This window comes from Hippopotamus amphibius, chromosome X, assembly GCF_030028045.1.
Source record: "Hippopotamus amphibius kiboko isolate mHipAmp2 chromosome X, mHipAmp2.hap2, whole genome shotgun sequence".
Taxonomy (NCBI): Eukaryota; Metazoa; Chordata; class Mammalia; order Artiodactyla; family Hippopotamidae; genus Hippopotamus; species Hippopotamus amphibius.
Genome location: NC_080203.1, coordinates 45670430 through 46725633, shown reverse-complemented (window position 1 = coordinate 46725633; position 1055204 = coordinate 45670430). Strand labels below are relative to the sequence as shown.

General features: G+C 40.3%; 19 protein-coding genes and 7 pseudogenes across 30 annotated transcripts; 11 read left to right on the top strand and 15 right to left on the bottom strand.

The window, feature by feature from the left end:
* Positions 1-7208: 7208 nt before the first annotated feature.
* LOC130842368 (RNA-binding protein with serine-rich domain 1-like) lies at positions 7209-8219 on the bottom strand (annotated as a pseudogene).
* A 21332-nt stretch (positions 8220-29551) lies between these two features.
* LOC130841930 (nuclear RNA export factor 2-like) lies at positions 29552-36548 on the top strand (annotated as a pseudogene).
* Positions 36549-60698: 24150 nt separating this feature from the next.
* Positions 60699-87361, top strand: LOC130841928 (nuclear RNA export factor 2-like). The gene is given in 20 exon segments (XM_057718556.1): positions 60699-60777; positions 80264-80447; positions 80681-80834; positions 81450-81533; positions 81645-81749; positions 81866-81946; positions 82083-82152; positions 82299-82387; positions 82509-82616; positions 82797-82906; positions 84551-84587; positions 84977-85045; positions 85129-85184; positions 85325-85432; positions 85553-85611; positions 85721-85836; positions 85932-85974; positions 86578-86650; positions 87179-87321; positions 87324-87361. Coding segments are annotated over 20 exon segments (1797 nt in total). The 5' UTR covers positions 60699-60707.
* A 5239-nt stretch (positions 87362-92600) lies between these two features.
* Positions 92601-96908, bottom strand: LOC130841428 (nuclear RNA export factor 2-like). The gene is made up of 10 exons (XM_057717597.1): positions 96853-96908; positions 96466-96619; positions 95767-95850; positions 95551-95655; positions 95354-95434; positions 95148-95217; positions 94913-95001; positions 94684-94791; positions 94394-94503; positions 92601-92745 (listed from the first exon to the last, which is right to left on the bottom strand). Exons 1-10 carry the CDS (start codon positions 96891-96893, stop codon positions 92601-92603), a joined length of 987 nt encoding a protein of 328 aa, XP_057573580.1. The 5' UTR covers positions 96894-96908.
* A 23858-nt stretch (positions 96909-120766) lies between these two features.
* LOC130841427 (melanoma antigen preferentially expressed in tumors-like) lies at positions 120767-123459 on the bottom strand. The gene is made up of 3 exons (XM_057717596.1): positions 123170-123459; positions 122097-122699; positions 120767-121223 (listed from the first exon to the last, which is right to left on the bottom strand). Exons 1-3 carry the CDS (start codon positions 123457-123459, stop codon positions 120767-120769), a joined length of 1350 nt encoding a protein of 449 aa, XP_057573579.1.
* A 41754-nt stretch (positions 123460-165213) lies between these two features.
* LOC130841977 (ras-related protein Rab-2A-like) lies at positions 165214-166040 on the top strand. The gene has a single exon (XM_057718621.1). It carries the CDS (start codon positions 165214-165216, stop codon positions 165850-165852), a length of 639 nt encoding a protein of 212 aa, XP_057574604.1. The 3' UTR covers positions 165853-166040.
* Positions 166041-168804: 2764 nt separating this feature from the next.
* On the bottom strand, positions 168805-748413 carry LOC130841426 (nuclear RNA export factor 3-like; annotated as a pseudogene).
* On the bottom strand, positions 199005-209036 carry LOC130841301 (T-complex protein 11 X-linked protein 2-like). The gene is given in 9 exon segments (XM_057717390.1): positions 199005-199237; positions 200086-200249; positions 200999-201180; positions 201281-201486; positions 201732-201871; positions 202608-202825; positions 203547-203667; positions 206231-206363; positions 208910-209036. Coding segments are annotated over 9 exon segments (1524 nt in total).
* TMSB15A (thymosin beta 15A) lies at positions 216179-225521 on the bottom strand. Its single transcript, XM_057717392.1, has 4 exons — positions 225493-225521; positions 219138-219175; positions 217606-217722; positions 216179-216627 (listed from the first exon to the last, which is right to left on the bottom strand). Exons 3-4 carry the CDS (start codon positions 217703-217705, stop codon positions 216590-216592), a joined length of 138 nt encoding a protein of 45 aa, XP_057573375.1. The 5' UTR covers positions 217706-217722; positions 219138-219175; positions 225493-225521; the 3' UTR covers positions 216179-216589.
* On the top strand, positions 250172-252372 carry ARMCX5 (armadillo repeat containing X-linked 5). Its single transcript, XM_057717389.1, has one exon. It carries the CDS (start codon positions 250559-250561, stop codon positions 252053-252055), a length of 1497 nt encoding a protein of 498 aa, XP_057573372.1. The 5' UTR covers positions 250172-250558; the 3' UTR covers positions 252056-252372.
* Positions 289812-294517, top strand: GPRASP1 (G protein-coupled receptor associated sorting protein 1). The gene has a single exon (XM_057717385.1). The coding sequence runs from the start codon at positions 290081-290083 to the stop codon at positions 294230-294232; it is 4152 nt and encodes a 1383-aa protein (XP_057573368.1). The 5' UTR covers positions 289812-290080; the 3' UTR covers positions 294233-294517.
* GPRASP3 (G protein-coupled receptor associated sorting protein family member 3) lies at positions 296041-377352 on the top strand. 2 transcript variants are annotated; one of them, XM_057717388.1, is made up of 6 exons: positions 296041-296094; positions 296252-296322; positions 316316-316367; positions 372806-372902; positions 373250-373328; positions 373657-377352. In XM_057717388.1, the coding sequence occupies exon 6, from the start codon at positions 373807-373809 to the stop codon at positions 375490-375492; it is 1686 nt and encodes a 561-aa protein (XP_057573371.1). In that variant the 5' UTR covers positions 296041-296094; positions 296252-296322; positions 316316-316367; positions 372806-372902; positions 373250-373328; positions 373657-373806; the 3' UTR covers positions 375493-377352. The 2 variants fall into 2 exon arrangements, with proteins under 2 accessions (XP_057573371.1, XP_057573370.1); XM_057717387.1 differs by lacking the exons at positions 296041-296094; positions 296252-296322; positions 316316-316367 and adding exons at positions 362223-362271; positions 362429-362499.
* On the top strand, positions 356644-359891 carry GPRASP2 (G protein-coupled receptor associated sorting protein 2). The gene has a single exon (XM_057717386.1). The coding sequence runs from the start codon at positions 357016-357018 to the stop codon at positions 359548-359550; it is 2535 nt and encodes an 844-aa protein (XP_057573369.1). The 5' UTR covers positions 356644-357015; the 3' UTR covers positions 359551-359891.
* Positions 626637-633652, top strand: LOC130841302 (nuclear RNA export factor 2-like; annotated as a pseudogene).
* LOC130841304 (protein BEX1) lies at positions 699615-701140 on the bottom strand. Its single transcript, XM_057717393.1, has 3 exons — positions 701073-701140; positions 700588-700669; positions 699615-700256 (listed from the first exon to the last, which is right to left on the bottom strand). Exon 3 carries the CDS (start codon positions 700249-700251, stop codon positions 699865-699867), a length of 387 nt encoding a protein of 128 aa, XP_057573376.1. The 5' UTR covers positions 700252-700256; positions 700588-700669; positions 701073-701140; the 3' UTR covers positions 699615-699864.
* A 30442-nt stretch (positions 748414-778855) lies between the features above and the next one.
* On the bottom strand, positions 778856-784581 carry LOC130842113 (nuclear RNA export factor 3-like). The gene is given in 16 exon segments (XM_057718771.1): positions 778856-778981; positions 778984-779044; positions 779592-779664; positions 780289-780331; positions 780430-780545; positions 780644-780702; positions 780823-780930; positions 781082-781137; positions 781222-781290; positions 781656-781692; positions 782585-782694; positions 783089-783262; positions 783368-783444; positions 783569-783677; positions 783782-783865; positions 784483-784581. Coding segments are annotated over 16 exon segments (1386 nt in total). The 5' UTR covers positions 784567-784581.
* Positions 784582-817732: 33151 nt separating this feature from the next.
* Positions 817733-823445, bottom strand: LOC130842094 (nuclear RNA export factor 3-like). The gene is given in 16 exon segments (XM_057718753.1): positions 817733-817858; positions 817861-817921; positions 818469-818541; positions 819151-819193; positions 819292-819407; positions 819506-819564; positions 819685-819792; positions 819944-819999; positions 820084-820152; positions 820518-820554; positions 821449-821558; positions 821953-822126; positions 822232-822308; positions 822433-822541; positions 822646-822729; positions 823347-823445. Coding segments are annotated over 16 exon segments (1386 nt in total). The 5' UTR covers positions 823431-823445.
* Positions 823446-856599: 33154 nt separating this feature from the next.
* Positions 856600-862310, bottom strand: LOC130842166 (nuclear RNA export factor 3-like). Its single transcript, XM_057718834.1, is given in 16 exon segments — positions 856600-856725; positions 856728-856788; positions 857336-857408; positions 858018-858060; positions 858159-858274; positions 858373-858431; positions 858552-858659; positions 858811-858866; positions 858951-859019; positions 859385-859421; positions 860314-860423; positions 860818-860991; positions 861097-861173; positions 861298-861406; positions 861511-861594; positions 862212-862310. Coding segments are annotated over 16 exon segments (1386 nt in total). The 5' UTR covers positions 862296-862310.
* A 33181-nt stretch (positions 862311-895491) lies between these two features.
* Positions 895492-908778, bottom strand: LOC130841425 (nuclear RNA export factor 3-like; annotated as a pseudogene).
* LOC130842185 (SET domain-containing protein 9-like) lies at positions 904227-905831 on the bottom strand. Its single transcript, XM_057718842.1, has 2 exons — positions 905737-905831; positions 904227-904809 (listed from the first exon to the last, which is right to left on the bottom strand). Exons 1-2 carry the CDS (start codon positions 905829-905831, stop codon positions 904227-904229), a joined length of 678 nt encoding a protein of 225 aa, XP_057574825.1.
* A 30320-nt stretch (positions 908779-939098) lies between the features above and the next one.
* BEX4 (brain expressed X-linked 4) lies at positions 939099-940719 on the top strand. 4 transcript variants are annotated; one of them, XM_057718649.1, is made up of 3 exons: positions 939099-939217; positions 939713-939790; positions 940125-940719. In XM_057718649.1, exon 3 carries the CDS (start codon positions 940130-940132, stop codon positions 940490-940492), a length of 363 nt encoding a protein of 120 aa, XP_057574632.1. In that variant the 5' UTR covers positions 939099-939217; positions 939713-939790; positions 940125-940129; the 3' UTR covers positions 940493-940719. The 4 variants fall into 4 exon arrangements, with proteins under 4 accessions (XP_057574632.1, XP_057574631.1, XP_057574633.1 ...); XM_057718648.1 differs by having other exon boundaries at positions 939145-939269; XM_057718650.1 differs by lacking the exon at positions 939099-939217 and adding an exon at positions 939583-939601.
* A 28769-nt stretch (positions 940720-969488) lies between these two features.
* On the bottom strand, positions 969489-971711 carry TCEAL8 (transcription elongation factor A like 8). 2 transcript variants are annotated; one of them, XM_057717354.1, is made up of 3 exons: positions 971577-971692; positions 971095-971166; positions 969489-970481 (listed from the first exon to the last, which is right to left on the bottom strand). In XM_057717354.1, the coding sequence occupies exon 3, from the start codon at positions 970438-970440 to the stop codon at positions 970087-970089; it is 354 nt and encodes a 117-aa protein (XP_057573337.1). In that variant the 5' UTR covers positions 970441-970481; positions 971095-971166; positions 971577-971692; the 3' UTR covers positions 969489-970086. The 2 variants fall into 2 exon arrangements, with proteins under 2 accessions (XP_057573337.1, XP_057573336.1); XM_057717353.1 differs by lacking the exon at positions 971095-971166 and having other exon boundaries at positions 971577-971711.
* Positions 971712-988062: 16351 nt separating this feature from the next.
* Positions 988063-988903, top strand: LOC130841424 (protein FAM204A-like; annotated as a pseudogene).
* Positions 988904-991795: 2892 nt separating this feature from the next.
* On the bottom strand, positions 991796-992416 carry LOC130842609 (transcription elongation factor A protein-like 3; annotated as a pseudogene).
* A 16954-nt stretch (positions 992417-1009370) lies between these two features.
* LOC130841868 (protein BEX1-like) lies at positions 1009371-1011035 on the bottom strand. Of its 4 annotated transcripts, none has more exons than XM_057718462.1 (3): positions 1010917-1011035; positions 1010345-1010422; positions 1009371-1010010 (listed from the first exon to the last, which is right to left on the bottom strand). In XM_057718462.1, exon 3 carries the CDS (start codon positions 1010003-1010005, stop codon positions 1009619-1009621), a length of 387 nt encoding a protein of 128 aa, XP_057574445.1. In that variant the 5' UTR covers positions 1010006-1010010; positions 1010345-1010422; positions 1010917-1011035; the 3' UTR covers positions 1009371-1009618. The 4 variants fall into 4 exon arrangements, with proteins under 4 accessions (XP_057574445.1, XP_057574446.1, XP_057574447.1 ...); XM_057718463.1 differs by having other exon boundaries at positions 1010865-1010989; XM_057718464.1 differs by lacking the exon at positions 1010345-1010422 and having other exon boundaries at positions 1010865-1010973.
* Positions 1011036-1012934: 1899 nt separating this feature from the next.
* On the top strand, positions 1012935-1036513 carry TCEAL7 (transcription elongation factor A like 7). 4 transcript variants are annotated; one of them, XM_057718456.1, is made up of 3 exons: positions 1012935-1012986; positions 1035573-1035680; positions 1036032-1036513. In XM_057718456.1, the coding sequence occupies exons 1-3, from the start codon at positions 1012954-1012956 to the stop codon at positions 1036350-1036352; spliced, it is 462 nt and encodes a 153-aa protein (XP_057574439.1). In that variant the 5' UTR covers positions 1012935-1012953; the 3' UTR covers positions 1036353-1036513. The 4 variants fall into 4 exon arrangements, with proteins under 4 accessions (XP_057574439.1, XP_057574443.1, XP_057574442.1 ...); XM_057718460.1 differs by having other exon boundaries at positions 1012965-1012986; positions 1035610-1035680; XM_057718459.1 differs by lacking the exon at positions 1012935-1012986 and adding an exon at positions 1034893-1034980 and having other exon boundaries at positions 1035610-1035680.
* The last annotated feature ends 18691 nt before the right edge of the window (positions 1036514-1055204 follow it).

The following is a 1055204-nucleotide window of genomic DNA, read 5'->3' as shown; positions in this document are numbered from 1 at the left end:
CACCTCAATACATAAGGCAAATGCTAACAGCTATAAAAGGGGACATCGACAGGAACACAATTATAGTGGGAGACTTGAACACCCCACTTACATCAATGGACAGATCATCCAAACAGAAAATAAATAAAGACACACAAGCTTTAAATGACACATTAGACCATCTCGACTTCATTGATATTTATAGGACATTCCATCCAAAAACGACAGACTACACTTTCTTCTCAAGTGCACACGGAACATTTTCCAGGATAGATCACATCTTGGGTCACAAATCAAACCTCAGCAAATTCAAGAAAATTGAAATCATATCAAGCATCTTCTCAGACCACAACGCCATGAGACTAGATATCAATTACAGGAAAAAAACTGCAAAAAATACAAACACATGGAGGCTAAACAATGCACTATTAAACAACCAAGGAATCACTAAAGAAATCAAAGAGGAAATCAAAAAGTATCTAGAAACAAATGACAACGAAAACACAACAACCCAAAACCTATGGGACGCAGCAAAAGCAGTTCTAAGAGGGAAGTTTATAGCAATACAGTCCTACCTTAAGAAACAAGAAAATGATTGAATAAACAACCTAACCTTACACCTAAAACAACTAGAGAAAGAAGAACAAAGAAACCCCAAAGGGAGCAGAAGGAAAGAAATCGTAAAGATCAGAGCAGAAATAAATGAAAAAGAAAGGAAAGAAACCATAAGAAAAATAAATAAAACTAAAAGCTGGTTCTTTGAGAAGATGAACAAAATTGATAAACCATTAGCCAGACTCATCAAGAAAAAAAGGAAGAAGATGCAAATCAACAGAATTAGAAATGAAAAAGGAGAAGTCACAACAGACACCTCAGAAATACAAAACATCATGAGAGACTACTACAAGCAACTATATGCCAATCAATTGGATAACCTGGAAGAAATGGATAAATTCTTAGAAAAATGCAAACTTCCAAGACTGAATCAGGAAGAAATAGAAACTATGAACAGACCAATTACAAGTACAGAAATTGAGGCAGTGATTAAAAATCTCCCAACACACAAAAGCCCTGGGCCAGATGGATCCACAGGTGAATTCTGTCAAACATTTAGTGAAGAGCCAACACGTATCCTTCTCAAACTCTTCCAAAATATCGCAGAAGGTGGAACACTCCCAAACTCATTCTACGAGGCCACCATCACCCTGATACCAAAACCAGGCAAAGATGTCACAGAAAAAGAAAATCACTGGCCAGTATCACTGATGAATATAGATGCAAAAATACTCAACAAAATACTAGCTAACAGAATCCAACAGCACATTAAAAAAATCATACACCATGATCAAGTGGGGTTTATCCCTGGGATGCAAGGATTCTTCAATATACGCAAAGCAATCAACATGATACATCATATCTCAATATTGAAGGATAAAAACCATATGATCATCTCAATAGATGCAGAAAAAGCTTTTGTCAAAATTCAACATCCATTTATGATAAAAGCTCTCCAGAAAATGGGCATAGAAGGAAATTACCTCAACATAATAAAAGCCATATATGAGAATCCAAAAGCCAACATCGTTCTAAATGGGGAAAAACTGAAAGAATTCCCTCTAAGAACAGGAACAAGACAAGGGTGTCCACTCTCCCCATTATTATTCAACATAGTTTTGGAAGTTTTAGCCACATCAATCAGAGAAGAAAAAGAAATAAAAGGAATCCAAATTGGAAAAGAAGAAGTAAAGTTGCCACTCTTTGCAGATGACATGATATTATATATAGAAAACCCTAAAGACTCTACCAGAAAACTGCTAGCACTAACTGATGAGTTTAGTAAAGTAGCAGGATACAAAATTAATGCACAGAAATCTCTGGCATTCCTATAGACTAACAATGGAAGAGCAGAAAGAGAAATTAAGGAAACTCTCCCATTCACCATTGCAACCAAAAGAATAAAATACCTAGGAATAAACCTGCCTAAGGAGGCAAAAGATCTGTATGCAGAAAACTGTAAGACACTGATGAAAGAAATCAAAGATGTCACAAACAGATGGAGGGACATACCATGTTCCTGGATTGGAAAAATCAACATAGCAAAAATGACTGTACTGCCCAAAGCAATTTACAGATTCAATGCAATCCCGATCAAATTACCAATGGCATTTTTCACAGAACTAGAGCAAGAAATCTTACGATTTGTATGGAAACGCAAAAGACCCTGAATAGCCAAAGCAATCTTGAGAACGAAAAATGGAGTAGGTGAAATCAGGCTTCCTAACTTCAAACTCTACTACAAGGCCATAGTGATCAAGACAGTATGGGACTGGCACAAAAATAGAAAGGAAGATCAATGGAATAGAATAGAGAACTCAGAGGTAAGCCCAAACACATATGGGCACCTTATCTTTGACAAAGGAGGCACGATTATACAATGGAAAAAAGACAGCCTCTTCAATAAGTGGTGCTGGGAACATTGGACAGCTACATGTAAAAGAATGAAATTAGACCACTTCCTAACACCATACACAAAAATAAACTCCAAATGGATTAAAGACCTCAATGTAAGGCCAGACACTGTCAAACTCCTAGAGGAAAACATAGGCAGAACCCTCTATGACATCCATCAAAGCAAGATCCTTTTTGACCCACCTTCTAGAATCATGGAAATGAAATCAAGAATAAACAAATGGGACCTCATGAAACTTAAAAGCTTTTGCACAGTGAAAGAAACCATAAACAAGACTAAAAGGCAACCCTCAGTATGGGAAAAAATAGTTGCCAATGAAACAACGGACAAAGGATTAACCTCCAAAATATACAAGCAGCTCATGAAGCTTAATACCAAAGAAGCAAATAACCCAATCCACAAATGGGCAGAAGACCTAAATAGACATTTCTCCAAAGAAGACATACAGATGGCCAACATACACTTGAAAAGATGCTCAACATCACCCATCATCAGAGAAATGCAAGTCAAAGCCACAATGAGGTATCACCTCACACCGATCAGAATGGCCATCATCACAAAATCTGGAAACAACAAATGTTGGAGAGGGTGTGGAGAAAAGGGAACTCTCCTGCACTGTTGGTGGGAATGTAAATTCGTACAGCCACTATGGAAAACAGTTTGGAGGTTCCTTAAAAAACTACAAATAGAACTACCATATGATCCAGTAATCCCATTCCTGGGCATATACCCAGAGAAAACCATAATCCCCAAAGAAACATGTACCATAATGTTTATTGCAGCACTATTTACAATAGCCAGGACATGGTAGCAACCTAAATGTCCATCAGCAAATGAATGGATAAAGATGTGGCATATATATACAATGGAATATTACTCAGCTTTAAAAAGGGTTGAGATGGAGCTATATGTAATGAGGTGGATAGACCTAGAGTCTGTCATCCAGAGTGAAGTAAGTCAGAAAGAGAAAGACAAATATTGTTTGGTAACTCACATATACGGAATCTAAAAATGGTACTGATGAACTCAGTGACAAGACAAGAACAGGGACGCAGATGCAGAGAATGGACTGGAGAACTCGAGGTTTGGGGGGTTAAGGGGTGAAGGGGAAGCTGAGACGAAGTGAAAGAGTGGCATAGACATATATTTACTACCAACTGTAAAATAGATAGCCAGTGAGAAGTTGCTGTATAACAAAGGGAGTTCAACTCGAGGATGGATGATGCCTTAGAGGACTGGGTCAGGGAGAGTGGGGGGGAGTCGAGGGGGGGAGGGAATACGGGGATATGTGTATAAATACAGATGATTGAACTTGGTGTACCTCAAAAAAATAAATTGATTAAAAGAAATAAAATAAAAGGAGGGGAAGTTATATTGTAACACCTATAATATTATACCAACAGTCTTCTGGAAGAAAAGTTAATTTGGGGCCCATCTAACTCCACTTTTTTTTTATTGGAATATAATTGCTTTACATTCTTGTACCAGTTTCTGAGGTACACCAAGTTCAATCATCTGAAGTTCAGTCATGCCTTAAGTGGCCCACAGGGGTCCCTCCACTCCCTGTTGCAGGCACCAAAAGAGAGAGAGAGAGGTGATGCCCGCGGCTCCTCACCACCGCCCGTGAGCCTGCAGCATCCAGCTGCCAGCATGGCCGGGCAGCTCTGAGGGGCAGGTTCTCTTCGTCGTGGACCTCTTCCCTCCTGTCCTCTCGGTCCGTCACCTTACTGGCAACAATTTTTCTCAGCCTGAAGCAGCCCCCCAGTTCCCAGGCTCCCACTCCTGGATCATCTGTTCAGCTGTGAATCGACATCTTAGTCTAGGAACGCTGAGCTGTGGTGCAGACCCTTCGTGTGTTTCTCACTCCCTCCCATCTGCCACAGCTCAGCAGCTTCACCCTCTTTGAGCTGTTGTAGATGCCTCCCTACCGGTTATGTCGGGATCCTTGCGGTCCTTTCTGGTGTCCAAGGTTGTCTGCTGGTGTTCAGTTGGTTCTCTGTGGGATTTATTGCATCTTTTGGTGCATTCCCAATGCATCTGTGGAGAGGGATGCACTCCACGTCCCTCTACTTCGCTGCCATCTTTTCCTTCCCCTCTTTTTAAAAAGCACATCTGGTGTAATGGGGAAAGGAGGGGGAAAGAAGAACCAGAGTAGAGCGAATAAGAGTGTCAATTAGCCACAAAAATTTTCTTTTCTGAATATATAAAAAGGTCGCATTTTTTCTACAATAAGTGCAAGACTAGTTCAACTGAATTATAACCATTTTTAGAGTTGGAAAATTCTTTTGCAGAAGTCCATATTGCGTTTAAAGCTGGGTGGTGGAAATTCAAACTATATATCATAAGAATATTCACTAAGATACCAAATTACTATGATCTTTCCAAAATAAATGTATCAATTATTCATTAAAATTAGCTGTACACATTAAAAATTAAAATTTTAGTCAATACTGAGTAAATCATTTAAATTGGTGATGTGGCAAGTTAGGGAAGGGATAAGGGTGTGGTGTTGACTGCATTCTTGGGGAAGTTATCAGTGACTTGATCTAGTAAATGGTCTTGAAAAATTTTAGGACAAAAACTTTTTTTGCCAAAAATGAACTTTATCTTAACCCCACCAGAAAATAAATTTTCTGTGAACCAGAAAGCATTATTTCCTGTTTGAAGCTGGGGACAAGGACCTGGATCGGACTTTGGCACATTTGCTTTGCTTCCAGCTTCTGTCTCTGAGCACTTAGAGGTAAGAGTATGTCAAAATATTTAAATATATATACAGGGACCCAAAATGATCTCCACTTCTGGAGTTGAGTGCTAAATCTAGCAAGATGAAATATAATAGTATAAATATTAAATCTGCATTTGGCTATGGAAGACAATACAAAAACATGTTTGAGGAAACAGTTTTTAAGATATTATGTGGGTACTGATGAACTCAGTGACAAGAATAAGGATGCAGATACAGAGAATGGACTGGAGAACTCGAGGTATGGGAGGGGGCGGGGGGTGAAGGGGAAACTGAGACGAAGTGAGAGAGTAGCACAGACATATATATACTACCAACTGTAAAATAGTCAGTGGGAAGTTGTTGTATAACAAAGGGAGTCCAACTCGAGGATGGAAGATGCCTTGGAGGACTGGGGCAGGGAGGGTGGGGGGGACTCGAGGTGGGGGGTCGGGGAAGGGAGGGAGTACGGGGATGTGTGTATGGAAACAGATGATTGAGCCTGGTGTACCCCCCCCCCCCAAAAAAAAGAATAAAAAAAAAAAAGAAAAAAAAAGATATTATGTGGTGGGGGCAAAAAAAGATCTTACATGTGAAAACAATGTTGGGATTTTTATTACATGCTTGGTTTGAAAGACTAATATGCATATATATATGTATACACACACACACACATGATCTAAGGCAAGTTATTGAAGTCAGTATTCAGACAAGTAAATTAATAGCACTTAGCTTCATAGGTATATCCTCAACTGAATAGAAGGTAGAGGGAGGCAAATTTTGGCATATATATGTGGAATATAGAAAAATGGTACAAATCAACCGGCTAGCAAGGTAGAAATAGAGACACAGATGTAGAGAACAAACATATGGACACCAAGTGGGGACAGCAGGGAGGGTTGGGGGGGAATGAATTGGGAGATTGGGATTGCCATATATACATTACTAATAAGAAAAAAAATACCAAATTGTACACTCTAAATACATGCAGTTTATTGTCTGTTAAGTGTATCTCAATAAAAGTTCTTAAAAAAAATGAATCTGAGGGCCTTAACTGGCTTCAACTTTCAATAGTTCTAATTACTGGTAGTTTTTGAAATTATTTAAATGGCATTTTAAAGATGTCCTCTAAGATCTCGACTCTTTAGTACCTGAGGATGGCTTTCCAGTTAGTCTGAATAAGAAAGACTGAATCATTCTCCTTTTTATATAAATCTATTTATTTATTTATTTATTTATTTATTTAAATTTTTTTTGCACTCTAATTCTAGCTTTATTCAACACAGTTCTTTACTCTACACAACAAAGTACAAACACAATATTATCTGAAATGCTACAAAGTTACAAAGCAAAACAGAAAATGTATAGTACTGACTGTACAATAAAAGCCAAAAAAGCAATGTACACATTGCCAAGGTAACCTGCAAGACCACCATGAATACCAAGACGTTGGGGGGGTTCTGTGATGACCTGGCAGGGCTGGTTCTCAACTCACCAATTTCAGAGAGAAAGGGAGACATGTGTATGTATGTGTGTGTGTGTGTGTGTATGTACACACTGCGTGCATGGGAAAAGTGTGTGTGTGTGTGTGTGTGTATGTACGTACACACTGCGTACATGGGAAAAGAACCAGTTTGCGTATTTGGCCCTAGAGGTCAGAAGAGGACTCAAGCAGGGGAGCAGGGCCAGGCTAACAGGAATGGCAGTTAAAGCACACCTTTTCCTGTAGGACTTGGTAGGCCAAGAGGTGAGGGCACAACCAGGCCACCAGATGGGCCCCAGGTCATGTGTGGAATGGGAAAATGTGCTCTCAGGCTGGGTCTGTACCTCCACTTGAAGCCCCCTGCTCATCCCTGTTGACTTTTCCATTAAACTGACCCTCAGGAGCTAGAAACGTGGAAGCTTTCTAGCCAGAAAACTGGAGGGCATCTTTATAAGCACGACCCCAAGCCAACAACACTCATGAAGCCAGAACTCTGCTGCCAGGGGAAACATCGTAATTGCTGCCTTCACCTTTGAAGCCTGCCCCTGAGTGAGAGATTTCTTTCCCACCGATCCTCCTTCGGCTAGAAAATTGACAAAATTGAGCTGGATGGGACACAAGTCACAGGGCAGACTTCGGTGGCCCTGCTTATCGGGAGGAGTTGGAGCTGGAGCGGCTCCTGTGGCGGCAGCGGCCAGGTGAGTGGGATCGCCAGCGCATAGGGGACCTGCGCCGCGGGGAACATGACCTTCTCCTTATCTGTGGGGGTGACCTGCGCCACATGGGAGGCGGTGGCAGCATTCTCCTGGGAGGGCTGAATCACCTGGGGGTGGCCGAGGCCAGGGGGCCAACACAGCAGTGGCAGTGATCTCCTGGCCATCGATTTGTCCTCCATCCATGTGCTTCAATGCCTTCTCAGCCTCAGCTGGATTCTCAAACTCCACATATGCGTAGCCTTCAGACAGATGAGGGTGCATCCTTTCTACAGACATGTCAATCATTTTAAATTTCCCGTAGGTGGAGAATATTTCCATGATGTGATCCTTGGTCACATTCCTGGTGAGCCTCCCAATATGCGCTTTGGTGGGTTTATGGGAAGGGCTCCGCCTTTTCCTTTCCTTTTCATCTCTTTTGGGTGGTTTGGATTTGGAGCGGGAACGCCGCCGGTTGTCATGTCTGCGCCGAGAAGGACTTGGAGACCCAGAGGAACTGCTGGAGCTGGAGCTCCGGGATGTGCTGGAACTTCCTGAGCGGCTCGATGCTGATGACGAGCTGGAGCCGCTGCTGGAGCCTGTGCTGGTGCTGGAGCCTGAGCTGGAAGTAGAGCTGGACCGAGACCTGGTGCTGCTGCTGCCACTGGAAGCGCTGCGTCTCTTTCGAATTTTATCCCTGCCACGATCCTTCTCGCTTGACTCCTTGGTGGACCCTTTATCTTTAGAGCGATCCTTGGACTTCTCATCAGAGCGGTCTTTGCGTTTGGTAGGAGAAGGAGCCCTAGTGCTGAACTTTTTATTATTTTCTTTGACTCCTAGCAAGCTTTTCTTTTTCACTCCTGATAAATCCATTCTCCCCTGCTGAGGTGTTCAAAGCAGCAATGGCGGCCTCACTTATCTGAACTCTCGCTTCTAACTTGAGTCTGAGAAACGATCCCTAATCCATTGCAATTTACACCAAAGTGCAGCATCTTCCTGCCGCCACAACCTCCTCCCGTTCTCCTCAGCCCCTGAGGCCGGCGCTGCTCTCTATTTATTCAATTTTTATTGGTTGCATTGGGTCTTTGCTGATACTCATGGGCTAAAAATGGCTGAATTACTCTTAATTTTCTTTGGAGAATCTTGTGGGTGATCAAAACACAAAGTCTGGAGCCAGAGTGCCTAGGAGTAAACCCTGGCTTGGCACCTATAAATTCAGCTACTTCTTAGGCAAGTGACTTCACATGTCTGTGCCTATGCTTTTTCATCAGTGAAAACTACAATAATAATAATAGTGCCTAGTGTACAGAATTGTCACTATTCAATGACAAAGTTTTAAAGTGCTTGACACATAGTAATCATTATATACATCTTTTTTCTCTAACAACTAAAACACACTTATTGGGTTGTCATTAATTTCTCTTAGACTTGCATTAAATTGTCAACAACTTACCTGTACCCATTGCGTACGTTTTTGAAGTAGTCCCTAAAACATGGCAATGGTTATGGTTGTAGGGAGGACCGAGTTCATTGCTATGTGTTAAACGTATTAAATTTCATGTATTATTAGGAAAAACAAAAAACAAAGCTAGCACATTAAAGAAGCGCATTAGCACATTAAAAGGGGGCTGGGGCAGGTGAAGCCCAAGCTTGTGCGCTGAGAAAAGATCACCCAGAGGCACCACCATCAATGCCCAGCCCAGGAATGTGGGCACTCTCAGATCTCCAGATCTCATGATGAGAACAGTCTCCTGAAACACGCAGCCGGGAGAACCCTACCATCACTACCGTACTGGCAGGAAGCTGCTCCAGCTTGTGAGCATCCTGGGTTCCTAAGGCTATGGTCCCATGGATGCTGCCATCACGTGGACACTATGCGGCAGGCCCAGACCTACTGGCCAGGTCAGCACCATGAGCTCTCAAACCTTGAGCTCATGTAGTCTCTCTGGATCTACTGCCACTACGATCATGTGGTAGATCCAGCTTTTCAAGTCACTAGAGCATGGCAGACTCCTAAACCCTGCCCATCGTGTGGATTCATCCTGTCATGTGGCCCTTACTAGCTACTGGCATGTGGTAGCCTCAGCCTCCCAAGTCACAAAGGGAACTTGCATCAGAGAGCCATATGGATGCGATGGTCACATTTCCCCCTTGGTCACATATCAGGCTCAGCCATCTCTACCTCGTGAAGATCGTCGGCTACCAAAATCTTCAGATCCCTGCACCAGTGGTGATGTGGCTCCTACCACCACGTGGCAGGCAAAGCGCTTGCGGTCGTGTGAACACGGCACCTATCCAGTGGCTGTTGGTCGTGTATATTCTATGGTCAGGTGACATGCTGTGGTCTCTTGAGGGTCAGTTCTCTCAGTCGCATGAGGACTGAGGGCTCCTGAACCCTGAGGTCACTTGGCTCTTTCTATTTTGTGGCCCCCGCTAGCCACGCCCCTGGACGTTGGGTGGGGCTCCACGGCGGCTGCGCGGTACGTGGATTCCCGCCGTCGTGTGACGCCCTATAATCGCGACCCAGGGTGCGCCCTCTAAGCGTGTGGTGAGCCTCCTGAGCTGCAGTTCCCCTCAGCCTTCTGAGGAGTCAGACGGATAGGTGAAGAAGACCTTTACAGTTAAGGTCAGTATCCTGGCTCAGGGGGAACTTTGATGAGACTCTGGCTCGGATCCCAACCTTTCCACCCACTTTTATCTGCTGCCACGGGAGCCGGTAGGCGGGTAGGAGGGGCGCCCGCCGGTACTAGAGGTTTACCCAGCCTTGGCGGGAGGGCGGGGGGAGGAGTTCATGGACTTCTCTCAGCGGCTGGGCTCGGGAAATTGGGGGGACCCCTGCCTTCCCCTTTCCCTTCCCCACCCCCACATTAAAGCCCTACCCTTGCTTATCTCCCTTCCATAATCGCTGTCTGCCATGCGATGGCGTCCTGTGCCCTCCTGTGACCACGTTTGCTGTTAAGGACACCAGAGAACTCCTAGATGCCAGTTTGTATAGATGATTTCAAATCTGATCGTAATTTCTGTCTCTTAATTGGTTCTATAGAGAGAGGAGAGGAGAAAGACTTTTTTAAAAGAATTTTGTATTTTTTTGATAATAATGTGAAAGCAGCCATCATGTGAAGATTCAGCATTTGATTATTGTGTTTGCTTTGCTGATCAGTAGTTTATCAAAGTGTGTGGGGGGTGGGGTGCCATAATCGTTTCTCTGCTTGGAATCTCTAAATGGCTGAAATTAGTCCACGTGGACACTGGTAGCTTCTGATCCTCCTCCTGATTTTCTAACCATTGCTTATTAGACTGCTTGAAAACTCCCCCCTTCCCTTCATGTGAAAACAATAGTGAATTTATCTAAGAAAAACATATTTAGTAAAATTATAGATGATGCATATCATAAAAATGATGTAGATGGTACCTGAATAAAATTCAGCAAATAGAAGGTGTGTTTACATTTGTGAGAGATTTAAATATTATTTGAGAGATGTGTTAAAGGGGTGATAGTTTTTTATTATATAATAGCCATTTTTTCTCCCATTTCAGGACTTTCAGGTCTGTTCTACAAGGCACTATGTCTGAGAGACAGCAACAACAAAAATGTGTCCATCCATTTGAGAAATATGGGACATACAGAAATGAAGGTAAAAGGATTTCTATATTGTCATATTTTTTAAGATAATATGCTAATATGCAACTTGAACCTCAAAGGGAAGGGTAGTGTCTTAGTTTTGTTCAGGCTGCTACAGCAGAACACCATGGACTGGGTGGCTTATAAACAACAGAAAGTTATTTTTCACAATTGTGGAGTGAGTTTGTGAAGTCCAAAATCAAAGCACCAGCAGGTTCAGTGTCTGGGGAGAGCCTGCTTCCTGGTTCATAAAGTGCTATCTTCACGCTGCATCCTCACATGGCAGAAAGGGCAAGGGAGCTCTCTGGATTCTCTATTATAAGGGCACTAATCCCATTCATGAGAGCGCCTCCCTCATGACCTCATCACCTCCAAATACCATCACCTTGGAGATTCGGTTGGAACACAAACATTCAGTCTGTAGCAGGCAGTTTCCTCAATTTATATGGGAATGGAACACTTTTTCACAGACCATTTGAAGTACTAGTGTTCCTCAGAAAACATTTTGGGAAAGCCTGTTCAAACTAAATCTCTTCTGCCACCTTAATACCTTGCATCTTTGTTTACTAAGAACAATGTATGTTTGCTAATAATTTTAATCTGTTCTTCTCATGAAGAAACTAGGTGTTGCTAACTCACTTTATCTTATGTCATTAGTCATTCTTTTGCTTAATCTTTCCACTTTTTCATTCTTTACATATAATCTCAATTTATGTTCCTGATATCTCATGATGGCAAGAAATAAGTGCATAAGTGCTAGTCATTAGGAAGTCTTATGAATAAAATAAAATGCCCTACCCTTGAAAAGATGATACAACTTACCCGTAAGGATGCGCGGATGAAATATCTCATTTTGTACCATTTTTCACCCGTTTTCAAAACTACTGTTATTATTTAATAATTATCGCTGCCATGTTTTAAGTTATTATGTGTCAAGCACCATGTTAACCTTGTCATACAAGTTATCTCATTTAATCCCCAGAAAAATCCCGAGAGGATGTTATTTTAATTTACAGATAAGGTACAAGAATCAGGAGAGGCCAGATTATGCTGTGATAATAGACCATCCCCATATCTCCTTGGCTTTTCCTCACTCCCACTCCGCGTCCGTGGCAGGTGCATGCCCATCACAGGATGGTGGACCTTGGGGATCTGAGCGATTCTTATTGGAATGACTTGGAGACCCAAACTGATAAAGCAGCCATCATCTAGAAAGTTGTCAGTCACTGTGCCTGAGGAGAAGAGGACCCTGGAGGGTCTCAAACCAACAACCGTATGTTCTGGCCCAGAAATAACACACGTCACCCACAATCCATTAGCCAGAACCAGTCACTTACACAGCCCTGCCCAAGCAAAGGAGGTCAAGAAGTGCAGCTCTGCCAGGTCCCTGGAACAGGGACAGATGGAAACACGTGGCAAACAGCATTACCACAGGATGCAGTTGAGGCTCAGAGAGATTAAGTACTTGCCTAAAATCACAGGGGCAGTAAGTGACAGAGCACATTCTGGATATATGATTTCAAAGTCCATTCTCTTTCTGTTCCTACTCCTTTCTATATTGTATGCTATCCTCTTAAATGAAGTTCACATGTACTTTATCACAGAAATTCCTTTCCTTCAATGCTGCAATTCCACCTCCATTTGCCATCTGATATTCCAACAGTGGATTTGACTAAATCCCCTGCATTGGTAAGCCACAGGTCTCTTCCAAGTAATTAAATGTATTGGGTATTTGGATATCCACGCTGTTCGAGAATAACAATTATAAAAGAAAACATGATGGTAGATGAAAAGACTGTGGATTTGTCATATACTTAATGAAAAGAATCTCATGCATTTCCATATCATCAAGAAAAAATAATAAAAATAAGAGTAAAAGTTAATGAGATTGATAACAGATATGGAAGAGTTGAATAAAATTGCTAGATGTTGGTGCTTTCAAAATATAAAAAAAAAATTAGGAAATCTTTGGCACTGTGGGTCCAGAAAATTAGAAGGCACAGATAAGCCACTTTTGAAAAAGGTGTCTTGCATGTACTTACACTAAAAATTTAAAAGATAATATTATCAAAAAGATGTTGATAATTTGAAAATTAATATTAAATGGGTAAGTTCTAGAGAAATTAACTGTATATTGAGGAAACAGAAAATATTAATATTAAGCTTATTCTTGACAACGAATGCATGAGAAGGCAAAATTACTGGTCACTCTTCATTGCTTATAAAAATGCAAAAAATGGACATAAGATAATGGCTAACTTATTCCTGCAATGGCTAAAACAGGTGATATTGCAGGGCAAAGTTGTATTTATGCCAAACTTGCAATGTTGGTTTAACATTAGAATATTCAAAATGTAATTCAGTACATCAGTAAGATAAAGGAGCAAGAAAAGGATGATTATCATAAAGATTCCAGAAAAGAAATGCATGCAATAAAATTCAACCACCAATCAAGTTTAAACAGCAACAAAAATAACTCTCAGTTAACTTGGAATACAAAGATATATCTTTAAAGTGATAGTGGGTACTTTAAAAAAAACTACAAGAAACCCCATATATAATAGTGAGAGATTAATAGCATTCCATTTTAATCACTTCTGTTCAACATCTTACTGACACTCCTAGGCACTGCAGGAAGCCAAAATACATACATACATATATACATTAATTAATACATGTGTAAAAGTGAAAAGAAACAGAACTGTGACTGTAATTGACTTCATATAAAACTCATGAGTATCTATGGAAAATTGTAATAATAGTGATTAACCAGTTTATTGGATGTAAGACTAATATACACAAAATAAATGCACCAAATAGAAAATAATATTTTCCTTGTGAATATACCACTTGCAGTAGCAACAAAATTGGTCCTGTGGAATATACCACAAGCTGGCTCACTTGGCAACTAATCCATCACTCACAAACACTCTTGCATGTTTTCTTGTACTGTAGAGACTGGAAAGCTAATAACAAGAATGGAGACCTGTGTTAGTGTGTGTGTGTATGTTTCTAGACGCCCCTTTTATCTAGAGTCCCAAACAAGATATCTATGTATCAAGCATACGCACCATAGTGAAACTTGGAGGTAGAAGTGAGTACTTTGGGAGGCACATGCAGGATCAGCTACATATGATGGGAGAGGTCCCTGGTTTTTATGGGCAGCCACAGCAGAGTGCCTGGAATTCCGTCTCTGTCATACATGTTGGTTAGCTTGTAGGCAGCAGTAGTGTTTCAGCTATAAGAGTCCCATAGCGTGAGGGGGCTTCCCCTGGCTGTGCAGCCCACTTTTCTGGCCCTCACAGAATGTTTGTAAGCTATGTGATATGTTTTATTAAAAATGTCTTATTTGTATAAAATAGCTAGAATGAATACCTGGCATAAGTAAGTGGGAACGTTGATTAATAGAGTACTTGACGCCAAAATTGGTTGCAAGCAAAGGGCCCTGAAGGAAGTGGGGATCTCAGATAGGTTATCTGGCCTAAGTGGATCTGAAGACAGTAAGGATCCTATTGATGACAGAGGATGAAATATTAGTGTTCCATGCACACGATTGTGAAAGAGTTGCCAATGTGTTACTGAACAGAACTTGGGTCCACTCGCCTGCCATGCAGCAAAGCCCGTGTGCTGACACTGAGTTGTTGGTGGAGGAAAGTACAGTGTTTATTTTCAGGGTGCCAAGCAAGGAGAACTGGCTGCTTGTGCTCAAAAGACTCAAACTCCCTGCTGACTTTCAGGGAAGGGTTTTAAAGTCAACATTTGGGATGAGGGCTACAGGGCGCCTGACTTTCTTCTGATTGGTTGGTGGTGAGATAACAGGGTAGTGTTTCAGGAATCTTAATCATCAACCTTCTGGTTCCAACCAGTCTGGGCTCTGTGTGCTTGTGGTCACCATCCTCTACCTGGACAGGGGGTCTTAGTTCCTGCATAACGACTCAAAGATATATTTCAAATTGTTATCCCTTGAGGAGGAACTAGGACTGGACTCTATCACTGCGCAATTGTTTCTTGACTGCACTTCCTTTGTTTCTGTATTCCGTCCCTTCCCTAATTAGTAACTCCTTGGGTCTGTTCTTTGGAACTCAGGGAAAGCCTAGGAGGTCAAAGGCTTTTTCTACAAACAAGAAATGGGGGACACAGAGGGGCTTTTGTACCCAGGAGGGCCCTGCAGGGTCCTGTTCAGTTTCAGTCCCCCCTTTTCTTTGATATTCCTCAATCCTGGGGGGATCAGGAGTGGGACAAGTGAGGGAATATTGTTTTAGAGCAGAAGTTAATCATAAACTTGGCAAGGGAACTCAGTTTTAGGGTACTCGGTTTCAAGAGTTACCACCTGCATTCACTTGAATTGAAATGCCTTTGAAGTCAGTGCGTTGGTGGACCAAGCAGCTGCTGTTAGGGACTCAGAGGACACTCCTTTCCCCACAGCGTGGAGAAACCCATTAGCGCGGAGGGCATCTTGATCTTCAAAGTGTTCTGATTGCTGACTTGGGTAGGCCACAGGTGAGATGGGAGATCCCCTCAGTTCAATGGGGACGTTGGGATCCTGGAGTTGCAGGCCCAGTAGGAGCTCTTAACCTCCTGCCTCAAGGTGAGTGCTGTTTACCTTAATAAGCAGCAAGGCAGGAAGGGTAGTCGCATTGGTTGGACATACAGCAACCTCTGAACGTGGCTAATTTATCAACAGATCCCTTGGGTTTTGAAATATCTGAACACACTCTAAAGTTGCATTTGATCAGTGTAAAAATAAATAAAATGTAAAGAAGTATTTATAATAAAATAGGAGGACATAAAAATAAGTAAATCAAGCTCTAGATCTGGTGACTTGAGCTATCTTGATGGCGAGTGGTAGTCCTTTACTCAGTTACCACACTTGACCCAGAACGCCATGAATGACTGGACTACTGAGGAAGGACCCTACCGCGAAGTCGCAAGTAGCTGCAGTAAATCTTCTTCGCAGGCTTAGCCAAAGGGACCGTCAGCCATTTAGCACAGTTGCTCTGGATTTGCTGTAAGGACACTTGATCTAAGCCAGAGTTCAACAAACTTTTCCTGGAAAGGGCCAGATGACAACTATTTGAGGCTTTGTGGGCCATTTTGTCTCTTGTAACTCCTCAACTCTGCTGTTGTAGAGTGGAAGCCTCCAGAGAAAAGTATGGCTATGTTCCAATAAAACTTTGTGTGTGGACATTGACATGTGGATTTCAAATATTTTTCACATGTCAAGAGATATTATTTTTTTAACCATTCAGATATGTGAAAACCATTCTTAGCTTGCAGGCCCTAGAAAAACAGGCCACAGGCCAGGTTTGGCCCATGGGCTGTAGTTTGCCAATCTCTGATCTAGGCTAGAGGAATCACTAGGTCCATAAAACAACAGAGACGAAAGCCAGCAAGATGAGGTGGCATCCATTCCTAGGATCTCTGGCAAGCATCAACCAAAAGCTGATACTTTAATGCAGTGGCTTTCAACTGTGGTTGCAGACTGCAGTCATGTGGAGAATTTGGAAAATGTGGGTGCCTGGGTCTCAGGCCAATTCTGCTCTAATTACTGTGGGTGTAGCTTGGTGCTGGTAATATTCTCAATCTCCCAAAGTGGGTCTGCAGTGTAAACAAGGTTGAGAACTACAACCCATACAATGGGATATTATTCAGCAATAAAAAAGGCAGGAACATAAATGGCTCTCAAAAACATTATTTCTGAAGTTAAAAAGCCAGACACAAAGGTGTACAGTATGTATGATTCCACTTACAAGAAATTCTACAGAGGGCGAAACTAATATATAGAGACTGTGAGCAGGTGAAGGTTTATATGGAGCTGGGAGATGAAAGCCTTAACTGGGAACCATTTCGAGTGTGGTCTATGCTTTATATCTTTTATTTTAAATTTATTTATTGGCTGCACGAAGTCTTTGTTGCTGTGCGGGCTTTCCCTAGTTGCAGTGAGCAGGGGCTACTCTTCATTGCAGTGGCTTCTCTTGTTGTGGAGCACAGGCTTCTGGGTGTGTGGGCTTCTGTAGCTGTGGCACACGGGCTCGGTAGTTCGGGCACATGGGCTAAGTAGTTGTGGCTCGAGGGCTCTAGAGCACCGGCTCAGTAGTTGTGGCACATGGGTTTAGCTGCTCTGAGGCATGTGGGATCCTCCTGGACCAGGGCTCGAACCCGTGTCCCCTGCATTGGCAGGCAGCTTCTTAACCACTGTGCCACCAGGGATGTCCCTGTGCTTTATATCTTGATTGAGGTGGTGGTTAGCTCTAATCCCTGATTTTTGAAGTAATAAGTAATTTGAGATCAGAAGTTCAATGAATTTTCCAAAGTGATGTAGTTTAAGAATCCAAGAGAAGACAGGTGGATCTGATTATCAATAATTGTTTCTATTATGCTATGTAATGAGTCAGTAGTAATAGTGCTTCCCTCCAACTACCCAGCAAAACCCCGACCCAGCCTTTTATACAAGTAAAACTTGGACATGAAAGTATAACTATTGTGCATTCCAAACACCTGCTTATAAACACAGTTGACATTCTCGTGTGTTCCTTTACATTGACTTCTTTATGTGTATATTTACATATTGAAACATGACCGTTCCTTAATATTTCCTTCTGAGTAATCACACTGTAATATACAGTTTTGAAAATCGTGGTAAAAAAAATAACATAAAGTTTATAATCGTAACCATTTTTTCTGCTGGATCAAATATTTCTTTTTATTTATCTATTAATTTTTTAATTGAGACGTAAATGACACATAACATTACCTTAGTTTCAGGTGTACAACGTGATTCAATATTTGTTCATATTATAAAATGATCACCACAATAAGTCTAGTTAACATTCATTATGGCACATTGTTACTTTTTTTTTTCTTATGATGAGAATTTTAAGATCTGCTCTCTTAGCAACTGGCAAATATACAATACAGTATAATTGACTATACTTGCCATTCTGTACTTTACATCCACATGACTTATTTATTTTGTAAATGGAGGTTTGTACCTTTTGACTCCCCTCACCCATTTTCGCCCCTGCCCCTCTGGCAACCACCAATCTGTTATCTGTGACCTTGGTTTTTGCTGTTGTTTGTTTAGATTCTACATATAAGTGAGATCATAGAGTATTTGTCTTTCTCTGCCTTATTTCCGTTTTTTTTTAAAGCTCTTTATTGGAATATAATTGCTTTACACTGTTGTACCAGTTTTTGCTGTACAACAAAGTGAATCAGCTGTGTTTATACATATATCCCCATATCCCCTCCCTCCCACGACTCCCTCACACCCTCCCTATCCCAGCCCTCTGAGTGATCACCCCATCATGGAGTTGATCTCCCTGTGTTATGCAGTAGCTTTCCACTAGCTATCTGTTTTACAATTGGTAGTGTATGTATGTCAATGCTACTCTCTCACTTCGTCCCAGCTTCCCCTTCGACCCCCACCCCATGTCCTCAAGTGCATTCTCTATAGCTGCATCTTTATTCTTGCTTTGTCAAAGGGTTCATCAGTATCATTTTTTTTAGATTCCATATATATGTTAGCATACCATTTTTCTTTTTCTCTTTCTGGCTTACTTTGTTCTCTATGACAGACACTAGGTCCACCCACCTCACTACAAATAACTCAATTTCATTCCTTTTTATGGCTGAGTAATATTCCATTGTATATATGAGCCACATCTTCTTTATCCATTCATCAGTTGATGGGCACTTAGGTTGCTTCCATATCCTAGCTATTGTAAATAGTGCAGCAATGAACATTTTGGTACATGTTTCTTTTTGGGTTATGGTTTTCTCAGGGTATATGCCCTGGAGTGGGATTGCTGGGTCATATGGTAGTTCTATTTTTAGTTTTTTAAGGAGCCTCCATACTGTTTTCCATAGTGGCTGTACCCGTTTACCTTCCCACTGAGAGCACAAGAGGGTTCCCTTTTCTCCGCACCCTCTCCAGCATTTAATGTTTCTAGATTTTTTTGATGATAGCCGTTCTGACTTGTGTGAGGTGATACCCTCATTGTGGCTTTGACTTGCATTTCTCTAATGATTAGTGATGTTGAGCATCTTTTCATGTGTTTGTTGGCCATCTGCATGTCTTCTTTGGAGAAATGTCTGTTTAGGTCTTTGGCCCATTTCTTGATTGGGTTAATTGCTTTTTTGATATTAAGCTGCATAAGCTGCTTGTATATTTTGGAGATTAATCCTTTGTCCGTTGCTTCATTAGCAAACATCTTCTCCCATTCTGAGGGTTGTCGTCTTGTCTTGTTTATGACTTCTTTCGCTGTGCAAAAGCTTTTAAGTTTCATGAGGTCCCATTTGTTTATTCTTGATTTTATTTCCATGATTCTAGGAGGTGGGTCAAAAAGGATCTTGCTTTGATATATGCCATAGGGTGTTCTGCCTATGTTATCTTCTCAGAGTTTTAGAGTGTCTGGCCTTACATTTAGGTCTTTAATCCATTTTGAGTTTATTTTTGTGTATGGTGTTAGAAAGTGTTCTAATTTCATTCTTTTCCATGTAGCTGTCCAATTTTCCCAGTGCCACTTTTTGAAGAGGCTGTCTTTTTTCCATTGTATATTCTTGCCTGCTTTGTCCATGATAAGGTGCCCATATGTGTGTGGATTTGTCTCTGGGTTCTCTATGGTGTTCCGTTGATCTATATTTCTTTTTTTTGTGCCAGCACCATACTGTCTTGATCACTGTAGTCTTGTAGTGTAGTTTGAACTCTGGGAGCCTGATTCTTCCTGCTCCATCTTTCCTTCTCAAGATTGCTTTGGCTATTCAGGTTGTTTTGCATTTCCATACAAATCGTACATTTTCTTGTTCTAGTTCTGTGAAAAATTCCATTGGTAATTTGATAGGGATTGCATTGAATCTGTAAATTGCTGTGGGTAGTATAGTCATTTTCATAATGTTGATTCTTCCAATCCAAGAATATGGTATGTCCCTCCATCTGTTTGTATCATCTTTGATTTCTTTCTTCAGTGTCTTATAGTTTTCTGCATATATGACTTTGGCATCTTTAGGTAGGTTTATACCTAGTTATTTTATTGTTTTGTTGCAATGGTAAATGGGAATGTTTCCTTAATTTCTCTTTCTGATCTTTCATTGTTAGTATATAGGAATGCAGGAGACTTCTGTGCATTAATTTTGTATTGTGCTACTTTACTAAATTCATGGATTAGTGCTAGCAGTTTTCTGGTACCTTCTTTAGGATTTTCTATGTATAATAGCATGTCATCGGCAAAGAGCAAAAATTTTACTTCCTCTTTTCCAATTTGGTTCCTCTTATTTTGTTTTCTTCTCTGATTGCTGTGGCTATAACTTCCAAAACTTTGTTGAACAATAGTGGTGAGAGAGGGCACCCTTGTCTTGTACCTGTTCTTAGAGGGAATGCTTTGAGTTTTCACCATTTAGAATGATGTTGCCTGTTGGATTGTCATATATGGCTTTTACTATGTTGAGGTAACTTCCTTCTATGCCCACTTTTTAGAGAGTTTTTATCATAAATAGATTTTGAATTTTGTTAAAAGCTTTTTCTGCATCTGTTGAGGTGATCCTATGGTTTTTATCCTTCAATTTGTCAATATGGTGTATCACATTGATTTGCGTATATTGAAGAATCATTGCTTTCCAGGGATAAATCCCACTTGATCACGGTGTATGATTCTTCTAATGTGCTGTTGGATTCTGTTTGCTAGTATTTTGTTGAGGATATTTGCGTCTATGTTCATCAGTGATATTGGCCTGTAATTCTCTTTTTGGGGGACATCTTTGTCTGATTTTGGTATCAGGGTGTTGGTGGCCTCGTGGAATGAGTTTGGGAGTTTTCCTCCTTCAGCTCTATTTTGGAAGAGTTTGAGAAGGGTAGGTGTTCAGTCTTCTCTAAATGTTTGATAGAATTCGCCTGTGAAGCCATCAGGCCCTATACTTTTGTTTGTTGGGAGATTTTTAACCACAGTCTCAATTTCAGTGCTTGTGATTGGTCTGTTCATATTTTCTATTTGTTCCTGATTCAGGCTTGGAAGATTGCACTTTTCTAAGAAATTTTCCATTTCTTCCAGGTTATCCAATTTATTGGCATGTAGCTGCTTGTAGTAGTCTCTCATGACCTTTTGTATTTCTGTGGTGTCAGTGTTTCTTCTTCTTTTTCATTTCTAATTCTGTTGATTTGCATCTTCTCCCTGCTTTTCCTGATGAGTGTGGCTAATGGTTTATCAATTTGCTTTATCTTCTCATAGAACCAGCTTTTAATTTTATTGATCTTTGCTATTTATTGTTTCCTTCATTTTCTTTTCATTTATTTCTGATCTAATTTTTATGATTTCTTTCCTTTGGCTCATTTTGGGTGTTTGTTGTTGTTGTTGTTCTTCTTCTTTCTCTAGTTGTTTTAGGTGTAAGGTTAGATTGTTTATTCGTGATTTTTCTTGTTTCTTGTGGTAGGATTGTATGGCTATAAACTTCCCTCTTAGAACTGCTTTTGCTGTGTCCCAGAGGTTTTGGATTGTTGTGTTTTCATTGTCATTTGTTTCTAGGTATTTTTTGAATTCCTCTTTGATTTCTTCAGTGATTTCTTGGTTGTTTAATAGCATATTGTTTAGCCTCCATCTGATTGTATTTTTTCACAGTTTTTTTTTCCTGTAATTGATATCCAGTCTCATGGCATTGTGGTCGGAGAAATGCTTGATACAATTTCAGTTTTTTTCAATTTACCGAGGCTTGACTTGTGACCCAAGATGTGATCTATGCTGGAGAATGTTCCGTGTGCACTTGAGAAGAAAGTGTATTCTGTCGTTTTTGGGTGGAATGTCCTATAAATATCAATTAAGTCGAGATGGTCTAATGTGTCATTTGAAACATTTTCTGTTTAGATGATTTGTCCGTTGGTGTAAGTGGGGTGTTAAAGTCTCCTACTATTACTGTGTTACTGTCAATTTCCCCTTTTATGGCTGTTAGCATTTGCCTTATGTATTCAGGTGCTCCTATGTTGGGTGCATAGATATTTACAATTGTTGTATCTTCTTTTTGGATTGATCCCTTGATCATTATGTAGTGTCCTTCCTTGTCTCTTGTAATAGTCTTTATAGTCTAATTTTTCTGATATGATTATTGCTACTCCAGCTTCCTTTTGACTTCCATTTGCATGAATATCTTTTTCCATCTCGTTACTTTCAGTCTGTATGTGTGTCTAGGTCTGAAGTGGGTTTCTTGTAGGCAGCATATATAAGGGTCTTGTGTTTGTATCCATTCAGCCATTCTGTGTCTTTTGGTTGGAGCATTTAATCCATTTACATTTAAGGTAATTATTGACATGTATGTTCCTATTACCATTTTGTTAATTGTTTTGGGTTTGTTTTTGTAGGTCTTTTCCTTCTCTTAGGTTTCCTGCCTAGAGAAGTTCCTTTAGCAATTGTTGTAAGGCCGGTTTGGTGGTGCTAAATTCTCTTAACTTTTGCTTCTCAGTAAAGGTTTTGATTTCTCCTTTGAATCTGAATGAGATTCTTGCTGGGTAGAGTATTCTTGGCTGTAGGTTTTTCTTGTTCAGTACTTTATATCCTTCCACTCCCTTCTAGTCTGCAGAGTTTCTGCAGAAAGATCAGCTTTTATCCTTATGGGTTTTCCCTTGTATATTATTTGTTGCTTTTCTCTTGCTGCTTTTAATATTTTTTCTTTGTGTATAATTTCTGTTATTTTGATTAGTATGTGCCTTGGTGTGTTTCTCCTTGGGTTTATTCTGTATGGGACTCTCTGCGCTTCTTGGACTTGATTGACTATTTCCTTTCCCATGTGGGGGAAGTTGTCCACTATTATCTCTTCAAATATTTTCTCAGACCCTTTCTTTTTGTCTTCTTTCTGGGACCCCTATAATTCAGATGATGGTTTGTTTAATGTTGTCCTGAGGTGTCTGAGGCTGTCCTCAATTCTTTTCGATCTTTTTGCTTTTTTCTGCTCCAAGGCAGATATTTCCACCATTCTATCTTCTAGGTAACTTATCCGTTCTTCTGTTTCAGTTATTCTGCTCTGCATTCCTCCTAGAGTATTTTTAATTTCAGTTATTGTGCTGTTCATCACTGTTTATTTGCTCTTTAGTTCTTCCAGCTCCTTGTTAAACATTTCTTTCATTTGCCCCATCTGTGCCTCAGTACTGTTTCTGAAACCTTGGATCATCTTTACTATCATTATTCTGAATTCTTTTTCAAGGAGACTGGCTATCTCGTCTTCATTTGCCTGGTCTCGTGGGGTTATAACTTGTTTCTTCATCAGCTGCATCTTTCTCTGTTTCCTCATTTTGTTTAACTTACTGTATTTGGGGTCTTCTTTCCTTAAGCTGCAGGATTGTAGTTCTTTTTAACTCTGTTGTCTGTCCGCAGTGGAGAGGTCAGTCCGGTGAGTTGTGTAGGCTTCTTGGTGGGGGGAGACTGGTGCCTGTGTTCTTGTGTGTGGAGCTGGATCTTATCCTTCTGATGTGCAGGGCCACGTCTGTTGGTGTGTTTGAGTGTGTCTATGAGCTTAGTATGACTGTAGGCAGTTTGACTGCTAATGGGTGCTAGTTGTTTAGCTAGTTGTTTGGCTTGAGGTATCAAGCACTGGAGATTGCTGGCCTTTGGTTGGATTTGGATCTTAGTGTTGAAAATGAGACCTCCGTGAGAGCACTTGCTGGTTAACGTTCCATGGGGTCGGGAGTTCTCTTGTGATCCAATGTCCTGGACTCAGCTCTGCTGCCTCAAAGGTGCAGGTGTGACCCCCGGCCGTGGCACCAAGCCCCTTGAAGCTGCACAGCATGGAGAAAAAGTAGATATAAAGAGACGAAAGAAAAAAAGAAAGAGGATAAAAAAGGAAGACAGGGAAAGGACAGACAAATCCCCAAGACAGGTGGTAAAAGCAACTCTAAACAGTCAGAATCACAGAAGGAGATGTGCACACTTGCACTTGCAAAAAGAGAATAAAAGAGAAGGAGAAGGAAAAAGACAGAAAAGAGAAAGGGAGAATACAAAGAAGGGAGTAATCAAACCCATTTTCAAACCCACATACAAATGTATACAATAAAGATGAAACTAACAAATACATAAAACCAGGAACCAGTCAAACATACCAGGAAGTCCTCCAATACTTCTAGGTAGGTCTCTGCACCTGCTGTGGGGAGGACTGTGGAGAGCTCAGACTGTAATCTGGTATTAGTGCTGCATGTATTTGTCCCCACGGTCCACAGTTGCGCCCTAAGTCTACAGCCTCTATTGCAGAAACAGTAGTCTGTTCAGGTGATGCACAGGTGCAGAGTCTATCAAGCCTGTTGTGGGTATTAAATCTGCTCCTCCTGCAGCTGTTTCCCTTTCTCTTCTTTGGTCCTACAGTCGTCGGGGATCAGTTTTGGTTTTGGTCCCTTTTTTGCGTGTAGGCTGCTCTCAGGAGTTCGTTACCCGCCCAGGCAGGAGGGGAGGAAAGAGGGTGATAGGGGCTCACTTGCAAATTCAGGTCGGTGGGGAAGGAGGGGTATGGCAGTCTAATTGAAATTTGTGGGAGTGCTCTTAGCAGCAGAGGTCCCTGTGAGCCTGAGGTGTGCCGTGAGCTCTCCTGGGGGTGCTGGTCCTGAAAGCAAGACCCCCAGCCCTGGCTGGCTGCACCTGATGCCTAGAGGGTATGGCCAATGATCTGCCTTGCTCACAGGACCCTTGGTAGCGACGGTGGCCGGCGACAGGCTCTGTGTTTTATTTGGCAGCCACGCACGGGTCACGGGTAGTTGTGGCATAGGGGCTGCTCTGCAGCCTGTGAGCTTGCAGAGCAGCAAGCTCCTCTTGAGCACCCCAAAACAAAGGTCTCCTGCCTCTCCATCAGGCCCAGGCTTTCCCCCACGCTACCTCCCAGCTAGCTGTGGCACACGTTTCCCCCAGCCTGTTTTCTCGCAGCGAGCCCCAGTTCTCTCCCTGGTGTCTGTTCTCTGAAGCCCAAGTCTCGATGCCCCGCCCCTACCCGCCAATGAGGGCGAGCAGACCCTCTTCTCTGGCTGGGGAGTGCTGCCTGAATCCAGTGCAGGAATCTTTCCACTCTGTCCTCCACACGTCTGTCGTTGCTCTCTCCTCAGGGGGCTCTGAAGCTCCCCCTGTCCGTCCCAGACAGCAAGGGGGCTTCCCAGTGTGTGGAAGCTTTCCCCCCTTCACAGCTCTCTCCCAGAGGGGCACGTCTCCTCGGGATTCCTTTATCTCTTTTCTTCCCTTTTTTATTTTGTTCTACCCAGTTACATGGGAATTTTCTTGCCTTTCTGGAGGTCTGAGGTCCCTAGTCAGCATTCGGAAGGTGTCCCCTAGGAGCTCTTCCACAAGTAGATGTATTCTTGATGTATTTGTGGGGAGGAAGGTGATCTCCACATCTTACTCCTCAGCCATCTTTTTTTGGACAATAACCATTTTTAAGAGTACAGTTCAGTACTGTTAAGTGTATTCACATTGTTGTGAAACGAATCTTCGGAACTTTTTCATCTTTCAGTTCTGAAACTCTGTACATTAAACAGCAATTCCCCTTCACCCTAGTCCCTGGTAATGGCATTCTACTGTCTGTATTCTATGAATTTGACTACTTTAGATACCTGTATTTTTAAACCCATGGACTCTGTTTACAATAGTTTTCCCAACTTTCTTTATTTAATAAAATATTTCTTTATTTATTATTTTGACTGCACCAGGTCTTAGTTGTGGCATGCAGAATCTTCATTGCAGCATGCAGGAACTTCAGTGTGGCATGTGGACTCTTTTTGGCAGGATGCGGGCTTCTTAGTTGCAGCATGTGGGCTTCTCATTTGCAGCATGTGGATTTCCTAGTTGCAGCATGCAAACTGTTAGTTGCAGCATGCATGCAGGATCTCGTGCTCTGATCAGGGATGAAACCCAGGCTCCCTGCATTGGGAATGCAGTGTCTTATCCACTGAACCACCACGGACGTCCTTAGATACCTTATATAAGTGGAATCATACAGTATTTGTCTTATCGTGACTGGCTTATTTCATTTAGCATAAGATTCTCAGTGTTCATCCATGTTGACATCCAATATGACAGAATTTCCTTCCTTTATAAGGCTAAATAGTATTCCATTGTATATATATATAAAAATCTGCTCCTCCATTTATCCATTGATAGACACTGGTTGTTTCTACTTCTTGGCTGTTGTGAATAGTGCTGGGTGTGCAAGTATCTCTTCAAGATTCTACTTTCAGTTCTTTTGGGTATGTATCTAGAAGTGGGATTGTTGGGTCATATTGTAGTTCTATTTTTAATTTCTTGAGGAATCTCCATACACACTCATAAACCATGCGACTTCAAATAAGAAGTCAGAAAGGAAATTAGAAAGTACTTTGAGACAAATTAAAATGAAAGTGCATCATACCAAAACTTATTGGATGCAGCAAAGCAGTACTAAGAAGGAAGTTTCGAGCTTTAAATGTGTACCTTAAAACGACAAAAGATCTCAAATCAACAACCTAATTTTACACCTCAAGAAAATAAAAACAGAAGAATTAACTAAACCCCAAACTAGCAGAAGGAAGGAAATAAGTAAGAGCAGACATAAATGAAATAGAGAAAAGAAAAACAATGGAAGAAAAGTCAATGAAACTAAGAGTTGGCTTTTTTAAAGCTAAACAAAATTGACAAACCCTTACTTAGACTCACTAAAAAAGAATAGAGGACACTCCAGTAATTAAAATCAGATGAGAAAAAGGGACACTACAACTGATACTACAGAAATTAAAAGGATTATTAGCGAATACTGTGAATAATTATATGCCAACAAACTGGAAAACCTAGACGAAATGGATAAAGTCCCCCAAACGGACAATCGAGCAAGACTGAATCATAAAGAAATACATAAATATGAACAGATCAATTAATGAGGAAGGAAATATAATCAGATATCAAATATCTCCCAACAAAGTAAATCCCAGGACCAGATGGCTTCACTGGATTATTCTATCAAATACTTGACAAGGCGATGCCTGAGATTGCTTGTGTCTGAGTCAGCCTGATGAGGGAGGGCTCTGGCCCTGATTAGGCACCCGACTTAGTTGGTCAGGCTGGGGACTGCCATAGCTGTCAACTGGCTCCCTTTTACACTTTCCCCTTGGCAACGTTATTTCTGGAGTAATGCTGGTTTCGAAAATGACTGTGACTCTTTCTACACACTGTATGTAGATCACGTGCCCTTCCTCCTCCCTCTAATGTGTGATTTTTTTTCCCCTTCATTGCTGGAGTTTAATAAAAACGAGATGGATGCCCGGCATTTTCCAAAGGGCACCAATAAGGTTCCTCTTTGTTGTTGTTACTGCTGCTGAGTAGCATCATGAACTCCTGGCTTTTTAGCATGTTGCTGAGCTTCAAACCATTGCTATATGGTGTTGAGCAGAGGAGTGAAGTGATATGACTTGCGCTCTGCTGCTGGCTTGAAAACAGACAGGGAGCCAGGATGAAAGCAGAGGGGCCAGCTGGACAGCAGTCCAGTGCAGGAGATAGATGGTGCCCTGGCCAGGGTGGTGGTAAGGGAGGTGGTGAGAAGTGGCTGGATTCTGGACATACTTTGGGTCAAGAGAATTGCCTGGCCAGCTGGATGTAGAGTGTGGGAGAAAGAGCACGCCAGGCCCCCTCTGGGTTTTGGGGACTGAGCACGTGGCATTTGTGGGTCAAATGCTCTATCCGTGTTTACTTTCACTTGCAGTGCCACACAGGGAAAGTCCCGAGGGTGTGAGTAGCAGGATTGTCCTGACAGCGGGCCACACGGGGAAAACAGTGCCTCCCCAGAGGAGTTCATTGCAGGCTTGGTTTATGATCAGCAGTGGACGGATCTTTACTCATAAGCGCACCCTGAGACAGAGTGGAATAGTTGATTTACATAATGCACAACACACAAACCTAGAGGACTTTACGTATCACAACCCAAAGGAAGCTGGTTGCTAACAGTGTAATTACCATAGTCCTCCCTCCCCACAAACCGCTGCTGGTTCACGGTTTCAGTGGAATGTGGTAAAAATAAAATACCCTTAGTGAACCCACCTATGGAGAGAGAACTGATACTGTCTTACTTCTGCAGATGCCAAAAACTTAGACATCTTTTCACATGGCAGGTTAGACATGTTGGAGGGGCGAGTGTGTGGGTGGAGGGGTGAACCCAGGGTGAGATATGACCAAGACACTTTCTAAGCGTACCTGTGGCTTCAGTGTCCAGTAAAGTAGATGTCAGAGTAAAGAAAATGAATAAGAGCCAAAGAGAGGCCTTACAGAATGATGGAAGGATCAGGACACCAGGGAGACAGAGTGATCCTAAATGTGTACGCACCAAACAACGGAGCCTCAAAGTACACGAAGCAAAACCTGATGGAGCAGAAAGGAGAAAGAGCTAGGTCTCTAGTTGTAGTGGGGGCCTTCCACATCCCCCTGGCTCTTAGCAAGTGACAGAATTACTAGAGAGAAAATCAGCAAGGATATAGGAGACCCGAATAACACAGCAAAGTAGCGAGAGCTACATGACATAAATAGAACAGTCCCCCGAACAGCAGCAGAGTACAGTTTTTCCCCTGGTAGTCTATTTAACCTTCAGCAAGTTAGACCATCTCCTTGACCATCAAACAAACCTCAATAAATTTAAAAAGAATTGAAATCTCCCAGGGTGTGTTCCCTGGCCACGATGGAATCAAACTAGAAACCAGTAATAGGAAGCAAAAAGAAGAATCCCTGAACACTTGGAAATGGTAGTGGACACATCATTCCAGGCTATCATTCACAGCCTTGTTATAGAAGAGCTGAGGTTAGCAGGAGTTGCTTCCTGAGCTGAGCAGCATTTCAGGCTGGCCCAAAAGAGAGCTCACTCTGGATATGGCAAGCAGAGTGTTGTTGAGGGCGAGGCTGGAGGGAGGGAGGCAGCTCAGGAGGCTGTTACATCCGTGCCACCTGACACTAAAGCTCCTACTGCACTGGCAAAGGAAGCACAGCTTGCTGGTTGTTAGTGGAATCGGTTTGGTGGCTGGGTGGATTTGGGAAGCACGAGAGAGGTATCGGTGTGGTTGTTAGCAAGTCCCGAGAGAAGGCAAGATCCAGGTGCCTTCCTGGCATATGACTGGTGTCCCGTCTGACCCATGGACGCATGCACCTCGGTTCTTTATAAATCCTGCTCCGTTGTTTTAAAAGCTTCAACACAGTTGTCCTCTCCTCCCTCCTGCTTCTCCTCCCTCCTGCTTCTCCTCCCTCCTTCTCCTCCTGGTCCTCCTCTTCCTTGTGCTGCTCCTCCTCGATTCCTCCCCTGATAGTGCCATCTGTCAGATAAGGCTCTCCTTATCTGGACAGGCAGAAGAGTTTCCTTTCTGAGCTTGGTGGGACTGGGCCCTTAGGCCAGGTTGGCACTTTGCCTGCCCTACCATCCTCTCAGCCTAAGCCATGGTACATGGTAAGTGGACCACTGATGTGTCTTCACACTTGTATTTTTGTTCTGCTTTTCAGAATGCAATGATGGTGGTAGTTCACCTCCAGAAAGAGATGCTGGTTGGAGTTCTTTCCGTGATAATTTTGGCAAGAGGAACCCCCTTTATGAACATAGTGGATATGCGCCTCAGCCCTCACACCTCCAGGAGGATGACGGAAACATGGTGATGAGGGATGTCCAGGAGAATGCCAAAGTGAGACGGTAAGTGAGCAGGCAGCATGGTTTGCACGCAGCAGCCCCTGGGAGTATGCAACTCTCTCACTCTCCATGCACTTCTTTTTCTTCCCTCACTGCCCAGCTGAAGCATGCTGGAAGTGGAATAATGGTTCAGCAGTCCTAATTGTGGTGCTGGTGTCAAAGAGCTGAGGGTGTACAGAAGACTTTCTTAGCACCTATGGCCACTCACCCTCCTTCTCTCCTCATTCGCCCTGCAGCTCTGCCTATAACATCCGAGGCAACAGGAGGAGAGTGACATGGCACAGTGGAGGCCATGGCCATATTACTGTATGCAGAAATAGAGACCCTCTGGAGAGAGAAATGGGGGAGAACACACAAGATGGACCCCCAGGGAGCTGGTTCAAGGTCACCGTGAGTACCCCTAAAAATGGATGCAATGTGCAGGAGAGAAACGTCAGGGGGAGTTGTGTTGGTGTCATGTAGAGAGGCTCGTTTCTTTTGCTGGGGACAGTTTGTAATCTGTCCTTTTTATTACTAGGAGTTAACAATCTTGTTCATCTAAGGGCAAATTCAGAGAAGCAATATAAAGGGAACAGGCTCACGGTAAGGAGAACGGAGGAGACTGTCTCAAGGCAAAGATGGACACTACTGCCAAGCATACGGAGCAACTCCACACTGGAGGAGGTCTCAGTTTGGCAAGCTGAGTGTGAGAGATGAGAGGGTCAAGTCTCTGGAGACCTTGTCTGAGGGGCAAGCAGTGTCTGCAGTAGGTAGGATCTCCTGGAACTTTATGAAAGGAAGACCATCTCTAACACCTTGCTCATTGGGAAGAGAGTTTTGACTGGAGAGAAAGAGTATTTAGGAAATCCATATTATGCGCAAACATAAGAAATCATGCCAGTGGTTCCTTCTTTAGAAGTCCTTTCAAGCTCAGTAGAAGGCCGGAAAAGACCAAGAGGACCTTTGTTCTCCAGACTGCACTCCCTGTTGTCTGTCCTGTCTCCCATCCCTTCTTTCCATCCTTAGGTTCCTTATGGGATACACTATGACAAGACATGGCTGATGAACTCAATCCAGAGCCATTGCAGTGTCCCGTTCACTCCAGTGGATGTAAGAGAGGATGCTGAAGCCAGACGAGTGGGCACAGGGAAGGGGGGGAGACCGGGTTCAGCAGGTTCTGTTGGCCTCTGATACTATTGCTGTTGCCTTCAATCCCTGTAGTTCCACTACGTGAGAAATATGGCTCGATTCTTTGTCCAGGAAGCCAGCACTGCCTCTGCCTTGAAGGGTGTCAGCTACAAGATTTATGACCAGGAGGGCCGAAAGGTGTGTGTTGAGGGTGTTACCTGTACCTCACCCTGGGGAAGGAGTACAGGCCAGGGGCTGGTCGTCTTCTTTGGAAATAGGGTTGCTGGTACTCAGCCCACCTCTTCTTCCTGCAGATACCTATCTTTGTCAGTGCCTCTGCTGTTCCCTACTCTGTGCAGAATAGGTTGGAGCCAGAAGAAATAGAGCAGCTAAAGGTAGTGCAGACTGAAGGCATGTTGTGTGCCAACACTCAGACCCACCTCTGCTTCCTCCAGCCCCCTGTCCCCCTCACGCCTGATTTCCCTGCCACCACCACAGGCTCAGAGCAGCTCTCTCCATCTCTCTCTGCAGCTGACCTTGAACAAACGGTATGATGTCTTCCAGCAAGCTCTTGACCTCCAGAGGCTCCGCTTTGACCCAGGTAAGGCTGACAGCAGTCATCCTAGGGCCGTTGAGGACTCAGGGGCCTTCCTGGAGGGAGACTCAGGGATGGTAATATGAGGACGGGCTGGTGCTGGCCCCACCCCCCACTCAGCCATCTGATTCCCTCCCCTCTCCTTCCTGAAGACTTGATGGCCCATGATGTTGATATAATTCTGAGTCGAAGAAACTGCATGGCTGCCACCCTGCAGATCATCAAGAAGAATTTCCCTGAGGTGAGGCTGTCGGCCTAGCCCTGGTATGATGGTAGGGGGTGGGAGAGACAGGAGGCGGAGGGCAGATGTGTGTGCAAGGTCCCAGGGAGTAGCCTTCACTCTACCTCTTCTTCCCCCAAAGCTGTTGTCCTTGAACTTGAGCAGCAACAAACTGTACCGGCTGGATGGCCTGTCTGACATTATACAGATGGCCCCCATGGTCAAGATCCTGAACCTCTCCAACAATGAGGTGAGAAGAGGGAGCCAGGTCAAAGTTGGGCTGACCTTGGGGTGGGGGGTAGTTGTCATCAGAGAGATGAGGAGGGAGATGAAGGCACCTGTGGGGGAGGGTGGGGGCCGGGGGTGCAGGGGCCTGGTTGTTTTTCTTTCCCTGGGATTTGCTTTCCAATTTCCTTGGCATATTTCTCAGCTGCAGTCTGTGTGGGAGTTGAGAAAGATGAAAGGGCTGAAGCTTGAAGAGCTGTGGCTAGAAGGGAACCCATTGTGTGGCACCTTCCCAGACCAGGCCACCTACGTAAGGTCAGTGTGAACACCCTGTCCTCCTTCTTGGTGACCTTCACCCAGGGGAGCCTAAAATATCTCTGACAGTGTCCCTTTACCAAAGGTGACATCTCTGGTCTGCTGGGAGGCTCGTAGGCTCTGCCTTCTCTTTTCTGTGTCCCTTACCTGTGTTTAGAGGTCTACTTTCCCTCCTGTGACCTGCTCACCTCTTCAGGGCCTCGGGGGTTTTTCCAGCTCTCTGCACCCAGCGTTCTCCACCAAGTCCTCCCAAGAGTGTGCTCCAGGAAGCAGGGCTTCTCCTCCCCACCAGGAGTAGGAGTGAGCAGCCTTGATCCCGATGCTGGTGCCCTGGACTGAGAAGGGTCCTCCAGCTCAGGGCCTCATGCTGAGACAAGGCTTCCTTCTTCGTGCTGAGATGGGGCTTCGCTCCCCTGTTCTGAGAGGGGCCCTCTTCCCCTTCTTCCAGAAGGGTCCCCACTCCTCGCCCAGGTTAACATGGGGGATTTCGTGCCCCATGCTGGGAGCTGAGGCCCTGGGTGGCTGCTGTCATGACATCAGTTCCACTGGCCCGTTGCCAGGGGCTGGACCCTTCTTGGGAAATAGCAGGGTTCCTTGAGTCCAGGGGCCAGAGTTGGACCCCTGCCAGTGTGCAGAGGGCTTCCTGAGGCAGGAGTGGAAGGCAGAGAGCAGAGGTGGTAGAGAAGACAGAAGGACAGGCCTCTCAGGAGCACCTCCCATCCCTCCCTGCACACCTCACGTCATCCGGCCTGGTCCTTCAGAGGAGCCCTGGGTGGCCTGAGACAGGTGTGATTCCTCAGGTAAGAGCCAACTGAGACAGGTGCAGGGGCCATGAGGAGAGAAGACGGTGATCATAAGAGGGTTGTGGAACTTCGGGCCCTATGCTGAGCTGGGACCTGACGCTGTCCTCCTTCTGGGGAAGGTCTGCCCCCATGGCTGCTCCGTTTCCCAGGCCCAAATCTGACTGAGTTCACACAGGTGCCAAAGTTTCAAGCAGCTCCCAGTGGGCCCCCAGCCCAACGTGTGCATATTTTCCATTCCTACCGGGAGTGCCTGGGCCATCCCAGGGCAGGTGAAGGACAGGGCTGCAGCAGGACCGCCATTTCCTCTTTCCCTCTCTTCTTCCCTGACCCCCACCACAGCAGAGCTTCTCTCCCTTCCCTTTGCTTTCTCTCTCTCCCCCTCGTCTCTATGCCCCTATGTCTCTCTCATCTCCCCCTCCTACCTTCTCTCCTTTTCTGTCTTCATCCCCTCCATCTCCCTCCCTGCCTCCTGATCCCCTCCTCACTCACTTTCCTGCCCCAGCATCGTGGGCGATCCCTGGGGAGGGGGTATCCTGGTCTTGGCAGAGTTCTGGATGCTCAGTGAGGTAGCAGGGCCCCGGGCTCCCACCCCATTCCCTCTTCTCTCCACAGCCTCCAGTGGGGCCCTAGGGGACGGAAGGGAGGGGAAGGAAGGCCTGCAGCATGGGTTTGAAATGCTGGTCCTTGTGGCACAGGAGATGGGATTCAGGGCAGTCTGGGTAGGAACTACCCAGGGGAAGGAGAGGAAGGAGGGAAGGAGGGAAAGAGGGAGAGACCGAGGGAGAGAGGCTTTGCAACCCTGAACTGTCAATCACTTCTTCCTGTTTTTGGTTTTGGACAGTGCCATCCGGGATTGTTTCCCCAAGCTGTTACGCCTGGTGAGTGCCAACGTTCATCATTGTCTCTTAGTAACCTTGGTGACCTCTGCACCTGCCCTCAAGCCCTTTGGGTCTTGCCTAGATTATACATTTGCATCAGATCCTTAACCATCTTAGGGGACATGGAGTCCTAAAAATGACATGGATACACTCCCTCAAAAAAAACCCATAAATACACACACACACACACACACACACACACACACACACACACACACACACACACGTTACATATACTGGAGATGTCCAGGACCTCACGATGAAGACATCCACTGTAAGCTTTCCCGTGGAGTTTCCAGGGCCCTTTCACACCTGATTTCTGACTCTCACCCTCCCGGGCCCATCCTTTTCCCTGATCATCCAGGGCCATGCCCACGGTCTCCCCTACTGACTTCCTCTTCCCTTCTCCAGGATGGCCAGGAGTTACTGTTATCAATTATCGTTGACATTGACACTCCTTCCATAATAAAGCCCTGTGAGGTGAGAAAGAAGAGCAAACAACATTCGGGGTGTTGCAGGGAGGCTTTATCAGCCACACAGTGTTATATGCCTTTTGATTCCAGGAGAGCTTTAAAGGATCCGAGACACTGAAGCCTATGATCCTTCAATTCCTGAAGCAGTAAGTACCCTTGGGACCATGAGGAATAGAGAGGGCTGAGGCTGGGCCAGGCCACCCAAGCGCAGGTCTGCTCACGGACTTTCAAGTGTCATTTGGGGCTCGGTGCACACAGACAGCCTGTCCACATTGCTCCCCCTCAGGTATTACTTGATCCATGACTATGGAGACCGACAGCGTCTCCTGGGTGCTTATCACGAGGAGGCCTGCTTCTCCCTGACCATTCCCTTCCAACCAGAGGACCCAGCCCCGTGAGTATCACAGCCCAGCCTCTGCTCCCGGGGCGTGTAACTCCCCAACAGACACAGGCCAGCTCCTGAAAGCACCCACGGTAACCGGACCACTGCACAGTCTTCCTCTTTGTCTCCTAGAAGCAGCTTGTGGGAGTACTTCAAGGAGAGCAGGAATATGAAGAACCTCAAGGACCCCCGTGAGTGTGTGATGGGAAGATTGGGTGGAAAAGGGCTTTGAAGGAGCCAATCGTAAAGTTTCAGGGCCAGGCAGCCCCTGATCTTCGCTTGCAACCCTTCTCCCCACAGGCCTGCGGGTCCAGCTGCTGAAGCACAGGAGAGGTGAGGTTGTGCATGCCCTCTGTATGTTGCCCAGCACTCAGCATGACCTCAGCTCCTTCCTGGTGGACATGTGGTTCCACACGGTGAGTGCCTGCTTCCTCCCTGGGACGGGCCCAGGACGCCTCAGGTGGGTAGGAGTTTGAGGTGGTGACTGAGCGCCTGGGCTCTTCCGTTTCAGGAAACGATGCTCTGCTTCTCTGTCAGTGGAGTGTTCAAGGAAGGTAAGCGTGTGTAGACCTTCCCCAGATGCCCCAGTGCTCCCTCCCCCTGGTCAGGCTCTCTCCCAGAACCCTACAGGCTTCCCTAACCCCTTCCTTTCCCTTCCCTTCCCTTCCCTTCCCTTCCCTTCCCTTCTGTTCCCTTCCCTTCCCTTCCCTTCTTCTCATCCCATCCTCACTGGGTTCTCTAGCCCTCAGTCTTCCCACAGACAACCCAGGTCTGAGCTGTGTGCATCTCTGTCTGCCCCGCACACCGTGGGCATTAGGGACACAGGCTGTGGCGTTTGGTGGCTCTCATCCCAGATCCCTACTCTGAGAACTTAGGCCATTCCTTAACCTCGAGGTTTCCTCATTTGCAAAATGGGGTGGTGATATCCACCTCTTGGGCAGCTGTGACAAATGCATCCCATGACCTTGTGACGTGGTTGTCATGGGGCCCTGTCACTGGGAGCAGACTGCTCCTATGGTTGCCCTCCCCATTCCTGACACCCTGGCCCCAGTGAACAGCTGTGCCCTCAGCATGAGTGTCAAGTCAGACCCTGCCTGGGGATCCCCGTGTGAGTGTGTAAAGCACCTGTGGCTCTAAGGGGTACTGTTGTTTGTTGTTGAAGTGAAAGGAAGTTCTCAGGGCCTTGTGCGCGCCTTCACCCGGACCTTCATCGCTACCCCTGGCAGCTTTTCCAGGTGAGAGCCGTGTTGTGGGTGGGAACGCCCATCGCAGCCTGGGTTCAGGTGCAGGGGAATGTGGTGATACACACCTTAAGGTTACTGAGTATAGTGGAAAGCCAGCAGGTGGATCCAAGGAGCAGTGTAGCCTAGTGGTTAAGTAAACCATGGGCTCTGGAATTGGCATATGGGCTCTCTCCTTGACCCAAGACTGACTTGCTGTGTGACCTTGGTCAAGTCACATGACCTCTGTGACACAGTGTCTCCTTCTGAAGAATGGGGGTCACACTATCCATTCCTTGGACTGTTGTATGGGGTAAATGCAAAATCGTCCCTGGGCTGGGGATTAACCTATAAATCTAGTGAAGCTGGTAGACATTCTCTCCAAAGGTGGGCTCTGTTGGGGTGGGGGGCAGGAATGCAGGGAACCTGGGGGACAGACACAAGAGGGGTATGGAAGGAATCTGGGTGCTGAGTGGCAGTGGGAGCAGGAATGTCGTTGGGGGTGTGAACCGTCAGTTGTCTGAGAGTCCATGTTTCCTCCAGTCTTTGCATCGTGAACGATGAGCTGTTTGTGAGTGACTGCAGCCCGAAGAAGACTGAGGCTGTGTTCATCCCAGAGGCTGCACACTCTGCCAGCTCCATGCCCACCCTCTCCCTGGAGCAGCAAGAAATGGTGTAGGCTTTCTCCCCCAGTCTGGGATGAACCTCCAGTGGTCTCAGAAGTGATGAGGAAGATCATAGTGCACATACGTGTGCACACACGTTCATTACCCTGGACAAGCATTCATTGAGTTCGGTTTCATGGGGAGATGAAGTAGAGGCAAAATGGAGTTGACAGCATATCTGTGTGTGTGTGTTTCTCTTTCTAGGTCTCCTCTAGCCCCATCACCCCCCTCTCCCTAGTTCAACTGTGTCTTCAGTTCAGACCCTGACTGGATTCCAATCCCAGGATTCAGTAACCCAGAAAATGATAGGTACAGGGGAATTGCTGCCAGGTGGTGAAAATTGCAGAAAACTCTGGTTGAAGCCATTATACCAAGATCCCAACCTCCACCCCTCCTTTCCCCTTGCTGAGCACCCTGGTCTGAGACTCTCAGAGCTGACATTTTGATCTGGCCACCTGGGTGCCTCTATCTTCATTTTTCATTTTTAAGGAAAAGGAGTACATTTTGCAAAGAATACCAGCTGTCTTGGATTGGTTTGTTTACTATGAATCCAGTTCTGTTTGGAAAATTCATATGTATATCAATGCAGTTCCATCTGCTGTTGAACCCAAACCTACATGGGGTTCGTTGAAGCATCTCTTCCCTCATCAGTGTAGGCTGACATGTCCATACTGTAGAGGGTCCCTCCCAGGGAGCAGGGTGTTTCCCCTCCATCTCCCACCCCTGTACAGGCTGCCCATTTCTTCCCCCAAACCCTGTCTGTCATCCCTTGAGTGGGACACTGGAGACAGCTGTCCAGACTACAGCCTGTACCCCATTCCTCTCAGTTACCTTCCTGGGGCCCTGTGCTTCCCTATGCCACTGACTGTTGATGCCCTACTACTACCTGGTGATTCACTGTATGCAGGCCCTGGACTATGTTTTGACAGCTCCTTTAACACCTATTTGGTTTTCAGATAGGATTATTTTATGCATAGGTCAATACCTTGGCTTTTAAGGGAGAATATTGTTTTTGTTATTGTTGTTTGTTTTTGCTGTTTCAATAAAATTCTTTGTAGTTGGCTCTGATCCTGGAGGTATGTTGTTGCCACCTCATGACAGAAGCCTGACTGCAGCTTGAACAGGCAGAGCAGGCAGGTGGGAGGGAGGGCCTGTGTGTGGCCAAACCTCACCAGACAGAGCTTTCTGAAAATCTGTGCAAAGAGAGAAACCCAGTTACAGGTACACTGAGGTATCCAGACAGAAAGCACAGCCTTTCACCATGTGTTGGCACTCTCTCTACACTTTGATTTACTTTCTCTGCATCCTCCCAGAGGTTTTTCACTGAAGGCCTTCTCCTCATTGGTTGATAAAGTCAGTGAATTGTGACACAACACAACATTGTTCTGAAAGTTTCCCGCAAATGTAACATTCACCCTCACTATCTGTTGTAAATTTTTATTTGTGGTAAAAAAAACATAACATATAATTTGCTATCTTAACCACTTAACCACTTTTAACTGCATAGCTCAGGAGTATTACGTATATTCACATTGTTGTGCAACGCATCTCCAGAATGTCTTCATCTTGCAAAACTGAAACTCTATACCCACCGAACCACAACTCCCTATTCCCCTGTCCCCTCAGCTCCTGACAACCACCTCCATCTATCTGTCGCTTCGAGTTTGATTACTTTAGATACTTCCTGTAATTTGAATCATACATCATTTGTCATTCTGTGCCTGGCTTATTTCACTTACCATTATGTCATCAAGGTTCATTCATGTAGCGTGTGACAGGATTTCCTTCTTTTTAAAGGCTAAATAATGTTGTATTGTATGTGTATATCATATTTTACCTATCCATTCATCTGTCGTAATGGCTAATTGGGCTGCTTCCACTTCTTGTCTATTGCAAAGAATGCTCAATGAACACAGCTCTGACAATATCTCTTCAGGATCCTGATTTCATTTCTTTTGGTTATATAACCAGAAATGGGCCATATGGTCATTCTATTTTTAATTTTTTGAGAATTCTCCTTTCTGTTTTCCATAGCATCTGTATCATTTCCCATTCCAACCCACAGTGCACAAAGGTTCCAATTTCTGTACGTCTTCAACCACATTTCTTAAAAATTATTTATTTATTTATCTTAGCAGGTCTTAGTTGTGGCATGTGGGATCTTTGTTGTGGCACGTGGGATCTCTTGCTGCAGCGTGCGGGCATTTCTGGTTGTGGCGCACAGGCATCTCTCCATTTGTGGTGCCCAGTCTCAGTAGTTGTGGAGATCACAGGCTCTCCAGTTGTGGCACGCAGGCTTCTCTCAAGTTGTAGTGTGTGGGCTCAGTAGTTGCAGAGAGTAACAGGCTCTCTAGTGGTGGCGTGCGGACTCCAGTGCGTGCAGGCTTAGGTGCCGCATGGCATGTGGAATCTTAGTTCCCCAACCAGGGATAAAACCCGCGTCCCCTGCATTAGAAGGTGGATTCTTAACCAGCAGACCACCAGGGAAGTCCCTTAAGTACACTTGTTATTTTCTATTTGTTTTCATTGTGGCCATGGTGATGGGTGTGAGGTGATATCTCATTGCAATTTTAATTCGCATTATCCTAATGATTAGTGATGTAGAACATCTTTTCATATGCTTACTGGCATTTGTTTCCTTGTTGTTGAATTTTGGGAATTCTTCATATATTCTGGATATTAACCCCTTGCAAGATATATGATTTGCAAACATTTTCTTCCCTTACGTGAATGCTTTTTCACATTGTTGATTCCTTTGATGCCCAAAAGTTTTTTAATTTGGTGTAGTCCCATTTGTCCATCTTTGCTTTTGTTTCTGTGCTATGGATTTCATATCCAAGAAATCATTGTGAAACCCAAAGTCATGTAGCTTTTCCTGTATGTGTCTTTTAGGAGTTCTACAGCTTTAGGTCATATATTTAGGTCTTTGATGCATTTTGAGTTAGCTTTTGCATATGGTATAAGGTAAGGGTTCAAAGTCATCCTTTTCCATGTGCATATCCAGTTTACCCAAAACCCTATGTTGAAGAGACTATCCTTTCCCTCACTGTGTGGTTTGAGCATCCTTGTTGAAAGTCATTTTACCGTGTACATGATACTTTATTTCTGGGATCTCGATTCTAACTGTCTGTCTTTATGCTAGTATCACACTGTTTTGATGACTGTAGCTTTGTAATATGTGGAGAAAACAGGAAGTGTGATGCCTGTAAGCTTCTTGTTTTTCAAAAATGTTTGTCTATCTGGGGTCCTCTGAGATTCCATATGAAATTTGGGATTCTTTTTCTATTTCTGCAAAAAATGCATTGGGATTTTGATAGAGGTTACATTGAACCGTTTCGGGCAGTATGAACATTTTAACAATAGAAAGTCTTCTTAGCCATAGAAATGGGATGTCTTCTCATTAAATAATGTCTACTTTAATTTCTTTCACCAATGTTTTATAGTTTTCAGTGTAAAATTCTTTCAACTCCTTTGTTAAATTTATTACTAAGTATTTTAGTCTTTGATGCTATCGTAAATGGCTTTATTTCTTTTTTAAGCACTTTATTGGAATTTAATTGCTTTACACTGTTGTGCCAGTTTTTGCTATACAACAAAGTGAATCAGCTGTATTTATACATATATTCCCATATCCCCTCCCTCCCACAACTCCTTCCCACCCTCCCTATCCCAGGCCTTTAAGTCATCACCTATCATCGAGTTGATCTCCCTGTGTTATTCAGAAGCTTCCCACTAGCTACCTGTTTTACATTTGGTAATGTAAATATGTCAGTGCTACTCTCTCACTTCGTCCCAGCTTGCCCTTTGCCCCCCAGCCCAGGTCTTCAACTCCATTCTCGATATCTGCGTTTATTCTTTCCCTCTCACTGGGTTGATCAATACCATTTTTTTAGATTCCATATATATGAGTTAGCATATGGTATTTGTTTTTCTCCTTCTGGCTTACTTTGCTCTGTATGACAAACTCTAGGTCCATCCACCTCACTACAAGTAACTCAATTCCACTCGTTTTTATGGCTGAGTAATATTCCATTGTATATATGTGCCACATGTTCTTTATCCATTCATCTGTTGATGGGCATTTAGGTTGCTTCTATGTCCTGGCTATTGTAAATAGTGCTGCAATAAACATTGTGGTACATGTTTCTTTTTGGATTATGGTTTTCTCAGGGTATATGCCCAGTAATGGGATTGCTTGGTCATGTGGTAGTTCTATTTTTAGATTTTTAAGGAGCCTCCATACTGTTTTCCATAGTGGCTATACCAATTTACATTCCCACCAAGAGTGCAGGAGAGTTCCCTTTCCTCCTCACCCTCTCCAGCATGTATTGTTGCTAGATTTTTTGATGACGGCCATTGTGACTGGTATGAAGTGATACCTTATTGTTGCTTTGACTTGCATTTCTCTAGTAATTAGTGATGTTGAGCATCTTTCCATGTTTTTGTTGGCCATCTGCATGTCTTCTTTGGAGAAATGTCTATTTAAGCCTTCTGCCCCTTTGTGGATTGGGCTATTTGATTTTTTTTGGTACTAAGCTGCATGAGCTGCTTGTATATTTTGGGGATTAATCCTTTGTCAGTTGCTTCATTGGCAAATATCTTCTCCCATTCTGAGGGTTGTCTTCTTGTCTTGTTTATGGTTTCTTTTCTGTGCAAAGGCTTTTAAGTTTCATTAGGGCCCATTGTTTATCTTTGATTTTATTTCTATTCTTCTAGGAGGTGGGTCAAAATGATCTTGCTTTGATATATGTCATAGAGTGCTCTGCCTATGTTTTCCTCTAAGAGCTTTATAGTGTCTGGGCTTCCATTTAGCTCTTTAATCCATTTTGAGTATATTTTTGTGTATGGTGTTAGGAAGTGTTCTAATGTCATTCTTTTCCATGTAGCTGTCCAATTTTCCCAGGACCACTTATTGAAGAGGCTGTATTTTCTCCGTTGTGCATTCTTGCCTCCTTTGTCAAAGATAAGTTGCCCATATGTGCGTGGGTTTATCTCTGGGCTCTCTATCCTGTTCCATTGATCTCTATTTCTGTCTTTTTGCCAGTACCATACTGTCTTGATCACTGTAGCCTTGTAGTATAGTTTGAACTCAGGGAGCCTGATCCCTCCAGCTCCGTCTTTCCTTCTCAAGACTGCTTTGGCTTTTCGGGGTCTTTTGCATTTCCATACAGATCGTAAGATTTCTTGTTCTCGTTCTGTGAAGAACGCCATTGGTAATTTGATAGGGATTGCATTCAATTTGTAAATAGCTTTGGGTAGTATAGTCATTTTCACAATGTTGATTCTTCCAATCCAAGAACATGTTATATCCCTCAATCTGCTTTTATCATCTTTGATTTGTTTCATCGGTGTCTTATAGTTTTCTGCATACTGTTCTTTTGCCTGCTTAGGCAGGTTTGTTCCTTGCTATTCTATTCTTTTTGTTGCAATGGTAAAAGAGTGTTTCCTTAATTTCTCTTTCTGCTCTTTTGTTGTTAGTGTATAAGAATGCAAGAGATTTGTGTGCATTAGTTTTGTATGCTGCTACTTGACTAAATTCATCAATTAGAGCCAGCAGTTTTCTGGTGGCTTCTTTAGGGTTTTCTGTGTATAATAGCATGTCATCTGCAAAGAGTGACAATTTTACTTCTTCTTTTCCAATTTGGATTCCTCTTACTTCGTTTTCTTCTCTGATTGCTGTGGCTAAAACTTCCAGGACTATGTTGAATAATAGTGGTGAGAGTGGGCACCCTTGTCTTGTTCCTGGTCATAGAGGGAATGCTTTCAGTTTTTTACCATTTAGAATGATGTTGGCTGTTGGCTTGTCTTATATGGTTTTTATTATGTTGAGGTAACTTCCTTCTATGCCCACTTTCTGGAGAGTTTCTTTTCATCATAAATGGATGTTGAATTTGGTCAAAAGCTTTTTCTGCATCTATTGAGATTATCCGATGGTTTTTATCCTTCAGTTTGTTACCATGATGTATCACATTGATTGGGTTCCATATATTGAAGAATCCTTGCATTCCAAGGATAAACCCCACTTGATCATGGGGTATGATCTTTTTAATGTGCTGTTGGATTCTGTTAGCTAGTATTTTGTTGAGGATTTTTGTATCTATATTCATCAGTGATATTGGCCTGTAATTTTCTTTTTTGTGTGACATCTTTGTCTGGTTTTGGTAACAGGGTGATGGTGGCCTCGTAGAATGAGTTTGGGAGTGTTCCTCCTTCTGCTCTATTTTGGAAGAGTTTGAGAAGGATAGGTGTTCGGTCTTCTCTAACTGTTTGATAGAATTTGCCTGTGAAGCCATCTAGCCCTGGGCTTTTGTTTGTTGGGAGATTTTTAATCACAGTCTCATTCTCAGTGCTTGTGTTTGATATCTTCATATTTTCTATTTCTTCCTGGTCCAGTCCTGGAAGATTGTACTTTTCTAAGAATTTATCCATTTCTTCCAGGTTATCCAAAGTATTGGCATATAGTTGCTTGTAGTAGTCTCTCATGACCTTTTGTATTTCTGCAGTGTCAGTTGTTACTTCTTTTTCATTTCTAATTGTGTTAATTTGTGTCTTCTCCCTTTTTTTCCTGATGAGTCTGGCTAATGGTTTATCAATTTTCTTTATCTTATGAAAGAACCAGCTGTTAGTTTTATTTATCATTGCTATTGTTTCTTTCATTTCATTTTCATTTATTTCTGATCTAATCTTTATGATTTCTTTCCTTCTGCTTACTTTGGGGTTGTTTTGTTCTTCTTTCTCTAATTGTTTTAGGTGTAAGGTTAGATTGTTTATCTGAAATTTTTCTTGTTTCTTGAGGTAGGATTGTATCGCTATAAACTTCCCTCTTAGAACTGCTTTTGCTGTGTCCCATAGGGTTTAGGTCCTCATGTTTTCATTGTCATTTGTTTCTGGGTAATTTTTGATTTCCTCTTTGATTTCTGCAGTGACTTCTTGGTTGTTTAATAATGTATTGTTTAGCCTCCATGTGTTTGTAGTTTTTACAATTTTTTTTCCTGTAATTGATATCTAGTCTCATGCCATTGTGGTCAGAGACGATGCTCGATATGATTTCAATTTTCTTGAATTTACTGAGGCTTGATTTATGCCCCAAGATGTGATCTATCCTGGAGAATGTTCCATGTGTACTTGAGAAGAAAGTGCATTCCATGGTTTCTGGATGGAATGTCCTATAAATATCAATTAAGTCAAGATGGTCTAATGTCTCATTTAGAGCTTGTGTTTCCTTATTTACTTTCTGTTTGGATGATCTGTCCATTGGTAAAAGTGGGGTTTTAAAGTCTCCTACTATTATTGTGTTATGTCTGTTTCCCCTTTAATGGCTGTTAGCATTTGCCTTATGTATTCAGGTGCTCCTATGCTGGGTGCATAGATATTTACAATTGTTATATCTTCTTCTTGGATTGATCCCTTGATCATTATGTAGTGTCCTTCCTTGTCTCTTGTAATAGATTTTTCTATAGAGTCTACTTTATCTGGCATGAGTATTGCTACTCCAGCTTTCTTTGTCTGCCATTTGCATGGAATATCTTTTTCCATCCTGTTACTTTCCATCTGTATGTGTCCCTAGGTCTGAAGTGGGTTTCTTGTAGACAGCATATATAAGGGTCTTGTTTTTGTATCCATTCAGCCAGTCTGTGTCTTTTGGTTGGAGCATTTAATCCATTTACATTTATGGTAATTATTGACGTGTATGTTCCTATTCCCATTTTCCTAATTGTTTTGGCTGTGTTTTTGTAGGTCTTTTCCTTGTCTTGTGTTTCTCGCCTAGGGGAGTTCCTTTAGCACTTGTTGTAAGGCTGGTTTGGTGGTGCTGAATTCTCTTAACATTTGCTTGTCTGTAAAGCTTTTGATTTCTCTGTCGAATCTGAATGCGAGTCTTGCTAGGTTGAGTATTCTTGGCTGTACGTTTTTCTCTTTCAAGACTTTAATTATCTCTTGCCATTCCCTTCTGGCCTGCAGAGTTTCTGCAGAGATATCAGCTGTTATCCTTATGGGTTTTCCCTTATATGTTGTTGTTTTTATCTTGCTGTTTTTAATATTTTTTTGTGTGTTTAATTTTCGTTAGTTTGATTAATATGTGCCTCAGTGTGTTTCTTCTTGGGTTTATTCTGTATGGGACTCTGCACTTCTTGGACTTGGTTTGTTATTTCCTTTCCCATGTGGGGGAAGTTTTCCACCATAATCTCCTCAAATATTTTCTCAGACCCTTTCTGTTTTTCTTCTTCTGGGATGCCTATGATTCGAATGTTTGTATGCTTAATATTATCCCCAAGGTCTCTGAGACTGTGTTCCATTCTTTTTATTCTTTTTTCTCTTTCCTGCTCTGTGGCAGTTATTTCCCCCATTCTATATTCCACTCACTTACTTGTTCTTCTGCATCAGTTATTCTGCTGTTTATACCATCTAGAGTGCTTTTAAATTCAGTTTTTGTGTTGTTTATTAGTTTGTGTTTGCTCTTTAGTTCTTCTAGGACATTATTAAATGTTTCTTGTATTTTCTCTATTTTGTTTTTGAGATTTTGGATCATCTTTACTATCATTACTCTGAATTCTTTTTCAGGCCATTTGCCAATTTCTTCTTCATTTATTTGGTCTTGTGGGTTTTTATCTTGCTCCTTTCCCTGCAAGGTGTTTCTTTCTTTCCTCATTTTGTCTAATTTATTGTATTTGCTGTCCCTTTCCCTACGCTGCCTAGTAGAAATTCCTCTTATCTCTCCTCTGTTTGGCTTGAGGTGTCAAGCACTGGAGCTTGCTGGCCTTTGATTGGATTTGGAGCTTGGTGCTGAGAATGAGAACTGTGGTGGAGCACTTGCTGATTAATAGTCCATGAGGTCAGGAGTTCTCTGGTGGTCCAATGTCCTGGACTCTGTTCTGCTGTCTCAAAAGTCCAGGTTTGAGCCCCGGCCAGGGCACCAAGACCCTGGAAGCTGCACAGCATGGGGAAAAAGGAGGTAGAAGGAGAGCAAAGGAAAAAAAGGAAGAAAAAAGGGAATAAAGGGAAAGGACAGACAGATCCCCAAGACTGGTGGTAAAAGCAACTCTAAGTGAAAATCACACATGCTGATGTGCACACTTGTGCTTGCAGAAAGAGAAGAGGAAAAGAAACCAATGAGAAGAGAAAACAAAAGAGCAAAGAAAAGAAAGAAGACAGTACTTATACCAATTACAAGCAAATCCACATACACATATATACAGTAAAAATTTAACTAACAAATACCTAAAACCAGAAACAAGATAAGCATACCAAAAAGCCCTCCAATACTTCTAGGTCTTGCTCTGCCCCTGCTGTGGAGAGGACTGTGGAGAGCTCAGACTGTGATCTGGTATTAGTCCTGTGTGTATTTGTCCCCACTGTCCCCAGTTGTCTCCTATGTCTACAGTCTCTGTTGTAGAAACACTCGCCTATTCAGGTGATCCACAGATGCAGGTACTTTCAAGCCTATTGTGGGCATTAAGTCGGCTCCTCCTGTAGCTGTTTCTCTTTCTCTTCTTTAGTCCTGCAGTCCTGGGGGCTCAGTTTTGGTTTTGGTCCCTACTTTGCTTGTGGGTTGCTGTCAGGAGTCGGTTCCCTGCCCAGGCAAGAGGGGGTGCAAGAGGGTGATTGGGGCTCACTTGCAACTTCAGATCGGGGGTAGGGAGGGATAAGGCAATCTAACTGAAACCTGCGGGATTGCTTTCAGCAGCAGAGGTCAGTTTGAGCCTGATGTGTGCTGTGCATTTTCCAAGTTAAGTTGGTCCTGATAGCAAGACCCTTGGTGTTGGTGGGCTTCCCCTGCTGCCAGGAGGGTGTGGCCAATAACTTGCCTTTCACACAGGACCCTTGGCGGCTGTGGGTGAGTGGGCTGTGGGCCAGCGCCACGGCAGCGGGGTTGGAAGAGCTGGCTGGCATGCAGGTGAGCGGTCATTCGGTGGGACCCAGTGGAGGGTGGGGCAGGTGGTGGCATGGGGTGGTGGACTTTTTGATCCAGTAGCCCCCTGGGCCAGTGGTGTGGCAGCAGGGGTGGGGGAGCGGGGCCAGAAATACCTTGATATGAGAAATTCATTTCCCTTTTAGCTACCTTCCTGGAACTACTACAAAACACTTCTGCAATCACCTCATTAGGTAGAAGTTGGTCATGTGGCCATACTTGGCTGCACAGGAGGCTATAAATGTGGTCTTTGACTGGAAACATTACTGTACCAAATAAATTTGGAATTCTTTTATTAAGAAAGAAGGAGAATTGGTATAGAATCTATGCTACACTTTTATACCCAAGGCAGCTAGAAGCACTGCCTCAATTATCATGTCCTTTCTACCCAATTTTCCAACTACAATTGTCATGGGTTCAAACAAAACTGCTGCTTCAGGGACACCTGAGCACACTCTCGCACCCTCCCAAATACCCTCTCTCAGACTATGCTTGAGTGCCCACAACTTAGCATGTGTACTCTATGTCATTCACTCATTCATTCATTCAACAAATATTTATTGGTTACCAATGATATGAGAGGCACCGTGATAGGCACTGCAGGTAAATCAGAGAATCTGGCCGACATGGTCATGGTGCTCATGGAGCTTACATTCTAGAGGGTTGATACACTCAAGAATTAAGGGCCATTAAGAAAATAATATGGAGAAATGTGACAGAGAATGACTATGGTGGCAAAGGCAAAGAAAGATTTTCTGAAGACGTGACTTTGATCTAATGTTCAAATAGCAAGAAGTACATAATCAGCAGTGGGAATATATAGGAGCTGAGCCCTCGAGGCTCTTGGAACGTGGATGTTTGCAGCTGGGTTAGGGTGGTTTTCTTAGATGGAGAAGTGAATGGAGGACCAGTTTTGGTGCAGTGCTGGGAAACTGACACTTCTGTGTTGACCATGTTGTTTGTGGAGCATGTAAAAAATCCGGGGTTGCGGGGGTGGGGGGGGATGTGGTTGGATGTATAGGCCGGGCAATCCTGAGAATATTGTTGGCTGTGGCAATACAAAACAAAACAAAACAAGCAAGGAAGCAAACAAACAAAAAACCTAATTGTACAGCTTAACAGTCTGATTCAATCTGAAAATTCGTGTTGAATCCACATATGAGCATGGCACAACTCTAGATTCTAAAAAAATATAAAGACATATTAAAAACCAACTTCACTGAGCTATCATTTATGTTCAACAAAATGCATCCATTTCTTTTTTGGCCATGTTGCGTGGCTTGTGAGATATTAGTTCCCCAACCAGGCGTCAAACCCAGGCCCCTTGAAGAGAGTGCCAAATCCTAACCACTGGACTTAGCTACAAGGGTAAGGTTCTGGTCTTCCAGAGGCCACTGCCTGTTAGAGAAGCAAGATGTATGTCTGGAATACAACTGTCATTCATTCATTCATTCACTTATTCATTCATGTACCTAGTGCATGTGAAGCTTAGTGCTAAGAAGAGAAGATAGGACCATGAAAAATTTCAGACAATGTCTCTGTCTTCCGGAAGGTTAGGAGTCTATATAGACAACTGCAAAGGGCTCTGGTTGCTAAATAGTCAGGGAGGTATTCGGTGAGATCATTGGGCCCCCAAAAGGTCTAACCCCAGTTCACAGACCCAACTCTTCCCCTCTGTGTGTCTCTTACACAATGCTGTGGCATCACCTAGAATACAGAGCTGATGGAATACAATAAGCCTGACCATTCTGTAAATAAATGACTGAGGAACCAGCTTTCCAAACCTTCCACCCAGCAAACAGTCCTTATTATGTGCAGAAGTGTATCAAATTTTCATTTAATTCTCACAATTGGAGTGGTATGACTAACTATTTTCTCTCTGTATCTAATTAAGAAGCGGAGGTAAAGAAAGGTCAAGTATCTTGGAAGAAAATAGCAGACCTGTTGATACTAGGAAAGTGTTAGATTTTAAGCTATGAGCTATTAACTAGAATGGAACACTAGTTCCCATCCTTTGGGTCCAGGCTGAGGTAGTAGCAATGCAAATTTCTCAGTCAAATGCCTGGAATTCATTGGCCATTAGAGAATTTTATGAACTGGAGAAGCTATAGGATAATGAAAGCCTAGCATACTATCCTCCTGCCTGCTCTGCATCATTGTTCCTGCCTCTGCTCTCTTGTTTTCTATGATAATGTCATCTTCACATTAGCCTTTGTTATTGACTGAACTGTGTTCTTCCAAAATTCATATACTGAAGCCCTAATGACCAGTGTCTCAGAATGTGACTGGATTTGCAGATAGAGCCTTTAAAAGGTGATCAGTTAAATTAAGGCTGTCAGAGTATACGTTAATCCAATGTGACTGGTGTCCTTATAAGAGGCGGAGTTTAGGACACACAGAGAGACAGCAGAAGTATGTATACACAGAGGGCCAACCATGTGAAAAATCTGCAAGAAGATGGCCATCTTCAAGCCAAGGAGAGAGGCCATAGAAGAACCCAAACCTGCTCACATCTTGATCTTGTACTTCCAGCTTACAGAAGTATGAGAAACAAATTTTGTTGTGAAGCCACTTAGTCTGTGGTATTTTTGTTGTGGCAGTCTGAACAGTCTAACACAGGCATTATGAATGGGTTTCATCAGGTCATGAAGCAGGCACAGTAGAGTGTCAGAAAGGATGAAAATAAACTGATGGTTAAAAAATACGAATGACCAGGAAAACTGAAAGAAAGCTGGGCAATATGTATTTATATCGGGCAAAATAGACATCAAGCAATTGCAATAAAGAAGTCTACTATCTAATCATAAATGAAAATGTATTAAAATGATGAAAATTCTGAACTTACATTCACCTGATAACATATCTTCAATACCATAAATAGCAGTAAGGAATGAAGTTACAAATAACAGAAAGTAAAATTCACTTTTGTGTATACCATAAGGAAATATATTTGCTTATATAACTGAGATTCTAGAGGTAGAGGAGACCTCTAGGTTAGTTGATCCAGTGACTCAAAGGTATAAAGACTCAGGGCCAATCAGAACCAATGACTGAGGCTAGGGACAGAGGATTATTGGGTTAGATCGAGACAAACTTTGGTTCCACCCTTGGAACTAAAGGTCACATTCCCCCAAGCACGTGACTGCATGAGGGAGGAAATATGCAAATGAAAATTTGAGCCCAATTAGGAACATGAGGAATGCATGTTGTGCAAGTAAACAAAAGTTTCACCTTCAGGCACCAACTGAAAGCACACATCAATTTGAGCATAATACCCGCACTACTCAAGTCTCAACTTGTTTTCAACTACTGTCTTTCCAGGTAACAAATACTTCTATTCAGAAACTGCCTACATTGAATTAGTGAATGGGTAGTTACAAAGCACGAGAGTTCTCACCCCTGCAGTAAGTTTAGGAAGACCCTCAAAGGGATCCAGAGTAGCATGCTCAAATCTCATTTTCTTTCTCACATTTTTCGCAGAGCTTTTTCTTTACTATCCTACTTAGATATTATTGTGTCAGGATAGTTTGACTAGAAGGGAGCGAATTCTTTATAGCTACCATTTTATCAAGGTTTACCATCCTGTAAACATACAACACAGAAGTCATAAAGATATGAAAGATGAGAAGCAAGAAAAATGTCAACATTTATGATCATCAACAATTTTCTTTAAAGGGAATCATTAAATTTCAATATGGAATATCTTTAAAAGCGCTGAGCTTTTAGAAGAAAGTCGGTCTTATAAGATTGTAATAAAATTAAAGAACATCTTCCATTAATGTACATATTTGTAAATACGGAAAAGGGAATATTTCTCTTGGGACACTAGCCCCAGAACCACCACAGCCCAGCCGCCTGCCACACCAGGACCCAGCCCATACACCAGCAGGCTGGTACCAGCTCTGGGACACGTTGGGTCCCTCCACAAGCTGCTCCAGGATCTGGCCCCACTCACCAATGGGATGACATCAGATTTGGGGCACCCCAGACCCCACACCCAGCCATGTCAGGAACTGGCCTCACCCACTGGCAAACCAACACTAGCTTCAGGACTCCAGGGCCCTGCGGCCAGAGACCCAGGAACCTGGCTCCACCCACCAGCAAGTGAGCACTAGCTCCTTGGCTCCCTGGGCAACAGCCCCACTCACCAGCAGTCCTACAGCAGTTATTGGACACCCCCCAGAACCTGCAGCCAGCCATGTGGAGCTGGCCTGCCCACCAGTAGGCTAACACTAGGTACGGGACCCCTGGCCCCACAACCACCCACTTCAGAGTCAAGCTCTACCCACCAGTGGGCCAGCACCAACCCTGCGACTTCCTGGGGCACTGCAGCCAGCAGCCTCATGACGCAGCTGCCTCATGACCCAGCCTCCCTCGCCGCTGAACACCACTCTCTGCACAAGGCAGGGTCTGGCAACCAGCTGGACCAGGGGCCAGCCATGCCTACCACACCACCCACAGTAGTGTGCCTGTCACAACAGAAGGACACATGCAGTCCTAATAGGGGGCACCCTTAGAGCATATAGCTCTGGTGACAGAGGGGAGAGCTCTGCTGGGACACATAGGATGTCTCATGCAAGAAGTCACTTCTCTAAGGTTGGGCAGTGTAGCCATCCAAGCAGATACAGAGACATAAAATAGCAAATTGAACAAAATGAGGAAACGAAGGAATATATTCCAAACAAAGGAACAAGATAAAACTCCAGAAGAAGAACACAGTGAGGTGGAGATAGGCAATCTACCCAATAAAGGGTTCAAGGTAATGATCAGAAAGATGTGCAAAGAACCCAGCAGAAGATTGGATAAACAGAGTGAGAAGTTTTTTGTGAAGATTTAGAAAATATAAAGACCAAGCAGAGAGGAATGCAGTACCTGCAATGAAAAATACACTAGAGGGAATCAATCATAGTTTAAGGGATGCAGAGGAATGGATGAGCAAGCTGGAAGACTGCATAGTGGAAATAACTGAAGAAGGACAGAAAAAAACAGAGAAAAACAGAAACAGGGACAGTTTATGAGAGCTCTGGGACAAAAAAGAGTGTACTGACATTCACATTATAGGGGTCTGAGAAGAAAAAGAGGAAGAGAAAGGGGCAGAGAACATATCTGAAGAGCTGATAGCTGAAAACGTCCCTAACCTGGGAAAGGAGACAGATCTCCAGGTTTACTAAGCACAGAGAGTCCCCGTCAGGGTCAATCCAAAGGAGATCACGCAAAGACACACTCTAGTTAAAATGGCAAAAATTAAAGATAGAGAATATTAAAAGCAGCAAGGGAAATGCAACAAATACCACACAAGGGAACTCGCATAAGGCTATCAGAACAACTGGAATGAATCCAAGTTGATTATGGTGCATGATCCTTAGTAATGTGTTATTGGATTCAGTTTGCTAATATTTTGTTGAGGAGTTGTACATCTATATTCACCAAAGATATCGGCCTGTAGTTATCTTTTTTGGTAGTGTCTTTGTCTGGTTTTGGTATCAGGCTGATGGTGGCTTCATAGAGTGAGTTTTGGACTGTTTCATCCTTTTCAATCTTTTGGAGGAGTTTGAGAAGTATAGGTAGAAGTTCTGTGTGTGTTTGGTAGAATTCATGGGTGAGGCTGTCTGGTATTGGACTTTTGTCTGCAGGGAATTTTTTTTTAAATCACCGAGTCTATTTCACCTCTAGTGATGAATCTGTTCAAGTTTTCTGTTTCCCCTGGACTCAATTTTGGCAAGCTGTATGTTTCTCGCAACTTGTCCATTTCATCTTGGTTGTCTAAATTTTTGGCATATAACTGTTTGTGGTATTCTCTTACGTTTTTTGTATTTCTGTAGTACAGGTTGTTGCTTCTCTTTCATTTCTTATTTTGTTTATGGGTCCTTTCTCTTTTTTTCTTGGTGAGCCTGGCTCGAAGTTTGCCAATTTTCTTTGTCTTTTCAAAAATCTAGCTCTTGGTTTTACTGATTTTTTCTCTTTTTATGTCAATTTTGTTTCCCTCTGATCTTTCCCAGAGAACTGACTTTGGGATTTTTTGGTTCTTCTGTTTCTAATTATTTTCTTCTTTTGTGTATTTGAGATTTTTCTTCTTTCTTGAGGAAGGCCTGAATCACTATAAACTTCCCTCTGAGTACTGCTCTTGCTGCATCCCATACGTTTTATAAGGTTATGTTTCATTGGCATTTGTCTTGAGGTATTTTCTGATTTTTTCTTTGATTTCATCATTGACCCATTGGTTTTTTAGTAACATTTGTTTAGTCTCTATGTGCTTGTTTTTTTCCCATTTTTCTTTCTGTGGCTAATCTCTTGTTGCATAACCTTTTGGTAATAGAAGATGCGTGAAGTAATTTCTGTTCTCTTAAATGTGTTGAGGTTTGTTTTGTGACCTAGTATGTGGACTATCCTAGAGACTGTTCCATGCACACTTGAAAAGAATGTATATTCTGTTTATTTTGGGGATGTAGTGTCCTGTAGATACAAATAAAGTCCCAGTGGCCTATTGCATCATTTAGGGCCTCTGTTGCCTTATTGATTTTCTGCCTGGAAGATCTGTCCATTGATGTCAGTGAGGTGTAAAAGTTTCCTACTATTATTGTATTCCTGTTAATTTCTCCCTTCATGTCTGTTAGCATTTGTTGTATATATTTAGGTGTTCCTATATTGGGTGCATATTTGCTAAGGAGTGTAATATCTTCTTTATTGATCCCTTTATCATCATGGAATATCCTTCTTTGTCTTCCTTATGGCCTTTGTTTTAAGTCTATTTCATCTGATACGAGTATTGCTAACCCCACTTTCTTGTTGTTTCCATTTGCATGAAATATCTTTCCATCTCCTCATTTTCAATCTGTCTGTGTCTTTTGCCCTGAAGTGTGTCTCCTATAGGCAACATATTGTAGGTTCTTGTTTCTTTATCCAATCTGCCACTCTGCCTTTTGATGGGGGCATTCAGTCCACTGATATTTAAAGAAATTTTTGATAAGTATGTAATTACTGCCATTTAAAACCTTGTTTACCAGTTGACTTTGTAGTTCTCTTTATCTTTCATTTTTGCCATTTTAATTTTGATATGTCTTGGTGTCAATCTGTTTAGGTTCATCTTGTTTGGAATCCTCTGTGCTTCCTGTACCTGGATAGCTGTTTTCTTCTTTACAGGTGGGAAGTTTTCAGCTGTAATTTCTTCAAACACATTTTCTATCCCCTTTTGTCTCTCCTCTCTTTCTGGTATCCCTATTATGCATAGGTTTGCATGTTTTATGTTATCCCGTGTATCTCATATGTTATTATCATTTCTTAAAATTTGTCTTTCTGCCTGCTGTTCTGATTTGGTGATTTCCATTATTCTATCCTCCAGATCTCTGATTTATCATTCTGCATTATTTAGTCTGCTATTTATTGCTTTCAGCTTGTTTTTTATCCTAGGAATTGAGTTTTTGTGTTTTGATTGATTTCTCCTTATAATTTCTAGTCCCTTGTTACAGTGATCTGCATTTCTATCAATAATCCTTTTTAGTTCCTTTAGCATTTTTATTACCTCCTTTTTGGACTTGGGGTCTAGTAGACTAGTGAGGTCTGTTTCATTATTTGTTCTTTGGGGGATTTCTCTTGTTCTTTTAATTAAGTGTAGTTCCTCTGTTTTTCATTTTACTTAACTTTGTCTCTGAATTTAGGAGGAAGATTAAGCTACTGTAGTCTCAAAGGGGTGTTTTCATGTTGGAGCATCCCTGTGTAGTCTGTGTGGTTCCAATATTTTTGGTGTGAGGGCTGGTTTTGGTATGGGAACTTTCCACATATTTCCTTAGTGTGCACTGGCCCTTGTTCCCTTGATGGGGGTGTGTTTGATGCTGTGTTGACCAAAGCCTGCACTGGTTGTTGGCCAGGCCCTCCTCTTTGCTTCATGGCTGTCACAGCTCTGTTGGGGCTGGGGTCTGCTCCTCAAGTGTTGGAGTAGAAGCCCTGAAGGTCAAGTGCAGTCAGGCCACATTGCCCCTGAGTACATGCCCTGATGCAAAGGAGGTGACCAGTGAAGCAAATGAGGTCCATGTGGTCACACAAACATATGTGCCACCTGTGCAGGCATCCGTGGTTCTTCCCAGAAGCAGCCCAAGGATACATCCCTTTCTCTGTTGTGTTCCCCCCTTGTTCCTTTGACAGGAGTGTGTTTGATGCTGTGTGGACCAGAGCCTGCACTTGTTGTTGGCCAGGGCCTCCTCTTTGCTCCATGGCAGTCTGTGGAATGGAGTGCCGGGCTGTGGTGTGGAGTGGGTTGGTGCTAGGGGCTGGGGCACTGTGGCTGCAAGGGATTGAGGTGGTTGTGCCACTGCCTGTGACTTCGGCTGCCTCTGTGGCACACCTCTCTCAGGACCTGTCAGCCCCAGATCTGGCTCCCAGATGTGGTGTGGAGTGAGCGGGGCCAGAGTGCTCCCAACGTGAAATGAACCACTACATACTCCTGTCCAGAGCCTGTCCAGCTGAAACTCAATGCCCAGCCACTGTGCGTTTTTGTGGTGCCATCTGGTACACATGTTGACAAAGTCCACCATGGCCAGAACTGCCCCCACCATGCGCACATTGACAATGGGCTCTGTGGCAGGCCCTGCCCCCATTATGTGTGGGCTGACAATGGGCTCTGTAGTTTGGCCCAGACCATACCCCGGGCCTTCCGGGCTGTCTCCATACATCTAGATCTAGTCCTCTCCCTGGATCTGTCTACCCAAGAGTCAGTGCTCAGCTGCTTTGTGTATTTGCAGCCCTGCCTTGTGCATGCTTTGGATTGGGAAGTGCAGCAAGGCATCAGCCACCAATGCTAGTTGCTCTCTGCTCTGATTGTCAGCAAGCCAGCATACACACAGTCCTTGTGAATAGAATTTAGGTTTCCCCAGCCCCTCCATCTGTCCCAGAGGATTTTCCAGCAGGCAAGGGGGCTCCTCAGAGAAAGGGTCTGCCTATGGGCACCTTCTCTCCTTACAGATATCTCCCAGGGGTTCCAGGCTCATCCTGATGCCTTAATTTTTTTTTTTTCTGTCCTTCCTAGTTATGTAGAGATATTTCTTGCAGCTTTGGCTATATAGGAGAACTTCTGCCAGTTTCCAGTTGGTTTTGTGTGAGAATTGCCTCACATGTAGGTGTATTTTTAATGGGTTTTTCGCTGGAGGTGAACTCCACATACTCCTACTCCACCATCTTAACCCCCCTCTCCATTTTAGAGACTTGGACTTATATAAAAGTATCCCATTTAAAAACAGATACTCTAGACTAAATTGGAATTTCAGAATCCAGTTATATTCAACTATTGCAATTTCCTGTTAGTTTTTAGAGAGCACAGGATATGCTACGTTTTTCTAGAATTTGTGAAAAAAAAAATGGTTGAGCATCATGTACTTTTAGATTATAATTGGACCCAAACAGGCTACATGAGGTAGATAATTAATAATCATCTGGTGGTGTAATGGAAGTACAAAATTCATTGATGTAACTTAATCCTCAAAGCCTGTTTTAATTCTAAGGAATACTGGCAAAGGTCAATCATTTACATCATATGTGAACATATCCACCAACATTAGATGGAAGTGTGATATTGTAACAAGAAAACAATGTGGTTGTTTATGAAAAAAGTGATCTCACAGTATTTTCAAAGACAATAATTAGAATTATTTTTTGGGTAGCAAAAAATAGTTACAATGAGTGGATAACAAGAGCGAAGCTAGGACCACTTAAAGTTTCCCCTTCTAATATTTTTTAAAGCCTTGAACCACACTTAGTTATTTTTTAATGGTCTTCACATGGATGAGATTTTCAGACTATATCAGAGAATCATACCATCACCAGTGGCATAGATTATGAGCAAGAACCTTGTAAGGAATCCCTGCCTTCTCACTCCTTTCCATCCTGTGGCCTCAAAAGAAGTTTTCACTGTGGATGTAATTTTCTATTTCCATGCTGTGGTAGTCCCCAAGAATGAGCTCATCACCTAGAGCTGTTAAATTTTACATTGTGTTGGGGGAAGGGAGCATATTGATCACTTTGACAGGGAGCACTGCCTACAATTGGTTCTCATCGTTCCCATTGCTTGACACTGACAGTAAAGTCCCTTCTAGTTAATTAATGAATTTCTTAGAGGAACAAAGCAAAATGTTTTGATTATCATTTCTATAAAGGTATAGCCATATCTGATAAATTCTCTTGGATAATGTTACCAGGTTAAGTCAATTTTACTTTCTGAAAGTAAATTCACATAGGATCTTTATTTCAGTTGTATATATTTGTGGTTGAACCAAAAGCATTTGAGCATTTGTGTTTAATTCAGCAGTATCACAAATGTCTGTCATTCCCCTCTCCATTTCTCGGTGTTAAATAAAGCCACTAGCACTGACTTCCAAAATGTCCACCACGAAAGAGAAATATAAAAAAAGGAAAAGTTGTTCCCAGTAAATCTTGCCAAATAACATTCAAGAAGAATGGCTTTTCAACATGCCTCACCTAAATAGACACAGCATCTGATAAATGCAGTGCCTAAACTGCCTAGCTCATATAAGCTGTGTGCATATAGGTATTTGTCCATAGGCTTAGGCTCCCTTCCCCAGTGTATATTAGAAAGAGCTGACAGGCACCCAATGGTGTAATTAAATATATTTTTTAATCCTAAAAAAAAAACAAACTCTTGGTAATCATCTCAGAGAAAAACTAAATGATATGACCATTAGTTCCAACAGGAGAATATCTGACCCTTCCCAAGAAAAGTTATAATTAGAAGTCCAGGGTTTCTTTTTGGTGAAAGAATGTGGCCTCAATCACCATTAGTGAATTTGTCCGTTACAGATACTAGAGCTGGGACAGACATCAGGTATCGATGTCAGATTCCATCCTGTGATTGTATACAGATGCTTCCTAAATCCATCTTGAAGCTTCATAATAGGTTCTATTGTAAATATGTGGTTCCATTTTCATACCCTGCAATTACATGTGTCTCATAAATAATTTTCCAAACGTATCTAAGAACCACCAACTTGCCCAAATATAGTCACTCCTAAAAATCACGACTTCCTTTGATAGGCTTAGAACAACAAGCACACAATCTGTTGTCCTTACTAGTATATTCAGATTTAACCATGGTGCAAAATATGGTCTGTTGTATTTTCTTCAGTTTATTTATGTAGCCATGCCACATTGCAGGGTGCTAGCAAAATAATCCCACTGCGTGTATAGCATTAATTTTGCCTACGCCAGCAAACCAGAAGGACCCCATCAAATTTATTTTGGATATACAGACAAATCTTCAGTTTTGCACACAAATCAGCCAAAGAGGTGTTTATAAAACTGCAATTTTAAGGAACTATATCAAATATTCTCCATCCCCTCTCTCTGTTTTTTCTAGGAAGATGCAAACAGAATATAAGTACAGTAATATCTAATTCAGATTCTGCTCATTTTTAAGTTTTGGAATTCTGTGAAGCGTCATAAGTCTGCAATATTTCCCTTTATAGTGTTTAAAAATGAAGGAAGGAAATGTTTTCAACTTAATCTCAGGTTTTATACCACATTTTATATACACAAATACTTTATGTATTAAGGATGTTTGTATTTATACATTGAAATGAATCTGAGGGCCTTAACTGGCTTCAACTTTGATTAGTTCTAATTACTGGTAGTAGTTGAAATTATTTAAATGGTATTTTAAAGAGGTCCTCTATGATCTTGGCTTTTCAGTAGCTGAGGATGGTTTTCCTGTTAGTGAGAATAAGAAAGACTGAATCATTCTTTATATACATATATATATTTTTATATATTTATTTACTTATTTATTTCATTTATTATTTCTTGCTTCCATTGGGTCTTTGTTGCTGCTCATGGGCTAAGAAAGGTTGAAATATTCTTAATTTTCTTTGGAGAATCTTGTTGGTGATCAAAACACAAAGTCTGGAGCCGGAGTGCCTAGGAGTAAACCATGGCTTGGCACGTATAATTTCAGTTACTTCTTAGGCAAGTGACTTCACCTCTGTGTTTCCACTTTTTCATCTGTGAAAACTATAATGATAATAATGATAATAATAATAATAGTGCCGTGTATAGAATTGCCAGTATTCAATGACACCGTTTTAAAGTTCCTGACACATAGTAATCATTATATACACTTTTTTTCAAAGTAGCCACTACTTATTGGGTTTACATTAATTTCTCTTAGACTTGCATGAAATTAAGTCAGCAACTTACCTGTACCCACCTCTAAGATTTTTGAAGTAGTCCCTAAAACACAGCAATGGTTTTGTTTTTAGGGAGGACTGAGTTCATTGTTGTGTGCTAACTTACATATTAAATTTCATATATTATTAGGAAAAAGAAAACCCCAAACTAGCACATTAAAGAAGTGCATTAGCACATTAAAAGGGGGCTGGGGCAGGTGAAGCCCAAGCTTGTGCGTTGAGAAAGATCACCCAGAAGCACCACCATCAATGCACAGCCCAGGAACGTGGGCACTCTCAGATCTCCAGATCTAAGGAAAAGGACGGTCTCCTGAAAAATGCAGCCGGGAGAACCCTACTGTCGCTATCACACTGGCAGGAAGCTGTTTCTGCTTATGAGCATCATGGGTTCTGAAAGCGATGGTCCCATGGATGCTGCCATCACGTGGACACTACAGTGATGCAGCAGGCCCAGACCTACCGGTCATGTCAGCACCATGAACTCTCAAACCCTGAGCTCAGGTAGTCTCTCTGGATCTACTGCCACTACGATCATGTGGTAGATCCAGCTTTTCAAGTCACTAGAGCATGGCAGACTCCTAAACCCTGCCCATCGTGTGGATTCATCCTGTCATGTGGCCCTTACTAGCTACTGGCATGTGGTAGCCTCAGCCTCCCAAGTCACAAAGGGAACTTGCATCAGAGAGCCATATGGATGCGATGGTCACATTTCCCCCTTGGTCACATATCAGGCTCAGCCATCTCTACCTCGTGAAGATCGTCGGCTACCAAAATCTTCAGATCCCTGCACCAGTGGTGATGTGGCTCCTACCACCACGTGGCAGGCAAAGCGCTTGCGGTCGTGTGAACACGGCACCTATCCAGTGGCTGTTGGTCGTGTATATTCTATGGTCAGGTGACATGCTGTGGTCTCTTGAGGGTCAGTTCTCTCAGTCGCATGAGGACTGAGGGCTCCTGAACCCTGAGGTCACTTGGCTCTTTCTATTTTGTGGCCCCCGCTAGCCACGCCCCTGGACGTCGGGTGGGGCTCCACGGCGGCTGCGCGGTACGTGGATTCCCGCCGCAGTGTGACGCCCTATAATCGCGACCCAGGGTGCGCCCTCTAAGCGTGTGGTGAGCCTCCTGAGCTGCAGTTCCCCTCAGCCTTCTGAGGAGTCAGACGGATAGGTGAAGAAGACCTTTACAGTTAAGGTCAGTATCCTGGCTCAGGGGGAACTTTGATGAGACTCTGGCTCGGATCCCAACCTTTCCACCCACTTTTATCTGCTGCCACGGGAGCCGGTAGGCGGGTAGGAGGGGCGCCCGCCGGTACTAGAGGTTTACCCAGCCTTGGCGGGAGGGCGGGGGGAGGAGTTCATGGACTTCTCTCAGCGGCAGGGCTCGGGAAATTGGGGGGACCCCTGCCTTCCCCTTTCCCTTCCCCACCCCCACATTAAAGCCCTACCCTTGCTTATCTCCCTTCCATAATCGCTGTCTGCCATGCGATGGCGTCCTGTGCCCTCCTGTGACCACGTTTGCTGTTAAGGACACCAGAGAACTCCTAGATGCCAGTTTGTATAGATGATTTCAAATCTGATCGTAATTTCTGTCTCTTAATTGGTTCTATAGAGAGAGGAGAGGAGAAAGACTTTTTTAAAAGAATTTTGTATTTTTTTGATAATAATGTGAAAGCAGCCATCATGTGAAGATTCAGCATTTGATTATTGTGTTTGCTTTGCTGATCAGTAGTTTATCAAAGTGTGTGGGGGGTGGGGTGCCATAATCGTTTCTCTGCTTGGAATCTCTAAATGGCTGAAATTAGTCCACGTGGACACTGGTAGCTTCTGATCCTCCTCCTGATTTTCTAACCATTGCTTATTAGACTGCTTGAAAACTCCCCCCTTCCCTTCATGTGAAAACAATAGTGAATTTATCTAAGAAAAACATATTTAGTAAAATTATAGATGATGCATATCATAAAAATGATGTAGATGGTACCTGAATAAAATTCAGCAAATAGAAGGTGTGTTTACATTTGTGAGAGATTTAAATATTATTTGAGAGATGGTTAAAGGGGTGATAGTTTTTCTTATATAATAGCCATTTTTTCTTCCATTTCAGGACTTTCAGGTCTGTTCTACAAGGCACTATGTCTGAGAGACAGCAACAACAAAAATGTGTCCATCCATTAAAGAGATATAGGACACACAGAAATGAAGGTAAAAGGATTTCTATATTGTCATATTTTTTAAGATAATATGCTAATATGCAACTTGAACCTCAAAGGGAAGGGTAGTGTCTTAGTTTTGTTCAGACTGCTATAGTAGAACACCATGGACTGAGTGGCTTATAAACAACAGAAAGTTATTTTTCACAATTGTGGAGTGAGTTTGTGAAGTCCAAAATCAAGGCACCAGCAGGTTCAGTGTCTGGAGAGAGCCTGCTCTCTGGGTCATAAAGGGCTGTCTTCTAGTTGTATCCTCTCATGGCAGAAAGGGCAAGGGAGCTCTCTGGATTCTCTTTTATAAGGGCATTAATCCCAATCATGAGGGCACCTCCCTCATGACCTCGTCACCTCCCAAAGTCTCTACCTGCAAATACCATCACCTTAGAGATTCGGTTGGAACATAAACATTCAGTCTGTAGCAGGTAGTTTCCTCAATTTATATGGGAGTGGAACACTTTTTCACAGACCATTTGAAGTACTAGTGTTCCTCAGAAAACATTTTGGGAAAGCCTGTTCAAACTAAATCTCTTCTGCCACCTTAATACCTTGCATCTTTGTTTGCTAAGAACAATGTATGTTTGCTAATAACTACAATCTGTTCTTCTCAGGAAGAAACTAGGTGTTGCTAACTCATTCTATCTTATGTCGTTAGTCATTCTCTCTTTTGCTTAATCTTTCCACTTTTTCATTCTTTACATATAATCTCAATTTATGTTCCTGATATCATAATGGCAAGAACTAAGTGCATAAGTGCTAGTCATTAGGAAGTCTTATACATAAAATAAAATGCCCTACTCTTGAAAAGATGATAGAACTTACCCGTAAGGATAAGCGGATGAAATATCTCATTTTATACCAATTTTACACACTTTTTCAAAACTAGTTTGTTATTATTACTTAATAATTATAGCTGCCATTTTTTGAGTTCCTGTTATGTGTCAAGCACTGTGATAACCTTGTCATACAAGTTATCTCATTTAATCCTCAGAAAAATCCTGAAAGGATGTTATTTTTTTATAAATTTGTTTATTTATTTATTTATGTTATTGGTAGTGTTGGGTGTTGTTTTGCTGTGTGAGGGCTTTCTTTAATTGCTGAGAGTGGGGGCTATTCTTCGTTATGGTTCACAGGCTCCTCGTTGCCGTAGCTTCTCTTGTTGTGGAGCACAGGCTCTAGGCACATGAGCTTCAGTAGTTGCAGCACATGGGCTCAATAGTTGTGGCTCATGGGCTCTAAAGTGCAGGCTCAATATTTGTGGCACACAGGCTTAGTTGCTCCACGGCATGTGGGATCTTCCTGGAGCAGGGATCGAACCTGTGTCCCTTGCATCGGTAGGTGGATTCTTAACCACTGTGCCACCTAGGAAGCCGGAAAGGATATTATTTTAATTTACAAATAAGGTACAAGAATCAGGAGAGGCTAGATTGTGCTGTGATAATAGACAATCCCCATATCTCCTTGGCTTTTCCTCACTCGCACTACATGTCCATGGCAGGTGCATGCCCATCACAGGATGGTGGACCCTGGGGATCTGAGCCATTCTTCTTGGAATGGCTTGGAGGCCCAAACTGATAAAGCAGCCATCATCTAGAAAGTTGTCAGTCACTGTGCCTGAGGAGAAGAGGACCCTGGAGGGTCTCAAACAAACAACTATATGTTCTGGCCCAGAAATAACACATGCCACTCACAACCCATCAGCCAGAACCCAGTCACATACACAGCCCTGCCCAAGCAAAGGAGGTCAAGAAGTACAGCTCTGCCAGGTCCCCGGAACAGGGACAAATGGAAACACATGGCAAACAGCACTACCACATGATGGAATTGAGGCTCCGAGAGATTAAGTACTTGCTTAAAATCACAGAGGCAATAAGTGACAGAGCACATTCTGGATATATGATTTCAAAGTCCATGCTCTTTCTGTTCCTACTCTTTTCTATATTGTATGCTATTCTCTTAAATGAAGTACATATGTGCTTTATCATAGAAGTTCCTTTCCTTCAATGCTGCAATTCCATCTCCCTTAATCCTCTGATATTCCAACAATGGATTTAACTAAATCCCCTGCATTGGTGAGCCAGAGGTCTCTTCCAATAGTAATTAAATTTACTGGATATTTGGATATCCATGCTATTCGAGGATAAGAATTATAAAGAAAACATGACGGTAGATGAAAAGACTGTGGATTTGTTATATACTTAATGAATAGAATATCATGCATTTCCATATCATCAAGAAAAAATAATAAAAATAAGAGCAAAAGTTAATGAAATTGATGAGATATGGAAGAGTTGAATAGAAATGCTAGATATTGTTGCTTTCAAAATATTAAAAAAATAAGGAAATCTTTGGCAATATGGGTCAAGAGAATTAGAAGGCACAGATAAGCCACTTTTGAAGAATGGGTGTTGCCTGTATTTACAGTACAGATTTAAAACATGATATTATTAAAAAGATATGTTGATAATTTGAAAATTAATATTAAATGGGTAGATTTTATAAAAAAATAACTTTATATTGAAGAAACAGAAAATATTAATATTAAGCTTATTCTTTCTTTTTAAACTCTTTATTGGAATATAATTGCTTTAACTGTTGTGCCAGTTTTTCCTGTTTTTATTTTTTTCACTTTATTCTTATTATTTTCATTGAAGAATAGTTGATTTACAATGTCAGTTTCAGGTATATAACAAAGTGATTCAGTATTTTTTTAAGCTCTTTAATGGAATATAATTGCTTTACACTCTTGTGCCAGTTTTTGAGGTACACCAAAGTGAATCACCTGTATTTATACAAATATGCCCATATCCACTCCCTCCCGTGACTCCCTCCCATCCTCCCTATCCCACCCTTCTAAGTCATCACCCACCAACAAGTTGATCTCCCTGTTTTATGCAGCAGCTTCCTACTAGCTATCTATTTTACATTTGGTAGTGTATATATGTCAGTGCTATTCTCTCACTTCATTCCAGCTTCCCCTTCGCCCCCACGCCATGTCCTCAAGTCCGTTCTCTACATCTGCATCTTTATTCTTGCCCTGTCACTGGGTTCATCGGTACCATTTTTTTTGATTCCATATATTTGAGTTAGCATATGGGATTTGTTTTCTCTTTCTGGCTTACTTCACTCTCTATGACAGTGTCCATCCACCTCACTACAAATAACTCAATTTCATTCCTTTTTATGGCTGAGTAATATTCCATTGTATATATGTGCCACATCTTCCTTATCCATTCATCTGTTGATGGGCATTTAGATTCCTTCCATATCCTGGCTATTGTAAATAGTGCTGCAGTGAACATTGTGGTACAGGTTCCTTTTTGGGTTATGGTTTTCTCTGGGTATATGCCCAGGAGTGGTATAGCTGGGTAATATGGAACATCTATTTTTAGATTTTGAAGGAACCTCCAAACTGTTTTCCATAGTGGCTGTACCAACTTACATTCCCACCAAGAGTGCAGGAGGGTTCCCTTTTCTCCATATCCTCTCCAGCATTTATTGTTTCTAGATTTTTTGATGAAGGCCATTCTGACCAGTGTGAGGTCATATCTCATTGTGGCTTTGACGTGCATTTCTCTAATGGTTAGTGATGATGAATATCTTTTCATGTGTTTGTTGGCCATCTGTAAGTCTTCTTTGGAGAAATGTCTATTTAGGTCTTCTGCCCATTTGTGGATGGGGTTATTTGCTTCTTTGATATTAAGCTGCATGAGCTGCTTGTATATTTTGGAGATTAATCCTTTTTCTGTTGCTTTGTTGGCAAGTATTTTCTCCCATTGTGAGAGTTGTCTTCTTGTCTTGTTTATGGTTTCTTTCTTTTTTTATTATTATTATTATTTATCTTATTTTTTATTATTATTTTTTGAGGTACACCATGATCAGTCATCTGTATTTATACACATAGTCCCGCATTCCCTCCCTCCCTCGACTTTCCCCCACTCTCCCCGGCCCAGTCCTCTAAGGTATCATCCATCATCGAGTTGAACTCCCTTTGTTATACAACAACTTCCCACTGGCTATTTTACAGTTGGTAGTATATATATGTCTATGCTACTCTCTCACTTCGTCTCAGCTTCCCCTTCACACCCCCCGCCCCAAACCTCGAGTTCTCCAGTCCATTCTGTGTATCTGCATCCTGGTTCTTGTCTTGTCACTGAGTTCCTCAGTACCATTTTTAGATTCCGTATATATGAGTTAGCATACAATATTTGTCTTTCTCTTTCTGACTTACTTCACTCTGGATGACAGACTCTAGATCTATCCACCTCATGACATATAGCTCCATCTCATCCCATGTTATAGCTGAGTAATATTCCATTGTATATATATGCCACATCTTCTTTATCCATTCATTTGTTGATGGGCATTTAGGTTGCTTCCATGTCCTGGCTATTGTAAATAGTGCTGCAATAAACATTATGGTACATGTTTCTTTGGGGATTATGGTTTTCTTTGGGTATATGCCCAGGAGTGGGATTACTGGATCATATGGTAGTTCTATTTGTAGTTGTTTAAGGAACCTCCAAATTGTTTTCCATAGTGGCTGTACCAACTTACAGTCCCACCAACAGTGCAGGAGAGTTCCCTTTTCTCCACACCCTCTCCAACATTTGTGGTTTCCAGATTTTGTGATGATGGCCATTCTGATTGGTGTGAGGTGATCCTTCATTGTGGCTTTGACTTGCATTTCTCTGATGATGAGTGATGTTGAGCATCTTTTCATGTGTTTGCTGGCCATCTGTATGTCTTCTTTGGAGAAGTGTCTATTTAGGTCTTCTGCCCATTTGTGGATTGGGTTATGTGCTTTTTTGGTATTAAGCTTCACGAGCTGCTTGTATATTTTGGAGGTTAATCCTTTGTCCGTTGTTTCATAGGCAATTATTTTTTCCCATGCTGAGGGTTGCCTTTTAGTCTTGTTTATGGTTTCTTTTGCTGTGCAAAAGCTTTTAAGTTTCATGAGGTCCCATTTGTTTGTTCTTGATTTTATTTCCATGATTCTAGGAGGTGGGTCAAAAAGGATCTTGCTTTGATAGATGTCATAGAGGGTTCTGCCTATGTTTTCCTCTAGGAGTTTTATAGTGTCTGGCCTTACATGTAGGTCTTTAATCCATTTGGAGTTTATTTTCGTGTGTGGTGTTAGGAAGTGTTCTAATTTCATTCTTTTACATGTTGCTGTCCAATGTTCCCAGCACCACTTATTGAAGAGGCTGTCTTTTTTCCATTGTATACTCGTGCCTCCTTTGTCAAAGATAAGGTGCCCATATGTGTTTGGGCTTACTTCTGAGTTCTCTATTCTATTCCATTGATCTTCCTTTCTATTTTTGTGCCAGTCCCATACTGTCTTGATCACTCTGGCCTTGTAGTAGAGTTTGAAGTCAGGAAGCCTGGTTCCACCAACTCCAGTTTTCCTTCTCAAGACTGCTTTGGCTATTCAGGGTCTTTTGTGTTTCCATACAAATCGTAAGATTTCTTGCTCTAGTTCTGTGAAAAATGCCATTGGTCATTTGATCGGGATTGCATTGAATCTGTAAATTGCTTTGGGTAGTACAGTCATTTTCACTATGTTGATTCTTCCAATCCAGGAACATGGTATGTCCCTCCGTCTGTTTGTGTCATCTTTGATTTCTTTCAGCAATGTCTTAATGTTTTCTGCATACAGATCTTTTGCCTCCTTAGGCAGGTTTATTCCTAGGTATTTTATTCTTTTTGTTGCAATGGTGAATGGGAGAGTTTCCTTAATTTCTCTTTCTGCTCTTCCTTTGTTAGTGTATAGGAATGCCAGAGATTTCTGTGCATTAATTTTGTATCCTGCTACTTTACTAAACTCATTAATTAGTACTAGCAGTTTTCTGGTAGTCTTTCGGGTTTTCTATATATAATATCATGTCATCTGCAAAGAGTGACAATTTTACTTCTTCTTTTCCAATTTGGATTCCTTTTATTTCTTTTTCTTCTCTGATTGCTGTGGCTAAAACTTCCAAAACTATGTTGAATAATGATGGGGAGAGTGGACACCCTTGTCTTGTTCCTGTTCTTAGAGGGAATTCTTCCAGTTTTTCCCCATTGAGAACGATGTTGGCTTTTGGTTTGTCATATATGGCTTTGATTATGAGCTTTTATCATAAATGGATGTTGAACTTTGTCAAAAGCTTTTTCTGCATCTATTGAGATGATCATATGGTTTTTTTCCTTCAATTTGTTGATGTGATGTATCGCATTGATTGATTTCTGTATATTGAAGAATCCTTGCATCCCAAGGATAAACCCCACTTGATCATGGTGGATGATTTTTTTAATGTGCTGTTGGAGTCTGTTAGCTAGTATTTTGTTGAGGATTTTTGCGTCCATATTCATCAGTGATATATTCTGTAGTTTTCTTTTTTTGTGACATCTTTGCCTGGTTTTGGTATCAGGGTGATGATGGCCTCATAGAATGAGTTTGGGAGTGTTCCTCCTTCTGCAATATTTTGGAAGAGTTTGAGAAGGATAGGTGTTAGCTCTTCTCTAAGTGTTTGATAGAATTCGCCCCTGAATTCATCTGGCCCAGGGCTTTTGTGTGTTGGGAGTTTTTTATTCACTGCCTCAATTTCAGTGCTTGTGATTGGTCTGTTCATAGTTTCTATTTCTTCCTGGTTTAGTCTTGGAAGATTGTATTTTTCTAAGAATTTATCCATTTCTTTTAGGTTATCCAATTTATTGGCATATAGTTGCTTGTAGTAGTCTCTCATGATCTTTTGTATTTCTGTGGTGTCCATTGTTACTTCTCCTTTTTCTTTTCTAATTCTGTTGATTTGCATCTTCTCCCTTTTTTTCTTGATGAGTCTGGCTAATGGTTTATCAATTTTGTTAATCTTCTCAAAGAACCAGCTTTTAGTTTTATTAATTTTTGCTATTTATTGTTTCCTTCATTTGCTTTTCATTTATTTCTGATCTGATTTTCTTGGTTGTTTGATAACATATTATTTAGCCTCCGCATTTTTGTACTCTTTACAGTTGTGTTCCTGTAATTGATATGTAGTCTCATGGCACGTTGGTCAGAGAAGATGCTTGATAAAATTTCAATTTTCTTGAATTTACCGAAGCTTGATTTTTGCCCCAAGATGTGATCTATCCTGGAAAATGTCCTGTGTGCACTTGAGAAGAACGTGTGTACTGTAGTTTTTACATGGAATGTCCTATAATTATCACTTAAGTCAAGATGGTCTAATGTGCCATTTAAAACTTGTGTTTCCTTATTTATTTTCTGTTTGGATGATCTGTCCGTTGGTGTAAGTGAGGTGTTAAAGTCTGCTACTATTATTGTGGTACTGTCGATTTCCCCTTTTATGGCTGTTAGCATTTACCTTATGTATTGAGGTGCTCCTTTGTTGGTTGCATAGATATTCACAATTGTTATATCTCCTTCTTGGATTGATCCCTTGATCATTATGTATTGTCCTTCCTGGTCTCTTGTAATAGTCTTTACTTTAAAGGCTAATTTGTCTGATATGAGTATTGCTACTCCAGCTTTCTTTTGACTGCCATTTGCATGGACTACATTTCTCCATCCCATTACTTTCAGTCTGTATGTGTCCCTAGGTCTGAAGTGGGTTTCTTGTAGACAGCATATGTAAGGGTCTTGTTTTTGTATCCATTCAGCCAGTCTGTGTCTTTTGGTTGGAGTGATTAAGCATTTACACTTAAGGTGATTATTGGCATGTATGTTCCTATTACCATTTTCTTGTTTTGGGTTTGTTTTTGTAAGTCTTTTCCTTCTCTTTTGTTTCCTGCCTAGAGAAGTTCCTTTAGCACTTGTTGTAAGGCTGGTTTGGTGGTGCTGAATTCTCTTCACTTTTGCTTCTTTGTAAAGCTTTTGATTTCTCCGTCAAATCTGAATGAGATTCTTGCTGGCTAGAGTATTCTTGGCTGTAGGTTTTTGTCTTTCCAAACTTTAAGTATATCCAGCCACTACCTTCTGGCCTGCAGAGTTTCTACAGAGAGAATCAGCTGTTATCCTTCTGAGTTTTCCCTTATATGTTATTTGTTGCTTTTCTCTTACTGCTTTTAATATTTTTTCTTTGTGTTTAATTTTCATTAGTTAGATTAATATGTGCCTCGGTGTGTTTATCCTTGGATTTATTCTGTATGGAACTCTCTGTGCTTCTTCGACTTGGTTTACTATTTCCTTTCCCATGTAGGGGAAGTTTTCCACTATTATCTCTTCAAACATTTTCTCAGACCCTTTCTTTTCCTCTTCTTCTTCTGAGAACCCTATAATTCGAATGTTGGTATGTTTGATGTTGTCCCGGAGGTCTCTGAGACTGTCTTCAATTCTTTTTGCATTCTTTTCCCTTTTCTTCTTCTCTGTGTCAGTTATTTCCACCATTCTATCTTCCAGGTAACTTATGTGTTCTTCTGCCTCAGTTATTCTGCTCTGAATTACTTCTAGAGTATTTTTGAATTCAGTTATTGTGTTTTTCATCACTGTTTATTTGCTCTTTAGTTCATCCAGCTCCTTGTTAAACATTTCTTTCATTTGCTCCATCTGTGCCTGAATATTCTTTCGGAAATCCTGGATCATCTTTACTATCTTTATTCTGAATTCTTTTTCAGGTAGACTGGCTATCTCGTCTTCATTTGCCTGGTCTTGTGGGGTTTTACCTTGATCCTTCATGAGCTGCATCTTTCTCTGTTTTCTCATTTTGTTTATCTTACTGTGTTTGGGGTCTTTTTTCCTAAGGCTGCAGGATCGTCATTCTTTGCAACTCTGTTGTCTGTCCTCAGTGGGGAGGTTGGTCCAGTGGGTTGTGTAGGCTTCTTGGTGGTGGGGACTGGTGCCTGTGTTCTTGTGTTTGGAGCTGGATCTTATCCTTCTGATGTGCATGGCCACGTCTCTTGGTGTGTTTGTGTGTGTCTGTGGGCTTAGTATGACTGTAGGCTGTCTCTGCTAACAGGTGGGGTTAAGTTCTTCTGTTGCTAATTGTTTGGCTTGAGGTATCCGGTACTGGAGCTTGCTGGCCTTTGGTTGGATTTGGATCTTAGAGTTGAGAATGAGACCTCTGGGAGAGCACTTGTTGATTAATATTCCATGGGGTCGGGAGTTCTCTGGTGGTCCACAAGGTCCTGGACTCAGCTCTGATGCCTCAAAGGTCCAGGTGTGACCTTTGGCCGGGGCACCAAGCCCCTTGAAGCTGCACAGTACGGAGAAAAAAGAGGTAGAAAGAGAGAAAAGAAATAAAGAAAAAACAAGGAAGAAAGGGAAAGGACAGACAAATCCCCAAAACAGGTGGTAAAAGCAACTCTAAACAGTCAAAATCACACAAGGCAATATGTACACTTCCACTTGCCAAAAGGGAAGACAAGAGAAGGAGAAGAGAAAACAAAGAAAAGAGAAAGAGAGAATACAAAGAAGGGAGTAATCAAACCCATTTACAAAGCCACATACAAATGTATACAGTAAAGATTAAACTAACAAATACATAAAATCAGGATCGTGTCAAACATACCAGGAAGTCCTCCAATACTTCTAGGTAGGTTTCTGCACCTGCTGTGGGGATGACTTTGGAGAGCTCAGACTGTGATCTGGTATTAGTCCTGCGTGTATTTGCCCCCACAGTCCATAGTTGCACCCTAAGTCTACAGCCTCTGTTGTAGAAACACATGTCTATTCGGGTGATCCACAGATGTAGAGTCTTATCATGCCTGTTGTGGGTATTAAATCTGCTCCTCCTGCAGCTGTTTCCCTTTCTCTTCTTTGGTCCTACAGTCCTCGGGGATCCGTTTTGGCTTTGGTCCCTTCTTTGCGTGTGGGCTGCTCTCAGGAGTGGGTTCCCCGCCCAGGCAGGAGGGGGTGAAAGAGGGTGATTGGGGCTCACTTGCCAATTCAGGTCGGTGGGAGGGAGTGGTATGGCAGTCTAGTTGAAATTTGCGGGAGTGCTTTTCACGGGAGATTTCAGCGTGAGCCTGAGGTGTGCCATTCGCTCTCTCACCGATGCTGGTTCCGAACGCAGGACCCCTGGCGCTGGTGGGCTGCACCTGCTGCTAGGAGGGTGTTGCCAATGTCCTGCCTTGCACACAGGACCCTGGACAGTGACGACGGCAGGCGACAGGCTCTGTATTTCAATTTAGTAGCCCCAGGTCACGAGTGGTGCTGTCGCAGGTGCCGCTTTGCAGCCTGTGAGTTTGCGGAGCAGCAAGCTCTTCTTGAGCACCCCGAAACAAAGGTTTCCTGCCTCTCCATCAGGCCTAGTCTTTCCCCCAGACTCCCTCCCAGCTAGCTGTGGGGCACTTTACCCCCAGGCTGTTTTCTCGCAGCCAAGCCCAGTTTTCTCCCTGGTGTCTGTTCTCTGAAGCCCAAGCCTCAGTGCCCAGCCCCCACCCACCGATGGGGGCGAGCAGACCAGCATTTCTGCCTGGGGACTACTGCCTGAGTCCTCAGTGTGGGAATCTTTCAGCTCTGTCCTCTGCACTCCTGTTGTTTCTCTCTCCACTTTGGGCTCCGAAGCTCCCCCTGTCTGTCCCCACCAGCGACGGGGCTTCCCAGTGTGTGGACCCTTTCCCCACTTCCTAGCTCCCTCCCAGAGGGGCACGTCTCTTCGGATTCCTTTATCTCTTTTCTTCCCTTTATTCTTTTGCGCTACCCAGTTTCGTGGGAATTTTCTTGCCTTTCTGGAGGTCCTAGGTCATAATTCGGAAGGTGTCCCCTAGGAGCTTCTCTACAAGTAGATGTATTTTTTATATATTTGTGGGGAGGAAGGTGATCTCCATGTCTCACTCCTCCACCATCTTTTCACCCTCTCTACTTCTTTTTAATTCATGGCTTCCCTTAACTTTTCAAGCTGTGATAATGGTTTGGTGATCACTTTTTTTTTTTCCAAACACTCATCAAGGAAAGTTTAATTGGGAAGGACGTGCTCTAAAGTGTGATGCCACTTGGGCGGTCCCCTCTGCTCCGTGGCCACCTCACAGACCACGCCTGTCCCACTTGCTCTCAGGGTCTTCATAAACTTATTCTTGACAAAGAATGCATGAGAAGGCAAAATTACTGCTCCATCTTAATTGGTTATAAAAATGCAAAATAATGGAAATAACATAATAGCTAACTTATTCCAGCAGTGGCTAAAACAGTTGATACAGCAGGGCAAAGTTGTGTTTATACCAAACATGCAATGTTGGTTTAACATTAGAAGATTCATAATGTAATTCAACACATTAATAAGTTAAAGGAGCAAGAAAAGGATGATTATCACAAAGATTCCAGAAAAAAAAATGCATACAATACAATTCAACAACCAATAAAGATTAAATATCAACAAAAATAACTCTCAATTAACTGGGAATAGAAAGATATTTCTTTAAAATAATGGGTACATAAAAATAAAACTACAATAAACCCCATGCATAATAGTGAGACATTAAAAGCATTCCATTTTAAATCAGAAGAGGCAAAGATGATTCGTATAATCACTTCTGTTCAACATCTTACTGACACTCCTAGGCATTGCAGTAAGCCAAAATACATTCATCCATACATACATATATACATTAATTAGTACATGTGTAAGAGTGAAAAGAAACAAAATTGTGACTGTAATTGTCTTCATATAAAACTCATGAGTATCTATGGAAAATTGTAATAATAGTGATTAACCAGTTTACTGGATGTAAGACTAATATACACAAAATAAATGCACCAAATAGAAAATAATATTTTCCTTGTGAATATACCATTTACAATAGCAAAAAATTGGTCCTGGGGAATATACCACAAGCTGGCTCACTTGCAACTAATCCATCACTCACAAACACTCTTACATGTTTTCCTGTGCTGTAGAGACTGGAAAGCTAAAAACAAGAATGGAGACCTATGTTAGTGTGTGTGTGTATGTTTCTAGACCCCCCTTTTGTCTAGGGTCCCAAACAAGATCTCTATGTCTCAAGCATACGCACCATAGTGAAACTTGGAGGTAGAAGTGAGTACTGTGGGAGGCACATGCAGGATCAGCTACATATGATGGGAGAGGTCCCTGGTTTTTATGGGCAGTCACAGCAGAGTGCCTGGAATTCCGTCTCTGTCTTACATGTTGGTTAACTTGTAGGCAACAGTGGTGTTTCAGCTAGAAGAGTCCCATAGCATGAGGGGGCTTCCCCTGGCTGTGCAGCCCACTTTTCTGGCCCTCACAGAATGTTTGTAAGCTATGTGATATGTTTTATTAAAGATGTCTTAGTTGTATAAAATAGCTAGAATGAGTATCTGGCATAAATAAGTGGGAACGTTGATTGACAGAGTACTTGACACCAAAATTGGATGCAAGCAAAGGGCCCTGAAGGAAGTGGGGATCTCAGATAGGTTGCCTGTCCTAAGTGGATCTGAAGACAGATCCGCTTGATGACAGAGGATGAAATATTAGTGTTCCATGCACACGATTGTGAAAGAGTTGCCAACGTGTTACTGAACAGAACTTGGGTCCACTTGCCTGCCATGCAGCAAAGCCAGTCTGCTGACCCTGAGTTGTTGGTGAAGGAAAGTACAGTGTTTATTTTCAGGGTGCCAAGCAAGGAGAACTGGCTGCTTGTGCTCAAAAGACTCGAACTCCCTGCTGACTTTCAGGGAAGGGTTTTAAAGTCAACATTTGGGGTGAGGGCTACAGGGCGCATGACCTTCTTCTGATTGGTTGGTGGTGAGGTAACAGGGTGGTATTTCAGGGATCTTAATCATCAGCCATCTGTTTCCAACCAGTCTGGGTTCTGTGTACTTGTGGTCACCATCCTCTGCCTGGGCAGGGGGGTCTTAGTTCCTGCATAATGACTCACAGATATGTATCAAATTGTTATCCCTTGAAGAGGAACTAGGACTCGGCTATATCACTGCACAATTGTTTCTTGACTGGATTTTCTTTTTTTCTGCATTCTTTCACTTCCCTAATTATTAACTGCTTGTGCCTGTTCTTTGGAATTCAGGGAAGGCCTAGGAGGTCAAAGCCTTTTCCTACAAACAAGAAATAGGGGACACAGAGGGGCTTTTGTACCCAGGAGGGCCCTGCAGGGTCCTGTTCAGTTTCAGTCCCCCCTTTTCTTTGATATTCCTCAATCCTGGGGGGATCAGGAGTGGGACAAGTGAGGGAATATTGTTTTAGAGCAGAAGTTAATCATAAACTTGGCAAGGGAACTCAGTTTTAGGGTACTCGGTTTCAAGAGTTACCACCTGCATTCACTTGAATTGAAATGCCTTTGAAGTCAGTGCGTTGGTGGACCAAGCAGCTGCTGTTAGGGACTCAGAGGACACTCCCTTCCCCACAGCGTGGAGAAACCCATTAGTGCGGAGGGCATCTTGATCTTCAAAGTGTTCTGATTGCTGACTTGGGTAGGCCACAGGTGAGATGGGAGATCCCCTCAGTTCAATGGGGATGTTGGGATCCTGGAGTTGCAGGCCCAGTAGGAGCTCTTAACCTCCTGCCTCAAGGTGAGTGCTGTTTACCTTAATAAGCAGCAAGGCAGGAAGGGTAGTCGCATTGGTTGGACATACAGCAACCTCTGAACGTGGCTAATTTATCAACAGATCCCTTGGGTTTTGAAATATCTGAACACACTCTAAAGTTGCATTTGATCAGTGTAAAAATAAATAAAATGTAAAGAAGTATTTATAATAAAATAGGAGGACATAAAAATAAGTAAATCAAGCTCTAGATCTGGTGACTTGAGCTATCTTGATGGCGAGTGGTAGTCCTTTACTCAGTTACCACACTTGACCCAGAACGCCATGAATGACTGGACTACTGAGGAAGGACCCTACAGTGAAGTCGCATGTAACTGCAGTAAATCTTCTTCCCAGGCTTAGCCGAAGGAACCGTCAGCTATTTAGCACAGTTGCTGTGCATTTGCTTTAAGGACACTTGATCTAAGCCAGAGTTCAACAAACTTTTCCTGGAAAGCGCCAGGTGACAAATATTTGAGGCTTTGTGGGCCGTTTTGACTCTTTTGTAACTCCTCAACTCTGCTGTTGTAGAGTGGAAGCCTCCAGAGAAACGTATGGCTGTGTTCCAATAAAACTTTGTGTGTGGACATTGACATGTGGATTTCAAATAATTTTCACATGTCAAGAAATATTATTTTTTTAACCATTCAAATATGTAAAATCCATTCTTAGCTTGTGGACCCTAGAAAAACAGGCCACAGGCCAGGTTGGCCCCATGGGCTGTAGTTTGCCGATCTCTGATTTAAGCTAGAGGAATCACCAGGTCCATAAAACAACAGATACAAAAGCCAGCAAGATGAGGTGGCATCCATTCCTAGGATCTCTGGCAAGCATCAACCAAAAGCTGATACTTTAATGCAGTGGCTTTCAACTGTGGTTGCAGACTGCAGTCATGTGGAGAATTTGGAAAATGTGGGTGCCTGGGTCTCAGGCCAATTCTGCTCTAATTACTGTGGGTGTAGCTTGGTGCTGGTAATATTCTCAATCTCCCCTAGTGGTTATACAGTGTAAACAAAGTTGAGAACTACAACCATTACAAAATGGGATATTAGCTATAAAAAGGCAAGAACTTAAATGGCTCTCAGAAACATTATTTCTGAATTTGAAAATCCAGACACAAAGGTGTGCAGTATGTATGACTCCACTTACAAGAAATTCTCCAGTCGGCAAAACTACTGTATAGAGACTGTGAGCAGATCAAGGTTTATATGGAGCTGGGAGAAGCAAACATTAACTGGGAACCCTTTGGAGTGTGGTATATGCTTTATGTCTTTTTTCTTTTTCAAATTTATTTATTGGCTGCATGGGGTCATCATTGCTGCATAGGCTTTCCCTAGTTGCAACTCTTCATTGCGATTCTTGGGCTTCTCGTTCTGGTGGCTTCTCTTGTTGCGAAGCATGGGCTTCCAGATGCATGGGCTTCGGTAGTTGTGGCTCGAGGGCTCTAGAGCGCAGGCTCTGTAGCTGTGGCACATGGGCTTAGTTGCTCTGAGGCATGTGAGATCCTCCTGGACCAAGGCTAGAACCCGTGTGCCCTGCATTGGCAGGTGGATTCTTAACCACTGCACCACCAGGGAAGTCCCTATGCTTTATATCTTGATTGAGGTGGTGGTTAGCTCTAATCCCTGATTTTTTAAGTGATAAGTAATTTGAGCTCAGAATTTCAGTGAGTTTTCCAGAGTGATGTAGTTTAATAATCCGAGAGAAGACAGGTGGATCTGATTATCAATAATTGTTTCTATTATGCTATGTAATGAGTCAGTAGTAATAGTGCTTCCCCCCAAGCACCCGGCCAATCCCTGACCCAGCCTTTTATACAAAACTATAACTATTGTGCATTCCAAATACCTGCTTATAAGCACAGTTGACATTCTCATGCGTTCTTTTACATTGACTTCTTTAGGTTTATATTTACATATCAAAACATGAACTTTCCTTAATATTTCCTTCCGAGTAATCACACTAATATACGGTTTTAATAATTATGGTAAAAAAAGCATAACATAAAATTTACAATCATAGCCATTTTTAAGTGTACACTTCAGTACTAAGTGTATTCACATAGTTGTGAAACCAGTCTTCAGAACTTTTTCATCTTTCAGTTTTGAAACTCTGTACATTAAACAGCAATTCCCCTTCACCACTTCCCCCAAGTCCCTGGTAACTGCATTCTACTGTCTGTTACTGTGAATTTGACTACTTTAGATACCTTTGTTTTAAACTCATGGACTCTTGTTTGCTATAGTTTTCCCAACTTTCTTTTTAAAAAAAAATATTTATTTATTATTTTGGCTGCACCAGGTCTTAGTTGTTGCGCGCAGGATCTTTAGTTGCGGCATGGGGACACTTAGTTTCAGCAATGCAGGCTTCTTACTTGCAGCATGCAAACAAACTCTTAGTTGCGACATGCATGCAGGATGTCGTTCCCTAAGCAGGGATCAAACCCAGGCCCCCTGCACTGAGAATGTGAAGTCTTATCCACTGGAATACCAGGGAGGTCCCTAGACACCTTATATAAGTGGAATCATACACTATTTGTCTTATCATGACTGGCTTATTTCACTTAGCATTAAATTCTCAATGTTCATCCATGTAATAGCATATGAGAGCATTTCCTTCCTTTAAAAGGATAAATAACATTCCATTGTATATACATATATATAAAGTTGTTCATCCATTGATGAACGTTTTAATTGTTTCTACTTCTTGGCTATTGTGAATAGTGCTGGGTGTGCAAATATCTCTTCAAGATTCTACTTTCAGTTCTTTTGGATATATACCCAGAAGTGGGATGGTTGGCATGTCATAGTTCTCTTTTTAATTTTTTTCAGGAATCTCCATAGACACTCATAAACAGTGTGACTTCAAATAAGAAGTCAGAAAGGAAATTAAAAATACTTTGATACAAATTAAAATGCAAGTACATCATACCAAAACTTATTGGGTGCAGCAGAGCAGTACTAAGAAGGAAGTTTAGTGTTTTAAATGTGTACCTTAAAAAGACAAAGGATCTCAAATCAGCAACCTATCTTTACACCTCAAGAAATTAGAAACAGAAGAATAAACTAAACCCAAAACTAGCAGAAGGAAGGAAATAAATAAGAGCAGACATACATGAAATAGAGAAAAGAAAAGCAATGGAAGATAAGTCGATGAAACTGATAGTGGGCATTTTTGCAGCTAAACAAAGTTGACAAACATTTACTTAGACTCACTAAGAAAAATAAATAGAGGGCACTCAAATAACTGCAATCAGAAGTGAAAGAGAAACATTACAACGGATATTACAGAAATTAAAAGGATTATTAGCGAATACTACGAATAATTATATGCCAACAAATTGGAAAATCTAGACAAAATGGATAAAGTCCCCCAAAGGGACAATCGAGCAAGACTGAATCATAAAGAAATGCATAAATATGAACAGATCTGTTAATGAGGACAGAGATATAATCAGATATCAAATATCTCCTAAGTAAACCCCAGGACTGCAAGGCATCACTGGATTATTCTATCAAATACTTGACAAGGCGATGCCTGAGATTGCTTGTGTCTGAGTCAGCCTGATGAGGGAGGGCTCTGGCCCTGATTAGGCACCCGGCTTAGTTGGTCAGGCTGAGGACTGCCATAGCTGTCAGCTGGCTCCCTTTTACACTTTCCCCTTGGCAACGTTATTTCTGGAGTAATGTTAGTTTCAAAAAGGACTCTGATGCTTCCTATACATCATATGTAGACCACATGCCCTTCCTCCTCCCTTTAATGTGTGATTTTTTTTCCCCTTCATTGCTGGAGTTTAATGAAAATGAGTTCATTGCCTGGCATTTTCCAAAGGTCACCAATAAGGTTCCTCTTTGTTGTTGTTACTGCTGCTGAGTAGCATCATGAATTCCTGGCTTTTTAGCATGTTGCTGAGCTTCAAACCATTGCTATATGGTGTTGAGCAGAGGAGTGAAGTGATATGACTTGCGCTCTGCTGCTGGCTTGAAAACAGACAGGGAGCCAGGATGAAAGCAGAGGGGCCAGCTGGACAGCAGTCCAGTGCAGGAGATAGATGGTGCCCTGGCCAGGGTGGTGGTAAGGGAGGTGGTGAGAAGTGGCTGGATTCTGGACATACTTTGGGCCAAGAGAATTGCCTGGCCAGCTGGATGTAGAGTGTGGGAGAAAGAGCACGCCAGGCCCCCTCTGGGTTTTGGGGACTGAGCACGTGGCATTTGTGGGTCAAATGCTCTATCCGTGTTTACTTTCACTTGCAGTGCCACACAGGGAAAGTCCCGAGGGTGTGAGTAGCAGGATTGTCCTGACAGCGGGCCACACGGGGAAAACAGTGCCTCCCCAGAGGAGTTCATTGCAGGCTTGGTTTATGATCAGCAGTGGACGGATCTTTACTCATAAGCGCACCCTGAGACAGAGTGGAATAGTTGATTTACATAATGCACAACACACAAACCTAGGGGACTTTACGTATCACAACCCAAAGGAAGCTGGTTGCTAACAGTGTAATTACCATAGTCCTCCCTCCCCACAAACCGCTGCTGGTTCACGGTTTCAGTGGAATGTGGTAAAAATAAAATACCCTTAGTGAACCCACCTATGGAGAGAGAACTGATACTGTCTTACTTCTGCAGATGCCAAAAACTTAGACATCTTTTCACATGGCAGGTTAGACATGTTGGAGGGGCGAGTGTGTGGGTGGAGGGGTGAACCCAGGGTGAGATATGACCAAGACACTTTCTAAGCGTACCTGTGGCTTCAGTGTCCAGTAAAGTAGATGTCAGAGTAAAGAAAATGAATAAGAGCCAAAGAGAGGCCTTACAGAATGATGGAAGGATCAGGACACCAGGGAGACAGAGTGATCCTAAATGTGTACGCACCAAACAACGGAGCCTCAAAGTACACGAAGCAAAACCTGATGGAGCAGAAAGGAGAAAGAGCTAGGTCTCTAGTTGTAGTGGGGGCCTTCCACATCCCCCTGGCTCTTAGCAAGTGACAGAATTACTAGAGAGAAAATCAGCAAGGATATAGGAGACCCGAATAACACAGCAAAGTAGCGAGAGCTACATGACAGAAATAGAACAGTCCCCCGAACAGCCGCAGAGTACAGTTTTTCCCCTGGTAGTCTATTTAACCTTCAGCAAGTTAGACCATCTCCTTGACCATCAAACAAACCTCAATAAATTTAAAAAGAATTGAAATCTACCAGGGTGTGTTCCCTGGCCACGATGGAATCAAACTAGAAACCAGTAATAGGAAGCAAAAAGAAGAATCCCTGAACACTTGGAAATGGTAGTGGACACATCATTCCAGGCTATCATTCACAGCCTTGTTATAGAAGAGCTGAGGTTAGCAGGAGTTGCTTCCTGAGCTGAGCAGCATTTCAGGCTGGCCCAAAAGAGAGCTCACTCTGGATATGGCAAGCAGAGTGTTGTTGAGGGCGAGGCTGGAGGGAGGGAGGCAGCTCAGGAGGCTGTTACATCTGTGCCACCTGACATTAAAGCTCCTACTGCACTGGCAAAGGAAGCACAGCTTGCTGGTTGTTAGTGGAATCGGTTTGGTGGCTGGGTGGATTTGGGAAGCACGAGAGAGGTATCGGTGTGGTTGTTAGCAAGTCCCGAGAGAAGGCAAGATCCAGGTGCCTTCCTGGCATATGACTGGTGTCCCGTCTGACCCATGGACGCATGCACCTCGGTTCTTTATAAATCCTGCTCCGTTGTTTTAAAAGCTTCAACACAGTTGTCCTCTCCTCCCTCCTGCTTCTCCTCCCTCCTGCTTCTCCTCCCTCCTTCTCCTCCTGGTCCTCCTCTTCCTTGTGCTGCTCCTCCTCGATTCCTCCCCTGATAGTGCCATCTGTCAGATAAGGCTCTCCTTATCTGGACAGGCAGAAGAGTTTCCTTTCTGAGCTTGGTGGGACTGGGCCCTTAGGCCAGGTTGGCACTTTGCCTGCCCTACCATCCTCTCAGCCTAAGCCATGGTACATGGTAAGTGGACCACTGATGTGTCTTCACACTTGTATTTTTGTTCTGCTTTTCAGAATGCAATGATGGTGGTAGTTCACCTCCAGAAAGAGATGCCGGTTGGAGTTCTTTCCGTGATAATTTTGGCAAGAGGAACCCCCTTTATGAACATAGTGGATATGCGCCTCAGCCCTCACACCTCCAGGAGGATGACGGAAACATGGTGATGAGGGATGTCCAGGAGAATGCCAAAGTGAGACGGTAAGTGAGCAGGCAGCATGGTTTGCACGCAGCAGCCCCTGGGAGTATGCAACTCTCTCACTCTCCATGCACTTCTTTTTCTTCCCTCACTGCCCAGCTGAAGCATGCTGGAAGTGGAATAATGGTTCAGCAGTCCTAATTGTGGTGCTGGTGTCAAAGAGCTGAGGGTGTACAGAAGACTTTCTTAGCACCTATGGCCACTCACCCTCCTTCTCTCCTCATTCGCCCTGCAGCTCTGCCTATAACATCCGAGGCAACAGGAGGAGAGTGACATGGCACAGTGGAGGCCATGGCCATATTACTGTATGCAGAAATAGAGACCCTCTGGAGAGAGAAATGGGGGAGAACACACAAGATGGACCCCCAGGGAGCTGGTTCAAGGTCACCGTGAGTACCCCTAAAAATGGATGCAATGTGCAGGAGAGAAACGTCAGGGGGAGTTGTGTTGGTGTCATGTAGAGAGGCTCGTTTCTTTTGCTGGGGACAGTTTGTAATCTGTCCTTTTTATTACTAGGAGTTAACAATCTTGTTCATCTAAGGGCAAATTCAGAGAAGCAATATAAAGGGAACAGGCTCACGGTAAGGAGAACGGAGGAGACTGTCTCAAGGCAAAGATGGACACTACTGCCAAGCATACGGAGCAACTCCACACTGGAGGAGGTCTCAGTTTGGCAAGCTGAGTGTGAGAGATGAGAGGGTCGAGTCTCTGGAGACCTTGTCTGAGGGGCAAGCAGTGTCTGCAGTAGGTAGGATCTCCTGGAACTTTATGAAAGGAAGACCATCTCTAACACCTTGCTCATTGGGAAGAGAGTTTTGACTGGAGAGAAAGAGTATTTAGGAAATCCATATTATGCGCAAACATAAGAAATCATGCCAGTGGTTCCTTCTTTAGAAGTCCTTTCAAGCTCAGTAGAAGGCCGGAAAAGACCAAGAGGACCTTTGTTCTCCAGACTGCACTCCCTGTTGTCTGTCCTGTCTCCCATCCCTTCTTTCCATCCTTAGGTTCCTTATGGGATACACTATGACAAGACATGGCTGATGAACTCAATCCAGAGCCATTGCAGTGTCCCGTTCACTCCAGTGGATGTAAGAGAGGATGCTGAAGCCAGACGAGTGGGCACAGGGAAGGGGGGGAGACCGGGTTCAGCAGGTTCTGTTGGCCTCTGATACTATTGCTGTTGCCTTCAATCCCTGTAGTTCCACTACGTGAGAAATATGGCTCGATTCTTTGTCCAGGAAGCCAGCACTGCCTCTGCCTTGAAGGGTGTCAGCTACAAGATTTATGACCAGGAGGGCCGAAAGGTGTGTGTTGAGGGTGTTACCTGTACCTCACCCTGGGGAAGGAGTACAGGCCAGGGGCTGGTCGTCTTCTTTGGAAATAGGGTTGCTGGTACTCAGCCCACCTCTTCTTCCTGCAGATACCTATCTTTGTCAGTGCCTCTGCTGTTCCCTACTCTGTGCAGAATAGGTTGGAGCCAGAAGAAATAGAGCAGCTAAAGGTAGTGCAGACTGAAGGCATGTTGTGTGCCAACACTCAGACCCACCTCTGCTTCCTCCAGCCCCCTGTCCCCCTCACGCCTGATTTCCCTGCCACCACCACAGGCTCAGAGCAGCTCTCTCCATCTCTCTCTGCAGCTGACCTTGAACAAACGGTATGATGTCTTCCAGCAAGCTCTTGACCTCCAGAGGCTCCGCTTTGACCCAGGTAAGGCTGACAGCAGTCATCCTAGGGCCGTTGAGGACTCAGGGGCCTTCCTGGAGGGAGACTCAGGGATGGTAATATGAGGACGGGCTGGTGCTGGCCCCACCCCCCACTCAGCCATCTGATTCCCTCCCCTCTCCTTCCTGAAGACTTGATGGCCCATGATGTTGATATAATTCTGAGTCGAAGAAACTGCATGGCTGCCACCCTGCAGATCATCAAGAAGAATTTCCCTGAGGTGAGGCTGTCGGCCTAGCCTTGGTATGATGGTAGGGGGTGGGAGAGACAGGAGGCGGAGGGCAGATGTGTGTGCAAGGTCCCAGGGAGTAGCCTTCACTCTACCTCTTCTTCCCCCAAAGCTGTTGTCCTTGAACTTGAGCAGCAACAAACTGTACCGGCTGGATGGCCTGTCTGACATTATACAGATGGCCCCCATGGTCAAGATCCTGAACCTCTCCAACAATGAGGTGAGAAGAGGGAGCCAGGTCAAAGTTGGGCTGACCTTGGGGTGGGGGGTAGTTGTCATCAGAGAGATGAGGAGGGAGATGAAGGCACCTGTGGGGGAGGGTGGGGGCCGGGGGTGCAGGGGCCTGGTTGTTTTTCTTTCCCTGGGATTTGCTTTCCAATTTCCTTGGCATATTTCTCAGCTGCAGTCTGTGTGGGAGTTGAGAAAGATGAAAGGGCTGAAGCTTGAAGAGCTGTGGCTAGAAGGGAACCCATTGTGTGGCACCTTCCCAGACCAGGCCACCTACGTAAGGTCAGTGTGAACACCCTGTCCTCCTTCTTGGTGACCTTCACCCAGGGGAGCCTAAAATATCTCTGACAATGTCCCTTTACCAAAGGTGACATCTCTGGTCTGCTGGGAGGCTCGTAGGCTCTGCCTTCTCTTTTCTGTGTCCCTTACCTGTGTTTAGTGGTCTACTTTCCCTCCTCTGACCTGCTCACCTCTTCAGGGCCTCGGGGGTTTTTCCAGCTCTCTGCACCCAGCGTTCTCCACCAAGTCCTCCCAAGAGTGTGCTCCAGGTAGCAGGGCTTCTCCCCCCAACCAGGAGTAGGAGTGAGCAGCCTTGATCCCGATGCTGGTGCCCTGGACTGAGAAGGGTCCTCCAGCTCAGGGCCTCATGCTGAGACAAGGCTTCCTTCTTCGTGCTGAGATGGGGCTTCGTTCCCCTGTTCTGAGAGGGGCCCTCTTCCCCTTCTTCCAGAAGGGTCCCCACTCCTCGCCCAGGTTAACATGGGGGATTTCGTGCCACATGCTGGGAGCTGAGGCCCTGGGTGGCTGCTGTCATGACATCAGTTCCACTGGCCCATTGCCAGGGGCTGGACCCTTCTTGGGAAATAGCAGGGTTCCTTGAGTCCAGGGGCCAGAGTTGGACCCCTGCCAGTGTGCAGAGGGCTTCCTGAGGCAGGAGTGGAAGGCAGAGAGCAGAGGTGGTAGAGAAGACAGAAGGACAGGCCTCTCAGGAGCACCTCCCATCCCTCCCTGCACACCTCACGTCATCCGGCCTGGTCCTTCAGAGGAGCCCTGGGTGGCCTGAGACAGGTGTGATTCCTCAGGTAAGAACCAACTGAGACAGGTGCAGGGGCCATGAGGAGAGAAGACGGTGATCATAAGAGGGTTGTGGAACTTCGGGCCCTATGCTGAGCTGGGACCTGACGCTGTCCTCCTTCTGGGGAAGGTCTGCCCCCATGGCTGCTCCGTTTCCCAGGCCCAAATCTGACTGAGTTCACACAGGTGCCAAAGTTTCAAGCAGCTCCCAGTGGGCCCCCAGCCCAACGTGTGCATATTTTCCATTCCTACCGGGAGTGCCTGGGCCATCCCAGGGCAGGTGAAGGACAGGGCTGCAGCAGGACCGCCATTTCCTCTTTCCCTCTCTTCTTCCCTGACCCCCACCACAGCAGAGCTTCTCTCCCTTCCCTTTGCTTTCTCTCTCTCCCCCTCGTCTCTATGCCCCTATGTCTCTCTCATCTCCCCCTCCTACCTTCTCTCCTTTTCTGTCTTCATCCCCTCCATCTCCCTCCCTGCCTCCTGATCCCCTCCTCACTCACTTTCCTGCCCCAGCATCGTGGGCGATCCCTGGGGAGGGGGTATCCTGGTCTTGGCAGAGTTCTGGATGCTCAGTGAGGTAGCAGGGCCCCGGGCTCCCACCCCATTCCCTCTTCTCTCCACAGCCTCCAGTGGGGCCCTAGGGGACGGAAGGGAGGGGAAGGAAGGCCTGCAGCATGGGTTTGAAATGCTGGTCCTTTTGGCAGAGGAGGAGGGATTCAGGGCAGTCTGGGTAGGAACTACCCAGGGGAAGGAGAGGAAGGAGGGAAGGAGGGAAAGAGGGAGAGACCGAGGGAGAGAGGCTTTGCAACCCTGAACTGTCAATCACTTCTTCCTGTTTTTGGTTTTGGACAGTGCCATCCGGGATTGTTTCCCCAAGCTGTTACGCCTGGTGAGTGCCAACGTTCATCATTGTCTCTTAGTAACCTTGGTGACCTCTGCACCTGCCCTCAAGCCCTTTGGGTCTTGCCTAGATTATACATTTGCATCAGATCCTTAACCATCTTAGGGGACATGGAGTCCTAAAAATGACATGGATACACTCCCTCAAAAAACACCCATAAATACACACACATACACACACACACACACACACATTACATATACTGGAGATGTCCAGGACCTCACGATGAAGACATCCACTGTAAGCTTTCCCGTGGAGTTTCCAGGGCCCTTTCACACCTGATTTCTGACTCTCACCCTCCCGGGCCCATCCTTTTCCCTGATCATCCAGGGCCATGCCCACGGTCTCCCCTACTGACTTCCTCTTCCCTTCTCCAGGATGGCCAGGAGTTACTGTTATCAATTATCGTTGACATTGACACTCCTTCCATAATAAAGCCCTGTGAGGTGAGAAAGAAGAGCAAACAACATTCGGGGTGTTGCAGGGAGGCTTTATCAGCCACACAGTGTTATATGCCTTTTGATTCCAGGAGAGCTTTAAAGGATCCGAGACACTGAAGCCTATGATCCTTCAATTCCTGAAGCAGTAAGTACCCTTGGGACCATGAGGAATAGAGAGGGCTGAGGCTGGGCCAGGCCACCCAAGCGCAGGTCTGCTCACAGACTTTCAAGTGTCATTTGGGGCTCGGTGCACACAGACAGCCTGTCCACATTGCTCCCCCTCAGGTATTACTTGATCCATGACTATGGAGACCGACAGCGTCTCCTGGGTGCTTATCACGAGGAGGCCTGCTTCTCCCTGACCATTCCCTTCCAACCAGAGGACCCAGCCCCGTGAGTATCACAGCCCAGCCTCTGCTCCCGGGGCGTGTAACTCCCCAACAGACACAGGCCAGCTCCTGAAAGCACCCACGGTAACCGGACCACTGCACAGTCTTCCTCTTTGTCTTCTAGAAGCAGCTTGTGGGAGTACTTCAAGGAGAGCAGGAATATGAAGAACCTCAAGGACCCCCGTGAGTGTGTGATGGGAAGATTGGGTGGAAAAGGGCTTTGAAGGAGCCAATCGTAAAGTTTCAGGGCCAGGCAGCCCCTGATCTTCGCTTGCAACCCTTCTCCCCACAGGCCTGCGGGTCCAGCTGCTGAAGCACAGGAGAGGTGAGGTTGTGCATGCCCTCTGTATGTTGCCCAGCACTCAGCATGACCTCAGCTCCTTCCTGGTGGACATGTGGTTCCACACGGTGAGTGCCTGCTTCCTCCCTGGGACGGGCCCAGGACGCCTCAGGTGGGTAGGAGTTTGAGGTGGTGACTGAGCGCCTGGGCTCTTCCGTTTCAGGAAACGATGCTCTGCTTCTCTGTCAGTGGAGTGTTCAAGGAAGGTAAGCGTGTGTAGACCTTCCCCAGATGCCCCAGTGCTCCCTCCCCCTGGTCAGGCTCTCTCCCAGAACCCTACAGGCTTCCCTAACCCCTTCCTTTCCCTTCCCTTCCCTTCCCTTCCCTTCCCTTCCGTTCCCTTCCCTTCCCTTCCCTTCTTCTCATCCCATCCTCACTGGGTTCTCTAGCCCTCAGTCTTCCCACAGACAACCCAGGTCTGAGCTGTGTGCATCTCTGTCTGCCCCGCACACCGTGGGCATTAGGGACACAGGCTGTGGCGTTTGGTGGCTCTCATCCCAGATCCCTACTCTGAGAACTTAGGCCATTCCTTAACCTCGAGGTTTCCTCATTTGCAAAATGGGGTGGTGATATCCACCTCTTGGGCAGCTGTGACAAATGCATCCCATGACCTTGTGACGTGGTTGTCATGGGGCCCTGTCACTGGGAGCAGACTGCTCCTATGGTTGCCCTCCCCATTCCTGACACCCTGGCCCCAGTGAACAGCTGTGCCCTCAGCATGAGTGTCAAGTCAGACCCTGCCTGGGGATCCCCGTGTGAGTGTGTAAAGCACCTGTGGCTCTAAGGGGTACTGTTGTTTGTTGTTGAAGTGAAAGGAAGTTCTCAGGGCCTTGTGCGCGCCTTCACCCGGACCTTCATCGCTACCCCTGGCAGCTTTTCCAGGTGAGAGCCGTGTTGTGGGTGGGAACGCCCATCGCAGCCTGGGTTCAGGTGCAGGGGAATGTGGTGATACACACCTTAAGGTTACTGAGTATAGTGGAAAGCCAGCAGGTGGATCCAAGGAGCAGTGTAGCCTAGTGGTTAAGTAAACCATGGGCTCTGGAATTGGCATATGGGCTCTCTCCTTGACCCAAGACTGACTTGCTGTGTGACCTTGGTCAAGTCACATGACCTCTGTGACACAGTGTCTCCTTCTGAAGAATGGGGGTCACACTATCCATTCCTTGGACTGTTGTATGGGGTAAATGCAAAATCGTCCCTGGGCTGGGGATTAACCTATAAATCTAGTGAAGCTGGTAGACATTCTCTCCAAAGGTGGGCTCTGTTGGGGTGGGGGGCAGGAATGCAGGGAACCTGGGGGACAGACACAAGAGGGGTATGGAAGGAATCTGGGTGCTGAGTGGCAGTGGGAGCAGGAATGTCGTTGGGGGTGTGAACCGTCAGTTGTCTGAGAGTCCATGTTTCCTCCAGTCTTTGCATCGTGAACGATGAGCTGTTTGTGAGTGACTGCAGCCCGAAGAAGACTGAGGCTGTGTTCATCCCAGAGGCTGCACACTCTGCCAGCTCCATGCCCACCCTCTCCCTGGAGCAGCAAGAAATGGTGTAGGCTTTCTCCCCCAGTCTGGGATGAACCTCCAGTGGTCTCAGAAGTGATGAGGAAGATCATAGTGCACATACGTGTGCACACACGTTCATTACCCTGGACAAGCATTCATTGAGTTCAGTTTCATGGGGAGATGAAGTAGAGGCAAAATGGAGTTGACAGCATATCTGTGTGTGTGTGTTTCTCTTTCTAGGTCTCCTCTAGCCCCATCACCCCCCTCTCCCTAGTTCAACTGTGTCTTCAGTTCAGACCCTGACTGGATTCCAATCCCAGGATTCAGTAACCCAGAAAATGATAGGTACAGGGGAATTGCTGCCAGGTGGTGAAAATTGCAGAAAACTCTGGTTGAAGCCATTATACCAAGATCCCAACCTCCACCCCTCCTTTCCCCTTGCTGAGCACCCTGGTCTGAGACTCTCAGAGCTGACATTTTGATCTGGCCACCTGGGTGCCTCTATCTTCATTTTTCATTTTTAAGGAAAAGGAGTACATTTTGCAAAGAATACCAGCTGTCTTGGATTGGTTTGTTTACTATGAATCCAGTTCTGTTTGGAAAATTCATATGTATATCAATGCAGTTCCATCTGCTGTTGAACCCAAACCTACATGGAGTTCGTTGAAGCATCTCTTCCCTCATCAGTGTAGGTTGACATGTCCATACTGTAGAGGGTCCCTCCCAGGGAGCAGGGTGTTTCCCCTCCATCTCCCACCCCTGTACAGGCTGCCCATTTCTTCCCCCAAACCCTGTCTGTCATCCCTTGAGTGGGACACTGGAGACAGCTGTCCAGACTACAGCCTGTACCCCATTCCTCTCAGTTACCTTCCTGGGGCCCTGTGCTTCCCTATGCCACTGACTGTTGATGCCCTACTACTACCTGGTGATTCACTGTATGCAGGCCCTGGACTATGTTTTGACAGCTCCTTTAACACCTATTTGGTTTTCAGATAGGATTATTTTATGCATAGGTCAATACCTTGGCTTTTAAGGGAGAATATTGTTTTTGTTATTGTTGTTTGTTTTTGCTGTTTCAATAAAATTCTTTGTAGTTGGCTCTGATCCTGGAGGTATGTTGTTGCCACCTCATGACAGAAGCCTGACTGCAGCTTGAACAGGCAGAGCAGGCAGGTGGGAGGGAGGGCCTGTGTGTGGCCAAACCTCACCAGACAGAGCTTTCTGAAAATCTGTGCAAAGAGAGAAACCCAGTTACAGGTACACTGAGGTATCCAGACAGAAAGCACAGCCTTTCACCATGTGTTGGCACTCTCTCTACACTTTGATTTACTTTCTCTGCATCCTCCCAGAGGTTTTTCACTGAAGGCCTTCTCCTCATTGGTTGATAAAGTCAGTGAATTGTGACACAACACAACATTGTTCTGAAAGTTTCCCGCAAATGTAACATTCACCCTCACTATCTGTTGTAAATTTTTATTTGTGGTAAAAAAAACATAACATATAATTTGCTATCTTAACCACTTAACCACTTTTAACTACATAGCTCAGGAGTATTACGTATATTCACATTGTTGTGCAACGCATCTCCAGAATGTCTTCATCTTGCAAAACTGAAACTCTATACCCACCGAACCACAACTCCCTATTCCCCTGTCCCCTCAGCTCCTGACAACCACCTCCATCTATCTGTCGCTTCGAGTTTGATTACTTTAGATACTTCCTGTAATTTGAATCATACATCATTTGTCATTCTGTGCCTGGCTTATTTCACTTACCATTATGTCATCAAGGTTCATTCATGTAGCGTGTGACAGGATTTCCTTCTTTTTAAAGGCTAAATAATGTTGTATTGTATGTGTATATCATATTTTACCTATCCATTCATCTGTCGTAATGGCTAATTGGACTGCTTCCACTTCTTGTCTATTGCAAAGAATGCTCAATGAACACAGCTCTGACAATATCTCTTCAGGATCCTGATTTCATTTCTTTTGGTTATATAACCAGAAATGGGCCATATGGTCATTCTATTTTTAATTTTTTGAGAATTCTCCTTTCTGTTTTCCATAGCATCTGTATCATTTCCCATTCCAACCCACAGTGCACAAAGGTTCCAATTTCTGTACGTCTTCAACCACATTTCTTAAAAATTATTTATTTATTTATCTTAGCAGGTCTTAGTTGTGGCATGTGGGATCTTTGTTGTGGCACGTGGGATCTCTTGCTGCAGCGTGCGGGCATTTCTGGTTGTGGCGCACAGGCATCTCTCCATTTGTGGTGCCCAGTCTCAGTAGTTGTGGAGATCACAGGCTCTCCAGTTGTGGCACGCAGGCTTCTCTCAAGTTGTAGTGTGTGGGCTCAGTAGTTGCAGAGAGTAACAGGCTCTCTAGTGGTGGCGTGCAGACTCCAGTGCGTGCAGGCTTAGGTGCCGCATGGCATGTGGAATCTTAGTTCCCCAACCAGGGATAAAACCCGCGTCCCCTGCATTGGAAGGTGGATTCTTAACCAGCAGACCACCAGGGAAGTCCCTTAAGTACACTTGTTATTTTCTATTTGTTTTCATTGTGGCCATGGTGATGGGTGTGAGGTGATATCTCATTGCAATTTTAATTCGCATTATCCTAATGATTAGTGATGTAGAACATCTTTTCATATGCTTACTGGCATTTGTTCCCTTGTTGTTGAATTTTGGGAATTCTTCATATATTCTGGATATTAACCCCTTGCGAGATATATGATTTGCAAACATTTTCTTCCCTTATGTGAATTGCTTTTTCACATTGTTGATTGTTCCCTTTGATGCCCAAAAGTTTTTTAATTTGGTGTAGTCCCATTTGTCCATCTTTGCTTTTGTTTCTGTGCTATGGATTTCATATCTAAGAAATCATTGTGAAACCCAAAGTCATGTAGCTTTTCCTCTATGTGTCTTTTAGGAGTTCTACAGCTTTAGGTCATATGTTTAGGTCTTTGGTGCATTTTGAGTTAGCTTTTGCATATGGTATAAGGTAAGGGTTCAAATTCATCCTTTTCCATGTGCATATCCAGTTTACCCAAAACCCTATGTTGAAGAGACTTTCCTTTCCCCCACTGTGTGGTTTGAGCATCCTTGTTGAAACTCATTTTACCATGTACATGATAGTTTATTTCTGGGATCTCGATTCTAACTGTCTGTCTTTATGCTAGTATCACACTGTTTTGATGACTGTAGCTTTGTAATATGTGGAGAAAACAGGAAGTGTGATGCCTGTAAGCTTCTTGTTTTTCAAAAATGTTTGTCTATCTGGGGTCCTCTGAGATTCCATATGAAATTTGGGATTTTTTTTTTCTATTTCTGCAAAAAATGCATTGGGATTTTGATAGAGGTTACATTGAACCATTTCGGGCAGTATGAACATTTTAACAGTAGTAAGTCTTTCTAGCCATGAAAATGGGATGTCTTCTCATTAAATTATGTCTACTTTAATTTCTTTCACCAATGTTTTATAGTTTTCAGTGTAAAATTCTTTCAACTCCTTTGTTAAATTTATTACTAAGTATTTTAGTCTTTGATGCTATCGTAAATGGCTTTATTTCTTTTTTTAAGCACTTTGTTGGAATATAATTGCTTTACACTGTTGTGCCAGTTTTTGCTATACAACAAAGTGAATCAGCTGTATTTATACATATATTCCCATATCCCCTCCCTCCCGCAACTCCTTCCCACCCTCCCTATCCCAGGCCTTTAAGTCATCACCCATCATTGAGTTGATCTCCCTGTGTTATACAGAAGCTTCCCACTAGCTACCTATTTTACATTTGGTAGCGTATATATGTCAGTGCTACTCTCTCACTTCGTCCCAGCTTGCCCTTGCCCCCCACACCAGGTCTTCAACTCCATTCTCGATATCTGTGTTTATTCTTCCCCTCTCACTGGGTTCATCAGTACCATTTTTTTAGATTCCATATATATGAGTTAGGATACGGTATTTGTTTTTCTCCTTCTGGCTTACTTCACTCTGTATGACAAACTCTAGGTCCATCCACCTCGCTACAAGTAACTCAATTTCATTCCTTTGTATGGCTGAGTAATATTCCATTGTATATACATGCCAAATCTTCTTCATTCATCTGTTGATGGGCATTTAGGTTTGCTTCCATGTCCTGGCTATTGTAAATAGTGCTGCAATAAACACTGTGGTACATGTTTCTTTTGGGATTATGGTTTTCTTTGGGTATATGCCCAAGAGTGGGATTGCAGGGTCAGATGGTAGTTCTATTTTTAGATTTTTAAGGAGCCTCCATACTGTTTTCCATAGTGGCTGTACGAATTTTCATTCCCACCAACAGTGCAGGAGGGTTCCCTTTTCTCCTCACCCTCTCCAGCATGTATTGTTGCTAGATTTTTTGATGATGGCCATTCTGACCGGTATAAAGTGATACCTCATTGTTGCTTTGACTTGCATTTCTCTAGTAATTAGTGATGTTGAGCATCTTTTCATGTGTTTGTTGGCCATCTGCATGTCTTCTTTGGAGAAATGTCTGTTTAGGTCTTCTGCCCCTTTGTGGATTGGGCTGTTTGCTTTTTTGGTATTAAGCTGCGTGAGCTGCTTGTATATTTTGGAGATTAATCCTTTGTCCGTTGTTTCGTTGGCAAATATCTTCGCCCATTCTGAGGGTTGTCTTCTTGTCTTGTTTATGGTTTCTTTTCTGTGCAAAAGTTTTTAAGTTTCATTAGGGCGCATTGTTTATCTTTGATTTTATTTCCTTCATTCTAGGAGGTGGGTCAAAAAGGATCTTGCTTTGATTTATGTCATAGAGTGTTCTGCCTGTGTTTTCCTCTAGGAGTTTTATAGTGGCTGGCCTTCCATTTATCTCTTTAATCCATTATGAGTATATTTTTGTGTATGGCATGAGGAAGTGTTCTAATTTCATTCTTTTCCATGTAGCTGTCCAATTTTCCCAGCACCACTTATTGAGGAGGGCATCCTTTCTCCCTTGTATATTCTTGCCTCCTTTGTCAAAGATAAGGTGCCCATGTGTGCATGGGTTTATCTCTGGGCTCTCTATCCTGTTCCATTGATCTCTATTTCTTTTTTTGTGCCAGTACCATGCTGCCTTGATCACTGTAGCCTTGTAGTATAGTTTGAACTCAGGGAGCCTGATTCCTCCAGCTCCGTCTTTCCTTCTCAAGACTGCTTTGGCTTTTCGGGGTCTTTTGCGTTTCCATACAAATCGTACAATTTCTTGTTCTAGTTCTGTGTGTGTGTGTGTGTCTGTGTGTGTGTGTGTGTATTTATGGGTGTTTTTTGAGGGAGTGTATCCATGTCATTTTTAGGACTCCATGTCCCCTAAGATGGTTAAGGATCTGATGCAAATGTATAATCTAGGCAAGACCCAAAGGGCTTGAGGGCAGGTGCAGAGGTCACCAAGGTTACTAAGAGACAATGACGAACGTTGGCACTCACCAGGCGTAACAGCTTGGGGAAACAATCCCGGATGGCACTGTCCAAAACCAAAAACAGGAAGAAGTGATTGACAGTTCAGGGTTGCAAAGCCTCTCTCCCTCGGTCTCTCCCTCTTTCCCTCCTTCCCTCCTTCCTCTCCTTCCCCTGGGTAGTTCCTACCCAGACTGCCCTGACTCCCTTCTCCTCTGCCACAAGGACCAGCATTTCAAACCCATGCTGCAGGCCTTCCTTCCCCTCCCTTCCTTCCTCCAGAGCCCCACTGGAGGTGGTGGAGAGAAATGGGAATGGGGTGGAAACCCAGGGCCCTGCTACCTCACTGAGCATCCAGAACTCTGCCAAGACCAGGATACCCCCTCCCCAGGGATCGCCCACCATGCTGGGGCAGGAAGGGGAGTGAGGCGGGGCTCAGGAGGCAGGGAGGGAGATGGAGAGGGATGAAGACAGAAAGGGAGTGAAGGTAGGAGGGGGAGATGAGAGAGACATAGGGGCATAGAGACGAAGGAGAGAGAGAGAAAGCAAAGGGAAGGGAGAGAAGCTCTACTGTGGTGGGGGTCAGGGAAGAAAAGAGGAGAAAGAGGAAATGGCGGTCCTGCTGCAGCCCTGTCCTTCACCAGCCCTGGGATGGCCCGGGCACTCCAGGTAGGAATGGAAAATATGCACATGTTGAGCTGGGGGCCCACTGGGTGCTGCTTGAAACTTTGGCACCTGTGTGAGCTCAGTCAGACCTGGGCCTGGGAAACGGAGCAGCCATGGGCACAGATCTTCCCCAGAAGGAAGACAGCGTCAGGTCCCAGCTCAGCATAGGGGCCGAGGTTCCACAACCCTCTTATGATCACCATGTTCTCTCCTGATGGCCTCTGCACCTGTCTCAGTTGGTTCTTATCTGAGGAATCACACCTGTCTCAGGCCGCCCAGGGCTCCTCTGAAGGACCAGGCCGGATGGTGTGACATGGGCAAGGAGGGATGCGAAGTGCCCCTGAGAGGCCTGTCCTTCTGTCTCCTCTACCACCTTTGCCCTCTGCCTTCCACTCCTGCCTCAGGAAGCCCTCTGCTCACTGGCAGGGGCCCACGTCTAGCCCCTTGACTGAAGGAATCCTGCTTTTTCCCAAGAAGGGTCCAGCCCCTGGCACTGGGCCCGCAGAGCAGATGTCATGACAGCAGCCACCCAGGGCCTCAGCTCCCAGCATGGGGCAGGACCACCCCCATGTCAATGTCTGGGAGAGGAGAGGGGACCCTGCTGGAGGAAGGGGAAGGGGGCCCCTCTCAGAACAGGGGAGGGAAACCCCATCTCAGCACGAAGAAGGAAGCCCTGTCTCAGCACGAGGCCCTGAGCTGGAGGACCCTTCTCAGTCCAGGGCACCAGCATCGGGATCAAGGCTGCTCACTCCTGGTCCTGGTGAGGAGGAGAAGCCCTGCTTCCTGGAGCACACTCTTGGGAGGACTTGGTGGAGAACGCTGGGTGCAGAGAGCTGGAAAAACCCCCGAGGCCCTGAAGAGGTGAGCAGGTCAGAGGAGGGAAAGTAGACCTCTAAACACAGGTAAGAGACACAGAAAAGAGAAGGCAGAGCCTACGAGCCTCCCAGCAGACCAGAGATGTCACCTTTGGTAAAGGGACATTGTCAGAGATATTTTAGGCTCCCCTGGGTGAAGGTCACCAAGAAGGAGGACAGGGTGTTCACACTGACCTTACGTAGGTGGCCTGGTCTGGGAAGGTGCCACACAATGGGTTCCCTTCTAGCCACAGCTCTTCAAGCTTCAGCCCTTTCATCTTTCTCAACTCCCACACAGACTGCAGCTGAGAAATATGCCAAGGAAATTGGAAAGCAAATCCCAGGGAAAGAAAAACAACCAGGCCCCTGCACCCCCGGCCCCCACCCTCCCCCACAGGTGCCTTCATCTCCCTCCTCATCTCTCTGATGACAACTACCCCCCACCCCAAGGTCAGCCCAACTTTGACCTGGCTCCCTCTTCTCACCTCATTGTTGGAGAGGTTCAGGATCTTGACCATGGGGGCCATCTGTATAATGTCAGACAGGCCATCCAGCCGGTACAGTTTGTTGCTGCTCAAGTTCAAGGACAACAGCTTTGGGGGAAGAAGAGGTAGAGTGAAGGCTACTCCCTGGGACCTTGCACACACATCTGCCCTCCGCCTCCTGTCTCTCCCACCCCCTACCATCATACCAAGGCTAGGCCGACAGCCTCACCTCAGGGAAATTCTTCTTGATGATCTGCAGGGTGGCAGCCATGCAGTTTCTTCGACTCAGAATTATATCAACATCATGGGCCATCAAGTCTTCAGGAAGGAGAGGGGAGGGAATCAGATGGCTGAGTGGGGGGTGGGGCCAGCACCAGCCCGTCCTCATATTACCATCCCTGAGTCTCCCTCCAGGAAGGCCCCTGAGTCCTCAACGGCCCTAGGATGACTGCTGTCAGCCTTACCTGGGTCAAAGCGGAGCCTCTGGAGGTCAAGAGCTTGCTGGAAGACATCATACCGTTTGTTCAAGGTCAGCTGCAGAGAGAGATGGAGAGAGCTGCTCTGAGCCTGTGGTGGTGGCAGGGAAATCAGGCGTGAGGGGGACAGGGGGCTGGAGGAAGCAGAGGTGGGTCTGAGTGTTGGCACACAACATGCCTTCAGTCTGCACTACCTTTAGCTGCTCTATTTCTTCTGGCTCCAACCTATTCTGCACAGAGTAGGGAACAGCAGAGGCACTGACAAAGATAGGTATCTGCAGGAAGAAGAGGTGGGCTGAGTACCAGCAACCCTATTTCCAAAGAAGACGACCAGCCCCTGGCCTGTACTCCTTCCCCAGGGTGAGGTACAGGTAACACCCTCAACACACACCTTTCGGCCCTCCTGGTCATAAATCTTGTAGCTGACACCCTTCAAGGCAGAGGCAGTGCTGGCTTCCTGGACAAAGAATCGAGCCATATTTCTCACGTAGTGGAACTACAGGGATTGAAGGCAACAGCAATAGTATCAGAGGCCAACAGAACCTGCTGAACCCGGTCTCCCCCCCTTCCCTGTGCCCACTCGTCTGGCTTCAGCATCCTCTCTTACATCCACTGGAGTGAACGGGACACTGCAATGGCTCTGGATTGAGTTCATCAGCCATGTCTTGTCATAGTGTATCCCATAAGGAACCTAAGGATGGAAAGAAGGGATGGGAGACAGGACAGACAACAGGGAGTGCAGTCTGGAGAACAAAGGTCCTCTTGGTCTTTTCCGGCCTTCTACTGAGCTTGAAAGGACTTCTAAAGAAGGAACCACTGGCATGATTTCTTATGTTTGCGCATAATATGGATTTCCTAAATACTCTTTCTCTCCAGTCAAAACTCTCTTCCCAATGAGCAAGGTGTTAGAGATGGTCTTCCTTTCATAAAGTTCCAGGAGATCCTACCTACTGCAGACACTGCTTGCCCCTCAGACAAGGTCTCCAGAGACTCGACCCTCTCATCTCTCACACTCAGCTTGCCAAACTGAGACCTCCTCCAGTGTGGAGTTGCTCCGTATGCTTGGCAGTAGTGTCCATCTTTGCCTTGAGACAGTCTCCTCCGTTCTCCTTACCGTGAGCCTGTTCCCTTTATATTGCTTCTCTGAATTTGCCCTTAGATGAACAAGATTGTTAACTCCTAGTAATAAAAAGGACAGATTACAAACTGTCCCCAGCAAAAGAAACGAGCCTCTCTACATGACACCAACACAACTCCCCCTGACGTTTCTCTCCTGCACATTGCATCCATTTTTAGGGGTACTCACGGTGACCTTGAACCAGCTCCCTGGGGGTCCATCTTGTGTGTTCTCCCCCATTTCTCTCTCCAGAGGGTCTCTATTTCTGCATACAGTAATATGGCCATGGCCTCCACTGTGCCATGTCACTCTCCTCCTGTTGCCTCGGATGTTATAGGCAGAGCTGCAGGGCGAATGAGGAGAGAAGGAGGGTGAGTGGCCATAGGTGCTAAGAAAGTCTTCTGTACACCCTCAGCTCTTTGACACCAGCACCACAATTAGGACTGCTGAACCATTATTCCACTTCCAGCATGCTTCAGCTGGGCAGTGAGGGAAGAAAAAGAAGTGCATGGAGAGTGAGAGAGTTGCATACTCCCAGGGGCTGCTGCGTGCAAACCATGCTGCCTGCTCACTTACCGTCTCACTTTGGCATTCTCCTGGACATCCCTCATCACCATGTTTCCGTCATCCTCCTGGAGGTGTGAGGGCTGAGGCGCATATCCACTATGTTCATAAAGGGGGTTCCTCTTGCCAAAATTATCACGGAAAGAACTCCAACCGGCATCTCTTTCTGGAGGTGAACTACCACCATCATTGCATTCTGAAAAGCAGAACAAAAATACAAGTGTGAAGACACATCAGTGGTCCACTTACCATGTACCATGGCTTAGGCTGAGAGGATGGTAGGGCAGGCAAAGTGCCAACCTGGCCTAAGGGCCCAGTCCCACCAAGCTCAGAAAGGAAACTCTTCTGCCTGTCCAGATAAGGAGAGCCTTATCTGACAGATGGCACTATCAGGGGAGGAATCGAGGAGGAGCAGCACAAGGAAGAGGAGGACCAGGAGGAGAAGGAGGGAGGAGAAGCAGGAGGGAGGAGAAGCAGGAGGGAGGAGAGGACAACTGTGTTGAAGCTTTTAAAACAACGGAGCAGGATTTATAAAGAACCGAGGTGCATGCGTCCATGGGTCAGACGGGACACCAGTCATATGCCAGGAAGGCACCTGGATCTTGCCTTCTCTCGGGACTTGCTAACAACCACACCGATACCTCTCTCGTGCTTCCCAAATCCACCCAGCCACCAAACTGATTCCACTAACAACCAGCAAGCTGTGCTTCCTTTGCCAGTGCAGTAGGAGCTTTAATGTCAGGTGGCACAGATGTAACAGCCTCCTGAGCTGCCTCCCTCCCTCCAGCCTCGCCCTCAACAACACTCTGCTTGCCATATCCAGAGTGAGCTCTCTTTTGGGCCAGCCTGAAATGCTGCTCAGCTCAGGAAGCAACTCCTGCTAACCTCAGCTCTTCTATAACAAGGCTGTGAATGATAGCCTGGAATGATGTGTCCACTACCATTTCCAAGTGTTCAGGGATTCTTCTTTTTGCTTCCTATTACTGGTTTCTAGTTTGATTCCATCGTGGCCAGGGAACACACCCTGGTAGATTTCAATTCTTTTTAAATTTATTGAGGTTTGTTTGATGGTCAAGGAGATGGTCTAACTTGCTGAAGGTTAAATAGACTACCAGGGGAAAAACTGTACTCTGCTGCTGTTCGGGGGACTGTTCTATTTATGTCATGTAGCTCTCGCTACTTTGCTGTGTTATTCGGGTCTCCTATATCCTTGCTGATTTTCTCTCTAGTAATTCTGTCACTTGCTAAGAGCCAGGGGGATGTGGAAGGCCCCCACTACAATTAGAGACCTAGCTCTTTCTCCTTTCTGCTCCATCAGATTTTGCTTCGTGTACTTTGAGGCTCCGTTGTTTGGTGCGTACACATTTAGGATCACTCTGTCTCCCTGGTGTCCTGATCCTTCCATCATTCTGTAAGGCCTCTCTTTGGCTCTTATTCATTTTCTTTACTCTGACATCTACTTTACTGGACACTGAAGCCACAGGTACGCTTAGAAAGTGTCTTGGTCATATCTCACCCTGGGTTCACCCTTCCACCCACACACTCGCCCCTCCAACATGTCTAACCTGCCATGTGAAAAGATGTCTAAGTTTTTGGCATCTGCAGAAGTAAGACAGTATCAGTTCTCTCTCCATAGGTGGGTTCACTAAGGGTATTTTATTTTTACCACATTCCACTGAAACCGTGAACCAGCAGATAAACATCCTAGTGGACCTTGGGGAGGGAGGACTATGGTAATTACACTGTTAGAAACCAGCTTCCTTTGGGTTGTGCTACTTAAGGTCCTCTAGGTTTGTGTGTTGTGCATTTTGTATATTAACCATTCCACTCTGTCTCAGGGCGCGCTTATGAGTAAAGATCCGTCCACCGCTGATCATACGACCAAGCCTCCACTGAGCTCCTCTGGGGAGGCACTGCTTTCCCTCTGTGACCCGCTTGTCAGGACATTCCTGCTACTCCCACCCTCGGGACTTTCCCTGTGTGGCACTGGAAGAGAATGTAAACACGGATAGAGCATTTGACCCTCACATGCCACTTGCTCAGTCCCCAAAACGCGGAGGGGGCCTGGCGTGTTCTCTTTCTCCCACACGCCACATCCAGCTGGTCAGGAAATTCTTTCGGCCCCTCTCTCAAAGTATGTCCAAAATCCAGCCACTTCTCACCACCTCCCTTACCACCACCCTGGCCAGGGCACCATCTATCTCCTGCACTGGACTGCTGTCCAGCTGGCCCCTCCTCTGCTTTCATCCTGGCTCCCTTACCTGTCTGTTTTCAACCCAGCAGCAGAGCGCAAGTCACATCATTTCACTCCTCTGCTCAACACCATATAACAATGGTTTGAAGCCCACCAACATGCTAAAAAAGCCGGGAGTTCATGATGCTACTCAGCAGCAGTAACAACAACAGAGAGGAGCCTTATTGGTGCCCTTTGGAAAATGCCAGGCAACCAACTCATTTTCATTAAACTCCAGCAATGAAAGGAAAAAGAAAATCACGCATTAAAGAGAGGAGGAAGGGCATGTGGTCTACATACGGTGTATAGGAAGCCTCAGAGTCATTTTCGAAACCAGCATTACTCCAGAAATAACGTTGCCAAGGGGAAAGTGTAAAAGGGAGCCAGCTGACAGCTATGGCAGTCCCCAGCCTGACCGACTAAGCCGGGTGCCTAAACAGGGCCAGAGCCCTCCCTCATCAGGCTGACTCAGACACAAGCAATCTCAGGCATCATCTTGTTTTGGGACGCTTCTAGGAGAGTGGGTATGTGATAAAATGCCATCGAGGAGCCATCACACACACACACACACACGGCTGACACACACACGCACACATTCACTTACTGAACATCTGCATCTCAGTCTGATTCCCGACTCACAGTCGTGCTGCCAGAATCAAAGGTGATCACAGGAATATTATACAGCAACCAGTGCCTCCCACTGAGGCTGCCTGGGTTGCCCCTCAGGCTCCACCACTTATTAGCAGATCCTCCCATGGAGAAATAGTCGTTGGAATCCTTTATGACATCATGTGTGTTCATATGGAGACTTCCTGTGTCGTTTGGAATTCTGCCTACATCACTGCTATGCCACTGAGTCCATGGCACCAGCATCCCTGCTATGGTAGGGAGAGAACAGGGTGAGACGTAAGCCAACACTTGCCCAGCAGCAACCAACATTTGCTCAGTGTTGGGTAGACTCGCTAGATTTCTTTGACCTCTCCACAAATAGCCCATGACGACTGTATCCACAGTCCCTTCTCAGATTATGAATCTTAGGCTCACAGGGGTTAGATACAATACATTTCCCAGGACTCTCAGCCAAGCAAGTGGCAGAAGGGAGATTGTGTCCCCACCTATCAGCCTCCCTCCACATCCTAAGTGTTCCTCCAGCTACTGCGCTGGTTCTCTTTGAACGGTGAGATTTCTGGTCTCAGGGATGGATTTCTGTGAGCAGCCCTGGGATGCTCTTTTGTGACCAGATGCTAGTCACTCCTGCTTGGGCGGGTCCAGGTGCCTTGGGCCAAGTGGAGATAATCTGTCTTGAAGTAGAGGAGAAGTCTGTTTGGATCACAGGGTTTGCAGATTAGAAATCCCTTTGGCCTGGCGATTTCTGGCACAGAATAACAACTAATTAATATGTGTTAAATGAAAGTGTGTAATGGCGATTTGGGATCATCAACAAAGCCACATTTGAGAATCCACACATCTCAACCATTTCTATCCACATCTATTTATCTCAGGGGAAATTCAAAAAAACAAACAGAAAAAAGGGCTGCAGAACTGTTTCATAACCTGTTTGGAAAATTAGCGTGTGTTGATTCTTGCTTTTGCAAAAGTAATATGTTTCATTCTTATACAGTTAGAAATAGAGCTAAACCCTCCCCTGCTGACTAATGCTAAAACTACAGCTTTTCTGATTACAGGAAGGGAGGCTTTTGCAAGCAGTGGGAACAGAAACAAGGAGAAACTTTCCTCGGACCCAGCAGACATAGCTTCTTCCAGGGCGCCTGGTATGTGGGGGAAGGAAGTTCTAGACCCACAGGGCATGTCTGTGGGTGCTCAGCTTTGTGACAGATGGTAAGCATGGCCACTGCCTCAGAGGAAGAGAAAGGTGTGCAGGTACATGGGCATGTGTTAATACTTTGCATTATAAGCTTTTATAACTAGGTTACAGATACACGTATTCCAAATCATGTTGGCAAATGCACTGCCCCCCAAACTGGATCCTACACTACATTTTCTACATCCCATTGTATTACATATGACCAATTTTTGCCCTTTAGTCTTAGTCTTAATGTGCTTTTCAATGATTTTTTATATCAGTGTTTGACTGATTTCTTTAAGTTACGAAAATATTGTGATAAGAGTTCTCTGTACCAAAAAAAAAAAAAAAAAACCCACAATACCCATGGGTTGACCAGGGTTATAGAGCATCCCCAGTGGAGCACAGCTTGGGCTTCAGGGTAGGTCCAGGACATGAGTCCCTGCTCTTCAGCTTCCCAGAAGAATCACACCACTATTTTTCAAGGTAAGACATGGCTTTCTAAGGACATGTGATGATAGTTACAGCAAAATACAGTTCTGCTAACAGTGTTTGAGAGCCTAATTGCCAACAGTATGCTTAAAGCATTCAAAGGTCATTCTTATACTCTGACCCAGACATTTCCCATTTTGAATTTATCATACAAAATATTTCCTGCCTAAACATATACCTAAGCGACATGGCTATGCTTTACTGGCTCTTTGGCACAGAAGGACAATGGGACCAGAGAGTGGCTGCTGTTGTCGGAAGAGGGGTAGAAATGATTGTCATTGGAATCAAGCATAGGTGGAAAAGAAGGGACGTGAGTACCTGACGTACAGAGTGAAAAGGCCAAGGGATGGATGCATGGGTCAGAAAGATGAGGGTGAGCATTGGGAAGAGAATGAAACACAAACGAAAAAAGCCTCTGAAGACTGAATTCATCCTGGCGATATGCGCCCTCTGGAAACCTTCCTTCTTTCCCTGTGTAGCTTGTCTGTCTCTGCTACTTCACCTCCAACTTGAACACCAGAGACACAGTTCCCACACAGTCTGAGAAAGGAGAGACAGTACAGGGCAACGGCGTGCAATGATAGGTCTCCTGGACAGAAGACTGGAGTTCAGGGCATCTTGGTCCCAGACCCCACACTCCTCATTGCCTGCCCAACATTGTGAGTCCCATCCCAGTGCTCACTTCAGTCTGAACAGAGAGTCACACAGTAATGATTATGGGCAAAGGATCTGAGCTCAGATCGATCGGGGTTTGAATCCTGGTGCTAAATTCTATGGTCCGAGGCAAGTAACTTTGACCTTATGGTGACTCAATGCCTCTGCCCCTCCCTCCCCCACCAAACTGAAAACAGTAATAGTTTCTACCTCATGAGGTAACTGTAAGAATGGAGTTGGTATGTGGAAATACATGGAAAGCCCACGGAGAAGTGCCTGTGACCTAACGAGCACTACAAGTAAGTAGTCAGGTACTTAATACAGTATCTGGTGTTTAGTAAGGGATGACTGTGTGTTAGTAGCACTTATTGTTACGAAAAGGAAAATGGATGGCTGTGTGGGGGCAGGTTGCAGTGTCAGCTACTAATGTATGTTATAAAGTAGCAATAGTAAAACCTGGCAGCCCCAGTGAGAAACAACCTGACATACTGTTTAAGGGAACTAAAATGAAAAGTTCAGAGCCTGAAACAGACATGTGGAAGGATTAAGTGGGGGAGAAGGGGGGCAGGGGGCTTAAGTTCCCATTTCCAAAGGCTGGGCAGAAAAAAAAAAGTATCATTGTTCAAGAAACAGTTTCGGCTTAAGTGGCAGATTACACAAGGTGAGACAGAATATTCCTGACACCACATGATACAATATGAAAAAAAAAATATCAGGATATAAAACTGCATATTACAGTATAGTTCCTCAGAAGATATTAATGAATGCTTACATTTTTATGTATAATAATAAACAATAAAATGTCAAGGTAAAGGAAGACGTGAGAATGCCAACTATGTTTATAAATGCCTGGTTGGAATGCACAACAGTTCTTTGTTCAGATCTATGCTTTGCTTGTATAAAAGGATGTTTGTGTCGGGGTCAGCGTTTTCCCAGGTGCTTAGGGCAAAGCACTGTACCTGTTGCCTTCTTATGCAGCATAATAGGGACAATTTATGACTGATAAGCAGATACAAGTATCTTCTCGCTGATTAAGATGCTGCATCACTTTACACAACTCGCCCAACTTTTTCTGATCCCCGATTCCTTTCATGTGAAGATCGGGGGTTAGGGCTAACCACCAGCTCAATCAAGATATAGAACACATACCACACCCCCAAAAGGTTCTCAGTGAATCTCCTCTTCATCCTCTGGCCCCATGCGAACTTTGGTCTGCTTTCCATCTCTATATATTAGCTTTTCCTGCTCTAGAATTTCATATAAATGGAATCACACATCCTTCACTCCTTTGTGTATGCCTTTGTTAACTTGGCACCATTATTTTATTTTCACATCCACCCTTGTTCTTGCCTTTTTATTGCAGCGTAATATATCATTGTATTGATTTATTTACCGTTAATATTGTTTTAATGAAGTTTCAAGACAAAGTGAAAGTCCACCCTTGCGTTCAATCAGCCATCTTCCTGGTCAGTGCTATGTTCTTATACAATGGATACAATTTCAGCCTTCACCACTCCTTTATCTCTCTAGGGAAATACTATCTTTAGGTCTTTTCCAGCCTTTTCTATTTTTCCTATTTCCTCAGTACCAATCACTCCGTGTGTGGCATGTGTTCTGTGTCTTCCATGCTTACCCTGGGTTGTGACTATCTCCTGAAGAGAAGACGTCACTGTTGAGTCAGCCCTGGGCTACTGGGAGCTTGGCTTTAACCCATCCCTGGCTCTGGGCTCATCAGGGCTTTAGCCTTCCTCCCTGAACCTACCACTGGTGGCCCATGCCTTACCACTGTGTTTTCCCATTTCCTTCTTTCCTTCCTTCCTTCCTTGCTTTCTCCGTCCCTACCCCCTCCCTCTCTCCCTTCCTTGCATTCTCCATTTATTACATGGGAATTCTTATTTCATACTTTCCCGCAAAGCTATGTATGTGTTGTGATTGCAATAGTCTGTGTATTCATTATTGGAATATTATCATTCCAAAACCACGATTATAAGATTTTTAAACTAAATATTGTAAAATGCTTGCACTCTCATCATTTACATTGTTCAGGTAGTTCTCAACCTTGTTTACACACTAGAGCCACTTGGGGAGATTGAAAAAATCACTAGCACCAGCCTACACCCACAACAGTTAAAAGAGATTTGGGGTCAGACCCAAGCAATCACATTTTTCAAACCCTTCATGTGATTGCAGTGTGCAACCAAGGTTGAAAACCACTATGCTAAAAGGCACCAGCTTTGGGGTTATGCTTGCCAGAAGACCTTAGGAATGCCCGCCACCTCACTTTGCTGACTTTCCACTCAGTGCTCTTTGGGGCACCTAGTGATTCCATTAGCTCACAGCAGGGATTGGCAAACTATGGTCCATGGGCCTGTTTCTGTATAGCCTGCAAGCTAAGAATGTTTTTACATATTTGAATGGTTACAAAAAAAAAATCCAAAAAAGAATCGTATTTCCTGACGTGAAAATTATTTGAAATTCTCGTGTCCCTGTCCATATATAAAGTTTTATTGGAAGACAGCCATGCTGTGTCCGTGGCAGCTTTTGCTCTACAATGCAGATTTCAACAGCTCTGTCAGAAACTGAAAGGCCCGCAAAGCCTCAAATATTTGTCATCTGGCCCTTTCCAGGAAAAGTTTGTTGAGCTCTGGCTTAGATCAAGTGTCCTTCAAGCAAATGCACAGTCACTGTGGTAAATGGCTGAGGGTCCCTTTGGCTAAGCCTGGGGAGAAGATTTCCTGCAGTTACTTGCGACTTCACTGCAGTTACTTGCGAGTCCACTCATTCATGGCGTCCTGGCTCAAGTGTGGGAACTGAGTAAGGGACTGCCAGGTGCCATCAAGATAGCTCAAGTCACCAGATCGAGAGCTTCATTTATTTATTTTTATGTTCTATTTTATTATAAATACTTATATTTCATTTATTTTTACACTGATCAAATGCAACTTTCGAGTGTGTTCAGATATTTCAAGGTCCAAGGGATCAATTAGCCACGTTCAAAGGTTGCTGTCGGTCAAACCGATGTGACTACCCTTCCAGCCTTGCTGCTTATTAAGGGAAACAGCACTCGCCTTGAGGCAGGAGGTTAAGTGCTCCTGCTGGGCCTGCAACTCCAGGACCCCAATATCCCCAGTGAACTGAGGGGATCTCCCATCTCATCTGTGGCCTACACAAGTCAGCCCCTTCAGAGCATTTCAAAGATGAAGATGGCCTCCGCACTAGTGTGTTTCTCAGTGCTGTGGGGAAGGGAGTGTCCTCTGAGTCCCAAACAGCAGCTGCTTGGTCCAACAATGCACTGACTTCAAGGGCACTTCAATTCAAGTGACCACAGGTGACAACTCCTGCAAGGGATAACATTTCTCAGATTCCCACTTCCTTCAGGGCCCTTGGCTTGCAACCAATTTTGGTGTCAAGTACTCTATCAAAGTTCCCACTTGCCTATGCCAGATAGACATTCTAATAGCTATTTTATAAAAGTAAGACGTCCTTCATAAAACATAGTACACAGCTGACAAAAACTCTGCGAGGGCCCGAAAAGCAGACTTGGATGCTACACAGCCAGGGGAAGCCCCCTCACACTATGGGACTGTTACAGCTGAAACACCACTGCAGCCTGCATGCTAACTGACAGGCATGCATTCCAGGTGCTCTACTGCGACTGCTGCATGAGAACCAGGGACCCCTGCCATCATACAGATTTGGCCGTGTCACTGAGCCACACGTGGCTCCCATGTCATTCAGCTACCCCTCCAAGTCTCGGGATGGTGCATATGCTTGATACAGCTGAGATCCCATTTGGAACCCCATCTGCAAGGGGTTCTGCTTAATGTACACACACACACACACACACGTGGGCGCGCGCGCACACACACACAGGTTTCATGTTTCAGGAAAGCATATGAGTGTTCGTGTATGTCAGAAGGGTTGCCAATGGGATCAAATCATAATTGACTTCACAGAACGTTATAATTTTTCTTCTGTAAATGGCATATTCAGAATGGAAATGGTACTTTCCATTTGCTACACTTATTTTGTGTATATTAGTCTTACACTCAACAAACGTATCATTACTGTTAATTTCCTAAGCCTCACTTGAATTCATATGAACATAACTATGTTATATTGACAGCTTTATCTTCACCTGTACACATTTATTAACTCATATATGTATAGATGCATGCATGTCCTCTGGCTTACTGTACTGCCTAGTAGATGTAGTACGATGCTAAAACAAAGTGGTCATGTAAGTCATCTTTGTCTCTCTTCTGATTTTAAAGGGAATGCTTCCAATGTTTCGCTATTCAGTATGATATTTGACGTAGTTTATCGTTTTTCAAATTTTTTGTCACTTTTAAGAAACATCTTTTTATTTATGAACTGCTGAGAATTCCTGTTCTTGTCAGCGTTTACTGCTGATTGAATGTTTAAATTTTTGTAGGCCTTTCTTACTGAATATTTTGTGATAATTGTCCTTTCCTCCTTCCTTTATTTCACTAATGTGCTAACTTATATCACAGATCTCCTAATGTTAAACCAACGTTGCACGCTTGCGATTAAACACGACTTTGTCATACTGTGTTTCCTGCCTCAGCCATGGCAGGATTTAGGCTGCTAGTAATTTATGCTTACTTTTTGCATGTATCTAACTAATTGAGATTGGCTAATAATTTTGCCTTCCCTTGTATTCTTTGTCAAGAATACTTTTAATAACATTAAGATTTTCTATTTCTTCAGTATGGAAAACTCTGTTTTTCTCTGGGATTTATCTGTTTTCTCTAAATTTTAAATTTATCACCATATCCTTTTCATAACACTATTGTATCTTCTGAATCTTTGCTGAAACTGCAAGTGTGACAGCTTTTTTCTTTTCAAAGTGGTTTATCTGTGTCTCATCTCTAAGTTTTTTCACCTTTGTTGCCAGAGGTTTCCTTATTATCTTCTCTCTCTAAAGTGCTTGCAGCTAGCTTGCCGTTGTTGTTGTTGAACTCTGTCCTATCTGCTATCAGTTCCATTCATTTCTGTTCTTACTTTTATTAATTTTCCTTGACAACAGTGGAAAGACATGAGATTACTTTTTATGAAGTAAATGATCAATGAACAGGCTTTTCATCTACCATTACATTTTACTTTCTAATTTTTATCTTTGAATATAATGAACACTCAAATATCCAATCCATTCACCTGTTTGGAAGAGGCCTGCGGCTTTGCAATGCTGCCGATGCCACCAGGTCTATCCAATTCCACTGTTGGCACATCAGATGATTAAGGAAGAGGGAACGGGAACATTGAAGTAACAGGATCTCCACTACAAACACAGTCAACCCTTGAACCTGAGGGTTTGAACTGCGTGGATCTGCTTATACGTGCACTCTTTTCTCAGCAAACATATAAAAAAATACATGTGTAGAACATCTTGTACAAGACAGGTATTGAAGTGGATAGCCGATCCTTACACAGGCATAAGGTGAGTGACATTTAATGAAAAGAATTAAGCATGTGTTAGTTTTCTTACTGTTTTATAACTTTGCTTTCAAAGAATTACATAACCGTACAGTCTGTCTGTCTGTCTGTCTGTCTGTCTCTCTCTCTGTGTCTCTCATCATTGGAGAAACTACATACCAGCCTATCATCACCACAGGTATGTGTTTTTTTTTAAATATAACAACGTTTCCAATGCTGCATTATGAACATGACTGTGATACCCTACGTTATAGAAGTTTTATAATGACACATTCATTAGTGTATAGGCTAGGCTACCATGAGAAGCAATGGTATCCATCACACTAGACAACCCTAAAGCAGTCACAGTGCTGCTGCTTCGTTATCAATGCACGAATCCTTATACCTGTAAATAAATCGGAATTTCTTTTTCACATGATCTTTCTACTTTTGATGTCTAGTGTTAACAGTGCATATAACATCTACCGTGTTTTGTATCGTATAAGACAGTACTGATGTAGGTACTGACAGACAGATGATTCATTTTGCAAACAGATGATGCAAACTTTCCGTATCGATAAATACAGTACAGTACTGTAAATGTATTTTCTCTTCCTTATGATTTTCTTAATAACATTTTTTTTCTCGGGCTTACCTTATTGCAAGAATACACTATATAACACATATAACACATAAAATCTGTGTTAATCCACTGTTTAGGTTTTCGGGAAGGCTTCCAGTCAGCAGGAGGCTGTTAGTAGTCATGTTTGGGGGGACTCAAAATTTATCTGTGGAGTTTCGACTGTGCAGGGGGTCGGCGCCCCCAACCCCCATGTAGTTCAGGGGTCAAGAGTGTATATCTATTTCATTTAAGAGACTAGCATACAACATAGAAAAGAGTATAGAGAGAACATCGACTTTGAAAACATTCCTGTCTGGATTCGAATCCTGCTCTGTCCCTTACTGCCCATGTGATTTTACGCAAGTACTCAATCTCTCTGCATTTCAGCTGCATCATGCCGTAGTCAGTGGTCCTGTTTGCCAAGGATTTCCATTTCTCCCCTGCCACAGGCACCTGGCAGAACGGTACTTCTTGCTTTATCCCCTTTGTTTGGGCTGGGCCATAAATGTGACTAGCTCTGGCTAATGGGTTCCAGTGATACGTATTATTTCCAGGCCACAACATATGGTTGTTGGTGTGAGACCTCCCCGCAGGCCCAGGGCCCTCTTTCCCTCAGGCACAGTGATCGACAACTTTATAGATGGTGGCGGCTCTGTTGGTTTCAGTCTCCAAGTCATTCCAATAAGAACAGATCAGATCTCCAACATCCACCATCCCGTGATGGACGTGCACCTGCCATGGACGTGTAGTGGGAGTGAGAAACAAGCCACTGAGATTTGGGGATTGTCTATGACCACAGCATAGCTCAGCCTCTCCTGACTCATGTATCTTGTCTGCCAACTGAAATAACACCCTCTCGGGATCTTTCTGAGGGTTAAATGACTCAACTTACCTGACGAGGTTATCACAGTGCTTGACACCTAACAGGGGCTCAAAGCACGGCAGCTTTAATTATTAAATAATAATAACAAAACTGTTTTGGAAAAGTGTGGGGTATTTGTATAAAACGAGAGGTGTTGTGTCTGCTCATCCTGACAGGTAAGTAGCATCTTGCTTTCCAGAGAGGGGCACTGTATTTGTTGCTATAGATAAGACTGCTTAAGGATTTGCATCATGCGCTTATCTTTGCCACCACGCTATCAGACGTATGCTTAGAAATTGAGGTTGTCTCTGAAGACTAAAAAGTGAAAAGATTTAAGCAGGGGAGAGACTGGCTGATGAGACAAGATAAAATGAATTTCAGAGCAATAAGTAATTTCTTAAAGAGAAGAAGAATGGATTCTAATAGTTATAAACATACATTCCCTTGCTCTCAGTAAACAAAGGCACAAGGTTTTAAAGTGGTAGGAGATTTAGTTTGGACAGGTCTTCCCAGAATATTTCCTGGGAACACTCGTTCCTCAGATGCTCTGTGGAAAAATGTTTCATTCCCACGTAAGTAGGGGACACTATCCCTCCCTTTGACTTTCATACTGCATATTAGTGTATTTCCTCAACAACATCCCGCAGTGTGGAAATTCCTTTACCTTTGGTCCTGTACGTTCCACGCGTCTCTGAAGTAGAGTACAGTTTTGTTGCTGCTGTTTTTTGGCCCAGGTGTTTTGCAGAACAAGCTTGGAAATGCTGAAATGAGAGAAAAATAAAGTGGATTATTTAAGCTACATGTAACATAAACTACCACAAGTGACGATATTCTTGAGCCATGTATCAAGAAGCATCTTAGCCCCCATAAATGTAAACACAATCTTGCTATCTGCTCAACTCTACTCATTCAATACCACTTTCATGATGGACCAGGACCCTGCTGCTGAGGGTTGCCATCCAAGTCCATGAACCCCGGCCGCCCCACCCACCCAGGCAGGGCATTCTCCTCCTCCACTTCACTCTCTACCAGCGACTGCTCCTCTGAGCCCCAGTTCAGGTCGCACCCACCCACAGGCTTTCTCTGCCAGCTCTACGACAGTTAGGCCACATTCAGAAGCCCTCCCTCTACCTCGGTCCAACACTCTCTCGGGCCCTCTGCTCTTCGCCGGACCCCGGTCTGGCGTTGCTTGGGTGCCTCAAAGAGCCCAGTTCTCTGAGTCAACTTCTAGTACCGGCGGGGGCACCTCCTACCCGAGTACCGCCCACCGCGGCAGGATATAAAAGTTGGTGGAAAGGTTGGGGTCCGAGCCAGAGTCTCCTCAAAGTTCCGCCTGAGCCAGAGCGCCCACCACGGGTCTAATGGTCTTCAGGGGACCTATAGGTCTGACTCCTCTGAAGGCTAAGCCGAACTACACAGGCCGATAGACCCTCCCCACTCTTAAAGGGCAGACCCTCCTGCACGACCATAGGTGATCACATGACCTCGGGGACCACCTGAACCACGGAACTGAGGCGCCCTCAATCTTCACCTGACTGAGAGGGCTGAGTCTCACGTGGCCACATCCCGGCACGTGACCATGAGGCCCACTTGCCCAACAGCGGTCCAGAAGCTGCAGTGCTCACCTGCGTGGAAGAGCTTTGTGTGCCACGTGTGGTAGGAGCCACATTGTTGCCCATACGTGGATCTGCAGAGTTCAGTAGCCCACAACCTTCACGTGAAGGAGATTGCTGAACCTGACATGTACCATGCTGGGAAGGGCACCAGACCACAGCACCCACATAACCCTAAGCAGTACATCACACCCAGTGCTGAGGCTACCACATGCTGGTAGCTAGTAAGGGTCACAGGAGAGAAGGAGCCACGTGACAGGCAGGGTTTAGGAGTCCACCATGCTCTAGTGACTTGAAGGGCTGGATCTACCACAGGGTCATAGCGGCAACAGGGCCAAAGAGACCACATGCCCTTTGGGTTTAAGAGCCCACGGTTCTGACAGGGCAAGAAGGGCTGGGCCTGTCATGTAAACATTGTCCACAGGATGGCAGCATCCGCATGACCCGCAGCCTTAGGAACACACAATGGTCACCTGCCTGGGAAGGCTGAGTCAGCTTTCTGACAGTAGGGCCCAATGCCAGGAGGCTTCTCCTTCATCTGCGTGTTTCAGGAGAACATCGCCTTCAGGAGAACTGGACTTCTGAGACTGCCCACATTCCTCGTCTCCTCTGTGATGTTGGTACGTCCAAGTGACCTTCTAAGCACACAAGCTTGGGCTTTGCCTACCCCCGTCCCTCTCTAATGTGTTAATTTTATGTGCTTTTTTTCCCCTGATAGCGCATGAAACTTAACACATAAGGATGAAATAAGTCCTCCCCAAACCACAATCCTGGGCATGCCATAGAAACTACTGTAAGAGCCTAAGCAGTGGGTACAGGTAAGTGCTCTTGAGTTCCGTTTCATGCAGGTCTAAAGGAAATTAGAGCAAATATGATGAGAAGCAGTTGTTAATTGGGGGGGAGCTGGGGGGTGGAGCATGGAGTGATTACTATGGGCCATGCACTTTAAAAGGGTAACATTTAAGAGAGGTAACTCCGGAGATTAGGTACTCTTACAGAACTTTACAGATGAGGACACTGAAGTGCATATATATTAAATCAATCAGTTGAGTAAGAGGTCACACATATTGTAGGTGGCAAACCAAGAGTGGTCCACAGACAGTCTGGCTCCAGACTCTGTGTTCTGATCTCCCACTAGCTTCCTCACCGGAAGGTAACATTCGGTTCAGCCTTACCAATTCACAAAATGTGGCAAATCAGCCCCCATTACTGAAAAGTTGAGATCGTGAGAGAGCTCTTTGGAATGTCACGTAAAATGATTTCAAGGGCTGTTGCTAATTAGACCCAAAGTTGAGTCTCTCTGTTTCATGACCTCCATTTAAGGTTTGTGTATAGATATAAATCTATCTCTGATATGTGAAATATGTGTATATAAGTGCTTTATGAATTGCTTGATGTTAGCTGAAAACGTTTCCTTCTTTTAAATAAACACTGAAAAGAAGCTATTGTATAGTTTAATCACCACACTCCCTGTGCCTGCATTACAACAATTACAATTGAGTGGAATCTGAATTCATTTGGTTGTACAGTGTATATTCTGTCTGTGTCTCTCCAGAAAGAACAGAGAAAGGAGTGGGAGAATATATATTGTAGGGTTTTTTGTTTTTGTTTTTTTAACATTGCAAATCCAGAAACACCTATTTTGCTGATTTGTGTGGGAAACTGCAGGATCATCAGTATGTCCAAAATAAGTTTGATCTGATCTTTCTGGTTTGCTGGCTTCGGTAAACAATGCTATACACTGTTCGGATTATTTTGCTAAGTTCCTGCAATGTGGCCTGGCTACATAAATGAGCTGAACAAAGTGTAACAGGTCAAATTTTCCACTGTGGTTAAAGTTGAGGTATTTGGAAAAGACAAGAGACCCTGTTTGTGGTTCAAGGCCTACTGGAAAATGTCCTAAGGTTTGGAGTAAAGAATACTAGGGGAAGACAGTTATTTGTGCAGGTCACCGTGTCTCATGTAACTGTGGAGCATTATTTGTGGGACACATAAATTCAGGAGACAAAAAAGGAGGCATATCTTTATTTAAAATAGAGCCCATTATGAAACTTTAACCTGGGGTTTGGAAACATCTGTATAAAGTCGTAGGATGGAATCTGACATCAAGACCTGCTATAGTTCTTATAATTAGATACAGATGAACAGATCAACAGTGTAAGATGCAGAACAATTTTATCGAGCCAAACTATGCTCACCTGATGGTGACTGGGGTCAACTTTTTTCAGCAGAAGACAAATTCTGACCTCCGCATTGTCCCTCTTCTTTAAGTCAGATTTTGCTCCTGTCAGACCTGATACTCAGATCAATCATTCTTTCTCTGAGACGACTATCAGGAGTTTCTCAGGACCTTTTGAAAACATTTAGTTACATCAGCGGGGCCCTGTCACCACCCTCTACTCTATATCAGGGGATGGAGAAGAAACTCTGTGGTTAAAGATCTGTGTCTCTGGGGTCCCGTTTAGACGTTACATTTATCAGGCACTGTGTTTATTTAGGTAGGCGACGTGAGAAGCCATGCCTCTTGCGTGTGATTTGGCAGGATTTCATGGGAACACATTTTCCCGATTTTATCTTTTTTGGTTTGAGGTGGCCATTTTGGAAGTTGGCGCCAGTGGCTTTAGGAGGAGGAGTGGCTTTATCTAACACAGAGAAGTGGGAAAGGAGAGCAGTGGAACAGTTGTGATGCTGTTTATCTAAAGGTAAATACTCAGATTCTCCTGGTTCTTACACAGATATGTACAGCTGAACTCGATGTCCTATGTGACTTTACTTTCAGAAAGCAAAGTTGACTTACCTAGCAACAGTACACAGGCGACAGCATCAGACGGGGCTGTATCATTATGGAAATTGCATTCAGAACCTGTTTTTCTTTGTTCCTTTGTGAAATTCAGTAGGATATATGGAAGTAAGTTTATTGTCAGGGTTAAGCAGTGGGAAAGAAAAACAGTTGCAGTCACTGTCGCATGCCATAGAGTTGAATATGCCTAGCCACCGGCCATCACAATGTAAAATTAAACAGCTTTAGGTTGAGTGTATTAGGTTGACTAATAGGCTCATCCTGTGAGGACCACCACAGCTTGGAAATAGAAAATTACATCCACAGTTAAAACTTCTTCTGGGCAAAGGATGGAGAGACGTGAGAAGATAAGGATTCTGTACAGGCGTTTATTCATGAGTTGTGTCATTTGTGATGCTATGACTCTCCAGTATGATCTGGAAACCCCTTCCATGTGAAAACCATTGCAAATAAAATTGAGGTTCACAGATTTTCATGGGACCGATCGAGAATGAACTTTTCCTGGATTACTTCTTTTTATCCATTCAAACATTTTCCCACTCAAAACACAGTTCTAGAGTGACGTCAGGAAGTTGGCAGAATAGGAGTCTCCAAATACACATGTTGCCAAATCAACCATGGGTGAGAATGTTTTTGTGGGAGTCACGGTGTCCAGGGGTGAAGCCGCAGCACACTGATCCATTAAAAACAGCAACAACAAACAAACAAACAAACAAACAAATGAAACAAGAACAAACTGAAGAGAGTAGGAGGAACAGTTTCACTTTACCGATATCAATCTTCCCCCAAGGCTACACACATCAATGCCTAGAGAGATGCACTGGGCCTGTAATTCCTCCCATGGGGGAAAGTGAGAGGGTGGTGAGCACCTGAATTACCCAGTGGTGCTAGACGCTGCCCAAGAAGCCCACTTCTTTCTTGCCCAAACCCAGAACCCAGAGGTGATGAGCATGGCGGAACAGTCTTGGCATAGCGAGGAGCAGGGGAAAGGGCAAGGGCTCACAGCCAACAGGGCACCGAACTCAACAAAGGGCTGCAGTTTCTACTAACTGCCTCTCGGACTGTAGCTCCCAAGCTTCATAGGACCCATCACCTACAGAAGCCCCCAGTTTGCCCACGAGCACATCCAGCACTCCATGTGCCCCTTCCCCTCAGACCTGACATTCCGCGGACACCCCTGCAGAAGGTGCACTCATGCCTCTACAGATCACAGGCAAGTGCATAAAGAGAACTGGCACCACTCTGCTGGATGGGGAGAACAGACATACCTTAAGCACTTCAGTGTCCCGAACTGGGGAAAAGAAACAGGAGGCTGTCAGCATGTGCCCTGGTTTTGTGTAATTGAGACAGGGCATATATTATCCTAACACTTCCTTCACAAGATGCAACAAGAGGGGCAGAGCAGGTGAATCCATAGAAGAGGCCTCAGAGACCCCCCAGTATCCCTAGCTTGGCTGACTGGTGAGTGTGTTTCTCTCCTGAAGAAACTCAGTAAAGAGTGATGGAGGAGATTGCTTCCTCAAATGTGAAGATACAAACACGAGATTTCCAGGAACAGGAAAAATCTAGGAGGCCCGACACCCCACCAATGAAACAGGATAATTTCCCAGTAACTGACCCCATAGAAATGGAGGTCCATGAATTGCCTGACAATTCTGAATGACTGTTTTAAAGATGCCCAGCCAGCTACAAGACAACTCAATGAAATCAGCAAAGCAATACCTGAACAGAATGAAAAAGTCAACAAGGAGATAGAAATCATAAAAAGGAGCCAAAAAGAAATTCTGGAGCTGAAGAATGCAATGGATGAAATTAGAAATATAATAGAGAGCTTCAACAGCAGACGCCATCAAGCAGAAGAAAGAATTTATGAACTCAAAAAAGAGGTAAGTTGAAGTTATCTAATCAGAGGAGAAAAAGAGAATGAAAAAGAGTGGGAAAAATCTATGGGATATTTTGATCTCCATTAAATGGACGCATATATGCATGATGGGAGACCCTAGAAGAGGAGCAGGAGGAAGAGGAGGAGGGGGAGAGAGAGAGAGAGAAAGGGGGGGAATTTTCTTTATAGCAATAATGGCTGAAAACCACCCAACTTGTGGGTGCGACATGGACATCCAAGTTGATGAAGCTCAAAAGTCCCCAAACAGTATCATCTCATAGAATGTTATATGAAGGCATAGTATACTAAAAATACCAAAAGTCAAAGGCAAGGAGAGAATTGTCAGATACAAGGGAGTAGCATCAGGCTATCAGGAGATTTCTCAAAAGAAACCTTGCAGTCCAGGAGGGAGTGGGATGATATATTCAAAGTGCTGCAAGAAAACAACTGACAAGCAAGAATACTCTATTCAGAAAAGCCGTCCTTCAGAAATGAAAGATAAAGACATTCTCAGACAAACAAAAGCTGAGGGAATTATTCACCACTAGACCTGCCTTACAAAAACTGCTTCGAGGTGAAAGAAAAAGACACTAATTAACAACAGGAAAACATATGAAAGCATAAAAGTCACAGGTAAAAGTAAGCATATAGTCAAATTCAGAACTCTCCAACGTTGTAACGGTGGTGGGTAAAACACTTTTAACTTTAGTATAAAATTGAAAAGACAAAAGTATTAAAAATAAATACAGTTGCAATAATTTGTTAGTGCTCACAATATAAAAAGATATAAACTGGGACATCAATAACAAAATGAGGTGGGAAGAAGTAAAAGCATAGAGTTTTTGCATACAATCAAAGTTAAATTGTTATCATCTGAAAGCAGACTGGTATAACTAAAGATGTTTTATGTAAGCATGGTGGTAATCACCATGGTTAAGTTTAGTTTTTGTTTCGGGTTTTTTTTTTTTTTTCTTTAGGTAAGTCTTTGAAATGGAGTGCATTATTTCAGCATGTAAGCGATATGAACAAATTATTAAATAATTTTGCATCCTTTCTCCGTTTTTAAAGTGAAGTCTGGTTGACTTACAATATTATTTTAGTTTCAGGTGTACGCATAGTGATCCAGCATTTTTTCAGATTATACTCCGCTACAAATTATTACGAGATAATGCCCATAATTCCCTGTGCTATACAGTATATCATTGTTGCTTTTCTATTTTATACATAATAGTTGTATCTCTTAATTCCATACCCCTAATTTGTCCCTCCTATCTTCCCTCCCCCCTTTGGTAACCACAAATTTGTTTTCTATGTCTGTGAGTCTGTTTCCATTTTGCATATGCATTCATTTCTATTATTTTTTTAGATTCCACATATAAGTGGTATCATACAGTATTTGCCTTTCTCTACTGACATTTCACTGAGCATAATATTGTCTAGGTCCATCCGTGTTGCAGCAAATAGCAGGATTGCATTCTTTTTATGGCTGAGTAATATTCTATTGTGTGTGTGTATATATATGCATGCCACATTTTTCTATCCCTTCGGCTCTTGATGGGCACTTGGGTTGCTTCCATATCTTTGCGACTGTAAATAGTGCGGCTGTGAACCTTGGGGTGCATGTTTCTTTTGAAATCAGTGTTTTTGTTATTTGTCTGGGTATATATACGGGAATGGAACTGCTGGATGATATGGTAGTTTCATTTTTAGTTTTTGAGGGATCTCCATATTGTTTTCCATAGTGGCTGCACCAATTTACACTCCCACCAACAGTGTACAAGGATTCCCTTTTCTCCACATCCTCTCCAATATTTGTTATGTGGACTTTTTGATGGTAGCCATTCTGACAGGTGTGAATGATATCTCATTGTTGTTTCTATTTGCATTTCTCTAATAATTAGTGATGTTGAGCATCTTTTCATGTGCCTGTTAACCATGTGTACGTCTTCTTTGGGAAAATGTCTATTCGGGTCTTTCTGCCCAATTTTGATTGGGTTGTTTGTTGTTTTGATATTGAGTTCTGTGAGCTGTTTACATACTTTGGATATTAACCCCTGTCAGTCACATCACTTGCAAATATTTTATCCCAATCCTTAGGTTTTCTTTTCATTTTGTTGATGATTTCCTTTCCTGCGCAAAAGCTTTTACATTTAATTAGGTCTGATTTGATTATTTTTGCTTTTATTTCTTTTGCCTTAGGAGACAGATCCAAGGAAACAATGCTATGATCTTTGCAGAGAGTGTCCTGCTTATGTTCTCTTCTAGGAGTGTTATGGTCTGAGGTGGGTCTTTAAACCATTTTGAGTTTATGTTTGTATATGGTGTGAGGGAATGTTCTAATCTTCATTTTACATGTAGATGACCAGTTTTCCCAGCACCACTTTTTGAAGAAACTGTCTTTTCTCCACTGTATATTCTTGCTTCCTTTTTTGGTAGATTAACTGACCACATGTGCATGGGTTTATTTCCGAACTATCTATTCCTTTGATCTATGTGTGTTTTTGTGCCAGTACCTTGTTGTTTTGATTACTGTAGCTTTGTTGCATAGTCTGAAGTCTGGGAGGGTTATACCTCCAGCTTTGTTCTTTTTTTTCTCAAGATTGCTTTGGCAATTTGGGATCTTTGTGGTTCCACATGAAATTTTAGATTATTGGTTCTAGTTCTGTGAAAAATGTCACGGGCATTTTGACAGGGATTTCATTAAATTTGCAGATTGCTTTGGGTAGTATGGACATTTTAACAATATTAGTTCTCCCAATGCCACAGCATGGGCTATCTTTCCATTTCTTTGCTCATCTTCAGTTTCCTTCATCAGTGTTTTATATTTTTCTGAGGATAGGGTTTTCACCTCGCTGGCTAGGTTTACCCCTAGGTATTTTATTCATTTGGATGTGACTTTAAACAGATTAAAAAAAAAGAAAAAAAACTTCCTTTTTGTGATATTATTAGTGTAGAGAAATGCAACAGATTTCTGTATGTTAATCTTGTATCCTGCAACTTTGCTGAATTCATTCATTAGTTCTAATAGCTTTTGGGTGGAGGCTTTAGAGGTTTCTATACAAAGTATTATGTCATCTGCAAAGAGTGACAGTTTTACTTCTTCCCTTCCAATATCGGTACCTTTTATTTCTTTTTTCATCTGACTGCTGTGGCTAGGACTTCCAATACTATGTTAACTAGAAGTGGTGAGAGTGGGCATCCTTGTTTGTTCCTGAATTTAGCGGGAAGTCTTTCAGCTTTTCACCATTCACTATGATGTTGGCTGTGGCTTGGTCGTAAATGCCTTCTCATGTTGATACATGTTCCCTCTATACACACTTTGTTGAGAGTTGCTATCATGAATGGATGTTCAGTTGTGTCAAATGGCTTTTCCTGCATCTATTGAGATAATCATGTGGTTTTATCTTTCATTTTGTTGATGTGGTATATCACACTGATTGACTTGCAGATGTTGACTCATCCTTGTGACCCTGGAATAAATCCTACGTGATTATGGTGTATGGTCCTTTTGATATGTTGCTGGGTTCATTTTGCTAATATTTTCCCCAGGATTTTGGCATTTGCATTCATCAGAGATATTGCTCTGTCATTTTTTTTGTAGTGTCTTTGTCTGGTTTTGGTATCAGTGGCCTTGTTGCATTCTTATTTTCTTATGATGTCTTTGAAATGCCATGTGTTATCATTTCAACAAAGCAACAGTATACACAATTTACATATTAGATATTTTAACATGTTTGTCTTTCTAAGTCAGAAATGCAGTAGCAAAATGGAGATAAGAAGTTATTAACTATTTTTATTAAGTATTAATTAATTTTTACATTATATTCTCTAAGTCTTTGAAGTGCAGTTTTTCATTCAACATGTAAGCAATTAGAAAAAAAATTGTAAATTTTTTTGACTGAGACTTTAAAATATGTGTGTTATCACTTCAACATGGAAAGAATGTAAACATCATTCATTACTTTTACATTCTTCTCTCTTACTAGGTCTTTAAAATGCAATCTGTTTTCATTTCAACAAGGAAACACTAGACACAAAATACTAATTATTTTTCCATTCTCTTTTTGTTATCAAATCGTTGACATTTTCTATGTTACCACTTGAACATATAAACAATAGGTACAACCTATTAATTAACTTTACAATATTTTCTCTCAATAAGTCTTTGAACTGCAATGTTTCATCATGTTGACATGTAAACACAGAAACAGGTAATTATTTTAACCTTTTTCTTACTAAGTCTCTGAAATATAATGCTATCTTTTTAACACATAACAATATAAAGAATTTAATTCATTCTTTTATCTTTACTGTCTTTGTTATGCAGTATGTTATCATTTCAACATGTAAACAATACACGTAAATTATCAACTAATTACTCTACATCCTTTGTTTCTTACTAACTCTTGGATACACAGTGTGCATTTAATACTTAGGGTACATCACATTTGAGAGTAGCCAAATTTCTAGAGCTCAGTAGCCACATACGGTTAGTTTGTACCATACTGAACAGTGCAACTCTAGTGGAAGAGCAGAAGGGGCAAATATATATGGAACAATGTGTACCATGAAGGAAAGGTACATGGCACATTAAGAGAGAGCAACAGCAGAATAAACCTACTTAAATGGGGAGGTAAGAGAAAACCTATCTGAGGAGGTAATATTTAAGCCATGATCAGATGGCTGAGCAGCTATCCAACAGCATAAAGAGGCCAATATCATTTGAGCAGACTACATAAGGGAAAAAGTGTAAAACAAAACACAGCAACAACTGGGTTATGGGGGATACATAATCTCCCCAATGCTCTAAGAATGCGTAGAGAAACTGATAAATCATAGGAATGTCTACACTCTGAGTGAGATCAGAGATCAGAGATCAGAGATCAGACTTTTTCTTAGCACCTGGAAAAGTACCTAAATCCTAACAGATAGTTGGTCCACGTGTGTGGAATAAGGAATAACTGAGCCAGGGCTCTGGGACCTGAGAAATCAGGTGGCAACATACTGATGAAGATACCAGTAGGCAGTGGACATAGCTTGTTCATTTCCTTTTACTTACATTTGGTTTCTCATAAGCAACCTGAGGTAACCAGAAACACAAGAACTTTGCAGGTCCCTAGAGGGTAAAGTTATTCAACAACTACCACCTCTAGGAAGAGTTTCAATTGACCTGACTTGTGTCAAGTGCCATAAATGGATAAATGAACCAGTCAATGTGGCTAAGGAAATGATGTACCATGACTGGGTCAGCTTACATCACATACCCAGCACTGTGATTAGTAATCAGAAGAAGAAGTAGAGGGCAGTGGGCAAGAGATCTAGCGGACCTTTCAAATTCCTCTATTTCCCTTTTAAAGTTCCTCTTTTATAGAGATCAGTCACATACGCAATGTTCCTAACCCCAGATTCCTAGAACAGTAGAACTTTATATGGGTCTCTAAAAACTTGGGTTTCAGGCAAAAAAAATGAACGCTTTAGGGGCCACACATCAGTGTTGAAACAACTGTGGAAACTGTGTACCGTGGAAATCACTCAGAACAAGTGACCCAGTTCATGTTGTCCCGCTGTGCCCCGTGCAGCATCGCCTGCAACTGGGCCTGAACTTCAGCGAGTTTCTGTCGGTCCAAACTGTCCTGAATATTCCATTCCTCGTAGCAATGAACAGGGACAGGATAAATCACATGCTTCAGCTCCATCAAGGACGTCAAGTGCTGCAGAACGCTCTTGAGCATAGGCATCGTAATGGGATTGAAGGCAAAGCTAAGGACACGGAGGTGGGTACAGCGGCTCAGGGCTGGGAGGATGGCAGAGAGAGCAGAATCAGTTAGCATACAATTATTTATCTCCAGATGTTGCAGGGTGCCTGATACCTTCTCCAGCAGACTCTGGAAGGGCTCATAAACTCCTGAGAAGAGCCGGTTGTTACTGAGATTCAATACCCTTAGGTGCGTGGCCTGAGAGCTCTGGGACAGGACCGTGACATCTCTGTCAGAAAGGCCACAGAAAGATAGATACAGTATGCACAAGTGAGGTGGCAGGACTCTACAGAGAGAAAAAAGCAAGGTTATTTCAGAAGAATGAGGGCAATGAGCCCTGAATTGTAGGTACCTAAGGCTCTAGAATAAACTACTGTGTACACAGTTTGCAATAGGTGGCTAACAATGTGGACTTTGGGATCAGACTTTATAGACTTGTGACCCTGAGAAAGTTACTTTACCACTCTGAGGTACAGGGTTTTAATCTTGAAAATGTGCACAGCAGTAATTATTATACAAGGTTGTGGGAAAGATTAAGTGAAAAACTTGCATGCACTTAGTATACATAACATAATCAGTGTTGGATCTGGTTCACGAATTTGGTGAGGATGGGTCTGGGAAAGCAGCCAACTGAGGGTTTCCTCTGACTAGTTCCCAGATGACAAGCTCTCCATTCAGGGTCAAAGCCTTGGGGAACATACAGGAGCAAAATTATCTGGCAGCGTTAATTATTGTGGTCCAGCCATGGGCATGTGCATTAGTGCTATAGCTTAATGTTTCTCCATCTGAATGCCTCCCCTTCCTCTCTAGAGAGCTGTAAAGTCCAATAGGAGCACGACTGAGTCTTTTTCACCAATATATTTACGGGCTTATTGTAGTCCTCCCATGGTCACTGAATGAATGAATGAGCACAGCTTCCTTTTCTAATCTTGCCTGCTCCTCACCATAAGGTACCCCCCTCTCCCCCGGATAGGTTCAAACTCCCAGCAGTGCCCATGCTGAGGCGTAAGGAGAAATAGGTTACAAGGAGCTTAGGAAGATCCAAGCATGGTCTCTTCTGTCGTAACACTGAGGTGTTCCGGGAACCACTCCACCCCCTCACCTGAGCACTTCGTGCAGTTGATCTGTGAGGCAGAAGGAGGCCAAGCCGAAATCCTGGAGGTTGTCCAGCCGCCCAAGCCAGTGGAGAAAAGATCTCCTTTTCCTTTCCTTATAAGATTTAAAGGGGATGTTGGACAGACTAAGGCTGTTCAGGTGGATCACCCGAGCCAAAAGGCTGGCGACTTCACTCAGACAAACCTGATCCATTTCCAGGTGATCAATGCACCCCAGATCCAGAAACTGCAGGATACTTTTGTGGGCAGAAATTCCATCGATTTGCAAATCTCTGCAGCAGAGGTGCAAGGACCCAAAGCTCTGCTGAACTTTGTTACAAAGGAAAGAGTGGAACTGCTCTGTTCTCAAGGTACTACTGAGGGAAATATCCACTACTAATTCCATGGGTTCCTGAGCTGACTGACGCTCAGACCCAGAATTACCAATCCCGGGGCACCTGACACCACGCTGAGCTTCTTCTATCTTAAGGATAGAGTACTGGGAGTAAATACATGACTGAATACAGAAAGGGAGTGTGGTCTGGATCTCAGAGCATGTTGTCTCACAGTCTGGGTCGTGCCTTAAATCTAGGATCCTCAGTTTGGGTGCCCTGTAAGGAAAGGAGGAGACAGAACACATGAGAGGTAGCTGACTTTCATATAACCCAGCAAGATCAATGATGGGAAGCAGGGACAGAACACTTTAACCCCGGTTTTCACTTCATCGCCATTCACCAAGAAGTTCTTTCCACACAAATGCAGCATCTTTCATCCTTTCCCCACACTTCCTTCACCTTCGGCCTTTCCCTGTCTCAATGCCCATATCCCACTTCTATGTAATCACACTCAGATCCATTCACACTCAGATCCATTCACAGTATCCTCAATCACCTCTCTTCTATAATCAATTCTAGAAGACAATGGAGTCTGGAAGGTGACCCCAAGTGCTGGACTGATAGCTCTGCAAAGACTGAAGCATTCACCATTGGCTACTGTTGGGAGACGGTTAGGTATTCCCCTGCCCCAGGCTACAGGATACCCTCCTGCTGACTCCCTATGTCTCTACTGATCATAGTCTTACCAAGAGGAAGAGTTCTGGGCAGGGTGGATCGGCAGACCATCAATCATGGCTTCCAAGATGTCATAGCATGACTCTTGTGCATTCAGTGACCCAATATGGAGACAGCGAAAAGGCCAAAGGCTCACCATTGCCTTTAGCATCATCTTATGCCCACCTAAGAAGGCAGTGTTGAACAGTGGAACAAAGAGGTCTCTTGGGATTTCGCCCAGGGCATGGATAGCTGCAGGCTCATTACTCAGCAGACTCTTTGCAGCGAGCTCTAGGAGTGTGACTGTGGTCTTTTGCTCCATCTTCATAAACCTGCTTCAGAGTAGAGAATATTTAGAAATCCTGAGATGACATCTGTGCTCTCCTGGTTGCTTCTAGGGTTAGCTATGGACAAAATACTCTTACTGAAAATAAGTATATGGTGAATCATATGGCCACCTTCACCAAAATATCTAATGTAATACTAAAATCAAGGTGGAGGAAAGGGGAGAAGACTAATGTACAAAAGTTTTATGTTGTGGAAAAAACAGAAACTGTGCAACTAAAAATGAGAGAAGGGAGAGGAGTAGAAGAAAATAGAACAAACATTTAATCATAATGCAGTAGGTGAGTGTTAAATGATGCTGGAGGAGAAAAATGTATAGACCAGATAGTAAAGTGTTAAGAAAACAGGTGGTTCAGGATGATTTTAACATGACCAAAAACGTGTCTTAATGATAAAAGCTGAAACTCACAATGAAGATATAACCCTTAGGAATATTTATGCACCAATAACACAGCAACCCCCTTTATAAAGCAAAAGGGCAAGGAGACATAGATAAAATAATAGTAATAATAGGAAACAGTCACACTAGGAGATTTAATACACCAAAGTCAGTATAAGGCTGATCAAGTAGTACAATAAAAGAGTAGGGATACAGACAATCTAAACACACTGATTAGATACAAAGCTAATCAATAAGGATTTATGCACACACACGCGCACACACTGAGAACAGAGAATATGTTCTTGTCACAAATGGATCATAATTATCTCAGAGATGACATCATTAATTTCTATAAAGTAGAAATATTACAAACAATCCTCTTTAATCCCAATGCAGCAAAAGTTAGTAACAAAAATTGGAAACAGAAAAGCCTTTCCACCTGAAAACATTTTTAAAGCTTTTGTTTGAAAATGTTGACCTAAAGAGGAGATACAAACTGAACTTATAAAGAAATTTTTAAAAGAATGAAACAGAAAAAATAAGGGATTACTTTGCCAACCTCTATGCAAATAAACGTGAAAATCTACATGAAATAGGTAACTTCTTAGATAAATACAGATTACCAAAATTCTGACTCTAGTGTTAGAAATCTTAAACTAGCCAATTTTCATAGAAGAAATGGAGAAAGTTATGATAGGAATTACTCCCAAAAAGCACCTTGCTCAGATGGTTTTACAGGTGAATTCTAGTAAACTATCAAAGTTCAAATAGTACCAAAGCACTGTGAGTTATGTAAGCGTATTAGAAAGGAAGGAAACTTCCCTAACTTCTTCTATGAAGCAAGTAGGATGCCAACAGGTAAAACGTAGATACCAAAACACTGAATAGAATATCAGCAAACATCCAACAATACATTTAGAAACTAATATGCTGTGATCAAGTGGAATTTTTTCCATTAATACAAGGCTGGTTCTATATTAGGAATTCCATTGATATCATTCACTATAGTAATATAATTAAGGGCAAATATCATATGATTGTCACCATAGATGCCAAACAAATCTTTGGGAAACCTCAACACCCATTCATGTTAAAAAAAAACAAAAAACAAAAAAAAACCCTCAAGAAATGGGAATCAGGGATGCATTCTTAACACGAGAAAAGACATATAATTAATTCCTCACGCAAGTATTTTATTTAGTGGGGGACTACCAGAGGTTTTCCAATAATGTCAGGAACAAGAAAAGTATGCCCACTATATCATTCCTGTTCAGCCTTCAAATATAAGCATTAGTCAGCTGACTAGGAAACCAATTAGATCTATAAGAATGGATAACAAGAAGTAAAGCCACCTCTATGTGCAGATGATATTATAGTACACCTGAAAAGCCGTATGGAAACAATGACACATTAAGTAAAATAATAAGAGAAATCACTAGCTATATATTTTACATTTGGTAGTGTATATATGTCTATGCTACTGTATAACAAAGGGAGATCAACTCCATGATGGGTGATGCCTAAGAGGGCCAGGATAGGGAGGGTGGGAGGGAGTCGCGGGAGGGAGGGGATATGGGGATATATGTATAAATACAGCTGATTCACTTTGGTGTACCTCAAAAACTGGTACAAGAGTGTAAAGCAATTATATTCCAATAAAGAGCTAAAAAAAAAAAAAGAGAGAGAGAAATCAGCAAGGTAATAGGATACAAAGTTACATACAAAACTCAAAACTCTTTGTGTACACACACACACACACACACACCTGGAGGGCACTTTAGTAGAGAAAATCCCATGGACAATAGCAACAGCAAAGGTTAAATGCATAGAAATCAACTTCATGAGAGCATCTATATGAGGAAAACGACATAGAAGGAAAACTGAATAAGTAGACAGACATTCAACATCCTTGGATAGAATAACTCAACATTAAAAAGATGTCGATTCTCCCTAAACTAGTATATAAATTTAATATAATCTCAAAAATATCAGCAAACGTTTTTATGGAATTAGGCCAATGGATAATAAAGTTAATATTTTTAAGAAAACATACAAGAATAGCCAGGATATAAGTGAAAAAGAAAACCGATAAGTGGAGAGTAATGATACCAGACATTAAAGCACATTATGAAGCCTCGGTAAGCACAACACTGTGGTACTGGTACATGAATAGACACATAGTCCAGTGGCATAGAATCGAAAACCCAGAAAAACACCAATCATTATGTGTAAATTTTAGTATATGATGAAAGGGCATGTAAAATCACTGGGGCAAAGATGGACATTCAATAAATGTTGCTGGAACAACTGAGACATTTGGGAAAAAAACAACGTAGATCCATATCACACACCATACACAAAAATAAACTGTAAACAGGTTAGGAATCTAAACAAAATGAAACCATAACAAAGTCTGGAAGAAAATATGGCAGAACTCTTCTGTAACCTCAGTGTAGGAAAAGGCTTTCTAGCTATGACTCAAATTTCCAGAGGCAATGAAAGAAAAGAATGCTCTACGTGACTTTACAAGAATATTTTTTTTAACGTACGGCAAACACATCATAAAGAAATGAAAGGGCAACGAACAAACTAGGATAAAGTATTTGCAGCATACCCCCACAGACAAATGAATAATAGCCAAAGTATATGTAGAACTCTTTTTTTTTTTTTCTTTTTTTTTTTTTTTTATTATTTTATTTTATTTTTTTGGGGGTACACCAGGTTCAATCAACTGTTTTTATACACACATCCCCATATTCCCTCCCTTCCTTGACGCCCCCCCCCTCGAGTCCCCCCCACCCTCCCTGCCCCAGTCCTCCAAGGCATCTTCCATCCTCGAGTTGGACTCCCTTTGTTATACAACAACTTCCCACTGACTATTTTACAGTTGGTAGTATATATATGTCTGTGCTACTCTCTCGCTTCTTCTCAGCTTCCCCTTCACCCTCCGCCCCCTCCCATACCTCGAGTTCTCCAGTCCATTCTCTGTATCTGCTTCCTTGTTCTTGTCACTGAGTTCATCAGTACCATTTTTAGATTCCGTATATGTGAGTTAGCATACAATATTTGTCCTTCTCTTTCTGACTTACTTCACTATGTATGACAGATTGTAGTTCTATCCACCTCATTACATATAGCTCCATCTCATCCCTTTTTATAGCTGAGTAATATTCCATTGTATATATATGCCACATCTTCTGTATCCATTCATTTGTTGATGGGCATTTAGGTTGCTTCCATGTCCTGGCTATTGTAAAGAGTGCTGAAATAAACATTATGGTACACGTTTCTTTTGGGATTATGGTTTTCTTTGGGTATATGCCCAGGAGTGGGATGACTGGATCATATGGTAGTTCTATTTGTAGTTTTTTAAGGAACCTCCAAATTGTTTTCCATAGTGGCTGTACCAACTTACAGTCCCACCAACAGTGCAGGAGAGTTCCCTTTTCTCCACACCCTCTCCAACATTTGTTGTTTCCAGACTTTGTGATGATGGCCATTCTGATTGGTGTGAGGTGATACCTCATTGTGGCTTTGACTTGCATTTCTCTGATGATGAGTGATGTTGAGCATCTTTTCATGTGTTTGTTGGCCATCTGTGTGTCTTCTTTGGAGAAATGTCTATTTAGGTCTTCTGCCCATTTGTGGATTGGGTTATTTGCTTTTTTGGTATGAAGCTGCCTGAGCTGCTTGTATATTTTGGAGGTTAATCCTTTGTCCGTTGTTTCATAGGCAATTATTTTTTCCCATTCTGAGGGTTGCCTTTTAGTCTTGTTTATGGTTTCTTTTGCTGTGCAAAAGCTTTTAAGTTTCATGAGGTCCCATTCATTTATTCTTGATTTTATTTCCATGATTCTAGGAGGTGGGTCAAAAAGGATGTTGCTTTGATGTATGTCAAAGAGTGTTCTGCCTATGTTTTCCTCTAGGAGTTTTATAGTGTCTGGCCTTACATGTAGGTCTTTAATCCATTTGGAGTTTATTTTTGTGTATGGTGTTAGGAAGTGTTCTAATTTCATTCTTTTACATGTTGCTGTCCAATTTTCCCAGCACCAGTTATTGAAGAGGCTGTCTTTTTTCCATTGTATACTCGTGCCTCCTTTGTCAAAGATAAGGTGCCCATATGTGTTTGGGCTTACTTCTGAGTTCTCTATTCTATTCCATTGATCTTCCTTTCTATTTTTGTGCCAGTACCATACTGTCTTGATCACTATGGCCTTGTAGTATAGTTTGAAGTCAGGAAGCCTGATTCCACCTACTCCATTTTTCCTTCTCAAGATTGCTTTGGCTATTCGGGGTCTTTTGCGTTTCCATACAAATCGTAAGATTTCTTGCTCTAGTTCTGTGAAAAATGCCATTGGTAATCTGATTGGGATTGCATTAAATCTGTAAATTGCTTTGGGTAGTACGGTCATTTTCACAATGTTGATTCTTCCAATCCAGGAACATGGTATGTCCCTCCATCTGTTTGTGTCGTCTTTGATTTCTTTCATCAATGTCTTAAAGTTTTCTGCATACAGATCTTTTGCCTCCTTAGGCAGGTTTATTCCTAGGTATTTGATTCTTTTTGTTGCAATGGTGAATGGGAGAGTTTCCTTCATTTCTCTTTCTGCTCTTCCGTTGTTAGTGTATAGGAATGCAAGAGATTTCTGTGCATTAATGTTGTATCCTGCTACTTTACTAAACTCATCAATGAGTGCTAGCAGTTTTCTGGTAGAGTCTTTAGGGTTTTCTATATATAGTATCATGTCATCTGCAAAGAGTGATAATTTTACTTCTTCTTTTCCAATTTGGATTCCTTTTATTTCTTTTTCTTCTCTGATTGCTGTGGCTAACACTTCCAAAACTATGTTGAATAACAGTGGTGAGAGTGGACACCCTTGTCTTGTTCCTGTTCTTAGAGGGAATTCTTCCAGTTTTTCTCCATTGAGAACAATGTTGGCTTTTGGTTTGTCATATATGGCTTTTATGATGTTGAGGTAATTTCCTTCTATGCCCATTTTCTGGAGAGCTTTTATCATAAATGGATGTTGAACTTTGTCAAAAGCTTTTTCTGCATCTATTGAAATGATCATATGGTTTTTATCCTTCAATTTGTTGATATGATGTATCACGTTGATTGATTTGCGTATATTGAAGAATCCTTGCATCCCAGGGATAAACCCCACTTGATCGTGGTGTATGATTTTTTTAATGTGCTGTTGCAGTCTGTTAGCTAGTATTTTGTTGAGGATTTTTGCATCTATATTCATCAGTGATATTGGTCTGTAGTTTTCTTTTTTTGTGACATCTTTGCCTGGTTTTGGTGTCAGGGTGATGGTAGCCTCGTAGAATGAGTTTGGGAGTGCTCCGCCTTCTGCAATATTTTGGAAGAGTTTGAGAAGGATAGGTGTTAACTCTTCTCGAAATGTTTGATAGAATTCGCCTGTGAATCCATCTGGTCCTGGGCTTTTGTGTGTTGGGAGATTTTTAATCACTGCCTCAATTTCTGTACTTGTGATTGGTCTGTTAATGGTTTCTATTTCTTCCTGGTTCAGTCTTGGAAGATTGTATTTTTCTAAGAATGTATCCATTTCTTCCAGGTTATCCAATTGATTGGCATATAGTTGCTTGTAGTAGTCTCTCATGATGTTTTGTATTTCTGAGGTGTCTGTTGTGACTTCTCCTTTTTCATTTCTAATTCTGTTGATTTGCATCTTCTCCCTTTTTTTCTTGATGAGTCTGGCTAATGGTTTATCAATTTTGTTCATCTTCTCAAAGAACCAGCTTTTAGTTTTATTTATTTTTCTTATGGTTTCTTTCCTTTCTTTTTCATTTATTTCTGCTCTGATCTTTATGATTTCTTTCCTTCTGCTCGCTTTAGGGTTTCTTTGTTCTTCTTTCTCTAGTTGTTTGAGGTGTAAGGTTAGGTTGTTTATTCGATCATTTTCTTGTTTCTTAAGGTAGGACTGTATTGCTATAAACTTCCCTCTTAGAACTGCTTTTGCTGCGTCCCATAGGTTTTGGGTTGTTTTGTTTTCGTTGTCATTTGTTTCTAGATACTTTTTGATTTCCTCTTTGATTTCTTTAGTGATTCCTTGGTTGTTTAATAGTGAATTGTTTAGCCTCCATGTGTTTGTATTTTTTGCAGTTTTTTTCCTGTAATTGATATCTAGTCTCATGGCGTTGTGGTCTGAGAAGATGCTTGATATGATTTCAATTTTCTTGAATTTGCTGAGGTTTGATTTGTGACCCAAGATGTGATCTATCCTGGAAAATGTTCCGTGTGCACTTGAGAAGAACGTGTAGTCTGTCGTTTTTGGATGGAATGTCCTATAAATATCAATGAAGTCGAGATGGTCTAATGTGTCATTTAAAGCTTGTGTGTCTTTATTTTCTGTTTGGATGATCTGTCCATTGATGTAAGTGGGGTGTTCAAGTCTCCCACTATAATTGTGTTACTGTCGATGTCCCCTTTTATAGCTGTTAGTATTTGCCTTATGTATTGAGGTGCTCCTATATTGGGGGCATAGATATTTACCATTGTGATATGTTCTTCTTGGATGGATCCCTTGATCATTATGTAGTGCCCTTCCTTGTCTCTTTTAATAGTCTTTACTTTCAAGTCTAATTTGTCTGATATGAGTATTGCTACTCCAGCTTTCTTTTGACTTCCATTGGCATGGAATATCTTTTTCCATCCCTTCACTTTCAGTCTATATGTATCCCTTGGTCTGAAGTGGGTTTCTTGTAGGCAACATATAGAAGGGTCTTGTTTTTGTATCCATTCAGCCAGTCTGTGTCTTTTGGTTGGAGCATTTAATCCATTTACATTTAAAGTGATTATTGACATGTGTGTTCCAATTACCATTTTCTTAATTGTTTTGGGTTTGTATTTGTAGGTGTTTTCCTGTTCTTGTGTTTCCTACTTAGAGAAGTTCCTTTAGCACTTGTTGTAAGGCTGGTTTGGTGGTGCTGAATTCTCTTAACTTTTGCTTGTCTGGAAAGCTTTTGATTTCTCCCTCAAATCTGAATGAGATTCTTGCTGGGTAGAGTATTCTTGGCTGTAGGTTTCTCTCTTTCAGGACTTTCAGTATATCCTGCCATTCCCTTCTGGCCTGCAGAGTTTCTGTAGAAAGGTCAGCTGTTATCCTGATGGGTTTTCCCTTATATGTTGTTTGTTGCTTTTCTCTTGCTGCTTTTAATATTTTTTCTTTGTGTTTAATTGTCGTTAGTTTGATTAATATGTGTCTTGGTGTATTTCTCCTTGGGTTTATTCTGTATGGGACTCTCTGTGCTTCTTGGACTTGGTGAATTATTTCCTTTCCCATGTTGGGGAAGTTTTCCACTAGAACCTCTTCAAATATTTTCTCAGACCCTTTCTTGTTTTCTTCTTCTTCTGGGATGCCTATAATTCGAATGTTGGTACGTTTAAGGTTATCACTGAGGTCTCTGAGGCTGTCTTCTAGTCTTTTTATTTTTTTATCTTTTTCCTGCTCTGTGGCGTTTATTTCTCCCATTCTATCTTCCAACTCACTTATTCGTTCTTCTGCCTCAGTCATTCTGCTGGTTAGAGCATCTAGAGTATTTTTAATTTCAGTTATTTTGTTATCCATTGCTGTTTGTTTTTCTGAGTTCTTATGAACTGTTTCTTGTACTTTCTCTATTTTGTTATCGAGATTTTGTATCATTTTTACTATCATTACTCTAAATTCTTTTTCAGGCATTTTTCCTATTTCCTCCTCATTTATTTGGTCTTGTGGGTTTTTTTCCTGCTCCTTTGCCTGCATGGGGTTTCTTTGTTTCCTCATGGTTGTCCAAGCTTTTGGGGTTGCTTGTCCTGGTGATAGAGGTGTTTATAGAAGACTGTCCAAGCCTCAGACTAATGTCCAAGTATTGGAGTAGACGAATATTCAGTCTAGGAAACACATACATGTATAAGACACACAATTACTGAATCCGTTAGGACATAAGGCTCTAGAAAGACCTGACAGAACCCCAGTGTGCTATCAGATATTCAAAGAGAAACCCAGCAGAAATTGACAACTGAAACAGAACAAATCAGAGACAAAAGCAAAAGCAAACAAACAACAAATAACACGCTACACATACAAACATCAATCCAGGGAGATTTTGTAAGCTAGAATCAAATATAGAAATGAGCTGGAGTACCACCAAAGAGAATGGAGATTCTCAGAATGTAATTAGACAGCTGTACTAAGAACTAAGATAAAGACAAAAGCCTAATATTAATACCAAGGGAGTGCATCATCTGAAGAATAGAGCAAGGAGTCTGAGCAGACCGATAGTGTTGCTTATAAGTATGTTAAGATAAAATACACTTAAAATGGCTGGAAGAAAGGGGAACAGAAGAGCGTAATGTGGTTGGAAATATGCAAAGAAAAAGAAAGGAATAGAAGTGTATAAAAGAAAGGGATGAAAGGAAAGTATGAAAGATATTTTGTCCGTACTACCAAAAACTTAGTTAGATATAGAAGTATATAAAAAGGCAAAAAAAAAAAAAAGAGTAAAAAATATCCTTAAAAAATTATGTTGTAAAACTTGTAGATCCCTTAGGGCTAAGAATCGTATTTAATAAATCAAAAAAAAAAAAAAAAAAAAAAAAAAAAAAGAGAGAGAAAGGAAAAAAAAAAAAAAAAAATCCAGAACTGATCCCCGAATGGACCAGTTCAATAGGTATTGATACTACTATTTCTGTTTCCTTAGCGTCTCAGCTGTAAGTGTCCTTCTCCTTGCCTTGGGTTTTTTTTTTTTTGCGTTATTCTGTGACCAGCAGAGGTTCCTTTATTATTCGTCTGTAAGCCTCGGTGTGTGGGGAGGGAGAGGGTGCAATAGTGGCTCCTTCTCCTGGGAGTGAGTGAGCAGTGGCGCACTGTTGCTTCAGTCAGGCTTGGAGGTGCCTGTTGCAGAGGGCGCTGGTGGCTCAGGCGTACACAGAAAGTCTTAGAGTTGGGCCTCTCTCGGGGTTTTTTCTTTTTGATGCTGGTTTTTTTTTTTTTTTTTTTCTCTCGGCAGCCTCCCTGCTGCTGGCGTTGCAAGGAGTTTTAATCTAGCCCCGCCCGAGCGCCTGAGGGTGGTTGTTATCCCTGAGCACCTTAGGTTGCCCGCAGGGCGTCTCTCAGCTGCCTGTTGCAGAGGCACCGAAAGAGAGGGAGATGCTATGCGCGCGGCTCCTCCCCCCCGCCCGGTAGCCTGCAGCCTCCAGCCGCCATCATGGCCGGGCAGCTCTCAGGGACCGGCACTCCTCTCCGCGGACCTCCTCCCTCCTGTCCTCTCGGTCCGTCACCCTACCGGCAACAATGTTTCTCACCCTGAACCAGCTCTCCGGTTCCCACACTCCCGCTCCTGGACCCTCCGTTCAGCCGCGGATCGATGTCTCGGTCCGGGAACGCTGAGCTGCGCTGCGGACCCTGTGTATGTTTCTCACTCCCTCCCGTCTGCCACAGCTCCGCCGCTTCACCCTCTTTGAGCCCTCGTAGATGCCTCCCTACCGGCTATGTCAGGCTCCCCGCAGCCCTTTCTGGTGTCCGAGGCCGTCTGCTGGTGTTCAGCTGGTTCTCTGTGGGAACGACTGCGTCCTTCCGTGCATTCCCAATGCATCTGTGGAGAGGGATGCACTCCACGTCTCTCTACTTCGCCGCCATCTTTTTCCCCATCTATGTAGAACTCTTAAGTGTCGAAGGACAAAGGGCTAATATTTCTACAGAAAAATGGGAAACGATATGAACAGATAATTCACCAAAAATATATAAAACAGTCCTCAAAACGTAATGAGTCAAACTTTCTCATAATTAGACAAATGCATACTAAAACAATGCTGAGATATCATTTCTCACCTACCACGTCAACAAAGGTCACAAAAGTAGGGCAACATGCTCTGTTAGTGAGGCTGTGGGAAAACAGTCACAGGTGCTAGTGGGGATGAAAACCAGTACAACCCTTCTGGAGAGAAGTTTGGAAATGCCTAACAGAACTACACACGCACTTAATTTTTGGCCCAACAATCCTACCGCTGGGAAGAAAACTTGAAGATCCATTTCCACCAACACAACAATACTTATGCCCAAGGTTATTCACTGCAGCATTGTTTGTAATTGCAAAATATTGGAAACAACTTAAATGCCTCTCTATAGGCCAGTGGAGTCCAGTGCAGCTGTAAAAAAGAACAATGAAGCCCTCTAATGGGATGAAGAGCTATGTTATACAATGCTGTACACTGAAAAAGGAAAGCGCCAAGGAGCATTATAAAGTGCTGTCCTTCCTTTAATAAACAAGGGAATATAAGAAAACATATATGCATCTGTTCATTTGTGCAGTGAACTCACACTGAAATACTGGTTTCTAAATGTCATTTTCCAAGAAAAGGAAACATGGCTCTTTGCAGAAGTGTTTTGATTTCAGGGCTGTGTTGGGGAAAAAAACACAAGATGAACAGGAATACCTTATAATGCCAGCAAGGAAGTACACAAAAGAGGATCAGATCATGCTGAAAGAACACAGACCCCACCAAAAGGAGCTTGCAATCATCAAAGCTGCAACAACTCAAGAAACTAAATAAGGATATAATTTGATTATGTCACAATATAACATAGGTATTCATGATTCAGTACTGACATAATTTGATTATTTGATTCAATAATTTGAAATAAATTTTATAAAAGTTTTCATAAATAATTTGAAAATTTATAAAGAAATAAATGGGGGAGAAAAAACAGCTCTTCAGAATTCCAATGAACCAATGTAGCAGGAAAAAGGAAATAGAAAGTCACCATTAAGTCATAATTGTAGGCAAGATCAACAGATGGATTGTAAAATTAGTGAATAAAAGTCTGAGAAGAAATAGGATACTTTCGTAGTCTGAACGTACTCCCTACACGATATTTATTACTTCCAAATAGGAAAACAGGACCATTACAATGGAGTAACATAGCTGTCACTACCTTAATCAAGTGTTGAAAATGAATATCATCATTAATACAATATATGGACATCATGTACCCCTGAGATGATGCTTGGAGAAGGGAACGGAATCGCTTTTGCAGTGCTGTGGTATGAGACCTAAAATTAAGGCACAATGACATGTATGCCTCGACATCTGGGGGAAAACCCAGAGGGTCTCAAGTGGACTAACCACAAGTTCCCATCCCCCTTTTGTGCTCCCAGGAAGAAGGTCCCCTAGCCTAAAAGCCAGCCTGATCATGGGAACTAGCCACAGTGCCTGCTTTTGCCCCTGACTATCTATCGGGTTTCAGTTCTCCACCAGCTCACAGAAGTATTCCAACAAGCCTGTCGCATCCTCCCACGTGAACCAAGGGTCACCTCGTCCTCTTGTTACTACAGACTGCCTCCCACAGCCCCTGCTTCTTCACTCTCTTCCAGAGCATGACTCCTGTGAGTTACTAACAGTAAACGTTACTAATAAGTTTACTAATAATGCTGCTGTGGGTAGCACATGTCCAGTGTCGGGTGTCGTGTGTTCAGCCACCCCCCAGAACACTAGGGTGGAAACCCCTCCATCGCCAGTGGGATGAAGGGGAGGAGAATAAGACAGGTGCTGTTGCCAAAAATGTGTAACTTTAATCATAAGAACACAACAGACAAACCCAAACTGACAGACATTCTATAAAATACCTGACCAGTAGCTTCAAAATCGTCAAGGTTGGGGAAGACCCAGAAAGCTTGAGGAACTGTCAGCCTGGAGGAGACTGAGGAGAAATGATGGCCAAATGCAATGCAGTATCCGGAACGGGATGCTGGAATAGAAAAAGGAGATTACTGGGACGAATGGTGAAATTCAAATAAAATATGTAGATTGGTTAATAGTACTGCATCAATGTCAATTTCCTAATTTTGATAATTTTTCTATGGTCATATAAGATGTCAACATTAGGGAAATCTGGGTGAAGGCTTTCTATACTATGTTTTGCAAACTTTCTGTGAGTCTAAAATTATTTCAAAATAAAGAATCTTAAAAAAATTCAGTGGTTAAAGGAATGGTTATTGTATAAATGACACTGTTTAATAATAGTTTAACAGAAATACGGTTAGGAGCATGGATTGAAAGATGGGTAAATGTTCATGCCACATCATCCATTAAAAAACTATTTCAAACTGCTTTAGAGAGCCCATTAAAATAAATGAAAGTGCAGTCATCACCAAGATGCAGATGACTATTTATCTCTCTTCAGAGGAGAAAACTTACTTATATTTTAAGTATAAAATAAATGAAATACCATATATATGTATATAAAATACACACACACACACACAGACATTTCAATACTTAAAACAATTTAAACTTTGGGGTATCAAAACGAACCGCAAGCAAAACTAAGATGCAAAAGAGAACTACAATTTTTTTTTTAAGAAGCAGAAGGCTGATCGAGGGATTTTAAAGAGAGAGCATGAAATGATTAGCCACACAATTGAAGCGAATCACAGGTGAGGAAAAAGGGATTCACGCGGCGTGGACAGGAGAGAGGACCCTTGAGCAATCCATTCAATTGCCTTTCTTACTCATCCCCAGACCTCGATCCTGAGTAATTTAATTTAGGTCAATAGAGGCACAGTTTATAGAACGAACACTGTTGTAATTTACCTGATTGGAAGAAGAGTTGGAAAAACCTTGAGCCGTCCAGGACCCCAGGAATAGGAGCACGTTCCTCCCTCTCCCGAACCTCGCAGCCAACAAGCCTCAGTGTCGGCGGTGCCTGGCGTCTTAACGGTTCCCGCTCCCACACGCTGGAAGTGGACTTGGATTGGCGCAGCTCAGGTCAGGTGGCCCCCTATCACGCAATCATCTCTGCACTGGGAGGCGGGGCCACATTCCCGACCCGCCCAGAGGGACCAAGCGGAGAGAGGCTTATGGGTGAGAGGGTTCCGCTCAGGCGCCAGCCCCACCCTCCTAGATCTCCTTGGCACAGTGTTTCTCTGTGGGGCCTGGGCGCCGCCTGGCCAGGGTTTCTGCCAGGCCGGGTCTCAAACCCAGAGAACTGATGTCCAAACTGATGGGCTACGCAACAGAGGGTGTGAGCTTCAAAACGAGCGGCCGCTGGATGGCAAAAAGTCGTCAGACTTTAGTGGCCCTGGGGCTCTGCTACATTACACAAGCGGTCGGGTCCCCACCAGAGAGAGGAGAAAACCTACTCTGGCCTCTGTGCAGTAAAGCCAGCATAGCGTTTACATTGACATTTGACAAAAGCAGCGTAATGGAGAAAAATGCCACCTGCTAATAACTGCCTATCAATTGCAAGGATAGCTAATAGTATTTATTTCCAACCCTCTCCCTGGACTCCTGATTCCACTTCTTCCCTGTCTGTTTCCTTTTCTGTTACAATTGTTTACCACCTTTTGGAAAGGATACATTTTATTCACATGCTATTTTGTAAATTGGCCATCTCCTGTGGTGGAAAAATATAAATTCCAGGAGGGCAGGCATCTTTGTTTATTTGTTCATTAGCATATCCTGAGTGCCTATGGTAATGCCTGGTGCAATGGGTACTTGAGTATTTGTTGAATGATTTTTTTCTGCAGGCACACTAGCCTCTTTTTTGTGCCTTTAACCCTAACTCACCAAACATGGTCCCCTACAATTGTGTGTTTTCCTGTAACAGCCTGCCCCCAGATATCCCTGTACCACCTTCCTTACTAAATTCACATCTCTGGGCACTTTATCAGACAAGTCTGACTTTTCTTCATGACACTTAGCATTTGATCATAGCTTTGGTGGGTTTTTTGTTTGTTTGCTTTGCTTTGGTTTAGTTTGGTCTAGTTTTTATTCTGTTTTCTTTCTTCAGCATCTCTTCCTTATACCCTAATTGCAGGTAAAGAAGTAGACCAGCCACGGCTGTTTTAGCTTTTGCAGTACAATGTCATCTTTCAGTAGGTGGGGAAATGGCATCAAATATCTTAAGACTGGATCCCTGGTTTCATGGCTTTACCACTTACCACTACGGGATCTTGACCAGACGTGTTAACTCTTCCAAGGTTTCATTACCCATCTTCAAAAGGAGAATGGCAATTGATGTGACTTCTTAAGACTGTTGATTGGGTTCCATTCAGATAACACATATATAGGGCTTAGCAGAACACCTGACAGTTTTAATATGACCAGTTTTACACTTGGAAAATGGTACTTGCCTCTTTTAGGTCTTTTCTGTCTTTAACCGCCCCCGTCTCCATCTCAAGGCCCCCTTCCTAATTGCAGCAATAATCTCTTGAGAAGCAATTATGTAATAAAATGTCCCAAATCTTAAAAAAAAAAACAATTATGATCATTATCATTGACTGTATGTTGTCAGAATTGAGTGTCAAGAGAACTCGGGTTCTTCCTAGTCTCTATTGCTTAAAAATAGTTTGCGATTTCCAAGAAGTCCCCTTAAACCACCCTGCGCTTTAGATTGTGTTTCAGTCCGAAGGAATAATAACGCCTGCCAATACTATCTACCATAAGTGGTTTAAGGAAAATCTACGTGTTTAACTCATCTCGAACGCAGAATCACTTTTTTTTAATGGGTAATGGCCAATTGAAGTGCTTAGGGTGTCCAGAAAAATTTCTAAAGAACCCCAGGCAAGGATCATGAGAAAGCATGTTCTCCCTCCCTCAAAGGACAAGACATTAGCCCAGCCTAAGGTCAGGTTCTGCCCAGAGAATCCTGAGCAGAAAACAACTGAGGTCAGATTGGAGTGCCACCTATACAGACGGCAGCCGGGCAGGGTGCAATGGTAATGCACTTAACATTTTGTCTAGGTGGACCATTGCTGGGTGAAGATCAGAACAGCAGAAACTTTTCAAAAGGAGAAATTTAAGAGAATGTTTTCCCTCTCATATCCCCTAAAAGAATTTTGAAAACAGGTTTCTCCTATTTTGAATTTGCAAAGGTTGTGATTTCTGGTATATTGTAGATATACACCAGGTAGATGTGTTTTAGATATCATTTTTTCCAAATCTTGGCACTACAAGTACAGTTCACTCAGTTTATGGAAAATGTTCACCATATGACTGAACAATTGGAAGTCTAGTTATCACTGAAAAAGAAAGTTCAAGTATGAAGAGAATTACGGTTTATAAGTAAAAGCCTGACTTCAATTTTCAACTTCAGTAAATGTATAAATGACACTCTGTGGTATCTTCCCTCTGAATTCCAAATCTAATATTGATCGGTGGATAGTAAGATAGATAACAAGGTAGAAGAAGCCCACTTTGCTGTCTCAGAACTATCTCCCAGAATCTACGCAGTTTCAGTAAGAGATACCCTATTTTTGAGTTCTATGATTTCCACTTGTTCTCTCTTTTAACTTCCACTTCTTTGCTGAGCTTTTCAATTTCTTTCATTCCTTTTAAGAATTTGTAGCTGCTTGATAATTACTTTGAAGATGGTCACTTCGAAATTCTTGTCGTTATTCCAACTTTATGCACTTCATGTTGGCATCTGTAGACTGTCTTTCGTTACTCAAGCTGTGATATTCTTGATTCTTGGTATTGTGACCTCTATCATATCCTGGGCATTTTGAATGCCACATTATAAGACTCTGAACCCTATTAATCTTTATTTTCTGCATGATTCTTGGGTGTAACACAGAGTGGTATGGGTTATATGTTCAGATTCCTGTTCTGATTCCACCCTAGCAAAAGTGGATTACTGACTCACACTGCCTCAGTGGTAGCTGAACTCCCACCCCAGCCCTGGCTACCTTTCCAATGAATGAGAGGCACCAATTCACAACAGTTTGTTGCCTCAGAATGGGAGTATAAGCTCAGTTCCCCTCTGGACGCTGCTGACACCATGGAAAGGGGAAGGGAATGGCAGACTGAATAATTTGTGGCTGGCGGCAGGGCTGGAGGAAGACACTTGGCTAGCTTGCCACCGGTCTCTGAGACATCAAGGGGAAAAAGGGGAAAGCTGAGTGCTAAGCAACCCTGCCTCCCGCTACAGGGTTTTGTCTTGATGATGGGTGGAGGTGAGGTAAGGCTCTCAAAAGGGCCCAGCACACAAAGCGGGGTGAGGGAGAAAGTGGAGCGTTGAGTAGTCCCACCTCACACCACCTATTAATACTGGGTGGATATGGCGGTTCAGCTAACCACTGGCATCACTGACACCAGAAATGGGCATAGATGGGATGCTTACTAGTCCCAGTCTGCACTGCCTCGTTCACTGTCACCGTTGTTGCGTGCAGGTGGAGCCTCAGCTTGCTGCTGGACCCCTCTGACATTACCCTGACAGGTGAATTGAATGGTCATCACCTGCTTCAGAGAGGCAGGGTGGAAGATTAGCTACTCCACCCCACCCCCACTCCGGCCTCTGAAACCTCAGGGGTTGGGCTGAAGTTTTTCCACTGGTGTTTGTCTGGAGAGGAGGTACATTATTACCAAACCGGTTTTCTGTGTTTAGACTACCCTTTTCATGGTCCTGTGGCTAGGGAAATAGACTTTTCCTAGAGCTTTGTGTCTGTCGTTGCTGGTGGTTCTGAGTTAGAGGCTTCTGCCTCGCCCTATGTGGGACATTTGGGAGGAAATAAGAAAAATGAGGGAACTCACTCTTGTGTCCTTGTTCAGCTCCCAAGGACACCAAGCAATTCGTCTTCTCCTTTCTACCGTTTACAGTTTCCTTTGCTTGTGTGCTATGCTATATCCAGGTTGTTCTGATGTAGAGAGACTACTCAAGCTTGGCCGGCACTGGAAGTTTCGAGCACATTGATTTTTATCATTATATTTTGATGACAGTAGTGAGCCTACCAAAATCTGCTCATCTTTTGATTGCCCACTGTATTGGAGAGCAGCTCCTCGGTAAGAAAATATAACATCGTTTTCCTTTGAAGTCCTTTGGTGCTGCTTGAACTTCCCGATGCCTGAGCTGCTATGGTCATGATGGGCTCTTTCTGACATGTGGCAGATCACATTCATTTTCTGTGTTTTCAGGTTTCCAAGTATGATGCTCATTTAACTCTCCCAGTTATATTTATCTTTTTAAATATGTTTCTCCAAGTAGTGAGAGAATACTAGTGGCAAACCACTGAGCTTTGCTTATCCAAAAGTTTTCTTTACAAGCCTAAAAGTCTAAAAGATCTGGCCTGGTGTGCTGATGGAATTCATGAATGAAAGTTTCAGCTACAGAGAAGAGACTGGTAAACTTTTCTTTCAGTGTAGAGACTGGTGTCCTAGTTTTGAAAACGAGGTTCGAGACTGGAAGCCTGTGAAAGCATCAAAATGTGAAAAACAGTACTATGTTTTTTTGTTTAATGAATTGCATGGGTTAGGAAGGAGGGTGGGTCACGAAATTCCTGAGTAAATGGGAAAGAATGGAGAGAATACTATGTGAAGAACACATATAGTTCCTACGCAAATAAGTAAAAAGGCCAAGTATTCATTCTCTGTCATCTCCTTGCAATGATTATTATTATTTTTTTCCCTGCAGAGCTTGTTTGCATATGTATTTGTATCTGACTTTGCTTTAGACTCCTTGGGAAGGTTGTGGAGCCAAAGCTGTGAGCTCTCTGAGTGTCTGTGAGTCTGTAAATGAGAAGCCTTTCCTCCTAAGGTGGTGAGAGTGTAATATTTTTATACTTAGAAGGATTTAATAAATCTGATTATTTTCTTAAACTTAATCATATCCCAGCTTGTTTGGATTGTTGCATCTGAAAAATTTTTTAAATACTTTTAATAAAAAGAAATACAATAAGTCCCAGAAAAATACCTGATCTTCCACTACTTTAAATTTGCTGGCCTTTCAATATAAGATCAATATACAGAAGTCAATTGTCTTTCTACACACTTCCAATGAACAATTTAAAATGAAATTTAAAAAAAACAATTCCATTTACAATGGTATCAAAAAGAATAAAACACTTATGAGTTAATTTAACAAAAAAAATCACAAAATCTACATCTGAAAACTACAAAATATTGTCGGAATTAAAGAAGATCTAAATAAATGGGAAAATATCCCATGATCATGGATCAGAACCCTAAGTATTATGAAGATGGCAGTACTCTCCAAATTGACCTACAGATATAACGCAGTGTCTATCAGAAGCTAAAGAGATTGCTTTGTAGAAATTAACAAGCTGACTTAAAAATGCATAATATGGAATTGCAAGGAACTCAGATTAGTCAAAACAAAGTTGAAAAAGATACAGCAAGAGGACTCCCAGTTCTCTATTTCAAAGCTTATCGCAAAGCAATGGTAATCAAGATACTGTGATACTGGCACAGGGATACACATACAGCCCAGCAGAATGGAGTGGAGAGTCCAGAAACAAAACCAAGCATCTTTGGTCAACCAATTTTTGACAAGGGTTTCAAGGCCATTCCATGGGGAAAAAGAAAAGCCTTTTCTGCAAATGCTGCTGGGACAGAGAGCCACATGCAAAAGAATGGAGTTGGAACTTTGCCTCACACCACATTTACAAAATTTGACACCAAATGGATTAGAAAACTAAACGTGGAATCTAAAACCATAAAATTCCTACAAGAAAATATAGAGGTAAATCCTGATGACCTCGGATTTTGCAAAGAATTCTTTGACACACTTACAAAAGCACGAGAGAGAAAATATAGACTTAGCGTCTTTATCAGAAGTGAAAATTTTTGTGCTCCAAGCAAGTGACAGTAGCACACACGGAATTGAGGGAACTGTTTGCAGATCATATATCTGACAAGAGACTTGTATCCTTAATATGCAAGGAACTCTTACAACTCATTAATAAAAGGACAACCCAGTTTCTGAAACTGGGCAAGTGATCTGAATATACATTTCTCCAAAAACATAAAAAAGGGCAATGAGATGCTCGACATCATTAGTCATTGGGGAAAACTCAAATCAAAACCACAATGAGATGATACCACTTCAAACCCACTAAAGTAGCTGGAATGAAAAAGTCAGGTAACACCAAATATTAGTGAGGATATGGAGAAATCGGAACTCTCATACACTCCTGGTGGAAATATAAAATGGTACAGCCACTTTGTAAAACAGTCTACAAGTTCCTGAAATGAACAGAGTTACCATACAATCCAATAATTCCACTCTAGGTATATATCCAAGAGAAATGAAAACGTACGTTCACACAAAAATTATAGATTAAAGTTTATAGCAGCATTATTCATAATGCCCCAAATTGGAGACAATCCAGTTGTCCATCAGCTGACTGACAGATAAGCAAATTGAGGTATATCCACACTACAGACTATTATTCAGAAATACAAAGGAGTGATTTACTGATCTATCCTACAAAACGGATCAACGCCACAAACATTATGCTAAGTGAAAGAAGCCAGTCACGAAAAACCATATATTATATAATTTTCATTCACACCAAATGTCCAAAATAAGCAAATCTATGAAGACAAAGTAGATTATTAGTTGCTTAAGGCTTAAGGGATAGGAGTATAAGGGGTGACAGCTCAAGGGTTGGGTGTTTCTTCTTGAAGAGATGAAAAAGTTTTAAAATTGACTATGGTGATGGTTGCTGTGGATATCCTAGAGACAGTTGAATTGTACACTTTGGGTAAATTGTATAATATGTGAATTATATCTCAATAAAGCAGTTAAATACGCAAAACAAAACAACCCCCCCGAAAGACATAAATCTATGCATTTCAAACTTCAAATATATTTGAAGTAGACAATCTTTATAAGCCTGTATCTGTTAAAGAAATTGAATCAATAATTAATACCTTTCCAAAACAGAAAGCATCAAGCCCAGATGGCTTCACTGGTGATTGATACCAGCACATTTATGTAAGAAATTAGACTAATTCTCTATAATCTCTTCCAGAAGATAGAAGCAGAGAGACTATTTCCTAACTCAGCCTGTGAGGCCAACATTACCCTAACACCAAAACCGGACAATGATGTTACAAAAGAAGAAATCTACAGACCAATATTTCTCATGAAGATAGATGCAAAAATCCTCAACAAAGTATTAGCAAATAGAATCTAACAATATATTAAAAAATTATACACCATGACCATGTGGGATTTATTACAAGTATGCAAGGTTGATGCAACATTTGAAAATCAATTAATGTAATCCTTCACGTCAACAGCATAAGGAAGAAGGCTCTCATGATTATATTAATGGATCCAGAAGTATTTGACATAATCCAACACCCATTAATGATGAAAACTCTCAACAGACTGGGGATAGGGGATGATTTCCTCAACCTAATAATGAACATCTGTAAAAACCCTACAGATATCATCGTACCTAATGGTGAGAAGCTAGACGCTATCCTGCTAAGATCAGGAATGAGACTAGGCTTTCCCCTCCCACTACTCATTTTCAACTGTGGACTGGAAGTCCCAGATAATGCAATGAGGCAAGAACTGAAAACTAAAGGTATACAGATTAAGATGGAAGAAATAAAAATGTCTTTGTTCACTGGAAACTCTGAAAGAATCAGCAGAAAACTCCTGGAACTAATAGATATAGCAAGGTTTCAGGATACAAGATTAAGATACAAAAGTCAATCATCTTTACAATATGAGGAAATCTACAACACTGATGAATAAAATGAAGAACTACATAAATGAAAGTATTCCATGTTCATGAATAGGAAGATTCAATGTTATCAATATGTCATTTCTCCCAAACTTTATCTATGAACTCAACACAATCCCAATCAAAATACCAGAAAATTATTTTGTGGCTACCAGCAAACAAATTATAAAGTTTATATGGAGAAGCAAAAGACCCAGAATAGCTCACATAATATTGAAAAAGAAGAACAAATTTGGAGGACTAACACTACTCAGCTACAACACTTATAAAGCTACAGCAATCAAGCTACAGTGAGGAAATGGTGAAAGAACAGCCAAATAGATCAAGGGAACAGACTAGAGAGCCCAGAAATAGACCCACATAAATAGAATCAACTGATCTTTGACAAAGGTGCAAAGACAGTACAATAAAGATTGTCTTTTCAACAAATGGTCCTGAAACAACTGGACAGCCACATGCAAAAACTGAATCTAGACACAAACCTTACACTCTTCACAAATATTAACTCAAAATGGATTACAGACCTAAATGCAAAAGGAAAAAGTGTAAGATACCTACAGTATAACACAGGAGAAATTTTAGATGACTTTGCACTTGGCAATGACCTTTTAGATAAAATACCAACAGCACAGTCCATGAAAGAAATAATTGATAAATTGGACTCCATTAAAATTAAAAACTACTACACTGTGAGTGACATTGTCAAGAAAATGGTAAGACAAGCCATGGACTTGGAGAAAATATTTGCAAAAGATATATCTGATGAAGCACTGTTATCCAAAATATACAAAGAACTCTTAAAACTCAACAAAAGGAAAATAAACAGTGTGATTAATAAGTGATAAAATATCTGGACACTTCACCAAAGAAGATATACAGAGGGAGAATAAACTTGTGAAAAGATCCTCAATACACTATGTCATTAGGGGATTATAACTTAAAACAGCAATAGCATACTACTACACAACTTTTGGAATGGCAAAAATCCAAAACCCTGGCAACACCAATTGCTGTCAAGGATATGGAGCAGTAGGAACACTCTTTTATTGCTGGTGGGGATGCAAAATGGTAGAGCCACTTTGAAAGCTAGTTTGGCAATTTCTTTCAAAACTAAACATACTCTTAACCATATGATTCAGCAGTTGTGTTCTTTGGTATTTACCCAAGTGAATTGAGAACTTATACCCATACAAAAACATGCAAATAGAAGTTTTTAGCAGCTTTATTCCTGATTGGAGGCAACCAAGGTGCCTTTGGTAGGTGAATGGATACATAAACTCTGGTACATCACTATGATGGCATACTTCTTAGCACTAAGAAGAAATGAGCTATCAAGACATGAAGAGATGTGAAGGAACCTTAAATGCATATTATGAAGTGAAAGAAGCCAGTATTATAAAGCTGCATAATGTATGATTCTATTTATGTGAGATTCTAGAAAGGGCAAAACCATGGAGACAGCAAAAAGATCAGTGGTTGCTAGGGGCTGGGAGGGACAAAGGGATGAGCAGGTAGAGCACAGAGGATTTTTGGGAAAGTGACATTATTCTGTATCATACTATAATGTTGTATACATGTCATTATACATTCGTCCAAACCCCACAGAACGTACAATACAGAGTGAACCCTAATGTAAACTATGAACTTGGGTAATAATGATGTGTCAATGTAGATTCATCGATTACAAAAAAATGTACCACTCTGATATGGGATGTTGATAGCAGAGGAGGCTGGGGGGTGGGAGGTATATGGGAACTCTCTGTCCTTTCTGCTCAATTTTGCTGTGAACCTAAAACTGCTCTAAAAAAATAAACTCCATTAAAACTACATTTCACAACTTCAAATTTGAGATCTCTTCCTCAAAACTGAACAAAACAAAAATAGAGACAGAAGAGAGGTAAAATTATATAGAAAAGTGAAAAATACATTTGCAATATTCCAAAGAGAAAGTATGAAATTATGGAAACAAGCTGTGAATATAAGAAAAAATACTCTGAAAGGATATTGAGAAAGTGGAAGAGCCAATGGCATTGACCTGGAAATCCCAACTGTATTGAAACATAATTATGAGTAAGCACTTGAGCAAGCCAGTTTGAAGGAGGAAAGGCTATGGCCAGAGAATGGGAAGTTTGAATTCATTGTTTCAGAGGTAATGAAGCAGTTTTGAGTTATTTTCATTCACTCATTTAATACGTTTTTATCAGATGCCTAGTATGTGTCAGACACTATTTAAGGTGCTTGAGATACGGTAGTAAAACAAACAAACAAAAAAACAAGCACATAAAACAAACAAAAAAACAAGCAAACAAAAAAACAAAGATTTATGCCATCGTGGAGTTGACATGTTGATAGCCTTTTGCTTCCTGACAAATTACTTCAAAATGTGTCAGCCTGCAACAATAAACATTCATTATTTTACACAGTTTATAAGGGTCAGGAACTCAGGGGAAGCTGAGAATCTTTCATGAGGTTACAGTTCATATATCTGCCAGGGCTGCAGTCATCTGAAGGCTTGATGGGCAAGAGGATCTGCTTTCAGCTTCACTCACATGGCTGTTGGAAGTGGCCTCATTCCCTTGCTAGCTGTTAGCCAGAGGCCTCATCTCCTCACGATATGGGCCTTGGCTACAGGGCTTCTCATGACAAGGCAGCTGGCTTGCCCCAGAATAAATGATATGCAAGAGAGTGAGAGAGAGAAACCGAAATAGAAGATGCAAGTTCTTTTAGAACCAAATCTCAGAAGTAACGTACTAGCATATCTGTCACTTCTAGATACTGGGGATGCAACAGTGAGCAAAGAGGTCAATACCCCGGGCCTCTTTCAGGAGAGTCAGCAGGCATGAGGGCCTAGAGATGTACACACAGTTATAGTAGCTCCAGAGCAGATGAATTAGAGGCAGTCAAGGCATTCTCTTTAGACTGGGTAAATTTGGAGGAGGGAAGGCTTTGGTCATGAAGATTTCTCTATGCCCTTTGGTATTCAGGCCCCGGATCTTAACCTTCAGAAGGATTAACCTCTGAAGGCTGGGAATTGTCAAGTGATGGCCCAAATAAGATCAAGGACTTATTGCTGTCCTAACACAGAGGTGAGGCATACCCTCATCCCTAACTACAGTTTATGATCAGTCATAAGCTCTTATTTATTTATTTATTTTTTGGCTGCATTGGGTTGCAGCATGCGGGATCTTCATTGAGGCATGTGGGATCTTTCGTTGTGTCACACAGGTTCTTTGTTGTGGTGCCCGTGATTCTCTCTAGTTGTGATGTGCAGGTTTTCTTCTTCTAGCTGCGGCACGTGGGCTCCAGGGCACATGGGCTTTGTAGTTTGTGGTGCACGGGCTCTCTTGTTGAGGTGCGTGAGCTCAGTAGTTGTGGTGCACGGCCTTAGCTGTCCTGCGGCATGTGGGATCTTAGTTCCCCAACCAGGGTTCGAACCCATGTCCCCGGCATTGGAAGGCAGATTCTTTACCACTGAACCACCAGGGAAGTCGCCAGTCACAAGCTCTTTAAGAACAAAGCTTCTCTCTGTCTCCATAGTGCCTAACACAGGGAAAAACATTTATTGAGCACAATACAATGTGGAACATGAGATTGTATGATCCATTCCACATATTAGATGCCCCACCAATATTTGGTGGACAAATGAATCAATGAATGAAATCCAGTAATGCCTACATAACTCCTACATAACCTGTCTCTGCTGCATCAGAGAAGAACCCAGAAAGGACAGGCAAGATGAAGTCTCTACGTGATTTCACGAAGTGAATGAGGTGAGCTAGGCAGCACCACTGAAGCTGTCTTTTTGTTTAGAAAGTCCACTGAGACAAAACGTAAAATATAAAAGTGAGTTGTTACCATACACTTAATTTTATTTTTTTCAAACTATCTTTATTAATATGGTCCACATCAATATGTTGCAAAACGGTGGGGAACATATTAGCTAGAGCCACTAATTTAAAGATTTGTTGGCCACAACCTATAACAAAATTGACATTGGAATGTAATTGGCATGCCTTTAGAGTTCTAACTCTAGTAAACTAAATATGCCAGAAATATCAAATACATCTCATTTGATATCCAATTATCATCTCCAGAAATATTTTCCAAATCAGATTGCATTGTCTAGTAAAATAATATATTGTCTCCTGAGTTCATAGATCCTGACTGGAATTTTCCTTACAAAAACATTTTGATATGAATCAAAACTACACTTTGAAGTGAATCAGTTTAAAGATATTCAGTAACCTTATCTGTAATAAAATAAATAACAACTGAACCACTTTTTATATAGCCACATTTGGTGGATTTTCTTTGGATGTAAACATTTCTCAATGTATATAATCATGTGATTGCAAATAATTTTGTTATTAGTATCTATGTTAGTTCAGGTTCCCTGAGAAGCAGATACCAGGTTGAGGCTTCCAGGAAACAGATTAATTGGGGGAAAAGCTTGAAAAAGATAAAAGGGAAAGAGTGAAAGAGGGCAGGAAGAGCCTTAAGACCACAATGCAGAGATGATATCTGTGAAAAGAGAGAAAAAGGATCTGATAGGAAAACTCTCAGACCGCCACACTGTTGTAAAGTTTCTGACAGGCTAAAGGGGGTACCATGAGCCAAAGTTGCCTGTTAGAGGAGTCCCCATCCCCAAAGAAAGGACCTGCATTGGTAGCCCCCACCTATACTATTACTTCCCACTTAGCGATCATTCGGGAGCAGTTCAAGGGAAGCATGGCTTTGATGCAAAGACAGTGGTGGATGGAGAGGGGCAGCAGCTGAGGCTGTCAGTCAGCTAGGCTCCAGCCACCAGACCTCGTAAGATCTGAATGGCACATTTTCTTTCTTCTTTTTTTTTTTTAAAGCTCTTTATTGGAATATAATTGCTTTACACTCTTGTACCAGCTTATGGGGTACACCAAAGTGAATCAGCTGTATTTATACACATACCCCTATATCCCCTCCCTCCTGCGACTCCCCGCCACCCTCCCCGTCCCCGCCCTCCAAGGCATCACCCATCATCCAGTTGATCTCCCCTTGTTATACAGCAACTTCCCACTAGCTATCTATTTTACAGTTGGTAGTCTATATACGTCTATGCTACTCTCTCACTTCATCCCAGCTTCCCCTTCGCCCCCCGCCCCCACAACCCCGTGTCCTCCAGTCCATTCTCCGCATCTGCACCCTTATTCTTGCCCTGTCACTGGGTTCATCAGTACCATTTTTTTTTTTTTTTAGATTCCGTATATCTGAGTTAGCATACAATATTTGTTTTTCTCTTTTTGGCTTACTTCACTCTGTATGACAGACTCTAGGTCTATCACCTCATTACATATAGCTCAATTTCATTCCTTTTTATAGCTGAGTAATATTCCATTGTATGTATGTGCCACATCTTCTTTATCCATTCATTTGTTGGTGGGCATTTCGGTTGCTTCCACGTCCTGGCTATTGTAAATAGTGCTGCAATGAACATTGTGGTACATGTTTCTTTTGGGATTATGGTTTTCTCTGGGTATATGCCCAGTAGTGGGATTACTGGATCATATGGTAGTTCTGTTTTTAGTTTTTTAAGGAACCTCCAAACTGTTTTCCATAGTGGCTGTACCAACCTACATTCCCACCAACAGTGCAGGAGAGTTCCCTTTTCTCCACACCCTCTCCAGCATTTATTGTTTCTAGATTTTTTGATGATGGCCTGAATGGCACATTTTCATAGCCACCACCGTTCATCTTTGTACTGCACAGATCTTCTCCATGCAGGTTTAGAGAACAGCTCCTCCCTCATTCTTGCAGTCCTGACTTCATGAGGAGAACCTTTGAAGGGAGAGGTTAATAGGATAAACTACTGCTGCATTTTGTCTTTGGGAACTGGTAATTATTCTCTTCCTTTTCCACTATCCATTTTAAATTTCTCTCACCTTCAGTTATTATCTTAACAAGTCTTGGAAGCTTATATAGTTGTGTGAACCAAACCTTCGTTCCTGAGGGACCTGAACCCTTAGCAATAATATTTACCTCAGACTGGGATTGCTGCATAACCATTAAGTTACAATAGGGCAACAGAGTACCAGGAGGCACCAAAGTAGATCACCTGGTTCCACATGCATTTCTCCCTGACCCATTGCATAACAGCAGCCCTACTTCCTCCTATTGATCACAGTCGATTATTCCTGCCACAGTGTGATTTCTCTTCTTGCCTGCAAGTCCAGTGCTTATCATTCAATGGGATACCTGCTGTGACCCCATGGATCATTTTGGTGGGAAGTAGAGACTCCTGCTTCCACTCTTGATTCCAGATCTAATTCTTCCAATTAAGGCCAAAGCCCAATATTGTGGACTATATACTGCATCCTAGAGAATGATACCTACATTTTTCAGTGTTACTTTTGGTGCTTTAGCTGTGCCTTTAAACGTGGTCTATGTGGTCAGGTGCTTCTGGATAGTGTAGCATGTTATATGACCAATGGATCCTCTTGTCATGGACCCATTTCTGCACATCCTTTACTGTGAAGTGGCTACCCTGTGCAGAGGTTATACTGGGTGGGATTCCATGACTGTGGATCAGGCACTCAAAAAGCCCCCGGTTAGTGGTGCTTACTGAGGCTGTGCAAACAGAAAGCAAAATCTCATACCCTGTCAGCATGATCCTCTGATCCTTCCAGGATAGAATGGGTGCAATGCAGTCAAATTGCCACTAAGTGACCTGTTGGTCTCCTTGAAAATAGTGATATATTTGGGAAGCAGCCTTGGCCTTTGTTGCCACAGGTTGAATATTCATAATGGGAAACAGCTAGAATATCTTGGTATATACATTTTTATGCTATTGGGCCCATATATAGGCTCCGTTTCTGCCACCATGGCCACTCCTTTGAGGTGCCCATTATGCCACTCCTGAGGTAGCCAAGATGGGTGCTGGTTAATGTCAATTAGCCAAATCATTTTGTCTACTTAGTTGTCCAGTTACTCTTTTATGCTGGATGGTTTCAAGTAGCCATTAAAGTAGAACTAATACAAACATCTTCTCATTTCATGACCACTCCCATGTGTCCATTCACGTGCCTCTACTCCAGACTACCTTTTATCTGACCTTTTCTTTCCAGGCTCCTGATCAGATGGCCAGATCATTGGTTACCACCTATAAATCTATGTAGACTCTCACCTTGCGCCACTTCTCCTTCCATACGTAGTGAATGATCAGGTGCACTGCTTGTAGCCCTACCCACTGGGAACGTTTTCTGTCTCTGCTGCTTTTCAGGACCACCCCTAAATGTGGCTCTAATGCATTCACTATCCATTTTTACTTGCATCCACATACCAGGCTGGTCCACCTATAAACCAACCTTGAGCTTTTCTTCCTTCCTCCTTCAGCAGGTTATATGGGTCCACACACTCTCCCCCTGCCCCCATACAGCTAAAGGTACAAGCCAGGAGAGAGGCACTGGTGCAATTGTGGTGGGCAACATGGGGATCTAGGCTACCTGCTCATTCACCTCTCCTGTGCTTTCTGGTCCTCTTTGCACCTAATTCAGATGTTCTGTTTCCAACTTATGATGGCCTGAAAGAATTCTGTGGATACTGAAAGAATCCACATTAATGGGTAATTCCATATGTATGGCCACTTGGTGCTGCATGGTCAAGCACTCTGTCTACCAGATCCTGGTACCAAACCAGGAGCTCTCTCTCAAAAGGTATATCATTATCAGCTGTGGATGGCATGGCTTTACTCTAGAATCCTGGGACTTCCCATAAGGTCCACATTGCATTCTTTTCTACCCAAAGCACAGAGACTACAGAATCACGTGGCCCCAAAAACAAAGCTGATGGCAGCATGGGCTGGACCTACTGCAGAGACCCTTCCTGCACAGAAGACCCCACTGAAAGCTGGAAGCCTTCTAGGTCACCTAGGATATGGGCCAGAGCAGTATACCTAAGTGTTGCTTCCAAAACCCAAAGAGACCTCCTAAGTGCTGTGCTTCCTTATTTGTTGGAGGGGATGCAAGGTGCAGCAACTTGTCTTTTACTCTGGAGGAGGTATCCTGGCATTCTCTTGACCACTGTAACTTGAAAAATGTTGATAATGTAATAAGTCTCTAAATCTTCTTAGGCTTTCTCTCTCACCCTCTAGAGCACATGTGTCTTACCAAGGCCTAGTGTAATAACCCCTATTGTCCTTCCTGTCCAATCAGTATAATGTAGTGGATATAATGGATCCGTGTGATGTTCTGTGAGATGGCTTGGTGGTTCAGATCTTGCTTGTGGTGGGCAAAAATCTATAAATAAATATTGTATCTGTTCCAGAGGTGAATGTGAAATGTTTCTTTTTCCCCCAGATTTATTGAGATATAATGGACACGTAATGTTGTATGAGTTTAAAGCTTACAACATGGTTATTTGATACACTTTTATACTGAGAAATGATTACCACCATAGAGTAAGCTAACATCTCCGTCACCTCACATAATTACCATATTTTTAGAGTGAGAACATTTAAGATCTAGTCTCTTGGCAACTTTCAAGTATATAATACAGTATTATTAACTACAGTTACCATACTGTACATTAGATCCAGAGAACTTATACATCTTATAACTGGAAGAGTGTGCCCTTTGGCACATCTCTACATTTCCTCCCCACGCCAGTCTTTGGCAATCACCATTACACTCTCTGTTTCTATTAATTTGGCTTTTTTAGATTCCACGTGTAAGTAATAACATACAGTATTTATCTTTCTCTGTCTGACTAATTTTACTTAACATAATGTCCCCAAGTTTCAATCATGTTGATGCAAATGGCAGAATTTCCTCATTTTTTATGGCTGAATAATATTCTGTTGTACATATACACCACAAAATCTTTAACCATTCATCTTCGACAGACAGCTAGGTTATTTCCATGTCTTGGTTACTATGAATAATGCTACAACGAACATGGAAGTGCAGATTTTTTTTGAGGTATTGATTTCATTACCTGCCTTTGTGAATTGATGGTTTTCCATAGTGGTATGTTCTGATCCCCTTAGCTTTATCTTTTGTGTACCTTCTGGAGGCTTTTTGCTTTGTGGTTACCATGAGGCTTACATAAAATACACTTATAGATATAACAGTATATATTAAACTGATAGCAATTTAAATTCAACCACATACAAAATCCAGTGAAGTTATCTTTCAGAAATGACAGTGAGGTAAAGACTTTCCCAAAGTTAAGAGAGTTCATCATCACTAGACCAGACTTACAAGAAATGCCGAAAAGGGTTCTTCATGGTGAAATGAAGGGACACTAATTAGTAACATGAAAACATATTAAAATATAAAACACACTGGTAAAGGTAAGCATATAGTCAAATTCAGAATACTCCAATACTGTAATATGGTATTAGGTTAATCATTTAACTATAGTATGAAGGTTAAAGGACAAAAGTATTATAAATAGCTATAGCTAAAATAATTTATTAATGAATCCACAGTATAAGAGAAAAAGTGTGATGTCAAAAACATGAGATTGTTGGGGGATACATTGGTAGAGCTTTTGGATGTGGTTGAATTTAAATTGTTATCAGTTTAATATATACTGTTATAGGGAGAGAAAAGATGGCGGCGAAGTAGAGAGACGTGGAGTGCATCCCTCTCCACAGATGCATTGGGAATGCACGGAAGGACGCAGTAATTCCCACAGAGAACCAGCTGAACACCAGAAGACGGCCTCGGACACCAGAAAGGGCTGCGGGGAGCCCGACATAGCCGGTAGGGAGGCATCTACAAGGGCTCAAAGAGGGTGAAGCGGCGGAGCTGTGGCAGACGGCAGAGAGTGAGAAACATACACAGGGTCCGCAGAGCAGCTCAGCGTTCCCGGACCGAGACATCGATCCGCGGCTGAACGGAGGGTCCAGGAGCGGGAGTGTGGGAACCGGAGAGCTGGTTCAGGGTGAGAAACATTGTTGCCGGTAGGGTGACGGACCAAGAAGACAGGAGGGAGGAGGTCCGCGGAGAGGAGTGCCCGTCCCTGAGAGCTGCCCGGCCATGATGGCGGCTCGAGGCTGCAGGCTCACGGGCGGGGGGGAGGAGCCATGCACGTAGCCTCTCCCTCTCTTTTGGCGCCTCTGCAACAGGCAGTGGAGAGACACCCTGCGGGCCACCTAAGGCGCTCAGGGATAACAAGCACCCTCAGGCACTCGGGCGGGGCTAGATTAAAACTCCTTGCAACGCCAGCAGCAGGGAGGCTGCCGAGAGAAGAAAAAAAAAAAAAAAAAACAACAGCATCAAAAAGAAAAAAACCCCGAGAGAGGCCCAACTCTAAGACTTTCTGTTTACGCCTGAGCCACCAGCGCCCTCAGCAACAGGCACCTCCAAGCCTGACTGAAACAACAGTGCGCCACTGCTCACTCACTCCCAGGAGAAGGAGCCACTATTGTACCCTCTCCCTCCCCACACACTAACGCTTACAGACGAACAATAAAGGAACCTCTGCTGGTCACAGAATAATGCAAAAAAAAACCCAAGGCAAGGAGAAGGACACTTACAGCTGAGATGCTAAGGAAAAAGAAATAGTGGTATCAATACCTATTGAACTGGTCCATTCTGGGATCAGTTCTGGATTTTTTTTCTCTCTCTCTCTCTCTTTTTTTTTTTTTTTTTTGATTTATTAAATACGATCTTAGCCCTAAGGGATCTACAAGTTTTATAACATAATTTTTTAATGATTTTTTTATTCTTTTTTTTTTTTTTTGCCTTTTTATATACTTCTATATCTAGCTAAGTTTTTGGTAGTATGGACAAAATATCTCTCATACTTTCCTTTCATCCCTATCTTTTATACATTTCTATTCCTTTCTTTTTCTTTGCATATTTCCAACCACATTACGCTCTTCTGTTCCCCTTTCTTCCAGCCATTTTAAGTTTATTTTATCTTAACATACTTATAAGCAACACTAGCAGTCTGCTCAGACTCCTTGCTTTATTCTCCAGATGACGCACTGCCTTGGTATTTAATATTAGGCTTTTGTCTTTATCTTAGTTCTTAGTACAGTTGTCTAATTACATTCTGAGAATCTCCATTCTCTCTGGTGGTACTCCAGCTCTTTTCTATATTTGAACCTAGCTTACAAAATCTCCCTGGATTGATGTTTGTATGTGTAGGGTGTTATTTGTTGTTTGTTTGCTTTTGCTTTTGTCTCTGATTTATTCTGTTTCAGTTGTCAATTTCTGCTGGGTTTCTCTCTGAATATCTGATAGCACACTGGGGTTCTGTCAGGTCTTTCTAGAGCCTTATGTCCTAACGGATTCAGTAATTGTGTGTTTTATACATGTATGTGTTTCCTAGACTTAATATTCGTTTAATCCAATACTTGGACATTAGTCTGAGGCTTGGACAGTCTTCTATAAACACCTCTATCACCAGGACAAGCAACCCCAAAAGTTCGGACAACCATGAGGAAACAAAGAAACCCCATGCAGGCAAAGGAGCAGGAAAAAAACCCACAAGACCAAATAAATGAGGAGGAAATAGGAAAAATGCCTGAAAAAGAATTTAGAGTAATGATAGTAAAAATGATACAAAATCTCAATAACAAAATAGAGAAAGTACAAGAAACAGTTCATAAGAACTCAGAAAAACAAACAGCAATGGATAACAAAATAACTGAAATTAAAAATACTCCAGATGCTATAACCAGCAGAATGACTGAGGCAGAAGAACGAATAAGTGAGTTGGAAGATAGAATGGGGGAAATAACTGCTACAGAGCAGGAAAAGAAAAAAGAATAAAAAGATTAGAAGACAGTCTCAGAGACCTCAGTGATAACATTAAGTGTACCAACATTCGAATTATAGGCATCCCAGAAGAAGAAGAAAACAAGAAAGGGTCTGAGAAAATATTTGAAGAGGTTCTAGTGGAAACCTTCCCCAACATGGGAAAGGAAATAATTCACCAAGTCCAAGAAGCACAGAGAGTCCCATACAGAATAAACCCAAGGAGAAATACACCAAGACACATATTAATCAAACTAATGACAATTAAACACAAAGAAAAAATATTAAAAGCAGCAAGAGAAAAGCAACAAACAACATATAAGGGAAAACCCATCAGGATAACAGCTGACCTTTCTACAGAAATTCTGCAGGCCAGAAGGGAATGGCAGGATATACTGAAAGTCCTGAAAGAGAGAAACCTACAGCCAAGAATACTCTACCCAGCAAGAATCTCATTTAGGTTTGAGGGAGAAATCAAAAGCTTTCCAGACAAGCAAAAGTTAAGAGAATTCAGCACCACCAAACCAGCCTTACAACAAGTGCTAAGGGAACTTTTCTAAGTAGGAAACACAAGAAAAGGAAAACACCTACAAATACAAACCCAAAACAATTCAGAAAATGGTAATTGGAACACACAATAATCACTTTAAATGTCAATGGATTAAATGCTCCAACCAAAAGACACAGACTGGCTGAATGGACACAAAAACAAGACCCTTCTATATGCTGCCTACAAGAAACCCACTTCAGACCAAGGGATACATATAGACTGAAAGGAAAGGGATGGAAAAAGATATTCCATGCAAATGGAAGTCAAAAGAAAGCTGGAGTAGCAATACTCATATCAGACAAATTAGACTTGAAAGTAAAGACTATTAAAAGAGACAAAGAAGGACACTACATAATGATTAAGGGATCCATTCAAGAAGAACATATCACAATGGTAAATATCTATGCCCCCAATATAGGAGCACCTCAATACATAAGGCAAATGCTAACAGCTATAAAAGGGGACATCGACAGGAACACAATAATAGTGGGAGACTTGAACACCCCACTTACATCAATGGACAGATCATCCAAACAGAAAATAAATAAAGACACACAAGCTTTAAATGACACATTAGACCATCTCGACTTCATTGATATTTATAGGACATTCCATCCAAAAACGACAGACTACACTTTCTTCTCAAGTGCACACGGAACATTTTCCAGGATAGATCACATCTTGGGTCACAAATCAAACCTCAGCAAATTCAAGAAAATTGAAATCATATCAAGCATCTTCTCAGACCACAACGTCATGAGACTACATATCAATTACAGGAAAAAAACTGCAAAAAATACAAACACATGGAGGCTAAACAATTCACTCTTAAACAACCAAGGAATCACTACAGAAATCAAAGACGAAATCAAAAAATATCTAGAAACAAATGACAACGAAAACACAACAACCCAAAACCTATGGGACGCAGCAAAAGCAGTTCTAAGAGGGAAGTTTATAGCAATACAGTCCTACCTTAAGAAACAAGAAAATGATTGAATAAACAACCTAACCTTACACCTAAAACAACTAGAGAAAGAAGAACAAAGAAACCCCAAAGGGAGCAGAAGGAAAGAAATCATAAAGATCAGAGCAGAAATAAATGAAAAAGAAAGGAAAGAAACCATAAGAAAAATAAATAAAACTAAATGCTGGTTCTTTGAGAAGATGAACAAAATTGATAAACCATTAGCCAGACTCATCAAGAAAAAAAGGGAGAAGATGCAAATCAACAGAATTAGAAATGAAAAAGGAGAAGTCACAACAGACACCTCAGAAATACAAAACATCATGAGAGACTACTACAAGCAACTATATGCCAATCAATTGGATAACCTGGAAGAAATGGATACATTCTTAGAAAAATACAATCTTCCAAGACTGAACCAGGAAGAAATAGAAACCATGAACAGACCAATCACAAGTACAGAAATTGAGGCAGTGATTAAAAATCTCCCAACACACAAAAGCCCAGGACCAGATGGATTCACAGGCGAATTCTATCAAACATTTCGAGAAGAGTTAACACCTATCCTTCTCAAACTCTTCCAAAATATTGCAGAAGGCGGAACACTCTCAAACTCATTCTACGAGGCTACCATCACCCTGATACCAAAACCAGGCAAAGATGTCACAAAAAAAAGAAAACTACAGACCAATATCACTGATGAATATAGATGCAAAACTCCTCAACAAAATACTAGCTAACAGACTGCAACAGCACATTAAAAAAATCATACACCATGATCAAGTGGGGTTTATCCCTGGGATGCAAGGATTCTTCAATATATGCAAATCAATCAATGTGATACATCATATCAACAAATTGAAGGATAAAAAACATATGATCATTTCAATAGATGCAGAAAAAGCTTTTGACAAAGTTCAACATCCATTTATGATAAAAGCTCTCCAGAAAATGGGCATAGAAGGAAATTACCTCAACATAATCAAAGCCATATATGACAAACCAAAAGCCAACATCGTTCTCAATGGGGAAAAATTGGAAGAATTTCCTCTAAGAACAGGAACAAGACAAGGGTGTCCACTCACACCACTATTATTCAACATAGTTTTGGAAGTTTTAGCCACAGCAATCAGAGAAGAAAAAGAAATAAAAGGAATCCAAATTGGAAAAGAAGAAGTAAAATTGTCACTCTTTGCAGATGACATGATATTATATATAGAAAACCCTAAAGACTCTACCAGAAAACTGCTAGCACTAATTGATGAGTTTAGTCAAGTAGCAGGATACAAAATTAATGCACAGAAATCTCTTGCATTCCTATACACTAACAATGGAAGAGCAGAAAGAGAAATTAAGGAAACTCTCCCATTCACCATTGCAACCAAAAGAATAAAATACCTAGGAATAAACCTGCCTAAGGAGGCAAAAGATCTGTATGCAGAAAACTTTAAGACATTGATGAAAGAAATCAAAGACGACACAAACAGACGGAGGGACATACCATGTTCCTGGATTGGAAGAATCAACATCGTGAAAATGACTGTACTACCCAAAGCAAATTACAGATTCAATGCAATCCCAATCAGATTACCAATGGCATTTTTCACAGAACTAGAGCAAGAAATCTTACGATTTGTATGGAAACGCAAAAGACCCCAAATAGCCAAAGCAATCTTGAGAAGGAAAAATGGAGTTGGTGGAATCAGGCTTCCTGACTTCAAACTATACTACAAGGCCATAGTGATCAAGACAGTATGGTACTGGCACAAAAATAGAAAGGAAGATCAATGGAATAGAATAGAGAACTCAGAAGTAAGCCCAAACACATATGGGCACCTTATCTTTGACAAAGGAGGCACGAGTATACAATGGAAAAAAGACAGCCTCTTCAATAAGTGGTGCTGGGAAAATTGGACAGCAACATGTAAAAGAATGAAATTAGAACACTTCCTAACACCATACACGAAAATAAACTCCAAATGGATTAAAGACCTACATGTAAGGCCAGACACTATAAAACTCCTAGAGGAAAACATAGGCAGAACCCTCTATGACATCCATCAAAACAAGATCCTTTTGGACCCACCTCCTAGAATCATGGAAATAAAATCAAGAATAAACGAATGGGACCTCATGAAACTTAGAAGCTTTTGCACAGCAAAAGAAACCATAAACAAGACTAAAAGGCAACCCTCAGCATGGGAAAAAATAATTGCCTATGAAACAACGGACAAAGGATTAACCTCCAAAATATACAAGCAGCTCATGAAGCTTCATACCAAAGAAGCAAATAACCCAATCCACAAATGGGCAGAAGACCTAAATAGACATTTCTTCGAAGAAGACATACAGATGGCCAACAAACACATGAAAAGATGCTCAACATCACTGATCATCAGAGAAATGCAAGTCAAAGCCACAATGAGGGATCACCTCACACCAATCAGAATGGCCATCATCACAAAGTCTGGAAACCACAAATGTTGGAGAGGGTGTGGAGAAAAGGGAACTCTCCTGCACTGTTGGTGGGAATGTAAGTTGGTGCAGCCACTATGGAAAACAATTTAGAGGTTCCTTAAACAACTACAAATAGAACTACCATATGATCCAGTAATCCCACTCCTGGGCATATACCCAAAGAAAACCATAATTCCAAAAGAAACATGTACCATCATGTTTATTGCAGCACTATTTACAATAGCCAGGACATGGAAGCAACCGAAATGCCCATCAACAAATGAATGGATAAAGAAGATGTGGCATATATATACAATGGAATATTACTCAGCTATAAAAAGGGATGAGATGGAGCTATATGTAATGAGGTGGATAGAACTACAGTCTGTCATCCAGAGTGAAGTAAGTCAGAAAGAGAAGGCCAAATATTGTATGCTAACTCACATATACGGAATCTAAAAATGGTACTGATGAACTCAGTGACAAGAACCAGGATGCAGATACAGAGAGTGGACTGGAGAACTCGGGGTATGGGAGGGGGCGGGGGGTGAAGGGGAAACTGAGACAAAGCGAGAGAGTAGCACAGGCATATATATACTACCAACTGTAAAATAGTCAGTGGGAAGTTGTTGTATAACAAAGGGAGTCCAACTCGAGGATGGAAGATGCCTTAGAGGACTGGGGCAGGGAGGGTGGGGGGAATCGAGGTCGGGGGAGTCAAGGAAGGGAGAGAATTCGGGGATATGTGTATAAAAACAGATGATTGAACCTGGTGTACACCCCCAAAAATATATATATATATACTGTTATATCTATAAGTGTATTTTATGTAAGCCTCATGGTAACCACAAAGCAAAAAACCTCCAGAAGTTTTGATTTTAGTTCCTCTAATAATTAGTAATGGTGAGCATCTTTTCATGTGTTTACTGGCCATCTGTATGTCTTCTTTGGAGAAATGTATATTGAGGTGTTCTGTCTTTTTTTGATCGGGTTGTTCATTTTTTTGATATTAAGCTGCATGAGCTGTTTGTATATTTTGGACATTAATCCTTGTCAGTTGCTTCGTTTGCAAATATTTTCTCCCATTCTGAGGGTTGTCTTTTCGTCTTGTTTATGGTTTCCTTTGCTGTGCAAAAGCTTTTAAGTTTAATTAGGTCCCGTTTGTTTATTTTTGTTTTTATTTTCATTACTCTAGGAGGTGGTTCAAAAAAGATCTTGCTGCAATTTATGTCAAAGAGTGTTCTGCCTATGTTTTCCTATAAGAGTTTTATAGTATCCAGTCTTACAAAATGGGTCTTTAATCCATTTTGAGTTTATTTTTTTTGTATGGTTTTAGGGAGTGTTCTAATTTCATTCTTTTACAGGTAGCTGTCCAGTTTTCCCAGCACCATTTATTGAAGAGACTGTCTGTTCTCCATTGTATATTCTTGCTTCCTTTGTCATAGATTAGGTGACCATGGGTGCGTGGGTTTATCTCTGGGCTTTCTATCCTGTCCCATTGATCTATATTTGTGTTTTTGTGCCGATACCATGCTATCTTGATTACTGTAGCTTTGTAGTATAGCCTAAAGTCAGAGAGCCTGATTCTGCTAGCTCCATTTTTCTTTCTCAAGATTGCTTTGGCTCTTTGGGATCTTTTGTGTTTCCATACAAGTTGTAAAATTTTTTGTTCTAATTCTGTGAAAAATGCTGATGGTAATTTGGTAGGGATTGCATTGAATCTGTAGTTTGCTTTGGGTCATATAGTCATTTTCACAATATTGATTCTTCCAATCCAAGAGCATGGTATATCTCTCCAACTGTTTGTGGCATCTTTGACTTCTTTCATCAGTACCTTATAGGTTCCTGAGTACACGTCTCTTGCCTCTTTAGGTAGGTTTATTCTTGGGTATTTTATTCTTTTTGTTGCAGTGGTAAATGGGATTGTTTCCTTAATTTCTCTTCCTGATGTTTCATTGTTAGTGTATAGGAATGCAAGAGATTTCTCTTCATTAACTTTGTATCCTGAAACTTTACCAAATTCATTGATTAGCTCTAGTAGTTTTCTGGTGGCATCTTTAGGATGTTCTAAGTATAGTATCACGTCATCTGCAAACAGTGACAGTTTTTCTTCTTCTTTTCCAATTTGGATTCCTTTTATTTCTTTTTCTTCTCTGATTGCCATGGCTAGGACTTCCAAAACTATGTTGAATAAGAGTGGAGAGAGTGGACATCTTTGTCTTGTTCCTGATCTTAGAGGAAATGCTTTCAGTTTTTCACCATTTGCCATATATGTCAAACGCACACCACACTTGCTGTGCGTTTGACATATATGGCCTTTATTATATTGAGGCAGGTTCCCTTTATGCCCACTTTCTGGACAGTTTTCATCATAAATGGGTGTTGAATCTTGTCAAAAGCTTTTCCTGCATCTATTGAGATGATCATTGGTTTTTATTCTTCAGTTTGTTAATATGGTATATCGCATTGATTGATTTGCATATATTGAAGAATCCTTGCACACTACTCAACTACAACACTTATAAAGCTACAGTAATTAAGCTACAGTGAGGAAATGGTGAAAGAACAGCCAAATAGATCAAGGGAACAGAATAGAGAGCCCAGAAATAGACCCACATAAATAGAATCAACTGCTCTTTGACAAAGGTGCAAAGGCAGTACAATAAAGGTGTCAACTGAGCTGCATTCTCACTGGAGCATCTCGGGGGAAATATGCTTCCAAATTCATTCTTTGTGTTGTGTTGGCAGATTTCAGTTCCTTGTGGCTGTAGGATTGAGGTCTCCCTTTCATTTTTGGCTGTCGGCCAGAGGCCACTCTCAGCTCTTAGAGGGGATTCAGGTTCTTTGTGACCTAGGCCATTCCATAGTCAACCCAGTACCAATGTGTCAAATCCTTCTCACGCTTCCAGTCTCTGAATGCTCTGTCTCTGACCTCTAGACCCAGATTTAAAGGCCTTATGTGATTAGATTAGGACCACCCAGATAATACTCCTTTTTTAAAGTCAACTATATCATCTAACACAGCCTAATCATGAGAGTACAGTCCGTCATATTTACAGTTCGGGGGATTATGCAGGGTGAGCGCACCAGGGGGTGGGGATATTGGCGTCATCTTATAATTTTACCTGCCAGAAATGGTTTACTTTCCACTGGGGTCACTAGTTTAGTTTTCCCTCTTGTCACGGTCCAATTCATAAACCATGCAGTGGTTCTGAGATCCAGACTGCTTGGATATAGGGACTTAATTCCCTGAGGTTTTGGAGTTTGCTACTGTACAATTGCCATCCGGGCATCTGACAAAGAGAAGGAAGAAAACATGTCTGCAGCATCTTGCAGCTTTTATGGTCCAGATCTGAAAGATGCATATATTATTTAAACCCTCATTCCATTGGTCAGAAAAGCTCAGTCATAAGGTTTCACCCAACTCCCCACAAATTTGTAAAGTGTCTGTGTGACAAGGACAAAAGAAGAGCTTGGGTGAACACATGACATTGTCTCTCTGACACTTAACCTCTTCTTGATTCCTCAGGGTTGTTATTTTAAACACATAATAGATTCTCACCAATTGTTGCTCACTGCATGAATGAATGAATAAGTCAACCAAATATTATACAGTAATATCACCTGGGCTTTTTGAGGTGAGGAAAATCATTTCATGGCATACTGCTGTAGGCTATTTTCCTCTTGGTCATGATGCTCAGGTGTTACTTTTCAACCTGCCAGTACTTTCCTGAGTATACTGATCTTTCTTGTCAGTCTGCCTTGACTCTTTTTTGGTTTTATTTATTTATTTATTTATTTAATTATTTATTTTTTATTTTATTGGCTCTGCTGGGTCTTTTTTGCTGTGCGTGGGCTTTCTTTTTAGTTGTGGTGAGCGGGGGCTACTCTTCGTTGTGGTGCATGAGCTCCTCATTGCTGTGGCTTCTCTTGTTCCAGACCACGGGCTCTAGGTGCATGGGCTTCAGTAGTTGCAGCACATGGGCTCAATAGTTGTGGTGCACGGGCTTAGTTGCTCCACAGCAACTTCCTGGGGCAGGGCTCTAACCTGTGTCCCCTGCATTGGCAGGCGGATTCTCAACCACTGCGCCAACTACAAAGCCCTTGCTTGACTCTTACTGTGCATTGTGAAGAGAGTAAAAATTAGAACTCTGTGTTAAATAACACAAAATCTTTTCTAAGTTATGGCTTGAGGAATTCCTCTGTGAGCAAATCCTTTGAGGTTTAGTTGATACCAGAGTGAATAGAAAGATTAGACTGCTAAATATGAAGCCTATACTATGTGTCAGGAAATTTGTTCGGTATCTCATTGTATCCTTTGTAGTTATAATGTGGTTACAGCTCATACTTATAAATATGTAACAGGTTATACCTTGTTACATATTTAGGGTAATATTACAAATGAGGAAACAGAGACACAAAATGCATTCTTTTGTAACTGGCAGACAACTGTAAACTCCAAAAATATTTGAAATAGCTAAACAACATATGTCAATTATCCCATGGGCTAAAAAAAAAAATCAGAAAAAGTTAAAATGAAAATAAAAAGACATGTCAAAACGTGTGAGATATAGGAAAAACAGTACTTAGAGGGAAATTTAAAGTTTTAAATGCTCACACTTGAAAAGAATAAAGGATAAAAATCAATAACACAAGCTTCCACCTTAACGAACTAGAGAAAAACATGAAAATTATGTGCACGGTAAGTAGAAGAAAGAAATTACTAAATTGTAAACATGAGAACAGAAATCAGTGAAATAGCAACGGGACAAACAGTAGGGAAAGATCAAGGCAAAAAAGAAAGTTGGATCTTTGAAACAAAATTGAGAAACCACTAGCTGGGCTGATGAAGAAAAAGAGAGAGACAGTGGAGGGTGGGGGTGGGGGTGGGGGGACAGGGCACAAATTACCAGTATCAATAAAAGAAAACCATCATGAAGAAGTGACATCCTTCTCTGCCACTTTTCAGAAGAAACAAGCAAAACAAACAAAAAAACCAAACCAAACCAAAGAAACGAAAACAGAAAAACCACAAACTTACAGCAGCCAGAGCAGTGCATAGTGAAGAAAGAGGCTGATAAATTTTGGTAAGAACACTTTGTGGAGGTGTTCCCTGGCACCGAGCAGCAGCGGCCATGACGTATGCCCATCTCTTCAAGTACAGCATCATCGGCGACATAGGTTTTGGTAAATCATGCTTATTGCTACAGCTTACAGACAAGAGGTTTCAGCCAGTGCATGACCTTCCTATTGGTGTAGAGTTTGGTGCCGGAATGATAACTATTGATGGAAAACAGATAAAACTTCAGATATGGGATATGGCAGGGCAAGAGTCCTTTCATTCCATCACAAGGTCATATTACAGTGGTGCAGCAGGGGCTTTACTAGTGTATGATATTACAAGGAGAGACACATCCAACCAGTTGACAACCTGGTTAGAAGATGCCCGCCAGCATTCCAATTCCAACATGGTCATTATGCTTACTGGAAATAAAAGTGATTTAGAATCTAGAATAGAAGTAAAAAAAGAAGAAGGTGACACTTTTGCACAAGAACATGGACTTATCTTCATGGAAACTTCTGCTAAGGCTGCTTCTAATGTAGAAGAGGCATTTATAAATACAGCAAAAGAAATTTATGAAAAAACCCAAGAAGGCGTCTTTGACATTAATAACGAGGCAAATGGCATTAAAATTGGCCCTCAGCATGCTGCTGCTAATGCCACACACAGAGGCAGTCAGGGAGGACAGCAGGCCGGGGGAGGCTGCTGTTGAGTCTGTTTTTACTGTCTCACTGCCCAAAAGGGGCGACTCACCTATTCTTTCACCCACTCCTCCTGCTCAGCTGAGACATGAAACTATTTGAAATGGCTTTATGTCACAGAAGACTTTAATCCTTCAAATTCTTGTATAACTTTGAATAAATGGTTGCTGTTCACTTAAAAGGACAGATTTTGGAGATTGTATTCATATCTATTTGCATTTGATTTCTAGGTCAATCGATGCGATTATTTTTGTTAAATGTTGTCTTGTGCCCTTACCTACGAACTGAATTGTATTAAACACTACAAAGTCATCTTGAGTATTCTAAATCAGTTTGTGTAGTTAGGTTTCCCCACACCTGTGGTTACCTAATGTTTAACATTATAGAACTGTCCTCAAAAGTTTGTCAATTTTCAAGGCTATAAGGAAAACAGAAGGACTCTTTTAATTCTGTGTTTATCATTTACTTTCTGTATATACAGTTCAATAACCTGCTTGGGTGTAATTTGCCAAGCTTGAATTCTTTAATGCATTGGCATAAATTCTGTACTGTTTAGAGCTTAAAGCTACAGAAGCATCATTAGGAATTGCTTGAACACTGAATTTTAAACTTTTTTGACATTGTTAACAAACATGTTCATCTTTTCTTGTCACTAGTGCAAGAGAAATATGCTTAATGTACACTACTAACGGCTATGTATGTATTAACCTGTTTTAATGCCAAAAGTTTACTATTTGTCCACAGTTTCTTTAAGACCTCTTCAGAAAAGGATTTGTTTGCCTTAATGCATACTGTTGGGTAAAAACACCCTATAATGAGTGAGGTGGGCGGAAGCAAGAACTCCCGCCACCTGAGCGACTCCAGGAGGAATGAATGTCCGTTTAGATGGCACATTATGAGGACTTTAATCTTTCCTTAAACACAATAATGTTTTCTTTTTTCTTTTATTCATAAGATTTCTACGTATATTTTTCATGCAGGACAGTTTTTCAACCTTGACATACAGTGACTGTGTAAAATTTTTCTTTCAGTGGCAACCTATAAGCTTTAAAATATGGTAAGCATCTTGTCTGTTCTGAAGGGATGTGACAATAAACCTACCAGATGGAAAATCCTGTTAAAAGTAGAAAAGCTTTAGTAATTTGCTCAGCGTGGTGGTTTTATCCTTTTTCTTTTTCTCCCTTGGTCTATAATGAAATTGTTAGAGCAGTGCAAAATAAAACGCTATGTTTTTATAAAAAAAATACTTTGTGGAGATTTTGCTTATCTGCCTAACATTCCCCATTCTCCAGAGCAGTGGTGGCCATAAGAGTGGCAGCCACATTCACGGTGCTTCTTGCTGGTCCCAGCGGTCACAGTATGGACCTTGTTCTCCAAAAATTGTGATTGTGCCTTCTGACCTCTATGGAGGATGCCCCAGGGAATGGCACAGAGGATGACTTCTGTTTCCCACTGCCCCTCCCAGGCATGGAGTGTCTTTCTCATTTGCATGTCTCGAAAGCATGTAAAACCATATCATGCCCACAGCTTCCTGGGGCAAGGGAAAGAAGATAAGGCAACCAGCAGGGAGCCCCCAAAGCCTGGGAAGGGCAAGGGTGATGAGGAAAATTCCTGGGGGGAAAAAGAGTTTTGCAGGGCATAGCAGAGATTCCAGAGTGCAATGCATATGCACAAGGCAGGACACAGGCTTGGCAAAGGTCTGAGAGGAAGCCAGGCTTGCACACGTGGCTGACCTTTTGGCTCCTCAGAAGCAGGAGGTGAAGGCTAAGGCAGAGTTGGAGGCAGCCTGGCTAAGTAAGCATTGGTGGAGTGCCCCAGATCAGAAGCCAATCTGCAAAGACTAGACAATATTGTTCTCCTTTCCTTTTTGGCTCCAGGCCCTTCAGGAAATCTCTGTCAAGTCACTATCTGACCACTGATAAAATAGGACAACTTCAGTGACCACAGATGACAAGGATTTCAATCTTTGCAAAAATACATATTCCAGTGTGTGTATACACCACAATTTGTTTATCCACTCATCCCTTGGTGGACATATGGGTTGTTTCAACCTTTTGAATACAAAGAACAATGCTGCTGTAAGCATTCATATACAAGAATTTGTTTCAGGACCTCTTTCAATTCTTTCGGGTATACGCCTAGGAGTGGAGTAGCTGGGCCATATGGTACTCCAGTGTTAAATTTTGTGAGGAACCACCAAACAGTTCTCCACGGCAGGGAAACCATTTTGTATTCCCACCAACAATGTACAGAAGTTCCAATTTCTCCACATCCTCACCAAAGTTCACCTTGTCATGTTCCCTTTTTTAAAAACAAAGCTATAGCCAATGTAGTGGGTGTGAAGTGGCATCTTACTGTCGCTTTCATTTGCATTTACCTAACGACTCATAGATTTTCCTCTGATGGTCGCTTTTGCTCTGTCATGCAAGTTCTGGTATGCTGTGTTTCCATTTTCAACTGTCTAAATGTATTTTTAACTTTCCCAACTTGACACATGATGTATGTAAACCCATCTAGTAATGAGCTGGGATATAAAGGAGTTTTGATGCATGCACTTTAAATCCCATTCTTATCCCATTTTTGTGCAGAATCTTAATGTTTTATAAATGGAAAAAAGTGTATAAAAACCCACTTGTTTGGGTTAGAAGGTGCCTCCTTCTCGAGGAGGAGGGCAGGGCCCCTCAGGTCTGGACACACTGGCTCATGATTGCGGCAGGGAAGAGCAATGCAGGACACACAACATACAACGTGCAGCAGCACTCTTTATTATGAAAACAAACAGCAATCGTGAGTGGGGAAAATACACAGAACAACTGACCCTTCAGGTGGCTATGTTGCCTGGCCTGCAAGGTAACTTTCGCTTCTTGGTCAGCCAGGCCTCCAACTCCAGTCATGGGCATGGCCCGAGGCTGGAGAGAAAAGATGATGTGGGTGAAGACAAAGATGACATCCAAGGGCTCCTTTTAGGGGGTTTCTTTGAAGGCCTCCTCTGGGATCTTGCCCTCAGTCTGGAGAGAAGGAGTCAGGATGTCAGAAGAGCCAACTCTCTGAGTTCCCTTCCCAAGTCCCCAGCCTCCACCTTCTTGGCCTCCCTGCAGGCCCAGAAATGTTCATCTTTAACCCACTTGATTCCCAGACCTCACCTTGAGCATACTGAAGACCTGACCAGCTCTGGTGTAGTTCCATTCGTTGTCCTGAAGGCACCTGCAGTGGAAGAAGAACAAGTGATCTCCATTATCACCACAGTACAGACACGCTGACCATGCAATGCCACCGCTAAATCTATGCCACTTTCTTGCTGGGACACATGTACCAGTATGAACACTATGTGTAATGACGAAGAAAGACCCAGTGGAAACCAAACCATCTATCACTAGCATTCATGCCCACTAGAATTCAAAACAGAGAAAGTAGAGCTGTGCAAAAGAACAAGGGAATTCAATATATATTGATCAAGAACGACGTTCAAGAAAATAACAAATGACAAATTCTAAAGGACAAGTTTCTAACCATCTTTTATTGAGATATAATGCACACACCACTTTAAAGTATACAAATCAGTGCTTTATAGTACATTCACAAGCTTGTGCAACCATCACAGCTATCTAACTCCAAAATAATTTTGTCACCTCAAAAAGAAACTCCTTCACCATTAGTGATCACTCCCTATTCCTCCCCTTCCCCCAGACCCTGGCGACCACTAATCTGCCTTTGGTCCCTGTGGATTTGCCGATTCTGGACATTTCATACAATATTTGACTTTTTGTGACTGGCTTCTTTCACTTAGCATCATGTTTTCAAGGTTCATCCACATCATGACATGTACCAGAACAGTATTCTTTTTTATGACTGAATAACATTCTACTATATGGATGGGCCAGATTTATTCTTCCATTCATCAGCTAAAGAACATTGGGTTGTTTCCACTTTTCCGCTGCTGTGAATGTTCCTGAACAAGTTTTAGAGTCAACATAGGTTTCCATTTCTCCTGGTAAGATACTTGGGAGTGGGATTACTGAGTCATATGGTAACTCCATGTTTAACATTTTGGGCAAGTGCCAAAATGTTTTCCCAAACCACTGCTCTATTTTATATTCCCACCAGTAATACATGAGAATTCCAATGTCTCCACATCCTCACCAACACTTGTTATCATTCGTTTCATTGATTAAAACCACCTTAGTGGGTGTGACCTGGTAATTCATTGTGGTTTCAATTTGCATTTCTTTAATGACTAAGGACGTTGAGAAGTTTTTCATCTCCTTGTTGGCCATTTATATATCTTCTTTGGAGAAATGTCTGTTCAGATCCTTTCCCCATTTTAAAAAAATTGGGTTGTTTGCCTTGTTACTGTTGAGTTGCCAGGGCTCTTCATACATTCTTGCCAGATATGTGGTTTGCAAATATTTCCTCCCATTCTGTTGGTGGGCTTTTCAGCTTTTTGATACTGTGCACTGATGCTCCAAAGGTTTTAATTTTGATGAAGTCAACAGTGTATCTACTTTTTCCTTTGGTTGCTTGTGCTTTTGGTGTCACATGTAAGAAATGACTGCCTAATTCATGAAGACTTATACCTATGTTTCCTTTCCAGACTTTTATAGTCTTAGCTCTTACTTTTAGATCTTTGATCCATTTTTAGTCTATGTTTGTACATGATGTGTGAGTCGGGGGTCAAAATTCATTGGTTTGCATGTGGATATCCACTTGTCCCAGCACCATTTGTTGAAGACACTATTATTTTCCCATCAGATTTTTTCAGCACTCTGTGAGATTGATAATCAATTGACCATAAATGTGAGGGTTTATTTGTGGACTATCAGTTCTATTCCATGGATTCATATACTGTCCACATACCAGTACCACATAGTCTTGATTACTGTGGCTTTGTAGCAAGTTTTGAAATTGGGAAGTGTGAGTCCTCTAACTTTGTTCTTCTCTTTCAAGATCGTTTCGGTGCACTTCCACATGAAGTTTAGAATAAACTTGTCAATGTTTGCAAAGAAGGATTCTGATAGGGACTGCATTGAATCTAGTTTGCTCTGGGTAGTATTGCCATCTTAATAATATTAAGTCTTCCAACCCATGAAAATGGAGTGTCTTTCCACTTATTTAGGTCTTTATTGTTTTTTCAACAGCGTTTTACAGACTCCAGAGTATGAGATTTGTGCTTCTTTTGTTACATTTGTTTCAAAGCATTTTACTCTTTTGATGCTATGGTGACTGGGTTTGTTTTCTTCATTCCATTTTTGGGTTACTCATTGCAAGTACATAGAAATACAAATAAGTTTTGTATATTGGTCTTGTATCCTGCAGCCTTGGTGAACTTGGTTATTAGTTCTAGTGGGGTGTCTTGTTTGCTTGTTTGTTTTGTTTTTTGGTGTGTGTGTGGATTCTCTCGGATTTTCCATATACAAGATAATGTCATTAGGCATTATACTATCTTAAAAACCCTGTACACATATAATAGTATGATACTCTTTTCATGGGCTCACTTTTCTTTTTGGAAGCAAAATATTCAAAAAGCTATTTTTCCAAATTGCCTGCGAGTTTCCATGATTCCCACCCTCCCCCCCCCCCTTTTCCAACCCAAGCTCATTCCCACGCACACCCAGCACTCACTTCTGAGACCACTCGAGTTTCATCCCAGACAGGGTGGAGAAAGCCTGCATCATTTCCTGCTGCTCCTGGGAGAGGGCTTGCGTGGAGCTGGAGGTGGATGTCGGCATTGGGATGGAGGACATCCTCTGAGTCTCACTGGGGCTGGCATCCCTCACAAACAGCTCGTCATTCACGATGCATAGACTGGAGCAAAAAGGGGCACGCAGACAACTGGAAAGGTGGACCACCCCACACCCCCAACAATGATCCTGCTCCCACTGCCACTCAGCAACTAGTTTCTTTCCATACCCCTCCTGTGTCTGTCCCCCAGGTTCCTTGACTGGTACCTCTGCCCCTCCCACAGAGCCTACTTTTGGAGAAATTGTCTACCACCTTCATTAGAGTTATAGGTTAATCTCCAACCCAGGGACGATTTTGCATTTCCCCTTTACAACAGCCCAAGGACTGGACAGTCTGATCCCCATTTTCAGAACAAGACAATGAGTCACAGAGAGGTCAAGTGACTTCATCGAGGTCACACAGCAAGTGAGTGTTGGGTCAAGGAGAGAACCCATATGCCGCTTCCAGAGCCCATGCTCTTCTTAACCACTAGCCGACACTGCACCTTGGATCTACCTGCTGGCTTTCCATCATGCTGACTAACCCTACGGTCTGCATCACCACATTCCCACGCCCCTGAGCCCAGGCTGGGATGGGCGTTCCCACCCACAACATGGCTCTCACCTGGAATGGCTAGCAGTGCTAGTGATGAAGGCCCGGGTGAAGGCGCGCACACAGCCCTGAGAACCTCCTTCCACTTCAACAACAAACAACAGTACCCCTTAGAGCCACGGGTGCTTTACACACTCACACGGGGGTCCCCAGTCAGGGTCATGACTTGACACTCAGACTGAGGGGACAGTTGTTCACCAGGGCCAGGGTGTCCAGAATGGGGAGGGCAACCATAGGAGCAGTCTGCCCCCAGTGACAGGGCCCCATGAAAACCACTTCACAAGTTCATGAGATGCATTTTTCATTGCTGCCCGAGAGGTGGATATCACTACCCCATTTTGCAAATGAGGAAACTGCGAGGTTAAGTAATGGCCTAAGTTCTCAGAGTAAGGATCTGGGATGAGAGCCACCAAACGCCACAGCCTATGTCCCTAACGCCCAGGGTGTGTGGGGCAGACAGACATGGACACAGCTCAGACATGGGTTGGCTGTGGGAAGACTGAGGGCTAGAGAACCCAGGGGGGATGGGATGAGAAGGCAAAGGAGGGGAGGGAAGGGGAGGGAACAGAAGGGAAGGGGTCAGGGAAGCCTGGAGGGTTCTGGGAGGGAGACAGGCCAGGGGGAGGGAGCAGTGGGGCATCTGGGGAGGGATCTACACACACTCACCTATCTTGAACACCCCATTGACAGAGAAGCAGAGCATCGTTTCCTGAAAGGGAAGAGCCCAGGCACTCAGTCACCGCCTCAACCTCCTACCCACCTGCAGCTTCCTGGGCCCGCCCCAGGGAGGAAGCAGGCACTCACCGTCTGGAACCACAAGTCCACCAGGAAGGAGCTGAGGTCATGCTGAGTCTTGGGCAATGCCCAGAGGGCCCACAGAATGTCACCTTTTGTGTGCTTCAGCAGCTGGAGCCGCAGGTCTGTTGGGGGAAGGGAAGCAAGCGGAGGTCAGGGGCTGCCTGGCCCTGGAACCTATGATTGACCCCTTCACCACCCTTTCCCACTCAGTCTTCCCATCACACACTCACGGGGGTCCTTGAGCTTCTTCATATTCCTGCTGTCCTTGAAGTACTCGCCCAAGCTGCTCCTAGGAGACAAAGAGGAAGAGTGGGTGGTGGTCCGGCCAGTGTGGGTGCTTGCAGGAGCTGGCCTGTGTCTGCTGGGGAGCTACACGGCCTGGGAGCAGAGCCCGGGCTGTGATACTCATGGGGCTGGGTCCTCGGGGTGGACGGCAATGGTCAGGGAGAAGCAGGCCTCCTCGTGATAAGCACCCAGGAGATGCTGTCGGTCTCCATAGTCATGGATCAAGTAATACCTGAGGGGGAGCAATGAGGACAGGCTGTATGTGTGGTCTGGACCTAAGTGAGACGTGAAAACTCCCATAAGCAGACCCGAGCTTGGGTGGCCTCACCTGTCCTAGCCCTCGTCCCCTTGCTCAATTTCCCAGGGGTACTTACTGCTGCAGGAATTGCAGGACAATACTCTTCAATGTCTCAGATCCTTTATAGCTTTCCTGGAATCAAAAGGCATTTAAGACTGTGTGGCTGATAAAGCCTCCCCATAACACCCCAAGTGTTGTTTGCTGCTTTTCCTCACCTCGCAGGGCTTTATTACATAGGGAGTGCCAATGTCAACGATAATTGGTGAGGGTAACTCCTGGCCATCCTGGAGAGGGGAAGAGGAAGTCAGGAGTGGAGACCAGGGGAGTGGCCCTGGATGATCAGGGGAAAGGATGGGCCCAGGAGGGTGAGGGTTAGACGTCAGGTGTGAAAGGGCCCTGGAAAGTCCATGGGAAAGCTTACAGTGGATGTCTTCATCGTGAGGTCGTGGACATCTCCAGTATATGTAATGTGTGTGTGTGTGTGTGTGTGTGTGTGTCTGTGTGAGTGTATTTATGGGTGATTTTTGAGGGAGTGTATCCACGTCATTTTTAGGACTCCATGTCCCCTAAGATGGTTAAGGGTCTGATGCAAATGTATAATCTAGGCAAGACCAAAGGGCTTGAGGCCAGGTGCAGAGATCACCAAGGTTACTAAGAGACAATGACGAACGTTGGCACTCACCGGGCATAACAACTTGGGGAAACAATCCCGGATGGCACTGTCCAAAACCAAAAATAGAAAGAAGTGATTGACAGTTCAGGGTTGCAAAGCCTCTCTCCCTCTGTCTCTCCCTCTTTCCCTCCTTCCCTCCTTCCTCTCCTTCCCCTGGGTAGTTCCTACCCAGACTGCCCTGACTCCCTTCTCCTGTGCCACAAGGACCAGCATTTCAAACCCATGCTGCAGGCTTTCCTTTCCCTCCCTCCCTTCCTCCAGAGCCCCACTGGAGGCTGTGGAGAGAATAGGGAATGGGGTGGGAACCCAGGGCTCTGCTACCTCACTGAGCATCCAGAACTCTGCCAAGACCAGGATACCCCCTCCCCAGGGATCGCCCAGGATGCTGGGGCAGGAAGGTGAGTGAGGAGGGGATCAGGAGGCAGGGAGGGAGATGGAGGGGAATGAAGACAGAAAAGGAGTGAAGGTAGGAGGGAGAGATGGGAGAGACATAGGGGCATAGAGACGAGGGGGAGAGAGAAAGCAAAGGGAAGGGAGAGAAGCTCTACTGTGGTGGAGGTCAGGGAAGAAGAGAGGAGAAAGAGGAAATGGCGCCCCTGCTGCAGCCCTGTCCTTCACCTGCCCTGGGATGGCCCAGGCACTCCAGGTAGGAATGGAAAATATGCACATGTTGGGCTGGGGCCCCAATGGGTGCTGCTTGGAACTTTGGCACCTGCGTGAGCTCAGTCAGACTTGGGCCTGGGAAACGGAGCAGCCATGGGGGCAGACCTTCCGCAGAAGGAGGACAGCGTCAGGTCCCAGCTCAGCATAGGGGCTGAGGTTCCACAACCCTCTTATGATCACCATCTTCTCTCCTGATGGCCTCTGCACCTGTCTCGGTTCTTTTTTTTTTTTTTTTAATGGCCATAAAGAGTAATCACCATTACAATATTCACATGGACAGCAATAACAAGACCCAATTCTGTTGGTACCATCCTATTTTCCCACTAGACACGTTAAAAAAAACAAAAGTCAAAGCTTTCTCAATGTGGAGGAGTAAGACAGCTTTTACACTGAAATGGTGCCCCAAGTGAATTATAAAATCCCTGATTTCATCTTCTATTTTTCTTTTTCTTTCTGTTCTTTTTCTTTCTTCTCACGCTCAGCTTTAGCTTCTCCTTCCTTGTGTTTTTTTGATCAACTGTTCCATTTCCTTTTGTTTGAGAACTCTGATGACTGTCTTTCTATTCTCTCTTGTTAGTGTGGCAATTTCCACTTTTTCAGCAGAGAGCTTACTAATATCCATGGTCTTAGTTAGGACTTTGATAGCTAAAGCAAGTGCTGACTTCAAAGTCATTTCTCCTTCTTTGTAGTCTTCTTTTAACATTGACACAGCTGCAGCACTGTTATTTCCAAAGGTGGCTTTCCATCCTCCATAATTGCCGCTAGGGTCACTCTGATAGAGTTGAAAGCCATAGTGCTTCTCAGTTGGCTCTTTATCTGAGGAATCGTACCTATCTCAGGCTGCCCTGGGCTCCTCTGAAGGACCAGGTGGGTTAATGTGACATGTGTGGGGAGGGATGGACAGTACCCCTGAGAGAGCTGTCCTTCTGTCTCCTCTACCATCTTTGCCCTCTGCCTTCCACTCCTGCCTCAGGAAACCCTCTGCTCACTGGCAGTGGCCAACTTCTGGCTCTTTGGCTCACAGAACCCTGTTTTCTCCCAAGGAGGGTCCAGCTCCTGGCAGTGGGCCAGAGAAATGAATGCCATGATGGCAGCTAAATAGAATCTCAACCCTTAGCCTGGGGAAGTAAAGCCCCCATGTCAGCCTGGGATTGAAGGGGGGACCCTTTATGAGCAAGGCATCGAGCGCCCCTCTCAGACAAAGGAGGAAAGCTCCATCTTTGTATGGATTAAGAAGGCCTGCCTCAATATTAGACTCATAGAAGGATCGCAGAACCTCCAGCCCCCATACTGTCAAGTTAAGGCAAACTGAGGTACTGGCGAGGCGTTGCTCCATCTTCTTGGCAGAAGTTTCCTCCTCTGCCTTCAGACAATCTCCCCTGGTCTTTCTGTAGTCAGCCTGTTCCATGTTGTTACTTCTCTGAACCTGCCCTTAGATGACTGAGAATATTAACTCCTAGTAATGAAAAGGACAGATCATCAACTTTTCCTGCCTCCAGCAGAGTACCTAGCATTTCTACATGAGACTAATACAACTCCTTCTTGAGCTGCCTCACCTGTACATTCTCTGTACTTTGCCAAAGTTCTCACTGTGATCTCAAACCACCTCCCTGAGGTTCCATCCTCTGAGTTCTACATCTCTTTCTTTGGGGGAATTATTCCTCTCCACATATTTACATACATGTTGTCTTGATAATGCCTTTGGTTCATTGAAAAGAATTTTCCTGAGATGAGGCCATAGGCTCAGAGCTGGTTATTATGGTAGGTAGCTGGTATTATGCAATATTATCATTATCCCATTATCAATAGATGGGATAGAGGGCAGATTTACCTCCCTGATCCTAGATAGTAACCATCACTCTGACTCTTCTTTCATAACTCTAACCCTTGAACTTGGGCAGCACCAAACTGTACTGTCTGGATGGCCTGTCTGACATTATACAGATGGCCCCCATGGTCAAGATCCCGAACCGCTCCAAAAATTAGTTGAGATAAGGGAGCCAGATCAAAGTTGGGTTGAGAATGAGGGGAAGTGGTCATCAGAGTGATGACAGGAGGCAAGTGAGTGTACCTGTGGGAGAGGATGGAGTCTGGGGGAAGTGGAGAGAATGAAGGAGTCCATGAATACTAAGAAAGTCTGCTATACATGTTCACTCCACTGATACCACCACTATAATAAAGTAATTAATCTTAGTATTCCTCAGACTGCCAAGTTGGAGAAAGGAGAATGAAAGAGTTAAATGTTTGGCCATCTATTCTGCTTGCTGATATGTTGCAGTCATACTGACTACACAGGGCCCCATTTGGATATCACTCATTGCTCTGTCTCCACTTTGCTCCTGATGGGATGAAAGATGTATACCAAAACTTTCATATTCAGAACAACTGCCATACTTCCCTGGGTAAACATCCTGGGATTTGCTCTTCCTTGAAATGAACTAACTTGATCATTGTAATCTGATTTGGGAACAATACATCAATGCTCCAAATGCCAGAACAAAGTCCTAGAAAAAATATGATTAATGAAGCAAAATCACTGAATTTTATAATCTAAAAAGAAGTATTGCACAGCTCTCAAAATGTTGGAAGACCTCACTATGGTTTTATTTTCTTGGATATGAGAGATTGGGAGGATCCACAGCCCAGGAGAAAGTAAGCACAGTGGGAAGGACTTGGGCTGAAAGTCTAATCTATGATGTTAGTTTGGGCTCTGCGTTTTTCATGCTGGGTCACCTGGGAACATTCACTTAACATCTCTAACCCTTACCTCCCTTTAATATTCCAGGGACATCATAAAATATGCCCTGAATGTTTGGTGCTGTGGTTCAAAGATCAAAGGTAAATTTCCTACTTGAAAGAATAATTAGAAAAATGAAATATAGGTCTAAAGAAAATGTACAGAATGTAACCTGGAGAGACAGAATGATGGAAAGTATCAAAAGAGAGTGGGTGAGAGTTAAAGGGAATATGGTAAATAAATCTAACACATGTTTAATTAGAGTCCAAGAAAGAAGGAGAAGAGTGGAAAAGTATTTGAAGAGATCAAGATTGAGAAATATCCAAAAGTAGCAAAAGAAATCAAATTGTTATAATCCTATTAATAAGAGAAAAATACTTTAAGAAAAACATAACCATAGAAAAGATATTTCATAATGATAAAAGTTCTGGTTCAGTAAGAATATATTTAAAAAGAAGTTCTAAATTTGCACACCTCTTATCATAGGAGTCAAAATACATGCAGCAAAAATTGACAGAAGTAAATGGAGAAATAAACAAATCCACAGTCACAGTGAGGGATTTTAACCCAGCTCACTGAATTACAAGTAAAGCAAACAGACAAAAAATCAGTTAGATGTTGAAATTTTAAACAACATGAGTGACAAAATTAATTCAATCAGAATAGAACACTGAACATAACAACTGTGGATGGAAAATTCCAGAATGTGCTTGGCCATAAATCAAGCCTCAAGAAATTTCAATGGGAGTAATACAATCAACCCTGAATGGTTGATGTAAGGATTCAAAGGTAAGGGTCATAACTCTGCCCCTCTCCCATTCAAGTATGAATCCCAAGCTTTTCAACACTCTCCACCCCAGTTACCCTCCCCACTCTCCAAATCTTTATCCTGAGATGTGTCAAAGATAAACAAGGCCAGACACTAGTAAAAGTGATAAGGACAGTAACTATATATGGAGGCGAGTCCAGTGTGAACTGAACTTGAATCCCTGAAAAGAAGGCTGGAGACTTTTTACAGATGGGGTTATGCTAAGGGAAAGTCGCTGAGTGGTGTTTGGGTGGGGGTGGGTTTTGGCGGGGAGGGGGGGTATTCCCTGTGATGAGGCTACTTGGATTTGTTAATTATCACTTATCTGGAAGAGAAACAATCTCCTCTTATATTCATGACAGGAAGCAGTGGTGTAAATTGAAGCAAGGCACTAGCTGAAGTTAGGCCCTTATCCTCCCACAGGGACTGGAAACAGGAGGGAGGATTATCTCCCTGAGTGTTTGCACTTCAAAGAGGTGGCTCTCAGTCCTTGAGGAAACATTATCTGAAAGGGAAGATAAAGGATTAATAACTGCAAGATTTCTAACTGCTCTAATAGTGAGTACTGGGGCCTGTCTACTACCAAGTTTTAGATGGAACAAACAGCAAATTCTATTGCTAGCACTGAGCTTTTTCTGGCATACTGTTAAAGGTGGGGGGGAGGGGTGGGCAGGGCTGGGGTTATCTCTAGGGACATAGCCTTAAGCTGCTAGAAGCCATGCTAGTGTTTGGTCAAGTCTTTCACTGCAGTGGTTTTGAAGGAGTGGTTATGAGCCTAGAGCTCTGCAGGTCTCAAGGAATCACATGATTCAGGTCTTTCTCCTCTAGCAGAGGGAGGATTTTACATCAGCCATGATCATAGTAGCCACAAGAGGAGAGGTTTGTCACATGAAACCATGACATGTGTCTTAGGGCTCACTCAGCCCACATTCTCAGAAGAGTGAAAAACAATCAGCCTGAGCCCTTGCACCACAATCGTCCATCTAAAGTGGAGTCCACTGGGTGTTCTGTGGGTTGGGGTGGGGAGGATCCCACAACCTCGCCAGCCCTGTAGGGTCCTAAGGCCAGGACCTCATGGTGACCAACTCACCCATAGTGTGGCATGTAGGCAGTGACCATGTCTTCACAGGGTATTTGTGAGGAAAATCTGTGGGATGGAGCCATGGATTTTTGGAAAGTTGAAGGGAACTGTCAAGGAAACCAAGAGTAGGCCCCAAACTACCTTGTCAGGGCCACAAAAGCAAGATGAGTCCTCAGAAGAAGTTCTTTCTCCAAGAGCATAGAGAGGAGAGCCCTGGGGGCCAGAGGAGACTTAACTACCAGTTCTTACTGTCCCCTTCCCCCCAAGTTTGCTACCAGCCTAACACCAAGAGAGCCATTACAAACCAAGCCACCCATGCAGAGGCAGTTAGCTAGAGTCAGGAGGTATAGGTCCCAGGTACTTGTAGCTACAGATCCAGGGAACTCTGAGGGCATCCTGCATGCCAGTCTCTGTGCCTCCTGCTTTATAGTCTCTTCATTCACGTGTTCTGATCAGGACTCTGATACGCAAAATCACCAGGTTCTTTCCCTCTCTGAGGCTGCTGAGGCTTAGTGAGGTATAAGAGCTTGTCAGGAGTCATTCAGATGCTACACGGAGATGCAGACACTGTGACCGAGGTCTGCTGAAGGAGTATGATACCACCATGGATAGTTTTAATAAACTCTTCCTGCCATACATGGGATTTTCTTAAGGAAGGGCAAAGTGGCAGAAAGATCTGAAAGTAGCTGCATGACAAGAAATAAGTTCAGCCCATCCCAGAGAGGGCATACCAGGGACAGATATGGAAAGCATAAAGGAAATAGGAAACAGAGCTTAGTGGTCACTGAAATAATATTAGGGGAAAGAAAGCCATGCTTTTTCCTTTTAAAAAATGTAGATAATGTGGATAGATGCTCCCTGTTTGTCAGAGCCAGAATTGGAATTCTGGAAGTCTCAGACCAGCTAACTTTGCAAAGGGGAGGGAGTGAGTAGGGGGCATCAGGCAGAACTTTCTGGAATTTTCTATCTCCTAACAGCAATCTCGTCCTGAGTCTCTATGACCTGAGAGAAGAAATCCATACCTTGAATGAGCTGGAGAGAAATCTGCACAAGAGTTGTGAACATTTTGGGTGATAGAAGTGTAAGACAAAAACATACACACACGCAGATAAACTGTCAAGAGCTGTCATCTTAAAAAAAAAAAACCCAGCAAAGTGTGAACTTTTTTCCAAACCCCAAAACATATGTGATTTTTTGGTCAATTTATTATTATTTTTATTATTATTATTATTATTATTATTATTATTATTATATTTTCAAGTGTTTCAAATTTGGCTAATTAGAAAATATTAAACACTATAAATGTATATTTAAGAGAATAAAATCATTCTGCATCTTTTATCTATATGATTCCATCACCATGACTCACAGATATCCAGTGTTAAATAGATCCGGTGTAAAGTTTCCAAATGCATTTCTCCTTAGGTAGTGTTTTTACCTATTTAAACTATTTTAAAGCATTTAATTTGTTTGTGTATTATTTTTAAAAGTTACTATCACTTAAAATTTTTCTTCATGTCCTGGCTATTGTAAATAGTGCTGCAATGAACATTATGCTACATGTTTCTTTTTGGATTATGGTTTTCTCTGGGTATATGCCCAGTAGTGGGATTACTGGGTCATATGGTAGTTCCATTTTTAGTTTTTTAAGGAGTGCCCATCAACAGATGAATGGATAAAGAAGATGTGGCACATATATACAATGGAATATTACTCAGCCATAAAAAGGAATGAAATTGAACTATATGTCATGAGGTGGATAGACCTAGAGTCTGTCATACCGAGTGAAGTAAGCCAGAAAGAGAAAAACAAATACTGTATACTAACACATATATATGGAATCTGAAGAAATGGTACTGATGAACCCAGTGACAGGCAAGAGTGGGGATACAAAAGTGGAAAATGGACTTGAGGACACGGGGATGTGGTGGGGGGTGAAGGGGAAGCTGGGACGAAGTGAGAGAATAGCAGAGACATATTTACACTACCAACTGTAAAATAGATAGCTAGTGGGAAGTTGCTGTATAACAAAAGGAGATCAACTTGATGATGGGAGATGCCTTAGAGGGTCAGGACAGGGAGTGGGGGAGGGAGTCGTGGGAGGGAGGGGATATGGGGATATATGTATAAATACAGCTGATTCACTTTGGTGTACCTCAAAAACTGGTACAAGAGTGTAAAGCAAATATATTCCAATAAAGAGCTTAAAAATTTTTTTTCTTCAAATTGACTTTTTCACTTATTATAATATCTCCTAATTTTCATTTTTTAAGCTAATGTGGTTTGGCATCTGTCTAGAAGTTTATTGGAGAAGGAGTTTGCTTTTTAGGTGTATTATTTGTTGATCTCTTTTGTCCACTTCTCTGCTGATTAGTAAAAGCCTTCCTTGGTTAAGCACATTAGCATAAAGTCTATAATATTGTTTATAAATATTTACTTTAAACACTTTTAACTTATTTCTTTTGGCAATACAGAACTTGTTAAATTAATTCACTGATTATTTTTGTTTTATGTTTTTTGGTTTTTGTTTTTGGCTGGCGCCACTCAATTTGTGGGATCTTAGTTCCCCAACCAGGGATTGAACCCAGCCCCTGCAGTGAAAGAACTGAGTCCTAACCACTGGACTGCCAGGGAAGTCCTCACTGATTTTTTTACATGTAAAAGTTAAACAACTCATGGCAGAAAAAAATTGAGCAATAGATAGTGTTGCATCAGCTACCAGGAAAACTGGGGATTTCTGCATTCAAAGCCTTGAAGGCTTTAGGACACAATGGAAAAAGCTTTGGGCATAATTATACACTTGTGAATAATAATTGAATGCTTGTTTGCTTAAAGTAGGTAACATAGAAAATGCCTCTGACTTAATTCTGTTCTTGGGACTTGGTTAAGACTCCACGGTCCCAATTCAGGGGCCCTGGGTTGGATCCCTGGTTGGGGAACTAAGATCCCACATGATGCACCGCACAGCCAAATAAACAAACAAATAAATAAAAAGACACCAACTTCTTAATTCTGTTCATGTTATGTCCTTCTCTGCTCGGAGGTCACATATTTCCCATACTTCTGCCTGGACCCCACACACCACCATTTCTTTTGGCTCTATATCCAGGTCTACAGCAGGATTTCATCTCCCTCATCTTCTTTAGCACTAAGTAGGTGAGTTGTGTACATTGTAGGCATGATATAGACATCAAGGGAATTAAAAACTAGCCATATGACTCTGAAAAAGCTTTTAACTACGTTACAAATTTACTTAGAAAAATTAAAGTGAAGTTAAGAAGATGTCCATCCATCCAAAAAAGTCTCATATAAAGAAAGATGAATTATTAAAAAAATATTTGGGACGTTTTATAGGCAACACAGGTTTGAACTGCAAGGGTCCATTTTTTACATGCAGATTTTTTTTAAATAAATACAAACAGTACTACATGGCCTGTTGGTTGAATCCACAGATGCAAAATCGATATGGAGGGTCAACTATAGGACTTGAGCATCTGAGGATTTTGATATAATGCAGGGGTTCCTGGAACCAATCCCCTGCAGATACCGGGGGACAACTTCAGATTACTTAAAAGAGGATTCTTCAAAGTCTACAGTGAAATAATTCAGAAAACAACTATGAATCAAGCATATAAAGATAAAAGTACAAAAAGCAATGAGGTATCTCAACAAGAGTTCTTAACAAAAAAAACAATGAGGTAAATAATAGAAAGTGAATTAAAGTACAGTATATATACTGTGATCCAAATTTTGAGGAAGAGTATATATGTTCATGTTAACCTACCTTTATAATACATGAACATGTATCTGGAGAATAAAATAAAATCTGAATTATCAAGAGTGGACATTTTGCTGTGCATGATGAAAGAAAGATACAAGAAAATTTGTTATAATAAGTCCTTATTTCTCCATTGCATTTATTTTTGGAACATATTTATTAATTTTGAAATCATCAGAAATAACTGACATAAAAATATGGTAATTTTGTGGTATATTCCTGGTTGGGAATATTGTGGAAACATATTTCTGGATATGGAAAAATTATACACACAAAGTATGTATGTCTTATGAGGCTGAGTGTGTGTGTGTGCACGTGTGTGTACATACATATATTTATATTAACTGCTCTCTGTCTCTTATACACACATACATACATAGCTCTCTTTACATTAGTGGTCAGTGACCTCCAATTTCTAAATCTTCTTCAACGAAAAATATTATTTGAGAAAAGGAAACAAAATTTGCTAAATGGTTATTTTTGCAATTGCTGAAAGAATAAGTAAAAAGAAATTATGATGAAATCTCCTGCTCAGCAACCTCATCCTCTCTATCATGTCACAGGTAAATATCATAAAAAAGGTATCAAATTATACTGAGTAAGCTAGTGGCTATTACAAGCTTGCAGTCAGAACAAAAATGCACAACATGATTTTTATTAAGATAGTAAAATATTTTCTGTAGTCTAGAAACATAGAAAACATAAATAAGAAAATGGAAATCATGATCAATCCCCTACTCAGCAATAATCATTATGTGGTTAATTCCTGAGAAGCCATGGTCTGTAGGGACAAGCCCAGGTATGAGCATGGGGAAGGAGACCTGAGGGACGGATATGAAGTCACCAATCTGCTTCTCCTTGGACAGAACTTATCAGTTGATCTTCAATTGTTATCAGATCTTTCACAATAGGTATTATTATCACTGTCCTACCTGCAAACAAGATGAAAGTTAGAGCCAGTTCATCACTTGCAGCAGGGTACAGTACTAGGAAAATGCTGAGCAGGGACTCAAAATCTGCACTTACCCTAAAGCCCAAGGTATGCCTCACGGCTCCTGGAGGCTGCATTGCTTGGGGATGCTCTGTAACACTGATCAATTCAAAGGTCGGAGTTCTATGACCTCTAGGTAATCTTCATTAACTTTTAAATATTGAACCACATTATTTTCTTAATCATAAAAATCTATTAAATTTAGATTAAATTTAAAATGAAATTTAAGAGGACACACTATGCTTGCAAAAAATTTAAAGGAATATGAAAATACGGGAAGAAAAATTGGCATATGTATTACTGGCAAAAGTAATACATTGATATTTCCTTGATATAGAAATAATTTTATAGAAAAGTGAAATGATATCCACCTAGAATTCTCATTAAGAGCAGCAGAAATGCCAAATAAAGCCATGAAAATCTCAGCTACAATAACTACATAAGTCCTAATGTAGAACTTGAGATAATACATTAAATAAGATAAATTTTCAAAAGTAGAAAGGCTGGGACAGAGAATATACTAAATTTTAGGTGGAAAGAGTGTTGGGAAACATGCCTTTCTCATAGACTGTGAGTTTTCACTTCAAATTTTGATAATTTTAAGTTTTGTTTGGCAGAATCCATTAAAATTTAAAATGTTTATATTGTTGAAAATGTAAAATGTTCATATCCTTTTAGAAATCTATGGTATAGAGAAAGCTCCAGGGAGCTGATGAGGCCCAGCCCAGCATGGGACCCTTTATAATCTCTCTTTATGATCAGTATCCCTACCCCTATTGTCTCTGATGCCCAAGCTTGGGGGCTAAAATTTTTCCCAGTGTGCCAAGAAATTCCGTGTGAAGGGCCCTCTTCTGAGGCTGACACTCAGACATCTAGACATGGTTCCATATTTGTGTGTTCCTTTTCCCCACAGCCTCCACCTCCACACACTTCCTCCCCAGTTCCTCTTCTAAGTTTGGAGTTCATACTCAGTGGCCCTAGTGGACTTGTAGTTAGCAAAATCCATGGCATTATTGCTTTGTGTGCAGGGTGACTGCTCTGTGTGCTCACTGAAACTAAAGCTCCCATGAGCACTGTACTAAGATATTCAGTTCATGCCTCCCCTACACACACAAGCACAGCTGGAGAGACAGACAGGAGACAAAGGACTTCACGCTTGGTGAAGGTGAAGGCACATTAATAGTGATCCAGATATCTCTTGGAAGGCCTTGGTTGTCACACATTTCATAGATCACAGCCTGCATGGGGTGGTGGGTACTAGCACCGACCTTGTTCCATATGAAGTTGTGATTGAGAGTTTGAGGCTCAGGGGAGAAGAGTGGGCTGGGCAGTTAGACTAGTGATGTATTGATAAAGGCCTAGCATTTTAGATGATGAGGTTTTAGATGAGGATTGTTAAAGCTATTAAACATTTACTTGTGCTCTGCCTTGAGTTCTGGGAAGAGTGAGTCATTGTCTTTTCTGCCTGAAGATGCATGGTTCCAATTATTTGTGACGTTCAAGATGATTGCTGCTGTAGAGACGTCTTTAGTTGATAGAAGTACAATTAAACCTTTCAGGTAAATCTCTGAATATTTAGGAATGTGAAACAAATATTAATATTAATTAACAAAAACACTGCTCAGACTTACTTTGATTCTGAAATATGTGACTTGTGGAACTAAAATATTGCTTTTGACAGCCCTCTTAACATGCAGTACACTAGGTCTCTGAAACATGTTGAAGGAGCTCCCTTCAGCTCTAGACTCTTTTAAGGAAGAATCTGTTTGCCTGAGTGTGTTTGAGAGAATGAATGAGTGAATGAATGAGTGAATGAATGAATATCTGTGAGTATACTGACAAATTGGCAGTAGTAACTGCAAATATCCTCTTACACATCCCCCAACAGGAGTCATATTCCATCTTCCCTAGACACACAAACACATAATCACAATATGTATCTGCTACAAAATTCCTTTTTAAATATGTCATCCTAGGATAAAGAAGATGTGGCACATATATACAATGGAATATTACTCAGTTATAAAAAGGAACAAAATTGAGTTATTTGTAGTGAGGTGGATGGACCTAGAGTCTGTCATACAGAGTGAAGTAAGTCAGAAAGAGAAAAACAAATACTGTATGCTAATGCATATATATGGAATCTTAAAAAAAAAGGGTACTGAAGAACCTAGTGGCAGGGCAGGAATAAAGACACAGATGTAGAGAACAGACTTGACATGGGAGGGGGAAGGGAAGGCTGGGATGTAGTGAGACAGTACCATAGACATATATACACTACCAAATGTAATATAGATAGCAACTGGGTGCTTTGTGACAACATAGAGGGGTGGGATGGGGAGGGTGGAAGGGACGCTCAAGAGGGAGGGGATATGGGGATATATGTATAAATATAGTTGACTCACTTTGTTGTACAACAGAAACTAACACAAGATTGTAAAGCAATTATACTCTAATAAAGATGTAAAAAAAAAATAAATATGTCATTCTAAAAGCACTTCCAAAGTATTTTCCTTTATTTGAAAAAAAACACTACTGGATTATTCATATTCACCATTGTCAACCCAGGTAGGTTACCTCACACATGATAATGTATTCTCCGCAGTTTCTTGAAACCAGTAACTCACTTAAATTTCTGCTTTTGTTAGTAACATCAGTACCAGAAAACTTTCACTGTCCTTTTTCCAATTAGAAAAAACAATAAATATAGCAGAAGGAGGAACACACCCAAACTCATTATACGAGGCCACCATCACCCTGATACCAAAACCAGGCAAAGATGTCACAAAAAAGAAAATTACAGGCCAATATCACTGATGAATATAGATGCAAAAATCCTCAACAAAATACTAGCAAACAGAATCCAACAGCACATTAAAAAGATCATACACCATGATCAAGTGGGATTTATCCTTGGAATGCAAAGATTCTGCAATATACGCAACTCAATCAATGTGATACATCATACTAACAAATTGAAAGATACAAACCATGATCACCTCTATAGATGCAGAAAAAGCTTTTGACAGAATTCAACATGCATTTATGATAAAAACTCTCCAGAAAATGGGCATAGTAGGAAAGTACCTCAACATAAATAAAAGCCACATATGACAAACCAACAGCCAATATCATTCTCAATGGTGAAAAACTGAAAGCATTCCCTCTAAGAACAGGAAAAAGACAAGGATGCCTGCTCTCACCACTATTGTTCAACATAGTAATGGAAGTTTTAGCCACAGTAATCAGAGAAGGAAAAGGAATAAAATGAATCCAAATTGGAAAAGAAGTAAAATTGTCACTCTTTGAAGATGACATGATATTATACATAGAAAACCCTAAAGAAGCTACCAGAATACTGCTAGCACTAATTGATGAATTTAGTAAAGTAGCAGGATACAAAACTAATGCACAGAAATCTCTTGCATTCCTATACACTAACAACCAAAGAGCAGAAAGAGAAATTAAGGAAACACTCCCATTTACCATTGCAACCAAAAGAATAAAATACCTAGGAATAAATCTGCCTAAAGAGGGAAAAGGCCTGTATGCAGAAAACTTTAAGACACTGATGAAAGAAATCAAAGACGATACAAACGGATGGAGGGCCATACCATGTTCTTGGATTGGAAGAATCAACATTGTGAAAATGACTATACTATCCAAAGCAATTTACAAATTCAACACAATCCCTATCAAATTACCAATGGCATTTTTCACAGAACTAGAACAGACCACAAAAGACCCCAAATAGCCAAAGAAATATTGAGAAGGAAAGATGGAGTTGGTGGAATCAGGCTTCCTGACTTCAAACTATACTACAAGGCTACAGTGATCAAGACAGTATGGTACTGGCACAAAAACAGAAATAGAGATCAATGGATCACAATAGAGAACCCAGAGATAAACCCAAGCACATATGGGCACCTTATCTTTGACAAAGGAGGCAAGAATATACAATGGAAAAAAAGACAGCCTCTTCAATAAGTTGTGCTGGGAAAATTGGACAACCACATGTAAAAGAATGAAATTAGAACACTTCCTAACACCATACACAAAAATAAACTCAAAATGGATTAAAGAGCTAAATGGAAGGCCAGTCAGTATAAAACTCTGAGAGGAAAACATAGGCAGAACACTCTATGACATCCATCAAAGCAAGATCCTTTTTGACCCACCTTCTAGATTCATGGAAATAAAATCAAGAATAAACAAATGGGATCTCATGAAACTTAAAAGCTTTTGCACAGCGAAAGAAACCATAAACAAGACAAGAAGACAACCCTCAGAATGGGAGAAAATATTTGCCAATGAAGCAACAGACAAGGGATTAATCTCCAAAATATACAAGCAGCTCATGCAGCTTAATACCAAAAAAGCAAATAACCCAATCCACAAATGCACAGAAGACCTAAATAGACATTTCTCCAAAGAAGACATGCAGATGGCTAACAAACACCTGAAAAGATGTTCAACAACACTAATTATTAGAGAAATGCAAGTCAAAGCCATAATGATGTATGACTTCACACTGGTCAAAATGGCCTTCATCAAAAAATCTAGAAACATTAAATGCTGGAGAGGGTATGGAGAAAAGGGAACCCTCTAGCACTGTTGGTAGGGTTGTAAATTGATACAGTCACTATGGAAAACAGTATGGAGTTCCCTCAAAAACTAAAAATAGAACTACCATGTAATCCAGTAATCCCACTTGGGCATATACCCAGAGAAAACCATAATCCAAAAAGAGATATGTATCACAATGTTTATTGCAGCACTATTTACAATAGCCAGGACATGGAAGCAACCTAAATGCCCATCAACTGATGAATGGATAAAGAAGATGTGGCACATATATACAATGGAATACTACTCAGCTATATAAAGGAATGAAATTGAGTTATTTGTAGTGAGGTGGATGGACCTAGAGACTGTCATACAGAGTGAAGTAAGCCAGAAAGAGAAAAACAAATACCGTATGCTAACTCATATAAATGCAATCTAAAAGAATATGGTACTGATGAACCCAGTGACAGGGCAAGAATAAAGATGCAGATGTAGAGAGCAGACTTGAGGACAAGGGAGGGGAGCAAATGGGAAGCTGAGACGAAGTGAGAGAGTAGCATTGACATATGCACACTACCAAATGTAAAATAGATAGTTAGTGGGAATCTGCTGCATAACACAGGGAGATCAACTTGATGATGGGTGATGACCTAGAGGGCTTGGATAGGGAGGGTGGGAGGGATACTCAAGAGGGAGGGGATATGGGGATATATGTATAAATACAGCTGATTCACTTCATTGTACAGCAAAAACTGGCACAACAGTGTAAAGCAATTATATTCCAATAAAGAGCTTAAAAAACAAACAAACAAACAAAAAACAAAAACAAAACAAACAAAAGAAACAATAGCTTGAGTATCAGTAGTGATAAATAGAAAAAACACTCTGCCTAATTAATGAGTGAAAGCCGGAAAATAGAAAATTAATAGTAGAAAGACAATTTTAAATCGTGTTTTTTATAAAGAACTGGAAGGTGGAGAGAATGGAAAACACTTAATTTGTCCAAAGAATCTCTTTATTTCTTCAGCTGTCAAAAAAGTTGACAAAAATTGAAAACAAAAGAACTTTTAAGTATCAAAAAATTCAATAGATAAAAATAGAAACATAGCAGTAGGATCCCAAAGGTGGAGTTTAAATTAAAGTCTTGGTTACTGCCTTGAAGGGCATTCTGATGATTGGACAATGCTTTCGGTGGCACTACAGGGGGTATGGACAATTGAAAATGTTCTGAATTGTTCCATAGCTGCTGGGAATACTGTCAGCAGGCAGGCTCACAGCTGCAGAGAGACAACTTAGATCTTCCTAGTTTGCTCACCTTCAGTGACTGTTCTTGCCCAAGTGGGGAGTAAGCTGAAGAACCATTCTAGCTCCAGAGCTTCCTGTGGGGTTGGTTGAGGCTCTTGTTGGACCTTGATGACAGTTCAACTTCTCTATCCCAATACTGCTTCCTTCCATTTATTTCAACAAGTGTTGATATCAAGGGAACTCCTTAATGAACACCCAGTGTACTAAAATCCATTTCAGTTATTGATTTCAGGGAAACCCAAACCCACTGTATGATAGTGTTTCATGGGTTATATTATCTCATTTGACCTCCATAAACTTCTGTTGGTGAAGAATAATCACCCCCAGTTTACAGCTCAGTTAATGTATTAGTTGGCTATTGCTGTGTAACCGTTTACCCCAAACTGTAGTGACTCAAAAATTTAAAAAATAAAATATTACCTTGAAATTTGTGTCAGTTGGGAATTCAGGAGTGACTTAGATGGGTGGCTGTGGCTCAGGTTTTCTCAAGAGGTTGCAATCAATATGTAGGCCATGATCGTATGCTATCAAAAGGCTTACCTGGGGCTGTGAGATCTGCTTCCAAGATAGCTCATTCACGTAGTCATTAGCTGGAGGTCTCAGTTCCTTGCCGTGTAGGACTCTACAAAGGTTGCCTGAGTGTTCTCACAACATGGCAGCTGACTTTCTTCAGAGCAGTGATCCAAGGGATGGGAAGAAAGAGAGAGACAGAGAAAGAGGGAAAACAAAAGCAGGAAGCCACAGTGACTTTTATGACCCAACCTCTGGAGTTGCACACTGTCAATTCTAGCCATCTTCCCAGAATTATCTCCACTTTCTAATACCACACAATCTAGAGCAAATCTCCACTTCTTTGAACCCTTCACAAAATCATTTAACAGAAGCCCAAATTCTACAAGTCCTAACTAACACCCACTTATTGAGACACCCTCATGGATCTCGAAGGTGTGCATTCTTCATCAGTGCAATGAGGAAAAAGCCAAACTTTGTTAGGCTACAGATGTGTTCCTGATGGTTTTGGCTAGAGAACACTCACAGCAGGATGGTCCTAAATTGGTTGGATACCCCGAGGAGGCAATGTAGCTTCCTCAGTCCTATCACTCATTATTGCCACAGTATCTGGTGTCCATGGTGATCAAGGATGTGCAAGGGACAGAGTCCACTGTAGACAGTTGTCCCAAGGAATGGCTAAATTGTCAGTGGTATGGATATAGAGTGTGAGGCAGGAGGACTGATTGGTGTGGAAATCAGCAGTAGGAGTCCTGGCTAGGAGGTTCCAGTGGCCACTGCTCTGTTCATTTCCCTGGGCCCTGGCACACTCTCCCTAGGCATAGGGTGGCAGGGAGCCTGGGGCTGTGGAATTCATGTGGGATTAGCTCTGTGAAGAGGTGTTATTTCCTGTATGTCACTTCTCTTCTGCCTATCAAATACAAATGTGTGAAAGTCATGGATACTTTCCACATGGTGCAAATCTTACATGCGTTGCTAGTGGGGTTGATGGTGGACAAATGCCTATTCCCCATTATGGCTCAGGAGCCTTTGTGGGGAAGGTGCCCCAGAAGCAGCAGTCAGAACTCCAGAGGGAGTGGCTTGATGATGCTCTTTTCCATCCCTCATCTCCAATTAAGTTGTGTGCCTTCCCTCAGAATACCTCTGGCTTCTGTGTATCACTCTCTGCTCCCAACACTTTGTCCCAGAACTTGCCTCTGGACTGATGCCCCTATTCCTGGGATCTCTGCCTATAGTCCCTACCTCCAGCCCTAGTGCACACTGTGGATTCCATTGCTCCCATTTGGCTTCCTATAAGCATCATGCCCTTAATGATCACATAATTCCCCTCCAGGTACTACCTTTTGTAATCCCACCATTCTATAACCACTGTATTAGAGAAAGCAACTGGTTGGATGTGAACCCTTCATCCCTTCAGTGCCCATATCAAAGGGCAGAAACCTCAAACCTAGAACAGGCAAGGCTAGACACTGTCCCCCACCCCCACCAAATTAAAGTGGGGTGAAAGGATGCCTGGCTGTTCCTAGGACTCTAACCTGTATCAAAGAAAGGTGATAATGTGACAGTAGGAGAGCACACTCTCTGGAGGTTGGGGAGCTCAGTTGTGAAGGCATGCCCTGAGGTAGATCAATAGCCAGGAAACCCCAGGACCTTGCTCGCTCCCCAGCAGAATGTCATCTTAGAGCAAAACATCTGAAGGATTGCCTCATCACCTGGCATGTGATCAACATGTAGTGATTATTTGATGCATGAATGAAGCCTTAGCTATCATCCAGTCCAATTTCTCTGTATTTAGTGGTCTATTATTTTTCTAGGTCTGCCATAACAAAATACCACAGACTAGGTGGCTTAAACAACAGAAATTTATTTTCTCATAGTTCTGGAGGCCAGAGGTCCAAGATGAAGGTGTTAGGAGGTTTGGTTTCTTCTGAGGCCTCTCTCCTTGGCTTGCAGATGGCCACCTTCTTGCTGTCTCTTCACATGGTCATCTCTCTATGCTTATACATCCCTGGTATCTCTCTGTGTGTTCTAATCTCCTCCTCATATCAGAACACCAGTCAAATTGGATTAGGGCACATGCTAACAAAGTCATCTTAACCTCATTACCTTTTTAAAGGCCCTATCTTCAAATAGAGTCACATTCTTAGACACTGGGGGATAAGATTTCAACATATGAATTTGGGGAGAACACAATTCAGCCCATAACAAGTGGTGCCACTAAAGCACAGAGGAAAGAAGGGGCTTGCCCAACATTCTAGTGGCAGAAGGTTTTTCAGCTTCTAGAAAAGTATATCTTAGGTCAAGCAAGGCCTTGAGCTTCCCCAGACTTCCCCTTTGCCAACATGCTGCCCCTATTTACCAAACTATAAGTCTGACAGTTTATCTGAAATGCCTCTCCATTTTCCCTTTGAGGACACATGCCTTTCCTGGCAATAAAATTTCTTTCATCAAATTTCGGCTCCAGCTTGTTTATGGATGTCACTGGCCTCTCTGAAGAGGGAGCACACACTACAACCCACAGAGAGGTGGAAGAAAGATAATGATGGAGCCCATAAAGCCAGTGTGCCCTGTCATGGGTTGAATAGTGTCCTCTCCCAAAATGCATATGTTGAAATCCTGATCCCCAGTACCTTCAGATGTAATCTTATTGGAAATAGGGCTGTTGCAGGTGTAATTAGTTAAGATGAAGTCATACTGGAGTCAGATGGACACCTATCAAATGTGAATAGTGTCCCCATAAAAGGGAGACATTTATACAGAGAAACACATACAATGTGTTGATGATGTGAAGAGACATGGAGAAGACAACCACCTGCAAGAGAGGCCTAGAACAGATCCTTCCTTCACAGCTCTCAGAGGAATGAACCCTTCCGACACCTTGATTTCAGACATCTAGCCTCCAGAACTGTGGGACAATACATTTATATATTTTTTTAATTTTATGTTGATGTATAGCTGATTTACAATGTTGTGTTAGTTTCAGATCTACAGCCAAGTGATTCAGTTAAACATATACATGTATATGTTCTTTTTCAGATTCTTTTCCCACATGGGACAATAAATTTATATTTGTACGTGCAAAACCTTATCACTTGCCTTGTGTCAGTGAAGTTAGGAGAACAGACTTTGGGAACAGCCTGCCTCTCTTTGATTCCAGGTTCTGCCACTCACTAGCTATATGATCTCTCCCAACTTAACTTCACCCTGTGTCCAACTCCTCATCTGTCAAAAAAAAAAAAAAAAAAAAAAGGTGGGGGGATATAATATAACCAATCTCATTGGGTTGTTTTAAAGATTAAATGGGGTAATTCAGTTGCAATTGTAGCTCATATTGTCAGTGCAATTTCTCAGCTAGCTGATTCCTATGCCTGTACTCTTTGTAAGGATATGAGAACAGGACAGGCATTAGAGAAAGAGCAGTAGTAGCTCCTAAAACACAGATTCTTTTGCTTCGATGTTTCCTCCCAGGATCTAACTTATGAGATAATCCTTACTTTGGGACAAGCATTTAAGGTGGCTTATCAGTTAGTCCTGAAGGCCCAGAAGTCCAGGACAATGGGCATTTCTGCAGCTGGGAACTTGAACAACATCTTCTAAACCAGTGCTAAAGATCTAAGTTGGTGTGAAGAAACCAGCAATACATAGACACCAGTCACCAAGAGTCTCTGTCCCCTCTCTAGCTCTGGGATGTGAGATCTTGAGGTGAGTTTACATGCAAAGAGAGTCTTCTCACACTTCCAGACAGCTTGTCCCTGAGAGAAACTGCCCTCTTAGCTACTTACCCCACTGCTGAGGTCCTTGCCTTGGGAGGGCAGCTGCCACTCCGGCATAAGGTAGATGGTTGTCAGCCATAGGGCTTTGCTCCCTTCCCTTGCCAGGCTCATCCCAGAGCTAAGCCACCATGGGATCATAGGGAACATAGCTCACAAAGGGACCCCTAGAAATGTAGATTAAGGGATTCAGGGATAATGGAAATAGGGAATTGGGACTGACAGTTAATAGGCACAGGGTTTCTTTTTAGGATGATGGGAATATTAAGTTGGATTGTGATAATTGTACAACAGAATGAATATATTGAAAATCCTTGAATTATTTTTAAAATGGGGAATTTTATGCTATGTAAAGTATATCTCTAAAAATTATAGAAGGATTTAATTTGCACAGCAGAGAAACGCTGTATCATTCTAGAGACTACCTAAATTGTTGTAGATTTTTGGTAGATATATACATGTTAAAGGCACTGCTGGTGAGGGTTCAGAAAGAAATAGGGAATGTGTTTTTGGAAACTGGAGGAAAGGGTCACCTTGTTATAAAGTGGCAAAACGCTCAACTCAATTGTGTCCTATATTTGTGTAGAAAGCAGAACTTGTAAGGGATGCACTTCATAATTTATTTGAGGAGAATTTCAAGTAAAATGATGAATGTATGGCCTGTTTTCTTCTTGGTACTTGTAGTAGAAAACAAGAATGAAGAGACAAATTTAATAGAAGAACTGTTAAGCATAAAGGAACCAGGACTTTATGAATTGGGAAATTCTCAGAGTATTCAGATTGTAAAAGATGTCAAAATTAAGAGATTTACTATGAGGAAAGCATGCCCTAAAGAGAAAACCAAAGATATGGGTGGACCACCTTATGTGAGAGCTTTGGAAGGGTGAAAAGATCAGATTATTCATTTACACCAAGGGCTCTTTGAGGAGATTAAACATATGACTCCTGGGTTCCCCTCAACCTTCTCAGCAGAATCCAGGAATAGAGAGAATTATCTAGGAATCTATGGACAATCCTCTGATCAAATGAAGTGAATCCTTGACACATACACAGTAGACCCATAAGGTTTTTGAGAATATTATATCAACAGAAACACTGCCAACTAGAACTGAATGGGACAGAGGGATGGAGAGAAGATCAAATGAAGGAAGGTTACTGGACTCCCTAAATCCTACAGGCAGGAAACAAACTGATAAAAAGGATTCAGCTGGAAACATGCACCATCCTTCAAGAAAAATGAAAGGATGACTCTGAGTGCAGAACCTTGGATGTAAATAAAGTGTGGAGCCTCAGGCACAAAGAGCAGAACCTCCAGCCACAGAAGATTATCCCAGGCCTTGCAGCCTGGTGGAGTTTACCTCGTTGGATTTCAAGATTGCTTGGAGCAATAACTCTTTTTTCATTTTCTCCAATTTGGGGTAGGAATGTCTGTAACTATTATCTTATACCTATCCCACCACTGTAATTTGGGAAGAGGTAACTTTTTTACTAGTTCACAGACACAGCGATGGAAAAAAAAATTTGCCACAGGGAGGATCATACCCAGTTTCTCACATACCTGGCTAAATGGTTTACAGGTGAGATTTTGGACTTGAATTGGTATGTAATATGTTGAGACTTTGGGGGAATATTGGGATGAGGTGAATGTGTTTTGCATGAAGGGTGGATACGAATCTTTGGGGGTCAGAAGGCAGACTGGAGTAAGCTGAATAATGGCCTCCAAGGATATCCATGCCTTAGTCCCTGAAAACTTATTTGGCAAAAGGGACTTTGCAGATGTGATTACGTTAAGAATCTTGAGATGGGGAGATCTTGGTGGCCCTAAATGTAATAATAAGTGTCCTTATAAAGAGGAAAGGAGAGGGATACTTGACACAGAAGAAGAAGGCAATGTGATGACTGAAGCAAGATACTATGCTGCTGGCTTGGATGATGGAGGAATGGGTCACAAGGCAAGGAATACAAGAATGTGGCTCTAGAATTAAAAAAGGCAAGTTAAGAAATTCTTCCCTAAAGAAAGGCTGTCAAAAGGACTGTGGCTTTGCCAAAACCTTGGTTTAGACTCAGTAAAGTTGATTTGGTACTTGACTTCTGGGGCTATAAGAGAATAAATGTGTGTTATTTTAAGCCAGCAGGTTCATGGTAAATTGTTACAGCAGCTGTAAGAAAATGATGCAGGAACCTTTCAAGATCATCTAGTCTAGTGGCTTCAAACAATCTTCAAAACTACCTCGTTCAGCTCTCCTTCAACTCAAGCTACCTATTTTTTATCTCATTCATGGCCTTCTGGGAATATTTCATTGTTTTGGAAAAATGACTGTGTAAGATTAAATAATAAAATCACTAATTTGTTCTAAATACACAATTTTATAAATAAAGAAAAAGCCCAGAAATGTGAAAAGATTTTCCCTTAACTCACTCAGCCAGAGAAGACAAACAAAAAACAGGTTCTAACTCCCAATTAGAGTTTCTTGTGCCATACTGCATTAGAACTAGAAAAAAAGATTGCAGATAAACTGTGGAGGAATAAATAAAATCATATATATAGAAAGTTTAAAACAGTGCCTGGCATATATGTGTTCATAAACATTATTATTATAATATGTACTTGCATTTGCATAGAATATCTCTGGAAGGATACACAAAAACCTAAAAAACAATGATTTCCTCTGGGTAGAGGAATGAGACACAGGGGGGTGAGGGAAATTGACTTTTCACCATATGTCTTTTTTAACCATGTGTACACACTACCAATTTACATATATATCATACATGATACATATGTATATATATTTATATTGTGTATATGTGTATGTGTGTATTCCCTAAGGGGTGAGCAGGATTGAATGGAGCCATCTTTCCCTGTTTAAGATTAAGATTTGTATCTCCTCCACATGGAGATATAGAACCAACTCAGAATCTCTAAGAAATCAATTATACCAAATTTTAAAGGATAAGGCAAAGTTTCATTTCAGTCTAATGTCTGTATCCACCAACTACCCAGTCATCTCCACAGGGATCCCTTCAGAGTACATTTTTCTGTAAGACGGTCAGGTCTCCAAAATTAAGATTTTTAAAAAATGTATTAAATTTGGCAAATCAGATTAGAAAATCCAACTAGACAAAGTTCACTGCCTGTTTATTAAATACCCATTAACCAGCCTCAGTCTCTTTCCTGAGACTAAGTTACAAGATTAGAACCCTTGAATAATCCATTCCTCAGCTTCTCTGTGTGCCTCACATCCAGCCAAAGTAAAAGTATCATTCTATTCACCTAACTGTGTCAACCACCTGGGATCCACCCTCTAGAAAAATTACCCTGGGACTAATGGAACCCAAATCCCATCTGTTATTATTCTAGGATTAAGTAAGTTATACTCAGTTCCTTCCGTCCCCTGAAATGGTGAGGACAGTTTCTCCCCACCCAGTTGTAATATCCCACAAATGAATTTCTATTTTCTCCTGTCCATTTCAAACAAGTCCAAAGGCAAACTGATTTCACCCCCCCTCCCCCCGCAATTTCCTACATCACTGTTGGTCTGTTGCAGTTGGCCTGAAATTGTCATCTCTACAATTTCAGAAAACAAGCCCAGATCCTTGTGGACCTAGAACATCTATCATTTGTGATGCCAACTGAGTTGACAATCACAACCTGGGTGTTAGAGGCTCAGACTGCAAGTTGAAAGAAGCATGGTGGCTGCCCCACCCTTGAATACCCACATCATTTCTGTCAAGAAGAATGGAGTGTTCTAAGCCTAGAAATGGGACAACAGGAGATTGATTCAGCTATAGAATGGGACCAGAGATGAACTTGATACAAGTGTCAGTGAGCTAAGTGCTTGGATTTGGTGTTGGCCTGAAAGAGTCTAAACCTGACTCCCAGGATCACTAGAGAGAGAGAGAGAGAGAGAGAGAGAGAGAGAGAGAGAGAGAGATCCCACTGAGGCTGAGAACTGTCCTCAACTGAATGCTTGTTTCATCCAGTCCCCAGTTCATACTGCTTCGTGCCCCACACCAGAACAGGAGGTGGGGGCTCTTACTATTACTGCATCTTTAAAATTATAGGGAAAATTTGGTACTGGAAATGGAGTTCTATGTCCTCTCTTGATCTGTAACTCAGTGTATTTCTAACTTCTAGAAGCCCTTATACTTCCATAACACATACTTTGGAAAATTCCACAAAAAGTTTTCCCAACCGTCAAGGAAATGATTTTCCATTGGAGAAAATAATGTTATCATTATTCGCTATTACCTGATGCTTGCTCATGCCAGCATACTGAAGAATGATCAGCCAGTGAAGGGAGAACTGAGGGCTCAGTGGCTTCTCCGATAGTAGGGGATAAGGGCACAGAATCTGGATTCAGTTGCAACCAGAAGGAACTGAAGTTTTCTTGCAGCTCAGAAGTTTATTGTGAAGGGGGTTGGGCTAGTTGGTGTTTACATGCTTGAATTCTGCAGCCCTGTGTCCAGGCTGTAGTGAGAAAGAGGCTGCTCTGCTGGCCACAGGTGATGTCATCCCAGGAACATGCTAAGCCCTCTCTCCTGTTGCCATAGTTGGGGTCCAGCACTATCAGATAGACTCCACTTCTGTTTCTTGTGTCTGAGCTGGAGGGATGATATCTTTTAGGATTTCATCATAGTAGGGGCTAAATACCTGCTGATTGTGATGCATCAGATTGACAAACTTTAAACCCAGTTCTGCCAACTCCCCCTTGATGAGAATAAGGCCTCCAGGGAAGTCCAGCAGAGACTCCTGCATACCGCGAACCAAACAACATCTGAGAAACAAGTGGATCCGCTGATCTGTGAGCAAGAAAAAGTTAAAAGGGAAAGATCAAAGAGGTTTCAGAAGAAATTCACAATGCCCTTGCACTTTCTGTTCACCAAAGTTTAAATTAACTGAGATTTTCACATACCTACACACTCATTTAGGTAAACCACATAAATGAGGTTTGTTTATTTTGGAAGAAGGAATGTTATCAAGCTCCTGGAGACAATGTATGATCAAAAAATGTCAAGCTAGTAAATTTCTGGCTGTTCATAATGTTATGTGATGCTAAGTGAGCTCCTGGTGTGCATTTGACCTAACAAGAGGATCCTAGACATTGTACTTGAAATTCTAAGGACCACATTGCAGCCAGTGTACCAAGTTCAGGCCCACAAGCCCAAATTAGACTACGTCAAGACGCAAAAATTAGAAGCACGGTGGCTGAGTTCACTGATTCCATTCCAGCATGGAATATGTCCTACAGCCTAAATTAGCATCAGTTCCTTAGAGGGAAGTAAGGACCTTCATGGTAACTTAAAGCATGAGATGGATAAAGGGTTTACCATCATAGGTCTTGGATTACAGTTAGAGAACGACCAGGAATGACTTAGTAGGTTGGTGGGAGAGTATCTCACACCTGCAAGGTATATATCCTAGCTGCAGATATACCTTAAAACCATATATTCATTCTTCAAACTGAATGAGATCTATTTCAATCCTGCACATTATACATAAGGAAACTAAAGCCAAAAGACTTTCCCAATGATCATGCTTTTCCATTTTTGAATGGCTTAATAACTGAATTCCAGGGTTGAGTCCACCTTCTCATCCTCCACATTCTTGCCACCCCTCCCCACCACCACCACCACCATAGAATTCTTACTAATGATGCTACAAACACAGTTCTCTTTCTTGGCGATGTTCTGAAGTTGGCCTATAAGAGATGCTGTCTTTTCACTATTCAGGACAGTGAGTCCCATGTCTTTGAGGCCTTCATGGATTTCCTGAGACACTTGTTCACTCACACTCACGAGAGACTCTTCAGGCCTAGATAATGAAGGACAGAAAGCAAAGTGGCCTTGGCATAGGGGCAAAGCCCAGAGAACCCCACACCAGAAGCCAGGTCTGCTCAGAAAAGAATTCCAACTGTCCACCACTAGCAGACAGCAGGACCCAGTGTGTGAAATGCCATCATTGTTACCCTCAAGGTGCCAATTAATTTATACATACAGTACTATACTCCACTTCAAAGAAAACAAGTAAATTGGACAAGGGTTCAGTTCCATCCTTGGATCCACTCAGTATTCTTTAGCCCCATACACTTTATTCAAATACTGTTTTAAGATTTTCTTAGGCATTTTCCATGGCTGTTTTCCCTACTTCACCAATTAAATTGTAAATATATTGAGACCTGAACTTCCAATTCCTCTTTTTACTTTGATTGTGGTGCCCTGCATGCAACAAATGATCAATCAATATTATTGACCAAGTGATCAACTTCTGGATACACATACACAAATCCAGTGTCACTCATTTAAGTATATAGTGACTCATTTTTAGCTAACACAGTAATGAATTGTTTGTAGCAAACTAGCTTCCATACTCTCCTTGGAAAGACATTTTATTTGTCTCTATGGCAAGCCTTAACACGATTTATTGAAAGACAACAACAGCCTTTGCAGATGGCTCCCAAGGTCCTTTGTGTGTTTGTGATGAATAAGCAATAATATATTAACTGCCTAAGTCCCCAAAACCACATACTATTTTCAACTCTCAGAAAGATCTATGAAGTTTACCTGGAGTTAAATTCCTCCGTCAGGGCCTTGGTTACATGTTTCAGTTTATCCACAAATGCTGGTGAGCTAAATAAAACATTACCAGAGAAACTTCTGGCCACTAGCAAGACTGAGGCCAGGATGGTTAACTGGTTCAACTAGGACTCCATGTTCTGCAGCTGGAATCTATCCATCGGCAAGGTCTGGTGAGGCAAGGAAGAGCAAGCTGTCAGGAGAAGAGGGTTCCAGTGAAGGTACTGAATACAAAACAAAAAGGCAATGCTCTAACACACACATTCCTACCTCAGGAAACTCTTCACTGTCACAATTCCAAAGAAGGTTCAGGTAACCCTGGTATAGCACCACTGTGGAACCGGAAAGCTGTGAGTTGTTCGTTGCCCAATTTGGAGGTGATCGGGAGGAGCTGGGAGAGTCAGGAGAACTTGAAGATGGTGTAGTGAGGTCTAGAGCTGTTTTGGTTAGCCATTTTGCGGTGCAATCAAGGAGATCTATGACATAGAAAGGAATATATGAATATCTTCAAACTCCAAGGCTTGAAGACTAAGGCTTGAAGATATATTCTTGGTCAATAAATAAGTGATTTTGTAGGTCTTTTTGTCTTAGAGAAATGTTCCTTCTTCCTACCCCTTGCCCAAGGGAGAAACTATTCAAAAAATAGAAAATACCCTATCACTCTAAGAAAGCAGACCCAAGGTCAAATCTCCCCTTTCCTGTCCTTAAATTTTGAACATACTGCACTGCTTGTCAAGGAGTTCCTGGAATTTACCTCGTTCATACTGTACAGAATGTTCCTGCGGGTAGGGTCGAAGGCTTTGGATAGTATAGTTCATCATGTCCATTTTCATCAGGCCCAGAATATGGAAGATACCCCTGTCAAAAAAATCAAATGCTTACTCTCTGAAGGGAAATCTAGTGTGGAGAGGTGGAACCCAAGCTAAGAGTCCTAAAATCACAGGATTTTAGAGTTAAAAAATGACCTTAAAAACTGTAGTCCTATGTCAATTTACAAATAAAGACACTGTAGCCAGGGACCCAAGGCCACAGAATGAGTTGTTGGCAGAGCTGGGAACAGATATATCTTCTGACCTTTTAGTTACCAGTCTAGAGTTCTTTCCACTGTAGTTACTCCATCTTCTCAGAAAAATGACCAAAATCTTAACTCTCTGTGGGCAGTTGGAATGATGGTGGTTGAATTTCTAACTCATTGGACATGTCACTTTACCTTTCTGGGTCTTGGTTCTTCTACCTGTGAAACAGCAATAATCCTCATACGTGTCCCCCCACAGGGTTTGAGTTAGGACACATAGGAGAATATCTGGGAAAGGGCTGTTTGGAATTTCCAAAAGAAAGAATTACTGTACTCTAGTGTCTTAACCCATCATTTCTTAAAAAGGACCCAACTGATTTAAAGATCATTAAAAGAGCCCTGAGAGTCTGTCCTTGGAAAATAAAAGCCAATAGTCCAGAGAAGAACAGTAGGGGTATTAATTCATTCTTCAGTATAGAAGAGCTAGGCAAGGCAGAGGCTATAACAAAGTATCTGGCCCAGAGTTTTCTGTCACAGTGTCTAAGACAGATTTCAAGGATAGTACATACAGTTTCTCATCTCAGTAACTGCACAGGATCTGTTATGTTCTCTAGTTTTTGCACTGCTTCATCTCAGACTGGTGCACATAGCAGGGTCATCAAATTGAGAATGTAGTTAGAGAGATGAGGGACATCCAGGGCCCCATGCTCTGCTTCCTGCTTGAGGAGATCCATGTCCAGAGCTTCTTCAATCTCTTTTCTTAGGCAGTTCTGGCGTGGTAATACCAGTGATAGCAAGATCTGCCCAGAAAAGAAAATCAATGGAGCCAAATTGTTTAGAAGCCCAAACACTCTCCAATGAACAATTCCCTTAAGACAAAGGTATCCCAGCCTATGTCTTTGGGGGTCCAGAAACTAGGTATCCAAATTTCTTATAAAGAATATTATTTCTCTCTGTTTAGGAGCCAATTATAATTTAAGGCTTCATTGGCCATATTATTTTCTGGGCAGAATGAGATAAGGGTAGGAATAAAAACAAGAGTGTAATAAAAACAAATGCACGATACAAAAAAATATAAAATACATACCACCACAAGGTGATGGGTTATTCTTAATAAGGGATAAGGACATTATTAGATTGTTTTATTTCAAAGGGCAAAGAGGAAATAGGCAAAGAAATCATTAAGGGTCACTAGAAATAACCTTTTGACTCAAAAGTGTAAGTTCTTTGTTGGCAAGGGCTCTCTTATTTGTCTATGTGCTTCTGAAACACATAAAACATAATGGGGGTTCACTGAAAATCTCTTTAATTGAATGATGTACTGTGCTGTTACAGCAATATTGCAACTTTAAGCTTCATCTCACACAAATAAAATGGAAGCCTTTCCATATCACCTATTTAAGTAGTGGACCATGTGCAGAAAGGAAGTATGATACTTAGAATAATTGGTAGCCATCAACAATCAAAAGGTCTGGGATGCTCAGGAACTTAATATCCACAAATGGGAAGTTGGTTACTCACCTCCTTAACTTCTTTTAGGAGTTCAAGAGCACGAGTGAAGTCAGGGGGAGTACTTGATAGCTGGTCTTTCAGATGGTCCCCCAAAGCATTGTACATTGTCTCCATAATCCTGCCTTCCAGACTATAAGAAGGTTAAATGAGCAAATTGCTCTTTACCCAGAGAATTGATATAGGATCATAATCTCCTAAATCCCAAACATCATTTAAGATAATGAAAGACCATTACATTGACAGAACAGGAGTTATGTTTAGACTTCAGCAGAGTTGAATAAACTGAGTTTAATCTCAGATGCAAAGTCATTGACCAATTTCTCTCAGAAGGATACCTCATGATTCCAGGGAAGCTCTCCTCCTGTAGTAAGAAGAACCACAAACTAGGAATTGAGCCCTTAAGTTCTAGCTTTGGTTCTTCATCTAACTTAAATGTGTGCCTTGGTTTCTATATTCATAGACTTATACCTTTGAACTAGATGATCTTTTCCCGTCAGTCGTGAAATCCAGGAAAGGATTTTCCTTCTTGATAATACAGGAAAATCTTATATGCAACTCAAATTCAGCAAGCCTAAAACTGAACTCCTAATCTTCCCCTCTCAAACCTGTTTCTTATGCAAGCAAACCATGAAGCTTATCTTTTTCCCATTAAAAATACACTAGTAACACAGGATTTTGTTAAAAATTTTACCAGCAATACAAAGATAAATTTAAAAAAAGACAAAGTTCCTTCCCCAACACACCAATCCCATTTGTGAGATGTCACCAACTATTATTTATCTAGTGTGTAATAATTACTTCCCCTCATCCTTTTAATGTACTTGGTCACCAAGTTCCAGAGATTTTGATTCTTAAATATCTCTGGAATCTGTCCCCATCTGCCATCATTACCTACCTGGACTACTGCAATAGTTTAGTAAATGGTCTTCCTGCCCCAACAAAGTCTTACTCCCACAACACCACATATTCTTGCTATAACCAATAATTTTTCTAAGATAAGAATCTGATCATAATGACATGCTCATTTAAAGTCCTTTAGAAGCTCCTATCACCAACAAGATACATGGCCTCTAAAATCCTTCATGATCCTATTCTGCCACTTCGCCTACCTTATCACCAATCTCCTTCTAAGACTCTGTTCTTCAACAATAACAATCTACTTATAATGAATATATAATCACCCACCACCATTCTATGCCTCTGACATGTCATTTCTACTTCCAGGTAAATCCCCTTCCCTCTAGACCACCTGAAAAGCACCTATTCATATTCCAAGACTCAACTCAAGTGTTACTTTATCAGGAAAGTCTTCCCTGACCCTCCTCATGCAGTTAAGCATGAACATGGAACTCCATATACTAGATGTGAGAGAACTTATCACTGCATAGGAGCTATGTACTATTTGACTGTCTTCCCTACAGAAGCTTCTTGATGGCAAAGCCAGCATCTTACTCATCAATATGTCTCCAGCATTTAACATTCTGCCTTCCACCTAGTACATACTCAGTAAATGTTTGTTGAATAAATATCTGACAATGAGATTTTTGTTAGGAAGCCATAACTATAGTTAGTATCATTTTATAAGTCCGAAGATAAAACCAATCACTATCTATAGATAATAAATAACCCCAAATTCTATTTCAATACCTTTTCCAGTATACTTTCTTGCATTTCTATGCTAGGATAAGGCTGTTAATAACAAAACAATGAACATCGAGCTCTAAATAGTACTATTCCCTCTACTTCATTTCCCAGCCCCTCAACACCACCACAACCCCCAGCCGTTTTAACAGACCTTCACTCTCCTAGTTTCACTTTCTCTGCACCCCTGCCAGCAGAAAAATAAATCGAACTAAGGCTCCAGGGACAGTGAAGGCAGTGAGGAAGATGCTAGGAGGCCTGTGTTTGGGTGAAAACCTCCTTCAGGGAAGCTGTACCTGGCATGAGTACCTGTGGGCAAACTAAGAAGTGTGAAGATCAAGAGGAACACTGACAAAACAGGTGCTTAAATAATAGAAAACCCAAAGTGGCAAAATAGAAGCTACTTTTAAACCTGGGAAATTAGACTATTATATATAATATAGGTTCTAACAAAGAAATTTACCCATTTAACTATTAACAAACCATTAGAAGTATTCAATTCATACTTACTTAATGACTCATTTATGTATTGCAGTATCAATATAATTAATAAGAACCAGAATGAAGTCTGATTTTTGAGGGGCATTATTTATTAATGGGTTCTGATCTTGGTTCACAGAATTTTTATTGTTGATTATGAAGCAGAAATGTTCCCTGAAATCTCTTATCCCATGAAGAGTTGGCAATACCACTATTAGAAAAGTAATCTTTTCATTTGTACTTTGTCAATCTATAGACAAGAGAATAACTGCTAGTAGCTACATCCCCCAAAGCTAAGATGTGAAATTCACTGTTTCACTGTTAAATGAGATACCAAAATGAATATTCTGACAATAATTTCATTGATTTATTCCCTGTTTAAACATAGTTTTCCTGCTTTCAGTCTATGAAACTAATAATTACACTAACTCCTCTGTTTTATTTATTGGTACCATTTAAGACACACTAAAACATTAACTGTATTTATAAAAATGCTTCAAACCTGATCAAAAGTCATTTGTGCTATGTACCTATGCCAGGAGGAAAAGTGGAAAAAACAGAAGAGTTGATACCTATTGGGAGGTAATACACACTCTTCCATATAAAAATCTTGATTTACCACGATTTCATGAGCAATGCTAAGCTTAGAAACTTCGTTAACTCTCTCTATCAGCTCTGTGACAGAAAGTATTTCAGGTCGGCTCTCTGGAAAAAGGCATAGTTGTCAATAAACAGGGAACCCACACAAACTGAATTTCTCTTTCATCAGAAATTCACTTAGCCAAGTAAATTCCCCAAATTTAGATTTCTCAAATAGATCTTTTTTTTTTTAGAACTTTTATTGAGATACAGTTAATATACAATAAACTACATATATTTAGAGCGTACAATTTGGTATCCCAATCTCCCAATTCATTCCCCTCCAACCCTCCCTGCTTTCCCCACTTGGGGAAATAGATCTTAAACAGACTCACTCAATCATTATAGTATTTGAGGTTTTCTGAACTCTTTGCCCTTCAACAGCTCTAGAAACTCTCAGAGAGGTCAGATATGAGAAGTTACTTTATGAAAAACAAAAAGTGAAACTGGTTTCAAAAACTTTTGTCTGAACTGTCAAAACAACAAGTAAAACACCGCAAAGAAACAATGAATAAGTTGTAGCTTATAAAATAAACCTTTATCTAGAACTTACTGTTTCTACTATCATTTTTCTACCTCTGATGAGACAGGAAGAGACATAAAATGAGAACCTCTTTACAGATAACACCACAAATCTTAGCATGTGGCTGTAAAGCTGAACCATGCTTAAAGCATTGTTCCAAACTCTGGGGATTCCACAGACAAATAAAATTTCATACATACAAAATGAGTGACTGACAGTGATTTGCCAGTTTTAATTTTTCCACCTATGGGCATTGTGGTGAAAAACCTGCCTTACCATCATCCAAATAATCATTTAATTTAAAAAGTATAGTTTAACATCTCAAAATGCAAAAAAGAAAATAGAGTCAGAATTCAGCAATCTTTATATTGCATCAATTTAACTTTATTTTAAAATCTCATAATATCTTTGCTTCGTTTTATTCAGGATTAGTAAGAACTTTATTACACACTTGCATCGGAATTTGGGAACCACTACTTTGAGTTCATTATATAGTCGGCTCTCCGCACCTGTGGGTTCCACACCCGCTGGTTCAACCAGTGGCAGATCAAAAATATTATTTTTAAATTCCAGGAAGTTCCAAAAGGCGAACCTTGAATTTTCCCCATGCTGGAAACTATTTACATATAATTCATACTGAATTTGGTATTATAAGTAATCTGGAGATGATTTAAATTATACTGAAGGATGTAAGTAGGTTATATGCAAATACTATAGCATTTTATACAAGGGATTTGAGCACCATGGATTTTGGTATCCTGAGGGGTGAGGGAAGGAGAGCCCTGGGACCAATCCCTTGTGGATACAGAGGGATAGCTGTGCAGACTACTTAATTGCAGAGGTACATGGTAAGCATGCATAGTAGTTATAATTATTACCTGGTATATAAAAAATCCCATGGAATAAAACTACTTTCTCTCTCACTTTCAAATCTGTTCCATAATTTACTCAAGGAGAACTATTTATAACCAAAATATAGTAAGACTCACATATAAGAATCCTAAAACTTCACCATGGAGATGGTCTACTTATGTACATTTACTTCTCATTTAAAAAGTCTTTCAACAAAAATTAGTATCATCAATCCACATCTCCTTTCTGCCCTAACTAAAAAGTTACATGAGTTAAAATATACCATCAAATCAATTCACTAAGCCATTTATTTGAGAGATACTATGAACTAATAATTGTTCCATTCTGTTTACTAGCAGTGACCCTAAATGGCCACTAGAGAAACATACATGATTCAACTTAACAATGTGACTTCCAACTATTTTTCCCATTTCTCTCTTCAAGAGTTTAGATCAAGTCACTACATTTGGACAGATCTTCAGATTTATGTTTGGTTAAATTCACTGGAAATTTTCATAAGAGAATTACAATTTGAGTTCCTATGAGGTTGGACTAGTCAAACAAAAATCTCAAATAAATGCCTACCATAAGATGTGGGAGAGGCCTCATGCCTCTATGTATCTGTTATTATAGATCTAAAAAATTTACCCTAGAGCAGTGATTATTCTTATGTCAACAAAGTGCTCCTGGAAAGGTCAGAACACAATTCCAGCACTAGGTAATTAGAATTCTTTGAAATCTATCCTAGATTTCTCTCTCTATATATATATGTACATATATATATGTATAGTAGTTATATACTACTATATGTAGATTGTAAATGATATATATATAACTACTATATATATAACTATTATGTATATAACTACTATACATATATATCATTTACAATCTACAAAATCAAAATATAAGAATGCAACCAATTTCCCATGTTTTGAACTAACTCAGACACTCTCAAGTCTTGTCAAATACAAGTCATTATGCTTTGTTGGTGTCTTTCTCTAGAGTTAAAATGTCTTTTAATTTCACTTGACAATCAGGGACCTAGGTCCAATATGTAAAGATTAGAGGGGAAAAAAGACAAGGACGAGAATAATCTGAAAGAGGAGTAGCAGAAGGATGAGGAGTGAAAAATACAAGGTTGCAAGAGCCTTCTATGCTCCTTAAAGGCACTTAAGCCATCTATCCCTTTAACTTAACTGCTAACAAGGAAGTGATGACAGAATTCTAGACTTACCAGGAGAGTGGACATCTAAACAGAAGCTCTTGTTTTTCTGGCTCTGCCCTGGTGTTTTAGGTTTATGGGCATCACTCTCTGCTTCATTGGGATCATTCTGGACCACTCTCTGCTTCATTGGGATCATTCTGGATCAATCTTGGGCATCTTGATATTATCTGGAATTGGGGCAAAAAGAAGAAGCAAACTGTTGGTGGTGTAAGATTTGGCTCTGACCCATGGATGAGGGGAGGAGGGCTCTTCAACTGCCATTTTGTGCCTTGACTGAACCTGCTGCTCCAAGTTGAGGAGATTGGGGACAAGGGCTTCAAGGAACTCTTACTGGAACATCTAGGTTCCTCAAACAGCCTTGAGGGAAGGAGAACATGGGTCTAGCGGGGTTGCCTTTCCTGAAATCAAAGAAGTTTAGCACTGGTCAAGCAGAAGAGAAAAATCAAGGTCCAGAGATGGACAATGACTTGCCAGAGGGCACACTGCATGGGACTGGCTGAACTGGGAGAGGAAACTTCCTCAACTCCAGCTGTCTTTAATTAGTCTGGGAATAACCCCCTTCCTCCTTAATTTCAGCCCCAAACTCGCCTTTGGTTATGAAGAGGACTGGCAGCTGGACTCATGCAGCAAGAGACCCCCACACCCTCAGGACACTGCACCCTCACCTCCGGCAGTCCTTGACCAGCTGCCCCACGGTTGTGCCTGTTACTGAAGTCCCTCTGCCTCTCCAATCTGATCCTGGGGCATACCACGGAGGACACGGCAGGAGGGGAGATCAGCAGGAAGAGGTTGGACACAACTGTGGAGATGATGAAACCAAGCCAGAGTGCACCCCTGCCAATGATTCCAGGTAGAAGAGTCCAAAACCTGAAAACAAAGGGTGGCCAGTCTCCCAGGTAGCAGGACAGGTCATGTGCCCAGGGTACCATGGGAACCAAGAGAGCGGGGAAAGGCAATTGGGGATGCACCATTTGGTGAGAGGCGGAGGCTGAGATTCTCCAGGAGGAGGCTATGAGCTCACGCCCTTCTTTAAAGGCTTGAAGCCCCTCAGGAGCTTGCAATTAATCTTCTCAAGTGGTGTTCCTCCCCCACAGGCAAAGAACTGTCCAAAGTTACTATCCTCTCTCACCTAGGGGGAAAAAAATTCAAGTAACCATTTAGAAAGGAAAAGGAGCATCATTTCATGTTTGTTTCACCTCAAGCTCATGTAGCCTTTGAAATGAAGAACCAACAGGGTTACAGACATCCAGAGTTATGTTTTGAGGGTTTTTTCTTTTAAGTGAATCCTCCACACAATGTGAAGGAGACAAATAGGCTGTTAAACTTCCATTTTACAAATACGGAAACCAAGCATCATTTTAAAGGGCTGATGATAAAAGCTTTATGGTGGAGGTGCAAGACCATAAGTCTCAGAGGGAGCCTAGGTTTTGGTTTGGCTCTTCCAACTGTATTCCTGGCTTGTTCTTCATGACAATCTAATTGTGAGCCTTGGAGATCATCTAGAACATTTGGGTGCTGGAATAGATGACTCTCAGTGCCACCCTCGTGTTGCTCACTCATTACTCCTTGTTTACTTTTTCACTTTACTGGCCAGTTAGCACAGTGATTTGAGGACCCTTGGATTGGCCCATTACTTTTTAGCTCTGAATAATATTCCATTGTCCAGATATACCACAGTTTATTTATCCTTTCACCTACTGAAGGACATCATGGTTGCTTCCAAGTTTTGGCAATTATGAACGAATCTGCTATAAACATCCATGTGCAGGGTTTTGTGTGGATATTAGTTTTCAACTCCTTTGTGTAAATACCAAGGTGTATGATTACTGGATCATATGCTATGAGTATGTTTAGTTTTGAAAGAAACCGCCAAACTGTCTTCAAAAGTGGCTGTGCTATTTTGCATTCCCACTAGCAATGAATGAGGGTTCCTGTTGTTCCATATTCTCCTCTGCATTTAATGTTGTTGTTCTCAATTTGCCATTCTAATAGGTGTGTAGTAGTATCTCATTGTTTTAGTTTACATGTCTCTCATGATGGATGAAGTTAAACTTTTCACATGCTTATTTTCCATTTGTATATCTTCCTTGGCAAGATGTCTGTTAAGCTCTTTTGTCCATTTTAAAATCAGGTTGTGTTCTTATTGTTGAGTTTTAAGAGTTATTTGTATATTTTAGATAATAGTCTTTTATCTGATATATATTGCAAATGTTTTCTCCCAGTTTGTGGCTTGTCATTTCATTCTTTTGACAGTGTCTTTCACAAAGTGGAAATTTTTAACTTTAATGAAGTCCAGTTTATCAGTTCCTTTTTTCATGGATTGTGCCTTTGGTTTTGCAACTAAAAAGTCATTGCCAAACCCAAATTCATTTAGATTTTGTCCTATGTTATCTCACAGAAGTTTTATAGTTTTGCATATTACATTTAGGTCAGTGATCCATTTTGACTTAATTTTTATGAACTCTGTAGGTTAGTATCTGTATTCATTTTTTTTCTTCGCATATGGATGTCCGGTTATTCCAGTACCATTTATTGTGGAGACTGTCTTTTCTCCACTCTGTTGCCTCCGTTCCTTTGTCAAAGATCAGTTTACTATATTTATGTAGCTCTGTTTCTGAGATCTCTGTTCTATTCCATTTGTCCAATTTTTGTCAATACTACACTATCTAGATTATTGTAGCTTTATAGTATGTCTTGAAGTAGGGTAGTGTTAGTCCTCCAACTTTGTTCTCCTTCAATATTGTGTTGGCTATTCTAGGCCTTTAGCCTCTCCATATAAACATTAGAATCACTTTGTCAATATCCACAAACTAAATTGCTGGTATTTTGATTTGGATTGTTTTGAATCTATACATCAATTTGCAAAGAACTGACATCCTGACGACATTGTCATCCTATCTGTGAATATGCAATCTCTCCATTAACTTAGTTTTTCTTTGCTTTTAGTTTTTCATTCATCAGGGTTTTGTAGTTTTACTCATATAGATATTGCACATAATTTGCTATATTTATACCTAATTATTATATTTGGGGTACTAATATAGATGGGTTTTTTTTCCATTTCAAATTTGACTTGTTCATTGGGATATATAGGAAAGCGGTTGACTCATATGTATTTATATCCTGTAATCTTGCCATAATCACTTGTTTAGGAGTTTGTTGATTCTTTCAGATTTTGTACACATATTATCATGGCATCTGTGAACAAAAGACAGTTTTATGTCTTCTTCCCAATCTATATACCTTCTATTTTTTTTCTTGTCTTGTGCATTAGCTAAAGCTTCCAGTACAATGATGAGAGTATGCAGCCTTGTCTTGCTCCTTATTTTATAAGAAAAACTTTCAGTTTTTCACTGTTCAGTATGATGTTAGCTGTGGGCTTGTGAAATATGGCTTTTATTATGTTGAGGTACATTTCTTCTATACTTAATTTATTGAGAGTTTTTATCTTGAAAAGATTGGAATTTTTCAAATGCTTTTTCTGCATCTATTGAGATGATCCATGTGATTTTTATCCTTCATTTCGTTCATGTGGTGTATCACATATTGATTTTTATGTGTTGACCCATACCTGACTCCCTGTTGAAGCAGGGCTGTAAGATGGGCTCCATTGCTAGCTAGGTTCTCTGGCCAGGCTTCCTGGTCAGCTGGGACTAGAGGCTATACTCAGCAGTTGGGTAGGGCTGTGAACTTGCTTCTCTGCCCATAGAAGGGGCTCCACAGCCTTTATGATTCATTGGCTGAGGACCCAAATCAGGCAGAACTTCCAAGCAAGCTCCCTGGTTAGACATGGCCACCAGCTCACCTCTGCAGATGGGAAGAGTCACTGGCTAGGATGTCTGCTCAGGCCCCATTGTAAGCAGGAATGCAGTCTGCCTAAATCTGAGTGCAGGTTGTTTAAAGCCCTGCTCCCCTTCTCCATCTCTATCTGTCCCCTAATGGTCAAGCCCTGTAGATTTTTCCAGTGATTCCTGTGAGGTGAGACCCATGTGAGCTTCCTGGGAAATGTTCTGCAACACTGAAAAGCTGAATGTCCACCTTTTGCTATTTTTCCCAGTGGAGAAATTGTAAGCCCAGGAGGTCCTTCTTGGTGCAGCGCTTTATCAGCCTGAGGGAGGGGCAATGTGATCAGAGTGTAGCTGCTCCTCCTGCCCTTCTAATATGCAGTCCTTCTTGGTCTCTGTGGTCCAAGTGAGGTTTCAGCCTCATCCCTGTGCTCTGGAGTTTTCACAATAGTATCTTGTCTATGGATAATTGCTAGTGAGTCTTCTTGTGAGGGGGAAGGAAGACAGGAATGATGTATGTTGCAATCTTGATGACACCATTCCTCCAATTTTGCAATTAATAAATTGATTCAGGCCCTAAATCTCCATGCTCATAGTGGACTTACTGAGAAAAAATTATCTCCCTTGGATAGGCAATAAATCTAGTAACTAGGAGAGTGTCCCCATATTATATATTTAAGAAAGGCAGGATAAAACTACTCCAGGTGGGCAATCCTTTTTCTCATCTTATATTTGTATGAGTATTCACTTAGCAGCTACAAGTCTTTTGTCTCCTGCCACATTCTTGTCATCTGCTCCCAATTAGTTTAGCACTTATGCTGTCCAGGGTGGAATCAATACATTAATGAAAAGAATGGTTACCAGATGCAAGTGAACAATGGGAGTTATTGTCCAACTCCAGCTCATCTGATGATGTTCATGCTATCCTTTAGGCCCTTTGAAATAGGCCTAATCTTGTAATTAATGCACAAATGCAGAGTTTGCTGAATTTATCATGGATATACAGCATCTTTCTCAAATTCGTAAGTGGCAATACTGGAAGCAGAGTAAATGTGTTATGTGAAGGTATCAGGATCCAAAGAGGTCTGATAATGAACAAATTGGAGCACATCAGCAACCAGGGTAGCTCCCCATGCATGTAACTTGGGTCCAAAGGATCTGAGAAGTGTCATAAGTAGAAGACTTGGAGGTATGGGAGCAGTCACACAACAGCCGTCCTCAAATACTGGAGCAGGGATTACCTATGCTATGTGAGTCTCCAGCATACAGTCCTAGGTCTATTTGATAGAAGCTACAGGGAGGCAGGTTTGGGCATAGTACAAGCAGCAGGTCACTGCAAGGGAATGAACAATACTATTGGACAATTATTTCAAGCAAGAGGTTAGGTCTTGGTGGCCAACATGGTTACTTCCAAGTCTCAAATCCTCTGGCAACACTAAGACCTATGATTGTGTCACCTCATGCCTACTCTTTTGCTTGTAGAAGTTTATGCTCTAGCAAAGAAAACAGCTTCCACTTCCCATGGAGAGTAAGCCTTTAGAAAGGGGTGGTAAGATAATACTTGACCTTTCAAATAGGTCCCAACAGCATAATCCCTTTCTTGTAGGAAAAGATACATACAGGTGTACCTCATTTTTTTGTGCTCCACGTTATTGCACTTTGCAGATACTGTGTTTTCTGTTTTTGTTTTTTACAAATTGAAGGTTTTTGGCAAACCTGTGTTGAGCCAGTCTATCAGTTCTATTTTTTTCCAACAGCATTTGCTCACTTCATGTCCCTGTGTCACATTTTGGTAATTCTTGCACTATTTTAAGCCCTCTACCAACAAAAAGATTATAACTCACTGAAAGCTCAGATGATGATTAGCATTTTTTGGCAATGAAGTGTTTTTTACTTAAGGTATGTACATTTTTTAGACATAATGCTATTGCACATTTAATAGACTACATTGCAGTTGTCCCTTGAAAAATGCAGGAATTAGGGGCGCTGACCCCTGCCCAGACAAAAACCCATGTAAAACTTTTGACTCCCCTCAAACTTTCCCAACAGCCTACTGTTGACTGGAAGACTTGCTGATAACAGTAGATTAAGACATATATTCTATGTTATATGTATATCTACATATATTTTATGCATTCATGACATATTTCTCCTAATTTTTTAATAAACTTATTTATTTATTTTATTTATTTTTGGCCGCTTTGGATCTTTGTTGCTGTGTGCGGGCTTTCTCTAGTTGTGGCCAGCAGGGGCTACTCTTCCTTGTGGTACACAGGCGTCTCAGTGCGGTGGCTTCTCTGTTGTGGAGCACAGGCTCTAAGGCACACGGGCTTCAGTAATTGCAGCACGTGGGCTCAGTAGTTGTGGTTCGCGGGCTCTAGAGTGCAGGCTCAGTAGTTGTGGCACACGGGCTTAGTTGCTCTGCGGCATGTGGGATCTTCCTGGACCAGGGATTGAACCTGTATCCCCTGCATTGGCAGGCGGATTCTTAACCACTGTGCCACCAGGGAAGTCCCCTAAGTTTTTGCTATTGCTAGGCTACATGGTTTGTGAGTTTTTTTAAATTTTGGCAAATCCCAAAACATTTTTTCCACATATTTATTGAAAAAAAATCTGTGTATAAGTGGACTCACGCAATTCAAACCCATGTTGTTCAAGGGTCAACTGTATAGTGTAAACATAACTTTTATATGCACTGGGAAACCAAAAACTTTGTGTGACCCATTTTATTGCAATATTTGCTTTACTGCAGTGGTCTGGAAACACAATATCCCTGAGGCATGCCTATATATTAATAGACCAGAGTATGGATGGTTATACACCCAAATGCTAATGCTTCTAATTGGTGGGATTATAAATGACTGGTTTTTGTAAGTTGAAAGTGACAAAATATTGCACATGGGCAGGAATTGGGACACTCCCATTTATATGTATTCCTTGTGCTCACCATGAACACCAAAAATGATTGGTTCATAAGAGAGTGGATTCTGTTCAGGACAAGAACCAGATCAGCGGTTCAGTGCTGCAGGTCATCAGCAGGTATTAGATATCTGAGTTTATGCTTAATAGAAGATGTGATGTGCTTAGCAAAGTGGGTGTTATCAAGTGTCTCTAGCCCCCTTCCCTATCCAACCCCAGCCTTGGGGGTCTCCTGTCATTAAATTGAAAAACACTTTCAGAAAACAAGAGAACTCAGTTTAAATCCCAATCCTTATTCACCTTAAAAGATCAATTCAGACCCCATGTTTTCATTTCCTCATCTCCAAGATAAGGATATTAATCCACATTACCTCCTCTCTCATGGGTCTCAAATTCTATGATTCCAACTATGGAAAAAAGCAAGTCAGGGCCCACTGGACCTGGACAGAGAAGAGCCTTTTCCATGTAACTATTCTGCTAAAGTGGCCTTCCTTCAACCATTCTGTTTGGCTGAAGAGTACCCTTTTGTACTTTCAGTCCTTAGAAGACCACCAAGAATGGACTACCACAGGAGTCTCAACATAATGATTATATTTATTATTTTCTCGCTACATTAGAAGTGAAATAAACTGTGAGAAGCTGTAAATGCATGCCACTTCATGAAGATTATGAAACAATGGAGACATCCAGTGTAGAAAGTTTAAAGTTGCTTATCCTTTAGGGATGCAAGAACTACATGCACAAAGATCATCAATGGTGAGATTATTGACAGCATCAGACAGCTGGAATTTATGCACCAATAGAAAGCGTAAAAATGAAAGTAAGGAAACATTGGCTACCCCTGACCTCTCAGCCAGGGATTATGGATGAGAACACGTCAGAAGATGGCTAAAATCTCTACAAGCACATAGGTTTACAAAAAACAAGTCTAAAACCAAGACATTCAGGCAGTGTTGAAATTTGTTCTTGGGAGGAGATCCCCATTTTATGATGTTTGAACACACTCTTTCTCCTGCTGGATAGCTGGGAAAAAGACAAACACAAGCAATCGTTAAAAGGGTATTTTCCTAAGATTAAGTTCAGTTGCTTCCAAGAGAGCTCTTTGCCACTATTTGCCAAATCACTGAAAGCTACCATATCTGCTTTAAATTTAGAATGCCAAGGCACTTACTACAAATCCTCAGTTGGGTGTGTGTGTGTGGGGGGGGGGGTGTGGGTGGGTGGGTGTGTTAACCACCTGAACATTAGAATCTACCTCAACTGTGTCTTTTTCTTCCATTTCAGAGTTAGATTTATGTTGTTGCCATTTTTTCCATAGAATATTCAGAGATTGAGGAGCAAGTGAAATATTTTCCTCAGATTTATCTATCACTATATAATTAGGAAGATACACCTCTTTGGAAAATTTTGACTAACTTAGAAACTCTCAAATAACAGCAATATGACAAAAAGTGCCCCTCAGTTTTGTGAATATGCTTGGAGTTTCTCCATCAGGCTGTAAATCCCAAAGGCAAAACAGATCCCTTGAGCCTGGGAGGCCCAAGTGCACCCAAGATCTAAACTTGTTCTCTGCCTTATCTTGTTGTCAGGTACAGAAAGCCAAAACTGCAGAGTTTGTATAGTTCTTTAGGAATGAGATGATGGACCTAAATTGTTAGATGCAGAAAATTCCAAATAACCATAAAATTGACAAAATTAAGATTTTTCTAGTGCTAAGTACAATATTCCAAAATTGGTTGTAATGTGATTTTTAGTGATTTTTCCAACAGGAAATTGGTTCTGTATTCCCCCATTATTTCTTGGGTTTATCATGTAAGAACCATTTGTATAACCCAAGTAATAAGACAACTATTTGATATTTTTAACTGTTGTATTAAATTCAGTGGTTACATAATCATTGCTTACTTTGTGGCAACATTTACTAGAAGAATTTATTTACTGAACTTATGAATATTCTGCATTGCTTTTCTTCACTAGAAACCCCCCTGCCCCATGACTTACTTTCCTTTGAGGGGAGAGTATTTTTTTCTTCAGTATTGGTTTTCTTCAGTTTTGAACTGTCAAACTTCTCCACTTCAGACAAGTCTGGCTTATCACTCATCTTGTCTAAATGAAAGACTGGAAAAATTGTTTTAACTTAACTGGCAAAAATATTATCATACTAATGGATCACAACCCAAAATTCTCTCATTTAATATCAATATGTACTTTATCTTCTGATTTTCAACAAGAAAACACATCTTAGGAAAGTCATGTTTTTATCAAACTGCTTTGAATTCCACATCATCACCCCATTTCCGATATGCAGTAAAAGCCACTGAATCAGGATGCACTAGAAACCAAAATGCTCTAAAACCGGAGTCAATATGTCTGACTCTTTTAAAAATCACAGGGAAAGTCAAATGGAGGTGATAGAAGCACAAGAGCAGACAGAGATAGAAGAAAAAATAAAGACTGGGCTTAACCAGCTAATGAATTTGTAACAGGAGATGCCTCCACTTTGTATTCAATTACTTTGGGAGGCATTTTTATTGGGAGTTAGGGAGCAGCACACAATAAAGGATGGCATAAATTGTACTAGTTTCTTTCCATTTCATCTGCTCAAAGGCAGTATATTAAGGAGGTGCAATAAGGGGAGGGGATTTAATTCCGTCACAACTAATTACATGCCTCATAATAGTTCCTTATGGCACTAGTTTGTAAACCCTGTAAGACAGCACAGCTAACTATGATCAGACTCAGGACTTCAGCAGAATGGGATAAACCAAACAGAGTTGATTTTCATTTCATCAGATTTTCTCCTCAAGGGGAGAGGGGAGGAGATGAGGCTAGGAGATGAGGTGCCCTGTGATCATTCCGGGTTTGTCCAGAAGAGACCATAGGAGACCCCTGAGCCTGGAAAGCAGAGCTCTCCTGCGCGTGCCTGGCCCCACCCTGGTGGGGTAAGACACGTCTAGTGCCCAGACCAGAATAGAGAGGCCTCCAAGCAGCCAGACGTCCCAAATATGCCTCCCTTCCGTGGGGTCACCCTAAGACCCTCCTTTGACGAGCGATCGGCTGCCAATCTCCAGAGGTGGGGAAAAAAGGACTTCAAATAAATAAGGCTCTGCGCATAAGCCACTTTGTTAGCAGCAATTTGCTTACATTTTAAAATAACTATCATCATTGTTGGGAGCCCAGCCCAACCTAACAGCCACGGGAGAGGAGAGATAGAAGGGCCAGCCCCAGAGGGCCCATTCCGAGTCCCAAACTCCTTGTACCCTCAGCCTCGGACTTGCAGCCACAGCGGACTGGCCGCTCTGGGGGCCCCCTTCTCGGACCTTCCAAGAACAGACCGGGGGAGGATTCCACATCATGCGCAGAAGGCAGCGCTGCGAAGACAAAGGCGCGGACTCGCCAGGAGGCGCAGATACAAATCGCCCGTCCCAACTCTCGCCCCTCCAATTCCAGCAGGCCTGATACGCCAGTCCCGCAGCCGCCACGCCCTCCTGTCCCCTTAGTCCTCTGGCTGTGGCAGGGCCGCACGTCCTCACCCGAAGGCTTGAAGACCAGGGAAAGGCAGACCGCTGAACTGAGACCGCTTCTCACACAGGAAGACTAGGTTAGGCTTCCCATGTGGAACCCCTCGGCTATAAGCTGCGTGACAGGCTCCGCCCCAGACCTCGCCCCAGTCCTCTATGATTGGCCAAGAGATCCTAGACCCGCCTCCTCCCCCTCCCACCTCTTTAGCCTTGCTGGCCTGACTCCACTGCCTCCCGTCTACTCAGGACCTCACTCCTGCAACCTGGTGTTAATAACTCACACCAGATCTGCCTCCCCAGACTGCATTCAAGTCCACTCTGATTCCCCCAGGAATCTGTGGCTGACCTACCTACCCCGCTTTTCCCACTGCTTTCGTTCTGAGGGTCCACTTACCTTCCTCCTAAGTATACTCACTCCTCCACGATAATGGGGGCCTCTACAATAAGCAGACACGTGTTACCCAGTTATATTTGAACGTCTAAAACTCCGAGATACAAGTTGAAGGAGCCATAATCAGGTACTCCTGCCTTTTTACAGCCATAGAAGCCTAAGTACACTGTGACAACCATACAGTGATTTGGAAGTGATGCTCAGTTTTGTCTGTTCTAATCCTCTGCCAGGTAATGGAGGAGGTGTGTTCATGGAGAGGGTGGGCGGTTCAGGGTCATTCACCACCACAGCTGGGCATTTCCGTGACAGTGGTGCACACTTATATAAAAGTCATATTTTCTAATTTTTCAGCCACTGAACATGGTAGAAGTCAGTTTTGGGTAATCAGAGAATCAACTGAGGCTATTCATCTTTTTAAAAAAGTTTTATTGCCGTATAGGTGCTTTACAATATTGTATTAGTTTCTACCATACAGAAAAGTGAATCAGCTATACATATAGCGATACCTATACATATATCCCCTCTTTTTGGATTTCCTTCCCGTTTAGGTCACCACAGAGCACTGAGTAGAGTTCCCTGCGCTATACAGTAGATTCTCATTAGTTATCTATTCTATACGTAGTATCAATAGCGTTTATATGTCAACCCCAATCTCCCAATTCATCCCACCTCCCCATCTCCCCCTTGATACCCATATGTTTGTTCTCTATGTCTGTGTCTATTTCTGCTTTATAAATAAGATTGCCTATGCCAATTTTTTCAGATTACACATATGTAACATACAATATTTGTTTCTCTTTCTGACTTCACTCTGTATGACAGTTTCTCGTTCCATCCACATCTCTACAAATGACCCAATTTTGTTCCTTTTTATGGCTGAGTAATATTCCATTGTATGTATGTACCACTTCTTTATTCATTCCTCTGTTGATGGACATTTAGGTTGCTTCCATGTCCTGTCTATTGTAAACAGTGCTGCAATGAACATTGGGGTGCATGTGTCTTTTTGAATTATGATTTTCTCAGGGTATATGCCCAGTAGTGGGATTGCTGGGTCACATGGTAGTTCTATTTTTAGTTTTGCAAGGAACCCCAATACTGTTCTCCATAGTGGCTGTATCAATTAACATTGTCACCAAGAGTGCAAGAGGGTTCCCTTTTCTCCACACCCTCTCCAGCATTTATTGTTTCTAGATTTTTTGATGATGGCCATTCTGACTGCTGTGAGGTGATATCTTATTGTAGTTATGATTTGCATTTCTCTAATAATAAGTGATGTCGAGCATCTTCATTTGCCTCTTGGCAATCTGTATGTCTTCTTTGGAGAAATGCCTATTTAGGTCTTCTGCCCATCTTTGGAGGGTTCTTTGTATTTTAGATATTGACCTGCATGAGATGTTTGTATATTTTAGAGATTAATCCCTTGTCAGTTGGTTCATTTGCAAATATTCTCTTCCATTCTGCAGGTTGTCTCTTCATCTTATTTATGGTTTCCTTTGCTGTGCAAAAGCTTTTACATTTCATTAGGTCCAATCTGTTTTTGTTTTTATTCTCAATACTATAGGAGGTGGGTTAAACAAGATCTTGCTGCCATTAATCAACCGGTTTGCAAGGCAGAAATAGAGACACAGATGTAGAGAACAAACATATGGACACCAAGTGGGGAAAGCAGGGAGGGTTGGGGGGGAATGAATTGTGAGATTGGGATACCAAATTGTTCACTCTAAATATATGCTGTTTATTGTCTGTTAACTGTATCTCAATAAAAGTTCTTTAAAAAAAAAGATCTTGCTGCCATTTATGTCAAAGAGTGTTCTGCCTATGTTTTCCTCTAAGAGTTTTATAGTATCTGGCCCTACATTTAGGACTTTAATCCATTTTGTGTTCATTTTTGTGTATGGGTTAGGAAGTGTTCTAATCTCATTCTTTTACATGTACCTGTCCAGTTTTGCTAGAACCACTTATTGAAGAGCCTGTATTTGCTCCATTATATATTCTGGCCTCCTTTGTCATAGATTAGGTGACCATGGGTGTGTGGGTTTATCTCTGCGCTTTCTATCCTGTTCCATTGATCTGTATTTCTGTTTTTGTGCCAGTACCATACTGTTTTAATTACTGTAGCTTTGTAGTTTAGTCTGAAGTCAGGGAGTTTGATTCCTCCAGCTCCATTTTTTTCCCTCCAGGTTGCTTTTGCTATTCATGGTCTTTTGTGTTTCCATACAAATTGTAAATTTTTTGTTGTAGTTCTGTGAAAAATGCTGATGGTAATTTGATAGGGATTGCATTGAATCTGTAGATTGTTTTGGGTAGTATAGTCATTTTCAGAATATTGATTCTTCCAATCCAAAAACATGGTATATCTCTCCATCCGTTTGTGTCATCTTTAATTTCTTTCATCAGTATCTTGTAGTTTTCTGTGTACAGGTCTTTTGCCTCCTTAGGCAGGTTTATTCCTAGGTATTTTATTCTTTTTGTTGCAGTGGTAAATGAAATTGTTTCCTTAATTTCTCTTTCTGATCTATCATTGTTACTGTATAGGAATGCAAGAAATTTCTGCATATTAATTTTGTATCTTGTGACTTTATTAGCAAATTTATTGATTAACTCTAGTAGTTTTCTGGTGGCATCTTTAGGATTTTCTATGTATAGTATCATGTCATCTGCAGACAGTGACAGTTTTCCTTCTTCTTTTCCAATTTATATTTCTTTTTCTTCTCTGATTGCCATGGCTAGGACTTCCAGAACTATGAGGGCAAGTCAAAATTATCCATGCTCTGGCTATACAATTTATTTTAATTAAATTTTAGAAAAGACAAATACATCATTTTTGACATAATCTCCTTGTTTTCAATACACTTTGTCCATCTGTCAACAAGTTTTCATATTTCCTCACTAAAAAATGGTTTCGGCTGAGCTGCAAGCCATGAATGCACCACTGTCTTCACTTCTTCATCAGAAGTGAAACTTTGTCCTCATAGGACTCCTTTCAGGGGACCAAAAAGGTGAAAGTCCAATGCAGCAAGATCAGGACTAGAGGGAGGATACTTTAACACTTCAAAATGAAATTTTGGCAGAGCATCAACAGTGTGGGCAGAAGCGTGTGGATGTGCTTTGTCATGCATGATCACAATGCCCTTGGATAGCAGTCCTCTACATTTAACACGAAGTTTAGGCTGCAGCTCTTCAATAAGCATCTCACTGTAAAAAGTAATGTTGATTGCTGAACACATTTCCTGATAATGTTCCAATACTGGCCCTTGATATTCCCAGAAAACTGTAAGCATCAATTTTCCAGTTGATGATTGACATTTTTTTCAAGTTGTTTATTGGAAAATAATTGCTTTACACTCTTGTACCATCTTTAGAGGTACACCAAAGTGAACCAGATGTATTTATACATATATCCCCTTATCCCCTCCCTCCCACAATTCCCTCCCACCCTTCCTGTCCTGGCCCTCTAAGGCATCACCCATCATCGAGTTGATCAACATTTGTTATAAAGCAACTTCCCGCTAGCTAACTATTTTACAGTTGGAAGTGTATATATGTCTATGCTACCCTCTCACTTCATCCCAGCTTCCCCTTCACCGCCTGGCCTCCCCAACCCTGTGTCCTCCAGTGCATTCCCTGCATCTGCATCCTTATTCTTGCCCTGTCACTGGGTTCATCAGTACCTTTTTTTTTTTTTTTTTAGATTCCACATATATGAGTTAGCATACAATATTTGTTTTTCTCTTTCTGGCTCACTTCACTCTGTATGACAGACTCTAGGCCTATCCACCTCATTACATATATCACCTTTTCATTCCTTTTTATGGCTGAGTAATATTCCATTGTATATATACGCCACATCTTCTTTATCCATTCATCTCTTGATGAGCATTTAGGTTGTTTCCATGTCCTGGCTAATGTAAATAGTGCTGCAATGAACATTATGGTACATGTTTCTTTTTGGATTATGGTTTTCTCTGGGTATATGCCCAGCAGTGGGATTGCTGGATCATAGGATAGTTCTATTTTTAGTTTTTTAAGAAACCTCCAAAGTGTTTTCCATAGTGGCTGTACCAACTTACATTCCCACCAACAGTGCAGGAGAGTTCCCTTTTCTCCACACCCTCTCCAACATTTATTGTTTCTAGATTTTTTGATGATGACCATTCTGACCGCTATAAGGTGATCTCTCATTGTGGCTTTCACTTGCATTTCTCTAGTGATTAGTGATGCTGAGCATCTTTTCATGTGTTTGTTGGTCATCTGTATGTCTTTTATTTTTAAGAACTTTTATTGAGATACAGTTAACAGACAATAAACAGCATACATTTAGAGTGTACAACTTGGTATCCCAATCTCACAATTCATTCCCCCCCCAACCCTCCCCGCTTACCCTACTTGATGTCCACATGTTTGTTCTCTACATCTCTGTCTCTATTTCTGCCTTGCAAACCAGTAGATTTGTACCATTTTTCTATAGTCCACATATGTGTGTTAATATACGATATTTGTTTTTCTCTTTCTGACTCATTTCACTCTGTATGACAGTCTCTAGGTCCATCCATGTCTTTATAATTGTCCCAGTTTGTCTACTAACTTTGGCTTTTGCTTGCTCTTCTTTCTCTAGTTTCTTTAGGTGTAAGGTTAGATTGTTTAGTTGGGATTTTCCTTGTTTCTTGAGGTAGGATTGTATTGCTATAAACTTCCCTCTTAGAATTGCCTTTGCTGCATCCCATAGGTTTTGGATCTTTGTGTTTTCATTGTCATTTGTCTCTAGGTATTTTTTGATTTCCTCTTTGATTTCTTCAGTGATTTCTTGGTTATTTAGTAGCATATTGTTTAGCCTCTATGTGTTTGTGTTTTTAACAGTTTTTTTCCAGTAATTGATTTCTAAGCTCATAGCGTTGTGGTCGGAAAAGATGCTTAATATGATTTTAAGTTTCTTGAATTTACCAATGCTTGATTTATGAGCAGGAATGTTCCATGTGCACTTGAAAAGTACGTGTAATCTGCTGTTTTTGGATGTGATGTCCTACAGATATCTATTAAATCAAGCTGATTTATTGTGCCATTTAAAGCTTGTGTTTCCTTATTAATTTTCTGTCTGGATGATCTGTCCATTGGTGTAAATGGGGTGTTAAAGTCCCCAACTATGATTGTGTTACTGTTGATTTCCTCTTTCATAGTTGTTAGCATTTGCCTTAAGTATTGAGGTGCTCCTATATTGGGTGCATATATATTTATAATTGTTATTTCTTCTTCTTGGATTGACCCCTCCATCTTTATGGAATGTCCTTTCTTGTCTCTTGTAACATTTTTTATTTTAAAGTCTATTTTATCTGATACAAGTGTTGCTACTCCAGCTTTCTTTTGATTTCCATTTGCATGGAATATCTTTTTCCATCCCCTCACTTTCAGTCTGTATGTTTCCCTATGTCTGAAGTGGATCTCTTGTAGACAGCATATATATGGGTCTTGTTTTTGTATCCATTCAGCCAGCCTGTGTCTTTTGGTTGGTGCATTTAGTCCATTTACATTCAAGGTAATTATCGAGATGTATGTTCCTATTTCCATTTTCTTAATTGTTTTGTTTTTGTTTCTGTAGATCCGTTTCTTCTCTTATGTTTCCCACTTAGAGAAGTTCCTTTAGCATTTGTCGTAGGGCTGGTTTGGTGGTGCTGAATTCTCTTAGCTGTTGCTTGTGTGTGAAGCTTTTGATTTCTCCATCGAATCTGAATGAGATCCTTGCTGGGTAGAGTGTTCTTGGTTGTAGGTTCTTCCCTTTCATCACTTGAAATATATCCTGCCATTCCCTTCTGGCTGGCAGAGATTCTGCTGAGAAATCATCTGTTATCCTTATGGGAGTTCCGTTGTATGTTATTTGTCGTTTTTCCCTTGTTGCTTTTAATAAATGTTCTCTGTCTTTAATTTTTGTCAATTTGACTACTATATGTCTTGGAGTGTTTCTCCTTGGGTTTATCCTACCTGGGACTCTCTGCACTTCCTGGACTTGGGTAGTTGTTTCCTTTCCCATGTTAGGGAACTTTTCAACTATAATCTCTTCCAATATTTTCTCTCGTCCTTTCTCTCTCTCATCTTCTTCTGGGACTCCTATAATGCGAATGTTTGTGTGTTTAACACAGTCCCAGAGGTCTCTTTGGCCGTCTTCAGTTCTTTTCATTCTTTTTTCTTTATTCTTTTCTGCATCAGTGATTATCACCATTCTGTCTTCCGGGTCACTTATTCACCCTTCTGCCTCAATCTGCTATTGGCTCCTTCTAGTGTATTTTTCATTTCAGTTATTGTGTTGCATATCTCTGCTTGGTTGCTCTTTAATTCTTCTAGGTCTTTGGTAAACTTTTTGATCTCTGCATCCAATCTTTTTTCAAAGTCCTGGATCATCTTCACCATCATTATTCTGAATTCCTTTTGTGTAAGGGTGCCTATCTCCTCTTCATTTAATTGTATTTCTTGGGTTTTATCCTGTCCCTTCATCTGGTACAAAGTCCTCTGCTTTTTCATTTTCGCTATCTTTCTGTGGCTGTGGTTTTCAGTTCCACAAGACAAAATAGTGCTGATACTGCTTGATACTGCTGTCTGCCCTCTTGTGGAGGAAGCTATCTAGGAGGCTCATGGGTGCTTCCTGATGGGAGGGACTGATGGTGGGTAGGGCTGGGTGGATGGTGCTCAGTAAGACTTTAATCCAATTTGGTGGGCAGAGTTCAGTAAAACTTTAATCTACTTGTCTGCCAATGGCTGGGGCTGTGTTCCCACCCTGGTGGTCATTTGGCCTGAGGTCACCTAGCACTGGAGCCCACAGGCTCTTTGTTGGGGCTAATGAGGGACTCTGGGAGGGCTCAGGCCAATGAGCACTTCCCAGAACCCCTGCTGCCAGTGTCCGTGTCTCATCGGTGAGCCACAGCTGCCCCCCACCTCTGCAGGCAACCCTCCAGCACCAGCAGATAGGTCTGGTTCAGTCTCCTATGGGGTCACTGCTCCATCCCTCTGCATCCTGGTGAGCACACTTTTTTGTGTGCCCTCCAAGAGTGGAGTCTCTTTTTCCCCCAGTCCTGTGGAGGTCCTGCAATCAAATTCCGCTGGCTTTTAAAGTCTGATTCTCTGGGGATTCCTCCTCCCATTGCTGGTCTCCCAGTTTGGGAAGCCTAACATGGGGCTCAGAACACTCACTTTAGTGGGTGCACTTCTGCAGTATAACTGTTCTCCAGTTTGTGAGACAGCCACCCAGCATTTATGGGATTTGTTTTTATTTTTCTCATTTTATTTATTTATTTCTTTGTTTTTTGAGGTACACCAAGTTCAATCATCTGTATTTATACACATATCCCCATATTCCCTCCCTCCCGCGACTTCCCCCCCCCCCACCCTCCCCATCCCAGTCCTCTAAGGCATCATCAATCCTCGAGTTGAACTCCCTTTGTTATACAGCAAATTCCCACTGGCTATCTATTTTACAGCTGGTAGTATATATATGTCTAAGCTACTCTCTCACTTCTTCTCAGCTTCCCCTTCACACCCCACCCCCCCAAACCACGAGTTCTCCAGTCCATTCTCTGTATCTGTGTCCTTGTTCTTGTCTTGTCACTGAGTTCATCAGTACCATTGTTAGACTCCGTATATATGAGTTAGCATAAAATATTTGTCTTTCTCTTTCTGACTTACTTCACTCTGGATGACAGACTCTAGGTCTATCCACCTCATTACATATAGCTCCATTTCATTCCTTTTTATAGCTGAGTAATATTCCATTGTATATATATGCCACATCTTCTTTATCCACTCATTTGTTGATGGGCATTTCGGTTGCTTCCATGTCCTGGCTATTGTAAATAGTGCTGCAATAAACATTATGGTACATGTTTCTTTTGGGATTGTGGTTTTCTCTGGGTATATGCCCAGTAGTGGGATTGCTGGATCATATGGTAGTTCTATTTGTAGTTTTTTAAGGAACCTCCAAACTGTTTTCCACAGTGGCTGTACCAACTTACATTCCCACCAACAGTGCAGGAGAGTTCCCTTTTCTCCACACCCTCTCCAACATTTGTTGTTTCCAGATTTTGTGATGATGGCCATTCTGATTGGTGTGAGGTGATACCTCATTGTGGCTTTGACTTGCATTTCTCTGATGATGAGTGATGTTGAGCATCTTTTGATGTGTTTGTTGGCCATCTGTATGTCTTCTTTGGGGAAGTGTCTATTTAGGTCTTCCACCCATTTGTGGATTAAAGACCTAAATGTAAGGCCAGACACTATAAAACTCCTAGAGGAAAACATAGGCAGAACACTCTATGACATACATCAAAGCAAGATCCTTTTTGACCTGCCTCCTGGAAGAATGGAAATAAAATCAAGAAGAAACAAATGGGACCTCATGAAACTTAAAAGCTTTTGTGCAGCGATAGAAAGCATAAACAAGACAAGAAGGCAACACTCAGAATGGGAAAAAATAGTTGACAATGAAACAACGGACAAAGGATTAACCTCCAAAATATACAAGCAGCTCATGCAGATTAATACCAAAAAAGCAAATAACCCAATCCACAATGGGACTTGATTTTAACACGATTGCACCCCACCTACTGTCTCATTGTAGCTTTTCCTTTGTCTCTGTATGTGGAGTGTCTTTTTTGGTGAGTTCCAGTGTCTTTCTGTCAGTGATTGTTCAGCAGTTAGTTGTAATTCTTGTGCTCTTGCAAGAGAGAGTGAACGCACATCCTCCTACTCTGCCATCTTGATCCTATCTCCTCCTGTATGTCTTCTTTGGAGAAATGTCTATTTAGGTCGTCTGCCCATTGCTTCGTTGACAAGTATTTTCTCCCATTCTGAGGGCTGCCTTCTTGTCTTGTTTATGATTTCTTTTGCTGTGCAAAAGCTTTTAAGTTTCATGAGATCCCATTTGTTTATTCTTGATTTTATTTCCAAGATTCTAGGAGGTGGGTCAAAAAGGATCTTGCTTTGATGGATGTCATAGAGTGTTTGTTTTTCTCTAGGAGTTTTATAGTGTCTGGACTTACATTTAGGTCTTTAATCCATGTTGAGTTTATTTTTGTGTATGGTGTTAGGAAGTGTTCTAATTTCATTCTTTTATATGTAGCTGTCCAATTTTCCCAGCACCACTTATTGAAGAGGCTTCCTTTTTTCCATTGTATACTCTTGCCTGCTTTGTCAAAGATAAGGTGCCCATATGTGCTTGGGTTTATCTGTGGACTCCCTATTGTGTTCCGTCAATCTATATGTCTGTTTTTGTGCCAGTACCATACTGTCTTGATCACTGTAGGCTTGTAGTATAGTTTGAAGTCAGGAAGCCTGATTCCTCCAGCTCCATCTTTCCTTCTCAAGATTGCTTCGGCTATTTGGGGTCTTTTGCATTTCCATACAAATCATACAATTTCTTGTTCTAGTTCTGTGAAAAATGCCATTGGTAATTTGATAGGTATTGCGTTGAGTCTGTAAATAGCTTTGGGTAGTATAGTGATTTTCACAATGTTGATTTTTCCTATCCAAGAACATGGTATGTTTCTCCCTCTCTTTGTATCATCTTTGATTTCTTTCATCAGTGTCTTATATTTTTCTGTATACAAGTCTTTGACCTCCTTAGGCAGGTTTATTCTTAGGTATTTTATTCTTTTTGTTTCAATGGTAAATGGGAGAGTTTCCTTAATTTCTCTTTCTGCTTTTTTGTTGTTAGTGTGTAGTAATGCAAGAGATTTCTGCACATTAATTTTGTATCCTGCTACTTTACTAAATTTATTGATTATTGCTAGCAATTTTCTGGTAGAGTCTTTAGGGTTTTCTATGTATAATATCATGTAACCTGCAGAGAGTGACAATTTTACTTATGCTTTTCCAATTTGGATTCCTTTTATTTCATTTTCTTCTCTGATTGCTGTGGCTGAAACTTCCAAAACTATGTTGAGTAATAATGGTGAGAGTGGGCAATCTTGTCTTGTTCCTGTCCTTAGAGGGAATGCTTTCGGTTTTTCACCATTTAGACTGATGTTGGCTTTTGGTTTCTCATATATGGCTTTTATTATGTTGAGGTAATTTCCTTCTATGCCCATTTTATGATTTACTTTTGAACTTTTTCTTTGTTGGCCATTGAGGTTGTGTCCATTCCATACTCTGCCGTTTACTCTCAGTCTCATAGTGATGAATCCCTGTCTCGTCACCAGTAATGATTCTTTTCAAGAAACTTTCACCTTTCTTAGAGTATCAGTCCAAATTTTGTTTGCAGATATCCAAAGGCTTCTGTTTATGCTCTTCCATGAGTTGTTTCCATCCCCATCTCACACAAACTTTTTGAAACCTATGTCTGTTATGCATTACTTCATTTTGAGGTGTTAAAGCATTCTCCCTATAGTCCTGATCTTGCTACATCGGACTTTCACCTCTTTGGTCCCCTGAAAGCAGCCCTACAAGGACAGAGAGTCACTTCTGATGAAGAAGTGAAGACAGCGGTGTGTTCTTCACTAACAGCTCAAACTAAATCATTTTTTAGTGAGAGAATATGAAAGCTTGTTGACAGATGAACAAAGTGTATTGAAAAGCAAGGAGATAATGTCAAAAAATGATGCATTAGTCTTTTCTAAAAGTTAATTAAAATAAATACTACAGCCAGGGCATGGGTAAACTTTATCTCAACCTCGTGGGTTAAATAGTAGTGGTGAGTGTCGACATCCTTGTCTTGTTCCTGATTTTAGAGAAAATACTTTCAGTTTTTCACCATTGAGAATAATGTTTGCTGTGGGTTTGTCATATATGTCCTTCATTATGTTTAGGTAGTTTCCCTTTATGCCCACTTTCTGGAGAGTTTTTAATCATAAATGGGTGTTAAATTTTGTCAAAAGCTTTTTCTGCATCTGTTGAGATGATCATATGGTTTTTATTTTTCACTTTATTAATATAGTGTATCACATTGATTGATTTGCATGTATTGAAGAATCCTTGCATTCCTGGTATGAATCCCACTTGATCATGGTGTATGATCCTTTTAATATGCTGTTGGATTTGGTTTACTAGTATTCGGTTGAGAATTTTTGTGTCTATGTTCATCAGTGATATTGGCCTTTAATTTTCTTTTGTGTGTGTGTGATATCTTTGTCTGGTTTTGGTATTGCGGTGATGGTGGCCTTGTAGAATAAGTTTGGGAGGCTTCCTTCCTCTGCAATTTTTTGGAAGAGTTTCAGAAGGGTAGGTGTTAACTCTTCTCTAAATGTTTGATAGAATTTGCCTGTGAAGCCATCTGGTGCTGGATTTTTGTTTGTTGGAAGATTTTTAATCACAGTTTCAATTTCAGTGCTTGTGATTGGTCTGTTCATATTTTCTATTTCTTCCTGGTTCAGTCTTGGGAGATTGTACCTTTCTAAGAGTTAGTCTATTTCTTCCTGGTTTTCCATTTTATTGGCATAGAGTTGATTGCAGTAGTCTATCATTATCCTTTGTATTTCTGCAGTGTCAGTTGTAACCTCTCCTTTTTCATCGCTGATTTTATTGCTTTGAGTCCTCTCCCTTTTTTCTTGATGAGTCTGGCTAAAGGTTTATCAATTTTGTTTATCTTCTCAAAGAATCAGCTTTTAGTTTTATTGATCTTTGCTATTGTTTTTTTTTTCCTTTTCTATTTCATTTATTTCTGCTCTTATCTTTACGATTTCTTTCCTTCTACTAACTTTGGGTTTTGTTTGTTCTTCTTTTTGTAGTTGCTTTAGATGTAAGGTTAGGTTGTTTATTTGATATTCTTCTTGTTTCTTGAAGTAGATTGCATTGCTATAAACTTCCCTCTTAGAAGTGCTTTTGCTGCATCGCACAGGTTTTGGACGGTTGTGTTTTCATTGTCATTTTTTCTATATTTTTTTTTTTTTAGTTTCCTCTTTGATTTCTTCCATGATCTCTTGGTCATTTAGTAGCATATTGGTTTACCCCCATGTGTTTGTGTTTTTTCACAGTTTTTTTCCCTGTAATTGATTTCTAATCTCATAGCATTGTGGTTGGAAAAGATGCTTGATATGATTTCAATTTTCTTAAACTTACCATTGCTTGATTTGTGACCCAAGATGTGGTCTATCCTGGAGAATGTTCTGTGTGCACTTGAGAAGAAAGTGTATTCTGTAGTTTTTGGATGGAATATCCTATAAATATCAATTAAGTCCATCTGGTGTAATGTGTCATTTAAATCTTGTGTTTCCTTTTTTATTTTCTGTTTGGATGATCTATTCATTGGTGTTAGTGGGGTGTTAAAGTCCCCTCCTATTATTGTACTACTGTTGATTTTCCCTGTTATGGCTGTTAGCATTTGCCTTATGTATTGAGGTGCTCCTATGTTGGGTGTATGGATATTTACAATTGTTATATCTTCTTGGATTTATCCCTTGATCATTATGTAGTATCCTTCCTTGTCTCTTGTAATAGTCTTTATTTTGAAGTCTAATTTGTCTGATATGAGTGTTGTTACTCCAGCTTTCTTCTGACTTCCATTTGCATGGAATATCCTTTTCCATCCCCTCACTTTCAGTCTGATGTGCCCCTAGGTCTGAACTGGGTCTCTTGTAGACAACATATACATGGGTCTTGTTTTTGTATCCATTCAGCCAGTCTGTGTCTTTTGGTTGGAGCATTTAATCCATTTAAATTTAAGGCAACTATTTATGTGGATGTTCCTATTTCCATTTTCTTAATTGTTTCAGGTTTGTTTTTGTAGGTCTTTTTCTTCTCTTGTGCTTCCTGCCTAGAGAATTTCTTTTAGCATTTGCTGCAAAGCTGGTCTGGTGGTGCTAAATTCTGTTACCTTTTGCTTGCCTGTAAAGCTTTTGATTTCTCTGTCAAATCTGAATGAGAGCCTTACTGGGTAGAGTAATCTTGGTTATAGATTTTTCCTTTTCATCACTTTAAATATATCCTCCCACTCCCTCTGGCCTGCAGAGTTTCTGCTGAAAGATCAGCTGATAACCTTATGGGGATTCCCTTGTATGCTATCTGTTGCTTTTCCCTTGCTGTTTTCAATATTTTTTCTTTGTATTTAATTTTTGTTAGTTTGATAATATGTGTCTCAGTGTGTTTCTCCTTAGGTTTATTCTGTACAGGAGTCCCTGTGATTCCTGGACTTCATTGACTGCTTCCTTTCCCATGTTAGGGAATTTCCTACTATAATCTCTTCAAATATTTTCTCAGGCCCTTTCCCTTTCTTTTCTTCTTCTGGGACCCCTATAATTCGAATGTTGGTGTGTTTAATATTGTCCCAGAGGTCTCTGAAACTGTCCTCAATTCTTTTCATTCTTTTTCCTTTATTCTGCTCTGTGGCAGTTATTTCCACCATTCTATCTTCCAGCTCATTTATCCATTCTTCTGCCTCATTTATTCTGTTATTGATTCCCTCTAGTGTACTTTTAACTTCAGTTATTGTGTTGTTCATCACTGTTTGTCTTTTAGTTCTTCTAGATCCTTGTTAAATGTTTTTTGTATTTTCTCTATTCTATTTCTGAGGTTTTGGATATCTTTACTGTCATTATTCTGAATTCTTTTTCAGGTAAATTGCCTGTTTCCTCTTCATTTATTTGGTCTCGTGGGTTTTCTTCTTGCTCCTTCATCTGCAACATATTTTTCTGTCTTCTCATTTTGTCTTACTTATTGTGTTTGACGTCTCCTTTCTGCAGGCTGCAGTGTCATAGTTCCTCTTGCTTCTGGTGTCTGCCCCCTGTGGTAAGGTTGGCCCATTGGCTTGTGTAGGCTTCCTGGTGGGAGGGACTGGTGTCTCTATCCTGGTGGGTGAAGCTGGATCTTGTCCCTCTGATGGGCAGGGCCTTGTCAGTTGGTGTGTTTTGGGGTGTCTGTGTGCTTAGTATGACTTTAGGCAGCCTGTCTGCTGATGCATTGGTTTGGGTTTCGATCTTGCTTGTTGTTTGGTGTAGGGTATTCAGCACTGGAGCCTGCAGGCAGTTGGGTGGAGCCAGGTCTTGGAGTTGAGCTGGAGACTTCTGTGAGAGCTCTTGACATTTAATATTCCCTGGGGTCAGGAATTTTCTCATGTTCCAATGTCCAGGACTTGGCGCTCCCACCCCAGAGGTTGAGGCCCAACCCCTGGGCCAGGAACCAAGACCCCACAAGCCACATGGCTCAGGAAAAAGAAAAGGGGAAAAAAAGAAAAGAAAAAAGAAAAAAAGAAATGACAGGAGGAAAACAAACAAAAACAAACAGACCAACAAAACCCAAGACAAATAGCAAAGACAAAAACAAGTGAACAGCAACAACAACAATTAAAAACAAACAAATAAACAGACAAACAAAACCCCAGATAACTGGTAAAAGCAAAACCAAACAAGCAAAAAGAAAACACACACACACACATAAAGAAAACAAAAATAAAAACAGAGAAAAAAACAAAAGAACAACCAGACATACTAAAGAACCCAAACGAAATCAATTAGAAAGTAAGAAAAACAGAAAATTAAAAATAAAACAAAAGCAGAATGCAAACTGAAGGAAAAAGCAAACAAAACAAACACAAAAAGATGATTTTAAAAAGATTTATTAAGATAAGAAAAATAGAACAAAGGAAAAAAGATAAAAACAAAATAGAACAAAAGAAAGCAAAAAGAAAAAAAGGAAAAAACACAGAACAACAAGAAAGTAACATAGAAATAGAAATATAAAAAATTTGAAAAATGTATAAAATTTTTTAAAAAACTAAATAAAAATCAAAATTAAAACAAATAAAAACAACAGAATAAAATAAAATTTTAAAGAAATAGTAATAACTATATTTTGCTGGGGTCTTAGCTGTCAGTGTCCTTGCCCCCACTTTGAGTCACAGCCAAACTCCACCTCCCCAGGTGGCCCTCCAAAACCTCTAGGTAGGTCTCTGGTCCCTCTGTGGGCACTGTGGGGGCAGCTCAGACTCTAACCTGGCCCACCTCCTATGTGTACTAGTCCCCAAAGTCCATAGCTTCTAGAGCTAGACCAGTTTCCTTTGTGGGAACAGTCATTGTCCATTCAGATATTCCATAGGTGCTGGGTTTACCAAGCTGATCTCATGGATTGTGCATGGTGCATGGAAAGATTTTTGTTCCTCTTCCTTAGTCGCCCCATCCCTGAGGCTTGGCTGTGCTTTTAGCCCTACCACTGCATATGGGCCACCCACAGGACTCTGTTCCCGAGGCTGCCCTGGAGCATTTGGGTCTGCCCTGATGAGGATAGTGTGCAAAGGTGGCATGACTGCCTGGGGTGCGGGGGCCCCAGCAGCGACAGGTGTGTGGGATGGCCAGTGGCCACAGGCGTGAAAGATCCGGCCCTATTTAGAGGCTTTCCTAGCGCCTGAGAGCTGGCATGAAAAAGTCCAGCCTGTTGGGGGCTTTTCCTTGTGCCTGACAGCAGGTGTAAGAAGGTCAGCCCTGATGGGGACTTTTCTATCACCTGGCAGGGCAGCAGGCCGGCACATGGAAAGAGAGGCTGCAATGGCGTCTCCACCCCCTGTGCATTACTCAACAGTGGTGCCTTACTTCTATGGCAGTCTGGGATTCCTCCACAAGCATTCCTGGTTGCGGATTTTCTCCTTCCCATCCCCTCAAGCTGTCTCCTCATAGCCAACAGCAGTCCTCCCCCCTGGGTTTGCTCTCCAATCCCCATGTTCCAACTTTCAGCCCCCGCGTGCACCAGCAGACACATGTCCCAGTCCAGGGCATACAGGGCTGTGGCATGGACCATCTGTGTAACTCTCAGTCTGTCCTGTCTGCCTCAGACTGGCCATTTCACCCTCCTCCAACAGCTTCAGGTGCTCCCCTTCTGTCCCAACTGATTTTTCCATTGGTGAGGAGGCTTCCCTGTCAGTGAAGGGGCTTCCTCAGATGTGGGAACCTCTCCTCTGCTTCAGCTCCCCCCCAGGGGTGACCCCATCCCACTTCCTCTCCTCTTCTTTGTCCCTTCTTTCTTTCATTCTACCTGGTTATGCAGGGATCTTTCTTGTCCTTTCCAGTGTCCGAGGTCTTCTGCTAGTGTTCACCCAGCATTTTGTGAGAATTAGTCCATCTGTAGATGTATTCTTGATGCATTTGTGGAGAGAGATGAACTCCATGTCCTCCTACTCCTCTGCCATCTTGGTAGCTCCCTCTGAGGTTATTCATCTTGATTATTTCCAATCCTGATCACCTTGCTTGACCCACAGTATATGCTTAGATAAATACCTGTCTGTAGATTGAAGTAATACATTCAGGATAGAGCAGAATTTTTGGACAGCAGCACCACCCAGTGTCTGTGTTAGGAGAGAAAAGGGAGAATCCAGTAGTTACTTGAAAGAACTAAATATTGAAGGTAATTTTTTGAAACTCACCTAGAACCTTAGAGCATTAAGGTAAAATGGAGATAGGATTATGTCTTTAGCTTGCGCCCCATATTTTCCATATGGCTCATGTACAGTGGTAGAGATCTACATAGATAAGCAATCACCCTCTCCTCAAGCATTTCTCCTGCTTTCCCCATCTCTCTCTACTTTCTCTTCTGTGCTCTTATAGCACAATGTGCCAACCTGAGAGTTTTATATGTTTGTTGGAGGAACTGTTAATACAGGAAGGCATGCCCCTTCAACCAATAACATTTATTGAGTACCTACAACGTACCAGGCATTAAATATAACAAACACCAGTGTTTCCACCATTCATATTTGGATGCTGTTATATTTAGGTATATTTACTTTGTCTTTTTTTAAAGGAATAAAAACATTACAGAAAAGTTGAGGTTGCCTTGACCTTCACCCTTTTTCCATTCCCCTCCCGCTTCCCCAGGGGTACTCCTATCCTGAATGGGATGTGTAGCTTCTAGTCCATTTTTCTTTCATTACAGATTTATGTCATCTGTTTCCAGCAGCAACATGGAACATTCTGTGGACCAATGCTCCAGGTATAAGACTGAATGTCCACATTTCTTGGGGTTGACAGGAAGCTCCAGACATGCAACCTCCCTACCCCTAGTCCAAACTTCAAAGTCTATCTTGAATCTATCTGCCTCAAATCCATCAGATCTCATCTCATCATAATGTCTATCTCCATTTGTGCCAGTCACCACAACCCCCAAATCCCCATGATACCCCTCAACTCCCACATTCTAACTTCTGTAAGGCTGTGACCACATTCTCTCCGTTGTTCCAATCTCACACCCCTTCCTTTCTCCTAAAATCCAATGCAACCTCAATAATTCCTCCGTACCCTCACCCTCTTCTCTGAATGTGCCCTTCATTGTCTTGCCCTAACAGAAACTGGGCTCTTCCCTAAGGACTCTGTGTCCTCCGAAGCCCACTCAAGAGAAGTAGATGATTTTTCTCTCCCAACACCATTGTACCACAGAGCCTGAAGCTGTGGTAAATGTCTTCTGTGTTTCTCATTGTTGCCTTTAAAGCATCTCTTTCCCACATCCCTGAAAACCTCCAGCTTTGAACAGCTTGTGTCACCAACTAGCCTTCATTGTCATCATTTACCAAACTCCTTTTGAGTTTCTTCTGCCAGGAATGGGGGAGGGAGAGAAGGGGTACAATCTAAGAAATGATACATGTGCTCTTCTAGGCACTGCTGTCTCATTTCTTGGAAGAAATGGGTAAGGGTGAGCAGATTTGCTTGGCATCATCCTCTGCTGTTCATTAGGATGTGCAAGGGAAATGTGCGGCTGACATCAGGATGACCTGGGCCAGGCCGCATCACCCCATCTTACTGTTGTGCTGAGTTCTCACATCCTGCCACTTTCTCCTTGCAATGATGATGAAAAAAAAGCTTTTGAATATGAGGGTATTGTTATAATAAATGTGATGACAGTTACTCTTAGGTGTCATGGATTACTGTCAGGGTGGTCAGCTCTGGACTAAATCACTCTCCTGCAATTTTCACAACAGTATGATACTCAGGGATATATTCATTACTATTCAAGTGTTCAGTGTTAAAGTTTGTGTTTAATTTCTAAAGATTAAAAAAGGCAAATAAAATGGTGCTAAATTTTCACCCTTGAGCACGTTCAGTGAGACAGGTCATGCAAGCATTTGTAGTGCCATTCTCTTCAAGCCTTTTCTTCTTCTTGTAGAAATGTTGCCCTATTTGCCTTCCCCAGTGTATATTATGCTTTTTATTCCATTGAGGGTAGGGTAGTATACATGCCATTTAACAAAATGAAGAAAAAATTGAAAAAAAATAGGAAATGCGGAAAAACTCTAGTGCACAAGAGTCAGGCTAGTTAAGTCCAGCACCACACTGAACTGGACTCAATCGTTTTTGGATTAAAGAAGCCTTACTCCCTGCATATTCTCTCATGCTGCCATATAAGTCTAGCAATGAAGATTCTCGAGTTCCTCCTGCCTTGTCACAGGGACTCAGGAGTTGACCAAGGAAAACAATTTGGCCCCATGAGGAATGGCACTGTCAGTCTGAAAGTATACGGTTGTGGTCACCTCATGAAAATGTGTGGTAGATGGCTCTCAGGAAAAATACGAAGTCTGGGTCATCCATGTGGCAGCTTTGCATGGGGAGATGGTATCTCTGAACTTGAACTGAACAGCCTTCCATGAGCTTGACCAAAGCAATGAGAGTGGTCAGTAAGTGTGGTTTGAATGATAGGTTTAAAGAGAAGGCAAACTCTTTGAAAATATAGCAGAGGGAGGAATACTCTGAAACTCATTCTATGAGGCCACTATCACCTTGATACCAAAACCAGACAAAGATATCACAAAAAAAGAAAATTACAGGCCAACATCACTGATGAACATATATGCAAAAATCCTCAACAAAATACTAGCAAACAGAATCCAATAGCATGGGACTTCTCTGGTGGTGCACTGGTTAAGAATCCAGCTGCCAATGCAGGGGACACAGGTTCAATCCCTGGTCTGGGAAGATCCCACATGCTGCAGAGCAAGTAAGCCCATGTGCCACAACTACTGAGACTGTGCTCTACAGCCCACGAGCCACAACTACTGAGCCTACATGCTCTAGGGCCTGCATGTGACAACTACTGAGCCCACATGCTGCAACTAATGAAGCCCGTGCACCTAGAGTCTGTGCTCTGCAACAAGAGAAGCCACAGCAATCAGAAGCCTGTGCACTGCAATGAAGAGTGGTCCCCTTTCCCCACAACTAAAGAAAGCCTGAGCACAGCAACAAAGACCCAATGCAGCTAAGAAATAGATTTAAAAAAAAGAATCAAACAGTACAATAAAAGGATCATACACCATGATCAAGTGGGATTTATCCCAGGAACACAAGGATTCTTCAATATACACAAATCAATCAATGTCATACACCATGTTAACAAATTGAAGGATAAAAACCATATGATAATATCAATAGAGGCAGAAAAGCTTTTGACAAAATTCAACACCCATTTATGATAAAAATTCTCCAGAAAGTGGGCATAGAGGGAACCTACCTCAACATAATAGAAGCCATATATGACAAATCCATAGCAAACATCATTCTCAGTGGTGAAAAACTGAAAGCATTTCCTCTAAGATCAGGAACAAGACAAAAGTGCCCACTCTCACCACTATTATTCAACATAGTTTTGGAAGTTTTAGCCATGGCAATCAGACAAGAAAAAGAAATAAAGGGAATACAAATTAGAAAAGAAGTAGGAAAACTGTCACTGTTTGCAGATGACATGATACTATACATAGAAAATCCTAAAGATGCTACCAGAAAACTACTAGAGCTAATTAATGAATTTGGTAAAGCAGCAGGATACAAAATTAATGCACAGAAATCTCTTGCATTCCTATACACTAACAATGATCAGAAAGAGAAATTAAGGAAACACTCCTATTTACCATTACAACAAAAAGAACAAAATACCTAGGAATAAACCTACCTAAGAAGGCAAAAGATCTGCTATTGCAGAAAACAATAACACACTGATGAAAGAAATCAAAGATGACACAAACAGATGGAGAGATATACCATATTTTTGGATTGGAAGAGTCAACACTGTGAAAACAGATTCAATACAATCCCTGTCAAATTACCAATGACATTTTTCACAGAACTACAACAAAAAATTTTAAAATTTGTTTGGAAACACAAAAGACCTGCAATAGCTGAAGCAATCTTGACAAAGGAAAATGGAGCTGGAGGAATCAGGCTCCCTGAGTTTGAACTATACTACAAAGCCACAATCATCAAGACAGTATGGTACTGGCACAAAAACAGAAATAGAGATCAATGGAACAGGATAGAAAGCCCAGAGATAAACCCAGGCACATATGGTCACCTTATCTTTGACAAAGGAGGCAAGAATATACAATGGAAAACAGACAGCCTCTTCAACAAGTGATGCCAGCAAAACTGGACAGGTACAGGTAAATGAATGAAATTAAACACTTGCTAACACCATACACAAAAATAAACTCAAAATGGATCAAAGACCTAAATGTAAGGTCAGACAGTATAAAACTCTTAGAGGAAAATATAGGCAGAACACTCTATGACATAAATCATAGCAAGATCCTTTTTCACCCACCTTATAGAGTAATGGAAATAAAAAGAAAAATAAATAAATGGGACTTAATTAAACTCAAAAGCTTTTGCATAGCAAGGGAAACTATAAACAAGAAGACAACCCTCAGAATGTGAGAAAATATTTGCAAATGAAAAAACTGACAAAGGATTAATCTCCAAAATATACAATATATTGAGCAGCTCATGCAGCTCAATATCAAAAAACAAACAACTCAATCCAAAAATGGGCAGAAGACCTAAGCAGACATTTCTCCAAAGAAGACATACAGATGGCCAACAAACACATGAAAAGATGCTCAACATCACTAATTATTAGAGAAATGCAAATCAAAACCACAGTGAGGTATCACCTCACACCGGTCAGAATGGCCATCATCAATAAATCTAGAAACAATAAATGCTGGAGAGGGTGTGAAGAAAAGGGAACCCTCTTGCACTCTTGGTGGGAATGTAAATTGATACAGCCACTATGGAGAACGTTATGGAGGTTCCTTAAAAAACTAAAAATAGAACTACTATATGACCCAGCAATCCCACTACTGAGCATATGCCCTGAGAAAACCATAATTCAAAAAGGGACATGTACCACAATGTTCATTGCAGCACTATTCACAATAGCCAGGACATGGAAACAACCTAAATATCTGAAAGTTGAATGGATAAAGAAGATGTGGCATATATATACAATGGAGTATTACTCAGCCATAAAAAGAAATGAAATTGAGTTATTGGTAGTGAGGTGGATGGACCTAGAGGCTGTCATACCGAGTGAAGTAAGTCAGAAAGAGAAAAACAAATACCGTATGCTAATGCATATATTTGGAATCTAGAAAAATGGTACTGAGGAACCTAGTGGCAGGGCAGGAATAAAGATGCAGACATAGAGAATGGACTTGAGGACATGGCAGGGAAGGGGAGTCTGGGACATAGTGAGAGAGTAGCATTAACATATATACACCACCAAATGTAAAATACATAGCTAGTTGGAAGCTGCTGCATAGCACAGGGAGATCAGCTTGGCGCTTTGTCACGACCTAGAGAGGTGGAATATGGAGGGTGGGAGGGAGGCTCAAGAGGAAGGGGATATGGGGATATATGTATACGTATAGCTGATTCACTTTGTTGTACAGTAGAAACTAACACCACATTGTATAGAAATTATACTCCAATAAAGATGTATAAAAATAAAATTTAGCATTGCTGATTTAAAATAAATAAAAAATAAAAATGGGCAAAGGATTTGAATAGGCACTTCTCCAAATAAGATATATAAATGGCCAATAAAGATATCAAAAGATGATCAACATCAGTAAACGTTAGGGAAATGCAAATTAAAAACAACAATAAGCTACCACTCTATACCCTTTAGGAGGGCCATATTAATAAACAAAACCCACAGAACATAAATGTTAGAGATGTGAAGAAACCCTTCTGTATTGCTGCTAGGAATGCAAAAATGGTTCAGCCACTGTGGAAAACAACATTGTAGTTCCTCAAGAAAATTAAACATAGAATTGACATGTGACCCAGCAATTCTACTTCTAGGCATATGCCCAAAGGAATTGAAAGTAGGGACTCAAACAGATATCTGTACACAAATGTTCACAATAGCTAAAAGATGGAGACAACCCAAATGTCCATTGACAGATGAATGGATAAACAAAATATGGTATATATTGAATACATGCAGTAGAATATTATTTAGCCATAGAAAGAAATGAAATGATACATGCTACAATATGGATGAACCTTGAGAACATTACGCTAAGTGAAGGAAGTAAATCACAAAGGACCACATATTGTATGATTCCATCTATATGTAACATCCAGAATATGAAAATCCATAGATATAGGAAGTAGATTAGTGTTTGGTAGGGCCTAGGGCAAAGGGGAAATGGGGAGTGACTGCTTACTCCTTTTGGGGTGATGAGAATGTTCTGGAACTAGATATTGGTGATGGTTGTACAAAATTTGATTGTACTAAATGCCACTGAGTTGTACCCACTTTAAAATGGTTAAAAGGGTGAATTTTATGTTATGTGACTTTTTCCACAATAAAAAAATAGCTAAAACATGGATGAATCTTAAAGACATTTTGCTAAGTAAAAAAAGACACATATGAAATATCCAGAATAGGTAAGCAACAGCAACAGAAAACAGATTAGTGGTTGCCAGGGGCTGTTTGGAGGGTGATTGGGAGTGAGTGCTTAATAGTATGGGATTTCTGAATAATTTCTGAACCTAGATAATGATGATTGTGGGGAGCAGCCCTGAGAAAGGGGTCCTGCTCCCAGGACATGGCCCTGGGAGCTGCCTTAATTCAAGGATTTGTGTAAAACAAACATAGCTCTCTGTCCCGCCACCCCTGACCTTGAGTATGTGCTTAAACAAAGAGCATGTGATTCCTTGGGCTGCAGTGTGTGTTCCTACAGACTCCTTATCATATGAGAACATCCTGAGACCATGTAGGGTACAGGCTACTACGCAAGTTCCTGGTGCCCTTGAAGAGATAGAACAAGTTACAACAAAGAAGGAGTCATTTCTTTTGATGTCCCCCTTTGTTCTGAAAGTGTATTAAAGGCCACCGCATAATAAAGAAGTTTGTCAGTTGACCTAGAGGCTTCTGATCCTCTCGACCCCATCTTTTGTCTGTCTGTCTTTATTTCCTAGCCGCGTCGTGTTTGCCTAAGGACCTGATCGATTTTGCCGGCAGGCTCCGGCAGATGATGATTATACAACCTTGTGGGTGTACTTAATGCCACTGGATTGTATACTTTAAAATGGTTAAAATGGTCACTTTTATGCTGTCTGTATTTTGTCATACTTTAAAAAATCCACAATGGAGTTCTTTAAAAATAATACTGAATTTTTTTGTGAATATAATATACTTACTATAGAAATGTGGAAAATACATGAGTATAAAACCATAGGGAAAGAAACCGCACATAATCCAGATCATAAGCACAATCACTACTGCTGATTTTTGCTTTTCTTTGCACATACCTTTTGTTTGTTTGTTTCCATTGGTTTTATTTTTATTTGTTTTTTAATTGGTGTATTGTTGATTTACAACTTGTTAGTTTCTGGTATACAGCAAAGTGATTCAGTTATACTTGTTTTAGATTATTTTCCATTATAGGTTATTAGAAGATATTGAATATAATTCCCCATGCTGTACAGTAAATCTTTGTTGCTTCTCTATTTTACGTATAGTAGTTTGTATCTGTTAATACCATACTCCTAATTTATCCCTCCCCTAACCCTTTCCCCTTTGGTAACCATAAATTTGTTTTCTATGTCTTGGAGTCTATTTCTGTTTTGTACATAGATTCATTTGTATTATTTTTTTTAGATTCCACATATAAGTGATATAATATTTGTTTTCCTCTGTCTGACTTACTTCATTAAGTATAATATTCTCTAGCTCCATCCATGTTGCTGTAAATGGCAATATTTCATTCTTTTCTATGGCACATACCTTTTTCTTATATAACATATTCTGGATAAAATCATTTTTGACAATATATTTTTTTACTTGGCATCATTTCATGAGACTTTTTCCTATGTCATTAAAATATTCCTAAATGCTTTTTTGAAAGTCAAATGGCAAAATACTACAAATAAACAAATAAAAAAATCATTAAAGCAAGAAATGGCTGGGGCAGAAGCTTTTAGAGGAAGAGGGCTCAAGAGAGTGTGTTTTTAAAATAGGAGAAATAACAGCATGTTTTATGCTGCTGGAAAGATAACTGATTACAATGAAATAAATATAATGAAATCTTTTTTGGTGAATGTGTGTGTGTGTGTGTGTGTGTGTGTGTGTGTGTATGTGTGTGTGTACACAGATTGACACTGATGTTAAGTCTGGAAGGATATATACCAAAATGTTACCAGTATCTAACTGCTAGGATATGCGATACATTTCCCCCAATTTTTTCTTATAATTACTAGTTTTTCTATTGTAAACATATATAACTTAGGTAATAAAAAATGTTAAAGGATAGGGAAAATAGACATTCCCAGAAAGTTCAATTTAAAACAACTGCAATAGAAGTTGAATAATTTTCAGAACAAAGCACATTTCTAAAGCAACCTATGAATTCAGTTAAGACTATGATCACGAGAACTATCTCACTGTTTTTTGTTTCTTCCAGTGGAAGGGCCGAAAGCTGGGACCACCTTAAAACAAAAAAAAGATGCCTAAAAAAATAGAAAGCTTCAGTCCATTCTCTGCACCCGCGTCCTTGTTCTTGTCACTGAGTTCATCAGTACCATTTTTAGATTCTGTATATGTGAGTTAGCATACAATATTTGTCTTTCTCTTTCTGACTTACTTCACTCGAGGTTTGGGAGGGGGCGGGGGGTGAAGGGGAAGCTGAGACGAAGCGAGAGAGTAGCACAGACATATATATACTACCAACTGTAAAATAGATAGCCAGTGGGAAGTTGTTGTATAACAAAGGGAGTTCAACTCGAGGATGGAAGATGCCTTAGAGGACTGGGACGGGGAGGGTGGGGGGGAGTCGAGGGAGGGTGGGGGGGAGTCAAGAGAGGGAGGGAATATGGGGATATGTGTATAAAAACAGATGATTGAACTTGGTGTGCCCCCCAAGAAATAATAAATAAATTTAAAAGAAATAGAAAGCTTATCTTCCATAATTGTTATTTTCAATGGCTACCCTTTCTGCTCTTTGGGCGTTTTCTAAGTACCAAGAGCGCTGTGCTATGCTTCGTTGCAGTATGCGGGCTTCTCATTGCGGTGGCTTCTCTTGTTGCAGAGCACAGGCTCTAGGCGCACAGGCTTCAGTAGTTGTGTTGCACGGGCTCAGCAGTTGTGGTGGACAGGCTTAGTTGCTCTGCGGCATGTGGGATCTTCCCAGACCATGGATCAAACCTGTGTCCCCTGTGTTGGCAGGTGGATTCTTAACCACTGTGCAACCAAGGAAGTCCCATCACATCACATTTCTGTATGGATTCAGATACAGTCTCCTCAGTGGAAAGCAAAATTATCTTTAATAGTAGTAGTAGTAGTATCGGTACAGCATTTATTATAGACTTACCCAGTAAAATAGATTGTGAATCTCACAGGAAAAATGTGTAGTTAAGGCCTCTTGGAGGCTTGTCCTTCAAATCTAAAGGATAAACCATCTACTTTCATTAATGCCATTTCAGAATTTCTAAGCCAACCAATGGGCCTTTCTCACTGTCTTTTACTAACATGGTGGCCCAACTTAGAGTCTAAGTGTGTAAGTCTGAGGAGTTGGAGCATTACTAAGAATATGTGGTGTGTTTTAAATATCTTCTGATTCTAAGGCATATTTTATTTAAATTAAAATTTATTTTTGAATAGTTATAAATATGAGGTTCAAAATTCAAAAAGCACACACAGAAGTTCACACAGGTAAATCTCCAGGTCTCTTTCACATCTTTGACTGTCTATCAATAGGTTACCCTCCAAAAGAGGCAAGCCACTAGCAATGTATAAGAATGCCAGTTTTCCCACTCTTCTCCAATCCATTCCCAAACTTCTTGTTCTTTGCCAATATAATTGATGAGAAACAATATATCATTGTAATTATAATTTGCACTTCTGTTATCAGTGAGATGAAACATTTTCTTATATATTTAAGAAACATTGATTTCTCTTTTTTATGAAGAATCTGTTCATATATTTGCCTATTTTTCTACTGGGTTATTGGTCATTGATCTTTATGAATTCATAGGGGTTTGCTATATATTAAAGGAGCTTAGTAAGGCATAGTTTCAAGAAGACAGAAAAAGGAAAAAAAGGAAAAAAAAACTATGAAATCTAAATTATATGTATCCTCCCAAATGTTCATTGCAATATGTGATATTAAGATACCCCAGGTTACTTTCCAAAATATATTTTTTAAAAAATCTTTGCTTCCTTCCTCCATTCAAAATTATACAGAGAGCATCCCCAGTGTGGCAGACATCAAAGACAAAGACAAACCTAGAGATAGGCCTTGATTTGCAAACAGTAGAAGGTACCATGGAATTCTCATGACTCAATGGCCCCTCACTTCTTTCAACTTGGAATGGAAAATCAAAAAAAATTATATATTCAGGGAGAATGAGCATATGCATTCATTAGGCAGGATGTAGTGGTGAGAGAAGAGGAGGAGTCAGGAAAGCAGCTAGAATCTGCCTTGAGGGTGCATGGGTAGTGTCCGTTTCTCCTTAGAGAGGACAGTGTAAGAGAGGGCAGGCCCGGCCCTACCTGGTGCCTGACACCTGGCTGTGGGGTGAGAGACAGGGAGGATTGTCTGAGCCGCTGCGGGTCCTGACAGGGAAAGGCCCTCTTTCCTGGGCAACTGTGGGGATAGTGAAATGGCAAAGTGTGCTACCACTGCGATAGAGAAAACGGCAGTGTGGCAGAAAGAATGATGACACTGGTGCAGACACGTGGTTTGTCTCCTCAGGCCAGAGGTCTACCCAGGGCTGCCTTCCGTTAGAGGAGGGACAGTGGCTCTGGCTCCACGGGCATCCCCTCCCACCTTCCTCTGTCCGTGGCCCCAGGAACAATGAAAGCAGAACTGGGGAGGGCCGCCCAGAACCTCCGGGATGGTCTGGCCTTAAATCTCCTCTCTTCTCCCAGCCTGCATTTCTAATATTTCCTCTACCTCACCTGACTTTTTGTGCAGACAATATGGTGGGTCAGGCATAAAAAGGGGCCTGCAACGAGATAGTTTGGCATTTAATCTTTTCTCACTTTAGTGCTGCTTTCTTAACTCTCTTCCACTTCATCTTCCATTTCAGGTGATAAATAAGGAAACCCTGCGGTGGGGGTGTGGGGTGGGGAGGAAGGTAGGTGGTTCAAGAGTACAAAGATATTTGAGTATTCATCCTCTTCCATGAATACAGAGTTGTTTTCCACATACCCAGGCTCAGGCTCCTGCATATTTAGGTGCAGAAAATATCGTGGGCGTCAGGAAGGGAGGCAGGGCATAAGAATGGCATGTCTACACAATGGGGTAGTTTGGTACTAATGTGCTTCTCTCAGTCCATTTGTGCTTTCCCTATATTCTCATCCCACCTTACTTTTGACTATTCTGTACAAGAAATACGGTAGGCAATCAGGACGAGAGACTTAGAGGAAAACAAGAAAAGACTAAGATGTTTGATAGTGATCAACTAGTCCAACCAGAGCAGCTTTCCAGACGCTCTGCCTCGCCCCTGCCCTTTTGTTCAGAGGACTGATTGCTGGGAAGGGCGGTTTGGAGGGGCTTCTCTCATAGCGGGGACACATAGTTTTTGGGATAGGTGAGAATTTACCTTCTCTCTCTGTCCTGAGCCTCTTTCCCGACCTTCTCACCTGGACCCCCTCCCCTAACCCACTCACTAAGGCGGGCCTCGACCTTTGGAGACGCGAATGTGTAAAAACTATGTTTTGGTATCCGTCCGCCTTATCAGGCCAGAGCTGATTCACTGACGCCACCGCCCAAAACCCGTAAACATTTCAGTTCAGGGTTAAAGACTGTAAGTTTGGGGTGGGGGAAGCTCCCTAAAAGAGGGGAACTAATACGGAGACCCTCTGGTTTAGTAGGCTTCTCTCTGTCCAGCGCAGCTTTCTCTACATCCAGACCCCGCCCCTTCCCACACCAGTACCCTAAACAGCCAGGGTGGGCGGGACGGAGCGAGCCCTTAGACGAAGGAGCGGCGCTATGCAGAGCGTGGTATCACTCCGCCTCCGTGAAGCCGGATCCCCTTCAACTCCGCTCTAGCTGCTCCGGCTGTCGGCCTTGGTTCTGGGTACGTGGCGAGACAAAGTGTGCGGAGGAAAAGGTAGCTGTTGAAGAGTCACTAGGAGCGGGCCCTTGAGACGTCCTGGGGAGGATAAGGAGAAGGAAATTCCAGAAAGTGACAGCCGTTTGCCAGTTACGGCCCTTCATCTGATAAAGCAGGTATCTTGTCCTGAATCCCCGGTGCCGGGCCAATCCCTAAACATAGTCGCCGCCATTGTCTCGTGTCCTTATGTCCGTCTGACTGTCCGTCCCATTTTCTTAGGGCTCGGCACCCCTCGAGGCAAAGAAATGAGAAAACTGCCTCTCATCAAAGCAGAGCAGGTCAGTGAGAAGGCGGGCATTGCTTGGGAGTGTGAATAAGGGTGTCAGAGATGAACGTGGGAGGTGTGACTTTGTCATTGGGCACGCACGGGTGGTGAGAGGGAGAGCGGGACAGGGGTCATTTGAGTGGCGCACAACGGTGAATTAAAAATGACCTGCCTCTTGCTAGCTTGATTTCCAGACACTGCCCTCCCTCCCCCACCATGTTTGTGGAGGGAAAGGAGTGTAGTAGCGGCTTCTAGCGGAGAAATGGTGGGTTGCATTAATAGCAGGAGGGGCTGCTGCTGTTGATGAGAGCAGTTGTCTGGGGAGCCCTGGGAGGGAAAGAGTGTAAAAAGAGGTTTAAGTGTTTGATGATCAAGGCCCTGGATTAGAAAAGGGTCTCCTGTCCTGGTTACTAGGCTATTAATAACCAAGTCCCTCGCATTGTCTTTTCCTTGGGTAGTTGAGTGAGTGTGTATCATGCGTTTATATGTGTAGGTCTGTTTCTACATTTGCGGTACTCCATGATTCTGTAAAGGTCTGTAGAGGGCAGTGAACCTCAAAGGGAAAGGAGAAGAAAAAGAAAATTGGCCTAATTTCTGCAGAGAGGGCAGTGTGTGGATGTGGTAGATGGCTAAGATTAGAGCAGATAGGGATCTAGGGGAAACTCCAGATCTCCTTTCTGCCAGCTTTCCAAACAGTCCTCCCTTATTTCCATTGTGTTGAAGAAAATGATAGGCTTTGGGGAGAAGACGGAAACACAAGGACTTAGATGAGATTTGTAAATAATTCTTTTCATTGATTTCCAAGCCAGCTTCCATGGTTTGTCTGAGCATTCCATCCCTACTAATACCACCACTATCTTGCAGTAGTTTTTGAGTTGTCTCTGCAGGGAAATTGTCAGACTGAGAATGGAGCAGAGGAGCTTGGAGATTTGGGGGAGGGGAGGAAGAAAGAGAGAGAGAAATTTTTGGCCGTCAGGTACTTTTATCCAGAAAGGATCAGTGTCCTAGGTGCTGATTTCTATCAAGGGCTCAGTCTCCGTTGTCTCTATTTATTTATTTATCTCTGCATTTGTGAATCTTTGTGTGTAGGTCTGTCCTTAGGTCTGTGGAACTCTCAGTTGTTGTGAAGGCTTGTAAATGGTAACCCAACTTGAAGCTAGGAAATAATGAAGAAGAGAAATGTGTTTTGTATCTGTTTAGATGGTGTGAGGGTAGAGTGATTGAGACTAGAGACTTCTGTCTGTTCTGTTTTGCCAGTTTACTAACCCCTTTGGTCCCCTGCTGATTTAGATGGGAGCATTCTTAAGCTTTTTGGTATAGAAGGGTAATACCTGCTTTTATTACTTCCCACTTGGTTTTCCTATTCTTTTGCTTCACCCCAGCGCAATTCTGAAACAGGGAAATGTCAGGGCAGTCACTGAAAAGGAAAGTGGTGGGAAACAGGAGGAGGAGCAGTCCTGAAGCAGGGCAGTGGGAGGAAGGGACCAGAAGGAGGGAAACACTAGACAAACCACAAGTATCGGGACCAGGGACCAAGGTCAGTCTACCAAGAGATCAGTTTCCATATCCTCCTGTTTATTTGTCCATAGGTCTGCCTTTAGGTCTGCTGTAGGGCTTGTCATCATTGGAAGCAAGGAAAGGAGCAGGAAATTACTCCAGATCAGTGAAGGTTAGTGTATATGGAGACTTCCTCAGTAGACCTGTAGGATGAGGTAGTAGAGATCTGCTTGGGTGCAGTAGGGGTAGAGAGCCAGTCTAGGCATTCTTCAGTTTCTCTCACTCCCATTCAGCTTTTCCACTCTCCATACTCTTGTTTTGTGTCTGGAAAAAAGATCTATTGCATCTGCAATAGTAGGGAGCATGAAATGAAGGGAGAGAGAGTTTGCTAATTATCTACCTTTTACATTTAGCACTGAATTTCCATACTTTCCTGTCTCTCTGTACTAATCAACATGAGAAAAAAGTTGGAAAAGACTCAAAGCCCCATTTCCTTCCTCCACCCCTAGGTCCAACTTCAGTGGCAGATCTGGTGTCCTTGGAGTGGCTGAAGACCACCACCCTCCACAGGGCTGCGCTCAGGCACACAGCCATCCTTCCCTTCCCTGAGTGAGCTTCCTCTGCACGTTGTTTATATCACTGGCAGAGCCTATAGTTGAAAAAGGGGCTGAGTGACAACTGGACTTTGTATGAAAACACCAACCTGGGAGAGACCTTCAGTCAAGGCTGAGACAGGGGTGGGGATACATAACTTGGCCTTACCTCTAACTTGGAGCATGACTGGCTTTGGGGCTAAGGCAGGGGCAGAGGAGGGGCTGAGGCTGGCCTGAAAGCTGGAATCAGTGGCCTTGCCAACACTAGAGCAAAGGCTAAAATCCAAGCCAAGGCAGTGGCTGAGGCAGGACCAGAAACAGGACCAGTGACCCAGGCCAAGGCTGGGGATGGAGCAGTGGCCAGGACACAGACAGTGACCTACGCTGAGGACGTGGCTATGACAAGGGAAGTGAGCAAGATGGAAGCTAAGACTAAGACTAGAGTTGTGGCTGAGACTAAGGCAAACCCCTCAACAGAACCTGGTGTAGTGTCTCAAACCAAGTCAAAGGCCATGCCTATGTCCAGGGTCAGTGCTGTGACCAAGTATGAAGTCAAGGCTGATGCTGGAAGTGAAGCCAATGTCAGATCCTTTGCCAAGGCTGATGATAAAGACAATATTGGGTCCAGGTCCCAGAGAAGGAGGGAGCCCAGCATCAAGTTGAGGGTTGGGGACAGAGCTGGTATTGTAATCGAGTCCAGTGATGAGGCTGAAGAAAATGTCTGCTCTTGGTTTTGGACTGGAGAAGAGCCTAGTGTAGGATCCTGGTTCTGGCCTGAAGAAGAGACCCCTTTTCAAGTGTATAAGCCTCCACCCAAGATCCAGGAAAAGCCCAAGCCCGCACCCAGACCCAAACCCGAACTTACTATAAAGCAAAAAGCGGCAGCATGGTCAAGGGCCAGGTTTTGTGTCCTAGTCCCAATAGAGGGAGGGGAGAGATCCTTGCCTCCAGAAGGGAACTGGACTCTGGTTGAGACCTTGATTGAAACTCCTCTGGGGATTCGGCCTCTGACCAAGATCCCACCCTATAATGGGCCTTACTTCCAGACCTTAGCTGAGCTCAAAAAACAGGTTAAATATAGGGAAAAGTATGGGCCCAATCCAAAAGCCTGCCGCTGCAAATCACGTGTTTTTAGTTTAGAGCCTAAAGAGTTTGATAAACTCGTTGCCCTACTTAAGTTAACTAGGGATCCTTTCATTCATGAAATAGCTACAATGATAATGGGTATCAGCCCTGCTTATCCATTTACCCAAGATATAATTCATGATGTAGGTATTACTGTTATGATTGAAAACTTGGTCAATAATCCTAATGTTAAAGAACACCCTAGAGCTTTAAATATGGTAGATGACAACTCTGAGTCTTCTGGAGAACCAAAAACAGAAGAATCATACATAAATCAAGTTTGTAAGGACATAATCTCTTATCCTTTGAATTCCCCTGTGCAACTGGCTGGACTGAAATTATTAGTGCAGCTAAGTGTTAAATTTGAGGACCACCATGTGATTGTCAATTACATTCCAGATTTCCTCACCTTGTTAAATAATGGAAGTGTCAAAACCAAGTTTTATGTTTTAAAAGTGTTTTCGCGCTTGTCTAAAAATCAAGCCAATACAAGAGAACTGATCAGTGCCAAAGTACTATCATCGTTGGTTGCGCCCTTTAACAAAAATGAGTCAAAGGCCAATATTCTTAATATCATTGAAATATTTGAGAATATAAATTTCCAGTTCAAAAAGAAGGTGAAGCTGTTTACCAAGGAAGAGTTCACTAAATCTGAACTTATTTCCATATTCCAGGAAGCAAAAGAGTTTGGTCAGAAACTACAAGACTTAGCAGAGCACAGTGATCCTGAGGTGAGAGATAAAGTTATACGATTAATACTCAAACTCTGAATAGCCGTATGTTCTCACAAAGCCTTGAGCAATTTTTTGGTGTTGTAATATGAAACCAATGCATATTATAAGTTCAATATTTATGCTATCTGTGCTGATTGAAGAAGCCAATTTTATGAATACCAAATGACCTTGAGAGCTTGAATGTTTGTTGATTTTTATTGTGCTATACAACTTTAGGTATTTCTAGTATTTCTGCAATATGACCTAATAATGAACCTATTCATCCTGAGTAAGCTATACTTCTGTGCTTTATATTGACATAAGTGTATTCATTTAAGACTTCATTTACATGTAAATAAAGTTGCATACTTAAACTGGCGAAAACATTGTCCTAGTTCTTCAGTTGAAGTCTAGTCAGAGGGATAAAGCACAAATAACAGATGAGTACCGTCTATGTCTGTAGTGGGGTACAAGCAAAACAAGCTTACATTGAAAGATCAATTTCTTTTCAACATGTTCAAGGAATAGAATCACTCTGTACGCAAGAAGACAGGACTGTGCTACTAGCTGACATCTAGGCAGATCTAGGAAAAGGGGTGAAGACGTAGACTTAGGAGTGAAGGAGCACAGGTGCTTTAATTACAGTCTGAGTCCCAGAACTTGTGCTCAGCCTTTCACATAAGATGTCTCATCAGGATATCTTGAAGCTTTTTAACCTCCAAGAAAATTCCTGGTTCTCATCCCCATTTAGCAAAGCCATGGAAGTGTGGTTCTGAAAGGACCTAGTCCCATTGTGCCCTCAACATCCAGGCGCCCCATCTTGGGGTACAAAGTTTACTGCTTCATCTGAGGCTCCCTCCCCCATTATTCCTGCGTCTCAGAGTAGGGCCTTTCTAGGGTCTAACTACAGAAATTGCTTCATGGATAATCTCATTTGCCCCATCTTTATGACTGTTTGCTCTCATACTTGCTTTTGTTTACTGCCCAATGCTTTGGACTTGGTGATTTGCGCCTGTGCCTGATGATAGTACCCTGTTTGTGCTGATCCCTTTTAATCAGAGCTCAGCTCTGTGAGATAGCCACAGGATACCAAAGTCCTTTAGGAGTGTGTGGTTAGGAAAAAATTAATTCCCCGAATCTCACTGTCCTATTTATTTGTACAGTTTATAGAGCTGAAGCCATGCTGTGTATACTACCGTAGCTCCTGCTGTTTATATCTAACGAAAGCTGGGTTCTGGTTAAGAGTTTGTGGCATAGAATGCCAGAATTTAGATTGGGATCTGGGGTCACCTCTGCCTCTCCTACCCTCTGTCTCCTTTGCTGTTATCATCCTCTATCCTTAACTGCCCGGAATTGAGAAATTGGGTATTGGGAAATACAGTGTACAAATATTGGTCTTTCTACTGAACTTCTTTTCTCTCCTAACTTTTTATGTGTTGGGGGGAAGGCCTAAACTGAAAAATCTCAACAAGGTGTCATGTACCCCTAGTTTTAGCAGCTATCTTTAATTTCTGTTAAGGTCAAATCTGAATCTATCTTCCATATATCTAGGAGTTGAAATGAAAGACAGCCAGCCACACTTGTGCATTAAGGATGAAAAAAATGCAGATAGGCTTTTTGCAACATACAGTTGCAACTTGGATGATTTTTGAAGTTCTTTATAACTTGTTTTTTAATCTGAAGAACTCCCATAGCCTGGAATTCCAGCTGTGGGTACTGCTTTCAGAATTGAGGATCTTCACAGTACAATTGGACCAGACCCTTTGGAAATATTCTGTCTCAAACGCCCTATGGAGCACACACATAATCAGTCAATGGCTGTGGCATTTTCCGTCAGCTAAAGAGAAGGGTGAGTGTGAGGTATGTAGGTGTTTGTATCAAAGCAAGAAGCCAATGGTCTCTCCTTGGGTAGGAATTATGGAAGACAGAGTCAGTTCCCAAATCGTTCCTGGGGTATACTCAAAGTCAAAACCGCATTGCTCATCTCTTGTTTCATCTTTCCTGGAAAAATAATTCAGGCAAGCCCATGTAGTATCAAGGCTGATCCAAATGTTACTTGTCTCAATATGTTGCTGCCTAGGGGTAAAAATCAGTGTAGATTTCAAATCTTTCCTGTCATCAAATAAAGCAGGAAATCTTCCAAAACACAACTGGACTATTAGCACCTACTGACCCTTTGCTGCGCCCTCAATTTTAAATGAGGAACTTTCAGTGGGAATCCATGTATATAATATCACCAGATTCCCTAGCAAGGCTTTGAAGGCTCTGTATCCTTCAGCATCTTTCCATTGTCACCATTATATCCCACCATGTGACCTGCATTCAAGCCCCATGGGACTTCTGGCTCTCTGAAGCACCTTAGGTGAGAAATCCTGGTCCAGAACTAATGATTCATCCCTCAGTGAGCCAGTGACCAAGTATAAAAAAGCTTTTAGAGGAGGGGTACACTATCATCCTTCAGTTTTCATAACAGATAATTTCTTCTGAGTCAAAACTAGTCTGGTATGAAAAACAACTGTAGCTGTCATCCCTTGGTGTATAAATCTCAAATGGATAAGAAACAAGAGGAAATGACTCAAAGTTTGTGCCTTTTCCATTTGAGACTCCTGTTAAAGTAATGTGATTTTTCTGGTGTACCAAGAACAATGGTAGGAAGTTTTATAATTTACATAAGTCCATTAATGTTATTTTATATAGATAGTAAAATTTTGAAATATATTAAAATTTCCAAAGATAGCCTATTGAACAACTCTATTAAGTGAATGAAAAGATTTATAATTAATTCCCTCTCTCTTTCTCTTCATTCTGCAAGAAACCTGTGGCTGCATTGTACAGAAAAAAATATTTTCTTTTGGGGACTGTTGTTGCCACCCCTCAGAGACAGAATACATGGTCACCCCAGATTTGGTTCAGTTGTCAATACTGATGATGTCACACATATATACATACCAAGACAGTATGAAAAGTTATTACTCAGTAATGAGGCTTTTTGGGCAGAGCAGGTCTAAAAATGGCTTAAGAGAATAGGACAAGGAGATGACCTTTGGATTTTATGGTAGCTAGGAGATAGGTCCTGGATGAGGGTTCTTGAAGGTGGTTTGAACTTCTGCCAGTGCCGAAGGAGGGAGCACCTTGGTTTTCTGATCAGCTTGCCCAGATGTGGGGCAGAAGGGGAAGATATCAACTCATTCAGATGTGGGGCAGAGGAGAAGAAGGGGGTGAGGCTTAAAAGCCATCAGGTAGTCTAAGATCAAAAAAATGGAACCAGCCTCTTTATTACAGGGACTATAACATGTCTGCTTCTTTTACCAGTCATAACTAAAAGCATATACAGATAGGTTTATACTGTGATTGAAGCAAAAGTCATTTTTGGTTAATCAAGCTTCTCTGGAATAGATAGTTTTGTTCTAGCATCTTTGTCCCAAAGCTAATTCTACCAGAATATCCTAGAGTTGCAAGGATTCAATAAACCAGTGGCATGGATATCTTGAGTAACTTAAGTGTTGGCTCCATTACATCAATAACAGGGTTTAATGAATAATATAATGAATAACACGTATTTTCCTTTAGTGCTTCTCAGAGCAAAAACATGAAGCTTACTCAGTTTGACTTTAAAATTAGCAACATGCTTCAAATGACACCATCAATAAAGTGAAAAGGCAACTCATAGCATAGCAAAAAATGTTTGCAAATCATATTTATGATATGGGTCTGGTATCCAGAATAGATAATAAAGTCTTGCCACTCAATAAAGACAAAGCAACGAAAAATAGGCAAAGGATTTGATTAGACATTTCACCAAAGAAGGTATACAAATGTCCAGTAAACACGTGAAAAGATGTTCAACATCTTTAGTCTTTAGAAAAATGCGAATCAAAACCACAGTGATATCACTCACACCCACTGGATGGCTATATAATTCTTTAAAAAAACGGATAATAGCAAGTGTTGGCAAGGATGTAGAAAAATTGAAACCCTTGAACATTGCTGGTGGAAATGTAAAAAGTTGCAGCCAACATATGAAATAGTTTGGCAGTTTCTCTAGTGTACCATATCTTAATTATATAACACCCAAGTTTGAATTAATATCAGCTTAGTTTCAAGAGTATACAAAACTCTGCCCTTACAACTCAGTTTCCCTCTTTATGTTGTTACTGTCACAAATTAGATCTTTATACATCATGTCCATTAATATAGATTTTTAATTATAGTTTTATGCATTTGGCTTTTAAAATACACTATAAATTTGTGTTTCTCTATCTGACATTTCACTTAGTGTAATACCCTCTAGGTCCATCCATGTTGTCACAAGTGGCACAATTTCTTTTTTATGGCTGAGTAATATTGTGTGTGTGTGTGGACATCTAGGTGGTTTCCACATCTTGGTTATTGTAAATAATGCTGCAGTGAGTATAGGGATAGGGGTGCATAGATCTTTTCAAATTAGTGTTTTTGTTTTCTTCAGGTAAATACTCAGACGTGGAATTGCTGGATGATATGCTAGTTCTCTTTTTAAATTTTGAGGAACCTCCACACTGTTTTCCATAGTGGCTGTACCAATTTACATCCCCACCAACAGTGCATGAGGGTTCCCTTTTCTCCACATCCTCTCCAACATGTTACTTCTTGTCTTTTTGATAATAGTCATTCGAACAGGTGTGAGGCGATATCTCATTGTGGTTTAGATTTGCATTTCCCTGATGATTAGTGATGTCGAGCATCTTTTCATGCATCTATTGGCCATCTGTATGTCTTCTTTAGAGAAATGTCTATTCAGGTTCTCTGCCCATCTTTTAATTGGATTGTTAATTTTTCTTTTTTTTTATATTGAGTTGTGTGATTTCTTTGTAATTTGGATATTAACCCCTTATCGGATATATCATTTGCAATTATTTTCTCCTATTCAGTAGGTTGTCTTTTCATTTTGTTGATGGTTTGCTAAGTGAAATAAGTCAGACAGAGAAAGACAAGTACCATATGAGCTCATTTATATGTGGAACCTAAAAAAAGAAACAAACAAAACAAAACAGAAACATTGGGAGTTCCCTGATGGCCTAGTGGTTAGGATTCTGGGCTTTCACTACGGTGGCCCTGGTTCAATCCCTGGTCGGGGAACTGAAACCCCATAAACCACATGGCCAAAAAAAAAATAAAACAAAAAACCTGGAAAACAGAAACAGACTTACAGATACAGTAAGCAAATTTGTTGTTGCCAGAGGGGAGGGGGTGGGGAATTATGGGACAGTAGATGAAGAGGATTAAGAGATACGAACTTTCAGTCATAAAATACGTCATGGAGATGTAATATATAGCATAAGGAATAGAGTCAATAACACTGTAATCATTTTGTATGGTGACAGATGGTTACTGGACTTGTGGTGATCATTTCATTATGTATTTAATTGTTGGATCACTATGTTGTACACCCGACACTTAACATAATATCATCTCAACTATACTTTAATAAAAATAAATGGATAAATTGGGGCTTCCTAGGTGGCACAGTGGTTAAGAATCCGCCTGCCAATGCAGAGGTCACGGGTTCGATCCCAGCTCCAGGAAGATCCCACATGCCGCGGAGCAACTAAGCCCGTGTGCCAAAAAAAAAAAAAGGATAAATAAATAAAATACACTGGAGGAAAAACAAGGAATAACAAACCAAAATGTAGTAATATTGGCATTTTTAAAATAATTAATTAATTTATTTATTTATTTTATTGGCTGTGTTGGGTCTTTTTTACTGTGCGTGGGCTTTCTTTTAGTTGAGCGGTGAGTGGGGGCTACTCTTCGTTATGGTGCGTGGGCTCCTCATTGCCATGGCTTCTCTTGTTGCGGAGCACAGGCTCTAGGCACATGGGCTTCAGTAGTTGCAGCACATGGGCTCAATAGTTGTGGCTCACGGGCTCTAAAGTGCAGGCTCAATAGTTGTGACGCACGGGCTTAGTTGCTCCACGGTATGTGGGATCTTCCTGGAGCAGGGATCGAACCCGTGTCCCCTGCGTTGGCAGGCGGATTCTTAACCACTGCGCCACCTAGGAAGCCCAGTACTGGCATTTAAAAAATTATTTGACTTTATGTTTTAGAGCAGTTTTAGGTTTACAGAAAATTGAGCAGATAGTACAGAGAGCTCCCCTGTACTACTACTCCTTCTCCACCACCTCCTTTCCTCACACACACTTTCCCATATTATTAGCCTCTTGCATTAGTGTGATATACTTGTTACAGTTGGTGAATAAATACTGATACATTATTATTAACTAGAGTCCCTAGTATATATCAGGGTTCACCCTTTGTATTATACATTTCTGTGGTTTTTAAAAAATTATGATAGGTACTTCCTAGGTGGTACAGTGGTTAAGAATCTGCCTGCCAATGCAGGGGACACGGGTTTGATCCCTTCCCCAGGAAGGTACCACATGCCACGGAGCTACTAAACCCATGTGCCACAACTATTGAGCCCATGTGCCACAACTGCTGAAGCCTACACGCCTAGAGCCTGTGCTCCGCAACAAGGGAAGCCCGGTGCATCACAATGAAGAGTAGACCCTGCCCACTGTAACTCGAGAAAGCCCACAATGAAGACCCAACACAGCCAGTAAATAAATAAATAAATTTATAAAAAAAATTATGATAAAATAACATAATGTAAGATTTGCCATTTTAACCAATTTTATGTGTATAATTCAGTGACATTAAATACATTTACATTGTCATTTAACCATCATCACTATCCATCTCCAAAGCTTTTTTTTTATCATCCCAAACTGAAACTCTGTATCCATTAAACAATAACTTCCCACTACCCACTCTGATCAGGCCCTTGTGAGCACTATTCTACTTTCTATCTTTACAAATTTGACAAATCTAGATACATTGTATAAGTGGAATCATACAATATTTGTTACTTTGTGTCTGGCTGTTTCATATAGTGTAATATTTTCATAGTTCATCCTTGTAGCATGTATCAAAATTTTATTTATTTTTAAGACAATATTTCATTGTTTGTATATATGGCATTTTGTTTATCCATTCATCTGTCGATGGACATTTTGGTTGTTTCCAATTCTGGCTGTTGTGAATCATGCTGCTAAGAACATTGGCAGTACAAATGTCTGTTTGAGTCCTTGCTTTCAGTTATTTTGGGTAAATAACTAGAAGTGGAATTGTTACATCATATGGGAACCCTATGTTTAATTTTTTTGAAGAACTGACATTCTGTTTTCTGCAGTGGCTGCATAATTTTTCACTCCCATCAAAAAGGCACGTGGATATCAATTTCTCCATGTCCTTGCCAACATAATACCCATCTTAATGTGTGTGAAGTGGTATCTCGTGGTTTTGCTTTGTATTCTTTGTATTTCCCTAATAATTAGTGATGTTATGCATCTTTTCATGTGCTCATTAGCCATTTGCATATCTTCTTTGAAAAAATGTCTATTTGAGGCCTTTGCCCTTAAAAATAAACCCTTAAAAATAGGGTTGTTTGGTCTTTTTTATTATTGTTGTTGTGTTTTAGGAGTCCTGTAAATATTCTTGATACTAACCCCTTATCATATATTATGATTTGCAAGTATTTTTTCCCATTCTGTGGCTTGCCTTTTCACTGTCTTGAAAGGGTCTTTTGATGCACATAAGTTTTTAATTTTGACAAAGTCCAGTTTATCTTTTTTTATGTTTTGGTGTCCTGTCCAAGAAATCATTGCCAAACTCAGTGCCATAAAGTTCTTCCCTATGTTTTCTTCTAAGAGTTTCAAAATTTTAGCTCTTGAGTTTGTCATTGATCCATTTTGAGTTAATTTTAGTATGTAGTATAAGGTAAAGCTCCAAATCCATTCTTTTGAGTGTGGATATCCAGTTTTCCCAACACCATTTCTTAAAAAGAATGTCCATTCCCCATTGAATGGTCTTGGTACACTTGTCAAAAATCATTTGGCTCCATGTGCAAGGGTTTATTTCTGGGCTCTTTACTCTGTTTCACTGGTTTATATGTCTATCTTTATTGAACCAGCACCATACTGTTTAGGTTGCTGTAGCTATTGTAGTAAGCTTTGTGTGATGTTGTGATTTCTAAGAAATAAAATTGGTCATTCAGAGGACCAAAATATATTTCTCATATATATTTGGTCTCCATCCATGGTTCCTGGCTCATAGCTCCTGAAACCCTTGAAATTTCCTGAATGATAAGAGCAATGGGAACACCTTTTTTCATCATATTTGGTCTCTTGTCCTCAGTTGCTGAAATCCACTTCAGAGCCATTACAGTGAAATGGGTGTTTTGTTACTCATAACAAGCCTTTTTCCACCACAACTGGGCTTATGTTAATGAGGTGACTTTTGGAAAGCACCAAAGATGGTGTCCCATTGCCAGAGGAACCAACTCTGTGATTAGAAGGTTGTAATATTCAGTCCAAACCCCTCCTATTACTTCTTGGGAGGGAAGAGAGGCTAAAAGTTGAATCAACCACCAATGGCCAATGATTTAACCAGTCATGCCTGTGTAGTGAAGCCTCCATAAACACCCAAAAGTTTAGGGTTTAAAGAGCTTCTGAGTTGGAGAACACGTGGAGATTCTGGGAGAGTGGAGCGCTGGGAGAGAGCATGGGAGCTCCGCACCCATTCCCTATACCTTGCCCTATGTATCCATCTGACTGTTTCTGAATTACCTCCTTTGATAATAAACCAGTAATCTGGTAGGTAAAATGTTTCTCTGAATTCTGTAAGCCACTCTAGCAAATTAATTGAAACCAAGGAAGTGGCCATAGGAACCTAATTTATAGCCAGTTGGTCATAAGTACAGGTAACAACTTGGATTTGCAGTTGGCATCTGAAGTCCAAAGAGGGGGTCGTGGAAACCTCCAATCTGTAGCTGATCAGTCAGAAGCACAACTAACAGCCTGGGCTTGAGATTGATATTTGAAGTAGAGAGCAGTCTTGTGGGACTGAGCCCCTAACCGGTGGAATCTGATACTGTCTCTAGGTAGATAGTGTCGTAATTAAGTTTAATTGTAGGACACCTCGCTGGCATTTGAGAATTGCTTTTTGGTGTGGGAAACCACCTTACCCACCCCCCGCCTCAACACACACACATTGGAATTGGGTTCAGAACCACTTTAGTTGGTGTGAGAGAAGTGGGGTTTGCTAGAAAGCCCTGGCTCACATAAGCATGTAGTTTGGGAAAAGAAAGGATGAAAGGGTTGGGGGATGAGGAACCTTTGATTCATGGTCATGCATGGTATGGAGCAACAGCTGTGCTATAATCCATTACTAAGGGTAAAAGTTACCAATGGAATTTAGGGATGCAAAGAAAATAAATATTTAAAAAAGAAATATTTTATTTGATACAACCCGAGGCTTATAACTAGGGAGGCAAACTTCCAGAAAGCTCTGAGGACTGTTCCACCTGTTAGAGGTCAAAGCACAGTTATATACATTTTTGAGACAAAGGATTGTATATCAAGTGACATAGTGACAGTTTCCACAATCCATATCTGCATGTACAAAGTGAGTAGTGGGTCATCATGACAGCTTACAAGATTAAGAAGGAAGGTTATCTCCTAGGGAGGTCTGGTTAGTGCAGATGCACAATACACACTTTATAAAGGGGAAGGAGGAAACCCACAGGGGCAGAGAAAAATTTTACATTTAAATTTTTCTTGTCTTGCTATAAAATATGAATTTTATTTCATCAGATCCAACTCCTGGGGAGTTGTCTCACTGGATGAATAAGGAAATGCAGACTAATAAGAAAAAGGTAAAATATACAATCCTTTGGTAATTGTTCTGTTAATAGCTAAACTAAAAGTAAAAGAGAGTGTTGAATCAGACCCTGATGCTAGACCAAGCTCAGATTTCAGTGAGTCTGAGCTCCAGCCACTAGCCTCACAGCTGCTCCCGCCCCAAGGTAAAAATTAGGGGCAACAGAAAGTATCTATAAGACCTCTGGTCACCAAGAAGGTAGTCATAGTAGGTGGAGGGAGAAACCAAGAAACTATTGAAATCAGAGGACATAGTGTGAAGGAGTTGTTTTATTTTGTAGATTGATATCATCAGTTTCCGGAGGAACCTTTACTGAAATGGATTGTGAGAGTGACTCATTTAGGAGCTATGTCTCTGGTTTCAAATGCTGCAGAATGAAAGAGCATGTTTGGGTTGGTACAGGGCACACAGATCACTATAGAACAATCGCAGATGGCTGTAGGTGATCCAGACACAGGAGGTTATTCCTGAAGGAACAGCCAACCTGGTGGATGGGATAAAAACCACTGTAAGGTCTATTTACCCTGAGAACGGGACTGTCCATCTTCCTCTATGAATGCCAAGCAGAACACCCCAGATGAAGCAGCTGATATGTTTTGTATGCAAGCCATGTGGGACTGGCTTTATGATGACCAGGATATTCACCCAATGCATATGCTTGTTACCCAGGTCATGGTAGATGCTGGGGTAAAGAGCTCCTTTTACATGGATACCCAATTGTAACCTTACTGCTGCAAAACCAAAGCACAATTCAAGAAGCCTTATGAAATTTGCTGTCTGAGCTTCCCCTCATGGTCATATAGATGCTAATGAAAATATTAGGTTATTAACAAGAGAATGGAGAAAGCAGAGGAGAGAATCAAGAGAATGGTTTTAGCAGGGTAGAAAATTTTAAACAGTTATTAAGGAATAAGGTGAATAAAACAAATGTTGATAGGAGTGGAGCAAAGAAGAAAGAAAGAGGAGAGTCATTGGACTTATCCCAGCAGGGCGGAAATCCTTAGATGGTAATTAAGAAATGGGGTGAATAAAACAGATCTTGGTGGGTTTAAAACAGAGATTTTAATACAGCACTACCAAAGGACTTGCTGGCCCCCCAACATTAAAGGGCCCCAAATAAGTCAGCTCTGTTTACCACAATTTGGAGAAATTTTGAAAGCCAGAAAGCAGAAATTACAATGAGAAATCTGACCAATCCCTTAGGGCAAGGGGTAAGACAATCAATATAAGATTGACAAATCTTATATAAGATTTAAGACATATAATACTTTATGTAAGTCTTAAACATAAAACTTTATATGACTTATAGAGTCCTTTGGCTCTACTCCATGCTAGGGATCCAAAGCCTTTGCACAAGCTTGGGTAAAATAGGAGGTGGAGAAAAGTTTCTGGCACTCCTTGATACAGGATATTGTCCTATGAACTGTGGTACCAAAATCCATTGGTGAAACCTTGACTCGGGCTACAGTTCAATTGAGAGAACATAAAAGTGTAAGGGTTAATTTAATTATGAAAGTTGGAATGTTACCTGAATGTTTTCTGGTAATAGAAATTATGTCTGGCTGGGGAACACTTCCCTTACCTAGTATTGTGAAACCAAAACCTATTGATGAAGTCCTAATGAAAGCTACAGTTAGGAATGTAAGGGTTGATGAAATTAAGGTAAAAGGAGGAGAATTCTCTTTTAGGAGAATTGGTATGTTTAAACAGGTTTTATGTGAAGTGGTTGCATCTTTTTTTTACCTGATTGTATTATGGGGATGGACATTGTATCTGACTGGTGAATGTTTCCCATACCTATTATTGTAGAACAGAAGGCACACTTTACATCGCATGATGTCCAGCAATGGTCGGAAAAATAACCTCTTTAGAGTCATAATTTGATAGAGAATTGGGATGGGCAGTTAACATATTGGTTGTCTAAAATGGGGCGGGGGAATAGAGGCATGAAGGGCTGGCTCATGTGCTTTTACAAGTATGCACTCACACTCAACCTGAACATGAGTGGGGCTAAAAGAGTGTCCCCATAGGATAGATTTCTGTTTCCCTGGTGGATTCGGGAAGAGGGAGTGGGGAAAATGCTGGTATTCTCTCTCCTCCATATCATCTCAAATTTTTCTTTTCCCCACCGCTTGATACAGTGGTCGCAGGACCAGGGCTGCAACTACAAGAGCATGAAACAGGGATGATTCCTAAGCAAGATACTATTTACCTTTATGTCAGAATTCCTAAGGGCTTGATGGGGCAGGATATGCCTTCACCCAATCTGGTAAAACTAGGATTAACAGTGAATGCAGCTATACTGCCAGGTGATAAAGATAGCTCACCTATGTAACTTCTGCACCTGTGTTACCTTATCTGACTAGATGTGAACTGAGGGGGTGGGACTTGCTACACTAATATTGCTGCCTGCCATCTAGACTAGTACAGTGACTGAACCTAATGTCTTTTCCAAAGATGGAAAAGTTTGGGTGTAAGTGGAGAGAATGAAAAATAGTAGCTGAGGGTTAGAGAATGAATTAAAATGGGTTATGTAATGAGAGAAATCTAGTATTACATGAACATCTCAAAAGAGGCCCAGAGCAAAAGATGATATTGTCTCTCTGCTCAATTATACTAGATCCCTGAAAGGCTGAAGCCATATATTGCTGAGATCACTCCTGCTTTTGAATAGATTGAATAGAAGCCTGCAAACTTGAGTGGCCTTGCCCTGGGTGACATTTTCATAAGATTTGATAATGGACTGGATAGTTATTAGTGACTGAATGAGATTATAGTAATGTGCCATATCTTTTGGCATTTTTTTATTGTTTTGCTATGAGAGAAAAGGTCCAGAATGCTGTTGGAGGAAAATGAGTTTGGCTGCCTTTGAGTGGGAAGGAGTAACATTTTGACTTTACCTGCATCACCCCTCCCCCAGGCTGTACCCCTCAGTTCCAAGAGAGACTTTCTTGGCCAGTGATTTCTCCTGAGGGGGTGGGTGGGGTTGGTGGTGGTGGAGCGAAAGGGTAAGGATGCCTGGCTTCTCCAGCCGTGTGGGACACTGCCAAGAGGCCCATTTCTCTCTCATCCCATTCAGAGTACCGAGTTGTGAGCTGCATGACTGGGAGTGGGAAGAGACTGAGAGAGTGATATATAGGACTCTTGGAAGGTACTAATGGGACATAGATCCTACTAATTGCTTCAAGGACTCTATCAAGAAGCCAGCCTACAAGCTGCTTGGGGCATCTCACATGTGGATCCCCACAACTGGCCCACTGGCAGCCCCAGCACCCTGCTTGCCTCACCCTCACAAACCTCCACCCTGTGGCTCACTCTGTGTTCTCCAAGACAGCAAGAGCAAGCTCTGGTAGATGGCTTGTGAGTATGCACAGAAAGCTAACCTGAATCTAAGCCATGAAGAGGCCACAGACTTGGCCTCTTTAGCTTTAGCTCTGCCCTTGGGAAAGCAAAAGGGAGGCTGTTAGCACTCAGTCTGGTGCATTGCAGGACTTAGAAAAGATATGCAAATTTATGAATTCTTCCACAAGCAGGAGCAAGAAGGGAGGAGAAGTCATATCCATAAAAGGGCTGCAGAAAGCCTCAGAATCCCTAGCAGGACTGAAACGAGGTATTTCTCTCCTGAAGTTAGTAGAGACTGAAGGAGATGACTGCTACTTTAAATGCAAAGAGTGCAATGCAGGACTTCAAGGGACAAGAAGAATCAAGGAAATTTGACACCACCAAAGGAAACATGACATCACCAAAGTAAGGAGATTGAATCAGTAAACAAAAATTTCCTCATAAAGAAAAGCCCAGGACCATATAGTTTCCTTGGTGAATTCTACCAAACCTGTAAAAAAGAATTAATGCCAATCCTTCTCAAACTCTTCCCCAAAATAGAAGAGGATGAAACATTCTCAAACTCATTTTACAGGGCTTGCATTACCCTTATACCAAAGTCAGACAAGGACACTACAAAAAGAGAAAACTATAAGATGATATCCCTGATGAATACAGATAAAAAATTATCAACAAAATATTAGCAAACCATATTCAACAGTAATTAAAGTGCTCATACAGCATGATCAAGTGGGATTTATCCCTGATGTGCAAGTATATAGTTCAATATACTCAAATCAAGCAATAAATGTGATACACCACATTAGTAGAATGAAAGATAAAACTCATGTGATCATCTCAAAAAATTCAGTAAAAGCGTTTGAGAAAATTCAACTTCCATTCATGATAAAAACTCTCAACAAATTGGGTACAAAAAGAACATACCTCAACATAATAAAGACCATATATGACAAACCTACAACTAACAATATACTCAATGGTGAAATGTTAAAATCTTGTCCTCTAAGATCATAATAAGACAAGAGTGCCCACTCCCAGCATCCCTATGCAACATAGCACTGGAATCCGTAGCCAGAGCGATTAGGCAAGAAAAATAATCCAAATTGGAAAGGAAGAAGTAAAATTGTCTCAGTTTGCAGATGATATCGTATTATATATAAAAAATCCTAAAGACTCCACCAAAAAACTGTTAGAACTAATAAGAAAATTCAGTAAATTTGCAAGATACAAAATCAATATACAGAAATCAGTTGCATTTCTATACACTAACAATGAAATATCTGAAAAATGAAAGAAAAGCCCATTCTCAATAGTGGCAGCAGGTACATACATACACACATACACACACACATATATACATGGGAATAAATTTAACCTAGAAGGTGAAGGATATGTACACTGAAAACTATAAGACCTTGATGAAGGGAATTGAAAACAAATAAATGTAAAGATATCCTGTGCTCATCGAATTGATATTATTAAAATGTTCATACTACCCAAAGACTTCTATACATTCAATGGAATCCCTATCAAAACTCCAATGCCATTTTTCACAGATATAGGAAAAACAATCCTAAAATTTCTATGGAACCACAAATAGCCAAAGCAGTCCTGAGAAATATGAACGGAGCTGGAGGAATCACACTTCGTGATTTCAAACTTTCTTACTAGGCTATAGTAATCAAAACATATAGTACTGACATAAAAATGGATATGTAGACCAATGGAACAGAATTGAGAGCCCAGAAATAAACTCATGCATATCAGGTCAACTAATATTTGACAGAGGAGCCAAGAATTGTTGATGGAGAAAAGATAGACTCTTCAATAAATGGTGCTGGGAAAACTGGATATCCACATGCAAAAGAATGAAATTGGACCTCTACATTTAACCAATTACAAAAATTACCGTGAAATGGATTGAAGATCATAAAACTTCTAGAAGAATACATAGGGAAAAAGCTCCTTGACATTGGTCTTGGCAGTGATTTTCTTTTTGGATATGATATCAACAGCAAAAGCAACAAGAGCAAAAATAAACAGTGGGACTGCATCAAACTAAAAAGCTTCTGCTTTTAGAAAAGCAGCAAAAGAAATGACCAAAAAAATGAAAAGGCAACCTATGGAATGGGAGAAAATATTTGCAAACTGTATATCTGGTAAGCAATACCCACAATATATAAGGAACTCATACGATTCAAATAGCAAACAAACAAAAATAATCCAATTTTTAAAATGAGCAGAGGAACTTGAACAGATATTTTCCAAAGAAAACATACTAATGGCCAACAGGTATATAAATTGTGCTCAGCATCACTTACTATCAGTGAAATGCAAATCAAAACCACAATGAAATATCACCTCACACCCGTTAGAGTTACTATTACAACAAAACAAAACAAAACAAAACAGGAGATAACGTGTTGGCGAGGATGTACAGGAAAGGAAACCCTTCTGCAATGTTGGTTGGAATGTAAATTGGTATAGCTACTATGGAAAACAGTATGGGGATTCCTCAAAAAATTAAAAAGAAAACTACCATATGGTCCAGCAATCCCACCTGTAAGTATATATGCAAAAGAAATGAAATTAGGATCTCTAAGAGATCCTGCACCCCCGTGCCCCCTGTTTATGGCGGCATTCTTCACAATAGCCAAGATATGGAAATAAGCTAAGCATCCATTGACAGATGAATGTGTGGTATATGTATATAATAGAATATTATTCAACCATGAGAAAGAAGGAAATCCTGCCATTTGTGACAACAAGAATGGACATTGAGGGCATATGCTAAGTGAAGTAAGTCAGACAGAGAAAAAAAATACTATATGATCTCACTTATATGTGGAGTTTTAAAGGTTGAACTCATAGAAACAGTGAGTAGAATGGTGGTTGACAGGGAGAAATGGAGAGATGTCAGTCAAATTTTTGTGCATAGATTTATTCATAATATTCCTTTATTATCTGTTTATTGTCCATGGGTTCAATGGCGTCTCTTTCATTTCTGATATTAATAATTTGTATCTCTTTCTTTTTTTCTTGGTTAGCCAGGGTAGATACTTATCGAATTTATTAATCTTTTCAAAGAACCACCTTTTAGGGAATTCCCTGGTTGTCCAGTGGTTAGGACTCTGTGTTCTCACTGCCAAGGGCCTGGGTTTGATCCCTGGTTGGGGAACTAAAATTCCACAAGCTGTGCAGTGTGGCCATAATAATAATAATAATAATAAATTAAATAGATAATTTTTTTAAAAGAACCACCTTTTAGCTTAATTTATTTTCTTTATTGATTTCCTATTTTCAATTTCACTGAAATCTGCTCTAATTTTTCTTATTTCTTTCTTCTGCTCAATTTGGATTTCATATGCTCTTCTTGTTTTGTAAGGTGGTAGGTTAGATTACTGATGTTAGATCTTTCATCTTTTCTAATACATACTTTCAAATCTATAAATTTCCCACAAATCATTGCTTTTATTGCATCCTACAAATTTTGAAAGTTTTATTTTTGTTTTGATTTGTTTTAAAATGTTGTTTTAAATTTTCCTTGAGAGTTCTTTGACTTGTGTTATTTACAAGTGTTTTGTTTAATCTCCAAATATTTGGAGAGTTTTCAGCTTTTTTTTTTCTATTATTGATTTCTAGTTTTATTTCATTGTGGTCAGAGAGCATACATTGTATGATTTCTGTGCTTTTAAATTTGTTAAGGACCAGAATTGGTCCACCTTGATGTGTTCCATGTTAATTTGAGAAGAATGTATATTCTGCTGTTGTTGGAAGAAGTATTCTATAGATGTCAGTTAGATTCAATTGATTGTACTTTTCAGTTCAACTATGTCCGTACTGATTTTCTGCTTCCTGGATCTGTCAATTACTGTTAGAGAGGTGTTGCAGTTTCTATCATAATGAATTAATATATTTCTTGCAGTTCTTTCAGTTTTTACCTCTCATATATTGACACTTTTGTTAGAGGCATACACATTAAAGATAATTATGTCTTCTTTGATTTGACCCATTTATCATTATGTAGTGTCCCTCTTCGTCATCGGTAATTTTCCTTGATCCGAGGTCTTTGTCAGAAAATAATAAAGCTTCTCCAACTTTCTTTTGATAAAGTGTTAACATAGTACATCTTCCTCTATCTTTTTACTTTTACTCCAGCTGTGTTTTCATATATAAAGTGGATTCTCATTGACAACATTTAGTTGGATCTCTTTTTTTTTTAAATCCACCCTGGCAGTCTCTTCCTTTTAATTGGTGTATTCATACCATTCATATCAAAAGCAATTATATTGAATTAATATTTACCACATTTGTAACTATTTTATGTTCATTGCCATGTTTTTGTTTCATCTTTTGTCTTCCACTCTTTTTTTGCCTTCTCTTGTTTTAATTGAGCATTTTTTTATTATTCTGTTTACTCTCTTAGCATATTAATTATGTATGCTTTTTAAAATTTTCTTAGTGGTTGCTCTAGAGTTTGTCATATACATTGGTGACTAGTCTAAGTCCAGTTTCAAGTAGTACTGTACTGCTTGTGTAGTTCTCATACTTTATTACAATGTAGTCCCAATTCCTCTCTCCCAACCATTGCAATATTGTTGCCATTCATTTCAATTATACATAAGCCATAATCACTGAATATATTGTTTCTATTGTTATTTTGAACAAACTGTTATTAGATCACCAGGAATAAGAAAAATAAAGTATCTTTTAACTTTATGTATTCATTCTCAAATTCTCTTCTTTCTTCATATAGATCTTGGTTTCACACCTATATAATTTTCCTTCTTTATGAAGAACTTAGCATTTCTTGCAAGGCAAGTCTACTGTGAATAAATTCTCTCAATTTTTATTTATCTGAGAAAATCTTTCTCTTTTCTTCACGTTTGAAGGATTATTTTGCTGGATACAAGATTCCAGGTCAGTGTGGTTTTTTCTTCAACACTGAATATTTTACTACACTCTTTTCTTGCTTGTATAGTTTCTGAAGAGAAGTCCAATGTAATTCTTTCCTTATTCTGTAAGTAAGGCATTTTTCCTTTGGCTTCTTTGAAGATTTTCTTTTGTCTTTGATTTTCTAAAGCTTGAATATGATATTCTTAAGTGTAGATTTTTTGATATTTATTCTTCAGGATGTTCTCTGAGCTCCTTTCTGTAGTTTGCATCTGTCATTAATTTTGCAAAAATTTTCAGCCATTATTATTACTTCACATAGTTATTCTGTTTCTCTCTTTCATCTCCTTTTGTTATCCCATTATTCATATGTTACACCTTTTGTAATTGTCCCACAGTTCTTAAATATTCTCTTCTTTGTTTTTCATTATTTTTTCTATTTCTTAGTTTGCAGAAAACAAAATTTCTGTTGTTTCTGTTGGAATTTCTATTGGAATATCTCCAAGATCACTGATTCTTTCCTTGGCCATGTCTCATCTACTGATGAAGGCATTCTTCAAATGCATTCTTCATTCCTGTTATAGTGTTTTTAATGTCTAGCATTTCATTTTGATTCTCTCCTAGGGTTCTCATCTCTCTGCTTACATTACCCATCTGTTTTTGCATGTTGTCCACTTTTTCCATTAGAGCCCTTAGTATACTGGTCTGATTGTTCCAAAATTTGTGCCATATCTAAAGTCTGATTCTGACACTTTCTCTCTTCAGACTGTTTTTTCCCTTTAGCATGCCTTGTAATTTTTTGTTGAAAGTCAGACAGGATATCTTGTGCAACAGAAATAGGGCTTTAGTGTAAGGTTTTATGTTAATCTGTCTAGGAGTTGTTAGACTGTGTTTAATGTTTTCTGTAGTTGTATGTGTCAGACTAAAATTTTCTCTAGTGTCCTTGCTTCCCCCCCTCTGTTGTCTTTGGTTTCCCTAGAGAATCCTTCCTATGTAGGGTCTGAGACTTAGTTGTTTCAGCTGTAATACCTTGTTATTATACAGGAGGCTGATTGCTGTGGTAATAAAGTGTGGGGACAAAGATAATTTTTCTGTAGTCTTATGATTAGGTCTCAGTCTTATAGTGGACCTCTGCCCCTAGACTGTTTCCTTTATAAGTGCTTCTCAGCTAAACTGTACTCCCCATTAGACGGTACAGGAAGACTAGAGGGGATTGGAGATAAATATTTCCCTTCCCTCACATTGAATTCTAACAGGGGCTGGAGTTTGGTATTTCATTCCCCTAGATCATTTAGGCTCTGGTGAAACTCAATTCAGTTAGGGTCTGGTAAAATAATTTCCCTTGAAGGTAGCAGGCATTTGTAAAGGAGAACAGAATGCTGTGGGTATATTTCAGATGGTTACTTTTTCCCTTCACTTGCTAGAGGAACACGGATATATTTATCCACTCTTCATCTTGAGAACCTAGCAGGACTCTTGATGGTAAAACTCATGAAAGTATGAAGACCTCTCTCAGGGGCCCCCCTGGAGTTTTTAATTATAAAGCTAGATCACACTGAGCCTCCAGCAGTTTATCAATTACTGTAAATAAAAGTGTTCCAGTACTGACTCCAGTATTAAAAGAAACATTCAAACTTCACAAGAGCCCACTGAGAATAGTGGGCTTCTGCATTCAGTAACCTATGGTTCTCAGTATCCACTTCTCTCTTTAGTTTTGGGGGCATTGGCTTGTCATGTGACCTTAATTCTCTGATGGATCTAAAAAATATTTATTTTCAGTTTGTTCAGTTTTTTCTTATAGTGACAATGGGAATGATGAATTCCAGGCTCCTTACATGTCACACTGGAACCCATAAGTCTCAGTATTATGGTTTTTTGAGTGTTCATTCATGCTACTGAAAATTTCTTGGTAGAGATTATCTTAGTCATAAGTCCCCTAGTCACAGGGCCATGTGGGTGTCTTAATGTCCTTCTTTAAAAAAAAAGTTTGAGAACAATGCTTTTTCCTTGTCTGTTTTTTTTTTTTCTTTTGGCCATGCCACACAGCTTGTGGGATCTTAGTTCCCTGACCAAGGATTGAATCCAGGCCCTTGGCAGTGAAAACTCAGAGTCCTAATCACTGGACCTCCAGGGAATTCCCTAGAGTTATTTTTTATATATGGTACGAGGTAGGAGTCCAATATCATTCTTTTGCATGTGGCTTTCTAGTTGTCCCAGCAGCATTTATTGAAAAGACATTTATTTTCCTATTGAATGGTCTTGGTATCATTGTCAAAAATCAGTTGTCCATAGATGAGGAGTTTATGCCTGGTCTCTCAAATATATTCCATTTATCTATATATCTATCTTTATGCTAGTACCACTCTATTTTGATTACTGTAGCTTTGTAGTATGTTTTGAAATTAAGAATTGTGAGTCCTCCAAAGTTGTTCTTTTTCAAGATTGCTTTTACTATTTGATGCTCTTTTCAATTCCATGTGTATTTGAAAATCTGTTTTTCCAATTCTGCTAAAAAGGCCTTTGGAATTTTGACACTGATTGCATTTGTGGATTTTTAGCAAGAGCCACATAGTCTCGTCATTTTTTTTATTGAAGTATAGTTGATGTGCAGTATTATATGTTACACATGTACAGTATAGTGATTCACAATTTTTAAAGATTATACTCCATTTATAGTTATAAAATATTGGCTGTATTCCCCATGCTGTACAATATATCCCTGTATCTTTTTGTATGTAATAGTTTGTACCTCCTAACCGCTAAACCCTATATTGCCCCTCCCCCTTTTCCTCTCCCTACTGGTAAGCACTAGTTTGTTCTCTATATCTGTCTGCTTCTTTTTTGTTATATTCACTTGTTTGTTTTATTTTGTAGATTCCACGCATAAGGGAGATCATAAAGTATTTGTCTTTCTCTCACTTATTTCACTTAGCATAATACCCTCCAGGTCCATCCATGTTGCTGCAAATGGCAAAGTTTCATTCTTTTTTATGGCTGAGTAGTATTCCTGTGTGTGTGTGTGTGTGTGTGTGTGTGTGTGTGTGTGTGTGTCTTACATCTTATTTGTTCAGTCATCGATTTATGGGCACTTGGGTTGTTTCCATGTCTTGGCTATTGTAAATAATGCTGCTATGAACATTAGGGTGCATGTATCTTTTCAAATTAGTGTTTCTGTTTTTTTCAGATATATACCCAGGAGTGGAATTGCTGGGTCATATGGTAGTTCTATTTTTAGTTTTTTGAGGAAACTCCATGCTGTTTTCCATAGTGGCTGTGCCAATTTACAGTGGATTCCTACCAACGGTGTACAAGGGCTCCCCCTTTTCCATATCTTCCCCAACATTTATTATTTGTGTTCTTTTTGATGATAGCTATTTTGACAGGTGTGAGATGATATCTCGTGGTTTTGGTTTGCATTTCACTGATGATTAGCAATGTTGAGCATCTTTTCATGTGCCCATTGGCCATCTGCATTTCCTCTTTGGAAAAATGTCTATTTAGGTCTTCTGCACATTTTTAAATCAGGTTGTTTGTTTTTAAAATTTAAAAAAAAATTAAATTAAAAATTTAATTTTTAATTTTTTTTTAAAATTTGAAAATTAAAAAAAATTTGTTTAAAAAATTTTTTAAATTAAAAGTTTTTTTGTTTTGGCTGCACTCTGTGGCATGTGGAACTTCCTCAACCAGGGGGACAGATCAGGGATCGAACCTGTGGCCTCTGCAGTGGAAGCACAGAGTCTTAACCGCTGGACCACCAGGGAAGTCCATTTTTTGATGTTGAGTTGTACGAGCTGTTTATATATGTTGGATATTAACCCCGTATTGGTCATATCATTTACAAATATTTTCTCCCATTTAGTAGGTTGTCTTTTCATTTTGTGAATGGTTTCCTTTGCTGTGCAAAAAACTTTTAAGTTTAATTATGTCCCATTTGTTTATTTTTGCTTTTATTTCCTTTCCTTTAGGAGACAGATCGAAAAAAATACTGCTACGATTTATGGCAAAGACTGTTCTGCCTATGTTTTCCTCTAGGAGTTTTATGGTTTCTAGTCTAGTCTTTGTTCATTTTGATTATGAGGCTTTTTTATTTAGCAAGCTACATTGTGAAAGATGCAAATGAATCAATTCTGGTGGCAAAGACAACGTGGAGACTTTAACCTCATCACTTTCGTAAACTGTGTATCAGAGATCCACAACCACTATATTAAAATGTTAGTTGGAAGTAATTCATCATCATTAATCCTTGCAGGGAAAAATACCATAAATTGGATGTTTGAGAAATGCTACTATAGTTTGCTATTCAAAGGATACTGGCAGTTATAGCATCTCTTTAAAAACTTTGATAATATCATATATGCTTTTCTATACCTTTTTAAAAATTACAAATAGCTGTTTCCTGGAATAGAGAGGCTAGTGAGGACTTAGGAAAAGAACGGCTGTTGCTACCCCTCAAAGGATTCAATAGACATTAGGGAACATAGTAGTTAGTAATCATATACCTGTAGACAGTATGCTGAGTTTTTTCCACCTACTTTATTTTTATCTGCCACTGTTATCACAAAATAATACTTATGAGTTCACCTTTGCTCTCAGAGCAGTAAACAAGCTTGAGATCTTTAAGCCTGAAAATAGGTCTTGGTGCTATTCCCTAAATTCTAAGTAATCCCCTTAAACTCCAGCAAGGTCTTATCAGCTGTTGTCTTACAGCCTTATGATTTAGGGCGGAGTGGATAGGGACTTTTCAATGTGCTCAATATCAGTATTGTCAACAACTCACCTAGGTAATTCCCTAAAGAAGAGTTCTGGTATATCTCTTCACTGCTTAAAATCAGAGACCACTTTTCTTAGTTTCCTACTGGTCCTGTGACAAATTATACATAATGCAAATATAGTTGCTTAAGACAACATGAATTTATTATTTTAGTGTTCTGGAGGTCAAAAGTCCAAAATTACTTTCACTGGGATATAGTAAAGATATTAACAAGGCTGGTTCTTTCTGGAGGCTGTGAAGGATGAATCCACTTCCTTGTCTTTTTTGAGCCTCTAGAGTCTGCCTGCATTCCTTGGTTCATGGTCATTTTCTTGCATCATTCCAAACTTTGATTCCATTGTGCCATCTCTTCCTTCTGTCTTTGACCTTTTTGCTTCCCTCTTTTAAGGATCCTGTACTTATATTTGCCCATCTTCATAATCTAGGATAATCTCTCCATATCAGGATCCTTAACTTACATATATTAGCATGTAAGGTAACATACTGACAAGTTCCAGGGATGAAGATATTGACATCTCTGGAGGGGAAGGGCATTATTCAGTCTACCATACCACTTACAGTAAAGGCAGTGGTCACAGAAACAGTAAAGCAAGTTCCAGTGGGGTAGATACTGTGGTAAAACAGGCTATTCATATATTTTGAGTTTTGGGTATTATAGTGGACATATTTGATAGATATCCATCCAGTCATCATCCATGAATTCACACAAAGGTATATTATAATAAGGTGAAAAAAAAGGGTGTCAAACTCCCTAGGTTTCCTTTCCAAAATGGAGTTGTGAAATTTTACCATCCTGTAAATTTCACCTCACAATGAACTAAAAAATAACTTGGAAACCTATTCTGTGGTGGACTTCCTGTACATATGATAGGGGTTCATTTTAACTTTCTCTTTATTGTGATAACCCTCTGTTATGGGCTAAATTGTTTCCCCTTCTCCAGATTCACATGTTGAAGTTCTAAACTTTGGTACCTCAGAATGTGATTATATTTGGAGACAGGGCATTTAAAGAGGTGATCAAGTTAAAATGAAGCCATTAGACTGGTGTCCTTATAAGAAGTGGAAATTTGAACACACAGTGAGACATCAGACATGCATGCACACAGAGGGAAGACCACACAAGGACACAACAAGAAGGTGACCATCTGAAATCCAAGGGGAGAGGCCTCAGGAGAAACCAACTGCTGACACCTTGATCTTGGACTTCTAGCCTACAGACCGGTGAGAAAATAAATTTCTGTTTAAGCCACCCAGTCTGTGGTAGTTTGCTATGGCAGCCCCTACAAACTAATACATCCTCAAACATTTATTTATTGGCTTGGCATCTTACATCAGTTTGGTAAAACAGAAGACCCATATTTATGGTCAACATATAGAATTTTGTGGACATTTCTTTGAAATTCCAAATTTTATAAATCCTAGCAAACCAATAGCCCACTTTTCAGTATTATATCCAATTCCAGTGTGGTAGTGTGTATACGTTAGCTTTCTATCTTCTTTAGATGGCAGAATAAAAAAACACTGGGTGGGGTACTTTCACCTTTACCAACAAAAAACATTATCTCCAACAAACTAATTAGTCTAAAGATTTTTAATGGGGTGCTTCTTAGTTTGGTCAATGATAGAAGCACATAAAAGCATAACTTTCCTCAGATTTAAAATCATAGTGTAAACTGATATGATTTATATAATCAACAGAAAAGACACCGAGGGTTCTGGAAGCATTTATATATTCAACAAGTATTTATAAGCAATCTATTATGTGCCAGGTACTGTTTCTAGGTCCTGAGAATATAGCCTAGAAAAAAATAAAGTGTCATCCTCATGGAACTTACATTTAGGGATGAAGGGAAACAGATAATAAGAAAGTAAATATATAAAATATGTAATATAATATTAAGTAATGATAAATGCTGTGGAGAAAAGTAAAAGTATAAGGATAGAGGATATTAGAAGGGAGGATACTGTTTTGGTTGAGATAGAGAAGTTCTCTGTGAGCAAATACATGAAAGAAATGAAAGAATAGAGCATGAAGCTGTCTGCAGAAGAAGTATTCTAGGCAGTGGGAGCAATAAATGCAGAGCTCCTTGGGTAGAGATGTGATTAGCTTGTTCAAGAAACAGCAAGGAGGCCAGTTTGGCTGAAGTGGAGTAAGCAAAGAGAGCGTGGTTGGAGAGAAGTGTGAAGTGGTAGCTAGGGGCAAGATCTTGTAAGATACTGTAGGCCTTGGAAAGAAGTTTAGATATTATTCTAAGTGTTATGGGAAGCCATTAGAGGGTTTGGATAAGGGGAGCAGTGTGATACAACTTATGTTTTTAAGGCATAATCCTGTCTGCCATGTAAAGAATGGACCCTAGGGAAACAAGAATGGAAACAGGGAGACCAGTTGGAAGCTAGAAAGTAATTGCAGTGGTCTAGGTCAGAGATAACAGTGGCTTAGACTAAGGTGTTAGCTGTGGAAATGGTGATGTGTCCAGCTTTGGCATGTATTTTGGAAGTAAAGCCAGTGGATATTATGGATGGATTAAATGCAAAGTAAGAGAGAAGAATCGATGAATCTGATGCTGAGCAACTGAGTGAATAAAGGTGTAATTTACTGAGATGAATGAAGACTGGGAAGAGCAGGTTTTAGGGGGAGGGGCATGAGCTCAGGTTAGGACATGTTGAGTTTGAGATGCCTTTTATATGTATACATGGAGATGAAAAGTAGGCAGTTGGATCTATGTGTCTGGGAATTTTGAAAGAGTTCCAGATTAGAGATAGAAATTTGAGAGTCATCAAGGTACAGATGGTATTTAAACTCATGAAACTAGATGAGATCACTAAGGAATATAGATAATGTAGGTAGTAAGGGAAGAAGTCCAAAGATTGAGCTCTGAGGCATTTCAATATTGAGATTATAGGAGATGATGATGAACTAGCAAAAGCAAAGTTGAAAAAAGAAAGCTAAAGGAAAACCAGGAGAGTATGGTTTCCTGAAAGCTAAGTCAAGATGTTTCAAGAAGGAAGTTTTCAACACTGCCTAACACTGCTGATAGGTAAGGTGACAGAATATCCCTATTGTTCCAGGACAGTCTCAGTTTATGTCTGTTGTACAGAAATAATTGTTAACAAAATCCTTTTTCACTCTCAGAAATGTTCCGATTTGAATGATAAATTGTATGGTCACTAGGACGGTAGGTCAGGATGAGGACTGAGAACTGATTATTGGATTTACCAACATGGACATCATTAACAATTTTGACAAGAACAGATTCAATGGAGCAGTGAAACTTCATGAAAGATTAGCATGGTTTCAAGAGAAAAGGAGGACACAGCATTGATACAGTAACTGAAGACCATGGTTTTGAGGAATTGTGTAGCAAAAGGAATCAGAGAAATGGGGTAGTAGCTATTGCATGATATGGGATAAAGGGAGAATTTTGTTTTTAAGATAGATAGTAGAGTATGTTTGAATATTGATGGGGATGTTCCACTAGAGAGGGAAATTTTATGATAAAAGAGAGAGAGAAGAAAATTTTGGAACAATGACCTTGAGGAGGAGAGATGGGATATCATTCAATGGACAGATGGAGAGGTCAGCTTTAGATAGCATCATGGACAGTTCATTCAGAGAATATCAGAAAAGGCAGAATTTATGGGCACAGATACATGTAGATATGGCAGTAGGAGTTTGTGGAAGTTCTCTTCAAATTGCTTTTATTTTTTCAATGAAATAAGAAGCAAGGTTATCATCTGAGATTGAGGAATAGGTAGGAGGTAATTGGGTTTGAGGAGAGAAGAGAAGGTGTAATGTCTTTTTTAAAATATATGTGACATGAAATTTGCCATTTTAACTATTTTTTTAATTTTTAAAAATTTTTATTGAAGTATAGTTGATTTATAGTGTTGTTTTAGTTTCAGGTGTACAGCAAAGTGAATCAGTTATATGTATACATATATTAACTGTTTTTTTTTTAGATTCTTTTCCCATATAGGCCATTACAGAGTATTGAGTAGAGTCCCCTATGCTATGCAGAAGGTTCTTATTAGTTATCTATTTTATATATAGTAGTGTGTATATGTCAGTCCCAATATCCCAATTTATCCCTCTCCCCATTATCCCCTGGAAACCATGTTTGTCTTCTACATTCATGACTCTACTTCTGTTTTGTAAATAAGTTCATTTGTACCCTATATTTTAGGTTCCACATATAAGCGATATCATATGGTATTTGTCTTTCTGTGTCTGACTTACTTTACTCAGTATGAAAATCTCTAGGTCCATTCATATTGCTACAAATGGCATTATTTTATTCTTTTTTATGGCTGAGTAATATTCCATTGTATGTATGTATCCATTTTAACTATTTTAAGTGATTAGTGAAGTGGCATCAATTGCATTCATAGTGTTGAATATCCATCACCACTGTTTCCAAAAACTTTAATCATTTGTTATGAGTTGAATTGTGTTCCCCCAAAAGATATGTTAGAGTCCTAACATCCACAAAAATCAACTCAAAATGGATTAGTCTTAAACATGTGACCTGAAACTGTAAAACTCTTAGATAAAAGCATAAGGGATGCCAAAACTAAACAGCTTACTGAATGGGAGAAAATATTGCAAATGATATGACCGATAAAGGGGTTAACATCCAAAGTATACAGATAGCTCATACAACTCAGTATCAAAAAGACAACCCAATTTTAAAAACATTTTTCCAAAGAAGTCATATAGATGGCCAACAGGCACTAATCAACATTGCTCATCACCATCAAAGATGCTTAATGTTTCTAATCATCAGAGAAATGCAAATCAAAACCACAATGAGATATCACCTCATACTTCATCAAGAAGACCACAAATAACAAATGTTGGCAAAGAGTGGAGAAAAGCGAACCATAATACACTGTTGGTGAGAATATAAATTGGTACAGCCACAATGGAAAACTGTGGAAGTTCCTCAAAAAACTAAAAAAAGAACCACCATGTGACCCAGCAATTCCACTCCTGAGTATATATCTGGAAAAAACCAAAACCTCTAATTTGAAAAGATACATGCACCCCCAATGTTCATAGCAGCACTATTTACAGTACCCAAGACATAGAAACAACCTAAGTGCCCATCAACAGATGAATGGATAAAGAAGATGTTGTACAAATGAACTTATCTACAAAACAGAAACAGATGCACAGATATAGAGAACAGATTTGTGGTTGCCAAGGGGGAGGTGGGGTGGGGGAGGGATGGATTGGGAGTTTGGGATTAGCAGATGCAAACTATTAAATACAGAATGGATAAACAACAATGTCCTACAGTATAGCACTGGGAACTATATTCAATATCCTGTGATAAACCATAACAGAGAAGAATATGAAAAAGAATGTATATATATATATATATATATGTATAATTGAATCACTTTGCTATGTAGCAGAAATTAACACAACACTGTAAATCAACTATACTTCAATAAAATAAAATTAAAAAAAAAGATGTGGTGTGTATATACACATACATATATACAACAGAATACTACTCAGCCATAAAAAAACAAAATTTTGCCCATTTGCAACAACATGATTGGACTTAGAGGATATTATGCTTAGGGAAATAAGTCAGACAGAGAAAGACAAATACCGCATGTCATTACTTATATGTGGAATCTAAAAAATAAAACCAACTAGCAAATATAAAAAAGAAGAAACAGACTCACAGATATAGAGAACAAACTAGTCGTTGCCAGTGGGGAGAGGGAAGTGGGGAGGGACAAGATAGGGGTAGGAGATTAAGAGGTATGAACTATTACGTGTAAAATAAATAAGCTGCAAGGATATATTGTACAGCACAAGGAATATAGCCAATATTTTATTATAGCTATAAATGGAGTATAATCTTTAAAAATTGTGAAACTATGTTCTACACCTGAAACATATAGTATTGTAAATCAACTATACCTCAATAAAAAAAAAATAGGGGAAAGTCTTGATGTTGGTCTTGGAAGTGATTTCTTGGATATAGCACCAAAGCCACTGGCAACAAAAGCAAAAATAGGCAAATGAGACCATATCAAACCTAAACGTTTGCGCACAAGAAAGCCAAAGGAAAAAAAAAAAGGCAAAGGACTTGAATAGACATTTCTCCAAAGAAGACATACAAATGGCCAACAAGTATATGCAAAGGTGCTCAACATCACTAATCATCAGGGAAATGCAAATCAAAATCAAAGTGAGATATCCCCTCACACCTATCAGGAAGGCTATTATCAGAAAAACAAAAGATCACAAGTGTTAGCAAGGATTTGGAGAAATTGGAATGCTTAGACACTGTCGTAGGAATGTAAAATGGTGCAGCCACTATGAATAGAGTATGGAAGTCCCTTAAAAGATGAAAATAGAACTGCCATATGATCCAGCAATTCCACTTTTGAGTATATATTCAGAAGAATGGAAATTAGGATCTCAAAGGGATTTCTGCTCTCCCTTGTTCATTGCAGCATTATTCACAACAGCCAAAATATGGAAACAACCCAAATGTTCACTGATAGATGAATGGATAAAGAAAATATGGTATATATACAGAATTGAATAATATTCAGCCTTAAAAAAGAAGGAAATCCTGCCATTTGTGACAACATGGATGAACCTGTAGGACATTATGCTAAGTGAAATAAGGCAGTCATAGAAGGACAAACACTACATGAATCCGCATATATGTGGTATTTAAAATAGTCAAACTCATAGTCAAGAGAGAATGGTTATAAATACAGCTGATTCACTTTGTTGTACAGCAAAAACTGGCACAACAGTGTAAAGCAATTATATTCCAATAAAGAGCTCAAACAACAACAACAACAACAATGAACTAAGCAAAAGAAAAAAAAAGAGAGAGAATGGTGGTTACCAGGGGTTGGGGGAGAGGAAATAGGGTGTTGTTGAATAGGTATGATGTTTCATTTGTGCAAGATGAATAAGTTTTAGAGACCTGCTGTACAACATAGTGCCTATAGTTAACAATATTGTATTGTGCACTTAAAATTTTGTTAAGAAGGTAAATCTCATGTTATGTGTTCTTACAACAACAAATGGCACAAAGTAAGTTAAAGGTGATAGATATGTCTATTATCTTGATGGTAGTGATGGTTTCATGGATGTATGCATATGTCCAAACCAACCAAATTGTATACATTAAATATATTGTTATTAATATATCAATTATATCTCAATAAAGCTGATTTTTTTAAGAAAGCTATTTTAAAAAGACATCATCATACTGAACATCAAGGTTTTCTCCTATGTTATCTTCTAGGAGTTTTATAGTTTTGCATTTCATATTTAGGTCTATCCATTTTAAGTTGATTTTTGTGAAGGATGTAAGGTCTGTGTCTAGATTCAGTTTTTTGCATGTGGATGTTCATTTACTCCAGCACCATTTGTTGAAAAGACTGTCTTTGTTCCATTGTGTTGTCTTTGCCCCTTTGTCAAAGATCAGTTGACTATGTTTACGTTGGTATATTTCTGGACTCTTTATTCTGTTCTGATGATGTTCCATTGATCTGTTGGTCCATTCTTTCACCAATATCACATCATCTTGATTACTGTAACTTTATAGTAAGTCTTGAAGTCAAGTGGTATCAGTCCTCTGAATCTGTTCTTCTCCTTCAATATTGAGTTGGCTATTCTGGGTCTTTTGCCTCTTCATATAAACTTTGGTATCTGTTGATATCCACAAAATAACTTGCTATGCTCTGGTTTGGGAAGAGCTGGTTAGGAAGAACTAGTCTTGACAATATTGAGTCTTCCTATCTTTGAACATGGACTATCTCTCCACTTATTTAGTTGTATAATTTCATTGATCAGAGTTTTGTAATTTTCGTCGTATAGATTTTGTACATATTTGTTAGATTTATACTTATGTACTCCATTTTTGAGGATGCTAATATAAAAGGTACTGTGTTATTAATTTCAAACTTCACTTTTTCATTGCTCATATATAGAAAAGCAATTGACTTTTTTATATTAACCTTATCCTTTAACCTTACTAGAATTTCTTATTAGTTCCAATCTTTTTGGATATTCTTTCAGATTTTCTACATAGACAATCACGTCATCTGTAAACAAAGGCAGTTTTATTTCTTCTTCCCAATCTATATCCCTTTTATATCCATTTCTGGTCTTAATGCATTAGCTAGGAATTCCAGTACAATGCTGAAAAGGAGTGGTGAGACGAGGCATCCTTGACTTTTCCTGATCTTAATGGTAAAGCTAGTTCCTAACCATGTATGGTATTAACTGTAGTGTTTCTGTTTATGTTCTTTATCGAGTCAAGGAAGTTCTATTCTATTCCTAGTTTGCTGAGACAGTTTTTTTCATTTGCATGAGGATATCTAGTTGTCCCAGCACAGCTTGTGAGTGGACAGGATTTTCAACAAATGGTGATTGAATTCCAATCAATGAAATGTAAATGTAAATGATGTGGGCATTTCTTTACCAAGTATTTTAAGAAGTAGGTGGACTACCTCTACTCTTTTTTCCCAGTTTTTCTGGCTAGACACAGACTATGGTGATGCCCCATCACATATTTTTACTCTTTTGAAAAGTTACTTTGACTTTCAATTAAGTGCCAATATTCACTGGCATTGTGGAACTTCAGGATTTCTTCTCCCTGCAAAGTTAATAACCATGAACTTACCTCACCAGCCCCTTTAGTTCTAGAAATCCTCAATGGATATTTCCCATGTCCTGAATTTTCATGGTTTTCACATGATTTTTTCCATGTGTGGTTGCCACAGTAAACTTTACTGTGAAGCACTTAAGTGTCTCCAATTACTCCCTCTAATTTGTCCAACCACTGCCTATATCCAGAGTCCTCATGATGTTAGAGTTGAGTACTACTCTAAACTTTAAAGCCATGTTGGAGAGGAGGACATTTTCCTCTCTTTAGGTTATACTTTAAGTGGGATCTGCACACCAGAATGTTACAGTTTCTTTGCAAACAGCTCTTTTTGGGATAACTTATGAACCTGCCTTTGTTGTGACAGACATACAGTTGAAGGCATATGTTAGAAGAAGCAAAAATAGGAGTCCTAATCCCAGTGCTGCCATTAGAATAGCTATACTCCCCTAATGAAAAGGCATTGTTCTTGGGCTGAGGTCGTTGTGCCTGGCTCTGTTTTCCCTCAGGATAAATTCTCTTAAAGAAGAACCCACTCCAAATATAACCTGAAAATATTCTTGGGTCAGGCCTCCCCACAGGTTCTTTAGATGTGCTTTGTCTCAAGTACTAGACATAGTTTAGGTCTTTCCTAGAGGTTCTTCAGTCTCTACTGAAAGTAGACATCTGTTGAGCCAGTTTCATAGTTTATAAGAACCCAACCCAGCTTGGTTGGTCCCACCTGCGAGGGACTTGAGTTCCTGTATAAAGCTCCTGAAACTCAGGAGTAGGAGAATGGATATATTTTAAGAATACATAGGGTTTGGATCAACTTTGAACAAAAGGGAGATCGCAGAGGAAAAGTTTGCCTGAAGGCATATGAAAGACAGAAGAAAGGTAAGTTAAGCTAAATGGGCAAAACTAGGTCCATGACCATAATGATTGAGAGAGAGAAGAGTAGATCACTCAAGCTGTACAGGCAAGGGATATGCTAGTGTGAAAGTTCATATGCATGTATGTGGGAGGTGGGGTGGGTATAGTGAAGCAGCACAGCTGCTTCTGTATCCCAGACTTACTGGTTGGAGAATTATTTGGGGGGGGGGTGGGGTTGGGGAGAGACAGTGAGAGAGAGAGAGAGAGAACATGAATCTGGGGCTCTGCTTTTATTAGGGTCCCAGTGTAGGGAGCCTAGGGTTCCTCAGGTTGTCTTTATTGGCTAATTTAAAGCACAAGAGCAGATAGTAGTCTTAGGAGGGAAAAAAAGCAGGATCTCTCAAGGACTCAGTTATCTGGGTTAACCAAGGTTTTCTGAAAGACTGAACTTCATGAGTGGGAGTGGCCTAGTTCCTTCTCAGGTAATTTGTGGGTAGCTATGTCTTACAGCCCATAATATGTTTATTCAACATGGCTGTCTTTTGAAATGGATGCATTGGCAATCAAAAGCTTAATGCCAGGCACTTACACTGAAATCAAAAGGCATAATGCCCAGCATTTACACTACAGAAATATATATTTCACAGCCTAGTCAGGGTTACACAGGTGCTAGTGGAGACACTTGAGAATGGAACTGTGGCTGTTGCAATCACATGAGAATCCATTTTACAAGGAAGAAAATATAATATTAATAGACAGACATAGGTCAGCATCCTGTTTAAATCTCTTGTTTGCTCTCTGATTTTTAAAGATGGCACTTTATTTGATATATACAAATAAAGTTAACACATAAAAAGCTTAAAATAGGACTTTTCTCAGTTCAATAAATGTTAACAGCAATAGAGTCTGTTCTGTAAATGAATTTAGAATAAAATGTCCAAAAAATATTTCAAAGTCTCACAGTAAAATCAGTCAGCTTTTGGTAGATCCACTCCACTACCAGTAAATATTTTGGGATCAATATTGCAGCACCTGGAAATTACCAGAGAAGCTTGCATTCTATGACCATAAACTTTTAGGATAGGAAGCTGAAAAATAGAAAACACAAGTAAATGCAAACTCAACAGAACAGAGATTTTTTTCTGTTTTTCTTTTTCCTACTGCATCTCCAGTGCATAGTACAAAGTAGATACTTATATATTTGTTGAATGAATGAAAGGCACCAGACACGTTAAGAAGGAGAATGAATAGTTCATAGAGGCAAAGAGGTTCACACACACTTGCCCAGCAGAGCTCACACTCCCTTCTTCAAGCCTGGCACTCACCCAAGAGAGTATACTTTAGAACACAATTCAGCTAAGGCCATTGAAAGAGCACAGTGAAAGACTTGCCGCTGAAAATTGACATCTGTTCTCTCTAGATACAGTACAGAATCATCTCTGGATTATTTTCCTATCACCAAAATATTGTACAGTTATACTAAATATCTAGTAACAAGCATCAGTGATTTTCAGTAAATAGGGGCTTTCTCCAAGATGAACCTCAAAGATGATTGCAAAATCCCTGTTCTTTAGAAAAAGAGAGAAGGCGCTTAAGAGGATGGTTATAGTGGTGAGAGATGAGCGCCCAAATTGATCCTCCCAGGGGCTGGAGCCCAATTCAAGAAAGTGAAGGGGAATGGGCTTTACCAGGATGGTGAGTGAATTCGGTTCCCACTGCTGCTGTAACACAGTCTTGCTGGCTTCAAAAACAAACCCCCAAACGATAAAATATTATCTTACAGTCCTGAAGGTTGGAAACAGGAAGAGGGTCTCACTGGTCTGAAATAAAGGTGATAGGAGGACTTCATTCTTCCAGGGGGTTCTAGGAAGAATCTGTCTCCTTGCCTTTTCCAGCTTCTGGGTCTGCCTGCAGTCGTTGGCCTCTGTCTTCTTTTCACCTTCAAAACCAGCGACATCCTGTCCACTTGTGGCATCTTCTTCATGCAACTTCACTGTGACACTGACTCTTCTGCCTGCCTCTTGCACATTTAAAGTAGCCTTGCCATGCATAGACTGGCCACAATAAATCAGTGTAATCTTACTTTACATTCAGCTGATTAGCAATCTTAATTCCATCTGCAAACTTAATTCTCCTTTGCCATGTAACATCCCATATTTACTGGTTCTGGAGAATAGGATGTGGACGTCTTTGAGGGACCTTTACTCAGCCTACCACAGTGAGGGTGCCATTTAGTTGGGTTTTAAAATGGGCAACAGTGCCAGCAGGTTTGTGCTCAACCACAGCTGTGCTTAACCAGAGTTGTTTGCCCCACGGAGCACAGAAAGGAGGGGCTGGAGACTACAGGAAGGATATGGGAGTTCAGGAGTCAGGATTCAAGAACCAGCAGCTTTCTGTCTTGGGGAAGTAGGTGCCTGTGGGGCCCTCTCCAAAGAACGGCTGGGGAAGGTAGACTGGTGTGTATGGCAAGTGTGTGAAATCCCAGTTGGTTCTAATCCCTGCCACATTCCCACCCTGCCAAAGATGATGAGCACTTGGAAGCAACTGCAAGAGAAGACCTGGCAGACAGAACCCTAGAAGAGGAGCCAGGACCAGCCCTACCTGGTGCCTGACACCTGGCTGTGGGGTGAGAGACCGGGAGGATTGTCTGAGCCGCTGCGGGTCCTGACAGGGAAAGGCCCTCTTTCCTGGGCAGCTGTGGGGACAGCGAAATGGCAAAGTGTGCTACCACTGCGACGGAGAAAACGGCAGTGTGGCAGAAAGAATGACGACACTGGCGCAGACAAGTGGTTTGTCTCCTCAGGCCAGAGGTCTACCCAGGGCTGCCTTCCCTTAGAGGAGGGACAGTGGCTCTGGCTCCACGGGCGTCCCCTCCCACCTTCCTCCCGCCCGCGGCCCCAGAAGGTGGAAAGCAGACCGGGGGAGGGCCGCCGTCACAGCCCCTCTGCCACCTGCGCCCAGGGAGGATGGCGGGCGCGATGCGGGAGGGGAGGGGGCGGACACCGAGCAGTCTGGGGGGTACACACACACACACAGACACGCACGCACACACACAGACGCACACACACACATCCCGCTGGGCGGTCTGTATCCATCCGCTGCTCCCTCCAGCGCGGCCCCTCCCGACCGTCCCAACCTCGGCCCCCACTGCCCGCCGGCCCCACACGCTGCTGTGCCAGAGGTGTGGGGCTGGTCGCCCCACAGGGGGCGGCGGAGGGCCGGCGAGGCGGGCTGTCGTGGCCCCGCCCCTCAGGCTGGGCTCCTCCCGGCCCCGCCCCCTCTGGGTCGGAACTACGGTGGGCCTGGGAGGGGGCGTCGAACCCAACCTTGCAGTATCCCTCCGCCCCCTTCCCGACACCCTCGCCGCGAGCGGTTGGTGCCGCAGCCTGCGCAGCCCCTGCCCGGTTTGGCGCAGCGGCGCGGGGGGCGGGACGCCTCCTTGCCATTCTGCCCGCGCGGCGAGCGGTGGGAATCCGAGTGAGGAGCTGCGACAGGAGGGGGAGGCCGACCACCGGGAGGGACCCTGCGGCCGCGAAGGCAAGTGGGGGTGTCGCGGGGGCGACGACCGGCTCGCAGCGTGCCCCGCGGACCCTGGCAGCCCGACGAGGGGGAGGCGAACGGGTCGCAGCGGGTCCCCGGGCGAGGTGCGCAGCGCCGCGGGACCCCTGGCGCTGAGGAGGCGGCGAGCGGCGCGGACCGGGCCCGGGGCGCTGGGTCTTGGCCGCAGGGGCTCCCTCGGATCGTGGGGAGGCGAACGGCGCGGCCGCTCCCCGGCGGGCTTTCGGGGCGCCCGCGCCCCGCCCTCGACGGTGCCTGTACCGGGAGAGGGCTGTGGGAGAGGCTGCCGCAGGCGAAATGGCGGAGGGGAGCCGGGGTGGGGGCGCAGGGAGGCCGCCGGGGCCGGGACGGGAGGTGGCGGTCCGAGCTGGGTCGGGGGGGCTGCCCCTGGCCCTGATTCTGGAAAGGGGCCTGATTCTGGATTCGGGCCCCGCGTGCTGGGTGCTGTCCCTTTCCACAGGCGCCTTTTGATGCCAGAGTCTCCTGTCTGCGGGGTTGGTCTGGCGATTTCAGGCCATGGGGTGCAACTGTAGAGGAGAGGCTTGAGAAAAAGGAGGGACGGGAAAACGACTGTATTTCTGAAATTGTGTGGGGGTTGGGGGGTAGGGGTGGGCAGCAGCCATTGACTGGACACCCGAATCGGGGTGGGGTGACTGCGACCAGAGCAGGTCAGGCATCCAGGAATACCTTCTAAAATTCTTCTCTCTACTGGGTTTCTGCACACTTCCCTTGCCTTCCTCCTTCACCTCCATCCACAGTTGGGGGTGGAAAAGATGGACTGGGAGGTGAGGGTGTGACAGAAGTCGTAAGTACCACTGCACAACCTGTTTTCTAGAATATGCGGGTGCCCTTCCCCCAATTTATGTTGTGCAGCACAAGGAATGTGAACACCAAGTAGTGAATCTTCAGAATTGGAGAACAGAGGAAGAGTGTGATATGAAGATAGGAGTTATCCAGAAACCTGATCCAGAGAGCCTAAATTAAAAGAAAGTATTCTAACCAGCAGACTGTAAATGTTAAAAGACAAATGACTTGGGTACACCTATGTTTGGTGTTTGTCCACCAAGCACTCAGTTGCTACCATCATTTCTTGACCGTCTTACCTTTTCATCTGTTTTTTCTAGGCCTGCTTTAAGGCTGGTTACTCCTGCAAGGAAGGAAAGGAGGAGGAGTCTGGTTCAAATCTCTGGAGGTTTGTGCAAAGAGTGGCAATGCAGGGGACAGTTGCAGAGTAATATCATCACAGGTTCTTTGATCCAAGTGGTTTCAGGGCCTTCTCCACCTCTCCTACTCTCTGTCAAATTTGCACATTGCCCATTTCCTGCAGGAGGTATTAGGAATATTGGGGTAGGTGTTGATTGGGCTGTGAATGGGAGGAAAAGACCTGAGAGTAGGGACCAGGAGACAGAGAACATTAGACATATTAGACCCTTAAACAGAAAGAGAGATGTTTGTATCAGGGCTCAGGTTTCCTGCTTATCTATCTAGCAGTCAGGCTCCATTTTCTCCTATATGTTTACTTGTTCCTAGGATAGCCTGCAGGCTGCTGTAGAGTTTGACACTACTGGAGTCAAGGAAAGGAGCAAGAAATTGCACCACATCACTGAAGGTTGGTATGAGATTTGGGTTGGGTACAACTTTTGGGTGGGGTAGGGGAGACTAACACAGGTCCAAGAATGATTAGGGTCTGGCCTGGGGGCTCCTCAGCCTCTTGCATTGCCAAGATACTTTCCCACCATCTTCATACCTGTTTTATAACAGGCAAAGTAATATGGCAGCTCTGGGGATAAATATTGTAGACAAAATGAAGGTGAGAGACTTCTAATAGGCTAACTCTTCCACCAAGCATTCAACGTCCAGTCTCTCTGTGTGAGTCTGCATGGAGTGACACAGTTGGAATAGACTCAACGCCCCATGTCATTCTCGCTTCCTAGATTGACTTCCGTGACAGCTCTGGTGGTGCTGGAATTGCTGCTGACCACCACCCTCAACAGGTCTGCACCCACCCAAGAACCATCCACCCTCTCCCAGCTTGATTGTGCTTTCTATTCACTCTGACTGTAATATTGGGTGGGGCTGGGATTGGAAAGGAGGCTGATTGACTGCAGGACTGGTGATTGACTCTAATTTTGTTTACAACTGTATCACCTGAATCATCAAAAGATTAGTGTAAAGATACAAAACTGTGACAGATCTGTGGTAGAGGTCGAGACTGGGATAGTGGTAGTTAATCAGGTCTCCTCTGAAACTTGTACTATGGCTGGGGCTGAGATTGAGCCTGGTGTCCAAGCCAAGCCTGAAAAGAATCCTGGAGAAGGGGTTGGGGGTGGGGCTGAGAGAGAGAATGAAGTCCCAATGGTGGTCAGACCCAAGGTTAAGACCCAGACCCAGGTAGTGCCTGGAGCAAGGCCCAAAACTGAGACCATGGCAGTAGTTGGAACACATCCTAAGAGTGAGGCCAAGGCAATCACTGGGGCAAGGTCCATGGATGAAACCTATTCATGGGCCAAGACTGAGTTTGATGCTGGGGCAATACTGAAGACAGAGGGAGTGTCCCAAACCAGTGCTATAGCCTGGCCGCTGATCAGTACTGAGTCTGAGTCAGTTGCTAAAACTAAGGCCTTGTCTATGGGTAAGGAACTCGTCAGTATGGATGCTGAGTCCTTCCCTGGCACAAAGGTCAAGTCCCAATCAGGAATACAGCCTTTGTTTGGGTCAAAGAAGGAGACCAATATGGGGTCCTGGTGCCATCCCAAGCCTACATCCAAAAAAGAGACCTCTCACAATTGTGATTTCAGATGGGTGGATAGATCCTCTATGAGCTCCTGGTTCTGGAGTAGAGAAGAGGTCAGTACAAGGCTTCATCCTAGAGACAGGGTAAAGGCCAGTACTAGGTCCAGGCATATGGCCAAAGAAGAGGCCATGTCTAGGCCCAAAACCAGTCGGGAGCTCTATGTTGCATCCAGTTCTGGTTCTGAGGATGAATCTATTAAGACCTCCTGTTTCTGGGCCAGAGAAAAGACCAGTGTCCGGTCTAGGCCCAGGGAAGAGACCAATAGTAGGTCCTGGTTTAGGTCTAAGAAAGAAGTCTCTGAGTCCAGTTCTGGGTCTGAATGTGAGGACAATGTAAAATCCTGGTTCTGGGCTAGAGAGGAGACGAGGTACAAACCCAGAGCCAGGAAAGGGGCCAATGTCAGGGCCAGGCACAGGGCCAAGCGAGAAGCTTCCATTGATTTCATGTCTGGATCTATGGATGTAGTCAAAAAAGAGTCCTGGTTCTGGCCTGGAGAAAAGGCTAATAACTTGTCCAGGCCCAAGTCCAAGAAAGAGGTCAGGGCCAGAGCAATGGCAAAGGAAGAGGCCAAAATCAAGGCCAGAGCCAGGGCCAAGCGAGAAGCCAGGTCACAGGAAGAGTTCCTCACTGGAGCCTGGTTCTGGGCTGCAGAAGAGTCCAGCATAGTGGCTGGGGCTGGTATCAAGTCCTGTTCTCAAGTGGAGGAGGAGTCCATTGTTGGCAGTTGGTTCTGGACTGAAGAAGAGGTCAGTATGGGGACTGAGACCAGTAGTAAATTCAGACCAAAGACGGAGCAGGAGCCTTTTGGCAATTCTGTGTTTGAAACTGGGGAAAAGACCAGTGTGGAAACTGAGGGTGATGCCACTTCCAAATCTGTGCCAGCAGATGATAAAGAAAAGGTCATTGCCAGTTTCTGCTTCTGGGCTAATGAGGAAACCAACCCAGAGCCTGAAGAAGAGACCATTTTTGGGTCTTGGTTTTGGGTCAGTGATGAGGCCAGTGTGGAAGCTGGTATTGGGGCCAGCTGTGGGTCCAGGCCAAGGTCTGAGGAAGAAGAGGTCATTGGTCCTTGTTTCTGGGCTGGAGAAGAAATCACTACTGAGGCTGAGTTTAGAGAAGAGGCCAGGCTAGGAGCTGAAGAAGAAACAATATTTGGGTCTTGGTTTTGGGCTGGAAACCAGGCCCAGATGGATTCTGGGGCTGAAGTCAACTGTGACACTATGCCAGAGACTGAGGAGGAGGAGCCAATTATTGGGTCATGGTTCTGGGCTGGAGTAGAAACTTGTGGGAGGGCCGAAATCAGCAACAAGTCTAGCCTGGAGGACAAGGAAAAGGGTGTTATATCATCTTTGTTTGGGACCACTGAAGAGATCAGTATGAAGTATGCAGCTAGTGCCCAGTGTAAATTTATGACAGTTGCTGAAGAGATCAATAGTGAGTCTGGCTTCTGGTCAGGAGAAGATCCCTGTATGTTTCCTGCCAATGGAGGCAGCTGGAAGTCTAGGCCAGAGGAGGATCAGGATGCTGTTGATTCATGGTTCTGGTCCAGAAAATACACAAAGCCAGAGACCATTGTAGGGCCCTGGTTATGGGCTGCAGAAGAGGGCAGTAGAGATGATAGGACTGAAGAAGAAGCCAAGCCACCAACCAAGGAGGAGACCATGATCACGTCCTGGTTCTGGAAAGGGGATAAAGCCATTATAGAGACTACAGACAGAGAAGAATCCAGACAAGATGCTGAAGAGGAAGATAGTATTGGTTCTTGGTTCTGGGCTGGGGAGGAGGACAGGCTTGAAACAGAAGCAGAGGCTAGAGGAGAGGACAGGCTGGCAGCTGAAGAGGAAATTTTTGTTGGGTCTTGGTTTTGGGCCAAGGAAGAGGCCATTAGAAATGAGGCTAACATTTGCAGCAAACACAGTCCAGAAGCTGAAGAAGAGGAAGTCATTGCTGAGTCTTGGTTCTGGGCTGAAGAAGAAACCAGTCTGGAGGCGGGAGCTAGTTTTGAGTCCAAGCATGGGACTGAAAAGGAAGAAATCATTGTTGGGTCCTGGTTCTGGGCTGAAGAAAATAGTATAGACATTGGACCTCAGGCAGTAGAAGAGACCACATCGAGGTGTGAAGAGGAAACCATTTTTGGATCCTGGTTCTGGGATGCAAAAGAAGTCAATGTAGAAGCAGAAACAAGCTGTGCATCTAAGTCAGAGGATGATGAAGAGATGATTGTTGATTCCTGGTTCTGGTCTGGAGATGAGGCCATTAATGAGACTGAAACTGTGGCTACCTCTGAGTCCAGGCCCGAAAATGAGGAAGGGGCAGTTGTTGGGTCCTGGTTTGGAGCTAAATACGAGGCCAATAACAGGACTGGTAACAGAACCAACTGTGAGTCCACGACAGTAGTTGAAGAGGATGAGACCATAGTGGGGTCCTGGTTCTGGGCAGGAGATGAGGCCCATTTTGAATCAAATCCTAGCCCTGTGTACAGGGCCATTTGCAGGTCCAGATGTTCAGTTGAGCAGGAGCCTGATACTTCACACAGGCCCCGGAGATGGGAGGAGGTTACTGTTCAGTTCAAGCCTGGCCCATGGGGTAGGGTTGGCTTCCCATCCACAAGCCCCTTTAGATTTTCAAAAGAAGCAGCATTTCTTTTCTCTGAAATGTTTGGAGGGAAACCCAAGAACATGGAACTGAACCTAGAAGGGGAATACCAGGAATCTTTGCTTCAGCCTGATCAGCCTGACCCTGAGTTCCCATGTCAATATGATCCATCCTACCGGTCCGTCAGAGAAATTCGAGAGCATCTTAGGACCAGGGAGAGTGCAGAGCCTGAGAGTTGGTCCTGCAGCTGCATACAATGTGAGCTTAAAATTGGTCCTGAAGAGTTTGAGGAACTGCTTCTATTAATGGACAAAATTCGAGATCCTTTTATTCATGAAATATCTAAGATTGCAATGGGTATGAGGACTGCTTCTCAATTTACTCGTGATTTCATTCGCGATTCAGGTGTTGTCTCACTCATTGAAACCTTGCTCAATTATCCCTCCTCCCAAGTTAGGACAAGGTTTTTGGAAAATATGATTCATATGGCTCCACCTTACCCAAATCTAAACATGATTCAGACATATGTATGTCAAGTGTGTGAGGAAACTCTTGGTTATAGCTTGGATTCCCCTGAGCAGTTATCTGGAATAAAGATGCTTAGACACCTCACTACAACTACTGACTATCACACACTGGTTGTCAAGTATATGTCTGGGTTTCTCTCTTTATTAGCCACGGGCAATACCAAAACAAGGTTTCATGTTCTGAAAATGCTGTTGAATTTGTCTGAAAATCCTGTTATGACAAAAGAACTACTCAATGCTGAAGCAGTGTTAGAATTTATGGGCCTTTTTAGCAGGAAAGAGACAAATGACAATATTCAAGTTGTTCTAGCAACACTTGAGAATATTGGTAACAATATTAAAAAAGAGGCATTTTTGTTCACTGATGATGATTTCAGCCTTGAGCCACTTATTTCTGCATTCTATGAAGTTGAGAAATTTGCGAAGGAACTGCAAGGCAAAACAGATGATCAAAATTACCCTGAAGCAGACCCCAAAAATGACTGTGATTAATCACTTGCCTCTGATTGTCCTTATGTTCCTGAGTTATGATCCTTGAAAAATGCTTTAGTTTTCAAAGTTGGTTCTATGTTGTAATGAATATCTTTAATGCTGATACTAACTTTGCCCAACTCTGTCTATGAGCTAGATCAATCTTCTGATGCCAAACGAATATTAAAACTGAAAGCACACTTGTTGATACTTGTTTTTGTCCAGATTGTGAATTTAGTATTTAAGCTTATAGTGAACTGAGCCATCATAAGTAAGCTACCCTTCTGATTGTTGTTCTAGTGTTCTTGATGTCAGTTTGAATCGTATTGTGTTTTCAATAAAGTTCTGTGTTAAAGTTGGCAGAAATCACCCTTCTCCTTGAACGTAAAATGTAGATGCAAAGATAACATGACAACACAGAGATAATTAATGTATGAATAATAATACTCCTTGAAAAAGCTTATTCTTGTATCTTTAAATGCAAATGTTATTATGGGCTGCTACTTAGGGTATGCTTCAGAGAAGAAGGACCCAATTAATTTCGGCTCTGAAATGTAGGGAAGAGGTTGGATGTTGTGAAGAAAAGCTTGGAGTTGAAAAAAGTGTTCCTATGGGAGTGAGGTATCCAGTCTGCCTGGAGTGGCTGGGAGGAGTGTATTAACGGATATAGAGAATGAGGTAAGTTTTGAAGAGCTGAGAAGTTCCATTTTGCAGTTCGAAGTATGGGTGTTTTCTTTGATCTTGCCTAAAGTTTAAAAAATAAAACCAGAAAGCACACACATTTAACTGTCAGGAAGAGCATTTGTTCATAGTGGTGCCATGGAAAGTGTTAAGGTAATAGCATAGAGCCACTAAAAGTGATATATAGCTTTTTAAATTGGCCAGGAAAAGCTCTGATGCCTTCTTTCTTTGGTGAAATAGAAAAGACTGGTATCATACATGGAAAGATGATCCCCTCAAAAATGTGGGAAATGGACCAAATTTATGCAAATGTATATTATTTGATTATGGGAAATCCTGCAACCATATAAAACATGTCAAAGCAATAAAGAAGTGTGAGAGACTACAACTTCAGAAGGACTGGCTTGCCAAGTAAAAATACATAATTATTTAAAAGGAGTAAACTAAACTTTCCAAAGTTTCTGAGTTTATGGTACACATTTTTTCAGATTCACAAAGGTAATAACATCATCAGACAGGAGCAAAAGTCAGGGATGAAGTTGGTTTGGGGTTGGGGGAGTTCAGGCTAAAGGGAAATACACAAAGTTTTATTCACTTTTCGTTTGTCTCAAGGTGCAAAGTGCTTTTTTCCTACCGGATTCTAGGCTGCAAGGTTTAAAATATGGCTAAGTGACAGTTTTGCCTCCATTCACAAACCGCAAGTGCTAACAGAGATCGCCCTAGTGGTGGAAATTGGAGATTGAATGTTTGTTTTGCCTATCAATATTTTTCAAGACAGATCGTGTGCGTTTTAATACATCACCCGAGTTTTATACATAATATTAAACGTCAGTTGGTCTCCAAATTCCTCATGGAGTGTTCACTGCCATCCCTGTGCTCCTACAGAGCAAGGCCCAGGCCTAGGGCTGGAAGCTTTGGCTCCAATTCCAGCCTTCCTTTCAGCTATCTTCACCCCCGTCGGGAGCTTCAGATTGTTCTAGCAAGCAGCTCAACCCCAGAGGCAGAAGACCTTGCCATGCATGGTGCAGGACTGCAGCAGACATGCTGAGTGCGGGGTCACGTGGCGGGGGGGGGGGCGGGGCGCTGACAGTGGGTCACGTGACCGTGCTCTCACTTGGACCAGCGTAGAGGTGTGTCGCGCTGAGAAGGGACAGGAAAGGCTTGCACCTGACGCTTGATAGACGGCCGTGAGAGCAGACTAGGTAGGATGTGATGGTGGGTGGGTGGGTGTGTGTCTTCCCATGCTGCACCAGCCTGCAAAGTAATCCCTCAGGCGCCCAGAATTACGGCATTTGGTGGCGGAGGACACAATCCCTCAGCCAATCGCGGGCGTCTTAGCCGGGATCTGTTTTTGTCCAGGAGCTCAAGAGGCAGGAAGTCATCCTGCGGGAGACATACGTGGAGAGAAGCAGCGGCCGCTGTTGGAGGAGGTGGGTTCGAGGCCGGGAAATGGCATCCGTGGGAGGTGGTGGTGGAGACTAGATCCGGGTGGAGGAAGTGCCTCTGACCCTCGCGTTCCCTCCTGCCTTCTGAATGCCCCTACCCCCACCCCAGTCTCCCTGCCCAGCGCTGCGCGGCTCTGTTTCTCTGTGTGGGTGGGAGAATGGACACGAGGAAGCAGTTGGCTTCAGGGGAGTCCAGAGAGAGGAAAGGGTGAAGTGACACTTTGTGAACACCCAATTTGCATACACCCGTGATGCTCTGGAAAGGCAGGGATGGGGTCAGAAGGTATCTTTGAGCTACCATATCCCTCCCTCCCTCCCGCTTAGTTGGCACTCACTCTTCTGTCTGTTTGTCTGTCAGACCGTGGGGATAGCTGTGCTCAGTATTGTGATCAAGTTAGTGGTGGGGGTGGGGGTGATGAGAGGGGAACAGGACTGACTTTTATTCTTAGGTTCCAGCTGCCTGGAGAAGCAAGAGAGGAATGAACCGCAGTCTGGGCAGCTCTAGAGAAGAGGGGACACAACACACGATGAGGGAACCGAGATGCTTTGGGTCCTTGACATAGGATTTCTCATTGGGATATCAGGAAGCTTCTCAACCTCCAAGAGGATCCCTGGATCTCAATCCAGGCAGCAGCATCCTGGGAGTCTGCCCTGGATGTGAGATTCTGAAAGGGCTTAGTCCCATTGTGCCCTCAGCAGTTCCCATCTAGAGAGACAAGGGTTATTGTTCCACCTACTCCATCTGAGACTCCCTCCCTTTTCAGTCTTGGGTCTCAGAGGAGGGTCTCTCTGGGAACCACCTTCAGAAACTGCGTTATGAATATTTTCACAGGTTCCCCTCCACAGACCCTTTGCTCTTTTTCGTATATTTGTTTTCTGGCCAATGCTTTGGACTTGGTGATTTGCTTCTATTCTTAGTGGCACTTCCTTATTTGTGCTAATCCATTTTGATCAGAGCTCAGCTTTATGAGATATCCACAGGATACCAAAGTCCTTTTAGGAGAGTATAGTTGAAAAAAATAAATCTTACTAATCCCATTAACTTCAGTATTTGCACATTTTAGAGATTTGAAGCCAATTAGTACATAGCAATCTTTTTGTAAAGCTGTATAATCCTCCATTGTGTCATTACTATAATTTGTTCAATTACTCTTGTATATATGGGCATTTGTTTCCAATATTTTGCTCTTGCAAACAGTACTGGGAGAATAACCTTGTGCAGTTGTAATTTTTGTATGGTTAGAGGTATATCTTCAGGGTAGATTCCTAGAAGCAGGGATGGTTGGTCAAATGATAAGTGCATATTGTAGTTTTATTAGGTATTCTGAAATATCCCTCCAAGGGGGTATTACACATTTTCACCCCCATCAGCAATTTATGGGTCATCTGTTTCCCTTCAGCCATGCCAATAAATTTCTTATCCTTTTGATATTTGTAAAATATCTAGTGATGTCATCTCTCTCATTCCTGATGTTAGTAATTGTGTCTTCTCTTTTGTTTATCATTCTGGCTAGAGGCTTATCAATTTTATCGACCTCAGCAAACTAGTGTTGTTTTATTGATTTTCTTTATCATTTTTCTGTTTTCTATTTTATTGGGTTTTGCTTTTATTTTCTTTTGTTTACTTTTTGTTTGTTACTATTCTGTTTCCAGCTCCTTGAAATAGAAGCTGAGGTCATTAATTTGAGACCATTGTTTTTCTAATATAGGCATGTTGGTACTGTAAACTTCCCTCTAATACTGCTTAAGCTGCATCCCACACTCATTTACCTAGAATGAATTTTAGCTTCTGATATATAGAGGGAAACGGATGTGGATTCTTTCCACATAATACCAGTATCATTTATTAAATAATATGCCCTTACTCCAAAAATTTCTCATGTTTCTTCTGTAATATATAGAGTTATATTCAAATATGTTTCTGAGGTAAATTCTCTCTGGTGTTGGACACATGCAGGTTTGCTGATTGCAGTTTATAACGTGGGTCATCTGAAATGTAATATCTGTAATTCATACATGATTACTCTCTAGTTAATTTTATCATTTTATCTTATCTTTAATATCATATTGATTGAGGTGGAGGGGTACTAATATTCTCATATAACTCCTTTGAAATTCTCTTGGAGTTTCAAAGTGGAAAAGTGTGTTGGCCAGGCCAAAGAACATGTTTCTGTGTTGCCATGTCATATGGCATAATGCCCTTTTTTTCTCATGGCTAAATTTTATTTATATATATAAATAAATGTTTTATATGTAACACTTTCTTTATCCATTCATTTGTCAGTGCATATTTAGGTAGTTTCCACATCTTGTCTATTATGAATAATGCTGCAACGAGCATGGAAGAACAGATGTCTCTTAGAGATAGTGATTTCATTTCCTTTGAATATATACCCAAAAGTAGGATTACTGGATTATGTGGTAGTTTATTTTTAATTTTTTGAAAAGCCTCCATGCTATTTTCCATAGTGGCTGCCTAACTTACATTCCCACCAACAGTGTATAAGAGTTTGTTTTTCTTTATATTCTCGTCAACACGTTACCTCTTGTCTTTTTGATAATAGTCATTCTAACAGATTGAAGTGATACAACAGTATGTTTTTTTATTTTTTTAATTTTTTTAATTCTTTTTTTTATTATTATTTTTTTGGGGGTACAGCAAGTTCAATCATCTGTTTTTATACACATATCCCCATATTCCCTCCCTCCCTCAACTCCCCCCTCCTCGAGTCCCCCCCACCCTCCCCGTCCCAGTCCTCTAAGGCATCTTCCATCCTCGAGTTGAACATAGTCATTCTAACAGATTGAAGCGATACAACAGTATGTTTTTTAAATTTATTTTTATTTATTCTTTCGATCTTTATTGGAGTATAAGAGCTTTACACTGTTGTGCCAGTTTCTGCTGTACAACAAAGCAAATCAGCTGTATTTATACATATATCTCCGTATCCCCTCCCTCTTGAGTCTCCCTCTCACCCTCCCTATCCCACCCCTCTAGGTTATCACCAATCATCGAGTTGATCTCCCTGTGTTAGGTAGTTGCTTCCTGCTAGGTATCTGTTTTATACTTGGTAGTGTATAAATGTCAATACTACTCTTTCACTTTCTCCCAGCTTCTCCTTCCCCCCCTCCCCATGTCTGTTCTCTACATCTGCATCTTTATTCTTCCTCTGCCACTAAGTTCATCAGTACCATTTTTTTAGATTCCATATATATGTGTTAGCATACAATATTTGTTTTTCTCTTTCTGACTTACTTCACTCTCTATGACAGACTCGAGGGCCATCCACCTCACTACAGATAACTCAATTTCATTCCTTTTTATGGCTGAGTAATGTTCCATTGTATGTATGTGCCACATCTTCTTTATCCATTCATCTGTCAGTGGACATTCAGGTTGCTTCCATGTGCTGGCAATTGTAAGTAATGCTGCATTGAACATTGTGGTACATGTATGTTTTTGAATTACAGTTTTCTCTGGGTATATGCCCAGTAGTGGGATTGCTGGGTCATATGGTAGTTCTATTTTTAGTTTTTTGAGGAACCTCCATACTGTTTTCCATAGTGGCTGTATCACTTTACAGTCCCACCAGCAGTGCAGGAGGGTTCCCCTTTATCCACAGCCTCTCCAGCATTTATTGTTCCTAGATTTTTTGATGATGGGCAGTCTAACTAGTGTAGGTGATACCTCATTGTGGTTTTGACTTACATTTCTCTAATGATTAGTGATGTTGAGCATCTTTTCATGTGTTTGTTGGCCAACTGTATGTCTTCTTTGGAGAAATGTCTGTTTAGGTCTTCTGCCTATTTCTGGATGGGGTTGTTTGTTTGTTTGTTTGTTTGTTTTGATATTGAGCTGTATGAGCTGCTTATATATTTTGGAGCTTAATCTTTTGTCAGTTGCTTCATTGGCAAATATTTTCTCCCACTCTGAAGGTTGTCTTTCATCATATTTATGGTTTCCTTTGCTGTGCAAAAACTTAAGTTTCATTAGGTCCCATTTGTTTATTTTTGTTTTTATTTCCTTTACTCTAGGAGGTGGGTCAAAAAAGTCTTTCTGTCATTAATGTCATAGAGTGTTCTGCCTATGTTTTCCTCTAAGAGTTTTATAGTGTCAGGCCTTACATTTAGGTCTTTAATCCATTTTGAGTTTATTTTTGTGTATGGTGTTAGGGAATATTCTAAATTCATTCTTTTACAAGTGGCTGCCCAATTTTCCCAGCACCACTTATTGAAGAGGCTGTCTTTTCTCCATTGTATATTCTTGCCTGCTTTGTCAAAGAAAAGGTGACCATATGTACTTGGGTTTATCTCTGGGCTTTCTATCCTGTTCCATTGGTCTGTATTTCTGTTTTTGTGCCAGTACCATACTGTCTTGATTACTGTAGCTTGGTAGTATAATCTGAAGCCAGGGAGCCTAATTTCTCCAGCTCTGTTTTTTCTTCTCAAGATTGCTTTGGCTATTCGGGATCTTTTGTGTTTCCATATAAATTGTATAATTTTTTGTTCTAGTTCTGTGAAAACTGCCATTGGTAACTGGATATGGATTGCATTGAATCTGTAGATTGTTTTGGGTAGTATAGTCATTTTCACAATGTTGATTCTTCCAATTCAAGAACATGGTATATCTCTCCATCTATGTGTGTCATCTTTGATTTATTTCATCAGTATCTGATAATTTTCTGCATACCATTCTTTTGCCGCCTTAGATAGGTTTAGGCCTAAGTATTTTATTCTTTTTGTTGCAATAGTAAATGGGAGTGTTTCCTTAATTTCTCTTTCTGATTTTTCATTATTGGTGTATGGGAATGTAAGAGATATCTGTGCATTAATTTTGTATTCTGCAACTTTACCAAATTCTGTGATTAACTCTAGTAGTTTTCTGGTAGTATCTTTAGGGTTTTCTATATATAGTATTATGTCATCTGCAAAGAGTGACATTTTTATTTCTTCTTTTCCAATTTGAATTCCTTTTATTTCTTTTTATTCTATGATTGCTGTGGCTGAAACTTCCAAAACTATGTTGAATAATAATGGTTAGAGTGGGCACCCTTGTCTTGTTCCTGATCTTAAAGGAAATGCTTTCAGTTTCTCACCACTGAGAATGATGTTTGCTGTGGGTTTGTCCTATATGGTCTTTTTTATTTTGAGGTAGGTCCCCTCTGTGCCCATTTTCTGGAGAGTTTTTATCATAAATGGATATTGAATTTTGTCAAAAGCTTTTTCTGCATCTATTGAGATTATCACATGGTTTTTATCCTTCAATTTGTTAATATGGTGTATCACATTGATTGATTTGCATATATTGAAGAATCCTTGCATTCCTGGGATAAATCCCACTTGATCATGGTGTATGATCCTTTTAATGCGCTGTTGGATTCTGTTTGCTCGTATCTTGTTGAGTATTTTTGCATCTAAGTTCATCAGTGATATTGGCCTATAATTTTCTTTTTTGTGTGACATCTTTGTTTGGTGTTGGTATCAGCATGATGGTGGCCTCATAGAATGAGTTTGGGAGTGTTCCTCCCTCTGCTATATTTTGGAAGAGTTTGAGAAGGATAGGTGTTAGCTCTTCTCTAAATGTTTGGTAGAATTTGCCTGTGAAGCCATCTGGCCCTGGGCTTTTGTTTGTTGGAAGATTTTTAATCACAGTTTCAATTTCAGTGCTTGTGATTGGTCTGTTTGTATTTTCTATTTAGCAAAAAAGTAAATATAACTGGGGAGTTCCCTGGCTACCTACTGGTTAAGACTCTGGGCTTTCACTGCTGCGGCCCGGGTTCAATCCCTGGTCAGGGAACTGAGATCCCGCAAGTCACATGGCATGGCCAAAAAGAAAAAAGAAAGACTTTCTTTGTTCACAAATGATATCATTGTCTATGCAGAAAATCTGAATCAACAACAACAAACTTCTGAAACTAATAAGTGATTGTGGCAAAGTTGCAGAATACAAGGTTAATATTAAAATGTCCATTGTATTCCTAAACACCAGCAATGAAAAAGTGGAATTCAAAATTACAAATTTACATTAACACTTAAAAGATGAAATATTTGTGTGTATAGCTAACATATATGTAGGGTTTATGTGAGAAAAATTATAAAATTCCTATGAAAGAATTCAAAGAAGAGCTCAGTAAATTGAGAGACACTCAATGTTTATGGATAGGATGACTCAATACTGTTAAGATGTCAATTCTTCCGAACCTGATTTATAGGTTCAATGCAGTCCCAGTCAAAATCCCAGCAAGTTGATATGATACCAAAGTTTACATGAGGAAGTAAAAGACCCAGAATAGCCAACTCAGTACTGAAGAACAGAGTCAGAGGCCTGATATTACCTGACTTCAAGACTTAGTAATCAAGATGATGTGACACTGGCAAAAGAATAGACAAATAGATAAATGGAACAGGATAGAGAGTCCAGAAATGTACTGACATAAATATAGTCAACTGATCTTTGACAAAGGACTAAATGCAATAGGATGGAGAAAAGTTAGTCTCCTCAATAAATGGTGCTGGAATATCTGGACATCCGCATGCAAAAAACTGAATCTATTAGATACAGACCATATATCCTTCACAAAATTTAACTCAAAATAGATCACAGAGCTAAATTTTAAATGCAAAACTATAAAACTCCTACAAACTGGCATAGGAGAAAAGCTAGATGACCTTGGGTTTAGTGATGACTTTTTAGATACAACACTAAAAGCACAGCCCATGAAAGAAATAATTGATAATCTGGACTTTGTTGAAATTTTTAACTGTGCTCTGCAAAAGACCTGGTCAAGGGAATGAGAAGACAAGCCACAAAGTGGTTGAAAATATTTGCAAAAGACATATCTGATAAAGGACTGTTACCCAATATATGCAAATAACTCTAAAAACTCAACAGTAAGATAGCAAACAACCCAATTAAAAAATGGGTCAAGGACATTAACAGACATCTCACCAAGAAAGATATATATGGCAAATAAACATATGGAAAGGTGCTCAACATTGTATATCATCAGGGAAATGCAATTTAAAACAATCATGAGATTCTACTACATACCTATTAGAATGATCGAAATCCAGAACTCTGACAAAAGCAAATGCTCTAGTGGAGGAACGAGAACTCTTGTTCATTGTTAGAGGGATTGCAAAATGCTACAGACACTTTTGAAGGCAGTTTGGCAGTTTCTTACAAAACTAAACATACTCCTACCATTTCATGCAGCAATCATATTCCTTAGAACTTACCCAAAGCAGGTGAAAACTTGTGTCCACGCAAAAACCTGCACAAGATTGTTTATAGCAGCTTTGTTCATAATTGCCAAAACTTGGAAGCAGCCAAGATATCCTTCACCAGGTGAATGGATAAATAAACGTTGGTAAATCCAGACAATGGAAAATTATCATTAGTAAAAGAAATCTATCAAGACATGAAAAGGCATGGAGAAAACTTAAATACATGTTGCTAAGTGAAAGAATTAAATCTGAAAAGGCTACATAATATATAATTACTACTATGTAACATTCTGGAAAAGGCAAAACTATGGTGACAGTAAAAAGTTCAGTGATTCCCATGTGTTAATGGGGAGAGAGTTATTAATAGGTGGAACATGGAGGATTTTTAAGGCAGTGAAACATTTTGTATGATATTATGATGGTGGATACATGTCAATATATATTTCTCCAAACCCATATAATGTACATCAACATTAATGTAAATTATAGACTTTAGGTGATAATATGTCAGTGTAGGTTCATCAGTTGTAACAAATGTACCATTCTTGTGGGGGGGATGTATAATGGGGTAGGTTAATGTGTGGGGGCAGGGGACATATGGGAAACCTCTGTACCTTCTGTTCAGTTTTGCTGTGAACCTAAACCTGTTCCAAAGAAATGAAACCTATTTAAAAATTTACGTAATATTGGCATGGTAAAGGACTCCCTACCTATGACAATAAAAGGGTAAAATATAAAAGATTAAGAGATTTGTCTGCATAAAGTAGTATGACATATGTATGACAATATGCATGTCAGACTGTTACTACATCGAATATATTATGCAAAAGCTCTTGTAAATCAATAAACACTACTACCTCCCAAAATTTATAAGGAATTTTAAAAGCTGTATCATCCAATCACAAATATAATAATGGCCAATAAATACTTGAAATTGTGAGATGTCATTATTCACCATTCACTGGTCTAATTGAAAAAGACACTTTGAAATTATAATATCTTGTATTTGTTACCCTTCTAAGGAGACATTTTAGACAATATTTTCCCCATCACCTATACCCCCCACTGGAAATTTTAATACCTAAGATATGTTGAGTTGAGTTCCCTGTGCTATACAGTAAGTCCTTAGTAGTTATCTATTTTATATATAGTAGTACATATATGTCAATCCCAATCTCCAATTTGTCTCTCCTCCTTATCCCATGATAGCCATAAGTTTGTTTCCTGCATCTGTAACACTGTTTCGGTTTTGTAGATAAGTTCATTTGTACCCTTGTTTTTTAGATTCCACATATAATTGATATCATGTGATATTTGTCTTTATGTGTCTAACTTACTTCACTCAGTATGACAATTTTTAGGTCCATCCATGTTGCTGCAAATGGTATTATTTCATTCTTTTTTATGCCTTAGTAATATTCCATTATATGTATGTGCCACATCTTCTTTATCCATTCCTCTGTTGACAGACATTTAGGTTGCTTCTATGTCCTGGCTATTGTAAAGAGTGCTGCAATGAACATTGGGGTTGCATGTATCTTCTTGATTTATGGTTTTCTTTGGATATATGCCCAGGAGTGGGATTTCTGGATCATACGATAGCTCTATTTTTAGTTTTTCAAGAAACCGCCACACTGTTCTCCATAGTGGCTGTGCCAGTTTCCATTCCCACCAACAGTGTAGGATGGTTCCCTTTTCTCCACACCCTCTGCAGCATTTACTGTTTGTAGATATTTTCATGATGGCCATTCTGACCAGTGTGAGGTGATAACTCATAGTTTTGATTTGCATTTCTCTAATAATTAGTGATGTTGAACATCTTTTCATCTGCCCCTTAGCTATCTGAATGTCTTCTTTGGAGAAATGTCTATTTAGATCTTCATCCCATTTTTTTTTTCTATTGAGCTGCATGAGTTGTTTGTATATTTTGCGAATTAATTCCTTACCTGTTGCTTCATCTGGAAGTATTTTCTCCCATTCTGAGGGTTGTCTTTTTGTTTTGTTCATGGTTTGCTTTGCTGTACAAAAGCTTTTAAGTTTAATTAGGCCACATTTGTTTAGTTTTGTTTTTACTTTCTTATTCTAGGAGGTGGATTGAAAAAGATCTTGCTGCAATTTATGTCAAAGAGTGTTCTGCCTTTGTTTTCCTCTAAGAGTTTTATAGTATCTGGCCTTACATTTAGGTTTTTAATCCATTTTGACTTTATTTTTGTGTATGGTGTTAGGGAATGTTCTAATTTCATTCATTTACATGTAGCTGTCCAGTTTTCCCATCACCACTTATTGAAGAGACTGTCTTTTCTCCCTTGTATATTCTTGCCTCCTTTGTCATCGATTAGGTGACCATAGGTGAGTGGGTTTAACTCTGGGCTTTCTATCCTGTTCCATTGATCTGTATTTCTGTTTTTGTGCCAGTACCATACTGTTTTGATTACTGTAGCTTTGTAGTATAGTCTAAAGTGAGGGAGCCTGATTCCTCCAGCTCATTTTACTTTCTCAAGATTGCATCAGGTATTCACAGTCCTTTGTGTTTCCATACAAATTGTAAATTTTTTTGTTCTAATTCTGTAGGAAAATGCCATAGGTAATTAAATAGGGATTTCATTGAATCTGTAGATTACTTTGGGTAGTATACTCATTTTAGCAATATTGATTCTTCCACTCTAAGAACATGGTTTATCTCTCCATCTGTGTCATCTTTGATTTCTTTCATCAGTATCTTATAGTGTTCTTAGGTAGGTTTATTCCTAGGTATTTTATTCCTTTTGTTTCAGTAGTGAATGGGATTGTTTCCTTGATTTCTCTTTCTGATCTTTCATTGTTAGTGTACAGGAATGCAAGAGATTTCTGTGTATTCATTTTGTGCCCTGCAACTTTACCAAATTCATTGATAAGCTCTAGTAGTTTTCTGGTAGCATCTTTAGGTTTTCTATGTATAATACCATGTCATCTGCAAACCGTGACAGTTTTCCTTCTTCTTTTCCAATTTGTATTCCTTTTATTTCTTTTTCTTCTCTGATTGCCATGGCTAGGGCTTCCAAAACTGTGTTGAATAATAGTGGTGAGAGTGGATATCCTTGTGTTGTTCCTGATCTTAGAAGAAATGCTTTCAGCTTGTCACCATTGAGAATGATGTTTACTTCAGGTTTTTATATATGGACTTTATTATATTGAGGTAGGTTCCCTCTATGCCCACTTTCTGGAGAGTTTTTATCATAAATAGACATTGAATTTTGTCAAAGGCTTTTTCTGCATCTATTGAGATGATCATATGGTTTTTAATTCTTCAATTTGTTATTGTAGTGTTTCACATTGATTGATTTGTGGATATTGAAAAATCCTTGCATCCCTGGGATTAATCCCACTTGATCATGGTGTAGGATCCTTTGAATGTGTTGTTGGATTCTGTTTGCTTGTATTTTGTTGAGGATTTTTGTGTCTATGTTCATCAGTGATATTGGCCTGTAATTTTCTTTTTTGTGTGATGTCTTTGTCTGGTTTTCATATCAGGGTGATGGTGGCCTCATAGAATGAGCTTGGGAGTGTTCCTTCCTCTGCAGTTTTTGGTAAGAGTTTCAGAGTGTAGGTGTTAACTCGTCTCTAAATGTTTGATTGAGTTCACCTGTGAAGGCATTTGGTCCTGGACTTTTGTTTGTTGAAAGATTTTTAATCAGTTTCAATTTCATTACTTGTGATTGGTCTGTTCGTATTTTCTAATTCTTCCTGATTCAGTCTTCTAAGGTTGTACCTTTCTAAGAATTTGTCCACTTCTTCTAGATGGTCCATTTTATTTGCATATAGTTGCTTGTAGTAGTCTCTCGATTGTTTCTCTGTAGTGTCTATTGTAACTTCTCGTTTTTTTATTTTTATTTTTATTGATTTGAGTCCTCTCCCTTTTTTGTTGATGTGTATGGCTAAAGGTTTGTCAATTTTGTTTATCTTCTCAAAGAACCAGCTTTTAGTTTCATTTATCTTTGCTATTGTTTTCTTTGTTTCTATTTCATTTATTTCTGCTCTGATTTTTATGATTTCTTTCCTCCTACTAACTTTGGGTTTTGTTTGTTCTTCTTTGTCTAGTTTCTTTAGGTGTAAGGTTAGGCTGATTTTTTGAGAATTATTTCTCAAGGTAAGATTGTATTGTTATAAACTTCCATCTTAGAACTCTTTTGCTGTGTCCCATAGGTTTTGGATCATCATGTTTTCATTGTTATTTGTCTCTAGGTATTTTTTATTTGCTCTTTGGTTTCTTCAGTGACCCATTGGTTATTTGGTAATATATTGTGTACCCTCCATGTGTTTGTGTTTTTTAGCTTTTTTTTTTTTCCTATACTCGTTTTCTAATTTCATAAGCATTGTGATCAGAAAAGATGCTGCATATGATTTCAACTTTCTTAAATTTACTGAAACTTGATTTGTGACCCAAGATTTTATCTATCCTGGAGATTGTTTTTGTGCACTTGATAAGAAAGTGTATTCTGTTGCTTTTGGATGGAATGTCCTATAAATATCAATTAAGTCTATCTGGTCTAATGTGTCATTTAAGGCTTGTGTTTCTTTCTTTTTTTTTCTGTATAATGAGAAGGTTTATTTTCCACCTTTAACTCAGGCTGCTTTGAAGCAGGGTTAGTGTTATCAAGATCAAGGCCTTGGTTTTTCTGAAGTCTATGATAGACTTGGTTATGTGAAGTTGAAGGTACAAGGCTTGTATTTCTTTATTAATTTTCTGTCTTAATGATCTATCCATTGGTGTAAGGTGTGTGTTAAAGTACCCCACTTTTATTTTGTTACTGTCAATTTCCCCATTTATGGCTGTTAGCATTTACCTTATCTATTGAGGTGCTCCTATGTTGGGTACATATATATTTACAACTGTTATATTGTCTTCTTGGATTGATCCCTTGATCATTATATAGTGTCCTTCCTTGTCTCTTGTAACAGTCTTTATTTTAAAGTCTATTTTTTCTGATATGAGTATTGCTACTCCAGCTTTCTTTTGATTTCGATTGGCATGGAATCTTTTCCCATCCCCTCAATTTCAGTCTGTATGTGTCTCTAGATCTGAATGGGTCTCTTGTAGACAGCATATATATGGGTCTTACTTTTTTATCCATTCAGCCAGTCTGTGTCTTTTGGTTGGAGCATTTAATCCATTTACATTTAAGGTAATTATTGATATGTATATTCCTGTTGCCATTTTAATAATTGTTTTGGGTTTGTTTTTGTAGGTCTTTTATTCTTCCCTCCTTCTTTTGTTCTCTTCTCTGTTGTTTGATGACCATCTTTAGTGTTGTGTTGGGTTGCTTTTCCTTTTTGTGTGTGTATATATGTATTGTAGTTTTTTGATTTGCATTTCCCATAAGATTTTGATAAAACAGTCTATATATATACAAGCCTTTTTTATGTTGCTGATTGCTTAATTTCAAATGCAATTCCTATTTCCTGTATTCATGCTCTCCTCTTCTCATGGTTGCTGGTTTTGATATCATATTTGTGTATGGATGATTCCCTGCTTTTACTGTACATCTGCCATTTTCTAGTGATTTGTGATTTTCTTATTTCTATTTTTGGCCTCTTTTTTTCCCCCCTGCCTAGAGAAGTTCCTTTGTCTTTTGTTGTAATTCTGGTTTGGTGGTGCTGAATTCTCTAAGCTTTTGCTTGTCTGTAAAGCTTTTGATTTCTCCATCAAATCTGAATGAGAACCTTGTTGGGTGGAGTACTCTTGGTTGTACGTTTTTCCCTTTCATCACTTTAAATATATCCTGCCACTCCCTTCTGGCCTGAAGAGTTTCTGCTGAAAAATCAGCTAATAACCTTATGGGGAATTACCTTGTGTGTTATTTTTTGTTTTTCCCTTGTTGCTTTTAATATTTTTCTTTGTGTTTAATTTTTATTTTGATTAATATGTGTCTTGGTGTGTTTCTTCCTGGCTATATCCTGTATGGGACTCTACACTTCCTGGACTTGAGTGACTATTTCCTTTCCTATGTTAGGGAAGTTTTTGACTATAATCTCTTCAGATAGTGTCTCAGGACCTTTCTCTCTCTTCTTCTTCTTCTTCTGGGACCCCTATGATTTGAATATTGGTGCATGTAATGTCCCAGATTTTTATTCTTTTTTCTTTATTCTGTTCTGCAGCAGTGATTTCCACCATTCTGTCTTCCAACTTATTTATCGGTTCTTCTGCCTCAGTTATTCTGCTATTGATTCCTTTTAGTGTATTTTTCATTTCAGTTATTGTGTTGTTCATTTCTGTTTGCTTGTTCTTTAGTTTTCCTAGATCTTTGTTAAAAATTTCTTATGTCTTCTCAATCTGTGCCTCCATTCTTTTTTTTTTTCAGCAAGATCATCTTGTTTTATTAGGCATAGAGTCAGTGTATGTTTGCTATTTGAGCCTTTTGTTTTTTTTTTAATTTTTATTTATTTATTTATTATTTTTTGGGGGGTACACCAAGTTCAATCATCTGTTTTTATACACATATCCCCATATTCCCTCCCTCCCTTGACTCCCCCCCCACCCTCTCTCGAGTCCCCCCCACCCTCCCCATCCCAGTCCTCTAAGGCATCTTCCATCCTCGAGTTGAACTCCCTTTGTTATACAACAACTTCCCACTGGCTATCTACTTTACAGTTGGTAGTATATATATGTCTGTGCTACTCTCTCGCTTCGTCTCAGCTTCCCCTTCACCCCCCGCCCCCTCCCAAACCTCGAGTTCTCCAGTCCATTCTCTGCACCTGCGTCCTTGTTCTTGTCACTGAGTTCATCAGTACCATTTTTAGATTCCGTATATGTGAGTTAGCATACAATATTTGTCTTTCTCTTTCTGACTTACTTCACTCTGGATGACAGACTCTAGGTCTATCCACCTCATTACATATAGCTCCATCTCATCCCTTTTTATAGCTGAGTAATATTCCATTGTATATATATGCCACATCTTCTTTATCCATTCATTTGTTGATGGGCATTTCGGTTGCTTCCATGTCCTGACTAATGTAAATAGTGCTGCAATAAACATTATGGTACATGTTTCTTTTGGGATTATGGTTTTCTTTGGGTATATGCCCAGGAGTGGGATTATTGGATCATATGGTAGTTCTAGTTTTAGTTTTTTAAGGAACCTCCAAATTGTTTTCCATAGTGGCTGTACCAACTTACATTCCCACCAACAGTGCAGGAGACTTCCCTTTTCTCCACACCCTCTCCAACATTTGTTGTTTCCAGATTTTGTGATGATGGCCATTCTGATCGGTGTGAGGTGATACCTCATTGTGGCTTTGACTTGGCTTTTTCTGATGATGAGTGATGTTGAGCATCTTTTCATGTGTTTGTTGGCCATCTGTATGTCTTCTTTGGAGAAGTGTCTATTTAGGTCTTCCGCCCATTTGTGGATTGGGTTATTTGCTTTTTTGGTATTAAGCTTCATGAGCTGCTTGTATATTTTGGAGGTTAATCCTTTGTCCGTTGTTTGTGCCTCCATTCTTTTTCCAAAATCTTGGGTCATCTTTACTATCATTATTATGAGTTATTTTTCAGGTAAATTCCCTATCTCATTTTCATTTAGTTGTTCTTGTAGGTTTTTATCTTGCTCCTTCGTCTGCAACATATTTCTTTGACAGCTCATTTTGTCTAACTTACTGTGTTTGTGGTCTCCTTTCCACAGGCTGCAGAATCTAGTTCCTTTTGCTTCTGGTGTCTGCTCCCTGGTGGGTGAGATTGGTCCAGAGGATTGTACCATTATCCCCTTGATAGATGATTTAACTGGTGTTGTGGTGACCACACCCTGCTCCGGATAGTGAGTGGCCCTCCTTTTGCTCTGTGGTTGTCACTGCCCTGTCAGGAGTAGTGTCTGCTCCCTAGTTGTTGAAGTAGAGACCCCTAGATCTGTTTCTTAGCTGTGTTTCTGATCTGCGATGTGAGGTAGGTGGGATTGGAGCCCTCCTACTGGGAGAGAAGCCGCTGAGTATTCCTTTTCTGGAACCATTCACCTGTGAATGTGCTCTGTTCTATCCCCTTTTGCCCGTTTTGCAGGCTGACAAAGTACACTGTTGTGGGCACTGCTCTCGGTTTCACCTTACCTATGGGTATGCTGGTAATTGGCCCTGGTGACTCTCAGGAGTTATTTTCACCAGGCCACCAGCACAGATCCACTGAGGTTGGATCCTAGGACTGCAGTAGTCATGCACCTGACCCACTGTGGGAGCTATGGAGGCTCTCAGACTCTGGCCTGGCCCAACCCCCACATATATGTGCTCACAGCTGCTAAAGCCAGACCCATCCCAGCTGCAGGAGCACTAGTTGTTTCAGATATTTCACAGGCGTTGAATTTAGGAAGCCATCTGAGGAGATGTAAGTCTGTGGTTTGTACAGCTGCGAGGAAAGATTTCTGCTCTTCTTCCTTAGTCACATGGTTGCTTGGGCTCAACTGTAGTTTCAACCCCACTTCTGTATGTATTCTTTCCACCAGAGTCTGCTCCAGAGGTTGTCAGAACTCACAAGCCCATCATGCAGAAAGGAGTCTGTCAGGCAGCAATCAGGGCGAGTGGGTTGCCGAGACTGGGGAGGGGGGAAGGGAAGGAGGTGATGGCAGGGCGTGCAAGCTAGCTCCAGTGGAATCCCTTTCTAGTGCCTGTGGAGGCAGGGGCTGGTGCATGAGGACAGAGGATACAATGGTGGCACCACCCTTTGCACATCATTCAGCAATGGTGCTTCATGCCTGTGGTGGTCTGGGCTTCCTCCATGAGCATTTCTGGTTGTGGAGCTCCTCACTCCCATCCCCTCAGGCTGTCTCCTCACAGCCATCAGGAGTCCCCTCCATGGGTCTGCTCTCCAAACTGCACGTTCCAGTTCCCAGCCCCCATCTGTCTCAGGCTGGGGTGCACAGAGCTGTGTTATGGACCATCTGTGTAGGTCTTACTCTGTCCTGCCTGCCACAGACTGGTTTCTGGGCTCTGTTCTCAGCCCCCAGTGCTCCCCTTCTGTCCCAGCTGATTTTCTGCCAGTGATGGGTCTTGCCCAGATGCAGGAACCTCTCCTCACCTTCAGCTTCCCACCAGCAGTGTGGGTCCCATCCTGCTTCCTCTCTTCCTTTTCCCTTCTTCTTTCTTTCATTCTGCCCAGTTACATGGGGATCTTTCTTGTACTTTCAGGTGTCCAAGGTCCTCTGCTAGTGTTCAGCAGGTGCTTTCTGAGGATTGTTCATTTGTAGATGTATTCTTGATGCATGTGTGGGAAGAGATGAACTCTATGTCCTCCTACTCCTCTAACATCTTGGAAAGTCAGCTTTTTCTTTTCCTTTGTGCTGAGTCTAGCTTAACTGGCTCACAGTGGGCCATGTGCAGAGGCCTCATGCCTGGCCCTTCAGACCAGAGTTCCTGGTGTCCAATGCATTGGGTTTTATCAAATGATTTTTTTCTATTAATTCCTAAGATCATCTGATGTTTTTCCCTCATTCTTTTAATGTGGTATATTACAATGATTTATTTTCTTTTTATCTTTTTTTTTCAGGTGTGATTGACAAAAGTTGTGCATACTTCATGTATACAACTTGATAAGTCTGAAGATAATTATATAGCTATTAAACCATCACCACAATCTATGTTATACACATATCCATCACCTCCAAAAGTTTCTTCCAGACCTCTTTATTTATTATTTTTGTGTGTGATAAGAACACTTAAAGTAAGACCTACCCTCTTAGCAAATTTTTAAGTATACAATACAGTATTGCTCAGTATAGGCAGTTTGCTGTTCAGTAGGTCTCTAGGATTTATTCATCTTGTACAACTGAAACTTTGTATCCTGTGACAAATACTTCTCCATTTCCCCCTCCCCGCAGCCTTTGGAAACCACCATTCTAGTCTCTGTTTCTATGAGTTTCACTGTTTTATATTCCTCATATAAGTGGTATCATATAATATTTCTCCTTCTGTGCCTGGCTAATTTCACTTAGCATAATATCCTGCAGGTTCATTTATGTTGTTGCAAATGGCAGGATTTCTTTCCTTTTGAAGGCTGAAAAATATTCTGTGTTGTGTATATACAATATTTTATTTATCTAGTCATTCATCATTGGACATCTAGGTTGCTTCCATGTCTTGGCTACTATGAATAATGCTGCGATGCACTTAGGAGTGCAGGTATCTCTTTGAGGTCCTGATTTCAACTCCTTTGGACATGTACACAGAAGTGAGATTGTTGGATCATATGGCAGCTCTTTTTTTAGGTTTTTGAAGAAATTCCATACTATTTTCCATAGTGGCTACACTAATTGACATTTCTGTCAACAGTGTACAAGAGTTCCCTTTTCTCCATATTGTCACTGCTATCTTTCTTTTTATATTATTCCTCCTAACAGGTGTGAGGTGGTGTTTATTTGTGATTTTGATCTGAATTTCCCTCATGATTACTGATTTTGAGCACCTTTTCATTTACCTGTTGGCCATTTTTTTAAATTATTGAAGTATAGTTGATTTACAATATTGTGTTTGTTTCAGATGTGCAGAAAATGGATTCCCTTATATACATATATTTTTTCAGATTATTTTCCATTATATGTTATTATAAGATAATGAATATAATTCCCTGTGCTATACAGTAAATCCTTGCTGCTTATCTATTTTATGTATGGTAGTTTGTATTTGTTAATTCCTTACTCCAAATTTGTCCCTCCTTCCTTGCCTCTCCCATTTGATAACCATAAGTGTGTTTTCTAGGTCTGTGAGTCTTTCTATGTCTTATATATCGATTCATTCCTGTCATTTTTTAAATTCCATATATAAGTGATATATTTGTCTTTGTCTTACGTCACTAAGTATAATATTCTCTAGGTCCATCCATGTTGCTGCAGATGGCAATGTTTTATTCTTTTTTATGGCTGAGTAATATTCTATTGTATACACACACACACACACACACACACACACACACACACACACACACGCACCCCCCACATCTTCTTAAGGCAGTTGTCTGTTGATGGGCGCTTGTGTTGTTTCCATGTCTTGGCTATTGTAAATAGTACTGCTATGAACATTAGGGTACATGTATCTTTTCTAATAAAGTTTTCATTTTTTCCCAGATATATACCAAGGAGTGTGATTGCTGGATCATATGGTAGCTCTATTTTTAGTTTTTTAAGGAAACTTCATACTGTTTTCCATAGTGGCTGCACCAATTTACATTCCCACCAACAGTGGAGAAGGACTCCCTTTTCCTCCCACCGTTTCCAGCATTTATTATTAGTAGACTTTTAATGCTACCCTTTCTGACTGGTGTGAGGTGATACTTCATTGTAGTTTTGATGTGCATTTCTATAATAATTAGTGATGTTGAGCATATTTTCATGTGCCTGTTGGCCATCTGTATGTCTTCTTTGGAGAAATGTCTATTTAGGTCAGCCCATTTTTTTCATTGGGTTTTTTGATCATCTTAATGGGCATAGAAAAAGCATTTGACAGAATTCAATATCCATTCATGATAAAAACTCTAAACACAGTAGGTGTAGAAGGAACATACCTCAACATAATAAAAGCCATTTATGACAAACCCACAGCTAACATCATACTCAACAGTGAAAAGCTGAAAGACTTCCTGGTAAATTTAGGAACAAAACAAGGACACCTACCATCACTACTTCTATGTAACATAATATTGGAAGTCCTAGCCACAGCAATCAGACAAGAAGATGAAATAAAAGGAATCAAAATTGGAAGGAAAGAAGTAAAACTGTCACTACTGCAGATGGCATAATACTCTGTATAAAGAACTGTATAGTCTCTACACAAAAGCTGTTAGAATTAATAAATGAATTCTGCAAGATAGCAGGATACAAGAATAATATACAGAAGTCTGTTGGCCATTTCTGTGTCTTCTTTGGAGAAATGTTTATTCAAATCCTTGGCCCAATTTTAATTGGGTTATTTGGTTTTTTGCTATTGAGTTGTAGATGTTCCTTACGTATTTTAGAGATCAACCCAGTGTCAAGTATATCATTTGCAAATATTGTCTCCCACTCCATAAGTTGCCTTTTCATTTTGATAATTGGTTTCTTTGCTGTTCAGTAGCTTTTTGGTTTGATGTAATTCCACTTGTGTGTTTTGTTTTTAGTTCCTGTATTCTTTGGTTCATATCCAAAAAATCATTGCCAAGACCAGTGTCAAGAAGCTCTCCTCCTTTTTCCTCCTAGGAGATTTACAGTTTCAGGTGTTATGTTTAAGTCTTTAAGCCAATTTGAGTTGATTTTTCTGTATGGTGTGAGATAAGGGTCCCATTTCATTCTTTTGCATATACATACCGAGTTTTCTCAAGATCATTTATTAAAGAGACCCTCCTTTCCCCACTGTATTATTCATGGTACCCACGTCAAGGATCAATTGCCCATGTATGTTTATGTTTCCTCTGGGCTGTCTTTTCTTTTTCATTGCCCTTTTTGTATTTATGCCAATATCATAATGTTTCAATTACTGTAGCTTTGTAACATATTTTAAAATCAAGACGTGTGATGTCTTCAGCTTTTTTCTACTTGCTCAAAATTGCTTTGGCTACATTGGAGTCTTTTGTGGTTCCATTTCAATTTTAAGATTGTTTTATCTTTTTTTGTGTGGGAAAACAATGCCATTGGTATTTTCATATGAATGGTATTAAATCTGTAGATTGCTTTGATTAGTATGGGCATTTTAACAATATTAATTCTTCCAATCCATGAACTTAGGATGCCTTTTCATTTTTGTTTGTTTTAATTTCTTTCCTCAGTGTTTTATAGTTTACAGTATTTCACCTCCTTGCAAGTATTTCACCTCCTTGGGTAAGTTTATTCCTGAATAATTTATTCTTTTTGATTCTATTGTAAATGGAATCGGTGTCTTAATTTCCTTTTCAGATAGTTCATTATTAGTACAGAGAAATGTAACTGATTTTTAAAAAATTTTTATTGAGATATAATTGACAGAATAAACTGAATATATTTAAAGTGTACAATTTCATATTTTTATTAGCAATGTATATATGGCAATCTTAATCTCCCAATTCATTCCACCCCAACCCCCCTCCCCTGCTTTCCCCCCTTGGTATCCATATGTTTGTGCTCTACATCTGTGTCTATTTCTGCCTTGCAAACTGGTTCATCTGTACCATTTTTCTAGATTCTACATATATGCATTACTATACGATATTTGTTCTTCTCTTTCTGACTTACTTCATTCCGTATGACAGTCTCTAAGTCCACGCATGAATCTAAAAATGTCCCAATTTTGTTCCTTTTGATGACTGAGTAACATTCCATTGTGTATATGTACCACATATTCTTTATCCATTCATCTGTTGATGGACATTTAAGTTGCTTCCATGACCTGGCTATTGTAAATAGTGCTGCAGTGAACATTGGGGTGCATGTGTCTTTTTGAATTATGGTTTTCTCTGGGTATAGGCCCAGTAGCAGGATTGCTGGGTCATATAGTAATTCCATTTTTAGTTTTTTAAGGAAGCTCCATACTGTTTTCCATAGTGGCTGTATCAATTTACATTCTCAGCAACCGTGCAAGACAGTTCTCTTTTCTCCAAACCCTCTCCAGCATTTGTTGTTTGTAGATTTTCTGATGATGTCCATTCTAACTGATGTGAGGTGATACCTCATTGTAGTTGTGTTTTGCATTTCTCTAATAATTAGTGATGTTGAGCAACTTTTCACATGCCTCTTGGCCATCTGTATGTATACTTTGAAGAAATGCCTATTGAGGTCTTCTGTCCATTTTTTGATTGGGTTGTCTGTATTTTTGATATTGAGCTGCATGAACTATTTATATATTTTGGAGATTAATCCTTTGTCTGTTGATTCGTTGGCAAATGTTTTCTCCCATTCTGAGGGTTGTCTTTTTGTCTTGTTTATAGTTTCCTTTGCTGTGCAAAAGCTTTTAAGTTTCATTAGGTCCCATTTGTTTATTTTTGTTTTTATTTCCATTACTCTAGGGGGTGGATCAAAAAAGATCTTCCTGTGATTTATGTCAAAGAGTGTTCTTCCTACGTTTTTCTTTGAGAGTTTTATAGTGTCTGACCTTACATTTAGGCCTTTAATCCATTTTGAGTTTATTTTTGTGTATGGTGTTAGGGAGTGTTCTAATTTCATTCTTTTCCATGTACCTGTCCACTTTTCCTAGAACCACTTATTGATGAGGCTGCCTTTGCTCCATTGCATATCCTTGCCTCCTTTGTCATAGATTAGTTGACCATAGTTTACCTCTGGGCATTCTATCCTGTTCCATTGATCCATATTTCAGTTTTTGTGCCAGAACCATATTGTCTTGATTACTGTAGTTTTGTAGTATAGTCTGAAGTCAGGGAGTCTGATTCCTCCAGCTCCATTTTTTTCCCCTCATGATTTCTTTGACTATTTGGGGTTTTTTGTGTCTCCATACAAATTTTAGGATTTTTTATTCTAGTTCTGTAAAAACTGCCATTGGTAATTTGATAGGGATTGCATTGAATCTGTAGATTTCTTTGGGTAGTATAGTCATTTTCACAATGTTCATTCTTCCAATCCAAGAACATGGTATATCTCTCTATGTGTTTGTGTCATCTTTGATTTCTTTCATCAGTGTCTTATACGTTTCTGGGTACAGGTGTTTTACCTCTTTAAGTAGGTCTACTCCTAGGTATTTTATTCTTTTTGTTGCAGTGGTGAATGGGATTGTTTCCTTAATTTCTCTTTCTGGTATTTCATTGTTAGTGTATAGGAATGCAATAGATTTCTTTGTGTTAATTTTGTATCCTCCAAAGTTACCAAATTCATTTAGTTTTCTGGTGGCATCTTTAGGATTCTCTACGTATAGTATCATTTCATCTACAGTTTTACTTCTTTTCCAATTTGGATTCTTTTTATGTCTCTTTTTTCTCTGATTGTTGTAGCAAGGACTTTCAAAACTATGTTGAATAGTAGTGTTGAGAGTGGACATCCTTGTCTTGTTCCTGATCTTGGAAGGAATGCTTTCAGTTTTTCACCATTGAGAATGATGTTTGCTGTGGGTTTGTCATATATGGCTTTTATTATGTTGAGGAAGTTTCCCTCTATGCCCACTTTCTGGAGAGTTTTTATCATAAATGGGTGTTGAATTTTGTGAAAAGCTTTTTCTGCACCTATTGAGATGATCATATGATTTTTATTCTTCAATTTGTTAATATGGTGTATCACATTAATTGATTTGTGGATATTGAAAAATCCTTGCATCCATGGAATAAATCCCACTTGATCATGGTGTATGATCCTTTAAATGTGTTGTTGGATTCTGTTTGCTGGTATTTTGTTGAGGATTTTTGCATCTATATTAATCAGTGATATTAGTCTGTAATTTTCTTTTTTGATAGTATCTTTGTCTGGTTTTGGTATCAGGATGATAATGGCCTTGTAGAGTGAGTTTGGGAGTGTTCCTTCCTCTGCAATTTTTTAGAACAGTTTGAGAAGGATGGGTGTTAGCTCCTCTCTAAATGTTTGATACAATTCACCTGTGAAGCCATCTGGTCATAGACTTCTGTTTGTTGAAAGATTTTTAATCACAGTTTCAATTTCATTGCTTGATTGGTCTGTTCATGTTTTCTATTTCTTCCTGATTCAGTCTTGGAAGTTTATATCTTTCTAAGATTTTGTCCATAACTCTAGGTTGTCCATCTTATTGGCATATAATTGCTTGTAGTAATCTCTTATGATGCTTTTTATTTCTGCCGTGTCTGTTGTAACTTCTCCCCCTGTTTTGTTTCTTATTTTATTGATTGAAGTCCTCTTCTTTTTCTTGATGAGTCTGGCTAAAGGTTTATCAATTTAATTTATCTTCTCAAAGAACCAGCTTTTAGTTTTATTGATCTATACTATTATTTTCTTTGTTTCTATTTCATTTATTTCTGCTCTGATCTTTATGATTTCTTTCCATCTACTAACTTTGGGTTTTGTTTGTTTTTTCTCTAGTTTCTTTAGGTATAAGGTTAGATTGTTTATTTGGGATTTTTCTTGTTTCTTGAGGTAGCATTGTATTGCTATAAATTTCCATCTTAGAACTGCTTTTGCTGCACCCCGTAGGTTTTGGATCATTGTGTTTTCATTATCATTTCTCTCTAGGTATTTTTTGGTTTCCTCTTTGATTTCTTCAGTGATCTCTTGGTAATTTAGTAGCATATTGTTTAGCCTCCATGTATTTGTGTTTTTTTACAATTTTTTTCCTATAATTGATTTCTAATCTCATAGCATTGTGATCAGAAAATATACTTGATATGATTTCAATTTTCTTAAATTTACCAGGGCTTGATTTGTGACCTGAGATGTGATCTATCCTGGAGAAAGTTCCATGTGCACTTGAGAAGAAAGTGTAATCTGCTGTTTTCAGATGGAATGTCCTATAAATTTCAATTAAGTAGAGATGGTCTATTGTGTCATTTAAAGATTGTGTTTCCTTATTAGTTTTCTATCTGGATGATCTCTCCACTGGTGTAAGTGGGGTGTTAAAGTCCCCCACTATTATTGCGTTATGGTCAATTTCCTCTTTTGTAGTTGTTAGCATTTGCCTTATGTATTGAGGTGCTCCTATATTGGGTTCATATATATTTATAATTGTTATATCTTCTTCTTGGTTTGATCATTTGATCATTATGTAGTGTCCTTCCTTGTTTCTTGCAACATTCTTTATTTTAATGTCTATTTTATCTGATATGAGTATTGCTACTCCAGCTTTCTTTTGATTTCCATTTGCATGGAATATCTTTTTCCATCCCCTCATTTTCTGACTGTATGCATCCCTAGGTCTGAAGTGGGTCTCTTGTAGACAGCATATATATATATGAGTCTTGTTTTTGTATTCATTCAGCCAGTCTGTATCTTTTGGCTGGAGCGTTTAATCCATTTACATTCAAGATAATTATCAATTTGTATGTTCCTATTACCATTTCCTGAATTCTTTTGGATTTATTTTTGTAGGTCCTTTTCTTCCCTTGTGTTTCCCACTTAGAGAAGTTCCTTTAGCATTTGTTTCAGGGCTGGTTTTGTGATGCTGAATTCTCTTAGCTTTTCCTTGTGTGTAAAGCTTTTGATTTCTCCATCGAATTTAAATGAGATCCTTGCTGGGTAGAGTATTCTGGGTTGTAGGTTCTTCCCTTTCATCACTTTAAATATATTGTGCCACCCCCTTCTGGTTTGCAGAGTTTCTGCTGAGAAATCAGTTGTTAACTTTGTGGGAGTTTCCTTACATGTTATTTGTCATTTTTCCCCTGTTGCTCTTAATAATTTTTATTTGTCTTTAATTTTTGTCAATTTGATTACTATGTGTCTTGGCGTGTTTCTCCTTGGGTTTATCCTACCTGAGACTCTGTGCTTCCGGGACTTGTGTGACTATTTCCTTTCCCATGTTAGGGAAGTTTTTGACTATAATCTCTTCTAATATTTTCTTGCATCCTTTCTCTCTTCTCCTTCTGGGACCTGTATAATCTGAATGTTGGTGCGTTTAATGTTGTCCCACAAGTCTCTTAGGCTGTCTTTATTTCTTTTCATTCTTTTTTCTTTATTCTCTTCACAGCAGTCATTACCACCATTCTGTCTTCCAGATCACTTATCTGTTCTTCTGCCTCAGTTATTCTGCTATTGATTCCTTCTAGTGTATTTTTCATTTCAGTTATTATATTGTTCATCTCTATTTATTTGTTATTTAATTCTTCTAGTTCTTTGGTAAACATTTATTGCATCTTCTCCATTCTTTTTTCCAAAGCCCAAATCATCTTTCACTATCATTATTCTGAATTGTTTTTCTGGAAGGATGCCTATCTCCACTTCATTTAGTTGTTTTTCTGGGGTTTTATCTTGTTCCTTCATCTGGTACAAAGTCCTCTGCCTTTTCATTTTGTCTGTCTTTCTTTCTGTGGCTGTGGTTTTCGTTCTGCAGGCTGTAGGATTATAATTATTCTTGCTACTGCTGGTAGATGAGGCTATCTGAGAGATTTGTGCAAGCTTCCTGATGGGAGAGACTGGTGTTAGATAGAGCTGGGTGTTGCTCTGGTGGGCAGAGCTCAGTAAAACTTTAGTCTGCTTCTCTGCTGAGGGGTGGGGCTGAGTTCCCACCATATTGGTTTTTTGGCCTGGGGCAACCCAGCACTGCAGCTTACAGGCTTTTTGGTGGGGCTAATGGTGGACTCCAGCAGGGCTCATACCAATGAGCACTTTTCATTATCCCTGCCACCAGCTTCCCTGTGGTAAGCTACAGCCACCCCCCCACCTCTGCAGTCGACCCTCCATCACCAGCAGGTAGGTCTGGTTCAGTCTCCTATGGGATCACTGCTCCTTCCCCCTTGGTCCTGGTGCTCACACTACTTTTTGTGTGCCCTCCAAGAGTGGAGTGTGTTTCCTCCAGTCTTGTGGAAGTCCCGCAATCAAATCCTACTGGCCTTCAAAATCTGATTCTCTGGGGATTCCTTCTCCTGTTGCCAGACCCTCAGATTGGGAAGCCTGATGTGGGGCTCAAAACCCTCACTCCAGTGGGTGAACTTCTGTGGTATAATTGTTCTCCAGTTTGTGAGTCGCCTTCCCCCCCCCCCAGTGGTTATGGGATTTGATTTTGTCATGATTGCGCCCCTCCTACCATCTCATCGTGGCTTCTCCTTTGTCTTTGGATGTGGGGTATCTTTTTTGGTGAGTTCCAGTGTCTTCCTGTCGATGATTGTTCAGCAGTTAGTTGTGATTTCGGTGCTCTCACATGAGAGAGTGAGCACACATCCTTCTACTCCGCCATCTTGAACCAATCTCCAAGAAATGTAACTGATTTTTGAGAAATGTATACTGATTTTATATCCAGCAGCCCTGTTGAATTTATTCATTAATTTTAACAGATTGTTTGGGGAGGATATAGGGTTTTCCACATATAAGATCATGTCATCTACAAACAGAGACAATTCATATCTTCCTTTCCAAAGTGGATTATTTCTATTCCTTTTTCTCACCTAATTGCTCTGGCAAGGATGTTCAGTACTATACTGAATAGGAATGGTAAGAGTGGGCACTCTTGTTTTTTTTCTGATCATAGAGGCAGAACTGTCAACCATTCACCACTGGGTGTGATGTCCCCTATGGACTTGTCATAAATGTACTTTCTTGTGGTGAGATGAGTTTCTTCTCTACCAAATTAATTGTTTTATGATGGAAAGATGCTGAATTTTGTCATATGCTTTTCTGCATCTATTGAGATAATCACATGATTTTTATCCCTCATTCTGTTAATGTGGTATATCACATTAATTCATTTGTATATATATTAAACATCTTTGCATCCCAGGGAAAAATCACACTTGGTCTTTTTCATATGCTGTCAAACTTGGTTTGTTAATATTTTGTTGAGAATTTTTGCATCCATGTTGCTCAGGAGTATTGGTCTGTAGTTTTCTTCTCTTTTGATGTCTTTGTCCGGTTTTGATATCACTGTGATTCTGACCTCATAAAATAAGTGGGAAAGTGTTCTGTTCTTCTTTGTCAAGATTGTTTTGGCTCTTCAGGGTCTTTTGTGATTCCATACAAATTTTAAAATTATTTGTTCTAATTCTGTGAAAAATGCTATTGGTATTTTGTTAGGGATTGCATTGAGTTTGTAGATTGCCTGGGGTAATATGGTCATCTTAAAAATATTAATTCTTCCAATCCATGAACATAGTATATCTTTCCTTCTGTTTGTGTCATCTTCAGTTTCTTCCATCAGTGTCTTATTGTTTTCCGAGTACAGATATTTTACCACCTTAGGTAGGTTTATTAGGTATTTTCTTCTTTTTGATGCAGTTGTAAATGGTGTTTTTTCTTAATTGCTCTTTCCAATAGTTCATTGTTAGTTTATAGAAATGCAACAGAATTTCTGTGTATTAATCTTGTATCCTACAACTTTGCCAAATTCATCAATGTGTTTTAATAGTTTTTTGATGGCATCTTTAGGATTTTCTGTGCATAGTTTCATGTCACCTGCAACCAGTGAGTTTTACTTCTTTTCCAATTTGGATTCCTTTATTTCATTTTCTTGTCTGATTACTGTGGTTAGGACTTCCAAAATGATGTTGAATAAAAGTGGTGACAGTGGGCATCCTTGTCTTGTTCCTGATCTTAGAGGTAATGCTTTCAGCTTCTTATCATTGAGTATGATGTTAGCAGTAGGTTTGTCATATATGGCCTTTATTATGTTGAAATATATTCCCTTTATACCCACTTTCTGGAGAGTTTTCATCATACATGGATGTTGGATTTTCTCAAAAGCTTTCTTTCCGCACCTGTTGAGATGATCATATGTTTTTTTAAAAAAAAAAAAATAATTATTTATTTATTGGCTGTGTTGGGTCTTCGTTGTTGCACATGGGTTTTCTCTCTAGTTGCGGCTAGCAGGGGCTACTCTTCATTGTGGTGTGTGGGCTCCTCATTGAATTGGCTTCTCTTGTTGCCGAGCATGAGCTCTAGGCACACGGCTTGAATAGTTGCGGCACACAGGCTCAATAGTTGTGGCTCATGGGCTCTAGAGTGCAGGTTCGGTAGTTGTGGCACACAGGCTTAGTTGCTTCGTGGCATGTGGGATCTTCCTGGAGCAGGGATCAAGACCATGTCCCCTGCATTGGCAGGTGGATTCTTAACCACTGCACCATCTAGGAGGTCCTGATCATATGGTTTTTAATTCTTCAGTTTTTTTTAGTGTGATGTATCACATTGATTGATTTGCAGATATTGAACCATCCTTGTATCCTGGGGATAAATCTCACTTGATCATGGTGTATCATTCTTTTAATGTATTGTTGGATTCAGTTTGCTAATATTTTGTTGAGGATTTTTGCATCTATGTTCATCAGTAATATTGACCTGTAATTTTTTGATGATATCTTTTCTTGGTTTTTGTGTCAGGGTGATGTTGGCCTTGTATCAATAGAATGAGTTTGGGAGCTTTCCTTCCTCTGCAATTTTTTGGGAATAGTTTGAGAATGATAGGCGTTAACTTTTCCCTAAATGTTTGGTAGAACTCACCTGTGAAACCATCTGGTCCTGGATTTATGTTTGTCAGGAATTTTTTAAATTACTGATGCAAATTCATTACTGGTAATTGGTCTGTTCCTATTTTCTATTTCTTCCTTTTTCAGTCTTGGAAGATTGTACATTTCTTGGAATTTGTCTATTTCTCCTATGTTGTCCATTTTATTGGCATATAGTTGTTTGTAGTAGTCTCTGTAACTTATTGCAGAACTGTAACTTATTGCAAAGCTGTATATTTCTACCTTCAATTTGGTCAATTTTTGATTCATATATTCTGGGGTTCTGTTGTTAGGTGCATATGTGTTTATATTTTTTACATCTTTTGATAGATTAAAACCTTTACCAATATATAATGTCTTCATTGTCTCTGGTAATAATTTTTGTCTCAAAGCCTATATTGTCTGATATTAGTATAGCCACATCAGCTCATATGGCTGCCTCTGAGCTAGTTAGTGTACGATGGTAAGTAGTAAGTTAAACAACAATTTCTTACTGAAAGTTAGCAACTTTCTTCCTCATTAAATGTTCCCTTGGTTATTGTAAGGTTTTAAAATTAGATTACAGTGTTCTAAAACATTGGATCTGACAATTTTTGCCACCTTAATTCTTCCTTTGTTGAACGATAGAGTTTTGGAGTTTCCTGCTCCACCATTTTCAGTGACATCACTACCATGAGACTTTTTACTCTTAAGCCAACTCAGACCCAGATTTGAAGTTCCATGTCATAGTATTTGGGCAACCTAATAAATATGTAGACAACTCTGAGGTCCCTAAAACATAGTGAACCCAGGTACATTGCTCAAACAAACAAATCTCTGGGGAAATCTACCTTTTCCTTAGGTCTTAAAGAATTTCCACAGATGAAGCTTCAAAGAAAATATGAACCTCACAGTCAAAAATCGTCAAACACAAATGAGGAAATTAGGTTCAAGGACCAAGTGTTCTAACTTGTCAAAACTCACAGGAACTTCAGATTTTGGAAGTTTAGGATCTTTTTGACAATTAATATGGATACATTTCAAAAATAGAATACATATATAAATTTAAAATAATGCTATATATTTATAAATACATACATATGTAATGATGTATAAACATGCAGAGGAATGATACACACACATTCAATATAGTGGTTACCTCTGAGGAAGGAGGAAGTAAGAAAGGGGAAAGGATGGGTGTGAGTTTCTGATTGTATACATAAATATTATTACCTTAAAAAAGTGATATGAAACAATTATTACATATGTGGCATAGCAAATATATGGTACATATGGTGTTTGATATATAATTTTATAACTTTACTTTTTTGTAAATTTAAAGTTTTCACAATTTTTTTTAATTTTTAAAGATAATCTTCAGGTGAATTTTCTGAGTGATCTTGTTTTAATATCACTATTTTAAAATTTTAAAATAAATGTATATCCCCTTTCCCCATTTCTCCCACTCCCTACCCTCAGTCTTTAGCAACCACCAAACTGTACTCTATATCAATGAACTTGGGTTTTTTTTTTCCCTTTCAGATTCCACATATAAGAGAGACCATACAGTGTTTTTATCTGACTTATTTCACTTAGCATAATTCCCCTGATGTCCACCCATTTTATTCCAAATGGCAATATTTCATTCTTTTTATGGCTTAATAATACTCCATTAAATATATATAATTACCATATGTTTTTATTCATTCATCCACTGATGGACACTTAGGTTGTTTCCATATCTTGGCTATTGTAACTAATGCTTTGGTGAACATGGGTGTGCATATATCTTTTTGAGTTAGCGTTTTCATTTTCTTCAGATAAATACTCAGATGTGGAATTGCTAGATCATATGGTAGTTCTATTTGTAGTATTTTGAGGAAGGTCAGTACTATTTTCCATACTGGCTACACCAACTTACAATTCTACCAACAGTACACAAGGGTTCCTTTTTCTCTACATCCTCATCAACATTTCTTATCTCTTGTCTTTTTGCAGATAGCCATTGTAATATGTGTGATGTGATATCTATCATGATTTTTCATTTTCATTTCCCTGATGAGTAATGATGTTGAGCATATTTTCATATACCTTTTGGCTATCTGTATGTCTTCTTTGGAAAAATGTTTACTCAGATCTTTAAATCAGATTGTTTCATTTTTGAGTATTGAATTGTATGAGTTCTTTATGTATTTTATGTATTAACTCCTTATTGGATATATGATTTGCAAATATTTTCTCTCATTCTTTAGGTTGCCTTTTAATTTTGTTGATGGTTTAATTTGCTGTTGAGAAGCTTTTTAGTTTGATGTAGTCCTATTTGTTTATTTTTGCTTTTGCCTTCCTTGCCTGAGGAGACATATCCACAAAGATATTGCTAAGATTGATGTCAAAGACTGTACTGCCTTTGGTTTCTTCTAGGAGTTTTATGGTTTTAGGTCTTAAATTTAAGTCTTTAATCCACTTGGAGTTCATTTTTGTGTATGGTGTAAAACAGTGGCTGTGTTTTATTCTTTTGCATGTGGCTGTTTAGTTTTCCTAACACCTTTTACCATTGTATATTCTTGGCTTGTTTGTCATAAATTAATTGATCATATGTGTGTGGGTTAATTTCTGGGCTCTCTATTCTGTTCCACTGATCTCTGTGTCTTATTTTTATGCCAGTACCATACTCTTTGAATTACTATAGCTTTGTAGTATAGTTTGAAGTCAGGGAGTGTGATGCCTGCAGTTTTGCCCTTCTTTCTCTAGATTCCTTTCACTATTTGGTTTTTGTGGTTCCATACAAATTTTAGGATTATTTGTTTATTTCTCTGAAAAATGCCATGGGAATTTTGACAGGGCTTTCACTGAATTTGTTTATTGCTTTGGGTAGTATAGACATTTTAACAATATTGATTCTTCCAGTTCATGAGTATGGAATATTTTTCCATTTGTTTGTATCTTCTTCAATTTCTTTCATTAACGTCTTGTAGTTTCCAATATACAGGTCTTTCATCTCCTTGATTAAATTTATCCCTAGGTATTTTGTTCTTTTTGATGCAGTTGTAATTGGGATTGTTTTTTATTTCTCTTTCTGATAGCTCATCATTAGTGTGTAGAAACGCAATAGATTTTTGTGTATTCATTTTTTTATCCTGCCACTTTACTGAATTTATTAGTTCTAACAGCTTTTTGATGCAATCTTTAGGGTTTTCTATATATAATATTGTGTTAAGTTCAAATAGCAATAATTTTACTTCTTTCTTTCCAATTTGGATACCTTTTATTTCTTTTTCTTGCTTAATTGCTCTGGCTAGGACTTCCAATACTGTGTTGAGTAGAAGTGGTGAGAGTGGTCATCCTTGTCTTTTTGCTGATCTCAGAGGAAAGGTTTTCAGCTTTGCACCATTATGATGTTAGCTGTGGGCTTGTCATATATGGCCTTTATTATCTTGCTATACATTCCCTCTATACCTACTTTGTTGAGAGTTGTTATGATAAATGGATGTTGAATTTTGTCAAGTGCTTCTCTGTATCTGTTAAGGTAATGATATGATTTTTATCCTTCATTTTGTTAATGCAGTGTATCACAGTAACTGAAGGTATTGAACCACTGTTTCATTCCCGGAATAAATCCTTCTTGATCCTGGTATATGATACTTTCAATGTATTGTTGAATTTGGTTTGCTAATATTTTGTTGAGAATCTTTGCATCTATGGTCTTCATCGATATTGGCCTGTAATTTTCTTTTTTTGTGGTATCCCATCAGGTTTTGTTATCAGGAGAATGCTGGCCTCATAACATGAGTTTGGAAGAGTCCCTCCTCTTGTATTTTTTGGAAATGTTTGAGAAGGATTGGTATTAATTCTTCTTTGAATGGTAGAACTCACCAGTGAAGCTGTCTGGTCCTAGACTTTTATTTGTTGAGAGGTTTTTGATTACTGAGTCAATCTGCTTACTAGTAAGCAGTCTCTTCAGATTTTCTATTTTATCATGATTGAGTCTAGGTGGGTTGTATGTCTCTAGGAATTTACCCATTTCTTCTAGATTGTCCAATTTATTGGTGTTTAATTGTTCATAGTAGTCTCTTTTGTATTTAATAGGTTTCTAGAGAAAAGGAATGAAATCATTAGTGAAGTGCTAACAAAAATTCCAAATAGGTTAGGAAAACATATGAAATTGAAAATTTACAGCATATTAAATCCAGATGAAGAGAAAACTGGTTAAGTGGAATTCAGATTTGAATAAATTTTTATTCAGTTAGCATTAAGAGATAGAACATCTCACATAGAAGGAAAAGAAGGAAGGAAACAGAAGCAAAATTTGAAGGACAGTGACTCAGAATTTTTCAGAATTGATGAAAAACATAGAAACCACAACTTCAGAAATCCCAGTAAATCTAAAGCAACTTAAGAGAAAGATATACATACCTAAACACATCATAGTAAAGTTGTATACATCAAACTCATACAGAAAATATTAATAGGCGCTAGATAAAAATAAATTGCCTTCAAAGAAATACCAATTATACATGCAGGTAATTCTCAACAGCAATAATTAAAGAAACAAAGCTGTCAATCTAGAGCACTACCCCCAGAGAATGAGAGGAAAAAGTTACATGATGTTAGGTGTTGGAGCTAACTCATAGGTAACAGAAAATATAGGACATAGAACAAGTGAAACAATATCATAAATATTCAGTGAGACAAATTCTGAATGTAGGACATTATTTAAAACAACCTGCCCAGTCTCTTCAAAAAGTCAGTGTCATGAAAAAAGTTCGACAGGACAAACTATTGTAGATAAATGAGATTTAAGAAATGTAACAGCAAACTAATAGAGTATGTGATCCTTGACTTGTACCCGGTTTGTAAAACTGCTGTAACCACATTTTGGAACAACTGGGAAAGCTTAAATATGGAGTGGATCAGATATAGGGAGTTATAGTTAATCTTATTGTAGTGACGATGGTATTTTGATTATGTAGGAGAATGTTCTTATACTTTGAAGATGCATGGTAAATTATTTAGGCTGACATGGTATAATTTATTGTGAAAAGTTTAGACAAAAATATATAAAAGAAGATAAATATTTACTTATTGAACCCAGGTTGGTATATGGGTGTTTGTTTTCTTATTCTATTTTTATGTATGTTCTAAATGTTCATTAAAAATTAATGAAAAGAATATGGCTGAAATAAAGGCACTTGAGATAAATAATAATAGAGGTATTTTCCAAAAGTAAATTCACAAAAAGAAATTCTAAAATTGTATTTGGGGCAGAAAGGATGATGATTTGAGATGAAATAAGAAGTGAAAAGCAACAGAAGTGGCAAATATGTGTAAATCTAAAGAAATATTGGCTTAAAAAAGAATATCTTGCAAGATGAGAACATAGTAAAGAGTTAAGTAAATGACAATACAAGATTGTGAATTGGGAGGAGGTCATTAGAGTTTAAAATTTTTTGAGTTTGTGAGGAACGTTAAAAGTTCTTCACCTTATTTCTTTTAATAAAAATGTATAGGGTAACCACTAAAATAATAGAAAGAGAGTATATAACTTTTGAAGTAGCAGATTCTTAAAACATGGAGTGAGGAAAAATAAGTCAATTCATAAGACAGAAAGGAGAAAAGAAGATGTGGTTAGAAAAGTAGAAAGCACAAAATAAAATGGAAGATACATTTAAATATATCATTTGTTACAAAAATGTAACAAGATTAACACTCAAATGACAAAGATTTTCACACTGGGTACAAAAAGAATCTAATGATATCCTGTTTGCAAGAAATGTATCTTAAAACTAAGATACAGAGTGATTGAAAGTAAGAGCATAAAAAATTATGTCATGCTAGCTAATCAAAAATTTCTCATGTAGCTTTATTAAACTCTGAAAAATAGAACTTGATCAAAATGGTAACTTCGTAATGACAAAATGTCATTCATCAGGAATACATAACAATTACATTCTGTACTCAATAACAATTTCAAAATATATAAATATATATTCAGCAAATTACATGAAGGAATAGATATGTCCATCACTATGGTGGGAGATTTAAAGATTATTAGTGTTATATTATGGAAAAACAACAAAAAAAATGATGGAAGCTTCAACAATACAATAAGACTGATTTAACACATGCATATAAAACACTGCACCTAACAACTGCCAGAATATACATTCTTTAAAACAAAACTAGATTCAACATAGTTTTGGAAGTTTTAGCCACAGCAATCAGAGAAGAAAAAGAAATAAAAGGAATACAAATTGGAAAAGAAGAAGTAAAATTGTCACTCTTTGCAGATGACATGATATTATATATAGAAAACCCTAAAGACTCTACCAGAAAACTGCTCGCACTAATTGATGAGTTTAGTAAAGTAGCAGGATACAAAATTAATGCACAGAAATCTCTTGCATTCCTATACACTAACAAAGGAAGAGCAGAAAGAGAAATTAAGGAAACTCTCCCATTCACCACTGCAACAAAAAGAATAAAATACCTAGGAATAAACTTGCCTAAGGAGGCAAAAGATCTGTATGCAGAAAACTTTAAGACATTGATGAAAGAAATCAAAGATGACACAAACAGATGGAGGGACATACCATGTTCTTGGATTGGAAGAATCAATATCGTGAAAATGACTGTACTACCTAAAGCAATTTACAGATTCAATGCAATCCCTATCAAATTACCAATGGCATTTTCCACAGAACTAGAGCAAGAAATCTTACGACTTGTATGGAAACGCAAAAGACCCTGAATAGCCAAAGCAGTCTTGAGAAGGAAAAATGGAGTTGGTGGAATCAGGCTTCCTGACTTCAAACTATACTACAAGGCCATAGTGATCAAGACAGTATGGTACTGGCACAAAAATAGAAAGGAAGATCAATAGAGAACTCAGAACTAAGCCCAAACACATACGGGCACCTTATCTTTGACAAAGGAGGCACGAATATACGATGGAAAAAAGACAGCCTCTTCAATAAGTGGTGCTGGGAAAATTGGACAGCAACATGTCAAAGAATGAAATTAGAACACTTCCTAACACCATACACAAAAATAAACTCCAAATGGATTAAAGACCTACATGTAAGGCCAGACAATATAAAACTCCTAGAGGAAAACATAGGCAGAACCCTCTATGACATCCATCAAAGCAAGATCCTTTTGGACCCACCTCCTAGAATCATGGAAATAAAATCAAGAATAAACAAATGGGACCTCATGAAACTTACAAGCTTTTGCACAGTGAAAGAAACCATAAACAAGACTAAAAGGCAACCCTCAGAATGGGAAAAAATAATTGCCTATGAAACAACGGACAAAGGATTAACCTCCAAAATATACAAGCAGCTCATGCAGCTTAATACCAAAAAAGCAAATAACCCAATCCACAAATGGGCGGAAGACCTAAATAGACATTTCTCCAAAGAAGACATACAGATGGCCAACAAACACATGGAAAGATGCTCAACCTCACTCATCATCAGAGAAATGCAAGTCAAAGCCACAATGAGGTATCACCTCACACCAATCAGAATGGCCATCATCACAAAATCTGGAAACAACAAATGTTGGAGAGGGTGTGGAGAAAAGGGAAGTCTCCTGCACTGTTGGTGGGACTGTAAGTTGGTACAGACACTATGGAAAACAATTTGGAGGTTCCTTAAACAACTACAAATAGAACTACCATATGATCCAGTAATCCCACTCCTGGGCATATACCCAAAGAAAACCATAATCCCAAAAGAAACTTGCACCATAATGTTTATTGCAGCACTATTTACAATAGCCAGGACATGGAAGCAACCGAAATGCCCATCAACAAATGAATGGATAAAGAAGATGTGGCATATATATACAATGGAATATTACTCAGCTATAAAAAGGGATGAGATGGAGCTATATGTAATGAGGTGGATAGAACTACAGTCTGTCATCCAGAGTGAAGTAAGTCAGAAAGAGAAGACAAATATTGTATGCTAACTCACATATACAGAATCTAAAAATGGTACTGATGAACTCAGTGACAAGAACAAGGACGCAGGTGCAGAGAATGGACTGGAGAACTCGAGGTTTGGGAGGGGGCGGGGGGTGAAGGGGAAGCTGAGACGAAGCGAGAGAGTAGCACAGACATATATATACTACCAACTGTAAAATAGACAGTCAGTGGGAAGTTGTTGTATAACAAAGGGAGTCCAACTCGAGGTTGGAAAATGCCTTAGAGGACTGGGGCGGGGAGGGTGGGGGGCACTTGAGAGGGGGAAGTCAAGGAAGGGAGGGAATACGGGGATATGTGTATAAAAACAGATGATTGAACCTGGTGTACCCCCAAAAAAATTTTAAAAAAAAACCAGATGATTGAACTTGGTGTACCCCCAAAAAATAATAAATAAATAAATAAAATTTAAAAAAAAAGAAACCAGAACATTTACTGCAACTGACCACACAAAGGTTTATAAAACAAATCTCAACAAATTTCAAAGAGTTGTTCTGTAGATTACATTCTTTGAACATAATACAAAGAAATTAGAAATCAATAGCAAAATGACAGCTAGAAACAAAAAAAAATGTTTTGAAATTTAGGCACACTTCAAAATAATCTATGGATTAAATAAGTCAATGTGGAGGTTATAAAATGTTTACAACTGAACAGTAATAAACATTTTACCACAACTTCATTAACATCTTGGGATCAAATTTGCATTGGGTTGGCTCTAACAAACACATTATGTCATTACATCTTCAGGAAAATGTTATGAGATTTTTTCATTTTGTAGACAGGGAAACTGTCTTCAGGAGGGTCAGAACTAGCCTTCTCAATATATGTCACAATATTACCCATATATTCAGGTTTTTAACTCAATCACTTCTTTCTGACTACAAAAGTGATAAACATTTGTTGTAAATTAATTCTAGCAACACAGACACATACATCCTTTGTGTCTCTTCTCCTTCTACCTCTCTATACAAAATATTGTGGGCCTTGATTTTTGGGTTAACAAAACATCTAGGCTATCATGCTTTTTCACTTAATATATTATGCCTGTCTGTCTATTTCAGTTACAAATCTAATCTCTTCTTTTTAAAGATTGCCTAGTTTTCCATTTGTTCCTGGGTGACGGACATTGTGCTTCTTTCCCATTTTTAGAAATTAGCTACAGTAGTCGACCTTCCCCATACAATTTGCCCTTGAGGAGGGAGTATATCTACATGATGTCCTAGACCTAAAACTTTTACAAAAAACCTGAATATTCTATATTTTATTATTTATTTCAAATAAATCTTCCAAGCATTGTAAATATATATATTCCTGCCAAAAATGTATTACAGTGTCTAGTTCCCCACACCTTTGCAAGCATGGGCTATTCTTTGTATTTTTAATTTTGTGTAGCTTGATAGGAAAAAATTTCAGTGTTAGCAATGTAACTAATTTTATATTTTACATTTTAATAATATAGCTAATTTTAATGCTCACATAGCATTTATCCTATGACTGTGAGATGATTGAACCAATTCATATTGTTAACCACCTATGATGGTTATCGTTTTCCCTATGATAAAATATATAGCAATGAAAATTGTGGTAAGCTAAAAGTTGACCCCTGAAAGTTATCCACGTTTTAATTCCTGGAACCTGTTAATGTTATCTTCTATGGCAAAAAAAAAAAAAAAAAGTTATTTTGGGGTTTGAATAAGGAAATTGAGTTGGGGAGATTATCCTGGATTAGTAGAGAGGGCTCTAAGTGCAATCAGAAATGTCTTTATAAGAGAGTTGAAGAGGGATATTTCATACAAAAGAGAAGATAGCCACGGAAGAGGAAAAGGCAATGTGACTACAGAGGCAGAGACTGGGGCATGCCAAGGAATGCTGGCAGCCACCAGATGCTGAAAGAGGCAAGGAAAGGATTGTTCCTGAAAGCCTCTGGCACAGTTCTGCCAACACCTTGATTTTAGCTTGGTTAAACTGATTTTGGATTTCTCCTCTCCAAAATTGTGAGAGAATACATTTCTGTTGTTCTCAGCCACCCAGTCTGTGGCAGTTTGTTACACTAGCAATAGGAAATGAATACTAACATCCTTTTAGTTATCTTTATTTCTTAAAGCATATTTTTCATATGTATCATTTGACTCAATCTACCAAAGAATTAATGAATTTTCCCTCTCTCTTTTGCCCCCAAATTTATGATTTTAACAACAAAACCTTCAGAACTCTGTATATATGTGTGTACACATGATTTTGTGTGTGTGTGTGTGTGTGTGTGTGTGTGTGTGTGTGAGCACACATGCACATTGCATATCTGGTGATGTTTAAAGAATTTCTCTCTCCCCTTGAAACTTTATTGCTGCCCTACCCCTGTCATTTCTAAATTCTGGCCTACAACAGATGACTTAAGCTGGTGATTTTCAAAGATGACAATTTTAATTAAAATTTTGGACATCCTTTACTGTTTCATTAGTATAAATTTTTTATAACTGGGAATGCTGACTTAATAGAATGCCCGAATTTAATTCAGTTTCATAAGTGGCAGCAAGAATTATAGGACACAAATTGGAATTGAATAATAAGGCATTGGAGCAGTGAGGAATGTAGCATCCTGACATTATTTCACAAAGGATGGGCACCAGTGTCTGTCAAGGACCATCTTTTAGGCTTTAGCCACAGTTAGTTGACTTACTAGTGATCAGTAATTGACAAGAGTTTATGCACAAGTGCCTCCTGAAGCAGCTTTGCAGTAACTCATGAGAAGACCACAGGGCTTGGATTTAACCAACCTAGGCATCCATCTCAGCACCAAGAGGGGGAAGCACAAATCTTAAGGAACATATGAGGATACTTAAAGCAAAACTGAGGCAAGAGGTAGATTGGCCCCCCCAGGGTAAGCAACTGGAGATTCATTTCCTGTTGACTGATACTCCAAGATGAGAATAGCAGGACAATCAAGAGGGGAGGCTGTGCCCTGCCCAGATAGAAGATTAAGAAAACACATATTTCTCATCTCAAAGTCAAGGAGACCTTCCTGACTAGAAAGCTCCTTGGAGGTCAAAAGGGGAATGATGCTAAGCTACCCATAGGCCTCTTCGGTGGGATCCATCTTGGCTGAGAGATGTGTGCACACAAATGGGAGGATCCTGAGATATACCAAATACGGACTCTGAAGCAGGCAAATCAGAATAATTGGCCAAAGGAAATCTGGAAGAAATGCTCCATATAAGTGATTTAAACTACCACGAGAGCGTGACTCTCTCTGAGTCTGCCTGTGAGTCTATCCACATGTACTGTACTCTTTTTCCTCCTAATAAATACTTTACTTGTTTCACCACTTTCCTTCTTTGTGGGAATTCTTTTCTGCAAAACCGAGGGGCCAGGGCCTTGTCGCTGACCAGTGGTCTACTGGTTAGGATTTGGTGCTTTCACCACTATGGCCTAGGTTTGATTCCTGGTCAGGGAGCTGAAACCTTGCTTCAAGCTGCTGAAGGCCGAAGCCACACAAGATCATACTTGGTGCCAAAACCCCAGACTTCAAGGTAAACAGTGTGCTTTGCACAGCTGCAGTTTGAGGCCCCTGACTTTCACTCTTGCTTTCTTTCTTTTGCTCTCCACTTCACTTCTTTCTCTCTCGATTGTCCTGCTACTCTCATCTTGGAGTATCAGTCCACAGGGAATGAATCTCTAATTCCCTAACTGGGCAGGGTGGGGGGGGGGAGGTGAGGGGAGATCTACCTCCTGCCTCAAAATGAGCAAAGAACATGAAGAGATTTGTCACAAAACAAGAAATAAAGATTGCCAACTAAAATATTAAAAGTATCTTTAAATTCATGTGTAATGAAAGAAACATATTGGTTTTCATCTGTTGATGAGGTTCACATTGGTGAGGTTTTTCATTTAAATTATTGGACACATAAAATCAGAGGAATTGAGTAAACAGGTATGCCAATACCTTGCCATAAGGACTGTAATATGGTATGAATTTTAAGCAGGAATAATTTATGGTAATTATCAATGAACAGAGGAGGCCCAAACTTTTGGCTTCAGCACTTTCACTTCTAGAAATACATCATTAGAAAGTTAGGTAGAGAAGTGTGAAAAGATAAAATATGCCTATGGAGATGGTTATCACAACTTAAGACATTAGCCTCTGTTTATTATTTCATATTAATATTTAAAAAGTGAGTGACAGTTTAGCTTTCTGATAGCACTAATAGGTACTATAGGCAGCGTCTAAACCACCAATAATGGGGAGCTCTGAGAGATTTTAAAGGAAACGCAGATGCTAATAAGAAGGGATAGTATGTCCACCTAATAAGGCTCATATTCAAATATTAGATATCAATTGCTTTCCTCCTTCCTGGATAATTTTATAAATGTTACAAGAATTGCCTCACATTCTCTAAACCTAGACTGCATCATACCAAGAAGGCAAAGGGTTAGGTTTTCCTATCAGCTACTGTCATTTGACTCTGAAAAGGAAGACAAAAACAGTTAACAAGAAAGTGTATTCGGAGTGTGTACCCTTCTAGCCAACTGAGGACAGTACTTCCATACATGAAGAACTGCTATCTGACAGACTCTGCCCAGGAATTCTCATCATCTATCAAGTTAGTGACAGTGGTTAGCACCATGCTAGGCACTAGGTTAAAGTGACAAAATGCACAGACATAATTTTGTAGTAATCATAAAAGCTAGAAGGTACCATGAATTTCACTAGTATCTTTTATTATTTCATTCCTCTTCTAGTGTAACGCTACCTTAAACAGACCTTAAATTCAAAATGTGAAATTGAATTTAGAATATCTAAGTATTTATCATGAAAATGTAATAATTAGATGATTTGGTGATAAGTTAAAAATAGAACTATGGGTCTTCCCTGGTGGTGCAGTTGGTTAAGAATCTGCCTGTCAATGCAGGGGACGTGGGTTTGAGCCCTGGGCTGGGAAGATCCCACATGCCAAGGAGCAACTAAGCCTGTGCACAACTAATGAGCCTGCACTCTAGATCCCGCGAGCCACAACTACTGAGCCCATGTGCCACAACTACTGAAGCCCACGCACCTAGAGCCTGTGCTGCACAACAAGAGAAGCCACCACAATGAGAAGCCTGTGCACCACAACAAAGAGTAGCACCTGCTTACTGCAACTATAGAAAGCCCATGTGCAGCGATGAAGACCCAATGCAGCCAATAAATAAATAAATAAATTTAAATAAAATATAATAAAAGCAATCATTATTAAAAATAGAACTGTAAAGCAGACTGCATGATTATATCAATTGATGCAGAAAAAGAATTTGAAAATATTCAACTCCTTTTCATGACAAAAAACTCAACAAACTAAAAATAGAAGGAAATTTGCTCAGCATAATAAAGGTCATATGTGAAAAGGCTACAACTATCATTGCACTCAATGGTGAAAACCTGACAGCTTTTCCTCTAAAATCAGCAACAAGACAAGGATACCCACTCTCACCACTTCTATTCAACATAGCATTGGAAGTCCTAGCCAGAGCAATTAGGCAAGAAAAAGAAATAAAAGGCATTCAATTTAGAAAGCAAGAAGTAAAATTCTCTATGTTCATAGATGGCTTAATCTTATATATAGAAAATGCTAAAGATTACATACACACACAAACTGATAGAACCAATGAACAAATTCAGCACTGTTCACTATAACCGAGAAGTGGAAGCAACCAAAATGTCCATTGAAGGATGAATGGGTAAACAAAATATGTATATGCATACAATGGAATTTTATTCAGCACTAAAAAGGAAGGAAATCCTGTCATATGCTTCAATATGGAAATAACCTTAATGACATTGTGCTAAGTGAAATTAGCCAGTCACATAAAGACAAATACTTTATGATTCCACTTATATGAGGTCTCTAAAGTAGTCAAATCATAGCCACAGAAAGTAGAATATTGGTTTCCATGGGCTAGGGGAAGGGAAAAATGGGAATTGTTTAATGGGTAGTGTTTTAGGTTTGAAAGATGAAAAATTCTGGAGATCTTTTGCACAATAATGTGAATATACTTAATCCTATTCAACTGTGCACTGAAAAATTGTTAAGATGTTAAGTTTTATGTTATGTGGGTTTTACCATAATAAAAAAAAAAACTGAATAGACCTAAAACAAAGAGATTTAATCAGTAGTCAAAAACCTCCCCAAAGAAAAGCCCTGGACCAGATACCTTCACCAGTGAATTCTATCATATATTTAATGAAGAATTAACACCAGTCCTTCTCAGATTCTTCCAAAATAACTGAAGGGAGAACACTTCCTAAAACTCTTTCTGTGAGGCCAGCATTACCCACATACCACAGCCAGATAAAGATACCACAAGAAAATAAAATTACAAACTAATATCATTTATAACTATAATGCCAATATTCTCAACAAAATATTAGCAAAGCAAATCCAACAGCATAGTAAAAGGATTATTCAGCATAACCAAGTGGGATTTATCCCAGGAATTCAAGGGTGTTTCAATATAAGAAAATCAACCAATGTAATAATATATCACATTAATTTAAATGAAAGAAGACAAAATGATCATCTCAATTGACACAGAAAAAATTATTTGACAAAATTCACTACCCTTTCATAATAAAGATGCTCAGAAAACTAGGAGTAGAGGGAAGTTTTCTCAATATAACAAATATTTATCAAAACTCCACAGTTAATGTCATACTCAATGGTGAAAGTCTGAAGGGTTTTCCCATAAAATCAAGAATAAGACATGATCGCCCACTTTCATTGCTGCAAGTCAACATTGTACAAAAAATTCTAGCCAGTGCTATTAGACAAGAAAAGAAAAGACATACAAATTGGAAAGGAAGAGGTAAAACTATCACTATTCACTGCTGATATGATCTTTTATACAGAAAATCCCAAATAATCCACAAGAAAGCTATTAGAACTAATAATCCCAACTCAGCAAAGTTGTGGGGTACAAAACACACTCAAAAATCACTTGTGTTTCTATACAGCAGCAATGAACTATCCAAAAAGGAAATTAAGAAAGCAGTTCCTTTTACAATAGCATCGAAAATAATTAAATACTTTTTAATAATCTAACCAAGGAACTGAAAGATTTGTTTGCTGAAAGCTACAAAACATTCCTGAAAAAAATTAAAGAAGACCTAAATAAATGCAAAGACATTCTGTGTTTATGATAGGAATATATAACATTGTTAAGATGTCAGTGCTTTCCAAAGCAATCTACAGATTCAATGCAATAAAAATTCAAAAACCCTTTTTGCATATATGTGAAAGCTGATCTTCAAATTTATATGGAATTGGTAGAGGCCTTGAATAGCCATGACTGTCTTGAAAAATAAAAATAAATTGAGGACTCACACTTCCAACTTCGAAACTTACTACAAAGCTACGGTAATTAAAACAGTATGGTACTTGCATAAGGACAGACACATAGACCAATGGAATAGAATAGAGAGCCCAGATATAACAGAAAATCAATAGTTAATTGGTTTTCCACAAGGGGATCCAAGACCCTCCCATTGAGAAAGGACAGTCGTTTTTTTTTTAAGCTCTTTATTGGAATATAATTGCTTTACACTCTTGTACCAGCTTTTGAGGTACACCAAAGTGAGTCAGCTGTATTTATACATATATCCCCATATCCCCTCCCTCCCGCAACTCCCTCCTACCCTCCATAGGATAGTCTTTTGAATAAATGGTGCAGAGAAATTGGACATCCACATCCAGGACAATTAAGTTGGACCCTTACCTTACACCATATACAAAAAAAAAGAACTCAAAATGAATCCATAACCTAAACTTGAGGTAAAACTATAAAACTCTCAGAAGAAAACATTCAAGAAAACTTCATGATATTGGATTTGATAATGGTTTCATGGGTATGACACCAAACAGCACAGGCAACAGCAACAACAAAAATAGATAAATTGGACTTCTTCAAAATTAAGAACTTTTGTACATCAAAAGATACTATCAAGAAAGTGGATAGACAACCTATTGAATGGGAGAAAATATTTGGAAATAATATATCTTAAAAGTGATTAATATCCATAACATATAAAGAACTCCTAAAACTAAATAACAAAGAAAGCAAACAGCCCAATTTAAAAATGGGCAAAGGACTTAAACATGCCTCCAGAGAACATAACAAATGGCCAATAGGCACATGAAAAAATGTTCAACATTATCAGTTATTAATGAAATGCAGATCAAAACCACAAAAAGATACCAGTTTACACCTACTAGGATAGCTATAATTTTTTATACTAAAATAGCAAGCATTGGCAAGGATGTGGAGGAACTAGAACTCTTGTGCTTTGCTCATGGGAATGTGAAATAGCATGGCTGCAGTGGAAAACAGTTTGTCAGCTTCTCACAAAGTTAAACATAGAACTATCATATCACCCAGCAGTTTCACACCTAGCTATATACCCAAAATAACTGAAAGCAGTAACTTGAAATATGTATACACCGGGGTTCTAGCATTATTATTCACAATAGCCAAAAGGTGGAAACAACCTAAGAGCCCATTAGTGGATAAATGAGTACACAAAATACAGTATATACATAAAATGGAATTTTATATAACCATAGAAATGAATGAAATTTTGATATGTAATAAATCATGCATTGACTTTGAAGTCATTATACTTAGCGAAATGGCAGACACGGAAGCACACATATTATAGGATTCCACTTGTATAAGGTACCTAGAATAGGTAAATTTATGGAGACATAAAGTAGAATAGTGGTTACCAGGAGCTTAGGGGAGGTGAAAAAGGGAGTTATTTTTTTTATTGGGTATAGTGTTTTTGTTGGGAATACTGAAAATGTTTTGGTATAAATAGTAGTGATGATTATACAACATTGTGAATGTATTTATTGCCATTGAATTATACACTTACAAATGACTAAAGTAATAAATATTATGTCATGTATATCTTACCACAATTTGGTAAAGTGGCAACCTGTTTGGAGAAAAATAACATAAAATATATTCCACCACAATAGACTGTAATTAGTTCAAAGATTTAAATGCAAATATTGAGACATAAAAGTACTAGGAGAATTATTTTTACTTATATTCTTGGTGAGAGAAAATGCCATTGCTGGTTAGATAGAAATCAATGGGGGCATTAAAAAAAATTGATAAAGTTAACTGATAATGTTGACATGATTCATAATACCAAAACATTTGCAGGTGAATTAATGTTATATTTAGAAAATCCTAAGAAATCCACTAAAAACTACTAAAACTAATAAACAAGTTGAGCAAGTTTGCATGATAAAATATCAACATACAAAACACAGTTGTATTTTTATACAGTAGTAATGAGCAAACCAATAAAATTTTTAAAACAATTATAATAGCATTAAAAAGAATAAAAAACTTAGAAATAAGTTTAACCAAAAAAGTGTAAGATTTGTACACTGAAAACTATAAAACATTGTTGAAAGAAATTAAAGAACTAAACAAATAGAAAGACATCCTACATTCATGGATTGGAAAACTTAGTATTGTTAAGGTACCAATACTGGCCAAATTGATCTATGGATTCAGTGCAATCCTTACCACATTACAGCTCTGTTTATTTTCAGGCATTCACAAGCTGTTCCTAAAATTTATATGTAAATGCGAGGGATCCAGAATAGCCAAAATAATCTTTAAAAAGAACAAAGTTGGAGGATTCACACTGTGAGACTTCAATACTTATTGCAAAGCTACAGTAATCAGGACTGTGTGGTACTGACATAAGGAGATTATGTGTGTGTGTGTGTGTGTGTGTGTGTATCTCAATGGAATAGAATTGAGAGTCCAGAAATAAATCTTTATATTTATTGAGTTTTGATAAGGATGCGAGGAACATACAATGGGGTAAGATGTGTCTTTTCAACAAATGGTGCTGGCACAACTAGATAGGCACATGCAAAAGAATGAATTTGGATCCCTAGCTCACACCATGGTTTAAAACTCAAAATTGATCAAAGACCTAAATGTAAGAGCTAAAACTATAAAACTGTTAGGAGACATAGGTATAAATTTATGTGACCCTGGATTAGATAGTATTTTCTCACATATGACATGAAAGCACAAGCAACAGAAGGAAAAATAGACAAAATGGACATCATCAAAATTAAAAACTTTTGTGTTTCAAAAGGCACAAATCAAATAAGTGAAAAGCCAACCCACAGAATTGGAGAGAATTTTGCAAATCATATATTTGGTAAGGGACTTGGATCTAAAATATATATAAAAAAAAACTGTTCCAACTCAATAATAAAGGGACAAATCAATAATAAAAAGATAAGTAATCCAGTTATTAAATGGTCAACAGGTCTGGATAGATATTTATCCAAAGAAGATATAAAAGTGGCCAATAAACACATGAAAGTATGCTCAACATCATCATCCATTAGGAAAATCAAAACCACAATTAGGTACCATTTCATACCCACTAGGATGAATATAATACTAAAGACAGATAATAAAAGGTGCTGGCAAGTATTGGAAGATATTGGAATCCTCATACACTGCTGGTGGGAATGTAAAATGGTGCAGTTGTTTTGGGAAACAGTAACTTCAAAATGTGACCATATATTCCATGAATTCCACTCCTAGGTATATATCTAAGAGAAGTGAAAACATATGTCCAAACAAAATGTTGTACACAAATGTTCATAACAGCATTATTCATAATAGTCAATACATGGAAACAACCAAATATCCATCAGCTGATAAATGGGTAAATAAAATATGGCCTATTTATATCATGGAATAATTTTCAGCAATAAAACAATGACATACTGATACATGTTCAACTGATAAGTGAAAGAAGCTAGTAAGACCACATATCATATGATTCAATTTATATGAAATGTCCAGAAAAGGCCAATTTATAGAGACAGAAAGCAGATTCGTTGTTGTCTCTGGTTTAGGAGTAGGGGCAAGGAGTCTGATAGCTAAGGGCTGCAGGGTATATTCTTGGGCTAATGAAAATGTTCCAAAATTGATTTTCATGATGCATTCATAATTCTGAATATATTAAAAGCCATTGAATTGTACACTTTAAATTGATGAATTGTATGGTATATGGATTGTATCTCAATAAAGCTGTTGTAAAGTATTACAAACAAGTGAAAAGATAGCATATACTAAAAACACTAGTTAGAACATATATGGCAATCTAACCAAGATTTCCTGCTGTGTAATTTTCAGACACTTAGTCTTGCACATCCCTATTCCTTTTGAACACAGCTATGGCCATATAACTTGCTTTAATCAGTGAAACATAACAAAGATTTTTGTCAGTTCTGGGGGGGAAATTTTAATAGCCACTGTGTAACTTGTCATGATCTTTTTCCTATTCCATGGTAACCAGCAATGTTCCATATAGTGACTATTCCATCACTTTAATCTTAGTAAGTATAGCCCCAACCAACCTTTGTTGGGTATGTACTATGAACGAGAAATGCATTTTTGATGTTTTAAGTTACTGAGATTTGAGGGGGTCATTTGTTACTGCTACTTTAATGTAGTTTGCCCTGATATGCTCCTGCACAATTGTAGAAATACAAATCAAAATAATAGTATTCCATTTTTTACCCATTGATAAAAATAAAAGTTGGATAAAGCCCAATGCTGACCAGGTGTTTCTGAAACAGACACTTCCATTTATTGTTGGCATAGAATCCCATCTAATGAGCTTGCCATAGTTAACAAATTTCCTATACTCATATATGTAGGTTATATCTGTCTTTTCCTATTATAAACCATTCTGTGATGAACATTCCTGTAGTAAATTTCTGTCACTAAATGGTACATTTCACTTGTGTGTTTTTATTTCCGTCAAGTTATTGTTTTTGCCCTTTTCTACCCCACATGATCACCTGGGTGAATTCCAGAACACTGAGAACAGATCTTGAAAACCTGTGGACCATGTAGGTGTTTGTGTTTGCTGCTGCCTAGATCACTTCTCTCAGTTTTTCTGTTTCCATCTATGCTTTCAGTGCACTCCCTCTGTGATATTTTTCTTCTCTACAGTCATTCCATAGTTGAAGGGATAGCAGAGGACTGATACACTTGTAGCTAAATTGGCTTGCACATCCTTAGCTATTTCCTTAGGGCATACTCCTAGAAGTAGAATTCCTGGTTCAAATAATTTCTGTTAAATAACTCAAGTTGTAAAAATATATATATATATATATTACGATCACTTTCTGTCACTTCCTTTATGGTGGTAAAGTAACACTTATCCAGTGGTCAATTTGAGTAAGTAGTTGAATAAGGAAGAGGAATAGAGTTAAAGGGGTACACAGAGACTTGAGAGAAAATAGCTGTCAACATATCTTCAAACAGCATAAATTGTCTTCTATCCAAAATTTTGGTTTCAGCTGCAGTATATAAAGAGCTTGTAAGTCATGAATCCCAAAGTTACAACAAGAAAAATCTGAAAAATCTGAAAATACCTGGCTTTTCTTGGACCCATCAGAGAACTAAGGTCATAGGGCAAACCACCACTACAAAATCTGGAGAAACAGACAAATTCAGAGTTACAGTTGAGATCTGCTTACCTGGAGTAGAATCCACTGGAGCCAAAAACTGGTAGGAACACTTAAATAGTAATTTTGGTAAATTGCTGGAGGCTGAGTGTGGATCATCAAGTCTTACAGGAGTTTTTGTGGATTTGACCTCCAGAAAAACCACTCAGTTCTCATGGTGAAGAGCCAAGGAGCATTCCCTCATGGATACAGCAGAGGGAAGGGAAGAGTAAACGTTTTGAAATATACTCAGAGCATTCTCCATGACAACCGCCTACTCTGAATGAGAAAAAAATTACTAGACCCTTATCCCACCTGAGGAAAGGCTTTTTTTTTTTCAATTCCAGCCCCATCTAGCATTTCTTGTCTTGGCAGGAAAAAAAGGTAAGAAACACTTGTGAGGTCACAGACTAGAAAATACACAACTCTAGCCTATAGACTTTCTGTCTCACCGGAAAAAAAACCAACAACAACAACTGAGAAGCACTTGTGAAGGTCACAAACCAGGGACAAAGAAAGGCTCACTGAAACACTGAGACCAAATAATAGAAACATAAAATGTTTCCCATTCTCCCCACACCTTTCAGCCACATCAATGAGGCTCATGTATAATAACAGCCAATTAAAGCTTAAGGAAGTATACAGCTCATAACTTCTTTAAGAAAAAGCCTGTACCCCTCATCCTAGGATCTACAGTACTAGAATCATGGAATTCTGGAGTGAGAAAGAAATTGAGAGTCACCTTCCTGGCAGCTCCAGGCAGCAAGACACATAAATCATCCTTAAATGGTTTTTTGCCTTTCTTATCATGTGTCCAAAGTTGAAGATGATATGCTCTCTCACAATAATAAGTTAATATTTTTCTCTCACACCCTTACTAGGCAGTCCATTTCTAAGCCATTTCTCTCTTGCTGCAATATGTCAACTTCTGACTTTATGTAGGTAAGGCGCCTGTGGTATATCTAGCTTATAATAACCCTCCAAATATTTACAGCCATTTGGTCTCCCCTAAGCTTTATTTTACTCCTAAAAAGTCTCTTGTCTTTTAAACTCTACTCATAGGTCTTTCACATCATATTAATCAAATATTTCAGGGTCTTCTATAACAACATTTCCCACTTTCATTAGATCATGCTAAAAAATGGAATGCCCCTTAACATCCTGATGGCCTCATGTTCAATGGAATAAAATTTGGAAAACATGGTTCTGTGATGTTTGCACATTCCTTTTCAAATATTAAGATGAAAGCTAGATGTGATATCCTTGTAAGGGCATCATTTGTATCACATACAGTATCAAGATGCCTTCCTGGTCTCGGCACAGTCATATTTCTGTTTTTAAAAGTCTGTAGGGAAATCCAAAGACAACAGGAGAGACAAAAACAAGGACAGCAGAATATTTACCCTCTGACACATAGAGCTATAGCGTACAGTATACACAGCCTAACTCCCAGCCAGATAAACATAAAACCTCACACTAATGGCCTATTTACCTCAGTTTCTTTAACCCATATTATCTACTTTTTAACAAAAAAATTACAAGGCATACTAAAGGCAAAAAAACCCCCACAAAAACAAAACAAATGAACAAACATAAAACCCCAGTACACCAGTATCAAGAGACAGAGCAAGTATCAGAACCAGATCAAGATACGGCAGAAATTTTGGAATTATCAGACGAGGAATTTAAAACAACTATGGTTACTATGCTAAGTGCTCTAATGAAAAAAGTGGACAACATTCAAAAACAGATGGGTAATATAAACAGAGTGTAAACTCTAAGAAAGAATCAAAAGTGAATGCTAGAAATCAAAAACGGTGTCAGAGAAATGAAAAATGTTTTTGATGAACTCGTCAGTAGACAATATGGCTGAGAATAAATCAATGAGCTTGAAGAAATATCAGTAGAAACTTCCAAAAGGATACAAAGAGATAGAGTGAAAAAGACTAAACAAAATATCCACAAACTGTGGGATAGTTACAAAAGGTGTAACATACATGTAATAGAAATACCAGAAGGAGAGAAAAGAAACAGATGAAATATTTGAAGTAATGATGCCTGAGAAGTTTCCAAAATTAATGACACACTTCAAATCATAGATCTAGGTAGCTCAGAGAACATGGAGGAGGATAAAAACCAGAATATCTACACCTAGGCTATCATATTCAGAGGGCAGAATATCAAAGACAGAGAAAATATTGAAAAAAGCCAAAGAAACCTACCACATTACCTACAGAGGAGCAGGGGTAATAATTACATCAGATTTCTCTTCAGAGACCATACAAGAAAGAAGAGAGTGAAGAGAAATGTTTTAAGTGTTTAAGGAAAAAATTACCAATCTAGAATTCTGTATTCAGTGAAGTTATTCTTTGAAAGTGAAGGAGAAATAAAGACATTCTCAGACAAATAAAAATTGAGACAATTTGTCCCAAGTAGACTTGTCCTGAAGGGGATGTTAATCAAAATTCTTCAGAGAGAAGGAAAATTATATAGATCAAAAACTCATATGTATTGAAAAAAAAGAACAGTGTTAGAGAAGGAATAAGTGAAGGTAAAGTGAAATCTTTTTATTTTTAGTTGATTTAACAGATTACAGTTTGTTCAAAATAAAAATATCAACAGTGTATGTGGTGACTACAGCTTATAGATAAGTGAAATGAATGACAGCAGTGTTATAAGGGATAAGAGGGAGGAATTGGAAATGCTGTGTTATAAAGTACTTGCACTAGCTGTGAAACAGTATGGTGTTATTTGAAAGTGGACTTGAATATTGCAAACTCTAGGGCAACCACTAAAAAAGTAAAATTAGAAGTATCATTTATATGCTAAGAGAAGAGAGAAAATTATATCATATAAAATGCACAATTTACAACAGAGAAGGCAGAAAAAAGATATGACAACAAAAAAGAAAGAAAAAGGGCAACATATGGAAAACTAACAAATATGGTAGGTATTTATCCAACTATATCAATGATCATAGACATCAGTGGTCTAACACCAATCAAAATAGATAGACTGTCATGGTGGATTAAATAAATAAGATCCAGCTACATGTAGTCTAAAAGAAACCCACTTTAAATATAAGATACCAATAGATTAAAAATAAAGGGATGGAGAAAGAAATACCATGATAACATTAAACAAATGAAAGCCAGAGTAGCTCTATTAATTTCAGGTAAAGGAGGATGCAGAGTGTGGGATATTGCAAGGAGAAAGAGAGAATTACATACTGATAAGTGGCCCAATTCTCAAAGGATACATAACAATCCTTAATGTGTATGTACCTAACAAAAAGTACAGAAATACATGAGGCAAAAACTGATAGAACTGAAGGAAAAAAGACAAATCTGCTATTATAGGAGGAGACTTCAACACCATTCTATCAGTAATTGACAGACTCAAAAGGTAGGAAATCAGTAAAAACAAAGTTGAATTGAACAGCACCATCAATTAACAGTATCAATTAATATTTATAAATCTGTTGTGTATTCTGCTGTTTTGAATGAACAAAACAGCAGAATACACATTCTTCTCAAGCTCACATGGAACATTCAGCAAGATAGACCACATTCTGGGACATAAAACACACCTTAAAATTTTTTAAAGAATAGATATCATTCAAACCATGCTCTCAGATCACAGTGGAATTAAACTAAACATCAATTACAGAAAACTGTAAACCCTAAAACACTTGGAGATTAACAAACACTTCTAACTAACTAGCACATAGGTCAAAGAACTCTCAAGAGAAATTTTAAAATATTCTTAAAAAAATATGAAAATTTATCAAAGTTGTGGGATGTTTAGAAGGATATTTATAGCATTGAGTGAATATATTAGAAAGGAAAAACAATCTAAATAATTGAAGCTTCCACCTTAGCCACTAGAGAAAGAAGAGCAAATTAAATCCAAGGTAAGCAGAAGAAAAGAGATTTTAGAAATTAGAGCAGGACTTCCCTGGTGGCACAGTGGTTAAGAATCTGCCTGCCAATGCAGGGGACACTGGTTCGAGCCCTGGTCCAGGAGGATCCTACATGCCATGGAGCAACTAAGCCCATGCACCACAACTACTGAGCCTATGCTCTAGAGCCCGCAAGCCACAACTACTGAGCCCTTGTGCCATAACTACTGAAGCCCGTGCACCCAGAGTCTGTGCTCCACAGCAAAAGAGCCCACCACAATGAAAAGCCCGCACACCACAAGGAAGAGTAGCCCCCACTCACCACAACTGGAGAAAGCCTGCACACAGCAATGAAGACCCACTGCAGCAATAAATAAATAAATAAATAAAAATTAGAGCAGAAATCAATGATATTAAAAACAGGAAATAGAGAAATTCAATAAAACCAAAAGTTGGTTCTTTGAAAGATTAATAAAATTTATATGCCTCTAGCCAAGTTAACAAAGAAAAGGGAGAAAAGACACACATTGCTAACATCCATGGATGTTAAAAGGATAATAAAGGAATATTATGAACAACTTTGTCCAAAACATTGATAACCAAGAAGAATTACAATTCCTTGAAAGACTCAATCTGCCAAAACTAACACAAGGATAAGTAGGTACTCTGCATATATACCTATAACTATTAAAGAAATTAAATAAATGCTTAATCTTCCAAAAGAGCAAACACCAGACTCAGACAGGTTCAGTGGTGAATTATATCAAACATTTAATGGAGAAATTATACCAATTTTACAAAATCTCTTAAAGAAAATAGAAGCTGAGGGAATAATCCCCCCACAAATTCTATGAGAACAGCATCAATCTAGTATTCAAACCAAGCAAATACATTACAAAAAGGAAAAACTGCAGACCAATATCGTTCATGCAAATAGATGTAAAAGTCCTCACAAAATGTTAGTCAATAAAACTCAACAATGTATAAAAAGAATTATACACCACAACCTAGTGGAATTTATTCCAAGTATACAATACTGGTTCAGCTTTTGAAAATCAATTAATGTAATCCATCACATCAAAGTCTAAAGAAGAAAAGTATGGTCATTTAGAGCAGAAAAGGCATTTGGCAAAATTAAACACTCATTCATGATTAAAAACTGAGAAAACTAGGAATAGAGAACTCAAACTTAATAAAGAACATCTACAAAAAACCTATAGCTAATATCACAAAGCTGAGCAACTGATGCTGTTCTGCTAAGATTAAGAACAAAGGAAGGATGTTCCCACTCATCATTCCTGTTTAATATCACACTGGATGTCCTAGCTATTGAAATAAGAGAAGAAAAAGAAAGAAATATATACAGATGGGGAAGGAAGAATTAAAACTGTACTTGTTCACAGATGACACGATTATATCTATAGGAATCTCAAAGAATCAACAAAAAACCCTGGAACTAATAAGCAATTATAGCAATGTTGCAAGATACAAGGTTAATATACAAAGTTCAAATTTTCTTATATACTAGCATTGAAAAAATGCAATTTGAAATTAAAAACAATACCATTTATATTAGCATCAAAAATGAAATATTTAGGTGTAAATCCAACAAAATATGTACAGTATTTATATGAGGAAAACTACAAAGCACTGATTAATGAAATCAAAGCTCTAAGTAAATATGGAGATATTTCATGTGCAAGGATAGGAAAACTCAATATTGTCAAGATATCAATTCTTCCCAACTTATAGGTTCCATGCAATTCCAATCAAAATCCCTGCAAGTTATCTTGTGGCTATCAGCAAACAGATTATAAAGTTTATCTTGAAAGGCAAAAGACCAAGAATGGCAAATATTGAAGGAGAAGAATGTCAGAGGACTGACATTACCCAAATTCAATATTTTCCATAAAGCTACAGTAATCCAGACAGTGTGGTATTAGCCAAAGAAAAGACAAATAGATCAGTGCAACAAAAGAGAGACCAGAAATAGGCCCACACAAATATAGTCAACCAGTTGCTGATAAAAAAGGAAAGGTAATTCAATGGAGAAAGGATAATTATTTCAACAAATGATGCTAGAAAGACTGGTCATCCACATGCAAAAGAAAATCTAGACTCATATATTACATCTTTCACTAATATTAACTTAAAATGGATCATAGGCTTACATGTAAAAGCCAAAACTATAAAACTCCTAGAAGATGACATAGTAAAAGATCTAGGTAACTTTGTGTCTGGCAAGGACTTTGTAGATACAGTATCAAAAGTGTGATCCATGAAAGAAAATATTGGTAACTTGAACTTCATTAAAGATAAATCTTCTCTGCAAAATACTCTATTAATGGAATGAAAAGACAGGTGGAAATTGAGAAGAAAACTTTGCAAAACATCTGATAGAAGACTGGTATCCAAAATATACAAAGAACTCAAAATTTAATGATAAGAAAACAATCAATCCCGTTTAAAAAAAGGGGGGGGCAATGACCTGAACAGATAATTGACCAAAAAAGATATACAGATGGCAAATAAGCATATGAAAAGATGCTCAACATCATATGTCATTAGGGAATTGCAAATTAAAACAACAGAAAATAGCCAAGTTAAGCTTAATAGACAGAAACAGGTCTGTGTCCATGGTGATTAAGAGGGAAGAGGAGTAGAACATTTGTCTTGCATAGGCAAGGAATATGCTAGTGTGAAAGTTCACATGCAGAGTTGCAGGTATGATGTAGCACAGCTGCATCTGTATCCTGGGCTTAATGCTTCAGAGTTCTTTGGTTCTGAGATTTAGATTTCAGGGGCAAGTCAGGGTTACACAGGTCTGGTGGAGGCATAGGGAAGTGGAACCTTGGCCATCAGAATCTAACAGACTGGAATCCATTTTAGGATGAAGTAATTACTACTTACCAGTCAGACAGACATAGGTCAGCATTCTTTTAATATTTTAATCTTTCATTTTTCCCTCTGATTTTAAAGATGAAATAACTCATCCGAGCTGGTTTCCTCACCTGTTACATGAAGGTAATAGTTTATTTTGATAATAGTCCATGCTGTCCAATATTTTCATGAGCTAATACACATAAAGAGCTTAAAATAGGACCTTCCTCAATTCAGTAAATGTTAATGAGTTGTAGTGTCTGTTCTCTAAATGAATTAACAATAAATTGTATAATCTGTCAGTTAGTGGTAGATTCACTCCTCTGTCAGTAAGTATTTTGGAATCAAGATTTCACTATATCCAGAATTACCAGATAAGGTTGCTGGTGTGACTATGGATAAATCTGTAAGTTTTTAGATAAGAAAATAAGAATGAAACTATAAGTAAATGTCATTCCCATGAAAACATATTTCTTTTTTGTTTGTGCCTAGGACGAGGTAGACACATATATATTTGTTGAACGAATGAAAGGCACCAAACACGTTAAGAAGGAGAAGGAACAGTTCAGAGAGGAAAAGAGGTTCACACACCCACAGATCCCAGCAGAACTGACTCCCTTCTTCTAGCCTGGCGTTCACCCAAGAGAGTATACTTTAGAACACAGAAAACAATCCACAATTCAGCTAAGGCCATTGAAAGAGCACAGTGAAAGACTTGCCGCTGAAAATTGACATCTGTTCTCTCTAGATACAGTACAGAATCATCTCTGGATTATTTTCCTATCACCAAAATATTGTACAGTTATACTAAATATCTAGTAACAAGCATCAGTGATTTTCAGTAAATAGGGGCTTTCTCCAAGATGAACCTCAAAGATGATTGCAAAATCCCTGTTCTTTAGAAAAAGAGAGAAGGCGCTTAAGAGGATGGTTATAGTGGTGAGAGATGAGCGCCCAAATTGATCCTCCCAGGGGCTGGAGCCCAATTCAAGAAAGTGAAGGGGAATGGGCTTTACCAGGATGGTGAGTGAATTCGGTTCCCACTGCTGCTGTAACACAGTCTTGCTGGCTTCAAAAACAAACCCCCAAACGATAAAATATTATCTTACAGTCCTGAAGGTTGGAAACAGGAAGAGGGTCTCACTGGTCTGAAATAAAGGTGATAGGAGGACTTCATTCTTCCAGGGGGTTCTAGGAAGAATCTGTCTCCTTGCCTTTTCCAGCTTCTGGGTCTGCCTGCAGTCGTTGGCCTCTGTCTTCTTTTCACCTTCAAAACCAGCGACATCCTGTCCACTTGTGGCATCTTCTTCATGCAACTTCACTGTGACACTGACTCTTCTGCCTGCCTCTTGCACATTTAAAGTAGCCTTGCCATGCATAGACTGGCCACAATAAATCAGTGTAATCTTACTTTACATTCAGCTGATTAGCAATCTTAATTCCATCTGCAAACTTAATTCTCCTTTGCCATGTAACATCCCATATTTACTGGTTCTGGAGAATAGGATGTGGACGTCTTTGAGGGACCTTTACTCAGCCTACCACAGTGAGGGTGCCATTTAGTTGGGTTTTAAAATGGGCAACAGTGCCAGCAGGTTTGTGCTCAACCACAGCTGTGCTTAACCAGAGTTGTTTGCCCCACGGAGCACAGAAAGGAGGGGCTGGAGACTACAGGAAGGATATGGGAGTTCAGGAGTCAGGATTCAAGAACCAGCAGCTTTCTGTCTTGGGGAAGTAGGTGCCTGTGGGGCCCTCTCCAAAGAACGGCTGGGGAAGGTAGACTGGTGTGTATGGCAAGTGTGTGAAATCCCAGTTGGTTCTAATCCCTGCCACATTCCCACCCTGCCAAAGATGATGAGCACTTGGAAGCAACTGCAAGAGAAGACCTGGCAGACAGAACCCTAGAAGAGGAGCCAGGACCAGCCCTACCTGGTGCCTGACACCTGGCTGTGGGGTGAGAGACCGGGAGGATTGTCTGAGCCGCTGCGGGTCCTGACAGGGAAAGGCCCTCTTTCCTGGGCAGCTGTGGGGACAGCGAAATGGCAAAGTGTGCTACCACTGCGACGGAGAAAACGGCAGTGTGGCAGAAAGAATGACGACACTGGCGCAGACAAGTGGTTTGTCTCCTCAGGCCAGAGGTCTACCCAGGGCTGCCTTCCCTTAGAGGAGGGACAGTGGCTCTGGCTCCACGGGCGTCCCCTCCCACCTTCCTCCCGCCCGCGGCCCCAGAAGGTGGAAAGCAGACCGGGGGAGGGCCGCCGTCACAGCCCCTCTGCCACCTGCGCCCAGGGAGGATGGCGGGCGCGATGCGGGAGGGGAGGGGGCGGACACCGAGCAGTCTGGGGGGTACACACACACACACAGACACGCACGCACACACACAGACGCACACACACACATCCCGCTGGGCGGTCTGTATCCATCCGCTGCTCCCTCCAGCGCGGCCCCTCCCGACCGTCCCAACCTCGGCCCCCACTGCCCGCCGGCCCCACACGCTGCTGTGCCAGAGGTGTGGGGCTGGTCGCCCCACAGGGGGCGGCGGAGGGCCGGCGAGGCGGGCTGTCGTGGCCCCGCCCCTCAGGCTGGGCTCCTCCCGGCCCCGCCCCCTCTGGGTCGGAACTACGGTGGGCCTGGGAGGGGGCGTCGAACCCAACCTTGCAGTATCCCTCCGCCCCCTTCCCGACACCCTCGCCGCGAGCGGTTGGTGCCGCAGCCTGCGCAGCCCCTGCCCGGTTTGGCGCAGCGGCGCGGGGGGCGGGACGCCTCCTTGCCATTCTGCCCGCGCGGCGAGCGGTGGGAATCCGAGTGAGGAGCTGCGACAGGAGGGGGAGGCCGACCACCGGGAGGGACCCTGCGGCCGCGAAGGCAAGTGGGGGTGTCGCGGGGGCGACGACCGGCTCGCAGCGTGCCCCGCGGACCCTGGCAGCCCGACGAGGGGGAGGCGAACGGGTCGCAGCGGGTCCCCGGGCGAGGTGCGCAGCGCCGCGGGACCCCTGGCGCTGAGGAGGCGGCGAGCGGCGCGGACCGGGCCCGGGGCGCTGGGTCTTGGCCGCAGGGGCTCCCTCGGATCGTGGGGAGGCGAACGGCGCGGCCGCTCCCCGGCGGGCTTTCGGGGCGCCCGCGCCCCGCCCTCGACGGTGCCTGTACCGGGAGAGGGCTGTGGGAGAGGCTGCCGCAGGCGAAATGGCGGAGGGGAGCCGGGGTGGGGGCGCAGGGAGGCCGCCGGGGCCGGGACGGGAGGTGGCGGTCCGAGCTGGGTCGGGGGGGCCGCCCCTGGCCCTGATTCTGGAAAGGGGCCTGATTCTGGATTCGGGCCCCGCGTGCTGGGTGCTGTCCCTTTCCACAGGCGCCTTTTGATGCCAGAGTCTCCTGTCTGCGGGGTTGGTCTGGCGATTTCAGGCCATGGGGTGCAACTGTAGAGGAGAGGCTTGAGAAAAAGGAGGGACGGGAAAACGACTGTATTTCTGAAATTGTGTGGGGGTTGGGGGGTAGGGGTGGGCAGCAGCCATTGACTGGACACCCGAATCGGGGTGGGGTGACTGCGACCAGAGCAGGTCAGGCATCCAGGAATACCTTCTAAAATTCTTCTCTCTACTGGGTTTCTGCACACTTCCCTTGCCTTCCTCCTTCACCTCCATCCACAGTTGGGGGTGGAAAAGATGGACTGGGAGGTGAGGGTGTGACAGAAGTCGTAAGTACCACTGCACAACCTGTTTTCTAGAATATGCGGGTGCCCTTCCCCCAATTTTTGCTGCGCAAGGCAAAGGATATGGTGCACCTAGTGGTGAATCCTCAGAATTGGAGAAGGGAGAGAGCAATGTGAAAAATATGACGTCAAAAGATGTTTGTTATCTGGAATGCTGAAATAGGGAGCCTAAATGAGGATATTCTGCTAAGATGACTCTAATTATTGAAAGACAATATATGGATTCCCACTCTTGGTTTTGGTCTGTCTACCAGGCACTTAGTTGCTACCATGATCTTTTGACTGTCTTACTTTTTCATCTTTTGTCCATAGGCCTGCTTTAAGGCTGGTTACTCCTGCAAGGAAGGAAAGAAGGAAGAGACTGGTTCAAATCTCTGGAGGTTTGTCCAAAGAGTGGCGATGCAGGGGACAGCTACAGAGGAAGATTGACATGTGTCTTTCGTCCAGTTGGGTGTCTTTGATTCACTTGTCCTAATCTCTTTCAGATTTGCACGCTGCAGCAGAAATCCCTTCCCCATTCTCTGCAGGAGTATTAGGACTATTGGGGTAGGTGTGGATTGGGCTTTGAATGGGAGGAGAAAACCTGTGAGCAGGGACCAAGGGACAGGAAACATTAGACAAATTAGACACTTAAACAGAGAGAGATATTTACATCAGGGTCAGGCTGTCTTCCTGTCAACCAAGCACTGAGACTCCATTTCTTCTGTATGTTTACTTATCCATAGGACAGCCTGCTTTTTGATTAAGGCTTAATACCACTGGAACAAGGCAAGGAGAGGAAAATTGCACCATATCAGTGCAGGTATGAGAGTGGGTACAACTTTTGGGTAGGGTAGAGGAGACCAACACAGGTCCAAGAGTGATTAGGGTCTGATCTGAGGGCTCCTCAGGCTCTCCCATTGCCAAGACACTTTCCCACCATTTTCGCACCTGTGTCGTAGCTCGCAAAGCCGTGTGGCAGTTCTGGGGGTAAAGGGTGTGGGTGAAATGAGATAACAGAGAGACTTTCTAATAGCTTAACTGTCCCACCAAGCAGTCAATGTCCAGTCTCTCTGTGTGAGTCTGCATGGAGTGACACAGTTGGAATAGACTCAAAGCTCCATGTTCTCAATTCCTAGATTGACTTCCAGTGGCAGCTCTGGTGGTGTTGGAATTGCTGCTGACCACCACCCTCAACAGGTCTGCACCCACCCAAGAACCATCCATCCACCCTCTCCCAGCTTGATTGTGCTTCTTCTACACTCTGTCTGTAATATTGGCTGAGGCTGGGACTGGAAAGGAGACTGATTGACTACTGGACTGGTGATTGACTCTTAACTTTTGTTTCCAACTATATCGCCTGAATCATCGAAAGATTAGAGTGTGAAGATACAAAATTGTGACAGATCTGTGGTAGAGGCTGAGACTGAGATAGGGGTATTTAACTGGGTCTCCTCTGTAACGTGTACTATGACTGGGGCTGAAATTGAGCCTGGTGCCCAGGCCAAGCCTGAAAAGAAGCCTGGAGAAGAGGTTGGGGGTGGGGCTGAGAGAGAGAATGAAGTCCCAATGGTGGTCAGACCCAAGGTTAGGACCCAGGCCATGCCTGGGGCAAGACCCAAAACTGAGTCCAAGGCTATGGCTGGAACAAGGCCTAAAACCGAGTCTCAGGCAATGGCTGGAGCGAGACCCAAAACTGAGTCCCAGACAATCACTGGGGCAAGGCCCAAAACTGAATCCCAGGTAATGGCAGGGGCAAGACCCAAAACTGAGGCCAGGGCAGTAGGCGGGGCACGTCCTAAGACTGAAGCCAAGGCAATCCCTGGGGCAAGGCCCAAGGATGAAGCCCATGCTTGGGCCCAGACTGAGTTTGGGGCTGAGGCAATGTCTCAAGCAGAGGGCATGTCCCAGACTAATGCAGTAACCTGGCCACTGGTCAATACTGAGTCTGGGTCAGCTGCTAAATCTATGGCCCTATCTGTGGATAGGGAACTGGTCAGTGTGGACACTGAGACCTTTCCTGGCTCCCAGGTTCAGACAGGAATCCAACCCTGGTTTGGATCAGGGGAGGAAACTAATATGGGGTCTTGGTGCTATCCCAGACCCAGGGCCAGAGAGGAGGCCTCTAATGAGTCTGGATTCTGGTCAGCAGATGAGACCTCTACAATGTCTTCTTTCTGGGCTGGAGAAGAGGCCAGTATCAGATCATGGCCTAGGGAAGAGGCCAATACCAGGTCCAGGCACAGGGCCAAACATCAGCCTAATCCCAGATCCAGGCCTAGATCCAAGCAAGATCCTTATATTGATTCCTGGTCTGGGTCTGAGGAGGAGTCTGGCAACCCATTCTGCTTGTGGGCTGGAGAAAATACCAATAACTTGTTCAGGCCCAGAGTCAGGGATGAGGCAAATATGAGGTCCAAGCTCAGGACAAAGAGAGAGGACTTTTTTGAATCTGAATCTGAAGATGAGTACTATAAGGAGTCTTGGTTTTTGCCTGGAGAAGACGCCAATAGTAGATTCAGGCCCAGAGACAAGGAAGAGCCTAATACTATCTTGAAGCCCAGGGCCCAGAAAGATGTTAATAACACTGACAGGGTCAAACAAGAGCCCAGGTTTGAGGAGGAAGTCATTATTGGGTCCTGGTTCTGGGCAGAGAAAGAGACCAGTATGGAGGCTGGGGCTTCAGCCATCTGTGAATCTGAGCCAGGGGCTGAGGAGGGGGCCATTGGTGGATCCTTGTTCTGGACGGAGGAAAAGTCCAATTTGGGGGCTGTGGCCAGAGAAGAGGCCAGGCCAGAGTCTGAAGAAGAGGCCATATTTGGGTCCTGGTTCTGGGACAGGGATGAGGCCTGCTTTGACTTAAATCCCCGTCCTGTGTACAAGGCTAGTCCCAGGTTCAGAGATCCAGTTGAGGAGGAAGTTAATGTATCATCCAGGCCCCAAACCTGGGAAGAGGTCACTGTTGAATTCAAACCTGGTCCTTGTCATGGGATTGGCTTTCCATCCCCAAGCTCCTTTAGAATTCCTGAAGAAGCAGCATCTGTATACTCCGAAATGTTTGCGGGAAAGCCCAAGAATGTGGAAGTTACCCCAGAAGGGGAAGAGCAGGAATCTTTGCTTCAGCCTGATCAGCCTGACCCTGAGTTCCCATTTCAATATGATCCATCCTACAGGTCAGTCAGGGAAATTCGAGAGCATCTTAGGACCAGGGAGAGTGCAGAGCCTGAGAGTTGGTCCTGCAGCTGCATACAATGTGAGCTTAAAATTGGTCCTGAAGAGTTTGAGGAACTGCTTCTATTAATGGACAAAATTCGAGATCCTTTTATTCATGAAATATCTAAGATTGCAATGGGTATGAGGACTGCTTCTCAATTTACTCGTGATTTCATTCGCGATTCAGGTGTTGTCTCACTCATTGAAACCTTGCTCAATTATCCCTCCTCCCGAGTTAGGACAAGTTTTTTGGAAAATATGATTCATATGGCTCCACCTTACCCAAATCTAAACATGATTGAGACATTCATATGTCAAGTGTGTGAGGAAACCCTTGCACATAGCGTGGGTTCCCCTGAGCAGCTGCTTGGACTAAGGATGCTTAGACACCTCACCACAACTACTGACTATCACACACTGGTTGCCAATTATATGTCTGGGTTTCTCTCCTTATTAACCACAGGCAATGCAAGAACAAAGTTTCATGTTCTGAAAATGCTATTGAATTTGTCTGAAAATCCTATGGTGGCAAAAAAACTATTCAGTGCCAAGGCTCTATCGATATTTGTGGGTCTCTTTAACATAGAAGAGACAAATGATAACATTCAAATTGTTATTAAAATGTTTCAGAATATCAGTAATATTATAAAAAATGGAACATTGTCCTTAATCGATGATGATTTCAGTCTTGAGCCGCTTATTTCTGCATTCCATGAATTTGAGAAGTTAGCTGAGGAACTGCAAGTCCAAATAGACAATCAGAATGATCGTGAGGTGGGACAGCAAAGCTAATACGATTAACCACCTGCCTCTGATCAGCCTTATGTTCCCAAAGAACCGTGAGTAGTGCTTTGGTTTTCAGTCTGGGTTTATGTTGTAACTTATATTTTAATGCTGATGTTAACTTTGTCCAATTCTTGGTTTGAGCTGGATCATTTTGTGGATGCCAAATGACTATTAGTGCTGAAAAAAAAATTTGTTGATATTTGTCTTGCTGTCCATTGCTGTATTTTTCAGTATTGAGCTTCCAATGAACTGAGCCGCCTGTGTAAGCTATCCTGCTATTTGTTGTTTAAACATATGGTTCTCTATTTGAGTCTGTGTTTTCAATAAAGTTCTGTGTGAAAAGTGGCGGAAGTGACCCTTCTTCAGCTTAAAATCCAGGTGTAGATACATTGTGCACACTTAAACCAAACATAGACAACTACTAGTATGATATACATACCCTCATTGGAAAGTCCCATTCCTGGAGCTCAAGAAGGAAGAGATTACTGTGGGCTGTGGTACTTGAGGAATGCTTCAGAGAAGAGGGACTCACTTAAATTGGTCACTGAAAAGTAAGATAAGAGAACCCATTAGGTCATTCTTGGAAGTGAGCAGTGGTGGTGTGAAGAAAAGTGTGTAATTGGAAAATCTGTTCCAGTAACATGGATATAACCTGTCTGCCTGGAATAGGTTTAGTGAGGGATGCAGTTGGAATGAGGCCACTTGGGAGAACTAAGTTGGCCAAATCTGCACATTTTGCAACTCAAAGTGCGGGTGTTGCTCAGTGCCACCTGAAGAGTGAAAGAGTAGAACAGCACACCAATTAAGTGGAGTCATGAATAAGATTTCCTTTGCGATCCTAATCCAAGGAAAGTGTTAAGGAGATACCATGCAGCGATTAAAAATGATCTATTTATTGGCATGAAATGACACTGATACTTTTATATCTGGTGAAATAGAGAAGACTGTAACATCATCTATGGAAAATTAGATCCCATTTTAAAAACCTGTGTGTAAACAGACACAATTTCTGTGCAATTTCAATATGACTTTCTAAGAAACTTCATACATTCCATAGTCTGGAAGAAAATACACTATGCTAAAAAAGTTTTCACAGACAGTCATTGGGGAGATACAAAAATTAATAAGACAAGGGTTTTTGTTCTTTTAATATGCTTACATCTAGTGCCCTAAGTTATAGGTGGACGTGTTGGAAAGGATACAATTATGTAAACGAATAAACTGTAAGTGTTAAAAAGAATTTTTTAGAGAGAAACATTTAGAAAAGTTGAAAAGGAATGAGACTTGAGAAAGACTAGCTTTTGAAATGTTTTAAAGAAAAGTAAAATCACCAAGGTTGCTAAGGTTATATTAGTCTCTTGATTGTACAAAGATGGCAGCCTTTTTGTATGACTGTTGCATTCAAAAGATCATCACACTTCCTTTTGGAGTGACAGCAAAGTTCCAGAAGTAGATAGTGGTAATGACTGCACAACATTGTGAATGTACTTAATGCCACTGAATTGTACACCTTTAAAATGGTTAAAATGGTAAGTTTTATGTTATGTGTATTTTCCACAGTAAGAAGAACATTATATCATACCTTCAGACAAAGAATTGCAGAAGTCAGGGGTAGAGTTGGTTTGGAGAGGGAATACAGACTTATGAGAAATATATGTTTTATTATTTAGTTATGGTGAAAATGTTATTTCTGTTTGAGGATGCTGTTAATTTTTGAAAAGGTAAAATTATGATTCATAAATTAGAAATGAACATATGGAAGATTTTTTTCAACACAGTTAACTGCTGATTATGAGAATGGTTGAAGCAGATGTGTATACAATATACACAATATAATCATAATATAAACAAAATATATATTAAATTTCATACAGACAGAAAATTAATAAATGTTAATATAACATTGCTGGATCGAGTACAAAAGTGATTGATATCTAAAGAGCGATAAATTGAAACCATTTATGTTATCTGTTCTACTGGACATAAATCATTTCCATATCTATTGGACAAAATACCTACAAGTTAACATCAGCCTCTCAAGGTTGAAAACTTGCTTGGTCAACAGAAAGTATAGCCCAGCACCGCAATGAGCTAGTATCCAGTAACCTATGTTGTCTTTTCCCAATTTTTGTATAATTTTTCTGACACTGCAGAGTGCTTTTATTCCGCCCCTCACCCGATTCTAGGCTGCAAGGTTTATGGAAGTAGGTCAAAGTGGCAGTTTTGCTCCATTCACAAATCACAAGTGCTAACAGAGATCGTCCTGGTGGTGGAATTTTGGCTATCAATATTTCTCAGGACACATTCTGTGTGTGTTTTAATACGTACCCGAGTTTTATACAGAATATTAAAAGTCAATTGGTCTCCAATTGTTGTGTTCCTCACCAGCCCTGGGCTCCTACAGAGCAAGGCCCAGGCCTAGGGCTGGAAGATTTGGCTCCAAATCCAGCCTTCCTTTCAGCGTTCTATCTTCACCTTCATCGGGAGCTTTAGATTGTTCTAGCGAAGCAGTTCAACCCCAGAGGCAGAAGACCTTTCCATGCACGGTGCAGGGCTGCAGCAGACATGCTGAGTGCGGGGTCACGTGGCGGGGGGGGGGGGCGGGGCGCTGACAGTGGGTCACGTGACCGTGCTCTCACTTGGACCAGCGTAGAGGTGTGTCGCGCTGAGAAGGGACAGGAAAGGCTTGCACCTGACGCTTGATAGACGGCCGTGAGAGCAGACTAGGTAGGATGTGATGGTGGGTGGGTGGGTGTGTGTCTTCCCATGCTGCACCAGCCTGCAAAGTAATCCCTCAGGCGCCCAGAATTACGGCATTTGGTGGCGGAGGACACAATCCCTCAGCCAATCGCGAGCGTCTTAGCCGGGATCTGTTTTTGTCCAGGAGCTCAAGAGGCAGGAAGTCATCCTGCGGGAGACATACGTGGAGAGAAGCAGCGGCCGCTGTTGGAGGAGGTGGGTTCGAGGCCGGGAAATGGCATCCGTGGGAGGTGGTGGTGGAGACTAGATCCGGGTGGAGGAAGTGCCTCTGACCCTCGCGTTCCCTCCTGCCTTCTGAATGCCCCTACCCCCACCCCAGTCTCCCTGCCCAGCGCTGCGCGGCTCTGTTTCTCTGTGTGGGTGGGAGAATGGACACGAGGAAGCAGTTGGCTTCAGGGGAGTCCAGAGAGAGGAAAGGGTGAAGTGACACTTTGTGAACACCGGTGGCCCTGGATCAGGAAACGCAGGTGTCAGGTTAGCAACTGTGAGCTATACGTCCTTCCTCCCACCTAGTTGGCACTCACTCTCTACTCTTTATTTCCTGATGGTGAGACCGGCTCAAAAATTTTGGTGGTGGTGGGGAGATCCAAGGTTCCAGCTGCCTGGAGCTGCAAGAGAGGAATGAACCCCAACCTGGGCAGCTCTGGGGAAGGGGAGATAACAGACTCAGGAGGAGGGAATCTGGGTGCTTTGGGCCCTTCATGTAGAATTTCTCTTTGGGATATTGCCAAGCTTCTCAACTCCCAAGATGTTTCCTGGACCTGAGCCCCAGGCAGCAGCTCCCTCCCATCTAGGAACTCAAAAGCTACTACTGCATTGAGGCTTCCTCCAGCTACTGTGCTGGGCCTCAGAATAGGGTTTTTCTGGGAACCACCTGTGGAAGCTGCTTTATGGCTGGTCTCACATGTGTTCGCTCTGCAGACAGTTCACTCTCTTCCTTGTGTTTTGCTCTGTGCCCACTTGTTAGGGCTTGTTTCTTTGGTCTTATCCTAGGTAGCAGCCCTTGGTAAGTCCTTGTCCTCTTTCTAACTGAATATCCCCACTCCGCCTACCCACCACCCTCCCCGACTTTGGCATCCACTGGATACCAAGGCAGTTTAAGAAAGTGCCACTAGGAAGTAATGAATTTTCCTAAGCCCACTCATATCCTTATTTTCATATTCAGTATAGAGTTGAAACTGCAATAATACTACTTCAGGCCCTCCTGTTTACATTTAAAAGCTAGAATTGAGCAGTGGGCATGTGGGTAAAATGACAGAGATTGAGGCCTTAGGACTACTGCCTTTTCTCTTACCCCCTGCCTCCTTTGTTATTATCCTCTTTTCTCCACTGTCCAGAATTCTGGTAATATAAGTATTGGGACCAATGTTTAGGTTGTGGCCTTTGCCCTCAAGCTTTGTTGTCTTGTTTGTGTCTGTGTTGTTGCAAAGTTTGACAAAACACCTCAAACATCATGTGGTATAAAAAAGAATATATCTAACCTTTGTCCCTATTTCCTGGCACAGAGCCTAAAAAACCTTGGAATTTTTTGAGCCCTGGGAGTATCTTAGTTATGCTAATGAGTGGACTGTGGTGGGTCCTTAGTTAGCTTCAGGATGTGAGGATGTGGGCTGGTCAAGATGTGGGGTGGTCACTAGAAGAACCAATCACGTGATTAGAGTTGGCACTTTAGGCCAGCAGAAACTCCAGAGAGGGGAGGAGGGCTGGAGTTGGTGTTCAGTCATATAACCAGTGATTTAATCAATTGTGCCTATGTAATGTAACCCCGGTGAAAACTCCTCCTGGTTGTTAAGCACACATATCCAGGGAGGGTGATGTTGCCCTGAATCCATGGGAGGAGGGCATGGAATCTGTATTTCTAAGACCCTTCCAGACCTTGTCCTATATGTATCCTTTCTAATAAAACTGTAATTCTACATATAGCACTTTTAGTGAGTTCTGTGAGTTGTTCTAGTAAGTTATCAAACCTGAGGGGGTCATGGGAACCCCTGAATTTATAACTGGTCAGTCAGAAGTATGGGTGGTCCCCCAAGACTTGTAACTGGCATCTGATCTCAAGTGGGGGGGGCAGTGTTATTGGGGACTGCACCCTTAAACCTGTGGAGTCTGATGCTAACTCCAAGTAGTTGTTGTCAAAGAACTGATGTCAGAACAATAGTGTCACACATCCCTATTTTTAGCAGCCATCCCTAGATTAATATCTGTAAACCGACCTTTGATCCTATGCATCATACATAAGCAAGTTAAAATAAAGGAGGCAAAGCCTACCAATGTATTATTGGTGAAAAAAGCAGCATATATTTTTGTGGCATGTGTCTACAATTTAGATGATTTTTAAAGTTCTCTACATTTTTTTCTTATCAGAGCTCTCTCAGCCTATATTTCCTGTTGGGGGTACTGCATTTATATTTGGGGAACTTCACACTGTGGTTCGGTGAGATACCTCTAAGTCCCGCAGGCATCCCAGGGCAGATACTTAACTAACTCACGCCTGTGGATTTTTTCAATCTCAGCCAAAGGACAGGAGGACAGGGTAAGTGGGGGGTGTGTGTGTGTGTGTGTGTGTGCGCGCGCGTGCGCACATGTCCATGCATGGAGATGATTATCTCTGTTCTGATCACTCCTTGGGTAGCACTTGTAAGGGCCAAGATCATCCCTCAATTTTTTCCTGGGAGTGTAGTTGAAGTAAATACCTGAACACTCATATGGCCTTTTTGTTTCTGCCCCCTTTCTGGATAAATATTATGGGTTACCTCATATAATAAATAACAGGGCTCATTCAGATGTCACTTGACCTACAATGTTGCTGCCTGGGGATAAAATTAGAGTAGATTTGTCATCTGTCCAATCATGAACGAAAGAAGGGTATCTTCTTACAGCACAGCTGACCCTCTACTCTGCCCCCAATTTCAAAAAAGCAACCTTCAGTGGGATCTCGTCTATAAAATACTACCAGGTTCCCAATGGAGGGTTTCAAGGCCCTGTACTCTCCCATACAATTCTACCTTTCCATCTCCATTACCAGCACATTCTTCCAAGTCAGGGCCAGGACTAGAATGAGATAAAGACACAATTTAAAGAGGTACTCACTCGTGCATCATGCAGTCCAAGCCCTGCTCCACTTTGCCTGCACTCAAGCCACATTGGACTCTGCTATTTTCCAACCCAACTATAGTCTGTGCTTTACTGCTTCTGTGCATTTCCCCAGGCTGTTCCCTCAATCGTCAATGCCTTAATGCCTTTTCTCTGCCTATGGGAAACATAGTCATCCTTCTAGGCTCAGCTCAAATGCTAGGGCCTGTTTGAAGTCTTTCTGATACTCTCACCCTTACTCTTTGTCCCTTGGTAGGAAGTAATTCCTCTATCCTGTGTACTTACACAGTATTTTATTCACCCCTATTTTAGCATTTGTTTCTTTATATCATGCATTGGAGCCTTTTTTATGAATAAGACAGAACTAGTGTTGAGGGGTAAGTAGCACAGAGGAAGAAACTTGGACTCTTGAAGTGTGAATCAAACCCCAGTCAGTCTGATCTCAATGCCTGAGCCTCCTACTACTTTTCATACAGTCATCCCTCTGTATCTAAGGGGGATTGGTTCCAGGACCACCCAGAGATACAAAAATCCACAGATGCTCAAGTCCCTTATATAAAATGGCATATTATTTGCACATAACCTGTGCACATCTCCCCATATAAATCATCTCTAGATTACTTACAATACCTAATGCAATATAAATTCTACATAAATGTTGTAAATACAATGCCAATGCTATATAAATAGTTGCCAGTGTGTGGCAAATTAAAGTTTTGATTTCTGGAACTTTCTGGGGTTCTTTGTTTCAAATATTTTTGATTCCTCGTTGGTTGAATCTGTGGATATGGAACCCAGGATACAGAAGGGTGACTATACTTATTGTTAATATTAAGATTTAATGAGTGCTTTATAAATGCCAGACACTCTTCTAAGGGTTCTAAATATATTAACTTATTTAATCCTCAAAACAAACGTATAGAGCAGATGCTGTTATTGTCTCTCTTCTACACATGAGGAAGCTGAGGCACAGACTGGTAACTTGGCAAGCTCAGTTAGCAAAGCTTGATTTGATTAGCAGAGGAGCTGAGATTCAAACCTTTGTAGTTTGAATCTGGAGCTGGAGTATGTTACCACTACACTACAGCTACTGGGTTGGCAAAAAAGTCCGTTCAGGGTTTTCCTTAACATCTTACAGAAAACCCCAAACAAACTTTTTCACCAACCCAATATATCCCTCTAGTGCTAATTATCAAAAGCTCCATCATCAGCATCACAATCTTCATCATCAGATTTTCTCCTCCTTACAGCTTGTAGCAAAGTACTTTATTCACCATAAAGAAACTTGAACCTGAGTGTTGCTAGAGTCCCTGCCCCTTATCCCCTTCTACCTGTGAATCAGCATATTCCAGCTTTTCCTTCCTTCCCAACTTAATGATCCATCATGGGTTATCATTTTTACTACTTGCCTACCTCATCCTCTAGTGCCTGGCTGCACTGTCCTGGCAAAATCTCAGCTCTTGATAGATCCCAAATATCCACCTCTTTTTATACCTGTGTTGCTTAGTACCGTGCACCTGGGGAAAGTTAACCAAAACTTTCTGACTGTTGACACTATGGATTTATCTTTCTCAACCTCAGTACAGTCCTCTGGATAGAAAGCAGATAACCTTTGATATCTTTACACTATGGATATTTCACATGGGTGCTCTTTCTCACAATGACTTTCTGAACTGAAACTAGGCTTATCTATAAGTTTATGTATTTAATGTACCTCTGAACCCCCTAGATGAGTAAGGTTTAAGTTTTCCGCCTGAAGCTTTACTTTTCAATCTAGAACAGAAGCCAATCACAGTTGTCAGACTTCTAGCAATCATTAGGCAAGGTGTTCAGAATCTACAGTTTTCCTTTCACGTGGAAACATGAGTTCTGCCGCTGGTTTTAAGAGGTGGGGTTTACTGACAGCCAAAAGTCAGGAACTATTACTCATTGAAGTGTTGTTTTGTGCCTGAACATACATAACATTTAGGATTGTTCCATATAACAAGAAATTCAACTAAAACTAACTTAAGGAAATTTATTATCCACAGATCAGAAGTACTGAGGCAGGGCAGTCTTGATGATTGTTTGATTCAGCTAAGGACTCAGCTTTTTTCCATCTCTTTCTTCTGTCATTCACAATATCAGCTTCCATCCTAAGGCTGGAAACTTGATGGCTGGAAGGAGTCAAGCAACTTTCCAAGGGAGAAAAGGAGACATCTTTACTGATGGCCTTGTCTTATGAGTGAGGACACTTTCCTCAGAAATCCTTCTGCAATCTTCTCTTCATGTCTCATTGAGCAGAGTTACGTCACCACCCATTCCTGAACCAGAGTACCAAAGGGATGAGTTATCCCTCGACCAAGTAGACACACCTCTGGAATTTGGATCGGCTTCCCTGTGGTACATCACTATAAGGAGGAGGCAGGCATACGTATGTAAAAGTGATGTTCTTTTAGTAAAGGGTTACGTTAAGCAACACAGAATATACAAAGCACCAAGGTTACAGGGAGAAAGAGCACAGTGGCAATGTCTTAGCAATTATGATCTCTGAAAGCCACCATGGAGATCTCATCTATTCTTACTGCTTTCCCTAGCCCACCCTGCACTATGACTAGATCACAATTTTAAAAGGAACTAGAAAGACCTGATACTTGCAGAATTTCAGAATATCAGATAGTTTCTCAGTTAGTGTATACAAGAATCCTATGAAGTAGTTATTACCAATCCCCTTTGAGGGATGACTTAACTGAGTTATAAAAACATTAAGTGCATTTTCCAAAGTGACACAAATAGTTAGTGGTAAAATCTCTATTCAAACTTTGGACTGCCTGGCTCCGAAGTCTGGCCAGGTCCCAGAGTAGAGCCCAGAAGAGAGAGTCCCTACTCTACCATGTAGCGTCCTTTTAGAAAGTACTTCCAGGGCTCAGAAACTGGTAACTCTAGTCTAAGCAAGCACCTAGTAGTATAGTGCACTTCCTTTTCATGGTGGTGGTGGTGGTAGTAACAGAGATGACTTTTCTCCCGGGGTTAAGTCACAGTTGCTCAGACCTCACCACTAGGAACTTTGATTTAGGCAGTCTGAATTCTAATCTGCACTCCACGTTAAGAATTTGGGGGCTGAGATGCCAGGTTCAGGGAGTCATGTAAATTTTCTATACCTGGGAGGGAAAAGAGCAAATATTTATGGAGCAGCTAGGTTTTCAAGGGCAACTTTATTCCCAGATCTGAAGTTCAGCTGAAAAGAAGTGGACAAAAGCTGTGTTCACTGGTCTTTAGTTACCCTATTAAAATCCATAGGCCACACTTCCAGTTTCAGTTCTGACATGTAAAGAGCTTGGAAGTCATTGCTCCTGTACTTAGAACAAAAAAAAAAAAAGCTGAACAAACTGAGAATCAATGACATCGTAAACCCATCAGAGAACTGAGGTCACAGAGCATATGACCACCTCAAATTCTGGAGAAAAGATAAATCCAGAGAGACACAGCCTCTCTCTCTTTTTTTAATTAATTAATTTATTTATTTATTGGCTGCGTTGGGTCTTTGTTACTGCACATGGGCTTTCTCTAGTTGCGGTGAGTGGGGGCTACCCTTCATTGTGGTGCACGGGCTCCTCATTGCAGTGGCTTCTCTTGTTGTGAAGCAGAAGCTCTAGGCACATGGGCTTCAGAAGTTGCAGCACACAGGCTCAAAAATTGTGGCTCACAGGCTCTAGAGCGCAGGCTCAATAGCTGTGGGACACGGGCTTAGTTGTTCCACTGCATGTGGGAATCTTCCTGGAGCAGGGATTGAACCCCTGTTCCTTGCAAGGAGGCAGGTTCTTAACCACTGTGCCACCTAGGAAGTCCCTATCTCTTGTTTACATACAGAAACTGCTAGAGACATAAACAGATAAGAACACTTAAGTGGGAATTTTGACAAATTGCTGGAGGCTGAGGGTGGAATAGTATAAGAATGGGAAACCTCTAGGGACCTGCAGTCTTAGAGGTGTAGTAGGCTTTACCTCCAGGAATTCCAGCAGGTTCCCATAGTGAAGATCCCAGATAGATCTCCTCAGGGCTCTGGCAGTGGGAGGGGAAGTGTACACTCAAGAAATACACCCCTGAGTCTTCTCCATAACAAAGGCCTACTCTTCAGTGGAAAAGACTTTGCCAGAGCCTTGTCCCAGCTGAGGGAAAGGTGTTCCTCCTATCCAGCCCACTCTAGCCTTCCACTCTCCTATAGCGGGGAGAAAGAAGCTAAAGAAACACTTGAGAAGGTCACAGTCTAGAGACACAGGCCCACAAAAGACTGGAATTTAACCATAAGATTATAGACCACTTCTCTTCCACATGTTAACAGGCCTCCAGTATAGTAACAGTGGAGTGCAGCTGAAAGAGCTGCAAGATGCAGACTCTCTCTGCAAGACATAATTAGGGAAGCCCAAAGTTAAGAGGAGAGGCAAAAATAAAGACGCTAGAGGAATTTGAAGACTGGCACCTGCAACTACAGCAAACTTTACACATTGCCCAACCACTAACCCGCTTAACATAAAGCTTCTCATTAAAGGTCTATTTACCTCAGCTGCTATTACCCAACACATCATATCCAGCTTTCAACACAAGATTATAAGACATACTAGAAGGCAAGAAAAAGCATTGTTTAAGGACACAAAGCATTAGAACCAGGCTCAGATATAATGCAGATTTTGGAATTATCAGAGAATTGAAAATAAGTATGATTTATATGTTAACAGCCCTAATAGATAAACTAGACTGGTGTGTATGGCAAGTGTGTGAAATCCCAGTTGGTTCTAATCCCTGCCACATTCCCACCCTGCTAAAGATGATGAGCACTTGGAAGCAACTGCAAGAGAAGACCTGGCAGACAGAACCCTAGAAGAGGAGCCAGGACCAGCCCTACCTGGTGCCTGACACCTGGCTGTGGGGTGAGAGACCGGGAGGATTGTCTGAGCCGCTGCGGGTCCTGACAGGGAAAGGCCCTCTTTCCTGGGCAGCTGTGGGGACAGCGAAATGGCAAAGTGTGCTACCACTGCGACGGAGAAAACGGCAGTGTGGCAGAAAGAATGACGACACTGGCGCAGACAAGTGGTTTGTCTCCTCAGGCCAGAGGTCTACCCAGGGCTGCCTTCCCTTAGAGGAGGGACAGTGGCTCTGGCTCCACGGGCGTCCCCTCCCACCTTCCTCCCGCCCGCGGCCCCAGAAGGTGGAAAGCAGACCCGGGGAGGGCCGCCGTCACAGCCCCTCTGCCACCTGCGCCCAGGGAGGATGGCGGGCGCGATGCGGGAGGGGAGGGGGCGGACACCGAGCAGTCTGGGGGGTACACACACACACACACAGACGCACGCACGCACGCACACACAGCCCGCTGGGCGGTCTGTATCCATCCGCTGCTCCCTCCAGCGCGGCCCCTCCCGACCGTCCCAACCTCGGCCCCCACTGCCCGCCGGCCCCACACGCTGCTGTGCCAGAGGTGTGGGGCTAGTCGCCCCACAGGGGGCGGCGGAGGGCCGGCGAGGCGGGCTGTCGTGGCCCCGCCCCTCAGACTGGGCTCCTCCCGGCCCCGCCCCCTCTGGGTCGGAACTACGGTGGGCCTGGGAGGGGGCGTCGAACCCAACCTTGCAGTATCCCTCCGCCCCCTTCCCGACACCCTCGCCGCGAGCGGTTGGTGCCGCAGCCTGCGCAGCCCCTGCCCGGTTTGGCGCAGCGGCGCGGGGGGCGGGACGCCTCCTTGCCATTCTGCCAGCGCGGCGAGCGGTGGGAATCCGAGTGAGGAGCTGCGACAGGAGGGGGAGGCCGACCACCGGGAGGGACCCTGCGGCCGCGAAGGCAAGTGGGGGTGTCGCGGGGGCGACGACCGGCTCGCAGCGTGCCCCGCGGACCCTGGCAGCCCGACGAGGGGGAGGCGAACGGGTCGCAGCGGGTCCCCGGGCGAGGTGCGCAGCGCCGCGGGACCCCTGGCGCTGAGGAGGCGGCGAGCGGCGCGGACCGGGCCTGGGGCGCTGGGTCTTGGCCGCAGGGGCTCCCTCGGATCGTGGGGAGGCGAACGGCGCGGCCGCTCCCCGGCGGGCTTTCGGGGCGCCCGCGCCCCGCCCTCGACGGTGCCTGTACCGGGAGAGGGCTGTGGGAGAGGCTGCCGCAGGCGAAATGGCGGAGGGGAGCCGGGGTGGGGGCGCAGGGAGGCCGCCGGGGCCGGGACGGGAGGTGGCGGTCCGAGCTGGGTCGGGGGGGCCGCCCCTGGCCCTGATTCTGGAAAGGGGCCTGATTCTGGATTCGGGCCCCGCGTGCTGGGTGCTGTCCCTTTCCACAGGCGCCTTTTGATGCCAGAGTCTCCTGTCTGCGGGGTAGGTCTGGCGATTTCAGTGAAAGGGGAACTGAGCGGGTAGATTATGATGACACCAAAATGAAAAGTTTATGTGCCTCTTAATACAACAGGTTTTTTGCCTTCCATATTTATATCTTGCGCCCAATTAAATGCAAGCAAATGACACGTTGAGGAGTCAATAGGCTTTCACAGGAAGGATCCATGTAAATAAATAAATAATATACTAATCCACCTTTCTCACTTGAGATCTGTTTTCTCAACGTCCTTGCCCACTTTCTTGTTGAGATGTGGGAATGGGTCTTCAGAATAGAGAGGAATGTTTTCTAAAGGGTCAATTTAGAACGTGTGAAGTCAGTCTGCTTCTTCAATTTCTGGTTCTGGGAACCCAAACCCCTTCTTCGCTTCACAGCCCCCTCTCATTTTAATGCAGAAGCAGTCACACAGAAGATTTTGTGGAGTTCTGAGACGTGGGAGACATTCATTTACTTATTCCTTGATTCTTCGAAAGAAGGTTTTAAGACTTGAATTCTGGGAATCTGTTCATTAACCTGATACTTTTCAACCATTGTCAACATACTCTGTTGGTTTTTTGATGAATGCCCCCCTCTTTCTGTAGGGCGTGACTCTTTTCCAGCTAGTGGACTGTTCTGTAGTGGTATAGATAGCATCTCCTGTGGACACCTGCTGTGTGGGCTGGCTGGCATAGGTGGTAAATGAGGTAGGAACTATGTATGTGTGGGGAAGGGGAAAAGGCAGGGGCATGCAAGATGGCTTTGAAATAATAGTTCCCATTATCTTTGCTGCCTGCCTTCTAAATATAGTTGCCTGTGTGCCACTACCCACTCTTGAACCTCATCTTTTTGTTCAAGGAAAGAGGTATGGCCTCTGCTAGGGAAATGACTCTTTAGAGTTGGGAGGAAGTGTGATTAGACAAGCTGCAGTTCTTTGGGGAGTGGATGGAGGATCATTCGGGAGGGCAGACAGGTGGGAGACATTTAACATGGCCTTGACTATACAGAAGCATATGTTGTAACACTTGTCATGGGTTTTGGGCCATCTCAGTCTCTTCTGTTTTCTTTTGTCTATCTTTTTCTCTATCCATAGGTTTGTTCCTTTATAGTGTCCTGTAGAAATCTGCAGGTAGCTGTTCAGTTTGAATTTGATTAAGAAAGAAGACGAAAACTATTCATTTGGATCCAAGGTGAGTGTGAGCGTGAGCACCCCTGTTGATTGGGAATGGGAATTGGCTGTTGACAGGTAAGACCAGATCATATCTTGGAGCCATTGTCTTCCAGGTTCCCACATACCTGTACCCTCACAGTTATATGTAGGAAATGGGGCTGGAGTGAGCCAGGATTGTGCCTCTAGGGTAATTGATAAATACCTAGAAAGTGGGGAAGGAAGGCATGAGGAGGACCAAGGAGGCCAGAAACATTATATTAACAAAGCCTTTGATTTGGAAAGGCAGGTATTGAGTTTAGAAGCCAGAGTACATGTCTGTCTACCAGATACTTAAAATTCCAGTCCCTCCTATGTTTTTGTCCATAGGTCTGCCTGTGAGTTGGCTAAAGGGCTTATCAACACTGGAAGCAAGAAAGGAGGAGAAAATTGCACCAGATCAGTGCAGGTAGGTGTGAGGCCTATAAGATAGACATATAGAGTATAGTGGTATATACCAAAGGGACTGGATACTTCTTATTCTCTCTCACTTTCACCAAGCTTTCCCATCATTTCCATTCCTTTTCGATGCAGAGAAAAGAGTATGGAAGTGCCTGGGCAGGGCATTGTTGGGCATTAGTGGGACTGTGGAAGGGATAAAATGAGGTAACAGTTTTCTACTATTCTACTTCTCCTACCACACAATCCATCTCTGCTCTTTCATGTCTTATGTGGCTGTATGCATAGAAAAGCACAGTTGGAAGAGACTCAAAACCCATTTTTTTCTTCCACCTCAGGTCTATCTCCAGCGGTGGTTGTGGTGGTCTTGGAGTGACAGAAGATCAGCACCATCAACCCAGTAAAAGAATATTAAGACACTGTCCTGGGACATATTGAGAACCAAGGCCAAGACTGTATAGAGCTACCTATATAACCGGGCTTCAACCATGGCTAGGGTTAAGAATGCGAGTAGAAAGAATAGGAATAGAAAGAATGAGAGTAAAAAGAAGGCCAAAACTGAAAAAAGGGCTGGTTTAGAAGCTGAAGCCAAGACGGAGGCTACTGGCGTAGTCAGATCTGTAGCCAAGACCCAGGCCAAAGCAATAGCCAAGGCAAGGCCTCAGGAAGATGCAATGGCAGAGGTGAAGGTAGCATCTAAGAACAAGGTTGTTACTGAGATGAAGGAGGCAGCTTTGGCAGATTTCAGTCCCAAAGCTGAAGATGAGGCCACTATAGCATCTCGGTTTTGTTCTGTGGCTGAGGCTAGTGCTGAGTCCAGGTCTCCATGTAAAGATAAGACTGGTATTGATACCTGGTTTTGGGCTGGGGAAGAAGCCAGTGTTGGTTCCTGGTTCTGGAATGGAGAAGACGCTGGTAATCGTTTCAGTGCTAAGGAAGAAGGTAAAGCTGATATTGGTCCCCCATCCTGTGCTGAGAATTTGGAGCCTGTGGCTGGGGCCAACTGCAAGGCTAGGCCAGGGGCTGAGGAGGAAGAGGAGGAGAATGTTATTGGGAGCTGGTTTTGGGATGGAGATGAAACTAGTTTTGACCCTAACCCTAGACCTGTGAGCAGGATAATTAAGCCCCAGCCTGTGGATAAAATTAATGAAAAAGATAGGCCCAAGGACTGGTCTGAGGTAACTATCTGGCCTAAAGCTCCTGCTGTAACTCCAGCAGTGTTAGGCTTTAGATCCCAAGTCTCATTTGAGAAAAAGCCTCCTTCATATGTTGTCTTGGCCTCCGCTGAGGAAAAGACTCGTTCTTTGCCTGTGGCAACAGTGGCAAGCGCTTCTAGGAGCACTCCCTCAAGCTCAAAGCCTGTCTCTGAGTACCCGTTTGGTTCTGACCCTTGCATCCAGACCATAGAGGAGATTAGACGCCAAATCAGGATCAGGGAGGTGAATGGGATTAAGCCATTTGCTTGCCCTTGCAAAATGGAATGCTACATGGATTCTGAGGAGTTTGAAAAACTTGTTACCTTACTTAAGTCAACTACTGATCCTCTCATTCATAAAATAGCTCAAATTGCAATGGGGATCATTAATGTTCATCCATTTGCCCAAGAGTTTATTAATGAGGTAGGTGTAGTGACACTTATTGAAAGCTTGCTCAATTTTCCTTCCTCTGAAATGAGAAAAAAGGCTGTAATTACTCTGAATCCCCCCTCTGGGGATGAAAGACAGCGCAGGGTTGAATTACATGTTAAGCATATGTGTAAGGAAACCATGTCTTTTCCCTTGAACTCACCTGGACAGCAATCTGGATTAAAGATACTAGGACAACTGACTACTGATTCTAACCATCACCACATTGTTGCCAATTACTTTTCAGAGCTTTTCCATTTGCTGTCCTTGGGAAATCGTAAAACCAGAAATCTTGTTTTGAAAGTACTTTTGAATATGTCTGAAAATCCAACTGCAGCCAGAGACATGATCAATACAAAGGCATTAGCAGCATTAAAACTCATCTTTAACCAAAAAGAGGCAAAAGCCAATCTCGTTAGTGCTGTGGCCATATTTATTAACATAAAGGAGCATATCAGAAAAGGCTCAATTGTAGTTGTTGATCACTTGAGTTATAATACACTCATGGCCATTTTCCGTGAAGTTAAAGTTATCATCGAAACAATGTGAAATAAAATAGAAATAAAAGAGAATGCTTTGAACAATCTCCAAACTCTAAAAGGCTGTGTGTTCCCAAAGATCCATGCATAATGTTTTGGTTATTACAGTGTGCATGTTATAAATTACATCTTTAGCACAATATTACCTGTGACAGTCTAGGTCTGAGCTAGACCATTTTGCGGTATCAAATTAATATTTCGCCGTGAGTTGAAAACATCTGTTGATTATTCTCTTGTGTAGATGGGGAGCTTTTTAACATTTTACTTAAGGTAACAAACTGGTACATCGTAAGTAAGGTAATTTGTTCATTAGTATCTGCTTAGATCCATTTGCAGCTTCAAATGATTAAAAAAGATAATGTCCTTGAATTTATAATCTAGTTGTAGAAACAAGGCATATACATAGAAAAAGATATCTAATGGTACACGTACATTCATGTATACCTATATGTACACACACACACTCATTGCCAAATGTACACTCTCAATACATAAAGAAGGCACGGTTGCTACAGGCTGTTTAATGTAAAATGAATTACTGCTTTTCCCCTATTCTACCTGCATCAGATAACTCATTCTACAACACACAAATGGCCCTGAATTTCAGATAAAATGTAATATTCATTTTTTATCTTGCTACTACATTTATAACTCTTATATTGTTAGGCTGTTTCATTTCTGTCAAGTCGTCTTGCTGAAGAGAAAGGAGGTAGGTGTAGGGGGGAAACATTTCCTAAGTACCTACTCTTATGTCAGGTACTTTGTTGGCACTGTGTTTTACAGGTTTCCTCTTCTCAACAATGGTTCTCTGAGCTACATACTGGTATTTTTTTTCTGATTATAACTCATTATTCTGGATTGCCTCCAGTGACAATTAGGGAGATTAAATACTTTTTCCTAGATTCCCACAGCAGGCAAGTGGCATAGCTGTTTTGTCTGGTGTCAAAACCCACTCTCATTGCACTCCCTTATAGTCCTGTTCCACTTTTTTGTGTAGTGGCCTTCAAGGCTCACAGACTGGTTTTAATGATTCAATTTTGCTGTAGATAATGTCCCTGCCAGTCTTGAAATTCTTAACTTCCTCTAAATGCACATGTCCATTAGGCATTTGGCTAAAGCTTGCTGGAGACAGAAGAAAAGTCTGGGATGAGTGTGTGAATTTGAACTGGCAGTGTCTGGGAAACAGTAGGTGCCCAAAACTGTTGAATGAATGAGTTGTAGATTTGGAGTCAAAGACTTGAAATTTGCTGTGTGTCCTTCCTATCTTCTTCAATCTGTACATACTTCCCCCCTCACCCCACCCCCCACCGCCAAAGAACTGGAATCATTCTGTGCATTGTTTTATACCTTACATTTTAAAGGATAATTGCTTTCTTCCTCCTTGCAAAATTATACCTTGTTTACCATTTATAATTTATTTTGCTGTGTGTCATATGAAAAGATAAATGGTTCTTTTACTAGTAGGCAAGCCTGCTCTGCATTTGTACCAGCTAAAACTGTACAGGATAACTTAATTGGAGAAATTTAGGCCCAGACCAAGAACTGCAGCATCATTAACACAAAACAGGAAAGCTTGGAGAGAAACTGCTGCCTCAGTCTACATGATAGTAATTTCTGGAAGTCTGTGGTCCAGAAAGCATTCCCAGGACTTGGGCTATAGCTGTATTTTCTAAGACTCATGGTAGGAATTACAACCCCTGGTCTGAGCTGCAGAGAATGTCTCAGTGTGTAAAAATATTGGGTTATATGCTTTGAGATTTTTAAACAGTTAAGAAACTAAAACAAGATCATACTGTAAATACTGTTTGTAACTTGCCTTTCCTCTCACTACCTGTATGTTGTCACCATCTTTCCATATCAATAAATAGGCTTCTACAAATATTTTTGAATCTCTTAGTGTTTTTCATGTGTTAACATTTGGTACATAGTGCCCTAATCTTTTATTGCATATCCTCTTAATAAAGAATATGCATAAATTTGTTCTCTTACAAAAATAGAACTACAATATTCTGCAACTTGCCTTTTTGTCTTTTCAGTTATCTTTCCAATTTAGTGTTATACAGATCTACCACATGCTTTTTATTTAATAGCTTTATTGAGATGTAATTGACATACATCAAACCATACATATTTAAAGTATACAATTTGATAAGTTTTAACATATGTATGCAGACAGGAAACCATCACCATAAGCAAGATAGCAAACATATCCATCACCCCCAAAAGTTTCTTCATGCCCCTTTGTAATATCTCCATCTGAGCTCTCCGTATGTTGTCCCCAGATAACCACTGATCTGCTCTATAACAATATAGAATCATTTTCACTTTCTATAGTTTTACATAAAAGGAATCATACAGCATATATTCTTTTGGAGGGAACGGGATCTTGCTTCTTTAACTCAGCATAATTATTTGAGATCCATCCATGTTGTTACATGTATCAATAGTTCACTGCTTTTATTGCCAAGTAGTATTCTACTATATGGTTATACCACAGTTTGCACAGTTTATCCATTCACCTGTTGATGGACATTTGGGTTGTTTCCAGATTTGAGGTACTACAAATAAAGCTGCTAAATCTGTTTCATGTAGAACTGTTTGTGTGGACATATGCTTTGCTTTTTCTCTTGAATAAATACCTAGGAGTGGGATGGCTGGATCATATGGTAGGTATACGTTTAACTTTTATATTTTCCAAAATGGTTGTACCATTTTACATTCCCACAGCAGCATGTAAGAGGTCTGATTCCTCCACATCCTTGCTAACACTTGGTATGGTTGGTCTTTTAATTTTAGCCATACCTCATTGTGGTTCTAATTTGCAGTTCTCTAATCACTAATCATGTTGAACATCTTTTCATATGCATATTTGCCATCCATATATATTGGGTGAAGTATGTATAAATATTGGCCACCTTTTTTTTTTATAAAAAAATGAGTTGTTCCTTTTTATTGTTGATTTTTAAAAATTCTTTATATATACTGGATATAAGTATATTGTTAGATAGATGTTTTACAAATACTCTATCCCAGTCTGGGGACTGTCTTTTTATTCTCCTAAAAATGTCTTTTGGAGAGCAGAAGTTTTTAATTTTAATAAAGGGCAATTCTTTTACCAGTTGTTTTGGTGTTATATATAAGAAATTGTTGCCTAACCAAGGTCATAAATATTGTATCCTATATTCTAAAAGTTTTACATTTTTAGGTTTCAAATTTAGGTCTGTGATCCATTTTGAGTTTTTTGTATATGGTATATGTTATTTATAGGTTGAAGTTCAATTTTGGCATGGTGATATCCAGTTATTACCATATCACTTGCTTAAAAGACTCTTCTTTCTCCACTGAGTTTCCTTTGCATCTTTGTCAAAAATTAGTTGTCTCTGTATATAATAGGTCTGTTTCTAGATTCTTTATTCTATTCCATTGATCTGCTTGTGTATCTTCATTACAATGCCACATTGTCTTGATTACTGTAGCTTTATAGTGCCTTGAAATCAGACAGTGTGAGTCCTCTATTATTTTTCAGTTATTTGGGTTATTCTTACTCTTGCTTTTCTAGATGAATTTTAGAGGCAGCTTGTCCATTTCTACAAAAACTCCAGCTGGAATTTTGATTGGGATAGCTTTGAATCAATAGATAAATTTGGGAAGAGCTGACATCTTAACAATATTGAATCTTCTGTCTTTTTCTAGGTCTCCTTTCATTTCTCTCGGCAGCATTTTATAGTTTTTATGCAACATAATTTTTAGTTTATTATTTCATATTCTTTAGCATATTATATTCTTTTTTCTGTGAAAATTGATGCATCATTATATCTTCATGCCTGTTTGAATATTTCTGTATGACAAATTCCTTAAAGTAGGACTACTTTGTCAAAGAACACGAATGGCAATGCCCTCCAGCTAAAAACCACCAGCATTTGAACAAGTTAGTTTTTAGAGAGGAAGAACACGCACCATGGGGAATCATGGGGTGCTTCAATAAGGGCGTTTTAGAAACAACTTATTTTAGGATTAGGACTTGTGTTAGGTGATTTGGAGGAGGGTTTAAGGATGTGAGGCTTTGCTGTAGATTGAAAGCTGTCAGGAAATATGAGTATAGTAGACCCTTGAAGAACACAGGTTTGAATTGCATGGATTTTTTTTCAGTAAATAGTACTATAGTACTACATAATTGTGGTTCATTGAATCTGTGGGTGTGGAATTGCATATAGGGAAGGCCGATTGTAAAATTATACACAGATTTTCAGCTGCATGGAGGGTCAGCACCCCTAACCCCCATGTTTTTCAGGGGTCAACTGTAATTCTATGATTTGGTATCTAAATAAATACTGTTCTACAAATGGGAAAGACTAGGCCAAGGTTAAAGTTGTGATGGGTAAAGAAGCAGCGGCTACTGTATGAGCCAGAATAGGAGGATATTTGGTCATATTCGTGATTGGGACACCATTTCTCTGTGTTCATACATGATTACAGAGTAAGCCTGTTTTTCTTTTGATATATCATAGTCATAGAGTGGCCTTATCGGATGTTAATATTCTGTGGAATTGTTTATATTCAACAAGAGAACACCAAGACTTAGCTGTGAGTGCTGCGCCAGCTCCTGGATGTCAGGGGCTGCGTTTCTTCTCCTCATGGATATTTTCAAATTTTTACATATATTGGCTTACTGACCTTCAAAATATATCCCATCAACCCATGGTGCACTGATGTCTATTCCTTCATATTCTTAACACTCAGTATCAATATTTTCAATCGTTGCTATCCTTAGAGGCAGAAAAATCATCTCTGTTGTTTTTATAACTTTTTAAAGGTTACATAAATTCTGTATATGAATGTGACAATTGAATCACACTTCTGTATTCCATTGGGTTAATTCTAGGGATGTAAGGATAGACCCCATCACCTAGTGGGAGAAGGAGAGCGGAGTATGTACATGCATGCATCACTTTGCCTATTTTACTTATACCCCCTCATTGCTACCCCTCCCATATGATCTCCAGATTCAAGCCCTGACAAGTACCACCAACTGACAACCAGAGAAGTTATACCACTTTACACTTTTTGAACTCAATTTAAAATAGAAGAGTGTAGAGTTTAGCTTGCTGACATTGTGTTACGGATTTTAGGTCCTGAACTCTGTTACGGATCCACACTTAGGCAACAACCATTAGACTAGCAACTGATATGTACATGCAAGTACAGCTCAAGACAGAATGGGGGTTATTATTGAGACAAGCACAAGCTTTGCAGTGAGCAAAACTGCTTTCCAGTTATAGCCTTATAAAGATTATGTAAATGTATTTCAAGTTCTTTAGATTAAAGAGATTGGTCATTGTTTTATAAAATAAGCTTCAGAACAGCATCATAATTAATCATGAGTTGATAAAAAGTCTTTAGTAAACCAATATGCAGATTTTGCTTTAAGAGTTCGTAGGGCCCTCTTAGCTTATCTCTGGACAGTAGAGTAGGCTCAGCTACACAGTGTTATATACCCTGTCAGCAAATCTGAAAGAAGTTCTGGCTCTCTCTCTCCTAGAGGTGCCATGTCGCTCTCAGTAGTCATTGCCAAAGTTTCCCTGGAGAGGAGAACTCCAGAAACTTGCAAAATGTTTATTGTGTATGTTGAACACTTAGCAAACTAAACTTGGCTGTTCTCAGGTTGTGGTATTCAAAATAAAGCACAGTATAAAAGCATGAGTAGAATTTTTTTTTCTCCAGAAGTTGTTAATCCTCCATCTGAGCAGGGGAGACTCTTGCTACTCTACTCCCCACAACCCAGATAGGTACTTAGAGCTTTGGAAAGCTCTAAAATATGTCAAGAATAGACAAAATACCTAGTATGTTAGCAATGGTTGGGAGGAAGGGTAATACAGAAAGAAATGTGTTTCCAGGTGCTTTGCTTTGAATCAAGAAAGTGCTAATCCCGCTCCTGATGATGGAATGTCATTTTAACATGAAAATGGAAAATGAATGTTGCATTGGAGAGAGCACAGTACACTCCTCTAGGTCCATGCAATATTATATCTTTTGTATATAGCTATGCTATTGTGGTTTAAGAATATGAAACATTAGTCTTTTCTCAGAACTATCTTAATTCTATACAATATGACAGTATGATGAGATTGATTGCACTCCTTTACAAACATCAAAATGTAAGTGCCCATGAATACTATTCTTTACAATGGCCCCCATGGAAGTTCCTACACTTACGCTGTAATTGTTTGAAACTACTTTCAGAACCAGCTTCTGAGTCACACAACCATTATTTTACAGCCATGGCTATATACTGAATAGTTCTCTTCTCTCTATCAGTGCCTCTAATCCTTATCGTGTGATGGCACACATAGAAAATGATAATGTTTGTACATTTGCTCTCCATTAAAGGCATCAGCCCAGTGACTCCAGCTGGAGTCACTGTTGCATTCCCTGCTGCAACCACTATGTGCATTGAGGGAAGCAGTATCTCTGGCACACCTATAACCCATTTCCAGCATACCAGTGGGACACTCTACCCCAGGACAGCGGTTTTCAAACTGATTGCTTGAGTTCTAGGATTATCTGAAAATGCTTCGAAAGGCACTGCAGAGGATCAGGGGAGGGTGCATGGATTGGATCTGTTTGCTCCACAGCACCTTCGATCAAAGCAGCTTCACTTTGCAGTTATGCTATAATTTGTTGTTGTTGTTGTTGTTGTTGTTTTCTGAGCTGTGCGGCTTGTGGGGTCTTAGTTCCCCGACCAGGAATCAAACCCTTACCCTTGGCAGTGAAAGCATGGAGTCCTAACCACTGGACAACCAGGGAATTCCACTTTGCAGTTACGAGTAAGAGTGTGGGAAAAGGTTTCCCCAGTTAGAAATTGTTGTGACCACTTCTATAGATATCTATCCATCTTTTAAAAGAATCTGCATCTAATGGTTGAGTTGCCTTTCTGCATATTTGTAAGACTGACAATATTAGTGTTTACTAAGTTTTCTCAGTTGAAGGAAATCGTCTATGTTACCCAAGAGATTCCCCTGTGTTCAGGCTTTACATTCTTTATTGAAGGCTCTATATAATACTTTCAAATATATAGTCCAATAACTAACACAAATTCCATTTTTGAAGGAATATGTCACACACATGGCAGACCAGAGTAAGTAGTAGTTTTGAATACAAGTCCCAAATTCGTTATTTTCTGCTATTTTAATACCAGGGTTCTCAACTCCTTATTTTCTTTCTGCCAAAACTAGAGTCCTGGACTGTACACACACTCATTTGTGCAAATGTTCTTCCAGAAAAATTTCTAGAAGTAGAATTTCTAGGTCTGAGTAAAACATTTTTCATTGTTGGTGAAAGTGTAGAACAGTGATTCTCAATCCTGGTTGCATTATAATCACCTGGAGAACATTTAGAAAATACTAATGCCCAGGATTCTTCTCCCAGAGATGTAGATTTAATTGGTCTGGAGAGGAACTTGGGTGCTGATAATTTTTTTAAAACTCCCTAGGTGGTTCTAATGTGCAGTCAAATTTGAAAACCACTGTTGCAAAGAATTCAGGCAATTTCATATACTGTTGGAGGTTGAGGTGGATAATTTGATATAGCCCTTTTAATGGTCACTTCGCAATATCTATTAAAATAAAAATGTTCATACTTTTGAATGATAAATTAGTAGATATATGTCCTACAGAAAAATTCATAAAAATGAGCAAAAATATATGTATAAATATATTAATTGTAGCATTGTTTTTAATTTAAAAACTAGAAATATTCCAAATATTCATGAATAGAAGATTAGGTAAATAATTTACAATATTTCCATAACATGAGATATTATGCATCAGTTAAAAATAATCAGACACCTATATGTACTAAAGCATGATCTTTTTGAAAAATAATAGTTACATGCAAAAAAAGAAACTGGAATGACATACCAAAACTCCAACTGATTATAGCTGGAGAGACATGAGTGTTTTATTATTATTTTATCTTATTTCTAAAGTATCTTAGGTAAACAAATACTACCTCTGTAATAAAATTATAAGCATAAGGAGAAGATCTGATAAGGGAGGATTTGTTATACAAACAGATGAGCATATACCCATAAAGATTTGTAGTGAAGTGGATGGACCTAGAGTCTGTCATACAGAGTGAAGTAAGTCAGAAAGAGAACAACAAATACTGAATGCTAACATATATATATGGAACCTAAAAAAAATGGTATTGATGAACTCAGTGGCGGAGGAAGAATAAAGACGCAGATGTAGAGAACAGACTTGAGGACATGGGGAGGTGGGGAAGCAGAAGCTGGAACAAAGTGAAAGAGTAGTATTGACATTTATATACTACCAAATGTAAAATAGATAGCTAGTGGAAAGCGACTGCCTAACACAGGGAGATCAACTCGATTACTGATGACCTAGAGGGGTGGGATGGAGAGGGTGGGAGGGAGGCTCAGGAGGGAGGGGATATGGGGATATATGTATAAACACAGCTGATTTGCTTTGTTGTACAGTGGAAACTGGCACAACAGTGTAAAGCTATTATACTCCAATAAAGATAAAAAATATATATCGATTAAATAGTACTTCTTTAGGGGTGAAGTATTGGAGCAAGATACAAAGTCAAGTTTCAAGTACCCATATTAGTCTAGGAATTACAAAAATATCATAAATAGGAAGGTATAAATATGAGCTAAACTCTATAATAATCCCTAAAGTAAATCAGATATTTAATTAAGCAAGCCAGAATCTTCCCTCATCAAGGTGATTAAGGGGGATTATCTCCCAAGATGCTGGGAGACTTACAGGAATTTGTAAGTTTTGTAAGCAGCCAGAACTCAAGAAACCTGATAAATATAAACACTGAAAGTGTATAATGAGAAGAGAAAAGCTGCTTTGTTCCCTAGAGGAAATGATCAAGGGAAGTGGAAGTTTACAGATAGGCATTGCATACGTTATTGGCAATGCAAAGAGTCATATCACATTCAGACATCAGTTTCTTTTTTTTTTTAAATACTGTATCAAATAAGTCTTGTCAAAAGCAAAGAATAATAAAATTATTATGTTTTATCTTTAACCAACCACACAGAAATTGTTAAATGGTTGTGGCTTTATATTGAGTTGTACCTCCCCAGACAGCTGGGATTATTCTGTGATTGGAATAAAAATCAACTACCGAAGACATTTTTTCTTCTCCTTTGAAAGTGACATTCTCCCTTTGGTTAAGGTAATATGGTTCCAGTATCAAGGGACACAATTGATTAATAATTGCCATAAGACCCTCACTACCATCTATAATCCTACAATGTAAAAAACTGAGCACTTAGTCACTACTGAGGGTTCCTTTTTTACATGAATAAAGGAATGAATGAATGGTACAAGGTATGATGTCTAGGTACAAGGCCCTAGATATTGAAAAAACAATTCCTCATCTTTAAAATGTAAGTTAAGAACTAAATATTAGTTCCTTGGATAGCCTTTGCCACCAGGAATTTTATTCATGCAAAAATCTTTTGAATGGAATGGAGGTCTTTGAGATATTTCAAACTGTGATAGAAACAATGTGTTGAATTTGAGTAGGTCCCTTCTTCAGTCAGCATTGACACACCCCACCATTGATCAGGCAGACTTCATGATTCAAGTGAAGCAATTCAAACTGCATATGTGAACTTTTCCTCAAATGTTCTACATGTATAGGCATAGTTGAGGTTTTGTTCTCTTTTTTATTAAATATTGGTATATTAATGAATATATGATTTTATTTTTATTTTTTAATAACTTTTATTGAGATACAATTGACATACAATAAACTGTATATATATAAAGTGTACAATTTGATATTTTTTTTCTTATTAGTAATGTATTATATGGCAATCCCAATCTCCGAATTCGTCCCACCCCAACCCCACCCACTTTCCACACTTGGTGTCCATATGTTTGTTCTCTACATCTGTGTCTCTATTTCTGCCTTGCAAACTGATTTGTACCATTTTTCTATATTCCGCATATATGTGTTAATATATGATATTTGTTTTTCTCTTTCTGACTCACTTCACTCTGTATGACAGTCTCTAGGTCCATTCATGTCTCTACAAATGTCCCAATTTTGTTTCTTTTTGTGGCTAATATTCCATTGTATATATGTACCACATCTTCTTTATCCTGAATATATGATTTTAAATAATACTTTTATCATTTAACATTATAACCTATATAATATGCTATGATGAAGGAAATCTAACTTTATTTTCTTTTGAATATTTAATAAAAGTAATTTTTAAGTTGTTTTCTTTACCCAGTGACTTGAAAATGCCACTTTATCATAATATGTATTTATAAATACTTTGGTCTCTTTCTGGGATTTCTGTAATATTTCATTAAATTATATATACTTGCTTTGGTTTTAATTATTCTAGGCTTGCAATTATTTTAGTATAAAAGAGAGTAAGTTTCTCTTCATTATGTTTCTTCTGGATGGCCATCAGGTCTAGGTGGTATTATTACTGTTTTGATGGAAGTAAGGAAGGCTGGAATGATTTACTCAATGTCATAATGTGAACACTCTATGACATACATCAAAGCAAGTTCCTTCTTGACCCACCTCCTAGAATCATGGAAATAAAATCAAGAATAAACAAATGGGACCTCATGAAACTTAAAAGCTTTTGCACAGCGAAAGAAACTATAAACGAGACTAGAAGGCAGCCCTCAGAATGGGAAAAAATAGTTGCCTATGAAACAACGGACAAAGGATTAACTTCCAAAATATACAAGCAGCTCATGCAGCTAAATACCAAAAAAGCAAATAACCCAATCCACAAATGGGCGGAAGACCTAAATAGACATTTCTCCAAAGAAGACATACAGGTGGCCAACAAACACATGAAAAGATGCTCAACATCACTAATCATCAGAGAAATGCAAGTCAAAGCCACAGTGAGGTATCACCTCACACCGATCAGAATGGCCATCATCACAAAATCTGGAAACGACGAATGTTGAAGAGGGTGTGGAGGGGGGGGCTCTCCTGCACTGTTGGTGGGAATGTGGGTTGATACAGCCACTGTGGAAAACAATTCGGAGTTTCCTTAGGAAACTACAGATAGAGCTGCCGTGTGATCCAGTAGTCCCACTCCTGGGCATATACCCAAAGAAGACCATAATCCCAGGGGAGGCACGTACCATAATGTTTATTGCAGCACTGTTTGCAGTGGCCAGGACATGGAGGCAGCCTGGATGCCCATCGACAAATGAATGGATGAAGAAGATGTGGCATGTATGTGCAGTGGAGTATTACTCAGCTATGGAAGGGGAAGAGATGGAGCTATATGTCATGAGGTGGATGGACCTAGAGTCTGTCGTGCAGGGTGGGGTGGGTTGGGAAGAGAGGGACAAATATTGTATGCTAACTCACATATACGGAATCTAGAAATGGTGCTGATGAACTCAGTGACAGTGATGGGGACGCAGATGCAGAAAATGGACTGGAGAACTTGAGGTTTGGGAGGGGGCGGGGGTGAAGGGGAAGATGAGACGAAGTGAGAGAATAGCACAGACATATATATACTACCAACTGTGAAATAGATAGCCAGTGGGAAGTTGTTGTATAACAAAGGGAGTTCAACTCGAGGATGGAAGATGCCTTAGAGGACTGGGATGGGGAGGATGGGGGGGACTCGAGGCGGGGGGGGAGTCGAGGAAGGGAGGGAATACAGGGATATGTGTATAAAAACAGATGATTGAACTTGGTGTACCCCCAAAAAATAATAATAAAAAAAGTCATAATGTGAGAATGTGGTGAATATAGCCCTGGAACCCAGATTTCCTACCTCTAATTATAGTGTCCTGTCTGGAAAAATTTTGTTTTATTATTTTGTGGGATGGTGTTTCTCTGTAACTAGAAGGAGAAAACCAATAGAAAAGAATACAGGAAGCAGAAATGTACATACGCCATTTACATGGAAATGCGTGATATTTTCATCCCTATCCCAATTACATCACCCTAATCATTCTACAACAAAAAAATGGTGCAGAAGGTCATATATAATGTAAATGTGTTCTTATTCCTCTTCCTGATTCTACAAAATCTCTGATGTATTTATCGTTGTTCCTTATTTGATAGTTGGAGAAACTAAGGCTGAACAAAGTTAAGAAAACTTGCAGAGGTTACATTGTTAAGTAGTGGCAGAGCCAGAATTCCTATATAGTTTTGTCTAATTTCAATGATTGTGCTCTTAATGCTCAGTGAATCCTCCCTTATACATAGCAGTTTTCTGTGGTCCAGGGACTGACTGGTTTAAACCTTAACTGGTATGCTGCCTATGCTGTATCATTAACATAAAGATACTCACACAACACCCCAGAGGTAGTGTGCTTTTCCTGGGGTGTTGTGTATCTACATGTTAATGACAATACTGTAATGTGCTTATTCTTTTCACAATAGAACTCAATCTGGGAGATGTATTTTATGTTCCTCAAGTACCAAGAGGTGTAGCAATTAGAGCAAAAAAGCAGGGTTGAAGGGAGGGCAGGATTTCTAAACTATCTTTCATGTGCTAGGCACTGTGCCAAGCACTTTATGGCATCTCATTTCACCACTTTCACTCATATTCCCTAAAGGAAACTATTTCAGAGATAAAGTCATTTGCTCAAGGTTGCACAGCTGAAAAGTGGTACCAGCCTACCTGGTACATCATTATTTTCATGACCCTGAAACACTTTGTGTTACATTTAGCATGTTATCTTTTACTGCCCTTTTGTCACTGGTTGGTGCTCAGTAAATATCTACTGGTTAATGAGTGGAAAAAAAATGAGGAAATTCATTTTTTGAGTGCAAATAATGGGCTAGAAATTAGATGCTGCCATTAAAAATAAAATAGAATCAGATTCTTTTCTCCTTTTCCTAGGTCTCCAAAATAGGCACAAAAATCCAAATGAGAGTATATTTGCCACTTACATCCATATTAACTTTTCCTAATAACTTCAAAACAACTCCTATATGGGCAGTGACTAAAAATAACCTCAGGCAAAGGAAAGGATTAAAACCAAATTACTTCTGAGAGAATGAGAACAATCGGAACATAATTTTCCTCTCAAAACCAGTGATAATAAAGTAGAAAACTCACAGAAAGCACACAGCAGACACTAGATGCTAGTGATTTTCCCTAGTTCCCTAGAAGATAGGAGACTCTTGTTATTTTAGGTGTCCTTAGTATTCTACCTGCATCAATGGATTTCAATAAATAACATTAATAATAAGAACTAATGATGACTTTGCACTCAACAGAGCTCCTTCTTTTCTTTCTATCAATACATCAGAGGGAACAACAGAATGCAACTTTTTGTTTGTTAGACTTTTCCATCCATACCTAAAATAATTCCTTGGCTTTAACAGAGTTCCTTCCTTCCTTCCTACCCTGCTGAGAACCCAGAGTATTTTCCCAACTGGGATCTTGTGGGTCTCCACAATACTCCAGAACAGCTGGGCAGCCTCCCCAGTTTCAACCTGGTGAGCAGTTCAGGCCTGTAGAAGGGAAATGACTCACCCAATGTCCTATCATTGGTGATGCCTCTGTCCACGGAACCCAGGAAACTCTCCTGACAGTTACCTCAGCATCTTGGCCAGCAGATCTGTCATTTTGCTTCTTGTAATATATTGTCTTTCTGAATCTCCAAGAATATCACAGACACCTAGTTTAGGTGCACACTATAATCAGCAGTAGCTCAAACACTGGGACCCAGCTAGATCTCTTAATCTTCACTCCAGTTGCCCTCTGTGCAAACCCACGTCATAGATTTTGTCTGGTATTTTGTTTTTCTAGGGCTTAGAGGATATCACAGATACCTAGCTCATGTGTATGCTTAGATTCAGCTAGAGCAGTGGTTCTTAAACATTTGGTCTCAGAAGACTTTTGCATTGTTAAAATTTTTGAGGACCCCAAGGAGCTTTAGTTTATATGTTGTTTATATTGATTGATATGTACCATATTATTAAGTAAAACTGAGAAAGAAATTGAATATTTTAAAATAACTTTGGGAATCATTAGCAAATATAACTCACTGCTTATGCTAACAGTCTTCTTCTATGCATATGTATTATATTTTTCAAAAATAATCAGATTAACCTGCTTTACAAGAAATGCTAAAAGGGGCTCTTCATGTAGAAATAAAAGGATGCTAATTAATAACATAAAAACATATGAATGTAAGTGTAAATCTCACTACTAAGGGTTAATATATAATCAAAGTCAAATTCTCTAATATTGTGATGGTGTTGTGTAATTCACTTACAATTGTAGTATAAAAGCAAATGTGTTAAAAATAATCATGACTACCATAATTTATTATTGGATACATAATATAAAATATAGGTAAATTGTAACATCAATAACCTAAAATGTGTGTGGGGGGGCAGTAAGTGTGTAATGTTTAGGAATTCTATCGAAGTTGAGTTGTTATCAGCTTAAAATAGGGTGTTATAAGTGTAAGATATTTTATGTAAGCATAATGGTAATCACACACAAAAAAACCCTGTAGTAATTACATGAAAGATTGGATGGAAGATGCCTTAGAGGACTGGGGCGGGGAGGGTTGGGGGGACTCGATGGGGGGGGGAGTCGAAGAAGGGAGGGAATACGGGGATATGTGTATGAGAACAGATGATTGCACTTGGTGTACCCCCCAAAAAATAATAAATAAATAAAATTAAAAAAAATTAAAATAAATAAATAAATAAGCTACAAGGACATATTGTACAAACATGGAGAATGTAGCCAATATTTTATAATAACTATAAACAGAGTATTAACTTTAAAAATTGTGAACCACTATATTGTACACCTGTAACTTATATAATACTGTACAAAAACCATACTTCAATTTAAATAAACTGCTGAAACTAAAAAAAAAAAAGATTATGATAATCAAAGCAAAAAGCTAAAAAAAAGTCATTAAATCACAAAGGAAGATAGCAAGATAAGAAGCAAGGAATAATGGACACACAAAATGATCATAAAACAAATAAGAAAATGGTAATAGTCCTTAACTAACAATCATTACTTAAAAGGTAAATGAGTTAGATTATCCAATCAAAAAAATGGAATGGCTGAATACCAGAAAACAAAACAGAATGCAGCAACATGCTACCTACAAGAGACTCACTTTACCTTTAAAGACACACATGGATTGAGAGCAAAAGGATGGAAAAAGATTCAATCAAATGGTAATCAAAAATTGTATGCAATTTAAAAAATATATGTATTTATACAACAAAAAAATCTATAGGAATCAACACAGTATAGTACTAGCATAAAAACAAACAGATGGACCAATGGAACAGAATTGAGGGCCCACACATATACAGTCAACTAATATTTGACAAGGGAGCCAAGAATACTCAATAAAGAAAAGATAGTCTCTTCAATAAATGGTGCTAGGAAAATTGGATATTCACATGCAAAAGAATGAAACTAAACCCCTATCTTACACTGCTCTCAACAATTAACTTGAAATGGATTAAAGATGTAAATGTAAGACCTGAAACCATAAAACTCCTAGAAGAAATCATAGGGGGAAAAACTTCTTAACAGGAGTTCTTGGCAATGATGATTTTTTGCATATGTTACCTAAACACAAGCAAGAAAATAAAAAAATAAACAAATGGGATTACATCAAACTAAAACACTTCTACACAGCGAAAGAAATGATCAACAAAATGAAAAGGCAATCTAAGAAATGGGAGCAAAATCTTTGCAAATAATATATCTGATAAGAAGCTAATGTCCAAACTATATGAGGAACTCATACAACTCAATAGCAAACAAATGAACAAACAAAAAACAATAACTCAATTTTAAAAAATGGGCAAAGGACCTGAATAGACATTTTTCCAAAGAAGATATTCATACGGCCAACAGGTACATGAAAAGGTACATGTATCATTAAAATACAACAAAACCACAATAAGATGTCACCTCACTGTTAAAATGGCTATCATCAAAAAGACAAGTGATAAAAAATGCTGGCAAGAATGTGGAGAAGGGCTTCCCTGATGGCACCGAGGTTAAGAATCTGCCTGCCAATGCAGGGGACAGGGGTTCGAGCCCTAATCCAGGAAGATCCCACATGCCGTGGAGCAACTAAGCCCATGTGCCACAACTACTGAGCCTGCGCTCTAGATCCCGTGAGCCACAACTATTGAGCCCACATGCCACAACTATTGAAGCCTGCACACCTAGAGCCTGTGCTCTGCAACAAGAGAAGCCACAGCAATAAGAAGTCCGCGCACTGCAATGAAGAGTAGCCCCCACTCTCCGCAACTACAGAAAGCCCGCACACAGCAAGGATGATCCAATGCAGCCAATAAAGAAAATAATAATAAATAATAATAATAATAATAATAAAAAGAATGTGGAGGAATGTGAACCTTTGTGCACTGTTGGTAGGAGTGTAAATTGTTGTACCCACTATGGAAAACAGTATGGAGATTCCTCAAAAAATTAAAAAATAGAACTACCATATGATATAGTAATTCCACTTCTGGACACATATCCAAAGGAAATGAAATCATTATCGCAAATAGATATCTGCACCCCCATGTCCATTGCAGCATTATTTACAGTAGTCAAGACATGGAAACAACCTAAGTGTTCATTGATGGACAAATGGATAAAGAAAGTGTGATATATCTATATATCTATATCTATATCTATATCTATATATACACACTATTATAATAGAATACTATTCAGCCATAAGAAAGACAGTAATTCTCCATTTACAACAACATGGATGGACTTTGAGGACATTATGGTAAGTGAAATAAGTCATACAAAGACAGATACTATATGATCTCACATATGTGGAATCTAAAAAAAAAATCAGAGAAACAGAGAAGAGTTTTGTGCTTGCCAGAGGCAAGGGTTGGGTGTGGGGGAACTGGGTGAAGGTGATCAAAAGGTACAAACTTCTAGTTATAAAATAAATAAGTTCTGGGAATGTAATGTACAACATGATGACTTTAGTTAATGATATTATATTGCATATTTGAAAATGCCAAGAGAGTAGGTCTTAAAAGTTCTCATCACAAGGAAAAATGTGTGTGTGAGGTGATGGATATTAAGTAAACTTACTGTCATAAATATCTGGTAGTATATACATATATCAAATCATGTTGTACACCTTAAATATATACAATGCTATACGTCAATTATATCTCAAACTGGGGAAAAAAGAATCATATTATACTGCAGTTTCATAATCCCCTTTCCAAAATTAACAATTATTTCTTGTATTCTTCTCTGCAAAAATAATACATATTCACTAAAGCAGGTTTCCAAAAACTTATTTCACATGCAAATCATCTAGGGATCTTATTAAAATGCAGATTCTGATTCAATAGATTAGCCTGTGACTCTGTTGTATTTGTAACAAGCTCCCAGATGATTGCAATCCATGGAACACACATTTTGAAAACAACTTTAGTTATTTAATTGGTATAAAGTGTCAGTTATGCAAGGTGAATAAGTTCTAGAGATCTTTCATGCTGCGTTGTGTCTTTAGTTAACAATATTGTATTGTACACTTAAATATGTTAAGAGGGTAGATTTCATGTTGTGTCGAACCACAATTTAGAAAACAGGTTTATTTGGGTATAATTTACTTACAATAAATTGCATATATTTAAAGCATTAGTTTCATAAGTTTTGACATACGTAGACACACATGAAATTATCAACACAATCAAGATAAATGAACATACCCATCACCTCCAAGTTTCTTTCTGCCCCCTTAGTAACCTTACCTCTCATCTCTCCATGTGAAACCGCTGATCTGCTTTCTGTTACTATGAACTAGTTTTCATTTTCCATAATTTTATGTAAATGGAATCATATAGTATATACTCTTTTTGTCTGGCTTCTTTCATTCAGCATAATATTTTGTTGCATGTGTCAATAGTTCGCTCCTTTTTCATTGTTCTAAAATACACATAACATAAAATTTACCATTTTAACCATTTTTAAGTGTATAGTTTAATGACATTAAATACATTCACATTATGGTGCAATCATCATCACCACCTATCTCCAGAACATTTTTGTCTTCCCAAGCTGAAACTCCATATCTGTTAAATAATAACTTCCCATTCTCCACTCCAACCAGCCCCTGGCAACCCCATTCTACTTTACGTCTATAAATATTTGATGCCTCTAGGTACTACATATAAGTAGAAACATAAAATAATTTTCCTTTTATGCCTGGCTTATTTCACTTAGGACAATGTCTTCACGGTTCACCCATGTTGTAGGATGTATTAGAATTTCATTCCTTTTTCAAGCTGAATAATATTCCAGTGTGTATGTGTGTGTAAAAAAATACATATATATAAAAATATAAAATTTATCAATTCATCTGTCAATACACACTTGGATTGCTTCTACCTCTTGGCCACTGCCAGTCTGTGACTAATACTGCTATAAATATAGTACCCAGAATGGAATCAAGGGATTTTATGTTTAACTTTTTGATGAACTGCTGTACTGTTTTCCACAGCCAGTGCACAAGTTTAAATTCTCACCAGCAAAGCACAAGTTTTCCAATTTCTCCACATCCCCTCCAAAACTTTTCCTGTTTTTATTCTTAACAATGGTCATCCTAATGAGTGTGAAGTGATATCTCATTGTGGTTTCAATTTGCATTTTCCTAAGGATTAGTAATGTTGAACATCTTTTCAGGTGCCTATTGGCCACTGATATATCCTCTTTGGAGAAATGTGTATTCAAGTCCGTTACCAGTTTTTTAATCAAGTTGTTTATTTTTTATTGTTGAATTGTAGGAGTTTTTTAATATATTCTTTTTTAGGACTTTTATTGAGATATAATTGACATAGAATAAACTGCATATATTTAAAGTGTACAATTTGAATTTCTTATAAATTCTTGATGTTAATCTCTTACCAGATATATGATTTGTAAATATTTTCTCCCATTCCATAGGTTGCTTTTTCACTCTGTTTATAGTGTTCTTTCACGCACAAAAGTTTTAATTTTGATGAAGTCCAACTTGTCCATTTCTTCCTATGCTTTTGGTATCATATTCAAGAAATCAGTGCCAAGTCCAATGTCATAAAACCTTTCCCTTTTGTTTTCTTCTGACAGTTTTATAGTTTTTAGTCTTACATTTAAGTCCGATGCACCAAGTTAGCTTTTGTATATGATGTAAGGAAAAGGTGGAATTTCATTCTTTTGCATATGTGTATCCAGTTTTTCCAAAACCATTGGCAGAAAAGGCTATCTGTTCTCCACTAATGGTACTGCCACTACTGTTGAAACTCAATTGACCATATATGTAAGGGTTTATATCTAGACTCTGTACTTGAGTCCATTGGTTTTTGTCTGTCTTTGTGCCAGTATCACACTGTTTTGATTACTGTAGCTTTGTAGTAAATTTTGAAACAGGTAAGCCTGAGTACCCCAAATTTCTTCCTCTCTTTCAAGATTATTTTGGCCATTTGGGGTCCTTTGAGATCCCATATGAATTTTAGAATGGATTTTTCTGTTTCTGCAAAAATGTTTGTATTTTGATAAGGATTCATTGACTATAGATTGCTTTGGGTAGTTTGACATCTTAACGATATTGTCTTCCAATCCAGGAATATGGGCGGCTTTCCAATTACTTATGTCTTAAAATTTTTTTTAGCAATGCTTTGCAGTTTTCAGTGTGCAAATCTTTTGCCTCCTTGGTTAGGTTTATTCTTAAGTACTTTATTTGCTATTATGTATGAAATTGTTCTCTTAATTTCCTTTTCAAATTGTCAATTGTTACTGTATAGAAATGAAACTGATTTTCACATCATTTATTTGTATCCTGTAACTTTGCTGAATTCATTGATTAGTTCTAAGACTTTTCTGTGGAACCTTTAGGGTTTTCTACATACAAGATCATGCCATCTATAAACAATGGTTTTACCTTTTCCTTTCCAATTTGGATGCCCTTTATTTCTTTTCCTTGCTTAACTGCTCTGGCTAGAACTTCTAGCACTATGTTGAATAGAAGTGGCAAAAGTGGGCATCCTTATCTTGCTTCATATATTAGCAGAAAACCTTACTCTTTTAACCACAGAGTATGCTTTTAACTGTGGGCTTTTCATACATGGCCATTATTATGTTAGGTCGATTCTGTCTATTCCTAGTTTTTTGAAGTGTTTATCATGCAAAACTATTGAACTCTGTCAAACCCTTTTTCTACTTTGAGATGATCAAGATTTTTTCCCCTTCATTCTGTTAATGTGGTGTACTATATTGATTGACTTTCATATGTTACACCAGCCTTGCATTACAGGAATAAATCTTATTGGTTATGGTATATAATCTACTGAATATGCTGATTAATTCAGTTTGCTAATAACTAGTTGAGGACTTTTGCATCAGTATTCTTAGAGATACTGCCCTGTAGTTTTCGTTTCCTGTAGTGTCTTTGTTTGGCTTTGATATAAGAGTAATGCTGGCCTCACAGAATAAGTTAGGAAGCATTAACTACACTTAAATTTTTTTGGGGAGAGTTCGAGAAGGATTGGTGTTAATTCTTTAAATATTTGGTAGAACTCTCCTGTAAAAGCAATCTGGTCTTGGGCTTTTCTTTTTCTTTTTCTTTTTTTTTTTTTTTCCAGTTTCACATGGTTTTATTGATTACAGCTTTGTGGTATGCTTTTTACCTGTTCTCTTCTTTTTTTAGTTTTTTTATTTTTTACAATAAACTGCATATATTTAGAGTGCAAATTTGGTATCCCAATCTCCCAATTCATTCCCGCTCCAACCGTCCCTGCTTTCCCCACTTGGTGCCCATATGTTTGTTCTCTACATCTGTGTCTCAATTTCTGTCTTGCAAACTGGTTGATTTGTACCATTTTTCTATAGTACACATATTTGTGTTAATATACAATATTTGTTTTTCTCTTTCTGACTCACTTCACTCTGTATGACAGTCTCTAGGTCCATCCATGTCTCTACAAATGTCCCAGTTTCATTGCTTTTTACAGATGGGTAATATTCCATTGTATATATGTACCACATCTTCTTTATCTATTCATCTGTTGATGGACATTTAGGTTGCTTCCATGTCCTGACTATTGTAAATAGTGCTGCAATGAACATTGGAGTGCATTTGTCTTTTTGAATTATGGTGTTCTCTGGGTATATGCCCAGTAGCGGGATTGCTGGGTCATATGGTAACTCTATTTTTAGTTTTGCAAGGAACTTCCATACTGTTCTCCATAGTGGCTGTATCAATTTACATTCCCACCAGTGTTCCTTGTGCTCCACACCCTCTCCAGCATTTACTGTTTGTCAATTTTCTGATGATGCCCCTTCTAAGTGGTGTGAGGTGATACCTCATTGTAGTTTTGATTTGCATTTCTCTAATAATTAGTGATGTTGAGCAGTTTTTCATGTGCCTCTTGGCCATCCATATGTCTTCTTTGGAGAAATGCCTATTTAGGTCTTCCACCCATTTTTGATTGGGTTGTTTGTTTTTTTGATATTGAGCTGGATGAACTGTTTATATATTTTGGAGATTAATCCTTTGTCTGTTGATTCGTTTGCAAATATTTTCTCCCATTCTGAGGGTTGTCTTTTCATCTTGCTTATAATTTCCTTTGCTGTGCAGAAGCTCTGAAGTTTCATTAGGTCCCACTTTTTTTTTGTTTTTATTTCCACTATTCTAGGGGGTGGATCAAAAAAGATCTTGCTGTTATTTACGTCGAAGAGTGTCCTTCCTATGTTTTCCTCTAGGAGTTTTATAGTGTCTGGCCTTACATTTAGGTCTTTTATCCATGTTGAGCTTATTTTTGTGTATGGTGTTAGGGAGCGTTCTAATTTCATTCTTTTGCATGTAGCTGTCCAGTTTTCCCAGCACCAATTATTGAAGAGGCTGCCTTTTCTCCATTGTGTATACTTGCCTCCTTTGTCATAGATTAGTTGACCATAGTTTATCTCTGGGCTTTCTATCCTGTTCCATTGATCTATATTTCTGTTTTTGTGCCAGTACCATACTATCTTGATCACTGTAGTCTTGTAGTATAGCCTGAAGTTGGGAAGCCTGATTCCACCAACTCCATCTTTCCTTCTCAAGATTGCTTAGGCCATTCGGGGTCTTTTGCATTTCCATAAAAATTGTAAAATTTCTTGTTCTAGTTCTGTGAAAAATGCCATTGGTAATTTGATTGGGATTGCATTGAATCTGTAAATTGTTTTAGGTAGTATAGTCATTTTCACAATGTTGATTCTTCCAATCCAAGAACATGGTATGTCCCTCCATCTGTTTGTGTCTTCTTTGATTTCTTTCATGACTGTCTTATAGTTTTCTGAGTACAGGTCTTTTACCTCCTTGGTTAGGTTTATTCCTAGGTATTTTATTATTTTTGTTGCAATGGTGAATGGGATTGTTTCCTTTATTTCTTTTTATGATCTTTCATTGTTGGTGTATAGAAATGAAAGAGATTTCTGTGTGTTAATTTTGTATCCTGCAACTTTACCATATTCATTGATTAGCTCAAGTAGTTTTCTGGTGGAAGCTTTAGGATTTTCTATGTATAGTATCATGTCATCTGCAAACAGTGACAGTTTGACTTCTTCTTTTCCAATTTGGATTCCTTTGATTTCTTTTTCTTCTCTGATTGCTGTGGCAAGGGCTTCCAAAACTATGTTGAATAGTAGCGGTGAGAGTGGACATCCTTGTCTTGTTCCTGATCTTAGAGGGAATGCTTCCAGTTTTTCACCATTGAGAATGATGTTTGCTGTGGGTTTGTCATATATGGCCTTTATTATGTTGAAGTAGGTTCCATCTATGCCCACCTTCTGGAGAGTTTTTATGATAAATGGGTGTTGAGTTTTGTCAAAAGCTTTTTCTGCATCTATTGAGATGATCATGTGGTTTTTATCCTTCAATTTGTTAATATGGTGTATCACATGGATTGATTTGCATATATTGAAGAATCCTTGCATTCCAGGGATAAACCTCACTTGATCATGGTGGATGATCCTTTTAATGTGTTGTTGGATTCTGTTGGCTACTATTTTGTTGAGGATTTTTGCATCTAAATTCATCCGTGTTATTGGTCTGTAGTTTTCTTTTTTTGTAGTATCCTTGCCTGGTTTTGGTATCAGGGTGATGGTGGCTTCATAAAATGAGTTTGGGAGTGTTCCTTCCTCTGAAATTTTTTGGAAGAGTTTGAGAAGGATGGGTGTTAGCTCTTCTCTAAATGTTTGGTAAAATTAACCTGTAAATCCATGTGGTCCTGGACTTTTTTTTTTTGTTGGGAGATTTTTAATCATAGTTTCAATTTCATTACTTGTGATTGGTCTGTTCATATTTTCTATGTCTTCCTGATTCAGTCTTGGAAGATTATATCTTTCTAAGAATCTGTCCATTTCATCCAGGTTGTCTATTTTATTGGCATATAGTTGCTTGTAGTAATGTCTTATGGTGCTTTTTATTTCTGTGGTGTCCATTGTAACTTCTCCTGTTTCATTTCTAATTTTACTGATTTGAGTCCTCTCCCTTTTTCTTGATGTCTTGCTAGGGGTTTATCAATTTTATCTATCTTCTTAAAGAACCTGCTTTTAGTTTTATTCATCTTTGCTATTGTTTTCTTTGTTTCTATTTCATTTATTTCTGCTCTGATCTTTATGATTTCTCTCCGTCTACTCACTTAGGGTGTTGTTTGCTCTTCTTTCTCTAGTTCCTTTAGGTGTAAGCTTAGATTGTTTATTTGGGATTTTTCTTGTTTCTTGAGGTAGGATTGTATTGCTATAAACTTCCCTCTTAGAACTGCCTTTGCTGCATCCCATAGGTTTTGGATCATTGTGTTTTCATTGGCATTTGTCTCTAGGTATTTTTTGATTTCCACTTTTGATTTCTTCAGTGATCTTGGTTATTTAGTAGCGTATTGTTTAGCCTCCATGTGTTTGTGTTTTTTACAGTTTTTTTTTTTCCTTGTAATTGATTTCTAATCTCATAGCGTTGTGGTCAGAAAAGACACTTGATATGATTTCAATTTTCTTGAATTTACCAAGGCTTGATTTATGACCCAAAATGTGATCTATCCTGGAGAATGTTCCATGTGCACTTGAGAAGAATATGTAATCTGCTGTTTTCAGATGCAATGTCCTGTAGATACCTATTAAATCAAGCTGATTTATTGTGCCATTTAAAGCTTGTGTTTCCTTATTAATTTTCTGTCTGGATGATCTTTCCATTGGTGTAAGTGGCGTGTTAAAGGCCCCCACTATGATTGTGTTACTGTCAACTTCCTCTTTCATAGTTGTTAGCATTTGCCTTATGTATTGAGGTGCTCCTATATTGGGTGCATATATATTTATAATTGTTATCTCTTCTTCTTCAATGGATCTGTCAATCTTTATGTAGTGTCTTTTCTTGTCTCTTGTAACACGTTTTATTTTAAAGTCTATTTTATCTGATATGAGTATCGCTACTGCAGCTTTCTTTTGATTTCCATTTGCATGGAATATCTTTTTCCATCCCCTCACTTTCAGTCTGTATGTGTGCCTAGGACTGAAGTGGGTCTCTTGTAGATGGCATATATATGGGTCTTGTTTTGTATCCATTCAGCCAGTCTGTGTCTTTTGGTTGGTGCATTTAGTCCATTTACATTCAAGGTAATTATCGATATGTATGTTCCTATTACCATTTTCTTAATTGTTTTATGTTTGTTTCTTTAGTTCCTTTTCTTCTCTTATGTTTCCTGCTTAGAGAATTTCTTTTAGCCTTTGTTGTAGGGCTGGTTTGGTGGTGCTGAATTCTCTTAGCTGTTGCTTGTCTGTAAAGCTTTTGATTTCTCTGTTGAATCTGAATGAGATCCTACCTGGGTAGAGTATTCTCGGTTGTAGGTTCTTCCCTTTCATCACTTTAAATTTATCATGCCACTCCCTTCTGGCTTGCAGACTTTCTGCTGAGAAATCAGCTGTTAACCTGATGGGGGTTCCCTTGTATGTTATTTGTTGTTTTTCCCTTGTTGCTTTTAATAACTTTTCTCTGTCTTTAATTTTTGTCAGCTTGACTATTGTATGTCTTGGCATGTTTCTCCTTGGGTTTATCCTGCCTGGGACTCTCTGTGCTTCCTGGACTTCGGTAGCTCTTTCCTTTCCCATGTTAGAGAACTTTTCAACTATAATCTCTTCCAATATTTTCTCGGGTCCTTTATCTCTCTCTTGTCTCCTTCTGGGACCCCTATAATGCAAATGTTGGTGCGTTTAACATTGTCCCAGAGGTCTCTTAGGCTGTCTTCAGTGCTTTTCGTTCTTTTTTCTTTATTCTTTTCTGCATCAGTGATTATCACCATTCTGTCTTCCAGGTCACTTATTCATCCTTCTGCCTCAGTTAATCTGCTATTGGTTCCTTCTAACGTATTTTTCATTTCAGTTATTGTGTTGCATATCTCTGTTTCTTTGTTCTTTAATTCTTCTAGGTCTTTGGTAAGCTTTTCTTGCAACTTTTCGATCTTTGCACCCAATCTTTTTTGAAAGTCCTGGATCATCTTCACCATTATTATTCTGAATTCTTTTTCTGGATGAGTGCCTATCTCCTCTTCCTTTAGTTGTTTTTCTGGTGTTTTATCTTGTCCCTTCATCTGGTACAAAGTCTTTTGCCTTTTCATTTTCTCTGTCTTTCTGTGGCTGTGGTTTTCAGTTCCACAAGATGAAATACTGCTGATACTGCTTGATTCTGCTGTCTGCCCTCTTGTGGAGGAAACTGTCTAGGAGGCTCATGGGTGCTTCCTGATGAGAGGGACTGATGGTGGGTTGGGCTGGGTGGGTGGAGCTCAGTGACACTTTAATTTGCTTGTCTGCTAATGGGTGGGGCTGTGTTCCCACCCTGCTGGTTGTGTGGTCTGAGGAGACCCAGCACTGGAGCTTACAGTCTCTTTGGTGGAGGTAATGGTGGACTCTGGAAGGGCTCACGCCAATGAGCACTTCTCAGAACCCCTGCTGCCAGTGCCCCTGTCTCCTTGGTAAGCCACGGCTGCCCCCCACCTCTGCAGGCAACCCTCCAACACCAGCCGGTAGGTCTGGTTCAGTCTGCTATGGGATCACTGCTCCTTCCCCCTGGGTCCTGGTGAGTACATCTTTTGTGTGCCCTCCAAGAGTGGAGTCTCTGTTTCCCCCAGTCCTGTGGAGGTCCTACAATCAAATCCCGTTGGCTTTCAGAGTCTGATTCTCTGGGGATTCCTCCTCCCATTGCTGGACCCCCAGGTTAGGAAGCCTGACATGGGGCTCAGAACCCTCAGGACTTCTGCAGTATAACTCTTCTTCAGCTTGTGAGTCACCCACCCAGCATTTATGGGATTTGATTTTAACGCGATTGCGCCCCTCCTACTGTCTCATTGTGGCTTCTCCTTTTTCTCTGGATGTGGGGTGGTTTTTTTTGGTGAGTTCCAGTGTCTTTCTGTTGATGGTTGTTTAGCAGTTAGTTGTAATTCTGGTGCTCTTGCAAGAGGGAGTGAGCACACGTCCTCCTACTCTGCCATCTAGATTCTCTCCTCTTCTTGGGCTTTTCCTTATTGAGAAGTTTTAAAAATTATTTTTGCTGATTCAGTCTGCTAAATATTTAGATCTCTTCAGACATTTTATTTCTTCATATTCAGTTTTGGTAGGTTATGTGTTTCTAGGCACTTGTTCATTTCATTTACATTATGAAATTTGTTGACATAATTTTCATAGTACTCTGTTATCTTTTTATTCTGTGAAACTGGTTGTATTATCCCCACTTTCATTTATGATTTTAGTTGTTAGCATCTTCTATCTCTTTTTTATTAGTCAGCTAAAAATGTGTCCATTTTGCTGATCTTTTTGAAGAAATTAGCTCTTGGTATCATTGTTATTTTTCTATTATTGCTATTTTTCCCTTAATTTTCTATTTTCTATTTCAGCTTTGATTTTTATTATTTTCTTTTTTATACTATCTTTGAGATTCGTTTGTTTTTTTCTAGTTCTTTAAGGTGTTGTTAGATTGTTCATTTGATATCTTTCTTCCTTTTAAAATATAATAACCATCCATATCCCTCTTAGCACTGACTTCATTGCATCCCATAAGTTTTGGCATTGTGTTTTCGTTTCATTTGTCTCAAGGTATTTTCTGTTTTCTTTTGTGACTTCTTTGACCCATTGGTTTTTCAGACTGTTGTTTAATTTCTGTATTTTTGTAAATTTCCCTGTTTTCCTTCCATTACCAATTCATTCCATTGTGGTTGGAGAACATGCTTTGTACAATAGCTATCTTTTGAAGTCTATTGAGACATGTTTTGTGATATAACATATGGCATATCCTGGAGAATATTCCACATGCAATTAAAAATTGTATTCTGCTCTTCCTTGGTGGATGTTCTGTATATGTCTGTTAGATTCAATTAGTCTGTAGTGTTGTTCCGGTCCTTTGTTTCTTCATTACTCTTCTCTCTGGTTATTCTATCAATTAATAAATGTGAGTTACTGAAGTCTTCTACTGTTATTGTAAAGCTGTCTATTTGTCTCTTCAATTATATCAGTGTTTGCTGTATATATTTTTGGGCTCCTATGTTTGATGCATCTCTGTTTAAAACTGTTATATCTTCTTTCTGAATTGACCCTTTTATCATTATATAATGTCCTTCTTTGCCTCTTACCACTTTTTGTATTAAAATCTATTTTGTCTGTTATTAGAATAGCCATCCCTGCTATCATTTGGTTACAATTCACATGGAATATCTTTCTTCATCTGTTCACTTTCAACCTATGCATGTCCTTAATTCTAAATTTGTCTCTAGGAGACAGTGTAGAGTTGGATACTGCTTTTTCTTAATCCATTCTGACTATCTATGTCTTTTGATTATGGCATTTAATCCATTTATATTTAGACTCATTACTGATGGAGAAGTACTTACTTTTCTAGTTTATTGTTTTCTGTATAGCTTATAGCTTTTTTGTCCTTCATTGCTGCCTTCATTTGTATTTAGTTGATATTTTTGTCACTACACATTTTTATTCTCTTCTCTTTTCCTTTTGTGTATATTCTACAAATATTTTCTTTGTAGTTATGATGGCCATTACATATACCATCCTGAAGTTATAACAATGTAATATAAATTGAAACCAACTTCGCTTCAATCACACACAAAAACTGTATTCTTTACAGTTTTGTCCCTCCCCCACAACTTTATGTTATTGATGTCACAAATTTCATCTTTATATGTTGTTTACCCATTAAAATAGATTGATAATTAATTTTTGTGCATTTGTCTTTTAATTCCTGTATAAAATAAAGAATTGAGTTACAAACCAAAATTATAATCATACCTGTTTTTATATTTCTCCATCTATTTACTTTTATTGGAGATCTTTATATTTTCATATGACCTCAAGAAACTGTATGTCATCTTTTCTTTCCAATTTGAAGGATTATCTTTAGCATTTTTTATGAGCAGGTCTAGTGGTAATAAACTCCTTCAGCTTTTGTTAGTCTGTGAATATCTTAATTTTACTCTCATTTTTTTTAAATCTTCAAAATATTTTGCTACAAAATACAGTACAGAGTTAGTAGAATGTTTCCCAATGTTCTCTATTACATACACTGTTGAATGAAGCACTTCAAAATACCTGGCAGTTGCCCACATAAATCTAAGAACTTGTATAGTAATTTCAATCCCCTTAGAGTTACAGATGAAATCTGCAACCAGCAATGGGTTAGAGAGACAATTTCACTCTCATTTTTGAAGGATGGTTTTGCCAGATTTAGAATTATTGGTTGACTTCTTTTATTCCCTATTTTATTTTATTTTGGTAAGAACACAACAGGAGATTTACCCTCTTAAAAATCAGTTTCACTACTTTAGATATCTCAAATAAGTAGAATCATACAATATTTGTCTTCCTGTGCCTGGCTTGTTTCACTTAGTATAATGTATTCAAGTTTTATCCATGTTGTTGTATATTGCAGAAATTCCTTCTTTTTTTTAGGGCTGAGCTATAATCTATTATATGTATATGCCACGTTTTCTTTCTTCACTTGTCTGTTGTTTCTACATCTTGGCTATTGTGAATAGCTTTAAAATAAACATGACAGTGCACATATCTCTTTGAGATCCTGATTTCAATTCTTTTGGATAAGTAACCAGAATTGGGATTGCTGGGTCATATAGTATTTCTATTTTCAATTTTAAAAAGAACCGCCATACTCTTTTTGTTGAGCAGATTACTGTGTACTGTTTATCAATACCAAGGGGGTAGGGTACCCTGCACTAGTTATAATTCTCAGGAGAGGGCTATAAACATTTCTGCCACTGCATTTTGGTATCAGGGTTGCCAACAAGAACACAAAATCTCTTGCACTCTTGGATTACCAAAGGGGAGAGGGAAGGGGGAGGGACAAGTTAGGGGTATGGGATTAACAGATACAAACTGCTGTATATAAAACAGATAAGCAACAAGGATATACTGTATAGCACAGGGAATTATACTTATTGCCTTTTAATAACCTATAATGGAAAGTAGTCTGCAAAAATACTGAATGTCTATGCTATACACTTGAAACTAACACAATATTGTAAGTCAACAATACTTCAATAAAAATTTTAAAAAAGTAAGATACACAGGGAGTATAGCCAATGTTTTATAATAACTTTAAATTGAGTATAATATATAAAAATATTGAATCATACACACAAAAAAAGAATATATCTGCCCCTTGATAAAGCAAATGGCATTTTCCCCCTAGGTTTTTTTTTTTTTTAATAAATTTATTTATTTATTTATTTATTTATTTATTTATTTATTTATTGGCTGCATTGGGTATTCATTGCTGCGCACAGGCTTTCTCTAGTTGTGGCAAGCAGGGGCTACTCTTCATTATGGTGTGCAGGCTCCTCATTGCGATGGCTTCTCTTGTTGTGGAGCACGGGCTCTAGGTGCATGGGCTTCAATAATTGTGGAACAAGGGCTCAATAGTTGTGGCTCGAGGGCTCTAGAATGCAGGCTCAATAGTTGTGGCACACAGCTTAGTTGCTCCAAGGCATGTGGGATCTTCCTGAAGCAGGGATCAAACCCACATCCCCTACATGGACAGGTGGACTCCTAACCACCGCACCACCAAGGAAGTCCTTCCTTCTAGATTTTAAAAGACATTTGAAGACACACCTTATGGCAGCTTCTCTTAACAAGGAATGTGGTCACACATACTTTAAAAATTTTAGGCTATTGTGCAGAACAACATTGTCCTAAACGACTTTGTGCAACAGAAAATACATATAAATTTGACATGTTTACTTCCTCTGCTGCTTCTGCTTCCCTAAAGTTGTCCGATAAAAAACAAAACAAAACAAAACAAAGAAACAAATCAAGAGGCATTCAGGGCCCTGGGAATGCAGGGACCCATAAGGTCAGTCTTGGGACGTTGGCCCCTTTTCCTTCAAGCCTCAATGGGTCTGCGAAGATAGAAGCTGAGCAGTACATTTGGAGGGAAAAGGAAGAGGGACTTGCACTTTCTGAGAATGGATTTGCTGAGAGTCAGGAATCTGGTGGAGTTTTATCCCACTAGTAGTGGAGGAGGCAGGAGAGTGTGAACCACAGATGTGACTGTATTTGAGGGGCAGTATGATCTGGAGAGCATGTGGAGAGAAGAAGGAAAGTACACTCACATCTCTATCTTGACTGTGATAGAATCGATGCCAATTCTATGTGGTGGAATGATGGGGCTGGGGAAGGGAAGAAGGTGATTATAGCATTTCCATTCAGTTGAATCACATAACCCATGAATGGAGTTTGAGGTAGGGAATGAAGTCATCACTTGCTCCATTCCCTGTGTTTTCCTGTCCCCTTATCTTGCCCTCTTGTTTTACATGAGAGAAGAGTGTTTCCTCTGAGATCCTGAAGGGTGAGATCAAAGCCTAATACTATGTCTGCCAGACAGGACACTGGACACTGGATCAAGAGAGACAAGAGGGACTTCCCTGGTGGCACAGTGGTTAAGAATCTGCCTGCCAATGCAGGTGACACAAGTTCGAACCCTGGTCTGGGAAGATCCCACATGCCTTGGAGCAACCAAGCCTGTGCCCACAACTGCTGAGCCTGCTCTCTAGAGCCCATGAGCTACAACTACTGAAGTCCATGCACCTAGAGCCTGTGCTCCGCAACAAGAGAAGCCACTGCAATGAGAAGCCCAGGCACTACAACGAAGGGTAACCCCCACCCACTGCAACTAGAGAAAGCCTGCATGCAGCAACAAAGACCCAACACTGCCTGAAAATAAAGAGACAGACAGACAGACAGACAGACAGACAGGAGACCTCCCTGGAGTAACTCTGTGGTGCTCGTGTCTGTAAGTCACTTCCCCCCTCTTAGTCTCACTTGGAAAATACATATTTGTCTTATGTGTGAGCTTCATTGCTATAGGGTAGAGTGATGGCACTGCAAACAGAAATAGGTAGAAACTGAGAGCTTGGTGGATGAACCAATGGCCAGGGCAAGGGCTTCAGTGCCTGTGTTTCCTGAGGTACCATTCTGGTTGTCAGGCACCTCCCATTTTTCTGTCCCCCTCTCAGGGCACCCCAGGTTCCTGACTTCTGTCTACAGTCCTCTAATGCCACAAAGGGCTGGGCTGGAGCAAAGGGGTAAGAAAGGGGACAAAGAGAGCCCCTGGAAAACCTGCTGTTTTCTGCTCTCCTCCCCTGGAGAAGTTGGGGAAAAGGAAAAAAATCATCATCCTGTTTGTTCTTGTTCCATGTGCTGTCATGTTCCCTTACTTCTCTCTGCAGATAACTTCAGGGAAATACTTTTCCACTGAATCCTTGAAAGGTGAGGTACTACACAGGATCAAAAGCTATTTCTGTGTATTTTGTACAGGACCATACAGTGCCAGCCAGAAGGTCTCCCTGGGTCCCAGTGGCAGACCTCAACTGAAAACTCTGGGATGACCTTGGGTAAGTCACGGCCCAAAGAAGAGGTGGTTTCACCTGTGAAAGAGGATCACACCAGCCTCTTCTCTCAGCCAGCTAGGTCCGGACCAGAGAATAAAGTCATTTCCATTCAGAAGAACACTTTGAGTTTCTAGAAGGGAGATATTTTTCCATGTAAGTGCAAGAAATTATTTTAAGAGTCATGCTGCAGGCTCACCAGAATTCAACATTCAGTCACTATATCTAAGTCCAATTCAGTTAAAAATTCACTGAGTTCCAGACCCTGTGCAAGGCTCTAGAGATATCTGTTGATGCATGGTAGGATTGCTTCGTGGTTAGTATCAATGGGCTTTAATACCAACTAGACCTGGGAAGGGCCTTCCCTCTGTCTCCTACTAACCATGTGACCTAGACAAGTTCCTTAACCTCTCTGTGCCTTGAACTTCTGATACATAAATGGTGATAAAACCTTAAAGGGCTATTTTGAAGATCAAATGTGTTAGTATCATCAAAGTACTTAACATGGTGTTTGGCATAGAAATGTAGGCCACACTGGACCTTCACTTTTTTGTTCTTAATGTTGAGTTCTGGCTCTGGTTTTACCTGGTGGTAGTATAACCCATTTCAATATATTCTACCATTTCAAATATATTACTTTTACATAGGGAAATAAAAGCTAAGCAATAAATGTTGGGTTGAAAATGCAGATTTTGTTAAAGTTTATAAGAATGATCCTACTTCAGTTTGCACAACTGGTATAAGGATAGGAAAAGACTTGATAACTCTCACTTTTATAAACCATTTGCATTTATTTAACAAATATTTATGGGGCATCTATTATATGCCAGGCCCCATAAGCCTACAAATTATGTCTTCATCTCAGAAGTTTTTTCTAGGGTCTAGACCCATGTATCCAACTATCTGTCAGAAATGTATATCCAGAGCAGTAGTTCTCAAATGATGGTGATTTTGCTTCCCAGCTCTAGGAGACATCTGGAAATTTCTGTAAACATTTTTGGTAGTCACAACTGAGGGTGCTACTGAAATCTTGTGGGTAGAGGCTAAACACCCCACAATGCACAGAACAGCCTTCACAACAAAGAGCTCTCTGACCCAAAGTGTCAACAGTGTTGAGGTTGAGAAAACCTGCTCTAGAGCAAGGTAAACCTTACTACCCACCTTATATGCATATATTCAGAGTAGAACCCAACTTTTGTATCCAACAACCCTGGATTAGAATAACTATGCTGCCTCTTACCGGGTGTGTCCTTGGAAAATGTATTTAACCTCTCTGAGCCTTGGTAGAATGTGCCTTGGGGGAGGAATGAGTTGTAACAGCGAATACTGATACCTAACTTACAGAACAATTGTAAGAAGTTGTAAAAACAGTATGTAGAGTTCCTAACACACTATCTGGCCAGTAGTAGGCCCTCGAAGTGTTAGTTTCCTTCCTACTCCACTTGCTAACTTAGAAAAGCACATGTGAAATACACCACTTATATGGAAAAAAAGGAAAAGTAATCTAACACTCCAACAATAGGATTTCACATTAGCAAATATTAATAATGTGAAACCCATTATTGCATAAATCTGCATAAACAAGTGCTCTTATCTTGTAGTTTGTTGAGACATGTATTAGTAAAGAGACTTTAAATTTCAACTAGACAGTAAGCACTTAAAGTGTTCAATATTCATGTTCTTTGACAAAGCATCACACTTGCAAACTTATCCTCCAGGTACACCCTAGGGAGACCCCTATCATCAATACTCATCTTTCTACATTGCTCAGGGCTGAGCTGACCTTTCCTTAGCTGGCCCTGTGCCTTCATGCCCCCAACCTCACATGACTCATCCTTTGATCCAAATAGGATAAGCTGTCTCATGGCTGTATGTGCAGCTTTCATGGGCCATCCAAGGAGCAACCCCAAGTGTTGATATGGACCCATGCTCAGGTCCCTCTTCCTCCAGGAAGGACCTATAGACCTCTTACCTCACCCCTGTCCAGGAGAAATTTCCCTTCCAGGCCATCTCTGTGTCCTCGGGTGTTCTCCCTTTCCTACCAGGTACAGGCAGCACAATCTGTGGTATAAAGTCAAGCTTTCACAAAGGACAGAAGAAACACTGACTTCAGACAGTTTCTGCTTCCAGCCCGGTCATAAACCTCCCATGCAACAGGGTGAGGGAGTGCCAGGCCTGGCTTCCTGCTGCAGGGAGGGTAAACTCAGGGAGAACAGAGATTAACCACCTCAGCAGTACATGTCCTGATACCTTGGCTAAAGCTCTGCCACCAGCAACTAAAGGTGCCCAGGCTGCCAGTTCCCATCTGTAGCTCTGGAAATGGGTGTGGGGAGCAACCACTTGGCCATTTGTTTCTGTGCTCAGAAGCACGTGCTTTGGAGTCACACACATCCATGAAGAGATGATAGCAATACCTCCCCACCAGGATTGTTATAAGGATTAAATCCAGTCACTAACTTGAAGAATGTAGTGCTGGACCCCTCTAAATGATCTGCTTCATAAATAGTAGCTGTCTTTACTCCCCAGATGAAGCTACTCCTATTGCATTTTGACCGCCTCCTCAGCCAGGGAGTCTTAACCAGGTGGCACATTAGAATCGCCTTGATGATCCCTTTCTAAACTTTCACCTGAAACTCCCTTATTGGTGGAAATATGAACAGTACCTCTGTATCAAAGGCCATTAAGCCATTATAAAATGCCCGAACACCATCTGCTACAGAATCCTTCTGCTTGTTAGAGGTCAATATTTTGTTCTATTCAGGACTTCATCTGCTCATTTTAAATGTTGATGTCATTCACACATCACAGAAACAGCCAGAATAATGTTTGACCAGATAGCTGAGCACCTTGGCCCAGTCATGTTGACACATGAAATTAACCATCATACTTACACTAAAATGTTATTTCTTGATTTTCTGGAATCCAGATTTAACTAGATGTCCTCTGTTTAATCTGGCAGCCCTATACGTGGAGAGCTCTTTGGAGAAGACCCAAAAGTGCTCCAGTCAATAGCCCCAGTGAGCTCCCAACATATGCCAGCACTAATCCTCATGCATGTGAATGAGCTCTATTGGATGTTCCAGATGAGGGGTGCCTCCAGATGACTGCAGCCTCAGGTAATAGACACCAAGTGGAGCACCCAGCTGAGCCCAGTTAACCCACAGAATCCTGAGAAATAATGCATAGTTATTATTTTGTTTATTGCTAAGCAGAAATAGATATTCAAAACAATGTGATCTTGGTGAATGTAACTTTTTTTTCTATGGTCTGTTATCATTGGATAATATAGAGATTCTCTTATCCTTGAAGGCTTGGTAGGACTTTGTTATCATTTTGACTACAATTTGTATGTTGGTTTATGAGAGGGAGGACATTTCTGAGTATTCATCAATTCCTTCTTGAGGGGATTTCCTAGGGACATTTTCACAATATACGATATTCACACTAGCCTTGGAAATTGGAAAATAATTCCATAATAATTATGGAATCACACTATAATCACACAAATTAAGGTACTGAGAAAGTGTTGCCACAATGGCTCCATGGAGGAAGCCTCAGAAGGTGTCTTGGTGAGTATTTATTCAGAAGAAAGGGTTTTTCTTCACTTTGAGAAGTGTTTCTCAAAGAAGGTGTCCTGAAACACTTTCTCCTGCTACAGAGACTGCCTCTGGCAAGAAAGCCACTTTCTTTGAGTATACATAGACAAGACTCTTCTACCTGACAGCAGATAGATATACATTGCAGTCTTTGGCCTTAGTGACTGTCCCAATGAAGCACTGCAAAGTGGACAAGTCTGTCCACTTCTGGACATCATTAATAGGAAGCACATTTGCCAGCAAATCTAAACCACTTTCCAATTTCACCTTTATAAGGAATCAAGCTGATGTATTGTTCTCCTTATTCTTTTTTTCATATTTCTTAGTGGGTCTACATAGCTCAGACATAGAGTGAAAGTGTATTTGAGGGGGTAATAATGACACAAGCATTTTAAAGCAATAACATAAGAATAGTTGGTGAGCTAGAGAGACACAAAAAAGGGAGAACTGTGAGCTAATCGTAAGACCTACCCCCGAGGGCAGGGCAGAACACATGCTTCCAATGGACAGCTTGCTATAAGAGTTTTGAAGAGAGAAGGTCTGGGCTGTGAAACCTGTTTCTTCTTTCAACCTCGTGAATCATGTAAGTCATTCCTGCTTAGCATGACCTGTGATTTTACATGCTCACTCTCTCGTCTCCAAGAACCCTAGGATACCTCCCTTGCTCTCTGTATACTGACAATATTCTCCTACTGCCTCTTTAAAGCAAAAAATTCCTGACTATAGGAATGTTCTTTATTCCAACAACATGTGCAGGGTTCTGCTAACTACCAGGTCCCAGTCTAATGCCTCTAATTATTATGCTTTCTCAGGTGGTAGCCTCAAGAGCAAAGGTGATTTTCTTTCAGTAAACGACCATTGGTGTAGTAGCGGGAGGAGACATTTCCGGTGTGGAGAACAAGCCTACGCAACACGGTTGCCATAGAAACCAGACATCACTGTGGTGACCGTGACGACTTTTTCTTTTTTTTTTTTCAGATATTTATTGGAGTATAATGGCTTTACAATGTTGTGTTAGTTTCTGCTGTACAACAAAGTGAGTCAGCTATATTTATACATATATCCCCATATCCCCTCCCTCTTGAGCCTCCCTCCCTCCCACCCTCCTTATCGCACCCCTCTAGGTCATCATTAATCATCGAGTTGATTTCCCTGTGCTATGCAGCAGCTTCCCCCCAGCCATCTATTTTACATTTGGTAGTGTATATATGTGTGACGACTTTTCTACCAAGATAAGACGTGGCTTGAAGAGAAGAGCAAGTCATGCCTTCAGGTGTTTGGGAATCAGCTGAGGATGTGGGTCCCTGCGGTGGGGGCAAGGTCACCCTGGGGTATGGGGAGATAAATGGATCCAGATCCAAGTCACCTCTTTCCCGCTTTGGGGCTCGGTTGCCCTGGCTGTCTCATAGGTAAAGCCATTGTGGTCCTGCCTGGCCCCAGTGAGTACAGTGCCCTGCTCCAGGGGTGTCCTGGAGCCAATTTCCTTCTAAAGGCAGGAGTAGCGTGGGAGGTGAGACAGGTAATGACTCTCTGTGAGCCTCAGCTTCTCCCTCTGTAAAATGGGGATAAGAATGCTCTCCCCACAGGGTCACTGTGAACATTCGATGATAACATGTGAATAAACCAATGGCCCTGTGGTTATTGTGGTATCATGAATGCCTGTATGAATTCAAGCCACTTCTTATTCATTTTCAACTTTAATTTTTATTTGTAGTTAGAGGAATAATGGAGGAAAAAAAGCCCTGATGAGAAACCCATTGTAACATCTGGTTGTTAGGATCACTACCCAGTTGTTTCAGTGTCATTGTCACTTACCCAATGCCTAGCACAGTGCAGGGCACACAGTTACACCCAGTGTCTAGCATGGTGCAGGGCACACAGTTACACCAGCATGGCAACTGGATCTCTCCCTGTGCAGCTCCTCAAGCCGATGGCCTTGCTCATTTCAAGTGTCCAAAGGAGGCAGGTTCTGAGGATCTGTGTCCCAATGGCTGCTGAAGTTTCTACTCCAGGTTCAAGGGCAGTGGCTTCCAAGAGACCACAACACTTCACATCTTTAGTTGGATATGAGGCTTGGCTCGAGTTCATAGATCTGAATAAAAGCATGTTGTGGAATAGTTCCTTCGAGGTTCACAAACTAGCCTAAAAGTAAAGATGCTACTTTGAACTCATCATGGAAGAAGAGGTTTAAGCAGGTGGCATTTCATTCTATCAGCAGCTACATGCTTTGCAGTAGCCCTGATGCCCATCTTAGAGATGCTTTTTTTGAAAGCAATGAATTGTCTAGCATGAGGAAGGATCTCTCTGTTTAACATGCATGTGCATGTTTACATATATTTTTCTGACTGTATAAATAATAATCAGTGGTTCCCATATATTGCTCAGATGGTTGTTGAAATATGCCATTGGTCCAAAGGTCTTCCTAGCAATTTAATATTGAAATATGGATTCTTCCATGGACACCATGTTCTTATCCATTGTATCATGAAATTGTTACAATGCCAGGTATTTTTCAACTGTTAGTTAAAATGTCAGTTACAAGAATGTTTGTATTTTCAAAAATATTAATTACCCTATAGTTTGCTCTATTATAGTGATACCAAACCATGTCCCCTAAAATAACCAGATAGATTTAAATGTCACTAGTATTATTTTTCCAGGACGTAACATTTTTAGTTCTGTACTACATGGCCTCTCTAGCCTTCCCACTGCCCTATCCCTAGGCAAAAACAGTTATCTGTCACTACGGATTAGTTTTCATGTCCTAGAAATGTATTTAAATAGAATCAAAGAGGTTTTATTCTTTTTTGGTCTGGGTTTGTTCATTATAATTATTAGATTTGTCCATTTTGTTGCATATATCAATATATCATTCTGTTGTATTGCTTAGTAGTATTCCAGTATATAAATATACCACAATTTGTTTTATCCATTTACCTGTTAATGGATGTTTGGGTGGTTTCCAATTTAGAGGTCTTTTAAATAAAGCTGTTATGAGGATTTGTGTATTAGTCTTTGTATAGACATAGACTTTCTTCCTTTAGGATAAATACTTAGGAGTGCAATGGCTCCTAAGATATATGTGAGATTAAAATTATTAAAAAGTGACAAACTGTTTTCCAAAGTGGTCACACCATTTTTCATTTCCACTAGCAGCTGTATGAGAGTTCCATCCCCAGAGTCTTGCCAAGACTTGGTGTATTCAGTCTTTTTAATTTTCGTCATTCTCACAGGGATGTAATAGTATTTCATTGAAATTTTCGTTTGCATTTCCCTAATGATTAATGATGTTGAGCTTTGTTTCATGTAGTACTTATTTGATATTTGATTTTTTGTGTGTGCAATGTCTATTCATAATTTTTGCCTATTTATTTGAGTGTCTGTTTCCTTCTTATTGGCTTTTGTGAGATTTTCTATATTCTGTATATAAGTCCTTTATCAGTGATATGGTTTTCAAACACTTTCCCAGTGAGTGGCTTGTCTTTTCATTTTCTCAACAGTGTCTTTGGAAGAGTAGAATATTTACCTTTCAGGATGTACAATTTTTCAGTTTGTTGATTTACGGATTGTGGTATTGATTTCTCATCTATGTAATTTTTACCTAATCTAGTTTCCCAAGGATTTTCTCTTGCATTTTCTGGTACAATTTTACAGTTTTCACTTTTATATTTAGGTTTATGATGTATTTTTGTATTTTGTATTTTGAGTTGAGTTTTGTATATGACACTATATATGAATCACAGTTTATGTTTGTGCATATGGATATCCACTTCTCCAAGCACTATTTGTTGAAAACACTATTTTTTGTCCACCAAATTGCCTTTTTAGCTTTGTTGTGTATCAGTTGTTCACATATGTGTGGGTCTATTTTTTGACTCTTCATTTTGTTCCTTTAATATACATTTCTACCTTCACCCTAAACCAATCTGTTTTTATTCTTATAGAGTTAAAATGAGTCTTGAAATCAGGTAGTGTTTATCTTCCCACCCTGTTATTGTCAAAGTCATTTTTCATAGTCTAGGTCCTCTTTATTCCCATATGAAATCAGAAATCATCCTGTCAGTTTCTTTAAAAAGTGTCTGCTGGGATTTGTATTATGATTTCATGGAATGTGTAAGTCAGTTTGAGAACAGACATCTTAACAATACTGAGTCTTCCAAACCACGAAGATGGCACATCTCTCTATTCATTTAGGTTTTATTTAATTTCTCTGAGCAATGTTTTGTAGTATTCAAAGGCATTGAACATCTGTGGACAAATTATTGCTAAGCATCTTTTACTTCTTGTTGCTATTCTAACTGGCAGTATATTTTTTAAGAACTTTTATTGCGATACAGTTAACAGGCAATAAACAGCATATATTTAGAGTGTACAATTTGGTATCCCAATCACCCAATTCATTCCCCCTAACCATCCCCACTTTCCCCACTTGGTGTCCATATGTTTGTTCTCTACATCTGTGTCTCTATTTCTGCCTTGCATTTCCTCTTTGATAGTTGTTAGCATTTGCCTTATGTATTGAGGTGTTCCTATATTGGGTGCATATATATTTATAATTGTTATCTCCTCTTCTTGGATTGATCCGTTGATCTTTATGTAATGTTCTTTCCTGTCTCTTGCAACATTTTTTATTTTAAAGTCTATTTTATCTGATATGAGTATTGCTACTCCAGCTTTCTTTTGATTTCCTTTGCATGGAATATCTTTTTCCATCCCCTCACTTTCAGTCTGTATGTGTGCCTAGGACTGAAGTGGGTCTCTTGTAGATGGCATATATATGGGTCTTGTTTTGTATCCATTCAGCCAGTCTGTGTCTTTTGGTTGGTGCATTTAGTCCATTTACATTCAAGGTAATTATCGATATGTATGTTCCTATTACCATTTTCTTAATTGTTTTATGTTTGTTTCTTTAGTTCCTTTTCTTCTCTTATGTTTCCTGCTTAGAGAATTTCTTTTAGCCTTTGTTGTAGGGCTGGTTTGGTGGTGCTGAATTCTCTTAGCTGTTGCTTGTCTGTAAAGCTTTTGATTTCTCTGTTGAATCTGAATGAGATCCTACCTGGGTAGAGTATTCTCGGTTGTAGGTTCTTCCCTTTCATCACTTTAAATTTATCATGCCACTCCCTTCTGGCTTGCAGACTTTCTGCTGAGAAATCAGCTGTTAACCTGATGGGGGTTCCCTTGTATGTTATTTGTTGTTTTTCCCTTGTTGCTTTTAATAACTTTTCTCTGTCTTTAATTTTTGTCAGCTTGACTATTGTATGTCTTGGCATGTTTCTCCTTGGGTTTATCCTGCCTGGGACTCTCTGTGCTTCCTGGACTTCGGTAGCTCTTTCCTTTCCCATGTTAGAGAACTTTTCAACTATAATCTCTTCCAATATTTTCTCGGGTCCTTTATCTCTCTCTTGTCTCCTTCTGGGACCCCTATAATGCAAATGTTGGTGCGTTTAACATTGTCCCAGAGGTCTCTTAGGCTGTCTTCAGTGCTTTTCATTCTTTTTTCTTTATTCTTTTCTGCATCAGTGATTATCACCATTCTGTCTTCCAGGTCACTTATTCATCCTTCTGCCTCAGTTAATCTGCTATTGGTTCCTTCTAACGTATTTTTCATTTCAGTTATTGTGTTGCATATCTCTGTTTCTTTGTTCTTTAATTCTTCTAGGTCTTTGGTAAGCTTTTCTTGCAACTTTTCGATCTTTGCACCCAATCTTTTTTGAAAGTCCTGGATCATCTTCACCATTATTATTCTGAATTCTTTTTCTGGATGAGTGCCTATCTCCTCTTCCTTTAGTTGTTTTTCTGGTGTTTTATCTTGTCCCTTCATCTGGTACAAAGTCTTTTGCCTTTTCATTTTCTCTGTCTTTCTGTGGCTGTGGTTTTCAGTTCCACAAGATGAAATACTGCTGATACTGCTTGATTCTGCTGTCTGCCCTCTTGTGGAGGAAACTGTCTAGGAGGCTCATGGGTGCTTCCTGATGAGAGGGACTGATGGTGGGTTGGGCTGGGTGGGTGGAGCTCAGTGACACTTTAATTTGCTTGTCTGCTAATGGGTGGGGCTGTGTTCCCACCCTGCTGGTTGTGTGGTCTGAGGCGACCCAGCACTGGAGCTTACAGTCTCTTTGGTGGAGGTAATGGTGGACTCTGGAAGGGCTCACGCCAATGAGCACTTCTCAGAACCCCTGCTGCCAGTGCCCCTGTCTCCTTGGTAAGCCACGGCTGCCCCCCACCTCTGCAGGCAACCCTCCAACACCAGCCGGTAGGTCTGGTTCAGTCTGCTATGGGATCACTGCTCCTTCCCCCTGGGTCCTGGTGAGTACATCTTTTGTGTGCCCTCCAAGAGTGGAGTCTCTGTTTCCCCCAGTCCTGTGGAGGTCCTACAATCAAATCCCGTTGGCTTTCAGAGTCTGATTCTCTGGGGATTCCTCCTCCCATTGCTGGACCCCCAGGTTAGGAAGCCTGACATGGGGCTCAGAACCCTCAGGACTTCTGCAGTATAACTCTTCTTCAGCTTGTGAGTCACCCACCCAGCATTTATGGGATTTGATTTTAACGCGATTGCGCCCCTCCTACTGTCTCATTGTGGCTTCTCCTTTTTCTCTGGATGTGGGGTGGTTTTTTTTGGTGAGTTCCAGTGTCTTTCTGTTGATGGTTGTTTAGCAGTTAGTTGTAATTCTGGTGCTCTTGCAAGAGGGAGTGAGCACACGTCCTCCTACTCCGCCATCTAGATTCTCTCCTCTTCTTGGGCTTTTCCTTATTGAGAAGTTTTAAAAATTATTGTTGCTGATTCAGTCTGCTAAATATTTAGATCTCTTCAGACATTTTATTTCTTCATATTCAGTTTTGGTAGGTTATGTGTTTCTAGGCACTTGTTCATTTCATTTACATTATGAAATTTGTTGACATAATTTTCATAGTACTCTGTTATCTTTTTATTCTGTGAAACTGGTTGTATTATCCCCACTTTCATTTATGATTTTAGTTGTTAGCATCTTCTATCTCTTTTTTATTAGTCAGCTAAAAATGTGTCCATTTTGCTGATCTTTTTGAAGAAATTAGCTCTTGGTATCATTGTTATTTTTCTATTATTGCTATTTTTCCCTTAATTTTCTATTTTCTATTTCAGCTTTGATTTTTATTATTTTCTTTTTTATACTATCTTTGAGATTCGTTTGTTTTTTTCTAGTTCTTTAAGGTGTTGTTAGATTGTTCATTTGATATCTTTCTTCCTTTTAAAATATAATAACCATCCATATCCCTCTTAGCACTGACTTCATTGCATCCCATAAGTTTTGGCATTGTGTTTTCGTTTCATTTGTCTCAAGGTATTTTCTGTTTTCTTTTGTGACTTCTTTGACCCATTGGTTTTTCAGACTGTTGTTTAATTTCTGTATTTTTGTAAATTTCCCTGTTTTCCTTCCATTACCAATTCATTCCATTGTGGTTGGAGAACATGCTTTGTACAATAGCTATCTTTTGAAGTCTATTGAGACATGTTTTGTGATATAACATATGGCATATCCTGGAGAATATTCCACATGCAATTAAAAATTGTATTCTGCTCTTCCTTGGTGGATGTTCTGTATATGTCTGTTAGATTCAATTAGTCTGTAGTGTTGTTCCGGTCCTTTGTTTCTTCATTACTCTTCTCTCTGGTTATTCTATCAATTAATAAATGTGAGTTACTGAAGTCTTCTACTGTTATTGTAAAGCTGTCTATTTGTCTCTTCAATTATATCAGTGTTTGCTGTATATATTTTTGGGCTCCTATGTTTGATGCATCTCTGTTTAAAACTGTTATATCTTCTTTCTGAATTGACCCTTTTATCATTATATAATGTCCTTCTTTGCCTCTTACCACTTTTTGTATTAAAATCTATTTTGTCTGTTATTAGAATAGCCATCCCTGCTATCATTTGGTTACAATTCACATGGAATATCTTTCTTCATCTGTTCACTTTCAACCTATGCATGTCCTTAATTCTAAATTTGTCTCTAGGAGACAGTGTAGAGTTGGATACTGCTTTTTCTTAATCCATTCTGACTATCTATGTCTTTTGATTATGGCATTTAATCCATTTATATTTAGACTCATTACTGATGGAGAAGTACTTACTTTTCTAGTTTATTGTTTTCTGTATAGCTTATAGCTTTTTTGTCCTTCATTGCTGCCTTCATTTGTATTTAGTTGATATTTTTGTCACTACACATTTTTATTCTCTTCTCTTTTCCTTTTGTGTATATTCTACAAATATTTTCTTTGTAGTTATGATGGCCATTACATATACCATCCTGAAGTTATAACAATGTAATATAAATTGAAACCAACTTCGCTTCAATCACACACAAAAACTGTATTCTTTACAGTTTTGTCCCTCCCCCACAACTTTATGTTATTGATGTCACAAATTTCATCTTTATATGTTGTTTACCCATTAAAATAGATTGATAATTAATTTTTGTGCATTTGTCTTTTAATTCCTGTATAAAATAAAGAATTGAGTTACAAACCAAAATTATAATCATACCTGTTTTTATATTTCTCCATCTATTTACTTTTATTGGAGATCTTTATATTTTCATATGACCTCAAGAAACTGTATGTCATCTTTTCTTTCCAATTTGAAGGATTATCTTTAGCATTTTTTATGAGCAGGTCTAGTGGTAATAAACTCCTTCAGCTTTTGTTAGTCTGTGAATATCTTAATTTTACTCTCATTTTTTTTAAATCTTCAAAATATTTTGCTACAAAATACAGTACAGAGTTAGTAGAATGTTTCCCAATGTTCTCTATTACATACACTGTTGAATGAAGCACTTCAAAATACCTGGCAGTTGCCCACATAAATCTAAGAACTTGTATAGTAATTTCAATCCCCTTAGAGTTACAGATGAAATCTGCAACCAGCAATGGGTTAGAGAGACAATTTCACTCTCATTTTTGAAGGATGGTTTTGCCAGATTTAGAATTATTGGTTGACTTCTTTTATTCCCTATTTTATTTTATTTTGGTAAGAACACAACAGGAGATTTACCCTCTTAAAAATCAGTTTCACTACTTTAGATATCTCAAATAAGTAGAATCATACAATATTTGTCTTCCTGTGCCTGGCTTGTTTCACTTAGTATAATGTATTCAAGTTTTATCCATGTTGTTGTATATTGCAGAAATTCCTTCTTTTTTTTAGGGCTGAGCTATAATCTATTATATGTATATGCCACATTTTCTTTCTTCACTTGTCTGTTGTTTCTACATCTTGGCTATTGTGAATAGCTTTAAAATAAACATGACAGTGCACATATCTCTTTGAGATCCTGATTTCAATTCTTTTGGATAAGTAACCAGAATTGGGATTGCTGGGTCATATAGTATTTCTATTTTCAATTTTAAAAAGAACCGCCATACTCTTTTTGTTGAGCAGATTACTGTGTACTGTTTATCAATACCAAGGGGGTAGGGTACCCTGCACTAGTTATAATTCTCAGGAGAGGGCTATAAACATTTCTGCCACTGCATTTTGGTATCAGGGTTGCCAACAAGAACACAAAATCTCTTGCACTCTTGGATTACCAAAGGGGAGAGGGAAGGGGGAGGGACAAGTTAGGGGTATGGGATTAACAGATACAAACTGCTGTATATAAAACAGATAAGCAACAAGGATATACTGTATAGCACAGGGAATTATACTTATTGCCTTTTAATAACCTATAATGGAAAGTAGTCTGCAAAAATACTGAATGTCTATGCTATACACTTGAAACTAACACAATATTGTAAGTCAACGATACTTCAATAAAAATTTTAAAAAAGTAAGATACACAGGGAGTATAGCCAATGTTTTATAATAACTTTAAATTGAGTATAATATATAAAAATATTGAATCATACACACAAAAAAAGAATATATCTGCCCCTTGATAAAGCAAATGGCATTTTCCCCCTAGGTTTTTTTTTTTTTTAATAAATTTATTTATTTATTTATTTATTTATTTATTTATTTATTTATTGGCTGCATTGGGTATTCATTGCTGCGCACAGGCTTTCTCTAGTTGTGGCAAGCAGGGGCTACTCTTCATTATGGTGTGCAGGCTCCTCATTGCGATGGCTTCTCTTGTTGTGGAGCACGGGCTCTAGGTGCATGGGCTTCAATAATTGTGGAACAAGGGCTCAATAGTTGTGGCTCGAGGGCTCTAGAATGCAGGCTCAATAGTTGTGGCACACAGCTTAGTTGCTCCAAGGCATGTGGGATCTTCCTGGAGCAGGGATCAAACCCACATCCCCTACATGGACAGGTGGACTCCTAACCACCGCACCACCAAGGAAGTCCTTCCTTCTAGATTTTAAAAGACATTTGAAGACACACCTTATGGCAGCTTCTCTTAACAAGGAATGTGGTCACACATACTTTAAAAATTTTAGGCTATTGTGCAGAACAACATTGTCCTAAACGACTTTGTGCAACAGAAAATACATATAAATTTGACATGTTTACTTCCTCTGCTGCTTCTGCTTCCCTAAAGTTGTCCGATAAAAAACAAAACAAAACAAAACAAAGAAACAAATCAAGAGGCATTCAGGGCCCTGGGAATGCAGGGACCCATAAGGTCAGTCTTGGGACGTTGGCCCCTTTTCCTTCAAGCCTCAATGGGTCTGCGAAGATAGAAGCTGAGCAGTACATTTGGAGGGAAAAGGAAGAGGGACTTGCACTTTCTGAGAATGGATTTGCTGAGAGTCAGGAATCTGGTGGAGTTTTATCCCACTAGTAGTGGAGGAGGCAGGAGAGTGTGAACCACAGATGTGACTGTATTTGAGGGGCAGTATGATCTGGAGAGCATGTGGAGAGAAGAAGGAAAGTACACTCACATCTCTATCTTGACTGTGATAGAATCGATGCCAATTCTATGTGGTGGAATGATGGGGCTGGGGAAGGGAAGAAGGTGATTATAGCATTTCCATTCAGTTGAATCACGTAACCCATGAATGGAGTTTGAGGTAGGGAATGAAGTCATCACTTGCTCCATTCCCTGTGTTTTCCTGTCCCCTTATCTTGCCCTCTTGTTTTACATGAGAGAAGAGTGTTTCCTCTGAGATCCTGAAGGGTGAGATCAAAGCCTAATACTATGTCTGCCAGACAGGACACTGGACACTGGATCAAGAGAGACAAGAGGGACTTCCCTGGTGGCACAGTGGTTAAGAATCTGCCTGCCAATGCAGGTGACACAAGTTCGAACCCTGGTCTGGGAAGATCCCACATGCCTTGGAGCAACCAAGCCTGTGCCCACAACTGCTGAGCCTGCTCTCTAGAGCCCATGAGCTACAACTACTGAAGTCCATGCACCTAGAGCCTGTGCTCCGCAACAAGAGAAGCCACTGCAATGAGAAGCCCAGGCACTACAACGAAGGGTAACCCCCACCCACTGCAACTAGAGAAAGCCTGCATGCAGCAACAAAGACCCAACACTGCCTGAAAATAAAGAGACAGACAGACAGACAGACAGACAGACAGGAGACCTCCCTGGAGTAACTCTGTGGTGCTCGTGTCTGTAAGTCACTTCCCCCCTCTTAGTCTCACTTGGAAAATACATATTTGTCTTATGTGTGAGCTTCATTGCTATAGGGTAGAGTGATGGCACTGCAAACAGAAATAGGTAGAAACTGAGAGCTTGGTGGATGAACCAATGGCCAGGGCAAGGGCTTCAGTGCCTGTGTTTCCTGAGGTACCATTCTGGTTGTCAGGCACCTCCCATTTTTCTGTCCCCCTCTCAGGGCACCCCAGGTTCCTGACTTCTGTCTACAGTCCTCTAATGCCACAAAGGGCTGGGCTGGAGCAAAGGGGTAAGAAAGGGGACAAAGAGAGCCCCTGGAAAACCTGCTGTTTTCTGCTCTCCTCCCCTGGAGAAGTTGGGGAAAAGGAAAAAAATCATCATCCTGTTTGTTCTTGTTCCATGTGCTGTCATGTTCCCTTACTTCTCTCTGCAGATAACTTCAGGGAAATACTTTTCCACTGAATCCTTGAAAGGTGAGGTACTACACAGGATCAAAAGCTATTTCTGTGTATTTTGTACAGGACCATACAGTGCCAGCCAGAAGGTCTCCCTGGGTCCCAGTGGCAGACCTCAACTGAAAACTCTGGGATGACCTTGGGTAAGTCACGGCCCAAAGAAGAGGTGGTTTCACCTGTGAAAGAGGATCACACCAGCCTCTTCTCTCAGCCAGCTAGGTCCGGACCAGAGAATAAAGTCATTTCCATTCAGAAGAACACTTTGAGTTTCTAGAAGGGAGATATTTTTCCATGTAAGTGCAAGAAATTATTTTAAGAGTCATGCTGCAGGCTCACCAGAATTCAACATTCAGTCACTATATCTAAGTCCAATTCAGTTAAAAATTCACTGAGTTCCAGACCCTGTGCAAGGCTCTAGAGATATCTGTTGATGCATGGTAGGATTGCTTCGTGGTTAGTATCAATGGGCTTTAATACCAACTAGACCTGGGAAGGGCCTTCCCTCTGTCTCCTACTAACCATGTCACCTAGACAAGTTCCTTAACCTCTCTGTGCCTTGAACTTCTGATACATAAATGGTGATAAAACCTTAAAGGGCTATTTTGAAGATCAAATGTGTTAGTATCATCAAAGTACTTAACATGGTGTTTGGCATAGAAATGTAGGCCACACTGGACCTTCACTTTTTTGTTCTTAATGTTGAGTTCTGGCTCTGGTTTTACCTGGTGGTAGTATAACCCATTTCAATATATTCTACCATTTCAAATATATTACTTTTACATAGGGAAATAAAAGCTAAGCAATAAATGTTGGGTTGAAAATGCAGATTTTGTTAAAGTTTATAAGAATGATCCTACTTCAGTTTGCACAACTGGTATAAGGATAGGAAAAGACTTGATAACTCTCACTTTTATAAACCATTTGCATTTATTTAACAAATATTTATGGGGCATCTATTATATGCCAGGCCCCATAAGCCTACAAATTATGTCTTCATCTCAGAAGTTTTTTCTAGGGTCTAGACCCATGTATCCAACTATCTGTCAGAAATGTATATCCAGAGCAGTAGTTCTCAAATGATGGTGATTTTGCTTCCCAGCTCTAGGAGACATCTGGAAATTTCTGTAAACATTTTTGGTAGTCACAACTGAGGGTGCTACTGAAATCTTGTGGGTAGAGGCTAAACACCCCACAATGCACAGAACAGCCTTCACAACAAAGAGCTCTCTGACCCAAAGTGTCAACAGTGTTGAGGTTGAGAAAACCTGCTCTAGAGCAAGGTAAACCTTACTACCCACCTTATATGCATATATTCAGAGTAGAACCCAACTTTTGTATCCAACAACCCTGGATTAGAATAACTATGCTGCCTCTTACCGGGTGTGTCCTTGGAAAATGTATTTAACCTCTCTGAGCCTTGGTAGAATGTGCCTTGGGGGAGGAATGAGTTGTAACAGCGAATACTGATACCTAACTTACAGAACAATTGTAAGAAGTTGTAAAAACAGTATGTAGAGTTCCTAACACACTATCTGGCCAGTAGTAGGCCCTCGAAGTGTTAGTTTCCTTCCTACTCCACTTGCTAACTTAGAAAAGCACATGTGAAATACACCACTTATATGGAAAAAAAGGAAAAGTAATCTAACACTCCAACAATAGGATTTCACATTAGCAAATATTAATAATGTGAAACCCATTATTGCATAAATCTGCATAAACAAGTGCTCTTATCTTGTAGTTTGTTGAGACATGTATTAGTAAAGAGACTTTAAATTTCAACTAGACAGTAAGCACTTAAAGTGTTCAATATTCATGTTCTTTGACAAAGCATCACACTTGCAAACTTATCCTCCAGGTACACCCTAGGGAGACCCCTATCATCAATACTCATCTTTCTACATTGCTCAGGGCTGAGCTGACCTTTCCTTAGCTGGCCCTGTGCCTTCATGCCCCCAACCTCACATGACTCATCCTTTGATCCAAATAGGATAAGCTGTCTCATGGCTGTATGTGCAGCTTTCATGGGCCATCCAAGGAGCAACCCCAAGTGTTGATATGGACCCATGCTCAGGTCCCTCTTCCTCCAGGAAGGACCTATAGACCTCTTACCTCACCCCTGTCCAGGAGAAATTTCCCTTCCAGGCCATCTCTGTGTCCTCGGGTGTTCTCCCTTTCCTACCAGGTACAGGCAGCACAATCTGTGGTATAAAGTCAAGCTTTCACAAAGGACAGAAGAAACACTGACTTCAGACAGTTTCTGCTTCCAGCCCGGTCATAAACCTCCCATGCAACAGGGTGAGGGAGTGCCAGGCCTGGCTTCCTGCTGCAGGGAGGGTAAACTCAGGGAGAACAGAGATTAACCACCTCAGCAGTACATGTCCTGATACCTTGGCTAAAGCTCTGCCACCAGCAACTAAAGGTGCCCAGGCTGCCAGTTCCCATCTGTAGCTCTGGAAATGGGTGTGGGGAGCAACCACTTGGCCATTTGTTTCTGTGCTCAGAAGCACGTGCTTTGGAGTCACACACATCCATGAAGAGATGATAGCAATACCTCCCCACCAGGATTGTTATAAGGATTAAATCCAGTCACTAACTTGAAGAATGTAGTGCTGGACCCCTCTAAATGATCTGCTTCATAAATAGTAGCTGTCTTTACTCCCCAGATGAAGCTACTCCTATTGCATTTTGACCGCCTCCTCAGCCAGGGAGTCTTAACCAGGTGGCACATTAGAATCGCCTTGATGATCCCTTTCTAAACTTTCACCTGAAACTCCCTTATTGGTGGAAATATGAACAGTACCTCTGTATCAAAGGCCATTAAGCCATTATAAAATGCCCGAACACCATCTGCTACAGAATCCTTCTGCTTGTTAGAGGTCAATATTTTGTTCTATTCAGGACTTCATCTGCTCATTTTAAATGTTGATGTCATTCACACATCACAGAAACAGCCAGAATAATGTTTGACCAGATAGCTGAGCACCTTGGCCCAGTCATGTTGACACATGAAATTAACCATCATACTTACACTAAAATGTTATTTCTTGATTTTCTGGAATCCAGATTTAACTAGATGTCCTCTGTTTAATCTGGCAGCCCTATACGTGGAGAGCTCTTTGGAGAAGACCCAAAAGTGCTCCAGTCAATAGCCCCAGTGAGCTCCCAACATATGCCAGCACTAATCCTCATGCATGTGAATGAGCTCTATTGGATGTTCCAGATGAGGGGTGCCTCCAGATGACTGCAGCCTCAGGTAATAGACACCAAGTGGAGCACCCAGCTGAGCCCAGTTAACCCACAGAATCCTGAGAAATAATGCATAGTTATTATTTTGTTTATTGCTAAGCAGAAATAGATATTCAAAACAATGTGATCTTGGTGAATGTAACTTTTTTTTCTATGGTCTGTTATCATTGGATAATATAGAGATTCTCTTATCCTTGAAGGCTTGGTAGGACTTTGTTATCATTTTGACTACAATTTGTATGTTGGTTTATGAGAGGGAGGACATTTCTGAGTATTCATCAATTCCTTCTTGAGGGGATTTCCTAGGGACATTTTCACAATATACGATATTCACACTAGCCTTGGAAATTGGAAAATAATTCCATAATAATTATGGAATCACACTATAATCACACAAATTAAGGTACTGAGAAAGTGTTGCCACAATGGCTCCATGGAGGAAGCCTCAGAAGGTGTCTTGGTGAGTATTTATTCAGAAGAAAGGGTTTTTCTTCACTTTGAGAAGTGTTTCTCAAAGAAGGTGTCCTGAAACACTTTCTCCTGCTACAGAGACTGCCTCTGGCAAGAAAGCCACTTTCTTTGAGTATACATAGACAAGACTCTTCTACCTGACAGCAGATAGATATACATTGCAGTCTTTGGCCTTAGTGACTGTCCCAATGAAGCACTGCAAAGTGGACAAGTCTGTCCACTTCTGGACATCATTAATAGGAAGCACATTTGCCAGCAAATCTAAACCACTTTCCAATTTCACCTTTATAAGGAATCAAGCTGATGTATTGTTCTCCTTATTCTTTTTTTCATATTTCTTAGTGGGTCTACATAGCTCAGACATAGAGTGAAAGTGTATTTGAGGGGGTAATAATGACACAAGCATTTTAAAGCAATAACATAAGAATAGTTGGTGAGCTAGAGAGACACAAAAAAGGGAGAACTGTGAGCTAATCGTAAGACCTACCCCCGAGGGCAGGGCAGAACACATGCTTCCAATGGACAGCTTGCTATAAGAGTTTTGAAGAGAGAAGGTCTGGGCTGTGAAACCTGTTTCTTCTTTCAACCTCGTGAATCATGTAAGTCATTCCTGCTTAGCATGACCTGTGATTTTACATGCTCACTCTCTCGTCTCCAAGAACCCTAGGATACCTCCCTTGCTCTCTGTATACTGACAATATTCTCCTACTGCCTCTTTAAAGCAAAAAATTCCTGACTATAGGAATGTTCTTTATTCCAACAACATGTGCAGGGTTCTGCTAACTACCAGGTCCCAGTCTAATGCCTCTAATTATTATGCTTTCTCAGGTGGTAGCCTCAAGAGCAAAGGTGATTTTCTTTCAGTAAACGACCATTGGTGTAGTAGCGGGAGGAGACATTTCCGGTGTGGAGAACAAGCCTACGCAACACGGTTGCCATAGAAACCAGACATCACTGTGGTGACCGTGACGACTTTTTCTTTTTTTTTTTTCAGATATTTATTGGAGTATAATGGCTTTACAATGTTGTGTTAGTTTCTGCTGTACAACAAAGTGAGTCAGCTATATTTATACATATATCCCCATATCCCCTCCCTCTTGAGCCTCCCTCCCTCCCACCCTCCTTATCGCACCCCTCTAGGTCATCATTAATCATCGAGTTGATTTCCCTGTGCTATGCAGCAGCTTCCCCCCAGCCATCTATTTTACATTTGGTAGTGTATATATGTGTGACGACTTTTCTACCAAGATAAGACGTGGCTTGAAGAGAAGAGCAAGTCATGCCTTCAGGTGTTTGGGAATCAGCTGAGGATGTGGGTCCCTGCGGTGGGGGCAAGGTCACCCTGGGGTATGGGGAGATAAATGGATCCAGATCCAAGTCACCTCTTTCCCGCTTTGGGGCTCGGTTGCCCTGGCTGTCTCATAGGTAAAGCCATTGTGGTCCTGCCTGGCCCCAGTGAGTACAGTGCCCTGCTCCAGGGGTGTCCTGGAGCCAATTTCCTTCTAAAGGCAGGAGTAGCGTGGGAGGTGAGACAGGTAATGACTCTCTGTGAGCCTCAGCTTCTCCCTCTGTAAAATGGGGATAAGAATGCTCTCCCCACAGGGTCACTGTGAACATTCGATGATAACATGTGAATAAACCAATGGCCCTGTGGTTATTGTGGTATCATGAATGCCTGTATGAATTCAAGCCACTTCTTATTCATTTTCAACTTTAATTTTTATTTGTAGTTAGAGGAATAATGGAGGAAAAAAAGCCCTGATGAGAAACCCATTGTAACATCTGGTTGTTAGGATCACTACCCAGTTGTTTCAGTGTCATTGTCACTTACCCAATGCCTAGCACAGTGCAGGGCACACAGTTACACCCAGTGTCTAGCATGGTGCAGGGCACACAGTTACACCAGCATGGCAACTGGATCTCTCCCTGTGCAGCTCCTCAAGCCGATGGCCTTGCTCATTTCAAGTGTCCAAAGGAGGCAGGTTCTGAGGATCTGTGTCCCAATGGCTGCTGAAGTTTCTACTCCAGGTTCAAGGGCAGTGGCTTCCAAGAGACCACAACACTTCACATCTTTAGTTGGATATGAGGCTTGGCTCGAGTTCATAGATCTGAATAAAAGCATGTTGTGGAATAGTTCCTTCGAGGTTCACAAACTAGCCTAAAAGTAAAGATGCTACTTTGAACTCATCATGGAAGAAGAGGTTTAAGCAGGTGGCATTTCATTCTATCAGCAGCTACATGCTTTGCAGTAGCCCTGATGCCCATCTTAGAGATGCTTTTTTTGAAAGCAATGAATTGTCTAGCATGAGGAAGGATCTCTCTGTTTAACATGCATGTGCATGTTTACATATATTTTTCTGACTGTATAAATAATAATCAGTGGTTCCCATATATTGCTCAGATGGTTGTTGAAATATGCCATTGGTCCAAAGGTCTTCCTAGCAATTTAATATTGAAATATGGATTCTTCCATGGACACCATGTTCTTATCCATTGTATCATGAAATTGTTACAATGCCAGGTATTTTTCAACTGTTAGTTAAAATGTCAGTTACAAGAATGTTTGTATTTTCAAAAATATTAATTACCCTATAGTTTGCTCTATTATAGTGATACCAAACCATGTCCCCTAAAATAACCAGATAGATTTAAATGTCACTAGTATTATTTTTCCAGGACGTAACATTTTTAGTTCTGTACTACATGGCCTCTCTAGCCTTCCCACTGCCCTATCCCTAGGCAAAAACAGTTATCTGTCACTACGGATTAGTTTTCATGTCCTAGAAATGTATTTAAATAGAATCAAAGAGGTTTTATTCTTTTTTGGTCTGGGTTTGTTCATTATAATTATTAGATTTGTCCATTTTGTTGCATATATCAATATATCATTCTGTTGTATTGCTTAGTAGTATTCCAGTATATAAATATACCACAATTTGTTTTATCCATTTACCTGTTAATGGATGTTTGGGTGGTTTCCAATTTAGAGGTCTTTTAAATAAAGCTGTTATGAGGATTTGTGTATTAGTCTTTGTATAGACATAGACTTTCTTCCTTTAGGATAAATACTTAGGAGTGCAATGGCTCCTAAGATATATGTGAGATTAAAATTATTAAAAAGTGACAAACTGTTTTCCAAAGTGGTCACACCATTTTTCATTTCCACTAGCAGCTGTATGAGAGTTCCATCCCCAGAGTCTTGCCAAGACTTGGTGTATTCAGTCTTTTTAATTTTCGTCATTCTCACAGGGATGTAATAGTATTTCATTGAAATTTTCGTTTGCATTTCCCTAATGATTAATGATGTTGAGCTTTGTTTCATGTAGTACTTATTTGATATTTGATTTTTTGTGTGTGCAATGTCTATTCATAATTTTTGCCTATTTATTTGAGTGTCTGTTTCCTTCTTATTGGCTTTTGTGAGATTTTCTATATTCTGTATATAAGTCCTTTATCAGTGATATGGTTTTCAAACACTTTCCCAGTGAGTGGCTTGTCTTTTCATTTTCTCAACAGTGTCTTTGGAAGAGTAGAATATTTACCTTTCAGGATGTACAATTTTTCAGTTTGTTGATTTACGGATTGTGGTATTGATTTCTCATCTATGTAATTTTTACCTAATCTAGTTTCCCAAGGATTTTCTCTTGCATTTTCTGGTACAATTTTACAGTTTTCACTTTTATATTTAGGTTTATGATGTATTTTTGTATTTTGTATTTTGAGTTGAGTTTTGTATATGACACTATATATGAATCACAGTTTATGTTTGTGCATATGGATATCCACTTCTCCAAGCACTATTTGTTGAAAACACTATTTTTTGTCCACCAAATTGCCTTTTTAGCTTTGTTGTGTATCAGTTGTTCACATATGTGTGGGTCTATTTTTTGACTCTTCATTTTGTTCCTTTAATATACATTTCTACCTTCACCCTAAACCAATCTGTTTTTATTCTTATAGAGTTAAAATGAGTCTTGAAATCAGGTAGTGTTTATCTTCCCACCCTGTTATTGTCAAAGTCATTTTTCATAGTCTAGGTCCTCTTTATTCCCATATGAAATCAGAAATCATCCTGTCAGTTTCTTTAAAAAGTGTCTGCTGGGATTTGTATTATGATTTCATGGAATGTGTAAGTCAGTTTGAGAACAGACATCTTAACAATACTGAGTCTTCCAAACCACGAAGATGGCACATCTCTCTATTCATTTAGGTTTTATTTAATTTCTCTGAGCAATGTTTTGTAGTATTCAAAGGCATTGAACATCTGTGGACAAATTATTGCTAAGCATCTTTTACTTCTTGTTGCTATTCTAACTGGCAGTATATTTTTTAAGAACTTTTATTGCGATACAGTTAACAGGCAATAAACAGCATATATTTAGAGTGTACAATTTGGTATCCCAATCACCCAATTCATTCCCCCTAACCATCCCCACTTTCCCCACTTGGTGTCCATATGTTTGTTCTCTACATCTGTGTCTCTATTTCTGCCTTGCATTTCCTCTTTGATAGTTGTTAGCATTTGCCTTATGTATTGAGGTGTTCCTATATTGGGTGCATATATATTTATAATTGTTATCTCCTCTTCTTGGATTGATCCGTTGATCTTTATGTAATGTTCTTTCCTGTCTCTTGCAACATTTTTTATTTTAAAGTCTATTTTATCTGATATGAGTATTGCTACTCCAGCTTTCTTTTGATTTCCTTTGCATGGAATATCTTTTTCCATCCCCTCACTTTCAGTCTGTATGTGTGCCTAGGACTGAAGTGGGTCTCTTGTAGATGGCATATATATGGGTCTTGTTTTGTATCCATTCAGCCAGTCTGTGTCTTTTGGTTGGTGCATTTAGTCCATTTACATTCAAGGTAATTATCGATATGTATGTTCCTATTACCATTTTCTTAATTGTTTTATGTTTGTTTCTTTAGTTCCTTTTCTTCTCTTATGTTTCCTGCTTAGAGAATTTCTTTTAGCCTTTGTTGTAGGGCTGGTTTGGTGGTGCTGAATTCTCTTAGCTGTTGCTTGTCTGTAAAGCTTTTGATTTCTCTGTTGAATCTGAATGAGATCCTACCTGGGTAGAGTATTCTCGGTTGTAGGTTCTTCCCTTTCATCACTTTAAATTTATCATGCCACTCCCTTCTGGCTTGCAGACTTTCTGCTGAGAAATCAGCTGTTAACCTGATGGGGGTTCCCTTGTATGTTATTTGTTGTTTTTCCCTTGTTGCTTTTAATAACTTTTCTCTGTCTTTAATTTTTGTCAGCTTGACTATTGTATGTCTTGGCATGTTTCTCCTTGGGTTTATCCTGCCTGGGACTCTCTGTGCTTCCTGGACTTCGGTAGCTCTTTCCTTTCCCATGTTAGAGAACTTTTCAACTATAATCTCTTCCAATATTTTCTCGGGTCCTTTATCTCTCTCTTGTCTCCTTCTGGGACCCCTATAATGCAAATGTTGGTGCGTTTAACATTGTCCCAGAGGTCTCTTAGGCTGTCTTCAGTGCTTTTCATTCTTTTTTCTTTATTCTTTTCTGCATCAGTGATTATCACCATTCTGTCTTCCAGGTCACTTATTCATCCTTCTGCCTCAGTTAATCTGCTATTGGTTCCTTCTAATGTATTTTTCATTTCAGTTATTGTGTTGCATATCTCTGTTTCTTTGTTCTTTAATTCTTCTAGGTCTTTGGTAAGCTTTTCTTGCAACTTTTCGATCTTTGCACCCAATCTTTTTTGAAAGTCCTGGATCATCTTCACCATTATTATTCTGAATTCTTTTTCTGGATGAGTGCCTATCTCCTCTTCCTTTAGTTGTTTTTCTGGTGTTTTATCTTGTCCCTTCATCTGGTACAAAGTCTTTTGCCTTTTCATTTTCTCTGTCTTTCTGTGGCTGTGGTTTTCAGTTCCACAAGATGAAATACTGCTGATACTGCTTGATTCTGCTGTCTGCCCTCTTGTGGAGGAAACTGTCTAGGAGGCTCATGGGTGCTTCCTGATGAGAGGGACTGATGGTGGGTTGGGCTGGGTGGGTGGAGCTCAGTGACACTTTAATTTGCTTGTCTGCTAATGGGTGGGGCTGTGTTCCCACCCTGCTGGTTGTGTGGTCTGAGGCGACCCAGCACTGGAGCTTACAGTCTCTTTGGTGGAGGTAATGGTGGACTCTGGAAGGGCTCACGCCAATGAGCACTTCTCAGAACCCCTGCTGCCAGTGCCCCTGTCTCCTTGGTAAGCCACGGCTGCCCCCCACCTCTGCAGGCAACCCTCCAACACCAGCCGGTAGGTCTGGTTCAGTCTGCTATGGGATCACTGCTCCTTCCCCCTGGGTCCTGGTGAGTACATCTTTTGTGTGCCCTCCAAGAGTGGAGTCTCTGTTTCCCCCAGTCCTGTGGAGGTCCTACAATCAAATCCCGTTGGCTTTCAGAGTCTGATTCTCTGGGGATTCCTCCTCCCATTGCTGGACCCCCAGGTTAGGAAGCCTGACATGGGGCTCAGAACCCTCAGGACTTCTGCAGTATAACTCTTCTTCAGCTTGTGAGTCACCCACCCAGCATTTATGGGATTTGATTTTAACGCGATTGCGCCCCTCCTACTGTCTCATTGTGGCTTCTCCTTTTTCTCTGGATGTGGGGTGGTTTTTTTTGGTGAGTTCCAGTGTCTTTCTGTTGATGGTTGTTTAGCAGTTAGTTGTAATTCTGGTGCTCTTGCAAGAGGGAGTGAGCACACGTCCTCCTACTCCGCCATCTAGATTCTCTCCTCTTCTTGGGCTTTTCCTTATTGAGAAGTTTTAAAAATTATTGTTGCTGATTCAGTCTGCTAAATATTTAGATCTCTTCAGACATTTTATTTCTTCATATTCAGTTTTGGTAGGTTATGTGTTTCTAGGCACTTGTTCATTTCATTTACATTATGAAATTTGTTGACATAATTTTCATAGTACTCTGTTATCTTTTTATTCTGTGAAACTGGTTGTATTATCCCCACTTTCATTTATGATTTTAGTTGTTAGCATCTTCTATCTCTTTTTTATTAGTCAGCTAAAAATGTGTCCATTTTGCTGATCTTTTTGAAGAAATTAGCTCTTGGTATCATTGTTATTTTTCTATTATTGCTATTTTTCCCTTAATTTTCTATTTTCTATTTCAGCTTTGATTTTTATTATTTTCTTTTTTATACTATCTTTGAGATTCGTTTGTTTTTTTCTAGTTCTTTAAGGTGTTGTTAGATTGTTCATTTGATATCTTTCTTCCTTTTAAAATATAATAACCATCCATATCCCTCTTAGCACTGACTTCATTGCATCCCATAAGTTTTGGCATTGTGTTTTCGTTTCATTTGTCTCAAGGTATTTTCTGTTTTCTTTTGTGACTTCTTTGACCCATTGGTTTTTCAGACTGTTGTTTAATTTCTGTATTTTTGTAAATTTCCCTGTTTTCCTTCCATTACCAATTCATTCCATTGTGGTTGGAGAACATGCTTTGTACAATAGCTATCTTTTGAAGTCTATTGAGACATGTTTTGTGATATAACATATGGCATATCCTGGAGAATATTCCACATGCAATTAAAAATTGTATTCTGCTCTTCCTTGGTGGATGTTCTGTATATGTCTGTTAGATTCAATTAGTCTGTAGTGTTGTTCCGGTCCTTTGTTTCTTCATTACTCTTCTCTCTGGTTATTCTATCAATTAATAAATGTGAGTTACTGAAGTCTTCTACTGTTATTGTAAAGCTGTCTATTTGTCTCTTCAATTATATCAGTGTTTGCTGTATATATTTTTGGGCTCCTATGTTTGATGCATCTCTGTTTAAAACTGTTATATCTTCTTTCTGAATTGACCCTTTTATCATTATATAATGTCCTTCTTTGCCTCTTACCACTTTTTGTATTAAAATCTATTTTGTCTGTTATTAGAATAGCCATCCCTGCTATCATTTGGTTACAATTCACATGGAATATCTTTCTTCATCTGTTCACTTTCAACCTATGCATGTCCTTAATTCTAAATTTGTCTCTAGGAGACAGTGTAGAGTTGGATACTGCTTTTTCTTAATCCATTCTGACTATCTATGTCTTTTGATTATGGCATTTAATCCATTTATATTTAGACTCATTACTGATGGAGAAGTACTTACTTTTCTAGTTTATTGTTTTCTGTATAGCTTATAGCTTTTTTGTCCTTCATTGCTGCCTTCATTTGTATTTAGTTGATATTTTTGTCACTACACATTTTTATTCTCTTCTCTTTTCCTTTTGTGTATATTCTACAAATATTTTCTTTGTAGTTATGATGGCCATTACATATACCATCCTGAAGTTATAACAATGTAATATAAATTGAAACCAACTTCGCTTCAATCACACACAAAAACTGTATTCTTTACAGTTTTGTCCCTCCCCCACAACTTTATGTTATTGATGTCACAAATTTCATCTTTATATGTTGTTTACCCATTAAAATAGATTGATAATTAATTTTTGTGCATTTGTCTTTTAATTCCTGTATAAAATAAAGAATTGAGTTACAAACCAAAATTATAATCATACCTGTTTTTATATTTCTCCATCTATTTACTTTTATTGGAGATCTTTATATTTTCATATGACCTCAAGAAACTGTATGTCATCTTTTCTTTCCAATTTGAAGGATTATCTTTAGCATTTTTTATGAGCAGGTCTAGTGGTAATAAACTCCTTCAGCTTTTGTTAGTCTGTGAATATCTTAATTTTACTCTCATTTTTTTTAAATCTTCAAAATATTTTGCTACAAAATACAGTACAGAGTTAGTAGAATGTTTCCCAATGTTCTCTATTACATACACTGTTGAATGAAGCACTTCAAAATACCTGGCAGTTGCCCACATAAATCTAAGAACTTGTATAGTAATTTCAATCCCCTTAGAGTTACAGATGAAATCTGCAACCAGCAATGGGTTAGAGAGACAATTTCACTCTCATTTTTGAAGGATGGTTTTGCCAGATTTAGAATTATTGGTTGACTTCTTTTATTCCCTATTTTATTTTATTTTGGTAAGAACACAACAGGAGATTTACCCTCTTAAAAATCAGTTTCACTACTTTAGATATCTCAAATAAGTAGAATCATACAATATTTGTCTTCCTGTGCCTGGCTTGTTTCACTTAGTATAATGTATTCAAGTTTTATCCATGTTGTTGTATATTGCAGAAATTCCTTCTTTTTTTTAGGGCTGAGCTATAATCTATTATATGTATATGCCACATTTTCTTTCTTCACTTGTCTGTTGTTTCTACATCTTGGCTATTGTGAATAGCTTTAAAATAAACATGACAGTGCACATATCTCTTTGAGATCCTGATTTCAATTCTTTTGGATAAGTAACCAGAATTGGGATTGCTGGGTCATATAGTATTTCTATTTTCAATTTTAAAAAGAACCGCCATACTCTTTTTGTTGAGCAGATTACTGTGTACTGTTTATCAATACCAAGGGGGTAGGGTACCCTGCACTAGTTATAATTCTCAGGAGAGGGCTATAAACATTTCTGCCACTGCATTTTGGTATCAGGGTTGCCAACAAGAACACAAAATCTCTTGCACTCTTGGATTACCAAAGGGGAGAGGGAAGGGGGAGGGACAAGTTAGGGGTATGGGATTAACAGATACAAACTGCTGTATATAAAACAGATAAGCAACAAGGATATACTGTATAGCACAGGGAATTATACTTATTGCCTTTTAATAACCTATAATGGAAAGTAGTCTGCAAAAATACTGAATGTCTATGCTATACACTTGAAACTAACACAATATTGTAAGTCAACGATACTTCAATAAAAATTTTAAAAAAGTAAGATACACAGGGAGTATAGCCAATGTTTTATAATAACTTTAAATTGAGTATAATATATAAAAATATTGAATCATACACACAAAAAAAGAATATATCTGCCCCTTGATAAAGCAAATGGCATTTTCCCCCTAGGTTTTTTTTTTTTTTAATAAATTTATTTATTTATTTATTTATTTATTTATTTATTTATTTATTGGCTGCATTGGGTATTCATTGCTGCGCACAGGCTTTCTCTAGTTGTGGCAAGCAGGGGCTACTCTTCATTATGGTGTGCAGGCTCCTCATTGCGATGGCTTCTCTTGTTGTGGAGCACGGGCTCTAGGTGCATGGGCTTCAATAATTGTGGAACAAGGGCTCAATAGTTGTGGCTCGAGGGCTCTAGAATGCAGGCTCAATAGTTGTGGCACACAGCTTAGTTGCTCCAAGGCATGTGGGATCTTCCTGAAGCAGGGATCAAACCCACATCCCCTACATGGACAGGTGGACTCCTAACCACCGCACCACCAAGGAAGTCCTTCCTTCTAGATTTTAAAAGACATTTGAAGACACACCTTATGGCAGCTTCTCTTAACAAGGAATGTGGTCACACATACTTTAAAAATTTTAGGCTATTGTGCAGAACAACATTGTCCTAAACGACTTTGTGCAACAGAAAATACATATAAATTTGACATGTTTACTTCCTCTGCTGCTTCTGCTTCCCTAAAGTTGTCCGATAAAAAACAAAACAAAACAAAACAAAGAAACAAATCAAGAGGCATTCAGGGCCCTGGGAATGCAGGGACCCATAAGGTCAGTCTTGGGACGTTGGCCCCTTTTCCTTCAAGCCTCAATGGGTCTGCGAAGATAGAAGCTGAGCAGTACATTTGGAGGGAAAAGGAAGAGGGACTTGCACTTTCTGAGAATGGATTTGCTGAGAGTCAGGAATCTGGTGGAGTTTTATCCCACTAGTAGTGGAGGAGGCAGGAGAGTGTGAACCACAGATGTGACTGTATTTGAGGGGCAGTATGATCTGGAGAGCATGTGGAGAGAAGAAGGAAAGTACACTCACATCTCTATCTTGACTGTGATAGAATCGATGCCAATTCTATGTGGTGGAATGATGGGGCTGGGGAAGGGAAGAAGGTGATTATAGCATTTCCATTCAGTTGAATCACGTAACCCATGAATGGAGTTTGAGGTAGGGAATGAAGTCATCACTTGCTCCATTCCCTGTGTTTTCCTGTCCCCTTATCTTGCCCTCTTGTTTTACATGAGAGAAGAGTGTTTCCTCTGAGATCCTGAAGGGTGAGATCAAAGCCTAATACTATGTCTGCCAGACAGGACACTGGACACTGGATCAAGAGAGACAAGAGGGACTTCCCTGGTGGCACAGTGGTTAAGAATCTGCCTGCCAATGCAGGTGACACAAGTTCGAACCCTGGTCTGGGAAGATCCCACATGCCTTGGAGCAACCAAGCCTGTGCCCACAACTGCTGAGCCTGCTCTCTAGAGCCCATGAGCTACAACTACTGAAGTCCATGCACCTAGAGCCTGTGCTCCGCAACAAGAGAAGCCACTGCAATGAGAAGCCCAGGCACTACAACGAAGGGTAACCCCCACCCACTGCAACTAGAGAAAGCCTGCATGCAGCAACAAAGACCCAACACTGCCTGAAAATAAAGAGACAGACAGACAGACAGACAGACAGACAGGAGACCTCCCTGGAGTAACTCTGTGGTGCTCGTGTCTGTAAGTCACTTCCCCCCTCTTAGTCTCACTTGGAAAATACATATTTGTCTTATGTGTGAGCTTCATTGCTATAGGGTAGAGTGATGGCACTGCAAACAGAAATAGGTAGAAACTGAGAGCTTGGTGGATGAACCAATGGCCAGGGCAAGGGCTTCAGTGCCTGTGTTTCCTGAGGTACCATTCTGGTTGTCAGGCACCTCCCATTTTTCTGTCCCCCTCTCAGGGCACCCCAGGTTCCTGACTTCTGTCTACAGTCCTCTAATGCCACAAAGGGCTGGGCTGGAGCAAAGGGGTAAGAAAGGGGACAAAGAGAGCCCCTGGAAAACCTGCTGTTTTCTGCTCTCCTCCCCTGGAGAAGTTGGGGAAAAGGAAAAAAATCATCATCCTGTTTGTTCTTGTTCCATGTGCTGTCATGTTCCCTTACTTCTCTCTGCAGATAACTTCAGGGAAATACTTTTCCACTGAATCCTTGAAAGGTGAGGTACTACACAGGATCAAAAGCTATTTCTGTGTATTTTGTACAGGACCATACAGTGCCAGCCAGAAGGTCTCCCTGGGTCCCAGTGGCAGACCTCAACTGAAAACTCTGGGATGACCTTGGGTAAGTCACGGCCCAAAGAAGAGGTGGTTTCACCTGTGAAAGAGGATCACACCAGCCTCTTCTCTCAGCCAGCTAGGTCCGGACCAGAGAATAAAGTCATTTCCATTCAGAAGAACACTTTGAGTTTCTAGAAGGGAGATATTTTTCCATGTAAGTGCAAGAAATTATTTTAAGAGTCATGCTGCAGGCTCACCAGAATTCAACATTCAGTCACTATATCTAAGTCCAATTCAGTTAAAAATTCACTGAGTTCCAGACCCTGTGCAAGGCTCTAGAGATATCTGTTGATGCATGGTAGGATTGCTTCGTGGTTAGTATCAATGGGCTTTAATACCAACTAGACCTGGGAAGGGCCTTCCCTCTGTCTCCTACTAACCATGTCACCTAGACAAGTTCCTTAACCTCTCTGTGCCTTGAACTTCTGATACATAAATGGTGATAAAACCTTAAAGGGCTATTTTGAAGATCAAATGTGTTAGTATCATCAAAGTACTTAACATGGTGTTTGGCATAGAAATGTAGGCCACACTGGACCTTCACTTTTTTGTTCTTAATGTTGAGTTCTGGCTCTGGTTTTACCTGGTGGTAGTATAACCCATTTCAATATATTCTACCATTTCAAATATATTACTTTTACATAGGGAAATAAAAGCTAAGCAATAAATGTTGGGTTGAAAATGCAGATTTTGTTAAAGTTTATAAGAATGATCCTACTTCAGTTTGCACAACTGGTATAAGGATAGGAAAAGACTTGATAACTCTCACTTTTATAAACCATTTGCATTTATTTAACAAATATTTATGGGGCATCTATTATATGCCAGGCCCCATAAGCCTACAAATTATGTCTTCATCTCAGAAGTTTTTTCTAGGGTCTAGACCCATGTATCCAACTATCTGTCAGAAATGTATATCCAGAGCAGTAGTTCTCAAATGATGGTGATTTTGCTTCCCAGCTCTAGGAGACATCTGGAAATTTCTGTAAACATTTTTGGTAGTCACAACTGAGGGTGCTACTGAAATCTTGTGGGTAGAGGCTAAACACCCCACAATGCACAGAACAGCCTTCACAACAAAGAGCTCTCTGACCCAAAGTGTCAACAGTGTTGAGGTTGAGAAAACCTGCTCTAGAGCAAGGTAAACCTTACTACCCACCTTATATGCATATATTCAGAGTAGAACCCAACTTTTGTATCCAACAACCCTGGATTAGAATAACTATGCTGCCTCTTACCGGGTGTGTCCTTGGAAAATGTATTTAACCTCTCTGAGCCTTGGTAGAATGTGCCTTGGGGGAGGAATGAGTTGTAACAGCGAATACTGATACCTAACTTACAGAACAGTTGTAAGAAGTTGTAAAAACAGTATGTAGAGTTCCTAACACACTATCTGGCCAGTAGTAGGCCCTCGAAGTGTTAGTTTCCTTCCTACTCCACTTGCTAACTTAGAAAAGCACATGTGAAATACACCACTTATATGGAAAAAAAGGAAAAGTAATCTAACACTCCAACAATAGGATTTCACATTAGCAAATATTAATAATGTGAAACCCATTATTGCATAAATCTGCATAAACAAGTGCTCTTATCTTGTAGTTTGTTGAGACATGTATTAGTAAAGAGACTTTAAATTTCAACTAGACAGTAAGCACTTAAAGTGTTCAATATTCATGTTCTTTGACAAAGCATCACACTTGCAAACTTATCCTCCAGGTACACCCTAGGGAGACCCCTATCATCAATACTCATCTTTCTACATTGCTCAGGGCTGAGCTGACCTTTCCTTAGCTGGCCCTGTGCCTTCATGCCCCCAACCTCACATGACTCATCCTTTGATCCAAATAGGATAAGCTGTCTCATGGCTGTATGTGCAGCTTTCATGGGCCATCCAAGGAGCAACCCCAAGTGTTGATATGGACCCATGCTCAGGTCCCTCTTCCTCCAGGAAGGACCTATAGACCTCTTACCTCACCCCTGTCCAGGAGAAATTTCCCTTCCAGGCCATCTCTGTGTCCTCGGGTGTTCTCCCTTTCCTACCAGGTACAGGCAGCACAATCTGTGGTATAAAGTCAAGCTTTCACAAAGGACAGAAGAAACACTGACTTCAGACAGTTTCTGCTTCCAGCCCGGTCATAAACCTCCCATGCAACAGGGTGAGGGAGTGCCAGGCCTGGCTTCCTGCTGCAGGGAGGGTAAACTCAGGGAGAACAGAGATTAACCACCTCAGCAGTACATGTCCTGATACCTTGGCTAAAGCTCTGCCACCAGCAACTAAAGGTGCCCAGGCTGCCAGTTCCCATCTGTAGCTCTGGAAATGGGTGTGGGGAGCAACCACTTGGCCATTTGTTTCTGTGCTCAGAAGCACGTGCTTTGGAGTCACACACATCCATGAAGAGATGATAGCAATACCTCCCCACCAGGATTGTTATAAGGATTAAATCCAGTCACTAACTTGAAGAATGTAGTGCTGGACCCCTCTAAATGATCTGCTTCATAAATAGTAGCTGTCTTTACTCCCCAGATGAAGCTACTCCTATTGCATTTTGACCGCCTCCTCAGCCAGGGAGTCTTAACCAGGTGGCACATTAGAATCGCCTTGATGATCCCTTTCTAAACTTTCACCTGAAACTCCCTTATTGGTGGAAATATGAACAGTACCTCTGTATCAAAGGCCATTAAGCCATTATAAAATGCCCGAACACCATCTGCTACAGAATCCTTCTGCTTGTTAGAGGTCAATATTTTGTTCTATTCAGGACTTCATCTGCTCATTTTAAATGTTGATGTCATTCACACATCACAGAAACAGCCAGAATAATGTTTGACCAGATAGCTGAGCACCTTGGCCCAGTCATGTTGACACATGAAATTAACCATCATACTTACACTAAAATGTTATTTCTTGATTTTCTGGAATCCAGATTTAACTAGATGTCCTCTGTTTAATCTGGCAGCCCTATACGTGGAGAGCTCTTTGGAGAAGACCCAAAAGTGCTCCAGTCAATAGCCCCAGTGAGCTCCCAACATATGCCAGCACTAATCCTCATGCATGTGAATGAGCTCTATTGGATGTTCCAGATGAGGGGTGCCTCCAGATGACTGCAGCCTCAGGTAATAGACACCAAGTGGAGCACCCAGCTGAGCCCAGTTAACCCACAGAATCCTGAGAAATAATGCATAGTTATTATTTTGTTTATTGCTAAGCAGAAATAGATATTCAAAACAATGTGATCTTGGTGAATGTAACTTTTTTTTCTATGGTCTGTTATCATTGGATAATATAGAGATTCTCTTATCCTTGAAGGCTTGGTAGGACTTTGTTATCATTTTGACTACAATTTGTATGTTGGTTTATGAGAGGGAGGACATTTCTGAGTATTCATCAATTCCTTCTTGAGGGGATTTCCTAGGGACATTTTCACAATATACGATATTCACACTAGCCTTGGAAATTGGAAAATAATTCCATAATAATTATGGAATCACACTATAATCACACAAATTAAGGTACTGAGAAAGTGTTGCCACAATGGCTCCATGGAGGAAGCCTCAGAAGGTGTCTTGGTGAGTATTTATTCAGAAGAAAGGGTTTTTCTTCACTTTGAGAAGTGTTTCTCAAAGAAGGTGTCCTGAAACACTTTCTCCTGCTACAGAGACTGCCTCTGGCAAGAAAGCCACTTTCTTTGAGTATACATAGACAAGACTCTTCTACCTGACAGCAGATAGATATACATTGCAGTCTTTGGCCTTAGTGACTGTCCCAATGAAGCACTGCAAAGTGGACAAGTCTGTCCACTTCTGGACATCATTAATAGGAAGCACATTTGCCAGCAAATCTAAACCACTTTCCAATTTCACCTTTATAAGGAATCAAGCTGATGTATTGTTCTCCTTATTCTTTTTTTCATATTTCTTAGTGGGTCTACATAGCTCAGACATAGAGTGAAAGTGTATTTGAGGGGGTAATAATGACACAAGCATTTTAAAGCAATAACATAAGAATAGTTGGTGAGCTAGAGAGACACAAAAAAGGGAGAACTGTGAGCTAATCGTAAGACCTACCCCCGAGGGCAGGGCAGAACACATGCTTCCAATGGACAGCTTGCTATAAGAGTTTTGAAGAGAGAAGGTCTGGGCTGTGAAACCTGTTTCTTCTTTCAACCTCGTGAATCATGTAAGTCATTCCTGCTTAGCATGACCTGTGATTTTACATGCTCACTCTCTCGTCTCCAAGAACCCTAGGATACCTCCCTTGCTCTCTGTATACTGACAATATTCTCCTACTGCCTCTTTAAAGCAAAAAATTCCTGACTATAGGAATGTTCTTTATTCCAACAACATGTGCAGGGTTCTGCTAACTACCAGGTCCCAGTCTAATGCCTCTAATTATTATGCTTTCTCAGGTGGTAGCCTCAAGAGCAAAGGTGATTTTCTTTCAGTAAACGACCATTGGTGTAGTAGCGGGAGGAGACATTTCCGGTGTGGAGAACAAGCCTACGCAACACGGTTGCCATAGAAACCAGACATCACTGTGGTGACCGTGACGACTTTTTCTTTTTTTTTTTTCAGATATTTATTGGAGTATAATGGCTTTACAATGTTGTGTTAGTTTCTGCTGTACAACAAAGTGAGTCAGCTATATTTATACATATATCCCCATATCCCCTCCCTCTTGAGCCTCCCTCCCTCCCACCCTCCTTATCGCACCCCTCTAGGTCATCATTAATCATCGAGTTGATTTCCCTGTGCTATGCAGCAGCTTCCCCCCAGCCATCTATTTTACATTTGGTAGTGTATATATGTGTGACGACTTTTCTACCAAGATAAGACGTGGCTTGAAGAGAAGAGCAAGTCATGCCTTCAGGTGTTTGGGAATCAGCTGAGGATGTGGGTCCCTGCGGTGGGGGCAAGGTCACCCTGGGGTATGGGGAGATAAATGGATCCAGATCCAAGTCACCTCTTTCCCGCTTTGGGGCTCGGTTGCCCTGGCTGTCTCATAGGTAAAGCCATTGTGGTCCTGCCTGGCCCCAGTGAGTACAGTGCCCTGCTCCAGGGGTGTCCTGGAGCCAATTTCCTTCTAAAGGCAGGAGTAGCGTGGGAGGTGAGACAGGTAATGACTCTCTGTGAGCCTCAGCTTCTCCCTCTGTAAAATGGGGATAAGAATGCTCTCCCCACAGGGTCACTGTGAACATTCGATGATAACATGTGAATAAACCAATGGCCCTGTGGTTATTGTGGTATCATGAATGCCTGTATGAATTCAAGCCACTTCTTATTCATTTTCAACTTTAATTTTTATTTGTAGTTAGAGGAATAATGGAGGAAAAAAAGCCCTGATGAGAAACCCATTGTAACATCTGGTTGTTAGGATCACTACCCAGTTGTTTCAGTGTCATTGTCACTTACCCAATGCCTAGCACAGTGCAGGGCACACAGTTACACCCAGTGTCTAGCATGGTGCAGGGCACACAGTTACACCAGCATGGCAACTGGATCTCTCCCTGTGCAGCTCCTCAAGCCGATGGCCTTGCTCATTTCAAGTGTCCAAAGGAGGCAGGTTCTGAGGATCTGTGTCCCAATGGCTGCTGAAGTTTCTACTCCAGGTTCAAGGGCAGTGGCTTCCAAGAGACCACAACACTTCACATCTTTAGTTGGATATGAGGCTTGGCTCGAGTTCATAGATCTGAATAAAAGCATGTTGTGGAATAGTTCCTTCGAGGTTCACAAACTAGCCTAAAAGTAAAGATGCTACTTTGAACTCATCATGGAAGAAGAGGTTTAAGCAGGTGGCATTTCATTCTATCAGCAGCTACATGCTTTGCAGTAGCCCTGATGCCCATCTTAGAGATGCTTTTTTTGAAAGCAATGAATTGTCTAGCATGAGGAAGGATCTCTCTGTTTAACATGCATGTGCATGTTTACATATATTTTTCTGACTGTATAAATAATAATCAGTGGTTCCCATATATTGCTCAGATGGTTGTTGAAATATGCCATTGGTCCAAAGGTCTTCCTAGCAATTTAATATTGAAATATGGATTCTTCCATGGACACCATGTTCTTATCCATTGTATCATGAAATTGTTACAATGCCAGGTATTTTTCAACTGTTAGTTAAAATGTCAGTTACAAGAATGTTTGTATTTTCAAAAATATTAATTACCCTATAGTTTGCTCTATTATAGTGATACCAAACCATGTCCCCTAAAATAACCAGATAGATTTAAATGTCACTAGTATTATTTTTCCAGGACGTAACATTTTTAGTTCTGTACTACATGGCCTCTCTAGCCTTCCCACTGCCCTATCCCTAGGCAAAAACAGTTATCTGTCACTACGGATTAGTTTTCATGTCCTAGAAATGTATTTAAATAGAATCAAAGAGGTTTTATTCTTTTTTGGTCTGGGTTTGTTCATTATAATTATTAGATTTGTCCATTTTGTTGCATATATCAATATATCATTCTGTTGTATTGCTTAGTAGTATTCCAGTATATAAATATACCACAATTTGTTTTATCCATTTACCTGTTAATGGATGTTTGGGTGGTTTCCAATTTAGAGGTCTTTTAAATAAAGCTGTTATGAGGATTTGTGTATTAGTCTTTGTATAGACATAGACTTTCTTCCTTTAGGATAAATACTTAGGAGTGCAATGGCTCCTAAGATATATGTGAGATTAAAATTATTAAAAAGTGACAAACTGTTTTCCAAAGTGGTCACACCATTTTTCATTTCCACTAGCAGCTGTATGAGAGTTCCATCCCCAGAGTCTTGCCAAGACTTGGTGTATTCAGTCTTTTTAATTTTCGTCATTCTCACAGGGATGTAATAGTATTTCATTGAAATTTTCGTTTGCATTTCCCTAATGATTAATGATGTTGAGCTTTGTTTCATGTAGTACTTATTTGATATTTGATTTTTTGTGTGTGCAATGTCTATTCATAATTTTTGCCTATTTATTTGAGTGTCTGTTTCCTTCTTATTGGCTTTTGTGAGATTTTCTATATTCTGTATATAAGTCCTTTATCAGTGATATGGTTTTCAAACACTTTCCCAGTGAGTGGCTTGTCTTTTCATTTTCTCAACAGTGTCTTTGGAAGAGTAGAATATTTACCTTTCAGGATGTACAATTTTTCAGTTTGTTGATTTACGGATTGTGGTATTGATTTCTCATCTATGTAATTTTTACCTAATCTAGTTTCCCAAGGATTTTCTCTTGCATTTTCTGGTACAATTTTACAGTTTTCACTTTTATATTTAGGTTTATGATGTATTTTTGTATTTTGTATTTTGAGTTGAGTTTTGTATATGACACTATATATGAATCACAGTTTATGTTTGTGCATATGGATATCCACTTCTCCAAGCACTATTTGTTGAAAACACTATTTTTTGTCCACCAAATTGCCTTTTTAGCTTTGTTGTGTATCAGTTGTTCACATATGTGTGGGTCTATTTTTTGACTCTTCATTTTGTTCCTTTAATATACATTTCTACCTTCACCCTAAACCAATCTGTTTTTATTCTTATAGAGTTAAAATGAGTCTTGAAATCAGGTAGTGTTTATCTTCCCACCCTGTTATTGTCAAAGTCATTTTTCATAGTCTAGGTCCTCTTTATTCCCATATGAAATCAGAAATCATCCTGTCAGTTTCTTTAAAAAGTGTCTGCTGGGATTTGTATTATGATTTCATGGAATGTGTAAGTCAGTTTGAGAACAGACATCTTAACAATACTGAGTCTTCCAAACCACGAAGATGGCACATCTCTCTATTCATTTAGGTTTTATTTAATTTCTCTGAGCAATGTTTTGTAGTATTCAAAGGCATTGAACATCTGTGGACAAATTATTGCTAAGCATCTTTTACTTCTTGTTGCTATTCTAACTGGCAGTATATTTTTTAAGAACTTTTATTGCGATACAGTTAACAGGCAATAAACAGCATATATTTAGAGTGTACAATTTGGTATCCCAATCACCCAATTCATTCCCCCTAACCATCCCCACTTTCCCCACTTGGTGTCCATATGTTTGTTCTCTACATCTGTGTCTCTATTTCTGCCTTGCATTTCCTCTTTGATAGTTGTTAGCATTTGCCTTATGTATTGAGGTGTTCCTATATTGGGTGCATATATATTTATAATTGTTATCTCCTCTTCTTGGATTGATCCGTTGATCTTTATGTAATGTTCTTTCCTGTCTCTTGCAACATTTTTTATTTTAAAGTCTATTTTATCTGATATGAGTATTGCTACTCCAGCTTTCTTTTGATTTCCTTTGCATGGAATATCTTTTTCCATCCCCTCACTTTCAGTCTGTATGTGTGCCTAGGACTGAAGTGGGTCTCTTGTAGATGGCATATATATGGGTCTTGTTTTGTATCCATTCAGCCAGTCTGTGTCTTTTGGTTGGTGCATTTAGTCCATTTACATTCAAGGTAATTATCGATATGTATGTTCCTATTACCATTTTCTTAATTGTTTTATGTTTGTTTCTTTAGTTCCTTTTCTTCTCTTATGTTTCCTGCTTAGAGAATTTCTTTTAGCCTTTGTTGTAGGGCTGGTTTGGTGGTGCTGAATTCTCTTAGCTGTTGCTTGTCTGTAAAGCTTTTGATTTCTCTGTTGAATCTGAATGAGATCCTACCTGGGTAGAGTATTCTCGGTTGTAGGTTCTTCCCTTTCATCACTTTAAATTTATCATGCCACTCCCTTCTGGCTTGCAGACTTTCTGCTGAGAAATCAGCTGTTAACCTGATGGGGGTTCCCTTGTATGTTATTTGTTGTTTTTCCCTTGTTGCTTTTAATAACTTTTCTCTGTCTTTAATTTTTGTCAGCTTGACTATTGTATGTCTTGGCATGTTTCTCCTTGGGTTTATCCTGCCTGGGACTCTCTGTGCTTCCTGGACTTCGGTAGCTCTTTCCTTTCCCATGTTAGAGAACTTTTCAACTATAATCTCTTCCAATATTTTCTCGGGTCCTTTATCTCTCTCTTGTCTCCTTCTGGGACCCCTATAATGCAAATGTTGGTGCGTTTAACATTGTCCCAGAGGTCTCTTAGGCTGTCTTCAGTGCTTTTCATTCTTTTTTCTTTATTCTTTTCTGCATCAGTGATTATCACCATTCTGTCTTCCAGGTCACTTATTCATCCTTCTGCCTCAGTTAATCTGCTATTGGTTCCTTCTAATGTATTTTTCATTTCAGTTATTGTGTTGCATATCTCTGTTTCTTTGTTCTTTAATTCTTCTAGGTCTTTGGTAAGCTTTTCTTGCAACTTTTCGATCTTTGCACCCAATCTTTTTTGAAAGTCCTGGATCATCTTCACCATTATTATTCTGAATTCTTTTTCTGGATGAGTGCCTATCTCCTCTTCCTTTAGTTGTTTTTCTGGTGTTTTATCTTGTCCCTTCATCTGGTACAAAGTCTTTTGCCTTTTCATTTTCTCTGTCTTTCTGTGGCTGTGGTTTTCAGTTCCACAAGATGAAATACTGCTGATACTGCTTGATTCTGCTGTCTGCCCTCTTGTGGAGGAAACTGTCTAGGAGGCTCATGGGTGCTTCCTGATGAGAGGGACTGATGGTGGGTTGGGCTGGGTGGGTGGAGCTCAGTGACACTTTAATTTGCTTGTCTGCTAATGGGTGGGGCTGTGTTCCCACCCTGCTGGTTGTGTGGTCTGAGGCGACCCAGCACTGGAGCTTACAGTCTCTTTGGTGGAGGTAATGGTGGACTCTGGAAGGGCTCACGCCAATGAGCACTTCTCAGAACCCCTGCTGCCAGTGCCCCTGTCTCCTTGGTAAGCCACGGCTGCCCCCCACCTCTGCAGGCAACCCTCCAACACCAGCCGGTAGGTCTGGTTCAGTCTGCTATGGGATCACTGCTCCTTCCCCCTGGGTCCTGGTGAGTACATCTTTTGTGTGCCCTCCAAGAGTGGAGTCTCTGTTTCCCCCAGTCCTGTGGAGGTCCTACAATCAAATCCCGTTGGCTTTCAGAGTCTGATTCTCTGGGGATTCCTCCTCCCATTGCTGGACCCCCAGGTTAGGAAGCCTGACATGGGGCTCAGAACCCTCAGGACTTCTGCAGTATAACTCTTCTTCAGCTTGTGAGTCACCCACCCAGCATTTATGGGATTTGATTTTAACGCGATTGCGCCCCTCCTACTGTCTCATTGTGGCTTCTCCTTTTTCTCTGGATGTGGGGTGGTTTTTTTTGGTGAGTTCCAGTGTCTTTCTGTTGATGGTTGTTTAGCAGTTAGTTGTAATTCTGGTGCTCTTGCAAGAGGGAGTGAGCACACGTCCTCCTACTCCGCCATCTAGATTCTCTCCTCTTCTTGGGCTTTTCCTTATTGAGAAGTTTTAAAAATTATTGTTGCTGATTCAGTCTGCTAAATATTTAGATCTCTTCAGACATTTTATTTCTTCATATTCAGTTTTGGTAGGTTATGTGTTTCTAGGCACTTGTTCATTTCATTTACATTATGAAATTTGTTGACATAATTTTCATAGTACTCTGTTATCTTTTTATTCTGTGAAACTGGTTGTATTATCCCCACTTTCATTTATGATTTTAGTTGTTAGCATCTTCTATCTCTTTTTTATTAGTCAGCTAAAAATGTGTCCATTTTGCTGATCTTTTTGAAGAAATTAGCTCTTGGTATCATTGTTATTTTTCTATTATTGCTATTTTTCCCTTAATTTTCTATTTTCTATTTCAGCTTTGATTTTTATTATTTTCTTTTTTATACTATCTTTGAGATTCATTTGTTTTTTTCTAGTTCTTTAAGGTGTTGTTAGATTGTTCATTTGATATCTTTCTTCCTTTTAAAATATAATAACCATCCATATCCCTCTTAGCACTGACTTCATTGCATCCCATAAGTTTTGGCATTGTGTTTTCGTTTCATTTGTCTCAAGGTATTTTCTGTTTTCTTTTGTGACTTCTTTGACCCATTGGTTTTTCAGACTGTTGTTTAATTTCTGTATTTTTGTAAATTTCCCTGTTTTCCTTCCATTACCAATTCATTCCATTGTGGTTGGAGAACATGCTTTGTACAATAGCTATCTTTTGAAGTCTATTGAGACATGTTTTGTGATATAACATATGGCATATCCTGGAGAATATTCCACATGCAATTAAAAATTGTATTCTGCTCTTCCTTGGTGGATGTTCTGTATATGTCTGTTAGATTCAATTAGTCTGTAGTGTTGTTCCGGTCCTTTGTTTCTTCATTACTCTTCTCTCTGGTTATTCTATCAATTAATAAATGTGAGTTACTGAAGTCTTCTACTGTTATTGTAAAGCTGTCTATTTGTCTCTTCAATTATATCAGTGTTTGCTGTATATATTTTTGGGCTCCTATGTTTGATGCATCTCTGTTTAAAACTGTTATATCTTCTTTCTGAATTGACCCTTTTATCATTATATAATGTCCTTCTTTGCCTCTTACCACTTTTTGTATTAAAATCTATTTTGTCTGTTATTAGAATAGCCATCCCTGCTATCATTTGGTTACAATTCACATGGAATATCTTTCTTCATCTGTTCACTTTCAACCTATGCATGTCCTTAATTCTAAATTTGTCTCTAGGAGACAGTGTAGAGTTGGATACTGCTTTTTCTTAATCCATTCTGACTATCTATGTCTTTTGATTATGGCATTTAATCCATTTATATTTAGACTCATTACTGATGGAGAAGTACTTACTTTTCTAGTTTATTGTTTTCTGTATAGCTTATAGCTTTTTTGTCCTTCATTGCTGCCTTCATTTGTATTTAGTTGATATTTTTGTCACTACACATTTTTATTTTCTTCTCTTTTCCTTTTGTGTATATTCTACAAATATTTTCTTTGTAGTTATGATGGCCATTACATATACCATCCTGAAGTTATAACAATGTAATATAAATTGAAACCAACTTCGCTTCAATCACACACAAAAACTGTATTCTTTACAGTTTTGTCCCTCCCCCACAACTTTATGTTATTGATGTCACAAATTTCATCTTTATATGTTGTTTACCCATTAAAATAGATTGATAATTAATTTTTGTGCATTTGTCTTTTAATTCCTGTATAAAATAAAGAATTGAGTTACAAACCAAAATTATAATCATACCTGTTTTTATATTTCTCCATCTATTTACTTTTATTGGAGATCTTTATATTTTCATATGACCTCAAGAAACTGTATGTCATCTTTTCTTTCCAATTTGAAGGATTATCTTTAGCATTTTTTATGAGCAGGTCTAGTGGTAATAAACTCCTTCAGCTTTTGTTAGTCTGTGAATATCTTAATTTTACTCTCATTTTTTTTAAATCTTCAAAATATTTTGCTACAAAATACAGTACAGAGTTAGTAGAATGTTTCCCAATGTTCTCTATTACATACACTGTTGAATGAAGCACTTCAAAATACCTGGCAGTTGCCCACATAAATCTAAGAACTTGTATAGTAATTTCAATCCCCTTAGAGTTACAGATGAAATCTGCAACCAGCAATGGGTTAGAGAGACAATTTCACTCTCATTTTTGAAGGATGGTTTTGCCAGATTTAGAATTATTGGTTGACTTCTTTTATTCCCTATTTTATTTTATTTTGGTAAGAACACAACAGGAGATTTACCCTCTTAAAAATCAGTTTCACTACTTTAGATATCTCAAATAAGTAGAATCATACAATATTTGTCTTCCTGTGCCTGGCTTGTTTCACTTAGTATAATGTATTCAAGTTTTATCCATGTTGTTGTATATTGCAGAAATTCCTTCTTTTTTTTAGGGCTGAGCTATAATCTATTATATGTATATGCCACGTTTTCTTTCTTCACTTGTCTGTTGTTTCTACATCTTGGCTATTGTGAATAGCTTTAAAATAAACATGACAGTGCACATATCTCTTTGAGATCCTGATTTCAATTCTTTTGGATAAGTAACCAGAATTGGGATTGCTGGGTCATATAGTATTTCTATTTTCAATTTTAAAAAGAACCGCCATACTCTTTTTGTTGAGCAGATTACTGTGTACTGTTTATCAATACCAAGGGGGTAGGGTACCCTGCACTAGTTATAATTCTCAGGAGAGGGCTATAAACATTTCTGCCACTGCATTTTGGTATCAGGGTTGCCAACAAGAACACAAAATCTCTTGCACTCTTGGATTACCAAAGGGGAGAGGGAAGGGGGAGGGACAAGTTAGGGGTATGGGATTAACAGATACAAACTGCTGTATATAAAACAGATAAGCAACAAGGATATACTGTATAGCACAGGGAATTATACTTATTGCCTTTTAATAACCTATAATGGAAAGTAGTCTGCAAAAATACTGAATGTCTATGCTATACACTTGAAACTAACACAATATTGTAAGTCAACGATACTTCAATAAAAATTTTAAAAAAGTAAGATACACAGGGAGTATAGCCAATGTTTTATAATAACTTTAAATTGAGTATAATATATAAAAATATTGAATCATACACACAAAAAAAGAATATATCTGCCCCTTGATAAAGCAAATGGCATTTTCCCCCTAGGTTTTTTTTTTTTTTAATAAATTTATTTATTTATTTATTTATTTATTTATTTATTTATTTATTGGCTGCATTGGGTATTCATTGCTGCGCACAGGCTTTCTCTAGTTGTGGCAAGCAGGGGCTACTCTTCATTATGGTGTGCAGGCTCCTCATTGCGATGGCTTCTCTTGTTGTGGAGCACGGGCTCTAGGTGCATGGGCTTCAATAATTGTGGAACAAGGGCTCAATAGTTGTGGCTCGAGGGCTCTAGAATGCAGGCTCAATAGTTGTGGCACACAGCTTAGTTGCTCCAAGGCATGTGGGATCTTCCTGGAGCAGGGATCAAACCCACATCCCCTACATGGACAGGTGGACTCCTAACCACCGCACCACCAAGGAAGTCCTTCCTTCTAGATTTTAAAAGACATTTGAAGACACACCTTATGGCAGCTTCTCTTAACAAGGAATGTGGTCACACATACTTTAAAAATTTTAGGCTATTGTGCAGAACAACATTGTCCTAAACGACTTTGTGCAACAGAAAATACATATAAATTTGACATGTTTACTTCCTCTGCTGCTTCTGCTTCCCTAAAGTTGTCCGATAAAAAAAAAAACAAAACAAAACAAAGAAACAAATCAAGAGGCATTCAGGGCCCTGGGAATGCAGGGACCCATAAGGTCAGTCTTGGGACGTTGGCCCCTTTTCCTTCAAGCCTCAATGGGTCTGCGAAGATAGAAGCTGAGCAGTACATTTGGAGGGAAAAGGAAGAGGGACTTGCACTTTCTGAGAATGGATTTGCTGAGAGTCAGGAATCTGGTGGAGTTTTATCCCACTAGTAGTGGAGGAGGCAGGAGAGTGTGAACCACAGATGTGACTGTATTTGAGGGGCAGTATGATCTGGAGAGCATGTGGAGAGAAGAAGGAAAGTACACTCACATCTCTATCTTGACTGTGATAGAATCGATGCCAATTCTATGTGGTGGAATGATGGGGCTGGGGAAGGGAAGAAGGTGATTATAGCATTTCCATTCAGTTGAATCACGTAACCCATGAATGGAGTTTGAGGTAGGGAATGAAGTCATCACTTGCTCCATTCCCTGTGTTTTCCTGTCCCCTTATCTTGCCCTCTTGTTTTACATGAGAGAAGAGTGTTTCCTCTGAGATCCTGAAGGGTGAGATCAAAGCCTAATACTATGTCTGCCAGACAGGACACTGGACACTGGATCAAGAGAGACAAGAGGGACTTCCCTGGTGGCACAGTGGTTAAGAATCTGCCTGCCAATGCAGGTGACACAAGTTCGAACCCTGGTCTGGGAAGATCCCACATGCCTTGGAGCAACCAAGCCTGTGCCCACAACTGCTGAGCCTGCTCTCTAGAGCCCATGAGCTACAACTACTGAAGTCCATGCACCTAGAGCCTGTGCTCCGCAACAAGAGAAGCCACTGCAATGAGAAGCCCAGGCACTACAACGAAGGGTAACCCCCACCCACTGCAACTAGAGAAAGCCTGCATGCAGCAACAAAGACCCAACACTGCCTGAAAATAAAGAGACAGACAGACAGACAGACAGACAGACAGGAGACCTCCCTGGAGTAACTCTGTGGTGCTCGTGTCTGTAAGTCACTTCCCCCCTCTTAGTCTCACTTGGAAAATACATATTTGTCTTATGTGTGAGCTTCATTGCTATAGGGTAGAGTGATGGCACTGCAAACAGAAATAGGTAGAAACTGAGAGCTTGGTGGATGAACCAATGGCCAGGGCAAGGGCTTCAGTGCCTGTGTTTCCTGAGGTACCATTCTGGTTGTCAGGCACCTCCCATTTTTCTGTCCCCCTCTCAGGGCACCCCAGGTTCCTGACTTCTGTCTACAGTCCTCTAATGCCACAAAGGGCTGGGCTGGAGCAAAGGGGTAAGAAAGGGGACAAAGAGAGCCCCTGGAAAACCTGCTGTTTTCTGCTCTCCTCCCCTGGAGAAGTTGGGGAAAAGGAAAAAAATCATCATCCTGTTTGTTCTTGTTCCATGTGCTGTCATGTTCCCTTACTTCTCTCTGCAGATAACTTCAGGGAAATACTTTTCCACTGAATCCTTGAAAGGTGAGGTACTACACAGGATCAAAAGCTATTTCTGTGTATTTTGTACAGGACCATACAGTGCCAGCCAGAAGGTCTCCCTGGGTCCCAGTGGCAGACCTCAACTGAAAACTCTGGGATGACCTTGGGTAAGTCACGGCCCAAAGAAGAGGTGGTTTCACCTGTGAAAGAGGATCACACCAGCCTCTTCTCTCAGCCAGCTAGGTCCGGACCAGAGAATAAAGTCATTTCCATTCAGAAGAACACTTTGAGTTTCTAGAAGGGAGATATTTTTCCATGTAAGTGCAAGAAATTATTTTAAGAGTCATGCTGCAGGCTCACCAGAATTCAACATTCAGTCACTATATCTAAGTCCAATTCAGTTAAAAATTCACTGAGTTCCAGACCCTGTGCAAGGCTCTAGAGATATCTGTTGATGCATGGTAGGATTGCTTCGTGGTTAGTATCAATGGGCTTTAATACCAACTAGACCTGGGAAGGGCCTTCCCTCTGTCTCCTACTAACCATGTCACCTAGACAAGTTCCTTAACCTCTCTGTGCCTTGAACTTCTGATACATAAATGGTGATAAAACCTTAAAGGGCTATTTTGAAGATCAAATGTGTTAGTATCATCAAAGTACTTAACATGGTGTTTGGCATAGAAATGTAGGCCACACTGGACCTTCACTTTTTTGTTCTTAATGTTGAGTTCTGGCTCTGGTTTTACCTGGTGGTAGTATAACCCATTTCAATATATTCTACCATTTCAAATATATTACTTTTACATAGGGAAATAAAAGCTAAGCAATAAATGTTGGGTTGAAAATGCAGATTTTGTTAAAGTTTATAAGAATGATCCTACTTCAGTTTGCACAACTGGTATAAGGATAGGAAAAGACTTGATAACTCTCACTTTTATAAACCATTTGCATTTATTTAACAAATATTTATGGGGCATCTATTATATGCCAGGCCCCATAAGCCTACAAATTATGTCTTCATCTCAGAAGTTTTTTCTAGGGTCTAGACCCATGTATCCAACTATCTGTCAGAAATGTATATCCAGAGCAGTAGTTCTCAAATGATGGTGATTTTGCTTCCCAGCTCTAGGAGACATCTGGAAATTTCTGTAAACATTTTTGGTAGTCACAACTGAGGGTGCTACTGAAATCTTGTGGGTAGAGGCTAAACACCCCACAATGCACAGAACAGCCTTCACAACAAAGAGCTCTCTGACCCAAAGTGTCAACAGTGTTGAGGTTGAGAAAACCTGCTCTAGAGCAAGGTAAACCTTACTACCCACCTTATATGCATATATTCAGAGTAGAACCCAACTTTTGTATCCAACAACCCTGGATTAGAATAACTATGCTGCCTCTTACCGGGTGTGTCCTTGGAAAATGTATTTAACCTCTCTGAGCCTTGGTAGAATGTGCCTTGGGGGAGGAATGAGTTGTAACAGCGAATACTGATACCTAACTTACAGAACAGTTGTAAGAAGTTGTAAAAACAGTATGTAGAGTTCCTAACACACTATCTGGCCAGTAGTAGGCCCTCGAAGTGTTAGTTTCCTTCCTACTCCACTTGCTAACTTAGAAAAGCACATGTGAAATACACCACTTATATGGAAAAAAAGGAAAAGTAATCTAACACTCCAACAATAGGATTTCACATTAGCAAATATTAATAATGTGAAACCCATTATTGCATAAATCTGCATAAACAAGTGCTCTTATCTTGTAGTTTGTTGAGACATGTATTAGTAAAGAGACTTTAAATTTCAACTAGACAGTAAGCACTTAAAGTGTTCAATATTCATGTTCTTTGACAAAGCATCACACTTGCAAACTTATCCTCCAGGTACACCCTAGGGAGACCCCTATCATCAATACTCATCTTTCTACATTGCTCAGGGCTGAGCTGACCTTTCCTTAGCTGGCCCTGTGCCTTCATGCCCCCAACCTCACATGACTCATCCTTTGATCCAAATAGGATAAGCTGTCTCATGGCTGTATGTGCAGCTTTCATGGGCCATCCAAGGAGCAACCCCAAGTGTTGATATGGACCCATGCTCAGGTCCCTCTTCCTCCAGGAAGGACCTATAGACCTCTTACCTCACCCCTGTCCAGGAGAAATTTCCCTTCCAGGCCATCTCTGTGTCCTCGGGTGTTCTCCCTTTCCTACCAGGTACAGGCAGCACAATCTGTGGTATAAAGTCAAGCTTTCACAAAGGACAGAAGAAACACTGACTTCAGACAGTTTCTGCTTCCAGCCCGGTCATAAACCTCCCATGCAACAGGGTGAGGGAGTGCCAGGCCTGGCTTCCTGCTGCAGGGAGGGTAAACTCAGGGAGAACAGAGATTAACCACCTCAGCAGTACATGTCCTGATACCTTGGCTAAAGCTCTGCCACCAGCAACTAAAGGTGCCCAGGCTGCCAGTTCCCATCTGTAGCTCTGGAAATGGGTGTGGGGAGCAACCACTTGGCCATTTGTTTCTGTGCTCAGAAGCACGTGCTTTGGAGTCACACACATCCATGAAGAGATGATAGCAATACCTCCCCACCAGGATTGTTATAAGGATTAAATCCAGTCACTAACTTGAAGAATGTAGTGCTGGACCCCTCTAAATGATCTGCTTCATAAATAGTAGCTGTCTTTACTCCCCAGATGAAGCTACTCCTATTGCATTTTGACCGCCTCCTCAGCCAGGGAGTCTTAACCAGGTGGCACATTAGAATCGCCTTGATGATCCCTTTCTAAACTTTCACCTGAAACTCCCTTATTGGTGGAAATATGAACAGTACCTCTGTATCAAAGGCCATTAAGCCATTATAAAATGCCCGAACACCATCTGCTACAGAATCCTTCTGCTTGTTAGAGGTCAATATTTTGTTCTATTCAGGACTTCATCTGCTCATTTTAAATGTTGATGTCATTCACACATCACAGAAACAGCCAGAATAATGTTTGACCAGATAGCTGAGCACCTTGGCCCAGTCATGTTGACACATGAAATTAACCATCATACTTACACTAAAATGTTATTTCTTGATTTTCTGGAATCCAGATTTAACTAGATGTCCTCTGTTTAATCTGGCAGCCCTATACGTGGAGAGCTCTTTGGAGAAGACCCAAAAGTGCTCCAGTCAATAGCCCCAGTGAGCTCCCAACATATGCCAGCACTAATCCTCATGCATGTGAATGAGCTCTATTGGATGTTCCAGATGAGGGGTGCCTCCAGATGACTGCAGCCTCAGGTAATAGACACCAAGTGGAGCACCCAGCTGAGCCCAGTTAACCCACAGAATCCTGAGAAATAATGCATAGTTATTATTTTGTTTATTGCTAAGCAGAAATAGATATTCAAAACAATGTGATCTTGGTGAATGTAACTTTTTTTTCTATGGTCTGTTATCATTGGATAATATAGAGATTCTCTTATCCTTGAAGGCTTGGTAGGACTTTGTTATCATTTTGACTACAATTTGTATGTTGGTTTATGAGAGGGAGGACATTTCTGAGTATTCATCAATTCCTTCTTGAGGGGATTTCCTAGGGACATTTTCACAATATACGATATTCACACTAGCCTTGGAAATTGGAAAATAATTCCATAATAATTATGGAATCACACTATAATCACACAAATTAAGGTACTGAGAAAGTGTTGCCACAATGGCTCCATGGAGGAAGCCTCAGAAGGTGTCTTGGTGAGTATTTATTCAGAAGAAAGGGTTTTTCTTCACTTTGAGAAGTGTTTCTCAAAGAAGGTGTCCTGAAACACTTTCTCCTGCTACAGAGACTGCCTCTGGCAAGAAAGCCACTTTCTTTGAGTATACATAGACAAGACTCTTCTACCTGACAGCAGATAGATATACATTGCAGTCTTTGGCCTTAGTGACTGTCCCAATGAAGCACTGCAAAGTGGACAAGTCTGTCCACTTCTGGACATCATTAATAGGAAGCACATTTGCCAGCAAATCTAAACCACTTTCCAATTTCACCTTTATAAGGAATCAAGCTGATGTATTGTTCTCCTTATTCTTTTTTTCATATTTCTTAGTGGGTCTACATAGCTCAGACATAGAGTGAAAGTGTATTTGAGGGGGTAATAATGACACAAGCATTTTAAAGCAATAACATAAGAATAGTTGGTGAGCTAGAGAGACACAAAAAAGGGAGAACTGTGAGCTAATCGTAAGACCTACCCCCGAGGGCAGGGCAGAACACATGCTTCCAATGGACAGCTTGCTATAAGAGTTTTGAAGAGAGAAGGTCTGGGCTGTGAAACCTGTTTCTTCTTTCAACCTCGTGAATCATGTAAGTCATTCCTGCTTAGCATGACCTGTGATTTTACATGCTCACTCTCTCGTCTCCAAGAACCCTAGGATACCTCCCTTGCTCTCTGTATACTGACAATATTCTCCTACTGCCTCTTTAAAGCAAAAAATTCCTGACTATAGGAATGTTCTTTATTCCAACAACATGTGCAGGGTTCTGCTAACTACCAGGTCCCAGTCTAATGCCTCTAATTATTATGCTTTCTCAGGTGGTAGCCTCAAGAGCAAAGGTGATTTTCTTTCAGTAAACGACCATTGGTGTAGTAGCGGGAGGAGACATTTCCGGTGTGGAGAACAAGCCTACGCAACACGGTTGCCATAGAAACCAGACATCACTGTGGTGACCGTGACGACTTTTTCTTTTTTTTTTTTCAGATATTTATTGGAGTATAATGGCTTTACAATGTTGTGTTAGTTTCTGCTGTACAACAAAGTGAGTCAGCTATATTTATACATATATCCCCATATCCCCTCCCTCTTGAGCCTCCCTCCCTCCCACCCTCCTTATCGCACCCCTCTAGGTCATCATTAATCATCGAGTTGATTTCCCTGTGCTATGCAGCAGCTTCCCCCCAGCCATCTATTTTACATTTGGTAGTGTATATATGTGTGACGACTTTTCTACCAAGATAAGACGTGGCTTGAAGAGAAGAGCAAGTCATGCCTTCAGGTGTTTGGGAATCAGCTGAGGATGTGGGTCCCTGCGGTGGGGGCAAGGTCACCCTGGGGTATGGGGAGATAAATGGATCCAGATCCAAGTCACCTCTTTCCCGCTTTGGGGCTCGGTTGCCCTGGCTGTCTCATAGGTAAAGCCATTGTGGTCCTGCCTGGCCCCAGTGAGTACAGTGCCCTGCTCCAGGGGTGTCCTGGAGCCAATTTCCTTCTAAAGGCAGGAGTAGCGTGGGAGGTGAGACAGGTAATGACTCTCTGTGAGCCTCAGCTTCTCCCTCTGTAAAATGGGGATAAGAATGCTCTCCCCACAGGGTCACTGTGAACATTCGATGATAACATGTGAATAAACCAATGGCCCTGTGGTTATTGTGGTATCATGAATGCCTGTATGAATTCAAGCCACTTCTTATTCATTTTCAACTTTAATTTTTATTTGTAGTTAGAGGAATAATGGAGGAAAAAAAGCCCTGATGAGAAACCCATTGTAACATCTGGTTGTTAGGATCACTACCCAGTTGTTTCAGTGTCATTGTCACTTACCCAATGCCTAGCACAGTGCAGGGCACACAGTTACACCCAGTGTCTAGCATGGTGCAGGGCACACAGTTACACCAGCATGGCAACTGGATCTCTCCCTGTGCAGCTCCTCAAGCCGATGGCCTTGCTCATTTCAAGTGTCCAAAGGAGGCAGGTTCTGAGGATCTGTGTCCCAATGGCTGCTGAAGTTTCTACTCCAGGTTCAAGGGCAGTGGCTTCCAAGAGACCACAACACTTCACATCTTTAGTTGGATATGAGGCTTGGCTCGAGTTCATAGATCTGAATAAAAGCATGTTGTGGAATAGTTCCTTCGAGGTTCACAAACTAGCCTAAAAGTAAAGATGCTACTTTGAACTCATCATGGAAGAAGAGGTTTAAGCAGGTGGCATTTCATTCTATCAGCAGCTACATGCTTTGCAGTAGCCCTGATGCCCATCTTAGAGATGCTTTTTTTGAAAGCAATGAATTGTCTAGCATGAGGAAGGATCTCTCTGTTTAACATGCATGTGCATGTTTACATATATTTTTCTGACTGTATAAATAATAATCAGTGGTTCCCATATATTGCTCAGATGGTTGTTGAAATATGCCATTGGTCCAAAGGTCTTCCTAGCAATTTAATATTGAAATATGGATTCTTCCATGGACACCATGTTCTTATCCATTGTATCATGAAATTGTTACAATGCCAGGTATTTTTCAACTGTTAGTTAAAATGTCAGTTACAAGAATGTTTGTATTTTCAAAAATATTAATTACCCTATAGTTTGCTCTATTATAGTGATACCAAACCATGTCCCCTAAAATAACCAGATAGATTTAAATGTCACTAGTATTATTTTTCCAGGACGTAACATTTTTAGTTCTGTACTACATGGCCTCTCTAGCCTTCCCACTGCCCTATCCCTAGGCAAAAACAGTTATCTGTCACTACGGATTAGTTTTCATGTCCTAGAAATGTATTTAAATAGAATCAAAGAGGTTTTATTCTTTTTTGGTCTGGGTTTGTTCATTATAATTATTAGATTTGTCCATTTTGTTGCATATATCAATATATCATTCTGTTGTATTGCTTAGTAGTATTCCAGTATATAAATATACCACAATTTGTTTTATCCATTTACCTGTTAATGGATGTTTGGGTGGTTTCCAATTTAGAGGTCTTTTAAATAAAGCTGTTATGAGGATTTGTGTATTAGTCTTTGTATAGACATAGACTTTCTTCCTTTAGGATAAATACTTAGGAGTGCAATGGCTCCTAAGATATATGTGAGATTAAAATTATTAAAAAGTGACAAACTGTTTTCCAAAGTGGTCACACCATTTTTCATTTCCACTAGCAGCTGTATGAGAGTTCCATCCCCAGAGTCTTGCCAAGACTTGGTGTATTCAGTCTTTTTAATTTTCGTCATTCTCACAGGGATGTAATAGTATTTCATTGAAATTTTCGTTTGCATTTCCCTAATGATTAATGATGTTGAGCTTTGTTTCATGTAGTACTTATTTGATATTTGATTTTTTGTGTGTGCAATGTCTATTCATAATTTTTGCCTATTTATTTGAGTGTCTGTTTCCTTCTTATTGGCTTTTGTGAGATTTTCTATATTCTGTATATAAGTCCTTTATCAGTGATATGGTTTTCAAACACTTTCCCAGTGAGTGGCTTGTCTTTTCATTTTCTCAACAGTGTCTTTGGAAGAGTAGAATATTTACCTTTCAGGATGTACAATTTTTCAGTTTGTTGATTTACGGATTGTGGTATTGATTTCTCATCTATGTAATTTTTACCTAATCTAGTTTCCCAAGGATTTTCTCTTGCATTTTCTGGTACAATTTTACAGTTTTCACTTTTATATTTAGGTTTATGATGTATTTTTGTATTTTGTATTTTGAGTTGAGTTTTGTATATGACACTATATATGAATCACAGTTTATGTTTGTGCATATGGATATCCACTTCTCCAAGCACTATTTGTTGAAAACACTATTTTTTGTCCACCAAATTGCCTTTTTAGCTTTGTTGTGTATCAGTTGTTCACATATGTGTGGGTCTATTTTTTGACTCTTCATTTTGTTCCTTTAATATACATTTCTACCTTCACCCTAAACCAATCTGTTTTTATTCTTATAGAGTTAAAATGAGTCTTGAAATCAGGTAGTGTTTATCTTCCCACCCTGTTATTGTCAAAGTCATTTTTCATAGTCTAGGTCCTCTTTATTCCCATATGAAATCAGAAATCATCCTGTCAGTTTCTTTAAAAAGTGTCTGCTGGGATTTGTATTATGATTTCATGGAATGTGTAAGTCAGTTTGAGAACAGACATCTTAACAATACTGAGTCTTCCAAACCACGAAGATGGCACATCTCTCTATTCATTTAGGTTTTATTTAATTTCTCTGAGCAATGTTTTGTAGTATTCAAAGGCATTGAACATCTGTGGACAAATTATTGCTAAGCATCTTTTACTTCTTGTTGCTATTCTAACTGGCAGTATATTTTTTAAGAACTTTTATTGCGATACAGTTAACAGGCAATAAACAGCATATATTTAGAGTGTACAATTTGGTATCCCAATCACCCAATTCATTCCCCCTAACCATCCCCACTTTCCCCACTTGGTGTCCATATGTTTGTTCTCTACATCTGTGTCTCTATTTCTGCCTTGCATTTCCTCTTTGATAGTTGTTAGCATTTGCCTTATGTATTGAGGTGTTCCTATATTGGGTGCATATATATTTATAATTGTTATCTCCTCTTCTTGGATTGATCCGTTGATCTTTATGTAATGTTCTTTCCTGTCTCTTGCAACATTTTTTATTTTAAAGTCTATTTTATCTGATATGAGTATTGCTACTCCAGCTTTCTTTTGATTTCCTTTGCATGGAATATCTTTTTCCATCCCCTCACTTTCAGTCTGTATGTGTGCCTAGGACTGAAGTGGGTCTCTTGTAGATGGCATATATATGGGTCTTGTTTTGTATCCATTCAGCCAGTCTGTGTCTTTTGGTTGGTGCATTTAGTCCATTTACATTCAAGGTAATTATCGATATGTATGTTCCTATTACCATTTTCTTAATTGTTTTATGTTTGTTTCTTTAGTTCCTTTTCTTCTCTTATGTTTCCTGCTTAGAGAATTTCTTTTAGCCTTTGTTGTAGGGCTGGTTTGGTGGTGCTGAATTCTCTTAGCTGTTGCTTGTCTGTAAAGCTTTTGATTTCTCTGTTGAATCTGAATGAGATCCTACCTGGGTAGAGTATTCTCGGTTGTAGGTTCTTCCCTTTCATCACTTTAAATTTATCATGCCACTCCCTTCTGGCTTGCAGACTTTCTGCTGAGAAATCAGCTGTTAACCTGATGGGGGTTCCCTTGTATGTTATTTGTTGTTTTTCCCTTGTTGCTTTTAATAACTTTTCTCTGTCTTTAATTTTTGTCAGCTTGACTATTGTATGTCTTGGCATGTTTCTCCTTGGGTTTATCCTGCCTGGGACTCTCTGTGCTTCCTGGACTTCGGTAGCTCTTTCCTTTCCCATGTTAGAGAACTTTTCAACTATAATCTCTTCCAATATTTTCTCGGGTCCTTTATCTCTCTCTTGTCTCCTTCTGGGACCCCTATAATGCAAATGTTGGTGCGTTTAACATTGTCCCAGAGGTCTCTTAGGCTGTCTTCAGTGCTTTTCATTCTTTTTTCTTTATTCTTTTCTGCATCAGTGATTATCACCATTCTGTCTTCCAGGTCACTTATTCATCCTTCTGCCTCAGTTAATCTGCTATTGGTTCCTTCTAATGTATTTTTCATTTCAGTTATTGTGTTGCATATCTCTGTTTCTTTGTTCTTTAATTCTTCTAGGTCTTTGGTAAGCTTTTCTTGCAACTTTTCGATCTTTGCACCCAATCTTTTTTGAAAGTCCTGGATCATCTTCACCATTATTATTCTGAATTCTTTTTCTGGATGAGTGCCTATCTCCTCTTCCTTTAGTTGTTTTTCTGGTGTTTTATCTTGTCCCTTCATCTGGTACAAAGTCTTTTGCCTTTTCATTTTCTCTGTCTTTCTGTGGCTGTGGTTTTCAGTTCCACAAGATGAAATACTGCTGATACTGCTTGATTCTGCTGTCTGCCCTCTTGTGGAGGAAACTGTCTAGGAGGCTCATGGGTGCTTCCTGATGAGAGGGACTGATGGTGGGTTGGGCTGGGTGGGTGGAGCTCAGTGACACTTTAATTTGCTTGTCTGCTAATGGGTGGGGCTGTGTTCCCACCCTGCTGGTTGTGTGGTCTGAGGCGACCCAGCACTGGAGCTTACAGTCTCTTTGGTGGAGGTAATGGTGGACTCTGGAAGGGCTCACGCCAATGAGCACTTCTCAGAACCCCTGCTGCCAGTGCCCCTGTCTCCTTGGTAAGCCACGGCTGCCCCCCACCTCTGCAGGCAACCCTCCAACACCAGCCGGTAGGTCTGGTTCAGTCTGCTATGGGATCACTGCTCCTTCCCCCTGGGTCCTGGTGAGTACATCTTTTGTGTGCCCTCCAAGAGTGGAGTCTCTGTTTCCCCCAGTCCTGTGGAGGTCCTACAATCAAATCCCGTTGGCTTTCAGAGTCTGATTCTCTGGGGATTCCTCCTCCCATTGCTGGACCCCCAGGTTAGGAAGCCTGACATGGGGCTCAGAACCCTCAGGACTTCTGCAGTATAACTCTTCTTCAGCTTGTGAGTCACCCACCCAGCATTTATGGGATTTGATTTTAACGCGATTGCGCCCCTCCTACTGTCTCATTGTGGCTTCTCCTTTTTCTCTGGATGTGGGGTGGTTTTTTTTGGTGAGTTCCAGTGTCTTTCTGTTGATGGTTGTTTAGCAGTTAGTTGTAATTCTGGTGCTCTTGCAAGAGGGAGTGAGCACACGTCCTCCTACTCCGCCATCTAGATTCTCTCCTCTTCTTGGGCTTTTCCTTATTGAGAAGTTTTAAAAATTATTGTTGCTGATTCAGTCTGCTAAATATTTAGATCTCTTCAGACATTTTATTTCTTCATATTCAGTTTTGGTAGGTTATGTGTTTCTAGGCACTTGTTCATTTCATTTACATTATGAAATTTGTTGACATAATTTTCATAGTACTCTGTTATCTTTTTATTCTGTGAAACTGGTTGTATTATCCCCACTTTCATTTATGATTTTAGTTGTTAGCATCTTCTATCTCTTTTTTATTAGTCAGCTAAAAATGTGTCCATTTTGCTGATCTTTTTGAAGAAATTAGCTCTTGGTATCATTGTTATTTTTCTATTATTGCTATTTTTCCCTTAATTTTCTATTTTCTATTTCAGCTTTGATTTTTATTATTTTCTTTTTTATACTATCTTTGAGATTCGTTTGTTTTTTTCTAGTTCTTTAAGGTGTTGTTAGATTGTTCATTTGATATCTTTCTTCCTTTTAAAATATAATAACCATCCATATCCCTCTTAGCACTGACTTCATTGCATCCCATAAGTTTTGGCATTGTGTTTTCGTTTCATTTGTCTCAAGGTATTTTCTGTTTTCTTTTGTGACTTCTTTGACCCATTGGTTTTTCAGACTGTTGTTTAATTTCTGTATTTTTGTAAATTTCCCTGTTTTCCTTCCATTACCAATTCATTCCATTGTGGTTGGAGAACATGCTTTGTACAATAGCTATCTTTTGAAGTCTATTGAGACATGTTTTGTGATATAACATATGGCATATCCTGGAGAATATTCCACATGCAATTAAAAATTGTATTCTGCTCTTCCTTGGTGGATGTTCTGTATATGTCTGTTAGATTCAATTAGTCTGTAGTGTTGTTCCGGTCCTTTGTTTCTTCATTACTCTTCTCTCTGGTTATTCTATCAATTAATAAATGTGAGTTACTGAAGTCTTCTACTGTTATTGTAAAGCTGTCTATTTGTCTCTTCAATTATATCAGTGTTTGCTGTATATATTTTTGGGCTCCTATGTTTGATGCATCTCTGTTTAAAACTGTTATATCTTCTTTCTGAATTGACCCTTTTATCATTATATAATGTCCTTCTTTGCCTCTTACCACTTTTTGTATTAAAATCTATTTTGTCTGTTATTAGAATAGCCATCCCTGCTATCATTTGGTTACAATTCACATGGAATATCTTTCTTCATCTGTTCACTTTCAACCTATGCATGTCCTTAATTCTAAATTTGTCTCTAGGAGACAGTGTAGAGTTGGATACTGCTTTTTCTTAATCCATTCTGACTATCTATGTCTTTTGATTATGGCATTTAATCCATTTATATTTAGACTCATTACTGATGGAGAAGTACTTACTTTTCTAGTTTATTGTTTTCTGTATAGCTTATAGCTTTTTTGTCCTTCATTGCTGCCTTCATTTGTATTTAGTTGATATTTTTGTCACTACACATTTTTATTCTCTTCTCTTTTCCTTTTGTGTATATTCTACAAATATTTTCTTTGTAGTTATGATGGCCATTACATATACCATCCTGAAGTTATAACAATGTAATATAAATTGAAACCAACTTCGCTTCAATCACACACAAAAACTGTATTCTTTACAGTTTTGTCCCTCCCCCACAACTTTATGTTATTGATGTCACAAATTTCATCTTTATATGTTGTTTACCCATTAAAATAGATTGATAATTAATTTTTGTGCATTTGTCTTTTAATTCCTGTATAAAATAAAGAATTGAGTTACAAACCAAAATTATAATCATACCTGTTTTTATATTTCTCCATCTATTTACTTTTATTGGAGATCTTTATATTTTCATATGACCTCAAGAAACTGTATGTCATCTTTTCTTTCCAATTTGAAGGATTATCTTTAGCATTTTTTATGAGCAGGTCTAGTGGTAATAAACTCCTTCAGCTTTTGTTAGTCTGTGAATATCTTAATTTTACTCTCATTTTTTTTAAATCTTCAAAATATTTTGCTACAAAATACAGTACAGAGTTAGTAGAATGTTTCCCAATGTTCTCTATTACATACACTGTTGAATGAAGCACTTCAAAATACCTGGCAGTTGCCCACATAAATCTAAGAACTTGTATAGTAATTTCAATCCCCTTAGAGTTACAGATGAAATCTGCAACCAGCAATGGGTTAGAGAGACAATTTCACTCTCATTTTTGAAGGATGGTTTTGCCAGATTTAGAATTATTGGTTGACTTCTTTTATTCCCTATTTTATTTTATTTTGGTAAGAACACAACAGGAGATTTACCCTCTTAAAAATCAGTTTCACTACTTTAGATATCTCAAATAAGTAGAATCATACAATATTTGTCTTCCTGTGCCTGGCTTGTTTCACTTAGTATAATGTATTCAAGTTTTATCCATGTTGTTGTATATTGCAGAAATTCCTTCTTTTTTTTAGGGCTGAGCTATAATCTATTATATGTATATGCCACGTTTTCTTTCTTCACTTGTCTGTTGTTTCTACATCTTGGCTATTGTGAATAGCTTTAAAATAAACATGACAGTGCACATATCTCTTTGAGATCCTGATTTCAATTCTTTTGGATAAGTAACCAGAATTGGGATTGCTGGGTCATATAGTATTTCTATTTTCAATTTTAAAAAGAACCGCCATACTCTTTTTGTTGAGCAGATTACTGTGTACTGTTTATCAATACCAAGGGGGTAGGGTACCCTGCACTAGTTATAATTCTCAGGAGAGGGCTATAAACATTTCTGCCACTGCATTTTGGTATCAGGGTTGCCAACAAGAACACAAAATCTCTTGCACTCTTGGATTACCAAAGGGGAGAGGGAAGGGGGAGGGACAAGTTAGGGGTATGGGATTAACAGATACAAACTGCTGTATATAAAACAGATAAGCAACAAGGATATACTGTATAGCACAGGGAATTATACTTATTGCCTTTTAATAACCTATAATGGAAAGTAGTCTGCAAAAATACTGAATGTCTATGCTATACACTTGAAACTAACACAATATTGTAAGTCAACAATACTTCAATAAAAATTTTAAAAAAGTAAGATACACAGGGAGTATAGCCAATGTTTTATAATAACTTTAAATTGAGTATAATATATAAAAATATTGAATCATACACACAAAAAAAGAATATATCTGCCCCTTGATAAAGCAAATGGCATTTTCCCCCTAGGTTTTTTTTTTTTTTAATAAATTTATTTATTTATTTATTTATTTATTTATTTATTTATTTATTTATTGGCTGCATTGGGTATTCATTGCTGTGCACAGGCTTTCTCTAGTTGTGGCAAGCAGGGGCTACTCTTCATTATGGTGTGCAGGCTCCTCATTGCGATGGCTTCTCTTGTTGTGGAGCACGGGCTCTAGGTGCATGGGCTTCAATAATTGTGGAACAAGGGCTCAATAGTTGTGGCTCGAGGGCTCTAGAATGCAGGCTCAATAGTTGTGGCACACAGCTTAGTTGCTCCAAGGCATGTGGGATCTTCCTGAAGCAGGGATCAAACCCACATCCCCTACATGGACAGGTGGACTCCTAACCACCGCACCACCAAGGAAGTCCTTCCTTCTAGATTTTAAAAGACATTTGAAGACACACCTTATGGCAGCTTCTCTTAACAAGGAATGTGGTCACACATACTTTAAAAATTTTAGGCTATTGTGCAGAACAACATTGTCCTAAACGACTTTGTGCAACAGAAAATACATATAAATTTGACATGTTTACTTCCTCTGCTGCTTCTGCTTCCCTAAAGTTGTCCGATAAAAAAAAAACAAAACAAAACAAAGAAACAAATCAAGAGGCATTCAGGGCCCTGGGAATGCAGGGACCCATAAGGTCAGTCTTGGGACGTTGGCCCCTTTTCCTTCAAGCCTCAATGGGTCTGCGAAGATAGAAGCTGAGCAGTACATTTGGAGGGAAAAGGAAGAGGGACTTGCACTTTCTGAGAATGGATTTGCTGAGAGTCAGGAATCTGGTGGAGTTTTATCCCACTAGTAGTGGAGGAGGCAGGAGAGTGTGAACCACAGATGTGACTGTATTTGAGGGGCAGTATGATCTGGAGAGCATGTGGAGAGAAGAAGGAAAGTACACTCACATCTCTATCTTGACTGTGATAGAATCGATGCCAATTCTATGTGGTGGAATGATGGGGCTGGGGAAGGGAAGAAGGTGATTATAGCATTTCCATTCAGTTGAATCACATAACCCATGAATGGAGTTTGAGGTAGGGAATGAAGTCATCACTTGCTCCATTCCCTGTGTTTTCCTGTCCCCTTATCTTGCCCTCTTGTTTTACATGAGAGAAGAGTGTTTCCTCTGAGATCCTGAAGGGTGAGATCAAAGCCTAATACTATGTCTGCCAGACAGGACACTGGACACTGGATCAAGAGAGACAAGAGGGACTTCCCTGGTGGCACAGTGGTTAAGAATCTGCCTGCCAATGCAGGTGACACAAGTTCGAACCCTGGTCTGGGAAGATCCCACATGCCTTGGAGCAACCAAGCCTGTGCCCACAACTGCTGAGCCTGCTCTCTAGAGCCCATGAGCTACAACTACTGAAGTCCATGCACCTAGAGCCTGTGCTCCGCAACAAGAGAAGCCACTGCAATGAGAAGCCCAGGCACTACAACGAAGGGTAACCCCCACCCACTGCAACTAGAGAAAGCCTGCATGCAGCAACAAAGACCCAACACTGCCTGAAAATAAAGAGACAGACAGACAGACAGACAGACAGACAGGAGACCTCCCTGGAGTAACTCTGTGGTGCTCGTGTCTGTAAGTCACTTCCCCCCTCTTAGTCTCACTTGGAAAATACATATTTGTCTTATGTGTGAGCTTCATTGCTATAGGGTAGAGTGATGGCACTGCAAACAGAAATAGGTAGAAACTGAGAGCTTGGTGGATGAACCAATGGCCAGGGCAAGGGCTTCAGTGCCTGTGTTTCCTGAGGTACCATTCTGGTTGTCAGGCACCTCCCATTTTTCTGTCCCCCTCTCAGGGCACCCCAGGTTCCTGACTTCTGTCTACAGTCCTCTAATGCCACAAAGGGCTGGGCTGGAGCAAAGGGGTAAGAAAGGGGACAAAGAGAGCCCCTGGAAAACCTGCTGTTTTCTGCTCTCCTCCCCTGGAGAAGTTGGGGAAAAGGAAAAAAATCATCATCCTGTTTGTTCTTGTTCCATGTGCTGTCATGTTCCCTTACTTCTCTCTGCAGATAACTTCAGGGAAATACTTTTCCACTGAATCCTTGAAAGGTGAGGTACTACACAGGATCAAAAGCTATTTCTGTGTATTTTGTACAGGACCATACAGTGCCAGCCAGAAGGTCTCCCTGGGTCCCAGTGGCAGACCTCAACTGAAAACTCTGGGATGACCTTGGGTAAGTCACGGCCCAAAGAAGAGGTGGTTTCACCTGTGAAAGAGGATCACACCAGCCTCTTCTCTCAGCCAGCTAGGTCCGGACCAGAGAATAAAGTCATTTCCATTCAGAAGAACACTTTGAGTTTCTAGAAGGGAGATATTTTTCCATGTAAGTGCAAGAAATTATTTTAAGAGTCATGCTGCAGGCTCACCAGAATTCAACATTCAGTCACTATATCTAAGTCCAATTCAGTTAAAAATTCACTGAGTTCCAGACCCTGTGCAAGGCTCTAGAGATATCTGTTGATGCATGGTAGGATTGCTTCGTGGTTAGTATCAATGGGCTTTAATACCAACTAGACCTGGGAAGGGCCTTCCCTCTGTCTCCTACTAACCATGTCACCTAGACAAGTTCCTTAACCTCTCTGTGCCTTGAACTTCTGATACATAAATGGTGATAAAACCTTAAAGGGCTATTTTGAAGATCAAATGTGTTAGTATCATCAAAGTACTTAACATGGTGTTTGGCATAGAAATGTAGGCCACACTGGACCTTCACTTTTTTGTTCTTAATGTTGAGTTCTGGCTCTGGTTTTACCTGGTGGTAGTATAACCCATTTCAATATATTCTACCATTTCAAATATATTACTTTTACATAGGGAAATAAAAGCTAAGCAATAAATGTTGGGTTGAAAATGCAGATTTTGTTAAAGTTTATAAGAATGATCCTACTTCAGTTTGCACAACTGGTATAAGGATAGGAAAAGACTTGATAACTCTCACTTTTATAAACCATTTGCATTTATTTAACAAATATTTATGGGGCATCTATTATATGCCAGGCCCCATAAGCCTACAAATTATGTCTTCATCTCAGAAGTTTTTTCTAGGGTCTAGACCCATGTATCCAACTATCTGTCAGAAATGTATATCCAGAGCAGTAGTTCTCAAATGATGGTGATTTTGCTTCCCAGCTCTAGGAGACATCTGGAAATTTCTGTAAACATTTTTGGTAGTCACAACTGAGGGTGCTACTGAAATCTTGTGGGTAGAGGCTAAACACCCCACAATGCACAGAACAGCCTTCACAACAAAGAGCTCTCTGACCCAAAGTGTCAACAGTGTTGAGGTTGAGAAAACCTGCTCTAGAGCAAGGTAAACCTTACTACCCACCTTATATGCATATATTCAGAGTAGAACCCAACTTTTGTATCCAACAACCCTGGATTAGAATAACTATGCTGCCTCTTACCGGGTGTGTCCTTGGAAAATGTATTTAACCTCTCTGAGCCTTGGTAGAATGTGCCTTGGGGGAGGAATGAGTTGTAACAGCGAATACTGATACCTAACTTACAGAACAGTTGTAAGAAGTTGTAAAAACAGTATGTAGAGTTCCTAACACACTATCTGGCCAGTAGTAGGCCCTCGAAGTGTTAGTTTCCTTCCTACTCCACTTGCTAACTTAGAAAAGCACATGTGAAATACACCACTTATATGGAAAAAAAGGAAAAGTAATCTAACACTCCAACAATAGGATTTCACATTAGCAAATATTAATAATGTGAAACCCATTATTGCATAAATCTGCATAAACAAGTGCTCTTATCTTGTAGTTTGTTGAGACATGTATTAGTAAAGAGACTTTAAATTTCAACTAGACAGTAAGCACTTAAAGTGTTCAATATTCATGTTCTTTGACAAAGCATCACACTTGCAAACTTATCCTCCAGGTACACCCTAGGGAGACCCCTATCATCAATACTCATCTTTCTACATTGCTCAGGGCTGAGCTGACCTTTCCTTAGCTGGCCCTGTGCCTTCATGCCCCCAACCTCACATGACTCATCCTTTGATCCAAATAGGATAAGCTGTCTCATGGCTGTATGTGCAGCTTTCATGGGCCATCCAAGGAGCAACCCCAAGTGTTGATATGGACCCATGCTCAGGTCCCTCTTCCTCCAGGAAGGACCTATAGACCTCTTACCTCACCCCTGTCCAGGAGAAATTTCCCTTCCAGGCCATCTCTGTGTCCTCGGGTGTTCTCCCTTTCCTACCAGGTACAGGCAGCACAATCTGTGGTATAAAGTCAAGCTTTCACAAAGGACAGAAGAAACACTGACTTCAGACAGTTTCTGCTTCCAGCCCGGTCATAAACCTCCCATGCAACAGGGTGAGGGAGTGCCAGGCCTGGCTTCCTGCTGCAGGGAGGGTAAACTCAGGGAGAACAGAGATTAACCACCTCAGCAGTACATGTCCTGATACCTTGGCTAAAGCTCTGCCACCAGCAACTAAAGGTGCCCAGGCTGCCAGTTCCCATCTGTAGCTCTGGAAATGGGTGTGGGGAGCAACCACTTGGCCATTTGTTTCTGTGCTCAGAAGCACGTGCTTTGGAGTCACACACATCCATGAAGAGATGATAGCAATACCTCCCCACCAGGATTGTTATAAGGATTAAATCCAGTCACTAACTTGAAGAATGTAGTGCTGGACCCCTCTAAATGATCTGCTTCATAAATAGTAGCTGTCTTTACTCCCCAGATGAAGCTACTCCTATTGCATTTTGACCGCCTCCTCAGCCAGGGAGTCTTAACCAGGTGGCACATTAGAATCGCCTTGATGATCCCTTTCTAAACTTTCACCTGAAACTCCCTTATTGGTGGAAATATGAACAGTACCTCTGTATCAAAGGCCATTAAGCCATTATAAAATGCCCGAACACCATCTGCTACAGAATCCTTCTGCTTGTTAGAGGTCAATATTTTGTTCTATTCAGGACTTCATCTGCTCATTTTAAATGTTGATGTCATTCACACATCACAGAAACAGCCAGAATAATGTTTGACCAGATAGCTGAGCACCTTGGCCCAGTCATGTTGACACATGAAATTAACCATCATACTTACACTAAAATGTTATTTCTTGATTTTCTGGAATCCAGATTTAACTAGATGTCCTCTGTTTAATCTGGCAGCCCTATACGTGGAGAGCTCTTTGGAGAAGACCCAAAAGTGCTCCAGTCAATAGCCCCAGTGAGCTCCCAACATATGCCAGCACTAATCCTCATGCATGTGAATGAGCTCTATTGGATGTTCCAGATGAGGGGTGCCTCCAGATGACTGCAGCCTCAGGTAATAGACACCAAGTGGAGCACCCAGCTGAGCCCAGTTAACCCACAGAATCCTGAGAAATAATGCATAGTTATTATTTTGTTTATTGCTAAGCAGAAATAGATATTCAAAACAATGTGATCTTGGTGAATGTAACTTTTTTTTCTATGGTCTGTTATCATTGGATAATATAGAGATTCTCTTATCCTTGAAGGCTTGGTAGGACTTTGTTATCATTTTGACTACAATTTGTATGTTGGTTTATGAGAGGGAGGACATTTCTGAGTATTCATCAATTCCTTCTTGAGGGGATTTCCTAGGGACATTTTCACAATATACGATATTCACACTAGCCTTGGAAATTGGAAAATAATTCCATAATAATTATGGAATCACACTATAATCACACAAATTAAGGTACTGAGAAAGTGTTGCCACAATGGCTCCATGGAGGAAGCCTCAGAAGGTGTCTTGGTGAGTATTTATTCAGAAGAAAGGGTTTTTCTTCACTTTGAGAAGTGTTTCTCAAAGAAGGTGTCCTGAAACACTTTCTCCTGCTACAGAGACTGCCTCTGGCAAGAAAGCCACTTTCTTTGAGTATACATAGACAAGACTCTTCTACCTGACAGCAGATAGATATACATTGCAGTCTTTGGCCTTAGTGACTGTCCCAATGAAGCACTGCAAAGTGGACAAGTCTGTCCACTTCTGGACATCATTAATAGGAAGCACATTTGCCAGCAAATCTAAACCACTTTCCAATTTCACCTTTATAAGGAATCAAGCTGATGTATTGTTCTCCTTATTCTTTTTTTCATATTTCTTAGTGGGTCTACATAGCTCAGACATAGAGTGAAAGTGTATTTGAGGGGGTAATAATGACACAAGCATTTTAAAGCAATAACATAAGAATAGTTGGTGAGCTAGAGAGACACAAAAAAGGGAGAACTGTGAGCTAATCGTAAGACCTACCCCCGAGGGCAGGGCAGAACACATGCTTCCAATGGACAGCTTGCTATAAGAGTTTTGAAGAGAGAAGGTCTGGGCTGTGAAACCTGTTTCTTCTTTCAACCTCGTGAATCATGTAAGTCATTCCTGCTTAGCATGACCTGTGATTTTACATGCTCACTCTCTCGTCTCCAAGAACCCTAGGATACCTCCCTTGCTCTCTGTATACTGACAATATTCTCCTACTGCCTCTTTAAAGCAAAAAATTCCTGACTATAGGAATGTTCTTTATTCCAACAACATGTGCAGGGTTCTGCTAACTACCAGGTCCCAGTCTAATGCCTCTAATTATTATGCTTTCTCAGGTGGTAGCCTCAAGAGCAAAGGTGATTTTCTTTCAGTAAACGACCATTGGTGTAGTAGCGGGAGGAGACATTTCCGGTGTGGAGAACAAGCCTACGCAACACGGTTGCCATAGAAACCAGACATCACTGTGGTGACCGTGACGACTTTTTCTTTTTTTTTTTTCAGATATTTATTGGAGTATAATGGCTTTACAATGTTGTGTTAGTTTCTGCTGTACAACAAAGTGAGTCAGCTATATTTATACATATATCCCCATATCCCCTCCCTCTTGAGCCTCCCTCCCTCCCACCCTCCTTATCGCACCCCTCTAGGTCATCATTAATCATCGAGTTGATTTCCCTGTGCTATGCAGCAGCTTCCCCCCAGCCATCTATTTTACATTTGGTAGTGTATATATGTGTGACGACTTTTCTACCAAGATAAGACGTGGCTTGAAGAGAAGAGCAAGTCATGCCTTCAGGTGTTTGGGAATCAGCTGAGGATGTGGGTCCCTGCGGTGGGGGCAAGGTCACCCTGGGGTATGGGGAGATAAATGGATCCAGATCCAAGTCACCTCTTTCCCGCTTTGGGGCTCGGTTGCCCTGGCTGTCTCATAGGTAAAGCCATTGTGGTCCTGCCTGGCCCCAGTGAGTACAGTGCCCTGCTCCAGGGGTGTCCTGGAGCCAATTTCCTTCTAAAGGCAGGAGTAGCGTGGGAGGTGAGACAGGTAATGACTCTCTGTGAGCCTCAGCTTCTCCCTCTGTAAAATGGGGATAAGAATGCTCTCCCCACAGGGTCACTGTGAACATTCGATGATAACATGTGAATAAACCAATGGCCCTGTGGTTATTGTGGTATCATGAATGCCTGTATGAATTCAAGCCACTTCTTATTCATTTTCAACTTTAATTTTTATTTGTAGTTAGAGGAATAATGGAGGAAAAAAAGCCCTGATGAGAAACCCATTGTAACATCTGGTTGTTAGGATCACTACCCAGTTGTTTCAGTGTCATTGTCACTTACCCAATGCCTAGCACAGTGCAGGGCACACAGTTACACCCAGTGTCTAGCATGGTGCAGGGCACACAGTTACACCAGCATGGCAACTGGATCTCTCCCTGTGCAGCTCCTCAAGCCGATGGCCTTGCTCATTTCAAGTGTCCAAAGGAGGCAGGTTCTGAGGATCTGTGTCCCAATGGCTGCTGAAGTTTCTACTCCAGGTTCAAGGGCAGTGGCTTCCAAGAGACCACAACACTTCACATCTTTAGTTGGATATGAGGCTTGGCTCGAGTTCATAGATCTGAATAAAAGCATGTTGTGGAATAGTTCCTTCGAGGTTCACAAACTAGCCTAAAAGTAAAGATGCTACTTTGAACTCATCATGGAAGAAGAGGTTTAAGCAGGTGGCATTTCATTCTATCAGCAGCTACATGCTTTGCAGTAGCCCTGATGCCCATCTTAGAGATGCTTTTTTTGAAAGCAATGAATTGTCTAGCATGAGGAAGGATCTCTCTGTTTAACATGCATGTGCATGTTTACATATATTTTTCTGACTGTATAAATAATAATCAGTGGTTCCCATATATTGCTCAGATGGTTGTTGAAATATGCCATTGGTCCAAAGGTCTTCCTAGCAATTTAATATTGAAATATGGATTCTTCCATGGACACCATGTTCTTATCCATTGTATCATGAAATTGTTACAATGCCAGGTATTTTTCAACTGTTAGTTAAAATGTCAGTTACAAGAATGTTTGTATTTTCAAAAATATTAATTACCCTATAGTTTGCTCTATTATAGTGATACCAAACCATGTCCCCTAAAATAACCAGATAGATTTAAATGTCACTAGTATTATTTTTCCAGGACGTAACATTTTTAGTTCTGTACTACATGGCCTCTCTAGCCTTCCCACTGCCCTATCCCTAGGCAAAAACAGTTATCTGTCACTACGGATTAGTTTTCATGTCCTAGAAATGTATTTAAATAGAATCAAAGAGGTTTTATTCTTTTTTGGTCTGGGTTTGTTCATTATAATTATTAGATTTGTCCATTTTGTTGCATATATCAATATATCATTCTGTTGTATTGCTTAGTAGTATTCCAGTATATAAATATACCACAATTTGTTTTATCCATTTACCTGTTAATGGATGTTTGGGTGGTTTCCAATTTAGAGGTCTTTTAAATAAAGCTGTTATGAGGATTTGTGTATTAGTCTTTGTATAGACATAGACTTTCTTCCTTTAGGATAAATACTTAGGAGTGCAATGGCTCCTAAGATATATGTGAGATTAAAATTATTAAAAAGTGACAAACTGTTTTCCAAAGTGGTCACACCATTTTTCATTTCCACTAGCAGCTGTATGAGAGTTCCATCCCCAGAGTCTTGCCAAGACTTGGTGTATTCAGTCTTTTTAATTTTCGTCATTCTCACAGGGATGTAATAGTATTTCATTGAAATTTTCGTTTGCATTTCCCTAATGATTAATGATGTTGAGCTTTGTTTCATGTAGTACTTATTTGATATTTGATTTTTTGTGTGTGCAATGTCTATTCATAATTTTTGCCTATTTATTTGAGTGTCTGTTTCCTTCTTATTGGCTTTTGTGAGATTTTCTATATTCTGTATATAAGTCCTTTATCAGTGATATGGTTTTCAAACACTTTCCCAGTGAGTGGCTTGTCTTTTCATTTTCTCAACAGTGTCTTTGGAAGAGTAGAATATTTACCTTTCAGGATGTACAATTTTTCAGTTTGTTGATTTACGGATTGTGGTATTGATTTCTCATCTATGTAATTTTTACCTAATCTAGTTTCCCAAGGATTTTCTCTTGCATTTTCTGGTACAATTTTACAGTTTTCACTTTTATATTTAGGTTTATGATGTATTTTTGTATTTTGTATTTTGAGTTGAGTTTTGTATATGACACTATATATGAATCACAGTTTATGTTTGTGCATATGGATATCCACTTCTCCAAGCACTATTTGTTGAAAACACTATTTTTTGTCCACCAAATTGCCTTTTTAGCTTTGTTGTGTATCAGTTGTTCACATATGTGTGGGTCTATTTTTTGACTCTTCATTTTGTTCCTTTAATATACATTTCTACCTTCACCCTAAACCAATCTGTTTTTATTCTTATAGAGTTAAAATGAGTCTTGAAATCAGGTAGTGTTTATCTTCCCACCCTGTTATTGTCAAAGTCATTTTTCATAGTCTAGGTCCTCTTTATTCCCATATGAAATCAGAAATCATCCTGTCAGTTTCTTTAAAAAGTGTCTGCTGGGATTTGTATTATGATTTCATGGAATGTGTAAGTCAGTTTGAGAACAGACATCTTAACAATACTGAGTCTTCCAAACCACGAAGATGGCACATCTCTCTATTCATTTAGGTTTTATTTAATTTCTCTGAGCAATGTTTTGTAGTATTCAAAGGCATTGAACATCTGTGGACAAATTATTGCTAAGCATCTTTTACTTCTTGTTGCTATTCTAACTGGCAGTATATTTTTTAAGAACTTTTATTGCGATACAGTTAACAGGCAATAAACAGCATATATTTAGAGTGTACAATTTGGTATCCCAATCACCCAATTCATTCCCCCTAACCATCCCCACTTTCCCCACTTGGTGTCCATATGTTTGTTCTCTACATCTGTGTCTCTATTTCTGCCTTGCATTTCCTCTTTGATAGTTGTTAGCATTTGCCTTATGTATTGAGGTGTTCCTATATTGGGTGCATATATATTTATAATTGTTATCTCCTCTTCTTGGATTGATCCGTTGATCTTTATGTAATGTTCTTTCCTGTCTCTTGCAACATTTTTTATTTTAAAGTCTATTTTATCTGATATGAGTATTGCTACTCCAGCTTTCTTTTGATTTCCTTTGCATGGAATATCTTTTTCCATCCCCTCACTTTCAGTCTGTATGTGTGCCTAGGACTGAAGTGGGTCTCTTGTAGATGGCATATATATGGGTCTTGTTTTGTATCCATTCAGCCAGTCTGTGTCTTTTGGTTGGTGCATTTAGTCCATTTACATTCAAGGTAATTATCGATATGTATGTTCCTATTACCATTTTCTTAATTGTTTTATGTTTGTTTCTTTAGTTCCTTTTCTTCTCTTATGTTTCCTGCTTAGAGAATTTCTTTTAGCCTTTGTTGTAGGGCTGGTTTGGTGGTGCTGAATTCTCTTAGCTGTTGCTTGTCTGTAAAGCTTTTGATTTCTCTGTTGAATCTGAATGAGATCCTACCTGGGTAGAGTATTCTCGGTTGTAGGTTCTTCCCTTTCATCACTTTAAATTTATCATGCCACTCCCTTCTGGCTTGCAGACTTTCTGCTGAGAAATCAGCTGTTAACCTGATGGGGGTTCCCTTGTATGTTATTTGTTGTTTTTCCCTTGTTGCTTTTAATAACTTTTCTCTGTCTTTAATTTTTGTCAGCTTGACTATTGTATGTCTTGGCATGTTTCTCCTTGGGTTTATCCTGCCTGGGACTCTCTGTGCTTCCTGGACTTCGGTAGCTCTTTCCTTTCCCATGTTAGAGAACTTTTCAACTATAATCTCTTCCAATATTTTCTCGGGTCCTTTATCTCTCTCTTGTCTCCTTCTGGGACCCCTATAATGCAAATGTTGGTGCGTTTAACATTGTCCCAGAGGTCTCTTAGGCTGTCTTCAGTGCTTTTCATTCTTTTTTCTTTATTCTTTTCTGCATCAGTGATTATCACCATTCTGTCTTCCAGGTCACTTATTCATCCTTCTGCCTCAGTTAATCTGCTATTGGTTCCTTCTAATGTATTTTTCATTTCAGTTATTGTGTTGCATATCTCTGTTTCTTTGTTCTTTAATTCTTCTAGGTCTTTGGTAAGCTTTTCTTGCAACTTTTCGATCTTTGCACCCAATCTTTTTTGAAAGTCCTGGATCATCTTCACCATTATTATTCTGAATTCTTTTTCTGGATGAGTGCCTATCTCCTCTTCCTTTAGTTGTTTTTCTGGTGTTTTATCTTGTCCCTTCATCTGGTACAAAGTCTTTTGCCTTTTCATTTTCTCTGTCTTTCTGTGGCTGTGGTTTTCAGTTCCACAAGATGAAATACTGCTGATACTGCTTGATTCTGCTGTCTGCCCTCTTGTGGAGGAAACTGTCTAGGAGGCTCATGGGTGCTTCCTGATGAGAGGGACTGATGGTGGGTTGGGCTGGGTGGGTGGAGCTCAGTGACACTTTAATTTGCTTGTCTGCTAATGGGTGGGGCTGTGTTCCCACCCTGCTGGTTGTGTGGTCTGAGGCGACCCAGCACTGGAGCTTACAGTCTCTTTGGTGGAGGTAATGGTGGACTCTGGAAGGGCTCACGCCAATGAGCACTTCTCAGAACCCCTGCTGCCAGTGCCCCTGTCTCCTTGGTAAGCCACGGCTGCCCCCCACCTCTGCAGGCAACCCTCCAACACCAGCCGGTAGGTCTGGTTCAGTCTGCTATGGGATCACTGCTCCTTCCCCCTGGGTCCTGGTGAGTACATCTTTTGTGTGCCCTCCAAGAGTGGAGTCTCTGTTTCCCCCAGTCCTGTGGAGGTCCTACAATCAAATCCCGTTGGCTTTCAGAGTCTGATTCTCTGGGGATTCCTCCTCCCATTGCTGGACCCCCAGGTTAGGAAGCCTGACATGGGGCTCAGAACCCTCAGGACTTCTGCAGTATAACTCTTCTTCAGCTTGTGAGTCACCCACCCAGCATTTATGGGATTTGATTTTAACGCGATTGCGCCCCTCCTACTGTCTCATTGTGGCTTCTCCTTTTTCTCTGGATGTGGGGTGGTTTTTTTTGGTGAGTTCCAGTGTCTTTCTGTTGATGGTTGTTTAGCAGTTAGTTGTAATTCTGGTGCTCTTGCAAGAGGGAGTGAGCACACGTCCTCCTACTCCGCCATCTAGATTCTCTCCTCTTCTTGGGCTTTTCCTTATTGAGAAGTTTTAAAAATTATTGTTGCTGATTCAGTCTGCTAAATATTTAGATCTCTTCAGACATTTTATTTCTTCATATTCAGTTTTGGTAGGTTATGTGTTTCTAGGCACTTGTTCATTTCATTTACATTATGAAATTTGTTGACATAATTTTCATAGTACTCTGTTATCTTTTTATTCTGTGAAACTGGTTGTATTATCCCCACTTTCATTTATGATTTTAGTTGTTAGCATCTTCTATCTCTTTTTTATTAGTCAGCTAAAAATGTGTCCATTTTGCTGATCTTTTTGAAGAAATTAGCTCTTGGTATCATTGTTATTTTTCTATTATTGCTATTTTTCCCTTAATTTTCTATTTTCTATTTCAGCTTTGATTTTTATTATTTTCTTTTTTATACTATCTTTGAGATTCGTTTGTTTTTTTCTAGTTCTTTAAGGTGTTGTTAGATTGTTCATTTGATATCTTTCTTCCTTTTAAAATATAATAACCATCCATATCCCTCTTAGCACTGACTTCATTGCATCCCATAAGTTTTGGCATTGTGTTTTCGTTTCATTTGTCTCAAGGTATTTTCTGTTTTCTTTTGTGACTTCTTTGACCCATTGGTTTTTCAGACTGTTGTTTAATTTCTGTATTTTTGTAAATTTCCCTGTTTTCCTTCCATTACCAATTCATTCCATTGTGGTTGGAGAACATGCTTTGTACAATAGCTATCTTTTGAAGTCTATTGAGACATGTTTTGTGATATAACATATGGCATATCCTGGAGAATATTCCACATGCAATTAAAAATTGTATTCTGCTCTTCCTTGGTGGATGTTCTGTATATGTCTGTTAGATTCAATTAGTCTGTAGTGTTGTTCCGGTCCTTTGTTTCTTCATTACTCTTCTCTCTGGTTATTCTATCAATTAATAAATGTGAGTTACTGAAGTCTTCTACTGTTATTGTAAAGCTGTCTATTTGTCTCTTCAATTATATCAGTGTTTGCTGTATATATTTTTGGGCTCCTATGTTTGATGCATCTCTGTTTAAAACTGTTATATCTTCTTTCTGAATTGACCCTTTTATCATTATATAATGTCCTTCTTTGCCTCTTACCACTTTTTGTATTAAAATCTATTTTGTCTGTTATTAGAATAGCCATCCCTGCTATCATTTGGTTACAATTCACATGGAATATCTTTCTTCATCTGTTCACTTTCAACCTATGCATGTCCTTAATTCTAAATTTGTCTCTAGGAGACAGTGTAGAGTTGGATACTGCTTTTTCTTAATCCATTCTGACTATCTATGTCTTTTGATTATGGCATTTAATCCATTTATATTTAGACTCATTACTGATGGAGAAGTACTTACTTTTCTAGTTTATTGTTTTCTGTATAGCTTATAGCTTTTTTGTCCTTCATTGCTGCCTTCATTTGTATTTAGTTGATATTTTTGTCACTACACATTTTTATTCTCTTCTCTTTTCCTTTTGTGTATATTCTACAAATATTTTCTTTGTAGTTATGATGGCCATTACATATACCATCCTGAAGTTATAACAATGTAATATAAATTGAAACCAACTTCGCTTCAATCACACACAAAAACTGTATTCTTTACAGTTTTGTCCCTCCCCCACAACTTTATGTTATTGATGTCACAAATTTCATCTTTATATGTTGTTTACCCATTAAAATAGATTGATAATTAATTTTTGTGCATTTGTCTTTTAATTCCTGTATAAAATAAAGAATTGAGTTACAAACCAAAATTATAATCATACCTGTTTTTATATTTCTCCATCTATTTACTTTTATTGGAGATCTTTATATTTTCATATGACCTCAAGAAACTGTATGTCATCTTTTCTTTCCAATTTGAAGGATTATCTTTAGCATTTTTTATGAGCAGGTCTAGTGGTAATAAACTCCTTCAGCTTTTGTTAGTCTGTGAATATCTTAATTTTACTCTCATTTTTTTTAAATCTTCAAAATATTTTGCTACAAAATACAGTACAGAGTTAGTAGAATGTTTCCCAATGTTCTCTATTACATACACTGTTGAATGAAGCACTTCAAAATACCTGGCAGTTGCCCACATAAATCTAAGAACTTGTATAGTAATTTCAATCCCCTTAGAGTTACAGATGAAATCTGCAACCAGCAATGGGTTAGAGAGACAATTTCACTCTCATTTTTGAAGGATGGTTTTGCCAGATTTAGAATTATTGGTTGACTTCTTTTATTCCCTATTTTATTTTATTTTGGTAAGAACACAACAGGAGATTTACCCTCTTAAAAATCAGTTTCACTACTTTAGATATCTCAAATAAGTAGAATCATACAATATTTGTCTTCCTGTGCCTGGCTTGTTTCACTTAGTATAATGTATTCAAGTTTTATCCATGTTGTTGTATATTGCAGAAATTCCTTCTTTTTTTTAGGGCTGAGCTATAATCTATTATATGTATATGCCACGTTTTCTTTCTTCACTTGTCTGTTGTTTCTACATCTTGGCTATTGTGAATAGCTTTAAAATAAACATGACAGTGCACATATCTCTTTGAGATCCTGATTTCAATTCTTTTGGATAAGTAACCAGAATTGGGATTGCTGGGTCATATAGTATTTCTATTTTCAATTTTAAAAAGAACCGCCATACTCTTTTTGTTGAGCAGATTACTGTGTACTGTTTATCAATACCAAGGGGGTAGGGTACCCTGCACTAGTTATAATTCTCAGGAGAGGGCTATAAACATTTCTGCCACTGCATTTTGGTATCAGGGTTGCCAACAAGAACACAAAATCTCTTGCACTCTTGGATTACCAAAGGGGAGAGGGAAGGGGGAGGGACAAGTTAGGGGTATGGGATTAACAGATACAAACTGCTGTATATAAAACAGATAAGCAACAAGGATATACTGTATAGCACAGGGAATTATACTTATTGCCTTTTAATAACCTATAATGGAAAGTAGTCTGCAAAAATACTGAATGTCTATGCTATACACTTGAAACTAACACAATATTGTAAGTCAACAATACTTCAATAAAAATTTTAAAAAAGTAAGATACACAGGGAGTATAGCCAATGTTTTATAATAACTTTAAATTGAGTATAATATATAAAAATATTGAATCATACACACAAAAAAAGAATATATCTGCCCCTTGATAAAGCAAATGGCATTTTCCCCCTAGGTTTTTTTTTTTTTTAATAAATTTATTTATTTATTTATTTATTTATTTATTTATTTATTTATTGGCTGCATTGGGTATTCATTGCTGTGCACAGGCTTTCTCTAGTTGTGGCAAGCAGGGGCTACTCTTCATTATGGTGTGCAGGCTCCTCATTGCGATGGCTTCTCTTGTTGTGGAGCACGGGCTCTAGGTGCATGGGCTTCAATAATTGTGGAACAAGGGCTCAATAGTTGTGGCTCGAGGGCTCTAGAATGCAGGCTCAATAGTTGTGGCACACAGCTTAGTTGCTCCAAGGCATGTGGGATCTTCCTGAAGCAGGGATCAAACCCACATCCCCTACATGGACAGGTGGACTCCTAACCACCGCACCACCAAGGAAGTCCTTCCTTCTAGATTTTAAAAGACATTTGAAGACACACCTTATGGCAGCTTCTCTTAACAAGGAATGTGGTCACACATACTTTAAAAATTTTAGGCTATTGTGCAGAACAACATTGTCCTAAACGACTTTGTGCAACAGAAAATACATATAAATTTGACATGTTTACTTCCTCTGCTGCTTCTGCTTCCCTAAAGTTGTCCGATAAAAAAAAAACAAAACAAAACAAAGAAACAAATCAAGAGGCATTCAGGGCCCTGGGAATGCAGGGACCCATAAGGTCAGTCTTGGGACGTTGGCCCCTTTTCCTTCAAGCCTCAATGGGTCTGCGAAGATAGAAGCTGAGCAGTACATTTGGAGGGAAAAGGAAGAGGGACTTGCACTTTCTGAGAATGGATTTGCTGAGAGTCAGGAATCTGGTGGAGTTTTATCCCACTAGTAGTGGAGGAGGCAGGAGAGTGTGAACCACAGATGTGACTGTATTTGAGGGGCAGTATGATCTGGAGAGCATGTGGAGAGAAGAAGGAAAGTACACTCACATCTCTATCTTGACTGTGATAGAATCGATGCCAATTCTATGTGGTGGAATGATGGGGCTGGGGAAGGGAAGAAGGTGATTATAGCATTTCCATTCAGTTGAATCACATAACCCATGAATGGAGTTTGAGGTAGGGAATGAAGTCATCACTTGCTCCATTCCCTGTGTTTTCCTGTCCCCTTATCTTGCCCTCTTGTTTTACATGAGAGAAGAGTGTTTCCTCTGAGATCCTGAAGGGTGAGATCAAAGCCTAATACTATGTCTGCCAGACAGGACACTGGACACTGGATCAAGAGAGACAAGAGGGACTTCCCTGGTGGCACAGTGGTTAAGAATCTGCCTGCCAATGCAGGTGACACAAGTTCGAACCCTGGTCTGGGAAGATCCCACATGCCTTGGAGCAACCAAGCCTGTGCCCACAACTGCTGAGCCTGCTCTCTAGAGCCCATGAGCTACAACTACTGAAGTCCATGCACCTAGAGCCTGTGCTCCGCAACAAGAGAAGCCACTGCAATGAGAAGCCCAGGCACTACAACGAAGGGTAACCCCCACCCACTGCAACTAGAGAAAGCCTGCATGCAGCAACAAAGACCCAACACTGCCTGAAAATAAAGAGACAGACAGACAGACAGACAGGAGACCTCCCTGGAGTAACTCTGTGGTGCTCGTGTCTGTAAGTCACTTCCCCCCTCTTAGTCTCACTTGGAAAATACATATTTGTCTTATGTGTGAGCTTCATTGCTATAGGGTAGAGTGATGGCACTGCAAACAGAAATAGGTAGAAACTGAGAGCTTGGTGGATGAACCAATGGCCAGGGCAAGGGCTTCAGTGCCTGTGTTTCCTGAGGTACCATTCTGGTTGTCAGGCACCTCCCATTTTTCTGTCCCCCTCTCAGGGCACCCCAGGTTCCTGACTTCTGTCTACAGTCCTCTAATGCCACAAAGGGCTGGGCTGGAGCAAAGGGGTAAGAAAGGGGACAAAGAGAGCCCCTGGAAAACCTGCTGTTTTCTGCTCTCCTCCCCTGGAGAAGTTGGGGAAAAGGAAAAAAATCATCATCCTGTTTGTTCTTGTTCCATGTGCTGTCATGTTCCCTTACTTCTCTCTGCAGATAACTTCAGGGAAATACTTTTCCACTGAATCCTTGAAAGGTGAGGTACTACACAGGATCAAAAGCTATTTCTGTGTATTTTGTACAGGACCATACAGTGCCAGCCAGAAGGTCTCCCTGGGTCCCAGTGGCAGACCTCAACTGAAAACTCTGGGATGACCTTGGGTAAGTCACGGCCCAAAGAAGAGGTGGTTTCACCTGTGAAAGAGGATCACACCAGCCTCTTCTCTCAGCCAGCTAGGTCCGGACCAGAGAATAAAGTCATTTCCATTCAGAAGAACACTTTGAGTTTCTAGAAGGGAGATATTTTTCCATGTAAGTGCAAGAAATTATTTTAAGAGTCATGCTGCAGGCTCACCAGAATTCAACATTCAGTCACTATATCTAAGTCCAATTCAGTTAAAAATTCACTGAGTTCCAGACCCTGTGCAAGGCTCTAGAGATATCTGTTGATGCATGGTAGGATTGCTTCGTGGTTAGTATCAATGGGCTTTAATACCAACTAGACCTGGGAAGGGCCTTCCCTCTGTCTCCTACTAACCATGTGACCTAGACAAGTTCCTTAACCTCTCTGTGCCTTGAACTTCTGATACATAAATGGTGATAAAACCTTAAAGGGCTATTTTGAAGATCAAATGTGTTAGTATCATCAAAGTACTTAACATGGTGTTTGGCATAGAAATGTAGGCCACACTGGACCTTCACTTTTTTGTTCTTAATGTTGAGTTCTGGCTCTGGTTTTACCTGGTGGTAGTATAACCCATTTCAATATATTCTACCATTTCAAATATATTACTTTTACATAGGGAAATAAAAGCTAAGCAATAAATGTTGGGTTGAAAATGCAGATTTTGTTAAAGTTTATAAGAATGATCCTACTTCAGTTTGCACAACTGGTATAAGGATAGGAAAAGACTTGATAACTCTCACTTTTATAAACCATTTGCATTTATTTAACAAATATTTATGGGGCATCTATTATATGCCAGGCCCCATAAGCCTACAAATTATGTCTTCATCTCAGAAGTTTTTTCTAGGGTCTAGACCCATGTATCCAACTATCTGTCAGAAATGTATATCCAGAGCAGTAGTTCTCAAATGATGGTGATTTTGCTTCCCAGCTCTAGGAGACATCTGGAAATTTCTGTAAACATTTTTGGTAGTCACAACTGAGGGTGCTACTGAAATCTTGTGGGTAGAGGCTAAACACCCCACAATGCACAGAACAGCCTTCACAACAAAGAGCTCTCTGACCCAAAGTGTCAACAGTGTTGAGGTTGAGAAAACCTGCTCTAGAGCAAGGTAAACCTTACTACCCACCTTATATGCATATATTCAGAGTAGAACCCAACTTTTGTATCCAACAACCCTGGATTAGAATAACTATGCTGCCTCTTACCGGGTGTGTCCTTGGAAAATGTATTTAACCTCTCTGAGCCTTGGTAGAATGTGCCTTGGGGGAGGAATGAGTTGTAACAGCGAATACTGATACCTAACTTACAGAACAGTTGTAAGAAGTTGTAAAAACAGTATGTAGAGTTCCTAACACACTATCTGGCCAGTAGTAGGCCCTCGAAGTGTTAGTTTCCTTCCTACTCCACTTGCTAACTTAGAAAAGCACATGTGAAATACACCACTTATATGGAAAAAAAGGAAAAGTAATCTAACACTCCAACAATAGGATTTCACATTAGCAAATATTAATAATGTGAAACCCATTATTGCATAAATCTGCATAAACAAGTGCTCTTATCTTGTAGTTTGTTGAGACATGTATTAGTAAAGAGACTTTAAATTTCAACTAGACAGTAAGCACTTAAAGTGTTCAATATTCATGTTCTTTGACAAAGCATCACACTTGCAAACTTATCCTCCAGGTACACCCTAGGGAGACCCCTATCATCAATACTCATCTTTCTACATTGCTCAGGGCTGAGCTGACCTTTCCTTAGCTGGCCCTGTGCCTTCATGCCCCCAACCTCACATGACTCATCCTTTGATCCAAATAGGATAAGCTGTCTCATGGCTGTATGTGCAGCTTTCATGGGCCATCCAAGGAGCAACCCCAAGTGTTGATATGGACCCATGCTCAGGTCCCTCTTCCTCCAGGAAGGACCTATAGACCTCTTACCTCACCCCTGTCCAGGAGAAATTTCCCTTCCAGGCCATCTCTGTGTCCTCGGGTGTTCTCCCTTTCCTACCAGGTACAGGCAGCACAATCTGTGGTATAAAGTCAAGCTTTCACAAAGGACAGAAGAAACACTGACTTCAGACAGTTTCTGCTTCCAGCCCGGTCATAAACCTCCCATGCAACAGGGTGAGGGAGTGCCAGGCCTGGCTTCCTGCTGCAGGGAGGGTAAACTCAGGGAGAACAGAGATTAACCACCTCAGCAGTACATGTCCTGATACCTTGGCTAAAGCTCTGCCACCAGCAACTAAAGGTGCCCAGGCTGCCAGTTCCCATCTGTAGCTCTGGAAATGGGTGTGGGGAGCAACCACTTGGCCATTTGTTTCTGTGCTCAGAAGCACGTGCTTTGGAGTCACACACATCCATGAAGAGATGATAGCAATACCTCCCCACCAGGATTGTTATAAGGATTAAATCCAGTCACTAACTTGAAGAATGTAGTGCTGGACCCCTCTAAATGATCTGCTTCATAAATAGTAGCTGTCTTTACTCCCCAGATGAAGCTACTCCTATTGCATTTTGACCGCCTCCTCAGCCAGGGAGTCTTAACCAGGTGGCACATTAGAATCGCCTTGATGATCCCTTTCTAAACTTTCACCTGAAACTCCCTTATTGGTGGAAATATGAACAGTACCTCTGTATCAAAGGCCATTAAGCCATTATAAAATGCCCGAACACCATCTGCTACAGAATCCTTCTGCTTGTTAGAGGTCAATATTTTGTTCTATTCAGGACTTCATCTGCTCATTTTAAATGTTGATGTCATTCACACATCACAGAAACAGCCAGAATAATGTTTGACCAGATAGCTGAGCACCTTGGCCCAGTCATGTTGACACATGAAATTAACCATCATACTTACACTAAAATGTTATTTCTTGATTTTCTGGAATCCAGATTTAACTAGATGTCCTCTGTTTAATCTGGCAGCCCTATACGTGGAGAGCTCTTTGGAGAAGACCCAAAAGTGCTCCAGTCAATAGCCCCAGTGAGCTCCCAACATATGCCAGCACTAATCCTCATGCATGTGAATGAGCTCTATTGGATGTTCCAGATGAGGGGTGCCTCCAGATGACTGCAGCCTCAGGTAATAGACACCAAGTGGAGCACCCAGCTGAGCCCAGTTAACCCACAGAATCCTGAGAAATAATGCATAGTTATTATTTTGTTTATTGCTAAGCAGAAATAGATATTCAAAACAATGTGATCTTGGTGAATGTAACTTTTTTTTCTATGGTCTGTTATCATTGGATAATATAGAGATTCTCTTATCCTTGAAGGCTTGGTAGGACTTTGTTATCATTTTGACTACAATTTGTATGTTGGTTTATGAGAGGGAGGACATTTCTGAGTATTCATCAATTCCTTCTTGAGGGGATTTCCTAGGGACATTTTCACAATATACGATATTCACACTAGCCTTGGAAATTGGAAAATAATTCCATAATAATTATGGAATCACACTATAATCACACAAATTAAGGTACTGAGAAAGTGTTGCCACAATGGCTCCATGGAGGAAGCCTCAGAAGGTGTCTTGGTGAGTATTTATTCAGAAGAAAGGGTTTTTCTTCACTTTGAGAAGTGTTTCTCAAAGAAGGTGTCCTGAAACACTTTCTCCTGCTACAGAGACTGCCTCTGGCAAGAAAGCCACTTTCTTTGAGTATACATAGACAAGACTCTTCTACCTGACAGCAGATAGATATACATTGCAGTCTTTGGCCTTAGTGACTGTCCCAATGAAGCACTGCAAAGTGGACAAGTCTGTCCACTTCTGGACATCATTAATAGGAAGCACATTTGCCAGCAAATCTAAACCACTTTCCAATTTCACCTTTATAAGGAATCAAGCTGATGTATTGTTCTCCTTATTCTTTTTTTCATATTTCTTAGTGGGTCTACATAGCTCAGACATAGAGTGAAAGTGTATTTGAGGGGGTAATAATGACACAAGCATTTTAAAGCAATAACATAAGAATAGTTGGTGAGCTAGAGAGACACAAAAAAGGGAGAACTGTGAGCTAATCGTAAGACCTACCCCCGAGGGCAGGGCAGAACACATGCTTCCAATGGACAGCTTGCTATAAGAGTTTTGAAGAGAGAAGGTCTGGGCTGTGAAACCTGTTTCTTCTTTCAACCTCGTGAATCATGTAAGTCATTCCTGCTTAGCATGACCTGTGATTTTACATGCTCACTCTCTCGTCTCCAAGAACCCTAGGATACCTCCCTTGCTCTCTGTATACTGACAATATTCTCCTACTGCCTCTTTAAAGCAAAAAATTCCTGACTATAGGAATGTTCTTTATTCCAACAACATGTGCAGGGTTCTGCTAACTACCAGGTCCCAGTCTAATGCCTCTAATTATTATGCTTTCTCAGGTGGTAGCCTCAAGAGCAAAGGTGATTTTCTTTCAGTAAACGACCATTGGTGTAGTAGCGGGAGGAGACATTTCCGGTGTGGAGAACAAGCCTACGCAACACGGTTGCCATAGAAACCAGACATCACTGTGGTGACCGTGACGACTTTTTCTTTTTTTTTTTTCAGATATTTATTGGAGTATAATGGCTTTACAATGTTGTGTTAGTTTCTGCTGTACAACAAAGTGAGTCAGCTATATTTATACATATATCCCCATATCCCCTCCCTCTTGAGCCTCCCTCCCTCCCACCCTCCTTATCGCACCCCTCTAGGTCATCATTAATCATCGAGTTGATTTCCCTGTGCTATGCAGCAGCTTCCCCCCAGCCATCTATTTTACATTTGGTAGTGTATATATGTGTGACGACTTTTCTACCAAGATAAGACGTGGCTTGAAGAGAAGAGCAAGTCATGCCTTCAGGTGTTTGGGAATCAGCTGAGGATGTGGGTCCCTGCGGTGGGGGCAAGGTCACCCTGGGGTATGGGGAGATAAATGGATCCAGATCCAAGTCACCTCTTTCCCGCTTTGGGGCTCGGTTGCCCTGGCTGTCTCATAGGTAAAGCCATTGTGGTCCTGCCTGGCCCCAGTGAGTACAGTGCCCTGCTCCAGGGGTGTCCTGGAGCCAATTTCCTTCTAAAGGCAGGAGTAGCGTGGGAGGTGAGACAGGTAATGACTCTCTGTGAGCCTCAGCTTCTCCCTCTGTAAAATGGGGATAAGAATGCTCTCCCCACAGGGTCACTGTGAACATTCGATGATAACATGTGAATAAACCAATGGCCCTGTGGTTATTGTGGTATCATGAATGCCTGTATGAATTCAAGCCACTTCTTATTCATTTTCAACTTTAATTTTTATTTGTAGTTAGAGGAATAATGGAGGAAAAAAAGCCCTGATGAGAAACCCATTGTAACATCTGGTTGTTAGGATCACTACCCAGTTGTTTCAGTGTCATTGTCACTTACCCAATGCCTAGCACAGTGCAGGGCACACAGTTACACCCAGTGTCTAGCATGGTGCAGGGCACACAGTTACACCAGCATGGCAACTGGATCTCTCCCTGTGCAGCTCCTCAAGCCGATGGCCTTGCTCATTTCAAGTGTCCAAAGGAGGCAGGTTCTGAGGATCTGTGTCCCAATGGCTGCTGAAGTTTCTACTCCAGGTTCAAGGGCAGTGGCTTCCAAGAGACCACAACACTTCACATCTTTAGTTGGATATGAGGCTTGGCTCGAGTTCATAGATCTGAATAAAAGCATGTTGTGGAATAGTTCCTTCGAGGTTCACAAACTAGCCTAAAAGTAAAGATGCTACTTTGAACTCATCATGGAAGAAGAGGTTTAAGCAGGTGGCATTTCATTCTATCAGCAGCTACATGCTTTGCAGTAGCCCTGATGCCCATCTTAGAGATGCTTTTTTTGAAAGCAATGAATTGTCTAGCATGAGGAAGGATCTCTCTGTTTAACATGCATGTGCATGTTTACATATATTTTTCTGACTGTATAAATAATAATCAGTGGTTCCCATATATTGCTCAGATGGTTGTTGAAATATGCCATTGGTCCAAAGGTCTTCCTAGCAATTTAATATTGAAATATGGATTCTTCCATGGACACCATGTTCTTATCCATTGTATCATGAAATTGTTACAATGCCAGGTATTTTTCAACTGTTAGTTAAAATGTCAGTTACAAGAATGTTTGTATTTTCAAAAATATTAATTACCCTATAGTTTGCTCTATTATAGTGATACCAAACCATGTCCCCTAAAATAACCAGATAGATTTAAATGTCACTAGTATTATTTTTCCAGGACGTAACATTTTTAGTTCTGTACTACATGGCCTCTCTAGCCTTCCCACTGCCCTATCCCTAGGCAAAAACAGTTATCTGTCACTACGGATTAGTTTTCATGTCCTAGAAATGTATTTAAATAGAATCAAAGAGGTTTTATTCTTTTTTGGTCTGGGTTTGTTCATTATAATTATTAGATTTGTCCATTTTGTTGCATATATCAATATATCATTCTGTTGTATTGCTTAGTAGTATTCCAGTATATAAATATACCACAATTTGTTTTATCCATTTACCTGTTAATGGATGTTTGGGTGGTTTCCAATTTAGAGGTCTTTTAAATAAAGCTGTTATGAGGATTTGTGTATTAGTCTTTGTATAGACATAGACTTTCTTCCTTTAGGATAAATACTTAGGAGTGCAATGGCTCCTAAGATATATGTGAGATTAAAATTATTAAAAAGTGACAAACTGTTTTCCAAAGTGGTCACACCATTTTTCATTTCCACTAGCAGCTGTATGAGAGTTCCATCCCCAGAGTCTTGCCAAGACTTGGTGTATTCAGTCTTTTTAATTTTCGTCATTCTCACAGGGATGTAATAGTATTTCATTGAAATTTTCGTTTGCATTTCCCTAATGATTAATGATGTTGAGCTTTGTTTCATGTAGTACTTATTTGATATTTGATTTTTTGTGTGTGCAATGTCTATTCATAATTTTTGCCTATTTATTTGAGTGTCTGTTTCCTTCTTATTGGCTTTTGTGAGATTTTCTATATTCTGTATATAAGTCCTTTATCAGTGATATGGTTTTCAAACACTTTCCCAGTGAGTGGCTTGTCTTTTCATTTTCTCAACAGTGTCTTTGGAAGAGTAGAATATTTACCTTTCAGGATGTACAATTTTTCAGTTTGTTGATTTACGGATTGTGGTATTGATTTCTCATCTATGTAATTTTTACCTAATCTAGTTTCCCAAGGATTTTCTCTTGCATTTTCTGGTACAATTTTACAGTTTTCACTTTTATATTTAGGTTTATGATGTATTTTTGTATTTTGTATTTTGAGTTGAGTTTTGTATATGACACTATATATGAATCACAGTTTATGTTTGTGCATATGGATATCCACTTCTCCAAGCACTATTTGTTGAAAACACTATTTTTTGTCCACCAAATTGCCTTTTTAGCTTTGTTGTGTATCAGTTGTTCACATATGTGTGGGTCTATTTTTTGACTCTTCATTTTGTTCCTTTAATATACATTTCTACCTTCACCCTAAACCAATCTGTTTTTATTCTTATAGAGTTAAAATGAGTCTTGAAATCAGGTAGTGTTTATCTTCCCACCCTGTTATTGTCAAAGTCATTTTTCATAGTCTAGGTCCTCTTTATTCCCATATGAAATCAGAAATCATCCTGTCAGTTTCTTTAAAAAGTGTCTGCTGGGATTTGTATTATGATTTCATGGAATGTGTAAGTCAGTTTGAGAACAGACATCTTAACAATACTGAGTCTTCCAAACCACGAAGATGGCACATCTCTCTATTCATTTAGGTTTTATTTAATTTCTCTGAGCAATGTTTTGTAGTATTCAAAGGCATTGAACATCTGTGGACAAATTATTGCTAAGCATCTTTTACTTCTTGTTGCTATTCTAACTGGCAGTATATTTTTTAAGAACTTTTATTGCGATACAGTTAACAGGCAATAAACAGCATATATTTAGAGTGTACAATTTGGTATCCCAATCACCCAATTCATTCCCCCTAACTATCCCCACTTTCCCCACTTGGTGTCCATATGTTTGTTCTCTACATCTGTGTCTCTATTTCTGCCTTGCATTTCCTCTTTGATAGTTGTTAGCATTTGCCTTATGTATTGAGGTGTTCCTATATTGGGTGCATATATATTTATAATTGTTATCTCCTCTTCTTGGATTGATCCGTTGATCTTTATGTAATGTTCTTTCCTGTCTCTTGCAACATTTTTTATTTTAAAGTCTATTTTATCTGATATGAGTATTGCTACTCCAGCTTTCTTTTGATTTCCTTTGCATGGAATATCTTTTTCCATCCCCTCACTTTCAGTCTGTATGTGTGCCTAGGACTGAAGTGGGTCTCTTGTAGATGGCATATATATGGGTCTTGTTTTGTATCCATTCAGCCAGTCTGTGTCTTTTGGTTGGTGCATTTAGTCCATTTACATTCAAGGTAATTATCGATATGTATGTTCCTATTACCATTTTCTTAATTGTTTTATGTTTGTTTCTTTAGTTCCTTTTCTTCTCTTATGTTTCCTGCTTAGAGAATTTCTTTTAGCCTTTGTTGTAGGGCTGGTTTGGTGGTGCTGAATTCTCTTAGCTGTTGCTTGTCTGTAAAGCTTTTGATTTCTCTGTTGAATCTGAATGAGATCCTACCTGGGTAGAGTATTCTCGGTTGTAGGTTCTTCCCTTTCATCACTTTAAATTTATCATGCCACTCCCTTCTGGCTTGCAGACTTTCTGCTGAGAAATCAGCTGTTAACCTGATGGGGGTTCCCTTGTATGTTATTTGTTGTTTTTCCCTTGTTGCTTTTAATAACTTTTCTCTGTCTTTAATTTTTGTCAGCTTGACTATTGTATGTCTTGGCATGTTTCTCCTTGGGTTTATCCTGCCTGGGACTCTCTGTGCTTCCTGGACTTCGGTAGCTCTTTCCTTTCCCATGTTAGAGAACTTTTCAACTATAATCTCTTCCAATATTTTCTCGGGTCCTTTATCTCTCTCTTGTCTCCTTCTGGGACCCCTATAATGCAAATGTTGGTGCGTTTAACATTGTCCCAGAGGTCTCTTAGGCTGTCTTCAGTGCTTTTCATTCTTTTTTCTTTATTCTTTTCTGCATCAGTGATTATCACCATTCTGTCTTCCAGGTCACTTATTCATCCTTCTGCCTCAGTTAATCTGCTATTGGTTCCTTCTAATGTATTTTTCATTTCAGTTATTGTGTTGCATATCTCTGTTTCTTTGTTCTTTAATTCTTCTAGGTCTTTGGTAAGCTTTTCTTGCAACTTTTCGATCTTTGCACCCAATCTTTTTTGAAAGTCCTGGATCATCTTCACCATTATTATTCTGAATTCTTTTTCTGGATGAGTGCCTATCTCCTCTTCCTTTAGTTGTTTTTCTGGTGTTTTATCTTGTCCCTTCATCTGGTACAAAGTCTTTTGCCTTTTCATTTTCTCTGTCTTTCTGTGGCTGTGGTTTTCAGTTCCACAAGATGAAATACTGCTGATACTGCTTGATTCTGCTGTCTGCCCTCTTGTGGAGGAAACTGTCTAGGAGGCTCATGGGTGCTTCCTGATGAGAGGGACTGATGGTGGGTTGGGCTGGGTGGGTGGAGCTCAGTGACACTTTAATTTGCTTGTCTGCTAATGGGTGGGGCTGTGTTCCCACCCTGCTGGTTGTGTGGTCTGAGGCGACCCAGCACTGGAGCTTACAGTCTCTTTGGTGGAGGTAATGGTGGACTCTGGAAGGGCTCACGCCAATGAGCACTTCTCAGAACCCCTGCTGCCAGTGCCCCTGTCTCCTTGGTAAGCCACGGCTGCCCCCCACCTCTGCAGGCAACCCTCCAACACCAGCCGGTAGGTCTGGTTCAGTCTGCTATGGGATCACTGCTCCTTCCCCCTGGGTCCTGGTGAGTACATCTTTTGTGTGCCCTCCAAGAGTGGAGTCTCTGTTTCCCCCAGTCCTGTGGAGGTCCTACAATCAAATCCCGTTGGCTTTCAGAGTCTGATTCTCTGGGGATTCCTCCTCCCATTGCTGGACCCCCAGGTTAGGAAGCCTGACATGGGGCTCAGAACCCTCAGGACTTCTGCAGTATAACTCTTCTTCAGCTTGTGAGTCACCCACCCAGCATTTATGGGATTTGATTTTAACGCGATTGCGCCCCTCCTACTGTCTCATTGTGGCTTCTCCTTTTTCTCTGGATGTGGGGTGGTTTTTTTTGGTGAGTTCCAGTGTCTTTCTGTTGATGGTTGTTTAGCAGTTAGTTGTAATTCTGGTGCTCTTGCAAGAGGGAGTGAGCACACGTCCTCCTACTCCGCCATCTAGATTCTCTCCTCTTCTTGGGCTTTTCCTTATTGAGAAGTTTTAAAAATTATTGTTGCTGATTCAGTCTGCTAAATATTTAGATCTCTTCAGACATTTTATTTCTTCATATTCAGTTTTGGTAGGTTATGTGTTTCTAGGCACTTGTTCATTTCATTTACATTATGAAATTTGTTGACATAATTTTCATAGTACTCTGTTATCTTTTTATTCTGTGAAACTGGTTGTATTATCCCCACTTTCATTTATGATTTTAGTTGTTAGCATCTTCTATCTCTTTTTTATTAGTCAGCTAAAAATGTGTCCATTTTGCTGATCTTTTTGAAGAAATTAGCTCTTGGTATCATTGTTATTTTTCTATTATTGCTATTTTTCCCTTAATTTTCTATTTTCTATTTCAGCTTTGATTTTTATTATTTTCTTTTTTATACTATCTTTGAGATTCGTTTGTTTTTTTCTAGTTCTTTAAGGTGTTGTTAGATTGTTCATTTGATATCTTTCTTCCTTTTAAAATATAATAACCATCCATATCCCTCTTAGCACTGACTTCATTGCATCCCATAAGTTTTGGCATTGTGTTTTCGTTTCATTTGTCTCAAGGTATTTTCTGTTTTCTTTTGTGACTTCTTTGACCCATTGGTTTTTCAGACTGTTGTTTAATTTCTGTATTTTTGTAAATTTCCCTGTTTTCCTTCCATTACCAATTCATTCCATTGTGGTTGGAGAACATGCTTTGTACAATAGCTATCTTTTGAAGTCTATTGAGACATGTTTTGTGATATAACATATGGCATATCCTGGAGAATATTCCACATGCAATTAAAAATTGTATTCTGCTCTTCCTTGGTGGATGTTCTGTATATGTCTGTTAGATTCAATTAGTCTGTAGTGTTGTTCCGGTCCTTTGTTTCTTCATTACTCTTCTCTCTGGTTATTCTATCAATTAATAAATGTGAGTTACTGAAGTCTTCTACTGTTATTGTAAAGCTGTCTATTTGTCTCTTCAATTATATCAGTGTTTGCTGTATATATTTTTGGGCTCCTATGTTTGATGCATCTCTGTTTAAAACTGTTATATCTTCTTTCTGAATTGACCCTTTTATCATTATATAATGTCCTTCTTTGCCTCTTACCACTTTTTGTATTAAAATCTATTTTGTCTGTTATTAGAATAGCCATCCCTGCTATCATTTGGTTACAATTCACATGGAATATCTTTCTTCATCTGTTCACTTTCAACCTATGCATGTCCTTAATTCTAAATTTGTCTCTAGGAGACAGTGTAGAGTTGGATACTGCTTTTTCTTAATCCATTCTGACTATCTATGTCTTTTGATTATGGCATTTAATCCATTTATATTTAGACTCATTACTGATGGAGAAGTACTTACTTTTCTAGTTTATTGTTTTCTGTATAGCTTATAGCTTTTTTGTCCTTCATTGCTGCCTTCATTTGTATTTAGTTGATATTTTTGTCACTACACATTTTTATTCTCTTCTCTTTTCCTTTTGTGTATATTCTACAAATATTTTCTTTGTAGTTATGATGGCCATTACATATACCATCCTGAAGTTATAACAATGTAATATAAATTGAAACCAACTTCGCTTCAATCACACACAAAAACTGTATTCTTTACAGTTTTGTCCCTCCCCCACAACTTTATGTTATTGATGTCACAAATTTCATCTTTATATGTTGTTTACCCATTAAAATAGATTGATAATTAATTTTTGTGCATTTGTCTTTTAATTCCTGTATAAAATAAAGAATTGAGTTACAAACCAAAATTATAATCATACCTGTTTTTATATTTCTCCATCTATTTACTTTTATTGGAGATCTTTATATTTTCATATGACCTCAAGAAACTGTATGTCATCTTTTCTTTCCAATTTGAAGGATTATCTTTAGCATTTTTTATGAGCAGGTCTAGTGGTAATAAACTCCTTCAGCTTTTGTTAGTCTGTGAATATCTTAATTTTACTCTCATTTTTTTTAAATCTTCAAAATATTTTGCTACAAAATACAGTACAGAGTTAGTAGAATGTTTCCCAATGTTCTCTATTACATACACTGTTGAATGAAGCACTTCAAAATACCTGGCAGTTGCCCACATAAATCTAAGAACTTGTATAGTAATTTCAATCCCCTTAGAGTTACAGATGAAATCTGCAACCAGCAATGGGTTAGAGAGACAATTTCACTCTCATTTTTGAAGGATGGTTTTGCCAGATTTAGAATTATTGGTTGACTTCTTTTATTCCCTATTTTATTTTATTTTGGTAAGAACACAACAGGAGATTTACCCTCTTAAAAATCAGTTTCACTACTTTAGATATCTCAAATAAGTAGAATCATACAATATTTGTCTTCCTGTGCCTGGCTTGTTTCACTTAGTATAATGTATTCAAGTTTTATCCATGTTGTTGTATATTGCAGAAATTCCTTCTTTTTTTTAGGGCTGAGCTATAATCTATTATATGTATATGCCACGTTTTCTTTCTTCACTTGTCTGTTGTTTCTACATCTTGGCTATTGTGAATAGCTTTAAAATAAACATGACAGTGCACATATCTCTTTGAGATCCTGATTTCAATTCTTTTGGATAAGTAACCAGAATTGGGATTGCTGGGTCATATAGTATTTCTATTTTCAATTTTAAAAAGAACCGCCATACTCTTTTTGTTGAGCAGATTACTGTGTACTGTTTATCAATACCAAGGGGGTAGGGTACCCTGCACTAGTTATAATTCTCAGGAGAGGGCTATAAACATTTCTGCCACTGCATTTTGGTATCAGGGTTGCCAACAAGAACACAAAATCTCTTGCACTCTTGGATTACCAAAGGGGAGAGGGAAGGGGGAGGGACAAGTTAGGGGTATGGGATTAACAGATACAAACTGCTGTATATAAAACAGATAAGCAACAAGGATATACTGTATAGCACAGGGAATTATACTTATTGCCTTTTAATAACCTATAATGGAAAGTAGTCTGCAAAAATACTGAATGTCTATGCTATACACTTGAAACTAACACAATATTGTAAGTCAACGATACTTCAATAAAAATTTTAAAAAAGTAAGATACACAGGGAGTATAGCCAATGTTTTATAATAACTTTAAATTGAGTATAATATATAAAAATATTGAATCATACACACAAAAAAAGAATATATCTGCCCCTTGATAAAGCAAATGGCATTTTCCCCCTAGGTTTTTTTTTTTTTTAATAAATTTATTTATTTATTTATTTATTTATTTATTTATTTATTTATTGGCTGCATTGGGTATTCATTGCTGCGCACAGGCTTTCTCTAGTTGTGGCAAGCAGGGGCTACTCTTCATTATGGTGTGCAGGCTCCTCATTGCGATGGCTTCTCTTGTTGTGGAGCACGGGCTCTAGGTGCATGGGCTTCAATAATTGTGGAACAAGGGCTCAATAGTTGTGGCTCGAGGGCTCTAGAATGCAGGCTCAATAGTTGTGGCACACAGCTTAGTTGCTCCAAGGCATGTGGGATCTTCCTGGAGCAGGGATCAAACCCACATCCCCTACATGGACAGGTGGACTCCTAACCACCGCACCACCAAGGAAGTCCTTCCTTCTAGATTTTAAAAGACATTTGAAGACACACCTTATGGCAGCTTCTCTTAACAAGGAATGTGGTCACACATACTTTAAAAATTTTAGGCTATTGTGCAGAACAACATTGTCCTAAACGACTTTGTGCAACAGAAAATACATATAAATTTGACATGTTTACTTCCTCTGCTGCTTCTGCTTCCCTAAAGTTGTCCGATAAAAAAAAAAACAAAACAAAACAAAGAAACAAATCAAGAGGCATTCAGGGCCCTGGGAATGCAGGGACCCATAAGGTCAGTCTTGGGACGTTGGCCCCTTTTCCTTCAAGCCTCAATGGGTCTGCGAAGATAGAAGCTGAGCAGTACATTTGGAGGGAAAAGGAAGAGGGACTTGCACTTTCTGAGAATGGATTTGCTGAGAGTCAGGAATCTGGTGGAGTTTTATCCCACTAGTAGTGGAGGAGGCAGGAGAGTGTGAACCACAGATGTGACTGTATTTGAGGGGCAGTATGATCTGGAGAGCATGTGGAGAGAAGAAGGAAAGTACACTCACATCTCTATCTTGACTGTGATAGAATCGATGCCAATTCTATGTGGTGGAATGATGGGGCTGGGGAAGGGAAGAAGGTGATTATAGCATTTCCATTCAGTTGAATCACGTAACCCATGAATGGAGTTTGAGGTAGGGAATGAAGTCATCACTTGCTCCATTCCCTGTGTTTTCCTGTCCCCTTATCTTGCCCTCTTGTTTTACATGAGAGAAGAGTGTTTCCTCTGAGATCCTGAAGGGTGAGATCAAAGCCTAATACTATGTCTGCCAGACAGGACACTGGACACTGGATCAAGAGAGACAAGAGGGACTTCCCTGGTGGCACAGTGGTTAAGAATCTGCCTGCCAATGCAGGTGACACAAGTTCGAACCCTGGTCTGGGAAGATCCCACATGCCTTGGAGCAACCAAGCCTGTGCCCACAACTGCTGAGCCTGCTCTCTAGAGCCCATGAGCTACAACTACTGAAGTCCATGCACCTAGAGCCTGTGCTCCGCAACAAGAGAAGCCACTGCAATGAGAAGCCCAGGCACTACAACGAAGGGTAACCCCCACCCACTGCAACTAGAGAAAGCCTGCATGCAGCAACAAAGACCCAACACTGCCTGAAAATAAAGAGACAGACAGACAGACAGACAGACAGACAGGAGACCTCCCTGGAGTAACTCTGTGGTGCTCGTGTCTGTAAGTCACTTCCCCCCTCTTAGTCTCACTTGGAAAATACATATTTGTCTTATGTGTGAGCTTCATTGCTATAGGGTAGAGTGATGGCACTGCAAACAGAAATAGGTAGAAACTGAGAGCTTGGTGGATGAACCAATGGCCAGGGCAAGGGCTTCAGTGCCTGTGTTTCCTGAGGTACCATTCTGGTTGTCAGGCACCTCCCATTTTTCTGTCCCCCTCTCAGGGCACCCCAGGTTCCTGACTTCTGTCTACAGTCCTCTAATGCCACAAAGGGCTGGGCTGGAGCAAAGGGGTAAGAAAGGGGACAAAGAGAGCCCCTGGAAAACCTGCTGTTTTCTGCTCTCCTCCCCTGGAGAAGTTGGGGAAAAGGAAAAAAATCATCATCCTGTTTGTTCTTGTTCCATGTGCTGTCATGTTCCCTTACTTCTCTCTGCAGATAACTTCAGGGAAATACTTTTCCACTGAATCCTTGAAAGGTGAGGTACTACACAGGATCAAAAGCTATTTCTGTGTATTTTGTACAGGACCATACAGTGCCAGCCAGAAGGTCTCCCTGGGTCCCAGTGGCAGACCTCAACTGAAAACTCTGGGATGACCTTGGGTAAGTCACGGCCCAAAGAAGAGGTGGTTTCACCTGTGAAAGAGGATCACACCAGCCTCTTCTCTCAGCCAGCTAGGTCCGGACCAGAGAATAAAGTCATTTCCATTCAGAAGAACACTTTGAGTTTCTAGAAGGGAGATATTTTTCCATGTAAGTGCAAGAAATTATTTTAAGAGTCATGCTGCAGGCTCACCAGAATTCAACATTCAGTCACTATATCTAAGTCCAATTCAGTTAAAAATTCACTGAGTTCCAGACCCTGTGCAAGGCTCTAGAGATATCTGTTGATGCATGGTAGGATTGCTTCGTGGTTAGTATCAATGGGCTTTAATACCAACTAGACCTGGGAAGGGCCTTCCCTCTGTCTCCTACTAACCATGTGACCTAGACAAGTTCCTTAACCTCTCTGTGCCTTGAACTTCTGATACATAAATGGTGATAAAACCTTAAAGGGCTATTTTGAAGATCAAATGTGTTAGTATCATCAAAGTACTTAACATGGTGTTTGGCATAGAAATGTAGGCCACACTGGACCTTCACTTTTTTGTTCTTAATGTTGAGTTCTGGCTCTGGTTTTACCTGGTGGTAGTATAACCCATTTCAATATATTCTACCATTTCAAATATATTACTTTTACATAGGGAAATAAAAGCTAAGCAATAAATGTTGGGTTGAAAATGCAGATTTTGTTAAAGTTTATAAGAATGATCCTACTTCAGTTTGCACAACTGGTATAAGGATAGGAAAAGACTTGATAACTCTCACTTTTATAAACCATTTGCATTTATTTAACAAATATTTATGGGGCATCTATTATATGCCAGGCCCCATAAGCCTACAAATTATGTCTTCATCTCAGAAGTTTTTTCTAGGGTCTAGACCCATGTATCCAACTATCTGTCAGAAATGTATATCCAGAGCAGTAGTTCTCAAATGATGGTGATTTTGCTTCCCAGCTCTAGGAGACATCTGGAAATTTCTGTAAACATTTTTGGTAGTCACAACTGAGGGTGCTACTGAAATCTTGTGGGTAGAGGCTAAACACCCCACAATGCACAGAACAGCCTTCACAACAAAGAGCTCTCTGACCCAAAGTGTCAACAGTGTTGAGGTTGAGAAAACCTGCTCTAGAGCAAGGTAAACCTTACTACCCACCTTATATGCATATATTCAGAGTAGAACCCAACTTTTGTATCCAACAACCCTGGATTAGAATAACTATGCTGCCTCTTACCGGGTGTGTCCTTGGAAAATGTATTTAACCTCTCTGAGCCTTGGTAGAATGTGCCTTGGGGGAGGAATGAGTTGTAACAGCGAATACTGATACCTAACTTACAGAACAGTTGTAAGAAGTTGTAAAAACAGTATGTAGAGTTCCTAACACACTATCTGGCCAGTAGTAGGCCCTCGAAGTGTTAGTTTCCTTCCTACTCCACTTGCTAACTTAGAAAAGCACATGTGAAATACACCACTTATATGGAAAAAAAGGAAAAGTAATCTAACACTCCAACAATAGGATTTCACATTAGCAAATATTAATAATGTGAAACCCATTATTGCATAAATCTGCATAAACAAGTGCTCTTATCTTGTAGTTTGTTGAGACATGTATTAGTAAAGAGACTTTAAATTTCAACTAGACAGTAAGCACTTAAAGTGTTCAATATTCATGTTCTTTGACAAAGCATCACACTTGCAAACTTATCCTCCAGGTACACCCTAGGGAGACCCCTATCATCAATACTCATCTTTCTACATTGCTCAGGGCTGAGCTGACCTTTCCTTAGCTGGCCCTGTGCCTTCATGCCCCCAACCTCACATGACTCATCCTTTGATCCAAATAGGATAAGCTGTCTCATGGCTGTATGTGCAGCTTTCATGGGCCATCCAAGGAGCAACCCCAAGTGTTGATATGGACCCATGCTCAGGTCCCTCTTCCTCCAGGAAGGACCTATAGACCTCTTACCTCACCCCTGTCCAGGAGAAATTTCCCTTCCAGGCCATCTCTGTGTCCTCGGGTGTTCTCCCTTTCCTACCAGGTACAGGCAGCACAATCTGTGGTATAAAGTCAAGCTTTCACAAAGGACAGAAGAAACACTGACTTCAGACAGTTTCTGCTTCCAGCCCGGTCATAAACCTCCCATGCAACAGGGTGAGGGAGTGCCAGGCCTGGCTTCCTGCTGCAGGGAGGGTAAACTCAGGGAGAACAGAGATTAACCACCTCAGCAGTACATGTCCTGATACCTTGGCTAAAGCTCTGCCACCAGCAACTAAAGGTGCCCAGGCTGCCAGTTCCCATCTGTAGCTCTGGAAATGGGTGTGGGGAGCAACCACTTGGCCATTTGTTTCTGTGCTCAGAAGCACGTGCTTTGGAGTCACACACATCCATGAAGAGATGATAGCAATACCTCCCCACCAGGATTGTTATAAGGATTAAATCCAGTCACTAACTTGAAGAATGTAGTGCTGGACCCCTCTAAATGATCTGCTTCATAAATAGTAGCTGTCTTTACTCCCCAGATGAAGCTACTCCTATTGCATTTTGACCGCCTCCTCAGCCAGGGAGTCTTAACCAGGTGGCACATTAGAATCGCCTTGATGATCCCTTTCTAAACTTTCACCTGAAACTCCCTTATTGGTGGAAATATGAACAGTACCTCTGTATCAAAGGCCATTAAGCCATTATAAAATGCCCGAACACCATCTGCTACAGAATCCTTCTGCTTGTTAGAGGTCAATATTTTGTTCTATTCAGGACTTCATCTGCTCATTTTAAATGTTGATGTCATTCACACATCACAGAAACAGCCAGAATAATGTTTGACCAGATAGCTGAGCACCTTGGCCCAGTCATGTTGACACATGAAATTAACCATCATACTTACACTAAAATGTTATTTCTTGATTTTCTGGAATCCAGATTTAACTAGATGTCCTCTGTTTAATCTGGCAGCCCTATACGTGGAGAGCTCTTTGGAGAAGACCCAAAAGTGCTCCAGTCAATAGCCCCAGTGAGCTCCCAACATATGCCAGCACTAATCCTCATGCATGTGAATGAGCTCTATTGGATGTTCCAGATGAGGGGTGCCTCCAGATGACTGCAGCCTCAGGTAATAGACACCAAGTGGAGCACCCAGCTGAGCCCAGTTAACCCACAGAATCCTGAGAAATAATGCATAGTTATTATTTTGTTTATTGCTAAGCAGAAATAGATATTCAAAACAATGTGATCTTGGTGAATGTAACTTTTTTTTCTATGGTCTGTTATCATTGGATAATATAGAGATTCTCTTATCCTTGAAGGCTTGGTAGGACTTTGTTATCATTTTGACTACAATTTGTATGTTGGTTTATGAGAGGGAGGACATTTCTGAGTATTCATCAATTCCTTCTTGAGGGGATTTCCTAGGGACATTTTCACAATATACGATATTCACACTAGCCTTGGAAATTGGAAAATAATTCCATAATAATTATGGAATCACACTATAATCACACAAATTAAGGTACTGAGAAAGTGTTGCCACAATGGCTCCATGGAGGAAGCCTCAGAAGGTGTCTTGGTGAGTATTTATTCAGAAGAAAGGGTTTTTCTTCACTTTGAGAAGTGTTTCTCAAAGAAGGTGTCCTGAAACACTTTCTCCTGCTACAGAGACTGCCTCTGGCAAGAAAGCCACTTTCTTTGAGTATACATAGACAAGACTCTTCTACCTGACAGCAGATAGATATACATTGCAGTCTTTGGCCTTAGTGACTGTCCCAATGAAGCACTGCAAAGTGGACAAGTCTGTCCACTTCTGGACATCATTAATAGGAAGCACATTTGCCAGCAAATCTAAACCACTTTCCAATTTCACCTTTATAAGGAATCAAGCTGATGTATTGTTCTCCTTATTCTTTTTTTCATATTTCTTAGTGGGTCTACATAGCTCAGACATAGAGTGAAAGTGTATTTGAGGGGGTAATAATGACACAAGCATTTTAAAGCAATAACATAAGAATAGTTGGTGAGCTAGAGAGACACAAAAAAGGGAGAACTGTGAGCTAATCGTAAGACCTACCCCCGAGGGCAGGGCAGAACACATGCTTCCAATGGACAGCTTGCTATAAGAGTTTTGAAGAGAGAAGGTCTGGGCTGTGAAACCTGTTTCTTCTTTCAACCTCGTGAATCATGTAAGTCATTCCTGCTTAGCATGACCTGTGATTTTACATGCTCACTCTCTCGTCTCCAAGAACCCTAGGATACCTCCCTTGCTCTCTGTATACTGACAATATTCTCCTACTGCCTCTTTAAAGCAAAAAATTCCTGACTATAGGAATGTTCTTTATTCCAACAACATGTGCAGGGTTCTGCTAACTACCAGGTCCCAGTCTAATGCCTCTAATTATTATGCTTTCTCAGGTGGTAGCCTCAAGAGCAAAGGTGATTTTCTTTCAGTAAACGACCATTGGTGTAGTAGCGGGAGGAGACATTTCCGGTGTGGAGAACAAGCCTACGCAACACGGTTGCCATAGAAACCAGACATCACTGTGGTGACCGTGACGACTTTTTCTTTTTTTTTTTTCAGATATTTATTGGAGTATAATGGCTTTACAATGTTGTGTTAGTTTCTGCTGTACAACAAAGTGAGTCAGCTATATTTATACATATATCCCCATATCCCCTCCCTCTTGAGCCTCCCTCCCTCCCACCCTCCTTATCGCACCCCTCTAGGTCATCATTAATCATCGAGTTGATTTCCCTGTGCTATGCAGCAGCTTCCCCCCAGCCATCTATTTTACATTTGGTAGTGTATATATGTGTGACGACTTTTCTACCAAGATAAGACGTGGCTTGAAGAGAAGAGCAAGTCATGCCTTCAGGTGTTTGGGAATCAGCTGAGGATGTGGGTCCCTGCGGTGGGGGCAAGGTCACCCTGGGGTATGGGGAGATAAATGGATCCAGATCCAAGTCACCTCTTTCCCGCTTTGGGGCTCGGTTGCCCTGGCTGTCTCATAGGTAAAGCCATTGTGGTCCTGCCTGGCCCCAGTGAGTACAGTGCCCTGCTCCAGGGGTGTCCTGGAGCCAATTTCCTTCTAAAGGCAGGAGTAGCGTGGGAGGTGAGACAGGTAATGACTCTCTGTGAGCCTCAGCTTCTCCCTCTGTAAAATGGGGATAAGAATGCTCTCCCCACAGGGTCACTGTGAACATTCGATGATAACATGTGAATAAACCAATGGCCCTGTGGTTATTGTGGTATCATGAATGCCTGTATGAATTCAAGCCACTTCTTATTCATTTTCAACTTTAATTTTTATTTGTAGTTAGAGGAATAATGGAGGAAAAAAAGCCCTGATGAGAAACCCATTGTAACATCTGGTTGTTAGGATCACTACCCAGTTGTTTCAGTGTCATTGTCACTTACCCAATGCCTAGCACAGTGCAGGGCACACAGTTACACCCAGTGTCTAGCATGGTGCAGGGCACACAGTTACACCAGCATGGCAACTGGATCTCTCCCTGTGCAGCTCCTCAAGCCGATGGCCTTGCTCATTTCAAGTGTCCAAAGGAGGCAGGTTCTGAGGATCTGTGTCCCAATGGCTGCTGAAGTTTCTACTCCAGGTTCAAGGGCAGTGGCTTCCAAGAGACCACAACACTTCACATCTTTAGTTGGATATGAGGCTTGGCTCGAGTTCATAGATCTGAATAAAAGCATGTTGTGGAATAGTTCCTTCGAGGTTCACAAACTAGCCTAAAAGTAAAGATGCTACTTTGAACTCATCATGGAAGAAGAGGTTTAAGCAGGTGGCATTTCATTCTATCAGCAGCTACATGCTTTGCAGTAGCCCTGATGCCCATCTTAGAGATGCTTTTTTTGAAAGCAATGAATTGTCTAGCATGAGGAAGGATCTCTCTGTTTAACATGCATGTGCATGTTTACATATATTTTTCTGACTGTATAAATAATAATCAGTGGTTCCCATATATTGCTCAGATGGTTGTTGAAATATGCCATTGGTCCAAAGGTCTTCCTAGCAATTTAATATTGAAATATGGATTCTTCCATGGACACCATGTTCTTATCCATTGTATCATGAAATTGTTACAATGCCAGGTATTTTTCAACTGTTAGTTAAAATGTCAGTTACAAGAATGTTTGTATTTTCAAAAATATTAATTACCCTATAGTTTGCTCTATTATAGTGATACCAAACCATGTCCCCTAAAATAACCAGATAGATTTAAATGTCACTAGTATTATTTTTCCAGGACGTAACATTTTTAGTTCTGTACTACATGGCCTCTCTAGCCTTCCCACTGCCCTATCCCTAGGCAAAAACAGTTATCTGTCACTACGGATTAGTTTTCATGTCCTAGAAATGTATTTAAATAGAATCAAAGAGGTTTTATTCTTTTTTGGTCTGGGTTTGTTCATTATAATTATTAGATTTGTCCATTTTGTTGCATATATCAATATATCATTCTGTTGTATTGCTTAGTAGTATTCCAGTATATAAATATACCACAATTTGTTTTATCCATTTACCTGTTAATGGATGTTTGGGTGGTTTCCAATTTAGAGGTCTTTTAAATAAAGCTGTTATGAGGATTTGTGTATTAGTCTTTGTATAGACATAGACTTTCTTCCTTTAGGATAAATACTTAGGAGTGCAATGGCTCCTAAGATATATGTGAGATTAAAATTATTAAAAAGTGACAAACTGTTTTCCAAAGTGGTCACACCATTTTTCATTTCCACTAGCAGCTGTATGAGAGTTCCATCCCCAGAGTCTTGCCAAGACTTGGTGTATTCAGTCTTTTTAATTTTCGTCATTCTCACAGGGATGTAATAGTATTTCATTGAAATTTTCGTTTGCATTTCCCTAATGATTAATGATGTTGAGCTTTGTTTCATGTAGTACTTATTTGATATTTGATTTTTTGTGTGTGCAATGTCTATTCATAATTTTTGCCTATTTATTTGAGTGTCTGTTTCCTTCTTATTGGCTTTTGTGAGATTTTCTATATTCTGTATATAAGTCCTTTATCAGTGATATGGTTTTCAAACACTTTCCCAGTGAGTGGCTTGTCTTTTCATTTTCTCAACAGTGTCTTTGGAAGAGTAGAATATTTACCTTTCAGGATGTACAATTTTTCAGTTTGTTGATTTACGGATTGTGGTATTGATTTCTCATCTATGTAATTTTTACCTAATCTAGTTTCCCAAGGATTTTCTCTTGCATTTTCTGGTACAATTTTACAGTTTTCACTTTTATATTTAGGTTTATGATGTATTTTTGTATTTTGTATTTTGAGTTGAGTTTTGTATATGACACTATATATGAATCACAGTTTATGTTTGTGCATATGGATATCCACTTCTCCAAGCACTATTTGTTGAAAACACTATTTTTTGTCCACCAAATTGCCTTTTTAGCTTTGTTGTGTATCAGTTGTTCACATATGTGTGGGTCTATTTTTTGACTCTTCATTTTGTTCCTTTAATATACATTTCTACCTTCACCCTAAACCAATCTGTTTTTATTCTTATAGAGTTAAAATGAGTCTTGAAATCAGGTAGTGTTTATCTTCCCACCCTGTTATTGTCAAAGTCATTTTTCATAGTCTAGGTCCTCTTTATTCCCATATGAAATCAGAAATCATCCTGTCAGTTTCTTTAAAAAGTGTCTGCTGGGATTTGTATTATGATTTCATGGAATGTGTAAGTCAGTTTGAGAACAGACATCTTAACAATACTGAGTCTTCCAAACCACGAAGATGGCACATCTCTCTATTCATTTAGGTTTTATTTAATTTCTCTGAGCAATGTTTTGTAGTATTCAAAGGCATTGAACATCTGTGGACAAATTATTGCTAAGCATCTTTTACTTCTTGTTGCTATTCTAACTGGCAGTATATTTTTTAAGAACTTTTATTGCGATACAGTTAACAGGCAATAAACAGCATATATTTAGAGTGTACAATTTGGTATCCCAATCACCCAATTCATTCCCCCTAACCATCCCCACTTTCCCCACTTGGTGTCCATATGTTTGTTCTCTACATCTGTGTCTCTATTTCTGCCTTGCATTTCCTCTTTGATAGTTGTTAGCATTTGCCTTATGTATTGAGGTGTTCCTATATTGGGTGCATATATATTTATAATTGTTATCTCCTCTTCTTGGATTGATCCGTTGATCTTTATGTAATGTTCTTTCCTGTCTCTTGCAACATTTTTTATTTTAAAGTCTATTTTATCTGATATGAGTATTGCTACTCCAGCTTTCTTTTGATTTCCTTTGCATGGAATATCTTTTTCCATCCCCTCACTTTCAGTCTGTATGTGTGCCTAGGACTGAAGTGGGTCTCTTGTAGATGGCATATATATGGGTCTTGTTTTGTATCCATTCAGCCAGTCTGTGTCTTTTGGTTGGTGCATTTAGTCCATTTACATTCAAGGTAATTATCGATATGTATGTTCCTATTACCATTTTCTTAATTGTTTTATGTTTGTTTCTTTAGTTCCTTTTCTTCTCTTATGTTTCCTGCTTAGAGAATTTCTTTTAGCCTTTGTTGTAGGGCTGGTTTGGTGGTGCTGAATTCTCTTAGCTGTTGCTTGTCTGTAAAGCTTTTGATTTCTCTGTTGAATCTGAATGAGATCCTACCTGGGTAGAGTATTCTCGGTTGTAGGTTCTTCCCTTTCATCACTTTAAATTTATCATGCCACTCCCTTCTGGCTTGCAGACTTTCTGCTGAGAAATCAGCTGTTAACCTGATGGGGGTTCCCTTGTATGTTATTTGTTGTTTTTCCCTTGTTGCTTTTAATAACTTTTCTCTGTCTTTAATTTTTGTCAGCTTGACTATTGTATGTCTTGGCATGTTTCTCCTTGGGTTTATCCTGCCTGGGACTCTCTGTGCTTCCTGGACTTCGGTAGCTCTTTCCTTTCCCATGTTAGAGAACTTTTCAACTATAATCTCTTCCAATATTTTCTCGGGTCCTTTATCTCTCTCTTGTCTCCTTCTGGGACCCCTATAATGCAAATGTTGGTGCGTTTAACATTGTCCCAGAGGTCTCTTAGGCTGTCTTCAGTGCTTTTCATTCTTTTTTCTTTATTCTTTTCTGCATCAGTGATTATCACCATTCTGTCTTCCAGGTCACTTATTCATCCTTCTGCCTCAGTTAATCTGCTATTGGTTCCTTCTAATGTATTTTTCATTTCAGTTATTGTGTTGCATATCTCTGTTTCTTTGTTCTTTAATTCTTCTAGGTCTTTGGTAAGCTTTTCTTGCAACTTTTCGATCTTTGCACCCAATCTTTTTTGAAAGTCCTGGATCATCTTCACCATTATTATTCTGAATTCTTTTTCTGGATGAGTGCCTATCTCCTCTTCCTTTAGTTGTTTTTCTGGTGTTTTATCTTGTCCCTTCATCTGGTACAAAGTCTTTTGCCTTTTCATTTTCTCTGTCTTTCTGTGGCTGTGGTTTTCAGTTCCACAAGATGAAATACTGCTGATACTGCTTGATTCTGCTGTCTGCCCTCTTGTGGAGGAAACTGTCTAGGAGGCTCATGGGTGCTTCCTGATGAGAGGGACTGATGGTGGGTTGGGCTGGGTGGGTGGAGCTCAGTGACACTTTAATTTGCTTGTCTGCTAATGGGTGGGGCTGTGTTCCCACCCTGCTGGTTGTGTGGTCTGAGGCGACCCAGCACTGGAGCTTACAGTCTCTTTGGTGGAGGTAATGGTGGACTCTGGAAGGGCTCACGCCAATGAGCACTTCTCAGAACCCCTGCTGCCAGTGCCCCTGTCTCCTTGGTAAGCCACGGCTGCCCCCCACCTCTGCAGGCAACCCTCCAACACCAGCCGGTAGGTCTGGTTCAGTCTGCTATGGGATCACTGCTCCTTCCCCCTGGGTCCTGGTGAGTACATCTTTTGTGTGCCCTCCAAGAGTGGAGTCTCTGTTTCCCCCAGTCCTGTGGAGGTCCTACAATCAAATCCCGTTGGCTTTCAGAGTCTGATTCTCTGGGGATTCCTCCTCCCATTGCTGGACCCCCAGGTTAGGAAGCCTGACGTGGGGCTCAGAACCCTCAGGACTTCTGCAGTATAACTCTTCTTCAGCTTGTGAGTCACCCACCCAGCATTTATGGGATTTGATTTTAACGCGATTGCGCCCCTCCTACTGTCTCATTGTGGCTTCTCCTTTTTCTCTGGATGTGGGGTGGTTTTTTTTGGTGAGTTCCAGTGTCTTTCTGTTGATGGTTGTTTAGCAGTTAGTTGTAATTCTGGTGCTCTTGCAAGAGGGAGTGAGCACACGTCCTCCTACTCCGCCATCTAGATTCTCTCCTCTTCTTGGGCTTTTCCTTATTGAGAAGTTTTAAAAATTATTGTTGCTGATTCAGTCTGCTAAATATTTAGATCTCTTCAGACATTTTATTTCTTCATATTCAGTTTTGGTAGGTTATGTGTTTCTAGGCACTTGTTCATTTCATTTACATTATGAAATTTGTTGACATAATTTTCATAGTACTCTGTTATCTTTTTATTCTGTGAAACTGGTTGTATTATCCCCACTTTCATTTATGATTTTAGTTGTTAGCATCTTCTATCTCTTTTTTATTAGTCAGCTAAAAATGTGTCCATTTTGCTGATCTTTTTGAAGAAATTAGCTCTTGGTATCATTGTTATTTTTCTATTATTGCTATTTTTCCCTTAATTTTCTATTTTCTATTTCAGCTTTGATTTTTATTATTTTCTTTTTTATACTATCTTTGAGATTCGTTTGTTTTTTTCTAGTTCTTTAAGGTGTTGTTAGATTGTTCATTTGATATCTTTCTTCCTTTTAAAATATAATAACCATCCATATCCCTCTTAGCACTGACTTCATTGCATCCCATAAGTTTTGGCATTGTGTTTTCGTTTCATTTGTCTCAAGGTATTTTCTGTTTTCTTTTGTGACTTCTTTGACCCATTGGTTTTTCAGACTGTTGTTTAATTTCTGTATTTTTGTAAATTTCCCTGTTTTCCTTCCATTACCAATTCATTCCATTGTGGTTGGAGAACATGCTTTGTACAATAGCTATCTTTTGAAGTCTATTGAGACATGTTTTGTGATATAACATATGGCATATCCTGGAGAATATTCCACATGCAATTAAAAATTGTATTCTGCTCTTCCTTGGTGGATGTTCTGTATATGTCTGTTAGATTCAATTAGTCTGTAGTGTTGTTCCGGTCCTTTGTTTCTTCATTACTCTTCTCTCTGGTTATTCTATCAATTAATAAATGTGAGTTACTGAAGTCTTCTACTGTTATTGTAAAGCTGTCTATTTGTCTCTTCAATTATATCAGTGTTTGCTGTATATATTTTTGGGCTCCTATGTTTGATGCATCTCTGTTTAAAACTGTTATATCTTCTTTCTGAATTGACCCTTTTATCATTATATAATGTCCTTCTTTGCCTCTTACCACTTTTTGTATTAAAATCTATTTTGTCTGTTATTAGAATAGCCATCCCTGCTATCATTTGGTTACAATTCACATGGAATATCTTTCTTCATCTGTTCACTTTCAACCTATGCATGTCCTTAATTCTAAATTTGTCTCTAGGAGACAGTGTAGAGTTGGATACTGCTTTTTCTTAATCCATTCTGACTATCTATGTCTTTTGATTATGGCATTTAATCCATTTATATTTAGACTCATTACTGATGGAGAAGTACTTACTTTTCTAGTTTATTGTTTTCTGTATAGCTTATAGCTTTTTTGTCCTTCATTGCTGCCTTCATTTGTATTTAGTTGATATTTTTGTCACTACACATTTTTATTTTCTTCTCTTTTCCTTTTGTGTATATTCTACAAATATTTTCTTTGTAGTTATGATGGCCATTACATATACCATCCTGAAGTTATAACAATGTAATATAAATTGAAACCAACTTCGCTTCAATCACACACAAAAACTGTATTCTTTACAGTTTTGTCCCTCCCCCACAACTTTATGTTATTGATGTCACAAATTTCATCTTTATATGTTGTTTACCCATTAAAATAGATTGATAATTAATTTTTGTGCATTTGTCTTTTAATTCCTGTATAAAATAAAGAATTGAGTTACAAACCAAAATTATAATCATACCTGTTTTTATATTTCTCCATCTATTTACTTTTATTGGAGATCTTTATATTTTCATATGACCTCAAGAAACTGTATGTCATCTTTTCTTTCCAATTTGAAGGATTATCTTTAGCATTTTTTATGAGCAGGTCTAGTGGTAATAAACTCCTTCAGCTTTTGTTAGTCTGTGAATATCTTAATTTTACTCTCATTTTTTTTAAATCTTCAAAATATTTTGCTACAAAATACAGTACAGAGTTAGTAGAATGTTTCCCAATGTTCTCTATTACATACACTGTTGAATGAAGCACTTCAAAATACCTGGCAGTTGCCCACATAAATCTAAGAACTTGTATAGTAATTTCAATCCCCTTAGAGTTACAGATGAAATCTGCAACCAGCAATGGGTTAGAGAGACAATTTCACTCTCATTTTTGAAGGATGGTTTTGCCAGATTTAGAATTATTGGTTGACTTCTTTTATTCCCTATTTTATTTTATTTTGGTAAGAACACAACAGGAGATTTACCCTCTTAAAAATCAGTTTCACTACTTTAGATATCTCAAATAAGTAGAATCATACAATATTTGTCTTCCTGTGCCTGGCTTGTTTCACTTAGTATAATGTATTCAAGTTTTATCCATGTTGTTGTATATTGCAGAAATTCCTTCTTTTTTTTAGGGCTGAGCTATAATCTATTATATGTATATGCCACGTTTTCTTTCTTCACTTGTCTGTTGTTTCTACATCTTGGCTATTGTGAATAGCTTTAAAATAAACATGACAGTGCACATATCTCTTTGAGATCCTGATTTCAATTCTTTTGGATAAGTAACCAGAATTGGGATTGCTGGGTCATATAGTATTTCTATTTTCAATTTTAAAAAGAACCGCCATACTCTTTTTGTTGAGCAGATTACTGTGTACTGTTTATCAATACCAAGGGGGTAGGGTACCCTGCACTAGTTATAATTCTCAGGAGAGGGCTATAAACATTTCTGCCACTGCATTTTGGTATCAGGGTTGCCAACAAGAACACAAAATCTCTTGCACTCTTGGATTACCAAAGGGGAGAGGGAAGGGGGAGGGACAAGTTAGGGGTATGGGATTAACAGATACAAACTGCTGTATATAAAACAGATAAGCAACAAGGATATACTGTATAGCACAGGGAATTATACTTATTGCCTTTTAATAACCTATAATGGAAAGTAGTCTGCAAAAATACTGAATGTCTATGCTATACACTTGAAACTAACACAATATTGTAAGTCAACGATACTTCAATAAAAATTTTAAAAAAGTAAGATACACAGGGAGTATAGCCAATGTTTTATAATAACTTTAAATTGAGTATAATATATAAAAATATTGAATCATACACACAAAAAAAGAATATATCTGCCCCTTGATAAAGCAAATGGCATTTTCCCCCTAGGTTTTTTTTTTTTTAATAAATTTATTTATTTATTTATTTATTTATTTATTTATTTATTTATTGGCTGCATTGGGTATTCATTGCTGCGCACAGGCTTTCTCTAGTTGTGGCAAGCAGGGGCTACTCTTCATTATGGTGTGCAGGCTCCTCATTGCGATGGCTTCTCTTGTTGTGGAGCACGGGCTCTAGGTGCATGGGCTTCAATAATTGTGGAACAAGGGCTCAATAGTTGTGGCTCGAGGGCTCTAGAATGCAGGCTCAATAGTTGTGGCACACAGCTTAGTTGCTCCAAGGCATGTGGGATCTTCCTGGAGCAGGGATCAAACCCACATCCCCTACATGGACAGGTGGACTCCTAACCACCGCACCACCAAGGAAGTCCTTCCTTCTAGATTTTAAAAGACATTTGAAGACACACCTTATGGCAGCTTCTCTTAACAAGGAATGTGGTCACACATACTTTAAAAATTTTAGGCTATTGTGCAGAACAACATTGTCCTAAACGACTTTGTGCAACAGAAAATACATATAAATTTGACATGTTTACTTCCTCTGCTGCTTCTGCTTCCCTAAAGTTGTCCGATAAAAAAAAAAAAAAAACAAAACAAAGAAACAAATCAAGAGGCATTCAGGGCCCTGGGAATGCAGGGACCCATAAGGTCAGTCTTGGGACGTTGGCCCCTTTTCCTTCAAGCCTCAATGGGTCTGCGAAGATAGAAGCTGAGCAGTACATTTGGAGGGAAAAGGAAGAGGGACTTGCACTTTCTGAGAATGGATTTGCTGAGAGTCAGGAATCTGGTGGAGTTTTATCCCACTAGTAGTGGAGGAGGCAGGAGAGTGTGAACCACAGATGTGACTGTATTTGAGGGGCAGTATGATCTGGAGAGCATGTGGAGAGAAGAAGGAAAGTACACTCACATCTCTATCTTGACTGTGATAGAATCGATGCCAATTCTATGTGGTGGAATGATGGGGCTGGGGAAGGGAAGAAGGTGATTATAGCATTTCCATTCAGTTGAATCACGTAACCCATGAATGGAGTTTGAGGTAGGGAATGAAGTCATCACTTGCTCCATTCCCTGTGTTTTCCTGTCCCCTTATCTTGCCCTCTTGTTTTACATGAGAGAAGAGTGTTTCCTCTGAGATCCTGAAGGGTGAGATCAAAGCCTAATACTATGTCTGCCAGACAGGACACTGGACACTGGATCAAGAGAGACAAGAGGGACTTCCCTGGTGGCACAGTGGTTAAGAATCTGCCTGCCAATGCAGGTGACACAAGTTCGAACCCTGGTCTGGGAAGATCCCACATGCCTTGGAGCAACCAAGCCTGTGCCCACAACTGCTGAGCCTGCTCTCTAGAGCCCATGAGCTACAACTACTGAAGTCCATGCACCTAGAGCCTGTGCTCCGCAACAAGAGAAGCCACTGCAATGAGAAGCCCAGGCACTACAACGAAGGGTAACCCCCACCCACTGCAACTAGAGAAAGCCTGCATGCAGCAACAAAGACCCAACACTGCCTGAAAATAAAGAGACAGACAGACAGACAGACAGACAGACAGGAGACCTCCCTGGAGTAACTCTGTGGTGCTCGTGTCTGTAAGTCACTTCCCCCCTCTTAGTCTCACTTGGAAAATACATATTTGTCTTATGTGTGAGCTTCATTGCTATAGGGTAGAGTGATGGCACTGCAAACAGAAATAGGTAGAAACTGAGAGCTTGGTGGATGAACCAATGGCCAGGGCAAGGGCTTCAGTGCCTGTGTTTCCTGAGGTACCATTCTGGTTGTCAGGCACCTCCCATTTTTCTGTCCCCCTCTCAGGGCACCCCAGGTTCCTGACTTCTGTCTACAGTCCTCTAATGCCACAAAGGGCTGGGCTGGAGCAAAGGGGTAAGAAAGGGGACAAAGAGAGCCCCTGGAAAACCTGCTGTTTTCTGCTCTCCTCCCCTGGAGAAGTTGGGGAAAAGGAAAAAAATCATCATCCTGTTTGTTCTTGTTCCATGTGCTGTCATGTTCCCTTACTTCTCTCTGCAGATAACTTCAGGGAAATACTTTTCCACTGAATCCTTGAAAGGTGAGGTACTACACAGGATCAAAAGCTATTTCTGTGTATTTTGTACAGGACCATACAGTGCCAGCCAGAAGGTCTCCCTGGGTCCCAGTGGCAGACCTCAACTGAAAACTCTGGGATGACCTTGGGTAAGTCACGGCCCAAAGAAGAGGTGGTTTCACCTGTGAAAGAGGATCACACCAGCCTCTTCTCTCAGCCAGCTAGGTCCGGACCAGAGAATAAAGTCATTTCCATTCAGAAGAACACTTTGAGTTTCTAGAAGGGAGATATTTTTCCATGTAAGTGCAAGAAATTATTTTAAGAGTCATGCTGCAGGCTCACCAGAATTCAACATTCAGTCACTATATCTAAGTCCAATTCAGTTAAAAATTCACTGAGTTCCAGACCCTGTGCAAGGCTCTAGAGATATCTGTTGATGCATGGTAGGATTGCTTCGTGGTTAGTATCAATGGGCTTTAATACCAACTAGACCTGGGAAGGGCCTTCCCTCTGTCTCCTACTAACCATGTCACCTAGACAAGTTCCTTAACCTCTCTGTGCCTTGAACTTCTGATACATAAATGGTGATAAAACCTTAAAGGGCTATTTTGAAGATCAAATGTGTTAGTATCATCAAAGTACTTAACATGGTGTTTGGCATAGAAATGTAGGCCACACTGGACCTTCACTTTTTTGTTCTTAATGTTGAGTTCTGGCTCTGGTTTTACCTGGTGGTAGTATAACCCATTTCAATATATTCTACCATTTCAAATATATTACTTTTACATAGGGAAATAAAAGCTAAGCAATAAATGTTGGGTTGAAAATGCAGATTTTGTTAAAGTTTATAAGAATGATCCTACTTCAGTTTGCACAACTGGTATAAGGATAGGAAAAGACTTGATAACTCTCACTTTTATAAACCATTTGCATTTATTTAACAAATATTTATGGGGCATCTATTATATGCCAGGCCCCATAAGCCTACAAATTATGTCTTCATCTCAGAAGTTTTTTCTAGGGTCTAGACCCATGTATCCAACTATCTGTCAGAAATGTATATCCAGAGCAGTAGTTCTCAAATGATGGTGATTTTGCTTCCCAGCTCTAGGAGACATCTGGAAATTTCTGTAAACATTTTTGGTAGTCACAACTGAGGGTGCTACTGAAATCTTGTGGGTAGAGGCTAAACACCCCACAATGCACAGAACAGCCTTCACAACAAAGAGCTCTCTGACCCAAAGTGTCAACAGTGTTGAGGTTGAGAAAACCTGCTCTAGAGCAAGGTAAACCTTACTACCCACCTTATATGCATATATTCAGAGTAGAACCCAACTTTTGTATCCAACAACCCTGGATTAGAATAACTATGCTGCCTCTTACCGGGTGTGTCCTTGGAAAATGTATTTAACCTCTCTGAGCCTTGGTAGAATGTGCCTTGGGGGAGGAATGAGTTGTAACAGCGAATACTGATACCTAACTTACAGAACAGTTGTAAGAAGTTGTAAAAACAGTATGTAGAGTTCCTAACACACTATCTGGCCAGTAGTAGGCCCTCGAAGTGTTAGTTTCCTTCCTACTCCACTTGCTAACTTAGAAAAGCACATGTGAAATACACCACTTATATGGAAAAAAAGGAAAAGTAATCTAACACTCCAACAATAGGATTTCACATTAGCAAATATTAATAATGTGAAACCCATTATTGCATAAATCTGCATAAACAAGTGCTCTTATCTTGTAGTTTGTTGAGACATGTATTAGTAAAGAGACTTTAAATTTCAACTAGACAGTAAGCACTTAAAGTGTTCAATATTCATGTTCTTTGACAAAGCATCACACTTGCAAACTTATCCTCCAGGTACACCCTAGGGAGACCCCTATCATCAATACTCATCTTTCTACATTGCTCAGGGCTGAGCTGACCTTTCCTTAGCTGGCCCTGTGCCTTCATGCCCCCAACCTCACATGACTCATCCTTTGATCCAAATAGGATAAGCTGTCTCATGGCTGTATGTGCAGCTTTCATGGGCCATCCAAGGAGCAACCCCAAGTGTTGATATGGACCCATGCTCAGGTCCCTCTTCCTCCAGGAAGGACCTATAGACCTCTTACCTCACCCCTGTCCAGGAGAAATTTCCCTTCCAGGCCATCTCTGTGTCCTCGGGTGTTCTCCCTTTCCTACCAGGTACAGGCAGCACAATCTGTGGTATAAAGTCAAGCTTTCACAAAGGACAGAAGAAACACTGACTTCAGACAGTTTCTGCTTCCAGCCCGGTCATAAACCTCCCATGCAACAGGGTGAGGGAGTGCCAGGCCTGGCTTCCTGCTGCAGGGAGGGTAAACTCAGGGAGAACAGAGATTAACCACCTCAGCAGTACATGTCCTGATACCTTGGCTAAAGCTCTGCCACCAGCAACTAAAGGTGCCCAGGCTGCCAGTTCCCATCTGTAGCTCTGGAAATGGGTGTGGGGAGCAACCACTTGGCCATTTGTTTCTGTGCTCAGAAGCACGTGCTTTGGAGTCACACACATCCATGAAGAGATGATAGCAATACCTCCCCACCAGGATTGTTATAAGGATTAAATCCAGTCACTAACTTGAAGAATGTAGTGCTGGACCCCTCTAAATGATCTGCTTCATAAATAGTAGCTGTCTTTACTCCCCAGATGAAGCTACTCCTATTGCATTTTGACCGCCTCCTCAGCCAGGGAGTCTTAACCAGGTGGCACATTAGAATCGCCTTGATGATCCCTTTCTAAACTTTCACCTGAAACTCCCTTATTGGTGGAAATATGAACAGTACCTCTGTATCAAAGGCCATTAAGCCATTATAAAATGCCCGAACACCATCTGCTACAGAATCCTTCTGCTTGTTAGAGGTCAATATTTTGTTCTATTCAGGACTTCATCTGCTCATTTTAAATGTTGATGTCATTCACACATCACAGAAACAGCCAGAATAATGTTTGACCAGATAGCTGAGCACCTTGGCCCAGTCATGTTGACACATGAAATTAACCATCATACTTACACTAAAATGTTATTTCTTGATTTTCTGGAATCCAGATTTAACTAGATGTCCTCTGTTTAATCTGGCAGCCCTATACGTGGAGAGCTCTTTGGAGAAGACCCAAAAGTGCTCCAGTCAATAGCCCCAGTGAGCTCCCAACATATGCCAGCACTAATCCTCATGCATGTGAATGAGCTCTATTGGATGTTCCAGATGAGGGGTGCCTCCAGATGACTGCAGCCTCAGGTAATAGACACCAAGTGGAGCACCCAGCTGAGCCCAGTTAACCCACAGAATCCTGAGAAATAATGCATAGTTATTATTTTGTTTATTGCTAAGCAGAAATAGATATTCAAAACAATGTGATCTTGGTGAATGTAACTTTTTTTTCTATGGTCTGTTATCATTGGATAATATAGAGATTCTCTTATCCTTGAAGGCTTGGTAGGACTTTGTTATCATTTTGACTACAATTTGTATGTTGGTTTATGAGAGGGAGGACATTTCTGAGTATTCATCAATTCCTTCTTGAGGGGATTTCCTAGGGACATTTTCACAATATACGATATTCACACTAGCCTTGGAAATTGGAAAATAATTCCATAATAATTATGGAATCACACTATAATCACACAAATTAAGGTACTGAGAAAGTGTTGCCACAATGGCTCCATGGAGGAAGCCTCAGAAGGTGTCTTGGTGAGTATTTATTCAGAAGAAAGGGTTTTTCTTCACTTTGAGAAGTGTTTCTCAAAGAAGGTGTCCTGAAACACTTTCTCCTGCTACAGAGACTGCCTCTGGCAAGAAAGCCACTTTCTTTGAGTATACATAGACAAGACTCTTCTACCTGACAGCAGATAGATATACATTGCAGTCTTTGGCCTTAGTGACTGTCCCAATGAAGCACTGCAAAGTGGACAAGTCTGTCCACTTCTGGACATCATTAATAGGAAGCACATTTGCCAGCAAATCTAAACCACTTTCCAATTTCACCTTTATAAGGAATCAAGCTGATGTATTGTTCTCCTTATTCTTTTTTTCATATTTCTTAGTGGGTCTACATAGCTCAGACATAGAGTGAAAGTGTATTTGAGGGGGTAATAATGACACAAGCATTTTAAAGCAATAACATAAGAATAGTTGGTGAGCTAGAGAGACACAAAAAAGGGAGAACTGTGAGCTAATCGTAAGACCTACCCCCGAGGGCAGGGCAGAACACATGCTTCCAATGGACAGCTTGCTATAAGAGTTTTGAAGAGAGAAGGTCTGGGCTGTGAAACCTGTTTCTTCTTTCAACCTCGTGAATCATGTAAGTCATTCCTGCTTAGCATGACCTGTGATTTTACATGCTCACTCTCTCGTCTCCAAGAACCCTAGGATACCTCCCTTGCTCTCTGTATACTGACAATATTCTCCTACTGCCTCTTTAAAGCAAAAAATTCCTGACTATAGGAATGTTCTTTATTCCAACAACATGTGCAGGGTTCTGCTAACTACCAGGTCCCAGTCTAATGCCTCTAATTATTATGCTTTCTCAGGTGGTAGCCTCAAGAGCAAAGGTGATTTTCTTTCAGTAAACGACCATTGGTGTAGTAGCGGGAGGAGACATTTCCGGTGTGGAGAACAAGCCTACGCAACACGGTTGCCATAGAAACCAGACATCACTGTGGTGACCGTGACGACTTTTTCTTTTTTTTTTTTCAGATATTTATTGGAGTATAATGGCTTTACAATGTTGTGTTAGTTTCTGCTGTACAACAAAGTGAGTCAGCTATATTTATACATATATCCCCATATCCCCTCCCTCTTGAGCCTCCCTCCCTCCCACCCTCCTTATCGCACCCCTCTAGGTCATCATTAATCATCGAGTTGATTTCCCTGTGCTATGCAGCAGCTTCCCCCCAGCCATCTATTTTACATTTGGTAGTGTATATATGTGTGACGACTTTTCTACCAAGATAAGACGTGGCTTGAAGAGAAGAGCAAGTCATGCCTTCAGGTGTTTGGGAATCAGCTGAGGATGTGGGTCCCTGCGGTGGGGGCAAGGTCACCCTGGGGTATGGGGAGATAAATGGATCCAGATCCAAGTCACCTCTTTCCCGCTTTGGGGCTCGGTTGCCCTGGCTGTCTCATAGGTAAAGCCATTGTGGTCCTGCCTGGCCCCAGTGAGTACAGTGCCCTGCTCCAGGGGTGTCCTGGAGCCAATTTCCTTCTAAAGGCAGGAGTAGCGTGGGAGGTGAGACAGGTAATGACTCTCTGTGAGCCTCAGCTTCTCCCTCTGTAAAATGGGGATAAGAATGCTCTCCCCACAGGGTCACTGTGAACATTCGATGATAACATGTGAATAAACCAATGGCCCTGTGGTTATTGTGGTATCATGAATGCCTGTATGAATTCAAGCCACTTCTTATTCATTTTCAACTTTAATTTTTATTTGTAGTTAGAGGAATAATGGAGGAAAAAAAGCCCTGATGAGAAACCCATTGTAACATCTGGTTGTTAGGATCACTACCCAGTTGTTTCAGTGTCATTGTCACTTACCCAATGCCTAGCACAGTGCAGGGCACACAGTTACACCCAGTGTCTAGCATGGTGCAGGGCACACAGTTACACCAGCATGGCAACTGGATCTCTCCCTGTGCAGCTCCTCAAGCCGATGGCCTTGCTCATTTCAAGTGTCCAAAGGAGGCAGGTTCTGAGGATCTGTGTCCCAATGGCTGCTGAAGTTTCTACTCCAGGTTCAAGGGCAGTGGCTTCCAAGAGACCACAACACTTCACATCTTTAGTTGGATATGAGGCTTGGCTCGAGTTCATAGATCTGAATAAAAGCATGTTGTGGAATAGTTCCTTCGAGGTTCACAAACTAGCCTAAAAGTAAAGATGCTACTTTGAACTCATCATGGAAGAAGAGGTTTAAGCAGGTGGCATTTCATTCTATCAGCAGCTACATGCTTTGCAGTAGCCCTGATGCCCATCTTAGAGATGCTTTTTTTGAAAGCAATGAATTGTCTAGCATGAGGAAGGATCTCTCTGTTTAACATGCATGTGCATGTTTACATATATTTTTCTGACTGTATAAATAATAATCAGTGGTTCCCATATATTGCTCAGATGGTTGTTGAAATATGCCATTGGTCCAAAGGTCTTCCTAGCAATTTAATATTGAAATATGGATTCTTCCATGGACACCATGTTCTTATCCATTGTATCATGAAATTGTTACAATGCCAGGTATTTTTCAACTGTTAGTTAAAATGTCAGTTACAAGAATGTTTGTATTTTCAAAAATATTAATTACCCTATAGTTTGCTCTATTATAGTGATACCAAACCATGTCCCCTAAAATAACCAGATAGATTTAAATGTCACTAGTATTATTTTTCCAGGACGTAACATTTTTAGTTCTGTACTACATGGCCTCTCTAGCCTTCCCACTGCCCTATCCCTAGGCAAAAACAGTTATCTGTCACTACGGATTAGTTTTCATGTCCTAGAAATGTATTTAAATAGAATCAAAGAGGTTTTATTCTTTTTTGGTCTGGGTTTGTTCATTATAATTATTAGATTTGTCCATTTTGTTGCATATATCAATATATCATTCTGTTGTATTGCTTAGTAGTATTCCAGTATATAAATATACCACAATTTGTTTTATCCATTTACCTGTTAATGGATGTTTGGGTGGTTTCCAATTTAGAGGTCTTTTAAATAAAGCTGTTATGAGGATTTGTGTATTAGTCTTTGTATAGACATAGACTTTCTTCCTTTAGGATAAATACTTAGGAGTGCAATGGCTCCTAAGATATATGTGAGATTAAAATTATTAAAAAGTGACAAACTGTTTTCCAAAGTGGTCACACCATTTTTCATTTCCACTAGCAGCTGTATGAGAGTTCCATCCCCAGAGTCTTGCCAAGACTTGGTGTATTCAGTCTTTTTAATTTTCGTCATTCTCACAGGGATGTAATAGTATTTCATTGAAATTTTCGTTTGCATTTCCCTAATGATTAATGATGTTGAGCTTTGTTTCATGTAGTACTTATTTGATATTTGATTTTTTGTGTGTGCAATGTCTATTCATAATTTTTGCCTATTTATTTGAGTGTCTGTTTCCTTCTTATTGGCTTTTGTGAGATTTTCTATATTCTGTATATAAGTCCTTTATCAGTGATATGGTTTTCAAACACTTTCCCAGTGAGTGGCTTGTCTTTTCATTTTCTCAACAGTGTCTTTGGAAGAGTAGAATATTTACCTTTCAGGATGTACAATTTTTCAGTTTGTTGATTTACGGATTGTGGTATTGATTTCTCATCTATGTAATTTTTACCTAATCTAGTTTCCCAAGGATTTTCTCTTGCATTTTCTGGTACAATTTTACAGTTTTCACTTTTATATTTAGGTTTATGATGTATTTTTGTATTTTGTATTTTGAGTTGAGTTTTGTATATGACACTATATATGAATCACAGTTTATGTTTGTGCATATGGATATCCACTTCTCCAAGCACTATTTGTTGAAAACACTATTTTTTGTCCACCAAATTGCCTTTTTAGCTTTGTTGTGTATCAGTTGTTCACATATGTGTGGGTCTATTTTTTGACTCTTCATTTTGTTCCTTTAATATACATTTCTACCTTCACCCTAAACCAATCTGTTTTTATTCTTATAGAGTTAAAATGAGTCTTGAAATCAGGTAGTGTTTATCTTCCCACCCTGTTATTGTCAAAGTCATTTTTCATAGTCTAGGTCCTCTTTATTCCCATATGAAATCAGAAATCATCCTGTCAGTTTCTTTAAAAAGTGTCTGCTGGGATTTGTATTATGATTTCATGGAATGTGTAAGTCAGTTTGAGAACAGACATCTTAACAATACTGAGTCTTCCAAACCACGAAGATGGCACATCTCTCTATTCATTTAGGTTTTATTTAATTTCTCTGAGCAATGTTTTGTAGTATTCAAAGGCATTGAACATCTGTGGACAAATTATTGCTAAGCATCTTTTACTTCTTGTTGCTATTCTAACTGGCAGTATATTTTTTAAGAACTTTTATTGCGATACAGTTAACAGGCAATAAACAGCATATATTTAGAGTGTACAATTTGGTATCCCAATCACCCAATTCATTCCCCCTAACCATCCCCACTTTCCCCACTTGGTGTCCATATGTTTGTTCTCTACATCTGTGTCTCTATTTCTGCCTTGCATTTCCTCTTTGATAGTTGTTAGCATTTGCCTTATGTATTGAGGTGTTCCTATATTGGGTGCATATATATTTATAATTGTTATCTCCTCTTCTTGGATTGATCCGTTGATCTTTATGTAATGTTCTTTCCTGTCTCTTGCAACATTTTTTATTTTAAAGTCTATTTTATCTGATATGAGTATTGCTACTCCAGCTTTCTTTTGATTTCCTTTGCATGGAATATCTTTTTCCATCCCCTCACTTTCAGTCTGTATGTGTGCCTAGGACTGAAGTGGGTCTCTTGTAGATGGCATATATATGGGTCTTGTTTTGTATCCATTCAGCCAGTCTGTGTCTTTTGGTTGGTGCATTTAGTCCATTTACATTCAAGGTAATTATCGATATGTATGTTCCTATTACCATTTTCTTAATTGTTTTATGTTTGTTTCTTTAGTTCCTTTTCTTCTCTTATGTTTCCTGCTTAGAGAATTTCTTTTAGCCTTTGTTGTAGGGCTGGTTTGGTGGTGCTGAATTCTCTTAGCTGTTGCTTGTCTGTAAAGCTTTTGATTTCTCTGTTGAATCTGAATGAGATCCTACCTGGGTAGAGTATTCTCGGTTGTAGGTTCTTCCCTTTCATCACTTTAAATTTATCATGCCACTCCCTTCTGGCTTGCAGACTTTCTGCTGAGAAATCAGCTGTTAACCTGATGGGGGTTCCCTTGTATGTTATTTGTTGTTTTTCCCTTGTTGCTTTTAATAACTTTTCTCTGTCTTTAATTTTTGTCAGCTTGACTATTGTATGTCTTGGCATGTTTCTCCTTGGGTTTATCCTGCCTGGGACTCTCTGTGCTTCCTGGACTTCGGTAGCTCTTTCCTTTCCCATGTTAGAGAACTTTTCAACTATAATCTCTTCCAATATTTTCTCGGGTCCTTTATCTCTCTCTTGTCTCCTTCTGGGACCCCTATAATGCAAATGTTGGTGCGTTTAACATTGTCCCAGAGGTCTCTTAGGCTGTCTTCAGTGCTTTTCATTCTTTTTTCTTTATTCTTTTCTGCATCAGTGATTATCACCATTCTGTCTTCCAGGTCACTTATTCATCCTTCTGCCTCAGTTAATCTGCTATTGGTTCCTTCTAATGTATTTTTCATTTCAGTTATTGTGTTGCATATCTCTGTTTCTTTGTTCTTTAATTCTTCTAGGTCTTTGGTAAGCTTTTCTTGCAACTTTTCGATCTTTGCACCCAATCTTTTTTGAAAGTCCTGGATCATCTTCACCATTATTATTCTGAATTCTTTTTCTGGATGAGTGCCTATCTCCTCTTCCTTTAGTTGTTTTTCTGGTGTTTTATCTTGTCCCTTCATCTGGTACAAAGTCTTTTGCCTTTTCATTTTCTCTGTCTTTCTGTGGCTGTGGTTTTCAGTTCCACAAGATGAAATACTGCTGATACTGCTTGATTCTGCTGTCTGCCCTCTTGTGGAGGAAACTGTCTAGGAGGCTCATGGGTGCTTCCTGATGAGAGGGACTGATGGTGGGTTGGGCTGGGTGGGTGGAGCTCAGTGACACTTTAATTTGCTTGTCTGCTAATGGGTGGGGCTGTGTTCCCACCCTGCTGGTTGTGTGGTCTGAGGCGACCCAGCACTGGAGCTTACAGTCTCTTTGGTGGAGGTAATGGTGGACTCTGGAAGGGCTCACGCCAATGAGCACTTCTCAGAACCCCTGCTGCCAGTGCCCCTGTCTCCTTGGTAAGCCACGGCTGCCCCCCACCTCTGCAGGCAACCCTCCAACACCAGCCGGTAGGTCTGGTTCAGTCTGCTATGGGATCACTGCTCCTTCCCCCTGGGTCCTGGTGAGTACATCTTTTGTGTGCCCTCCAAGAGTGGAGTCTCTGTTTCCCCCAGTCCTGTGGAGGTCCTACAATCAAATCCCGTTGGCTTTCAGAGTCTGATTCTCTGGGGATTCCTCCTCCCATTGCTGGACCCCCAGGTTAGGAAGCCTGACATGGGGCTCAGAACCCTCAGGACTTCTGCAGTATAACTCTTCTTCAGCTTGTGAGTCACCCACCCAGCATTTATGGGATTTGATTTTAACGCGATTGCGCCCCTCCTACTGTCTCATTGTGGCTTCTCCTTTTTCTCTGGATGTGGGGTGGTTTTTTTTGGTGAGTTCCAGTGTCTTTCTGTTGATGGTTGTTTAGCAGTTAGTTGTAATTCTGGTGCTCTTGCAAGAGGGAGTGAGCACACGTCCTCCTACTCCGCCATCTAGATTCTCTCCTCTTCTTGGGCTTTTCCTTATTGAGAAGTTTTAAAAATTATTGTTGCTGATTCAGTCTGCTAAATATTTAGATCTCTTCAGACATTTTATTTCTTCATATTCAGTTTTGGTAGGTTATGTGTTTCTAGGCACTTGTTCATTTCATTTACATTATGAAATTTGTTGACATAATTTTCATAGTACTCTGTTATCTTTTTATTCTGTGAAACTGGTTGTATTATCCCCACTTTCATTTATGATTTTAGTTGTTAGCATCTTCTATCTCTTTTTTATTAGTCAGCTAAAAATGTGTCCATTTTGCTGATCTTTTTGAAGAAATTAGCTCTTGGTATCATTGTTATTTTTCTATTATTGCTATTTTTCCCTTAATTTTCTATTTTCTATTTCAGCTTTGATTTTTATTATTTTCTTTTTTATACTATCTTTGAGATTCGTTTGTTTTTTTCTAGTTCTTTAAGGTGTTGTTAGATTGTTCATTTGATATCTTTCTTCCTTTTAAAATATAATAACCATCCATATCCCTCTTAGCACTGACTTCATTGCATCCCATAAGTTTTGGCATTGTGTTTTCGTTTCATTTGTCTCAAGGTATTTTCTGTTTTCTTTTGTGACTTCTTTGACCCATTGGTTTTTCAGACTGTTGTTTAATTTCTGTATTTTTGTAAATTTCCCTGTTTTCCTTCCATTACCAATTCATTCCATTGTGGTTGGAGAACATGCTTTGTACAATAGCTATCTTTTGAAGTCTATTGAGACATGTTTTGTGATATAACATATGGCATATCCTGGAGAATATTCCACATGCAATTAAAAATTGTATTCTGCTCTTCCTTGGTGGATGTTCTGTATATGTCTGTTAGATTCAATTAGTCTGTAGTGTTGTTCCGGTCCTTTGTTTCTTCATTACTCTTCTCTCTGGTTATTCTATCAATTAATAAATGTGAGTTACTGAAGTCTTCTACTGTTATTGTAAAGCTGTCTATTTGTCTCTTCAATTATATCAGTGTTTGCTGTATATATTTTTGGGCTCCTATGTTTGATGCATCTCTGTTTAAAACTGTTATATCTTCTTTCTGAATTGACCCTTTTATCATTATATAATGTCCTTCTTTGCCTCTTACCACTTTTTGTATTAAAATCTATTTTGTCTGTTATTAGAATAGCCATCCCTGCTATCATTTGGTTACAATTCACATGGAATATCTTTCTTCATCTGTTCACTTTCAACCTATGCATGTCCTTAATTCTAAATTTGTCTCTAGGAGACAGTGTAGAGTTGGATACTGCTTTTTCTTAATCCATTCTGACTATCTATGTCTTTTGATTATGGCATTTAATCCATTTATATTTAGACTCATTACTGATGGAGAAGTACTTACTTTTCTAGTTTATTGTTTTCTGTATAGCTTATAGCTTTTTTGTCCTTCATTGCTGCCTTCATTTGTATTTAGTTGATATTTTTGTCACTACACATTTTTATTCTCTTCTCTTTTCCTTTTGTGTATATTCTACAAATATTTTCTTTGTAGTTATGATGGCCATTACATATACCATCCTGAAGTTATAACAATGTAATATAAATTGAAACCAACTTCGCTTCAATCACACACAAAAACTGTATTCTTTACAGTTTTGTCCCTCCCCCACAACTTTATGTTATTGATGTCACAAATTTCATCTTTATATGTTGTTTACCCATTAAAATAGATTGATAATTAATTTTTGTGCATTTGTCTTTTAATTCCTGTATAAAATAAAGAATTGAGTTACAAACCAAAATTATAATCATACCTGTTTTTATATTTCTCCATCTATTTACTTTTATTGGAGATCTTTATATTTTCATATGACCTCAAGAAACTGTATGTCATCTTTTCTTTCCAATTTGAAGGATTATCTTTAGCATTTTTTATGAGCAGGTCTAGTGGTAATAAACTCCTTCAGCTTTTGTTAGTCTGTGAATATCTTAATTTTACTCTCATTTTTTTTAAATCTTCAAAATATTTTGCTACAAAATACAGTACAGAGTTAGTAGAATGTTTCCCAATGTTCTCTATTACATACACTGTTGAATGAAGCACTTCAAAATACCTGGCAGTTGCCCACATAAATCTAAGAACTTGTATAGTAATTTCAATCCCCTTAGAGTTACAGATGAAATCTGCAACCAGCAATGGGTTAGAGAGACAATTTCACTCTCATTTTTGAAGGATGGTTTTGCCAGATTTAGAATTATTGGTTGACTTCTTTTATTCCCTATTTTATTTTATTTTGGTAAGAACACAACAGGAGATTTACCCTCTTAAAAATCAGTTTCACTACTTTAGATATCTCAAATAAGTAGAATCATACAATATTTGTCTTCCTGTGCCTGGCTTGTTTCACTTAGTATAATGTATTCAAGTTTTATCCATGTTGTTGTATATTGCAGAAATTCCTTCTTTTTTTTAGGGCTGAGCTATAATCTATTATATGTATATGCCACATTTTCTTTCTTCACTTGTCTGTTGTTTCTACATCTTGGCTATTGTGAATAGCTTTAAAATAAACATGACAGTGCACATATCTCTTTGAGATCCTGATTTCAATTCTTTTGGATAAGTAACCAGAATTGGGATTGCTGGGTCATATAGTATTTCTATTTTCAATTTTAAAAAGAACCGCCATACTCTTTTTGTTGAGCAGATTACTGTGTACTGTTTATCAATACCAAGGGGGTAGGGTACCCTGCACTAGTTATAATTCTCAGGAGAGGGCTATAAACATTTCTGCCACTGCATTTTGGTATCAGGGTTGCCAACAAGAACACAAAATCTCTTGCACTCTTGGATTACCAAAGGGGAGAGGGAAGGGGGAGGGACAAGTTAGGGGTATGGGATTAACAGATACAAACTGCTGTATATAAAACAGATAAGCAACAAGGATATACTGTATAGCACAGGGAATTATACTTATTGCCTTTTAATAACCTATAATGGAAAGTAGTCTGCAAAAATACTGAATGTCTATGCTATACACTTGAAACTAACACAATATTGTAAGTCAACGATACTTCAATAAAAATTTTAAAAAAGTAAGATACACAGGGAGTATAGCCAATGTTTTATAATAACTTTAAATTGAGTATAATATATAAAAATATTGAATCATACACACAAAAAAAGAATATATCTGCCCCTTGATAAAGCAAATGGCATTTTCCCCCTAGGTTTTTTTTTTTTTTAATAAATTTATTTATTTATTTATTTATTTATTTATTTATTTATTTATTGGCTGCATTGGGTATTCATTGCTGCGCACAGGCTTTCTCTAGTTGTGGCAAGCAGGGGCTACTCTTCATTATGGTGTGCAGGCTCCTCATTGCGATGGCTTCTCTTGTTGTGGAGCACGGGCTCTAGGTGCATGGGCTTCAATAATTGTGGAACAAGGGCTCAATAGTTGTGGCTCGAGGGCTCTAGAATGCAGGCTCAATAGTTGTGGCACACAGCTTAGTTGCTCCAAGGCATGTGGGATCTTCCTGGAGCAGGGATCAAACCCACATCCCCTACATGGACAGGTGGACTCCTAACCACCGCACCACCAAGGAAGTCCTTCCTTCTAGATTTTAAAAGACATTTGAAGACACACCTTATGGCAGCTTCTCTTAACAAGGAATGTGGTCACACATACTTTAAAAATTTTAGGCTATTGTGCAGAACAACATTGTCCTAAACGACTTTGTGCAACAGAAAATACATATAAATTTGACATGTTTACTTCCTCTGCTGCTTCTGCTTCCCTAAAGTTGTCCGATAAAAAAAAAAAAAAAACAAAACAAAGAAACAAATCAAGAGGCATTCAGGGCCCTGGGAATGCAGGGACCCATAAGGTCAGTCTTGGGACGTTGGCCCCTTTTCCTTCAAGCCTCAATGGGTCTGCGAAGATAGAAGCTGAGCAGTACATTTGGAGGGAAAAGGAAGAGGGACTTGCACTTTCTGAGAATGGATTTGCTGAGAGTCAGGAATCTGGTGGAGTTTTATCCCACTAGTAGTGGAGGAGGCAGGAGAGTGTGAACCACAGATGTGACTGTATTTGAGGGGCAGTATGATCTGGAGAGCATGTGGAGAGAAGAAGGAAAGTACACTCACATCTCTATCTTGACTGTGATAGAATCGATGCCAATTCTATGTGGTGGAATGATGGGGCTGGGGAAGGGAAGAAGGTGATTATAGCATTTCCATTCAGTTGAATCACGTAACCCATGAATGGAGTTTGAGGTAGGGAATGAAGTCATCACTTGCTCCATTCCCTGTGTTTTCCTGTCCCCTTATCTTGCCCTCTTGTTTTACATGAGAGAAGAGTGTTTCCTCTGAGATCCTGAAGGGTGAGATCAAAGCCTAATACTATGTCTGCCAGACAGGACACTGGACACTGGATCAAGAGAGACAAGAGGGACTTCCCTGGTGGCACAGTGGTTAAGAATCTGCCTGCCAATGCAGGTGACACAAGTTCGAACCCTGGTCTGGGAAGATCCCACATGCCTTGGAGCAACCAAGCCTGTGCCCACAACTGCTGAGCCTGCTCTCTAGAGCCCATGAGCTACAACTACTGAAGTCCATGCACCTAGAGCCTGTGCTCCGCAACAAGAGAAGCCACTGCAATGAGAAGCCCAGGCACTACAACGAAGGGTAACCCCCACCCACTGCAACTAGAGAAAGCCTGCATGCAGCAACAAAGACCCAACACTGCCTGAAAATAAAGAGACAGACAGACAGACAGACAGACAGACAGGAGACCTCCCTGGAGTAACTCTGTGGTGCTCGTGTCTGTAAGTCACTTCCCCCCTCTTAGTCTCACTTGGAAAATACATATTTGTCTTATGTGTGAGCTTCATTGCTATAGGGTAGAGTGATGGCACTGCAAACAGAAATAGGTAGAAACTGAGAGCTTGGTGGATGAACCAATGGCCAGGGCAAGGGCTTCAGTGCCTGTGTTTCCTGAGGTACCATTCTGGTTGTCAGGCACCTCCCATTTTTCTGTCCCCCTCTCAGGGCACCCCAGGTTCCTGACTTCTGTCTACAGTCCTCTAATGCCACAAAGGGCTGGGCTGGAGCAAAGGGGTAAGAAAGGGGACAAAGAGAGCCCCTGGAAAACCTGCTGTTTTCTGCTCTCCTCCCCTGGAGAAGTTGGGGAAAAGGAAAAAAATCATCATCCTGTTTGTTCTTGTTCCATGTGCTGTCATGTTCCCTTACTTCTCTCTGCAGATAACTTCAGGGAAATACTTTTCCACTGAATCCTTGAAAGGTGAGGTACTACACAGGATCAAAAGCTATTTCTGTGTATTTTGTACAGGACCATACAGTGCCAGCCAGAAGGTCTCCCTGGGTCCCAGTGGCAGACCTCAACTGAAAACTCTGGGATGACCTTGGGTAAGTCACGGCCCAAAGAAGAGGTGGTTTCACCTGTGAAAGAGGATCACACCAGCCTCTTCTCTCAGCCAGCTAGGTCCGGACCAGAGAATAAAGTCATTTCCATTCAGAAGAACACTTTGAGTTTCTAGAAGGGAGATATTTTTCCATGTAAGTGCAAGAAATTATTTTAAGAGTCATGCTGCAGGCTCACCAGAATTCAACATTCAGTCACTATATCTAAGTCCAATTCAGTTAAAAATTCACTGAGTTCCAGACCCTGTGCAAGGCTCTAGAGATATCTGTTGATGCATGGTAGGATTGCTTCGTGGTTAGTATCAATGGGCTTTAATACCAACTAGACCTGGGAAGGGCCTTCCCTCTGTCTCCTACTAACCATGTCACCTAGACAAGTTCCTTAACCTCTCTGTGCCTTGAACTTCTGATACATAAATGGTGATAAAACCTTAAAGGGCTATTTTGAAGATCAAATGTGTTAGTATCATCAAAGTACTTAACATGGTGTTTGGCATAGAAATGTAGGCCACACTGGACCTTCACTTTTTTGTTCTTAATGTTGAGTTCTGGCTCTGGTTTTACCTGGTGGTAGTATAACCCATTTCAATATATTCTACCATTTCAAATATATTACTTTTACATAGGGAAATAAAAGCTAAGCAATAAATGTTGGGTTGAAAATGCAGATTTTGTTAAAGTTTATAAGAATGATCCTACTTCAGTTTGCACAACTGGTATAAGGATAGGAAAAGACTTGATAACTCTCACTTTTATAAACCATTTGCATTTATTTAACAAATATTTATGGGGCATCTATTATATGCCAGGCCCCATAAGCCTACAAATTATGTCTTCATCTCAGAAGTTTTTTCTAGGGTCTAGACCCATGTATCCAACTATCTGTCAGAAATGTATATCCAGAGCAGTAGTTCTCAAATGATGGTGATTTTGCTTCCCAGCTCTAGGAGACATCTGGAAATTTCTGTAAACATTTTTGGTAGTCACAACTGAGGGTGCTACTGAAATCTTGTGGGTAGAGGCTAAACACCCCACAATGCACAGAACAGCCTTCACAACAAAGAGCTCTCTGACCCAAAGTGTCAACAGTGTTGAGGTTGAGAAAACCTGCTCTAGAGCAAGGTAAACCTTACTACCCACCTTATATGCATATATTCAGAGTAGAACCCAACTTTTGTATCCAACAACCCTGGATTAGAATAACTATGCTGCCTCTTACCGGGTGTGTCCTTGGAAAATGTATTTAACCTCTCTGAGCCTTGGTAGAATGTGCCTTGGGGGAGGAATGAGTTGTAACAGCGAATACTGATACCTAACTTACAGAACAGTTGTAAGAAGTTGTAAAAACAGTATGTAGAGTTCCTAACACACTATCTGGCCAGTAGTAGGCCCTCGAAGTGTTAGTTTCCTTCCTACTCCACTTGCTAACTTAGAAAAGCACATGTGAAATACACCACTTATATGGAAAAAAAGGAAAAGTAATCTAACACTCCAACAATAGGATTTCACATTAGCAAATATTAATAATGTGAAACCCATTATTGCATAAATCTGCATAAACAAGTGCTCTTATCTTGTAGTTTGTTGAGACATGTATTAGTAAAGAGACTTTAAATTTCAACTAGACAGTAAGCACTTAAAGTGTTCAATATTCATGTTCTTTGACAAAGCATCACACTTGCAAACTTATCCTCCAGGTACACCCTAGGGAGACCCCTATCATCAATACTCATCTTTCTACATTGCTCAGGGCTGAGCTGACCTTTCCTTAGCTGGCCCTGTGCCTTCATGCCCCCAACCTCACATGACTCATCCTTTGATCCAAATAGGATAAGCTGTCTCATGGCTGTATGTGCAGCTTTCATGGGCCATCCAAGGAGCAACCCCAAGTGTTGATATGGACCCATGCTCAGGTCCCTCTTCCTCCAGGAAGGACCTATAGACCTCTTACCTCACCCCTGTCCAGGAGAAATTTCCCTTCCAGGCCATCTCTGTGTCCTCGGGTGTTCTCCCTTTCCTACCAGGTACAGGCAGCACAATCTGTGGTATAAAGTCAAGCTTTCACAAAGGACAGAAGAAACACTGACTTCAGACAGTTTCTGCTTCCAGCCCGGTCATAAACCTCCCATGCAACAGGGTGAGGGAGTGCCAGGCCTGGCTTCCTGCTGCAGGGAGGGTAAACTCAGGGAGAACAGAGATTAACCACCTCAGCAGTACATGTCCTGATACCTTGGCTAAAGCTCTGCCACCAGCAACTAAAGGTGCCCAGGCTGCCAGTTCCCATCTGTAGCTCTGGAAATGGGTGTGGGGAGCAACCACTTGGCCATTTGTTTCTGTGCTCAGAAGCACGTGCTTTGGAGTCACACACATCCATGAAGAGATGATAGCAATACCTCCCCACCAGGATTGTTATAAGGATTAAATCCAGTCACTAACTTGAAGAATGTAGTGCTGGACCCCTCTAAATGATCTGCTTCATAAATAGTAGCTGTCTTTACTCCCCAGATGAAGCTACTCCTATTGCATTTTGACCGCCTCCTCAGCCAGGGAGTCTTAACCAGGTGGCACATTAGAATCGCCTTGATGATCCCTTTCTAAACTTTCACCTGAAACTCCCTTATTGGTGGAAATATGAACAGTACCTCTGTATCAAAGGCCATTAAGCCATTATAAAATGCCCGAACACCATCTGCTACAGAATCCTTCTGCTTGTTAGAGGTCAATATTTTGTTCTATTCAGGACTTCATCTGCTCATTTTAAATGTTGATGTCATTCACACATCACAGAAACAGCCAGAATAATGTTTGACCAGATAGCTGAGCACCTTGGCCCAGTCATGTTGACACATGAAATTAACCATCATACTTACACTAAAATGTTATTTCTTGATTTTCTGGAATCCAGATTTAACTAGATGTCCTCTGTTTAATCTGGCAGCCCTATACGTGGAGAGCTCTTTGGAGAAGACCCAAAAGTGCTCCAGTCAATAGCCCCAGTGAGCTCCCAACATATGCCAGCACTAATCCTCATGCATGTGAATGAGCTCTATTGGATGTTCCAGATGAGGGGTGCCTCCAGATGACTGCAGCCTCAGGTAATAGACACCAAGTGGAGCACCCAGCTGAGCCCAGTTAACCCACAGAATCCTGAGAAATAATGCATAGTTATTATTTTGTTTATTGCTAAGCAGAAATAGATATTCAAAACAATGTGATCTTGGTGAATGTAACTTTTTTTTCTATGGTCTGTTATCATTGGATAATATAGAGATTCTCTTATCCTTGAAGGCTTGGTAGGACTTTGTTATCATTTTGACTACAATTTGTATGTTGGTTTATGAGAGGGAGGACATTTCTGAGTATTCATCAATTCCTTCTTGAGGGGATTTCCTAGGGACATTTTCACAATATACGATATTCACACTAGCCTTGGAAATTGGAAAATAATTCCATAATAATTATGGAATCACACTATAATCACACAAATTAAGGTACTGAGAAAGTGTTGCCACAATGGCTCCATGGAGGAAGCCTCAGAAGGTGTCTTGGTGAGTATTTATTCAGAAGAAAGGGTTTTTCTTCACTTTGAGAAGTGTTTCTCAAAGAAGGTGTCCTGAAACACTTTCTCCTGCTACAGAGACTGCCTCTGGCAAGAAAGCCACTTTCTTTGAGTATACATAGACAAGACTCTTCTACCTGACAGCAGATAGATATACATTGCAGTCTTTGGCCTTAGTGACTGTCCCAATGAAGCACTGCAAAGTGGACAAGTCTGTCCACTTCTGGACATCATTAATAGGAAGCACATTTGCCAGCAAATCTAAACCACTTTCCAATTTCACCTTTATAAGGAATCAAGCTGATGTATTGTTCTCCTTATTCTTTTTTTCATATTTCTTAGTGGGTCTACATAGCTCAGACATAGAGTGAAAGTGTATTTGAGGGGGTAATAATGACACAAGCATTTTAAAGCAATAACATAAGAATAGTTGGTGAGCTAGAGAGACACAAAAAAGGGAGAACTGTGAGCTAATCGTAAGACCTACCCCCGAGGGCAGGGCAGAACACATGCTTCCAATGGACAGCTTGCTATAAGAGTTTTGAAGAGAGAAGGTCTGGGCTGTGAAACCTGTTTCTTCTTTCAACCTCGTGAATCATGTAAGTCATTCCTGCTTAGCATGACCTGTGATTTTACATGCTCACTCTCTCGTCTCCAAGAACCCTAGGATACCTCCCTTGCTCTCTGTATACTGACAATATTCTCCTACTGCCTCTTTAAAGCAAAAAATTCCTGACTATAGGAATGTTCTTTATTCCAACAACATGTGCAGGGTTCTGCTAACTACCAGGTCCCAGTCTAATGCCTCTAATTATTATGCTTTCTCAGGTGGTAGCCTCAAGAGCAAAGGTGATTTTCTTTCAGTAAACGACCATTGGTGTAGTAGCGGGAGGAGACATTTCCGGTGTGGAGAACAAGCCTACGCAACACGGTTGCCATAGAAACCAGACATCACTGTGGTGACCGTGACGACTTTTTCTTTTTTTTTTTTCAGATATTTATTGGAGTATAATGGCTTTACAATGTTGTGTTAGTTTCTGCTGTACAACAAAGTGAGTCAGCTATATTTATACATATATCCCCATATCCCCTCCCTCTTGAGCCTCCCTCCCTCCCACCCTCCTTATCGCACCCCTCTAGGTCATCATTAATCATCGAGTTGATTTCCCTGTGCTATGCAGCAGCTTCCCCCCAGCCATCTATTTTACATTTGGTAGTGTATATATGTGTGACGACTTTTCTACCAAGATAAGACGTGGCTTGAAGAGAAGAGCAAGTCATGCCTTCAGGTGTTTGGGAATCAGCTGAGGATGTGGGTCCCTGCGGTGGGGGCAAGGTCACCCTGGGGTATGGGGAGATAAATGGATCCAGATCCAAGTCACCTCTTTCCCGCTTTGGGGCTCGGTTGCCCTGGCTGTCTCATAGGTAAAGCCATTGTGGTCCTGCCTGGCCCCAGTGAGTACAGTGCCCTGCTCCAGGGGTGTCCTGGAGCCAATTTCCTTCTAAAGGCAGGAGTAGCGTGGGAGGTGAGACAGGTAATGACTCTCTGTGAGCCTCAGCTTCTCCCTCTGTAAAATGGGGATAAGAATGCTCTCCCCACAGGGTCACTGTGAACATTCGATGATAACATGTGAATAAACCAATGGCCCTGTGGTTATTGTGGTATCATGAATGCCTGTATGAATTCAAGCCACTTCTTATTCATTTTCAACTTTAATTTTTATTTGTAGTTAGAGGAATAATGGAGGAAAAAAAGCCCTGATGAGAAACCCATTGTAACATCTGGTTGTTAGGATCACTACCCAGTTGTTTCAGTGTCATTGTCACTTACCCAATGCCTAGCACAGTGCAGGGCACACAGTTACACCCAGTGTCTAGCATGGTGCAGGGCACACAGTTACACCAGCATGGCAACTGGATCTCTCCCTGTGCAGCTCCTCAAGCCGATGGCCTTGCTCATTTCAAGTGTCCAAAGGAGGCAGGTTCTGAGGATCTGTGTCCCAATGGCTGCTGAAGTTTCTACTCCAGGTTCAAGGGCAGTGGCTTCCAAGAGACCACAACACTTCACATCTTTAGTTGGATATGAGGCTTGGCTCGAGTTCATAGATCTGAATAAAAGCATGTTGTGGAATAGTTCCTTCGAGGTTCACAAACTAGCCTAAAAGTAAAGATGCTACTTTGAACTCATCATGGAAGAAGAGGTTTAAGCAGGTGGCATTTCATTCTATCAGCAGCTACATGCTTTGCAGTAGCCCTGATGCCCATCTTAGAGATGCTTTTTTTGAAAGCAATGAATTGTCTAGCATGAGGAAGGATCTCTCTGTTTAACATGCATGTGCATGTTTACATATATTTTTCTGACTGTATAAATAATAATCAGTGGTTCCCATATATTGCTCAGATGGTTGTTGAAATATGCCATTGGTCCAAAGGTCTTCCTAGCAATTTAATATTGAAATATGGATTCTTCCATGGACACCATGTTCTTATCCATTGTATCATGAAATTGTTACAATGCCAGGTATTTTTCAACTGTTAGTTAAAATGTCAGTTACAAGAATGTTTGTATTTTCAAAAATATTAATTACCCTATAGTTTGCTCTATTATAGTGATACCAAACCATGTCCCCTAAAATAACCAGATAGATTTAAATGTCACTAGTATTATTTTTCCAGGACGTAACATTTTTAGTTCTGTACTACATGGCCTCTCTAGCCTTCCCACTGCCCTATCCCTAGGCAAAAACAGTTATCTGTCACTACGGATTAGTTTTCATGTCCTAGAAATGTATTTAAATAGAATCAAAGAGGTTTTATTCTTTTTTGGTCTGGGTTTGTTCATTATAATTATTAGATTTGTCCATTTTGTTGCATATATCAATATATCATTCTGTTGTATTGCTTAGTAGTATTCCAGTATATAAATATACCACAATTTGTTTTATCCATTTACCTGTTAATGGATGTTTGGGTGGTTTCCAATTTAGAGGTCTTTTAAATAAAGCTGTTATGAGGATTTGTGTATTAGTCTTTGTATAGACATAGACTTTCTTCCTTTAGGATAAATACTTAGGAGTGCAATGGCTCCTAAGATATATGTGAGATTAAAATTATTAAAAAGTGACAAACTGTTTTCCAAAGTGGTCACACCATTTTTCATTTCCACTAGCAGCTGTATGAGAGTTCCATCCCCAGAGTCTTGCCAAGACTTGGTGTATTCAGTCTTTTTAATTTTCGTCATTCTCACAGGGATGTAATAGTATTTCATTGAAATTTTCGTTTGCATTTCCCTAATGATTAATGATGTTGAGCTTTGTTTCATGTAGTACTTATTTGATATTTGATTTTTTGTGTGTGCAATGTCTATTCATAATTTTTGCCTATTTATTTGAGTGTCTGTTTCCTTCTTATTGGCTTTTGTGAGATTTTCTATATTCTGTATATAAGTCCTTTATCAGTGATATGGTTTTCAAACACTTTCCCAGTGAGTGGCTTGTCTTTTCATTTTCTCAACAGTGTCTTTGGAAGAGTAGAATATTTACCTTTCAGGATGTACAATTTTTCAGTTTGTTGATTTACGGATTGTGGTATTGATTTCTCATCTATGTAATTTTTACCTAATCTAGTTTCCCAAGGATTTTCTCTTGCATTTTCTGGTACAATTTTACAGTTTTCACTTTTATATTTAGGTTTATGATGTATTTTTGTATTTTGTATTTTGAGTTGAGTTTTGTATATGACACTATATATGAATCACAGTTTATGTTTGTGCATATGGATATCCACTTCTCCAAGCACTATTTGTTGAAAACACTATTTTTTGTCCACCAAATTGCCTTTTTAGCTTTGTTGTGTATCAGTTGTTCACATATGTGTGGGTCTATTTTTTGACTCTTCATTTTGTTCCTTTAATATACATTTCTACCTTCACCCTAAACCAATCTGTTTTTATTCTTATAGAGTTAAAATGAGTCTTGAAATCAGGTAGTGTTTATCTTCCCACCCTGTTATTGTCAAAGTCATTTTTCATAGTCTAGGTCCTCTTTATTCCCATATGAAATCAGAAATCATCCTGTCAGTTTCTTTAAAAAGTGTCTGCTGGGATTTGTATTATGATTTCATGGAATGTGTAAGTCAGTTTGAGAACAGACATCTTAACAATACTGAGTCTTCCAAACCACGAAGATGGCACATCTCTCTATTCATTTAGGTTTTATTTAATTTCTCTGAGCAATGTTTTGTAGTATTCAAAGGCATTGAACATCTGTGGACAAATTATTGCTAAGCATCTTTTACTTCTTGTTGCTATTCTAACTGGCAGTATATTTTTTAAGAACTTTTATTGCGATACAGTTAACAGGCAATAAACAGCATATATTTAGAGTGTACAATTTGGTATCCCAATCACCCAATTCATTCCCCCTAACCATCCCCACTTTCCCCACTTGGTGTCCATATGTTTGTTCTCTACATCTGTGTCTCTATTTCTGCCTTGCATTTCCTCTTTGATAGTTGTTAGCATTTGCCTTATGTATTGAGGTGTTCCTATATTGGGTGCATATATATTTATAATTGTTATCTCCTCTTCTTGGATTGATCCGTTGATCTTTATGTAATGTTCTTTCCTGTCTCTTGCAACATTTTTTATTTTAAAGTCTATTTTATCTGATATGAGTATTGCTACTCCAGCTTTCTTTTGATTTCCTTTGCATGGAATATCTTTTTCCATCCCCTCACTTTCAGTCTGTATGTGTGCCTAGGTCTGAAGCATGTCTCTTGTAGACAGCATATATATGGGTCTTGTTTTTGTATCCATTCAGCCAGTCTGTGTCTTTTGGTTGGTGCATTTAGTCCATTTACATTCAAGGTAATTATTGATATGTATGTTCCTATTACCATTTTCTTAATTGTTTTGTGTTTGTTTTTGTAGGTCCTTTTCTTCACTTAAGTTTCCCACTTAGAGAAGTTCCTTTAGCATTTGTTGTAGGGCTGGTTTGGTGGTGCTGAATTCTCTTAGCTGTTGCTTGTCTGGAAAGCCTTTGATTTCTCTGTCGAATCTGAATGAGAATCTTGCTGGGCAGGGTATAAGTTGTAGGTTCTTCCCTTTCATCACTTTAAATTTATCATGCCACTCCCTTCTGGCTTGCAGACTTTCTGCTGAGAAATCAGCTGTTACTCTTATGGAAGTTCCCTTGTATGTTATTTGTCATTTTTCCCTTGTTGCTTTTAATAACATTTCTCTGTCTTTAATTTTTGTCAGTTTGACTACTATATGTCTTGGCGTGTTTCTCCTTGGGTTTATCCTGCCTGGGACTCTCTGTGCTTCCTGGACTTCGGTAGCTCTTTCCTTTCCCATGTTAGGGAAGTTTTCAATTATAATCTCTTCCAATATTTTCTCAGGTCTTTTCTCTCTCTTGTCTCCTTCTGGGACCCCTATAATGCGAATGTTGGTGCATTTAACATTGTCCCAGAGGTCTCTTAGGCTGTCTTCAGTGCTTTTCATTCTTTTTTCCTTATTCTTTTCCACATCAGTGATTTTCACCATTCTGTCTTCCAGGTCACTTATTCGTCCTTCTGCCTCAGTTAATCTGCTATTGGTTCCTTCTAGTGTATTTTTCATTTCAGTTATTGTGTTGCATATCTCTGTTTCTTTGTTCTTTAATTCTTCTAGGTCTTTGGTAAACTTTTCGATCTTTGCATCCAATCTTTTCTGAAAGTCCTGGATCATCTTCACCATCATTATTCTGAATTCTTTTTCTGTAAGGGTGCCTATCTCCTCTTCATTTGGTTGTTTTTCTGGGGTTTTATCCTGTCCCTTCATCTGGTACAAAGTCCTCTGCTGTTTCATTTTCTCTACCTTTCTGTGGCTGTGGTTTTCAGTTCCACAAGATGAAATACTGCTGATACTGCTTGATTCTGCTGTCTGCCCTCTTGTGGAGGAAGCTATCTAGGAGGCTCGTGCATGCTTCCTGATGGGAGGGACTGATGGTGGGTTGGGCTGGGTGGGTGGAGCTCAGTAAGGCTTTAATCTGCTTGTCTGCTAATGGGTGGGGCTGTGTTCCCACCCTGCTGGTTGTTTGGCCTGAGGCGACCCAGCACTGGAGCTTACAGTCTCTTTGGTGGAGGTAATGGTGGACTCTGGAAGGGCTCACGCCAATGAGCACTTCTCAGAACCCCTGCTGCCAGTGCCCCTGTCTCCTTGGTAAGCCACAGCTGCCCCCCACCTCTGCAGGCAACCCTCCAACACCAGCCGGTAGGTCTGGTTCAGTCTGCTATGGGATCACTGCTCCTTCCCCCTGGGTCCTGGTGAGTACATCTTTTGTGTGCCCTCCAAAAGTGGAGTCTCTGTTTCCCCCAGTCCTGTGGAGGTCCTACAATCAAATCCCGTTGGCTTTCAGAGTCTGATTCTCTGGGGATTTCTCCTCCTGTTGCTGGACTCCCAGGTTGGGAAGCCTGATGTGGGGCTCAGAATCCTCACTTTAGTGGGTGGACTTCTGCAGTATAACTGTTCTCCAGCTTGTGAGTCACCCACCCAGCATTTATGGGATTTGATTTTAACGCGATTGCACCCTTCCTACCATCTCATTGCGGCTTCTCCTTTTTCTCTGGATGTGGGGTGTCTTTTTTGGTGAATTCCAGTGTATTTCTGTCTATGATTGTTCAGCAGTTAGTTGTAATTCTGGTGCTCTTGCAAGAGGGAGTGAGCGCACGTCCTCCTACTCCACCATCTTAATCCTATCTCTCCACTTTTTCTTAGTTTCATTTCTAGACGTTTGTATCTAACTGGCAGTATTTTTAATTAAAATGTTAAAATTTTCATGTATTTTATTTTTGTTGAACTGTCAACAGCCAAATATTCAACAGAAACTGTTGAGGAATCTTTTGGGTTGAAAGCACAGACTGCTCCAGAATGGAAAATGTATTTGATGCATAACTTGCATTTCCTGTATTTCCACATCAACTTTTACCCATTATTGGCAATATACTGAAATTATGGAGAAAAATGTCCCAGAGATAATTCTACAAGTCATCTCCAGAAAAATCCATCACTAAAATAGTCCAGTTGCTTTGAAATTTTTGTGTGATCAGAAATCAATCTGTTGAATTGTGGGGATTTTCTTCTTTATACTCCAGTGAATCCACCTCAATAAATTCCTGGGATATTGGGTGGTGTGAGAGAACGGGGGTTGGGGGAGGAGAGGGAGGGAGAGGGAAAGAGAGAGCATGTGTGTATGTGGGTATGTATGTATGTATGTATACACATATGTGTATATTGCTAAAGCCTCCAGGAATCTTTATTGTGCAGAATACTTGAGGTTAATTACTGTGTATTATGTCAGTTCCATTTAATTCCTATCACATATTGGAATGTAATCAGGGTGGATATTGTTTATTTTTTCCCAGTTTTACTTAGCCAGCATGGTTACTGTCGTGACTTTGTGACTGCAGTGAGATTTGACACAGTCTGAGCATCTATTTATGTTTCTTACCTGAATCACTTGTTGCTATGGTTTCTGTCAAGTATTGCTTTCCCAATTTTGTCATTCCTTCTAGAATTATTACTGAGCAGTTGAGTGTAGGGTCAAGCTTTCCCTTTTCCCCATCATTAATTAATTATTAAATAATTGTTTTCATTTGTATAAGTATGACCCCTAAAGTCTTATTTTTCTCTAAGGGTTTATTACTATTAAGTATTTTGATGCTCAAATTGTCCCAGAATTGGCCAGTGTTAGCCCTCCAAATTATTCTTTGTGCCCTCCCTCTATTTCTTTGTGCATGTACGTTCTTCTCTGTGCCTGTCTCCCATCTGTAGAAAGGAAGTAATGATGCCCACAGAGCAATGCTTTGAGAATTTGAAGATAAAAATAATAACCTACAGCACGTGGCATCTACTCAGTCCTCAGCAATGTTAGTTCCCATTCCAAATTTGCAACCTTCGTTCTGTTTATTGTGATGCCTCTGACATTACCATAATAGAGAGGCATTACCATAATAGCGTGACCTCCAGAGAGAATACCTGGACATGTAACACAAGCAAGGATAAGTGCACATGCCCGTGATGTGTGAGCCTCAGCGTCACTGCTGTGTGTGCAGAGGGGGCTGTGTAATGGAGCTGGGGAAGAGGAAAAACATCATTGCACAGCTTCCAGTGAACTAAGAGAGGGCAGGCAGAACATCCTCCCCTCTTCCCCTATGTTTCATGTGCTTTCCCTTCCTTTCACATTCCTCTGTATTCCATGTGCTGTCTTATCTCCACACTGCTCCTTACAGTGGAACATCAGAGAAGGGTGTGGACTCTGAGCCCCAGCAACAGGAGCTGATAGAGAAGAACCAAGTGTGATGTCGAATCTGCTAGACAGGTTCCTGGAGCAAGAGTGAAGAGATTGGGCCCCATCACTGGGACACTTTAGGTAAGTCACTACCCTTTCCCATGCCTCGTCTATACAACGGGCCAACAGTACTCAATATTTCCAACCACCCAGGCGTATTGTGGAATTTGTGTGATGCCATGTGGGTAGATAATCTGTGCTCATAGGTCGAGGGAAGGGTCGGTGCACTTTGTAGTCATTACATTACCAGAGACACCCAAATATCCTGGAACTCTTCATGGTAGTCATTAAATTTTTTAAGAACTTTTGTTGAGATACAGTTAACAGACAATAAACTGCATATATTTAGAATGTACAATTTGGTATCCCAATCTCCCAATTCATTCCCCCCAACCCTTCCTGCTTTCCTCACTTGGTGTCCATATGTTTGTTCCCTACATCTGTGTCTCTATTTCTGCCTTGCAAACCAGTTGATTTGTACCATTTTTCTATAGTCCGCATATATGTGTTAATATACGGTATTTGTTTTTTGCTTTCTGGGTAGTCATTAAATTTTAATGCTACATAAATGTTCGTCATTTAGGTCAGGATTTCTCCAAGTGTGGTCCTTGGACCACATCATAAAATGATCAGGGAGTGCTTGTTAAAATTGCAAGTTCCTGGGCACACGCTATGTCTGCTGAACCAAAAACAGGGAGGTGAATGAGAGGCATCTATATTTAGAATAATATCTCCAATTAGTTATGGTATTCATCAAAGTTTGAAAAGCACTGCTATGGATTTACAAAAAGGTTTTCTAAAATTTCTGAATCCTTTAATGTCTAATTTCATTGTTATTTGAACCTGATGGTCAGTTTTAAATATCTTTTCTTCTGCCATATGTCAAAGAGTTAACAATTCTTTCACGTAGGAAATATTTATTCAGTAATTTATTTGCAGGGCCCTGAAATAAGCACTTGGGATACAGCACAAAGAACAAGACAGGCAGAATCCCAGGAACTTTCATTCTAGTTTGAGAAAACTGGCAATAAGCAGGCAAAATAAATCGATAACCAGGACGTTCTTATACGGGGATGAGTGTTTTGAAGAAAATGCACATAAATAGGATAGAAATGACTGGGACAGGGATTATTATAGATGGGGTTGTCAGTGAATCTCTTTCTCAGGAAGTGACATTTGAGCTAAGTCCTGAATGACAAGAGGAAACCAGGCCTGGGCAGGCCTTTGGATTAGTCACCCTGTCATGTGCGTGGCACTGGTGGTTCCAGGAGTAGAGGACAAGCTCCAGTGGGTGAAGCCTGGCAGGTGAAGTGCAGCTGGTAGGCAATAAGGTCAAGGGTAGACAGGAACCACAGGGTTTGGGCCGTGTAAGGAGTTTGGAATTCATCCTGAGGGTGGAGGATTAGAGGGAGGGAGTGACATACAGAGACAGGATAGCTGTGGGGATAACCATTAGGAGAATTTGCAGGGTCCAGGGGAGAGACGAGGATGGACTGACCCTGAGTGGCAGCAGTGTGCAGAGGACAGGTGGCCTGCACAGGGTGTGTTGGAGGTAGGGCAGGAGGGACCTGCAGTGGCTGTGTAAGGAGAGTATGTGAGGATAAGGCAGGATCCTGGATGGGGCCTTGGCTTTATGTTTGGCCACGTGCAGAAATGGTGGAGTGTTTCCTGAAATCAGTTATTCCAAGTACTTCGAGATGTTCTCATGATAATTAATTAGGTATCTAACAGTAGTTATAGTGAAAGTTAATGATAAAATCTATCATTCGATGAATAGGATTCAGTTGTAAAATTATTAAGATTTATTAAAGACATGCAAACTGTAAAACTTTCAAAACTATAAAAATCTGAACTTGTGAATTTTGTTAAAAACAGCTCACTTTTATTGAGCTGTGACTGTGTGCATAGCACTGTTCTAAGTGTTTTCATGTACTGACTCAATTAATTCTTAAAGCAACAATCCATGAGGCAGGGATGACTGTTTTCCAATTTTAGAGAAGAGGAAACTGAGGCAATGACACATTCTTTCCTTCTCCCAAGGTCCCAGAGGGCCAGCTATTCCAACATCTCTGCAGTTGAATTTTTAAACTAATGTGATTCCTACCCATTTATCTTTTTTAGAAACCAAAATGCAAAGCAATAAATTTTTGATATTTTATTTTCTATGTTAAGTCTTGCATAATCTTGATTTTACAGATAAGGCAATCGCGTGACTGTAAGGTGAAGTAAAAGTATTCGCACTCACTCAGTTTGTATGTGGCAGAACTTGAGTTTGGACCTTTCTGTCTCCAGAGCCCTCACTCCTAACCAGTACATTTAGGAAGAAGAGACATTTACTGAGTCGTGTCAGCTCATGATGGGTGATGTTAGGCCAGGGCCACATATCTTTGGGTGGACACTATGCTTCAGTTGGCATTGTGCCTTATACAGAGGGTATTTATTTCAGAAAAACAAAAAGGTAATAATTACAAAAACAAAAGACATTGTGTGAATGTCTTCCAGTATATTTATCTGTTAGAGAGTTTGGGGGTACTTTCCAGTTTTTGACTTGTTATGGGTAATAGGGTTGTGAATGTTTGTACATATCTTTTGGGTGGACATTTATTTTCATTTCTGTTGGACATGTACATAAGAGTGGCATTTCTGAGTCATAGGGAATATGTATGTTCAGCTCCATAGACACTGCCATGCAGTTTGTCAAAGTAGTTTTTCCAGTCTTTATTCCACTGACAGTGCGTGAGGTGTCCACTTGCTCCATATCCTTGCCAATACTTGATAATCTCCATCTTTTTCCAACTTTTTGTTCTGATGGGTGAGTAGTAATATCTTATTGTGGTTTTAATTTTAATTTCTGTGAAGTGTTAAGCCTCTTGTAATCTAAAGATGGTTCATTCCTTTTATTTTTAATCTTCTAGTTTATTTGCTTAAGAAAATAGATTTTTTGACTGATAGAGCTGAAATCTTGACTTTGCTGATTGTAATCCTCTTGTGAGGTTTATTATGTTCCACTGGCCCCTGTGCTTCTTTAAATTTTTAAATTAGATTTAGAGGCTTGTTCAACTCCAGGTTTTTTGGTAAGGATACCACGTATGTGATGTTGTCTATTCCTGTAGCATTACACCACGAGGAGCACTGTGTCTGGTTGTCTGTCCTGTGACTTTAGGATTGATCGCTGGGTTCAGATGTCATCACCCTGATCCTCCCATTATAAAATGTCCCATTTCTCTTCACCTTAGGTCTTTTGCAGCCTCTGAAGATCTTTGCCTAGACCCACATTTCATTAAAGGGTGAAAGGGGTGATATTTTAATTTTATAATTCCTTATGCAGCTATTATCTGGAATTCTTTTCTAAAAAAAACTTCTCATCAACTCTTAGGTTCACTGAGATATGGTACATCAGGAGGGAAGAATGAATGTTCAATTCTTGTGCAGTATTTCTACTTTAAAATGAGTTGTGTCCTTAGTATTTTCCAAAGGTGAGCAACGAATTGGTTTTGGTTTTGTTTTGTTTTGTTTTAGAGTGTCACCTATAAGTGTCACCATGTGCTCATAGATGTTTCTATATTTGATGTGTTTTAATCCATTGCAATCATTAATGTTTTCGACATTCAGTTGTTCTCTGTCCAGTGGGAGCCCCTTCAGGTTGGCTTCTGAATCTTTGTGAAGTACTTTCTTGTATGAGAGTTCAGTGCAGACTCATCTGGTACAACCCCTATCCAGACCTGGAGTCAGCCCTTTCTCCAAGGAAGCCTGGTTCTTTTTAGGGGAAAATGTTTTCAGAGGACTCAATTTGGGTAGTCGAGTTGTGCATTGCTACTAGGTTGGTCATTGTTTCTTGCCATTTTCAGTGTATGGAGCCTGTAAATCTGTATTTACAGAGGCTAGATATCATCAATTTCATCCTGGGTTACTCCTCTGTCCCCTTATCGGCAGGACTTTTTTTCTTTTGTTTTAACCTTCTAGTTCTAAAAAAAAAAAAAAGCAAATATAAAAGCAAATATAATATTATGGTAGCTTTCTTCCCCATTCACAGTTAGCAGGTGCCATATTCTACACCATCACCGTCCAATGGAAATTCATGCCAAAAAGGAAATGTGCACTGACCAACATGGTAGCCACTAGCTACCTGTGTGTGTTGAGCACCTGAAACGTGGTGCATGCTACTGAGGGATTGAATCTTAGCAGGCACATGTGGCTAATGGCTTCTGTTTTCAACAGCAGCAGCTGTACACATTTTCTGCACTTTGCCTTTTTCACTGAACAATATACCTTGGAGTGACTCATAGAAGTACAGAGAGGGAGTCGTCACTACTTTTATAGCTGCATAGTCCTCTAGGATGCAGATGTCCCATAGGTTATCAATTAGCCCCCTGTTAGGGGACATCTGTCTTGTTTCTTGTCTTCTGCTGTTATGAATTGGTCTGCCAGAAATGGCCTTGTACTTATGCATTTTTTTCTTTTTGAATTGTTTCTTTGGAACAGATTTTTAGCAATGAGCTTGCTAGTTCCAAGAGTAATACTGTAAAATTTTATTGATATTATCAAATTTCCTCTACAGAGTTGTATCATTTTACATTACCTCCAGCAATGTATGAAATGCCTGTTCTCTTGCAGACCATCTAAGAGGAATTCTGGGGGAGGTGAACATATGTGAGAAATCCGTGAGAACCATTCCACTAGATTAGGAGGATTAGGTGTTTGAACTGGAGTCCTAGTTATGTGCTTGTCTTTGTGAACTTGATCCCTATTCCTCTCTGTCTACTGTGGATTTGGGTCCAGGCTCCCCAAAGTGGGAGAGGAGGTCTTACATGAAGCAGAAACTCCATGTCACCTCAAATGGACCATTCAGATAACTAAATGGGAGGGACCACCCTCCTAGTTATAAGACAGATATAAAACCAGTTCCAAAATCTAGTGTTATGACTTTGCAGAGAGCTAAAGGAAAAGCAAAACCTCCAGTTCCTGCTCATAACAGCCCAGGCTGAAACCATACAAAGGTTGCCCAGTCTTTCCCTCTTTGAGTGAAGTCCTGTTAGGAGATAGTATATCATTAGTGCTACGCAAGAAGAATGAGGTGTGGGTTACGAGGTCCATCAGATTCCTAAGGTAGCATCTCTCCTTGCTCATCCATATCATTTGCTCTTTAGATTCTGGGTTTCCAGGACTCAGGGGAAAGCTTAGATTAACCTCGTTAGAATGGAGTCCATTTGAAGTTATACATCATGGGTGGGCACTAACATGCTTGTTGCTCCCTGTGGGCACTTCCATTTCATGAAGGTCTAGAGATCAAGACGAGGAAGGTGTTGGATGCAGATATGGAATTGGTCTGACGGTGCCTGGCACACAGTAGACACCCAACACACGTTAATAAATTAATGAGATGTAGATGCAGGAGTAAGCAAAAAAGATCTATATATGTGTCCTCTCAGTCTTTTTATTATAAACATATGAATTTTTCAAAGAGAGTTGTGGTGGCTCAGTACTCATTGTTTCATAATTTGCTTTGAGAAAAAAAAATGTTTCTGTTTATAAAGAGTGCCTTTTCAATTTGGAGAAAGTCTGTAGAAAGTAGAAAAAGATGTCACCTGGAGATCAGAGTCAGAATTGCAGATGTGAAAGTTTCAAATAGGGGGCTAGTTTGGGGACAGGTTTTATGGAAGTGAAGGAGGTAGATGAATTCATTGTGTAGGCCAAAGATTTCAGGAATTTTCCAGACACTGATAGAGATCCTTCCATATTGATGTCCATTCTGGGATCTTCAACTCCTATATCTGGAAGTCAAGCCCTGTATGAACTGAATATAATGCTGCATGAGTCAGTGTGAATAATTGGTGTGAAGAAGTTTGAGACATAGAAACACATGCATGCACACACACAGAAGCATTGTCAGGTAAATTGTCTTGGTCTGCTTCTTTTACCCACAAAACAGTATACTATGGTCTGCTTCTTTTACCCACAAAACAGTATACTATGAACATGTTTCCAAAGCGATGAATATGTGAGCATCATATTTGTAATCACATTCAAATATTTTAAGGTTTCAACAATTTATTCAATAAATTTTACATATTTAAAATAGTATAGAAATGCAAATTTAGAAAAAGAAAGTATCCAATCTCTAGCCAATGACTACAGACTGAATTATTAATAGACAACTATCTTTAATGTGATATTTTTAGGCAATAGTATATGAGCATGTTTCCAAGTCAATAAATGTATTTCTACTTTTTTATGACATAGTTTACACACCTTCCATTTTACAAAACTTTATCTCAATGACTATTTCAGATTACCAATTAATTTTTTCCTTTTCCAACAACTATCAAACCATATAGAAATGTACGTTTAGAAGACAAAATTGTTCTGTCTTTCCCTTCTGTTCCCACCTCTGACCACCATAATACAAAGCCCATCTCTGTTAATTTATTGGTGTTTCTTTTCCAGATTTTTTTCTATACATAACACACTAACTTGTAATCACACACATATATCACATACATGTATATTCGTGTTGGTATATATACTTTTGCAGAAAAGCCATCATATCCCTCATTATATTTTATGACTTCCCTGTTTCACTAATATGATTTATTTTCATTTTATGTATTTGGTATGTTAATACTTGTACAAAATATCTGGACCTAGGACAAAAAGTTGGCTCTTGACCTTGGTGGGAGCATGTTCATTGCAATCATGGGGACAGAATTGATAGTGCAGTGGAGTAAGGAGTTAGTGGGAAATGAAGAATGTTAACAGGGAATGTAGAAAAGTCTTTCTGCAACTTATAGTTTGAAGAAGACAGAGAGGGAGGGAGGGGGGGTGGAGAGAGAGAGAGAGAGGAAAGAGAGAGACTGTCTTGCAGCATGGGGATGAAAGTTCCAAGGAGGGAATTTTTTATCTTCAATGCCCTGAAAGTTGAGAAAATTTAAAAGTTGATGTGAAAGAGCCATTTCAGCTCATTTTAACCCCTGAATTTGCACATACATTCATTTCCCTTCTTACCATCTTATTTCCACCATAGAGTTAATGAGATACCTTGAATGGAATAGTGTAAGTTTTAAGCCCAATATATATTTAGTTATTAATGAATGAAAGAATGGACAACTGTAGGTCAATGAAGTGCTAGCAATTTGGGGGGTTTTGCCCCATAGGGAGATAGTGAATGGCTAGAATCTTTTGTGAAGTGACTGGATGATGCATGATCTGAGGACCCCTGCACTGTCAAATAGGAGACAGGTCTAGAATTTTCGTATACATGTATTAACGTACAGAACAGTCCAGGAGCAGTAGTTAGGCTAACATCACAGCTTGCTGCTCTGGTGCTTTCTCTCATTGAGCTCACCAGATGAGTCAAAAGCAAGCCTGTCTTCCCAGAGTGGAGAACTTGATTAGGGTCTGCTCAGAGGCATGATGTTGAGCAGCTCTCAAGAGCTTACGAATCATCCAAGAAAATAGAGATCCTTCTGTTTTTAAAAAATGAGCTCCAGACATTTTAGCAAGATATTTGCTTCCTTCGTAAAGGTATCTATATTATCATTAAGGGAAAGAATGAGAAATAAATTTTCACAATGCCTGGCTTAGCCCCAAGTCTCAGGCAGCCACAACTTGTGTGTCCCAACACTTAAAGGGCAATGAACTCCCACCACGTGCCATACACTCTGGGCAGGATTTCTTATTCAGCTCTCAGGACAGCTCTGTGACACAGGTATTGTGTGACCCATTTCACAGATGACCAAGCAAGTTGTAGAACCTATATGTATCACCTATCCCAACTGGCATTTTGGGAATGAGGTTCCAAGGTTCCTTCCCTTGCCCTCTGTAATGGACAACAGAGCAGCTTCCCTTCTAGACAATGGGCTTCCAGGTCTGAAGAGATGGTCATTTTGCTCTCCCCTGATATCCTGGGCCCATGCATACTCACTCAAAAGCCCCACTTCATGATGCAAATCATACTGTGCATACATGTGTACATACATACATTACCTTGGAAAAGCATTCATTGGGTTAAATTTCATTGGGAGATGAAGCAGAATCTAAATGGAATTGACAGCATATGTGTGTGTGTCTGTGTGTTTCTCTTTCTAGGTCTCCACTAGCCCTATCATCCCCCTCTCACTAGTTCAACTTTGTCTTCAGTTCAGACCCTGGCTGGGTTCCATTCTCAGGATTCAATAACCCAGAAAATGATAGATAAAGAGGAATTGCTGCCAGGTGGTGAAAATTCCAGAAAATTCAGGTTGAAGCCATTATACCAAGATCCCAACCTCCACCCCTCCTTTCCCCTTGCTGAGCACCCTGGTCTGAGACTCTCAGAGCTGACATTTTGATCTGGCCACCTGGGTGCCTCTATCTTCATTTTTCATTTTTAAGGAAAAGGAGTACATTTTGCAAAGAATACCAGCTGTCTTGGATTGGTTTGTTTACTATGAATCCAGTTCTGTTTGGAAAATTCATATGTATATCAAAGCAGTTCCATCTGCTGTTGAACCCAAATCTACATCGAGCTCATTGACATGACTCTTCCCTCATCAGTGTAGGTTGACATGTCCACACTGTAGAGGGTCCCTCCCAGGGAGCAGGGTGTTTACCCTCCATCTCCCACCCCTGTACAGGCTGCCCATTTCTTCCCCCAAACCCTGTCTGTCATCCCTTGAGTGGGACACTGGAGACAGCTGTCCAGACTCCAGCCTGTGCCCCATTCCTCTCAGTTACCTTCCCGGGGCCCAGTGCTTCCCTATGCCGCTGACTGTTGATGCACTACTGCTAGCTGGTGATTCATTGTATGCAGGCCCTGGAGTAGGGTTTTACAGCTTCTTTAACACCTATCAGGTTTTCAGATAGAATTATTTTATGCATAGATCAATACCCTGGCTTTTAAGGGAGAATATTGTTTTTGTTGTTGTTGTTTGTTTGTTTTTGCTGTTTCAATAAAGTTCTTTGTAGTTGACTCTGATCCTGGAGGTATGTTGTTGCCACCTCATGACAGAAGCCTGACTGCAGCTTGAACAGGCAGAGCAGGCAGGTGGGAGGGAGGGCCTGTGTGTGGCCAAATCTCACCAGACAGAGCTTTCTGAAAATCTGTGCAAAGAGAGAAACCCAGTTACAGGTACACTGAGGTATCCAGACAGAAAGCACAGCCTCTCTCCATGGGTTAGCACTCTCTCTAAACTTTGATTTACCTCTCTGCATCCTCCCAGAGTTTTTTCACTGAGGGTCTTTTCCTTATTGGTTGATAAATTCAGTGAATTGTGACACAACACAACACTGTTCTGCCAAGTTTCCCCCAAATGTAACATTCACCCTCACTATCTGTTGTAAATTTTTATTTGTGGTTAAATAAAAGCATAACATATAATTTTCTATCTTAATCACTTAACCATTTTTAACTGTATAGCTCAGGAGTATTACGTATATTCACATTGTTGTGCAACGCATCTCCAGAATGTTTTCATGTTGCAAAACTGAAACTATATACCCACCGCACCACAACTCCCTATTCCCCTCTACCCTCAGCCCTTGAAAACCACCCCCATCTATCTGTCCCTAAGAGTTTGATAACTTTAGATACTTCCTATAATTGGAATCATACATCATTTGTCATTCTGTGACTGGCTTATTTCACTTAACACTGTATCATCAAGGTTCATTCATGTTGTAGCATGTGACAAGATTTCCTTCTCTTTAAAGTCTAAATAATATTCTATTGTATGTGTATACCATACTTTGCCTATTCATTTATCTATTGTAATGGATAATTGGGTTGCTTCCACTTCTTGCCTATTGCAAACAATGCTTAATGGACACAGGTGTGACGATATCTCTTCAGGATCCTGATTTCATTTCTTTTGCATATATAACCAGAAATGGGTCATATGGTCACTCTAATTTTAATTTTTTGAGAATTCTCCTTTCTGTTTTCTACAGCAGCTGTATCATTTTCCATTCCCACCCACAGTGCTCAAGAGTTCCAATTTCTCTACATCTTCAACCACACTTATTTTTTAAAAAAATATTTACTTATTTATTTATTTGGGTGCATCGGGTCTTAGTTGCAGCACACAGGATCTTCGTTGAGGCACGCGGGATCTTTCGTGCAGCACTCAGGCATCTCTAGTTGTGGCATGCATGGGCTTCTCTCCAGTTGTGGTGCCTGGGCTCAGTAGTTGTGGAGAGCGCAGGCTCTCTAGCTCTGGTGCAATGGCACCAGAGCATGCAGGCTTAGTTGCCCCATGGCATGTGGAATCTTAGTTCCCCAACCAGAGATCGAACCGGTGTCCCCTGCATTGGAAGGTGGATTCTTAACCACCGGACCACCAGGGAAGTCCCTCAACTACACTTATTATTTTCTATTTTTTTCATTGTGTTCATTGTGATGGGCGTGAGGTGATATCTCATTGTGATTTTAATTTGCATTACCGTAATGATTAGTGATGTTGAACATCTTTTCATACGCTTATTGGCATTTGTTTCTTTGTTGTTGAATTATGGGAATTCTTCTTATATTCTGGATATTAACCCCTTGTCAGATATATGATTTGCAAATATTTTCTTCCATTATGTTAATTGCTTTTACACATTGTTGATTGTTTTGTTTGATGCCCCAAAATTTTTAAATTTGATGTAGTCCCATTTGTCTGTCTTTGCTTTTGTTTCTTGTGCTTTTGATATCATATCCAAGAAATCATTGTCAAATCCAAAGTCATGTAGCTTTTCCTCTGCATGTCTTTTAGGAGTCTTACAGCTTTAGGTCATATGTTTTGGTCTTTGATGCATTTTGAGTTAACTTTTGCATATGGTATAAGGTAAAGGTTCAAAGTCATCCTTTTCCATATGTATATCCAGTTGTCCCAAAATCATATGTTGAAGAGAATATCCTGTCCCCCATTGTGTGGTTTTAGATCCTTGTTGAAACTCATTTTACCATGTACATGATAGTTTATTTCTGGGGTCTCTATTCTGAATGTCTGTTTTTATGCTAGTATCACACTGTTTTGATGACTGTAGCTTTGTAATATGTTGTGAAATCAGGAGGTGTGATGCCAATAAACTTCTTATTTTTCAAAACTGTTTGGCTATTTGGGGTTCTTTGAGATTCTATATGAAATTTGGGATTTTTTTTTCTATTTCTGTAAAAAATCGATTGGGATTTTGATAGAGATTGCATTGAATCTCTAGATCATTTCGGGCAGTATGAATATTTTAACAATAGTAAGTCTTCTTAGCCATGAAAATGGGATGTCTTCTCATTAAATTATGTCTACTTTAATTTCTTTGATTAATGTTTTATAGATTTCAGTGTAGAATTCTTTCAACTCCTTTGTTAAATTTATTCCTAAGTATTTTAGTCTTTTTGATGCTATCATAAATGGGTTTATTTCTTAATTTACTTTTCAAATTGTTCATTGCTAGTGTAAGGAAACACAACTGACTTTGGCATGTTGTCTTTAAGTTCTTCAACTTTGCTGAATTTGTTTATTAGTTCTAAAAGTTTTTTTTTTCCCCCCTGGAGTGTTTATGGTTTTCTGCGTATAAGACCATATCATTGGCAAACAGAGATAATTTTCTTTCTTCCTTTCCATTTGGATGCTTTTAATTTTTTTCATGTCTGGTTACTCTGGCTAGGACTTCTAGTGCTATGCTGAACAGAAGTGATAAGCATGGGCATTCTTGCCATGTTGAATTTAGAAGAAAAGCTTTCACTCTTTCAAAGTTGAGTATGATATTAGCTATAGGCTTTTCATATGTGACCTTTATTACGTTGAAGTAGTTTCCTTTTCTAGTTTGTTGAATGTTTTTTATCATTAAAGGGTGTTGAATTTTGTCAAATGCTTTTTTTTTTGCATCAATTAAGATGATCATGTGTGTTTTTTTCCTTCATTCTGTTAATGTAGTGGATTATGTGATTGATTTTTGTGGTTGACTCATACTTGCATTCCAGGAATAAATCCACTTGGTCACGGCATATAATCCTTTTAATAAGTTGCTGAATTCAGTTTGCTAGTATTTCATTGATGATTTCAACATCAATGTTTATTACAGATATTGGCCTGTAGCTTTCTTTTCCTATAGCATCTTTGTCTGGCTTTGGTATCAGGGTATGTTGGCCTCATAAAATGATGTTGGAAGTGTTCCCTCCCTTCGATTTTTTGGAAGAGATTGAAGAAGACTGGTATGAATTCTTCTTTAAATGTTTACTAGAATTCTCCAATAAAGCCACTCAATCCTGGGCTTTTCTTCCTGAGGAGAGATTTGCTTACGGATTTAGTTTTTACTATTTATAAATCTGTTCAGATTTTTAAAAAATTTTCTTCATGGTTCAATCTTGGTCAGTTGTATTCTTGTGAGAATTTGTCCAGTTTGTCTAGGTTATCTAATTTTTTGTCACATAATTCTTAATAGTATTCTCTTATAATCCTTTTCATTTCTGTGGCATCAGTTGTAATGTCCCTCTTTAATTTCTGATTTTAGTTATTTGAATCTTGTCTCTTTATTCTTAATCCACCTAAGGGTTTGTCAATTTTGTAGATCTTTTCAAAAGAGCAGCTCTGAGTTTCATTTTTTCCTACAGTTTTCTATTCTCTCCACATTAATTTACATATTTCTTTTGTAGTTATTTCTTTAAATTGCAGATCTGAGCTCCCCTCCAAAACAGAGCTGTGTCTGTTGCCCAAACATTCAGATATGGTTGGGAAACTCTGTGCTGTTGTAGAGTTATGGGCTCAGCATACTTTACTTACATGTGTATTTAGCTGTCATCCACACTGCCTGACCAGTGCAACTGTGTTTTATAGAATATCCGCACAGGGCTGCCCCTAGGATGTGATCGTTTCTTCCTGGATTTCAACCATGTTATCTGGATATGTTTTTTTATACACAGTTGACTCTCTGACTTTGGATCCTTGTTGGAGAGATTCATTGGTTTACCATGTGAGCCCACAATGCCCCCTTCTTTTGTCTTTAAAGATATCTGTCTGCCAACCTAGTGAAGGTAAGCATTAGCAAAGATACAGGGAATGAGTCCTGCACTGAGCTGAGTCATTTGATCATGGAGCAGAATCATTTAATACCCAGGAAGTGGATCTGACAAAATGTAATTGGTGATGTTATAACAGTTTATGACATCTGGAAAGTGTTGCCTTCCAAAAGGTATTTTGTAGGGAAGTGGAAAGAGCATTGAGCTCAAAGTAACAATGTGTCCAAGGCAGTGATGTTCAGATCCTATCTGTGTCTTTAGAACATGAGGAAAATGTGTGCCCTTATCCCAAGATATCTATCATTCATTCAATGATTCATATGTGCCTGGATAATATGTGCCCCAAACCTTGGTGAGTTCCTATATGCCTGATACTTTTTAGTGGCATGGTCAATAAAGTCCCTTTACTATCCACCATTTATGGTAGTATTGTATTTGTCAGGGTTCTCCAGAGAAACAGACTCAATAGGATGGAGTTAGATATAGATACAGATACAGATATAGATATAGGTATATAGATGTGCATTTCTCAGCATCCAGAACTGCGTATGCTTTTGTGTATGTGTGTGTGTGTGTGTGTGTGTGTGTGTGTGTGTATTGTAAAGTAGGTTTTGTATAATTTTTCAGTCTCACTCTCTCCTTTTATTCTGATCTTCTGATGATGTGAGTATTAAATCTTGTTAAATCTTACTGTTTTCCTTTGTGTTTCATTGTGTGTGTATACATATACACACACATATATATGCATATATATGTACATATACATATATAGATATAAGTTTACACAGTTCTGAAGGCTGAGAAGTACAGCAGTCCACTGTGTGCAAGCTGGAGAACTAGGAAAGTCATTGGTATAACTTAATACAACTCCTAAAGCCCAATACCCCAGTAGAGCCTGTGATGTAATGCCTCATCTGAACTCAAAGGCCTGGAAACAAGGGGTCTACTGGCATGAGTCCCAAAGTCCAGGAGCTCCGATGTCTGAGGGCAGGAGAAGATGGAAAGCTCAGGCCAAGAACAAAGCGAATATTCACCCTTTTTAGTCTTTTTGTCCCATTCTGGTCCCCCAAAGTATTGGATGATGCCCACCCACATGGAAGACGGTGGATCTCTTTACTCAGTCTACTGAAGCAAATGTAACCTCTTTCAGAAACACCCTCACAGACCAGACACACTCAGAAATAATGTTTTACCAGCTATCTGGACATACCTTAGCCAGTCAAGCAAACATTAAATTAACCATCACACCTCTAGTCTACTTTATTACCTCTTAAGGAATAATTGAGAACCACATCAGGTAGTGTTATACTTTTTTTTAACCATCAAACAGAACTTAGAAATCTCAAGAGAAGGAAAACCTATTGTATTTACCTATACTTGTGTTCTTTCTGCTTTTCTTTCTTCATTACTAATGCTCCAAGTGTCTTTCTTTTACCAATTCCTTTTTGTTTTAAGAACCTCCTTTAGCCATTCTTTTAGGGCACATCTGCTGGTGGCAAAATCTTTTAGTTTTCCTTCATCTGAGAATGTCTATATCCCCCTTCATTCCTGAAGGACAACCTAGCCAGATACAACATTGGAGGCTGTCAGTTCTTTTCTTTCAGCACTGGAAACATGTGCCATTTCCTTCTGTGATCCATGGTTCCTTATGAGACATTTTCTGTCATTCACGTTGCTTTTATGGTGTCATCTCTCTCCCTACTTTCAAGATTTTATGTGTGTTTAATTTTCTGAAGTTCGATCATGATATGTGTTTTCATGGGTTTCTTAGGGATTATCCATTTGGGGTCTGAACAGATGTTTGTACATGTAGGTTTATGTCTTCTGCCAAATAATGAAGTTTTTCAGCCATATTTGCTTCAAATACCTTTTATTGCATGTACACTTTCTCTTCCCTTCCAAGACATCAATGACATATTATATCCCTTCCTATGGTATCAAGGGTCTCTGATGCTTTGTTCTATTTTATTTTCAGTCTGTTTTCTTTGTGTTGTTCAAATTGGGTAATTTTCCCATACTATCTTCATGTTCACTGATTTTTTTTCTCTCTGCTCCATTCCACAGTTGCATTCATCCACTGAGGTTTTATTTCAGTTATTGCATATCTCAATTCTCAAATTTCTCTTTGGTTCTTCTGTATATCTTCTATTTCTTGGTTGAGACTTCCTATTTTATCATTGTTTTCAAACATGTTTGTATTTACTCATTGAGACATTCCTATGATCACTTTAAAATCCATGTCAGGTAATTCTAATATCTGTGTCATCTTGATGCTGGCATCTGTTGATGGTCTTTTCTCAGTCAAGTGAATATTTCCCTGGTTTTTGGATAGAAGGGTGATTTTTGTACCTGGGATATCTTGGATATTATATTATTAACTCTGGATCTTAATTAAATTATGTGTTTTAGCAAGGCTTCAGTGACACTATGCCAGTGGAGGAAAGGGGTCACAGTCTCATAGCAGCCAGGTGGGGATGAAAGTCCAGGTTCACCACTCAGCCCTCTCTGACTCAGGAGTTGGAGGGTAGAGTGGGAGGGGAAGGGGCGCCTCATTAGTGCTTGGTAGAGATGGAATTTCAGGATCCGCACCAGGCCCCCACCTACACTACCCTGGCTGGGAGAGGAAGCACAGCTCATTGCTGTTCCCCAGGTGGCCTCCACTGACACCACGCCAGGGGGAGGGGTGTTCATTACTGCCAGGTGGGGATAAAAGTCCAGGTTCCCCAGTCAGCCTTTGTTGGCATGGTGAGGTTATATAGCTGGATTTCATTCTGTGGTGCTTGTGTGAGGTAGGACAGCTGTTCTCTAAAAGGTTTCTGTCTGTGTCAACTCTCCCTCTGCCTCTCTCTTATAAAACACTTGTGATTGCATTTAGGGCCTACCTGGGTCATCCAGGATAACCTCCCCATTTCAAGATCCTTCCTTTCATCACATTTACAAAGACCCCTTTCCCACATAGGGTAATATTCTGAGGTTCCAGGGACTGGGGCCTGATATCTTTGGAAGCCAATATTAAGCCTCCTATGGTGATCACACCATTTTGCATCCCTGTGAGCAGTGTGGGAAACGACATGATTTTCACATCCTCACCAACTGAGTGTGTTGACAAACCTCTGGATTTGCCAATCTAACAGTTTAGAAATGGTATCTTAGTGTGGTTGTAATTGCATCTCTCTTACTTGAATCAAGTTTGAGATTGTTTTCATGTATTTAAGGACATTGTGCATAGTTTTTGTAAACTGTGTATATTTGTTACATGTCTTTGATAAGGTTGCTATGTTTGATGCCTGTATAATGATATACTTATTTATAAAAGGAATATCAATACTTTCTTTTTTTTTTTTTTTTTTTTTTTTGGCACACAGGCTTAGTTGCTCCGTGGCATGTGGGATCTTCCTGGAGCAGGGATCGAACCTGTGTCCCCTGCATTAGCAGGCGGATTCTCAACCACTGTGCCACCTAGGAAGCCCCTCAATACTTTCTTAGAGATACTAGTTGCCAATATTTTTTCCCATTTCCAGCATCTTTTTAATTGGCTGGCATGTGCTTTGACATGCAAAGTTGTTATTATTATTTTTACCTATTTAAGTCTATCAATTATTTTTCCTTGATGTGCTTGGATTTAGAGTCATAGTTAGAAAAGTTATCTTCACTTCTGGATTGTAGAGGAGTTCAAACATAGTTTCTTCTAATACTTGTATGGATTCTTTTACATTTAAATCTCAACCCCTTGTCACTTCTCCTGATGTAAAATGGAGAAATGGATCTCTTTTTACCTTTTAAACTATGTTGTTATTAAAATACTAGTTCTTAAATCATCCATTGTATCTACTCTTTTAAAGTGCTGCCTTAGTCATATTCAAGATCTCTGAATATAACTGGACCTGTATCAATATTTTCTATTCTGTTTCTCTACTCTTTCTGTTGATTCACAGGACAATATCACACTCTTTTATTCTACATTCCTTATTATATGTTTTAGTATCTGATGGGACTAGCTGCCATCCTCTCCCATCATGCTTCTTTTTCAGGGTTTGTTAGACTTTTCTGCTGTTTTTTTCTGTCGAATACATTTGATAATCAACTAATTATCAAATAAGTTTTATAATCAACTATATTGTATTGTCTAATATAATAACTGTCTAAATTCATACAAAATGCTAATGATACGTAATTAGATGCACGTTAAATTAAGAATTAACTTGGGAAAGTTGATGCTACTGACTCCCCTTACTTGAGAATATCACAGAGTTTTCTATGTGTTCAAATCTAGTTTTGTGTTTTATGTAAGTTTTGAACATTGCTTTTTTTTCTTTAAGAACTTTTATTGAGATACAATTGACATACAATACACTGCATATATTTAAAGTGTGCAATTTGATATTTTTTCTTATTAGTAATGTATATATGGCAATCCAAACCTCCAAATTCTTTCCCCCCCAACCGCCCCCCCCCGCGCCACCGCTTTCCCCACTTGGTGTCCATATGTTTGTTCTTTACATCTGTGTCTCTATTTCTGCCTTGCAAACTGGTTGATTTGTACCATTTGTCTATATTCCACTTATATGTGTTATAATACAATATTTGTTTTTCTCTTTCTGACTCACTTCACTCTGTATGACAGCCTATAGGTCTATCCATGTCTCTACAAATGTCCCAGTTTCATTCCTTTTTATAGCTGAGTAATATTCCACTGTATATATGTACCACATGTTCTTTACCCATTCCTCTGTGGATGGACATTTAGGTTGCTTTCATGTCCTGGCTATTGTAAATAGTGCTGCAACGAACATTGGAGTGCATGTGTCTTTTTGAATTATAGTGTTCTCTGGGTATATGCCCAGTAGTGGGATTGCTGGGTCCTATGGTAACTCTATTTTTAGTATTTCAGGGAACCTCCATACTGTTCTCCATAGTGGCTGTATCAATTTACATTCCCACCAACAGTGTAAGAGCGTTCCCTTTTCTCCACACCCTCTCCAGCATTTACTGTTTGTAGATTTTCTGATGATGCCCATTTTAACCAGTGTGAGGTGATACCTCATTGTAGTTTTGATTTGAATTTCTCTAATAATTATTGTTGTTGAGCAGCTTTTCATGTGCCTTTATTGGCCTTCCATACATCTTCTTTGCAGAAATGTCTATTTAGGTCTTCTGCCCATTTTTTGATTGGGTTGGTTTTTTTTTGATATTGACCTGGATGAACTGTTTATATAATTTGGAGATTAATACTTTGTTTGTTGATTCTTTTGCAAATATTTTCTACCATTCTGAGGGTTGTCTTTTCATCTTGCTCATAGTTTCCTTTGCTGTGCAGAAGCTTTGAAGTTTCATTAGGTGCCACTTATTTATTTTTGTTTTTATTTCCATTACTCTAGGAGGTGGGTCAAAAAAATCTTGCTGTGATTTATGTCAAAGAGTGCTCTTCCTATGTTTTCCTCTAGGAGTTTTATAGTGTCTGGCCTTACATTTAGGTCTTTTATCCATTTTGAGTTTATTGTTGTGTATGGTGTTAGGGAGCATTCTATTTTCATTCTCTTATATGTAGCTGTCCAGTTTTCCCAGCACCATTTATTGAAGAGGCTGTCTTTTTTCCATTGTATATCCTTGCCTCCATTGTCATAGATTAGTTGACAATAGTTTATCTCTGGGTGTTTTATCTTGTTCTATTGATCTATATTTCTGTTTTTCTGATAGTACCATACTGTCTTGATTACTGCAGCTTTGTAGTATAGTCTGAAGTCAGGGAATCTGATCCCTCCAGCTCCATTTTTTTCCCTCAATGTTGCTTTGGCTATTTATAAACTTTTGTGTCCCCATACAAATTTTAGGATTTTTTTGTTCCAGTTCTATAAAAAATGCCATTAGTAATTTGATAGGGATTGCATTGAAAATATAAATTGCTTTGGGTATTATAGTCATTTCCATAATGTTGATTCTTCCAATCCAAGAACATGGTATATCTCTCCATTTGTTTGTGTCATCTTTGATTTCTTTCATTAGTGTCTTAGTGTTTTCTGAGGCCAGGTCTTTTACCTCCTTAGTTAGGTTTATTCCTAGGTATTTTATTCTTTTTGTTGCAGTGGTGAATGGGATTGTTTCCTTAATTTCTCTTTCTGATCTTTCATTGTTAGTATATAGAAATGAAAGAGATTTCTGTGTGTTAATTTTGTATCCTGCAACTTTACCATATTCATTGATTAGCTCAAGTAGTTTTCTGGTGGGAGCTTTAGGATTTTCTATGTATAGTATCATATCATCTGCAAACAGTGACAGTTTTACTTCTTCTCCAATTTGGATTCCTTTGATTTCTTTTTCTTCTCTGATTGCTGTGGCAAGGGCTTCCAAAACTGTGTTGAATAGTAGTGCCGAGAGTGGACATCCTTGTCTTGTTCCTGATCTTAGAGGGAATGCTTTCAGTTTTTCATCATTGAGAATGATGTTTGCTGTGGGTTTGTTGTATATGGCCTTTATTATGTTGAGGTGGGTTCCCTCTATGCCCACTTTCTGGAGAGTTTTTATGATAAATGGGTGTTGAATTTTGTCAAAAGCTTTTTCTGCATCTATTGAGATGATCGTGTGGTTTTTACCCTTCTATTTGTTAATATGGTATATCACATTGATTGATTTGCATATATTGAAGAATCCTTGCATTCCAGGGATAAACCCCACTTGATCATGGTGGATGATCCTTTTAACATGTTGTTGGATTCTGTTTACTAGTATTTTGTTGAGGATTTTTGCATCTAAATTCATCCGTGTTATTGGTCTGTAGTTTTCTTTTTTTTGTAGTATCCTTGTCTGATTTTGGTATCAGGGTGATGGTGGCCTCATAGAATGAGTTTGGGAGTGTTCCTTCCTCTGCAATTTTTTGGAAGAGTTTGAGAAGGATGGGTGTTGGCTCCTCTCTAAATGTTTCACAAAATTCAGCTGTGGAGCCATCTGGTCCTGGACTTCTTTTTGTTGGGAGATTTTTAATCATAGCTTCAATTTCATTACTTGTGATTGTTCTGTTCATATTGTCTATGTCTTCCTGATTCAGTCTTGGAACTTTATACATTTCTAAGAATCTGTCCATTTCATCCATATTGCCCATTTTATTGGCATATTGTTGCTTGTAATAGTCTCTTATGATGCTTTTTATTTCTGTGGTGTCCATTGTAACTTCTCCTCTTTCATTTCTAATTTTATTGATTTGAGTCCTCTCTCTCTTTTTCTTGATGAGTCTTGCTAGGGGTTTATCAATTTTATTTGTCTTCTCAAAGAATCAGCTTTTAGTTTTATTGATTTTTGCTGTTGTTTTCTTTGTTTCTATTTCATTTATTTCTGCTCTGATCTTTATGATTTCTCTCCGTCTACTCACTTTGGGTTTTGTTTGCTCTTCTTTATCTAGTTTTTTTAGGTGTAAGGTTAGATTGTTTATTTGGTATTTTTCTTGTTTCTTGACATAGGATTGTATTGCTATGAACTTCCCTCAGAACTGCTTTTGCTGCATCCCATAGGTTTTGGATCATTGTGTTTTCATTGGCATTTGTCTCTAGGTATTTTTTGATTTCCTCTTTTGATTTCTTCAGTGATCTGTTGGTTATTTAGTAGCATATTGTTTAGCCTCCATGTGTTTGTATTTTTTACAGTTTTTTTCCTGTAATTGGTTTCTAATTTCATAGTGTTGTGGTCGGAAAAGATGCTTGATATGATTTCAATTTTCTTAAATTTACCAAAGCTTGATTTGTGACCCAAAATATGATCTATCCTGGAGAATGTTCCGTGTGCACTTGAGAAGAAATTGTAATCTGCTGTTTTTGGATGTATTGTCCTTTTGATATCTATTATATCTAGCTGTTTTATTGTGTCATTTAAAGCTCATGTTTCCTTATTAATTTTCTGTCTGGGTGATCTGTCCATTGGTGTAAGTGGGGTGTTAAAGTCCCCCACTATTATTGTGTTACTGTTGGTTTCCTCTTTTATAGTTGTTAGCATTTGCCTTATGTATTCAGGTGCTCCTATATTGGGTGCATATATATTTATAATTTTTATCTCCTCTTCTTGGATTAATCCCTTGATCATTATGTAGTGTCCCTTATTCTCTTTTGTAATATTTTTTATTTTAAAGTCTATTTTATCTGATATGAATATCACTACTCCAGCTTTCTTTTGATTTCCACTTGCATGGAATAACTTTTTCCATCCCCTCACTTTCGAGATTATTATTTATAATAGGACTGGTTGCAGGATTATTCTTTATTAGCTTCTTCGTGTTACTACATGAGCTTCCAGGAAGTCTGGGTGGGATCAAAGCCTTGTCTGAGCTAGGAGGTACTTGGCTGGAAATGTGCCCTTCTCCCATTACTTCACCACTTTTCTTTGATGCAGGTTGGCATACTAAGAATAGCCAGAAACCACTTCTCCCCACCTTATTTTATTTTTGAGGGATGAGGGACAGTATCTAAACATGTCTGCTGTTCCTTTAGCTTTCTGCCCTTGGATATGGCCAGTGAGGGGTTTCTTCAGTGTTCACATCCAACCACTGACGTTCTCCAGCAGAGGGGTTACAGAATGGTGGGATCACAAGGGGCAGTGAATGGAGAGGAATTCTGTGATAATTAAGGATGTGATGACACTGAGAAGCCACATGGGATCACACGGAATCTACATTTAGGAAGACAAGCAACAGTTATGCACTACTGTGGAGGGCGGTTATCACAGGGTAGAATTTCCAGAGGTAAGCGTGTCTGATCAGCTCAGAGACAAGTGCTGGGACGAAGTGTTGGGAGCAGAGACCAATACACAGGAGCCAGAGGTATTCTGAGGGAAGGTACACAACTTCATTGGAAATGAGGGATGGAAAAGGGCATCATCAAGCCCCTCCCTCTGGAGTTCCTGCAGCTGCTTTTGAGGCACTTTTCCCACCATCGGCCTCTGTAATAACTGCACCTCTTTGGAGCTGTCCAGGAGCTTGACACCTTTGTACTTGATGGGCAGAAGAGAAGACACATACTGGAAATAATGCCTCCTCCTGGAGCTACTCCCACATGAATTTCACAGCCCTAGCCTCCCTGCCACCCTATCCCTATGAAGAGTGTGTCAGGGCCCAGAGAAATGAATAGAGCACCTGCCCCTGCAGCCTTCTAGTCGGGACTCCCATTTACTGCCTTTCGTACTAATCAGTCTTCCCACCTGGCACTTCATACCTTATCACAGACCATCTACCCGCACCTTAGTCCAGGCACCTACTGTGGACTCTGTCCCTTGCAGATCTTTGATCAGCATGGAGACCAAATCCTGAAGAAAGAAGGAGTGGTAGGACTTAAGAAAATCTGCATTGGCTCTCCAGGGGGGCCAACCCATTCAGAACCATTCTGCTGCCAGGCTTCTCTAGGAAAAAGCCGACCAGGAACACACCTGTAGCCACAGTTGGGCTGTTTACTTATTACAGTTTGACAGAGTGCACCCTGTGGATTCTTTAAGGGGACATTAGGAATGAAGTATTAGGGGATTTGGTCTTGTGTTAGGAGATTTTGGAGAGGGTTCATATTGCCCCATATCGAGTGTGGTCAGAAAGTGGGAGTAATTCTATTAATGGCTATATTAATAAATTTTGTCTGAAATGAGAGAACAATAGAGCAAGACTAAAGCTATAATCGGTAAAGAAGCATCAGTCACTCATACTCACCATTTGAAGAGGGTGTTTCGTCATTTTTGTGGTTTGCTTGGTGATATCCCCCCCCCACCATTATTGAGATATAATTGACCTAATGTTGTGTACGTTTAAGGTACAGAACGTGAAGATTTGATATATGAACGTATTGTGAAATGATTACCACAATAAGGTTAGGTAACACGTCATCAGTCTCACAGTTACCATTCTTTGTGTGTGGCGAGAATATTTAAAATCTATTCTCTTAGCAACTTCCAAGTATAGAGCACAGGATTGTTAACTATAGTCACCATGCTATACCTCAGATCTCTGAAACTTCTTAATCTTATACATGAAGTTTGTAACCTTTGATCACCATCACCCATTTCCCCCACCTCCAGCCCCTGGCAACTACCAGTCTCCTTTCTGTTTCTAGAAATTTGGCTTTTTTAGATTTTACATGTAAGTGAGCTCATCCAGTATTTGTCTTTCTTTGAGTTATTTCACTTAGCATATTGCTCTCAAGGTTCATCCGCATTGTTGTGAATGGCAGGGATTCCTTCTTTCTCTTGGCTGAATAATATTACACCATATATATATATGTATATATGACATTTTCTTGATCCATTCATCTGTTGATGGACAGTTAGCGTCTCTGAACTACACGCTCCAATTGTTGTCTGTGGAAAAACTCTGCAGTTCCATTGCCGAAGTGGCCTGTGTCCCAAGCATCCCCCTCAAAAGTGGAACAGTGGATTTTAGGTGAATCTTCAGACAAGATATTTGAGAACTTCAGCGTCATAAGTCCATTATTTGATGCCACAGCCTATGAAAAATTGTGAGCTCACAGTCTTTGGTCCCCATTCACATGAAAAGTGTGTCTGGAGATGATAAAGGTGGTGGAGTTACTGGAGGCCTAGTGGTAATGAAACCAGTAGGGTGTGTGTGAGACTTTTCACATTATATGAAGTTTACGCTGAGATCTAAGGCTAAGGAGGCTTTAGCCAGCATAAGAGGGGAGGGTGGAGACTAGCCAGATATATCAGGAAGGAAATACCCTGTAACCTGGGCATTCATCCCTTTGGAAAAGTCCGAGTGGAAATCCCTTACCCAGCAGTTTGTCACGCTGGGAAAAACTTTGTGAAATCTAACAGGACAGTTGTAGAAAGTACTTAAACCCCTTCTGCCCTCCTTGCTCCCACCTCAGCCCTCTAAGAGGAGTCTTATATTATTACTCTGATTTCTATCTGTGAAACCATAGAGAAGAAGAAAATCGTTAGGTAAAGCAATTTGCACATTATTTTATTTTACATATTCTTCCATCACTTGCAATTCAAGGTAACTTTTAGTAGATTTTTCTTTCCCTTTCCCAAATAACATTTTTCACTGGAGAAAATTCAGAAATTGGACGTCTGTGCCACCTGGTGAACATATCTGAAATGGCAGCTTGGATGACCGTTAGCAAGGAAGCCTTGGAAGGAGGAAGGGAGCAAGGTGCCCATCAGATGGAAATATCTGGAAGATTTTGTGGCAAATGAAGCATTAAGGGTGAGTCAGAACCCACATACATTTAAATCTAGTGGCAAGAACTTTTCTTCAGTCCCTTCCTCCCAATTGTGACAGGAAATCTTTATATGTGTGATTGGGAGATGAGAGTAATCTGAAAAAATATATAGATTTAGATATATACAGTTAAGCCACATGTATACACATTATTTTTGTAGTGAAATTCCCAACCAGGTATATATTGTAATGTTCTAAAATTTTACAACAGCTACTTTTCTGATTTCAAATTAACATTTCTATTTCAAAAACTAATGAAGTGCAGCAATGTGTATTTATTAGAAAAAATATTTTTTCTATATTTTTTTCATCTTTCTCCATAGCAAGATGTACATCCTTGGTAATTTAGCTTATATTCCCCAGATATATTCCTTTTTTTTTCATGCAAGCCAATGAGGACTCTTGTATTTGAGTGTCCTCATGAGAACATAGTTTTACAGACTGTTTTATGAGTAACTACTAAGAGCCAATTAGAGACAAAGTTACCAAGAGGAGACTGAGATGGCAAGAGATCTAAGAGCTAAAAAGGGTGAAGACCAGAAGGGGACAGAGCCGGTTAGGAGGACAGGGCCAGCAGCTGGGACACAGGACACTGGACAAAGTGCCCTGGGGTCCCTGCCACCAGGTCCTATGTCCTAGCTCCCTTAAAAGGTGGCCTCAGGGGGGAACAGCATGGAGGGTCCTGATCCAGGGCAGAGCATAGGTAGACTGGTGTCTCTTCACGTGTGTGCGTGTAAGTCTGGGAGGCCCAGGACAGTTTCCCTGAATGAGCCGTAAGCATCACACACTGTTTCCCAGCACAGGGTCACGTCTGTGTGGGCCACAGAGCTGTGTCCCTGTGACAGGGTCACCAACACTTCTGTGCACATGCCTGGCCTGTGGGCTGCGTAGGGCATGGGACTGTGCTCTCACAAATGAGAGCTCCAGTGGGGTCACAGGATGTCGGCATGTGGCTTCTTGTGGACATTACTCAGTGGAAGTACGGCGGGGGGCGCGTCAGGGCAGAGCCCGGGGACAGGACCAGGGACAAGGGACAGGGAGGGGCACAGAGCTTGGGGATAGGGCCAGGGACGGGGCTGGGGGATAGTGCCAGGCAGGAGCAGAACCAGCTGCAGTGCCCCTGAGCCCAAGCCATCTGCCACCTTTTTCCCATTAAAAAAAATGCTGGTGAGTTGAGACTGAGCCATCCTGTGCTGAGGGGCTGGGGCGACCTCATCAGCTGGTGGGAGGAACAGGCTGACTCCTGCAAACAGAAGGCACCAGGACTGCCCTCAGGGAGGCACAGCACCTGCCTTCCCAAGGACCCAATTTTCTTCTTTTCCAGATTGTTCTATAGCTCCTCCAAAGGCCCCTGAGGTTGGTCAGTGCAAGGGCGGGTGGGGTGGGACCCATCGCCTGCAGCTGCACCCAGGACTTGGTAACAGCTACTGGTGGCCATGGTTATTTCAGTGGATGAGACCAGTGATGTGCGGGGGTGGGGAGACTGCAGGCCTGGAGCCTTGGGGGTGGGGTCAGCACACTGCCTTTTAGGAAAGGATCCTGCTCAGTCATTGCTGGGATCTGGGTGTGTCCCAGGGTGCCAATCTTAGTCTTGAAAAGATGGAGATGAAATCCACACCCTTAAGCCTGGAGGCCTGGATATAGGGCCACAGGGATTGAAGTGTCCTGGAGGATTTGTGTGGGGCTCATGTAGAGAAATTAGCCTCCATGGAGGGAAGGAAATGATAATTTACGGAATTATTTTAGGTCAGAGGCACTTTACATGGTATCTCCTATAAGCCAACACATATTTAAATATTTTCCCATTATTCACAAATGTAGAATTTGCTGTAAAGCTTTTTTCCATATTGTCCTGAAGCCATTGAGGCTTTGAGTCTAGAATTCCCAAGTGGACTAGTGTTTGATGCAATCTTATGTATTACTCATCCTTTGTCTATCATAGGCATATTATTTTTTAAGCTCTTTATTGGAATACAATTGCTTTACACTCTTGTGCTGGTTTTTGAGGTACACCAAAATGAATCAGCTGTATTTATACATACATCCCCATATCCCCTCCCTCCCTCCCTCCTAGGGCTCCCTCCCACCCTCCCTATCCTGCCCCTCATATAGAAACAGCGAGAAATTAGCCTCCATGGAGGGAAGAAAATGATAATTTATGGTATTATTTTAAGTCAGTGGCACTTTACATGGCATCTCCTATAAGCCAACACATATTTAAATATTTTCCCCATTATTTGCCAATATAGCATTCACTCTAAAACTTTTTATGCAATCATATGAATTACTTATTTTTTTACTGTCATAGCTCTATTATTTTTAAATTTAAAAATCCATGAAAACTAAAGCAATTTCTGTAATGTCAAAAGAAAAAAAATAAAAGAATGAGAAGCTGGGAGTCAATTTTCAATCAATATTACAGATTTTGTGCTCATGTGCAAGAACAGAAACGACCTTTATTAATCAGTAGAAAAAGGGACCAAAGATAACGACAAATAGTTCACCTAAAAAGCAAAATGCTTCTCCAAAAACATCTGGAAAGATGACCACAGTAACTGAGGAAATGAAAATCTCGAGCTGTCATGATAAGTGAAAAACTCAATTTACAGAAAACTGCATGTGACTGCAAATTTTAGGAGGATGTATCAGCAATGACATAACTACACAAATATTTTATGTTAGGTATACACATTATCTAAAGAGAAACACACCTGGAGAATGTGCACCAATCCTTTTACGTTGCATGTATTGGGTATCTGTGAGTCTATTATATGGAAGTTACAGAATAAATTCATTTTTAAGTATAGATTTTGTTAATGTTTAATATTTTATGATTAGGAAAATTTGTTGAGAGAAACAATTGAAAATAATACCAATTGACAAATAAGTTCATGTAATTTGCCATGTTATCAAAATGTTCCCATGATACTGAATTATAAACAATAAAAAATTTCAACTTTTGACTTGAAAGTTTATCTGTGTGGAGTGTGAATTTCTGTCTTACGCTTCATTTACCCCAAAGGTTCACACTCTCATGTGCAGATTTTTCATCTCTCTCAGTGGCTAGACTTCCTCTCACAGGAAGGATAGAGATCCAAGAAGGGATTGTGGACAAGGAGTGGAAAATTCCAGAAGTTTCTGCCTGATGCACTGGAGCCCAGGCTGCTTCCTCCTTCACTCTGCCTAGAAAGGCCTCTGGTCTGGAACTTTCAGAGTTACAATTCTGGCTCTGACCACTAGGGGCATCTGTCTACACTGACTCTATAAAATATATATACTGTAAATATCTTTATTTTTCTTTTAAGGAAAAGACATTTGTTCTTCTACTATCATTCAAATGACACATCAGACTCTGTATGCTATTTCCTTTATATGTTCTAGGTCTGTTTCCTGCTCTTTGTATTTTTTTTTCATTATCTCTCTAGGATGAACTGGTGCTAATCCCAGACATTTGAGTATTTTCAGAACGTTTCGTTACTTTGCACTAACTTAAGCAAGAATTTAGTAAATCTGTGCATAGAGAGGTCAACCCCATTCCTTGGAGCTCAATTCCAGTCTGTTTCTCCAGTAGCATCTGAATGATCCTAGATAAACTCCTCATTAAGCCTCAGCAACGTTGGTGATTCTGATATGAGTCCCCTTGTAAGGAATACATGAAAGAAAAGATGCAATGTAGCAAGTACAGAGCCTTTCCTAAGGCTGGCACTCAGAGTTCCCTGCATTTGCAGAAGGAAGGAACACGATGTAGTGTAGCTGATCCAGAGTCTGGCGGACAGAGTTCCCTGTGTTTGTAGCAACAAGTACCTGAGTCCCCTAAGCCTCCTGACTCTAGTTGGCCTCCTCTGCAGGGGTGGTACAGTTGGAAACAGTTTCCAGGTTCGTAGGCTGGTAGCAAACTCAGGGGGCAGTAATTACAGGCAGTTAGGTCTCCTCTGGCCCCCAGGGCTCTCCTCTCTATGCCCTTGGGGAGGGGACTTCCTATTAGGACTCTATCTTGTGTGGTCCTGAGAGAGTTTGGGGCCTGCTCTCACCTTCCTTGGCAGCCTTCCTGATATTCTCCAAACCTTCAGCTCCAGACCCAAAGATTCTCTTCACAAGGAGCCTGTGAGGACAGTGGTGACAGATCACTGCCTTCAGGCCCCCCTACCCCATGGGTGAGTTGATCAACATGAGACTTTGTCCTCAGATCTCCACAGGGCAAGAGGGGTTCTGGGTTCCCTCCCCCATCCCAACCCACAGGACCCCCAACCAGCTGATCCCCCTTTATTGAAGGGGTGGAGAGGGCCCAGGCTGACTATTTTCCCATCTCTTGAGGAAATGGGCCAAGTGGGCTCTGACACACCCATCCTGATTCCACATGGAAAACCTCCCCTCCAATGGAAATGGCCATGGCTGACGTGGATTTCTTTTCCTGACTAAGAAAAAGCCATGAGTCATGTGATCTTCTCACCTCTAGGGTTTGGAGAGTGGGAATGGTGCCCTAGGTGGGGAGTGGGATTGTGTAAACTAATATTCCTTGGATTTATAGTAAAGGTGGAGGAGGGGCAGAAAACCCACCATTACCACTGAATCTTACATTAACTAGTTAGGGTAAGTTCTATTCGCCCATAGAAGGTTCTTGAGGCTTGCTTTAAAACCCAGCATATGGTCTGTTCTGGAATGTTGGATGTGTAGTTGTCATGTGCAATGTTCTGTGTCAATTAAATAAATTTGTTAATTTCTTTAAGTCATTTTAAAATCTTCTCCCTCTAGCTGAGCTTTTCTCTGCTATTTTATGTGTCACTCGGTGAGCTGGGTTAAAATTTCCCACTGTGGCTGTGGGTTTCTCCATTCCCTCTTTATTTCTGTCAGTTTCTGCTTTGCATATTTTGGCTTCGTGTTAAGACATGCATACACATTTAGAATTTTGTATTAATGTCTTCTTATTTCATTGAACCTGTCATCATAAAGACATCTCCCTCTTTCTCTAGTGATGTTTTTTCTTTGAAATGTAACTTTTCTTTTACTAATACGGTTATACCAGCTTTCTGTAGGCTAATGTGGAAAAGGTGTACATTTTGCCATTTTTTATTTTCAAATTTTCCTGATGATTAAATTCTGCATGTGTCTCTGTTCAGGAGCGTTTGATGGAAGATTTCTTGTCCAGTCTGATAATATCTGTCTTTCTATTTAGAGTATTTAACCTGAGTCTTTTAATGTAAAAATAGATATAATTTGGTTTATATATATCATATTACTGCGTATTTATTTTTGCTTCTTCTCAGTTCCTTTTCCATTCCTTTCCTTTGAAATGGTTACTATTTTGCAACAATTAACTTGTTACCTCAGGTGGCTATCTAGTTAAGTATTCTTTTGCCATTCTTGTAGTGTTTACCCTTTGGATTACAATGTACATTTTTGCCTTTTCACAGTCTAATATTAGTTAATTAGCTCTTTAGAGCTCCTGAGACAATTAAGGGACCTTGAGACACTTTGATTCCATACACAACCTCCAAATTCATTGTCATGGATTTTCATCCTCTCTATATTTAAACCCCCAGAAGAAATTACTTTCATTGTGTTATATAATTGTACTCATTTAAATTTGCCTACATATTCACAAATATTATTAGTCTTTCTTTCCTGTATCTATGTGCCTCCAGCTAAGATGATATTTCTTCTGCCTAAAGAACAATAATTATTTAAGTTTGAATCTTCTGGTCACAAATTCCAAGTTTTTGTTACATGATGATGAAATGAATATCTTTTCTTTAATAATGTTTTTCCTTAAAGCATACTTTTTCTCCTAATACAATAACATTGTTATACTGAGTAGATATCTTGTTCCTTTGGAAACTTCTCAACCAAGATCTCTTCAAATACCATTTTATCAGACTTACCTTTCATTTTCCTAATTCCTCCATCAGGCAGGGAGAATACCTTTGACTCTTGAACCATCACACCAGGCTAGATTTCAGGGTGGATTTTATTGTCCCCCTAGAGCAGAGCAGAGCAGAGAAGTGAGAGAGATGAAAAGCCACTTATCCCAGGTCACCTAGCCTGAACCAAGCAGAGCAGGGACTAACATCACAGACTAAATTCTATATCCAGACCCTTTTGTTTGTGCTTGTTTCCTTCCTTGTGAATGCTCCCCACCTCTCATTTCCCGAGAAGCGGAACCACAGTGAAGTCTCTCAGCCTTTTGTTTTTGTTTTTGTTTTTTTAGCACTGTGATACTTTTCTATTTAGATGATAAAGTCGGTGATATTTCTTCATTAGCCATGATATTTCCTCAGGAGTTTTTTTTGGCACTGGGAAAACTGATGCATTCTTCTCAATTTCAGAGCACACTGATCAAGTGAACACTTCACGAAGAAGTGCAAGATACTGGGGTATTTACTGAAGGAGATACAACTATTGGTCTGAACAGGTCACTTTCCAGCAGCTGCAAGATAGAGAATCACTAGGAAGTGATGCTCACGTGGGCATCCAAGCAAGATAGTAAATGACGAGTCAGCATGGCTGACATGTACCAACCAGTGAAAAAAACAAAACCTTGTAGAAAAGTAGATGTCATTCTTCTCTCTAACCTGGAGGAGTGAGGAATGATGGGATCAGGTTAACGGTTAAGCAATCTTTATTGTAGCTCTGGTATCATTTGAGAAAATGTAGAGAAGACTTTCCAAGCATATGTGGACCACTTTCTTCTCTCCACTTCCCCACAGTGTGCCCTATGCCATTCCATCCTATCATTGGAGAGGAAATTTTCAGAAATAAGACCAAACCCATGTTACCTTGGAGACAGAGCAAAAGCCTCCAGAGAGAAGAATGGAGAGAAACAGGCAGGAAGAGACCTCGGGGAGCCAGTTCAAGGTCATAGTGAGTGTCCTGGCTAAATGGACCTAACATGGAGAGGAAGATGACAGAGGGAGTCATGTTGGACTCGTGTAGAGAGGCTGGGAACTGTTCTGGGGCAGTGGAGTTGGTAATCTGCCGTGTTCTTACTAGGAGTTAACTTGCTAGATCATATGAGGGCAGGTTCAGAGAAGCCATGTAAAGGGAACAGACTGACTGGAGGGAGCATGGGAGAGACTGTCTGAGAGGAAAGGAGGAAAGTAGTGCCAAGGTGATGGAGCCACTTCACACCAGAAGGCTCAGTTTGGCTCAAGCCGAGTGTGGGAGGAGTTGAGTCTCTGGGGTCCTTGTCAGAGAGGCAGGCCAGGTCTGCCTTAGGTAGGACCTCTTAGAACTTTATAAAAGGAAGTACGTGTGAAACAGATTAAGACAATTTTTCCAGGAAAAGTATTTGAATGATAAGAAAGGGTATTTCGGAAATCCATGCCTGGTATAAAATTTAGCGATAACATATACTGTTGTATCTTAAGAAAGTATTTAAAGCCTGAAAAAAGGTCCTAAAGCAAGACAGAGTTGGGTCTCAGCTTAACCTTGGATTTCGTTGTATCAATTTTATTTCCCCAATTTTTTCTTTGGCTCCTAGGTTCGCTTCAGTATAAAATATGATGAGAAGTGGTTGCTGAATTTGATTCAAAAGAAATGCAGCATCCCCTTCACCCCAGTCAAAGTAAGAGAGATATTGAGGCCGATGAGAGGAAACGGGGTGGATGGCAGGCCCAGATGAGAAATGGCTCTGGTTTTATATTCTGCTTCTCTTGTCACTCTCTCTACAGTTTCACTATGAGAAAATGCAGGCCCAGCACTTCACTGAGAATGCCAACATTGCCTTTGAACTGAAGAATGTCAATGGCAAGATTTACAATGAGTATAAGGAAAGGATGTGTGTCAAGGGCATGAGCAGGTTTAGCTGGGAGCAAGAAGGCAGGACAGGAGCGTGGTCTTGCTTGATCCCAAGGCTCAGATTTCCTGGTGCTCACATGGCCCCTCTTGTGTTCTCTACAGATATGTATCCTTATTGGCCCTTGTGATGCACCCCCAGTCTGTGCTGAAGGAACTGAAGTCAGGAAAGGTGGAGCAGATAAAGGTAATGCAGACCCAACACAAGCTGTGCACTCACAGCCAGACCCACCAATTGCCCTCAATCACCACCTCAGACTCAGAGCCTTGGATCCCACCCCTCACTCTGCAGCTGACCGTGAACAAACGATGTGGTGCCTCCCAGCAATCTCTTGAAAATTCCCAGACTCTGTTTCCCTCGTCCTCTCTTCCTGGAGACTTGATGACCCATGATGTTGGAATGGCACAGAACCCTAGAAATGGTATGGCTGCCTCCCTGCAGATCCATCCAGGGAATATGCCCAAGGTGAGGACTTAGTCCCAATGTTGGGGCTGGTGGTGATGGTGTGAGAGATTATGTAGAAGAGGCAGATTGGTCTCAGGTATCCCCTGTTGGGGTCCTCACTCTAACTCTTTCCTCATCACAGCTTTTGTCCTTGAACCTGAGCAACAAGCAACCCTACCAGCCGGGTGGCCTGTCCAACACTATGCAGAATGCTTCTGACACCAAGAACTTGAACCTCTGCAACACTGAGGTGATCTGTGGTACCCAGAGCCGTCTTTGAAGGGAAAGTGGGAAGGCTTATGGGAAGGTGACAGAGGAAGGGAAGTGGATTTGTAGGGAAAGGATGGGACTGGTGGATGCAGGGCCATCCTGGCTGTGTTTCTCTGGTCCGTGTGGTTCCTCTCTATAATTACAGGTGAAGTCTGCAGGGGAGATGGACAAGGACCAGCAGCCGGAGCCAGAAGGGATGTGTGCGGACAGAGACCCCCTGTGCACCACCCTCCATGATAAGTCAACCAACATAAGGTCAGATGTATCTGCTGCTGCCCCTGGGAGCCTGAGCTTCCCCTGACACTGCCTGTTTGCAGGGGGCAGCGGACCTGGTCCTCTGGGAGGACCTCAGGCCCTATGTTCTCCTCTCTGTGTGTCACAAAGTCGACAAAGTTCCAAGCAGCACCCATTGGGCCCCCAGTCCAACATGTGCCTATTTTCCATTCCTACCTGGAGTGCCTGGGCCATCCCAGGGCAGGTGAAGGACAGGGCTGCAGCAGGGGCGCCATTTCCTCTTTCTCCTCTCTTCTTCCCTGACCCCCTCCACAGTAGAGCTTCTCTCCCTTCCCTTTGCTTTCTCTCTCTCCCCCTCGTCTCTATGCCTCTATGTCTCTCTCATCTCCCCCTCCTACCTTCTCTCCTTTTCTGTCTTCATCCCCTCCATCTCCCTCCCTGCCTCCTGATCCCCTCCTCACTCACCTCCCTGGCCCAGCATCCTGGGCGATCCCTGGGCAGGGGGTATCCTGGTCTTGGCAGAGTGCTGGACCCCCAGGGAGGCAGCAGAGCCCCGGGCTCCCACCCCATTCCCTCTTCTCTCCACAGCCTCCAGTGGGCCCCTGGAGGAAGGAAGGGAGGGGAAGGAACGCCTGAAGCATGGATTTGAAATGCTGGTCTTTGTGCTACTGGAGAAGGGAGTCAGGGCAGTCTGCACGGAAGCTACCCAGGGGGAAAGTGTGGGATTAGAAGCAGGGGTTAGGCACAGAGAGAGGGAGGGAACACTCTCCGTCTCGGTCAGTCCATGGGGGAGGTGCCCAAGGCCCTGGAAGGCTGGGACACTGGAGTGTAGGTGTGGCACACTGGGCTGTGTCTGCTGTAAGTGTACTTGCTCCCACGAGGAGGGTCACCCCCTCAGTTTCACTGACTTTTCTCTTTTGTCTTGATTTTGGCAGCTCCATCCTGGAATTGTTTCCCAAGTTATTAAGCTTGGTAAATATATTCCTTGATCACTGACTCCGCTAACTGGCTCTGGCAGTGCCCATAAAGTATTCTGAACCCTTTTAGGTCTTGCCAAAGATACAGTTTCGAACCTGACCCTTAAATGTCCTAGGGGGAGGGGGATGGTACAGCCTCTGTGGGAACCTGACAAAGACTCTGGATCTTCTTCAACCACGTTCTCCACAGGCTTTGGGGACCTCAAGGTGATGATCCCAAATTTAGTCCTGCCCGTGGAATTTCTGGGGCCCCTTCACATCTCACTTTTGACCCCCCACCCCCTCCTGGACCCTTCCTTTTTCCTGATCTTCCAACACCACCTCCTGGTCTGCATTGCTGACATCCTCTTTCCTCCCCCAGGATGGCCAGGAAGCACCCCCACCAAGTAAGTGTGGTATTGAAACCCGCAATCTCCTACCAGCCTGCGAGGTGAGCTTGGAGGTGAAGCAGGGTTTCAGGTGGTGCATGAGGAGGGGGTGTCAGCCCTGGTCCTGAAGACTGTTTTGGTTCCAGGGAAGCTTCTTTGAATCTGATGAGCTGAAGAGTCTAGTCCTGCAATTCCTGCAGCAGTAAGTACCCCTGGGAAGTTGAGCAAGGGGAGGAGGGCTAGGACAGGTGAGGCCACCCACGCACAGCTCTGCTCATTGGAGTTTTCACGTCTCACTTAGGTCCAGACCACACATACAGCCTGTGCTCATGGCTCCCCCTCAGGTATTACTTGATCCATGACTATGGAGACCGAAAGCATCTCCTGGGTGCTTATCACGAGGAGGCCTGCTTCTCCCTGACCATTCCTTTCCACCCCGAGGACCCAGCCCTGTGAGTATCACAGCCTGGGCTCTGCTCCTGGGGCGTGTAGCTCCCTAGCAGACACAGACCAGCTCCTGAAAGCACCCACGCTGGTCAGACCACTACCCACTGTTCCTCTTTGTCTCCTAGAAGCAGCTTGGGTGAGTACTTCAAGGACAGCAGGAATATGAAGAACCTCAAGGATACCCATAAGTGTGTGATGGGAAGATTGGGCAGGAAAGGGCTTTGAAGGAGTCAGTCATAAGTTGCAGAGCAAGGCAGCCCCTGACCTTCACTTGCTTCCCCTCCCCTCACACACCTGCATGTCCAGCTGCTGAAGCACAGAAGATGTGACATTGTGCACACTCTTTGTGTGTTGCCCAAGACTCAGCATGACCTCAGCTCCTTCCTGGTGGACATGTGGTTCCACATGGTGAGTGCCTGCTTCCTCCCTGGGACGGGCCCAGGACGCCGCAGGTGGGTAGGAGGTTGAGGCGGTGACTGAGTGCCTGGGCTCTTCCCTTTCAGGAAACGATGCTCTGCTTCTCTGTCAATGGGGTGTTCAAGGAAGGTGAGTGTGTGTAGACCCCTCCCCAGATGCCCCACTGCTCCCTCCCCCTGGCCCGTCTCCCTCCCAGAACCCTCTAGTCTTCCCTGACCCCTTCCTTTCCATTCCCTCCCCTCCCCTTCCTTTCCGTTCCCTCCCCTCCCCTTCCCTTCTGTTCCCTTCCCTTCCCTTCCCTTCCCTTCCCTTCCCTTCCCTCCCCTTCTTCTCATCCCATCCTCACTGGGTTCTCTAGCCCTCAGTCCTCTCACAAACAACACAGATCAGAGCTGTGTCCATGTCCGTCTGCCCTGCATACCCTGGGCTTTAGGGACACAGGCTGTGGAGTTTGGTGGGTCTCATTCCAGATCCTTAGTTTGAGAACTTAGGCCATTACTTAAGCTCGCAGTTTCCTCATTTGCAAAATGGGGTAGTGATATCCACCTCTTGGGCAGCTGTGACAAATGCATCTCATAAACTTGTGAAGTGGTTGTCATGGGGCCCTGTCACTGGGGGCAGACTGCTCCTATGGTTGCCCTCCCCATTCCTGACACCCTGGCCCCAGTGAACAGCTGTCCTCTCAGCATGAGTGTCAAGTCAGACCCTGCCTGAGGACCAACGGGTGTGTGAAGCACCTGTGGCTCTAAGGGGTAATGTTGTTTGTTGTTTGTTGTTGAAGTGGAAAGAAATCCTCAGGTCTCTGTGCGTGCCTTCACCCGGACCTTCATCGCTACCCCTGGCAGCTTTTCCAGGTGAGACCGTGTTGTGGGTGGGAAGGCCCATCCCATTGTGGGTTCAGGGGCTTGGGAATGTGGTGATGCAGATCTTAGGGTTACTCAGTATGGTGGAAAGCCAGCAGGTAGATCCAAGGAGCAGTGTCAGCTAGTGGTTAAGAAGAGCATGGGCTGTGGAATCAGCATATGGGTTCTCTCCTTGGCCCAAGACTAACTTGCTGTGTGACCTTGATCAAGTCACATGACCTCTCTGTGACTCAGTGTCTTCTCCTGAAAAATGGGGATCATACTATCCATTCCTTGGGCTGTTGTAAAGGGTAAATGCAAAATCATCCCTGGGTTGGGGATTAACCTATAAATCTGTTGAAGCTGGTAGACAATCTCTCCAAAGATGTGCTCTGTGGGCGTGGGGGGGGGGGTCGGCGGGCAGAGTTACCAGTCAAGGAAACTGGGGGACAGTCACAGGAGGCATATGGAAAGAATCTACTTGCTGAGTGGCAGTGGGAGAAGATCATTGTTGGGGGTGTAGGGTGGTCCATCTTTCCAGTTGTCTGAGGACCCCCTTTTCCTCCAGTCTATGCATCGTGAATGGTGAGCTGTTTGTGAGGGATGCCAGCTCCACTGAGCCTCAGCGGGCGTTCTCCATCCCAATGCCTACACTCTCCTCCAGCTCGATGCACACCCTCTCTGCAGAGCAGGAGGAAATCATGCAGGCCTCCTCTACCCCATCTAAGATAAACCTCTAGAGGTCTCAGAAGTGAGCGATGGCTTTGCATGGAGATAGGAGGGAGCTGGGAGGAGTAGAGGAATGACTAATGGGAATTTTCAGGTAATTATTTTAAATCTATTTTTTTCTTACAAATGTTTACATGTGGAAAATTCCCTAATCTCATACTAATACATTTATATGTATTATAAAATACAGTTTTCCTATCTTGCATTCTGTTTTGAACTTCTTTTCTTTCTTATTTGCACCAGCATAGTTTCCTCTCAGTATATATTAAGCTACCTTGTTCTTCCTAAGATAAATACATTATACAATTGAATTCCCAGAAGCTATATGGTATTATTGACAGGCATTTATCTTTTCACTACTTTTTCAGCATTACATGCAGTGGCATCTGCTCATTCTGGTACGTACATGTTGGTAAACTTGAAGGCTGTTCCTGTAGCCTAGATTTAGCAGTGACGTTGTGTGGTCAAAGTGTCTCCACTGTGGTCCTAAGGGAGGTCATCTATCCTCCCCCACTACAGGTGCTTTCAGTACAATGACTAGACTATACCAGAACTAAAAAATTCTTTACTCATCCAAAAGTGAATTATGAGAATTCAGAGAGAAGAAGAAATAGACCTCTAGGCTTTCAGGAAGTTCAAGGTGGACAGAAGTCAGGTGCCCTAGGGTTGAAACTCAGAGCTGCTGGCTCTGCTGACATCCCCATTCTTTCTCTTCACTTTCTTCAGCCCAAGGACAAGATCCTAGATGAGACCCTCATGCATTGACCTGGATGCTGAGAACAAAACTGTGTGAATGAGCCTATAGATGTTCATTTTCATCCTCATCATATTTGTTATATCTCTCCTCTAACCTGAAGCCATATCCATAACTAACTTTGGAGTCCAGCTAATCAGGAAGCCAAAGTTTACCGTGTAGGCCTGCCGGTTGTTCTGTATTTGTCCCATTCATGATCCTTGTTTATCTTTATATTAAAGAGTAACACTGCACATTGTATGTTGTTTGTCTTGGATTGCTCTTCCACTGCCCCAACCATGAGTCAGGGGTGCCAGGACCAAAAAGGTCCCATCTCCCCCATCATCCCTGGCAGTCTCTAGCATTTATATCAGACCTGCACACTGCCTGAAAATTAAGGACTAAGGACTCCATTGCTGGACTAGCATAAAATCCACGCTTTGTCTCCTGTATCATGATAACCTTCTCTCCACCACTTCACAACTCAAAGTTGTGACCATTCTCATGTTCACTTCTATAAACTAATATAACATATTTAGCAAGCGAAGTACAATATTTACTGTAATATTTATGGGTTTCTTAATCATTTAACAGGTCTAAAACTGTGCTAACATTTTTGTCAGGTTCTTAGTTTATGTACTTAATCCTATTTTCCCCACAACTCCTGTCTTTTTATTTTAACTTTTTTATTTTGAAATAATTATTGATTTACCAAAAGTTGCAAAAAGATGTGTACAGAGGTCATGTGTACCCTTCACTCACCTTCTGCTGATGATAACACCTTGTATTACTTTAGTACAGTATCAAAACTAAGAAATGGACATTGTTACAATCCACACAGCTTACTAAGATTTCACCATTTTACATGCACTCATTTGTGTATTAGAAGGCCTGTGTATATAGGTAAATATATGTGTATATATATATATATATATTTCCATGCACTTTTGCCAGCTATGTAGATGTTGTAACTATCACCACAAAGACGATACAAAACTGTTTCATCACCACAAGTTTCCCTCATGCTCACCTTCTCCCTGGTCCCACATCCCTAAACTCTGTCAAACACTGTTATAATTTGATAAATGTCATAGAAATGGAATCATGTAGTGTATAAGCTTTAGGAATGGATTTCTTTCACTCAACATAACTCTCCTGAGATCCATCCAAGTTGTGAAGTGTGTCTATAGTCTGTTCCTTTTTATTGCTGAACAGTATTCCATGGTGTGAATAGACCAGAGCTTTTTTTAGCCATTCCCTTGTTGAAAGACATCTGGGCTACTTCCACTTCTTAACTATTGTGAGTAAAATTGTTATGAACATTCATGTAAGGGTTTTTGTGTAAGCATAAATTTTCATTTCTCTGGGTAAATTGCCCAGAGTGCAATTGCTGTATCATATGGTAAATGCAGGTTTCGTTTTGAAAAAAAAACTTCCAAATTGTTTTCCAGACTGCCTGTGCCATTTTGCATTCCCATTGGCAATGTATAAGTAACTTAATTTATCTAGTGTTGCCTGCATTTTGTTTTGTCACTGTTTTTTTCAGCCATTCTGATAGGTGGGTTTAATATTTCATTGTGCTTTTTTTTTCATTGTGTTTTTAATTTGCATTCTCATGATGGCTAACGATGTGGAATATCTTTTCCTGTGCCTATTTGCCCTCTGTTCATGTCTTTTATGCAATTTATAACTGGATGAGGAGGCAAGGCGTTATCTCTAGAGAGCTGCCCTGGCTGAGACTAACAGCAGAGTAAGAGAATGTGAGGACCCTCAAGACTCACTTTTCTTGACAGGGTGGGCAGAACTGGGGCTGAAGTTGTTAAATGTGCCTCAAATTAGGATTGAGCTTGGATATGGAACAGGCTTAAGAGGTGGGGGACTCTCTGGGTCCATCTGTGGAGATGTGGATAGGGTAGAAAAAGAAGGGAGATGTGGGGTAGGGGAAAAACAGTGGAAGGAGGGAGATACACGGGATGCCTTCTAAATGTTGCTGGAGTCATCACTTTTAGCCTGCTCAATGGGATTCAAAAATACTATTCTGCTAGACCTGTGGCTTTCACCTCTGGATATGCATTAGCATCCCCTCTAATGCTCATTCAACCAACTGAATCAGAATCTCTAAGGGTAAGACCAGTCATAAGTATCTTTAAGGTTCTCCTCAGTTGATTCTAATGAGCTGTCAAAATTGAAAACCTTATCTGATGGTGTGTTAGTTTGCCATGGCTGCCATAACAAGATACCATAGACTGGGGCTTCCCTGGGGGCACAGTGGTTAAGAATTCCTGTGCCAGTGCAGGGGACACATGTTCCACCCCTTGGCTGCGAAGATCCCACATGCTGTGCAGGAACTAAGCCTGTGTGTCACAACTACTGAGCCTGCACTCTAGAGCCCACTCACCACAACTACTGAAGCCCACATGCCTGGAGCTCTTGCTCCACAACAAGAGAAGCCACCACAAGAGGAACTGACGGACCGCAATGAGAAGCTGACACACCGCAACGAAGAGTAGCCCCAGCTCACCATAACTGGAGAAAGCCCGTGTGCAGCAATGAAGCCCCAACACAGCCAAAACTAAACTAAACTAAACTAAACTAAAATAACATAACAAAATAAAAATAAATAAATAAATATTTAAAAACAAACAAAAAGATACCACAGACAGTAGTTTAAGCAACAGAAATTTATTTCTCACAGTTTTAAAGTTTGGAAGTCCAGAATCCAGGTGTCCACAGATTTGGTTTCTTCTGAGGCCTCACTCCTTGGCTTGCAAATGGCTGCCTTCTTGCTCCTTCTTCACATACTTGTCCCTCCGTGCATACACACCCTGGTATCTCTCTCTGTGTCCTAAACTCCGCTTATAAGGAAATCAATGATATTGGGTTAGTGTCTACCCTAACAGCCTCATTTGAACTTAATCACCTCTTTAGAGGCCCTATCTTCAAACACAGTCACATTCTCAGCTACTGGGGGTTAAAGCTACTACACATGAATTTGGGTAGGACACAATTCAGCCCACAACAGATGGTATGAGGAATACCTTTTCTGTTTGTTTTTTTTTTGAAATTGAGGATCTTTATTTTCAGCTTTAATATACTGATATATTTAGTATATTACAACAGAGCTCAATGCAATGAACATATGAAAAATGGAAAACTTCAATTTGAGTTATTAATTTTTATAGTTAAATATTGGCCAATAGAGGTTCATAAGCAAAAAACACAATTGGCTATTTGTTCATTCATTCATTCAACAAGTACATGTAGAGTTTAACATTGTCAGAAACTTTGTTTCTACTGAGGGCACAAGGAGAAAAGTGAGATTTAATTCCAACAAGAGGGATTATGACTAACTGTGCAATGACATGGCTTGACAATAAAGATTCTTAAACGTCACAATTGATTCCTTGTGAGAAAATCAAGTATTTTACAGTTGTCTGAAAAACACTGTTGTTACTGTTTTGTCTGAAAAGATTTAATATTTCAGCATGAAACTGTCACCTGGTGAGGATAGACAATATATCTTGTTCAGGGAATGAATCTCTAAAACATTTCAGGGGCATCTGAGACTATGAAATTGAATCTTATATGACATAAAATTGGCCTCACAAATTTTAAAAGCAGGAAAGAGTGTAGGTCTTCTCCAATATTTTTCTAGGGTGCTAAATCTCACAAAATTGAGATATATTGCAATATTGAAATAACTGCAATATTGTTTTGATACTATGCATAGATATTTAGTAATATAAAAGAGAAAGATGTTAATACTTGAGTTCAGTATATTTGAGTTGAGACATTTTTTTTCTAAGCCCCTGAAGGGACATGATTTTTATTCATAGTGGTAATTGTTATAGTTAATTCCATTAAAAACATGTTCATTTAGGGCGTCCTAGGTGGCGCAGTGGTTAAGAATCTGCCTGCCAATGCAGGGAACATGGGTTCGATCCCTGCTCTGGGAAGATCCCACATGCCATGGAGCAACTAAGCCTGTGCGCCAAAATTGAAAAAAAAAAAAAAGTTCATTTATAAAGTGGTTTTTTCTACATGGTACACACTATTGGAACTGATTAAATGACACATGTGGGATCATGCATGTGACAGCCAGTTTACGTTCTCCTAATCTTTATTTAAACCTCAGCTTCCAGTCCCCAGTCCCTAATCTCTCCCTATCTCCTTTCTTTCTTTTTCCCCATAGCCTTTTTTAAAAACTCTTTATTGGAATATAATTGCTTTACACTATTATGACAATTTTGAAGGTACACCAAAGTGAATCAGCTATATTTATACATATATCCCCATATCTTCTCCCTCTGGCGACTCCCTCCCACTTTCCCTATCCTGGCCCTCTAAGTCATCAACCAACAATGAGTTTATCTCCCTATGTTATGCAGGAACTTCCCACAAGCTATCTGTTTTACATTTGGTAGTACATACATGTCAACGCTACACTCTCCCAATTTCCCCCAGCTTCCCCTTTGCACAGCCCCCAACCCTGTGTCCTCAATTCCGTTCTTTACATCTGCATCTTTACTCTTGCCCTGTCACTGGGTTCATCAGCACCATTTTTTTAGATTCCATATATATGAGTTAGCATATGGTATTTGTTTTTCTCTTTCTGGCTTACTTCACTCTCTGTGACACACTCTAGGTCTATCCACCTCATTACAAATAACTCAATTTCATTCTTTTTTATGGCAGAGTAATATTCCATTGTATCTATGTGCCACATCTTCTTTATCCATTCATCTGTTGATGGGCATTTAGATTGCTTCCACGTCCTGGCTATTGTAAACAGTGCTGCAATGAACATTATGGTACATGTTTCTTTGGGGATTATGGTTTGCTTCAGGTATATGCCCAGGAGTGGGATTGCTGGGTCATATGGTAGTTCCATTTTTAGTTTTTTAAGGAACCTCCAAACTGTTTTCCATAGTGGCTGTACCAACTTACATTCCCACCAACAGTGCAGGAGGGTTCCCTTTTCTCCACACTCTCTCCAGCATTTATTGTTTCTAAATTTTTTGATGATGGCCATTCTGACTGGTGTGAGGTGTTACCTCATTGTGGCTGTGACTTGCATTTCTCTAATGATGTTGAGCATCTTTCATGTGTCTGTTAGCCATCTGCATGTCTTTTTTGGAGAAATGTCTATTTAAGTCTTCCGCCCATTTGTGGATTGGGTTATTTGCTTTTTTGCTATTAAGCTGCATGAGCTGCTTGTACATTTCAGAGATTAATCCTTTGTCAGTTGCTTCATGAACAAATATTTTCTCCCATTGTGAAGGTTGCCTTCTTGTCTTGTTTATGGTTTCTTTTGCTGTGCAAAAGCTTTTAAGTTTCATTAGGTCCCATCCGTTTATTTTTGATTTTATTTCCATTTTTCAAGGTGGAGGGCTAAAAAGGATTTTGCTTTGGTTTATGTCATAGAGTGTTCTGCCTATGTTTTCCTCTAAGGGTTTCATAGTGTCTGGCCTTACATTTAGGTCTTTAATCCATTTTGAGTTTATTTTTGTGTATGGTGTGAGGAAGTGTTCTAATTCATTCTTTTACATGTAGGTGTCCAATTTTCCCAGCACCACTTACTTATTAAACAGGCTGTCTTTTTTCCATTGTATATTCTTGCCTCCTTTGTCAAAGATTAAGTTGCCTATATGTGTGTGGATTTATCTCTGGGCTCTCTGTTGTGTTCCATTGATCTCTATTTCTGTTTTCATACCAGTACCATACTGTCTTGATCAATGTAGCCTTGTAGTATTGTTTGACTTCAGGGAGCCTGATTCCTTCAACTCTGTTTTTCCTTCTCAAGATTGCTTTGGCTATTCGGGGCCTTTTGCATTTCCATACAAATTGTAAAATTTCTTGTTCTAATTCTGTGAAAAATGCCATTGGTAATTTGATAGGGATTGCGTTGAATCTGTAAGTTGCTTTGGGTAGTATAGTCATTTTCACCATGATGTTTCTCCCAATCCAAGAATATGGTATGTCCCTCCATCTGTTTGTATCATCTTTGATTTCTTTCATCAGTGTCTTATAGTTTTCTGAGTACAGGTCTTTTGCCTCCTTAGGCAGTTTTATTCCTAGTTATTTTGTTCTTTTTGTTGCAATAGTGAATGGGAGTGTTTCCTTAATTTCTCTTCCTGCTCTTTGGTTGTTAGTATATAGGAATGCAAGACTTTTCTGGGAGTTAATTTTGTATCCTGCTACTTTACTAAATTCATCGATTAGTGCTAGCATCTTTCTGGTAGAATCTTTAGGGTTTTCTATGTATAATATCATGTCATCTGCAAAGTGACAATTTTACTGCTTTTCCAATTTGGATTCCTTTTATTTCATTTTCTTCTTTGATTGCTGTGGCTAAAACTTCCAATACTATGTTGAATACTAATGGTGAGAGTGGGAACCCTTGTCTTGTTCCTGTCCTTAGAGGGAATGCATTCAGTTTTTCACCATTTAGAATGATGTTGGCTGTTGGTTTGCCATATATGGCTTTTATCATGTTAAGGTAACTTCCTGCTATGCTCACTTTCTGGAGAGTATTTATCATAAACTTTGTCAAAAGCTTTTTCTGAATCTATTGATATGATCATATGTTTTTTTCCCTTCAATTTGTTAATATGATGTATCACATTGATTGATTTGTATATATTGAAGATATCTTGCATTCCAGGGATAAACCCCACTTGATCATGGTGTATGATTTTTTTAATGTGCTGTTGGATTCTGTTTGCTAGTATTTTGTTGAGGATTTTTGCATCCATATTTATCAGTGATATTGGCCTGTAATTTTCTTATTTTGTGACATCTTTGCCTGGTTTTGGTATCAGGGTGATGGTGGCCTTGTAGAATGAGTTTGGGAGTGTTCCTGCTTCTGATAAATTTTGGAAGAGTTTGAGAAGGATAGGTGTTAGCTCTTCTTGAAATGTTTGATAGAATTTGCCTGTGAAGCCATCTGGCCCTAGGCTTTTGTTTGTTGGGAGATTTTTAATCACAGTCTCAATTTCAGTGCTTCTGATTGGCCTGCTCATATTTTCTATTTCTTCCTGGTTCAGTCTTGCAAGATTGTACTTTTCTAAGAATTTATCCATTTCTTCCAGATTATCCAATTTATTGGCATATAGTTGCTTGTAGTAGTCTCTCATGATCTTTTGTATTTCTGCAGTGTCGGTTGTTACTTCTCCTTTTTCATTTCTAATTCTGTTGATTTCCATCTTCTCCCTTTTTTGCTGATGAGTCTGGCTAATGGTTTATCAATTTTCTTTATCTTCTCAAAGAACCTGTGTTCAGTTTTATTGATCTTTGCTATTGTTTTTTTCATTTCTTTTTCATTTATTTCTGATCTGATCTTTATGATTTCTTTCCTTATGGTCACTTTGGGGGTTTTTTGTTCTTCTTTCTCTAATTGTTTTAGGTGTAAGTTTAGGTTGTTTATTCCAAATTTTTCTTGTTTCTTGAGATAGGATTGTATTGCTATAAAGTTCCCTCTTAGAACTGCTTTTGCTGCGTCCCATAGGTTTTGGGTTGTTGTGTTTTCATTCTCATTTGTTTCTAGGTATTTTTTGATTTCCTCTTGGATATCTGCAGTGACTTCTTGCTTGTTTAATAGTGTATTGTTCAGTCTCCATGTGTTTGTATTTTTTACAGTTTTTTTCCTGTAATTGATATCTAGTCTTATGGCATTGTGGTCAGAGACGATGCTTGATACGATTTCAATTTTCTTGAACTTACTGAGTCTTGATTTATGCTCCAAAATGTGATCTATCCTGGAGAATGTTCCGTGTGCACTTCAGAAGAAAGTGTATTCTGTAGTTTTTGCATGGAATGTCATATAAACATCAGTTAAGTCAAGATGGTCTAATGTCTCTTTAGATCTTGTGTTTCCTTATTTATTTTTTGTGTGGATGATCTGTCCATTGGTGAAAGTGGGGTGTTAAAGTCTGCTACTATTGTTGTGGTGCTGTCAATGTCCCCTTTTATGGCTGTTAGCATTTGCCTTATGTATTGAGGTGCTCCTATGTTGGATGCATAGACATTTACAAGTATAATATCTTCTTCTTGGGTTGATCACTTGATCATTATGTAGTGTCCTTCCCTGTCTCTTGAAATAGTTTTTAATTTAAGGTCTAATTTGCCTGATATGAGTATTGCTACTCCAGCTTTCTTTTGACTTCCATTTCCATGGAATATCTTTTTTCCATCTCCTTACTTTCAGTCTGTATGTGTCCCTAGGTCTGAAGTGGGTTTCTGGTAGACAGCATATATAAAGGTCTTGTTTTTGTATCCATTCAGCTAGTCTTTTGGTTGGAGCATTTAATCCATTTACATTTAAGGTAATTATTGGCATGTATGTTCCTATTACCAATTTCTTAATTGTTTTGGGTTTGTTTTTGTAGGTCTTTTCCTTGTCTTGTGTTTCCTGCCTAGAAGAGTTCCTTTAGCAGTTGTTGTAAGGCTGGTCTGGTGCTTCTGAATTCTCTTAACTTTCACTTCTCTGTAAAGCTTTTGATTTCTCCATCAAATCTGAATGAGATTCTTGCTGGGTAGATTATTCTTGGCTGTAGGTTTTTCTCTTTCAAACTTTATCTCCTGCCACTCCCTTCTGGCCTGCAGTGTTGCTTCAGAGAGATCAGCTGTTATCCTTATGGGTTTTCCCTTATATGTTATTTGTTGCTTTTCTTTTGCTGCTTTTAATATTTTTTCTTTGTGTTTAATTTTCGTTAGTTTGATTAACATGTGCCTCATTGTGTTTCTCGTTGGGTTTATTCTGTATGGGATTCTCTGTGCTTCTTGGACTTGGTTTACTATTTCCTTTCCCATGTGGGGAAAGTTTCCACCATAATTCCTCAAATACTTTCTCAGACCTTTTCATTTTTTCTTCTTCTTCTCAGATGCCTATGATTCGAACGTTGGTATGCTTAATATTATCCCCGAGGTCTCCGAGACTGTCTTCCATTCTTTTTATTCTTTTTTCTTTTTGCTGCTCTGTGGCAGTTATTTCCCCCATTCTATCTTTCAACTCACTTAATCATTCTTCTGTCTCAGTTATTCTGCTGTTTCTACCATCTAACGTATTTTTAATTTCAGTTATCATGTTGTTCATTACTGTTTGTTTGCTCTTTAGTTCTTCTAGGTCCTTATTAAATGCTTCTTGTATTTTCTCTATTTTGTTTTTGAGATTTTAGATCATCTTTGCTATCATTACTGTGAATTCTTTTTCAGGCAATTTGCCAATTTCTTCATTTATTTGGTCTTGTGGATTTTTATCTTGCTCCTTTGCCTGCAAGGTGTTTCTTTCTTTTCTCATTTTGTCTAATTTATCATATTTGCTGTCTCCTTTCCCTATGCTGCCTAGGAGAAATTCCTCTTATCTCTGTTGTGCTTGTCTTGTGGTGTCAAGCACTGGAGCTTGCTTGCCTTTGATTGGATTTGGTGTTGAGAATGAGCACTCTGGGGGAGCCCTTGCTGATTAATATTCCATGGGTTCGGGAGTTCTCTGGTGGCCCAATGTCCTGGAGTCCTCTCTGCTATCTCAGAGATTCAGGTTTGACCCTGGCTGGGACAACAAGACCCTGTAAGCTGCACAGCATGGAGAAAAAGGAGGTAGAAGGAGAGCAAAGAAAAAAAGGAAGAAAAAAGGTAAGAAAAGGAAAGGACAGACAGATCCCCAAGACTGGTGGTAAAAGCAACTCTAAACAGTCAAAATAACACAAGGAGATGTGCACACTGGCACTTGCAGAAAGAGAAGAGGAAAAGAAACTAATGAGAAGAGAAAATGGGGGAGCAAAGTAAAGAAAGAAGAGAGTACTCATTCCAATTACAAGCAAATCCACATACACATATACACAGTAAAAATAACTAACAAACACCTAAAACCAGAAGCAAGATAAGCATACCAAAAAATCCTACAATACTTCTAGGTATGGCTCTGCCCCTGCCATGGAGAGGACTGTGGAGAGCTCAGGTTGTGATCTGGTATTAGTCCTGTGTATATTGTGCCCACAGTCCTCAGTTGTCCCCTAAATCTACATTCTCTATTATAGAAACACTCGTCTATTCAGGTGATCCACAGATGCAGGTACGTTCAAGCCTATTGTGGGCATTATATCTGCTCCTCCTGCAGCTGTTTCTCTTTCTGGTCTTTAGTCCTGCAGTCCATGGGGGTCAGTTTTGGTTTCGGTCCCTGCTTTGCATGTGGGTTTCTCTCAGGAGTCGGTTCCCTGCACAGGCGAGAAGGGATGAAAGATGGTGATTGGGGCTCACTTGCAACTTCATGTCGGGGTAGGGTGGGATAAGGCAGCCTAACTGAAATCTGTGGGATTGCTTGCAGCAGCAGAGGTCAATGAGAGCCTGAGGTATGCTGTGTGTTCTCCCAGGGAAGCTGATCATGATCACGGGACCCTTGGTGTTGGTGGGCTTCCCCTGCTGCCAGGAGGGTGTGGCCAATAACTTGCCTTACACAGAGGACCCTTGGTGGCTGTGGTGAGTGGGCGGTGGACCGGTGGTGTGGTGGCAGGGGCAGGAGAGTTGGGTGGCGGGCAGGTGGGCAGGCATTCAGTGGGACCCAGTGGTGCATGCGTTGGGCGGGAGTGTGGGGTGGCGAGCTTTTCCATCCCACAGTCCCCAGGCTGGTGGGGTGGTGGCAGGTGCGGGGAAGCAGGGCCAGAAATAACGTGATCTGAGAAATTCATCTCCCTTTCAGCTACATTCCTGGAACTACTACAAAACACTTCTGCAATCACCTCATTAGGTAGAAGCTGGTCATGTGGCCATACTTGGCTGCAAATGAGGTTATAAATGTGGTCTTTGACTGGAAACATTACCATACCAAAAAAATTTGGGATACTTCTATTAAGAAAAAGAATTATATAGAGTATATGCTACACATTTATACCCAAGGCAGCTAGAAGCATTGCCTCAATTATCGTCCCTTTTCTACGCACTTTTCCAACCGCAATTTTCATTGGTTCAACAAAACTGTTGCTCCACAGACACCTGAGCTCACTCTCGCGCCCTCCCAAATCCCCTGTCTCAGACTATGCCTGACTCCTCACAACTTAGCATCTATAATCTATGTCATTCACCCACTCATTAATTCATTCAACAAATATTTATTGGTTACCAATGATATGAGAGGCACCGTGATAGGCACTGAAGATAAATCAGAGAACCTGACTGCCATGGCCATGGTGCTCATGGAGCTTACATTCTAGAGGGGCTGATACACTCAAGAATTAAGAGCCATTAAGAAAATAATATGGAGAAATGTGACAGAGAATGACTATGGTGGTGAAGGCAAAGAAAGATTTTCTGAAGACGTGACTTTGATCTAACGTTCAAATAGCAAGAAGTACATAATCAGCAGTGGGAAGATATAGGAGCTGAGCCCTCGAGGCAGAGGCAGCAGCAAGAAGAAAGGCTCTAAGATATGGGCAAGCTGGGCACCTTTAGGAAACACTTGTCTACCAGTGAGAATTGCGAGGACAGTGTATGAAAATGTGGTTAGAATGGTAGGAGGGCCCAATAACAGAAGGTCTTGTGGGCCATGGCAAGGACTCTGGATTTTGCTCTTCTTGTGGTGGAGCCATTGGATGCTTTTAAAAAGGAGGGGATATTATTATTATAATCTACTTTGTAAAAGCTCACTCTAAATGTTCTTTGGAGAACAGGCTGAAATAGAGCAACTGTACGATCAAGGAGACAGGTTTAGTAGGCTACTCCAGACATGAGAGTGAGGTTACAGTCTTGTAGACCACAGGCTTAGCAATGCAAGGGGTGAACAGGGGTTTGAATGAGGTATATCTTGGAAGTACTGAACTTGTTGATGAAGTCCATGTCATGGCAAGGGAGAGAAAGGAATTACGTGTGTCTCTTGGAATGTGGGTGTTAGCAGCTGGGTTAGGGTGGTTTTCTTAGATGGAGAAGTGAATGGAGGACCAGTTTTGGTGCAATGCTGGGAAACTGACAGTTCTGTGTTGACCATGTTGTTTGTGGAATATATGGAAAATCTGGGAAGGGGGGTATGTGGTTGGATGTATAGGCCGGGCAATCCTGAGCATTTTGTTGGCTGTGGCAATACAAAACAAAACAAAACAAGCAAAGAAGCAAACAAACAAAAAACTCAACTGTACAGCTTAACAGTCTAATTCAATCTGAAAATACATGCTGCTTCCACATATGAGCATGGCACAGCTCTTGATTCTAAAAAAATACAAAGACATATTAAAAACCAACTTCACTGAGCTATAATTTATGTTCAACAAATGCAGCTTTTTTTTTTTTTTTTGGCCATGCTGCGTGACTCGTGGGATCATAGTTCCCCAACCAGGGATCGAAACCGGGCCCCTTGCAGTGAGAGTGCCAAATCCTAACCACTGGACTTAGCTACAAGGCTAAGGTTCTGGTCTGCCAGAGGCTACTAACTGTTAGAGAAGAAAGATATATGTCTAGAATAGAACTGTCATTCATTTGTTCACTTATTCAATCATTCATGTAGCTAGTGCATGTCAAGCTTAGTGCTAAGAAGGGAAGATAGGACCATGAAAAAATTCAGACAATGTCTCTGTCTTCCGGAAGGTTAGGAGTCTATATAGACAACTGCAAGGGGCTCTGGTTGCTAAATAGTCAGGGAGGTATTTGGTGAGATCATTGGGCCCCCAAAAGGTCTAACCCCAGTTCACAGACTCAACTCTTCACCTACTGCATCTCTCATAGACAATTCTGTGGCATCACCTAGAATATAGGGCTGTTAGAATAGAATGAGGCTGACCATTCTGTAAATAAATGGCTGAGGAACCAGCTTTCCAAGTCTTCCACTCTGCAAACAGTCCTTATTATGTGCAGAAGTGTATCAAATTTTCATTTAATTCTCACAACTGGAGTTGTATGACTAATTACTTTCTCTCTGTATCTAATTAAGAAGCGGAGGTTAAGAAAGGTCAAGTATCTTGGAAGAAAATAGCAGACGTACTGATGCGAGGAAAGTGTTAGATTTTAAGCTGTGAGCTATTAAGTAGTATGGAACACTAGTTCCCATCCTTTAGGTCCAGGCTGAGGTAATAGCAATGCAGATTTCTCAGTCAAATGCCTGGAATTCATTGGCCATTAGAGAATTTTATGAACTGGAGAAGCTATAGGATAATGAAAGCCTAGCATACTATCCTCCTGCCTGCTCTGCATCATTGTTCCTGCCTCTGCTCTCTTGTTTTCTATGATAATGTCATCTTTTTTTTTTATTCATTTTATTGGCTGTGTTGGGTCTTTTTTGCTGTGCACGGGCTTTCTTTTAGTTGCGGTGAATGGGGGCTACTCTTCGTTGTGGTGCGTGGGCTCCTCATTGTCGTGGCTTCTCTTGTTGCAGAGCACAGGTTCTAGGCGCGTAGGCTTCAGGAGTTGCAGCACACGGGCTCAACAGTTGTGGCTCACGGGCTCTAAAGTGCAGGCTCAATAGTTGTGGCACACGGGCTTAGTGGCTCCGTGGCATGTGGGATCTTCCTGGGGCAGGGATCGAACCCGTGTCCCCTGCATTGGCAGGTGGATTCTTACCCACTGTGCCACCTAGGAAGCCCTGATAATGTCATCTTAACATTAGGTTTTATTATTGACTGAACTGTGTTCTTCCAAAATTCATATACTGAAGCCCTAATGACCAGTGTCTCAGAATGTAACTGATTTGGACATGGAGCCTTTAAAAGGTGATTAAGTTAAATTAAGGCTGTTAGAGTATACGTTAATCCAATCTGACTGGTGTCCTTATAAGAAGAGGAGTTTAGGACCCCCAGAGAGACAGCAGAAGTGTGTATACACAGAGGGCCAACCATGTGAAAAAGTAGCCAGAAGATGGCCTTCTTCAAGCCAAGGAAAGAGGCCTTAGAAGAACCCAGACCTGCTCGCATCTTGATCTTGTACTTCCAGCCTACAGAACAATGAGAAACAAATTTCTGTTGTTAAGCCACTTAGTCTGTGGTATTTTTGTTGTGGCAGTCTGAACAGTCTAACACAGGCATTATGAATGGGTTTCAGCAGGTCATGAAAACGGGTACAGTAGACTGTGAGAAAGGATGAAAATAAACTGATGGTTAAAAAATACGAATGACCAGGAAAACTGAAAGAAAGCTGGGCAATATGTATTTATATCGGGCAAAATAGACATCAAGCAATTGCAATAAAGAAGGCTACTATCTAATCATAAAAGAAAATGTATTAAAATGATAAAAATTCTGAACTTACATTCACCTAACATATCTTCAATAACATATATATCAGTAAATAATGAAGTTACCAGTAACAGAAAGTAAAATTCACTTTTGTGTATACCATAAGGAAATATATTTGCTTATATAACTGAGATTCTAGAGGTAGAGGAGACCTCTAGGTTAGTTGATCCAGTGACTCAAAGGTATAAAGACTCAGGGCCAATCTTGAACCAATGACTGTGGCTAGGGATATAGGATTATTGGGTTAGGTCGAGACCACTTGTGGTTTCACCCTTGGAACTGGAGGTCAGATTCCTCCCAAACACATAACTGTATGAGGGAGGAAGTGCGCTAATGAGAATTTGAGCCCAATTAGGATGATGAGGAATGTATATTGTGTAAGTAAACAAAAGCATAACCTTCAGGCACCAGTTGAAATCACACATCAGTTTGAGCATAATACCCGCACTACTCAAGTCTCAACTTGTTTTCAACTACTGTCTCTGAGGCAACAAATACTTCTATTCAGAAACTGCCTACATTGAATTAGTGAATGGGTAGTTACAAAGCACGAGAGTTCTCACCCCTGCAGTAAGTTTAGGAAGAACCTCAAGGGCATCCAGAGTAGCACGCTCAAATCTCATTTTCTTTCTCACATTTTTTGCAGAGCTTTTTCTTTACTATCCTACTTAGATATTATTGTGTCAGGATAGTTTGACTAGAAGGGAGCGAATTCTTTATAGCTACCATTTTATCAAGGTTTACCATCCTGTAAACATACAACACAGAAGTCATAAAGATATGAAAGATGAGAAGCAAGAAAAATGTCAACATTTATGATTATCAACAATTTTCTTTAAAGGGAATCATTAAATTTCAATATGGAATATCTTTAAAAGCGCTGAGCTTTTAGAAGAAAGTCGGTCTTATAAGATTGTAATAAAATTAAAGAACATCTTCCATTAATGTACATATTTGTAAATACGGAAAAGGGAATATTTCTCTTGGGACACTAGCCCCAGAACCACCACAGCCCAGCCGCCTGCCACACCAGGACCCAGCCCATACACCAGCAGGCTGGTACCAGCTCTGGGACACGTTGGGTCCCTCCACAAGCTGCTCCAGGATCTGGCCCCACTCACCAATGGGATGACATCAGCTTTGGGGCGCCCCAGACCCCACACCCAGCCATGTCAGGAACTGGCCTCACCCACTGGCAAACCAACACTAGCTTCAGGACTCCAGGGCCCTGCAGCCAGAGACCCAGGAACCTGGCTCCACCCACCAGCAAGTGAGCACTAGCTCCTTGGCTCCCTGGGCAACAGCCCCACTCACCAGCAGTCCTACAACAGTTATTGGACACCCCCCAGAACCTGCAGCCAGCCAGGTGGAGCTGGCCTGCCCACCGGTAGGCTAACACTAGATACGGGACCCCTGGCCCCACAACCACCCACTTCAGAGTCAAGCTCTACCCACCAGTGGGCCAGCACCAACCCTGCGACTTCCTGGGGCACTGCAGCCAGCAGCCTCATGACGCAGCTGCCTCATGACCCAGCCTCACTCGCCGCTGAACACCACTCTCTGCACAAGGCAGGGTCTGGCAACCAGCTGGACCAGGGGCCAGCCATGCCTACCACACCACCCACAGTAGTGTGCCTGTCACAACAGAAGGACACATGCAGTCCTAATAGGGGGCACCCTTAGAGCATATAGCTCTGGTGACAGAGGGGAGAGCTCTGCTGGGACACATAGGATGTCTCATGCAAGAAGTCACTTCTCTAAGGTTGCGCAGTGTAGCCATCCAAGCAGATACAGAGACATAAAATAGCAAATTAGACAAAATGAGGCAACAAGGGAATATATTCCAAACAAAGGAACAAGATAAAACCCCAGAAGAAGAACACAGTGAAGTGGAGATAGGCAATCTACCCGATGAAGGGTTCAAGGTAATGATCAGAAAGATGTTCAAAGAACCTAGGAGAATATTGGATGAACAGAGTGAGAAGTTCTTAACAAAAGTTTAGAAAATATAAAGAAGAACAAAATAGCAAGAGAATACCTGAAATGAAAAATACACTAAATGGAATCAATAGTAGATTAAATGATGCAGAGGAATGGATGAGCAAGCTGGAAGACTGAATAGTAGAAATAACTGAAACAGAACAGAAAAAGAAAGAACAGAAATAGGGACAGTTTAAGAGACCCCTGGGGCAGCAACAAGTGTACTGACATTCACATTATAGGGGTCTGAGAAGAAGAAGAGGAAGAGAAAGGGGCAGAGAACATATCTGAAGAGCTGATAGCTGAAAACGTCCCTAACTTGGGAAAGGAGACAGATCTCCAGGTTTACTAAGCACAGAGAGTCCCCGTCAGGGTCAATCCAAAGGAGATCATGCAAAGACACACTCTAGTTAAAATGGCAAAAATTAAGGATAAAGAGAGAATGTTAAAAGCAGCCAGGGAAAAGCAACAAGTGCCACACAAGGGAACTCGCATAAGGCTATCAGAGCAACTGGAATGAAGCCAAGTTGATCATGGTGCATGATCCTTAGTAATGTATTATTGGGTTCAGTTTGCTAATATTTTGTTGAGGAGTTGTGCATCTATATTCACCAAAGATATTGGCCTGTAGTTATCTTTTTTGGTAGTGTCTTTGTCTGGTTTTGGTATCAGGCTGATGGTGGCTTCAGAGAGTGAAATTGGGACTGTTCCATCCTCTTCAATCTTTTGGAGGAATTTGAGAAGTTATAGGTAGAAGTTCTGTGTACGTTTGGTAGAATTCACTGGCGAAGCTGAGTAATGGACATCTGTCTGCAGGGAGTTTTTGCTTTTTTTTTTTAAATCACCGAGTCTATTTCACCTCTAATGATGGGTCTTTTCAAGTTATCTGTTTCTTCTTGACTCAGTGTTGGCAGGCTGTATGTTTCTACAAATGTGTCCATTTCGTCTTGGTTGTCTAATTTGTTGGCATATAACTGTTCATAGTATTCTGTTATGTTTTTTGTATTTCTGTGGTATTGGTTGCTTCTCTTTCATTTCTTATTTTGTTTATTTGGGTCCTTTCTCTTTTGCTCTTGATGAGCCTGGCTAGAAGTTTGTCAATTTGGTTTCTCTTTTCAAAAATCTAGCTCTTGGTTTTATTGATCTTTTCTCTTTTTATCTTGATTTTGTTTCCCTCTAATCTTTCCCAAAGAACTGACTTTGGGATTTTTTTTGTTCTTTTTCTAATGCTTTTTCTCTTTTATTGTATTTGGGATTTTTCTTCTTTCTTGAGGGAGGCCTGAATCACTCTGAACTTCCCGCTGAGAACTGCTTGTGCTGCATCACATAGATTTTGTAAGGTTACGTTTTGTTGGCATTTGTCTTGAGGTATTTTCTGATTTCTTCTTTAATTTCATCCTCGACCCATTGGTTTTTTAGTAACACGTTGTTTAGTCTCCATGTGCTTGTTCTTTTCCTAATTTCTTTCTGTGGTTGCTCTCTGGTTTCATAAGATTGTGGTAATAAAAGATGCTTGAAGTAATTTCTGTTCTCTTAAATGTGTTGAGGTTTGTTTTGTGACCTGGCAGGGTCTATCCTAAAAAAATGTTCCATGCACACTTGAAAAGAATGTATATTCTGCTTATTTGGGGGATGTAGTGTCCTGTAGATACAAATTAAGTCCAAGTGGCCTATTGTGTCGTTTAGGGCCTCTGTTGCCTTATTGAATTTCTGCCTGGAAGATCTGTCCATTGATGTCAGTGGGGTGTAAATTTCGCTACTATTATTGTATTCCTGTTAATTTCTCCCTTTATGTCTGTTAGTATTTGTTGTATGTATTTAGGTGCTCCTATATTGGGTGCATATATGCTAAGGAGTGTAACATCTTCTTTATTGATCCCTTTATCATTATAGAATATCTTTCTTTGTCTTCCTTATGGCCTTTGTTTTAAGTCTATTTTGTCTGATATGAGTATTGCTAACTCCACTTTCTTGTCGTTTCCATTTGCATGAAATATCTTTCCATCTCCTCATTTTCAATCTGTCTGTGTCTTTTGCCCTGAAGTGAGTCTCCTATAGGCAACATATTGTAGGTTCTTGTTTTTTTATCCAATCCGCCACTCTGTCTTTTGATGGGGGCATTCAGTCTACTGATATTTAAAAGAATTTTTGATAAGTATGTAATTACTGCCATTTTAAACCTTATTCACAAGGTGACTTTGTAGTTCTCGTTATCTTTCACTTTTGCCGTTTTAAGTATGATATGTCTTGGTGTCAGTCTCTTTGGGTTCATCATATTTGGGACCCTCTGTGCTTCCTGTACCTGGATAGCTGTTTTCTTCTTTACATTTGGGAAGTTTTCGGCTATAATTTCTTCAAATACATTTTCTATCCCCTTTTGTCTCTCCTCTCTTTCTGGTACCCCTATTATGCATAGGTTAGCATGCTTTATATTATCCTGTAGATCTCATATGTTATTTTCATTTTTTAAAATTTGTCTTTCTGCCTGCTGTTCTGATTTGGTGATTTCCATTATTCTATCCTCCAGATCACTGATTTATTTTTCTGCATTATTTAGTCTTCTATTTATTGCTTTTAGCTTTTTTTTTAATCTCAGCAATTGAATTGTCTAGTTTTGATTGATTGCTCCTTATGGTTTCTAGTCCCTTGTTACACTGATCTGCATTTCTATCAATAATCTTTTTAAATTCCTTTAGCATTTTTATTACCTCCTTTTTGGACTTGGGGTCTAGTAGACTAGTGAGGCCTGTTTCGTTATCTTTTTCTCTTGGGGGATTTCTCTTGTTCTTTTAATTGGGTGTAGTTCCTCTGTTTTTCATTTTACTTAACTTTCTTTGTCTCTGAACTCAGGAGAACGATTAAGCTACTGTAGTCTCGAAGAGGTGTTTTTATGTTGGAGCATCCCTGTGTAGTCTCTGTGATTCCAATATTTTTAGTGTGAGGGTTGGTTTTGGTATGGGTACTTGCCACAGATTTCCTTAGCAGGTACTAGCCCTGTTCCCTTGATGGGGGTGTGTTTGATGTTGTGTTGACCAGAGCCTGCACTGTTTGTTGGCCAGGGCCTCCTCTTTGCTCCATGGCAGTCTGTGGAATGGAGTGCCGGGCTGTGGTGTGGAGTGTGTTGGTGCTCAGGGGTTGGGGCACTGTGGCTGCAAGGGATTGAGGTGATTGTGCCATTGCCTGCGACCTGGGCTGCCTCTGTGGCACAGCTCTCACAGGACCTGTCAGCCCCAGATCTGGCTCCCAGATGTGGTGTGGCGTGAGCAGGGCCAGAGTGCTCCCAACATGAAATGAACCACTGCATACTCCTGCCCAGAGCCTGTCCAACCAAGACTCAATGCTCAGCCACTGTGCCTTTCTGTGGTGCCATCTGGTGCACATGGTGACAAAGTCCACCATGGCCAGATCTGCCCCCACCATGTGCACATTGACAATGGGCTCTGTGGTAGGACCTGCCCCCATTACGGGCGGGCTGACAATGGGCTCCATTGTTTGGCCCAGACCAAACCCCATGCCCTCTGGGCTGTCTCCATACATCTAGATCAAGTCCTCTCCCTGGACCTGTCTAGCCAAGATTCAATGCTCAGCTGCTTTGTCTATTTTTGGCCCTACCTGATGCATGCTCTAGATTGGGTATTGCAGCAAGGCATCAGCCACCAGTGCCAGTCTCTCTCCTCCCTGAATGTCAGGAAGCCAGCATGCACGCAGTCCTTGTGAATAGAATTTAGCCTTCTCCAGCCCCTCCATCTGTCCCAGAGGATTTTCCAGCAGGCAAGGGGGCTCCTCAGAGAAAGGGTCTGCCTATGTGCACCTTTTCTCCTTTACAGATCTCTCTGGTGCCGGGCCCATCCTGATGCCTTTAAATATTTTTTTCTGTCCTTCCTGGTTATGTTGAGATATTTCTTGCAGCTATGGATGTATAGGAGAACTTCTGGCAGTTTCTAGTTGGTTTTCTGTGAGAATTTCCTCACATGTAGGTATATTTTTAATGTGTTTGCAGGGGGACGGGAACTCCACATATTCCTACTCCACCATCTTGATCCCCCTCTCTATGTGAGAGACTTTGAATTGTATAAAAGTATCCCATTTAAAAACAGATACCCTAGACTAAATTAGAATTTCAGAATCCAGGTATACTCAACTATTTCAAGTTCCTGTCACTTTTTAGAGAGCACAGGATATGGTATGTTTTTCTAGATTTTGTGGGAAAAAAAAAAAACGGTTGAGCATCGTGTACTTTTTAGAATATCATTGGACCCAAACAGGCTACATGAAGTAGATAATTAAAAATCCTCTGGTGGTGTTATGGAAATACAAAATTCATTGCTATAACTTAGTCCTCAAAGCCTGTTTTTATTCTAAGGAATACTGGCAAAGGTCAATCATTTACATCATATGCAAACAACATACCCACCAGCAGAAAATGGAAGTGTGATATTGTAACAAGAAAACACTGTGGCTGTTTATGTAAAAACTCATCTCACAATATTTTCAAAGACAATAGTTAGAATTATTTTTGGGGTGCCAAAAAATAGTTACAATGAGTGGATAGCAAGAGCCAAGCCAGGACCACTTAAAATTCCCCTTCTAATAATTTTTAAAGCCTTGAATCACACTTAGTTATTTTTCAATGGTCTTACGGTCTTTACATGGGTGAGATTTTCAAAATATATCAGAGAATCATAGCATCACAAATGGCATAGATTATGAGCAAAAACCTTGTAAGGAATCCCTGCCTTCTCACTCCTTTCCATCCTGTGGCCTCAAAAGAAGTTTTCACTGTGGATGTAGTTTTCTATTTCCATGTGGTGGTAGTCCCCAAGAATGAGCTCATCGCCTAGAGCTGTTATATTTTACATTGTGTTGGGGAAGGGAGTATATTGAGCATTTTGACAGGGAGCACTATCTACAATTGGTTCTCTTCTTTCCCATTGCTTGACACTGACAGTAAAGTCCCTTCTAGTTAAGTAATGAATTTCTTAGACGAGCAAAGAAAAACATGTTTGATTACCATTTCTATAAAGGTACAGCCATATCTGACAAATTCTCTTGGATAATGTCACCAGGTTAAGTCAATTTTACTTTCTGAAAGTAAATTCACATAGGATCTCTATTTCAGTTGTATATATTTGTGGTTGAACCAAAAGCATTTGAGCATTTGTGTTTAATTCAGCAGTATCACAAATGTCTGTTATTCCCCTTTCCATTTCTTGGTGTTAAATAAAGCCACAGCACTGACCTCCAAAATGTCCACCACAAAACAGAAATATAAAAGAAGTAAAAGTTCTTCCCAGTAAATCCTGCCAAATAACATTCAAGAAGAATGACTCATCAAACTGCCTCACCTAAATAGACACAGCACCTGATAAATGCCGTGCCTAAACGGCCTAGCTCATGTAAGCTGTGTGCATATAGGTATTTGTCCATAGGCTTAGGCTCCCTTCCCCAAAGTATATTAGGAAGAGCTGACAGGCACCCAATGGTGTAATTAAATATATTTTTTAATCCTAAAAAAAACCTCCTGGTAGTCATCTCAGAGAAAAACTAAATGATATGACCATTAGTTCCAACAGGAGAATATCTGACCCTTCCCAAGAAAAGTTATAATTAGAAGTCCAGGGTTTGTTTTTTGATGAAAGAAGTTGACCTCAATCACCATTGGTGAATTTGTCCATTACAGATACTAGAGCTGGGACAGACATCAGGTATCAATGTCAGATTCCATCCTGTGATTATATACAGGTGCTTCCTGAATCCATCTTGAAGTTTCATAATAGGCTCTATGGTAAATATGTGGCTCCATTTTCATACCCTGCAACTACATGTGTCTCATAAATAATTTTCCAAACTTATCTAAGAAACACCAATTTGCCCAAATGTAGTCACTCCAAAAAATCATGACTTCCTTCAATAAGCTTAGAACAACAAGCACACAGTCTGTTGTCCTCACTAGTATATTCAAATTTAACCATGGTGCAAAATATGGTCTGTTGTATTTTCTTCAGGTTATTTATATAGCCATGCCACGTTGCAGGGTGCTAGCAAATTAATCCCACTGCTTGTATAGCACTGTTTGCCTAAGCTAGCAAACCAGAAAGATCACATCAAATTTATTTTGGATATACAGACAAATCTTCATTTTTCCACACAAATCAGCCAAAGAGGTGTTTATAAAACTGCAGTTTAAAAAAACTATATCAAATATTCTCCTTCTCCTCTCTCTGTCCTTTCTAGGAAGATGCAAACAAAATATACGTACAGTAGTATCTAATTCAGATTCCACTCAGTTTTAATGTTTGGAATTCTGTTGAGTCATAAAGTCTGCAATATTTCTCTTTATAGTGTTTAAAAATGAAAGAAGGAAATGTTTTCAGCTAACATCTAGCATTTTATACCACCTTGTATATACACAAATACTTCATGTATTAAGGATGTTTATATTTATGCATTAAAATGAATCTGAGGACCTTAACTGGCTTCAACTTTGAATAGTTCTAATTACTGGTAGCTGCTGAAATTATTTAAATGGCATTTTAAAGATGTCCTCTAAGATCTCGACTTTTCAGTACCTGAGGATGGCTTTCCACTTAGTCTGAATAAGAAAGACTGAATCATTCTCTTTTTTTTGTATAAATTTATTTATTTATTATTTACTTATTTTTTATCTTTTATTGTTTGCATTGGGTCTTTGCTGATGCTTATGGGATAAAAATAGCTGAATTACTCCTAATTTTCTTTGGAGAATCTTGTGGGTGATCAAAACACAAAGTCTGGAGCCAGGGTGCCTGGGAGTAAACCCTGGCTTGACACCTATAAGTTCGGTTACTTCTTAGGCAAGTGACTTCACATGTCTGTGCTTCCACTTTTTCATCTGGGAAAACTACAATAATAATAATAAAAGTGCCTAGTGTATAGAATTGCCACTATTCAATGACAATGTTTTAAAGTGCTTGACACATAGAAATCATTATATACATCTTTTTTCTCTAATTAACAACTAAAACTCACTTATTGGGTTTACATTAATTTCTATTAGACTTGCATTAAATTGTCAACAACTTACCTGTACCCACTGCTTAGGATTTTGAAGTAGTCCTTAAAACATGGCAATGGTTATGGCCGTAGGGAGGACCGAGTTCATTGCTATGTGTTAATTTACGTATTAAATTTCATGTATTATTAGGGAAAAAAAAACACCTAGCACATTAAAGAAGCGCATTAGCACATTAAAAGGGGGCTGGGGCAGGTGAAGCCCAAGCTTGTGCGCTGAGAAAAGATCACCCAGAGGCACCACCATCAATGCCCAGCCCAGGAATGTGGGCACTCTCAGATCTCCAGATCTCATGATGAGAACAGTCTCCTGAAACACGCAGCCGGGAGAACCCTACCGTCACTACCGTACTGGCAGGAAGCTGCTCCAGCTTGTGAGCATCCTGGGTTCCTAAGGCTATGGTCCCATGGATGCTGCCATCACGTGGACACTATGCGGCAGGCCCAGACCTACTGGCCAGGTCAGCACCATGAGCTCTCAAACCCTGAGCTCATGTAGTCTCTCTGGATCTACTGCCACTACGATCATGTGGTAGATCCAGCTTTTCAAGTCACTAGAGCATGGTGGACTCCTAAACCCTGCCCATCGTGTGGATTCATCCTGTCATGTGGCCCTTACTAGCTACTGGCCTGTGGTAGCCTCAGCCTCCCAAGTCACAAAGGGAACCTGCATCAGAGAGCCATATGGATGCGATGGTCACATTTCCCCCTTGGTCACATATCAGGCTCAGCCATCTCTACCTCGTGAAGATCGTCGGCTACCAAAATCTTCAGATCCCTGCACCAGTGGTGATGTGGCTCCTACCACCACGTGGCAGGCAAAGTGCTTGTGGACGTGTGAACACGGCACCTATCCAGTGGCTGTTGGTCGTGTATATTCTATGGTCAGGTGACATGCTGTGGTCTCTTGAGGGTCAGTTCTCTCAGTCGCATGAGGACTGAGGGCTCCTGAACCCTGAGGTCACTTGGCTCTTTCTATTTTGTGGCCCCCGCTAGTCACGCCCCTGGACGTCGGGTGGGGCTCCACGGCGGCTGCGCGGTACGTGGATTCCCGCCGTCGTGTGACGCCCTATAGTCGCGACCCAGGGTGCGCCCTCTAAGCGTGTGGTGAGCCTCCTGAGCTGCAGTTCCCCTCAGCCTTCTGAGGAGTCAGACGGATAGGTGAAGAAGACCTTTACAGTTAAGGTCAGTATCCTGGCTCAGGGGGAACTTTGATGAGACTCTGGCTCGGATCCCAACCTTTCCACCCACTTTTATCTGCTGCCACGGGAGCCGGTAGGCGGGTAGGCGGGGCTCCGACCGGTACTAGAGGTTTACCCAGCCTTGGCGGGAGGGCGGGGGGAGGAGTTCATGGACTTCTCTCAGCGGCAGGGCTCGGGAAATTGGGGGGACCCCTGCCTTCCCCTTTCCCTTCCCCACCCCCACATTAAAGCCCTACCCTTGCTTATCTCCCTTCCATAATCGCTGTCTGCCATGCGATGGCGTCCTGTGCCCTCCTGTGACCACGTTTGCTGTTAAGGACACCAGAGAACTCCTAGATGCCAGTTTGTATAGATGATTTCAAATCTGATCGTAATTTCTGTCTCTTAATTGGTTCTATAGAGAGAGGAGAGGAGAAAGACTTTTTTAAAAGAATTTTGTATTTTTTTGATAATAATGTGAAAGCAGCCATCATGTGAAGATTCAGCATTTGATTTTTGTATTTGCTTTGCTGATCAGTAGTTTATCAAAGTATGGGGGGGGTAGGATGCTATAATCTTTTACTGCTTGGAACCTCTAAATGGCTGAAATTAGTCCAAGTGGACACTAGTAGCTTGTGATCTTCCTCTTGAATTTCTAACTGTTGCTTATTAGACTCCTTGAAAACTCCCCCCTTCCCTTCATGTGAAAAAAATAGGGAATTTATCTAAGAAAAACATATTTAGTAAAATTATGGATGATGCATATCATAAAAATGATGTAGATGGTACTTGAATAAAATTCAGCAAATAGAAGGTGTGTTTACATTTGTGAGAGATTTAAATATTATTTGAGAGATGGTTAAAGGGTGATAGTTTTTTATTATATAATAGCCATTTTTTCTCCCATTTCAGGACTTTCAGGTCTGTTCTACAAGACACTATGTCTGAGAGACAGCAACAACAAAAATGTGTCCATCCATTAAAGAGATATAGGACATACAGAAATGAAGGTAAAAGGATTTCTATATTGTCATATTTTTTAAGATAATATGCTAATATGCAACTTGAACCTCAAAGGGAAGAGTAGTGTCTTAGTTTTGTTCAGGCTGCTATAGTAGAACACCATGGACTGGGTGGCTTATAAACAACAGAAAGTTATTTTTCACAATTGTGGAGTGAGTTTGTGAAGTCCAAAATCAAGGCACCAGCAGGTTCAGTGTCTGGAGAGAGCCTGCTCTCTGGGTCATAAAGGGCTATCTTCACGCTGTATCCTCTCATGGCAGAAAGGGCAAGGGAGCTCTCTGGATTCTCTTTTATAAGGGTATTAATCCCATTCATGAGGGCACCTCCCTCATGACCTCATCACCTCCCAAAGTCTCTACCTGCAAATACCATCACCTTAGAGATTCGGTTGGAACATAAACATTCAGTCTGTAGCAGGTAGTTTCCTCAATTTATACGGGAATGGAACACTTTTCCACAGACCGTTTGAAGTACTAGTGTTCCTCAGAAAACATTTTGGGAAAGCCTGTTCAAACTAAATCTCTTCTGCCACCTTAATACCTTGCATCTTTGTTTGCTAAGAACAATGTATGTTTGCTAATAACTACAATCTGTTCTTCTCAGGAAGAAACTAGGTGTTGCTAACTCATCTTATGTCATTAATCATTCTCTCTTTTGCTTAATCTTTCCACTTTTTCATTCTTTACATATAATCTCAATTTATGTTCCTGATATCATGATGGCAAGAACTAAGTGCATAAGTGCTAGTCATTAGGAAGTCTTATAAATAAAATAAAATGCCCTACTCTTGAAAAGATGATACAACTTACCCGTAAGGATGAGCAGATGAAATATATCATTTTGTACCCTTTTCCACCCGTTTTCATAACTACTGTTATTATTTAATAATTATCGCTGCCATTTTTTAAGTTATTATGTGTCAAGCACCGTGATAACCTTGTCATACAAGTTATCTCATTTAATCCCCAGGAAAATCCCGAGAGGATGTTATCTTAATTTACAGATAAGGTACAAGAATCAGGAGAGGCCAGATTATGCTGTGATAATAGACCATCCCCATATCTCCTTGGCTTTTCCTCACTCCCACTCCACGTCCGTGGCAGGTGCATGCCCATCACAGGATGGTGGACCTTGGGGATCTGAGCGATTCTTATTGGAATGACTTGGAGACCCAAACTGATAAAGCAGCCATCATCTAGAAAGTTGTCAGTCACTGTGCCTGAGGAGAAGAGGACCCTGGAGGGTCTCAAACCAACAACCGTTTGTTCTGGCCCAGAAATAACACATGTCACCCACAACCCATTAGCCAGAACCAGTCACTTACACAGCCCTGCCCAAGCAAAGGAGGTCAAGAAGTGCAGCTCTGCCAGGTCCCCGGAACAGGGACAAATGGAAACACATGGCAAACGGCATTACCTCAGGATGCAGTTGAGGCTCAGAGAGATTAAGTACTTGCCTAAAATCACAGGGGCAGTAAGTGACAGAGCACATTCTGGATATATGATGTCAAAGTCCATTCTCTTTCTGTTCCTACTCCTTTCTATATTGTATGCTATCCTCTTAAATGTAGTTCACATGTACTTTATCACAGAAATTCCTTTCCTTCAGTGCTGCAATTCCACCTTCCTTCGCCATCTGATATTCCAACAGTGGATTTGACTAAATCCCCTGCATTGGTAGGCCACAGGTCTCTTCCAAGTAATTAAATGCATTGGGTATTTGGATATCCACGCTGTTCGAGAATAACAATTATAAAAGAAAACATGATGGTAGATGAAAAGACTGTGGATTTGTCATATACTTAATGAAAAGAATCTCATGCATTTCCATATCATCAAGAAAAAATAATAAAAATAAGAGCAAAAGTTAATGAAATTGATAACAGATATGGAAGAGTTGAATAAAATTGCTAGATGTTGGTGTTTTCAAAATATAAAAAAAAAAAATTAGGAAATCTTTGGCACTGTGGGTCCAGAAAATTAGAAGGCACAGATAAGCCACTTTTGAAAAAGGTGTCTTGCATGTACTTACAGTAAAAATTTTAAAGATAATATTATGAAAAAGAGATGTTGATAATTTGAAAATTAATATTAAATGGGTAAATTCTAGAAAAATTAACTGTATATTGAGGAAACAGAAAATATTAATATTAAGCTTATTCTTGACAACGAATGCATGAGAAGGCAAAATTACTGGTCACTCTTCATTGCTTATAAAAATGCAAAAAAATGGACATAAGATAATGGCTAACTTATTCCCGCAATGACTAAAACAGGTGGTATTGCAGGGCAAAGTTGTATTTATGCCAAACTTGCAATGTTGGTTTAACATTAGAATATTCAAAATGTAATTCAGTACATCAGTAAGATAAAGGAGCAAGAAAAGGATGATTATCATAAAGATTCCAGAAAAGAAATGCATGCAATAAAATTCAACCACCAATCAAGATTAAACAGCGACAAAAATAACTCTCAGTTAACTTGGAATACAAAGATATATCTTTAAAGTGATAGTGGGTACTTTAAAAAAACTACAAGAAACCCCATATATAATAGTGAGACATTAATAGCATTCCATTTTAATCACTTCTGTTCAACATCTTACTGACTCTCCTAGGCATTGCAGGAAGCCAAAATGCATACATACATATTTACATTAATTAATACATGCGTTAAAGTGAAAAGAAACAAAACTGTGACTGTAATTGACTTCATATAAAACTCGTGAGTATCTATGGAAAATTGTAATAATAGTGATTAACCAGTTTATTGGATGTAAGACTAATATACACAAAATAAATGCACCAAATAGAAAATAATATTTTCCTTGTGAATATACCACTTGCAGTAGCAACAAAATTGGTCCTGTGGAATATACCACAAGCTGGCTCACTTGGCAACTAATCCATCACTCACAAACACTCTTGCATGTTTTCTTGTACTCTAGAGACTGGAAAGCTAAAAACAAGCATGGAGACCTATGTTAGTGTGTGTGTGTGTGTATGTTTCTACACCCCCCTTTTATCTAGAGTCCCAAACAAGATATCTATGTATCAAGCATACGCACCATAGTGAAACTTGGAGGTAGAAGTGAGTACTGTGGGAGGCACATGCAGGATCAGCTACATATGATGGGAGAGGTCCTTGGTTTTTATGGGCAGCCACAGCAGAGTGCCTGGAATTCCGTCTCTGTCATACATGTTGGTTAGCTTGTAGGCAGCAGTGGTGTTTCAGCTATAAGAGTCCCATAGCATGAGGGGGCTTCCCCTGGCTGTGCAGCCCACTTTTCTGGCCCTCACAGAATGTTTGTAAGCTATGTGATATGTTTTATTAAAGATGTCTTATTTGTATAAAATAGCTAGAATGAATACCTGGCATAAGTAAGTGGGAACGTTGATTAATAGAGTACTTGACACCAAAATCGGTTGCAAGCAAAGGGCCCTGAAGGAAGTGGGGATCTCAGATAGGTTACCTGTCCTAAGTGGATCTGAAGACAGTAAGGATCCTATTGATGACAGAGGATGAAATATTAGTGTTCCATGCACACGGTTGTGAAAGAGTTGCCAGTGTGTTACTGAACAGAACTTGGGTCCACTCGCCTGCTGTGCAGCAAAGCCAGTGTGCTGACACTGAGTTGTTGGTGAAGGAAAGTACAGTGTTTATTTTCAGGGTGCCAAGCAAGGAGAACTGGCTGCTTGTGCTCAAAAGACTCAAACTCCCTGCTGACTTTCAGGGAAGGGTTTTAAAGTCAACATTTGGGATGAGGGCTACAGGGCGCCTGACTTTCTTCTGATTGGTTGGTGGTGAGATAACAGGGTAGTGTTTCAGGAATCTTAATCATCAACCTTCTGGTTCCAACCAGTCTGGGCTCTGTGTGCTTGTGGTCACCATCCTCTACCTGGACAGGGGGTCTTAGTTCCTGCATAACGACTCAAAGGTATATTTCAAATTGCTATCCCTTGAGGAGGAACTAGGACTGGACTCTATCACTGCGCAATTGTTTCTTGACTGCACTTCCTTTGTTTCTGCATTCCGTCCCTTCCCTAATTAGTAACTCCTTGGGCCTGTTCTTTGGAACTCAGGGAAGGCCTAGGAGGTCCAAGGCTTTTTCTACAAACAAGAAATGGGGGACACAGAGGGGCTTTTGTACCCAGGAGGGCCCTGCAGGGCCCTGTTCAGTCTCAGTCCCCCCTTTTCTTTGATATTCCTCAATCCTGGGGGGATCAGGAGTGGGACAAGAGAGGGAATAAAGTTCTAGAGCAGAAGTTAATCATAAACTTGGCAAGGGAACTCAGTTTTAGGGTACTCGGTTTCAAGAGTTACCACCTGCATTCATTTGAATTGAAATGCCTTTGAAGTCAGTGCGTTGGTGGACCAAGCAGCTGCTGTTAGGGACTCAGAGGACTCTCCCTTCCCCACAGCATAGAGAAACACGTTAGCGTGGAGGGCATCTTCATCTTCAAAATGTTTTGAGGTGGCTGACTTGTGTAGGCAACAGATGGGATGGGAGATCCCCTCATTTCAATGGGGATGTTGGGATCCTGGAGTTGCAGGCCCAGTAGGAGCTCTTAACCTCCTGCCTCAAGGTGAGTGCTGTTTACCTTAATAAGCAGCAAGGCAGGAAGGGTAGTCACATTGGTTGCACATACAGCAACCTTTGAAGGTGGCTAATTGATCAACAGATCCCTTGGGTTTTGAAATATCTGAACACACTCTATAAAGTTGCATCTGATCAGTGTAAAAATAAATAAAATGTAAATAAGTATTTGTAATAAAATAGAAGGGCATAAAAATAAGTAAATCAAGCTCTAGATCTGGTGACTTGAGCTATCTTGATGGTGAGTGGTAGTCCCTTACTCAATTCCCACACTTGACCCAGAACGCCATGAATGAGTGGACTACTGAGGAAGGACCATACAGTGAAGTTGCAAGTAGCTGCAGTAAATCTTCTTCCCAGGTTTAGCCAAAGAGACCATCAGCCATTTTGCACAGTTGCTCTGGATTTGCTTTAAAGACACTTGATCTAAGCCAGAGTTCAACAAACTTTTCCTGCAAAGCGCCAGATGACAACTATTTGAGGCTTTGTGGGCCATTTTGTCTCTTTTGTAACTCCTCAACTCTGTTGTTGTAGAGTGGAAGCCTCCAGAGAAAAGTATGGCTATGTTCCAATAAAACTTTGTGTGTGGACATTGACATGTGGATTTCAAATATTTTTCACATGTCAAGAGATATTATTTTTTTAACCATTCAAATATGTAAAAACCATTCTTAGCTTGCAGGCCCTAGAAAAACAGGCCACAGGCCAGGTTTGGCCCATGGACTGTAGTTTGCCAATCTCTGATCTAGGCTAGAGGAATCACTAGGTCCATAAAACAACAGAGATGAAAGCCAGCAAGATGAGGTGGCATCCATTCCTAGGATCTCTGGCAAGCATCAACCAAAAGCTGATACTTTAATGCAGTGGCTTTCAACTGTGGTTGCAGACTGCAGTCATGTGGAGAATTTGGAAAATGTGGGTGCCTGGGTCTCAGGCCAATTCTGCTTTAATTACTGTGGGTGTAGCTTGGTGCTGGTAATTTTCTCAATCTCCCCAAGTGGGTCTACAGTGTAAACAAGGTTGAGAACTACAACCCATACAATGGGATATTATTCAGCAATAAAAAAGGCAGGAACATAAATGGCTCTCAAAAACATTATTTCTGAATTTAAAAAGCCAGACACAAAGATGTACAATATGTGTGATTCCATTTACAAGAAATTCTCCAGTAGGCAAAACTAATATATAGAGACTGTGAGCAGGTGAAGGTTTATATGGAGCTGGGAGATGAAAACCTTACCTGAGAACCATTTCGAGTGTTGTGTATGCTTTATATCTTTTTTTTTTCAATTTTTTTATTGGCTGCATGAGGTCTTTGTTTCTGTGCATGCTTTCCCTAGTTGCAGTGAGCGGGAGCTACTCCTCATTGCAGTGCACAGGCTTCTCATTGAGGTATCTTCTGTTGTTGTGGAGCACAGGCTTCCAGGTCTGTGGGCTTTGGTGGTTGTGGCACATGTGCTCGGTAGTTGTGGCACACAGGCTCAGCAGTTGTGGCTCGAGGGCTCTAGAGCACAAGCTCAGTAGTTGTGGCACATGGGTTTAGTTGCTCTGAGGCATGTGGGATCCTCCTGGACCCGGGCTCGAACCCATGTCCCCTGCATTGGCAGGCAGATTCTTAACCACTATGCCACCAAGAAGGTCCCTATGCTTTATATCTTGATTGAGGTGGTGATTAGCTCTAATCCCTGATTTTTGAAGTAATAAGTAATTTGAGATCAGAAGTTCAATGAATTTTCCAGTGATGTAATTTAATAATCCGAGAGAAGACAGGTGGATCTGATTATCAATAATTGTTTCTATTATGCTATGTAATGAGTCAGTAGTAATAGTGCTTCCCTCCACCTACTCAGCAAAACCCCGACCCAACCTTTTATACAAGTAAAACTTGGACATGAAGGTATAACTATTGTGCATTCCAAACATCTACTTATAAACACAGTTGACATTCTCATGTGTTCCTTTACAATGACTTCTTTATGTGTATATTTACATATTGAAACATGAGCGATCCTTACTATTTCCTTCTGAGTAATCACACTGTAATGTACAGTTTTAAAAATTGTGGTAAAAAAACAACAAAGTTTATAATCATAACCATTTTTTTCTGCTGGATCAAATATTTCTTTTTATTTATCAATCTATTAATTTTTTAATTGAGACGTAAATGACACATAGCATTACCTTAGTTTCAGGTGTACAACGTGATTCAATATTTGTTCATATTATAAAATGATCACCACAATAAGTCTAGTTAACATTCATCATGGCACATTGTTAATATTTTTTTTCTTATGATGAGAATTTTAAGATCTGCTCTCTTAGCAACTGCCAAATATAGAATACAGTATAATTAACTGTACTTGCCATTCTGTACTTTACAACCACATGACTTATTTATTTTGTAAATGGAGGTTTGTACCTTTTGACTCCCCTCACCCATTTCCCCCCGCCCCCCGCCCCCGGCCTCTCTGGCAACCACCAATCTGTTATCTGTGACCTTGGTTTTTGTTGTTCTTTGTTTAGATTTTACATATAAGTGAGGTCATAGAGTATTTGTCTTCCTCTGCCTTATTTCCTTTTTTTTTTAAAGCTCTTTATTGGAATATAATTGCTTTACCCTGTTGTACCAGTTTTTGCTGTACAACAAAGTGAATCAGCTGTATTTATACATATATCCCCATATCCCCTCCCTCCCATGACTCCCTCACGCCCTGTCTATCCCAGCCCTCCAAGTCATCACCCATCATGGAGTTGATCTCCCTGTGTTATGCAGTAGCTTTCCACTAGCTATCTGTTTTACAATCGGTAGTGTATATATGTCAATGCTACTCTCTCACTTTGTCCCAGCTACCCCTTCGACCCCCACCCCATGTCCTCAAGTCCATCCTCTATAGCTGCATCTTTATTCTTGCTGTGTCACTGGGTTCATCAGTACCCTTTTTTTTAGATTCCATATATATGTTAGCTTACCATATTTGTTTTTCTTTTTCTGGCTTACTTCGTTCTCTATGACAGACTCTACGTCCATCCACCTCACTACAAATAACTCAATTTCATTCCTCTTTATGGCTGAGTAATATTCCACTGTATATATGTGCCACATCTTCTTTATCCATTCATCAGTTGATGGGCACTTAGGTTGCTTCCATGTCCTAGCTATTGTAAATAGTGCTGCAATGAACATTGTGGTACATGTTTCCTTTTGGATTATGGTTTTCTCAGGGTATATGCCCTGGAGTGGGATTGCTGAGTCATATGGTAGTTCTATTTTTAGATTTTTAAGGACCCTCCATACTGTTTTCCATAGTGGCTGTACCAGTTTACATTCCCACCAAGAGTGCATGAGGGTTCCCTTTTCTCTGCACCCTCTCCGGCATTTATTGTTTCTGGATATTTTTAATGATAGCCATTCTGACTGGTGTGAGGTGATACCCTCATTGTGGCTTTCACTTGCCTTTCTCTAATGATTAGTGATGTTGAGCATCTTTTCATGTGTTTGTTGGCCATGTGTATGTCTTCTTTGGAGAAATGTCTGTTTAGGTCTTTGGCCCATTTCTTGATTGGGTTAATTGCTTTTTTGATATTAAGCTGCATAAGCTGCTTGTATATTTTGGAGATTAATCCTTTGTCCGTTGCTTCATTGGCAAATATCTTCTCCCATTCGGAGGGTTGTTGGCTTATCTTGTTTATGGTTTCTTTCACTGTGCAAAAGCTTTTAAGATTCATTAGGTCCCATTTGTTTATTTTTGATTTTATTTCCATTCTTCTAGGAGGTGGGTCAGAAAGGATCTTGCTTTGATGTGTCATAGAGTGTTCTGCCTATGTTTTCCTCTAGGAGTTTTATAGTGTCTGGCCTTACATGTAGGTCTTTAAGCCATTTGGAGTTTATTTTTGTGTATGGTGTTAGGAAGTGTTCTAATTTCATTTTTTTCCATGTAGCTGTCCAATTTTCCCAGGACCACTTATTGAAGAGGCAGTCTTTTGTCCATTGTATATTCTTGCCTCCTTTGTCAAAGATAAGGTGCCCATATGGGTGTGGGTTTATCTCTGGGCTCTCTATTCGCTTCCATTGATCTCTATTTCTGTTTTTTGTGCCAGTACCATACTGTCTTGATCACTGTAGCCTTGTAGTATAGTTTTAACTCATGGAGCATGATTCCTCCAGCTCTGTCTTTTCTTCTCAAGATTGCTTTGGCTATTCCAGGTGTTTTGCATTTCCCTACAAATCATACAATTTCTTGTTCTAGTTCTGTGAAAAATGCCATTGGTGATTTGATAGGGATTGCGTTGAATCTGTAAATGGCTTTGGGTAGGATAGTCATTTTCACAATGTTGATTCTTCCAATCCAAGAATATGGTATGTCCCTCCATCTGTTTTTATCATCTTTGATTTCTATCATCAGTGTCTTATAGTTTTCTACATATATCACTTTGGCATCTTTAGGTAGGTTTATACCTAGGTATATTATTATTTTGTTACAGTGGTAAATGGGAGAGTTTCCTTAATTTCTCTTTCTGATCTTTCATTGATAGTGTGTATAATTATTGTTAGTGTGTATAAATGCAAGAGATTTCTGTGCATTAATTTTGTATTGTGCCACTTTACTAAATTCATGGATTAGTGCTAGCAGTTTTCTGGTAGCTTCTTTAGGGTTTTCTATGTATAAAATCATGTCATCTGCAACAAGTGACAATTTTACTTCCTCTTTTCCAATTTGGTTTCTTTTATTTTGTTTTCTTCTCTGATTGCTGTGGCTATAACTTCCAAAACTATGTTGAACAATAGTGGTGAGAGTGGGCACCCTTGTCTTTTTCCTGTCCTTAGAGGGAATGCTTTCAATTTTTCACCATTTAGAATGATGTTGGCTGTTGGTTTGCCATATATGGCTTTTATTATGTTGAGGTAACTTCCTTCTATGCCCACTTTCTGGAGATTTTTTATCATAAATGGATATTGAATTTTGTCAAAAGCCTTTTCTGCATCTATTGAGATGATCATGTGGTTTTTATCCTTCACTTCATTGATATGATGTATCACATTATTGATTTGCGTATATTGAAGAATCCTTGCGTTCCAGGGATAAACCCCACTTGATCATGGTGTATGATTTTTTTAATGTGCTGTTGGATTCAGTTTGCTAGTATTTTGTTGAGGATTTTTGCATCCATATTGATCAGTGATATTGGCCTGTAATTTTCTTTTTTTGTGACATCTTTGTCTGGTTTTGGTATCAGGGTGATGGTGGCCTCGTGAAATGAGTTTGGTTGTGTTCCTCCCTCTGCCATATTTTGGAAGATTTTGAGAAGGATAGGTGTTCGGTCTTCTCTAACTGTTTGATAGAATTTGCCTGTGAAGCCAGCAGGCCCTGGACTTTTGTTTGTTGGGAGATTTTTAATCACAGTCTCATTTTCAGGGCTTCTGATTGGTCTGTTCGTATTTTCTATTTCCTCCGAGTTCAGTCTTGGAAGATTGCACTTTTGTAAGAATTTATCCATTTCTTCCAGGTTATCCAATCATGATCTTTTGTACTTCTGCCGTGTTAGTTGTTTCTTCTCCTTTTTCATTTCTAGTTCTGTGGATTTGCATCTTCTCCCTGTTTTTCCTGATGAGTCTGGCTAATGGTTTATCAATTTTGCTTATCTTCTCCAAGAACCAGCTTTTAGTTTTATTGATCTTTGCTATTTATTGTTCCTTCATTTCCTTTTCATTTATTTCTGATCTGATTTTTATGATTTCTTTCCTTCTGCTCATTTTGGGCTTTTTGTTGTTGTTGTTGTTGCTGTTCTTTCTCTAACTGTTTTCGGTGTAAGGTTAGGTTGTTTATTGGAGAGTTTTCTTGTTTCTTGAGGTAGGATTGTAATGCTATAAACTTCCCTTTTAGAACTGCTGTTGCTGCGTCCCACAGGTTTCGGGTCATTGTGTTCTCATTGTCATTTGTTTCTAGGTAGTTTTTTTATTTCCTCTTTGATCTCCTCAGTGATTTCTTGGTTGTTTAATAGCATATGGTTTAGCCTCCATGTGTTTGTATTTTTTACAGTTTTTTTTACTGTAATTGATATCTAGTCTCATGGCATTGTGGTTGGAGAAATTGCTTGATACAATTTCAATTTTCTACAATATACCAAGGCTTGACTTGTGACCCAAGATGTGATCTATGCTGGAGAATGTTCTGTGTGCACTTGAGAAGAAAGTGTATTGTGTAGAGTTTGGGTGGAATGTCCTATAAATATCAATTAAGTCGAGATGGTCTAATGCGTCATCTAAAACATTTTCTGTTTAGATGATTTGTCCGTCCGTGTAAGTGGGGTGTTAAAGTCTCCTACTATTATTGTGTTACTGTTGATTGCCTCTTTTATGGCTGTTAGAAATTGCCTGATGTATTGAGGTGATCCTATTTTGGGTGCATAGGTATTTACAATTGTTATATCTTCTTCTTGGATTGATCCCTTGATTATCATGTAGTATCCTTCCTTGTCTCTTGTAATAGTCTTTATAGTCTAATTTTTCTGATATGAGTATTGCTACTCCAGCTTTCTTTTGACTTCCATTTGCATATCTTTTTCCATCCCACTACTTTCAGTCTGTATGTGTCCCTGGGTCTGAAGTGGGTTTCTTGTAGACACCATACATAAGGGTCTTGTTTTTGTATCCATTCAGCCATTCTGCGTCTTTTGGTTGGAACGTTTAATGCATTTACATTTAAGGTGATTATTGACAAGTGTGTTCCTATTACCATTTTGTTAATTGTTTTGGGTTTGTATTTGTAGATCTTTTCCTTCTCTTGTGTTTCCTGCCTAGAGAAGTTCCTTTAGCAGTTGTTGTAAGGCTGGTTTGGTGGTGCTAAATTCTCTTAACTTTTGCTTCTCAGTAAAGGTTTGGATTTCTCCTTTGAATCTGAATGAGATTCTTGCTGGGTAGAGTATTCTTGGCTGTAGGTTTTTCTCGTTCAACACTTTACATCCTTCCACTCCCTTCTGGTCTGCAGAGTTTCTGCAGAAAGAGCAGCTTTTATCCTTATGGGTTTTCCCTTGTATATTATTTGTTGCTTTTCTCTTGCTGCTTTTAATATCTTTTCTTTGTGTTCAATTTCTGTTAGTTTGATTATTATGTGCCTCGGTGTGTTTCTCCTTGGGTTTATTCTGTATGGGACTCTCTGCGCTTCTTGGACTTGATTGACTATTTCCTTTCCCATGTGGGGGAAGTTGTCCACTATTATCTCTTCAAATATTTTCTCAGACCCTTTCTTTTTGTCTTCTTTCTGGGACCCCTATAATTCAGATGATGGTTTGTTTAATGTTGTCCTGAGGTCTCTGAGGCTGTCCTCAATTCTTTTCGATCTTTTTTTTTTTTTTTTCTGCTCCGGGGCAGATAGTTCCAACTTTCTATCCTCCAGGTAACTTATCCATTCTTCTGTTTCAGTTATTCTGCTCTGCATTCCTTCTAGAGTATTTTTAATTTCAGTTATTGTGCTGTTCATCACTGTTTACTTGCTCTTTAGTTCTTCCAGCTCCTTGTTAAACATTTCTTTCATTTGCCCCATCTGTGCCTCAGTACTGTTTCTGAAATCTTGGATCATCTTTACTATCATTATTCTGAATTCTTTTTCAAGGAGACTAGCTATCTCGTCTTCATTTGCCTGGTCTCGTGGGGTTTTAACTTGTTTCTTCATCAGCTGCATCTTTCTCTGTTTTCTCATTTTGTTTAACTTACTGTATTTGGGGTCTTCTTTCCTTAGGCTGCAGGATTGTAGTTCTTTTTAACTCTGTTGTCTGTCCCCAGTGGAGAGGTTGGTCCAGTGGGTTGTGTAGACTTCTTGGTGGTGGGGACTGGTGCCTGTGTTCTTGTGTGTGGAGCTGGATCTTATCCTTCTGATGTGCAGAGCCACGTCTGTTGGTGTGTTTGAGTGTGTCTATGAGCTTAGTATGACGGTAAGCAGTCTGACTGCTAATGGGTGCTAGTTGTTTAGCTAGTTGTTTGGCTTGAGGTACCAAGCACTGGAGATTGCTGGCCTTTGATTGGATTTGGATCTTAGTGTTCAGAATGAGACCTCCAGTAGAGCACTTGCTGATTAATATTCCATGGGGTCAGGAGTTCTCTTGTGATCCAATGTCCTGGACTCAGCTCTGCTGCCTCAGAGGTCCAGGTGTGACCGCCAGCCGGGGCACCAAGCCCCTTGAAGCTGCACAGCACGGAGCAAAAGTAGGTAGAAAGAGAGGAAAGAAAAAAGGAAAGAGAAAAAAAGGAAGACAGGGAAAGGACAGACAAATCCCCAAGACAGGTGGTAAAAGCAACTCTAAACAGTCAGAATCACACAAGGAGATGTGCACACTTGCACTTGCAAAAAGAGAATATAAGAGAAGGAAAAAGACAGAAAAGAGAAAGGGAGAATACAAAGAAGGGAGTAATCAAACCCACTTGCAAACCCACATACAAATGTACACAGTAAAGATGAAACTAACAAATACATAAAACCAGGAACTGGTCAAACATACCAGGAAGTCCTCCAATACTTCTAGGTAGGTCTCTGCACCTGCTGTGGGGAGGACTGTGGAGAGCTCAGACTGTAATCTGGTATTAGTTGTGCGTGTATTTTCCCCCACAGTGCACAGTTGCCCCCTAAGTCTACAGCCGCTATTGTAGAAACACTCATCTATTCAGGCGATGCACAGATGCAGAGTCTATCAAGCCTGTTGTGGGTATTAAATCTGCTCCTCCTGCAGGTGTTTCCCTTTCTCTTCTTTGGTCCTACAGTCCTCGGGGATCAGTTTTGGTTTTGGTCCCTTTTTTTGCATGTGGGCTGCTCTCAGGAGTTGGTTACCCGCCCAGGCAGGAGGGGACAAAAGAGGGTGTTAGGGGCTCACTTGCAAATTCAGGTTGGGGGGAGGGAGGGGTATGGCAGTCTAATTGAAATTTGTGGGAGTGCTTTTAGTAGCAGAGGTTGGTGTGAGCCTGAGGTGTGCCATGCACTCTCGCAGGGAAGCTGGTACTGAATGCAAGACCCCCAGCCCCGGATGGCTGCACCTGATGCCAGGAGGGCACAGCCAATGATCTGCCTTGCTCACAGGACCCCTGGCAGTGACGGCGGCGGGTGACAGGCTCTGTGTTTTGATTTGGCAGCCACGCACTGGTCATGGGTGGTTGTGGCACAGGCGCTGCTCTGCAGCATGTGAGTTTGCAGAGCAGCAAGCTCCTCTTGAGCACCCCAAAACAAAGGTCTCCTGCCTCTTCGTCTGGCCCAGGCTTCCCCCTACACTACCTCCCAGCTATCTGTGGCACACGTTCCCCCCAGCCCGTTTTCTCGCAGCGAGCCCCAGTTCTCTCCCTGGTGTCTGTTCTCTGAAGCCCAAGCCTCGGCGCACAGCCCCCCCCGCCCCCCCAGCCGCTGCTGAGGGCGAGCAGACCCTCTTCTCTGGCTGGGGAGTGCTGCCTGAATCCAGTGCAGGAATCTTTCCACTCTGTCCTCCGCACACCTATTGTTGCTCTCTCCTCTGGGGGCTCCGAAGCTCCCCCTGTCCGTCCCAGACAGCAAGGGGGCTTCCCAGTGTGTGGAAGCTTTCCCCCCTTCACAGCTTCCTCCCAGAGGGGCACATCTCCTCGGGATTCCTTTATCTCTTTTCTTCCCTTTTTTCTTTTGTGCTACCCAGTTACATGGGAATTTTCTTGCCTTTCTGGAGGTCCGAGGTCCCAAGTCCATATTCGGAAGGTGTCGCCTAGGAGTTCTTCCACAAGTAGATGTATTCTTGATGTATTTGTGGGGAGGAAGGTGATCTCCACTTCTTACTCCTCTGCCATTTTCTGGGGACAATAACCATTTTTAAGAGTGCAGTTCAGTACTGTTAAGTGTATTCACATTGTTGTGAAACGAATCTTCGGAACTTTTTCATCTTTCAGTTCTGAAACTCTGTACATTAAACAGCAATTCCCCTTCACCCCTTCACCCTAGTCCCTGGTAATGGCATTCTACTGTCTATTCTATGAATTTGGCTACTTTAGATACCTGTTTTTTAAAAACCCATAGACTCTGTTTACAATAGTTTTCCCAACTTTCTTTATTTAATAAAATATTTCTTTATTTATTATTCTGACTGCACCAGGTCTTAGTTGCGGCATGCGGAATCTTAATTGCAGCATGCAGGATCTTCAGTTGTGGCATGTGGACTCAGTTGCAGCATGTGGGCTTCTTGGTTACAGCATACAAACTGTTAGTTGCAGCATGCATGCAGGATCTCGTGCTCTGACCAGGGATCAAACCCAGGCTCCCTGCATTGGGAATGCAGAGTCTTATCCACTGGACCACCAGGGAGGTCCCTAGATACCTTATATAAGTGGAATCATACAGTATTTGTCTTATCGTGACTGGCTTATTTCATTTAGCATAAGATTCTCAGTGTTCATCCCTGTTGACATCCAATATGACAGAATTTCCTTCCTTTATAAGGCTAAATAGTATTCCATTGTATATATATAAAAATCTGTTCTTCCATTCATCCATTGATGGACATTTTGATTGTTTCTAATTCTTGGCTATTGTGAATAGTGCTGGGTGTGCAAGTATCTCTTCAAGATTCTACTTTCAGTTCTTTTGGGTATGTACCTAGAAGTGGGATTGTTGGGTCATATTGTAGTTCTATTTTTAATTTCTTGAGGAATCTCCATACACACTCATAAACCATGCGACTTCAAATAAGAAGTCAGAAAGGAAATTAGAAACTACTTTGAGACAAATTAAAATGAAAGTACATCATACCAAAACTTATTGGATACAGCAAAGCAGTACTAAGAAGGAAGTTTCGAGCTTTAAATGTGTACCTTAAAAAGACAAAAGATCTCAAATCAACAACCTAACTTTACACCTCAAGAAAAGAAAAACAGAAGAATTAACTAAACCCCAAACTAGCAGAAGGAAGGAAATAAGTAAGAGCAGATGTAAATAAAATAGAGAAAAGAAAAACAATGGAAGAAAAGTCAATGAAACTAGGGGTTGGCTTTTTTAAAGCTAAACAAAATTGACAAACCCTTACTTAGACTCACTAAAAAAGAATAGAGGACACTCCAGTAATTAAAATCAGATGAGAAAAAGGGACACTACAACTGATACTACAGAAATTAAAAGGATTATTAGCGAATACTGTGAATAATTATGTGCCAACAAATTGGAAAACCTAGACGAAATGGATAAAGTCCCCCAAACGGACCATCGAGCAAGACTGAATCATAAAGAAATACATAAATATGAACAGATCAATTAATGAGGAAGGAAATATAATCAGATACCAAATATCTCCCAACAAAGTAAATCCCAGGACCAGATGGCTTCACTGGACTGTTCTATCAAATACTTGACAAGGCGATGCCTGAGATTGCTTGTGTCTGAGTCAGCCTGATGAGGGAGGGCTCTGGCCCTGATTAGGCACCCAACTTAGTCGCTCAGGCTGAGGACTGCCATAGCTGTCAGCTGGCTCCCTTTTACACTTTCCCCTTGGCAACGTTATTTCTGGAGTAATGCTGGTTTCGAAAATGACTATGACTCTTTCTACACACTGTATGTAGATCACATGCCCTTCCTCCTCCCTCTAATGTGCGATTTTTTTTCCTTTCCTTGCTGGAGTTTAATAAAAACGAGATGGATGCCCGGCATTTTCTAAAGGGCACCAATAAGGTTCCTCTTTGTTGTTGTTACTGCTGCTGAGTAGCATCATGAACTCCCGGCTTTTTTAGCGTGCTGGTGGGCTTCAAACCATTGTTATATGGTGTTGAGCATAGGAGTGAAATGATGTGACTTGCATGCTGCTGCTGGGTTGAAAACAGACAGGTGAAGGAGCCAGGGTGAAAGCAGGTGGGCCAGCTGGACAGCAGTCCAGTGCAGGAGATAGATGTTGCCCTGGCCAGGGTGGTGGTAAGGGAGGTGGTGAGAAGTGGCTGGATACTGGACATACTTTGAGAGAGGGGCCAAGAGAATTGCCTGACCAACTAGATGTGGAGTGTGGGGGGAAGAGAAGGCCAGGCCCCCCCTGAGATTTGGGGACTGAGCAAGTGTCATTTGTGGGTCAAATGCTCTATCCGTGTTTACTTTCTCTTCCAGTGCCACACAGAGAAAGTCCCGAGGGTGTGAGTAGCAGGATTGTCCTGACAGCGGGCCACACAGGGAAAGCAATGCCTCCCCAGAGGAGTTCCTTGCAGGCTTGGTCGTATGATCAGCAGTGGACGGATCTTTACTCATAAACGCACCCTGAGACAGAGTGGAATGGTTAATATACAAAATGCACAGCACACAAACCTAGGGGTCTTTACGTATCACAACCCAAAGGAAGCTGGTTTCTAACGGTGTAATTACTCTCATCCTCCCTCCCCACAAACCGCTGCTGGTTCACGGTTTCAGTGGAATGTGGTAAAAATAAAATACCCTTAGTGAACCCACCTATGGAGAGAGAACTGATACTGCCTTACTTCTGCAGATGCCAAAAACTTAGACATCTTTTCACATGGCAGGTTAGACATGTTGGAGGGGCGAGTGTGTGGGTGGAGGGGTGAACAGCAGCACAACTCCTAGGGGTGAACCCAGGGTGAGATATGACCAAGACACTTTCTAAGCGTACCTGTGGCTTCAGTGTCCAGTAAAGTAGATGGCAGAGTAAAGAAAATGAATAAGAGCCAAAGAGAGGCCTTACAGAATGATGGAAGGATCAGGACACCAGGGAGACAGAGTGATCCTAAATGTGTACGCACCAAACAACGGAGCCTCAAAGTACATGAAGCAAAACCTGATGGAGCAGAAAGGAGAAAGAGCTAGGTCTCTAATTGTAGTGGGGGCCTTCCACATCCCCCTGGCTCTTAGCAAGTGACAGAATTACTAGAGAGAAAATCAGCAAGGATATAGGAGACCCGAATAACACAGCAAAGTAGCGAGAGCTACATGACATAAATAGAACAGTCCCCCGAACAGCAGCAGAGTACAATTTTTCCCCTGGTAGTCTATTTAACCTTCAGCAAGTTAGACCATCTCCTTGACCATCAAACAAACCTCCATAAATCTGAAAAGAATTGAAATCTCTCAGAGTATATTCCTTGGCCACGATGGAAACAAAATAGGAACCAGTAATAGGAAGCAAAAAGAAGAATCCCTGAACACTTGGAAATGGTAGTGGACACATCATTCCAGGCTATCATTCACAGCCTTGTTATAGAAGAGCTGAGGTTAGCAGGAGTTGCTTCCTGAGCTGAGCAGCATTTCAGGCTGGCCCAAAAGAGAGCTCACTCTGGATATGGCAAGCAGAGTGTTGTTGAGGGCGAGGCTGGAGGGAGGGAGGCAGCTCAGGAGGCTGTTACATCCGTGCCACCTGACACTAAAGCTCCTACTGCACTGGCAAAGGAAGCACAGCTTGCTGGTTGTTAGTGGAATCGGTTTGGTGGCTGGGTGGATTTGGGAAGCACGAGAGAGGTATCGGTGTGGTTGTTAGCAAGTCCCGAGAGAAGGCAAGATCCAGGTGCCTTCCTGGCATATGACTGGTGTCCCGTCTGACCCATGGACGCATGCACCTCGGTTCTTTATAAATCCTGCTCCGTTGTTTTAAAAGCTTCAACACAGTTGTCCTCTCCTCCCTCCTGCTTCTCCTCCCTCCTGCTTCTCCTCCCTCCTTCTCCTCCTGGTCCTCCTCTTCCTTGTGCTGCTCCTCCTCGATTCCTCCCCTGATAGTGCCATCTGTCAGATAAGGCTCTCCTTATCTGGACAGGCAGAAGAGTTTCCTTTCTGAGCTTGGTGGGACTGGGCCCTTAGGCCAGGTTGGCACTTTGCCTGCCCTACCGTCCTCTCAGCCTAAGCCGTGGTACATGGTAAGTGGACCACTGATGTGTCTTCACACTTGTATTTTTGTTCTGCTTTTCAGAATGCAATGATGGTGGTAGTTCACCTCCAGAAAGAGATGCCGGTTGGAGTTCTTTCCGTGATAATTTTGGCAAGAGGAACCCCCTTTATGAACATAGTGGATATGCGCCTCAGCCCTCACACCTCCAGGAGGATGACGGAAACGTGGTGATGAGGGATGTCCAGGAGAATGCCAAAGTGAGACGGTAAGTGAGCAGGCAGCATGGTTTGCACGCAGCAGCCCCTGGGAGTATGCAACTCTCTCACTCTCCATGCACTTCTTTTTCTTCCCTCACTGCCCAGCTGAAGCATGCTGGAAGTGGAATAATGGTTCAGCAGTCCTAATTGTGGTGCTGGTGTCAAAGAGCTGAGGGTGTACAGAAGACTTTCTTAGCACCTATGGCCACTCACCCTCCTTCTCCCCTCATTCGCCCTGCAGCTCTGCCTATAACATCCGAGGCAACAGGAGGAGAGTGACATGGCACAGTGGAGGCCATGGCCATATTACTGTATGCAGAAATAGAGACCCTCTGGAGAGAGAAATGGGGGAGAACACACAAGATGGACCCCCAGGGAGCTGGTTCAAGGTCACCGTGAGTACCCCTAAAAATGGATGCAATGTGCAGGAGAGAAACGTCAGGGGGAGTTGTGTTGGTGTCATGTAGAGATGCTCGTTTCTTTTGCTGGGGACAGTTTGTAATCTGTCCTTTTTATTACTAGGAGTTAACAATCTTGTTCATCTAAGGGCAAATTCAGAGAAGTAATATAAAGGGAACAGGCTGACGGTAAGGAGAACGGAGGAGACTGTCTCAAGGCAAAGATGGACTCTACTGCCAAGCATACGGAGCAACTCCACACTGGAGGAGGTCTCAGTTTGGCAAGCTGAGTGTGAGAGATGAGGGGGTTGAGTCTCTGGAGACCTTGTCTGAGGGGCAAGCAGTGTCTGCAGTAGGTAGGATCTCCTGGAACTTTATGAAAGGAAGACCATCTCTAACACCTTGCTCATTGGGAAGAGAGTTTTGACTGGAGAGAAAGAGTATTTAGGAAATCCATATTATGCGCAAACATAAGAAATCATGCCAGTGGTTCCTTCTTTAGAAGTCCTTTCAAGCTCAGTAGAAGGCCGGAAAAGACCAAGAGGACCTTTGTTCTCCAGACTGCACTCCCTGTTGTCTGTCCTGTCTCCCATCCCTTCTTTCCATCCTTAGGTTCCTTATGGGATACACTATGACAAGACATGGCTGATGAACTCAATCCAGAGCCATTGCAGTGTCCCGTTCACTCCAGTGGATGTAAGAGAGGATGCTGAAGCCAGACGAGTGGGCACAGGGAAGGGGGGGAGACCGGGTTCAGCAGGTTCTGTTGGCCTCTGATACTATTGCTGTTGCCTTCAATCCCTGTAGTTCCACTACGTGAGAAATATGGCTCGATTCTTTGTCCAGGAAGCCAGCACTGCCTCTGCCTTGAAGGGTGTCAGCTACAAGATTTATGACCAGGAGGGCCGAAAGGTGTGTGTTGAGGGTGTTACCTGTACCTCACCCTGGGGAAGGAGTACAGGCCAGGGGCTGGTCGTCTTCTTTGGAAATAGGGTTGCTGGTACTCAGCCCACCTCTTCTTCCTGCAGATACCTATCTTTGTCAGTGCCTCTGCTGTTCCCTACTCTGTGCAGAATAGGTTGGAGCCAGAAGAAATAGAGCAGCTAAAGGTAGTGCAGACTGAAGGCATGTTGTGTGCCAACACTCAGACCCACCTCTGCTTCCTCCAGCCCCCTGTCCCCCTCACGCCTGATTTCCCTGCCACCACCACAGGCTCAGAGCAGCTCTCTCCATCTCTCTCTGCAGCTGACCTTGAACAAACGGTATGATGTCTTCCAGCAAGCTCTTGACCTCCAGAGGCTCCGCTTTGACCCAGGTAAGGCTGACAGCAGTCATCCTAGGGCCGTTGAGGACTCAGGGGCCTTCCTGGAGGGAGACTCAGGGATGGTAATATGAGGACGGGCTGGTGCTGGCCCCACCCCCCACTCAGCCATCTGATTCCCTCCCTTCTCCTTCCTGAAGACTTGATGGCCCATGATGTTGATATAATTCTGAGTCGAAGAAACTGCATGGCTGCCACCCTGCAGATCATCGAAAAGAATTTCCCTGAGGTGAGGCTGTCGGCCTAGCCCTGGTATGATGGTAGGGGGTGGGAGAGACAGGAGGCGGAGGGCAGATGTGTGTGCAAGGTCCCAGGGAGTAGCCTTCACTCTACCTCTTCTTCCCCCAAAGCTGTTGTCCTTGAACTTGAGCAGCAACAAACTGTACCGGCTGGATGGCCTGTCTGACATTATACAGATGGCCCCCATGGTCAAGATCCTGAACCTCTCCAACAATGAGGTGAGAAGAGGGAGCCAAGTCAAAGTTGGGCTGACCTTGGGGTGGGGGGGTAGTTGTCATCAGAGAGATGAGGAGGGAGATGAAGGCACCTGTGGGGGAGGGTGGGGGCCGGGGGTGCAGGGGCCTGGTTGTTTTTCTTTCCCTGGGATTTGCTTTCCAATTTCCTTGGCATATTTCTCAGCTGCAGTCTGTGTGGGAGTTGAGAAAGATGAAAGGGCTGAAGCTTGAGGAGCTGTGGCTAGAAGGGAACCCATTGTGTGGCACCTTCCCAGACCAGGCCACCTACGTAAGGTCAGTGTGAACACCCTGTCCTCCTTCTTGGTGACCTTCACCCAGGGGAGCCTAAAATATCTCTGACAGTGTCCCTTTACCAAAGGTGACATCTCTGGTCTGCTGGGAGGCTCGTAGGCTCTGCCTTCTCTTTTCTGTGTCCCTTACCTGTGTTTAGAGGTCTACTTTCCCTCCTGTGACCTGCTCACCTCTTCAGGGCCTCGGGGGTTTTTCCAGCTCTCTGCACCCAGCGTTCTCCACCAAGTCCTCCCAAGAGTGTGCTCCAGGTAGCAGGGCTTCTCCTCCTCACCAGGACCAGGAGTGAGCAGCCTTGATCCAGATGCTGGTGCCCTGGACTGAGAAGGGTCCTCCAGCTCAGGGCCTCATGCTGAGACAAGGCTTCCTTCTTCGTGCTGAGATGGGGCTTCGCTCCCCTGTTCTGAGAGGGGCCCTCTTCCCCTTCTTCCAGAAGGGTCCCCACTCCTCGCCCAGGTTAACATGGGGGATTTCGTGCCACATGCTGGGAGCTGAGGCCCTGGGTGGCTGCTGTCATGACATCAGTTCCAATGGCCCATTGCCAGGGGCTGGACCCTTCTTGGGAAATAGCAGGGTTCCTTGAGTCCAGGGGCCAGAGTTGGACCCCTGCCAGCGTGCAGAGGGCTTCCTGAGGCAGGAGTGGAAGGCAGAGAGCAGAGGTGGTAGAGAAGACAGAAGGACAGGCCTCTCAGGAGCACCTCCCATCCCTCCCTGCACACCTCACGTCATCCGGCCTGGTCCTTCAGAGGAGCCCTGGGTGGCCTGAGACAGGTGTGATTCCTCAGGTAAGAACCAACTGAGACAGGTGCAGGGGCCATGAGGAGAGAAGACGGTGATCATAAGAGGGTTGTGGAACTTCGGGCCCTATGCTGAGCTGGGACCTGACGCTGTCCTCCTTCTGGGGAAGGTCTGCCCCCATGGCTGCTCCGTTTCCCAGGCCCAAATCTGACTGAGTTCACACAGGTGCCAAAGTTTCAAGCAGCTCCCAGTGGGCCCCCAGCCCAACGTGTGCATATTTTCCATTCCTACCGGGAGTGCCTGGGCCATCCCAGGGCAGGTGAAGGACAGGGCTGCAGCAGGACCGCCATTTCCTCTTTCCCTCTCTTCTTCCCTGACCCCCACCACAGCAGAGCTTCTCTCCCTTCCCTTTGCTTTCTCTCTCTCCCCCTCGTCTCTATGCCCCTATGTCTCTCTCATCTCCCCCTCCTACCTTCTCTCCTTTTCTGTCTTCATCCCCTCCATCTCCCTCCCTGCCTCCTGATCCCCTCCTCACTCACTTTCCTGCCCCAGCATCGTGGGCGATCCCTGGGGAGGGGGTATCCTGGTCTTGGCAGAGTTCTGGATGCTCAGTGAGGTAGCAGGGCCCCGGGCTCCCACCCCATTCCCTCTTCTCTCCACAGCCTCCAGTGGGGCCCTAGGGGACGGAAGGGAGGGGAAGGAAGGCCTGCAGCATGGGTTTGAAATGCTGGTCCTTTTGGCAGAGGAGGAGGGATTCAGGGCAGTCTGGGTAGGAACTACCCAGGGGAAGGAGAGGAAGGAGGGAAGGAGGGAAAGAGGGAGAGACCGAGGGAGAGAGGCTTTGCAACCCTGAACTGTCAATCACTTCTTCCTGTTTTTGGTTTTGGACAGTGCCATCCGGGATTGTTTCCCCAAGCTGTTACGCCTGGTGAGTGCCAACGTTCATCATTGTCTCTTAGTAACCTTGGTGACCTCTGCACCTGCCCTCAAGCCCTTTGGGTCTTGCCTAGATTATACATTTGCATCAGATCCTTAACCATCTTAGGGGACATGGAGTCCTAAAAATGACATGGATACACTCCCTCAAAAAACACCCATAAATACACACACACACACACACACACACACACACACACACACACACACATTACATATACTGGAGATGTCCAGGACCTCACGATGAAGACATCCACTGTAAGCTTTCCCGTGGAGTTTCCAGGGCCCTTTCACACCTGATTTCTGACTCTCACCCTCCCGGGCCCATCCTTTTCCCTGATCATCCAGGGCCACGCCCACAGTCCCCCCTACTGACTTCCTCTTCCCTTCTCCAGGATGGCCAGGAGTTACTGTTATCAATTATCGTTGACATTGACACTCCTTCCATAATAAAGCCCTGTGAGGTGAGAAAGAAGAGCAAACAACATTCGGGGTGTTGCAGGGAGGCTTTATCAGCCACACAGTGTTATATGCCTTTTGATTCCAGGAGAGCTTTAAAGGATCCGAGACACTGAAGCCTATGATCCTTCAATTCCTGAAGCAGTAAGTACCCTTGGGACCATGAGGAATAGAGAGGGCTGAGGCTGGGCCAGGCCACCCAAGCGCAGGTCTGCTCACAGAGACTTTCAAGTGTCATTTGGGGCTCGGTGCACACAGACAGCCTGTCCACATTGCTCCCCCTCAGGTATTACTTGATCCATGACTATGGAGACCGACAGCGTCTCCTGGGTGCTTATCACGAGGAGGCCTGCTTCTCCCTGACCATTCCCTTCCAACCAGAGGACCCAGCCCCGTGAGTATCACAGCCCAGCCTCTGCTCCCGGGGCGTGTAACTCCCCAGCAGACACAGGCCAGCTCCTGAAAGCACCCACGGTAACCGGACCACTGCACAGTCTTCCTCTTTGTCTCCTAGAAGCAGCTTGTGGGAGTACTTCAAGGAGAGCAGGAATATGAAGAACCTCAAGGACCCCCGTGAGTGTGTGATGGGAAGATTGGGTGGAAAAGGGCTTTGAAGGAGCCAATCGTAAAGTTTCAGGGCCAGGCAGCCCCTGATCTTCGCTTGCAACCCTTCTCCCCACAGGCCTGCGGGTCCAGCTGCTGAAGCACAGGAGAGGTGACGTTGTGCACGCCCTCTGTATGTTGCCCAGCACTCAGCATGACCTCAGCTCCTTCCTGGTGGACATGTGGTTCCACACGGTGAGTGCCTGCTTCCTCCCTGGGACGGGCCCAGGACGCCGCAGGTGGGTAGGAGTTTGAGGTGGTGACTGAGCGCCTGGGCTCTTCCGTTTCAGGAAACGATGCTCTGCTTCTCTGTCAGTGGAGTGTTCAAGGAAGGTAAGCGTGTGTAGACCTTCCCCAGATGCCCCAGTGCTCCCTCCCCCTGGTCAGGCTCTCTCCCAGAACCCTACAGGCTTCCCTAACCCCTTCCTTTCCCTTCCCTTCCCTTCCCTTCCCTTCCCTTCCCTCCCCTCCCCTTCCCTTCTGTTCCCTTCCCTTCCCTTCCCTTCCCTTCCCTTCCCTTCTTCTCATCCCATCCTCACTGGGTTCTCTAGCCCTCAGTCTTCCCACAGACAACCCAGGTCTGAGCTGTGTGCATCTCTGTCTGCCCCGCACACCGTGGGCATTAGGGACACAGGCTGTGGCGTTTGGTGGCTCTCATCCCAGATCCCTACTCTGAGAACTTAGGCCATTCCTTAACCTCGAGGTTTCCTCATTTGCAAAATGGGGTGGTGATATCCACCTCTTGGGCAGCTGTGACAAATGCATCCCATGACCTTGTGACGTGGTTGTCATGGGGCCCTGTCACTGGGGGCAGACTGCTCCTATGGTTGCCCTCCCCATTCCTGACACCCTGGCCCCAGTGAACAGCTGTGCCCTCAGCATGAGTGTCAAGTCAGACCCTGCCTGGGGATCCCCGTGTGAGTGTGTAAAGCACCTGTGGCTCTAAGGGGTACTGTTGTTTGTTGTTGAAGTGAAAGGAAGTTCTCAGGGCCTTGTGCGCGCCTTCACCCGGACCTTCATCGCTACCCCTGGCAGCTTTTCCAGGTGAGAGCCGTGTTGTGGGTGGGAACGCCCATCGCAGCCTGGGTTCAGGTGCAGGGGAATGTGGTGATACAAACCTTAAGGTTACTGAGTATAGTGGAAAGCCAGCAGGTGGATCCAAGGAGCAGTGTCAGCTAGTGGTTAAGTAAACCATGGGCTCTGGAATTGGCATATGGGCTCTCTCCTTGACCCAAGACTGACTTGCTGTGTGACCTTGGTCAAGTCACATGACCTCTGTGACACAGTGTCTCCTTCTGAAGAATGGGGGTCACACTATCCATTCCTTGGACTGTTGTATGGGGTAAATGCAAAATCGTCCCTGGGCTGGGGATTAACCTATAAATCTAGTGAAGCTGGTAGACATTCTCTCCAAAGGTGGGCTCTGTTGGGGTGGGGGGCAGGAATGCAGGGAACCTGGGGGACAGACACAAGAGGGGTATGGAAGGAATCTGGGTGCTGAGTGGCAGTGGGAGCAGGAATGTCATTGGGGGTGTGAACCGTCAGTTGTCTGAGAGTCCATGTTTCCTCCAGTCTTTGCATCGTGAACGATGAGCTGTTTGTGAGTGACTGCAGCCCGAAGAAGACTGAGGCTGTGTTCATCCCAGAGGCTGCACGCTCTGCCAGCTCCATGCCCACCCTCTCCCTGGAGCAGCAAGAAATGGTGTAGGCTTTCTCCCCCAGTCTGGGATGAACCTCCAGTGGTCTCAGAAGTGATGAGGAAGATCATAGTGCACATACGTGTGCACACACGTTCATTACCCTGGACAAGCATTCATTGAGTTCAGTTTCATGGGGAGATGAAGTAGAGGCAAAATGGAGTTGACAGCATATCTGTGTGTGTGTGTTTCTCTTTCTAGGTCTCCTCTAGCCCCATCACCCCCCTCTCCCTAGTTCAACTGTGTCTTCAGTTCAGACCCTGACTGGATTCCAATCCCAGGATTCAGTAACCCAGAAAATGATAGGTACAGGGGAATTGCTGCCAGGTGGTGAAAATTGCAGAAAACTCTGGTTGAAGCCATTATACCAAGATCCCAACCTCCACCCCTCCTTTCCCCTTGCTGAGCACCCTGGTCTGAGACTCTCAGAGCTGACATTTTGATCTGGCCACCTGGGTGCCTCTATCTTCATTTTTCATTTTTAAGGAAAAGGAGTACATTTTGCAAAGAATACCAGCTGTCTTGGATTGGTTTGTTTACTATGAATCCAGTTCTGTTTGGAAAATTCATATGTATATCAATGCAGTTCCATCTGCTGTTGAACCCAAACCTACATGGAGTTCGTTGAAGCATCTCTTCCCTCATCAGTGTAGGCTGACATGTCCATACTGTAGAGGGTCCCTCCCAGGGAGCAGGGTGTTTCCCCTCCATCTCCCACCCCTGTACAGGCTGCCCATTTCTTCCCCCAAACCCTGTCTGTCATCCCTTGAGTGGGACACTGGAGACAGCTGTCCAGACTACAGCCTGTACCCCATTCCTCTCAGTTACCTTCCTGGGGCCCTGTGCTTCCCTATGCCACTGACTGTTGATGCCCTACTACTACCTGGTGATTCACTGTATGCAGGCCCTGGACTATGTTTTGACAGCTCCTTTAACACCTATTTGGTTTTCAGATAGGATTATTTTATGCATAGGTCAATACCTTGGCTTTTAAGGGAGAATATTGTTTTTGTTATTGTTGTTTGTTTTTGCTGTTTCAATAAAATTCTTTGTAGTTGACTCTGATCCTGGAGGTATGTTGTTGCCACCTCATGACAGAAGCCTGACTGCAGCTTGAACAGGCAGAGCAGGCAGGTGGGAGGGAGGGCCTGTGTGTGGCCAAATCTCACCAGACAGAGCTTTCTGAAAATCTGTGCAAAGAGAGAAACCCAGTTACAGGTACACTGAGGTATCCAGACAGAAAGCACAGCCTTTCACCATGTGTTGGCACTCTCTCTACACTTTGATTTACTTTCTCTGCATCCTCCCAGAGGTTTTTCACTGAAGGCCTTCTCCTCATTGGTTGATAAAGTCAGTGAATTGTGACACAACACAACATTGTTCTGAAAGTTTCCCGCAAATGTAACATTCACCCTCACTATCTGTTGTAAATTTTTATTTGTGGTAAAAAAAAATAACATATAATTTGCTATCTTAACCACTTAACCACTTTTAACTACATAGCTCAGGAGTATTACGTATATTCACATTGTTGTGCAACGCATCTCCAGAATGTTTTCATCTTGCAAAACTGAAACTCTATACCCACCGAACCACAACTCCCTATTCCCCTGTCCCCTCAGCTCCTGACAACCACCTCCATCTATCTGTCGCTTCGAGTTTGATTACTTTAGATACTTCCTGTAATTTGAATCATACATCATTTGTCATTCTGTGCCTGGCTTATTTCACTTACCATTATGTCATCAAGGTTCATTCATGTAGCGTGTGACAGGATTTCCTTCTTTTTAAAGGCTAAATAATGTTCTATTGTATGTGTATATCATATTTTACCTATCCATTCATCTGTCATAATGGCTAATTGGGCTGCTTCCACTTCTTGTCTATTGCAAAGAATGCTCAATGAACACAGCTCTGACAATATCTCTTCAGGATCCTGATTTCATTTCTTTTGGTTATATAACCAGAAATGGGCCATATGGTCATTCTATTTTTAATTTTTTGAGAATTCTCCTTTCTGTTTTCCATAGCATCTGTATCATTTCCCATTCCAACCCACAGTGCACAAAGGTTCCAATTTCTGTACGTCTTCAACCACATTTCTTAAAAATTATTTATTTATTTATCTTAGCAGGTCTTAGTTGTGGCATGTGGGATCTTTGTTGTGGCACGTGGGATCTCTTGCTGCAGCGTGCGGGCATTTCTGGTTGTGGCGCACAGGCATCTCTCCATTTGTGGTGCCCAGTCTCAGTAGTTGTGGAGATCACAGGCTCTCCAGTTGTGGCACGCAGGCTTCTCTCAAGTTGTAGTGTGTGGGCTCAGTAGTTGCAGAGAGTAACAGGCTCTCTAGTGGTGGCGTGCGGACTCCAGTGCGTGCAGGCTTAGGTGCCGCATGGCATGTGGAATCTTAGTTCCCCAACCAGGGATAAAACCCGCGTCCCCTGCATTGGAAGGTGGATTCTTAACCAGCAGACCACCAGGGAAGTCCCTTAAGTACACTTGTTATTTTCTATTTGTTTTCATTGTGGCCATGGTGATGGGTGTGAGGTGATATCTCATTGCAATTTTAATTCGCATTATCCTAATGATTAGTGATGTAGAACATCTTTTCATATGCTTACTGACATTTGTTTCTTTGTTGTTGAATTTTGGGAATTCTTCATATATTCTGGATATTAACCCCTTGCGAGATATATGATTTGCAAACATTTTCTTCCCTTACGTGAATGCTTTTTCACATTGTTGATTCCTTTGATGCCCAAAAGTTTTTTAATTTGGTGTAGTCCCATTTGTCCATCTTTGCTTTTGTTTCTGTGCTATGGATTTCATATCCAAGAAATCATTGTGAAACCCAAAGTCATGTAGCTTTTCCTCTATGTGTCTTTTAGGAGTTCTACAGCTTTAGGTCATATATTTAGGTGTTTGATGCATTTTGAGTTAGCTTTTGCATATGGTATAAGGTAAGGGTTCAAAGTCATCCTTTTCCATGTGCATATCCAGTTTACCCAAAACCCTATGTTGAAGAGACTATCCTTTCCCTCACTGTGTGGTTTGAGCATCCTTGTTGAAAGTCATTTTACCGTGTACATGATACTTTATTTCTGGGATCTCGATTCTAAGTGTCTGTCTTTATGCTAGTATCACACTGTTTTGATGACTGTAGCTTTGTAATATGTGGAGAAAACAGGAAGTGTGATGCCTGTAAGCTTCTTGTTTTTCAAAAATGTTTGTCTATCTGGGGTCCTCTGAGATTCCATATGAAATTTGGGATTCTTTTTCTATTTCTGCAAAAAATGCATTGGGATTTTGATAGAGGTTACATTGAACCATTTCGGGCAGTATGAACATTTTAACAATAGAAAGTCTTCTTAGCCATAGAAATGGGATGTCTTCTCATTAAATTATGTCTACTTTAATTTCTTTCACCAATGTTTTATAGTTTTCAGTGTAAAATTCTTTCAACTCCTTTGTTAAATTTATTACTAAGTATTTTAGTCTTTGATGCTATCGTAAATGGCTTTATTTCTTTTTTAAGCACTTTATTGGAATTTAATTGCTTTACACTGTTGTGCCAGTTTTTGCTATACAACAAAGTGAATCAGCTGTATTTATACATATATTCCCATATCCCCTCCCTCCCACAACTCCTTCCCACCCTCCCTATCCCAGGCCTTTAAGTCATCACCTATCATCGAGTTGATCTCCCTGTGTTATACAGAAGCTTCCCACTAGCTACCTATTTTACATTTGGTAATGTAAATTTGTCAGTGCTACTCTCTCACTTCATCCCAGCTTGCCCTTGCCCCCCAGCCCAGGTCTTCAACTCCATTCTCGATATCTGCGTTTATTCTTTCCCTCTCACTGGGTTGATCAATACCATTTTTTTAGATTCCATATATATGAGTTAGCATATGGTATTTGTTTTTCTCTTTCTGGCTTACTTCGCTCTGTATGACAAACTCTAGGTCCATCCACCTCACTACAAGTAACTCAATTCCACTCCTTTTTATGGCTGAGTAATATTCCATTGTATATATGTGCCACATGTTCTTTATCCATTCATCTGTTGATGGGCATTTAGGTTGCTTCTATGTCCTGGCTATTGTAAATAGTGCTGCAATAAACATTGTGGTACATGTTTCTTTTTGGATTATGGTTTTCTCAGGGTATATGCCCAGTAATGGGATTGCTTGGTCATGTGGTAGTTCTATTTTTAGATTTTTAAGGAGCCTCCATACTGTTTTCCATAGTGGCTATACCAATTTACATTCCCACCAACAGTGCTGGAGGGTCCCCTTTCCTCCTCACCCTCTCCAGCATGTATTGTTGCTAGATTTTTTGATAACGGCCATTGTGACTGGTATGAAGTGATACCTTATTGTTGCTTTGACTTGCATTTCTCTAGTAATTAGTGATGTTGAGCATCTTTTCATGTTTTTGTTGGCCATCTGCATGTCTTCTTTGGAGAAATGTCTATTTAAGCCTTCTGCCCCTTTGTGGATTGGGCTATTTGATTTTTTTGGTACTAAGCTGCATGAGCTGCTTGTATATTTTGGGGATTAATCCTTTGTCAGTTGCTTCATTGGCAAATATCTTCTCCCATTCTGAGGGTTGTCTTCTTGTCTTGTTTATGGTTTCTTTTCTGTGCAAAAGCTTTTAAGTTTCATTAGGGCCCATTGTTTATCTTTGATTTTATTTCTATTCTTCTAGGAGGTGGGTCAGAAAGGATCTTGCTTTGATATATGTCATAGAGTGCTCTGCCTATGTTTTCCTCTAAGAGCTTTATAGTGTCTGGGCTTCCATTTAGCTCTTTAATCCATTTTGAGTATATTTTTGTGTATGGTGTTAGGAAGTGTTCTAATGTCATTCTTTTCCATGTAGCTGTCCAATTTTCCCAGGACCACTTATTGAAGAGGCTGTATTTTCTCTGTTGTGCATTCTTGCCTCCTTTGTCAAAGATAAGTTGCCCATATGTGCGTGGGTTTATCTCTGGGCTCTCTATCCTGTTCCATTGATCTCTATTTCTGTCTTTTTGCCAGTACCATACTGTCTTGATCACTGTAGCCTTGTAGTATAGTTTGAACTCAGGGAGCCTGATCCCTCCAGCTCCGTCTTTCCTTCTCAAGACTGCTTTGGCTTTTCGGGGTCTTTTGCATTTCCATACAGATCGTAAGATTTCTTGTTCTCGTTCTGTGAAGAACGCCATTGGTAATTTGATAGGGATTGCATTCAATTTGTAAATAGCTTTGGGTAGTATAGTCATTTTCACAATGTTGATTCTTCCAATCCAAGAACATGTTATATCCCTCAATCTGCTTTTATCATCTTTGATTTGTTTCATCGGTGTCTTATAGTTTTCTGCACACTGTTCTTTTGCCTGCTTAGGCAGGTTTGTTCCTTGCTATTCTATTCTTTTTGTTGCAATGGTAAAAGAGTGTTTCCTTAATTTCTCTTTCTGCTCTTTTGTTGTTAGTGTATAAGAATGCAAGAGATTTGTGTGCATTAGTTTTGTATGCTGCTACTTGACTAAATTCATCAATTAGAGCCAGCAGTTTTCTGGTGGCTTCTTTAGGGTTTTCTGTGTATAATAGCATGTCATCTGCAAAGAGTGACAATTTTACTTCTTCTTTTCCAATTTGGATTCCTCTTACTTCGTTTTCTTCTCTGATTGCTGTGGCTAAAACTTCCAGGACTATGTTGAATAATAGTGGTGAGAGTGAGCACCCTTGTCTTGTTCCTGGTCATAGAGGGAATGCTTTCAGTTTTTTACCATTTAGAATGATGTTGGCTGTTGGCTTGTCTTATATGGTTTTTATTATGTTGAGGTAACTTCCTTCTATGCCCACTTTCTGGAGAGTTTCTTTTCATCATAAATGGATGTTGAATTTGGTCAAAAGCTTTTTCTGCATCTATTGAGATTATCCTATGGTTTTTATCCTTCAGTTTGTTACCATGATGTATCACATTGATTGGGTTCCATATATTGAAGAATCCTTGCATTCCAAGGATAAACCCCACTTGATCATGGGGTATGATCTTTTTAATGTGCTGTTGGATTCTGTTAGCTAGTATTTTGTTGAGGATTTTTGCATCTATATTCATCAGTGATATTGGCCTGTAATTTTCTTTTTTGTGTGACATCTTTGTCTGGTTTTGGTAACAGGGTGATGGTGGCCTCGTAGAATGAGTTTGGGAGTGTTCCTCCTTCTGCTCTATTTTGGAAGAGTTTGAGAAGGATAGGTGTTCGGTCTTCTCTAACTGTTTGATAGAATTTGCCTGTGAAGCCATCTAGCCCTGGGCTTTTGTTTGTTGGGAGATTTTTAATCACAGTCTCATTCTCAGTGCTTGTGTTTGATATCTTCATATTTTCTATTTCTTCCTGGTCCAGTCCTGGAAGATTGTACTTTTCTAAGAATTTATCCATTTCTTCCAGGTTATCCAATGTATTGGCATATAGTTGCTTGTAGTAGTCTCTCGTGATCTTTTGTATTTCTGTAGTGTCAGTTGTTACTTCTTTTTCATTTCTAATTGTGTTAATTTGTGTCTTCTCCCTTTTTTTTCCTGATGAGTCTGGCTAATGGTTTATCAATTTTCTTTATCTTATGAAAGAACCAGCTGTTAGTTTTATTTATCATTGCTATTGTTTCTTTCATTTCATTTTCATTTATTTCTGATCTAATCTTTATGATTTCTTTCCTTCTGCTTACTTTGGGGTTGTTTTGTTCTTCTTTCTCTAATTGTTTTAGGTGTAAGGTTAGATTGTTTATCCGAAATTTTTCTTGTTTCTTGAGGTAGGATTGTATTGCTATAAACTTCCCTCTTAGAACCGCTTTTGCTGTGTCCCATAGGGTTTAGGTCCTCGTGTTTTCATTGTCATTTGTTTCTGGGTAATTTTTGATTTCCTCTTTGATTTCTGCAGTGACTTCTTGGTTGTTTAATAATGTATTGTTTAGCCTCCATGTGTTTGTAGTTTTTACAATTTTTTTTTTCCTGTAATTGATATCTAGTCTCATGCCATTGTGGTCAGAGACGATGCTCGATATGATTTCAATTTTCTTGAATTTACTGAGGCTTGATTTATGCCCCAAGATGTGATCTATCCTGGAGAATGTTCCATGTGTACTTGAGAAGAAAGTGCATTCCATGGTTTCTGGATGGAATGTCCTATAAATATCAATTAAGTCAAGATGGTCTAATGTCTCATTTAGAGCTTGTGTTTCCTTATTTACTTTCTGTTTGGATGATCTGTCCATTGGTAAAAGTGGGGTTTTAAAGTCTCCTACTATTATTGTGTTATGTCTGTTTCCCCTTTAATGGCTGTTAGCATTTGCCTTATGTATTCAGGTGCTCCTATGCTGGGTGCATAGATATTTACAATTGTTATATCTTCTTCTTGGATTGATCCCTTGATCATTATGTAGTGTCCTTCCTTGTCTCTTGTAATAGATTTTTCTATAGAGTCTACTTTATCTGGCATGAGTATTGCTACTCCAGCTTTCTTTGTCTGCCATTTGCATGGAATATCTTTTTCCATCCTGTTACTTTCCATCTGTATGTGTCCCTAGGTCTGAAGTGGGTTTCTTGTAGACAGCATATATAAGGGTCTTGTTTTTGTATCCATTCAGCCAGTCTGTGTCTTTTGGTTGGAGCATTTAATCCATTTACATTTATGGTAATTATTGACGTGTATGTTCCTATTCCCATTTTCCTAATTGTTTTGGCTGTGTTTTTGTAGGTCTTTTCCTTGTCTTGTGTTTCTCGCCTAGGGGAGTTCCTTTAGCACTTGTTGTAAGGCTGGTTTGGTGGTGCTGAATTCTCTTAACATTTGCTTGTCTGTAAAGCTTTTGATTTCTCTGTCGAATCTGAATGCGAGTCTTGCTAGGTTGAGTATTCTTGGCTGTACGTTTTTCTCTTTCAAGACTTTAATTATCTCTTGCCATTCCCTTCTGGCCTGCAGAGTTTCTGCAGAGATATCAGCTGTTATCCTTATGGGTTTTCCCTTATATGTTGTTGTTTTTATCTTGCTGTTTTTAATATTTTTTTGTGTGTTTAATTTTCGTTAGTTTGATTAATATGTGCCTCAGTGTGTTTCTTCTTGGGTTTATTCTGTATGGGACTCTGCACTTCTTGGACTTGGTTTGTTATTTCCTTTCCCATGTGGGGGAAGTTTTCCACCATAATCTCCTCAAATATTTTCTCAGACCCTTTCTGTTTTTCTTCTTCTGAGATGCCTATGATTCGAATGTTTGTATGCTTAATATTATCCCCAAGGTCTCTGAGACTGTGTTCCATTCTTTTTATTCTTTTTTCTCTTTCCTGCTCTGTGGCAGTTATTTCCCCCATTCTATATTCCACTCACTTACTTGTTCTTCTGCATCAGTTATTCTGCTGTTTATACCATCTAGAGTGCTTTTAAATTCAGTTTTTGTGTTGTTTATTAGTTTGTGTTTGCTCTTTAGTTCTTCTAGGACATTATTAAATGTTTCTTGTATTTTCTCTATTTTGTTTTTGAGATTTTGGATCATCTTTACTATCATTACTCTGAATTCTTTTTCAGGCCATTTGCCAATTTCTTCTTCATTTATTTGGTCTTGTGGGTTTTTATCTTGCTCCTTTCCCTGCAAGGTGTTTCTTTCTTTCCTCATTTTGTCTAATTTATTGTATTTGCTGTCCCTTTCCCTACGCTGCCTAGTAGAAATTCCTCTTATCTCTCCTCTGTTTGGCTTGAGGTGTCAAGCACTGGAGCTTGCTGGCCTTTGATTGGATTTGGAGCTTGGTGCTGAGAATGAGAACTGTGGTGGAGCACTTGCTGATTAATAGTCCATGAGGTCAGGAGTTCTCTGGTGGTCCAATGTCCTGGACTCTGTTCTGCTGTCTCAAAAGTCCAGGTTTGAGCCCCAGCCAGGGCACCAAGACCCTGGAAGCTGCACACCATGGGGAAAAAGGAGGTAGAAGGAGAGCAAAGGAAAAAAAGGAAGAAAAAAGGGAATAAAGGGAAAGGACAGACAGATCCCCAAGACTGGTGGTAAAAGCAACTCTAAGTGAAAATCACACATGCTGATGTGCACACTTGTGCTTGCAGAAAGAGAAGAGGAAAAGAAACCAATGAGAAGAGAAAACAAAAGAGCAAAGAAAAGAAAGAAGACAGTACTTATACCAATTACAAGCAAATCCACATACACATATATACAGTAAAAATTTAACTAACAAATACCTAAAACCAGAAACAAGATAAGCATACCAAAAAGCCCTCCAATACTTCTAGGTCTTGCTCTGCCCCTGCTGTGGAGAGGACTGTGGAGAGCTCAGACTGTGATCTGGTAGTAGTCCTGTGTGTATTTGTCCCCACTGTCCCCAGTTGTCTCCTATGTCTACAGTCTCTGTTGTAGAAACACTCGCCTATTCAGGTGATCCACAGATGCAGGTACTTTCAAGCCTATTGTGGGCATTAAGTCGGCTCCTCCTGTAGCTGTTTCTCTTTCTCTTCTTTAGTCCTGCAGTCCTGGGGGCTCAGTTTTGGTTTTGGTCCCTACTTTGCTTGTGGGTTGCTGTCAGGAGTCGGTTCCCTGCCCAGGCAAGAGGGGGTGCAAGAGGGTGATTGGGGCTCACTTGCAACTTCAGGTCGGGGGTAGGGAGGGATAAGGCAATCTAACTGAAACCTGCGGGATTGCTTTCAGCAGCAGAGGTCAGTTTGAGCCTGATGTGTGCTGTGCATTTTCCAAGTTAAGTTGGTCCTGATAGCAAGACCCTTGATGTTGGTGGGCTTCCCCTGCTGCCAGGAGGGTGTGGCCAATAACTTGCCTTTCACACAGGACCCTTGGCGGCTGTGGGTGAGTGGGCTGTGGGCCAGCGCCACGGCAGCGGGGTTGGAAGAGCTGGGTGGCATGCAGGTGAGCGGTCATTCGGTGGGACCCAGTGGAGGGTGGGGCAGGTGGTGGCATGGGGTGGTGGACTTTTTGATCCAGTAGCCCCCTGGGCCAGTGGTGTGGCAGCAGGGGTGGGGGAGCAGGGCCAGAAATACCTTGATATGAGAAATTCATTTCCCTTTTAGCTACCTTCCTGGAACTACTACAAAACACTTCTGCAATCACCTCATTAGGTAGAAGTTGGTCATGTGGCCATACTTGGCTGCACAGGAGGCTATAAATGTGGTCTTTGACTGGAAACATTACTGTACCAAATAAATTTGGAATTCTTTTATTAAGAAAGAAGGAGAATTGGTATAGAATCTATGCTACACTTTTATACCCAAGGCAGCTAGAAGCACTGCCTCAATTATCATGTCCTTTCTACCCAATTTTCCAACTACAATTGTCATGGGTTCAAACAAAACTGCTGCTTCAGGGACACCTGAGCACACTCTCGCACCCTCCCAAATACCCTCTCTCAGACTATGCTTGAGTGCCCACAACTTAGCATGTGTACTCTATGTCATTCACTCATTCATTCATTCAACAAATATTTATTGGTTACCAATGATATGAGAGGCACCGTGATAGGCACTGCAGGTAAATCAGAGAATCTGGCCGACATGGTCATGGTGCTCATGGAGCTTACATTCTAGAGGGTTGATACACTCAAGAATTAAGGGCCATTAAGAAAATAATATGGAGAAATGTGACAGAGAATGACTATGGTGGCAAAGGCAAAGAAAGATTTTCTGAAGACGTGACTTTGATCTAATGTTCAAATAGCAAGAAGTACATAATCAGCAGTGGGAATATATAGGAGCTGAGCCCTCGAGGCTCTTGGAACGTGGATGTTTGCAGCTGGGTTAGGGTGGTTTTCTTAGATGGAGAAGTGAATGGAGGACCAGTTTTGGTGCAGTGCTGGGAAACTGACACTTCTGTGTTGACCATGTTGTTTGTGGAGCATGTAAAAAATCCGGGGTTGGGGGGGGGGGGGATGTGGTTGGATGTATAGGCCGGGCAATCCTGAGAATATTGTTGGCTGTGGCAATACAAAACAAAACAAAACAAGCAAGGAAGCAAACAACAAAAAACCTAATTGTACAGCTTAACAGTCTGATTCAATCTGAAAATTCGTGTTGAATCCACATATGAGCATGGCACAACTCTAGATTCTAAAAAAATATAAAGACATATTAAAAACCAACTTCACTGAGCTATCATTTATGTTCAACAAAATGCATCCATTTCTTTTTTGGCCATGTTGCGTGGCTTGTGAGATATTAGTTCCCCAACCAGGCGTCAAACCCAGGCCCCTTGAAGAGAGTGCCAAATCCTAACCACTGGACTTAGCTACAAGGGTAAGGTTCTGGTCTTCCAGAGGCCACTGCCTGTTAGAGAAGCAAGATGTATGTCTGGAATACAACTGTCATTCATTCATTCATTCACTTATTCATTCATGTACCTAGTGCATGTGAAGCTTAGTGCTAAGAAGAGAAGATAGGACCATGAAAAATTTCAGACAATGTCTCTGTCTTCCGGAAGGTTAGGAGTCTATATAGACAACTGCAAGGGGCTCTGGTTGCTAAATAGTCAGGGAGGTATTCGGTGAGATCATTGGGCCCCCAAAAGGTCTAACCCCAGTTCACAGACCCAACTCTTCCCCTCTGTGTGTCTCTTACACAATGCTGTGGCATCACCTAGAATATAGAGCTGATGGAATAGAATAAGCCTGACCATTCTGTAAATAAATGACTGAGGAACCAGCTTTCCAAACCTTCCACCCAGCAAACAGTCCTTATTATGTGCAGAAGTGTATCAAATTTTCATTTAATTCTCACAATTGGAGTTGTATGACTAACTATTTTCTCTCTGTATCTAATTAAGAAGCGGAGGTAAAGAAAGGTCAAGTATCTTGGAAGAAAATAGCAGACCTGTTGATACTAGGAAAGTGTTAGATTTTAAGCTGTGAGCTATTAACTAGAATGGAACACTAGTTCCCATCCTTTGGGTCCAGGCTGAGGTAGTAGCAATGCAAATTTCTCAGTCAAATGCCTGGAATTCATTGGCCATTAGAGAATTTTATGAACTGGAGAAGCTATAGGATAATGAAAGCCTAGCATACTATCCTCCTGCCTGCTCTGCATCGTTGTTCCTGCCTCTGCTCTCTTGTTTTCTATGATAATGTCATCTTCACATTAGCCTTTGTTATTGACTGAACTGTGTTCTTCCAAAATTCATATACTGAAGCCCTAATGACCAGTGTCTCAGACTGTGACTGGATTTGCAGATAGAGCCTTTAAAAGGTGATCAGTTAAATTAAGGCTGTCAGAGTATACGTTAATCCAATGTGACTGGTGTCCTTATAAGAAGCGGAGTTTAGGACACACAGAGAGACAGCAGAAGTATGTATACACAGAGGGCCAACCATGTGAAAAATCTGCAAGAAGATGGCCATCTTCAAGCCAAGGAGAGAGGCCATAGAAGAACCCAAACCTGCTCACATCTTGATCTTGTACTTCCAGCTTACAGAAGTATGAGAAACAAATTTTGTTGTGAAGCCACTTAGTCTGTGGTATTTTTGTTGTGGCAGTCTGAACAGTCTAACACAGGCATTATGAATGGGTTTCATCAGGTCATGAAGCAGGCACAGTAGAGTGTCAGAAAGGATGAAAATAAACTGATGGTTAAAAAATACAAATGACCAGGAAAACTGAAAGAAAGCTGGGCAATATGTATTTATATCGGGCAAAATAGACATCAAGGAATTGCAATAAAGAAGTCTACTATCTAATCATAAATGAAAATGTATTAAAATGATGAAAATTCTGAACTTACATTCACCTGATAACATATCTTCAATACCATAAATAGCAGTAAGGAATGAAGTTACAAATAACAGAAAGTAAAATTCACTTTTGTGTATACCATAAGGAAATATATTTGCTTATATAACTGAGATTCTAGAGGTAGAGGAGACCTCTAGGTTAGTTGATCCAGTGACTCAAAGGTATAAAGACTCAGGGCCAATCAGAACCAATGACTGAGGCTAGGGACAGAGGATTATTGGGTTAGATCGAGACAAACTTTGGTTCCACCCTTGGAACTAAAGGTCACATTCCCCCAAGCACGTGACTGCATGAGGGAGGAAATATGCAAATGAAAGTTTGAGCCCAATTAGGAACGTGAGGAATGCATGTTGTGCAAGTAAACAAAAGTTTCACCTTCAGGCACCAACTGAAAGCACACATCAATTTGAGCATAATACCCGCACTACTCAAGTCTCAACTTGTTTTCAACTACTGTCTTTCCAGGTAACAAATACTTCTATTCAGAAACTGCCTACATTGAATTAGTGAATGGGTAGTTACAAAGCACGAGAGTTCTCACCCCTGCAGTAAGTTTAGGAAGACCCTCAAAGGGATCCAGAGTAGCATGCTCAAATCTCATTTTCTTTCTCACATTTTTCGCAGAGCTTTTTCTTTACTATCCTACTTAGATATTATTGTGTCAGGATAGTTTGACTAGAAGGGAGCGAATTCTTTATAGCTACCATTTTATCAAGGTTTACCATCCTGTAAACATACAACACAGAAGTCATAAAGATATGAAAGATGAGAAGCAAGAAAAATGTCAACATTTATGATCATCAACAATTTTCTTTAAAGGGAATCATTAAATTTCAATATGGAATATCTTTAAAAGCGCTGAGCTTGTAGAAGAAAGTCGGTCTTATAAGATTGTAACAAAATTAAAGAACATCTTCCATTAATGTACATATTTGTAAATACGGAAAAGGGAATATTTCTCTTGGGACACTAGCCCCAGAACCACCACAGCCCAGCCGCCTGCCACACCAGGACCCAGCCCATACACCAGCAGGCTGGTACCAGCTCTGGGACACGTTGGGTCCCTCCACAAGCTGCTCCAGGATCTGGCCCCACTCACCAATGGGATGACATCAGATTTGGGGCACCCCAGACCCCACACCCAGCCATGTCAGGAACTGGCCCCACCCACTGGCAAACCAACACTAGCTTCAGGACTCCAGGGCCCTGCGGCCAGAGACCCAGGAACCTGGCTCCACCCACCAGCAAGTGAGCACTAGCTCCTTGGCTCCCTGGGCAACAGCCCCACTCACCAGCAGTCCTACAGCAGTTATTGGACACCCCCCAGAACCTGCAGCCAGCCATGTGGAGCTGGCCTGCCCACCAGTAGGCTAACACTAGGTACGGGACCCCTGGCCCCACAACCACCCACTTCAGAGTCAAGCTCTACCCACCAGTGGGCCAGCACCAACCCTGCGACTTCCTGGGGCACTGCAGCCAGCAGCCTCATGACACAGCTGCCTCATGACCCAGCCTCCCTCGCCGCTGAACACCACTCTCTGCACAAGGCAGGGTCTGGCAACCAGCTGGACCAGGGGCCAGCCATGCCTACCACACCACCCACAGTAGTGTGCCTGTCACAACAGAAGGACACATGCAGTCCTAATAGGGGGCACCCTTAGAGCATATAGCTCTGGTGACAGAGGGGAGAGCTCTGCTGGGACACATAGGATGTCTCATGCAAGAAGTCACTTCTCTAAGGTTGGGCAGTGTAGCCATCCAAGCAGATACAGAGACATAAAATAGCAAATTGAACAAAATGAGGAAACGAAGGAATATATTCCAAACAAAGGAACAAGATAAAACTCCAGAAGAAGAACACAGTGAGGTGGAGATAGGCAATCTACCCGATAAAGGGTTCAAGGTAATGATCAGAAAGATGTGCAAAGAACCCAGCAGAAGATTGGATAAACAGAGTGAGAAGTTTTTTGTGAAGATTTAGAAAATATAAAGACCAAGCAGAGAGGAATGCAGTACCTGAAATGAAAAATACACTAGAGGGAATCAATCGTAGTTTAAGGGATGCAGAGGAATGGATGAGCAAGCTGGAAGACTGCATAGTGGAAATAACTGAAGAAGGACAGAAAAAAACAGAGAAAAACAGAAACAGGGACAGTTTATGAGAGCTCTGGGACAAAAAAGAGTGTACTGACATTCACATTATAGGGGTCTGAGAAGAAAAAGAGGAAGAGAAAGGGGCAGAGAACATATCTGAAGAGCTGATAGCTGAAAACGTCCCTAACCTGGGAAAGGAGACAGATCTCCAGGTTTACTAAGCACAGAGAGTCCCCGTCAGGGTCAATCCAAAGGAGATCACGCAAAGACACACTCTAGTTAAAATGGCAAAAATTAAAGATAGAGAATATTAAAAGCAGCAAGGGAAATGCAACAAATACCACACAAGGGAACTCGCATAAGGCTATCAGAACAACTGGAATGAATCCAAGTTGATTATGGTGCATGATCCTTAGTAATGTGTTATTGGGTTCAGTTTGCTAATATTTTGTTGAGGAGTTGTACATCTATATTCACCAAAGATATCGGCCTGTAGTTATCTTTTTTGGTAGTGTCTTTGTCTGGTTTTGGTATCAGGCTGATGGTGGCTTCATAGAGTGAGTTTTGGACTGTTTCATCCTTTTCAATCTTTTGGAGGAGTTTGAGAAGTATAGGTAGAAGTTCTGTGTGTGTTTGGTAGAATTCATGGGTGAGGCTGTCTGGTATTGGACTTTTGTCTGCAGGGAATTTTTTTTTAAATCACCGAGTCTATTTCACCTCTAGTGATGAATCTGTTCAAGTTTTCTGTTTCCCCTGGACTCAATTTTGGCAAGCTGTATGTTTCTCGCAACTTGTCCATTTCATCTTGGTTGTCTAAATTTTTGGCATATAACTGTTTGTGGTATTCTCTTACGTTTTTTGTATTTCTGTAGTACAGGTTGTTGCTTCTCTTTCATTTCTTATTTTGTTTATGGGTCCTTTCTCTTTTTTTCTTGGTGAGCCTGGCTCGAAGTTTGCCAATTTTCTTTGTCTTTTCAAAAATCTAGCTCTTGGTTTTACTGATTTTTTCTCTTTTTATGTCAATTTTGTTTCCCTCTGATCTTTCCCAGAGAACTGACTTTGGGATTTTTTGGTTCTTCTGTTTCTAATTATTTTCTTCTTTTGTGTATTTGAGATTTTTCTTCTTTCTTGAGGAAGGCCTGAATCACTATAAACTTCCCTCTGAGTACTGCTCTTGCTGCATCCCATACGTTTTATAAGGTTATGTTTCATTGGCATTTGTCTTGAGGTATTTTCTGATTTTTTCTTTGATTTCATCATTGACCCATTGGTTTTTTAGTAACATTTGTTTAGTCTCTATGTGCTTGTTTTTTTCCCATTTTTCTTTCTGTGGCTAATCTCTTGTTGCATAACCTTTTGGTAATAGAAGATGCGTGAAGTAATTTCTGTTCTCTTAAATGTGTTGAGGTTTGTTTTGTGACCTAGTATGTGGACTATCCTAGAGACTGTTCCATGCACACTTGAAAAGAATGTATATTCTGTTTATTTTGGGGATGTAGTGTCCTGTAGATACAAATAAAGTCCCAGTGGCCTATTGCATCATTTAGGGCCTCTGTTGCCTTATTGATTTTCTGCCTGGAAGATCTGTCCATTGATGTCAGTGAGGTGTAAAAGTTTCCTACTATTATTGTATTCCTGTTAATTTCTCCCTTCATGTCTGTTAGCATTTGTTGTATATATTTAGGTGTTCCTATATTGGGTGCATATTTGCTAAGGAGTGTAATATCTTCTTTATTGATCCCTTTATCATCATGGAATATCCTTCTTTGTCTTCCTTATGGCCTTTGTTTTAAGTCTATTTCATCTGATACGAGTATTGCTAACCCCACTTTCTTGTTGTTTCCATTTGCATGAAATATCTTTCCATCTCCTCATTTTCAATCTGTCTGTGTCTTTTGCCCTGAAGTGTGTCTCCTATAGGCAACATATTGTAGGTTCTTGTTTCTTTATCCAATCTGCCACTCTGCCTTTTGATGGGGGCATTCAGTCCACTGATATTTAAAGAAATTTTTGATAAGTATGTAATTACTGCCATTTAAAACCTTGTTTACCAGTTGACTTTGTAGTTCTCTTTATCTTTCATTTTTGCCATTTTAATTTTGATATGTCTTGGTGTCAATCTGTTTAGGTTCATCTTGTTTGGAATCCTCTGTGCTTCCTGTACCTGGATAGCTGTTTTCTTCTTTACAGGTGGGAAGTTTTCAGCTGTAATTTCTTCAAACACATTTTCTATCCCCTTTTGTCTCTCCTCTCTTTCTGGTATCCCTATTATGCATAGGTTTGCATGTTTTATGTTATCCCGTGTATCTCATATGTTATTATCATTTCTTAAAATTTGTCTTTCTGCCTGCTGTTCTGATTTGGTGATTTCCATTATTCTATCCTCCAGATCTCTGATTTATCATTCTGCATTATTTAGTCTGCTATTTATTGCTTTCAGCTTGTTTTTTATCCTAGGAATTGAGTTTTTGTGTTTTGATTGATTTCTCCTTATAATTTCTAGTCCCTTGTTACAGTGATCTGCATTTCTATCAATAATCCTTTTTAGTTCCTTTAGCATTTTTATTACCTCCTTTTTGGACTTGGGGTCTAGTAGACTAGTGAGGTCTGTTTCATTATTTGTTCTTTGGGGGATTTCTCTTGTTCTTTTAATTAAGTGTAGTTCCTCTGTTTTTCATTTTACTTAACTTTGTCTCTGAATTTAGGAGGAAGATTAAGCTACTGTAGTCTCAAAGGGGTGTTTTCATGTTGGAGCATCCCTGTGTAGTCTGTGTGGTTCCAATATTTTTGGTGTGAGGGCTGGTTTTGGTATGGGAACTTTCCACATATTTCCTTAGTGTGCACTGGCCCTTGTTCCCTTGATGGGGGTGTGTTTGATGCTGTGTTGACCAAAGCCTGCACTGGTTGTTGGCCAGGCCCTCCTCTTTGCTTCATGGCTGTCACAGCTCTGTTGGGGCTGGGGTCTGCTCCTCAAGTGTTGGAGTAGAAGCCCTGAAGGTCAAGTGCAGTCAGGCCACATTGCCCCTGAGTACATGCCCTGATGCAAAGGAGGTGACCAGTGAAGCAAATGAGGTCCATGTGGTCACACAAACATATGTGCCACCTGTGCAGGCATCCGTGGTTCTTCCCAGAAGCAGCCCAAGGATACATCCCTTTCTCTGTTGTGTTCCCCCCTTGTTCCTTTGACAGGGGTGTGTTTGATGCTGTGTGGACCAGCGCCTGCACTTGTTGTTGGCCAGGGCCTCCTCTTTGCTCCATGGCATTCTGTGGAATGGAGTGCCGGGCTGTGGTGTGGAGTGGGTTGGTGCTAGGGCCTGGGGCACTGTGACTGCAAGGGATTGAGGTGGTTGTGCCACTGCCTGTGACTTCGGCTGCCTCTGTGGCACACCTCTCTCAGGACCTGTCAGCCCCAGATCTGGCTCCCAGATGTGGTGTGGAGTGAGCGGGGCCAGAGTGCTCCCAACGTGAAATGAACCACTACATACTCCTGTCCAGAGCCTGTCCAGCTGAAACTCAATGCCCAGCCACTGTGCGTTTTTGTGGTGCCATCTGGTACACATGTTGACAAAGTCCACCATGGCCAGAACTGCCCCCACCATGCGCACATTGACAATGGGCTCTGTGGCAGGCCCTGCCCCCATTATGTGTAGGCTGACAATGGGCTCTGTAGTTTGGCCCAGACCATACCCCGGGCCCTCCGGGCTGTCTCCATACATCTAGATCTAGTCCTCTCCCTGGATCTGTCTACCCAAGAGTCAGTGCTCAGCTGCTTTGTGTATTTGCAGCCCTGCCTTGTGCATGCTTTGGATTGGGAAGTGCAGCAAGGCATCAGCCACCAATGCTAGTTGCTCTCTGCTCTGATTGTCAGCAAGCCAGCATACACACAGTCCTTGTGAATAGAATTTAGGTTTCCCCAGCCCCTCCATCTGTCCCAGAGGATTTTCCAGCAGGCAAGGGGGCTCCTCAGAGAAAGGGTCTGCCTATGGGCACCTTCTCTCCTTACAGATATCTCCCAGGGGTTCCAGGCTCATCCTGATGCCTTAATTTTTTTTTTCTGTCCTTCCTAGTTATGTAGAGATATTTCTTGCAGCTTTGGCTATATAGGAGAACTTCTGCCAGTTTCCAGTTGGTTTTGTGTGAGAATTGCCTCACATGTAGGTGTATTTTTAATGGGTTTTTCGCTGGAGGTGAACTCCACATACTCCTACTCCACCATCTTAACCCCCCTCTCCATTTTAGAGACTTGGACTTATATAAAAGTATCCCATTTAAAAACAGATACTCTAGACTAAATTGGAATTTCAGAATCCAGTTATATTCAACTATTGCAATTTCCTGTTAGTTTTTAGAGAGCACAGGATATGCTACGTTTTTCTAGAATTTGTGGGAAAAAAAATGGTTGAGCATCATGTACTTTTAGATTATAATTGGACCCAAACAGGCTACATGAGGTAGATAATTAATAATCATCTGGTGGTGTAATGGAAGTACAAAATTCATTGATGTAACTTAATCCTCAAAGCCTGTTTTAATTCTAAGGAATACTGGCAAAGGTCAATCATTTACATCATATGTGAACATATCCACCAACATTAGATGGAAGTGTGATATTGTAACAAGAAAACAATGTGGTTGTTTATGAAAAAAGTGATCTCACAGTATTTTCAAAGACAATAATTAGAATTATTTTTTGGGTAGCAAAAAATAGTTACAATGAGTGGATAACAAGAGCGAAGCTAGGACCACTTAAAGTTTCCCCTTCTAATATTTTTTAAAGCCTTGAACCACACTTAGTTATTTTTTAATGGTCTTCACATGGATGAGATTTTCAGACTATATCAGAGAATCATACCATCACCAGTGGCATAGATTATGAGCAAGAACCTTGTAAGGAATCCCTGCCTTCTCACTCCTTTCCATCCTGTGGCCTCAAAAGAAGTTTTCACTGTGGATGTAATTTTCTATTTCCATGCTGTGGTAGTCCCCAAGAATGAGCTCATCACCTAGAGCTGTTAAATTTTACATTGTGTTGGGGGAAGGGAGCATATTGATCACTTTGACAGGGAGCACTGCCTACAATTGGTTCTCATCGTTCCCATTGCTTGACACTGACAGTAAAGTCCCTTCTAGTTAATTAATGAATTTCTTAGAGGAACAAAGCAAAATGTTTTGATTATCATTTCTATAAAGGTATAGCCATATCTGATAAATTCTCTTGGATAATGTTACCAGGTTAAGTCAATTTTACTTTCTGAAAGTAAATTCACATAGGATCTCTATTTCAGTTGTATATATTTGTGGTTGAACCAAAAGCATTTGAGCATTTGTGTTTAATTCAGCAGTATCACAAATGTCTGTCATTCCCCTCTCCATTTCTCGGTGTTAAATAAAGCCACTAGCATTGACTTCCAAAATGTCCACCACGAAAGAGAAATATAAAAAAAGGAAAAGTTGTTCCCAGTAAATCTTGCCAAATAACATTCAAGAAGAATGGCTTTTCAACATGCCTCACCTAAATAGACACAGCATCTGATAAATGCAGTGCCTAAACTGCCTAGCTCATATAAGCTGTGTGCATATAGGTATTTGTCCATAGGCTTAGGCTCCCTTCCCCAGTGTATATTAGAAAGAGCTGACAGGCACCCAATGGTGTAATTAAATATATTTTTTAATCCTAAAAAAAAAACAAACTCTTGGTAATCATCTCAGAGAAAAACTAAATGATATGACCATTAGTTCCAACAGGAGAATATCTGACCCTTCCCAAGAAAAGTTATAATTAGAAGTCCAGGGTTTCTTTTTGGTGAAAGAATGTGGCCTCAATCACCATTAGTGAATTTGTCCGTTACAGATACTAGAGCTGGGACAGACATCAGGTATCGATGTCAGATTCCATCCTGTGATTGTATACAGATGCTTCCTAAATCCATCTTGAAGCTTCATAATAGGTTCTATTGTAAATATGTGGTTCCATTTTCATACCCTGCAATTACATGTGTCTCATAAATAATTTTCCAAACGTATCTAAGAACCACCAACTTGCCCAAATATAGTCACTCCTAAAAATCACGACTTCCTTTGATAGGCTTAGAACAACAAACACACAATCTGTTGTCCTTACTAGTATATTCAGATTTAACCATGGTGCAAAATATGGTCTGTTGTATTTTCTTCAGTTTATTTATGTAGCCATGCCACATTGCAGGGTGCTAGCAAAATAATCCCACTGCGTGTATAGCATTAATTTTGCCTACGCCAGCAAACCAGAAGGACCCCATCAAATTTATTTTGGATATACAGACAAATCTTCAGTTTTGCACACAAATCAGCCAAAGAGGTGTTTATAAAACTGCAATTTTAAGGAACTATATCAAATATTCTCCTTCCCCTCTCTCTGTTTTTTCTAGGAAGATGCAAACAAAATATAAGTACAGTAATATCTAATTCAGATTCTGCTCATTTTTAAGTTTTGGAATTCTGTGAAGCGTCATAAGTCTGCAATATTTCCCTTTATAGTGTTTAAAAATGAAGGAAGGAAATGTTTTCAACTTAATCTCAGGTTTTATACCACATTTTATGTACACAAATACTTTATGTATTAAGGATGTTTGTATTTATACATTGAAATGAATCTGAGGGCCTTAACTGGCTTCAACTTTGATTAGTTCTAATTACTGGTAGTAGTTGAAATTATTTAAATGGTATTTTAAAGAGGCCCTCTATGATCTTGGCTTTTCAGTAGCTGAGGATGGTTTTCCTGTTAGTGAGAATAAGAAAGACTGAATCATTCTTTATATACATATATATATTTTTCTATATTTATTTACTTATTTATTTCATTTATTATTTCTTGCTTCCATTGGGTCTTTGTTGCTGCTCATGGGCTAAGAAAGGTTGAAATATTCTTAATTTTCTTTGGAGAATCTTGTTGGTGATCAAAACACAAAGTCTGGAGCCAGGGTGCCTAGGAGTAAACCATGGCTTGGCACGTATAATTTCAGTTACTTCTTAGGCAAGTGACTTCACGTCTGTGCTTCCACTTTTTCATCTGTGAAAACTATAATGATAATAATAATAATAATAATAATAATAATAATAATAGTGCCGTGTATAGAATTGCCAGTATTCAATGACACCGTTTTAAAGTTCCTGACACATAGTAATCATCATATACATTTTTTTTCAAAGTAGCCACTACTTATTGGGTTTACATTAATTTCTCTTAGACTTGCATGAAATTAAGTCAGCAACTTACCTGTACCCACCTCTAAGATTTTTGAAGTAGTCCCTAAAACACAGCAATGGTTTTGTTTTTAGGGAGGACTGAGTTCATTGTTGTGTGCTAACTTACATATTAAATTTCATATATTATTAGGAAAAAGAAAACCCCAAACTAGCACATTAAAGAAGTGCATTAGCACATTAAAAGGGGGCTGGGGCAGGTGAAGCCCAAGCTTGTGCGCTGAGAAAGATCACCCAGAAGCACCACCATCAATGCACAGCCCAGGAACGTGGGCACTCTCAGATCTCCAGATCTAAGGAAAAGGACGGTCTCCTGAAAAATGCAGCCGGGAGAACCCTACTGTCGCTATCACACTGGCAGGAAGCTGTTTCTGCTTATGAGCATCATGGGTTCCGAAAGCGATGGTCCCATGGATGCTGCCATCACGTGGACACTACAGTGATGCAGCAGGCCCAGACCTACCGGTCATGTCAGCACCATGAACTCTCAAACCCTGAGTTCATGTAGTCTCTCTGGATCTACTGCCACTACGATCATGTGGTAGATCCAGCTTTTCAAGTCACTAGAGCATGGCGGACTCCTAAACCCTGCCCATCGTGTGGATTCATCCTGTCATGTGGCCCTTACTAGCTACTGGCATGTGGTAGCCTCAGCCTCCCAAGTCACAAAGGGAACCTGCATCAGAGAGCCATATGGATGCGATGGTCACATTTCCCCCTTGGTCACATATCAGGCTCAGCCATCTCTACCTCGTGAAGATCGTCGGCTACCAAAATCTTCAGATCCCTGCACCAGTGGTGATGTGGCTCCTACCACCACGTGGCAGGCAAAGTGCTTGTGGACGTGTGAACACGGCACCTATCCAGTGGCTGTTGGTCGTGTATATTCTATGGTCAGGTGACATGCTGTGGTCTCTTGAGGGTCAGTTCTCTCAGTCGCATGAGGACTGAGGGCTCCTGAACCCTGAGGTCACTTGGCTCTTTCTATTTTGTGGCCCCTGCTAGCCACGCCCCTGGACGTCGGGTGGGGCTCCATGGCGGCTGCGCGGTACGTGGATTCCCGCCGCAGTGAGACGCCCTATAATCGCGACCCAGGGTGCGCCCTCTAAGCGTGTGGTGAGCCTCCTGAGCTGCAGTTCCGCTCAGCCTTCTGAGGAGTCAGACGGATAGGTGAAGAAGACCTTTACAGTTAAGGTCAGTATCCTGGCTCAGGGGGAACTTTGATGAGACTCTGGCTCGGATCCCAACCTTTCCACCCACTTTTATCTGCTGCCACGGGAGCCGGTAGGCGGGTAGGAGGGGCGCCCGCCGGTACTAGAGGTTTACCCAGCCTTGGCGGGAGGGCGGGGGGAGGAGTTCATGGACTTCTCTCAGCGGCAGGGCTCGGGAAATTGGGGGGACCCCTGCCTTCCCCTTTCCCTTCCCCACCCCCACATTAAAGCCCTACCCTTGCTTATCTCCCTTCCATAATCGCTGTCTGCCATGCGATGGCGTCCTGTGCCCTCCTGTGACCACGTTTGCTGTTAAGGACACCAGAGAACTCCTAGATGCCAGTTTGTATAGATGATTTCAAATCTGATCGTAATTTCTGTCTCTTAATTGGTTCTATAGAGAGAGGAGAGGAGAAAGACTTTTTTAAAAGAATTTTGTATTTTTTTGATAATAATGTGAAAGCAGCCATCATGTGAAGATTCAGCATTTGATTTTTGTATTTGCTTTGCTGATCAGTAGTTTATCAAAGTGTGTGGGGGGTGGGGTGCCATAATCGTTTCTCTGCTTGGAATCTCTAAATGGCTGAAATTAGTCCACGTGGACACTGGTAGCTTCTGATCCTCCTCCTGATTTTCTAACCATTGCTTATTAGACTGCTTGAAAACTCCCCCCTTCCCTTCATGTGAAAACAATAGTGAATTTATCTAAGAAAAACATATTTAGTAAAATTATAGATGATGCATATCATAAAAATGATGTAGGTGGTACCTGAATAAAATTCAGCAAATAGAAGGTGTGTTTACATTTGTGAGAGATTTAAATATTATTTGAGAGATGGTTAAAGGGGTGATAGTTTTTCTTATATAATAGCCATTTTTTCTTCCATTTCAGGACTTTCAGGTCTGTTCTACAAGGCACTATGTCTGAGAGACAGCAACAACAAAAATGTGTCCATCCATTAAAGAGATATAGGACACACAGAAATGAAGGTAAAAGGATTTCTATATTGTCATATTTTTTAAGATAATATGCTAATATGCAACTTGAACCTCAAAGGGAAGGGTAGTGTCTTAGTTTTGTTCAGACTGCTATAGTAGAACACCATGGACTGGGTGGCTTATAAACAACAGAAAGTTATTTTTCACAATTGTGGAGTGAGTTTGTGAAGTCCAAAATCAAGGCACCAGCAGGTTCACTGTCTGGAGAGAGCCTGCTCTCTGGGTCATAAAGGGCTGTCTTCTAGTTGTATCCTCTCATGGCAGAAAGGGCAAGGGAGCTCTCTGGATTCTCTTTTATAAGGGCATTAATCCCATTCATGAGGGCACCTCCCTCATGACCTCGTCACCTCCCAAAGTCTCTACCTGCAAATACCATCACCTTAGAGATTCGGTTGGAACATAAACATTCAGTCTGTAGCAGGTAGTTTCCTCAATTTATATGGGAGTGGAACACTTTTTCACAGACCATTTGAAGTACTAGTGCTCCTCAGAAAACATTTTGGGAAAGCCTGTTCAAACTAAATCTCTTCTGCCACCTTAATACCTTGCATCTTTGTTTGCTAAGAACAATGTATGTTTGCTAATAACTACAATCTGTTCTTCTCAGGAAGAAACTAGGTGTTGCTAACTCATTCTATCTTATGTCGTTAGTCATTCTCTCTTTTGCTTAATCTTTCCACTTTTTCATTCTTTACATATAATCTCAATTTATGTTCCTGATATCATGATGGCAAGAACTAAGTGCATAAGTGCTAGTCATTAGGAAGTCTTATGAATAAAATAAAATGCCCTACTCTTGAAAAGATGATAGAACTTACCCGTAAGGATAAGCGGATGAAATATCTCATTTTATACCAATTTTACACACTTTTTCAAAACTAGTTTGTTATTATTACTTAATAATTATAGCTGCCATTTTTTGAGTTCCTGTTATGTGTCAAGCGCTGTGATAACCTTGTCATACAAGTTATCTCATTTAATCCTCAGAAAAATCCTGAAAGGATGTTATTTTTTTTATAAATTTGTTTATTTATTTATTTATGTTATTGGTAGTGTTGGGTGTTGTTTTGCTGTGTGAGGGCTTTCTTTAATTGCTGAGAGTGGGGGCTATTCTTCGTTATGGTTCACAGGCTCCTCGTTGCTGTAGCTTCTCTTGTTGTGGAGCACAGGCTCTAGGCACATGAGCTTCAGTAGTTGCAGCACATGGGCTCAATAGTTGTGGCTCATGGGCTCTAAAGTGCAGGCTCAATATTTGTGGCACACAGGCTTAGTTGCTCCACGGCATGTGGGATCTTCCTGGAGCAGGGATCGAACCTGTGTCCCTTGCATCGGTAGGTGGATTCTTAACCACTGTGCCACCTAGGAAGCCCGAAAGGATATTATTTTAAGTTACAAATAAGGTACAAGAATCAGGAGAGGCTAGATTATGCTGTGATAATAGACAATCCCCATATCTCCTTGGCTTTTCCTCACTCGCACTACATGTCCATGGCAGGTGCATGCCCATCACAGGATGGTGGACCCTGGGGATCTGAGCCATTCTTCTTGGAATGGCTTGGAGGCCCAAACTGATAAAGCAGCCATCATCTAGAAAGTTGTCAGTCACTGTGCCTGAGGAGAAGAGGACCCTGGAGGGTCTCAAACAAACAACTATATGTTCTGGCCCAGAAATAACACATGCCACTCACAACCCATCAGCCAGAACCCAGTCACATACACAGCCCTGCCCAAGCAAAGGAGGTCAAGAAGTACAGCTCTGCCAGGTCCCCGGAACAGGGACAAATGGAAACACATGGCAAACAGCACTACCACATGATGGAATTGAGGCTCCGAGAGATTAAGTACTTGCTTAAAATCACAGAGGCAGTAAGTGACAGAGCACATTCTGTGCCGAGACCAGCTCGGCGACTCGAGGTGAGTGACGGGTGCCGCAAGCTTGAAGAAGACACAGACACAGACTGAAGAGAAAAGTGGGACCGGGGGGCTCAAGACCTCTCGGATCAAGAGCCCTGCTGACTCATCCCAGGTTGCTTTTATTGAGTTCGTGGGCTAACATTCTCAGGTTACACTCATAAACAATCAAAGGCCTCACATGACTGAGGCAATTATCTTTGTTTACTTCCTGGGTCCAAGTTGAGCAGGTGTGGATTTGAGCTGGGGGTGGAGAGCAAAACAGCCCTGGGGGCAGGAGACCTCTCTCAGATATTGGGGGTCTGTGCCCCACCCCTGTTGGCCCCTCTGCGACTGTGCCTGTCTTAGGTTGTTCCTCCCTTGAGGAATCTTACCCGTCTCTGGCTAACCAGTCATCCTCCAGGGCCAAACAGGGTGATATTAGTCTCCACGCCCCGCACCCTCAGCTCCTCCACTGCTCAAGCAGGACATTCTGAATCCCATCGCTCGGCCCACATACTTCAACATTTTCAAGGTTTCAGAAAGGTTCCCGAATGTCTTCCCACAATTCTGGATATATGATTTCAAAGTCCATGCTCTTTCTGTTCCTACTCTTTTCTATATTGTATGCTATTCTCTTAAATGAAGTACATATGTGCTTTATCATAGACGTTCCTTTCCTTCAATGCTGCAATTCCATCTCCCTTAATCCTCTGATATTCCAACAATGGATTTAACTAAATCCCCTGCATTGGTGAGCCAGAGGTCTCTTCCAATAGTAATTAAATTTACTGGATATTTGGATATCCATGCTATTCGAGGATAAGAATTATAAAGAAAACATGACGGTAGATGAAAAGACTGTGGATTTGTTATATACTTAATGAAAATCTCATGCATTTCCATATCATCAAGAAAAAATAATAAAAATAAGAGCAAAAGTTAATGAAATTGATGAGATATGGAAGAGTTGAATAGAAATGCTAGATATTGTTGCTTTCAAAATATTAAAAAAATAAGGAAATCTTTGGCAATATGGGTCAAGAGAATTAGAAGGCACAGATAAGCCACTTTTGAAGAATGGGTGTTGCATGTATTTACAGTACAGATTTAAAACATGATATTATTAAAAAGATATGTTGATACTTTGAAAATTAATATTAAATGGGTAGCTTTTATAAAAAATAACTTTATATTGAAGAAACAGAAAATATTAATATTAAGCTTATTCTTTTTAAACTCTATTGGAATATAATTGCTTTACACTGTTGTGCCAGTTTTTCCTGTTTTTATTTTTTTCACTTTATTCTTATTATTTTCATTGAAGAATAGTTGATTTACAATGTCAGTTTCAGGTATATAACAAAGTGATTCAGTATTTTTTTAAGTTCTTTAATGGAATATAATTGCTTTACACTCTTTTGCCAGTTTTTGAGGTACACCAAAGTGAATCACCTGTATTTATACAAATATGTCCATATCCACTCCCTCCCGTGACTCCCTCCCATCCTCCCTATCCCACCCTTCTAAGTCATCACCCACCAACAAGTTGATCTCCCTGTTTTATGCAGCAGCTTCCTACTAGCTATCTATTTTACATTTGGTAGTGTATATATGTCAGTGCTATTCTCTCACTTCATTCCAGCTCCCCCTTCGCCCCCACGCCATGTCCTCAAGTCCGTTCTCTACATCTGCATCTTTATTCTTGCCCTGTCACTGGGTTCATCGGTACCATTTTTTTTTGATTCCATATATTTGAGTTAGCATATGGGATTTGTTTTCTCTTTCTGGCTTACTTCACTCTCTATGACAGTGTCCATCCACCTCACTACAAATAACTCAATTTCATTCCTTTTTATGGCTGAGTAATATTCCATTGTATATATGTGCCACATCTTCCTTATCCATTCATCTGTTGATGGGCATTTAGATTGCTTCCATATCCTGGCTGTTGTAAATAGTGCTGCAGTGAACATTGTGGTACATGTTCCTTTTTGGGTTATGGTTTTCTCTGGGTATATGCCCAGGAGTGGGATAGCTGGGTAATATGGTACATCTATTTTTAGATTTTGAAGGAACCTCCAAACTGTTTTCCATAGTGGCTGTACCAACTTACATTCCCACCAAGAGTGCAGGAGGGTTCCCTTTTCTCCATATCCTCTCCAGCATTTATTGTTTCTAGATTTTTTGATGAAGGCCATTCTGACCAGGGTGAGGTCATATCTCATTGTGGCTTTGACTTGCATTTCTCTAATGGTTAGTGATGATGAATATCTTTTCATGTGTTTGTTGGCCATCTGTATGTCTTCTTTGGAGAAATGTCTATTTAGGTCTTCTGCCCATTTGTGGATGGGGTTCTTTGCTTCTTTGATATTAAGCTGCATGAGCTGCTTGTATATTTTGGAGATTAATCCTTTTTCTGTTGCTTTGTTGGCAAGTATTTTCTCCCATTGTGAGAGTTGTCTTCTTGTCTTGTTTATGGTTTCTTTCTTTTTTTATTATTATTATTATTTATCTTATTTTTTTATTATTATTTTTTGAGGTACACCATGATCAGTCATCTGTATTTATACACATAATCCCGTATTCCCTCCCTCCCTCGACTCCCCCCTACTCTCCCCGGCCCAGTCCTCTAAGGTATCATCCATCATCGAGTTGAACTCCCTTTGTTATACAACAACTTCCCACTGGCTATTTTACAGTTGGTAGTATATATATGTCTATGCTACTCTCTCACTTCGTCTCAGCTTCCCCTTCACACCCCACCCCCCCACCCCCAAACCTCGAGTTCTCCAGTCCATTCTCTGTATCTGCATTCTGGTTCTTGTCTTGTCACTGAGTTCCTCAGTACCATTTTTAGATTCCGTATATATGAGTTAGCATACAATATTTGTCTTTCTCTTTCTGACTTACTTCACTCTGGATGACAGACTCTAGATCTATCCACCTCATGACATATAGCTCCATCTCATCCCTTTTTAGAGCTGAGTAATATTCCATTGTATATATATGCCACATCTTCTGTATCCATTCATTTGTTGATGGGCATTTAGGTTGCTTCCATGTCCTGGCTATTGTAAATAGTGCTGCAATAAACATTATGGTACATGTTTCTTTGGGGATTATGGTTTTCTTTGGGTATATGCCCAGGAGTGGGATTACTGGATCATATGGTAGTTCTATTTGTAGTTGTTTAAGGAACCTCCGAATTGTTTTCCATAGTGGCTGTACCAACTTACAGTCCCACCAATAGTGCAGGAGAGTTCCCTTTTCTCCACACCCTCTCCAACATTTGTGGTTTGCAGATTTTGTGAGGATGGCCATTCTGAGTGGTGTGAGGTGATACCTCATTGTGGCTTTGACTTGCATTTCTCTGATGATGAGTGATGTTGAGCATCTTTTCATGTGTTTGTTGGCCATCTGTATGTCTTCTTTGGAGAAGTGTCTATTTAGGTCTTCTGCCCATTTGTGGATTGGATTATTTGCTTTTTTGGTATTAAGCTTCACGAGCTGCTTGTATATTTTGGAGGTTAATCCTTTGTCCATTGTTTCATAGGCAATTATTTTTTCCCATGCTGAGGGTTGCCTTTTAGTCTTGTTTATGGTTTCTTTCGCTGTGCAAAAGCTTTTAAGTTTCATGAGGTCCCATTTGTTTGTTCTTGATTTTATTTCCATGATTCTAGGAGGTGGGTCAAAAAGGATCTTGCTTTGATAGATGTCATAGAGGGTTCTGCCTATGTTTTCCTCTAGGAGTTTTATAGTGTCTGGCCTTACATGTAGGTCTTTAATCCATTTGGAGTTTATTTTCGTGTGTGGTGTTAGGAAGTGTTCTAATTTCATTCTTTTCCATGTAGCTGTCCAATGTTCCCAGCACCACTTATTGAAGAGGCTGTCTTTTTTCCATTGTATACTCGTGCCTCCTTTGTCAAAGATAAGGTGCCCATATGTGTTTAGGCTTACTTCTGAGTTCTCTATTCTATTCCATTGATCTTCCTTTCTATTTTTGTGCCAGTCCCATACTGTCTTGATCACTCTGGCCTTGTAGTAGAGTTTGAAGTCAGGAAGCCTGGTTCCACCAACTCCAGTTTTCCTTCTCAAGACTGCTTTGGCTATTCAGGGTCTTTTGTGTTTCCATACAAATCGTAAGATTTCTTGCTCTAGTTCTGTGAAAAATGCCATTGGTAATTTGATCGGGATTGCATTGAATCTGTAAATTGCTTTGGGTAGTACAGTCATTTTCACTATGTTGATTCTTCCAATCCAGGAACATGGTATGTCCCTCCATCTGTTTGTGTCCTCTTTGATTTCTTTCAGCAATGTCTTAATGTTTTCTGCATACAGATCTTTTGCCTCCTTAGGCAGGTTTATTCCTAGGTATTTTATTCTTTTGGTTGCAATGATGAATGGGAGAGTTTCCTTAATTTCTCTTTCTGCTCTTCCTTTGTTAGTGTATAGGAATGCAAGAGATTTCTGTGCATTAATTTTGTATCCTGCTACTTTACTAATCTCATTAATTAGTACTAGCAGTTTTCTGGTAGTCTTTCGGGTTTTCTATATGTAATATCATGTCATCTGCAAAGAGTGACAATTTTACTTCTTCTTTTCCAATTTGGATTCCTTTTATTTCTTTTTCTTCTCTGATTGCTGTGGCTAAAACTTCCAAAACTATGTTGAATAATAATGGGGAGAGTGGACACCCTTGTCTTGTTCCTGTTCTTAGAGGGAATTCTTCCAGTTTTTCCCCATTGAGAATGATGTTGGCTTTTGGTTTGTCATATATGGCTTTTATTATGTTGAGGTAATTTCCTTCTATGCCCATTTTCTGGAGAGCTTTTATCATAAATGGATGTTGAACTTTGTCAAAAGCTTTTTCTGCATCTATTGAGATGATCATATGGTTTTTTTCCTTCAATTTGTTGATGTGATGTATCGCATTGATTGATTTCTGTATATTGAAGAATCCTTGCATCCCAGGGATAAACCCCACTTGATCATGGTGTATGATTTTTTTAATGTGCTGTTGGATTCTGTTAGCTAGTATTTTGTTGAGGATTTTTGTGTCCATATTCATCAGTGATATTGGTCTGTAATTTTCTTTTTTTGTGACATCTTTGCCTGGTTTTGGTATCAGGGTGATGATGGCCTCATAGAATGAGTTTGGGAGTGTTCCTCCTTCTGCAATATTTTGGAAGAGTTTGAGAAGGATAGGTGTTAGCTCTTCTCTAAGTGTTTGATAGAACTCGCCCCTGAATCCATCTGGCCCAGGGCTTTTGTGTGTTGGGAGATTTTTAATCACTGCCTCAATTTCAGTGCTTGTGATTGGTCTGTTCATAGTTTCTATTTCTTCCTGGTTTAGTCTTGGAAGATTGTATTTTTCTAAGAATTTATCCATTTCTTTTAGGTTATCCAATTGATTGGCATATAGTTGCTTGTAGTAGTCTCTCATGATCTTTTGTATTTCTGTGGTGTCCGTTGTTACTTCTCCTTTTTCTTTTCTAATTCTGTTGATTTGCATCTTCTCCCTTTTTTTCTTGATGAGTCTGGCTAATGGTTTTTCAATTTTGTTAATCTTCTCAAAGAACCAGCTTTTAGTTTTATTTATTTTTGCTATTGTTTCCTTCCTTTCTTTTTCATTTATTTCTGCTCTGATCTTTATGATTTCTTTCCTTCTGCTCATTTTGGGGTTTCTATGTTCTTCTTTTTCTAATTGATTGAGGTGTAAGATTAGATTGTTTATTTGATAATTTTCTTGTTGCTTAAGGTAGGACTGTATTGCTATAAACTTCCCTCTTAGAACTGCTTTTACTGCATCCCATAGATTTTGGGTTGTTGTGTTTTCATTGTCGTTTGTTTCTAGATATTTTTTGATTTCCTCATTGATTTCTTTAGTGATTTCTTGGTTGTTTAAGAGTGAATTGTTTAGCCTCCATGTGTTTGTATTTTTTGCAGTTTTCTTCCTGTAATTGATATCTAGTCTCATGGTGTTGTGGTTTCAGAAGATTCTTGATATGATTTCAATTTTCTTGAATTTGCTGAGGTTTGATTTGTGACCCAAGATGTGATCTATCCTGGAAAATGTTCCATGTGCACTTGAGAAGAAAGTGTAGTCTGTCGTTTTGGGATGGAATGTCCTATAAATATCAATGAAGTCGAGATGGTCTAATGTGTCATTTAAAGCTTGTGTGTCTTTATTTTCTGTTTGGATGATCTGTCCGTTGGTGTAAGTCAGGTGTTCAAGTCTCCCACTATTATTGTGTTACTGTCGATGTCCCGTTTTTGGCTGTTAGCATTTGCCTTATGTATTGAGGGGCTCCTATGTTGGGGGCATAGATATTTACCATTGTGATATGTTCTTCTTGAATGGATCCTTTGATCATTATGTAGTGTCCTTCCTTGTCTCTTTTAATAGTCTTTACTTTCAAGTCTAATTTGTCTGATATGAGTATTGCTTCTCCAGCTTTCTTTTGACTTCCATTTGCGTGGAATATCTTTTTCCATCCCTTTCCTTTCAGTCTATATGTATCCCTTGTTCTGAAGTGGGTTTCTTGTAGGCAGCATATAGAAGGGTCTTGTTTTTGTATCCATTCAGCCAATCTGTGTCTTTTGGTTGGAGCATTTAATCCATTTACAATTAAGGTGATTAATGACTTGTGTGTTCCAATTACCATTTTCTTAATTGTTTTAGGTTTGTATTTGTAGGTGTTTTCCTTTGTTGTGTTTCCTACTTAGAGAAGTTCCTTTAGCACTTGTTGTAAGGCTGGTTTGGTGGTGCTGAATTCTCTTAACTTTTGCTTGTCTGGAAAGCTTTTGATTTTTCTTTTGAATCTGAATGAGATTCTTACTGGGTAGAGTATTCTTGGCTATAGGTTTCTCTCTTTCAGGACTTTCAGTATATCCTGCCATTCCCTTCTGGCCTGCAGAGTTTCTGTAGAAAGGTCAGCTGTTATCCTTATGGGTTTTCCCTTATATGTTATTTGTTGCTTTTCTCTTGCTGCTTTTAATATTTTTTCTTTGTGTTTAATTGTTGTTCGTTTGATTAATATGTGCCTCAGTGTATTTCTCCTTGGGTTTATTCTGTATGGGACTCTCTGTGCTTCTTGGACTTGGTTAATTATTTCCTTTCCCATGTTGGGGAAGTTTTCCACTATAACCTCTTCAAATATTTTCTCAGACCCTTTCTTGTTTTCTTCTTCTTCCGGGATGCCTATAATTCGAATGTTGGTATGCTTAATGTTATCACTGAGGTCTCTGAGACTGTCTTCCATTCTTTTGATTCTTTTTTCTTTTTCCTTCTCTGTGGCAGTTATTTCCCCCATTCTATCTTCCAACTCGCTTATTCATTCTTCTGCCTCAGTCATTCTGCTGGTTATAGCATCTGAGTATTTTTAATTTCAGTTATTTTGTTATCCATTGCTGTTTGTTTTTCTGAGTTCTTATGAACTGTTTCTTGTACTTTCTCTATTTTGTTATTGAGATTTTGTATCATTTTTACTATCATTACTCTGAATTCTTTTTCAGGCATTTTTCCTATTTCTTCCTCATTTACTTTGTCTTGTGGGTTTTTTTCCTTCTCCTTTGCCTGCATGGTGTTTCTTTGTTTCCTCATGGTTGTCCAAACTTTTGGGGTTGCTTGTCCTGGTGATAGAGGTGTTTATAGAAGACTGTCCAAGCCTCAGACTATTGTCCAAGTGTTGGGTTAAACAAATATTAAGTCTAGGAAACACATACATGTATAAGACACACAATTACTGAATCTATTAGGACATAAGGCTCTGGAAAGACCTGACAGAACCCCAGTATACTATCAGATATTCAAAGAGAAACCCAACAGAAATTGACAATGGAAGCAGAACAAATCAGAAACAAAAGCAAAAGCAAACGAAGAAACAAATAACTCCTTACACATACAAACACTAATCCAGGGAGATTTTGTAAGCTAGAATCAAATATAAAAGAGAGCTAGAGTACCACCAGACAGAATGGAGATTCTCAGAATGAAATTAGACAATTGTACTAAGAACTAAGATAAAGACAAAAACCTAATATTAAATACCAAGGCGATGCGTCATCTGAAGAGTAGAGCAAGGAGTCTGAGCAGATCGATAGTGTTGCTTCTAAGTATGTTAAGATAAAATAAACTAAAAATGGATGGAAGAAAGGGGAACAGAAGAGTGTAGTGTGATTGGAAATATGCAAATAAAAAGAAAGGAATAGAAATGTATAAAAGATAGGGATGAAAGGAAAGTATGAGAGATATATTGTCTGTACTACCAAAAAGTTAGCTAGAAATTGAAGTATATAAAAAGGCAAAAAAATAAAAATAGAATAAAAAATAGCATTAAAAACTTATGTTATAAAACTTGTAGATCCCTTAGGACTAAGATCGTAAATAATAACAGAAAAGAAAAATCCAGAACTGATCCCAGAATGGACCAGTTCAATAGGATTGATGCTAATATTTCTGTTTCCTTAGATTCTCAGCTGTAAGTGTCCTTCTACTCACCTTGGGTTTTTTTGCATTATTCTGTGGCCAGCAGAACTTCCTTTATTGTTCATCTGTAAGCGTCGTTGTGTGGGGAGGGAGAGGGTACAATAGTGGCTCTTTCCTCTGGGAGTGAGTGAGTAGTGGCGCACTGTTGTTTCAGTTGGGCTTGGAGGTGCCTGTTGCAGAGCGACACTGGTGGCTCAGGTGTAAACAGAAGGTCTCAGAGTTGGGCCTCTCGGGTTTTTTTTTTTCTTTCTTGGCAGCCTCCCTGCTGCTGGCGTTCCAAGAGATTTTAATCTAGCCCCACCCGAGTGCCTGAGGGTATCTGTTATCCCTGAGCGCCTTAGGTGGCCCGCAGGGCATCTCTCCACTGCGTGTTGCAGAGGCGCCGAAAGAGAGAGAGAGGCTATGCCTGTGGCTCCTCCCCCCTGCCTGTGAGCCTGCAGCATCCAGCCGCCATCATGCCCAGGCAGCTCTCAGGGGCGGGCAGTCCTCGCTGCAAACCTCTTTCCTCCTGTCCTCTTGGTCCATCACCTTACTGGCAACAATGTTTCTCACCCTGAACAAGCTCTCCGGTTCCCACGCTCTCACTCCCGGACCCTCTGTTCAGCTGTGGATCGATGACTTGGTCCTGGAACGCTGAGCTACGGTGCAGACCCTCCGTGTGTTTCTCACTGACTCCCCTCTGCCACAGCTCCGCCGCTTCACCCTCTTTGAGCCGTCGTAGATGCCTCCCTACCAGTTATGTCGAGATCCTTGTAGTCCTTTCTGGTGTCTGAGGCCGTCTGCTGGTGTTCAGCTGGTTCTCTGTGGGAATTATTGCGTCCTTTGTTGCATTCCCAATGCATCTGTGGAGAGGGATGCATTCCACGTCCCTCTACTTTGCTGCCATCTTTTTCCTGAGATTATTCTTTTTTGATGTATTTAGTGCCAAGAATTTCCCTCTTCATGCTGCTGTTGCTGCAACCCATAACTTTTGGTTTGTTGTGTTTTCATTTCATTTTTCTCTTTTATAATTTCTAATTTCTGCGTTTTCTAATTTCTCTTGTTATTTCTTCTTTGAACAGTGTGAAGGGATGAGGCAATGAGCTTGCTACCACCCCAACTACTTTAATAATCATAACACATAAAGATTTACACATTGTAGGATGCAATACATGGCATCTGTCATTATTCTTTACTAAAAGTTCAGTGGGCCATAGCAGAAAATCTGGAGGAATAAAAAAAAAAATGTCACACAGGGAAAAACAGCAACATAAGAAGGTTTTTTATTGAACTAAGATGACTTATCCTTACTGAGTGCCCCTTTACTTTTGGGAATCTCATTTTTTCCACCTAATGCTCCTATGAGTTTGGGAATACGACTTACACTCACCAGCTGAAAAAACAAAGGATCCAAGAGATTAGGCACCTTGGCACATGGAAACTTTTTCTTTGTTTGCCAAGACCTGTTGTGAAACTCTGGGCTCCACCTGGAACAGGGAATGCATCTGACTGATTTTTCTTCTCCCTTTTTTCCATCCTTGGCACGCAGTAGTTTCCTTCCATCCTTGGAGCAATAGACTAATGGAACTTCTGAAACTTGCCATATTGGCCCAGGGCTTCTTAAACAAGGGTGCAGATTAGAATCAGTTGTACACACTTTTCAGACTGTTGTTAGAATCTTCTTCTTGTTCTTCATTGTTAACCTAATTTAGAATTTTGATATTTAGAAGGATTAGTGATACTTCTGGGTTTTTTCTCACTTTATTATTTATGAAAACTCCCAATAATTTTATTCAATAACAGAGAAATGACACACTGAGAGCAATTTTAAAAGCAGATACACAAATTTCTTTCCTAGAGCTGCTAATTTAATAGGTCTGGCATGTGGCATGGGAATCTGAATTTTGAAAAGTCACCACAGGCATTCCTAAAATCAGTTAAGTTAGAGAAACCCTAACTGGGATAGCTATAAAAACAGTTGCTTATTGGTCTGCCTAATAAACATTGCTTTTAATTTTAGTTAATCACATATAAAATTTATCTTACCTATTATTTTATTACTATTATCTTTAGCAATTGCCTATTTTAAAATTTTTAAACAACACAAGCACTAGTAGCAGAGAATGTGAAACAGTTTAGTGTAGTCTTACTTTTAATTCATATAGAAAAATGCACATCATATATTTATATATTTTAATGAAATCACATGCTATATAGTCAGTCCTCCATATCTGTAGGTTATGCATCCTCGGACTCAACCAACTATGGAGAGAAAATATCCAGTGAAAAAAATTCCAGAAAGTTCCAAAAAGCAAAACTTGAGTTTGCCACATTCCAGGAACTATTTCCATAACACTTACGTCATATTCACAACTATTTACTTAGCATTTACATTGTATTAGTTATTATAATTTATCTTGAGGTCATTTAAAGTATTTGGGAGGATGTGTATAGGTTATATGGACATACTACACTATTTTATATAAGGGACTTGGAGTATCTGCAGAATTTGGTATCCGCAGGGGTCCTGGTGCCCCTTCCCAACCCGCGAATATCAACAATGGTATATGGTTCTTCCAGTTGCTTTTTTTCCCCCTTAAAAATATTCCTTGGATAATTAATGTCAGTAAACATACAATTATTCATTCTTTTTTAAAATGAGATATAATTTATATATAACATTAAGTTTAAGGAGTACAACGTGTTGATTTGATACATTTATATTTGGCAATATGATTACCACCATAGCTTTAGCTATAACCTCTATCATGTCGCACAGTTATCATTTCTCTTTTGTGGTGAGTAGATATAAGATCTAGTCTCTCAGCAATTTTGAAGGATAATACCATACTGTTGACATAATCACTATGCTGTGCATTAAATTTCCAAAATTTATTCATCTACAGTTGCAAGCTTGTACCCTTTAACAACATCTCCCCAATTTCTTCACCCGTAGCCACTGGTAACAATCATTCTACTCTGTTTCTATGAGTTTGGCTTTTTTAGAGTTCACCTATAAGTGATATCATACAATATTTGTCTTTCTATGTCTGGCTTATCTCACTAGGCACACATCCTTTGACAGACACTTAGGTTGTTTCCACATTTTGGCTATTGTGAATAATGCTGCAATAATCTTTTTGATATTCTGTTTTCATTTCCTTTGAATATATACCTAAAATGGGATTGCTGGATCACATAGTAATTATATTTTTAATTTTTTGAGGAAACCCCATACTGATTTCCACAGTGGCTGAACAAATTTACATTCCCACCAACAATGTACAAGTAATCCATTTTCTCCACATCCTTGCCAACACTTGTTATCCCTTGTCTTCTTGATGCTAGCCATTATAACAGGTGTGAGGCGATATCTCATTGAGGTTTTGATTGCATTTCCCTGATAATTAGTAGTGTTGTGCACCTTTTCATGTACTTTTGTCCATTTGGTTGTCTTTTTTGGAAAAATGTCTAGATCTTCTGCCCATTTTTCAATCTGACTGTTCATTTTTTGTTATCATTGTTATTAAGCTGTATGAGTTCTTTACATATTTTGGATACAAATCCCTTATTTAATATATGGTTTGCAAATATTTTCTTTCATTCTGTAGACTGCCTTTCATTATATTGACTTTTTTTATTGATTTGCAGAAGATTTCTAGTTTGATATAGTCCCACTTGTTCATTTTTTATTTTATTGTTTGTGCTTTTGGTGTCACATCCAAAAAATCATTGCAAAGACCAATATCAAAGAGCTTTTCCCCTATGGAAAAGGAGTTTCGGGCCCTATGTTTAAGACATCTTTTGAATGTATCTATGTGAGTGATGCAAAATAGGGTGCAATTTCATTTTTCTGTATGTAATTATCCAGTTTTCACAATATCATTTCTTGAAGACAATATCCTTTCTCCAGTGAGTGTTCTTGGCTCCCTTGTCAAATATTAGTTGGCCATATATGCAGGGGTTTATTTCTGAACTCTGTATTTTGCTCCATTGGTCTCGGTGTCTATTTTTAAGCCAGTAACATATTATTTTAGTTACTATAGCTTTGTAGTACAGTTTGAAATCAGAAAATGTGATGCCTCTAGTTTTGTTATTCTTTCTCAGGATTGCTTTTGCAATCCAGGGTCTTTTATGGTTCCACACAAATTTTAGGATTTTTTTTTCTGTTTCAGTTTAAAATGCCACTGGAATTTTGATACAGACTGCATTGAATTTTGATACAGACTGCATAGATGGCTTTGGGTAGTATGGACATTTTAACCATATTAGTTCTTGTGTTCCATGAACACTGGATATCTTTCCATTTGTGTCTTCAATCTATTTTATCAGTCTTGTAGTTCTTATTGCACAGACCTTTCACTTCCTTGGTTAAATTGCTTTGTAAGTATTTTGATGCTTTTGGGGATGGGATAGTTTTCTTTATTTCTTTTTCAAATACTTTGTTGTTAGTGTATAGAAATGCAACTGATTTCTGTATATTGATTTTATATCCTGCAACTTTACTAAATTCATTGATTAGTTCCAATAGCATTTTGATTGAGTCTTTATGATTTTCTATTGCAGATTATGTCATCTGCAAATAAAGACTTTTTCTTCCATTCCTATTTGGATGTATTTTATTTCTTTGTCTTGCCTAATTGATCTACTTAGGACTTTCAGTACTATGCTGAATGAGAGTAGTGAGAGTGGGCACTGTTATCTTGTTCTTGGTCTCAGAGGAAGTGCTTTCAGTCTTTTGCCATTGAGTATGATGTTAGCTGCAGTTTGTCATATATGGCCTTTATTATGTTGAGATATGTTCATTCTGTACCCAATTTGTTGAGAATTTTTATCATGAAAGGATGTTGTGTTTTGTCAAATACTCTTCCTGCATCTATTGAGAAGATCATTTTTATCTTTCATTCTAAATATTAATGATGTGTATTCCATTTATTGATTTGTGTATATTGAACGAACTTTTCATCCCAGGGATAAATTCCACTTGGCTGTGGGGTATGATCCTTTTAATGTGTTGTTGAATTCAGTTTGCTAAATATTCTTTGAGAATTTTTGCATGCATTTTTATCAGGGGTATGGGTCTAAGCTTTTTTTCCCTTGTAGTGTCCTTACCTGACTTTGGTAAAGGGGTAATGCTGGCCTCATAACATGAGTTTGGGAATTTCCCTTCTTTTTCAGTTTTTTGGAAGAGTTTGAGAAGGATTGGCAATGATTCTTTAAATGTTTGTTAAAATTCACCAGTGAAGCATCTGGTCCTGGGCTTTTCTCTGTTAAGAGGTTTTTGATTACTGATTCAAACTACTTACCTGTTATTCGTCTGCTCGTATTTTCTCTGTCTTCATGATTCAGTCTTGGTAGGTTGTGTGTTTCTAGGAATTTGTTCACTTCTTCTTGGTTATCCAATTTGTTGGCATATAATTTTTCATAGTAGTCTCTTATGATCCTATGTATTTCTGTAGTATCAGGTGTAATGTCTCCTCTTTTGTTTCTGATTTTATTTGAGCCACTCCCCCCCCTTTAGTCTAGGTAAAGTTTTGCCAATTGTGCTTCTGTTTTCAAAAATTAGCTCTGAGTTTCATTGATTTTTTTCTCTTGTTTTTCTCATCTCTGTGTCATTTACCTCTGCTCTGGTCTTTGTTATTTCCTTTCTTCTGTTAACTTTGGACTTAGTTTGTTCTTTTTTAGTTCCTTCAGATGTAAAGTTAGGTGGTTTGTTTGAGTTCTTTCTAGTTTCTTAATATATGTATAAACTTCCCTCTCAAACTACTTTTGCATCATCTCACATGATTTGGTATTCTGTGCATCCTTTTTAATTTATTTTGAAATAGCTTTTCATTTTGCTTCTGATTTCTTCTTTGACCCATTGGTTGTTCAGAAATGTGTTGTTTAATTTACACATATCTGTGTAGTTTCTCTTGTTCTTGATTTCTAGTTTTGTACCATTGTGGGCAGAAAAGATACTTGCTATGATTTCAATCTTACATTTACTAAGATTTGATTTGTGTCTTATCATATAGTCTATCCTGGAGAATGTTCAGTTTGCACTTGAGAAGAACATGTATTCTCTTTCTTTTGGATGGAATATTCTATAAATGTTTGTTACATCCTTTTGGTCTAATGTATGATTCGAGCTTATCATTTCCTTGCTGATTTTCTGTCTGGATGATATACCCAATGCTGAAATTGGGGTATTGAAATCCCCTACTATTATCATATTGTTGTCTATCTATTTCTTCAGGTATGTTAATATTTACTTAATACATTTGGATGCTCTGATGTTGAGTACATATATGTTTACAATTGTATATCTTCTTGGTAAATTAACCACTTTATTATTCTATGATGACCTTCTTTTCTCTCATTAGCATTTTTGACTTAGAGTATATTTTGTCTGATATAACTATAGCTATCTCTTCTTTCTTTTGTTCTCCACTGCATGGAGTATCTTTTCCCATCCCTTCACTTTGACCCTATGGTTGTCCTTAAATCTGAAGTGAGTCTCTTGTTGATAGCATGTGGTTGGGTCTTGCTTTTTTATCCATCTAGACCTCTGTGCCTTTTGATTGGTGAATTCAATCCATTTGTTTACATTTAGAGTAATTATTGATCTGTAAGAATTTACTAAAGCCATCTTCTTAATTGCTTTCTGGCTACTTTGTAGTTCCATCTGTTTCTACCTACCTTTTTGAATTGGTGATTTTTCGTGGTGGTATTCTCTGTTTCTCCTTTCTTTATCTTTTGTAGATCTACTCTAAGTTTTTGCTTTGTGGTTACCATGAAGCTTACATAAAACATCTTATAGATAAAACAGTCTATTTAAAGCTGATAGCAAGTTAACTTTGATTGCATACAAAAGTTCAACTCTTTTATTCCCCCCTTTTATATTTTTGATGTCAAAATTTAACAAAAATATGTATGTTTTTATATTATGTATTCATTAATAAATTATAGTAGCTATAGTTATTTTTAATATACTTTTCCTTTAGTCTTTAAACTATAGTTAAGTAGTTAATACCCCATCCTGTTACAGAATTAGAGTTTTCTAAATATGACTGTGTATTTACCTTTACCAATGCATTGTATACTTTTGTATGTTTTTTTAAGAACTTTTATTGAGATATAATTGACATACAATATACTGCATATATTTAAAGTGTACAATTTGATTTTTTTCCTTATTAGTCATGTATAATATGGCAACCCCAGTCTCCCAATTCATTCCACCCCAACCCCTGCCCCCTGCTTTCCCCACTTGGTGTCCATGTTTGCTCTCTACATCTGTGTCTCTATTTCTGCCTTGCAAACCAGTTGATCTGTACCATTTTTCTATATTCCACATATATGCATTAATATACAATATTTTTCTCTTTCTGACTCACTTCACTCTGTATGACAGTCTCTAGGTCCATCCATGTCTCTACAAATGTCCCAATTTTTTTTCCTTTTTATGGCTGAGTAATATTCCATTGTATATATGTACCATATCTTCCTTATCCATTCATCTGTCAATGGACATTTAGGTTGCTTCCGTGACCTGGCTATTGTAAATAGTGCTGCAATGAACATTGGGGCACATATGTCTTTTCAAAGCACATGGGGTGCATGGTATTCTCTGGGTATATGCCCAGCAGTGGGATTGCTGGGTCATATGGTAACTCTATTTTTAGTTTTTCAAGGAACCTCCATACTGTTCTCCATAGTAGCTGTATCAATTTACCTTCCCACCAACAGTGCAAGAGCGTTCCCTTTTCTCCACACCCTCCCCAGCATTTACTGTTTGTAGATTTTCTGATGATGCCCATTCTAACCGGTGGGAGGTGATACTTCATTGCAGTTTTGATTTGCATTTCTCTAATAATTAGTGATGTTGAGCAGCTTTTCATGTGCCTCTTGGCCATCTGCATATCTTTGGAGAAATGCCTATTTAGCTCTCCTGCCCATTTTTTGATTGGGTGGTTTGTTTTTTTTGTTTTTTGTTTTTTGTTTTTAAGTTCTATTTCAATATTTTTTTTATTTATTTTTATTTTTTTTTATTTTTTGGGGGGTACACCAGGTTCATTCATCTGTTTTTATACACATATCCCCGTATTCCCTCCCTTCCTTGACTCCCCCCCCCAAGTCTCCCCCAACCTCCCCACCCCAGTCCTCTAAGGCATCTTCCATCCTTGAGTTGGACTCCCTTTGTTATACAACAACTTCCCACTGACTATTTTACAGTTGGTAGTATATATATGTCTGTGCTACTCTCTTGCTTCGTCTCAGTTTCCCCTTCACCCCCCGCCCCCTCCCATACCTCAAGTTCTCCAGTCCATTCTCTGTATCTGCATCCTTTTTCTTGTCACTGAGTTCATCAGTACCATTTTTAGATTCCGTATATGTGAGTTAGCATACAATATTTGTCCTTCTCTTTCTGACTTACTTCACTCTGTATGACAGATTGTAGTTCTATCCACCTCATTACATATAGCTCCATCTCATCTCTTTTTATAGCTGAGTAATATTCCATTGTATATATATGCCACATCTTCTGTATCCATTCATTTGTTGATGGGCATTTAGGTTGCTTCCATGTCCTGGCTATTGTAAATAGTGCTGCAATAAACATGGTACAAGTTTCTTTTGGGATTATGGTTTTCTTTGGGTATATGCCCAGGAGTGGGATGACTGGATCATATGGTAGTTCTATTTGTAGTTGTTTAAGGAACCTCCAAATTGTTTTCCATAGTGTCTGTACCAACTTACAGTCCCACCAACAGTGCAGGAGAGTTCCCTTTTCTCCACACCCTCTCCAACATTTGTGGTTTCCAGATTTTGTGATGATAGCCATTCTGATCGGTGTGAGGTGATACCTCATTGTGGCTTTGACTTGCATTTCTCTGATGATGAGTGATGTTGAGCATCTTTTCATGTGTTTGTTGGCCATCTGTATGTCTTCTTTGGAGAAGTGTCTATTTAGGTCTTCTGCCCATTTGTGGATTGGGTTATTTGCTTTTTTGGTATTAAGCTTCACGAGCTGCTTGTATATTTTGGAGGTTAATCCTTTGTCCGTTGTTTCATAGGCAATTATTTTTTCCCATTCTGAGGTTTGCCTGTTTTTTTTAATATTGAGCTGCATGAACTCTTTATGTATTTTTCAGATTAATCCTTTGTTGATTCATTTGCAAATATTTTCTCCCACTCTGAGGGTTGTCTTTTCGTCTTGCTTATATTTTCCTTTGCTGTGCAAAAGCTTTTAAGTTTCATTAGGTCCCACTTATTTATTTTTATTTTTATGTCCATTACTCTAGGGGGTGGGTCAAAAAGCTTGCTGCGATTTATGTCAAACAGTGTTTTTCCTATGTTTTCCTTTAGGAGTTTTATAGTGTCTGGCCTTACATTTAGGTCTTTAATCCATTTTGAGTTTATTTTTGGGTATGGTGTTAGGGAGCATTCTAATTTCATTCTCTTACATGTAGCTGTCCAGTTTTCCCAGCACCACTTATTGAAGAGGCGGTCTTTTCTCCATTGTATATCCTTACCTCCTTTGTCATAGATTAGTTGACCATAGTTTTTCTCTGGGCTTCCTATCCTGTTGCTTTGATCTATATTTGTTTTTGTTCCAACACCATATTGTCTTGATTACTGTAGCTTTGTAGTAGCTTTGAGATCAGGGGGACTGATTCCTCCAGCTCCATTTTTTTTCCCTCAAGATTGCTTTGGCTATTCAGGGTCTTTTGTGTTTGCGTACAAATTTTAGGACATTTTGTTCTAGTTCTGTAAAAAAAAATGCCATTGGTAATTTCATAGGGATTGCATTGAATCTGTAGATTGCTTTGGGTAGTATTGGGCCTACATGTCTCTTTTTACAGTATTAAGTAGAGGAACCAATCCTCAGTTGGACATAATATCCATCCCAATAATTCATGTAAAGGAGATGTGATCACCCCAATTTCTATTCAAAAATACCAACTTTCATCCAAACTTTCTCCTGAATCCTATTAATAGTTGAATCTCCATATCCTCCCAATCTAAACTTAGCCCCCATTAAGACTTCAACAGATTTCAGAATCAGAGTGCCTTGGGCTCCTGTGTCAAAAAGTCCAGAAATGTTTCTTCTTCACCCACCCCACCATTTTCCTCACATGTGCTAATGGCCTTGGGTCCCTGGCTGAGGTGGGACAAGAAGACACTGGCTTCTGTCATCAGTTTGTTACCAAACTAAACTCAGATTTGCTTGCCCAACGTGCAGCAAAGCCAATCTACTGACACCAGGTTGTGGTGAAGGAAACTACAGTGTTTAGTTGCAGGGTGCCAAGCAAGGAGTATAGGCAGCTAAGTCTCAAAGGACCCAAACTCCCCAATGCCTTTCAGGTAAGGGTTTTTTTAAAAGATTATTATTAAGTGCTTATAAATTCTCAGAAATAGAAAATAATCTGGCCAGAATGAATTTCAGGTTCATGACATCTGGAAAACTCAGTACTAAACTGATATCTGGTATTGAATATGGCTTAAGCTTGCTGGTTTGATTAATATAGACATGTTTTAGAGTCATCAACATTAAGTATAATTTTTTTGAGGTACACCAAGGTCAATCATCTGTATTTACACACATATCCCCGTATCCCCTCCCTCCCTTGACTCCCCCCCACTCTCCCCGTCCCAGTCCTCCAAGGCATCATCCAACATCAAGCTGAACTCCCTTTGTTATACAGCAACTTCCCACTGGCTATCTATTTTACAGTTGGTAGTGTATATATATCTATGCTACTCTCTCACTTCGTTTTTATGCCACTGACTAGCATCTTCTAATTTCAGTGTGAAGCATTTCTTTCAGCATTTCTTGCAAGGCAGGTTTAGCAGCAATGAACTCCTTCAGCTTTCATTTTTCTGGGAGTCTTCATTTCTCCTTTATATCTGAAGAATAACTTTGTTGGATAGGTATTCTTGGCTGAATTTTTTTTTTCTTTTAACACTTTGAATGTATCATTCCACTCTCTTCTGACCGAGGGTACCTGCAGAGAAATATTCTGATAGCCTAATGGGGGTTCCTTTTTAGGTTACAATCTTTTTCTCTCTGGTTGCTTTTAAGATTCTCTATCTTTGATTTTTGACAGTTTCATTTAATGTGCCTCGGAGAAGGGCTTTTTGCATTGAGATGAGGGTGATTTATTAGCTTCGTGAACTTGGATGTCTAAGTTTCTCCCCAGGTTTGGGAAGTTCTCATCTATTATTTCTTTAAATAAACTTTCTGCACCTTCTCCCTCTTTTTTTTTTTCCTACTGGAATCCCAATTATTTTAATATTTTATATTTGGTGGGATCCCATAGATCATGTAGGCTTTCTTTGCTCTTTATTATTCTTATTTCTTTGTTCTCTAATTCTGTTATTTCAAGTTTCCTATCCTTCAGATCACTTATTATATCTCCCATTTGGTCTACTCTGCTGTAGATAAAGTCTATTGCATTTTTCATTTCATTTATCGAATTCTTCAGCTCCAGAATTTTGGTTTGGTTCTTTTTAATGATTTCTGTTCCTTTGTAAAATTTCTCATTTTGTTTATGTATTGTTTTCCTGTTTTTCTGAATTGTCTTTCTGGGCTCTCTTTGAGCTTCCTCATAACTGCTATTTTGAATTCTTTATCAGCTATATCTGTGTCATTGAGTTTGGTTATTGGAAGATTTATTGTTATCTTTCAGTGATGACATGATTCCTTGATTCTTCATGTTCCTTGGGGTTTTCTGTTACTGCTTTCACATTTGAAGTAGTAGTCACCTCTTACAAACTTTATTAGCTGTCTTCAAGTGGGAGATATTTTTTGTCAGTCCTGCTTATATCTAGATTTTCTCAAATCTTGTATGAATACACCTGCTCCACACTTCTGGCTCCCTCTTGTAGCAGAATTCTTAACATTTTATGTCCTCTCTGGTTCTTACAACTTGCCAGGTTAGTTGCTGGAAATCTCTCTTTTGTTTTCCAGAAGGTGGCACTGTAGCTCAAGTGTGTGTTTTTTCTCCTGCCTGAAATCCTGGTCTGTTTTTCTGAAAGCACTCTGTTTACTCTCACCTCTGTACCTGTGGGTACACACAGGGAGCCAACCTCAGAATGGGGATGGTGTGGGTTTAGCCCTCAGAGTGTTGGGAGTTCCCACGGGCCAAGTGGGGGAGATCCTCCAGTGAAGTTTTCTCAGAGGCTTGTGGTCCAACTTCCTGTTGAAATTCTATATAGAGTTAGCAAGCAGTGTCCCTTTAATGCCCTTCAATATCCTTATCTGACTCTTTCCCAATATCCTCCCTTTCCCAAGTCATTGAGGTCCTGCCTCAGTCCTCTGGGTGCTGCCGGAGGGAAATGAGTCCAGCAGTATCCCACAAAGCTGGAGTAGCCAGGTACTCACTCACTGCTCTCTTCCCCTATGGGAGAGTTCACCACCAGCTAGGTCACCCCCATGTTGTTTTGCCTTAGGAGATGGGCAGCATTGTTAAAGTTCCTCTTACCCTCTTGAATTCATCCAAACTCAAGGAAAAATATAATTATTTAGAATGGTAAATAGCTTCTAAGCAGAGTATTCCTTATACAAGAAACTATTGTTCACTAACCTAGTAACTCATGTGGTAAGTAAAAATTGTTCTAATGATGAAAGTTTTATTACTGTTTATTCATGGTCATTAAAGATTTTTTGTTGCATTTATTTTAAGTCGCAACATTTTCCATATGATAACACAGGTTGCAAACAATAGTGATTGTAAAAGTTACTGATGCTATAAAATATGTAACAGTTAATGTAACATGTCTAGTTCAAAGCTTGATAAGATTTTTGTTAAAGAAAGAATTTTGTTGTTCATCCCCTATGAAAGCCAGTTTGTCTTGATAATGTCAGGAAGGATTATTTTAAAATTTTCCTCCAATTGAAACAAAAACAAAAGTGAGTGTGATAGTTTTCCTGAATCTTAAATATAATGCAAAAGATTGTGTTTTCTTTGCCTCTCCATCATGCAGAATCACATATAAGTTATACGCATCCATAGAAGCATCTTACTCTTTTCAATGGCTGCATAGCATTCCACTGTGCTGGTGTACTCAAAATTGTTTAATGACAAATGTAGTTGATGCCTCACAAGAAGATTGACCCCTTGACCTCTCCCCCCAAAAACACCAATGTTGCTCCTGTTGAAAAATGCTAGGAGTTTTGGATTCTTAACAAAATTTCACAATCATCAAATCACTCCTATGAAGCTCCATGAATGTTACTTGTTCTCCAGAAAGATTGTGAAATTCAGATATTACAGTACCTGTTTGTCCACACTTTCACCAACAGTTATTTTAAAATACAATATGACAAACATATGTGTGCGTGTGAGTATGTGTGTGTGCAATAAAGTGCAGGAAATAATTTTACAAACACCAAAGTACCCATTACCCACATTTGCCACCTGCTGATGTTTAGCATTCTCTCCTTATAGTCCTCACACTAACTGCATTAGAGCAACGTGCTAGAAATATGTGACATGATGTGGATGAACAATGCATGGGGTAGTTCCTGCCAATAGTGGGGTTGGGGATTTTAAGTGAAGCCTCAAGAAGGAAGTGCCATTTGAGCTGAGAAAGGATAAGTAGTCAAGGAAAGGTCTCCAGGGAGCATTCCAGGTATGATCCATGGTACAGAAGAGAGAATGTGCACAGGTATATACTTGTTAGTTATAATGAACAGTCCAGTGTTGCTTCAGTGCAAGATACTTTGCTGGATGAGGTGAGAACTGATAAAGGGATAGGAGGAGACAAGTCTCTGAGAGCCTAGAACCTGTGACCAGGGGATCAAGATGCTAGCCTGTAGGTTGGTTGTTGCCAAATCTGGCAACCAACAGAATCTGTGTTTTTGTTTGTTTGCTTAATTAATTTTTGTGTTGGGCATGGGTGAGGGGAGCAAGTGTTAATATCTGAGCTGGAATCCTTCCAGGTGACTTCTGAACCTATCATTAGGCTTGGACAGTCTCTGTCTGTAGTTTTTGTCTTGAGATAATTAACTGTCTCTTTAAAACTCAGGATCCTAATGTGAGAGGAACTGCAACTTTTACCTGATGTCTTCACATATATATCTTGAAGAAGAAGCACACCATCAGCACTAGTGAATTTCCTTTCTCTCTGTAAAGTACAAATCTTCAACCAGACCCTTAATATCTCAGAAATGTGGGGGTACCAGGGCTGTACAGGGCTTGAGTTCAACAACATTAGTTTTCATGAACACCACCATGTAACTCCTACCCTAATCCAGATATAGAGCATTACCATCACCCCTGAGGACTCCTTCATGGCCTCCTCTCAGCCAGTACTACCACTGCCCCTATGCAAAGTTCACTACTCTTCGGATTGCTAAGTCATGAATTAGTTTTGCCTGGTTTTGATATTTCTAAAAAAGGAAGCATAAAATCTGAACTCTTTTGTGTCTGGCTTCTTTATGTCTGTTAGAGTTACTCAAGTTATCACATTTTGCAATGGTTTGTTCATTTTCATTGCTCCACAGTATTCCATTCTTTGACTTTACTAAACTTATCTGTTCTTGTTGATGGGCATTTGGTTGTTTTCAGCATTGGGTTATTATGAATGATGCTGCTATGAACATTTTGTACATATATTGTTGGCGTACATACAAATTATTTGTTGTTAAGTATTATATATTTACCTATGGTACAATATAGCCTATCAGGATAACCTGTAGGCTATCAGATATGTGCAAGTTCAGCCTTAGTAGATGCTGCTTGACAGTTTTCCAAAATGGCTGTACCAATTCACACCACTACCAGCAGTGCAGAGAGTTCTACTTACTCTACATTTTCAGCAACAGTATTGTTAGTTAGTTTTGCTTTCAGCCATTCCAGAGGGCATTGCCTTATATTTTTCGTTTGTGTTTTCCCAATGAATAATGATATTGGGCAGCATTTTATATGCTAAGTAGTCATTTGGTAAAGTAGGGTCATATCTTTTTCTCATAGCATATGCAATATGACTATATTTGGCTAATACATATATGTGAAATTTATGTATATGTGCATTTTTATGCATTTATATAAAGAATATGGACTTTATTATTAGTGGCAATATTGAGAATTTGTTCTGTGCCAGGCACACTTCTAAAGTGCCTCATTTATATGAACTCATTTAATTCTTATAAAATTTTATAGGGTATATTTTTCAAGCCAATGAAGGATTCAAAATACAGAAATATTAATATCATACCAAGTTGTTATACTGGTTATCAGTGGTTAATGGGATCCCTGATTATATGCATTTTCTCCTTTATGCTTGATCAAAATATTGAACATTACCAGCACCGCAGAGGACTTCTTCCACATGTAAAGGGATGAATATCTTCCCGGTGGTTACTAAAATTCCTCTTAGGACTGGTGTGGCAAACAAATTATGTAGTATTAATCCCTTGCACTCTGAGCCTTTGTACATTTCATAAATCATAAAGTTGTTATCATATAAGTGCAGAGACAAATGACCCTAGATCATTTGGTAAACTACTTAGAAAAGAACAAAGTTATACTACAGCACCTGCAGTATAGTTCCATTTAATCTTTTAATGTATGTGTAATGTATATGTATGTGCATCTATGGGCATATACAGGAAAATAATGCAACTGAATAATAGTAAAAGATAATGATAATAACTATCAGGGCATTTTCTATGAATTTCTGCCCTTCAAAATCTGGCTCCTTTGTTACATGAGAAAGTCCTCTCAAAGTGCAGACACCCTTCCAGTCCTAAAGGTGAAGTGGATGTGATACAAGCATTATCTTGGTCTCCAGAAGAGCCTTCTGCCTCCTATAGAAAAACCTGCAAGGGGAAATATTGCACAATGTTAACAGTGGTTGCCAGCAGGTGGTAGGTCTATTGGTTGCCTGTGCTTCCGTTATATTTTCACCTGTCCACAATTTTAAGAAATTGTAAATGGTCACCAAAGAAACAGGAATGAGACAGGCTGGGCACTGAGGTAATATGTTAATTAGGAAATGGTTCAGACAACAGATAAGGGGTTGGGGTAGATTGAAGGTAAGCATGCCAACAAAAATGTACTTTTTATCTACAATTATATGGTTAAGAAGATGGACTTCACTGAGGGACAAATGTTCCCAGAACATTAATAGATATTTGCTGCTTTAATAGGTATTTGGTTTAACATCTTTATAGTTAATGCTCTAGATTTTGCTTTGCTTTGTTGTGGATTTCTGTGGAGAGGGACAAATTTAGAGCATTGAGTGAGTGTATTTGTATGTATTAATTTTAATTAAACAAAGCAGATTGAACAACATTATATATAGTGACATCTTTCTTAAAAGAATAATTACTACATAACATTGCTAAAATATGCATACATGAAATAAAAACACTACATTGAAACTGTAACAGCAGTTGTCATTGGAAGAGAGGAATACCAAAGAATTTCACTTTCCATGTCCTATATTTGTGTATTTATTATTTTTTTTACAAAGGGAGCTTATGTTCTTTTTTTCATCTTTTTATTTTGGTAAAATACATAGAACATAAAATTTACCATATTCACCATTTTAAGTGTACAGTTCAGTAATATTAAATATTCATAATGTTGTGCAACCATCACCACCACCCATCTCCAATTTTTTTCACCTTATAAAACTGAAACTCTATACCCATTAAACAATAACTCCCCATTTCCCTTCCTCCAGCCCCTGACAACTGCCATTCTACTTGCCGTCTAAATATCTCATATAAGTGAACTTATATAGTATTTGTCCTCTTATGACTCCATTTACTTCACATAGCATAATGTCCTAAAGGTTCATTCATGCTGTGGCATATGACAGAATTTCATTCCTTTTTCAGACTGAATAATATCCCATTGTATATACCACATTTTATTTATCCATTCATCTGTCAATGGACACTTGGGTTGCCCCCACATTTTAGCTATTGTGAATAATGCTGCTCTCTATGAATTTGGGTATACAAGTATTTCTTCAAGACCCTGACTTCAAATTTTTTGGATAAATATCCAGATTTGAATCGTACAGCAATTCTTTTTTTTAATTTTTGTGGAGCCACCATACTGTTTTCCACAGTGACTGTACCATTTTACATTCCCATCAACAGTGCACAAGGGTTCCGATTTCTCCACATCCTCACCACTTGTTTTCTTTTTTTTCTTTCTGATATTAGCTATCTTAATGAGTGTGAGATGGTATCCCATTGTAGTTTTAATTTGCATTTCCCTAATAATTAGTGATGCTGAGCATCTTTTCATGTACTTATTGGACATTTGTATTTTTTTAGAGGAATGTGTATTCATGTACTTTGCTCTGCTTATTTTTGAATCTGGTTGTTTGGTTTTTGTTGTTGATTTCTTAGGATATTACTTTCTTATTATATATATATATATATGATTTGCAAATATTTTTTCTCATTCTGTGGGTTGCCTCTGTGGGTTTACTCTGCTGATAGTGTCTTTTGATGTACAAATTTTAAACATTTTCATGAAGTCCAATTTTTCTATTTTTTTCTTTTGTTATCTGTGTCTTTGGTGTCATATCCAAGAAATCACTGCCAAATTCAATGCTGTGAATCTTTTGTTTTCTTTTTAGAATTTTGTTGTTTTAGATCTTACATTTGGGTCTTTGATCCATTTTGAGTTAACGTTTGTGTATGTTGTTAGGTAAGGGTCCAACTTCATTCTTTTACATGTGGATATCCAGTTTTCCGAGCACCATTTGTTGAAAAGACTTTTCTTTTCCCATTGAATGGTCTTGGCACCCTTGTCAAAAATCATTTGACTAGGGCTTCCTAGGTGGTGCAGTGGTTAAGAATCTGCCTGCCAATGCAGGGGACATAGGTTCGATCCCTGCTCCAGGAAGATCCCACATGCCATGGAGCAACTAAGCCCATGCGCCACACACACAAAAAAATCATTTGACTAGATATATGAGGGTTTATTTCTGGGATCTCTATTCTTTTCCTTTTATCTATGTGTCTGTCTTTATGCTAGTACCGCACTGGTTACTGTAGCTTTGTAGTAAGTTTTGAAATCAGGAAGTGTGAGTCCTCCAAATTTGTTCATACATTTCAAGGTTGTTTGGGCTATTTATGGTCCCTTGAGAGTCTGTATGAATTTAAGGATAGGTTTCTCTATACTTGTGAAAAATATCATTGGGATTTAGATGGGGATTGCATTGAATCTATAAATTGTTTTGGATAGTGTTGTCATTTGAACAATATTACATCTTCCAGTCCATGAACATGGGGTGTGTTTTCACTTGTCTATGCCTTCTTTCATTTTTTTCAGCAATGTTTTGTTTCTATTGTTCAAGTCTTTAACATCCTTATTTAAGTTAATTTCTATTTTCTCATTCTTTTGATGCTATTATAAATGAAATCATTCTCACAATTTCCTTTTCAGACTATTCATTGTTAAAGTGTAGGAATACAATTGATTTTTGCATGTTGACTTTGTATGATTCATTTATTAGTTCTAAGAGTTTTTTTGTAAAATCTTTGTTTTCTATGTATAAGATCATATCATCTACAAACAGATAATTTTACTTCTTCCTTTCCAATTTGGATGCCTTTATTTTTTTTTCCTGCCTAATTGCTCTGGCTAGAACTTCCAGTACAATGTTGAATAGATGTGGTGAAAATAGACATCCTTGCTTTGTTCCTTACCTTAGAAGGAAAGCTTTCAGTCTTTCACCATTGAGTATGATGCTTACCATGAGCTTTTCATATATGTCTTTTATTATGTTGAGATAGATTCCTTCTATTCCTAGTTTATTGAGTATTTTTATTATGAAAGAGTGTTGAATTTTGTCAAATGCTTTTCCTGCATCAATTGAAATGATTGTGTGATTTTTCTTTCATTATGTTAATGTGGTGAATTATATTGATCAATTTTTGTATGTTGAACCATACTTGAATTCCTGGATCTAATATAAACTGGATCAAACTCCCTCAATTTGTGTTTGTCTGACAAAGTCTTTATCTCTCCTTCACTTCTGAAGGATAATTTCATTGGATACAGAATTCTAAACTAGTGATTTTTTCTTTTCAACACTTTAAATAATTTACTTCACTCTCTTCTTGCTTTCATGGTTTTTGAAGAGAAAGTCTGATGTAATTCTTATCCTTGCTTCTCCATAGGTTTTTTTTTACCCTACTTTGGTTTCTTTCAATATTTTCTCTTTGCCTTTGATTTCCTGAAGTTTTAATATGATATACATTGGTGTACATTGGTACTTATGCTGCTTGGTATTCCTGAGCTTTCTTGATCTGTGGTTTAGTATCTGTCATTAATTTTGGAAAATTCTTATCCATTATTTCTTCAACTATTTCTTATGTTCCTTTCTTTCTTTTAATTCTGATATTCCTATTACATATATGTTACACCTTTTGTAATTGTCCCACAGTTTTTGGATATTCTATTCTACCATTTTTTTCTTTTTTTCTTTTTTCTTTTCAGTTCAGGAAGTTTCTATTAACATATCTTTAATCTCACTGATTGTCTCCTCAGCCATGCCCAGTCTATGGGCATGAGCCTATGAAAGACTTTTTCATTTCTCTTACACTGTTTTTTTTTAGCACTTACTTTTGACTCTTTCCATCTCCATGCTTACATTACCCACCTGTTCTCGCATGTTTACTTTTCCTGTTAGAGCCCTCACCATAAATTCTTGGTATGATAATTCCAAAATCTCTATCATATCTAAGTCTGGTTCTAATACTTGCTCTCTCTCTTCAAGCTATGTTTTTTATATTTGGTATGACATAATTTTTCTTAAAAACCAAACATGATATACTGAGGAAAAAGAATTGAGGTACACAGGCTTTTAGTGTGAGGCTTATGTTTATCTGACTAGAAGTTACACTGTATTCACTGTTTGCTGTAGCTGTAGGTATCAGAGGTTAAAATTTCCTCTGATGTCCATGTTTTTTTCTTCCCTGTTGACTTTGTATTTTCTTAGAGACTTATTTTTAATTAAACTCTCATATATGCAGTATGCAAATTTTTCCATTGTATTCCTCTGTTATTATACAAGAGTCTTATTAGTGTGATAGTAAGATGTAGGGGGATGGGAAGTATTCTACTATCTTATGACTAAGTTTCAGTCTTTTAGTGTGTGTGTGCCATGTGCGGTAACCTTCAAAATTGCTTCTCAGTCCTGCCCCCACAATTAGGTGAGTCAGGAATGCTAGAGGAGGATATTTCCCTTCCCCCACTTGAAAAACTAGAGAGAACTGGAGTTGAATATTTTCCTTCCCCCAGTTTAATTAGTTTCTTTTGAGGGCAGGTCTTTTTAAGAAAAACAAATGCTTTGGGTGTATTTCAAAATGGCTACTTTTTCCCTTCCCTTGCTAAAAGCCCAAGGGTATTTTACTCTGATCATTACTGTGAGGAACTGGTAAGACCCTTGGAGATAAAACTCAAGAAAATGAAGAGGGCCCCATAGACTGGGTCCACCTAGAGTTTTTAACTCTTAAGCTTGTCCACACTGAGCCCCTAGAAATTAATCAATTATAGATTGTTTTCTTTTTAAGTTTTTATTTTTTAAAATAAACTGCATATATTTAGAGTGTACAATTTGGTATCCCAATCTCCCAATTCATCCCCCCCCCCCCAACCCTCCCTAGATTGTTTTCTTATCATGGTGCTGGCTCCAGCAGTGGTCTGCTCCTGAGTTTCTGCTCCTGAGTTTCTGCTCCAATAAGTTGTAATTCTCTATATACACCTGTTTATTTCGCCAATTTGTAAGGACAGTAGTTTGCGCTGTGAGCTCAGTTCTCTGATGGTCTAAGAATTGTTGATTTTAAATTTGTCAGATTTTTATTGTTGTGAGGATGAACCTGATGGCTTCCAAGCTCCTTACATGCTGAACTGGAACCCAAAAAGTAAAAGGTATACTTTTAATAAGGAAAGGCAAAAACAAGAACAACATCAACAACAAAGCCAGCCTGCTATTTTTTTTATAACGTAAGAGTTTGCCACAGTATATATCAAATAAAATGATTTCTGTTTGAAATATATATACAGAGACCAAAAAAGACTGTGGGATATTATACCTTAATGGTTTTCATTGGCTGATGTTTCCTAAAACAACTCATTTATTCATTCATTCACTGTGTATTTATGCAGTACCTACTGTGTATCAAATACTGGTAGCCCAAATCAATACTCCAACATTGAATCTTTTTCTTGGACCTAAATTCTGTCTTTTTGAGACACCCAGGAAATACCTGATTTTTGTTCCAATACCTGATTTTTGTTTTTGTCCTAAGCAATAATTTTCAAACTTTATTCAAAACTCTGGTAGATTCTGTGACCCTCCCCTTCTCTCAATCGCCCTGCTGATGAGTCAAGGGTCACACCACTGCTGTAATTGCTGTCTCCTAGTTATGAGAGGGAAGGAAAAGTAGGATTGTGAAGTGGAGGCAACCCTGAAATTTCTTTGGTTCTTTCTGCCTCTAATACCTCATTCCAATGTTGTAATTCACCCAGAGTAAGTAGTTTCTTCCTTCATCATTCAATACAGCCACTGATTCTTCTTATTAGTCTCTCAGTTGGATAAAGCAAATACTATTATGAACTGGCAAAGAACATTGGGAAATTTATCAGCAAAGGGGAATAAAGAAACATCATATAGAAATCCTTATGCCCTTGATGAGTTAGTTGCCAAAAATATCTGTGAAAGGGGATAAAAATATGAAAGAGCATGAGAGGAGATAGAGCTTAAGCAGGAACACAAAAGCCTGGGAGTGTGAGGCAAGGACTTTGAGGAATTCACTGGGGAGAGACACTCCTGACAAGGATAAGAGGTGCTCCTTCCTTTACAAGGAAGGGCTCAGGGTCAGCAACTCAGCCAGATTACTGAGAGTAAAACATATTCCTCAGGCTACTTTCTCATTCTCTTTTCTAAATAATTCACCTACCTCATCTTTCATTAGTTCAGAAAGTATTATGTTGCACTTTATGAGTTTGCTGATATGTGCCTGGTTTTGACCTAAAAAAATGGCAATTTAGTAAAATTTAATCTATTATCTCGTGGGACTTACCATGTGTCAGGCACTGGGCTAGATGCTGGATATGCCCTGGTTCACAGACATACATTGTCCCTCAGAGCATGAAATGTATAATCTGGTGGAGAAGAGAAACATTAAACAAACATGTAATCCCAAATTATGGTAAAGAGAACAAGGTTCTGTGAGGTATAACATGAGGAGCTAGACGAGGGAATGAGAGTAGGCATGATATTTGAGTTGAGTCCTAAAGGGGAAATGAGGAAATGAGTTAGTCCGGCCAGCAGGAAGGTGGGAGGGGGTAGGAAGTGGTTAGCCTTTCAGGAGTCATAGCACATGCATGGGCTCTAGGATAGAAAAGTCCTTGGCCCAGTTAGAACCAAAGGAGGCCAGTGTAGCTGGAGCTTATCAATAGATGGGGAGAGTGGCTAGGCTGAGTGGGAGAGGTGGCCAGGAACCAAGTCTTGCAGGGCCTGAAGGCCATGGTAAGGATTTGTTTTGTTTTATTTTGTTTTAAAGTACTTAAATGCAACGGAGACATTTAAGGTATATAATGGAAAGGAAGAGCATGTTCTAATTCTTCTTTAAAATATTTCTTGGATTCCCACATGGAGACTGGACTGGAGAAGGGCAAAAGGAAAAACAGACCAGTTCACTGATCACTAAGTGGTGTAAAGTCTATGAAAGATACAATTATAAAACACAATCCAAGATATCTCAGGGGAAGCAGAACAAGAGGTGCCTGGGCAGGTCTGCTATTACACATAACTTCTGGTAAAAAAAGAAATGGAAAAACTATGGGGTTCTGTCAGCTTACTAGGAGTACAAGAAGGAAGGTATTCACGGAGCCAAGGAAACCGTCATGAGGGAGAGGGACTGAGCCTTGAAAGGTGGGTAGGGTTGGAACGTTTTTCCAGGAGAAGGAGTTCTGGAAATAAATAATGAGGGAAAGAGAGTAGCCTGGCTCGGGTAGACGTCATGAACCTACCAAGTGATCAAGCAATGCCCAGTGGAAGTCCCTCCAAACCCCAAAAAGATTAAAAGCTGAGACAACCAAAGCTTTTGCTTTTTTAGAGATGTTGTTAAATGACATTCAAGGCTGACTTTCTACCTACTTCTGGAGGAAGGGGTGTGCCCAATGCATCTAGCACTGATTCACAGAGCAGGGCAAGATTCTGAGAAGGGAGGTGTTATGTATGTGATAAAAGTGGAAACTCTGTGAAGAATTTATCTTCTTGGAATTCTCTCCACTGGGTTCTATTTCTCACTGACTGGTTTCTTGGGCATCTGTGCGCACAGACCCACATGACTTCCACTTAGCCCTGGTGAGTGGTCTTACTGGACCTGTTACCTTGGAAAAATTGCCCCCTTGTTTTGGTTTTTAATTGCAGGACTCCAAGACTCCCTCAGATTTCTATTGATTGGGGAGCTTTTGCCAAGTCACATTCATGATTTCCTCTCTCTTTCTTTCTCCCCCTCCTTCCCTCCCCCCTCCCTCTTTTTCCTCCCCCTGCATGCTGGCATTGTTTGGACACCTGTTTTTTTACGCTCTCTTTTTCTTCCAAAGTTTATTCAGTATGTCTTCTGGCTGTTTCATATACCACTCAGGGCCTCTTGGAGGTCAGAGTGTTCTGAGCCATTCTTATTTTTGAGGAATCCAGTGAAGTATATGCTTACCTAACATCAATTTCCCACTTCCTCACTAACATGGCTCCAAATATCTAGATGTCTACCCCACCTCACTTCACTGATCACTTCTGGGGGCAAGTCCTGATTATTCTGAACCTATCAGGATCTGAAATTTCACTGAGGACCGTTACTGATTGATGGTAGCCAACAATCTTAAAATGGCCCAGTCAGATTGAAAAGGCCTTATACTCCATGGTTGGAGGAGAGGTTTTTCCCTTTTCTCCAGAGGAAGAGAAACAGAGAAGAATGTAGTCTCAGTCACTATAAGCAGCCATCTTGTTGCATCAGGGGTAACCATCAGCCTCAGGAAGAAGGTAACACTTGGCGTGGCAGAAGCTGACCAGAGATGGAAGGAACCTGCTTCTTCATGACATACATTAGTTGTTGAATCAAGCAGTCCTGAAGTCTGTCCTATCTACTTCTGCTCTTCTAGCTAAGTGAAACAATAAACTTCCTTAATATTTTAGCAAGTTTCAGGCAATTATTCTTTACATACAGCTAAAATTCCCCCATCCAATATGATGGATATAACAATATTTCTTAAAGAATTTTCCATTTCATTCTCTTCAGAACTACTCCATTATTTATAATGGCTGTATAGCTTTCCAAAGTATGATTGCACCTTAATATATTTATTTTCTCCCTTATTTATAAGTATTAAAGTTATATTCAGTTTTGTGTGGTTTTTGGTATTTCAAAAATGTTGAAATAAACATCCTGTTATTGCATGTAGTTACATACTTGCACACTTAGATATCTGTTTTCACAGCTTGAACACAGAACATTTGTATGACTTTTCATCTGTGATGTAGTCATAGGCATAGAATTTGGGGGTTAAAGGCTGTAGAATTATTGTAAGGTTTTTGATACATATTTTTAAACTAGCTTTCAGGAAAGTTGTCAGTTCTCATTCTCACCAGCACTATATGAAAGTGCCAATTTTTCTGAACCTTCACCTATAGGTATAAATCACTAATAATGGCATGGACTCAGAAGTCAGACTGTCTGTTCAAATTCCAGCTCAACAGCTTAATAGTGATGTGGCTTTGGGTATGTGGTTCATTATCCTTAACTACAAAATGGGCCTAGCAATGGTATCTGCATATAACTTATGTGGTTAGGGAAATTCAATAAGGCATGTAAAGTGCTTAGCTTCTAAGTCGTCAATAAATGTTGGTTGTTATCATTATTAAGATTATTTACCAACTTGTGACTTGAAAATGTTTTTTCCTTCTCATTTGCATTTCCTTGATTATTGATGAAACTGATCATTTTTTCCACATGTTTATTATTCAATTGTAAAATGGTTTACCTTTTTCTTTTTTGCCCATTTTGACATCTGTGTTGCCCTTTCCTTGATGATTTGAACCCAATCACTATATAGTTATAGTATTTACTCTTTGTCTTTCCTATATGTTATTTTTCCAGTATTTTTATTTGCCTTTTAAAATTAGACTTATATCATGTAAAAACTTATTTTTAAAGTAATAAAAGTTATTTTTCTGCATAATTTCTGCTTTTGGGTTATATGTTGAAAAATGCCTTTAGCATTCTTAAGTTAAATAATCATCTGTATTTTCTCCCCGTTCTGTTTTTATTGTATTCAATTTGTCAGTATATTTCAGTAATACCTTTGTTTCAAATAATTCTTAAGGATAGTGGAAAAGGATTATCTTTCTATGTTAAGTGAAAGAGGAGCATACAAAATAGTATATACCGTATTATCTAATATTTATAGAAAAAGATTTCATTTGTGAATGTTTTGTGTAGAAAAAAGACTAAAAGAAAAGAAACAAATATTTAACAACGTTTAGCAGTGTTAAGATGCTTTTTAAAAATTTCTTCTTTATTCTCCTTTGTGTTTTCCAAAATGAATGTGTATCATTTGTTATTAGAAATTTTAAAAATAAGATTTTTTAATTAAAAAATGTGGTATATCTTAAAAATGACTTAGAATAATGCAGTTCAGTAGAAAGATAATATGAGCCACATATCTAATTTTAAATTTTCTAGTAAACCCATTTTTTAAAAAAGAAAAAGTAACTGGTGAAATTAATTTTAATAGTGTATTTTATTTAACACAGTATATCCAAAATGCTATCATTTTAACATGTAATCCATATAAAAATTATTGATAAGATCTTTTATATTCTTTTTTATACTATGTGTTTGAAATCCTGTGTGTGCTTTATACTTTCACCTGTCTCAGATTGCATTAATCACATTTCAAGTTCTCAATAGCCACACGTGGCCCATAGTTATCATATTGTATACTGAAGATTTGGAACATAAAAATGTCTTGAGTCCCAAATTAGGTCGAATCCCAGTCACTTGCTGAACCATTGTTTCAAATTACTTTTGAAATGCAGTTGATATGGATTAGTGGCAACAAATGGAAGTGCCTCTAAGGGCCAGAGAGGTAACTATGTAATTTGAATAAGAAAAGCTGAGTACAAAAAGTTAAACTGAAACACATGTCTTTCTAAAGAATTGAAGCCACCACTAAGCTCCTTCTAGTCAATTGGCGCAACATGGGAATGCAGGCTCAGGGTTGACAGACCTACTGATTTTCCATGGAAACCTAAACTTTGGATTTTCCTGTGCAATTTCTCAATTATTAAATATAAATAATGATTCAAAGATTGAACAGCATCTTGTATGACAAATTGTTTTTTACCAAATGCAATCCTTTTTATGCCAACTTTTGAGTACTGGGATCAATACATACTTTCAAAAATCCACTAATTTTATTAACTTTGAAACATTAGGCTACTCATTTTTAGTGACCTAAACCTTTTTTTTTTCATTTTACATATGTTACAACATTAATAGCTAACATGTACTGGGAGCTTAGTATATGACAGGCATCTTGCTAAACACTTTCCACATTTTACCAATAAGAGAAATGAAACTAAAGGAGGTTGAGCAATTTTGTTTAAGGTCACAAAACTTGTAAGTGATGATGCCAATATTTGAAATAAGGTCTGCCTGACTCCAGTCTGTGCTTTTACGAACACTCCTTTAAATTGCCTAGGAGTATCCAAGTCTACTACCAATCTCTCTCTCTCTCTCTCTCTCTCTCTCTCACACACACACACACCCCTCTAGTCCTTTTTCTCTTATCCTCTGTCTCTTTTTCTTTTATATTTCTCTCCTTTATGCTCATCCTACATCTTCTTTCCAAAACACATTTCCTTTTCCCATTCTTATCTTTCATTTTCCTTGTATAGTATTGTCCCTGTTTTAACCACCTTGATAAAGGAGGCTCTCAGCCAGTGGTGTGCCTCTTACTGGCTCAGGACAGCTAATTGTACATATCTCTTCTGAAATCTGCGTTAAGTGACATCATGTTGGTAGCTGAAAATCAGCTGTAGTAGGAGTATTTACACAGTGGAAATAGGCTAACACTACAAAAAGTTTACTGGAAACCCAGTTGTTTATCATTTGGTTTACCAGCACACCACTGGCTTTAGCCCTGTTTACACATCTGATTTTTTTCTGTCTGGGGATCACTGTAGGTGTTAGGTAGCTTATCTGCCCATCTACTTTTCCCTTTGGTTTTGTAAGTACTGTTATTTTCTGGAACCCAAACTTTTACATTAACTCTTTAGCTTATTACATTGATTCATAGTTGTATGGTGAATTTACTTCTTTGACATTCAGAAGACAACTTTATGTTCCAGTAATGCCTGAACTGAAATTACTTTTTATTCTTCTTAAAGAAGAATATTTTTATTTTATTTTTATTATTCTTATTTTTAGTGCCTTGAGTATGCATTAATTGATTTCTTTCTAGTGAAAGCAGGTTTATTTAGAGAGATACACATTCCATAGACAGAATTCGGTCCATCTCAGAAGGTGAGAGCAGCCAGGAGCTGTTTTTCTATTGCTCTAGAGGCACAGCCTTGCTCCAGGTCCCTAGGAGTCTGCACTTCTACTTTCTTATTAGGTCCTGGCAGAGGCTCCATGACGCATCTTTCATTCTTCCCACATGGGTTAGAAGGAGGTACAAGGTACAAAAATGTGCCCCCCTTTGGGAGGGTGGTCGAGTATGCTTGAACTCCTGGAGACTTGAAAATTCAATAGACAGAAGATCCCTGAGTGGTCAGAGATACGGATTGTGCCTGAGGCCATGAAACTGTCATGCTTTGTTTTATTTATTATTATTTATTTATTTATTTATTTATTTACTTTTCCCCGGCTTCTTTTTATTTTTACGGACTTTCACTGAGATATAATTGATATACAATAAACTGCATATATTTAAAATGTACAATGTGATTGTTTTTTCTTATTAGAAATGTATATATGCAATCCGAATCTCCCAATTCATCCCATCCCAACCCCCAACCCGCACCCCCACTTTCCCCCCTTGGTGTCCATTTGTTCGTTCTCTACATCGGTGTCTCTATTTCTGCCTTGCAAACCGGTAGAGTATGCATTAATTGATATCTTTTCTGAATGCATTTCTCCATTGGGACAGCTGGATATTATGGTCAGAACCCCATTCAGCTCATGTTGTATTATTTTTTGTCCTGTTTCTGCATGTTTCTTTCTCCCTTATGCCACATTTATGCCATCTATTTAATAGTTTTCTTCCTTAAAATCTTCTAAAATGTTCCTTGGGCTTCTACCCCTTTTAACCTTAAGTCTCTTAAAGGATCTCCAAGACCTTGCTTCCTGTGGGCATATTATTATTATGTTCCTTCCTGGAGCATTTCCATGGTCCTGCCTGCATTGGGCAACTCCCAAATGATGCTGATTGGAATACTAGATCTTCCCAACCTTTTTAGTATCACATTCACAGATAATTTCTTGTGTTATTCACAGAGATGGAAAGCCATGTTCATTGTCTATCAGATTTATCCATTTAGAACTCTTAGAGGGCATCCTCATTTTCAACATTTGAGGTCCTGGTGACCTACAAATTATATCCTCCATGTACTTATCTTTTTTTCTTTTTGGGGGGTATGCTGCATGTCTTGTGAGATCTTAGTTCCCTGACCAGAGATTGAATCTGGCCCCGGCAGTGAAAGCACCGAATCCTAACCACTGGACTGCCAGGGAATTCCCATCCTCCATGTTCTTATTTAGTCCTCTAAATTTTGTGTTTCTTGAAAAAAAATGACTTCTTAGTAACATATTCCATGCCTCATTCAATCAAACTAGATGATAAAAAGGTTTCGTATACCTGCTTGTTCATCCTGTTATCTCAGTCCTATGTTTCCTCTAACCGTAACACCGTAATAGAACTTTATTTTTTTTTTTTTGGCAGGTATTTACTCAAACACAGGAGTGATTAGTAATTTGATGATTTATTCCTGCATCTTTCCAACATTGTCAGCCTGACAGCCACTTTTTCTATCCACTGCTTCTCTTTCTAGAGTTAAACAGATTATTTTGGCAAATTTGGTTAAATATAACTGTTTTCCAAAACTTATGCAAAATGCAGGTGTCAGAATCTCAAATGACTGTTTTGGGTTATGAAGTTGTCTGTGTGATGCCCCTTCCCAACCCTGACTCTACCTTATATTTTCATTGCATAGAACAGACTAGTTTCTCTCTTAACATTTGCTAGGTTTTCAGAAACTGAGGCTTCAGGGCTATGTTTTTCAAACACGCACTCTTGTCAGATTCCCAGTAGAAAACTTTACATTAAGTTGTTCCAATCATTTGCAACCTGACAAAGCCAATAGTGGCGGCCAATTTATTTTTTGTTAGTTTATATAGTTTGGGGTTAAAAGTTTTTTTTTTCTTAGTTTATAGAGTTTGGGGTTAAAATTTTATTTTTTGTTAGTTTATATAATTTGGGGTTAAAAATATGAGACCACTGGAAATTAAATAATTGTTTCGCACATTTATTTGTGCCTATGGTACTGTGGTTATCTTTTAAAAGCATCATTATGCTTTAAAGATACATGCTGTATCAGCTATCTATTGTTGTGTAACAAATTACCCCAAAATTTTAGCAACTTAAAACCATATGTATTTATTATCCCAGAGATTCCTTGAATCAGAAGTCTGGGTGTGGCTAATCTGTGTATTCTACCTTGGGGTCTTTTACAAATCTGCAATCAATTTATTGGCCAGGGTCTTATCTAAAGGCTTGAATAGGGAAGGATCTGCTTCCAAACTCACTTATGTTTTTCGGCAGGATTCATTCCCTCCAGAACTGAGAGTCTTAGTTCCTCACTGCCTGTTGGCTGTAAGACACTCTCAGTTCTTTACCATATGGGCCTCTCCAACATGGCAGCTTGTTTCATCAAAGCCAGCAAGGGGGGTAGGGGACAGGGAGAGAGTCCCCTAGCAAGATAGAAGTCATAATCTTCTGTAACACAATCACAGAAGTGACATCACATCACTTTTGTTGTATTCTATTGATTAGAAGTAAGACAGTGATTTTGCCCACATTCAGTAGCAGAGACAGTTAAACCAGGGCATAAATGCCATATCCATGGGTAATTTGAAATCTACACACCTTTCTGCCAGTGAGAATATTTTAAGTGCCTCAGTTGCATTTATAAGCTCAACGAAGAGTTCTTTGGATCTGGATCCATTATTGGCTTTTATTTTTTGCACAAATAGTCCATATTCCTTAAGAAAAATGTTTAGTACAAAGAAAAAAATCACCCAGTATCCCACAAGAGATAACCACTGTTTGGTTGTTGTGTTTAGTATATATACTTTCAATTTTAATTTTTATGTAGTAAATATAAAGGTCTTTAAAATTTTCTCATCTTTTGCATATTAATACTTCTCTCCACTGAATTCAGGTATTCATCTTTATGTTCTTTTAATTATGCTGGTTCCTAATGAAGAATTGAGATCATAGTAAGTATATACACACCAGTAGCCTTTTAGACATTAATGTGCATCAGAATCACCAGGGAAATTTGCTAAAAACGAAAGTTCTGGAGCTCCATTTAGTGAATTTACAGTGGGACATTTTCAAGAAGCTCCTCAGGTGATTCTCACACAAGCAGCTGATCAGCATACTTTTAGAAACACTAGGACATTATTAAATGAACCCAGTGTTCCTTTAGTAATTGCAAGTAATCTCTTCTAGAGAATTGAAGTTACATATCCAAGGTTATTTTATTCAGGGACTGAATGAGACAAGAACTCAGAGCTCCTGACTCAATTGTTATTAGCTGTATTTTGTTAAGTGCCTACCTTTCCTCAAGCAGAAATCACACCTTGACTAGGAGAAATTGCAGCCCTGATGGGGAGGAGGTATGCTGTACTGGGGAGATCTATTTCTGGGGACTCTGCTAAATATTTGAAGGGAAAACCTGAAAGTAGGGAGTTCTTGCCTAATATGTGGGGATGGGGTCAAAAATAGGTAAACACAGCTCACACACTCCTAAACTTGTTTCACAGTCATGTAAAGCAAATATAGTTCCTAATTTATAAGAAAATTCCTGGTTTTATTCTTCTGGCTAAAAGATTCAAATTTCGTGACCAAGTATTTATTAAGTGACCCTATGGCTCTCATTAAGTCATTAAAAATAGTTTTAAATTATAAAAGAAAACACATCAACCCATCTCACAGAAATGAGTTCCTGTATTAATCTTTTGGTACATTTAATTTCAGCAGTTTTCTCTTCATGTCTTAGGTAAATATTAGATTTGAAAAAAAGAATACATACGAGATTGCTTTTTTAAACTGCTTTATTAACTTCACAATATATAATAAGCATCTTGTCATGCACTAGGTAAAATTCTCCTGCTAACAAAATCTTACAGACTAGGTCAAAAACACATTCAACTAGAAGCTGGTAATATGAGACACACCAGAAATGAGTGGCATCAAAAGGTTTACAACAAAGGTACATCATGAACATGTAAGTTTAGGAAGCAGATGTGTCCCCCCCCCCCCCATTAACTTCAGGGGGAACATCAGGATTTAAGGCATAAGGCAAAACTCATCATGATGGTCATGGTGAGGAGGGTCAGTGCTAACTGCCCGCAGGCTATGACTCAGCTGCTTTTCCCTCAGCTTTTGCATGAGTTGTCTCATCTCTTCCCCAATCCTTTCCATGTTCTCTTCTCTCATCCTTGCCTGTGGTTCTTCAAGCCTCTTAGTCATGTCCCATCTATACTGCAGGATGGGCTGCCTAATACGGATCCGCTTACGATTTCCTCTAGGTACACAGTATTCACCAGCTTCCAAAGGGAGGGCCAAAGACTCTCCTTTATTAGCATCTTGCTCTTTTTCATCCTTTTTTTCATTTTCCTCGTTGGCACTTTCCATGTTGATATTTTTCAGTGCCTGTTCCTCTTTGGACTCCATTGCTCCTAGGAAACAAAAGACAGGAAAGGGCGCTGCATTTTCAGTGGACAAATCAGCACCGAGGACAGAGGTCTGGATATCACGAGTTATTATTTTTTTTTTAATTTCATTTTCCCACCTGAAAGGCTTCGTGCGCCCTCTAGGGGGCCCCCAGTCTGAGCCCTCCCCGCTCCCTCTCAGTTCTTTCCCCACCCTCCTCCTAAAACCACCATTTTCCCTACAGACCCATCCCCCAGGCCTCTTCAAACACCAAAATGGAGGACCGGGCATGGGGAAGTTGGGAGGGGGTATGACAGGGTTCTGCACCGACCCACACACACTGGTTTCTGCACCGACCTGGGCCTATCCTTGCTGTCTCCTCCTCCCGATTCTCGCTGCAAGTGCGTCTCCAGTACTCTTGACACTTAGACCCGCAGACCTGCAGAGGGCAGGAATGGAGGGAGCGAGTACCGTCGCCAAGCTCTCGGCGCCGAACCAACGTCCCTCACCCCACCCCCCGCCGCCACCCCCGACCCGCGTCTCTCGCCACCACCCTCAGTTGCCCCCATCTGCGCCCCCCTCCCGGGTTCACTATTGTCCTGCAGGAACTCAGGGATGATTTCCCATCGCTCTTAGTTGCTTTGCTGCCCTCCCTGGAACCCTGCTGCCCCTGCACCCTCACCCCAGGGGGCCTCTATTTCTGTTTCCAAGAAAGCCAGGGTGTGCAGAGAGTTCGCCAGGACTCGCCGCGGTGATCCCCTGCACTGAACCCGTGCGCCGGCCCCTGGGGTTGGCGGGCCGCTGCCGCCTTGGCGTCATCTCGCGGGCCCCGGGGCCCTTACCTGCTCCGCTTCCGCCGGGCCCGATGCCAGCCCGCCGCGCGCAGGGAAGCGGGGAGCTGGTACCCAGACAGGAGTGACGACTGCACCGAAGGCTGCGTCGCTCTGCAGCTCCCGGTCACGTGAGAGCCTCGCGTCACCGCCAAGCTCGCCCTCCGATCCTCCCCCATCCAGGGCTCGCGGGGAGTTCAACAGGACCCTCCTCTCCACCTCCGCTCGCTAGATCTCTCGCTCTACCCAGCTGTGCACTAGGCCGCGTCGCTCAGCTAGGTCCTCTCCAATCTGAGGGCCCACAGGTGTCCTCACTGCCGTATGGTTGGGGTTTGACTTTCTCTGGTTACGAGGGAGGGTCTGCATCTCCCTTCTCACCACTCCAAGGCCTTGATACTGACTTTGGCCTTTTCTGTTTTTTCTCCTGTTCTCCCTAGCTGTATATATTTGCTTCCTTATAATTTCTCTTTATTTCCGTTATAAAATCGGTATGCTTCAGAAAAACCTGAAAATTAGGAAATTTCATTTTTGAAAGCCATACTTCAACCTGGGGGAGTAAAAAAACAAAACAAAAACAAATAAAACTCGTTTATTTTCTTTTGCACGCACAGAAAATATTTTCTTTGGGCTCCACATAACTTCATTTTTAGAACATTCTAGCTTGTTTCAGAATTTTATGGAATAAAAAATGGGTGAAATCTTTCTAAACAGTTGGTGTTTTGAAAATGATCTGTGAAGTTAATCTTCAAGGAGAAGTCCAACTGTCAAATCTTGGCTATTTTATGTAAATAATGTACCTTTTGTTTCCTTCTGAGACAGATTTCAAATCTTATTAATAAACATTTATATTTTATTCTATTATAATAAACTGAAGTCGTCTGCTGAAATTTAACAGCTATTATTAAAGATGGTTTTGAAGATCTAAACAAAGGGAAGAGCTAAAAGGCTGAAGAAGGTTGAGGGATGCAGAGACAGTTGGATCACCCCTGCCCTGTCAAGAGGTTGGGAAGGGGCTGGTCTTCCAGCTACCACATTCCAGAGCCCCTTATTTCCTACATTCAGGCTCCTGACTGTTTCTTACTCCAGAAATATAGATGGACAGGTGACCAAGGTCTTGACCTGAGTAAATTCCTTTGGTTCCTTCTCTACATTTCTTCCTGCACATCCTACCTAGTGACTTACCTCCCAGATAGATGAGGGGTTTATTCTCTTACTGGAAACCACCTGGGGCTCTTCTACACCTCTGTGGTGGGGAATTCCAAGAACTGTAGAAAAGTAATTACTGCAGAGAGATGCCACCAAGTCAGCCAGCGGTCTCCTTTTTTATTCAGCTTATCCACATGGAAATCTCCTTGAGACCTTTCTGCTATCTCTCACCTGCCTTGGGAAGTGCAGAGAATTGAGATCCTCACCCTAACCTCCTACCTGCAGTACACTCAGGAAGAACCCAGCCTTGCTGCAGGGTGACTATCTGCCAGTCCACACTTACCCTGATATTCCTTCACTTATGCCAGGGTTCAAGGAACATTCTCTGCTGATAATCCTTAGAAACCTTAGATTAGGCATTCAAACATGGAAGTCTGTGGAACACCTCAAATGTTATTCAAAATTATCTGCATGGGGGTGGTGATTATATATACATATTTTTGTGGGAAGAGAGGCTATAATTTTTAGAAGATTCTCAAAAGAGGCTTTGCCCCTAAAAAAAGGCTAAAAGTGTCTATATATGCTGCCTCACTAACTGTAGTCATTTATTCTCACCTTAGACCTGCTTCTTTTCCCTTCGTTTACTTTTTCTTTAATTTAAAAAAATTTTTTTTCCAGATCTTTATTGGAGTATAATTGATGTACACTGTTATGTTAGTTTCTGCTGTACAACAAAGTGAATCAGCTATATTTACACATATAGCCCCATACCCCCTCCCTCTTGAGCCTGCCTCCCACCCCTCTAAGTCATCACCAGTCATCGAGTTGATCTCCCTGTGTTATGCAGTTGCTTCCCACTAGCCATGTATTTTACATTTGGTAGTGTAGAAATGTCAGTGCTACTATCTCACTTTGTCCCTTTGTTTTCTGCCTTAGTATCCACCCATTGGCCAACCCAGAACCTGGCCATCACCCTTGAATCCTTCTTCATTGTCTCTCATATTCAATTAATAACCAAATCAGGCTAAGACTCTATTTATGACTTTTAATAACAGCATCATGGAGCTATAATCCACATATCATATGATTTATCCATTTAAAGCATACACATCAATGATTTTTACTTTATTCACAGATATGTACAACCATTACCACAGTCAATTTTAGGAAATTTTCATCACCTCAAAAAGAAATTCGAAAAGTACTCTTTATCACTCCCTTATACTCCTGTCCTCTCCAGGTCAAAGCAACTAACCATAATTTCTATCTCTGTAGATTTCCCCTTTCTGGACATTTCATATAAATGGAACCATATAATATGTGTTCTTTTGGGGCTCACTTCTTGATTTAGCATAATGTTTCCAAAGGTCATGGCAACAGTATGATTAATCATTTGAGGAACTGCCAAACTGTTTTCCAAAATGGTTGCCCATTTTACATTCTTACCAACATTGTATGAGAGTTCTGAATTTGCCGCATCCTCGCCATTTGTTATCATCTGAAATTTTGATTCTTCTCATATTAGTAGGCATGAATTGTCGACTGAGAAAAAGTTCACAATATGAAAGCTGTGAGTTCAGTTTTATTTGGGGACTTACTGAGGACTGTAGCCCATGAGACAGCCTCTCAGATGGCTCTGAGGAACTGCTCTGAAGACGTAAGAGGAGAGGTCAGTATAGTTATGATTTTGGTGAAGGGGGTACGTTCAATTAAGCACACATCTCAGTAGAAGTTTGCTGCTAGTCATGGGAAGGTTGCTGCTCTCACGAGGACCAGACATCTCCGTTAATGATTTTAAGTGCTTTTCTAGGTATGAGAAGATATAAGAAATTGGGTTCATAAAATTTTCTTCTGAAAATATTTAATTATCTGAAGAATCTGAAGGCCTGTTCTGCCAGTTTTCCCAGAGCACAGTACCTCATTCCTGACCTCCGCCCTGAACTCCTTTCAGGGTGTGTTAAAGGTCAGTGACTACAGTGGCTAAGTGACTTCATTCTTATAGAACCAGATGGCAAGTGACATATTTTTGTTGTCAGTGCCTTCCCTGCTCCCTTCCCCCACTCCATGGTCATAAATTTGACCATGTTTTGGAAGGCATTTCATGACCATTTTGTCCCACAGTGCTAGGAGTGTTCATTCCTAGGTCAGGCCAGGATTTCATTAATAGGCCACTCAGTGTGCTATTATTGGACTAGGCCCTGTTAACAGTAGCCAAAAGTCTTTGGACCATCTCACTTACTAGTCTGCTATAGTCGAGGAAATGATTCCCACTTATTGCTTCTTCCCATATCTAGAGTTACACTTTTACAATCAGTTGCTCTTATAGAACTATGTATTTGGTCAGCCATTTCAAGTCACCTAGTCATCATTTTATCAGAGTCACAGTCACGCATTTTGTAATGCAAGAAACAACAGTCTTGTAAAATGGGCAGAATACAAGTAATACAGATGGTAGCATTAGTAAGGTCATAAGTAAGAATTTAAGCCAAGAACATCCATTAGGTGTAGCCCAGTATATCTCCAGGTCATCTGACTTAGTCTGTTCTGTACCAATCCTTGTCTTTAAGGGAAAGTGATACATTGTTTGTAAGGCACCTAGCTCAATTTCCTAGTGTTATTAGGCTGATTATCCTTAGTATGGTTTAATTGTTCCCAACACAAGGAAGGTCTTTAAACTTAAGTGACTGTGGTCTGGTGTTAACCATATAAATCAATTCCATAACAGGGAGGCTATATTCTTTGACTGAAATTTAGCTCTTTGCTCCAACTGAGCTTAAGTAACTTTAAAAGAAAATTCATGTTTATGGTTATGGTCAGAGTAAGTAGATTGATTGTTCAAGTGAGGGGGTCCCATCTAGTAATATCAATAATAGCCTGAACAAAACTGTAATTTCTTTCTTCTAGAATAAATTTCCTAAAGGCCATCCAATTAGAGCTTTGGAGAGGAGAAATCCACCACGGTAAGTCAGAAGTATTGAATGTAGGTAATTGAACATAAACACAATTGGATTTTTTTTTGAAGCTTACATATGATTGAGCCCAAGAAAGAAATACATTTGGTTCATAAGCAAAAGCATGAGCAATTATCAAAGTAATACAGGCCTGGTCTGGCATCTTGGGTCAGCTGGCTACTTCAGATGTCATCTTCTTCTTACTCTTGTCTCTTAGTTTCTCTTCTGAGTAGTGTTTTAAGGTGAGTTTTGAGGTCAACAGCCTTCTCTATAGACCAGTCTAGTGCAGGGGCCCTTTCTAAGTGGGAAATATGAATCCAAGAGTCAATTCCCTTTAGTTTTGCTGCACATGAGCTAGTTAAGAGCACCTGATAACGTTCCTTTGATCTAGGTTGGAGATAGTCCTTTAAATGATGTCTTTTCCATTATGCATAACCTCCTGGTTGCAGGTCATGGAGCATCTGATCTTCATTCAAAGATAGATTACTGTGATAAGCTTCAGAAACAAGCTTAGACTATTTGCAATAGCCAAGATATGTAAGCAACCTAAATGTCTATTGACAGATGAATGATAAAGAAGATGTGGTATGGAATATACTCAGCCATAAAAAAAGAATGAAATAATGCCTTTTGCAGCAACATGGATGGACCCAGAGATAATCATACTAAGTGAAGTAAGTCTGACAGAGAAAGACAAATATCATATGATATTGCTTATATGTGGAATCTAAAAAAAATGATACCAATAAACTTATGAAACAGAAATAGACTCACAGACATAGAAAACAAACTTATGTTTACCAACGGGGAAGGGAGGGAGGGATAAATTAGGAATTTGGGATTAACAGATACACACTACTATATATAAAACAGATAAACCACAAGGACCTACTGTATAGCAAAGGGAATTATATTCAGTATTTTGCAAAAACCTATAATGGAAAAGAACTGAAAAAGAATATATATATATAATATGTGTAATGTTTAGATTATATATATATAAATCTGAGTCACTTTGCTGTACACCTGAAACATTGTAAATCAACTGTACTTCAATTAAAAAATGTATAAATAGAAAAAATAAACAAGCTTAGAATGTCCTTTTAATAATTGAATTAAACTTTACAATAATGTAACATAGTAATGAGGAGCCATTCAGGTAGTGAGTCTTAGACAATTAAGCAACACTAGAATTTTTTTAAATTTATTCTACTTATTATTTATTTATTTATTGCCTGCGTTGGGTCTTCACTGCTGCATGTGGGCTTTCTCTAGTTGCTGAGAGCAGGGGCTACTCTTTGTTGCAGTGTGCAGGTTTCTCATTGCAGTGGCTTCTCTTATGGAGCACGGGCTCTAAGCATGTGGACTTCAGTAGTTGTGACACATGGGCTTAGTTGCTCTGCAGCATGTGGGATCTTCCCAGCCCAGGGATTGAACCCATGTCCCCAGCATTGGCAGGCAGATTCTTAACCACTGAGCCACCAGGGAAGCCCCAAGCAACACTAGAATTTAATATCCACAAAGGTATACTGCTGAAACATACTTTTTTCTCTCTAAAAGTACCCTCATTTCCACCAAATATAGCCAAATTAAGATGAATTTGTTTGCAAGTAAGTCTGTTTTCAATACACTTGGCCTGACTACTTACATAAGTGTTGTTGATCATATAGGGTCTTTTAAAATTGGCTTTCTATCAGATTCTGCCTGCAATATCTGTAGATTTGCATGAATTCTTCTCTTCCTGAGATTCCCAAAATATCTTGAGATTCTTGCACCTGTCAGGAGGTGTACTTCTTTATTTACCTGATAAAGCAGGTGGGAACCTCAAAATTTCCAATCTCTAGAGAGGTCAGGTAGAGAGAAAAGATACATTTTTAAATTCTGCTTATGAAAGTATAATTTACCAAGTTTCTGCAAGTCATAATTAGCTTGAGGGGAAAGATCTCTTAATATCTGGAAAATAGATTAAAAGCCATTAATATTTCAGACAGAAACCATAAAAATTATAACAATATTCACAGTTCATTCAGCCTTATATAACTAATCCTTGATCTCTTGTTAACACTTTTATGAAGCCATCAGGGTTTCCATTAGAATTCTTTAATTTCTTATCCAGTTCAGCAGTATGATCTGAAAGTCATCAGAAACCTGTACTTGTCAAAAAGTCCTTTCTATGAGTCTTCTTCAAGATGAAGCATTTTTGCAAAGGGAACAAAGTAAAACTCTGTCTATGACTGACAAAAGGCTTAAGAAGTCATGGTTAAAGAACTAATTACAATGCAATTGACAAAGAAATTCGGTTACTGTTGTGACACACAACATTTTAAAATAATAACTAGATTATGACCAATAACATTTTATCAGGATGTACTTAATTTTTAGAAATTCCATATAATTTCTAGAATATTTACAACATTTACCAATACCATACAACATAGGAAAGTTTATTACTCATTTGATGATGCTTCCCATGTAATTTAACATATCAAATGAACCTAATTAGTTTAATATCTCTCTTTGGGATGTTTCAGGGGCCATTTGAAGCATTCCAAAGTTAGCTAAAGGCCCAAGGAACTTCACTGGAATTTGATTTGGGAAGTTTGTCAAAAAATATCAAAAGGCTTTCAAACACTTGGTCAAATAGGATCATCCGTCACTGTGAAACAATACTTTTTCACTTAACTGAGGTGACAATAAAAAATTTCAGAGGCAAATACAGAAGGTTGTAATGGATTACCAGTTAAAGGTAAAGAAACTATACAATCTGTTACCAGAAGCAGATCAATAGTTAAGAGAGAGAAACAAAATTCAGCTTTGCACCACTTTAGTATTAGAACTCAATTAAATTTTTTCTAATCTTGGTCAGTTCTGACCACACATAGAATACTATTATAAATATTTTTTTCTTTCCTAGGCACCTCCTACAACTTTCTATATCCATATTAATTTTGTCCCACATTTTCTTTCTTATTTAGAAATAACCAGCTTTGAGACAAAATTACTTTATTTCCCTTAACAAAATGCAATTTCATTCCTTATACCTTCTTATAGTGAAAACACACATCCTACTTCCTTTGTGTATTGAAATATTCCCCTTATTATTTCTAGTAGTTTTAATTACAGATTTAAATTAGAATTCTCAACTCTTAAAAACTTTAATTTCTAGTAAAAACTAAGAAGTAAACAGTTACAAACTGTCTTTTACATTAGCTTTCTGTAGATTGGCAAACATAAATACCAATAATAATTTCTAAAAGTATGTGCTTTCTTATAGAAAATGTCTCAGTGTGGCACCAAACATATTTATTAATAGTGCTAAATATCTTCAGTTTCTCTGTAAAAGGAAGCCAATGTTCAGTAATTAATGTATCTTAATTTGGGAATGATTTAGATATTCAATAAAATTCTACCATTTAATTTAGCAAAACTCTAAAGTTTCAAGTTACAAAAATCTGGGGAGATTATTTTAAAGTAGATATTCTTAAAACATAATTATTCTTAAAAAGTTTACCTTAAAGCTCTTATCTCATTTACATTTAATTTATTTATAAAAATTTCATCATACCAAGTTATTTTTCTTGATGACAAATTTGCAACAGATATAATAAGATCTTATTTGATGTCCAGGAAACCTAGGTACAATTAAAGTATTATACTTCATGTTGAGGACTGTAAAGACATATCTGTATTAGTTAAACCAACAAATTTAAACTAGCTTTAATATCAAATATTAATTTAACATGGCTTTTTCCCAGTTCACGTGAACCTGAAATTTATTTGGGTTAGTTTCTTTTATATTTCTGAGAGTTTATATAAGCATTTAATTTCCTTTAAGCCAATTAAATAGAGCTCATTTACAAATTAATTCTAATATCATCCAAAGGTAAAGACATATTTATGCACACATAGAACAACCAGAGAATTCAGCTTCATTTTAAAACTTAGTCATGAATCAGGTATTACAATATAAAACTCACTAGTTTACAGGAGGAATAAATGTTTAAATTAAACTTTAAAAATCTCTTCCCCCCACCCCCATTTTTCCCTCAGTCTCAGAAATTAGAGATGGTCTAGATAAGATAGTGTTCCTGAGAGCCCTGGTAGAACATTTACATCTCAAGGCACAGGGAGAGAAAAGCAAGTTCTCTTAGAAGGATTTATTCCATTAGGGTCAAAATTCTGAAAAGATATTTGTTTTATCAAGCCAGCTTTCTCAAACTTAACTGTGTTTGCAATAAAAGGGCCCCATTTTGGCCATTTTCAGGGCATGAGTTCCTTTAATTCTGAATTAAGTAAGCACTTGTAAGGTTTGTACTTACATAAACCTGACTGGGGTGTTAGTTGGAAGCTGGCTTTCTGATGTCCCTCATTTCTCTGCTTGAGAGACTCTGTTTCCCATTTTAAAGTTGAATTTGTTGGGAATAAAATTTACTAATGAAATTGTGTGATGTGCCCATGTGCTGCTTGTGAGCTTAACTCCTCTAGGTGTCACCTTAGAGTAGTTTCAGCTGTCTTACATGTCTTGGTTTCTCCCTCTGGCAGTCTAAAACCACAGTGGGTGCTTGGATCGCTGAATGGCTAATTCTTATACATGATCCTCGGACAAGCAAGTCTTTTAATTAATGAGAGGGTTTCCCTGTGGGACCACTGCATGGTATGATGACTCTGCCTCCACCACTGCCATAAATTTCTCAGGTGCCTGAGAAAGCCATAACTGACCAGAAGTTTTGTCTCTCTTCTTTGGAGCAAAGCTCTCATGCAATATCTTCACTTTTATCCTGAAAAGTTCTCTTTTTCTTAATTTTTTTTTGTCTGAGTTGGGTCTTCATTGCTATGCACAGGCTTTCTCTAGTTGTGGTGAGCAGGGGCTACTTTTTGTTGCGATGAGCAGCCTTCTCAGTTCAGTGGCTTCTCTTGTTGTGAAGCATGGGCTCCAGGTATCTGGACTTCAATAGTTGCAGTGCACGGGCTCAGTAGTTGTGGCACGTGGGCTCTATAGCACAGGTTCAGTAGTCGTGGTGCATAGGCTTAGTTGCTCTGTGGCACATGGGATCTTCCTGAACCAGGGATTGAACTTGTGTCCCCTGCATTGGCAAGTGGATTCTTATCTACTGTGCCACGAGGGAAGCCCCTAACCTGACAAATTCCGTTAAGGTAGCCAAACTGAGGAAAGATATCAGGTCAGCCTCCTATCTAACTACTCATCCCAGACTGCTCAGTGTCTTTTTTTTTTTTAAACTCTTTATTGGAATATAATTTCTTTACACTCTTGTACCAGCTTTTGAGGTACACCAAAGTGAATCAGCTGTATTTATACATATATCCCCATATACCCTCCCTCCTGCGACTCCCTCCCACCCTCCCTGTCCTGGCCCTCTAAGGCATCACCCATCATCGAGTTGATCTCCCTTTTTTATACAGTAACTTCCCACTAGCTATCTATTTTACATTTGGTAGTGTATATATGTCTATGCTACTATTTCACTTTGTCCTAGCTTCCCCTTCACCCCTGACCCCCAATCCCCAGTATCTTTCAACTGGGGGGCCAGGTACCTATTATACACCACCAAATGAAACTCAGGATCATCAACCAGTAATTGGGAGATCCCAGAACCAGAAGACACTCACCCAAATTCGTCTGGAATCTCTGAGCAGGTAGGTGGGCACAAAAGTCTCTGCTGGTACCAAGGCTCCAAATCCTCGTAGAATTCAGATGAAGGAGAGAAGTCTACTCTGGGTCCCTTCATTGTTCACCAAAACTGTCCACTGAAAAAAAATGCACAATGTGAGAGCTGTCAGTTCAATTTTATTTGGAGACTTACTGAAGACCTGAGGACTGTAGCCTGGGAGACAGCCTCTCAGATAACTCTGAGGAACTGCTCCAAAGAGGTAAGGGGAGAGGTCAGTGTGTGTGTGTATATATATGATATAGATAGATTAGATATAGATATAGATAGATATAGATATAATTTTGGTGACGGGAGAATGTGCAATCAAGTATGCATCTCGGTAGGAGGTTTCTGCTGCTCATGAGGAAGTTGATGCTATTCACAAGGAGCAGGTGCTTCCAATAATGATTTTAGTGATTTTCTAGGTATGAAAAGATGCAAGAAACTGGGCTTATAAAATTTTCTCCTGAAAATATCTATCTGAAGGCCTGTTCTGCCAGTTTGCCCAGAGCACAGAGTGCCTCATTCCTTATCTCCACCTTGAACTCCTTTCAAGGTGTGTTAAAGGTCAGTGACTGCAGTGGCTAAGTGACTTCAGTCTTATAAAACCAGATGGTGAGTGACATTTTTTTTTGTTATTGGAAGTGATATCTCATAAAAGTTTTGATTTGCATTTCCCAGATGATGAATGATGTTGAGCATCTTTTCATGTTGTAATTCTGCTCTTATTCCAATCTATGGGTTTCTTTTCCCCACATATGCAAGCAATTCTTCAATATCAGCTGGGTGTCCTACAATTCAACTCAATTTTGACACTGTCTACCTAGAGAGAGTATCAGATTCCACAGGTTAAGGATTCAGTCCCACAAGGCTGCCTTCCTTTTCAGATGCCAACATCAAGTCCAGGTTGTTACCTGTGCTTCTGACCAACTGTCTACAAATGAAAGGTTCCCACAACCCCCTCCTTAGGTTGGATTAATTTGATAGAACAGAACTCAGGAAACCAATTTACTCACTAGATTACCAGTTTATTACAAATGACATTAAAGGATACAAATTAACAGTCAAATGAAGACATATATAAGTCCACATCCTCAACAATGATCTTCTGTCCCTGTGGAGTTTGCAACCTGGCATGGTGGCACATGGAAGTGTTCTGGTTTACCAACCTGGAAGTTCTCTGAATCCAGTACTTTTGGGGTTTTATGAGGCTTTATTACAGAGGCATGATTGATTAAATCATTGGCCATTGATGATTGATTCAACCGCCAGTCCATCTCCCCTCCCTGGAAATCAGGGGGTGGGACTGAAAGTTTCAACCCTCTAATCAAAGTTGGTTACTCTGGCAACCAAATACCCCATATTTAGGAGATATACCAAATTCACCTCATTAATTTAAACTCAGTTGTGGTTGAAAAGGGTTTGTAATGAATGACAAGACACCCATTTTGTTTTTATGGTTCTGAAGTGATTTCAGGAACTGAGGACAAAAACCAATATTAGAGCAAAAGGTGCTCCTATTGCTCTTATCTCTTATGAAGTTCCAAGGGTTTGGGGGGCTCTGTTCCAGGAACAAGGATGAAGAACAAATATATATTTCTTATTATAAATCACAGTATGCTTATCAGCCATTTGTATATCTTCCTTGGAGAAATCTTTGTTCAGATCCTTTGCCCATTTTTTTTCATGCCTGGTGCTTAAAAATTCCCATTTCCCCACATCCTCCCCAACCCAAACATTATCAATCTTTTACATCTTTGCAAATCTGATAGATTAAAAGTAAATTTTTATTTTATTTTTTTCTTTGTTAATGTACTTGAGAATATTTTCTCATGATTATGACATTCATTTTTCATTTGTAACTTGACTCTTTTTGTGTTCTTTGCTCATTTTTTAAGTTGTGTATTTTGCTTTGGACATTAGGATATAAAAGTCACATGTCGAGTAAAGAAAAATGCACAACCTAAAAGTTACAAGTTAAGTTTTATTCAGGGATATTACTGAGGATTATAACCTGGGAGACAGCATCTCAAATAGCTCAGAGGAACTGGGATATATAGGAGCTTTTTGCTGAAAAAAAAAAAAAAAAACAACATATAGTCAAACATCAAAAGATAAATGTTAATCACAAAGAGATGACATGTCAAGTTAATGATTTTAGCACTTTTCTATGTATGGGAAGATGCAAGGATCTAGGTTCATTGAAATTATTCTTTTGATATTCATCTTAACTATCTAGGGCCAATATCCAAAGCACGAGATGCTTCCTGTTTTTCTCCATCCCTGAATTCCCACAGTCAGTGGGCAGTTGCAGTGGTTAATGGCTTGATCCTTGTATTGGTGGGCAATAGTCTTTGTTTCCTGGAATGGCAGGCAACATTCCCTGTCCACACACATTTACTTGGATCATATATTTTACCCTTTTTCTGATATTTTTATGTTTTCTGAATCTCATTCTTTCTTCTTTTTCCTTTTCCTCTTCCCTGACTTTTGCTTTATTAATCAAATTTCGTATTAGCTTTTGTTACTCTAATTTCTTATTTTTCTTTTTTGAGAAGTGTTCAATGCTGCAGTTCATTAGAAGTCAAACTTGAAAAATTTAGAATTTACAGTACAATTAAGTAGAATATTTCAAGAAGATGATTCATTTAAAATTATTTAATGCTGGCCTTATTTATTCACATACTCTTAATAGATTAATAAATTATAAAATAGACTGTTGGTCAGGAAGAAAATTTTTCTTTACCCTTCTAGATTCTTCTGGTTGATTGAAGAATTACATTTATATGAGACAGAGGTCATGAGATAAAATTAATCAATAGTAAATCTAAGAAAGAAATGGAAAATTTTATTCAAGTCAATCTGAGGATTATAACTCAGGAGACAGTCTCTTGGAGAGCTCTGAGAACTGTTCTGAAGAGGTAAAGGGGGGAGGACAGTATATAGGTGATTTTGTTTGATATGTGCAATCAAACACACATCTCAGTAAAAGGTTGCAGCTAGTCATGAGGAATAGACATCTTAGTTAATGGTTTTAAGTGCTCTTCTAAGTATGGGAAGATGCAAGAAACTGAGTTAACAAAATCTGAAAATATCTATGTTAGCGCCAGTTCTGTCAGTTTTTCCCAAGCACGAAGTACCTCATCCTGATCTTCACCCCGAATTCCTTTCAGGGTGTACTGTAGGTAAATGATGGCAGTGGCTAATGACTTGATTCTTGTAGAACTGGATGGTGAGCAACATTCTTTACAATACCCTCCCTTTCCATCTTAATTTCTACCGAGGTTTGGAAGGCACTTCATGACCATTTTGTCCCACAGTGTTAGGAATGCTTATTCCTTGGTCAGGCCAGGATTTCATTGATAGGCCACTCAATGTGCTATTACTGGACTAGGCCCGATTAATAGTAACCAAAATCCTCTGGACCACCTGTCTCACTAGTCTGTTATGGTCCAGGAAATGATTCCCTCTTGTTGCTTCTTTCCATATCTAGAGTTACTCTATTAAAATAAATGATCTTATAAAACTACATATTTGGTCAATTGTTTCAAGTTGCCTAATTATCATTAATTTTATCTGAGGCTCAGTCACATGCTTAGTAGTGCAAGAAACAATAGTCCTGTAAAATAGCCAGAATACAAATCATATAGCTAGTAACATTAATAAGGTGATAAGTAGGTATTTAAGCTAAGAACCTGCCTAAGGTACAGCTCAGTATCTCCCCACACATCTCAGTAGAAGGTTTCTGCTTGTCATGAGGAACAGACATCTTAGTTGTCTGATCAGTCTGTTCTGCACCACTTGCTATCCTTAAGGGAAATGATATATTGGCATATATGTTGTATATAAAGTTCAGCAAAGATATCTACACATACAAGGTGAGTGGTGAGTCATCATAACCCCTTACAGTATTGAGAAAAGAATGTCATCTTCTAAGGAGTTACATGGCTGGCACCAAAGTAGAAAAAAAAATGATCTTTATGGTTGAGCAGGTTCTTTCTACAATTGGGGAGATCTGGTTAATGCATAAAACAGATGCACGCTAGATGGGAGGGAGGAAGCCAAAGGATAGAGAAAAGGTTTTACATTTAAGACATTCCCAGATAAGCAAAAACTGAGAGAGTTCATTACCAATATAGCCCTATAAGAAATGCTCATAGCAGTCATTCAACTTGAAATGAAAGGATGCAAGGCAGTAAGTCTAATCGTACAAAAATATAAAATTCTCTAAGAAAGGTAAAAACATGTGAAAATACAAAAACAAGTATGATCATAATTTTAAGCCAAAAATTCAGTTTTTTATTCTTCTACAGCATTTAAAAGACAAAAGCATAAAAACTAAAACTAAATCTATGTTAATGGGTACACAATAAAAAAGATTTGTGACATCAATAATGTAAAGTAGGGGGAACAAAGTGGGAAATTTGAAGAATTTTCTATGCAATTGAAGTTAAGTTGGTGTTGGTTTGAAATAGATTGTTAAACTTTGGGTATTTTATGTAATCTTAGTGGTAACCACAGAGTATATATACAGAATATCCAAAAAAAAAGGAAATAAGAAGGGAATCAAAATGTATCACTACAAAAAAATCAACTAAACACAAAGGAAGGCAATCATGGAGAAAATGAGTGACAAAAAAACTATAAGACACACAGAAAACAAATAACTAAATGGCAATAGAAGTTCTCCCCTATCAGTAATGTTTTAAATGTAAATGGGTTAATGTCCCCAATCAAAAGACATATACTGTTAGAGTGGATTTAAAATGTCTGCTCCAACAATATACTGTCTAAAAGAGATTCACTTTAAAACTGAAGATATATATAGGTTGTCTTTCTGACTGAAACCATAATGAATGTATTTGTATGTAAATCTCTGGGTGTACCTGATTATCTCCTTGGGATAAATTCTTTTTTTTTTTAATTTTTATATTATAGTGGAGGATAATTGACTAACAATGCTGTGTTAGTTTCAGGTGTACAACAAAGTGATTCAATTATACATATACATGTATCTATTGTTTTTCAAATTCTTTTCCCATTTAGGCTCTTACAGAATATTGAGCAGTGTTCCCTATGCTATAAAGTAGGTCCTTGTCAGAAAGACAAAAAACTGGGAACAACATAAATGTGCACTATGAAGGAGCTGGTTAAATGATGGTACATGCAGTTACGAAAATTATTGTCCTAGAAAAATATTTAATGACACAGGAAAATGTTTTACATTGTTTCTTAAGTGACAAAAATCAGGATACAAAACTGAATATACATCATCAAGTTACCTTAACAAAAAGTAGTGTCTTTCTTTTTGTCAAATATAAACACCAAAATGTTCATGGTTTAAAAAAATAAAGTTTTAACTATAATTGTTTGATTTCATTTTGGGGATCTTCAGTCTGTCTGGCTGTTTTCTTGCTCTTTGTTATATTTGATCCTCGTTTTCACAGTTTCCCTGGTTTTGTGTTTTTGTGGGGTTTTTTTCTTTTTTTTGGTTTTGAATTTTTCTTGTTTTTCCCTTTGATTGTCTGATTGTGTTCTGGAGTTCTTCCGTCAGGTTGTTCCAGTGCTTTATGTTCTATTGGGTTCAGTTTTTGTGTTTCTTGTGCATGTATGTGTTTCCTTGATTTAGTATTTGTTTGACTTAACTTTTTGCCATTAGTCTGGGGTTTTATAGTCTTTTTTAATCCCCTTTATTGCCAGGACAAGTGACCTATGGAGTCTGGATTCTGTGCCCAGAAATCAAGTTGGAGGCTCTGGGGAGGGAGCACTGAGGCAGTACACTAGACCACTAGAGAGTCCTCAGACACAGGGAAGATTAACTGCAGAGAATTCTCATGGAGACCTCTATCAGAGTTTAAGACCCAGCTTCACCTGACTGCGTGCAACTGCCAGTGCTGGATACCTCACACCAAACTATGAACAAGACAGGAACACAAACCCACCCATCAGCACACAGAATACCTAAAGCCAAATTAAGCTCACAGATACCCTAAAACACACCACCTGACATGGTTGTATTCATCAGAGGGAAAACACTCAGATCCATACACCAGAAAGCAGGCACCAGACCCTTCCACCAGGAAGCCTACTCAAGACACTGGACGAGCCCCACCACAGAGGGGAGAGAGCAGAAACAAGAGGCATTACTACTAGGCAGCATAGGGAAAGCAGACAGCAATATGATAAATTAGACAAAATGAGAAAACAAAGAAACACCTTGAAGGCAAAGAAGCAAGGTAAAACCCCACAAGACCAAATAAATGAAGAGGAAATAGGAAAATTGCCTGAAAAAGAATTCAGAGTAATAATAGTAAAAATGATCCAAAATCTCAAAAACAAAATGGAAAAAATACAAGAAACATTTAATAAGAACCTAAAAGAAATCAAGAGCAAACAGTAAAGAACAACACAATAACTGAAATGAAGAATACTCTAGATGATATAAACAGCAGAATAACTGAGGCAGAAGAACGAGTAAGTGAGTTGGAAGATAGAATGGTGGAAATAACTGACACAGAGCAGGAAAAAGAAAGAAGAATAAAAACAATGTAAGACAGTCTTAGAGACCTCGGTGACAACATTAAGTGCACCAACATCCAAATCAAAGGAGTCCCAGAAGAAGAAGATAAAAAGAAAGGGTCTGAGAAAATATTTGAAGAGGTAACAGAGGAAAACTTCCCCAACATGGGAAAGGAAATAATTAATCTAGTCCAAGAAGCACAGAAAGTCCCATATAGAATAAACCCAAGGAGAAACACACCAAGGCACGTATTAAATAAATTAACAAAAATTAAACACAAAGAAAAAATATTAAAAGCAGCAAGAGAAAAGCAACAAATAACATATAAGGGAAAACCCATAAGGATAACAGCTGATCTCTCTGAAGCAACGCTGCAGGCCAGAAGGGAGTGGCAGGAGATAAAGTTTGAAAGAGAAAAACCTACAGCCAGGAATACTCTCCCCAGCAAGAATCTCATTCAGATTTGACAGAGAAATCAAAAGCTTTACAGACAAGCAAAAGTTAAGAGAATTAAGCACAACCAAACCAGCCTTACAACAATTGATAAAGGAACTTGTCTAGGCAGGAAACACAAGAGAAGGAAGACCAACAGAAACAAACCAAAACAATTAAGAAAATGGTAACAGGAACACACATGTCAATAATCACCTTGGATGTAAATGGATTAAATGCTCCAACCAAAACACAGACTGGCTGAATGGATACAAAAACAAGATTCTTATATATGCTGTCTACAAGAAACCCACTTCAGACCTGGAGACACATACAGACTGAAAGTAAGGGGATGGAAAAGACATTCCATGCAAATGGAAGTCAAAAGAAAGGTGGAGTAGCAATACTCATATCTGACAAATTAGACTTTAAAGTAAAGACTATTACAAGAGTCAAGAAAGGACACCACATAATGATCAAGGGTTCAATCCAAGGTGATAGAACAATTGTAAATACCTATGCACCCAAAATAGGAGCACCTCACTACATAAGGTAAATGCTAACAGCCATAAAAGGGGAAACTGACAGTACCACAATAAGAGTAGGAGACTTGAACACCCCACTTACATCAATGGACAGATCATCCAAACAGAAAAGAAATAAGGAAACACAAGCTTCAAATGACACATTAGAACATCTCGACTTAATTGATATTGATAGGACATTCCATACAAAAACTACAAAATACACTTCTTCTCAAGTGCACACAGAACATTCTCCAGGAGAGATCACATCTTGGGTCACAAATCAAGTCTTGGTAATTCAAAAAAATTGAAATCATATCAAGCATCTTCTCTGACCAAAATGCCATGAGACTAGAAAATGATTACAGGAAAAAAATGTAAAAATTACAAACACATGGTAGCTAAGCAATATGTTATTAAACAACCAAGAAATCACTGAAGAAATAAAAGAAGATATCCAAAAATACCTAGAAACAAATTACAATGAAAACACAACCCAAAACCTATTGGATGCAGAAAACGTAAGAGGGAATTTTATAGCCAGACAGTCCTACTTCAAGAAAGAAGAAAAATCTCAAATAAACAACCTAAACTTACACCTAAAACAATTAGAGAAAGAACAACAACAACAACAACAACAAAAACACAAAGTGAGCAGAAGGAAACAAATCATAAAGATCAGATCAGAAATCAATGAAAAAGAAATGAAGGACACAATAGCAAAGATCAATAAAACTAAATGCTGGTTCTTTGAGAAGATAAACAAAATTGATAAACCATTAGCCAGACTCATGAGGAAAAAGAAGACTCAAATCAACAGAAGTAGAAATGAAAAAGGAGAAGTAACAATGGACACCATAGAAATACAAAAGATCATGAGAGACTAGTACAAGAAACTATATGCCAATAATTGGATAACCTGGGAGATATGGATTAATTCTTAGAAAAGTGCAATCTTCCAAAACTGATCCAGGAAGATCCAGGAAGAAATAGAAAGTATAAACAGACTAATCAGAAGCACTGAAAATGAGCCTTTGATAAAAAATCTCCCAACAAATAGAAGCCCAGGGCCAGATGGCTTCACAGGCGAACTCTATAAAACATTTCAAGAAGAGCTAACACCTATGCTTCTCAAACTCTTTCAAAATATAGCAGAAGGAGGAACACTCCCAAATTCATTCTATGAGGACACTGTCACCCAGATACCAAAACCAGACAAAGATGTCACAAAAAAAGAAAATTACAGGCCAATATCACTGATGAATATAGGTGCAAAAATCCTCAACAAAAAACTAGCAAACAGAATCCAACAGCACATTAAAAAGATCATACACCATGATCAAGTGAGGTTTATCCCTGGAGTGCAAGGATTCTTCAATATACACAAATTAATCAATGTGATATATCATATTAGCAAAATGAAGGATAAAAACCCTATGATAATCTCAGTAGATGCAGAAAAAGCATTTGACAAAATTCAACATCCATTTATGATAAAAACTCTCCAGAAAATGGGCATAGAAGGAAATTACCTCAACATAATAAAAGCCATATAAGACAAACCAACAGCCAACATCACTCTAAATGGTGAAAAAGTTGAAGCATTCCCTCTAAGAACAGCAACAAGAAAAGGGTGCCCACTCTCACTATTATTATTCAACATAGTTTTGGAAGTGTTAGCCACAGCAATCAGAGAAGAAAATGAAATAAAAGGAATCCAAAGTGGAAAAGAAGAAGTAAAATTGTTACTCTTTACAGATGACATGATAATATACATAATCTAAATATTCTACCAGAAAACTGCTAGCACTAATTGATGAATTTAGTAAAGTAGCAGGATACAAAATTAATGCACAGAAATCACTTGCATTCCTATACACTAACAACAAAAGAGCAGAAAGATAGATGAAGGAAACAGTCCCATTTACCATTGCAACAAAAAGAATAAAATACCTAGGAATACACCTGCCTAAGATGCAAAAGACCTGTATACAGAAAAGTATGACACTGATGAAAGAAATCAAAGATGATACAAACAGATGGAGGGACATACGATGTTCTTGGATTCAAAGAATCAACATTGTGAAAATGACTATGCTAGCCAAAGCAATTTACAGATTCAATGCAATCCCTCTCAAATTACCAATGACATTTTTCACAGAACTAGAACAAGAAATTTTACGATTTGTATGGAAATGCAAAAGACCCCAAATAACCAAAAGCAATCTTTAGAAGGAAAGATGGAGTTGGTGGAATCAGGTTTCCTGACTTTAAACTATACTACAAGGCCACAGTGATCAAGAGAGTATGGTACTGGCACAAAAACAGAAATATAGATCAATGGAACACAATAGAGAGCCCAGAGGTAAACCCACACCCATATGGGCACCTTATCTTTGATAAAGGGGGCAAGAATATACAATGGAAAAAAGACTACCTCTTCAATAAGTGGCGCTGAGAAAACTGGACAGCTACGTGTAAAAGAATGAAATTAGAACACTTCCTAACACCATACACAAAAATAAACTCAAAATGGATTAAAGACCTAAATGGAAGGCCAGACACTATAAAACTCTTAGAGGAAAAATAAGAGGAAGTGTTCTGCCATTGAGGAAAATTCATAGGCAGAGAACTTTATAACATAAACCAAAGTAAGATCCTTTATGACTCGCCTCCTAGAATAATGGAAATAAAATTAAAAATTAAAAAATGGGACCTAAAGAAACTTAAGAGCTTTTGCACAGCAAAAGAAACCATAAACAAGACAGGAAGACAACCCTCAGAATGGGAGAAAATACTTGCCAATGAAGCAACTGACAAAGGATTAATCTCCAAAATATACAAGCAGCTCATACAGCTTAATACCAGAAAAAGCAAATAACCCAATCCACAAATGGGCGGAAGACCTAAATAAACATTTCTCCAAAGAAGACATGCAGATGGCTAACAAACACATGAAAAGATGCTCAACATCCCTAATCATTAGAGAAATGTAAGTCAAAGCCACTATGAGGTATCACCTCACACCGATCAGAATGGCCATCATGAAAACATCTAGAAACAATAAATGTTGGAGAGGATGTGGAGGAAAGGGAACTCTTCTGCACTGTGGTGGGGATGTAAGTTGGTACAGCCACTATGGAAAACAGTTTGGAGTTTGCTTAGAAAACTAAAAATTGAATTACCATATGATCCAGTAATCCCACTACTGGGCATAAACCCAAAGAAAACCATAATCCAAAAAGAAACATGTACCATAATGTTTATTGCAGCACTATTTACAATAGCCAAGACATGGAAGAAACCTAAATGCTCATCAACAGATGAATGGATAAAGAAGATGTGGCACATAGATACAATGGAATATTACTCAGCCATATGAAGGAATGAAATTGAGTTATTTGTAGTGAGGTGGGTGGACCTAGAGATGGTCATACAGAGTGAGTAAGCCTGAAAGAGAAAAACAAATACCATATGCTAACAAATATGTATGGAATCTAAAAAAATGGTACTGATGAACCCAGTGACAGGGCAAGAATAATGATGCAGATGTTGAGAACAGACTTGAGGACATGGGGTGGGGGGCCAAAGGGGAAGCTGGGACAGAGTGAGAGAGTAGAATTGACATATATACACTACCAAATGTAAAATAGATAACTAGTGGGAAGTGGCTGCATACATAGGGCGATAAACTCGATGATGGATGATGACTTAGAGGGCTAGGATAGGGAGGTTGGGAAGGAGTCACAGGGGGAATGAAGGGCTATGGTGATATATGTATAAATACAGCTGATTTACTTTGGTGTACCTCAAAAACTGGCACAGCAGTGTAAAGCAATTATATTCCAATAAAGAGCTTAAAAAAAGATGTATATAGGCTTAAAGTGAAAGGATGGTAAAATATATTCTGTGCAAATATTAACCAAAAGAGAAGAGAAACAGCTATACTAATATCAGATAAAAGTTTTTAATTCTAAAACTTTTACAAGGGGCAAAGAATGGTTTTTATTGCAATAAAAATGTCACCAAGATGCTATAAACATTTGTGTGCCAAACATGACTGCTCCTAAATATATGGAGCAGACACTGATGGAATTGGGATAAATAAGCACTATTCCAATACTAGTAAGAGATTTCAGTGCTCCACTCTCATTAATTGATAGACTAAGATCAGTAAAGAAATGGAGGACATGAAAAACACTGCAGACTAATCGGATCCACCAGAAATATACAGAACACTCCATCCAACAACAGGAGAATACAGATTTTTTTCAAGTGCTCATGGAATATTGTCCAGGATAGACTATGTTAGGTCACAAAGCAAGTCTTAATAAACTTTAGAGAAATCATACAAATTATCATTTCTGATCACAATGGAATGGAAATAGAAATCAATAAAAGAAGAAAAACTGGAAATCAAATAACATTCTTAAATAACTAATAATTCAAAAAAGATATTACAAGGGAAATAAGATAATATCTTGAGACAAATGGAAAGGAAAACCCAACATATTAAAACTTAAAGGTTGCAATGAAAGCAGTGCTAAGAAGGAAATTTGTAGCTGTAAACACATTTAAAAGTGATTTTGAATCAACAAACTAACTTTGTTACTTAAAGAACTTTGCACCTTAAAGAAAAAGGAAAATAAACTAAACACAAAGCTATCAGAAGGAAGGAAATAATAATTAGAGAAGAGATAAATGAGATAAATAGAGAATAGAAAAACAGTAGGGGAAATTCACAAAAGCAAGATTTGGTTCTTTGAAAAGATTTTAAAAATGAGAAAACTTTGGCTAGGCTGGCCAAAAAAGAGAAAACTCAAATAACTAAAATAAGAAAAGAAACAAATGGCATTACTATCAATTTTACAGAAGCAAAAAGGATTACAGAAAACTACTATGAGTAACTGTACCATCAAATTGGATAACCTAGATGAAATGGACAAATTGTTAGGAACACACAACCTATCAAGACTGAATCATAAATAGAAAATCTGAACCAATCTATAACTTGTAAGGAGACTGAATTACTAAAAACCTACCAACAAGAGAAATCCTAGGTTTAGATGACTTCACTGGTGGATCCAACCAAACATTTAAAGAAAAATTAACAAAAACTCTTCTTAAAATTTTCTAAAACATAGAGAGGAAGAAACACTTCCCAACTTATTCTATAAGACCAGCATTACACTGATTTCAAAGCCAGACAAAGATATTAAAAGAAAACTAAAGGACAGTATCTTTTATAAATATTGATGCAAAAATCCTCAACAAAATAATAGCAAAGCAAATTCATCAGGATATTAAAATAATTTTATACCATGATCCAGTGGGATTTTTTCCTGGAATGCAAAAATTGTTCAGCATTAAAAAGTCAAGTGATGTAATTAACAGAATGAAGGAAGAAAGCAAACGATCATCTCAATTGATTTAGAAAAAGTATTTGACAAAATTCAACATCCTTTCACGATAAAAACACTCAATAAACTAGGAATAGAAGAAAACTACAATATAACAAAGGCTCTAAAAACAAACAAAAACAGTTAACGTTTTACTCAATGGGGAAACTGAAAATTTTTCCTCTAAGATCAGGAACAATACAAGGATGCCCACTTTCACCACTTGTTTTCAATACAGTACTGGAAGTTCTAGCTGGAGTAATTAGGCAGGAAAAAGAAATAAAAGGCATCCATATTGGAAAAGAAGTAAAATTACCTCTGTAGATGAAATAATCTTTTATGTAGAAAATCCTGATTCCACAAAAAAACTTTTAGAATTAATAAACAAATTCAGCAACATTTATGGATAAAAAACCAACACACAAAATCATGTGCATTTCTATACACTAATAAATAATCTAAAAGGATATTTAAAAGACAGTTCCATTTATAACAGTATCAAAAAGAATAAAATAAGAATAGACTTTACCAAGGAGGTGAAAGACTTGTACATTGAAAACTACAAAATATTCCTGAAAAAAAATTAAAATATACAAATAATTGAAAAGACATTCTGTGTTCATGGATTGGAAGACTCAATATTGCTAAAATGTCAGTAAAACCCAACATGATCTACAGATTCAATACAATCGCTATCAAAATCCCAATGACTTTCCTTTTCACAGAAATAGAAAAACCCATTCTAAATTTCACATAAAATCTCACAGGAGATTCTGACTAGCCAAAACAGTCTTGAAAAGAACAAAGTTGGAGGTCTCTCACTTCCTTATTTTGAACTTAAGGCAAAGCTACAGTTATAAAAACCGTGTCGTACTGTCAGAAGACAGGCATATAGGTATGAACGTAATAGAACGAGAAATCCAGAAACAAACTCTAGCATAAATGGTCAAATGTTTTTCAACAACTGTGTCAAGACCATTCAATGGGAAAAGTACCGTCTTTTCAACAAATGTGAGGAAAATAGATATCCATGTGGGAAATAATGAATTAATAACCTTACATTAAACCATGAGCAAAAAAAAAACTCAAAATAAATGAAAGACCTAAAAATGAGAGCTAAAAGTATAAAATGTTTAAAAGAAAACTTGAGACAAGCCTCATGACATTGGATTTGGCAACGATTTCTTGAGCATGACACCAAAGCACAGGCAACAGTAGAAAATAATAGATAGGACTACATCAAAATTAAAAATTTTGTGCACCAGAGGTCACTATCAACAGAGTAAACAGGGAAAATATTTGCAAATAGGATGCCAAATAAAGGATAATATCCAGAATACATAAAGTACTTCTACATCTCAACAACAACAACAACACTGACAACAAAAACCCCAATTCAAAAATGGATAAAGGACTTATATAGACATTTCTCCAAAGAAGATATACAAATCATAAAAATCATATGAAAAGATACTCAACATGATTAATCATTTGGGAAATGCAAATCAAAACCACAATGAAATACCACCTCACACCCATTAGAATGACTAATATAAAAACAAAACAAAACAATCAAAAACCCAGAAAATAACGTGTTTACAAGGATGTGGAGAAATTGAAACCCTAGTAAGTGGCTGATGGGAATGTAAAATGGTGTGTCTCTGGAAAACAGTGTGGCAATTCCTCAAAAAATTAAATGCTCAGTTACCACATGATACATCAAATCCACTTCTGGCTATATCCACAAAAGAATCGAAAGCAGGGACTCTATCAGATAATTTGTACACTCATGTTCATATCCTTTTTAGTCACAATAGCCAAAAAGTGAAAGTAACCAAGATGTCCATTTGGTAGATTAATGTATAAATAAAATGTGGCATACATATATATATATACACACAATGGAATATTATTCATCCTTAAAATAGAAAGATATTGTGATACATGCTACAATATGGATGAACTTTGAAGAAGTTATTCTGAGTGAAATAAGATAGTCACAGAGGACGAATATTGTATGATTCAATTTATATGAGGTACCTAGGGTGATCAGATAAGTAGAGACAGAAAGTGGAATGGTGGTTGCCAGAATCTGGGGAAGAGGGGAAGGGACAGTTATTATTTAATGTGTACCGAGTTTCAGTTTGGAAAGATAAAAAAGTTCTGGAGCTGGAAAGCAGTGATGGTTGCACAGCAATGTGAGTATGCTTAATGCCACTGCACTGTACACTTAAAATGGTTAAAATGGTAAGATTGTATTATGTATATTTCACCATTATTTTTTTAAAATCTGAAATATTTAGGTGTAAATTTTACAAGGCTTGTATGCTGAAAATTACAAAATAATTATAAAGGAAATAAAAATGATCTAAATAAATGGAGAAACATACTGTGCTAATGGACCAGAAGACACATCATAATAAAGAGAGCAAGTGGTGGAAAGAAAATTATCTGAATAGGACAGAAACTTCTAACACCAGATGTGGATGGGTGTAACTCATAACATGTGAGGTGAATTGAGTTTGCTGGCAGATATTTGAGGTCTTGTGGGTATTTCCTTATTGCATATTCTTACGTGGTTTGATTCTGCTGAATATAGTTTGTTTCACCTAGTATTCCTCACTTTTCATTTTGAAAACGAACTTGCTAAAAAAACACTTTGAGAATAACACCCTCATTGATAAAAACTGTAAACTAATTTCTAGCCTAGAAATTTCAGTTTCTATCCTAGAGGATTACATCGACCAAGAGAACACCCCAAAGATGATCTAGACAGGCAGCTGGTATCTCTGAAAGCAAAACCCTTTTGCTTGTATAAAAGGAATGGATAACATAAAAGATAATAACTAGGGTCACAAAAGCACATGAAATAAGAAGAAATGGGGTTGTGATTTTAATCCATATAAAGCTTCATTGGGTGATTAGAATATAAACACCTGATCATGTCCTTTTAACACAAACTGCATCAGTGCTGGCAATGGCAGACATCAGGCTGGGCCCTAACTTTGGTACCTTTGCCTGTTTTACCCTGTGTCATTTCCTGTGACTTCAATCCTGCCTAATTTTGACTGAATTGGTGGCTACTTTTTGGAACAAGATGGAGAGGTAGGGATTACAATGGAGGTGTGAGACATTAGGGGAGCATGGCATGATCAATATGTGACAACTATGACTCTTAATAACAGGTATCCGAGGTTCTTTCACCAAGATCTCATCACACGCTTGCTCAAGTCTGACAGTCTCTTTCTTGGAGTGTCTCTGTGGGTATAAAGACAGCAAACACTACTCAAAAATGACAGGTGCTTTAGTTTCATTTGCTGTAAGAACATTTACCTTGCACAAAGGATGTTGACCCATATTGATTGCCCATATATAATGAACCCCAACTGACAGTGGTAAAAATGGAGACCATGCATGAAACAAGCGGAGAAGTATTGCATTTAGGCCTTCTGTGGGTGACAGGCTAAGCTCTTCATGACCCCTGGAATGTTGCTAACCAAGAGGATACCTGCTTCTCAGCTGCAGATAAAAGCAACATGGAGGCTGCTCAGAAGGTACAGATCTGAAGAGTATTTGCAGATGTAATTAAGATAGGGATCTGGAGATAATATCAGCCTGGATTATGTGGACCCTAAATCTAATAAGGAATTTCCTTATAACAAACAGAAAAGGAAAATCAGAGACAGAGGGAAGAAGGCTATGTGAAGATGGAGGCAGAGATTTGAGTTATTCTGCCATAAGCCACGGAAACCCTGGAGCCACCAGAAGCTGGAATAGGCAGGAAGGGCTCTCCCTAGAACCTTCAGAGGGAGCACGGCCCTGCTGGTACTTTGATTTTGAATTCTTGGCCTCTATAACTTAGAGAATCAATTTCTATTGTTTTCAGACATACAGTTCGTGGTATTTTGTTATGGCAGCACTAGCAAACCAATACGATTTTGGTATATGGAACAGGGTGCTGTGGCAACAAATACATAAGAATGTGGAAGTACTTTGGAATCAAGCAAGGGGTATAGATTGGAAGAATTTTGAGGCACATGACAAAAATGCCTAAATAATCCTGAGGAGACTTGGTGAAAATATGAAGAGTAAATGTGCTTCTGTTGAGGTATCAGAAATGAACATATTATTGGAAAATGTAGGAAAGGAGATTCTTGTTATAAGGTGGGAGAAAACTTAGCTGAATTATGTTCTGTTGGGTGGAAAGAAGAATATGTAAGCAATGCACTGGCATATTTAGCTGAGGCGATTTCCAAGCAAAGTGTTTCTCCTTTCTATTTATAGTAAAAGGTGAAAGGAAAGAGCTAAATTGAAGAAGGAACTGTTAAGTGAAAAGGAATCAACACTTGATGGTTTGGAAAACTCTCAGCCTATTTAGGTTGCAAAAGATTTTAAGTGTTTTCTGCAAAAATAGCCAAGAGTGTGGCTGGACATCTTTTGCTAAAGGCAGATGTGTGACTAATGGATGCAGTCAACCCTCTCAGCAGAACCCAGGAATAGAGATGAGGTTGTCTAGGAAATAGCTGTAGAGAACCCTCTTGTCTGATGATATCGATTCCCTAGACATACAGAGAAGACCCACAAATTTTTTGACAAAAATGTTATACTACCAAAAACACTTCCAGCTTGCCTTGCAAGCAGGAAAGTTGAGACAAAATGAAGGAAGGCTGTCAGACTTCTGGAATTCTATAGGTAGGAAACAGGATGATTGAGCCACTTGGCTGCTAACATGTGTCACTTCAAGAAAAAGGAAGAATGACTGAGGGCAAAGACATGGATACAAAGGTAGAGTCCAGAGATGGCAGGGTTGCCACCATGGGCCCAGAGAGCAGAGCATTAAGCCAGAGAGGATTTTTCTTGGGTGTTGAAACCTAACAGAACCTACCCTGCTATGTTTCTAACTTACTTGGGACAAGTGACTCTTCTTATTTTTGGATTGAAATATAGTTGATTTACAGTGTTGTGTTAGTTTTTGGTATACAGCGAAGTGATTCATTTTATGTATTCTTTTTCATATTCTTTTCCATTATGGTTTATTACAGGGTATTGAATACAGTTCCCTGTGTTATGCAGTAGAACCTTGTTATTTATCTATTTTACATATAGTAGTTTGTATCTGCTAATCCAAAACTCCTAATTTATCCATCCCCCCTTTCCCCTTTGGTAACCATAAGTATTTTTTTCTATGTCTGTGAGTCTGTTTCTGTTTTGTAAATAAGTTCATTTATATCATGTTTTAGCTTCCACATGTAAGTGACATCATATGATATTTGTCTGATTTATTTCACTTAGTATGATAACTCTAGATCCATCCATGTTGCTGCAAATGGCATTATTTCATTTTTTATGGCTAATATTCTATTGTATACATATACCACATCTGCTTAAACCAATCCTCTGTTGATGAGCACTTGGGTTGTTTCCATGTCTTAGCTATGCTATGAACACTGGGATTAATCTCTAGGCCCATCCATGTTGTTGCAAGTGGCATTATTTCCTTCTTTTTTATGGCTGGGTAATAGTCGATTGTATACATGTACCACATCTTCTTTATCCATTCATCTGTCAGTGGACACTTTGGTTGTTTTCATGTCTTGACTACTGTAAATAGTGCTGCTATGAACATTGAGGTGCATGTATATTTTCTCATTAGTTTTCTCCAGACATATGCCCATGAATGGGATTGCTGGATCTTATGGTAGCTCTATTTTTAGTTTATTAAGAACCCTCCATACTGCCCTACATAGTGGCTGTACCAATTTACATTCCCAGCAACGGTGTAAGAGGGTTCCATTTTCTCCACACCCTTTCCAGCATTTATTACTTGTAGACTTTATAATGATGACCATTCTGAACAGAGAGAAGTGATACATCATCATAGTTTTGATTTGCAATTCTCTAATTAGCAATAGTGAACACCTTTTCATGTGCCTGTTGGCCATCTGTATGTCTTCTGTGGAGAAACGTCTATTTAGATCTTCCACCTGTTTTTTAATTGGGTTTTTTGGTTTTTTGATATTAAGCTATATGAGCTGTTTGTATATTTTGGAAATTAATCCCTTGTTAGTAGCATCATTTGCAAATATTTTCTCCCAGTCTGTAGGTTGTCTTTTCATTTTGTTTATGGTTTCCTATGCTGTGAAAAAGCTTCTAAGTTTAATTAGGTCCCATTTATTTTTGTTTTTATTTCCATTACTCTAGGAGATGGAGCCAAAAATATATTTCTGTGATTTATGTCAAAAAATGTTCTGCATATGTTTTTCCTCTAGGAATTTTATAGTATCCTCTCTTACATTTAGGTCTTTAATGCATTTTGAGTTGAGTTTTGTATATGGTTTTAAAGAATGTTCTATTTTCATTCTTTTACATGTAGTTGTCCAGTTTTCTCAGCACCACTTATTGAAGAAACTGTCTTTTCTCCATTGTATATTCTTGCCTTCTTTGTCATAGATTAACTGACCATAAGTGTATGGGTTTTTCCTGGGCTTCCTATTCTGTTCCATTGATCTGTATGTCTGTTTTTGTGCCAGTCCCATACTGTTTTGATTACTGTAGCTTTGTAGGATAGTCTGAAGTCAGAGCGCATGATTATTCCAGCTTCATTCTTCTTTCTCAAGACTGTTTTTGCTATTTGGGGTCTTTTATGTTTCCATACAAATTTTAAAAAATTTTTGCTCTATTTCTGTGAAAAATGCCACTGGTAATTTGACAGGGATTGCATTGAATCTGTAAATTGCCTTGGATAGTGTGATCATTTCAACAGTATTGGTTCTTCCAATCCAAGAACACAGTGTATCTTTTCACCTCTTTGTGTCATTTTCAGTTTCTTTTTACTAGTGTCGTATACTTTTCAGCATACAGGTCTTTTGCCTCCTTAGGTAGGTTTATTCCTAGGTATTTTATTCTTTTACATGTGATGGTAAATGGGATTGTTTCCTTAATTTCTCTTTATGATCTTTCATTGTTAGTGTATAGAAATGCAACAGATTTCTGTATATTAATTTTGTACCCTGCAACTTTACCAAATTCATTGATGAGCTCTAGCAGTTTTCTGGTAGCATCTTTCTATGTATAGTAGCATGTCATCTGCAAACAGTGACAGTTTTACTTCTTTTTTTCCAATTTGAATTTCTTTAGTTCTTTTTCTTCTCTGATTACTGTGGCTAGGACTTCCAATACTATGTTGAATAAAAGTGGTGAGAGTGGACATCCTTGTTTTGTTCCTGATCTTAGAGGAAATTCTTTCAGCTTTTCACCATTGAATATGATGTTAGCTGTGAGTTTGTCACACATGGCCCTTGTTATATTGAGGTATGTTCCCTCTATACCTACTTTTTGGAGAGTTTTTTTAATCATAAATGGATATCAGATTTTATCAAAAGCTTTTTCTGCATCTACTGAGATGATCATATATTTTTTTATTTTTCAATTTGTTAATATGGTATATCACATTGATTGATTTGTGGATATTAAAAAATCATAGTGTATGATCCTTTTAATGTATTGTTGGAGTTGGTTTGCTGGTATTTTGTGAAGGAATTTTGCATCTATATTCATCAGACCAAGTCTGCAGATACAGACCAGACACTACCTGGGGATCATCTTGCCCCTGACCCCTGGGTGATGAGAAGGGAGTACACTGATGGAATGCATAGGACATCTCCTGAAGAGGGTCACCTCTCCATAGCCAAGAAACATAACTAACCTACCACATACATAAAAATACAAATAGCAATTTAGACAAAATGAGAAAACTGAAGAATATGTTTCAGATAAAGGAACAAGATGAAATCCCAGAAGAAAAACTAAGTGACATGGAGATAGGCAATCTACCCAAGAAAGTGTTCAGAGTAATGATCAAAGATAATCAAAGAACTCAGGAGGATGATTGCACAGAGTTTATAAATTTTTAACAAACAATTAGAAAATTTAGAGAACACTCAAACAGAGTTGAAGAACACAATAACAGAAATGAAAAATACACTGCAAGGAATCAATAGTAAACTAAATGAGGCAGAAAAATGGATCAGTGAGCTGGAAAACAAAGTAGTAGAAATCATTGCTGCCAAACAGAGAAAAAGAAAAAAGAATGAAAAGAAATGAGGACAGTTTAAGAGATCTCTGGAATACTATCAAGTGTGTTAATATTCAAATTACAGGGGTCCCAGAAAGAGAAGAGAGAGAGAAAGGACCTGAGAAAGTATTTGAAGAGATAATAGCTGAAAAATTCCCTAACCTGGGAAAGGAAACAGTCACCCAAGTCCTGGAAGCACAGAGAGTCCCATACAGGATTAACTCAAAGAAGAATACACTGTCACACTGTAATCAAAATGACAAAAATTAAACAGTATTAAAAGCAAAAAAAGGAAAAGCACCAAATAACATACACGGGAACTCCCATAAGGCCATCAGATTGATTTTTCAGTAGAAACTCTGCAGGCCAGAAGAGAGTGGCATGTTATACCTAAAATGATGAAGGAGAAAAAACTACAACCAAGAATACACTACCCAGAAAGGCTCTTCTTCAGGTTTGATGCAGAAATCAAAAGTTTTACAAACAAGCAAAAACGAAAAGAATTCAGTACCACCAAACCAGCTTTACAGCAAATACTAAAGGAACTTCTCTACATGGAAAATAAAAGTTCACAACTAGAAACAAGAAGAAGCTCACTGGTAAAGGCAAACATACCACAAAGGTAGGAAATCATCCACACAAAAATAGAAGGGAGCACAAAAGACAAAAGTAGTAAAATCATCTGTATCCATAATAAGCAGTTAAGGAATACAGAAAACAATTAGATTTAAAATATAACACCAAAAATAATAATCATGTGGGGAGGAGAATACAAATGCAGAGTATCTAAAATTTATTTGAAATTAAGAGATCAGCAACCTAAAACAAACATATATGTATATACATATAAGTATATGTATATGTGTGTGTGTGTGTGTGTGTGTTTGTAAACTGCTATACAAAAACCTCATTGTAACTGCAAAACAAAAATTTATAATAGATATACACACAAAAAAGAAAAAGGATTCCCAACATAACACTAAGGATAAAATAACACTAAAGGTCAAATCACAAGAGATGATTACAAAAGAAGAAATGGGGGAAAAAGACCTACAAATACAAATCCAAAACAATTAGCAAAATGGCAATAGCAACATACATATCTATAATTACCTTAAATGTAAACAGACTAAATGCTCCAGTCAAAACACATAAACTGGCTGGATACAAAAATGACCTGTACATATGCTGCCTACAAGAAACTCACTTCAGATCTAGGGACACATACAGACTGAAAGTGAGAGGATGGAAGAATGTATTCTATGCAAATGAAAATCAAAAGAAAGCTGGAGTAGCAACACTTATGTCAGACATATTTAGACTTTAAAATAAAGATTATTACAAGGGAAAAAGAGGGACACTACACAATGATCAAAGGATCAAATCTGCAAGAAGATGTAACAATTGTAAGTATATATGCACCCAACATATGAACATCTCAATATATGAGGCAAACGTTAACAGACATAAAGGAGAAGTTGACAGTAACACAATAGTGGGGACTTTAACACCTCATTTACATCAATGGACAGATCATGCAGACAGAAAATCAATAAGGAAACACAGGCTTTAAATGACACATGAGACCTGATGGACTTAATTGATATTTATAGAGCACTCCATCTAAAAACAACAGAATACACATTCTTTTCAAGTTGACATGAAACATTCTCCAGGATAGGTCACATGCTGGGCCACAAAGCAAGCCTCAGTAAATTTAAGAAAACTGAAATTATATCAAGCATCTTTTCTGACCACAACGCTATGAGGCTAGAAAAGAATTACAAGAAAAAAAACTGCAAAAGACACAAACACATGGAGGCTAAACATTATGTCACTAAACAACCAATGGATTACTGAAGAAATCAAAGAGGAAAACAGAAAATACTGAGACAAATAAAAATGAAAACAAAGCAATCCAAAACTTATGTGACACAGCAAAAGCACTTCTAAGAGGGAAGAGTATAGGGATTCCAGCTTACCTCAAGAAAGAAGAAAAACCTAAAAAAAAAAACCCTAAATTTACACCTAAAGCAACTAGAGAAATAAGAACAAACAAAACCCAAAGTTGGTAGAAGGAAAGAAATCATAAAGATCAGAGCAGAAATAAATGAAATAGAGACTAAAAGAACAACAGAAAAGATCAATTAAACTATAAGCTGATTCTTTCAAAAGATAAACAAAATTGATAAATCTTTAGCCAGACTCATCAAGAAAAAAAGGGAGAGAGCCAAAATCAATAACATAAGATATGAAAGAGGAGAAGTTATCAACACTGCAAAATACAAAGGAGCATAAGAGACTACTATGAGCAGCTATATGCCAATAATATGGACAAGCTGGATGAAATGGACAAATTCTTAGAAAGGTACAATCTCCCAAGACTGAATCAGGAAGAAATAGAAAATATGAACAGACCAATTACCAGTACTGAAATTAAAGCAGTAATTTAAAATCTCCCAACAAACTAAAGTTCAGGGCCAGATGGCCTCACAGGGGAATTCTACAAAATATTTAGAGAAGAGTTAACACCTATCCTTCTGAAACTATTCCAAAAAATTGCAGAGGAAGGAACACTTCTGAACTTATCCCATGAGGCCACCATCACCCTGATACCAGACAAAGATATCACACACGGAAAAGTAATTTGTAGAGTTTTTAATGATGGTCTTTCTAACAGGTCTGAGGTGATAACTCACTGTAGTTTTGATTTGCATTTTTCTAATAATTAGCAATGTTAAGCATCTTTTCATGTGCCTATTGACCATCTGTATGTCTTCTTTGGAGAAAGGTCTATTTAGGTCTTCTGCTCATTTATTGATTGGGTTGTTTGTTTTTTTGTTATTGAGTTTGTATATATTGAGGAAATGAAGCCCTTATCAGTCACATCATTTGTAAATATTTTCTCCCATTCCACAGGATGCCTTTTAGTTTCATTTATGGTTTCCTCTGCTGTACAAAAGCTTATAAGTTTGATCATGTCCCATTTGTTTATTTTAGCTTTTATTTCTATTGCCTTGGGAGACTGACCTAAGAAAACATTGCTACGATTTATGACAGAGAATGTCTTACCTATATTCTCTTCTAGGAGTTTTATGATGTTATGTCTTATATTTAAGTCTTTAAACCATTTTGACTTTATTTTTGTGTATGGTGTGAGGGAGTGTTCTGACTTCATTGATTTACCTGCAGCTGTCCAGTTTTCCCAACACCATTTTTTGCAGAGGCTGTCTTTTCTCCATTGTACATGCTTGCCTCCTTTCTTGAAGATTGAGCATAGGTGTGTGGGTCTATTTCTGGGCTTTCAATTCTGTTCCATTGATCTGTATGTCTGTTTTTGTGCCAATATCATGCTGTTTTGACTATTGTACCTTTGTAGTATTGTTTGAAGTCTGGGAGGGTTATTCCTCCAACTTTGTTCTTTTTCCTCAGGATTGCTCTGGCAAATCTGGGTCTTTTACGGTTTTAATTTTATGATTATTTGTTCTAGTTCTGTGAAAAAATGCCACAGGTAATTTGATAAGGATTGCATTGAATCTGTAGATTGCTTTGGATAGCATCACTGTTTTAACAATACTAATTCTTGGAAGAATCAACATTGTGAAAATTAACAATACTAATTCTTGGAAGAATCAACATTTGGGTGACTCTACTACCCAAAACAATCTATAGATTCAATGCAATCCCTATCAAATTACCAATGGCATTTTTCACAGAACTAGAACAAAAAATCCTAAAATATGTATGGAGACACAAAAGACCACAAATAGCCAAATAATCCTGAGGGAAAAAAACGGAGCTGGAGGAATCAGAATCCCTGACTTCAGACTATACTGCAAAGCTGCAGTAATCAAGACAATATGGGACTGGCACAAAAACAAAAATATAGATCAATGCAACAGGATAGAAAGCCCAGAGAAAAACTATGGTCAACTAATCTATGACAAAGGAGGAAAGGATATGCAATAGAAAAAAGACAGCCTCTTCAATAAGTGACACTGGGAAAACTGGACAGCTACATGTAAAAGAATGAAATTAGAACACTCCCTAACACCATACACAAAAATAAACTCAAAATGGATTAGAGACCTAAATGCAAGCCCAGACACTGTAAAACTCCTAGAGGAAAACATAGGAAGAATACTCTTTGACATAAATTACAGCAAGATCTTTTTTGACCCACCTCTTAGACTAATGGAAATAAAAACAAAAATAAATAAGTGGGACCTAATGAAACTTAAAAGCTTTTGCACAGCAAAGGAAACTATAAGCAAGACAAAAAGACAACCCTCAGAATGGGAGGAAATATTTGCAAACAAATCAACAGACAAAGGATTAATCTGCAAAATATATGAACTGTTTGTGCAGCTCAATGTCAAAAAATCAAACAACGCAATCAAAAAATGGTCAGAAGACCTAAATAGACATTTCTCCAAAGAAGACGTACAGATGGCCAACAAATACGTGAAAAGATGCTCAACATCACTAATTATTAGAGAGATACAAATCAAAACTACAATGAGGTATCACTTCACACCGGTTAGAATGGGCATCATCAGAAAGTCTACAAACAATAAATGCTGGAGAGGGTTTGGAGAAAAGGGAACCCTCTTGCACTCTTGGTGGGAAGGTAAATTGATACAGCCACTATGGAGAACAGTATGGAGGTTCCTTGAAAAATTAAAAATAGAATTACCATATGACCCAGCAATCCCACTATTGTGCATATATCCAGAGAAAACCATAATTCAAAAAGAAACATGCACCCCAATGTTCATTTCAGCACTATTTACAATAGCCAGGTCATGGAAGCAACCTAAATGCCCATCAACAGATGAATAGATAAAGAAGATGTAGTACATATATACAATGGAATATTACTCAGCCATAAGAAGGAATGAAATTGGGACATTTGTAGAGATATGGATGAGCCTAGAGACTGTCATACAGAGTGAAGTAAGTCAGGAAGTGAAAAACATCATATATTAACGCATATATGTGGAATCTAGAAAAATGGTACAGATCAACTGGTTTGCAAGGCAGAAAAAAAGACACAGATGTAGAGAACAAACATATTGACACCAAATGCAGAAAGCGAGTGGGGCGGGGGGTGGCGGGGGAGGTTGGGATGGGATGAATTGGGAGACTGGGGTTGCCATATATACATTACTAATAAGAAAAAAATCAAATTGTACACTTTAAATACATGCAGTTTATTGTATGTCAATTATATCTCAATAAAATTCTTAGAAAAACAAAAAAACCCTAATACTAATTCTTCCAATCCAGGAGCATGGAATATCTTTCCATTTCTTTGAATCATTTTCATTTTCCTTTATTAATGTTTTATCATTCTCAGCATATAATACTTTCATCTCCTTGGTCACATTTATTCCTAATTATTTTAATTTTTGAAGCAATTTTTAAAGGCATTGTTTTTTTACTTTCCCTTTCTGATATTTCATTGTTGGTGTAAAGAAATGCAACCAGTTTCTGTATATTAATCTTGTATTCTGCTACCTTGCTGAATTCATTTATCACTTCTAGTAGTTTTCGTGTGGAGTCTTTACAGTTTTCTGTATATAGTATCATGCCATGTGCATATAATAACAATTTTACCTCTTCCCTTCCAATTTGGATGCTAGTGGCTCTTTTAAATCCTTTCATGTTCACCCTTTCAGAATGAGAACTTTTATAATATGCCTATACCACCATTGCATTTTGGAAGCAGATAATTTTCTATTTTTACAGGTGCATAGATGGAGAGAAATTTTACTTGCACATGGATCACAATCAGAGTCTCACCCACATCTGATTTAGTTGATGAGATTTAAGACTTTGGGAGTTGATATTTAAATGAGATATTTGACTTAGAGTTGATGCTGGAATTCATTAAGATTTTGTGGGTTGTGGTATGAGGTGAATGCATTTTTCACATAGGATGAATGTGAATTTGGGGTGTGTGGAGGTAGAGGGCAGAATATAGGGAGTTGAATAGTGACCTTCAAAAGATAAGTCTGTCCAGAATATCAGAATTTGACCCTATCTGGATTAAAGGGCTTTGCAGAGAAAATTAAGGTAGGGATCACAAGATGAAATCTCCCTAAATTAGAGTGGACCCGAAGTCCCATGATGGGTCACCTTATAATAGACAGAAAGAGGAAAGAACAGAGACACAGGCAAGAAGGTCATGTGAAGATGGAGACATAGATACAAGTTATGTTGCTACAAGACAAACAACAGAAGGAACAACCAGAATCTGGGATAGGCAAGAAAAAATTCTCCCCTAGAACTTTGAAAGGAGCATGGTGCTGCTGGCAGCTTAAGTTTTAATTTCTGGCCTCCAGAATGATCAGATAATAAATTTCTGTTGTTTTAAGCCATCCACTCTTTGGTACTGTTATTGCAGCCCAAGGAAACTGATATATGAATATATAGACACATGCATGCCTACACATATTTTTCTGAAAATACAGTTGTTAGATTTCTTTTCTCATTTAGTACCTTATCCCAGAGTTTACAGTTGTGGTTTTGTAAGTTATTATGTCCAGATAGCTTTTCATAGATTTCTTGGGCATTCCTATTTTTTATCATTATTCATAGCTTTTAATAACAATTGTAAGTTAATATCAGTTTCCTTTCTCTCCACTGATTTCTTTATATGTCAAGGATATTAATCGTATGTCACTCATATATAAGGACAAATTTTTCTTCCCAGGTTTTCATGTGCTATTTAATTCCAGTTTTTTTCTTTAAAAAAATTATTTATTTATTTATTTATTTATTTATTTATTGGCTTCATTGGGTCTTCGTTGCTGCACACAGACTTTCCCTAGTTTCAGCGAGCAGGGGCTACTCTTCGTTGCAGTGCCCATGTTTCTCATTGCAGTGGCTTCACTTGTTGTAGAGTACAGGCTCTAGGCACGCGAGCTTCAATAGTTGTGGCACATAGGCTTAGTAGTTATGGCTAGTAGGCCCTAGAGCACAGGCTCAGTAGTTGTGTTTCACGGGCCTAGTTGCTCCGTGGCATGTGGGATCTTCCTAGAGCAGTGATCGAACCCGTGTCCCCTGCATTGGCAGGCAGATTCTTAACCACCGTGGCACCAGGGAAGTCCCAGTGCTGCTTTTTCTAAAATGGAATGTTTTTAAATTTGGGGAGTTTTGTATGGCTATGAAACTAATACTGCTCTTGGCCTAAAAACATATAACTAATAAACTAGGGGCACAGAACACTGCCTCCAGGTTTACCAGGGTTACAGAGCATTCTCCACCTCAGAAGCCACACCACACAATAGCCCGCGTTGCGGGGGGGAGCGCTAAAGGGGCAAGATTTGAGTCTCTATCCCACTTGTCCTCAGGAGTTTCTGGCACTCTCTGAATTTCAGTTTCTTCCTCTGTAGACATAATAATACTTGGCTGAAACAGATTTTGCAGAGATTTGACACAACATACAACATCATTCTTTATTGTCAAGAGAATCCGGGATCCTGGATTGGACAAATACACAGAAGAACTGGCCCTTTGGGTGGATTATGGTCAATTAAGTGTTGGCTTCCCAGCTCCAAGCAGACCTACGGTTCAATCACAGGGATATACTCAAATTGGATGAATAATACAACAAAGATGATGAGGATGAAGATGACGATACCCAATGGTTTCTTGTCAAGACTGTTCTCAGGATCCTGGGTCAGTTTGTGTGAGGGCTTGCTCTGGAATCTTGTGCTTGGCCTGGAGGAAGTGAAGGGAGGGAGCTGGAACATGAATAGAACCAGGAGCCCTGAGTCTCATTCCCTGACCACCTGGCCTCTTGGCCTGAATTCCCAGACCTCACCATGGGCAGAGCGAGAACCTGAGTGTCTCCCGTGTAATCTCAGTGGTCATGAGGGCACCTGGGTTGGAGGAAGGACAGGTAATATCAATTAGGACCAAAGTGGACACAGTTTGAGCACAGAGTGCCATTTCCTAAACTGTGGGACAGAAACAGCTTCCATGTTTACTGTGAAGTATGCAGCAAAATGAGCTCAGTGTGTAAGGGGAAAATCTCCTGAAAACTAAACATCTGTCAAGTAAAGAACGAGGTCCATGGAATTCAGAAAAGTAATGCACACCTGTTCAAAACAACTAGGTAAGTTAAAATGTACTGAGAATGAAATCTTCAGGGTCTTAATAAGTAAACTAAACAACCAAAAGGAATTGTCCGCAAGATCCACTTGTTCACTCCTCTACTCCTCCCAGCTCCTTTCTATCCCCATGCACACGAAGCACTCACTGCTGAGACCACTCGAGTTTCATCCTAGGCAGGGTGGAGAAAGCCTGAACCATCACCTGCTGCTCCATGGAGCTGGAGGTGAGCGTAGGTGATGCGAAGAAGAATACACTCTGAGTCTCACTGGGACTGGCATCCCTCACAAACAGCTCATCATTCACGACGCATAGACTAGAGAAAAAATGGGCACTCAGACAACTGGATGGATGGACCACTCCACACCCTCAACAAAAATCCTGCTACAACTGCCACTCAGCAACTAGATTCTTTCCATACCTGTCCTGTGACTGTCCCCCAGGTACCTTGACTGGTACCTTCCCCCACCCCCTTTGGAGTGACTCTTTACCACTTTCGCTAGATTTGTAGGTCAGTTCCCAACCCAGGGAAGATTTTGCATTTACCCTTTACAAGAACCTAAGGAGTGGATGGTCTGATCCCCACTTTTCAGAAGAAGACACTAAGTCACAGAGAGGTCTTGTGACTTGATCAAGGTCACACAGCAAGTGAGTCTTGGGCCAAGGAGAGAACTGAAAAGCCGATTCCAGAGCCCATGCTCTTCTTAACCACTAGCTGACCCTGCTCCTTGGATCTACCTGCTGGCTTTCCACCATACTGAGTAACCCTAAGGTCTGCATCACCACATTCCCCCGCCCCTGAGCCCAGGCTGGGATGGGCGTTCCCACCCACAACACGGTCTCACCTGGAAAAGCTGCCAGGGGTAGCAATGAAGGTCTGGGTGAAGGCACGCACACAGCCCTGAGGACTTCCTTCCACTTCAACAAAAAACAACAGTATCCCTTAGAGCCACGGGTGCTTTACACACTTACACGGGGGTCCCCAGGCAGGGTCATGACTTGACACTCAGACTGAGGGGACAGTTGTTCACCAGGGCCAGGGTGTCAGGAATGGGGAAGGCAACTATAGGAGCAGTCTGCTCCCAGTGACAGGGCCCCATGACAACCACTTCACAAGTTCATGAGATGCATTTGTCACAGCTGCCCAAGAGGTGGATATCACTACCCCATTTTGCAAATGAGGAAACTGCGAGGTTAAGTAATGGCCTAAGTTCTCAGACTAAGAATCTGGGATGAGACCCACCAAACTCCATAGTCCATGTCCCTAAAGCCTAGAGTGTGCAGGGCAGACAGACATGGACACAGCTCAGACCTGGTTTGGCTGTGGGAAGACTGACGGCTAGAGAATACAGTGAGGATGGGATGAGAAGGGAAGGGAAGGCAAGGGAAGGGTAAGGGAGGGGAGGGGAGGGAAGGGGTCAGGGAAACCTGGGGGGTCATGGGAGGGAGACGGGCCAGAGGAAGGGAGCAGTGGGGCATCTGGGGAGGGGTCTACACACACTCACCTTCCTTGAACACCCCATTGACAGAGAAGCAAAGCATTGTTTCCTGAAAGGGAAGAGCCCAGGCACTCAGTCACCACCTCAACCTAAACTTACCCACCTGCGGCTTCCTGGGCCCGTCCCAGGGAGGAAGTAGGTGCTCACCTTCTGGAACCACAAGTCCACCACAAAGGAGCTAAAGTCATACTCAGTCTTCGGCAACACACAGAGGATGTGCACAATGTCACCTCTTGTATACTTCAGCAGCTGGACCCGCAGATCTGTGGGGGGAGGGGAAGCAAGCCAAGGCCAGGGGCTGCCTCGCCCTGGAACCTATGATTGACCCATTTCCCGCCCAGTCTTCCCATCACACACTCACGGGGGTCCTTGAGCTTCTTCATATTCCTGCTCTCCTTGAAGTACTCGCCCAAGCTGCTTCTAAGAGACAAAGAGGAACAATGGGTGGTAGTCTAACCAGCATGGGTGCTTCCAGGAGCTGGCCTGTGTCTGCTGGGGAGCTACACGCCCCAGGAGCAGAGCCCAGGCTGTGATACTCACGGGGCTGGGTCCTCAGGGTGGAAGGGAATGGTCAGGGAGAAGCAGGCCTCCTCGTGATAAGCACCCAGGAGATGCTTTCGGTCTCCATAGTCATGGATCAAGTAATACCTGAGGGGGAGCAACAAGGACCATCTGTATGTGTGGTCTGGACCTCAAATGAGACTTGAAAACTCCCATGAGCAGACCTGAGCTTGGGTGGCCTCACCTGTCCTAGCCCTCCTCCCCTCCTCCCCTTGCTCAGCTTCCCAGGGGTACTTACTGCTGCAGGAATTGCAGGACTAGACTCTTCAGCTCATCAGATTCAAAGAAACTTCCCTGGAATCAAAACAGTCTTCAGGACCAGGGCTGACACCCCCTCCTCATGCACCACCTGAAACCCTGCTTCACCTCCAAGCTCACCTCGCAGGCTGGTAGGAGCTTGCGGGCTTCAATACCACACTTAGTCGGTGGGGGTGCCTCCTGGCCATCCTGGGGGAGGGAAGAGGATGTCAGCAGTGTAGACCAGGAGGTGGTGCTGGATGATCAAGGAAAAGGATGGGCCCAGGAGAGGGTGGGGGTCACAAGTCAGGTGTGAAAGGACCCCAGCATTTCCACAGGCTGGACTATATTTTGGATCATCGCCTTGGGGTCCCCAAAGCCTGTGGAGAATGTGGTTGAAGAAGATCCAGAGCCTTTGTCAGGTTCCCACAGAGGCTGTACCATCCCCCTCCCCCCAGGACATTTAAGGGTCAGGTTCAAAACTGTACCTTGGGCAAAACCTAATGGGGTTCAGAATAGTTTGTGGGTGCTGTCAGGGCCAGTTAGCAGAGTCAGTGATCAAGGAATATACTTACCAAGCTTAGTAACTTGGGGAACAATTCCAGGATGGAGCTGCCAAAATCAAGACAAAAGAGAAAAGTCAGTGAAACTGAGGAGGTGACCCCCCTCGTGGGAGCAAGTACACTTACAGCAGACACAGCCCAGTGTGCCCCACCCACACTCCACTGTCCCAGGCTTCCAGGGCCCTGGGCACCTCCCCCATGGACTGACCCAGAGGGAGAGTGTTCCCTCCCTCCCTCCCTAATCCCACTCCTTCCCCTGGGTAGCTCCCACCCAGACTGCCCTGACTCCCTTCTCCAGTGCCACAAGGACTAGCATTTCAAACTTATGCTACAGGCCTTCCTTCCCCTCCCTTCCTTCCTCCAGGGCCCCACTGGAGGCTGTGGAGAGAAGAGGGAATGGGGTGGGAGCCCAGGGCTCTGCTACCTCCCTGGGGGTCCAGCACTCTGCCAAGACAAGGACACCCCCACCCCATGGATGGCCCAGGATGCTGGGCCAGGGAGGTGAGTGAGGAGGGGATCAGGAGGCAGGGAGGGAGATGGAGGGGGATGAAGACAGAAAAGGAGTGAAGGTAGGAGGGGAGATGAGAGAGACATGGGGGCATAGAGACAAGGGAGAGAGAGAAAGCAAAGGGAAGGGAGAGAAGCTCTACTGTGGAGGGGGTCAGGGAAGAAGAGAGGAGAAAGAGGAAATGGCGCCCCTGCTGCAGCCCTGTCCTTCACCTGCCCTGGGATGGCCCAGGCACTCCAGGTAGGAATGGAAAATAGGCACATGTTGGACTGGGGGCCCAATGGGTGCTGCTTGGAACTTTGTCGACTTTGTGACACACAGAGAGGAGAACATAGGGCCTGAGGTCCTCCCAGAGGACCAGGTCCGCTGCCCCCTGCAAACAGGCAGTGTCAGGGGCAGCTCAGGCTCCCAGGGGCAGCAGCGGATACATCTGACCTTATGTTGGTTGACTTATCATGGAGGGTGGTGCACAGGGGGTCTCTGTCCGCACACATCCCTTCTGGCTCCGGCTGCTGGTCCTTGTCCATCTCCCCTGCAGACTTCACCTGTAATTATAGAGAGGAACCACACGGACCAGAGAAACACAGCCAGGATGGCCCTGCATCCACCAGTCCCATCCTTTCCCTACAAATCCACTTCCCTTCCTCTGTCACCTTCCCATAAGCCTTCCCACTTTCCCTTCAAAGACGGCTCTGGGTACCACAGATCACCTCAGTGTTGCAGAGGTTCAAGTTCTTGGTGTCAGAAGCATTCTGCATAGTGTTGGACAGGCCACCCGGCTGGTAGGGTTGCTTGTTGCTCAGGTTCAAGGACAAAAGCTGTGATGAGGAAAGAGTTAGAGTGAGGACCCCAACAGGGGATACCTGAGACCAATCTGCCTCTTCTACATAATCTCTCACACCATCACCACCAGCCCCAACATTGGGACTAAGTCCTCACCTCGGGCATATTCCCTGGATGGATCTGCAGGGAGGCAGCCATACCATTTCTAGGGTTCTGTGCCATTCCAACATCATGGGTCATCAAGTCTCCAGGAAGAGAGGACGAGGGAAACAGAGTCTGGGAATTGTCAAGAGATTGCTGGGAGGCATCACATTGTTTGTTCACAGTCAGCTGCAGAGTGAGGGGTGGGATCCAAGGCTCTGAGTCTGAGGTGGTGATTGAGGGCAATTGGTGGGTCTGGCTGTGAGTGCACAGCTTGTGTTGGGTCTGCATTACCTTTATCTGCTCCACCTTTCCTGACTTCAGTTCCTTCAGCACAGACTGGGGTGCATCACAGGGCTCAACAAAGATAGCTATCTGTAGAGAACACAAGAGGGGCTCTGTGAGGACCAGGAAATCTGAGCCTTGGGATCAAGCAAGACCATGTCCCTGTCCTGCCCTTTTGCCCCCAGCTAAACCTGCTCATGCCCTTGACACACACCCTTTCATTATACTCATTGTAAATCTTGCCACTGACATTCTTCAATGCAAAGGCAATGTTGGCATCCTCAACAAAGAACTGGGCCTGCATTTTCTCATAGTGAAACTGTAGAGAGAGTGACAAGAGAAGCAGAATATGAGACCAGAGCCATTTCTCATCTGGGCCTGCCATCCACCCCGTTTCCTCTCATCGGCCTCAATGTCTCTTACTTCAACTGGGGTGAAGGGGACGCTGCATTTCTTTTGAATCAAACTCAGCAGCCACTTCTCATCATATTTTATACCAAAGGGAATCTAGGAGCCAAAGAAAAAATGCGAGAAAGAAAATTGATACAACGAAATCCAAGGTTAAGATAAGACCCAACTGTGTCTTGCTTTAGGACCTTGTTTCAGGCTTTAAATAATTTCTTAAAATAGGACAATATCTGTTATCACTAACTTTTATACCAGGCATGGATTTCCTAAATACCCTTTCTTACCATTCAAATACTTGTCCTGAGAAAATCGACTTAAACTGTTTCACACATACTTCCTTTCATAAAGTTCTAAGAGATCCTACCTAAGGCAGAACTGGCCTGCCCCTCTGACAAGGACCCCAGAGACCCAACCTCCTCCCACACTCAGCTTGAGCCAAACCGAGCCTTTTGGTGTGAAGTGGCTCCATCTCCTTGGCACTAGTTTCCTCCTTTGCTCTCAGACAGTCTCTCCCATGCTCCCTGCAGTCAGTCTGTTCCCTTTACATGGCTTCTCTGATCCTGCCCTCAGATGATCTAGCAAGTTAACTCCTAGTAAGAACATGGCAGATTACCAACTCCACTGACCCAGAACAGTTCCCAGCATCTCTACATGAGTCCAACATGACTCCCACTGTCATCTTCTCCATATTAGGTCCACTTAGCCAGGACACTCACCATGATCTTGAACCAGCTCCCCAAGGTCTCATCCTGCCCGTTTCTCTCCATTCTTCTCTCTGGAGGCTTTTGTTCCGTCTCCATGGTAACATGGGTTTGGTCTTGTTTCGGAAAATTGCCTCTCCGATGATAGGACGGAATGGCGTAGGGCGCACTGTGGGGAAGTGCAGAGAAGAAAGTGATCCTCATATGCTTGGAAAGTCTTCTCTACATTTTCTCAAATGATACCAGAGCTACAATAAAGATTGCTTAACCATTAACCTGATCCCATCATTCCTCACTCTTCCAGGTTAGAGAAAAGGATGACATTTTTAACTACAAGATTATGTTCCACTAGCTAGTACACTCCAGCCATGCCGACTCATCACTTACTATCTTACTCCAGTGTCCTTGTTTGCATCACTCGTTGCTGGATCTCCATCTTGTTGTTGCTGGGATGAAGGATGAATACCAGACCTGACTTGTTCAGACCAATTGTTGTATCTCCTTCGGTAAATACTGCAGCATTTTGCTCTTTTTTGCAAGGGGGTAACTTGCTTATTGTGCCCTGAAATGGAGAAAAACATATCCGTAGTCCCAGTACCAGAAAATGTCCTGGGGAAATATCATGGCTAATGAAGAAATATCTCTGACTTTATAATCTAAATAGAAAAGTATCACAGAGCTTAAAAAAAAAAGGCTGAAAAACTTCACTGTGGTTCTGCTTCTCAGGAAATGAGAGGTGGGGAGCATTCACAGCCAAGAGGAAAACAAGCACAGAGGAAGGGGTCTGGATCTAGGATTTAGTCTGTGATGTTAGTTCCTGCTCTGCTTGGTTCAGGCTAGGTGACCTGGGACCAGTGGCTTTTCATCTCTAACTCTTACTTCTCTGCTCTGCTCTAGGTGGACCATAAAACCTACCCTGAAATCTACCCTGGTGTGACGGTTCAAGAGTCAAAGATGATCTCCCTGCCTATAGGAAAAATTAGATAAATGAAAGATAAGTCTGCTGCAAAGATCCAAAGTGGAGCCTGGAGAAACATAATATGGAAAAAACCAAAAGCGAGGGGGAGAGAATTAAAGGAGATTCAGTGAACATACCTAACACATGGTTAATGTGAGTCCCAGAAAGAAGGAGAGAGAACAATGGAGAAGTGGTATTTGAAGAGACCTTGGTTGAGAAGTTTCCAAAAGGAACAAGATATCAACTCAGTATTACAATATTATTGTAAAAGGAGAAAAGGTGTGCTTTAAGGAAAAATTCTTAAAGAAAAGACTTTCATCATTATGTAACAAAAACTCGGAAAATTTGTGACCAGGAGATTCAAACTAAAATAATTATAATACACTCTTCTTTGGGCACAAAAAATATCATCCTAGGTGGAGGCACATAGATACAGGAAAGAAAGACTAATGACATTTGTGAATATGTAGGCAAATTTAAATGAATATTGACTACATAACTCAATGATAGCAATTTCTTCTGGGTATTTAAATATATGGAGAATGAAAATGCATGACAATAAATTTAGAGGGAGTATATGAAGAATCAAAGTGTCTCAAGGTCCCATAATTGTCTGAGTTTTAAAGAACTGATTAATTAATATTAGGTTGTGAAAAGGCAAAAATGTACATTTTAATCTAAAGGGTAAACACTGCAAGAACGGTAACTAGCCACATGAGGTAACGATTTAATGGTTATATAATATTAACCATATCAAAGGGAAAGAAAGGAAAATGAACTTAGAAGAGGCAAAAATAAATATGCAATAATATGATAAACATAAATCAAATTATATCTATTTTTACGTTAAAAGATGCAGGCTAATCTTTCCAAATAGAAAGACAGATATTATCAGACTGGACAAGAAAACTTCCATCAAATGCTCCTGAAAAGAGACACGTGCAAAATTTAATCATCAGGAAAATGTGAAAATAAAAAAAATGACAAAATGTATACCTTTCCCACATTAAACAGAAAGCTGGTATAAACATATTAGTAAAAGAAAAGGTACACTTTAAAGAAAAAAGCAACATTTAGAGAAAGAGGGAGGCTTCTTTATGATAACAGGTTCAATGAAATAAGAAGATATTATACAAAATTCTAAATTTGTATGCTTGTCTTAAAGCAAAGCCAACATACGCAAAGCAGAAGCTGACAGACATAAAGAGGGAATGGAGAAATTCACAGTCACAGTGGGAAATTTTAACACAGCTCATTGAGTGACATATAAAATGGCAGAGAAAAACTCAGCTAGAGGGAGAAGATTTTAAAATGACTTAAATAAATTAACAAATTCATTTAATATAGAACATTGCACATGACAACTACACATCAAACATTCCAGAATAAACCATATGCTGGGCATTAAAGCCAGCCTCAAGAACTTGCTATGGACTAAGAGAATTTACCCTGACTAGTTAATGTAAGATTCAGTGGTAATGGTGGGTTTTCTGCCCTTCCCCCACCGCTAGTATGAATCCAAGGAATATTAGTTTACACAATCCCACCCCCCACCTAGGGCATCATCCCTACTCTCCAAATCCTAGACCTGGGAAAATCTCATGACTCATGCCTTTTCCTTAGCCAGGAAAGAAACCCACCTCCTCATGGAGGGGAGGTTTTCCATGTGGAATCAGGATGCGTGTGTCAGAGCCCACTTGGCCCATTTCCTCAAGAGGTGGGAAAATAGTCAGCCTTGGCCCTCTCCACCCCTTCAATAAAGGAGGATCAGCTGGTTGGGGGTTATGTGGGTTGGGATGGGGGAGGGAACCCAGAACCCCTCTTGCCCTGTGGGAATCTGAGGACAAGGTCTCGTGCTGATCAACTCACCCATGGGGTGGCTTGAAGGCAGTGATCTGTCACCACTGTCCTCACAGGCTGCTTGTGAAGAGAATCTGTGGGTCTGGAGGTGAAGGTTTGGAGAATATCAGGAAGGCTGCCAAGGAAGGTGAGAGCAGGCCCCAAACTCTCTCAAGGCCACACAATATGGAGTCCTAACAGGAAGTCCCCTGCCCAAGGGCATAGAGAGGAGAGCCCTGGGGGCCAGAGGAGACCTAACTTCCTGTAATTACTGCCCCCTGAGTTTGCTACCAGCCTAACAACCCAGAAACTGTTTCCAACTGTACCACCCCTGCAGAGGAGGCCAACTAGAGTCAGGAGGCTTAGGGGACCTTGGTACTTATAGCTACAAACACAGGGAACTCTGTGGGCCAGACTCTATATCAGCTACACTACATTGTGTTCCTTCATTCTGCAAACTCAGAGAACTCTGAGTGCCAGCCTTAGGAAAGGCTCTGTACTTGCTACATTGCATCTGCTCTTTCATGTATTCCTCACAAGGGGACTCTGATATCAGAATCACCAACTTTCCAAGGTTGCTGAGGCTTAATGAGGTGCTGGAGCTTGTCTAGGATCATTCAGATGCTACCTAGAGAAACAGAGACAGGAATTGAGCTTCATGGAATGGGGGTGACTTCTCCAAGCATAACTTTACTAAATTCTTGGTGCAATATAGGGGATTTTCCAATGTTTACACAAAGTAACTGAATATTCTAAAAATAATCAAATGGCTAGAATTAACTCTAACCCATTCCAGAGAGATAATACCAAAACAACAACAACAACAATGACAAAAAACTTGAAAATATAAAGGAAATACCAAACAGAGATTGGTGGGTCACTGTAATGACAATAAAAAGAAAATATCATAGCCTCTCCTTTTTAGAAAAAAGTAGTCAATGTAGGTAGATATCCCCTAGTGGTTACAGCCAGAACTGTAGCTCTGAAAGTCTCAAATCAGAGGGATTTGTAAAGAGGGAAGGTGGGAGCAGACTGGGCTTCAGTTTATGAGCCAGAACTTTCTGGAATTTTCCAATACCTTCTGGAATTTTACACTACTTGCCCTCCTTCCCTTCCTAGATCACTATGCCCTGAGAGAGGAAGTCCACTGCCTGACAGAAGTGAAGAAAAATCTGCACATGAGAGTGTGAACATCTGAGGTGAGGGAAACGTAAGACAGAAATGCATATGAATACACATATACACTAAGTCAAAAGTTGAAAATTTTGACTTTTTATGAAACAGTATTATGTGAACTCTTTGATAACATGGTAAATATATGTGAACATTTTTTGTCAGTTGATTATTAGACATTTTCAAGTGTTCCTCTTGACAAATTAGCCTAATCACAAAATATTAAACATTAAAAATGTTTACTTAGAAAATAAAATCATTCTGCATCTTCCATCAACATGAGCCCCTCACCATCACTCTCAGATACCCAATATATCCAATGTAAAAGGATTGGTGCACATTTTCCAGATGTGTTTCTCTTTAGGTAATGTGTATACCTATGTTAAAGCATTTGTGTAGTTATGTAGTTCTAGATATATTATTTTTAAAATTTTCAATTACAGGGACTTCCCTGGCTGTCCATTGGTTAAGACTCCATGCTTCCAATGCAGAGGGCATGCATGCAATCCCTGGTTGGGGAACTAATATCCTGCGTGTTGCAAGGTGCAAAATTAAATTCATTAACTAATTAATTAAATAAAATTTTCAATTTCATAAGTAATTTTATGCAAATTGATTTTTTCATTTATTATGACATCTTTAGATTTTCATTTCTTCGGTTAGTGGTTTGGCATCTTTCCAGATCTTTATTGAAGAAGCATTTTGATTTTTAGATGAATTGAATTACTTGTGTTTATCTTTTGTCCCTTTGTCTACCAATTAATAGAAATTCTGTTTGTTCTTGCATATGAGCACAAAATCTGTAAAATTGTTTGAAATGTTCTCTCCCAGGTTTTCAATCTTTTAATTTTTTCTTTTAATAGCACAGAAATTGTTTTAATTTTCATGGATATTTTAAATTTAAAAATAATATAGCTATGATAGAAAAAATGAGTGATACATAGGGTTGCATAAAATACTAATCCACTGGGAATTCTAGATCCAAAGCCTTGATGGTTTCGGGTCCGTTGGTGTAAGTGGGGTGAAAAAGTCTCCTACTATTATTGTGTTACTGTCGATTTCCCCTTTTACGGCTGTTAGCATTTGCCTTATGTGTTGAGGGGCTCCTATATTGGGTGCATAGATGTTTACAATTGTTATATCTTCTTCTTGCATTGATCCCTTGATCATGACGTAGTGTCCTTCCTTGTCTCTTGTAATAAAATTAGACCTCTTTAAGGTCTAATTTTTCTGATATGAGTATTGCTACTTCAACTTTCTTTTGACTTCCATTTGCATGGAATATCCTTTTCCATCCCCTTCATTTCAGTCCTTATGTGTCCCTAAGTCTGAAGTGGGTTTCTTGTAGACAGTATATATAAGGGTCTTGTTTTTGTATCCATTCAGGCAGTCTGTGTCTTTTGGTTGGAGCATTTAATCCATTTACATTCAAGGTGATTATTGACATGTATGCTCCTATTACCATTTTCTTAGTTGTTTTGGGTTTGTTTTTGTAGGTGTTTTCCTTCTCTTTTGTTTCCTGCCTAGAGAAGTTCCTTTAGCGGTTGTTGTAAGGCTGTTTTGGTGGTGCTGAATTCTCTTAACTTTTGCTTGTCTGTAAAGCTTTTGATTTCTCTGTCAAATCTGAATGAGATTCTTGCTGGGGAGAGTATTCTTGGCTGCAGGTTTTTTTTCTTTCAAGATTTTAATTACCTCCTGCCACTCCCTTCTGGCCTTCAGAGTTTCTGCAGAGATCAGCTGTTATCCCTATGGGTTTTCCCTTATATGTTATTTGTTGCTTTTGTCTTGTTGCTTTTAATATTTTTTCTCTGTGTTTAATTTTCCTTGGTTTAATTAATATGTGCCTTGGTTTGTTTCTCCTTGGCTTTATTCTGTATGAGACTCTCTGCACTTCTTGGACTTGGTTTACTATTGCCTTTCCCATGTAGGTTAAGTATTCCACCATAATCTCATCAAATATTTTCTCAGACCTTTCTTTTTATCTTCTTCTTCTGGGACACCTATGATTCGAACATTGGTAAGCTTAATGTTAACTCCGAGGCCTCTGAGACTGTCTTCCATTCTTTTTATTCTTTTTTCTTTTTCCTGCTCTGTGGCAGTTATTTCCCCCATTCTATCTTCCAACTCACTAACTCGTTCTTCTGCTTCAGTTATTCTGTTGTGTATACCACCTAGAGTATTTTTAATTTCAGTTGTTGTGCTGTTCATTACTGTTTGCTTGCTCTTTAGTTCTTCTAGGTCCTTTTTTGAATGTTTCTTGTATTTTCTGTATTTTGTTATCGAGATTTTGGATCATCTTTACTATCATTACTCTGAATTCTTTTTCAGGCAATTTGCCATTTTCTTCTTCATTTATTTGGTCTTGTGGGTTTTTATCTTGCTCCTTTGCCTGCAAGGTGTGCCTTTGTTTTCTCATTTTGTCTAATTTATTGTAATTGCTGTCTCCTTTCCCTATGCTGCTTAGCAGTAATTCCTCTTATCTCTGTTCTGTTTGGCTTGAGGTGTCAAGCACTGGAGCTTGCTGGACTTTGGTTGGATTTGGAGCTTGGTGCTGAGAATGAGAACTCTGGTGGAGCACTTGCTGATTAACATTCCATGGGGTCAGGACTTCTCTGGTGGTCCAATGTCCTGGACTCTGCTCTGCTGTCTCAGAGGTCCAGGTTTAACCCCTGGCCAGGGCACCAAGACCCTGGAAGCTGCACAGCCTGCAGAAAAAGCAGGTAGAAGGAGAGCAAAGAAACAAAGGAAGAAAAAAGGGAAGAAGGGGAAAGGACAGAGAGATCCCCAAGACTGGTGATAAAAGCAATTCTAATCAGTCAAAATCACACAAGGAGATGTGCACACTTGCACTTGCAAAAAGAAAAGAGGAAAACAAACCAAAGAGAAGAGAAAAAGAGAGAGAAAAGACAAGAAAGAAGAGAGCACTGATACCAATTACAAGCAATTCCACATACCAATACATACAGTAAGGATTTAACTTAACAAATACCTAAAACCAGAAACAAGACAAACATACCAAGAAGTCCTCCAATATTTCTAGGTAGGGCTCTGCATCTGCTGTGGAGGAGACTATGGAGAGCTCAGACCGTGATCTGGTAGTAGTCCTGTGTGTATTTGTCCCCCACAGTCCCCAGTTGCCCCCTATGTCTACAGTCTCTATTGTAGAAACACTCACCTATTCAGGTGATCCACAGATGCAGGGTCTATCAAGCCTATTGTGGGCATTAAATCTGCTCCTCCCATGGCTGTTTCTCTTTCTTTTCTTCGGTCCTGCAGTCCTCAGGGATCAGTTTTGGTTTTGGTCCCTACTTTGTGTTTGGGTTGCTCTCAGGAGGCGGTTCCCCACCCAGGCAAGAGGGGGTGAAAGAGGGTGATTGGGGCTCACCTGCAACTTCAGGTTGGGGGATAGGGAGGGATATGGCAGTCTAACTGAAATCTGCAGGACTGCTTGTAGCAGCAGAGCTCAGCATGAGCCTGGGGTGTGCTGTGCGTTTTCCCAGTGTAGTTGGTCCTGATCACAGGACCCTTGGTGTTGGTGGGCTTTACCTACTGCCAGGACGGTGTGGCCAGTGTCTTGCCTTACACACAGGAACCGTGGTGGCTGTGGGTGCGTGGGCTGTGGTGCCCAGCAGCAGGGCATGGGAGCAGGGTGGTGGGCAGGTGGGCAGGCATTCAGCGGGACCCAGCGCCACATAGGATGGGTGGGGATGCGGGATGGCAGGCTGACTTTTTGATACAGCAGCCGCCAGACAGGGATGTGGGGCAGCAGTCTGGCTTTTTGATCCAGCAGCCAAGGGTTGCTCCACCTCACAGCCTGTAAGTTCTCAGAGAGGGAAGCTCCTCCCAAGCATTCTGAAACAAAAGTCCCATGCCTCACTGTCTGGCCCAGGATTTTCCCCAAACTCCCTCCTAGCTTGCTGGCTCACCTGCCCCCCAGGCTGTTCTCATGCAATCAGTCTCAGCTCTCTCCCTGGTGTCTGTTCTCCAAAGCCCAAGCCTCAGTGCCCAGCCCCCACCACCACCACTGCAGTGAGCAGTTTAGTTTCTCTGGCTGGGGAGTACTGTCTGAATCCTCCCTGTGTGGACTTCTCCACTCTGCCCTCTGCACATCTGCTGTTTCTCTCTCTTCTGGGGGCTCCAAGGCTCCCCCTTTCTTTCTCCCCCAATGAGAGGGTTCCTCAGTGTGTGGGAGCCTTCCCCCCATCACAGCTCCCTCCCAGAGTGGCTGGTCTCCTCAGGATTCCTTTGTCGCTTCTTTCCCTTCTTTTCTTTGCACTACCCAATTATGTGGAAATTCGCCTGGCTTTTTGGAGGTCTGAGGTCTCCTGCCAGCATTCGGAAGGTGTTCTGCAGGAGTGACTCCACAAGTAGATGTATTTTTGATGTATTTGTGGGAAGGAAGGTGATCTCCAGCTCCTACTCCTCCACCATCTTTTTCGAGGAACAGCTGATTTCTCAGCAGAAACTCTGCCAGCCAGAAGGGAGTGGCACAATATATTTAAAGTGATGAAAGGGAAGAACCTACAACCAAGAATACTCTACCCAGCAAAGATCTCATCTAGATTTTGTAGAGAAATCAAAAGCTTTACAGGCAAGCAACAGCTAAGAGAATTCAGCACCACCAAACCAGCCCTACAACAAATGCTAAAGGAACTTCTCTAACTGGGAAACACAAGAGAAGAAAAGGACCTACAAAAACATATCCAAAACAATTAAGAAAATGGTAATAGGAACATACATCTCGATAATTACCTTGAATGTAAATGGATTAAATGCTCCAACCAAAAGACAAAATCTGTTTGAATGGATACCAAAACAAGACTCATATATATGCTGTCTACAAGAGACCCACTTCAGACCTAGGGGCACATACAGACTGAAAGTGAGGGGATGGAAAAAGAAGATATTCCATGCAAATGGAAATCAAAGAAAGATGGAGTAGCAATAGTCATATCAGATAAAATAGACTTTAAAGTAAAGAATGTTGCAAGAGACAAGGAAGGACACTACCTAATGATCAAGGGATCAATCCAAGAAGAAGATATAACAATTATAGTTACATATACACCCAATATAGGAGCATCTCAATACATAAGGCAAATGCTAACAACTATAAAAGAGGAAATCAACAGTAACACAATAATAGTGGGAGACTTTAACACCCCCACTTAGACCAATGGACAGATCATCCAGACAGAAAATTAATAAGGAAACACAAGCTGTAAATGACACAATAGACCAGATACATTTAATTGATATTTATAGGACATTCCATCCAAAAACTGCAGATTACACTTTCTTCTCAAGCGCACATGGAACATTCTCCAAGATAGATCACCTCTTGGGTCACAAATCAAGCCTCAGTAAATTTAAGAAAATTGAAATCTTATCAAACATCTTTTCCGACCACAACAATATGAGATTAGAAACCAATTGCAAGGGAAAAAACCGTAAAAAACAAAAACACGTGGAGGTTAAACAATATCCTACGAAATCACCAAGAGATCACTGAAGAAATCAAAGAGGAAATCAAAAAATATCTAGAGACAGATGACAATGAAAACTCAATGATCCAAAACCTATGGGACCTATGGGATGCAGCAAAAGCAGTTCTAAGAGGGAAGTTTATAGCAATACAATCCTACCTCAAGGAACAAGAGAAATCCCAAATAAACAATCTAATCTCACACCTAAAGAAACTAGAGAAACAAGGACAAACAAACCCCAAAGTTGGTAGAAGGAAAGAAATCATAAAGATCAGAGAGAAATAAATGAAATAGAAACAGAGAAAACAATAGCAAAGATCAATAAAACTAAAAGCTGGTTCTTTGAGAAGATATGCAAAATTGATAAACCTTTAGCCAGACTCATCAAGAAAAAGAGGGAGAGGACGCAATTCAATAAAAATAGGAATGTAACAGGAGAAGTTACAACAGACACCACAGAAATAAAAAGCATCATAAGAGACTACCACAAACAACTATATGCCAATAAAATGGACAACATGGAAGAAATGGACAAATTCTTAGAAAGGTATAACCTCCCAAGACTGAATCAGGAAGAAAGAGAGAATATGAACGGACCAATCACAAGCACTGAAATTGAAACTGTGATTAAAAACCTTCCAACAATCAAAAGTCCAGGACCAGATGGCTTCAACAGGCAAATTCTATCAAACATTTAGAGAAGAGCTAACATCCAGCCTTCTCAAACTCTTCCAACCAATTGCAGAGGAAAGAACACTCTCAAACTCATTCTATAAGGTCACCATCACCCTGATACCAAATCCAGACAAAGATACCACAAAACAAGAAAATTACAGACCAATATCACTGAGTAATATACATACAAAAATCTTCAACAAAATACTAGCAAACAGAATCCAACAACACATTGAAAGGATCATACATCATGATTAAGTGGGATTTATCCCAGGAATGCAAGGATTCTTCAATATATACAAGTTAATCAATGTGATACACCATGTTAACAAATTGAAGGATTAAAAACCATATGATCATCTCAATAGATGCAGAAAAAGCTTTTGACAAAATTCAACATCGATTTATGATAAAAACTCTCCATAAAGTGGTCACAGAGGGAACCTACCTCAACATAATAAAGGCCATACACGACAAACCCACAGCAAACATCATTCTCAATGGTGAAAAATTGGAAGCATTCTCTCTAAGTTGAGGAACAAAACAAGGATGTCCACTCTCGCCACTAGTATTCAACACAGTTTTGGACTACCTTGCCACAGCACTCAGAGAAGAAAAAGAGGTAAAAGGAACACACATTGGAGAAGAAGAAGTAAAGCTGTCACTGTTCACAGATAACATGATACCATACATAGAAAATTCTAAAGATGCCACTAGAAAACTACTAGAACTAGTCAATGAATTTGGTAAAGTTGCAGGATACAAAATTAACATACAGAAGTATCTTGCATTCCTATACACTAACAATGAAAGATCAGAGAGAGAAATTAAGGAAACAATTCCATTCACCATTGCAACAAAAAGAATAAAGTATCTAGGAATACACCTACCTAAGGAGGTAAAAGACCTGTACTCGGAAAACTATGTGACACTGATGAAAGAAATCAAAGATAACACAAACAGATGGAGAGATATACCATGATCTTGGATTTGAAGAATCAATATTGTGAAAATGACTATACGACCCAAAGCAATCTACAGATTCAATGAAATCCCTATCAAATTACCAATGGCTTTTTTTTTTACAGAACTAGAACAAAAAATCCAAAAATTTGTATGGAGAGACAAAAGACCCCAAATAGCCAAATAATCTTGAGAGGAAAAAAAAAAGACTGAGCTGAAGCAATCAGACTTCCTGACTTCAGACTATACTACAAAGCTGCAGTAATCAAGACAATATGGTACTGGCACAAAAACAAAAACATAGATCAATGGAACAGGATAGAAAGCCCAGAGATAAACCCATGCACCTATGGTCAACTAATCTATGACAAAGGAGGCAAGGATATACAATGGAGAAAAGGCAGCCTCTTCAATAAGTGACACTGGGAAAACTGGACAGCTACATGTAAAAGAATGAAATTAGAACACTCCCTAACACCATACACAAAAATAAACTCAAAATGGATTAAAGACCTAAATGTAAGGCCAGACACTGTAAAACTCCTAGAGGAAAACATAGGAAGAACACTCTTTGACATAAATCACAGCAAGATCTTTTTTGACCCACCTCCTAGACTAATGGAAATAAAAACAAAAATAAATAAGTGGGACCTAATGAAACTTAAAAGCTATTGCACAGCAAAGGAAACTATAAACAAGACAAAAAGATAACCCACAGAATGGGAGAAAATATTTGCAAACAAATCAAATGACAAAGAATTAATCTGCAAAATATATGAACAGTTCATGCAGCTCAATATCAAAAAAACAAACAACGCAATCAAAAAATGGGCAGAAGACCTAAATAGGCATTTCTCCAAAGAAGACATACGGATGGCCAACAAACACATGAAAAGCTGCTCAGCATCACTAATTATTACAGAAATGCAAATCAAAACTACAATGAGGTATCACCTCACACCAGTTAGAATGGGCATCATCAGAAAATCTACAAACAGTAAATGCTGGAGAGGGTGTGGAGAAAAGGGAACTCTCTTGCACTCTTGCTGGGAACATAAATTGATACAGCCACTATGGAGAACAGGATGGAGGTTCCTTGCAAAACTAAAAATAGAGTTACCATATGACCCAGCAATCCCACTGCTGGGCACATACCCAGAGGAAACCATAATTCAAAAAGACACATGCACTCCAATGTTCATTGCAGCACTATTTACAGTAGCCAGGTCATGGAAACAACCTAAATGTCCATCAACAAACAAATGGGTAAAGATGTTGTACATATATACAATGGAATATTACTCGGCCATAAGAAGGAATGAAATTGAAACATTTGTAGAGACATGGATGGGCCTAGAGACTGTCATAGAGAGTGAAGTGAGTCAGAAAGAGAAAAACAAATATCATATATCAACGCATATATGCAGAATCTAGAAAAATGGTACAGATGAATCGGTTTGCAAGGCAGAAATAGAGACACAGAAGTAGAGAACAAACACATGGACGCCAAGTGCGGAAAGTGGGAGGGGGGTATTGGGGCGGGATGAATTGGGAGAATGGGATTGCCATATATACATTATTAATAAGAAAAAAAAGTATCAAATTGTACACTTTAAAAAAATAAAAAATTTTTAAAAAGATGTGGCACATATATGCAATGGAATATTACTCAGCCATCAGAAGGAACTAAATTGGGTCATTTGTCGAGACATGGATGGGCCTAGAGACTGTCATAGAGAGTGAAGTGAGTCAGAAAGAGAAAAATAAATATCGTATATCAACACATATATGCAGAATCTAGAAAAATGGTACAGATGAACCAGTTTGCAAGGCAGAATTAGAGACACAGGTGTAGAGAACAAACATATGGACACCAAGGGGGGAAAGCAGGGGGGTTAGGGTGGGATGAATTGGGAGATTGGAATTGCCATATATACATTATTAATAAGAAAAAAATCAAATTGTACACTTTAAATATATGCAGTTTATTGTATGTCAATTATATCTCAATAAAATTCTTTAAAAAAAAGAAAAGAATCATCCAGAGAATTCCTGGTGGCCCAGTGGTTAGGATTCCCTGCTTTCACTGTTGAGGGCCCGCGTTCGATCCCTGGTCAGGGAACTAAGAAAAAAAATAGAGTTTGTGGAGATTTGCAAAATGCTCTTAGGTAGCCAATACACTCACTAACATCATACCCCAAATGTCATTGTGAATAATCACCACACTATATCCTATATTTTTCATGCCTGTCGGCATAGAAATGCCAATAAAGATATATAAAATAAAATAAATATAGATAACATTTCTTATTACCAAGTTTTTCTTAATGTTTTGTCACTTTCAGTGCTCACAGCACCCCTATGAGGTAGTTACTGTTGCTAATTCCCATTTTATAAAAGGAAAACTGAGGGACAGGGAGAACAAGGACTGAGCCCAGGACTGCAGTTAGGGAACAGGACAGCTTGTACCCAGTACCTCATGCTCCAGAGCCTGGGAACTGGCAAAGTTTTGTTGTTATGTGATAGGAGCAGTCTGTACAAACACGCTTATTTCAGGTGGTCATTAAAAGTAATATTATGTTGATACTTGTACAAAATATCTGGACCTATGGACAAAATGGTGGCTTCTGACCTTGGTGAGAGCAATTTCTTTGCAATCGTGGGGGCAGAATCGACACTGCAGTGAGATAAGGAGTCAGTGGGAATGAGGAATATTAACAGGGATTGCAGAAAACTTTCTGACATTAATAGGAAATGCGGAAAGCTCTCTGTGGAACTTATGTTTTGAAGGGGAAGAGGGAGAGAGAGAGAAAGAGAGAGACACACCTGCGTCTGCATAGGCATTAGGGACCCTAAGAGTGTTTTTCTTTTTAGTCTTCAATGCCATGAAGTTTGAACAAGTTTAAAATTTAATATGAAGGAGCAATCTTATCTCAGATTTAACCCTTGAATTTTCCTATGTGTTCATTTCCCTCCTTATCTTCTTACCTTCTTATTTCACAATAGAGTTAATGAAACACTTTCAATAAACAGGATGAGTTATAATATACATTTTTAGTTATTAGTGAATAAAAGAACGGACAATTAAGTGTCCAGGAATGCTAGTAATTCTTGGATTTTTGCGTCTCAGGGAGGTAGCACATGGCTGAAATCCTGGTGTGACATGATCTGCGGACCCCTGCAGGGTGACTGTGGGTTGGATTCAGAATTCTCCTATAAATGTATTAACATATGGAGCAGTCCAGGAGCAGCAGTTAGGCAAACACCACACTTCACTGCCCTGGTGCTGTCTCTCATTGAGCTCACCAGGTGAGTCAAAGGCAAATCTGTCTTCCCAGCGTGGGGAACTGGATTAGAGTTTGCTCAGAGGCACGATGTTGGGCAGCTCTTAGGAGCTTCTGAGTGTCCCAAGAAACTAGAGATCCTTCTGTCTTTAAAACTTTGAACTCAAGGCATACCAGAGAGATATTTGCTTCCTTCACAAAGATATCTGTATTCTTATTAGGAGAAACAATGAAAAACATTTTTACACAATGCCTGTCTTAGCCCTAAGGCTCAGCCAGCCTCTACTACTGAATCTTGAATTTTAATGAGCCCTTGATGTCCCCCCATATGCTATATACTTTGGGCAGGTTTTCTAATTTTCTCCTTGGGATGGCTGTGTGACAAAAGGATCTTGAGTCCCATTTCACGGACAACAAAGCTCATGTTCATAGAACTGACGGTTCCTCTCCAGATAAGCGGCAGGATTGGAATGAAGTTACATCCCTCACCCTAAATAGAGGACAAAGCAGCCTCCCTTTTAGAAAATGGACTTCCAAGTCTTGAGAAATGAGCATCTTACACTCCCCTGATATTGTGGCCCCACAGGTACTCACCCCAAAATCCCTCTTGCCGATGAAGTTGATAGTGCACATATATGTGCACATACATTCTTCACGTTATAAGCATTCGCTGTATTCAATTTTATAGAAGATCAAAGTAGATTTTAAAATTGAATTGACTGTATGTGTGCATGGGTTTCTATATCTCCTATAGTTTGTACACTCCACTTCTAGTGTAGCTTTATCTTCAGATCAGACCGAGCTTGAGTCCCATCTCAGATTTAGACATGCCAGAAAAGTGCTAGATACAGAGAAATTGCTACCAGTAAGTGAAAAATTCCGGAAAGCACTGGCTAAAACCATTAACCCAGATCCCAAAGTGCCTCTCTCCTTTGCCAAGCCCCCTGGTCTGAGCCTCAGCGCTGCAATCCTAGCTCTGGCCAGCAGGTGGCTTCCATTACCATTTTTCTTTTACAAAGAAAATGAGTACATTATGCCACGAATAAGATCTTGGAATGTTTTGTTTACTAAGACACTAGTTATGTTTGTAATATTTCTATGTATTAGCAAAGCAGTTCCATCTCCTGCTGACCTGAAAAGAGCATCCAGTTCATTGAGGTATCTCCTTCCCTCATAAATGTGGGTTGAAGTGTCCACACTGCAGAGATGGGTCCCTCTCAGAGAGCAGGGTGTTCACCCTCCATCACCATCCACCCCGTAGAGTCTGCCCGGACCTTTCCCCACTCCCTGTCTATCATATCCTGTCCGTGACACTGGACACAGCCGCCAAGACCCCGCTCTGGAGCCCCATTCTCCCTTTCACCTCCCACCAGCCCTGCAAAGCCCTTCAACAGCTGACCACGGCCAACACGCTACTGCCAACTGGTTCATCTTCGTATGCCAGACCCGGAGTATATTTTTTACACTCTTCTTTTACACCAAACAGGTTTTTCAGACAAAATTAGAATCATTCTGTACATAGGTTCATAGGCTGGGTTTTGAGGAAGAGAATGGTATTATTTTGCTCATTGAATGAACGTCTTTGTAGAGGTTTTACAATGGCGGTACGATGGTGCCACCTCGTGACAGTAGACTGAACTGCAGCTTGAGCATCGCTGAGCCAGAACGTGGGAGGGAAGGACTGTGGCCTCAATCCAGAGAGCTTTCTGGCAGTCTGGGTGGAAAAGGCACACACTCCAGGTACAGGGATACTGAGGTATCTAGACAGAAAGTGCAGCCTCTTTCTATGCTGAGTGGAAAGCTCTATGTGATTTCAGCAAAAAGACCATTCTTATTTTTATGTCTTAACAAAAAGATGGGTTTTTATTTTGCATATACACCTATATAAGCAAAAATGGATCCCTGTCATTTATGATCATTGTAACCTGCTTTGGCACTTATTGTGACCATATTTCCATGTAAATGAATTTCTATGATAACGTTTTAAGCTACTTGTCAATAAAGTTTCACTTATTTTTTGTATCAACCTGTTGTTGCATCATATGGATGCTCCAAAATTCACTTTTCCAGTACTAGTGATGTAAGTTTTCTAATACAAACAATAGTGTTCTTAACATTCTTGTTCATACACATGCAGATATCTTAGTAAGCATTTTCATAAGTTCCTGAAGTGTTCTTCCAAAACCATGAAAACTGTTCTATTTGAACAAACTATTATTTTTTTGTAGTAGCTCTTTATTTTTCTTGAAGGGAAAAAGTTTTACTTAAAAAATGACAAATTGTAACATATTAGGATTCTATCACTTTTAGAAATCATGTGGTCATCTATTTAAAGGTACTAAATATTCCATAGAGCACTTTCTTCGTTTCAGACTATCCTTTTTACTTTCTTTTCTATTACTTTTATTTTTATTCCTTAATTACTTTGTATTAGTTATCTATTTTATACATATTAGCATATATATATGTCAACCCCAACCTCCCAATTCATCCCCCCCTCCACTTTCCCCCCTTGGTGTCCAAACGTTTGTTCTCTACATCTGTGTCTCTATTTCTGCCTAGCAAACCGGTTCATCTGTACCATTTTTCTAGGTTCTGCATATATGCGTTAATATGTGACATTTGTTTTTCTCTTTCTGACTCACTTCACTCTGTATTACAGTCTCTAGGTCCATCCATGTCTCTACAAATGTCCCAATTCCGTTCCTTCTGATGGCTGAGTAATATTCCATTGTATATATGTACAACATCTTCTTTATCCATTCGTCTGTTGATGGACATTTAGGTTGCTTCCATGTCCTGGCTACTGTAAATAGTGCTGCAATGAACATTGGGGTTCATGCGCCTTTTTGAATTATGGTGCTCTCTGGGTATAGGCCCAGTAGTGGGATTGCTGGGTCATATGATAATTCTATTTTTAGTTTTTTAACGAACCTCCATCCTGTTCTCCATAGTGGCTGTATCAATTTATGTTCCCAGCAAGAGTGCAAGAGAGTTCCCTTTTCTCCACACCCTCTCCAGCATTTACTGTTTGTAGATTTTCTGATGATGCCCATTCTAACCGGTGTGAGGTGATACCTCATTGTAGTTTTGATTTGCATTTCTGTAATAATTAGTGATGCTGAGCAGCTTTTCATGTGTTTGTTGGCCATCCGTATGTCTTCTTTGGAGAAATGCCTATTTAGGTCTTCTGCCCATTTTTTTTTTTATTAATTTTATTTATTTATTTATTATTTTTTGGGGGGGTACACAAAGTTCAATCATCTGTTTTTATACACATATCCCAGTATTCCCTCCCTCCCTCGAGTCCCCCCCACCCTCCCCGTCCCAAGTCCTCTAAGGCATCATTCTGCCCATTTTTTGATTGGGTTGTTTGTTTTATTGATATTGAGCTGCATCAACTGTTTATATATTTTGGAGATTTGTAACAGTACTATATGAAAATTCCTGTTTCTGCACTTTTGAAATAATGTGAATTGTTGCTAATCTGATAGGCAACAAATCCTCTCTCCTTGTTTTCACTATAACTCGTTTTTGCTGCCTGACTAGAATTCCATCCTATGGATGTGACATAATGGATTTTCACAGCATCATATTATTTGGCATTCAGTGTTTCTTTTATTCCCCATTGTCAATGCTGTGTGAATGGGATTTAACTGTGCTAAAGGGCACAGTTTAGGATTCATGTGGCTATTTGCACTGGTGAGCTGGGTGTGTCCTCTTTGAGCACAGCAACTATCTTGTGAGAGTCCTAGAATTCAAAACACAGCCTGGTAGATGTATGAATATCTGTAGTGTCAGTGTATGTGTGCATGTGTGTCTATGTGCACATGCACTGACAACCACATTTCCTTGTGTTTCTTTCAACCCCTTCATGGCCTTGCTTCTCATTTGTTCTCCCTCCCTAAATCCAGGCCCAGAAACGAAGGTAGGGAATTATCAGGATGGCAATCCTTATAACCAACTCTTATCACCATCCTTAACTATGTCCTTAATGTAATTTGTTTGTTACTGTGGTACAAAAGAAGACCAGGCCAACTTCATATTTTAAACAGCTTTCTTTGGGTAAAATGTACAGAAAATAAAGTTCACACATCTTAAGAGTACAGTGTGATGATTTTTAGTAAGTGCATACAAACATCACCATAATTGAATCTGAGGCATTTCCGTAGTTCCCAAAATTCCCATAGTGCTTGAAAACAGTGAATCCTTGTACTCATACTTAGTCCCAGGCAAGCAGTGATTTGCTTTCTGTCTCTATGGATTTGCCTATTTTGAACATTCCCTATAAATTGAATCATATATTATTTGACCTTTTATGTTTTATGCTGTACATGTATCAGTGCTTCATTCATTTCATAGCTGAATAATAATGTGTTGTATGGCTATGCCAAATTTTATTTGTGCATTTATCAATTGATAGGCATTTGAGTTGTTTCCACTTGTTGGCTATTATGAATAATGGTACTATGAACATTTTTCTGCAAGTTTATATGTAGATGTGTTTTTATTTCTCTTGAGTATGTAACTAGAAGTAGAATCGCTGGGCCGCATGGCACCTCAACATGTGAGACAACATTACAGTTTCAGATGATTTCATTCCATAATTGGAAATACCTTGAGAGAAAAAAAAGAGACAGGTAAGACAGAGTCTAATGATGTGACCTAAAAAATATTGTTATCCTGCTGTAGACCTATTTGTAAAATCCTTTTCAATGATGCAAAAGTATGAGATATGTTGGGGACATTTTAAACTTCATTTGAAAGCCTATTGTCTGTAGTACACACTTCCCCATTATCTGACTTGGTCTCCATGGAATTTATTTTACAATTCCAGATTTCAGGTAACTGTTAGTATCAGTTTGCAATGTAATTCTTGTCTGTAGACAAGCAAAATAATTGTACCTTGGGTAGGGAAACCTCTGTCTCCATTTGAACATGCATTTCAACACTCATAATGTATAAATGTGACAAAAAGGTGGTTTTCAACTTTAGCAAGATAAATTTCAGTGGAGGAGAGGAGGGACTTCCCCATTAGATTAGAGATGAAGACTGAGTTGGAGGGGACGTCAGGGGATGTGAATTGAGTATCAATAATTCATTGTAGATCTTTGGCTGCATAGTGCAGAATATATATGTAAAGAGGTCAGTAACTACAGATGTGAACAGAGGTCCATGGCATCAAATAATGTTCTAAAATCACCATTTATAAGGGACTTGAGCATGTCGAAATCTCAATGAGAAGGAGCCATCTCTTCTTAGATTTAACATCTGAATTTACCACACCAGCCTTCCCATGCTTTACTTCCTTGTTTCCTTTCTGGAGAAGCCTAAAACTTACCAAAGGGATAGTGTAGTTTGTTCTTAATGCCTGTTAAATGGATGAGTGGATGAATAGGTGGATGTGTCAACGACGTGCTAAGAATTTAAGGATTTTTATCCCTGAATGTAGAGCTCCTCATGCAGATGACTAAACCCGTGGTGGTGGGTGGCTGAGAGGATGCACCTTCTCAGGACTCTGCAACTGACAGCTGCAAGATGGGAGCCCTCAACTTCAGTGTTCTGAAGCAGATTTAGGCAGACTGCCACACCTTACATCCTGGAGGGATCCATCCCTGACCTGAGCAGGTGAGTTCAGACAGGCTTGCCTTCCATCTGGGGGAATGGGACTACTGTCTGCTCAGAAGCATGTTGTGGTCCAACTCTTGTGCCATTTCGAAAGACTCAGGAATGAGCAGATCCAGCTCCTCTCTAAACTTGAACTCAACATATATCACAGATATTCTCAATCTCTTTCTAGGGATACACACTGTCATTAGGAGCCCCCAGAGTACACACACACACACACAACCTGGAGCCTACACGCAGGCAGTAGCCCTAGGAGAACCTGCCGGCTTATGCGGCCATCACTCATTGTTTGTTAGGTTGCATATGTCACTGGACCTTTCTGTATTAATAACTAATGAAAATGATTAGCAGAGTATTTTGCATACTACAAATACTTTTAAATAACCATACTGTCCAATTAAATATAACAATAAGAGCATTTCTATGTTCATGTTTTTCAAGTGTAACAATAAACTATTGAGAATTCTCAGTGTGGGTGTGCATATGGGGAATCCTACAAAGTCTGATATTGCTGGTGGGGATTTCAATTAGTACAACTTTTTCACAGGTTGATTTGTCAATATGCATTAATGAATCCAGGCACTTTTGATCTTCATGCATTTGGAGCCTGTTCCTTCAATTATTCATTCTCAGCATAACACCTCTCCCTCTATTAGACTGTGCATATTCCTAATGTTGTCTGGGAATTCACTTTCAAACACTAATGGCCTAATCACATTCCCTTGTCTTGACAGAATAAGAAATTGAAGTACAGTGAGGTTCACTGACTTGCATAAATACAGGCAGGACTATCAGCCTGGCATTGGAAGGGAAGAGAGATCTCAGAAGTGACACAGATCAGCAGGAAAGCAAGACTTATTTGAATATCGTGTGAGGTGCAGCTGAGCATCATGCAGTCTGCTCTTGGACATATAGGGTGTCAGTCTCTGCTTTTCCTCTTAAGAGAAGGATGATCCCCAGCCAAGTTGCTTAACCTCTGTACATTATTGTTTCTCCAGCTACAAAATGATGTAAAGAAATGTTATTCTCTATCTTCCAGGAATGTTGTGGAAAATGCATGAGATAGAAAAATGCATGCATTCACAACAGATAAGTCCCTATGGTTCTCTGAGTCAGAGGTCCTGTCCTAATATATAACTTTTCAGTTCCAACCACCCTAAGACTATTCACAAATGGCCGTCCAAGGACAAAGTAATGCAAGGACTTAATGCTTACTGAATTCATTCAACACAGAGTATGAAAATATTTGAAGTGTAAATTGGAAGGTAATTACTTAGAAATAACAGCTCCTTCCATCCCATCTAACATCTCAAAAGTGCTTTCCCTGATGGTATCTCATTAGCTTCTAACATCTGAGAGGTTTTATCCAAAAATAAAAAATGGACAGCACGGGAGAAATGATTTATCCAAGAACCTATGATGTGCCTGGCCCGCAGTGATTTATTGCAGTGTTCTTCTGCAAAGCCCATTCTTGCTGGGTTACAGTACACGCTACTCTTTTTTTTTTATTATTATTACTGAAGTATAGTTGATTTACAATGTTGTGTTAATTTCTGCTGTACAGCAAAGTGATTCAGTTATACACATATATTCTTTTTTATATTCTTTTCCATTATGGTTTATTACAGGATATTGAATATAGTTCCCTGTGCTATACAGAAGGACCTTGTTGTTTATCCATTCTATATATAATAGTTTGCATTGTCTAATTCCAAACTCCCAATTCATCCCTCCCCCACCCTCCCTCCCCTTTGGCAACCACAAGTCTGTTCTCTGTCTGTGAGTCTGTTTCTGTTTCATAGGTAAGTTCACTGGAGTACACGTTATTCTTAAGAAATTAAGGTAGATGATTAAAAGTGTAGTGGGAAAGTATATGAAATAATGTGAAATGGACCGATGGTTTTCTTTCACACACCCAATGGAAATGCAAGCTTTCCTTTTCCCTAAATTATCTGAGAAATGACTCCAGCACAGAGAGATGACACCGAAGTGAAATATATAATGAAGACTTATACATTTCCCTTCTATTTAATATTACCACAGTATTGTCTCATAGCCATGCTATTTGGATTGTATCAAGGGAATCTCCTTTAAAGGAAGGTCAGGTATGAAATGACTATTAATACCTATTTAGTACTAGATGTATCATATGCCAGATTGACTTTTTGCCCCTCACATTAACTGACTAATGTGGATATAATTGTTTCCATTTTACAAGCGAGGAAAGGCAAATTTGGAGATACTGTGTCGCAGCCATTATAAAATTTCCCATCTGCTTTTTACATCGTTTTTGCAGCCTCTAATGATCATTGCCTAGTGCTACATTTTATAAAAGATTGCAAAAGCATGATGTACAAATTCTTCAATTTCTTCTGCATGTATTAGCTGAAATTCTTTTATAAAAGAATCCTTCTCTAATCAACTATGCAAAGGTATAATACCCACAGGAAAGGCAAATTGAATATACAATTCATTGACAGTATTTCCACTTTCAAAAATGAGTCGTTTCACCTTCTCAAAGGTGAGCAGTGAGTTGGTTTTGTCAGCTTTTTTTTTCACAGTGTCATAGATGGCAGAGCTCATAGATGTTTCTATATTTGATGTGTTTTAGTGCATTATAGTTATTAATGTTTTTGATGTTCAAATTGTTCTATCTTTGGCCAGTGGGAGCCCCTCAGGTTATGAGTCTTTTTCATATAATTTCTAGTATGAGAGTTCAGTCCAGACTCACCTGGTACAATCCTTACCTAGATCAGAAATCAGGCATTTCTCCAAGGAAGCCTGGCTCCTTTTAGTGGGGAGTGTGTTTAGAGAATTCAGTCTAGGGACTATAGTTGCGGATTGCTCCTGGGTTAGTCATTGTTTCTTGCCCTTTCTGTGCATAGAGCCAGTAAAAACGTAGGTTTCATATTTAAGAGAATCTATATCATTGGCTTGCATCCTGGGCTGTTCTTCTGTCCCCGTATAGGTAGGCATTTATATCATCTTTTGTATTAACTGCACAGCTTTTAAAATATAAGAAAATGTAACATACATTTGTTTTATCCCCCTTTCATATGTAAAAGTTGTCATATTCTAGGCCAGTGCTATCCAACAGAAATTTCTGTGGACATGGGAATGTTCTGTTATCTGTGCTGTTCAACATGGCAGTCATTAACTACCTGAGTTTTATTCAAGAATTGAACATTTAGCACCTAAAATGTGGCAATTGTGACAACTGATTTTTTAGTATCATGTAATTTTAATTTGATTTAATGTAAATAGCTACTTGAAGCTAGTGGCTATCATATTGGACAGCAGCAGCTCTACACACTTTTCTGCACCTGGTTGTTTTCACTGAACAATATATCCTGGAGATGACTCCATAGCAGTACAGAGAAGGAATCTTAATTGCTTTTTATAGCTGCATAGTCCTCTCAGATGTAGATGGACCACAGTTTATTCAACCAGCCACCTACTGGTGGATATGTCTTGTTTCTTGTCTTCTACTGTATGAATTGTTTTGGCAAGAATGGCTTTGTGCTTATGTCTCTTTGTCTTTTTGCATTGTTACTTTGGGAATGATTCTTAGAAAAGACATTGCTGCCAAAACCCCTGCTGCCAGTGCCCCTGCCTCCTCGGTGAGCCACAGCTGCCCCCCCCCCCCACCTCTGCAGGCAACCCTCCAACACCAGCAGGAAGCACGCTCGAGCCTCCTAGATAGCTTCCTCCACAAGAGGGCAGACAGCAGTATCAAGCAGTATCAGCAGTATTTTGTCTTGTGGAACTGAAAACCACAGCCACAGAAAGACAGAGAAATGAAAAAGCAGAGGACTTTGTACCAGATGAAGGGACAGGATAAAACCCCAGAAAAACAACCAAATGAAGAGGAGATAGGCACCCTTACAGAAAAAGAATTCAGAATAATGATGGTGAAGATGATCCAGGACTTTGAAAAAAGACTGGATGCAAAGATCAAAAACTTTACCAAAGACCTAGAAGAATTAAAGAGCAACCAAACAGAGATATGCAACACAATAACTGAAATGAAAAATACACTAGAAGGAACCAATAGCAGATTAACTGAGGCAGAAGGGCGAATTAGTGACCTGGAAGACAGAATGGTGAAAATCACTGATACGGAAAAAAATAAGGAAAAAAGAATGAAAAGCGCTGAAGACAACCTAAGATACTTCTGGGACAATGTTAAACACGCCAACATTCGCATTATAGGGGTCCCAGAAGGAGAAGAGAGAGAGAAAGGACCTGAGAAAATATTGGAAGAGATCATAGTTGAAAACTTCCCTAACATGGGAAAGGAAATAGCGACCCAAGTGCAGGAAGTGCAGAGAGTCCCAGGCAGGAGGAACCCAAGGAGAAACACGCCAAGACATATAGTAGTCAAACTGACAAAAATTAAAGAGAGAGAAATGTTATTAAAAGCAACAAGGGAAAAACCACAAATAACATACAAGGGAACTCCCATCAGGTCAACAGCTGATTTCTCAGCAGAAACTCTGCAAGCCAGAAGGGAGTGGCATGATATATTTCAAGTGATGAAAGGGAAGAACCTACAACCAAGAATACTCTACCCAGCAAGGATCTCATTCAGATTCGACAGAGAAATCAAAAGCTTTACAGACAAGCAACAGCTAAGAGAATTCAGCACCACCAAACCAGCCCTACAACAAATGCTAAAGGAATTTCTCTAAGCGGGAAACTTAAGAGAAGAAAAAGACCTACAAAAACATATCCAAAACAATTAAGAAAATGGTAATAGGAACATACATATCAATAAGTACCTTGAATGTAAATGGACTAAATGCACCAACCAAAAGACACAGACTGGCTGAATGGATACAAAAACAAGACCCATATATATGCTGTCTACAAGAGACCCACTTCAGACCTAGGGATACATACAGACTGAAAGTGAGGGGATGGAAAAAGATATTCCATGCAAATGGAAATCAAAAGAAAGCTAGAGTAGCAAGAGTCATATCAGATAAAATAGACTTTAAAATAAAAAATGCTACAAGAGACAAGAAAGGACACTGCATAAAGATCAAGGGATCCATCCAAGAAGAGGAGATAACAATTATAAATATATATGTACCCAATATAGGAGCCCCTCAATATATAAGGCAAATGCTAACAACTACAAAAGAGGAAATGCAAGGCAGAAATAGAGACACACATGTAGAGAACAAACACATGGACACCAAGTGGGGAAAGCAGGGAGGGTTGCGGGGGGCGGTGAATTGGGAGATTGGGATACCAAATTGTACACTCTAAATATTTGCTGTTTATTGTCTGTTAACTGTATCTCAATAAAAGTTCTTAAAAAAAAAGAAAAGAAAAGACATTGCTGGTTCCAAGGGTAAGTATCCTGGTAACTTCATAACATCATATCATATCCCCTGGCTAGGAGTTGTGCCATGTTATTATACATTGCCCCCAGCAATGTATGTGATTGCCTATTTCCTCACAGACTATGTACATGATGAGAAGAAGCATCTCATTTTTTTCTCTTTGTATCTCTTAATCAAGAGTTAGGTTAAAACACTTTTTAATACGTTTAAGGAAGATTTTCCAAGGAAATACCTTTTTGTATCTAGTGCCCTTTCTCCTTCAGAATATTCTAATTTGCCTTTGCTTTTTCATAATCTTTCTACTACAAGGTAGGTAACCTTTGTCAGTGACATAAGTTGTGAGTATGTTTCCCAATTTGTAATTTTTCAGTTTACTTTGCTTATGAGATTTTTCTGCCATGCAATTTTTAATGAAATCAGGTGTGTTATGGTTTTCCCTTATTGCTTCTGGGTTTGAAGTCATATTTGGAAACTTTTCTTCACTAATAGCTTGTAAAGGAGTTTACTGTGGGTGTGCATTTGTGGACAGGAGAGAGAGGGATCATATTTGAGTGTCAGGTATAAGAGAAACCCAAAAAAGAAGTGACCATCATGTGGGAAATCTGTGAAAACCTATTCACTAAGTCAAGAGAATTAGGTGTTTGAACCAAAGTCTTGGTCCTGTGTTTGTCTTGCTAGCTCGGCCTCTACTCTTTTCTATCTCTTGTGGGTATGGATCCAGGCTCCCCCTGACTGTCAGAGAAGGTCTTCATGAAGCAGGAACTCCATGTACCTCAAACGGACCTGTCAGATGACTAAATGAATAGAACCACCCTCTTAGGGACAAAACATACAAAACTAATTACGAAATGTACCAGTCAGACAGAGCAAAGGACTAAAAGAAAGTAAAACCTCCAGCTGGAGCCTGTGAGAAGAAGCAGAACTGAAACCAACACTGTTCATCTCATCCTTGACTCTCTGAGTGATGTCCTATCAGGAGAAGGTAATACCCTATTAGTCCTACGCAAAAAGGCAGGGATTTGAGTTAGAAGGTGGCACAGTTTCCCAAGTTACAACCTCTCCCACGAAGCTACATCATTTCCTGTTTCCATGCTGGTTTCCAGGACTCAGGAGCTAATCTTGGACTAATCTTGCTTAAAATGGAGCCTGAGGTCATACCCCATGGGGTGGGCACTAACAGCCATTTAGTTTCCTGTGAGCATTTCCAGTTCTGCAGGTCTGGAGATCAAGAGAGGGAAGTTGGGATGCAGATAAGGAATTGGACTGACAGTTCCTGGCACATAGTACACACACAGTACACATTTGTAAATTAACGAGAAGCAGAATAGAAACTACACGTCTTTTTAGTCTTTTTATACACATCTAAATTTTTCAAAGAAAGTTAAGATCACACTGTACTTATCTTTTTTCCGACAGACTTTGAAGAAACTTTTTACTACTGTAAAAAATATATATGTCTTTTCACTGAGGGGAAAAAGAAAAATGTGTAAAAAATGGAGAGCGATGCCACCTGGTTACCAGAGTCAGAACTGCAGGTGTGAAAGTCTGAACTCACTTGGGGGCTTGGCAAAGGATGGGGGATGGAAAGGACTGTAGTGTTGATGGGGAGGTGAATGGATTCCATCCTATAGGCCAGATTTCTAGACTTCACACTGGCAGCAATCCTTCTGTATTCATGCCCATGCTGGGATCTTCAAGCCCCGGGACTGGAAATCCAGACCCTAAATGAACTGAGTAGAAAGCTACATGATTTAGTGTATGAAATAATTGATGTAAAAAAAATTGAGACAAAGAAACATATACAAATATACACACATACAAAAAAACTGTCAAATTGTTTTGATCTGCTTCTGAAGCAATTAATACATGAATATCGTATTTGTAATGTTTGCAATTTTTTGTATTTTCAGCATTTTATTCAGTGTTTCCATACTGAAAACACCATAATAATGCAAAGTTATAAAATAAAAACATCCTCTATCTTCGACAATACACACTCAGTGATTTATTACCAAAGAAATCTGTTTAGTGTCTAAGTCAATAAATGTATTTCTACACTATTATTTTGTGACTTGGCTGCTGAAATGCCTGTTTTACAAAACTTTATCTCAATACTTTCTTAGGTCACCAATTAATACTTCTCTTTGTTTAACACATATGAAAAATATAGACATGTGTTTTTAGAAACCAAAATTATATTGGCGCACCCATCTGTCCCTACCTTTTGCCTACCATAATACAAAGAGCGTTTCCTCCTAACTTACTGGTGCCTACTTTCCAGATTTTTCTCTGTATGTAATGCACTAGCATATTTAGTCACACTCGTACATCCATGTTGATATATATTCTTTTGCAGAAAAAGGGTCATATTTACTTTGTACAACATCACAACCCTGTTCACTTAATATGATTTATTTCCTATTTATTTATTTAGTTTGTTTTGTTTTCAAGTGTTTTTTATGTGCAACTGCTCTTGATATCATTGACCTAACTCTATTGTTTAAGAATATTTTGTACATTGAAGAAATAAACCTATGTCTGAATATAATATCCCCCAGATTTTCACACACCTTTTAATGTTTGTTTGCTTTTTTTTTTTTTTTTTTTTTGGCACACGGGCTTAGTTGCTCCGCGGCATGTGGGATCTTCCTGGAGCTGGGATCGAACCCGTGACCTCTGCATTGGCAGGCGGACCTTTTAATGTTTGTTATGCAAAGGATATCTAATCATTTTAATGAGTTTTAGTGTTTTGAATTTAGCTCACATTCTTTTAAAAAGAACAACAGGATAAAAAATGCTTTCTGGGATGTCGAATGTCAGTTCATAGGATAAAATGGGGAAAGCTTAATCCTTTGTGTAACTCCAGATTATGAATCTTGGAGCAGCAATTTATAAGGTTGTTTCCTAGGTCATGTTACTTAACTTTTAAATTCTGTTCCCTGAAATGAATTCATCAAGGTAGCAGGATACAAGACTAATATACAGAAATCTCTTTCACTTCTTTACACTAATAAAGAAATATCAGAAAGGGAAAGTAAAAAAAATCCCATTTAAAATCCCATCAAGAAATGAAATACCTAAGAATAAATTTAACCAAGAGGTGAAAGACCTATACGATGAAAACTATAAAACATTGATTAAAAAATGGAAGATGATTCAAAGATATGGAAAGATATCCTATGCTCTTAGATTGGAAGACTTAATATTGTTAAAATGGCCATACTACCCGAAGCAATCAACAAATTTAATGCAATCCCTATCAAAATACCTGTTACATTTTCACAGAACTAGAACAAATAATGCAAAAATTTATATGGAACCAAAAAAGATCCAGAATTGCCAAAGCAATCCTGAGGAAAAGAACAAGGCTGGAGGCATAACCCTCCCAGACTTCAGGTTATACTACAAAACTACAGTAATCAAAACAGCATGGTACTGGCACAAAAACAGACATATAGATCAATGGATAGAATAGATAACCTAGAAATAAACCCATACAACTACAGTCAATTAATCTTCAATAAAGGAGACAAGAATACACAATGGAGAAAAGACAGTTTCTGCAACAAGTGGTGTTCGGAAAGCTGGACAGCTACATGTAAATCAGTGAAATTAGAACACTCCCTCACACCATATACAAAAATAAACTCAAAATGGTTTAAAGACCTAAACATGAGACTTGACACTATAAAATTCCTAGAAGAGAACATAGGCAAAACACTCTGACATAAATCATAGCAATATTTTCTTAGATCAGTCTCCCAAGGCAAAAAAAGACTTAAAGCAAAAATAAACAAATGGAACCTAATTAAACTTAAAAGCTTTTGCACAGCAAAGGAAGCCATCAACAAAATGAAAAGACAACTTATGGAATGGGAGGAAAATATTTGCAAATGATGTGACTCACAAGGGGTTAATATCCAAAATATAGAACTCCATATCAAAATATAAACAACCCAACTGAAAAATAGGCAGATCTAAATAGATATTTTTCAAAGGAGACATACAGATAGCCAACAGGCACATGAAAAGATGCTCACCATCACTAATTATTAGAGAAATGTAAATCAAAACCACAATGAGGTTATCACCCCTCATGAGTCACAATGGCTATCATCACAAAAGTCTACAGATAATAAATGCTGGAGAGGGTGCAGAGAAAAGGGACCCTCCCACACTCCTGGTGGGAATGTAAATTGGTGAAGCCACTATGGAGAACAGTATGGTGGTTCCTTAAAAAGCTAAAAATAGAGCTACCATAGGATCCAGCAATCCCACTCCTGGGTATATATCCAGAAAAAAATGAAAACTCACACACACACACACACACACATACACACACACACACAATGGACTATTAGCCATTTGCAGCAACATAGATGGACTTAGAGAATATTATACTTAGAGAAGTAAACCAGACAAAGACAAATATTATATCATATCATTTATATATGGAATCTAAAAAATAATACAAATGAGACTCACAGACATAGAAAACAAACTTATGGTTACCAAAGGGGAGAAGGAGGAGGGAGGGACAAATTAAGAGTATGGGATTAACAGATACAAACTACTACACATAAAATAGGTAAGCAACAAGGATTTATGGCAAAGTACAGGAAATTATATTCAATATCTTGTAATAACATATAATGGAAAATAATCTGAAATTATATATATATATATATATATATATATATATATATATATATATACACATATATAGTAGTTTGTGTACATGTTAATATCCTACCATTCAGGTTCTCTTTCCAAAGGGCAACATCTTATGCTGCTTCCTGGGTCCAGTTGAGCACCTCAGGAATCAGCTAGCCACTTTGGTCCCCACACCCAGTCCTCTTGGCCCACAGAGTAGGATTTCATCCCCATCATCACCTTCATGTCCAATGGGGAACATGACACAGCCCAGATTCCACATCGGGCAAGTTTTCCATTATCAATCTTTAAGCCCTGGAATTCTGTCATCTAAAAAGGAGGCTGCTGCTTGATTTGTGTAGAGGGCAAAGGGTAGATATTTGACCCTGGAAAATTTGCATACCTCTGAATCTGAGGCTGGCCATCTGTAAAATGGGATTAAAGGTGCCTACTTCTAGACTTGTAAGAAGAAAAGGAGAAAACCTCAAAGAATGTCTTGCCTGCAATAGGACTTTGAGGTATATTACTCCTGGCCCAGCTTGCCTCCTCTGTCCTGTAAAATAGATTTGAAACAGCATCTGGAAATGTAGCAGCAAGAAGTGAACTTTCGTTCCATCTCATCATTTCCTTTTTCCTCATGCTTTCTTGTCTCCTTTTTTTTTCATTCTAGTTTGACCAGAGCAATTTCTTATTGAGCCCCAGGAAGAAGAATTAGTATAGAAGAGCAAAGAATAGGAACAGGCCAGGTAGACAGAAGTCATCAAACATATGTTCAGTTCCAGAGCCATCAATTGACTACAGGACCTGAGTTGAGTCCCTTCCCTCGTGTTGGCCTCAGTCCTAACATAGAAGTACACTCAATATAGAAACAGGGGTTAGGTGTGGGGCTTTTTCAGTCAGAAGACCACAATTTGATGCTGGGAACCATTACTTGCTGGTTGATTTATCTTGAGCAAGTAATTTAACTAATATGTGTGCCATAATTGTTGCTATCTTTATTACTGTTGTGGGGGGTGTTTTCAGTTTTATGAGTATTATTACTTTTCTTACCACCCAACCAAAATGTGAATGATAGGAGTGGTGATTAGCACAAAGTTAGGGATGTACCCAACTGAGGGTGGAGAATACAGGAAGTGAACACAGAGAATGGAAGTGAAGTAAGCAGACAAGGAGGTGAAGTAAGCAGACAAGCACTGGACTCTCTCTGGGTGCCAGGCCCTGTGCCTATCCTCTCATGACCCAAGGAAGGTTCTTACCAAAAGCACTCCTGGTTCTCAGCTGCAGACAGTGGTGACCTGGGGGCTGCCATGAGGTGCCCAGCCGAAGGACTATACCCTTATCAACTCCTTCCCCATTGAAAGCCACCAGAGCTACCCCTCCATTGCCATCTCCCTGCTCTTTGCTTCTGGATATTGGAAAAAGGTCCCCCTGTGGAAACCTCCACACCTGACTCTTGAAGGGCTTTCCTCATGCAAATGATAACTCTACCTTCCCCAGTTCTCAAAAGTTGTCCTGCACACCATGGAACAGGGACTCTGAGGTAAAGAAGGAAATACCTGCCTCTCAGAAGTATGTCATCTTCATGTTTTTACCTGACATGTTGTACTTTTATAAGTAATGACTTTATGCACTTCCTATACACAGGCTGTTGATACACACACACGCACACACGGAGATATGTTGTCAATTCCATTTTGATTCTACGTCATCTCCCCATGAAATTGAGCCCAATGAATGCTTTTCCAAGGTAATGAACGCATGTGCACATGTATGTGCACTATCATATTCATCAAAAGAGGCTTTGAGGGATTACCCCTTGGGCCTGTTTTATCAGGGGAGAGCAAAATGACCATTTCTCCAACCCTGGAAGCCCACTGTCTAAAAGAGAAGCTGCTCCATTGTCCTCTAGTGAGGATGAGGGATGGAACCTCATTCCCAAACTCCCACTTGTCTGGACAGGTGATAGAAGCTATATGAGGAGGAGCTTTGTCATCTGTGAAATGGGACTCATCTATAACACAGGGCTGTCCTGAGGAGTGAATGAGAAAACCTGGAGCTAAGGCAGGCATTATGGAAAGGTGTTTTTCATTGTTTCTCCTAATAAGAATATAGATATCTTTATGAAGGAAGCAAATATCTCTCTGGTATGCCTTGAGTTCAAAGTTTTAAAGACAGAAGGATCTCTAGTTTCTTGGGAGACCCAGAAGCTCCTAAGAGCTGCCAAACATTGTGCCCCTGAGCAGACCCTAATCCAGTTTCCCACGTTGGGAAGACATACTTGCCTTTGACTCACGTGGTGAGCTCAGTGAGAGACAGCACCAGGGCAGCAAGCTGTGGTGTTTGCCTAACTGCTGCTCCTGGACTGCTCCATATGTTAATACATTTATAGGAAAATTCTAGACCTGTCTCCCATTCAACAGTGCAGGGGTCCTCAGATCATGCATCATCCAGCCACACACACCAGAATTTCAACCATCTGCTGCCTACCTGTGAGACAAAAAACTAAAAAGTACTACCATTTCATTGAAATACAACTGTCCATTCCTTCAAACATTAATAACTAAGTATATATTGGGCTTAAAATTTACACTATTCCATTCGAGGTGTCTCTTTAATTCTGTAGTAGAAATAAGAAGCTAAGAAGGAAAATGAATACATGGGGAAATTTAAGCGTTAAAAATGAGCTGAGATGGCTCCTTCACATTAGCTTTTAAACTTGCACAAGTTTCAAGGCATTGAAGATTAAATAATCCCTCTTTGGACCCCTCTTTCCCATTCAGTCACAAGCCTCTGTCTTTGCCTTTGTCTCTCTATTTCCTTCTCTCTCTCTCTCTTTCTCATGATGAGATCTCATTTTCTGTAGATAAATATACAAATATAAATACATGCACAAATATGTAAACACCTACATAAGCAAACTTTCAGGAAGATATAATGAGGATGAAAACATTCAAGGGTTACCTTTGGGTAGTATGTTTTGGGGTAATTATTTTTTCCCCTCCACATACACTGTGACAAATACAGTGGAATGAACCTCATGCACAGTGCATCAAGGCAAAAACTCCTGAACACCCAACACGGTCCATGAATTCATAAAACATAATATGAGGCTGCTCAAAATAACTAGGTAGCTTAGTATGTACTAAGAATGAAATGTTCAGATTAAAAATAACTGAAATAAGGAAAACAAATTACCTTCAAGTTCCCATTAATCACTACTCTACTCTTCCCAGCTCCCTCCTATCTCCATGCAAACCCAGCACTCACTTGTGAGACCACTGGAGGTTCATCCCATATTTGGTGGAGAAAGCCAGCGCCATTTACTGCTACTCTGGGGAGAAGATGTGCATGAAGCTGGCGGAAGGTGTAGGCATTGGGATGCAGACTGCACACTCTGAGTCTCACTGGGGCTGGCTTCCCTCATAAATAGCTCGTCATTCACGATGCATAGACTGGAGAAAAACGGACACTCAAACAACTGGACGAATGGACCAACCCAGTCCCCCAACAATGATCCTGCTCCCACTGCCACTGAGCAACTAGATACGTTTCATACCCCTCCTGTGTCTGTCCCCCAGGTTCCTTGACTGTTATCTATGCTCCCCCCCCCCCCGCCCACATAGCCCACCTTGGGAGAGATTGTCTACCAGCTTCACTAGATTTATAAGTTAATCCCCAACCTAGGGACGATTTCATATTTCCCCTTTGCAACAGGCCAAGGAGTCGATGGTCTGATTCCCGTTTTCAGAAGAAGACACTAAGTCACAGAGAGGTCATGTGACTTGATCAAGGTCACACAGCAAGTGAGTCTTGGGTCAAGGAGAGAACCCAAAGCCGATTCCAGAGCCCATGCTCTTCTTAACCACTAGCTGACACTGCTCCTTGGATCTACCTGCTGCCTTTCCACCATACTGAGTAACCCTAAGGTCTGCATCACCACATTCCCCCGCCCCTGAGCCCAGGCTGGGATGGGCGTTCCCACCCACAACACGGTCTCACCTGGAAAAGCTGCCAGGGGTAGCGATGAAGGTCCGGGTGAAGGCGCGCACAAGGCCCTGAGAACTTCCTTTCACTTCAACAACAAACAACAGTACCCCTTAGAGCCACGGGTGCTTTACACACTTACACGGGGGTCCCCAGGCAGGGTCATGACTTGACACTTAGGCTGAGGGGACAGTTGTTCACTGGGGCCAGGGTGTCAGGAATGGGGAGGGCAACCATAGGAGCAGTCTGCTCCCAGTGACAGGGCCCCATGACAACCACGTCACAAGGTCATGAGATGCATTTGTCACAGCTGCCCAAGAGGTGGATATCACTACCCCATTTTGCAAATGAGGAAACCTCGAGGTTAAGGAATGGCCTAAGTTCTCAGAGTAGGGATCTGGGATGAGAGCCACCAAACGCCACAGCCTGTGTCCCTAACGCCCAGGGTGTGCGGGGCAGACAGACATGGACACAGCTCAGACCTGGGTTGGCTGTGGGAAGACTGACGGCTAGAGAACCCAGTGGAGATGGGATGAGAAGGGAAGGGAAGGGAAGGGAAGGGAAGGGAAGGGAAGGGGAGGGGAGGGAAGGGAAGGGAGGGAAGGGAAGGGAAGGGGAGGGGAGGCAAGGGAAGCCTGGAGGGTTCTGGGAGGGAGCCTTTCCAGGGGGAGGGAGCAGTGGGGCATCTGGGGAGGGGTCTACACACACTCACCTTCCTTGAACACCCCATTGACAGAGAAGCAAAGCATTGTTTCCTGAAAGGGAAGAGCCCAGGCACTCAGTCACCACCTCAACCTAAACTTACCCACCTGCGGCTTCCTGGGCCCGTCCCAGGGAGGAAGTAGGTGCTCACCTTCTGGAACCACAAGTCCACCACAAAGGAGCTAAAGTCATACTCAGTCTTCGGCAACACACAGAGGGTGTGCACAATGTCACCTCTTGTATACTTCAGCAGCTGGACCCGCAGATCTGTGGGGGGAGGGGAAGCAAGCCAAGGCCAGGGGCTGCCTCGCCCTGGAACCTATGATTGACCCCTTTCCCGCCCAGTCTTCCCATCACACACTCACGGGGGTCCTTGAGCTTCTTCATATTCCTGCTCTCCTTGAAGTACTCGCCCAAGCTGCTTCTAAGAGACAAAGAGGAACAATGGGTGGTGGTCTGACCAGCATGGGTGCTTGCAGGAGCTGGCCTGTGTCTGCTGGGGAGCTACACGCCCCAGGAGCAGAGCCCAGGCTGTGATACTCACGGGGCTGGGTCCTCGGGGTGGAAGGGAATGGTCAGGGAGAAGCAGGCCTCCTCGTGATAAGCACCCAGGAGATGCTTTCGGTCTCCATAGTCATGGATCAAGTAATACCTGAGGGGGAGCAACAAGGACCATCTGTATGTGTGGTCTGGACCTCAAATGAGACTTGAAAACTCCCATGAGCAGACCTGAGCTTGGGTGGCCTCACCTGTCCTAGCCCTCCTCCCCTCCTCCCCTTGCTCAGCTTCCCAGGGGTACTTACTGCTGCAGGAATTGCAGGACTAGACTCTTCAGCTCATCAGATTCAAAGAAACTTCCCTGGAATCAAAACAGTCTTCAGGACCAGGGCTGACACCCCCTCCTCATGCACCACCTGAAACCCTGCTTCACCTCCAAGCTCACCTCGCAGGCTGGTAGGAGCTTGCGGGCTTCAATACCACACTTAGTCGGTGGGGGTGCCTCCTGGCCATCCTGGGGGAGGGAAGAGGATGTCAGCAGTGTAGACCAGGAGGTGGTGCTGGATGATCAAGGAAAAGGATGGGCCCAGGAGAGGGTGGGGGTCACAAGTCAGGTGTGAAAGGACCCCAGCATTTCCACAGGCTGGACTGTATTTTGGATCATCGCCTTGGGGTCCCCAAAGCCTGTGGAGAATGTGGTTGAAGAAGATCCAGAGCCTTTGTCAGGTTCCCACAGAGGCTGTACCATCCCCCTCCCCCCAGGACATTTAAGGGTCAGGTTCAAAACTGTACCTTGGGCAAAACCTAATGGGGTTCAGAATAGTTTGTGGGTGCTGTCAGGGCCAGTTAGCAGAGTCAGTGATCAAGGAATATACTTACCAAGCTTAGTAACTTGGGGAACAATTCCAGGATGGAGCTGCCAAAATCAAGACAAAAGAGAAAAGTCAGTGAAACTGAGGAGGTGACCCCCCTCGTGGGAGCAAGTACACTTACAGCAGACACAGCCCAGTGTGCCCCACCCACACTCCACTGTCCCAGGCTTCCAGGGCCCTGGGCACCTCCCCCATGGACTGACCCAGAGGGAGAGTGTTCCCTCCCTCCCTCCCTAATCCCACTCCTTCCCCTGGGTAGCTCCCACCCAGACTGCCCTGACTCCCTTCTCCAGTGCCACAAGGACTAGCATTTCAAACTTATGCTACAGGCCTTCCTTCCCCTCCCTTCCTTCCTCCAGGGCCCCACTGGAGGCTGTGGAGAGAAGAGGGAATGGGGTGGGAGCCCAGGGCTCTGCTACCTCCCTGGGGGTCCAGCACTCTGCCAAGACAAGGACACCCCCACCCCATGGATGGCCCAGGATGCTGGGCCAGGGAGGTGAGTGAGGAGGGGATCAGGAGGCAGGGAGGGAGATGGAGGGGGATGAAGACAGAAAAGGAGTGAAGGTAGGAGGGGAGATGAGAGAGACATGGGGGCATAGAGACAAGGGAGAGAGAAAGCAAAGGGAAGGGAGAGAAGCTCTACTGTGGAGGGGGTCAGGGAAGAAGAGAGGAGAAAGAGGAAATGGCGGTCCTGCTGCAGCCCTGTCCTTCACCTGCCCTGGGATGGCCCAGGCACTCCAGGTAGGAATGGAAAATAGGCACATGTTGGACTGGGGGCCCAATGGGTGCTGCTTGGAACTTTGTCGACTTTGTGACACACAGAGAGGAGAACATAGGGCCTGAGGTCCTCCCAGAGGACCAGGTCCGCTGCCCCCTGCAAACAGGCAGTGTCAGGGGAAGCTCAGGCTCCCAGGGGCAGCAGCAGATACATCTGACCTTATGTTGGTTGACTTATCATGGAGGGTGGTGCACAGGGGGTCTCTGTCCGCACACATCCCTTCTGGCTCCGGCTGCTGGTCCTTGTCCATCTCCCCTGCAGACTTCACCTGTAATTATAGAGAGGAACCACACGGACCAGAGAAACACAGCCAGGATGGCCCTGCATCCACCAGTCCCATCCTTTCCCTACAAATCCACTTCCCTTCCTCTGTCACCTTCCCATAAGCCTTCCCACTTTCCCTTCAAAGACGGCTCTGGGTACCACAGATCACCTCAGTGTTGCAGAGGTTCAAGTTCTTGGTGTCAGAAGCATTCTGCATAGTGTTGGACAGGCCACCCGGCTGGTAGGGTTGCTTGTTGCTCAGGTTCAAGGACAAAAGCTGTGATGAGGAAAGAGTTAGAGTGAGGACCCCAACAGGGGATACCTGAGACCAATCTGCCTCTTCTACATAATCTCTCACACCATCACCACCAGCCCCAACATTGGGACTAAGTCCTCACCTTGGGCATATTCCCTGGATGGATCTGCAGGGAGGCAGCCATACCATTTCTAGGGTTCTGTGCCATTCCAACATCATGGGTCATCAAGTCTCCAGGAAGAGAGGACGAGGGAAACAGAGTCTGGGAATTGTCAAGAGATTGCTGGGAGGCATCACATTGTTTGTTCACAGTCAGCTGCAGAGTGAGGGGTGGGATCCAAGGCTCTGAGTCTGAGGTGGTGATTGAGGGCAATTGGTGGGTCTGGCTGTGAGTGCACAGCTTGTGTTGGGTCTGCATTACCTTTATCTGCTCCACCTTTCCTGACTTCAGTTCCTTCAGCACAGACTGGGGTGCATCACAGGGCTCAACAAAGATAGCTATCTGTAGAGAACACAAGAGGGGCTCTGTGAGGACCAGGAAATCTGAGCCTTGGGATCAAGCAAGACCATGTCCCTGTCCTGCCCTTTTGCCCCCAGCTAAACCTGCTCATGCCCTTGACACACACCCTTTCATTATACTCATTGTAAATCTTGCCACTGACATTCTTCAATGCAAAGGCAATGTTGGCATCCTCAACAAAGAACTGGGCCTGCATTTTCTCATAGTGAAACTGTAGAGAGAGTGACAAGAGAAGCAGAATATGAGACCAGAGCCATTTCTCATCTGGGCCTGCCATCCACCCCGTTTCCTCTCATCGGCCTCAATGTCTCTTACTTCAACTGGGGTGAAGGGGACGCTGCATTTCTTTTGAATCAAACTCAGCAGCCACTTCTCATCATATTTTATACCAAAGGGAATCTAGGAGCCAAAGAAAAAATGCGAGAAAGAAAATTGATACAACGAAATCCAAGGTTAAGATAAGACCCAACTGTGTCTTGCTTTAGGACCTTGTTTCAGGCTTTAAATAATTTCTTAAAATAGGACAATATCTGTTATCACTAACTTTTATACCAGGCATGGATTTCCTAAATACCCTTTCTTACCATTCAAATACTTGTCCTGAGAAAATCGACTTAAACTGTTTCACACATACTTCCTTTCATAAAGTTCTAAGAGATCCTACCTAAGGCAGAACTGGCCTGCCCCTCTGACAAGGACCCCAGAGACCCAACCTCCTCCCACACTCAGCTTGAGCCAAACCGAGCCTTTTGGTGTGAAGTGGCTCCATCTCCTTGGCACTAGTTTCCTCCTTTGCTCTCAGACAGTCTCTCCCATGCTCCCTGCAGTCAGTCTGTTCCCTTTACATGGCTTCTCTGATCCTGCCCTCAGATGATCTAGCAAGTTAACTCCTAGTAAGAACATGGCAGATTACCAACTCCACTGACCCAGAACAGTTCCCAGCATCTCTACATGAGTCCAACATGACTCCCACTGTCATCTTCTCCATATTAGGTCCACTTAGCCAGGACACTCACCATGATCTTGAACCAGCTCCCCAAGGTCTCATCCTGCCCGTTTCTCTCCATTCTTCTCTCTGGAGGCTTTTGTTCCGTCTCCATGGTAACATGGGTTTGGTCTTGTTTCGGAAAATTGCCTCTCCGATGATAGGACGGAATGGCGTAGGGCGCACTGTGGGGAAGTGCAGAGAAGAAAGTGATCCTCATATGCTTGGAAAGTCTTCTCTACATTTTCTCAAATGATACCAGAGCTACAATAAAGATTGCTTAACCATTAACCTGATCCCATCATTCCTCACTCTTCCAGGTTAGAGAAAAGGATGACATTTTTAACTACAAGATTATGTTCCACTAGCTAGTACACTCCAGCCATGCCGACTCATCACTTACTATCTTACTCCAGTGTCCTTGTTTGCATCACTCGTTGCTGGATCTCCATCTTGTTGTTGCTGGGATGAAGGATGAATACCAGACCTGACTTGTTCAGACCAATTGTTGTATCTCCTTCGGTAAATACTGCAGCATTTTGCTCTTTTTTGCAAGGGGGTAACTTGCTTATTGTGCCCTGAAATGGAGAAAAACATATCCGTAGTCCCAGTACCAGAAAATGTCCTGGGGAAATATCATGGCTAATGAAGAAATATCTCTGACTTTATAATCTAAATAGAAAAGTATCACAGAGCTTAAAAAAAAAAGGCTGAAAAACTTCACTGTGGTTCTGCTTCTCAGGAAATGAGAGGTGGGGAGCATTCACAGCCAAGAGGAAAACAAGCACAGAGGAAGGGGTCTGGATCTAGGATTTAGTCTGTGATGTTAGTTCCTGCTCTGCTTGGTTCAGGCTAGGTGACCTGGGACCAGTGGCTTTTCATCTCTAACTCTTACTTCTCTGCTCTGCTCTAGGTGGACCATAAAACCTACCCTGAAATCTACCCTGGTGTGACGGTTCAAGAGTCAAAGATGATCTCCCTGCCTATAGGAAAAATTAGATAAATGAAAGATAAGTCTGCTGCAAAGATCCAAAGTGGAGCCTGGAGAAACATAATATGGAAAAAACCAAAAGCGAGGGGGAGAGAATTAAAGGAGATTCAGTGAACATACCTAACACATGGTTAATGTGAGTCCCAGAAAGAAGGAGAGAGAACAATGGAGAAGTGGTATTTGAAGAGACCTTGGTTGAGAAGTTTCCAAAAGGAACAAGATATCAACTCAGTATTACAATATTATTGTAAAAGGAGAAAAGGTGTGCTTTAAGGAAAAATTCTTAAAGAAAAGACTTTCATCATTATGTAACAAAAACTCGGAAAATTTGTGACCAGAAGATTCAAACTAAAATAATTATAATACACTCTTCTTTGGGCACAAAAAATATCATCCTAGGTGGAGGCACATAGATACAGGAAAGAAAGACTAATGACATTTGTGAATATGTAGGCAAATTTAAATGAATATTGACTACATAACTCAATGATAGCAATTTCTTCTGGGTATTTAAATATATGGAGAATGAAAATGCATGACAATAAATTTAGAGGGAGTATATGAAGAATCAAAGTGTCTCAAGGTCCCATAATTGTCTGAGTTTTAAAGAACTGATTAATTAATATTAGGTTGTGAAAAGGCAAAAATGTACATTTTAATCTAAAGGGTAAACACTGCAAGAACGGTAACTAGCCACATGAGGTAACGATTTAATGGTTATATAATATTAACCATATCAAAGGGAAAGAAAGGAAAATGAACTTAGAAGAGGCAAAAATAAATATGCAATAATATGATAAACATAAATCAAATTATATCTATTTTTACGTTAAAAGATGCAGGCTAATCTTTCCAAATAGAAAGACAGATATTATCAGACTGGACAAGAAAACTTCCATCAAATGCTCCTGAAAAGAGACACGTGCAAAATTTAATCATCAGGAAAATGTGAAAATAAAAAAAATGACAAAATGTATACCTTTCCCACATTAAACAGAAAGCTGGTATAAACATATTAGTAAAAGAAAAGGTACACTTTAAAGAAAAAAGCAACATTTAGAGAAAGAGGGAGGCTTCTTTATGATAACAGGTTCAATGAAATAAGAAGATATTATACAAAATTCTAAATTTGTATGCTTGTCTTAAAACAAAGCCAACATACGCAAAGCAGAAGCTGACAGACATAAAGAGGGAATGGAGAAATTCACAGTCACAGTGGGAAATTTTAACACAGCTCATTGAGTGACATATAAAATGGCAGAGAAAAACTCAGCTAGAGGGAGAAGATTTTAAAATGACTTAAATAAATTAACAAATTCATTTAATATAGAACATTGCACATGACAACTACACATCAAACATTCCAGAATAAACCATATGCTGGGCATTAAAGCCAGCCTCAAGAACTTGCTATGGACTAAGAGAATTTACCCTGACTAGTTAATGTAAGATTCAGTGGTAATGGTGGGTTTTCTGCCCTTCCCCCACCGCTAGTATGAATCCAAGGAATATTAGTTTACACAATCCCACCCCCCACCTAGGGCATCATCCCTACTCTCCAAATCCTAGACCTGGGAAAATCTCATGACTCATGCCTTTTCCTTAGCCAGGAAAGAAACCCACCTCCTCATGGAGGGGAGGTTTTCCATGTGGAATCAGGATGCGTGTGTCAGAGCCCACTTGGCCCATTTCCTCAAGAGGTGGGAAAATAGTCAGCCTTGGCCCTCTCCACCCCTTCAATAAAGGAGGATCAGCTGGTTGGGGGTTATGTGGGTTGGGATGGGGGAGGGAACCCAGAACCCCTCTTGCCCTGTGGGAATCTGAGGACAAGGTCTCGTGCTGATCAACTCACCCATGGGGTGGCTTGAAGGCAGTGATCTGTCACCACTGTCCTCACAGGCTGCTTGTGAAGAGAATCTGTGGGTCTGGAGGTGAAGGTTTGGAGAATATCAGGAAGGCTGCCAAGGAAGGTGAGAGCAGGCCCCAAACTCTCTCAAGGCCACACAATATGGAGTCCTAACAGGAAGTCCCCTGCCCAAGGGCATAGAGAGGAGAGCCCTGGGGGCCAGAGGAGACCTAACTTCCTGTAATTACTGCCCCCTGAGTTTGCTACCAGCCTAACAACCCAGAAACTGTTTCCAACTGTACCACCCCTGCAGAGGAGGCCAACTAGAGTCAGGAGGCTTAGGGGACCTTGGTACTTATAGCTACAAACACAGGGAACTCTGTGGGCCAGACTCTATATCAGCTACACTACATTGTGTTCCTTCATTCTGCAAACTCAGAGAACTCTGAGTGCCAGCCTTAGGAAAGGCTCTGTACTTGCTACATTGCATCTGCTCTTTCATGTATTCCTCACAAGGGGACTCTGATATCAGAATCACCAACTTTCCAAGGTTGCTGAGGCTTAATGAGGTGCTGGAGCTTGTCTAGGATCATTCAGATGCTACCTAGAGAAACAGAGACAGGAATTGAGCTTCATGGAATGGGGGTGACTTCTCCAAGCATAACTTTACTAAATTCTTGGTGCAATATAGGGGATTTTCCAATGTTTACACAAAGTAACTGAATATTCTAAAAATAATCAAATGGCTAGAATTAACTCTAACCCATTCCAGAGAGATAATACCAAAACAACAACAACAACAATGACAAAAAACTTGAAAATATAAAGGAAATACCAAACAGAGATTGGTGGGTCACTGTAATGACAATAAAAAGAAAATATCATAGCCTCTCCTTTTTAGAAAAAAGTAGTCAATGTAGGTAGATATCCCCTAGTGGTTACAGCCAGAACTGTAGCTCTGAAAGTCTCAAATCAGAGGGATTTGTAAAGAGGGAAGGTGGGAGCAGACTGGGCTTCAGTTTATGAGCCAGAACTTTCTGGAATTTTCCAATACCTTCTGGAATTTTACACTACTTGCCCTCCTTCCCTTCCTAGATCACTATGCCCTGAGAGAGGAAGTCCACTGCCTGACAGAAGTGAAGAAAAATCTGCACATGAGAGCGTGAACATCTGAGGTGAGGGAAACGTAAGACAGAAATGCATATGAATACACATATACACTAAGTCAAAAGTTGAAAATTTTGACTTTTTATGAAACAGTATTATGTGAACTCTTTGATAACATGGTAAATATATGTGAACATTTTTTGTCAGTTGATTATTAGACATTTTCAAGTGTTCCTCTTGACAAATTAGCCTAATCACAAAATATTAAACATTAAAAATGTTTACTTAGAAAATAAAATCATTCTGCATCTTCCATCAACATGAGCCCCTCACCATCACTCTCAGATACCCAATATATCCAATGTAAAAGGATTGGTGCACATTTTCCAGATGTGTTTCTCTTTAGGTAATGTGTATACCTATGTTAAAGCATTTGTGTAGTTATGTAGTTCTAGATATATTATTTTTAAAATTTTCAATTACAGGGACTTCCCTGGCTGTCCATTGGTTAAGACTCCATGCTTCCAATGCAGAGGGCATGCATGCAATCCCTGGTTGGGGAACTAATATCCTGCATGTTGCAAGGTGCAAAATTAAATTCATTAACTAATTAATTAAATAAAATTTTCAATTTCATAAGTAATTTTATGCAAATTGATTTTTTCATTTATTATGACATCTTTAGATTTTCATTTCTTCGGTTAGTGGTTTGGCATCTTTCCAGATCTTTATTGAAGAAGCATTTTGATTTTTAGATGAATTGAATTACTTGTGTTTATCTTTTGTCCCTTTGTCTACCAATTAATAGAAATTCTGTTTGTTCTTGCATATGAGCACAAAATCTGTAAAATTGTTTGAAATGTTCTCTCCCAGGTTTTCAATCTTTTAATTTTTTCTTTTAATAGCACAGAAATTGTTTTAATTTTCATGGATATTTTAAATTTAAAAATAATATAGCTATGATAGAAAAAATGAGTGATACATAGGGTTGCATAAAATACTAATCCACTGGGAATTCTAGATCCAAAGCCTTGATGGCTTCGGGTCCGTTGGTGTAAGTGGGGTGAAAAAGTCTCCTACTATTATTGTGTTACTGTCGATTTCCCCTTTTACGGCTGTTAGCATTTGCCTTATGTGTTGAGGGGCTCCTATACTGGGTGCATAGATGTTTACAATTGTTATATCTTCTTCTTGCATTGATCCCTTGATCATGACGTAGTGTCCTTCCTTGTCTCTTGTAATAAAATTAGACCTCTTTAAGGTCTAATTTTTCTGATATGAGTATTGCTACTTCAACTTTCTTTTGACTTCCATTTGCATGGAATATCCTTTTCCATCCCCTTCATTTCAGTCCTTATGTGTCCCTAAGTCTGAAGTGGGTTTCTTGTAGACAGTATATATAAGGGTCTTGTTTTTGTATCCATTCAGGCAGTCTGTGTCTTTTGGTTGGAGCATTTAATCCATTTACATTCAAGGTGATTATTGACATGTATGCTCCTATTACCATTTTCTTAGTTGTTTTGGGTTTGTTTTTGTAGGTGTTTTCCTTCTCTTTTGTTTCCTGCCTAGAGAAGTTCCTTTAGCGGTTGTTGTAAGGCTGTTTTGGTGGTGCTGAATTCTCTTAACTTTTGCTTGTCTGTAAAGCTTTTGATTTCTCTGTCAAATCTGAATGAGATTCTTGCTGGGGAGAGTATTCTTGGCTGCAGGTTTTTTTTCTTTCAAGATTTTAATTACCTCCTGCCACTCCCTTCTGGCCTTCAGAGTTTCTGCAGAGATCAGCTGTTATCCCTATGGGTTCTCCCTTATATGTTATTTGTTGCTTTTGTCTTGTTGCTTTTAATATTTTTTCTCTGTGTTTAATTTTCCTTGGTTTAATTAATATGTGCCTTGGTTTGTTTCTCCTTGGCTTTATTCTGTATGAGACTCTCTGCACTTCTTGGACTTGGTTTACTATTGCCTTTCCCATGTAGGTTAAGTATTCCACCATAATCTCATCAAATATTTTCTCAGACCTTTCTTTTTATCTTCTTCTTCTGGGACACCTATGATTCGAACATTGGTAAGCTTAATGTTAACTCCGAGGCCTCTGAGACTGTCTTCCATTCTTTTTATTCTTTTTTCTTTTTCCTGCTCTGTGGCAGTTATTTCCCCCATTCTATCTTCCAACTCACTAGCTCGTTCTTCTGCTTCAGTTATTCTGTTGTGTATACCACCTAGAGTATTTTTAATTTCAGTTGTTGTGCTGTTCATTACTGTTTGCTTGCTCTTTAGTTCTTCTAGGTCCTTTTTTGAATGTTTCTTGTATTTTCTGTATTTTGTTATCGAGATTTTGGATCATCTTTACTATCATTACTCTGAATTCTTTTTCAGGCAATTTGCCATTTTCTTCTTCATTTATTTGGTCTTGTGGGTTTTTATCTTGCTCCTTTGCCTGCAAGGTGTGCCTTTGTTTTCTCATTTTGTCTAATTTATTGTAATTGCTGTCTCCTTTCCCTATGCTGCTTAGCAGTAATTCCTCTTATCTCTGTTCTGTTTGGCTTGAGGTGTCAAGCACTGGAGCTTGCTGGACTTTGGTTGGATTTGGAGCTTGGTGCTGAGAATGAGAACTCTGGTGGAGCACTTGCTGATTAACATTCCATGGGGTCAGGACTTCTCTGGTGGTCCAATGTCCTGGACTCTGCTCTGCTGTCTCAGAGGTCCAGGTTTAACCCCTGGCCAGGGCACCAAGACCCTGGAAGCTGCACAGCCTGCAGAAAAAGCAGGTAGAAGGAGAGCAAAGAAACAAAGGAAGAAAAAAGGGAAGAAGGGGAAAGGACAGAGAGATCCCCAAGACTGGTGATAAAAGCAATTCTAATCAGTCAAAATCACACAAGGAGATGTGCACACTTGCACTTGCAAAAAGAAAAGAGGAAAACAAACCAAAGAGAAGAGAAAAAGAGAGAGAAAAGACAAGAAAGAAGAGAGCACTGATACCAATTACAAGCAATTCCACATACCAATACATACAGTAAGGATTTAACTTAACAAATACCTAAAACCAGAAACAAGACAAACATACCAAGAAGTCCTCCAATATTTCTAGGTAGGGCTCTGCATCTGCTGTGGAGGAGACTATGGAGAGCTCAGACCGTGATCTGGTAGTAGTCCTGTGTGTATTTGTCCCCCACAGTCCCCAGTTGCCCCCTATGTCTACAGTCTCTATTGTAGAAACACTCGCCTATTCAGGTGATCCACAGATGCAGGGTCTATCAAGCCTATTGTGGGCATTAAATCTGCTCCTCCCATGGCTGTTTCTCTTTCTTTTCTTCGGTCCTGCAGTCCTCAGGGATCAGTTTTGGTTTTGGTCCCTACTTTGTGTTTGGGTTGCTCTCAGGAGGCGGTTCCCCACCCAGGCAAGAGGGGGTGAAAGAGGGTGATTGGGGCTCACCTGCAACTTCAGGTTGGGGGATAGGGAGGGATATGGCAGTCTAACTGAAATCTGCAGGACTGCTTGTAGCAGCAGAGCTCAGCATGAGCCTGGGGTGTGCTGTGCGTTTTCCCAGTGTAGTTGGTCCTGATCACAGGACCCTTGGTGTTGGTGGGCTTTACCTACTGCCAGGACGGTGTGGCCAGTGTCTTGCCTTACACACAGGAACCGTGGTGGCTGTGGGTGCGTGGGCTGTGGTGCCCAGCAGCAGGGCATGGGAGCAGGGTGGTGGGCAGGTGGGCAGGCATTCAGCGGGACCCAGCGCCACATAGGATGGGTGGGGATGCGGGATGGCAGGCTGACTTTTTGATACAGCAGCCGCCAGTCAGGGATGTGGGGCAGCAGTCTGGCTTTTTGATCCAGCAGCCAAGGGTTGCTCCACCTCACAGCCTGTAAGTTCTCAGAGAGGGAAGCTCCTCCCAAGCATTCTGAAACAAAAGTCCCATGCCTCACTGTCTGGCCCAGGATTTTCCCCAAACTCCCTCCTAGCTTGCTGGCTCACCTGCCCCCCAGGCTGTTCTCATGCAATCAGTCTCAGCTCTCTCCCTGGTGTCTGTTCTCCAAAGCCCAAGCCTCAGTGCCCAGCCCCCACCACCACCACTGCAGTGAGCAGTTTAGTTTCTCTGGCTGGGGAGTACTGTCTGAATCCTCCCTGTGTGGACTTCTCCACTCTGCCCTCTGCACATCTGCTGTTTCTCTCTCTTCTGGGGGCTCCAAGGCTCCCCCTTTCTTTCTCCCCCAATGAGAGGGTTCCTCAGTGTGTGGGAGCCTTCCCCCCATCACAGCTCCCTCCCAGAGTGGCTGGTCTCCTCAGGATTCCTTTGTCTCTTCTTTCCCTTCTTTTCTTTGCACTACCCAATTATGTGGAAATTCGCCTGGCTTTTTGGAGGTCTGAGGTCTCCTGCCAGCATTCGGAAGGTGTTCTGCAGGAGTGACTCCACAAGTAGATGTATTTTTGATGTATTTGTGGGAAGGAAGGTGATCTCCAGCTCCTACTCCTCCACCATCTTTTTCGAGGAACAGCTGATTTCTCAGCAGAAACTCTGCCAGCCAGAAGGGAGTGGCACAATATATTTAAAGTGATGAAAGGGAAGAACCTACAACCAAGAATACTCTACCCAGCAAAGATCTCATCTAGATTTTGTAGAGAAATCAAAAGCTTTACAGGCAAGCAACAGCTAAGAGAATTCAGCACCACCAAACCAGCCCTACAACAAATGCTAAAGGAACTTCTCTAACTGGGAAACACAAGAGAAGAAAAGGACCTACAAAAACATATCCAAAACAATTAAGAAAATGGTAATAGGAACATACATCTCGATAATTACCTTGAATGTAAATGGATTAAATGCTCCAACCAAAAGACAAAATCTGTTTGAATGGATACCAAAACAAGACTCATATATATGCTGTCTACAAGAGACCCACTTCAGACCTAGGGGCACATACAGACTGAAAGTGAGGGGATGGAAAAAGAAGATATTCCATGCAAATGGAAATCAAAGAAAGATGGAGTAGCAATAGTCATATCAGATAAAATAGACTTTAAAGTAAAGAATGTTGCAAGAGACAAGGAAGGACACTACCTAATGATCAAGGGATCAATCCAAGAAGAAGATATAACAATTATAGTTACATATACACCCAATATAGGAGCATCTCAATACATAAGGCAAATGCTAACAACTATAAAAGGGGAAATCAACAGTAACACAATAATAGTGGGAGACTTTAACACCCCCACTTAGACCAATGGACAGATCATCCAGACAGAAAATTAATAAGGAAACACAAGCTGTAAATGACACAATAGACCAGATACATTTAATTGATATTTATAGGACATTCCATCCAAAAACTGCAGATTACACTTTCTTCTCAAGCGCACATGGAACATTCTCCAAGATAGATCACCTCTTGGGTCACAAATCAAGCCTCAGTAAATTTAAGAAAATTGAAATCTTATCAAACATCTTTTCCGACCACAACAATATGAGATTAGAAACCAATTGCAAGGGAAAAAACCGTAAAAAACAAAAACACGTGGAGGTTAAACAATATCCTACGAAATCACCAAGAGATCACTGAAGAAATCAAAGAGGAAATCAAAAAATATCTAGAGACAGATGACAATGAAAACTCAATGATCCAAAACCTATGGGATGCAGCAAAAGCAGTTCTAAGAGGGAAGTTTATAGCAATACAATCCTACCTCAAGGAACAAGAGAAATCCCAAATAAACAATCTAATCTCACACCTAAAGAAACTAGAGAAACAAGAACAAACAAACCCCAAAGTTGGTAGAAGGAAAGAAATCATAAAGGTCAGAGAGAAATAAATGAAATAGAAACAGAGAAAACAATAGCAAAGATCAATAAAACTAAAAGCTGGTTCTTTGAGAAGATATGCAAAATTGATAAACCTTTAGCCAGACTCATCAAGAAAAAGAGGGAGAGGACGCAATTCAATAAAAATAGGAATGTAACAGGAGAAGTTACAACAGACACCACAGAAATAAAAAGCATCATAAGAGACTACCACAAACAACTATATGCCAATAAAATGGACAACATGGAAGAAATGGACAAATTCTTAGAAAGGTATAACCTCCCAAGACTGAATCAGGAAGAAAGAGAGAATATGAACGGACCAATCACAAGCACTGAAATTGAAACTGTGATTAAAAACCTTCCAACAATCAAAAGTCCAGGACCAGATGGCTTCAACAGGCAAATTCTATCAAACATTTAGAGAAGAGCTAACATCCAGCCTTCTCAAACTCTTCCAACCAATTGCAGAGGAAAGAACACTCTCAAACTCATTCTATAAGGTCACCATCACCCTGATACCAAATCCAGACAAAGATACCACAAAACAAGAAAATTACAGACCAATATCACTGAGTAATATACATACAAAAATCTTCAACAAAATACTAGCAAACAGAATCCAACAACACATTGAAAGGATCATACATCATGATTAAGTGGGATTTATCCCAGGAATGCAAGGATTCTTCAATATATACAAGTTAATCAATGTGATACACCATGTTAACAAATTGAAGGATTAAAAACCATATGATCATCTCAATAGATGCAGAAAAAGCTTTTGACAAAATTCAACATCGATTTATGATAAAAACTCTCCATAAAGTGGTCACAGAGGGAACCTACCTCAACATAATAAAGGCCATACACGACAAACCCACAGCAAACATCATTCTCAATGGTGAAAAATTGGAAGCATTCTCTCTAAGTTGAGGAACAAAACAAGGATGTCCACTCTCGCCACTAGTATTCAACACAGTTTTGGACTACCTTGCCACAGCACTCAGAGAAGAAAAAGAGGTAAAAGGAACACACATTGGAGAAGAAGAAGTAAAGCTGTCACTGTTCACAGATAACATGATACCATACATAGAAAATTCTAAAGATGCCACTAGAAAACTACTAGAACTAGTCAATGAATTTGGTAAAGTTGCAGGATACAAAATTAACATACAGAAGTATCTTGCATTCCTATACACTAACAATGAAAGATCAGAGAGAGAAATTAAGGAAACAATTCCATTCACCATTGCAACAAAAAGAATAAAGTATCTAGGAATACACCTACCTAAGGAGGTAAAAGACCTGTACTCGGAAAACTATGTGACACTGATGAAAGAAATCAAAGATAACACAAACAGATGGAGAGATATACCATGATCTTGGATTTGAAGAATCAATATTGTGAAAATGACTATACGACCCAAAGCAATCTACAGATTCAATGAAATCCCTATCAAATTACCAATGGCTTTTTTTTTTACAGAACTAGAACAAAAAATCCAAAAATTTGTATGGAGAGACAAAAGACCCCAAATAGCCAAATAATCTTGAGAGGAAAAAAAAAAGACTGAGCTGAAGCAATCAGACTTCCTGACTTCAGACTATACTACAAAGCTGCAGTAATCAAGACAATATGGTACTGGCACAAAAACAAAAACATAGATCAATGGAACAGGATAGAAAGCCCAGAGATAAACCCATGCACCTATGGTCAACTAATCTATGACAAAGGAGGCAAGGATATACAATGGAGAAAAGGCAGCCTCTTCAATAAGTGACACTGGGAAAACTGGACAGCTACATGTAAAAGAATGAAATTAGAACACTCCCTAACACCATACACAAAAATAAACTCAAAATGGATTAAAGACCTAAATGTAAGGCCAGACACTGTAAAACTCCTAGAGGAAAACATAGGAAGAACACTCTTTGACATAAATCACAGCAAGATCTTTTTTGACCCACCTCCTAGACTAATGGAAATAAAAACAAAAATAAATAAGTGGGACCTAATGAAACTTAAAAGCTATTGCACAGCAAAGGAAACTATAAACAAGACAAAAAGATAACCCACAGAATGGGAGAAAATATTTGCAAACAAATCAAATGACAAAGAATTAATCTGCAAAATATATGAACAGTTCATGCAGCTCAATATCAAAAAAACAAACAACGCAATCAAAAAATGGGCAGAAGACCTAAATAGGCATTTCTCCAAAGAAGACATACGGATGGCCAACAAACACATGAAAAGCTGCTCAGCATCACTAATTATTACAGAAATGCAAATCAAAACTACAATGAGGTATCACCTCACACCAGTTAGAATGGGCATCATCAGAAAATCTACAAACAGTAAATGCTGGAGAGGGTGTGGAGAAAAGGGAACTCTCTTGCACTCTTGCTGGGAACATAAATTGATACAGCCACTATGGAGAACAGGATGGAGGTTCCTTGCAAAACTAAAAATAGAGTTACCATATGACCCAGCAATCCCACTGCTGGGCACATACCCAGAGGAAACCATAATTCAAAAAGACACATGCACTCCAATGTTCATTGCAGCACTATTTACAGTAGCCAGGTCATGGAAACAACCTAAATGTCCATCAACAAACAAATGGGTAAAGATGTTGTACATATATACAATGGAATATTACTCGGCCATAAGAAGGAATGAAATTGAAACATTTGTAGAGACATGGATGGGCCTAGAGACTGTCATAGAGAGTGAAGTGAGTCAGAAAGAGAAAAACAAATATCATATATCAACGCATATATGCAGAATCTAGAAAAATGGTACAGATGAATCGGTTTGCAAGGCAGAAATAGAGACACAGAAGTAGAGAACAAACACATGGACGCCAAGTGCGGAAAGTGGGAGGGGGGTATTGGGGCGGGATGAATTGGGAGAATGGGATTGCCATATATACATTATTAATAAGAAAAAAAAGTATCAAATTGTACACTTTAAAAAAATAAAAAATTTTTAAAAAGATGTGGCACATATATGCAATGGAATATTACTCAGCCATCAGAAGGAACTAAATTGGGTCATTTGTCGAGACATGGATGGGCCTAGAGACTGTCATAGAGAGTGAAGTGAGTCAGAAAGAGAAAAATAAATATCGTATATCAACACATATATGCAGAATCTAGAAAAATGGTACAGATGAACCAGTTTGCAAGGCAGAATTAGAGACACAGGTGTAGAGAACAAACATATGGACACCAAGGGGGGAAAGCAGGGGGGTTAGGGTGGGATGAATTGGGAGATTGGAATTGCCATATATACATTATTAATAAGAAAAAAATCAAATTGTACACTTTAAATATATGCAGTTTATTGTATGTCAATTATATCTCAATAAAATTCTTTAAAAAAAAGAAAAGAATCATCCAGAGAATTCCTGGTGGCCCAGTGGTTAGGATTCCCTGCTTTCACTGTTGAGGGCCCGCGTTCGATCCCTGGTCAGGGAACTAAGAAAAAAAACAGAGTTTGTGGAGATTTGCAAAATGCTCTTAGGTAGCCAATACACTCACTAACATCATACCCCAAATGTCATTGTGAATAATCACCACACTATATCCTATATTTTTCATGCCTGTCGGCATAGAAATGCCAATAAAGATATATAAAATAAAATAAATATAGATAACATTTCTTATTACCAAGTTTTTCTTAATGTTTTGTCACTTTCAGTGCTCACAGCACCCCTATGAGGTAGTTACTGTTGCTAATTCCCATTTTATAAAAGGAAAACTGAGGGACAGGGAGAACAAGGACTGAGCCCAGGACTGCAGTTAGGGAACAGGACAGCTTGTACCCAGTACCTCATGCTCCAGAGCCTGGGAACTGGCAAAGTTTTGTTGTTATGTGATAGGAGCAGTCTGTACAAACACGCTTATTTCAGGTGGTCATTAAAAGTAATATTATGTTGATACTTGTACAAAATATCTGGACCTATGGACAAAATGGTGGCTTCTGACCTTGGTGAGAGCAATTTCTTTGCAATCGTGGGGGCAGAATCGACACTGCAGTGAGATAAGGAGTCAGTGGGAATGAGGAATATTAACAGGGATTGCAGAAAACTTTCTGACATTAATAGGAAATGCAGAAAGCTCTCTGTGGAACTTATATTTTGAAGGGGAAGAGGGAGAGAGAGAGAAAGAGAGAGACACACCTGCGTCTGCATAGGCATTAGGGACCCTAAGAGTGTTTTTCTTTTTAGTCTTCAATGCCATGAAGTTTGAACAAGTTTAAAATTTAATATGAAGGAGCAATCTTATCTCAGATTTAACCCTTGAATTTTCCTATGTGTTCATTTCCCTCCTTATCTTCTTACCTTCTTATTTCACAATAGAGTTAATGAAACACTTTCAATAAACAGGATGAGTTATAATATACATTTTTAGTTATTAGTGAATAAAAGAACGGACAATTAAGTGTCCAGGAATGCTAGTAATTCTTGGATTTTTGCGTCTCAGGGAGGTAGCACATGGCTGAAATCCTGGTGTGACATGATCTGCGGACCCCTGCAGGGTGACTGTGGGTTGGATTCAGAATTCTCCTATAAATGTATTAACATATGGAGCAGTCCAGGAGCAGCAGTTAGGCAAACACCACACTTCACTGCCCTGGTGCTGTCTCTCATTGAGCTCACCAGGTGAGTCAAAGGCAAATCTGTCTTCCCAGCGTGGGGAACTGGATTAGAGTTTGCTCAGAGGCACGATGTTGGGCAGCTCTTAGGAGCTTCTGAGTGTCCCAAGAAACTAGAGATCCTTCTGTCTTTAAAACTTTGAACTCAAGGCATACCAGAGAGATATTTGCTTCCTTCACAAAGATATCTGTATTCTTATTAGGAGAAACAATGAAAAACATTTTTACACAATGCCTGTCTTAGCCCTAAGGCTCAGCCAGCCTCTACTACTGAATCTTGAATTTTAATGAGCCCTTGATGTCCCCCCATATGCTATATACTTTGGGCAGGTTTTCTAATTTTCTCCTTGGGATGGCTGTGTGACAAAAGGATCTTGAGTCCCATTTCACGGACAACAAAGCTCATGTTCATAGAACTGACGGTTCCTCTCCAGATAAGCGGCAGGATTGGAATGAAGTTACATCCCTCACCCTAAATAGAGGACAAAGCAGCCTCCCTTTTAGAAAATGGACTTCCAAGTCTTGAGAAATGAGCATCTTACACTCCCCTGATATTGTGGCCCCACAGGTACTCACCCCAAAATCCCTCTTGCCGATGAAGTTGATAGTGCACATATATGTGCACATACATTCTTCACGTTATAAGCATTCGCTGTATTCAATTTTATAGAAGATCAAAGTAGATTTTAAAATTGAATTGACTGTATGTGTGCATGGGTTTCTATATCTCCTATAGTTTGTACACTCCACTTCTAGTGTAGCTTTATCTTCAGATCAGACCGAGCTTGAGTCCCATCTCAGATTTAGACATGCCAGAAAAGTGCTAGATACAGAGAAATTGCTACCAGTAAGTGAAAAATTCCGGAAAGCACTGGCTAAAACCATTAACCCAGATCCCAAAGTGCCTCTCTCCTTTGCCAAGCCCCCTGGTCTGAGCCTCAGCGCTGCAATCCTAGCTCTGGCCAGCAGGTGGCTTCCATTACCATTTTTCTTTTACAAAGAAAATGAGTACATTATGCCACGAATAAGATCTTGGAATGTTTTGTTTACTAAGACACTAGTTATGTTTGTAATATTTCTATGTATTAGCAAAGCAGTTCCATCTCCTGCTGACCTGAAAAGAGCATCCAGTTCATTGAGGTATCTCCTTCCCTCATAAATGTGGGTTGAAGTGTCCACACTGCAGAGATGGGTCCCTCTCAGAGAGCAGGGTGTTCACCCTCCATCACCATCCACCCCGTAGAGTCTGCCCGGACCTTTCCCCACTCCCTGTCTATCATATCCTGTCCGTGACACTGGACACAGCCGCCAAGACCCCGCTCTGGAGCCCCATTCTCCCTTTCACCTCCCACCAGCCCTGCAAAGCCCTTCAACAGCTGACCACGGCCAACACGCTACTGCCAACTGGTTCATCTTCGTATGCCAGACCCGGAGTATATTTTTTACACTCTTCTTTTACACCAAACAGGTTTTTCAGACAAAATTAGAATCATTCTGTACATAGGTTCATAGGCTGGGTTTTGAGGAAGAGAATGGTATTATTTTGCTCATTGAATGAACGTCTTTGTAGAGGTTTTACAATGGCGGTACGATGGTGCCACCTCGTGACAGTAGACTGAACTGCAGCTTGAGCATCGCTGAGCCAGAACGTGGGAGGGAAGGACTGTGGCCTCAATCCAGAGAGCTTTCTGGCAGTCTGGGTGGAAAAGGCACACACTCCAGGTACAGGGATACTGAGGTATCTAGACAGAAAGTGCAGCCTCTTTCTATGCTGAGTGGAAAGCTCTATGTGATTTCAGCAAAAAGACCATTCTTATTTTTATGTCTTAACAAAAAGATGGGTTTTTATTTTGCATATACACCTATATAAGCAAAAATGGATCCCTCTCATTTATGATCATTGTAACCTGCTTTGGCACTTATTGTGACCATATTTCCACGTAAATGAATTTCTATGATAACGTTTTAAGCTACTTGTCAATAAAGTTTCACTTATTTTTTGTATCAACCTGTTGTTGCATCATATGGATGCTCCAAAATTCACTTTTCCAGTACTAGTGATGTAAGTTTTCTAATACAAACAATAGTGTTCTTAACATTCTTGTTCATACACATGCAGATATCTTAGTAAGCATTTTCATAAGTTCCTGAAGTGTTCTTTCAAAACCATGAAAACTGTTCTATTTGAACAAACTATTATTTTTTTGTAGTAGCTCTTTATTTTTCTTGAAGGGAAAAAGTTTTACTTAAAAAATGACAAATTGTAACATATTAGGATTCTATCACTTTTAGAAATCATGTGGTCATCTATTTAAAGGTACTAAATATTCCATAGAGCACTTTCTTCGTTTCAGACTATCCTTTTTACTTTCTTTTCTATTACTTTTATTTTTATTCCTTAATTACTTTGTATTAGTTATCTATTTTATACATATTAGCATATATATATGTCAACCCCAACCTCCCAATTCATCCCCCCCTCCACTTTCCCCCCTTGGTGTCCAAACGTTTGTTCTCTACATCTGTGTCTCTATTTCTGCCTAGCAAACCGGTTCATCTGTACCATTTTTCTAGGTTCTGCATATATGCGTTAATATGTGACATTTGTTTTTCTCTTTCTGACTCACTTCACTCTGTATTACAGTCTCTAGGTCCATCCATGTCTCTACAAATGTCCCAATTCCGTTCCTTCTGATGGCTGAGTAATATTCCATTGTATATATGTACAACATCTTCTTTATCCATTCGTCTGTTGATGGACATTTAGGTTGCTTCCATGTCCTGGCTACTGTAAATAGTGCTGCAATGAACATTGGGGTTCATGCGCCTTTTTGAATTATGGTGCTCTCTGGGTATAGGCCCAGTAGTGGGATTGCTGGGTCATATGATAATTCTATTTTTAGTTTTTTAACGAACCTCCATCCTGTTCTCCATAGTGGCTGTATCAATTTATGTTCCCAGCAAGAGTGCAAGAGAGTTCCCTTTTCTCCACACCCTCTCCAGCATTTACTGTTTGTAGATTTTCTGATGATGCCCATTCTAACCGGTGTGAGGTGATACCTCATTGTAGTTTTGATTTGCATTTCTGTAATAATTAGTGATGCTGAGCAGCTTTTCATGTGTTTGTTGGCCATCCGTATGTCTTCTTTGGAGAAATGCCTATTTAGGTCTTCTGCCCATTTTTTTTTTTTTATTAATTTTATTTATTTATTTATTATTTTTTGGGGGGGTACACAAAGTTCAATCATCTGTTTTTATACACATATCCCAGTATTCCCTCCCTCCCTCGAGTCCCCCCCACCCTCCCCGTCCCAAGTCCTCTAAGGCATCATTCTGCCCATTTTTTGATTGGGTTGTTTGTTTTATTGATATTGAGCTGCATCAACTGTTTATATATTTTGGAGATTTGTAACAGTACTATATGAAAATTCCTGTTTCTGCACTTTTGAAATAATGTGAATTGTTGCTAATCTGATAGGCAACAAATCCTCTCTCCTTGTTTTCACTATAACTCGTTTTTGCTGCCTGACTAGAATTCCATCCTATGGATGTGACATAATGGATTTTCACAGCATCATATTATTTGGCATTCAGTGTTTCTTTTATTCCCCATTGTCAATGCTGTGTGAATGGGATTTAACTGTGCTAAAGGGCACAGTTTAGGATTCATGTGGCTATTTGCACTGGTGAGCTGGGTGTGTCCTCTTTGAGCACAGCAACTATCTTGTGAGAGTCCTAGAATTCAAAACACAGCCTGGTAGATGTATGAATATCTGTAGTGTCAGTGTATGTGTGCATGTGTGTCTATGTGCACATGCACTGACAACCACATTTCCTTGTGTTTCTTTCAACCCCTTCATGGCCTTGCTTCTCATTTGTTCTCCCTCCCTAAATCCAGGCCCAGAAACGAAGGTAGGGAATTATCAGGATGGCAATCCTTATAACCAACTCTTATCACCATCCTTAACTATGTCCTTAATGTAATTTGTTTGTTACTGTGGTACAAAAGAAGACCAGGCCAACTTCATATTTTAAACAGCTTTCTTTGGGTAAAATGTACAGAAAATAAAGTTCACACATCTTAAGAGTACAGTGTGATGATTTTTAGTAAGTGCATACAAACATCACCATAATTGAATCTGAGGCATTTCCGTAGTTCCCAAAATTCCCATAGTGCTTGAAAACAGTGAATCCTTGTACTCATACTTAGTCCCAGGCAAGCAGTGATTTGCTTTCTGTCTCTATGGATTTGCCTATTTTGAACATTCCCTATAAATTGAATCATATATTATTTGACCTTTTATGTTTTATGCTGTACATGTATCAGTGCTTCATTCATTTCATAGCTGAATAATAATGTGTTGTATGGCTATGCCAAATTTTATTTGTGCATTTATCAATTGATAGGCATTTGAGTTGTTTCCACTTGTTGGCTATTATGAATAATGGTACTATGAACATTTTTCTGCAAGTTTATATGTAGATGTGTTTTTATTTCTCTTGAGTATGTAACTAGAAGTAGAATCGCTGGGCCGCATGGCACCTCAACATGTGAGACAACATTACAGTTTCAGATGATTTCATTCCATAATTGGAAATACCTTGAGAGAAAAAAAAGAGACAGGTAAGACAGAGTCTAATGATGTGACCTAAAAAATATTGTTATCCTGCTGTAGACCTATTTGTAAAATCCTTTTCAATGATGCAAAAGTATGAGATATGTTGGGGACATTTTAAACTTCATTTGAAAGCCTATTGTCTGTAGTACACACTTCCCCATTATCTGACTTGGTCTCCATGGAATTTATTTTACAATTCCAGATTTCAGGTAACTGTTAGTATCAGTTTGCAATGTAATTCTTGTCTGTAGACAAGCAAAATAATTGTACCTTGGGTAGGGAAACCTCTGTCTCCATTTGAACATGCATTTCAACACTCATAATGTATAAATGTGACAAAAAGGTGGTTTTCAACTTTAGCAAGATAAATTTCAGTGGAGGAGAGGAGGGACTTCCCCATTAGATTAGAGATGAAGACTGAGTTGGAGGGGACGTCAGGGGATGTGAATTGAGTATCAATAATTCATTGTAGATCTTTGGCTGCATAGTGCAGAATATATATGTAAAGAGGTCAGTAACTACAGATGTGAACAGAGGTCCATGGCATCAAATAATGTTCTAAAATCACCATTTATAAGGGACTTGAGCATGTCGAAATCTCAATGAGAAGGAGCCATCTCTTCTTAGATTTAACATCTGAATTTACCACACCAGCCTTCCCATGCTTTACTTCCTTGTTTCCTTTCTGGAGAAGCCTAAAACTTACCAAAGGGATAGTGTAGTTTGTTCTTAATGCCTGTTAAATGGATGAGTGGATGAATAGGTGGATGTGTCAACGACGTGCTAAGAATTTAAGGATTTTTATCCCTGAATGTAGAGCTCCTCATGCAGATGACTAAACCCGTGGTGGTGGGTGGCTGAGAGGATGCACCTTCTCAGGACTCTGCAACTGACAGCTGCAAGATGGGAGCCCTCAACTTCAGTGTTCTGAAGCAGATTTAGGCAGACTGCCACACCTTACATCCTGGAGGGATCCATCCCTGACCTGAGCAGGTGAGTTCAGACAGGCTTGCCTTCCATCTGGGGGAATGGGACTACTGTCTGCTCAGAAGCATGTTGTGGTCCAACTCTTGTGCCATTTCGAAAGACTCAGGAATGAGCAGATCCAGCTCCTCTCTAAACTTGAACTCAACATATATCACAGATATTCTCAATCTCTTTCTAGGGATACACACTGTCATTAGGAGCCCCCAGAGTACACACACACACACACAACCTGGAGCCTACACGCAGGCAGTAGCCCTAGGAGAACCTGCCGGCTTATGCGGCCATCACTCATTGTTTGTTAGGTTGCATATGTCACTGGACCTTTCTGTATTAATAACTAATGAAAATGATTAGCAGAGTATTTTGCATACTACAAATACTTTTAAATAACCATACTGTCCAATTAAATATAACAATAAGAGCATTTCTATGTTCATGTTTTTCAAGTGTAACAATAAACTATTGAGAATTCTCAGTGTGGGTGTGCATATGGGGAATCCTACAAAGTCTGATATTGCTGGTGGGGATTTCAATTAGTACAACTTTTTCACAGGTTGATTTGTCAATATGCATTAATGAATCCAGGCACTTTTGATCTTCATGCATTTGGAGCCTGTTCCTTCAATTATTCATTCTCAGCATAACACCTCTCCCTCTATTAGACTGTGCATATTCCTAATGTTGTCTGGGAATTCACTTTCAAACACTAATGGCCTAATCACATTCCCTTGTCTTGACAGAATAAGAAATTGAAGTACAGTGAGGTTCACTGACTTGCATAAATACAGGCAGGACTATCAGCCTGGCATTGGAAGGGAAGAGAGATCTCAGAAGTGACACAGATCAGCAGGAAAGCAAGACTTATTTGAATATCGTGTGAGGTGCAGCTGAGCATCATGCAGTCTGCTCTTGGACATATAGGGTGTCAGTCTCTGCTTTTCCTCTTAAGAGAAGGATGATCCCCAGCCAAGTTGCTTAACCTCTGTACATTATTGTTTCTCCAGCTACAAAATGATGTAAAGAAATGTTATTCTCTATCTTCCAGGAATGTTGTGGAAAATGCATGAGATAGAAAAATGCATGCATTCACAACAGATAAGTCCCTATGGTTCTCTGAGTCAGAGGTCCTGTCCTAATATATAACTTTTCAGTTCCAACCACCCTAAGACTATTCACAAATGGCCGTCCAAGGACAAAGTAATGCAAGGACTTAATGCTTACTGAATTCATTCAACACAGAGTATGAAAATATTTGAAGTGTAAATTGGAAGGTAATTACTTAGAAATAACAGCTCCTTCCATCCCATCTAACATCTCAAAAGTGCTTTCCCTGATGGTATCTCATTAGCTTCTAACATCTGAGAGGTTTTATCCAAAAATAAAAAATGGACAGCACGGGAGAAATGATTTATCCAAGAACCTATGATGTGCCTGGCCCGCAGTGATTTATTGCAGTGTTCTTCTGCAAAGCCCATTCTTGCTGGGTTACAGTACACGCTACTCTTTTTTTTTTATTATTATTACTGAAGTATAGTTGATTTACAATGTTGTGTTAATTTCTGCTGTACAGCAAAGTGATTCAGTTATACACATATATTCTTTTTTATATTCTTTTCCATTATGGTTTATTACAGGATATTGAATATAGTTCCCTGTGCTATACAGAAGGACCTTGTTGTTTATCCATTCTATATATAATAGTTTGCATTGTCTAATTCCAAACTCCCAATTCATCCCTCCCCCACCCTCCCTCCCCTTTGGCAACCACAAGTCTGTTCTCTGTCTGTGAGTCTGTTTCTGTTTCATAGGTAAGTTCACTGGAGTACACGTTATTCTTAAGAAATTAAGGTAGATGATTAAAAGTGTAGTGGGAAAGTATATGAAATAATGTGAAATGGACCGATGGTTTTCTTTCACACACCCAATGGAAATGCAAGCTTTCCTTTTCCCTAAATTATCTGAGAAATGACTCCAGCACAGAGAGATGACACCGAAGTGAAATATATAATGAAGACTTATACATTTCCCTTCTATTTAATATTACCACAGTATTGTCTCATAGCCATGCTATTTGGATTGTATCAAGGGAATCTCCTTTAAAGGAAGGTCAGGTATGAAATGACTATTAATACCTATTTAGTACTAGATGTATCATATGCCAGATTGACTTTTTGCCCCTCACATTAACTGACTAATGTGGATATAATTGTTTCCATTTTACAAGCGAGGAAAGGCAAATTTGGAGATACTGTGTCGCAGCCATTATAAAATTTCCCATCTGCTTTTTACATCGTTTTTGCAGCCTCTAATGATCATTGCCTAGTGCTACATTTTATAAAAGATTGCAAAAGCATGATGTACAAATTCTTCAATTTCTTCTGCATGTATTAGCTGAAATTCTTTTATAAAAGAATCCTTCTCTAATCAACTATGCAAAGGTATAATACCCACAGGAAAGGCAAATTGAATATACAATTCATTGACAGTATTTCCACTTTCAAAAATGAGTCGTTTCACCTTCTCAAAGGTGAGCAGTGAGTTGGTTTTGTCAGCTTTTTTTTTCACAGTGTCATAGATGGCAGAGCTCATAGATGTTTCTATATTTGATGTGTTTTAGTGCATTATAGTTATTAATGTTTTTGATGTTCAAATTGTTCTATCTTTGGCCAGTGGGAGCCCCTCAGGTTATGAGTCTTTTTCATATAATTTCTAGTATGAGAGTTCAGTCCAGACTCACCTGGTACAATCCTTACCTAGATCAGAAATCAGGCATTTCTCCAAGGAAGCCTGGCTCCTTTTAGTGGGGAGTGTGTTTAGAGAATTCAGTCTAGGGACTATAGTTGCGGATTGCTCCTGGGTTAGTCATTGTTTCTTGCCCTTTCTGTGCATAGAGCCAGTAAAAACGTAGGTTTCATATTTAAGAGAATCTATATCATTGGCTTGCATCCCGGGCTGTTCTTCTGTCCCCGTATAGGTAGGCATTTTTATCATCTTTTGTATTAACTGCACAGCTTTTAAAATATAAGAAAATGTAACATACATTTGTTTTATCCCCCTTTCATATGTAAAAGTTGTCATATTCTAGGCCAGTGCTATCCAACAGAAATTTCTGTGGACATGGGAATGTTCTGTTATCTGTGCTGTTCAACATGGCAGTCATTAACTACCTGAGTTTTATTCAAGAATTGAACATTTAGCACCTAAAATGTGGCAATTGTGACAACTGATTTTTTAGTATCATGTAATTTTAATTTGATTTAATGTAAATAGCTACTTGAAGCTAGTGGCTATCATATTGGACAGCAGCAGCTCTACACACTTTTCTGCACCTGGTTGTTTTCACTGAACAATATATCCTGGAGATGACTCCATAGCAGTACAGAGAAGGAATCTTAATTGCTTTTTATAGCTGCATAGTCCTCTCAGATGTAGATGGACCACAGTTTATTCAACCAGCCACCTACTGGTGGATATGTCTTGTTTCTTGTCTTCTACTGTATGAATTGTTTTGGCAAGAATGGCTTTGTGCTTATGTCTCTTTGTCTTTTTGCATTGTTACTTTGGGAATGATTCTTAGAAAAGACATTGCTGCCAAAACCCCTGCTGCCAGTGCCCCTGCCTCCTCGGTGAGCCACAGCTGCCCCCCCCCCACCTCTGCAGGCAACCCTCCAACACCAGCAGGAAGCACGCTCGAGCCTCCTAGATAGCTTCCTCCACAAGAGGGCAGACAGCAGTATCAAGCAGTATCAGCAGTATTTTGTCTTGTGGAACTGAAAACCACAGCCACAGAAAGACAGAGAAATGAAAAAGCAGAGGACTTTGTACCAGATGAAGGGACAGGATAAAACCCCAGAAAAACAACCAAATGAAGAGGAGATAGGCACCCTTACAGAAAAAGAATTCAGAATAATGATGGTGAAGATGATCCAGGACTTTGAAAAAAGACTGGATGCAAAGATCAAAAACTTTACCAAAGACCTAGAAGAATTAAAGAGCAACCAAACAGAGATATGCAACACAATAACTGAAATGAAAAATACACTAGAAGGAACCAATAGCAGATTAACTGAGGCAGAAGGGCGAATTAGTGACCTGGAAGACAGAATGGTGAAAATCACTGATACGGAAAAAAATAAGGAAAAAAGAATGAAAAGCACTGAAGACAACCTAAGATACTTCTGGGACAATGTTAAACACGCCAACATTCGCATTATAGGGGTCCCAGAAGGAGAAGAGAGAGAGAAAGGACCTGAGAAAATATTGGAAGAGATCATAGTTGAAAACTTCCCTAACATGGGAAAGGAAATAGCGACCCAAGTGCAGGAAGTGCAGAGAGTCCCAGGCAGGAGGAACCCAAGGAGAAACACGCCAAGACATATAGTAGTCAAACTGACAAAAATTAAAGAGAGAGAAATGTTATTAAAAGCAACAAGGGAAAAACCACAAATAACATACAAGGGAACTCCCATCAGGTCAACAGCTGATTTCTCAGCAGAAACTCTGCAAGCCAGAAGGGAGTGGCATGATATATTTCAAGTGATGAAAGGGAAGAACCTACAACCAAGAATACTCTACCCAGCAAGGATCTCATTCAGATTCGACAGAGAAATCAAAAGCTTTACAGACAAGCAACAGCTAAGAGAATTCAGCACCACCAAACCAGCCCTACAACAAATGCTAAAGGAATTTCTCTAAGCGGGAAACTTAAGAGAAGAAAAAGACCTACAAAAACATATCCAAAACAATTAAGAAAATGGTAATAGGAACATACATATCAATAAGTACCTTGAATGTAAATGGACTAAATGCACCAACCAAAAGACACAGACTGGCTGAATGGATACAAAAACAAGACCCATATATATGCTGTCTACAAGAGACCCACTTCAGACCTAGGGATACATACAGACTGAAAGTGAGGGGATGGAAAAAGATATTCCATGCAAATGGAAATCAAAAGAAAGCTAGAGTAGCAAGAGTCATATCAGATAAAATAGACTTTAAAATAAAAAATGCTACAAGAGACAAGAAAGGACACTGCATAAAGATCAAGGGATCCATCCAAGAAGAGGAGATAACAATTATAAATATATATGTACCCAATATAGGAGCCCCTCAATATATAAGGCAAATGCTAACAACTACAAAAGAGGAAATGCAAGGCAGAAATAGAGACACACATGTAGAGAACAAACACATGGACACCAAGTGGGGAAAGCAGGGAGGGTTGCGGGGGGCGGTGAATTGGGAGATTGGGATACCAAATTGTACACTCTAAATATTTGCTGTTTATTGTCTGTTAACTGTATCTCAATAAAAGTTCTTAAAAAAAAAGAAAAGAAAAGACATTGCTGGTTCCAAGGGTAAGTATCCTGGTAACTTCATAACATCATATCATATCCCCTGGCTAGGAGTTGTGCCATGTTATTATACATTGCCCCCAGCAATGTATGTGATTGCCTATTTCCTCACAGACTATGTACATGATGAGAAGAAGCATCTCATTTTTTTCTCTTTGTATCTCTTAATCAAGAGTTAGGTTAAAACACTTTTTAATACGTTTAAGGAAGATTTTCCAAGGAAATACCTTTTTGTATCTAGTGCCCTTTCTCCTTCAGAATATTCTAATTTGCCTTTGCTTTTTCATAATCTTTCTACTACAAGGTAGGTAACCTTTGTCAGTGACATAAGTTGTGAGTATGTTTCCCAATTTGTAATTTTTCAGTTTACTTTGCTTATGAGATTTTTCTGCCATGCAATTTTTAATGAAATCAGGTGTGTTATGGTTTTCCCTTATTGCTTCTGGGTTTGAAGTCATATTTGGAAACTTTTCTTCACTAATAGCTTGTAAAGGAGTTTACTGTGGGTGTGCATTTGTGGACAGGAGAGAGAGGGATCATATTTGAGTGTCAGGTATAAGAGAAACCCAAAAAAGAAGTGACCATCATGTGGGAAATCTGTGAAAACCTATTCACTAAGTCAAGAGAATTAGGTGTTTGAACCAAAGTCTTGGTCCTGTGTTTGTCTTGCTAGCTCGGCCTCTACTCTTTTCTATCTCTTGTGGGTATGGATCCAGGCTCCCCCTGACTGTCAGAGAAGGTCTTCATGAAGCAGGAACTCCATGTACCTCAAACGGACCTGTCAGATGACTAAATGAATAGAACCACCCTCTTAGGGACAAAACATACAAAACTAATTACGAAATGTACCAGTCAGACAGAGCAAAGGACTAAAAGAAAGTAAAACCTCCAGCTGGAGCCTGTGAGAAGAAGCAGAACTGAAACCAACACTGTTCATCTCATCCTTGACTCTCTGAGTGATGTCCTATCAGGAGAAGGTAATACCCTATTAGTCCTACGCAAAAAGGCAGGGATTTGAGTTAGAAGGTGGCACAGTTTCCCAAGTTACAACCTCTCCCACGAAGCTACATCATTTCCTGTTTCCATGCTGGTTTCCAGGACTCAGGAGCTAATCTTGGACTAATCTTGCTTAAAATGGAGCCTGAGGTCATACCCCATGGGGTGGGCACTAACAGCCATTTAGTTTCCTGTGAGCATTTCCAGTTCTGCAGGTCTGGAGATCAAGAGAGGGAAGTTGGGATGCAGATAAGGAATTGGACTGACAGTTCCTGGCACATAGTACACACACAGTACACATTTGTAAATTAACGAGAAGCAGAATAGAAACTACACGTCTTTTTAGTCTTTTTATACACATCTAAATTTTTCAAAGAAAGTTAAGATCACACTGTACTTATCTTTTTTCCGACAGACTTTGAAGAAACTTTTTACTACTGTAAAAAATATATATGTCTTTTCACTGAGGGGAAAAAGAAAAATGTGTAAAAAATGGAGAGCGATGCCACCTGGTTACCAGAGTCAGAACTGCAGGTGTGAAAGTCTGAACTCACTTGGGGGCTTGGCAAAGGATGGGGGATGGAAAGGACTGTAGTGTTGATGGGGAGGTGAATGGATTCCATCCTATAGGCCAGATTTCTAGACTTCACACTGGCAGCAATCCTTCTGTATTCATGCCCATGCTGGGATCTTCAAGCCCCGGGACTGGAAATCCAGACCCTAAATGAACTGAGTAGAAAGCTACATGATTTAGTGTATGAAATAATTGATGTAAAAAAAATTGAGACAAAGAAACATATACAAATATACACACATACAAAAAAACTGTCAAATTGTTTTGATCTGCTTCTGAAGCAATTAATACATGAATATCGTATTTGTAATGTTTGCAATTTTTTGTATTTTCAGCATTTTATTCAGTGTTTCCATACTGAAAACACCATAATAATGCAAAGTTATAAAATAAAAACATCCTCTATCTTCGACAATACACACTCAGTGATTTATTACCAAAGAAATCTGTTTAGTGTCTAAGTCAATAAATGTATTTCTACACTATTATTTTGTGACTTGGCTGCTGAAATGCCTGTTTTACAAAACTTTATCTCAATATTTTCTTAGGTCACCAATTAATACTTCTCTTTGTTTAACACATATGAAAAATATAGACATGTGTTTTTAGAAACCAAAATTATATTGGCGCACCCATCTGTCCCTACCTTTTGCCTACCATAATACAAAGAGCGTTTCCTCCTAACTTACTGGTGCCTACTTTCCAGATTTTTCTCTGTATGTAATGCACTAGCATATTTAGTCACACTCGTACATCCATGTTGATATATATTCTTTTGCAGAAAAAGGGTCATATTTACTTTGTACAACATCACAACCCTGTTCACTTAATATGATTTATTTCCTATTTATTTATTTAGTTTGTTTTGTTTTCAAGTGTTTTTTATGTGCAACTGCTCTTGATATCATTGACCTAACTCTATTGTTTAAGAATATTTTGTACATTGAAGAAATAAACCTATGTCTGAATATAATATCCCCCAGATTTTCACACACCTTTTAATGTTTGTTTGCTTTTTTTTTTTTTTTTTTTTTGGCACACGGGCTTAGTTGCTCCGCGGCATGTGGGATCTTCCTGGAGCTGGGATCGAACCCGTGACCTCTGCATTGGCAGGCGGACCTTTTAATGTTTGTTATGCAAAGGATATCTAATCATTTTAATGAGTTTTAGTGTTTTGAATTTAGCTCACATTCTTTTAAAAAGAACAACAGGATAAAAAATGCTTTCTGGGATGTCGAATGTCAGTTCATAGGATAAAATGGGGAAAGCTTAATCCTTTGTGTAACTCCAGATTATGAATCTTGGAGCAGCAATTTATAAGGTTGTTTCCTAGGTCATGTTACTTAACTTTTAAATTCTGTTCCCTGAAATGAATTCATCAAGGTAGCAGGATACAAGACTAATATACAGAAATCTCTTTCACTTCTTTACACTAATAAAGAAATATCAGAAAGGGAAAGTAAAAAAAATCCCATTTAAAATCCCATCAAGAAATGAAATACCTAAGAATAAATTTAACCAAGAGGTGAAAGACCTATACGATGAAAACTATAAAACATTGATTAAAAAATGGAAGATGATTCAAAGATATGGAAAGATATCCTATGCTCTTAGATTGGAAGACTTAATATTGTTAAAATGGCCATACTACCCGAAGCAATCAACAAATTTAATGCAATCCCTATCAAAATACCTGTTACATTTTCACAGAACTAGAACAAATAATGCAAAAATTTATATGGAACCAAAAAAGATCCAGAATTGCCAAAGCAATCCTGAGGAAAAGAACAAGGCTGGAGGCATAACCCTCCCAGACTTCAGGTTATACTACAAAACTACAGTAATCAAAACAGCATGGTACTGGCACAAAAACAGACATATAGATCAATGGATAGAATAGATAACCTAGAAATAAACCCATACAACTACAGTCAATTAATCTTCAATAAAGGAGACAAGAATACACAATGGAGAAAAGACAGTTTCTGCAACAAGTGGTGTTCGGAAAGCTGGACAGCTACATGTAAATCAGTGAAATTAGAACACTCCCTCACACCATATACAAAAATAAACTCAAAATGGTTTAAAGACCTAAACATGAGACTTGACACTATAAAATTCCTAGAAGAGAACATAGGCAAAACACTCTGACATAAATCATAGCAATATTTTCTTAGATCAGTCTCCCAAGGCAAAAAAAGACTTAAAGCAAAAATAAACAAATGGAACCTAATTAAACTTAAAAGCTTTTGCACAGCAAAGGAAGCCATCAACAAAATGAAAAGACAACTTATGGAATGGGAGGAAAATATTTGCAAATGATGTGACTCACAAGGGGTTAATATCCAAAATATAGAACTCCATATCAAAATATAAACAACCCAACTGAAAAATAGGCAGATCTAAATAGATATTTTTCAAAGGAGACATACAGATAGCCAACAGGCACATGAAAAGATGCTCACCATCACTAATTATTAGAGAAATGTAAATCAAAACCACAATGAGGTTATCACCCCTCATGAGTCACAATGGCTATCATCACAAAAGTCTACAGATAATAAATGCTGGAGAGGGTGCAGAGAAAAGGGACCCTCCCACACTCCTGGTGGGAATGTAAATTGGTGAAGCCACTATGGAGAACAGTATGGTGGTTCCTTAAAAAGCTAAAAATAGAGCTACCATAGGATCCAGCAATCCCACTCCTGGGTATATATCCAGAAAAAAATGAAAACTCACACACACACACACACACACATACACACACACACACAATGGACTATTAGCCATTTGCAGCAACATAGATGGACTTAGAGAATATTATACTTAGAGAAGTAAACCAGACAAAGACAAATATTATATCATATCATTTATATATGGAATCTAAAAAATAATACAAATGAGACTCACAGACATAGAAAACAAACTTATGGTTACCAAAGGGGAGAAGGAGGAGGGAGGGACAAATTAAGAGTATGGGATTAACAGATACAAACTACTACACATAAAATAGGTAAGCAACAAGGATTTATGGCAAAGTACAGGAAATTATATTCAATATCTTGTAATAACATATAATGGAAAATAATCTGAAATATATATATATATATATATATATATATATATATATATATATATATACACATATATAGTAGTTTGTGTACATGTTAATATCCTACCATTCAGGTTCTCTTTCCAAAGGGCAACATCTTATGCTGCTTCCTGGGTCCAGTTGAGCACCTCAGGAATCAGCTAGCCACTTTGGTCCCCACACCCAGTCCTCTTGGCCCACAGAGTAGGATTTCATCCCCATCATCACCTTCATGTCCAATGGGGAACATGACACAGCCCAGATTCCACATCGGGCAAGTTTTCCATTATCAATCTTTAAGCCCTGGAATTCTGTCATCTAAAAAGGAGGCTGCTGCTTGATTTGTGTAGAGGGCAAAGGGTAGATATTTGACCCTGGAAAATTTGCATACCTCTGAATCTGAGGCTGGCCATCTGTAAAATGGGATTAAAGGTGCCTACTTCTAGACTTGTAAGAAGAAAAGGAGAAAACCTCAAAGAATGTCTTGCCTGCAATAGGACTTTGAGGTATATTACTCCTGGCCCAGCTTGCCTCCTCTGTCCTGTAAAATAGATTTGAAACAGCATCTGGAAATGTAGCAGCAAGAAGTGAACTTTCGTTCCATCTCATCATTTCCTTTTTCCTCATGCTTTCTTGTCTCCTTTTTTTTTCATTCTAGTTTGACCAGAGCAATTTCTTATTGAGCCCCAGGAAGAAGAATTAGTATAGAAGAGCAAAGAATAGGAACAGGCCAGGTAGACAGAAGTCATCAAACATATGTTCAGTTCCAGAGCCATCAATTGACTACAGGACCTGAGTTGAGTCCCTTCCCTCGTGTTGGCCTCAGTCCTAACATAGAAGTACACTCAATATAGAAACAGGGGTTAGGTGTGGGGCTTTTTCAGTCAGAAGACCACAATTTGATGCTGGGAACCATTACTTGCTGGTTGATTTATCTTGAGCAAGTAATTTAACTAATATGTGTGCCATAATTGTTGCTATCTTTATTACTGTTGTGGGGGGTGTTTTCAGTTTTATGAGTATTATTACTTTTCTTACCACCCAACCAAAATGTGAATGATAGGAGTGGTGATTAGCACAAAGTTAGGGATGTACCCAACTGAGGGTGGAGAATACAGGAAGTGAACACAGAGAATGGAAGTGAAGTAAGCAGACAAGGAGGTGAAGTAAGCAGACAAGCACTGGACTCTCTCTGGGTGCCAGGCCCTGTGCCTATCCTCTCATGACCCAAGGAAGGTTCTTACCAAAAGCACTCCTGGTTCTCAGCTGCAGACAGTGGTGACCTGGGGGCTGCCATGAGGTGCCCAGCCGAAGGACTATACCCTTATCAACTCCTTCCCCATTGAAAGCCACCAGAGCTACCCCTCCATTGCCATCTCCCTGCTCTTTGCTTCTGGATATTGGAAAAAGGTCCCCCTGTGGAAACCTCCACACCTGACTCTTGAAGGGCTTTCCTCATGCAAATGATAACTCTACCTTCCCCAGTTCTCAAAAGTTGTCCTGCACACCATGGAACAGGGACTCTGAGGTAAAGAAGGAAATACCTGCCTCTCAGAAGTATGTCATCTTCATGTTTTTACCTGACATGTTGTACTTTTATAAGTAATGACTTTATGCACTTCCTATACACAGGCTGTTGATACACACACACGCACACACGGAGATATGTTGTCAATTCCATTTTGATTCTACGTCATCTCCCCATGAAATTGAGCCCAATGAATGCTTTTCCAAGGTAATGAACGCATGTGCACATGTATGTGCACTATCATATTCATCAAAAGAGGCTTTGAGGGATTACCCCTTGGGCCTGTTTTATCAGGGGAGAGCAAAATGACCATTTCTCCAACCCTGGAAGCCCACTGTCTAAAAGAGAAGCTGCTCCATTGTCCTCTAGTGAGGATGAGGGATGGAACCTCATTCCCAAACTCCCACTTGTCTGGACAGGTGATAGAAGCTATATGAGGAGGAGCTTTGTCATCTGTGAAATGGGACTCATCTATAACACAGGGCTGTCCTGAGGAGTGAATGAGAAAACCTGGAGCTAAGGCAGGCATTATGGAAAGGTGTTTTTCATTGTTTCTCCTAATAAGAATATAGATATCTTTATGAAGGAAGCAAATATCTCTCTGGTATGCCTTGAGTTCAAAGTTTTAAAGACAGAAGGATCTCTAGTTTCTTGGGAGACCCAGAAGCTCCTAAGAGCTGCCAAACATTGTGCCCCTGAGCAGACCCTAATCCAGTTTCCCACGTTGGGAAGACATACTTGCCTTTGACTCACGTGGTGAGCTCAGTGAGAGACAGCACCAGGGCAGCAAGCTGTGGTGTTTGCCTAACTGCTGCTCCTGGACTGCTCCATATGTTAATACATTTATAGGAAAATTCTAGACCTGTCTCCCATTCAACAGTGCAGGGGTCCTCAGATCATGCATCATCCAGCCACACACACCAGAATTTCAACCATCTGCTGCCTACCTGTGAGACAAAAAACTAAAAAGTACTACCATTTCATTGAAATACAACTGTCCATTCCTTCAAACATTAATAACTAAGTATATATTGGGCTTAAAATTTACACTATTCCATTCGAGGTGTCTCTTTAATTCTGTAGTAGAAATAAGAAGCTAAGAAGGAAAATGAATACATGGGGAAATTTAAGCGTTAAAAATGAGCTGAGATGGCTCCTTCACATTAGCTTTTAAACTTGCACAAGTTTCAAGGCATTGAAGATTAAATAATCCCTCTTTGGACCCCTCTTTCCCATTCAGTCACAAGCCTCTGTCTTTGCCTTTGTCTCTCTATTTCCTTCTCTCTCTCTCTCTTTCTCATGATGAGATCTCATTTTCTGTAGATAAATATACAAATATAAATACATGCACAAATATGTAAACACCTACATAAGCAAACTTTCAGGAAGATATAATGAGGATGAAAACATTCAAGGGTTACCTTTGGGTAGTATGTTTTGGGGTAATTATTTTTTCCCCTCCACATACACTGTGACAAATACAGTGGAATGAACCTCATGCACAGTGCATCAAGGCAAAAACTCCTGAACACCCAACACGGTCCATGAATTCATAAAACATAATATGAGGCTGCTCAAAATAACTAGGTAGCTTAGTATGTACTAAGAATGAAATGTTCAGATTAAAAATAACTGAAATAAGGAAAACAAATTACCTTCAAGTTCCCATTAATCACTACTCTACTCTTCCCAGCTCCCTCCTATCTCCATGCAAACCCAGCACTCACTTGTGAGACCACTGGAGGTTCATCCCATATTTGGTGGAGAAAGCCAGCGCCATTTACTGCTACTCTGGGGAGAAGATGTGCATGAAGCTGGCGGAAGGTGTAGGCATTGGGATGCAGACTGCACACTCTGAGTCTCACTGGGGCTGGCTTCCCTCATAAATAGCTCGTCATTCACGATGCATAGACTGGAGAAAAACGGACACTCAAACAACTGGACGAATGGACCAACCCAGTCCCCCAACAATGATCCTGCTCCCACTGCCACTGAGCAACTAGATACGTTTCATACCCCTCCTGTGTCTGTCCCCCAGGTTCCTTGACTGTTATCTATGCTCCCCCCCCCCCCGCCCACATAGCCCACCTTGGGAGAGATTGTCTACCAGCTTCACTAGATTTATAAGTTAATCCCCAACCTAGGGACGATTTCATATTTCCCCTTTGCAACAGGCCAAGGAGTCGATGGTCTGATTCCCGTTTTCAGAAGAAGACACTAAGTCACAGAGAGGTCATGTGACTTGATCAAGGTCACACAGCAAGTGAGTCTTGGGTCAAGGAGAGAACCCAAAGCCGATTCCAGAGCCCATGCTCTTCTTAACCACTAGCTGACACTGCTCCTTGGATCTACCTGCTGCCTTTCCACCATACTGAGTAACCCTAAGGTCTGCATCACCACATTCCCCCGCCCCTGAGCCCAGGCTGGGATGGGCGTTCCCACCCACAACACGGTCTCACCTGGAAAAGCTGCCAGGGGTAGCGATGAAGGTCCGGGTGAAGGCGCGCACAAGGCCCTGAGAACTTCCTTTCACTTCAACAACAAACAACAGTACCCCTTAGAGCCACGGGTGCTTTACACACTTACACGGGGGTCCCCAGGCAGGGTCATGACTTGACACTTAGGCTGAGGGGACAGTTGTTCACTGGGGCCAGGGTGTCAGGAATGGGGAGGGCAACCATAGGAGCAGTCTGCTCCCAGTGACAGGGCCCCATGACAACCACGTCACAAGGTCATGAGATGCATTTGTCACAGCTGCCCAAGAGGTGGATATCACTACCCCATTTTGCAAATGAGGAAACCTCGAGGTTAAGGAATGGCCTAAGTTCTCAGAGTAGGGATCTGGGATGAGAGCCACCAAACGCCACAGCCTGTGTCCCTAACGCCCAGGGTGTGCGGGGCAGACAGACATGGACACAGCTCAGACCTGGGTTGGCTGTGGGAAGACTGACGGCTAGAGAACCCAGTGGAGATGGGATGAGAAGGGAAGGGAAGGGAAGGGAAGGGAAAGGAAGGGAAGGGAAGGGAGGGAAGGGAAGGGAAGGGAAGGGGAGGCAAGGGAAGCCTGGAGGGTTCTGGGAGGGAGCCTTTCCAGGGGGAGGGAGCAGTGGGGCATCTGGGGAGGGGTCTACACACACTCACCTTCCTTGAACACCCCATTGACAGAGAAGCAAAGCATTGTTTCCTGAAAGGGAAGAGCCCAGGCACTCAGTCACCACCTCAACCTAAACTTACCCACCTGCGGCTTCCTGGGCCCGTCCCAGGGAGGAAGTAGGTGCTCACCTTCTGGAACCACAAGTCCACCACAAAGGAGCTAAAGTCATACTCAGTCTTCGGCAACACACAGAGGGTGTGCACAATGTCACCTCTTGTATACTTCAGCAGCTGGACCCGCAGATCTGTGGGGGGAGGGGAAGCAAGCCAAGGCCAGGGGCTGCCTCGCCCTGGAACCTATGATTGACCCCTTTCCCGCCCAGTCTTCCCATCACACACTCACGGGGGTCCTTGAGCTTCTTCATATTCCTGCTCTCCTTGAAGTACTCGCCCAAGCTGCTTCTAAGAGACAAAGAGGAACAATGGGTGGTGGTCTGACCAGCATGGGTGCTTGCAGGAGCTGGCCTGTGTCTGCTGGGGAGCTACACGCCCCAGGAGCAGAGCCCAGGCTGTGATACTCACGGGGCTGGGTCCTCGGGGTGGAAGGGAATGGTCAGGGAGAAGCAGGCCTCCTCGTGATAAGCACCCAGGAGATGCTTTCGGTCTCCATAGTCATGGATCAAGTAATACCTGAGGGGGAGCAACAAGGACCATCTGTATGTGTGGTCTGGACCTCAAATGAGACTTGAAAACTCCCATGAGCAGACCTGAGCTTGGGTGGCCTCACCTGTCCTAGCCCTCCTCCCCTCCTCCCCTTGCTCAGCTTCCCAGGGGTACTTACTGCTGCAGGAATTGCAGGACTAGACTCTTCAGCTCATCAGATTCAAAGAAACTTCCCTGGAACCAAAACAGTCTTCAGGACCAGGGCTGACACCCCCTCCTCATGCACCACCTGAAACCCTGCTTCACCTCCAAGCTCACCTCGCAGGCTGGTAGGAGCTTGCGGGCTTCAATACCACACTTAGTCGGTGGGGGTGCCTCCTGGCCATCCTGGGGGAGGGAAGAGGATGTCAGCAGTGTAGACCAGGAGGTGGTGCTGGATGATCAAGGAAAAGGATGGGCCCAGGAGAGGGTGGGGGTCACAAGTCAGGTGTGAAAGGACCCCAGCATTTCCACAGGCTGGACTATATTTTGGATCATCGCCTTGGGGTCCCCAAAGCCTGTGGAGAATGTGGTTGAAGAAGATCCAGAGCCTTTGTCAGGTTCCCACAGAGGCTGTACCATCCCCCTCCCCCCAGGACATTTAAGGGTCAGGTTCAAAACTGTACCTTGGGCAAAACCTAATGGGGTTCAGAATAGTTTGTGGGTGCTGTCAGGGCCAGTTAGCAGAGTCAGTGATCAAGGAATATACTTACCAAGCTTAGTAACTTGGGGAACAATTCCAGGATGGAGCTGCCAAAATCAAGACAAAAGAGAAAAGTCAGTGAAACTGAGGAGGTGACCCCCCTCGTGGGAGCAAGTACACTTACAGCAGACACAGCCCAGTGTGCCCCACCCACACTCCACTGTCCCAGGCTTCCAGGGCCCTGGGCACCTCCCCCATGGACTGACCCAGAGGGAGAGTGTTCCCTCCCTCCCTCCCTAATCCCACTCCTTCCCCTGGGTAGCTCCCACCCAGACTGCCCTGACTCCCTTCTCCAGTGCCACAAGGACTAGCATTTCAAACTTATGCTACAGGCCTTCCTTCCCCTCCCTTCCTTCCTCCAGGGCCCCACTGGAGGCTGTGGAGAGAAGAGGGAATGGGGTGGGAGCCCAGGGCTCTGCTACCTCCCTGGGGGTCCAGCACTCTGCCAAGACAAGGACACCCCCACCCCATGGATGGCCCAGGATGCTGGGCCAGGGAGGTGAGTGAGGAGGGGATCAGGAGGCAGGGAGGGAGATGGAGGGGGATGAAGACAGAAAAGGAGTGAAGGTAGGAGGGGAGATGAGAGAGACATGGGGGCATAGAGACAAGGGAGAGAGAGAAAGCAAAGGGAAGGGAGAGAAGCTCTACTGTGGAGGGGGTCAGGGAAGAAGAGAGGAGAAAGAGGAAATGGCGGTCCTGCTGCAGCCCTGTCCTTCACCTGCCCTGGGATGGCCCAGGCACTCCAGGTAGGAATGGAAAATAGGCACATGTTGGACTGGGGGCCCAATGGGTGCTGCTTGGAACTTTGTCGACTTTGTGACACACAGAGAGGAGAACATAGGGCCTGAGGTCCTCCCAGAGGACCAGGTCCGCTGCCCCCTGCAAACAGGCAGTGTCAGGGGAAGCTCAGGCTCCCAGGGGCAGCAGCGGATACATCTGACCTTATATTGGTTGACTTATCATGGAGGGTGGTGCACAGGGGGTCTCTGTCCGCACACATCCCTTCTGGCTCCGGCTGCTGGTCCTTGTCCATCTCCCCTGCAGACTTCACCTGTAATTATAGAGAGGAACCACACAGACCAGAGAAACACAGCCAGGATGGCCCTGCATCCACCAGTCCCATCCTTTCCCTACAAATCCACTTCCCTTCCTCTGTCACCTTCCCATAAGCCTTCCCACTTTCCCTTCAAAGACGGCTCTGGGTACCACAGATCACCTCAGTGTTGCAGAGGTTCAAGTTCTTGGTGTCAGAAGCATTCTGCATAGTGTTGGACAGGCCACCCGGCTGGTAGGGTTGCTTGTTGCTCAGGTTCAAGGACAAAAGCTGTGATGAGGAAAGAGTTAGAGTGAGGACCCCAACAGGGGATACCTGAGACCAATCTGCCTCTTCTACATAATCTCTCACACCATCACCACCAGCCCCAACATTGGGACTAAGTCCTCACCTTGGGCATATTCCCTGGATGGATCTGCAGGGAGGCAGCCATACCATTTCTAGGGTTCTGTGCCATTCCAACATCATGGGTCATCAAGTCTCCAGGAAGAGAGGACGAGGGAAACAGAGTCTGGGAATTGTCAAGAGATTGCTGGGAGGCATCACATTGTTTGTTCACAGTCAGCTGCAGAGTGAGGGGTGGGATCCAAGGCTCTGAGTCTGAGGTGGTGATTGAGGGCAATTGGTGGGTCTGGCTGTGAGTGCACAGCTTGTGTTGGGTCTGCATTACCTTTATCTGCTCCACCTTTCCTGACTTCAGTTCCTTCAGCACAGACTGGGGTGCATCACAGGGCTCAACAAAGATAGCTATCTGTAGAGAACACAAGAGGGGCTCTGTGAGGACCAGGAAATCTGAGCCTTGGGATCAAGCAAGACCATGTCCCTGTCCTGCCCTTTTGCCCCCAGCTAAACCTGCTCATGCCCTTGACACACACCCTTTCATTATACTCATTGTAAATCTTGCCACTGACATTCTTCAATGCAAAGGCAATGTTGGCATCCTCAACAAAGAACTGGGCCTGCATTTTCTCATAGTGAAACTGTAGAGAGAGTGACAAGAGAAGCAGAATATGAGACCAGAGCCATTTCTCATCTGGGCCTGCCATCCACCCCGTTTCCTCTCATCGGCCTCAATGTCTCTTACTTCAACTGGGGTGAAGGGGACGCTGCATTTCTTTTGAATCAAACTCAGCAGCCACTTCTCATCATATTTTATACCAAAGGGAATCTAGGAGCCAAAGAAAAAATGCGAGAAAGAAAATTGATACAACGAAATCCAAGGTTAAGATAAGACCCAACTGTGTCTTGCTTTAGGACCTTGTTTCAGGCTTTAAATAATTTCTTAAAATAGGACAATATCTGTTATCACTAACTTTTATACCAGGCATGGATTTCCTAAATACCCTTTCTTACCATTCAAATACTTGTCCTGAGAAAATCGACTTAAACTGTTTCACACATACTTCCTTTCATAAAGTTCTAAGAGATCCTACCTAAGGCAGAACTGGCCTGCCCCTCTGACAAGGACCCCAGAGACCCAACCTCCTCCCACACTCAGCTTGAGCCAAACCGAGCCTTTTGGTGTGAAGTGGCTCCATCTCCTTGGCACTAGTTTCCTCCTTTGCTCTCAGACAGTCTCTCCCATGCTCCCTGCAGTCAGTCTGTTCCCTTTACATGGCTTCTCTGATCCTGCCCTCAGATGATCTAGCAAGTTAACTCCTAGTAAGAACATGGCAGATTACCAACTCCACTGACCCAGAACAGTTCCCAGCATCTCTACATGAGTCCAACATGACTCCCACTGTCATCTTCTCCATATTAGGTCCACTTAGCCAGGACACTCACCATGATCTTGAACCAGCTCCCCAAGGTCTCATCCTGCCCGTTTCTCTCCATTCTTCTCTCTGGAGGCTTTTGTTCCGTCTCCATGGTAACATGGGTTTGGTCTTGTTTCGGAAAATTGCCTCTCCGATGATAGGACGGAATGGCGTAGGGCGCACTGTGGGGAAGTGCAGAGAAGAAAGTGATCCTCATATGCTTGGAAAGTCTTCTCTACATTTTCTCAAATGATACCAGAGCTACAATAAAGATTGCTTAACCATTAACCTGATCCCATCATTCCTCACTCTTCCAGGTTAGAGAAAAGGATGACATTTTTAACTACAAGATTATGTTCCACTAGCTAGTACACTCCAGCCATGCCGACTCATCACTTACTATCTTACTCCAGTGTCCTTGTTTGCATCACTCGTTGCTGGATCTCCATCTTGTTGTTGCTGGGATGAAGGATGAATACCAGACCTGACTTGTTCAGACCAATTGTTGTATCTCCTTCGGTAAATACTGCAGCATTTTGCTCTTTTTTGCAAGGGGGTAACTTGCTTATTGTGCCCTGAAATGGAGAAAAACATATCCGTAGTCCCAGTACCAGAAAATGTCCTGGGGAAATATCATGGCTAATGAAGAAATATCTCTGACTTTATAATCTAAATAGAAAAGTATCACAGAGCTTAAAAAAAAAAGGCTGAAAAACTTCACTGTGGTTCTGCTTCTCAGGAAATGAGAGGTGGGGAGCATTCACAGCCAAGAGGAAAACAAGCACAGAGGAAGGGGTCTGGATCTAGGATTTAGTCTGTGATGTTAGTTCCTGCTCTGCTTGGTTCAGGCTAGGTGACCTGGGACCAGTGGCTTTTCATCTCTAACTCTTACTTCTCTGCTCTGCTCTAGGTGGACCATAAAACCTACCCTGAAATCTACCCTGGTGTGACGGTTCAAGAGTCAAAGATGATCTCCCTGCCTATAGGAAAAATTAGATAAATGAAAGATAAGTCTGCTGCAAAGATCCAAAGTGGAGCCTGGAGAAACATAATATGGAAAAAACCAAAAGCGAGGGGGAGAGAATTAAAGGAGATTCAGTGAACATACCTAACACATGGTTAATGTGAGTCCCAGAAAGAAGGAGAGAGAACAATGGAGAAGTGGTATTTGAAGAGACCTTGGTTGAGAAGTTTCCAAAAGGAACAAGATATCAACTCAGTATTACAATATTATTGTAAAAGGAGAAAAGGTGTGCTTTAAGGAAAAATTCTTAAAGAAAAGACTTTCATCATTATGTAACAAAAACTCGGAAAATTTGTGACCAGAAGATTCAAACTAAAATAATTATAATACACTCTTCTTTGGGCACAAAAAATATCATCCTAGGTGGAGGCACATAGATACAGGAAAGAAAGACTAATGACATTTGTGAATATGTAGGCAAATTTAAATGAATATTGACTACATAACTCAATGATAGCAATTTCTTCTGGGTATTTAAATATATGGAGAATGAAAATGCATGACAATAAATTTAGAGGGAGTATATGAAGAATCAAAGTGTCTCAAGGTCCCATAATTGTCTGAGTTTTAAAGAACTGATTAATTAATATTAGGTTGTGAAAAGGCAAAAATGTACATTTTAATCTAAAGGGTAAACACTGCAAGAACGGTAACTAGCCACATGAGGTAACGATTTAATGGTTATATAATATTAACCATATCAAAGGGAAAGAAAGGAAAATGAACTTAGAAGAGGCAAAAATAAATATGCAATAATATGATAAACATAAATCAAATTATATCTATTTTTACGTTAAAAGATGCAGGCTAATCTTTCCAAATAGAAAGACAGATATTATCAGACTGGACAAGAAAACTTCCATCAAATGCTCCTGAAAAGAGACACGTGCAAAATTTAATCATCAGGAAAATGTGAAAATAAAAAAAATGACAAAATGTATACCTTTCCCACATTAAACAGAAAGCTGGTATAAACATATTAGTAAAAGAAAAGGTACACTTTAAAGAAAAAAGCAACATTTAGAGAAAGAGGGAGGCTTCTTTATGATAACAGGTTCAATGAAATAAGAAGATATTATACAAAATTCTAAATTTGTATGCTTGTCTTAAAACAAAGCCAACATACGCAAAGCAGAAGCTGACAGACATAAAGAGGGAATGGAGAAATTCACAGTCACAGTGGGAAATTTTAACACAGCTCATTGAGTGACATATAAAATGGCAGAGAAAAACTCAGCTAGAGGGAGAAGATTTTAAAATGACTTAAATAAATTAACAAATTCATTTAATATAGAACATTGCACATGACAACTACACATCAAACATTCCAGAATAAACCATATGCTGGGCATTAAAGCCAGCCTCAAGAACTTGCTATGGACTAAGAGAATTTACCCTGACTAGTTAATGTAAGATTCAGTGGTAATGGTGGGTTTTCTGCCCTTCCCCCACCGCTAGTATGAATCCAAGGAATATTAGTTTACACAATCCCACCCCCCACCTAGGGCATCATCCCTACTCTCCAAATCCTAGACCTGGGAAAATCTCATGACTCATGCCTTTTCCTTAGCCAGGAAAGAAACCCACCTCCTCATGGAGGGGAGGTTTTCCATGTGGAATCAGGATGCGTGTGTCAGAGCCCACTTGGCCCATTTCCTCAAGAGGTGGGAAAATAGTCAGCCTTGGCCCTCTCCACCCCTTCAATAAAGGAGGATCAGCTGGTTGGGGGTTATGTGGGTTGGGATGGGGGAGGGAACCCAGAACCCCTCTTGCCCTGTGGGAATCTGAGGACAAGGTCTCGTGCTGATCAACTCACCCATGGGGTGGCTTGAAGGCAGTGATCTGTCACCACTGTCCTCACAGGCTGCTTGTGAAGAGAATCTGTGGGTCTGGAGGTGAAGGTTTGGAGAATATCAGGAAGGCTGCCAAGGAAGGTGAGAGCAGGCCCCAAACTCTCTCAAGGCCACACAAAATGGAGTCCTAACAGGAAGTCCCCTGCCCAAGGGCATAGAGAGGAGAGCCCTGGGGGCCAGAGGAGACCTAACTTCCTGTAATTACTGCCCCCTGAGTTTGCTACCAGCCTAACAACCCAGAAACTGTTTCCAACTGTACCACCCCTGCAGAGGAGGCCAACTAGAGTCAGGAGGCTTAGGGGACCTTGGTACTTATAGCTACAAACACAGGGAACTCTGTGGGCCAGACTCTATATCAGCTACACTACATTGTGTTCCTTCATTCTGCAAACTCAGAGAACTCTGAGTGCCAGCCTTAGGAAAGGCTCTGTACTTGCTACATTGCATCTGCTCTTTCATGTATTCCTCACAAGGGGACTCTGATATCAGAATCACCAACTTTCCAAGGTTGCTGAGGCTTAATGAGGTGCTGGAGCTTGTCTAGGATCATTCAGATGCTACCTAGAGAAACAGAGACAGGAATTGAGCTTCATGGAATGGGGGTGACTTCTCCAAGCATAACTTTACTAAATTCTTGGTGCAATATAGGGGATTTTCCAATGTTTACACAAAGTAACTGAATATTCTAAAAATAATCAAATGGCTAGAATTAACTCTAACCCATTCCAGAGAGATAATACCAAAACAACAACAACAACAATGACAAAAAACTTGAAAATATAAAGGAAATACCAAACAGAGATTGGTGGGTCACTGTAATGACAATAAAAAGAAAATATCATAGCCTCTCCTTTTTAGAAAAAAGTAGTCAATGTAGGTAGATATCCCCTAGTGGTTACAGCCAGAACTGTAGCTCTGAAAGTCTCAAATCAGAGGGATTTGTAAAGAGGGAAGGTGGGAGCAGACTGGGCTTCAGTTTATGAGCCAGAACTTTCTGGAATTTTCCAATACCTTCTGGAATTTTACACTACTTGCCCTCCTTCCCTTCCTAGATCACTATGCCCTGAGAGAGGAAGTCCACTGCCTGACAGAAGTGAAGAAAAATCTGCACATGAGAGCGTGAACATCTGAGGTGAGGGAAACGTAAGACAGAAATGCATATGAATACACATATACACTAAGTCAAAAGTTGAAAATTTTGACTTTTTATGAAACAGTATTATGTGAACTCTTTGATAACATGGTAAATATATGTGAACATTTTTTGTCAGTTGATTATTAGACATTTTCAAGTGTTCCTCTTGACAAATTAGCCTAATCACAAAATATTAAACATTAAAAATGTTTACTTAGAAAATAAAATCATTCTGCATCTTCCATCAACATGAGCCCCTCACCATCACTCTCAGATACCCAATATATCCAATGTAAAAGGATTGGTGCACATTTTCCAGATGTGTTTCTCTTTAGGTAATGTGTATACCTATGTTAAAGCATTTGTGTAGTTATGTAGTTCTAGATATATTATTTTTAAAATTTTCAATTACAGGGACTTCCCTGGCTGTCCATTGGTTAAGACTCCATGCTTCCAATGCAGAGGGCATGCATGCAATCCCTGGTTGGGGAACTAATATCCTGCGTGTTGCAAGGTGCAAAATTAAATTCATTAACTAATTAATTAAATAAAATTTTCAATTTCATAAGTAATTTTATGCAAATTGATTTTTTCATTTATTATGACATCTTTAGATTTTCATTTCTTCGGTTAGTGGTTTGGCATCTTTCCAGATCTTTATTGAAGAAGCATTTTGATTTTTAGATGAATTGAATTACTTGTGTTTATCTTTTGTCCCTTTGTCTACCAATTAATAGAAATTCTGTTTGTTCTTGCATATGAGCACAAAATCTGTAAAATTGTTTGAAATGTTCTCTCCCAGGTTTTCAATCTTTTAATTTTTTCTTTTAATAGCACAGAAATTGTTTTAATTTTCATGGATATTTTAAATTTAAAAATAATATAGCTATGATAGAAAAAATGAGTGATACATAGGGTTGCATAAAATACTAATCCACTGGGAATTCTAGATCCAAAGCCTTGATGGCTTCGGGTCCGTTGGTGTAAGTGGGGTGAAAAAGTCTCCTACTATTATTGTGTTACTGTCGATTTCCCCTTTTACGGCTGTTAGCATTTGCCTTATGTGTTGAGGGGCTCCTATACTGGGTGCATAGATGTTTACAATTGTTATATCTTCTTCTTGCATTGATCCCTTGATCATGACGTAGTGTCCTTCCTTGTCTCTTGTAATAAAATTAGACCTCTTTAAGGTCTAATTTTTCTGATATGAGTATTGCTACTTCAACTTTCTTTTGACTTCCATTTGCATGGAATATCCTTTTCCATCCCCTTCATTTCAGTCCTTATGTGTCCCTAAGTCTGAAGTGGGTTTCTTGTAGACAGTATATATAAGGGTCTTGTTTTTGTATCCATTCAGGCAGTCTGTGTCTTTTGGTTGGAGCATTTAATCCATTTACATTCAAGGTGATTATTGACATGTATGCTCCTATTACCATTTTCTTAGTTGTTTTGGGTTTGTTTTTGTAGGTGTTTTCCTTCTCTTTTGTTTCCTGCCTAGAGAAGTTCCTTTAGCGGTTGTTGTAAGGCTGTTTTGGTGGTGCTGAATTCTCTTAACTTTTGCTTGTCTGTAAAGCTTTTGATTTCTCTGTCAAATCTGAATGAGATTCTTGCTGGGGAGAGTATTCTTGGCTGCAGGTTTTTTTTCTTTCAAGATTTTAATTACCTCCTGCCACTCCCTTCTGGCCTTCAGAGTTTCTGCAGAGATCAGCTGTTATCCCTATGGGTTCTCCCTTATATGTTATTTGTTGCTTTTGTCTTGTTGCTTTTAATATTTTTTCTCTGTGTTTAATTTTCCTTGGTTTAATTAATATGTGCCTTGGTTTGTTTCTCCTTGGCTTTATTCTGTATGAGACTCTCTGCACTTCTTGGACTTGGTTTACTATTGCCTTTCCCATGTAGGTTAAGTATTCCACCATAATCTCATCAAATATTTTCTCAGACCTTTCTTTTTATCTTCTTCTTCTGGGACACCTATGATTCGAACATTGGTAAGCTTAATGTTAACTCCGAGGCCTCTGAGACTGTCTTCCATTCTTTTTATTCTTTTTTCTTTTTCCTGCTCTGTGGCAGTTATTTCCCCCATTCTATCTTCCAACTCACTAGCTCGTTCTTCTGCTTCAGTTATTCTGTTGTGTATACCACCTAGAGTATTTTTAATTTCAGTTGTTGTGCTGTTCATTACTGTTTGCTTGCTCTTTAGTTCTTCTAGGTCCTTTTTTGAATGTTTCTTGTATTTTCTGTATTTTGTTATCGAGATTTTGGATCATCTTTACTATCATTACTCTGAATTCTTTTTCAGGCAATTTGCCATTTTCTTCTTCATTTATTTGGTCTTGTGGGTTTTTATCTTGCTCCTTTGCCTGCAAGGTGTGCCTTTGTTTTCTCATTTTGTCTAATTTATTGTAATTGCTGTCTCCTTTCCCTATGCTGCTTAGCAGTAATTCCTCTTATCTCTGTTCTGTTTGGCTTGAGGTGTCAAGCACTGGAGCTTGCTGGACTTTGGTTGGATTTGGAGCTTGGTGCTGAGAATGAGAACTCTGGTGGAGCACTTGCTGATTAACATTCCATGGGGTCAGGACTTCTCTGGTGGTCCAATGTCCTGGACTCTGCTCTGCTGTCTCAGAGGTCCAGGTTTAACCCCTGGCCAGGGCACCAAGACCCTGGAAGCTGCACAGCCTGCAGAAAAAGCAGGTAGAAGGAGAGCAAAGAAACAAAGGAAGAAAAAAGGGAAGAAGGGGAAAGGACAGAGAGATCCCCAAGACTGGTGATAAAAGCAATTCTAATCAGTCAAAATCACACAAGGAGATGTGCACACTTGCACTTGCAAAAAGAAAAGAGGAAAACAAACCAAAGAGAAGAGAAAAAGAGAGAGAAAAGACAAGAAAGAAGAGAGCACTGATACCAATTACAAGCAATTCCACATACCAATACATACAGTAAGGATTTAACTTAACAAATACCTAAAACCAGAAACAAGACAAACATACCAAGAAGTCCTCCAATATTTCTAGGTAGGGCTCTGCATCTGCTGTGGAGGAGACTATGGAGAGCTCAGACCGTGATCTGGTAGTAGTCCTGTGTGTATTTGTCCCCCACAGTCCCCAGTTGCCCCCTATGTCTACAGTCTCTATTGTAGAAACACTCGCCTATTCAGGTGATCCACAGATGCAGGGTCTATCAAGCCTATTGTGGGCATTAAATCTGCTCCTCCCATGGCTGTTTCTCTTTCTTTTCTTCGGTCCTGCAGTCCTCAGGGATCAGTTTTGGTTTTGGTCCCTACTTTGTGTTTGGGTTGCTCTCAGGAGGCGGTTCCCCACCCAGGCAAGAGGGGGTGAAAGAGGGTGATTGGGGCTCACCTGCAACTTCAGGTTGGGGGATAGGGAGGGATATGGCAGTCTAACTGAAATCTGCAGGACTGCTTGTAGCAGCAGAGCTCAGCATGAGCCTGGGGTGTGCTGTGCGTTTTCCCAGTGTAGTTGGTCCTGATCACAGGACCCTTGGTGTTGGTGGGCTTTACCTACTGCCAGGACGGTGTGGCCAGTGTCTTGCCTTACACACAGGAACCGTGGTGGCTGTGGGTGCGTGGGCTGTGGTGCCCAGCAGCAGGGCATGGGAGCAGGGTGGTGGGCAGGTGGGCAGGCATTCAGCGGGACCCAGCGCCACATAGGATGGGTGGGGATGCGGGATGGCAGGCTGACTTTTTGATACAGCAGCCGCCAGACAGGGATGTGGGGCAGCAGTCTGGCTTTTTGATCCAGCAGCCAAGGGTTGCTCCACCTCACAGCCTGTAAGTTCTCAGAGAGGGAAGCTCCTCCCAAGCATTCTGAAACAAAAGTCCCATGCCTCACTGTCTGGCCCAGGATTTTCCCCAAACTCCCTCCTAGCTTGCTGGCTCACCTGCCCCCCAGGCTGTTCTCATGCAATCAGTCTCAGCTCTCTCCCTGGTGTCTGTTCTCCAAAGCCCAAGCCTCAGTGCCCAGCCCCCACCACCACCACTGCAGTGAGCAGTTTAGTTTCTCTGGCTGGGGAGTACTGTCTGAATCCTCCCTGTGTGGACTTCTCCACTCTGCCCTCTGCACATCTGCTGTTTCTCTCTCTTCTGGGGGCTCCAAGGCTCCCCCTTTCTTTCTCCCCCAATGAGAGGGTTCCTCAGTGTGTGGGAGCCTTCCCCCCATCACAGCTCCCTCCCAGAGTGGCTGGTCTCCTCAGGATTCCTTTGTCGCTTCTTTCCCTTCTTTTCTTTGCACTACCCAATTATGTGGAAATTCGCCTGGCTTTTTGGAGGTCTGAGGTCTCCTGCCAGCATTCGGAAGGTGTTCTGCAGGAGTGACTCCACAAGTAGATGTATTTTTGATGTATTTGTGGGAAGGAAGGTGATCTCCAGCTCCTACTCCTCCACCATCTTTTTCGAGGAACAGCTGATTTCTCAGCAGAAACTCTGCCAGCCAGAAGGGAGTGGCACAATATATTTAAAGTGATGAAAGGGAAGAACCTACAACCAAGAATACTCTACCCAGCAAAGATCTCATCTAGATTTTGTAGAGAAATCAAAAGCTTTACAGGCAAGCAACAGCTAAGAGAATTCAGCACCACCAAACCAGCCCTACAACAAATGCTAAAGGAACTTCTCTAACTGGGAAACACAAGAGAAGAAAAGGACCTACAAAAACATATCCAAAACAATTAAGAAAATGGTAATAGGAACATACATCTCGATAATTACCTTGAATGTAAATGGATTAAATGCTCCAACCAAAAGACAAAATCTGTTTGAATGGATACCAAAACAAGACTCATATATATGCTGTCTACAAGAGACCCACTTCAGACCTAGGGGCACATACAGACTGAAAGTGAGGGGATGGAAAAAGAAGATATTCCATGCAAATGGAAATCAAAGAAAGATGGAGTAGCAATAGTCATATCAGATAAAATAGACTTTAAAGTAAAGAATGTTGCAAGAGACAAGGAAGGACACTACCTAATGATCAAGGGATCAATCCAAGAAGAAGATATAACAATTATAGTTACATATACACCCAATATAGGAGCATCTCAATACATAAGGCAAATGCTAACAACTATAAAAGAGGAAATCAACAGTAACACAATAATAGTGGGAGACTTTAACACCCCCACTTAGACCAATGGACAGATCATCCAGACAGAAAATTAATAAGGAAACACAAGCTGTAAATGACACAATAGACCAGATACATTTAATTGATATTTATAGGACATTCCATCCAAAAACTGCAGATTACACTTTCTTCTCAAGCGCACATGGAACATTCTCCAAGATAGATCACCTCTTGGGTCACAAATCAAGCCTCAGTAAATTTAAGAAAATTGAAATCTTATCAAACATCTTTTCCGACCACAACAATATGAGATTAGAAACCAATTGCAAGGGAAAAAACCGTAAAAAACAAAAACACGTGGAGGTTAAACAATATCCTACGAAATCACCAAGAGATCACTGAAGAAATCAAAGAGGAAATCAAAAAATATCTAGAGACAGATGACAATGAAAACTCAATGATCCAAAACCTATGGGACCTATGGGATGCAGCAAAAGCAGTTCTAAGAGGGAAGTTTATAGCAATACAATCCTACCTCAAGGAACAAGAGAAATCCCAAATAAACAATCTAATCTCACACCTAAAGAAACTAGAGAAACAAGGACAAACAAACCCCAAAGTTGGTAGAAGGAAAGAAATCATAAAGATCAGAGAGAAATAAATGAAATAGAAACAGAGAAAACAATAGCAAAGATCAATAAAACTAAAAGCTGGTTCTTTGAGAAGATATGCAAAATTGATAAACCTTTAGCCAGACTCATCAAGAAAAAGAGGGAGAGGACGCAATTCAATAAAAATAGGAATGTAACAGGAGAAGTTACAACAGACACCACAGAAATAAAAAGCATCATAAGAGACTACCACAAACAACTATATGCCAATAAAATGGACAACATGGAAGAAATGGACAAATTCTTAGAAAGGTATAACCTCCCAAGACTGAATCAGGAAGAAAGAGAGAATATGAACGGACCAATCACAAGCACTGAAATTGAAACTGTGATTAAAAACCTTCCAACAATCAAAAGTCCAGGACCAGATGGCTTCAACAGGCAAATTCTATCAAACATTTAGAGAAGAGCTAACATCCAGCCTTCTCAAACTCTTCCAACCAATTGCAGAGGAAAGAACACTCTCAAACTCATTCTATAAGGTCACCATCACCCTGATACCAAATCCAGACAAAGATACCACAAAACAAGAAAATTACAGACCAATATCACTGAGTAATATACATACAAAAATCTTCAACAAAATACTAGCAAACAGAATCCAACAACACATTGAAAGGATCATACATCATGATTAAGTGGGATTTATCCCAGGAATGCAAGGATTCTTCAATATATACAAGTTAATCAATGTGATACACCATGTTAACAAATTGAAGGATTAAAAACCATATGATCATCTCAATAGATGCAGAAAAAGCTTTTGACAAAATTCAACATCGATTTATGATAAAAACTCTCCATAAAGTGGTCACAGAGGGAACCTACCTCAACATAATAAAGGCCATACACGACAAACCCACAGCAAACATCATTCTCAATGGTGAAAAATTGGAAGCATTCTCTCTAAGTTGAGGAACAAAACAAGGATGTCCACTCTCGCCACTAGTATTCAACACAGTTTTGGACTACCTTGCCACAGCACTCAGAGAAGAAAAAGAGGTAAAAGGAACACACATTGGAGAAGAAGAAGTAAAGCTGTCACTGTTCACAGATAACATGATACCATACACAGAAAATTCTAAAGATGCCACTAGAAAACTACTAGAACTAGTCAATGAATTTGGTAAAGTTGCAGGATACAAAATTAACATACAGAAGTATCTTGCATTCCTATACACTAACAATGAAAGATCAGAGAGAGAAATTAAGGAAACAATTCCATTCACCATTGCAACAAAAAGAATAAAGTATCTAGGAATACACCTACCTAAGGAGGTAAAAGACCTGTACTCGGAAAACTATGTGACACTGATGAAAGAAATCAAAGATAACACAAACAGATGGAGAGATATACCATGATCTTGGATTTGAAGAATCAATATTGTGAAAATGACTATACGACCCAAAGCAATCTACAGATTCAATGAAATCCCTATCAAATTACCAATGGCTTTTTTTTTTACAGAACTAGAACAAAAAATCCAAAAATTTGTATGGAGAGACAAAAGACCCCAAATAGCCAAATAATCTTGAGAGGAAAAAAAAAAGACTGAGCTGAAGCAATCAGACTTCCTGACTTCAGACTATACTACAAAGCTGCAGTAATCAAGACAATATGGTACTGGCACAAAAACAAAAACATAGATCAATGGAACAGGATAGAAAGCCCAGAGATAAACCCATGCACCTATGGTCAACTAATCTATGACAAAGGAGGCAAGGATATACAATGGAGAAAAGGCAGCCTCTTCAATAAGTGACACTGGGAAAACTGGACAGCTACATGTAAAAGAATGAAATTAGAACACTCCCTAACACCATACACAAAAATAAACTCAAAATGGATTAAAGACCTAAATGTAAGGCCAGACACTGTAAAACTCCTAGAGGAAAACATAGGAAGAACACTCTTTGACATAAATCACAGCAAGATCTTTTTTGACCCACCTCCTAGACTAATGGAAATAAAAACAAAAATAAATAAGTGGGACCTAATGAAACTTAAAAGCTATTGCACAGCAAAGGAAACTATAAACAAGACAAAAAGATAACCCACAGAATGGGAGAAAATATTTGCAAACAAATCAAATGACAAAGAATTAATCTGCAAAATATATGAACAGTTCATGCAGCTCAATATCAAAAAAACAAACAACGCAATCAAAAAATGGGCAGAAGACCTAAATAGGCATTTCTCCAAAGAAGACATACGGATGGCCAACAAACACATGAAAAGCTGCTCAGCATCACTAATTATTACAGAAATGCAAATCAAAACTACAATGAGGTATCACCTCACACCAGTTAGAATGGGCATCATCAGAAAATCTACAAACAGTAAATGCTGGAGAGGGTGTGGAGAAAAGGGAATTCTCTTGCACTCTTGCTGGGAACATAAATTGATACAGCCACTATGGAGAACAGGATGGAGGTTCCTTGCAAAACTAAAAATAGAGTTACCATATGACCCAGCAATCCCACTGCTGGGCACATACCCAGAGGAAACCATAATTCAAAAAGACACATGCACTCCAATGTTCATTGCAGCACTATTTACAGTAGCCAGGTCATGGAAACAACCTAAATGTCCATCAACAAACAAATGGGTAAAGATGTTGTACATATATACAATGGAATATTACTCGGCCATAAGAAGGAATGAAATTGAAACATTTGTAGAGACATGGATGGGCCTAGAGACTGTCATAGAGAGTGAAGTGAGTCAGAAAGAGAAAAACAAATATCATATATCAACGCATATATGCAGAATCTAGAAAAATGGTACAGATGAATCGGTTTGCAAGGCAGAAATAGAGACACAGAAGTAGAGAACAAACACATGGACGCCAAGTGCGGAAAGTGGGAGGGGGGTATTGGGGCGGGATGAATTGGGAGAATGGGATTGCCATATATACATTATTAATAAGAAAAAAAAGTATCAAATTGTACACTTTAAAAAAATAAAAAATTTTTAAAAAGATGTGGCACATATATGCAATGGAATATTACTCAGCCATCAGAAGGAACTAAATTGGGTCATTTGTCGAGACATGGATGGGCCTAGAGACTGTCATAGAGAGTGAAGTGAGTCAGAAAGAGAAAAATAAATATCGTATATCAACACATATATGCAGAATCTAGAAAAATGGTACAGATGAACCAGTTTGCAAGGCAGAATTAGAGACACAGGTGTAGAGAACAAACATATGGACACCAAGGGGGGAAAGCAGGGGGGTTAGGGTGGGATGAATTGGGAGATTGGAATTGCCATATATACATTATTAATAAGAAAAAAATCAAATTGTACACTTTAAATATATGCAGTTTATTGTATGTCAATTATATCTCAATAAAATTCTTTAAAAAAAAGAAAAGAATCATCCAGAGAATTCCTGGTGGCCCAGTGGTTAGGATTCCCTGCTTTCACTGTTGAGGGCCCGCGTTCGATCCCTGGTCAGGGAACTAAGAAAAAAAACAGAGTTTGTGGAGATTTGCAAAATGCTCTTAGGTAGCCAATACACTCACTAACATCATACCCCAAATGTCATTGTGAATAATCACCACACTATATCCTATATTTTTCATGCCTGTCGGCATAGAAATGCCAATAAAGATATATAAAATAAAATAAATATAGATAACATTTCTTATTACCAAGTTTTTCTTAATGTTTTGTCACTTTCAGTGCTCACAGCACCCCTATGAGGTAGTTACTGTTGCTAATTCCCATTTTATAAAAGGAAAACTGAGGGACAGGGAGAACAAGGACTGAGCCCAGGACTGCAGTTAGGGAACAGGACAGCTTGTACCCAGTACCTCATGCTCCAGAGCCTGGGAACTGGCAAAGTTTTGTTGTTATGTGATAGGAGCAGTCTGTACAAACACGCTTATTTCAGGTGGTCATTAAAAGTAATATTATGTTGATACTTGTACAAAATATCTGGACCTATGGACAAAATGGTGGCTTCTGACCTTGGTGAGAGCAATTTCTTTGCAATCGTGGGGGCAGAATCGACACTGCAGTGAGATAAGGAGTCAGTGGGAATGAGGAATATTAACAGGGATTGCAGAAAACTTTCTGACATTAATAGGAAATGCAGAAAGCTCTCTGTGGAACTTATATTTTGAAGGGGAAGAGGGAGAGAGAGAGAAAGAGAGAGACACACCTGCGTCTGCATAGGCATTAGGGACCCTAAGAGTGTTTTTCTTTTTAATCTTCAATGCCATGAAGTTTGAACAAGTTTAAAATTTAATATGAAGGAGCAATCTTATCTCAGATTTAACCCTTGAATTTTCCTATGTGTTCATTTCCCTCCTTATCTTCTTACCTTCTTATTTCACAACAGAGTTAATGAAACACTTTCAATAAACAGGATGAGTTATAATATACATTTTTAGTTATTAGTGAATAAAAGAACGGACAATTAAGTGTCCAGGAATGCTAGTAATTCTTGGATTTTTGCGTCTCAGGGAGGTAGCACATGGCTGAAATCCTGGTGTGACATGATCTGCGGACCCCTGCAGGGTGACTGTGGGTTGGATTCAGAATTCTCCTATAAATGTATTAACATATGGAGCAGTCCAGGAGCAGCAGTTAGGCAAACACCACACTTCACTGCCCTGGTGCTGTCTCTCATTGAGCTCACCAGGTGAGTCAAAGGCAAATCTGTCTTCCCAGCGTGGGGAACTGGATTAGAGTTTGCTCAGAGGCACGATGTTGGGCAGCTCTTAGGAGCTTCTGAGTGTCCCAAGAAACTAGAGATCCTTCTGTCTTTAAAACTTTGAACTCAAGGCATACCAGAGAGATATTTGCTTCCTTCACAAAGATATCTGTATTCTTATTAGGAGAAACAATGAAAAACATTTTTACACAATGCCTGTCTTAGCCCTAAGGCTCAGCCAGCCTCTACTACTGAATCTTGAATTTTAATGAGCCCTTGATGTCCCCCCATATGCTATATACTTTGGGCAGGTTTTCTAATTTTCTCCTTGGGATGGCTGTGTGACAAAAGGATCTTGAGTCCCATTTCACGGACAACAAAGCTCATGTTCATAGAACTGACGGTTCCTCTCCAGATAAGCGGCAGGATTGGAATGAAGTTACATCCCTCACCCTAAATAGAGGACAAAGCAGCCTCCCTTTTAGAAAATGGACTTCCAAGTCTTGAGAAATGAGCATCTTACACTCCCCTGATATTGTGGCCCCACAGGTACTCACCCCAAAATCCCTCTTGCCGATGAAGTTGATAGTGCACATATATGTGCACATACATTCTTCACGTTATAAGCATTCGCTGTATTCAATTTTATAGAAGATCAAAGTAGATTTTAAAATTGAATTGACTGTATGTGTGCATGGGTTTCTATATCTCCTATAGTTTGTACACTCCACTTCTAGTGTAGCTTTATCTTCAGATCAGACCGAGCTTGAGTCCCATCTCAGATTTAGACATGCCAGAAAAGTGCTAGATACAGAGAAATTGCTACCAGTAAGTGAAAAATTCCGGAAAGCACTGGCTAAAACCATTAACCCAGATCCCAAAGTGCCTCTCTCCTTTGCCAAGCCCCCTGGTCTGAGCCTCAGCGCTGCAATCCTAGCTCTGGCCAGCAGGTGGCTTCCATTACCATTTTTCTTTTACAAAGAAAATGAGTACATTATGCCACGAATAAGATCTTGGAATGTTTTGTTTACTAAGACACTAGTTATGTTTGTAATATTTCTATGTATTAGCAAAGCAGTTCCATCTCCTGCTGACCTGAAAAGAGCATCCAGTTCATTGAGGTATCTCCTTCCCTCATAAATGTGGGTTGAAGTGTCCACACTGCAGAGATGGGTCCCTCTCAGAGAGCAGGGTGTTCACCCTCCATCACCATCCACCCCGTAGAGTCTGCCCGGACCTTTCCCCACTCCCTGTCTATCATATCCTGTCCGTGACACTGGACACAGCCGCCAAGACCCCGCTCTGGAGCCCCATTCTCCCTTTCACCTCCCACCAGCCCTGCAAAGCCCTTCAACAGCTGACCACGGCCAACACGTTACTGCCAACTGGTTCATCTTCGTATGCCAGACCCGGAGTATATTTTTTACACTCTTCTTTTACACCAAACAGGTTTTTCAGACAAAATTAGAATCATTCTGTACATAGGTTCATAGGCTGGGTTTTGAGGAAGAGAATGGTATTATTTTGCTCATTGAATGAACGTCTTTGTAGAGGTTTTACAATGGCGGTACGATGGTGCCACCTCGTGACAGTAGACTGAACTGCAGCTTGAGCATCGCTGAGCCAGAACGTGGGAGGGAAGGACTGTGGCCTCAATCCAGAGAGCTTTCTGGCAGTCTGGGTGGAAAAGGCACACACTCCAGGTACAGGGATACTGAGGTATCTAGACAGAAAGTGCAGCCTCTTTCTATGCTGAGTGGAAAGCTCTATGTGATTTCAGCAAAAAGACCATTCTTATTTTTATGTCTTAACAAAAAGATGGGTTTTTATTTTGCATATACACCTATATAAGCAAAAATGGATCCCTCTCATTTATGATCATTGTAACCTGCTTTGGCACTTATTGTGACCATATTTCCACGTAAATGAATTTCTATGATAACGTTTTAAGCTACTTGTCAATAAAGTTTCACTTATTTTTTGTATCAACCTGTTGTTGCATCATATGGATGCTCCAAAATTCACTTTTCCAGTACTAGTGATGTAAGTTTTCTAATACAAACAATAGTGTTCTTAACATTCTTGTTCATACACATGCAGATATCTTAGTAAGCATTTTCATAAGTTCCTGAAGTGTTCTTCCAAAACCATGAAAACTGTTCTATTTGAACAAACTATTATTTTTTTGTAGTAGCTCTTTATTTTTCTTGAAGGGAAAAAGTTTTACTTAAAAAATGACAAATTGTAACATATTAGGATTCTATCACTTTTAGAAATCATGTGGTCATCTATTTAAAGGTACTAAATATTCCATAGAGCACTTTCTTCGTTTCAGACTATCCTTTTTACTTTCTTTTCTATTACTTTTATTTTTATTCCTTAATTACTTTGTATTAGTTATCTATTTTATACATATTAGCATATATATATGTCAACCCCAACCTCCCAATTCATCCCCCCCTCCACTTTCCCCCCTTGGTGTCCAAACGTTTGTTCTCTACATCTGTGTCTCTATTTCTGCCTAGCAAACCGGTTCATCTGTACCATTTTTCTAGGTTCTGCATATATGCGTTAATATGTGACATTTGTTTTTCTCTTTCTGACTCACTTCACTCTGTATTACAGTCTCTAGGTCCATCCATGTCTCTACAAATGTCCCAATTCCGTTCCTTCTGATGGCTGAGTAATATTCCATTGTATATATGTACAACATCTTCTTTATCCATTCGTCTGTTGATGGACATTTAGGTTGCTTCCATGTCCTGGCTACTGTAAATAGTGCTGCAATGAACATTGGGGTTCATGCGCCTTTTTGAATTATGGTGCTCTCTGGGTATAGGCCCAGTAGTGGGATTGCTGGGTCATATGATAATTCTATTTTTAGTTTTTTAACGAACCTCCATCCTGTTCTCCATAGTGGCTGTATCAATTTATGTTCCCAGCAAGAGTGCAAGAGAGTTCCCTTTTCTCCACACCCTCTCCAGCATTTACTGTTTGTAGATTTTCTGATGATGCCCATTCTAACCGGTGTGAGGTGATACCTCATTGTAGTTTTGATTTGCATTTCTGTAATAATTAGTGATGCTGAGCAGCTTTTCATGTGTTTGTTGGCCATCCGTATGTCTTCTTTGGAGAAATGCCTATTTAGGTCTTCTGCCCATTTTTTTTTTATTAATTTTATTTATTTATTTATTATTTTTTTGGGGGGTACACAAAGTTCAATCATCTGTTTTTATACACATATCCCAGTATTCCCTCCCTCCCTCGAGTCCCCCCCACCCTCCCCGTCCCAAGTCCTCTAAGGCATCATTCTGCCCATTTTTTGATTGGGTTGTTTGTTTTATTGATATTGAGCTGCATCAACTGTTTATATATTTTGGAGATTTGTAACAGTACTATATGAAAATTCCTGTTTCTGCACTTTTGAAATAATGTGAATTGTTGCTAATCTGATAGGCAACAAATCCTCTCTCCTTGTTTTCACTATAACTCGTTTTTGCTGCCTGACTAGAATTCCATCCTATGGATGTGACATAATGGATTTTCACAGCATCATATTATTTGGCATTCAGTGTTTCTTTTATTCCCCATTGTCAATGCTGTGTGAATGGGATTTAACTGTGCTAAAGGGCACAGTTTAGGATTCATGTGGCTATTTGCACTGGTGAGCTGGGTGTGTCCTCTTTGAGCACAGCAACTATCTTGTGAGAGTCCTAGAATTCAAAACACAGCCTGGTAGATGTATGAATATCTGTAGTGTCAGTGTATGTGTGCATGTGTGTCTATGTGCACATGCACTGACAACCACATTTCCTTGTGTTTCTTTCAACCCCTTCATGGCCTTGCTTCTCATTTGTTCTCCCTCCCTAAATCCAGGCCCAGAAACGAAGGTAGGGAATTATCAGGATGGCAATCCTTATAACCAACTCTTATCACCATCCTTAACTATGTCCTTAATGTAATTTGTTTGTTACTGTGGTACAAAAGAAGACCAGGCCAACTTCATATTTTAAACAGCTTTCTTTGGGTAAAATGTACAGAAAATAAAGTTCACACATCTTAAGAGTACAGTGTGATGATTTTTAGTAAGTGCATACAAACATCACCATAATTGAATCTGAGGCATTTCCGTAGTTCCCAAAATTCCCATAGTGCTTGAAAACAGTGAATCCTTGTACTCATACTTAGTCCCAGGCAAGCAGTGATTTGCTTTCTGTCTCTATGGATTTGCCTATTTTGAACATTCCCTATAAATTGAATCATATATTATTTGACCTTTTATGTTTTATGCTGTACATGTATCAGTGCTTCATTCATTTCATAGCTGAATAATAATGTGTTGTATGGCTATGCCAAATTTTATTTGTGCATTTATCAATTGATAGGCATTTGAGTTGTTTCCACTTGTTGGCTATTATGAATAATGGTACTATGAACATTTTTCTGCAAGTTTATATGTAGATGTGTTTTTATTTCTCTTGAGTATGTAACTAGAAGTAGAATCGCTGGGCCGCATGGCACCTCAACATGTGAGACAACATTACAGTTTCAGATGATTTCATTCCATAATTGGAAATACCTTGAGAGAAAAAAAAGAGACAGGTAAGACAGAGTCTAATGATGTGACCTAAAAAATATTGTTATCCTGCTGTAGACCTATTTGTAAAATCCTTTTCAATGATGCAAAAGTATGAGATATGTTGGGGACATTTTAAACTTCATTTGAAAGCCTATTGTCTGTAGTACACACTTCCCCATTATCTGACTTGGTCTCCATGGAATTTATTTTACAATTCCAGATTTCAGGTAACTGTTAGTATCAGTTTGCAATGTAATTCTTGTCTGTAGACAAGCAAAATAATTGTACCTTGGGTAGGGAAACCTCTGTCTCCATTTGAACATGCATTTCAACACTCATAATGTATAAATGTGACAAAAAGGTGGTTTTCAACTTTAGCAAGATAAATTTCAGTGGAGGAGAGGAGGGACTTCCCCATTAGATTAGAGATGAAGACTGAGTTGGAGGGGACGTCAGGGGATGTGAATTGAGTATCAATAATTCATTGTAGATCTTTGGCTGCATAGTGCAGAATATATATGTAAAGAGGTCAGTAACTACAGATGTGAACAGAGGTCCATGGCATCAAATAATGTTCTAAAATCACCATTTATAAGGGACTTGAGCATGTCGAAATCTCAATGAGAAGGAGCCATCTCTTCTTAGATTTAACATCTGAATTTACCACACCAGCCTTCCCATGCTTTACTTCCTTGTTTCCTTTCTGGAGAAGCCTAAAACTTACCAAAGGGATAGTGTAGTTTGTTCTTAATGCCTGTTAAATGGATGAGTGGATGAATAGGTGGATGTGTCAACGACGTGCTAAGAATTTAAGGATTTTTATCCCTGAATGTAGAGCTCCTCATGCAGATGACTAAACCCGTGGTGGTGGGTGGCTGAGAGGATGCACCTTCTCAGGACTCTGCAACTGACAGCTGCAAGATGGGAGCCCTCAACTTCAGTGTTCTGAAGCAGATTTAGGCAGACTGCCACACCTTACATCCTGGAGGGATCCATCCCTGACCTGAGCAGGTGAGTTCAGACAGGCTTGCCTTCCATCTGGGGGAATGGGACTACTGTCTGCTCAGAAGCATGTTGTGGTCCAACTCTTGTGCCATTTCGAAAGACTCAGGAATGAGCAGATCCAGCTCCTCTCTAAACTTGAACTCAACATATATCACAGATATTCTCAATCTCTTTCTAGGGATACACACTGTCATTAGGAGCCCCCAGAGTACACACACACACACACAACCTGGAGCCTACACGCAGGCAGTAGCCCTAGGAGAACCTGCCGGCTTATGCGGCCATCACTCATTGTTTGTTAGGTTGCATATGTCACTGGACCTTTCTGTATTAATAACTAATGAAAATGATTAGCAGAGTATTTTGCATACTACAAATACTTTTAAATAACCATACTGTCCAATTAAATATAACAATAAGAGCATTTCTATGTTCATGTTTTTCAAGTGTAACAATAAACTATTGAGAATTCTCAGTGTGGGTGTGCATATGGGGAATCCTACAAAGTCTGATATTGCTGGTGGGGATTTCAATTAGTACAACTTTTTCACAGGTTGATTTGTCAATATGCATTAATGAATCCAGGCACTTTTGATCTTCATGCATTTGGAGCCTGTTCCTTCAATTATTCATTCTCAGCATAACACCTCTCCCTCTATTAGACTGTGCATATTCCTAATGTTGTCTGGGAATTCACTTTCAAACACTAATGGCCTAATCACATTCCCTTGTCTTGACAGAATAAGAAATTGAAGTACAGTGAGGTTCACTGACTTGCATAAATACAGGCAGGACTATCAGCCTGGCATTGGAAGGGAAGAGAGATCTCAGAAGTGACACAGATCAGCAGGAAAGCAAGACTTATTTGAATATCGTGTGAGGTGCAGCTGAGCATCATGCAGTCTGCTCTTGGACATATAGGGTGTCAGTCTCTGCTTTTCCTCTTAAGAGAAGGATGATCCCCAGCCAAGTTGCTTAACCTCTGTACATTATTGTTTCTCCAGCTACAAAATGATGTAAAGAAATGTTATTCTCTATCTTCCAGGAATGTTGTGGAAAATGCATGAGATAGAAAAATGCATGCATTCACAACAGATAAGTCCCTATGGTTCTCTGAGTCAGAGGTCCTGTCCTAATATATAACTTTTCAGTTCCAACCACCCTAAGACTATTCACAAATGGCCGTCCAAGGACAAAGTAATGCAAGGACTTAATGCTTACTGAATTCATTCAACACAGAGTATGAAAATATTTGAAGTGTAAATTGGAAGGTAATTACTTAGAAATAACAGCTCCTTCCATCCCATCTAACATCTCAAAAGTGCTTTCCCTGATGGTATCTCATTAGCTTCTAACATCTGAGAGGTTTTATCCAAAAATAAAAAATGGACAGCACGGGAGAAATGATTTATCCAAGAACCTATGATGTGCCTGGCCCGCAGTGATTTATTGCAGTGTTCTTCTGCAAAGCCCATTCTTGCTGGGTTACAGTACACGCTACTCTTTTTTTTTTATTATTATTACTGAAGTATAGTTGATTTACAATGTTGTGTTAATTTCTGCTGTACAGCAAAGTGATTCAGTTATACACATATATTCTTTTTTATATTCTTTTCCATTATGGTTTATTACAGGATATTGAATATAGTTCCCTGTGCTATACAGAAGGACCTTGTTGTTTATCCATTCTATATATAATAGTTTGCATTGTCTAATTCCAAACTCCCAATTCATCCCTCCCCCACCCTCCCTCCCCTTTGGCAACCACAAGTCTGTTCTCTGTCTGTGAGTCTGTTTCTGTTTCATAGGTAAGTTCACTGGAGTACACGTTATTCTTAAGAAATTAAGGTAGATGATTAAAAGTGTAGTGGGAAAGTATATGAAATAATGTGAAATGGACCGATGGTTTTCTTTCACACACCCAATGGAAATGCAAGCTTTCCTTTTCCCTAAATTATCTGAGAAATGACTCCAGCACAGAGAGATGACACCGAAGTGAAATATATAATGAAGACTTATACATTTCCCTTCTATTTAATATTACCACAGTATTGTCTCATAGCCATGCTATTTGGATTGTATCAAGGGAATCTCCTTTAAAGGAAGGTCAGGTATGAAATGACTATTAATACCTATTTAGTACTAGATGTATCATATGCCAGATTGACTTTTTGCCCCTCACATTAACTGACTAATGTGGATATAATTGTTTCCATTTTACAAGCGAGGAAAGGCAAATTTGGAGATACTGTGTCGCAGCCATTATAAAATTTCCCATCTGCTTTTTACATCGTTTTTGCAGCCTCTAATGATCATTGCCTAGTGCTACATTTTATAAAAGATTGCAAAAGCATGATGTACAAATTCTTCAATTTCTTCTGCATGTATTAGCTGAAATTCTTTTATAAAAGAATCCTTCTCTAATCAACTATGCAAAGGTATAATACCCACAGGAAAGGCAAATTGAATATACAATTCATTGACAGTATTTCCACTTTCAAAAATGAGTCGTTTCACCTTCTCAAAGGTGAGCAGTGAGTTGGTTTTGTCAGCTTTTTTTTTCACAGTGTCATAGATGGCAGAGCTCATAGATGTTTCTATATTTGATGTGTTTTAGTGCATTATAGTTATTAATGTTTTTGATGTTCAAATTGTTCTATCTTTGGCCAGTGGGAGCCCCTCAGGTTATGAGTCTTTTTCATATAATTTCTAGTATGAGAGTTCAGTCCAGACTCACCTGGTACAATCCTTACCTAGATCAGAAATCAGGCATTTCTCCAAGGAAGCCTGGCTCCTTTTAGTGGGGAGTGTGTTTAGAGAATTCAGTCTAGGGACTATAGTTGCGGATTGCTCCTGGGTTAGTCATTGTTTCTTGCCCTTTCTGTGCATAGAGCCAGTAAAAACGTAGGTTTCATATTTAAGAGAATCTATATCATTGGCTTGCATCCCGGGCTGTTCTTCTGTCCCCGTATAGGTAGGCATTTTTATCATCTTTTGTATTAACTGCACAGCTTTTAAAATATAAGAAAATGTAACATACATTTGTTTTATCCCCCTTTCATATGTAAAAGTTGTCATATTCTAGGCCAGTGCTATCCAACAGAAATTTCTGTGGACATGGGAATGTTCTGTTATCTGTGCTGTTCAACATGGCAGTCATTAACTACCTGAGTTTTATTCAAGAATTGAACATTTAGCACCTAAAATGTGGCAATTGTGACAACTGATTTTTTAGTATCATGTAATTTTAATTTGATTTAATGTAAATAGCTACTTGAAGCTAGTGGCTATCATATTGGACAGCAGCAGCTCTACACACTTTTCTGCACCTGGTTGTTTTCACTGAACAATATATCCTGGAGATGACTCCATAGCAGTACAGAGAAGGAATCTTAATTGCTTTTTATAGCTGCATAGTCCTCTCAGATGTAGATGGACCACAGTTTATTCAACCAGCCACCTACTGGTGGATATGTCTTGTTTCTTGTCTTCTACTGTATGAATTGTTTTGGCAAGAATGGCTTTGTGCTTATGTCTCTTTGTCTTTTTGCATTGTTACTTTGGGAATGATTCTTAGAAAAGACATTGCTGCCAAAACCCCTGCTGCCAGTGCCCCTGCCTCCTCGGTGAGCCACAGCTGCCCCCCCCCCCACCTCTGCAGGCAACCCTCCAACACCAGCAGGAAGCACGCTCGAGCCTCCTAGATAGCTTCCTCCACAAGAGGGCAGACAGCAGTATCAAGCAGTATCAGCAGTATTTTGTCTTGTGGAACTGAAAACCACAGCCACAGAAAGACAGAGAAATGAAAAAGCAGAGGACTTTGTACCAGATGAAGGGACAGGATAAAACCCCAGAAAAACAACCAAATGAAGAGGAGATAGGCACCCTTACAGAAAAAGAATTCAGAATAATGATGGTGAAGATGATCCAGGACTTTGAAAAAAGACTGGATGCAAAGATCAAAAACTTTACCAAAGACCTAGAAGAATTAAAGAGCAACCAAACAGAGATATGCAACACAATAACTGAAATGAAAAATACACTAGAAGGAACCAATAGCAGATTAACTGAGGCAGAAGGGCGAATTAGTGACCTGGAAGACAGAATGGTGAAAATCACTGATACGGAAAAAAATAAGGAAAAAAGAATGAAAAGCGCTGAAGACAACCTAAGATACTTCTGGGACAATGTTAAACACGCCAACATTCGCATTATAGGGGTCCCAGAAGGAGAAGAGAGAGAGAAAGGACCTGAGAAAATATTGGAAGAGATCATAGTTGAAAACTTCCCTAACATGGGAAAGGAAATAGCGACCCAAGTGCAGGAAGTGCAGAGAGTCCCAGGCAGGAGAAACCCAAGGAGAAACACGCCAAGACATATAGTAGTCAAACTGACAAAAATTAAAGAGAGAGAAATGTTATTAAAAGCAACAAGGGAAAAACCACAAATAACATACAAGGGAACTCCCATCAGGTTAACAGCTGATTTCTCAGCAGAAACTCTGCAAGCCAGAAGGGAGTGGCATGATATATTTCAAGTGATGAAAGGGAAGAACCTACAACCAAGAATACTCTACCCAGCAAGGATCTCATTCAGATTCGACAGAGAAATCAAAAGCTTTACAGACAAGCAACAGCTAAGAGAATTCAGCACCACCAAACCAGCCCTACAACAAATGCTAAAGGAATTTCTCTAAGCGGGAAACTTAAGAGAAGAAAAAGACCTACAAAAACATATCCAAAACAATTAAGAAAATGGTAATAGGAACATACATGTCAATAAGTACCTTGAATGTAAATGGACTAAATGCACCAACCAAAAGACACAGACTGGCTGAATGGATACAAAAACAAGACCCATATATATGCTGTCTACAAGAGACCCACTTCAGACCTAGGGATACATACAGACTGAAAGTGAGGGGATGGAAAAAGATATTCCATGCAAAGGGAAATCAAAAGAAAGCTAGAGTAGCAAGAGTCATATCAGATAAAATAGACTTTAAAATAAAAAATGCTACAAGAGACAAGAAAGGACACTGCATAAAGATCAAGGGATCCATCCAAGAAGAGGAGATAACAATTATAAATATATATGTACCCAATATAGGAGCCCCTCAATATATAAGGCAAATGCTAACAACTACAAAAGAGGAAATGCAAGGCAGAAATAGAGACACACATGTAGAGAACAAACACATGGACACCAAGTGGGGAAAGCAGGGAGGGTTGCGGGGGGCGGTGAATTGGGAGATTGGGATACCAAATTGTACACTCTAAATATTTGCTGTTTATTGTCTGTTAACTGTATCTCAATAAAAGTTCTTAAAAAAAAAGAAAAGAAAAGACATTGCTGGTTCCAAGGGTAAGTATCCTGGTAACTTCATAACATCATATCATATCCCCTGGCTAGGAGTTGTGCCATGTTATTATACATTGCCACCAGCAATGTATGTGATTGCCTATTTCCTCACAGACTATGTACATGATGAGAAGAAGCATCTCATTTTTTTCTCTTTGTATCTCTTAATCAAGAGTTAGGTTAAAACACTTTTTAATACGTTTAAGGAAGATTTTCCAAGGAAATACCTTTTTGTATCTAGTGCCCTTTCTCCTTCAGAATATTCTAATTTGCCTTTGCTTTTTCATAATCTTTCTACTACAAGGTAGGTAACCTTTGTCAGTGACATAAGTTGTGAGTATGTTTCCCAATTTGTAATTTTTCAGTTTACTTTGCTTATGAGATTTTTCTGCCATGCAATTTTTAATGAAATCAGGTGTGTTATGGTTTTCCCTTATTGCTTCTGGGTTTGAAGTCATATTTGGAAACTTTTCTTCACTAATAGCTTGTAAAGGAGTTTACTGTGGGTGTGCATTTGTGGACAGGAGAGAGAGGGATCATATTTGAGTGTCAGGTATAAGAGAAACCCAAAAAAGAAGTGACCATCATGTGGGAAATCTGTGAAAACCTATTCACTAAGTCAAGAGAATTAGGTGTTTGAACCAAAGTCTTGGTCCTGTGTTTGTCTTGCTAGCTCGGCCTCTACTCTTTTCTATCTCTTGTGGGTATGGATCCAGGCTCCCCCTGACTGTCAGAGAAGGTCTTCATGAAGCAGGAACTCCATGTACCTCAAACGGACCTGTCAGATGACTAAATGAATAGAACCACCCTCTTAGGGACAAAACATACAAAACTAATTACGAAATGTACCAGTCAGACAGAGCAAAGGACTAAAAGAAAGTAAAACCTCCAGCTGGAGCCTGTGAGAAGAAGCAGAACTGAAACCAACACTGTTCATCTCATCCTTGACTCTCTGAGCGATGTCCTATCAGGAGAAGGTAATACCCTATTAGTCCTACGCAAAAAGGCAGGGATTTGAGTTAGAAGGTGGCACAGTTTCCCAAGTTACAACCTCTCCCACGAAGCTACATCATTTCCTGTTTCCATGCTGGTTTCCAGGACTCAGGAGCTAATCTTGGACTAATCTTGCTTAAAATGGAGCCTGAGGTCATACCCCATGGGGTGGGCACTAACAGCCATTTAGTTTCCTGTGAGCATTTCCAGTTCTGCAGGTCTGGAGATCAAGAGAGGGAAGTTGGGATGCAGATAAGGAATTGGACTGACAGTTCCTGGCACATAGTACACACACAGTACACATTTGTAAATTAACGAGAAGCAGAATAGAAACTACACGTCTTTTTAGTCTTTTTATACACATCTAAATTTTTCAAAGAAAGTTAAGATCACACTGTACTTATCTTTTTTCCGACAGACTTTGAAGAAACTTTTTACTACTGTAAAAAATATATATGTCTTTTCACTGAGGGGAAAAAGAAAAATGTGTAAAAAATGGAGAGCGATGCCACCTGGTTACCAGAGTCAGAACTGCAGGTGTGAAAGTCTGAACTCACTTGGGGGCTTGGCAAAGGATGGGGGATGGAAAGGACTGTAGTGTTGATGGGGAGGTGAATGGATTCCATCCTATAGGCCAGATTTCTAGACTTCACACTGGCAGCAATCCTTCTGTATTCATGCCCATGCTGGGATCTTCAAGCCCCGGGACTGGAAATCCAGACCCTAAATGAACTGAGTAGAAAGCTACATGATTTAGTGTATGAAATAATTGATGTAAAAAAAATTGAGACAAAGAAACATATACAAATATACACACATACAAAAAAACTGTCAAATTGTTTTGATCTGCTTCTGAAGCAATTAATACATGAATATCGTATTTGTAATGTTTGCAATTTTTTGTATTTTCAGCATTTTATTCAGTGTTTCCATACTGAAAACACCATAATAATGCAAAGTTATAAAATAAAAACATCCTCTATCTTCGACAATACACACTCAGTGATTTATTACCAAAGAAATCTGTTTAGTGTCTAAGTCAATAAATGTATTTCTACACTATTATTTTGTGACTTGGCTGCTGAAATGCCTGTTTTACAAAACTTTATCTCAATATTTTCTTAGGTCACCAATTAATACTTCTCTTTGTTTAACACATATGAAAAATATAGACATGTGTTTTTAGAAACCAAAATTATATTGGCGCACCCATCTGTCCCTACCTTTTGCCTACCATAATACAAAGAGCGTTTCCTCCTAACTTACTGGTGCCTACTTTCCAGATTTTTCTCTGTATGTAATGCACTAGCATATTTAGTCACACTCGTACATCCATGTTGATATATATTCTTTTGCAGAAAAAGGGTCATATTTACTTTGTACAACATCACAACCCTGTTCACTTAATATGATTTATTTCCTATTTATTTATTTAGTTTGTTTTGTTTTCAAGTGTTTTTTATGTGCAACTGCTCTTGATATCATTGACCTAACTCTATTGTTTAAGAATATTTTGTACATTGAAGAAATAAACCTATGTCTGAATATAATATCCCCCAGATTTTCACACACCTTTTAATGTTTGTTTGCTTTTTTTTTTTTTTTTTTTTTGGCACACGGGCTTAGTTGCTCCGCGGCATGTGGGATCTTCCTGGAGCTGGGATCGAACCCGTGACCTCTGCATTGGCAGGCGGACCTTTTAATGTTTGTTATGCAAAGGATATCTAATCATTTTAATGAGTTTTAGTGTTTTGAATTTAGCTCACATTCTTTTAAAAAGAACAACAGGATAAAAAATGCTTTCTGGGATGTCGAATGTCAGTTCATAGGATAAAATGGGGAAAGCTTAATCCTTTGTGTAACTCCAGATTATGAATCTTGGAGCAGCAATTTATAAGGTTGTTTCCTAGGTCATGTTACTTAACTTTTAAATTCTGTTCCCTGAAATGAATTCATCAAGGTAGCAGGATACAAGACTAATATACAGAAATCTCTTTCACTTCTTTACACTAATAAAGAAATATCAGAAAGGGAAAGTAAAAAAAATCCCATTTAAAATCCCATCAAGAAATGAAATACCTAAGAATAAATTTAACCAAGAGGTGAAAGACCTATACGATGAAAACTATAAAACATTGATTAAAAAATGGAAGATGATTCAAAGATATGGAAAGATATCCTATGCTCTTAGATTGGAAGACTTAATATTGTTAAAATGGCCATACTACCCGAAGCAATCAACAAATTTAATGCAATCCCTATCAAAATACCTGTTACATTTTCACAGAACTAGAACAAATAATGCAAAAATTTATATGGAACCAAAAAAGATCCAGAATTGCCAAAGCAATCCTGAGGAAAAGAACAAGGCTGGAGGCATAACCCTCCCAGACTTCAGGTTATACTACAAAACTACAGTAATCAAAACAGCATGGTACTGGCACAAAAACAGACATATAGATCAATGGATAGAATAGATAACCTAGAAATAAACCCATACAACTACAGTCAATTAATCTTCAATAAAGGAGACAAGAATACACAATGGAGAAAAGACAGTTTCTGCAACAAGTGGTGTTCGGAAAGCTGGACAGCTACATGTAAATCAGTGAAATTAGAACACTCCCTCACACCATATACAAAAATAAACTCAAAATGGTTTAAAGACCTAAACATGAGACTTGACACTATAAAATTCCTAGAAGAGAACATAGGCAAAACACTCTGACATAAATCATAGCAATATTTTCTTAGATCAGTCTCCCAAGGCAAAAAAAGACTTAAAGCAAAAATAAACAAATGGAACCTAATTAAACTTAAAAGCTTTTGCACAGCAAAGGAAGCCATCAACAAAATGAAAAGACAACTTATGGAATGGGAGGAAAATATTTGCAAATGATGTGACTCACAAGGGGTTAATATCCAAAATATAGAACTCCATATCAAAATATAAACAACCCAACTGAAAAATAGGCAGATCTAAATAGATATTTTTCAAAGGAGACATACAGATAGCCAACAGGCACATGAAAAGATGCTCACCATCACTAATTATTAGAGAAATGTAAATCAAAACCACAATGAGGTTATCACCCCTCATGAGTCACAATGGCTATCATCACAAAAGTCTACAGATAATAAATGCTGGAGAGGGTGCAGAGAAAAGGGACCCTCCCACACTCCTGGTGGGAATGTAAATTGGTGAAGCCACTATGGAGAACAGTATGGTGGTTCCTTAAAAAGCTAAAAATAGAGCTACCATAGGATCCAGCAATCCCACTCCTGGGTATATATCCAGAAAAAAATGAAAACTCACACACACACACACACACACATACACACACACACACAATGGACTATTAGCCATTTGCAGCAACATAGATGGACTTAGAGAATATTATACTTAGAGAAGTAAACCAGACAAAGACAAATATTATATCATATCATTTATATATGGAATCTAAAAAATAATACAAATGAGACTCACAGACATAGAAAACAAACTTATGGTTACCAAAGGGGAGAAGGAGGAGGGAGGGACAAATTAAGAGTATGGGATTAACAGATACAAACTACTACACATAAAATAGGTAAGCAACAAGGATTTATGGCAAAGTACAGGAAATTATATTCAATATCTTGTAATAACATATAATGGAAAATAATCTGAAATATATATATATATATATATATATATATATATATATATATATACACATATATAGTAGTTTGTGTACATGTTAATATCCTACCATTCAGGTTCTCTTTCCAAAGGGCAACATCTTATGCTGCTTCCTGGGTCCAGTTGAGCACCTCAGGAATCAGCTAGCCACTTTGGTCCCCACACCCAGTCCTCTTGGCCCACAGAGTAGGATTTCATCCCCATCATCACCTTCATGTCCAATGGGGAACATGACACAGCCCAGATTCCACATCGGGCAAGTTTTCCATTATCAATCTTTAAGCCCTGGAATTCTGTCATCTAAAAAGGAGGCTGCTGCTTGATTTGTGTAGAGGGCAAAGGGTAGATATTTGACCCTGGAAAATTTGCATACCTCTGAATCTGAGGCTGGCCATCTGTAAAATGGGATTAAAGGTGCCTACTTCTAGACTTGTAAGAAGAAAAGGAGAAAACCTCAAAGAATGTCTTGCCTGCAATAGGACTTTGAGGTATATTACTCCTGGCCCAGCTTGCCTCCTCTGTCCTGTAAAATAGATTTGAAACAGCATCTGGAAATGTAGCAGCAAGAAGTGAACTTTCGTTCCATCTCATCATTTCCTTTTTCCTCATGCTTTCTTGTCTCCTTTTTTTTTCATTCTAGTTTGACCAGAGCAATTTCTTATTGAGCCCCAGGAAGAAGAATTAGTATAGAAGAGCAAAGAATAGGAACAGGCCAGGTAGACAGAAGTCATCAAACATATGTTCAGTTCCAGAGCCATCAATTGACTACAGGACCTGAGTTGAGTCCCTTCCCTCGTGTTGGCCTCAGTCCTAACATAGAAGTACACTCAATATAGAAACAGGGGTTAGGTGTGGGGCTTTTTCAGTCAGAAGACCACAATTTGATGCTGGGAACCATTACTTGCTGGTTGATTTATCTTGAGCAAGTAATTTAACTAATATGTGTGCCATAATTGTTGCTATCTTTATTACTGTTGTGGGGGGTGTTTTCAGTTTTATGAGTATTATTACTTTTCTTACCACCCAACCAAAATGTGAATGATAGGAGTGGTGATTAGCACAAAGTTAGGGATGTACCCAACTGAGGGTGGAGAATACAGGAAGTGAACACAGAGAATGGAAGTGAAGTAAGCAGACAAGGAGGTGAAGTAAGCAGACAAGCACTGGACTCTCTCTGGGTGCCAGGCCCTGTGCCTATCCTCTCATGACCCAAGGAAGGTTCTTACCAAAAGCACTCCTGGTTCTCAGCTGCAGACAGTGGTGACCTGGGGGCTGCCATGAGGTGCCCAGCCGAAGGACTATACCCTTATCAACTCCTTCCCCATTGAAAGCCACCAGAGCTACCCCTCCATTGCCATCTCCCTGCTCTTTGCTTCTGGATATTGGAAAAAGGTCCCCCTGTGGAAACCTCCACACCTGACTCTTGAAGGGCTTTCCTCATGCAAATGATAACTCTACCTTCCCCAGTTCTCAAAAGTTGTCCTGCACACCATGGAACAGGGACTCTGAGGTAAAGAAGGAAATACCTGCCTCTCAGAAGTATGTCATCTTCATGTTTTTACCTGACATGTTGTACTTTTATAAGTAATGACTTTATGCACTTCCTATACACAGGCTGTTGATACACACACACGCACACACGGAGATATGTTGTCAATTCCATTTTGATTCTACGTCATCTCCCCATGAAATTGAGCCCAATGAATGCTTTTCCAAGGTAATGAACGCATGTGCACATGTATGTGCACTATCATATTCATCAAAAGAGGCTTTGAGGGATTACCCCTTGGGCCTGTTTTATCAGGGGAGAGCAAAATGACCATTTCTCCAACCCTGGAAGCCCACTGTCTAAAAGAGAAGCTGCTCCATTGTCCTCTAGTGAGGATGAGGGATGGAACCTCATTCCCAAACTCCCACTTGTCTGGACAGGTGATAGAAGCTATATGAGGAGGAGCTTTGTCATCTGTGAAATGGGACTCATCTATAACACAGGGCTGTCCTGAGGAGTGAATGAGAAAACCTGGAGCTAAGGCAGGCATTATGGAAAGGTGTTTTTCATTGTTTCTCCTAATAAGAATATAGATATCTTTATGAAGGAAGCAAATATCTCTCTGGTATGCCTTGAGTTCAAAGTTTTAAAGACAGAAGGATCTCTAGTTTCTTGGGAGACCCAGAAGCTCCTAAGAGCTGCCAAACATTGTGCCCCTGAGCAGACCCTAATCCAGTTTCCCACGTTGGGAAGACATACTTGCCTTTGACTCACGTGGTGAGCTCAGTGAGAGACAGCACCAGGGCAGCAAGCTGTGGTGTTTGCCTAACTGCTGCTCCTGGACTGCTCCATATGTTAATACATTTATAGGAAAATTCTAGACCTGTCTCCCATTCAACAGTGCAGGGGTCCTCAGATCATGCATCATCCAGCCACACACACCAGAATTTCAACCATCTGCTGCCTACCTGTGAGACAAAAAACTAAAAAGTACTACCATTTCATTGAAATACAACTGTCCATTCCTTCAAACATTAATAACTAAGTATATATTGGGCTTAAAATTTACACTATTCCATTCGAGGTGTCTCTTTAATTCTGTAGTAGAAATAAGAAGCTAAGAAGGAAAATGAATACATGGGCAAATTTAAGCGTTAAAAATGAGCTGAGATGGCTCCTTCACATTAGCTTTTAAACTTGCACAAGTTTCAAGGCATTGAAGATTAAATAATCCCTCTTTGGACCCCTCTTTCCCATTCAGTCACAAGCCTCTGTCTTTGCCTTTGTCTCTCTATTTCCTTCTCTCTCTCTCTCTTTCTCATGATGAGATCTCATTTTCTGTAGATAAATATACAAATATAAATACATGCACAAATATGTAAACACCTACATAAGCAAACTTTCAGGAAGATATAATGAGGATGAAAACATTCAAGGGTTACCTTTGGGTAGTATGTTTTGGGGTAATTATTTTTTCCCCTCCACATACACTGTGACAAATACAGTGGAATGAACCTCATGCACAGTGCATCAAGGCAAAAACTCCTGAACACCCAACACGGTCCATGAATTCATAAAACATAATATGAGGCTGCTCAAAATAACTAGGTAGCTTAGTATGTACTAAGAATGAAATGTTCAGATTAAAAATAACTGAAATAAGGAAAACAAATTACCTTCAAGTTCCCATTAATCACTACTCTACTCTTCCCAGCTCCCTCCTATCTCCATGCAAACCCAGCACTCACTTGTGAGACCACTGGAGGTTCATCCCATATTTGGTGGAGAAAGCCAGCGCCATTTACTGCTACTCTGGGGAGAAGATGTGCATGAAGCTGGCGGAAGGTGTAGGCATTGGGATGCAGACTGCACACTCTGAGTCTCACTGGGGCTGGCTTCCCTCATAAATAGCTCGTCATTCACGATGCATAGACTGGAGAAAAACGGACACTCAAACAACTGGACGAATGGACCAACCCAGTCCCCCAACAATGATCCTGCTCCCACTGCCACTGAGCAACTAGATACGTTTCATACCCCTCCTGTGTCTGTCCCCCAGGTTCCTTGACTGTTATCTATGCTCCCCCCCCCCCCGCCCACATAGCCCACCTTGGGAGAGATTGTCTACCAGCTTCACTAGATTTATAAGTTAATCCCCAACCTAGGGACGATTTCATATTTCCCCTTTGCAACAGGCCAAGGAGTCGATGGTCTGATTCCCGTTTTCAGAAGAAGACACTAAGTCACAGAGAGGTCATGTGACTTGATCAAGGTCACACAGCAAGTGAGTCTTGGGTCAAGGAGAGAACCCAAAGCCGATTCCAGAGCCCATGCTCTTCTTAACCACTAGCTGACACTGCTCCTTGGATCTACCTGCTGCCTTTCCACCATACTGAGTAACCCTAAGGTCTGCATCACCACATTCCCCCGCCCCTGAGCCCAGGCTGGGATGGGCGTTCCCACCCACAACACGGTCTCACCTGGAAAAGCTGCCAGGGGTAGCGATGAAGGTCCGGGTGAAGGCGCGCACAAGGCCCTGAGAACTTCCTTTCACTTCAACAACAAACAACAGTACCCCTTAGAGCCACGGGTGCTTTACACACTTACACGGGGGTCCCCAGGCAGGGTCATGACTTGACACTTAGGCTGAGGGGACAGTTGTTCACTGGGGCCAGGGTGTCAGGAATGGGGAGGGCAACCATAGGAGCAGTCTGCTCCCAGTGACAGGGCCCCATGACAACCACGTCACAAGGTCATGAGATGCATTTGTCACAGCTGCCCAAGAGGTGGATATCACTACCCCATTTTGCAAATGAGGAAACCTCGAGGTTAAGGAATGGCCTAAGTTCTCAGAGTAGGGATCTGGGATGAGAGCCACCAAACGCCACAGCCTGTGTCCCTAACGCCCAGGGTGTGCGGGGCAGACAGACATGGACACAGCTCAGACCTGGGTTGGCTGTGGGAAGACTGACGGCTAGAGAACCCAGTGGAGATGGGATGAGAAGGGAAGGGAAGGGAAGGGAAGGGAAAGGAAGGGAAGGGAAGGGAGGGAAGGGAAGGGAAGGGAAGGGGAGGCAAGGGAAGCCTGGAGGGTTCTGGGAGGGAGCCTTTCCAGGGGGAGGGAGCAGTGGGGCATCTGGGGAGGGGTCTACACACACTCACCTTCCTTGAACACCCCATTGACAGAGAAGCAAAGCATTGTTTCCTGAAAGGGAAGAGCCCAGGCACTCAGTCACCACCTCAACCTAAACTTACCCACCTGCGGCTTCCTGGGCCCGTCCCAGGGAGGAAGTAGGTGCTCACCTTCTGGAACCACAAGTCCACCACAAAGGAGCTAAAGTCATACTCAGTCTTCGGCAACACACAGAGGGTGTGCACAATGTCACCTCTTGTATACTTCAGCAGCTGGACCCGCAGATCTGTGGGGGGAGGGGAAGCAAGCCAAGGCCAGGGGCTGCCTCGCCCTGGAACCTATGATTGACCCCTTTCCCGCCCAGTCTTCCCATCACACACTCACGGGGGTCCTTGAGCTTCTTCATATTCCTGCTCTCCTTGAAGTACTCGCCCAAGCTGCTTCTAAGAGACAAAGAGGAACAATGGGTGGTGGTCTGACCAGCATGGGTGCTTGCAGGAGCTGGCCTGTGTCTGCTGGGGAGCTACACGCCCCAGGAGCAGAGCCCAGGCTGTGATACTCACGGGGCTGGGTCCTCGGGGTGGAAGGGAATGGTCAGGGAGAAGCAGGCCTCCTCGTGATAAGCACCCAGGAGATGCTTTCGGTCTCCATAGTCATGGATCAAGTAATACCTGAGGGGGAGCAACAAGGACCATCTGTATGTGTGGTCTGGACCTCAAATGAGACTTGAAAACTCCCATGAGCAGACCTGAGCTTGGGTGGCCTCACCTGTCCTAGCCCTCCTCCCCTCCTCCCCTTGCTCAGCTTCCCAGGGGTACTTACTGCTGCAGGAATTGCAGGACTAGACTCTTCAGCTCATCAGATTCAAAGAAACTTCCCTGGAACCAAAACAGTCTTCAGGACCAGGGCTGACACCCCCTCCTCATGCACCACCTGAAACCCTGCTTCACCTCCAAGCTCACCTCGCAGGCTGGTAGGAGCTTGCGGGCTTCAATACCACACTTAGTCGGTGGGGGTGCCTCCTGGCCATCCTGGGGGAGGGAAGAGGATGTCAGCAGTGTAGACCAGGAGGTGGTGCTGGATGATCAAGGAAAAGGATGGGCCCAGGAGAGGGTGGGGGTCACAAGTCAGGTGTGAAAGGACCCCAGCATTTCCACAGGCTGGACTATATTTTGGATCATCGCCTTGGGGTCCCCAAAGCCTGTGGAGAATGTGGTTGAAGAAGATCCAGAGCCTTTGTCAGGTTCCCACAGAGGCTGTACCATCCCCCTCCCCCCAGGACATTTAAGGGTCAGGTTCAAAACTGTACCTTGGGCAAAACCTAATGGGGTTCAGAATAGTTTGTGGGTGCTGTCAGGGCCAGTTAGCAGAGTCAGTGATCAAGGAATATACTTACCAAGCTTAGTAACTTGGGGAACAATTCCAGGATGGAGCTGCCAAAATCAAGACAAAAGAGAAAAGTCAGTGAAACTGAGGAGGTGACCCCCCTCGTGGGAGCAAGTACACTTACAGCAGACACAGCCCAGTGTGCCCCACCCACACTCCACTGTCCCAGGCTTCCAGGGCCCTGGGCACCTCCCCCATGGACTGACCCAGAGGGAGAGTGTTCCCTCCCTCCCTCCCTAATCCCACTCCTTCCCCTGGGTAGCTCCCACCCAGACTGCCCTGACTCCCTTCTCCAGTGCCACAAGGACTAGCATTTCAAACTTATGCTACAGGCCTTCCTTCCCCTCCCTTCCTTCCTCCAGGGCCCCACTGGAGGCTGTGGAGAGAAGAGGGAATGGGGTGGGAGCCCAGGGCTCTGCTACCTCCCTGGGGGTCCAGCACTCTGCCAAGACAAGGACACCCCCACCCCATGGATGGCCCAGGATGCTGGGCCAGGGAGGTGAGTGAGGAGGGGATCAGGAGGCAGGGAGGGAGATGGAGGGGGATGAAGACAGAAAAGGAGTGAAGGTAGGAGGGGAGATGAGAGAGACATGGGGGCATAGAGACAAGGGAGAGAGAAAGCAAAGGGAAGGGAGAGAAGCTCTACTGTGGAGGGGGTCAGGGAAGAAGAGAGGAGAAAGAGGAAATGGCGGTCCTGCTGCAGCCCTGTCCTTCACCTGCCCTGGGATGGCCCAGGCACTCCAGGTAGGAATGGAAAATAGGCACATGTTGGACTGGGGGCCCAATGGGTGCTGCTTGGAACTTTGTCGACTTTGTGACACACAGAGAGGAGAACATAGGGCCTGAGGTCCTCCCAGAGGACCAGGTCCGCTGCCCCCTGCAAACAGGCAGTGTCAGGGGAAGCTCAGGCTCCCAGGGGCAGCAGCAGATACATCTGACCTTATGTTGGTTGACTTATCATGGAGGGTGGTGCACAGGGGGTCTCTGTCCGCACACATCCCTTCTGGCTCCGGCTGCTGGTCCTTGTCCATCTCCCCTGCAGACTTCACCTGTAATTATAGAGAGGAACCACACAGACCAGAGAAACACAGCCAGGATGGCCCTGCATCCACCAGTCCCATCCTTTCCCTACAAATCCACTTCCCTTCCTCTGTCACCTTCCCATAAGCCTTCCCACTTTCCCTTCAAAGACGGCTCTGGGTACCACAGATCACCTCAGTGTTGCAGAGGTTCAAGTTCTTGGTGTCAGAAGCATTCTGCATAGTGTTGGACAGGCCACCCGGCTGGTAGGGTTGCTTGTTGCTCAGGTTCAAGGACAAAAGCTGTGATGAGGAAAGAGTTAGAGTGAGGACCCCAACAGGGGATACCTGAGACCAATCTGCCTCTTCTACATAATCTCTCACACCATCACCACCAGCCCCAACATTGGGACTAAGTCCTCACCTTGGGCATATTCCCTGGATGGATCTGCAGGGAGGCAGCCATACCATTTCTAGGGTTCTGTGCCATTCCAACATCATGGGTCATCAAGTCTCCAGGAAGAGAGGACGAGGGAAACAGAGTCTGGGAATTGTCAAGAGATTGCTGGGAGGCATCACATTGTTTGTTCACAGTCAGCTGCAGAGTGAGGGGTGGGATCCAAGGCTCTGAGTCTGAGGTGGTGATTGAGGGCAATTGGTGGGTCTGGCTGTGAGTGCACAGCTTGTGTTGGGTCTGCATTACCTTTATCTGCTCCACCTTTCCTGACTTCAGTTCCTTCAGCACAGACTGGGGTGCATCACAGGGCTCAACAAAGATAGCTATCTGTAGAGAACACAAGAGGGGCTCTGTGAGGACCAGGAAATCTGAGCCTTGGGATCAAGCAAGACCATGTCCCTGTCCTGCCCTTTTGCCCCCAGCTAAACCTGCTCATGCCCTTGACACACACCCTTTCATTATACTCATTGTAAATCTTGCCACTGACATTCTTCAATGCAAAGGCAATGTTGGCATCCTCAACAAAGAACTGGGCCTGCATTTTCTCATAGTGAAACTGTAGAGAGAGTGACAAGAGAAGCAGAATATGAGACCAGAGCCATTTCTCATCTGGGCCTGCCATCCACCCCGTTTCCTCTCATCGGCCTCAATGTCTCTTACTTCAACTGGGGTGAAGGGGACGCTGCATTTCTTTTGAATCAAACTCAGCAGCCACTTCTCATCATATTTTATACCAAAGGGAATCTAGGAGCCAAAGAAAAAATGCGAGAAAGAAAATTGATACAACGAAATCCAAGGTTAAGATAAGACCCAACTGTGTCTTGCTTTAGGACCTTGTTTCAGGCTTTAAATAATTTCTTAAAATAGGACAATATCTGTTATCACTAACTTTTATACCAGGCATGGATTTCCTAAATACCCTTTCTTACCATTCAAATACTTGTCCTGAGAAAATCGACTTAAACTGTTTCACACATACTTCCTTTCATAAAGTTCTAAGAGATCCTACCTAAGGCAGAACTGGCCTGCCCCTCTGACAAGGACCCCAGAGACCCAACCTCCTCCCACACTCAGCTTGAGCCAAACCGAGCCTTTTGGTGTGAAGTGGCTCCATCTCCTTGGCACTAGTTTCCTCCTTTGCTCTCAGACAGTCTCTCCCATGCTCCCTGCAGTCAGTCTGTTCCCTTTACATGGCTTCTCTGATCCTGCCCTCAGATGATCTAGCAAGTTAACTCCTAGTAAGAACATGGCAGATTACCAACTCCACTGACCCAGAACAGTTCCCAGCATCTCTACATGAGTCCAACATGACTCCCACTGTCATCTTCTCCATATTAGGTCCACTTAGCCAGGACACTCACCATGATCTTGAACCAGCTCCCCAAGGTCTCATCCTGCCCGTTTCTCTCCATTCTTCTCTCTGGAGGCTTTTGTTCCGTCTCCATGGTAACATGGGTTTGGTCTTGTTTCGGAAAATTGCCTCTCCGATGATAGGACGGAATGGCGTAGGGCGCACTGTGGGGAAGTGCAGAGAAGAAAGTGATCCTCATATGCTTGGAAAGTCTTCTCTACATTTTCTCAAATGATACCAGAGCTACAATAAAGATTGCTTAACCATTAACCTGATCCCATCATTCCTCACTCTTCCAGGTTAGAGAAAAGGATGACATTTTTAACTACAAGATTATGTTCCACTAGCTAGTACACTCCAGCCATGCCGACTCATCACTTACTATCTTACTCCAGTGTCCTTGTTTGCATCACTCGTTGCTGGATCTCCATCTTGTTGTTGCTGGGATGAAGGATGAATACCAGACCTGACTTGTTCAGACCAATTGTTGTATCTCCTTCGGTAAATACTGCAGCATTTTGCTCTTTTTTGCAAGGGGGTAACTTGCTTATTGTGCCCTGAAATGGAGAAAAACATATCCGTAGTCCCAGTACCAGAAAATGTCCTGGGGAAATATCATGGCTAATGAAGAAATATCTCTGACTTTATAATCTAAATAGAAAAGTATCACAGAGCTTAAAAAAAAAAGGCTGAAAAACTTCACTGTGGTTCTGCTTCTCAGGAAATGAGAGGTGGGGAGCATTCACAGCCAAGAGGAAAACAAGCACAGAGGAAGGGGTCTGGATCTAGGATTTAGTCTGTGATGTTAGTTCCTGCTCTGCTTGGTTCAGGCTAGGTGACCTGGGACCAGTGGCTTTTCATCTCTAACTCTTACTTCTCTGCTCTGCTCTAGGTGGACCATAAAACCTACCCTGAAATCTACCCTGGTGTGACGGTTCAAGAGTCAAAGATGATCTCCCTGCCTATAGGAAAAATTAGATAAATGAAAGATAAGTCTGCTGCAAAGATCCAAAGTGGAGCCTGGAGAAACATAATATGGAAAAAACCAAAAGCGAGGGGGAGAGAATTAAAGGAGATTCAGTGAACATACCTAACACATGGTTAATGTGAGTCCCAGAAAGAAGGAGAGAGAACAATGGAGAAGTGGTATTTGAAGAGACCTTGGTTGAGAAGTTTCCAAAAGGAACAAGATATCAACTCAGTATTACAATATTATTGTAAAAGGAGAAAAGGTGTGCTTTAAGGAAAAATTCTTAAAGAAAAGACTTTCATCATTATGTAACAAAAACTCGGAAAATTTGTGACCAGAAGATTCAAACTAAAATAATTATAATACACTCTTCTTTGGGCACAAAAAATATCATCCTAGGTGGAGGCACATAGATACAGGAAAGAAAGACTAATGACATTTGTGAATATGTAGGCAAATTTAAATGAATATTGACTACATAACTCAATGATAGCAATTTCTTCTGGGTATTTAAATATATGGAGAATGAAAATGCATGACAATAAATTTAGAGGGAGTATATGAAGAATCAAAGTGTCTCAAGGTCCCATAATTGTCTGAGTTTTAAAGAACTGATTAATTAATATTAGGTTGTGAAAAGGCAAAAATGTACATTTTAATCTAAAGGGTAAACACTGCAAGAACGGTAACTAGCCACATGAGGTAACGATTTAATGGTTATATAATATTAACCATATCAAAGGGAAAGAAAGGAAAATGAACTTAGAAGAGGCAAAAATAAATATGCAATAATATGATAAACATAAATCAAATTATATCTATTTTTACGTTAAAAGATGCAGGCTAATCTTTCCAAATAGAAAGACAGATATTATCAGACTGGACAAGAAAACTTCCATCAAATGCTCCTGAAAAGAGACACGTGCAAAATTTAATCATCAGGAAAATGTGAAAATAAAAAAAATGACAAAATGTATACCTTTCCCACATTAAACAGAAAGCTGGTATAAACATATTAGTAAAAGAAAAGGTACACTTTAAAGAAAAAAGCAACATTTAGAGAAAGAGGGAGGCTTCTTTATGATAACAGGTTCAATGAAATAAGAAGATATTATACAAAATTCTAAATTTGTATGCTTGTCTTAAAACAAAGCCAACATACGCAAAGCAGAAGCTGACAGACATAAAGAGGGAATGGAGAAATTCACAGTCACAGTGGGAAATTTTAACACAGCTCATTGAGTGACATATAAAATGGCAGAGAAAAACTCAGCTAGAGGGAGAAGATTTTAAAATGACTTAAATAAATTAACAAATTCATTTAATATAGAACATTGCACATGACAACTACACATCAAACATTCCAGAATAAACCATATGCTGGGCATTAAAGCCAGCCTCAAGAACTTGCTATGGACTAAGAGAATTTACCCTGACTAGTTAATGTAAGATTCAGTGGTAATGGTGGGTTTTCTGCCCTTCCCCCACCGCTAGTATGAATCCAAGGAATATTAGTTTACACAATCCCACCCCCCACCTAGGGCATCATCCCTACTCTCCAAATCCTAGACCTGGGAAAATCTCATGACTCATGCCTTTTCCTTAGCCAGGAAAGAAACCCACCTCCTCATGGAGGGGAGGTTTTCCATGTGGAATCAGGATGCGTGTGTCAGAGCCCACTTGGCCCATTTCCTCAAGAGGTGGGAAAATAGTCAGCCTTGGCCCTCTCCACCCCTTCAATAAAGGAGGATCAGCTGGTTGGGGGTTATGTGGGTTGGGATGGGGGAGGGAACCCAGAACCCCTCTTGCCCTGTGGGAATCTGAGGACAAGGTCTCGTGCTGATCAACTCACCCATGGGGTGGCTTGAAGGCAGTGATCTGTCACCACTGTCCTCACAGGCTGCTTGTGAAGAGAATCTGTGGGTCTGGAGGTGAAGGTTTGGAGAATATCAGGAAGGCTGCCAAGGAAGGTGAGAGCAGGCCCCAAACTCTCTCAAGGCCACACAATATGGAGTCCTAACAGGAAGTCCCCTGCCCAAGGGCATAGAGAGGAGAGCCCTGGGGGCCAGAGGAGACCTAACTTCCTGTAATTACTGCCCCCTGAGTTTGCTACCAGCCTAACAACCCAGAAACTGTTTCCAACTGTACCACCCCTGCAGAGGAGGCCAACTAGAGTCAGGAGGCTTAGGGGACCTTGGTACTTATAGCTACAAACACAGGGAACTCTGTGGGCCAGACTCTATATCAGCTACACTACATTGTGTTCCTTCATTCTGCAAACTCAGAGAACTCTGAGTGCCAGCCTTAGGAAAGGCTCTGTACTTGCTACATTGCATCTGCTCTTTCATGTATTCCTCACAAGGGGACTCTGATATCAGAATCACCAACTTTCCAAGGTTGCTGAGGCTTAATGAGGTGCTGGAGCTTGTCTAGGATCATTCAGATGCTACCTAGAGAAACAGAGACAGGAATTGAGCTTCATGGAATGGGGGTGACTTCTCCAAGCATAACTTTACTAAATTCTTGGTGCAATATAGGGGATTTTCCAATGTTTACACAAAGTAACTGAATATTCTAAAAATAATCAAATGGCTAGAATTAACTCTAACCCATTCCAGAGAGATAATACCAAAACAACAACAACAACAATGACAAAAAACTTGAAAATATAAAGGAAATACCAAACAGAGATTGGTGGGTCACTGTAATGACAATAAAAAGAAAATATCATAGCCTCTCCTTTTTAGAAAAAAGTAGTCAATGTAGGTAGATATCCCCTAGTGGTTACAGCCAGAACTGTAGCTCTGAAAGTCTCAAATCAGAGGGATTTGTAAAGAGGGAAGGTGGGAGCGGACTGGGCTTCAGTTTATGAGCCAGAACTTTCTGGAATTTTCCAATACCTTCTGGAATTTTACACTACTTGCCCTCCTTCCCTTCCTAGATCACTATGCCCTGAGAGAGGAAGTCCACTGCCTGACAGAAGTGAAGAAAAATCTGCACATGAGAGTGTGAACATCTGAGGTGAGGGAAACGTAAGACAGAAATGCATATGAATACACATATACACTAAGTCAAAAGTTGAAAATTTTGACTTTTTATGAAACAGTATTATGTGAACTCTTTGATAACATGGTAAATATATGTGAACATTTTTTGTCAGTTGATTATTAGACATTTTCAAGTGTTCCTCTTGACAAATTAGCCTAATCACAAAATATTAAACATTAAAAATGTTTACTTAGAAAATAAAATCATTCTGCATCTTCCATCAACATGAGCCCCTCACCATCACTCTCAGATACCCAATATATCCAATGTAAAAGGATTGGTGCACATTTTCCAGATGTGTTTTTCTTTAGGTAATGTGTATACCTATGTTAAAGCATTTGTGTAGTTATGTAGTTCTAGATATATTATTTTTAAAATTTTCAATTACAGGGACTTCCCTGGCTGTCCATTGGTTAAGACTCCATGCTTCCAATGCAGAGGGCATGCATTCAATCCCTGGTTGGGGAACTAATATCCTGCATGTTGCAAGGTGCAAAATTAAATTAGTTAACTAATTAATTAAATAAAATTTTCAATTTCATAAGTAATTTTATGCAAATTGATTTTTTCATTTATTATGACATCTTTAGATTTTCATTTCTTCGGTTAGTGGTTTGGCATCTTTCCAGATCTTTATTGAAGAAGCATTTTGATTTTTAGATGAATTGAATTACTTGTGTTTATCTTTTGTCCCTTTGTCTACCAATTAATAGAAATTCTGTTTGTTCTTGCATATGAGCACAAAATCTGTAAAATTGTTTGAAATGTTCTCTCCCAGGTTTTCAATCTTTTAATTTTTTCTTTTAATAGCACAGAAATTGTTTTAATTTTCATGGATATTTTAAATTTAAAAATAATATAGCTATGATAGAAAAAATGAGTGATACATAGGGTTGCATAAAATACTAATCCACTGGGAATTCTAGATCCAAAGCCTTGATGGCTTCGGGTCCGTTGGTGTAAGTGGGGTGAAAAAGTCTCCTACTATTATTGTGTTACTGTCGATTTCCCCTTTTACGGCTGTTAGCATTTGCCTTATGTGTTGAGGGGCTCCTATATTGGGTGCATAGATGTTTACAATTGTTATATCTTCTTCTTGCATTGATCCCTTGATCATGACGTAGTGTCCTTCCTTGTCTCTTGTAATAAAATTAGACCTCTTTAAGGTCTAATTTTTCTGATATGAGTATTGCTACTTCAACTTTCTTTTGACTTCCATTTGCATGGAATATCCTTTTCCATCCCCTTCATTTCAGTCCTTATGTGTCCCTAAGTCTGAAGTGGGTTTCTTGTAGACAGTATATATAAGGGTCTTGTTTTTGTATCCATTCAGGCAGTCTGTGTCTTTTGGTTGGAGCATTTAATCCATTTACATTCAAGGTGATTATTGACATGTATGCTCCTATTACCATTTTCTTAGTTGTTTTGGGTTTGTTTTTGTAGGTGTTTTCCTTCTCTTTTGTTTCCTGCCTAGAGAAGTTCCTTTAGCGGTTGTTGTAAGGCTGTTTTGGTGGTGCTGAATTCTCTTAACTTTTGCTTGTCTGTAAAGCTTTTGATTTCTCTGTCAAATCTGAATGAGATTCTTGCTGGGGAGAGTATTCTTGGCTGCAGGTTTTTTTTCTTTCAAGATTTTAATTACCTCCTGCCACTCCCTTCTGGCCTTCAGAGTTTCTGCAGAGATCAGCTGTTATCCCTATGGGTTTTCCCTTATATGTTATTTGTTGCTTTTGTCTTGTTGCTTTTAATATTTTTTCTCTGTGTTTAATTTTCCTTGGTTTAATTAATATGTGCCTTGGTTTGTTTCTCCTTGGCTTTATTCTGTATGAGACTCTCTGCACTTCTTGGACTTGGTTTACTATTGCCTTTCCCATGTAGGTTAAGTATTCCACCATAATCTCATCAAATATTTTCTCAGACCTTTCTTTTTATCTTCTTCTTCTGGGACACCTATGATTCGAACATTGGTAAGCTTAATGTTAACTCCGAGGCCTCTGAGACTGTCTTCCATTCTTTTTATTCTTTTTTCTTTTTCCTGCTCTGTGGCAGTTATTTCCCCCATTCTATCTTCCAACTCACTAGCTCGTTCTTCTGCTTCAGTTATTCTGTTGTGTATACCACCTAGAGTATTTTTAATTTCAGTTGTTGTGCTGTTCATTACTGTTTGCTTGCTCTTTAGTTCTTCTAGGTCCTTTTTTGAATGTTTCTTGTATTTTCTGTATTTTGTTATCGAGATTTTGGATCATCTTTACTATCATTACTCTGAATTCTTTTTCAGGCAATTTGCCATTTTCTTCTTCATTTATTTGGTCTTGTGGGTTTTTATCTTGCTCCTTTGCCTGCAAGGTGTGCCTTTGTTTTCTCATTTTGTCTAATTTATTGTAATTGCTGTCTCCTTTCCCTATGCTGCTTAGCAGTAATTCCTCTTATCTCTGTTCTGTTTGGCTTGAGGTGTCAAGCACTGGAGCTTGCTGGACTTTGGTTGGATTTGGAGCTTGGTGCTGAGAATGAGAACTCTGGTGGAGCACTTGCTGATTAACATTCCATGGGGTCAGGACTTCTCTGGTGGTCCAATGTCCTGGACTCTGCTCTGCTGTCTCAGAGGTCCAGGTTTAACCCCTGGCCAGGGCACCAAGACCCTGGAAGCTGCACAGCCTGCAGAAAAAGCAGGTAGAAGGAGAGCAAAGAAACAAAGGAAGAAAAAAGGGAAGAAGGGGAAAGGACAGAGAGATCCCCAAGACTGGTGATAAAAGCAATTCTAATCAGTCAGAATCACACAAGGAGATGTGCACACTTGCACTTGCAAAAAGAAAAGAGGAAAACAAACCAAAGAGAAGAGAAAAAGAGAGAGAAAAGACAAGAAAGAAGAGAGCACTCATACCAATTACAAGCAATTCCACATACCAATACATACAGTAAGGATTTAACTTAACAAATACCTAAAACCAGAAACAAGACAAACATACCAAGAAGTCCTCCAATATTTCTAGGTAGGGCTCTGCATCTGCTGTGGAGGAGACTATGGAGAGCTCAGACCGTGATCTGGTAGTAGTCCTGTGTGTATTTGTCCCCCACAGTCCCCAGTTGCCCCCTATGTCTACAGTCTCTATTGTAGAAACACTCGCCTATTCAGGTGATCCACAGATGCAGGGTCTATCAAGCCTATTGTGGGCATTAAATCTGCTCCTCCCATGGCTGTTTCTCTTTCTTTTCTTCGGTCCTGCAGTCCTCAGGGATCAGTTTTGGTTTTGGTCCCTACTTTGTGTTTGGGTTGCTCTCAGGAGGCGGTTCCCCACCCAGGCAAGAGGGGGTGAAAGAGGGTGATTGGGGCTCACCTGCAACTTCAGGTTGGGGGATAGGGAGGGATATGGCAGTCTAACTGAAATCTGCAGGACTGCTTGTAGCAGCAGAGCTCAGCATGAGCCTGGGGTGTGCTGTGCGTTTTCCCAGTGTAGTTGGTCCTGATCACAGGACCCTTGGTGTTGGTGGGCTTTACCTACTGCCAGGACGGTGTGGCCAGTGTCTTGCCTTACACACAGGAACCGTGGTGGCTGTGGGTGCGTGGGCTGTGGTGCCCAGCAGCAGGGCATGGGAGCAGGGTGGTGGGCAGGTGGGCAGGCATTCAGCGGGACCCAGCGCCACATAGGATGGGTGGGGATGCGGGATGGCAGGCTGACTTTTTGATACAGCAGCCGCCAGTCAGGGATGTGGGGCAGCAGTCTGGCTTTTTGATCCAGCAGCCAAGGGTTGCTCCACCTCACAGCCTGTAAGTTCTCCGAGAGGGAAGCTCCTCCCAAGCATTCTGAAACAAAAGTCCCATGCCTCACTGTCTGGCCCAGGATTTTCCCCAAACTCCCTCCTAGCTTGCTGGCTCACCTGCCCCCCAGGCTGTTCTCATGCAATCAGTCTCAGCTCTCTCCCTGGTGTCTGTTCTCCAAAGCCCAAGCCTCAGTGCCCAGCCCCCACCACCACCACTGCAGTGAGCAGTTTAGTTTCTCTGGCTGGGGAGTACTGTCTGAATCCTCCCTGTGTGGACTTCTCCACTCTGCCCTCTGCACATCTGCTGTTTCTCTCTCTTCTGGGGGCTCCAAGGCTCCCCCTTTCTTTCTCCCCCAATGAGAGGGTTCCTCAGTGTGTGGGAGCCTTCCCCCCATCACAGCTCCCTCCCAGAGTGGCTGGTCTCCTCAGGATTCCTTTGTCGCTTCTTTCCCTTCTTTTCTTTGCACTACCCAATTATGTGGAAATTCGCCTGGCTTTTTGGAGGTCTGAGGTCTCCTGCCAGCATTCGGAAGGTGTTCTGCAGGAGTGACTCCACAAGTAGATGTATTTTTGATGTATTTGTGGGAAGGAAGGTGATCTCCAGCTCCTACTCCTCCACCATCTTTTTCGAGGAACAGCTGATTTCTCAGCAGAAACTCTGCCAGCCAGAAGGGAGTGGCACAATATATTTAAAGTGATGAAAGGGAAGAACCTACAACCAAGAATACTCTACCCAGCAAAGATCTCATCTAGATTTTGTAGAGAAATCAAAAGCTTTACAGGCAAGCAACAGCTAAGAGAATTCAGCACCACCAAACCAGCCCTACAACAAATGCTAAAGGAACTTCTCTAACTGGGAAACACAAGAGAAGAAAAGGACCTACAAAAACATATCCAAAACAATTAAGAAAATGGTAATAGGAACATACATCTCGATAATTACCTTGAATGTAAATGGATTAAATGCTCCAACCAAAAGACAAAATCTGTTTGAATGGATACCAAAACAAGACTCATATATATGCTGTCTACAAGAGACCCACTTCAGACCTAGGGGCACATACAGACTGAAAGTGAGGGGATGGAAAAAGAAGATATTCCATGCAAATGGAAATCAAAGAAAGATGGAGTAGCAATAGTCATATCAGATAAAATAGACTTTAAAGTAAAGAATGTTGCAAGAGACAAGGAAGGACACTACCTAATGATCAAGGGATCAATCCAAGAAGAAGATATAACAATTATAGTTACATATACACCCAATATAGGAGCATCTCAATACATAAGGCAAATGCTAACAACTATAAAAGAGGAAATCAACAGTAACACAATAATAGTGGGAGACTTTAACACCCCCACTTAGACCAATGGACAGATCATCCAGACAGAAAATTAATAAGGAAACACAAGCTGTAAATGACACAATAGACCAGATACATTTAATTGATATTTATAGGACATTCCATCCAAAAACTGCAGATTACACTTTCTTCTCAAGCGCACATGGAACATTCTCCAAGATAGATCACCTCTTGGGTCACAAATCAAGCCTCAGTAAATTTAAGAAAATTGAAATCTTATCAAACATCTTTTCCGACCACAACAATATGAGATTAGAAACCAATTGCAAGGGAAAAAACCGTAAAAAACAAAAACACGTGGAGGTTAAACAATATCCTACGAAATCACCAAGAGATCACTGAAGAAATCAAAGAGGAAATCAAAAAATATCTAGAGACAGATGACAATGAAAACTCAATGATCCAAAACCTATGGGACCTATGGGATGCAGCAAAAGCAGTTCTAAGAGGGAAGTTTATAGCAATACAATCCTACCTCAAGGAACAAGAGAAATCCCAAATAAACAATCTAATCTCACACCTAAAGAAACTAGAGAAACAAGGACAAACAAACCCCAAAGTTGGTAGAAGGAAAGAAATCATAAAGATCAGAGAGAAATAAATGAAATAGAAACAGAGAAAACAATAGCAAAGATCAATAAAACTAAAAGCTGGTTCTTTGAGAAGATATGCAAAATTGATAAACCTTTAGCCAGACTCATCAAGAAAAAGAGGGAGAGGACGCAATTCAATAAAAATAGGAATGTAACAGGAGAAGTTACAACAGACACCACAGAAATAAAAAGCATCATAAGAGACTACCACAAACAACTATATGCCAATAAAATGGACAACATGGAAGAAATGGACAAATTCTTAGAAAGGTATAACCTCCCAAGACTGAATCAGGAAGAAAGAGAGAATATGAACGGACCAATCACAAGCACTGAAATTGAAACTGTGATTAAAAACCTTCCAACAATCAAAAGTCCAGGACCAGATGGCTTCAACAGGCAAATTCTATCAAACATTTAGAGAAGAGCTAACATCCAGCCTTCTCAAACTCTTCCAACCAATTGCAGAGGAAAGAACACTCTCAAACTCATTCTATAAGGTCACCATCACCCTGATACCAAATCCAGACAAAGATACCACAAAACAAGAAAATTACAGACCAATATCACTGAGTAATATACATACAAAAATCTTCAACAAAATACTAGCAAACAGAATCCAACAACACATTGAAAGGATCATACATCATGATTAAGTGGGATTTATCCCAGGAATGCAAGGATTCTTCAATATATACAAGTTAATCAATGTGATACACCATGTTAACAAATTGAAGGATTAAAAACCATATGATCATCTCAATAGATGCAGAAAAAGCTTTTGACAAAATTCAACATTGATTTATGATAAAAACTCTCCATAAAGTGGTCACAGAGGGAACCTACCTCAACATAATAAAGGCCATACACGACAAACCCACAGCAAACATCATTCTCAATGGTGAAAAATTGGAAGCATTCTCTCTAAGTTGAGGAACAAAACAAGGATGTCCACTCTCGCCACTAGTATTCAACACAGTTTTGGACTACCTTGCCACAGCACTCAGAGAAGAAAAAGAGGTAAAAGGAACACACATTGGAGAAGAAGAAGTAAAGCTGTCACTGTTCACAGATAACATGATACCATACACAGAAAATTCTAAAGATGCCACTAGAAAACTACTAGAACTAGTCAATGAATTTGGTAAAGTTGCAGGATACAAAATTAACATACAGAAGTATCTTGCATTCCTATACACTAACAATGAAAGATCAGAGAGAGAAATTAAGGAAACAATTCCATTCACCATTGCAACAAAAAGAATAAAGTATCTAGGAATACACCTACCTAAGGAGGTAAAAGACCTGTACTCGGAAAACTATGTGACACTGATGAAAGAAATCAAAGATAACACAAACAGATGGAGAGATATACCATGATCTTGGATTTGAAGAATCAATATTGTGAAAATGACTATACGACCCAAAGCAATCTACAGATTCAATGAAATCCCTATCAAATTACCAATGGCTTTTTTTTTTACAGAACTAGAACAAAAAATCCAAAAATTTGTATGGAGAGACAAAAGACCCCAAATAGCCAAATAATCTTGAGAGGAAAAAAAAAAGACTGAGCTGAAGCAATCAGACTTCCTGACTTCAGACTATACTACAAAGCTGCAGTAATCAAGACAATATGGTACTGGCACAAAAACAAAAACATAGATCAATGGAACAGGATAGAAAGCCCAGAGATAAACCCATGCACCTATGGTCAACTAATCTATGACAAAGGAGGCAAGGATATACAATGGAGAAAAGGCAGCCTCTTCAATAAGTGACACTGGGAAAACTGGACAGCTACATGTAAAAGAATGAAATTAGAACACTCCCTAACACCATACACAAAAATAAACTCAAAATGGATTAAAGACCTAAATGTAAGGCCAGACACTGTAAAACTCCTAGAGGAAAACATAGGAAGAACACTCTTTGACATAAATCACAGCAAGATCTTTTTTGACCCACCTCCTAGACTAATGGAAATAAAAACAAAAATAAATAAGTGGGACCTAATGAAACTTAAAAGCTATTGCACAGCAAAGGAAACTATAAACAAGACAAAAAGATAACCCACAGAATGGGAGAAAATATTTGCAAACAAATCAAATGACAAAGAATTAATCTGCAAAATATATGAACAGTTCATGCAGCTCAATATCAAAAAAACAAACAACGCAATCAAAAAATGGGCAGAAGACCTAAATAGGCATTTCTCCAAAGAAGACATACGGATGGCCAACAAACACATGAAAAGCTGCTCAGCATCACTAATTATTACAGAAATGCAAATCAAAACTACAATGAGGTATCACCTCACACCAGTTAGAATGGGCATCATCAGAAAATCTACAAACAGTAAATGCTGGAGAGGGTGTGGAGAAAAGGGAACTCTCTTGCACTCTTGCTGGGAACATAAATTGATACAGCCACTATGGAGAACAGGATGGAGGTTCCTTGCAAAACTAAAAATAGAGTTACCATATGACCCAGCAATCCCACTGCTGGGCACATACCCAGAGGAAACCATAATTCAAAAAGACACATGCACTCCAATGTTCATTGCAGCACTATTTACAGTAGCCAGGTCATGGAAACAACCTAAATGTCCATCAACAAACAAATGGGTAAAGATGTTGTACATATATACAATGGAATATTACTCGGCCATAAGAAGGAATGAAATTGAAACATTTGTAGAGACATGGATGGGCCTAGAGACTGTCATAGAGAGTGAAGTGAGTCAGAAAGAGAAAAACAAATATCATATATCAACGCATATATGCAGAATCTAGAAAAATGGTACAGATGAATCGGTTTGCAAGGCAGAAATAGAGACACAGAAGTAGAGAACAAACACATGGACACCAAGTGCGGAAAGTGGGAGGGGGTATTGGGGCGGGATGAATTGGGAGAATGGGATTGCCATATATACATTATTAATAAGAAAAAAAAGTATCAAATTGTACACTTTAAAAAAATAAAAAATTTTTAAAAAGATGTGGCACATATATGCAATGGAATATTACTCAGCCATCAGAAGGAACTAAATTGGGTCATTTGTCGAGACATGGATGGGCCTAGAGACTGTCATAGAGAGTGAAGTGAGTCAGAAAGAGAAAAATAAATATCGTATATCAACACATATATGCAGAATCTAGAAAAATGGTACAGATGAACCAGTTTGCAAGGCAGAATTAGAGACACAGGTGTAGAGAACAAACATATGGACACCAAGGGGGGAAAGCAGGGGGGTTAGGGTGGGATGAATTGGGAGATTGGAATTGCCATATATACATTATTAATAAGAAAAAAATCAAATTGTACACTTTAAATATATGCAGTTTATTGTATGTCAATTATATCTCAATAAAATTCTTTAAAAAAAAGAAAAGAATCATCCAGAGAATTCCTGGTGGCCCAGTGGTTAGGATTCCCTGCTTTCACTGTTGAGGGCCCGCGTTCGATCCCTGGTCAGGGAACTAAGAAAAAAAATAGAGTTTGTGGAGATTTGCAAAATGCTCTTAGGTAGCCAATACACTCACTAACATCATACCCCAAATGTCATTGTGAATAATCACCACACTATATCCTATATTTTTCATGCCTGTCGGCATAGAAATGCCAATAAAGATATATAAAATAAAATAAATATAGATAACATTTCTTATTACCAAGTTTTTCTTAATGTATTGTCACTTTCAGTGCTCACAGCACCCCTATGAGGTAGTTACTGTTGCTAATTCCCATTTTATAAAAGGAAAACTGAGGGACAGGGAGAACAAGGACTGAGCCCAGGACTGCAGTTAGGGAACAGGACAGCTTGTGCCCAGTACCTCATGCTCCAGAGCCTGGGAACTGGCAAAGTTTTGTTGTTATGTGATAGGAGCAGTCTGTACAAACACGCTTATTTCAGGTGGTCATTAAAAGTAATATTATGTTGATACTTGTACAAAATATCTGGACCTATGGACAAAATGGTGGCTTCTGACCTTGGTGAGAGCAATTTCTTTGCAATCGTGGGGGCAGAATCGACACTGCAGTGAGATAAGGAGTCAGTGGGAATGAGGAATATTAACAGGGATTGCAGAAAACTTTCTGACATTAATAGGAAATGCAGAAAGCTCTCTGTGGAACTTATATTTTGAAGGGGAAGAGGGAGAGAGAGAGAAAGAGAGAGACACACCTGCGTCTGCATAGGCATTAGGGACCCTAAGAGTGTTTTTCTTTTTAATCTTCAATGCCATGAAGTTTGAACAAGTTTAAAATTTAATATGAAGGAGCAATCTTATCTCAGATTTAACCCTTGAATTTTCCTATGTGTTCATTTCCCTCCTTATCTTCTTACCTTCTTATTTCACAACAGAGTTAATGAAACACTTTCAATAAACAGGATGAGTTATAATATACATTTTTAGTTATTAGTGAATAAAAGAACGGACAATTAAGTGTCCAGGAATGCTAGTAATTCTTGGATTTTTGCGTCTCAGGGAGGTAGCACATGGCTGAAATCCTGGTGTGACATGATCTGCGGACCCCTGCAGGGTGACTGTGGGTTGGATTCAGAATTCTCCTATAAATGTATTAACATATGGAGCAGTCCAGGAGCAGCAGTTAGGCAAACACCACACTTCACTGCCCTGGTGCTGTCTCTCATTGAGCTCACCAGGTGAGTCAAAGGCAAATCTGTCTTCCCAGCGTGGGGAACTGGATTAGAGTTTGCTCAGAGGCACGATGTTGGGCAGCTCTTAGGAGCTTCTGAGTGTCCCAAGAAACTAGAGATCCTTCTGTCTTTAAAACTTTGAACTCAAGGCATACCAGAGAGATATTTGCTTCCTTCACAAAGATATCTATATTCTTATTAGGAGAAACAATGAAAAACATTTTTACACAATGCCTGTCTTAGCCCTAAGGCTCAGCCAGCCTCTACTACTGAATCTTGAATTTTAATGAGCCCTTGATGTCCCCCCATATGCCATATACTTTGGGCAGGTTTTCTAATTTTCTCCTTGGGATGGCTGTGTGACAAAAGGATCTTGAGTCCCATTTCACGGACAACAAAGCTCATGTTCATAGAACTGACGGTTCCTCTCCAGATAAGCGGCAGGATTGGAATGAAGTTACATCCCTCACCCTAAATAGAGGACAAAGCAGCCTCCCTTTTAGAAAATGGACTTCCAAGTCTTGAGAAATGAGCATCTTACACTCCCCTGATATTGTGGCCCCACAGGTACTCACCCCAAAATCCCTCTTGCCGATGAAGTTGATAGTGCACATATATGTGCACATACATTCTTCACGTTATAAGCATTCGCTGTATTCAATTTTATAGAAGATCAAAGTAGATTTTAAAATTGAATTGACTGTATGTGTGCATGGGTTTCTATATCTCCTATAGTTTGTACACTCCACTTCTAGTGTAGCTTTATCTTCAGATCAGACCGAGCTTGAGTCCCATCTCAGATTTAGACATGCCAGAAAAGTGCTAGATACAGAGAAATTGCTACCAGTAAGTGAAAAATTCCGGAAAGCACTGGCTAAAACCATTAACCCAGATCCCAAAGTGCCTCTCTCCTTTGCCAAGCCCCCTGGTCTGAGCCTCAGCGCTGCAATCCTAGCTCTGGCCAGCAGGTGGCTTCCATTACCATTTTTCTTTTACAAAGAAAATGAGTACATTATGCCACGAATAAGATCTTGGAATGTTTTGTTTACTAAGACACTAGTTATGTTTGTAATATTTCTATGTATTAGCAAAGCAGTTCCATCTCCTGCTGACCTGAAAAGAGCATCCAGTTCATTGAGGTATCTCCTTCCCTCATAAATGTGGGTTGAAGTGTCCACACTGCAGAGATGGGTCCTTCTCAGAGAGCAGGGTGTTCACCCTCCATCACCATCCACCCCGTAGAGTCTGCCCGGACCTTTCCCCACTCCCTGTCTATCATATCCTGTCCGTGACACTGGACACAGCCGCCAAGACCCCGCTCTGGAGCCCCATTCTCCCTTTCACCTCCCACCAGCCCTGCAAAGCCCTTCAACAGCTGACCACGGCCAACACGCTACTGCCAACTGGTTCATCTTCGTATGCCAGACCCGGAGTATATTTTTTACACTCTTCTTTTACACCAAACAGGTTTTTCAGACAAAATTAGAATCATTCTGTACATAGGTTCATAGGCTGGGTTTTGAGGAAGAGAATGGTATTATTTTGCTCATTGAATGAACGTCTTTGTAGAGGTTTTACAATGGCGGTACGATGGTGCCACCTCGTGACAGTAGACTGAACTGCAGCTTGAGCATCGCTGAGCCAGAACGTGGGAGGGAAGGACTGTGGCCTCAATCCAGAGAGCTTTCTGGCAGTCTGGGTGGAAAAGGCACACACTCCAGGTACAGGGATACTGAGGTATCTAGACAGAAAGTGCAGCCTCTTTCTATGCTGAGTGGAAAGCTCTATGTGATTTCAGCAAAAAGACCATTCTTATTTTTATGTCTTAACAAAAAGATGGGTTTTTATTTTGCATATACAGCTATATAAGCAAAAATGGATCCCTCTCATTTATGATCATTGTAACCTGCTTTGGCACTTATTGTGACCATATTTCCATGTAAATGAATTTCTATGATAACGTTTTAAGCTACTTGTCAATAAAGTTTCACTTATTTTTTGTATCAACCTGTTGTTGCATCATATGGATGCTCCAAAATTCACTTTTCCAGTACTAGTGATGTAAGTTTTCTAATACAAACAATAGTGTTCTTAACATTCTTGTTCATACACATGCAGATATCTTAGTAAGCATTTTCATAAGTTCCTGAAGTGTTCTTTCAAAACCATGAAACCTGTTCTATTTGAACAAACTATTATTTTTTTGTAGTAGCTCTTTATTTTTCTTGAAGGGAAAAAGTTTTACTTAAAAAATGACAAATTGTAACATATTAGGATTCTATCACTTTTAGAAATCATGTGGTCATCTATTTAAAGGTACTAAATATTCCATAGAGCACTTTCTTCGTTTCAGACTATCCTTTTTACTTTCTTTTCTATTACTTTTATTTTTATTCCTTAATTACTTTGTATTAGTTATCTATTTTATACATATTAGCATATATATATGTCAACCCCAACCTCCCAATTCATCCCCCCCTCCACTTTCCCCCCTTGGTGTCCAAACGTTTGTTCTCTACATCTGTGTCTCTATTTCTGCCTAGCAAACCGGTTCATCTGTACCATTTTTCTAGGTTCTGCATATATGCGTTAATATGTGACATTTGTTTTTCTCTTTCTGACTCACTTCACTCTGTATTACAGTCTCTAGGTCCATCCATGTCTCTACAAATGTCCCAATTCCGTTCCTTCTGATGGTTGAGTAATATTCCATTGTATATATGTACAACATCTTCTTTATCCATTCGTCTGTTGATGGACATTTAGGTTGCTTCCATGTCCTGGCTACTGTAAATAGTGCTGCAATGAACATTGGGGTTCATGCGCCTTTTTGAATTATGGTGCTCTCTGGGTATAGGCCCAGTAGTGGGATTGCTGGGTCATATGATAATTCTATTTTTAGTTTTTTAACGAACCTCCATCCTGTTCTCCATAGTGGCTGTATCAATTTATGTTCCCAGCAAGAGTGCAAGAGAGTTCCCTTTTCTCCACACCCTCTCCAGCATTTACTGTTTGTAGATTTTCTGATGATGCCCATTCTAACCGGTGTGAGGTGATACCTCATTGTAGTTTTGATTTGCATTTCTGTAATAATTAGTGATGCTGAGCAGCTTTTCATGTGTTTGTTGGCCATCCGTATGTCTTCTTTGGAGAAATGCCTATTTAGGTCTTCTGCCCATTTTTTTTTTTTATTAATTTTATTTATTTATTTATTATTTTTTGGGGGGGTACACAAAGTTCAATCATCTGTTTTTATACACATATCCCAGTATTCCCTCCCTCCCTCGAGTCCCCCCCACCCTCCCCGTCCCAAGTCCTCTAAGGCATCATTCTGCCCATTTTTTGATTGGGTTGTTTGTTTTATTGATATTGAGCTGCATCAACTGTTTATATATTTTGGAGATTTGTAACAGTACTATATGAAAATTCCTGTTTCTGCACTTTTGAAATAATGTGAATTGTTGCTAATCTGATAGGCAACAAATCCTCTCTCCTTGTTTTCACTATAACTCGTTTTTGCTGCCTGACTAGAATTCCATCCTATGGATGTGACATAATGGATTTTCACAGCATCATATTATTTGGCATTCAGTGTTTCTTTTATTCCCCATTGTCAATGCTGTGTGAATGGGATTTAACTGTGCTAAAGGGCACAGTTTAGGATTCATGTGGCTATTTGCACTGGTGAGCTGGGTGTGTCCTCTTTGAGCACAGCAACTATCTTGTGAGAGTCCTAGAATTCAAAACACAGCCTGGTAGATGTATGAATATCTGTAGTGTCAGTGTATGTGTGCATGTGTGTCTATGTGCACATGCACTGACAACCACATTTCCTTGTGTTTCTTTCAACCCCTTCATGGCCTTGCTTCTCATTTGTTCTCCCTCCCTAAATCCAGGCCCAGAAACGAAGGTAGGGAATTATCAGGATGGCAATCCTTATAACCAACTCTTATCACCATCCTTAACTATGTCCTTAATGTAATTTGTTTGTTACTGTGGTACAAAAGAAGACCAGGCCAACTTCATATTTTAAACAGCTTTCTTTGGGTAAAATGTACAGAAAATAAAGTTCACACATCTTAAGAGTACAGTGTGATGATTTTTAGTAAGTGCATACAAACATCACCATAATTGAATCTGAGGCATTTCCGTAGTTCCCAAAATTCCCATAGTGCTTGAAAACAGTGAATCCTTGTACTCATACTTAGTCCCAGGCAAGCAGTGATTTGCTTTCTGTCTCTATGGATTTGCCTATTTTGAACATTCCCTATAAATTGAATCATATATTATTTGACCTTTTATGTTTTATGCTGTACATGTATCAGTGCTTCATTCATTTCATAGCTGAATAATAATGTGTTGTATGGCTATGCCAAATTTTATTTGTGCATTTATCAATTGATAGGCATTTGAGTTGTTTCCACTTGTTGGCTATTATGAATAATGGTACTATGAACATTTTTCTGCAAGTTTATATGTAGATGTGTTTTTATTTCTCTTGAGTATGTAACTAGAAGTAGAATCGCTGGGCCGCATGGCACCTCAACATGTGAGACAACATTACAGTTTCAGATGATTTCATTCCATAATTGGAAATACCTTGAGAGAAAAAAAAGAGACAGGTAAGACAGAGTCTAATGATGTGACCTAAAAAATATTGTTATCCTGCTGTAGACCTATTTGTAAAATCCTTTTCAATGATGCAAAAGTATGAGATATGTTGGGGACATTTTAAACTTCATTTGAAAGCCTATTGTCTGTAGTACACACTTCCCCATTATCTGACTTGGTCTCCATGGAATTTATTTTACAATTCCAGATTTCAGGTAACTGTTAGTATCAGTTTGCAATGTAATTCTTGTCTGTAGACAAGCAAAATAATTGTACCTTGGGTAGGGAAACTTCTGTCTCCATTTGAACATGCATTTCAACACTCATAATGTATAAATGTGACAAAAAGGTGGTTTTCAACTTTAGCAAGATAAATTTCAGTGGAGGAGAGGAGGGACTTCCCCATTAGATTAGAGATGAAGACTGAGTTGGAGGGGACGTCAGGGGATGTGAATTGAGTATCAATAATTCATTGTAGATCTTTGGCTGCATAGTGCAGAATATATATGTAAAGAGGTCAGTAACTACAGATGTGAACAGAGGTCCATGGCATCAAATAATGTTCTAAAATCACCATTTATAAGGGACTTGAGCATGTCGAAATCTCAATGAGAAGGAGCCATCTCTTCTTAGATTTAACATCTGAATTTACCACACCAGCCTTCCCATGCTTTACTTCCTTGTTTCCTTTCTGGAGAAGCCTAAAACTTACCAAAGGGATAGTGTAGTTTGTTCTTAATGCCTGTTAAATGGATGAGTGGATGAATAGGTGGATGTGTCAACGACGTGCTAAGAATTTAAGGATTTTTATCCCTGAATGTAGAGCTCCTCATGCAGATGACTAAACCCGTGGTGGTGGGTGGCTGAGAGGATGCACCTTCTCAGGACTCTGCAACTGACAGCTGCAAGATGGGAGCCCTCAACTTCAGTGTTCTGAAGCAGATTTAGGCAGACTGCCACACCTTACATCCTGGAGGGATCCATCCCTGACCTGAGCAGGTGAGTTCAGACAGGCTTGCCTTCCATCTGGGGGAATGGGACTACTGTCTGCTCAGAAGCATGTTGTGGTCCAACTCTTGTGCCATTTCGAAAGACTCAGGAATGAGCAGATCCAGCTCCTCTCTAAACTTGAACTCAACATATATCACAGATATTCTCAATCTCTTTCTAGGGATACACACTGTCATTAGGAGCCCCCAGAGTACACACACACACACACAACCTGGAGCCTACACGCAGGCAGTAGCCCTAGGAGAACCTGCCGGCTTATGCGGCCATCACTCATTGTTTGTTAGGTTGCATATGTCACTGGACCTTTCTGTATTAATAACTAATGAAAATGATTAGCAGAGTATTTTGCATACTACAAATACTTTTAAATAACCATACTGTCCAATTAAATATAACAATAAGAGCATTTCTATGTTCATGTTTTTCAAGTGTAACAATAAACTATTGAGAATTCTCAGTGTGGGTGTGCATATGGGGAATCCTACAAAGTCTGATATTGCTGGTGGGGATTTCAATTAGTACAACTTTTTCACAGGTTGATTTGTCAATATGCATTAATGAATCCAGGCACTTTTGATCTTCATGCATTTGGAGCCTGTTCCTTCAATTATTCATTCTCAGCATAACACCTCTCCCTCTATTAGACTGTGCATATTCCTAATGTTGTCTGGGAATTCACTTTCAAACACTAATGGCCTAATCACATTCCCTTGTCTTGACAGAATAAGAAATTGAAGTACAGTGAGGTTCACTGACTTGCATAAATACAGGCAGGACTATCAGCCTGGCATTGGAAGGGAAGAGAGATCTCAGAAGTGACACAGATCAGCAGGAAAGCAAGACTTATTTGAATATCGTGTGAGGTGCAGCTGAGCGTCATGCAGTCTGCTCTTGGACATATAGGGTGTCAGTCTCTGCTTTTCCTCTTAAGAGAAGGATGATCCCCAGCCAAGTTGCTTAACCTCTGTACATTATTGTTTCTCCAGCTACAAAATGATGTAAAGAAATGTTATTCTCTATCTTCCAGGAATGTTGTGGAAAATGCATGAGATAGAAAAATGCATGCATTCACAACAGATAAGTCCCTATGGTTCTCTGAGTCAGAGGTCCTGTCCTAATATATAACTTTTCAGTTCCAACCACCCTAAGACTATTCACAAATGGCCGTCCAAGAACAAAGTAATGCAAGGACTTAATGCTTACTGAATTCATTCAACACAGAGTATGAAAATATTTGAAGTGTAAATTGGAAGGTAATTACTTAGAAATAACAGCTCCTTCCATCCCATCTAACATCTCAAAAGTGCTTTCCCTGATGGTATCTCATTAGCTTCTAACATCTGAGAGGTTTTATCCAAAAATAAAAAATGGACAGCACGGGAGAAATGATTTATCCAAGAACCTATGATGTGCCTGGCCCGCAGTGATTTATTGCAGTGTTCTTCTGCAAAGCCCATTCTTGCTGGGTTACAGTACACGCTACTCTTTTTTTTTTATTATTATTACTGAAGTATAGTTGATTTACAATGTTGTGTTAATTTCTGCTGTACAGCAAAGTGATTCAGTTATACACATATATTCTTTTTTATATTCTTTTCCATTATGGTTTATTACAGGATATTGAATATAGTTCCCTGTGCTATACAGAAGGACCTTGTTGTTTATCCATTCTATATATAATAGTTTGCATTGTCTAATTCCAAACTCCCAATTCATCCCTCCCCCACCCTCCCTCCCCTTTGGCAACCACAAGTCTGTTCTCTGTCTGTGAGTCTGTTTCTGTTTCATAGGTAAGTTCACTGGAGTACACGTTATTCTTAAGAAATTAAGGTAGATGATTAAAAGTGTAGTGGGAAAGTATATGAAATAATGTGAAATGGACCGATGGTTTTCTTTCACACACCCAATGGAAATGCAAGCTTTCCTTTTCCCTAAATTATCTGAGAAATGACTCCAGCACAGAGAGATGACACCGAAGTGAAATATATAATGAAGACTTATACATTTCCCTTCTATTTAATATTACCACAGTATTGTCTCATAGCCATGCTATTTGGATTGTATCAAGGGAATCTCCTTTAAAGGAAGGTCAGGTATGAAATGACTATTAATACCTATTTAGTACTAGATGTATCATATGCCAGATTGACTTTTTGCCCCTCACATTAACTGACTAATGTGGATATAATTGTTTCCATTTTACAAGCGAGGAAAGGCAAATTTGGAGATACTGTGTCGCAGCCATTATAAAATTTCCCATCTGCTTTTTACATCGTTTTTGCAGCCTCTAATGATCATTGCCTAGTGCTACATTTTATAAAAGATTGCAAAAGCATGATGTACAAATTCTTCAATTTCTTCTGCATGTATTAGCTGAAATTCTTTTATAAAAGAATCCTTCTCTAATCAACTATGCAAAGGTATAATACCCACAGGAAAGGCAAATTGAATATACAATTCATTGACAGTATTTCCACTTTCAAAAATGAGTCGTTTCACCTTCTCAAAGGTGAGCAGTGAGTTGGTTTTGTCAGCTTTTTTTTTTCACAGTGTCATAGATGGCAGAGCTCATAGATGTTTCTATATTTGATGTGTTTTAGTGCATTATAGTTATTAATGTTTTTGATGTTCAAATTGTTCTATCTTTGGCCAGTGGGAGCCCCTCAGGTTATGAGTCTTTTTCATATAATTTCTAGTATGAGAGTTCAGTCCAGACTCACCTGGTACAATCCTTACCTAGATCAGAAATCAGGCATTTCTCCAAGGAAGCCTGGCTCCTTTTAGTGGGGAGTGTGTTTAGAGAATTCAGTCTAGGGACTATAGTTGCGGATTGCTCCTGGGTTAGTCATTGTTTCTTGCCCTTTCTGTGCATAGAGCCAGTAAAAACGTAGGTTTCATATTTAAGAGAATCTATATCATTGGCTTGCATCCTGGGCTGTTCTTCTGTCCCCGTATAGGTAGGCATTTTTATCATCTTTTGTATTAACTGCACAGCTTTTAAAATATAAGAAAATGTAACATACATTTGTTTTATCCCCCTTTCATATGTAAAAGTTGTCATATTCTAGGCCAGTGCTATCCAACAGAAATTTCTGTGGACATGGGAATGTTCTGTTATCTGTGCTGTTCAACATGGCAGTCATTAACTACCTGAGTTTTATTCAAGAATTGAACATTTAGCACCTAAAATGTGGCAATTGTGACAACTGATTTTTTAGTATCATGTAATTTTAATTTGATTTAATGTAAATAGCTACTTGAAGCTAGTGGCTATCATATTGGACAGCAGCAGCTCTACACACTTTTCTGCACCTGGTTGTTTTCACTGAACAATATATCCTGGAGATGACTCCATAGCAGTACAGAGAAGGAATCTTAATTGCTTTTTATAGCTGCATAGTCCTCTCAGATGTAGATGGACCACAGTTTATTCAACCAGCCACCTACTGGTGGATATGTCTTGTTTCTTGTCTTCTACTGTATGAATTGTTTTGGCAAGAATGGCTTTGTGCTTATGTCTCTTTGTCTTTTTGCATTGTTACTTTGGGAATGATTCTTAGAAAAGACATTGCTGCCAAAACCCCTGCTGCCAGTGCCCCTGCCTCCTCGGTGAGCCACAGCTGCCCCCCCCCACCTCTGCAGGCAACCCTCCAACACCAGCAGGAAGCACGCTCGAGCCTCCTAGATAGCTTCCTCCACAAGAGGGCAGACAGCAGTATCAAGCAGTATCAGCAGTATTTTGTCTTGTGGAACTGAAAACCACAGCCACAGAAAGACAGAGAAATGAAAAAGCAGAGGACTTTGTACCAGATGAAGGGACAGGATAAAACCCCAGAAAAACAACCAAATGAAGAGGAGATAGGCACCCTTACAGAAAAAGAATTCAGAATAATGATGGTGAAGATGATCCAGGACTTTGAAAAAAGACTGGATGCAAAGATCAAAAACTTTACCAAAGACCTAGAAGAATTAAAGAGCAACCAAACAGAGATATGCAACACAATAACTGAAATGAAAAATACACTAGAAGGAACCAATAGCAGATTAACTGAGGCAGAAGGGCGAATTAGTGACCTGGAAGACAGAATGGTGAAAATCACTGATACGGAAAAAAATAAGGAAAAAAGAATGAAAAGCGCTGAAGACAACCTAAGATACTTCTGGGACAATGTTAAACACGCCAACATTCGCATTATAGGGGTCCCAGAAGGAGAAGAGAGAGAGAAAGGACCTGAGAAAATATTGGAAGAGATCATAGTTGAAAACTTCCCTAACATGGGAAGGGAAATAGCGACCCAAGTGCAGGAAGTGCAGAGAGTCCCAGGCAGGAGAAACCCAAGGAGAAACACGCCAAGACATATAGTAGTCAAACTGACAAAAATTAAAGAGAGAGAAATGTTATTAAAAGCAACAAGGGAAAAACCACAAATAACATACAAGGGAACTCCCATCAGGTTAACAGCTGATTTCTCGGCAGAAACTCTGCAAGCCAGAAGGGAGTGGCATGATATATTTCAAGTGATGAAAGGGAAGAACCTACAACCAAGAATACTCTACCCAGCAAGGATCTCATTCAGATTCGACAGAGAAATCAAAAGCTTTACAGACAAGCAACAGCTAAGAGAATTCAGCACCACCAAACCAGCCCTACAACAAATGCTAAAGGAATTTCTCTAAGCGGGAAACTTAAGAGAAGAAAAAGACCTACAAAAACATATCCAAAACAATTAAGAAAATGGTAATAGGAACATACATATCAATAAGTACCTTGAATGTAAATGGACTAAATGCACCAACCAAAAGACACAGACTGGCTGAATGGATACAAAAACAAGACCCATATATATGCTGTCTACAAGAGACCCACTTCAGACCTAGGGATACATACAGACTGAAAGTGAGGGGATGGAAAAAGATATTCCATGCAAATGGAAATCAAAAGAAAGCTAGAGTAGCAAGAGTCATATCAGATAAAATAGACTTTAAAATAAAAAATGCTACAAGAGACAAGAAAGGACACTGCATAAAGATCAAGGGATCCATCCAAGAAGAGGAGATAACAATTATAAATATATATGTACCCAATATAGGAGCCCCTCAATATATAAGGCAAATGCTAACAACTACAAAAGAGGAAATGCAAGGCAGAAATAGAGACACACATGTAGAGAACAAACACATGGACACCAAGTGGGGAAAGCAGGGAGGGTTGCGGGGGGCGGTGAATTGGGAGATTGGGATACCAAATTGTACACTCTAAATATTTGCTGTTTATTGTCTGTTAACTGTATCTCAATAAAAGTTCTTAAAAAAAAAGAAAAGAAAAGACATTGCTGGTTCCAAGGGTAAGTATCCTGGTAACTTCATAACATCATATCATATCCCCTGGCTAGGAGTTGTGCCATGTTATTATACATTGCCACCAGCAATGTATGTGATTGCCTATTTCCTCACAGACTATGTACATGATGAGAAGAAGCATCTCATTTTTTTCTCTTTGTATCTCTTAATCAAGAGTTAGGTTAAAACACTTTTTAATACGTTTAAGGAAGATTTTCCAAGGAAATACCTTTTTGTATCTAGTGCCCTTTCTCCTTCAGAATATTCTAATTTGCCTTTGCTTTTTCATAATCTTTCTACTACAAGGTAGGTAACCTTTGTCAGTGACATAAGTTGTGAGTATGTTTCCCAATTTGTAATTTTTCAGTTTACTTTGCTTATGAGATTTTTCTGCCATGCAATTTTTAATGAAATCAGGTGTGTTATGGTTTTCCCTTATTGCTTCTGGGTTTGAAGTCATATTTGGAAACTTTTCTTCACTAATAGCTTGTAAAGGAGTTTACTGTGGGTGTGCATTTGTGGACAGGAGAGAGAGGGATCATATTTGAGTGTCAGGTATAAGAGAAACCCAAAAAAGAAGTGACCATCATGTGGGAAATCTGTGAAAACCTATTCACTAAGTCAAGAGAATTAGGTGTTTGAACCAAAGTCTTGGTCCTGTGTTTGTCTTGCTAGCTCGGCCTCTACTCTTTTCTATCTCTTGTGGGTATGGATCCAGGCTCCCCCTGACTGTCAGAGAAGGTCTTCATGAAGCAGGAACTCCATGTACCTCAAACGGACCTGTCAGATGACTAAATGAATAGAACCACCCTCTTAGGGACAAAACACACAAAACTAATTACGAAATGTACCAGTCAGACAGAGCAAAGGACTAAAAGAAAGTAAAACCTCCAGCTGGAGCCTGTGAGAAGAAGCAGAACTGAAACCAACACTGTTCATCTCATCCTTGACTCTCTGAGTGATGTCCTATCAGGAGAAGGTAATACCCTATTAGTCCTACGCAAAAAGGCAGGGATTTGAGTTAGAAGGTGGCACAGTTTCCCAAGTTACAACCTCTCCCACGAAGCTACATCATTTCCTGTTTCCATGCTGGTTTCCAGGACTCAGGAGCTAATCTTGGACTAATCTTGCTTAAAATGGAGCCTGAGGTCATACCCCATGGGGTGGGCACTAACAGCCATTTAGTTTCCTGTGAGCATTTCCAGTTCTGCAGGTCTGGAGATCAAGAGAGGGAAGTTGGGATGCAGATAAGGAATTGGACTGACAGTTCCTGGCACATAGTACACACACAGTACACATTTGTAAATTAACGAGAAGCAGAATAGAAACTACACGTTTTTTTAGTCTTTTTATACACATCTAAATTTTTCAAAGAAAGTTAAGATCACACTGTACTTATCTTTTTTCCAACAGACTTTGAAGAAACTTTTTACTACTGTAAAAAATATATATGTCTTTTCACTGAGGGGAAAAAGAAAAATGTGTAAAAAATGGAGAGCGATGCCACCTGGTTACCAGAGTCAGAACTGCAGGTGTGAAAGTCTGAACTCACTTGGGGGCTTGGCAAAGGATGGGGGATGGAAAGGACTGTAGTGTTGATGGGGAGGTGAATGGATTCCATCCTATAGGCCAGATTTCTAGACTTCACACTGGCAGCAATCCTTCTGTATTCATGCCCATGCTGGGATCTTCAAGCCCCGGGACTGGAAATCCAGACCCTAAATGAACTGAGTAGAAAGCTACATGATTTAGTGTATGAAATAATTGATGTAAAAAAAATTGAGACAAAGAAACATATACAAATATACACACATACAAAAAAACTGTCAAATTGTTTTGATCTGCTTCTGAAGCAATTAATACATGAATATCGTATTTGTAATGTTTGCAATTTTTTGTATTTTCAGCATTTTATTCAGTGTTTCCATACTGAAAACACCATAATAATGCAAAGTTATAAAATAAAAACATCCTCTATCTTCGACAATACACACTCAGTGATTTATTACCAAAGAAATCTGTTTAGCGTCTAAGTCAATAAATGTATTTCTACACTATTATTTTGTGACTTGGCTGCTGAAATGCCTGTTTTACAAAACTTTATCTCAATACTTTCTTAGGTCACCAATTAATACTTCTCTTTGTTTAACACATATGAAAAATATAGACATGTGTTTTTAGAAACCAAAATTATATTGGCGCACCCATCTGTCCCTACCTTTTGCCTACCATAATACAAAGAGCGTTTCCTCCTAACTTACTGGTGCCTACTTTCCAGATTTTTCTCTGTATGTAATGCACTAGCATATTTAGTCACACTCGTACATCCATGTTGATATATATTCTTTTGCAGAAAAAGGGTCATATTTACTTTGTACAACATCACAACCCTGTTCACTTAATATGATTTATTTCCTATTTATTTATTTAGTTTGTTTTGTTTTCAAGTGTTTTTTATGTGCAACTGCTCTTGATATCATTGACCTAACTCTATTGTTTAAGAATATTTTGTACATTGAAGAAATAAACCTATGTCTGAATATAATATCCCCCAGATTTTCACACACCTTTTAATGTTTGTTTGCTTTTTTTTTTTTTTTTTTTTTGGCACACGGGCTTAGTTGCTCCGCGGCATGTGGGATCTTCCTGGAGCTGGGATCGAACCCGTGACCTCTGCATTGGCAGGCGGACCTTTTAATGTTTGTTATGCAAAGGATATCTAATCATTTTAATGAGTTTTAGTGTTTTGAATTTAGCTCACATTCTTTTAAAAAGAACAACAGGATAAAAAATGCTTTCTGGGATGTCGAATGTCAGTTCATAGGATAAAATGGGGAAAGCTTAATCCTTTGTGTAACTCCAGATTATGAATCTTGGAGCAGCAATTTATAAGGTTGTTTCCTAGGTCATGTTACTTAACTTTTAAATTCTGTTCCCTGAAATGAATTCATCAAGGTAGCAGGATACAAGACTAATATACAGAAATCTCTTTCACTTCTTTACACTAATAAAGAAATATCAGAAAGGGAAAGTAAAAAAAATCCCATTTAAAATCCCATCAAGAAATGAAATACCTAAGAATAAATTTAACCAAGAGGTGAAAGACCTATACGATGAAAACTATAAAACATTGATTAAAAAATGGAAGATGATTCAAAGATATGGAAAGATATCCTATGCTCTTAGATTGGAAGACTTAATATTGTTAAAATGGCCATACTACCCGAAGCAATCAACAAATTTAATGCAATCCCTATCAAAATACCTGTTACATTTTCACAGAACTAGAACAAATAATGCAAAAATTTATATGGAACCAAAAAAGATCCAGAATTGCCAAAGCAATCCTGAGGAAAAGAACAAGGCTGGAGGCATAACCCTCCCAGACTTCAGGTTATACTACAAAACTACAGTAATCAAAACAGCATGGTACTGGCACAAAAACAGACATATAGATCAATGGATAGAATAGATAACCTAGAAATAAACCCATACAACTACAGTCAATTAATCTTCAATAAAGGAGACAAGAATACACAATGGAGAAAAGACAGTTTCTGCAACAAGTGGTGTTCGGAAAGCTGGACAGCTACATGTAAATCAGTGAAATTAGAACACTCCCTCACACCATATACAAAAATAAACTCAAAATGGTTTAAAGACCTAAACATGAGACTTGACACTATAAAATTCCTAGAAGAGAACATAGGCAAAACACTCTGACATAAATCATAGCAATATTTTCTTAGATCAGTCTCCCAAGGCAAAAAAAAAGACTTAAAGCAAAAATAAACAAATGGAACCTAATTAAACTTAAAAGCTTTTGCACAGCAAAGGAAGCCATCAACAAAATGAAAAGACAACTTATGGAATGGGAGGAAAATATTTGCAAATGATGTGACTCACAAGGGGTTAATATCCAAAATATAGAACTCCATATCAAAATATAAACAACCCAATTGAAAAATAGGCAGATCTAAATAGATATTTTTCAAAGGAGACATACAGATAGCCAACAGGCACATGAAAAGATGCTCACCATCACTAATTATTAGAGAAATGTAAATCAAAACCACAATGAGGTTATCACCCCTCATGAGTCACAATGGCTATCATCACAAAAGTCTACAGATAATAAATGCTGGAGAGGGTGCAGAGAAAAGGGACCCTCCCACACTCCTGGTGGGAATGTAAATTGGTGAAGCCACTATGGAGAACAGTATGGTGGTTCCTTAAAAAGCTAAAAATAGAGCTACCATAGGATCCAGCAATCCCACTCCTGGGTATATATCCAGAAAAAAATGAAAACTCACACACACACACACACACATACACACACACACACAATGGACTATTAGCCATTTGCAGCAACATAGATGGACTTAGAGAATATTATACTTAGAGAAGTAAGCCAGACAAAGACAAATATTATATCATATCATTTATATATGGAATCTAAAAAATAATACAAATGAGACTCACAGACATAAAAAACAAACTTATGGTTACCAAAGGGGAGAAGGAGGAGGGAGGGACAAATTAAGAGTATGGGATTAACAGATACAAACTACTACACATAAAATAAGTAAGCAACAAGGATTTATGGCAAAGTACAGGAAATTATATTCAATATCTTGTAATAACATATAATGGAAAATAATCTGAAATATATATATATATATAGTAGTTTGTGTACATGTTAATATCCTACCATTCAGGTTCTCTTTCCAAAGGGCAACATCTTATGCTGCTTCCTGGGTCCAGTTGAGCACCTCAGGAATCAGCTAGCCACTTTGGTCCCCACACCCAGTCCTCTTGGCCCACAGAGTAGGATTTCATCCCCATCATCATCTTCATGTCCAATGGGGAACATGACACAGCCCAGATTCCACATCGGGCAAGTTTTCCATTATCAATCTTTAAGCCCTGGAATTCTGTCATCTAAAAAGGAGGCTGCTGCTTGATTTGTGTAGAGGGCAAAGGGTAGATATTTGACCCTGGAAAATTTGCATACCTCTGAATCTGAGGCTGGCCATCTGTAAAATGGGATTAAAGGTGCCTACTTCTAGACTTGTAAGAAGAAAAGGAGAAAACCTCAAAGAATGTCTTGCCTGCAATAGGACTTTGAGGTATATTACTCCTGGCCCAGCTTGCCTCCTCTGTCCTGTAAAATAGATTTGAAACAGCATCTGGAAATGTAGCAGCAAGAAGTGAACTTTCGTTCCATCTCATCATTTCCTTTTTCCTCATGCTTTCTTGTCTCCTTTTTTTTTCATTCTAGTTTGACCAGAGCAATTTCTTATTGAGCCCCAGGAAGAAGAATTAGTATAGAAGAGCAAAGAATAGGAACAGGCCAGGTAGACAGAAGTCATCAAACATATGTTCAGTTCCAGAGCCATCAATTGACTACAGGACCTGAGTTGAGTCCCTTCCCTCGTGTTGGCCTCAGTCCTAACATAGAAGTACACTCAATATAGAAACAGGGGTTAGGTGTGGGGCTTTTTCAGTCAGAAGACCACAATTTGATGCTGGGAACCATTACTTGCTGGTTGATTTATCTTGAGCAAGTAATTTAACTAATATGTGTGCCATAATTGTTGCTATCTTTATTACTGTTGTGGGGGGTGTTTTCAGTTTTATGAGTATTATTACTTTTCTTACCACCCAACCAAAATGTGAATGATAGGAGTGGTGATTAGCACAGAGTTAGGGATGTACCCAACTGAGGGTGGAGAATACAGGAAGTGAACACAGAGAATGGAAGTGAAGTAAGCAGACAAGGAGGTGAAGTAAGCAGACAAGCACTGGACTCTCTCTGGGTGCCAGGCCCTGTGCCTATCCTCTCATGACCCAAGGAAGGTTCTTACCAAAAGCACTCCTGGTTCTCAGCTGCAGACAGTGGTGACCTGGGGGCTGCCATGAGGTGCCCAGCCGAAGGACTATACCCTTATCAACTCCTTCCCCATTGAAAGCCACCAGAGCTACCCCTCCATTGCCATCTCCCTGCTCTTTGCTTCTGGATATTGGAAAAAGGTCCCCCTGTGGAAACCTCCACACCTGACTCTTGAAGGGCTTTCCTCATGCAAATGATAACTCTACCTTCCCCAGTTCTCAAAAGTTGTCCTGCACACCATGGAACAGGGACTCTGAGGTAAAGAAGGAAATACCTGCCTCTCAGAAGTATGTCATCTTCATGTTTTTACCTGACATGTTGTACTTTTATAAGTAATGACTTTATGCACTTCCTATACACAGGCTGTTGATACACACACACGCACACACGGAGATATGTTGTCAATTCCATTTTGATTCTACGTCATCTCCCCATGAAATTGAGCCCAATGAATGCTTTTCCAAGGTAATGAACGCATGTGCACATGTATGTGCACTATCATATTCATCAAAAGAGGCTTTGAGGGATTACCCCTTGGGCCTGTTTTATCAGGGGAGAGCAAAATGACCATTTCTCCAACCCTGGAAGCCCACTGTCTAAAAGAGAAGCTGCTCCATTGTCCTCTAGTGAGGATGAGGGATGGAACCTCATTCCCAAACTCCCACTTGTCTGGACAGGTGATAGAAGCTATATGAGGAGGAGCTTTGTCATCTGTGAAATGGGACTCATCTATAACACAGGGCTGTCCTGAGGAGTGAATGAGAAAACCTGGAGCTAAGGCAGGCATTATGGAAAGGTGTTTTTCATTGTTTCTCCTAATAAGAATATAGATATCTTTATGAAGGAAGCAAATATCTCTCTGGTATGCCTTGAGTTCAAAGTTTTAAAGACAGAAGGATCTCTAGTTTCTTGGGAGACCCAGAAGCTCCTAAGAGCTGCCAAACATTGTGCCCCTGAGCAGACCCTAATCCAGTTTCCCACGTTGGGAAGACATACTTGCCTTTGACTCACGTGGTGAGCTCAATGAGAGACAGCACCAGGGCAGCAAGCTGTGGTGTTTGCCTAACTGCTGCTCCTGGACTGCTCCATATGTTAATACATTTATAGGAAAATTCTAGACCTGTCTCCCATTCAACAGTGCAGGGGTCCTCAGATCATGCATCATCCAGCCACACACACCAGAATTTCAACCATCTGCTGCCTACCTGTGAGACAAAAAACTAAAAAGTACTACCATTTCATTGAAATACAACTGTCCATTCCTTCAAACATTAATAACTAAGTATATATTGGGCTTAAAATTTATACTATTCCATTCGAGGTGTCTCTTTAATTCTGTAGTAGAAATAAGAAGCTAAGAAGGAAAATGAATACATGGGGAAATTTAAGCGTTAAAAATGAGCTGAGATGGCTCCTTCACATTAGCTTTTAAACTTGCACAAGTTTCAAGGCATTGAAGATTAAATAATCCCTCTTTGGACCCCTCTTTCCCATTCAGTCACAAGCCTCTGTCTTTGCCTTTGTCTCTCTATTTCCTTCTCTCTCTCTCTCTTTCTCATGATGAGATCTCATTTTCTGTAGATAAATATACAAATATAAATACATGCACAAATATGTAAACACCTACATAAGCAAACTTTCAGGAAGATATAATGAGGATGAAAACATTCAAGGGTTACCTTTGGGTAGTATGTTTTGGGGTAATTATTTTTTCCCCTCCACATACACTGTGACAAATACAGTGGAATGAACCTCATGCACAGTGCATCAAGGCAAAAACTCCTGAACACCCAACACGGTCCATGAATTCATAAAACATAATATGAGGCTGCTCAAAATAACTAGGTAGCTTAGTATGTACTAAGAATGAAATGTTCAGATTAAGAATAACTGAAATAAGGAAAACAAATTACCTTCAAGTTCCCATTAATCACTACTCTACTCTTCCCAGCTCCCTCCTATCTCCATGCAAACCCAGCACTCACTTGTGAGACCACTGGAGGTTCATCCCATATTTGGTGGAGAAAGCCAGCGCCATTTACTGCTACTCTGGGGAGAAGATGTGCATGAAGCTGGCGGAAGGTGTAGGCATTGGGATGCAGACTGCACACTCTGAGTCTCACTGGGGCTGGCTTCCCTCATAAATAGCTCGTCATTCACGATGCATAGACTGGAGAAAAACGGACACTCAAACAACTGGACGAATGGACCAACCCAGTCCCCCAACAATGATCCTGCTCCCACTGCCACTGAGCAACTAGATACGTTTCATACCCCTCCTGTGTCTGTCCCCCAGGTTCCTTGACTGTTATCTATGCTCCCCCCCCCCCCCGCCCACATAGCCCACCTTGGGAGAGATTGTCTACCAGCTTCACTAGATTTATAAGTTAATCCCCAACCTAGGGACGATTTCATATTTCCCCTTTGCAACAGGCCAAGGAGTCGATGGTCTGATTCCCGTTTTCAGAAGAAGACACTAAGTCACAGAGAGGTCATGTGACTTGATCAAGGTCACACAGCAAGTGAGTCTTGGGTCAAGGAGAGAACCCAAAGCCGATTCCAGAGCCCATGCTCTTCTTAACCACTAGCTGACACTGCTCCTTGGATCTACCTGCTGCCTTTCCACCATACTGAGTAACCCTAAGGTCTGCATCACCACATTCCCCCGCCCCTGAGCCCAGGCTGGGATGGGCGTTCCCACCCACAACACGGTCTCACCTGGAAAAGCTGCCAGGGGTAGCGATGAAGGTCCGGGTGAAGGCGCGCACAAGGCCCTGAGAACTTCCTTTCACTTCAACAACAAACAACAGTACCCCTTAGAGCCACGGGTGCTTTACACACTTACACGGGGGTCCCCAGGCAGGGTCATGACTTGACACTTAGGCTGAGGGGACAGTTGTTCACTGGGGCCAGGGTGTCAGGAATGGGGAGGGCAACCATAGGAGCAGTCTGCTCCCAGTGACAGGGCCCCATGACAACCACGTCACAAGGTCATGAGATGCATTTGTCACAGCTGCCCAAGAGGTGGATATCACTACCCCATTTTGCAAATGAGGAAACCTCGAGGTTAAGGAATGGCCTAAGTTCTCAGAGTAGGGATCTGGGATGAGAGCCACCAAACGCCACAGCCTGTGTCCCTAACGCCCAGGGTGTGCGGGGCAGACAGACATGGACACAGCTCAGACCTGGGTTGGCTGTGGGAAGACTGACGGCTAGAGAACCCAGTGGAGATGGGATGAGAAGGGAAGGGAAGGGAAGGGAAGGGAAGGGAAGGGAAGGGAAGGGAAGGGAAGGGAAGGGAGGGAAGGGAAGGGAAGGGGAGGGGAGGCAAGGGAAGCCTGGAGGGTTCTGGGAGGGAGCCTTTCCAGGGGGAGGGAGCAGTGGGGCATCTGGGGAGGGGTCTACACACACTCACCTTCCTTGAACACCCCATTGACAGAGAAGCAAAGCATTGTTTCCTGAAAGGGAAGAGCCCAGGCACTCAGTCACCACCTCAACCTAAACTTACCCACCTGCGGCTTCCTGGGCCCGTCCCAGGGAGGAAGTAGGTGCTCACCTTCTGGAACCACAAGTCCACCACAAAGGAGCTAAAGTCATACTCAGTCTTCGGCAACACACAGAGGGTGTGCACAATGTCACCTCTTGTATACTTCAGCAGCTGGACCCGCAGATCTGTGGGGGGAGGGGAAGCAAGCCAAGGCCAGGGGCTGCCTCGCCCTGGAACCTATGATTGACCCCTTTCCCGCCCAGTCTTCCCATCACACACTCACGGGGGTCCTTGAGCTTCTTCATATTCCTGCTCTCCTTGAAGTACTCGCCCAAGCTGCTTCTAAGAGACAAAGAGGAACAATGACCAGCATGGGTGCTTGCAGGAGCTGGCCTGTGTCTGCTGGGGAGCTACACGCCCCAGGAGCAGAGCCCAGGCTGTGATACTCACGGGGCTGGGTCCTCGGGGTGGAAGGGAATGGTCAGGGAGAAGCAGGCCTCCTCGTGATAAGCACCCAGGAGATGCTTTCGGTCTCCATAGTCATGGATCAAGTAATACCTGAGGGGGAGCAACAAGGACCATCTGTATGTGTGGTCTGGACCTCAAATGAGACTTGAAAACTCCCATGAGCAGACCTGAGCTTGGGTGGCCTCACCTGTCCTAGCCCTCCTCCCCTCCTCCCCTTGCTCAGCTTCCCAGGGGTACTTACTGCTGCAGGAATTGCAGGACTAGACTCTTCAGCTCATCAGATTCAAAGAAACTTCCCTGGAACCAAAACAGTCTTCAGGACCAGGGCTGACACCCCCTCCTCATGCACCACCTGAAACCCTGCTTCACCTCCAAGCTCACCTCGCAGGCTGGTAGGAGCTTGCGGGCTTCAATACCACACTTAGTCGGTGGGGGTGCCTCCTGGCCATCCTGGGGGAGGGAAGAGGATGTCAGCAGTGTAGACCAGGAGGTGGTGCTGGATGATCAAGGAAAAGGATGGGCCCAGGAGAGGGTGGGGGTCACAAGTCAGGTGTGAAAGGACCCCAGCATTTCCACAGGCTGGACTATATTTTGGATCATCGCCTTGGGGTCCCCAAAGCCTGTGGAGAATGTGGTTGAAGAAGATCCAGAGCCTTTGTCAGGTTCCCACAGAGGCTGTACCATCCCCCTCCCCCCAGGACATTTAAGGGTCAGGTTCAAAACTGTACCTTGGGCAAAACCTAATGGGGTTCAGAATAGTTTGTGGGTGCTGTCAGGGCCAGTTAGCAGAGTCAGTGATCAAGGAATATACTTACCAAGCTTAGTAACTTGGGGAACAATTCCAGGATGGAGCTGCCAAAATCAAGACAAAAGAGAAAAGTCAGTGAAACTGAGGAGGTGACCCCCCTCGTGGGAGCAAGTACACTTACAGCAGACACAGCCCAGTGTGCCCCACCCACACTCCACTGTCCCAGGCTTCCAGGGCCCTGGGCACCTCCCCCATGGACTGACCCAGAGGGAGAGTGTTCCCTCCCTCCCTCCCTAATCCCACTCCTTCCCCTGGGTAGCTCCCACCCAGACTGCCCTGACTCCCTTCTCCAGTGCCACAAGGACTAGCATTTCAAACTTATGCTACAGGCCTTCCTTCCCCTCCCTTCCTTCCTCCAGGGCCCCACTGGAGGCTGTGGAGAGAAGAGGGAATGGGGTGGGAGCCCAGGGCTCTGCTACCTCCCTGGGGGTCCAGCACTCTGCCAAGACAAGGACACCCCCACCCCATGGATGGCCCAGGATGCTGGGCCAGGGAGGTGAGTGAGGAGGGGATCAGGAGGCAGGGAGGGAGATGGAGGGGGATGAAGACAGAAAAGGAGTGAAGGTAGGAGGGGAGATGAGAGAGACATGGGGGCATAGAGACAAGGGAGAGAGAGAAAGCAAAGGGAAGGGAGAGAAGCTCTACTGTGGAGGGGGTCAGGGAAGAAGAGAGGAGAAAGAGGAAATGGCGCCCCTGCTGCAGCCCTGTCCTTCACCTGCCCTGGGATGGCCCAGGCACTCCAGGTAGGAATGGAAAATAGGCACATGTTGGACTGGGGGCCCAATGGGTGCTGCTTGGAACTTTGTCGACTTTGTGACACACAGAGAGGAGAACATAGGGCCTGAGGTCCTCCCAGAGGACCAGGTCCGCTGCCCCCTGCAAACAGGCAGTGTCAGGGGAAGCTCAGGCTCCCAGGGGCAGCAGCGGATACATCTGACCTTATATTGGTTGACTTATCATGGAGGGTGGTGCACAGGGGGTCTCTGTCCGCACACATCCCTTCTGGCTCCGGCTGCTGGTCCTTGTCCATCTCCCCTGCAGACTTCACCTGTAATTATAGAGAGGAACCACACGGACCAGAGAAACACAGCCAGGATGGCCCTGCATCCACCAGTCCCATCCTTTCCCTACAAATCCACTTCCCTTCCTCTGTCACCTTCCCATAAGCCTTCCCACTTTCCCTTCAAAGACGGCTCTGGGTACCACAGATCACCTCAGTGTTGCAGAGGTTCAAGTTCTTGGTGTCAGAAGCATTCTGCATAGTGTTGGACAGGCCACCCGGCTGGTAGGGTTGCTTGTTGCTCAGGTTCAAGGACAAAAGCTGTGATGAGGAAAGAGTTAGAGTGAGGACCCCAACAGGGGATACCTGAGACCAATCTGCCTCTTCTACATAATCTCTCACACCATCACCACCAGCCCCAACATTGGGACTAAGTCCTCACCTTGGGCATATTCCCTGGATGGATCTGCAGGGAGGCAGCCATACCATTTCTAGGGTTCTGTGCCATTCCAACATCATGGGTCATCAAGTCTCCAGGAAGAGAGGACGAGGGAAACAGAGTCTGGGAATTGTCAAGAGATTGCTGGGAGGCATCACATCGTTTGTTCACAGTCAGCTGCAGAGTGAGGGGTGGGATCCAAGGCTCTGAGTCTGAGGTGGTGATTGAGGGCAATTGGTGGGTCTGGCTGTGAGTGCACAGCTTGTGTTGGGTCTGCATTACCTTTATCTGCTCCACCTTTCCTGACTTCAGTTCCTTCAGCACAGACTGGGGTGCATCACAGGGCTCAACAAAGATAGCTATCTGTAGAGAACACAAGAGGGGCTCTGTGAGGACCAGGAAATCTGAGCCTTGGGATCAAGCAAGACCATGTCCCTGTCCTGCCCTTTTGCCCCCAGCTAAACCTGCTCATGCCCTTGACACACACCCTTTCATTATACTCATTGTAAATCTTGCCACTGACATTCTTCAATGCAAAGGCAATGTTGGCATCCTCAACAAAGAACTGGGCCTGCATTTTCTCATAGTGAAACTGTAGAGAGAGTGACAAGAGAAGCAGAATATGAGACCAGAGCCATTTCTCATCTGGGCCTGCCATCCACCCCGTTTCCTCTCATCGGCCTCAATGTCTCTTACTTCAACTGGGGTGAAGGGGACGCTGCATTTCTTTTGAATCAAACTCAGCAGCCACTTCTCATCATATTTTATACCAAAGGGAATCTAGGAGCCAAAGAAAAAATGCGAGAAAGAAAATTGATACAACGAAATCCAAGGTTAAGATAAGACCCAACTGTGTCTTGCTTTAGGACCTTGTTTCAGGCTTTAAATAATTTCTTAAAATAGGACAATATCTGTTATCACTAACTTTTATACCAGGCATGGATTTCCTAAATACCCTTTCTTACCATTCAAATACTTGTCCTGAGAAAATCGACTTAAACTGTTTCACACATACTTCCTTTCATAAAGTTCTAAGAGATCCTACCTAAGGCAGAACTGGCCTGCCCCTCTAACAAAAGAATCAACTCGATCTGTTTCACGTGAACTTCCTTTTATAAAGTTCTAAGAGATCCTACCTAAGGCAGAACTGGCCTGCCCCTCTGACAAGGACCCCAGAGACCCAACCTCCTCCCACACTCAGCTTGAGCCAAACCGAGCCTTTTGGTGTGAAGTGGCTCCATCTCCTTGGCACTAGTTTCCTCCTTTGCTCTCAGACAGTCTCTCCCATGCTCCCTGCAGTCAGTCTGTTCCCTTTACATGGCTTCTCTGATCCTGCCCTCAGATGATCTAGCAAGTTAACTCCTAGTAAGAACATGGCAGATTACCAACTCCACTGACCCAGAACAGTTCCCAGCATCTCTACATGAGTCCAACATGACTCCCACTGTCATCTTCTCCATATTAGGTCCACTTAGCCAGGACACTCACCATGATCTTGAACCAGCTCCCCAAGGTCTCATCCTGCCCGTTTCTCTCCATTCTTCTCTCTGGAGGCTTTTGTTCCGTCTCCATGGTAACATGGGTTTGGTCTTGTTTAGGAAAATTGCCTCTCCGATGATAGGACGGAATGGCGTAGGGCGCACTGTGGGGAAGTGCATAGAAGAAAGTGCTCCACATATGCTTGGAAAGTCTTCTCTACGTTTCTCAAATGATACCAGAGCTACAATAAAGATTGCTTAACCATTAACCTGATCCCATCATTCCTCACTCTTCCAGGTTAGAGAGAAGAATGACATTTTTAACTACAAGGTTTTGTTCTTCACTGGTTGATACATGTCAGCCGTACTGACTCATCACTTACTATCTTAGTTGCTTGTCCACGTGAGCATCACTTCTTAGTGATTCTCTGTCTTGCTGCTGCTGTGAAGTGACCTGTTCAGACCAATAGTTGTATCTCCTTCGGTACATACCCCAGCATCTTGCTCTTCTTTGTGAAGGGTTCACTTGATCAGTGTGCTCTGAAATTCAGAACAACACATCAGTGGTCCCAGTACCAGAAAAAGTCCTGAGGAAATATCATGTCTAATGAAGAAATATCACTGACTTTATAATCTAAATAGAAAAGTATCACAGTGCTAAATAAAAAAAAAAATAAAGGCTGAGAAACTTCAGTGTAGTTCCGCCTCTCGGGAAATGAGAGGTGGGGAGCATTCACAAGGAAGGAAACAAGCACAGACAAAAGGGTCTGGATGTAGGATTTAGTCTGTGATGTTAGTCCCTGCTCTGCTTGGTTCAGGCTAGGTGACCTGGGATAAGTGGCTTTTCATCTCTCTCACTTCTCTGCTCTGCTCTGCTCTAGGGTGACAATAAAAGCCACCCTGAAATCTAGCCCGGTGTGATGGTCCAAGGGTCAAAAGTGTTCTCCCTTCCTGATGGAGGAATTAGAGAAATGAAAGGTAAGTCTGATGAAATGGTATTTGAAGAGATCTTGGTTGAGAAGTTTCCAAAATTAATAAGATAACTCAGTATAACAATATTATTGTAATAGGAGGAAAAGTATGCTTTAAGGAAAATCGTTCTTAAAGAAAAGACATTCAACGAACGCATCATCATGTAACAAAAACTCGGAAAATTTGTGACCAGAAGACTCAAACTAAAATAATTATTACACGCTCTTCTTTGGGCAGAAGAAATACCATCCCAGGTGGAGGCACATAGATACAGGAAAGAAAGACTAATGATATTTGTGAATATGTAGGCAAATTTAAATGAGTATGATTATATAACACAATGACAGTAATTTCTTCTGGGGATTTAAATATATAGAGAATGAAAATACATGACAATTGGGACTTCCTAGGTAGCACAGTGGTTAAGAATCTGCCTGCCAATGCAAGTGACACGAGTTCAATCCCTGCTCCAGGAAGATCCCACATGCCTCAGAGCAACTAAACCTGTGCCCCACAACTACTGCGCCTGCACTCTAGAGCCCATGAGCCACAACTATTGACCCATGTGCTGCAACTACTAAAAGCCACATGCCTAGAGCCTGTGCTCTGCAACAAGAGAAGCCACCACAATGAGAAGCCCGCACACTGCAACAAAGAGTAGCCCCTGCTCTCCGCAACTAGAGGAAGCCTGCACACAGCAACAAAGACCCAATGCAGCCAATAAATAAAAATAAATAAATAAATCAATACAAAAAATACACGACAATAAATTTGGAGGGAGTATATTGAATCAAAGTGTCTCAAGGTCCCTTAATTGTCTCAGGAGTTCTAAAGAGCTAATTAACTAATATTAGGCTGTGAAAAGGCAAAAATGTACATTGTAATCTGGAGGGTAAACACCACAAGAATGGCAAAAGAATATTTAACTAGATAGCCACATGAGGTAATTTAATCGTTGCAAAATAGTAACCATTTCAAAGGAAAGGAATGGAAAAGGAACTGAGAAAAAGGAAAAATAAATATGCGGTAATATGATATACATAAACCAAATTATGTCTATTTTTACATTAAAAGACTCAAGCTAAATACTCCAAATAGAAAGACAGATATTATCAGACTGGACAAGAAATCTTCCATCAAATGCTCCGGAAAAGAGACACATGCAAAATTTAATCACCAGGAAAATCTGAAAATAAAAAGTGGCAAAATATATACCTTTTCCACATGAACCTACAGAAAGCTGGTATAACCACATTAGTAAAAGAAAAGGTACATTTTAAAGAAAAAACATCACTAGAGAAAGAGGGAGATGTCTTTATGATGACAGGTTCAATGGAATAAGAAGACATTAATACAAAATTCTAAATTTGTATGCATGTCTTAACACAAAGCCAAAACATGCAAAGCAGAAACTGACAGAAATAAAGAGGGAATGGAGAAACCCACAGTCACAGTGGGAAATTTTAACACAGCTCACTGAGTGACATATAAAATGGCAGAGAAAAACTCAGCTAGAGGGAGAAGGTTTTAAAATGACTTAAATAAATTAACAAATTTATTTAATAGACATAGAATATCGCACATGACAACTACACATCCAACATTCCAGAATAGACCATATGCCGGGCATTAAAGCAAGCCTCAAGAACTTGCTATGGACTAACAGAATTTACCCTGACTAGTTAATGTAAGATTCAGTGGTAATGGTGGGTTTTCTGCCCCTCCCCCACCGCTAGTATAAATTCAAGGAGTATTAGTTAACATAATCCCACCCCCCACCTAGGGCATCATCCCCACTCTCCAAATCCTAGACCTGGGAAAATCTCATGACTCATGTCTTTTCTTTTCTTTCTTTCTTTTTTTTTTTTTTAAGTTCAGACAGTGGGTTTTAATTATGAAGCTACTGTGTACTTAAGTTAAAACCAATTAACACTGGAATTGCATTACAAATTTGAAATTATAAGGAAGCAAACAGCTTATGATGGAATTGAAACACAAATATTAATAAAAACCAAAACTTCCCACTCCGTTTAGGTTTTAAAATATTTGTTCTGCAGGTGGAATTCAGAGAAGCAAAAAACATTTTAGAGTTAACTCAATAGCTGAGTAGAAAACCTAATTTCATAGTTAGCTGACAATTGTATAGTAGTTTGAGAAAAGCTCTTCTCCTTGTTTGATGTCCCTGAGTGCGACAAGAATGACACATCGAAGTGGACTATACACGACTTTTGATATTCCTTTGTCATTTCCATCTATGAGTATCCCATCTAGGCATCTAAAAATAAATGGATTTCCAATGGACTGGAAAAAGATTGGCTCGTACTTCTGATATACTGTACTGGGATACATTGATACGACCGCGCCTTTTGGTACCAATCCTTTAGTAACGAAGACACCTCTTCCAGCAGAAATCAATGAGCTAGGTGCTCGGGCAACAGTGAAACCCAATGTTTTATAAAGAATTTCTTCTGGTGTAAAGGTATTTTGTTGTTGATGTCTGTATTCAAGCTGTTTCACCCTTGGATGCTGAACTGACAGTAGGTCTTGATATTTTGATTTAACAGGTTCTGGAAGCACAGTCAAGATATCTGATTGCTTATCAAAATCATTTATGAATAGAGCCTGGAAAACTTTCAGTAATGTTCCTAGGACATCTTCATCTGAGATAACTTTGTCTTTGGATTCCTCTGGAACATATCGGAGGGTCCTGAAAATGGGAAAAGTTTCTATTCACTACCCTTCAAGTGATAAAAGCCTGACTGCCTTGATGTCTCATGGGTTACTGGCCTTTACGAAGATTATTCTCATGCGTCTGAAGGGCATAAAACTAAGAAGTTCAGAAAAGAGTTTTTTAGGTTTAGTTCTAGTTACCTGACTCCCAACAAGTCACCAACAGCTAATACTTAGGAAAGGTCCATTCCATACCAGATTCTGTTGGGTCCTGTGTTCATTACCCCATTTTTGCAGACAAGGAAACTCAAGCTTGGAGATGTTAGGGAACTTGCCCAGGGTCCTAAAGCGGGTAAACGGGAGAGCCGGAAGCAGAAATAGGGCTCGTTCCCCACTACACCCAAAGCCATTATATGAATGTTAACTATATAATGAGAATCCTCATACTGCAATGGCTCTTTTTACACGCGTGTAGTTTCAAAGACAAATTTAACATATGTTTTGTCACAGTCTTTTCCAGAAGTAATTAATTCTTTAATGAGCACTCTATTTCCGTAAATAACTTTTAAGTGTTATTTTTACTCCTTGGTTTAAAGGAACCAATTTCCGCCTCACAATTCGATAGTAAGGAGGCAGCTGAATCCACGCTTCTGTAGCAGGAAACTCTGGGAAAGCCCTCCAGCTACTAAGCAGCCTTCGACGGGGCCCGTCTGCCTATTTGAGCGAGCATCACGTCGACCTCCTCCAGACCGCGAGCAGGCCCCTCACTGCAGCCGGCAACAGCCGACCCTACGGCCACCCGCTCAGCTAGACCCCCTTCTTCAAGCGCTGAATCTGTATTCTAAATCCAATCCTCCACCGTGCTTTTTTTTTAGTGGCTTTTTGCTCGTTTTTGTGCATCAGCTACTCCAAGCTGTTATCCTCACAGCCGAGCTGCGCTGCTTTCTCCACACCAACCACGGAGCTCGGGTTGTGGCTTAGGTTCAGCGCGATCCAGGGCACGAAGCGGTACCTGTAGCGGCGCCATCGCTGCCCCAGGGCCCGCAGCAGGCGGCCCGGCATGGCCGTGCCTGGGCGCCGTGACGGCGACGGCACGCGGGAGGTCGACTCATGTCTTTTCCTTAGCCAGGAAAAAATTCCACCTCAGCCATGGCCATTTCCATTGGAGGGGAGATTTTCCATGTGGAATCAGGATGGGTGTGTCAGAGCCCACTTGGCCCATTTCCTCAAGAGACAGGAAAATAGTCAGCCTTGGCTCTCTCCATCCCTTCAATAAAGGGGGATCAGCTGGTTGGGGGTCCTGTCAGTTGGAGTGGGGGAGGGAACCCAGAACCCCTCTTGCCCTGTGGGGATCTTGTCTCATGCTGATTAACTCACCCATGGGGTGGCCTGAAGGCAGTGATCTGTCACCACTGTCCTCACAGGCTGCTTGTGAAGAGAATCTGTGGGTCCGGAGCTGAAGGTTTGGAGAATATCAGGAAGGCTGCCAAGGAAGGTGAGAGCAGGCCCCAAACTCTCTCAGGACCACACAAAATGGAGTCCTAACAAGAAGTCCCCTCCCCAAGGGCATAGAGAGGAGAGCCCTGGGGGCCAGAGGAGACCTAACTTCCTGTAATTACTGCCCCCTGAGTTTGCTACCAGACTAACAACCCAGAAACTGTTTCCAACTGTATCACTCCCACAGAGGAGGCCAACTAGAGTCAGGAGGCTTAGGGGACCTTGGTACTTGTAGCTAAAAACACAGGGAACTCTGTCCGCCAGACTCTGCATCAGCTGCATTACACCGTGTTCCTTCATTCTGCAAAACCCAGAGAACTCTGAGTGCCAGCCTTAGGAAAGGCTCTGTACTTGCTACATTGTATCTGTTCTTTCATGTATTCCTCACAAGGGGACTCTGATATCAGAATCACCAACTTTCCAAGGTTGCTGAGGCTTAATGAGGTGCTGGAGCTTGTCTAGGATCATTCAGATGCTACCTAGAGAAACAGAGACTGGAATTGAGCTCCATGGAATGGAAGGTGACTTCTCCATGCATAGGTTTACTAAATTGTTGCTGTTATATGGGAGATTTTCTTAAGTTAGTACAAAGTAACAGAATTTTCTGAAAATAGTCAAATGGCTGGAATTAATCTCAGCCCATCTCAGAGAGATAGTACCAAAAAGAAAAACAAAAACAAAAAACCAAACAACAGAGAACAGACCTGGAAAATATAAAGGAAATAGCAATCAGAGTTTTCTGGGTCACTGTAATGACAGTAAAAGGAAACAAATCATGTGTTGTCCTTTAAAAAAAATGTCCTCAAAATAGATAGATGCCCCTAGTGGTCAGAGCCAGAATTGTAGTTCTGAAAGTTCCAGACCAGAGAGTTTTCAAGGCAGAGAGATGCAGAGAGGAGCTTGGACTCCAGTGCAACAGTTATAAATTTCTGGAATTTTCCACCCTTTGTCCACAATCCCTTGCTGCCTGTCTATGCCCTCAGAGAAGTCCAGCCACTGAGAGAAATGAAGAAAAATCTGCACATAAGAGTGTGAACATTTGGGGTAAAAGAAGTGTAAGACAGAAATGTACATACCACACAGATAAACTGTCAAGTCAAAAATTGTTTTTATGAAACAGTATTATGTGAACTCTTTGATACATGGTAAATATATGTGAACTTTTTTGTGTGTTGATTATTAGATATTTTCAAGTGTTCCTCTCAACAAATTACCCTAATCACAAAATATTAAATATTGAAAATGTATACTTAGAAAATAAAATCATTCTTCATCTTCCATCTACATGATCCCATCACCGTGACTCACATATATCCAAGAAAACCTATGTAACAGGATTGCTACGCATTTTCCAGATATGTTTCTCTTTTGTTAATGTATATACCTAAGTTAAAGCATTTGTGTACTTATGTAGTTCTTCTAGATATATTATTTTTAAATTTTGCAATTACATAAGTAACTTTAAGCAAATTGATTTTTTCACTTATTATGACATCTTTAGATTTTCATTTCTTCAGTTAATGGTTTGTCATATTTCCAGATGTTATTAGAGAAGCATTTTGCTTCCTAGGCGAATTATTTGCAGTTATCTTTTATCCCTTTCTCTACTGATTAACAGAAAGCCTTTTTGTTCTTGCAAATGAGTACAAAATCTGTAATATTGTTTGAAATGTTGTTTCCCAACTTTTCAGTCTTTTAATTTTTTTTCTTTTGACAGTACAGAAATTGCTTTAATTTTCATGGATTTTTTTTATTTTAAAATAATGCAGCTATGACAGAAAAAATGAGTAATATATAGAGTTGCATCAAATGCTAGTTCACTGGGAATTCTAGATTCAAATCCTTGATGGCTTCAGGGCACAATGGAAAAGGACTTTAGACCAAAATCTATATCAATGAATAATGGGGAAAATATTAGACTATGTGTTTGCTTATAAGAGAGACCATGTAAAGTGCTTCTGGTCTAAAATAATTCTGTAAATGATCATTTTCTTCCCTCCATGAAAGTTAATTTTCCTCTGCTTCTACCTGGGCCCCACATGCCCAGCATACCCTCCCCCAGATAGTTCAATCCCTGTGGCACTATAGCCAGGCCTCCAGGCTTTTAGGGGAGTGGATTTCATCTCCAGCAGGAGCTTCAAAACCAAAACATGGGTGAGAAGGTTGTTTGAGTACACTATCAGCGTGGCATTGACACCAGGAGAATTCAGAACTACATATGTGACACAAAAAGCCTTTTAATTATTACAAACTTATTAGAGAAATTGAAGGCAAGTTAGAAAATAAAACCTTGTCTATCCCAAACAAAAATGTTACATAGAAAGGAATGCAAATGATAGGAAAATATTTTATAGGCAAATGTTTAGTATTCTCATAAATAAATAAATCTGATTAGTAAAAGAGTTCAGGGACTTTCCTGGTTGCTCAGTGGTTAAGAATCCGCCTGCCAATGCAGGGGACACGGGTTCAATCCCTGGTCCTGGAAGATTCCACATGCCTCAGAGCAACTAAGCCCATGCACAACAACTACTGAGCCTACGCTCTAGAGCCCGTGAGCCACAACTACTGAGCTCCCGTGCTGCAGCTACTGAAGCCCTCATGCCTCGAGCCCATGCTCTGCAACAAGAGACCCTACCTCACTGAGAAGCCCACGCACCACAACAAAGAGTAGCCCCTACTTGCTGCAACTAGAAGAAGCCTGTGAGCAGCAATGAAGACATGATGCAACCAAAATAAATACAAAAATAAATAAAATTTTTAAAAAATAAAAATAATTAAGATGTAGTAGAAAAGTTAAAAAAACTATGCGTCACAAACATATAAAGATTAAACAAGCACCAAAACAATTATAAATGTATGTGTGTACAAATATTTGCATATGCATATATACATAAACATACATGCCATGAAGAAAATCGTATACATACTGTGAGCAAAATTTGGAAGAATGTATATGTTCATGTAAACTTGATATAGTACTGTACACAGAGAAATATATATGGGGAATATAAACTAAATTATCAAGGATGTACATCTTGCTATGTAACAAGCTGAAAAACACAGAAAAATATTTTCTCTAATACACATGCCTGCATTTCATTAGTTTTTGTAATAAAGATAGTAATTTGAAATCAGAAAAATAACTGATGTAAAATTTGATAGCATAGTAGTATACGCCTGGTTGGGAATTTCCATATGTATGTGAATTAACTGTATATAACTAAATCTATATGTTTTTTCACATTACTTTTGTCTCTCAATTACACATATATAGGTTTCCTGTCATAGTTGGGAGGGAGAGGCAGAAGAAACATTTTTGCCACTAGTTTTAATGTACCTAGTCCACCCTTAATGCTTCATTTGCCGCAAAATCTTCCAGAAATTTCACTCTGAATGAGACCTTGCTCCCTCCATCCTTCCAAGGATTCCCTGCTGAGTGATGTCCAATCTGCAATTCTAGACATGTGGACCATGAACAACAAAATGGGGTTACTTATGTCAAAGGATCTAAAATGGAGCCAGAAGGCCAGTAAGGAAGTAGGACTCACACACTTCTACCCCCAAATGTAACATAAACCTTTGACCCAGACAACCTGAGACCAACTAGAACTTGTTTTCGTTACTCCCTGGAGATCGGAGCATGGCAACCTATCTGGTGCCGCAAGTGACTAAATGTCTGCCAGCACCAATCATAGTTCTATAAAGATAACCTATATCACTTCTCTGGAATGTCTTTATCTGTCACCTTTATAAATTCTTGCCATTTTTTGTTTCCCTGTGAGCACATTTGAGTTGCTACTCCAATCAGTGCCTCCCAAATTATAATTCTTAAGACCCTAAGTAAAAACTCTTTTTCTTGTTTTCAGCCTTCTGCATTTCTTGGTTGCCAACATATTCACCAGGTATCATGGACCTCCAATTTTTTAATTTCCCCCAGTGGAAAATTTGGGGAAAGCAAAGAAAAATTTATTAAAAGTCACCTTGCATTGCAAGTGGTGGAAGAACATGTAAAATAAAATCATGCTCAAATTGCTTTACCTAACGATTTTCTTCTTCTCTATGGTTTCACAGATAGAAATCAGAGTAATAATATAAGACTCTGCTTAGAGGGCTGGTGGTTAGTATAGGCCTGAGGTGGGAGCAAGGAGGGCAGAAGGGCTTCAGGTACTTTCTACAACTGTCCTGTTAAGTTTCACAAAGTTTTTCCCAGCGTGACAAACTGCTGGGTAAGGGATTCCACTCTCAATTTTTCAAAGGGATTATATCTGGCTAGTCTCCACCCTCTCCTCTTCTGCTGGCTAAAGCCTCCTGAGTCTCAGATCTCAGCTTAAACTTCACTTCACGTGAGAAGTCTCACACACACCCTACTGGTTTGATTAGCACTAGGCATCTAGTAACTCCATCACCTTTACCAACTCCAGACACACTTTTCATGTGAAAGGGAACCAAAGGCTGTGAGGACCTAAGACGCTGAAGTTTTCAAATATCTTGTCTAAAGATTCACCTAGAATTCACTCTACCACTTTTGAGGGAGATGCTGGGGACACGGGTCACTTCAACAATGGAACTTCAGAGTTTTTCCACAGACAACAATCAGAGCGGGGCTTCCCCGGCAGCACAGTGGTTAAGAATCCACCGGCCAGTGCAGAGGACATGGGTTCGATCCCTGGGCCGGGATGATTCCACATGCCGAGGAGCAACTAAGCCCCAGTGCCACAACTACTGAGCCTACACTCTAGAGCCAGCGAGCCACAACTGACGAGCCCATGCTCTGCAACTACTGAAGCCCGAGAGCCTAGAGCCCATGCTCCACAACAAGAGAAGCCACAGCAATGAGAAGCCTGAGCATCACAACGAACAGTAGCCCCCGCTCTCCACAACTACAGAAAGCCCACGCACAGCAACGAAGACCCAACGCACCCAATAAATAAAAATTAATTAATTAATTTTAAAAAATAGTCAGAGTATGTAGCTTAGAGAAGCTGCAGAAGCTGTGAATTGATGCTCCCTCCTCTAAAAGAGCCCATGAGAGTAGTATAATGAAAATGTGTGATTTTTAGAAGACATGGTTTCGCATGGCAAAGACCAGATGAACTTTCAGAGGTAAAATTGCAAGATTGAAAGTTTTTGAATAATTTGCTTTGTGGAATACTCTCAAATATATTTCAAAATATTTAAATGAATTTGGAAAATAGTAAAAACAAAAAATTAAGGAAGGAAGAAAAATGTTCCATTAACCCCTGATGAGGTATCACCATTTTTATATTCTCATTAATTATGTGCATAATGTGACACTGGCTTATCTTTTAATCTACATATAACATTTAATCCTTTTGACATAACTACAATCTCCACAGTGTGATTCATTTTTTGTCGATGAGGAAACTGAGCCTCAGCCAGGCCTGGCTGAGACGAAAGCATTTGTGTGACCTACACTGTCTTGTGGTTTCGAAAGATCCTGACAAGGACTCTATGAGGGAGAGAATCCTCACTCCCTGAATGGGGAACCTGAGGTTTGGGACCTTAATGTTCCACACTGCCACATGTCATGCTCCTACTCATTGACTGATTCCATAATGGAACCCATGTCTTCTGAACCTGAAGCCTTTACTCTTCCTACTGATTCACCAGACCATGCCTTATTTATTGGATATAATTTTATGGACTTTGTTTGCAACCATAGCAGGAATTCACACTCAGTTTAGACAGTGTGGAAAATACATTCAAGGATGGAAGAAAATTGCAAATAACAGCAACACTACAAAACACTGACATACATAGTTAACTTTATGGTTTCCTTTCCTGACAACTGAAAACAATTTAAAGCTAGTTTCAATTTACTGTAATGATTTGAGACAAGTTTTGTTTTTATTTCCACTGTTTTAAAACCATATCACCCAGATATTGCTTTTAACAGAAAAGCTATATATAATTTCTCAATGGAAATGAATTAACAGCTGTAAGAATATCATTGGCAAAACTGAGTAGAAATACATGTTTCTCAAAAATAACTTATCTCCTCAAAATTAGTTTCCTTTTAAATTGCTACAATTAAAATCTTCATTACAACATGTTTGCTAATAGGTAACACAAGCTATAGTAATTGAGGTCAGAATTAAAATGCTTTCATTCATAGTCATGGGTACTTTGAGCAAAACCCTTGAATCTGATTAATTTGGTGATGCCTCAAAACCCAGTTTGACAAAAAGACAACCTACTGAGTGGGAGAAAAATATCTGCAAATGATATGACCGATAAAGGGTTAATATCCAAAATGTATAAACAGCTCATACAGCTCAATAGCAAACAAACAAACAAACCGATTGCAAAATAGGCAGAAGACCTGAATAGACATGTTTCCAAAGAAGACATACAGATAGCCAACAGGTCATGGAAGATTCTCAACACTGCTAATCATCAGAGAAATGCAAATCAAAACCACTATGTGACAGAGTGAAGTAAGTCAGAAAGAGAAAAATAAATACCTTATGCTAACACATATATATAGAATCTAAAATAATGGTACTAATGAACCTAGTGGCAGGGCAAGAATAAAGACACAGATGTAGAAAACGAGCTTGAGGACCCGGTTGGGGGTGGGGAGGGGAAGCTGGGATGAAATGAGAGAGTAGCATTGACATATATACACTACCAGATGTAAAATAGATGACTAGTGTGAAGCTGCTGCATAGCACAGGGAGATCAACTCGATGATTGGTGATGACCTAGAGGAGTGGGATAAAAAGGGCGGGAGGGAGGCTCAAGAGGGAGGGGATATGGGGATATATATACAGCTGATTCACTTTGTTGTACAGTGGAAACTGGCACAACATTGTAAAGCAATTATACTCCAATAAAGATCTGAAAAAAAAAAGCCACAATGTGATATCATCTCACACTTGTCAGAATGGGTATCCTCAAAAAGTCTACAAATAACAAATGTTGGCGAGGATGTAAAGAAAGGGGAACAGTCGTACACTGTTGTTGGAATGTAAATTGTGGAAAACAGTATGGAGGCTCCTCAAAAAACTAAAAATAGAACTCCCATATTATCTAGCAATTCCACTCCTGGGTCTATCTCCAAAGAAAACAAAAACAGTTATCGAAAAAGATACATGCACCCCAATGTTCATAGCAGCATTATTCATAATAATCAAGACATGGGTGCCGAGACCACCTTGGCGACTCGAGGTGAGTGACGGGTGCCGCAAGCTTGAAGAAGACACAGACACAGACTGAAGAGAAAAGTGGGAAGGGGGGGGGGTGCGGCTCAAGACCTCTCGGATCAAGAGCCCTGCTGACTCATCCCAGGTTGCTTTTATTGAGTTATTCGGCTAACATTCTCAGGTTACACCCATAAACAGTCAAAAGCCTCACATGACTGGGGCAATTATCTTTGTTTGCTTCCTGGGTCCGAGTTGAGCAGGTGTGGATTTGAGCTGGGCCTGGAGAGCAAAACAGCCCTGGGGGCAGGAGACCTCTCTCAGATATTGGGGGTCTGTGCCCCACCCCTGTTGGCCCCTCTGCGACTGTGCCTGTCTTAGGTTGTTCCTCCCTTGAGGAATCTTACCCGTCTCTGGCTAACCAGTCATCCTCCAGGGCCAAACAGGGTGATATAAGGAAGGCTCTATGCACCACCCCTGTTGGCCCCTCTGCAGTTGTGCCTGTCTTAGGTTGTTCCTCCTCTGAGGAATCTTACCCGTCTTTAGCTAACCAGCCATCCTTCAGGGCCAAACAGGGTGATATTAGTCTCCATGCCCCGCACCGTTAGCTCCTCCACTGCTCAAGCAGGACATTCTGAATCCCATCGCTCGGCCCACATACTTTAACATTTTCAAGGTTTCAGAAAGGTTCCCGAATGTCTTCCCACACATGGGAGCAACATAAGTGTCCATCAACAGATGAATGGTTATTGAAGATGTGGTGTATATATATATATATAATGGAATGTCATTCAGCCTTAAAAAAGAGTGAAATTTTGCTATTTGCAACAACATAGATGGACTTGGAACATATTATGCTTATCCAAATAAATCAGACAAAGACAAGTACTGTATAATATCACTTATGTGTGGAATCTAAAATATAAAATGAACTAGTGACTATAACATGAAAGAAACAGACTCACAGATACAGAGAACAAACTCGTGGTTAGCAGTGGGTAACCATTACCTTATAGCACGGTGGTGCCCAATTTTGCTCACTAAGTGGGCAGAGGGAAGAGAGGAGGGGTAAGGTAGGGGTAGGTACAAAAGATGTAAGAGGTACAAAATACTATGTATAAAATAAAGAAGCTACAAGGGTATATTGTACAGCACAGGGAAACATAACCATTATTTTGTAATAACTTTAAATGGAGTATAATCTATAAAACTTTTGAATCACTATGTCGTATACCTGAAACTGATAGAAATGAACTGTATGATTATGCTTGTAAAAAACACTAATGGTCTATAAACATATGACAATATTAAAATTAGGTAACATTTGTTTTGGCCCAGGCAACATTTATTCATAAAACTATTATGTGACATTTTTCATCCCTATTATACAAAGTAAGAGGTTAAGTACTTTGTGTAAGCTCACACACTTAAAAAGGGACCCATCAAGGATTTTGAACCCAAATAACAAGACTCCAAAGCCCATGAATATATATGGTGATAGAACTTGAGACAAGGAAGCACACAGATATCACCAGGTTTCAGCCAGAGAAACCCACATTGGCACACACTTACGTATACAGATCCATTATCAAAAATTTTAATCAGATTCTTTTCTGTATGAATCAATATTCTTTGAATACATTTCCAAAACAATAAAACCAGAGCGACTTTATCTGTGAAAGTATTTTGTGTTTTCAAATTTTTATCAATAAGTCTTTCTGTTTATGGAATTTCAGGCAATATAGAACTGTACATGTATAAATTTAAATTACCCTTAGTCTCCCTCCTGCCTGACTCCTGTCTCCTGACCCAAAGGTGTCTACTATCAATACAGGTGCACATTCTCCAGATGTGTTTCTCTATAGGTGAATTACTATCATAATCACAGATACACAAAAATATTTATTCTTACATATATTTTTTCAATATTGGAATCAACTTATTCATATTTTGCAACTTGCCTTTTTGCATCAAAAATAGTATCTCTTCATGTTTTCATTTGTATTTCATTAACTGTGATTTTAAATGTTTCTAAGACATATTGCTCTTTGAATGAATTCTGCTTATATTTATGTTATCTATTGCTGCAAAATAAATTACTCAAAAATTTAGATGCTTAAAATAACAAATAGGTAATACTACACCATTTCTTTGGATCAGGAATCAGGAAGCAGCTAAGATGGAAGGCTCTGGCTCAGGGTCTCTCACAAGACTACAATCAAGGCAAAGGTAGCTGGTCATTGGGAGGTCTCAGGGCCCCACTACTTCTGGCTGGAGACATGGGTTCCTTGTTACTTGGGTAGCTCACAACATGGCAGCTGGCTTCTCTCAGAACAAGCAGGAGACCAACAAGGAAGACACAGCCTAGCCTCAAAACTGACTTCCCATCTCTTCTCATATATTCTAGTCATTAGAAGCAAGTCACTAACTCCAGCCCTCACACAATAGGCCGAATTACATAAGGAAGTCAATACCAGCAGGTAAAGATAATTGGAGACCATTTTAGGGCTGCCTACCACAACATCATTAGATTATCTGTTTATATTGGTTCCTGGGAATGCTTCAATATCATAAGATTCACTTCATATAATTTGCAAGTGTTTACTCCAGCCTCGTCAAGCAAGCTTTAATGATTATTTTGTAATACGGTCTTTTAAATTTTTAATATTATAATTTAAAAGTAATACAGCTCATTATATTTTTTAAAAAATGATACCCTGGGCAGCTTGAAATGTGAGCACTGAAAGAAATTAGGATGAGGACATGTCCTGGTGGCTTTGGGACACAATGGGAGACACTTTAGTGAAGTCCAGGTTACATTACTAAGCAGGCATTAACAAAGCAGTTTCCCCATTTTCTCTAACTTCTCCTAACTTCCTATACTCTGATATAAACAGTGGATTTAATAATAGTTTACTCAAATAAATGTGAAGGTTAAAGGATGTACAATTTAGACTTCCACTTGCATAAAATAGTTTTGTCAACATTAATATCCTACCCTTCAGATCACCTGTCCTAGAGGAAGCACCTTTTCTGACTGAGACCTTGTCTACCACCTTAAAAGTCAATAAGTTCCCATGGTTCCCATTCACAGATCTCTTGGCCCCAGGGACAGGATTTCATTTCTGCTGTCATCATCATCATCAGCATCATCATCATCATCACCGTCATCATCATCATCACCATCATCACCACTGTCATCATCACCATCATCATCATCACCACCATCACCATCATCATCATCACCACCATCATTATCATCACCATCACCATCATCATCATCATCACCATCATCATCATCACCATCATCATCATCATCACTAGAGGGGTTTTTGAGTGAATGCCCATAGGGGAATATAAAATGACCAGTCCTTAAGCCCTGGTAGCCTATCATCTACATAAGAGATCACTGGGTATATACAGTGTATCTCAACTTACTTTCATTATTACTCCCTCAAAGAGGCTCTTTAGACATTTTTTTCTTTGCCAACACTTTACTGCACAGAATGTGAAATTTTAAAACCATAGATGTAGTTTATATCTGTTTATGTACTGTGGGCCTTTGGAGGGCCACAAACTATTGTGATGTCTACTTCCCTCCTCTATTCTCAAGAACCAATTTTCAGCTTCTTGGTGGGAGGCCGTGTTGGCTTCATTGAGAATGAATGGAAAATTGTGATGGAGACAAAACCTAGAACTCCATCTCTGCCCATTATGTGGTGTGTCATTCGGGAATGCTTGCTTAGCCTCTGTTAACCTGCCGTTTTTCATCTATAAAAGAGCACCCATGATGCTTTCTTTACAGAACAATAGGGAGGGGTAAGTGGGAACCCTCCACAGAGTACATGGCACATTGTAGGACTTCAAGAAATGTGAGACATGGCTCACTTTTTTCCTCCCCCCCCAGAAAGTGATGACTGTTAACTAAGGCTCCCCCTGTTGAGCCTTCAGATAACTGTAGCCACTACCTTTGCCTTGATTGCGGCCTTGTGAGAGATCCTGAACCACATCTGTATAGAAATCACCTGGAAACATCAGTCAGAAATAGCACATGTTAAAAAAGAGAAAAGAAATAGCACATATTCACACTTCCATAATAAAAGAGGTTTGGGGCCATTTCTGTGTTGCAGGATGGCTTTGCTGAGAAAATCCAGGGTGAGGGAAGAAGTTCATCAAACCATTTTCTTTAATTCCTTGTCATTTTATGTCCCTTTATTTTACCTTTTAGATTGATATTGGAAAAGCAGTTTCCCACTGAGCCCCTAAATGAAGAGAGTGCAGATAAAGAGGAGGCAGGAATCACAAACCCTTAACTTTAACACCAGATCCATTACCCCCTACAAGACCACGCACTAAGACTTTATCTGTACCATCAGCTTCTTCAAAGAGAGGGGATGGGAGTGAGTATTACTTCAGCGGGCATAGTTTAGAAACATGTAAAACTACAAGTTTTAAGTTCTAGAAGGTCATCATCTATCAAGGAGACTGTTGGATGTCTTTTGGGGAGGGTAAGAGGTAGATCCCATTCCTGTTCCTTAAAAGATAACTCTGGAAGATTGATTTCAATCAGTGAGTTTGAGTTTGTCATCTGTTCATGGAATAATGAAGCCATCCTCCCAGAGTTGTTGTGAGAATAATGTAAGGCATATAATTCTGTGCATGTTTCAGCTATAAATATATAAGTACTATCAAAGAACAAGTTCCCCTTAGTAAGCTTTTTTAAATCTGAAATTTTTTTTTTGAGATTTCTCTAGTAAGGTTACCGTGGGGCTGCTTTTATATGACTCCATGCTGCCCTGACCATTCTTGCACATATTTCCTGGGGCACAGGTACTGAAGACATTCTGCAGCCAGTGGCCAAGAGTACAGCAGCTGATGAGGACCTCATTTTTTCTTCTCTCATAGATGTTGCCAATGTCTCTGCAAAGATGTTGTACCAACCTGTCCTCTGCCAGCAGTGTGTGGAGTTCTCGTAGCCCCACATTTTCCACTTAAAGAGGATGCAGCATAAACATAAAGTCACTGATCAGATTTTCTTTTCAAATTCTGGAATTATTCCAGGATATATTCTGGGGCACAAATGTGAAATATGTCATTTATAGGAAAATATAACAAAGAAATATTAAAATGATCTAACATTCTAGTACATGGATATCAGATTAGCAAATAATGAAAACATAAAACCCATCATGGACTCAGATCTGCAAAAGCAGATGCCCTTGTCTTGCGGTTGTTTGTGCTAAATACTAATAAAAAATTATGAATATCAACTAAACAGTAAATATTAAAAATATTCAATGTTCATACTCTTTGACAAAGCAGTCCCACTTGTGGGATCTTGTCTTCCTGAGGCGGGGTGGTGGGACCCCTGCCATCCTGACCCATCTGTCCACACTGCTCACAGTTGAGTCATTAACACAGATGACTCAGTGTCTTCAGGCCCCCTGACTCCTTGATTCAAAGGAGAAAATCTCTTATTGCTGGTTGTCCAGCCTTGATGAACCATCCACAGAACCATCACAAGCATTGATATTGAGCGGTTCTAGGTCCCTGCTCCTGGAGGGACATGTAGCTCTCTGACCTCATCCCTGTGTGGGAGAAATCTTCCTTCCTCTCCCTCTCCAGGCTCTCAGAAGCCCTCTCCTCTCTAGCAGGCACAAACAGCCCAATCCTTACTGTAAGTTTAGGTTTTACAAAGGATGGAAGAAACATGGGTGCCAGACAGCTTCTGCTCCGAGCCCTGTCACAAACTTCCCTGGAGGCATAGGGAGGAGGCGTAGGGAAGAGGCATCGAGCCTGGCTCCCTGTTGAAGGAAAGGTAAACACAGGGAGAACAGAGATGACTACCTCAGCAGTATGTGTCCTGATTTTTGCAGATCTGTCACCAGCAACTAAAGGTGCCCAGGCTGCTGGTTGTATCCATAGCTATGGCAGTGGGTTTGGGGAGAAACCGCTTTGCCACCTGTTTCTGGTGAGGAGCCCATGCTTCTTTGTTACATACATCGTGAAGACAAGACAGCCATACCTCACTACCAGCACCTTGGTTCTCCTCCACAAAGCCCTCCTTGTGTTGGGTTGCCTGATAAAATCAGGACACCCAATTAAATTTGAATTCCAGAGAACTGAGGAATAATTTTTAGCATGAGTATGTCAAATGTGATGTGATTTTATTTATTTGAAATTGAAATTTAACTTGGTGTCCTTTATTTTTATTTGCTAAATCTGGACACCATGGGGTAGGAGACTGTGAATCTAAGTTTAACAGCCCCAGTTAAGCCCCCTAGAAGATAAGCAGCACCAATCATCCATGTGAGTACACCTTCTTGGATGTCCCAGCTGAATGAAGCCTCCAGATGACTCTGACCCCAGGTGACAGGCACCGTGTGGGGCAGAAAAACACTCAACTGAGCTGAGTTAACATACTGAATCCTGAGAGATAATAAATGATTATTATTTGGGGGACTTTATTTAGTAGAAATGTATATCCAAATCATGCATTGGGGTGTACTTTTTTTCTGTGGTCTGTAATTATTGGATAGTATAGGGATTCACTGAATTTCTTTTTTAAGATTTATTTATTTATTTATCTTTTTTTTTTTTTTTTTTTTTTTTTTTTTGGCTGCATTGGATCTTTGTTACTGTGCATGGGCTTTCTCTAGTTGTGGTGAGCAAGGGCTACTCTTTGTTGCCGGTGCACAGATTTCTCGTTGTGGTGGCTTCTCTTGATGCAGAGCACGGGCTCTAGGCTCATGGGCTTAGTTGTTGCAGTGTGTGGGCTCAGTGGTTGTGGCTCGAGTGCTCTAGAGCACAAGCTCAGTAATTGTGTCACACAGGCTTAGTCGTTCCGTGGCATGTGGGATCTTCCCAGTCCGGGGATCGAACCCGTGTCCCCTGCATTGGCAGGCGGATTCTTAACCACTGCACCACCAGGGAAGCCCAGATTCAATGATTCTTGAAGCCTTGGTAGGACTTCATAATAGTTTTGGCTATTGATTGCATGTAGCTTTATATGTGGGTATCGATTTCTGAACACTTCAATTCCTTCTTGAAGGGATTTCCACAGAAAATTTTCATGATATATGATTTTCACCCTACTCTTGGAACCTAATTCCAATCCCCACCTGCAAGAGGAGCCTCCAATGCAATCTCTTGGGTTAAGGAACTGAGAGGTTTTTGCTACAATTGGCTTCATGGAGCACCATATCCTCAGAATGTTGCTTTGTGAGTATGCAGTCAGAATGAGGGGTGTTTACTCACTTTCAAAAGATTATTTCCTGAAACACTCTCCTGCTACAGGGATAACCTTTAGCAAGGAAGTTACTCTCCTTGAATACATATAGACAGAGCTTCTTCACCATCAGCAGATAGCTCTGCATTGTAGTCTTTGGGCTTTGTGACTGTCTCATGAAGCACTTTTAGTTGGTCAAGTCAGTAAGATTCTGGGGTTCATTAAAAGGAAGTCCAAATGCCTGCAAATCTAAGCCATTTTCTCCAATATCACCTTTATAAGTAAAAGAATTGATAGTTTGTTCTTTTTATTCTTTTGTCATAGTTCTTAGTTGGGTCAGAGCCCAGATGTAGAGAAAGGATGTGTTTGGGGCACCCCTTAAAGACACAAGCATTTTGTAACAGATCATAGGAATAGTTGGGGAGCCAGCAAGACTCAGAAAAGGGGAGAAGAGCTGTGGATCTGTTACCCAGTCCATGCTCACTCTGCTTGCCTCACAACAGGCCAATAAATCAAAGACAAGGTGTTGAGGCAAGGAGTACGACTTTATTTGGAAAGCCGGCAGACCAAGAAGATGGCAGACTAGTGACTCAAAATAAGCATTTTATAGGGGTTTGGATGCCACTTTATTTTATAGCACAGAGAGGAGGAGGAGATGAGGAAGTAAAGTAAAAAGGACATACGTTTTGCAAATATCCCCTGAAATGGCCAGCCTTGGGGAGGGGATGTGTTAATTTCTTTTTTCTTGCAGCCATCCACAGGTGGACAGGGTCCGGATGTTTCCCTGAACAAAGACACTTTGGTTTAACATTTAGGCATAGAGGCAGGGTTCCCAGAGGCAGGCCATTACATACGGACAGTATCCTTTTAGTGAACAAAAGCAATGGGAAGCAAAGGTTAAAGTAAAAGAAACAGATCCAACATGTAGACAGATTTGGCTCTTCCCTGTTACAGATTTATTGTTAGACCCCCCCTGAGAGAAAAGTAAACATATGCTATACAAAGGCAGCTTGCTTCAAAAATTTTGAAGGGAAAGGGTCTGGGCTGTGTATTCTTCCTTCCGAAGTCACTAATCAGATAAGTGATTCCCACAATAGAGAAATGAATTATAGAGAAGCTAGAGGTGTTTTGGTCATAGATATCCCTCCTCATGGAAGAAAACATCATGAATGGAGAATAAGAATTTCCCCAACAAAAACCAGCTGTATGGGGAATTGACTAGGTTTCTTTCTGCCTGTTAAATGATTATATTATTCTAGGCCTGCCTCCCTGAAGCACCTCTGAATATTTCTTTAAATGACTTTTTTCCGAGTTCCTAGATCATTCAATCACATGATTATAGACATTCTCTTAATGTTCTACCACAGATGAGTAACTGCTGTTAGCCCTCTGAAGGCTGGCTCATCCCCATTAACCCTAGGATACCTCTCTGGGTCCCTGTATACTGATAAAACTCCCCTCTTGTCTCTTTAAAGCAAACATATTCCTGAGAACAGGGACTTTTTTTTCCCCATCAACCTGGGCAGAGTTCGCCAATTTCCCAGATCCTGGTCTAGTGCCTCTAATGAGTATGCTTTCTCTGGGGGCAGCCAAAGCTAAGGCATTCTGCTTTCACCAAAGTCCAGGGGGTGGAGGAGTGTGAAGAGGCATTTCCGGTGTGGGGGACTAGTCTGCTGCAGCGCGGTTCCCATAGAAACCTGGCATCAATAAGGCGACCGTGACGACTTTTCTACAGAGATTGACTGTGGCCTGACGAGTAGCACAGGTCCCGCTCTTATGTGTTTGGAACTCAGCTGAGGGTGTGGGTCCTGGCGGTGGGGGCTGGGCCGCCCTGGGGTGTGGGGAGAGAAAGGGATCCACGTCCAAATTGCTTCTTTCCCACTTTGGGGCTCGGTGCCTCCCTCGTAGGTAAAGCCACTGGGGTCCTGCCTGGCCCCAGTGAGTATGGTGCCCTGCTACAGGAGCAGGGGCACAGGAGGTGAGACAGGTAATGACTCTCTCTGAGCCTCAGCTTTCCCCTCTCTAAAATGGGGATAAGAATGCTTTCCCCACAGGATCGCCGTGAACATTCAGTGATAACACATGAGTAAGCCAATGGTCTTGGGGTTATTGCAGGATCATGGATGTTTGGCAATTTCTTATTATCATCTTCGTTATTGGGGGACAGCCAAGGAAAGGAAAAGAAAATGGCCCTGGTGAGAAACCCCTTGTAACATCTGGTTGTTAGGATCACTACCCAGTTGTTTCAGTGTCATTGTCACTAACCCAGTACCTAGCACTGTGCGGGGCACACAGTTACACCAGTAAAGCACGGTGACTGCTGGCTCTGTCTCTCCCTGTGCAGCTCCTCAAGCTGGTGGCCTTGCTTGTATCAGGTGTCTGAAGGAGGCAGGTTCTGAGGATCTGTGTTCTGAAGGCTGCTGAAGCTTCTACTCCAGGTTCAAGGGCAGCAGTCTTCAGGAGACCCCAACACTTGACGTCTTTAGTTGGTTATACCCCCTGGCTCAAGTGAGTTCATAGATCTGATAAAAGCATGCTGTGGAATAGATCCTGTGAGGTTCACAGACTAGTCTAAAAGTAGAGAAGCTACTTTGATCTCATCATGGAAGAAGGGGTTTAGCAGGTGCAATGTCATTACATCAGCAGCTACTTGCTTTGTAGTAGTCCTGAGGTCCATCTTAGAAATTTATTTGTGCAAAAATAATGAATTCTATAGTTTGAGAGGGGAGCTTTATGTTTAATATGCATTTGAAATAAACTTACATGCATATTTTCTAACTGTGTAAATAATAGTCAGTGATTCCCATGTCTCTCTCAGATGGGTATTGAAATATGCAATTGGGTATGTTGTTTTCCTAGCAGTTTGTGATTGTAACATGGATTCTTCCCTGCTCACCACATTTTTATCCATTGTATAATGAAATGTTTAAATGCCAGAAAGTTTCCAAGTGTTAGTTTAAAATGTCAGTTACAAGGATTTAGTATTTTCAAAAATAGTAATTACTCTAGAGCTTCCCTAATATAATACTCAGCCATGTCCCCTAAAATAACCAGATATTCTAAAATATCATTATGATTATTTTCCAAAAAATAGTATTTTTAGTTCTGTACTTCAAAAAGACATGTGCATCAACTTTCACTAAATAGTTCAATATAGCTCATTGCAAATGATGATTTCTATTTTAGTCATATGTGGTGTGGATGAATTTGGTAAGACATGGTGTGGAGCTATTAATATGATAAGAGCATATTGATGGGTATTGTTCTCCTGGTTATTTTAATTGCATTAAAGACTTAGAAAAATATATTTTAAATGCTTTGTTGACCTATGATTGACATACATTGCACCCATTTGACGTGTATGCTTTAATAAGTTTTCATAAATATCTACATCATGAAACCAACACTACAGTGGATATAATGAACTTCCTCCTGCTCCTTTGTTATCTCCCCACCCACCTGCCTCTGGGCTCCAACTTCCTCCCCTGGACCTTTCCCATTCCCAGGCAACCACTGAACTTCTGTCACTATTAATTAATTTAATTATTTATGATTTTATATAAATAGAATCGTACAGAATGTACTTTTTTTCTAGCTTCTTTCATTCAGCCTATTTCTAGATTTATCCATTCGTTGCCTGTATAGATAGTTTCTTTTTATTGCTGAGTACTATTACATTCTACAGATATATCACAGTTTGTTTTATCCATTCACCTGGTGATGGATATGAAGTTGTTTCCAACATGAAGCTCTTTTATATAAAACCGGTATGAACACTTGTGTTTAAGTCTTTACATGGACACATGCTTTCTTCCTGTAGGGTAAATACTTGGGGGTTCAATGGCTGGGGCATATGGTAGAGGTAAGATTAGTGTTGTAAGGAATTGCCAAACTAGTTCTGAAATGGTTGTACCATTTTTCATTCCCATCAGCAGTGTACAAGGGTTTGATCCTCCACAGTATTGCCAGTGCTTAGTATGGTCCGTATTTTTAATTTTGGCCATTCTCACAGGGATGTAGTGATATCTCATTGTAATTTTAACTTACATTTCCATGTTGAACATCCTTTCGTGTACCTATTTGCCATTTATATAATTTCTTAGGTGAAGTTTTGGTTCAAATCAATCACATGCCAGAGACGTCATACATAAAACAGACCTGGAAAGTATAAAGGAAATAGCAAATAGAAAAAAAAAGGAAGAAAGAAAGAAAGAAAGAAAGAAAGAAAGAAAGAAAGAAAGAAAGAAAGAAAGAAAGAAAAAGAAAGAAAGAGAAAAAATCATGGCTTTTCCTTTGTAAAATGTAGTCAATGTGGATAGATACCCCCTGGTGGTCAGATCTAGAATTGTAGCTCTGAAAGTCTTCAAGGCAGCTGGCAATGGAAGGGGAAGGGAGGGAGGAAAGGGTAGGAAATAACTGGCCCACAGTCTTCAAAAATTTCAAGGTCATAAAAGTCAAGATAAAACTGAGGAACTTTGCTAGACTGTGGAAAACTGAAGAGACACGACAGTACAAGATTCTGTCCTGGATCCTTTTGCTATGAAGGACGTTGTTAAGACAACTGGCAAAACTTGAACAGGGTCTGCGAATTATGTTGTGATAAATATTATTAACGATAATTTCCTGATTTTGATGGTTGTCTTCTGGTTATATAGAACAATGTTCTTGTCTTTAAGACATACTCTAAAGTATTTGGGAGCTATGGGGCATCATGTTGGCATCTTGCTTTCACACGGTCCAGGGAAGGGATGGGACAGGGAATTCTTTGTTTTACATCAGCAACTTTTCTGTAAATTTGTGATTTTTTTTTTAGCAACAGCCAAAAACAAGAAGCATGTATTGTTTTCATCAGAAACATGGGCTCATATATACAGATAAGGACTGAAAGAAACCCCTTTGTGTTTTACAACAATGATGCCATTGGTGACCTTGTTGAGAGCAGATTCAGCTAAATGGAGAGGCAATAGACAGGGGTGGCTTGAGGAATGACAGAGGTTGGAAAGTGGAGACAGTGAATATAGTTCCCCCTGATTTGAGAAGTTTGTTGTTTGTGAAAATGAGAGAGAGGAAGATGTAGCTTATGAATATTGATTAAGGAAGGATTTTTTGATATATTTATCTATTCATTGGAAGGAGAAACATGAGTCGGTTTGTATTAATGTTGAAAAGGGAAGGCTTAGTAAAGGAAATAGAGGGTTCAAGGCCTAAAAGTTGATGAAGATGAGAAACACTCAACCTTTAGTTTTCCTGACTCTTCTGCATTGCCAGGACAATGTACAAACACTGAATTCAGTATTTTCAGGAGGCTGGGTATAGAGGATGTTCTCCTACAAAAAGGTCTTTCTATAAAGCTCTTCAAACAATGTACAATATATATAAATTATGCATACACCAAACTCCAGTAATGGATATTTCCAGGGCTGTGGTGAAATGTAGACATTATATATATTTCCGTGTTGTTTGATTTTACCTTACATCCAAGATTTACTACTTATGTAATTATAATAAAAATAACATTTTAAAACAGGTCTGAATCTGGTCTTAAATTTATTTGCAAAATTGTTGTACAGACAGATTTACTTTTCTGAAAATATGTTCATAATTAATCGTGAAGGGAGTGGGGAAGAAGCAAATTAGAAACTATGTATAGCATCATCCCAAATTTTACTTATCAGATAGGATCTGTCTGCCATGAGGTTCAGAGACAGCACAGGTAATAGCAGTGGAAGCACAGGGTCTTGTGCCACATTTCACATCTAGAAAGGTCCATCAAGTGGATTTAAGGGAACCCTTGGTTCTCCCTCACCCCCTCCTAATCTGTTGCCCTCAACTGTGAAGTTCAAGTTGCAATTCCAGTTCTCCTCACCAGCTGGTGAAGACCTCTACTTTATCTCCAAGCATATAATACTTTTTTTTAGCAAGGAAAGAAAACCAAAGCAATAAACAGTTTTGTTTGTTTAAACAGACTTTATTTTGTAGAGCAGTTTTAGGTTCAAGGAAAAATTGAGCAGAAAGTACAGAGAGTTCCCATATACCCCTTGCTCCCACACACCCACACAATTCCCCTCCCCACTATCAATATCCCACCTCAGAGTGCTGCATTTGTTACAATCAATAAGCCTATATCTATACACCCTTTATCACCCAAAGTCCATATTTCACATTGTCAAAGCAATAAATATTTTAAAAAATAATTTTTACAAAGCAGCTTCTAAAACTGAAAGAATGAAAAAAGCCTCTATCTCATATACAATTAGGAAAAGGTTGAAAAGGTGTATGATCACTGTCAGAGGCTGATCATTCCAAAACTGACATTTCATGCATCTTTTCACTACATATTTGTGAGCAACCTCTATGTGCCAGGCACTGGCAACCTGTATTCAAACTCCCATTTCACACCTCTCTCTCTGTTCAGCCTTAAACTTGTCCATACAACTGCCTACTTAGTGGCCCTGTCCTTTACAACTGCAAGATTCTAGCAGGGTTTTCCACATTGAATAAGTTTACATAAAACTGACCCTGAGCCCTAGAAAGCAACTGTCTGCAGGGGAGTCTGTGTGCTAGGGTAGAGTGAGAAAAATCAGGGTTAGAATCCTTGTAATGCCTCTTACCAAGCTATATGGCCTTGAAAAGTGTTACAAAATACTTGCACTACTCCTTAAGTGGTATAGTGTCTTACGAATATATGTATTTATGTATGTATGAGTTTCCAGGTGTTATGTGCCTAAGCATGAAATGTCTGAGTATTAGAATATGAATAAGCTCTATTGAAATTATAAAATTGTTCCCCCAAAATGTTTGCACCTTTTTAAACTGCCACCAGCAGTGGGTGAAAATTCTCAATTTATACATCACTTTCGTAAAAAAAAAAAAAAAACCAAAGGGCTTCCCTGGTAGCACAGTTGTCAAGAATCCACCTGCCAGTGCAGGGGACACAGGTTCGAGACCTGGTCCAGGAAGACCCCACATGCCACAGAGCAACTAAGCCCATGCACCACAACTTCTGAGCCTGTGCTCTAGAGCCCGTGAGTCACAACTACTGAGCCCATGTGCCGCAGCTACTGAAGCCTGCGTGCCTAGAGCCTATGCTCCACAACAAGAGAAGCCACCACAATGAGAAGCCTGCGCACCACAATGAAGAGTAGCCTTCACTTGCCACAACTAGAGAAAGCCCACGTGCAGTAACAAAGACCCAACACAGCCAATAAATAAAAATAAAATTTAAAAAAAAGAATTAAAAAACAAACCAGAACTTTGGTATTTAGAGAATTTTTAAATGTCTTCCTCAACTGACAACTCTGAAATACTGCTTTCTCTTGTTTTCACCTCCATTTCCCTAATTACTGATACAATTAACCACCTTTTCTGAAATTTATTGCTTTCCATGCATTGAGAATATTAAACCTTCACTGGTTAATGGCGTCATTCTTTTGTCATGCCCTTCTTGAGAAAATATTGTTTGCCAGGCAATGCCAAGTCACAATCAACAGAGAAGGAGATGGGCTTTGAGCTAAATCATACAGGAAGAGGGGAAGTGGAACACATACGTGGACATTCCTGGCTATGCATAGAGCATGGAAGAGGAAATGTGCTCAGTGTGCTTGGGGTACATAGTCAGGAAACAGTCTGATATGGCTGAAGTGCGGCCTACAAGGAGGGATGGGATGGTTGATGAGGAACTCTCACTTTGCAGCATCCAAAAACTACTAAGTGGCCATCTTTAGCCCTTATGAAAACAGAGCAGAAAGGGACCTTAGCAGTTACCCAGTCCAGGAACTTCAGTATTGCAGAGAGAATAATGAGACTCAGAAAGAGTAAAGTAGAACATGGCCACCATGCATGTTTTAGGCACCTAATGAGATCAAGGTGTGCAGGCTCCAATCCACATTTCATTCCAGACTTCTTATATGAGCTCTAATCCTGTGTATCTATCAGAAATCCTCAGTTGGAGATAGATAAATATTAGCACAAATCCCCTGGTAACCTGTAGTAGCATTCAGCATGGATTCCCCTACCCGGAAAGCATAAACTCATTCATTCCTCATCCTTGCAAGGCTGCCATCTAAAAGAGAAGTCCAAGTGGGAGAGTGGTGAGACCATGGTCACTAGAGTCAGACAATCTTTGGTGAGAAGATCTCTTCAGCCTTTTACTAATTTTGGGATCTGGGAATGATATTTAACTGCTCTGACCCTCAGCTTTTCTCATTTTTAAAGCACTAATGGGCACTTCAGGAGATGCCAGTTTGCTTCCCACCTTGCCTCTTCCCTTCTTAAAAGAAATGTCCTGGACATGAACTGAAAAGCTTGACTACTAGAAGGAATACTTGAAAATGTAACAGAATAAAGGGATATGCATACAAATTCATTACATGCTCACGAGTTTCTGTGCCAATTTTTTATGTTAGAATTGGCTGCCTGATGGAGTTCTAGAGAAAGAACATCATTATATCATTTCCATTTAATTGAATGATCTCCAGTCGAGTCTAGGATAGGGGAAGAAAATCTCCCCCCTATCCCTCTATTTCATAAGCTCTCCAGTTGTCTTCTTTTGACTTTTAGATTTAACATCAAAAAAGTCTGTGAACTTTGATTTTGAGACACAGAAGCTGATAAGGAAGCACACAGTGTGATATTGACTTGGCTAAGTAGAACTTTGAAATGAGAGTCAGGGGTTCCCATCATAAAGGCACTTTGGAGAGGTCACTCCCTTCCACCAGCCATATTGATTAAACAAGATAAAAATATTGAGTTCTTCTAGCTACTCAGGAATGTTAACACTCAGAATACCAGGACAAAGGATTTCCCTGGTAGTCTAGCAGTTAAGACTCTGCACTCTCAATGCAGGGGGCCTGGGTTCAATTCCTGGTCAGGGAGCTGGATTCTGCATGTTGCAATTAAGACCTGGAGCAGCCAAATAAATAATTTTTTCTTTTTAAAAAAAGAATACCAGTACAAAATCATCATCACCTACTGGGTACAAAATACTCATTTGATGTTTTGTGTATTGTCAGTTTATGAATAATTTACAGAAGTAAAAAAAAAAGGGATAACAAAGGGGAACTAAATCAGAAAATTTAACAAGAATTTAAACATATCAAACCCAAATTTTATTCCTTACTTTCCTGGCTTTGAAGGTATATATACATAAAATAGGCACCATCCTTTGAATGTAACTTACTCATCAATTCTTATGCCTGAATCTGGAATATATCCATTTTGTAGATATTGATTCTTCACTTCTTCCTCACTTATATCCCCAATAAGTTATGCCTTATCACTACTTCTGGTACATCTTTTATTTATATTATCAAAAAAAAACTTTTCTAAACTTTGACAGCCCATAATTTCATTGAAGGAAAGACAGCCATCATCTTTGCTCCATAGTTGCAAAACATTTTCATTTTTAGATTGATGAACACCTATTAGAATGACCAGTCCAATGACTTTTTTTCCACGTATACATCATCTCTTTCCTTCTAATTACCTGATTTCAGCATTTGTCTACTTAAAAACTTACTGATTAAATACTGGACATATATTCAATATACAATATCATAAAGATGACAGAAAATTGCCCCATGCCCTTTGAGCAAAACGGGATATTTCTAGTACTTGTCACAACATATTGTATGACAAGTGTCAAACTGATTGAGAACACCATATATCATTTTGGTCCTTAGAAGCACATTGTTCTCTGGTTGATTTTTGAGTTTGAGAAAATTCATCTAAGATATTGTCGTTTGAGGACTCATAGTTTGATATTGCCGTCACTGTACTTTCGTCTTCTGATCTGTCTAATAACCATAAAATGAATTCCTCTCTCAATTTCCTTCTGTATAGGAAGAAAATGAAAAATAAATCTCACCTGTGTTCAGTGAAAGCTGGATTAAATAAACGCAAAGATGGAATCATTTGACATACCTTCTTGAAAGATAGTGTAATACTTTGGACAATGCGGTAAAAAACTAAATGGTGATGTGATATTGATGACTCCTTTCAGTATTGCATCATTCTTAATGTAAGCTATTCTATCATTCTTGCATATTCTCATTTTTTTTAGTCTTTTTAGTATAGCTGGGCAATAATTAGCTAATAATAAAATAATTCTTAGGGTGATGAATAGCAAAATGTCTCAAGATATAGAAAAAAATAAGATCAATAAGGTCCCATACATTAATTTCACAAAAGGGCCCACTGTCCCATGTGATGTGTGCAAGGTAGAATGCACACACCATCTCTATTATTATTATCTCTATTTAAAAATACTCTTATTCTCCTCGTTCATTGGAAGATTTCTAAGAAAGAATAGAAAACACAAAATAGCAATCCTTAAAAATACTTAGAAATGCTCAAAGAAAAGCTCAAACACAAAACTTGGGTGCAGTGGACCCTGATAGTTTACCAAGAGTTAAATGAGATCCCATCTGGATAAGCAATCTGAGGTCCTAGATGAACACTGTGCTTCCCAGTAATTATACCAGCAGGCAAACTGAAGATATCATAGAACTCTGCATAATAGGTAACAGACTAATGGTATAGAAGCAATTTCCCCTAGGAAAACAGCATTTTTTAAACTGAAGTATAGTTGATTTACAATATTGTGTTATTTTCAGGTGTACAGCAAAGTGATTCCATTATATATGTATGTATATACATTCTTTTTCAGATTCTCTTCCATTATAGTTTATCACAAAATATTGAATGTGGTTCCTTGTGCTATACAGTACATCTTTGTTGTTTGTATTATATATAGTAGTTTGCATCTGTTAATCCCATACTCCCAATTTATCCCTCCCCCCACTTTCCCCTTTGGTAACCATAAGTTTGTCTTCTATGTCTGTGAGTCTGTTTCTGTTTTGTAAATAAATTCATTTGTACTATTTTTTAGATTCCACATGTAAGTGATATCATACAATACGTCTTTATCTGACTTACTTCACTTAGTATGATAATCTCTAGGTCCATCCATGTTGTCGCAAATGGCATTATTCCATTCTTTTTTACAGCTGAGTAATATTCCATTGTATATATACACCACATCTTCTTTATCCATTCATCTGTTGATGGACATTTAGGTTGTTTCCATATCTTGGCTATTGTAAACAATGCTGCTATGAACATTCGGGTGCATGTATCTTTTTGAATTAGAGTTTTCATCCTTTCCAGATACATGCCCAGGATTGGGAGATCATATGGTAACTCTACTTTTAGTTTTTTAGTTTCTTTTTAAGCTCTTTATTGGAATATAATTGCTTTACACTCTTTGTACCAGCTTATGAGGTACACCAAAGTGAATCAGCTGTATTTATACACATATCCCCATATCCCCTCCCTCCCGTGACTCCCCCCCACACCCTCCCCGTCCCAGCCCCCCAAGGTATCACCCATCATCGAGTTGATCTCCCTTTGTTATACAGCAACTTCCCACTAGCTATCTATTTTACAGTTGGTAGTATATATATGTCTATGCTACTCTCTCACTTCGTCCCAGCTTCCCCTTCGCTCCTTGCCCCCCCAACCCCATGTCCTCCAGTCCATCCTCTGTTCTCCATAGTGCCTGCACCTATATACATTCCCACCAACAGTTTAGGAGGGTTCCCTTTTCTCCACACCCTCTCCAGCATTTATTGTTTGTAGACTTTTTGATGATGGCCATTCTGACTAGTGTGAGGTGATACCTCATTTCAGTTTTGATTTGCATTTCTCTAATGATTAGCAATGTTGAGCATCTTTCCATGTACCTGTTGGCCATCTGCATGTCTTCTTTGGAGAAATGGCTATTTGGTCTTCTAACCATTTTTTGATTGGGTTGTTGGTTTGTTTTGATATTGAGTCGGGTAAGCTGTGTGTATATTTTGGAAATTAATCCCTTGTTGGTTGCATCACTTGCAAATATTTTCTCTCAGTCTGTAGGTTGTCTTTTCATTTTGTTTATGGTTTCCTTCGTTGTGCAAAAGTTTATAAATTTGATTAGGTCCCATTTGTTTATTTTTGCTTTTACTTCTTTTGCCTTGGGAGACTGACCTAAGAAAATATTGCTATGATTTATGTCTGAGAATGAGGAAAACAGCATTTTAAAAGATATGTGTTGGTATAAGCATGAGGCAGAGGCCACTTTTATAAGAATCAGCTGGGATCTTGTTAAAGCCATAACTTCTAAGACCTTACTCCAGACCTGCTAAATCCTTTCCCTCGAGTTTACAGCTCTGGAATCTGTATTTTGAACAATTTCCCCAGTAGGTTCTGATGTTTACTATAGTTTGAGAACTGTTGGACAGCAAATGTACAAGATTTCTTTAAATATTTTGCATACTGTGATCTCTGATTCCAATGTCAATTGGTTTTGCCATTCAACTTTAATTATCTGTTTCTGTTTTGGTGTATCGGTAGATAACAATCCAGATGTGCAGCACTCGTTTACTGAGTGCTTAAGACAGGAAAGGCCCCTCCCCTTATGGGGCTTACATTCTCTTTTGGATACACATAAAATAAAAAATAACTAATATAATTTCAGTGGGTGAAGAATGCCATGAAGAAAATAAAACAGAGAAATGGGGTCAAAAATAACATTTATGAGGCTTGCTTGGTAGCACAGTGGTTAAGAATCCATCTGCCAATGCAGGGGACACAGGTTCGAGCCCTAGTCTGGGAAGATCCTGCATTCTGCAGAGCAGCTAAGCCCGTTTGCCATAACTACTGAGCCTGTGCTCTAGAGCCTGTAAGCCACAACTAATGAGCCCATGTGCTGCAACTACTGAAGCCTGCACACCTAGAACCTATGTTCTGCAACAAGAGAAACCACCACAATGAGAAGCCTGCACACCACAACAAAGAGTAGACCCCGCTCTCCACAACTACAGAAAGCCCGCATGCAGCAACGAAAACCCAATGCAGCCAATAAATAAAAATAAATATTTTTTTTAAATAACATTTATGGAGAGGGCAGTCAAGGATTCCCAGGGCCACCCACTTTGACAACTTCAAAGACCATCACTTTGACTACACTGTGCATGATGATCCCTGGAGCTCTGCCATGCTTTGTCACTAGAGAAGGCCATGCTATGGACGTGACTTTTCAGCTGAGACCTGGATGATAAGAATGGGCTGAATGTGTCTGTGAAGATCTGTTGATATTAGGTTAGGAACAGAACACTCTGAAGTGGGAGTGAGTATGACTTGTTCCAGAAAAAGACAAAAACAAATGTGGCTGGAGCCTGGTGGGAAAAGTGGGGAGAGTTGTGAGAGACAAAGTAGAAGGGAAGCTATTGTAAGATATGGAAGCGAATCCAGGCTTAGCTGGCAATTTTGCCACATTTCCATAATTAATATACTTTCTCAATATCTGAGACCACTGTGGTACAACATTTATTCTGTGCACAAACCTTCAATACTCTCTCACACCTCAACATTCTCAACTGCTCCTTTGGCTTCTCACTTCTTTGGAAAAGTAGATGCTATCATAGAAGAGATTGCCTATATGCCCCCAGCACCAAACATAGCAATTTACCTGCCTCAGCATCTGTGCCCCCTACTTTCCCTGCAGTGACAAATCTTCCTAAGGTAGCCCCTTCTCCTTGCAATGGATCACCCACTCCAGGATTCTGATTGTGTGATTATCCCCATTTTCCCTTGAGCCAGCAATACTCCTCTTTCTACTAGATGAATGAACAAAAGCAACATTCCTCTTTCTACTAGATGAACTCATGAAAGATTTGCAAGTTGGATGGGGGGGTACAGAGGGAGGTGTGAGTGTGATTCTCAGATGTTTCACCTGATTATCTGTGTGACAGGTAGTGATATTAACTGGGATAAGCAACATGCAATGGATCCTTTCTGGAGGGAACATGATGGGCCATCCTAATTTCTCAGTACCTTTGTATACCCAAGTGGGAATGTTAAGAATGCAGCAAGATACTTAGATCAGAGACTGAGCTAGAGAGGGAAACACAGGAATCATATGTGGATGGATGGCAGTTGAAGATATAAGTATAGATGAGATGGCTGCCGAAGGAGAGAACATTTCATGAAAGGGAAAGGTGGCCAAAAACGGGCACCAAGGAACTCCCAACATATGAACTTCAAGAGTCTTCAGTGAGCGCATGATAGAGCCCAGTATTAACAGCCCAGCTGTTTGTCTCCTAATTCAGCTGTGCTCTTTCCTCTACAGGCTTCCACCCCTGGTATGAACATCTTTAGGATAGGCCCAGCCATGAATCTAATAGTCCCAAATAGAATTCTGTGGAGTAGCTGTTTATGAGTTCTATCCACTCTGGACAAGTAACTCTCCCACCTCACTACACATCCCTCCTTTTGTACTGGGCAGCTTCTCTCTACATACGACCAACTAGGATGTTCGTTTCCCAGGCCACACCTTGCCTATTAGGGAAGAGGGGAGAATGTTAAAGGATATATAATAACTTCATCCTAGGCATTCCTGATATGGAGAATTGAACTGAGAAGCATCCTTGTGTAATGAAAAATATACTGGATTGAGTCAGAAAACTTGCATTTCAGTCTTTCCTCTGCAATTATGGCGGGAAAATGAAGTTGATACTTTTGTAAAGTCAACTGACGATTAATAACATGAATCCTCACTCCCAAGGTTTTTGTGGTATATTTCAAGTAGTAGAGCTCTGATTTTTAATATGCAAATCCTTCTTTCATTTTGTGGGTTGTAATTTCTGGATAATTCCAGAGTCTGGCTTATGGAGCAAGTGTGTTTGTATCATTTGCTGGTTTCTATGTGACTGGGAGAGGTTGTTGCAACACAAATGGGGTTTTTAAATGTTGCCAGGACTAATTCTACTCCATAATGATGTTTTATTATCATTTTGGATCTTTTGTCATATGTAGTTATTTTTTCACTCATCTGTTTTCCTGATTATTTTTGAGAGACTTGAGGAAAGGAACGTCCCTCTCAGCAGTCACGGTAAGAGTAAGAGGTAAAAGGGGAAAAAAGTTTACTAATAACCTTTTAAACTTAAGAAAATTTCTTTTTAATAGAAATGATTTCTTAAATTGAGAAACACTCAAACAGTACCCAAATACTTACTACTCACAATGGTAACAAAATTTACCTTTTGATATTCATCTATCATTTTTAATCTTGTAAATGACTTTTAAACATTTTTAGAAATATAAAATTCCCGCAGCTATATTCCAGAAAGCATGTTTTTTAATCAAGTCGAATATATAAATATTATTTGTGACAAAGTACCAAACATTCTAATTAACCAAGTATTCTACTTTAAAATTCCTGAAAGAAACCAAGCATAATATTGTACTGCTCTCATAGGATAACTTTGAAAAATAACTGTATGCTGACATTACATTGTAAAGAATTTTAAAATATACAAAGAGATATCTCCAAAAATGGCAGAGTAATAAGAAATCCAATGGTTCCATGCCAAAAACTGTCAGAATAAACTTTTGCAGAACTCTGGAATCTAATTTTTTAAAAAACGAAAAGACAAAGAACAAACAAAAAAACCTACAACGACCAGGGAAAAACTTGTTGAAGAGAGAAGCTCCTGCATTGCCGTTAGAGATGCTATGGTGTTTTATATTACCAACCCATCATCCCCAACACCCCAGATCAGTTGGTGAAGGTTGCTAGTACTAGAAGGTGCATTATGGTATTCTCAATGAATTGTGGCTCTGGGTCTTGACTCATCTGGCAGATCTTCCTCAAGGATTGACACAAAGGATTCTCTTTGTTTTGCCTGATTCAGAGCTTTCCCAAGGAGTGGAGTGGTTTTTGCCAAAAGCATTTAAAGTCTCACATATTAGCCACAGCAGCGTGGGGCAAAGAATAACACTCAGAACAAACAATAAACATAATGAAAAGCTTGGGAGGAAGAGGCTGTGAAAGGAGATACATGGGGGAATATGGGTTTTTAATCCCCCCTAATATACAGGGGGATTAAGAAGGCCACAAGTATGCCCAGGATAGGTATGGCTTTACAGGCCTGAGGAAGCCCAAAGCTTTCACCTCTGGCTGTCTTTCAGACTCTGTGCAAGTAGGAAGTGAAAACTAATGCAGAGTTGTAAATGGCCTGGCTAAGCACTGAATGAGTTCCCCAGCAAGGACCAATCTGCAAAGACTGGGAGAGTGTTTCTTCTTTTTTCTTCTTCTTTAACTTTTATTGACTCTTTATTGACTGTCAAAACATCAGCTGACCACTAAGCTTAGGCAACACAGACTTCAGTGGACACACATGATAAAAATACATACTTTACAAAAATAGATTTAAAAAAATGAACAATCAATCAACCACAAACCACAACAGCCAGCAACAACAATCCTGGGGAGAGGGAAGAATATGATTCCCAGAGGTACCACATAGTAATATTCAAAATGTCCAGTTTCAATAACAAAAAATTATGAGGCATTCACATAAAGTATGGCTTATTTGCAGGAAAAAAATTAATAGAAACTGTCCTCAAAACTTTAAATCAACTGCCTTTAATATGATCAAAATAGTAAAGGAAAAAGAACTACAATAAACCAGGAGAATGATGTCTTGCCAAAAAGGGGATATTAATAAACAGGAAAAAAATTATAAAAAGGATTTCAATAGAAATTCTGGACCTGAAAAGTACAGTAGCTGAAATGAAAAATTCAAGGTTCAACATCAGATGTAAACAGGCAGAAGAAAGAATCAGGGAACTTTAAGATGTCTGTTGAAATTACCCAGTCTGAGGAGCAAAAATGAAAAGGAGAAAGAGAGAAAGAAGAAATATTATTTGAAGAAATGATGGCTAAAACTTTTAAAATTTAAGGACAGCCACAAACACACACATCCAAGAAGCTCAACAAACTTAAAGCAGGATACACTCACCAAGACACATTACAGTCAAATTGTCAAAGACAAAGACAGAGAGTATCCTGAAAGCAGCATTAGGCATCAGGTTTTATTTGGATCCTGGTCCAAACAAACTGTTAAAAAAAAAAAAAAGCGTAACAGAATTGGGAATTTGAACATGGATTGGGCATAAAATGATACTAAGGGATGATTGTTAGGTGTTGATAAATGGAATATTTATAAATGGAATGGAATATTATAAATGGAATGGAATACTTATAAATGGAATATTTCCTGCCATATCAATAGATGAAGGATGTCACAGTCATCAACAATTGCAGCCCTCCAACCTGAGCTGGTAAACCCTGAGAAAACTCAGGGTTGAAAAGAATACTTGCCATCTAACAGCCATCAGACTGCAGCCACTCCCTGAGGTGAGCCCTGAGGAAACTCAGGATGTGAAAATACAGGATACTGGCCCCAGATAGCTGAGGTGGATATCAAAGGAAAGATTTCAGTGAGGTCAGAGTCTTGCATCTTCCCATACATAGAAAAGTACTGAATCCCTTAACTTGAGATATCTGGTTTTCTTTAATTAACAACAATCTTTTGAGGTTTCTGACTACCTGCCCTTTGTTGCCAAACTCCTATATATCCTGGCTCCTCCTCTCGCCTCCTCGGAGCAGTTTCTCAGATTTATTTGAAATGCTGTCTCCCAGGCTGCAGTCCTCATTTTTGTCCCAAGTAAAACTTAACTCGCAACTCTCACGTTGTGCATTTTTTAAGTCAACAGTGTGATAATGGTATTACAGTTGTCAGTAAAAAAAAAATAGTCCTTGTAGATGTGCACTTTGAAATACTTATACACAAAGTGCTATTATGTCCGGGATTTGCTTCAAAAATAATCTCTAAGGGTGGGAAGTGGATAAGAATATAGATGAAATAAGATTGGCCCTGAGTTGTTCCAGTATACTTCCAGTTGTTGTGTACCCTGGGTGATGAGTACATTGCCTTTCATTGTAATATTCTATTTTCGAATGTTTGAAAATTTTCCATAACAAAAGATAAAGATAATGTAAACTCTAAATAGAAGGAATTTTTAATCAAAAATAGGAACAAAATAGAAAAGTGTTATGAATGATTAGAAACAACTCCATTTCCTCGACTCGTTTCCTCATGACTTTGTGTGTACAGAAAACAAAACGGTGGTCATTTGTAACAAGGAAGAGAGCAGTTCGGGAGCGGGGTGGGTGGGGCACCTTGTTCATCATTGATATTCTTGCATTAATTTTGTTTTTTTAGAATATTGCATTAAAGCGCGATTTATCTTCAGTACTGAGTGGTTTTGCACCCCCTAAAATGTTGCGCATGAATCCTGGCAGGGGGAAGGGCATATCCTGGGAGCAGAGGCGGGGAAAGGCAAGTCCCCAGAAGAGCAGTGGGAATGGCCAACGCCCCCCTGGGAAGATACTGCCCTTCCGTGGCCGGCAGAGAAAGGCTCACGTACTCACAAAGAAAGGAGAGCACCGGGGCCAAGGCCGATGCCTGGAGCAGTGACACGGCGGGGCAGGGGGAGGTGCTCACCGCCGGCTCTGCGCGACCCTGCGGGGCAGGAGGGGGCGGGCGAGGGCGTGGCCGCCCGCGGTGACGAAGACCCCACGTGACCGGCCCGCGCCGACACGCGCGCGCCCAGCTCTGTCATCAGGCTCGGCTGTCGCTTGCTCCTTTCTCGGTCCCTGCTCCCGGTGGCCCTGAGTGAGTGCGGGCCGGGGGTGGCCCCCAAGAGTAGGAGGCGCGGGGGGAGCAGGTAAAGGACCCGGAGGGGGGTCCCCGGAGGTGGCGTGGGCGAGCGGACACGGCCTGTGGCCCCCTCCCCGGGGGTCCGGTTGACCCGGAGCGGAGATCGCAGCCCCCACGCCCCCCGCGGCCCGGCGTTTGGCCACAGAAAACGGCAGGCCTTCCCTGGGGGCCGGGGGGCGGGCCGGGCAGCTCCGAGGCAGTGGCCCCTCGCAAACACCTGCTTGGTGCACCACAGCAAGCTTTTCCCACACCCCCGCCCCGCCCCCGTTCTTCTCCGGGTAGAAAATGGTGGTCAGCGCGGGGGCGGAGGGGTGCGGGCGCAGAAGGGGGCGACTGAAGGTGAGAGTAGAGGACGCTGGGTGGGGGGTGGCCGGGGTGGGAGATGCGGGGCCGGCAAGTGGCCGAGCGCCCGGAGCCTGCATCCCCCTTCCCCCACCCGATCCTCTGCAGGTCTGCGAGTCCAAGTGTCGCGGCGGCGCACTTGCGGCAAGAATCGGAAGGAGCGGGAGACAGCGAGGATAGGCCCAGGTCGGTGCGGGGCCCAGTGGGCAGGTGGGGCAACGTGTAGAAAGCCCTGCGGCCCCAAATGCTCCCCCCGACCCTGTCCTCCATTTTGGTGCCTGCAGAGACCTGGGCATGGATCGGCAGGGAAAATGGTGGGTTTGGGGCGAGGGAGGGGGGCGCGCTCGGACTGGGGGCCCCCTAGAGGGCGTAGGGAGCCTCTCAGGTGGGAAAAGGAAAATTTGAAGAGCCTTTAACACCTGGGGCTGGAAATCTTGAGAGGTGCGTAGTAGGGCCTCTGTCCTCGGTGCTGATCCATCCACTCAGAAAATAGTCCCTTCTCTTGTCTTTTGTCTCCTAGGAGCAATGGCGTCCAAAGAGGAACAAGCAGTAAAAAATCTCAACGTGGAAAATGCCCAACAGGAAAACGAAGGAGGGGACCAGATCCCTTTGCAGAATGGAGAGGAATCACGCGATTTGGGAGGGGGCAGAGGCCAGAAGCCTGGAGGAAATGTCAGGCTGGGACGGGCTAGATGGCTTGTCCCTAATTTTAGATGGGCCATACCCAACGGGCATATTGATCACAATGAAGTGGGGGGTGATGTAGAAAAGCACGTAGGGCAGATGATGGAAATCAGGAGAAAGACTAAGAAGCAGCAAATGAGGCATCATGTGCGCTACCAAACTCCTGAACCTGACAATCATTATGAGTTTTGCCTTATACCTTGAATCCTAAGATTTTCCCTGAGGTTAATAATGTGGCCTCTGCTCTACATGCTTGTAGTTCTGTGATTTACTTTTTCTGTAAACCTTTTGTTGTTTCCAGTTACCAGTTTCTAATTGAATATTGTTTTGTCTCAGTGTAAAACTTTCTGTCAGCAGGGCAATTTCATCCAGTTATAGAAAAAAAGTATTCTTTTCATAATATGAAATTAATAAAGCAATTTAAAAAGCAATCTTCCTGTTACACATCAGTCTTTATTTTTTGTTAATGTTACCTTTCCTCTCCTGGCTCCCTGGACTCATAATCTCAATTGTATTTGACTATTTTTTCTTGTCCTAAACCAACCAGGAAGTATCATATTCATAATTCAGTATCTGATATCATTTTAAGAATGCATGTCCTACTGTTTTTCAAGGAGTGTGAGTCCACCATCTGCATAAAAATACCTTGGTGGGGGAGCTTTTTGAGAATGTAGGACCTCTGGCTCCTGTGCTCCAGACCCACAGAGTTGGACTCCAAAATCTCCATTCATTAGTAAGCTCTCCATGTAATTCTAGTGTACACCAAAGTCTCAGGCCACTGTTGTGTATATGTATGTTGGGTATCTATATATATATGTGTGTGTATTCATATTCCATGAACATATGTGTGTATCATATGTCATATTAAGTGTAAACAAAGTAAGTGGAATAACATAGGATGAATACTTCCTGAATTCAATGGGCAAAAGCATTAAAAAAAGTACAAGACCTTAAAATAGACTGGTTATAAGAGTGGTAGGGACAGTGGCAGATGAGGGTACTGGAGTTTAGAGATGCTAAGTACCAAGGTTACCCTCTGCTGTATATCTTGGGGTGGAGCTCTGATCTGGGACATTTTCTATAGGATTTTGTCATCTGGAGATGGAGAATATTTGACTTATGTAACTGATAGGAAGCTGAGGAAGATCAGACTCATCAAGATTGAGGCTGTTTTTCTGTATTTTTCTTTTTTGTATTTCCAATATAGACACTTTAATTTTTTAGAATAAAGCAGAAAGAAATCTTCAAGAGTCTTCAATCCAGTATTCTCCAAAGTGAGAATTGCCACCCATTACAGTTCTTGAAATCAGTTTTGTGGGTCACAACAAGGAATTTTTTTTAAAAGAATAGACCAAAAAACATCAGAGTTCATCACCCATGAGTAGTGTTAAGAATTATTATTTTGAGAAACTTGTTTTAATTTCAAATGTAAGAAATATTGTCACCTTATAAGATGTATTTCTAACTGTAGGTCACAGGGTAAAAAATTAAAGTCGTTTCTTCAGTCCAAACTTCATTTCACAGATGAGGAAACTAGGTAGGAAAGTGATTTTTCCAAGGTCACACAGACAGTGAGTGGTAGAGCTGGGACCACAGTTCCCAGTTTAGGGTGCTTGTCTACTCACCACAGTACCTTCACAAGACATAATTTGGAAATTTTTGCAGTGTGTGCTGATTGCCAATGACGTGCATGGACAAACATACACAACTTATACAAAATCAGTGTTTATTTAATGTTCACACTTTAGTGATCAGAGTCCCTGCATGTTCAATTGAGAAACATGTTTAAGGAGGACTCTCCCCATTAATATTTTTGGGCTGGAATGATCTTGCCTTTTTTGTCTAGAGGAAGGGGATGGTAGGAGAATGATCTGAAAATGCATGGTGGTGAACTCATAGGCACTTCATAAAGGCTAGCTTACTGAGTGATTCATGAATGGCTTTTTGGTCCCTCTGAAAATCAGTACTGTGCCTTCTACACCAATCCTAGATTTCCCAAGGCAGCCTCAATTTTTTAAAAATATGGGGATAAGATCAGAACTTGACTGGTAGAAGGAAAACAAGGAAGCCTCACCAGGTTTTTTAAGGATGCTGTAGGATGAGAACAGACTTTCTGGAAGAAGTAAGGGTCAATGTTGGGGTTCAGAGTATAGTTTTTTTGAAGAACTGAAATCACCTCCCCTTGGTGTTTCTAGGGGAGTGGGATGATGAGGTCAAAACTTTCTGGAAGTGGTAAAATTCAAGGAATAAAGTCACAATGTGATTGTGGAAAGAGAATCAAATTAACATCCCTCTCCTGGGAGTTTCTCTTATGGTAGGGTATGAGTACAGAATTTTCTAGAAGCAGTAAAGTTCAGGGACCGTGATCAGTACATGATTGTTTAAAGTCAAACTGAAGGAAGTGTCCTTTCCTGGATGTTTCTGTAACAGTGGAGTGAGGCCAGAACTTTCTGGAAAATAGTAAAAGTCAGGGGGCCGAGTCAGAAGGTGATTGAAGGACAACTGAGTTACCACATGAATGCATCCATTAACTCATACATCCCATAAGAGAGTCAATTTTTCCTGATCTTGGTAAACAGTACAATCTGACTTTTTAAGGTGATGATGGAGAGATGCCCATGGGAGTGTACTAAAGAAGCCTGCAAGGAAATAACAATGAATCTCTTATGAAAACAAAACAAAAGTGAGTCAACCAGGAACAGCAAAAGGGACTAACATATTCATCCCTATCAGTAATTTATACTTTCATATTGGTAAATTTTTAGTATCTTGAGGAAAATAAGTATGTTTTTACAGATTTTGAAGCAAGGATTTGGATAGAAGTCTAGTAAATAAGGAGAAAAAGAGGAGATTCCTGAGGAGGGTCAGCCTTTCAGTAACATATGCTGTTGTCTTCAAATGACAGAAAATGGAAATATCACTGAGAGAGCTTTTAAAGAGACCAGTAAGGAAAAAAACGAACTTACAATGGAAAAAGCAAAAACAAATAAACCAAACATCACAAGAATAAACAACAGAACAGCTTATCGCTTTCAGCCTTTTCAGTTGGTAGCTACACATGAGTAATTTTTATTAAGCTAAAACAACATTATACATCAACTATACTTCAATTTTTTAAAAAGGTATGATTAACATTTTAGAAGTACCTAAAGTATTCGATGTGATGTGTTTTACATATATTTAGGCCTATGAAAACATGATCATAATCAAAATAGCAAACACTTCCATCATCTCCCCAAATCTCTTTCATCCCATTTGTAATCCCTCCCTCCTTCCACTCCCAACCCCACCCAACCTCTGAGCTGTTTTTTGTCACTATAGTTTTCATTTTATAGTGTTTTCAAATATAAAATGAATCATAGAGCATGTGCTCTTTTATTTTTGTCTGGCTTCATTCATTAAAAATAACAATTTTACATAAAATAATAACATATTCCTTTCTCTTGGTGAGTGATGTTACATGGTATGGTGACTGTTTATCCATTCATCTGTTGATGGACATTTAGGTACTTTCCAATTTTTTGCTATTACAAATAAAGCTTATATGAACATGCACATACAAATTTTTGTGTAGACATATGTTTTAATTTTTCTTGGGTATATACCTAGGAATGAAATGGCTATGTTGTATGGAAGCTCTAAGTTTCATTTTTAAGAAACTGCTGAATTGTTTTTCCAAACAGGTTTTACCATTTTACATTTCTATCACTGAGTACTGGAGTTCCAATTTCTCCTCATTCTCATCAATATTCAGTATGGTCAAGATTTTTTTTGTCAATATTTTAAAATTTTAACCATTCTAAAGACTGTGTAGTAGTATCCTGTGGTTTTACTTTTCATTTCTCTGGTGACTAATGGTGCATAGCATTATTTTCATGTACTCATTAGTCATTCATATATCTTCCTTTGTGAAATAATTTGTTCAAATATTTTGCTCATTTTTTAATCTGATCATTTGTCCTCATTACCGAGTTGTAAGAGTTCTTTATAAATTCTACAATCAATTTCTCTTATGTATATGTTGTGAATTTTTCTCTCAGTCTTGGCTTGGCTTTTCATTTACTTAATGGTTTCTTTCAAAGAACAAGATTTTCAGATGATTGAACTTGGTGTACCCCCCCCCAAAAAAAAAAAGTTTCAAAGAACAAGATTTAAATTTTCATGAAGTCAAGTTAATCCACTTTTTCTTTTATAATTGTGTTCTATTTAAGAAATGTGCTGCCTAATTCAGGTTATGAAGATTTTCTCCTATACCTTCTTCTAACAGTTTTATAGTTTTAGGCTTTTGATTTTGGTTCATGAACTATTTCAAGTTAATTTTTGTGTACAGTGTGAAGTAAGCTCTGGTGTTCATTTTGTTCCATATTGATATCCAGTTAATACAAAGGCATTTATTGAAAAGAATTTCCTTTCTTCATTGTATAGCCTTTATACCTTTGTCAAAAATCAAGTGCTCATGTATGTGTAGGTCTATTTCTGTACTCTCTATTCTGTTCCATTGGTCTACATGTCTACCTTTTCATGAATATCAAACTGTCTTGATCACTGTAGCCTTATTGTAAGTCTTAAAATTTGGTAGGGGAAGTTTTGCAACTTTGTTTTTCTCTATTAAAATTACTTTGGATATTCTAGATCCTTTAAATTTTTATATAAGTTTTAGAATCAGCCGGTTATCTATTTTTTAAGCCTGCAGAAATTTTTACTGGGATTGCTTTGAATCTATAGATCAACTTGCTGATAATAACTATATTGACAGAGTCTTTGAACACATGAACATGGTATACACTTCTGTTTATTCAGGTCTTATTAAATTCTCTCAGCAATGTTTTGTGGTTGTCATTGTGGGGATCTTGGACATATTTTGCTAGATTTATTCCTTGGTATTTTATGTTTTTGTTGCTGCTTTAAATGAGATTTTAAAATTTTAACTTCCTAGTTGTTTGCTGCTACTGTATAAGAATGTAACTGATTTTTCTATGTTAACTTTGTATCCTATGACATTGCTAAATTCATTTATTAGTTATAGTAGCTTATTGTAGATTTTCTGCAGCTTTCTACTTAAGCATTCATATCACCTGCAAATAGTGTTTCTTGTAATGAAAAGCACAAAAACAAGTCCTGCCAAGTTTTTCCTCTGTAAATTTCTACTTCTCCATTCCCATACTCTATTTCTTAGAAGTGAGTCACCTAGTCCAGCTCATAGTTAATAGAAGGGGAATTACGCTTCACCTCTTGGAGGAAGAAGTATCAAAGAATTTGTGGGTATATGTTTAAAAGTAAACAGCTATAATTATTAATTAAAATTTGGAGGTGAGGTACTTTAAAGCTATGTAAATATCCTGTTTTTCCTTAAAGTTTTACCCATTAAGTTTAACATTCATCAGTGGATCTTACCTGTGGCAAATTACTACTTTGGAGTTCTAATGGTGATTTTCTATATCCCTCACATGATCTACATTTATTACTTGGAATTATCTGTAAGTAACTTCTACTTTGTTTATTTATTTAATCATTAATTTATATCAGTATGGATGTTTTTATTCTTTGGGTTATAATCAAATAACACCTTAATTTTTCTCAAATTGATCCAGTTTTCTCCTTCAGAAGCTCTTTGGTGTTGGCTCATGTCCCTCTGACATGTGCAATGTGTTAGGCAGAATTTTAAAGATATTCCCTCCAAGATTCCTGTCCATTGGTTATTCAGTGAAACACTAATCTCAGTACCGCTGTAAGGGGATTTTTTTTTTCAGATGTAATTTAACAATCAGTTAACTTTAAGATTGGGAGATTATCCTGGATTATCCTGACCTGCTGAATAAAATCACATGAGCTGTTAAAGCATAGAACCTTCTCCAGCTGGCGGCAGAAGAGGAAGGCAGAACAGAAAGAAGAAGAGGGAGTCAGGGACATTCAAAGCCAGAGATGCATTCAGTTTGTCATTGCTGGCTTTGTAAATGGAGGTGGCCAGGAGCTAAGGAATACAGGGAGTCTCTATAAGCTGAAAAAAGTCTCAGCCAACAGGCAGCAAGGAAACAGGGACTTCAGTCCTACAACTGCATGAACTGAAGCCAGCCAACAACCTAAATGAGCCTGGCAGCAGGTTCTTTCTCAGAGCCTCCAGGTAAGAGCCCAAGCTTGTTGACAATTTGATTTCAGCATTTTGACACCTCAAGCAAAGAATCCAGTTGAGCCCACCTGGACTTCTGTTTTAAGCCACTACCTTCAAGGTTATTTGTCATACAGCAAAAGAAAACATACATTTGCATATTGTTTATAAAGCACTTCTTTACTTTCTAGTACTACAAGATGTTCCAGGTTCATCTTGTACTTTCCCTGCCCTGACCCTAGGATCAACTAATATTTCTCCAAGGAGTCATGGTTTCTTTTGTTAGAAAATGGTATTTAGAAACCAAGATCTGTGTCCTATGTGTGTTCATTGTTAATGGGGCAGCATTATGTCTAGGTCCTCTCAGTGGACAGAACTAGTAAATATATGTATCTATACTACTCTATGTACGTGCACACACACACACACACACACACACACACACACTAGTTCATATTGATATCTCTGACACTAAATCCTTTCTTCTTTGGAACTTCTTTCTCTGACATTAGAAACTTGGCTCCCACTGTGTACAACATATTAACTTCTTTGTTTAACCTTCATACACATGCAATGCATGACTATATATATATATATATACACATATATATATATATATATATATATAATGAATTACTATACCATACTCTGAGAGAAACAGATATACCAACTAGAGTACAATTCATTTTGTCTTTTGCTTTGCAGTACCCAATCAAAATGTCTTTTTCTGAAGTTAAGGAGGTCAGCTCCATTATTCCCCATCCACTCTAGTGAAGTGATCTCATACCTCTTGCTATGGTCTGCATGTTTGTGTCCCCCCAAATTTCATATGTTGAAATGCTAATGCCCAATGTGATTGTTAGGATGTGCTCAGTCATGAAGGCAGAATTTTCATGGATGGAATTAGTGTTCTTATAAAAAGACCCCAGAGAACTCCCTAGTCCCTTCCACCATGTGAGGATACAGTGAGAAATTGGCAATCTACAACCCAGAAAATGGCCTTCATCAGAACTCAGCCATGCTGGCACCTTGATCTTGGACGTCCAGCCTCCAGAACTGTGAGAAATAAATTTCTGTTGTTTATAAGCTACCCAGTCTGTGATGTTTTATTATAGCTGCCCAAATGGTCTAAGAAACATTTGTAATTCAGTTAGATGTACTTTTTACAGTCTGTACTCCTTCTTGGATTCTCCTGATATTCTAGTTGATTTTTAAAATTTCCATGTATAAGGGTTTCTCAACTTTGGCACTATCAACATTTTGGGCTGGATAATTCTTTGTTTGGATGGTTGTCCTGTGCATTGTTGAATGTTTATCAGTATTCCTGGTCTCTACCTACTAGATGTCAGTAACACCAACTTCCACCATGTGAGAACAAAAAATGTCTGCAGACATTCTAAATACCCCTTGATGGGCAAAATCACTCCCAGTTGAGAAACACTGGCATAGGTAAAAGTCACTCTGTGGTGTATGGTTTTGTGGGTTTGAACATGTATGTTAATCACCATAATAACATATAGAATAATTCTATCACCCTAAAAATTCCCTTGTGCAGCCTCTTTGTTATCAATCACACCAATTACCCGCAACCCCTGTGAGCCACTGGTCTGATTTTTTTTTCCTTTGGCCATACAGCTTGCAGGACCTTAATTCCCCAACCAGGGATTGAACTCAGGCCACAGCAGTAAAAGTGCTGATTCCTAACCACTGGACGGCTAGGGAATTCCCTCGCTGATCTGATTTTGATTCCATAATTTTGGCTTTTCCAGAATATCATATAAATGTAATCATACAATATGTAGCTTTTAGTATCTGGCTTTATTCAACTAGTATAATGCACTTAAAATTTATCCATGTTGTTGCATAAAACAAGAGTTTCTTTTTATTGCTGAGTAGTATTCCATTTTACAGATGTGCCAATATATTTATTTATATATTCACCTGTTGAAGGACATCTGGATTGTTTCCAGATTTTTGAGACTATGAATAATGCTACTATGAACATTTGTGTACAGGTTTTTGTGTGAATATGAGTTTGAAATTCACTTGAGCAAATACATAAACGTGGGATTCCTGAGTCATATGGTAAGTGTATGTTTAGCTTTATATTAAACTGCCAATTTGTTTTCCAAAATAGCTGTACCATTTTGCATTCCCAAAAGCAATGCATGAAAGTTCCTCTTACTCCACATCCTCACCAGGATTTGCAATTGTGGAGGGTTATAAAATTTTATGCATTCTAATAGGTGTACACTAGTATCTCATTGTGGTTTTAATATGGATTTCCCTAATGACTAACAATATCAAGCCATATCTTCATATATGTTTATTTGCCATTTGGATAGCTTCTTCAGTTAAGTCACTGTTCAGATATTTTGACAATTTTTAATTGAATTTTTTGTTTTCTTTTGCTGAGTTTTAAGAGTTCTTTAAATATTCAGGATATAAATATTTTATAAGATGTGTGATCTGCAAATATTTTCTCCCAGCATGATCTGACCTTTCACTCTCTTAACAGTGTCTTTCATAGAGTAAATTTTTCATTTTGATAAAGTCCAACTTATCACTTTTTTCTTTTATGGGTGTCATACTCGTAAATATTTTCTTTTGGTGTCATACCTGAAAACTCATTGCCAAAACCAGGATCACACAGATATTCCCCTATATTTTCTTCTAGAAGTTATGAAGATTTTTTATGTTTTACATTTATATTTTATGATTTACATTATGTTTTACATTTACATTTAATACATTTAGATACATTTAAATGTAAATTAACATTTAAGTATATTACACTTTGAGTTAGTTTTTCTATAACTTGTGAGGTATGTGTTGAAGTCCATTTTTTTAGTTATGTATGTCCAGTTGTTTTGGTTTTATTTATTCTTTTCCAATATATGTTTCTTGGGACTTTCTTCACAGACAATAATTCATCCACAAATATGGAAAATTTTCTTTTACTTTACAATTTGTATGTCCTTTTTTTTTTTTTTTTTTTTTTGGCTGCATTGAGTTTTCATTGCTGCGAGTGGGCTTTCTGTAGTTGTGGTGAGTGGGGGCTACTCTTCGTTGCAGTGCATGGGCTTCTTATTGCCATGGCTTCTCTGGTTGTGGACCATGGGCTCTAGGCACATGGGCTCAGTAGTTGTGGCTCATGGACTCTAGAAGGCAGGCTCAGTACTTGTCACGCATGGGCTTAGGTGCTCCGTGGCATGTGGGATCTTCCTGGACCAGGGTTCAAACCTGTGTCCCCTGCATTGGCAGGCAGATTCCTAACCACTGCGCCACCAGGGAAGTACCTGTATGTCTTCTATTTCTTTTTCATGCCTTGTTGCACTGGATAAGACTTCCATTATGATACTGAATAAGAGTGCTGAGAGTGGGTATCCTTGCCTTGTTCTCAGTCTTGAGAGAAAATATTCGGTCCCTCACCATTAAATATGTTAGCTGAAGGTTTTTTGTACAAGCCTCTTATCAGATTGTGGATGTTGACTTCTATTTGCAGTTTGCTAAGAGTTTTAATCATTAATAGATATATTTTGTCAAAAGACTTCTCTGCATCTACAGCTATGCTCATGTGGTTTTTCTTCTTTTGGTTCTTAATGCAGTGGATTGCATTGTTTGATTTTCAAATATTGAATTAGCCTTTCATTCGTAGGATAGACACCACTTGGTTGCAGTAGATTGTTCTTTCTATATATTGAGAAATTTAATCTGGTAACATGAGGGATATTGATCTTAGTTTTCTTTATTTGTACTATATTTCTCTGGTTTGGTATCAGAGTAATGCTGACATTGCAGAATGAGTTGGAATGTATTTCTTCCTTTTCTGTGTTAGTTTTCAATTGCTGTCATAAGAAATTACCATAAACTTAGATCCTTAAACAATACAAATATATTGTTTTACTATTATCTAGGTCATAGGTCTCACCTGACAAAAATCAAGATGTCAGCAGATCTGTATTCCTTTCTTGAGGCTCTAGGGGATCATCTGTTTCTTTGCTCACAAAGACTCTTGGCAGACTTCAGTTCCTGGTGGTTGTAGGACTGAGATCCCTGTTTTCTTACTGACTGTCAGCTAAAGGTCATTCTCAGCTTCCCAAAGCCACCCACATATTTTGGCTCATGACCCTCTTTCTTCATCTTCAAAGCCAGCAGTGACTGGTAAAGTGTTTATCACTTTTGAATTTCTCCCCCTCCTTCCTCTATCTCATCTCTCTAACCTAGATAGGAAATGTTCTCTGTGTTTAAGGACTAGATTGGGCTCAAGTGGATAATCCAGGACAATCTCTTCATCTCAAGGTCCAAGCCCTTAATCAAATCAACAAAGTCCCTTTTGCCATGTAGCACAACATATTCATAGGTTCCAGGGATTAGCGTGTGGATATTTGGAGGATCATAATTCTGCTTACCACATATTCTGTTTTCTGGAAGAGACTGTGTGCAATTGGTGCTCTTTCTTCTTTAAATGTTTGGTAGAATTTGCCAGTATAACCATCTGGGCCTAGAGTTTTGTTTTTGGATCATTTTACAATATAAACGATTTCTTTAATAGTTGTAGGTCTATTGAGTTTATCTATTTTATCTAGTGTTCTCTTCAAATTGGACAATATTTATTGATTTATGTTCAAATTAACTGTCTCTTTCCTCTGTCATCTCCATACTTCCATTGAATCTATCATGTCAGTTTTAAAAGTTAGTTATTGCATTTTGCAGTTCTAAAACTTCCATTAAGTTCTTTTTATATTTATTTCTTTGCTGATAATTTCAGTTTTAATTAGTTTTTCAAGAGTGATGGCTCTTTTGAACATTTTTATAATAGTTGCTTTAAAGGATAGCAGATATTTACAGACAGCATCTGTCATCCCATCATTGGTGTCTGTTGATTGCTTTTTGAGATTTTCATGGTTTCTTATATGCTGAGTAATTTTGGTTTGTATATTGGACATTGAATATCATGTTACAAAATTTTCATCATGTTTAAATCCATCAGTTTGATGGTACTTTGGATTCTGGTGTTCTTCACCAATACATCTGCCATTTAATATTTCCTTTACGGAGAACTCAAATAGCGGCACCACACATTCTGTCTGGTTTTTAACAGCTATGTTCAGTGCTACAGAAGGTTAGAATGTGTTTACTCTATCTTAGTTGGAACCAGAACTGCACTGTATAAATCTTTGTTTACTTTTAATTTTTTAATTTGAAGAAAACTCACAAACTTATAGGAAAATTGCAAAAAAGGTACAGAGAACTTTTTCCTTGAATTATTTGAGAGCAATGCCAGACTGATGCCCCATTAACCCTATGGTATGCAGAATTTGAAGAGGGCCCCTATGACTTTCACCTCCTACCATTATGTTATGTATATGGCAAAAGGGAGATTATCCAGGTGGGGCTAATTTAATCACATAAGCCTTTTAAAAGGAGAGAGTTTTATATGGCTGTTGGCAGAAGGGAAAGTCAAAGAAACTGGAAGCATGATAAGGCTTGGATGCATCTCCATTGCTGCTTTTGAAGATGGCAGGGGCCAAGTGCAAGGACAGAGAGAAACCTCCAGGAGCTAAGAGAAACCCACTGTGAAAAGCAAGCAAGGAGATGGGGACATCAGTCCTACCACTGCAAAAGCAGTGAGTTCTGCCAACAACCTGAATGAGTTTTCAAGGGGCTTCGTCCCCTGATCCTCCAGATAAGAGCCCAGGACAGCCAACACCTTGATTTCAGCCTCATGAGACCCTAAGCAGAAAACTAGCCAAACCCTCCCAGACTACTGACCTACAGAACTGTGAGCTAATAAACAGGCATTGTTTTAAGCTGCAAAGTTCATGGTACTATATTACACAGCAGTAGAAAATGAACATAACCCCAAGCATCTTTAGTGATCATTTTCCACAAACACAGACATTTCCCAGCATCACCACAATACATTTATCAAAATCAGAAATTAACACTGGTATATTACTACCATCTAAACTCAGACCCCAGTGGATTTTTAGCAGTTATCCTAACAATGGCAAAAGGATCCAGTTCAGAATCATCAGTTGCATTTAGTTGTCATGTCCATTATCCTTCAGTATAAAATACGCCCTCAAGTTTCTTTGACTTTCTTGATGTTATAGTTCAGTTATTTTTTACATTGCCCCTCAATTTGGGTTTGCCTGATATTTCTTCTTGAGCGGATTCAGGTTACATCTTTGGCAGGAATATCACAGAAGTATTGCTGTAGTATTTTTTTTTTTTTCTATCCTATCAGGTTTGTAAGGAGCCTCTTCAGACCGGCCTCTGTGTCCTTTTGGTATGCCTCCTCCCATCATTTCTGAGCACTTTGCTTTCTGCCACAGCAAAATGTTCCAGACCCATTGTGTCCTTTACCTGCCCCATCCATGTAATCAGACATTTCTCCAAGGAGTCCTTGTTCTTTTTATTGAATAATGGTATTTAGAAGACAAGACACTGACACTAGTTGTGTTTATTGCTACTGGGGTGCTGGGCTCCTAGGCTCTCTGGGAGAAAGAATTAGAGTGAATTAGAATTAGAGTGGAAAGAATGAGACAATATTTGTACGTGTATACATACACACACGGACATAGATACTCACACATATATATCAATACACTCACACATTTATATCTATATAGGCCCATGCCTCAATTTATTGTGATTTGAAGCCACTGCTTTTTTTATAAACTGAAGGTTTGAAGCAACTGTGGATCACGCCAGTCTATTGGCTCTATTTTTCCAACATTTGCTCACTTCAAGTCTCTGTGTCACGTTTTAGTAATTCTTACAATATTGCAAACTTTTTCAAGTCTCTGTGTCACATTTTAATAATTCTTGCAATATTTCAAACTTTTTCACTATTTTTATATTTGTTATAGTGATCCGTGGTCAATAATCTTTGCTGTTACTACTACGGCCCACTGAAGGCTCTAATGATGGTTCACCTTTTTTAGCAATTAAGTACTTTAAATAAAGGTATTTACTTTTTTTAGATATAATGCTATTGCACACTTAAGAGACTACAGTATAGCGTAAACATAACTTTTATATGCACTGGGAAACCAGTGTGACTCACTTTATGCAATATTCCCCTTATTGTGGTGGTCTAGAACCAAGCCAAAAATATCTCCAAGGTATGCCTGTATTCCTTTCAATATGTGTATCATAATGTATTGAGTCAATCCTCTACTCATGGGAATTTGGGTTGTTTTTAAATTTCAATATTATCATTATTGTTCTAATTGACATCTATATACAAACCTCACTCCATAAAGGTTGTGCTTATATATTACTCCCACCCACAGCATATGATAGTTCTATTTACTGACACCCAAACAAGCACAGAATCTTATCAGCCCTTTTAATCTTTTACGATTTGATTAGACTAAGGAAGGATTTCCTTTATTTTCATTTGTATTTTTTTTTCTGTTGTTAGTTGAGTTTCCATTTGTTCATTGGCCCTTTATGTTTCCCTTAAGGTGAATTTCCCATTTATATCCTTAGTCCATTTTGCTACTGAATTGTTAGAGCCACTCAAATATTATCATTAACTCCAAATCTGTAACACACGTTGTCAATACTGCATTGCATTGTTTATATGTATTTTTAACATGCTTTATGATATTATTTTTTTAAGGCACTTATAATATTCTTTATGGGATTTTCTGATTACAGTAATAATACATGCTTATAGCAGAAAAAGAAAAGGAAAAGAAAATTTGAACATGCTAATAGGAAAAAATTCAAACACTAGAGTATGGTAATAACTTTTCTAATATCCATTAAATTGGCCCAGAAAACACAGCAAGACATAGTTGTTAAGAGCCATGACTTTAGATATAGGCAAATTGGGCTCAATTCTTACCTTGCACAATTTGCTTAACTTCTTTGTCCCTCAGGTGCCCTATTTGTAAAAAGTAATTCTAATGTATTTCAAATAGTTATTGTTAAGATTAATTTATTTCATTCATTTATTCAACCAATTTATTGAGTGCCTATCAATTACTATTTTACGTCAGTAGTTCTTATAGTATAACAGCCAGACCAGCAGCATCACCTAAGAGCTTGTTAAAATTGCAAATTCTCATACCCCACTCCAGACTGAATCAGAACTCTGGGGGTGGGGCCCAACCATCTGTGTTTACAAGTCTGCCAGGAGATTATGATGTGCTCTAAAGTTTGAGAACCACTGCTCTAGGCATCAGGGTTGTAATGGAGCCCAAGACAGACTGAAGAAACAGATTGAAGGTTACAAATATGAAGCACTTGTCTCATAAGTGCTCAATCAGGACAGTCCTGAGAACCAATAAAATGGCATTACGTACTATCTTTCCACTATGCACATTTGTTACTGGTCCACCAAACAGCATGAACTTCTGGGAAGGGAGACAGAGCTTGCAATGCTCTACTATTGCACTAGTTATAATAGTGGTGGTGAAATTACAGTAAATATTCAACCCAATAACAAGAACAAAAGCCAAATATCAAAGGAAAGGGTCTTTTAAAAATTGATCCCAAGGTGGGTAGGAGTGGTACGTTCCTGCCTTGATGGGGTGTTTAATATGTGTAAGATATCTAGATAGTAATGTACCTTAGTAGGCACTTAGGTGACCAAGATGACAAAAGATATCTTTGTTTTAACTGGGTAAATATATGGGAAAATAATGATACTTAACACAGTACTTAACTTTATAGATTGATTTGTGGGATACAGATTGTATGAGATAGAGTAAGGAGTATAATGTTCCAGCTTGAACTTAAATAGTGGACCTCTATAAAATTAACATGTTTCAGATAAGTCTCCTGACCTGGAAGAGTGGCCTTAATAGAAGAAAATATAATGATCTGAACTTAACGAAACAGTCAAGCAGACAGAGTTATGCATGTCAGAGTGGCAGAGCAGGTGCAATCCTCACTATAGTGTGGTGTCTCTTGCTTAAATTTAATTCCTTCCCCATTTCCCTAGCCTCCAGTGCATTCACTATGGAAAGGAGGTGCCTGTAAGTTAAAATAACTTTGTGTTTATATGTATGATGCATCAGGGCCCAAGCAACACTGGGGCGGTACCTATCTGGGTAAATATTAAAGTGGAGAGAAATACATTGTTTTATATATTTTACATATCTGCACTTTCTCATTTTTCGAAGAGAACATGTTTTAGTTGGGTCACAAAAATTAATAAAATGTTTAAAAAGAAAAAAATGAAAATTATCAAAATAATATCAGTTGAGAGATATATATATACACACACACTACTTTTCAACCTGCTTTATTCACAGTACAATATATAATGATTTTTTCTGTGAAAATTAGAAAAAAAATCCCCTACTAAAATGCAAACTTGCATATAGAATCACAAGACAAAATCCAATGAGATACTGCTAACAACAGGAACATCTAAAACCAGTACCATCTCAGTCTCCCAAGGCAACAGAAATAAAAACAAAAATCAATAGCACCTAATCAAACTACAAGCTTCTGCACAACAAAGGAAACCATAAACAAAATGAAAAGCCCACCTACAGAATGGGAGAAAATATTTGCAATCGATGTGACTGACAAGGGCTTAATTTACAAACTATACAAAAAGCTCATACAACTTGCCAAAAAAAAAAAATTGAAAAACGGGCAGAAGACCTAAAGAGACATTTCTCCAAAGAAGAAATATAGATGGCCAACAGGCACATGAAAAGATGTTTAACATCGCTAATTATTAGAGAAATGCAAATCAAAACTACAATGAGGTACCACTTCATGCAGGTCAGAATGGCCATCATTAAAAAGTCTACAAATAACAAATGCTGGAGAGGGTGTAGAAAAAAGGAAACCCTCCTACACCATTGGTGGGAATGTAAGTTGGTGCTGCCACGGCGGAAAACAGTATGGAGGTCCCTCAGAAAACTAAAAATAGAATTACCATGTGATCCAGCAATCCCATTCTTGGGCATATATCCAGACAAAACTATAATTCAAAAAGATACATGCGGGAGATTGGGATTGCCATATATACATTACTAAAAAGAAAAAAATCAAATTGTACACTTTAAATATATGTAGTTTATTGTATGTCAATTACATCTCAATAAAAGTTCTTAAAAAAAAGATACATGCACCCCTATGTTTATAGCAGCACTAGTCACAATAGCCAAGATATGGAAACAACCTAAATGTCCATCAACAGATGAATGGATAGAGAAGATGTGGTACCTATGTACAATGGAATATTACTCAGCCATAAAAAGGAACGAAATAATGCCATTTGCAGCAACATGGATGCAACTAGAGATTATCATACTAAGTGAAGTAAGTCAGAAAGAGAAAGACAAATACCATATGATATCACTTATATGTGGAATCTAAAACATGACACAAATGAACTTATCTATGAAACAGAAACAGAATCAGGGACATAGAGAATAGACTGGTGGTTGCCAAGGAGGAGGAGGTGGGAGACAGTTGGATTGAGGTTTGGGATTAGCAGATGCAAATTGGTATGTATAGAATGGATAAACAACAAGGTCCTACTGTATGGCACAGGGAACTATGTCCAATATCCTGTGATAAACCATAATAGAGAATAATATGAAAAAGAATATATATATATATGTATAACTGAGTCACTGTTTTATAGCAGTAATTTACACATTGTAATTCAACTATACTTCAATAAAAAATAAATTAAAAAATAAGACAAGTACCATCAAAAGTTTAAAAATAAGATGAGCACAGTTATAACTAGAGAATGCAACCAAAAATAAAAGTCAGACTCTAATTATATAGGAAAAAAAGAATTCAAGGCAAAAAGCATTAAATGGGATATGGCCGCTTCCTGGACTGTCATTGCTTCCAAAGCATTACCCTAAATTTATTTCTTAATCATTTTTGTCTCTTTCAGATACTTTTCTATTGTGTTGTTCATTCCATCACCCATCTGCTTTCTTGAATCAAGAAAAGTGGTGTAAAAGTATCTCTCATCCTGTAATTCACTCCTCTATTCTCTTCAGGTTCTTACCTTTCTCTCAAACCCAAAGGGCAGCTCTAGATTCCCTCAACCCCTTTCAACAATTTCCCCATTAGTACTTTCTATGAGTCTCTTCTTTTACTGAATGAGGGGCAAGTAGGGGCAGTGTGAAGTACTAGTTATACTCTGGCCTGGGCCCTATCCACTCCACCCCACCACCACCACCAAGGGTTCTAGTCCAGAGCACTGTGCCATACCCACCTGCCCCAATCCCAAGCAGTTTCCTTCTCCTTTTTCCCTCTTGGACTGAGACATGCCTAATGGACATTTGGACCTGCAGACAGATGAGAGAGAGTGTGGTATGGAAGTGCTTGGTGGACAAACCAGTATACTAGACAAGGGTCTCTTTCAAGATTGGTCTACCCCATCTCCTCAAGTCTCAAAACTCGCTCCCACCACCAGCCATGATATACCCACCATATTGGAATAGGAAATTCGTTTTAATGATTTCTTAGTGTTTGTTAATGCACTGTGTGCCACCTACATAACCACTTGTTTTACCTCCTCCCTCCCTCTTCATTTTAAGGCTCATCTCCGTGTTAATCCACCACTTCTCTGTGGACAGGGTGTAAAAGCAACGGATTAATTCCAAACTATTCCCAAGTCACTGACCCTTGACCCTTCTTCTTCAGCCCTTCCCTCCATCCCAAGGCCCGTCATTTTTCTTCCGAAAGGTTAAAGAGGTGTCGATGAAACAGGCGCGGACTGACTTCATTGTTTGCCTCCTTTCGCCTCCATGCGCACCCCCTTGAGCCACCACCAGCGCAGAGTTCCTGGTCCAGTTTCTCACAGGGACCTGCTTTGTTGCGGGAAGTGTGTTCATGCGCCTCCCTCAATGGAAGGTGAGTGAGGACTGCAGAGAAAAAGACCTGAACTGGAGGGACTTATGCACACTTTGGCTCCCAGTCACAGGAGGGTCTTGGTCATTATCGAGCTTGCCAACCGCCCCCACCCCCTCAACTGGCTCCGGGGGTGGGGTGGGGTGGGGTGGGGTGGGGTGGGGCCCACCGGTGGGGCCCACCCACCTCTCACCACCTTTCAGCCAGCAGGCTGTGGAGCAGGTACCCCTACCACACTCCTGCCGCATACACACTCACAGAGACTGCCCCTTCTTTCCACGCATCTGTGTGGGGAGCCCATCAGTGCACTGCACTGTCATTCATTCCGGTCCTCACCAATCTGAGGAACTACAAGTGGCATCACAGCCTTAGATTGGAGTCTGCTTTTCTCTGGTTACTAATGAAAATCTCCATCCACTTCCCATCCCTACTCCCACCAGGCCTTGGCCTTTTCTGCTTTTCTGTCCTCTGCCTCTCCTGCCACCTCCCTCCTTCTTCCTACCTTCCCCCCAGCCACCAATGCCCACCAGGTACCTTGCTTTTGTCATGCAAGGTGGCAGGGATCTCAAGTGCGATCTTTACAAATTCTCAAGATTTTTCTGCATAGTTTCTTTTTTAAATCATAACTATAATAAAGCTATTTTTATTTGGGAGGAGAAAAGATGGGGTTTTTTTGTTTGTTTAAGACTGTTAACATTCCACCAGCTCCAGATTCAATTTTAACATTATTCTTTCCCCATTTCTTGGACATTGGTTGTTTTAAGTTTTACTTTAGAAACTTTAGAAAGAACCAAGGGATTTGAAAACCAGTTCAAGTTTATGCTCCTACAAAGAGGTAACATCATTAACTTTGTAACTATAATTCACTTCCATGTAAATGATACCTGAAATTTTTAAAGGGATCAGGAAGGAGAGAGACCTTAATAGAGAATGTGGTGTTATTGTCACAGTCATTAAGCAACTATTAAAGTATAAAAAGATTTTTCTGCCATCTCGTATCCTCAACAAGTTGCATTTTTACCTGTTTGTTCCCAAATGTATATATGTATGTAACACACATATACACATATGGCAGTCCAGGTGGATGCATTCTTTATTAACAGTGCAGGCCTTGGCACCAAGTCTCATATAGTGTCTCACACTGCTAAACTAAGCTGGACAATCTAATACAACTCCTCTAAAAAATAACATTGAGTTTTGGGTCATCTCCACATTAAAAACATTTATTAACTACACAATAATAGCTATAAATCATGCTTACACATGTGGCTCTCCAAAACTACCATCTATGAAGTACTTGCTATGTTCCAGGTACATTAGCTGGATATTCACCTCTTATCCTCAAAAAAGTCCTTTGAGGTACATTGTGTTATTGTCCCAATTTTACAGACAGGGAAACTTAGGTATATAGTTTTAAAAACTTGCCCAGAGCCACACAGCTCTTAAGTGTAGAGCTGAATTTGAATCCAGATCTGTTTGATGGCACTACTTGTGGTCATAGCTAATAAGCTATATTGTAGGCCCCCTGAAATATTGGTATTCCTTACAGTTCTTTCATAGGCCTTTTTTTTTATTCTCAAAATGTTTATATTAGTTGCCTATTGCTGCTGTAACAAATTACCACAATCTTAGTGGTTTGAAATTACAGAAATGTATTCTCTTAAAATTCTGGAGCTCAGAACTCCAAATTTTGAGTTTTACAGGACTAAACTGAAGGTGTTGGCAGGACTGGTTCCTTCTGAAGGCTCCAGGGGAGAACCCATTGCTTTCCTCTTCCAGCTTTTATTGGCTACCTACTATCTTTGGTTGCATCACTGTACTTTCTGCTTCCATTATTACATTGCCTTTTTGTCTTCTGAAGTCAACTCTCCCTGTGCCTCCCTTCATAAGGACACTTGCAATTGCATTTTAGGGGCCACTTGAATAATCCAGGATGATCTCCCCATCTCAAGATCTTTAACTTAATCACATCAGCAAAGTCCTTTTTGCCATCTAAGGTAAGATTCAGCTGTTCCAGGGATTTAAGACCTAGATACCTTTGAGGAATGTTGTTCAGCCTACAACAATATTCAAATAATCATGATTTTTACTTTCATATAAGCACTGACTCCCAAATCTGTGTGTCTCTAGCCTATATCTCTCTTTTGAGCTCCATATTATTTTATCAAACTTACTTTTGGACTTTTCCACCTAAACAACCTGCCCTGAACTAAGTGTTTTCTCAGTTCTTCTCTCTCCATACCCAAAATCTCCCTTTGGGGTCTATAGCTAAATTAATGGCACCAGAATTCAGCCAGTTCCCCACACCAGGGTTTCTTTTAGTGTCCCCATGCAATCAGTCACCAACACCTACTGCTTATACTCCTTTAAACTACTGTAACAGCCTCCTTCCTGTTCTCCTGTCTACAAAAAATTAATCAGTCCATCTAAGAAAGAAGTGGAAAATTTTATTCTAGTCAAATTGAGGACTATAACCTGGAAACAGCCTCTTAGAAAGCTCCAAGAACTGTTCTGCCTATAAGAGGTCAAAGCACGGTTATATGTTTTTGAGACAGAGTTTTACATTAAATAATGTATTATTGACAGTTTACACAATCCAAATCTAAGTGTACAAAGCAACTAGTAGCTCTTGGTTAGTCATGGCCCCTTACAAGATCAGAAAGGAATATTATCTTTTAAAGAGTTGTCTTTTTGGTGCTAGGAGAATGTTGCTCTTTATGGATGAGCAGGTATTTCTGCTGATGGGCAGGTTTGGTCAATGCATGATGTAGATACACAATGCACAGAAGAGGGGAGAGAGAAAGCCAAAGGGCAGAGAAATTTTTTATGTTTAAATTTTTCTTGTCTTGTCATAAAATATGAATTTTATTTCACATTCCACACCTGAAGAATTGTCCCATCCCACAAAAGGATGATTCCAGGACTTCCTTGGTGGCACGATAGTTAAGAATCCGCCTACCAATGCAGAGGACATGGGTTCAATCCCTGGTCTGGGAAGATCCCACATACCGCAGAGCAACTAAGACTGTGCGCCACAACTACTGAGCCTGTGCTCTAGAGCCCACGAACCACAACTACTGAGCCCAGGTGCCGCAACTACTGAAGCCCGCACACCTAGAGCCCATGCTCCACAACAAAAGAAGCCACCTCACTGAGAAGCCCGCACACGGCAATGAAGAGTAGCCCCTGCTCTCTGAAGCTAGAGAAAGCCCGTGTGCAGCAACGAGCACCTAACACAGCCAATAAATAAATAAATAAATTTGTATATAAAAAAAGGATCATTCCAGAATTCCATATAGGAAGATGTCACATTTAATAATCCTTAAAACAGCCCTATGAAATCAGCATATCTTTGGGAAATTCTCATTCTGCTTTTGCAGAATTCTCAAAGACTAGAAGAACCTGACATGTAGAGAACATTTTCATGTTTTCTCATATCAACTTTTATTTATTATTGGAGATGAACCCCATTTGTATAATGTTTAGAAGATCAGAGTAAAACATGGCTCTTGGGGGGCAACTTTATGTCCTGAGAGACCACTATACTATTTTAACTCTCACAAAAAAGTTTTTGGTGTCCCAACAAGTTGTCCTACGGAACAATATCTTATCCTATTGCAGAAGCAGAGTTCAGCCTGCTTTCCCTGTCTTTGTGTTCCTCTAAAGTTGTTTGTATAACCTATCACCTGTAGACAAAGAATGTCATCTGTCATTTCAGTAAACAAAGAATGTTGCCACCAGCAAGCCATGTGTAGCCAACCCCCAACAGTACACCCTTAGGGCAATTCAGGATGGAAAAGAAAAACAAGATATAGGCCCTAGATAATTAAGATATATATCTAAGGAATAATTTCAATGAGCCCAGATTTGTGCATCTTCCCATACATAGGAAAGCACTAAAATCATTAACTTGAAATATCTGGTTTTGTTTTCTCTTGTTTTGTTGTGATTAGCAGTAATCTTTTGATGTTTGACTACATGTTCTTTTTTTTTTCTTTTTCAGCAAAAACTTCTATATATCCTGGCTCCTCTCTTACCTCTTCAGAACGGTTCTTCAGAGTTATATGAGAGGTTGTCTCTTGGGCTATAGTCCTCAGTAAGGTCCCTGAATAAAATATAGCTCACAACTTTTAGGTTGTTTTTCTTTAGTCGACAAACTTCACGCTTGAAGATAACTAAATTTGTCGATCTTGATTCTAGATTCTCATTCTGCCGCCTTTTCTTCTGGAGGACTAACCAGATATTTCTGTCTTTCCCCCACCACCACTACCACCAACTTTTTATTTTGAAAAAATTCAAACCTACAAAATATTTCAATAATAATAGAGTGAAAGCCCAATACTCTCATTCCCTTAATCTAGATTAGGCTCACCAATTAATAGTTTGCCAATTGCTTTCTCTCTCGGTATATCTTTTTTCAATGCTGAACTATTTTAAGCTAATCACAGACTTTATAATACTTCAGCATTTTGTCTCCTAACAACAAGAACAGTCTCCTAAACAATCACAATACAGTGATCACATTCAGGAAATTTAGCATTGATATAATACTATTATCTATAGTCCGTATTCAAACATTACAGTTAGTTGCCATGTCTTTTCATCTCTTTTAATCTAGAACAGTTCTTTAGCCTTCTTTCAAGGCATTGGCATTTTGGTGAGAATGTAGAACAACTGAAATTCTCAAACATTGCTGATATGAGTACCAAATGGTACAACAAATTTGGAAAACTGTTTAGCAATGTCATATAAAATCAAACAGTTGTCACTTCTATGCCCCAGCAATTTTATTCCTGAGTATTTATCCAAGAGAAATAAGAACATATATGCACCAAAAACTTATACATGAATGTTCATAGCAGCTATATTTATAATAGATTAAAAATGGAAACAACTCATATGTCCAAAACATTTGAATAGAAAAAAATTATTGTATATTCACGCTATGGAATACTACCCAATAATAATTTTAAAAGAATCAACTGCCAATACACACAACTATAAGGATGATCTTAAAAACATTATGTTGAGTAAAATAAGTGAAAGACACTAGACACAAAAGAGTACATACTGTATGATTCCATTTATCTGAAATTCTACAACAGATAAAAACAACATAAATTCATAGAAATAAGCTGAATGATTACTTATGGGGGGGAGGGGGGCTGGGAAGAGGACAGGAAACTTTTTGGAGTAATGAAATGCCCTATTTTACACTCAGTTGTATGCACTTAAGATCTGTGAATTTCACTGTATGAAAATTTTCTTTCAGTATTTTTTTAAGTGTGTAAATCAGAATATAAACATCATGAAGGCAGGAACTTTGTTTTGTTCACTGCTGTGTCTCAGGAACTAGCCAAAGGCCAGGGCACTTAGCAAGAGCTCAATAAACATTGGGGAAAAAAGAAGCAGGCCTTGGAAATCATCTAAAAATAGTTGTCAAATGCATAATGGAGATTTTAACTCTCAACTTTATATAGTATAGGTAAGTCTCGCATTTGAAACTTGATATTATAATCCATTTCTTGCCTTACTAAGAATCCTTTTGATCAATTACAAAGGTTCTGAAATTAAAAAAATGACTATTACAGCAAAAGCTTTTCTGACTCTAACCCTTTGCTTTTCCTGTTTTTTCATACTGCCTCCACTTTACACGGTGAACCTCAAGGATTAAGGGATAAACTGGCTAAAAGTAATGAGTATGTGTCCTTGCAGTGTTATGCCCATATGGTTGGATAATGTTTATCTTACTCCAAGTGATTAAAATCAGCAGGCAGTTGAAAGTACAGTCACAGGAGAAAAGTCTGAGATGGATAAATTGATTTTGGCTGACACATAGTTGGCAACCAGTAAATATTTGTTGAATGAATAAATAAATGAAATGTAAATTTGTGAGTCTATAAAATTCAACTGAGGGTATATCCTTCCAATAATTTTCTAAACCTGTATATTTTTTAAGCAGAATTAGGAATCAGTTTCATAATGTTCTTTGAAAGTTTTGTTTATTGCTATTTTATTTTTGAAAAATTAAGATCACTTTAATGGGAGAATATTTAGAAAGTAATTATGAAATGCCACCTTGTGACTAAAGAAAGAATTACAGCATAAATTTAGCTGACAAGGGAGAGTGGTGAAGAGGTAGCATAGAGAGGCGAAGCCTCTCAGCCAGGACCCACAGAGTTCTCACACTTATACCAGATTCTTCTCAGAAGTAAGCGGAACAGAAAGCAAATGAGGAGCTGCAAGATCCAACAGCCCTTATCTCAGCTAAAAAGAAAGGAGGAACAGAATTATATTATTTTCACCTTCATGACTTTTTTTTTTAAATGTTTATTTATTAATTTTTTGGCTGCGTTGGGTCTTCGTTGTGGTGAGCGGGGGCTACTCTTCATTGTAGTGCATGGGCTTCTCATTGCGGTGTCTTCTCTTGTAGCAGAGCATGGCCTCTAGGTGTGCGGGCTTCAGTAGTTGTGGTTCACGGACTCTAGGGCACAGGCTCAGTAGCTGTGGCCCATGGGCTTAGTTGCTCTGTGGCATATGGGATCTTCCTGGACCAGGGATCAAACCCATGTCCCCTGCATTGGCAGGCGGATTCTTAACCACTGTGCCACCAGGGAAGTCCCATGACTTTTTTTTCTAATTATAAAAACTGCACATGCTCATTGAAAAAGTTAAAATTGGAAATACAGAGGATAAAGATGAAGTTATAAATTCCCTGTAATAACACCATCTAGATATATTCACTTCAAATATTTTGATATTTATCCTTAACCTGTGTGTGTGTGTTGCAGCTGGCTTTTTCACAAAACAGTATGTAAGGAACAGCTTTCCATCTCAATGATATATTTCTGGATTATACTTTGTAATTCATGACAGTAAGACTTTCCTCATGATTTCACATTTTCTGGCACATAACTAAATAAAGTGAAAATGTAAAGGGATCTTTTTCTCATCCTACAATACAGAAATAGCACCAGAGTTCATAAATGCTGTAAATGTATATAGAATTCAATTATTTCTTTTATAATTCCAAATGAATGACAGTTATTCCATTTAGTTTATGTACTATTTGTCTTTTTTAAGCAAGGGACAAGTTTGGATGAAAGGAGTGAGCGCAGACTTCTGCTTTAGAAGGATGGTGTGGAGGCAAGGAAGCATAGATAGTTTTGGGCTCCTATTTGAATATTATCTCAACATTATCTGAGGATAATGATGACGACAATGATAATGACAACACTGAATGATGATCAAAGGTCTAACATTCTCTGAAAGCCATTATATGCCAGGAATTTCATGGTTTTCCGCATTTACCTCCCACAACAATCTTGTGGGTTATACTCATGTTACAGATGAATGAACCAATCTGGCCTCACGCTTCTTATAAGAAGAGAATCCAGTTCCAGCCAGTGCTTTCTGATTATACTGGGTTCATCCTTTCAGATGATGGATTTTCAAAGCTTGGCCACTGATTGTTACAAGCCTTCACAGTATGACATCTGTGCCCAACAGGAACCCATTGGTTATTCACTCAGTACTATCCCTTGATCATGGTGGTGGTGATGATTATAATTATGATGATAACAGCAGTGATGGTGACGGAGAGAAAATTTTATCTTTAATCTAAGAGTCTCATGTCCGGGCACCCCATGAGTCTCCAAGAAAGGATTTATGCAAGGTCACTACTGTCAGGGGAAGAGTCCAGATTGGAATCCAAGTTTATCTGGCTCTAAGGTCAAATACTTAACCACTTTGCCTTCCTAAACCCAAGGATTTGAATTTAATCTTCACCTTATTGCCCAACCAGAAAAAGAGGTAATGATTTCTCAGACAACAGACCTAAAGAGCAAGGGTCACAATGGCATTGCTTCCTCCACCATCAATGCCTGCAAAAGCATCTTTGTACCAATTCATAACTTGACTGCCCTGGCACCCAAGTTGTGGGCTGGGACTACAGTGCATGTCGTTGTTCAAACAGGAGGCGACACCCTTTTCCTCCTGAGCTATAGGGTCACATGCCTTTGCAGGCTTTCTCTACCTGGGCTCTCCTCTACCTCTGGGTCTGGACTGATGCAGACATCAGAAGCACTGCATCAGGCACACACAGAACTAAAGTCACTACTAAACAGGCCCAGAGGCCCCTCTGGAAGTCTGAACATGGTGGGTGGGAGAGGCATGAGGGAGATCTTGTCTAAGATCTATCTCCATTTTCACCCCAATTGTTTTGGGAGATATTTCACTGAACACTGAGAGAAGGGTCAGCCCATTCTGCTTTCACTCTAAGTTATCTGGTCAGATCCAGTTCAGACAACTCCTTAGCCAAAGACTATCAAAACCAATGTTTTCAGTTAGTGAATTTAGAAATCTTATTTCCTTCCCTTAAAAAGTTCCCATCCTTAGGAAGGTATATTCCTAGATATTTTATTCTTTCTGATGCTATGGTAAATGGGATTGTTTCTTTAATTTCTCTTTCTAATCTTTTGTTGTTAGTGTATAGAAATACAACAGACTTCTGTGTCTTAATTTTGTATCCTGCAACTTTACCAAATTCATTGATGAGGTCTAGTAGTTTTCTGGTAGCATCTTTAGGATTTTCTATGTATACTATCATGTCATTTGCAAATAGTGACTGTTTTACTTCTTTTCCAATTTGGACTCCTTTTATTTCTTTTTCTTCCCTAATTGCTGTGGCTATGACTTCCAAAACTGTGTTGAATAAAAGTGGTGAGAGTGGACATCTTTGTCTTGTTCCTGATCTTAGAAGAAATGCTTTCAGCTTTTCACTATTGAGTGTGATGTTAGCTATAGGTTTGTTATATATGGCCTTTATTATGTTGAGGTATGCACATATATACAATGGAATATTACTCCATTTACAAGAATGAAATAATGCTATTTGCAGCAACATGGATGGACCTGGAGATTATCATACTAAGTGAAGCAAGTCAGACAGAGAAAGACAAATACATGATATTGCTTAAATGTGGGATCTTAAAAAAATGATACAAATGAACTTATTTACAAAACAGAAACAGACTCACAGACTTAGAGAACGAATTTATGGTTACTGGGGGGAAGGGTTGGGGGGGAGGGATAGATTGGGAATTTGGGATTGACATACACATGGCTATATTTAAAATAAAATGCCTTTCCATTAAAAAAATTGTTTTTCAAACAGTGAAAAAAAAAATGTTCCCATCAAGCCCCCTTGTGAAGCAAAAAGTGAGGAAAGGAAGTCTAATGCTCTGACCTGCAATGGGGACAGTCATTGTCCTCCAGGTATGTATGTCCAGGACAGCCCAGCCCTCACCCTAGAAGAGTCTGGTGCCTGCTACAGGCTGGAGCAGAGAAATAAGTTCAGACCATCTTGGAGAGGAGTGTGCCTTGGGGGAGCCCTTCCACATCCTGCCCCAGCGCCACCCCTCAGTGCCAGGGGTCTGGATTCAGTCTAGCTTATAATGCTGGCAAGTGAGTTCCTGGACCTTCATCTCACTCCAGCCAGAAACCAGCCTGACCAGCATCCATCAGGCTACCATAACCTTGAAGAATGGTCTGGTTACATGAAGGCATCACACAGTGAAAAAAAAATTTTAAAGCCAAAGAGAACAGGGATGGCTCACTGTTTTGTGAGCTGATCACAAAAGAGAACTTGAATATATTTTACTTACATTGGAAGGAGTGAATGCATGGCCAAACATGGTGTTCTGTCCAGAAAAAAATGCATTTTATATAGTTCCCTCCCTTGACTTTTTAGCTTGTCTTTCTTTGATAAAAGGAATCTTTCAAATTTTATATATAAACCTGTCAATCTTTTCCTTTAAAAGTTCATACTTTAAAAAAAAGTGCTGTTATAGGCTTCTACTTCCTGAATTTCAATGAAAGTTCATCAATATTTTCTTCTAATTATTTTACATTCATACTTGTAATAATGGAAAGCATACTGTATATACCAGTCACCCTCATGCTTCAGTGTATAGCATCATCACCTGGAGGAGTTTGTTACTTCTATAGCCCACCTCAAGGCAGTCTTAGGTGGAGCCCAGAAATCAGTATTTTAAAGATGCTCCCCAGGTGATACTGATGCAGGTGATTATGCAAGGCTTTGATAAAACGTTTGGAGTGCAATCCATTCCATGAACTGTTTTTGGAAATGCTTATCATAATATTAGAAAAACTAAAAAGACTTGTAGAGGATTATTGAGTCAAGAGCAGAATTTGGACAAAACTACTGGCTCCTTAGCAATACTTAATCAATAATTAAATAATGAAACATGATGTGTCACAAGTATGTGGGATATCAGGAGGAAAAGTCTTTGTTCCATAGGGAAAATATAATTCCTAACATTTACATAGTAGCCATTCTATTTTAAGTGTATTTACAAAGTTTTTGCCTTCCCAAGTTTTATTTTTTTTCATGTATCAACTGGGGATGGGATAGGGTGAAGGGAATTGTTCCCTTAGATCTGTTTCCTGTATTGCTTTGTGCAATTTACGATTATTCTGAGTCTTCTGAACCAGTAGGGCAGGCCTGCCAGGAGCCTTCAGGGAGAGATCATCTTACAAGAGGAAGAAGACAAAACCTCAGTTCTTAGACTTAGAGCAGCAACTCTGACTATAGCATGACATCTTTTGCTCAAATCTGAACCCTGGTTCAGCTCCCAAAATGGACTCATCAGGTCTGACTCCTATGGAGGAGCTGTCCTGTGGTTGAAAATGGAAGAGGCTGTTTTACTAAGAACTCTGTACATTGTGGCCCAAGCAATCCTGGAACAGTCCCTACCTGTGTTAAGTGTCACTAATAAGGCAGAGAGAGAAGCTTTAGAAGACAGAGTGGGGGTTCAACACACTGGGAACTCCAGGAAACTCAGTAGGGCTTTGGCACTTGAGAGCTCCAGTGCGCCAGCAGCAGCAGGACCAGCAGAGAGCAAGGGGCCCAGCAGAAAAGGCAGCAGGGCCCAGCAGGCATAGCAAGACCCAGGGGAGCCAGGGGTGGGGCTCAACAGCAGAGGTCTGGCATGGAAGCCCCCACTTCCCTGCCTATTGGACTTGTCCCTGAGGGCAGGCTGAGTCATGCCCGGACCCTCCCTCAAAACTGATGTTCTGTAGTGGGTTGGGGTTCTGTACGCATAGGTGGGAACAAGAGCCCACCAAGCACAGCTCAGAGTCACCTCATTTCTTCCCACAGCAGCCCTGTGAGGCAAATGTTTTCCCATGAAAAGACTGAGTCTTAAGCAAATGTATCTGTAATAACTGCCAGTTTTATTCCTCTGGCTAAGAGACTCAGAGGTAATTTGAGGTTTACATTTTTTAATAGTTGTTTCATCAAGAGTTTAGGTGCCCCCATTGCCCTTATAAGCTGGTTGCAAATTATTTAACTTTTAATTATAAAAAAAAAACTTTAATTCTTTTTGTGTGTGTGATGTGTTCATTAAAAAATACATATAAGCAAAAAGAAAAAAAAAACTCACCACACAGAAACAAGCACAGTTAAATTTTTGATATATGTATGTATGTATGTATAGACACGCACACACACACAATTTGAGATTTTCTCCTACATATGTGAGCTGATACTAAATATGCTGCTCTGTAACCTGTTATGTTTTACTTACAACATGGAATGAAGATATTTTCATGCATATGTGTGAAACTTCCCAATTGAAAAATAGACCTGGAGAATGTGACAAAATACGAAATCCAGATGCTGGTAACAAGGAAACTACCTAAAACAAAACTCCACCAGATGATTAAAAATAAAACAAAAGTCAAAGATACATCAGAAAATGCTAACAGAAAGAAAGCAGGGGCCAGATTTTAATATCAGACAAAAAAAAATTCAAGGCCTAAAGCACACAGGGTAAGGACGGCTGCGTGAATGTCTTTGCTTCCAATGCATCATCACAAACTTGTTTCTTACTCTTCTTATCTCTTCCCTAAGCCTTTCCAACTCATCTACTCCTCTTATCATTTCTTCTGGGTCGAAATGCCTAACCGGAGTGTCCTCTTTATACCCCTGACCAGGCTGAGTCAGCCCTCCTCTAAGGTTTCCTTCTGCTTCCTGGCTTATACCTTCTTCGGAAGGCTGAGGATTTCTTTCTGCCTCCTGTGGTACAGCTTCCAAAGGGCGGTCTTCCTCAGCCTTTGGCATGTTTTGTGGTTTTCCTTCATTTTCTTCATTAGACTTTTGCATGTTGAGTATTTTCTCTTATTCTCTTTTTGAATAAATTAATCCTGGAAAACAAGGAAACAAAATGGCTAGATGCCAGGCAAATGGACCAGCAATCAGAGCATGGGTTTCCATAGAGACTGGCCTCTTCTCATTCAGGTCCCTAACTGTCAAAGTTTTCCAACTAGAGAAGGCTAGATGTTCAGGCTCCAACTCCCCTGGCTCCACCCCTTTCTCCCCCTCCCAACCCTCCCCCTCCCGTTCCAGCTCCATCTTCTCTCCTGCCGCTCCAGCCCACCATTTCCCAGCAGGCCCTGCTACAGGCCTCTCCTAGCACCGAAACGCGAGCAGCGAGGAAGCAATTAACCCCTCCCTCGCCTCGGATCTCCAACATTCCCGCCCTTCTGGGCTTTCCCAAGCCACTCCAACCTCCACCCTCTCACCTGAGACCTGCTGGTCCAGTCTCCGGCCTCCCCTCCCCCTTCCACGTCCCTCCAGTCTCCTCCCCCCCCGCCCCCGCCCCATTTCCGCTGCAGGCTCTGCACAGGCCTCTGGCGCTTCATCCGGATGGGGAGAGGCTGCAGCGACCCCGGGATGTGCTTCAGAGTCATCCGCACTCTCACTCTCACCCCCACCCCCACCCCCAGGGACCTGAGGTAATTGCACCTTTACACTGACCTGCAGGGATCCAGGGGATTTTCCTCCCTCTTCCCTCACTCGATTTGGGTCGCTCCCAAAAGACCAAGAATCCTGCAGACAGGAGTGCTTGGTGAGCAGGTCAGTACCTGAATCACGGGTCCCTTTCACGGCTCTAGGCCTTGTTAGTCTAAAGTTTCCCCAACGTCCTCATCCTCTCCCACCTTTTAAGGCAACCCAGTCCTCCCTCCCCTGTGCCCACCGGTTCCCTGCAAGCAGGGAGTGGGAGACGCAAGTTATTTCCAAACTGTTTCTATGCCTCTCTCTCTCTCTCTCTCTCGACCCTCAATTGGCTACCCTTCTCCCTCTCCACCCCCACCGACCCCCAAACAGCCCCAAATTTCCTGCACAAAAATGGGAGTTTGGCGGAGTCGTAGTGTTGGGAAAGCAGTACGGGCCACGCTTGGTTTCTGCTAACTCCTAGACCCCAGGGTCCCGAAGGCAGCGCCCACATTTATACTGACCTGAAAGAATCCGGGGCACTTTTCTCCTCCAGCAATAGGGAGCTGCTACAGGGAAACAGGCCTTGGACTATAAGGACTTCTGCACACGTCGACTCCTGGTCATGTGAGGGTCGCGTCATCAATGAGCTCCAGTCCTCGGTTACCCCTCCCATTTAACACTGCAGCCCGCCCCCTGCGTTCCCTCCACTTGATACTGTCGATCTTTTTTCGTATTTGCCAGTCAGAGACAATAAACCTGTATCGTCTCCCTGCAGTTTCTATTCGTCTGTCTCGGGTTACCAGGGAGAATCAGCCTCTCGGGGTGAATCGACCATCTCTCCTTCTTCATTGGGAAATCATCTCTTTCTCCTGCTTCCAGTTTCACCTCCACGCCTCCGCGAAGATCCTACAGTCCACCATTTCCCTTGGAGTCCTGTCTAGCATTAAAATGGGGGAAGGTGGTAGATGGGGGCGGGAGGGCGGCTAGAAAAGAATCTGGGAGTGAGGGTGTGGGATTTTCTTTTTATTAGTTCTCTTGAATAGTTTTCTGCTTTGCTTAATGTTTTAAACAATCAGCATACTTTTTAAAAATGATGTTTAAAAAAGATGCCACACAAGCAGTATTTGACACAATATGGAGGACAAATTAGTTACATCAATTTTTAAGACTTTGGAAAAGTTTTCTAATGGCTGCAAATGAAATGACAGTTTTCACAACATGCTGATGTGTTAGAAGAGGTTTTTAAAATCTTGTTAAGACAGCACCTTTAAAAACTGACCCCAAATTAATCTGTGGGAAGAGGCCCAGTTTTCTCTTGTTAGCAATTTTATGTAAGTAATCCACTACTTTTTCTCTTTCTGGCTGAGCTCAAGTTATCAAGTGTTAGATGCCTGACGTTTTCAGTAGGACTGCTGCATGGCTTCCGCTTGAGTTTTAGGTGGAGGCTTCAGGCAGACTTCCTCTTCTCATGTCCTCTGTAGGATCCAGAGCCTTGCTAATCAGATGAATCTATAGAAAAGCCTCCTTTCCATGGAGTCAGCTTTACTTTGGAACTCAAAAAAATGTGTTGGAAAGTAACTTTCATACACTCTTGAAACACTCAGAAAGGAGAGCGTTCCCTATATCTCACCATTAGGTGTGAGGCTTTTAGCAGGTGGAATTTTCATTCATGCATGCCTCTCTTGAGATATTCTGATATCATTCATTTTGTTCCATTAAAAATGAGAACTATCACCATGCATAATTGTTATGATCAGAAAGCAGAGAGAACATCATTGCTGTAAAAATATTAGGTAAAAGAGGACATCCACACAACCCAGAATCCGCTGGTACTTGGAGGTATGTTGGTGCCAGGAGTGGCAATCTGGCCAGTGGGGGAGCCAGCTGGAGAGTCAGGGGAAGGGGGCAGAGAAGGGTCTCTTATCTAGGATGGTCACGGTGGGATATGGTAGCCAAAAACAGAGCCCACTATAGAGAAAGCAGGGTTGGAAAAAGTATTTTTGCTGTCAATGTTTTATAATTTATGTTTAAGCATGAAGCATTTATTCCACAGTTGAGGGATACATTTCCTATTATTTGAGGGAGAGTTTTTAATATAAATATAGCTACTGAATAATAAAGATGTAACCTTTAACTACCACAAAATATTTCCATTCTTTCAGATGTTATATTTAACAGGGGACAACTGATATTTTTAAAAAATTATCATGTAGCAAAATTGACCCTTTTTTGGGTGTACAGTTCTATGAAGTTTAAGAAATGTATAGATTTGTAGAACTACCACCACAATCAGGAAACAGTTCACTCACCCCCAAAAAACTTCAGCATGCCACCCCTTTGCTTGGCACCCCTTTGCAGTAATACCTTACCCCTTTCCTGAACTCTGGCAACCTCTAATCTATTCCCAATTCCTATCGTTTTGTCTTTTTCAGAATGTTATATAAATGAAATCTACAATATGTCACATTTAGACGGGCTTAGTTCACTCAGCATAATGCCCTGGAAATTTATCATTTAAGTTGTTTCATGCATTAATAGCTCATTCTTTTCTTTTTACTGAGTAGTATTCTGTTATATGGATGTTCCAGTTTATTTGTCCATTCACCTTAAGTAGGACATTTGTGTTGTTCCCAGTTTTGAGTAATAATGAAGAGTTACTATAAACATTTGTTTACAGGGTTAGGCCCTTATTCCTTCAAACCCGAGTACTAGGGTAACCTTTTCTCTGACCTATCTACCATCAGGCCTCCCTCTCCCTTTTCAATCTTTTTGGACATTACCATCAAATTAAACTTCACTCTTTCTTATCTTCAACTTGTCATACTCCTGCTCAAAGGCTCTGGATGACAACCCCACCATCTGTGAAGTAAATCCTACTTTCCTTATCCCGACATTCAGCGTTGATCAGAATTGATTCACACTTGTCATCTACTTCTCCACCCCATCCAAAAGCAACTCACATTCAAGTATGCCCAAGTATGCCTTCTTCTCTCTCTTTGTCCTTGCATGACATTTTCTGCCTCCTGATTGCACTCCTTTTCCTCCTAGGTCCTGGTCCTGCTCATTCTTAGGGACCTAGCCTTCATCACTCAGCCTCTAAAGCCACCCCAGCTGGAAGTGATCTCTCCCTCCCCCGTCGATGCTGCACATAGGGTCTGCACCCCTCATATTGCCCTTAGCAAAAGTTGCCTTGTACTTTCCGCTTTCCTGTGTGTGTTGGGTGGGGGTTATCTAACCAGGCAGATGTTCAGATGTGGGTTGTTGATGGGGACTGGGGGTCAGGCTCCAGCTCTCATGCTGCTTGAGTGGCTCTTGTGATTTTGAACAGTGCATCTCAGAAATCTCAGAGATTCAGAAGAAGATGTATGCCAACTGGCTTACAGACGAACCTTCTTTCTGCTTGCACAAAAATTGGAGCAGAAGTTTTATTGTCCCCTCCTCTGCTTATTCTCCTTACAGGTAGTCAGAACAACCCTAACACCATTTTTATGGAGCTACTGACAGAGGATGTTGCCCTGTTTTCCTAAATAGTCATAAGAGAGAGATCAGTCAGCTCATTGGTTCACACCTGACCAAGGTCCAGATGTTACATGCCTTCACCTTCATCCTTGTCCCTGAGCAATTTCAGTGCATCAGTATAGTACTCAGCTGCCTTTGAAATTAAGTTAACCACAGTAGCTTTGAAATATAAGATTTTTGGAGACAAGATCATTCTAGTCAATTAAAAACTTTTTAAAAAGGAATGAAAAGGGGGCACAGATTGATTTAAACAATGAAGACATGAGCTCTGGAGAGTAGACACCCTGTACCTGTGACCCAATCAATATTCTGTTTTTGTGCACCAAGAGGGCACTAGAGATAGCTCCAAAGTCCAAAGCCTTTCAAGTGGTGTGAGGGGAGGAGAAAGGAGCTCTTATACAAGACTATGATATCTAGAATATTGTTTTCTATGTTCCCTTTAGAAGTAATTTCCTGAGGCTCTATATTCACCAACTCCTTCTGCATATTTCTTATTGCCCTTTCAAAGCTCATCCCAAAGAATAGCTTGAGATGGCTATTTCTCTCCCTTGTGTCTCTAGTATGCTGTCTATGGCTTGAAAACATCCCTCCCAGCATGGCAAAATCTGCTGCATATCCAAAGGTTTGGCTGCAGAGTGTGGACTCAAGCAGCTGCCATCTGAGATGATTTGCCCCTTTGGAAGTGCAAGCAGACCCGACACATTTCATCCCTTTGCTCAACTGAGGATAGTCCACTCATGTTCTGATGTGAGTGGCGCAAACAGAGCCCAGGCTGATCTCCACTTAGATTGTATGTCTCTGCTATTCTACCATGCCTCCTGTCACTGTGTTCCCTGACATTTGGAAATTTGGCATGCATAAATTTCAAAAATTCAACAAACTCTTCAGAATAGCTGTTGGCCAAGTCCAAGCAAATGAACTTAACTTGAAGCACAACTTCTCATCTCTTCCAGATTATTCTGCCCACTTTATGAACTCACAGCTAAATGCTGCGCACGTGGATTGTCGTGGCCAAGAATTTCTAGTTGTCTGGGGCATAATTCTTATGAATTGCTGTGAACCTGAAATGTTGTGTCATAACCACTGCCATTTCATATGTCCCCATGATGTCTATGTTGACCACAGTAATAGGAATCCTTGAGTTTGTCTGCTTAGACTTTCTTAGTATGTGACAGAATGCTCAAGATCCACCTCAGCTAGCTTCTTGAGATTGCTTTGCTTAAACTTTGAGGTTCACATCTATGTAGAGCATCTTGCTGGGGAGGCACACTTCAGTTGTACTACCCCTTGGACTGGCAACTTTTTCCTGTGGCAAAAGCAGAGTTGTTGGGGAGAGAGTGCTGTTGCTGCTGGCTGGGTGCTTTTAAAAATTAAGTTTATAATGGAAAGAAAGTCTTTGCTGACCTCTTGATTCTGCCTTAGTTGCCTGTGCTATGTTATCCTTGAGACACTCTATTTACCCATCCTACTCTTTCACCCTGTTTTGTTGACTTTCTACTTTGTATCGCTTACTTATTTGTAAGTGCCATAAGGACAAAAACCTTATCTGGTTCAACTTTGTAACCACTCCAATGTTGAAAGTTCAAGTTGGTGGAAACGATTTAAATTTTCACTAATATGGGAATGGTTAAATAAATTATTCATACCGTGGAAATTGTGCAGATATAAAAAGTAATGAAATAATGCACGTGTAGTGACATCAAATTATATTGAAGTTATATTTTTGAGTGAAGAAAGTGGCAGAACAGTATATAGAGAATACCGTTCCACACACATGCACATAATGCATCCATATATATGCATGAAACTAGTTTATTAAGTAGTTCTAATTTTCTGGTGTAAACATGGAATAATTTTATTTTTTCCAATAATTACTGTCATCTGTGGTCTGTCAAATCTTCCCTTTCTCACTGAATAATGAATTCATTTAATGATATTTCAGTTTGTTTCCTCAACTATTCAATCACTTTCATTCATTAAGAGGGTTTTGTTTTGGGTTCTTGAAAATCAGTCTGGTTTATTTTTTTAAACTTTTTGTTTTGAAATAACTTTAGTTCTAAAGAAGTGTTTAAAAGATAATACAAAGTATTTCTATAAACGCTACATCCAGCTTTGCCTAATAATTGTGGTACATTTATAAAAACAAAAAAATTAACATTTGTGCAATGCTATTAACTAAATTACAGACTTTATCATTCAGACTTCTCCAGGTTTTTCACTACTGTCGTTTTCCTGTCCCAGGATTCAATCCAGGATACAATGTTGAATTTGGTTAATATGTCTCTTTATTCCATGACAGTTTCTCAGTCTTTCCTTGTTTTTCATAACCTCCACACTTTTAAAGAGTGAGGTATTTTGTAGAATGTTCCTCAGTTTGGGTTTGTCTTATGTTTTCTTATAATTGCATTGGGGTTATTGATTTGAAAGAATACCACAGAGGTGAAATGCCCTTTTCATCGCAATGTCAGGGTTACATGACATCAACATGACTGATCACTGGTGAGGTTAACTTTGATCATTTGGTTAAGACGAGTCTGCTAGGTTTCTCCACTTGTAAAGTTACTGTTTTTCTCTTTTCATGTTCTATTTGTTAGAAGCAAGTTACTAAGTCCGGCCCATATTAAAGAGGAAGGGAATTAAACTCTACCTCCTGGAGGGAAGAATATCAAAGAATTTGTGGGTATATGTCTGAAAACAGCCACAGTAAGTGATAAATATTTGGGGTGAGATAATTTGACACTACGCAAATATTCTGTGAATTTTGCCTGCAACAATTATTTCTATGATGTTATGATGGTAACTTTTTATATCCCTCATTTCCTTCTACATTTAATATTTGAAATTATTATGTAAGAAAGATTTTCCCCTCCCCCCATTTATTTATTCATACGATTATTTGTTTCTATCAGTTTGACTCATGGATTTTTAAGTCTTCAGGGTTATAATACAATACAATCACTTGGGTTTTTTGCCCAAATTTTCCAGACTTGCCAATTGGGAGCTCTTTCATGTTGGCATACCTTTATCCTCCTGGTACTACAAGATGTTCCAGATGCATCTTTTATTATTCTTTTCCCAGCCCAATAATCAGCCATTTCTCTGAGGAGTCTTGGTTACTTTCATTGGATAATCATATTTAGTAAATAAGATCTGAGTGCAGGGTATTCTGGTTGCTACTGGGGTGTCATTGCTTCTCCAACTTCTCAGCTGATAGAGCAAAGAGATACATGTTTGTAATATTAAACTGTATATACACAATCTCTTCATTTATTTATTGTGCATATCTGTAACGATCTGTCTCTCTATAGATATAGGTGATGTAGATACAGATACACACACACAAGTTCATACTGATACATGCGACTCTAATCCATTACCACACGTATCCATTTAGCTTTCTCTCTTCTTATTTTTAATTTCTATCTCTGACAGTGAGAGAAACCTGGTTTTCCTTTATGCATAATTGATTTATTTATTTAACCCTAGTATGTAAAGTAGTTTCAGAATTCTGTCATGTATCTCTGTGAGAAACAAATTTCCCCACCAGAGCACAGCATTTCTGTATAGCTCTTTTTATCTTGAGCCATATAATATCCAGTCACTTTTTCAAAGCAACTTAGGTCAGCTCTTTTTTTTCCCTACCCTTTTTATTGAAGTTATGGCATACATCTGTAATACAGGAGATTCATTTGCAACAGTGTGCTTTCCATCTAGGGCTCCCCCTACATCTTGATTTGTATATTTTCTAGTTGACATAGAGCAAAAGTCACCCTTCACGGTGTGTAGTTCTGTGAAATTTGCAAACATTCATATAGTCATGTATGAACCACCGTTGTACCATACTGAAGTGTTCTAGCACTCTAAAATTTCCCTTGTGTGGCCCCTTTGCAGTCAACTACTCCCCCCATCCTCACCCTTGAAGCCTCTTTTATATCCGTATAGATTAACCTCTACATAATATCATATAAATGGAATCAGACAATACATATATTTTTGAGTCTGGCTTCTTTCATTTAGCAAAATACATTTGAGATGCATACATGTTGTTGCATGAATGAGAAGTTTGTTCCTTTTAATCACTATGTAGTATTCCATTGTACAGATGTATACTAATTTATTTTCAGATGTTAAAGCAACCTAACATTCCTCAGATAAATATCACTTTGTCATGGTGTATAATTATTTTTATATGTTATTGGATTCAATTTGCTATCATCTTGTTTAGTATTTTTGTATATATATTCATAACAGTTAGTGGTCTATAGTTTTCTTGTGATGTCTTTGACTGGTTTTAGTACCACAGTAATACAGGTCTTACAATGAGTTGGGAAGTGTTTCTTCCTCTTCTATATGTGGAAGAGTTTGCTAAGGATTTGTGTTAATTCCTCTTTATATGCTTGGTAGAATTAACCAGCACAGTCATCTAGGCCTGGGCTTTTGGGCAAATAATTATTTTTTCATTATTATTTCAATCTCTTAACTTACTGTTATATTGGTCTATTCAGATTGTCAGTTTCTTCTTGAATCAATTTTGATAGGAATTTGTCCATTTTATCTAGGTTATCTAATTCATTGACATACAATTGTTCATAGTATTCCTTTTAATCATTTTTTTTTTCTGAAAGGTCAATAGTAATGCCCCTCTTTCATTTCTGATTTAAATAATTTGAGTCTTCTCTTTGTTTTTCTTAGTTAATCTAGCTACTGGTTTGTCAATTTTTTTCAATGTTTTCCAAGAATAAACTTTGGGTTTAATTGATTTTTTTCTCTTCTCCATTTCATTAATTTCAAATCTAATCTTTGTTTCCTTATTTATGTTCACTTTATGTTTAGTTTGTTTTTCTTTTTCCAGTGTCTTAAGGTAGAAGCTTAAGTTGTTTATTTGGGATCTTCTTTTTTAATATAAACATTTATAGCTATATATTTCCTTTTAAGCACTATTTTAGCTGCATCCTATAGATTTTGGATGTCATATCTTCATTTTCATTCATCTCAATGTATTTTCTAATTTCCTTTTTGATTCCTTCTTTGACCCAATGATTATTGAGGAGAGCATTTTAAAATTTTTATATATTTGTGTATATCCCAAATTTATTTTTGGTGTTGATTTCTCATTTTATTCTATTGTGGTCAGAACACATACTTTTTATTATTTCTATCTTTTTACATTTATTGAGATTTTTATGGACTATCCTGTGTGGACTATGCTGAGGAATTTTCATTGTGCATTTCAGGAGAATGTATATTCTGCTATTCCTGGGTGGAGTGTTGTATAGATGTCTGTTAGGTCTAATTGGTTTATAGCATTTTTCAGGTCTTCCAATTTTCTTGTTGCTCTTCTGCCTTGTTGTTTTATGTATTATTGAAAGTGGAATATTGAACTCTCTATTATAGTTGAATTACCTATATTTTCCACCAATTTTCATAGTTTTTGCTTCATGTACATTTAGTCCTATTGTTAGTTCCATATATTTGTAATATTGTTTTATCTTCTTAATGGATTAGCCATTTTATCATTAAAAATGTCACTCTTTATCTCTAGTAATCTTTTTTATTTTTAATTCTATTTTGTCTGATAATACTATTGCTACTCCAGCTTTTTTATGATTGTTGTTTTCATGATATATATCTTTTAATCATTTTGCTTTCAATCTTTATATTTTTAAACCTAAAGCATGCTTCCTGTAAATAGCATGTAGTTGGAACTTTTAAAAATCTGACAATCTCTGCCTTTTGTTTGAATTGTTTAATCCATTCACATTTAATGTTATTATTTATACAATTGAATTTATTTTGCCAATTTACTTTTTAAAAATATATTTATTTATTTGGCTGTGTTGGGTCTTTAGTTGCAGCATGCAGGATCTTTAGTTGCAGCATGCAGGATCTTTAGTTGTGGCATGCGAACTCTTAGTTGTAACATGTGGGATCTAGTTCCCTGACCAGGGATCGAACCTGGGCCCCCTGCTTTGGGAGCAAGGAGTCTTAGCCATTGGACTACCAAGGAAGTCCCTCTGCCAACTTAATTTTTGTCTGTCATATATCTCATGTATTTTTTGTTCCTCTCTTCTTCTCCTCCTTTTTTCTTACATTAATTAAATATATTCTAATGAAGGACTTTAATTTTTAATGACTTTTTCATTATGTTTTTTAGAGTTATTTCCTTTGTGGTTATCCTAGGACTTGACATATACATCTTAACTTATTGGGTTCTATTTCAGATTTATACTAACTTAATTCCAGTGAGATATAGAAACATCACTCCTATATAGTTCTATTCCCTTTATCCAGTTATAATGGTATTATTGTTATATTTGTTATAACAAAAATGTTATAAACCCATCCATTGTTATCATTATTACTTTACATAACTTTATGTCTTTTATAGAAAATGAAAGAAGGATAGCAAGTATATATTTATAGAATTTTATGTTAACATTTTTATTTATCACTTCTGGTTTTCTTCATTTCTTCCGAGGGATTTTAGTTACCCTCTGGATTCATTTCCTTAGCCTAATGCAGCTTTGCTCCCACCCATTTCCTTTGTTTTTATTGGCAAGTATATTTCTTTTCTCTGTTATAAGCTCAATAATACATTATAAATGTACTGTTTTAACCAGTTTCTTTTTAAGATCAGTTGAGAGAAGGATGGGGAAATAAATATACATTTGAACTGTCTTTTAAAATTACATAATTAACTTTATATGTGCTTTTTTCCCAGTGGATTCAAATTACTGTCTGGGGTCATCTGCTTTCAGAAGAGCTTCCTTTAGTATATCTTGTAAGGTGCGTCTGCTAGTGAAAGTTTCTCTCATTTTTTTGTTTGTCTGGGAATGTCTTTATTTTGCCTTCATTTTTGAAAGATAGCTTTGATGAATACAGGATTCTTGGTTGACCGTTTGTATCTTTGAGCAGTTTGAATATATTGTCCTACTTCCTTCTGGCATCTATTATTTTGGTGATAAACTAGCTGTTGATCTTATTGGAGTTCTCTTATAAGTTAGGAGGTTTTCTTTTCTTACTGTTTTCAACATTTTCTCCTTGTCTTTGGCTTTCAGCATTTTTACTATGCTGTATCTGTTTGTCAGTCTCTTGCATTTATCCTATTTGAGATCCATTGAGCTTCCTGGATATGTAGATGAATGTTTTTAAACAAATTTGGGAAGTTTAGAGACATCATTTCTTTGCACTTTTTTTTCTCCTTTCACTCTCTTTTCTCTCCTTTTGATAGTCTCACTATGTATATGTTGGTGCAATTAATAGTGTCCCACATTTCTTTGAGACAGTGTTCATTTTTTATTATTTTGTCCTTTTTAAATTAATTTTTTTGGGAGTATAGTTGCTTTACAATGTTGTGTTAGTTTCTACTGTACAGGAAAGTGAATCTGCTATATGTATACATATATCCCCTCTTTTTTGGATTTCCTTCACATTTAGGTCACCACAGTCATTATTTTTTTCTCTTTCTTATTCAGATTACATAAAATCTATGAATCTTAGAGTTCACTAATTCTTTTCTCCTGCTAGGTCAAATCTACTGTTGAGCTCCTCTAGTGAATTTTTCATTTCAGTCTTTCTACTTTTCAGAATTTTCACTTATTCCTTTTTATAATCTCTCTTTATTGATTGTTTTCCTGTTTGATATAGTATTGCCATCATACCAGCCTTTACTTCTTTAATCATAGGTTTTTTTTTTCATTCTTTGAACATATTGGCCACATTGAAGTATTAGTTAAATTCTACATCAGGTTACTCTCACAAGCAGTTTCTGTTGCCTGCTTTGTTCCCCACACATGGGTCATATTTTCCTGTTTCTCTACATGTCTTACAATTTTTTCAGATAATATATTTTAGCAACTCTGAGTACTGATCCCCTCTCTCTCTCTCTGGGGCTTATTATTGTTGTTATTTGCTTTTTTGGCTGAATTATTTCAATCATGTCTATTTCCTCCCTGCTATGTGATGCCTCTATGTTGATCCTCAGAGAACAGTATTGGGTATGCCCACGGTCACTCTGGGATGACAGTGGTTTTGGCAGTCCTCTCTTTACTATCTCCTTCCCTGAACATACTTGACTGGTTGATTGCTTTATTGTTTTTGACAATGCACTGGGGCATAAATTGCTCCATAGATTTGTGGGATTAAATTTGGGCTCCTTTTCAGATACAGTTTTTGAGGTGATGGTTTGACATTTGTTTGGACCCCAAGAAGACTCTACTTAGCTGTCTCTTTTCCTAATTCTCTGGTAGACTAGCTGGCCTAATGTTTAGCTTATATCTCTAATGAATCTACTGACTATCTCAATTGTTATTCACTGCAACCTCCATTTTTAGGCATCTTTAGCCTTCAACTTCACACTGTGTGACAAGTTAAGTCAGTTCCTTTGGAAAGAGATTTGGAGCTCTCTGTTTTAAGGCCTGCCTCTCCTCCTGGGAAAATCTCTGATACAAGGCTCTGGAGCTAGGGATGGTGACAGTAGCACACTTCTCTTTGAGTGACACTGCTACTTTAGGAGCTATGCGCTTGACTCAGGATGGGCATTTCCTTCAGGTCTTCCTGGCTTGACTCTCCCAGGAAACTGAGTCTCCAGTATTCTTAGCACACTGTGCTGAAGGTAGAGCCTCCTTTTGATGAATAGGGACTGAGCAGAGGAAGCCCCCACCTTTCAGCGGCATGCACTCAGAATTTAGCCTGAGCAACAGTTAACTCAAGGCAGGATGAGAAGTTCTGTCTCTCCTGGGAAGATACTGTGACTCTTCAGATGTGAGCTGAGGGGAGAAGGAGACCTGTGTTTTTGCCTGCACCTTTCTGGAGTGGAGTTTCCATCATGCTGGGCTGGGAGCGGAAAGGTAAGAAGAGAATCTTGGTTCAAATGCCACAGATTCTCATTGTTCTTATTGTTATAGTAGATTGTCTTTTAAAAATGTTTCTTCATTTGCTGTATGCCCTTAGGACAATTTCCAAAGAATTGAAATGTTTGTATTTTAGGAAAATAACTGTTAACAATTCCACTGGGGAGTTAATCCTCAGAGTTCCTCATATTGCCTTGCCAGAAGTGGAACACCAGCCATAGTTATTTTTAAGTTCCTGTCTGATGGTGTCAAGATCTGTGTCGATTATTGCTTTGCCTCTTCAGAATGTTTTATTTTCTTTCCTTTTTGTATTTCTCATAATTTTTACTTGAAAACTGGTTTTGTATAAGACAGTAATTATTGAGGTAAATAGAGTTTGTTATTGGAGATGAGCCTGTCATTCTTACAAAGCTTTTAGTGTGAAGGTTTGCATTAATGTAGTTAGAAGTTGGGCTAAGTTTGATGTTTTCTTCCCATTTGGCTCTGAGTCTTTCCGCTTGGCTTTGCAGTTTCCCTTTGTATTTCTCCCCAAAAGGAATCTGTTTCTTTCTGTCCTCCACTGTTATTTTTACTCAGTGTTTTTTAGTGTGGTGTTGAGAGGGACGAGCATTCTCTGATGTTCTGATTGGGTCTTCATCATAGGCAACCACTGTGAACCTGAGTTTTGTTGGTATAATCTTCATGTATTCATACTCTCCTCCAGATGTAATGCTGAGCATCCCTTCATAGAATTTTTTGTTTTTGTTTCCCTTTCCTAGCTGCAGTGGGTTTCTACCAGTGCCTACAGGATATGGGTTTTTTGTCCTTTTTCCTGCAGATTAAGTCTTTTGTTTACTAGGGGAGATAGGTCTGGTTGGATTTTCAGAAGTGACTGCTATCTCCCTCTCCTAGCTGGCATTATGGGTCAAGCTCTCTCAAATTCTCCCTGATCTTCCCTGAGAAACACCTAGTGGGATTTCTGGATTAAAGCTTGAAAAAGAGAGCAAGCTCTTTATGTCCGTGGGCTTCAGGGACTTAACACTGTCATGCTAGCCCTCAATCTTTAGAAATTCATTAGAAATTTCAAGCTGAATTTTCCTACTGGTCTACATGGTGTTTGGTGGTGTCTATTCCAGATAAGCAAATGCTTGGCTCCTATTTCTCCCTCCATGGAGTCTCTCTCTAGATTTTGTGATAATCATTTGCCCTGTGACCTCAGTTCTCTAATGGTTTTAAGAAGATTTGTTATTTTGGGGACTTCCCTGGTGGTCCAGTGGTTAAGACTCCATGCTTCCAAAGCAGGGGGCTCAGGTTAGATCCATGGTCACGGAACTAGATCTCCCATGCCATGACTAAGGCCTGGCGCAGCCAAATAAATAAATATATATATATTTTTTAAAGAAGAAGATTTGTTACTTTGCATTTATCCAACATTTTTTCCTGTTTTAAGTGTGAGTAGCATTCTTTTCAGCTCTCCATTTGGAGCTGAAATCAAAATTTGCCTTGTTCATTTTACAATTTAAATATAGCATTTCATTTAAAGTTCCCTTTGATTCCCATAAGCAGTACAATCTCTTTTGCTCTTGGGCCTTGCACTGGACAGGGAATTGGGGCCTGTTTCAGAAACATTTCTCTCTTTATCCCCAAAACATTCTTGTGTCTGGGAGGATAGTGAGGGAGAAGCAAAGTAGATATTCCTCATTATACAGCTGTCTTTAGCAACATTGGTCATTGTCCGTTGGCTCAAGGTGACCAAGTGAAAGGTTAAATAGTCTGGAGACTATTCCTATCATTGGAATGACAGGAACTATCTTAATTGTCAGTCATAAAGCTTTGTATTTTTTTCCTGTCCTCTTTCCCTTTGAAGTATGAAGGAGAATTTTGTAGAGATGGAAATAAAACTCCATAGCCTAAAAATAGAAATTATTGCTCCTTTTCAGCTACAAACTAGGACGGACCAGATAATTTAGAGTTTAAAGTAGAAGGGTTGAACTCTTCTCTCAAAGTCCAGTGAAATAGTGCCTAGAACAATAGTGATGGGGATGCAGTTGGACAATAGCCCCAACCAACCTTGCTCAGACTCCCATAAGGGCCTCAATTGTACCTGGGCCTGTTTTAGTGGTTTTGTGGTGACTTCTGTTCTGTATCTGCCTGATGCAGTGCTTCTGATGTTTGATTTGGCCCAGTCCCAAAAGTACGGGAGACACCAGGCAAAGGGAGCTTACAAAGGCATGTGGCCCTCCAACTCAGGAGAAAACGGGTGTTACTACCTGTTTGAATACCCTTATGTACTGGAGGCACAACCTCTGATTTGGGTACTAAGGCAGTCAAGCTGTGAATTGGCATTAAATGCCTTTTTAAGGCATTAATGTTGGAGGAAGCAATGCCACTGTGAGCCTTGCTCTTTAAGTCTGTCATCCAAAGAACCGTTACCACTATTCTGATGTCCTAAAGGATTGGTTGGGCAATAAGGTGAAGATAAAATTCAAATCTTTGGGTTCCAATATAGGCTTTTCCCCTTACAGGTATGTAACCTTGCATGAATCACATACACTCTTTGAGCCTCAGTTCAGTCACCTATATTGAAGGCACAATAACACTTCTCTCGAAATTGCTTGTCAGAATTCAAAGAGCTAGAAATATGAAAAAAATGGACTGTGAACAGTGATGATTTACATCACTTCTAGACCACAGTGAAGAAAAATGTGTGTAAGGTCTCCATGTACTCTCTCCCTCTGCTGCAGATTATTTTGGATCTCTGGGAAACTAAGGGGAGCAGAACCTCTCCATCCCCAATCCTCATGAAGTTTGAGAAATAAACCTTTGCTGTGTTAAGCCACTGATGTTTTGGGGTTGGTAGCTGTCCTATCATAAGCTTAGTCTAACCTGACAAACATACAAATGGCTCTCAGAGTTAAGCAATAGAATCACTGGAATGCTTGTTAAGGTACACATTATATGTGGTAAAACTATATTAGGAGGTAAGCGATTATGATAGTGGTGATTATGATGGTAAGAGAGTACTGCTCAAGTATCATATCAGAAAGTCAATAGATAATAACTAAAGTTAACAAGTCAAGAAATAGCAGTTGCTGACTTCCTAGATGGCGCAGTGGTTAAGAATCCACCTGCCAATGCAGGGGACATGGGTTCGAGCCCTGCTCTGGGAAGATTCCACATGCCATGGAGCAACTAAGCCTGTGCACCACAACTATTGAGCCTGTGCTCTAGAGCCCGTGAGCCACAACTATTGAGCCCATGTGCTGCAACTATTGAAGCCCCCGCGCCTAGAGCCTGTGCTTGGCAACAAGAGAAGCCACTACAATGAGGAGCCCGCGCACCATAATGAAGAGCAGCCCCCGCTCACATCAACTAGAGAAAGCCCATGTGCAGCAGTGAAGACCCAATGCAGCCAATAAATTTAATTAATTACTTACTTAATTTTTTAAAAAAGAGAGAAGAAATAGCAGTTGTTAAGTCATGTGTCCGATAAGGAACTTGCATCCAGAATAAACAAAGAACTCTTACAACTCAACAATAAAAAGACAATCAACGTAATTTAAAAATGGGTAAATACACATTTGAATATACATTTCCCCAAAGAAGATATAGAAATGGCCAATAAGCACATGAAAAGATGCTCAACATCATTAGCCATCAAGCAAATGCAAATCAAGATCACAATGGGATTCCACTTCATACCCACTAAAATAGCTATAATAAAAAATACAGGCAATGACAGGTGTTGGTGAGAATGTGGAGAAATTGGAGCCCTCGTACACTGCTGATAGGATTTCCATGTGCCACAGTTGCTTTGGAAACAGTTTGGCAGGTCCTCAAAAAGTTAGAGTTACCACATGAACCAGCAATTCCACTCCTAGGTATATACTCAAGAAAATTGAAAACAGGCAAAAAGTTAACACTGCTGTATGATATATATGAAATTTGTTAAGAGAGTAAATCTTGAGTTCTCATCACATGGAAAAAATGTTTTTTTTCTCTTTATTGTATCTATATGAGATAATGGGCGTTAACTAAAATTATTGTGGTAACCATTTCACAATATATGTAAGTTAAGCCATTATGCTATATACCTTAAATGTACACAGTGATGTATTTCAATTATATTTCAACAAAATTGGTTAAAAAATTAATTTAAAAAAAGGGAAAAAATGGGAAAAAATTATCTTTGCTTCTTCCAGCAGAAATGATTAACTGGTGTATCAAATACTACATACTTGTGTTTTCTTTCAATCAGAAACAAAACAGGGTGAGTACGGCTGGTTGCGGGGCTAGCTCCCCGCCAGCCCGGGTTCCGGTGTGACGAATCTGGGAAGGCCGGGTGCGGGGAGCGAGGGAGCCAACGTGGGTGTCCTCACAGTCTCTCGGCGGAGCCCACAAAGCCTTTGGCCCTCGGTAGCGTCGGCGGACCCGCTTTGCTCGCTTTGCGTGGACCGGGCCTCGCAGCGCCTTCCCCAGCCTGTTGGTGGGAGAGGGGTTTTCCGTCCCACTCCAGCCAGAGTGAGAGTGCGTGAGGAGGCTTTCCATCCGGGATACAGGCTCTTGTTGACAATTGCTGTACCCGGAAAAGAGCTGCAGTTAATGGGAGTGTCAGCAACCTAAGCATCCTACATCGGAATCTGTGGCGCTGAGTTCTATGCTGGGAGGGGATTCTTCCCGTTTGGGGATCGGAGTGTGGCCCTGCTGCTGGAGAGCCTGCAGAGTTCCGGGTTGTGCAGCCAAGCAGGAGAAGGTGTACCTTTTTAGAGCCACCCTAAATTGCAGTCCTGAACCCTAAAAGATATGGAGTGGGCTGTTACCTCCTGGCCTAAATGAAAGTGATGTTGAGTTGAATTCTGACGATGAAGCCACAGTAGAGAGGTCTGAACTTAACTTACAGGAAGGTAAAGAAGATGGGACCATTACAAAAACAGAGATCTCAGATATCCTTACAGATGGACCAAAAACTGAAGCAGAGGCAAATGTAAATGCGTATGAAGAGTGTCCCTCTGGAGTTCCCTTAAATATGTGGAACAAATTTCAAGAACTGCATAAAAAACATTCTGAACAGAAAACCTCGACTTCAAAATCCAGAAAGAAAACGCTCCAGAAAAGGTAAACTGAAAAATGAAGAAGAATCTCATAGTGAACAGTCCTCAAATGAAACCCAGTTAAAGGAGCTTAGTCAATATTTTGGAGTCAATGATTGATTTGACCCCCCTGTTAAAAGGAAAAAAAAATTGAAAAGTCAGGTCTTGAGAAGAGCATTAGACCAGGCTGTGGAAGAGTGGAACATTGAGAAGGCGGAGGAACTCAGCAACCAGCTAGCTACTCGAGAGCTTGGAGTAAAAATTGCCAAAGCGATTGCCTGCCACAACTTTGTAAAAGCCAAAAAGGATGCTGAAAATTCACAGATTGCTCGAAAAAAGAAGACGCTTGCCTGGGGGTTTGAAGCAAAGAAGAGGTGGGAAACCAAAAGCAACATGGGGTATATGTGACTTGCCAGAGTTCTTCAAGACCTTTGAGACTTCACTTGTATCTTCAGTTGCTCCTGCTTATGTTAACTATGTTGGGAAATTGATGGAAATAGAAAAAATAAGCATAAAATTTGGGAGTTGATTATCAAATCTTTTCTCAGTCTTTTTCTAAAGAGTTCATCCTATTGAAGTGAATGAAATGGAACATTCTATTATTTGTACAAAAAATCAAAGCATACATACAGGAAAAAAAGAGATAGGATTTTATTTATTTATTTATATAGCCCTCCAGTATAAAATCAATTTTACTTTTCATCCGTTTGGTGTAGCATAGCCAGTGAGCTCCTTATACTTTCTTATCTGTACTCAGTGTAACTGCATTTATTCTGGAGTTGTGTTTTAAAGATTGACATTTGTTTTTAATGGATTAGTCATAAGTGCAAGAAAGATACTGTCTTTACAAATGACTTTATTTTAATGTTATAAAAGTAATTATCAGTTCTTTGATGGAGGCAGTAGAGTTGATATTTCAGTTACATAATAAAAGCAATTGATTAAAAAAAGAAAAGAAAAAGAAACAAAACAAATACATTAAATTTAAAGTCCCTCTTCGTAAAATGAATCAAAGCATTCAAATGTAGTTAAAGCAACTTCAGACATAATCATTAGCATGCTCTGAGGTTATCTACATAATAAACTAAGGCAGAACCATAATTTCTGTACTTGTAAATTTTATAGTTTGACTTTTCAATAGAGTTTATTTTAAAAGTGAAAAAAATGTACACGAAAGTTCAGTACTGATATGGATGTGGATGAACCTTGAAAACATTATGCTACATGAAAGAAACTACTCACCGGATGCCACGTATTATATGACTCCATTTCTATGAAATGCCTAGAATAGTCAAATCCATAGAAACTGAAAGCAGATCAGTGTTTGGGTGCCAGGGAGAGGAGGGAATGGGAGCACCATTATGTGCTAACGGGTATGAGATTTCTTTTTATGGTGATAAAAATGTCCTGTAACTAAATAATGGTGATGGTTTCAGAACTGTTAATATACTAAAAACCACTGAATTGTGCACTTTCAAAGAGTGAATTTTTATGAAAAAAAGAGTGAAGGTTTTGATATGATATGTGAATTATATTTCAATAAAGGCGTTAAAAAAAGAAATAGCAGAATAAGCATATTCTTCTGAAAGATAAAGGTAAATACCAGAAGAAACCAAAAACGTTTATGGTAGTTGCTTCTGGAGAGTGAAAGTGTAGAAAGATGAGGCAGCCTACAGTTTTTAATAATAAATTCTTTTACACTATTGGAATTTTAAGTTTTGTACATGTATCCGTAAAAATTAAAATGAGCTAAAAACAAAGGCCACCTACACAGAGACATTTTGAGGACAAGTCAAAAGACATTCTGATACATTGGATCTGAAGTAGGAGCCAGGATTCTGCATTTTCAACAAGATTGGTGATTTTGATGCAAGTGGTCTGCTAGTAGCTAGCAAACTTTGAGAAACACTACTATATCCAATGTTAAAATTATTTAGCAGTGGATTGTGGTATAATTCCTTGCTTGCTATGTTCCTTTTGGAGTGGCAAGTTTCAATAGCTAAAGAATGAAATTATGTGCTCAAGGCTATGTATTAAATCAGGGACAGAACTGGGCCAAGAATTGAGGCCTTCTGACTCAATAATTAATGTATTGATTTTTTAAGCTTCTATTATGTATTGTAGGTAACAAAATGAAAAATATAAATTCTTTGTTTTGAAAAGGGCAAGTCTAGCGGGCTAATTATAATGCCTGAAAATGGATTAAGATTTTACAAAGCATTTTTCCACATTTCATGTCAGGATTAATAAACCTATAACGTGAGAAGAGGGACCTTCTCCATAGTTCAGAAGGGAACATAGTGCCGTGTAACTCACTAGAGACTCCAGGGAAATCAAAGGGGCTTTGTTACCTTGAGGACTTCAGCTCACCAGCAGCAGTGGGGCCCTTAGGAGAGTAGAAGACCCACGAGAAGAGGTCGAGGGTCCTTCAGACACAGCATTACTCAGGGGAGAGTGACACCCACCTCTCATTTGAGCAATTTATTTATGGACACACGTGAGAGCTCCCTCAGCCCTCTCCGAAACACTTGATGGGGTTCTGGTCCTGCTAGCGCAGGGGAGAGGGTGGGAGCCAGCCCAACACAGCTCACACACTCAGTATCTCATCGGATATTCTCCACAGCCCTGGAAGGCAAGTTTTATCCCAAATTCACTAGACGACAAGACTGTTCCCTACAGCAGTGGCTCTTTAATAACTCCCAGATTGGTTCCTCCAGCTTCGAGTCCCAGAGATAATGTGTTTTACACATCATTTCACATCCTGACAACAGGAATTTTAAGTGGAGACACTTAATAAACTCACTGAGCAGTTATTTTGATTTCTTGGTATTTTCCTATTTTTCAAATCTTGTATTATTAATTTTGTGACAAGAGTAATCTGTGTTTTTTAGGGGGAAAAGTACAGATGAAAAGATAATCTCCTCTACCACCACCACCCACAGAAAACCATTATTTCACTTTTGGTCTGTTCAATTTCGGTTTTCCCTGTACGTGGATGTATAGTGTAATTTTTTTTTTTCAAAAACGGGTGAATGCTGTATATGTGGTTCTGAAAACTGTTTTTTCTTTATTGTTATTTTACAGTGTACCATGAACATCTCTTCCATGCACGTGGGTGAAAATCCCCTACTGAAACACAGAGAGCACTACGGTTGGATCAAAAGGCTGCTGGTAACAAGAGTGACACCTAAATCAAAGTATCAGCTTAAGGTTAAAGCACATAGCCTGGCAAATGCCTGCCAGGGAAAGCAGGGTCAATGATATTCTCATCAGGGAAATCAGAATTGAAGGCCAAAGGCATCACAGATATGGGATATCATGTAAGCCCCTTAGGCCCCTACCTCCGCCCCTCATTCCCCTCACACCCCGTTGCCCCCTTGGGGTGAATGGATCCTGTACATCTCTTTGCATCCAATGAAAACCACCCATTTTCTGTCTTTTCCTTAGCTCTTCCTGAGCCCTTGACATATCTCCACATTCTCTCATCATCTCCTCACTGCCCAGATGCCTTTCCTGTAAGTTGTCCTAATAGTGCTTGGGGGAATCGTCTGTCCCCCTGTCTGTTTTTCTTTTTGCTTTCCGGGGCACATAATCTTCAGCCGGGCGCTTTTCGGCAGCCCATGGCTGGCTGGCTGGCTTTGCCTGGGATTCCGGCTTGCCCTCACCGTGTGGTTTTCCCTCAGCTTCGGACTTGCCCTGCTTTTCTTGCTTCTCCTCATTTTCCGGTTGTCCCTCATTGTCTGGCCGTCCCTCATTCTGGAGCTTTTGCTCGTGTTCTGACTTCCCCTCCACTTCCAGCTTTTCTTCCTTATCTGACCTTCCTTCATCTTCTGGATCTACTGCATCTTCTGACTTCCCCTCATTGTCTGGGTTTCCTTCATTTTCTGGTTTTCCTTCATTATCTCTGTAGACCTTCTCCATGTTGAGATTTGCCTTCCTTAGCCTGTCCTAGGAGACAAAGTGGAGACAAAGGAATCTGAGGACTTATGTGGTGAAATACAGGTCCTGATAAGTACTTGCCTCTATGATTTAGTATCTTCATAGCCTTCCCCTATGGGCAGGGTGCCATCCCGCCCATACCTTTTCTCTTTTCTTTCCCAGTGTCTCCAAGGTTGGCACACATGTTTATATGAGCTGACCTTGCAGACACTTCCACAGGTGCTTCTCCCTATGTTTAAGTAGGCTGTGCTGACAAGAGCAGATTTGTTCCTAAACTTTGCTCTGGCCTTGGCTATGCCCATAACAGTTTTAACTGCGTGCTCCCAACTTAGACTGACCTGCAAGAATCATGGCCAGTTTCTTTTCCCCCTTATCTATAGTTGTAAGACTTGTAGAACTGCAGATACAACCAGACAATGGCCTGTTCTCAGATTTCAGAGATACTCTGTTATCTTCAAGGGCTTCACAGTTGTCACGCCTACCAACTCTCACTTCCTTGTTCTCCCCTCTGTCTTCACCAGCCATAAAGCACCAGGTTCCCTTAGGGTCTGGACAGAGGCCATGTATTCTGAGACTGGAAAAGGGAGGCTTGGAGGAGGGGTGGCAGGTAGTGACCTCCCCAACTTTTGCTCAGGCTTTAGTCACTTCTACTCCCAGGGGTCCTCGGGGCAGTTGCCCTCTCCCACTGACCTGAACTGATACTGTAGGGCTTTCCTTTCCTTGTCTGGGTTGGTGCCTACAGCCACAGACCTGAAGACCTGTAGAGAAACAGGAGACAGATGGTGAATGAAGGATTGAGAATTGAATGACTGGCAACAGGGACACTGATTCTTTTCTGACTCTAGTTGTCAAAACTTTCCCAACACCTGCCATACCTTTGCCCTTTCCCTTGATTCTCTGATCCCCCTCTACAGCCCCTCCCTAACACCTTCCTTTTTTTGACCACTGAGAAATGGCAGAGAGAGATTATTTCCAAAGTGTTTCTATGTTTCCCAATCTTCCTTCCAAATTTCTATCTCACTTTTCCTTGTAAGGTTCAGGATAGTGATATTCAGAAAGCAGATCCAGCTGTGCTCAGCTCTCTGCCTTCCAAACCCCCACCTCAGGGCACCCACATAGAATGAGCCCATCACTTATTCTGAAAATAGTGATAGTCGAGTTGGGGAGCATGGCAGAAATGTCCAGAGCATTCTTGCCACCCCCTCCCTCTCCACATATGCAGAAAAGCCACATATTCCTGCAATGCAAGAAACAAATTATTTCCAGACTCAGTAAAAATTTTGGCCCATGTTACCTCTTCTCAACCCTCCCTAGTTCCCTTATTCTCCCCCTAACCCCTTCACCCTCGTCCCCCTAACCCCCAACCCCTCCTCCAAAATGGACCGAAGGTGGAGAAAAGCAGGCCTGGCCCCTTTGCAAGGGGGTCTGCCCTCCCCATCCCAGGTTCACAGGCTTTGCCCTCCTCCCTCCACCCTGGAAGGATCAGGCCATTTCCTCCACATCTCCCTCCACTGGCCTTTTCCCTCTGTCAGATGTCTCTGATCACCTGCCTCCTAGGAGATTCCAACTGTACTTATTCTCATCCCCTGGCCCCTCTCCATCTCCTCTCACCAAGCCTTCCATCTCTTGTACCAAATGGATGGACATCGGGGAAGGGATAGAGAGAATCCAGTCCTGGACCTCCTCTGGCCCTTGCCCTCTGCCACCTCCACCCCAGGGCTCCACAGGAGGCGGTGAATTTATGACCATCTCAGGGAGATGCCTCCTTCTCACATTTCTTGCTGCCATAAGCCAGTACTTATCCAGGGAAGTAAGAGGTGGTACCTGGACCTCTCTCCCAACACTCACACAGTTTTCTGCCCCAGAATGAATGGGGGTGGGAGGAGGGTGGCATCTGGAAAGTAGACCAGATCCTGTGTAGCCTCTGTCCATTACTACCCCTACCTCAGATGTCCCCCTCCCCACTCCGGCTAGTACTGACCTGCAAGCTGCAGGGCTATAGGGCAGTTGTCCCCTCAGTCCCTCAGTCTGAAATCTATCTTTCTTCGCAGAAATAGGGAGCTGATACCTGGAGGAGAGGGACTTCTGCACGTGTCGGCTCCTGATCACATGAAGGAAACGTCACCAGTGGGCTGGGGTCCCTAGTTCTCCCTCCTGCAGAAAGTGCGTCAGGAGTCAACCACTTCTTCCCTTCACTAGCCCCCTCCCACTTGGCCCTCCTTCAGGACCCTCCCCTCACCGTTTGAGGCCCTGTCACTCATTTTGGTCTTGGTTAATCCCAGAGGTCAAATGGGGCCCCTTCTCCCTGTGGTATGTATTTGTTCTTCTGTCTTATCAAGAGCTGCATCTTCTCCCAGGGCTACTGGCCCCACTGGCATATCTCTGAGGAATTTCTTTCTCTCCTTTGATCTTAAAACGCCTACCCCCTCCATAAGGCTTCTCCACTCTGACACTGGTGCTCACTCCTCCTGCCTTCCAGACCTTCACATAATAGGTACAGGGTGCATTGGCAGATAGGGAAGCAGGTAGTTGAAATAGGGATTTTATTTTCTTCTAAATTTTTTTTTCAGTTTTATCTAACTTATTCCCTTCAGCATGGGTTATTCTTATTAGCAAAATGTTAAATAAAGCTATTTTCATTTGGGGAAAAATGTTTAAGACAGAGGAAAAACAAAGATCCACAAACTGTGAGAGCAAATTAAGTTCCTAAGATTAATTTTTATTATCTAGAAAATGGATTCGATCGGTTACATACAAAAGATTTTTTTAAGCTTTCATAAATAGCTGGTTCTGCCATGTTCTACTGAAAATGCATGTATTTAATGTTCCAAAACAACAGCTGAGTGTTAACTGCACTTGCTGGAACGTGATGGCTAACACACTATCCGTCTTGAAAATTTGGCCCATGGCTATTTTCATTCAGAAGTTTAGCTGTGCGCAAAGGCAGCCAAGGATCTGAGGAGTGCCGCCATGGTCTGATCTTCCCTGCCTTATCAAGAGGGAAGGAATGTGCTGTTCCGACCCATTCTCACCTTTCAGAGCCTCTCATCCTTTGCATTCAGGCACCTGACTGTTGCTTACTCCAAAAATATACATGGAGAGTTGACCAAGATGGTGACTTAAATAAATGCTTTTGGCTTCTTCCCTCCCTCCCCAGTATTCCCAAAGAGATTGCTCAACTCTAGCAGAGATGGGAATGATGTTCTGACAACTGGAAACCAAAACAGATCCCTTCTAGACCCTGAAGCAGAGGGTTTCCATAAAGCCTGTAGAAGTGATTGTTTGGGGGGAGAGCCTCCAGACCTGCTTGCTGTCTGCCCTTATTTCCAGTGCCCAGGTGGAAACTTCCTTGACCCTGTCTGCTGCCTACCACCGAACTAAGGAGATGCAGCCTGCTGAGTCTTTCAACTCTATTATTTTTACCTCCAGGGCACCTAGGAGTAGCCTAGCCATGCTGCAGGTTACTGCCTGCCAGTCCACACCCACCACGGTGCCCTCTCAGCCAGATTTAGACCAGCGTCTAAGGAACTCTGACAGGCCGACCATACTAATCGACCTAGACCAGGTGTTTTCAGCTGAGGAAGTCTGTGGACCACCTGAAATAATATGCAAGGTTGCATATGTTTAGAAAGTAGTGGAGTATGTAGACTTATGAAAAGAAGACCTGTACCCTAGGAACCTCTGAAACCCTGATACATGAGCAGGTTGACCTCATGAAGAAGCAGAAGCTATGAGGTAGAGAAAAGATAGAGCGGAGAAGGAGAAGGAGCTCTTTGGAAGTGGGACAGGAAGGAGAAGAGACAAATAGCAGCTGAGCTATGTTAGAGGGAGACTACTTACTCCTTGGATTCAGGCATTCTTAACTAAAGAAACCCCTGGAATTATGTCCAAAATGATGTGCATGTGTGTATTGGGGAGGGATAGAATATATACATTTTTACTGAGTGTATACATTTGCCTAGGATAGGATCCATTACTTTCATTAGATGCTCAAAGGAGTAATATAAAAAAAAAGGGAGAAGGTCAACTGGCCTAGAAAATGTATTTTCATATACATCCTTTTTTCAAATAGGAATATTTCTATTTCTTTTAATTTTATTTTTTATTTTTTTTAATTTTTAAGAACTTTTATTGAGATACAGTTAACAGACAATAAAAAGCATATATTTAGAGTGTACAATTTGGTATCCCAATCTTCCAATTCATCCCCCTCCACAACCCTCTCTGCTTTCCCCATTTGGTGTCCATATGTTTGTTCTCTATATCTGGGTCTCTATTTCTGCCTTGCATTTCCTCTTTTGTAGTTGTTAGCATTTGCCTTATGTATTGAGGGGCTCCTATATTGGGTGTATGTATATTTACAATTGTTATCTCCTCTTCTTGGATGGATCCCTTGATCTTTATGTAATGTCCTTTCTTGTCTCTTGTAGCATTTTTTATTTTAAAGTCTATTTTATCTGATATGAGTATCACTACTCCAGCTTTCTTTTGATTTCCATTTGCATGGAATATCTTTTTCCATCCCCTCACTTTCCATCTGTATGTATCCCTAGGTCTAAAGTGGGTCTCTTGTAGACAGCATATATATGGGTCTTGTTTTTGTATCCATTCAGCCAGTCTGTGTCTTTTGGTTGGTGCATTTAGTCCATTTACATTCAAGGTAATTATCGAGATGTATGTTCCTATTACCATTTTCTTAATTATTTTGTTTTTGTTTTTGTAGGTCCTTTTCTTCTCTTATGTTTCCCACTTAGAGAAGTTCCTTTAGCATTTGTTGTAGGGCTGGTTTGGTGGTGCTGAATTCTCTTAGCTGTTGCTTGTCTGTAAAGCTTTTGATTTCTCCGTCGAATCTGAATGAGATCCTTGCTGGGTAGAGTATTCTTGGTTGTAGGTTCTTCCCTTTCATCACTTTAAATATATCATGCCACTCCCTTCTGGCTTGCAGAGTTTCTGCTGAGAAATCAGCTGTTAACCTGATGGGAGTTCCCTTGTATGTTATTTGTGGTTTTTCCCTTGTTGCTTTTAATAACTTTTCTCTGTTTTAATTTTTGTCAGTTTGACTACTATATGTCTTGGCATTTTTCTCCTTGGTTTGATCCTGCCTGGGACTCTCTGCGCTTCCTGCACTTGGGTAGCTATTTCCTTTCCCATGTTAGGGAAGTTTTCAACTAGAATCTCTTCCAATATTTTCTCGGGTCCTTTCTCTCTCTCATCTCCTTCTGGGACCTCTATAATGTGAATGTTGGTGCGTTTAACATTGTCCCAGAGGTCTCTTAGGCTGTCTTCAGTTCTTTTCATTCTTTTTTCCTTATTCTTTTCTACATCAGTGATTTTCACCATTCTGTCTTCCAGGTCACTAATTCGCCCTTCTGCCTCCGTTAATCTGCTATTGGTTCCTTCTAGTGTATTTTTCATTTCAGTTATTGTGTTGCATATCTCTGTTTGGTTGCTCTTTAATTCTTCTAGGTCTTTGGTAAAGTTTTCGATCTTTGCATCCAGTCTTTTTTCAAAGTCCTGGATCATCTTCACCATCATTATTCTGAATTCTTTTTCTGGAAGGGTGCCTATCTCCTCTTCATTTAGTTGTTTTTCTGGGGTTTTATCCTGTCCCTTCATCTGGTGCAAAGTCCTCTGCTTTTTCATTTCTCTGTCTTTCTGTGGCTGTGGTTTTCAGTTCCACAAGATGAAACACGGCTGATACTGCTTGATACTGCTGTCTGCTCTCCTGTGGAGGAAGCTATCTAGGAGGCTTGTGCATGCTTCCTGATGGGGGGGGGGCTATTTCTATTTCTTAGGAGAAATTAACATAAGATTTAACCATTTTAAAGTGTACAACTCAGTGGCATATAGTACATTCATAATGTTGTGAATCTATCACCTCTATCTAGTTCTAAAACATTTTCATCAACTCCATACCATTAACCAGTCACTCCCAATTCTTTTCCTCTAGTCCCTAGCAACAACTAGTCTACCTTCTGCCTCTATGGAATTATCTATTTTGGATATTTCATGTAAATGGAATCATATAATATGTGACCTTTTGTGTCTGGCTTCTTTCACTTAGCATAATATGTTCAAGGTTCATTCATATTGTAGCATGTACAGTATTTCATTCCTTTTTATGGCTGAATAATATATCATTGTATGTCTATATCATATTTTCTTTATCCATTCAATCATTGTTGGATATCTGGGTTATTTCCACCTTTTGACTATTGTGAATAGTGCTGCCTTAAACATTTGCATATAAGTTTTTTTTAACATATAATAAACTGCATATATTTAAAGTGTACAATTTGATATTTTTTTTCTTATTAGTGATGTATATATGGCAATCCCAATCTCCCAATTCATTTCCCCCCAACCTTCCCCGGTTTCCCCACTTGGTGTCCATATGTTTTTTCTCTACATCTGTGTCTCTCTTTCTGCCTTACAAACCAGTTGATTTGTACCATTTTTCTATATTCCTCATTGCATATAAGTTTTTATGTGGATGTATGTTTTTATTTCTCTTGGGTATGTCTAGGAATGGAATTGCTGGGTCATGTGGTAATTCTATGTCTAACTATTTGAGGAACTGATAATCTGTTTTCCACAGTGGCTGCAACATTTTGCATTCCTCCCAGCAATGTATGAGGGTTCCAATTACTCCACATTCTCCAAAACAATTGTTAATTTCCGTTTTTAATTTTTGTAATCCTAGTGGGTGAGAAGTGGCTTTGATTTGCATTTTGCTAATGACTAATGATATTGAGCATCTTTTTGTGTGCTTATTGGTGAGTTATGTCTTCTTTAGAGAAATATCTATTCAAGTCCCTTGCCCATTTTTAATTGGGTTGTCTTTTTATTGTTGAATTGTAAAATTCTTCATATATTCTGGATACTTATCAAATATATGATTTCCAAATATTTTCTCCCATTATGTGGATTGTCTTTTCATTTTTTCTTTCTTTTCACTTTCTTGATAGTGTCCTTTGAGTTGCAAAAGTTTTAAATTTTTATGAAGTCCAATTTATCTGTTTTGTTGTTGTTGTTCATGCTTTTAATGTCATATCTAAGACTCCATTGCCAAATCCAAGAACACGAGGATTCATCACTTTGTTTTCTTCTAAGAGTTTTAAAGTTTTAGGTTTTTGGTTCATTTTGAGTTAATTTTTATATGGTGTGAGTTAATTTTGGTATATGGCTTTATAAGATTTAAAAATTCTTTCAATGGCAGGGCACAACACACTGTAACTCAAATGGATAAAGGGCATTTTTACAAAAAAATTATAATTTACCCCCTTGATGTCTTGACATCTGTTTTAAGCTTGATTATTTGGGATATTTGAGTGGCCCAAATACTAGAGGTTATTTACAAAGAGTATGGAATAAGTTGCCCTAAACAGCATAGAAAACATTTTATTGTGAGAATTAAAATAAGGAAAACAAATGGAAGAATAAGGAGTTTTTGTAGGCCAGCCATAACCAAATTCCCTATTTATATAGCATTAGCCAAGAAAACAGATCTGAAGTTTTCAGGGTCTGTAGCAATATTTTTGGTAGACCTGAACAGTGTTATAAGTATGAATTACATATTTTATGACAAAAAATTCTTGGTGACAAGTCCAGTAGCTATGTTGTTGGAGTGTATGAACTGATAGTTTAGTAAAATATATGGAAAAAGTTAGTGGTATTTATAGTGAAGGAGAAGGGGTAGTTGTGTTCATGGTCAGAGATGTAAGACAGGAGCTAGTGGTGGGGGAAAGATGGAGTGGGGAAGTAGGATAAGGTGCTAGGGATTGGGAGGTCCTCTTCCTAGGTGGTTGAGGACTGGTTTAGGAGGTAGCTGCCTCCTGAGGAAAGCAATAATCTCCATTAATTTTTATAGTGGCATTAATAGTACTGTAGTAACCTCTATAAGGTTTCCCTTTAGGCATAGGAGTATAGAGGTGTATACCTTTTGGGCAGAGAGCAAAACATATACCAGGGTCATGGGCTAAGTAAATTATGAACTCAGAACCTGTAATAAAATCACTAAAATCAAAAGAAGAAAAGCAATAAATGTATTGTGTCCAGTTTGTCAATGTCTTAGAAAAGGTAGTACATAGGCATTGCTGGGACTCCGGTCTTAGTCAATGGCATGATTGAATGATCTTGGCATTCTTGTCAAAATTCACTTTAGTTATATGTGAGTGTTATTTTGGAGCACTCTATTCTATTCCGTTGGTCTATATGTCTGTCTTTATGCCAGAACTACACTGTTTGATTACCGTAGCTTTAAAGTAAGTTTTGAAAACAGAAAGTGTGAGTCCTCCAAATTTTTTCTTCAATTTTAAGGTTGTTTTGGCTATTTAGGGTCCCTTGAGATTCCATATGAATTTTAAGATAGATTTTTCTGTACCTGAGTAAAACATCGTTGGGATTTTGATAGGGATTGCATTGAATCTGTAAATTATTTTGGCTAGTACTATTTTAACAATACTGTCTTCAATTCCATGAACACAAGATGTCTTCCCATTTAGTGGTGTTTTGTCTTTTTCAGTGTAAAAGTGTTTTTCACCCTTGCTTAAATTAATACCGGAATATTTTATTCTTTTTGATGCTATTGTAAAAAAATTATTCCCTTAATTTCCTTTTCAGATTGTTTACAGTTGATGTATAGAAACACAACCAATTTTGTGCATTGATTTTGTATCTACAACTTTGCTGAATTCATTTATTAGTTCTAACACTTTTATTGAAGACTCTAGGGTTTTCAAACTATAAGATCATGTCATCTGCGAACAGAGATATTTACTTCTTCCTTTCCAATACAGTATGGATTTTTTTTCTCACGTAATTGCTTGGGCTATTGTCTTCCAGTACTATATTGAGTAGAAGTGATAAAGGCGACATCCTTCTCTCGTTTCTGATCTTAAAGGAAAAGCTTTCAATCTTTCACCACTGAATGTGGTGTTAGTTGTGGGCTTTTCATAGAAGGCATTTATTATGTTGAGGTAATTTCCTTCTATTCTTAGTTTTCGGAGTGTTTTTATCATGAAAGAGTAGAGCGTTGAATTTTGTCAAATGTTTTTCCTGCATCCATTGAGATAATCATATATTTTTCCTTCCTTTTCTCAATATGGTTTATTACATTAATATATTTTTATATGTTGAACAATACTTACATCCAGGAATAAAGGCCACTTGGTCATGGTGTATAATCCTTCTAATGCACTGCTGAATTCTGTTTGCTAGTATTTTTGAATTAATATTTCATATGGGATATTGGTCTGTAGTTTTCATTTCTTGTAGTTTCTTTGTCTGGCTTTAGTATGAAGATACAGCTGGCTTGATACAATGAGTTATAAAGTGTTCCCTGCTCTTCAATTTTTTGGAAGCACTTGAAAAAGATTGTTGTTAGTTTTTCGTTAAACATTTGTCGTAACTTACCAGTGACACCATTCTGTCCTGGGATTTTCTTTGTTGAGAACTTTTTGATTATTGATTCAATCTCCTTACTCATTACTGTTCTTCTCATATTTTATATTTCTTCAATATTCAGTCCTGGTAGGTTGTGTGTTTCTAGGAATTTGTCTGTTTCATCCAGGTTATCCAATTTATTGACATACAATTGTTCATAGTCCTCTCTTATAATCCTTTAATATCTATAAAACAAGTAGTAAGGTCCCCTCTGTAATTTAATTTTAGGTATATAGATATTCTCTTTTTAACCCTACTCAACCTAGCTAAAATTTTTCAATTTTGTTGATCTTCTTGAAGAACCAACTCTTCGTTTCATTTTTTTCTCTATAGCTTTTCTATTATCTATTATATTTGTCTCTGATCTAATCTTTATTATTTCATTCCTTTTAATAGCTTTAGGTTTAATTTTCTCTTCTTTTTCTACTCCCTTAATGTGTAAAGTCAAATATTTGTGTGAGATCTTTTTTCTTTTTTAATGTAAGTGTTCATAGCTATAAGTTTCCCTCTGAACTCTGCTTTCACTGCCTCCCATAAATTTTGGTATGATGTGTCATTTTCATTTGTCTCAGATGTTTTCTAAGTTCTCTTGTGATTTCTTCTTTGACCCATTGGACAAAGTTTAATAAACTTTTCTTGAGTTCCTTTGGAACCCAAGATCTCTGGGCAGTCCATCTTTGTCTTTCTATCTTCTAGTGTTTTCCTATGTTTTTTCTTGTGATATGTCCTATGCTTTTTGTTGTCATATGTCTATGAAAGTTGTGGAAGGGATAGGGCGGCTCCATCTTATCCAAAACAGGAAGTCTGCAGGTCAGATTTTGCTGTTCAATAAAGTTGAATCCAGCCCAGGTCTGGATATGGTCCTGCAGCTTCTCAGATGTATAGCAAGATACTTGTACTCTCTTAGCATGTGTCCTTATTTATTGTTGTAGCAAGAAGTCTCAGGATTTCTAACAATTTGTCTCTGTCCACCTTTGAAATCAAAATGTCTTTTGACAAGAAAGGTTACATTTTGATGAAGTCCAATATATTGATTTGTTTTCTGTTAGAGTTTGCTTTTTGGAATTCTAATTTAAAAATTTTTTAATGAACTCAAAGTCTCTAAGAGTTTCTCCTATTTTTTTTCCTAGAAATTTTATGTTTTACCTTACATTTAGGTCTTTGACACAGTTTGACTCAACTTTTTATATGATGTGAGATAAAGTTATTCTATTTATGATGATGATGATGGTGATCATGATCATGCTCATTAATAAAGTTTCAATTGGAACTAGTTGTTCCAATACCAGTTATCAAAAAGAATATCTATTCTACCATCAAATTGCCTTGGAATCTTTGTCAAAGGCATATATATGTGAATCTGTTTTTTGACTATTATGTTCCATTGATCAATTTTTCTATATTTATGCTGATACCACACTGTTCTGATTATGGCACCATTATAATGTCTTGCAATAAGGTAGTGAAAGTTCTCCAAAATGTTTCTCTTCTCAAAGTTGTTTGGACTATTCTCAGTCCTTTGGATTTTTTAATATAAATTTTAGAATCAGATTGTCAATGTCTATTAAAAACTGCTAGGATTTAATTTATGTCATGAATGTTTTATAGTCTTCAATGTGCAGATCTTGCACATCTTTTGTCAAATTTATCCCCAAATTCATATTTCTGATGTTACTGTAAATGATATGTTTTAAATTTTATTCTGGCTGTTCATTACTTATAGAAAGCTGAATATTTTTCCTTAAAATTCATGTTCACCCAGCACTTCAGAATGTGACCTTATTTGAAAATAGGGTCTTTGCAGATATAATTAATTAAGAATTGAGATGAAATCATACTGAATTAGGATGGGTCACAAGCCAAGGAATGCCTAGGGCCACCAGAGCTGGAAGAGGTAAGGAAGGATTTTTCCTTAGAGCCTTCAGAGAGAACTTAGCACTACTGACACCCTGATTTGGACTTCTGGCATACTGAACTGTGAGAGAATAAATTTTTTAGTTGTTTTTTTAAGTCACCAAGCTTATGGTAATTTGTTAATATCAGTCTCAGAAAACTAGAACTACAGCTAAATTTGTATATTAATCCTGTATCCTGTAACCTTTCTAGACTCACTTATTAGCTCTAGTAGTTTTTTTTATATTACATAGGATTTTCTGCATGGACAATTCTGTTTTATATGATAAAAGATTTTTCTTTTTTTTTCCCTTTGCAATCTGTATGACTTTATTTTTCTTATCTTATTGTACTGGCTAGAACCTTAATACAGTGTTGAATCTAATTTGTGAAAGTGTCAATTTTTGCCTTGTTTCTTATCTGAGGGGGAAAACATTTAGCCTTTAGACACACATCATTATGTAAGTTTTTCATAGATGTATTGTATCAGGTTGAGGAAGGTCTCTTCTATACCTGGTTGCTTAGTATTTTAATCAAGAATAGATTTTTAAATTTTGGCAAATGTTTTTTTTATTCTCCCTTGAGATGATCATATGCTTTTTCTCTTTTATGTCAATATGGTGAATTATGATTTTCAAATATTAACCCTGCCTTGAATCCTTGAGATAAAACTTACTTGGTGATGGTGCATTGTAATTTTTATATATAATTGAATTAGATTTTACTAAAGTTTTGTTAGGAATTTTTGCATATATGTCCATGAAGGAGATTGGTTTGTAGTTATGGTTCCTTGTAATATGATTGTCTGGTTAGTTATAATAATCTGGGTGATTCTAGCCTTGAGTTGTGAAGTATTCCCTCCTCTTCAATATTCTAAGGATTTGGCATTTAATTGGTGTTATGTCATAAATGTTTGATAGAATTACAAGTAAAGCCATCTCCGCCTATAGTTTTCTTCGGAGGAAGTGTTTTAAATAAAATTTCCATTTATTTAACAACTATGGGGCTTTATTCTATTCTAATATAAATATTTACACTATAAAATTTCCTGAGTGCTACTTTTGCCACATCCCACAAATTGTTATATGTTGAGTTTGCATTTTCACTCAGTTCAATAGATCTTATAATTTCCCTTTGGATTTCTTCTTTGCATTGTTTAAAACTGTATTATTTCATGTTAATTTAAATATTTGGGGATTTTTCTGAGCTCTGTCATTAGTTTCTCGTTTAATTCTATTGTGCTCAAATAGTATACATTTTATGATTTGAATTCTGTTAACAGTACTGAGGTTTATTTTGTAGTCCTAAATATGGACTATCTTGGTAAATAGTCCACGTGCATGTGACACAAATGTACATTCTATTGTTATTGGTGGCAAGTTCTAATTGTCAAGTAGGTAAATTGGTTCATAGTGTTGTTCAAGTTTTATATGTACTTGCTGATTTTCTGTCTACTTGTTCTATCAATATTTTAGAGAAGGTGACTGTAATTATGGATTTGTCTGTTTATCCTTGCAGTTCTAGCAACTTTGGCTTCATGTACTTCAAAGCACTCTAATACGTGAATGTTTACGATTGTTATGTCCTCTTGACAAACTCACCACTTAAAATTATGTAATGACATTCTATGACCATAATATCCCTAGTATTATTCTTTTCTCTGAAATTTATTGTAACTGATATCAATATAGCCACTCAAGCTTTGTTCTGAATGGTGTTAAGATTGTTCATCTTTTCCCATTCTTTTACTTGTAATCAATTTGTATCTTTAAACTTAAGGTTCTTACAGGCAGTATATATTTGTGTCTTCCTTTTCTGTACAATCTGACAATCTCTACTTTATAATTGAGGTCTTTAGACCATTTACATTAATGCGATTATTGGTATTGACATGTTTGAGTTTTAATCAAGTATCTTGCTATTTGTTTCTATTTGTCCCATCTGTTCTTTGTTCTCTTTTCCCTCCAACATTTTTTTGATTGACTATTCTTAAGATTCCATTTTATCTCATATGTTGGTAATATACATTTTTAACATTTCAGAACCTACCTTCAAGTGATATTAAGGTATAGAATAAGAACTTTAAAATTGTGTACTTCCATTCCCCATCTCCTGGCCTTTGTGCTATTATTGACATACATTTTACTCCCACACATGTTATAAATCCTACAATACACAGTTCGGGGCAATACAAAGGCTTGTGTTATTTCTCCTCTCTCAGAGAACTTGTCCCTCCATTGTCTGATGTTCAGTAACTGAAAATTGTTGTTTTATATATTTTGTCCTGATTTTAGTTGTTTTAGTTAGGGAAGTAAATCCAGTCCCTGTTACTCCATTTTCATTTGAAGCATAAATGTGGCTTGATGTTTCACATGATGATTAATTCTGAAGGCTTTATTTCACTTCTAACCAAAGTGTATTTCCTATGTATCTTGACCCCCTGGAAGAGTCCAGTGTCTGTGCACTCTTCCTGCTCTGCCTCTGGCTACAGAATTCAAACTGCATTGCTTTCTTTGGTCACAAGGTGGCCCTTAAATTTATTTTCTGAATTTCCTTCAAGAGATTTGAATTTTTTAAGAAAAAAATCCAGTAATTATTTGTATTCAAATGTTATGAGATATAATCTCTATTATTATTTCAATTTTGTTAGAAATACGTATGGATTCAAATATGTAACCTTATTTAATATTTGCTGAATATCACTAAGTCTATACTTATCTTGTTCGGTTTTTCATTCATCAGATATCTACAAGATATATATGATGTAATAAAACTCCAATGACTCAATCCATATCTACATCTCAAAACTTTCTTGAACACCATTTTTCTTTGATAACAAAGGGCACACTCCCTAATCTTACTGCCTTCTCTTTGCTAGATTTTTTAGGCATTTATGGGAAGAATTTGTCTATCCCTTTTATGGAGAATGGCCACTCTGAGGGAGAAAAGGAAGCTCACCACGTAGAAATGATGTCAATAGGCAAACGCAGCCAGACCTTAGATATGGCTGTTCGCCTCAAGGGAATTTCATGCCCTGTTCCCTTACTGTATTTTGCTCGCTTTCTGCTGGTTGTTTGTTGTCTGAACATTTTATGTGGAGCCTGACCACTCACACACTACTCCCTCAGAAGCCCTTTTAGATCCAAACAATCTGTTAAGACCCAAAGGAAGCTGGTTAACAGAAAGGATTCTGTCCAGAGACTAGATTCCTAAACTCATCCTTCTCTGAGGTTGACAGGGCACCTTAGAGCTACTTATACACGAAGACATGTACATTTTTCTGGGCATATGAGTGTTTAACCTTTTATCAAGATATACCATGGATTCACTCACGTGTGAGCTTCCAATTTCTCTTCATAAAGGAAATCTGAATATCTTTAAGCCAAGAAAGCCAGAATGCTTCTGTTTTCCATAGAAGCTGGTGCAAACATTGGCAATCAAGAGTAAGTCTGGGAGACTTCCCTGGCAGTCCAGTGGTTAAGACTCTGCACTTCCACTACAGGGGGTGTGAGTTTGATCCCTTGTCAGGGAACTAAGATCCCGCATGATGTGGCCAAAAAATAAAATTAAAAAAAAAAAGAAGAGTGAGAAGTCTGGTAGGGTATAAGCTTCTCTGTTCATCAGTTTTCCTGTCTTTTCAACTTTAGCCTTTCTCTTTACAAACTTCTATCTTACACAAATGTAATACCTTGTGTCTCAAGCACCTGGAGGAGGGAGGGCTTTGAAACTAATTAGGCATCTGATTCATGATGTCTGGGGTTTGCAGTACTACATGCCATTTTCACCTGCCTAGCCACTTTTCCCTTTGGTTTCATAAGTGTTCTTGTGATATTATATTTTAGAGCAGGGGTTGCCAAACTTTTTCCGTTAGGGCCAAATAATAAATATGTAGGCTTTACAGGTGGGTCATACCATTTCTTTCACAACTATTCAATTCTGCCACTGTAGGCCAAAACCAGCCATAGGTAATATGTAAATTAATAAATATGTCTGTATTCCAGTAAAACTTTATGGACACCAAAATTTGAATTTCATATAATTTTTACATGTCACAAAATAATCTTGATTTTTTTCAACCATTAAAAAAATGTAAAGTTTATTCTTAGCTCATTGGCCAAAAGAATAAGCAGTAGGCCAGATTTGGCTCATGGGCTGTGTTTTGCCAACTTCTGTTCTAGAATCCTAACTTCTATTTCCACAAAAGACTCTCTTCATACATAATATGTATTTCACCTACTTAGCACACTGCAAGGCAACTTTTTTTCCCAAGTTCTATTGGGACACTTAAACCCAATAGTCCTCCAGTCAGTTTTCTCATAAAGATCTCCGCATTTGGGTATCCACTGAATTCACTGATGTGAACTCCTAGCATCCAACTCAATATAAGATAATTTTTCACATTCATAGGTTTCACGAGGGTGGTGTGAGGAGGGACTGTCTCAAATTTTAAGTGAGCTGTTCCCTCATACATCTTGTATAGTCTAATGAACTGGGGGTTTCTTGGGAAAGAACTACACCTAAAAAAGACCCAGACAGACAAGATCTTTCCATGAAGCTAAACAGGGAGAGGGGATTTATCCACAGTTTATAGAACAGAGTGAGGACTCAATTCACTGGCAATTCCAGAGACATAGTGGGACTTTTTTGCCTTAAGGATTCCTGAACATCAATAACCTGAAGAGAGGGTGAGAATGGGGCACAACAGCAGAGGAATGGAAGTACCTACCTACCCCTTAGCCTTTTGGACTTGTGAGTATAGGGAAGACCTGGCTTTGGGAACTTCCCCAAATAGCTGAAGGTAATATCTAAAGGGTTCAGTCATGCATATTGCCAGTGGGAATAAGAAGTTAAAGAAAGCTTACAAGCTTATTGCTTCATCAAGTGCACACAAAAGCCCTGGGAGGTGATTGTTATCTTCATCTTGCTGGTAAACATATTGATTTTTAAAGAGGTGTGTCTCATCAGTATTGGGTTTATACTTCTAAATAAGAGATCAAGGTAAGCTAAAACTGAGATTCTGTCACAAGTGCTTAGTAAGTGCTCACGTTGCTTTTATCAGGTAGCCAAGCTCTTTCATTAAGTAATATGTGTTGTTTTGAAAAATGAGAAAATAGAGGGAGTTCTCTGGAAGTCCAGTGGTGAGGACTCAAGTGCTTTTACTGCCATGGCCCGGGTTCAATCCATGGTCAGGGAACTAAGATCCCACAAGCCGCTTGGAGGGGCCAAAAGAAAAAAAAAAAAAAAGTACATGGAGGAAATAATGTGTGGGTCACCAGGACCACAAATCTTGAAAATGAGGATGCCCTCTGAGAATTCTAAATGGATAAATCTGATAGACAATGAACATGGCTTTCCATCTCTGTGAATAACACAAAAAATTATCTGTGAATATCATACTGAAATTTTGGGAAGATCTAGTACTCCAATCAGCATCATTTGGGAGTTGTCCAATGCAAGCAAAAAAAAGAGAGAGAGAAAGCAGAGATAAGAAAATAAAAATGATTCATAGTTCTGCCATAAAGAGATACTTTTACTTTATGTATTCTTAGACTGTGTTCATATATAAATATACACAATTTTAAGGAAAAAAAACAGAGAATGCTTTTTTAAACTGCTTTATTAACTTCACAATATATAATGAACATCTCTCCATGCAATAGGTAAAACTCTCCTGCTGACAGAAACTTACAGATTGGGTCAAAAACACAACATTCAATTATAAGCTGGTAATAGGAGACCCACAGGAAACAAATAACACCAAAAGGTTTACAACAAAGGTACGTCACAAACGTGTAAGTTTAGGAAGCAGGTGTGTCTCCCTATTAACTTCAAAGAAAATATTAGGATTCAAGGCATAAGGCAAAACTCATCATGATGGTCATGGTGAGGAGGGTCAGTGCTAACTGCCCGCAGACTATGACTCAACTGCTTTTCCCTCAGCTTTTCCATCAGCTGCCTCACCTCCTCCCCAATCCTTTCCATATTCTCTTCTCTCATCCTTGCCTGTGGCTCTCCAAGCCTCTGAGTCATGTCCCATCTATACTGCAGGATGGGCTGTCTAACACGGATCCGCCTACGATTTCCCCTAGGTACACAGTATTCACCAGCTTCCAAAGGGAGGGCCAAAGACTCTCCTTTATTAGCATCTTGCCCCTTTGCATTGTTTTTTTCATTCTTCTGGTTGGCATTTTCCACGTTGAGATTTTTTACTGCTTGTTCCTCTTTGGACGCCATTGCTCCTAGGAGACAAAAGACAAGAGAAGGGACTATTTTCTGAGTGGATGGATCAGCACCGAGGACAGAGGCCCTACTACGCACCTCGCAAGATTTCCAGCCCCAGGTGTTAAAGGCTCTTCAAATTTTCCTTTTCCCACCTGAGAGGCTCCCTACGCCCTCTAGGGGGCCCCCAGTCCGAGCGCGCCCCCCTCCCTCGCCCCAAACCCACCATTTTCCCTGCCGATCCATGCCCAGGTCTCTGCAGGCACCAAAATGGAGGACAGGGTCGGGGGGAGCATTTGGGGCCGCAGGGCTTTCTACACGTTGCCCCACCTGCCCACTGGGCCCCGCACCGACCTGGGCCTATCCTCGCTGTCTCCCGCTCCTTCCGATTCTTGCCGCAAGTGCGCCGCCGCGACACTTGGACTCGCAGACCTGCAGAGGATCGGGTGGGGGAAGGGGGATGCAGGCTCCGGGCGCTCGGCCACTTGCCGGCCCCGCATCTCCCACCCCGGCCACCCCCCACCCAGCGTCCTCTACTCTCACCTTCAGTCGCCCCCTTCTGCGCCCGCACCCCTCCGCCCCCGCGCCGACCACCATTTTCTACCCGGAGAAGAACGGGGGCGGGGCGGGGGTGTGGGAAAAGCTTGCTGTGGTGCGCCAAGCAGGTGTTTGCGAGGGGCCACTGCCTCGGAGCTGCCCGGCCCGCCCCCCGGCCCCCAGGGAAGGCCTGCCGTTTTCTGTGGCCAAACGCCGGGCCGCGGGGGGCGTGGGGGCTGCGATCTCCGCTCCGGGTCAACCGGACCCCGGGGAGGGGGCCACAGGCCGTGTCCGCTCGCCCACGCCACCTCCGGGGACCCCCCTCCGGGTCCTTTACCTGCTCCCCCCGCGCCTCCTACTCTTGGGGGCCACCCCCGGCCCGCACTCACTCAGGGCCACCGGGAGCAGGGACCGAGAAAGGAGCAAGCGACAGCCGAGCCTGATGACAGAGCTGGGCGCGCGCGTGTCGGCGCGGGCCGGTCACGTGGGGTCTTCGTCACCGCGGGCGGCCACGCCCTCGCCCGCCCCCTCCTGCCCCGCAGGGTCGCACAGAGCCGGCGGTGAGCACCTCCCCCTGCCCCGCCGTGTCACTGCTCCAGGCATCGGCCTTGGCCCCGGTGCTCTCCTTTCTTTGTGAGTACGTGAGCCTTTCTCTGCCGGCCACGGAAGGGCAGTATCTTCCCAGGGGGGCGTTGGCCATTCCCACTGCTCTTCTGGGGACTTGCCTTTCCCCGCCTCTGCTCCCAGGACACGCCTCCTTCCACCTGCAGTCTTTTCTGCCATCAGTCTCTCCGTTTTCCCTCCACTAAAATGCATAGAAGAAATGAGTCCGGAAAAGAGCCCAGGAGAGTGGATTTTAAAACCTTCTTAATGTCTCTCTGTTTTGTTCCTTTTATTTTAGACAAAAAAGTCAACATACCTTTAAAAAAGGAAGTAAATCGTTATTTTTACTTGAAAAACAGGGTTAAAGTTGTGGGAAAAAACCCAACCACCTGTCTCTTCTGCAAAGTCATTATATAAATATAGACTCTTCAGGCAGCTACGTTTTTAGAACTTGGAAGAGGACAGGGCAGCTGATGGCTCTTCTTGTGAGGGGCCTCTAGATACATGAGGCCCTTCCATGAGATGAGCCAGTAAGTGTGCAGTGCAGCAGAGCCTTGATTTTCAGAACTAAAACAACAACAGAAACTCCACAAATTTCTGATTCAAAAAGCTATAAGTATGTCTGTTTGCAAATCGCATGATCATGTATTGATAGACTCCTAAGGGATCTACAATAAACCTACTAGAACTAAGAATTTAATTTAGCAGAGTTGTAGTTATGGATAGATACACAAAAACTCAATTGTGTTCCTGTATGCTAGCAATGAACAATCTGAAACTGAAATTTTGTGTGTGTGTGTATGAAATGTATGATAGCTTCCAAAAATATGAAATACTTAGGGATGAATTTAAGAAAACATGTAGAAAACTTATACACTGAAAAGTACAAAACACTGCTGAAAGAAACTAAAGATCAAAATAAATGTGAAGATAAACCATAAACCTGGATCAAGAAATTCAGTACTAAGATATTAATTCTCTCCAAATTGATCTATAAATTCAGTGCAGTCAAAATAAAACTTGCAGCAGGCAACTTTGTGTAAGTTTAAAAACGTACCCCCAAACTTACATGGAAATGCGAAGGGCCTAGAATAGACAAAATAATTTTGAAAAGAAAACCACAAATCTGGAAAATTGCATTATCTGTGTTCCAGACTTAGGATGTAATAGTAAAGGTAGTGTAGTAGTGGAGTGGACAGACATTGGACTTATCAAAATTAAAAACGTCTGCTCTTTGGAAGATATGGTTAAGAAAGTGAAGTGGGAAGCTGGGAGAAAATGCTTATAATATGTGTATCCAACAAAAGGTTTGTATCCAGAAGATATATAAAGAACTCTTAAATTTCAAAATAAGGCAAATAATGCAATTAAAAATGATCAAAAGAAATAATACACAAAAAATTTAAAAAGAAAACTAAAACCCAAAAATGATCAAAACGAACAAAAATTTCACAAAAGCACGTACACAAATTACCATTGAGCTCATGGAATGATGCTTGATCTCACTTATTATCAAGAAAATGTAAAAAAAAACAGAATTAAATATCACTGCACGCTCATCAGAGTAGCTAAAATTTGAAAGTCTGCCGATCCTGTTTTTTTAAATAGTCTCTTATCCATGTCTTTACTTCACCACTTTTTTTAAAGTCTTTATTGAATTTGTTACAATATTACTTCTGTTTTATGTTTTGGTTTCTTTAGCCAGGAGGCATGTGGGACCTTAACTCCCTGACCAGGGATTGAACCCACACCCCCTGCATTGGAAGGTGAAGTCTTAACCACTGGACCACCAGGGAAGTCCCCAATCCTAAGTATTTTTGAGGATGTGGAACAACTGGAACTCTCATTCATTGCTGGTAAGAAGTTCAACCACCTTGAAAGATTTGAACAGTTTGTTGAAATGTTAAACTTACACTTACCATATGGCCCAGAAATTCCACTCTTAGGAATTTTCCTAAACAGAATTTAAAACATATTTCCTCAAAAAGATTTGCACAGGAATGTTCATAGCAATTTCATTTGTGATAGCCCCTAAGTAGATATACAATCCAAATGTCCATCAAGAAATGAACAGAGAAACAAATTTTGATGTATTCATGCATTAGAATACTACTAAACAATAGGAAGGGGCAAACTACTGGTACAGCAATAACAGAGATGCATCTCAAAAAATATTATGCGTAGGGAAAGATACCAGGCACAAAGGAGTGCATTCTGCGTGATTCTATTTACATAAAGTTCGAGGAGAGGCAAAACTAAATTATATTGATGAAATTTAATCAAATCAATGTTTGGCTTGAAAGTTGTGATTTTGCTGACTGCAAAAGGGTCATTAAAAAAAAAGGGAGGGCGCATAACAGAAATTTCTTAGCTGAGGGAAATGTTCTCTATCTTGACGGAGCAGTGACTCCACTGGCAAATACATTTGTTGAAATCATTCAACTGTATAGTTTAAAATGTATGTATCTTATTGTATGTAAATTACACCCCAATAAAGGAAATTAAAAATCAAATTATGTAGGAACAAATCTAATTAAATACTTGCAAGACCTCTCCACTGAAAATTATAAAATAATTTTGAGAAACATTAAAGAAGACCTAAGTAGGTATAGAAATATGGATTGGAAGACTCAGTATTGTAAAGTTGTCAATTATTCCCAAATTGATCTATAAATTCAATGTAATCCATGTAAAAATCCCAGCAGGTTATTTTTTCTGTTGACAGGCAGATTCCAACTATGTATATGAAAATGCAAAGAAAGAGCCAAATATAGCCAAGACAACTGTGAAGAAGAAGAGAGCTCCAAGGTTTCCATACTAAATACCAAACTTAATGCAATGATATAGTGAATAAATAGTATGATATTGTCTCAAATATTAACATATATGTGTATACACACACACACACACGGACCTGTGAGACATACCTACACACACTGCCGCTTGATTTATGGCAAAGATAGTGCAGTGGGGAAAGGATTTTTTTCTAAGTCATAGCAGATCAGTTGAATATCCATGTGTGAAAAATATTTGTTAATTCCACCTTAAGTAATACACAAAAAATAAACTCCCAGTGGATTTCAGACCTAAATGAGAAAGGTGAAAATGTCATTCTAATGCAAAACACACAGGAAATCATCTTCATGACTTTGAAGTAGGCAGTGTCCATAAAGAGGGCACAAAAAGGACTAATTACAAAGGATAAAAAAGATTATAAATTGTACGTTATTAATATCGGAAACTTCTGTTCATCAAAAGACATCATCAAAAGAATAAGGAAGCAAGCCACAAACTAGGAGAAGATTTTTGGAACACATATATCTGAGAAATAATTTGTATCTATAATGTATAAAGAACTCTTACAAATGAATAAGAAAAAGACAATCCAATAGAAAAACGGGCAAACACTTTAAAACAGCAGCTCAAAAAACAGAATATCCAAATGTCTAGTAAATTTGTGAAAATATGCTCAACTTCATTAGTGTGCAGAGAAATGCAAATTAAAACCAAAATGTGATACCACTAATGCCATTCAGAATGTCTAAAATAATAAAGATAGAAAATATCAAGTGTTTTACAAGTACAATTAGAACTGGTACTGCCACTTTGGAAAACTGTTTGGCAGCATATATAAGGGTAAACATATGTATGCTCTATGACCTAGCACTCTCACTGTAGATATACTCATAATAAAAATGTGTGCGTTAGTTTACCAAATAACATTTACATCTGTGTTCATAATAGCACTTTTTAAATTGCCAGAATTAGCAAATACCCAAATGTTCTTCATCAGGAAAAGGTATAGGTTGTATATTTACACAGTGGAGTATTATTCAGCAATAAAACTGTACAAATTACAACTACACATACTATGAATGGATCTCACAAACATAATATTGAGATAAAGAAGTCAGAGGGAAAAAGAGTATGTATATGAGTTTGTATGAATTTAAACATAGGCATAACTGTCTGTGATGCTAGAATTCAAGGTAGTGGCAGTCTTGGGTAAATGACTGGAATGAAATTTCTACAGTGTTGTTAATGTTCTGGGTTTTTTTTTTAATTTATTTATTTTATTGGCTGTGTTGGGTCTTTTTTTTTGCTGTGTGCGGGCTTTCTTTTTAGTTGCGGTGAGTAGGGGCTACGCTTCGTTGTGGTGCGCGGGCTCCTCATTGCCATGGCTTCTCTTGTTGCAGAGCATGGGCTCTAGGCTCGTGGGCTTCAGTAGTTGCAGCACATGGGCTCAATAGTTGTGGCACACGGGCTTAGTTGCTCCACGGCATGTGGGATCTTCTTGGAGCAGGGATCGAACCCGTGTCCCCTGCATTGGTAGGCGGATTCTCAACCACTGAGCCACCTAGGAAGCCCCAATGTTCTGGTTTTTTTGTTTTGCATGTTCATTAAATGATTTTAGTTTGTAAAAGTTTATTGAGCTACATATTTATGATTTGGGCACTTTTACATATGTATTTTATACTCTATCAAAAAGTTCCCTAAATGCAAACAAACTTACATCATTCTTCTCATAGTAAACTGTTAAATTTAAAAATAAATTCTCACACTAGTGGTGAATATGTAATTTGGTACATTCTTTTTTAAAAAATTTATTTTATTGAAGTATAGTTAATTTATAATGTGTTGATTTCTACTGTAAAGTGATTCAGTTATATATATATATATACACATATATATTCTTTTTCATATTATTTTCCATTATGGCTTATCACAGGATATTGAGTATAGCTCCCTGTACTATACAGTAGGACCTTGTTTATCTGTAATTTGGTTCATTCTTTCTGGAGAGTTGACAGTAATTATTAAAAGAAATGTTCATATTGTTTGGTATAGTCATTTAATTTTTTGCATTCTATTCTACAAAAAAAAATCATACATGTGTGGAAAGATTTGCACATAAAGATGTTCTTTGTAGTAAAACAAATAAAGCAAAACAATAGAAAAAAACAAAATATACAAATATAGATTATTGGGCTTAAACAAGTTATTGCCTATCCTCATAATTGAGTTATGTTAAACAATAAAGATACACTGTAAAAGTATAGTTAATGATAAAGAACACTTCTCATGATTTATACTTTAAATAATAGAAAAGTAGATTAGAAACAATATGCTCAATGGGATTGTAATATACATCTATATGCATATGTGCACATATAAACATAGAATGTAATAGATAAAATATATTCAATCCTCATTTCTGAATATTCTTATATAATCAATATTAAAATGAGCAATTTTTGTGCATAAAACCACCAGAAACAAATATAGCAAATAACAAACTAGGAAACATGCACAGCATATATCATGAATTCATTTTAACCTCATTTTTCCATGCTTCAGAAAAAAAGTGATATGGGGAAATCCTTCCTTTTTTACATGGAAAATCTATCGCTTCCTTCACAAGTTTATTTAGGATACAGGATAAGCCACTGTAATATTGACCCCAAGAATACAATGGTTCAGACAAGAGGGAAGTGTATTTCTCTCAAACAAAATAGTCCAGAGATAGAAAGGGACTTTTGGGCAGGTGAATTTGTCTGCTGTATGAGGTCAGATGCCTTCTATTCTGTTGCTTTACTATCTCCTAGAGTGTTTTCCTTGTACTTAGTCAGAGTTTTAGGACACAGGAAGGAGGAAAGAGAAACAATTATTTTAAAAAGTGATACAGAAGTTGCTCCCGCTACATCTGCTCATATTCCATTGCAAAGAACTTGAACAAAAGACACACTGTACTTGGCTACAAGGGAGGCTAGGGAATGTTAATTTCTAGTTGAGTGATCAAGAGTTCTTCTAAAACATTGGGAAAGGAAATGCTGTTACTTAGAGGAGGACAGGGAAAATTGTCACTGGGGACAATTAGCAGGCTTGGGTAAAAGGAGTGATGGCAATAAAGCTAACAATCATCAGCCAGACGTTGGTAAAGTTGATCATGTGGGATACTACATCCACACACAACTCTGTTTAGTGCAAAACAAAGTTTTCTCTATGTCTAAGAAAAATCTACTGGGTGAATATCTGTGGTGTACAGAGACCCCGATTATCTGTATTTACTATAACTTTGTAATAGTTAAATTTTTGTGGGCATCATTGATTATTTCCTTAGGATGGATACCTAGTAATGAATTTGTGGGCTCAAGGAATACCCATATTTTAAATACAAATGCTTGAGTTCTATACAGAAAGATGGAGAAATTCAGATTCTATTACCTGGAAACAAGTGAGAAAGCCCTTGGGGGAGTGCAGAGCACAGACTTCCTGACTTTGTGTCATAAAGAACTTACACTGAACCTGCTTTGAGACCATAGACACTATCAATAGACTTAAGTACTTCTAAAGGAGGACTAAGTGGACTTGTACTCACAAGGCAGCATGAGACAGGCCAGAGTAATTAGTGGTAAGCATACTGGGCCTGGCTTCAGTCAGACAGGTCTCCTCTTTCCCATCCTACTTCTAGGTCCTGCCCATGTTCTGAGGCCCAGGTCAAAGTCATTTTCTTTCTCAAGGCTTTCTCTATTTCAAGCCAACGTGGTCATTGCTATCTCCTAGCTCCTGTTGGCTTGACAGTTCGCCCTTTCCATTAGCTTTCTCCAAATGGCCTCATGTGAAGGGGTATTTGGCCTACTCAGAGAGAGTATATCTTTCACCAGTGCCCTCCTCTGAGACCTAGCCCTTATCATTCAGAAAACACAGCGTAGTGCTGGGCATCTGAAGGGGCCCCCAAAGTATCTATTGACTCAACCATGGACAAAGAGAAGGAATTGAATGGAGAATATGGGAGAGAACATAGGTTTGTACTGAGACAGTCTTCATTCTAAAACCTGAATTTGTTCCCAGACTCGGCAGTAACCAGTTGTGTAACCTTGGACACCTTACTTAAACCTCTCAAAAGGGGAGAGGGAGAGAATTGAGGGAAGAACACTACAGAATAGTCTGCCATAACAGTTCAGATACAAGGTCAAAAGGGCCTAAACCAGCATAATGACAAGTTCAGCTGTCACAATAAAGAAAAACAGAGGCTTACTGGCTATCAAAGGGGGTGAGAGTCAGAACAAGGCTCTGAAATTTCAAGACAGATTGACTAGACAAGTTAATATGGTAGGTTGGGTTAATTAATGTTAAAGGCACATGATTTCACTCAAAAATGACTACAAAATATCAATAGAAGACCTAAAAGTCAAGTTGGCCCCCATAGACCTGTAGTCACCAAATGATATCATCTGGTTAAAGGCAAACTATTGGAGTCAATATTTTAATCTCCTAGATACAGCTGCAAATTTCCAGGATTAGAGGAAAAAAGATCAAGTTGCACCTAAGTAGGTAGTTAGCAAACTCCAGACTGTGAGAAACCCTACAAGTGAAACAGCCCAAGTTTTTCCACAGATAATTGGTAAGGAAAAGAAAGAGATGGACGAAAAAGCCATGTTAATACAGACTTTAAATAAATATAAATTTTTTAAAGAGCAAGAATAAACTATAGTGTGTAACTATGTACATTTGCAAGATAAAACAATAAAGAAACCAAAGAAAGTAATTACTATAAAAGTAGGGATAGTAATTACTTTTGGGGGAAAATGGGAAGTTTCATTTAGGGTGGGGCACTCAACGGGGCTTCTGGGATAGCTAAAAATGTTCTATTTATTGATCCGACTTATGGTTACAGTGTTGTTAATGTTCTGGGTTTTTTTTTAATTAATTAATTTATTTTATTGGCTGCGTTGGGTCTTTTTGGGGTTTTTTTGCTGTGTCTGGGCTTTCTTTTTAGTTGTGGTGAGTGGGGCCTATTCTTCGTTGTGGTGCACGGGCTCCTCATTGCTGTGGCTTGTCTCGTTGCAGAGCACAGGCTCTAGGCGCATGGGCTTCAGTAGTTGCAGCACATGGGCTCAATAGTTGTGGCTCACGGGCTCTAAAGCGCAGGCTCAGTAGTTGTGGCACACGGGCATAGTTGCTCCGTGGCTTCTTTGTTGTGGTATGTGACCTCTCAGTTGCAGCATGCATGTGGAATATAGTTCCCTGACCAGGGATCAAACCCGAGCCCCCTACATTGGGAACGCGGAGTCTCATCCACTGGGTCCCCAGGGAAGTCCCATTTTTTCTTTTTCTTTCTTTTTTTTTTTTTTTTGGTATTGTTGATAGATTCCTTCACTCTGCATAAGCTTTTTTTTTTCTTTCTGTTTGTTTCTTCAAGATTTTTGTTTGGTTTGGTTTGGTTTGGGGGGTTTTTTTTGGCTGCATTGGATCTTTGTTGCTGTGTGCGGGCTTTCTCTAGTTGCTGTGAGTGGAGGCTACTCTTTATTGCGGTGCGAAGTCTTCTCATTGGGGTGGCTTCTCTTGTTGCGGAGCATGGGCTGTAAGTGTGTGGGCTTCAGTAGTTGCAGCGCACGGGCTCAGTAGTTTCGGCATATAGGCCCTAGAGTGTGCGGACTTCAGTAGTTGTGGCTCACAGGCTCTAGAGCGCAGGCTTAGTAGTTGTGGCACATGGGCTTAGTTGCTCCTCGACATGTGGGATCTTCCCAGACAAAGGATCAAACCTGTGTCCCCTGCATTGGCAGGTGGATTCTTAACCACTGCACCACCAGGGAAGTCTTGCATAAGCTTTTTAGTTTGAGGTACTCTCATTTGTTTATTTTTGCTTTTATTTCCCTTGCCTAAGGAGACTACATCCAAAAAAATATTGCTAAGACCAATATCAAATTGCTCATTGTCTATGTTTTCTTATAGGAGTTTTACGGTTTCAGTTCTTACATTTAAGTTCTTAATCCATTCTGAGTTGATTTTTGTATATGGTGTGAGAAAGTAATCTAGCTAATTCTTTTGCATATAGCTGTCCAGTTTTCCCAACACCATTTATTGAAGAGGCTGTCTTTTCCCCATTATATATGTTGCCTCCTGTGTTGTATATTAACTGACCATGTAAGTATAGGTTTCTCTTTGGGCTCTCTGTTCTGTTCCATTAATGTATAGGTCTGTTTTTTTGTAGCAGCACCATGCTGTTTTTGATGACTGTAGCTTTGTAGTACAGTTTGAAAGGGGCAGCATGATACCTCCAGCTTTGGTCTTTTTTCTCAAAATTATTTGGCTATTTGGGGTCTTTTATGTTTACATACAAATTTTAGAATTATTTGTTCTAATTCTGTGAATAATGCCATTGGAATTTTGATAGGAATTGCATTGAATCTGTAGATTGCCTTGGAGAGTATGATCATTTCAACAATATTAATTCTTCCAATGCATGAACATGGAATATCTTTCAATTTGTGTCATCTTAAATTTCTTTCATCAATATCTTATAGTTTTCTGAGTACATGTCTTTTACCTCTTTGGTTAGATATAGTCCTAGGTATTTTATTCTTTTTGACACAGCTGTAAATAAGATTCTTTTTCTTAATTTCTTTCTGACAGTCCATTGTTAGTGTATAGAAATGTGACAGATTTCTGTATATTGATTTTGTACCCTGGGAGATTACTGATTTCATTTATTAGTTCTAATAGATTTATCATGGCATCTTTAGGATTTTCTCTATATAGTATCATGTCTCCTGCCAAGAGTGACAGTTTTATTTCTTCCTTTCCAATGTTGATTCCTTTCCTTTGCTTTCTTGTCTAATAGCTGTGGTTAGGACTTCCAATAAAATATATATTTTGTTGGAATATATCAAATAAATATCAAATAAAAGTGGTGAGAGTGGGCGTCTTTGTCTTGTTCCTGGTCTTAGAGGAAATGCTTTCAGTTTTTCAGCATTGAAAATGATGTTGGCTGTAGGTTTGTCATATGTGGTCCTTATTATGTTGAAGTATGTTACCTCTATGCCCACTTTGTTGCGATTTTGTATCATAAATGGATGTTGAATTTTGTCAAAAGCTTTTTCTGAATCTATTGATATGATCATATGATTTTTATTCTTCAGGGTTTTTTTTAAAGCTCTTTATTGGAATATAACTGATTCAAACTCTTGTGCCAGTTTTTGAGATACACCAAAGTGAGTCAGCTGTATATGTACATATATCCCCATATCCCCACCCTCCCGTGACTCCCTACCACCCTCCCTATCCTGGCCGTCTAAGTCATCACCTATCATCGAGTTTATCTCCCTATGTTATGCAGGAACTTCCCACAAGCTATCTATCTTACATTTGGTAGTGTATATATGTCAATGCTACTCTCTTACTTTGTCACAGCTTCCCCTTTACTCCCTCCACCCCGTGTCCTCAAGTCCGCTCTCTACCTCTGCATCTTTATTCTTGCCATGTCTCTAGGCTCATCAGTACCACTTTTTATATTCCATATATATGAGTTAGCATACGGTACTTGTTTTTCTCTTTCTGGCTTACTTCCCTCTGTATGACAGACTCTAGGTCTAGCCACCTCGCTACAAATAACTCAATTTCATTCTTTTTTATGGCTGAGTAATATTCCATTGTATCTATGTGCCACATCTTCTTTATCCATTCATCTGTTTATAGGCATTTAGGTTGCTTCCATGTCCTGGCTATTGTAAATAGTGCTGCAATAAACATTGTGGTACATGTTTCTTTTTGGATTATGGTTTTCTCAGGGTATATGCCCAGGAGTAGGATTGCTGGGTCATATGGTAGTTCCATTTTTAGTTTTTTAAGGAAACTCCATACTGTTTTCCACAGTGGCTGTACCAACTTATTCCCACCAAGAGTGCAGGAGGGTTCCCTTTTCTCCGCACCCTCTCCAGCATTTATTGTTTCTAGATGTTTTGATGATGGCCATTCTGACCAGTGTGAGGCGATACCTCACTATGGCTTTGACTTGCATTTCTCTAATGATTAGTGATGCTGAGCATCTTTTCCTGTGTTTGTTAGCCATCTGCATGTCTTCTTTGCAGAAATGTCTCTTTAGGTCTTCTGCCCATTTTTGGAATGGCTTATTTGTTTTTTTACTATTAAGCTGCATGAGCTGTTTCTATATTTTGGAGATTAATCCTTTGTCAGTTGCTTCGTTGGCAAATATTTTCTGCCATTTTGAGGGTTGTCTTCTTGTCTTGTTTATGGTTTCTTTTGCTGTGCAAGAGCTTTTAAGTTTCATTAGGTCCCATTTGTTTATTTTTAATTTTATTTCCATTATTCTAGGTGGTGGGTCAAAAAGGATCTTGCTTTGATGTATGTCATAGAGTGTTCTGCCTATGTTTTCCTCTCAGAATTTTATAGTGTCTGGCCTTCCATTTAGGTCTTTAATCCATTTTGAGTTTATTTTTGTGTATGGTGTTAGGGGGCGTACTAATTTCCTTCTTTCACATGTAGCTGTCCAATTTGCCCAGCACCACTTATTAAAAAGGCTGTCTTTTTTTCCATTGTATATTCTTGCCTCCTTTGTCAAAGATAAGGTGCCCATATATGCGTGGATTTATCTCTGGGCTCTCCCTTCTCTTCCACTGATCTATATTTCTGTTTCTGTGCCAGTACCATACTGTCTTGATCACTGTGGCCTTGAAGTATAGTTTGAAGTCAGGAAGGCTGATTCCACCAACTCCATCTTTCCTTCTCAAGATTGCTTTGGCTATTCGGGGTCTTTTGCATTTCCATACAAATCGTAAAATTTCTTGTTCTAGTTCTATGAAAAATGCCAATGGTAGTTTGATAGGGATTGTGTTGAATCTGTAAATGGCTTTGGGTAGGATAGTCATTTTCACAATGTTGATTCTTCCAATCCAAGAACATCGAATGTCTCTCCATCTGTTTGTATCATCTTCGAATTCTTTCATCAGTGTCTTATAGTTCTCTGTGTACAGGTCTTTTGCCTCCTTAGGCAAGTTTATTCCTAGGTATTTTATTCTTTTTGTTGCAATGGTAAATGGGAGTGTTTCCTTAATTTCTCTTTCTGCTCTTTCATTGTTAGTGTATCAGAATGCAAGAGATTTCTGTGCATTAATTTTGTATCCTGCTACTTTACTAAAATCATCGTTTAGTGCTAGCAGTTTTCTGGTAGCATCTTTAGGGTTTTCTATGTATAATGTCATGTCATCTGCAAAGAGTGACAATTTTACTTCTTCTTTTCCAATCTGTATTCCTTTTATTTCGTTTCCTTCTCTGATTGCTGTGGCTAAAACTTCCAAAACTATGTTGAATGATAATGGTGAGAGTGGACACCCTTTTCTTGTTGCTGTTCTTAGAGGGAATGCTTTCAGTTTTTCACCATTTAGAATGATGTTGGTTGCTGGTTTGTCATATGTGGCTTTTATTATGTTGAGTAATTTCCTTCTATGCCCAGTTTCTGGAGAGTTTTTAAAACAAATGGATGCTGAATTTTGTCAGAAGCTTTTTCTGCATCTATTGAGGTGTTCATGTGATTTTTAACCTTCAATTTGTTAATATGATGTATCACATTGAATGATTTGTGTATATTGAAGAATCCTTGCATTCCAGGGATAAATCCCACTTGATCATGGTGTATGAGCTTTTTAATGTGCTGTTGTGTTCTGTTTGCTAGTGTTTTGTTGAGGATTTTTGCATCTATATTCATCAGTGATATTGGCCTGTAATTTTCTTTTTTTGTGACATCTTTTTCTGGTTTTGGTATCAGGGTGATGGTGGCCTCGTAGAAGGAGTTTGGGAGTGACCCTCCTTCTTCAATACCTTGGAAGAGTTTGAGAACGATAGGTTTTAGCTCTTCTCTAAATGTTTGATAGAATTCGCCTGTGAAGCCATCTGGCCCTGGGCTTTTGTGTGTTGGGAGATTTCTAATCACAGTCTCAATTTCCATACTTGTGATTGGTCCGTTCATATTTTCTATTTCTTCTCGGTTCATTCTTGGAAGATTGTACTTTTCTAAGAATTTATCCATTTCTTCCAGGTTATCCAATTTATTGGCATATAGTTGCTTGTAGTAGTCTCTCATGATCTTTTGTATTTCTGTGGTGTTGGTTGTTACTTCTCCTTTTTCATTTCTAATTCTGTTGTTTTGTGTCTTTTCCCTTTTTTTCCTGATGAGTCTGGCTAATGGTTTAACAGTTTTGTTTATCTTTTCAAAGAACCAGCTTTTAGTTTTATTGATCCTTGCTATTGTTTCCTTCATTTCCTTTTCATTTATTTCTGATCTGATCTTTATGATTTCTTTCCTTCTGCTCACTTTGGGTTTTTTTTTTTGTTCTTCTATCTCTAATTGTTTTAGGAGTAAGGCTAGTTTGTTTATCCGAGATTTTTCTTGTTTCTTGAGGTAGGACTGCATTGCTATAAACTTCCCTCTTACAAGTGCTTTTGTTGCATCCCATAGGTTTTGGGTTGTTGTGTTTTCATTGTCATTTGTTTCTAGGTATTTTTTTGGTTTCCTCTTTGATTTCTTTAATGATTTCTTGGTTGTTTAATAACGTATTGTTTAGACTCCATGTGTTTGTATTTTTTACATTTTTTCCCCTTAATTGATATCTAATCTCATGACATTGTGGTCGGAGAAGATGACTGATACGATTTCAGTTTTCTTGAATTGACTGAGTCTTGATTTATGCCCCAAGATGTCATCTATCCTGGAGAATATTCCATGTGCACTTGAGTAGAAAGCATATTCTGTAATTTTTGGATAGAATATCCTATAAATATCAAGTCAAGAAGGTCTAAAGTATCATTTAAAGCTTGTGTTTCCTTATTTATTTTCTATTTGGATGATCTATCCATTGGTGTAAGTGGGGTGAAAAAGTCTCCTACTATTATTGTGTTACTGTTGATTTCCCCCCTTATGACTGTTAGCATTTGCATTATGTATTGAGGGGCTCCTATGTTGGGTGCATAGATATTTACAATTGTTATATCTTCTTCTTGCATTGATCCCTTGATCATTACGTAGTGTCCTTCCTTGTCTCTTGTAATTGTATTTACTTTAAAGTCTGATTTGTCTCATGTGAGTATTGCTACTCCAGCTTCCTTTTGACTTCCATTTGCATGGAATATCTTTTTCCATCCCCTTACTCTCAGTCTGTATGTTTCCCTAGATCTGAAGTGGGTTTCTTGTAGACAGCATATATAAGGTTCTTGTTTTTGTTTCCATTCAGCCAGTCTGTATCTTTTGGTTGGAGCGTTTAATCCATTTACATTTAAGGTAATTATTGACATGTATTTTCCTGTTACCATTTTCTTAATTGTTTTGGCTGTGTTTTTGTAGGTCTTTTCCTTGTCTTGTGTTTACTGCCTAGAGGAGTTCCTTTAGCAGTTGTTGTAAGACTGGTTTGGAGGTACTGAATTCCCTTAACTTTTGCTTGTCTGTAAAGCTTTTGATTTCTCCATCAAATCTGAATTAGATTCTTACTGGGTAGAGTATGCTTCGCTGTAGCTTTTTCTCTTTCAAGACTTTATCTCCTGCCACTCCCTTCCGGCCTGCAGAGTTTTTGCAGAGAGAGCAGCTGTTATCCCTATGGGTTTTCCCTTATATGTTATTTTTTGCTTTTCTCTTGCTGCTTTTAATATTTTTTCTTTGTGTTTAATTTTTATTAGTTTGATTAATATGTGCTTCGGTGTGTTTCTTGTTGGGTTTATTAAGTATGGGACTCTCTGCACTTCTTGGACTTGGTTTACTATTGCCTTTCCCATGTTAGGGAAGTTTTCCACCATAATCTCCTCAAATATTTTCTGAGACCTTTTCTTTTTTTCTTCTTCTGGGACGCCTATGATTCGAATGTTGGTATGCTTAATGTTATCCCCGAGGTCTCTGAGACTGTCTTCCACTCTTTTTATTCTTTTTTCTTTTTCCTGCTCTGTGGCAGTTATTTCCCCCATTCTATCTTCTAACTCACTTACTCGTTCTTCTGCCTCAGTCATTCTGCTCTTTATAGCATCTAGAGTATTTTTCATTTCAGTTATTGTGCTGTTCATTACTGTTTGCTTGCTCTTTAGTTCTTCTAGGTCCTTTTTGAATATTTCTTGTATTTTCTGTATTTTGCTATTGAGATTTTGGATCATCTTTACTATCATTACTTTGAATTCTTTTCCAGGCAATTTGCCAATTTCTTCTTCATTTATTTGGTCTTGTGGGTTTTTATCTTGCTCCTTTGCCTGCAAGGTGTGTCTTTGTTTTCTCATTTTGTCTAATTTATCGTATTTGCTGTCTCCTTTCCCTATTCTGCTTAGTAGTAATTCCTCTTATCTCTGTTCTGTTTGGCTTGAGGTGTCAAACACTGGAGCTTGCTGGCCTTTGATTGGATTTGGAGCTTTGTGTTGAGAATGAGAACTCTGGGGGAGCACTTGCTGATTAACATTCCATGGGGTCAGGACTTCTCTGGTGGTCCAATGTCCTGGACTCTGCTCTGCTGTCTCAGAGGTCCAGGTTTAACCCCTGGCCAGGGCACCAAGACCCTGGAAGCTGCACAGCATGCAGAAAAAGCAGGTAGAAGGAGAGCAAAGAAAAAAAGGAAGAAAAAAGAGAAGAATAGGAAAGGACAGAGAGATCCCCAAGAGTGGTGGTAAAAGCAACTCTAATCAGTCAAAATCACACAAGGAGATGTGCACACTTGCACTTGCAAAAAGAAAAGAGGAAAACAAACCAAAGAGAAGAGAAAAAGAGAGAGAAAAGATAAGAAAGAAGAGAGTACTCATACCAATTACAAGCAATTCCACATACCAATACATACAGTAAGGATTTAACTAACAAATACCTAAAACCAGAAACAAGACAAACATACCAAGAAGTCCTCCGATACTTCTAGGTAGAGCTCTGCATCTGCTGTGGAGAAGACTGTGGAGAGCTCAGACTGTGATCTGGTAGTAGTCCTGTGTGTATTTGTCCCCACAGTCCCCAGTTACCCCCTTGTATGCAGTCTCTATTGTAGAAACACTCGCCTATTCATGTGATCCACAGATGCAGGGTCTATCAAGCCTATTGTGGGCATTAAATCTGCTCCTCCTGTGGATGTTTCTCTTTCTCTTCTTTGTTCCTGCAGTCTTCAGGGATCAGTTTTGGTTTTGGTCCCTACTTTGCGTGTGGGTTACTCTGAGGAGTCAGTTTCCCGCCCAGGCAAAAAGGGCCAAAAGAGGATGATTGGGGTTCACTTGCAACTTCAGGTCGGGGGGTAGGGAGGGATATGGTAGTCTAACTCAAATCTGTGGGAGTGCTTGTAGCAGTAGAGGTCAGCATGAGCCTGGAGTGTGCTGTGCGTTCTCCCAGGGAAGTTGGTCCTGATCACGGGACCTTTGGTGTTGGTGGGCTTCACCTACTGCTGGGAGGGTGTGGCCAGTGTCTTGCCTTACACACAGGAGCCTTGGCAGCTGCGGGTGGGTGAGCAACACAGCCCAGCAGTGTGGCAGCAGGGTGGGAAAGTGGGGTGGTGGGCAGGTGGGACCCAGAGGTGCACAGGGTGGGTGGGGGTGCAGGGCAGCAGGTGGGCTTTTTGATCCAGCAGCCAAGGGTTGCTCCACCTCACAGCCTGTGAGTTCATGGAGAGGGAAGTCCCTCCCAAGCACTCTGAAACAAAAGTCCCCTGACTCTCCATCTGGCCCAGGATTTTCCCCAAACTCCCTCCTAGCTTGCTGGCTCACCTGCCCCCCAGGCTGTTCTCATGCAGTCAGTCCCAGTTCTCTCCCTGGTGTCTGTTCTCCAAAGCCCAAGCCTCAGCACCTGGCCCCCACCACCACCGTTGATGAGCAGATTAGCTTCTCTGGCTGGGGATTGCTGCCTGACTCCTCCATTCAGGGATCTCTCTGCTCTGCCCTTGGCACACCTGCTGTTGCTGTCTCTTCTGGGGGCTCCAAGGCTCACACTGTCCTTCCCCACCAGTGAGGGGGCTCCCCAGTGTGTAGGAGCCTTCCGCCCCTCACAGCTCCCTCCCAGAGGGTCTGGTCTTATTAGGAGTCCTTCTCTCTTTTTCCCTTCTTTCCTTTGTGCTACTAAATTATGTGGAAATTCTCTTGCCTCTTTGGCTGTCTGAGGTCTCCTGCCAGCATTCGGAAGGTGTTCTCCAGGAGCCACTCCCCAAGTAGATGTATTTTTGATGTATTTGTGGGGATGAAGGTGATCTCCACATCCTACTCCTCTGCCATCTTTTTCTATCTATTCTTCAGTTTTTAATGTGGTGTATCACATTGATTGATTTGCAGATAGTGAACCATCCTTGCATCCCTGGGATAAATCTCACTGGATCATGGTGGATGATCCCTTTAAGTATTATTGAATTCAGTTTGCTAATATTTTGTTGAGGGGTTTTTGTCAGTGAAATTGGCCTATAATTTTCTTTTTTATGGTCTCTGTATGATTTTGGGATCAGGGTGATGCTGGACTCATAGATTGAGTTCAGAAATGCTCTTTCCTCTTTAATTTTTTGGAATAGTTTGAGAAGAATAGGTTTTAATTCTTCTTTAAATGTTTGTTAGACTTGACTCGTGAAGCCATCTGGTCCTGAACTTTAGTGTGTTGGGAGTTTTTTGTTTTCTGTTTTGGTTTTTTGTTTGTTTGTTTGATTTAATTATTTATTTATTGGCCACATTGGGTCTTTATTGCTGCATGCAGGCTTTCTCTAGTTGCAGCAAGTGGGGGCTACTCTTCATTGAGGTGCATGGGCTTCTCATTGCAGTGGCTTCTCTTGTTGTGGAGCATGAGTTCTAGGCACATTGGCTTCAGTAGTTGCAGCACATGGGCTCAATAGTTGTGGCTTGCAGGCTCTAGAGCGCAGGCTCAGTAGTTGTGGCTCACAGGCTTAGTTCCTCCGTAGCATGTGGGATTTTCCTGGACCAGGGATGGAACCCATGTCCGCTGCATGTGCAGACAGATTCTTAACCACTGCACCACCAGGGAAGTCTCTTGGTTTTTGTGTTTGTTTGTTGTATTGATTCAGTTTCATTACTGGTAATTGGCCTCTTCATATTTTCTATTTCATCCTGATTCAGTCTTGGGGGCTTGCACAGTTCTAGGAATTTATCCATTTCTTCTAGTCTGTCCATTTTATTGGCATCTAATTATTCATAATAATCTCTTGTGATCCTTTGTATTTTTACATTGTTGGTTTACAGAAGTTTCTCTTTCACTTTTTATTTTATTTGGGCCCTCTTTCTTTTTCTCTTGATGAATCTGGCTATAGGTTTATCAACTTTGCTTGTCTTTTCAAAGAACCAGCTCTTAGTTTCATTGATCTTGGATTTTTAAGTCTCTATTTCATTTATTTCTGCTCTGATCTTTATTGTTTCTTTCTTTCTAGTAACTTTTGGTTTTATTTGTTTTTCTTTCTCTAGCTGCTTTACGTGTAAGGTTAGTTAGGTTGTTTCTTTGAGATTTTCTTGTTTCCTCAGGTAAGCTTGTATTACTATAAACTCCCCTCTTAAAACTGCTTTTGCAGTGTCCCATTAGGTTTGGATTATTGTGTTTCCATTTTCATTTGTCTCTAGGTATTTTTTTATTTCCTTTTTGATTTATTCAGTGACCCATTGGTTGTTTAGTAGCATGTTATTTAGCCTCCACGTGTTTGTGGGTTTTGCAGGGTTTTTTTCTTGTACTTGATTTCTACTTTCATACTGTTATGGTCAGAAAAGTTGTTGGATACAATTTTAATCTTTTTAAATTTACTGACTTGTTTTTTGGTCTAGCCTTTGATCTATCTTGGAGAATGTTCCATGTGCACTTGAAAAGAATGTGTATTCCATTGCTTTTGGATGGAATGTTCTACATATATCCATCAAGTCTATATGGTCTAATGTGTTGTTTAAGGCCTGTGTTTCCTTATTGATTTTCTGTCTGAACGATCTATCATTTGATGTAATAGGGGTGTTTATGTCCCCTAATATTGTGTTACTGTCAATTTCTCCCTTTGTGTTTGCTAATATTTGCTGTATGTATTTAGATGTGAATGCTAGTGCACTTGATTTTGTTCCAGAGGCCTCTTCAACCCTCCTTGTTTTTTTAAAAAATTCTTTTTTCCTTCATCCATTCAGCTTGAGACATTTCCACTATTCTGTCTCCCAGTTCTCTGATCCATTACTGTGTCATCTAATCTTTTGTTGATTCCTTCCACTGTATTTTTTATTTGTTATTTTCGTCTTCTGCTCTGTTTGATTCTTCATATTTTTCAACTTTTTTGAAATTCTCACTGTGCTCATCCAGTCTCCTGAATTTAGTGAGCATCTTTATGATCATTACCTTGAACTCTTTATTGGGTAGATAGCTTATCTCCACTTTGCTGAGTTCTTCTCCTGGAGTTTTGTCCTGTTCCTCCTTCATTTGAAACATATTCCCCTGTCTCCTCATTTTGCCTAATTCTCTGTGTTCATTTCTATGTATTAGACAGGTTGGTTATATTTCCTCAGGTTGGTTATATTTCTTAATTTCCTCCTTATGTAGGAGATGTCCTATTGGGCCTAGTACCACACTCCCTTTTTGTCAACAGAGCTATATGCTCCAGGGATACACCCTATGTGGGCTACATGGGCTCTTCTATTGTGGTGGAGTAGATAACTGTGGGCACAGTGGTAGATTGGGTTGGCCCGCAGCCCAATTGGTTGCCAGGCTCTGCCTCTTGTCATGGCTGCCAATCTGCTTGTGGGTGGGCCTGGGTCTTGGGGCAGCTGGCTGTGGAGCTGGAGGGCCTGAGACTGGTGCCAGCCTGCTGGTGGGTCAGTAAGCTTCTGTTGCTATATGCTAGAGAGAGAGCTCCAAAATAGCACTTGCCAGCACCAGTGTCCTTGTGGTAGAAGGAGCTCCTCAAAATGGCTACTGCCAGCAACTATGGCCCAGAGGGAGTCCCAGTTGCCTCCTGCCTCTTTGGGAGGCTCTCCAAGATCAGCAAGGGGGTCCGAATCAGCACCTTTAAAATTACTGCCTCTGCACTATGACTTGGAGCATGTTAGATTTTGTGTGCACCTTCCTAGTCCAGGAGCTCTGGACTAAGAAGTCTGATGTGGAGTTTGGACCCTTCACTCCCTGGGGAGACCCTCTGCAATTGTGATTATCCTCTCATTTGTGAGTTGCATACCCAGGGGTGTGGGTCTTTACTATACCATGTCTCCACCCTCCTACCTGCCTCACTGTAGTTCCTTCTTTACATCTTTAGTTGTGGAAAATCTTTTCTGCTAGTCTTCATGTTGTTCTCACATACAGTTGCTCTGTAAATAGTTGTAATTTTGCTGTGCCTGTGGGAGGAGGTGAGTTCAGGGTCTTACTACTCCACCATGTTGGTCACACTTCAACCCTTTTTAATTATAGAATTCAGTGTCTTTTAGTACACTCACAAATGTACAATTATCAACATTATCTAGCTCCAGAATATTTTCTTCATCCCAAAAGGAAACCCCAGGCCTCTTAAGCATTCACTCCCCATTCTCTCCTCTCTTAACTCCTGGAAACCATTCATTTGCTTTATGTCTCTATGGAGTTGCCTATCATGGATATTTAATATAAATACAATCATACAATATGCGGCCTTTTGTGTCTGGCTTGTAACTCACTTGTCATTCTTTGCCCAACCTTGTGAAGTTTCACTTTATGTATGTGCAGCTTAATATACAGCAATGGGCTAAAGGAAAATTTTTTAAAGACCTTTGAAGACTGTTTTTCTGCACTAATCCCTCATCTCTGGTATTCTTCCTCACAAACTTCTGGCATCTCTACCTCCAATCTTTCTTGTCAACTCAGGGAGGCAAACGCTCCTCCTCTCTATGCCACCATCCATAGGATGACTTTAGTCAAAATCCAGAGCAATCACAGGGCTCACCTTGATTGCCTCTCTTCTCTCAGGGACCACACCCTTGTGCTGCCAATTATGTAGAGTCTGAAAATGTTTGTAGTTGTGTGATATATTTGCCCAGTTTCTAGTTCTTCAAGGCAATAGGATGTGCCTGATCCAAGTTTGTCCATCATTTCTGTCATTTGGTTTATTTTAGCATATTTTGCACAATTCTGGGACAATTTGCTTATAGAGTCCCCTCACCCTGTGTGAAGCCATATTGGAACAGGAACCAGCAAGTCAGCCTGGTGTCTACCTAACTCACAGGAAAATTCGCCCATCCTTGCCTTAGCAAAAGGAAGAGTATGTCTCTATCTTCACCCCGCCATCTCTTTTGGATCAACAGAATAGCAGTGATCTAAGAACTGTACACAAGTACCTTGTTCTTGCAGACCTCTCTCTATATGTAATTCTTTTAGAGCCTCCACCTCTACTTGGTTTAAAAGAGGAAAGAACTATGCTCTTCCTTTCATTCATGAGAAAAGGATACAACTGATTTTCACCATGTGCCAACCCTGGAATCAGAATACCTTGGTTAAAATTCTATCTCCACTAAACTGTGTGACTTCAGGCAAGCTCCTTAGTTTGCTAATAATAGCATTGTGAGTAGTAATGAGTAAAATTCAGTTAGTATATGTGAAGTGCTTAGAAGAGTGCCTGGTATATGAGAAGCATTATTTAAGTGTTAAGTACTATTGTTGCTGTTATTGTTGTTATAATGAACAACACTGAACTCCCCACAAAGTCAGTGGTTCCCACAGTTCTTTTCTACCTGTCACCCTTACCTGTCTCCTTACAATGATTTGGGAGAAGAACTGGGACATTGTCATAGATGCACTGGTTTAGACGGGTTTTATAGTGAGGTCTTATGAAGGTATCAGGTCCCAATTATTGGACATTTTTTTCGTGATACATAACATCTCTTTGTCCTCACCTATGAGTCCCATCAGCCAATAATAGGGAAACAAATTAAATATAACTCAATATTTTACTTTGCTTGCATTTGCATGTATTTTTATAACAGCTTTTACTTATAAATGCAGATGTATTCTGTGAAATGTTTAGGTAAATAAAGATGTCCAGATCTAATAGAATTGTTGGAGGATGAAGTAAAATAAGGCAGGGCAGTGACACAATCATATCTATTGTTTAGAATCATCATTTTATTGGAAGGTGGTAAGAAGTAAGGTAAAGAGGCCGTAAATGTTGTTGTATTGGTCCTGGAGTTTATGGCTGCTTGCCTTAGGGGAGTGGCAGTGAAGCCAAAGTGGGAATTGGAAGGATTCCTGAGATCCTTTGAAGGTAATCTTTGAGACCTACCACTTATTGAATGAAGCACTTGGTATTTGTCAGTCATGAAGACAATGAAGAAAAAGACCACCCATTTTATAGAAGGTGGAGATGCTGGCAACAGGGAAGACCAGAAAAACAGGCTTATTAGAAGGATGAACTATGGTATTTACCACCATTTTTGTAATCTGGTCAGTTAATAAAGAATGACTGCTTTCAAACTGGAAAAAAAAAACACATAAATCTAATGATCTGCATGCAAAGCCGTTTACAGAGGATTCAGGACTTCACCCCACCAACAAATCTTTTGCCTCTATCACAACTAACCATTCCTTAATAACTGTGATAACAATGCCCCACTCATTTTAAGATCTCTTCTCTTTCTCCTCTTAAATATTTTCTGGAACCATTTACATCAAAGTGGTTAGTAGCAACATTGCATTTATAATGAGGCACTGTTTTCCTAAAAACAAATATTAAGAACACATTCCTGGGAATTCCCTGGTTGTCCAGTGCTTAGGACTCCATGCTCTCACTGCCTGCAAGGGCCCGGTTCAATCCCCAGTCGGAAAACTAATATCCCACAAGCTGCGTGGCGCAGGCAAAATAAAAAATAAAAAAACATTAAAAGAAAAGAACACATCCCTCTTTCTGTTGCATATATTTCAAGCTAACCAATCAACAACAGATTCACTTAGATTAGTACCAAAAGCCTTAGCAACAAAGTTTTGTATGATAAGTGACTAAATGGGGCCAGTTTCTGTTAGTGCTTCTAATTCCCCAGTGTGGCTGAGTAAGGTCTAAGGAAGCATAAATAGGATAGAGATGTGTGGGAGAGATGAAAAACTATTGGATTCTAAATAAGTGTTGAGGAAAGGTGGGATCTTTTAAACACAATATTGAGTGAAATAAAGGGGCATGGTACAAACTGGGAAAGAGAGGGCATGATACTGAGATCAAAGTAGTAAAATTTTATGACTGACTTTTGAGATCTGAAAATCTAAGGGCAAAGTATGTAGGATTATGGACTCAGGAGCTCACCTGATGAAAGGGCCTCACATGTTCAGGAGCACCTCCAAAGGGTAGCCTCCAGTTGCCCTGTACATTTTAAACTTCCAAAAATGTGGCTGCTTGGAGGGTCTATATTTATCTTATGACTTAGCAACAGAAACAGGTGGCTGGGTCTTTTTATCCTCCTATGTTGAATCTTCTTTTTGAAATGTACATATTGTCACCGTATTATTAAAAGAATATAATATGTTTATGGGGGAAAGGGGGAAAGAATAGGAAATTATCAGAACAAAAGTAAAAACCACAATCCCAATCATTACTTCCTTCCTTAATTTACCCCACCCCCTCCAATTTGGTTGCAAGAATTGAAGTGCAAGGACAATGGTGGCTATTAGTGACTGGGGAGAGGGTGGGTGGAGGGAAGACTGCTACCTTTCTGTTCTTGTAGTTTAGAAAAGGATGAATAATCCTCTCTCCACACAACGATTAAAAAATTAACAATTGTTAATATGACTATGGGAAGATGCAGCCCTTCTCTGGTAATTCGAGAAAGACAAATTCCAACTACAGGGAGAAGAGGCCACTTTTGACCTCTGGAATTAGCAATGACAAAAATGAGTGACAGGGCCTGGTGGGGGGGGCAGGGGGAGGGGGGGTAAGGTTGGTAAGCCGTCCCACTTCTGCAGCACAGCTGGTGGGAGGGGAAAGTGGGCACCAGAGTTGGAGGATGACATAATCCTCACGTGATCAGGAGCTGACGTGAAGTCCTTATATTCCCGGGCTTCTTTCTCCTCTGGGTACCAGCTCCTTACTGCCCTGCAGGCGTTCGTGCTTGTGGCCAAGAGAAAGAGGACATTAATTCTTTAAATCCCAGCAGGTTGGTGTGAGGGAACCACTGGGACTCTTGGGGGGTGTAGTGGCTAAATGTAGGGACTGGAATAGGTCTAGGATTGCTTTCCCCAAACCCCTGCAAACTCGTCGGAGATAATTGTATTTTTGAAGGGGGGTGAGGCTGGAGTAGGTAGAAGTCTCTTAAGAGTCACCCAGAGGTTTAGTGTAGTTTAGAAATAATCAGCTTCTCTCGGACTGGCAAGATTTCCCTTTATTCTTCTCTTTTCCCAACTCCGTTGAAGGAAATGAGGTGTGGGCTGGTGTGTGGGGAAAGGTTGGAATCCTGAGATGGAGACAGAAATTTAGAGATAATTTGAAAATAGTTCATCTCATTCAATGCTAGGCTGCGAGAGGGATGCGGGGGAGTGGGGAGGGAGGGGACAGTGGCCCTTGCAAGACTAGGCCTGAGGGTGAGGGGTGAGGGGTGAGAGGTGGGGTGGGGGCAGAGATCCAGTAGGAAGGGATAAGAACAGGAGGGGAAACAGGAGGTAGGTAAATTGGGGCGACAACGGTGATAAGGATCCTGGATTCAAGATAATAACGTGTGTCTTTCCTCTGGGGCTGGTCGATCCACGGAGAACTCCTGCCTGCCCGCCCCTTCCTTTCTGTCTGCAGGTCTGAGGGTCTGTGTTCACAGACATCTCGAGGCAAGAAAAAGAGGAGGAAACTATCCCGAATCGTCTCAGGTAAGTGTGAGGAAGGCAATCAGACCGGAGTCTCTGAGGGTGGAAGTTGGAAAGGGTTCGAGCTGGGTAAAATTTGCGGCCTCACAGCTCAACTCCCTGTCTGCTCCCCTTCTCCCGCCCTTCGGGGAGGGCATTAGCTTCGTCTGCTGGAGAAATGGTGGGTTGCTGAGGGAGGGGAAAAAAGGCGGAGAACGGGTGGGGGAGGAAGGGGCGGTGTCTCGAACTTCGGCGGGCTGGACCAGTGTAACGGGGGTGGGAGATTAGGCGAGTATCTAGCTTCAAAGAGAAACTGACAATCTTGAATCAAAAGAAATGAAGCAATCTTACTCTACATTTTCTCCCTGGATTTAGGCAGGAAACTACAACATCATGCAAAAATCCTGCAGAGAAAATGAAGGAAAGCCCAAGTGCAACGTGCCAAAGAGAGAGGAAGAACGCCCCTATGGAGAATTCGAACGCCAGCAAACAGAAGGAAATTTTAGGCAAAGGCTGCTTCAGTCTCTCGAGGAATTTAAAGAGGACATAGACTATAGGCATATTAAGGATGAAGAAATGACAAGAGAGGGAGACGAGATGGAAAGGTGTTTGGAAGAGATAAGGGGTCTGAGAAAGAAATTTCGGGCTCGGCATTCTAAGCACAGGCATTCTCGGGACCGTCCTTACCCCATTTAATGCATTTCTTCCCTGAATTCAACTATTTTCTGTTACTAATATTGCAGCATTGGTTCCTTTTGTCTGCGTTTTCTTGCTAAATATTTGTTACTATTTTATTCCAATCCTTCAGTGTTCCTTTGATTTACATATGATTCTTGCTACCAACATTTCATCTTTTGACCCAGTCTCACTCATTTAATAAGATTGTTTCATTTGTTTGCATGGAAAGATGCTCATTGTATATTGTAAAGTGAAAAACGATATATATAGATATGTCTATCTGTATATATCTTATATGTACATTTATATATGTCATAATGCAAAAAATGTCTGGATTATTATACATCAAAAGGTTAACAGTGAATCTCTGTGTGATCTGTATTTTATTTTATTTTTTTGCCTAACTGCATCTTCTCATTTTCCAAAAAAATGAATTATATATATGTGTGTATATGTGTGTATCACTTGTGTCACAAAAAAACTAAAATAAACAGACATGATAAAAGAACCTGTCAATCACCTTTGAAGGGCAATGAAGCACTTAATAAACTCTTAATAACAGAACTATAAAAAATGTAAACTTCAAATTACCTCTGGATCTCTTAGCCAGAGGAATAAAACTGGCAATTAGTGTAGCTACACTTGATTAAAACTCAGTCTTTTCATGGGAAAACATTTGCCTCACAGGGCTGCTGTGGGAAGAAATGAGGTGACTCTGAGCTGTGCTTGGTGGGCTCTTGTTCCCACCTATGCGTACAGAACCCCAACCCACTACAGAACATCAGTTTTGAGGGAGGGTCCGGGCATGACTCAGCCTGCCCTCAGGGACAAGTCCAATAGGCAGGGAAGTGGGGGCTTCCATGCCAGGCCTCTGCTGTTGAGCCCCACCCCGGCTCCCCTGGGTCTTGCTATGCCTGCTGGGCCCTGCTGCCTTTTCTGCTGGGCCCCTTGCTCTCTGCTGGTCCTGCTGCTGCTGGCGCACTGGAGCCCTCAAGTGCCAAAAAGCCCTACTGAGTTTCCTGGAGTTCCCAGTGTGTTGAACCCCCACTCTGTCTTCTAAAGCTTCTCTCTCTGCCTTATTAGTGACACTTAACACAGGTAGGGACTGTTCCAGGATTGCTTGGGCCACAATGTACAGAGTTCTTAGTAAAACAGCCTCTTCCATTTTCAACCACAGGACAGCTCCTCCATAGGAGTCAGACCTGATGAGTCCATTTTGGGAGCTGAACCAGGGTTCAGATTTGAGCAAAAGATGTCATGCTGTAGTCAGAGTTGCTGCTCTAAGAACTGAGGTTTTGTCTTCTTCCTCTTGTGAGATGATCTCTCCCTGAAGGCTCCTGGCAGGCCTGCCCTACCCGTTCAGAAGACTCTCAGGGGACGTGTAAATTGCACAAAGTGATGCAAGAAATAGATCTGGGGGAATAATCCCCTTCTCTCTAACTCCTCCAATCCTGAAACATATGTAAGAATTATTTGTAAGACTAATACATGTATAACACATATTATATATATAAATATATACACATGTATAGAAATATACGTATTTATACCTTTTAGTGTATATATGTACATATATTGTTTTATATATATTTAGTATATATATATGTATACTTAAGCATTATTTCTTAGATGGACTTTTTGCATTTTCCATTTCAAAGTAAAGACTGTTACATTTCATTATATTTTATCATTTCATTATATTTCTATTGATTACTGCTGTGACATGCATAGTGGGTACTTAATATATGTTTACTTAATTAGAATTCTAGTGTTCTTGGCCCAGTTTTACTTCTGATTGCATAAAATTGGAAATAATCTATTTCTCTAGAAACTATAACTTACATTTTCAAAAAGAACCCAACAGGAAAGGGGTTATTCCCCAAAGTCAGTCTATAAAACTATTATAACTTTGTATAGTTAATTGATGTCTCTCAAAAAATCAGCTCCTGACAGTATAATTATCTGGAGTGCTTATTACAAATGCAAATTTATGACAAATATCTCCCCATACACACACACATACTCTTACAAAGTCAGAATCTCTGTGCATATGGCCTTGGAATCTTCATTTTGGGGTTCCCATGAAATTATGTTCTCTAAAACTGCTTCAAAAGTCCTCACTATAGACCCTGTTTCAGCTGAGCAGTGCAGAAGGAGTCTCCTTATAACCAAAGAGCCGAATCGTTTACAATTTGTAATTAAGGCCGCCTGAAAATCAAAATGGTTGTTATTATAGCCTGAAAATTGAGGGTACACACCAAGTAAATCTATGTGAAGAATAAGCATTGTTCAGTCTTAGTAGAAGGCAAAAAGACAAATGAAAAATGAATAAAATATAACCAATATTAGTTACAATACTCACTTTTATTGAGGATGTAACCATTTTCATATTCAATAAGACAGTAAATTGCTGTATCCATTTTTTTGCTTCTATTCACAATAAGTACCAAAAGCTCTATACTTTGCATACTCTATGACTCGGAAATTCTATTGCTTGAACTTTGTCCTAAGGAAATAATCATACTGGTAAGCAAATATTTATCTATCAGCATTTTTATTTAAAGATTTCACACATTTTCAAGGATCTTTTTTAACCTAAGAATCAAGTACATGGACTATCCAATCAGAATAAAATGAATATAGATTCCTACTCACCTCATATACAAAAATACATCCCAGATGGATTAAAGATGAAATGTGAAAAACAAAAATAAAATATTGCAAGGAAAATTAAGGAAAAAATTAAATAGTCTTGTGATTTGATTTTCTTCTTAAGCATGAAAGAAAATCCAGAAGTCGTAAAGAAAAAAAGTATTAAATATCCAAAAACAAGAAATAGCCTGCAAGAAAAATATTTGCAATACCATAACAGATAATGGGAAAATATCCCTAATACTCCAATAGCTTTTACAAATGGAAAGGAAAAAAATAAACAAACCCATTAAAATATGCAAATACCATATTGCCCAGAATTCCACTGCTTTGTGTTACAATAGAGGTATATGTACACATGTGCACAGAATGCCTAGATGGATGTTTATTGTGACATTTTAAGAGCCAAAATATTGGAAATAGCCTAAATCATCAAAAAGGAAAGGTCAAATAAACTGTGGTCTAGCTATACCAAGAAAACTACATGGTAGTTAAAAAGAATGAGATTCTTATATTGAAGCCTCTCTAGGAATATTAAGTAAAGACATTATATATCTTTATGTTGCTACTGTCACAGATAATGAATTACCTAATTCATCTTAATATACTGGTTTAACCGCACATCGAAATTCAGTCTCCTTTCCACAATTAAACAGTTATCAGTTTTATGGATATTCATCTAGAAATGTATGTATTTCTGGGCTTCCTAGGTGGCACATTCGTTAAGAATCCACCTGCCAATGCAGGGGACACGGGTTCGATCCCTGCTCCAGGAAGATCCCACATGCTGCAGAGCACCTAAACCTGTGTGCCACAACTATTGAGCCTGCGCTCTAGAGCCCATGAGCCACAACTATTGAACCCGTGTGCCACAATTACAGAAGCCTGCACGCCTAGAGCACATGCTCCACAACAAGAGAAGCCACTGCAATGAGGAGCCCGCGCACTGCAACAAAGAGTAGCCCCCACTCACAGCAACTAAAGAAAGCCCATGTGCAGCAATAAAAACCCAACACAGCCAATAAATAAATAAATAAATAAATAGAAATGTATGTATTTCTGTTTTGCATTTTAACTAAATATTATGTTACATTATGACTTTCAGGAGCTCTTAATTATGAATTATAAACCAGTAGGCTCTCTGATTATAAGAGGACTTCTGCACAGCTGAAACAGGGTCTATGGTGAGTGTGCATATTAACATAACTTTTTTTTTAAATTTTATTTATTTGTTTATTATTTTTTGGGGGGGTACACCAAGTTCAATCATCTGTTTTTATACACATATCCCCATATTCCCTCCCTCCCTCGACACCCCACCACCCTCCCTCGAGTCCCCCCCCACCCTCCCCATCCCAGTCCTCTAAGGCATCTTCTATTCTCGAGTTGAACTCCCTTTGTCATACAACAACTTCCCACTGACTATCTATTTTACAGTTGGTAGTATATATATGTCTGTGCTACTCTCTCACTTCGTCTCAGCTTCCCCTTCACCCCCCGCCCCCCCAAACCTCGAGTTCTCCAGTCCATTCTCTGCACCTGCGTCCTTGTTCTTGTCACTGAGTTCATCAGTACCATTTTTAGATTCCGTATATGAGTTAGCATACAATATTTGTCTTTCTCTTTCTGACTTACTTCACTCTGTATGACAGACTCTAGGTCTATCCACCTCATTACATATAGCTCCATCTCATCCCTTTTTATAGCTGAGTAATATTCCATTGTATATATATTTACCTCATGACATATAGCTCCATTTCATTCCTTTTTATAGCTGAGTAATATTCCATTGCATATATATGCAACATCTTCTTCATCCATTCATTTGTTGATGGGCATTTAGGTTGCTTCCATGTCCTGGCTATTGTTACTAGTGCTTCAATAAACATTATGGTACATGTTTCTTTTGGGATTATGGTTTTCTCTGGGTATATGCCCAATAGTGGGATTACTGGATCATATGGTAGTTCTATTTTTAGTTTTTGAAGGAACCTCCAAATTGTTTTCCATAGTGGCTGTACCAGCTTACATTCCCATCAACAGTGCAGGAGAGTTCCCTTTTCTCCACATCCTCTCCAACATTTAATGTTTCTAGATTTTTTGATGATGGCCATTCTGACCGGTGTGCGGTGATACCTCATTGTGGCTTTGACTTGCATTTCTCGAATGATTAGTAATGTTGAGCATCTTTTCATGTGTTTGTTGGCCATCTGTATGTCTTCTTTGGAGAAATGTCTATTTAGGTCTTCTGCCCATTTGTGGATTGGGTTATTTGCTTTTTTGGTATGAAGCTGCATGAACTGCTTGTATATTTTGGAGATTAATCCTTTGTCCGTTGCTTCATTGGCAAGTATTTTCTCCCATTCTGAGGGTTGCCTTCTTCTTTATGCTTTCTTTTGCTGTGCAAAAGCTTTTAAGTTTCATTAGGTCCCATTTATTTATTCTTGATTTTCTTGCCATGATTCTAGGAGGTGGGTCAAAAAGGATCTTGCTTTGATGGATGTCATAGAGTGTTCTGCCTGTGTTTTCCTCTTGGAGGTTTATAGTGGCTGGCCTTCCATTTAGGTCTTTAATCCCTTTTGAGTTTATTTTTGTGTATGGTGTTAGGAATTGTTCTAATTACATTCTTTTACATGTAGCTATCCAATTTTCCCAGCACCACTTATTGAAGGGGCTGTCTTTTTTCCATTGTAGTTTCTTGCCTCCTTTGTCAAAGATAAGGTGCCCATATGTATTTGGGCTTACCTCTGAGTTCTCTATTCTGTTCCATTGATCTATATTTTTATTCTTGTGCCAGTACCATACTCTCTTGATCACTGTGGCCTTGTAGTATAATTTGAAGTTGGGAAGCCTAACTCCTCCAACTCCATCTTTCCTTCAAGATTGCTTTGGCTATTTGGGGTGTTTTGCATTTCCATACAAATCATAAGATTTCTTGTTCTAGTTCTGTGAAAAATGCTGTTGGTAATTTGATAGAGATTGCATTGAATCTGTATTTCATTTATTTCTGATCTGATCTTTATGATTTCTTTCCTTCTCCTCACTTTGGGGTTTTTTGTTCTTCTTTCTCTAATTGTTTTAGGTGTAAGGTTAGTTTGTTTATTCAAGATTTTTCTTATTTCTTGAGGTAGGATTGTATGGCTATAAACTTCCCTCATAGAACTGCTTTTGCTGCATCCCATGGGTTTTGCATTGTGTTTTCATTGTCATTTGTTTCAAGGTATTTTTTGATTTCTTCTTTGATTTCTTCAGTGATTTCTTGGTTATTTAATAACGTATTGTTTTGCCTCCAAGTGTTGTATATTCTACAGTTTTTTTTCCTATAATTGATATCTAGTCTCATGGCATTGTGGTCGGAGAAGGTGCTTGATACGATTTCAATCGTCTTGAGTTTACCATGGCTTGATTTGTGACCCAAGATGTGATCTATCCTAGAGAATGTCCCATGTGCACTTGAGAAGAAAGAGTATTCTGTAGTTTTTGGATGTAATGTCCTATAAATATCAATTAAGTCAAAATGGTCTAGTGTGTCATTTAAAGCTTGTGTTTCCTTATTTATTTTCTGTTTGTATGATCTGTCCATTGATGTAAGTGAGGTGTTAAAGTCTCCTACTATTATTGTGTTACTGTCGAGTTCCCCTTCTATGGCTGTTAGCATTTGCCTTATGTATTGAGGTACTCCATGTTGGGTGCATAGATATTTACGGTTATTATATCTTCTTCTTGGACTGATCCCTTGATCACTATGTAGTGTCCTTCCTTGTCTCTTGTAATAGTCTTTACTTTAAAGTCTAACATTTTCTTTTAAAAATGCTTTTTTAAATGGCTTTTAAAGTATACAGAGGAACTTCCCTGGTGGCACAGTGGTTAAGAATCCGCCTGTCAATGCAGAAGACACAGGTTCAATCCCTCATCCAGGAAGATCCCACATGCCACAGAGCAACTAAGCCTGTGCACCAAAACTACTGAGCCTGAGCTCTAGACCTGCAAGCCACAACTACTGAGCCCACGTGCCACAACTACTGAAGTCTGCACACCTAGAGACTGTGCTTCTCCACAAAAAAAGCCACAGCAATGAGAAACCTGTGCACTACAAAGAAGAGTAGCCCCAGCTCACTGCAACTAGAGAAAACCTGCATGCAGCAACAAAGACTCAATGCAGCCTAATTAATTCATTATCTTTTTAAAAAGTATACACAAGTAGGGTCATACCCCACCCCCCAAAATGTTACAGTCTCCAGGACTTGTGAATTGATTGATTGTATGGTATGAGAGAGAAGGTATTGTTTGTATGTTGTCACCAATCACTGAGATAGGGTTCATCTCAGTGAACCCTCCTTTTTAAAACCCCTGAAAGGGCGGAGGAATAGAGTAAGGAAAGTTATAAGGGGCAAGGGGAAGATGGCAAGATCATATCTGCATAGATTAAGTTTGAGAGGTCTATGGAATATCCAGGTGGGACAGTTTGATACACTGTAAACAGAGAAGTGAAAATATCTTATAACAGGATCTTAAGAAACACCATTTGTGAGGCAATAGAACTTAATGTCTAGGACCACATGACATATAGTCAGACAACCTGGATATAAATCCCAGATCTGACTCTTCATTTAGCTGTATGAATTTAAGCATGTTATATAACCTCCATGGACCTCATATGTACACAAGATTTTTGACTAGAATGACCTCCCTGCAAAAGTGCATATAACCCTACTTATACGATGTGTGTTATAAGCACATACACACACACACACATGCATACACACACACACACACACACTCATAGGAAACTTGGATGCAATTTTGGGTAGTCTACAGACTTCTCAAGTGAGAGTACCCAGTCTAAATTAATCAATCTCATCAGAAGGTAAGAGTTCCTTGGAAACTGACCTGTCTAGTTGAGAGGCCACTGGGAAGATGGTCTGGTAGGAAACAACACTACAGTAAGCCTAGGCTCCTCCTAGGGCTCTAGAAATGGTAATTTGCAGGTGAAAAGTGCAGCAAACTGCACCCCATAATCCAGGTGGGGTAGAGTAGACAGGGTCCAGGACAGCTTCCACCTGGACACTGTGAATAAAGGCAGAGAGCAGGCAGGCCTGATGAGGATAGAGGCAGTAGTACAGAGCTTTCCTGGTAATCAGAGAATGGTAAACTCTGGTTATTTGTGGCCCCTTGAATTGGAGGATGGTTGAAAGGCTGAATGAACTAGGGTGGGGTGTGAGTTAAGGAGAGAGTATACTCATCTTCCAGCATCTATTTTAAAACACTGAAAACTTTTATTAAGTATGTAGCCAATCAAACACACTTTGTACATGGTACAAATTAGTGCAATAAAGGCAATGTTGTATTTTTACTAAAACAAATAATTTTCTTTAGGAAACATATTTTTTAAGCTCTTTATTGGAATATAATTGTTTTACACTGTTGTGCCAGTTTTTGCTGTACAACAAAGTGAATCAGCTGTATTTATACATATATCCCCATATGCCCTCCCTCCTGCAACTTCCTCCCACCCTCCCTATCCCTGCCCTCTAAGTTATCACCCATCATTGAGTTGATGTCCCTATGTTATGCAGCAACTTCCCACTAGCTATCTATTTTACATTTGGTGGTGTATATATGTCAGTGCTACTCTCTCACTTCATCCCAGCTTCCCCTCCGCCCTGCCCCCTGCCCACCCTGTGTTCTCAAGTCCATTCTCTACTTCTCCATCTTTATTCTTGCCCTGTCACTGGGTTCATCAGCACCAATTTTTTTAGATTCCATATATACGAGTTAGCATACGGTATTTGTTTTTCTCTTTCTGGCTTGCTTTGCTCTGTATGACAGTCTCTAGGTCCATCCACCTCACTACAAATAACTCAGTTTCATTCCTTTTTATGGCTGAGTCATATTCCATTGTATATATGTGCCACATCTTCTTCATCCATTCATCTGTTGATGGTCATTTAGGTTGCTTCCATGTCCTGGCTATTGTAAACAGTGCTGCACTGAAGATTGTGGTGCATGTATCTTTTTTTAAGAACTTTTATTGAAATATAATTGACATACAATAAATTGCATATATTTAAAGTGTACAATTTGATTTTTTTCTTATTAGTAATGTATATATGGCAATCCCAATCTCCCAATTCATCCCACCCCAACCACCCCCACTTTCCCCCCTTGGTGTCCATATGTTTGTTCTCTACATCTGTGTCTCTATTTCTGCCTTGCAAACCAGTTGATCTGTACCATTTTTCTATATTCCGTGTATATGCATTAATATACGATATTTGTTTTTCTCTTTCTTAGTTCACTCTGTATGACAGTCTCTAAGTCCATCCATGTCTCTACAAATGCCCCAATTTCGTTCTGTGGTATATGTATCTTTTTGAATTATGGTTTTCCCAGGGTATATGCCCAGTAGTGGGATTGCTGGGTTATATGGTAGTTCCGTTTTCAGTTTTTTAAGGAACCTGCATGCTTTTCTCCATAGCAGCTGCATCAGTCCACATTCCCACCAACAGTGCAGGAGGGCTCCCCGCCCATACACCCTCTCCAACATCCATTGTTTCTAGATTTTTTTGACCATGCCCATTCTGACTGGTGTGAGCTGACACCTCATTGTGGTTTTGCTTTGCATTTCTCTAATGATTACTGATGTACAACAGATTTTCAGATCATGTCATCCCTGTAGCTTTGGGATTTTATTTTGGTAAAACATATATAAAATAAAAGTTTTCATTTAAACCATTTTAAGTGTACAGATCAGTGGCATTAATTACATTTACAATGTTGTGCAACCATCACTCCTATTTCTAAAACTATTTCATCAATTCAAACAGAAGCTGTGTACCCATTAAGCAATAACTCCCCATTTCCCTCCCTCCTCCTCCATCCCTGGTAACCCCCAATCTACTGTCTAGCTCTATTAACTTGCCTATTTTAGAATATTTTATATTCGTGGAATTGATCTCAGTTGGCCTCTGCCCACAGTGGCTTGAAGCAGGGTCTTTGTTTCTGGCCAGTGATTGAGATCGGGTTGCAGTGATGAGGGCACTGAATCCTAGCCACTAGATCAGTAGTCAGTGACAAGGCCCTGGCCCTAAGGCTTTGCAGAAAAGAATTCCCACAAAGACGGAAAGCAGTGAAACAAGTAAAGTATATATTAGGAAAAAAAATTGTACATGTGGATAGACACATGGGTGGGATCAAAGAGAGAGTTGTGCCCTTGTGGCAGTTTAAATCACTTACATGGGGGCATTTCTTCCATGTGTCCTTTGACTAACATTTTGGTTTGCCTGATTCAAAGTCTATATTTGGCATATCTCAGGATTTTCCCATGTGTGCGCATGCATCTCTTAGCCAAGCTGGATTCTACTGAAGAAGCCCATGGGTAGGTTTGGCCACTTGGCATCACTCCTCTTTTGACCTCCAAAGAAGCTTTCTGTGCATGTGTAGTTGGGGGAAGTCTCCTGACTTTGAGAATGAGGAATATGTGGTCTCTTATCTTCTATCTGGGCAGGACCCAGCCTCCTCTCCCAATGGTCCTGTTATTCCTGTCTCAGAGTGTCGGTCCACAGGGAACTAACTCAGACCATTTACCCTGGGGCCCACCTGTCTCCTGCCTCAGAATCATACAATATTGTCCTTTCGAGTCTGGCTTATTGCATTTAGCATGATGTTTTGAAAATTCATCCATGTCGTTAGCATGTTTCAGAACTTCATTTTATGGATGAATAGTATTCAATAGTATGCGTATACTACATTTTGTTTACACATTCATCTGTTGATGGGAACTTGAATTGTTTCCACATTTTACCTATTCTGAATAATGCTGCAATGAACATTCATAAACAATTATATGTTTGTGTCCTTGTTTTCAATTTTCTTAGGGATATACCTAAGAATGGAATTACTGAGTCATATGGTAATTCTATGTTTAACTTTTTGAGGAACTGCCAAAGTGTTTTCCATAGCAACTTCACTATTTTACATTCCCACCAGCAATGCTCAAGTGTTCCAATTCTCCATATTCTTGCCAAGACTTGTTATTTTCCTTTTTTTTTAATTATAGATATCCTAGTGGGTGTGAAGTGGTATCTCATTGTGCTTTTACTTTGCATTTTGCTGTGTTAAATGATGTTGAATATCTTCTCATGTGCTTATTGGTCAGTCGTTAGTATATCTTCTTCAGAGATTCAAGTCCTTTCACTATTCTTAATTTGTTTGTCTTCTTGTTGAGTTGTAGTTCTTTTTACACTAAATTGTGGTCAGAGAAGATACTTTGTGTTACCTTAATCTTTTCAAATGTATTGAGACTTGTTTTGTGGCCTAAATGATGTTCTATCCTGGAGTATGTTCCATGTGCACTTAAGAAGAATGTTCATTCTGCTGTTGTTGTGTGTCATGTTCTATATGTTTGTTAGGTCTAGTTAGTTTATAGAGTTAGCTTATAGAGTTAAGACCTCTATCCTTATTGGTCTTTTGTCTAGATGTGATATCCATCACTGAAACTGGGGTGTTAAAGTCTCCAAGTATTAGTCTGGAACTGCCTATTTCTCACTTCAATTTTATCATGTTTGCTTCATATATTCTGGTGCTCTGTTGTTTCATACATATATCTTTATAATCATTACATCTTATTGATGAATTTAACTTTTTATCAATATGTAATGTCCTTTGTCTCTTGTAACTTTTTTTATCTTAAAGTCTATTTTGTTTAATAATCTTATAGATATACAGCTATCTTTTGATTTGTATGAAATGTGTTTTACTATCCTTTCAATCTATATGTGTCTTTGAATCAAAAGTGAGTCTCTTATAGACAACATATAGTTTGATTATGGTTTTTATCCATCCTGCCAATCTGCTTTTTGATTAGAGAATTTAATCCATTTACCTTTCAAGTAATTACTGATAAGGAAGGACTTGTACCATTTCTTTCTGTATGTCTTATACTTTTTTGCCCCTTTCCTGTACATGGGTCTCATATTCCTGTTTCTTTGTATTAACAAGGACTCTCTTCTTGACCAAAGTTTAATTGGGCTCCTTTGAGTCCTCTTCTTGACTGGGCTGTCAAGAACAGTTTTAGTTAAAAATCCTGTTGAGCCCAGTTTGAGCAAGAATCCTGCTAAGCCAGTTTAGCAAGAATTCTCCCACACTTGAAATTCAATTAAGTCCCTCTTCCTTTCAATCTTGATATCTAATCAAGTTACTTTTGGTAATTTTTAATCTAATGACTCCCTCTCCCTACCTTTTGATTATAAATCCACTGCTGTCATTGTTGTATTCATAGTTGAGTTCAATCTCAAGGAAAAAGTCGTCCTTTGATATTTAACTCTGTCCAGTGCATTTTTTCTTTGACAGGATTATTTTGTAATTTTTGTTGAAATCTGTATAGTTTAGATAATATATTTTTGCATCTTTACATACTGATTCACCTCCCCCTTTTTCCTACTCATTGTTTCGGTTGTTGTTTACTCATTTGTCTTGTGACTTGGCCCATTTTCCCTACTATGTGAACATTTCGGTATCATTCCTCAGATGGTGCAAACTTGGGGACATGCACAGGCATCCTAGTATTACAATTGTTTTTTACCAACACTCCTTTTGACTATCTCTTTCTTTAATCTCAGTGTTAAACTGTCTGCTTCATTTGGTGTTACAGTAGGCCTGTTAGGCTCCACTAGTTATAGACTGATTGCTCTGTTTTTTCCAACAAAGCCTTGGAGCATAATATGTTCAACAGTCTGCTCTAATTAAATTCAGTCAGGAATCGTTTTTGAGGCCAGTCTTTGAAGTTTATTCTGACCCCAAGCAGATTTTTCTTTACTAACTCTTTCCCTGATTCTCTCTGGTGTACTAGCTGGCCTATGGTTTAACTTGTTGTTCTTAATTAAGGGAAACTATTGTTTTATAGTGTACCTTTTAGCTTGATCTTCCCCAGACTATGTTTCAAATTAAGCCAGTCCTTTTGGGGAGCCCTCTGTTTTTATGGACTGCTTCTTTCTTTGGGCAAAGACTCCGAGCTGCTACTCTAGGCAGGGCAGTAAGCTCTGGGGTTTTCTGGCTTATTTCACCTGGTGTGGAACCACTGCCCTAAGAGAAAGCTGGGGTAAGGACAATCAGGGTCCCTATATTCTTGGTCTGCCACTGTTGGGTAAAGCCTTTGCCCTATGGGTAGTGACTGGTTAGAAGAAGGGAATCCATGACCTCTTAGCCATACTCACCAAGAACTTAGCCTTCAACTCTGATTTGGAGGGAATGAGAAATACTGGTGGCCTGCCCTCTCATTGAGATATCATAAGCCTTGATTGGGAGCTGAGGGGAAAGGGAACTGCCTTCCTGGCCATGCCTATCCAGAGTAGAGTTTCCTTTAAACTGAGCTGGGAATGAAAAGGAAGGAGGGAGCAGGTCCTGGTTCAAACGTCAGAAATCCTTGCTATTTTTACCAAGTTTTAGTAGATTTTTTAAATAAACGTTTCTTAATTTGCTGTTTTCCTTTAGGACAATCTCTAGAGACTTTAAATGTTTTTATAGTTTTTTTCCTGCTATGTTCGTTTAGCTCTCAAGCAGGGCTTCATAGGTCCTCCCACTGTCATCCCCAAAGTAGACATATTACATTACTTGCACTTGCAATTCAATTTATTTAATAGATATGGAACTGTTCAGATTTTCTATTTCTTTTTTTAATACATCTTTATTGGAGTATAATTGCTTTATAATGTTGTGTTAGTTTCTGCTGTACAACAAAGAGAATCAGCTATATGTATACATATATCCCCATATCACGTTCCTCTTGAACCACCCTCCCACCCTCCCTATCCCACCCCTTTAGGTCACCACAAAGCACTGAGCTGATCTCCCTGTGCTATGCAGCAGCTTCCCACTAGCTATCTATTTTACATTTGGTAGTATATATATGTCAGTGCTACCCTCTCACTATGTCCCAGCCTCCCATTCCTCCCCGCCCCTGGGGCCTTAAGTCATTCTGTACATCTGTGTCTTTATTCCTGCCCTGCCACTAGGTTCATCAGTACCATTTTTCTAGATTCCATATATATGCGTTAGCAAATGGTTGAAGACAATTTTGTCTATTTCTTCTTTTTTCCCTTTTGGTAAGTTGTGTTTTTTAATAAATTCATGCCCTTAATGTAAATTCTTAAATTTAATCGTATGAAGTTGCTCATATTATCCTTTTATTCTCTTTTAAAAATCTATAGAAAATGTACTGTTGTTCTCTCTTTTACCCTTTACATTTACTTTGTGTCTTCTCTTTTTATCTTGATCAATTTTGTTAGAGGGTTTTCATTTTATTAGTATGTACATAGACTCAGATTTTGTCTGTTTATTTTGTGTGTTTAATTTCTCTTTGATTAATTTCTATTCTTAGTTATTTCCTACCTTAAGAATTGTGCCTTAAGATTTTTGTTGGTTTTTCCTCCAAAATGTATTGACAAGCAAACTTAGATCATTGATATTTTGCAGCCTTTCTTCTTTTCTAATATATGCTTTTAGGGATATATACATAGCATTTCTTACTAAGCACAGATAGCTGCATCCCACAGGTTTTCATATGCTGTGTTTTCATTATCACTCAATTAAAAATAATGCTAAATTTGATTGTCATTTCTGTTTTTACTCATGAGAAATGTACTGATTAATTTCTAAACACTTTGTGATTTTCTTGTTGTTATCTATTTGTTATTGTCTTAGCTTTATTCATCTGTCATCAGAGAACATATTCTGAACTATTTCAGTAATTTGAAATTCATTGATACTTGGTTAATGGACCTAATAGCAGGTCAATTTTAGCAAATGTCCCATTTGCCTTGGAAAGAATTTATATTCTGCAGTTGTAGGTTGTATTGGTGTATATGTGTAAATTAGGTCAAATTTGTTATTCTTGTTACTTAAACCTTCAGTACTTCTACTGATATTATTTTCTGATTCTTCTATCAATTTTTTTCTTTTTTTTATTGGAATATAATTGCTTTACACTCTTGTACCAGTTTTTGAGGTATAGGAAGATCAACCATCTGTATTTATACACATATCCCCGTATTCCCTCCCTCCCTCGACTCCCTCCCACCCTCCCCATCCTAGTCCTCTAAGGCATCATCCATCATCAAGCTGAACTCCCTTTGTTATACAGCAACTTCCCACTGGCTATCTATTTTACAGTTGGTAGTATATATATGTCTATGCTACTCTCTCACTTCGTCTCAGCTTCCCGTTCATCCCCCGCCCCCCCAAACCTTGAGTTCTCCAGTCCATTCTCTGCATCTGCATCCTTATTCTTGTCTTGTCACTGAGTTCATCAGTACCATTTTTAGATTCCGTATATGTGAGTTAGCATACAATATTTGTCTTTCTCTTTCTGACTTACTTCACTCTGGATGACAGACTCTAGGTCTATCTACCTCATTACATATAGCTCCATCTCATTCCTTTTTATAGCTGAGTAATATTCCATTGTATATATATGCCACATCTTCTTTATCCATTCATTTGATGAGGGGCATTTAGGTTGCTTCCATGTCCTGGCTATTGTAAATAGTGCTGCAATAAACATTATGGTACATGTTTCTTTTGGGATTATGGTTTTCTTTGGGTATATGCCCAGAAGTGGGATTACTGGATCATATGGTAATTCTATTTGTAGTTTTTTAAGGAACCTCCAAATTGTTTTCCATAGTGGCTGTACCAACTTACATTCCCACCAACAGTGCAGGAGAGTTCCCTTTTCTCCACACCCTCTCTATCAATTTTTTATTGAGGTATGTTTACATTTCCCACACTTACTTTCAATTTCTGTACTTATTTTATTTCTGATATTTTTTGTATTATATATTTTGAAACAATGTTACTAGAAGCACACAGATTTAGAATTTTAGTACCTTCATATTAGATTGACCATTTTACCATTATAAATTCCTCAGTAATATTTCTTGCTTTAAAGCCTACCTTGTTGGATATTTGCATAGCTACACCAGCTTTCCTTTGGTTATGGCGTAAATGCGTGTATTTTTTCCCACATTTTGACTTTTAATCTTTCTGTGTCCTTACATTTAAGGAGTATCTCTTTAAGCAGCATATGATTTATTAGTTTTATCCAGTCTAATATGAAATGTTCAGTCCATTTACATTCACTCTAATTATTGATATATTGTTGTTTATGTCTCTCATGTTATTATTTGTGTTCTAGTTGATCCTCTTGGTCTATGTTCCTACTGATTAAATTATACAAGAAGGTCTTAACAGAGGAAACTTGTGGACTCCATAAAGTTGTGTTCAAAATTAAGTGCACTTATGTGTGTGGAGGTGGATGTAGTCATTTTTTCAAGGTGTATGCGTGACTGAGAAGAGACTCTGTAGTTCACATTAGTTTCAGAAGAGAGTTTATGGTACAAAAAAAGTAAGGATCACAAAGCTAGTAAGAGGCAGTGTGTGGATTTGGTTCCAATGCCTGGACTCTTAGCAAGTGAGCTATAGTGGGTCTATCATAAGTAAAATTTTGATATTTTTACTGATATTTTTCTAATTATACCATTGGTTACCAAGAAACTTACATTATTCTTTCTCACTATAATCATGCATTTTTCTACTTGTCATGTTATCCTGATTTTTATTTTTTGCTTTATGTCTTTAGGTGCATATAAATAAAGGATTAGGATACCATCTGGTGGATTGATCTTTTCTCTTTATTAAATGTCCCTCTTTATCTATATAAATGTCCATTGTCGGGACTTCCTAGGTGGTGCAGTGGTTAAGAATCAGCCTGCCAATGCAGGGGACACGGGCTCGAGCCCTGCTCTGGGAGGATTCCATATGCCACGGAGCAACTAAGCCCATGCGCCACAACTATTGAGCCATGTGCCGCAACTATTGAAGCCCACGCTCCTAGAGCCTGTGCTCCACAACAAGAGAAGCCACTACAATGAGGAGCCTGCACACCACAATGAAGAGTAGCCCCCGCTCACAGCAACTAGAGAAAGCCCATGTGCAGCAACGAAGACCCAACACAGCCAATGAATAAATAAAATTTGAAAAAAAAAGATATCTCTGGGCAGAGTAATTCTATTAAAAAAAAAGTCCATTGTCTTGAATTCTACCTGATTTGATATTTAAAAAGCAATGCCAGCATTCTTACAGATACAATTTGCATAATATACCTTTCAACATTCTCTTGGTTTCACCCTTTTCTGTTCTTATATTCAATGTGAATCTTATATAACTTTATTTTACTGGAATACTGAGGGGCCAAGCAGAGATTAAGACCCAACTAGAAGTGACAAGTTCTAACACCTATAGCCTAAGCTATATTGCTTCCCTGAATATTGCAAGTCCTCTCTATTCTCGGTCTCCATGCTCTCCTTGGCTAATCCCATTCACTTCTACAGTTGCCACTACAATTCCACATGTCTAGCCTAAACTACTCTTTGGCCCTACAGACTTTTATCCAATTCTCTAGTGGAACTCTCCTCCTGAATGTCTTACCTCAATCTCAACAGATCCAAAATTTGTTCCACCATTAATCAAGATTAACCCTGTTTCTCTGTTCCAGGCTTCCAGCTCAGGGATGGTCAAGCTGCAATGCTAGTTCTGGTCACAAGGTGGCCCTTTACTCTACTTTTTAAGTTTCTTGAATAGACATCCAAGTTTTGCTAGAAGAGAAAAATAAATCTGTCATTATTTCTAAAAACAAGTTAGGAGATATTATTTACCCCACAATACATATTCACTTTTTAAAATGTGTATGGATCAAAAACATTGACAAAATCTACTTGGCACATTTCTTTCCCACGAAATATGTATTCATACAACAAATGTCCATCTTCACCCATTGCTGACAGTGTCTTAATTTTCTCCTGGATAGCTTTTCTCTGTGTCCCTGCTCCTACTTCTTCATAGTTTCTTCTCCTTTCTAATTTCATCTTCCTCACAAATTGGACTTAACATGATTACCTCTCAAGCCCTCAATATTAGGAACTCCATTTTTTTCCTTTTGCTTTTTTTCCTTTTTGGTTCCCAACATCAATGGCCTGATTATCTCTACTCTACCTAGTTGTATTCAATGAGAGGGAAAACACATCTCCCTTTAGAAGAAACAGTAGGATTGGAATTTACCGCTACTATAATATTAACAAAAATTTAATTATACTTAAGCAAATAGGTGGCTGTTGCAATCATTGCTTTAATGGATTTACTATTTGTTTTATTGCAAGGCTGCAAGCACTGATTCTGGACCCAACAGTTTGGGCTATATCCTAGTTTTACAACTTACTAGCTGTACAATTTGAGGTAATTTGTTTAATCTCTACGTTCCTCAATTTCCCCCTGTACATTGACAGTATAGACCACACATATTTCTTCTGAGGAATGGATTGATTAGTATCTGTAAATAGCTGAGAACACTGTCTCAAATATAGTGCACGCTAAAAATATGTTATGAATATTATTATTACCATTATTTCCTGCATAATCCAAATTAACATGATGCCATATATATATTCAGAATTGTTTTAATGGCAATAATATTATAACTGTACAAAAATTAAAATCTAAAAACCCAACATTGAATTAAATAACAACAGAAAAATTACCTTCTATCACACATCTATTCCCAAATGTCTTTAGTTGTGAATTCCTTTATGTTTTTTTCTGTTTGTGTATGCACATTCCCATGTATATTTATGCACCTTACTTTCTTGATTATTAGATTACAGCGTCAGCAACATAGACCATTGACTCCGTAACACAATTTTTTAAGAAAAAATAAAACTATCACATAAAATCTACACATGTATTTTATGATATATTCCAACATGAGAAATGTTGAAAGATTCTAAAAAAATGATCCTAACATAGAATAAAACATTTTAGGTCACGTGATATATGCATTGCTAGAATCTCTGACGTTTTGATGTATTTCCTTGCAGTCTTTTTCTAGGCCTATTTGTTGTGCCCCCCTGAAATTCATATGTGGAAACCTAATCTCCACTGTGTGGTAATTGGTGGTTGGGCCTTTGAAAAGTGATTAAGTCCTGCGAATGGGGCCCTCATGAATGGGATTAGTACCACTATAAAAAACACCCCAGCAATCTCCCTTGCTTTTTCCACAGTATGAGGGCACAGAAAGGAGACTGCAGTCTATGAATCAGGAAGCAGGCCCTTTCCAAAAACCAAATCTTCCAGCGCCTTGATCTTGGACTTCCTACTCCCAGAATAGGG

What these genes read in the sequence shown, in the direction of transcription:
- LOC130841428 (XM_057717597.1), bottom strand. Translation starts at nt 96,893, where the DNA reads ATGGTGATGAGGGATGTCCAGGAGAATGCCAAAGTGAGACG. An exon ending in TCCCGTTCACTCCAGTGGAT is followed by an intron (nt 95,656 to 95,766) that starts GTAAGAGAGGAT and finishes CAATCCCTGTAG; the next exon opens with TTCCACTACGTGAGAAATAT. An exon ending in TCAAGAAGAATTTCCCTGAG is followed by an intron (nt 94,792 to 94,912) that starts GTGAGGCTGTCG and finishes CTTCCCCCAAAG; the next exon opens with CTGTTGTCCTTGAACTTGAG.
- LOC130841427 (XM_057717596.1), bottom strand. Translation starts at nt 123,459, where the DNA reads ATGGAGCAAAAGACCACAGTCACACTCCTAGAGCTCGCTGCAAAGAGT. An exon ending in GCCCAGAACTCTTCCTCTTG is followed by an intron (nt 122,700 to 123,169) that starts GTAAGACTATGA and finishes CTTTCCTTACAG; the next exon opens with GGCACCCAAACTGAGGATCC. An exon ending in CAACTGCACGAAGTGCTCAG is followed by an intron (nt 121,224 to 122,096) that starts GTGAGGGGGTGG and finishes CCTTTCTGACAG; the next exon opens with AGATGTCACGGTCCTGTCCC.
- LOC130841977 (XM_057718621.1), top strand. Translation starts at nt 165,214, where the DNA reads ATGACGTATGCCCATCTCTTCAAGTACAGCATCATCGGCGACATAGGT.
- TMSB15A (XM_057717392.1), bottom strand. Translation starts at nt 217,705, where the DNA reads ATGAGTGATAAGCCAGACTTGTCTGAAGTGGAGAAGTTTGACAGTTCA. An exon ending in TACTCTCCCCTCAAAGGAAA is followed by an intron (nt 216,628 to 217,605) that starts GTAAGTCATGGG and finishes TCTTTTTCCCAG; the next exon opens with CTATCCAGCAGGAGAAAGAG.
- ARMCX5 (XM_057717389.1), top strand. Translation starts at nt 250,559, where the DNA reads ATGACAAGGGAAGTGAGCAAGATGGAAGCTAAGACTAAGACTAGAGTT.
- GPRASP1 (XM_057717385.1), top strand. Translation starts at nt 290,081, where the DNA reads ATGGCTGGGGCTGAGATTGAGCCTGGTGTCCAAGCCAAGCCTGAAAAG.
- GPRASP2 (XM_057717386.1), top strand. Translation starts at nt 357,016, where the DNA reads ATGACTGGGGCTGAAATTGAGCCTGGTGCCCAGGCCAAGCCTGAAAAG.
- GPRASP3 (XM_057717388.1), top strand. Translation starts at nt 373,807, where the DNA reads ATGGCTAGGGTTAAGAATGCGAGTAGAAAGAATAGGAATAGAAAGAAT.
- LOC130841304 (XM_057717393.1), bottom strand. Translation starts at nt 700,251, where the DNA reads ATGGAGTCCAAAGAGGAACAGGCACTGAAAAATATCAACATGGAAAGT.
- LOC130842185 (XM_057718842.1), bottom strand. Translation starts at nt 905,831, where the DNA reads ATGCCGGGCCGCCTGCTGCGGGCCCTGGGGCAGCGATGGCGCCGCTAC. An exon ending in CTGAACCTAAGCCACAACCC is followed by an intron (nt 904,810 to 905,736) that starts GAGCTCCGTGGT and finishes TTTTCCCATTTT; the next exon opens with CAGGACCCTCCGATATGTTC.
- BEX4 (XM_057718647.1), top strand. Translation starts at nt 939,849, where the DNA reads ATGCTCCCCCCGACCCTGTCCTCCATTTTGGTGCCTGCAGAGACCTGG. An exon ending in ATGGATCGGCAGGGAAAATG is followed by an intron (nt 939,919 to 940,124) that starts GTGGGTTTGGGG and finishes TTTGTCTCCTAG; the next exon opens with GAGCAATGGCGTCCAAAGAG.
- TCEAL8 (XM_057717353.1), bottom strand. Translation starts at nt 970,440, where the DNA reads ATGCAAAAGTCTAATGAAGAAAATGAAGGAAAACCACAAAACATGCCA.
- LOC130841868 (XM_057718461.1), bottom strand. Translation starts at nt 1,010,286, where the DNA reads ATGCTCCCCCCGACCCTGTCCTCCATTTTGGTGCCTGCAGAGACCTGG. An exon ending in ATGGATCGGCAGGGAAAATG is followed by an intron (nt 1,010,011 to 1,010,216) that starts GTGGGTTTGGGG and finishes TTTGTCTCCTAG; the next exon opens with GAGCAATGGCGTCCAAAGAG.
- TCEAL7 (XM_057718456.1), top strand. Translation starts at nt 1,012,954, where the DNA reads ATGTGGAACAACTGGAACTCTCATTCATTGCTG. An exon ending in GGAACTCTCATTCATTGCTG is followed by an intron (nt 1,012,987 to 1,035,572) that starts GTAAGAAGTTCA and finishes CGATCCACGGAG; the next exon opens with AACTCCTGCCTGCCCGCCCC. An exon ending in ACTATCCCGAATCGTCTCAG is followed by an intron (nt 1,035,681 to 1,036,031) that starts GTAAGTGTGAGG and finishes CCCTGGATTTAG; the next exon opens with GCAGGAAACTACAACATCAT.